Raw genomic sequence first — 1,153,433 nt, 5'->3', positions numbered from 1 at the left:
AGCAACAAAGGAAAAGTGTTTGGAAAGTGTAAAGCGAGATGCTGCTAGTTGGGTCCATCTCTACGTGTCCAGAGAAGAGCAGCAGGCTCACTTGGGGTATTAAGGAATGGGGGTATTTTGGGGAGCGATGTGTTCAGAACTAGAAATAAGGAGGCTACTGTTGACAAATACAAAATTGAGAGACTCATTGATATGATTCAAGAGCTCCACAGACAGGTGCAACATGATCCCAGTCCCAGATGTTATAGTGTTTTGGGATAAATTCAGTGTTCCCAAGGTAGTCATGTTGGGTTGTGCCTGCAGAGTGTAGCCAAAGCAGTGGTGATTGGGGACATAGGCATTATTCTGCCCACAGAGGGCAACTAGAAGTAGAATACTGTTAGAGACACTGGGGACTATTGTAACCTATGAAAAGACGTAGCATGTTTCACTGGCCTTGTCCAAAGGCAGTGGTTCCCAAACTTTAACAACCTGTGAACCCTTTTCACGAAAATGTCAAGTCTCATGAACCCCCTCCTAAAAATGAATATTTCCAGGGATTTTCTCCTTTACCTGAGTATAAATTATAAAAGCTGTGATCTTGGAAATATAAAATTTATTTTTATGACATGTTTAGTACACACTATTTATTATTAATTATTATTTTTATTACATCATGAAAATGGCAACACTCTTCCAAGATCTCACTTTCATAGCTTGTATCACTTTCAATAAGCCTGTTATAAGACAAGACTCCTACGTTTCATCAGGGAGTATCAGGTGTGAAACAGCATGAAGGTATTTAAGAAGCCAGCTCAAAGAGCATTCAGGTCTTGAGCAGTCCAGGCAAACAATGCACGTTACAACAAAGCTTAAACTTGTTCTTCATAATAATTTTAAAAACAATACTAGCTGCCTATTTAATTTAAAAATAGCAAAAAATATCCACCTCCCTTTCCATTTCTTATGAGGAGTTTTCAAGTTTAAATCTCCTCAGTGTGATAGATATGCTTGTTCTGATGCTCTTAGAAGTCCAGGGGCTCTGGGCTGCTGGCCCCGTGGTGCCCGGGGTCCCTAGGGACAGCTCTGTCCGCCATTAGGGAATTTTTTCCGTAGAACTCCTGTAACATGTCGTGAACCCCCAGGGGTTCACGAATCCCAGTTTGGGAACCACTGTCCTAAGGACTAGCTGGTGTGTAGTTGTGGTATATTCACCCAACCAGGTCAGTCATGTTCTCTTTGCAGGGGGCTGCTGTAACTTAAGCCTGGGCTGCAAAAGGGCCACAAGAGACCACCTGGCAGTCCAGGGTAGTCACTCTAGTGTTCCAACCACACCACAGCACTCCTTCCCACCCCACCCCTGGGACTGCAAGGGGGAGAAGCTGCGTAGGGCTGTTATGCCAACTCTGTACCACCCTGTGAAACTCCCTGCACAATGGAAATTCAGAACCTGGACCACCTGCCTGCTTTGGGACCCCTTTAGTCTGCAGGAATCATGTAAAATGGTGAGAATTTGGCCCAGGGAGTGCAGGCTGCATCATCCTGGGTGCCTGCTAAGTGGGATTGCTGGGAGGAAAACTTGCTCCTATGTCCTCTCTCCCACCTAACATACTCGCTCCTGAAAACTAGACCCTAATCCTAAATTAACATGAAGAATAGGCTACCTGCTGTGACATAGCAGCAGCCACCTGTGTGAAAGAACAGTATTCTTAAGTTTACTTCTATGGAAACAAGAAACCAGAGGGCACTGCCTCAACTGCAAGTGGAAGAAAATGTGCATCTGAAATTCTTGATGATAATGGAAAATAAAGTCAGCATTATGTTTCCACCCTGAGGCCTTTTTCAGGAAGAAGCAATAAAGGACAAAAGTAGTTATGGGGAAAGATATTAAAGAAGTGTATAAAAATATAAGGAACATAAAATTTAGTCGCAATGCAATGTATTGTATTGATTTTACTTGCTTTGCTGCAATTACTGCACCACTTAAGCAGTAGTTTCACTGAAAGAATTAGCCTTCTCCTTATAATGCATTTCAAATGGTTGGTGTATGTCATACAGGGTTTTGTGGTACTTGTTAAGTTTGGTTCTCTTCTTGTATTTAGCTTGTATTTAGCTGACACTGAAAGAAGTTGGTCCAATAAAAGCTATTACATCACCCACCTTGTTTCTGTAATAGAGAAGGTAGTCAAGCAAATCCATTGTGGAAAGGATGCATCTCTCTGGTTGGCAGGCCAACTGCCTACTGGTTAGTTTCATGCTTAATTCACTGCTTCACTGTGTACTTCTCTCTAGCCTGCAATTACATTTCATTGGAGAAAGTCATGGTATAGATCCAAGGACTGGAGCTCTTTCTTTAGCTGCAAAATGATGTCTTGTACAGTATATTGCTTTTCAGTGTGCAGAATTAAGGAAACTAGTAAATTACCATTTAATTTCTAGAGAGTGATCGTATGTCATCTAAGGAAATATTTTATGAACTTCTGTAGTTGTGAATATGTCTCACTTTAATTTTTTTCAGAGAAAGACTTTTATCTGTAGAGGCCTGGCATGCCCTTATGTACTGTGCTAGGTAAGGCAAGAACACACCAGCTTTCCAAAATACTTGTATATTCTTTGCTGATCACTTTCTATTGCAGTGATACTGAGGAAACTCTAGCTGATAGTTTTCCAGAAAAAAGTATCATAGCAGTGCAGCAAAGCATCTAACAGTGTAAATCTCTAACGCCACACATTGAATTCCCATTGACTTCAGTGGGAGCAGGGTTGCATCCTAAGTGCACTGAAACTTACTGGAACCCACTACTTAAAAACTAAGGTGTGTGTGCGCGTGTATGCAAGCACCATTCCCTTTCAGGTAGAGTGGTCAACTTTAAAAACTTGCCCATTGCTATGGATAACACTACAACTGTGAATCTCTTCCTGCCTTGTTGAGATCTGGTCAGTTCCTGAGCCCCATATACAATTCTTTCTCCTTTATGTCTGATAGTGAACTAGTTCCTTCAGAGAGTGGCTACCCCATATGAAACACTCAGGTCTACTTTTGTTCACTTACACAGTTTACATTGCATAGCAACTCCTATAGGACATCCTATATAGGATATAGGGTTGCCAGATGTCTGGTTTTCGACCAGAATGCCCAGTCGAAAAGGAACGCTGGTGGCTCCAGTCAGCACTGCTGACTGGGCTGTTAAAAGTCCAGTCGGCGGTACAGTGGGGCTAAGGAAGGCTCCCTACCTGTCCTGGCTCTGCACGGCTCCCAGAAGCAGCAGCATGTCTCCCCTCCAGCTCCTAGATGCCACTGCTTCCAGGAGCTCCCTGAGGTAAGCGCCGCCCCAAGCCTGTACCCTGACCCTCTCCCATGCCCGTACCCCCTACCCCAGCTCTAATCCCCCTCCTGCCCTCCGAACCCCTCGATCCCAGCCTGGAGCTCCATCCTGTACCCCAAATCCCTCATCCCTGGCCCCACCCCAAAATCCACACCCCCACCTGGAGCCCTCACTTCCCTGCACCCCAGCCCAGAGCTCCCTCCCACATGCTGAACCCCTCATTTCTGGCCCCACCCCATAACCCACACCCCCAGCCCAGAGCCCATACCCAGAGCCCATCTGGGGAGGCTAGCTCCTGGCCCCTTCCCGGCCCCTCCCCTGCTGTCCCCCCTCCCCCGCAGCCACGCCGCCACACCACCAGCAGCATGGCGGCGTGGCTGGCTCCAGCATGGTAAGGGGGAGGGGAGCAGGAAGTCCCGGGGGGCAGGCAGGGGACAGGGAGTGGTTGGATGGGGCAGAGGTTCTGGGGGGAGCGGTCAGGAAACGGGGAATGGGGGGGTTGGATAGGCATGGGAGTCCCAGGGGGCCTGTCAGGGGGCAGGGGTGTGGATAGGGGTCGGGGCAGGGAGCGGGGGGGGTTGGAATAGGGGGTGGGGTCCCAGGGGCGGTTAGGGACAGGGGGTCCCGGGAGGGGGCGGTCAGGGGTCAAGGAGCAGGGACGGGTTGGATGGGTCGGGGTTCTGGGAGGGGGCGGATAGGGGGCAGGGCCCAGGCTGTTTGGGGAGGCACAGCTTTCCCTACCCGACACTCCATACAATGGCACAACCCCAATGTGGCCCTCGCAAAATGTTTGCCCACCCCTGGTCTAGGGCCTTTGGGAGATTCTCTGATTTAGTACTTCCCTGGAGCAGCATCTTCTGTGAAAGTCCAGGCAGAAAGCTTAAAAGTTGCCCTCCCCTCTTGGAATCACTGACAGAAGTTAGCAGTGGAAAGACATTCCTATGGAGTTCTTTCCCACCCAAGCGACTCTGGAGGGGTGTGTGTGGGGGGGTTATAATTGAGCCCCAAATGTGGAAGAAGGCAGTCACTGTTGCCATAAAGTGTGAACATTTTCCTTCCTATGGTATATTTTGCAGTGTAATTAGGTTACTATCCATATGCTGCTGTACTCAGTTCAAGGGAGAAATGATTTCTTGTTCATTGTGGAGCTTTTAGGAATATTTGTGTACGTGCTGTTGGAGAGGAGTCAGTGGTGTGTAGAAAGGAGCACTTATGAGAGCCAAGAACTAGTTTGGGAGCACAGAGAATACTAGGTTTCAGAGTAACAGCCATGTTAGTCTGCATTCGCAAAAAGAAAAGGAGTACTTGTGGCACCTTAGAGACTAACCAATTTATTTGAGCATGAGCTTTCGTGAGCTACAGCTCACTTCATCGGATGCATACCGTGGAAACTGCAGCAGACTTTATATATACACAGAGAATATGAAACAATACCTCCTCCCACCCCACTGTCCTGCTGGTAATAGCTTATCTAAAGTGATCATCAGGTGGGCCATTTCCAGCACAAATCCTAGAGAATACTAGGTGTGCCTGCCCCATAGCATCTCCTGCTGGCTGAGCATGATATTGCAGGCTCTCCCTTCTTCAGTCTCTTCCCTGGTTTTCTGTCTCTGCTGGGGAATTCATGTGGCTAAGCCCTCCAGTGGGGTCACTCTGAGTTCAGTCCCCTAGTAGGGTACCAAAAGTCCAAAAAAATAAAATTCTTTGCCCCATCTGGGCTCCTCTTCATCTTGCTTTCTGGGCTCCCTTTGAGTCTCTGCTCTGGGATAGAGCCCTGAGTTCCTGAGTCCGCTCACAGTCTCAGCCCTTCTGGGCTATGTTTATTTTTTCTGTGCTCCGGGGTGGAGCACTGATTTCCAAGCTACTTCCCGGGAGTCTTTCCAGATCAGGGCCTAGTAACAGGAGCCCAGCTTGCTCCCTGTGGTTCCTCCTCACTGAGTTCTGTGCCCTTTCATCAGGCCCTGATGTTTAACAGGCTGTCACCTGACCCCGATTAGTCCTGTCCCCTCAGGCTGGGACACAACTAATTAAGGTTTCAGAGTAGCAGCCGTGTTAGTCTGTATCCGCAAAAAGAACAGGACAACTTGTGGCACCTTAGAGACTAACAAATTTATTAGAGCATAAGCTTTCGTGGCCTACAGCCCACTTCATCGGATGCATTGAATGGAACATATCGTAAGAAGATATATATATATATACATACAGATAAGTTGGAAGTTACCTAAGAGGCTAATTAATTAAGATGAGCTATTATCAGCAGGAGAAAAAAAACTTTTTTAGTGATCATCAAGATGGCCCATTTAGACAGTTGGCAAGAAGGTGTGGGGATACTTAACATGTGGAAATAGATTCAATATGTGTAATGACCCAGCCACTCCCAGTCTCTATTCAAACCCAAGTTAATGGTATCTAGTTTGCATATTAATTCAAGCTCAGCAGTTTCTCTTTGGAGTCTGTTTCTGAAGCTTTTCTGTTGCAGAATTCTTCTTACTATACGTTCCATTCAATGCATCTGATGAAGTGGGCTGTAGCCCACGAAAGCTTATGCTCTAATAAATTTGTTAGTCTCTAAGGTAACTAATTAAGGGACAGGCAGGGCTGATTGAACAAGGTTGGCTAGCCCCAGGCCTCCTAGCCTTTTAAAGAGGCAGGCTGCCTGTTATAAGGAGAGTTTATGGAAACTGTTGGATGTTTTTTCAGGAAAAAAATGTTAAGGTATTCCTAGGAAAACTAAAAATCAAATCAATTTAAAGGACACATGTTAAGTAGCAATATAAAAGGCCTTATTTGAAATGTGTATTGTCTTCATTATTTTATTTAACATTTATAATATTAAAACATTCTTGTTTTAACTTCTCTAACTTGTCTGTTAACTTAGATGCTTCAAGGCCTTTACAGACACACCAAAGAAATAAATATAATTCTCAACCTTAACTAGCAGAGCTGGCAGTTCACTATAATGTGAATCAAATAAAAATTAAATATATTGCCTACTATTCCACCTGTGATTCCTGATAAACTATTTATTAAACACAATCATTTTTATTATTATTGATAAACTTCAGTGAACACATTGTAAATAGTTATAATTCTACAAATGTTTCTTAAAGAAATGTAAATTAATTTACATAATTTAAAGCACCATACAGGAGGTGTAACATGCAGTAAAGTAATTCACGTATCAGTTTAAGGGCTGCTGCACCTGTAAAGTCTCAGGTTAAGTAATCTGGATGCAGAAGCAGTTTATATCATCAAAGGACAGAGCTGGATAACAGGAATAAAATGACAAAATAAAAAGAAAATGGTTCAGCAAAAAGGGCTTTTGATAGATGCCACAACTTATTTGCCAGCACATGGTACAAAGTGTATTAATGTGACAAGCATAATCGCTTGGCTAAGAGTAGCAAATTGCCTGGTAAGTATAGTTAAATCTGATCTGCATTTATTATCACTGAAACATGGTGCAGCAGATAGGGCAGTCTCTGTTTCATTAGATGGGAGACGTTTGCTTGCTCATTGCTTGGTGGTCAGTGTGACTCTTTAAGGGTCTCTGCTGTACTTTTCAGCTAGTGGGAGTTCCATCAATCTCCCAGAATTTGGTCCTCATCTGTGGGAATGATTCAGACCTTCAGGAATTTGTTGGTAGCTCCTCCTGATCAGGAACCCTTTCAAGCCAGCGAGAGTGAGGTCCAGATTGGAGCTAGCTGGGAATTTTCAATCAATGAGTTTCTGACAGAAAATTCACTTTCCACAAAATTGAAGCTTTCCACTGGAAAATCATTTCCAGCTTGGTAGCTCCCCTGTTCTGCAGCAGTCCACATGGTAGGCTGCTGTGGAGCAGACTATAAGGCAGCCTTCCAGGAAGACTACCCTGGAACCAGGGCTCCCAGGACCAGAAAGAGTCATAATGATTCTACAGCCCACTGTTTAGGGTACTCAGGTGGGATGTGGCAGATCCAAGTTCAAGTGCTTGATTGAATTACTGCTTAATTATTTCTACATGGTGGAGCTGCTTCAACCGGAGAAAAAGAGGGAGCTTTGCTGCAGAATACACCATAACTCAGTGCTCAGGACACCACGAGACACAAGTTAAAATCCCTTTTCCACATCAGGTGTGTGTGTGTGTGTGTGTGTGTGGCGGGGGGGATATGGGGAATTGAACCTGAACCTCCCACATTCTGGGTGAGTGATGTAACCACTCAGCTAAAATGTATAAGGGCACCACCACCACCTGCTCCTCTTGCTGTTTTGGGGGTTAGATGTGCTCTGAGACTGCCTACTGGATTGGCCCTTGCAGGGAAATGCTTAATTTGAGGATCCCGCTGGGACATGGGCATCCTAGACGGGCATTGTGCGCATGCTCACTGGCGGAAGTGTAGGTGCCTAAGAGACTTTAATTGTGGAAATTTAAGTGCTCATAGTTTTAGTCACCTACAGAGTCAAGCAGCAGCAGAGAGGAGTTTTGAATCTCTCAAGTGCTTAAAAAGTGGACTTCAGAATCTAGCTGTCACTTTAGGTGCCTAAGTCCTTTTGTGGATCTAGCCCTTTAGTTTTTTCATTGAGAGAAAAAAAAAGTCCATAATCTTCTCTCCTTCTGTTACCCAAAGACATAGATCTTAGAGGTAATTGATATCACTGCAGAAATTGCCCTAATGGACTGTTGTTGATTTTATGGAAGTCTGTTTTAAGGAGGCTTGTGTTTAGATACTAGGAAGAATGAAGGCTTAATCTCCCAAGGCTTTAGTAGCTTCTAAGGCTTAACTTTCTCCTTCCAAAATGTGTACTATTAGTATATAGGCTGGTTTGTTAACCTGAGATAGAATTTTGGGTTTGACTTTTTGATACTCTTATATCTTATACTAATAGGTGTGAACAAAGGACAAAGGCACTGTGTGTGTTGCTTCTGCCTGGCCAGATGGGTTTGTTAGTATAATGGGAAGAGATAAGGGATAGAACTAAAATGTTACAGAGTACGGTGGGAGTGTAATATATGAGCATATACTGAAAGGCTGCCTGGCTCCTTTCTCAAGCCAAGGTCTGAAGCACTTAGAGGAGAGGAAAGTGATCAGGAACAGTCAGCATGGATTCACCAAGGGCAAGTCATGCCTGACTAATCTAATTGCTTTCTATGATGAGATAACTGGCTCTGTGGATGAAGGGAAAGCAGTGGATGTGTTGTTCCTTGACTTTAGCAAAGCGTTTGACACGGTCTCCCACAGTATTCTTGCCAGCAAGTTAAAGAAGTATGGGATGGATGAATGGACTATAAGGTGGATAAAAGCTGGCTAGATCATCAGGCTCAATGGGTAGTGATCGATGGCTCCATGTCTAGTTGGCAGCCGGTATCAAGTGGAATGCCCCAGGGGTCGGTCCTGGGACCGGTTTTGTTCAATATCTTCATAAGTGATCTGGAGGATGGTGTGGATTGCACTCTCAGCAAGTTTGCAGATGACACTAAACTGGGAGGAGAGGTAGATACACTGGAGGGTAGGGATAGGATACAGAGGGACCTAGACAAATTGGAGGATTGGGCCAAAAGAAATCTGATGAGGTTCAACAAGGACAAGTGCAGAGTCCTGCACTTAGGTCGGAAGAATTCCATGCACCGCTACAGACTAGGGACCGAATGGATCGTCAGCAGTTCTGCAGAAAAGGACCTAGGGGTTACAGTGGACGAGAAGTTGGATCTGAGTCAACAGTGTGCCCTTGTTGCCAAGAAGGCCAATGGCATTTTGGGATGTATGAGTAGGGACATTGCCAGCAGATCAAGGGACGTGATCGTTCCCCTCTAGTCGACATTGGTGAGGCCTCATCTGGAGTACTGTGTCCAGTTTTGGGCCCCACACTACAAGAAGGATGTGGAAAAATTGGAAAGAGTCCAGTGGAGGGCAACAAAAATGATTAGGGGACTGGAACACATGACTTATGAGGAGAGGCTGAGGGAACTGGGGATGTTTAGTCTTCAGAAGAGAATAATGAGAGGGGATTTGATAGCTGCTTTCAACTACCTGAAAGGGGGTTCCAAAGAAGATGGCTCTAGACTGTTCTCAGTGGTAGCAGATGACAGAAGAAGGAGTAATGGTCTCAAGTTGCAGTGGGGGAGATTTAGGTTGGATATTAGGAAAAACTTTTTCACTATGAGGGTGGTGAAACACTGGAATGCGTTACCTAGGGAGGTGGTGGAATCTCCTTCCCTAGAAGTTTTTAAGGTCAGGCTTGACAAAGCCCTGGCTGGGATGATTTAGTCGGGGATCAGTCCTGCTTTGATCAGGGGGTTGGACTAGATGACCTTCTGAGGTCCCTTCCAACCCTGATATTCTATATTCTATGATTCAATCAATCAATCAGGGAGAGGCATAAGAAACACTTAAAGCCAAAGAAAAGCCTGACCTTGGCCAGAACACAACCGCACTCCTTATCCCTCCCATGGGATACAAAAGAGGTGGGACAAAGACCCCAAACTCATGACCCTCCAAAACAGAACATGACTATAAGTTGTAAGGGGTGTGACTAGATGTGTGCAGTGCAGGTATATTTGGGCCTGCTAAGAAGGAGGAGGGGAATGGAGAATGGGGATACAGGCAAAGCTCTGTGGTGTCGGAGCTGGGAATGGCGACACAGGTTACATGCTCTGCGGCATCAAAGTTGGGAAGGGAACACTGGGAAACAGAATCTGCTGGCGTGTAGAGCTATGGATATGCTTGCTTGGAACTAACCCCAATAAACATTGCATTGCCTGCACTTTGGACTTCTGGTCTTCTGCTTTCTGTCTGCATGACAAGAACCAGGGGAGGTAGTGAAGGGAAAGCCCTCTAACATGTACAGTACATGTACTTAGTACATCTTTACTCAGCATTACTATTTTGACTGTGAAGTTAGGTCAGATGTCTGTTCCAGGAAAGAACTCTGTAAGACGATCAAAAGTCCATCTCTCAGCCCTCTTCCTCATGCAGGAATGTGTTGCTGCTTCACCAGTCCTTAAGACTGGGATTCTCTGGGGGCAGTTTCATGAAGGAGAGAGATTACTTAAGAATTGCCAAAATTGTATGAAAAAAATTTCCTCACAATCCCAAAGCAGCTGCAAATACTGTCTACCTCACACTTATGAATCTATTAGTTTTTTATTGCCAGATTTCACTTGCACTGAAATGAACATGTTTTACTTTATATCCTTGAATTTTCAAGAATCTGTTGTACCTTCATGTTGAGTAAGACCCTCAATAGAAGATCTTAGAAATGCTGCCTAATATTAGAAACAAACAAAAATTCAACATCATAAACCCAGCGCTTAATTTATAGTGAAAGAGGTGCTGGGTCTCAAGCAATTTTTTTACTTTCAGAACTGATGCAGCAAGCCCAGAGGTGCCAGGACTATGAACTGCCAAACCTAGACATGCCATGGCTCAGCCCTGGCACAAATTAAGCACTGAACAAACCCCAAAGACAGCAGAAATAGTGGTGCAGCTTCATGCCTCACACTGTGGATAGGAAACCACTATTTGTGGTAAGTTACCTACTACCCCACTTTCTGAGTATCTACATAGGTTTATAGCATTGGTAGGACCAGCAGCTTGGAAAAAACTTACAGAATTACCGATCCATTATAGAGTAAGGAACAGCAACGGTGCAAGCCATCTACTCTACAAATACAACCATGACAGGCAACCATGTTCCAGTATGTTTGTCCCCAGGCACAGTTAAAACACCATTCCATCTTACAGTGTAGCTGGGACCTTACATGTGTCCCCAAACTGTGCTAAAAATGTGGACTGGCCAGTTTAATTCTATTGTTGTGCTACTTTCCAGACAGTATGAAATCTTTGTACTAACATGAATACCCTATTTGCCACATGCTGCTGGTCTCTCAACAGCCATTACAGAAGCATGATACTATTTTAAATAAATATTCTTAAAGTGAGCAGGAATAATACCAAGGGGCCCCATAACAGGCACAGCTATGGTTCTACTGGCGTGGTGACCAGCAGGGCTATCATGTGTTATAAGCATCTTCTTGCCTTTGTCATTAGCCAGCAAACTAACACCCTCGTTGTGCCTTTGCTGTGATGGCTTAGGCCTCTTTGCCTCATGGATTGAACATTCTGGATCAAAGAACCTGATTAATGCCACTCACACTTTGTACTGTCTCTCAGGTGGCTAGTTTACATGCACAGTGCACAGTATACACTTTGAGAATTGAACTGGGCCCTGTGTCTTCTGTATTGCAAAACCAATGTGATCAAACAAATCAAACTTTAAACAGTGTAAAGCATTCTCTACGTCTTGGTAGATAAGGTGCTCAGATGCCATAATGGTGAGCACAAGATAACTACCTAGGTAGACAGATGATAAGTTGTTATCCAGATGGAGGTTGTTCCATTGTTAGTGTCAAGGTTCCTTCCCCACTCTGAACTCTAGGGTACAGATGTGGGGACCTGCATGAAAGACCCCCTAAGCTTATTCTTACCAGCTTAGGTTAAAAACTTCCCCAAGGTACAAACTTTGCCTTGTCCTTTAAACAGTGTAAAGCATTCTCTACGTCTTGGTAGATAAGGTGCTCAGATGCCATAATGGTGAGCACAAGATAACTACCTAGGTAGACAGATGATAAGTTGTTATCCAGATGGAGGTTGTTCCATTGTTAGTGTCAAGGTTCCTTCCCCACTCTGAACTCTAGGGTACAGATGTGGGGACCTGCATGAAAGACCCCCTAAGCTTATTCTTACCAGCTTAGGTTAAAAACTTCCCCAAGGTACAAACTTTGCCTTGTCCTTTAAACAGTGTAAAGCATTCTCTACGTCTTGGTAGATAAGGTGCTCAGATGCCATAATGGTGAGCACAAGATAACTACCTAGGTAGACAGATGATAAGTTGTTATCCAGATGGAGGTTGTTCCATTGTTAGTGTCAAGGTTCCTTCCCCACTCTGAACTCTAGGGTACAGATGTGGGGACCTGCATGAAAGACCCCCTAAGCTTATTCTTACCAGCTTAGGTTAAAAACTTCCCCAAGGTACAAACTTTGCCTTGTCCTTGAACAGTATGCTGCCACCACCAAGCGTTTTAAACAAAGAACAGGGAAAGAGACCACTTGGAGACATCTTCCCGCAAAATATCCCCCCAAGCCCTACACCCCCTTTCCTGGGGAAGGCTTGATAATAATATCCCCACCAATTGGTACAGGTGAACACAGACCCAAACCCTTGGATCTTAAGAACAATGAAAAATCAATCAGGTTCTTAAAAGAAGAATTTTATTCAAAGAAAAGGTAAAACAATCACCTCTGTAAAATCAGGATGGTAAATACTTTACAGGGTAATCAGATTCAAAACATAGAGAATCCCTCTAGGCAAAACCTTAAATTACAAAAAGACACAAAAACAGGAATACACATTCCCTCCAGCAGAGCTTATTTTACAAGCCATTAAACAAAAGAAAATCTAACGCATTTTCTAGCTAGATTACTTACTAACTTTACAGGAGTTGGAAGGCTGCATTCCTGATCTGTTCCCGGCAAAAGCATCACACAGACAGCCCAAACCCTTTGTCGTCCCCCCTCCAGATTTGAAAGAATCTTGCCCCCTCATTGGCCATTTTGGGTCAGGTGCCAGTGAGGTTACCTTAGCTTCTTAACCCTTTACAGGTGAAAGGATTTTGCCTCTGGCCAGGAGGGATTTTATAGCACTGTATACAGAAAGGTGGTTACCCTTCCCTTTATATTTATGACAGTTAGTATACAGTTATATTAGTACAGCAACAGTATGAAAGTTAGATTGTGTAGAGTAAACCTGGATTGAAGAGTTTTTTGGAGCAATTTTTAAAAATGGAGACGTAAACGCTTTTGATCTTGCTGGTCCTTGTTTCTTATTCATTGATTTATTACTGTAGGAATTACATGTCGTGGGAATTATTGGCAGAATGTTTTGCCTTTAAAAAAAATTTTATTTGTACTTCAGGTGTCAGTGCCAAAATCTGCGTGTAGCTATTACTCCATATTGTGCTGGGGGAGGTGCTGACAGCATCTCTTTGGGGTCTATACATTTCTGTCTACAAATCAGAACTCACAAGCTGGCAGTGAACACCGCACAGTAATGATGTTTTCCTGTCCCTTTTTCCTTTTATCCCGTCTAATTTTTAATTTTTAAAATATATTTCATTATTGTTAAAAATGACAGATTCTTCCAAAACAAATATATGGAAAAAAAGGTCTAACAATATGGCTAGTCACAGTGTACTGCTCCAATTTAAAACACACACCATTGTTCATAAAAGGTCTGAGTCTGCCAGTCACTAAGTGCTTAGATGAGGTGTTCAGCACCTTCAACTCCTATTAAAGACAGTGGCAGTTGTCAGGGGCTCAACCCTTCTTGAAATCAAGGATCAAGTCCAAAATTGTTTGAACTACATTTCTCAAGTAGATTGGCATTCTCTTCTCCATTGATTTGCTTTAAATGAACAAATGCTCATTAACAAGAAATCCAAGGCAGTGTGTCATATGGTTAACTGCATAAAAACAAAAATATTTTGAATCATGAATTCTGTGACTAATACTGCACCTTACATAGGCTAGACATAAGATTTTTAAGTTTACAGGATGAGAGCTATTTTCATCTTTGTACTACTAGCCCTGAAAAATAATTTTATCTAACTGTTGAATCTAAAGTGGGTGTCTTTAGAAGGGATTATAAATGTAAGATTTTTTTTCAAATAGACCTTGCATTTCCCAGCATCTTATTTGGCCAATATTTGATGATGGTGATACAAGTCATATACAAGCTGGTTTGTTGTTTTTAATGAACTGAGTATGTTGTATAATTGATTTGCTAGGTTTGTGTTAAACTACAGCACTGGGAGTCATTACTTTGAGATGTTATCTACTTTGAAATGGCTTCTTTTACCATCTTAAGTAAATTCAATTTCTTCCTTTGTGATAAATGAAGTTTTGGGTTCTGGAGTTTTGTTCTGTTCTGGCTCCTTATCAAGCCGATAGCTTACCTGTTATAATTCATATACATATATATATATATATACATATACATGCGTGTGGCCGTACACATGTGCACACAGAGGTCAATGTCCATTTAGAAAAACAGGTCATACTGTGGAATTAGTCATTTCTTTGGTTGTTTTGGTGCCAAACTTTCAAATGTGTACACAAAAGTATACATGAACATTTGTGTATATTCAGCTTTAGCGTGCAAATATCCCAATGCATGTGCAAAAGTAGATTGTGCAGAAAAGTCATGGTTTCATTTGTCTATGTGGGGCAAATGGGGAGGAAAGCATATATCCTTTCTCTTGTATGCTTGAAAATTTGGCCTTTAGTTAGTTAGAAAGCTTTGGCCAGTGGATCATGACAAGAAAACCAACTAGCAAGGCCTCCACCATGCCCTGCTCCCAAGTAATTTGTGGTTATGCTGTGGAGCTCTACAGTGCATCTGAAATAGGTGTGTGGAGTCACACTACATAGCCCCAGCCAAATCATGATGATGCAGCTGCGTTTGCAGGACTGTCCGTTGCACTGTCCATTGCAGAGCAAGGACTATCTCCCTTAGATCTTACACATAATTTAGGAAAACAGAAATGTTGCAGTGTGTGAGTGACATTGCACATTGATAGCACTGCATACTCAATGCTCTACACACAGACATACCGCTCCCACCCCCAATTTGTTTCAGCCTTGTGGGAACACTAACTTAACTACTTCAGTTTGAAAACTGATGCCTTTTCAATCAATACAACTGAAGTCTACTAATGAACTGAAGGTTTAAGAATAGTAGGAGGATTCAGAGCGCGAACATCATTCTTAGGATGCACCTTGCAATACAGTAAAAATAACCTTTCCCAAACCCAAGCAAAATCAATAAGCAACAATAAATATTCTTTGAATAACCCTTTTATATGGTTCATCTAAACAATCTATGATCCAGTCTAACATGTAGTATAGGGGCAAGACATATTGGCTACTTGCTATCATGCATATCTTAGTATTTAGTGCTGATTGTAACAGTGAATGTGACATTGAACATAGAACAGTTGACTCCTTTGCTGAAATAATCTTTAAATTATCCTGGACCTTAAACAGAATATTTTTTTGCACAGAGTAGAGTCCTGTGCCCTATTTATATACTCTCACCTCACCTTAGCTACCATTGTTATATACTACAGGACATGAAATTTTACTTTGTTCCTTATTCTTCCTTAAGTTCAAATTTTCACATGACCTTGGTTCTCCAGGCCTTGATTTACACATATTAACAGCTTTATAAGTCAGGGTTTGTTTGCTTTATTGTCAATAAACAGAACAGTGTTACTGATATAATTACCAGTTGCTTTTTTCCTATTGTTTTTGGCATATGCTAATGTTTTGGATTCCAGATCACTGATACAACTAATTAACTTGCTTCCATTTTTTTCTTTACTAGACAATAAATGAGCTCCTCATATTTTTTTCTTCAGTAAAGACTGAGTAGATATGAGATATCTCTTACTATTGTGCGATTAATAGCATCATCATTGCAACATAATTTACTGAGAAGGGCTTGCACATGACACTCTAGCAGTTGTGTTTCTACTAAACTGCAATCTAAGTGAACTGTATTTCAGGTTTTATATCCTCATTTGTCTACTGTAAAGTTATTACTGTAAGAATCATCCGTTTCTTCAGTCATACACTATGATCTGTAAAAGTTAAATCAATTCTTTTTGCATGAAGAACAGTTTACATAAAAACAAGTAATTATATTTCTGAGAGAGGAGTAAATTAGTTCACCAAATAAATGTATTGCGGACTGAAGTTATGCCTATAAGAGACCTTTACTGCAATGAAAAAAAGTTCAGTTTCAAATGGAGATCTCTCCTCAAAAGGTCAAGGAGAGAAATTGTTCAATATTTACAGCAGGTATGATGCATCATTTGTGGGCATTAAAGGGACCATGGATTGTATGGATGAACTCAACAGAAAATCATTTTATTGGTTATGAAACAGTAAATAACTTTGCAAGTCAAAAGCAACTTTGTTTTCCCAAGTCATACATAATCGTGCCAGAAAAGTCCACTGGGGCTCTCCAATTTGATTGCCTGAATTTTGTAGAAATTTTTTTGCAGAAATACCTAATTATTTCCTTCTTTGTAGCTATCCCTGCTTTTCACAGAGGTGTAGAGCGCTAGAGTGGTGGCCTCTCCTGTCCTGAAAGAGCTTGGATAACTCAGTATCTGGCAGGTTTCAGAGTAACAGCCGTGTTAGTCTGTATTCGCAAAAAGAAAAGGAGTACTTGTGGCACCTTAGAGACTAACCAATTTATTTGAGCATGAGCTTTCGTGAGCTACAGCTCACTTCATCGGATGCATCGGATGAAGTGAGCTGTAGCTCACGAAAGCTCATGCTCAAATAAATTGGTTAGTCTCTAAGGTGCCACAAGTACTCCTTTTCTTTCAGTATCTGGCAGTCACATTTATAGTGTTTGATGTTTCAGTTTCACCTATTATTATTATTCATTAATACTACTGTCATGCCTAGGAGCCCTACTCATAGACTAGGACCCCATTGTGCTAGGCACTGTACAAACATAGAACAAAAAGGCAGTTCCTGCCCCAAGAGGCTTACAATCTAAGTTCAAGACAAAAGACAATGGATTGGTACAGACAGATAATATTCATCAGCATGATAGGCCATGGTGTCTGCACACTAGTAACCTAACTGTTGTCAAGTATTTTGTCGGCATCATGGCAAAGGAGAGCTTTGAGAAGGGATTTGAAGGTAAACATGGATTCGTATTGTGGATGTTGACGGACAGCGCTCCGAAGCATGAGGGGCAGCATGCAGGAAGAAAGAAGTACAGTGTGTGTTTGAAAATTTAACAAGTGGGCAAAATGGGGCTTAATGGAGGAAGAACCAAAACCAGACCTACTTGTAACTTTGCTCTCATCAGCACTCTCACAGTGCATGTGTGATCAGGTGTCCCACTGTGTAGCTGACAGGAGATTTCCCAAGCTAGGGAAGGGAATCACACTCCACACCCAAGTCCTTCTTAAGGTCCTGTGACAAAGTGACTCACCAGCTGGGGGCTGCCCCTTCACAGCTGGGTGTGGCATTGCAGGGTTTTTCTCTCCTATAATTCTGCTGATGTCATCCAGATCTGCTGGTGGCTTCCCTTTTTTATGATTTGCCCCTCCAGCCAGGACACTCTTGAGTCTTGCCCCCTTTCAGGGCAATTCGGAGTCAAATCCAAAAGACAGGAAAAACTCAGAGTCTAGTAGCCTCACTGCCAGGCCTTCAGCCCCCATCTGGGGCTTGTTGTTCTTGACCCCTTTCAGTCTGGAAGCCTGCTCTTCTCCCCTTGATGTGGGAGAGAGGTAGGGGAACCCAGGACCATCCTTTCCTTCTGGGTTCAGCGCTGTTTTAGGCAGCTAAAAATTGTTCACTCAATCCCCCCCCACCGCTTCCCTGGGCTGCTCCTGTCTTACTTTGCTTGCCAGCATCTTCCATAGGTCTGCGAATGCTGCTATTCCCGCCGTGGATTTGTTGAGCCTCCTCACAGCTTATTCCAGTTGCTTATTGAGAAGCTTCTGTAAAACTGCCCTCAGCCTCTCCAGCCGTAGCTGGGATGAATTTCAAACAATTTCTGGTCCCCTGCAGTACTCCTTGTGGAGCTGGGGTTGTGGTTCAAGGCAGTTCCTCAATCTCACTCTCCTCACGGCAGGTGTCCCCCAGAGTCCTCTGTGGAGCTGGGTTTGTAATTTCAGCCTGCTGTATGACCTCAGTCAGCTTCTTCAACTGGCCCCTTCCCTCCCAGTTAGTCCCTACATCAGAGGGTTCTGCAAGTCAGACCTCTCTTACTGGTGTTTGCCTCCTAGTAGCTAGTGGAGAGAGCTCTGTCTGTCTCCCAGGGCTGGGCCTTCTGATCCAGGCGTTGTCCTTTCAAGGCTCCTCCTCCAAGATTGGCATGTGCAGCAAGGCAGGGCTACCTGAGCCAAGAGCTGCCTTCCTCCCTGGTGTGGGATACACCCTGTCACAGTCCCTTTTCTCAAAGCGGCAATTCATGTTTACAGCAAAGTCACAAACAAAACAAAATAAAATAAAACAACTCCACTGAAAACCCTACTCACAATCTCTAGAGGCTTTTCCATGCTACAAACAGCAGGGGGACACATCCTTTCCATATGGCACTCCCACCTCCTGGAGCGACCTTCCTCTTCCTAATATATCACCCAGGTGGGTGATAAGCAGTGATATTTTGACCCTTTCCAGGTTGCTGCTTTACCTTGTCACACACTGGTATGCAAAATGCAATACCACTTTAGGGAGTAAAATATTTGGATAAACAATTTAAAATCATCATGTTATCTTGATGGACAGCACACCCAGCAGACAGGACATTGGACTGGGACTCAGGAGAGCTGGATACTATGCCAGTGAGTTGCTGTGAGACCTTCATCTCTATATTCCCTTCCATTCTATCTGTCTTGTCTATTTAGATGTAAACTCTTCAGTGTAAAGCCTTTTTGAACAGTGCCTAGCACAATGGGGCCCCGACCTTAGCTGGGGCCTCTATGCGCTACTGAAATAAAATCATAAATAATAAGAATAATAATGAAAGATTTCACTGTTACTAAATTAGATGATGGATTCTATTCCAGTCTCATTCTAATACCATCATCACTACTTATTCTAAATATTTCTTTAGAATAGCAACAAGGGACTGATATGAAAAATATAACAACCCAGCCCTCCAGGCTTCTTTTTTAGCCTACGCCTTTATTCTGATTTGGATACACAATTTCTTTACTCCTCCATCTCTATTTTATGAGCATGGTTCCCTCCTGACCTGGTATGGGTGCAAGGTTGTAACTTTTCCCATTGCGGGGTAAGGTCACCGGGGAGAAATACTCCTGCTTCATTTGCTATTGCTTCCGTTCATTTATTTTTGGGGGCCCCACTGGTTCGGACTTAGTCTTTGTGCTCTTTTATTTGTTTTTTTATGCCAACCAATAGGGGGCCCAAAGTAGGGAGCATGAGTCCAATTATGTGTGATGGCTGCCTCTGAGCATATTTAACCCAAATTCCAGTGTAGAATCTTGAATAACCATTTTCATATAGGCAAGCTCTGTCAAAGCAAAGCTCTCACAAAATGTCATGAACCTGCTATAGAAATTGGAGTGGGCTTAAAATTAAGACCCTTACATAATGGAAGCAATAATGAAGGATATGACTCATACACTTCAATTGCTAAGTTATCTCAGTGGGAAAGGTGACTTGACATTTTCCAGATTTTTAAGGATTTTAAATTCACACTCAACAATAATGACAGTTTCTTAATCAGCTTATATTAAGAGTCAAATATATGAGGGCATTTCCAGTCTTCTTTATGCGGGCCATGAGCCTCTGACCAAAGATTTCTTATGCTTACCAAGATTCAGGTTGTAAATATGATCTTGACATACAATTTATTTTTAAACTAGATGTCACCTTGCAAAAGTCTCATGATGTAGATGTAACCACTGTGAGAAATTGAACCAATGTATGCAATACTGTAAAATGAAGGGGAGGGGAAGCTAATGATTGTTAGAAAAGTTGAGAGAAGAACAATATCCTTCAGTGAACACGTTACAAGTGAGCCCTTCTAAAGAGAACTTCTGTAGATCATTAAATTGATAAGAAGATCAACTCATTCCAAAATCAATGCCCGAGGAATATCTTCAGAGTCCAGTGGAAAAAGTTTCTTGCAAATCAGAAATTCTAAATAGAGCAAATCAATCTAAAGCATCAGAAGAGAGTGATGGACACATTAAGGAAATGCTTTAAGGATGCCACCAACATGACTTCCAGGGCAAGTGATAATATGAACAGCAGCTGCAAGGAAAAAGAGGGCAACCTACAGAAACATTTACCCAGAATAGAGAAAGAAGTCAAATCCATCAACATGTCATTCAGAAGCTTGAACAGGCAGCACAAGACCAAAATACATGGCAGAAACTAGTGGCCCCTCTGTTGTCAAAGCATTAAACATAAGAACACCAGTAAATGAACAAATGTTATAGTAATCAATTATTCAACAGAGGAATGACTATATCTTTATCTATTTCACTCAAAGTTTAAAAGGCCCTCTGTGACAGGAAGTCTCACCAGGCTCTGTTGAGTTGTGTACTCTTTGGGACAGAGTTTGTGTGTTACTCTGTATTTAGAAAGTACTGAGCTCATTTTTGGATGCTATTATAATATAAATAATAATGACAATAATAGTGTAGCATTGCAGAAAATGATTCTGTATTTGTAACCATTGCTGAAACAGTGGTACTGAGTGATGGCCATATTTAGACAGACTGCTAATGCAGGAGTACAGAAACTGGCAAGATATCAACCAGCCTGATTTAAGACTTGGAGAGAGTACAGAGCCATGAGATTGATAGTACAAAAGGAATCTTTTGGTTGAGGTCCATGGCGCACATCAGAGCTCTTAGGATTGATAACATGCAGAGCTATCAATCTCGTAGCAGCAAATGGGACGACTATTCTTTATTAAGAGTGGGTCATATTAAATACCCTGACATCGACTAGATTGAGAACTGCAAAATAACTAAGAGTACGTATTTGTAGCAATAATACAGTGCTGATTCTTTATGTAGTTTGTTGAACCACTTTTAAAAAATCATCAGCTATTCCAGTCTGAGCTTCAGAAAACAGCAGGTCATGTTTAGAATAAAAAACTAGATGGAACGTGGTGAACATCTACGCTGTGGTGGGCCTTTTTTAAAAATATTTTTTTTGTTGAAAATAAGAAATGAAATTCATTACACAGTCTGATATTATTTTCCATTGGTCACCCATTAAATAGCGTAACCTTTACAGCACAATCAGCTTAGGATGCATTTTCCATTTATAAGTGATGATTTCAGATAGGTCCTGCCTTTTCATCCTTTGGCCTCATTGCCACCAGTAGAATTTTGTGTCTGGACCCATGAACAGAGGCCCAGTAAACTAAATGAGGCTTGACCCAAGCATAGGGGTTTGTCTACACATTTGCTTACAGGTTCAGGGTCTTTGTTTTAATCATATAGTTTAGTTCCACTTTAACCATACTTCCTCCTTTGAAGCCTCTATATAGTCAGAGTATGAAGCAGAAGACTCTGACTTGGTCTCTCTCACATCAACTAAGGTGGGAATAATTTTTTTTGAAGGCACTGCTGCCCTGACAACCCGTACTCAAGGAAAATCCACTCAGACCAGGTTACCACCAAGACAGTCCTCCAGAGGCCTAGTAAGGCCAGGTGGAAATACTGGCCAATCATGAGCCAGCAGGCCAATTAAGAAGGCTTGCCTGCTTCTTCCCAGGCCAGGTAGGGTCAAAGTGGGTCAGAGCAGAACCCCCCTCAGTGATAGCTCAGGCCAAGGCCTTGCCCTGAGCCATTGCAGATAGGTGTTTTACTTGGAGTTTTTGTTTTGTTTGTGTATTTAAAGCCACAGACAGCCAAAGCTGAGTTTGTTATTGAATTGGGTGTAGAGTGATGCCAAAATAACAGCCACAACTTAATGGATTGGGGCAGGGAGCACCTGTAGTACCAGACTTGGGCCAGCAGCAGTGCTATAGAGCAGCCCTACCTGCCACATAAACAATATCTACCACTGGCTTGAAGATGAAAACTGCTAGTAACACGAAAACAACAAAGTCAAAGGACATCTGTATGAGTAGGAAAAAATGTGACTTTTTATCCAAAAAGCTGAGGGAAGAACCCAGGGAATTTGGGGATTTCCCACACCCCCCAAAATCTTCACAGTTTACCAGGAAGTTCAGTTGTTCAGCAAAACATTTCGGGGTAATGTAGAACTTTTCCCAAATATGTTGGTCTTTATCAGGGAATTTATTCAGAGTACAATAAAAACATATTTTCTGACTAATTGCACTTGGTCATAGTGTGTGATTGGAAGACATGTTAAAATGGGGTTGGAGAGGGAGGAGCTGTGACTTCTCCCTTTGCTGGGAGTTCCTTTCAATTATTTGTTACTGATCTTCAGACTTGGCTTTCTTGCTCTACGATGCTAGAGTCTCTTTTTTTCTCCTCTTACATTCCTTGTCTTTCTTTGACCCCTGCCTTGAATCTTTGCCTTTAGGAGAGATCTACAGAACACTCTCACATTGAATCTCCCTGTGTCTTTCTCCTTTAATGGCCCCATTTCTACCGCCTAAACCCCATTTCTGCCTCTGACATATCTGAAAATCACATTGCCTGTTGGTCACAGGAAGATCCCAAGACTGGGATACAAATAAAGAACAATAAATAATTTGAGATAACATTTTTTTCCGTGAGAAAGCAGTGTTTTCATAATCAGTAGAAAGAATTCCAGAAGATGCCACACACATTGATTAGTTTTTAGGGTTTTATATATACATGCTGGGCTGTTGGTATTTAATTTTGTTAGGAAAATCATCCTTTAAGCAATTGATTCTAAATATGTGTGTGTATGCATGCATAAAGAATTGAATGGGCTTTGAGCATACTTATTGCACATGACAAAAACAAAGCACAGTAGGCCTAATTTTGAGTGTATAAGTGTCTTTGGAGTGTCTTTAAGTGTTTCTTTTAGTAATATGGATTCCAGGGGATGGTATCTGCTAGCCCAGTAGCTCAATAAAAAATCTCAAGTTATTGCTGTCTCAGTCACTAGTGACTATACTTAGATTTTGAGAAGGAATTTCATGGTAGTCTACATGGGAATTTGATGTAAAAGGTGCAAACTAAAACTTAGATGAAAAGTAGTTATTGATCATTCTCCAGCTGTAAATCTAGATTTACTAATGACTGCTGGAAAAAGGTTTTTACTGAAATACAAATAACACATTAGTGTCAGATTCTGCTGCCCTTATTCCTCCACTAGTCCCACTGAAAATGTATGGAACTGATAGGAGAGGATGATTCTATTCAAATTGAGCAGAATATGAGGCTTAATTAGTAGCTGACTCTCCAAGTCTCATGTCAACCCAGTGCATGAAAAAACCCAAAAAGAATACCAAATATACATAGAATAGTATATTGAGAACTTCTGTAAAAGAGCAAGAATAGTTCACTTGGGAAGAGATCAAGATAATTTAAATTATGCTTATTTCTGACAAATAAATTTCAGCCCTGGTAACTGAAGAACAAAGAATAAAAACAAAAGCTGTCTGTAAACAGGAGAAAGTGCTGATACAGATAATTAAAGCAATCTGGGAATTTCTGCATTAAAAGAATCCCTACAGTCTTCATTCCAGTGTGCAGTGGCAGTGAAAAACAAATCAAATAGTAGCCTGGATTGTTTTACTAGCCAAATATAATATAAATTGAAGTGGGATACAGGCAGTTTTATTGCTCCATCAAGTATAGTTGAGCATTACTTAGAGCATTGTTGATAGTACTAGTCATGGCAAAGTGGAAAATATATAATTGCTTTTTAGAAGGTGGATCACAAAAACAACCAGCTGTAAGAGAGGAGGGGAGCAAAATACAGGTTGATCTTATCTGCAGTGAAACAAAGGAAACCACAATGACAATATTCAAGTTATCCGTATGTGAAAAAAGAGTTAAATGAATCCAAGCAAATTCCCCACACTGAGCAAGAGAATACACTTAAAAAAAATTGAGGAAAGTGGAAAGCTAAAGAGAATTCTAGACAAATAAATAAGAACATTAAATAACACTCGTTATCCCCATATGTAAGCATATGAAAACAGCAGCCATACTCAAGCCACTTGCAGTGCCTACATTTCTAAACAGCAACAGAAAAAGCTAACTGGAAAACAGCAAAGAAAAAAATGACATGTTATGCTGTTATGAACTATCTAGATGCTAGCCAACAACATACAAATATTGCATTAACTTCACTACAACAGTTCATAAACAACTAACATTAACTCTGAATACCAGTCATCTATAGTGGTACTAATGGAGTGGTGAAGGAATGGAGGCCCTCTTGAGTCTGTTAATGATCATGCTCATAAAATAATCAATTGTTTCTGAAAAGTAGTGGTCATAGCAGTGCCTAGCAGTGAAAAAGGCATCAGAGCAATCTAAGAAATTATAGATAGTTGAGAAACTGAAACTATTATTAATTTCTTGACTGCTGCCAAACTTCCAGGCAGGATGTACTTGCTGTGCTGCTGAATATTATATCAGTTACATTTCTAAAGTATCATTGACGTCAGTGGGATGTTAATGAAAAGATGGCAGCACAACAAGTAACCTAGCGGGCCAACAGAGAAATAGTTAAGGACAGAGTAAATCACCTTGCCATATATCAGCTGATAGGGACAAACCAGCATAGCTTCTGCAAGGGTAAATTGTGTCTGTCAAGCTTGTTAGAGTTCTTACAATCAACAGAACAGTAAATAAAAGGAAACCAGTTGTTCCTCACAAAAGCAATTAAGGACACCATCAAACCTTGTTATCCAGAAGTGTTCTTGCTAGGAAGGTGCTAGGATAGTTGGTCTGTGTAAAGGGGGCTGAAGCTGAACTGAGGGGAGAAAGGAATCTACTTTATAGGCTATTCTGTAGTATATTTTTATAGTTCTAACCAAATGGTTATGAAGTCTCAGGCTCTAGGTTCCACTGAAAACAGGCAAAGGGCAGGAATTTCTCATTCCTTAGCAGTGGACCATTTAGGGTGTAATGCTTTGAGATGTTTACTTTACCTGGTTTATTCCTAATCTGCTTTTTGTATCCCCTCCCTTGATTAATATGCCTGGCATCCACTGTTCCAGCTTTCCCTCTCCATTCTTTGTACCAATGGGGATTGATCCCTTTTGCTGAGGGGTGGCTATTGAGTTTGCCTTTGTTTGAGTTCGTACTGGCTATGGACTAAATTATCTCATCAAAATGTGCATATGGAAGGCAGAAAACTCGTGCAAATACCACCTTACCTTCTTTTCCAGACAGGTGGATGCCATGAAGAGTGAGTTGAAATTTGTGGAGTTTTCAGATCACATGTTCTCTCTTGGAAAGGATGATTTGGTCTTGTATAAGCATCTTGGTAGCAAGAATAATTTTTAAACATATTCTACTGAATATAGTTTAAAAGGTAGTGTAGATAGGGTCTTAGAATCCATGATGGGAGAGGTGTAGTCCTGACCCGGATTAAAGACTGGATGGAATATAGGAAACTGAGGGGACTATATTGCGATTTGTCAGATTGGAGAGAAGTTAATGGTGGATGCCCTAGGGATCCATATTAAGACTGACTAATGTTCAATATACTTACTAATGAGCTGAAGATGCAAAATGAAAGGTCTAATTGTTAGCTGAAATTAAAACATTACAACACTGCTGAGAGATTGCAGTTAAAATAGCTACATGAAAATATAATATCATGACTCTTCCTGGAACCTGATGCTAACATGATAACTACAAATTTCTTTCTCTCATGTGCAGGACCACATGCATATAGTAGAATACTTGGACTTCTGTGGCTAAATGACACTGCGCGATACTAGAAAAGCACCTCTATTATCACATTTTATTGCCAGTCCTCATTGCAAAGGAGAATGGATCTCCCAGTCACTCTTATTTCTCATCTCTCGTTTCCTTCCCTGTATCTAACTATCTTCATATTTATGTTTATTCTTCCTCTGAGATTTTACTCCACACAGATTGATAAGGTGTTAACTAGAGCTGGTTGAAATTCTTTTAATCTGAACTTGGTAGAAAAAAGCCATTTTCTGTAAAATAAATAAATAAATAAAATCTTTTGTGGAAAGTGAACATTTGTCAGAATTTCAGGGTTTTGTCAAAATTAAAATGGAAAACATTTTTGGCTGCTGAAATTTTTTTGATTTTTCAGCAAAAACTCAAGTATCCTCAATGAAAAATTCAGGAAAAAAACAACAACAAAACTTTTTGCTGGGAAAAAAAAAATCCTGATCAGTTTAGAGTTAATTGAATATAGTTAAGTGGCTCTCTGGTCTCAGACACCTGTGGTGATGAGAACCATATAAGCACATAGACACTTAGACTCCAGTACAATTATACTGCCACTTTTTTTATTTGGTTAATTTTTACTTTTTTCCTAGTTAAGAACAGACATCGTGGACCAATTTAAAACTTTCAGTATTCCTCGTTAGTTTGCCACTCATCCTCGTTTTCTCATAGCACGTGAGGTTTACTTGTATATATAGTTAGAATTGCTCTTTTTTAGACATTTTTTCAGGAACAGACAATATTTAAAACAGAGGAGAGTGTCATACTAGACACAGTAAACTCTGTGTCTTGTTATGACATGGATACAGCTTAAAACCTTACTTTTTATATTTGTTAGCATGAGAGCATATGGAGTAATACTAACTTGTGTTTTTTGGTTTTTTTTTTTTTTTTTTCCTTGTGCATACATGCATTTCTCACATTTTGAGGGGAAAAAAAAATAAAATAGTTGTATAGGCCAAACCACTCTGATTTAAACTAAAGCTATGGGTCTGATCTTCAGCTGCTATGCAGCCTGCCCCGCTCCATTGAAGTCAGTGGTTTGGATTTGAAATTATGAAAACACATTTGAAAGGACAAGTTTTTAGACTACTGGAGTACAAAATCTTCTGGAGAGCCAACACCAACTCACATTCCTACAGCATTGTGCTTATACCATGAATTTATCCATCTTAGAAAACCCAGTGCAAACCTGCAGTTTTCCATGTAACACCACTGAAGTCAATGGATTTTCTTTTGATTTATACAGGATTGAATGAAATCAGAAGACTCTATTGAGTGTGTAGTAGTTTATATGGAAGGAATGTATTTCAAGGACTCATCAATTATTTTGCAAAATAATTTATTATTAATGTAGTATATAACAGTTTACTGACTGTATAAATACTGTAGATGTGAAAAGAGAGAGAAAGAGAAGCAGTGGTTCTTACGGCTGGTTCAAAAAGGATCGAACTATACTAACACTAACAACTGCAAGTGGGCATCAGTAGGCCCATGGGAGTGGGGCCTGGCCATGCTTTCAGTTGTCTGACTGTCATGGTTATGGGGTGAGCTGCACCTTAGATCCCTTTTAGACTCTCCTGTGTGTATCCCTTGGGCGATAGGCCTGACTCCCTGCACCTCATTCTGGGTGGAGCCATGGTCCGACTGCCCTTAGATTAGATTTCTGGGTGGCAATCCCAATCCCTGCTGTTTCCCAACCATTTTAACACAACAGGCCCAACAGTGTCTGGCACCTGGCAGCCCTTTCGCTCCAGGCTTCTATGACCTGCGAGCAGATTAAAGCAGTAAAGAGTTTTCAAAACACAGCATTGTTTGGTCCTTCCCCAAAAGCTATATATCATGCAGAACAAAGGGTTAAACAACAAAAGTCCCATAAACATGGCTGGGAAAAGCAGACCGTCCTGCTTGCAGCATGCTCTGGCTATCTTAAGATGACCAGGTGTCTGGTTTTCGACCAGCACACCAGGTCAAAAAGGGTTCCTGGCAGCTCTGGTCAGCAGTCTGACCAGGCTGTTGACTGTCCAGTTGGTGGCACCGTGCAGCGGGGCTGGCAGGCTCCCTGCTAGTCTCTGCACCGTGTGGCTCCAGGGAAGCAGCTGGCATGTATCTCCTCTGGCTCCTATGCATAGGGGATCCAGGGGGTTCTGCACGCTGCCCTGCCCCAAATGCTGCCACCGCAGCTCCCATTGGCCAGGAACTGTGGCCAATGGGAGCTGCGGGGGTGGCGCCTGAGGATGGGGCAGCATGTAGAGCTGCCTGGCTGCACCTCTGTGGAGGAGGTGGAGGAGGGACATGCTGCTGCTTCTGGGAGCTGCTTGAGGTAAGCACTGCCCGGAGCCTGCAATCCTGAACCCCTCCAAGGCCCCAACTCTCTGCCCCAACCCTGATCCCCCTCCTGCCCTCTGAACCCCTTGATCCCAGCCCAGAGCACCCTCCTGTACCCAAAACCCCTCATCCCCAGCCCAACCCCAGAGCCCACACCCCCAGCCGGAGCCCTCCTGCACCCCAGCCCCCTGAGCCAGCCTGGTGAAAATGAGCAAGTGAGTGAGGGTAGGAAGAGTGAGCAACGGAGCGGGGGGCGGGAGGGGAAATGGAGTGAGGGGGCAAAGCCTCGGAGAAGGGGCAGGCACGGGAGGGGCCTCGGACGAGAGGCGGGGCAGGGCAAGGGTGTTCCGTTTTTTGCGAGTAGAAAGTTGCCAATCCAATCTGTGTATTTCCTTGCCAGCCTGTCCACTTCCACTGACCCTTCCATTCATACAACCCCCTCTCTTTTCTAGGCGCTGGGGTCCTGTAGTGGCTTAGTGTAACTTTCGATCTCTCCCTCTTCCCAGCCGGGCCAAAATAGCTATCTTATCAGGATTGGGACCAAGGAATCTTCCCTTCGTGGCTATAACCCTGGCTATATGTATGTGTGTGTATGTCAGGATGCTCCGTACCTCAGCCATTGTTTCACTTTCCCTGCTTGGTTCCTTTAACAACCCCTTTTGATCTAACTCCATAGTAAGTAACACATCATAAACACACACACACACACAGGAGCCTGAACCAGATTAATAAAAAATACAGCTATTTCCCAATTCCTCAAACAGACCTTGCCCCCACTGGGGTTAAGAGGGTAGCCAGAAACATTAGACCTACCTCACTTAGGGTGAAATTCATCTCTGTGGAGAGGGCCAGCTCAAGGCCTATGCATCACTTCAGGTTCACATAAAGTCTTCAGAATACTCAATATTATTTTGCTTACAGTTTCTGTCCAGGTGTGTTGGGAGAAGGAAATTCTCTGCCTTCCATCCCCCACACCTCCATTGCATACTCTCACCTGATAAGCAGCAATACCCCTTTCTGTGGCACACATACTTCTATTACCAAGAGGACTAGCGGGAATGAAAATATAAGACAAAGCTATTAACAAATAACATTGTTCCATTAAGGTATGCAATGAATTGCACAGAGTAGAATATTGTCGCTGATTTAATATAGATTTCTATTTGGCACATGTTGTAGTACCTGTAGAGTATTTTGGTAAATTACTGATGTCAGTTGTATTTCTCTTGGAGACTAGGGAAATAGGTTATTGGCACAATAAAACATCTAGAGGCATTTAAAATGTCAGTCTAATAGCAAGAACCAGTAAGGCTTTTAATTACCTTCTGTGCAATTTTTTTAATTGCTTTGATGGCTGCAGTGCCTAGTGAGTTCCTGACAGAGCAGCTGCAACTGACTTAGTATAAACATTTTGTGAGGCTCTTAGAAAAAGTGCTAGGAGATGGAATAGAAAGAACTATTTGGTGTTACATGGGATGGGTATGTGGTGCATGCAGTGTCCGGAAATCTCATGCTCATTTAGTTACTCTACAGCTGGATCTCCCCTGCCTTTGCTGAAAGGGCTGTCAGCCACTGCCTGTGGGGAGCCTCCTCTGTGCTGCGGAGCTCCACTTTAAGAGGAGGAAAAGCCCAGTCATCATGGTCCCAGCACCTGGGGCAAGAATTACAGGGCTTCATGAGGCAGAGTGGAGGTCAGAGATGTCCTTGGCCTCTGGCAGATTCCCCAGGAGTTACGCAGGCTTGGTTTGCATTCTGGGGTCAAACCTGACTCTCTGTCTGGGGTCAAATATGACGCTCACCCTATTCCACTAGTAGAAAACTTCATGAACACCTTTCTCCTCACTTCTGTTTTAATAAGTGACTTTAAAATAAGTTGTAACACATCCTGGTTCACATCATGTGCACTGAATGAGGCAGAGATCTTGTGGAAGTAATATGTTATTATATAATTAAAGATCGCATAATAAAGTATACATATACATCCTCTAAATTCTTTCCTAATCCCCCCACATATACATGTGTTTTCTTGAAAAATGTATAATATGCTGCTAGCTTCTTCTAATAAAAGACCTTATACATAAAGATTTGGAAAAAATACTTTGCATTTCTATATTCTTCCATCTGATGACCTCAAAATATGAATGAGCTAATCCATACAACTCTTCTTTGAGTAACCCCACCATTATTATATTCTGGTGGGAAAACTGCACCAAAAAGAAGTTAACTGAAGGTAGCCCAGAGTCATTCAGCTGGTCATTGACAGGACTGGGAATAGAACCCACAATGCCTGAGTTTCTCCCCTGTGCTTTTCCTCTCCCCCTCAAATTTGGCTTGTTTTGTAGATCCCACTGAGATTTAAAAACAAAGCCCGTCTATGGACTGTATATTCAGCTGTGAAACATATAGAAGTAAGGTTGTATAAGAAATACCAATATGTTTTACATATTGTAATGTTGGACAAAGCATGTATAAAGATATACAGTGAGATTATAACACGTAAACACAAGGATCCGAATCATGGATAATTTCTTAACTATAATGTTTTGTGAACACTAGTGTGTGGCATGGAATTACATATATAGATAGATAGACACAGAGTTCCATGGCCTCTGAAAATCATGTATAAGCTAATTTACATTGACCTGTCTGCTTAATTAATGAGGGTCCATCTGATCAACTGTACATATCAATACAATTGATATCACAAGACTATAAATATGCAAAAATCTCTTGGCAGATAGTCCCTGAAACAAAGCCTAATTCTGTTTTTTAATGAGCCATTGAATTATTCCATACAGTAAGATCTCTTGTCACAATTGCATCTTAGGCTCTGTATCTGCTGTTATGCCACTAGAGATAAACAATCAGTAAGAATTATCAGACAGGCAATCAGTTAAATAACTTGAAGTATAAAAACACCGTTAGCTATGAAATATTTAGATATTTTGATCAAATTATATAACTAATGGAGATCTTTAGCTTGCTTTTGCTTACACTCTCAACTTATTTTATAGATTTCTTTTAAAAATATATGGAGGAAGGATGGTTGAGTGGCTGGGGTGGGGGCTAGTCTGGGAGTTTGGAGATCTAGATTAAATTCTCTATTCTGCCAGACTTCCTGTATGACCTTGAGAAAGTCATTTAGTCTCTCTCTGTGCCTCAGTTCCCCATCTGTAATTGTATTGAGCCTTATAAGAATATTAAAAGGTACATTTCCCAGGCTCTGGGCACTTTTCTTTCTTAAAAAGCACAAATCGATATGTAAAGAAAATCCATCTGTATACTCCACCATCCAGAGGCCATAAAACAGCTAATCCTTGAAAGCAATATCATAGTGTCACCCAAGGCAATGCTTCCCTCCCCAGGTGAGAGGCTGGTTCATCTTTTCAAAGGGAGACTTGGGAGAGCCAAGCTGCCATGTTGGCCAGTCTCTTCGAAGAGGCTCCATGTTCAGATATGTCAGATGTAAATTGCTTGGGAGGCCAACAGTGCATTAAGCATTAAGATATGGTCATGTGACTATCCTTAACCAATCAGGCAGGGAGTATAGATGTGCAAGTCTCAATTAGATCATGTGTGTGGTGATGGCCACGTGATATATATAAATAACATTGAATCAGGCCTTTGATCAGTGGGCTGCTGCATTCTGCAGTAGCTTTAGTTTTGTGGAGCCATGTGACATATTGTATCTATCATGCACCTTTTGTTCCCTCACTTGCATTCCACCCACTAAATCATCTCCCTTAAGGCTTATACTCATATTCCACAGTCCAAGGCAGCTTCATACATCTGCTATTAAAAGAAAATCACCACCCCCATTTCCCTGTCCCCCAATTTCCTTTCTCTCCCAACCAAGTATTTGAAATGTTCTCCTGGTCTGATACCCAGGATGGAAAATATTCAGCATGAGACAATGGGAGATTGAAGGCACAATAGTGCATAACCCTGCTAGAAATTGGGTATTGACATGATCGGAAAGGAGAGGTGCCCAGCCTTTCAGGAGGATACACAGAATATATTTCTATCCCTGGAAGGTCCTGTGATACTAGCTTTCAAAGTGCTGACATTTTTATGAACAGAAAAACTATTTTAGGTTACTTTTAGAGGTTTTTATGGCTTCATCCTGAGCAGTTGAGGGGTAACTAAGACACTTGGCTTCATAGGCAGAGGGATACAAAAAATGGTCCTAATAAATGTATTTAAAGCTCTCCAAGACATTTCTAAAATAATTTTATCTGTGAAATATGTAACATGGACACAATGAATGAAAGTCTGGTGTCCTTTAAAACTTTTATTTACACTCATTTGCGCTGATCAGCATAATAGCCTTATGGCTTCACCAGTCAATTTTTCCAAACTCATGCTGATTTAAACCTTTTATACCATCACACCATCATGTATTCCTGCTATAAATGCTATGGTATTAATCCATTTCTAGTCATGGCATCCTTTGGTAAGGCTAAGCCACAATCACAGCCAGAAGTGGGTATGGCTGCAGGCATTTTTCTATTCTCTTTAACTAAGAAATCTATCCTTTAGCAGCACTCTGAAGAAGTAGCAAGTGTTCATGTGACTTCCTTTCATATTGCAATTTCTGGAATCCATGGATCTTTTCAGAAATTCTATAAAGTTTTAAGAACACTTAATCAGGAAACAAAACATATAGCTAGTTAACTTTAATTGAGAAACAGCCTAAAAGTGTTTGAGTGAAAACTTAGCTGTTTCGGTGGAAATGCAAAGTTGTGAGCTACTTCGCTGATGTTCAAAGTAATTTGTGATTAAGGTTATCTGTAATATCTAACCTTTTAGTAAATGCCAGCTGCATAATGACTGTTGGCTTTCTCCTCAGATATTACACTGCAGAAGGTTCTGTCTGACCATAAGAATCTATTTAATGAGACTCTAATGGGAAATGACCAGTATCTGAATACTACAGATTAAAAGTGACAATGCTAATTGACTGCAGAGGTATCTACATGAAGAGGGACCAGAAAAATCATTTAAGTCTAAATGAAATTGGACTGATTTGATATTTGAAAAAGCATTACATTCCTCTTGTGTTTGGCAGGGCGAATTAATTGCTTCATGTGTCGTAGAGAATAGGTTTCTGTGTAACAATGGGATACGGTTGTTGGGGAATGAAGAACATTAACTCAGGTTGGGGGATTATGGTTGGAGTTACTTACTGCAAATACAGATTATAGTACTGAAATTACTAATATAGATGGAGTTCTGTGTTAGTGATACTTGATATGCGTATTTTTTATGATTAGATATATCGGCGTGTGTTGTACACACACCCACACACACACACACACACACACACACAATCAAACTTTAGAAAGGTTTTAATAACTTGATCTCAGTCATTTGTGATTTCAGCTAGTAGAAACTGCAAATCTTCTTGCTTTCCTCTTAAGATCTAAATTTATTCTATTCTTTCCTTTATATGGTTCTGATTTTTACAGTGTATTTTGTAAAAAAAACCCCCAAAATAACAAAAACAAAACCTGTCAGCATATCTAGAGAAAAAAAGTAACTGTAATTATGCTTTAGAAAAGCAACTTGATAATATATTCATAACTGGAGAATAAATTAAATCTGGCATAAATCTGGCAATCTCATCTCAAAGACAGCTAGTTATCTTTTGTTTTCAGATAAGTGCTGCTAAACTGTTTTCTACACATGAGCACAAATTCTGCTCTCAGTTATCCTGGCTGAAATCACGATTACCTCCACTGAAGTATGCAGTGTTACACCAATGTAAGACTGGCATATTTGAGAGGAGAATCAGGCACATTGTATCTAATTCTAATGAAATATTATAGATGCACTGAAAAATGCAGTATTTTCCATATTTTAGTTTAATGAAAAAATCATGCTAATATTTCTTTAGATAAAAAATGGTGATAAACAACCTTCCAAACTACTCAGTGAACTTCTCTTCTGATAACTTCATGCACTTCAATGGAGTTATGCCAATAGAGAATTTGGCCAATTATATGCAAATAATTCTAACATTGTGACAAAAGCCTGGGAATTCAAAAAGAGACCCCAGAAACTTAAAATCTGGTCAGTTTTATTTTCAAACAGTTAAAAGTAGTTTCAGTTACTATAACTGCTACCGAGTTGCCTTTTCAATTTTTGTTGTTTTATAATCACCTGTTTTTGAAAATGTCTTTTGATTCCCTGTGGCTGTTTGAAAGACACACATGAACAAAGAGAAAATTGACAAGCTAAGGCCTCAGTCCTGCAAACACTTATGCATGTTCTAAACTTTCAGCAAATGGGCAATTTCATTGAAATCATTGGAACTACTCACATGCTATATGGTCTTTACAAAATAAGGACCTAAAAGAGCTTGTCATTCTTTTGCAGGGAAAGGGAGGATAAAAATGACAATTTGGCACTTTATTGCAAAAAGTGTATGTGGCTTTTTTGACCAACTCTTCTAAAAAGCAAATATACATGAGAAACTATGCAATTAGCTATAGAGAATGTGCTACCCATTGTACAAAGGAAACAAACAGGAAAATTAAAGAAATATTTCTCTAAACTTCTTTGATTATTGGAATCTTATGTGTTGCTTGTAATAGTAGTAGACAAGAATTAAGAGAGAGGTTATTTTAGAAACCTAATTTTTAAGGCAAAAGTTTATTTTCAACTTACATATTAGGCTGAGTTAAAGATAAGTTATTAACTGAATTCTTTCCATAACATTTCTTTATATAGGGTACCCTTACTGCCATACTATAGATGATATATCATTTTTGTCATTTCAGCAATATAAGATAACAATAATCCACAATTATTTGCACAGCATGGATTTGGGAAATGTATTAAAGTAATCAGCTTGAAACTGCAGGACAAGTTGCAGTTAAATATGGCCTGATTCTTTCCTTGCTTATTTTAGTTTTACACCAACATAGCTACTGTAACAATAGTAATATTTAATGTAATTCCATTGACTTCAGTGCATCTACTCCTGATTTATACCAGTATAAGTGAAAAGACTGTTGCCTTCATTCTATCATCTTTAGTTTCATAAAAAATATAGCATAGTTCTTGGTTTTGTATGTGTCTATGAATGTTAGCAATTACAAAAAATTCATGACTACAGCCATTTGAATATTAAAAGCAAAGGCATGTGAATACTATGGCTTTGGCTATATTTGACTATACTGGTCTTTGAGACTTTTATTATTCACAAAGTTTCAAAACTTCACTGCATAATTTAGTCAAATATATTAAGTATCAAATTACTCAAGCTTGTATTTTTGATTCAATATTTGAAGTGAAATAGGTGTATTTAACTCATTAGTGTCTTGGGTGATCAGTTCTGAAGCTTAAATACCAAGCCAACATTAGATGCTTCACAAGTAAACAATAAACTGCCATTTGTTTGTTTCTAATAGTTGATGAATATCTTTAAAGACAGAATAGATCTGCAAATAACTGGATTGATTTATAAGTATTTTGAGAAGGCCAAAAAAAAGGCCATTTGAGCTGACAAATATCATTTGACCAGCTCTGTACCTGATGGAAAGAATGAAGTCATTTAGCTTTCTCCAGAACAGGTACCGTGTTGATGTCAGCATGCATACATTGTCCTTAAACTCTGGCCTGAATATGGATGAGAATGTAGTTCAATATCCTAGTCCATTTAATGCTTGGTCTTTCTACTGACACAAGCAGCAAGGGGGCCAGTTAGTGCCAGTTGTGCTGTGGACACCTGTACATTGGGGCCAGCACTAAGACAGTCATCTGGTGACAACATTTGGTCACAACTGACTTGGGGTGGATTTGATGTGTTAAATATAGTCCATTACTATCCCGCCCCCGTCCCCTGCCAGACTCTGAGCTATTCTGTCCATCAAAATATAGCATATTTATGGAAGTATGTTGTGACACTATTCATAAAATGTTTTGGTCATAAAATAAATAGAAGAAAAACAATGTATTTTGAGATACAGATCAGAGTGGAGCTAATTTAAAGACCCATCATTTGGATACAGTGCCATTGCTGATAATTTCTGTGAAACACCTTCTCTCCTAGACACAAAACTGTTCCCATGTTTTGTCAGAGAGCAAAGCTGAGTGCATTCTCCACAAAAGAAACATGCCATCAGTGACAGGCTCTTACCAGATCCAACCCTGGACATCGCTTCTCTTTCTGTTTTCCCATTACAGGCTTCTCTAAAATGGTACTTAGCCAGTTTTGAGTCAAATAATGTCCCTTCTTGGGGTCTGGTTTATTGAAACAACACTACAATTCAAATGTCAGCGTACATCAAAACAAGTTTTCCCCTCATTCCACAATTTCTTCAGCCCCTTGCTGGGCTCAACAGCTTTTTCCCCAAAACCCAGGTTCTGATGACTCGTATTTCCTCAAGCTTCTTCCTCTTAATGCTTCTGTTGCTGCCCTCACTGCTGGTAGCTCCAGCCAGTCCTTTCCATCTGGCTGGTATGGAAAATCCAGTCATCTCTGGATTCCCAGCAGGTCACTCTCCCTCTCTATCTGAGCAGAATCCCTCTTCTAGGAAACACTGCCCTAGGCTACCGTCACATGATACCTGGTCAGCTGACCCACCCACCCACTCCAGCCAATTCTATCACCTTGGGCCAAATAACGAAGTCCAACACCCTAAAAGGGCCAGACCACTCGGTGATACTCTCCTTTCATGCAAACCCCCATCCTCATGCAATATTCATCTCTGGATATGCCTACCCTAATACATTTACTCGGTAGTGGGATGGTCACCCCGCTCCGGCTCTGAAGGGGTTAAAAGCAGCCCTGGAGAGGGCTGCGGCTGGGAAAACTGAGTGACTACCTGATCACAGGTGTGGCCAGCCCAATCAGAGTCCAGCTGGCCCTTATAAGAGGGCTGGGGGTCAGGAGATGAAGGAGTCTCACTCTAGTCCAGGAGTGGGAAAGGCTAGCTGCCTGATAGTGAGGTACCTTAAGTGGAGCAGTGCTGGGGAAGGGCAAAGGGAGCTGGGGAGCTCCAGCCTGGTAAAACCCCAGGCTGCAGGCCTTGGTAAAGGCCCAAAGGGTACTGGGGCTGCAGAGGGGCAGCCTGAGGATAGGCAGAGGCAGCTGGTCCAACCTCCCTGCCAGTGATGAGTGGCCATTACACTGCAGTCTGCCCAGTGAGCGGGAGCTAGATGATGACTGGCAGTAGCCACTGAGGCAAGGTGAGTTTAGAGGGAGGAGAGACCCAGACTGTGGGGTACTGCGGTGGGCAGAACCCCAGGGTAAGGGGCACTGGGGTCCAGGAGGGACACGGGGGCCCTAAGGCAGGTGAGACACCAGCCTGCAGAGGGCACTCCAGGCTGGAAGAGCTAATTCCCAAGACTACCAGCAGGAGGCACTGCACCGGTGAGTCATCACTTCACTACAACTCCCACCTACATTCTGCCCCCTTGCAGTAGACTATTTCCCCATCTATTCTACATTCACTTTGTTTGTAGGGACTTGTTTCCCCACTGTAAGAGAGAAATGTGCATGACCTCCTGCGCCTCCCCCCACACCAGAGCATTAGTGGGAGGAGTCAGCCACTCTCAGCACAACTTACCCTTCAAGATAAGAAAGGGAACAACTTCCTCTGCCCCCAGCTGAAGGCAAAGAGACAAAGTCTCTCAGGCTTCTGGAAAAACAAGATTGTTTGCCATGAGAGATCATAATAGCCAGAATTGGACAATACCTGTTAGAATGACTCAGCAAATCTGCCTGCAAGTGCAGGACATGATCCCTTAACCTGGGATATATTAGATGTTAAAGGGGAGATTTTAAAAAAATGCCTCAAGGATTTGGGAGCACAAGTCCTAAAAAACTAGGCTCCGAGGACCTTTTAGGCACTTTTGAAAATCTCCTAAACTGAATCAAAAGTTGATGCTTCATTTTTAATGTGCCCCCCCCATAGCTTCAACAAAATAATATTTAATATGAAGGTAAGAAAAATTCTTTAGATGGACTACTTTTTTGAAAAGGTGGAAGAATATCAATATGGAATGAGTATACATAGTAATATATATATATAGCTCTAGCAGACAGTATAAGAATAACTTTGCCTTTAGTATCAGAGAGCTGAAGCAATAAAAAAAAATCTGTTAAAATTCTTTTTACCTTACCTATCCCCTTTTATACAGGGAAAAAATGCATTTATCCATTAAAATTTTGTTTATTTTTCACTTTTGAAAATGCCTCTATCATGCCAGAATCGTTTTTAACCTCACTGCAGAATCTGTCACTGTCATTAGCTATAAGAATGGCTTCAATTTTTTTCTTTACACCAACTTTCCATTCTGACATGTAAAGAAGAGTCGTTTTGTAAAATTCTAAACTTTTACAAAGGTAAGAAATGGCAAAATAATAACAACATTTGTCTTGTCAGGAAATATTGACATGGTATTACTACAGCAAAATTGGTTTGTGTTGTGAAGTGTGTCTCACAGATAAATCAGATTTGAGACTTTTTTAAGCTAACTAAATTTTTCTTTAGTGCTTATATAAAAGAATCAGGACATATAAGTATGATACTAAATTCCATTTCCCCCCCCAAAAGTTAGATAAGAACACATCAGTTTTTCAAGCAGCATTTTTTGCTACTTGATATTGTTTAGATTTCACTGGAATGTGATGCATAATGTCATAAGCAGACAATGTACAGACATGGTAATTTTAAAATCATTTTGTCATGCTGAGATACATAGGTATAGACATGCTCTTTCCTTGTCAGCTAGTAGACACCATCCAACATATTGAGAGGGGAATATGTGTGGAATTGAAAGGGATGTATGTTGATAAAACATAGATTGAGGCACAGATGATTAAGTGGATTGGGTGAGTACAAACGTTTTTATTTGTATATATCATCTAAGATATACATTGATGCCAATGAACATTCACTTCCAAATCTCCACAGTGAATTCTTCTGTCTTTAGAATTTTTGTAAAGACCTTATGGGAGATTTTGAAAGTGCTACTATTTGGAGTCATGCTTTACTAGTGGCTGTTAAAATAGCATCTGCCATGTATTTTCTTGCTTCAGGGTCTTTCCTATACCAGCACAGGAGACACTTGGTCACTTTGCCAAATGTACGATTTGAACCAGTTTCTTCGTGTCTTGCTCTGAAGAACACCAATGTTTTTTTTCCCCCATGAACTTGAGAGAAACAGCAGCAACCAATTAGGCAATTCTTTAATACTACGAGATATCCATCTGCTCTTGGCACAACTGACTGTTGCCATATAAATAGCAATGCTATCAGCAAATGAAGCAGTGCTCTACATCTGGAGAGTGATTCCTTTTCTAACCATGCGAGTGGCACTTGAAGCTGTACAAAAGAATTAATCTAGTCACAAAAATATCAATTATTTCTGGATTTTTTTAAGCAAAGACTTGGGCAAACACAATTCAACAATGGAAATACTGTGTTTTGATGAATTTGGGCTAACTTTTCTCATGGTCCTTTTCAAAACATGGGATAGGAAATATGTGATTGTCATGGGCTGTGTTTATGTAACACCAACAGACCCAGGTCATTGGCGGGTGGGATTGAACCGGGGACTTCTGGAGCATGACCCTCTACAGCATGAGCTAAAAGCCATTCTACTAGCTAAGGCTACAGAGCAGACTCAAGCTCTTTCTCTCTCTAAGTGGTCTCAGTGCCACTAGAATGGACAGAACACCACACCCAGAAGGTGTGTGGGTTACATTTAATTTTTGCTTTACCAGATACTTGCTGGAGTCTCCTCTTGGCTTTTTCAGTTCGATAGTGATTACCCCTAGCTAAGAAAGAAAAAAATAATGATATTTTTGGTCAGCCTTGCTCGCCAACTAGCTGATGACCATACATGGAATTTCTTTTTTATTGTTAGCAGCAAGGTTTTAAATTGCACATTACTGGATAAATGTGACTTCTCCTCCCATAGAATTGTGGTATAGTAAAATATGGACTGTCTTTGTAGTGGAAAAGCTTTCACACCAAGCACATACACAAGAGAAGGCTACATCTTCCATTGTTCTTTGCAGTATTGTTGTAGCTGTGTGGGCTCCAGGATAGTAGAGAGACAAAGTGGGTATGGTAATGTCTTTTTTTTTTTGGGACCAACTGAAGTCGGTCCAATAAAAGATATTACCTCACCCACCTTGTTTCTTTAAAAAGAGGATAGGCCCTTAGAAATTTGGTCACCTTTTTTAGCCAGGTTCTTTGAATACTAACTTGATCCTGAATAAGTAATGTACAATGTAGTATGTTAATGTTTTACTGAAACTTTGCCTTAATAAAGTTTCAAAGGGAACAAGTTGTGAGAAGTGAGCAATGGGATGAACCTACAGCCCAGGCTGCTACTAAACACTCCAAAAATGCACTTATTTTTATATATATTTCTCACGCTTATAAATAAATAGCTTCTTTTTGTTTTTTAATTGAAAACTATCTGTGATGATGGCCTCAAATGAGTTTGCTCAGGGAATCTGACAATGCCCAGATAACAGGGAGAGCTCTCAGAGTCTGACAAGCCGGTTGCTGAACTGGCCTGGAGAGATTTTAAAAAGTGAGGTTGTTTATCTTCAAAGTTTGAAAATATTAATCCACAGGCCTTGTGACCTTCATTAGAGAGATGAAGAATCAAATGGCAGGACAGTAGGTAATAAGAGAGAAGACAAATTACAGTTTGCTATCTGTGTTCTGATACCCAGCTTCTGTGCAGTGGTTTAGAAGAGGAATTAATAGAGATTTTAGTGAGATTTCACTTTATTAATATTAGGTGAAGATGTCGACAGCAGAGAAGCAGATACGGTAGTAGCCATTAAAAATAAACATTTGCCCTCTTTGTGATTTGTGAAAGAGTGCAGTTATTTCCTGTTCTAAGTAATGAGAAATACTGTTGTTTCTCAGATACCAACATATAGTAGCTGAAAGCAAATGTTGCTTTTTCAAGGGCACCGTAGTTTAGTAGAAAGTAGATTCATGTCATTTTGATGATGGTCACTTTGGAAGACACTAATATACTTCTGCAGAACTAATTCTATGACCTGGACAAGTCATGGATATCAAAGATAGATCTTTTAAGGGGAAGAAGTTCAAGTTTGAGTTTTCCTCTATTTTGGGGTACAAAGAAGGGATGATCTGCAAGTGACACTCATTTTAGCTGCCTACTGAATACCAAATCAGTGAATCTTACTCTGTTTTAATACTAAGTTCCATTTTCTAACTAAATTACAACATAGTTTCTCATTGCTAAATCAAGCCAAGAATGTTCCATGGGCGTTACACCTTTCATTCCAGGCTGCATTTATACGAATGGTCCTAATCCCCTATACTTTGGCCAGGATTTTGGTTTCATTTACACCAGTTTGATATCAGTGCAGTTTCTCTGGATATAATGTTCATTCCCACTGATGTAACTGAGATCAAAATCTCACCAAAGGGGTTTATGTAGGATGGGCAGGGGGGCCAGGGTCTGTGTTCCTTGCTTTGACTCCCTTGGTAATGAACTTAATACACAGGCTGACAGTGACATATGGATGAAATCTATTACAAATATAAAAACGTGGTGAAGGCTCCCAGGAAGAGTTCCAATTCCATTCCAGTTTATGATCTGGAATATGACCTCTCTTGAGCCCATGGGCCAAACCCTGCTTTCAGTTACGCTTGAATAAATTTTGACTGACCCCAAAGGGCCTGATTCTGGTCTCTCAACAGTTTTATACAGATGTCAAGCCATTGATTTCAGTCGAGTTCCTCCTTTTTTAAATGGGTGTTCCTAAAGGTACATTCTGGTCTGAGAAACTAATATCATAACGCAATTTGGAAATGGAGCACATTTGAGGGTTTTCTTCAGTTTTTCAGGCTGACAGAGGTGTTTAGAGTTCTGAAGACAATGTGAATACTGAAGATAAATAATACAAACTTAGAGACAAGGTAGGTGAGAATATCTTTTATTGGGCCAACTTCTGCTGGTGAAAGAAACAAGCTTTTGAGCTTACACAGAGATCTTCTTCAGGTAATTTATAAATGGCATTTATTTCACTAGTGCAGCTCTGCATATCTGAGCACTCAGGATCAAACTCTTTGTTAACATTGGGAAGTATGTGAGGCGGGCCAGAAAGCCACCTTCTACCAATGACAATTCAAGGAGATTCCTAGCATTCACAAGGAAGAGTTCCTCACATTAGCCCCTAACCAATCTCTTTCTAAACTAGCATCCACAGTCTAGGGCATGAATGAAAAAATATAAACCTATCCTTGTTCTAACAAAAATAAACATTGCGGCTGGACTGGCTATATGCCAGCTATTTATGTCAATCGTCTGAAATCTATAGGCTGGGACCCAGAGGGCCTGAAGTTCATTTAAATAAGCTGGCAGCTTACTGGTTCTGCATAAGAACAAAATATGCACTTAGCAACTATATCAGGGTGCTGGCACCTGGCCAGTTTGCATACAAAAGTTCATCCTGCTCAAAATACACCTCCAGGGTTGGATGGCTTCCACTTTTCCTAATTTTTTCTGTGAATTTGGTGCTCATCAAAACAAGGGACTAAACATGCACCAGCTACTGTGCAGGCATGACTTTAGCAGGCATGATTTAAGCTCCACTCTAGGTCTATAAAAGCACCGCATTCCTGACCTGTGCAACCCTGCTGCTGTTCCATTTCTGTGTCTGTCATAGGGAGAGTGCCAGTCATGTTGAATGAAATAGTAGCATTATGTACTGGAGAAACAGTTTTTTGATGAAAGCTTCAAATTAATTTCCATTTAGGCCAAGGCTTTGCATTCAAGTCTCCAGAGATAAGACTTGGGTACTAGTCCACTACGCTTCCTGGCACCTAGTGTTTATAATAACCCTCATGGTTAGTAGAGATGAGTCTGAACTGCAGAGATTGCATATGGACCTTAAAACCCCCTGTAGCCCTTCTGCCAGATAGAGTCAGCAGCAACAAGGTCTGGGTTCAATATCCTGGGGTACTCTTAACAATACAAAACAGAACTGGCTTGAGTCAACACACAGTAATCTGGGAAAACCTACCACCACCCCTGGGTGCCTCTAAGAGGCAATGATGCCCATCTTGTGAGCACTGAGTTTGTGTATAACAAAGGAGAACTTTTATTGAAGGGGGAATCCAGCATTAATCTGAGAAAACACCACAACCACATTCAAAAGCATGTGACCATCAGCAAACGAAACCCCACTATGCATTGGGGAGTGTCCTTTCCCTTGCGGTGATAAAGTCTGAACTATTGTCCTTAACACACCTTCCACTCTCCCTCCACAGCACCCCAACCAGAGTTGATTGCCCTTGGTTAGCGAAGTCCCAGCATTCAGAGGTGCATTCCTGGGGGATCACCTCCCACCTGGGAGGGGGCAGCATTGAGCAATGCCTCTGCTGCTGCCACCTCTGTAACCGACTCACAGCTGCCGCTGTCTCTCTACCACCATCCCCCTGCTATTGCTGTCTCTCTGCTGCTGGTGCTGGCCGCTGCCAAAACATCACACTCTGAGGTTCCCACACTTAACACAACTCTCAATGACTTCAGGAGAAAGAGGGGAACCTCACTCCCAGTGCAGTGTGTGTTGCCTTTCACTGTTCCCACACAAGGTCTCAGATTTAGACGTGCTCAGCAGTGAGGACAGCTCCAGGAATCACTAACTGGAACAAAGACTCTCAATTGAGTCCAATCAGCTGTCATTAATTGCTGGAAGAGAGCAGGTCAAATGGTGTCTAGGACTCTTTAGGCAGCAGCCACACCACCAACTAGGAACATCTGTCCCCACCCCCACTTATCTTCACTGAGCTTTGGGATCCCTACCCCTTGCTTAGCAAGCAAGGTTCAGTTTAGGGTGAAACCATCAGTCAAGGCATGCTAAGCACAGTTCAGCTGCCCTTTACTCGTACAATAGGGATAATAACATTTCATGACTCCTGCATTCAAATATTAGAGTGATGTGTAACCCAAAATAGCCAAAATTGATCATTGTGGCAATGCAGCTCCATTTGCTGCACACCTACACAGAGTAGACATGTCTATACAAACGTGGTCTGCTCCTGAAGTCTTTTTTTCCTGTTCATCCCTAGATGTCAGGGGAGAGCTCATTCAGACCTTGCTTATGCCCCTAAAGATCAGAAGCATTTGGATCTAGTTTGGTTTATTATTAAAAGAGGGGCTGCTAAAAATTTTAGATCCAAATCTAGATGTACTGAGTTTGAACATGTTCAGCTTGAATCCAAAGCTTTAGTTCGGGAGCATCTCTAACAATTAAAGGAATATTCCTAACGTGATCTTTGTCACATGTAGGTCACTTCATTAATTTCTGTGGGAATCTGCCTTAGAGGACAAGTGGCCACTTTCTTATTGTTGGGATAACTGTGGTATGTTTTTGACATGTTTGCACTGTTTATTTTAGAAATATTTGTCTGTCCCAACTTACCATCTAGCGCTAGGACAAAATCAGAACCTTGTATCAGAAAATCCTAAAATCCCTGCCCTATTGTCTCATTGATAACTTGCACAGAGTGAGAGGGTCATGCCTCATTTGCATATTTTTACATACATTGTCATAACAATACACACACAATATTTCCTAGTACTCATGTGTCCCTTGAACTATTAGAAATTGCTTGTTTGAGTCATGAGCAGGAAAAACCTGAAGCTGATCCACTTTGTTATCATGTTCACTTACATCCAAAAGGTGGTTGAGAGCTGGATTTGGCCTCCATGCTGCATGGTGTACATTCCTGCCATGTACAATAGCATTATGCTGTTCAGAGAGCCAAAAGGTCTCTCTCTGCAGAACTTGTTTTGTTTAGCTCCCTCTATAGCAGCATATACGAACATTTTACATAGGCTAAAAAAACTAGATTAACACAATGCCCTTTTTCTTTGAAGAGTGAATCTAATGGATAGATTTCTTCAAATACCTTTCTTCAAACCCACCCTTATAGAAATAGTGACTCACATCTCTAACACTTATGTTTCTCAATAAGATTTCTAAATGCTGTTATAGAATATGGGATATTACAATATACAGGGGTCATACTGGGGCATATGGTAGATTATTAACCAGGATCCTTGCCTCTTAATGAAATGATCTTTAAAGCATTAGAGCTATGTAGTATTACCCTGGTGCAAAAATGTAATGGTCTTACCAGTTGACCTTCTAAAGAACAAGTGTTAAGTGCTTTGTGAAATTTCAGTATTTGTTGGTGCTTATAATACTCCTCTCAACTTATTTTCAAGAGGCTGTGGAGTGAGGTGCAAGTGAGAACATCTGTCTGTTTTTAATACAGTCTGCCTGTGCACAGCTGGTGGTGGGTCCTGTGTTTGCATAATTGTCTTTAAGAGTTTTCCCTCTTTCTTGCAATATTTGAATTCTGTGAACATTTTTACGGAAATAATTTACTGAAAAATTTTCTTTTATATGCTGTGGATGATAGAATGGGTAGTAAGTGCCATACTACAATGCAAAATCATAAAGTTAGTATTCCCAGGTTTTAAGTATAAAACAAAAGAGACTTAGATGATCCTGAGTACATTTCCAAGAGAGAAATTTGGCACTGATAACATATCCTAGCTATTCTGTTATGGAATGGATTTTGAGGGTATGTTAAGCAGCTGTTCAGTCTGTCACAGAGCAGCTTAACACCAAATTCATGGTGCTGGTAATGGTAGCTTCCAGATGAAGAAAAGTATTTGGTAAATGCTGATGCAACAGCAGAGAAGCAGAATTCAAACAGGAAGATCAAATTACCCCTTAAAAGGTCCCCTCACAATCTCAGCTCTCCTTCAAATGAACTAGTGGATGCAACACTGGTTCTAAGAGGGAGTCACGTACTCAAAGATTAATGGACATTTTCTAGCTTTTTCAGATGAATAGTTATGTACATGAAGATAACCCATCTATCAGCACATGTTTCTCAACACTGAAAGAGGGATGAAGCACAAAAGCTGTTTCTTGTTCGTCAGTAAATAAAACCCCTACAACCTGTATTACTAATGGTTCTAAAACAAAAGCAGGACTGACTGCATGAAAAATTATCACTTGTTAATTAGTGGGAACCTTCATTGTAATCAATGTCATCTAGCCTGACCTACAAGGAATAGCTTCCCCATTGCAATATTGAGTTTCTCATGTTTTCCTACTTTTTAAGTAACTGCCATTGTAAATGCTAGATCTATAAAATAACCTATCGAGACAAATTCTTCTCCTTTCATGAGTGGAAGCTGGGAGATGTGACAAAAGGCTGAAAATTGTCTAGAATTGTGCAGAGAACAGAAATGCCATTTTGCTGAGCATTTTGAGGTTTTGAAATTTTGTTTGGGTCCAGTTTGGAATGAAATATAATCTGAAACTTCCTCAGAAGAAAATTTAAAAAACAAAAATTTTCTTGAATCAACTGAAACATTTCACCTCAACAAAATTGGAATATTTTGTTTCAATTTTGGCTTTTATTTTATAGTACAACATAACATATAATACAAACAAACAAAATTGCAACCGGAAGTTGTTTTGAAACATAAAATCAAAACACGGTGTTCTGACAATGTCCTGAAACTCTTGATTTGAGTGGAACTACCTGATCTTAATAACCTTGGTCTGACTTCAATAGAACTACTCCCAGGAGAAATGGTTACAGGATTGGTGCTTACATAGTAAAATATCTGGCAAGCAGTACAAAAGAATTCAATGTGAGTTGAGGACACTTCGCATCACTCAGCACCTTGAAGGATTGGGCCCAATCTTTTGCTTTTAGAAATGTAGGCTTTTGTTAGGTGCACAGATCCTCTCCCATCTAATCGCGTTGGTGGGGAAGGAATCTGTGTGCCATCTAGTTCCACCATAAGGTTTCTCAGGTGTTTTATATTTCTTTTTGGAGGGTAGCAGCTCCACTTTTCATATTGATGGGTCACTATTTAGTTTCTCATTTAATAAAACTATAAGAGTTATTAGCTTTTCATTGGAATCAATTGAGCCCCTGCATATATGCATAAAGAATTTCTGTGGTTTTGCTTTGGATAAACTACCGTATGCACACACAGAGACCTATCCTACCAAGATGGCAATGAAAGCAAAACTCCACAGACAGTAGAACTAGCAAATGCTGACCTAAAACAAGTTTTCTGTTATTTTTTAAATATTCCAGTAGGTTTGTTTTCTGTTCTATTCTCTCCACTGATTTTTTACTGTTTCTGGGAAATAGAAGACAATAATAGTATCTTTTAAAAAAAAATGCAAATCCTTTTGTACACAAAGAATGAGGATCTGGATTGGCATATCCATATCCATAGAAGCAGCTGTGTTAGTCTGTATTCGCAAAAAGAAAAGGAGTACTCCGCACCTTAGAGACTAACCAATTTATTTGAGCATGAGTTTTCGTGACCTACAGGTCACTTCATCGGATGCATTTGGCATCCGATGAAGTGAACTGTAGGTCACGAAACCTTATGCTCAAATAAATTGGTTAGTCTCTAAGGTGCCATGAGTACTCCTTTTCTTTTTGCATATCCATAGAGTAATTTCACTTCCCTGGGAATTTAATTATATAGTATGTTTAAATTTGGGCAGTGTAAAATGTTCAAAAACATTATGAACTATTAAAAACTAGCCAAGTTGAAACCAGCTTCAGCAGACCAGAACCCTAGTGGCTCAGGTTCAAAGAATGACATCACTGTATTCCACCACCAGCCCTTCACATCCCATACTCTGTTAGCCTGTCCTCCAGAGAGGATAGATTCACAGATTTCAAGGCTAGACGGGATCAGTGTGATCATCTAGTTTGACCTCCTGTGTAACACAGGCCATAGAACTTTCCCAAAAGAATTCATAGAACATATATTTTAGACAAACATCTAATCTTGATTTAAAAAAATGCAGTGATGGAGAATCCACCATGACCCTTGTCACATTGTTTCAGTGGTTAATTACACTCACTGTTTTCAATTTAAGCCTTATTTCCAGTCTGAACTTGCCTAGCTTCAACTTCCAGCCACTGGATTGTTTTATACTTTTCTCTGCTAGAGTGAAGAGCAATATATGTTCCACATGTAGGTACTCATAAACTGTGATCAAGTGACCCCATTAATCTTCTGTTTGTTAAACTAAACAGATTGAGCTCCTTGAGACTATCATAGGAAGCAGCACCTTCTCTTGCCACCTCCATCCCCGAGTTCCATCCCAATGACCTCTTTTGAGTTGGTGTAATGACACAATCATGCCCATGTCATAACAATTCATCAAGAGGCTGCAATGTAATCATCATGACAGAATTTGAGTATAGATCCCTGTTTTCCAAACTTTGTGGTAGAATTTGCAGCTGTTTTTTTTTTATTTGATCCATCACTGGTTTAAATACACAGTTAATCTGATTCTCCTCTCACTTAACAATTTTACACTTCAGTGATGTTATTTCTCATTTACTCTAGTAACAATGAGAAACGAATGAACCCCATTATTTTTTAAAGCTTGTGAGTCAGTCTGTTTTGGTTTTAGGTGGGCCTGATTTCGAAGTGATTGCTCCTTGGAGCATAATAAATCAGGAGTAAGTCCATTGAAGTTGATGAGAGTACAATAGTGTAAAACATTGTCATTTTCTATTGTGCATTTTATAAGTTCATAGAGTTTAAGGCCAGAAGATGCCACTAGATCATCTAGTCTGACCTCCTGTATATCACAGTCCCTTAATTTTCATTTAGACACACCAATATCAAGCCCAAAGACTTTAGTTAGACTGAAGCATTTCAATCCTCAGAAGGCTAAACTGTGTCAGTGCAGAAGCAGAGATCAGAAGTTACAGAAGTGCCACCAATGCCTTAGGCCCCTACAATGGCAGGGAATTCGTTAAATCAGATATGTCCGGATGATTTCAGTAGGTGAACAACACCCCATGTTGCAGAAGGAGGTATTTTCCCCCATCATGCTGCTAGGTTCCTGCCAAAATGACCTGGATGAAAATTCCTTCCCCAGATTTGGCATCTGGATCAGTATGACCCTGAACATATAAGTGAGACTCATGAGTTAAGCATCTGAGAAGAGGATTCTTTGTACCACCTCAGAGCACTGGTCTACCATGTCTGGTGTCCTGTCTCCAGCCTTAGTCAAGTTCTGATTCTTCAGAGGAAGGTCAAAAAACCCCACTCAAAATAGAATACATCTGGCTAGTGACCAATTGTGAATTGGGCAGGGACAGGCTGAAGTCCTGAACTAGGGATGGTTGACACTAAAAAAGGCCAGGATCAAATTAGAGAAGACAAAGATCCACAGTGTAATTTACATTTGAAATAAGTGAAAAATACATATTGATTTAATAAATCTATCTATACTTATAAGGCCGCCTTTACCAAGTATCTGAGGATCTCATAAGGTAGGAAAGTGCTATTATCTCCATTTTACAGATGGGGAAACAGTGGCATTAAAGTGTTTAAACCCCTCACTTCCGATTGAAATTAATGGAAGTTAGAAGCCTAAACACCTTTGTGGCTGTGGGACAGAGATTGAGTGACTTGCCCAAGCTCACGCAACAAGTCTTTAGCAGGGAATTGAACTGCGTGTTTTGAGTCCCAGGCTAACACCCTAACTGTTGAACAATCCTTCCTTTATAGGTATAGGCATGTGAAATATATGCATTAATGTTTTCATTTTTCAGACTGCAGCATTCAAGAAATTCATATTTACTTCTGGTGTTATTTGTTTTCTACATTATGCCAGTACTGACATAAGTAAAGGTTGGTTACTCTAAAGTTAAGTTACATAAGATTTTAAAAGATGTTCTTTCTTATTACCTAGTAAGAACAACCTTGATGTAGTTTGCCAAGCTTTGAATTATAATGTATGTCATCAGTAATGTAAGTTGTTATAATTTACTTCTGACATTAAGATGTTGCTTTTGGGCACACCGTTGCAAATGTATCCTGTTCGCTTTCTTGCCTTCTAAATGCCCTTCATGTTTCAGTAAAACAATCCAATCAAAACTAAAGACCAAAAGCCCAGTAAAACAAATCAAGCATACAAATAATTCCTAGGCATTCTTGTTCTACTTTAGCTTGTTTGCCCAAGGCTTTTAAATTTCTTAAGCTGGGTAATAGTATAACTCACTGAACTTTCAAAAGAAAATATCTATACTGTGTATTGTTTTCCATGTTACTTAGGCTAGAGTTCATAAAAGAAGAATTATTTATGCAGAAACTTTGCATAAATTTAAGCTGCAAAGTATAAATTTCCCGATGACAAACTATTGTAAGATTTCTTTTTATGATTTTCTTGTTTTATAATTTTTTAAAAAAGAAATATGGTAGTAATGTTGTTGTTTGTTGATTAATATGACAGATCCCAATGTTCCTAGTCAAGATCAGGACCCAGCTGAGCTGAATGTTATGCAAGCATGGAGAAACAGCCCTGCTCCTTGAGAGATGTTTCCATTCAATCTAAAAAGTTATGGTTTAAAAAATTCCTGATTTCCATTCCTTTTAGTAAGTTTAACTCCAGAAGGGACCATTAAGGGCTAAACTATACAGACGTGCTAAACTATGCATGTGGCTTCCACTGAAACTATTCCGTGCATGTGTATATGAGGTAGAATTTGGCCTTTGTCGTCTTTTGTTTGTTTGTTTTCCTTTTATGCACTCTCGCACAAATTTTTTTCCTGTGGCAGATGGCTAATTTTGATGTGTTTGGTCTAAACAAAAATTTGGCCACAATCCATCTCTCAGAGCAGAGACCATGGGCCATATTCTCAGTTGCTGCCAGTTGGCATAGTCCCAGTAACAATTGCTAGCTGTTATGGTTGTGAAGAAAACCTTGAGAAAGTGAATCAATGGTAATTGATGCAGAGGTGTCTGCCTGAGTTTGCAGGGAGCCTGAAACAAATGAATTACCCCAATAATTTCCAGGAAATGCTCATTCCGATGCCCAATAATGATACTCAAATGTTAACAAACTATTTCACTGCTGAGAAAAGTATGGAGGAAAGGCGAGGGAGGACCAGATAAGGAAGATTCGTACAGTTTCATTTTGGTGCCACAGATGATTGGGCTTGGGAAAATAACACCATTCTGTCCCCTCGCCCGAGTCTAGCAGAAGCCAGCCCCAGCAACTCCAATAGGGCATCTGAGTCCCACCAAGGGGGATCCAAGCTCAAGGAGCCCAGGTAAGCCGCATGGTATAGTCAAACCCCACTATGAGGAACTAAACTCAAGTAGCCCTGCAGAGGCCAGAAGGCATGTATAATCAGCACAGCCTATTATGAACAGCATCTCATTCTGGCATCCAAAGGGATTAATTTTCTGGGCAGAGTATGGTTTATGGAAGGAATTTGGAATAGTAGCGTTGTACTACTATCTTTTTATTCTTGCCAATCCAACTGTGAAAACTCTTAAATCAACTGATTGGGGGGGGGAAAAAAGGTCATTTCAGAATATGAGTTTGCAAAAATAAATAAATACGTAAAAAAGAATGTAACACATTCAGACGTTGCTCTGACCATGAAAAGAGATGTCTCCAGCGGGTGAGATTTTGTTTTTTTTAAATCATGCCTATTGACTTCCCTGGGCTTGGGAGCAGGCCCATAAAGCATAAGATTGGACTTTGTGGTAGCAAATGTGCTGCATTCCTCAGCTATGAATAGTTAAGTGAGACTCAGTGGATGTGATATAAGATCAGATCCCCCAGAGATTCTTCCAAAGAGAACTTATAAGACATGTATTAAAGAAAAGTTGAATTGCTTTGGACCAACAGCTGATTTCTTACAGAAGGGCTCCTTCCTTGGCATTTTGTTCAAGTTTTGCTGGAGAGAATAGATCACCCCCACTTAACTCAATAATGAAGAAATGATGGTGGTATCTGCAATTAATTCAAAGGTCACAATAAATTCTGTGCTTCATGAGAATCAATGTGTCCTACCTGAGAGAGAGCATGATTTTGCCTCATTAACAGATTTAAAATCAAGATGATATGAGATAAATCTGTCATAAAAAGCCTGATTTTAGTAATTAGCTAATTTAGTAATTTCACAAGGTCTTTACTCTCATCTGAATGTATATTGAAATCTATCCTCTGCTTATCAATATGTTTGGCTATCCAAGACACTGGCAGCTGTCAACACTCGTAACAGATACTGTATGAACTACTTCCTTGTTAACATTGTTAGTGCCTCTGAAATACCAATAGTTATGAAAGAACTTGCAGCATTTCTGCCTTAGATTACATTGAAATGATACAGCATGTCAGACAGATGTGTAATCATATCATTAATAGAATATTTGTGGGGAGGTGTCAGGGCCTCCATTTTGAGGGGGACGGAGGCATCCGTCTGATAACCTGACATCCCAGGAGGGGTGCTGCCCTCCTTCAGCCTGCCTCTGGGAGGTTACAGAAAGGTTGCTGAGACTTAGCCATCCCTCTGATCACTATCCTATGGTGCTCATCAACATGGGCAGTAATGATACTCCCAGTTCTGATTGTAAGCAGATCAGCAGTGACTACATGGTTCTGGGAGCAAAGATGAAGGGGCTGGGGACACAGGCAGTGTTTTGTCCATTCTTCCACTTGAAGGTACGGATAGGGACACACTCATTCTGGATATAAATGCATGGCTGTGCAAAAGGTGTCAACGGAAGGCCTTTCATTTCCTCGACCACAGGATGCTGTTCCATGAAGGAGGACACTTGAGAAGAGATGGGATCCACCTGACCAAGAAGGGGAAGAACTTATTCACACACCAACTCTCCAATCTAGTGAGGAGGGCTTTAAACAAGATTAAAGGAGGCAGCTGACAAAAGTCCACAGATAGGTAAGAAAAAGGTGAGCTTAACAGAGGTCTAGAAGTTGCAGGTGTGGGGAAGGATAAATTACAGTAGGGTCATAGGAGTGACAAGAGTGTAAATAGTGAGGGAATCTGTTCAATATCTTAGATGTCTATACACAAATAGAAGGAGTATGGGGAGTACATTGTGACAAAATGGCCAATGTTGGTATGGTAGGTTCCACGTTTTTCGTGGCCGGGGGCTAAGGCACCACTCCTTGCCCCTTATCCTGGGACACCGAGGGAAGGTGATAGAGGAGGGAAGCAGGGGAAGGGTCTGGGTTTGCTCCTCACTCTGAGCCCCAACCCCCCTCAACTCCTTGGGTAGGGTTATCCTCGGTCCTTGATACTGGGACAGGGTCTACCTTCCTTCAGTTCTCTGGTCTTTCAAGTCTCAGCAACACACCTCCAAACTCCACACCTCTCTCCTTCCTCACACACACCCATGTCTGCCTGAAGCAGGGGGTTTTATTAGGTTCTTGACAGGGCCTTAATTGACTACAGGTGCTCCAATTAACCTGTAGCAACCCTCCCTAGTCTACAGGGAACAAGGCCTTAATTAGCCTAGGGCTTATATATCTCCACTCTCCCACTGCTCTCTGGCCCTGCTGTATCACAACATGAAGAACTGGAAGTATTAATACTTAAACTAAGTTATGACTTAACTGGCATCACAGAGGCTTGGTGGGATAAATCTCATTACTACAATAGATCACCAAATCAGGTAAGGAGGTAGATGAGGCATTACTGGAACAAATAACAGAAATATCCAAAACACAAAACTTGATAGCAATGGGGAACTTTACCCAGACATCTGTTGGAAAAGCAATACTGTAAAACATAATGTAATGGAAGGAAAGAGTGAAGGGAGTAGCATATGGACAATGGACTTGAAAGCTGACTTTAACAAACTCAGAGAAGTAGAAGGAAAGGTTTCCTGGGAAGAAAAGGGGGGGAAAAAGGTGTTCAGGAGAGCTGGCAGTTTCTTAGAGAAACTAAAGGCACAACAGGTAACTATCTTGATGCAAAGGGAATACAAGAAAAATAGTAAGAGGCCAATATGGCTCCGCCGGGAGCTCTTTAATGACCCCAAAATCAAAAGTGGAAACATGAACAAGTTCCTAAGGGATGAATACAAAAGAAATGGCACAGACATGTAGGGACAAAATCCGAAAGGCTAAGGCACAAAAACACCTAACAAAGGATGTCAAAAGCAATAAGGAGAGGTTCTATACATACATTAGGAGGAAGAAAAAGATAAAGGAAAGCCTAGGTCCTCTACTTAGCATGGAAAGAGAACTAACAGCAAACAACATGAAGAAGGCCGAGGTGTTTAATGCCTAATTTGCTTCTCTCTTCACTAAAAAGATTAATTGCGGCCAGTTGCTTAACACAATATTAGCAAGGGGAAGGAACATAAGCTGGTATAGGGAAAGGACTAGTTAAAGAATATTTAGATAAGTTAAATGTATTCAAATTGCCAGGGCCTGATGAAAATTCAACTTAGGGTACTTAAGGAGCTACATGAAGCAGTGTTGGAACTGCAATTATCTTCAAGAACTCATGGAGGACAGGAAATTGGCAAATATAGAATCCATTTTAAATAGAGAAACAAAGAGGACCTGGGAATTATTGAACATTAAATTTCATTCTTTGAAGGATACTGTAACATTTTATTAAACAATCAGTTAGTAAGCACATAGAGGATAATAGGGTAATACATTATGGCAACATGGATTTGTCAAGAACAAATCATGCCAGACAAACTTAGTTTCCTTCTTTGATAGGGTTACTGGCTTTGTGGACGGGGGGAAGCAGTAGACCTGATATATCTTGATTTTAGTAAGACTTTTGAAACATCCCCATGTGACATTCTCATAAAAAAAACTAGGGAAATGTGGTCTAGGTGAATTACTCTAAGGTGGGTACAAAATTGGTTGAAAGACCGTATCTAATGAGTAGTTATCAATGGCTCGCTGTCAGATGGGGATAATGTATCTAATGGGGTCCCACGGGTGTCTGTACTAGGTCTGGTACTATTCAATATTTTAATGAATGAATGGGATAATGGAGTGGAGGGTGTGCTTACAGATTCTGTGGAGGACAGGATTAGAGTTCAAAATGGTTGTGACAAATTGGAGAATTAGTCTGAAATCAACAAGATGAAATTCAGTAGAGACAAGTGCAAAGTATCTCACTTAGGAAGGATAAATCAAGTGCACAACTACAAAATGGGAAATAACTGGCTAGGCAGTAGTACTGTAGAAAAGGATCTGGAGGTTCTGGTGGATCACAAATTGAATGTGAATTAACCATGCGCTGCAGTTGCGAGAAAGGCTAATATCATTCTGGGATTTATTAACAGGAGTGTTGTATAGAAGACATCCAAGACGTGTTCTGCTCAGCACTGGTGAGGCCTCAGCTGGAGAACTGTGCCCAGTTTTAGGCCCCACACCTTAGGAAAGATGTGGACAAATGAGAAATAGTCCAGAATAGAGCAACAATAATGATAAAAGTCTTAGAAAATCTGATCCACAAGGAAAGGTTTAAAAAAAGGGGGCATGTTTAGTTTTGAAAAAAGATGGCTGATGGGGAACCTGATAACCAGGTTTGGATTAAGCCACACTGGGCGCTAGTCAAGCAGACGCTTCTGGGTCTCTCTACTGGATGCATTTATATTAACACTATTCTGGACAGCACTAGAGATCTATTAATTCAAGCACCTCTGGTTCCTGCTGCACAGATGTTGCTTAAAGAAAAGGAGTACTTGTGGCACCTTAGAGACTAACCAATTTATTTGAGCATGAGCTTTCGTGAGCTACAGCTCACTTCATCAGATGTATCTTCATCAGATGTTGCTTAGTTAACACTCTCCTATCCAGGTCAGTCAGAGATTGGCTTGTGCTGTACAGACACTGCCCTATTTACTCCTTCATGTCCATTCCAGCCCAAGGGATCCTCGTCACCCCTCTCATGCCTTATGGGCATTTACAGCAGCTCCTTGTATTTATAACATATCTTGAGGCTGTTGCTGAATGAGTCCTGCAAGCAGAACAGAGGGGACATGGACTTGTTGGAAATGAGGCAAGGTTGGGCAGGTCCCGGGGGGAGCTCTGGTACAGGAGCTGGCCCCACAGCAGCAGCAAGGAGCAGGAGCCCTGGCTACCCTGCTGACCACTCAGGTTTGGACCAGCCACCCCTCTGTCATGTTTTGATGTGAGTGGGATTGTGAGCTGGTGCATGGGGTTGCAGTGCCATTCAGGTTTGGCCCGCTGCCCCCCTGCCATGACGGGGGATAGTTGCGGGGGTGGCCAGGCCAAATTTGTGTGAGTGGCATTGAACATAAACATAAGAACAGCCATACTGGGTCTAGTTTGCCTTTGCATTAATCCAGCCCTACAGATAAGTCTTCAAATGTGTAAAGGGCTGTTATAAAGAGGACGGTGATCAATTTTTCTCCATGTCCAGTGGAGGTAGGACAAGAAGTAGTGGGTTTAATCTGAAGCAAGGGAGATTTAGGTTAGATATTAGGAAAAGCTTTCTAACTATAAGGGCAGTAATGGTCTGGAATAGGTTTTCAAGGGAGGTTGTAGAATTTTCATTACTGGAAGCTTGTAAGAACAGGTTGGGCAAACACCTGTCAGAGATGGTCTATTGGTCCTGCCTCAGCATGGGGAGATGGAGTAGAAGACTTTTCAAGGTTCTTTACAGCACTATTTTTCTGTGACACTCAGATTCTATGATTTTAAAAATAATTATTATTCCTCCTTTTTTTTTTTAAATTATGGACCAGATGCTCCAATGGAACTATTTATATGGGATTTTTTGTCAATGAAATTGCATGCACAAATAAGAGCTACTTTTGGGTGTAAGGATTTGCAGTCCTATATTTACATTTATACAAGTACACTGTAGGGCCCAATTCTCTGTGCTCTAATAAATTAGAAATATTTTGGGCTAGAATTACTATTACACTTCTTTTACTTTACACTGTTCCAGCAATGCAAAGCAGCCATAAACCCATGATAACCAGCCAGTTATCTGCTTTGCATTACTGGAGCAGTGCAAAGCTGCTAGAGCTCCCAGAGAATCTGCTTATTGATTAGCTGACCAGGACCTGAAGATGCTTTCAGACTGAGTTTTATGTGGCAAGAGGGGAGATATTTTTTTCAGCCTAAAAAACTGAGGAAATTTCCTCCTTAATCCTCAAGCTGTGTGTTCCATACACATGGGAAGAGTAGATTAATGCCATCAAGATCCGCTGTATGGATTTACAAAAAGTTAAACCTAAAGTATTTTTTGGCAAACTATTTTTATAATTGTATACCAAAGTTGCTAATTTTAGTCGTGGTTTAGCCTATACTTTGTAGCCTCCCTGTTGTTAATATTTGAAGATTGCTCATAGTAAACCAATGAGCCAGGTAAACTAAAGGGGTAGATTAATTCAAAATAATACTACTTTGAGATTCAAGCTCAGCAGTTAGACATCTTATTCCTTTAGCACTAATCTAAGTTCTAATGGGTTCTTCCTTCAGCACAAATCTTATTTTAGCATCAGTGGGTGCCCCAGCCCCAGAAAGGACAGTTGTGTATGTTTATGGCACTAACCTATGACCTGGGAGACCCCATGTTCAAATCCCTGCTCCACTACAGGCTTCCTGTGTCATAACGGGCAAGCCTGTTAGCGTACATCTATGGTGCAGCAAATGGTGCAATTTCCATCTCAGATCGATCTACAGATGGTAGCTGTGATTGAGCTACTGATAGCATGGGCTAACCACCTAAGTACTTTCCTAGGGCCTCAGATAGGACTGCATTTGGGCAACTAGCCTGTGCTGAGGCTACCTTGCTATTTTTAGTGTGCTTGCTTGATCAAAGCCAGCCATCAAAGCTGAAAATTACATCTCGGTCTGCTGTATAGATGTACCCACAGTCTCTCTGTGCCCCATCAGTGAAGTCTCTGTGTACCTCACACGGATGTTATGAGGATAACTCCATTAAAGACTGTGAAGCATTCAGATACTATGGTAATGGGGGGGCCACATAAGTTCCTACAATAGAGGGCTTCTGGGATCAAACCCAGAAAGCTTTTTTCTCTGATTATTATAGCAGAATGGGAACTGGAATTTTTCCAGTGAGCCAGGGCTCTCATCCCATCACAGTAAAAATGTGTTATTGCTTTTCAACAAGATGGCTGCCCACAACAGAAGTCTGATAATGAAAATCGTAATTCAAACCTTGAAAGAAAACTACATCTCACAGTTTATTCATGGTGATAAGTGCTTCGTGGTTATCAGGGCTCAGTTTGTTGGACTGAGCAAAATAAGTACAGTTTCCTTATCAATTAAATTATTTTCCACCACAGCCAATACAGCCAAGTTTGGTACTGTGACTAACCTATTTCTGAGAGGATCACCTCACTGTGATGCCCTTCTATTGGTGTCATCAAAATTAATAGGAAAAACTTGCCTTAAGCTTAATTGATATATTTAAAGCCTAATTTTTAAATTTCTTGAACGTTTTCTTAATTAAACTGGAACATTCAAAAACACACCACTTTTTATTTTATACTGTTTTCTTAATATTGCAGTATTTCAAAGATAATTGCAAACAGTTTTGAAGGGATTTTTTAGATCCAGTGCTAAGTACAACATGTTAATTATAGGCAAGTAATAACACAGTGAAAATTATTTGAATTAGATATCAAAGTCCAGAAACGATTTCACTAGAATGATCGAGAATAGCAATTGTTTCCCTGCTGTTTATACCATAATCTCATTATTGATTTGTATTGGGTTCACTGACTGTATCTTTAATATCTACATGGACAGATGTTGTTGGAGTTGTTAATACAATTTGGGAAACTCCCATCTTCCATCACCATTGTCACAGAGGTCCAGAAACCTTAACCTGATGTTTCAAACTCATCTTGCCAATGAGACAGAGTCAAAGAAATGCATCTGTTTGTCTTCCTGGTGGTTTTAAGGAAAATGAAGGCAGTGATGACATTTTTCAGTAAAGTCATTCTCTCTTTCAGCTTGTAATGTTTGTGGGGTTTAATTTAAAACTTCTGACATGTTTCTAATCTTTAGACTGTGTATAGTGATGGTTAAAACAAAAAAAAAGAAAAATACCCAGAATATTCCTACATTTCTCTTGATACCATACTGAATTAAACCACATTCATCAAATAAGGTTATACATTTCTCTTCATAGCACAATATCACAACTGGGGTGTGGGGGAGGGTTGTTGTGAAGTTCAAGGTTTTGCAAACGTTCGTGAGATATTTTCAAGCATTTTGTCAACGTTTTTGGAGTTTTGTCAGAAACAAAAGACTTGGAAAATACACCCACTCCTAGCTACCTCAGATTTCTGACTGCACTTCTTGATCAATGCCCTGCCCCCAAAAGGCATGTCCAGCAGTGTTTTGTTTTGTTGACAGTGTTTTCCCCAGGAATTGAAATTAGGGGGAGGTGAGGGGGGGTTCAAATTTACAGGGGGGCAGTCAGGGCCGATGAGGGGTGAGACATGAAGGTGGGCTGTATGGCACCATAGTAAAAATTGAAAAATGTTTCATGACCATTTTATTAGATTTTAAAATCATCACACAAATTAAAGTTGTCTACTCAAGCCTTCTGTGAAGCACTACATCTACATCCTTCTTGGTTTCTTGTTATAATTTTGCACAACACTGTTAATGAACTATTTGAATGCAATGCATTCATCTTTGGTGGCTTCTCGTGTGTCCGGTACTTCCATTCCTTCAATTGATATGCTCATTAGTTCATTCACATGATCAGGCAGAATGCGACTTCTTTCAAAACACAAAATTCTATTCAATGATGAAAAAGAACGCTTCAACTGTAGCTGTTGTGACTGAGGGTAGCAAGAGATGAATTCCTACTTCTTTCAGCCCAGGAAACATAGCATAAAGATCGGGTCGAGCCACTAGTGATGATAAAAGAAGAAGTTGAAGTCAAATCTTCATTCATTTGTCGTATGATATTCCACTCTGTGTTCAAATTCTCTATTCTGTCCTGAGCATATGGCATCCCCATTGCTGGGAGTGCCTCACTCCACTCAGCTGTTGGTGTTTCATAAGACAGGGATCTGTAAAAGCTACATAGAGGTTGAGTAGAATCTAGAAGTTGCTGTTGTATAGTTTTAAGAATCAAGTCTGTGTACTTTTTCAGTTGTCTTAACAAACATTTCTTGTTCTCTTCACTTAAGGATTCAATATAAATGCCTTCATTAGTCAACTTCTGGACTGAAGTCTTTGCTTCTTCCAGTACTTTTTCAATGGATAGCTCTCTGATTGATCCAAATGTAGATTCTATTGCTGGACAAAGATCTACGACTGCTGTAGCAGATGCCTGGATGGCGTTGTTTAATGACCCAAGTGGTTTCAACAGTAGACTTAAAAGAGAGAGAATGGCAATAGTCTTCTCTGAACATAGTAGCAAAAGTAATCCACCAGTCTCACTACTTAGATCCATCCCATCTTGGTAGATACTTTCCAAAGCCAGTAATAATGGCTGGAGTAATTTTAAGACTACAGCCAAGGATCGCTCATGAGAAAGCCAGAGGGTTTTCCCAGGTTGGACTAATTTGAACTTCAGTCCTAGTATATCTTCTATAGTTTCCAAGATATTCAGTCTTTTTGGACTCTTGCTGAAAAAAGAATATAATGAAGACATTAAATTTATAGCTTTTTAATGTCTTTTGAAGAGTCTGCAGCTTGTACTAGCGCTAGTTGGAGTAGATGGCCTCTGTAGTGTGTATAGGAGAGATTAGGGTTACACTTTTCTCTGAGCAAAGCTTGTGCCCCACCATGTCTTCCAGAGAAGTTTGCAGCTCCATCAAATGCACAAACAGCCATCTGTTTGGGGTCCAATTGACAAGCATTTAACTCTTCTAAGATGTGGGTTGTCACAGATGCAGCCAATCTGTCTTCTATAACTTGAACTTCTAGAAATGCACGTACTGGCCTACCGCTGACATCAAGATAACGTACACAATAACTTAATACTTGATGACCATTTGCATTGGTGCATTCATTAGCCATGTATGAAAATTTTTTGAATGTGGTGAGAGAGTTCTTCACTTTTTCAACTGTTGAATCTTTCACTGTTGCACCACATGTGTCTAGCCAGTCTGTTGAGTTTCTTGCAGAAAGATAGTGAGCAGTTGCTGGTCTTGTTTGGAACCAGTGTTCAACTTCAGGATGAACAAGTGACAATGCACTTAACATTGGCCTCCAGTTTCTAGTGTATGATATCTCTTGCCTAAATAGAAAGTATGATGCCACAGCCATGTTTGTTCGCATGAACTGTGTTGTGTCTCCAGCATTCTTAACAGCCTCATTAACACTCACCGGTGTTGTCCTTGGTCAGTGGAGACTCAGAGTTCAGAGGTGCTTTCACATGAGTTCATCTACCAGGTGGGGGGCAAGAAGGCACCTTGCTCGTTCCTCCAGCTGCTCACTGTTCACTCTGGCCACTGTTCATTGTGCCACTGTTCACTCCATTGCTCTGTTGCCAATGGCTCTGTTGCCACCTGCCACTGTGACCTCTGTGAGTTGGTCTCTTGAGGTTCCACCCAGCTCTCAGTAATTTCAGCTGAGCTCTCAGTGGGGGAAACTCACTGCTAGGGCAAACTGGGCCGTCTCTTCTACAGAAACACTGTCCCACAGCAGGTCTAAGCACTTAGACCTGATTATCAGTGATTTCAACTGTAGTGGTCACTTAACACAACAAAAGACTATCTGTGGAGCCTAATCAGCTCTGTCTTTAAACAATGGAGAGAGGCAAATCAAATCGTACTTGTGACCCAGGCAGACCATTGAGCAAAACACCTGTCCCCACCCTCTCTCTTGCTGCCCTCAATCAGCAGAGGCTAAGCACAGTTCTACTGCCCTTTACTCATACAATAAGAATGACAACATTTCTTTACCCCCCGCATTCAAGTGATTTTTAACCCAACCCCACCAAAATCTATCACTTGGGCAACACAACTCTGTTTGCTGCATACCTAGATAAATTAGGTGTGAATATAAATACAATCTGGTCCTGAAGCCTTTCCCCCTAGCACCCAGCTCATCACTGGCTTCTCAGGGACAGCTCATTTAGACTTTGCTTACAAATCATAATTTGAAATTATTAGGTTGGCCAGTATCATTGAAATGAATGCACTGACATGGTCTTAAAAACAACAGCTGTATAAGGAAGCTAGTCTATATTCCTACTTTTCAAATCTATTATACTTTTTCAGATACACGTATTTTATCATACACTTTATATGCTTTTAAAGTGTGTATTAATGTTTCAATTTCAATTCAAATTTCCAAACAATCACTAAATTGGCAACACTGCATGTAACTAGTTCACATAACTGGGGGGGGGGGTGTTGAGGAAATTCGGGGGGGTAAACACCCCCATGGGGGGGGTTGTAGGGAAATCCCTGCCCACAATTCCTCCTCCCAGTATAGGAGTATCCCTCTCATGAAAAGAAAGTGTCCCATTCAGTCTCTGCCAGAGGTGGAAAAAGTGAGGTTAGAAAACACAAATCTAATAAAAAGAAAAGGAGTACTTGTGGCACCTTAGAGACTAACCCATTTATTTGAGCATAAGCTTTCATGAGCTAGAGCTCACTAGCTCACGAAAGCTTATGCTCAAATAAATGGGTTAGTCTCTAAGGTGCCACAAGTACTCCTTTTCTTTTTGCGAATACAGACTAACACGGCTGTTAATCTGAAACAAATCTAATAATCTCCCAAATCAGATTGGACTCTCTCTCCACAGGAAAAAGAATCAGTAATGATAATGAGATGAGGGTTCAGGGGGGGGGGATTTTTTTAATGAAACGAGGGAGTGCTGAGGGCTGAGCAGATGAGCAATACAAGTGCCCTTCAGTCAGAAGGGAGAGGTCAGTAGGCCTGATTCCAATCTCAGACTGGTTTTATGCCAGTGTAACCCCACTGACCTCAGTGGAGTCACTCTTGATTTACACTGGTGTAACTGAGGAGAGAATTGAAGATTGTGAAAGTAAATAGTTACTTCAGTAAAAAGTATATAATTTCTAGTGGTCATGGTTGTATGCTGCTTTGCAGTTGAACACGGTTCACATCATTTCAAGGCCATTTGAACATTGCGGGTTTAAAGTTATGCAGGAGACTAGAACAGCAATAATTCAGCATTCTGACAAGGCTTGGGGTCCATCCAAGTTGCTGGCAGATAGGAGTGCATCAATGCTTCTTAGCACTTTTCCCTCCAATAAATGCAAGTAAAAGATTCCCAATACCCTTCCTTCCTCAGAGATAGTGGGGAGAGGAAGAGAGCAATCCTCCTCTTGAGGAGCTGATGGGGAGTTTTGGAAGAGAATGAGCAAAGCCATTGGGGATTCTCCTTATTGCTTCCATCACCATCTTCAGGTTGGGTTGCCTAAAACGTGTCCCTGTTTTTCCCAACCACCGCTGGGAGCTTTTGTGCACCTTCACCTCATTCCTTCTGCCTGAGGGAGCACCCCAACTCCTTAGGGAACGGGTATGTGCCTTGCAAGTCAAAGACCCTTGGGGCTTGGGAGAGGAGGGCATGGCTTAGGGTTTACTGTCAGTGTAAGGAGAGGAATGAAGAATTCACTGTGCCTGTGCTATTGGCATCCAGTACCCTGAAGTGTAGGAGGCCCTCTGCCCCTAAACTGGATTGAATACAGTGGGCCAGATCCTAAACTGGTGCAAATCTGTGTAGTTCCGTTTATAGATTCATAGATAATAAGGTCAGAAGGGACCATTATGATCATCTAGTCTGACCTACTGCACAATGCAGGCCATAGAATCTCACCCACCCACTCCTGTGAAAAACCTCTCACCTATGTCTGAGGTACTGAAGTCCTCAAATCATGGTTTAAAGACTTCAAGGAGCAGAGAATCCTCCAGCAAGTGACCCGTGCCCCATGCATCAGAGGAAGGCGAAAAACCTCCAGGGCCTCTTCCAATCTGCCCTGGAGGAAAATTACTTCCTGACCCCAAATATGGCTATCAGCTGAACCCTGAGCATATGGGCCAGTGTGTCCCTCTTGTGTGTGAGGGTGGAATTAAGAGAGGAGTGGTGCTTTTGTACCAATCACCCTGCTGTGTTACAAAGTTGAGTGTGAACTTTGAGGCTCCACACTGGGTTGGCATTGGCGGTGCCAAAGCAGATAGCACTGGACCATCAACCTTTCAACGTTTGCCCATCAGTCCTTTATCATTTATTTAAATCAAGATTTTGCTTCAAGCTATGTCTTGTAGTATTATATTGTGGGTGCTAAATAACAAAAGAATTGTGAAATTAATAATTATTTACTTACAGGAATTACAACTTTTTCTTAAACAACCAAGGGCCCAATCTGCAAACCCTAACTCACGGTTGAGCAGTTCACATTAACGAAACTACTTGTGCAAAGTCTGCCCTGAAATTATAAATATCATTTGTGGGTTTTAGGCAGAACTTATTTTTTTGCTGCTAGGTGGAGTAAATGGAGTAGCTTGCCTACAGGTGACTGCTGGGTCTCAATAGTTAACTATACCTTTGACAGAGGATTTTAATATCAACATCTTGAATTTGAAAATGCTCATATTTCTTACGTTGCTGTTAATAGCTCCTGAGGCTTAAGTTTTACCTTGTCATTTATGATTATATTCATATTTAAATGCAACAGTTTAATTCAAAAATGACTGAATGGATTTGATAAAACAGACTGTACAGTAGATGAAATGAAAAGTTTCAATATACTGTATGTAGGAATTTTAAATTACCTTTAAATAATACACAAGGTAGGACATAGAAAATTCAACTGAAACAGATTATGAAGATACTTATCAATGCATGACTTCTTACAGACTTTAGGAAATGAAGCCCGAGATGCTATTCTGGAAAGCTTTCATGTCAGGACATTCAATTCAAGTGCCTTCTGCAAAGTTTCCAATGATGGTTACAACAATGTCTATCCCAGGCTCTTCTTTCTTCCATTCTGTTTCTGTAATTATTCTCTCTCTGTCACCCACACACACACATTTCACAACAAGGCCAAATCCTCTCCATGTTTAAAGGTTATAGATTCATAGATTACAAGGCCAGAAGGGACCAGTGTGATCATCTAGACTGACCTCCTGTATAATACAAGCTACAGAACTTCCCCAAAATACTTCCTAAACCAGATCTTTTAGAAAAACTCCAACCTTGATTTAAAAATGGTCAATGATGGAGAATTCACCACAACCCTTGGTAAATTGTTCCAATTGTTAATTACTTTCACCATTAAAACTTTATGCCTTCTTTCAAGTCTGAATTTATCTAGCTTCAACTTCCATCTGTTGGATTGTGTTATACTTTTCTCTGATAAATTGAAGAGACCATTATTAAATATTTGTTCCCAAGAAACTACTTATAGACTGTAATCAAGTCACCCCTTAACATCCTCTTTGTTAAGCTAAAAAGATTGAGCTCTTTGAGTTTCACTATAAGGCATGGTTTCTAATCCTTTAATCATTTTTACTGCTCTTCTCTGAATACTGTCTAATTTATCAATATCCTTCTTGAATTGTGGGCACCAGAACTGGACAGAGTATTTCAACAGCAATCACACCAGTGCCAAATATAGAGGTAAAATAACCTCTCTCCTCCTCCTTGAGATTCACCTGCTCATGCGAGCCTGTGATGCATAAACTTTTTTAGCTATAGCGTCACACTGGGAGCTCACGTTCAGCTGATTATTTGCTACAACCCCAAAATCTTTTTCAGAGTCACTGCTTCCCAGAATAGAGGCCCCCATCCTCTAAGTGTTGCCTCCATGCTTTATTCCTAGCTGTATACATTTACATTTAGCCATTTTACCAAGTGATCCAGGATCATTCTGAATCAGTACCCTGTCCTTTCATTACTTACTACTCCCCCAATTTTTGTGCGCTCTGCAAACTTTATCAGTGATAATTTTAAATTTTTTTTCCAGATAATTAATACAAATATTAAATAGCATAGGACCAAAACCAGATCCCTGCTGGACCCTACTGGAAACACACCCGCTCAATGATGATTCCCTGTTTACAATTAAATGCTCAGAAATATCAGTTAGCCAGTGTTTAATCCATTTCATGTGTGCCATGTTATTTTGATATTTTTCTAGTTTTTTTAATCAAAATGTTGTGTGCTACCAAGTCAAACACCTCAAAGAATTCTAAGTATATTTTATCAAGACTATTTGACTTTTATCAACCAATTACCTTGTAATCTATGTTTTTTAAGAGTCCATATTACAGCTCTTGAACAAAAAAGATAAGTGGAGGCTCCCTATGGTCTGATAGCCTGAGCAGACTATACCACCTTTATGGTGAGTTCGATGCAGTGTTATCTAGTGCTGGTCAGAGAAACTTGAACGGAATTATATTTCATCAGTATACAGGATTCTGGCTAAATTGAAATGCTTCTCAAAATCTGCCCAATATATCCAGAATTTCTTTTTATTTTGTTTATATTTTTCATTTGAAAATGACTTCTCATTTCAATTTTTAAATTTTGTATTGATATATTAGAATATAATAAAAAAATTCAAAGCTGTTTTGATTTTGTTGAAACAAAATATTTCAGATGACTCAAAGGGAAAGCATTTGGGAATTTTCCTTCACAGAGAATTTTGAAATTTTCAGTTTTCACTCCCGTTTGGAATGAAGCCAAACTTTGAAAACTCAAAATCCTTCACAAAATGGAACTTCTGTCCTCAGAACAGCTTTAGTGTTCTCTTTATCTTTTTTCTCTTGTAAATTGGCTTTGGGCACAGTTTCAAAAGGTGATTTTGCCGTCCTCCACCATCCTTTAAGGTCACCAGCCTCCATCATGGACTTCCTTGTGCAAGAGACAGCAAAAATAGCATAACTCAAGGATACAGGGGGCAAAGGTGGCTTTATGCTACAAGTCCATCATTTGGATTCTGATCCAGCTTGGGGCTGATGCAACACCCAGCAGAAATTAGAGCAGTCTTTCTTGGGTTGCCTATGTGCCATGTTGCAGTCCAGAGTAGCCTAGAATCACTGCAGTGCTGTGGGGACTTTCCCTTCTACCTGTGATGTGACCCTTCTCATCCATAGTTCTGTCACCTCCTCCAGCATGCCCCCTGCTCCATGGACTGGGAGGGGGCAGCAAAGAGTTGCATACAGCCACCCTACACTGGTCCTGGCTGGCGGAATTCTTCTTGTATGGTTGTGGCACCTTTACAGTCCACATATGTTGGAGTGGCATATAGGGGCCAGAATTGGAGCCAGACCCTCTGGTCTGAAACAATGGCCACACATTATTATGACCACAGTATGCTAATGGTTTATGTTACTGCTGTTCTGATATAAGCATAAGTGAAAGAGATTCTGCTGCCTTCATTACTTTGATAGGGACCCTGATTTTTTACTTAGTCTTTGTTTCCTCTTCTTCATCTATCCTTTATACATAGTAACTTTGGTGCTCGGAGCCCTTAGGAATGCCCACTCCTTTTCTCCCCATTAATTATGCAGTTTTGTTTGTGGTCTTTGATGTTGTTGCTGCAAACACTCTGATAAAGCTTGAGGAGCTTTAGAGCTTGAAGGTTGAAGCAACCAGCTTTTCTCATTGTTTGTGTGTCACTGCCCTACTGAGTCTTATAGCTCAGCAGCTTATTTTGCATTTGTTTCATGTTAATATAGCATAATAGAAAACTTTTCACTGATCACCATTTTAAGATCCTCCACAATACCCCTGTATACAAACAACTGTAAACATACAGGTAGATTTTCACAACAGCTTTGGATTTTACTGAGCAAAACCATTCTTTATTATTGCTATGGTAAAATGCCACAAAAACTTCAGATGATAGGAAAGAAAAGACTGACCAAACAGGAAAATTTGTTACCTGGAATGGTGTAATATTATTGACAATGTTTGTCATTCTACATGATAATTTGCCTTTTTGGATTTGCAATAATAAAGCTCTTTAACTCACTGGAAAATAGTTATGAATTTAAAAATTGTACGAATGACTCACAATAGAAAAGCCTAAATGAAAACTATTGCCATAAAGGGTAAAACCACTACGATTTTTCTTCTGTTGGGGAAGCAGGGGGCGGAAATTAAGATTCTTCTCACATTCTCTGCTTTCTTCTCTAATCACAATGCAGGCACTATCAGTGAACGTAGAATCTTTGTATTATTTCCAAGTTTCCTCTATTGTCAGTCACTGTGACAAAGTGCAGGACAATCTGACACAATGATGAATCACTCCAGACATTGAGTTTTCACATGACTGTCAAATGATCTCAGTAGGCTGTGTCACCTGAAAATGCCAAAAGACTAAAACCGTGTTTTGCTTTAGAACAAAGGCAGAGTTTGCTATAAACCCCATGGATTCAGATGAGAGTCTAAAGGGCCAATTCTGATCTCTCTTACCCTGTGTAAATCAGTGGAATTACACCAGTGTGAATGAAGTCAGAATCAGGCCCTTTGGATTTAATAAACGCTAAAAGTATACAATACAAGGATTTATTGTTTTAGTTTTTAAATTCCTTCATATCACAATTTTTATCATAATTATTATTAAATACCCATTTCTTGATGTACCACTTACCAAATTGCAGGGTATTCTATTCTAACTGTTTTTGGTTTCATATATAAAATTGAGTTTCTTTGTTTTTTCCCAGCATGGCAAGTTCTCCAGCAAGCTTTTCATTTTCCCTATGGAACAGGTAAGATGTAACAGAACTGGTGATAACTGATTGATGTATAGTCAAATGGAAATATGCTTGTTTAAATACATGCCTTAGTTTCATGTAGATTCCATTATTGATGCTACTGTAACTCCAGCTCATTTTCTCCATGAAAATGTTGTGTTCTCCCAGATTATTATTCACAAAGGCAGCTTTTTGAGTTATTTCTTCTCCTGCACAATATTCATGATAGCAATTTGATACCTTAGCAGTTTCAAGGTTATCAGGTGATTGAAAATCCTACTGCTTACTTCAAGGTGTAACATATAAAACTGTAGTGCCATCCATTATCACAGTATAATAGTTTTTCTTAATGCCTTTCATGAACTGCTGATTTAGAAGTGTAAGCTAACTTCAGAAAGGGCTTATAAGTTTCAGACTTTTTAGGCACTGTGTAACTATGGGATGCAGCCCCTTGATTTTGTATCACTGTATATACTGTTTAAGCAAGCAATATTTAATCTTTTTCACAGACATTGATACATCAGCTGCAGAAGGAAGACATTATGCTATATTTATAATGAGAAACAAAGAAGTGGTTATTTATCTCATGTTGAAGAGCTAATGCTGGTTTGATATGAATCTCATGAGTAAGAATTGGACACTGTAGATCTTAGAGATTAACATTATACCAAGAAGCAGCTACTAAGCCATAAGATACAGTAGAGTTTGCTAACTGATAAATGTAAGTGAGGACTTTGAAGAAAAAACCATCTTTTCTCAATCCGTTTTTGAGGCTCCCAACCACCCATTGAATTTCAGTTTCAGATGTAATTTGGGTAGTCTCTAATTGGCGAATAGTGTTGCTTGATTGAGTTTACATGGTGGCATCTGCTTAAGTAACAGATGTCTGTGCCACTAAGGTGCTATGTTCTCACTTTTTATATATGGGGAAATTGCTTCTAAAAGAGATTTTATTGTCTTTATGCAAATGAAAATACAATATTCCTATCCTTAAAGGATCCTCATTAAAACAGAATCTTAAATAATCATAGATGCATGTGCAACCTCATAAAATCTTTTGATATTTTGGATATTAAGGAAGTTCTTTATGCACTGTCAATTGTGCATGAAATGAGTTCTTATTTTAACTACCGGTATAAAGATATTAGCTCTTCTTCAATGAAGCCCCATTGGATTTCTAAACAAATAGTGCACAATAGTTGTTTGTGCCAAAGGTTTTCAAGTAAGAATTTCACATTCAGTTTCTTACACAGTATTGAAGGGGATGCGAGAGCTCTATATTTATTCAGTGGAAATATAGTAAATATATATATATATATATATATTCTATGTTTTCCTCCCTACAGTATTACGGTAGCAACGTACTTTGCTACGTTATCTCTTTAAGGATTTGTTTTTCTGACCTGTACTAACTGCGGTTCAGAGTACGAGGAGAGCAGCTTCCCTAGAAGATGTGTACTTCTCCACAGATGCTGACTTTAGTTCATCTGTAACTGATAGAAATTTGGCTGGGAAGAAAAATGGCCTCACAGTTAAAGCATAAGACTGAGCAGTAGGAGAGAGGGCTTCTATTCCTGTATTTGTCACATGTACCCTGTGTGACTGTGGGTATGTCTACACTGGCTTAAAAAACCCATGGCACAGCTGCGGCTGGCCCAGGGCAGCTGACTTGGTCTTATGGGGCTCAGTCTGTGGTGCTAAAAATAGCTGTGTGGACATTTGGGCTCGGGCTGGAGCTTGAGCTCTGGACTCAGGCCTTTTGTTTTGGACCAGGATGTAGATGGTCTGGCCTAGTAGTCAGAGCAGGAGTCAGGTCTAGTGCATGAAGCAGGCGTCCGGGTTGGGGAACGAAGCCAAGGGTCAGCCCCAGGGTCAGCTGCTAGTTACCAGAGCCAGGGCTCAAACCAGAGTCAGAACCAGGCATCAAAGCTGATAGTCAGAGCTGCAGTCAGATACCAAATGCTGATGCCAAAGGTCAAGCCAGAGTCAATGTCAGAAGCTGGAGGCTGGGGTTGGAGCCAGGACTGGTAACTGATGATTGGAGGCAAGGCATAAGGGTAGCAGGACAGGCGAGGATCAAGCATGGAGCGGGAACATGGTGGGAACAGGAGCAAAGGTGGGGTAAGGCAGGAGCTAGGAGCAGAGCAGGAATCAGGAACAGAGTTGGTTACAGGAAGCAGGCACAAGCAGGGCCCAATGCAGCCACAATAGGAAATAACCCTGTTGCTCAGACAAACTTCCTGTGCTGCCTCCTAGCTTACACACTGTGGTTGGACCAACTAGTGGAGCTGGGTGATCCTCCAATCAGGGCTCTCATATGTGTGCCTTGGCTAAGGCTATAGTCCTACTAGCTTCTTGGCCCACCAGGTTTCACCAGATATTGGGTGGAGGGTAGGATACAGCAGCAGTCTGGGGACTCCCAGGGCTATGGTTCAAAATCCGTAACATAACACCATTTATTCCCTCTGTGCTTAACAGTGAGTAAAGTTGTGAAGGACTTACAGCATGGTCTCCGACTGCTTTCAGGAGTCAGAATCTAGTACATGCAGCAGCTAGAGTATGGTCTTGTGGTTTTTTAAATATTTTGCATTTTGGAAAAATAAATCCAAGTACTGAGAGTGAAAGAGGGGTGAGCAGAAATATGATTCTTGATCCTCGTCTGTCAAGGACTGGTTCTTTAGGAAAAATGAAGCTTGCCACTGGTTTAAAGTTTCAATGGGAAATCTACTTTGGGTAGATATACAGGTATTAAACCCTTCAAACTATATTTATTTGCATATTTATTCAGTAAGTTAAGTAAGATGGTAGCTGAGATGCAATGAATTGTCGACCTGCTGGCAGGAATATTAATAATAGTGGCGTGTGCTTTATTCTACTGTTTGCATTCACATCTGCTTCACAAACATTACCAAGATAATCACATTCCTCCAGCAGCTGCTTTGCTTTAGCTCACAAAAATAATTCAAGGGTAATGCACCTTGTCTAAGTTAATTCCAAATACATGTCTCAAAGAAAACAAAAAGTGCATGGTGCATATTTTGACCCACGTGACCCACTGCACTACATCAAAGATACAAAACGACTGGAATAAAATTGGGCAAAAATCATCATTTGCTCAATAATGTTTCTGAACAGCAGTAGCTTGAGTTTGCTATTTTCTTTATATATGAATAAATATCAAACTACAACTTAAATTGTAGCTTGTTCAGGTCCTCAAACATCTCATATGATAAGAGGCAAAGAATACTATGTGAAATTGATATAGCTTATGAAAGTGTTGCCCATTAAAAGAGGAATCATGGTCTGGTGGTATGATCGTAGGCCAAGAAGCTTACTTCTCAGGTATCTGTAGTTCTTCAAGGAGACTGTCTGTCTGTATGGAGCCCTACTTCTGAGATGACGCATTTCCCAGTGAGTAAATTTGGGCCGCTCTGACTATCTGAGTCTGTTGAGGCTCTGAACATGCTCCCTAGTGCATCCAAACATCTTGACCAAGAATAGATACAGGCATACAGACTCAAATGCCCCTCAGTTCCTTTCCTGGAAAATAGAACCAAGCAGATATTTCTTAACTACCCTCTTTTCACTCTTATCTGTACGCCAACCTAGGCAGAACTACTCATTTATTGTAACAAACCATTTATTTTTGTTCATTGTTGATAAATTGTATAGTCAATTGCTTGACCACACTTTGGTTTGTTATGAAATATATTCAAGAGGTCCAATAACCAATATCAGTCAGGTTTCTTGCTCTAAGCCAATAATAATATAGTGCACCAAAAAGATTCTGTACAACACCAGTCTCTGGGAAGCCATCTCATGCAGTGGTGTTACAATCACCTTATGCAGAAGCTATGTTCCCAAAGTTAACACAATTCAATTGGTATTATTTATATGATGGTTTTACAAGTTACACATCACTAAAATCCAACCAATCGGTTTGTCTCAGTTCCCTATCTTGTTGCTCTGTTCCTTCCTTGTCTTTGTTTTGGATACTAGCATTTCAGATATTGGTCCATGAAGGTACTTCCCTAAGCTTGTACTAAGACACAGAATGAATGTATTTTGACAGATTTCCTATCTGTTAATGCCAAATGCTTACTTCAGCAAATGTAAGGAATCATGGGACACTTAGCATAAGTGAACAGGATTATGGTATAGGCCAGTTCAGGCTATCTTACTGTTACAATATTTGTGCTTAATGTTTTTGGTGCTTAATGTGTATATATATATATATATATATATATATATATTAATATACTAAACAGCATATATTAGTCAACATCATGAATAATCTGCAAAAGGGCCACAATTTTTCCAGGATTTGTTCACTCTAACAATATAAATGTAGAAGACCTTTAGGTAGCCATCTGTTTCACTATGAGACTCCATCTTTGTTAAATTTTTCTTATGTTCCCTATATTTTTTTGTCCCCGTATTTTTTAGCTGGTGTGTTTATCAATAATATTGGCGGTTGCTGTATGATGTGTTGCTCAGATCTAAGGTTTCAAAAGGCTTAAAATCACTTCACTCCACTGAGGAAACAATGGATTTTATTGCAGAATTATTAGCATAATTTTTCAACCACATGCAGTTTTCTTGGGAGAACATATGTTGGGATGACACTAACACATATCAAAACAGAAATATATTGGCATATAGAACAGAATGAAGTCTTCTTCCCAGCATGACAAAGATCACACTGGCTACCATTTGTCACTTGCTGGCAGGTGTCCCATATGATATCTGGTGGCTAAAATTTAGTTTAATGTAATTTGGATTATAAAAAGTAAAGATTATTTTTAGGACTGCCCATGTTTGGAAACATACTTAGCCAAGCAAATATGACCAGTAAAATCTAGTCCAGTTACGAAAAAGGTTTAATTAAAATGTTTGTCAAGAACAATAAACAATGACTACTCCGCAATGTTGACCACCTCATTAAATTCTATAGGTACCAGAAACAACTCTGCTACTCCCTGAACTTGAAATTTGGCAGAGGAGTGGCCTTTGTGTCAGATATGTGCTTGTTGCTGTTCCCATTAAAATCTGCTCAAATTTGACCCAGTTATAATCCTTTTAGTCCATGTTCAGATGTCAGAGTTTAACAGCTAAAATTTTTGAAGATTCTATCCTCACTGAGCATGCTCCAGTATCTCCCAGCTCCTAATGTTGACCAGACTGTATGCATGCACCATCACCACAGAGAGACTGAGCATGTTCCATTCATCACAGCTCCTGCAAGTGACTGGACTGTGCATGCAGCATCCCTATGAATGACTTAGTATGCTCCAGCCTATAATGACTATAATTCAGATAATAACTTTCTCTGTAATGGCTCCTCCGAGCCAAGGTAGGGCTGGGCAATGGAACTGAGAGTAGGGACCCTGTCTCTTCTGTGCTCTCGATGCCCCCTCCCCTCCCATCGTCTAAACAAAGTGGAGGAGGAAGCCATCTGATTCAAATGCAGAGAGGAGCAGATTGGGAAACAGAGTCTGGTGAGATTGGGATGGAGGATGGGAGGAGAGAATCTGTGACTGAGAGTTGGAGGGGCTGATTGAACAATGAAACTGGGTGTTGAGGGGAAGAGCAGGCTGAGGCTGGTTGGTTGGAAAGGGTTGGACTAGAAGCCGTGATGGAGGAGGGCAGGCTGAGACTAGAAGGTGTGGGCTGGGGGAGGGGGACTCACTGCCACTGGCACTAACCAAGTAACTGGTAGCCATAGGAGGTTGTCCTACTCTGCTAGCTCAAATGGCAGAGGTCTTTGTGGTGGAACTAAAGGATCCAACCCTGCTGATGAACCATGTGGGTGTTGATATGACGCCACAGATGGCATTTCTGGGTTTTTTTCAGTTTGCTTTAAAAACAAACGAACAGGAAATTACACACAAAACACGATATTAAAAGAACATTACCACCCAGTTACAAAGTCAAGCGCTCCAAAGTTAGAAAATGGCAGAATTAAAGTTGCTTATGCAGCTGTTAAATTACCATGCACATAGTTGCTCTAATTATAACCATATAATATAATAATATAATAAACCTAATCTTGTCTCTTAACTATAGTTTTATAAATGATTAAGTAACATACAAAGAGAGGAACAGATTTATATGGAATGACCATCAATGGGTGGAACACATAAGCCCCATAAACCTTACACATTTGGAGCACCAAACATGCACATCAGAAAATATATCATTACAACACACACTCTTTGTGAATTACTCATGGGGGCATTTAATTTTCAAACCTGGCAGCCTATGTTAGAGGGTGCATTATAGATTTGGAAACCTGAAACAGGCATTTGGGCACATATTTCCATTCTGAGTGCCAAAATGCAGAACTGGATGCCCTCACTATAGTTTCACCTAAGCTTGAAAACTGGGCCAGCAGTCAAAAAACAGAGGAAATATGTATTTTTTCTCTAATGTTGAGATTGTTGTTTATTATTACTTCTGTGGGAGTGGCCTGGTAGCTACATTTTGATAAAACGAACAAAAAGGGCTACAATGAAAATTGCCGAAATTTGGTATGAAGATAGTCCTCACTGAGAACTAGCACCTTTACCTGGTATGCAGGAATATATAAAATGTAAGGATAATTGCACCAGGATTAAGAATATCTAAAGTATAAACACCTATTGGGTGTGATTGATCTCTGAGATCCATTTTACACTGGCATAATACCATTGACTAAAATGGAATCAGTCCTACTTTACAGCAATATAACTGTAAAGAAGCCCATAATATTTTTCCTCCAGTATTGGTTGTTGATTTCACTTTTATTCCTCGGCCCGTCTTTCCTCTGTTTTCCATCTCTTCTACTATTCTTGTCATTGTCGCTATTGCTATGTATTTTACTGAAGTGTTTTTATTGCCTTGTTGTTATTGTAATTCCTCTAAGAAAGCCAATAAAATGCCAGCACTAATTAACTAAACTGAAAAAGTTACAAGTGATTGGACAACTTTATTTCTGAGCATGCTCGGTGGTCTTCAGCTAAGATTTTAGCAGAGCCTTCCCCATATGTGATATTACTGAGCATCCTCCTGGCTTCGCTTCACCAGGGGGCTTTGAAACAGAATAAGGGGGCTAGAGTTTTGCAGTTTGTAGGAGGGAGGTTTTAAGTGTCTCAAAATGCTGCCTTGTCATTGGGAATAATAGGGAGCAAAATAATACAGTCATTTGGGGAACTGAAAATGAGAAGTACAGGAACACCAATTAAACAACTTCAAGCCTAAATCATAACAGCAGAAGAGTAATTCCCCACCCGCCTTTGTAGCCTTTCAAATAATCTCTGGACGAGTGTTGCTAGAAATAAAAACAGTAAAATCAATAAATACGGTCAAGAAAACACAAAACTACAAAACCAAATTAAGTTAGACAAATACACAGCACGCATATCCTCCCCCTACCCAATGCCAGGGTACATGGGCTGTGCATAGCAGAGCAGGGCAAAGGGGAGTGTGTGTTAGACAAGACAATGCAGCATCTATGCAGCAGCATGACCACATTTGCAGCCCTTGAGCTGTATTTGTGTCAGTAGCTGCTTCACACCCCTGCAGTGATGATTTGGGGAGTTTGTCTGGACAGCCTATGAATGCTAGTTGATGCTATGAAGTTGTTATGAAACTGCTGTATTTTTGAATACCTCCGTGTGTACGTGGCTTGTACTCTGGCTGACAAGGGATGTGTCACAGCCTCCCAGACCAAGTACAAGGGGGGTCATTAGAACTCAACTGTTGTAAATTCAGATGGCAGTACCTTAGAACAATGAGGTATCTCAGGCCTCACATCAGGGGGCTGGTGATAGGGAAAGAGTGGAAAATCCCTAAATGCAAAATAAAGACACTAAATTATTGATGCTAGCCATTAAAAATCACAGAGGCTGGATGAGTTAGGGGAAAACTCAAAGCCATGCAAGAAGTTACGGGCAGAGGAGGGGAAAAGACAAGCACGGTTTCACAGCTACAGAGACACTGGTTTAGCTGAGGCATCAGTTAAGGTCAGAGAGAACAAGCTGAACTAGAGAGAGAGGCTCCGTGGTTCAAAAATCAAGCCAGGGACTGTAGTAGAAGGATTCTGGGGACTCTAACCCTAGCCTTAAGAGTGCTCTCCAGTGGTGAGGAAACAGAAGCAGCGGAAAATGTGTGTAAGGTTTATTATTTTTTTGTCTCGATCTCTTCACTGGTTACCTAGTGAAGAGCAATGGTGTAAGAATCCTGTGCAAATACATGTGTGTGTTTGTTACACTTATCATGTGCTCCAGAAGAATTACCCTCTGGCTACTTGTCTGGAATTCTGGGGCTAGATCTCAGCTGGATCATAGGGTTACAGCTCTTGGAAGGGGGTGCTAGACAGGGGATCTGCACCCCAAGAGGCTGCCTAGAGACCCCAAGCGAGGGGCAGCACCTGGACTCTGTTCAGATTCAGTGTTTACAACAGTCTGCTGAGTGCCCAAGGTGGGGCATTCAACGAGATCTGTGACACTTGGGTTTTGGCAAGTGGCTCTGTGTGGTTGTGTAGCCACTGGTCATGCTCTTGCACCAACCCCAATCTCTGTGTGCTTGGTGCTGCCCATGGAGCAGTGCATCCTACTGTGCAGGTGGGTTTAGCTCCATGTGTGAACTCTGCAGATGCACCACCATGCACAGCGGATTCCCAGCAGTGCTGCTGGACCTGTGCTTCTGCAGCATGGGGAGCAGAATTAAGTCTTCGGGTTTAATTTGATATTCACAAAAACCCACGAGTCTTAAACATTTCTTGCTATGGCCCGGTATACAGACCAGCCTAAAATCTCTGCACCATTCAAACCTCAGAAAGCTGCAGATCCTGGCCCTATGGCAGGCTGAGAGGTTGGCCTGTAGCAGAAACCTCATAAACACTGACTTCATGGGTTTATGTTGCAGAGCTGCCTTGAAGGCTCAGATTTCATATACATGAGTTCTCCAATTTTTATTTGCCATAAATAATCATCTTCACTCCTGGCAATCCCTTAACTAAGTCTATGCTACAAATAGGAATTACTTTCTAGGTGACTGTGGATGGGTGCAGTAGTCCCTCATTAATAGAATCTCCAATATAGTGTAAGCAGAGTCAGGATGAGCTCCACCCTGACATCTGGTGGTGAGTTCTGGCAAGTTGTGGAAAAGAACTTCAGGGGCTGATCTCATTTGCATAGGCACACCCACCCCATCTATCATGAGCCCATAGCTGCCCAAATGGTCACTTTGGCTGCTGTGGGATCCCCAGTTTCTCTGTTATTGGGGCAGGAAGAATACATTGTTATTATCCTTATTATGTGAATCAAGGACAGTGGAACTGTACTTGGCCTTTTGTTATGATGGAGGGACTCACCATCAACTAAGTAGCACTCGCTAGGCAAGGGACATGGGTTCCAAAACTCAGTGAATTGAAAGAGGGGTATGGGTATGTTAATGGTACTGTCTTATTTCTCCATTGTGGAATATCAGTGTTAATTTTGATTCTATTAGGAGTCTAGTTACAGTCTGTTGAGCTGAATTTGCTTTGGGCTAATGGTGTACCAGCACTGAGGCTCCCCTACTATAAGCTGAAATCACAAAAGAGCTAAACTTATTAAGAGCTGAAATCACTGAGTGTTGTGTTAAGGGGGGGGGGGGCCTGAAGATATATTGCAGAGCAGTTTGTGGGGGCGGTTGGAGTGGCTCATGGGGGCAGCTGGTAGAGCAGAGCAATTCGTGGGATGGTTAGTGGAGCGGAGCAGAGCCCCATGGAGAGGTGGGGCAATCGGCTTTGAACCACGTAAGGTGCCCCTTAACCCCCCCCATCTCCACCCAGGTTGGGAGGTAAAACTGCAGATAAACTTTCAAACTCTGGCACTGCACTGACCAGGGGCAGAGACTTTTGGGTTGTGGGACTTTTGGGACTTTGGGTGACTTTGGGTTGCTGGACTCAAGAGCCAAAGGGAAAGGACATGCCCCAATTTGCTAGGGGTGGGTTTTTGCTCATGGGTTGTGTTATGAATCCTGTTGGTGGTGTTTCTCCAGCATAATGCCACATTGTTTCTCTCTGTTATTAAAAGGCTTTTGCAACATTCAGACTCTGTGCTTGTGAGAGGGGAAGTATTGCCTCTTGGAGGTGCCCAGCAGGGGAGGTATATATTTGTGCCAGGTCACTGGGTGGGGACTCGTGCCGGTTTTGCATTGTGTTATTGGAATAGAACCCCTAGATACTGAACCCGGCCCTTGTTGCTGCCAGCTCTGACGGGCAGAAGGGTTCCAATGGTTTGATTATTTGAGATGCTAAGGCTCTCCTTCCCCAGTGGTTGGAGCACTGCAGTTGGCCATCTTTAAGTTTTTCCTTTCTCTTTTCTGGCTGACGAGATCCGAGTACAACTCACAATCACTACGCCTTTAGTCAGCAAAGCACTTATGCCAGGGCTTATCTTTCAGCACATGAACAGTCCAACTGAGTAAAGTCCTAAAAAGAAAAACAGATGAACCTAATAGGAAATACAAAATACTGAGAAGCCACATCCTTTAACTCCAGATAGCACAATAATTTTAATATCTGTTTCTGCTCATATGCATGATTAATTGGCATCTTGTTAACTGCTCATTAGGGACACTGAAAATCATCACTGAACAAAATAAACACATTCCAATAGATGGGAGGGTTTCTAGCTGTGCATTGTACTGAAAACAAAACCAATTTATTTAAAAAATAAAAAAAAAATTTGAAGAGCCAACCTCTGTGTCAGGTGACAAAGAAGAAGTTGAAAAGTTTTAAAACACCTCTCTATTAAGCATATATAGGCCTGGTTTTGATCTCAGTTACACCAATATTACACTGGTAGAATTACATTGACTTTAGTGGAATTATCCCTGATTTACAGTGAGATCAGAATCAAATCCTTATGTATTTACTGTGTTTGATCAGCAGTCTGAATACTAAGCGATTGCATAAACAGAAAATTAGTTAAAATATTCACTCATGTACACATTAGTTTCTGATATACAGTGTTAATATATTTGTTCATTTTTAGGCATAGAACAGGTTATGTAGGTGCTTGTGTGCAAGTATAAATGTGCCATATATACATGGTATATCTAATCCATAACAGCATACACGCGTGATATTGGTATAGATCAAGGCAGGAGGTCTGCAGTGATGGGTCACACAGAATTTTAAGACTATAGTATCTTTTAGAATTCCCCCTGCTACATTTTCCCAGGATCTTTAACCAGTTTTCATTTACTTCAGTGGGGCTACTCATGCTTATAGTGAAGCACATGCACATAAACTGTGGATTGTTTTTAGGTTTTATTTTCTTTACCTTAGATTTGCCCTGGAATGCTTTGCTGGAACAAGGACAATGTTACTGGATAAATCCATTCCTTGACAGTGTAGATTTGGCAATGTAGATGGGCTTTTAACTAACAAATGTCTGTGAATCAGTTTGAGAGGGTGCTGGAGGTATACCAGGGATTATTTCTACTCATAGCTACATTTAATCTTTAGTACCCATTTAAGTATCACTGCCAAATTCTATTAACACAAACAGGCCTGAATTAGTTTTTCCTTTATTGCAAAGGTAACTAACTAATTAGCCTCTCACAGTTTGTATGTTAACTTCCAACTTATCTGTATGTATATATATATATATATATATATATATCTTACTATACGTTCCATTCTATGCATCCGATGAAGTGGGCTGTAGCCCACGAAAGCTTATGCTCTAATACATTTGTTAGTCTGTAAGGTGCCACAAGTTCTGTTCTTTTTGTGGATACAGACTAGGATGGCTGCTACTCTGAAATATATCAAATGCAACAGTGCTGTAGGAAAAGTAACAGCCTATCTCTCACACCCACAGTGGCAGTGACACTGGTAGGTCTCCTGCCCACCCCGCAGTTACGAACTGGCAATTCTAGTGGGAATGCTGGGATAAAATGTCATTTGCCTTCCATGCATCATAGACTAATTTGTTTCCTTGCTTGCTTGTGTTGTATTGCTGTAGTGGGAAGGACAACAACTGATAAAGTGAGAAAGAAAGAGAGAGCCCCATAAGTGATTTCTCCCTTTATTTATGTTGACATCTTCTAGCAAAATATAAAAATAGATTTCAGTGTCTGACAGTTTTGTTGCTTCTTAATCTCAAGCTGGCACTTAGGAGTTCACTTCACTCGCATCTCTGATGTGCTCTGCCTTACTAGTGAGAGATCACGTAAAGGACAGAATCCACTGAGCAGGGAAATCTAAGGTAAAGAAAATAAAACCTAAAAACAATCCACAGTTTATTGCTCTTGGAGGAAACAGAGAGACATAATCCTGCTTTCCTGACACTGAAGTTAAAGGGACAGCTCATGTGAATGAAGAGAAATACGACCAGGAACTAGGGACAAAGATCTCTCCCCACCCCTAGCCCAGCAAAGGAGAGTACTTAATAGTATAGTTATAACTGAAAATAAAAGCTACTGGTTTCCACTATAGTTTTCCCAGATAATATCCCATTTGCACGAGAAATGGGTAGTGAATCCCCTTACCTGGGACTACTTGTGTGACTAAGAATTTGCAGGAGCGCACTCTTAATATGGGGCTATTTGAAATAAATGGTAGCAGGACGAGCAAGGTATCAGTCCTGGAAAACAAACAAAAGCATTACTTGGGTTAATTTCCCAACCTCTCTCCACCCCACCCTCCGACCCATCTCAAGCATTGGCATTCCTCTGTCCATATTCACCTGCTCTCCCAGTTGTGGGGCTAGTGGTTTGAGCTGGTTGTGAATTTTTCTAGGAAATGGGATTTAACTGGAAAATGCCGATTTGTGAAATCGAAAATCTTTTGTGAAAACAAGTCAGGTTTGTTGAACTTTCCACAAACCATAGGCAGGTTTCTGCCTATTTCCTGCCAGCTTTCCTGGAGGGCTTTTGGGGACTCTGAGCTTCCGGGCTCCAGAGCTCATAGGCAGCCCTGTCCTGCACCCTGCCCAGGCCTGGGGACCCCAGGCTTCCAGGCTCCCTTCTGCGGCTCTGGGCTTGCGCAGGGGCTCTCAGCATTTCCAGGCTTCCTGATGTGAAGCTGGGAACCTGGAAGCCCGGGAATGCCAATCTAAGATGGGATGGGCTTCCAGAGTCCTCAACAGCCACACTATGCAGACTGCTCTGGGACCAGGCACCCGATGGTTTCCAGACTTTTGGGGCAGCTGGCCCCCCAGGCTACAGCAGTCTGGCAGCTCAGAGAGTCAGGTGGTTTAGGACTTTGGAAGTCCTGGATTCCCCAGCGCCATGGCAGGGCTACCCTGGAGCCGCAGACCCCAGAATCTACAGCATCTGCTGAGTATCATTGATTCTCAGTTTCACTGCTGCTATTCAGTGGTGAGTAACCCTGAAACTGACAAGAATCATGTGAATTTCACACAGCTGCTGCAGGGAAAGGAGGGGAGCATATTTTGTTTCAAAACCACAATGTTTTGTTGTTTCCTAAATCAAATTTTTCAAACTGTCCGGTTTGCAGGAAATTTCAAAATTTCACACAAACTGGAAATTCAGAGTTTTGAGCTGCTCTTTTAGAGGGATCACTAACCTTTCTTGTGGACTCCTGTCTCAGAAAAAAGCACCCTAGTTCTCCCAGCTTTTGCATAATAGTGTCCTCACTCTCACAGAGTCATTGAAAAAATTAGACAAATAAACCCCTTCAAAACCTCTAAGCCTGCCTGTAAGTGTCAGGCAATGAAGAAAGAGAGAGAACACTCATCTTTTATAACTCACGGGAGGTGTTCAAATACTATGGTGATGAAGACCATGAAAATATCCATCATTTAATTGCACTGGTATGTCTGCCTTACTCTTATTTTTTATTGCATGCTGCTGTAGGGAGTACCTTAAACAGTTTCGTTAATACAACAGGTGCAATTCAATTTTGCCATGCTTGGTTAAACTTTTGATGTTCCCTAGGGATTGCACAGGAAATGACTTTGATGGATCACAGTTCCACTTGAAACAGAACTAGGAAAGATTAGTGTGTCTCAGGCACAGAGATTCCACACACCTAATTTTTTTTTGTTCTGATGAGATAATTTTTCTAATTAACCTTGATAACATTTCTCAGATATACAGGCCTATTCACACATAGATAGAAATGTATTCCTTGGGAAGGAATGTTTTGTATTCTCCTTTGAAAGTTTTGGATGCTGAATGTTAACACCTTGCTGACTGTTGTGTACATTTTTTGGATCAAAAACTGAAATTCTTTAACCCAGGATCATAGATCTGTATGGCATGCAAGAGCATATGACATACATTTATAGTTATCCAGCTTGTTAGATACACATTCATTGAGAAAGGAAAGAGGTAAGTTGCATTTAAAAAAATAATTTTAATAATTATTCTCCTTAAAGAAAGTCTTATACCTACTTCAGAACTGAAATGTTTGATGAAACCATCATTTATGAGGGAATATTTTATAGCATGCATGACGAGGGTAAAGATGCATTATTTTATGCTTTGCCTACTGGTCAGAAAATAATGTTAACAAAATGTGCATTTGTCAGTGCAAACCATTCTAAAGATTAAAGACCAGATTTTAAAGGACATTTAGGTGTTACTCAGCATTGCAACTGACTGATTTAGGAGCCTAAATCTCATTGTCAAAAGGGATTTTACACATTTAGAAATCTAAATACCATTTAGACTGTCAACGTGATTTTGGCTCCTAAATGTCTAAATCCCTTTTGAAAATGAGATGTAGGCTCCTAAATCAATTAGGTCTCACACCGGGGAGTGCAGCAATGCCTAAATACCTTTTAAAACCTGTGACTAAAGCAAAATGTAAGATACTGCAAACTGTTAGTATTAAATGTTAGAGGTGCTTGGCATTGGGCAAAACACAAATAAAGTCCCTATCTCAGAAACTTTGTACTCTAGATGATAGACTCAGAAGGATTTTCACAAGAGCATAAAACACATTGACTTTCAATGGGACTTAGGCTCCTAAATCTCTTAGGTATTTTTGCAGATTCCACCCAGAGAAGCCAAAATGCATTAGGAAATCCAGAGGAAGGTTTGATGATTTCCGATTTTTTGTGGGGGACAGGATTACTTTAATGTTGGCCTGGAGGTGGCAATTGACTGAAATGAGTTACTCTAGGCAGATCACATGGGAGTCAATTTTTAGCAGGATTTTGCAAAGTGCTGAGCATTCCTGTGAGGTGCTGAGTTCATTCAGCTCCCAGTGAGGTCGGTGGGAATAGAGCATTCAGTACCTTGCAGGATCAAACCATATGTAAAGAGACTATGGGGACTTAGTAGACTAGGATTGGGAAAGTATCATTTCAGGCCAAACTCTACCAGCCTTACTCATGTTGAGTAGTATCTTACTCACCAAGTGGTCCTGTTGATTTCAGTAGGGCTATTTGTACAATTAGATACTTCTCAACATTCTGGCCCTCTGTTCTGGCTAGTGGAAAATTTTCTACTAAAACTTTCCTCCCCCCCAATGGAAAACTGGGGTTTTGACTCAATGAAAATGTTTGTTTGTGGAACATGCCTGCTTTCCTCAAAATTTTGATTTTTTTTAAACCCAAAACCAGAAATTTGACAGTTTTGGACCACATTTTTCATATCTCTGCCATATCTCTCCTCCAAAAATAAATAAAATAAAATAAAAAATCCGTTTTTCAATGTTTCGATGAAGAAAAAATGTTAATTCTTTTCAAAATTTTCCATGGGGGGGAAAAATCCATTTTCTGACCAGCTCTGCCCTTCCATGGATAAGGGACAGCATGGAAGAAGATGCACAAAGAGGAATGGCAGAGTGGACATACAACAGTTGCCAAGGCTGGCTCACAGTGAATGCAAATTGGTTCATGACAATTGGTTCATGATTGTGCCAGTTCACGTTTCTGAACACCAGACTACAGCTCTTACCAGTTTACATGTGCCTAAAAGATTTCTAAATTTTTTAATAACTTTCTCTGTGTCATAAATATAAAGGGAAGGGTAAACCCCTTTAAAATCCCTCCTGGCCAGAGGAAAACTCCTCTCACCTGTAAAGGGTTAAGAAGCTAAAGGTAACCTCGCTGGCACCTGACCAAAATCACCAATGAGGAGACAAGATACTTTCAAAAGCTGGGAGGAGGGAGAGAAACAAAGGGTCTGTGTGTCTGTTGGTATGCCGCTTTGCTGGGGACAGAACAGGAATGGAGTCTTAGAACTTTTAGTAAGTAATCTAGCTAGGTATGCGTTAGATTATGATTTCTTTAAATGGCTGAGAAAAGAATTGTGCTGAATAGAATAACTATTTCTGTCTGTGTATCTTTTTTGTAACTTAAGGTTTTGCCTAGAGGGGTTCTCTATGTTTTGAATCTAATTACCCTGTAAGGTATCTACCATCCTGATTTTACAGAGGTGATTTCTTTACTTCTATTTACTTCTATTTCTATTAAAAGTCTTCTTGTAAGAAAACTGAATGCTTTTTCATTATTCTTAAGATCCAAGGGTCTGGGTCTGGGTCTGTAGTCACCTAGGCAAATTGGTGAGGCTTTTTATCAAAACTTGTCCAGGAAGTGGGGTGCAAGGTTTTGGGAAGTATTTTGGGGAGAAAGATGTTTCCAAACAGCTCTTCCCCAGTAACCAGTATTTGTTTGGTGGTGGTAGCGGCCAATCCAAGGACAAAGGGTAGAATATTTTGTACCTTGGGGAAGTTTTGACCTAAGCTGGTAAAGATAAGCTTAGGAGGTTTTTCATGCAGGTCCCCACATCTGTACCCTAGAGTTCAGAGTGGTGGAGGAACCTTGACACTCTGTCTCCCAGAAATCTTCTGCAACAGAAGCAGAACAAATCCAGAAACTCTAATAACACAATGCACAGCCATTTTCTGCTGAATTCTGTTTTTTAGCTTAATGAAAAGAAATATAGAAGACAATTTTCTGGACAAACTTTACAAAAGTTAAGGGAGAGGTGTTGTGTGTTTGCCTTTTGAAAATTAAAAAAAAAATCAGTCCTGGGGAATTGGCATAACTGCTTTTGACCTTCTCTGGGAAAACCTATTCCAACTCCCACTGAAGTCAGTGGAAGACAGGCTCATATCTAACCAGCTGTCCAGTTTCATGTGACTTTACAAGTCTTCCACCTTTTGTACCAGCAAAGCTGTACGTTTGTGGATGGTGTCTGGCCAGGTAACAATAATCACTTTGTGGGTAGCCTTTGTTTACCTGTGGCAAGACATAATGCCCTGGTAACAACGTGCTACCCCTTTCTGAAAATGACCCATGGTATCACAAAATAAATTCATGTTTCAATGATACAGTAGAGATGAAAGAGGAGACTACCTCTTCCTTTAAGGATCCACTAGGGCACTGACCTAGCAATGCCTTTCACTGCAGTGTGACCAGAAGATTGCCATTTCAGTTTATTCACCTGAGCCACAAATAAATTCTTCAAGATGATTCAGGGAATCAAAGGAAAAATCTCAGGCTCAGAGGTATGTACATTTCTCACAGTCACAGGAGGATGCTGTCTTGAGAATGTATTACATTCCTCCTTTTTTAAAATTCTGCAGCATATCATCCTTCTGCCCTAGCAGCCTTTACCATACCTTTGTAAGAACATTGTTAGAGAGAGAACATTTGGAAATAATGATAACTACTTACAGAGAACATTGCAACAAATACACAACACATATAAGGTCTGATCCAAAGTCAATAGAAAAACTATCTATTGCACCTCAACTTCTTTTCTGTATTTGTCCTCACGATACCCTTGTGAGGTAGGAAAATACAATTAATCCCCATTTTATAGTTGGGGAACTGAGGCTCAGAAAGACTGTGTGCTCCAAAGTCACACAGTGATGGAGCAGGGGGAATGGAAGCTGGGTTTCCCAAGTTCCAGGCTATCATTCTAAACACAGTCCATCCTTCCTCTGGAACTGATTGGTCTTTGGATCAGGCCCATACTGACTGGCTTTAGCTATCTTTACTTGGCATACTTTTCAAGCTATATCTGGAACTTTACTTGGCATATATTTCAAGCTATATATGTGGCTGTGAAATGGTAACAATTATTCAAAATCTTGCATGCTTCAATAAGGCAAATGTAGGCTTCAAGAAGGTTGCCTTCAAAGTATTATTAAGGAAACATGTATCGTACTAAAGTTGATATTTTTTGTGAGAGTTCATTATATAAAACCTCACCCATTTCTTGCTCAAATAAAATGCATGCTCACTGATTAATATGATTTCAAAGGACAAACACCGACCAAGAAGCTTTACTGTCTATGAAGAACATTATCTGATTAATAGTCAATGTCTACCTAAAAGCAGAGAACTCCCAACACCTAACCTTCCAGAACATCACATACAAACTTCTCCTTGCCTCAAGGCCTTGCACGGTCTGCTTCCTATTTACCTCTCTTGTCTCATCTTTGTGCTTCCCTTGTTGCACCTTTGCTCCACCCAATCCACAGACCTAACTGTCTGCATTGTGTCTTTCTCCCATTCTAACCTACATGCCCTCTCCCATGCATTCCGCTATGATTGGAACACCACGCTAGCCTTTCCTCCTTCATGACCATTTCATTCTTCTAAAAGATACAGTAGCAAATCACTCTCAGCCTTATGCTCCCATGGCACAAATGAAGCAAAAAGAAGCAGGGTGTCCCCTGCTGAGTATACCTTGCCATGGAGGAGTCCCCAGAAGGAAAGAGAGCAAGCATAGCTGACTACTGTCACTACTCCCTCACCACAGACCCTGTTGTAGAGTTCATGTTGTGGGGGTGAAGAATTTGCCTCAAACTATACCTGTAATTTGTTATAAAATTCTTTGTTAAAAACAATTGTGCACAGCAATTTAGAGATTGAGTTGTGACTATGTCTCCAGTGTTTCAGACTGTGTAGCTGTGATAATCACATCTGAAGTTCTCATTCTGTTAGTAGTATCAATACTTTGTGTAGGCACTAAGTGGCAGGTCTTACTTGTTGGGTTTCACTCCTAGACAAGGAAGAAAGCGGTGTATAGTTTCTTTGACAAGTGAGCCTGCAGCAGATAAAGTGTCACCACAGTTCAGGAGAGTGATTGTTTCTGAAGCAAAAGAAGAGAACGTTGGGACTGAAAAGAATGAATATTTTAAGCGGTGTAGAGGAAGAAAAATTAGATTTAATTTAACATGTTTTGTGTTAAAGGCTTGGCTCATTTTTATTGTAAAGAACTGAAAACAGGAATAATGAATAGAGCATACATCAGGCATCTATTTATCTGTCTAACTACTTGTCTGTGTATTGAATAATGTATACATCAGTGTAATTTTCTGGGCATCATATACTGTACACAAGGCATAATAGATATTAGTTTAAAGTTAGTGTATTATATAAAATGCTTATGACATTTGCAGGCACTGTATAAAAATATTATGAAAGCTTTAGCCATAGAGAGTGAAATAGTAAGGAAGATAAGGGAAATAGAGAGTTAAAGAAATTAAAAGAACATCTAAAAAGATGAACCTTCTGATAGGATTTAAACTTTCTGTGGGATTCACAGAGCTTAATGAAGAAAAGGAGCTTATTTCATCAATGTGGTGCGCAATAACGGAAAAGGCAGAAGAACGTTGTAGAAAACAATTTCTTCAGTTATAAAATAAATGTCAAGAGAGATCAAGAGACTCCTCCCATGTCTGATGGCCATCTGGATGGGGTTTCCAATAGAAACCTTACCATGAACTCTAAACACATAGAAATTCACTCACCAGGTAGGAAAAAAATAATACTCTTTGAGACATTCCAGAGCGACAAAATCTGTGCTGTCAATATATTTATTTAGTGTATAAAGATTCCTTTGTCTGCTTGTTTCTGTGACTCATCTTGCAAGGCACTTCTTCTCTACTAGCCTCCAGAGGGCCAAAATCTGTTGAAAATGTGCTTATCTTGTTCACCTATGATATCCGTTTCTGTAACACACACCTATTCTCAAAGGCTGTTACCATAAGGCTCTAGGAAAGTGTGTGCTTATTTTGTTCTGTACGACCAAACTCTGGTTACCTCCAACTACCATTAGCTGAAGCCCACTTAAATATCACCCTGAGCTGCACTAAGCTCTTCAGGTTATACTTAGTGCCAGATCCTCAGCTGATGTAGATTGGCATCTCTCCAGTGAAGTTCAGTGATTTGAATGGAGCCATGCAGATTTACACCTGTAAATGATCTGTCCCCTAGTCTCCAAATCACAGAGCACAATGAGGAGGTCCTGACTGGACTGGAAAGGGCTGACTGGCTTGTTAGTCTGCTGTCTGGGTTCATCTGCCCTGGGAGACAGTTAAGAAAATTCTAGCTAGTTTTAGAGAAGCCATGCTCCAACTAGTCTGGAAAGCCAGATGGCATTTCCTTCTCTGTGCTCTGAGGTTCCAAAACCAGACCGCAGACAGTTCAGACAACTGGCTAACTCACTGATCGACCACGACCCCAATTAGCTGAAAGTTTGGGGTGTGATCCAACCCCATAACTGGGAAAATAATATAAAGAGGCAGTAATGTTCATCTTAATTTTCTTTGCATGTGTTTGTTAGGATTTATGAATTCTGGTAACATGTTTTTGGATGGACTGAGGGCAGTTCTGTCTCTGTGTTGCAGCTAGCTGAGAATGTGAATCAATAATAGTAATAATAACAATGAATATATACATTATAAACTAAAATGCTAATTTAAAAGGCTGGCAGTAGAGCTGATGGATGTACTCAGTTTCAATCTATTTATCATTACTGGCTATTTCTGTGTTAACTGACATATCCAGTGTGTTGCAACCACTGGATCACTGGCTGCTGACACTGTACAAATGTCTAAAAACCAGGCAACCACTAAACTTTTATGGCTGTTTACACTTCACAAGTGTCAGCGCTTGTTAGAACTCTGGACCTTTTTTCTCCAAAAAGACAAGCTTCTAGCCAAACCATTTAAACTTCCAAAGCCAAAATGAGGGTCCAATTTTTTTTTATCATGTGGGAAGCTTAAAATGTGGTGTCAATAATATTTTCTGCAAGTGATACAATGTGGGTGAGGTAATATCTTTTGCTAGACCAACTTCTGTGGTGAGAGAGATACGTTTTTGAGCTTTCATAGAGCTCTTGTTCAGGCCTGCAAAGTTTGTTATATGATTCTAAATTTCTGATATATAATATTCACAAACATATAAATGTGAGATCATCAAATTTCTGTGAAACATAACATTTAATCTGAAGTTAGTGATATCCATCTGTTATCATTCCTAAGGATTTTTTGGATGTAATTGTCATTTGCGTCAAATATTTATCAATGTGAGCATGCAAAATATTTAGGCTTACTAAATTTGCACCCAATTTTGCATGCACAGTCATTGTGCCTACAAAAAGTGGAAAACATTGTTTGTGTTATGCACATCCAATAGTTCAGTCCTACTCTGAAAGGGCACATTCTGAATGCTCTTGTGCATTCTTGCCATCATAAATAAATGCGTAAGCAAAATTGTGGTGGCCAGTTTAGAGACTAAGTTGAGATATATGTTTTGTGTTGCTAAATGACCGTTGTAACTTATCTCTCTTAAAAAATTACCTTAAAGTACAAAGGTCCCAGAGAGAAAATAAATGACAAAGTTTTAGAAAGGAAGAGTATACTTTAAAGTGCTTTTAATTCTAATAAAAGCTTCCTAAATTTTTTAAAGCAGATAGAGTGCACCTATGCTAGCAAATATTACCTCAATGCTGGCATTTCAGACCTTGGGGGCCAGATTATTAGAAAATCTCTTTTGCTGGATCTCAGACAAATCACTGTAATATGCCAAAATTGATTTGGCATGAAATCATCAATGGGATCACGAGAATACTAAAAACATTTAAAGACCTGGGTGTCTAAATAAAAGGACCTAAAAACAACACAATTAAATTTCTCTGCTTTTCAGTGGTGCAAAGAATCTGCAGCTCCCATTGAAGAAGCTGATATTATTTAAAGGATTCAACCTGGAGCTCAAACCTTTGCTTAGAGGCCTCACACAGACTAACTGGTCACTGCCAATGCTAGGCTCATCACTGCATCTTTCATGTGCATTCCCTTCTTAAAGAACCATAATTCATGTCTGGACTATGACCCCTTCGCCACACCTCAGTCCTACAGCCATTTCAGGAAACTTTCAAGACAGGCATGATCTAGTGGGCCAAACACAGAATTTAGAGCTAAGCACTCCTAATCTCTTATCCCAGGTTTGCCATGGATTCCCTTTGTGGCCTGGGAGAAAACCACCTCTCCGCCTCCATTTTTCTCATCTGTAAAATGGGAATGGCTATCTCTATTTAGCACATGCGCTGGAAGGATTAATTATATTCAGATAGTGTCTGTGAAGCACTTGGATGTTGTGCAAAAGGGCAATTCCCCCCAACTTTTCCATTAAGAAGTTAAATTCCACACCATTTTGTAAATATGTGAGTGTGAAAATCAGCATTTTGGACTGGTTTTTAAGGCAAAGAGATTTACATGATGTTTCTGTAATTAGAAACTTGGGGCCAGAGCCTCAGCTTCTCCAGCTTCAATGAATTGCATTGAGTTGAATGCAGCTACCCCAGCTGTGGACGTGAGGCGTGACCTTTTAGGTAGGAATGTTTCAAAAATGTTGGGAAAAGTATAGCAGTGAAGGGAATGTACAGCCAAACCACAACCCAAGGGACCTAAAAATGTCTGAAATGATTAATGAAATTGGAAGCTGCTTAGAAAAAAAAAAAGTAACTATGCATTTTTGGAGCAGAGGAATTAATTGAGAGAGGGATTCTCTTTATACTTACTTCAGTAGGTCAGATACTTTGTCCACTAAGATGTCTCTAAAGCTGCAAACACAAAGAATCAATCCAAAAGACATCACTTAAATGGTGGCCTTACCAATGAATCAAGACACTGTTCTACCAAACTGTAGGTGGACAGTGAGTTAACAGAATCCAGAGCAGACTATGGATCAATAATACCACTAACCAGAGAGTAAGGCAAGTAACATTTATGACAAGCAATCAGCTGGGTGTAATATGTAGCCTTTATTAACACACAAATACAGCTCATGATGAGAGAGTAGAAATTCTGACAGATTTTATTAGATGGCTAGTTTGGATTTCTGCCTCCTTCACCAGGCATGCAGTATTTGTACCTTTACTGTATAGCTCTACCAAAAACCCAGATGAATGAAGTCAAACTCAAAACAATGTACTCCCCTTTTTGGTGGTACAAACTGAACTAAGAGACAGACTGTGTGAAAGTTAAAATAGGGACATGATGGTTTAGTAAAGGCCTGATCAGATTCCACTGAAGTCAATAGATGTCTTTCCATTGACTTGCATCAGGTCCTATATGAGAAACTTCAATTAAGGACTGACTAGTGGAATTCAGATTATATATAGGGGAAAAGACAACCGCTCCAGTTCAAGTTAATGGGAGAAATAGAATGAACTGGAATTGAGATCCAAGAAAGTTTTCTGTTGAAAAACCTCAGATCCTGAGCAATGAAAATAAAGTGTCCGGTGTTTCTAGCCCATGACTGTTTGAAGATATTGACTATAGAGAAGTTTACATCTTAAAGCTGCTTCCCTTTTTAATAGACAGTCATTATGGGCTGTTTTTTCTGAAGAGACTAGAAAATAGAGGAGTATTAAGACTTAACACTCTTGCTTCACCTGACTGCAAAAGAATAGTGGCAAATTATGCAGTTTCCCTGTCTACAGCATGCAGACTGATGGTAAATAAGCGTTTGGAAACAGAAGAAAAGGGGAAGCAGTGGCAGACTATGTCATATTTGGAAAGTAAGTTGTGAAAACAGCATTTGTTTTGCCCATATTTTTCAGTACCTAAAGTTCCAAACCCAATAAAAGGAGCATTGTGTCACAATGCTGTATTATGTTGTACTTATTACTTTTTCCAGCCTGAACTGCTTTGTGTGTGAGATTAAAAAGCTGCAAGTCTCAGGCCATCTGGCCAACCAAATGGATTCAGTGTACAGGATCGTTGCCAGATGTATGCCAGTTGTAAGTTTAATTTTTGAACATATAAAATGCCTGGGGCTCTGTGTCTGTTATTCAGAGAAACCATGTTCCTGTTTTCCAGATGAATCTAGATATAATTTCAATCCAGTCATCTGGCCTTCTCTCCTTCACATGGTTTTAGGGCATATTCTTTGTCTCTCACCAGCAAAACCTGTTGGGAGAGGATTTTACATATATTTGATATGTCCCTGTGTATCTGATCACCTTTGTCTGACTTTACACAATGGCAGGAAGTGCATCAACATTTATAACCAACTTAAAGGGTAAATATGCCAACAGTATTGTCTCGTTTGTAAGATGTTTATAGTGAAATCTAATTGATTTCATTTAGACTGAAAGTGGAAGTAATGAAAGATGTGCTGAATTTACATTTTGCAAATTATAAGGAAGATAAAGGGTGCTTTTTTATTTTTGCAACTACATTTACATAATGGGTCTATGATACATCTGGGATATATTTAGGCATTATAGAGCTCAACTGTGTGTCCCCTGAAAGAGTGAATGGCTGGGGGCATTGGAAATGGATAGTAGAAACCTTCACTTAAAAGTTATCAGTTGAAATTAAAACTAGATCAGGACGCCTGGTGAATTTCCTGTAGTGAAAAACAGGAAGCAAGAGCAATTCAAAGAGGGTATGATATGACCAGCACAGTGGGCAAAGAAAATAATCTCCTCATGAGATTTATCAAACTCTGAGTTCTGGCTCTAGGAAAAAATGGCTTAAAGTTGTTACAATCTGTAACATCAGCTTGTGTGCCAGGGGCTCTGCCATCTATATTTGCCCAGCACTGAGCATTCTGTTGGCACTCAGGAATCTGACTGGTGGCCTATGTGAAATGATGTGTTGAACTTATTCTAGTTCCTAATAGACAGGTGTCCACATCATCATCATCAGTGTCCTTGTTGGCAAGATATGGACACTGAATTACCTTTCTACACCTATTTGGGGGCCCTGTGAATCATAAATGAAACCATTTGGAAGGGATATAAACTCACATGCTTCAGCGCATAAGCCAACCTCTAACTAATGGAGGTTAGAATGAAACTATTCCTAAGCGGAAGTTATTCCATAACTACCCACAACAGGGTGACCAGACACCAAATGTGAAAAATTGGGATGGGGGTTGGGGGTAATAGGTGCCGATAATAGGTACCGATAAGACAAAGCCCCAAATATCGGGACTGTCCCTATAACCTACAACAAGATGTATTGCACCTTCCTCTGAAGCATCCGGTACTGGCCACTGTCAGACACAGGATACTGGACCTGATGGACCGCTGTTCAGATCTGTTATGGCAATTCATGTGTTCCCATTAGGCTTTATAAAACTTAACTATATGCAGGCTTAATATGGGCTCAAATGTTTGGTATGTCAGAATAACAATAATTGCTAGCATTTAAAGGACACTGTCAAGAGTAAAAGACTCTGATGACAGGGTAGCTGGTCCCAATCTAGTCAATTAAAGGGGGATGGGCCACACTGCCCCTATAAAGAGTGGCCAGAGGGCAGGAAATGGGGAGGTAAACGAGACCTCCAACTGGGGAAATTGCATGGCGTTTCAAGTTCTCCATTGCTAAAACCAAAGGATTGTCCTTTACTAAAAGGAAAGTTACGAAGGAATCCAGACTGTATCTGTATGGAGAACAAATAGATATAGTTAAAGGGTGTAAGTTCTTAGGGGTAATATTCGATACTAAATTACTTTGAAAAGATCATACAAACGACGTTAAGGGTAAATGTACAGGGATGATTAACCTGCTTAGAACTCTTGCTCGGGCTAATTGGGGGACAGATAAGAAAACAGAGCTGATAGTACACAGAGCCTCAATCAGACCAGTTATTGACTACGGCTGCCAAGCTTTGAAGTCAGCATCAAAATCAGAACCTAAAAAATTAGATTTAATACAAGCCCAGCCACTACAAATTGTGTGCGGTGCATTTATTACAATGCCTATATGCACTACACCTAGCTTCTAGTGAAACGCCAGTTACAGTACGAATGAGAATTCCGGACTTAACTTTCTGGGCCAGAGCTAACGGGAACTGCAACGACAAAAGGACCAACCAAATATATGAGAACTGTTGGGAATGCGGTAGGCAAGCTATAGCGACCGGTGTGAGAGTGCCACGGGCTGTCTGAAGTAAAGGGTGGATGCAGGAGTTGAAAGACAATGAAAAGCTGAATGAAGTTGAAAGTCTTAGTCATGGGAAAATTCGTTATGGATGGAAAGTTGAATGCCCAAACATGGATTTAGGTTAATTTTAGAAATTTAAGGGTAAAAAAGAGAATTAAAAATTAAGTGTACCAGTACCTAGTGAAAAGTGGAATTGGTTTGGTGAAATATATACAGATGGGATCACGAAAACAGGCAGAGTAGGGACAACATATTGCATACCAAAATTGAGAATTAGTACATCTAAAAGCATATCTGATTATGTAGCTCTCATGACAGCCGAACCAGTAGCAATAATGCTAGCATTAAATTGGATCTGGGATGGACACAGCTTTGCGGAGCCTCTGGCCCCTTGCTCTAGGGACGCACCACAAGAGTTACTTCATTCCATCATGGCTATTTTATAGCTTCTCACTGCAGTCATGTGAAATTCACAGGTTCTTATTGTTTTGACATGAAGCCAGGTGGTAGTGGTTTCAACTAGTTTTTACTTTGAGTTTTGGGGTTTCTCTGAACCTGAAAATCTAGTGACTCTCAGGGGGGTGCAAACTCAGGAAGTTCAAAACCAAACCAAAAATTCATACAAACCTCTCTGAACTAAAACTCCTGAATTGTACACAGTTGTATTCCTTTGCTGTGTCAGGCCAAGGAGCAAAGAGGATTTTTTTAGGGTGGGGTTGGGGTTGTTTTTTGGACACAGAGAGAGAGAGAGCACGCAGGTGGCTAGGCAAGTGAATATTAGAGTTTAGAGAATGTGCAACATTGTTCAGAGGAAAAGAGAAATTAAGAGAGGCAGACAAAAGCAAGCAGCAGTGCTGTCTAAGCCTTGGTCTACACTAGGACTTTAGGTCAAATTTAGCAGCGTTAAATCGATGTAAACCTGCACCCGTCCACACGATGAAGCCCTTTAGTTCGACTTAAAGGGGTCTTAAAATCGATTTCCGTACTCCACCCCTGACAAGTGGATGAGCGCTTAAATCGGCCTTGCCGGGTCGAATTTGGGGTACTGTGGACACAATTCGACGGTATTGGCCTCCGGGAGCTATCCCAGAGTGCTCCATTGTGACCGCTCTGGACAGCACTCTCAACTCAGATGCACTGGCCAGGTAGACAGGAAAAGAACTGCGAACTTTTGAATCTCATTTCCTGTTTGGGCAGCGTGGCAAGCTGCAGGTGACCATGCAGAGCTCATCAGCAGAGGTGAGCATAATGGAGTCCCAGAATCGCAAAAGAGCTCCAGCATGGACCGAACGGGAGGTACGGGATCTGATCGCTGTATGGGGAGAGGAATCCGTGCTATCAGAACTCCGTTCCAGTTTTTGAAATGCCAAAACCTTTGTCAAAATCTCCCAGGGCATGAAGGACAGAGGCCATAACAGGGATCCGAAGCAGTGCCGCGTGAAACTTAAGGAGCTGAGGCAAGCCTATCAGAAAACCAGAGGGGTGAACGGCCGCTCCGGGTCAGAGCCCCAAACATGCCGCTTCTATGATGAGCTGCATGCCATTTTAGGGGGTTCAGCCACCACTACTCCAGTCGTGTTGTTTGACTCCTTCAATGGAGATGGAGGCAGCACAGAAGCAGGTTTTGGGGGCGAGGAAGATAGCTCACAGCAAGCAAGCGGAGAAACCAGTTTTCCCGACAGCCAGGAACTGTTTCTCACCCTGGACCTGGAGCCAGTACCCCCCGAACCCACCCAAGGCTGCCTCCTGGACCCGGCAGGCGGAGAAGGGACCTCCGGTGAGTGTACCTTTTAAAATACTATACATGGTTTAAAAGCAAGCATGTGAAAGGATTAATTTGCCCTGGCATTCGCGGCTCTCCTGGATGTACTCCCAAAGCCTTTGCAAAAGGTTTCTGGGGAGGGCAGCCTTATTGCATCCTTCATGGTAGGACACTTTACAACTCCAGGCCCAGTAACATGTACTCGGGAATCATTGTACAACAAAGCATTGCAGTGTATGTTTGCTGGCGTTCAAACAACATCCGTTCTTTATCTCTCTGTGTTATCCTCAGGAGAGTGAGATATCATTCATGGTCTCCTGGTTGAAATAGAGTGCTTTTCTTCAGGGGACATTCAGAGGAGCCCGTTCCTGCTGAGTTGTTTGCCTGTGGCTGAACAGAAATGTTCCCCGCTGTTAGCCACGGGGAGGGGGAGGGTTGAGGGGGTAGCCATGCGGTGGGGGGAGGCAAAATGCGACCTTATAACGAAAGCACATGTGCTATGTATGTAATGTTAACAGCAAGGTTTACCCTGAAAGAGTGTAGTCACTGTTTTATAAAATGTGTCTTTTTAAATACCGCTGTCCCTTTTTTTTCTCCACCAGCTGCATGTATTTCAATGATCACAGGATCTTCTCCTTCCCAGAGGCTAGTGAAGATTAGAAAGAAAAAAAACCGCACTCGTGATGAAATGTTCTCTGAGCTCATGCTGTCCTCCCACACTGACAGAGCACAGACGAATGCGTGGAGGAAAATAATGTCAGAGTGCAGGAAAGCACAAAATGACCAGGAGGAGAGGTGGCGGGCTGAAGAGAGTAAGTGGCGGGCTGAAGAGAGGGCTGAAGCTCAAATGTGGCGGCCGCATGATGAGAGGAGGCAGGATTCAATGCTGAGGCTGCTGGAGGACCAAACCAGTATGCTCCAGTGTACGGTTGAGCTGCAGCAAAGGCAGCTGGAGCACAGATTGCCACTACAGCTCTTGTGTAACCAACCGCCCTCCTCCCCAAGTTCCATAGCCTCCACACCCAGACGCCCAAGAATGCGGTGGGGGGGCCACCAGCCACTCCACCACAGAGGATTGCCCCAAAAAAAAGAAGACTGGCATTCAATAAATTTTAAAGTTGTAAACTTTTAAAGTGCTGTGTGGCATTTTCCTTCCATCCTCTGCCACCCCTCCCGGGCTACCTTGGTAGTCATCCCCCTATTTGTGTGTTGAATGAATAAAGAATGCATGAATGTGAAGCAACAATGACTTTATTGCCTCTGCAAGCAATGATTAAAGGGAGGAGGGGAGGGTGGTTAGCTTGCAGGGAAGTAGAGTGAACCAAGGGGTGGGGGGTTTCATTAAGGAGAAACAAAGAGAACTTTCACACTGTAGCCTGGCCAGTCATGAAACTTGTTTTCAAAGCTTCTCTGATGCGTACCATGCCCTCCTGTGCTCTTCTAACTGCCCTGGTGTCTGGCTGCATGTAACCAGCAGCCAGGCGATTTGCCTCAACCTCCCACCCCACCATAAACGTCTCCCCCTTACTCTCACAGATATTGTGGAGCACATAGCAAGCAGTAATAACAGTGGGAATATTGGTTTCGCTGAGGTCTAAGCGAGTCAGTAAACTGCGCCAGCGCACCTTTAAACGTCCAAATGCACATTCTACCACCATTCTGCACTTGCTCAGCCTGTAGTTGAACAGCTCCTGACTACTGTCCAGGCTGCCTGTGTACGGCTTCATGAGCCATGGCATTAAGGGGTAGGCTGGGTCCCCAAGGATACATATAGGCATTTCAATGTCCCCAACAGTTATTTTCTGGTCTGGGAATAAAGTCCCTTCCTGCAGCTTTTGAAACAGACCAGAGTTCTTGAAGATGTGAGCGTCATGTCCCTTTCCCAGCCATCCCACGTTGATGTTGGTGAAACATCCCTTGTGATCCACCAGGGCTTGCAGCACTATTGAAAAGTAGCCCTTGCAGTTTATGTACTCGGCGGCTTGGTGCTCCGATGCCAAGATAGGGATATGGGTTCCGTCTATGGCCCCACCACAGTTAGGGAATCCCATTGCAGCAAAGCCATCCACTATGACCTGCACATTTCCCAGGGTCACTACCCTTGATATCAGCAGATCTTTGATTGCTTTGGCTACTTGCATCACAGCAGCCCCAACAGTAGTCTTGCCCACTCCAAATTGATTCCCAACTGACCGGTAGCTGTCTGGCGTTGCAAGCTTCCACAGGGCTATCACCACTCGCTTCTCAACTGTGAGGGCTGCTCTCATCTTGGTATTCATGCGCTTCAGGGCAGGGGACAGCAAGTCACAAAGTTCCATGAAAGTGCCCTTACGCATGCAAAAGTTTCGCAGCCACTGGGAATCGTCCCAGACTCGCAACACTATGCGGTCCCACCAGTCTGTGCTTGTTTCCCGAGCCCAGAATCGGCGTTCCACAGCATGAACCCCATTAGCACCATGATGCATGCATTGGCAGGGCCCATGCTTTCAGAGAAATCTGTGTCCATGTCCTGATCACTCACGTGACCGCGCTGACGTCGCCTCCTCGCCCGGTATCGCTCTGCCAGGTTCTGGTGCTGCATATACTGCTGGATAATGCGTGTGGTGTTTAATGTGCTCCTAATTGCCAAAGTGAGCTGAGCGGCCTCCATGCTTGCCTTGGTATGGCGTCCGCACAGAAAAAAGGTGCGGAACGATTGTCTGCCGTTGCTCTGACGGAGGGAGGGGCGACTGACGACATGGCTTACAAGGTTGGCTTACAGGGAATTAAAATCAACAAAGGGGGTGGCTTTACATCAAGGAGTATTTCAGGCAGGACTTCACAAAGGGTTCCAATAAGAAATGGTGCACCTAAGTTATTGTTCTTATTGGAACAAGGAGGTTAGTCTGGCCTCTGATTGATACATGGCTAGATTTACCTCACTGCACCTTCTCTGTGAGTGACTGCAGTGTGACCTAGAGGAATGAGTCCCCCGGGGGGGGGAGAGGGGAAGCAAATGAGTACAAAACAAATCTGGTCTGTTTCTTGTTTTGATCCACTCCATCTATCTTTTATATCTTTGGCTGGCAGCAGACGGTGCAGAAGGACTGCATGCCATCCACATCTCATGGCTGCTCGGCAGAAGATGGTGCAATATGACTGCTAGCCATCCTCATCTCTTGCCTGCCAGGCAGAAGATGGTACAGTACGACTGCTAGCAATCCATATCGCCTGCCTGCTCACCATAAGGCGGTTCAATAGGACTGACCGCAGGACTAAAGAGAATGACCTGGTCAAGTCACTCCAAATTTAGTCCCTGCGCCCATGTCTGCCCAGGCGCTCCCAGCCAACGTGGCCAGGAGCACCTTGGACACGACGTGAACGGCTACCAGTCGTATTGCACCGTCTGCTGCCAGAAGGCAATGGGTTGCTGCTACTGTGTAGCAATGCAGTACCACGTCTGCCAGCACCCAGGAAACATAGGGTGACGGTTACCTGAGCGGGCTCCATGCTTGCCGTGATATGGCGTCTGCACAGGTAACTCAGGAAAAAAGGCGTGAAACGATTGTCTGCCCTTGCTTTCACGGAGGGAAGGAGGGAACGGGGGCCTGACAATATGTACCCAGAACCACCTGCGACAATGTTTTAGCCCCATCAGGCATTGGGATCTCAACCCAGAATTCCAATGGGCAGCGGAGACTGCGGGAACTGTGGGATAGCTACCCACAGTGCAACACTCTGGAAGTCGACGCTTGCCTCGGTACTGTGGAAGCACTCCGTCGAGTTAATGCACTTAATGCACTTAGGGCATTTTCTGTGGGGACACACACACTCGAATATATAAAACCGATTTCTAAAAAACCGACTTCTATAAATTCGACCTTATTCCATAGTGTAGACATACCCTGAGGCAGTATTGAACACAGAAATGCATGGCAAGTGGCAGACAGGATAAGACCAAAATGAGACCCACAGCTAATAAAAACAGACTATAGTTATCTCACAAAGGCCAGGAGTAAGACCATTGCACTTGCATGTCCTTCCCCTGTCCCCTTATGGGGATTATAGAATTTGCAACTCAAACAAAATTAATACATAGGCCTCCTCCACATGTGGCTCATGAAGAAAACTATTTGCCTATCAGCCCTCTAATTACTTTGCTTTTAAGGGTGTGTCAGCCTACCTGGAACACTCACCATGGGACTTGTAGTAGCTAGGACATCTTGGATCATCCTTCTGATGGACCCAATCCTTGAGGCTGCAACTTTTTAATTATATATAGATTGATAGGGATATTTTCAAAGGTGCCCACCCACTACACTGTTTATTTAACAAAAATCCCCACAAAAATAAACTCTTGTCCCACCCAAAACCAGCAGCAAAGCTCCAACCTCAGTGTAGCTCAATAGGTGGGAATGTCCCCACAAGAATGCCCAATCTCCCCCTCTCCCAACAATTTGCCCCACCCTCTTGAAAAGCCCACCACAAAGACAGGCCTTGCAGCATGCCCTGCAGGCCAGTGCTCCTGGACTGTTTTCCAGCAAGGACAAAAGCCTGTTTCACAGCTGAGGGGGCTCCTTTTGGAGAACACTCTACCGCCAGGCTCCTCTCTATTATGTCAAGGGAGCTGCAGCTCAGGCAACTTTGCCAGCCGGAAGTGACACTAGTAGGAGTAGTGGTCTTTCAGGAAGCAGGTCCAAGCCATTTATAGGTTAGAATAAACATGTCCTAGAGCCCAGCAGCTTAAGATGCTCTTAAATCTCCCAGCACTTTGTCAATCCTCATTCATTCTGAATAGAATCTCTTCACATGATGAGAGCTCCTTGTCCATGCATAGAAAACCAGCATCCTCTTAACAGTTACTTCAGAATGTGAGATTATTTCCTTTTTTCTCCACCCTGAGTCTTGTTAGTCTTTAATACAAGAGATCATTGGCCTAAAGAAAGAAACCTTTTGATTAAAAATCAGAGACAAATGAGAGATGCTGAAGCTGCTCCCCACACTCTTAAATCTACAAAGGGAACGACTTGACTGGATAAGAAGACTTTGCATGGATATTACACCTATGTTACAGTCAGCTTACAAAAAATAATGCCAGAGAGAAGCTGTTTTTTTGGAGGGGAAGCATAGCTTTGTGTTTGTTAAAAAATCAATGATGTTGGTTTTTTTTAAGCCTGCCAGCCTGCCTGTTATCTCAGCCAAGAAATATGTGACGCATGCCTGCTTCCTCCCCACCTCCACCCCCCGAAACCCACGATACCTTTGTTGTGAACTTTAATGGAAGTGGGAGCAAGTCTAAGCTTCTGAATGTCAAGCCACCCCTGGCTGAGTCATCATCCATCCTGTTTGTCCCATAATAAATTTAAAGGATGGGTAAAACAGGATGCAGTAATACTATATAAAGTGAACACGCTCACACCATTGCTACGTATGTCTGAAAAGACAGTATTTTCCAAATTCTTGGAAATTCCAAATTCATTGGGCCAAATCCTCAGCTGGTGTAAATCAGCCACAATTAACACCATCTCAGGATTTGGCCTCCTGCAGATAATGAGGTTGCACAGATGTATCTGAGGGAGGAATTTGGCCCTTAATATTTACAGAAATAGAAAAAAACCTTAGTGTTACAGATTCTGGTATTACAAAACTCCCTTTTATTGGAAATGCCTTTGTGTCCCCCTTTCTAGTTGCAGTTTACGGAATTTGTCCTCACACACAACCCCCAACCCAGAGACTTGCATACAATCAAGAGTTACATGGATTCACTGTGAGGAGAATTTGCCCTAGTGTGCACATAGAAGCATAATGGACTCAAGCCTAACTGGACATTTTAGCCCCAGGTCCTCTTACGGTATGTCTACACTGCATCTGGAAGTGAGCCTTCCAGCTCAGGTCCATGGACTCCTATTAGCAGGGCTCACACGAGTGTGCTAAAAATAGCTATGTAGATGTTGCTTTGATGCAAGGTGAGCTGGAGCTCAGTTTCTCAAGCTTCAGCGGTAGAGCGGGGGTGGGCTTTTAGCATGCTAGTGCAGTGGGCGTTGCATGCTCTGTAGACATGACCACAGAGTCTAAAGATTCCGGCAGTGGACCTTAGAATGTAGCGAATCTGTTCTTGCACTGTTCAGGAGAGAGAGCTTTGCAGTCCAGGGGATGTGCGTGGAATACTCACGGGGCCAGAACTGTGCATTGGGAAAAGCTTGGCTGGCAGTTTGTGACTAACTGCACAGATTTTCAGAGGTGCTGAGCCCACACAGCTCCAGTTAAAGTCAATGGGAACTGCAGGTACTAGGCATCTCTGAAAATCAGGCACTCACTGTGCATATTTAGAGGATAATTGAAAGGTTGGTACTTCAGAATTTTGAGACAGAAGGGCTGGCAGACAGTGTTTTCATTCAAACTAGCTTTAATCATTGTATGTTTTTCATTAGATAAATGCACAGTAACAGTACTTCAGTGCAATAAAGAATAACACAAGCACAGCAAGAGCATGCAGATTACACACTGAAAAAGACTACATGTGGTTTTGGCTTCTGCTTTCCAAAGAGGAACCCATATGAGGGAAGATGGCATTGCAAAAATGATGGCCCTTGAAAAATCATTTGTCCTGAGATATTAGCAATTTTTTTTCTTATGAAAACTCATTCAGAAAAAAACTAGGGAAATTAAACATAGTAGATTCCATATAAAGGACAAACAGCAAATTGAGCAAAAGGAGGATTATGAGAACTAAATCTTTTGTTCAGAAAGTGATTAAAAAGCATTAAGTTGGATGAAGTCAATCTAGAGCTTAACTGTCTGAACCTGCTGTCTTGTTTTACTGCTCTTTGGTTTGTCATATATTAAGAATCGACTAGAAGGCAGCTTGTTAGGCGGATTTGAACTGGGCAAGTTGTCCCACATTTAAAACAGTTACACTTGAGCAATACCAGTCAGACATAGGCTTTACCTTGCTGCTGTTCAGACAACATTTATTGTTGTCCATTAGTGATCACAATGGGCTAGGCACTGTACGCAAAGAAAGGAAGGCATTGTCTTTGCCTTGAAGAGCCAAAACTCTAAAATAGGTACTATGAGGGTTCCACAATGCAATGATACTCTGCTTCTTGTGGCAAATGGAGAGTTTCCATATAAATCACTTCCCCTGTCTATCCAAGAACAAATACAGCCATAGTTCACAATTGAAATAATGAAAGTATCAAGCTACTTGCTGTTTGCCTTGTATTTAGAATGCATTTTTCTTGCTGTGTACTTAGATTAGATCTGGACAATCCAAGGACCACCACTGTGGGTCACCTCTGCCTCATGTCAGAAGGTCTGTTTAAAGGAGCATCCTTGGTTTACAGTAGTGAGTAACAATATGAAATGAGAGTTGACAGTTGGCTTTAAATCATACGAGGAAGAGATGGAAAAGACCTATCATCCAAATGTTTGTTCCCCACTTGTCCGCTGCTCTCGCGAACATCTCCATGTTTTTTCCCAATGCTGCCATATATATTTAATTGACCTTCCTTTCACTAGTTTATATAATAAGTCCTTCCCTCACACTATTGTAATCTAATTAGACAAATTAGAGGCAGAGGGTGGCTAAAACGATGCAGCATTAAAACCAAGGTGTGCTTAGTGTGTTGTTTAGATCCACAATCTCTTTGTTGTTTACTGTCTCTACTTGGTTGTTTTGAATTGGGTTGAAGAGTTCAGAAATGTTGGGTATCTCTAACCAGAGTGGATACTTTATTTTTCCAGGCATTTTATGGTCTTCCATGTAATCTGGATTATTATCCAAACCTAATATCCCCACAAAACTACTTTTGCAAGGGTGAAGCTATTTGAATCATAAACGTTAGGAAAAAAGTCTAGTAGGTTATTTAGTCCATCCACCGGCTAACGGAGGATTGTTCCCTACAGGATATGCTCTAATGCTCTGCTGTAACCAAATATAGGAGAGATACTTGCTCACCTGTAAGAAGGTTTTACACCAATTTATAGTCCTATGAAACTTGGTATTTGTACTTTGTACTTTCCTATTCCTGTTGCAACACCCGATAACTCTCCTGTGTCCAAAATATCTTGGATAAGACTGATCAACAATTTATTTGTCCCCAAAACAACAAATGTAAAAGTCAGTGTGCAACTGCATCATGATATTGATGTGCTATGAGCTCAGAATATCATGGTATCCATTGCAATCACATTTTTGCTGCCCTAGAATGTCCCAGCATCTGATCAGCAAGCACTCGCTAATGAATAGGCTTGTAGAGCAAATGTGCTTGTGCCTTTAAAACGGCGAAGGAGAATTTCATGATCAGATCTTCTCCTTCTTCACCAGAAGCAGCAGACAATAAAATGGAAAGGAGAGAGAGAGCTCATGGCGTTCGTCGGCAAAAGTCACCCCTGCTTCAAAGGGGTTTGTTATAAATATTATATTAGAAGTATTAGTTAGGCCAGATTGGACTGCAGCTGGTCCAGAATGATGCAACCCTAAGGCCTGTAATAAAGATAGAAGAAGTGAAATGGTTTGGCATGAGAGATTTCTGCATGACTCAAGAAGTGAAGAGGAAAGAGAAAATCTCCTCTCTTGGCACAAGTCTCGGGTTCAAAGCAGCTTTTTAAAAGCCATCTTACCCGCCTTTTAAAAATGTTGGTTTTTTATAAACAAAGAATAGAAGAAAAAGTACCTGGACAAACAAAATGACACAAGTGGTCAAAGGGATACTGCCAACTTGAAATTGAATTCATTTTTTAAAAATAATTAAGAATATTCACGTTCTATACCTGTCCCTGCCAATGTTTGGGCTTTTACAACGTGTTCTTTAAAAATATTTCTCTCTCCTCTGAGATGAAGGATCAGGCAGGTCTTAGGGTGTTAGCCTCGGATTCAGGAGATGTAGGTCCAGCTCCCTGTTCTGCCACAGACTTCCTGCCTAACCTTGGGCAAGTAACTGAGGGTATGTCTACACTGCCCTGCAGTCCAGACTACAGGGGTAGATAGCAGTGGGCCTGTTACTACCTCATGTGAACACTGCAGGTGAAAATGAAAAGGCTAAACAATTCCTAGTTTGTGTCAGCCTTTTAGTTTGCACCTGCAGCATCCACATGGGGGAGTTACCGTGAAGCATTCATGCCCCCACAGTGCAAACTGCAGGGCAGCGTAGACATGCGCAGAGACACTCAGGGAGGAAGAATGGGAATAGAAATATATTTTTCCTCTAATCTCTCTCATTATGGTGATCTTAGGTGTTACTTGTAACAACAGTAGGTAAAAAAATGTTCAGACAGAAGTGTGACTTTTAAGTTGACAGTGCCACTTTAAGAAAACGATCTTTAGCACTCTTCCTCCCACTAAGAGAGAACAACGCAAGCAAAAATAATTTAAAAGGAGGACATTTCTAAACCATTAAGTAAATCCTCTGCCTTGGTGTGCACAGAGGATTATGGAAGACAGATGCCAGAAACAGGCATAGGGTATATTTCCCCAGGGGCGGGAGGAAATATTGAGGGAAATCAAAATCATTCCAGAACATGTGATTAAGAAATTAGGATTTTTCTAAATCTTAAAAATTTGAAAGGCTGGATGGCATGCACCCGAGAAAGCTGAAGAAAACAGAAGAAACAACAACAAAGCACTTTCTAGTTAATATATCTGAAATATGACCTTGAATCATTTAATGAATGGCATTTTTATCATTGCGAGCCTCTGTTAGGGTCAAACAATACTCTTTGTCCTTGAAACAAAACAATGCATTTTTAAGTGCCCCATTTTTGCTCTCTGGAACCCCCCTTCCATTCTGCAGCGGAGGTAGGTCTCACATGCTTGTTGATAAAAGCCACTTTTAGTTTTCTGTGAGTGGATGTGCAATGGCAGAGCCTCTTTGCACAGCCGGAAAATAAGCATTGTGAATTCTACATTAGAATAAATAAGTTGTGATACGGTTCGAACATTTTTTCATGCCTCAGATGGAAGCTCTCTGACCGTGATAGGAGCCGAACTCTTGGGCCATTAAGCAAACAGCACTGAAATTTTGCTGAGTGCTTTGCCCACGTTTTGCCATCTCTAGTGCTGAGATTGGCATATAAAATACACAGTTTGTTACAGGTTTCAGAGTAGCAGCCGTGTTAGTCTGTATTCGCAAAAAGAAAAGGAGTACTTGTGGGACCTTAGAGACTAACCAATTTATTTGAGCATGAGCTTTCGTGAGCTACAGCTCACTTCATCGGATGCATTCAGAGGCTGAGCTCAGTTTCTAATTCTGTAATCTCAGTATAAAAGTAATAAAATAATTGCCCTGTCCTGGTCATTCCCTCTGAAGCATTTGGCAGTGGCCTCTGTGGGCAGACAGGATACTGGGTTAGATGGACCGTTGGTCTGACCCACTATAGCCATTCTTCTGTTCTAAAGCAGAGGTGGGCAAACTGCAGCCCATGGGCCACATCCAGCCTGTGGGACCCTCCTGCCAGGCCCTTGAGCGCCTGGCCGGGGAGGCTAGACCCTGGCCCCTCCCCTGCTGTCCTCCCTCCCATGCAGTCTTAGGTCGCCGTGCCACCAGCGCTCTGGGCGGTGGGGCTGCGAGCTCCTGTCAGGCAGCAGAGCTGCAAGAGCCGCCAGCCTGCCCTGGTGCTCTGGACTGTGCGGCGGCATGGCTGGCACCAGCTGGGCGGCACAGCTGCCAGTCCTGGTGCTCTGAATGGCATGGTAAGGGGGCAAGGAGTGGAGGGGTTGGATAAGGGGCAGGGGGTCCAGGTGGGAACAGTCAGGGGACAGGGAGCAGGGGGCGGTTAGATGGGGTGGAGGTTCGGGCGGGGGGGAATCTCTCAGGAGACAGGGAACAGGTGGGGTTGGATAGGCGTGGGAGTCCCGGGGGGCCTGTCTGGGGGTGAGGGTTTGGATAGGGGTCAGGGCAGTCAGGGGACAGAGAGCAGGGGGTGTTGGATGGGGGGCATGCTGGAGGGGCTGGTTAGGCGCGGGGGGGTCCCAGGAGTGGGCAGTCAGAGGACAAGGAGCAGGAGGGGTTGAATGAGTGGGGGGGTCTGAGGGGGGGCAGTCAGGGTGGCGGGAAGTGGGACGAGGTGGATAGGGGGTGGGGGCCAGGCTGTATGGGGAGGCACAGCCTTCTCTACCCGGCCCTCCATACAGTTTCAGAATCCCGATGTGGCCCTCAGGCCAAAATGTTTGCCCACGCCTGCTCTAAACCCAATGCAACCATTCACTCAGCACTTAATTTGCTGAAAACTCTCTAAGGCATTCTGCTTTATAGTCATTGTTGAATTTCCTCTGGCAGCCTGTTTGCTGCTTTCAAACACTTGGTTGCTGTCCCCTGCATTGTAACTTATTGTGACTCCAGCAGTTAATTGATCCCAAAATGTACTTACTTACGCATCTGTATTTTGAAGAGCGCTGAGCAGTTCTTACCCTGATCTTCCAAGATGACATAAACTTGCTGTTTCATACCCAGAGAGTCTTGTATGTTTGAAAGAATGCCTGCTTGAAACCTCCCTCATCTCCTGCCCAGTCCATTAAGTGATTTCCTGTCCTGGGTCTTGCTCCCATGTCATCCACAAGGTGAAGGTGGAAGTAAAGTGACCAAGTGTTAAACATGGACTTCCAGTTTGGGGAAGATGTGATTTCAACTGCTAGACCAACCCATTTGGCTGCATTGCCTCTTGCTAGCCCATTGATATAGATGGTTTCTATGACACTATTTATGTTCCTCTTGCTTTCCAGGGTATTCAAATTCCTTTCCCTTCTTTGACTTTTCCTTTCACCCTAGACATCTGTAATTGCTGCTTTGGCTCTATTCCTAATTACTATATTATTAGCTCTGTTTTCATCTATTCTCAGCTGCTTAGCTTTTATGGACTTATTTTGGCTACTCTACATATCACAAATAGGGAAGCTGAATTAAATCCACAAATGCTAAAATGAGAACCACATTTAATAGCACATTATCTGACCAACAGAATTTTAACTCCCCACACATCCTATGCCTCTTTGCATACCCTGTTGCAATCCAATTTGAGCCCTAGTACATTTCTGAATATACTGTAGCACAATTAACAGAGCGGCCATATGGCTTACAGCAGCTGGGCCATATGAATGTCCATTAGCAAAACGTAGACTGCACATTCTAAGACACAGAAGGTGTTTAATATGTTATGTGTCACTTTATAGGCTATTCCGCTCTTAATTGTAAAGTATAAAATGGCCCACACAAAGCTACCATATTGAATATGTTCATTGCTTGGGACCTTGACAAACAGCAGAAATTATTTTTTTCTCTGTTAGGGTATTCATTCATTTTTAATCCAAGCCATTTCTTAACAGAACTCAGCCAGCATAGGACGTGATGTTCACCACAACCAGGGTGGCTTGTCCTATGGTTCTCTTATTCCATTGAGTAGCCATTCCCTCCAACTAATCTATTCTCTATTTTCTATGCAATGATTGCTGATAAAGGGGAGTTTTTATGTAGGGAGCCCTGTTTTGGTTTCAGTTTTCTCTCCCTTTTCCTGAAAGCACAGGAGAACAAAAGGAGACCTGGAGGAGAAAAAGTGACCTCTTTAAATTGCTAGCTTCCCCCCAAAGACACCATTTCATCAGTGCTTTGGGGGCCTCTGGCCACTTGCAAACCACTTTCTAGAGAACTGAGAACCATTCAATGTTGCAAATTTAGTTTTTATATCACAAGGTGAGTTGAAAGTTGTGATTGGGTTACAAGCCAATTTTGAAAGGGCAGCTGGGCTCCATGTGATTGGTAGAGAGAAGGGTTTCAATTACTCAAGAAACCTAACAAAATTAGATAAAAAAACCCTATAAATAATAACAATAAATATATTCAAAATAATATTAAAATGTGTTAACAATTACGTCCCTATTATTTTCTCATATATTTTCTCATATCTACAAGATCAACCTCACCTGAGACATTCACTAAAGGCCAGATTCAAAGCTTATTAAAGGCAATGGAAAGACTCCCACTGACTTAAACAGGCTTTGCATCAGGTCAAGGTAGATATTAATACACCACTAGGCATGGGATATTTCCACACTGTGCACTCCTTGTCAGGTTTCTTATTTCTCCTAAAGACACTGGTGAAGTGGCCTTATCCATAGTTTGTTCAGACTGAGGCATTATGCTGATTTCTGCAAGTTGGTGTAGGCAAAAAGGAAAGATGTTTTCATCTTTTAAAAAAATTATTTCTAACTGTATCTCAATACGAAGCGAAAGGCTGTTTTAAATTTCCTAGGTTCTCTCTGGGATTCTAGCTAACTGATGTCAAGGCAGGGATTGTAATGCACAATTTAATCTGCAAATTCGTACATCTTGAAAGGAGTGTTTAATTTAATATTGTTTCTAATGCTATTGTCTTCATGCTTATTTTGTTTCTTTGGTGTTTTTCTCTTTTGTAATTACGTGAATGGGCATCTCCAGGTGCAGTGCATATATTAGCCACTGCATGCATTTTACTAATGAGTTGGGTGCTTCAGTCTTTCCTTCCTTGTTGCATTAGTAATTTTAAAAAGGCCCCAAATCTTTCAAGGAAAATCAGTTTTCATGAATTTCTGCTTCATTTCTCTGTTCTACCTCACTTCAGCCCTCTGAAAACATAAGTGTTAGAACACTTGCCTGAAGCAGTGGGCCAGAACTGACTGATCTAGAGAAGACTAGGACTAAGAAGGGACTGGACTACATTTAAAACCCACCTCTTTTTTAATAGATGTATTTCAGCACCAGGTGCTATACAATGCTTTAAAAGTATATTTTAATTTCATGAACAGTTAAAATAATCAATGAGGGCCGGTTCCAAAGCTCAATGAAATGAATCCCCATTGACTTACATGGGCTTGGGTTAAGGTCCTGATCCAAAAAGTTTAGGCACCTACCTGTCATTGAGTGTAACCAGTAGATAAGTGGTTAATCCGATATCCAGGATGCAGGAAATGTGGCATCAAATCCTACTCTGGCCAGACTGGAGCAGGGGTGTGAACTTGGGTCTCCTTGTCTCCAAGAAGGATAGCCAAGCAACTGGCAGAAGGGGTATTCTAGGACAATGCTCTCTCAAGCTCTCCTGTTGGAGCTGGTCCCTTTGATATAAATATAAGCAGAGTCAGGATGAGCTCTACCCTGACATCTGGTGGCGAGTCATGGTGGGTTGTGGAAAAGAACTTTAGGGGCTGATCTCATTTGCATAGGCACACACACCCTGCCTAGATGGTCACTTTGGCTGCTGTAGGAGCCCCAGTTTCTCTGTTATTGGGGCAGGAATAAACTCTTATTATCCTGATTATGTGAATCAAGGACAGTGTTATGATGGAGGGACTCACCATCAACTAAGCAGCACTCGCTAGGCAAGGGTCATGGATTCCAAAAACCCAGTGAATAGAGGGAGGCTGGGGATAGGTATTGATGCTTGGTGGTATGGGCCCCCCGGTAAGGGTCTTACATGCTAATTGCATTTCCTCCTCTCTCCACTGTGGAATGTCAGAGCTAATTTTGATTCCCTTAGGAGTCTAGTTACAGGCTGCTGACCTGAATTCCCTTTGGGCTAATGGTGCACCAGCACTAAGGCTCCCCTACTACAAGCTGAAATCACAAAAGAGCTGAACTTACTAAGAGCTGAAGTCACTGAGTGTTGTGTTAAATAGTGGGGGGGCCTGTAGATATATGGTAGAGCAGCTGGTGGAACAGAGCAGTTTGTTGGATGCCTGGAGCAGCTCCTGGGGGTGCCTGGCAGAGCAGAGCCCAGCCCCATGGAGAGGTGGGGCAATCAGCTGTGGACCACGTAAGGTGCCCCTTAACCCCCCCCCCATCTCCACCCAGGTTGGGAGGTAAAACTCTGCAGATAAACCTTTGAACTCTGGGGCTTCCCTGACCAGGGACAGAGACTTTTGGGACTTTGGGTGACTTTGGGTTGCTGGACTCAAGGACCAAAGGGAAAGGACATGCCCCAATTTGCTTGGGGTGGGTTTTTTGCTCATGGGTTGTGTTATGAATCCTGTTGGTGGTGTTTACCCAACATAATGCCACATTGTTTCTCTCTGTTATTAAAAGGCTTTTTGCGACACTCAGACTCTGTGCTTGCGAGAGGGGAAGTATTGCCTCTTGGAGGCACCCAGCAGGGGTGGTATATATTTGTCCCAGGTCACTGGGTGGGGGCTCAAGCCGGTTTTGCATTGTGTTATTGGAATGGAACCCCTAGATACTGAACCCAGCCCTCGTTGCTGACAGCTCTGACGGGCAGAAGGGTTACATAAATAATGAACTATTCATGAGAGTAGTGGGGAGTGGGACCTGGATCTCCCAGGGGAGGGCCCTCACCACTGGTCTGTAGAGTTACTCGCCCTTTCTCTTGTCCAATGTCCGTTTGATTATTTCTCCCCAACGGAACAGGAGAGAATGACAGAGCCCTGCCCTACAACACCCTCTAGTGCAGTGTCTGAGGCACCTGGATCGGAGACAGGCAGAATGGCGATTTGAGCCTAGGCCTCTCACAGCTGGGGTGTGTGTGCTAACCACTGGACTGCTGCTCCTTAGCTTTTCTTGAAAAGGGGCTGACGTGGCTTACATGCCTAACTCCTGGGGAGAGTTCAGGGCTATAATCCTGAGTGGAGTTAGGTGTTGTCCTCAGCCCAAATTTATGCACCTAACTCCGTTAGAGGGGCAGGGTGTAGGACACACCCATCTTGCACATTTCCTACTGGTTAGTTTAGGCAGCTCCTCACTCAGCAGGCTGGCTTTTGTGAATCCAAGTCTTCGGTTCCTAACTTTCCCCATGCATTGCATAGGGATCCTGGGAGAGTAACTCAGGGCTCTGGATTCCACTAAGCAGCAGAGCACCTAAAACGTAGGTGTTGCAATGCTGATCATTGTAGTTTAAATCCCACTTCTGAATCTCACTTTAAATGCTTATTCTTATCCTTGGGTAGGGATTTTCAGTTATGTATTGTTTTAAACTGAAAACATTCCTTGTCATCAGGGCCTCAGGGCTGTCCAAGGGGCCGTCTACCAACAGGGGATTGCTGGAGTTTAGGAGCACTCTAGCCAGGCTCCCTTACTTCAGAGGAGTATCCTTGGCCACATGCCTTGGGGTCAGGAATGAGGATGAGGTATATTAAAGCTAAGGGGCTGTAGCAGGGCTCAGGAACTAGCCCAAAGCATTATATCCTACAGCAGCTGGGTATAATTTGTTATATGTACATAATATCACTCTAAAACATGCTAGTCTAATCTTTAAATTAATTGTTTATTAACATTATTAAAAATATGGCTCTCCAGGAGCCATTAAAATGGTGCTGCTCACCATAATCTTTCATGAAGCCCATGAGGAAATGCCTGTTTCACTAAATTACATAGCAAATGTCAAACTTCCTCTGGATTATTAGATGCACATCTTACATGTTCTCTTTTGTATCTTGAGGGCACCCTAAGCCTATGGCATATAGGTTTTATAGGTGCAAACTAGTTCATTTGCCTATTTAAAGGAACATTTAATTAAACTGGATTCATTGCCTGCATGGGGCAAGTTAAATGAAAACTAAATAGATGGCCTATGATTACATATTATTAAGAAGAGAGACAGCTCTAGAGACCAAACTCTTTTAACACAACATTAAGCTGAACTCATTTCATATGCACAGTTTAGCACTGGCCTGTAAGGAGAACATATTTTGAGAAAATCAGCAGAATGGTTATAGGCACTAAACAGATTTTAACAATGTAATGTTTCAGAGAAGAAACCATTTCTAAGCTAGACTTAAATATGCTAATTAAGGTAATCAAAGTTTCCCAGTGATTCCAACTAACCTCTTTAATTAGCCACCATTTTTTATTGTCAAAATAAATGTAAATGATGAGATTGGTTTTATTTATTATTTTACTAGCTAGAAAGCAACAAAGTAAGAGTCACAGAAAATACTGACATATTAACTGGAGGATTTGCAAAGCTTTAGTTATATGATGGCATCATAACTTTTGATTGCTTTTAAGAAAGTATAAGAATATAAAAGAAATGAATAACTTTATAATACATATTCCTTCTCTTGGGTGGAAAAAAACTCCTATTTCATTACTTTATTTTCACATTATTGATCCCATTTGGAATAATTAGGCTTTTTAAAAAGATTCCTCTCTGGGCTTCTTCATTAGTATTCCTGAGATGGTTGTGAGTGTGCCGCACTACCCATCAAATCTCTGAGACTTGCCTCTGCCTACAAAACACTTGACAATGGCTAGGCAGCTGGCACACTGTGCCTGCTGCTTGTTACACCAGTCATATGAGCTCAATGTTTCTTTGTCTTTCACCGTATACTTAGATTGTAAACTCTTTTTCTGTGTTTGTACAGCACCTAACTCAGCGGAGCTATGATAATTCAAATAATAAGTTAGAGCTTGAGCCTGCTTCCTTTTAGGTCAGTGAGAGCCTTAGCTGTGCAAAGAATGCAGGAACAGCCCTCCTGTTTTAAGGCTCTTTAGTCTGTTTTCCATGCTACCGATAGCATCTGGCAGGGAGCCGTTCCTTGGGAGTGCTCAGCTGCAGCTTTAGCACTTCACCTACTCTGCCATCTCTTCCGTGAAGGCCCTGAGCAGTAACAGTCTTTTATATAATGATTTATAGATACAGTGTTGGTTTTGCTTTTTGTCAACTGCGTGCCTAACGCACGTCTCTTTCTCCCAGTACATCCCATCTCCTAACTGCCAGTTTTTAGTGTGGCAGGAACTGCCTACTTGTATGTATGGTTAACCAGCGAACACATATATGATATACAAATAATAAATAATGTGGTGGCATTACATTTATTTTATTAACTAAGCAAATGGAAATGAAAAGCTTATTTTCAGAAGAAGCTGCTCCTTCTGAATGCTGATGGAATTGTTCATATATTAAGCTTAACTATTAATAAATTTTGAGCTTTGAAAGAGGTTTTGTAAACTGAGGCCCTGCCTCTTTTTACAGCAGGTTATGTTATTTGTTGACACATTCCACCTTCAGAGCACATTGATGCATCTACAGCTTTGCAGATAGTTGTTGCCACGACAGTAACATGCCGGGAGGTAATGAGCAAACATTGGAAGGGCTAGTATGTGCAGATGGAACGGAAACGGTTGTGCCTCTTGTGATATCGGCTTTTACACTAGCTGGACTATAAACCCCTGACAAATGACCTCTCCTATCAATAAGCCATTTGAACAGTAAGCTGGGACATCTGTGTTCCCTTGTTTTGTTACAGAGCAATTTTACACTTTCCTGTAAATCAGAATGGAATGTGGTTTTGCTTAATGGTATGTGGATACATCTCAGAGAGAAGGTGGGTGAGGTAATAAGAACATAAGAACAGCTATACTGGGTCAGACCAAAGGTCCATCTAGCCCAGTATCCTGTCTTCCGACAGTGGCGAATGCCAGGTGCCCCAGAGGGAATGGACAGAACAGGTAATCATCAAGTGATCCATCCCCTGTCGCCCATTCCTAGCTTCTGGCAAACAGAGGCTAGGGACACCATCCCTGTCCGTCCTGGTTAATAGCCATTGATGGACCTATCCTCCATGGCTTTTACTGGACCAACTTCTATCAGTGAGAGGCATTCCAGTTTCCACAGGTGGCCAGAAGCAGCAGGAGGTGCAACTGGAGATATAGGAGCAACTAATCATGCTCGAGGAGCAGCAGCAGCTGGAGATCCTGTAGAGGAAAGGAATTGGTGGGTGAAGATAAGGAGGGAATGTTTTGCCTATGGGTGAGTGGGGCATATAAGGCGCATGTGTTCCTGTCAGGAATGAGGGCCTGCAGCTAGGCCTCGGATCAGCTAGCTGACTGCAGCTGAAACCCCCAACTGGCCAGATTGCCTGATTGGTTGAACGGTGTTGCCAGGACTGCTCTTAAGCCCAGCAGTAGCACTTGGCCAGTGGCTACTCAGTGATTTTGCCTACAGCTGTGATCGCTCCTGTGACTGCTTTGTTCCCTGCCCTGCCCTGCTCCAGTCCACTCCAGCCCTGCTCAGTTTCTGACTCCTGGTACCTGACCCTTGGCTCTGACTCCTGGATCTGGCTCTGACAGCTAGACCTGACCACCCACAACCTGGTTTGTGACAGTTTGAGCAGCTCAATCAAAAAGAAGGGGAGAAGGACTGAGTTGAATCCCACTAGGGTCAGCATCTTCCTGTCAGAGATAGTGGCTACCCTACAGGACCTACAGATGCAGGTAGATGCCCCGAAGGCACAGAGTGCTACACTGCAGGCAAAGGCCATGTCATCTGCAATTTCTCCCCCTTGGGAACCTAAAATTCTCCAGCTGGACAAGTTTGGTGGTGACCACAGCCAGTTCCACATTTTTATGAACCAGTGCTGGCTCCTATTCCTGCTCCCCCTGTAGTCCTTCCCAATTGACCAGTCTCAGATAGGACTTATCATTAGCCTGCTGACTAGGGAGACGTTGGCTTGGGGCTCCCCACTTCTTGGAAAAGTCTAGCCCTCTCCTGAACAATGTTCCCTCTAATTTTTGACAGGCCATGTGCACAAAAGATTTCTTCTGTGCAAATTTTTGACAGGTCATGTGTGCAAAAAAATTCTTGTGTGCAAATTATTGTGCTTCTGTGTACATTTTTGTGCACGTGGTGTTTAGCCATGTGCGCGGGGTTTAGGATCTGTGTACACGCACACAGGTTAAGGGGAACAATACTCCTGAATCAGTTTGAGGGCTTTGCTCAAGTCTTGGCGATAATTTTTGACGAGCCATGTGCACATGGCCGAGGCTGCACTCATGACCCTGTGGCTGGGATGCTGGTCAGTTGCTAAGTATGCCGCTGAGATTTGGTGCTTGGTAACTGATACTACACGTAATGAGGCTACCACTACCAGCTTGGCCTCAAAGATGAAATCAAAGATGAGCTGGTGCTAATAGAGACAGGGGCTGGCCTGGATGTTTTTACCGAGCTCAGTATTAAGATTGATGACTGCCTGACAGAACTCCACCTAAACAGAAGGTTGACATCCCAACCCCCACTGGTCTCATCAGGCTCAGTCCACCAACCCCCAGTGACTGGCATCTTTCCCCCCTCTTACTGGCACTTCACTCTGACACAGGTCCACAGGGAGTTGGGCAACACCTGACTGCAGTCTGACACCCCTCCAACTCCTACGCCTTCTCTGGCCCCCTCGTGTGTTGGAAGTTAACATAGAAGCTCTAGTGGACTCTGGTGCTTCAAGCAATTTCATGGATTTGTAGTTTGTCTGAGTGCATAATATCCCAACCCATCACAAAACCCCTCCAGACTTTGTGGAGGCCATTGACAGATTGCTCTTCTCTTTCAGCCCTGTCACACCCCCTACCCCGCCCACCAAACAGCCCTCTTAGAAGTAATGATCCTTAAAGGTCACTCTCCAGTACTGAAGGCTTGTGGGGGGAGCTTAAAAGGTGTTCACAAGGGTTGGTCTGCAAACCACACTCTCCAGTTGTTCTTGGCATCTCATGGTGCATCATCTACTACCCATGTATCTGCTGGTGGACTGTCATGGTTCTTTTTAAGTTTCCATACTGTTGGCATCTTGTACTGCAGAACCCAGCTGCAGGCCAGAGGTCCTCCAGAGGAACCTGAGGCTGAAGGAGTAAATTTGGAAGTAATCCTGGCAGTCTCCACTACTCTCCCAGCTGCCTTGGGAATTCCTGCCAAGTATCAGGCTTTCACAGAGATGTTCAGCAGCAACAACAATAAAAGGCTGACACACTGCATTGCAGCCTCAACTAGCCTGTTGACCTCCAGCCCGGAGGGAAGGTCCCTTTTGGGTGAATCTATTCTCTCTCAAAGCCAGAGCTATAGCTCTGAAGCTATCTCAAGGAGAACCTACAAAAGGGGTTCATCTGCCCCACCACATCCCCAGGCTGGGGCTCTGATCATCTTTGTGACTAAGAAAGATGGCTCCTGGCATCCTTGTGTGGACAAGTGGGCATTAAATAAGGTTATGATCTGGAACTGTACTCCTTGCCCCATATTAGTGAGTTCTTTGAAAGACTGCATCTACCATAGTCTTCACCAAACTGGATCTTTGCTCAGTTTGGTTCCTAATTCAGGCTACAGGATGGTATCCTCTATCACAGGGATTTATTTACGTTCCAGAGGGTCAACATAAACTTCAGGTCCTGAAACTATGCCACTTACTGGTCACTTTGGCAAATCCAAGACCCAGGGCCTGATATTGCAGAGTTTCTGGTGGCCTGGCCTATGCACATCCATCACAGAGTATGTAAGGTCCTGCAACCATCGTTTAGTGCTCACCCTCTAAATGCTCAGCTCTCTCCAGCCTTTGTCCATTAGCCCTAAACCCTAGTCTACGTATCTATAGAATTTATTGTGGAGTTGCTTTGCTTGCATGGGCACCCAGTAATCCTAGTCATGGTTGATCTCCTAACTAAAATGGAACATTTTGTTCCATGCCCTGCCATGCCTAGCATCCCAGAAATAGCACACCTCCTTGTGAAGAACATTTTCCACTATCATTGGTTATCAACTGGCATCACATCAGACTGCAAACCCATCCCCACCCCCGTTCATCTCCTGCTTTTGGCAGGAGTTTCTGTGACTTCTCAGGATAGAGTCCCTTACCTCGTCTGCTTACCACCTACAGACCAATGGGCAAACAGAATGAGTCAACCAGATTCTAGAACACTACCTGTGTTGTTTCTTGAATTACCACCAGGACAACTGGTTTTCTCTGTTCCACTATGTGGAATTCATCTGTAACAATACAACCCATGCCTCAGCCCAACAAAGCCCATTCTTTGAGAACTATGACAGGTTTCAGAGTAACAGCCGTGTTAGTCTGTATTTGCAAAAAGAAAAGGAGTACTTGTGGCACCTTAGAGACTAACCAATTTATTTGAGCATAAGCTTTCGTGAGCTACAGCTCACTTCATCGGATGCATGAGCTTATGCTCAAATAAATTGGTTAGTCTCTAAGGTGCCACAAGTACTCCTTTTCTTTTTGAGAACTATGATTTTCATCCTTGGTTCCATCCTGATGTACCCATGAACTCCCCAGTATCAGCAGCTGCAGACTAGGATGCCCACCTGTGCCAAATACACAGAGAGCTCAAGGAGCAATTAAGATATGCAAAGAAAACACCATGCTGACCGGGGCCCTCGGACCACCCCCAACCTAGGGGTAGGGGACAAGGTCTGAATTTCTCCCCAGAACTTCAAGCCAGCCCACCCATCAGCCAAACTTGATCACCAGTACCTGGGCCCATTCAAGATCTTGGAACAGGTCAATCCTGTAGCCTTCAAGCTGCAACTACCCACTTCCCTCAAGATCCATCTGGTATTTCCCATTTCCCTCCTTAAACCCCTCACCATAACCATTTGGAGGCAAGAAGACTACTTAGTCTGACCAATCATTGACTCCCAGAGGTTAGAGGAAATCCCCAGTACCCCGTGAACTGGGAAGGCTACAGTTTGGATGACTGATCTTGGGAACTGGTTGAAAGCATTCACTCTCTGGACCTGCTACAGGACCTCCACTGGGCTCATCCTGAGAAATCAGGCCCTAGAGTTCCTGGGAGGCATCCTTGAAGGGGTGGGTGAGATACTGTCAGGAAGAAGGGCCTGCAGCTGGGCCATGTGATCAGTTAGCTAGCTGCACCTGAAATCCCTGAGCTGCATTGCCAGTACTGTTCTTAAACCAGCCTTGGTACCTGCTAGCGGTTACTCAGTGCTTACACTCACAGCTGTGTTTGCTTCTGCCCCTGTTCTGCTCCCCTACTCGGTTCCTGACTCCTTATTTCTAACCAGTGTTGTGACTCCTGGTTCCTAGCTCTTGATTTCTAATCCTTACCTCTGATTCCTGGCTCTTGACTCTGGGTCCTACCTCTACCCCTGACTGCCACTGCTCTGACCACTAATCCTGGCTGCCCATATCCCACCACACTCTGGGTGGAATCCTGCCTGTTACGTTAGCTCAAGAAGGGGCAAAGATGGTGGGGGGGAGTTCTTGGGGGTTGAATGTTTTGGTTGTGGAGGGATGGGGCACATTATAGGCTATTGTCCCTTCAACAATGTAGACTGTGGGAAACCTGGATGCTGATGATTTGGGTGCTCCATGTGGCACTGCAACCCCTGAGGGAGGTTTGGACTGAGGTTTGGAGACGGCCTGAATGTTGCAGGTGTGGGAAAATGGCACACATCATGTAGCTGTGCACCTTGAAGAGAGAATGTGAGAGGAATGGTGACTGAGGCAGGGGAAGAGCCCTGCAAAGTGAGGGAAATAAATCCACAGGTAGAGGCACCAGGGCAGAAAAGGAAGCATGGGTGCTGGAAGCCGGAGTAAGGACAATGAAGAGGGAGCTCACAACCATCCTAAAGGCTTGTGGGAGGAGCGTAAAAGGTGTTTACAAGGGTTGGAGGAAATAAGCACCTCACAGGAAAAGTAAGCACCTCACAGAAAGGGAAACAGTGATGCTTAATCTGGAGCAAGAATTGACCTCACTCCAGATAGAGAAAAGAACAGGGAATGGAGGGTAGTGGGAACCCAAATCAAGTCTGAACCCAACAGGATACAGTGGAAACCCAACCGGAGGCTCAAACTCAACAGGGTACGATAGAAACCCATATTAGGCTTCCAATTAAACAGGGTAATTGGTCTCATGGTCTCACCAACAAGTAGAGGCCCAGATAAGCAGCCAGAGGTGAAAACAGGGCTCCAGTATGGGAAAGGAGAGAGCCTGTTTTATGGCTCCCATCCTTGAGGCTGGGGAGCTCACAGATTGATTAGAAGTGGAATTTCAGACATGGGAAATAGCAACTGGTAATGGACCTTTAGTTCACCCAGGAGAAAAGAGGATGTTTATTCCTCATGGTCAGTGAATTTGAATTAGAAACTGCACATGGAGACTCACAAGCCTACCGGTTTAGGGATCTTGATGTCCAGGTGGAGAAATTAGACCGTATATTAACTGTCCTGTGGCTGATTATGTGACCCTCACTGCGTATAATTCAGAAGAACTGGGATTAGGAATTTGTTCCTATGAGATTGGGACTTGGGGAACCTTCTGTGATGTGTCTGAGTTTGTGTAACGTGAAATATTTGATGGAATGTTTGTATTCCGATAAATAAGTTTGGGGGAACATTTTGGTTGGCATGGGAAAATTTGGGGGACCACTTTCAGAGAGGGGCTAGAGTATTATAAGGAATATTTTGTGAAATATGCCTGTGGACATGTATTTTGCCTTGGGAGCAGGTGAGAGTAGTCCCAGGAAGCACCTCACAGGTCAAAAGAGGAAAAAAAAGAATTGTTTTTGTTTTTTCTAGAAAGGGGGGGAGGCATGTCACAGGATAGCTGGTCCCTGTGAGAAGACCAAACCCGATGCCCCGTGTCAGAGCAGGTGGACCCAATTAAGCTCATTAAAGGGGCGGGTCTACACCTGGAATTATAGAAGTATTACAGAGGACTGGGTCTAACTCCTGTGTTGAAGGCCTAGAGGAAGGCACCAGGTGTCCAGGAAGGCTGCCCTGCTCTGCTATTCCAGCAAAGTAACAGATCTGGTGGACAGTGGAGCTGGCGGAATAAGGACTGAGAAGGGTGAGCTCAGGAACTGTTGTGTTGATTTTGCTTTTGTTTGGACAATAAAGCTATTTAAAAGAGACCAGATGGGGCAGTGTGTGTTTGCAGGCTGAGGAGAAGCCCTACCTTGTGACAGGTCATTTTGGTCAAAATTCAGTTAAGTTTTAAGGGGTGTGTGTGTGTGTGTGTGTGTCACAAAACATTATTATCCTTTTCAGGTAATGAAAGGATAAGAGAGCTGCAGCAAATGTGCCTGGGGTGAAGGGGTCACCCAAGCCAAAACTGCAGTCTGACATGGTTGGGTAGATGTGGCTGGACTGGGAGAGTGAAAGAGAGACTACTGTCTTCTGGGTAGGGTGCAGGCCTGGTGGCAAGGGCTTTGTTCAGGGGCGTATATGCCTTTTTTTTGACTTTGCGAAGAGGTGGTGAGTCTGTCACTATAAAGGATTAGAAAACATTCCTTAATCATTTTTGTGATTCTTCTCTGAATTCTCTCCGATTTATAATTGTGGACATCAGAACTGGACTCAGTATTCCAGCAATGGTCATACCAGGACCAAATAGAGGTAAAATAACCTCTCTTCTCCTACTTGAGATTCTCCTGTTTATGCATCCAAGGATCGCATTCACCCTTTTTGGCCACAGCTTCACACTGTGAAAGAAAGTGTGACTGTAGGCTGAATATCAAGAATATCAATATCAAGAAAAACTGTCTTCACACTCTAATATGTTGAGTGGAATAGCCTCTGTGACCCTAAGAGCATCCCAATTCCAGAGTGCAAGGGGCTCACTGGTATCTGGTAATGAGGTTCAGAGGGCCTCACCAGTTCAGTGAATCCCATTTAACTGATGTCATAATCTGTTTCTAATAAGGGTTGTGTAAGATATAATTGGAAAACCAATAACACACTGAGCATTAATTTTCTTGCATGGTGTATGTATAGTTAAACACACAAAGGGCTGTGCACATGTAAAGGAAATATGGACTTAAAATGTGTTTGAACCTGACAAGTCTAGGTAGTGGGTAAACAGATTTTTTTTCGAGACAAAGAAAAGGCAGACTTCTCCATCGTGATGCACTCACAGACAATTTGGCAACCACAGTCAAGCGGTCATTCACTGGCATGTCAGGTTGCAGGGACAGATCAACTTGCATTGCAGAAAGTACCAGGGGGAAGAAACCAGCATGGAGTCTTCTCCATCAGACCCCATGGCACCTTCCCTCACAGCAGGAGCATTAGTATCTTACAACTAAGGGCTTGTCTACATTGTCCGTTGGATCAGCAGGCAGCGATCGATCCAGCAGGGGTTGATTTATCGCATCTTGTATAAACGCGATACATCGACTGCTGAGCACTCTCCTGTCAACTCCGGTACTCCACCAGAACGAGAAGCGCAAGTGGAGTTGACAGGAGAGAGTCAGTTGTCGATATACCACAGTGAAGACACCAAGTAAGTAGATCTAAGTTCGTCGACTTCAGCTATGCTATTCATGTAGCTGCAGTTGCATATCTTAGATCGACCCTGCCCAGTAGTGTAGACAAGCCCTAAGATGCAGGGCCAGTGCAACCACTAGGTGAACTAGGCGATCGCCTAGGGCACCAAGTGGTTGGGGGGCGGCGGTGGAGCGGAAGTGAGCTGGGACAGGGCGGTGCGGGGAGGGCCGTCTGCAGCAAGTAACGGGTGGGGGGGCGGTGCACAGGGGAACCGCTCCCCGCCCCAGCTCACCTCTGCTCCACCTCCTCCCCTGAGCACTGCCCCACTCTGCTTCTCTCCCTTCCAGGCTTGCGCGCCAAACAGCTGATTGGCGCTGCAAGCCTGGGAAGCAGGAGAAGCGGCGGCGTGCTCGGGGAGGAGGCGGAGCAGAGGTGAACTGGGGCGGGGAGCTGCCGCAGGGGGGGCTCCCCAGGCCGAGGGGAGGGGGCTGTGGCGGCAGGGAGCTGCCGCAGAACGGGGCGGGGGCGGCACAAGGTGGAAGTTTTCCCTAGGGCGCGAAACCTCTTTGCACCGGCCCTACTAAGATGACAAAGGACTTGAGCACTTCAGACTTTGTGGGAGATCCTGACCCAGGGGATGATCAGCCATCTTCCTGGAAGTAGGTGCAGTGAGAATATTCCCTTGAATGAAGACTACAGATTGGTTAAGCCTTAGTCACTAGGAAGCATTTTTGACTTTTATTTGCTTGTAGGCATTTCTGGCTTTCTCTTTTATACTTGAACTCACTTCAAACCTCTCTCTCTCTCTCTCTCTCTTTCATTAAATAAATTCTGTTTTATTTTTATTTTAAATCAATCCAGTGCTAGATTTGATTTTTGAAGTGATTTAACTCCAGCTAAAGCAACAAGCTGCTGTGCTTTTGCCTCTTTAAAGGAACAATGGACCTTGTTACTCTTCTGAATGTTCTAGGAGAGGGCTGGACACTTCAGTTTTGGGAAAATTCAGGACTGGAAGTATGTTGGGGTCATTTGGTACAAGTGGAGACCAGAATGTGGCTGTGTTGTAACAAGCAAACTGCTAGAGTCGGAGCTGCTGAACTAGGGCTGGTTAACACAAAGACACTCAGTGCATGCTTGTTTGCTGGCTGGGAGCATCCAGACAAGGAGCCACAGCAGGAGAGCATTTCCAGGCACTTAGATTGACTGGACAAACAGTGACACAACATCTTACTGGTCTGATTTGCACCCCAGAATGTGACTAATAGTAGTCCACTGTGTGGGCATTTAAATTTGGACTAGAACAAACTCTAAATTGTGTTATAGGGAACTCTTTTTTCTGATCCCTCTATAAATTTAACCTTGATTGATTGATTGATTTCCTCATCAGAGACTACTAACATGGGAAAGTTTTTTATTCATTTGTGGAACAAATTGTTAAGGATTTGCTGTTCATACACTTTTTGCTACCAAAGGTTATGCTTCTTTCCTAAGTATAAACACACTAATGGTATTCCTGTCCCAAGCATGGCAAAATCAGAGTTTGTCCCTGTTCATGTTTCTTAAAATCATGCTCCAATCTCCTTCACATACATGCGAAGAAAGAGATTTTCAGGTTCTACAACTAGGACAAGAAAAATGGTAGGGCAAGTAAGACACTTGGGGTTCAGTTTCCAAAAATGGGTGCTTACTTTCTGTATGCAATTCAAGAAACGTCATATGTAACAACCAGTGGGGAAAACAATTTTCTACCTAAGACGCACACACACAAAATAAGCACTTGAACAAATAAACTTTTGAATTCCTTAGCATCTTCGTCTGCAGTTAGCTTGTCAAAATGCTGTAGCTCCTCATCCAGGGACATTCTTCCCTTAAATAATTTATTATTTGTTTTCCAGTAATGTCTAAAAGCACCAGCCAAGATTAGGGCCTCATTGTACTAGGAATTGTACAAACTCAGAGTAAGTGTCCCTGGCCCAAAGAGCTTGCAATGTAAATAACTGATTGGCTCTCATTGAAGGGGTGTTCACTTAGACTCTTCACAGATGTAGATGCATGAGAAACCCAAGATGGAAGTTCTTCTAGATAGCCTACATAAACCACCACACATACAAGTTAAGTGCATATTCTTAATTTGAATCCTTCCCAGATAAAATACATATGCAAGTAGTGCAGCATATTTCCATTTATTCTGAATCAGTGATTTCTTTCTAAAATGGGAATATGATATGCAGAATATTTCTCATTTTATATAGCAGAGTTGATGTCCGTGTCTAGAGTATGCCTATCCAAACTACCTAAAAATAAAAGCTTATTACTGTCTTCATAGATCTGTTCAAAGTAATAATTTTTAGTACAGCACGACTGCTTAGCTTACTTTGGTACATTCTGATGCAGTTTGTTCTTAACAGGTCATGTCCACTATTCTAATATGACATGAAGCCTGATAGAAAAATCTATGATCGATTATAGGAGCAGGACAAAGAGAGATGAGAAGAAAGCAATGCAGAAGAACAGATATCCATCACTGTTTAGCAAGGAGACTAAAGAAGGTAGCTAGTCATATTATAGAATTTGAAGTTAATGTAGCACATCTTTTTGCTATGTGTAGGTAAACACTCTGTGCACTAGACCGTTTGTCTTACAGACAGACCGATTTGGTATGAAAAGTGGATTCTGACGTATGAGTTTTGTTGGAAGTGAACAAAATAAACTATTGTTTTGTTAACTTGAAAATAACTTAGCACGTAATAAAGAATACTCTCCAGCGGTTTGACTGTTGCTTACTAAAATGATTTTTAAGCTCTTAAAACATTTGCTAGTTTACAACTTAAAAATAGCAGAATATTAAATATAGACGGGGAAATACCAAAATATATTGATTAGAACAAAATAGCAAAGCAAATCTACTGGCTTTTTAATGTCAAATTGAACTGTTTTTCATTCTTGGTTGGAAATTTGTATTTCAAAAGAAATTAATAATTGAAGGTCAAATTTTGTTATCCGTGATAGCCGTGGCTGTTTTGCTATCTGCCTCAGTGGAACTAAGTTCTAGCCTTTGAGCCTCATCCTTTCCATCTAATCACATATGTCTGTCCACCTTTGTCTATAAAATGTTTCTGTATAGCCAGGAGATAAATTACATTGCGCATGCACTTTTGGCTAGACCACCAAAATCTAACCACAAATCCATTTCCATGGGGATTTATTCTAACTTTCTAAATCCTTTGAAACAGCTTCCACAAGCTTCTCTCTATTTTTTTTCCTTTCAGAAAACACAGCTCAACCTATTAGAGAAACATTTTCATCCCCTCCCAAATTCTAGGATGGACAATACTAAATCCTTCATTAGTTGAAGATATGATTTTGCAGTAAAATGATATAAAAAGTGTAATAATGTATATGTGCCGTACTCAGCCACTATGAGCAAGATGGGCCCAAGGCCTCATCCTGGCTCCAGCTCCATTGCTGTGCATATGGGCAGAGGGGGAAAATGGGCAGAGTCAAAGTTTGTTTTGTCCCCTGTTGCATAAGAAGTAGGCTGCTACTCCCATAGATGTCTCAGCAGAGGGGAGCTGGAGGTGGGATGTCCTGCTCAGCAGAAGGCAGATGTTGGGGAGCCAGTTGTGGTTCCCTGATCCCATGGATTAGTCTGTGCCTGCCCCAGATGCAGCATTAGTCTGAGCATTCCAGAGGCTGCTCTGACATACACTCCTGGCAAATGGACCCTTTGGAACTGAATGCCAGTGGAGGATCAGTGTTATTTAACAGAACTTTGCCATGTCCTTTCCTCAAGGCAGTACAAATAGGCTGGTGCATAACTGTAAATCTGGCCTCAAGACTATTGAGTAGCTATAGAGACCTGTGCTTATGTCCTAATTTCTAGATATTTTGTAAAACCCCAGCTCTGCCATGTCAGGCTGTGACCTCATTAGCTTTGCCAATCTATGCAAGGACAAGATCTGCTGAGTACATTGTGTTAGCTTTTCTGGCTACTGCTGCACACTGAGCACATGTTTTTAGAGAACAGTCCATGATGACTCCAAGATCTCTTTCTTGAGGGTAACAGCTAATTTAGACCCCATCATTTTGTATGGAAAATTGAGATTATATTTTCCAATGTGCGTTACGTTGCACTTATCAGCAGTGAATTTCATCTAACATTTTTGTTGCCTGATCACCTAATTTGATGAGGTGCCTTTGCAACTCTTCACTGTCTGCTTTGGACTAAACTATCTAGAGTAATTTTGTATCATCTGCAAACTTTGCCACCTAACCATTCACCCCCTATTCCAGATCATGTTATTGAATAGCACTGCTCCCAGTACAGATCCTTGGGCCCCCCTCCCCAATTTACGTTTCTCCGCTATGAAAACTGACCTACCCTCTGTTTCCTGTCTTTTAACCAATTACTGATCCATGAGCGGACCTTCCCTCTTATCCCATGACAACTTACTTTGCTTAAGAGGCTTTAGTGAAGGACCTTGTCAAAGGCTTTCTGAAAGTCCAAATATGCTATATTAACTGGCTCATGATTGTTGTCACCCCCAAATAGATGGGTAAGGCATGAGGAGAGATGTTAGCTCTGATGTCCTGGCGAAATTCCAGTTTGAGTAATTACATTCTGTTTCTCTAAATTTCCTCACTTTCAACTGCTTACAGAATTCTTCACTTCCTGCCATGAATTGTTGTGTAATGGTGCTGTGAGCAATTAAACAGCTGCTAAATTTTACCTGAGAGATTGCTGCACCTCAGTGGTAGAGGAAGTGATTTTTTTTGCATCTAAAGATTTTAAAGCACTTTGGGACATTAAGATGCAAGATGCTCTATACAGGAAACATGATTATTTACTATTAGATCTGTTATGTAGCCCATCCAGACACACGTTGTACTTTAAGACTGAATACGTACTGTAGGTATGGGGTGAAATCCTAGCCTTATTGAAGTCGGGGACTTTGCCACTAATTTCAGTGGGGACAGTATTTCATCCTATAATATTCTAAGCATAACTGTCAATCTATCTAGTTAAACACATGGTTCTCCTGAAATATGTTAGATGCACTTAAATTGAAGTAATTTATTATGAAGCTAAATAAGGGCAGACTTGGACCCAATGTCATTTGTACTCTGGGCCATAAATAATATTTATACTTTGTAACTCCTTGGTAACTTTATTTTGAGCCTTATCACCTATATAGAGCTTTGCATGCTCAAAGCATTGTATAGACATAAAGGTGACTGCAGCTCAGCCAGGATTTCACCCTTTAATTATCAGTCTTTGCAACGCATGCAAGAAAACATTATTATCCCATTTTACAGATAGAAACAGAAGCACAGAGCTTGTCTAAGGCCTCATGGCATAGCTGGGTATGATTATTCATCTGGTCATGCTACAATCCTCTTCTTGCTTTATTTTTAATGCTAACAAAAGTTTTAGAAACAATACTGGCCACTTGCTTGTCAACTTTCATGTTTTCCGGTAGAATCAATTAAGATGTATTTTTTCCTTTTGTATTTCTAATTTAACTACTAGGTTTCTCCTTCTAAAACTTAAATGAACCAAGTCTTTCAACCACACACAAACACCCCCTATCTCTTGGTCTGAGACCTTGAAATCTATGTTTCAGCTTGTTGCAGATTTTTACGGTTCAGTCATAACTCCCTGAAAAACAGGGCTTTAAAACGGAAGTGCTGACAAAACTTTAAACTACAGCAGCACAAATGGCGCTGCAATAATTTATAATCTAGAGGCAGCTCTTGGGTTTATTATCACTATGACAAATGCACTGTCATTGTTAATAGGATATTTCCCAGCAAGGACTTCTTGTTATGCAAGCCAGGTTCAGTATGTCATGCAGCATGATAGCAATAAAGTCTACAAGAATTTGTAATGAACTTCAATTACTAATAGATTATGGTTAATGGGAAATATGTGCAGTAAAGATATGGGTTTTTATATGTGCCTTCTGGTACTCTACAAGGCTATGATTTATGATACAATTTATGTTAACATTCTCCAGTATGAAAAAAGCCTAAATTGGTGGAAAGCTGCTTCATCCATAACAAATATTTAAGATAATTTTGCACATCATGTAAATGAAGATATAAAATTAGATATTAATCCATTTCATTTTAGCATTTGTATTTTTATTAATATGAAGATGTTGCCCTACTGTGTAATGACATTAAAAATCCCATCATGAGCTGCAAGCATGAATTACGTGGACATTGTGAAAATGACGATAGCATCTGAGATGTAAACGTAATAGTTCAAATTGCTGCTGTAATTAACCAGCATGATTAAATTGTACATAAAAATATTCTAAAGTGACAGTCTTGAGGCTGCTCAGACAAATGGATTTGGCATGGAACCGAGCCAGTTTGTGAGAACTGGAGCCCTCTTAAGTAGGGGTAGGGTTTTGGAGGCCAAATACAGCAGGAAGGAAGGGTATTTTGGAACCAGCCTTTCTGCTCTCTGTGGCTATGCGCTTTCCCTATGTTTTGCATCACTCCAACAGTCCAGTCCTTACAAGTTCCTTTTGATCTACGTCCACCTAGTAACACTCTTCCTATAAACAAAACCTCTTGCAGGAGCCATTTCTGGGAATGATCACACAGCTCAAGAGCCATGAGCCCGCAGTTATTTGCAGGTGAGGCAGAAAGCTGGAAGTTTTGTCAATATTCTGACAAAGTCCCACTAACTCTCCCACTTCCTGTGATTAAACCCCATGCACCCTGAGTGCATGTGCTCATAAAGTAGAGAAATGAGGGGAGATCTACCCATTTAGCTGAAATGCTTCATCATAGCCAAAGCCAATGAGAGAGGCAACGCCAATTGTTAAACAGACAAACATTGCAGGACAGTGCAGGAGTCTTCCTCTGCAAAGCTGTTCTGGGAAAAACATACATGCCCTTTGGTACAATCTGTTCTATTCCTAAGGCAAACAATAATATATGGCACAGAAAGGGACTCAGCTAAGCTAACATTGCATAAATCTCAAGGGGAGAGGGGAAGTATGTGTATAACTGACTGTTCCTCTCTAAGTGGAGTACTTTGCATTTGTCCTTATTGAATGTCATCATATATATACTTCAGACCATTTCTCCAGTTTGTCCAGATCATTTTGAATTTTAATCCTATCCTCCAAAGCACTTGCAACCCATCCCAGCTTGGTATTATCCACAAACTTTATACGTGTACTGTCCATGCTATTATGTAAATCAATTAAGATATTGAACAGAACCAGACCCAGAACTGGTCCCTGCCCCTGGTACGGCCTTGCAACTTGCCTCTTAACCACTGATAGCTACACTCTGGAAATGGTTTTCCAGCCAGTTATGTACCCACCTTATAGTAGCTCCATCTAGGTTGTATTTTCATCATTTATTTATGAGAAGGCCATGCAAGACAGTATCAAAAGCCTTACTAAAGTCAAGTTATACCACATCTACCACCCCTCCCCCCCCATCCACAAGGCTTGTTACCCTCAATGGTGCCAACATTGCTTAAAATGGACATTCCAGATTCTGGAAACAGTACAGCTGGCTTCAGATTGTCTGGACTTGTCCCAGATTAGCTCCTGATTTGCTCCGTATTGCCTCAAAAACAGCACTAGATTATTGGTACCCAGAAGTTCATTTCTTGGGATACTTCAACCTTGCATTTGATAGATAGGCTGAAGTTGAGCACCTTTCTGTTGGCTGCTCAGTCAATTTATAAGAGATGGGAAAACCTTAACTCTCCCACCATGCTGGAATACACTCAACAGGCTTGGAACCTTGTTCCTTTGTATAAATCTGTGCTAACAGATCAGTTTACACATAAAGTAACTTCCAAAATAACCCTAGCAAAAAACAAACAAACAAACAACAGGAAAAGGCCATTTTCTGCAAAGAAGGGCAATGAAAATGTTTAGGAGAATGGAACAGATCCTATATGAGTAGAGATTAAAAAGATGGACTGTTCATCTTAGAAAAGAAATGACTAAGGAGGGCTTTGAAAGAGGTTATAAAATCAAGAATGTTGTGGAGAAAGTGAATAGGGAATTGTTATTTACTCCGTCATTTAACCCCAAAACTAGAGGTAACCTGCGGAAATTAATAGGCAGTAGGTTTAAAACAAACAAAAGGAAGTATTTCTTCACAAAACGCAGAGTCAACTTGTGGAACTCATTGCCATAAGCCATTGTGAAGGCCAAAAGTATAACTGGGTTCAGAAAAGATTTAGATAAGTTCATGGAAGATGGGTCCATCAATGGCTATTAGTCAAACTTATCAGGGATGCAACCTCATGCTCCAGGTGTCTCTAAACCTCCACGTGCCAGAAGCATCTTGTACTGGCCACTGTCAGACAGGATATTGGCTGATCCAGTATGATCATTCTTATGTTCCATCTAGTCATAAAGTTTTGTTTATACATTAATGTATTTCTGTAAGTTTCCAGGGTTCTATCCTCTGTGGTTGGGATTGAATTGGCACAGAATCCAGAGAGGGTGCTCTTGATGGGTTATATTCCCCACCCCTGCCTTTGATTTAGTGGCAACATGACAACACATGTTTCTCAAGAGTTCCACCTAATGTATCACTGAAGAGGACATACCACCAATAACAGCTGATGACTGGCTGAATTCTTTCTTCTGTTGTACATTAGCAATGCATACAGCACTGTGTCTGAAGGGGAGATTTTCCTTCCCTCCCCTTTTAGAATTTGTCAGAGTATTACAGGATATATTTAGGTCTGCTAATCCTTGAAACTGCACATGCTGCTGTATAAAAGTGGTGGTAGTTTCTGTTCAGTGCAGCAGCTGTGAAATATAGTGGGTACATTCGAAAGTACACTGGGATTAATGTTTGATTACTAGATATAGATATGTAAAACAATTCACACCAACATGACTGTAAATCGCTATTAATGCCAGGTGCGCTTCCTACTAAATCACCCATCACCTCAAATATTTAATACATCGATATTGAATTGGCTGTATATACAAAATTAAAGATCCCATTTTGCAGCTAAAGCATTATCTACAGTAAACCGTTCCAATATTGAATCAAGTTCACCTGCCTCACTGAATGAACTGAGTGTTCAAGCTATTCAATTCACTCATGCACCTACCTTGTATTCCACTAAGCACTGCATCTTGTATATAGCATAGTAGCTACTAAAACCATGAAATCATTTATTAAAACAAATTAATCAACTACTGAAGTCAAGACAGTGACGTTTAGGAAAGGGGTTTAGGATGAAGTCACTTCACCAGCATTGAGAAGCATGAAAAAGTCCTCCAAGGTATGTCTACACTACAGCTGGGAGTGTGCTCAAGATAGCACACAAAAATTAGCATGTAGCTGGGGGTAGGTTGGGCAGTAGCTTGGCCTAGACTCCCAAATACAAACCTGCCCAGATCCCCCCTAATATATACTTAGCCCCTGGCCCTGGGCTACCCCAGCTATGTGTCTATTTTTAGCCTGCTAGCTAGAGCAGAGCTAGTGCATGGTTTTTCTACCTGAGCTGGGAAGCATTTTCTTAGCTGTAATGCAGACGTACCCTGAGTCAGAAATGGGTCAATGTCCTTAGATAACTTCAGAAGAAGATGCTTCTTGCCGAATGGCTTATATTATAGATCAGTGGTTTTCAAACTGCGGGTCATGACCCAGTACTGGGTCGCGGAATGTAAGGCACTGGGTCGTGGCAGCTCTGGTCAGCGCCGCCGATCGGGCCGTTAAAAGTCCCTGCCTGGCTAAGGCAGGGTAGTTCCCACCTGTTCTGACACCGCGCTGTGCCCCAGAAGCATCCAGCAGCAGGTCCCATGCCTAGGTGAGGAGGCCATGTGGCTCCGTGCTCTGCCCCCACCCCAGTGCTGGCTCCGCACTCCGGAGCTGAGGGTGGTGCCAGCGGGCGAGAGCCACGTGGAGCTGCTTACGTACCTCTGCCTAGAAGCCAGACCTCCTGGCCGCTTCTGGGGCGCAGCGTGGTCCCCGGTGCCAGGGCAGACAGGAAGCTTGCCTTAGCACCCCTGCTGTGCCACTACCGGGAGCCGCTGCAGGTAAGCCTGTGCCTCTATCCCCTACCCCAGCCCTGAGCCTCCCCCAAACCCAGAGCCCCCTCCTGCACCCCAAAGCCCTCATCCCTGTCCCCACCCCAGGGCCTGCACCCCCTCTTGCACCCCAACCCCCCGCCTCAGCCCTGAGCCCCTCCCACACCCCTAACCCCTCATCCTCAGCTCCACTGGGTCACGGGGATCAACAATTTTCTTCAACTGGGTCGCCAGAAAAAAAGTTTGAAAACCACTGTTATAGATGACACTGGGCCCAATCCAGCCCTGGTGTAACTCTGTTGAAAACAAGAATCCCACTGATGCCATTTCTGTTTCATCCTTTAAGTTTTATTTTTATATCTTGTACATTATGGAGGCCACCAGACACATGTAGCCCTTGTTACACAAGAGTTAAGACAAATGAGGGAAAATACATATTTCTCTAACTGAAAATACAAACCTGAGACAACATTTTGGTTTAAAAGATCAGCAGCAACTCATTCCTACCAAGGACTTGCATGCTACCTTATTCTCTAATCCAGTGCTGCAGAGATCTGGGCACCTGATGTGAAGAGCCAATACATTCTGTGTGCATGGAAGTTATGATCACCATTGCCCAGGGAGTATGTTCATTTTGAGAAATGGTCTATGAGAGCTATAGCTTTATCTCTCCAGAGTCAGTTGTGTATATGAATCTGATTCATGGGGAAGGGAAGCTGTAGGTGAAACAAAATAAATTTGGAAATACGTGAACAGGGGAGCAGTGCTATGGGATGGTGTTGATTAGTAGGGCAGCAGATGTATGCAACTAATTCCTATAGAGGATAACCAGAAGTATGTTGTTTTGAAGGCAGTGTCGCAACAACTTCAAAACCACATCAGCAGCAGAGGAACCAACCCGAGGATCGGTAGTTATGGGGGAAGAGTTTTGTAAGCTAGGTTGAGGAGTTGTACTGGGGATTTCCAAACATACTTCATTTAAAAAAATATTTGGCTGGATAGCATATTTAAATTATAATGATATCTGTTCAAGGTCAATATTACTCCTTACCCATCCATCAGAAGTTCATTGTTTTGTATTTGTTGGGCTTTGATTAATGGTGCTAGTTATATGTACTCTGATTATAGAACTGTCATATAATAAAGTATAACTTGCTGAATAGCAAGTTATGTATTAATATATTTTTGAAGAATTAGTAATGTATTAACATGTATTTGTAACACCTATTAATATTAATTTCCTAACTGTTTATAAACTTTCTCAGACATACCCTAGTGAACTTAATTTGTAGCGTATAAAAGACACTCAGAAATGTAAGTGGTTAACTGTTTGTATATGATCATTTGTTTCTGGACTGAGAAATCCAGTAGATCTTAGTCATGGCTCAATCACTATTGCACTCAAGTTGTTGTTAAAAAAAACCTTTCCATCTTTCTCCTCGCTGCATTCAGGCTTTTTTAGTTCTTCCATTATTTCATTTTTTAGGTCAAGAGGAGCAGTTTTACTAAAATAGCAGGTTTCTGTCAAAAAATCCAGCAGCAGCTCCCCCTCTTTATTCCCTTTGATAAAACAATTAGTTATGTCCATAGTGGATGGAAGCTCATAGTCCTGATACTTCAGCCCTATTGTATTGAGTTGCTCTTTGATGTCAGCAGATGAAACATATAAGCAAAGATCGTTTAGAGGTAAGCGAGGTCCATATTTCTTCCACAGCCTAGCCCAGCCACTGGTTCCTGCCAGATTAAAATCATATTAAAAATAAGAGTGTATTTAAACAAAGTTTCAGATGGATTATTTTAAGCATTATGGCCCCAATTCTGAGCTGAACCGTTCAGGAGGCACAGCCCATGACATAGGAGCACAGAGGCTATATGCAAAATAATTGCTACACTAAATGGGTAAGACCCCTGAGTGCATGTGGGCCTGCACACAGTGGAATCAAGGCAGACGGGTGTGGCAGCAAAAGGGCATGATCCTCAGAATTTGCATAGGAGATCCACACACCCCTGCCTTTGCTTCCCTTGTACCAATACCCAGTGGGGTTTGGAGGAAGGGATAGGATGGATTCACCCACTGAACCCCACTCATAAGACAGCTTGTGCAGCATTAGTGGCCTCAGGGAGGATTCCGTCACAGACCCACCCCTTAACCTGGGAGCCCCGTTATGCACAGTTCATTAAAGGCCTGATCCTGTTGCTACTGCTGTCAATGACAAAACAACCACTGATTCAGGACTGGGCCCTTTATCCAGGACATATAGAAGCCTTGGCCCTGAAAGAATACAGGGATTATTCAGCAGTTTAAAGGTTTAAAGTTTAACGCTTGTTAATGATAAAACAAAGCACTTAGTTATATCTAATATTTATATAGGGTTAGGCTGTGCAAGTTGCCTAGAGCCCAGAGTAAAGGATGGTACAGAGCCACACCACTTTAAGGCTAGGGCAAAATTCTACCTCAAAGCTGCTTAGGGTACAAAGTGAGTATGTCTGCTGCTACACCCCTCAGTCCCATTACACAAGCTGGTGAGGGACAGTCTTGGGTAGATTCCTCCCTCTCTGCACCTCTGCAGAGCAATCAGGTCTTGCTATTTTGGCTGGCTCTTATTCAGGCTGTGCAAGGCAGTGGGCGGGGGGCTATGAGAATGCTCCTATAGCCTTCCCCAATCCTCCACATGCATGTAAGGACCAGCCACAATCTGCCCCATAGTGATCACAGGTTTGTACACAAGTACATATTCACAGCAGAGACATACTTCGAATTAATGAGGTACTGAGACAGTGGACATTCGAAAAAGAAGAGTCAGGGAAGCTGATGACAATGCAGGATTTATTTCTTTATTCTCTCTAATCTCAGTTCCATGATTCAGCATTTCCAGTGTAAATCATTTATAAGAAGGATGACACCACCCTGATTGGGTGGGCTGGAAGTAAATCCAGGCCTAATTGAGGACCTGCTGAGAGAGAGGACTCTAAATTCCCCTAACTAATAAACCATTCTCCAAAACTGGCTTTGTCTGTAAACAGTTACCTACAGTGTAATAAATACTTCAGTGGTTTAGAGGAGACTCTGATGCTATTTTTTTCTCACCTGGTTGAAAATGAATGCGGAGCACTAATTGCAGAAAAGTTGCTGGTGTCAGTGTTCAGTGACTTGGTGCCATTTCTGAGCTGAGCAATTACACACTACTTGAATGGAGTATTATTATAATAGCTCTCTGTGGGCGCAACATATGGCACTACTTTTGTTTTCAAGATGATGTGAACTTAATGGGGTTTTTTTTTTTGATTTGTGATTAAAAACACTACAACTTAACTCTTGTAGCTGTCCTGGCCTCTCGAAAGGTACAGAGTGACTGGGAGGGACTGAAACCTTCATAGAGGGACCACATATCCTTATCAATTCTTCTCTTTTTAGTCCCAGGGTTTTTTGTTTTGTTTTGTTTTGGAGGGAGCTATATTTTGAAACTGTTTTTGCCTATTTATTTTCTTGTAGTTTTCCCATCTTACCCTTCTCTTCCTGTTTCATTCTCTCTGTAGCTCTTCTCCTTCCCTTCTTTTTCCCCCTCTTCCCTTAGTTTTATTTATTTTTTATTCTTTGCTATTCTAAACTGCCTCTGATTCAGTTTTCCTTTCCCTTGTTGGTTCCATTGCTTTCTGCTCTTCTCTATTCCATTATCTTCCTCCTTTCCTTGTCACCAGTTCACCTCTCTGCAGGTTAAAGGCCACTCTAGGTCATTACAAAAACTAATATCTCCATACTAATTTCCCCCTACTGTTACTCACACCTTCTTGTCAACTGTTTGAAATGGGCCACCCTCATTACCACTACAAAAGTGATTTTTCCTGCCTTGGTATTCTACTTTTAATTGAATTGTCTTGTTAGCACTGACCCTGAACTTGGTAAGGCAACTCCCATCTTTTCATGTACTGTGTATATATACCTGCTACTGTATTTTCCACTCCATGCATCTGATGAAGTGGGTTTTAGCCCACAAAAGCTTATGCCCAAATAAATTTGTTAGTCTCTAAGGTGCCACAAGGACTCCTCGTTGTTTTCACTCTAGGTCAGAAATCCTACCCTAGAGACTCTTGTTCTGACTCGAGTGGGAGGGCTGGCCTATCAAAAATTGTGACACATAACTCAGACTTGCAGACACAGCAATCACTACTGTCCACATATGTTTTCTAATAGCCCTACTTGTAGATATAGATTGACTCATGCAATCGTGAATTATGAGTTGCATTTTCAGAGAGAAGTACAATAAGGAATAATACCATGCAAAAACTGTAACGCTGGGTGAGGACTACAAATATTTAATGCATTAGTTCAAATTTGTAAAAATTCCTTTTGACTGTGTTCATACCCTTTTTTATGTTTGCCTCCCATGAATATCCCAGTGAATACACTTACTGGTAGCTTGAAGGGAGTCAAGTGAATATCCCAGAACATTCATGGACAAGAAATTTCAAATTCAGATTTCCGGGTATCTGTGCCAGGAACCTGATTTCAAGAGTTATGCTCATACAATTAGGGAACTGAAACATGTCACCTGTGTGTCTAATGTAAACTATTGTAATTTTAAATATGGAATACTTGCACTGAACAGCTTACTAACAAGCTACCAGCCAAATATGATTCACAAACAATTCTGAATAGTACATCTATGAATTGCCTGCAAAAAGCACAATTTTCTCAAACACAAAAAGGGGTGAGCTTCATTATTTAAAATATACATTTTACATATACAATATATAATTTACAAATTTTCCCAAATCTAATAAAAACAAAATTTTTAAGCACTGAGGCCCTGTTCCTCCAAGGTATTTAGTTGCCTAAGGGCCTTGCCAAAACAATCATAGGTGAACGTTTATATATCTTAGCAACGATTACATGTTACTGTATCCTAGCGTCAGAAAATCCCTTATAACTGTATGAGAAATTTCCCAGAGGGTTATGTTAGACTTCAGTCATGGTAATGTTAATAAATCCATAGTCACCTGATGTCACAGTACTGTAGAATCCTAACGCATTTTGTTTTTCCATTTTGCTACTGAATCGATCATACAGTATCTCAATCAGATGTGAAACAGCCAATCTAATTCTGCAGATGAGATTTTCCACAAAATGATGATATTAAGGAAATGGGCAGTTAAAGGGGAAAATGGACCATATGTCCACCAACACCTGTTGTATGGCATAACAGAGCACCATTGCTGCTGTTTGCTTAATGCCACATGTGTCTAGGAGTTACAAGTCTTTGTGCCGTATCCTGAAACCTGTAATGCAAGAGTAGCTTCACTGATATCGATGGCACTGCTTAACTGAGTAAGGGTGTCAGGATCAAGCCTGTTTAGTTCATTGTCTGTCTATTATGAGTTTATCACTATCCTTGTTTACAAATGAAGTTGCCAAGATTCTGATTTGTGAATTTCACAAAGCTCTGTTTTTATTTTGTGGGCTTTGAGGCATACAGTCTACTGCATATAAAACATAGATCTCATACACACACACCATATAATACATGTCTGGTCGGCTGGCAATTCACTAAGCTAGGAGCTTAAGTTCTATAGTACAGCAATTAAGTTGAGAACTGGCTTATGATGAACTTATGATGAACCACATGCAGTCTTCATAGGTGCACATTCAGATCTGCACTGAGTGTGGAAAGAACCCACTTAAGATCACCTACCTGATACAAGAATAATAAGGAGCTTAGCCTTAGCTTCCAGCAGACTGTGAAAGTATTGAATAGTAGCAGGAAAATCTTTTACATAGTAGAGCATCTGGAAATGAAAAGAAATACTGTAAAATAAATACTCCAAGCCTGAGAGGTTCCTTGGAGATTGATGGCAAATGCAGGGGCGTGGGCAGCATCTGTCTGTGTGTAGCCAGAAAGCAGGCAGAAAATGAGCAGAGAGTGGGAGCAGCAGTGGAAGGGTATCCCTGAGAGGAAGCTGAGGTTACGGCTACACTAGAGAGCTCACAGAGTCACAGATGCACCAATGCAGCTACGCCTCTGTAAGCTTTCTAATGTAGCCACTCAAATGTAGCTGGGCAAGAGCTCTGTCAGCTTAATTATTCCAGCCCCTGCAAGCAGCAGTAGCTATGTCAGGGGGAGAAGCTTTCAGCAACTCCTGCTCTTGTTGTACAGAGATGAAAAAATAAGGGATGTCCCTTGTATTAAGGGACTGTTGGCAACCCTAAGGGTCAGCTCCTAAATACTGTATTTACTACAAGCCCTGAGTAAGAGGCATCAGGTAGTTGCTCAGAGCCACAATTTGGTCCTGGTTCCCCTTTTGCTCCAGTAAGTAAGTAAGCTGCAGCAGCCCTTGACCTGGAGCAGATAACTTCCTTCTCTGCACCAGCTCACCCCTGCAGACTGACACGCTGTGGGCAAGGGCAATGTATAAGCTCCGCCCACTTCCCACCCATCTGCATGAGAGGAGGTAGCTGCAACATGGCTACCCTGCACAGAGGAGTGAAGGGGTGTCTATGCCCACTTACACCTTGTCTGGGCGTGTTGGGCAAGTGATGATCTTGCCCTAAGTTTTTTGTCCAAGTTTGCATTGTATACCTTTTAAAAAAAATGAAACTAAGAACTTTTGTGTAATTGCTGAAAATTTTGCTGGTGATACCGTTTCTAGCCAATAAAAATAGGATGTGTCCAGAATAATGTAGGTTATGTACCATCAGGGGTGAAAGAAACTTACAGGACTTACTGGTACGCCAGAGACCTGAGCAGGGGGCGTGGCCTCAACCGGAAGAGGCGTGGCTTCAACCAGAAGAAGTGGGACCTTTAAAGGCGCCGTGGCTCCGGCTGCAGTAGCAGCAGCTGGGAGCCCCGGGGCCCTTTAAATCACCCCAAAGCTACCAGCTGCAGAGGCGGCTGGGAGCTCCAGGGCTCATTTAAAGGGTCCAGGGCTCCGGCCGCCACTCCCGCAGCGAATCCCCGGGCCCTTTAAATCGCCGATGAAGCCCCTGGGGCTCCTGGCTGCTGCCACTACCCTGGGGCTCGGGCAGAGATTTAAAGGTCCTGGGGCTCCGCTGTGGTAGCAGCAGCCGCGAGCCCCTGGCCCTTTAAATCACTGCCAGAGCCCTGCGGCCGCTACTCCAGGGCTGCGGCAGTGGGGCTCAGGTGGCAATTTAAAGGGCCCAAGGCTCCGGCCACTGCAGGGAGCCCCAGGCCCTTTAATTTGCTGGCCTGGGGAAGCCGGTATGGTCTGGCATGGCGTACTGGCTCTGAATGACAGCACTAACCAGGCTACGTGGTGATTTCAGCACGAAGTGTTTAATTTAATGTTTGTTAAAATTCTTCCCTTCCCCCTTCCCGAAATTCTTCTGGCAATGTCTGGTCCATGAATGTGCCTTTCTGTGACTGCACTAATCATTCTGATGCTTTGTCTTCACTGGACCCTTGTCTTTTTACCTTTTTTACCTCAGGGTAACTAATACAGTTGAGTTATTCCAAGGTAAAACCACAGTGGAGACACGCTACAGATAAGGTAGGCAAGGTCAAGCCCACGTGGGGATATAGTGCTCACCTCACCTAGTTTAACTGATGGTAAAACTGTAGTTGTTTTAAAACTACAGTTTTACCATCAGTTAAACTAGGTGAGGTGAGCACTATATCCCCACGTGGGCTTGACCTTGCCTACCTTATCTGTAGCGTGTCTCCACTGTGGTTTTACATTGGGTTAGCTCACCTGCATTAGTTACCCTGAGGGGAAAAAATACACAGATTTTTAGCAGTGAAGACATGGTCTGTGATAACTTCAGTGAACCTAAAAGTACAAAGAAAATTTCACAGAGAGGAAAAATTCAAAAAAACATCAGTTAACATTTATTTCTCAGCTGACTGCCACCTTTAGCCTGGTTAATGAGGATACTGAACCCTAAAGTTGCCTTGCTGTACCTCAGTTTTCATTTTTGCAGCTCACTTATATTTAAGTAGGTTGAGTTTATTTCTTTATAATTCTTTACCTTTCTTCTCATTAAAGTGCACAACGAGGTCACCGACCTTAGGTGTATTCTGTAGAGACAGACGTCAACAACATTTACTATGCATTGCTTTTACCTGAATCATGTGAATAAAGTCCCATTTCTTAAACTCTTTTTTCTCCTTCATTCGACTTTCATATTCAGATGACGTCTCCTTATACCAGGTAAACTTTATGTTCTCAAGGTTCGATGTCTTAGCTACACGTTCTAAAATACAGAGAGGATGGTGTTTAGTCTATCTCATTTGAGCAAATGTGGAAACAATTTCCATTCAAAATTGTAATGTAGCCAAAAGTTACATGTTGGCATCATTTTTAATGTAATAACAGAATATTAAAAATGAAGCCTATATGTTATAGTATGTGAACAAATAAAGGTAATAAATAGTAACGATAGGCCCAGTTCTGTGAGGGACTGACTGGTCAGGTCTTTGTGGGATGAAGTACAAATGGGATCTGATGCCTTTATCTTTGTCACTCTTAGCTGTAGAGACTTTTCAGTAGAAATGAGCAAAAATTTGAAAGTTAGGAACTTAATCTGGCTCCAGCTTCCTCAAAATCCTAGTGCCTGAACCCAAGCTTTGGTTTGGACCATAACAGAAAGGAGCAATGTTTAGATCCTTATCCCAACTTCTCCAAGTTTTGAGTGTGTTCAGAGCCAAGCCTTTCGTTCAGGGTCTTATACTGAAGAGTGGAAGAAAGGGAGGGTATTAGAGTGATGTTAATTATAGGAGTGTAATATGAGAAATATTTTCAGCATTGTTTTAATGTGTGTAAAAAGACTGAATATTAGGAAGAGGGAAGTGTGTTTAAAGTGGGTTCATTCTGAGTCAAGGGCCTGATTCACCACTGTACTACCAGTTTTATGTAGTATAACTACGTCGTTTCCAGTAGTTATATCAGCATAAAAACAGCAGCATGACAGTGGTAAATTCAGCCTAAAATGTGCAACACTTGTTCAGAAGAACATGCTTTGTTAAAATCAGCACTTTAACACTGCTAATCACAGGGTTTCTCTTCTTAGGGCTTTGATGATGATATAGCCCAGCAGAATAGATGAGAAATGCTCCATCAGTGCTTATGTTCTTTTCCTTTACTAGTGGAGATGGGTTACCATTTTTGGATGCTGCTGATGTTGCTCTGTTCTCTTCCATTAACCAGTCACTGGTCTCTGTGCCCACAGTTCAAATCTAATTTGCTATTTTAAACTCAGCCATCATTCAGCAGCAGTCCATATCACTATTGCAAATAATCTGGTACAATCTGATTCAATTTAATTGCTAGACAGTTTGTGAGAAGACATTAGGAAGAAAATCGGATCACTGACCAACCCAGACAGCATAGTTCCTTTATGTCAAAATCCAAACAAGGCAAACTGGTTTGGATAAAATAGGAGTCTCCACCTAAAAATTCATCTGAACCCCAAACTTTCCCTTTAGCAGTTCTGCAAAGTTCTACTAATTCTCTCCCCAGTTTATTCCAGATTTGCATGGCAGTTCTGTCTTCCAAGGTCCTCTCCCTGGTTTCAGAAGCCCCGAAATACTACAACAGATAACAGTTCTTTTGGCTTCAACTGAAACTGGAAATATAAGGCTCTTGGCAGTACAAAGGGGCTTTAATGTGTAAATGAGAATCAGACCCACCATGTTTAATGGCTGTATATCAGAGAATGTTCTGCTGGCCAGGAAACTCAGAGGGTGTTGCAATCTAGGTGGAGGCTTTATTTGGAGTCACAGCGTAGACCCAAGCTCATCTAGGGTCATGGACTGATGTGCTTAGTTTAGAGGATTAGTTTGTTCCTCCCAGAGAGTGAGTAGCAGATGAGACTGATAATTTGACTTCTGAATTACCAAACAGATTGTATTTCCAATTCTCCAGAAAGAGAAATTGGGGCTAAAAACCTAGGTTGATACTTTTTGTGAACATGGTTACAAATCAACAGAATTTTAGTTAGAAATTTAGTTTAGTATTTAATTTTTAGTTTAAGAACTCTTAAAATAAGGGAAACAACTTAATTTTTCCTACTTACCTTTTCCCGAAAAAATGCCCCAAATAGGATTATACAGCCAATTAACTGGCTAGAGATTAGAGGTGATCATAAAGTACACAAAGATTTCATGAGAGCCTTGTCTTGTGTGGTTTTAGAGTAGCAGCTGTGTTAGTCTGTATTCGCAAAAAGAAAAGGCATACTTGTGGCACCTTAGAGACTAACCAATTTATTTGAGCATAAGCTTTCGTGAGCTACAGCTCACTTCATCAGATGCATTCAGTGGAAATTCAGTATTTTCCACTGAATGCATCCGATGAAGTGAGCCGTAGCTCACGAAAGCTTATGCTCAAATAAATTAGTTAGTCTCTAAGGTGCCACAAGTCCTCCTTTTCTTTTTGTCTTGTGTGGTGTGCATATCCCATAAATTCAGACAGTTCTCAGAGAGAGAGAGTTTCCAGAAGGATCAGAACTATTGGATGCATACCCAAAGCAAACTGTCAAACTTTCTGATGTCCGACCATCAATAGTCTAAATCTGGGGCAATCTAAAAGTTAGTAGGGAAGCTTGCACTATAGCTCTGAGACAGACAATTTTTTTATTAATGGTTGCCTATGAACCCCCTTTTGTGCTCATCTCCTCACATGTCCTATGTACTACCTTTAAAATGAACAGAAAGGTGTGTGATGGAGGCAGCTAGTGAAAAAATGATGTGCTTCCTGCAAGTGTCTTGAGGTTTCCCCAGGTTTTGAACTTACTGTACAAAATAATGGTGATTTCTCTAGGATTTCCTGCAGAATATCTCAGACTGTGCAAGTTTGTGTATGCAAGTGTTGTTGTAGCCATGTTGGTCCCAGGATAAGAACACAAGAATGGCCACACTGGGTCAGACCAAAGGTCCATCTAGCCCAGTATCCCGTCTTCCGACAGCAGTCAGTGTCAAGTGCCCCAGACGGAATGAACAAAACAGGTAACCACCAAGTGATCCATCCCCTGTTGCCCATTCCCAGCTTCTGGCAAACAGAGGCTAGGGACACCATCCCTGTCCATCCTGGGTACTAGCCATTGATGGACCTATCTTCCATGAATTTATCTAGTTCTTTTTTGAACCCTGTTATAGTTTTGGCCTTCGCAACATCCTCTAGCAAAGAGTTCAACAGGTTGACTCTGCATTGTGTGAAGAAATACTTCCTTTTGTTTGTTTTAAACCTGCTGCCTAATAATTTCATTTGGTGACCCCTAGTTCTTGTGTTACAAGAAGGAGTAAATAACACTTCCTTATTTACTTTTGACACACCAGTCCTGATTTTATAGACCTCTATCATATCCCCCCTTAGTCGTCTCTTTTCCAAACTGAAAAGTCTCAATCTTATTAATCTCTCCTCATATGGAAACTGTTCCATTCCCCTAATAATGTTTGTTGTCCTTTTTTGGACCTTTTTCAGTTTCAATATATCTTTATTCCAATATATCTGTACGCAGTATTCAAGAGGTGGGAGTACTATGGATTTATCTAGAGGCAATATGTTATTTTCTGTTTTATTATCTATCCCTTTCTTAATGATTCCTAACATTGTGTTAGCTTTTTTGATTGCTGCTGCACATTGAGTGGATGTTTTCAGAGGACGATCCACAATGACCCAGAGCTCTTCTCTGGGTCACCTGCTTATTTGTCTGTCTGTCTCACCAACAGAAGCTGGTCCAATAAATGATATTATCTCACATACCTTGTCTCTCCAAGTTCTTTCATGTTAAGAATCCTGCATTTTTAAAGGTGTCCTCTAAACCTAAGGGTATATCTACATTGCAGTTAGACACCCGCGGCCGGCCCATGCCAGCTGACTCAGGCTTGCAGGGCTCAGGCTAAGGGGCTGTTTAATTGCAGTATAGAAATTCAGGCTCAGGCTGTAGGCGAACCTCTGGGACCTTTCCACCTCGCAAAGTCCTAAACTCTGGCCTCCAGCCCAAGCCCAAACATCTACACTGCAATTAAACAGTCCTGCAGCCCAAGTCTACAAGCCCAAGTTAGCTGGCACAGGCCAGCTGCAGGTTTTTAATTGCAGTGAGACATACACTTAGAAAGTTAGCATTTTTAGATGAGAGAAAATAGTGTATTATTTATAGTGTGAGGGCACCCAACACATTCCAGGCACTCTCCATAAAGAAGCTGCAGAGCCTGATTCTCCACTGCCTTATACTTTGTGTAGTCACTTGCACATTTTGATCTGGTACTGGTCTGCGCCCACGAGGTGCAAGGCTGGCCACAGTCCCTGCTTCCAAAAGAGTACAATCTATATGTAGAAATCAGTTCGCCCATCACCAGAATATGTATAGCCATGTACTGATCGAACCCAGTAGGTGTTTGACAGCACATAACTGGCTAAGATTGGCAATCAAAATGAATACATTTAGTTGAAACTTCAGTGAGAATTTGGCCAGGCGCAAAGGCTAAACACATACTTTATTAGATATGCCATGGCATTTCTCACAAAACAATCAGTGAGGATCTCTGATTTATGGAGAGAGGCATGTTCCAGACCTCTGAGCATAGGACTGAAAGCAAAGATCTTTTGAATGCCAGTTTGTACATTAACGCTGTCTGTATCTTGGACAAGCTAATTAACCTCTATACCTTGGTTACCTAATTTGTGAGGACTATACTTAACTCAGTAGGGTATTATGAGGATTAGGTAGTTAATATTTGCAGACCACTTAAAAATAGTTCTTGACATTTTTGTTAAACACAATTTCAAGCAGACCCCTCAATGCCATTCTGGGACACTGAGTCAGTGGGAAGAGGGAAGCACACCACACCACTGAAACACAAACACTACATCCTAAAACATCAGGGTTTTACTTATAGCTCTCTCATGCAGTTACTGAACCCTATCTAGTTTATAAAATCTGATCACCTAGCAATGTAAAGAGGCATGGCTGCAGATAGCAGTCCAACACTGCACATACTGATAAAAAGAGTGCCATGAAAAGCACTCTAAGAATGGGATACAGTAGAGGCATCTGTGTAGTTATAAGGTTTGTCCATACAGAGCTCTTTGCAAGATCAAGAACTAGGACCTTGCTAAGAAGGCAGGAGTCTGCAGTACAGTTGAAAAATTACTAATTACTAATAATTACTAATCCTAAATGAAGATAGTAATTTCCTCTTTTTGAGGCGAAATTGGAACAAAAAGCCTTATAAAGATGACATGTTAGCCAGTGGTCAACTTTGTTAAATGCATTTGCTAGTTCAAATACCTTTGTAGCTGAGGATTTGTTCACTGCTTGGTTCTATCACCTCATTGTTAATGGTAACTCCTGGATGTTTAGCTTGTACTTTTGAGAGAATCTGAAGGTCGATTTCACCTAGGATACAAATATGAAACAGAATGAAAAGGTCAGAGCAGGGATAAATGTGAGGGTTCTGCTAGCTATCATCCTTCCCAAAATCCCTCTTTTTAAAAAAAAATATAGGTCTCAGATCAATTGCCATGGCGATTAAATCCACTATTTATGTACTGGACAGGTATCACACAGGCATTGGCAGTGTAGTCTTCCACATATTGCTCTTACTGAACTTCTTCAACTCCTTTCTGGAAGATCTGTCTCTAGGGACTGACGATTAATTCCATCACTCCCTCATGAGTCTGACTTCTCTGACACTATCAGATGTATCAGATGTGATGTTCTGTAGTGATATGTGCACATGTCCTCTCAAAAATGGACTGAACCTCCTATTTTGTTTCACACATGCCACTAAATAGCTGTCATCTGGTTTTAACCACTGTTAGAGAGTGATCAATACCAAAACCCGGGATACAATCATCCCTGATCTTTGGCAAGTATAGATCTGGATCCAAACGGCAGATCTGCCCCATTTCTAGTCACTACCAACCCAGGCTGGTGTGGAACCAATGAACCAGAGGTAAAAAGCTCTCTGTTCTATTAGAAAATCCCTAAGCCATCACAGTATTCCCCCATTTGTATTTTACAAGGCTATTTGGAGAGTGTTTTGTGTTTATTTTTGAGAGTGAATTAGGGGTCTTTGTCCCAAAGGCTAATTGGCTAATGAGACACATGAGGAAGGGGAAAAAAAGAAAATTAATTTGAAAGCTGAAGCAAATCTCCATTTTTTCCTTTGGTCCTTAAAGTCCTTTGCTCTTTCTGTGACTGACTAAGCTCAATACTGTGTGTCTGTGTATAGAGCATAAAGCAAATATTACAGCACTGGCTGCTTCTTCTCTGTACACAAGGGATCATTCAGATCTGCTGCAGTGATTTTATTGATGAGTGTATTGATAGACCCAACATTTAAATTCCTAGTCCAATATGCAGCACCGGTAAAGCAAGTAAATAAGATGTTCATTTGTATGACGAAGGAAACCTAGGACACTGTGCTGTAATACTTTATAAAGGCATTGCTTGGACTGCATTGGCTGCATAGTTTTGGTGTCCAGTGTTGGTTACCTTATTTGTCTAAACATTCAGTTAAGATAGAGAGAGTGAAAACAGAGGGCAACTAAAATGAAAAATTGAATAGAGTGTCTTATTTACAAGGAGCAGGTGAATTTAGTCATGAAAGGTGACAAGATTGAAGCATTTAAACTATGTTAAAGTATAAAATTTTTGACACTCAATCAAAAGTAGAACTAGGGGCAGAGATTTAAGATAACAGAGAATGTATGCAAGAAGAATTTATGGAGGGATGGTGAATAATTGGAATGGACTTCCAGCTGAGTAGGTTGAGTGAAGCAGCATTAATGTACGTAGGCAAAAATGGATAACTGGAGTGAATTTGGTAAGTTGAAGAGATACAGATGTGTTTGAAAGGCTGGCTGACCTTCCTGGAGGCAAGCAGGCAACTTTTCACATGCTCATTCCCTCCTCCCCCTCTCCTCACCAGCTTGGTTTAATGGGACTTTTTTTGATACACATGGTACTTATGACTCCCATTATCTAAGCACCTTACAGTCTTCACTTATCTAGCCTCAACACCATGTGAGGTAGGGAAGTACTATTATGCCCATTTTACAGATGGGGATCTGAGGCACAGAGTTGCCCACGGTAACACAGGAAGTTGGCAATAGAATAGGAAATTGAATTCAGGTTGCCTACATCACAGGCTAGTGACCTAACCACTGGACCATCCTTCTTCTCATCATACCACTGCAGACATGAAGAGGTCCATGCCTTGCTTCTGGTCTTACTAAATGTCATGTGACAGGGTGCTGGGCAAAGGGCTTCTGATTCAGCCCTCTGTCACGCCAGCTTCTATTCAGGGTGATAGATTAGAGATGGCTGTAGATAACCTGGCCCTAATTGGGGATGCAGAGACAGCTGCCGCCTAATTAGCCTGGGGCTGTATAAAAGCCTCAGGGTGGGGAGGCAGAAAGGAAGGGAAAAGGCAAGCAGTGGAAGCAGGAAGGTAGTTCTCCCCTCCCTCCTGCCTGCAGATGATGAAGGACCAACTGTGAAACGGTGGTGGGAACAAGCCTGTGAATAAATTGCACCAGTGGCTATTGACCCCAGAGTCTCAGAGTGACTTTGTAGACTTAGCAGAGGCAGGAACCAAGAGGGCCCTGCCATGCTCTGCTACATATCATTACAGTTTGTAACTACACACTACAGTTGAAGGGTTCAAGTCTTGCACTGTATGTGTGTGAATAAGGCCCTATTAAAGGGACATAAAAACATAAGGAAGGGTTTAATCTTTTCAGAGCTAAGTATCTTTTTAAAAACAAATATTTACATGACATTTGTGTAAGCATGTTCTTTCAAGAAAGGGAAATTGAATTTCAGAAGTAACAAATAGCTGTGGTTTTGCGATCACAAAATTTCTTTTTATTGAAAATCAGAGCAAATTAATTTGTTCACAGTCTGCTGTGGGAAAATCTGGAAACGTGGAATTGTTAACTAACTACTACCGAGTTCATTTTCTGTATCAATCTTCTGTAAAGTGAATTATCCCCTTGGAGAGGCTGTGCCAGTCTCAGAAAAAAAATCTGAATTTCCCATCTCCATATGTTGATGGAAATTTCTACTCTTCCATGGCCACACCACCCTTACTTTATTTTGAAACAAAAAAACTTTGACTCATGACTTAATCTACAGCCTTAATTAACTTCAGTTAGTTCTTTTATATGCAAACAGGTGTCCTGAGGCATTTTATAGTCAAATATGCAGCAGCTTGCGTTATCAACAATTTGGCAATTAGACTTTTGGAAGTATTTAAACTCTCTAATACAATTACCTTTTAAAGGCTATCACTATGTTCACCATCAAGTTTCTAATTAAAAATTTTAAATAAAGGGATAGTTTACAGCACAGTTGATGCCTTTTATGTTTTTTACAGGTACAGCAACATTAGGATGCTGTGCACTGAAGTGGAAACTTAATAAGGCACAAGCTGTAGTCAACAGCAGACTCTCTCAGTCGTCTGCTATAATGGGCCCAAACAGCTACACTGGATGGCCAGATCGTGCCTGGCCTTAGTGTGGGTGCATTAGGGATGAGAGAAGCAGGATGAATGCATGGAGCTATCCATCCACCTGTACTCTCTGCACCAAGGACCAGCAACAATCATGCTCCTTGCATGCTGAAGGGACGAGACCCAGGAAGAATAATCTTTCCTGAGCTCTGACAGGATGTTACAGCTTCATACTGGCCTCAATATGGGCCTGAGGCTAAAGGCTACAGCCTACCTCTACATGAAACTGGTGTGAACCCATTAAAATAACAAACAGCTGAACCTTCCTTATTGACTCACAAACACTCAGGGTGTGAGGAGAAACCTCAGCAAATCAGAAAACAGCTTATTCTTAAAGTATAACTGTAGTTCAGCAAATGAGCTGTCCTGAGTGCAGCATATGACTTTAGTTCACTCTCAGAACCAATGAAAATCCCGCTTTTCAGTTACGGCAAAATGAGCAAGTGCCACTTTATTGAATCAGTGTCCGTCACGCTAAGCTGCGTCTCTCTGATTAGACAGTTAAACACCCCACTGACTGACTCAAATGATCCTGTGAGAAACACCACCTTCTTGGGCAGAAAATTATCCCCCTTGTTTAGAAATAAATCTCTCCACTCTGTCTCATTGTCAAAGTTATAACAAATGACTCGGCATTTACACGTGGCTATTCTTACTTATAAGGAAAGACTGAAAAAGAATGAGATTAGTTTTCAGAGATGACATGACTAAAGCATTTAAATTACTTTAAACTTGTTGCTCCAATAGAGTTTAATGGGCAGACTAGAACTAAGGGACATCGGTATTAAGGGCGGGGACTTATGTAAGCAGTATTTAGGAAGGTATTATATCATGTAGGGAGGCCACTCCCTTATTTATCTACATATATACCTTTAGGTTTTCAACAGCACCCAGACACAACAGTGGCTGAAAAGATGGCAGCTACCAATACCTTGTCTACCCTAGCATCACTGCCACTAGTGGACCAGAACTGGTGGCAACAATAGTGGGCAATGTTAGGGGGAAAATACCCTTATGTGACAAGCTCAAAGTGTCTGTCCCCTGCGCAGTATCCCTTCAGCAAATGGGGATTCAGAGATACATGTCTGATGGTGTTATAACTGTCTAAAGCATAGGGATTCTTGGGAATCAGTAATTTCTATAAGAGACCTTTGCAGTGAGCATGGTCAGTGGTTATTCATATGAACGTGTAATGTAATGTGACAGCACGAACAAAGCCAAAGCTAGAGATTTTAGGGTTCATACACAGAGGCCTTCATGTACGAGGAAGGAAATAGGTTTGTGGGTTGTTGTTTTTTTAAACTTTATTCGTGACCTGCTCCATCGTTGGAACCTAAAGATCCAGATCTGTATAGGCAGTGCACAGAAGTACAGTAAAACTGAACGAGTTACAGGAGAGACTGATTTATGTGAAGGCTCAAGGGATTTTATGAGCTTGGCAAGATGAAAACTGAAGGAAGATGGGACAGCCATGTGAACTGGTTTTGGGGTGTGAACACTGTGGGCTAACTTGAGCCAGCTAGGCACAGTAGAGAACAGTGCCACAGAGGGAGCGATTTCTTATGAGAGGTACACAAGGGGGCAGGAGGCGGTTCTTTGTACCCTGCTTGTACACACACACCTGGGACAGAAACACATACTAGGACCAAACACTGTGTCCCCCATTGTGTGCAGTGTCCTGGGTGGAATATGGAAGATTAAGAGAATTTACAGAATTAGTTTCTTTCCCTTTCCTTTGATTTCCTTTCCCTTTCTCTTCTTATCTAAAGATAATAATCAGTACCTGCCAGATCCATAGATGTGTATGGCAGGCATGGGGCTAAATCCCAAATCCTTGCTTGCTTTGTATTCACTCCTTACTCAGGCAATCAACAGGAGTTCTGCCTTATACAATACCGAGTAGTGCGCCCAGGCCCTCAGAATTTGGGGAGGTAGGGGAATACTTCAACTGCAGCATAATCCCCCTTCACTCCCCAGCCTCACAGAATCTCTGCAGGGCTCCAGCTGTGTGAAAATGAAGGTATTGGGTGTGTGAAGGCTACAAGTTGGGCTGCAGTGGATTTCCCAGTCCCTCAAACCAAAAAAACTATTATTCAAGTAAGTAAGGGTGAGCAGGAACAGGTCTCTAAGTAGTCACATGGAGTAGATGAGTCTTTGAGTCAAGTAATCAGCCAGTTTCTATAGATTACTTTATGAAGGTAACTCTAATAAGCCTGTTAGTTTGCTCTGCTATTCCCATGGATTTATTCTGAGTACAGAATGACAGCTGTGTGATGCTTTTGGTTGGTGGACAGTGGCCAATATCACCAGGCTTGTTTCTACTAGTGAGCCAAGTTTGGATTTGAACCCATATTTTTAAAGGAATGATGCATCCACCCAGGCCCATTGTGGTGTAGAGTCTCATCTGTGATTTGCCATCCAATGTTCCCCAAGAAAAAGAATAAATATACACAAAGCCTCAAGGTTTTACTCTACCTGAACCACCACCTACACTTAGAATGTTGATTGCAGACTTTCCATTTCCAATGCTGAAAACAAAAATAGATTTGCATATTTTAGGCTAGATATTTAATAGATTGTTTTCATTCGTGCAAAGATTTAACACCTTTAGGAAAACACACTCACCCCCCACAATAGGACTATGTACACAGATATGTGTAGCTTTATATTAACATAGAACCATAAATGTCCATGGCAGGCATAGAGCCAGGCTAAGGATTCATGCTCAGTGTTTATTCAGTCATTACTCAGGCAATCCATGGGAGTTCTGCATGTCTTAGGGCTGAAAGCAAACTGGGGCCACCACACGTTTTCTCCCATCTCTGTGCTTGGAGGGGATTGTGTCCTCAGACGTATACATAATTTATCCATATTAGAATTAGAATTAGAATATCTATCTATTTATGTATATGTTTGTATTGTACTTGATTGCACCTGATCATGGTTTTGGTTTATACGCTATTCAAAGCATAGACTTTGTTTTAATGTTTATTTAGTAGCACACACCATAGATCTTATTTATATCTGTGTAAATCCAGAGTAACTCTATTGAATAAAAACATTAATACCTAGATCTTGTACGGCATTCTTTATCTCTAGCTTTCAAAACCCTTTGCAAAGGAGGTCAGTATTATCCTTATTTTACAGATGGAGAAACTGAGGCACAGGAAAACAGCAGAGTCAGAGATGCCAAGAGAAAAGAAGGTAGAGCAGAGAATGATTTGCCGTGGTAAATGCAGCCGAGAGATCTAGACTAATAAAGCAGCACACCTTTACTTTAGCTAGAAGGAGGTCATTAATGCCTGGGGCGAAATCCTTTCTCTGTTAAAATCAATGGCAAAACTCGCATTGACTTCAGTGGGATCAGGATTTTACCTCTTTTTAGAGGGTTGTGGCTGTTCCTACTGCATTGTAGGAGGGGAGGTGTGACCTAAGAACCCTTTAATGATACCTGGTGAGGGAATAATAGGAATATATTTATCCTGGCTGGTACATTCTGGTTCAATGAAGAATGTCAGTGAGGTCTTAAATGAAAGCTGAGTCACAATGGTCGTTATCATCATTGCCAAATATACGTGTAGATACTATGTAAGGAGTTATGTGTGTATATAAATATACACACACTGAAAATATGTTCTTCGATTCTAAATCAAGGTATGTGTCACCAGAAGAGGTGTCATAAATATAAAGGGAAGGGTAAACCCCTTTGAAATCCCTCCTGGCCAGGGGAAAGCTCCTCTCACCTGTAAAGGGTTAAGAAGCTAAAGGTAACCTCGCTGGCACCTGACCAAAATGACCAATGAGGAGACAAGATACTTTCAAAAGCTGGGAGGAGGGAGAGAAACAAAGGGTCTGTGTGTCTGTCTATATGCTGGTCTTTACCGGGGATAGACCAGGAATGGAGTCTTAGAACTTTTAGTAAGTAATCTAGCTAGGTATGTGTTAGTTATTCTATTCAGCACAATTCTTTTCTCAGCCATTTAAAGAAATCATAATCTATTTCTGTCTGTGTATCTTTTTTGTAACTTAAGGTTTTGCCTAGAGGGGTTCTCTATGTTTTTGAATCTAATTACCCTGTAAGATATCTACCATCCTGATTTTACAGGGGGGATTTCTTTATTTCCATTTACTTCTATTTTTATTAAAAGTCTTCTTGTAAGAAAACTGAATGCTTTTTCATTGTTCTCAGATCCAAGGGTTTGGGTCTGTGGTCACCTATGCAAATTGGTGAGGCTTTTTATCCAACATTTCCCAGGAAAGGGGGGGGTGCAAGTGTTGGGAGGATTGTTCATTGTTCTTAAGATCCAAGGGTCTGGGTCTGTAGTCACCTAGGCAAATTGGTGAGGCTTTTTACCAAACCTTGTCCAGGAAGTGGGGTGCAAGGTTTTGGGAAGTATTTTGGGGGGAAAGACGCATCCAAACAGCTCTTCCCCAGTAACCAGTATTAGTTTGGTGGTGGTAGCGGCCAATCCAAGGACAACGGGTGGAATATTTTGTACCTTGGGGAAGTTTTGACCTAAGCTGGTAAAGATAAGCTTAGGAGGTTTTTCATGCAGGTCCCCACATCTGTACCCTAGAGTTCAGAGTGGGGGAGGAACCTTGACAAGAGGTGAAAAAACAGGCTGTCAGATAAGAGATGTTTATTCACCTCTCTCTCTGTCAGTATCTAAATTAAGCATGTTAAGAAACCCAATGGATGCCCACTTAGATACAAAGCCAATGAAGAGATGTGAAGTAAATAGGGAAGCAGCACACAAGAAAAACAAGCCACAGGAGGGCAGACATTGAACTTGGCAGTATAAATAGGAGGCAAAGAAGACACTCCCTCGTTCTTGAAGTAAACAGGCAGTGTATTCATTCATGAAAACGGGATCTCAACTAACCTTAGTTGTAAAGCTGCAAAAGTCCCTGGGTGAGAGAATGTCTTTAACAGGAGTTTAATCTGTTAGTCTCTAGAAAGCATGATATGATTGTTTTACATGTACCCTTTTGTTTCTAATACTTTACTCATTGTCACTTGAATCTTTGATAATAAACTTATTCTTGTTTACACTTCAAATATACCAAACTGCTGTGGTGTTACAAGTGCTGGACCAGAGCTGAATCTTACAGCCTGGTGTGTACATGGTTCACAGGGACAGCAGACCAGGTATTTCTGTGTGTAGCCAGTGATGGGGCTGGATATTACAGGCATACCCCAGAGGAGAGCACTTGAGTGGCTAGAAGGCTGGCAGTGTTGGGAAGCTGTTGCTGATCTCCGCACAGGCCAGGTTCCCTACCACAGGAGGCAGGGGGTAAGGAGGTGAGTCACAGCTCAGGGTACCCTGAGAACCATCACGACAGCACTCCCTTCTCTCTCAGGCTACAGGCCAGAGGACTTACACACAACTAAAAAAAAATTCTGAAGCACGAGCCCTGCAATTCCCTCTGTCTCTGGGAGAATGGATTTTGAGAATCAGAGCCCGGCCGGGGAAATGGAACTTCCATCCTGTGATAATTTTTGAGTTTTTGAAAATGAGATTTCCTAAATCAGGATGAAAACTAAATTGTTCCTGGGACTGAAATTCCAAAAGAATTGTTTCAGAAAGAATAAAATGTTCGCACTCCCTGGACTTGCCAGCTGCCTGCTGTGTGGGTGGCTGGGCTGTCCAGCTCCTTGGCCTGCTTGAGCAGCTGGGAAGCCAGCCTGCTGGCAAGCGTAGGTAGCCCCCCTGTGACAGGCAGGCAGCCATGGAGCTGAGGAGCCAGAGATCCCAGGGAGCGGGACAGGCTGGCAGGAAAGTTGATGGAATCAACACGTTCTTATGAAACATTTCCACTGGAAAATGCTGATTCAACAGAACTGAAAACTATTCTGTTGGGAAAATTTTAACTGGCTGTATATTGCATGTATAATATAAAAGTACTTTTAGCTTTTTTAAGTACTTTGCAAAAGTATTTATATTTTACAGATGGGGAAAATGAAGCATTGAGAGAGGTTAAATAACTTGCTCGAGATCCCATTACAAGGCATTGGCTGGGTTGGGAACAGAAACCAGGGGTGAAATCCTGCCCCATTGATTTCTGTGGATCCAGGATTTCACTCCAGGTCTTCAAGGGAAGGTAGTCCGTAAGCTTATTTGATTAGTAAATGGATTGTGTGAAAGCCAGAAAGAATTTTTAATTTCAGTTTAAATGCTATCTGTTTTTTTTAAAAAAAACATAAAAGCCTTAAATAAAATGATTAAAATCCTATGCAGTTTGTTAATATATTTTTCATACATTAGTGTTTATTAAATCTAATTTATATTTGCATACAAGGAAACAATTAAATCTAGCTATTTCCTGCTAGTCAGACCTCATCACAAAATGAGGCCTTTCAGTGGAGTGTCTAAATAAAATCTCTAACTAAAGCACTATCAAAGATCTACACAGCAGCATGGGGGGGGGGGAGGGCAATCTATAACTCTCAGGCAGCCCTTGCAAGCCCAGGCTCCTGTAGTCGGAAGCATACATTCATCACTCGTGCAGAATTGTACCAGGGGTTTGTCCTTTTGATAAAACATCTGACTCCATTACCTTGATATTATGCCCGGCAGCTTCTTCTCAATGAATTCCAGCATGCATTGGTGCTCTGTCGAATTCTCAAGGAACAGATGAAAAGATTCGACATATTGGTTGTGGTCTGAGATCAAGCTCCTCATAGAAGATGCCATGTTTGGTTTCCTATGGAATACACAAAAGAATGGGGTAGGTTTTTTCCTCCCCGTTTTAACTCTTTCTTCAGCCCTAGTAATGAATCAAACACACACAGACTACAGTTACAAGTTCCCCAATGTCTCAGACTGCTTCAGAATGCCATGCCAGTGCTATATCTGGTCTGAACACTGACAATGTGCATGTATAATTGGCATAGCTACATTATTGCTGGACTTTGTTCTGAGACCTTGGCCTGTTGCTTTAGATTAGAAACAGAGCTGTGAAAGGAGCTTCTCTTATAAAGTTCATGACACTATTCTACAATAAAAGCCCTAGTTCAGGTTTGAGTCACAGTTACAAATCAATCATATATAATCTCCACTGACAAAATGTCACCATTTTATCACAGTAGTCAGGTAGGATTCAATTAAAATCTACACAGGTTATTTGCAGGGGAGGGAAGGTATCTAAATAGAGGCACTTGAATGTGGGGATTGGAAGGAAGCTAGGTATAAATTCCCACAGAAGCTAGGAATTGCTATTTCTTGCTTTCAGCCATTTGGTATTTTTATAGAGGACTCTTAGTAGCGGTATTTTTGTAGATAGGTTGTTGAAAACTATAACAATCTAATAAACAATATTTGATTTATGTAGCACCTTTCATCTGAGAAGATTAAAATGCTTCACCAGCATTAGTTAGTTAAATCTCACAAAAGTCATGTGAGCTACTAGTAGAGTTTAACCCCATTTTACAGATGGACAAATGGAGGCACATAGAAAGTGGAGTAAGTGGCATGGCAAAGTCACACAGAGAGTCGGTGAAGAAGCTAGGAATTGAATCCAGAATGCTGAACCTTAGTCCTGTGCTCTAACCAACAAACACTGCTTTCTCTCTCTTCTTCTGCTACTGTGTATGGTGGGGAATATTGTGGCAAAATACACTGTATGAATAGGTTGTGCCTGTGAGCAAATAGACCCGAATAGATGCTTGACCCATTTTTCCCAGCTGGCCAGTAGTTCTTTGCTCCATTATCCCTGTGTGGAGTCATTTGCCTAAATGTTGTTTAAACCCCTCTCCAATCCCCTGAGCTGAATTCCCCCCAAAGGGAATGGTTAAACAGAGTCAAAGCAGTTACCTACCTTAGCCAACGAATTCTGGAATGAGAGCAGCCAGCTGAATAGAGCTACAGTGCCGTATTTCCTGGACTTGGTTGCCGTGCAACCACTATAGCAGCCCACTGGCTCCAACTCTGGTCTGTTATCTCCACTGAGCAAAAAGGGGAAAAACATAAAATGCCCATCACTCTCACAGATCTTGGGAGACAGGCCAGTCCTTGCTTACAGACAGCCCCCCAGCATGAAGCAAATACTTACCAGCAACCACACACCCCACAACAGAACCACTAACCTGGAACCTATCCTTGCAACAAAGCCCGTTGTCAACTGTGTCCACATATCTATTCAGGAGACACCATCATAGGGCCTAATCACATCAACCACACTATCAGAGGCTCGTTCACCTGCACATTTACCAATGTGATATATGCCATCGAGGGCCAGCAATGCCCCTCTGCCATGTACATTGGCCAAACCAGACAGTCTCTACTTAAAAGAATAAATGGACACAAATCAGATGTCAAGAATTATAACGTTCAAAAACCAGTCGGAGAACACTTCAATCTCCTTGGTCACTCAATTACAGACCTAAAAGTGGCAATTCTTCAACAAAAAAACTTCAAAAACAGACTCCAACGAGAGACTGCTGAATTGAAATTAATTTGCAAACTGGATACAATTAACTTAGGCTTGAATAGAGACTGGGAGTGGATGGGTCATTACACAAAGTAAAACTATTTCCCCATGTTTATTCCCCCACCCCGCTATTCCTCAGACATTCTTGTCAACTGCTGGAAATGGCCCACCTTGATTTTCACTACAAAAGGTATTTCCCCCCCACTCTCCTGCTGGTAATAGCTCACCTTACCTGATCACTCTCGTTACAGTGTGAATGGTTACATTCATGTTGTCTGTGTACATAAATCTCCCCACTGTATTTTCCACTGAATGCATCCGATGAAGTGATCTGCTCACGAAAGCTTATGCTCAAATAAATTTGTTAGTCTCTAAGGTGCCACAAGTACTCCTTTTCTTTTTGCGGATAAAATGCAAAGTTTTAGCTGGGTTTCTCTGTGTGTTGGGCCCCCTGTCTGCAGGCCGTTAGCTGAATTTGTATTCTTAGGCGAATCTTTGTTGGGTAAAGTAAAAGAGTTTCAGCTAGAGCATGTGCTATGGAACTGGGATGCCTCTTCCTTTCAGGGTGCTGCACCATTACATTTCCCAAAACTCTCTCAATGAGCAGTTCAGCAGCCATTTTGTTCTCAAAGTTGCCACAGCACATAACAAAGAAGAGCAACACTATACTTTCCTCCAGGATCTGTGTGGCCAGGAGCAACCCTGGAACTTCCTCAGGGAGACCCCACAGCACAGAGGGGAAAGCTGTGCTGTTGGTGCTTACCTGGTCTATAGCAGGGGTTCTCAAACGGGGGGTCGAGACCGCTCAGGCATTTGTGAGGTTATTATGTGGGGGGGGGTCATGAGCTGTCAGCCTCCACCCCAAACCCCAGAGACTTGCTATGTGAAAGGGGTCACCAGTACAAAAGTTTGAGAATCACCGGTCTATAGCAACTTGTGCCACTGTGCTCTGTGGGTATCCAGCAGAGCCCGTCTAAGAGAAGATAGCTCCACCCCCTCCTTCCAGCCTGTTGATATGGCACCCTGTGGAGAACTTTAGAGTAGTTTCCATAGGGTCCAAGAATGGGGGAGCATATCAACAAACCCCGCAACCATGCCCAGCTGGGATTCATGGGATAGGTGCTTACAGTGGCACTGTACTGTGCCTGCACTAGGGAATTGTCCCTGGCCCTTTATGATGCCTTCAGAGCCCCAGTACCCCACTAGAATGGGGCAAACTCTCTCCTTATTGCTCTCTTTGGGGCTTTCTCTTAGAGTTTGCCATGTCGCCCTCTCAGGCCTCATTCTGTGCACATTTCTAGTTCATCAACAGGAGTAGGAGACAATTTTTACATGTATCCAGATTTTTCTTGGAATGCTAAATTGTTGTTCCATGGGTAAACCAGTAACTGCCACAGACAGTGGGGTTTCTTTTAAAAAAATATTAAGTTCATTGGGTAGCCCAAAATCTGCCAGCTCCATCAGACTGTGGGCTGTCCCACAATTTCAATATACTTTTAGATATATTATTGCTGTTGAAAGAAAAGGAGGACTTGTGGCACCTTAGAGACTAACACATTTATTTGAGCATAAGCTTTTGTGAGTGCTCAAATAAATGTGTTAGTCTCTAAGATGCCACAAGTCCTCCTTTTCTTTTTGCGGATACAGACTAACATGGCTGCTACTCTGAAACCTATCATTATTGCTGTTGAGTGGCTGGGGTGAAATGGGCTTGGTGGTCTCACTTCAGTCCCCAGTGGACAGTACCCTACACTATGAAGACCATCACCATAAACAGCACTCACTGACAATCCCTAGCAAGTCATGGAGAAAACAGACAAAGGTCCTGATTTTCCATGCCTTACAGCTTGGATAGCCATATACACCAGTGTCAAGCAGGTGTAAAAAGCCATCTGATTGGGTAGCACCAGTGGGATTCCTGGAGTGCTGTGGGAAAGGTATCCTTTTCAGAAACAGTGACTGGTAGCACACAAGGTATAGATCAACTGCATGACAGGCATTTAAGGTCCTTAAACTGCAAGGCCCATTTGGCTTTAGCAGTTGGTGGGTCCCACCCAATAATCATTCAGGCACACAGCTCAAATGAAAGGATGATTCACTGGATCCCAAATACCTTAGGCTCATTAGCTTAAACAGTTTCAATTAACCATCATAATGTAATCTCTGGGGTAGTTTTAACCTTCAGGGGAAGTCCAAAAGAAAAATTATTAATCCTCAAGCCTAATATCCTGGGTGACAGCTCTTAGTCCATTCCTCCACTAGAGGTAATTAGGTATCCTCAAGGTCACATACTCAGTGTTCACTTCTGTGGTATGGGCGTCTCTGGGCACTGTTTATTCATGCTGAAACAGTGGTTCCCAAACAGTTCCTGCTCCACTTCCACTTGACTGGTAGCTAATTTAAAAAACAAAAACTCAGACAACTGTCCCAGCTCTTCATGATCTGGCTACCAGAACCCAACCACTTTCAAGTCCTGTGCTCCTCAAGATAGCTTACCTCACTGATCCACTCTTGACAAACCATCCTCCTAACTGGTGTGGAAACTTCTCCTTCCTACTGCCCTATGGCCACATTCATTCGCCTATATCAGATTCATCACTGCATTTTACACTTATTTTTGGAAACGATAGCCTTGCACCTTGTGTAGGAAAGGGAGGGTAACTACATTTCAGGTAACAATTCTGTGAGTGGCGTAAGAGCTGGGCCAACTCTACCAACACCTATAAATTTCAATGTACCTAGGTGGATACGGTATTGTGGGCTAGAGTCTGACCTCAGTTACACCTGGATAATTCCGCAGCAACTATTGAAAGTAACTGAGTTATACTCAGGGTCAAAGCAATCAGAATTTGGCCCTGCCCGTGAAAGTTACCTAGAGACAAGAAAAATGACTCAATCCAACTGAAATGGCCTTTAAATCTTTCAAGTACCCTAAAAGCACTCAGAGAAAAATGTTAAATAAGGATATTAAGTAGAGCTCTTACTCACCCTGATAAGCACTTACTCAGGCAAGCAGTCTCACAGAAAACAAAAGATCTGATCATGTGATTAAGGGGTCACCAGTAAATAGGGGCTCCAAAATCTGGACCTCACATAGTACACTACACGGGCTCAGGTAGCTGTGAAGCACCTAGTTTCTGTTCGTTGTTGCTGGGGATTGTTTTAATGAGCCCGTTTTTGTTAGATAAGAGCCATAATCTTGTGTATGCATTAGAAAGACAGACTAACAAATTGCAGCTAAATTGACTCCATTATTTGAATTACCAGCCCTCAGGCCAACAATTCAGTAAGTATTTGGTGCACTCAAGTGAAATTTGCAGTGAATAAACACAGAATAAAATGCAGTTATGCATTAGGAACTACAAAACTGTTCAGGCTGCCACATAACCAGACGTAAAGACACGCATATGGATCAGTTTCACTTACAATTGTTTTCTTTCTTAGATGCTCAGCATTGAAATCCTCCAACAAAATCAGAGAACTAGGGGATATTTCAAAATAGACAAATTAAAATGTTGCCAGAATTGTACAGCTTAGTAAGAAAACAAAGTAATAGTTGAATGTCCAAAGGGGTTATGAAACACACTGTATACCACCCATAAAAAAGAATGGTACATTCCATGTTTACACATTCCTTTGCTCAGTCCAACAGTTTATTCTTTAGTGTAGATGAAATAACGCAGGCTTATACCATTTGGTATTAAAACATTTTACAACCTTCAATCTTCTAAAAATATTCTACAGTTATTAGTCTTTTGATAGTCAAGGTTTTTTATTTGTATAATAACCATACTAGTTGCTGTGATTTAATTTGCATGTTTATTTTGTACAACCACAGTGATAAGAACAGAATAAATTAATTTCATGTTAGATGCAGCTTAAGGAATTTTATCTTGTTCATTTTATTGATTGACGATTGATTGATTGATTGTAATTTGGCCTGCAATCAGTTAGCTTAGAAGTGGGGAAAGAGGAGGAGGAAATTAATTCTACAAACAGACCACTAATGATAGTAATGCTCATTTGGACAAGTTGCCCTAACTGATAATCAAATATTATCCTGGACACGTTTGGTTTTGTAAATTGTAGGCTTGAGTCTGATCTTACAATAGTGTAATTGATGTTACTCCTGATTTACACTGGTGTGAATTGGACCCTCACTGAACCATACAGCAAAACCTTTTAAACCCTTCAAATTAAATCAGAAAGCAAAGTGAGCACTCCTGAAGTAATTGTAAACTGGATTATTTCTTATTGCTGAATGCTACCAAAATATGGAAGACATTAGCCTTCCCTTTGAGAACTTTAGTGAAAAATACTTTGAAGCCTGTGCTTCTCCTGAAAGCATTTGTACTTACATGTATAAAGTCTGTGCCTTAAGAGAGCCAGCTCACTTCAGTTTCTCTGAGTGTTGCTACAATGTGCAGGAAATGGACTCTGAATCAAATCAGCTTGTTTGTTACAGACGGATTATATCCCCACCCATAGAATCAGGTTTTGGCATAAAGCCATTACAGTATTTCTGATCAGGAATAAGCAACACAACCTTTAATCTGGTTTACAACAGAGAGACAAATTCTGCTCAGTTTCACTGCTGTAAATCTGGAGTAATTCAGATTTTTATTAGTGTAACTGTAGAATTTGATTCTTATCATTTAAAGAGAAATATACGTAAGAGTGGTAGTTTTAATAAGAGACTGCACCTACTTTTTAAATGGAATAATGTATTTTATCACTGTAAGAATCTTGTACATACTGAGCATGCCAGAATATTAAGCAGCTAAACTATATGAGAGGTACTGACATCTCCTAGGACTACATCTTCAGAGCCTTAATCAGTCATACTCAACTTCCTGTTCACTTCCACACAAATTTGCCTGAATAAGTACTTGCAAAAATTGCATAAGGATGTGAATCACTGCCAGTTGTTTATACACTGTTGTCACAGACCCTAGCAAGTGCCCCTTCCTGGCCACCTGTCAGGACTGCTGTGAGGGGAATCCTAGCCTCTGTGCTCTGGGTCCCCTGGGTGTGTGATGCCTCTGGGGCCTGAACGGGGTCCCTAGGCCCTCTCAGGGTGCAGACCCTTCTCTGAGCATTGGAACTTGCTGTGCAGCCACCTACCCACCCTGGGGGCAACACTGACTCTTCAGGCTCCGCAGTACATAAAAACACCCCTCTCCCAGAACACTCCCCAAAAGGTGTGAAGCTGCTGGTTTACAGCTGAACTCTCTCAGGGACAACACGGTAGTTATGAATACTTAACATATACCAATAGGTGGGCTTTGCACATATTCTAGCACCTTTGCTCATAACAGATAAAGCACAAACAGCACAGATCATATAGAAAACAATACAACATCCTAAACACAATGTCACCCTCTCTTGGGGAATCATCTCTCTTTTTTTCAGGCAGGCAGGGTCTACCATGACATTGCCTACCCTGACCCTGCAGCAGCCCCCTTCATCTTAATCTGATGCAAAATGGCTCGCCATCCCCATCCTCCTCCTTTCCCCCGCAAATACTTTTAAAGATTCATGCTGGGAGTCACCTGCTTCTTTTGTTCTGCCTTTTGGTGCCTTTTCACTGCTCCCAAACCCAACAAGACAAGAGGAGGAGTTGTCTTCTCTCAGCTAAAGCCAGCTCATTGTCCCACGATGTTTTACTTTGACTAGACAATCATTGAGTGCTGGGGAATCACTCCCCATCATCTCTTTCTGGCCTGGCAGAGACATGACACAACACTGCTAATTCATGGGGGATCCACCGAGGCTTTCCATGTACTTTCATAAAATCATCCACAATTCAGAAATGGTACAGACAGAACCCTCAAATCATCACAACTGCAAAGGCTCAACATCTTTACTCAGGGCTCATTGTTTGCCTCCCTTTTTAGTTTTATTTTTGTACAGTTTTATTTGGAAGTGACCCAAATCAACCCCCCAAATCTTAACAGTCCAGAACTTCAGTAGAAGGTGGTGATGCTGAAATAGGGACTTAAGCCAGGACCTGACTTAGCACTGCTCCCCCTCTTCCCTCCCCCCCCCCGTCTAACCTCAGATTTGAACAGCCACACTTTGGGGGTGGGGGTGAGGTGAAGGGCAGGGGAAATAGGGGTTTTGAAATGAAGATCCAAACCCAATCCAGCATCATCTTCCCTTTAAATGAAAATAGTTACCACTTATAATTTTCCAAAGTCCCCAGATGTAGATGGGTGTGGTTTTAAACAGTTGAATGAACTCACCAGGGACACAGCACGGTCACCAGTTCAGGACCACATAGCAATTCCAAATCTGTACACACACTGTCCAATCCATTCCCTGCAATCCCTCAACCTAGCTTATGCATGTTGCCTCCCAAGACAGACATGGCATTGCACACAGAAACCACTACCACAGCAGGGGAGCTTAGCTGCAGCCAGTGTGCTCATAAAAGGGCAGATAAAAGACAGAAGAAACCTGCCAATAATAATATAAGAAATGTTGCCCCAGGGAAATTTAAAAGCAGTTTGCTGTGATATTTGTGGTGTATGCTCATGGTCCCATGCAACATTGTTTACCTTTTGCTTATATAAAACCTATTGTAGTAATGGTTACATTCTAGCATTTCTTTCCAGTATTATACTGTGTGCTGGTTTAAGGTTATAAACAGTGAGTAACATTTTCAAAGTGCCTTAGTCACAAGTTTAATTGACATTAGACTTCTAAGTGATTTAGAGTAGACAATGCTGTAAAAAATGCACCCTGTGTCAACTATCACTCTTGTGTTCAAGTGTTCATAAGTACAAAACATTTGCCTTTTCAGCTTAAATTTTCCATGTTTTCTCTACTGCAAGGTTAATTATTTTAAGAAGATTAATTAAAAACCTTTCAGCCACATTTAAAGTCTGAAAAAACTCTTTCCATTACAAAATGTACAATCATCATCATAGTAAGCAGGCTTTTAAAACAATTAAAAATGGCTGAAGTTTGAAACTTGGCCTGGACATAGTCCTCAATGAGAATTAATACATTTGCTTGATTTGGGGGATGGTACATATAATTCTTAGATTTTTAAAAGCAATTGAATAATCACTTCTGTGCATGTTCAGGGGGCACCTGCTAGATTTAGCAAAACTTTGACGACCAATGAAGATCTTTGACATCACAGCATATCCTCCCTTTTGGGCAAGGGAAGTATGTTAGGCAGTAATCAGGATTGGTGCTGAGACAACTAACATGAGGGAAAAGACTAAATGATCCTCCAACATTAACATCAAGGGAAAGGGAAAAAAATTACAGGCATGAAGAAAATTATAAATCCCACATTTTAAGATCTTAAAATTTAATTATTTGCTTCATTCTATCATACTTTCTAAATCCAAAAATGTCATTCCAGAGGTAAATTTCTATCTCCATCTGAATACTGACATTTATAATGCACAAGCAATTGCACACAAAAACCCACACAAAATACCCTCTGTTACAGAAACAAAGTTTGCACAGCTAAAATTAGTAATAGTGGAGAAATGATAGCTGTGATTGCTGGGAAGAAAACTGGTATATTTTTCCTATGTACTTACACATCATTCTTTGCAAAGTAGCTTTGTTTAATTTTTTAAAACTATTACGTATTTCACAATGAGCCTGTCAAACTACAATAATTTATAGATGTTATTGTAAATCCTCTAGTCAGACAAGAAAATGAAAGCAACAGAGGATGGTCCCAATAATATTTTTTGAACTTTCAACTGTTGAGTCTTAATATTAGTTTTTTGAATTCAACATGCATTATATTTGGCCCTTGTATCCATGCTCCCAACACAAAGTGAACCTTCTGTCTTAGCAAATAAAAAAAAATATTATGTGTAACATTTGGGTTGGCAGTTTTAACCCTGTAGTAGAAAAGTATGCAACACTGTAGCTTTGATTCATAAGTAGTGTGCAAGAAAATTTCTTTGGCTTCACTTGTCATTTCTCACACCCCTTAATTTTGCAGTGAGTCCAGGATTTAATCAAAACTCAACTTTAAATGCCAAATTCACTGATTTTAAATATTTATATAGTTTTAACTTGAAGCTGTAAATCTGCTCAGGTTCCCAAACTTTTCAGCAAGCACCTCAGAGGAAATCTTGGCCCTCCTGCAGTCAATAGAAGTTTTGCCACTTATTTGAATAGGGCAAGGATTTGACCCATGGATTATTACTAACCTTGTAAAAAACATTACACCAGGCAAGTTTCCTATGGTTTCAGGCTTCATAATCAAACTTTTCCCACAGCTCATTATGACTCTCACATATGATAGTTAAGGACAGCAATGCTTTCTAAGATACAGAGCCAAATTCTGCCTACAGTTACTGTTAGGGGGCTTATTCCTTCACCCGCTTACTTCCCTGGTCCTTGCATGAACAGAGAGCAACAATACCCAAAGTCCGAAGGTGCAAACAATTCAATGTTTATTGGGGTGAACTTCCAGCAAGCATGATTTCAGTTTCCTTCCTTAGTGTCCCCCTTCCCAGCTTTGACACCACAGAGCCTTACCTGTGTCCCTGTTCCCATTCCCACCCTTAGCAAAACATGATTCCAATTCCCCCAATCCCGTTCCCTGTTCCCATTTCCCCCCCACACACTTCCTGATTGACTACAGACTATATAGTAAAACTTGAGATCTGCTTAGCTATACCGTAACCAATTATTTTACTGAAATTTAACTAACCAATCCTAACATATTGTAACATGATTATTTAACCAATTATATCCCACCACTTTAATTAGTTTACACCCAGCAAAATTAATTATACAGCAGACAGGAACAATCACAGAACCAGACAGAGATTATACAGGCAAACAGTAGGAAAATGGGGACTACAGTGATAGAACAACACAGAAATGAGGATTTCACATGTCAGCTATTGATAAGTGAGTTTTTGCCAGACAGGATGCTATCAAACTAAGTTTCCTTTTACATTTTCTAGGCACTTCCCTTTCTCTGGAGGTGACAGGAATACAATCCTGTCCTAATAATGCCTAACAGCCCAATAGCACCTTAGTTCAATGTGACTAGTTTGGAATGTGAGGATGTGACCGGTCGCTTCCCAGCTTATGGCTGCCTCTGCTGCTTAGCCAAAGATCTTAGCCTAAGCACAGGGCCTCAGACTGTCACAATAAGAGAAGGCCCTTACAGTGGCAGACTGTGATTTTGATTCTTTCTTTTATACCTCTATAAAAAGCTAAATGATAAGAATACACTTAGAGTATAGGCCTTTACAGACAGGCCTGAATAGCTATATCCTAACAGTTACGCTGGTGTAACACCACCGGAAGCCAGCAGCCTTGCACCAGTGTAACTGCAAACACAAAGGATATGTCTACACAGCATTTTGGGGCGAGCTTTCTAGCCCAGGTCGACAGACTGGGGCTAGTGCGAGTGCTCTAAAAACAGCTGTACAGACAGCACTTTGAAGTTGTAGCTTGAGCTGGAACTCTGGGTCTGATGCCTGGGGAAGAGAGGTGGGCTTCAGAGCCCAAGCTCCAGCCAAACTTCAACTTCAAAGCACTGTCTATACAGCTGTTTTAGAGCGCTACCACAAGCCCTGCTAGCCTGAGTGTGTTGACCTGAGGCTCTAAAATGCTGTGTAGACATACCCAAAGTGCCATGTATTTAAGTAAAAAAAAGGTTTGGGCCAGCATTACCCATACAACCTGCTGTTTTGAGCCGCTCCAGAAACCCGGATTAGCTGGCATCACCAGAGCGACACAAGCCCGCCAAATTATATCAATGCATCTAGTCCTTCAACCCTCTGCCCTCCCCCCTACCCCCACTAAAAAGTCACAACAGACTACAATTGCATTCCAAGTAACAGATGCCATTTAGTGTAAGAGCAGAAGCTTAGCAAGTGAAAATAAAAATACATATTTGGTGTTTTGTGTGTCTCATAAAAGCAAAAGATGTTTGTGTTAATTTCTTTCTTTAATTACCCATGAGCCAGATTCTGTAGTCCTTGTTTAAGCGAAATTCTCATTCATTTCAATGGGAATTTGAGGCTAGCTTCTGTGCTGTGCTACCTAACAGGGCTGCTGCAGAGGTCAAAATGGCCCCCAGGCTTCAGTGGGCGGCCTATAGCTTGTGCAGCAGCCCAGAACACTCATCACTTTCACCACTACAGGCATGCCTCTGACCGGCTCCTGTGCCAGGAGAGGTCTCTCCTCGCCCCCTGCAGCTCCTGTACAGCCTCCCTACACGGCTGTAGTAGCGTATGGGACAGGTGTCAGGACCAGAATTGGTCCCCTTGTGTGCACCACCCCCTACAATTCCAAAACCATAGGAAACTTAGGGCTGAAGTCCTCTCTCTGAGAAAACTCTGTGATTTTACACAACTTACTGTCAATACTTAGCCCTTGCGAAGCTCTATAATTTTTCTAACTCTTAACAAATTTAACTATTTAGTCTTCACAACACCACTGCACGTCTGCTCCTACTCCCCTAGTCACACAAATATGTATTACAGCAGACTGCCAGGTCTGCTATAGTTAAGGGTTAGACCGGCTTTTTGTGTACAGCTGGACTCTTCTAAGGGCTCTAAAAGCTGCAGTTACTCAGATTTGCATACATATTAGACTGGAAGTGTTCATGTAGCTACCCTGAGAGCAGCATCAGGCCCAAAGTCAGCTGCCGGTAACCTGACCTCCTCCCCTGACATGCATTCCAGAGGGAGGCTACAGCAGGAGTTCAGGGATTTTCAGGGCTGGCCACAGTACAGCAGCCAGCCCTCCTTTCCGTACTTCTCTCTCTCAGGATGGGCTGTTGCACAGCTGCTTTCTCAACTCTTCTCATACAGTGAGATGCGGTGGCATTTCCTTTTTGGAATTGTGATGCAATGTCACCACACAGCATTACCATGCAAACCTCTAAAAAGATAGTAACTTCCCTTTTGTCAGACTGAAGCCCCTATTGCGCTGAACCACCAAAACACTTAAGCACATACTTAACTTTAATCTTGTCTGTAATCTGCTAAACTACAAGTTAAGCACATTCCTAAATCCTTTGCTGGAGCAGGCCCTGTGTTGACATTCTGTTTAATACATTTGAATAAAACTGTTTTGGACAGGTTGAGGTTTATACCAAAATTTGCCTTGCTTTCACCATAACCCACCGTGTCACTTAACTCCCAGTGCTTAGACCTCACACTGAGGAAGGCTGCATTAAAACATTTGTAAACTAGACTATGGGAGTTGCACATGTATGAACTTTTGAACAGTATTTACAGAGTTTTATTATTCACTATAACTTGGATGATACGTAGTGTAATAGCTACAGTAGATACTGAAAATAATCAACAGCCACATTCTCCTTTGCTCTGCACTATGCAGTGAGGAGCAAGGTGGGGCAGAAATGCCCTCAAACAAGTGGAAGGGGAAAGGACGCTCCCTCCCTGGAAATCCACTGTGTAAGAACGGGGTAGGAAGGGCTCCATGGAATTGGGTTGCTGGGTAGGGCACAACTGGAAAGCAGCCCACATCAGCAGCTTGCGCCTGTCTGTGCCACACTGACTTTTGCTGCAAATCTAGCAGCAGATCATACAAACTGAAGGTTTTTAGCTGTAGAAATTCCCTTCCATACATGTAATTTCTTTCCTGGGGATGGGGGGGATGCATAGCTACAGAAAATGAAGCCAATGGCCCCATGTTCTCAAAGGGTGTTGGGAATGGAGGGGGTTACCCTTTATTGGGATGGGCCAAGTTTCATGTCATTCTGTACAGTTTTTCCAGCAGATGCCCAAGAACCTCTGATTACACCATTCACACCTCTGCTTCAGCTGCATGCACCTTCATTCTGCACTAAAAGATGTACATTACATTCTGCTATAAATCGACCGAGTCCCAGTTAAATCGGTGGATTAATACTGAGCTGCACGAGCTGAGGATCCAACCCGGAAGAGGGTGAAGCACATATTATTTAACCTCATTGTTTCCACAATGATAGTGCTGCATTGAGCCTAAAGTAAGGGACAGTGCCTATTCAGTAACACATACTCTGAGACAGTGTTGTAGTGACTGGAGCATAGAGCTGCTGATTATACTCACAGCTCTAATGATGAATCTTTCTGTACACCTGGGTCTGTCAATAACCTCTATGCCTTCCTACTCCCATTTGTAAAATGGAGATAATAGCACAAACTTATTTACCAGCTTTTTAGGAGTGTTCTGAGGATTGACTAATTAGTTAACATTGTAAAGTGCTTCAGAGAGGAAAAGTGCTATCCAAGTACTGAGCATGGTTAACGAAAAGCCAGAGTACAGACAGGACATTTGGGATCAACTATTAGTTACAGGTGAAAAGGAGAGCAATTATAAGCAGAAAGAGGTGAATATTGAATTTATCGTGGAATTGCTCAGAGTCTTGGACTAGCCCACTGGACGTATGCATCAAGCTGAAGTGACACTTTGTCTTAGTTCGAGAAACATCCCATCAGTGCAGGAACTGAAGTCTGTAATCACTTCAGAGAAAAGATTGAGCTATGGGAGTAGGAAGAAGATGTCTTGTGCAATGTTTTGAGCACATTAATGAGGCCAAGAACACAAAAAAGCCCTGATCAGACATTACAAAAGGATAAAGATCTTCCAAGAGATGGTGTTTGTGGGGAGGGCTTTAGAACAAAGGCCAAATGGAGATATTTCTAAACTGTTGCCAAACTCAAAAGCATTCATAGATGGGACCAGACATCCATGCCCACAGTTAGATCAGTTTATTTGACTCCCCTTTGAATCTGATTTAATCTTATTCATTCAGTCTGATAAAAGGAAAAACTAGACCTTGTTTAATGTTTGCAGAATTACTTCTGCTGTCTTCTAATAAAGCATACTGATGTAAGCCACACTTGATAACAAGATTTCTGTATTAGGCTAGCAAAATCTCATTTTGCAGGACAACTGAACTGTCCATTGCAAAGAACAGACAAGTTATTGTTCATGTTTCTCCAAGGTTCTTGTTATTAAAATGGAAATTCTCCAAGCTTTGTACAGACGTGCCCACATACCCTCTCACAAGGCTAGAACTGTCCTCTCTAATTCCAGCAGCTCATTTATTAAATTGGTTCTCGCCATTATACTTTAGATAGCTTACTGAATAAGGCCAAGATAAACTTGGTATTTAGTGCAACCCTTCTGCCAGGGGGAGTCGGCAGCAACAAAGGTCAGGTTCAATGTCTAGGCATTCCTCCTAACAATACAAAACAGAGCCATCTCAAGCCCCTACCCAGGAATCTCAAAAAACCGAACATCACCCCGGCCACCTCTAAGGGGCAATACTTCCCCACTCACAAGCACTGAGTCTGTGTATAACAAAAGAGAACGCTTAATAAAAGGGAAAGGGAATCCAGCGTTAATGTGGGAAAACATCACATTCAAAAGCATGGGACCATAAGCAAACCAGACCCCATATAATGTTGGTCAGTTGCCCATCCTGTGGTGGGAAAGCCCAATGAATGAATGGCCTTTTAACACAGCACTCCCCTCTCCCTCCTCTGCACCTCACACACAGTTGGCTGTCCTTGGTTAGCAAAGACCCAGAGTTCAGAGGTGCATTCACAGGTTTCACCTCCCCTGCACCCGGGGTTGGGGGGGCAATTGAGCAATGCCTCTGCTGCTGTTTCTGCAAATGGCTCGCAGCTACCACCGCTGGCCCCTTTGGCCGCCACCCCTCTGCTTGCTGCTCCCATGATGCCACATTCGGAGGTTCTACCACTTAACCCAGCCCTCGGTGATTTCAGCAAGTAGTGGGGAACCTCACAGCCAGTGTAGTCTCTGTGTTCACTGTCCTCACACAAGGTCTGAGCTTAGCTCTTAGACTAGCTCAGCAGTAATGTCAGCGCTAGGGATCACCAACTAGAAACAAAGACTGTCAGTTAAATCTAATCAGCTGTCACTAAACACTAGAAACAGGCAGGTCTAATGGTGTTTAGGATGCTTTGGGGAGAGTCCACATCACCAGGTAGGATGTCCCCCACCTACTCTCATCTTCACTTGGATTTGTCATCCCTATGCTCTGCTTAGCCAGTGAAGTTCAGTTGAGGGTGACCCTCCCCTCAGTCAGGGCATGCCAAGCACAATTCTGTGGCCCTTTACTCATACAATAACGATAACAACATTTTATTACCCCTGCATTCAAATACTAGAGTGATGTGTAACCCAACAAGCCAGAATTGATAATTTTGGCAATGCAGCTCCAGCTGCTGTGCACCTGGACAGAGTAGGCATGTCTATGCAAACATGGTCTGCTCCTGAAGTCTTTTCCCCCCGGCTCATCGCTAGATGTCAGGGAGAGCTCATTCAGACCCTGCTTACGTTAGTACAGTTAGCCCTATAGCAGATCAGCAGTACTATGCTATGTAATTACAGTCCATGTGTGAAAGATTTATGGCCTAATTTTTAAAAATCTCAATCTCATTTTTTGTCACCCACAAATAATTTTTGCAGATGCAGTACTTTATAGGTGCAAATAGGAACAATCTGCCTGTCTGATTGCACTTGCAGATGAGGTAGGTAGACTTCCAGATGCCTCAGCTGCACCCACAAATAACCATGCCCATAAAATTTCACATGCAATTATTTGTGGATCTCTTCCCTTCCGCACCCTCAAAAAGAGAGACCATGTCAAAGTTACTTTAAAAATTAGGCCCCTTAAACTCTTCATTGATCATCATTTTTACTGTTTTCTTTACAATATGTATCACTTTAATTTTGAACTCTGTTGTTTGATATATAAGAACGACCATACTGGGTCAGACCAAAGGTCCATCTAGCCCAGTATCCTGTCTTCTGACAGCGGTCAATGCCAGGAGCCCCAGACAGAATGAACAGAACAGATAATCATCAAGTGATCCATCCCCTGTTGCCCATTCCCAGCTTCTGGCAAACAGAGGCTTGGGACACCATCCCTGTCCATCCTGGCTACTAGCCATTGATGGACCTATCTTCCATGAATTTATCTAGTTCTTTTTTGAACCCTGTTATAGTTTTGGCCTTCACAACATCCTCTGCATTTATCAACATTGAATTTCATCTGCCATTTTGTTGCCCAGTCACTCAGTTTTGTGAGATCCTTTTGTAGCTCTTCGCAGTCTGCTTTGGACTTAACTATCTTGAGTAGTTTCGTATCATCTGAAAATTTTGCCACCTCACTGTTTACCCCCTTTTCCAGATAAATTATGAATATGTTGTATAGTCCCAGTCCCAGTCCAGACCCCTGTGCAACTGTTTAATGTTATGGATATATATCTTGCACTTAGGCAATGCCTTTCATTTGCAAGGATCCCAAAATGTTACAGAATATACTGTAACTTTCCCTCCTCCCCCCCCCCCCATGAAACATACGGCATATTTTGAGCACTTTTGTTTAAGTTGGTTTGTGCTTATTAATTTTTGTGCTTGTCAGCACTGAGGGAGGGCCCCAACTTCTTGTTGATCAACACACTCTCCTGCACTCATCCCAGCTGCTGCTGGTGTTGTACTTGCTCTGTAAGCATGTTGCTGAGCAACATGCTGAGGCCTCCCTCTGTGTGGGGGCCTCGGGGAGCATCACTGCTGACCTCAGCACAGAAGAAAATAAATACTGATTTCAATTTATTTCAGCAGATTTCAGATCCACTAACATAGTGGAAATAAATGTACAGCAATAGTTTCATATTTTACTGTCTCACCCGCACACCTCCAATCACTACGTCACTCACCACTGTAATAGAGCCACCTCCAGGATAAACTATAGCAACTGTTTAACAGCTCAACCCCATACAGCAGTTTAGATAGCACGTGAAAAAGCATCCTTTATCATGGGAAATTTAGGTTGATCAATTGTATTGCTTATCTTCAGAAAATTTCAATATGCCAGTGCTGACAGCCCTACTCTTACATAAAAGTGTCATGATATGTTGAATGACAACAAGTGGCCAGACTTAGAACTGACTAAATTTTTCATTGTGAACACTCTATTCAATGGCAGGTTTCAGAGTAACAGCCGTGTTAGTCTGTATTTGCAAAAAGAAAAGGAGTACTTGTGGCACCTTAGAGACTAACCAATTTATTTGAGCATGAGCTTTCGTGAGCTACAGCTCACTTCATCGGATGCATACTGTGGAAACTGCAGAAAACATTATATACAGAGAGACCATGAAACAATACCTCCTCCCACCCCACCCTCCTGCTGGTAATAGCTTATCTAAAGTGATCATCAAGTTGGGCCATTTCCAGCACAAATCCAGGTTTTCTCACCCTCCACCCCCCCCCCCCCAAACTCACTCTCCTGCTGGTAATAGCTTATCCAAAGTGACCACTTTCCTCACAATATGTATATTCCTACCTACATGCCTCCAGCTTTCACCCTGACCACACCACATGATCCATCGTCTACAGCCAAGCTCTGCAATACAACTGCATTTGCTCCAACCCCTCAGACAGAGATGTTAGGGGGCTTATTCCTTCACCCACTTACTTCCCTGGTCCTTCTCGCATGAACAGAGAGCAACAATACCCGAAGTCCAAAGGTGCAAACAATTCGATGTTTATTGGGGTGAACTTCCAGCAAGCATGATTCCAGTTTCCTTCCTTAGTATCCTCCTTCCCAGCTCTGACACCACAGAGCCTTACACCTGTGTCCCTGTTCCCATTCCTGCCCTTAGCCAAACATGATTCCAACTTCCTTACTCCCATTCCCTGTTCCCATCTCCCCCTTTAGCAAAACATGATTCCAATTTTCTTACTCCCATTCCCTGTTCCCATTTCCCCCTTTAGCAAAACATGATTCCAATTTTCTTACCCCCATTCCCTGTTCCCATCTCACACACCCACATGCCCATGCCCACCCCCACCCACACCCCACCCCAGTCACTTCCTCATTGAACTCAAAAACTTGAGTTCTGCTTAGCTATACCTTAACCAATCATTTTCCTGAAATTTAACTAACCAATCCTAACATATTGTAACATGATTATGTAACCAATTATATCCCACCACCTCAATTAGTTTACACCCAGCAAAATTAATTATACAGCAGACAGGAACAATCACAGAACCAGACAGAGATTATACAGACAAACAACAGCAAAGTGGGAACTATAATGACAAAACAATACAGAAGTGAGGATTTCACATCCCAGCTATTGATAAGTGAGTTCTTGCCAGACAGGATGCTATCAAACTAAGTTTCCTTTTACATTTTCTAGGCACTTCCCTTTCTCTGGAGGTGATAGGAATACAATCCTGTCCTGATAGTGCCTAACAGCCCAATAGCACCTTATTTCAGTGTGACTAGTTTGGAATGTGAGGATGTGACCGTTCGCTTCCCAGCTTATGGCTGCCTCTGCTGCTTAGCCAAAGGCCTTAGCCTAAGAACAGGGCCTCAGACTGTCACAGTAAGAGAAGGCCCTTACACCAGCAGACAGTGATTTTGATTCTCTCTTTTACACCTCTATCACTAGCCAAGTGATAAGAATACACCTAAATTCTTAGAGTACAGGCCTTTGCAGACAGGCCTGAATATCTATATCCTAACAAGAGACAAACACCTACAAGATCTCTATCAAGCATTCTTACAACTACAGTACCCACCTGTGGAAGTGAAGAAACAGATTGATAGAGCCAGAAGAGTTCCCAAAAGTCACCTACTACAGGACAGGCCTAACAAAGAAAATAACAGAACGCCACTAGCCGTCACCTTCAGCCCCCAACTAAAACCCCTCCAACGCATTATTAAGGATCTACAACCTATCCTGAAGGATGACCCAGCACTCTCACAAATCTTGGGAGACAGGCCAGTCCTTGCCTACAGACAGCCCCCCAACCTGAAGCAAATACTCACCAACAACCACATACCACACAACAGAACCACTAACCCAGGAACCTATCCTTGCAACAAAGCCTGTTGCCAACTGTGCCCACATATCTATTCAAGGGACACCATCAAAGGGCCTAATAACATCAGCCACACTATCAGAGGCTCGTTCACCTGCACATCCACCAATGTGATATATGCCATCATGTGCCAGCAATGCCCCTCTGCCATGTACATTGGTCAAACTGGACAGTCTCCACGTAAAAGAATAAATGGACACAAATCAGATGTCAAGAATTATAACATTCATAAACCAGTCGGAGAACACTTCAATCTCCCTGGTCACACAATCACAGACATAAAGGTCTCTATCTTACAACAAAAAAACTTCAAATCCAGACTCCAGTGAGAAACTGCTGAATTGGAATTCATTTGCAAATTGGATACTATTAATTTAGGCTTAAATAGAGACTGGGAGTGGCTAAGTCATTATGCAAGGTAGCCTATTTCCCCTTGTTTTTTTCTACCCCCCCCCCTCCGTCCCCGACGGTCTGGTTAAACTTGGATTTATGCTGGAAATGGCCCACCTTGATTATCATGCACATTGTAAGGAGAGTGGTCAGTTTGGATGAGCTATTGCCAGCAGGCGAGTGAGTTTGGGTGGGGGGGAGGCGGGTGAGAAAACCTGGATTTGTGCTGGAAATGGCCCACCTTGATTATCATGCACATTGTAGGGAGAGTGGTCACTTTGGATAAGCTATTACCAGCAGGAGAGTGAGTTTGTGTGTGTGGTTTTTGGAGGGGGGTGGGGGGGGTGAGAAAACCTGGATTTGTGCTGGAAATGGCCCACCTTGATTATCATACACATTGTAAACGGAGTGGTCACTTTGGATGGGCTATTACCAGCAGGAGAGTGAGTTTGTGTGTGGGGGGGGGGGCAGAGGGTGAGAAAACCTGGATTTGTGCTGGAAATGGCCCAACTTGATGATCACTTTAGATAAGCTATTACTAGCAAGAGAGTGGGATGGGAGGAGGTATTGTTTCATGGTCTCTGTGTATATAATGTCTTCTGCAGTTTCCACAGTATGCATCCGATGAAGTGAGCTGTAGCTCACGAAAGCTCATGCTCAAATAAATTGGTTAGTCTCTAAGGTGCCACAAGTACTCTATTCAATAAATGTATCACTCCGTCCCTTTATGTGTGTTACCCATGAATGGATCACAATTTTCATAAATCTGTTCCTTATTAAAAATCATTGTACAACTGGTTTTATGAGCCCATTTGAGCTAAGGATTGTTTGTGAACTGTTCTGTAAACAGCATTCAACATTTGTGATTTGTGACTGGCAAAGCACATCAAGTGCTCTATTCCCTATCTGATTGACCTAACTTCTATAAACTACTACCCACTTCCACCTAAAGCAGATGAAGACAAAAATTCTGTCTTGATTAAACTAATCTTGGCTACCAGCCTGATATTCACGTTTCAGAAATGTTTGCAACTGGCAACTAAAGGAGTATAAATACACTGAACTGAGTGAAACCTTTATGGAAAAGTCCTGCAGAATTTGATCGCTATGGACCCAACTGGTTTAAATGCTACTTTTCTACAGAATTTATGGCAGTGGTGAATCAGGCAAGATGGCCCAGATCTCCACCTTACAGCACACAATACAACTTCAGAAGCAACTTTAAGCCTACAGACCGCTCTAACCTATGCTGGAAAACTAGCCCTGGGATTGGGGGAGTGCAAAGGGAACAGCTGAAGATCTAGCCCACAATGTCTCATGGAGCATAAGGACTAGAAATGGCTCCTTTCTACCAGCGAAGAGGCGCTGAGAGTTTCCCTCTTTTCTAATGATACAAGACTTTAGTTTCTAGCCCAGGTACCAACCCTTAAAACAGCAACAGAAATTCTGCATAGAAAAAGATAGTTTAGATAATTTTAGGAGATTTCTACAAAGTATCTGTATAATTCTCTTCTTTTGGTGCCTGCATAGCTGAACTAATGGTACTAAAGCAACTGTTGCAGGCATATGTACACATGTATACAAAAGAACACTAATATAATATTTGTGAACTGCTCTAATAGTTTAGCAGTGAAATGTACATCTTATCAAAATAAATGAAAGTGCCCAATAGTTTAAAATTTCTATCCGCACGTGTGACTCACACGTGGCTTCATCATCTGCAAATAATTTGTGCAGCCCTCCCAAATTGATGCAACTAATGAATTTATACTACCATATCACCATGTACTCACTTTCTCTCAATCCAGTATATAGTATAGATTTATGCTAAAACATTTCACTTGATGTGTATTCTAAATGCCTTTGTGTAAATGTGTTAACAGTCCTATTGCTGTGCCCATATCACTATCACTAACAGCTCTAGGCTAGATTCTTCAAGCCATTATCGGATTCAGTAAAAGTATATTATTTTGCTCAAGCTCTGTATATAACATCTGTTCTATTCTTTTACAGTTAGTAAATACCTTCTTCCCTTGACTCCTCAGGCTTCTATCTCTCCCACCTTGCATCGTGGGTAGTCAGTTGCACCGTAGCAACGTGAGTGTGAAGGTATACTGGATTAGAATGGCATCAGTTTGCACCCACTTTGACACGGCATACATGACTACTCCAGGTGGAAAGCGGGGCAGACCCATGAGCTTTGTACGTCAAAATCTTTTTCTTGCATAGGTTGTCACATCAGACATTGCCTGCAACAAATCTTTAAGGTTCAGAAAATCACTGACTTTCCAATGTCTATATAACATAGATTCGCAACTAGTAAAGCCAGCATTATTAATTTTCCTTGCCTCGTATAATTACTGACTAATTAGATTACATGATTAGTAGAAGCCATATTTTAAAAAGGATATACAAGAATTTGAACACCTTCTTTCTAGGCCATATTCACTAGCTATTCGAAGAATGTTGCAGTGACATCTGCTGTCAGTTTGATTCCAGTCATTTCTCCTCTACATTTTGCATTCACTCTAAATCTCTTTATTGGAAATGTAATATTTTGTGCCATTAGTACCTTCCCTAATATTTGAGAACTCCTTCTATAGTTATGTGTTGGCTTCTTTCTTATTATAGCACTATCATTCGTATGTGCACTTAATCTGATCATATCATAAGTGTCATTATAAAAGCACATACTAGGGGCATGTCCATTACTCATAACAATTCATTCAGGGCTGAATCTTAGCAAACAAGTTCTTTCAGCCTGGAATGGAGTTTGCTCTTGACAAAACTTGTTTAAATATTTTTAAGTTTACAGGAATAAACAGGATGAGAAGCTATTGGGCTTAGATATTATTGCTCTCTACAGTGATAGCACAATGTGTAAAGAGAACAAGTTACTATTGGGCGCAGTTTCCTCTCATTCTGGTTTTAGACTGTAGGTGTTACTTTGATTTAGACTGGTGTAAGAGGACAACTGCACCCATTTCGTTTAGAATACGCTGAGGAAGGTACTGAATTCATGTGATCGAGCTCTGCGCTAGGACGAAGCAGATCTGGGGTCCACTCCTGGTTCTAGCACAGTGTTCCTCTGTGACCTTGGGCAAGTCTCATAGTCTACCCCTCCCTTAGTGTTCCCCATCTGTGAAATGGAGCTAATACTACTTTGCTGGCCCACAGTAGAGTTGTGAAGCAAATTCATTCATATCTGTGAGATTCTCTTATGCTAGGAGGATTAAAAACCCTATAAATCAATAAGGCTGCTACTGAGTATGTGAACACAAGGAGCTCTTTTCTGATCTGTCCTCAGGGTCAGCATTGGTCAGGAACCGGCTGAGCTTTAGTCCCTCCCCCAAATTGTATTCACCATATGACATCTGGATTTTTAAGTGTTTGAGTCTACCCTGCTATCTTCAGAAGCTGCCTACAAAGCTGATTTTGCCTCATTTCCTCTGCAGAAAGCAATATACCAAGAGAGGAGGAGGAGGAAGAGGCACAGAAAATGTCTGGCTGTAGAAGGCCAAACTTCTTGGAGACCTCCACACATTTGCATGCACACGCACACATATACATGCTGCTGGATGATCCCTGTCCGAGTGCCCTCAATAGGGCTGCCAAGCTCTCCTGTCCCCTCTCCCATGTGGGTGGGGAGGATAAGAAAATTCACAGTTTATAGAATAGATAGATTATAAAGCTATTGTGATAATCTAGTCTGACCTCCTGTAGAACACAGGCCATAGGCCTTCCTGAATTAATTCCTGGTGGAACAAGACAATCTCTTTTAAAAAGCCATCCAGTCTTGATTTTAAAATATTCAGTGATGGAGAAACAATCTAAGCTCTTGGTAAATTATTCCAATGGTTAATTACCCTCACTGTTAAAAAATTGCACCTTATTTCTAGCCTACTTTGTCTAGCTTCAACTTTCAGCCATTGGATATTGTTATACCTTTGTCAACTAGATCAAAGAACCTTCTATTATCACATTTCTGTTCCCCATGTAGGTACTTACAGACTGATAAAATCAGTCCATAACCTTCTCTTTGATGAATTAAATAGATAGAGCTCCCTGAGTTTATTAGTCTCAAGCATGTTTTCCATCCTTTAATCACTCCATGGGAGCTGTACTGAAGATAGTGAATCACAGGAGGCTGGGAGATCAGGTTCAGTTTATCTAAGCATCCAAGAGCCTTATTTTTCTCCCTCTGACATTACTGACTTCATTGGAGTTAGAATACTTTTAAACCCATGTTAGAGGAGAATCGGGCCAGGCATTTGGAAATGTATCTGAAAACTGGGGAAGGCAGACCACAAGAATAGCCTCTCTCATGAGATTTCCATGAGGCCTGCCCCTCTGCTTCTGGGCATGGATGGAAATATGCGTGCAGTCTCTGATGATATTTCAGTACTTCTGCTTCCAGATTCGGCAAAGCATCAGGAAAAACAAACAAACCCCCCCCCCCCCCCGAAACCTCCAGAATCTTAATAAAGGCCTTAATTCAAGATCAGTTCTTGCAATGAAGAAAAGTTGAGAGAACTGTTACCTTCTCTGAACTAATTAACCCAGCCTATATCAATCCCAAGTCATTTGTTAAAATTAATATAATTCTGTAGCGTATCCTCCTTATTCTCCACTTCTACCAGTACGTCTCACAATGTTCAGAGGGAAATAAGTGAAATACTAGTAAAATTTAGTACCACAGATATTCATTCCACTCCAAGTTACAGCAGTGACTTGCATGGGAACAGTACCTACAGCCTTTGTACGTCATCATCATGAGCAACGGGCAACAGAGGATAATTAAACTGACACACTGTTTCTGAGTAGCTGAATGCACATAGCCCTGGTCTACACTAGGACTTTAGGTTGAATTTAGCAGCGTTAAATCAATTTAAACCTGCACCCGTCCACACAATGAAGTCCTTTATTTTGACTTAAAGGGCTCTTAAAATCGATTTCCTTACTCCACCCCTGACAAGTGGATTAGCGCTTAAATCGACATTGCCGGCTCGAATTTGGGGTACTGTGGACACAATTCGATGGTATTGGCCTCAGGGAGCTATCCCAGAGTGCTCCATTCTGACCGCTCTGGACAGCACTCTCAACTCAGATGCACTGGTCAGGTAGACAGGAAAAGAACCGCGAACTTTTGAATCTCATTTCCTGTTTGGCCAGCGTGGCAAGCTGCAGGTGACCATGCAGAGCTCATCAGCACAGGTGACCATGATGGAGTCCCAGAATTGCAAAAGAGCTCCAGCATGGACCGAACGGGAGGTACGGGGATCTGATCGCTGTTTGGGGAGAGGAATCCGTGCTATCAGAACTCCGTTCCAGTTTTCGAAATGCCAAAACCTTTGTCAAAATCTCCCAGGGCATGAAGGACAGAGGCCATAACAGGGACCCGAAGCAGTGCCGCGTGAAACTGAAGGAGCTGAGGCAAGCCTACCAGAAAACCAGAGAGACAAATGGCCGCTGCGGGTCAGAGCCCCAAAAATGCTGCTTCTATGACGAGCTGCATGCCATTTTAGGGGGTTCAGCCACCACTACCCCAGCCATGTTGTTTGACTCCTTCAATGGAGATGGAGGCAATACGGAAGTAGGTTTTGGGGACGAAGAAGATGAGGAGGAGGAGGAGGTTGTAGATAGCTCACAGCAAGCAAGCGGAGAAACCGGTTTTCCCGACAGCCAGGAACTGTTTCTCACCCTAGACCTGGAGCCAGTACCCCCCGAACCCACCCAAGGCTGCCTCCTGGACCCAGCAGGCGGAGAAGGGACCTCTGGTGAGTGTACCTTTTAAAATGCTATACATGGTTTAAAAGCAAGCATGTGAAAGGATTACTTTGCCCTGGCATTTGCGGTTCTCCTAGATGTAGTCCTAAAGCCTTTGCAAAAGGTTTCTGGGGAGGGCAGCCTTATTTCGTCCTTCATGGTAGGACACTTTACCACTCCAGGCCAGTAACACGTACTCGGGAATCACTGTAGAACAAAGCATTGCAGTGTATGTTTGCTGGCATTCAACCAAAATCCGTTCTTTATCTCTCTGTGTTATCCTCAGGAGAGTGAGATATAATTCATGGTCACCTGGTTGAAATAGGGTGCTTTTCTTCAGGGGACACTCAGAGGAGCCCATTCCTGCAGGGCTGTTTGCCTGTGGCTAAATAGAAATGTTCCCCGCTGTTAGCCACAGGGAGGGGGGAAGGTTGAGGGGGTAGTCACGCGGTGGGAGGAGGCAAAATGCGACCTTGTAACGAAAGCACATGTGCTATGTATGTAATGTTAAGAGCAAGGTTTACCCTGATCGAGTGTAGCGACTGTTTTATAAAATGTGTCTTTTTAAATACCGTTGTCCCTTTTTTTTTCTCCACCAGCTGCATGTGTTTCAATGATCACAGGATCTTCTCCTTCCCAGAGGCTAGTGAAGCTTAGAAAGAAAAAAAAACGCACTCGCGATGAAATGTTCTCCGAGCTCATGCTGTCCTCCCACACTGACAGAGCACAGACGAATGCGTGGAGGCAAATAATGTCAGAGTGCAGGAAAGCACAAAATGACCGGGAGGAGAGGTGGAGGGCTGAAGAGAGTAAGTGGCGAGCTGAAGAGAGTAAGTGGCGGGTTGAAGACAGGGCTGAAGCTCAAATGTGGTGGCAGCGTGATGAGAGGAGGCAGGATTCAATGCTGAGGCTGCTGCAGGACCAAACCGGTATGCTCCAGTGTATGGTTGAGGTGCAGCAAAGGAAGCTGGAGCACAGACTGCCACTGCTGCCCCTCTGTAACCAACCGCCCTCCTCCCCAAGTTCCATAGCCTCCACACCCAGACGCCCAAGAACGCGGTGGGGGGGCCTCCGGCCAACCAGCCACTCCACCACAGAGGATTGCCCAAAAAAAAGAAGGCTGTCATTCAATAAATTTTAAAGTTGTAAACTTTTAAAGTGCTGTGCTTAAAGTGCTGTGTGGCATTTTCCTTCCCTCCTCCACCACCCCTCCTGGGATACCTTGGTAGTCATCTCCCTATTTGTGTGATGAATGAATAACGAATGCATGACTGCGAAGCAGCAATGACTTTATTGCCTCTGCAAGCGGTGATTAAAGGGAGGAGGGGAGGGTGGTTAGCTTACAGGGAAGTAGAGTGAACCAAGGGGCGGGGGGGGGTTTCATCAAGGAGAAACAAACAGAACTTTCACACCGTAGCCTGGCCAGTCATGAAACTGGTTTTCAAAGCTTCTCTGATGCGTACCGCGCCCTCCTGTGCTCTTCTAACCGCCCTGGTGTCTGGCTGCGCGTAACCAGCAGCTAGGTGATTTGCCTCAACCTCCCACCCCGCTATAAACGTCTCCCCCTTACTCTCACAGATATTGTGGAGCACACAGCAAGCAGTAATAACAGTGGGAATATTGGTTTCGCTGAGGTCTAAGCGAGTCAGTAAACTGCGCCAGCGCGCCTTTAAACATCCAAATGCACATTCTACCACCATTCTGCACTTGCTCAGCCTGTAGTTGAACAGCTCCTGACTACTGTTCAGGCTGCCTGTGTACGGCTTCATGAGCCATGGCATTAAGGGGTAGGCTGGGTCCCCAAGGATACATATAGGCATTTCAACATCCCCAACAGTTATTTTCTGGTCTGGGAATAAAGTCCCTTCCTGCAGCTTTTGAAACAGACCAGAGTTCCTGAAGATGCGAGCATCATGCACCTTTCCCGGCCATCCCACGTTGATGTTGATGAAACGTCCCTTGTGATCCACCAGTGCTTGCAGCACTATCGAAAAGTACCCCTTGCGGTTTATGTACTCGGCGGCTTGGTGCTCCGGTGCCAAGATAGGGATATGGGTTCCGTCTATAGCCCCACCACAGTTAGGGAATCCCATTGCAGCAAAGCCATCCACTATGACCTGCACATTTCCCAGGGTCACTACCCTTGATATCAGCAGATCTTTGATTGCGTGAGCTACTTGCATCACAGCAGCCCCCACAGTAGATTTGCCCACTCGAAATTGATTCCCAACTGACCGGTAGCTGTCTGGCGTTGCAAGCTTCCACAGGGCTATCGCCACTCGCTTCTCAACTGTGAGGGCTGCTCTCATCTTGGTATTCATGCGCTTCAGGGCAGGGGAAAGCAAGTCACAAAGTTCCATGAAAGTGCCCCTACGCATGCGAAAGTTTCGCAGCCACTGGGAATCGTCCCAGACCTGCAACACTATGCGGTCCCACCAGTCTGTGCTTGTTTCCCGAGCCCAGAATCGGCGTTCCACAGCATGAACCTGCCCCATTAGCACCATGATGCATGCATTGTCAGGGCCCATGCTTTCAGAGAAATCTGTGTCCATGTCCTGATCACTCACGGGACCGCGCTGACGTCGCCTCCTCGCCCGGTATCACGTTGCCATGTTCTGGTGCTGCATATACTGCTGGATAATGCGTGTGGTGGTTAATGTGCTCCTAATTGCCAAAATGAGCTCAGCGGCCTCCATGCTTGCCTTGGTATGGCATCCGCACAGAAAAAAGGCGCGAAATGATTGTCTGCCCTTGCTTTCACGGGGGGAGGGAGGGAACGGGGGCCTGACAATATGTACCCAGAACCACCCGCGACAATGTTTTAGCCCCATCAGGCATTGGGATCTCAACCCAGAATTCCAATGGGCAGCGGAGACTGCGGGAACTGTGGGATAGCTACCCACAGTGCAACACTCCGGAAGTCGACGCTTGCCTCGGTACTGTGGAAGCGTTCCGCCGAGTTAATGCACTTAATGCACTTAGAGCATTTTCTGTGGGGACACACACACTCGAATATATAAAACCGATTTCTAAAAAACCGACTTCTATAAATTCGACCTAATTTCATAGTGTAGACATACCCATAGTATAGTTAGAAAGAAAAAAAAAAGATAATAGTTACTTCAACATGACTTACCACTATAGGCTCCAAAAGTGCCCTTCAGAGTGCTCGTGGGTCCACCTCATAGATGTGCACATGCCCCAGACTCTGTGGCAGCCTGTTGTCCATCTGGTGTGTCTCACTGCAGCCCTGTTTAACCCTCTGCCTCTCAAGAATGAGTGGGAGTTAGAGTCTATAAGAAACAAACTGCAGACTTTAATAGATTAAGATTTAAAGGGACACAGCCAAATTGAATGTGTGTGTGTGTGTGTTTGTGTGTGTGATATATGTAGTGTCAAACAAACAAATATATTTTTTTTGTCAAACAAACAAAAACAAGCTTTTATAAAATCCTGATATTACTAACATTTCCACAAACAATTAAAAAAAAATCTGGGGGGACAGATATTAAACAAATATTGCCATGTAGTGTTTGAAACTCCATGCTTGCCTGTTCTGTTCTATCCCTCTGAAGCACCTGGCATTGGCTATTGTTGGAAGACATGATTCTGGGCTAGATAGACCATTGGGCTGCCCTAGTTTGGCCATTCTTATGGAAACCCAAATGTTGCACTCCTAAGGACCTGAAAGTGAAATTGCCTGTCAAAAGAGAAAAACTCATCCCCAGTAATTTTCATTTTCCACAATAAGAGAAATACAAAGTGTAAACTTAGGGCCAGTCATCGAACAAGCTTAAATTGCTTCCCTAGATAAGGCCAGGCTACAATTAATTCCCTAAAACACTCATTTCACAATTGATTTCACTGTGTACTTCCATAAATGTGTGCACAAATATGGAATTTCACAGTGAAATATCAGCACAAACCCAAACCTCCATAGCTACTACTTATTGGTAGTATGTACATAGATCATCCCACCATCCCATCAGCAGTATTATAACTTAGCTGTAAAGTACAATAGCAGCTTTTCAGTTACATATAACTCCGTTATTTTTAATTGGAAGTGAGTCTGGAAACTACAGTAGCTTTAACTAGAAAGTTCCCACTTCCAAAGTTCACCCATTTTCACATGCATGCACAAAAGTCTTTAAAGCTTTTCTGGGACTGAAAAATGTTTTTTTCCCTTCTTTTTAACCAGGACTCAAAAAGAGTGAATGGAGTTTGCTCGAACATTAAACTAAAGGCACATATGGACTGAGGCCAGGCATGGAAGATTTCCTTTGAAAAGGAGAATTTTTCAGAAATCTATGAGCATGTAAAAACAGGGGCTGTAATGAATGTCTGAACATATTATAAACTATAGCATTGACTGCCAGCAAATGATACAATAAGAAAGTGGCTCTGTACTACCTATAGAAATTGGTATTTTCCAATGTGTCATTCTTTGAATTCCTATTCCTGTCAAAGTGTGGGTAACTGACAGTCTTATGATCAGCACTGTAGCCCTTTCACTCGCCTTTCTTATCTATAGGAATGTTTCCTGCTCTCCCTTGCCAGCCAACCCCTCACCTCAATCCAGTCAGTACCATTGCAGGCAGTCTGCTTGTATCATTGCTTTTTTCAAGCCTCATATCCTCCCAAGATATTCTCACACCCAGCTCCTCCTGTTCAGTCTCTCATTCATGCAGGCTTTGTATTGCAGTTAGTTAAAACCCCAGCTATTTTCCTGATTAAATAAATGGTGATCTGGTAATTTCAAAGATACCATGGTTTTATGAAATAGCTACACTACTATTTTGATTCTTATTCGTCTTTCGTTTACATAGAGACAAAGGCATCCCTGTTTCTTTATGTGTTTGTTTTTTTTTCTTAAGATGGAATCCTCTGTGCCATCTTTATACTTAAGTATTGCTCTTGTATGGGCCATAGCCTTAGGTTCTTTGTTAGCTTTAATTCAGTCGGTGCACAGGAAAACTCTTAGCAAAGTCATTGGGCATTTGCCTGAGTAAGAAATAAGGAAAAACTAAGCCAAGGACCAAGTCAAGGAGTTTGCTCCAGTTCCAGAGATAGGCAGCAACTGCAGCTGGAAATCTGTGTCGAGTTCTCACAATTCAAGAAGGTTGTTGATAAATTGGAGAGGGTTCAGAGAAGAGCCACAAGAACGATTAAAGGATTAGTGATTGACTCAAAAGAGCTCAGTCCTATTTAGCATAAAAAAGAGAACGCTAAAGGGCGAATTGAATACGGTCTATAAGTATCTACATGGGGAACAAATATTTAATAATGGGCTCTTCAATCTAGCAGAGAAAGGTATAACATGATCCAGTGGCTGGAAGTTGAAGATAAACAAATACAGACTGGAATTAAGGCGTGACATTTGTTTTAAAACAGAAGAGTAATTAACCATTGGAACAAATTTACCAAGGATTGTGGTGGATTCTCTACCACTAGCAATTTTTCAATCAAGATTGGTTGTTTTTCTAAAAGACATGCTCTAAGAATTATTTTGGGAAAGTTCTATGACCTTGTTTACAGGAGATCAGACTGATGATCACAATGGTCCCTTCTGGCTTTAGAATTTATGAATCAGTGAATCCCACCTGTTTTCTCTAGCTGCCCCAAGAGTAGAGATTCCTTCATTTTCAAATAGCAGCTGAATCCTTCAAATCAACCAAATTATGACTGTGTTCAAATAAGACACTCTCCATATTGGGGGGAGGGATAGCTCAGTGGTTTGAGCATTGGCCTGCTAAACCCAGGGTTGTGAGTTCAATCCTTGAGGGGGCAATTTAGGGATCTGGCCCAAAAACTGGGGATTGGTCCTGCTTTGAGCAGGGGGTTGGACTAGATGACCTCCTGAGGTCCCTTCCAACCCTGATATTCTATGATTCTATGTAATACAGAGAGAAAAGGCAAAAAAAAGTCATTCTCTTCTAGCCACAACCATGAAAAGTCAAACTGAAATGGGCTCTAAGAACTATGCAGGCTAAACATTAATAGGTATTTGACCTCACACAATAGAGCCCAAGTTCTCAGTTCATAAACCTTTGAGCCTTCACATTGTTTGTATCCCGCAGCTTGGTCTTTTCTTCTAAGAACCAACGTGGACTCTCTTACAAGTTCAGTCAAACTCCCTCGGCTCATCCTCATGGTCCTCCACAGGGAGCAGCAACAGCCACTTTATAACCCTTGATTAGTGTTCAGACCTCACGCACATCAGGAAATAGCCTTATAACCCCCCATCCCCTGGGCATCTCCATATTGCCTAATCTTTCATTAACTGTTTGTTCTCTTTCCTTTACCACCTAAATGGGACCTAGTAGGCACTGGGAATTGCAAAGGGGGGCTGGGTCATTTTTTTGATCTCGGATACTAATGGAACCTTTCTGAAGTAGGTAAAAGGGCCCTTTATAATTGTGTGCACCGACATCCTTTCTAGTGGAAAATCAATTAGAATTCTAGTTACTTCTAAACTCTTAGAGGCAAAGCACTGTATGGGGTGGGGGTGGTGGAGGGGGATACCGGGTTCCCAGCTGGGGTGTGGGTATGTGGCTGGCTGCCTATAACAGAGGAGAATGTACGATCCCTAGAACAGTATCAGCCATGTCACAGCTAGTTAAAAATAAAAAATCAGTGCATTACTATTATTAATATATTTTAAAAGCCATCTAGTTAATTTGGTTTCAGAGTAACAGCCGTGTTAGTCTGTATTCGCAAAAAGAAAAGGAGTACATGTGGCACCTTAGAGACTAACCAATTTATTTGAGCATGAGCTTTCGTGAGCTACAGCTCACTTCATCAGTAGCTCACGAAAGCTTATGCTCAAATAAATTGGTTAGTCTCTAAGGTGCCACAAGTACCCCTTTTCTAGTTAATTTGCTGAGGGGCAGTGTAACAAGAGACCTTCTTATCTTTTGAGACCAGCTTTTTTTTTTTCAAAAATGATTTTTGGGATACCCAAAGATTTCCATAGGATGGGTGCTCAGTGATTTCTGAAAATCAAGCCTATTTCAAAAGGCCTATATTTGGGCTCCCCAAAATTGAGACCTCCAGAATCACGAGTCACTTTTGAAAACCTGGACCATTACATTTAGTTTAACAAGCTACTTCAAATGAGGCTTGATGAGCCCCCAGCCAAAAGTTTGGAACTATTTTCTTGCAGACTAACAGAATGATGGAACTCGAGTGAGACAGCTTAGGTCAGAAGCAGGAGTTTGGGTTGGTATGGTTGATTTTTTTAACTTGTCTTTAGGATTTCATAGGGGTGAGGCTGGTAGTAAGAGAAATGTGGAACTAATAGCATTCACTGCCTAGAGCGAAGCATAGTGCTGGCTCGTACTTCTCTCTTCCCAAGCTATACAGTTCAGTTTGCATTCCTACTGCATTATTTCTAGGCTTCTCCTGAGCACAGACTATGAATCATGCCAGATTGTGTAGTCGTTTCATGATGTGGATAAGTATCCACTGCGGACAAAGATAAGGCTACCAAACTTATTAAGGATGTGATTCCAAATCTCCAGAGATCAAAAGTTACTATAGAAACCCTGTATCCATCTAGCTTGTTCTGATATAATACATCTATTTCATTAGACCATATTGTCACATTAAATTACATTACATGACATGGGAAACACACACAAAAATACATGAGACACTGCAAACATTTGACAGTTTTCCAGAGTCTGACACTAGAAAAATTGTTGCAAGTCAGATTGTGCATCTTACATCCTGCAGTGTTGTGTGCCCTAGACAGACATGATTAGACCAATCTACAAATAAAAGCAATAGCAAACTTGCAAAGTGAATTTCAGCCCCTAAAATTTAATTCCTACCTCTAGCCAGACAGCATTTAGGGCACATATTTATGTTGCAACGGTGCCAGTGTTGTCCCTCTAGTTTTGTCCGCATTTCATTCCAAAACCCTTTTTTCTCTGCTGTTTATCTCCCACCTATGAAAGTGCCCATCAGAGTGAGCTTGATGTACAGAGCATCAGCCTGGGATGGGTATTTTATTTTTACCACATTTTAGGGAATGGACCGGGGTGGGAGTGGATCCCACTGGTTTTAAATTACAGGGCTGGTGAAGGAATTGTTTATTTTTTCCTCACATTTCTAATTGTCAAAAATAGCATTGCTTATCAAGCTAAAATTAGGCAGGCAAATAGTCAATATGGTAGAGAAGTGCCCATGCTTCGCTCTAGGCAGTGAATGCTATTAGTTCCACATTTCTCTTACTACTACCTCTTGTGTCTAGATGTGGTATCACACTCTGATTTCAAGATAATTGCAACACCTCAGCTCCTCAGGCCAAGCTAAGCCTGTGATGTAACTTTTCCTCCACTTTTCCTTACCATTATCACTTTACAGCACAGCTTTCAAGTTACTCAGTCTTCCTTGTACTTTTTGTATTGGCATTTCCAGTGCACTTCTACCCCGATATAACATGACCCGATATAACACAAATTCGGATATAAACGTGGTAAAGCAGCGCTCTGCGGGGCGGGGCTGTGCACTCCAGGGGATCAGCGCGTCAGCATGTCTGGCTCCAACACGCTGCTCTGACCGGCATGTGTCATAAATATAAAGGGAAGGGTAAACCCCTTTGAAATCCCTCCTGGCCAGGGGAAAGCTCCTCTCACCTGTAAAGGGTTAAGAAGCTAAAGGTAACCTCGCTGGCACCTGACCAAAATGACCAATGAGGAGACAAGATACTTTCAAAAGCTGGGAGGAGGGAGAGAAACAAAGGGTCTGTGTCTGTCTATATGCTGGTCTTTACCGGGGATAGACCAGGAATGGAGTCTTAGAACTTTTAGTAAGTAATCTAGCTAGGTATGTGTTAGATTATGATTTCTTTAAATGGCTGAGAAAAGAATTGTGCTGAATAGAATAACTATTTCTGTCTATGTATCTTTTTTGTAACTTAAGGTTTTGCCTAGAGGGGTTCTCTATGTTTTTGAATCTAATTACCCTGTAAGATATCTACCATCCTGATTTTACAGGGGGGATTTCTTTATTTCTATTTACTTCTATTTTTTATTAAAAGTCTTCTTGTAAAAAAACGGAATGCTTTTTCATTGTTCTCAGATCCAAGGGTTTGGGTCTGTGGTCACCTATGCAAATTGGTGAGGCTTTTTATCCAACATTTCCCAGAAAAGGGGGGGGTGCAAGTGTTGGGAGGATTGTTCATTGTTCTTAAGATCCAAGGGTCTGGGTCTGTAGTCACCTAGGCAAATTGGTGAGGCTTTTTACCAAACCTTGTCCAGGAAGTGGGGTGCAAGGTTTTGGGAAGTATTTTGGGGGGAAGGACGCGTCCAAACAGCTCTTCCCCAGTAACCAGTATTAGTTTGGTGGTGGTAGCGGCCAATCCAAGGACAACGGGTGTAATATTTTGTACCTTGGGGAAGTTTTGACCTAAGCTGGTAAAGATAAGCTTAGGAGGTTTTTCATGCAGGTCCCCACATCTGTACCCTAGAGTTCAGAGTGGGGGAGGAACCTTGACAGCATGTTATGTGTGCCGGGCCAGGGTCGAGGGTCTTGGGGGGCGGTCAGGGGACAGGGAGCCGGGGGGCGTGTTGGATGATTTGGAGTTTCTGGGGGCGGGGCAGTCAGGGGATGGGGAACGGGGAGTGGGGGTGTGGATAGGGGTCGGTGTAGTCAGGGGACAAGGAGCAGGGGGGCTTAGATGGGGGTGAGGGTCTTGAGGGGGTGGTTAGGGGTGGGGGTTCTCTGGAGGGGGTAGTCAGGGGACAAGGAGCGGGAGGGGTTGATGGGTCGGGGGTTCTGAGGGGTCAGTCAGGGGGCGGGAAGTGATTATTAATAACGGAAATGCTCAAGGCCAAAGCAAATTTGATATAATGTGGTTTCACCTATAACATGGTAAGATTTTTTGGCTCCCGAGGACCGCATTATATTGGGGTAGAGGTGTAATAACAATAGCCCTAAAAGAACTCTATGAAAGAAAAGTATTCAGCCCAGATGCCTGATTCCATCGAAACTGCTCCTGGCACTTCATGGGGGAGCGTGAAAACAAAGGTTGTGTAAAGCCACCTTTACATTTACCTCATCCCCAGTCCTAGGACTGGCCAGCTCCTGCTGGGCTACTCCCTGCCATAAACAGGAGAAGCCTCAAAGTTGCTTTAATTTTGCATTGGCTGCCAAACAGTCTCTGAGGGGCTTTTTGGCTGCCAGCGTTCACCAGTGCATAAGGGACAGTCCTGCCACATCCCATTTCTCCAAGCAATGCCTCCTGCACTGTGTCAGTGTCACAAAAGCCTCTGAGAGGGTTCTATGCTACTTGCAGATTCCCCCCAGGGAGAATCTTCAGATGGGGTTGGTCCACAAAGCAACCAGGAGGGGGGCCAGGACCTGGCCCATGAAAATAACGGTTGTATGTACATTCTAGTCATCCAGGATATGTACACGTTGGGTGTTATCCCAATATACCGTAACAGCAATGGATTACTGCATAAAACGTATTCAGGAGCTTATAAAAACACATATTATCCTTCTGAAAAGCCATAACCCCTTCAGGAGAGAGATGACAATCTGTGGTGCTAATTCATATTTGGGGACTTTTACGTTATGGTCTTTGTGCATTCTTGACCAGATGGACTTTAACAGCTGCCAACCATACACACACTATTTCTGTGTGAGAGGAACAAAATAGCTCATTTGTTTCAAATTGTTTTCCAAATATACTCAACACAAGGGCACTTCTCTACCATATTGACTATTTGCCTGCCTAATTTTAGCTTGATAAGCAATGCTATTTTTGACAATTAGAAATGTGAGGAAAAAATAAACAATTCCTTCACCAGCCCTGTAATTTAAAACCAGTGGGATCCACTCCCACCCCGGTCCATTCCCTAAAATGTGGTAAAAATAAAATACCCATCCCAGGCTGATGCTCTGTACATCAAGCTCACTCTGATGGGCACTTTCATAGGTGGGAGATAAACAGCAGAGAAAAAAGGGTTTTGGAATGAAATGCGGACAAAACTAGAGGGACAACACTGGCACCGTTGCAACATAAATATGTGCCCTAAATGCTGTCTGGCTGTTAATGATCAGGTCGGAACATCAAAAGCTATGTAAAGAGGGGCATTACTATGTGGGAGTTCTTAGCCCCCTTTCTGGAGATCAAATTAGGCATAGGGGGAGCAGCCAAAGGATTTTGATTTGAATGTGGCTGGGTTAAATATCCAAAAGCTGAGATGATTTTGGAAAGTTTATCTTGGTTCTTTGGATCTTATTTCTCTGTATTTTATAGCACTGAGGCTCAGATTCTTAGGGCTAGAGTCACAGGGTGGATTTAGGCACCTAAGTCCAACATTTAAGCACCACTGGCATTCACAAAACCACTGCTCAGCTGCCACCTAAACCAGTAGGTGTCTAAAGTCCCCAGGGTGTCAAAGTTTCCACCACTGAGCTTGTGCAAATCTGCCTTAGTCCTGACACTGCTGAGCTGCTCAGGACCATACTCATGTCTAAGCCCCGATGGGATTCACAGACTGGGTGTTCCTCTTCCTACTTTACCTGCAGGCCTTGATCTGTTGGCTATATTCTGAGCACACCTACCCCACACCAGAGGAGGTGGTAATGCTCCCCCTAATACCCAATAGCTCACCTCCCAGGGAGTGTCACATATAGGATCATCCCCTCTTTCTTTCGCTCTGTGGCCCACTGACTATTTAAGTATTTCATGCAAAGTGGAGGAGCTTCAATAGGAGAGACAGGCACCCCCCAATCCAGAATACCCTATAGCCCAGTGGTTAGGGACTCACCTGGGAGGTGGATGACCTGAGTTTTAGTCCTTGCCCCAAATCAGATAGGGAATTTGAACTTGGATCGCCCCTATTCCAGATGAGTGCTCTAAACACTGGGTTATTGGGAGGGTGGGGGCAGGAAAGCGACCCACCACTGCTTCACCTAACACCAGGAGCAAAAGGGCACATGACTGTCAATCGCAAATGGAAGGAGGTGCTTCCCCTGGCCTGGAGTTAGGCACCTATCTCCCTCTGAGGGCCTGTCTTATGTCATACCATTCTCCTTGGCATTGTCTACTGGCTAACGTAGGCAGCTCCCCATGCAGGGTGCTGGCTTTTGGGGATCCCATTTTTGGTGCTTACCTCTCCCCATGTGTCAGATAGAGAGTCTGGGCACCTAACTTGAGGCTGTGAAATCCATTAAACTGCAGGGCACTATTGTGAGAATTGGTCTATTACTTTTGCCTGCTTAGAAATTTACCATGGAAAATAGGTCAAGTTATTTTCAGTAAAGAATATTATAAAGAGGTGCAAAAGCACCAGACAGAGAAACTGGATTAGTCTACACCAAAAAGTCCCCGTTAATATAATCCAAGGACTGATGAAATTATGCTTGTCAAAAACAGTTGATGTGAAGACAAAAGTGAATGAAACAAAATGGTTGTGTAGAAAGTTAGGCCTAATTCATGGGCCAAACAATGAGGGGATGGGTTATTCTACCCCGTTGGGTCCTTAAAGAAAGATGGGCAGGAGGGGAGGAAACAGAAAGAACAGACAGAGTCTATTGGAATAAGTTTCACCCATTGCTGCCTCATCATTTTCTGGGACCCCAGACCTTCTTCATCCTAATCCTGAGGGATATCCTGACCAGCAGGGACCAAAGAGAGAGATCTACCCCTACCAACTTCAGATGAATCCCAAACACGCCTAGGGAAGAAATGGGATTGGACTTTAACAGCAGCAATGGCAACAGCTCTAGCCCCTCTCAACCAACTATCTTCTTCTCTTTTCCACAAAAGGAGCATTATACCATTTCGAATATCATCTAAGAAATTGTCAGGCAAGGGGGAGGTTCTCCTTCTAAAACTCTCCCCAGCTAAAGTGAAAAGGAACAAGGGACGTTGTTAAATCGAAACCCTGCTTTCATACTTTACATTTCAAACACTTTAACTGTTTCCCCTCTTTTTGTATCTTTGATAAAAGGTAAAGGGATTTTTAATGGTGTATCTGCATGGTACTGAGCAGGCTGAGGCCTTGTTTAACCCTGTTTAATGTTGGACAGTGACTGGTTATGTTAACACTGCCAACACATTTTCTCTATTTAAATTAATACAGCAGCACTTAACAGAGGCACAGCAATGCTGAGCATTGCAATGCCTAAGTCCCCCTTTTGAATCTAACCCGGGGTGCACAAAACCATTGAGAGCCAGAGTCAGTTATTCTTATGCACACTGAGCAATCCTATTAATTTCAGGAGTGCTATGTGAGGAGTAAAGTACTATGAACTATAAGGGGATTAGAATCTGTCCCTTAATAAACAGCTTCTACTCACGTATGCAGTGTAGCTGTAGCCATGTCAGTCCCAGGATATAAGACCTGAAGAAGAGCTCTGTGTGGCTCAAAAGCTTGTCTCTCTCACCAACAGAAGTTGGTCCAATAAAACATATTACCTCACCCATCTTGTCGCTCTTACTTCTCACTGTATTCAGGCCTCAAATCCTAACAATATGAACCAACTTGCTACATATGAATTCCCTGCTTAATCCCCAAATCCATCTCACCCACCCACACGCTGCCCATCAGACCCTCCCCCAAATGCCAAATGTGAACACTAAGGCACACCTGGAAGGGCAATAACTCCAGGTTCTGGTGGATTAAAGAGGAGGAGATGAACATGTTCCAAAGACGAGGGCCCTGCCAGTCACCGCCTGTAATCTGAAGTGGGGGACCTCCATCTCAAGTGCTTCTGCTTATTTGAATCGCTTGAATCAGTAAACAGAGCCAGGAATCTCTCTTAGCCCTGGTCTACACTAGGAGTTGAGGTCGAATTTAGCAGCGTTAAATCGATTTAACCCTGCACCTGTCCACACGATGAAGCCCTTTTTTACGACTTAAAGGGCTCTTAAAATCAATTTCCATACTCCACCCCTGACAAGGGGATTAGCGCTTAAATCGGCCTTGCCAGGTCAAATTTGGGGTACTGTGGACGCAATTAGACGGTATTGGCCTCCGGGAGCTATCCCAGAGTGCTCCATTGTGACCGCTCTGGACAGCACCCTCACCTCAGATGCACTGGCCAGGTAGACAGGAAAAGGCCCGTGAACTTTTGAATTTCAATTTCCTGTTTGGCCACCGTGGCAAGCTGAAGGTGACCATGCAGAGGTCATCAGCACAGGTGACCATGATGGAGTCCCAGAATCGCAAAAAAGCTCCAGCATGGACTGAACGGGAGGTACGGGATCTGATCGCTGTATGGGGAGAGGAATCCGTGCTATCAGAACTACGTTCCAGTTTTCGAAATGCCAAAACATTTGTCAAAATCTCCCAGGGCATGAAGGACAGAGGCCATAACAGGGACCCGAAGCAGTGCCGTGTGAAACTTAAGGAGCTGAGGCAAGCCTACCAGAAAACCAGAGAGGCAAATGGCCGCTGCGGGTCAGAGCCCCAAAAATGCTGCTTCTATGACGAGCTGCATGCCATTTTAGGGGGTTCAGCCACCACTATCCCAGCCGTGTTGTTTGACTCCTTCAATGGAGATGGAGGCAGCACAGAAGCAGGATTTGGGGACGAAGAAGATGATGATGATGAAGTTGTAGATAGCTCACAGCAAGCAAGTGGAGAAACCGGTTTTCCCAACAGCCAGGAATTGTTTCTTACCCTGGTCCTGGAGCCAGTACCCCTCGACCCACCCAAGGCTGCCTCCCGGACCTGCCAAGCGGAGAAGGGATCTCTGGTGAATGTACCTTTTAAGATACTGTACATGGTTTAAAAGCAAGCATGTTTAATGATTAATTTGCCCTGGCATTTGCGGCTCTCTTGAATGTACTCCCAAAGCCTTTGCAAAAGTTTTCTGGGGAGGGCAGCCTTATTCCATCCACCATGGTAGGACACTTTACCACACCAGGCCAGTAGCACATATTCGGGAATCATTGTAGAACAAAGCATTGCAGTGTATGTTTGCTGGCATTCAAACAACATCCGTTCTTTATCTCTCTGTGTTATCCTCAGGAGAGTGATATCATTCATGGTCACCTGGTTGAAATAGGGTGCTTTTCTTCAGGGGACACTCAGAGGTGCCCGTTCCTGCTGGGCTGTTTGCCTGTGGCTGAACAGAAATGTTCCCCGCTGTTAGCCACGGGGAGGGGTGAGGGGCTAGTCACGTGCTGGGGGGGAGGCAAAATGCGACCTTGCAACGAAAGCACATGTGCTATGTATGTAATGTTAACAGCAAGGTTTACCATGAAAGAGTGTAGCCATTGTTCGAGAAAATGTGTCTTTTTAAATACCACTGTCTCTTTTTTCTTTCTCCACCAGCTGCATGTGTTTCAAGGATCACAGGATCTTCTCCTTCCCAGAGGCTACTGAAGATTAGAAGGCGAAAAAAAAGCACTCGTGATGAAATGTTCTCTGAGCTCATGCTGTCCGCCCACACTGACAGAGCACAGACGAATGCATGGAGGCAGACAATGTCAGAGTGCAGGAAAGCACAAAATGACCGGGAGGAGAGGTGGCGGGCTGAAGAGAGTAAGTGGCGGGCTGAAGAGAGTAAGTGGTGGGCTGAAGCTGAAAGGTGGAAGCAGCGTGATGAGAGGAGGCAGGACTCAATGCTGAGGCTGTGGGAGGATCAAACCAATATGCTCCAGCGTATGGTTGAGCTTCAGGAAAGGCAGCTGGAGCACAGACCGCCGCTACAGCCCCTGTGTAACCAACCACCCTCCTCCCCAAGTTCCATAGCCTCCTCACCCAGACACCCAAGAACGCGGTGGGGGGGCCTCCGGCCACCCAGCCACTCCACCACAGAGGATTGCCCAAGCAACAGAAGGCTGGCATTCAATAAGTTTTAAAATTGTAAACTTTTAAAGTGCTGTGTGGCCTTGTCCTTCCCTCCTCCACCACCCCTCCTGGGCTACCTTGGTAGTTATCCCCCTATTTGTGTGATGAATGAATAAAGAATGCATGAATGTCAAGCAACAATGACTTTATTGCCTCTGCAAGTGGTGATCGAAAGGAGGTGGGGAGGGTGGTTAGCTTACAGGGATGTAGAGTGAACCAAGAGGTGGTGGGTTTCATCAAGGAGAAACAAACAGAACTTTCACACCGTAGCCTGTCCAGACATGAAACTGGTTTTCAAAGCTTCTCTGATGCGCACCGTGCCCTCCTGTGCTCTTCTAACCGCCCTGGTGTATGGCTGAGTGAAACCAGCAGCCAGGCGATTTGCCTCAACCTCTCACCCCGCCATAAATGTCTCCCCCTTACTCTCACAGATATTGTGGAGCGCACAGCAAGCAGTGATAACAGTGGGAATATTGGTTTCGCCGAGGTCTAACCGAGTCAGTAAACTGCATCAGTGTGCTTTTAAACGTCCAAATGCACATTCTACCACCATTCTGCACTTGCTCAGCGTGTAGTTGAACAGCTCCTGACTACTGTCCAGGCTGCCTGTGTACGGCTTCATGAGCCATGGCATTAAGGGGTAGGCTGGGTCCCCAAGGATAACTATAGGCATTTCAACATTCCCAACTGTTATTTTCTGGTCTGGGAAGAAAGTCCCTTCCTGCAGCTTTTGAAACAGACCAGAGTTCCTGAAGATGCGAGTGTCATGTCCCTTTCCCAGCCATCCCACGTTGATGCTGGTGAAACGTCCCTTGTGATCCACCAGTGCTTGCAGCACTATTGAAAAGTACCCCTTGCGGTTTATGTACTTGCCGGCTTGGTGCTCCGGTGCCAAGATAGGGATATGGGTTCCGTCTATGGCCCCACCACAGTTAGGGAATCCCATTGCAGCAAAGCCATCCACTATGACCTGCACATTTCCCAGGGTCACTACCCTTGATATCAGCAGATCTTTGATTGCTTTGGCTACTTGCATCACAGCAGCCCCCACAGTAGATTTGCCCACTCGAAATTGATTCCCAACTGACCGGTAGCTGTCTGGCATTGCAAGCTTCCACAGGGCTATTGCCACTCGCTTCTCACCTGTGAGGGCTGCTCTCATCTTGGTATTCATGCGCTTCAGGGCAGGGGAAAGCAAGTTTCGCAGCCACTGGGAATCGTCCCAGACCTGCAACACTTTGCAGTCCCACCAGTCTGTGCTTGTTTCCCGAGCCCAGAATCGGCGTTCCACCACATGAACCTGCCCCATTAACACCATGGTGCCCACATTGGCAGGGCCCATGCTTTGAGAGAAGTCTGTGTCCATGTCCTCATCACTCATGTCACCGCGCTGACATCGTCTACTTGCCCGGTATCGCTTTGCCAGGTTCTGGTGCTGCATATACTGCTGGATAATGCGTGTGGTGTTTAATGTCCTTCTAATTGCCAAAGTGAGCTGAGCGGGCTCCATGCTTGCCATGATATGGCGTCCGCACAGAAAGAAGGCGCAGAACGATTGTCTGTCGTTGCTCTGACGGAGGGAGGGGCGCCTGATGACATGGCTTACAGGGTTGGCTCACAGGGAATTAAAATCAACAAAGGGGGTGGCTTTACATCAAGGAGTATTTCAGGCAGGACTTCACGGAGGGAGGGGGGAGCAAATGAGTACAAAACAAATCTGGTCTATTTCTTGTTTTGGTGCACTCCATCTATCTTTTACCTCTTTGGCTGGCAGCAGATGGTGCAGAAGGACTGCAAGCCATCCATATCTCTTGGCTGCTCGGCAGAAGATGGTACAATAGGACTGCTAGCCATCCTCATCTCCTGCCTGCTCACCAAAAGATGGTAGAATAGGACTGCCTGCAGGACTAAAGAGAGTGACCTGGTCGAGTCACTCCTAATGTAGTCCCTGCACCCATGTCTGCCCAGGCGCTCCTGGCTGACGTGGCCAGGAGCACCTCGGACATGACGATGACGGCTACCAGTCCTATTGTACCGTCTGCTGCCACAAGGCAATGGGTTGCTGCTGCTGTGTAGCAATGCAGTACCACATCTGCCAGCACCCAGGAGACATACGGTGACAGTGAGCTGAGCAGGCTCCATGCTTTCCGTGGTATGGCGTCTGCACAGGTAACTCAGGAAAAAAGGCGCAAATCGATTGTCTGCCGTTGCTTTCACAGAGGGAGGGAGGGAAGGAGGGCCTGATGACATGTACCCAGAACCACCCGCGACAATGTTTTTTGCCCCATCAGGCATTGGGATCCCAACCCAGAATTCCTGACAGCGGAGACTGCGGGAACTGTGGGATAGCTACCCACAATGCAAATCTCCGGAAGTTGACGCTAGCCTTGGTACTGTGGAGGCACTCCGCCGAGTTAATGCACTTCATGCACTTAGAGCATTTTGTGTGGGGGGACACACAATCGACTATTTAGAAATGATTTCTAAAAAAACGACTTCTATAAATTCAACCTAATTTCGTAGTGTAGACATACCCTTAAGAGCAGACTTCCTTTGATGACTTTGAGCACTTCTGTCTCTGTCCTGGTCACACTTGACATCAAGGACACATTTATAAAGGATTCATAAATGATTCATTAATGATTATAGAGTACAACACATTGTTTGTAGCCACCGGTGACACTAGCTACTATCTTATAAACCTCTATAACACATACTGCTCACAGTTGCAACTTACCCACAATGTACCCTTAACGTAAAAGTATGAAAGCATCCTTCCTGGACCTATTTATGCACTGGGAGCAGCATAAGAAGTTGATATAAACATTTAATCAAACAATACCAACCTCAAGAAGTCTGGTTCTGAAAACTTGCAAAGGGATTAGGAGGCAGTTTTTTTACCCAAACCATCCGTTTCTAGTTCTGATTAATATGCCAAATCATTAACGCTGCTCCCAAGTAGATGCTGTAGCTCAAAGGTGTGGACTGTGCTCACTTCACTGTAGTGAAACAGAAGAAGACATAATCTGTAATATTTATTCATTATTTTTAAATGGAAAAAATAAAAAATAATGGTACTTTTTAACTAATAGGCCAATACTGCCCTCTGGTGTCTAATAGTGAAATTGCTAGCTTGGCCCAGCATTAGTACCAATAATTTACCTTTCCAAAGTACTTTACAAAGTTCAGCTAATGCATGTGTATATATTTTAGAATGTGATTAATACTGCATCCTCGTCAGAACAGATTAATACTGCATCCTCGTCAGAACAGATCGTCCTGAAGAGCATGCCAACTCCAGACCAAGTGAGTAAGAATATTATTTCCATGTAGGTGAACCTGTGAGAACTTGGCTTATTGTTTCTATTACAATAGCACATGTTTTGATAGAGTCAGGAGTTATAACTTTAGGAAATTATTTTAAAACAAGTGGGTTACAAGCTCTAAACAGTTCCTATAGGAGTAGGATTAGTTGTAAGTATATGCAATTAGCCACTAACTGTGCAACCTGTATGAATGGATTCAGTGTTTTTATCAACTGGCTAGATTCCACCAAACAATTAAAGCCACAAAGCCAAAGTGTGGTGTTGTTTGTTTCCAAATTTCCATGGTAGAGAGAGGACAGTAGAGGAAGAAGAGATATTTAAATGAATCCAGTAGAAATATGTTTCTCCTGATCCTGTGCTGTATGTGGTTCTCTAGCCGGGCAACTAAGTCTTGCTTTGAATAATTAGAACTGTGTCAAACCAGAATTTTATAAAAATATGGATTGTTCTTGTTAAGAATTGTTTGTAGGTGTGCTGTGAACCTTTGCTAAATATCTACTGATCTTCTCTATCTGGTTTGGCTATCTGGTTATATTGACCAAATACCTAAAGGCCTGGTCCCATGGAAGAAGCAAAGCAGTTATCAAACTTAGGTGGATCCCACATCCACTTTCCTGCAGACCCCCAGAACAGGATGCATGTCAGAAGTCGGGTGGGGATGTGGTCACAGCATACTGCTTTCTGGGTCTAATTATTGGGGGTTGCTGACAGCTGGAGTGCACCAAATCATCAGAGTAACAGTAACGTGCCAGGTGTACTGCAACTTTCAGGCAAACACTGTAGGTGCTTCAGCAGTTAGGCCTTGTAGGCACTAGCTCTCTGGTGGGTTGTAATAAGCACTCAAACATATGGCTAAGTGAAAGGGTACTTTACCAGGGCTGTCAGAAAAGAGAGAGGTTACCAATACCTAGGTACACAGTCTTAACAGTTACAGTCCAAAGTGAGCAACTTCCTAGCCTTGAAGCAGAGTCCCATCCAGTTGGCAGCCTGGCTGGTGACATCAAGCACTTGTTTGAGACTATCGGGGTTATCTGTGATCAGGACTACATCATTTGCATAGGCTACAAGAGCGCTCCATCATATGGTAGAATTGCAAATCACTTTGTGCCAGGTCCACAAAGGTACTTAGGCACCTAAGTCCCAGTTTTAGGCTCCACTGTGATCCACAAAACTCCCACTTGGCTGCCATCAAACCCTGTAGGCTCGCTCAGTGCCTACGTTTTCAGGATAGAAGTTCCCGAGGCACCTAAGTTTCTGTATGTACATGTAAAGCTTAAATAATATTTCACATACAACACTTTTCATCCAAAAATGTCTTTGCAATCTATTACATCTCTCCGTACCTCTTGAGGTATATTACGCCCATCTTCTGTTGAGTAACCTCAGACAGAGAGCAATAAAGCCATCTGCCTACTATCATACGTGAAGTCAAAGATGGGAACAGAACACAAGATTCTTGACTTCCATTAGTGTCACACAGGCTAATTTAACCCTAATAATTAGTTTCTGTGCTTTAGAGCGTGGAGCACAAATAAGCATTTAACACCGATCTATAGCAACACTTCCCTTGATAAACAAATGGCTTTAGTGTTGCCTACCCATGCTGCATCAATGTCTGTTATGCTCATGGGAATCATTCAGACATTAGGTCAATTACAAACCAAAGTTAAGCTTTTAAACAGTTTCGTAAATAGGTCTTCTCTGCCCTGCTGCTGGTCTGGAAGATAAAAGAGCCATCACCGTTCGTTAGTCTTTGCTTCATAAACACAATTCTAAAGGACTCACAAAGTAATCAGAATAATTGCTTGTGCATGTCTGGCAAGAGCAGTGCAGGGGCTACATCAGGAATCCTTTTTCGGCAGAAAACGTTAACACAATCTGTTAGCCAACAAGGGTGCTTTATTAAGTAGTCATTAAGAAAAATCCTACTACATTACTCTGGTGCTTTCATCTATCATCCAGAAGGCATGGTCAGTTTGAACTAGATATTTCCTGGGTCAGATTGAGATGAGCAGCTGGTGCTGCTAATAAGTGTTGTGTCTTCTCCCCTTACAAACCTGACTCCGACGTGCTTACAAAACAGCCTTACATTATCAGAATTAACCACTCAGTAGCACAAGTGGTACATTATAGATTTTCCATTACCGATGACTCTCCCATTAAGGACCTTACTCTCCAATTCTTTAATCTCCTCAATCCACGCTCTACTGTCATATCAACAGGTGATACCTCTTTCCTCTTCCACCTAAACATCAATAACCTCACCAATCTTGTCATTGATTCCAGGTTTTGGCTGGGCCTGAAGTATCCTGGGCTAGGTTCTCAGCTGTTGTTAATCTACATAGCTCCATTGGCTTTCACTGGACCTATGTTAATTTACACAACCTAAGGATCTGGCTCCATGAGACTACCCTTTCCTATGATTTTTCAGCACGTCAGCAAGAATTGCAGCAGCTTGAAAATTGGGGAAATATGTTAATCAAACTTTTTGGAACTTCACACATGATTTGATTTGAATTTTAGCATTGACTTCAATGGAAGTTAGGACCCTAAGTTGCTTTATGGATTCCACCCCTAGATGCCTACAATGAATGTGGAGAGGTAGGCACCTTAGACTGTGACAAAGCTGGCATCCTAGGTGAGGAACTGCCAGACTAGCCTATGGGAGCCGGCAATGGGAGAGATGTGTCTCTTTCTCAGAGATAGGCACCTGAGTCCAGGTTGCAGGGAGGCGCCTCTGTCTGCAAGTGATCCATGAACTGGGGCTATGGAGTCATTACCAGTGTCTCTCTGGAACAATTAATATGTAATTATTGAATTATTTAATTTAAAATAGAACTTCAATAGGAGAGTTAGAGAGCCCCACATCAATGTATTGCATAGAAGAGAGCACACACTTGAGAGATGGGAGGCCTCTGTTCAGATCCCATCTCCTCTTTAGGCAGAGGTGGGATTTGAACCAGTAGTCTCTAACATGCCATATGAGTGCTCTAATCACGGGGCTAAAGATCACAAGGGAGGGCCTCCTGGTCTTCCTCCCCACCCCATCCCCAGCTATTTTGTGTAGCTGTAGGCAGACTGTGCATGCCTGCCAAATCTGGCCCCAAAGGTGCCAATTAGGGAGCCCTGAGTTTCATACAGGAGGTGGGCTCCTAGGTGGAGCTCTTATAGAATCACAGAATCATAGATGATTAGGGTTGGAAGAGACCTCAGGAGGTCATCTAGTCCAACCCCCTGATCAAAGCAGGACCAACACCAGCTAAATTGTCCCAGCCACAGCTTTGTCAAGCAGGGCCTTAAAAACCTCTAAGGATGGAGATTTCACCACCTCCCTAGGTAACCCATTCCAGAGCTTCACCATCCTCCTAATGAAATAGTGTTTCCTAATATCCAACCTAGACCTCCCCCACTGCAACTTGAGACCATTTCTCCTTGTTCTGTCATCTGCCACCACTGAGAACAGTCGAGCTCCATCCTCTTTGGAACCCCCCCTTCAGATAGTTGAAGGCTGCTATCAAATCCCCCTTCACTCGTCTCTTCCGCAGATTAAACAAGCCTAGTTCAGCCTCTCCTCGTAAGTCATATGCCCCAGCCCCCTAATAATTTTTGTTGCCCTCCGCTGGACTCTCTCCAATTTGTCCACATCCTTTCCGTAGTGTCCCTCCGCCCCCCCAAAACTGGACTCAATACTCCAGATGTGGCCTTACCAGTGCCGAACAGAGGGGAATAATCACTTCCCTCAATCTGCTGGCAATGATCCTACTAATGCAGCCCAATATGCTGTTTGCCTTCTTGGCAACAAGGACACACTGCTGACTCATATCCATCTTCTCATCCACTGTAATCCCCAGGTCCTTTTCTGCAGAACTGCTGCTTAGCCAGTCGGTCCCCAACCTGTAGTGGTGCATGGGATTCTTCCATCGCTGAGTGTCCAGTAGTTGGTCCCACGTAATTGTGAAGGATGTCATGGTTAATAGTATGAAAAGCAGCACAGAGGTCAGGAAGGATGAAGAAAGAAAGAGAATGAGAGTCAGATGAGAGGAGAGGACTTACTGACCCATGGGTGGTAGGTTCTGCCCCAGGCTGGGTTGTACAACAATGCCTGCTGTGCAATTCTAGATTTTAACTGAAAACCATTTTGTTTTGTTATTTCTTGTTCTGAGTTTGAGAAAAGGAAGGAATGACAAAGTGTCATATAAGTATCAGATGTGATTATACCTCAAATTCTTATTGTCTCAGCTGTATGCAGGCCAATTACAGAACAAAGAACAGAAATTGCATCCACAGAGTCCATAAAGTCGATAATTATTGTCATGATTTGTCTTAGTCACTGGGCACGATCTATGTGCTTAGCACTGTTAAGATATGCCAGTAAATGTAGTCTCTGAGCCAATGCATATAAGATGTGTAACTCTGGATAGGATGGCTCAGACATTTAAGTATGAAGTGTATAGTGACTGACCACACATGTTATCACATGGTCACTGTGATGTTAATATCTATGAGCGGAGGCACTGATGGCAATAGAAGTTTTTCTTGATTAAGGACTAGAAGATTTGACCCTCCAACTCTCTTTCAAGAGGAAGAGCTGCCCAGAGCTCCTGTGCCTATTTTCCTTTCCTGCCTGCAGTGGCCCTGATATATCTCAGAAGTCTCATTTTTCCCCCAGCTTTAAAATGTGGAATTTTCTAGGTGTTTGATTTAAAATAGTCTCCTGTGAAAACTGCAACTCAGTCGCTGTAGTGTTGTGTTTAAGACCCTTCTGGAAAGTAACTAGCCTTTAAACAGAAGTGAAAGCAGTGTTGCCAACTCCCATGATTTTGTTATGAATTTCTATTGTTTTCCTTAAAGCCCCAGCTCCTGGAGGCAAGTGATGTGATGATTTCAGCCTTCATTCTTAAAGAAAAATGACGTTTCTAGCCCTTGTGGCTGTTGCGAAAGCTTCAAAGTGTGACCCCAGTGCACCTTAAAGGCTCAAAAAGCAGAATGTAAAAAAAAATCAAAATCCCCCAATCTCATGATTTTTGGTGAGCCTGATTCATGATTTTTTAAACATCTGGAGTTGGCAATACTATGAAAGTGACTTGAAACTGTCAGTTTCAAGTCTATTATGTGTAGTGGGGTAACAACCCTAGAGCCCCAGGCAGGTGCAGTATAAACTCACGGGGCCTTGCCCTAGTAGGATGTTTCCAAACATTAAATGATTTATTCCAAGCTTGATGAACTGCAGAAAAGTGATAGAAAGTAGTCTAGATTTTTCTACTATTGTTATAATTGTTGTATTCAAGAGTTAATAACAAAGTAAGAATATACATTGCATTTTTAAACCTAACCTTAAGTGAATAGATGCAAGATGCTAGTATTAGAGCTGAGCGGGTCTAATATTTATTTAATTTTCTTTCTTTATATAGGAATTAGAAATTATTATCTGACAGAAGCACTGTATCTAAGTTATTATCTGCAAAAAAACAAAGAGTTTTCAGGTGCTCAAGTAGCCTCTGGAATCATGGTTAAAGTTGCCCCCTCCAAATCTGAAATGGCACCCCTGTCTGGCCCCATACACAAGTTAAGTGGAGGAGTATCTATCTTTCCTTGGTTCATGGCTCATTCTAGGGCTTAGGCAGGAGGTAGGCCTCTGGACACCTAGAGTAAGGCAGCAGCATGCATTCCCAGAGGTGGGAAATTAGGCACCAAGGGAACTTTTACTGTGAACACTTAGACATCGAGTGACTTTAGGCATCTACAGGGTGGGCAGCAGCTGAGCAGGAGTTCTGTGGATCACAGAGACAGAGCCATCCCTTGGGTATGGTGAATCGGGGCGACTGCCCCAGGCCCCGCCCTTTGTGGGGGCCCCCGCACTTCGATAAAATTGTGAGGAGGCAGGTGGGGTCAAGAGGAGAATGGGAAGGTGAGCAGCAGGCAGGTCGGGGGGGGGGTAAGGAGGCAAGCAGCGGCCACCGGCAGCCCCCCTACCAGAACCTTCCCCTCCTCATAGCGCCTCCTGCTCACCGGTAGGCCCCGCAGATCAGCACCTCCCCTCTCCCTGCCTCTCAGCTCCTACCACCTGCTGTGGATCAGATGTTTCGCAGCATCAGGAGGCGCTGGGGGGGAGGGGAAAGGAGCGAGGGTGCAGCATGCTCAAGGGGGCAGGGCAGAACTGGGTGGGAAGAGGTGGGGCAGAGTGGTGGTAGAAAGAAGCAGGGCAGGGGTGGGGCCTTGGGGAAAGGGGTGGAGTGGGGTGGGGCCTGGGTGGAGTCAGGGGGGAGCCCCCCCTGGCAGATTAGAAACTTGGCACCTATGTCCCAGGCCCTGCACCCCCCTAGGGATGGCCCTGCACAGAGACATCTAAAAGTGGGACTTAGACACCTAAGCACCTTTTGTGGAGCTGGGCCTAAGTCCCCTAATGACATAGCTATTCTATGCTAGAAATAATTATGGCAAAGCCATAGAACAGTAATATTCCATTTAAAATATTTTTATTAAGCCTTTGAAATAATTACAGATAAGATCTCTGCTTAGGGAACTTTACAAAAAATAACTCCACAAATACAGTCTTGTTAGAAAGAAAAGGACATTTTAAAATCAAGTGTTTATGAAAAAGAGCAAGATTTCAGAGTGCCTGATAGACAAAGAAAAATAAGAAAGACATATTATAAGGAAAACACAAAGCATAACAAAATGCTTATTAATATAATAAATTAAAAACAGTAAATGTTCTGTACCTAACTCTATTTTGTATTTCAGCAATATAAGGTAGAAAAGTGCTATTACAGAATTATTTCCTTAAAAGAGCTGTATGCTAATATCTACAATAGTGAAGCTAGAAATGGGTCATGAAGTGTTATTAGAATGCAAAGCATCTTCCAAGACGCCGTCATTCGGATGCACATAAGTCCGGTGCACTGTTTTTTTTGCAGCTGGATATTTCAATTCGATATTTAAAAGCTACTCTAAATGCTGTTATCTTAGAGTCAAGTTCAAATGAATAAATACTAAAGAAATCACTTGTACTAAAAAAAAAGAAATTACATTTTCTTATTTTTTTCAAACACAGTATAAGAGATTCTTCCTTTTTGTTTCTATTAGATATTGTGTGTATCAGTGTATTTCTTGTAACAAAATTAAAACCTGATTTGTAATCTATTAATATCTTCTGTTTACTTCAAGTTTTTCTAATGTGATACCTGAAAATCCTGCACATAGCAGGTCTATGTAAACTCTGTCCACTTTAAACTGGCCTCTTCTCCCATTATCTGCCACATTTTCCTGGATGTACGTTGTATTACTATAGACCCCCCCTCCTACTAATGCTTAAGCACATACATAGCTTTATACATGGATAGTCCCATAAAAGTCAGCGGGAGTTAAGTTATACACTGGCTGAAGTACTTGTGATATTGGGTTCTAGGCTCTTTGTGGCTGGGATTATTTCACACTTAATGGCACTAATCCTGCAAAGGCCTGCTGGGGCCTAGCACAAAGATGACCCAATCCTGGCCAGAGCCTCTAGGAACAGTAATATACATAATAAATAAATAGACCTTTTTACATAGCTATTGTAGGCATTTTGGGTCATATTAGTAACAAAGGCCCCAACCCTGGTTTGGAACATGCTGTTGGAGACTCAGAGCTCATGCAGAGACCACAGGGTATGGGGTCAATGCTAAAGGGTCCCATTGCATGGTAGAGACTTAAAATAGTTTCTGGTTATTGCTGGAATGCCCCTTGATTTACAATACTTTATAGAAGTAGGTAATGAGCCACAGTGCAGTTTAAAAGGAACCTGGCAAAACGTTTCAAACATACACCAACCACTGCAAACATTAATGATGAAGGAATTGTACCTATTCCCATTGAAATCAGTAGAATTTTTGCCAGCCAGGGACTCCAGTGAGACAGGATCAACGCTTCTAATTTGTATCTAAACCATCTGTTGAGATTTATCATAAAGTTAATAGAAATGTGAGAAAGTGTACTCAATACTGAATTGTTAAATTAGAAATGGACAGGGAGATCACATTCAATGCTTTCCAGCTGGGTTAGCACAGGTGGGTGGTTTGTACTCAGCAGATTATATTTTTTCATTAGAATTTTTCTTTCCTCACCATTGTTCTTTTGTCCTGGCTTCTCTGCATTGTTTTTTTTTTCACCATTCCACTCTAATAGTGCTGCATTCGCACTATTTTATTGGATCTTTTAGTATGGCCTTTCCTTGGTGCTTTTTTACACAATCTTACCAAAGCAGAATATAAACCCAGTAAGGGCTGAGTTAGCTGGATTTTCAAACCAATGATGTATTAATAGATTCAAATCAGTCAAAACAAGTTAGCCAATCAAAAGGCTATTTTTAGATTTAATTAATGAATAAAAAGTGCTTTTGAGATCCTTGAGAAAAGGGTCTGTTTAACTGCAAGTTATTATTATAGCACAAAAATCTCTTTCCTCAATGGAAATTTCTCAGATCCGTAAGGGCTTTCTCAAACTATTAGCAAACAGTCCTTCAACAAAGGTGATATCTTCAGTAGATGATATCTACATCAAATACAGAGGTTAACGAGTACAACCTCATTTCTATGTATTTCAAACGTGGAACCATCTGAGCTACCGATTCAACAGGAGAAATAACCATAGCAGCCTAAGTACCTTTCAAGCAGTTATCAAAGAAAGAAAATCCTCAAGACATCACATGATAGCAAAGATGAGCAAATAGTGCAAATCCTTTTTTGTGACTCTTCCCATTTTTTAATGAATTCACTTTGTCCATGTTCACACCATTTTGCATCAATATTTGACTTTTACTACCCCAAATGATCACAGGAAGCAAATGTCAGAGTTGCATGCATTCATGCTGGATGGGCTTGCACACACTTCCAAAGAGGGAGCTCAATAGGAATGCTTAGCTGGGTAAAGAAATTATCTCACTTGTTCGTGTTTGTTTCATATGAACATTTAACATGTTAATGCTGCTCTCCTGGTGGCTGGAATTTAGGTGTACCAAGATATCCAATGGCTGGAAGTTGAAACAAGACAAAATTCAGACTGGAAATAAGATGTAAATTAACCATTGGAACAATTTACCCAGGGTCATGGCAATTTTTAAATCAAGACTGGCTGTTTTTCTAAAAGATATACTCTAGTTCAAATGGAATTATTTCGAGGAAGTTCTAGGACCTGTGTCCTAGAGGAGATCAGACTAGACGATCACAGTAATGCAATCTGCCCTTGGAGTCTATGAAATTTACTTCCCTCTGCTTTCATGAATAGGCAAAGCACCAAAATCTGACACTGCACTGCTTTCATTTCTGCTGTAAGCAAAAACTGCCCTTTATAACAAAAGGGGACTTTGTGCCCCACCAGGAGAAAGAAAATGAGGAACCAGAAGTTCAAAGGATAAATTCTTTCTGCTGACATGACTAGCTGAACACACCCAAATGATCATCTTGACTCAGACTCACAGGGTGCAATTCACCCATGTGCAGTGGTCCAGTACAAAGCCTGTGCACACTTTGAATCCCACGTATGTCCCTTAACAAAGGGCTAATGTGGCTTATTGAACATTTGCCAGGCCTCTGCACAGAGTGAATTTCAGCCATAAGCTAGTCATTACCTGGCTCATGTGTTTGAAGTCACATTTTTTACAACATTTTCTTTTTTTACTGTAAGTTCCTATTCAGTTGATGTCATCTCATGCCAGCTGAGTTTAACACTAAGGACATTTGGGGTGTTTGCAATCAGTGCTGAAGAAAAAACAAAAAACTAATTTGCAACCTGTTTCCAAAAAATACTTGAAATACTTAAAGTGCCAGTACCATATTGTGGTTTGTCGTGCAACACCTACTATACATTTGAATTTTAGAGTTTGCTCTGCGTTTGGTTGCACAGGTGCTTGCTCTATATTTATCTAAGCATATTCAAATCCTGTTCTCCTGGCATTCAAGCACTTAGGGTGGAATCCACAAAGGGACTTACGTGATGCAATGCTAGGGTGACCAGATGAAACCAAGAAAATATCGGGACACATGGAGGAAGCAAAAAAAAAAAAAAAGCCATGCATTGGTTGGGATGCGGGACAAATACCTAAAAATCGGGACAGTCCCAATTTTATTGGGACGTTTGGTAACTCTGTGCAATGCTGACTATCATGGGGCCTGACTTTCTGGCTCCTAGAAAATCACAGGAACCACACTGCGATCCACAAAGCCTGAGTTAGGCACCTGGTGTCCTTATACAAATACGGAGATATAGGGACCTAAGATTGCAATCCATAAAAACCAGCACACTAGGCCGCACCCCACCAAAGCTAACCAATGGGAGATGCCAATGTGCTAAGCCCTGGCCCTTTCTCAGAGATAGGCACCTAGCTCTGTTAATGATCCATGAATTGGAACCCCTGTCCTGGCATGGGTGCCTATGTAGTTTCCTGAAGGAATGAGTTAGGCACCTGCCTCACTCCACACAAAATGGCTAGAAGAGGAGGAGGACCAGTTGGTGGTGCCTAATTTTTAACTTTCAGCCAAATAGGTTCATTCTCACCCAGGTTCATTCTCTTCCCCACCTCAGGGGAAAAAAGGAATTGAACAGGGATCTTCCAGCCCTCTGGAGAATGGCCTAACCACTGGGCTATGACGTATGCTAATATGGGGGCTCCCTCAGTCTCGCCTATTGAAACTGTTCCAATGTGTGATGATTGGATCCCATGATCCCCTGCCCCCCATGTGGATCCCCTAACTGCTGGACTACAGAGTAATTCTGTAGTCCAATCACACTTTCATTTTTACTTTGAAAAAGGTTGGCACTGAGTGAGTTTAGACACCTACAGTGTTCGATGGGAGTTTTGTGGATCACAGGGGAAGTTTAAGTGCTGAAGTAGCTTTGTGAATTCCACCCATAAGCTATTTGGAGATACTATACATACAGTGTTCTTAAATCTAAAAATTAAATTGATACCAGAACTATTCTAGGAAGAAAATCCAATCACCTTTAAGGAACGTGGACTTGCAATTGTTCTAGATCAGACTGAATATTTTTATGAGCTATTATAATGGATTATTATAATAAAAGTAACTACTGTCATTAAGATTGCATAACAATTAATTGTGGCTAAAAATCAATGATTATTTTGAAAAAAAAATTGGATGTTCTGTACTTAAATTGGATTTTTTAATTTAAATTGGAATTTTTATTGTTATGTGAATTATAATACGTTTCTCTTTTTAAAAACACACCTGTTTAAATGTAAGTCAACATATATTAAGGCCTAAATTTATTATAATCTCTTAAAACATTTAAATAAAAAATAAATATGCTGAATCCATGAACATCTAGCAAAAATTTTGAGATAAAGGCTGCTTTTCTAAAGAAAGGATCAGGGGAAAAATCTAACTTTTGAGATCAAGTTTATAAATATAGCACACAAGGTCAGTATAAGTAACTTAGGAGACTGTCTCATTGTCAAGAGTCTTAGACCAATAGGAACGTAGGCTCCAGTCCCTTTCATTTAGGCATATTTGAAAAATTTCCCAGGCTGACCTCAAATAATCAGTTTAGTTAATGGACTACAGTTAATCCCTGTATTTAATAAATCATTTAGTTGTAAATGTGAAACATGTTTTGTTATGAGAAGTTTATGTATCCAAAAATAATTTAAATGTTGTTTTGTTGAATAAAAATAAATTGTATATGCTGTTTTGTGTGTTTTATTAAGTTCCAGTTACCAAGCTAATTATCTAGTAAATAAGTTATATATTATTCACCATCTTCTAACAGAGTAAATATGTACAATTTATAAAAACCTGAAAATATAAGCTATATAATTGCTTAAATAAATGTATATAGTTATAGTGCACCCTCTGAGGTAACAAAAAGATGTACCAAATCTCTATTTAGTTATAAATCAACAGGCTTTAATGGTTACATCATCCAATGTGAATGCACCTTTCTTTAGAAAATAACTGAAGTACAAACAGAAAAGTTGATTTAAATTGAGGCTTTCCACTTGGTAATTTAAATCGTTATTTAAATTATTGATTTAAATTGCCCTGCTTTAAATCAATCCACCCTGCAGTCTGTAATACCTTTCCGATCCCTTGATGAGGGGGCTACTCAGGGCGAACAGGAGTTTAAAAAGCCAGATCCCAAGTGAAAAGGACCAGCAAAGGGGAGTTTTGTGAGGGAGTTTAGAGAGGGAGAGCCAGATACACCTAACATTCTCTAAATTTAGGCCAATAAAAATCCCTCCCACCCCTCCGGGAATGATTTCTTTAGATAACGTATATGCCAAGGACATCTGCTCTTTGGTGGGGAGGGAAGGGCGGGAGGAGGAAGAGTTGTTGTGGGGTGGCAGACTTAGAGGAATGCATGCTATTGGGTCACCATAGGCTAAGGAGCTGAAATCCTGGATTAAGATCCAGCAGTAATACCTCCTGAGTTATGCCAAAAGGTGAGTCCAGTTTGGTCCAAAACAAGCTATAAAGCTTGATCCCTTGTCCATTTAAATCAATGGGAATCTTTCCATTAACTTCAATGGGTTTTGGGTTAGACTAGGAGATGGATTATCTCTTTATGCTGGAGGGAAATATAGAGTCAAGAGGGAGGAGGTCTTGGAGGGAAACCCTAGAAACAAGCAAACTCAGGGAAGAAGTTTAGGCTGAGATTGACATTTTGCCATTGCATTTTAGCTAATAAAGCCAAACCCTAGGGAAAAGGAGCAGGTATATTATTTGGGTGAATATTTTTCAGACTTTAGGTTGTTCACAATTTGTTTGCTTTGACTATTCAGTATTTGTTATTCCTATTGTATGGCTGGTTACCTAAGTCACATGATACTGTTTTCTGCTCCTGCACTGGATGATTGTAAGGAGTAAATAATGAAGAAAGCACTTGTAGTACAAATAATCATTTGTGCTTAAATTTGTAAAATGTTTGGTCTTTGCAGACCAGCTTTTCCCAGATACCTACCAGCTGTGCCAATATTCATTAATAACAAATAATGTGCCCCATAGAATCACAACAAACCATGCTTGACATTTATTCATACAAAAATGTTTGTGAACCAAGAGTGTTTTTGGAACTATTCATTCAGCACTATAAAGTAGATTAGAATTCCCACCCCCCAATAAATGTGTACCCTCTAGTTGATTGCATTAGACAACAAAACTGGCTTCAGTTATGAAAGCATTCAAAATGTTCATACAAGTAAAGGGCTCGATCTTGCTCACATTGAGCAAAATAAGTTAAAGAAGTTAAAGTTAAAAACAAGTAAAAAATTTTTTAAAACAGCCATGGCAGCCATACTCTTTATATTATCAGCTATTGATAGATTGCATACTGAATTACTGAATAGATTGCATACTGAATAGATTGCATAATCACACTGAATGTAACTATCTGTTAATAAAACAGTGGGGACCTAAAATGTGTCATGAATTTTTTTCTAGCATGTCTGTATAGTCACTAGATGTATCATTACAAAATATGACAGAACATATGTTTTCTCCCCAAACTTGCTAGCAGGTCTAACTGGAAGTGTTATCAGATTATCAGGCACTGACTAGTGGAAATGAAACTACTGTTATGATGTTTCCTGTTGTTTCTCAGAAAAAGCTCCCCTGGGATTCAACATCTTAGATTTTGTACAAACACTCTTCAGAAATGAAATATTTCCAGCACAAGTACTCTGCAGCTTGCACTCTGCAAATATATTTAGTGGAATAATTTTTGCTGCTACTTCTGCTCAAAGCAAAGGATAACAGGGGCTGAACAACATCTTTGCTGCAAATTGTGGCAGTTGCTGCCTTTGCCAAACTAGTGGCCTCAGGTAGTGTAGTGTGGGGTGGATGACCCAGAATCTCCTTTGTTGAGTGTCAAAGCTCAAACCTGAATTCCCATGCTGAGTTATATAAATATTTTATTACTAGAAGGATAGCCTCTGAATCCAATTACAGTTATCTTCTGTTTTAGGTTTGCCTGATGCAAGAGTATGTAAGGCAATAAAAAGATTATAAGAAGAGCCTTTTTAGAGACTAGGCATTACTTAATATGAGTGGCAGGAAGGGAAAGAAAGGGAGATTTAGGCTTTACCTTGTAAAATGACTTTTCTAGTACCCTACTGGACGTTGGGTTAGGCCCAGCAGAAATTGAGATAAACCCTGAGTAGGCTTACTGAGATAGGAGAACTAGGGGAAGCGTGACCACAACTCATGAGACACTGCATTCAAAGGGCTATGTCTTGTGACTGACTCTGAAATGCCAAGTAAAGGGTGTGTGGTACTTTTTCTCTCTATTTAACATTAAGAATATGCAGAACCCACACAGTCAGCGTGGGATTCCAAATAACCATGTAACATACAAGCCTTAGCAACATCCACTTCTACTCTTTTAGGTGCTGGTGGGCTTCTGCTATAGAAGACAGGGAGGCCCATTACAGTGCTCCCAAACAATTTAAAGGGATACTATCTAATTTCTATACATTTCAGCTCTCCCCAGGAACAGACATCACTCTAGGCAGGAAGCAGCCATGCCTCTTTGGGGAACTTGTTTCCCTGGTATCAAATTCTCCTTAATCATCTTGTCAAACAACACTGACTTTAGACTGGTTCCTTAGTGCTCTTGTTTAGTTCAATATCTGGGTCCTCATTTTGTAGCATGACTTAAGTTCATCAGGGTCATTCTTCTCAACATGGGATCCTGAAGGATTTGATCCAGTGCCTTCCTAAAAAAGCTTCTTGCCTTTAAAAGGAGTGACGAAGAGCCTCTTCTTGGTGTCATGACGCTAACCAAAGAGTCCTTCTCCCTGTGAGGTTATTTATGAGCAGCAGGGAGGCTTTCAGGGTAGTATCATACAAGAAGTTGGAAGCTACCTGGAGGTAAATCCAGGCCTGTCTCATTTACTTGTGATCCACCAGAGAGTCTGGATCCAGAGGATGTGGCCAATGGTTAACATTTTGGATAGCCGTGGTTGAACCCAACAAAACTGGCTTTGTAACCAGCTCATGATTTCTCCAGAGCTTCCTATCACAAGAATCTTTCAGGAAAGCCACCATTCCACTAGGAAAGCTGACTTCTTCTGTGCATGGTGGGGACACCCAAGGTCTAATAACATCTCATAGGCAGGTGATTTTAAAATGTGCATTTTAGGACCAGGCAATCATCTGGCTTTCCCAAGATTCCCTGAAATTCTCCTCAATGTCCATGTAGAAAGGAAAACAGATCGAGGACTTTTTCCTGGACTTGAACAGCCCCTTCAAGGTTTTCTTGGGAGTTCTCCTGCGGCAAAATCCAGTACGGTGCAAGGTCATCCCCAAACCAAACCATGACTTGAAAATCAGCACAGGGATGAAGGAATGGTAGAAATTATTTCATTCTGAATTTCTTGCACAGCTTCTTTCCAAAGGGAGCACAAATTTGAGGAATGTTGCACTAAGCCTAGTACTCTTGGAGTACATATACATTGTACATATGTACAAGTAGTACATATACATTGGGGTTCAGGACCTTAGGATTTCTCTTTACAGCTTTCTATGTTTGTTTGATGTATTTATTTATGGAGAAAGGCGTGGATATCTAAAGATTTCCTGCATCCCTCATACAAACCCTTCCGGATTTCTGAATGCTCATCATTTTTATTTTTTCTTGTTTCCTGATTGCTGTTAGTTATAACTGTGTGTGTGTGCGTGTGTAGACAAATAGATACAGTCTGTTCCTGTTTTTTAAAATTTAATACTTGTTGCAAAGGAAAAGTATTTAACCACCAAAAGAGGGAAATGCAGCCCCAGGAAAAAATATACTGTTATATAAGAGCCATATTTCATAATTTCTCACAGGACAGTAATATACTTTCATAAACACTTAACTAGTGTAGTGCCATAAAATTGAAGGAATTACATTATGACCCAAAGCAAAGGGTAAAATGTACAAACTATTCAGTATTATGCAACCTGAAAACAACCACATTTTGCTTCTGTACCCTACAAGGCATTAATCCTACATGAAAGTAAGGAAGGCCTGTTACCAGGATCTCAGTAGCAGATGCGTTCACTTAAGGGCACGGAGAGATTGTAGCTATTTGTACAGTTGACAGAATGGCCATGCGCCTCACGAGTTTAACTCAGTAGGTCCAAATACTTTCTTATTTAATAAGAGCAGTTCAAGAAAATTACTGACATGCAATAGAAAAATCAAACCCTAAGTGATTCTGTCCTGGTGCAAATCAGAAGTAACTCCATTTTACTGGTGTAAAATTAGTGTAAGAGCAGAACAATGCCCAATACCTCTAAATACCTCCTGCTCTTTACACCAATAAAACTAGCCTTAGTTTTTGACCTATTCCGTTTTAGAAAATTGCTAGCTGTCTCAGGACATGTATTTGAGAAGCAATCAATCGTGTCTCTGAGCCAAAAGGGTTTAAAGTAAAATTATAGTTCTATATCATTGGCATCCATCCTGTATGAGAATTTTGCAGTGGATCATGATGTGATCTGGCAGCCTAAAGATCAATGTCAGATTGTGCCAAGAACAGGACTCTAGGGTAGACCAGAGCTTGGCTCCGGAACAGTTGATACCAAGATGCTCTGACCCAGCAAATCAAATCTGAACTAACTTCAGTCCAACAAGCTATATGTTTCAGTTACCTCATCTGTGTATCTGAAATGAATTAAAAGTGAGTTTTAAACTGCTGGGCTATGTGGCCCTCTAGTGACCATGATAACGTGTTGTACCGTAGCATTAATGCTCAGTTTGATTTGGAGAAGCAAAAATTAACAGCATTAGAAGTCTCCATGGAAGTACGGTATATTTTAGACAAGCATCTAATAATAAATAAAGTAAACAATTAAGTAATAAGCCAATAAACAGAACAATGCATGGCCTGATTAAACAACACAGAGGCAAGCACACCCTTTTGTTAAATGAGCTTCTTTCAAAAGCTTGAAATTGTCTTCTCTCCTTTGAGAATTGCCTCTCTATTTAGAAAGGGATGGGCAATTTCTGATTTAGTCCCAACCTCTAATTTAACTTCCTCCCAGCTGCCAAACTTCATCCCTGCCAATGCCAGGAACGAATCTCCTCTGCTAAACTCTTCCACTGCTGTCACCCAAACACCAAGCCTCCTCTAGTGGCACTCCATCAAATAAGCTCCAGACACATCCCTCTCTCAACAACTGAACCTACCTGGTACCCCCCATTGTAGTCCCCATCCAGCTCAATCCTTTTAACAGGGTGTCAAGGTTCCTTCCCCACTCTGAACGCTAGGGTACAGATGTGGGGACCTGCATAAAAATCTCCTAAGCTTACTTTTACCAGCTTAGTTTAAAACTTCCCCAAGGTACAAACTATTTTACCTTTTGCCCTTGGACTTTCGCTGCCACCACCAAACGTCTAACACCGGTTATGGGGAAAGAGTTCGTTTGGAAACGTCTTTCACCCCAAAATCCTCCCAAACCTTACCCCCCTTTCCTGGGGAAGGTTTGATAAAAATCCTCACCAGTTTGCATAGGTGATCACAGACCCAAACCCTTGGATCTTAAGGACAATGAAAAAGCATTCAGTTTCTTAAAAGAAGAATTTTAATAGAAGAAAAAGTAAAAAGAATCACCTCTGTAAAATCAGGATGGTAAATACCTTACAGGGGAATTAGATTCAAAATATAGAGAATCCCTCTAGGCAAAACCTTAAGTAAGACACAAAAACAGGAATCTACATTCCATTCAGCACAGCTTATTTTCTCAGCCATTTAAAGAAAACAGAATCTAACGCATATCTAGCTAGATTACTGACTAAGTTCTAAGACTCCATTCCTGTTCTGTCCCCGGCAAAAGCATCACACAGACCAAGAGAGAGGCTTTGTTTCTCTCTCCCTCCAGCTTTTGAAAGTATCTTGTCTCCTCATTGGTCATTTTGGTCAGGTGCCAGCGAGGTTATCCTAGCTTCTTAACCCTTTACAGGTGAAAGGGTTTTTCCTCCGGCCAGGAGGGACCCCAAAAGGTGTCTACCCTTCCCTTCACACCCATGACACAGGGTCCAATCCCTCTCCCAGCTGTTGAACTGTCCCATATGCCACAGGTGCTGGAACCAGGGGGCGGGGGCGGGGGTGGGGGAGGTGCTGCCTCTACATACAGTATTTGCTGCCTCTTCCATACAGACTCTGCAGCTCTCGATACCCAACACTATAAGTTACATTTAAAGTAACCCATCTGATAACTCCCTCAGGCTCCTCCTGTTACATAAGACCTTGCCTGTCCTCATCTGCCTGAGGCACCTGCCTTACTTGGAGCTGAGAGGCTACTGATGCCCTAGGGTTCCCCCTCCCTCTACTGCTGACAAGACAAAAGGGTGAATCTCTGCACATAAGAGCGTAAGAATGACCAGATGTCCCTGGGCATGCTCATGTGTTCAAGTGGCTCACATCTGGCACACCCCTAGACAGGAGACGCAGACTGCTACATGGAAGGGACGTTTGGGGGCATGCGTGCTGCTTGAACACACGAGCAGGGACAGCTGCCAGTGAGCCTGGTGCCCGCACCAGTGGGCGGGTCCGGGGTGGGGGGAACTGTGAGTGGTACAGCCACGCAGGAGGAGCAGGCAGTGCGGGGCACTGGGTCCTGGGAGCGGCGGCCCAATGTGCTGCTCCTTTCACTGCTGCAGTTCCTGGTAGAGCCCTGCAACTCCACGGATATCCACACCCACAGATATAAATTTGTATCCATGCAGGGCTCTAATTATCAAGTGATCCAACCCCTATTGTCCACCTTCTGGCTGTCAGAGTTTTATGGACACCCAGAGCATGGAGTAACGTCCCTAATGGCTAAGAGCCATTGATGGCCCTATCCTCCATGAACTTATCTCATTCTTTTCTAAACCAGTTATACTTTTGGCCTTCCCAACATCCCCTGGTAATAAGTTCCACAGGCTGACTTTGCATTTTGTGGAGAAAGACTTCGCTATATTACTTTTAAACCTGCTGCCTATTTATTTCATGGAGTGACCCCTGATTCTTGTGTTAGGCAAAGGGGTAAATAAGATTTCCCTATTCAGTTTCTCAACAACATTCATGATTTTATAGATCTCTACCATATCTCCTCTTAGTTGTCTCTTTTCTAAAATGAACAATCCCAGTCTTTTAATCTCTCCTCATATGGAAGCTGTTCCACATCCCTAATCATTTTTGTTGTCCTTCTCTGTACCATTTCCAATTCTAAAATATCTTTTCTGAGATGGGGTAACCAGAACTGCGGTATTCAGGTTGTGGGTGTACCATTGGTTTATACAGTGGCATTACAATATTGCCTGTCTTATTATCTATCCCATTCTGAATGGTTCCTACCATTATATTAGCTTTTTGAGTGCCATGGCACATTGAGAGATGTTTTCAGAGAACCATCCACAATGACTCCAAGATCTGTTTTGTGAGTGGTAGACCCCATCATTTTGGTTGGACAGTTGGAATTACATTTTTGAATGTGCATTACTTTGCACTTATCAACATTGAATTTCATCTGCCATTTTGTTGCCCAGTCACCCAGTTTTGTGAGCTCCCTTTGTAACTCTTTGCAGTCTGCTTTGGACTTAACTATCTTGAGTAATTTTGTATTGTCTGCAAATTTTGCCACCTCTCTGTTCACCATCTTTTCCAGACCATTTATGAATATGTTGAACAGCACAGGTCCCAGTACAGATCCTTGGAGGACCATGCTATTTACCTCTCTCCATTCTGAAAACTGACCATCTATTCCTACCCTTTGTTTCCTATCTTTTAACCAGTTATTGATCCATGCAAAGACCTTCTCTCTTATTCCATGACTGCTTACTTTGCTTAAGAGCTTTGGCGTGGGACCTTGTCAAAGGGTTTCTGAAAATCTAAGTACACTATATCTATTGGATCACCCTTCTCCACATGCTTATTGACATTCTCAAAGAATTTTAATAGATTGGTGAGGCACGATTTTCCTTTACAAAATCTGGGTTGACTCTTCCCCAACAAATTATGTTTAACTATGTGTCTGATAATTTTGTTCTTTACTAGAGTTTCAACCAATTTGCCTAGTAGGTTAGGTTTACCAACCCATAATTGCCAGGACTTCTTCTGGAGCCTTTTTAAAAATCAGCATTACATTAGCTATCCTCTAGTCATCTGGTACAGAGGCTGATTTTAGTGGTAGGTTACATACCAGAAATTGTAGTTCTGGAATTTCATATTTGAGTTCCTTCAGAACTCTTGAGTGAATACCTGGTGACTCATTACTGTTTAATTTATTAACTTGTTCAAAAAATCTCTTATTGACACCTCATTCTGGGCCAGTTCCTCAGATTTGCCACCTAAAAAGAATGGCTCAAGTGTGGGAATCTTCCTCACATGCTCTGTGGTGAAGACTGATGCAAATAATTAATTTAGCTTCTTTGCAATGGCCTTGTCTTCCTTGACTGCTCCTTTAGCACCCTGATTGTCCAATGGCCCCACTGATTGTTTGGCAGACTTCCTGCTTCTGGTGTACTTAAAAAAATTGCTGTTAGTTTTTGTGTCTTTTACTAGTTGCAGTTTGAATTTTTTTTTTGACCTGCCTAATTATACTTTTACAATTGACTTGCCGGAGTTTATGCTCCTTTCTATTTTCCTCAGTGGGATTTGACTTTTAGTCTGAAATAACAAATTTTAGAACAGGGAAAAACAATCAGAAGGTAACAAAACGAATGTCTCCATGAAAGAGCACAGTGTATGTATCTTGGGTACAGTCTGTAGCAACTCTGAGAACAAATGACTTCTAAATTCTCAGAAATGTAAAGGTGCCAAACTCAGAATCCCAGTTTCATATCTATGAACTCCATATTTATGATATATATTTTCCATGCAAGGTTTTGATTAAAAATGCAACCATTTTTCATTGTTTAACATTTCAATTTTTCCAACTTCAAATGTGTCCAAATACAGAGTAAAGCAAGATCGTGAAATTCATTTCATTTGTTAAATAAACTAGGATTTGAACCCAGGTTTCTAAAAATGAAAGGCCATTGCACTTGTGCATGGTGACGCCCATTACCACCGCTTTCCAGTTCAACACAAATTGGAGTTGTTAACATAACACTTCAGTAGTTTTTTGAAAGTGCTGACAGTTCTTTCTACAGCAAGACCAGCTCTTTAAAAATAGATGCACAAATGTAGGGAATTTGTTTTGCTGCAAGGTGCAAACACCTTACCCGTGCCACATCCAAGTCCCAGAACATTTATAGTGGATTTTCTATTTCCAAGATGAAATGATCAGGGCATACAATGCATTACTCAATCATACTGTTAAGCACAATTGTATGTATTAATTCTATTAGCTTGCATATTATCTATGCTAATGTAGCTAAAAAAGGTATATATTTAGTATATTTTTCTGCAGAATTACTTTAAACTTATCACACAAATTGGCCTAGAAATGTGACCATCTTCTTGAAGCCCTGCCTATAACATACTGTGACACATGAGCATGCCTGATATCCACTGCTAACCCATAAGTCAAAGTACAGTTCTACAGAGAAGCACAACTGGCATCAGAATATAGTATTTCTCTTCCGTTACCAGATATTTTTCTTGCAGCTGGGACGTTCTACAGTACCGTATTTCATTCATTGGCATTTATATATATACCTGTACAGCCATATACTCATGCCAAAGGGAGTGGAGTGCTGGGCTCTAGGGTACTATAGTGCCTTTAAAGCTATCAAGAATTTGATTCCTTTGGCAAATTTATGTTTTGCATGGGAAATAGTACAGAACAGCCTCATCCCCCAACAGAGACCCTCCCTCTAAAAATCCTGGCCATTCCTTTCTGATCTGCAGAAGTGGTTATCTTACATAGCGAAATTCCCTCTGCAGTTCAGCTACAGAAATTATCTATCACATCCCCTCCTTAAAATTGTTTTCAGAACCCCCCGCCCCCGATAGCCAGGTGCTTAGGCAAGTGTGTTGTGGAATGGCTGAGCAGCCATGAATCAACAGAGAGCAGTGAAATGAATGTACTCAAGCTCAGTGCTGACTTGAGGGAGATAATTTAGAAATTATTCTGGAAAAGCAGAGGAAAGAACAGTTCTGTGGCATATAGGGTGGCAGTTGGTGGGGAACTGGCCAGAGAGTCAGGCTATCTGGGAGGAATGTGGTGATTGGAGGCAGTTTGCGAGGTGTGATTTGGGACACACCCGGTGCTAGAGCCTTAGGTCCTTGTCGATGAAGCACCTACAGCCTGACCAGTGTTACATGCAGCCCACTATCTAGGACTGGTTGGGTACAAAAATTGTTGGGCCCAAGAACATCCCCTCCTCCTGACATCCCCGCACTCCCAAAAGGATATTGCCAGAAACTATGTAGTCATACCGTGCAGCATGGGCTGTGTTCCTTAGCCTGCATAAAAGAGAGCCAAGGCGCAATGGTGTCTAAGAGTGCCTAGCATCCTGAACAAAGAAACCCCTGTGTTCACTCCAATTGGCCCTGTCTCTCCCCTGCCATGAAGCACAGTACACATGCCTGTTAACCAGGAAGCAATGAGCTGCAGGTGAAAAGGGGACATCCAGACCGTTCATTTAGCAAACCGAGACTGGATGTGTTCCCAGCTGAGGTTAGATAAGGTTAGGGAAGGAGGAGTGCAGGGACCAGCCAGCTTCACTTTTATTCAAGAGCTAATAAGCAGAACAGCCGCTTACATGCCACACGCTGAACAGAATAATATAACTGACTTCATGGGCCAGATCCTCAGTGGGTATATATTGAAATAGCTCTACCGTAGTCAGTGCGAACACTGTCAGTCACAGAGTGGTATGACACACTGTATGGGAGGCTCCTTGCAATGAGAATAACCTGAGATACATTATGTCTTTATACACTGCATCCTTTTTTATTATGACTTACTTTCCTGGGAATCTTATGACTGCCCCATTGCTATACTGTACCCTGCCATGCACAATTTATAAATCAAAGGAGCAAATTCTGATCTAACCTACATCCTTGCAAGGCTGGAGTAACTCCATTATTAGAGCTATTCCAGATTTACACCAATGTAAATCAAAATCACAGTGCTGTCGCAGGTATTATAACTGCAACATTTAATTAGAGTTATTAAGTAGAATTGCATGTTTCATTTTCCCCATGGATTAGGCGAATGGATGCTCAATGTGGCTCTCCAGTTGCAGAGAATACCTACCTGAACTTCATCAGCCTGCATGCACAAGTTTCTGATTGGCAGCTCGTCTTTTTATGTGGTCAATTAAATCCTATCTTCTGTATCCCTTTAAAATTCCACATTCGTCAGCAAATTTTGCCTTGCATTGTCACAGTTTTAAGCATTACAATGCCTGTAAATTTCACTTTATCTGCAGCATTTGTGACAACCGGTACAGCGGCAATTTCTGCAAGCTGACTGGGTGGTATGGCACAAACACATGAATCTGAAATGCTGCCTGGAAATGAAAAGCTTTACGATAAGTGAGAGGTCAGATAATGAGACGCATAATGCAGTAGTATAACTGGGAGCAACTGTTAACTAGGTGATTCACTGGGATTGCCAACTTTCTACTCACACAAAACTGAACACTCTTGCCCAGCCCCCTGCCCCACCCCTCATCTGAGGCCCCACCCAGCCCCACCCCTTCTCCTAGGCCCTGCCCCCACTCACTCCATCCCCTTGCCCTCTGTCGATCGCTCTCCCCACCCTCACTCATTTGCTCATTTTCACAGGGCTGGCTCAGGGGATTGGGGTGCAGGAGGGGGTGAGGGCTCCAGCTGGGGCTGCGGGCTCTGGGGTGGAGCCAGGGATGAGGAGTTTGGGGTGTAGGGGGAGTTCCGGGCTCAGGGGTGGAGCCAAGGGATTCAGAGTATGGGAGAGGGCTCCGGGCTGAGGCAGGAGGTTGGAGTGTGGGTGGGGATATGGGTTGGGGGTGCAGGTTCCAGGGTGGGGCCAGAAATTAGGGGTTCAGGGTGACTTGGGGCAGGGGGTTGGGGTGCGGGGGGATAAGGGCTCCGGCTGGGGTGCAGGGTCTGGTGTGGAGCCAGGGATGAGGGATCTGAGGTGCAGGAGGGGGCTCTGGTCTGGGGCTGAGGGGTTCAGAGTGTGTGAGGGGCCTCTGGGAGGGGACAGGGGGTTGTAGTGGTGGGGGGTATGAGGGCTCTGGCTTAGGGTGCAGAGTCTGGGGTGGGGCTAGGGCTGAGGGGTTTGGGGTGTAAGAAGGTGCTCCGGTCTGGGATTGAGGGGTGCGGAGGGTGGGAGGGGGATCAGGGCTGGGGCAAGGGGGGTAGGAGGGGGGTCAGGGGTGCAGGCTCCAGGTGGTGCTTACCTCAAGTAGTGCCCGGAAGCAGCGGCATGCCCCATCTCTGGCTCCTGTGCGGAGGTATGGCCAGGCGGCTCTGTGTGCTTCCCGATCTGCAGGTGCAGCCCACGCAGCTCCCATTGCCCATGGTTCTGGGCCAATGGAAGCTGCAGAGCCAGTGCTTGGGGCCGGGGCAGCATATAGAGCCCCCTGGCTGCCCCTATGCCTAGGAGTCAAAGGGGGGACATGCTGCTGCTTCCGGGAGCCACGCGGAACCATGGCAAGCAGGGAGTGTGCCTTAGCCCCACTGTACCGCCAACTGGACTTTCAATGGCCCAGTCAGTGGTGCTGACTGGAGTCACCAGGGTCCCTTTTCGCCTGGGCATCCCAGTTGAAAACCAGACACCTGGCACCAGAGAATGTATATTCAGGCCAGGTCTATACTACACACTTATATCAGTATCACTACATCGCTCAGGGAGAAATCCACACCCCTGAGCAATGTAGTTATACCGACATAACCCCGCATGCAGAAAGTGTAGAAGAAAAGGAGCCTGAAACATCAGCCCTTGTATCAGAGGCCTAGGGTGAGGTCTGCTAACTTTGCTTCATATCAACAAAGCTTGACCACTACTTTAGTTCAGGCCTCAGGCCTCACAAGAAAAAACAGAAAGCAGTATGTCAGCGGGACAGCTTCTCCCATCAACATTAACCACACCGACAGGAGAAGCTCTCCCATGAAACACAGAAGCATCTTCACTTGACAGCTACAGCAGTGCAGCTGCGCTGATGCAGTGTTTTAAGTGTAGACCTGCCCTTAGACAAGGCTTTTGGTTAAAAGAGATTAGGACAAATGGGGTTGTACTATAGATAAGTAATGTGTTCCCCAGTCTATTCCTGTTCTAGGGGTCATATGCCTTTTTTCTGTGGAAACAGCTGAAAGTTTTGCACACATCATTTATGGGCACAATGGACCAAATTTACCCCTGCGTCTCTCCAGTGTAGCCAATGAATTTAGTTTGCTCTCTATTAGATTCCACCACAGCCAGTAGTTTTGTTTTTAAACACATTTGTTACTTTGTTCTACCCTGTACAATCACGCAAATCCTTGATTTTTTAACTCCATAGAAAAGTACCTGGGCAATGGCAAGTTCCAGCAACAATGCATTTTCACAAACCCAGTCGTTTCTTTCTGCCTCCTCCTGTCTCGTGTCTGCCTATTCACCGTGCTCACTGCTACATGTTTTCAAGATAAGATAGTGCTGCTGTAGATGGAATTGTGTCAAATTAAAAAGACTAATAATTTGGCCCTTTCATCTTTGGAAGGATCTGGAATTTCAATGAGCCTATCTTCTAATGTATTCCAATAATCAATAGTTAGGATGGAGAAGAAGTCAAAAGGTTAGGCTGAGAAATCTCTACAGAGTTCTTCATACCTTTACAGAGATCATTATTCTACAAGCCCTTAACTATAATTACGATAATGGACTAGAGTTAAGGCTTGCATAAAATATTTATTCTGTTTTTGAGCCAAGCTTGTTAGTGCCAATGTATTATTAACCTTTCTTCTGTACCAGTGTCTTTTTTAATTTATGTTTTTGGTCAGTTAATTATTATTGGTCTTCTGGTCATACCTTTATCATTAGAAAAGGTAGCATCTATGTTCTATAGAGTGAAATATTTGGTACGAATATATTTTGACAAATTGTGGCCCAAGGAAGTCCTGGCAGGCCTTTGAAATTGCTGAATGTATTTAGCTGACCATTTTCCTGGCGGTTTAAAACAGGATTCCCAGGGCTGCCATAATGCAGACTGCATTCTCCACTAACCCCACAATCAATTAAGCTATTGTACCCATCCTGGATAGATTTGGATTTGGGAGTTTAAACAAAATTAAAGGGAGTTTGGGAGTTTAAACAAAATTAGAGGAATTAAGGAATTTTTATATTTAAATATTATTCTGTAGGAAAATGATTATTTTGAAAATCAAGACTGGAGAAAAAAATTCATAGGTTTTAAGGGACCATTATGATCCTATAGTGAGTCTGATCTCCTGCATAACACAGGCCAGAGATTTTTGCGCAGTAGTCCCTACATCAAGCCCACAACTTCTTAATTCCGGTTAAGCAAGAGCATATCTTTTAGAAAGCTTTTTATCCAGTCTTGTTTTAAAGTCTTCAAGTGATGGAGAACCTACATCCCTTAGTCAAGATTTCTATGGTTAATTACTATCACTGTAAAAAATTGCACCATATATGCTAGTCAAAACTTGTCCAACATCAGCTTCAGCTTCCGGGTTTTGTTATTCCCTTGCCTGCTAAATTAAGAGACCTTTATTGTCAGAAATCATAGCAGCAGCAATAGAAAGTCCTCCAAAGTATTGCAGCGGTGACCAAGACAACAAAAAGTGCTGTTTAGTTAGCAGGCAGGGATAGATTTTTGCACCCACGTATGATTTCTGTTAAAAAAACCCAAAAAACAAAAAACCAGTGTCAGACTGTGTTGCCCTTACTTATGCTCAGTAAGAAATCCTCTTGACTTTGATTGATTCCTCCAAATTAGCATTAAAATATGCGTGGAGAAGAACAGTACATGGATTTGGTTAATCACATATCCCTTTTTTTTAGGCACAGGATATGAAACTGAATGGGTAGGTACCATGATACAGCATATTGCCCGTATATTATCAAGAAACACAGCATGCCGCTTCTAGAAGCTATCTTGTTGAAAATAAAAGGCACATAATCATCTTAATTTGAAAGCAAAAGCAGAGCCCCCGACTCCACCAGCAGACGAACTGAAGAGCTTAATACTGCCTGCAGGGTTCAATGATTCCTTCCATCGAGTGAAAAGTAAGGCTATGTCTACACTAGAGACCTTACAGCAGCACAGCTGTACCAATGCGGCTTTGCCACTGTAAGAGCTCTTGTGTAGCTGCTCTATGCCGACAGGAGCAAGCTCTCCCACTGACATAATTAAACCACCCCCAACAAGTAGTGGTAGCTCTGTTGGCAGGAGAAGCTCTCCTGCCGACATAGGGCTGTGCACACCACCACTTATGCTGGCAAAACTTATGTCACTTGGGGGGTGTTTTTTCACACCCCTTAGTGACATAAGTTTTGCCGACATAAGTGGTAGTGTAGACATGGCCTAAGTCAGGCTGTGTGTGGTTGTGTGGGATCTTTATGTCTTCTAGTCTGCAGTAACCTCATGGTTTAAAATCAAAGAGATGGAAATACCTGCGCCTACATGTTCTGCAGTGCCTACTGATTTTAATTATCTCTGTTTTAAAATTGTCACAAGTTGAACTACCAAAAAAGGAGGCACACAGACCTAAAGGCCACTTTTAAAAATCAGCTCTTAGTGTTTACAATGTATTTTGCAGTGTTGTTGTAGCTATGTTGAACCCAGGATATTAGAGACACAAGGTGGGTGAGGTCATATCTTTTATTGGACCAACTTCTGTTGGTGAAAGAGACACATTTTTGACCTTACACAGAGCTCCTCTTCAGGTCTGGGAAATGTACTCAGAGTGTCACAGCTAAATACACGGTGGAACAGATTGTTTAGCATAAGTAATTCACACATATTTCAAGGGACCATTCAAGTGAAGTGGTCAGTTAGCACCTCTGCAGTCATGGGGTGGGGGAGGAAAAAAAAGATGGGGTGGGAGGATAGTGGATTATTGATTGTTATAATAAACCATAAATCCAACATCTCTGTTCAGTCACTGATTTTTTGTGTCGAGCAAAGGTCTGAGTTTAAGCTCCCAGGCTCATCTTTAGAAGGTGTTGTGTACATTTCCTTTGTGCATGAGGATTGAGACGTCAGATATGGAGAGATCGCTTTGTGAAAAGTGGTCGCCCATGGGCTATAGGGTGTTTTTGTCTTTTATTGTTTTTCTGTGTGAGTTCATTAGGCAGCCTAGTAATTGTCTTGTTTCACCCACATAGTCGCAAATGCCCCAATAACAACTATGTGGGTGAAGTGAGACAATAGTGTGCACTTACATAGTATAAAATATTTGCAAAGCACTTGTCAAACATTAATTAGCTAAACCTAATGAGACCCATTAAGATGGTAAGATACCAAGATACCATGTAAGATAGGCAAGTATTGTTGATATGTTACAGAGGGGGAAAGAGACTGACATCATACCCTGCCCAAAGTCATTGAGCAGAGGTCAATGGCAGAGCCAAGATTATTCTGACCTCAGGAGTCCTAAGCACCTGATCCAGTCCACTGATCACATAGGCAAAGACCATAATGACATGATCTCACACTACAGAATAATCAAATACCACCAATGTAACTATTATTATTACTAGTTGTGTTACAATTGTACCTAGAAACTGGGATCAGTGTCTAAACTTTTGAGAGCTTATACAAAAGAAAATCAAATGGAACCTTTGGAGTTCCAGCCCATCACTTACTGTGAGGTATTTTGTTACCACTTCATCCAAAGGAGAAGAAGGTTGGACATTTGCAGCAGACGGAGCCTTTGCAAGACAAGCTAACCTGCTTGGCAAACATTTACTGTCCAAGCTAGACAGCCCCGTATCTACCACATAAAATAAACAGGATTTTTTGTACTGATATTGGAAACAAGGTAGAGTTACACCTCTGTGTGAGGCAGATCCTCTTCCCTGTGCAGAGGGTTTGTATCAGAATGTTCTACAGTGGATCAAGCATCAGTACAACAGCTGTCTCAACAGCAGATGCTCACACACTGCACAGCGTTGGCTGGTGTATCTGCTAGCTCACCCTGCTCCTAAAATAACTTTTTTTGCTAAAACAGAAGGACCCCCCTTGAAAATTGTTTCAACGTTTTCTTCCCGCTCACTGTGTTCTACATGGTCCAGTTCTAGCTGTAGGCTAGAATTATTTATACCACACTGTCAATATAAGCCATTCTTTACAAATACTTGGAAGATAAAGTTCCTGCTGTATCTAACAGATATATTGTGTGTTGTACACCACGTAAATTCAAACAAAAATATATGACAGATAGATAAACTGACTTTGAAAGCCTTAAACATTACAGCTAAGAAACTTAGGGGTAAAATACCAGGCAGTTTCCCCTCAGCCCAAAGTCTGTACGTAGGACTATGAAATGCAGGTTGGAACCTATGGCTAGTTTATTACTAAGGAGATTGCAAAAAATTAAGATGCATAAGAGATGGAGTGGACCAAAACAAGAAAGAGACCAGATTTGTTCTGTATTCATTTGAAAAAATACTTGTTATTATTTTATCACTAGATGGTGCTGCAGGGTTACTTTCATGTTGGTCCTGTCACACTTGGAGACAAAGACTGAGACTTTTACTCAGTTTTGCTTAATTTATCATTAGTGTTGCAATAAGATGTTTTCTTCTTTTCAGCCTTTTATAGAATTCCCCGAGTCACTGACAGAAGTCTTTTTTTGAAGGGTCCCACTTCTCTACTGGACTTCTCATCCCACATGAAATACAGTTTAGCTGACTGTTAAAATGTAATTCATTGATGGGAGAATATATTCCAGGCACAGATCCTTTCCATCTAGAAGGGATAAGGACTCAGCTTTTATGTTTCTCATTAAGCTTCCTGTATAGGCTGGAAAAGTGCTCATATTGAACATATAGGAAAATGTATTCTGTAAACCAGTAATGTCTGATGATGTCCGTAGTTTGAAATAGTTACCTTGGGGAAAAGCTGGTAGATCTTCCTCATGCTCATCAGTTAAATCTCTGGCAGTTGTTTCTCTGAGATCAGCATTGTCTATGAGAATAAAGGGGAGATACATTCAGAAATAGTGTCTTTTCCTCACTTTCCCCCTTAGATTCTAGTGCAAGATCTGCAAACATATACACACTTTCCTGCTCTAAATTATGCTGAATATTATCCACTGGAATTATCTTGTAAACACAGTGTTGCCCATTCTTGCAATTTTATTGCACATCTTACAATATTTGGTGTTTTTCTTAAAGCGCCTGCTCCTGGAGTCATATGAACATGTGAGAATCTACACTTCTGTTTTGTTAAAAAAGTAATCTCCCAGCTCTTATGCCATGGCAGCAAAGCACAGCATGGATTATTTGCCCATTTATTTCTTTGTTATGCCTTTTCAGGCCTCTACCTGTCCAGGTGTTACATGGTTTTTCCCATCAAAAGTATTTTCAGTACCTAGGGCTAAGGTTTCAACTGAAGACCCATTGTATTTACTTTGTGCTTACTGTTTAGTAGTCTCCTTGTGGTGACCTCAGACTGTCAGTTTTCCATGAAGCTATTTGATCTTTATGGATTAGATATGATAGGCATTGCAGACTCCAGTAAAGAATGTTAACATTCTGAGCTGATAGGGCCCTGACTTCCTCTGCAATCTGGCTGTTTTGTACTGCTCTTGTGGTGCAAAGCAACCAGAAAATCAGCTTAGCCAGACCCAGGAAAAGGGTGTGTGCCTGGAGAACCACCATAGTGCAGCTCTAAATTGTGCCAGATGCCAACCTGTTCCCAAGATTCTGCGGCACAAAGATAGTGTCAAGCCACCTGTGCCACACACATGACCCTTCCCCATGCTGAGCACTGCTTAGCCAGTGAGTTGACCAAGGCGTTCAGTATTTTCATCACTGATTTGTTTCATATTTCCAGGAAAGGGAACCTAAAGCCAAATGAGCTTTCAGTAAAACAAGCATCCAGGCAGGAATGGCCAGTATGTGTTGTTTGCTCATGCTACCAGGGTGCTAGGGGTGTCAGGGCCTGAACCTCCCTTCCTTGTAGAGCAGCTGAGATCAGCATGTGGAATTTCCTCTCTGCATATGGATTGGGTGGCACAATCTGACCCCAAATCATGGGTCAACTAGTACAATACCCATGTCAGGGCTGAGGACATTTTTTTCCATCTTTTTCTCTGGTGCAGTCTGGGGAGCCAGCCAGGAGCTTTCAGGAGTTTTTTTCTCAGGTGGGGAAATGTTTAATAAGTTCAGTAGTTACTGCTCTACAGTTAATTACAAACTGAGAGCAAGCATGATGTAGTGTATGGGGCAATGGACTGGGACTCAAGACACCTGGGCTCTATCTCCAGCTCTGCCACTTACCAGCTGTGCAACCTTGGCCAAGTCCTTCCTCTCCTGCTCTTTGTTTGTATTGTCTATTTAGCTTGTAAGTGCCTTGGGACAGTGATTGTCCCCTGCTATGTATTTGTCCAGTGCCTCACACAAGGGACCCTGTCTTACTTAGGGTCGCCAGGAGCTACTGTAATACAAGTTACAACGATTCCATAATTCTGTATTCTGCCACAAAACACTCTCTTGTGTCCCAGTCTTATAGCAACATGTATTATTTGTATTTGTTCTTTATATTATGGTTGTACCTAGGAACCACAGTCATGGATCAGGGCCCCATTGTGCTAGGCACTATACTGATGAGACAGTCCCTGACATAACTTGCAATATAGGTGTCAGGCAGGATGCAAAATTGGTGCTGGGGTAGGGAGGCCTAATACTGAAGTCCTGTGATATCCAAAATGTCTTACACTATGATGCGACTTTGCTAAGATAGAGCAGATAGGCAGTCCCAGTCATTCTTCCACAAGTTAGCCAAGCTGTATTATCTATCAAAATCAGTTCAGTACCATTGATCAATAATTCATGCAAAAACACGACACACACTTAATGCAGCACTATAATCACCACATATAGGTAGGGCCCTACCAAATCCACGGTCCATTTTGGTCAATTTCACATAGGCTTTTAAAAATAGCAAATTTCATGATTTCAGCTATTTGAATCTGAAATTTCACAGTGCTGTAATTGTAGGGGTCCTGACTCAGTTGTGGGGGAGTCACAAGGTTATTGTACGGGGGGTTGCAGTACAGTTACTCTTACTTCTGTGCTGCTGCTTGCAGCGGCGGTGCCTTAAGAGCTGGGCATCTGGAGAGCGGTGGCGGCTGGCTGGGAGCCCAGCTCTGAAGGCAGAGCCGCCGCCAGCAGCAGCAGCTCAAAAGTAAGGATGGCCTGGTATGGTATTGCCACCCTTCCTTCTGCGCTGCTGCCTGCAGAGCTGGGCCCTCAGTCAGCTTCCGCCACTCTCTGGCCACCCAGCTTTGAAGGCAGCAGCGCAGAAGTAAGGGTGCCCTGGTATGGTATGGCCACCCTTCCTTCTGCGCTGCTGCTGGCGGGGCACTGCCTTCAGAGCTGGGCACCCGGCCAACAGCCGCCTCTCTCTAGCCATCCAGTTCTGACAGCAGCAGCATAGAAGTAAGGGTGGCAATCCTGTGACCCCCCCCAAATAATGTTGTGACCCCCCCCGCAACTCCCTTTTGGTTCAGGACCCCCAATTTGAGAAATGTTGTTCTCCCCCTGTGAAATCTGTATAGTACAGGGTAAAAGCACACAAAAGACTAGATTTCACGGCGGGGAGACCAGATTTCATGGCCCATGACGCGTTTTTCATGGCCACGAATTTGGTAGGGCCCTACATATAGAACAGTTTCTCTGCACTTCCATGTCTAGCAATGGGGACATTTTCCTCCCTTCTTTCCCCCCAAATAATGAAACATATATTGATTCACTGATTCACTTTGTTTCAGCTGCTTGGGTCATCATGCATTCTATACATCATGCTGTTTGTAACCTCCAGCATCTTCATTTAACTAGGGGTTTGAAAGAATACCATTTGTCATTAATTTTAAGGGCCCCAAAAGTGTCAAACGAGAACTGGTTCCACAGCCAAAAGGAGTTAATGTTAGGATTTTTGTTGTTGTTGCTGTTTTAGTGTGTCTCTGTGTATGCCTGCCCATGTGTATCTGTAGACTGATATTGACATAAGTAGTATTCAAAGAAATATAAATGAAAAGGCAGGTTTATTTTACCACAGGCATCTACCACACACAGCCTACTGTCTCCTCCAAGAATGCTGGCTGCTTTACAGTTCCAGAAGCTACATGCTATTGTTAACCTTTAATGTTTTATTTATTTGGACTTATACAACAATATAAAGTTGGGCATCCAAAAATGCTAGGCTCTCTGCCTTTTCTTCTATCCATTTACAATTTATAAAGACCACTTAAGAGAGCTGCACCTCCTAACAAGTGCAGCTGTCATCAAATCAAATGGAAAACCAATACCTTATTACATATCAGAACTTGCCCCTCTGTGCCTTTATCTTCCCTGCAAGCCCCAAAAAGAACTCAGATGAGCCTTGCCCTGAGCCATGAGAGTCAGCAGATTTGGGCTATGTCAGGCTCGGGGAGGGGAGTCCAGAATGAATGGGCCCTCCTAGGTAGTGCCCTGTCAGGAGTCTCTTCCATCTTATATCAAGAGGACTCCAGATTGACCATCTCCACTGACCACAGCTGGGCCAGAATGACTATGGGAAAGAGGCAGCATCTCAGGTAGGCAAGTCCCAACCTATTTCAGGCTTTAGGGGTTAGAACCAAGATCTTAAATTCTACTCAGACACTAAGGCTAATTAACATTCTTCTGGCTAATAGGACGAGCATGTATTTCTTGTCTTAATTTCAGTGACTGTGTAATACAACATTATTATTGACATATTTTCCTTTGTTGTAATATGAGTAATTATTGATTCTGATATTCCCATCTCTCTCTCCCTATCCCCTTCCTTTGCTTTCCACGTAACCATATGTGACGTTATATGATTAAAACATGACCAGGTAGATCATTGTTGCTACCACTGTTATATAATTGCCCCTCCCCTCTCGGATGGATCTTACCCATGGTTCAGCCCTCTCCTGTAGATTGCTTTATCCCCAGAAGTTGCAGACTGGCTGTAGTGTTGGGGAGAATCCATTCCATTCTCTGTGCTAATCCTTTATATATAGCATAGCAGTCGGTTAGCAGCCGGTTAGTTCACCTTGATCCATTCCAGGTTTTGGTTTTGACTAGAGTGCTGTTAGCTACAAATGGAGAGGTTGCATACTATGTTCTGCAAGCTGCAGGATTGAACCAATGGATCTGTGCAATCTTACTTTAAAACTACATACAGGAGCTGTGTGATTCGTTCCAGAAGCTCCTAACGAGCTAGGACACAACACTGGTGACAAGGACCAACAAGACCCAGAAAATGAAACATACAAAAAAAGTCGACAAAAAAAAGAAGGTATAAAGCTCTTTCTAGCTGCTGACATTTTAGACTGTACAATGCTGCCCATAGAAACAATAGCCCCTCTACCTGCAATTGCAGAAGCACTCTCCTGCCATGCTGTAATCGGCACTTTGCAGTGATTGTGCCTAGCTCTGTCCGACCAGAATCCTGGTGGCAGCCATTCTGTGTGTGGCACATCCTCCAGATTGCATCAGAAAGCCTGACCATGTCTGTCTTAAGTTAAAAAAAACACCAACCATGTACACAGAACACTGCTGATCAAGGTTTTGTGACAACAAATCTATCAAGGCTTACCTCATCTCCCACAGCCACACAGTACGCTTTGCTGTAACACAGACGTAACTACAAAACAAAAAAAAATGTTCCCGGAGTTCCCTGCCCATAATTCTTATTCCACTCTGGGACCCAGATGGGAACACTGGCTTGAGAGATTAGAAAATCTATTTCTTGCAATGAAGGAAGATGAGTACCACAAAACGTGCTATGCGCCTACACTTTGCAGGAAGTGAGGTGCACCATACGTTTAAAACATTGCCCGACACTGAGAAAGCTAAAACAGCACTCATGAGGCACTTTAACCAACATTGCCTATGAACAATATACATTCCGATAGTTAGAAGGGGAAAGTATGGATTAATCTCATGTCTGCCTACTGCGCCTTGTGCATACATGTGAGTTCACAAATGTGGATCACAGGTTAAGAGGGCAGATAATGCAAGTGAGCTAAGCTGAGAAGACAAATTCTCAGAGAACCCCAAATGACTCTCTTCAGAATATTGGACACTGAGTAAATGAGATATGCTCAGAACCAAATGCTCAACAAACAGAGCAAGGAAACCTGGCAACAAGTACAGAGACAGCAGACGCACTCCACACTAAGAACTCAATCAGGAATCAAGAGAGTGACCAACCTGGGAAAACTTAAGCTTCAGCCACAAAGGTGACAAACGTAAAATGCTACAAGTGTGGAGGCTCACACGCACGCCAAGGTGATTGCCCAGCAAAAAAGGTTCTCTGTTGTAGCTGTGGAAAAGGAAACCACTATGCAAACATCTGTAGATCTATTATTTCCCCACAGGTCAAGACAAATTTCCAAAAAGACGACAAGATCAAGTTAATGCACTTCAAGTTGATACCTCAGGAGCTGATAGCTCTTATGTCTTCACAGTGTTCTCCAAAAGAACATAAAAATACGTTTGTATAAAGAAATGCACATCAGTGACATAGTCATGTCATATTTTGATTCAGTAAAAGAACTGCACTTTTAGATACCAGCCCTTTTGGATTAGGAGCAGTCCTCAGAAAAGTTGTCCAATGTGGTTAAACTTACACCATTCCCTATGCCATCAAGGCTTTGTCACCCACTGAATAACAATACTCTCAGACAGACAGAGACACTCTTGCTGTAGCATGGGGATGTTCCTGTTTTCATTGATACATTTATGGATGTCATTTCATGATTCTGACTGATCACAAACCTCTTGAACCATTGTTCAATAATCCCTTCTTTTGCCCACCAGCTCTCACTGAGTGATGGATGCTCAAACTATCAGGTTATGAAAATCACTTAGGACACAACACTTGGACAGTCTCTCCTTCACTCAGCTCCCTGCTTGACCATCAGAGTCCCCTTTTGAGCATGTTCTCCATTTGGACCATGCTCAACAGCAGCTGAAAGGTGGGACCCTCCTGGCTCAGTATGGCTCCTTCATCCCCTTAGTCTCTGTATAAGGTCTGTAAACCCCCATCACAGTATGCCAAATACAATGGTATCTTATATAAATAACACCATAGAGCCAATTCAGAATACAACCCCATACAATTTATTGCTGTTTAAAGATGTCAAATAGACATGAAGTCTAGAGAGTGAAGCACTCTGTTTAACTACAGAATATGTGCATAATGGGCACTGGCAATGAAAGCATCTCCACAGTGCATGGCTAGCACATGGGTCCCCCACTTTGGGGAGCCTAGCCACACAGCCCCACCCCTTAGAATCATAGACTATCAGGGTTGGAAGGGACCTCAGGGACCCCCTCAGCAGGACCAATCACCAACTAAATCATCCCATCCAGGGCTTTGTCAAGCCTTCCGCCCAAGGCCCTGCCCCCCATTCACTGGAGCCCTGAGAGCCCACCCCGCCCTGCGGCCAGAGAAGCCCCAGCAGCCCCCAGCACCGGGCTGCCAGGCCACCCCCAATGCCAGGCTGCCAGCTGGCCTCAACGCCACTGCCAGTGCCGGCCCCCTGCACCAAGCCACCAGCTTGGCCTCAGCATTGGCCCCCGGTGCCGGGCTGCCCCCCAGCGCCAGGCTGCCCCCAGCACTGGGCTGCCATCTGGCCTCAGCGTTGCCACCAGGGCCAGGCCGCCCCCAGGGCCAGCCCCAGCAGTGGGCCACTAAGCTGGCACTAAGCTCCCAGTCCCGCTGACTTGGGCACTGGCTTGGGGGAGAGGATGCAGTATGGGCGGGGCCAGGGCTTGTTTTAGGGAAGGCATAGCCTCCCCTGGCCTATTATACACACCGCCCATGCCACAGTGCCTCACCCATGTGACACAGCCGGGGCCCGGAGGGACCCCCTCTATCAGCATGAGAGGGTAGTACAGCCTCCAAGCCTGCTCAGTCCTTTGGCCAGGTCCTCAGCTGTTGATAAATCAGCATAGGTCCACTGGTCCTCTAATAGGGTGACCAGATGTCCTGATATTATCAGGACCATTGCGATATTAGGGGGCCTTGTCTTGTATAGGCAACCTATTCCAACCCAACCTGATTTTTCACGCTTGCTATCTGGTCGCCCTATTTTATAATGGGATGAGCTGTGATGTTTCTAATTAGTGCCAATTGTGAGATGCACACCTGCCCTCTAGATTAGGGTTTACCAACTCATTTCACAGAGGGTCCAGACAGACAGCATTTGGCAAAACATTGCAGTCCTGACTGGGCTGGGCTGGTTTTCAACTGGCAAAGTAAAGTGAAAGATTGGATAACCCATTTCCAAGCTGTTTTCCTCCTCCCCACTCCAAATCATCCATCTTGCGAAGCCATCGTTTGCAGAATTTACAATTGTTCTCCGAAGTAACTTAATGCTGGATTTACACTTTCAGAATATTTTTAATCTTCTTTATATTTTCAGTAAATAATAAATGTGTGGATATGCTTCCCTAAATGAATGAAAATGTTTTCAATCTAGATTTGAATAATATTGTCTAGACCCTATCAGCTATATGGGGAAAATTAAAATTTAGATTTTGTTACTGACTCCTCAGTTATCTGGAGATATGAAGTTGTCAACAGACCTTTAATTATTTTTCAGTTTCTACCTAATTTTCCACACTCATTGCTTTACTGATGCTAAGATATGCCACCGTAAATAGAAAATGCCCCAAGCCTCTTATGATGCTATGGATTGGAAGTGACAATGTTAATAAAATGTACTAGTCTCTAGTGACGCTAACAGCTATCAATATACTTCTCATCTACAATTGACATGCCATTTAATCATTTACTTTTCGTTCCAATAAACACATCTAGTTAAATTGAATAAATAGGATATTAAGCTCTTGTTATTATGCATACACGGAGAGGTTTGAACCCATTTCTTTATTATACTAAAATGACCAGTCTTTCAAAGTGTGGTTCACAAATTTGAGACATCAAAACTATATTAAATTTATTTTGTTCATGTTGATGTACTTTGAGCCCAACCCTTCATTCCATGTGCAAACAAAGCTCCCAGTAGTACTCTGGGGATATATCCGTGTGGTGTGAATACATAGTTGGATAGAATGCAAGGTCCTTTGTGTGATAAAGATTGCCTACGGATATAGACCCAGATCCGCAAATGTATTTATGCACCTAACTCCCATCCATTACTACCCAATCTATGTAGCTTATCAAAAAAGGATGGCTTGATCACATTTATAACTACCTATATGGGGAACAAATACTTGACAATGGGCTCGTCAATCTAACAGACAACAGTATAACAAGATGCAGTGGCTGGAAGTTGAATCTAGACTAATTCAGACTGGAAATTAGGAATACATTTTTAACAGTGAGGATAATTAACCATTGGAACTATTTACCAAGGGTCATGGAGGATTTACCACCACTGGCAATTTTTAAAGCAAGATTGGATTATTTTGAACAAAGATAAGCTCTAGTCCAAAAAGATTTTTTGTGGGGGAAGTTCTATGGCCTGTGTTATACTGGAGGTCAGACTAGATGATCACAATAGTCCCTTCTGCCCTTTGAATCTGTGAATTCCAGGGCAGGAAACAAGTATGATGGGACTGAGGCTGGCAGTATTTGAGTACAGTTCACGCTACTGATTATCACCACGGGATTGGTCTGTAGGGACTATTCTAGCCTGCGTAATATGCTAGAGCAGCCCTGTAGCTGCAACCACAGGTCAGGGGAGGCATAGAAGTGGCCTGAAGTCACCTTCTCCCTGCCTCTCCCCAGCCCCCGGATGAATATGAGCTTGGCACAGTTGGAGATTGTACCCATTGTATCCCACGTACCAGTGTTTACTAGATGTCTGAAGCAGCCCGTTGCACATGGATTGCCAGGTATCACTTAATTAGGTCTCTTTTTCAGAAAGGGCTCCTCTATGTAGACAAAACAAGCCCACCATTCTCTCCTTAATCAGAATTCAGAACAAGTGAATATGTGTTTTAGGGGGCTATATACCCACCTTGAGATACAAAATCCCATGGAGGTTATGTGAGTCAAGGGCTCCAGATGGCACAAACTGCTTTTAGCTTTTCATGATTTGTTCTTTGCTGATGTTCCTCAAAGTAATATTTTTTTTTAAACTTGGAAAAATATTTAGCAGAAGTCCTGCTTAAACTACCTGCAATGCCATAAGTAATTAGAGAGCCTTGTCATTTCATTCGTACAGTTCCTCTAGCAATCACACATCAAAGCACAACATCAAACAGTCAGAGCCAGAGTCAAGTGTCAGTTGCATGCGGCTCAATGGCAGGATGTGGCATGTAATATGGTCACTCTGTGCTATGGAATACTTCCTCTCCATGGTCTTTAGCGTGTGTTGTTGCCTGTATGTGAATGATAAGCAGCCCTAGGTCAATGAAATGAGAGAGATTTCTTAGATTACTAATGGTGTAATCACAGGGGGTGAAATCCTGGCTCTATGGAAAATCAGTGGGAGTTTTGCCATTGATTTGAATAGAGCCAGGCTTTCAGTCAGGGAGTTTAGGAATGCAGCATTGTACATTTGTTACAATACAAGGCAATGCCATTTGTTATAATGAACTGGGTGGTACCAGCAGAGATTGTGTCAGTCCCCTGAATTTCTCTCTCCCGTCCTACAACTAGGGAGCGCTAGCAGCATTGGCAGTGGCCCCGGCCCCATGCTGTTGCAATCCTCTGTTTACTGTGTCAAAGCTGCAGAATCCTGTCACTTCAGCTAAGGGCTGCTTGCCTGCCACAAGTGCTGAACTGCAGGGAAGCAGGTGTGCGCACACACACTAGAGTTGTTTGTAAACATCACGTTGACTTTCTCACAGGGGAGGTGCAGGACTTGGCAGGAAGATTGAACCACTTCCCAGTGGGAGTCAGGCTCTGAAGGCCCACCCACTGCTGTCAAAATCCTGTCATTATTAAGGTAATTGGGGCCAAAAGATCATGCCTGCTGGTCTTAAGGGAAGGCAGCAGCAGAAGAGGGATCCTCTGGGAGCTGGAAGGGGGTAATATTGCTTAACACTGACAGAGCTCTTTTTCTCTCCTAAGTGTTTTTAAATGACTAAATAATCCTCCCAGTATCTCTGTACTGCAGGAAGTTGAGTATAATAATGGTACAGCCTGTTTTACAGATGGGAAAAAGGAGGAAGAGAGGTCAAGAGACTTATCCAAGCTACAGAGTGAGTGGTAGAGCCAGGATTAGAACTCAGGTAAGCGGAGAGGGCTAGGTCCCACCAGGGCTCAAGAGGGTAGGTCATAGTAGGAACTGGAGGGACCCAAAGTGGGGAGCATTGGGAGGAAAAGCCGCAGTGGGGACGTACAGAAATGTTGGAAGGCTCCTTTGCAGTGGCACCAATTTGGGGTGGGGGTGGACAAATCTCCCCCAGGTTTTTGCTCAAAGTTCCAGAGTCCACTGAGCCAGGGGCACCATGGACCAACCATTTTTAAGCAGAGGCCATGCTAAACTAGAATGGCTACTGCTGGCCCAGTCTGGAGCATTGCTCTGGCTATGAGGATGGAATGCCACTAAAATTTGACCAGCCACCCCTTTGTATGGATGGAGAGGCAGCCAGGCCAAATTTTAGTGAGTGGTGCTGCAACTTGATACAGGGGAGTCTGCTGAGAACTCAACTCCGGGAGGCACTGGCTCATGCACTGTGTGGGTAATAGAGAGAGGAGACTCCCTGGCTGAGGGAGACCTGGTGTCCCTCTTGGTGTGGGAAAAGGGCAGGATGAGCAGCGACTAGAACCGGGTCCCCGTCAGGGGAGCAGGGACCAGAATTTGCCCTCCAGCCCAATAAATATTTGAACTGGCACCACTGGAGAGTTGCAGGTCCCGCATGTGTCACAATAAAATGCCCACCCCCCCGCCGTGGCGTCCCCTGGATAAGCAAAATAGCATTGTATATTGCTAATGCGTTTACATGGAGTGTATTCTGGGAAGGGTTAAAGGTGTAAGTGTGGAGTGAAAGGTTCCTTTGCAGGTTGCAAGAGTCCAAAGACGGAGGAAGGGAGAAGGGAACGGGTTAACTCAACGCTTTAGCTAGGTTGGAAGATAAGATATACAAAAAATACCTCCAAAGGCTCTCCCTGGCTCGGGCTGCTGATGGGGCCCGAGCCACAGTGTGGCGCAAGGCTGGAGGGGAGGCAGCGCATAGTCCGAATAAACACAGTAGGGCCACAGCAAAATACTTGGTGGGTGGCCCCGGACCTCCCCTCGACTCCAGAGGGACAAACCCTGTTCCTCATGTGGTAGCCTAAAGTGGAATAAAAGGCCCTTTGGCAAGCAATAGCAATCCCTAATCCCTGAACGCAATATTGTTGTTGTAACCTCCTAAACAAGGCAAACGACATCCACAACGAAAACCAGGAAGGGCTGTAATGAAACAACTAGTAACTTAAATAGTTTTTGTATGTGCCTCAATTTCTCCAATAGGTGCATTTATGTTGTTCTTTTTTTTCCCTTTTGCTTTATTAACAAAACAAGCAGTAATAGCGAGAGCCCAAGGACACCCCAAACAGGAGTGGTGGGACCGCTCTTGCTGCTTCAGGTCGGCAAAATCCTTCATTGTAATACAATGTATGTATGGTGGCAAATTTTACCAGCCACGCAGTGGGTGGCAGCCACTCAACGCTGGATCCTCCTCAATGCCACCTTGGGAGCTTTAAACATTTACTTGCCTCTGAAGCACTTTTAAGTCTCAGCCTTCCTTCCCAATTGTATCAAGGGGGGCCACCCTCCAACTTACCCCTTTACGCAGGCATTGTTCCCCCCCCCCACCCAGGAAAAGCAGACCTTGGTGAGCTCTTTGGGAAGGCTGCCTCTGGGACTGGGTGGTCCATCGCGATATGTGGGAGGTGGCTCCCCCCCAATGACATGGCTAAGCGGCATGTGCTGACTGCATCCCCTGACTATCAGCACATATGAATTTCAAAGGGCAACACCTGGCAGCTATGGCCTATGCAGCCCCCTCAAATAATGTGTAAAAAAAAAAGGCAATGCCAGGCCACTTTTATAAGGTGGGTCAACACATCTGCTGGGAAGGGGAGGCATTGGAATATGGCCCCACCAAGGCACATTTGTTTATCAATACCTCTGCATGTGTTTGAAGGACCACCTACCCCAGAGTGCCCCTCGACTTGCTGTTACAATCTCAAGCACAAAATTTTTCAGTGCATTAGCCCGCTGTTATTCAAAGTATTGTTAATATTTCTAACTATATTGTGTTTAATTTTTCATGAATTACACCCAATGTTTTTCTCCCATTAATGCACACCCGGGAGCAACTAACTGTGTTCCAGACAGATGTCTCCTCCTTTACAGTGTTGCAGCACATCTTCAATCTGGAAAAATCTGCCTTTGCCACAGCCATTCGGATGGGGCATCTATGCCAACAAAAAAATGTGTTACGCTATGTTACTAATAAAGCCAGAAGCCACTACTAGCTGGTGTATGCAATTGTTGCCGCACTAATAATTTTGTTTGTGCTATATTGCTGTGTATGCAGGAGGCCAACAGTAACACTAGCCACAGTGTCAGAGGGAGGGTGGAAACCTAAATGGTGACCCCTTACAACAGGTTGTTGATTCGGAGCCAAGGGGGGGAATGTCACAATAACATGCCCCCCCCACCCCCGGGATCCCCTGGGTAATAAAATCAGCATTGTATGTTGCTGTCAAGGTTCCTTCCCCACTCTGAACTCTAGGGTACAGATGTGGGGACCTGCATGAAAACATCCTAAGCTTACTTTTACCAGCTTAGTTTAAAACTTCCCCAAGGTACAAACTATTTTACCCTTTGCCCTTGGACTTCCACTGCCACCACCAAACATTTATCTGGATTTATTTTTATTAGGAAACCGTCGTTTGGAAACGTCTTTCCCCCCAAAATCCTCCCAACCCTTGCACCCCACTTCCTGGGGAAGGTTTGGTAAAAATCCTCACCAATTTGCATAGGTGACCACAGACCCAAACCCTTGGATCTTAAGAACAATGAAAAAGCATTCAGTTTTCTTACAAGAAGACTTTTAATAGAAGTAAAAAAGAATCACCTCTGTAAAATCAGGAGAGTAAATACCTTACAGGGTAATTAGATTCAAAACATAGAGAATCCCTCTAGGCAAAACCTTAAGTTACAAAAAAGACACACAGACAGGAATATTCATTCTATACAGCACAGCTATTTTCTCAGCCATTTAACGAAATCATAATCTAACACATACCTAGCTAGATTACTTACTAAGTTCTAAGACTCCAATCCTGTTCTGTCCCCGGCAAAAGCATCACACAGACAGACACAGACCCTTTGTTTTTTCTCCCTCCTCCCAGCTTTTGAAAGTATCTTGTCTCCTCATTGGTCATTTTGGTCAGGTGCCAGCGAGGTTACCTTTAGCTTCTTAACCCTTTACAGGTTAAAGGATTTTTCCTCTGGCCAGGAGGGATTTTAAAGGTGATTACCCTTCCCTTTATATTTATGACAGTTGCTAACACTTCAACATGCATTGGAATGTATTTTGAGAAGAGTTAAAGGTGTAAATGTGGAGTGAAAGGTTGCTTTGGAGATTGCAAGAGGCCAAAGAGGGAGGAAGGGAGAAGGGAATGGGTTAAGTAGACCCTCCAGCTAGGTCCGAAGATAAGAAGCTAACTCCAGCTGCCCAAGGCCGATGCACACAAACAAACTCTTTAATGCTAAAAAGCTGAAAGCCTGTATTTCAACCCTGGCCATCCGTTAAAAAAAAAAAAAAAAAAAAAGAACTGAGCTGAACAGAACTGCAGGGGTTGCAAAAACTAGTAAGATTGCAAAGGTCAGTAAGTTAAAAAATAGCAGTCTCACGTCCCTGAAGCCAGTGTGTTTTTGGGAAACTAAGGGAGCTGCGGCCAGCCATTCTGGACTGGTACAAAGAGCACAGAGCACAGAGGTCCTTGGACGAAATGCCCCAGAAGAACCCAGGGATCAAAACTCTCCCGAGAGCTGAAGCAAGTCGGAAATCAAGTCGGAACCTGGATGGCCTGTGCACAGGACAGAACTCTGTTCCACCCTTCCCCCTCTTCTTCTTATGTTACACTCAGGCTTGGCCAGCCTCAGGTCGTGCATGTGTGAGTATGGAAGTGGGTTAGGGCTGGAGCACTAACGCTTTCTTTCCTCTTCCGAGTGACGTGGGAGCATTCCCAGCACTCACTGCTGTTATTTGCTTAATAAAGCTTTAAAATTTAGTCACTTGGTGTGCTCCTTCATCTCCTCCCCTAACGATCCTGTGGCCTCAGCCTGATCACCTGAAGCCTCAGGCAGATTGGTAACATAAATCTGTCACGCATGCCTCTCAGAATTTGGCCTTATGCTTGCAGCCACCATCTCTGAAAGAAGAGAAAAGAAGTAATAGAAAAATACAGAGAATAGAAATGATGAATGGCACACAGCAAACAGACACTGAGGAAGAACAAAGCCTGCTCTGCTGTTGCTCCAGGGATGCAGTCATAGCAAACACAAGTACACAGCATGGCCAGGGGATAAATTTTTCTTTTAGATGGTTTCAAAGTCTTTTGACAAGTCTGATCATTTGAGGTTTGGAAAGTCCCCAGTGTTCCCCAGTGCCATTCTCTAAACTGCCATTTTGGGTGAGGTGGTCTTTCCACTTAGGGCAATGGAGAACGGCAACCAGCACCTTCTACAATGGGTATTTTGTTCTTGGGCCACATGATAGAACTTGAGCCACATTGTTCTAGAACTTGCATACATTCCTGCTTATTCCTTTGTTTAGATAAAGCTAAGAAAGGACCTTACATTCTGGCTAATTCACAGTAACTCCGTGCTGACTTCAGCCTGCCACTACTTATAAAGATGAAGGAGTAAAATAGCTCTGCCACTGCATTGTCATGACTTGGGGCTATCAATGTCCCATAGAACTACCAAGGGAAGTGCCGAATTCTCCGTCACTTGATGTTTTCAGATCAAAACTGGATACCGCTCTGGAAGATATGATTTAGCCCAGCACAAGTTGTTGGGCTCAGTATAGGGATAAATGAGTGAAAGATGATAGCCTGCGACATACAGGAGGTCAGACTAGATGAACTCTATGACTTTACGTTCGTAGCAGAGGATAGTGATGTTGTGGGACCTTTAAGGGATATTGTCATGATGTGAATTACCTTGGAAGTTGGTGTTACAGCATATATAGGTCAGCATTAAAGAGTCAGCAAGTGCTGAGTGATACGGCACAGTTACCACAAAATTTCCTATTCCAAGTACAGGAGAAAATTGTAATAGCTCAGATCTGACTGTATGGCACCCCTTAGAAAGTCCTGACATTTTACTGGTATCCATTGTCTTTGTGCATCTGTTCTTCTGCTGATAGAATGCTCTTTACATTGCATAATCATGCTCTCGCTTTGTCAAAATTAAAGAATAATTGGTAATGATACTGCCCTTTAAACACCACCTAAATTTCTAACCTGCAATACCATTTACAAATATAGTCATATGTCTGAGACCTATATCTTTGCTATTATTAATAAGGATAACCTATGGCTAGGAAGTGAAGTTTGCTAATTAATTGTTTAAGTACTTAAAGCCAGTGTATATTTTATACATTTCCCCTTTCTGAACATTGACTTCCTACCACCGTTTTAGTTTCAAGTTTCTCTCACACCTAAAGGGAATGTGGTATTAGAAAGACTTTTACATGTCAACTGAGATAAGTCTGACAAGATGACTCAAGACTAGCTTGTGAAGAAACAGTCATGCCATGCATATATGAATGATTACTGACTGAGCCAGAACTAACTGCAGAAAATTGAACTTACTGCTAGACAAATTGAGTCCGATATGGCAGAGGCTAAAATAATGGCTTAGGAGACTATAGGCCCTATCCAGCAGCTAATTCATTACTTGTGTAATCTCTAACCCAGCACAGAAGCCGCTGACAAGATGGTGGCAAATAGGGTAGAATTCATACAGTTAGAAAGTACTATTTCGGGATCCATTGGATCAGAAAAGACCTCCTGCCATTGTTCATATTGCCAAGGACACAAAATAGCCTTACAAATTATTACAACTGCCATTACTGTAGAAAAAACAAAGCATTTCACTAGAGCTCCCACTCCCAAAATCAGCCAAGTGAATTCTCTGTTCCTGAGTTCCTGTCCTCAGGGCAGATAATGGTATTTCACCTCACCCTGTTCATAAATTGCTTTGCCACATTGAGATTTGCAACCTGTAGGTGGCTTCATAGGGCAATGACCTCTCTAGTTTTTGATGGTGAAGGGGGGGAAAATCTTGTCTTTGTAGTGGAAACAAGCTAGCAGAGAGTTACAAAGTCTCTTTCTTCGTGCTGAAGCTCTTCAGCCACTGTTGCTCATCTCAAGTCTCCAAAAAAATTGTATTCATTAGTCTGTGTTTGTGGTCCAGACTCCACCACATGCCCTCCATCCACCCATGCAGCACACAGCCATAGACTCAGCCGGAGGTGAGTACTTGACCATTGACTGATGAGCTCTGTGAGCTGCTTGCTTTGGGCTCTGGCTCACTGCAGGTATGCTGAACATTCTTCATTCCCTTGGCTTCACCTCCCAATGGCTTTTCAAAAGTTCTAGCAGAAACCTTTCTTACTGAGCAAGTAACATAAAAATAGTTTGGGAATGGTACTATTTGACTTGCAGGGTTCCCCAAGGGAATGATGGGAGTTTCCCAGCAGATTATGGTAGTTCGACTGCTCCCTCTATTCTCCTGGGCTACATTATATATCCTGTAAGACATTTCAAATTAGCTCAGAAACAACTGCTTCCGAGACTTGTGCTGGGATTGTGAAATACATACAAGAGCAATGCAATGGTGTAAATCAGTGTGAGGGTGGAGGTGAGGCAAAACTGCAACAGTTGATAATCCCAGATAGCACAGCTAGTGTGGATGCACTACACTGCTGATGCCTACACCCGTGCGAGCCTACTGGCTCAGTTGGCATTAGTGAAGTTCCCTGGTGCAAACACAACTTTCGAGCACATCCTTGGTCCACTGAACCAAGGCTTGCCCCTTGTTCAGCTGTGTCCATTTTCCATGCATCTACTTAAAAACATAAGAATGGCCCTACTGGGTCAGACCAAGGGTACCATCCAGCCCAGTATCCTGTCTTATGACAGTGGCCGGTGCCAGGTGCCCCAGAGGGAATGAACAGAACAGGTAATCCTCAAGTGATCCATCCCGTGTCACTCATTCCCTGCTTCTGGCAAACAGAGGCTAGGGACACCATTCCTGCCCATCATGGCTAATAGCCATTGATGGACCTATCCTCCATGAATTTATCTAGTTCTTTTTTGAACCTTGTTATGGTCTTGGCCTTCACAACGTCCTCTGGCAAGGAGTTCCACAGGTTGACTGTGCATTTTGTGAAGAAATACTTCCTTTTATTTGTTTTAAACTTTACCTGCAATGCCCTCAGTGTGTGCAGGTTACCAACCTAAACAGCATTGGGTGACTTGTTGGAAGAAGTCTTTGGGCTTTGCTGATTGAAAAGCAAACTGCAAAGCAGAAAAAGGTATTAAAGCATTCAGAGGACAGCTAGAAACATATTTACATATATATAATGTGTGTGACTTTTATTTACTTTTTGTGGCTCTCTGGAGAACTGGCTAAGAAGAATGGGACATTAGAATCATCATAGTCCAATTCCTGAGCTACAGCTTTGCTCTCACTGCAGGAGACAATATTGATGCTTTGACAGAAAAGAGCTTTTAGCCCAACTGTTTATGCAGAAAAGTTTGGGTTGAAAAGATTTTTAACAACAACAACAAACAAGCAAACCACCATCAACTACAAATAAAACAAAAAGCAACAAAAATAAAAGCAGAATCTAAGCCTCAGCAACCCCAGCCCTCCCAGATGACACCCAGAGACACTTGTTATGTACCTGCAGATTCTATATGGTGAATATGAACACCCCTATTTTTGGAATGAACCTTTTTGCTGATGTGAACATGTAAATTTTTAAAGCATGTGCGGGCGGGGCAGAGGGGGGGGTCCCATACCTGCACAGGCTGACCTCACTTTAACCCCAGTCTCCACTGTGACATATTGAACTGAGTCTCACATAGGGCTGTGTGCAATTGTATTTGTGCATTCAACTCTAATGGCATGCCGTTTTTTCACAATACTTGAATCAGCTGTTTATCTTTGTATGTGCGAAGTTGGGTCCCAGGAGTCACCAAAACCTAAGTGCGCTAAAAAGGCGAAACACAGCTCACCACTGTGGAATGTACAAAGTATAATTTGACAAAGACCAGTAGCAGCAAATGGTGCAAAGAGATATACCTTAATACCAGGAATTCAGAATTGCAGTGCAGATCTTCCACTGGCATTTTTAAACCCACATTTTAAAATATAAACAAAGACAATTCAGACTTCAGAGTGTGGAAGAGAGAGGCCCTTCTACATCCCACAAAGGAAAATATGGCATAGTATACACCTTGAACTTTTATATAACAACAGACCCACCCCCATAGGGTGACATCCTGGCCCATTGTAGGCAATAGCAACTCCTTTTGACTTCAGTGGGGATAAGATAGTTGTCTTGACGAATTGGAATATGCTGCTTTCTTACTGGGTCTGGGTATGCCCCTGCCACTTACTTTAGTAGTGGAACTTCTGCATAACTCATACATTTTATGAGTTGAGATATTACATCTGCATATGAATTGCTGCTTGTTCTGCTATATCCGTGTTGGTTTTGCTGCGACATGCTGTTTTAATACTAGAAAGTGTTATTTTGGATACCATTTATGTAGTACTTACATTCTTTACTAGTGCCAAAATCACAGAGTTATTGTGGAATTATTTTATTTATGCTAAATCAAATCTATATTTGGTAGAGGGAGCGATACCATTAATAGGGAAGTGAGCTCTCTTGGGTGCCAGAGCATATTTAAGTGTTGCTGCTAGAGACTGTCTGATGCTGTAAAGCTTTGAGCCATATCCACACTCAGGACTGTTTGTATATGGAGTTCTGGCTCCAGAGCCAAAAAAATCAGTATAGGATACTCAGCTGAACTTGAATTTCCCCAAAATTTGGGAAGGAGGAAGCAGCTCTGATCCAGGCTTTGGCCCAGGTTCATCTTTACCTCCTATTACGAATGTGATTGTCTGGCATACCTTCCTCGGTGGTTTGGGGAATATTTATTTGATTTAGTTCAGTTTATAAAATCCACCAATCAAAATAATCTCTAGTAGATTTTCGCTGTATGCTCCATGCTAATTATGTAGTGCAAATAATTAGTCTTTTCATGCTAAACTAACAAGTGACAATCATGCTGTCCATTGGGTCTAAACACATGTATATTCATGTATATTCCAGACACAATTATTCTTCTATTCACTGACAGTAAATATGCCAACACAAAAAAAGCACTCATCCATAAAGCTGGTCTGTTTTACCAAAAAAAGGTTACAGTGGTTTGCCTTATGTCATATTAACAAAACAATTTTACCTTCAGTGGATTTTTATGCTGTCAGATGCTTATACAAACAAATGGAGCTTGAGTTCATGGAATAACCCCTTCAACCTCAAAAAACTAAAATACACAAGAGACAGCAACACAATCTGCTTAAAACTAAAAAAAAAAAGAAAGACCAGAGCTCCCTTCATTATAGATTTCAGCACAGAAAGGCCACTGCTGACATTTGCTGTTCATAAGATTACTCTTTTAAAAGAACAGTAGCATCTTTAATCATTCCACTACTAGTGTCTTTACAAACAAAGTTATGACAGGGAGTTCAAACTAAAAGATAAAAATGTGTCCGTGAGGTGGGTGGATGAGTCAATAGAGATAGACATAGATTTTATAGATTCCAAGGCCTGAAGGGACTAGAGCATATAGAAAAAAGATCCAATCTTGATTTAAAATCCGTCAATGATGGAGACTCCACAGTGACCCTTAGCAAGTTTTTCCAAAGGTTTATTAATCTCGCTGTTAAAAGTTTAGCCCTTTTTTCCAGTCTAAATTGTCTACCTTCACCTTCCAGCCATGGGATCCTGTTATACCTTTCTCTGCTAGATTGAAGATCCCATTATTAAATACTAGCTCCCCATGTAGGTATTTACAGAATGTGATCAAGTCACTCCTTAATCTTCTCTTTGTTAAACTAAATGGATTGAGCTGGTTGAGTGAATCACTCAATAAGGCAGGTTGTCTAATCCTTTAATCATTCTCGTGGCTTTTCTCTGAATCCTCTCAAATTTATCAGTACGAATTGTGAGCACCAGAACTGGACACAGTGATAGCAGCAGAGCCGTAGACAGGATAATCTGGCCTGCTTTGCATTTGTGGCAGAAAAGAAAAGCTATACACAGATGGGGAAACATATGTGGATAGAGTTAGGAGAATGTATAGCTGCTGGACAGAGTGGCAAGTCTTCTTGCACATGACAGATAGGCAATCCACCTTGAATATGGCAAAGAAGCTTATCCTAAGACAAAAAGATGAGGTCTGAGTCATTTAGTGCTTAAACCAAGAACTTTTCCTTTATAACAATGTTGTGGAATTTTGTTTTATTCTAACTTGTTTAACTGCATGGTGCTATTTCAGATTCTTAACTGTGATCAAACACAACAGCATAAAGTTGCAAACGCACATGTTTGCAAGGTTGGGCTGGTAGATGCCAATCCATGCAAGGATTTATGCTCACGCTCAACATTACACATAAGTAATCCCATTGACGTCAATGGGACTACTCCTATGTGTAAAGCATGGGTATAAGTTTTGGCAGGATCAGGGCCTTGTACTGTAATTTTAAAACACCTAAATGGATTTGTCTCTAACTTGATTTGCCACAGTATAATCCATCACAGTTTTGACAGTTAAGCTATAAAGTTCTTGGGGGCCGGGGGGCGGGAAGAGAAGAAAAACAAGGAGAACTTTTCAATGAAGATACAAATACAGCTTTAACTACTGTGTAACAATACAGGCAGAACCCCAGCTGTCCACAAACAATTGATTATACACAGCTCGATAGCTGGTACTGTGTGTCAGGAGTGCTAATACAAAATGCATTAGTGCTAAAACAGACAGCTGCCAACCTGCCCAGTGAAATGGGATTAAATACCTACATCCAACTTTAAAAACTTTATTATCATGCACATTGTGTAAAGAGTTGTCACTTTGGATGGGCTATCACCAGCAGGAGAGTGAATTTGTGTGGGGGGGTGGAGGGTGAGAAAACCTGGATTTGTGCTGGAAATGGCCCACTTGATGATCACTTTAGATAAGCTATTACCAGCTGGACAATGGGGTGGGAGGAGGTATTTTTTTCATATTCTCTGTGTATATATAAAGTCTGCTGCAGTTTCCATGGCATGCATCTGAGGAAGTGAGCTGTAGCTCACGAAAGCTCATGCTCAAATAAATTGGTTAGTCTCTAAGGTGCCACAAGTACTCCTTTTCTTTTTGCGAATACAGACTAACACGGCTGTTACTCTGAAACTTTAAAAATGTGAATAAATAATGAGTTATTTCCCATTTATTTTCCCTGTTATTTCCCATTTGTGGAGATTATGTACTATATTTATGGGTCAGGTTGCACACTTTCAGAAATTGCAGCATTATGGAGTTGGATGGATGGATTGATTTTTTATGAGTTATTTCCCATTATTTTCCCTGTTATTTCCCATTTGTGGTGATTATGTACTATATTTATGGGTCAGGTTGCACACTTTCAGAAATTGCAGCATTATGGAGTTGGATGGATGGATTGATTTTTTTTCATGTTGGAGGAAAAAAATATCTCTTGAAAAAGCAAATATAGAACATAGTGAAGAAAGCAGCTTTGGAAGACCTTAACCGCTCATGCAGTTAGCAAATGTGAATTCCAGTGCTTTAATTCTCTATAATATTAAATGTGGCTTTCTGACAGTATAGGCTGTCTCTCTCTCAGTTGGAGTGCAGCTAAGTGAAGTAAAATTTGCCCAAAGGGAATGTGGAAGTCTGCAGTGACAGCTCTAAGTGAGAAGAATGACTGACCATATTAAAGGTTAGGGAAGGTAACACTTCCAGGATTGTCCGTCTGAGTATGAGACTGAAAAAGGAATTGATTTGACCACCCCCTAAGATTCCTTTAAAAATAGGATGAGCAAAATATTTTGTCTTCTTTTTAGTGATTTTTAAAATCACATCAACTGACTGCTTTCTTTCCTGTAAAGTGGGAACATACAGTACGTAACATATGAGAATACATCCAAAGCCCCACTTTTAAATAAGTTGTCAGGAATTCCGAAGCCTGCATAACTGTTAGTGAGAGGCCAAAACATCATTTTATTTGAGTATTTGTGTGAAGCTGAAGTTAGGTGGAAAAAGTTCTACAGACAAGATCCTCAGATTTTCAGTGGCCTGAAACTCAAAAGAGGCATATAAAAGGTGGAAACTAGATCAAATTATGAAGGATTAATATAAAATAAACCAACACTACAAGTGTGCAGGGACAAAATTAGAAAGCCCAAGGTACAAAATGAGGTTAAAATACCTAGGGATATAGAGGGTAACAAGAAAATATTTTACAAATATATTAGGACCAAAAAATGAAGGCAGGGTTTGACTGACAAAATGTGGCAACTTCAACATGAATTTGTGAAATGTTTTGGTCACTCCAAATAGGAAATTTTGCCCCTCCCCCAAAAAAATTTTTGGTTGAAAAATTCCACCCAGTTGTATTTTTTGTTCATATAAAACTCTGGAGCTTGATCTGGTCATAAAGTTTTCTTCAGAAGTGTTGTTTTTTTCAACAAAATTCCATTTTCATTGAAAATGAAGCAATTCAGAAAAAGGTATCAATTTTGACAAAATTTCTTGTAGAAAAAACAAAATGAAGCATTTGTTATAATGTCAGAACATCCCATTTGGATATTTTTGGAAAGGAACATTTCATTGTTTTTGTTCTGGGGTGATTTTTCTAATCAAAATTGATTGTTTTTTATATTAAACTATTTAGAAAGTCAAAAGCAGAACACAATGTTTCTATCAAGCCAAAATGATTTTTTTTTAAATTTCATTTAATAGGAACTTTCATTTTCTATTTGTTTTCATTCAGTTTCCGATGGAAAAAAGAAATCAAAACTCACAGGATTTCCCAGGAAATGGAAAATTGAGGTTCCACACAGGTCTCCTTAGAAAAGGCTCATTGCTGCTCCAAGTTCTGCAGTGAGTAACGGTGCCCTTGAGACCATTTTGTTCGCTGTGGATCTGGAGTACAAGGTCATCCCTGGCCATGCCCCCTCTTGTCCCCTATGCCAGGAGGTCAAGAGCAGGTAGCATAGAGCTAACGGCTTTCTGCCACTTGGGAGTTTCTCTATGTCAGGCAAATCCCTAGCTGTCCCACTATGGCAGCTTTCTGGATGCTGTGCAGTGCAAAACAGCCAAAGGGGGTGGGGGGAATAATCTGGCCCTATATTTCCACACATCGCCTGCTTAGAGCAAAGTTGATTTTTGACGAAGCGGTGGAAAAGAAGGCACTCCAGATGGCAAACAGGAAACAGCAGCTGAAGACATTTGATGAAGCAAAGCTGAAGAAATTGATTTCTGGGTTTGACTGGAGCCACATGGAAAAATGTGATGAGGACTATAGTATCTTTGCCGACAAGGTGAGACGTTGCATAAAAGCAGCTGAAATTGAAAAGCCGAAGGAGGCAAAGGGAAGAATCTCAAATGAAACGAAAAGCTTGTTGGAGAAGTGGAGAAACATGAAAAGGAGCTCGGAGAACAACCACGAGTACTCCATTCTGTGCAAGCTTATACAGCGAAAACTGAAGGACGGCTTTGAGAACTTCCAGAAGGAAAAGCTCCTCAAAACAGCTGAATCACGCAAGAGCCTCAGGATATGCAAGCGGGAATTGACGCAGTACAGACTGAGCGTAACAGCATTGAAGAACAAGAACGGAGAGACAGTAATCAACAGAGCAGGGATGGAGGAGGTCTGCAGCAACTTCTATACAGAACTGTTCAAATCAAGAATTAATGTCCCTCTCCCAAAGCTCCAAGAGTCAGAAGAATGCATCCCCCCAATAACTGTCAGTGAAGTCCAAAGCACACTACACCAGATGAAGAAGGGAAAAGCTCCAGGCAAAGATGGAATAACGTCAGAAATGATTTCTGCAGGAGGCGAAGAACTTTGGAAGGCCCTCACTTTAAGATTCAGTCGATATCTTGAAGAAGGAAGAATACCATCAAGCTGGAAGGAGTCGAATACCATCTTCCTGCACAAAAAGGGCGATCGAGAAAATCTTAAGAACTACTGCCCTATATGCCTGCTCTCTCACATCTACAAGCTCTTTACAAAGGTGATAATGAACTGACTCTTGCAGAGCCTGGATGAACAACAGCCGAGAAAGCAGGCAGGATTCCGAAGAAATTTCAGCACGATCGACCATATATTTACCCTTAGCCAGCTCCTAGAAAGAGCGAGGGAATACAAACTGCCGCTGTGCATTGCTTTAGTCGACTATGAAAAAGCCTTTGATAGTATCGAGTTTAATGCAATATTAAAGGCGCTCATAGAGCAGGGCATTAACATGCAGTACATCAGTTTGTTGAAGAAAGCCAATACTGGATGTGCAACAGACATTACTCTCCTCAAAAATCCTCTCCGCATCCAATCGAGAATGGCGTGAAGAAAGGAGATACGATTTCACCAAAACTATTCACCGCCTGCCTTGAAATGGTTATGAACAAGATCAATTGGAGGAGTGGTGTTGACATAAATGGAGAACGATTATCTCATCTCAGATTCACAGACAACATCGTGCTTATTGCCAAAAGCACCAACCAACTGCAGAACATGCTACGAAGACTCGACAAGAAAAGCAGTCACGTTGGCCTGAAAATGAACCACTGTAAAACAAAATATATGCGATCAGACATCTTACGAAAAGCCCGAATAATGGTAGCAGGAGAAGAAATCGAAGAATTGGAACAGTACGTATATTTGGGCCAAGAAGTCAATATGCACCAAGATCTGAATGGAGAACTCTCGCGAAGGATTCAGGCAGGATGATGTGCATTCAATTCCATCAAAGATGTCCTCAAAGGAAAAATCGACAAGACCACATGCGCAAATACCTTTAATTCAACAGTGCTGCCAGCCATGTTGTATGGCAGTGAGATGTAGGCACTGACGAAGAGAGAAGAGCAGCGGCTGTCAGTAGCTGAAAGGGCAATGGAATTAGCTGTGTTGGGAATCTCCCTTCTAGATTCACGAAAGCTCATGCTCAAATAAATTGGTTAGTCTCTAAGGTGCCACAAGTACTCCTTCCCTTCTAGATCGCATCTCAAATGAAATGATTAGAGAACACAGCGGTGTGAAAGATATTGTCATGGAAAGCAGACATAAGATGCAATGGGCGGGCCACACAGCACGGCTCACGGACAATAGGTGGACCACAATCATTGCTGAGTGGTACCCGCAAGAACAGAAAAGACCACCCGGCCAGCCTCCAAGAAGATGGGAAGATGACATTGTTAAACGTTTCGGATGAATGTGGAGAAGAAAGTCGAGAGTGCAAGAAGAATGGCGGACGTGTTGCAATCGGCACAGTCTTAACGACAGCTGAAGACCAATCGATCCAGGTGTGTGATTTCCACACAAACACTTTGAGACTTGATATCCCATTCAGCAACAGGCATCCCATCTGCACTCTGCCCATCAGGTTCCCTTTTCAGCCATAACTACTTCCCTTCCACCATTCCACAGCTAAGTGTCTCCACACTCATCTTAGACAATCAGCAGGCACTAACGTTGACATATTTTGTCCCTCCTCCATCCACATTGCCACTTTCCCTTCTGCCCTCCTACAGATCAGCTCTTACACACTCGGTGTGTAATGGTCAGGGGGCCTATGTCTGAGGTGTCCTCAGAATGCTGGTGTGAGTTAGAGTTTGTGGAGACTGGTGGTTTAGCCACTGGAACCCAAGGAAATGTGAGAAAAACAAGCCCAAATTTCAACATTATAGGATGCTTACTAAAAAAAAAAGAGTGACACAGGAAATGCACGGCTGTCAACCGAAACATTGTTGGATGAAATTTGAACACTACATTCATTCATTCAAGTGTGAATCAGAAGAATTTTTGGTCCTGCTTTACGTGAAAATTTCAACACAAGCTTAACTTGGAATTTGCTACTGATGCCTCCATACCTGCCTTTCTTTTCACTTTTCACTGACAGGGGCAGGTGCTAACGCTGGCTCTTCTACAAATAGATTTTTGTCCCCTCATTTATCCTAATAACAAATTTATACTGGGCCAGATTCTGCCATGCTTACTCATACTCATCGTTTGCATTGAAGCTACCCATGGAGTAAGGGATTACTCAAGTGAGTAACTAAATCTGGTCCCTTATTTTCATGCAAGCTTTCCTTCAAGGTGAGATGGGCAGGGACTCCTGAAGCTAGCAGGAAACATTATCCCATAAGATGCACTTCCCTACAGTTTTGCAGATCTATATTGTGAGGTCAGTCATTTGATAAGAATGCAGTAAAATAGTCTTGCCTGCACTCACAGTTTAACACATCCCTGATGTTTCAGTTTTCTTCTCTATCTGTTATACTAAATGGATTTATCAGAGTGTCTCATTTCATTCTCATTCAAGCACCTACTTAATATTCATCATGTTGTTGGGTGACATTTTTATGTCTGGAGCAACACAAGTCTCCCATAAAATGACTCAAGGGCAATAAGGCATAAATTGTCTTTAAAACTGTATACAGGATTTTGAAGTCACAAACAAGTCATAAAACAACATTTAGTTAGAAAGTGCTCTTTCCTCACTGGGTTTATCAAAGTAGAACTGATCTGTCAAGCTTGTCTTATTAAGCAAATGGATGTGGAAAAAGCCAATGGAAATTCTGATATGTATTAATTTAGCATCAGAATTGGAACTGAGGAAGGGAGGAAAAAGTGGCCGGATGAACAGATTCCCTTAGATTTTTTTTCTTTTAAAAAGCTGATTGCAAGCTTTATGGAAAACAATCAAACTCAACAAAGGCACAGCAAAAGAAAAGCTAAATTAAACAATGATAGGCACTAAGAAAACAGGACAAAAGTATAAGACAAATTGCTAAAAAGAAAGCACAGGACTTACTTGTTTCTATTGTGCACTGTGTGAAGGCTTCAGGCGTTAAAGTCAATGGAGCTATGCTGATTTACATCACTCAAAGAACTTTTCCTTCCCCTTTAAAATCACCATAAAGGTTAAAAAGTTTATTAAAGATGGGTTCTTCACTCTGTTGCTAATAGAATTTCAGGTTATTACAACTGACAGCATTTTCAGGATGGCATTTTCCAAAGCTCTCAACATTGGCATAACTGCTGCTGTTGCAGCCAATGGCCAATTTAAGTCAACAGTAAAACCCCCATTGACTTCAATGGCAACAGATTTGAGCCAATATTGAGTGCTTTTGAAAACACCAAGCTACAACTCTCATTTACTTTTCAACATTTTATGCCTTTTGCATGTCACTCAGCCTTTCTCTGTCTAAATACTAAGTATTTAGATGGCCCCCATTATTGTAGTTTCAGAGCAGCTCACAATTCTTAATGTATTCATCCTCACAACAGGCCTGTGAGGTAGGGCAGGGTTATGACCACCATTTCATAGAGGGTGAAACAAGGCACTGAGAGACTAAGTCCCAAGGTCACACAGGATGTCTGAGGCAGAACAGTGAATTGATCCAGGTTTCCAGAATCTGAAGCTAATGGCCTAACCCCCAGACCAGCCTTCCCTTCCCCATCCCCATCCTGTCCTTCCAGTGGGTATAAAGTACAGCTACCTGTTTTGTGCAGCTCCATGCATGACATTTTATGCAAATTAAGTAATAAGCTAATTTGCATGTTGGCAGCTGCAAGCTGACTTTTAACTATTTTGTAGATTTAATGCTCATGAAGCCCTGGTGAATGAATCCCTCTTTTTATCTGCAAGGCCACAGAAGGGTAAGCAAGCTTCCCACATACACCCAATATGCCTTAGGTGTGCTCTGGGGAAAACTTTCTCCAGGGGTTGCAGGGCAGATCAAGCTCCATGGCCTATGCAGTTTTTGGCCTCTCTGTTGAGTTCAGTGCTGCCAGCTCTCGTGGTTTTATCACAAGTCACACAATATTTTATATTTTTCCATGTAGAAGGTATGGTAACAATTGGTCCTAAAAATTTACCCTAATTTTAGGATGAGCTCAATTGTGGGAAAGCAGACAAAAGTTTATAAAATGTCACAATAACATACAACAACAAATGCTGATTGGAAAAGATGCAAAAGGGAATCAGATGGACTGAATTAGTCCAAAAAAAAAAAAAGACCGACTGATATAACTCAAGATCTGTGGAAAAATCATGCCCAATAAACAAGAGAAGTGTAGGACTGAAAAAATCACTGAATCAAAATTAGTGTGTCAGAAATTAGGCCTAATTACTATAAAATAATGCAAGGACAGCTTACTCTGTCCACCACTCCCCCTTTTGGGAGTCTTAAAAGAAAACACTTTTTTGGGAAATTTGATAGGGGAAGGGAATGCAACAAATGCTGACAGAAAGAAGGGGCCAGAGCAAGCTTCACTGTCATGGCTGCCACCTCTGCCATTTTCTGAGCTCCTGGGATCTACTGTAACACCACTGGGCATTTGTTATCTTGCTCATCAGAGATGTCCTGACCAGACTAGGACAGAGAAAGGAACCCAGATAATATTGTCACCTCTACTGACTCCAGTTGAATCTCATGTAACTTTAGCGCCCTCGTGGCCAAGATGGAGTCTGCTCTGCAGGCAGCTCGGGCCAAGAGATGGCGCGTGCAGGAATGCAGCAGGAAAAATTCTTTCCACCCCAGGGGCATCTGTTCCAAACCCCCCAGAGTGAACACACCCACCCACAGGAAAAGTACAATGGATATAACAAAGGGAGATCTTTATTTACAGAGGGATGAGAGGAGAAAAACGACAAGGGGAAATGTAGGAGGAGCAGTAGAACAGGGTTGCATCCAAACCAAGGCCCCACAGGCCCCGTGGTAGCACAGTCTGAAAGGGCAGACACTGAGCAATGTGTCTGCACACAGAGTTCAGGAGTCCTGAGCAAAGTTCCAGTCCAGTGCTGAGTCTTGGGTGCTCCTGGTCGTCTTTGGCGCCAGTGAACTTTCCCCAACAAACCCCTCCGGTGCCCTCTTCTGCCGCTCTCTGGAAAGCCACACAGAGCGACAACCTCCCCACTTAACTAACTAGCAGCCTCCCTCCTTATTCCCAATGCAGAGTTACAAGCCCCAGTACTCACAGCCCCATGCAGCTCTGGGCGGCAGTGATACTGGGTCCAGCTCTGGCCTGTCCTTCTCGGGCAATTCCTCCCTGGCACACTGCTCCTCCTGGCTCCTGTCCTGGGGTGTCCCCGATCAGCTGCTCTGTCCTTCCCAGGCTTCAGGCAGGTTCTCCCTCCTTCACTTTGTCCAGGGCCTCCCTGCTGCAGCCCTTCTCTCCCTGGGCTCCAGAGACACCCCGACAAGTTTCCCTCCTTTCTCTCACTGCTCCCCCTCCCCAATAGGAAAAAGATTTAAAGGGGCCATGCTCTCTAAACCCCAAATAGTTACACTCAAATACCAGGTGGGATGTGAGACTTAGTACACACACACTTTTTGCATGTTCCTTATCTTTCCCACCTTATTTCTTCTCTTTCTTATTCCTCCTCCTTTTCCCCCTCCAGTCTTATAGTCTTGCCTAGCAGGCCAAGACTATATGTCATGTGATGCTGCTTTAAGCCTCTGATGAGGCAGACAACTAAAGCAATGCCTTAAACAGCCAGATCTCAGACTGGCTAATAAGAACAAGAGACATGCCTGTTTTTCCAGTAGTGGGACTGAAATGAGAATCAAAGCCAGAAACAGAAGCTGCATTTTCTATCTGTGCTGTTCTTTTCTCTCCTCTTTCGCATGTACTTGTCTTGTTTTGGAGGAAATGGGACCAGACTCTTAACAGCAACAATAACAGCTCAAGCACATCTCAACTAATTGTTTTCTCTTTTCCCAAAAAAGGATAGTTATTACTATGTAAGAGATTATATGCAGTGTTGTAGTCCTGTTTGTCCCAGGATATTAGAGAGACAAGGTGGGTGAGATAATATCTTTATTGGACCAACTTCTGTTGGTGAGGGAGGCAAACTTACAAGTTTACACAGAGCTTTGACCTGAAGAAGAGCTAAAAGCTTGTCTCTTTCAGCAACAGAAGTTGGTCCAATAAAAGATATTACCTCACCCACGTTGTCGCTCATCTAAAAGATTGTCAAATGTGGGGAGGTTCCCCCTAAAAACTCTTTCCAGCTAAAGGAAAAGGAACAAAAATGTTGTTAACATGAAAGTCTTACTTAATACTTTACATTTCAAGTTATTTAACTGGTTTGCCTGCTTTGTCTGTATCTTTAATAGAAGGTTAAAAAGGATTTTTAATGATGTGTTTTCCATTGTACTAAAGCAGGCAGAGGTCTCTGTTATACTAACTCCCGAACCTTGTTTAAAATTGTTTAATGTTGGACAGTTTCAGGGTCATGTTAACACCTTTGACTCTTTGGGCCCGTGTATTCCATTGAAATTAATATGACAAAGGGTAACTCACTGCTGGTGTAATCCACACACCTCCTGGGTGTGGTATTCTGTCCCATCTAGTGGTGCCGAGACCACATAGAGAGAGAGATTAATGAGTCTGCTCTACAGCCTTAGCTAACAGCACTAAGCACTTGTATCATGCACTAAGCTCCAGAGGTCCCAGGTTTGATCCTGCCCATCACTGACTGGGGTCTGTCAGCATTACTCTGGCACATCCCTTTGCTAGTAACCCCCGAGCCCCTCTAATTCTGAGGTGGTCTACTTCTTCTTGTGACTCAGCCCGATAGTTGGGACAAGTACAGTCCCACCCCATTTGGGATACAACAGGTTCAATACAACAGTGGTTCAGTGGCTTCAGACCAGATCTTCAGCCCAATTTCAGGCTTTTTTGGTTTTTCCACTCTTGTTACTGGAGGTCTTTGTATCACCATACTTGGTGGCTGATGGACAAGCTTGTGTTTCCCTTCTACTGTTGGTTCCAGATCAAGGTCCCTGTAGCAAGCAACTACAGTTTGTCTGTTCAGATCTGCTACTTCCTCCTGGGGCTACTTTTTACCTCAGCCTGTCTCAAGCCCTTTCTCTCAGTCCCTTCCTGGGCTCACTCCTCTGCAGATCCCAGGAAAAGTAGATCAGTTAGCTAAAGGGAGAAAAGAAAATGTAAAGGCCCTGTGCCAGCCCTACCTGCTCCAGGGAGGCTTTGCCATCTAGCAATCTCAAGATAGCCTCTGGCCCGAGCCCAGACTTTATCTAAGGAATTGTAGCTTTCCTTTGGCCCCAGCCAGGGCTCCCCTTCAAGGGACTAACGTGAATGCTCAGCTCCTTCTCCCCTGATGTTTTCCTCTTTTATCTCCTCCCTCCCAGCTTGACACCGCTCACAGGAGTAGCCAGGTGCGCCTGACTTTGTAAACAGGCTCTTGTTAACTCCTGCCTGGCCAGTGTGGCATCTGTATACCCCATCACATTCCTAAAACCCCCATTCGTGCATAATGCAAAACCCCCATTTGTGCATAATGCAAAACCCCCATTCGTGCATAATGCAAAACCCCCATTCGGGCATTCATGTGAGAATCTCAGCATTCCTTTTATTAAAATAGTAAGTTTTTAGCCCTCATGGGTGTGGGGAACATGCACTTCAAAAGCACCACACCAGAAGGCAAATTAGGTTTTTTTAAAATCACATAATTTTTGAAGCCAGTCTCCTGATTTTAGGAGCCTGACTCATGATTTTTGAATGCTTGGGGCTGGCAATTCTGTGAATCTTTTCTGAATCTTCCAGTGGTGGTAAGTTTGTTATGTGGTGCTGGAACTGAGACCCTTCAAACTAATTGCACATAGAGGCCACCATTCATATTTACATGATATTCTCTTAGCACTTTAAACCTACTGTGCAGCATAGTAAAGACAGAGATTGGGGGTTATTTTCATACAGCCACAAAGTCATGCATTTCATAGGTATGATTGAGGAATAAATAATGGAAATTCTAGTCCAGGGTCTGATCTGAAGCTCGTTGAAGTAAATGAATAGACTCCTAATAATCTCACTGGACTTTAGTTCAGGTCCTTAGAGCATATCATGCTAATTATTGAAGACAAAATTTGATAAAGATTGTGAACAGTTGCATGACCAAATTTATGTAGAAAAGTCTGAATTATGGTGGCACAATGTAAATGTATCCTGTCCTCTCAAATGAGGGTAGCAGTTTGTTTTAGTGAGAAATCTGACTAAAAGTTATTCAGCATGAAACCAATAAGTTAATAGATATTTTAATATGCAGTTTTATACTAATATACATTACGGTGAGAAATAATTGTTGCAAATCAGCATTACTTCAGAACGAGATAAATAGACAAAGCAAATTGGATGTGACACTTGCTACAAATGTCTTCATTAGAGCCTTTTATCTCAATTGAAACTGTCCTAGGCTTCATCAGCTGATTGCATTAACTATCTGAGTCTGACATTTTTTGTCATACAATGCAGTAGCTGTACCATACAGGAAATAATTTACAAACATATAACACTATTTATTTTACTGTTGGAAAAAAAAGTGGCAATATCCCATAGTACTTCAAAACAATGGGAAACCAGACCTAACTTAATTCTTATAGCCATAGAATAGACAAGTCAGTCAAGAGAGAGTCTGAAAGTAGCTTGTGACCTTGAGTGCCTACCTCAGGGCAGACTGGCAAAAACAAGGCAGACACCCCAAACTGGTAGAATGTCCCATAATTAGATTTCAGCAACCCAGCGACAAATGTGAATTCCTTGATCACTATAACAGTCTTACCATGGAGTCACAGACAGTCCCCTTAGACTCTCCAGTCTACGGCAAGCTGGGCTTAACGATATAGATGAGATACAGCAGTTTAAACCACAATCACCCCCAATTCTGTGTCTATGCTAGAGCTCTCACCATTCTTAGCTGGGTAGAAAATTTTAAGGAAAAACCAACTAGTGTAAACAAGGCTCCTGACACTTGTATTGTGTGTTACCCATTTCATGGTGAGGCCTTTGTGTAGAGAGAAGATCAATGTTGATAGTCAAGAAACTGTTCAAACATTCATTAAATGGGAAAAATACTTACTGAAGTCTATTCTGAATTATTTGCATGATATTTCTCAAAATTTGAAAGATGGTGAGAGGAAAGGTCCAGAAACTGAAGTCACCAGGCCACCTTCTGCCCTTATTTAGAGACACGAAACCCCACTGAAGTAAATTTGGGCATATCTGGCAAACTAACGGTTTGGCCTACAGAACATGTGAGTCACCAGCAGTCAAAACTCCACCACAACCTTTCTGCTGGAGAAGGGGCAGCAGTAGTAGCATAATTTCTCGCACTTTTGATCTTCAAGGTGCCCAAGTACCCATCACCACTTGTTTTCTACAGTGCAATCACAGAGTGGGAATGCACAAGGTAAATCCAAATTACTTAAATAATTAGGTCACATGACTTCAATCTCACGGGGGTGTTACAAGGCTTAATTAGTTACTGTTTGAAAAGAGCTTTCAAGATGAAAAGCTCTAAGTAAGTTAAACCCAAACACCTCCTGGATGTGATGCTCTGTCCCATATAGTGGCATGGAGACCACTTAGCGAGAGCAAAATGAGTCTGCTCTACAGCCTTAGCTAAGGGCCATATGGCTTTTAGCTCATGCAGCAGAGGCTCATGCATTTAGCTCCAGAGGTCCCAGGTTTGATCCCGCCCGCTGATGACCGGAGTCTGTCAGTATTACATAAGCAATAAATAGCAAGCCACAAAGGGCCTGATGCAAATTCCATTAAAGTCAAGCTACATATGAATTCTTCCCACACCCTCAAACATTGCTTAGGGCATGAACAAGGCTCCCCCCCACCCTGTCTATTTGGGGGCACTTTTTGCATGACCTCTATGTTGTTAAGTCCCATAAGTTTTTCTTCTCTAAATAGTGTTAGATGAAGAGATTCTTTCAGTCTGCCCCTTTTGATTGATCCTCCAACGGGACAATGGCATCAGTGGCATGCAGACAATCTGGCTTCATTCTTAACATATATCCAAGATATTTCCATCTTCTTTGCTGGTTAACTTTAAAGATAAAGGGTTATTGCACTCTTCGATGAACCTTAGCATTTGTTACAAATTCATTCCACTTAATATCTAGTATTTTTCTAAGACATTTGCTTTTGAAGGCATTTACATGTCTGTCTATACCTTACATGATATTTCCACCTTAACAGATAGATGTGAAAGCTGGAAATCCACCAGAGCTGAAGGTCATAAAGCTGGAAATAAACCAGAGCTGAAGGTCACAGTTTGTTCTTTGAGTTATAGATATTCAATAACCAAATCTTGTTTATGCTTGTGAATGCAGCTACCACAATGCGAGTTCATGAACTTATTTCCTTCTCGACATCCCCATTGGCTTGCACATTACTGCCAACGTACATGAATTGACTCAACTCTTGTATTCCATTTCTTTCCAATGGAAGGTTTGAATCGAGAGTTCCTGGAGTTCTCACCTCGCTCAGCTGTTGCAATAGCTTAGGTCACCTTTCTTGGGTAATTTGACTATGATGCCATTGTTTCTAATGACTTTTCTTGGTCCCGTACTTTGTTGAAGAGTTTGGTGATTTTATCAATGGGTCTCCTCATCAGAAGCTTTCATCATTTCCCCAGTGACTTGGTCTTCACCCACAGCTTTCCCAAGGTTAAACTTTGGTATTGTCTTTCATTTGTTTGTGTTGTGAGCTGTTACGATGTCTCGTTTTGGGTGTTTCATTTTTTTGTCAAAGTCAATAGTTTCTTGTGGTGTTGGTCTGTTTAGTACTCCTTGAAGGTGCTTCCCTCATTATTTTCTTTGTTGTTAAAGGCTTTCCTCATTTATCCTTGACTGGCCCTCCTTGCCCGTTAGTACCTTGTCAAATGTTTTATTATCCCCTGTTATAGCAGCTGCTTCAGTTTGTTTGGTGATATAATCCATATACTTGCTCTTGTTTCTTCTTTTATTGACTTTGGAACAGGCCCCAAATGAACACAATGGTGCCTGCTTTGGTATGCTGCCTGCCAATAGGCACTATCAGCATTGCAGCTAATTCAACATCCCATTTAGTATGAATTTCAGAGCTAACACAATGCTGGCTCCTATTGAAAAAAACTAAGCAATATCGTTATAATTGTGTTAAAACCTGCAACTTCAAGGCCATTGACTTGAAGACTAGAGTAATAGCCATGCTATAGCACCAAGGCTAGATTGTATTCATCCCTAGCCCTTGCAGGAAAGCCAGCTAAAACTTAATTACTTAGGCTTTCTGCAACGATTGAATTGCACCAACAGTAGCTTTTCAATTCCTACGTTCCTCCACCTGAACAATTAGTGCTTTGTGTTCCAATTAATTTGCTTGCCATTGAAAGAGTTGTTTTGCAGAATTTTTCAAAATGTGAACCTTCATAAAGCAAAGAACAACATTAACATTTTTTATCAGAAGGAAATTGAATCTTGATTTCTATTTTTATTCCATCAAAACATTGCCTTAAAGCCAAGCGAAATCCCATAAATTGCTTTAACTCACATCTGTCCACAGTCCACTTTGCATTCTATTACAACAAACCATGGAAATGATTGCAATTACTGGAGGAAGGGCAGGGGGGAAATATGCTTTTATAATTTTTTCCTAGGACATTTATTATGTCATAAGCAAGGGTTGCTTACATTTTAAAATAAGTATAAACTAGATTAGATTGGAAGATAAAAATTGGACATATTAAAATCTATACAGCAGACATACAGTAACTGTGATTAGCATTATGATTATTCATTCATTTTTTTCCCTCAAGTGTAAATAAAACTTGTATCCAGCATACAAAATACAAAAAACAGCAGATTGGCCCCCAAACCAATACTATAGCACATATATTTTAAGACTTTTGTTCATACCTACTGAGTATGAAAAAACAAAATTACACAATTTAATTCTTCCTTTAATTAAAAACCAGCCAAATCCTTCTAAGTCTTGCTTGTGGGTGTAGTCCAAGCAACAAATCCATGCATATGATACTGTAAGGCCTCGTTTACAAGTGTTACCATTTTAACTATTGTTAAAGCCCCCCAGCATGGATACTGGCATAGCTGCTTCTGTACAGGAAGAGGAATAAGCTATATTGATATAAGGCATGTTTATATTGGCATAACTGCATCCACACTAGAAGCAATTCCAGTATAACTATATCAGTAAAATATCACCACCCTAACCAAAATAATTGTACAAAAACTGAATATAGATCAGGCCTTCATTTTTGGCTCACATCTGGGGCGGGGGATGAATAGCAGTCACTTAGCCTAGGTCTTAGTACAAGAGTGGGTGAGGGAGGGTGGCTGCTTTGAGCCAAGCAAGAGAAGAACTGCACTTTAGTTCTGGATGAGCTTGGAGCCAAAGGGAAAAGAACAGTGAACACTGTGAGGCTTACTTTAGGTTTTATGATTGACTACAGCCAGGTCTTCACTAGACTACTGCTCACATAGTTCTATTGGTCATGGGTATAAGAGGTGTGATCTCTGACCAACACAGCTGTGCTGGCAGAAGCCCCTGGTATAGCTTGTTTTCTGTGTGGAGAGTGGTTTTACCATACTTAGCTGCGGCCCACATGAGGAGCATTTTGCTGGCATAGGATACTAGTATTCTTATACCAGTAAAGTGCTCCTATTATAGGCACAGCCTGAGCTTGGAACTGTAACCTACTAAAAGTGTTACAAATTCAAATCAAATTGCATTATCTTTATTGGCACGGCTAGTTGTACAAGCGATGCCAACACATAAATGAAAGTAACTAAGTATCTGTCAGGAGGTAGCTCAGTGCATCAAATAACATCAAGCACATTGTTGGCACTTGAATAAGTGATGTCTACCCAGAATACAGCTTCATAAAACTGGATATAAACCAAGTATCTGCCCAGGATAGGAGCATGCAGCTGTGAATGGGGTTTTATCCCTTGTGCCTCTACAGTATATTACTGTTAATTGCTGATTCTATGGTAGCTGAATAGCATGATGCCACTTCTGCTGTCTTTTGCTCTTGTCATAAATATAAAGGGAAGGGTAAACCACTTTAAAATCCCTCCTGGCCAGAGAAAAAATCCTCTCACCTGTAAAGGGTTAAGAAGCTAAAGGTAACCTCGCTGGCACCTGACCAAAATGACCAATGAGGAGACAAGATACTTTCAAAAGCTGGGAGGAGGGAAGGAAACAAAGGGTTTGTGTCTGTCTGTACGCTGCTTTTGCTGGGGATAGACCAGGAATGGAGTCTTAGAACTTTAGTAAGTAATCTAGCTAGGTATGTGTTAGATTATGATTTCTTTAAATCGCTGAGAAAAGAACTGTGCTCAATAGAATGACTATTCCTGTCTGTGTGTCTTTTTTGTAACTTAAGGTTTTGCCTAGAGGGATTCTCTATTTTTGAATCTAATTACCCTGTAAGGTATCTACCATCCTGATTTTACAGAGGTGATTTCTTTATTTCTATTAAAAGTCTTCTTGTAAGAAAACTGAATGCTTTTTCATTGTTCTCAATGACAGGTTTGGGTCTGTGGTCACCTATGCAAATTGGTGAGGATTTTTACCAAACCTTCCCCAGGAAGTGGGGTGCAAGGGTTGGGAGGATTTTGGGGGGAAAGACGTGGCCAAACTACGTTTCCCAGTAAACCCAGTTAGAGTTTGGTGGTGGCAGTGGAGATCCAGGGACAAAGGATAAAATTAATTTGTACCTTGGGGAAGTTTTAACCTAAGCTGGTGAAAGTAAGCTTAGGAGGTTTTCATGCAGGTCCCCACATCTGTACCCTAGAGTTCAGAGTGGGGGAGGAACCGTGACAGCTCTCAATAATGACTATGTGTAACTCTGACAGGAAGGAAAGTCTTTCATTAACTCTGCAACTTTGAGGAAGTATCTTGACTGTGCTCTTTGGACTTTGGAGTAGGAAATGTCTCTCAATTTCAATTCAAGATTAAACAACAAGCAATAACTGATTTAGAACCAGGTCAGCTGTGGTAAACCTAACTCTGTTTTAAACTGGGCAATTCCATTGAAATCATTGGTGTTGCCCCTCCTTATACCAGGGCCATGTTTGCCCTACTGCTTTATAGCTGCCCTGATTTTCAAAGGTATTGAGCATGTTTAGCTGCCATTGAATTTTATGGGCATGAGGTTCGTTCAACACCTCTGAAATATAGGCCATGCATGTTTAATTTCAAAGTATAATGTAATAGATTTCATTTATATATTTACACCAAGGTTTATATTTAAAGTCTTCCACTGGTATCACCTTCTGAGTTCTGTTTTCTCAGCACTAAAAATGCCCTAAGACAACGTCCAAGTTAAACATTGTAAATGAATGAAAACCAGACAATTATAAAGATAGGGTGAAATCCTGTTCAAATTGAAATAAATGGGAGCTTTCCATTCTTTTCAATGGGATAAGAATTTAATCCATACCACTTAAATGTAAATAGCCATAATTAGGATTCAGAATTAACACCCCACTGAGATGAATGGTGGCAGTTCACCTGTGTCTCAGAACTATGTTTTCCATATTGCATTGGGTTACATGTGAAAGGTCATTTTCACAGCCATAAGGCTAAACATTTAATTTTTTCAAATGAAATTTGAATCTGTTATAGGGGCCAGATTAATAAATCAAGCGGTCAGGAATAAGACCAATACACTAAAGGATCTGAACTACATTATTTTCTTTCTGAATTGTTGCTTCACAATTGAGAAGTAGAGTTAAAATTATATTTAAAATATCTCTCTCCTTTCCTTCCATTCATGTATGTAAACAAAGTTATATACTAAGCACAATTAAATGAGTGCACAAGTACCACATTTGTGCAAACACCCTATTTATGAGCACAATTCATGAGGTGCATGTGCATATGACTAACAGTTGCACAGCTAAGGTTCTTGACAATCTGGCTTTTGTATTCTACTGCATTTTGTGTGACTCACTTTTCCTATCCTGTGTTCTTTGAAAGGAACATGGTAGTACCATAGCTGAGAAAATGTGGATCTAAACACTTTTAGAGTGAGGTCTAAACCATGTATAACAGCTAAAAAATAGAGGGAGCTGCATCAACTGAGAGATAGACTAGAGATACGGTCTAGTCATGAATATGGGAATTGCCAGACTGGATTAGATCCAAGGTTCATCTAGTCCAGCATCTTGTCTCTGACAGTGGCCAGCAACAAGGTGCTTCAGAGAAAGGAGATGTGTGGTAATTTGCCACTCCATTCCCCACACTAGGTCTCATCCAGTATCTTAGAAGTTGGTGTAAATCCTAAAGCATGAGGTTTAACATCCCTTCCAAAATCATCACACATTTTGAAAACTCTGGATACCTGTATCTTTTTGAATCTTAAGTTCTTGGCCATGATGATTTCATGTGGCAGTGAGTTCCACAATCTAATTCCACAGTCTAGTTCAACCACAAATTGTTGGACTAGATGTAATATTCATTTAAAATTGTTGTGCAGGAGGTCAGACTAGATCATCATAACGGTCCTTTCTGGTCTTAAAATCTAGGAATCTATGTAATATTAGCAGTAACTGCTGTTTAATGTGGAAATGATTTGTTTCATTTTTGCTTGTCTCTGAAAGCAATGACCTCAACCACAGTGGTGCAGCACAGAAGGCCAAGGAGTTAATTGGTTATAAATCTCCTGAATATCTACTCTAACACTGTAAATAAGGAATGCCCAATCTAAAGAGAAGTTCTCTGTACAGATCTGTTTATTATACTGAAGAATAATAATCTTCCAATCCACAGGTTGTCTATAAATTGATATAACACCAGCTCTCACGGTATTTGTGAACTGAAGGCAAACCAATAATGACAAGCAACTGATCTCTTATTTAGACCTTTCCCTTTTTTGAGTAACATCTCAGTTCAATAAATACATTGATCATTTACAACAGATGCTACCAACGGTGGTTGAAAAACAAGGACCTATAACTGAAAAATATATATATTCATTGGCGAGCAGTGACCATGGGGAGAATGAAGCGTCACAGATGGGCTTGTAATTCAAAATGCATGTACTACAACGCTCCCGCTGAGAGCAGCAACCAATATCTGCAGTCGTTTTCTTTTTTACACTGACTTCCCCACTCCACTGGTTCTCTCATCAGCTTGTTTAATTGGGTTTGTTCCCTTACGCTCCTCTGTGAAGTATTCCGCCTGCATCTTTTCCCACAAAAAATTGTTGTCACATTTTGGCATTCTACTTCCTCTCTTGTAACATATTGCTCTGTATATCCCATTCAAAGTTCTACTTTATTGATAATATTGTCACAAAAATCTTGGGCTCCAACCATCACCAAGTAAGGGGCCTGTTTTCAACACGGCTAGTAGCTGTAGACTAGACAGTAGGGCCAGTTGAAAATTTTCTGTCAAAGTTGTTTTTCAGCAGAAACTGACTTTTCATGTTAATAAATTATTTTGCAGAAATTGTCTGCTCTCTGCTGAGAGTTGGATTTTTTTCATCAAAAACACAACGTATTTCTATCCGGAAGTGTCACTGCAGTATCTCCTGGGGAGCTCTGGTTTGCAACTCTTATTCCCCCATTCTCCTCTGTGGGTCAGGGTGCCCAGCCAAATGACATGTCCCACGATGCACCATGGCATATTTCTCTCTTGGTGCACTGGGACATTTCTGTGAGAAAGGAGCCTGGGTTGCATCATGGGAAATGTCGTCTGGCGAGAGTGGCTGAAGGGGCACGAGAGATCTGAATGACAGCTACCATGAGGCTTCACAGCATTATCTCCGAATCAAAATTTTCAATTTCCAATCAAAAACTTTAGCTTTTGGCTGAAAATTTTTGATTTCCAATTTTTCCCTGAAAAGATAATTTTTTTTACAAAAATTAGAATAATATCTTGTTGTTTTTTCACCATTTTCCACAGGAGAAAAACTCAATTTTCTGACCTGCACTAGTTACAGGATGGGACAATGTCCAAACCCACTCAGGTGAAAACTCTCCAGGGTTTTCATCCGGTATAGAATATGATTTGAGGCATACTGAAAGGTCAGAATGAAAGTCTTTAACACACATTTAATTCAATATACTGGGAGCAAAATTCTTACTCTCTTTAACATTTTATTTGCTTATAAATACACATCAATACCACAAGATGGCACTTTCTTACTTGCAACACATACTATTACAAACACTTATCTTCTTCAAATGTTTCCAAGATGTTTACAATGGTAACTTTTCAGTATTTTTCAAACATTTAAAAAAGCAAGACCTTTTACAAACAGTAGTTGTGTCAGATGTATATTAAATGAGGTCAGATAATTAAATTCAAAAAAGAATTTATAAATATTTCAGTTAAGAAAATTTAAATTACAAAAGCAGAGTTTGTAGTAATTAAACTGAATTATAATTTAAAATGGCCAAAATGTATCTACGTGGTTTGATCTAATTTAAAATACATTTTTAAACAATCAAATTCTCTACCCATTCATCAAAACATCTATTTATTCATCTCTTTTAAAAAACATATTCAGTAAGAAACCACCTATATCACTTCTTGTGCTGTAAATTTAAACAATCCTTATTCTGTCCTATTGATGGAAATGGAGCAAAATCATATTCCAGGCTAGAAAACGGCATAAGAAAGCACTAACTTTAAAAACCCAGAGAATTCTAGTTATTTCAACACATTCTTCTTCTTTTTTTTTTGCATTTCTCAAAATACACAATTCAGCTTCAAAGTCTTTTGAACTAAACATAAACACTAGAAAACTCATTGTTGAAATAAGTGCAGAATAAAGAACTCTGCACTAATATAGTGCATAATGATGAAGTGTCAAACTTGTCATTTATATTGAATGTCACATTTTCCATAGGATTGTCATGCTTTTTTTTTAAAGTAAATGTTATTAAAAAAATCGTAATTTTTTTATTCCTATTGTCAAACAGGAAGAGATGCATTTTCACAAGAAACAATTTGGAAATTTTTTCACAAGATCTAAAGGTCTTTGACTCCATTTTTTAAATAAACCAGAGGCAAAATTCCACATTTGCAATATTTAATTTCTGCCTGGTATATTACAAGTCAAGAGATTCCTCAAAAAACTGAGGAATCTGAAAGGTATAAAAGAGTAAGCAGTTAAGGCAGTTGAAGTATACATTTGGATTTCTTTTATGTTACATGTCTATATCTCCATCATATGCGAAGGTCAGAGGCTTCTGTTGTGGAGGAGCACTTTGATGCTGTTTTGTTTTTTTGCTGCAAGAAAAATGAAAACATGCTTCAGAAATCAAAAATTTGAATTGAGATACCATTTGAAACCCTACAAATTTATAAAACTTTATGCTCAGCTATTTCCATTCGCAAATTACATTACACCTAACATACAATGGATACATTTGAGAAAACAAGTTATAGTACTGTTTCTGCACTTACTGAAATAAGATTCCTACTGAGTTCAATAGAATTATCACCTGGGTAAAGAGTGCAGGCTAAGGTGCTATTTGAAATGTAGATAATCTTTATTCTTAATCTGTACACAAGGCAAAAACAATAAAGAGCAACTATACCTCACAAAAAAACGGAAACAGGTCAATTTAGAAACAATTCTGCCTGTATCTCAGAAATCCTCATTTCTTTTTCCCCTTTTTATTGCAAAAAGGTAGAAATATTTTGTACACAGAACTTTATAGACTCCTCTTTATTTCTCAAGGGATATCATAAATTATACTTGTGATGTCATACTCCTAAACAACTCTATATTCTCAACCTGTGAGGTCACAAATAAAGCGTAGTTCTGGCTTTGATTTTAAAAAAAGTAGCTGGAACAAAAATTCCTAAAAAAACACACAAATCCTGTTTTAATACATACACTCCTGGAGTAAAAAAAGCAGAACAAGAGAAATATATATGGGCTAGATTTTGGATACAGCAGAATGGTCAAGCTGTCAGGGAGACAGTTATGGCTGCCTGATTCTCTACCCCATTGTGATGCAGCTTAGAGCAGCTTTTTGCAGAATTCGCATTACTCTAACACCTGGGCCAAAGTAATGGGCCAAATTTATATCCGCTTTAATCCAGTTACATCATTGTGACACTGATGCATTTGACTGTCATGCATTTCAAATGACTTAAATAAAAACAAACAACGCATTTAGAGTACTTACCAAACAAGATATGATGTAAAAATCAGGAAAAGTATGATGAGAAAACCACCAGCTGATGCTCCATACACCCAAATCTTAAGTCTACCATCTATTTTAAATTACATTGGAGTGGGGAAGGGGACAGGAGACAGAATACAAATCACATTTATTAAGCTTTATTTTACTAATACTTCTAATTCCCACCAGTCTAAATATAAAGAGAATGCATAATGTCTTAACACATAAGAATAATATTAAGATTACTGACAGAAAACTGGTACTAGGAGCTAACTAGAGCTGGTTGGTAATTTTGCGGAGAACTGTTTTTTTATTTAAAAAAAGTGTTTTCCGCAAAATCTAAATTTTCTACAAGAAAAATTTAATGTTGCTGATTTTTTTATTTTCTTTATGGAAAAATAAAAATGAAATATTTTATTTCAGGTCATCCCACACAGAAACAGTCTCCCCTCTTCCTGGCCTGCTGTGGTGTATCACAGGAGTCAGATGACCACAGTGCATCCTGGGAAAAGTAGTCAAGATGGGGAGTCCAGTCCATAGAAGATAATGGGGAAAAAAGGCAACCTAATTACAACTCTCATGATGCACCATGGCAGTTCTGGTGGACACAGTTCAATATTGAGCTGGCCCTAAGAGAAATGTTTTAATTTGAGAATGCTGAAACATTTCCTTTTGATTAACAAAACTGACTATTCTGAATGAAAATCTTTTGTTCTGAAAAACATTTCAGGATTTTGCTGTTTGGTATAAATTCCAGATGATGTCAACAAATGTCAGCATCTTGGATTTTCCCATGATAACAGACATTATGATTTCATTAAGCTCTGGAATCAATGTATTCCTTGCAAGATATCCAGATACCATGGCAACAGCTGATGCATGATACCCTCACACCCTCCCTCCTGTTTTTTTTTTTTAAATTTTTAAAAAACAGTCTATGAGACAGGCATACTTTCCTTGTGAGAGATTCTGTGCTGATTCATATGAACAGAATTGCTAACTCATGCTCCAGGGAAATGTACACAAGCCAGTGGGAATAACAGACCAGAGACCGTACAAAACTCAGTCTCATGTAAGAGTTGAACCATCACACAGGTGCAGCCAATTATTGCCTTTAAATCTGAATGATGAGATTTTTTTCAAAGATTACTGTTTTTTTAATTAGTTTCTTGAGGGAAGTGCAATTTACCTGGTACTACACTTTCCAATGCTACCAACACCTGGGATTTCAGTGGTGGTACAATTGTAGTTGGGGGCTCCTGATACAGTGGGTCTTCAGTACCCCCTTGGTATCACAGATGTTCCAAAAGGAGCATGGGGGAGTTACAAGAGGCAGACAGATGCAGCCTCCAAAAACCATAAAACACCAAGAAAAGAGGCTCTGATCTTATGGGAAAGCTGTCCCCCTGTGCTACACTTGAGGTATCTCTTCCCTGTATCATGATTCCTTCCCAACCCAACAGTTGCATTCTATCTCCCTCTATGGGAAGGCCTCATCATGGAGTGTCTGCTGACTTTGCTGCTGATATTTCTAATGGATTAGGAGAGAAGCATGCTGCACTTCTCAACCTGAGCAGTGCTAGCTAGAAACCAGAGAGCTAGAAAACACTCAGATGGTCACCCAAAAAGATCCCCCGACCTGATTTGTTTCTTTCATAGAATCATGGAATATCAGGGTTGGAAGGGACCTCAGGCCGTCATCTAGTCCAACCCCCTGCTCAAAGCTAGACCAATCCCCACCTAAATCATCCCAGCTAGGGCTTTCTCAAGCCAGGCCTTAAAAACCTCTAAGGAAGGAGATTCCATTAAGTCCCTAGGTAACTCATTCCAGTGCTTCTTTCTGCTCTCCTTTGCTGGTATAAATACAGGGGAGGATCCAGCCTTACATTTTAAACAATATTATTTAAATTACATCTTGACTTGAGGAATGTCTCTGTACTCTTGTTTTACAGAGTGTAGTTTAATAGTAATTAGATAAATTATTATTTGGTCCAAAACTAGTTCTGGATGGTCATGCAATACATCTTAGAGGACAAAAATGTTGCACTCACCAAGTGTTATGAAATGTAATTTTATATATATTTACAAATGTAACAAGCAAATGAACTCAAAAATCAACTGTCAAACTTTAGAGAAAGGCACGCAAACCACGCTTGCTGCATTGCCTCTCTTTCTGGACCATGTTCTGCTCTAAAAACCATTAACTGTATTATTAGCTCCGATATAGTAAATACAGAGATCGATTATTGTTTGCAAACCAAATAAGTTAATGTAACATTAAAGTTGAGCTGAAGTCACACAGATCAGGACACTCAGGCAGCCTTAACTCTGTCCCATATAATCTAATAGGATCTTTCATTACGTTTCCCAGTGTTGTGTGACCATCACAGACTAATTTGCAAACACAAGAAATATAATGCAATACAATACAAATAAACAGTCATTTTGTGTATTATAGAATTAATCTCCTTGTGGGAAACTTAACTTGTATGCCTGAGACTTCAGTCTATCAAAATGTCCATCTTGATGTTTCCTCATGATTGTTTTTTGCATATAATTACTCTTGTAAATATTGTTTCAAAATGGGGGAAAAGTAAAATAAAAATTTAACAACATTTGGGGTGGGGAAGAAAAGATCAATCAAAGCCAGAAGAGCAACCCAGTGTGTTTGTTTCTGTAGGATCCGTATTTTCTGAAGTTCTCCCATTGAAGAATTTTGCCAACCATACCTAGTTGTTATAGTTATGCTGTTCCCCAGAACTGTTGGTTAGGTTACTCAATAAAGTACGTTTCAGCTGGGTAGCCGTGTTAGTCTCTATCAACAAAAACAACAAAGAGTCCTTGTGGAACCTTAGAGACTAACAAATTTATTTGGGCATAAGCTTTCGTGGGCTATAACCCACTTCATCAGATGCCTGGAGTGGAAAATACAGTAGGCAGGTATAAATACGAAAAGATGGGAGTTGCCTTTAACGAGTGGGAGGCGGGGTGTCAGTGCTAACGAGGCCAATTCAGTTAGGGTGGATGTGGCCCATTTCCAACAGTTGACAAGAAGGTGTGGATATCTACAGAGGGAAAATTACTTTTTGTAGTGCTAACGAGGCCAATTCAATCATGCTAGATGTGGCCCATTCTCAACAGTTGACAAGAAGGTGTGAGTATCAACAGAGGGAAAATAATTTTTTGTAGTGACCCAGCCACAGCCAGTCTTTATTCAGGCCTAATTTGATGGTGTCAAGTTTGCAAATTAATTCCAGTTCTGCAGTTTCTTGCTGAAGTTTGTTTTTGAAGTTTTTTGTTGAAGAATTGCCACTTTTAAGTCTGTTATTGAGTGTCCAGGGAGACTGAAGTGCTCTCCTACTGGTTTCTGAATGTTACAATTTTTGATGTCTGATTTGTGTCTATTTATTCATTTGCGTAGACTGTCTGTGACAAAGCGGGACTGTTCTTAATGTTTCCTCTGAATAGTGTGAGAGTGCCTCAGTTTCCCCTATGCAGTTCTTAAGTATCTAGGTGGTGGGATAAGGATGTATGATGGTTGCAGAGCCCTAGAGTGGAAAAATTGGAAAGAGTCCAGCGGAGGGCAACAAAAATGATTACGGGACTGGAACACATGACTTATGAGGAGAGGCTGAGGGAAACGGGATTGTTTAGTCTGCGGAAGAGAAGAATGAGGGGGGATTTGATAGCTGCTTTCAACTACCAGAAAGGGGGTTCCAAAGAAGATGGATCTAGACTGTTCTCAGTGGCAGCAGATGACAGAAGAAGGAGTAATGGTCTCAAGTTGCAGTGGGGGAGGTTTAGGTTGGACATTAGGAAAAACTTTTTCACTAGGAGGGTGGTGAAACACTGGAATGCGTTACCTAGGGAGGTGGTGGAATCTCCTTCCTTAGAAGTTTTTAAGGTCAGGCTTGACAAAGCCTTGGCTGGGATGATTTAGTTGGGGATTGGTCCTGCTTTGATCGGGGGTTGGACTAGATGACCTTCTGAGGTCCCTTCCAACCCTGATATTCTATGATTCTATGATAGAGGGCAGGTGTGTGCAGGGGTCTGGACACAGAGAATGGCCAACACCCTGTTTTCTGGCAACTGATGGCCTGGGCCCTTCCCCCCTGCAAGGTGAGAGCTAAAGGGTTGGAGAACAAAGGAATCAGGTGACCTTCTGGCCTGGAAAGGGACAAAGCCCAGAGAAGGAGAGGCTGGAGGGGGAGTCAGTTTGGGGCTGGCTGGGGACATGGAGTGAAGTGCAGATGGGGTTGTCTGGCTCACTGCCCCCCAAAATGGACCCGGCTGAGGGGCCCTGTTCTCTGCACCTACAAGCTCTGTGTTAGACCATGTCCCTGTTGTCTAATAAACCTTCTGTTTTACTGGCTGGCTGACAGTCACGTCTGTCTGCGAAGTTGGGGTGCAGAACCCTCTGGCTTCCCCAGGACCCCGCCTGGGCGGACTCGCTGTGGGAAACGCACGGAGGGGCAGAGGATGCTGAATGCTCCGAGGTCAGACCCAGGAAGGTAGAAGCTGTGTGAGCTGTGTGTCCTAAAGACAGTCTGCTCACAGAAAGGAGACTTCTCCAGAGTTCTGACTGGCTATGTAGGGAGCAGTTCCAGAGCATCGCCCAGGGACTCCATGACACTGTCCGGTTTGTCCAATGTACATGGCAGAGGGGCATTGTTGGCACATGATGGAATATATGACTGAGAGTGATTGGGTCACAACAAAAAATAATTTTCCCTCTGTTGATACTCACACCTTCTTGTCAACTGTTGAGAATGGGCCACATCTACCATGATTGAATTGACCTCATTAGCTCCACAAAACAGTAATTTTCCTTCTGTTGATATTCACCCCTTCTTGTCAACAGTTGGAAATGGGCCACATCCACCCTAATTGAATTGGTCTGACACCCCAGTCAGTAAGGCAACTCCCATCTTTTCATGTGCTGTGTATTTATACCTGCTTACTGTATTTTCTACTCCATGCATCTGATGAAGTGGGTTATGGCCCATGAAAGCTTATGCCCAAATAAATTTGTTACTCTCTAAGGTGCCACAAGGACTCCTCTTTGTTTTTTTCAATAAAGAATAACATCCAAATTGGTAATCAGATACTATACCCATGGGTCAAATCCACCTTCTATTGAAGTAAATAGGAAGTCTGCCATTGATTTAAATGAGTAAGTACTAACTCAAGATATTACATCAAGTTGCAGTGGGGGAGGTTTAGATTGGATATTAGGAAAAACTTTTTCACTAAGAGGGTGGTGAAACACTGGAATGCGTTACCTAGGGAGGTGGTAGAATCTCCTTCCTTAGAGGTTTTTAAGGTCAGGCTTGACAAAGCCCTGGCTGGGATGATTTAACTGGGAATTGGTCCTGCTTTGAGCAGGGGGTTGGACTAGATGACCTTCTGGGGTCCCTTCCAACCCTGATATTCTATGATTCTATGATTCTATGATCAGTGCATAAATGCTAACTTCTGGCCAGATTGTGATACCCTAATTCACAGCTATTGTAGCACCTCAACTCCACAATGGGACTACTCAAGGAGCAAATTGCTACTCTCTCTAAAGGTATCACAACCTAATACATAATCTCTTTCTTCTGGTTAAACCCTTTTAAACTAAATCCAGTTTGTCTCTGTATTCATTAGCCTATTTTTTTTCACACCTTTCAAAACATAACAACACATGATTAATCAAACCTGTCTCCAGTCATGAAACCTGTAAGAAATCTTCTGCTTTAAGACCTTTTGAAATGCTAATGATGCAAGGTATCTTTCCCCGGTACCAAGCACAACATTTGTAGAACATCACTATTTAGTAGCTAGATGTGATTCCAAGTAACTCCAAGAATTCCATATGGGGGTGCTTTTGCCAAACATTATTGCTTCATTCAGTCTTTATTATCTCTCAGAATAATAAATTATGATTATGCTGGATATGACAGCGAAGGAATAAAAGAAGAGATACAAACTAGCATACTGGTCTCACAATTTAAACTCTCCTACACAATCTTTGATTTTAAGATTTACAAAGTATAACTTCTATAGAGAAACGGGCATTCTTTCTATTGAATTTTTTTTTACCTGGATTAAAAGGCTGAATAGACCATCCTTTGAAAATGTCATGCATTTTTGAGTTGACAGGTTTATTCTTTCCAGCACTGGTTTTAACATCAGCTTTCTTATCTTCCAAACCTGGTACCTTCATGCAGTAATCCAGGAAACCATTTGATCTCATTATTTCTGTATATCCTCTCTCACAACTGCAGACTCCGCTCTAAGCAACAAATATTTATTTATTATTAAACCACAAAGTACATTCTACTAAGCATATCAAGGAAATTTGTGATATTTTTCTGATCCCCCCACCCAAGTATTTTGTGACTTGCTTATATTTATATTCTCAGAAATGTCTTACGCTATGCATACAAACAGTGAAAGGCCCACGTATACAGTATATTTTCCCAATCATAGTGATAAAGTAAAGTCTTTTATTAATTTCAACAGCAGCCAAACTAGAATATCAGAGCTAGATAAAAGGAAAACCTACAGAGACAGGGCTTACAAAATACAACAGATGACACCAAAGATACCACTTGAAATTTGGCCCCAGCGAAGTCAATGGAAGGTTTGCTGTTGACTTCACTGAGCCCAGGATTTCACCCTTGAGCCCGCTTACAGAACTGTGTAACCAACCTGAGCTACACATTCTGAGACAAAAAGAGAGGTTGTTAATATGTGGTTAATGCTGAGAAACTATCATTAACTTAAAGGAAAAAAACAACAACATGGAACACTTTCAAAGAGCAATGTTTAAAGTTAGACACCTAGGGCTTGAGTCAAAGCCCACTGCAATTGGCTTCAGATCAGGACCCCACAGAAAAGGCCTGATTTCAGAGGTGCTCAGCCCCTGCTACTCCCGTTGACACTGACAGGTGTTGCAGATGCCCAGCATTTTTGTAAATCATGCCACTTTAGGTGTCTAAGACATCCAAGTTTGAAAATACTGCTCTTTGTTTATTAGCGACAAGGCGGGTGAGGTAATATCTTTTATTGGACCAACTTCTGTTGGTGAGAGAAATGATATTACCTCACCCACATTGTATCTCTAATATTCTGGGACCAACAGAGCTCTTTGCTTATGTCAGGCTAGGTCACGACCATTAGGCGTATCCCAGAGTAAGGGATGGCATGGAGATGAGCCTCCCCAGGGCAAACATCCAATCTCAGGGTGCCCTGCAGAGCCCCCAGTGGGAAGGGGGATGTGCCTACTACACCACCTCTATAGGGTTAGTTGTTTGCTTCCCTGTGCACCAGCCTGATTCTGTAAGGTTGGGGATGTGTCACTGCCTCCTCCTGGCTCTCTCTGTCCCCTCCGCCCCCAGGGAGTAGAAAGGGAGCAGTCTCTGAGCTCCCATCTTTAAAGAAGTCCCAGACCTCCCAGATCTATAGTCAACAGCTCATATAGGAGACCCAGAAGAGCTCTTAATTAAAAAGCAAACCAAAAATGTAACACTATCAACCCAGCTTGGATTTGCGCAAGTCACCTTTTCCTCTTAGGATCTAAATTCTAAACACAAATTCCCAGAATCGTCTCTAGGTGGAGTCTTGTATATACCATTGTTAGAGGGGTTAGAAAGCTTCTAAGATGTTGAAGATAAGATAATTCCTAAAATGTCTTCTGCAGCAGCAGCTTACCTGGGTGCAGTAGGTGAATGGTTTTTTGCACTCTGGATTGCAATGTCTGGTTTCATCAGGCTGGGTCTGAACAGAACAACCCCCTGTAAAAGAAATTCTCATCACCACGTACTTTCAAGAATACAAAGATTAATGCTTATCTTGCTGTTGTTGAAAAGCATTTTTCTGCTTATTTTTAAATTATTTCTATGCTTTTCTATGGAGCTTCATCATCATAGTAACTCTGTATGACTCGTTTCAGAGTAACAGCCGTGTTAGTCTGTATTCGCAAAAAGAAAAGGAGGACTTGTGGCACCTTAGAGACTAACCAATTTATTTGAGCATAAGCTTTCGTGAGCTACAGCTCACTTCATCGGATGCATACTGTGGAAAGTGTAGAAGATCTTTTTATATACACACAAAGCATGAAAAAATACCTCCTCCCACCCCACTCAGGATGTACAGGAGTGGGGTGGGAGGAGGTATTTTTTCATGCTTTTCATGCTTCTACATCTTTCCACAGTATGCATCCGATGAAAAGATCTTCTACACTTTCCACAGTATGCATCCGATGAAGTGAGCTGTAGCTCACGAAAGCTTATGCTCAAATAAATTGGTTAGTCTCTAAGGTGCCACAAGTACTCCTTTTCTGTATGATTCATTAGTTAAGTTAGCTTCACAAGACAGGGAATTTTTGTCCATTTTAGTGATGGGGAAAAGAGGTAGAGAGAGAATAAATGACTTTCTCGAGGCCACACAGGAAATCTGGAGGATTTCAGGCACCTCACACCAGTGTCTAATCCGCATGCCCACTACTCCTTGTACTGCTGTAAGCTTTCATGTGAATATGGAAAATGTGAACATAAGAACGGCCATACTGGGTCAGACCAAAGGTCCATCTAGCCCAGTGTCCTGACTTCTGACAGTGGCCAATGCCAGGTGCTTGAGAGGGAATGAACAGAACAGGTAATCATCCAGTGATCCATCCCCTGTTGCTCATCCCCAGCTCCTCACAAACAGAGGCTAGGGACACCATTCCCGCCCATCCTGGCTAATAGCCATTGCTGGACCTATCCTCCATGAGTTTATCTAGTTCTTTTTTGAACCCTGTTATATAGAATCAGCTCCTTTAACTACTTTGCAATCCTGGCAGTTAATGTTTGTTATATAACATTTAAAAAAATCATTATACATAGGAGTGGGGTGGGAAGATTTCTATTTTCATATCTACCTATTTCCTCATTTATATAACCAGAAAGAGATCCTAGGGACTTGCAAACCATGTGGACCCACTGGTGGCTTTGGCACTGGACCTGGAAGTGCTGACCATATAGTATGCTTTCCTATTGATAGAGGTGGAGAGGTGAGAGGAAGAAGCTTCCTGGTGCACAGAAGGGAAGAAGAACTGCAGAATCTGCAAGCACCCATGTGATTTCTCCTTTCTCTAAAATTATATAACACTCACACTGGTAACGTATATACAAACTGGCCCACTCAGGTCTTTTTAGTGAGTTCATACTTGTGTTTGAATCACCAACAAAACCTGTGCATAAATTGGGCAATCATCTCATTTACATCCTATTTGTTATAATGATCTGATATGAAGTTGGTGAATTCATATGTGTTTCCTAGCTAAATTCAAACACAAATATGTCATTATTAAAGGACCTAATCAGACAATCCAAACTGGACTTTGGGAAATCTATGTCCAAAATCAGCTAACAATGTTTTTTATTTCTTTCAAGTTTCACATAAATTTTAAAGTCTCTTTACATTTCCCTCCCATGCTAACCCTAATCATTCTCAGCTAAGCTTTCACACTGTGTCCCATGCTTTGTAGACATACCTGTGACATTTACCCCATCTGAACGTTGGCACCACACTGTACGTTCATTATCTCTCCAAAGGCTGGTTTTCCATGCATAGTTATAACATTTCCCTCCTACAATTTAAACAAGACAAAGCAATTAATCTTCATATAACTACAAAAACAGAAACCCATGAGTGGAATAAAGCCAAGGACTGTGGCTTCAATACCTGAACAAGGCCGTGTCTCCAAGACTTGCTCAGGACAGCTGTCTCGGTTTTCAAAAGACTGAATGATAAATGTTCTTGATCGAGACTGGCGACCAGTGGTCTCAAAGCTCCTGCCATCAATACATGTTAGCTCACATGAGCTCCACTCTGACCATCCTGTCAAATGGCAATCACCTACACGTCAAAAGAATAAAACACTGTTATCCGAAGGAGACAGCCTCAAAGGATAGTTTAAATGTACAGCTAGTCTTTTGGAAATAATGCCAATTATAACCCACTAGCATGGCTTCTTCTGTTATTTTTGTACCATACTGGATCTGTATCTGCAAAATAAAGGAAAAGCTCTTTCAAAAGATTTAAAGCCATCAGGTTGAACACACAGCTAATCTGTAGAATCACAAATTCTTATTACTGTCACCTTCATTTTCTCTCCCTCATGCCCTCCAGTTGCTTGGCAGAAAGTCTGCTGTGTCTTGTCTTGGATTACATTAGAAGCTGTTTGTGGGTTGTATCTTCCTGTGTACTTATATAAGAACAATGAGGCCCTAAGCCTGACTGAAGGATGTTACCACAATGCAGATAATTAATAACAGTTTGATTTATGATACAAGTTGTGATTGTTGAAACTAGAGAGGCATCCCTGCTCCTGAGTGCTTACCACACAATCTCAGAAGAATTTACCTGGGCAAGGCACAGAACATGGTAATTGTAGTGCATTGTCTTTTGATGGCAGTTCTCCACACAATGCATTTTCTACTTGCTTGGATGGAACAGACTTAGACGCATCATGAACCATACACGTGAGGCTGCGGATTTGGAATCCTTCACCGCATTGTCCACCCTGTGGGAGATACCAGAATCACATGTTGCTAACTTAAACAATAATCAAATAATAAATAATAAGTGAATTTATATAGCACTTTCACTGAAAGGATCTCAAAGTGCTATACAGACTCTGGTCCCGATCCACAAAGGTGTTAGATGCCTAACCCTACACTTAAGCACCTAAATCTGGTGTTTAGGCACATAAATTCCAGTTTTAGGCTCTACTGTGATCTGTAAAACTTCTGCCAAACCATATAGGTGCCTAAAGTCACTCAGTACCCAAGTTTTCAAGGTGAAAGGTCCCTCAGCACATAAGTTTCTGCCTCTGGGCATGCAATCTGCTGCCTCACTGTAGACATCTCCCGGATCAGGTTCCATTCCAAACCTGGAATGAGGTGGTGGTACCACTGCCCACCTTATGCTTTTCAGCCCAGTGGTCACAGCACTCAGGATACTTTGATATTTTCAATTCCTCTCTCAGGCAAAGGGTGGGGAGGGATTTAAACAGGCATCTCCCTACCTCCCCGAAGAGTGCTCTAACCACTGAGCTGTGGGATATTCTGATATGGGGCTCCTCAGTCTCTCCTGTTGAAGTTGTTCCCCAGTGGGTGAATAATGACATAGTGTTGGGAGTTGGGGGACTGGACCCTGCACCTAACTCATTCTCACAAGAAATGCCTTTGGCAGCTTTGCTGCCTGACTACAGGAGAAGGGTTCCTGTTCGGGGATCGCTAGCAGAGGTAGGTCACTTCCTGCAGGCCGGACTTAGGTACCTCTCTCTGATAGTGAGGCACAGTTTAGGTCACACCTCCTTGTCGACAACTCCCATTGGCTAGCTTAGACAGCACCTCGCCTGGCATGCTGGCTTTTGTGGATCACATTTCTTAGGTGACTCTCTCTCCTGATTCATTGTATAGGTTGTCTAGGTGTCTAACACAGGTTTTGCAGATTGCAGTGTTGTTCCTGTGATTTTCTAGATGCCCAGAAATCAGGCGCTGTGAAGTGATGCTGAGCATTGCATGCCTAAGACCCGCTGTGGATCCAGGCCTATGGAACTAGATTGTGCCCACCTCCTCTGCAGGTGTGCAACGTTGGGGGGAGGGTAAACCTCCTTCTTGCACTTTTATGAAACAGCTGTGATTGGGAAGGAGGGAAGTACCAGGTTTCTCCCCACATGCACTGATCAGCAGATCTTGCAGGACTATTAGGGGAGGTATGCTGGATGCCTGAAGGAACGGATCAGTACACTTGCCTCCCCTGCACACCAGAAGGATGCAGGATGATTTCTGTAGAGCTGAAGAACTGAGGAAGAAAACTCAGGAGCTTCTCGGGGTCAGGGTGGGTGGATGGTGGTAGGTACAGCTCCACACTGCCCTATCAGGGACTGGGCCTCAGTGACATGATCGAGCATGATGTATACAGAAATTACTTTAGCCAGCACTAAAATGTAATCACCTCTATAATTCTACAGGGTAGAATTGACCATAACTGTTAAATAGCTGCATAACTCTCTAAACAGTTTGGACAAGGAAGTGAAGAAGAGTATAATACCACAGTGACTCTGCAGGAGGAATTCAAGTTCACAAAGCACAATGACTAGAACAGGAATTTGGTCTGGATAACCAGTAAGTGTGAAATGCATAGAGCTTTGGAAAATATTTTCATGATATTCAGACCTTCCCCAATCAGCACTGGAAACTGAAATCCTCAGTTTCTCCACAGAATGGATACGTAATGAGTGGAAGGAATGAAGGCTTACATACATTCCCCTGACAATATACCGTAACTCTGATCTTAGTGGTTAAAAGATGGTCAGTCTTTATAACAATAAAATAAAACGAACAAGGTCAGCTCCCAGCCTACTGCACTGGGCAGCACGCTATGGGGAAGAGATGACCAGCCCTCTGTGGAGAAAGAAGTGGTTCAGGACTATTTAGAAAAGCTGGATGAGCACAAGTCCATGGGGCCGGATGTGCTGCATCCGAGCGTGCTAAAGGAGTTGGCTGATGTGACTGCAGGGCCATTGGCCATTATCTTTGAAAACTCGCGGCAATTGGGGGAGGTCCCAGATGACTGGAAAAAGGCTAATGTAGTGCCAATCTTTAAAAAAGGGAAGAAGGACAATCTGGGGAACTACAAGCCAGTCAGCCTCACCTCAGTCCCTGGAAAAATCATGGAGCAGGTCCTCAAGGAATCAATTCTGAAGCACTTAGAGGAGAGGAAAGTGATCAGGAACAGTCAGCATGGATTCACCAAGGGCAAGTCATGCCTGACTAACCTAATTGCCTTCTATGATGAGATAACTGGCTCTGTGGATGAGGGGAAAGCAGTGAACGTGTTATTGCTTGACTTTAGCAAAGCTTTTGATACGGTTTCCCACAGTATTCTTGCCAGCAAGTTAAAGAAGTATCGACTGGAGGAATGGACTATAAGGTGATAGAAAGCTGGCTAGATCATCAGGCTCAATGGGTAGTGATCGATGGCTCCATTTCTGGTTGGCAGCCAGTATCAAGTGCAGTGCTCCAAGCATCAGTCCTGGGGCCGGTTTTGTTCAATATCTTCATTAACGATCTGGAGGATGGTGTGGATTGCATCCTCAGCAAGTTTCCAGATGACACTAAGCTGGGAGGAGTGGTACATATGCTGGAGGGTAGGGATAGGATACAGAGGGCCCTAGACAAATTAGAGGATTGGGCCAAAAGAAATCTGATGAGGTTCAACAAGGACAAGTGCAGAGTCCTGCACTTAGGACAGAAGAATCCCATGCACTGCTACAGACTAGGGACCGAGCGGCTACGCAGCAGTTCTGCAGAAAAGGACCTAGGGGTTACAGTGGATGAGAAGCTGGATACAAGTCAACTGTGTGCCCTTGTTGCCAAGAAGACCAATGGCATTTTGGGATGTATAAGTAGGAGCATTGCCAGCAGATCGAGGGACGTGATCGTTCCCCTCTATTTGGCATTGGTGAGGCCTCATCTGCAGTACTATGTCCAGTTTTGGGCCCCACAGTCCAGCGGAGGGCAACAAAAATGATTAGGGGGCTGGAGCACATGATTTATGAGGAGAGGCTGAGGGAACTGGGATTATTTAGTCTGCAGAAGAGAAGAATGAGGGGGGATTTGATAGCTGCTTTCAACAACCTGAAAGGAGGTTCCAAAGAGGATGGATCCAGACTGTTCTCAGTGGTACCAGATGACAGAACAAGGAGTAATGGTCTTAAATTGCAGTGGGGGAGGTTTAGGTTGGATGTTAGGAAAAACTTTTTCACTAGGAGGGTGGTGAAGCACTGGAATGGGTTACCTAGGGAGGTGGTAGAATCTCCTTCCTTAGAGGTTTTTAAGGTCAGACTTGACAAAGTCCTGGTTGGGATGTTTTAGTTGGGGATTGGTCTTGCTTTGATCAGGGGGTTGGACTAGATGACCTCCTGAGGTCCCTTCCAACCCTGATATTCTATGATTCTATGATTCCATGAAAATCCTTGAACTCTTCAATGAGACTGCAGAGAATGGTGTCAACAGCGTATGTGTTTATTCTCTTTATTATGTGGACAATTAAAAAGTGGACAGAGATCATCAATTTATATCACACACTCTACTGATCTGTCATAAAAACTTAGCAACTTTCGGTTATCAAAAGTAGATCAGATCTGAACCCGTGCTGAAAGGCTCCATACCCTACTACCAGTCACCTGAGTCATACAGCCTTTCAGCGCTGCTCTGGAATACTTATTGAAAAGGACTAAATTTATTGGAAAATCAATACCTTTTTATTAAACAGATGATAAAATGACAATCACACCTTGAAGGATGCTGTAGGAAGGAGGGAAGATATGGCTGTTGTAGGTGATGGGGTTTGTTGTCCTCTCTTTAAAGATGTGAACCTGTGGTGATGTTATGTTTATTACATGTGTGGAACTTGAGCTTTACGGAAATGAGCATTTTCTAAAACCCCTTAAGTAAAAACTCTGCTTTTATTGGGCTACTCTGGATCACCTGGCAGTAGATTCTTTGAAAATAATGGACCTCATTCACAGACCTAAAGGGTTACCGATCAAGTATATTTATTCAGCACTGGGCTTGGTAGCAGGAATCTCAAGACTGGCTTTCCCATATTCATGCAGTACCTTTCTCATTTTCTCTGACAGGTAGTGAAATACAAGTGGGGGTATAATGCAGAGCTTTGGAGCTGTGCTCCGGCTCCGCTCCAGCTCCAAGCAAAAACTTGCTGCTCCGTGCTCCAGCTCCGGGCTCCGCTCCAAAGCCCTGGTATAACAAGTTGGATTTAAAGCAGTTGGTAATCAAGTGTCTAAGGGAAGTATTAGTGGAGATTTATTGTATGCAGCTAGACATTAAGTTTTCAACATTGTGTTTCAATCTAACCTGTATGTAACTTATTATTCTAAATTACTATTTCACCACAGAAGCCTCTGTTGCAGACTTGGATTAATGGTGCGTGAATAGCTCATCCAGGTCCCAAACTGGGTTGGAGTTCTTAGAAATTACAGGTGGAGACAGAATATGATGTGGAAGGAACTCTCTGGGAAGACAGGGTCTAATCAAACTACAGTATTTTTCAAACTTAGAAGAAAAGCATAAGGAAATGACTAATCTGTATTGGAGAGGACTAAAATGATATGAAAAGACACTTATTCTAGCTGACAATAATACCTACCTCTAATACAGTGCTGTCCACTATAAAGTCAACCTTTTGTCAACACAGTTACTACACTGTGATACATCAGGGACATCTTTGGAATAGGAAATAGCTACTGTATCTCAGATATTATGCTGTGGTAAATGTTTACCCTTTAATGGTGACCTCTGTTTATTATTTAAAGCTGGCTTTACAAACAACCAAACCTAACGACATCCTTACATGGCAGGGATCATCAGACTTTTTGAAAATGGAAAGTCATGATGCTATTTACAGAGGACAGGGGAAGCCTGCTTTTTTACTATATATGTGGTACATAAATAACACAGAAGAAAAATAGTGGTCCCTATTTGCTTCCTAAAATTATATAGGACCCATTCCTGAAGTTCCAACCATCCAGTAGCATTTAGTGGGAATTTGCTAGAGTAAGGATATCAGTAATCAGCCCAAATTGAACAACAGGTGATAAACAGAGGAAGATCTCTGAGGAGGTTATTGGACATACATAGCTCCCAAGAGTAAGGCCTGCTTGGTAAATGTTCTCTCTCCTGAGGAAAAAGAGTTGTTAATTAAGGGCCCGATTGGGCAACACTTTCCCTCATCAGTGAGCATTTATTCGGGTATGCATTCTCCTTTGTGAGAAAGGGCTGCATGATCAGACTTTGAGGGCCAGACTTTTGATGGTATTAGGCACCAAATGATGCAGATAGGTGCTTAGTGGGATTTTCAAAAGTGTCTAGACACCCAACTCCCAATTAATGAAAGTTAGGCACTTTTCCAAATCCCATTGGGAGCCTATCTGTACCTTTAGGAGCCTAAATACCTTTGGAAATTTGGTGTTAAATACATATAATTGAAATGATATTGAGGCCCTGGACGAATGTTTTGTTAATGTCTAACTACATGTCTCATGTTCCTTTAGAATTCAAAAAATAAAAATTAGTAATACTTCATGTTGTTTATGTTTTTTATCCAGGTTATGATAGGCTGTCATAGAGGGAAACATTCAGACTCAGGTTTAATTTACTGCCATTTATGTACCTTATTGCTTTTGGACTGGTAATGTTCACTGCTTCTAAAAGGTTTTCCATCTCTTTGAAGACTGCAGGTTTGTTCCTTGCACAACTGGAAATGGCCTGTGATGCACGCAGGTCTATGGGCAGTGGTAATCAGGGCTTGAGTTGCACTGGAACCCTCTGCACTGTCTTTGGGAGCTGGAAAGGGGTTCCGGTACTATCACTACTGGAAGTGCGTTCCAACATATCTTTTTTAGGACACAAGGACCAACAGTCATACCTGGCTTAAATAATCTGAAAATCTGCAATGCAGGGCATCTGGTAGGCCAGGCTCTACTTCTAAGCATGCAAACAGCTCTAATCATTCACACCAAATCAACTAATTTAGGATTAAAATGGTTACTATTCTAAGACTGCAAAATATTTTCCAGGTATCCTATAATACAGAAAAGATAAATATTGTAGACTACTCATAATTAAGAATATTGTTTATTTAACCATGTCAGGCTACTTTCACAACAGATTTTTCTGGTGTCATGTTAGTCAAAGTCGATTCAACAGAACACCTGTGAAAAACAAGATTTTCTGATACTTTGGAAGGCGAATTTAGGATTCATTCCCTGAAAAAAATTGGAAGTAAATTGCCTTACATTTATATAACATGCCTCATTCTCAAGAGCTTTGCTAAAATACATTGTAAATGAACCACTCCTCCTTCCCCCCACCCACACTGAAGTGCAACCACCTCTGACAGCCATTTAATAGAGCACAGAAAGACAGCACAATAGTTTAGGAAGGAGAGAAGAATACTGTATCCTACTGAAAGTGCAGGGTGAAATCTGGGGTAGACAGGATGTAATTACTTTATCTCAGCTGAAATGTGGCCAGGCTCCAGATTTAACGTGTTTCTATTCTGCAAAAGGTGCTGTCGACTTAATAATCTTAGCAATCAAGTGTCGATTCAGTACCTAACTCACAGAGAAGTGTCCACTTCCTTATCACCAGCACTATTTCCTATAATTGAAAGCCTCCCATCTAGTACTCATCAGAACTAACTCTGTTTACCTGGACAAGATTAGATCCCAGGGTGTTAGGGCTACATAAAGATTACATTTACATGCATGGGGCACATTCTCAGTTGTACCTGGTTTGTATTTAGCTGAACTGAAAAGAGCAGGAGGAAAGGGTGTCCCTAAGTCATCTTTCTGCTTCCCTGATTGTGGGCTGGCCAAGGGTCAAAACAGTTCCTGTTACAATTTACAGTGGGCTAAGGTTGCTGTAGATCATGCCAGCTGCAGCAGTCATCACAGGCACACTTGCTGCATCCTCTCTGCCCTCTGTGGGAGAAGTGTGGGAGTAGAAGATGGCACAAAGCCTGCTACATTATGACAAGGGTAGATCAGAAGAGAGGTCATTTCACACACACATCTAATGGCCCTAGCTCTCTTTGCCCCAGTGTGGAAAAGCAGCCCTGGTGAGATCTGCACTGAGGTCATGTGCCCTGGGTGAAGGGAGTGGATTTCCTCTCGGCATTTCACCCATACTTCTTCCTCATAGAAGACAATTAGTATGGGTTAATGGAGGTGAAGCAAATTTCATCCTGTAGGAGTAACTTCTAAATTCACCAACAATTTAAATGAACTTGAGTTCGTGACTAACTAATATGCTTTAACATATGAACCATGATCGACCAGATTACTAAGGAGAGGGGGGAAAAGTGTAAGATAAATCAGTGCAAGCACAAAGCCACATGAAGATGTAAGAAAATGCAGATTCCCATTGCTAACGAAGCAAAGGGGGTATGTGTGCTATGCATTGCAATTTAAGAGTCTTTTACATTTTCAGGCCATTTTGATAACGTCACTAAGAAGAATATAGTAATCAACAAGCCAAAGAATAACTTTAAATTGAAGTGTTTAAGACATTTTAGATGTCTAGGGACATCAGTTATTCTCGGGGTCAGTGTTATTACTACTTCCAAAATAAAACACTTCCAAAATCTGCTACATACATTTTCTTGCTAGCATTGCTGTAAGTAATTAAATAACGGTTTGCCAGAGCTGCACTCTAGGAAGAGTTGGTGGAACTCACTTCAGTGCTGATATATGTGTACACAACTATGACCTGTTACACTGTTACAATTAGTTTCTAAAGGTGTGACTTCATTACAACCTGTAAGTACCTACGTGGGGAACACATATTTGATAATGGGCTCTTCCAATCTAGCAGAGAAAGGTATAACATGGTCCAATGATTGGAAGATGAAGCTAGATAAATTCAGACTGGAAATAAGGTGAAAGTCTGTAACAGTGAGAGTAATTAGCCATTGGAAAAATTTACCAAGGAAATAGATTCTCCATCATTGGCAATTTTTAAAACAAGATTGGATGTTTTTCTAAAACATATGTTCAAGGAGCTATTTTGGGGAAGTTCTATGGTCTGTGTTATACAGCAGGTCATACTAGATGATCACAATGGTTCTACTCATGATGAACTCACTTTGTTTTAAAGTGGATGTTAGCAAGGTCTTAATGGCAGCAAAAATACTTTAGATCTCTGAAAAGCTGTATAAATTAATTCTGTAACTTAATTGTGCCATTTGTTGTTGATGAAATGCACTTCTACGAGCATCACCTGAGAAGTGCCTCATACGAACAACAACAAGACATACCTCTACTTTGCATGGTGACCACGTCCCAAGAATCCAAGTGTAGCATGGCTTTACAGGACAGTTTCTGTACTGGGTGAGCTGTGTAGGGCATAGCCTTCCTTCTCCTTGTGCCTGCATAATTATGGACCGAGTACGTATCATCTGGCCTAAACAAATAGAAAAGATACCAGTACACAGGATTTGTACTAGAAACTGAGAATTTACTGTAAATGGAAAAGTTCCCAATATTATAGTAGTGTTCCAGTGAGTGGCGAATAATGAAGCAGACTACAATGCCTGGTAGTGGAAATACTTTGAGTAACATAATAAAAAGGGGAGAGCTTAGCAAACTCTGGTAGTTCCTTTCATGTAATTCCTGCAGGGTACTTGTGTTTGACTGCTATTCCATTAATTCTGCCAGACTACCTGATCACTATCGCAGAAGAGAGACATTTTACAGCAGTATGGGAGTGTTAGGAAAGATAGGGAATGAACTCACAACATGATAATATTGTATCTATGGGTGAGAACACTGCACCAAAATGCAATATCACCATATGCCAATGCAACAGTGGCTGAACGTGAGGCAGTGGGGCCTAGCAGAAAGAGAACTGAACTGGGACTCAGAAGACCTGGGTTCTATCCCTGGCTCTGCCATTGACCTCACACAAGTCTCTGTGCCTCACTTTCCCCAACTGTAAAACAGGAATAATGATGCTGACGTCCTCTGTAAAGCACTATGAATCTATTGAGTCTATTGACTATTGGGGGGTGGGAATTCTATTGACTATTGGGGGGTGGGAATTCTATTGACTATTGGGGGGTGGGATAGCTCAGTGGTTTGAGCATTGGCCTGCTAAACCCAAGGTTGTGAGTTCAATCCTTGAGGGGCCCATTTAGGGATCTGGGGCAAAAATTGGGGGTTGGTCCTGCTTTGAGCAGGGGGTAGGACTAGATGACCTCCTGAGATCCCTTCTGACCCAGATATTCTGTGATGAAACATGTTACATGAAAGCTAGGTATTATTATTGTTACAGGAGATCAACCTGTGATTTCTTTGTGGCTGTCAGCCAGACGACAGAGCAGCTTGTCAGTTAGTATTTCTTCTCTTTCTCTCCCCCCTACTCTGTCCCAGTGTTCTTTCCCTCCTTCTCTTTCAGTCTCTTTCCTTCTCTCTCCCTGATATTTTCTTCCCAAACCTCTTTATCCTCTCAATTGATTTCTCTTCTCTCCAGTGTCATTCTCTCTCTCTTCTTACCCAGTACCTCTCTCTCTCTCTCTCCTCTGTAAGTCTATTCCTCTTTTCTCCTTCACCCCTTTCTCCTTCTCTAAGCCACAGTCATTTCCTCTTTTCCACATCCTTCCTTCCTTAGAATCATTCTTTCTTCTGTGCCTGTGAAGGCCAATCAAACTGAAGCATCAGCTCAGCTTAAGGTCGTGATCCTGCAACAGGACCTGCTAGTTTCCTGAAGTCAAAGGGACTCTGTACATGTGCAGGGATTCACCTTAACAGAGCCTCATGCAGGACTGAGATCTCTGGTGTACAGTAGAACCTCAGAGTTACGAACACCAGAGTTATGAACTGGCCAGTCAACCACACAAACCTCATTTGGAACCAGAGGTACACAATCAGGTAGAGACCAAAAAAAAATAAAATAAAATAAAATAAAATAAAATAAAAGGCAAATAGAGTACAGTACTGTGTTAAATGTACACTACTAAAAAATAAAGAGAAATCGGCATTTTTCTTCTGCATAGTAAAGTTTCAAAGCCGTATTAAGACAAGGTTCAGTTGTAAACTTTTGAAAGAACAGCTATAACATTTTGTTCAGAGTTACAAACATTTCAGAGTTACAAACAGCCTCCATTCCCAAGGTGTTCATAACTCTGAAGTTCTACTGTATTTTAATACAAAGTTTAATTCTTGATAATATAAGTTCTGTTATAGCAATGGGTTATTCTCTTCTGTGTTTGTTTTTTAATGTTGTTCGATACAGATATATATATATATATATATATATATATATATATATATATATATATATATATATATATATATTAATGGACAGAAGCCCATCATCTACTCCTTGTGACTTTACAACTGCTTATAGAAGTGTAGTGGAAAGTATTTTGATTTTTCTTTAATTAAAGCCATCTGACAGTTCCATCTCTTTCTATGAGGGCTTAGTGACACTGCTGACAAACTAACATACACTGCTGCTATGATGTGCCTCTTTATTGAGTTAATCAATAAAAATAAGGTAGAACATATAATGAATGTTTATATAGGTTTATCATTATTATTAGCTCATTTTGCACCAATAAGTTTTTTTGTATAACTATCTTGGCAAAATATTTGGAGAAAACACTTATCAAGTTGACCCTGAATATGTTTAGTAAATATTCAGTGCTATGGTTAAGTCAATCATATTACTTTAAAACATAATTTTCATATGTTTTCCAAATATATTCCTTGTGCATGTGAACCATTTAATGCAATACATGACTAAATCCTGATGAATTATTAAATATTACAAGCTACACAACTCAGAAGGCAGCATCATTTTTAACATTAAACATTCCAATATCGTTTCATTGCATTTTTAACAAAGGAAATTTGATTTTTATGACCAAATTACATGCAACTTGCTGGAAAATTGCAAGCACTTTAATAGCCATTACTGTCCATAACCACTTTTACGATGTTGATCAAGATCCTATTTATTTTCAATGAAAACTCCCTAACCCACTGAATGGAAAAGAAAAATTAGGTTACCATTTCAGAAATAATAGAACTGAATACCATTCATTAAAATAACAGCAATCCCATTTCTTACTCCTTTCCTTTCCATACAAAAGTCAGACTCACAGAAAACGGTTCCCTCACAAAATGTTCCAAGTAGAACCCTGGTTACAATTAAAGAGGAGGAAAAAGCCACATGCTGTGCAACCAAGTGACATTTAAAATCATATTATGGACAGAATTTCTGCCTTAGTTTTGAAGGAACTGAATCTGAGAAAAGTAAAAAAGGGTCTCCTTAAGTGATAGATTATGAACACCTGAAATGGACATAAGCAAGGCATGTCCAATGCTAACACTGCAAGTGAAGGAAACACTTAGGGTAAGGTTCGCCCATTAGGATCGCAGTACTGTAGATGTGCTCTGAAACGATGATGGGCCAACACAAATGCACGAAGCAAATGCTCCTGAAATCTGTGGAAGCTGGGAAATGGAGCTGACTCCTTGTTGTAGTTATTATGTATACAGAGCGGCTAATTTTTAACTGTTTGTCTTACAGCCATGCTTAAAAATACAAAAAGAAGTCAACCATTGCTAAGAACTGAAGTAATAAATGTCGAGTGAGTGTGATACCTAAAAGATTATGCTTTATTTTGCTGGCGAAAAGCAAACAGCTTTAAGAGCTGCCAATTGGCAACCTTGCAAAATGACTGTCTGTATGATCACAGTGCCGTTCTCCTGGTCTGAGCCCTTGTATGCCATTTTTAAACCCACTTTAAGACTATTTTTGGCTGAGTTGTTATCCCCTGGAATTAGGGGTTTGTAACAGAATTCCTCAAAAAGCTTTCGCCAACATCAGTGTATTCAGCTATCACAGAATCATATTTTGTGCAGTGACCCAACCCCATAAGTCCTTGTGGTTAAAAAGCAACTCACAATTTCAGTGGGTTGAAGCAAGGGTCTGCAGGTGGTTTGGGGTCCTGGCAGGATTATTCCCACCAGTACATTTCCTTTGTCCTCTCTAGTTTTGAAAGTATCAGGAAAGAGAGTTGCCACTAATTCTCTTGGAACTGAACATAAATTCAAGTGTCTAAAGACAAAGTGATCCTTTAGCTAACAAAATTTTAATGATTAAAAACCTTTAAACCCCTGAAAAGTACTTGTAACGGTACGGACATTAATGAAGTAATTCATAGATTGATAGATATTAAGGTCAGAAGGGACCATTATGATCATCTAGTCTGACCTCCTGCACAACGCAGGCAACACAATCTCACCCACCCACTCCTGCAATAAACCTCTCACCTATGTCTGAGCTACTGAAGTCTTCAGATCATGGTTTAAAGACTTCAAGGTGCAGAGAATCCTCCAGCAAGTGAACCGTGCGCCACGCTGCAGTGGAAGGCGAAAAACCCCCAAGGCCTCTACCAATCTGCCCTAGAGGAAAATTCCTTCCCGACCCCAAATATGGTGATCAGCTGAACCCTGAACATATGGGCAAGATTCACCAGCCAGGCACCCAGGAAAGAATTCTCTGTAGTAACTCAGATCCCACCCCATTTACCATCCCATCACAGGCCATTGGGCCTATTTACCACAAATAGTTAAAGATCAATTAATTGCCAATATCATGTTATCCCATCATACCATCTCCTTCATAAACTTATCGAGTTTAATCTTGAAGCCAGATAGGTCTTTTGCCCCCACTGCTTCCCTTGGAAGGCTATTCCAGAACTTCACTTCTCTGATGGTTAGAAACCTTCATCTAATTTCAAGTCTAAACTTCCTGATTGCCAGTTTATATCCATTTGTTCTTGTGTCCACATTGGTACTGAGCTTAAATAATTCCTCTCCCTCTCCAGTATTTATCCCTCTGATATATTTATAGAGAGCAATAATATCTCCCCTCAACCTTCTTTTGGTTAGGCTAAACAAGCCAAACTCCTTGAGTCTCCTTTTATAAGACAGGTTTTCCATTCCTCGGATCATCCTAGTAGCCCTTCTCTATACGTGTTCCAGTTTGAATTCATCCTTCTTAAACATGGGAGACCAGAACTGCACACAGTATTCAAGATGAGGTTTCACCAGTGCCTCGTATAACGGTACTAACACTTCCTTATCCCTACTGGAAATACCTCGCCTGATGCATCCCAAGACCGCATTAGCTTTTTTCATGGCCATATCACATTGGCGGCTCATAGTCATCCTGTGATCAACCAATACTCCAAGGTCCTCCTCCTCCTCCTCCATTACTTCTAATTGATGCATCCCCAGCTTATAACTAAAATTCTTGTTATTAATCCCTAAATGCATGACCTTACACTTCTCACTATTAAATTTCATCCTAGTACTATCACTCCAGTTTACAAGGTCATCTAGATCCTTCTGTATGATACCCCAGTCCGTCTCTAAATTGGCAATACCTCCCAGCTTTGTATCATCCGCAAACTTTATTAGCACACTTCCACTTTTTGTGCCGAGGTCAGTAATAAAAAGATTAAATAAGATTGGTCCCAAAACCGATCCCTGAAGAACTCCACTGGTAACCTCCCTCCAGCCTGACAGTTCACCGTTTCAGTATGACCCACTGTAGTCTCCCCTTCAACCAATTCCTTATCCACCTTTTAATTTTCATATTGATCCCCATCTTTTCCAATTTAACTAATAATTCCCCATGTGGCACCGTATCAAACACCTTACTGGAATCTAGGTAAATTAGATCCACTGTGTTTCCTTTGTCTAAAAAATCTGTTACTTTCTCAAAGAAGAAATTCAGGTTGGTTTGGCATGATCTACCTTTTGTAAAACCATGTTGTATTTTGTCGCATTTACCATTGACCTCAATGTCCTTAACTACTTTCTCCTTCAAAATTTTTTCCAAGACCTTGCATACTACAGATGTCAAACTAACAGGCCTGTAGTTACCCAGATCACTTTTTTCCCCATTCTTAAAAATAGGAACTATGTTAGCAAATCTCCAGTCATACGGTACAACCCCTGAGTTTACAGATTAATTAAAAATTCTTGCTAATGGGCTTGCAATTTCATGTGCCAGTTCCTTTAATATTCTTAGATGAAGATTATCTGGGCCCGCCGATTTAGTGCCATTAAGATGTTCGAGTTTGGCTTCTACCTCGGATGTGGTAATATCTACCTCCATATCCTCATTCCCATTTGTCATCCTACCATTATCCCTAAGCTCCTCATTAGCCTCATTAAAGACTGCGGCAAAGTATTTGTTTAGATATTGGGCCATGCCTAGGTTATCCTTAACCTCCACTCCATCCTCAGTGTTTAGCAGTCCCACTTCTTCTTTCTTTATTTTCTTCTTATTTATATGGCTATAGAAGCTTTTACTATTGGTTTTAATTCCCTTTGCAAGGTCCAACTCTACTTGACTTTTAGCCTTTCTCATTTTATCCCTACATGTTCTGACCTCAATAAGGTAGCTTTCCTTGCTGATCCCTCCCATCTTCCACTCCCTGTATACTTTCTGCTTTTTCTTAATCACCTCTTTGAGATGCTTGCTCATCCAGCTTGGTCCACAACTCCTGCCTATGAATTTTTTCCCCTTTCTTGGGATGCAGGCTTCCGATAGCTTCTGCAGCTTTGACCTAAAGTAATCCCAGGCCTCCTCTGCCTTTAGATCCATAAATTCTTCAGTCCAATCCACTTCCCTAACCATAGGGGGGAGGGATAACTCAGTGGTTTGAGCATCGGCCTGCTAAACCCAGGGTTGTGAGTTCAATCCTTGAGGGGGGCCATTTAGGGATCTGGGGCAAAAATTGGGGATTGGTCCTGCTTTGAGCAGGGGGTTGGACTAGATCACCTCCTGAGGTCCCTTCTGACCCTTCTATTCTATTCTATGATAATTTTCTTAATTTTTGAAAGTCAGCCCTTTTGAAATAAAAAACTCTAGTTGCAGATTTATTTTTGTTTATCCTTATGTTCAGTTTGAACTGAATTAGCTCATGATCACTTGAACCAAGGTTGTCCCCTACAACCATTTCTTCTATGAGGTCCTCATTACTCACCAAAACCAAATCTAAAATGGCATCCCCTCTAGTCAGTTCAGCAACTACTTGATGAAGGAATCCATCAGCTATCGCATCTAGGAAAATCTGAGCCCTATTATTATTACTAGCACTTGTCCTCCAGTCTATATCTGGGAAGTTAAAGTCTCCCATGATAACGCAGTTTCCATTAGTATTTACTTCATTAAAAACATTAAAGAGGGCTCTATCCATATCTAAATTAGATCCCGGCGGTCTATCGCACACCCCAAGCACTATCCCAGGGGAGGCTCTAGTAGTTTTCTTCCCCAGTGTGATTTTTGCCCAGATGGACTCTGTCTTATCCATTCCATCGCTTCTAATTTCTTTACATTCTACCTCATCATTGATATAAAATGTGACTCCACCACCTTTGCCTTTATTTCGGTCTTTCCTAAACAGCACAGACCCTTCAATACCTGCAGCCCAGTCATGACGACTATTCCCCCATGTTTCTGTTACCCCTATAATATCTGGTTTCACTTCTTGCACCAGTAGCTCTAGTTCCTCCATTTTGTTACCTCGGCTCCTTGCACTGTGTACAATTTGGTGTAATTTGCTTTTTTCTGTGCTGAGATTGGCATTTTTTTGGGCAAAATTAAAATTGACTGGCAATTGAAAACTTTCATTTTTAAGAACAAAAATGTCAGATAGCCTAGTCGTTGCGTGACATGAAATATTTTATGCAAGACATTTAGCTCACCAATAAACTACAAAATCACAGGATCACCTGAACTTGATCCATAGTTGCTATCTCCTTTCTCATGATGCTGTAAATAAATCATTGCAAAATAAAAGGAGTAGCTCAGTGCTAAAAGGGCATTTTCCCCTGGGAGTATGCACTGAAGTGGATTCCTTAAAGCTCTGATTCTCTCTCTGTCTACATACACTAGTCAGGTGGTCAGCAGCAACTCAAGTGGAAGAAACTTTCAAAAAGTTATTTACTTTGTAGATATCTCATTGATAGAGACTGTTATCTTCATAGGTTTGAAATGAACTTTCTCCCTGTACAATCTCTGGACTGGAAGTGGCAGTTTAAAATCTCTATTGGTTCTTGTATCTCTGTGAACAAACTGAATTTCTCTTTCATCTTCTATATCCTATTAAATGATCTGAAAATGCAGAGATAAAGGCTGCTGAACACTGAAAGTGTGAAGTGCCTCTTCACTTCCCTCAAACCTGTCAAAAGTTCTGTAAGAGAAGATTGCTGGGCTTATTGTTGCTTATTACTGCAAATTTTCTTTTGGAACTATGACTTTATTTTTTCACCACAGGAGAATACTTTTACAATCAAAGAGTCTCCTCCCTTTCCTCGCCTTCCAACCCCACAGAGCAAAATATGACATCGGTGGAAACCAAGATGCCTAAAATATCTGCCAAAGTTAATTCTAGACCACCTTGCCAGAAATGTTGATATCTGTTTACTGAGGCCTTGAGCTATTGTCGACTTTTGTATTCCTTATCAAGCAAGTAGAGCAGAGCAGAGCAGTGAGAGGATGGCTTCACGCTTCACGTCAATTAATCTGGCTGAAATAGGATTAGGGAGACCAGGCTAAGCAAGAGAGAAGGGAAGAAGAATAAACCCATACAGCCTTGGTCCACTTAAAAAGCATTTGCACTTCCAATGACCCAGCATGACCTGCAGTTTAAATAGCATTGTTTAAACAAACAGCTAAGTCCCCATGACCTCATGTCAGAAAAGGTTGGTTTTAGTGTCTTCTTTTTCAGCACTTCTATCAGTCCAGGTCTTGGTTAGTTTTCTGACCTGGTAAGAAAACAATCCTTTTGCAACCTTATGAAAGGTTTGAGGCAAAACCACAAAGGGTTCATCAGATATTCATTTCCTTACCAAAGAGAATATGTATTTGCTGGAGTTTTCCCTTAAGAAGTGTCTTTCCAATACCTTTGGTAGGCCTTTGGGTCAGGACCTCAGAGCACTATCCATTAGCTATAGTATTATAAATCTTTGTACCTCAGTTCTGCAGTAAGTATGAGGACTTTCAGCATATAAAACAAAGTCAGCCTACAGCGCTAAACAGCATCCATAACAGAAACTGCTGAAAGCTATAGCTGTGACAGGCAAATATAATTTATTTCTATGCCTTACTAGGCTTGGCCAAGGCAGGAAAGAGAGATACACTCCATTGATCATCAGTTATAAAAATCAATATGCTCCCCTTTTGCTGCTGTACACCACAGCCACACTCGAAGCAACACACATGCCACATACATTAAAAATATGATTTGGTGTAGCTGTGTATTGTTTCATAACATCAAACCTGAACAGAATCCAATAGGGCACTCCTACAGTCCATTAAAATATATCACAGCAGAATAATTTACTGTAAGAGATGGGCAGAATAAAAGTGTTAGCGATGTTATTGAGTTAAGTGACATTAAACCATAAATCCATCAACAGTAAACGTTGATCTCATCAACAGTATTTCTGTTTTTCCCTTTTACAGTAACTTATGTTTCCTGAGCAGGCACTTCACTAACTCTGAGCTAAGTCAGAGAAACAGATTCTTGTTTTGACTCTCAGATACTAAATAGGAGTGAGAGAGCAGTTCTAGCAGCAGTATATGTGGTTTATCTGCCATTGATTATTTTTGAGGAGTGTGCAACTTATTATTTGGCAAATGAGACTCAGGACAATGGCAACAATAGTTTCCTTTGTTTATTGTTATCCTTTGCTGTTTTAAGTCTAATTTATGGCTCAGTCCTGTTCCCACTAAAGTCAATGCAAAACTTCCATTATTTTCAAAGGAACAAGATCATCTTACACTGTAAGATGCTCGGAATAGGGACATGCCATTTTATTTGTCCGAAAAATGAAATGAACAATTATGAAGCTATATAATGATCATTATTATAATACAGGACAAAGTAACTAAAATTGAGACGCCTCAAATTACGCTGCTGGAGGCATATACAGGCAGAATTAGATAAGCACAGCATCTGTATCACAGCTGACCTTCAGCAATATACCAATTTACATACGATAGGATGGTCTTAGTTTTTAATCAAGATCTCAGACTGAATTTCATTTTGATAAACCTTTGCCCAGCACATTTCTGTAACCACAGCCCTTTGAAGAGGTTCTTCAGTTCTCAGAGGGCAAAACAGGCTAATGTCTACCTGCCCCGATTTTCTGTAACTGGAGTGGGGCCAAGGACAGGAAAGAGGATGGCTGCAGTGGAGACTGTACTCCACAGGGGTCTCCTCTAGTGGAATTTTGTGCAGGACTGGGGCTTAAAAGTTGAGTTACTATATAATAATTCTACCCTGGATCTTTGCAAGCCTCCTCCTGGTATCCATGGGAGAGCTGCTGTGGTTCAAGGAGACTATACAGCCCAAGTTTTAGACCCAGCCCGGACAACATATTTATCAGTGTAATTTGGCCTACTCTTCAGAATTAGTTTGAGACTCCTGCTGTAAGCGGAACACTTTAACCAATGCATGCAGCATTCCTACTTTTAGGATCAGATTTAGCAGTTGCACAGAGCCCTGTTATAAAATTGAAGGATAAGCCCCTTATATGATCCTAAATCCCTGATGGCTGTAAATGTAAGGACAGCTATCATGGGTTCTCACTGGGGACTGCATCCAGGATCTCCAGTTCTAAAACCATGATCCTCTACAGCTTGAGCTAAAGAAGTAAAACAATGGTTACTTACCGTGCAGTAACTGTTGTTCTTCGAGAGGTGTTGTGCACATGTACATTCTACTATAGGTGTGTGCATGCCCAGAGCCATAATGAGTAGAGAAAAGTATATGCAGATGACCAAGTTGCCAACTTGCACATATCAGCAACTGGGACTTTCCTGAAGAATCCTGATGTAATGAACTGAGCTCTGGTGGAATAAGGAATTACTCTTGATGGAGGAGAGATATTAGCAAGGTCATACCAGAGCTTGATACAGTCAGGGACCCAATATGAGATTTGCTGAGATGACACTGATTGACCCTTAATTCTTGCTGTATAGATTACAAAGAGCCATTTTGTAGTCCCAAAGGATCTACTACAGTCGAAGAAAAGCCACAGCTGAATGAACATCCAAGGTATGAAGAGCTCCACAGCCTTAGATGAATCAGGTTTTAGGAAAGACAAGTGAAGATTAATTGTTTAATTTAGGTGGAAAGCTGACACTACTTTGGGCATAAACATAGGATGTGGCCTAAGGGCAACATTGTCCTTATTAAAAAAAACAGTAAAAGGAGGGTCAGCAAAAGCAGCTTCAAGCTCTGAAATCCTCCACCAGAAGTGCTTTCCACCAAAAGTACTGTCTGCCTTGCCAATAAAGAAAATGCAGTTGTGGTTCAAATTAAGTTCCTATTAGTTTGAAGAGAACTAGATTCAAATCCCATACAGGTACCAGATCAGACACAGAAGGGTAAACATTGACCAGGCCCTTTAAAAACTTAAGAAACAGGAGGATGAGAAAATATGGCAAAACTATCTACTGGCAGATGTAATGCAGAAATAGAAGTGAACTAATACTGCCTGGACCATGCCTGTGCAATGAGGATTAGTGATGTTTTGTTTTGTTTCAGCTTCCTGAGGACCCTCGGAATGAGAGGAATTGGAAAGAATGTATATAAAAGCTGACTGAACCAGGGAAGTAGAAAAGCACCTGTGATGTAACCCAGGCTGCAATCCGCCCTCGAGCAAATCTCATATTTGCTGTTGAGGTTTGTTGCAAACATATCTATTGTTGGGTACCCCTAATGGTGGAAAACCTGGAGGAGAACATCCGGCCTAACTGACTAATCATGTTGGTCTATGAAAACCCTGCTGAGGGAATCTGCTGGAGTGCTCCTCACTTCTGGAAGATGGAAGGCCTTCAGGGACACTTTGTGACAAACACACAGATGCTACAGGAGACTAGCCTTCTGGCACAATTTAGATGACCTTGCCCCTCCCTGCTTGTTCATTTGTTTAGATGACCTTGCCCCTCCCTGTATTGTCCATGAGAACTTGAATCATCTGATTCTTGATGGTGGGCATAAATATTTTTCAGGTATGACATATGGCCCTAAACTCCAGTATGGTTATATGGGGGAAAATTTCCTGAGATGGCCAATATCTTGAGCCTGAAATTGACTGAGATGGACCCCCAGCCTTTTTGTAGATGTATCTCTAGCCAGAGCCACTGATGGTTCTGGGGACACAAACACAATTCCCTTGTGTACATTTACCAATCAGAGACTGAAGCACCCATGCAGGTACACAAATCCACATGTCCAGAGGATGCCTACAATGTTGATATACCAAATGAAGCCAAGCCTGCAGACAGCAGAAGTGAAGTCTGGCATGTAGTGTTACATACATGCACAAGGCCATGTGTCTGAGAAGCTGAATGCAGGCTCATATGATAATTGTTGGATAGCTTTCTGAAAGGAAGGTTATAGATTGGAACTGTTCCTGTGGAAGATAAGCTGTGGCTGTTCCAGTGTAGAAATCTGCTCCTATAAAAATTATGCCCTGAGTTGATTGTAACTGTGATTTGTCCAATTTTATTTTCAGGCCAAGAAGGAAGAACATCAGCCTGATTACTAGGACACTGTTCTGGACATGATTGCTTAATACTGCTTGAACTGGCCAATTGTCCACAAATATTTGAATCCCAAAAACCTGCTGTCATGTACTTGGTGAAAACTCTTGGGGCTCAAAACAAGCCGAAAGGAAGCACTGTGTACTGGCAGTGGTTGGTGTCTACCACAAATTGATGGTACTTCCTGGGGGAAGGAGGTATTGCCATGTGGAAGTGACTTGAACTTGATTTTCTTGATGAATTTGTTCAGCTTTCTTACATCTATGATGGGGCAGAAGCCACCAGATTTCTTTGGGACCAGGAAGTACCGGTAATAAAATCCTTTCCTTCTGTGTTGATAAGGAACTTCCTCTATTGTTCCCAAGTCTAGAAGAGACCATAGCTCTTGAAATAACAAGAGCTTCTTGTGAGAAGAGTCCAGAAAAGCGATGGGGAAGGTGAGTTGGGAAAAGGGAGTGAGACGAACTGGATTACATATCCCTCCTTTTCTGTACTAAGTATCCATTTGCCTAGCCTGATGTTCTGCAAAGCACATTAAAAAAGGGACAGGTGTAATCAAAAGGCAGGAGATACATCGGTGTGCCATCCTCAATTGTACAGTCAAAATGACTTTGAGATATCACTTGTCTTGTGGGAAGGGCCCACCTCAGTGGAAGATGGCTGGTGACATTGAGAACTTCTTGATCTTCTCTTAGGCCTGGTCTACACTGGGGAGGGTGGGGAATCGATCTAAGATACGCAACTTCAGCTACGAGAATAGCGTACCTGAAGTAGACGTATCCTAGATCGACTTAGAATCACTTACTTCGCGTCCTTGCAGCGCGGGATCAACAGCTGCCACTCCACCGTCGACTGCTTCCTCCTCTCGCCGTGGTGGAGTTCTGGAGTCGACGGCAGAGCGATCAGGGATCGATTTATCGCATCTACACTAGACGCGATGAATCGATCCCCGATACATCGATTACTACCCGCCGATCCGGCGGGTAGTGTAGACGTGGCCTTAGGTTCTCTGATGGAACAATGGTCTCAAGTAGAGGTGTGATTTAAATAGTTTTCTTTTAGTAGCAGGAACATAGCTCTCAAGAAGCGAAGTGTTGCACAAGAGTCCTTCACATGTCATCTGTCCTGGCGGAGAACACTTAGAGCCTTCAAAGGGTAAATCATCAATTGTATTCTGCAGCTCTTTTGGAATGCTGGAAGCCTGGAGACAGGATGAACATCTCATGGACACAGCAGTGGTGACAGAATGTGAGTCAGTGTCAGTGGCATGTATTGCTGCCTGAAGAGATATATAAGGATAAGATGATCCTCAGAAACTAAAGCTAGAAACTGTTCCCTATATTCTTCAGCAACTTATCAGCAAACTTTGAGATGGCTGAATAATTAAGAAAATTATATTTAGGGAAAATTGATGATTCTCATTTGAAATATGGCAGTGGAATAAGCTTTACATCCCAGGGGTGGCCTTAGATTGAGACTGTCAGGACTGCTCATTAGTGATTGCGACCGCTAGGGAATCAGGAAGTGGGTGGATAAAGAAATGACCAAAGTCTTGTGGAGGGATTTGGTAACATCTATCCACCTTCTTCACCATAAGAGGTATAGAGGCTGGAGTCTACTGTAAAATCATCACTGGATCTAGAAGTGCTTTATTGATAGGAATGGCAACACTTCCTGAAACAGTAGTCTGTAAAATGTCCAGGAAAGCTTGCGAGTTCTCTTGCAAAATTTCTGCTTGGACTCCTAGAGAAGTAGCCATCCTTCTCATAAGGTCTTGAAAAAAGACTTAAAGTCCTTTGGGGGAGGAGATGTCGACTATGGGCTAACTCCTTCATCTGGTGGAGATGAAGATATTTGAGAAGCAACATTAAGTGACCCCTCCAATAATTCTCCCTCCTTCATGGGATCCAGTACAGGACATTGAAGAATGTTAGCAGGATTTCTGAGCAGATGAGTCCTGCACTACACAAGCAGGAGATTTCCTTCTAGAAAATGTGTGAGATGAAGGACTAGAGTCTCTCACAGGCATCCCATAGAGGAAATGGCATAGACAGAGCCATCCACAGCGGAGGACACCATGTTGGAGAGTTCCTGTAAGGAACTCAATGCACTTTAAGACAGGTGCCTGAAGACCTGAAAGAAGATCTGAAACACCTGGATGGAGAAATAGTTTCCTCCTTTTCAGAGTCTGAAGAGAAAACGGGAATGTCCTCAGAATAGGGGGATGCAATTGTCGTCAGGGTTCTAGGTGGTCCAGTCATTGGAGAGAGACAATGTTCAAAACCACACATCTGTTGTGGTGGTTGGAAGTTGATGGTACTGGTGGTACCAGTAAAACCTCAGACTGTGGCAATGGCGCCAGGTGTATCGTCAGTGCCAGCAGTGCAGACACGATCTCTGCGTGCACTGCCAGTGTCCGACTGATCACTGAGTATGCTGACGACTCAGGCTGTGACAGGATAGTCTCGGTGACCGTGGTGCTGGGCACATCGATGGAGGAAGCAGTAGAATCAGCTGTATCAAGGGGAGAATTAGGTAAGAAAAAACAAAGTAGTTCTTCTATGGATAAGAAGGCCTGTGGAGCTGGAGGCACTGGAGGTGAGTGTACTGAGCTGACAGTGCTGATGCAGACTGAATTGGCTGACGAGAGGCAGAAGGACCCGGCACTGGTAAAGGCACCAGTCTCAATGGCCCCAAGAGAGCCAGAGTCCATGGTGCCTCCTCAGATGGAGTGGGTGAGTGCTTAGGTTTTTGGGGCTTCGAACCAGTACCAGAGGACATAGAAGATTTACTTGGAGACCAAGTCTTAGCGTTTCTGCCAGGGTCAGGATGTCTAGAACACTTTGAGTCTGAGGGATAAGATGACTTTTTTCACCCAGCTTGTGCTTCAAGTGAGAAGCAGCTGGAGGGGCACTTCAGAATGAATCATAGTTCTCTGTATCTCAGTCAGGGCCTGGTTCAGATGCAGGTCACATTGCCTCCATCATGAGGTGAATCTTCAGGCAACTGTCCCTCTGCTATTTAGTCCTGGTGAGGAAGGAGGTACAAATGGAACATCTGTCCCTCACATATCCCTCACTTAAACAACTGATGTGCTGTCTGTGACAATGAAAACAGTCCTGCACGTAGCACATTGTTTAAACCCCAGGGATTTTTTCATAATAAATCTCTCAGGGAAACTGCTAAACTACAGCTGCCTAAGTAAACTATTAAACATCAACTAAGTATATTCAGAAATGCTGTCTAACCTGGCTCACCAAAGCAAAGCTACAGGGAGCTCAAATCATCATTCTGGGTAGTGAGAAGGAACTGAGAAGGAGCTGGTGGACACGTCCCATTTATGCCCTCACACAAGAGCATGAGAGCAGAGATGTGTGCACTGGCTAGTGGCATTCCTGGCAAAAATCTCCGACAAGCGCACAGGGCGAACACACACCTGCAGAGGAATGTACATATGCACAGCCACTTGAAGGAGAACTTCTCTGTCTGGTAGCTATAGTAAACTTGTATCCTCTTGAATTAAAATGGGACTCATAACATATACTGAGATATATTGAATTCAGTTATACAAACTTGACAGTATGGCTCAACTAACCTTAACGAGACTTGGAATGTACAATATCTTACGCATGTAAGATATACTTGGTATATATACATACTGGGTCAGACCAATGGTCCAGTTTCCAATCTTTTGACAGTGGACAGTGCCAGATGCTTCAGAGTGAATGAACAGAAGAGGGCAATTTATCAAGTGATCATCCCCTGTCATCCAGTTCCAGCTTCTGGCAGACAGACATTTAGGGACACCCAGATCATGGGGTTGCATTCCTGGCCATCTTGGCTAATAGCCCTAGATGGACCAATCTACCATGAATATATCTAATTCTTTTTTTAATCCAGTTATACTTTTGGCCTTCACAACATCCCCTGGCAACAAATTCCACAGAATGACTATGCATTATGTGAAGTACTAACTTATGTTTGTTTTAAACATACAGCCTGCCTATTAATTTCATTGGGTGATCTCTGGTTCTTGCATTAGATGAAGAGGTAAACAACACTTCCCTATTTGCTTTCTCCTCAACATTCATGATTTTATAGCCCTCCTTAGTCACTTCTTTTCCAAGCTGAAAAGTCCTAGCCTTTTAATCTCTTCTCATATGGTAGCTGTTCCATACCTCTAATAATTTTTGTTGTCTTTCTTTAGTTGATCTAATAACATGAGAATTAAGTCTCAAAAAAGTTTTTTTTTTAAATACAGCTTGGAATTAATATTCTTAGCATGTTGGTTGTTAAATAATATATATGAATTGTTCATTTGTGTTACAGGAGTACTATTTTACTGAACTGATGAAAACTCAATAGACAAAGAACATGATTAATCCAAATATTAATCTTTGATCATTTCTATTACATGCTTTGATCTCTGCAATCCAGCTAAAAAAAAACCCTCCACAGAAGCTATCAATCTGTTTTGTCTTTGCCCTCACATAAATTGGACTATGGACAATTAGAAATTAACGCATACCAGAAGCTTTGAAAATTATGTTGCAGATCTATTTTAAATAAAACCTACAGTACTTCTCTTCAACTGACCTCTCCAAGGATTTGAAAAACTATGCAAGACTAGATAAGGCCCTAATCCTGTAACTTGTTTTGTGTGGGTGGACACCTATACCTGAAGTAACTGGGGCTCTACACAGATACAGGGACCTGTGCTCACATACTAAGCTACAGAACTGGGGTCTAAGGAAGTATCATAGAATCCTAGAATATTAGAGTTGGAAGAGACCTCAGGAGGTCATCTAGTCCAATCCCCTGCTCAAAGCAGGACCAACACCAACGAAATCATCCCAGCCAAGGCTTTGTTAAGCTGGGCCTTAAAAGCCTCTAAGGATGGAGATTCCACCACCTCCCTAGGTAATCCATTCCAGTGCTTCACCACCCTTCTAGTGAAATAGTGTTTCCTAATATCCAACCTAGACCTCCCCCACTGCAACGTGAGACCATTGCTTCTTGTTCTTCCATCTGCCACCACTGAACAGCTGAGCTCCATCTTTTTTGGAACCCTGCTTCAGGTAATTGAAGGCTGCTATCAAATCCCCCCTCACTCTTCTCTTCTGCAGACTAAATAACCCCAGTTCCCACGGTCTCTTCTCGTAAGTCATGTGCCCCAGCCACCTAATCATTTTCATTGCCCTCCGCTGGACTCTCCCCAATTTATCCACATCCCTTTTGTCATGGGGGGACCAAAGCTGGATGCAATACTCACCAGTGTCAAACAGTGAAGTACTATTTACATTTTTTTTTAATTCTTAAGATGATAAATAATTATTTTAATCATAGTAAGGTTAGCTGTGCTGAAATTTTGAATCCTGAAATATACAATAAAGCACAAGAGAGGAACTACATTAAAAAGATATCCTGAAAACTCTCACCAGCTTTCCTTTTCCACAACATAAATCCTACCAATAACTCTATGTAAAAGTTTATTTTCAACTATGACTGAATTTTCAGATTTTGGAATGAATTAGTTAGATGATCCTTTGTATACAAGTATGTTTTCTAAATTGCATTTTTCATGGGTGGGTAATTCAAAAACAGTCGGATGGATTTTTACCAAATGTAACAAAACAAAGAAAAGTCCTTACATCTATTAAAAAACCTGAAAAAATGTCAGCAGATCTCATTTTCTAATGATTTACTAGATGTTTAAGTGATTATCATGCTTTTAAAAGTGGCACAGAAATTTATGTTGCTCTTTATTATTATTTATATTACTGTCTTTACATGTCCTATGGATTGCATTAACATCTGCAGGATTGGGGATGTATTTGTGTTCTTTACCAAACATAAATATTCCAAGGATTGCAGATAAAATGTGACAATAGTCTTAGAAACAAACTTACCTCCAATGCCGCAAGTGTTTGAACATTCTGACCAGGTTGACCATTTGGAAAGCTGACAGTTCACAGCACATTCCACAAGGCAATGAATGCTCAATTTTTCAGGTTTTTCCAAGTTTAACTGTATATATATATATAAAAAAACAACCTAAAATGTCACTTTGTTATTGCTGGTCATAAAATTAGAAAACTGAAAATTCATAGTGACTAAAGTGATACTCCCAAGGTCACCATTTACAGGGAGATTTTTCAGCAGTAATAATAGCTTTCATTTTTATGACATTTTACATCTCAAAGGCTCCCCAGACCCTTGCAAACTTTGGGCCCCATTCTGCAAATCATTATTCACATGACTTCAAAAGGACATAATCCTTTACTCATTGACTGCTTGTAAATAGGGTCTGTAGGACTGAGTTCTACACACATACAGACATTACTCCATCATTGAAATCCTCCTTTAGGGTAGAAAGAAGAAGCTAGATGACTAATCAGTGCACATTATTATTCTGGTACTCTTGTTATATTTTGGTTCCTGAAAACTTCTGACCCTAGCTAAATCCAATATTGATCATAGCAACTTATCTATGCCAGGTGAATGGTAACTTCAAAGCTCCAGGTGACAGCTTGGTGTAGAGGTTAGAGTACCGTAATTTCCAAAAGAACTGAGTTGTATGTTAGACTTTAAGACTTTCTTTAGTGTATTTATAAACTTCACCTGCTCACAGTAGTTCATATTCACTGATTTTCCATCACTGCGCATACAGCTCAAAAGACGTCTCCGAATCCCTTGTCCACAGGTTGCATTTTCACTTAGCTGACATGTACTCCAATCTAAAGATATAGTGTAATTGCATTTAGTACAGCAAACCATCATTGTACTTCATTTTTATCTTGAATTACAAAGTGAGTTAGTTATCTTCATTTAACTGTGGGACTTTAGAAGGTGAAGAACAAGGCAGATAAAAGGAAGTTATTCTTAAAGAAAATAAGCAAGTCTGAATTGGGAAATTCACTATCATCTCTCTAATGTCCCTTAAAAAAAAGCAACACATCAGAGTATGTCAAAAACTGTTTAATACTGATTCAGTGTATCGTTTGAAAACAGTTGGCACATGCAGAAGGCCACCTCTTGCTTTTTTTAGCTGTCTTCAACTGTGTGTTAAGCTCCTACAGTCAGTCTTGATTGTCATTGCATCCTTCCAAAATTTTGTGAAAAAGGAAGTCACACAAAAGTGAGCTTTTAAAAAAATAAGGATGAAAGAAAAAAATAATGTTACACCCTTGAAAATCATGAACAATCCGAAGTGTGGTCCTGCTCTGTAAAGTGACCCTCCGAAAAAGGATATTATGAGGTTTCATGTCTGTCGCTCAATGGCTTCCAGTTCAAATGCATTTCGATGATATGAAGAAATGTCACCATTTCTAACTGGTAAACCTACAAACTTAGTCTAGGATCTGAAAGTTAAGATGGGTACTGTCCACATGTATCGGCACTAGCTGAATTGGCTAAAGAGAGGAAAACATTTGTCTGCAATTTTGTTTCCAAAACAGCTATAATCAGTTGTAATTAAGATTCTGAACAACAAATTTGACTCTCAAGTACACCTGTATCACCTATATTGTCTTCAAAGTATACTCTTGGTGTCATCTGGGTCTGACTGACTTCAATAATACTGACAATGCACAAAAAAGAATAGACTCCATTTCATTCTTGCTTATTTATGATGTTTTTGCAGTGATAATACAAGTAATAAAATCTTATCTTATCCGAATATGCACAGCTTTATACATGCGCTTAGCTCTAATGAATTCAGTGGAACTACTAACACATTTAAAGTTAAGCACCTGCAGGATTGGGATGTTAATCACTGCAGTAAAGAGACATAACTAAATACAAACAAAGAGCAGGTCTGCTAAGTAATAAGGTGTTTTTATACATAATTATTTTTAAAAGTAGAACTGCACTTTAATATTATACTTTAAAATTATCATGTCACATTCTTAACTTTGTAGCAAAGAGTATACTGAGAAATATGACACCTTGCATTTTTCTTGTGAATTACTGTTCCGCTTACCTGTTAGATTGTACTGATATTGAAAGCAATTTTGATTGAGGACACAAGGTTGCATTTGTGAATCTTTAGGACAAGTCTTGGTATTTAAAGGAGATCTTAACACATGTCGAGTCTGTGTTTGCATAATATTGGGGTCACATACCTAGATAAAACATTGAATAGGACAAAAGATCTTAGTAAATATTATAGATATGTATCAGCTGTAGCTGTTACATATATTTGCTATTCTGGCATCAGACCCCATTACTTTTACCTTTGTGTTGTTTAAGACATTTTAAAAGTCTTCAATGCTGGACCTGTTTTGAAGGCAGGATCAACAGTTAACAAATTCTGAACCCAGTTCTCCTAAGCCTTGGCATCTACTGTGCTCCTCTGTGAGATTATTGAAATATATATAACTTTTCTAAATATCAATCCCATCTCTTCATATCAGTCCAATCAGGGTAATGGGTTAAGGCAGATGGCCAAGAAATAATTTTAGTAGTTTTCTGCTTCACCCCCATGAGATCCCCAAGCAGAATTCTGTAGCAATAAACACAAAGAAAAATGAGTTACTACAATAATTTTTGTTTCCCTAGTTGTTATAGCTGAGCTAAAATGTGCCTTGCATCTGAGAGAGATGGAAGAGATGTCTGTCTGAGACACAGGACTTCACTGAGTGACACTTGCATCATATGATTAATGCTTAAACACTCCTTTCTCGTGACTCTCAAAAAATCATTAACCATCTGCCAGTCACGTTATTTGTAACTTAAAGACCCCCACTTAAACAGATAGCATCATCTGATAGGAATCTTTAATACCAGGACTGTATGAAACATTATCAAGGAATATAGGATGGCTGTTACCAAGTTGCAAGTTAGAAAGATTGTAAAGATTTAAAGCATATATTTTCTGCTAGAAAGGAAGAGAAGAAATTACAGCAGAGCATTCATTTATTTTATATTACTTTCAGCACATACTGTGTTTGACATTGTAGACAACATAGGGCCACATTTTCAAAAGCATGTGCTATATTATGTAGGTATCTGTGTGCACATGCAAATTTAAATGCAAATCTGTGTATCTGTGCATACAAACCAGTCCTGGCATCTGCAAATTTCAGTTTCACTGTACACGTCGGGTGCACCCAGAATTGTGTGTACAGTTAGCCTCCATGTTTTTGAAAAAATGGCAGCCAGAGAGATGTTTTCTTTTGCCTGTGCATCTGTTAACTTTTCTTTGTGGGCCAACTGAATGTCAATCAGGTGGGGGAAAAGTCTGGTCCCTCTTAGGTCAACAGTGTAAATACATTGAGCGTATTTAGTGCCTCCCCAAATATCAGCCAAATTGTCACAAACTCCCCCAACCCAGTACAGCTGCTTGAGCTCTTGTGTGATGCTACCCAGAAGGAACAATCTTAGTGGTCTAGTTTCAATGACTAAAGAGCCTGCGAGATTTGCAGAGGCTAATTAGGGTTGCACAGAGTTAGAGTTGTAAGTGTCCTCGCCTATAATACATTCTTATGAGTGGTTACTCATAGTTACTCTAGTAGTTACTCTAAAGACAATGGGATTATTTAAACAAGTAAGAATTACGCACAGGAAGAATGAGTGCAGGATTGGGCCATAAAACAGACCCTATGAACAGAAGCTTTGCCATTGTCAATTAGAGCAGGACTGGACACACAGAAACAGGAGAACCAATAAAGCATGCTACTAAATGTTGGGGTACCACTGAAAGCACCAAACATCAAGTCCCCAAAACACAAACACCTCAAAATTTTTAAGAGAAAACACACACTGACAAGATTTGGCAAGATACAAATGTAAGGCTTTGGACTCTGAGTAATAAAAATTCGCCGACAAACCTATGTTTGCAAAAGATAAAGAAATGTTGAAGGATTATAGCATGCTTTGCCCCAATAATCATAGAGCGCTCTGCAACCCTCCACCCTACCCCTAACAGACTAAGGGGTAACATATACTGACTTATAACATAAATATAAAATGAAGGATTGCTAAATGGTAAAGTTAAGAGCTTGGTTAGTTATATTTTAATGATTTATAATTATGGACAGGGAATGAGTATAGATAAGGTAACACTACGACCAAGCTTTTGCTGGCATAAGTGTGGTTTTGCCACTTCTTTGACATAGAATCACTGGCTGGTCTGCTTAAAATTAGGTTACTGCTGAGAGAACAACAGTAGTAGGTTGTGCCGGAAGTTTTGAGGTGAAAACACACAGACCTATAACAACAAGAAACCTTTTACTGGGAAAACTCATGACAAAACCTACATAAACAACAACAAAACTGCAGAAATTATGTAAACCAAAGTTTTGCATACCTAATGTACAGGTTCCATAAAACCCAAAGGGGTCACATGCTAAAAACTGATTGGATAAAGATTAAGTAGTCTGAAATGTGGAAATGTATAAAAATCCAAGTGAACAAGGCCCAAACTGGAGAACACTGGACCAGAAACTGAAAGGTGGAACTGAAAGACCATGACATAGATCAGAAGAGGCAACGATCAACATGGAAGTTGAAAGGACTTCCCGCTGCCCCAGAATGTGGTAACTTGGGCCCTACCAATTCCACCTTGTCTGTTATTATTATCAGACAGAAACATGTGTCCAGACATTATAAGTGACAATAATTCTGTTTGAAACTGATTAAGCCTAAATTGGGTGGATTTATGACTCAGTTTCCCCACTTTAACCACCAACATAAATACCTGCTGAAAGCCTGTATTAAATGTATACAGTGGAAGCAGTTGAAAAATTGTTCATGAGTATACTTAATTCACGATAATATGTCGTTAGTTCTAAAGACTGCTCAAAAGAAGAACAATAAAGATACCAAGGAAACTCTGGACAGCAAGATGTAAGAAATCTTCTATTTTCACAAATGCTTGGAAATTTCAAATACCATTCTTCAATAAGTCATGCTGATATCAGTTTAAAAACCACAGCCTTATTGCTTTGCAGCTGCCTGTGAATACTGAACTGAATGTGGGAGAAAATATGAGTAATGCCCTTATTATGAATATTAAAAAGCAATGTCATTGCATTGCAGCACAAAATCTCACCTCAGTTAGACTGCTGTAAATCTAAAACATCTTCCCTGACATCAGTGGAGCTCCTCCCAATTTATACCAGTCTAAGTGAGAGCAGAGTCTGTCCCTATCTTGGAAAACAGCCAATGATGGCTCAGCTGAATGCGCTTGCCCAGTGTTCAGGGAATACTGTTATGTTCTGATAGTTATTATCACCTTGTCAAATAATTTTACATGGTAGTCTTATTGAAATGTACATTGTTATTCAGGAAACAGTCATCTACTCATCTAAAATAAGCAATTATTCTTAATTATCTGAAAACTAATCCCGTGATAAGTGTCTACCAGTAGTTTATTACCTTTCTTGCAATGAATGTGGTTGTTTGTTCTCACAGGAAAGAATAACTTAAATGATTTGCCAATAAAAATCAAAGAAGGTATTTCAGCAGACACTCCTAGTTAGTGTTCTTCTGCATAACTTTACTTTACAAAAATCAATAATTGTGCTCAAAGAAGCAGATATGTGCTGGCTCTGAAATACCTGCTTCTGTTTCCTTCAACAGGATAATATGCAGGCAGAAAATATGTACTCTTCGCAGGGATATAGCATCGTCCAGTTGTGCATGATTATAGGAGATTAACATAACTCAGCACAGCACATTGTATACTGTGGCAAAATACCTTGTTCGCCTCAGTAGGCTAAGTCCTTTTTAGCCTTGGAGACTCACGTTTGGGGTAAGGCGAATCCTTATAGGTGGCACAGGGTCCTGCTACTCCTCTCCTCAGTCAGTCCCTTGTGCTTGTTTTCCTTCCCTTCTGGGGAGCGAGTGCAGCCTCCCTACTGGGAAGGTCTGGTGTCTTGCTTCAAACAGCCCTACTGGCAGCTTCCCTGCTCCTCTCCCTCCCTCACTGTCTCCCTCCTACCACCCAGGGGAGGGCTTAAAAAGGTCCCAAGTAGTTGGAGTCAGCTGAACCTAATTGGTTCCCTAGCAACCCCTTTTCCAGCTGAACCCTATTGCCCCCTGGTTCTCTCTCCTCAGTGGATAGGGAGGAGCCTTTTAATCCCCTGGGATTTTTGAAAATGTGCACCCCTCTTTTGTAGCTGTTTGTCCTGGTTTACCACATATCCCATCCCCTCCCCCCCCCGCTCAACACTACGGGGTTGGGCTACTTGGGTCGGAAAACAGTGCACTCTCGACAGGCCATCTGCATTGCCATGTTGGATTCCAGACCTGAAGTGGAAGGGTTGAAGTGACAGGAACCATCTCGTCACTCTGGCATTTTTGTCTTTATTTTGGTGCATCCACTGCAAAGGGGCATGGTCCGTGTCGAGGGTAAACCTCCGTCCCAGTAGATAGTAGCGGAGGCTTTCTATGGCCCATTTTACCGCCAGGCATTCTTTTTCGACAATGACGTATTTCTGTTCCCTAGGCAGGAGCTTCCTACTGAGGAAGAGGATGGGGTGTTCATCATCCCCAACCATTTGTGGAAGTACCGCCCCCAACCCTACATCAGAGGCGTCGGTTTGTAGGATAAACTCCTTCCCCCAGTCTGGGGCCATGAGTATGGGGTCAGTGCAGAGGGCCGTCCATAATCTGAAAAAGCATCTTCAGCCGTGGTCGTCCATCTTACTATGTCTGGGCCCCAAGCTTTCATTAGGTCCATTAATGGGCATGCCCTGGTGGCAAAGTGGGGAATGAACCGTCTATAGTACCCCACTAGTCCCAGGAATGTCCTGACATGTTTTTTTCAGAGTGGTCGGAGCCACTTCTGTATAGCTTCTAACTTGTTGAGTTGGGGCCTCCCCACGAGCCTCCCCACTATATACCCGAGGTATTTGGCTTCAGCTAGCCCGAGCGAACACTTGGAGGGGTTTGCCATCAGCCCGCCTTCCTCAGGGTATCCAGCACTGCCTCCACCTTCTCCAAGTGTGTCTCCCAGTTGGGGCTATATATGATAACGTCGTCGAGATAGGCTGCCGTGTACTTCCCATGTGGTCGCAACAGTTTGTCCATGAGCCTTTGGAAAGTAGTGGGCACCCCATGCAACCCAAAGGGGAGGACGGTGTACTGATATAGTCCCTCTGGAGTTGCAAAGACCATCTTCTCTTTGTCGGCCTTGGCCAGGGGGATCCGGCAATAGCCCTTGGTCAGGTCATGGGTAGACATAAACCATGCTTTTCCCAATCTGTCAATTAGCTCATCTACCCGGGGTATAGGGTACGCATCAAACGCATCATTCAGATTTCGGAAGTTGTTGCAGAACCTCACGCTGCCATCCAGCTTAGGCACTAAAACCATTGGGCTTGACCATTGGCTATGAGATTTTTCAATGACTCCTAAGGCCAGCATTTTCCTGACCTCTGTCCTGATCTCCTCTCTTTTGGCATCCGGGATCCAGTATGGCTTGACATTCACCTTCACTCCAGGCTCTGTGAGGATGTGATGGTGAACCTCAGTAGTCCTGGCTGGCTTTTCTGAGAACACATCCTGGTTGCGTTTAATCAGGCGGACCACTTCAGATCGTTGCTCCGGAGTCAACTCCAGGGATATTCCCACTTGGTCGGGCTGGTCGCTTTTAGGGGATGGTGCCCCTAGTGCAACCACATGCGCTTCTCTATCCTGCCATGGTTTCAGCAGGTTTATATGGTAGATCTCCTCCAGCTTCCGGCAACCTTATAGTCAAGTTCTCCTATGACTTCTATTATCTCATATGGCCCCGCCACCTGGCCAGGAGCTTGCTCTCTGCCGTGGGTATAAGCACCATTACCCGGTCTCCCACCTGGAACTTCCAAGTCGTTGCTTGGCGATTGTAGTATGTCCGTTGGGCCCCTTGGGCCTTCTCCAGGCGTTCGCGCACAAGGGGAGCGACCTGGGCTATCCTGTCTTTCATTTGCAATACATGTTCAATGATGTTTCTCCCGGTGTTCGGCTGTTCTTCCCAGCCCTCTTTGGCCATGTCCAATATGCCCCTGAGGTGGCGACCATATAATAGCTCGAATGGGGAGAATCCAGTGGAAGCTTGGGGAACCTCCCATACAGCAAACAGCAAGTAAGGCAGCAGGGTGCCCCAGTCTTTCCCGTCACGACTAACCACTTTCCGTAGCATGTTCTTCAATGTTCTATTGAAGCGTTCTACAAGACCATCAGTCTGGGGATGATAGACTGACGTCCTGAGGGTCCGTCCGTATATGGAGCATTGTACATAGGTCCTTCATTAACTTAGACACAAAGGGGGTCCCTTGGTCCATCAGGATCTCTTTAGGTATCCCTACTCTGGAAAAAATCCAGACTAATTCTTTGGCTATGGTCTTTGTCATAAATATAAAGGGAAGGGTAAACCCCTTTGAAATCCCTCCTGGCCAGGGGAAAGCTCCTCTCACCTGTAAAGGGTTAAGAAGCTAAAGGTAACCTCGCTGGCACCTGACCAAAATGACCAATGAGGAGACAAGATACTTTCAAAAGCTCGGAGGAGGGAGAGAAAAAAAGGGTCTGTGTCTGTCTGTATGCTGGGTCTTTGCTGGGGATAGACCAGGAATGGAGTCTTAGAACTTTTAGTAAGTAATCTAGCTAGGTATGTGTTAGATTATGATTTCTTTAAATGGCTGAGAAAAGAATTGTGCTGAATAGAATAACTATTTCTGTCTGTGTATCTTTTTTGTAACTTAAGGTTTTGCCTTGAGGGGTTCTCTATGTTTTTGAATCTAATTACCCTGTAAGATATCTACCATCCTGATTTTACAGGGGGGATTTCTTTATTTCTATTTACTTCTATTTTTTTATTAAAAGTCTTCTTGTAAAAACACTGAATGCTTTTTCATTGTTCTCAGATCCAAGGGTTTGGGTCTGTGGTCACCTATGCAAATTGGTGAGGCTTTTTATCCAACATTTCCCAGGAAAGGGGGGGTGCAAGTGTTGGGAGGATTGTTCATTGTTCTTAAGATCCAAGGGTCTGGGTCTGTAGTCACCTAGGCAAATTGGTGAGGCTTTTTACCAAACCTTGTCCAGGAAGTGGGGTGCAAGGTTTTGGGAAGTATTTTGGGGGGAAGGACGCGTCCAAACAGCTCTTCCCCAGTAACCAGTATTAGTTTGGTGGTGGTAGCGGCCAGTCCAAGGACAACGGGTGTAATATTTTGTACCTTGGGGAAGTTTTGACCTAAGCTGGTAAAGATAAGCTTAGGAGGTTTTTTCATGCAGGTCCCCACATCTGTACCCTAGAGTTCAGAGTGGGGGAGGAACCTTGACAGTCTTGGACATGGTGTTCCGTAGGAGTATGGCCTTGGGATATCAGATGGCATAATCTAGTACTACCAGAATGTACTGATGACCCCGGGCTGACTTCTCCAGTGGCCCTACTAGATCCATAGCTTTTCACTCGAATGGGATTTCAATAATTGGTAGAGGTACCAAAGGGGCCCTTAGGTGTGGTCGGGGTCCATGTAACTGACATTCTGGACAGGAGGTACAATATCGCCTGACAGCTGCATAAATGCCGGGCCAAAAAAACCTTTGAAGAATCTGATCAAGGGTCTTATCTACTCCTAGATGGCCCCCAAACAGATGGCTGTGGGCCAGATCCATCACGCCCCTCTGATGCTTCTGTGGGACCAAGAGTTGTTCTACAACTTGCTCTTGGACCTGGACTACTCTGCATAGCAGATCACCCTTAACCACATAATATGGCCCTGGGCCCTTGACTCACCCCTCCCGGGGGACCCCATTTACCCTGACTACTTCTTTACAAATATTTCTGTATATTGGATCATTGGCCTGATTCTGACCAAAATTCCCGAGTGAGGTCCCCATTTGTCTAAACTCAAGGGGATCGACCTCTGTCTCCCCCTCTGGGAAAACCCCCAGGGAACAAGGTCCAACTATTGGGTCATTGATCTCCTGCCCCGCCCCGCTGTCCATTGAGCCACCTCTTTCCCCTACAAGCATAGATTTCTGGTACTGGGTCAAGATCCCCATTCCTCTCCTTTTATCCGCCCTCCGTTCCCTCCGAGTCTTCCGGGGCTTTCCCAGAGGGGAAAACAAATCCTGGCCAAATTCCTGGAAGGCCGGGGTGGGGGGGAGGTTATTTATCTGGCCCACCCCCTGGGTCCCGGGTTCATTATTTTCTTCCACCTTCTCCCCAGGGAGTAGGCTAAATCAAATCCCAGGAAGTTTCATCCAATAAGGACTGGGTAGGGGAGTTTCGGAACTACTCCCACCGTCACCTTAGTGGGGCTTCCGAGAACTTCTATTTTTACGGGGATGGTTGGGTAGTAACTGACATCCCCATGCACACAGGATATTCCTGAGCGTTTGGCCCGGGATAGTTGGTCCGGCCCGACCAGCTTTCCCGAGACCAGCATGATTGCACTTTCCGAGTCTACTAACGTGGTGGTCTCTATACCATTCATCTTAACGGGTCTAGTGTATCTATGAGGGACCATCGCAACCCCTACTAGACTTATTAGATCACATGGTCCCCCTATTATCTCCCAGTTTGCATTGCATGGGCTCTTCTAGATTTGGGCATTGGGCAGCGATATGCCCCAATTCTCCACATGCATAACATTGGTATCCTGCTCGGGGCATCCCCCAATTTTTTGGGCTACTAGGCTCAGGGGATAAAGCCCTTCTCCCCCAGTCCTCAAGTCTCTCCGGGACATCTGGCTGCTCTTCGGCCTCCTTCCTCCCCTCCATAGTCTGGCCTCGTGCTAGGGCAAACCGGGGCCTCGGGGCAGAGACCTGTCTCCGATTCTGGTGCCTTCCTTCCCTGGTGGTCCGCAAAAGTTCTTGGGCTGCTAGGTGTCTCTCTATGAGGGCAACTAGTTCATCATAGGAGGAGGGATCGCTTTGGTGGATCCACCCCCGTATGTCCGGTGGCAACCACGTCATGTACCTGTCCAACATGAGGATTTCTACTATCTTCTCCGGCCCATGGGTCTCAGGGCAGAGCCACTTCCAGGTGAGGTGGATTAAATCAAATAGCTGGGACCTCAGCAGTTTGCTGTCCCAGTATTTCCACTCATGGAAGCGCTGGGCCCATATGGCTGACATCACACATGACCTTGCAAGGATATCCACCTTCAGCTGGGTGTAATCCATAGCTGTCTCTGCGGTCATGTCGAAATAGGCCTTCTGGGGCTCCCCACACAGAAATGGAGCCAGGATACCTGCCCACTGGTCTTGGGGCCAGGCCTCCCGCAGTGCTGTCTTCTCCAAGCCGAGGAGATATGCCTCTATATCGTCACCTGTAGTCATCTTCTGTAAATAGTTGCTTGCCCGCAGCAGCCGGATCCCCTGGGGCCCCTTGCGTCAGTGTGGTCAGGGCTTTTAACTGGTTCACTACTTCATTCAGGGTGGCTCGATCTTGGGTTGCCTGGTTCATCATTAATTGGTTCGTCTCCTGTTGGACGCATACTGACTCTTGCTGGGCAGCCATCTGCACCCTGGTAGCCTCTTGTTGGGCCGCAGTGGCCTGTACCAATGCCTTCACTACATCCTCCATTTTTTTTTGTGTGTGTGTGTGATTTACCCTGCTCTGAGATGGCTTGCCACAGAGCCTTACTCACTCACCACATCCCACTTCTCACACCAAGTGTGGCAAAATACCTTGTTCGCCTCAGTAGGCTCAGTCCTTTCTAGCCTTGGAGACTCACGTTTGGGGTAAGGCGAATCCTTATAGGTGGCACAGGGTCCTGCTACTCCTCTCCTCAGTCAGTCCCTTGTGCTTGTTTCCTTCCCTTCTGGGGAGCGAGTGCAGCCTCCCTACTGGGAGGGTCTGGTGTCTTGCTGCAAACAGCTTACTGGCAGCTTCCCTGCTCCTGTCCCTCCCTCACTGTCTCCCTCCTACCACCCAGGGGAGGGTTTAAAAAAGTCCCAAGTAGTTGGAGTCAGCTGAACCTAATTGGTTCCCTAGCTACCCCTTTTCCAGCAGAACCTTATTGTCCCATCGTTCTCTCTCCTCAGTGGATAGGGAGGGGCCTTTTAATTCCCTGGGACTAATTACTACCCCCCTTTTGTAGCTGTTTGTCCTGGGTTTACCACAATATGCTGTCAAATTGGAACACAGATTTACTGGAAAGCAGGGCTATTTTCCCTCTCAGGTATCTTCCTAGCCACAGCAGGTAGCAGAACAGCCATGATTCAAACAGGTCAGAGTGAATCTTGCATTTACTGATATCCAAATAAATAAGTAGCCTGCTGCAGCTCTGATAGCCATCGTTTTGATCAGTTGTGCTGATGAGCCATGATGTTTGGAAACAACAGTATGCTTCAACTGTCTCTGAAAAATAAAAGATCTCAAAGGAAAAGCGTTCAACTGATCAAGCTGTGTCCCTGGGAAATATGCAAAATGCAAGCTATACCAACTGTAACTAATATTTGGTAGCATTATTTGTTAAATTTCCCTTTACCTAAGTTGAAAAGTCAGTGTAGTGCTAGAATTGATTTTACTCTTTCATGTTATCTGTTTAAAAAATTGAAGCAAATATTTTTGGACTGAGTAAGACACAGGAAGGGATGACTTGCAATTAAAGAAATTAAGGCTTGTATTTTCAAAGCTCCCTTTGGCACCTGAGCATCAAATCCAATGGAACTTCAGTGAGAATTGGATATGTAACTCTTTTAGGAACCTTTGAAAATCCAGCCTAGAAGAATAAAATATTTACAGTTTGGTTAATTGACTAAGAAGGTTATAACAGTGTGCGTGTAGTTGAGGGGTACAAACTTAGTGAACACCAAGGAGGAAGAGGGAATGGTGAGGGTGATACACAGCAGGCGTGAAGTAAACAAATATTTAGGTTGCGTACCAGGAAAAACTCTAAGTGGTGATATTATTAGTGGTGACATTATAATTGCTAGCTGTTTAGATCACTAGGTCCTGCATTGGGATCTGCTAGTGCAGACATCTGCACCTGTTAGTAGAGTCACAGCGATGTCAGTCGGACATTGCACTGCACATTAGCATGTTTGGAAGGGAGACTTAATCAGCTCTGCAAACGTATGAGTGTTTGTATGTATACCAACCTGTTACGAAATGTGTCCTCATCCCAAAGAGCTTGCAATCTAAACTAGACCATATACACAACTAGGCAAGATACAGTTTGGAGAAATAAGGGTGGGGAGAGATTATCTGAGGAAAACAAATTAGAAATAATTCCTGGAAGGAATGGATTTTGAAGAGGGATTTGTGGCAGGCTAGAGATACACATGAACAGAGAATGATGCAAGAGCAGGGGCCACAAAGCTGGGAGTGAAGAAGATGAAGGGAAAGAGTGACTATTGGGAGTATAGGGAGTGAGAGGAGAAGAGGGAGGTAGCTGTGAGCAAGGACAAGTTTTTGTATGGTCTTAAAGATGAAGAAGAGGCACTTGTGTTTGATCTCATAAAAGAAACAAAGGAAAGAATTCACTGTTGACTAGAGGTGACATGGTTGGAAGGACTGAGCAGGAAGGTGAGTACAGCAGCATTTCAGGTTGACTGGAGATAAGAGAGGAGGGTCAGGCAGGGGACTGTTCCAGTGATTAAGGTGAGTGAAGCCCAAGGCATGGGAAGAGATTTGGATAGTGCAGAAAGAGGGAAAAGGATAGTACTATAAAGGAAGAAATTACAAGATATCATGAGAGCTTTGCTCTGAAATGCTGTTCTGTGAGAAATGTTAGAGTCCTCATAATTTGAGACATCTGCCACTAGGCTGGAGAAAGCAGTAGGAAATATACCCAGGGAAAAACTCTGTTTTAGAAGGGGATGGATTAACAGTTCTCGTTCATTGCTAATGCATATGAATTTATATTTTTCATACAAAAGAATTACTGAGATTCAACTGCATCTTACAGAGTTTCTTCACTTCTGACAAATCTTAGTCCATTAAATAGATGTCATAACTGACTGTCTTTTCAAAGAGTTTGTTTTCTCTCCTAGTGTTCTAGTAATAACTATTATTTTCTTTGATCAAAGATTAATCTTCTTTTTACTAGTTAGGTAAGTGATAATCTCTTGGTAAGGTAGTCCCAGTTGGTTCTTGCCCTGCATGAGCTCATGTTTCTTGTAGAGGAAAAGAATTGTAACTTGAATCTACACTATAATTTGCATTATATTTGTACTGATAAACATTGGTTTCTTTCTACACTGTGGAAGCTGAAAGGTGGGGAAGGAAAAAATGTGATGCAACCAAAAGACTGCAGATTCAGGGTCTGAAAACAAGATATGTTGTTATTAAAGGACTTATGGGAGTTGAGTGCCTAACTACTCTATGTGCCTTTAAAAATCTCCTTTTGAATATCTATTTGTTTACACCATGTAGTTACATATCCCATGAATAATATTTGTACCCCAATTCATTGGGGGGGGGGAAGGGAAGGGAATTATTTGTCGGTGAAACATTTAGCCTACAAAAATGAAGGCACAGCTGGGGCTTAATTGAAAACCATTTACAAACAAGTTCCAAGACAAAGCCCTTTCAATCCAGGCACCCAATCCTACTTTCACTGAAACAAATGGCAATTCTGGTCTTAACTTCAATGGTAATAGGCTCAGGCCCTAAATTAATATCTTAGAGTCTGAAGTCAGTAACACTTTCACTTGCACAAGTGTGTCAGACTCAGCTGCAAGGAGTTTCCTTAACCACATAACTTTACTGACATGAGCACCTTCCAGTTCCTATCTCTATATGACATGTATGGCGTTGAACTGGACTCAGAGATTAGTTTATACAAACTACCAAAATACAAAAACATGCCAGAAGCAAACCATTTCAAAACCAGACTGGATCAGCATGTGCCACAAGAGTGCAGTCACTTCAGAAGGGTGAAAGACATCATCTTAATTCCAACAGAGCAAATCTTCGTAAATATAACTACTGTATTTCTTGTAATCTGCTGTAACCACTTGGCCCCACTATAAACTAACACAAAAGGAAGTATAGGATATAATCAGCACAGATAATCCACCTTTGTTTTGACAAAGGGAAGACATTTATGTAACACAAGAAAAGTTTGTTATGGAAGAGGATGGTAAAAGATGAGGAATAAAATTGTAAGGCTATAAAATGCTAGGTTGCCAGGTATGAGTTTTACAGTGTTTCTAACATATATCTAACAGTCCCTAGTATATCACAATTTAAGCCTTGTTTATGATCCATAAATGAGTTATCTATCTATGTACCTAGGTTTTCATAACCATGCAGTACAAAAGTTGGAACACATTAGCCAAAGCGTTTAATTTATTGAAATGCTTGTGGATTGCACTATACATGGCTAGCTACATTATGTTTAACAAACTACTCAAAGAGATGCGCAACTCTTAAACTTGAGTACGTGCAGTCGTAGCAAGTGGGTTTGACCAATTTTAACTGTGTTATGAACCATTCATCATAATCTTCATGAAGATGTAAATGTTCTATACAATAACATGACCAGTCCATTATAAAGTAAATGTATTAGCCTATACTGTTCATGTGGGGCTTTCTGCACTCTGTAATTATTTAAAAGGAGCTGATACATTTATTCATCCTGTACTTATTAAAATAGTTATTCTTTCCTCACTGATTTCCAGGTAATCTTTAAAATAAAGCAAGAAACCTGGACTATACTGCACAGTTATATAAAACCAGACCTAGGAAATGTATTTAGCAATAATAATTAGCACTTATATGGTGCTTTACACCTTCAAAACACTGTACAACATCTCTTTCGGGTACATTTTCCTGATTTAACAGGTGGGAAAACAAAAAGTGAGAGCAAAACTTCTGACCTCATTTATATCTATGCAATTTCATTGATTTCAAGAGGGTGGCATGTGTGTAACTGTAGTCAGTATTTGGCCCAGACAGGCTAAGTGATATGCCCAAGGCATACATGGTTAGTGGCAGAGCTGAGGTTAGAAATCCAGTGTTTCTTGCTACCACTCCATTACTTAAACTGCAGAACTTTGCACTCATTTATCCACAGGTACACTGCCAACAGAAATAGCGTAAATTTTCCCCATAATGTCCCCTGACAAGAATACTTCCCACCCTGGACTTGGATAGCCCATCTCTAGTCTTGGAAATATAATTCCATGTCTATTTAATTCTTTACTCCAGTCTCCATGTCTTGAAGCCTCTGAAAAGACTACTGATAAAGGTATCAGTTGTGATGAAAATTTTAGTAATGTATACAGTTGTCTATCAAGTCTACAAGCCAACCACATCTCTTGCTCCCACTTTTAAAATCAGTCAGTATTTAAACATTATACAGATTTAAGAGAATAATAACTTAATTGTTACATATATAGGGCCACACATTGGTATTGATCCATGTGGAGAACAACCACTGAAGCAGGAACAGCTGCTCTCACTGAATATATATGTAACCTTGTATAATTAACTAATTCCAGTCTCTTTACTGTAAATGCCAACAGCTGAGGCAAACAAGGAGGTCGCTCAGATCTGATATGGGGGCTATGACTATGGCTATGATATGGGGAGCATGATAGCAGAAAGCTAATAAAATAAAATTGAGATAATTATTCCAGGGACTTTCAGCACAACTTGCATATTAACTCAGCTTAAGAATGCTTTAATGAATTCAACTGAAGTCAATTAATTACATTTCCAAGTCAGATGAATCCACAGTCAAGACACTGTAGGTACTGCATGTTATTTGATCACTGAATATTTAACAGAGATGGCAGAATTTCAGTTTCTGGACTGTTTAGCTGGTTCTTTGAGCAACCAGGTGATGTCTGAACACATTATTATAACTGGAACTCATATGAAATCTCTAATTTCCTAATGAATTTTCAAAACAGGCAAGCTTCAAACTGTTTTTATTTTGAAATGAATTAAAGCCTTCATGTTGAAACTACATGGATGTTCCTTAGTTACAAAAAAGAAAACTTTATGGGCCAGAAGAGGGTCTTCTACCAGTGGAAGCCATGTTGGATTTACTCCTTACTGATAGAGAATGTCAGAATAATAGGGAAGCTTAGAATAAGTAACCTTGAGCTCACTGAGTTCAGCAAAGAAAGGAATGGAATCACAGAAAGCAACATTCAGGTATTAGATTTCAGAAAGGCACATTTGGGGTAATTGAGAAAGGTAGTGTACAATGGGAAGAAGTATTAAAATCCGCCACTGAGCAGTAATGGTGGGAAATCCTAAAAGGCACAATAATCAAAGTACAGCAAGCTGCAGTTCAACTGGAAATAAAGAATCCAAGATGGAGCTGCAGAAAAATCTGAAATGAATCAAAACCATACTGGAAACAGAAAAGGGAGTGAGCAAACAAACACAAATTCTTAGAGTCAGAGGAAGTGTCCAAAAAAGAGAAGAGCAGGAAAAAAATAATAATCAAAGTTTACGATAACCAAAAAGGTATAACTAAGGCCTTTTTCAAATATATCAGGTGAAAGAAGAGGTGAGGAGTCCATTGTTTGAGCACTGACCTCTTTCAAGTCTGACTGATTTCAAGAGGAGTCAAGGGCACACAGCGTCTTGAAGGTTAGGAATCCACATGAGGAAGAGGATATATAAAACTATACCAAACAAGACGCTAAAAAGTACACCATGGGAAACAATCCTTCATTGACGAGGAATAGATTGGATGGTCTAAGAGGTCCGTGTCCAACTGCTATGATTCAGCGAATCTCCTACTGGAATGAGTTTATTATCAGTCATTATCCAAATCACTTAAATTAAGAAAACGCAGTACACGAAGGTGTCTGGGAAGGAATTCTAGCATGACAAGAATCATAATCAAGTATTTTTCAATCTAAGACTCACAGGAGTGGGTCATTTCAGAGATAGCTATGACATGGTGGCCATTTAGTCCTGTCAACTGCTAAGAAGTTTCATGAACACTGACTATTCTCAAGAGAGCTACAAATACCATGGGAATGGAGAAGCAAATCGGGTGAGTCTACAATTTTCCACAATGCATTCTGGCAACCTGTCTCACAAAAATCTATCGCTAAATGTGTGTGAAATATTTCAATCTATATATATATAGATATATATACTATATATATATATACACTATACTGTACTATATATATTGATCTTAATGGGACGAAGATCAGGCCACATATGTATAATTTTGACAATCATGCTTTGCCTTGAGAGTAATAGATCCATGATTAATAAATTTGCTGTCACCTATTTAAATGTGTCATAATCTAACTTAAAATTATTTAAAATAATTTCACAGTTCTACCACTGAAGTTTTTTAAAAAGAGCAATAAAATATAGGGGACGGATGGCTCAAAAACAGAACTTTAACCATTTGGATGATGCATTAATATCTACCAGGAAGTTGGTATCAACTAAATGTTGTTATTGTCCAATGTGTTTTTGGAGACCTAAATGGAATGAGAAATTGGTTCAGTTCATTTCTTTGTGGACAGCTGTCCACACTACAAAAACAGCCATCATAAACAACAGTAACTGGCAGCCGTGTTGGCAGAGTCAGTAGGGTGCCATGGAATCGACATACTTTGAAATGATAATATGTTATCACTCCTAGAAGAAGATTGTTTGAAATATGTTGGCTGAAGTGTCACGAGGAAGCACGCACCACCATTGTCCATGCTGTGCTTATTCTGTGGGTAAATAAAGGTCACAATAACAAATGCCTGCGCTCTGTGCATACAAAATACTTGTGTTTTTTAAACATTCATATTTAACAAATGTAAACAAACGTATTTAAACATTTGAAAGCTATTCACGTGTAAATGTCTGCACCTGCAAGACTTGGGCACATGTATGTATACGTGCATATGCAAGAAGCATGGTAGAGGCCTTGCTGAAAACATACCCCTTAGTACCTCAATCTAATGTTTTTCAATGGCCACTCTGTGTACATATACTTCAACCACCTCCAATTTCTTCATGTCTGCTGTCAGCAACACCATTGTCAATATGAGCAACTATTCTAGAAATTCATAAAAGCAACAGTGATTTGCTTTTCACTCTTTGATAGAGCCTTGTTTACTCTGTAGTGTCCAAAATTATTTTATTCCAAAAGTGGTGCTGCTATAGAAAATGGTCAGATCCTACGTTTGTCTGTCAACTTGTGCTGTTAATAATAATTTGAATCCATATAGCAACTTTCATCAAAGGATATCAGTGCATTGTACAATCCCCATTTAATTAAACCTCCAAGCATCTTGTGAAGAAGGTATTATTAATTATTATACCCATTTTAGAAATGATTAAATTGAAATACAAGGAGGTTAAGTGATTTTCCCAAGATCACAAAGTGTGTCAGTGAACAGAAATGAGAACTGAGGCATCCTGATTCCCAGTTCTCTACTCGAATCATCATATTTCCTGTCTTCCTATAGTATTTGCCTTTACTGTAGTATCTGTGATACAGACCAAGCTATTCCAGTTCTACTCAGGATCCCCATCCCTTCAAAGTCTCCAAAGTGGTCTCATAGTTCTGTCTTGACTGGTGAGGCATAGAGCACTTCTTGCATGGCACGAAGGGCTTTGAACTCCCACTGGGCCAATGTCATTTGACTATGGGGCAAGTGACAAGTCCTGAGTTCTCATTTCAGTTCTCTGACTCAGTTTGACACTTTGGGAGTTGAGAGCATTCAGCCCCTTATGGGTTGAGTCTGTATCGCCTGAAATGCCTGATTTTTGCTTAATGAAATATAACAGTAGGGTATTCAAATGTGATCAGCATTGGCCTAGCTCTGTTCTCACTGAAGTTCTCACTTACTTGTATGAGAAGTGTGTTAGGCCAATAGTGAACCATTCTGAAAAATCTACCCATGAAGACCAGTGTTTTCTTTGCTGTTAAGAAACAGAGCTGTTAAATTATCTGTGTTACTCAAAATAGCATAGGAGTTGAATGTTTTGGTGACTCTCTAAAATGACTGAAGAAAAGGATCATCATTTTACAATTTACATCAAGTATTCAGAGTTCTCTGTGCACAGATTTCAGGCTGAGTTAAGCCCTCAGAATATACATGTTGTCAACTGGAGATACTGAAGTTACACCTCAAAGACCTGGATAACTCCTGAGACAGGATACCCATTGAACTGAAGTCAGGGTGGATATTTAACTACTGTAGTACAGCTGCCCTGGAACAGGTTTTGCTGGGTCAGTACTGGAAATTTTGATTCACTGGTGCTCTCATGTAATTTGTGTAGCAGTGTGGTCAGAAATGATATTTTATTACAATGGTTAAAAGTTGGAGGTTTTTTAACCTCTGAGTTTCAACATGCTCATCATTAAAGGTGATGTGCATTGCTTTTTCCTAAAATAATCCTTGTCCCCGTCTGAAAGAAAACCTGATGTCTATTTCTGTTCTTTTTTGCACATAGTTTAAGACCTCATGCATCTGGCAGTTCAAAATGTTATGACTAAGACTTGGTCCAGCTTTTATTCCTTAGAATCCAAAGTACCTTCTCTACCATGGGAATCTTCTTTCATGTCACCACTTGAATGGTTGGCTTAGTGATAGAGCTGAAAACTGAGTCTCTGTTTAATTCGTAGATTGTACTTGGAACATCATTTAATAAGTCTCAGACCCAAACAAGCTACTGCCTACACTTAATATTCCCAACACATTAGCTTGTTAAGCAAACTGTATATACAGCTCAGGAATATAAATCTAGAACATAATTTCCTAAAGCTAAACTCCCTGCTTTTCCTTCACTGAAGTGTATTTAAACTAACAGTATATTTCATCTAGTTTACATAGTGTCTTGGCCAAGAATCACAATGCAGGAGGACTAGCTGGCTCACCAGCCAGGAGGCTACACCACAATCACACTCCACAGTATTTCCTCTCCGGTGCAGATTTTCCCCAGCCTAGAACCAGACATCGTCCTCCTTACTACAGAGTCTCCTCACTCAGATCCTTGCGCTGGTCTTAGTTGTGGGTTGATAATATTCACAGGTGCAAACAAATCTGATCCTGTAATTCTTATTCACATGAGTAGCCCCACTGAGCACGTGGGACAACTTATAGTAGTAAGCACTGTGTTTGTTAGTTGCTTTTGCAAGATCAGACCCTCAGTTTGTAAACTCTTCAAGACAAAGACCTGTTATTTTATGTCTGTTAAGCATATATATATATGAATGTCCAGATGATAATCAATTGTCAATTTAAAATCAAACTGCAGCAGCACATAAAGGCCTCCCTTTCACAGCAAGTGGGTAGCATAACTTTTAAAAACAAACAGTCTGTTCAATAAACTGAATTGATGCTGACACTTCTAATGCCCTAAAATTTCTGGTTTAGCATCTTCCAATGGTGAGTCTGTTACACAAGATCCGACAAAGGGGAAACGTTTACAGAGTTGGTCATTTCATGATAGCATGAAGAACATCTATTTCCATTCCTGGAAAGACTCACTGGTGAAGAAAAAGACATTTCCCAAGACAAGCTGCTGCTATCACAGTGGGAGTCTGAAAAACTATCCAAGAAAGAGATATAGGTTTGGAACAAAGTGTTATACTGCATCAAAGCCCTGCCGCACTTGGGGTAAGTACAGGAATGAAAATACAATTTTTATTTGACATGTCCCCATGTGGAAGGAGAGAAGCTTGCCTGACTGTGCAAGGAAACTTTCTGTGCCTGCAATAATGGAAACACATGCCCAATAGCTGTTCACACTTTTGATAATGAACCCTATAATACAGGGACAATGTTTATCTGTCATTTAAGTACAGTGCTCTCATATAGGTAAATTACATAAGACAGGTGTGTTACAAAACCTGTCTTGATTTTTCTAAGTTAAAATAATAAAGTAAAGCTGGGCAATTAGTGTGTGAATCATAACACTAGCGAGTGAGAAACACTCTGCTATGTCATACCCACCAGGACCAGAAATCTGCACAAGATTCAGAGTTTCCCTCCATCCTTCTCTGTGAGGGAGTGTTTGGGGAATAACGTCATGGATGTAGGGACACTTACAAAGAGCACGGGCATTGGGATAAGTGGCCTGTGCCTTTGCACAACTCACAGTCCTCTCCTTTCCTCATGGCACTATAGCTCAATCATGCAACAATGGGATTCTCACTAATTGCTGTCCCAAACACTGCCTCAAGAGTGTTTCAAGGTGTGAAGAAGGAAGCAGTGCCAGATAACAATGCAATTCTGTGCAGGTTTGAGGGGGGGAAAGCAGTCATCGTCTCAGCCCCAATCTTGCTTTGCCCAGAGCCAGGTGGTTCTAGTGCTATGGTTGACCTGTAGATAGCTATGAGAGTTGTATAACTCCACTATAAAACAATTACCTGTGCCCGTATAGATGGCCTTTCCTGGGAGTCAGCAGGCGATATGCCATGGAGCTGCTGCTCTCTATCCTCTTTGTACCTGCTTTGGCACCAGTCCAAATGGAGCCCCAATCTGGTCATCTGTCATAAATAAGTACTATGTGTTTTTCGAATTAGTTTTTCTAAGGCAAAGTCTTTGGAGAAATAGGTGACATCTAAAATCATCAAGATTTAACCAGTCTGGACATAGAATCCATTGAGCTTGACTTCCCTTGGAAAGTCAGTTATCCTTGGTACTGAAACGTGTACTACAAAAAGGGAGCCTAAAGTGACTCAAGAAGAGGAAACTGAGAAGCAGGCATGAAAACATTCCCCTAAGAGACACTGTAAAATCCATTTACCTGTGGACACTGGCTCCATTGTCCCCAGTCAGACATTACACACTCATTAGGGCAGTAAAGATTACACTTTTGGGTTTCATTAGGGATTTCAGATTGATCACACAGCGTAATGGGCACAGTCTTGCCTTCACCATCCTCAGCAGTATTTACACATCTACAGGGAGAAAATTAATAATCTATTACATCTGGTAGTAACAGCTTAATGTATAGAACAACAGAGGTGCTTATTGACAACAGATCTGTATGTTTCCAAATGAGCCATTATATATACCCCATGGGTCTGCACAATAAAGCTGATCAAACTATTTGTTACAAATAATATTAATTATGAATTTATGCTAACTCAATGCTGACTTCCTATATGCATTTGTTATTTGTAAATATTCAATAATAATTGAATAATTTTAAACTATGAGATGCAAGCTTTAAATTTTGACGTCTTGCTTTGTGTGGTTACCATGTGAATATGAATAAATAATTGGTCACCTATGTCACATGATATTGTTTCTGCTTCCTGACTGGAAGACAGTGTTTTAAAGAGGAGACTGTGAAATAATAAACACACTTCCAGAACAAATTTTTGGAGGAATAATCACTAGTAATATTCATAAAAAGTTGGAGATAGAGGAATACTTTCCTGAATAATTAGTGGTTGTGTGAATACTTGCAAATAATTAATATTACTCAATAAATCACAGTGAACTGAACGCGGTGGTTTCATTTGAAAAAAATATTAGTGAATCCAAATTCTTCCTTATTGTTTTGTTATTTAGCCTGCTCTGCTATATAGCTGGAATGTCAAAGGAAGAGTTCCAATTTAGGCATTGTATGACTTCAAAGAAGTCATGATCATACCATTCTATAGGTGCTTGGCTGGCTGGTTTTTGCTCACATGCTCTGGGTCTAGCTAATTACCATATGCGGGGTCAGAAAGGAATGTTCTCCAGAACAGATTGGCAGTGATCTTGGGGAATTTTTGCCTTCCTCTACAGCATGTGGGTTAGGGTCACTTGCCAGGATTATCTGAGTATATTTCAGCTAATCATTTCCCAGCCATTCCAAGGGCCTCAGGCACTGGTGAACCTTGGTCCCTCCTATTCTGTCTGTGGCTCATAATAGCCTAGTCTCCTGCAGGTTGTAATACTTTGGTCTCATTTCAGTTGTTGGGTTAGTGTGCAGGTGCTGTGTGGCGTTGGTAACCTACGATGGATGTGCAGGTGGTCATATGAGGTGATCTAATAGGCCCTTCTGATCTTTAACTCTAGGACTATGAATAAAACTGCATCTGAGAGTGGTTTTGTCTGTAAACCTTTACATGTCAATGCACACCTTTTTCCACTTCAGAGATGCTGGACATTCACTTTCATAAGCCCAGTTATTTTTTCCTTATGGGAAAAAACGTTTTAGTTTCTTTATCTTTAAAATAATTATGCCTTTCTTTTCACGCACCTGATTTCTCTAGTTTGTATTCCATCTCCACAGTGGAGGGAATTTTGTTCGCTGTTGATTTTGCATGGAGACCATGGTTCTACTACCCAGGAATACTGATTACACTCAGTGTAACAGGGGACTGCCTCATACACCTGCCAGGGAAAAGAATCAAAATTATTCATTTGAACCACTGAATATCTCCACAGAAATGCCTTAGGAAAACAACAATAAAAAGGACACCACTTGAAAAACACCCTGGCTTACGTTTGTCATGCTAAAAATGGTATAATAGGTTTAAATTCATTGATTCATTATTGACTTGCTGAAGGATGTGCAAGTATGTAATGAATTATATGGATGTAGCATCTCTAGAAAAAAGAATAAATAAAAAGCTATTTTCTAAAGCCTGAACAAGAATTCCATTACAATTTCATTTGCTCAGACTCATCACACAACATCTATCAGGTGTCCCTTCCCACAATTATACAGCACATTGTATCTGTAGATGTCCTTTAAGACACTAACTGAAATATAAGAAGCATTTACTTTTTGCATTTAGTGTGCCGTTATAAGTCATTCGCTGTACAGAAATGAAATTTTATGCATTCTGAGCATTTTTTAAACAAAAAATTGTAAATAAGTTTTTCCCTAACAGTCACTTAACTTCCATATGTCTCCCAGGCAAACACTATTGTGAATTCATGTGAATTCTGTTTTCCTCATGTAAAGAATACACCTGAAAGCCTGAAAAATGTTTAAAACAGCTATTCAAGCTATTAGCAACACTGTACTGAAACACATTATATAAAAGTATTAACATTGTTTTCAAGGAATACTTTACAGGGCAGCTTCCTGTGCATTTATTTTGGTTGTATTTCACTGAACTTGGCCAATAAATCCAGCTTGCCTGCATAACTGAAGCTGAACTTTTAAGACACAGTGCTCTCCATTGCTCATTATGAAACACAATACACCATGCTGAAAAAAAAAGACTGCATGTAAGATATTGCTCTTCAGCACACCAAAATCTTCTTTGTCTTGCTGCTGGGGAACAGCTCTATGCTGACAATTACAATGACTGTAATTCATACCTTTTCTTACAAAATGAGAAACTTTTACCACACTGTTGTAGTTCATAATTTCATTAAAAAATGGCAGATGATGTCCATGCATGTTCTTGCATTAACTATAAGGAAGCCTTATTTGCAATATCTTTTTGAGGTGGGGGAAGGGTTAGAGATAAAGCACTGTATAATGGAAAACAATATTGGTGCAGTGTCTGCATGTTGGTTGCAAATCAAATGAAAAGGAGAATATTTATTTTCTATTCCTAATGTGCTTTTTAACAATGTCAGAAACTAATTTTAACTGTAGGCCTGTCTTCAGCTCTGTGTATACAGAGTTCAGGTTTAGCTGAAAGGGACATGAGATAAACTGAAAAGTGAAAATATGTGAGGACAAAATGAAAGAAGACAGAGGAATGGAAGCGAGGATTGGTGAAAGGAAAGTAAGGCTTTAACTAATAAAAGAATCATATTTCATGCCATGAAAGCTGAAATGGGAAACAGGAGGGTCAGAAGCCAATTGCTGTTAGAACAAGGAGGTGATAACTGCAACAAAGAAGTCAGCTTAGAAGGATGCGATAAGAGGAGAGAGATAAGAAGTGTAGCTTTTTAAAAATAATGGAAATGAATAAAAATGGAAGGAAATGCAACAAATCTCAGATTACTGAGCCTGTGGATCAAGTATGACAAGATATAACAAAGGCCCTACTTCAGGGACAATAAAAGTTTGTTCATGGGTGGGATGTGTTCTTTCTCCATATTTTTAAGCCTGAGTCATATTTTAAGCTCTGTGTGCACATAACAATGGGCCAGGTTCACTCGTGCTAATACACAGGACTGAAAATTACACTTCCATGTAATAACCTACGTGCCAGTACAGAGCCACCATAAATAAGGGCAAATGGCGTTACACTGGCACCCTTATCTTGGTGTTTCTTGAGATGGAGGAGGATAATTTTATGTTTCCAACTTCATCCCTCACCAGAGGGATGGGGGTCTTGCACAAAGTTCAATATCAGCTCACATTGCACAGCAACTAGTGAATCTGAGCTAATCATGTCTTTACACTGAGGCACTGTCATATATAAGGTTCAGAGATACTTACATCTGTGATTAGGGACCTAATATAAATACTAAGATATTCCTTCTTACACATGTAAGGAGTGGTCTGGCAGCAACAATACTGATATATTTTGCTGTACACTAACTCTAATTAATATTAATCTGAGTTACACAAGTGCAATGAAAAGAGAATATAGCCCTTTAATTATCATTTATTGGAGGGACTGCTAATTTCATTAACACACGGGAACGACAAATGTCTTTGCTGAAAAGTCTAGGGAGGCAGTGTGTTCCAGTGGTTACAGCAGGTGGCTTGGTGCCAAATTCCTTTCCTTCTATTCCTGATTCTGCACTGACTATTTGACCTTGAACTAGTTACTCCACCTTTGTGAATTAGTTTATCCAGCTGTGAAATAGACATATTAATTCTTTTCTGCTAAGTATAGTGATGCCTTTAATTAATATTTGCAAAGCATTAAGCATACAGGAGACTACATGTATAAATGTGAGGAATATTTGTTTTCTTGCTGAGGAAAAATCGACTATTGCCAAGTGAGGTTCTCTATCAAAATGTCCTCTATCATAAAAGAGCCATTGAAGATCAACAGTTACATTAAGGTGTTATTTCCCAAGATATGGGCTTGAAATGGGTGCTCTCTGTGTGAACAGAATGATCCTTGTCACAATGGGGAGGCAAATAATATAGACAGAAAAAGCAAAACCAAAACAAGACTTAGCCAGCAACATACCAAATGACCTGCAAACTGGTGCTAAACCTCTGTGGAGCCATTTCATTACAGAATGACAAGTCACAAAATATTAACGGAGTGACACTTCAGAATGGTGGTGTGATGCCTGACTCATCACCTCTTGGTGTTATCAAATGCTGACTGTGAGGACACATTGATGTCTCTTTAAATCCCTAGAAAGAATGGTGGGTCGAGGAAGATTCTAGTCAGAGGGCTCAGTTCTGTTCTGTACCTCCAGATAAAAACAGCCAGGGGTAGGGCAGGTGAGAGGAGGAACCATAAAGTCTTGATGTTACCTTTGTACTGCAGTTCAACCCCTGGTTTATGTTAACAACAATCTCCCCAGGTCAGTATATGGGCAGTGCAGCAGCTCAGAATCCCTGCAGTGCTCTGTGCAATACAAGGGCTTTCGGAGGAAAAGGAACATATGGCCACTTAAGCTGCTTCCGGGAGCTGCTTGAGGTAAGAGCCAACCGGAGCCTACGCCCCTGACCCCCTGACCCAGCCCTAATCCCCCTCCCACCCTCCAAACCCCTCAATCCCAGCCCAAAGCACCCTCCTGCGCCCCCAACCCCTCATCCCCAGCCCCACCCCAGAGTTGACACCCCCAGAAAGAGCCCTCACACCCCCCCACCCACACAAACCAAACCCCTTAGCCCCAGCTTGGTGCCCCCTCCTGCACCTGAATATCTCATCCCCGGCCCCACACCAGAGTCAGAGTCTGTACCCCAACTCCCTGCCCCAGCCCAGAGCCTGCTCCCTCACCCTGAACCTCTAATTTCTGGCCTCATCCAGAGCCCTCACCCCCCCTGCATCCCAACCCACTGCCTCAGCCTGGAACCCCCTCCTCCACCCTGAACTCCTCATTTATGGCCCCACCCTGACACCCGCACCCCCAGCCAGAGCCCTCCACCCCTTCCCACACCCCAATCCCCTGAACCAGCCTGGTGAAAATGAGTGAGTGAGTGAGGGTGGGGAGAGTGAGTGACAGAGGGAGGGGGATGGAGTGAGCGGATTGGCGGGGCCTTGGAGGAGGGGCGGGGCAGGGCAAGTGTGTTCAGTTTTGTGTGAGTAGAAAATTGGCAACCCTAGTGAACAAACCAAAACAAGACCCATTCCCCCTGCAGCCCCGAGTTAGCATCCAAACGACGTCCCACAACTCCCTCAAGAACACTTTTTGCTACCACCTAGGGTAATCAACCGTCTTACTATTATCCATGATGGCTTCTTTGTCTAACTGACTGTCCCTCAGATTTAGGATGCAGCTGTGGCCTTGGTTCTCTCTCTGACATTTCTGATTCCAGGTGTTCCTCCATCTGCTGCCCAGCCTCCATCAGTGTGGATAACTCATGTTGGCACACCCAAATCTGCACCTCTGGTGTTCAGGCCGTGGGCTGAAGGCCGTGATTTGCCCAGTCCACTAAGCACAAGGCAAAAGTGCACAGCCATATCTGCAGGGGAAAGGGTTCACCGCTAAACTTGCTCCATTTCCCTTGTATCTAGGGTGGAGTTAAAGAGCTGCACCTGTCACAGTGAGTTAGGAGAACCCTCAGTGGATTTATGCAGGCTCCTAGCGTCTGCTAACAGGTGAGGTCAACAGAACAGTCTATACCCCATTTCAATACATACTTTATACTCAGTTATATGTTCTAGGGCCTGTTCTATAAACAGATGCAAGATTGACCTCAGTGGGATTCTGCAAGGGTCTGCACTCCGACATTTCTTTACAGGATGGGGGCTACTATTTGTAACTTTGATTCTGGCCTCACAAATGATGAAGTGTAACTTGGTCACAAGCTGTGCTCCTTGTCACAGTGGAACAGGATCATTTTCTAATTTCTCTCTCCTTGCTAGCAATGATATATTTTAATCAATGCTGATTTTTCTCTTTGTATCAGCAGGAGGGTCTCCAGGTCATATCTTCTGCTTATAGTTATATTGTTTAAGAAGATCAAGGGAATGAACCTCCTTATTTTGGGTTGCCCAGAGAGTGTGACTCAGCTGTATTACTCTGTATGACTTACTGCCAATTAAACTTCACAGAGTTTAATTGTATGTTCTCTGGTGCACTATAAAGCAGATAATAAAGTCTGCTCTCTGACAACCACCATCCACACTCCCTCTGTGAAGTACAACCAAAACCATTAAAATAGTTTACTTAAATTGTTTTTCTAAATTCCCAGAGTTGGCTGGATTTATGCAATCAAAGCACAGTGATAATATATTCACAAAAACCCACAGGTGTAGAAATATACAACACTGCACTAGCAACACAACCCACTACTCAAGGAAAGGAACAAAAAAAGACTTGACTGAATAGTTTCATGTCCCCTTTCCCTAAGTGTCCTCTTTAAATATTGGGAGTTAACTGGAGTAGGGTTTGTGATCTCCCTCCCCCCTTTTGCCTTCCTCTGTTGGTGGAGAGGAGCTACAAACCAGTGATAGCTGGACTAAAGATTTCCGGGTGGTGTAGAGCTCCCAGAATGGCCCAGTGCTGCTCCTCCTTGCAGAACTTGCTCAACACATTTGCCCTCTTCTAAAAATGAATCCAAACCAAACCTTTTGATGTTTCTAAAATATTTGCTTAAATATTTCCCTCAATTAATTATTTATTATTAATGTGTTTGGGCCAGAAATGCAAAATACCACAAGAAATTCTGTTTTCATGGAGTGAAACCATGTCTCACTGAAATCAATGGGAGTTTTCCCACTGCTTTAAATGGGATCAGGATTTCACTTATGGTCTTCACGTCAGAATTAGAAGCAGGAAGCACCATAAATCTTGTGAAAAATCATATACATTTGAGATCCTCATCACATTTTGAAGATTGACGAGAATAGTACAACTTGATTACAGATGAAGAAGAATATATGATGCTTTTATGATCAAACCTAAACTTTCTGAGGTTCACCTATAACTAAACTAAAGACACTTTTGGGTCTTAACTGTAAAATTGGTACCTGAGAGGTCCTACTTCAGTGAATAAAAGGACATAAAGACAAAAGCTGCCTTGATTTGTACAGAATGAGACTATTATACTAGGGTCTACCTTTGCCTAAGAAATGTGAGCCCAACTCCCATGGACCTCAGTTTTTCAAGTCTTAACTATTAAGTATTTTATTAGAATGCACAGAAACATTATTAATCAGTTTGTTTCTTCTTGAATAAATGGTGCCGGAGAAATGTCCTAATACATGAACATCTTGAAAATAATTATGTGATGAGTTGGTAGGATTCTCTTGTTTACTTCCTCAGAAGTTGGTGCAGTGCAGTGTTAACTTACTTATCAGATCACCTATAGAAATGGGTGTGCTTGTACAGGTGATCTGAATGATTAAAAGAAATAATGGCAATACTTGAGAGACAAAGGGCCTCGAGTTGCACGGGCTCAGTACTTCTGGAAATCATAGTGACTTCATATTTCAGTGAACATCAAGATTTATTGTCTGTCAAGGTAAATATCGACTCTGGCTTTGCCTTAGTCAATATTTTAGCTTTTCAGTCAGTAAATCTTGATGTTTACCTCAACGGAAGTCAATATCTGCTTATTATATTAGAACAACCAAACTGATCTCTGTAGCAGGTGACTGGAACCAGGAGGACATCCTTTTTGCTATTCATTTTTATCAAAATGGAAAAAATTCATCCCTGGTGTAAACTCATTTCATGTCAATGATCTTGGACCAGGGATACACTATACCAAATATGTTTAAATAGCCTGAACCCAAGAAATAAAAATGTATTTTTAAACTATGGAGACCACCAAGAATAAAACTAAAAAGCTGTATGTGCTACATAATCTTGTTCTGTAGGGGATCGAGCTGATTTGCTCTGATTTCCAAAGGCACTTGGTGGCAAGAAGTTTGAACTTAGATATTAAGCACCCCTATTGAGACTTTCCAGCAGGGTTTTCACTCTTTTTTATCCACTTTACTCTCTTTCCCCCAGTGCCCAGAGTTCAAGAGGAGGCAGCTGTTAGACTGAATTGTGTTGTAATTGTCTCTTCTTTTGTTACAGTAAAAGTCCAAGTAGAGCCCAAATGACTTTTTAAAATCTGAACTATGGTCAATGTAGCTTTCACAGACAACTTGACATGATTGAAACTATAGCAAATTTGGAACTACTGCTGCTGTGATGTTTTGTAACCTCAACAGGAACAGTCTGCCGGTCACAAAAGTGGGGGATTATAAAGTACAATGTGAGCTCAGCCACACAGTGATAACCTGCAGTTCTGATTTAGGTGCTGACCTTGAACAATCCCAGTTCATCCAAATTTCATGAGAATTTCCTTTTTGTTACATGCTGTTTTTACCAGTATGAGAAATAATTTTTGTCTCGCTTAGCACATATTTTGTCTTTTGGCTTCATTCAACTTCAGACAAGTTTTTTTTTTTAAATCAATTTCTTAGGCTTAATTCATTAAGACCACAAATTAGCAAAGCACCCTTAGGTGCTACAGCAATACAAATACATAAATAATATTCAAGTAATTACTGGGCTTAACTGTTTTCCTGAACCGGGATGAATTTAATCACGTGTTTACATGATTATCTGAATTAGGGCTGAACTGGGGTATGCATTTGAAGGGAGAATATACCTTAACAACAAATGTTATATCATAGAATCATAGAATATCAGGGTTGGAAGGGACCCCAGAAGGTCATCTAGTCCAACCCCCTGCTTGAAGCAGGACCAATTCCCAGTTAAATCATCCCAGCCAGGGCTTTATCAAGCCTGACCTTAAAAACCTCTAAGGAAGGAGATTCTACCACCTCCCTAGGTAACGCATTCCAGTGTTTCACCACCCTCTTAGTGAAAAAGATTTTCCTAATATCCAATCTAAACCTCCCCCACTGCAACTTGAGACCATTACTCCTCGTTCTGTCATCTGCTACCATTGAGAACAGTCTAGAGCCATCCTCTTTGGAACCCCCTTTCAGGTAGTTGAAAGCAGCTATCAAATCCCCCCTCATTCTTCTCTTCTGCAGGCTAAACAAACCCAGCTCCCTCAGCCTCTCCTCATAAGTCATGTGTTCCAGACCCCTAATCATTTTTGTTGCCCTTCGCTGGACTCTCTCCAATTTATCCACATCCTTCTTGTAGTGTGGGGCCCAAAACTGGACACAGTACTCCAGATGAGGCCTCACCAATGTCGAATAGAGGGGAACGATCACGTCCCTCGATCTGCTCGCTATGCCCCTACTTATACATCCCAAAATGCCATTGGCCTTCTTGGCAACAAGGGCACACTGCTGACTCATATCCAGCTTCTCATCCACTGTCACCCCTAGGTCCTTTTCCGCAGAACTGCTGCCTAGCCATTCGGTCCCTAGTCTGTAGCTGTGCATTGGGTTCTTCTGTCCTAAGTGCAGGACCCTGCACTTACCCTTATTGAACCTCATCAGATTTCTTTTGGCCCAATCCTCCAATTTGTCTAGGTCCTTCTGTATCCTATCCCTCCCCTCCAGCGTATCTACCACTCCTCCCAGTTTAGTATCATCCGCAAATTTGCTGAGAGTGCAATCCACACCATCCTCCAGATCATTTATGAAGATATTGAACAAAACCGGCCCCAGGACCGACCCTTGGGGCACTCCACTTGATACCGGCTGCCAACTAGACATGGAGCCATTGATCACTACCCGTTGAGCCCGACAATCTAGCCAGCTTTCTACCCACCTTATAGTGCATTCATCCAGCCCATACTTCCTTAACTTTCTGACAAGAATACTGTGGGAGACCATGTCAAAAGCTTTGCTAAAGTCAAGAAACAATACAATACAATACAATTGTACAACAATACAAGAAATCATGTAATCCTGAATGACATCACTAAAAGTGTCAAACTTAAAATACCGTGTAAGGATAGTTTGCATACTGACCAGGATTTCTGCAAATATATTAGCCATTCATAAGTTTTCAAATTGTTTGAACAAATCATTTTTAGGCTATGGGTATTTGCAAACTACTAGTTTCAACCATTTGCTGTTTGTTATTCAGTATCTGGGTTGTATATGATTTGCCTCAATCATACGGTATTGTTTCTGCTCCCTGATTGGAGTCAGGATAAGAACGAACTAAAAGTAATGAATAATTCATGATATAGGATTTTGGAGAAATAATTGTATTAAAATTTGTGAAACTATTGAGATTCATGAACTTTTTCATATAAATGCTGGTGATTTGTCCCAATAATCCTACATAGCAAGTAATATGATCGCACGTATCAAAGCAAAACAAATAAAGCACATTCATTCATTAATATATACCTGCAGTAGGACCTGACTAGCCCTTATGGTAAGGATCAAAGAGGATCACTCATAAGCTTAATAAAGTTTACTAGAACCTCAGCTGCTGCCCAACTAAGTTTAGAGAAAACCCACAAAACCACTGTAGTGATCCTATAGGTGTCCAAAACATTATGGTGGATGAAAAGGAAATCAATGTTACCCTAAAATCTGTGTGCCATAATACAAACAACCAAGATCAAAGGCCAGTCTGATGTTTTCTTAGTATATATAACTACAGCGTGAGGGACCAGGTTAATTCCCAGTTCATTTCTCTAGTTCCCCTTGCTGTCTGGGAGCTTAGCAGTACGTTGCTCAGCCCTCCCAAAGGAGGGACATTTCAGGTTGGCCTGAAGCAACCTTTGTTGTCAAGTGGGTAGTACTGCTGATAGGCTTCAAAGAGATTCCTAGAGCAAGGAAGATTTTTGTGATGTCAGGGGGGAGAAACATTTATGAATCCACTCAGAATTCCCTCCATGCCAGACTATCTAATTATAATTCTCAAAGCAGCCTGGTTTGATTCTCAGTTTACAGATGAAGAAACTGAGGCTGGGAGGTTAAGTGATTTACCCAAGCTACAGAGAGTGCCAGTATGAGAACTGGCATTCGAATGCTGGACCGCCATATTCCCTGGCTCATGCTCTAACCACCGGCTCACCCTCATTTTACAAGCAAAACAATGGCAAGTCTGAGAAGCCATCAACAAAGGAAGTCCTGGTAATGCTACAATACAAAACTGTGGCTTTAAAGTGAGGGATTAGAAGTAAGGAGTAGAAATGAAGAAAGAGACAGTAGAATACTGTTAAAAAGACAGCTGAACTCCCAGTACTCCCTCAGCATATTCTTTAGGTGTTTTTTCCCCCCTCATTGTCTTCTTTCCTAACTTTAAAAGCCCTGGTCTGTTAGTAAGTCTCTCATTTTCTTCTAATAGATCATTAAATATGCAAAGACAGGTATCTCCGTAATTCAAATTGATAAGTGCAATGAATGGAAAATGTCTTGTTTAAAGAGTTAATTGAAGTGAGATCTACTAAACCACAGTTATTATGGTTGGTACTTACGGAAGTAACATCTCACTGACCAAGGTTTATTCATTCATATTTAGCAGTGCTAAATGTTTTTATTTTCTGTAAAGCTGGTACACACACTAAAAATGTCAAGCTGTATTATGCTAATGTGTAAGCATTCTTTACTGGAAATTAAAATAAGAAATTGGTGTAATTAAACGTGAAAATATGGGACAAAATATTCTCTAAGTGATTGTTCATTTCAATAAATTCCATCTCTCTAATTAGCAGCAGCAGGAGTTCTGAGACCCTAAAGCTCTGTCAGCACTTGTATGAACAGGCTCCCAGCCAGTAATCCCCACTGCCTCCCCCAGTAGATGTAACTAGAATTATAGCAGCTGGCACCTTTCCTGCAGTGCTGGACCCAGAGTGCACGACCTTCTCAACACACTCACTCTTTGCCTTCCAATGATCTGATATGTTAAAAAGTAGAACTCCCTCAGGGCAGTGCAAAACACTTTAACTGCACTTATTGGCTGACCCCAAAGGGCTAATATGAATTGCTTCTTCTAGAGTATCGATAGGTCTGAAAACACTAATGATTTTTGTATTTATTATATGACCAATAATACTTCAAACAAGAAGACAGACAGACAGGAATAGCATTAGTGATTTACTGTAATTATGAGCCTTATCATACAAGATGCTGAGCACAGATTGGAGTGCTCAGCACCTGGTAGGATCCGCTCCTAGATTTCTGAGAGTTGGTTAAACTACTGCTGGTTGCAATCCCAATGTAGTGCAATTTAATCTTATATTATTCTGAAGAAATTGAGATGGCAACATGTTACTTACACACACACACACACACACACACAGACTTAATTCACGATCAGAAAACTATTTCATCAGAAATGGTGGTTCTGGACCTCAGAAATGCATTATGCAATGGGGTACCCAATTCTCACCAGCATGTTCAGTGCTCAAATAAAATGTTACTGTGCTACCATCTATGAGGGCCAGAACTAAGGTGCAGACTCATTAGTGAGAATCTGTTGAATGTTTGAACATCTTCTGCTGATTCTAGAGTCTCTAGATAAGGTAGCTTTTGCTTTTCCCCTGTCATAAAGCAAGGCAAGCATAGCAAATTTACGTAGATATGAATAAATTAACACTGTGGGTTTTGAAACAACAAATTTTGCTGAAGCAGAGGAATACGTTCAGCAATAACAAATGAATGTGGTGCCTTTCTGGATCATTCTTAGTTATGCAATAATAATGTTTGATTCGGCCTTAAAGAGAGGAGGTGGAAAAGCTGACTGATGGAGAACAAAGTCCCTTCTTTACTAAATGAGAACAATAAAGATCAAGACAGATTGCAACACCAACCTGAGCCTTTGTAGATGTCCGTGTTAGCAGGGCATGACAAGCAGAAAGGAGAGAAAATTGTATATTAATTAGTTCAGCTACTGTATTGAAATAAAGCAGAAATCCTGCTTATAAATAAAATTGCTGTAATGTAAGGTTGTATCAAATTCCTGGATTTCCCCATCTTCTGGGGGAAAAAACCCTCCAAGTAGAAATCAAACGTATATTTGTGGGTGAATGAAAAGCATAACTGTGCTGAAGAATGAAACAGATTTCATTCAAGTATCTTCAGGGTAGCATAATGGACTCTCAAGATTAAGGTTTTGGAGGTCAAAAACCCTATGAAATTTAACTGGAAACGTGATAAGAAACCCCCCAATTGCAGAATACCAATCACAATAGAAATTAAAGACTTGCAGACATGTAAATCTTAATTAGGTGATGCTGTGTTTTTTGAAGTAAATAGATTACGATAGAATATATATCAGGCAGAACACAGCCAGCTGTGCTTTATCAGATGGAGCTGGATCTCTATGAATACTAATCAATGACTACAAAATGGATGCCATTATGGAAAAATAACTGAACAATAAAAATTCAGCACCATGGATATAGTGTACACCAACACTCAAAAGGAATGCAATTGTGTGGGGAGAATTTACACCTACACTTGCAAGGAACACATTGGCAGTGCAGTTACAGAATTACTTAAGTGTCCATAAAAGTTGTTCTGTAGCCTGGAGGAAATCTCATTGTAACAGTATGCCAAAGTGAACAGCGCATAATCAACTCCTGTTAATACAATCTGGACAGCACAAAGTCCCCACTGCAATTATTGTAATGAACCTTCAAGAGGAATGCACATGTCGAAGTGTCCCAGAAGCCCAAAGCTGGTGCAGCTCCTTGGAAATCTCTCAACAACGCTGCAGCAGCCCTGAAAGCACCCATGCGAGCACAGTGTTGCTCCACATAGCAAATTCACTCCTTTAAACCAAAAAAAGTGCCTTTTCTGTAGGTGAAAAACCTGCCCCTGCTGGGATATGAGCCAGAGAGCTTTGGATCAAACAGCCAAGTCCTCTGTCCCATGAAATAAAATAAAAACAGTGAGCAGCAATAGCACCAGAGGAGCATCTTCTTTATGCATCTCTACACACTAGGAAATAAATGTACCACTGGACAGAAATTTATATCCCAGGAGCACACTTTCAGCTACTCTTCTTTTTTAGAAATATTTTGAATTAAGTTTCCACAGCAATCTAGAAGTCTTGGCACTAGGGGACGCAGTACTTGGCTGTGATATATTATTCCCAACATAATCGCAGCAGAACTAAGGAAAACTGACAACTGCGTTTACAGCATTAACAAAGTCTTGGTTTTAGGATGCTCTTGCAGTCTATTTATAGCATAGTAATTCACTTCATTTTGACTCCCCCATTTGGCTGAGGTCAGAATTTCACCTTCCTCATTCTGTTAGTGGAGAGCATTAAATGGTTTAGAAATTTAGGTTTTCTGTCTCCATCTCTGATTTAGTAAAGACACAACATGATCACATAAATAACATTCTAGGATATGGAACACAATCATATAAAACTTCTCCTAAAGAAGTCTACAAACTCATCATAAGTAGTTTATCAGCATTTTCTCTTCATGTCTTAAACCAGCTAAGGTATATGCTTGCTTCTTTCTTATCCTGATTTTAGTCTTGGACACAAGAGAGGCAAAGCTGGGGTTAGTTGGACTGATAACATTCCAGCCAAGAAGCACGAAAGACTGGTTAGTCATAGGATTGTTTTGTTTCTCAAATACATACTCAGGGGACTGTCAGAGAGGATACCTGACTGGCTATAAGCAGAAGCTGCACAAATGACTGATAGGGCTTCAGGTACCCTCAGCAACAAAAAGTCTGATTCCTTCTCTCCAGTAGCAGGAGCAGAAATGGGACCCAGCTCACAGTGTTATTCCCTCTTCCGTCAGAGGGCAGGAAGGGGTGGCTCACAGGGGCGCATTCTCTCCCGTTACCCTTGTCAGTGGGTACAGAGAAGGGAGGCAATATACTGTCTGATCCCTGCTCACTGGCAGTGAGATGTAAATGGCAGACAACTTGCAACAACATCACTAGCACTGGCATTAAAGCGAGTGTCATACAGGGCCGGATATCCCATGTCCCATCTGGCCTTAAAGTCTATGAGTCTAATCCATCCCCTCTAGCCACAGGACTAAAAAGGGGATGCAGCTCACAGTCTTAGTCTTGCTTGGAATCAGGAAATCTGTCTGAGAAGAGCAGGTGTCTCCAGACACCAGGGTATTTGATAGCCTGTAGGGTAGTGTAGCAAAGGTACCTGAGTTACTTCCAAAGTTGGCAGATGTTAGCACTGCCTCTAGAGATGCTATTAACATAAGTAATTTCTTCTGTGTAATTATAGGTAATACAGACCTCTTTGTGTTATTGGGGTGAGATCACATTCATGATAAACTAACTGAATGAAGGTTTTTTCATAGATTTGGAAGTATTTTTACAATCTGACAAATAATGGGGCTTCTTGGATAGTTCTGTTATCATATAAGTGGCTGCACCAGAGTAGGAGTTAAGCATGAAAGAGCCTAATTTTATTCACCAAATTATGTGCTATATGAGGCTGATGTGCTGCAGAGAAAAACGCTGTTTCTATTTGAACCTGCTCCCCAGCAAATAAATGCAATTAGTAAAATGAAGGCTCCCTGGAGCCAAAAAAGAAATCTTGGCATCTGACAGGGAATACATGGCATACATGCCAAAGCACATGTATATTGTCTCCTGAGACACTGGGTAATGGTAAACTGTCTCCCTTATCCAACACCCTGCAGCGCGAAACCTAGACTTTCCAAAACTGTTTGGATCTTTGCTCAGAACTTCCTACTCTTTCTGTTGGGAGCATTTTCTCATGGAGCATTTTTTTTACATGGGTTGAGGTGGAGTAGGTCAAAATCTGATCCATAAGCACCCTAACTCTGCTCTGTACCTTAAGGCAGGTAGACATCTTCTTGGATTTCCTTCTTTCGATCCAAATTCACTGGAGTCAATGGAAAGACTCCCACTGACTTCAACAGGCTCTGGGACTGAGTCCAAGGAGGTGATGCAGTGAAACTGTACCTCTCTTTGCCCAAGAGAACCACTTCCATGTTCAAGACATTTAGCTGAGGAAGACCGAAACAAAGCCAAAAGTTTATTTAATCAGGACAGGTAGAGAGGTGATTAGCAGGGAGTCATTACAGCCTTAACAGATATGGGCAGCTGAGGCTCATCGGCTTAAAAGTGATAGTTAAAGTTAAAAGGCAAAGCTAAAAGGACTGAGAGAAAGGAGATTAAAGAGACTTGTGGATCAGAAACTGTTGGTTCAGTCACTCTCCCATACGGAAAGATAGCTGTAATTTTATTGCTGTCCCAGACAAAATCATGGAAAGGCTGCTATGTATGCAACCAGTGAAGAATTAAAGGACAGTGGCATAATTAAGGCCAATCAACATTGTTTTATGAGAAACTGATCTTGCCAAAAAAGCTTGAACAACCTATATTTTTATATAGACAAATGCTAGGTCATACATCCAGGAACAGAGATGGGGACTTTATTTTGGAAACCAGTGATTGTGAGAGGGGCTTCAGGGTCATGATGCATAACCACCTGAAAAAGAGCGCAATGTGCAATGCGGTGGCTAACAGCGAACACAATCCTTGGATTTATAAGCAGGGGAATATTAACTAGAAGTCGGGAAGCATAATTACCACCATATACGGCACGCATGACACCTTTACTAGAATACCGTGCACAGCTCAGGTGTCTGCACTTTTAAAAAATGACGTTCATTCTTTTAAACTGTTCAGGAAGGACAGGCAGGTTAGAAAAGGTGGGGGAGTTGCATTTTATGTAAGGGAGCAGTATGACTGCTCAGAGCTCCGGTATGAAACTGCAGAAAAACCTGAGTGTCTCTGGATTAAGTTTAGAAGCGTGAGCAACAAGGGTGATGTCATAGTGGGAGTCTGATTTCGACCACCGGATCAGGGGGATGAGGTGGACGAGGCTATCTTCCGGCAAGTAAAGGAAGTTACTAGATCGCAGGCTCTGGTTCTCATGGGAGACTTCAATCACTCTGATATCTGCTGGGAGAGCAATACAGCAGTGCACAGACAATCCAGGAAGTTTTTGGAAAGTGTAGGGGACAATTTCCTGGTGCAAGTGCTGGAGGAACCAACTAGGGGCAGAGCTCTTCTTGACCTGCTGCTCACAAACCGGGAAGAATTAGTAGGGGAAGCAAAAGTGGATGGGAACCTGGGAGGCAGTGACCATGAGAAGGTCGACTTCAGGATTCTGACACAAGGAAGAAAGGAGAGCAGCAGAATACAGACCCTGGACTTCAGAAAAGCAGACTTTGACAACCTCAGGGAACTGATGGGCAGGATCCCCTGGGAGAATAATATGAGGGGGAAAGGAGTCCAGGAGAGCTGGCTGTATTTTAAAGAATCCTTATTGAGGTTACAAGGGACAAACCATCCCGATGTGTAGAAAGAATAGTAAATATGGCAGGCGACCAGCTTGGCTTAACAGAGAAATCCTTGCTGATCTTAAACACAAAAAAGAAGCTTACAAGAAGTGGAAGATTGGACAAATGACCAGGGAAGAGTATAAAAATATTGCTCGGGCATGCAGGAGTGAAATCAGGAAGGCCAAATCACACCTGGAGGTGCAGCTAGCAAGAGATGTTAAGAGTAACAAGAAGGGTTTCTTCAGGTATGTTAGCAACAAGAAGAAAGTCAAGGAAAGTGTGGGCCCTTTACTGAATGAGGGAGGCAACCTAGTGACAGAGGATGTGGAAAAAGCTAATGTACTCAATGCTTTTTTTGCCTCTGTCTTCACGAACAAGGTCAGCTCCCAGACTGCTGCACTGGGCAGCACAGCATGGGGAGAAGGCGACCAGCCCTCTGTGGAGAAAGAAGTGGTTTGGGACTATTTAGAAAAGCTGGATGAGCACAAGTCCATGGGGCTGGATGTGCTGCATCCGAAAGTGCTAAAGGAGTTGGCGGATGTGATTGCAGAGCCATTGGCCATTATCTTTGAAAGCTCATGGTGATCGGGGGAGGTCCTGGACAACTGGAAAAAGGCTAATATAGTGCCCATCTTTAAAAAAGGGAAGAAGGAGGATCCTGGGAACTACACTCCAGTCAGCCTCACCTCAGTCCCTGGAAAAATCATGGAGCAGGTCCTCAAGGAATGAATTTTGAAGCACTTAGAGGAGAGGAAAGTGATCAGAAACAGTCAGCATGGATTCACCAAGGGCAAGTCATGCCTGACTAATCTAATTAGCTTCTATGACGAGATAACTGGCTCTGTGGATAAGGGGAAAGCAGTGGATGTGTTGTTCCTTGACTTTAGCAAAGCTTTTGACACGGTCTCCCACAGTATTCTTGCCAGTAAGTTAAAGAATTATGGGCTGGATGAATGGACGACAAGGTGGATAGAAAGCTAGATGGATTGTCGGGCTCAATGGGTAGTGATCGATGGCTCCACGTCTAGTTGGCAGTGAGTATCAAGTGCAGTGCTCCGAGAGTTGGTCCTCGGGCCGGTTTTGTTCAATATCTTCATAAATGATCTGGAGGATGGTGTGGATTGCACCCTCAGCTAGTTTGCAGATGACACTAAACTGGGAGGAGAGGTAGATACACTGGACAGTAGGGATAGGATACAGAGGGCCCTAGACAAATTAGAGGATTGGGCCAAAAGAAATCTGATGAGGTTCAACAAGGACAAGTGCAGAGTCCTGCACTTAGGACGGAAGACTCCCATGCAGCGCTACAGATTAGGGACCGAATGGCTAGGTAGCAGTTCTGTAGAAAAGGACCTAGGGGTTACAGTGGACGAGAAGCTGGATATGAGTCAACAGTGTGCCCTTGTTGCCAAGAAGACCAATGGCATTTTGGAATGTATAAGTAGGGGCATTGCCAGCAGATCGAGGGACGTGATCGTTCCCCTCTATTTGACATTGGTGAGTCCTCATCTGGAGTACTGTGACTAGTTTTGGGCTACTACAAGAAGGATGTGGAAAAATTGGAAAACGTCCAGCAGAGGGCAACAAAAATGATTAGGGGACTGGAACATATGATTTATGAGGAGAGGCTGAGGGAACTGGGATTGTTTAGTCTGCGGAAGAGAAGAATGAGGGGGGATTTGATAGCTGCTTTCAATTACCTGAAAGGAGGTTCCAAAGAGGATGGATGTAGACTGTTCTCAGTGGTACCAAATGACAGAACGAGGAGTAATGGTCTCAAGTTGCAGTGGGGGAGGTTTAGGTTGGATATTAGGAAAAACTTTTTCACTAGGAGGGTGGTGAAACACTGGAATGCGTTTCCAAGGGAGGTGGTGGAATCTCCTTCCTCAGAAGTTTTTAAGGTCAGGCTTGACAAAGCCCTGGCTGGGATGATTTAGTTGGAGATTAGTCCTGCTTTGAGCAGCGGTTGGACTAGATGACCTCCTGAGGTCCCTTCCAGCCCTGATATTCTATGATTCTATGATTCCAGAAAAGGACAACAAAACTGATTCAAGGTCAAGAGAAGTTTAACAGATGACTTGATGATGATCTGTACATACCTACACGGGGAGAAGATGTCTGACAGTAGAGAGAAGGGCTCTTTAATCTAGCAGACAAAGACATGAGATCCTATGACTGGAAGCTGAAGCTAGACAAATTCAGTTTAAAAATAAGGGAAACATTTTTAACAGAGAGAGCAAGTAACCAGTGGCAGAAGTTCCTATGGATTCTCCATCACCTGAAGTATTTAAATCAAGATAGGGTGTCTTACTAAGATATGCTGTACCTGAGCCAAAAGTTATGGGCTTGATGCAGGGATTACGGAGTAAAATTTTATGGCCAGTGCTAACCAGGAGGTAAAAAGAGATGATTATAATGATCTGTTCTGGCCTTAGAGGGATAAATACCACAGAGGGAGAAGAATTATTTAAGCTCAGTACCAATGTGGACACAAGAACAAATGGATATAAACTGGCCATCAGGAGGTTGAGACTTGAAATTAGATGAAGGTTTCTAACCATCAGAGAAGTGAAGTTCTGGAACAGCCTTCCAAGCAAAGCAGTGGGGGCAAAAGACATATCTGGCTTCAAGACTAAGCTTGATAAGTTTATGGAAGGGATGATATGATGGGATAGCCTAATTTTGGCAATTAATTGATCTTCAACTATTAGTAGTAGATACACCCAATGGCCTGTGATGGGATGTTAAATGGGGTGGGATCTGAATTACTACAGAGAATTCTTTCCTGGGTGTCTGGCTGGTGAGTCTAGCCCACATGCTCAGGATTTAGCTGATTGCCATATTTGGGGTCGGGAAGGAATTTTCCCCCAGGGCAGATTGGCAGAGGCCCTGGGGGTTTTTCACCTTCCTCTGCAGCATGGGGCACGGGTCACTCGTTGGAGGATTCTCTGCACCTTGAAGTCTTTAAACCACGATTTGAGGACTTCAATAGCGCAGACATAAGTTAGAGGTTTGTTACAGGAGTGGGTGGGTGAGATTCTGTGGCCTGCGTTGTGCAGGAGGTCAGACTAGATGATCATAATGGTCCCTTCTGACCTTAAAGTCTATGATTCTATCATTAGAATTTTTGAACCCATGAATCAATGTTTCTAATGCAGAATTATAAAATTATCTACTGAACATTATTATTGAAAATGCAAATGTCTTGACAGGCAGTGCAATTGAGGGGGTTAATTTACATACATGAATTGTATGGGGCCATCAACTAAGTATCTGGGCAACCTATACATGTGGATTAGAAACACATCAGGGTTCCACAAAAAGGACAACATTCTCTTCTACTACGTTATCTGAAAAGGTACTAAATTAACTACAGCTACTAAGCGATGACTGAGAAAGGATTTGGAACTGAACCGTGATAACCATATCTTATAGATTCTCCATGCTGTTATTTAGCCTGCCTATGCAGAATTGAAGAGGGCAGCAGAAAAAAAATCATTAAAAAATGAACAAGCCCTCTCTTTGCTGCAGCTCCCTTCCACTGGGTGGGGACTGCATCTTCTCTCTGCCTCTTCCTGACAATCTCTGCCCATTGCAGGGGTGGATATAATGGACAGCGTAATCAGCAAATGCCATTTGGGCTCCCCTGCCCTTGGGTAAATAATGGACTGTAGTGCTTTAATCTGCTTCACATCTGTCAGCACCAGCAACTCCTGCTTCTCTTCCCTTCTGTGGGTATTAACTCCACCCCCTGGATCAAGAACATGCCCCCTTCCATTCTGCCTCTCTCCTCAACGTGCCTCTGATATGTCTACACTGCAAATAAAAGCCTGCACCTGGCTTGAACCAGCTGACTTTGGTCCCAGGGGCTCGAGCTGAGGGGCTGTTTCATTGCAGTGTAAAATTCCAGGCTCGGGTCTGAAATCTGGGACCCTCCCACCTCAGAGGGTCCTAGAAACTGGGCTCCAGCCCAAGCGTGAAAGTCTACACTGCAATGAAACAGCCCCTGAGTCAAAGCCTTATGAGCCTGAGTCAGGTGGCAAGGGCCAGCCAATTGCAGTATAGATATATCCTGAGCTACAAAACGGCTTCCACCTGGCCCTGCTTCTGCACATGTGCAAAGAAAAAGAAAAGAGGCATTGTTACTACCACTGTAAGCGCGTAAGTCTGTGTGTGTGTGTCCACAGGGAGGAAGGACACCGGGGGAGAGAATAGGAGAGATGAGAGAGCACAGGAGAGATGAGGTCCCACAGGTCCAGGTTAGGGAAAATGAATGCATCCCCAAAGATGGGGAGAAGCTGAGAGAATGGATATGCATAGGGGCAATGACAAAGTTTTGAGGGTGTCTGGAGTGGCAAAAAAAGAGAGGGATGGATGGGGAAGAGAAGAGGAGAAAAACTAAAAACAATGGGAAGGAGAATGAGTGTGATTGAGTGAGAGAAAAGATGGAAAAATATTCACTATACTGAAATCAGCTTGAAGGAAAAACAGAACAAGAGTGAGAAAAAGTTAAACCAAAAAATACCATCAGTGGCAAAGAAAAGGAAAACGATAAGAGAAGCAAAAACACTCACAAAGAAGACACGGTGAGCTGTAAAACAACAATTCAATAGAAAGTGTAATGCCTAAATGTTAAACAATGCAAAGCAAAACATGGCTAGGATTGGATAGGTTCCTAGGGCACCAATAGTGAAGTTAGCCTAGAGCAGCAAAATGCCCCGGGTTGGATCTGGCACCAGCCACTGCTCAGTTCTAATCCCAGCTCTATCAGTGACTCTCTGTGGCTCTGGGTAAATCATATAACATCTCTGCCTCCTCCTTTCCTTGACTGTAAAATACGGATAACAATTATCTACCTCGTCTGGGTGTGGGGAAGATTAATTTTATTTTTAGAGAACAATGAAAACGTCTGAGTAATTATTATTATTTTCATATTCATCACCAGTCAGATGGCTATTCAGATTATGCTTTCTTTTGCTCTTTTAAATTGTTAAGACAGCTAAAAAATTCCTAATTACACTACACCTGTTTCACAAAGTTATTTTTGGACATTCAGGCTTTGATAAACTGTGCAGGAGTTGGAGTCAAGCTTCATCAGCTTTACCTCAAAGCATCTTATCCTGCAGCTGAACAGCACTGTGCTAATTCCAGAAGCATACACATTTCTACAGTCACTTTTAGACCGACAAAGTGTAATTCACCACAAATACACCTTCTGTTTCAATATACACTGACCTAGGAAATGATCCACTGTGTTTCATTTTCCTTTCATTTAGACTTGATAAGTAACCAAACACTAAACATTGGCAAGAAATGTAACTGGTCACTTCATTCTTTAAAAAAAATGTTATTTAAATGGTGGCAGGGAATTCTTTCCAATATTTTCATACATGCATCAGACACATTTTGTAAATATCATTTTTCTAATGGTACACAATTGATGTGGAGAGGATGTAGATGGGGCAGGTTTACACAACAAAATGTAAATGGCATATTGGAGAAATATCCCTGTTAGATCACAGACAGATTGATCACATTTAGTAACAGCTACTGTAGATTTTTTTTACTCATTTTCAGTTAGGGTAATAGAATAATCAGGCTATTGCCTTCCATTATACCCATAAACATTGTCAGAGAGGAAAAATGCCAAAGGGCTGCTCTCCTGCATAAACTGGAGGAGAAAAAAAAACAACCAACCAACAACCACCACAGGAGAAAAATTGATATTTGTAGTTGTTTATGTTCAAATATGGAAGTATTATTCCTAATACAAATACAAAACATTACAACTCAGAGGAAAATATTAGTTTGCTGTAATGTGATTTCCTTAAATACAATAAAGTAAATTAATCAAGGATAAGGCCTGATTCTTATTTCACTGACAGACATTTGACACTGATGAAACTTCACTGGCTGCAATGAAATTTCTCCTGATTTACACCCATGCAAGAAAGATCAGAATCTGATCCTGCACTACATACTCAGGCAAAATCACAATGGGAGCCCATAGTAATCCGGATGCATGGTATCTGTGTGATACAAAGATTTCTATACTAAGACCTTATGACTTTGGGAATTTGCTCTGATTTCAGCAGTTCTTCTTACCTCCTGAAGAAACTCACACACATCATAGAGACTTTTCTAAATATAGATATGAGGCCTGATTCTGATGTCTCTTTTCCAGCATGAATCTGGAATGGGTCCATGGAAGTCACCCAGGTGTAAAACTGGGTCCACGAGCTCAGAGGCAGGCCCAGTAGGTTTATAATAGGTAAACAAGCATAATTATTGCAAACCATTAGATTTATGCAGCCCTCTTCTTATATAATTCTTCTGTGCAGCTGGGTGGATGTTTTGGATACAGCATGTATTATTAAACAAAAAGAACATGAAAAGTGTGTTGCCACGTCCTGCCATCTGGAAACGCCTCAGTGAATGTATCAGAGTATAGATTTCCTACACAAAAGGAGAGGGGATTTTCCTCCTCTGAACCGCACAGGGACTATACCTGCAGAGCAAAACCAAAGCAATCAAACAAAACCTCTTATTGCACAGTGCGCAGGAACTGCATGATTTTATGCAATATGCATAAAGGAAAACAGAGGTATCACTAAGGTTGGCACCTGACTACTGTAAAAAGTGGAACACACACTCGGAAATGTTTGCTATCATCGCCTCAATGGTGTATTGATGCTGACATCCTTAAAGTGGCTCTTTCTGATGCCTCCACTGCTTCTGCCGTCCTGTAGTCAGCTGTTAGTACAACAGTCATGGGGAAAGAGATCATGGGAAAAGAGGCTCACCAGATTTTCACATACTGAATTATTTCAGCTCTTAGGACAGAGAACTACTGGAAATATTGTCTTATTTTACACTACATTTTGAGTAAAGATTTAGGCACTTAGGAATCTAAGTCTTATTGAAAGTCAGAGGGATTTAGGGCCCTAATTATTATAATTTATATAGTGATAGCCGCAAGGAGCCCAAGTCATAAACCAGGACCCCACTGGCCTAGGCACTGAGCAAAAAGACGTTTTCTGCTGCCAGATGCTTACAGTCTAACTATAAGACAAAAGACAGACAAGCATACTGGGGAACATATGAGACAATATTGGTCAGCATGAGAGAAGGCCATCTCAGCTTTTGAAAATATTGCCATTTTTTCTTGAAATTTCCTTCCGTTAGTATCAGTGAGGCAGCTACACCAGTGAGAGCACTAGTGTAGACAAGGCATCATTGGCTGCCAGCATTTTGACCACTATGTTGTCAGTACTTGCTCTGAGTAGCTGCAGATGGCACAGACATGATGGTTAAAGGCCACCAGTCCTTTGTCCACATTAGCAGGTCCATTGGAGAGCTCACTGCTATAGCATCCTGGGAAATTTTAAGAGAATTAGGATAGAGTGGACAACTAAGGGGGAGACAAAAGATTCAGTACATGGACCAGACATCAACAGAGCTCAGAAAGCCCAATTTGAATGACAACCTGGTGTACGATCATGATTTTTAGAAGAAAGCTATAAGAGTTGCTGACCCTGAATAGGAAAGTGGTAAGAAAGAAGAAGAGGCTAGAGTAGACATTGACAGAAGGCCACTATATTCTATGGCAATGGACTATTTAATGGGAACCTAAACAAATATTTGGAAATAAATCTGTATTCCAGACCCTAGGAGACAATCAGACATATACAGTACGGAATTAAACAAATGTACAGTTGGACCTTACATGCATGGCAACAATATAGTGATTGAAAAAGGACAGACATTTGCCTGATATTGAAGGAAATAATGGGTCTGATACTGCACACTTCTACGCCCACTATGTGCTTTCTCCTGCATGTAGTCTGATTCCATTCAATGGAACTATACACAGCAATGACTTCAGAATCAGGACCCAAGATGGCACCTAATGAAGCTGAGAAATCATTCAAGGAATAGCTCAGACTTGTTCAAATACTAGCCCTTTTAGTCTGCAAAGGCATTTTTGTGTGGGCCAACTGGCTAGGAAGGATTTTTTTTCTTATACTCTGCCTGTATTTCCCATTTTAATTCCATCCCATTAGTCCTATTATGCCCCTGGGATCCACACTGTATAATTGCTTTCTCCCTTTGGTATTAACACACTTCAGGTATTCATGAAATGCATTGAATCCCCTTAGCTGTTGCTCAGCCATACAAACCCAATCATGTCTGCTCACTAATTCTACCTCCCCTCCACACACACACAATCCCAGCAGAAGACTCAGAGGAGTGCTAGTGGTGATCTGGCCAGTTAGAAATTCATTGCTATTTGAGCAGAGCCTGCTACATAGATTGGATGCATACCCTTCCCAAGCCCACAGAGCCCCTAAAGTAGAGTCAGAGGCTTCTGCCATCTCCCAGGGAAGGTAGGAGCATACCATTCCTCTTCCCAATAGTTATGGGTTCTTCAGGCCTCATCTGCCATCTGTGTGGAAGGGAAAGGAAGCACGGGGCTCTGTGTCCGTGCTTTCATTACTCCATTCTGTTTTACATCAGCAGCATATTTAACTTGTTTATAGCTAGCCCTGCTGCCTAGAACACTTCTGTTGATTAGAAACAGCAAAGAAACATGGAATTGAGTGTTTTGGGATTAAACTCAATACTCTCCATTAGTTGGACATACATGGGACATATATGGGACATGCTCTACATTCTTTTTAACTCATTCTTCATCCATTCTTATCATCCTTCTTAACTCCTTATAACTGAAGCAGAAGTTTGCAATGTGAATATTTAGTTCCCCCAAATTGAAATCGTACATTACAATATTATAAAACCATCTGGTATTCTTCTCACAAATAAACCTGAAGACATTAAACTGGCAGGCTTCTCTAGACTCATGCAGGTCATCGCCCAGGCATTACTACTATCCTGTGTACACACTCTTATCTTCCCCTCACACTTACCAATTTTTAATGTTGCTGATGACATGATAGGGTCTAATAAATAGCTGGTGCCCTCCCAATGCCTTCCTGCATATCAACGTATCAGTGCATTTTCTTTTTTCTCCTTTCCACCAGTCCTGCCTTGACATTCTGTCATCATAACATGAAAATGGTTAGGGAAATTTTAGTTGTCAATGTTTGCAGATTAATTTTCTGGTAATCCTACCTGTCTTTCAGTGCTGGTGGAGTGAAGGAACTCTGGGCTGGGAAGGCTCCAAAGGTTCTAAGGAGGTCAGGAGAGACATGGGAACCATTTTGTACTGTCATTGCACTGATGGCCACTCCCATCTAATGACAACAGTGCTGGAGCAAACTTCTTTGTACAGTTACAGTTTCTGTTGTAAGCAGTTATGGTTTGATGTATTTTAATAAGTTGTTAGGTTAAAATTCTCAAAAGCATGTAAGTGACTTAGAAGCCTACATCCCATTTTCAAAAGAGACTTTGGCACTTAGAAGCCTACATGTCAATGACATTTAAAGGGATTTAAGGTCCTAAGAGCTTGTGTAGACAAATAGTCATGGCATGTAAATCTACAGCACATTAGCATGCCATGCACTAATTGTGCATGTGGATGCTGCTACCACACACTAAAAATTCACTAGTGTGCAGTGACCTAGTTTCAGTTTGAAGTGGAATAGATCAGAGCACACTAGGGAAACTTTACTGCACAGTAGCAGGGTCCACACAGACAGTGAACGGCAAGCTAGTGTGCTGTAGATTTCCACCCCAGCTTGTCGCACATCAACTGTTCATCTTGATAAGCTGTAAGTCATTTAAGTGCCTTAAACATTTTTACCCTGGTCTTACTGCACTTTTCTGTATCAAGGAGGTCAGTTTGCTGTTAGATATTCTATATGTGTTGAACCTTTGTTCCAGGTTCACAACTTTGTAGGTGCAAGGAAGTTCAAATTAGAGTTCTTGCAGGGGAAATGTATCAATGAATTGGTATTTAGTTCAGTGGCAGGTGGTTTCTCAATTCTGATATTATTATTATGGATGTCTCAGGACAGTGAAATCCAATAGTACAGACTGCTGGGGTCAACCTAGGGCAACTACAACCCTTTTCACATGGGTATAATGCTTGTCAACTATGGATCCAAGGGCCAGGAAAGTTGAATGACCAAGTCAGTCCGAGATACATGGGGATCTAGGGGCTTCCTGAATTATTTATTTGATCCAAGAGGTTGGTTTACAATTATTAGGTTGGCGGTTTCTACCCCTTTCTACAACAACTATTTTTCTTGTTAGGATTGCGTTCTCGTTAACCTCATTCTTACAGTCAGACTGTAAGTGCTTTTCATTCTATGTGTTCTGTGCAAATGGCCACATGGTGGACCTTGGAGGGTATGCTCTTTGTCAATTGATGATACATATTGTTATTATTCCCAACATTAGAAACCAATAAAATCAAGGAAGAAATCAACATGCACAATTTAGAATCATAACCATTAGAGATGAACAATTCCCATGAGATTATTTTGTCCAACCTTCTACACCAATGTTCAATACAGTACAAAAAGAAAAGGAGTACTTGTGGCACCTTAGAGACTAACCAATTTATTTGAGCATGAGCTTTCATGAGCTACAGCCAGTTTCAGGTGCTTTGTAGAATCTAGTTTTTAAAGATGCACAATTGGGCTTTCACCACTTTCCTTAGGATACTATTCCAGTGTATAATGGATCTTACTACGAGATGTTTTTTCTCTTATATTCAGACTAAAATGTCTCTGAAATCTTAGCTGCAGAACTCTTGGTTTAATTCCTACTGTAAATGCTATCACCAGTACCAAACCAAGCAAAACAATCACAGATTGAAAGAACCATTCCACTCTACACCATGCCTTTCATTCCCTCATAGGTTTCTTTAAAATTTCCTTTGAGAATGAAATTTCTCAGGTTTAATTTCAGCCCAAAAATGAATTATTTTGGAAAGTTTCTATACAGTAAATTAAATTGTTTTTGACTTATATTGGGGATGGGGCAAAGCACCCTTCAAAGTAAGCTACTTGGCTCAAATAATTCAAAATGACTTTGGAAGCGTCAAGCGTTCCATGGAGTTAGCCTTCATGGTTAAGGACCTTTGATATGTTTGAAGCACTTTGGTTCAAAAATCAAAATCTTATGAGCAACTGGAAATGTTAAAAGTGACTGGAAATGACACGGTGGTCGTGAACAGTACCTCATTATTGTGCCGCAGGCTATGCCACTTCAGAGAGAGAAGGAAAGAAAGATCTTTTAAATCTGGCTGAAGGGACAAAAGCCCTTTCCCCTGAACGGTCACTGTATGAGTGTGGGGTTAGAGCACAGGTGGGCAAACTATGGCCCGCAGGACCCTCCTGCCCAGCCCCTGAGCTCCTGGCCTGAGAGGCTCGCCTCCGGCCCCTCCCCTGCTGTTCACCCTCCTGTGCAGCCTCAGCTCACTGCACTGCCGGCGCAGTTGCTCTGGGCGGTGGGGGTGCGAGCTCCGGGGGCAGTGCAGCTGCAAAGCCTGGCCTGACCCCGTGCTCTGTGCTGCACGGTGGCATGGCTGGCTCCAGCCGGGCGGTGTGGCTGCAACGCAGCCAGCCACCGGTGCTCCAGGCAGCATGGTAAGGGGGCAGGGAGTGGGGGGTTGGATAGAGGGCAAGGGAGTTCAGGGTGGTGGTCGGGGGTGGCAGTGTGGATATGGGTCAGGATGGTCAGAGGGCAGGGAACAGGGGGGTTGAATGGGGGCAGGGGTTCCCGGGGGCAGTCAGGAAGGAGAGGGGGGGTTGGATGGGGCGGCAGGGGGCAGTCAGAGGCAGGGGTTCCGGGGGCAGTCAAGGGACAGGGAGAAGGGGTGTTTGGATGGGACGGCAGGATTCCCGGGGGGCAGTCAGGAATGAAAGGAGGAGTTGGATGGGGCAGCAGGGGGCAGTCAGGGGTCAGGGAGAAGGGGTTGTTGGATGGGGCAGGGGTCCTGGGGGGCAGTCAGGAATGAGAGGGGGGGTTGGATGGGGCAGCAGGGGGCAGTCAGGGGCGGGGGTTGCAGAACAGGGGTTCCGGGGCGGTCAGGGGACAGGGAGCAGAGGGGAGGTGGATGGGGCAGGGGTCTCAGGGGGGCAGTGGAGGGCGAGAAGCAGGGGAGGGAGGATAGGGCCTGGGGGCCGGGCCATGCCTGGATGTTTGGGGAGGCACAGCCTCCCCTAACCGGCCCTCCATACAATTTCCAAAACTCGATGCGGCCCTCAGGCCAAAAAGTTTGCTCGCCCCTGGGTTAGAGAGTAATCAATAATGAGCAATCTGAGACTGTGTTTGTTTTGTAATTGTAAACAAACCATCTTAAGCGGAGTGGACTTCTTATACATTACTGAAGAAGACAGCTTTTCCCCTTGCACCCACTGTAAGGCCTGCCAAATTGACCAAACATAAATAATGCTGTCAAAAATTGCTTAGCGAGCATCTTTACCTAGCATCTATCGAGCAAGCCAGCTTGAGTTTCAGCCTGAAGAGATTTTAAAAAATGTGAAAGCAGTTTATGTCTTTGACAGGTTCTTACTGTAAAAGTTAAGAATATATATCATGATTGGAAAGAGACGCATGAACAGCTGATTATTACAGACTCCACACAATTATGTTTGGGCGGGAAGGGGAGGAGGGATCTATCAGTGACTCACATTGTTTAACATTTTGCAGAGAACAGTGGTAAGTCAAAAAGAAAAGGAGTACTTGTGGCACCTTAGAGACTAACCAATTTATTTGAGCATAAGCTTTTGTGAGCTACAGCTCACTTCATCGGATGCATAAAGTGGAAAATACAGTGAGGAGATTTATATACACACAGACCATGCAAAAATCGATGTTGACCATACACATTGTAAGGAGAGTGATCACTTAAGGTGAGCTATTACCAGCAGGAGAGTGGGGTGGGGGGAGAGAAAACCTTTCAAAGTGATAATCAAGGTGGGCCATTTCCAGCACATTTCCAGGAGTTAACAAGAACGTCTGAGGAACCGGGGGCGGGGGGGAATAAACAAGGGGAAATAGTTTTACTTTGTATATTGACTCAACCACTGCCAGTCTCTATTCAAGCCTAAGATAATTGTATCCAATTAATTAATTCCAATTCAGCAGTCTCTGGTTGGAGTCTGTTTTCGAAGTTTTTTTGTTGAAGAATAGTCACTTTTACATCAGAAATCGAGTGACCAGAGAGATTGAAGTGTTCTCCGACTGGTTTATGAATGTTATAATTCTTGACATCTGATTTGTGTCCATTTATTCTTTTAGGTAGAGACTGTCCAGTTTGACCAATGTACATGGCAGAGGGGCCATATATACCACAGTTGTGCTTCTCTGAATCTGAATTTATTTTCTGATATCTAGTGTTTTTACTTTTTTTCTGATACATATTTTTACTGTATTTTACTGCATTTATTGACCTATTACTTTAATGATTTGCAGTCTATCGGCTCTGATTTATTTACAGTAGACTTTTTTTATTTAAGTTCCTGAAGCTTATTCATTAGAGACTTTAAAATTTCAAAGAGCTGATTTTAAGTCTGCTGAACACAGGAGGTTTAAAACACTGTTTAATTCACTGAAAATGTCAGGGGTTCTGTTTCATCTTTTCAAACTGAAAGGGGCAGTTACATCTCCAATATTGCCATAACAGCAATACTGTATATTTAATGGAAGCTAATTTTATGGGACACTAAGTATCTGAACATTAAAAATCCAAGGGCATTCATAATTCATTTGGCATATTAAAGTATCACATGTATTTTTCAGGAGTCTCATTAAAATTCAAGCAATATTAGTTAATTGATATGAAAATAAACTGTTGCCAGATTATCTTTGGTTCATTTCTTTGAACAGTTCATTCCATGGAAAGAAGCATATAGTAGCTACAATATGACTTGATACAGCATTGTTCTTAAAACTATTATTCCAACATTGGTGACTGCTCACCTACAACAACTGGTCACATGACAGTACTATAACTTCAAGCTTCAAAGGATTCAATTTTTATTAATAAATGTCGGTAGTTGTCTATTTCACTGTACACACAAACCAATGAAAAAATATTTCTACCAATAATAATCTAAAGGTACGTCTACACTGGAATAAAAGATCTGTGGCACAGCCCAGATCAGCTGACTCAGGCTTGCGGGTTCAAGTTGCAGGGCTAAAAATTGCTGTGTAGACATTCAGGCGCGGGCTGGAGCCTGAGCTCTGGGACCCTCCACCATCGCATGTCTACACAGCAATTTTTGAGCCCCAGAGAGGAGCCACGTGAACCTAAGTCAGCTGACCTTGGCCAACTGTGGGTTTTTCATCCCTGTGTTGATATATCCTGAATTTACAGCTAGGCAAAGTAAGAAAAATGTTACTTGAGAACTTCGGAGAGTTTGATTTTAACTTCTGAGAGTTTGTATATTTTAACATATGTTGTTGAAAAATTGTGTTTTAACAGTTATAATGCTTTGACTTTTTGAATCTCTGCGTCTATTGTCATTAAATTGTCATTATTGTCTGACACTCTCCCATAATTTCCAGGAACTGTGAAAATTTAAATTGATAATGTTTAAAAATGTTTAAAAATAAACATCATTAGAAAAAGAAATACAAATCAAATTCAGCTAAGCCTATTTATAGGAGAGATTTTCAAAGGCACCTTTTCTGATTATGAAAATGTTCCTTCCTGCATGATAATGAAGAGCCTCTGTACCAGATCATAGCACAATGCCACTGTCCACCTCTCCATTATTTGCATATTAATTAAGCCATGCAAATCAGCCAGCCCATACCTGATTGTGGCTTACAGCATGCAGAGCTATATGGGAGAGCGTGGGCATTGGTCATATCTTACAGCTGTAGGTTTGTTTGGTCTAGAACTAACTCTGGCTCATCAAACGATACTTAGGAGCATTATTAAATGGGACAAATGTTAAAATAATACAAAAATCCAGAATGGCAATATTTTCTTAGTACTTATGAAATTTAGTAACAAAAAACATTTAAATACACCAGGATAAAAAAGAGGAATTGTGTGTGTGTGTGTGTGTGTAGCATTCCAGTACGATCACATTATTAATTTATTTGTATTATCATAGTGCCAAAAGCCATAGTCAAGGACCAGGACCACTTTGTATCAGATATTCTATAAACACAGGACAAAAAGATAATCCCTATGCCAAAGAGCATACATTCCACACTGTATCACATTGTACTGCACCAAAGAAAGAATATAAAAGCGCAAGCTGTAGCCATTTCCTTAGCATCTCTTTCAATAGGTCCCCCTCCTTTCTTATCCCATTCTCCATGAAGTTTCCACAGGACTCTGTCATGGCTTCTGTTTTTTTCTTTCTTTGCCCCTTGTGTATTGCTCAATTGCAGCATCTCACATGGCTTCAACTAACAGATTTAGGCTGATGACTAGCAAATCTCTCTCTCATTCCTGAATCATCCCCTTCAATGCAAAACCCTATTTCTGCCACTTTCTCTCTGACATCTCCTCTGCCTCCTTCACTCTGCCAATGATGCCTACCTTAAACACTTATTTCTCCACTTTTCCCACAAATGTACCAACATTTTCTTTCAGACACATTGAACACCTCCCTGGAAATAATATGTAAGACCACTGCCTCGTCCAGCTTTCAATGCTTTCTCAAGATTAATTTCTGCTGTAATGCCCACAGTCAACCAAAATCAGTCAACCATGATGTCTGGGTTGTGTGACATTTGGTATTATTTTATTTGTTTAAAAAAGCAACTGCTAAATGATTTGTAACCATCATGTCATGCATGTTGCCAGCTTACATAACCATGTGGTCTTATTACTGTTGCTATTGTCTTCCCTCCCCAACTAGTTCCTAATGTTTGTTACCCTCCTTTGTTGTACTTTATTTCAGGATAGGTAGATAATCTTTTTTTGGGTAGGAAACGTGCCTTCATATGTGTTTGTGGAGCATCTAGTATAATGGAGATTTTTAGGCTTTACTGTAATACTCTTACATAACTCATACATAACAGCTACTCTTTTAATCTATTTATCCTACTCTACCTTCCAATACTCAAAAAATCACAATAAGACATAAAATAGCTGCATCTGCAATTGTTTAAAGACTATTTAGCCCATTATCATATTCTGTGTTATGCTGCGGTTGACTGACAAGTGAAAATGTAACTGGATAATCTACTGAATAACTGGAAACAGTTTCTTTGCAGAAAAATTGTCATGAAGAATATAAGTAACCACAAATTAAAAAGAAAACTAGAACACAGCTGTTCAAGGGATTTGGACATTCAGAGCCTTTCTACTGGGCCAGAACAATTGTCTCTTTTAGTAACAATAAAAAACTATAATCACCATCCAGTATTTATATTACACTGTACATTTTCAAAGTAGCATACAAACTTTGGTCTCAAATCTCCAGTCCTTACTCAATCCAAATACTCATTAGCTTCACTGAAAGTGTTGCCTCCAATGCATTGTGTAAGCATCTTGAAAGCCTCTGATGGAAAGTTCTGCTGGAGTGCAAAGTATTACTAGGGCACTAATTATTTCACTGAGTTTATCTATCTATCTATCTATCTCTTATAGTTCCCTCCTTTGTAAATTCTACTCTGCCTATGAATTAGGTTTTCGCAGCTCAGTGCTATACAATAACCTATGGCACCCTTTTTTATGCATTCATTTACAATTTAGGGAGGAGGAGAGCTATAACAGCTCTAAGTATCTTTAAAGGAAGGAATAAAAACCATATTTCTTACACAGCACAACTAAGACCTAAAAAAAGCCCTATGTCACCATCTCTCCAGTTTAAACTTGGCAGCCAATTTCAAATGCTTTAACTACAGTACTGAGCAGTAAAGCCCTTCCTTAGGTGAAATAAACTGGGGGGTGAGAGTCTGTGGGTCAGTCCAATTCTTAGAAAACCCCACCACATCCGCTAGCTGGCCTTTCTGTTGGGAATCTCAGCAAGGAGGCCAAGGACTGAATAAGAGTATGATGGAGACTTAACTATCACCTCAGGCCCAAAGGTGGTGGCACCAAAACATTGGTGAGGCAATGCAGCTCTGATGCTGCTCATATTGTACTTGTTCTGTGGACAGAGACCTTCACAGTTTCCCAAATCTTTTATTCTGGTTTCCTTTCATGGACAGGGAAAGGTCAAAGGGACAGCACTTCACTCCCCCTAGAGCATCTTAGCAGATGTCTAACAACTATCCTTCAAAGCTATTTTTTAGTTCAATTATCTAAGTGGTTTTTTCCCCTCCAAGTTTAGATGACGCCCTATTCCAAGCACTATTCACACGTCAAGCTCCAAAGGTCAGCTACTTTTGAGCTGTCTGACAAATGTGTGGCAATAATATTTTACAGTAATTTCAGACTTGCCAAACTCATGAATGAATAACTAGATTTTTGTAAAGATTTTTTAATTACCTTTGAACTGACATCTAACAGCCCCAAGGGAGAAAGTTATTAGTGAATAAAGAGAGGGCTCTCTAAATGAAACAGTTTTGCAATCTGATCTGTAGCACCTGCTGGTTCTGTTAAATACAAACTTTGCTAAATAACATCATCAAGGGCATTGTCTTGTAAAGTTCAGTTTTCAATATTTTGTATAATGAAACTGTTTTCTTTTCACCTTGTCCATGACCTTATGACAAGAACTACACGTTCTTATGTATTTTTTCAACTGAATTAACCTTTAATTACTTTATCTAATTACAAAGTGTGAAAAATCACTCTCCAAATATCAGCTGTTAATAGCTTTGCATTTGTAGACCACAATAAATGCAATTGGATTCTGAAGCTTGTGTTAAATTTAAGGTTCAAGAGTAACAAGGTTGTACACAATGACTGTCTCCTTGTCGGAATGCATGTGAAACATTTGGTATATAACCTGTTGACTTTTATTAATCTGAGAATTTGGTACCTTGGTTTTAAAAAATACACAATAAAAATAAAGATGGAGAAAAATACATGACGGTGTGGTGAAGTGTAAAAATTTTACTGGCAAAATGTTTGGATGGTGCCACTAAAATTTTGCAGGTCATCTCAAATAGCTGCTAGTAAACTCTTTAAACCCCAGTATACTATCTTATGTTGTAAATAAGACTATTTTAAAAAACACACATGCACATTTTAGATGGTCTTCAAAACTTGGTTTGAAATTATATTTTCTCTTACTTCACTTGTAAGCCATACACCTTAGTCATCATACACCCACCCGACAGGCTTCATAGGAAATACCATGTTAATCTCTGCCTCTCTCTCCCTCAATCTCTCCTGTTGGAGATGTTCATTTTTGTATAAACAATTACATATTCATTGGGCAACAGAGAGTGTGAGATTGACTCTACAGCCTCTATAGAGCACTCACAGGACATTGGGAGACTCAGGTTTAAGACCCTGCTCTAACAAATATTTAATTATTTAAACCAGCTCCTGCAGGAGAGATTGAGGGAGACACCCCCACCCCAGAGCACCCAATAGCTTTGAGTCAGGGCACTCATCTGGGATGTGGGAGACTGACGTTCTTCATGGGCCTTCCATATCCCAGGTAAGTGCCCTAGGCACCAAGCTACTGGCTATTCTGGGGTGGGGTTTTCTCTCTTCTTTTGACCAGAAATTCTATCCTGGACCAGAGGAAACCTTCTTGATGAAAGTTGTGTTAAAAGAGCCCTTTCATAGGAAGGTTTGGTTTCAATGAATCAGCACCTTCTGATGAAAAATTGATGAACTGAAAATTCTCCAACCTGCTCTCAAGATTAGTACAAACAAACAAAAAATCCTTAGACGTTCTAGCAGTTCTTAGCTTTATAAAGCCTTATGGTTGAGTGATTTTCCTCTCACATTGGAATAACTTCACTGAAGTTGTGGTGGTTCACCAGTGTGAGAGGAGACTCAGAATCAAGGTTTTGAAAATACCATAAATATCTTTCAGAAGTAAACCTGAGTTACTTTAATAGAGCACTAAAGTACAACAGAGTGCACCTGTCCTGTGGGTGCTGAGATCTTCATTTTCTTGGAAACCCACAATTAAAGAGTGAATCACAGACAATTTTCTTGATGAAATCTTGAACTAAATGCAAATTAAATGTGCAACTACTGTAGGTGCAATTTTTTACAAAGGAAATAATGAACTATTTTTTGCCTTTAGCAACTGTAGCATGGTTTGTGCTACTCCAGTTATCTAAGTGAAGAGATCAGTAGATTTAAAACAATCTAAATATGATTAAGATCACTTGTTTTTCACAGTTTATCATAAAATGGGAACAAAATGAGAAAAAGCTGCAGGAATTGTCTTTTGCCTCCTTCTTTACAGTGAGCACTGTTTACAAAGCTGAGTGCGGATTACAGAGAACTGATACTGCAGTAGTTTTGATACCAAGAGGGAAAGGAACTGGTAGCTTGGTGGAGATGAAATATTAACATATTAGGCCATTCTGGCTCCCATACAAGTTAGTTAAGGGGAGTTTTAATCAAGTGACTTTAATTGGAGCAGGATGAGGCCCATTGGTTAATCCAACAGTTTCCCTTCATCTTTATTGTACATATTTAAAATTATTAAAAAGAAAAAAAGCAATAGGCAGGTAGTGTGTGTTATCAAAGAGCTGTTCACTTTCCATACTTTCATTATCCCCATAGGTTTGAAATGTAACAATAAAAACTAATATATGTTAACCTGGTAATTCTGTTAAATGGAGCTCTTTCAGAAGTGAAATCTAGGTACCTACATACTGTGTCCAGATACTGCAGTCATGCATGAACTAAAAATATCTAAACAATCATTTTTCCATGGAACTTAATGGAGGGAGACCACAATAACAACCGTGATAACTTGCACAGTGCAGTGCAACACAATACAAGAATTTGTGACTTTCATCCTAGTTCACTTTAAATGGAATGTTATTATCTTAGAATTTTATTGTGGGCTGATTTTGTTCCTCTGTAATTTCTTCTCGTGAGAAATATTCCTTTCCTTTTAAATTTCTAAGATGCAAAAGGAATTTGTCAAGCATGTAAGTAAACACTAAGCAACCAGTTGTGTTATCAGTGCATGTGTGACACCTGCAAATGATAAGTCTGCTCAGTAATTCTAAAAACTGATTTTCTGATATGAGGTCTCAGTTACAAAACACAGCATATATAATCATGCATGCCAGCTATAACCACACAATTTTAGGGCTGTGCATTCAAATAATTTGTATTTAATATTTCTCTCTTGGCATAGAAAACCTTTATAAGATACAATCTGTATTTCATAATTTAAAATCTACAATAAAATATTTGCAAAATATTATTGGGCAAGTTTAAGAGCAGCATGTGGAGATTTGGCTGTCTCTCTCATTAAAACAAATGGGTGTTTATAAACTAAAATCCCAGGAATCATGTTAAAAAAGGTAACTCAAATGTTTTCCACATTTAAGATGTAATAGAACATTCAAAGGTCATATTACGTTACAAAGATCAAAACATATTTTATGCTAAAAATCTTTCAATTTTTAGACATAAACTACTGATAAACCTGTCGTGTTATTTGAAAACCAGAACAAGACTCATGGCTATATGAGAATAGTTAGTATATCAAAATAATTGACCAGTATAACACTAACCACCTGTTCTTGCATGTTCTTCAAAGTCAGTTTGAATTTTCCCAATAGCTTTAATGAAAGCACAGACAGGCCAGATATTGTAGCGATAATTTCAGTAGACACTACCGTTTAGAAAGCTGTCTTTATAGAACAGGTCTCTGTGTGCACCTTTGACTATCATATCAGATATACTGATATGCGCCATTGCTGCAGATCGGCCATAAAAATCAATTTAATCAGCTGGTTAAACTGGGTTTATGACTTCCAGAACAGTGAAAAGTAACTGGAACATACTCATGAATCTAGCCCTATAACTGTACGTTAGTAACATTATTATAGTTATCCACAGACAATTGTTTGTCTAAAGGGCTAATCATGGTTTCAGGCATAGATGGCTTGTTGTTAGAGGTAAAAAGGAAATAGGTTATATAGTGCCCTGGATCCATACATGAAATTCCCATGAATGAAGTTTAATTGCAGATCAAAGCTAGCATATAGCCCTTTGTCATGAACTGTTGTAAGAAGAAATATATATAAAACATAAAAGGCCTGATACCAATATCACTTATCCTGTTGTAAATCAGAAGTAATTCCTTTAATATCACTAAAAACACACCAGTGTCAAACAGGAGTAAAAACACATTCAGACCCCATTTTTAAATGTTGCCTAATGATGATAAAAAAATTAAAGTATTCTATTGACAGGCACTGATTAGAGTTTTTGTTTTCATTTCATAGCCTAGGATAAATTTCAGAAAAATAGTTACAAAACTCATATTAACAACAAACTCCCAAAGCAGCAGGATGAAAATGTACCCATTTATGCGGTTTGGTTTACAATAGCAACAAACAATTACATTGACTTGTGCAGGGATATAGGAGTCTAATAACACAAAAATAAAGAGCTTTGTACATGTTGCTGCTTATGTTTACCAAGAACATAACCTATTAGAAAGGTTTATTTACATATCTTGTGGAGAAGTTACAGTCTATAAGAAATCAGAGTATTTCTGCCTAAAATTAGCATTTTAACTTTCCACAAAAGCAAATTTCCTTAAAGACCTTTCAATTTGCCAAACTATTTGTACTTGCTACCACCACTAGTGAATTTGGTAACGGCAAAAAATGTGGGAGGAGGCAGACAACCAGGTATAGTCAAAACTGTTTCTATATTTAGAATCTGGTTCTGTTACAAGAGAAATTGATGTGACTATATCACAACCATTTTGTGCACTCAGCCACCATTAACTGGAGTGAGAACAACACATTGTTAGAAATAATTTGAGCTTTGTATAAGCATACAAAATAGCTGCAGCTGCAGTTTTGCTGATAAGAATGGAAACTAAAATTGGAAGAATCATAAAAATGGGCAGAAGTTTGGATGGCTGAGCTTGGATCTGGGTGTTCCTGATTATGAGTTTTTGCTGATATTATGACTAGGACTTGCCTGATGATGTTAGGAAAACTGTTAGAGTGCAAGGAGTTACTATGAGTTATTAGCTTTGTTTTCAGTGACCTATAAAAAATTAGTCAGAATGTATAACTTGGAGAAGTTTGAAGAGGTTTTTCTATTAGCTAGGAGGCCAAGATCCAACTCTCCAGTGACTAGAAGGAAGGCTGGCCACCAGAAACCTACCATTGACCACGCAACTGCACCTCAAATTTTGGGTAACTATATCAGAGTTGCTGTAGACTATTGCTATTGTAGATGTGTGCTTTAGACCTAATAAAAAGGATTTTAGAGGAAAAGCACTCGTTTGTACCAATCATTTATCTGACGGAGGAGCTGTATCCCCCATCACTTTATTTGTTGAAACCTCCTAGAGATAGGAGAATATAAGTTATTGTAGTTTCGGGTTGAGAAAACCCTGTGTAACAGTTCTGTGGTTAAGAACTTCTCACCTGGATATAGTATATACCAAGGATTTATATATTTTTGAAAGTGAAAATGTTACAGATTTCACGCAGACATGGAGGGAATGCAAATTATGTACAAATGAATGTTGATGAAAATATTTGATGGGGGGAGCATCCCAGAGCCCAGGCTCTAGCCCAAGCCTGAACATCTACACTGCAATTAAACATATAACTGGAGCCCCATGAGTCCCACAAGCTGACATGGGCCTGTTGCGGGTATTTAATTGCAGTGCAGACATACCTGAATTGAATATGATAAATATATCCTTTATGCAAGTATTTAGCTTGATTGAATTTCATCATCATCTTTATAAACTTGACAGCTCAGGACTGATGAGCAATATGTGTACTTGATTCTATGGGGCACAGTCTTTCAGGCTTCACTCTCAAGAAACGAATGTTACGGGAACATAAGGACTATTTATTTTATTTTGCTCACCTGCAAGACTATCCATAAAATCTATGTTTTCTGCCCACCAGATGATTACTCAACTGATACCAAGTTTATACAGGAGAATATTTACATTCTCTTTCCACTAGACAAACTCAAATTATAATTGATTTCTCTGATGGATTTTCTAATGCATATCTATTGCTTCTCTAGCTACTAAAGTACCTATTTACTGATGTTTGTTTTATCTATGAAAAAACTCCCACAAATATAAATCCTATCCAATATCAGCTCTTAGCTACAGGAAAATGAGACACAGAAGACCCCCCCCAGAGATTCATGTTTTAGGAACATTATACTGAAAACAAGAGCCTGATCCTCACAAACACTGCTGGGTGTACTATTTACTTCTGACTTCAATATAACTACTTAAGGCAGCAAGCATTATGGCTTGTAAGTGTTTGCAGGATCTGGCCCTTAATAAAAATAAGATAGCTACATAGCCCTTATGTAGGACATTACATGTTTACACACTTTCCAAACATTAACTCATTGATTTTATAATGCTAAAGCAAAGAACTTCAAGTGCTATATTTAACAGTTATTCTGGCATAATTAAATATATAAATGATATTAATGAGAATTAAAATGTATTGCAATTATAGCAATGAATGTGGATCCAGATCTGGATCAGGACTTTCTCAGTATTCTTGAGCTTTGGGTTTGGCTCTTTTTAAAAGGGCCAGATAAGAATTTAGCATACAAATTTGAATCCAAATCTGGATTTCCTCAATTGCATTTGGTTTGGTGTCCATCTCTAATTCACTTATAATGAACTGCAAGTTTCCAAATTTTGGAGCATTTCAGTTTTTTTCAACTACCCTATAACGTTCTTTTACAGTAACTTCTTTTTAAGTGGGAAGTAACTAAGCAGCCTGAAAGTTACAGCATTTTTGTCTGGAAATTCTATGTGCTTTGGTGCAAGTTTGTCAAAGGGTGGTTACCCGAGAAAGCCGTTGTTGTGTGTACTCTCCTGCTTCTCTGCAGTTATAGTTATATAACTTCCAGATCACACACCAGCAGTATCACATTGTCCTTCTGACAGTCACAGAATTTATTAAGGATATTGCTTACTCTAATATTTTATCATGGATTGATATTAAGGGTCTGGTCCTCCCCTACTGAAGCCAATAGGAGTGTTCCCTCTGACTTGAATAGCAGTAGGATTCATTCCCAGATAATACTTTTCACACAGGGTAGCTTGCTGTAATGAGAAAGATGATAAGACAATTGGATAATAATTGGACGAGTGGCAGCAAAGATAATGCTTCTTAGACAGTGAAGGTGTTGGATCATATTAAAGAAGTTCTGTATTAAAATCACAAATGAGTTTGATTCCCCATAGTTCAAATTCCAGGGTATTACTAATTAAGAGGTCTCTTGGTTTTTGGTACTGTTTCTCTCCCTCTATGTGTGAAACTTGCAAGCTGCTAATTGTGTTAGTACATTCTAAGACAGAGTCTATTCTCAAAGCAATTCACAGAGAGAGAGACTCAAAGCAATACTCTAACAACAGAAACAGCACCCAGAGACTCCCCGCCCTTTTGTTGTATTAACAATTGTGATTAAAATAGAGATAGAGGATGTATGTGGATGGATGCTTGGTGTAGATGATAACTGAATGATCAGGGAGGTGCCAGCCTAAGAATCCAGTGTCCATCGGCTGAAGAAGGCGTCAAGTGGAAATAACCAGAGGACCCCCCCGGAGGGCAGACTGGAATCCACCCAACAGCCTCAAGAATGGGAGAACCAAAGAACAAGATAACATCTTGGAGCCGTCAGGAATGTGCTATCTGCTGATTGATTCAGCAACAGCATGATGAAGCAATTCCCATAGACTGCCATAGGAAGAAATTCCTATAAAAATAGACTCTAAAAAGTGAGAACTTTGGGGTCTGATTCTGCAAACCAACTTCCAGGAGCATCAGATGAGCATCTGACAAGGCCCTGCTCCCTCCTCATGTCCAGGCCACCTGGCCAGTGGCTTGGCATGAGCAACTCTAAGGCTGGTAACTATGATAACAACCTTGCAGAACCTGTGTGTGTGGGTGTGTATGTGTGTGTGTGTGTGTTTGTATGAATGAATGTGTGAATAAATATGAGATTGAATGGAATGTTATAGCTATAACTAACTGCTTACTATGATTCTCTCTGTATTCACAATAAATGTGGTGTTTTGCCCTTTTCCCTTTAATAAGATCCTGCTGGTTTTTATTTTATTGGTACAACAAAGGAATCATTTGAATAGATATTCCCAGACAGCCACAGATGACTTCTTATGAGACTACTGAATGTAGGTTAAGGAACAGATTGGACCTATACTGAGACATTTTGAAACCTTTTATAGATTAAGGGCCAGATTTTCAGAACTGCTCAACACCCAACAGATTCCATTGGACACAATGGGAGCTGCTAGCACTTACAGAAATCTAGCCATTTTATCTCGGTGCCTATATCTTTTGAAAGGTCTGTATCCTACTAGATCAGAGGTGGGCAAACTACAGCCCGCAGGCTGGATCCAGCGGCCAGCACCATGTCCCTGCAGCCTGGGGCGGGTGGGAGAGGGAGCAGAGGGCTCCGTGCATTGCCTTTGCCTCCAGGCACCGCCCCCTGCAGCTCCCATTGGCCAGGAACAGGGAACCACGGCCAATGGGTGCTTCGGGGGAGTTACCTGGAGGCGTGGCAAGGGCACCGCACCAAGCCCCTGTGCCCCCTCATCCCCAGGGGCCGTGCAGGGATGTGGTCTGACCACTTCCCGGAGCAGCATGGTGTGGGGCCAGGACAGGCAGCCTGCACCCTAAATTGCCATTCAAATCAAAGAGACTGAAGGATACTCAGCTCCTGGGGGGTTTGGGTCCCCATACTCATAAAGTGATGTTATTCCTTAGAAATCTTTCAACACCATTGTTCACCCTATTCTGAAGGTTAGGTTAGCATTCAGAGTAGGAAATTGGAGCGCCTTTCTGATATATACAATAACAGGAACAACTATGTATTCATTAACTACTTCCCCAGCCAAATGCACAGATCAAAAACAGGGCAAATTTTTAAAAATAGCATATTGACCAGGTTTTGTGCTTCTGAAAGTCCTACTTAGAAGAGACTCTGCTACTAAATCCATATACCATTGAATGTTACTCTTTTTTATTTAATAAAACTCAATTTTAGCCTCTTCAAAAAACCTCATGAAAATATCAGTTTGCGCAATAATTAATTGGCAAGTTCTTGAAACACAATTTTGTTTGATAAAAAATGAAAATTCTCTTCTCAATTAAGCCATAACTAATGAAAGTTTAGAATACTCTACATCTAAATTTAATAAAGTCACTCAGAACTACTTAGAAAACGCATTTTTGTTGCCAGCATTAATGAGATCCATGTAGGTGCTACAATAAATGGCTTAGTCTTTGTCAATAGTTAGAATTGCATACTGTAAATCCTATTTACTTGACTCTATTTCTTGAGCTGATATTCAAATCTCTGCAGGATATGGGTATTTTTTTCAGAAAGTATCTGAAAGACATTTATAATTGTTAAATAAAACAATGCCCGGGATATTTTTCTTACAGTATGACAAAAAATACAAGTATTTTCATACTTAATGGAAACACTTGTGTGCATTTTGGTAGAAAAACTCAAATGATGGGTTGTAGGATCTTTAATGCTGATTTTTAAACCTATGCTCAAATCACAAAGTTAAATAAACTCCAGAAACAAAACTTTGTTCCAGAAACCAGTTAAGGTAGCTCAATGACTTAACTATTACATCATTTACAAAATCCAAGAACAAGTAAATAAGGAAATCAGAAATCTTACACTGCCCACATCCTAAACTAGTATCACTCCTCTGATTTCAATGGAATTACACTGGTGTATAATTGGAGTACTACAATGATGAAAGAAAGTGAAAAGAAATGCATACTTCATCACAAACAACAGCTATAGCCAGCCAAGAGAGGGCACCTTGTTCACACATACATGTTCATACATGTTCACACGTAATGTTCATTGTTGTTCTTATTGAAGTCAATGCCAAAAAAACAAAAACAAAAAAACAAACATGACTTCCAATTCTAGTGACATCAACGGAATCAGAATTGGGACCATAAATCCATTTTAAATGAAGGAGGGCAGGATTGGGCCCCAAATATAGCCACAGCAAAAAAACAACAAAGTTCGCTAATCACAACCTATTTTCTTCAAATGAAACTGGCATGTGAGTTTTCACCTATATGGAAATTCTGAGGAGATAATAAAGAGCAATTTTTGAACTAGAAGGAGACAAATGTTATACAAACATCAATTTTCATATCAGAGTAATAGTCAATGACATGCAACTCGCAAACAGTTTGATAAATTTTCTTTGAACTGCTGAAATTTTCTATTTTGCTATCAGAGTAAAAAGGGCAATTTTCATGCCATGCCAGTTCTCCAATCTTAAATTATATGTAGACAAACAGTTTTATAGTGTAAGGTAGTGGAAACTTTAAGTATGGAGAGGCTACTTCCAGTACATACAAGTTAATATAAAGCATTCACCTAATTACCAAACAAAGTACCACAGAGTCAACTCCTTGTTCCCACTCTACATGTAAAGTTTATATTTATCACACTGTAGTATGTGGCCTAAATTCTGTCCTATTGGGGCTTCCACTGAAGTCAGTCTCTGTGAAGTTCACACAAACATTCAAGGTCAGAATCTAGAATGTATGTGAAAATACATTATTTGTAATGCATCATTATCACTAAACATCAGTTTATTGTATTACTTTAGAATTATCATGATTGCTTTTAAAACTAATCCATAACTCTAACAAATATGTCCATAAAATATTTAATTCGTCCTTTAATTAGTAATTTAATAAGTACTAATACACAAATTAAGTTCCATTGATTCTGAATCCGTACATTAGCTTTACACATCTAGTAGATATTTTAATTTAGGGAGATTCTACCCTGATAGCAAATTTGTTTTGCAATCCACTATCATAACTGTCTTGCAGAGTGCACTAAGGTATCAGACTCAGTATGCTTATTATACTAAGTATGCGAAAGGAGTCAATAGTTTTGAGAGAGAGGGACAAATTTATTACGAGTTGCTTGTGATGGCAGGGGGCAGGAGTCAACAGTGCTGGGGCTCACTTCTGATTTGTGTCTTAAGGGCTTTAGCTGGCCTCTGGCAGGGGTCAGGAGGGATTTTGCCTCATACCCTCCACCCCCCATATATCTTCTTCCACTGAAGCATCAGCGATGGCCATGGAAGCAGACAGAACATTGGATGGGGTGTGCCAGGGCTCTGAGGTCACACTGAGCGACCTTTTTCTCTCAGGTGCTTGACTGGCTGGTTCTTGCTCACATGCTCAGGGTGTGGGTTCAGGAAGAAATTTTCCCCCAAGACAGATTGGCAGTGACCTTGAGGAGGCGGGGGGAGATATGCCTTCATCTGCAGCATGTGGGTACATGTCTCTTGCCGGGATTATCTGGATATATTTCACTTAATCATTTCCCTTCTATTGCAAGGGCCTCAGGCATTCATGCACCTCGATCTCTCCAATTCTCAGTCTGTAGACATAATAGTCTAGTCTCCTGTGGGCTGTAATCCTTTGGTCTAATATTGGTTGTTGGTTTTAGTATGTAGGTGTATCGTGGCTGATAAACAGGAGGGAAGAACAGATAATCTGGTGGTCCTTTCTAGGCTTAAACTCTATGACTTTCTGGGCCATCATAAAATAATGCTCGACATGGCCCTATCATCTGAAGAATGCTCACAATTCATTAGACTCAGCTAGTCCTACTTGTGGGAGAAAGTTCACAGATTTCTGGAGTTAAGGATTTGAAATGCAGAAAATAAATCTTGTTCTTGTCATGTTCCATACAGCAATTTCCAACCTCTGTGACACTGGCTTGTGTAACATCTCCTGGAGAATAGAAAGGATTCAAGAAAGTGCTGCCTAAATATAATAATGCTCATATGGCTAAGACACAAACACTGGAAATAGCTGACTCAAGTAACATGAATCATAGAATGATTAAAAGCCCTCATAACTTCCTTTTAATTGAGCAATAAATCACAGACTGTGCGAAAGTGCTGATTTATGTACACAGTACATAAAATGAGACAAGGCAGAATACACATCTTATTATACAAGAAGATCTCTATTCATTCACATTTCATTAATCCATAAAAATCCACTTCTCTTTAGTTTCTCGACCTGTGGTTACACCCTGCAACATATTTGTCTATAAGACAAACCAATATCTAGCTATCTAATAGTAAATTAGTGTGGATTAACCTAATTTGTCCTCTTTGAACATGTGAATCTTTAATTGTAACCTTTTATATGAACAATAAAAGACCATCTAGGGACTGAACTCTGTTTGGCAAAATAGTAACTGCCTTTACTAAGAAGTAAAAGCCAAAAGAGGTTAATCTCACAATACATTTAAACAATAAGACACAACAGGTGGTTTATGTTGGATGATGATGATTATCCAGCAGAACAGCTCAGGTTAGGTTTCAAGCCTAAAGAACCACTGAGTAAAATTTTACTCTTCACTTCATCCAAACTGTATGGGAATAAATGAGTGCAACTGATGCAGAGATCCCATGACTGCTTTTCTAGTGTGAATGCTGAAATATCAGCTATGGGAGGGCTCTGAAGAAGTTCTGCATTCCACTGTAGTTTAGGGATGGATTTCACTTCCCCGTCTTCTCCAATTCACACCCTCACAGAAGCCAAGTACCTGGAATCTTTGCAACTGGAGTGGATTTCATCTATATAGAAGGATCTATGCATTTAATCAACGTCTTTGACACAGGAAAGACATTTGTCTAACCCTCAAAAAGCTGTAATTGGGCTTGCAGCTCCAAAATCATAATGCTGTTCTCTGTCTAGCAGCCTGTTAAGGCTGATGATCCTGATACTGTCATTGAAAAAGATGTCAGAGTTGAATATTCAGATGCTATCTTAACTGTGCATGCTTAGTTGATGGCAAGTGAGGAACAATCTATACAGTCACATGATGATATATCAAGAGATGGAAAGCGTTCAGTTTCACTTTATTTTATGCTGCAGTCTTGGGAAAAGAAATCAAAAGAACAACACAGAAGGAGAATAATACTGTGTAATAAATGGATAAGACAAAGAAAACTAAACAACATGAGTAGATTAATTTTTGGGTAATGAGCACAATAAATCTGTGTAAGATAAAAATATTAAAGGTATTAATTAGTACTAATGTACAGAGAATACAACAGCAACATTATCTTGAAATGACAAAACTGTAATCATTTTAATGTTGACAATGGAAGTAATTCAGATGCTGTACATGGGTGTATATGTGACTTGTAGTAAAAGTTCTAAGTGTTGGGTATTTGAATTAGCATAATTTATTTCTTCATGTTCATTCTCGTTATTTTGGACTAGTACAACTTAATTTCATATATATACACAGATTGTTAACAAGCTGACTATCAGAAAGTCTTGAGCTACATTGTTAGGAGAGATAGAACACAGACAGAACTTCTCTGCTCTGGAGAAGAGAGAGGAGAGAGAGATGTAGCCGTTGGGAGGGGCCAGAATGATAGCCACCGGTGAAGACGGGGAAGGTGACAGTGATGAGGAAGATAATGGCTAACATTTCAGGTTGTTCTGCAGGGGATGTTGTGAGTATGGATGTTCAGATGTACTTTCTGTGTTATCTCTGTCTACCTTACTGAGTTAGAGTGTGTGTGACTTTGCTAAATGTATTAATAAATTCTTTATTTGTAAATAAATGAGTTCCTATAGTGTGAGTGTTGCACCTGTTACATTGGGGTTCCCAGCTATATAATAATTTTAATAATACTGGGCCTGATCTTGGGACAAGAAGCTGTCAACCCTCAAAGTGATAACTGGGAATTTTTATTCATAATCTATAGATCAGGCTACAAGCCCCTTAATTTGAAAGATCCTCCAATTAAGGCAATTTAGGAGAAACAGTGAACAGAAAATATCTGAGTGTGTGTTTACATTGATTAATATAGAAAATATTAGAACAGTTTAACTCTAAAAATGGTTTAATCCATGTACATGGATATGTCTATGTGTCTATGTATACGGAGTATTTCTGCCAGTTTTGCTAATGTCGGTAAAGATGGGAAGAAGTACCACATGGCAGAACTTAAATTGGAGATTTCAAAGCAGTAGAGGGAATTTAGCCACACGTCTTCCATTAAAATGAATTAAAAAGATGTGATTAAGTCTCTTGCACTGTTCTACCAAATCTCAGCCCAAGTACTAACATACATATCTACAATATAATCATTGCAAAAACTAGGTTTATTTAGCATGGAAAGGAGAAAAGCTGGACAGACCTTAACTGAGGTTTTCAAATGAATAAAAGGCTGAATGAACACTTATGAGTTTCTCTTTTTATAAGAAGAGGATGGTTAGCAAATTTGGAATAAGTAAAAGGAAATACCAATACTACAGTACGCACGGGCCAGTTTTAAAAGTCAGTCTTTTTCTACAATTATCACTTACCACTTAGTGGCATGTGATATCCCAGAGTCTTCCTCTGTGCACGGGACAGAAGATAAATGTGATAGCTCAGATACCTTTGTGTGTACCTTGTGACTTTTGTTGCATTTTTAATAGTCACCACTGTACAATTAACTAGAAGTAATCGATGCCACAGGCGACAGTCAAAAACCTAGACTTTTTAGAAAAAAGGTTGGATAGTTTCCTGACTTCTTGGATAGCAGTAGTTGTGTAAGCTTAGTGCAATAACTCAAATTCTTCGGGGTAATTCCTGATCGCCTGCAGGGGCCTACTTCTTCACACTTGTCTCTTTCTTGCTTACACACACACTCATATGCCCACATACAACATTACACAATTGACTGTGTTCATCATGGGGCAGATCCTTGGCTGGTGTAAATTTTCATCACTCCATTGAAGTGAATGGAACTACCAACAATTGACTTCAGCTCACCAGTTGAGGATTTGTCACATGTTTGTGTGTTACGTCTTTCTCTGAAGCCTCTGGATATCAGACTAGATTGAATAATAATTGAACCTGACAAGGTAAATCATACTGCATGTTCATATTCTATATATATATTATATATAGAAGTCATTCCTTAAGAGATACCATATGTCATATTTGAGTCCAGAAGTCTTGCAAGGAACATTTAAGAGACTGAACAAAGAACCTCAACATGGTATTACAGACTACTACAAAAATCACCTTTTAATTATACTGAGACTTCTTACACAGTAAAATCTCAAGTCACAGTGGGAGGACTTGATTCAGGATTCAGGTATCCTGTAATGTGGAAAAGTTTCCTGAGAACATTATTTTGTTCAGGCTGTTTTATCCTTCCTGACATTATAAATGGCATTAGGTTTAAAAAGGTATAGTTTAAGGTCAGTTGTCATTTCTGTTAAATGCCTAGCTTGTCAGAAGTTTATTAATTTGCCATTTTAATTTAAATTTCATAGAAGTCAATTACCTTGCTGTAGAGATAGTTTATTTTTCCTTTAAAATATTGATCAGATTGATTACATTGTTTTGTAGCTATAGACTGGATAAGGTTTGAGGAGGGTTTATTAATATTTGATGCTTTCTTGATCGACAGTGTAATTTTAAAAATCTTCCCTAGCTACAATGGTCTTTCTGATATAGGTGTGAGGAGGTCATCCAGTGGCCATAAAATAAGTATCCTGCTGTATTTTAAAGAAAAGGGACTATTCCTGTGAGTAAGGATATAATCTAATGTAGAAGAAGCTTCATTACAGGGTAACATAACCATGTTTTTTCTGTATTGTACAAATATAGAAAATCTTATATAGGCAGTGTAATTAAAAGCCATGCTTTGTAATATAGAAGAATATTCGCTTTAAACATAAATACGTCATAGGTATTTATTTCTCACTGCAGACTGGCGCCTTTAACCAAAATTACTCCCTCTTCCTCACAGCTTGCATTCTTCCCCCATAAAAAAAAGACACTGCATTTTGAATACTGCAATACTTTTAACTGAGCAACATTCAGCTCTACAATGATACTGCACTGGCTCAATTGAATTGGTGCAGGGTCCACAGAACCAAGAGACTAGAATGTCAATAGGAACTTTAAATACCCTTGTATCTACACTGTATTTTGCCAAAGGAACAAATAGAATGGGACAAACTCTTACTTATTAACCAATGGTGAAATGTGTCCAAGGGCAGAGATGACGCAAATGGCCCTGAATGCAGGAGCACTCCACTAGTTCTCCTGAATGAAAGGATTGTGTGATATTCTTACCACAGAGAGAGCACTCATATTATAGCTCCTGGCTTCCTCAACTGGCTCAGTCAGGGCAGTGATGCATGTGACCTCAGCATACCCTGAGATCCCTCATACTAACTTCTTGCTGGTTTCTGAATTTAGCATCTGAGGAGCAGCCGGTATAACTACTGCTCCATTGTTTCTGAACAGCATCCATTTCATCCATGCTGGTTTATCTGACAATGTGAATGGGAGCACATTACATAAGCCCAGTCATGGTATAAAGATGTGTTCTTTCTGACTTAACTTGCTCTCCTTATTTCGTATCCTCATGAGCAAAAGTCTGGTGAGAATAAGTCTTGAAGTCAGTGAAACTTTCTCCACCAATATAGGAAAGCATGAATCATACCCATTCCAAAGATAACTTAGTGGTTCAAAAAACACTGAAGACCTGATAAATGTCAAAACAAAGATTTTTACCTAAATAAAATAATGTAACAATGTTTAAAAAATTGACAATGGACAGGAAAGATGGTATTGTCAAAAAAACAAAGTCCTGAGAATCAGGAGACCTTGGGAACATCACATGCCTTAGTTTCCTCCGCTATAAAGTGGGGATAATAGTTATCTGCCTCTCAGTACGGTTATGAAGCTTATTTCATTTATATGTGGAAAAAAATTGGAGTCCTTGGATGGAAGGTGTTACAGAACTGCAAAGAATTATAATTAATTTCTGTTATGTGCTGGTTGACTTAGAATATGGTCCAAAGGAATTGACACATCCCTATTTTGTAGCCATTACAAGACAAGCATGGTTACAGTGTCAATAAGAGAATCTTTAGACTTTTTTTGTTCTTTTACATATAACTATATGAGAAAGTAAAGACAAAGACAAAAAAATCCTACAATCTTAAATTAAATTTACCACCGTAAAGGACTTCATATATTTTCTCTCTCTTTGGCTCACCCTATTTCTAGATAATGCTATCACATCTGTTATAATATGTACAGAAGAGGTTACCCATGGTCCTCAGAGTTCTGTAACACCAACCTAGAATACAACGGGGTGAGTTATGGACAAACTGGCATCTTTAACTGTGCATGTTCTTGCTTTTGTCCAAATCATAATTGGACTCGCGTGATTTTAATGTGACATAATATTTACCTTTCAGAATGAGTGTGACTGTTTGTTCTCCAGAATGCAGAGACAAGGGGTATTGAATATTACACTGAAAAGACTTTGCAAAGAAGCATTAGAAAATTTTTTAAAGGAATGAACAGAAAAAAAGAAAAGACTAAATCTGCTGCCCAGGAATAACTAAGGCATCAATCCTATTATGCTCCTTTGCTCCTAATACAAAGACAAGCAAGAGTAAGTTCAGCCTCAGTCTTAGCCATTGTCACACTGATTTATGACACACAGTCTTGCAACATGACATACTGTCCACTAGAGATTTGGCACAAACCAAACTTCGTTCCTTAAAAATACTGCCCAAACTAATTTAACTTCAGTTCCTGAGGTAAAATGATAATACCTTGTCTATTGGGCAATTGTGACCTTCTATGGCTGCCTTTTCATTTAGTGGCATTTTGAATAAAACAATCTCGGTACATTTCCTACTCTGCTACTGTATTTTCTAGTGCATGGTCATAAAAGATACAGGACTTTTCCCCTTAAAAAAGCCAACACAGAATTTCAATCAGAAGATGTCATTACTGGCACATTTTCAATCCAACATAGAGAGAATTAAATACATAACTTCATTTTACAACAACAAAAACTCTTGGAATGCACATTTAATTAAAGACTTTATAGGGATTTTAATAAATGGAGGAATGCAGTCTGGTCAACAGGGCAAGAGGTTGCCAGTTAGTACCTTTAGGTTCTGTTCCTGGCTCGTCTACTGGTTCCCTGTGTAACACTGGGCCAGTCTATGCCTCTATCTAGTCCTTTGCAAGATGAAGATAGCTATTACTGTGAGGTAGATGAGTGTTAGGAGACATAACTAAGGTTTGTAAAGCCCCTTCAGATGCTCAGATAAAAGGCACTACAGAGCGTAAAAGTTAACCGGCATAATTATAGGGAAATGTGAAAAAACTGCATAGAGTATAAAGTGAAACAAGTGTACTTTCCAAGAAATTGCTGAGCTGGGCAATTTTTGCATGGAAAATTAGTTCTCATGAATGAAAATGGGCCTATGCAATAGAAAACTGTTAGACTCCCTGCTTTGAGAAAATGTGAAAGCAAACCTACACCAAGAACTTTGTACCATCCCATCAGATTCACCAGTTTCCAAGCAGACTGCAAAATTATGAAAATCGAGTCATAAGTAAAAAGGCAACATCCTTGGTGGGAACAAGCTGAAGTATCTTTATATCCTTGGATCCTTTCATTTAAAAATAGCTATTGAAGTTGAATGCAGAATTTGTGGCTGCTGGGAGTTAAAGCGCCTTACACGGACCACTGTCCAGACTTATCCAATCAAGGATAAGTCTGTAATCTTCATGGAAACTGGCGAATCTGATGGGGTGGTACAAGGTTCTTGATGTAGGTTTGCTTTCACATTTTCACAAGGCAGGGGGTCTAACTAGCAGCCTATAAAGGTCAGGCTTTGCTTTCTTTCTCCACTCAGAGAGTGGATGGTTATCCTGATGGAAAATATATTGTATTCACTTCAAAAACTCATTTTAGTTTTAGCAAAAAAAAGTCTGTATGGAATACAGGATTTTTCAGGTTTTTTTGCCACTGAGAATTTTTTCCACAGAGCTATACAAAAAAACACACAAATCATTTTTTCTATATTATTAAAAATGACTAAAATTGGAAAAAAAATAGTATCTGTACTATAGTTCTATCTTTTTACTTTGGAAATAAGAGAAAAACATCTCTTTTTCTGTAGGAGAAATTGAGGTTAAGAGCAGGATTTAGGTACCTGAAACTGAATTGGACATGAAGAAAATCAAAGAAAGTACAATGGCAGAGCCAGCATGGAAAAAACACAAGGTTTCTTTCCCCAGTTAAGCAAAGCCAGAACTTGCAGTTTTTATTTCTCCCATCTCAACAAGGTTCTCAGTATAGCGTTCTATCAATATCAATGATGGTTCTTTTACTTACTGGTCAGCAGTGTACTGCATTCCATATATACTACATATAGTAGATAAAAGAAGCATATAAATAACTGCATAAGGTTATTGTTATTGATACAATATTCTATGATAGAGCACAGAAATGGCTCCATAGAACTCCTGTCCAATAAAAATGTAAGATCCACCTAATTGTGCTATTGGAAAGGAGTTGGGGAAGGGTGCAACCAGCAGAATTCTGGTTTACATTTCTGTTAGAGCAGAACTGATTGCAGAAGCCAAGCCAGTCAGGCTGTACTGCAGTGAGTGCTTTACTACAGATATTCTTGACATAGTTAAAGACCCTAATCATGCACTTACCTGAAAAAAAGAGTAAGCCTGAAACTGATCCCAGTTGCATGGAACACAGTCAAAATTAAGAGCATAAACATGAAATATATCTACTAGTCACAATCAACCAGTGAACAGATAGATACATGCAAGAGGTTTTAACCCAGGTCCTGCAAATAAGGATTTGTATACAGGATGATGGCAGAAAAAGAGGAAAATGTTGCAGTGCTATCTGTCTGCTTCTCAAATCTTTCATTGTGCATGAATGCCATTGTTCCCTGAGAATGCCTGATTATACCTAAGTATGCACCTTGTTCCATATGTTGACCTGAGATAAGACATGACATCTTGCTCCATTATAGTTACAGTTCTTACAACACCAGTTATATATCAAAGGGACTTCTGCCGTGAGATCAGGACTGCAGACAGTAGTACGCGGTAATGTCTATTATTTAAGGTTGCTCATTCCTTTGTCTCTTAGAAGTTGCTTTCAGAAACTGATAACTTTGGAATATTTTTATCTTTTGGGATGAAATTTGGCATATTTGTTGTTAGCTCAAAAACATTTTTTTCTAAAGTTTGAGTTAGAACAGTTCTATCATTTTCTAGAATGACAAGAGGATATAAAAATTCAAGCAGCCTTAACTTTGGCATATGCAAACTTCTGAGAGCTCTACTTCTAAACTGTAACATTTTCTTCATGTATTTTTTTTTTTTTTTTGGTATAGGATATATTTCAGAAGAAGCATATCTGTTGTAAAGTGTAAGGTACTTGTTCTTCTCATATTCTAATGTATCCACTGTCCTCTCTGGAGTGAACCCTTAAAAATGTCAGTGGTCCCTTCCAACCCTGATATTCTATGATTCAAAAAAAAAATAAAGCAGTAAATCTAAATTTCAACTACCAAAATATTTTCGTACTACATTTGGATCTAGTAAGACTACCTGTAAAGAATATGTAGTTACATATTCACAAGCAATATTAAAGAATGCAGGAAATAGTTATTTGTTCTCAGCAGGGAAAATTAACTTGCCAACAATATATTTCTGAGCAATCAACAAAGAGATGATCCTTAGAATTCATGAGTCTTTAAAATAAGATGTATTTCTGTAGTAATCCCCAAAATGTATAAAAATATTCAAGTTATGTACCTCCTCTAGTTTGTATTTAACCTTCCATCATGTAGAATTACATATTGAACAGCTTAGCAGCTGCATGCTGTGTAGCATATTTAAAGAAGAGCCAAAAATGTTAAAATGTAAATGCTATGCAACTTCTAACATGCACAGCATGGCAGAGACTATCTGGCAACTAACCCCATAATCCAATCATCTGTTTAGAAACAATTGGTATTGAACTTTTACATGCTGTGTCCATTTAGTGTTGAAGGTATTGCAAAAACAATTTTTAGCACTTTGGGTCCTAACACCAAAGTGATACAGTATATTGCATGCGTTTGGTGTTAATACACTGGCTGTACATTTCTTTAAAATGCCACAATTAATCTACTGATTTCACAGGGAAATATGTAGAGCAATTTAAGTGATAAAATACATAGATCAAATGATTAGATTAGAATACCTCACACACACAGCCCACAAGGATTTTGTTTTTTAATCTAACGTATTAGAAAGGAACACAAAATCATAGCAGAAATCCATGAGGATCTGATTCATTCCACTGAATCTGTAATTCTCAGTTGGTTCCATGAATGAGAGGCAGAGACTTATCACAGCAGAATTAATTCTATTAATTCTGAATTAGTTTATTATATGTATTAGAGAATTAGTTTACTGTGAGAAAGGGCTCCACACTTTGAAAAAATAAACAACTATGGAGCAGACAGATAGTTAGAAGTTATGGCAAAGACTAACGGCCAATACAATGAGCTACTGAATGCTTCCTGTAAAGTGCAGTGTCTCCTGGGGTCCTACAAGATTTAGTGGTACCCAATAACTTGAAGGGGCACAAAACATGTCATAGGATCACATGCTAAAATCCCTCCCTCTCCCCTAAAACTTTTTGGAACACCAAGGTTCTCCTGCAAACTCCACTGGGAAACCTGAGCCTAGAGGCCTGGTCAAAATATTCTGAAATAAAATCAGAGGAATATCAAGCAGGAGGAGGAAGGTGATATTACCTCTGTATAAAGTATTAGTGACACCATTACTGGATTGTTACATCAGTTCTGGTGTGTACACTTTTAAAATGATGTTGAAAAATTGGAAGACACTCAAGAGATACAAGAACCTTGTATTTAGTATGGTATGAAAAACATTCCTTATAATAAGAGAGTTAAGAAGCTTATTATATTTAGGTTATTGAAGAAAAAGTTAAGAGGCAAAATGATCAAAGTCTATCAGTAACCATTATCAGATACTAGATGGCTCTTTAAACTAGCAGACAAAGGCATAACAGGATCTCAGGGTTAGAAGTAGAAGCTAGAAAAACTGATCTCTAAAAATAATTGTAAATGAGGAATCATCATCCAATGGGGGTGTTCCTACTGGGGTCAAACAGGAAATTGTTCTGGCCCAATACTATTCAATATATTTATCGGTGATCTGAAAAACAATATAAAACCATTGCTGGTAAAGTTTGCATATGACAAAAAATTGGTAGCGTGGTAAATAATTATGTCAGGTCAGTCCTACAGAAGGACCTGGATTGGTTGGTAAACAGGCCTCACTTGAACAACATACATTTTAACACAGCTAAATGTAATCTAGGAACAGAAAATGTAGATCAGATTTATGGGAACTGTATAGAGCTGACTGGAAAATGTTTCGACTTTTTTTTTTTTTTGGTCTAAATTTTCTGATTAATCAAAATGGAAACTTTCCATGGAGAAATGTCAATTTCAATGAAATTATGATGAAAACCAAGCAGGTTTCCTGCCACCTTGCCTACCTAGCTCCTTAGCAATCCACATGGTTCTAAGGTTCTCAGCAGCCTGGGCTCCCATTCCATTCCCCAGAGAATTTTGGTATTTTGGAATATCTGAATTAAACCAAATGTTGAAAAGCGAAAAACCTCCACAAAATGAATTACAATTCTCTGCCCAGCTCTAGGACTTGATTTTGAAAAGCAATGACTCAGAAGAGGACTTGACGGATAATCACCTAAACATGACTACCCAGTGTGACGCTGTGGCTAAGACAGTTGTGATCCTTGGATGTATAAACAGGAGAATATTGAATAGAAGTGTATGGCATCAGAGAGATCATTACTGCAATATTTCTTATAGTTCTTGTGTCCACACTTCAAAAATGATGTTGGCATATTGGAGAGTTTGGAAAAGGGTTACAAGAATGATTTAATGATTAAAAATGTTTAACCTATATACCTAATGTAAAAGAAGGGTTAAGAGTTGTCTTGATCACAGTTTTCAGAGTAACAGCCGTGTTAGTCTGTATTCGCAAAAAGAAAAGGAGTACTGGTGGCACCTTAGAGACTAACCAATTTATTTGAGCATAAGCTTATGCTCAAATAAATTGGTTAGTCTCTAAGGTGCCACCAGTACTCCTTTTCTTCTTGATCACAGTGAAAGTTTCTACATGGGGAGAAAATGTCTGTGTGTAGAGGCCTCTTTAATTTAGCAGACATAGGCATAACAAGAGCCAATGACTGGAAACTGAAGTCTGACAAATCTAGATTAGACCACTGGAGTAACTTTCTTAGGGATGAGATGGCTTCTTCAGCTTTTACAGTCATTAAATCAAGATTAGAGGTTAAATCCTGGCTCCACTGAAGTCAATGGCCAAACTCCCAATAACTTCAATGGGACCAGGATTTCATCCTCAATGTGTTTCTAAAAGATATGCTCTAACTCACCGCAAGTTATTTGACTTGATGCAGGAATTACTGGGTGAAGTTCTAGAGCTGGTATTATAAATAAGGGCAAACTAAATGATCACAATGGTTCCTTCTGGCCCTAAAATCTGTGAATGTGTGAAATCCAAATGGTCTTCCTGAACCATCAGTTGGGAAATACAAATCCTATTTTGGGACTAGTCATTATCATCACGGATAGCAATCTAACCTCATGCCACCTTACAGGTGTGCCTATTATCCAAGTGAAAGCTAGAGAATTCAATGTGGTTCTACTGACATCAGGACCTTCCATTCATAGGTCTATTCCAATGCACATAGAAGTCAGTGGGAGTCTTTCTAGTGAATCCAATGGGCTTTAGATCATGTCTCAGATGCCTAGATAAGGAGGCAAAAAACTCAACCCCATTTAGCTAACTAACAGTCATGTTTCTTGGCAAGGATTATACACCAGTGAATCCGAAAAAGTCAGTAATTCTCAACTTTTGACTGTCTCTTTCCTTTAATTCCTTCTAAAAGGGGTTTGAAATTAGATAATCGAATAGGCAAGGGACCGGGAAAGGTTTATAAAAACATATTTATTTTTAATAGACATCATCTACTGTGTCTGTGGGTGACAAGAGTTCATATCCTTTCATTATGAAAGGAGCTTATTGTCGCTGTATGAGTTACTGTAGGATAACATTTTGCTTCTTTGGTGATCTGCCTGCTCTGTAAGTGAAAGCACTGAGGTATGGATATAATGAATCTTACCTGCATTCTCATATTATATTTCCTGGGACCCTACCGCTACAGTTAGACTGCCACCTTTGTATTTGGGTGTATAAAAAGCAATAAAAAGATTTAAAAGGTTGTCTATATCTAGAAGGAGAAAAGGATAAATTGTGAATAACATTAAGCCACTTCTGAATCCAGGCTTTCAAAACTGTCATACAGAATACAGTTACTGCAGCCACAGTTGCAATTTAAATGAGTGGTTCCTCTAGCTGTGGGACCTGCAAGGTATTAGATAAAGAAAGACCTACACAAATAACATTATTGCAAAGTTCCATATAATATATGTGTTTTTGTCCCTTTGCCAATTAATTTTGACAGACTGAACCTACTGAGATATGAGAGTAGGAAAAACTTTGAATAATGCTTGATCAATTTGATTTAGGGTAGAAGTGCGTAAAATCAATCAACATAGTTATGAAAACTCTATTAGTCTTGTTTCCACATATAACATTATTTAGGTAGCTGTTTCTAAAATGTTGAAGTTTTTTTAGGGTAATAATTCCCTAAATAACAATAATATAGTTCCCTAAATAACAATAATAGTTGAGGTATTTTTTCCTGTAAAGCCATTCTTGGACATTAAACATATGCAGATTAACAGTAAAGGGCATTTCCATACATTACAGCTTTAATCAATACTGTATTTATTTTAATAACACTCATGAAACAGTCATATTTTCAGAGTGAGGTGAAGGTTTGTGTACACCTTCCATTCACTTCAATGGGAGCTACTGAATGCAACTTTGGCCCAAAGTGAGGTTACAAAGATGACTTTCAGAGTGAAAAATGAAGACAATGAAATCCTGTGAACCTGATTTACAAATAAAATGAATTTAAAGTCTAATATTTAAAAGATAAATCTTGGTCTTACAACAAATGAGTAAATAGCAATTTGCTGGTGCAACATATGTAGTTAGATTGTATTTAGATTGTAAGCTGTTTGGGACAGGGACTGTCTTTTTGTTCTGTGTTTGTACAGCGGTCAGCACAATGGGGTCCTGGTCTGCAACGGGGCACCTAGGTTCTGCCGCTATTCAAATAATAAAGAACAACAGTGGCAGTTGGGGCAGAATCTCAGTAACATGCAAATTGGGATACCCCAGACAAATGGCCTAGGAATGCTATTACAGGGCCTGGATATGGACAGGAGTAATGGATGTGCTTTGTCGCTCTTCCCCACATACAGGTTTGTGGTCCATTGTATGTGCACTCTGTATAGATCCACCATGGCTCTGCTAGACACACATCTAACCCCTAGTGCAGACATGTGCCAGGATGTGCTGCTCCCTCCTGTTTAGAGGGGTACAGAGTCCAAATCATAGGATCTGAATTTGTGTTGGATATGATGGGCTCAAGAGTGTGAAATTCCAGGGAATAATGTCAGGTATGTATTTGATAGTACACAATTATAGTAAACTAAAGGACAGCAAAGGCACCTCTTACAAGAGATTTGTATTAACCTTGCCTTCTTAATTAGGTGGCTGCCTCCAGGGGTGAAATAGAGTAAAGGTGAACATTTACAAATACCTGACATGAAAATTAAGGGAGAATTTATATTGATACTGAATGATTTTGTTGTGGTTCTCTTTGGAAACAAATAAAAAATAAGAGATGTATTAGTTATATATTATGATGTCAGCTTTAATAGACAATATCCTTTTACTGTATTAAATTACCACATTATCTGAAGAAATGCTTTCCTCCTAATTTTCCATCTGAAATAGTTTAGTGTTATATTTACATGCATTAGTGCACATTCCTGAAAATTATCTTGTAATTGTATCATAGTAATTATAGTACCTTTAAAAATTATAGTACCTTTAAAAATAAATAATAATAATAGTTTGCACAATTCTAACCAGTAAGATTTAATTAGCAAAAAAATGTTATCTTTTGAAATATTTAAAAACAATTAAAGAAGACCAAGTTTTTAAATTATCAAGTCAGACATGATCAAAACCATTAAATTAAGATCAAAACTTAAGGCATGGAAGATTTTTTTTATCATACTTTGGAGTTTTTCTGAAGAGCATATCAAAATGAAATTTGAGGAGCTACCTCAGTGACTACGTTATGGAAACTACAAACTCTATCCATGAGCTATTTGGTTGAGAACAGTACTTATTTAATGACTCCTTATTGTACACTGATCAAAGCAAAGATATTTGATAATATTTTATTGGCTACTTGATACACCTCACCTGATTCTTCAGATCCAGTGTTGGGCATGGACGACCTCCATTGTAAGGCTTTTCTTTAAGCCATTTGGATCGAATTTTCATTCCAATTCCACAAGAAGAACTGCAAGTGGCCCAACTAGACCAGTCACTTAGTTTGCAATCAAATGGACAAGGAATTACACAAGATTCTTCAATGTATCCTAAAACAAAAATTCAGAAAGGACATCTTAGTCAAAGCGATATGATATAAACTGTATCTTTCTTCACAAACTTTTCAGAGTAATGTAAGGAACAGTTTGAGAATCATCTAACTAGAAATATTCTATAGGACTAACTAGAAATGTTCTATAGGACAGAAGAAAGTGAGAAGATATTATAGAAGTGTCACAAATAGTGAGGGGAGAATTAAAGATAAATCCAGTTAACAATAACAGTTGTTACACTGGTATCAAGAGAAGAATCAGTGTATGCTGAAGATACTTTTCTTGACACTTAATTATGGCAGTATTGGCTGGAGCTAACAGTGACTAGGATTTATTTTTAAAAAATGAACAATCTCGTGGAAGACTTGATAAACTTGAATAATACTGAAGAGAACGTCAGAAGAGAGTTACCCTGAAAATAAAAGACTACTGGAAGTAACCGCTAAGTGGCAGTTGCGTACCTTATAAGAAGCTGCACAAAAATAAGTTAACCCTAGGGGACTGCGTGCGCACCCTAGATCTAAACATACATAGTGTTCTCTGTCTTTGGCCACTGGGATGGAACTAGCTGTCCACATATGTTCTTGCTCATTTTACTGCAAACTGTATTCTTCCTCTACTTTTATTCACCTGTTTTCATGTCTGTGGATGTTATTTTGGTTTAAACATGAGATTTTGTATGGGGGAGGGGACCACAAGAGAATGGAACTGGCCACAACAATACACCACTGGCTGCAGGATCAGCCACTGTATCAGAAGGCCCACGCATGCTAACAGCAGAGAACATAGTGATGGAAATGGTGACGCAAACAGGTGAGTGACACCTCTGCTCTATTTCTGAGCCTTTGTTTTCCATACTTTCCCTTTCCCTTTAGTGTTTTCATCCTGCCTGTCCCCTCTGCACATTCTTTGCACTATACAATACTGGATTTTCTTACTTTACTGATTGTGCTAGTGCTAATTTAATGTGCTCCTATTGGCAGGCATCCCTGGCCAATAACAGAGACCAAGACAGCCAAATGGTCATGGAAACAGCTCATTTGTCCATTCAGGGACAAGTCTCTGTGCTCCAGGGGGGAAAGGGACTGCCAACTGTTGCAGAGGGATGCAAGAGAGTAAGTTCCTTGCACCCTCCCTGTCTTGCCTATATCTGGAACAGCCAGGCACAATCTGGTCTTAAGGAAATATTCATCTCCCAAAATAACTTTATTATAATGTACTAGAAAAATAATCCACTTGTCTGTCGAATCTGAATCCTATGGAGCTAGCATGACATCAGCTGAAATACTATCTACACTGTGAGCCAAAATGTACAAGCCAGAACCAATATCTGCCATTCTGTAAGTCTGGAGAAGATGGAAATAAATACACAGGTCATCCTTAGGAGGTGCCTTTTAGCCACTATCAGTGGCAAGGAAACACCAGTGACACAGAGCTGCACAAACTCTGTACTGATGTGGGAGAAACAGCTCATATGAGACACAACAATGTAAACGTCAATGGTCTCTGTTTTAAATGGATTTTATATTGAAGTTGCAAAGCAAACTTTCTGCTTTGAGATGGAAAACACAAGTTGTGAACTCTCACACAGTAAAGGCCAGGAACAACTTTACCTAGTTAACCAGTCCCTTAATTCTTGTTTCTGAAAAAAACTAGGCTGACAGCTGTTATGAGATCGATTTGAATGTATTTTGAGAACTAGAGAAAGGACGTGTGTGAGAACAGTGGGTGAATGATTTATTAGGCAATTAATTATTTTTATGGATTGTTGAAGTCTACAACAGCTGCTGAGGCCATTTGATATAAGTTGGCTATTAATTCCAGAGGTGTAGGCAGGACAACTTCCCCAAGACTTGCCTCTTTTTTTTTTTTCTTCTTCACCCTTTTGATGTTTTTGAGGCCCATATAATCTGTGATTACAGCAATAGACAGTTGAAGGAAAGTGCTGGTTAAAGGGGAATTTTCAAAGCTAACCACAGGCTAGAGCTTCATGACTTTGAGGAGACTGGACCAGGTTGTCAGGGTCAGAGATGTGTTTTCTGCCTAATTTGTTCAGGGACCTCTTGTGAGAGAACTTGAGGTGGGGCAAGCTGGAATCACAGCTATGAAGACCAAAGTGAATGCAGAAGGTTGTATGCTCTTCTGTGTATTCCCTTTTGGAGTTTGACAGCTCCTGGAACACAGAACTGAGCCTTTAGGGGTCCTCCCCCAATACTACAGCAACCATGGCTCCAGAACCTCCAGATATAATTTCCCAGCCTGCTTAGGGTCCGGGTCGGGGACAGAATAGACTGGAAACTCCTAGAAAAGCCAATGAGGAGCTTTGGATGGAGTGATTTATAAAGACCCTTTGCTGGGCCAATGAGGAACCAGGACTGTGGAGTCCCTCAGTGGGAGGGAACAGGCTTCCTCAGAGACAAAGGGAATAGTTTTGTTTCATTTTTGGATTGAGTTTCTATCTGGGAGAGGAGCTGCACAGCCTTGGCTCCCACTACCTACACAAAGTGGGACTTCAAACTATTTTGAGATCTAGCATGTGATTGGGGAGTGCCAGCCCTGTGGAGCCTAGTGATAAATGGTGGCAGAGAACCAACCCAGTTCCGGCTACCTAGAGCCAGTTGAGACCTCCACATAGTCCCTGAGGGCATCACCTGTGACGGCCTGGTTCTTCCTGAGAGGTCTTTCACTATTCTGTATAGGTGCTTGAAGTCTCCAATTTGTGCTGCTGCTTCTGCCACAGCAGCCTTCTCTTTGAACCCACGGATTTCTATCTTGCCTGCATCTCTTCTGTATTTCTTTGTCCTTTTCTCTATATCTTACATCTGCCTCTGAAAGTGTTCCTGTGTCTTGCATTGTTCCTTTTTTGCCTTGAGATTTCTCCTTTCACTAATCGCTGCCCAGGGTCCAGATGTAATCCAGGCATCTTTCTTCTGCCCTCTTTGTCGGCCCACTACTTCCTCCACTAAAGCGACTAGAATCTTCTTCCAGACTTTCATCAGCCTGGACCTGTAAAACACTGGAAAGGCTGCTAAATGGCAGTCTGGAAGCTATCTGCTTTTCTTTGTCCTGGAACTGCTCTATTGCTATAATAATACTCTTTTTGTCTGACTTTGGGATCTTTTTAAATCTGAGTTGTAACGTTGTAACTAAAAGATGACTCTGACATCTCTCAAAGGAGATGCCAATCTCTCTGTGCTCACATAATCTATCTGGTTGACAGTCACTTCTGGTGATCTCCCTGGGAGCTTGTGAATCCTCTTGTACTGGAAGAGATGTAGCAACCTGGATAGGTTCCCTTTGGTTCTCACACTAACCATGCACTCCTCAGCAGCCCTCCCTTCTTCACTCCTTATGAGGTACCTGACTTAAGTTTCTACCTGCACTTACATACTGAGTTTTTATTAATCTCAGATTCCGCCTTCCTCAGAAGGGAACTTTTCAGAATTAGAATTCTTGTTTCTGCTTTTTGGTTGGCATAAAGCAATTATATTATTAATATCACAATTAATATCATACGCTAGCACTCTAACCCCTGAATCACCCTCTCTTTCCTGGTCAGAAAATGGAAAACAGTTTTATAGATTTTTCTTCTTTTTTTAATAAAAATGTTTTTCAGTGGAAATATGCCACTCAGATATAGTAGTGTAAAGCCAATGCATACAGCAAATATTGTATTCAAAGGATCTCACCGTAGACTTGATTATGCCTGAGTTTTTAACAAGAAGGATGTCCACATTCAACATCAGGGTGACAGTCACAGCAGTTGAAGGCCAGAGGTAGACTTTCTTCAAAAGCCCTGTATGACAGGATAGCTGACCCTGTGATAGACTAAGCCCAGCTCCCCTGAATCGGAGCAGGTGAGCGCAATCCAACTAATTAAAGAGGGCTGCGCTACACCTAGGCAGCTGGAGAGAGGAAGGTCTAAGACAGGTTGAGCCATGAAGACGGAAATCCACACTGGCACAGAGTTAGCTCCTATGCTGGGTCCCTGGAGCCATGAGCCTGGGGCTCAGGGAAGTAGCCCCATCCTGCTGCGCCAGGAAGCAAGTATAGCTGATTGCCAGAGATCTCTGGGAGGCGTGGCCTGAAACCTGGGGCTACGGACAGAGTTCAGACTATTTTCTGAATATTTGTTAACCTGTTAAGAGAGTAAACCTCCTTGTTTAGAACTGGGTGTGGCAGCACATGCTTTGGAGCCAGGGAGAAGCTTGACCCTATGATTTCATCAAACACTGCTTCTGAATACTCTACATTAAAGAGGGCTGCGCTACACCTAGGCAGCTGGAGAGAGGAACGTCTAAGACAGGTTGAGCCATGAGGACGGAAATCCACACTGGCACAGAGTTAGCTCCTATGCTGGGTCCCTGGAGCCATGAGCCTGGGGCTCAGGGAAGTAGCCCTATCCTGCTGCGCCAGGAAGCAAGTATAGCTGATTGCCAGAGATCTCTGGGAGGCGTGGCCTGAAGCCTGGGGCTACGGACAGAGTTCAGACTATTTTCTGAATATTTGTTAACCTGTTAAGAGAGTAAACCTCCTTGTTTAGAACTGGGTGTGGCAGCACATGCTTTGGAGCCAGGGAGAAGCTTGACCCTATGATATCATCAAACACTGCTTCTGAATACTCTACATATGCCACCGCTGAGCTACGCAAGGTACCCCACGCCAAAGATTGAACCTGCTGATTCTGCAGTGTTCCAATGATGTAAGCAGAGTCAGGAAGAGCTCCACCCTGACATCTGGTGGTGAGGTGTGGCAAGCTGTGGAAAAGAACTTCAGGGGCTGATCTCATTTGCATAGGCACACCCACTCCGCCTAGAATGAGGCCATAGCTGCCCAAATGGTCACTTTGGCTGCTGTGGGATCCCCATTGTCTCTGTTATTGGGGCAGGAAGAATACATTGTTATTACCCTGATTATGGGAACTGTGCTTGGAACTGTACTTGGCCTTTTGTTATGATGGAGGGACTCATCATCAACTAAGTAGCACTCGCTAGGCAAGGGTCATGGGTTCCAAAACTCTGTGAATTGAGAGAGACTGGAGACAAGTATTAATACTTGGTGGTATGGGCCTTACATGCTAACTGCACTTCCTCCTCTCTCCACTGTGGAATATCAGAGCTAATTTTGATTTCATTAGGAGTCTAGTTGCAGGCTGGTGAGCTCACTTTGGGCTAATGGTGCACCAGCACTGAGGCTCCCCTACTACAAGCTGAATTCACCAAAGAGCTGAACTGACTAAGAGCTGACATCACTGAGCCTTGTGTTAAGTAGTGGGGGAGCCTGAAGATATATTGTGGAGCAGTTTGCGGGACGGCTGGAGTGCCTTGTGGACAGGCTGGTGGAGCAGTTCATAGGATGGCGGGAGCTGCTTGTGGGACATGGAGCGGAGCAGTTCGTGGACCGGCTGGTGGAGCAGTTCGTGGGACGGCGGGAGCTGCTTGTGGGACGCGGAGCTGGTGGAGCGGAGCGGAGCCCTATGGAGCTGCGGGGCAATCAGCTTCAGATCATGTAAGATGCCCCTTACCTCTCTTCCCCCTCCCCCACCCCGATCTCCACCCAGGTTGGGAGGCAAAGCTCTGCAGATAAACTTTCGAACTCTGGGGCTGCCCTGACCAGGGACAGAGACTTTTGGGTCATTGGACTTTTGGGACTTTGGGTGATTTCGGGTTGCTGGACTCAAGAACCAAAGGGAAAGGACACGACCCAATTTACTTGGGGTGGGTTTTTGCTCATGGGTTGTGTTATGAATCCTGTTGGTGGTGTTTCCCCAACATAATGCCACATTGTTTCTCTCTGTTATTAAAAGGCTTTTAGCCACACTCAGACTCTGTGCTTGCAAGAGGGGAAGTATTGCCTCTTGGAGGTGCCCAGCAGGGGTGGTATATATTTGTGCCAGGTCACTGGGTGGGGGCTTGAGCCGGTTTTGCATTGCACTGTTGGAATGGATCCTCTAGATATTGAACCCGGCCCTTGTTGCTGCCAACTCTGACAGGCAGAAGGGTTACACAGTAATAGAAGTACCACTTCCTTTAATTGAAGTTTCCCTCTTTTTTATTTTTTAACTGGAGGCAGACAATAAGGGTGACAGCTGCAGTAATTTTTCTGCAATAGCTCCTACTGTAACTCTTACGTAAACCTGCATGACTGTTCCACTTAAAACATACACTATTTTAGTTTGTTACAGTCTGATCTATAGCTTTATATTTGCTTGTGTTGAGCAGCCTTTTCATTTATTATTCCAAAGCCATCTGAATTAGTCGTTGTTTTTCATCATTTGCTACTTGCTACTCATTTACTTTCGGTGTTAGTGGCAGATTTTGAGATCTTTGGATTTTGCATGCCCCTTATTCTTATATTATATAAACAATATAGGGGTTAAAATGGACCCCTGGGATATCTCACTACTATTATTGTACCAACTAAAGAGGCTGCCATTCAAAGCAATTTACAATGAATTATGAAAAGAAAAAGAAACTTTGCCAGTGACAGATTTTTGTAAATCACATTTTAAGCAGAACTGGAGCTCTTTTAAAATGATGTGAAATATCAATTTTATTGGCTGTGTGACAGCCCAGGTAATTAATTTTCAATAGAAACAAAAAGTGCTTTGTTTCAAAGTAGGATTAACCAGAAAGGTTATCAACTGATCTGTGGATGCAAAATGGACTAAGGCTTTAAACAGTATTTACAAGGTCTAGAGGTCTAGAGAAAGACCAATATTTATAACAGAAAGAGCTATCATGGCATTAGAGAGGAGTAGGGAATATGAATAGAACAAATAAAACTGAAGAAATCAATGGTATTTCTTTCTAATATAGCTAAATTGGGATCCTTCACAAGACCTCTGAACTGCGAAGGCTTCCTAGTGTTGAAAGTCCAATTTATTCTATTTTGCTTTCAGTGATAAACTGATAATCCCGCCCCACAGATACTATGAATAAATCTTGATGGTGGTACCAGTAAAATAATGCCAAAGCAGAACCAGTTCTCAAGACTGAGCAATATTTCACCATCAAAGGAAGCAGAATGACAATTTTCTTTTCCTGCTCTTGTCCTTGCAGACAGTTGCTTTGTTAACCACTTACAGGTTCATATGCTGAGGTCCCTATGTTCAGAGATTGCAGTGGATACACATTTCTTTACAAAAATCTATATGTGATAAACAGCTATCCTCAGAGAGGCTTAAAAGTATAAAGACTTGTTTATGGGTGTCCCTTCACTGGAATTCAGTGAATTAAATGTTTCTAGCCAGATGGCTTCCCAAATGTCTCCAACCCCAAATGAATAAGCCAGGTTTTGCTGGCCCGGTTGACCACTAGACCAGCTTCTTCAGGATGGGAGAATTGTGGAAGCTAGTTAGTCTCTCCTGTGTGTTACCTAGCAGCTCTGTGTTCTTGGGGAACCAGGCCACAGTACTCAGCCTGTCTGACTCACAAAAGACCTCCCCACACCAGCCTCTACTTGAGCCAAATCTGCATCAGAAGAAAGACTTATAAAAAGCAATAAAAAGGCAGTGGGAGATGCACCTAAACCGCTGGGATAAGGATGACAGGATTAAGAAAACTCCCTTAGCCTCATTTGCATCAAACAAGGGACAAAGAGGCAGCTCTATCAGCATATAGAATGGAGAACAGAGATTCCAAGGCAAGAAACCCACGGAACCCTGGGACCAGAAAAGCAGGGAAGCACTGCATGATAGGGGATCTCTGCCCCAGATGTTAATGAACCCATGCCTGCACACACCCAGCTCAGTAGTTATCAGACCAATTCTAGTAATAAATCCTTTATTGGTATCCAAAACAGTGAAGCTCCCTAATTATTTTGTGAGCTCCCTACAAAGAACACTGCCCAAAGCCAGGAATGATCAGCTCCCATGGTCTAGCCTGAACAAAACAACTTTGGTATACTCCCTTGTTTACACATAAACAAATCTAGTGTTCTCTCTTGAACTATTGTTGTTTCTCTACAAAAACCCCTACTATGCTCAAGTAAGTGTTCTGATGCCTGGATCTAAAATCTGCATCAGTTCCATTGGGACTTTATCTTCTCCTGACTGATCATGGTGGGGGATCTGCCTGTCTCCAGCACTCCGGACCCTCAGCTACCACCACCACCTGGGATCTCCTATCGATTCAAGCTTCACAGAGTGGTGAGAACCCAGCTCTCTCTCTCTCTAGGTATAGCCTTCTGACCCTGACTTGTGTGATCCGTTATAGTTTTCTAAACCTGACTTTAATAATCAAATTAAGTTAGATTTAATATTATAACTGTTTTGTTTGTTTGGCTCCTCTATGGTTATTACCTGGCAATAAATAACTTGCATGATTAAGCTGGTAGCTTCTCTCTCTCTCCCCCCAACTGCCCCCATAGGTGTTTTTTTGGTTTCCTCATTTGCTCTGCAGCAACGCTCCTCGTACCTAAGCTAAAAGATCCCTGCAGTGCCCAAAAATCCTGTGGAGTTTGCTCATCAAGTGGGTTACTACCAGAACAATTTAACATGAAAGTGGGGATAGAGATGTGCTGAACCTGGGACATATGAGGGTGGCAGCTTGGAAGTGCTACATGACATTTTGATTAAAAAACTATAAACACATACAATTAACATGATACATCTTAAATGGATTAAAAGCTGGTTAACTGATAAGTCTCAAAATGTAATTGTAAACAGGGAATCATGATCGAATGGGTATCTCTAGTGGGGTCCCATAAGGATTGGTTCTTGGCCCTACACTATTTAACATTTTTATTGATGACTGGGGAAAAAAAACATAAAATAATCACTTAAAAAGCTCACAAATGACCCACAAATAATGAAGCAGATGGGTCACTAACACAGAGTGAACTGGATCACTTGGTAAACTGGGTGCAAGTAAACAATATGCCTTTTAATTTAATGAAAATATATCCATCTAGGAACAAAGAATGTAGGACATATTTACAGGATGGGAGACCCTATCTTGGGAAGCAATGACTCTGAAAAAGATTTAGGGATCATGGTGGATAATCAGCTGACCAGGAGCTCCCTGCGTGACACTGTGGCTACAAGGACGAATGCAATCCTTGGATGTATAAACAGAGTAGGAGTGGAGAGGTTATTTTATTTCTGTATTTTGCACTAACGTGACCCCTGCTGGAATTCTGTGTCCCGTTCTGGTGTCACAATTCAAGAAGGATGTTGATAAATTGGAGTGTCTTTAGAGAAGAGCCACAAGAATGATTTAATAGCGACAGACACTAGAGGATCAATCTATTTAGTTTAACAAAGAGAAGGGGTGATTTGGTTACAGAGTATAGGTACAATTCTGTATATCGCTTTAAGGGCCACTGATAACACCACCATTAATTTCCTTTGAACTATGTGGAACAAAATATCTCAGCTTAAATAAACAAGCAGCTCAGGGGACATCCAAATGGAGGAACCGTTTCTAATTATATAGCAGGGCTTTGGAGTGGAGCCCGGAGCTGGACGCAGAGCAGCGGAGCTGCAGGTTTTTGCCTGGAGCTGGAGCAGAGCTGGAGCACAGCTCCAAAGCCCTGTTATATAGACTAAATTTAGAAAAAAACAAGATCTATTAGTTTTACTCATGTAATTAATATTTACATTAGTTGGCAACTTGATGTGAACATATATGAATTAATACTAATGACGTAAATCTATATGGTTCCACAAATCTAACAGCAATAATTTTATTAACAAGTTCTGATGAAACATGCAACACACATCAGTTTTTTTGCTGCAGGATGGCTACCTTTAAATCTACGCAATAGCAGAAGGTGTGTAATACGTTGTATTAAAATGGAGGAAAAGTTCTTTAACAGATATGGCTCCAATTTCACAAAATTCAATGGCAGACGTAATTGTAATTAAGAATGCCACTTTATACTCAAAGTAACAACAAGAAATATCTGAGAGAGGTTGAAAAGGAGGGTCCAGTTGGGATTTCAGAGCTAAATTTAGAGCCCATTTAGCTCTTAGATAGACTGTTAGGCAAAGGTGACAACAGCTTTGAAGGATCACATCATGTGAGGATGTTGGACTAAAACAGATTGTTCTTGTACCTAAATATGGAGTTTCAGTACAAATTGAACCAGGCAAACCAATTAGCAGAAAATGGCACCAAAGTTACAAAAGGTGAATCCTTAGTTACATCCTTTCCCCTAGGAATGTCTTTTGATTGAAAGGTTTCTTTTCCCCTGACAATTACATGTAATTCTGTATATTTTGGTGTAAACTGCTAGTGATAGCGTATATATACATAATTTTTTAAATTTTATATATATATATCTCACACACACACACCCCTACTAATATACATGATAAAATCAAAAATAGTAGCAGGAACACTGCAATATGTAATTAAACAAAAATACAGCATATATCCAACTCAAGAGAAGAGAATGTTCAACTTTAACATGGTGGAAAGTTGGTCTGAAACAGCATGACTAAGTTCGACCTTTAAGGCACACTGCAAAGACCATCCATTTTCTTGTACTTTCAGGGAAGGAGAGATGTGTTGAGGGCTAGTACATCTGGCTGGACTTTTGGGGCAAGGTTCTTCTTGGGGCTCATTGTTGGGTTTAGTTGGTTATTTTCTGGTTTACGGGGGGGAGCAGAGAGAAAGTTTCATTTTTGTTTGTATGATTCCACTTGTAATATGTCTGAAAATCACTTAAAACCTTGACTACACATTTCTTTCTTGTCCCATCATTATACACTGAAAGAAAAATAAATTATTTTTTCCTAATTGTGTACCAGTTTGGATAGCTTGTGTGCTCTGGGGAGTATAAAGGAATAATGCTGCTTCCCTGCTCCCTCATGAGAGAGCACAGGGTACTCCAAATTGGGCACAGAGGTGACAGACACCAGTCATCTGAAGAGGAGCAAGCTACTGGGCTCGGTGCATGTCTCCTCAAGAGCTCCAGAGGACACACTGCCTTTGCAAGGCCAAATGCCTCCCTGTGGTCCCCCTTGAGATGGTGCAGTTCTGCACTGTCCCTTACTATGACAAGACCTTTTTGATTATCCATCATGAACCAGATTCCTTCATTTGTTAAGGCCTCTGACACCGAGTGATCTGGCCGGAGACAGCTGGTAGAGAACTGTCCTTGCACAGCTGAAAGCCCACTTGCTCAAAGCTAAAGGAAACAGCTCTCTCACCTCCTGCACCAGCTGCCCTCCCAACGCCCAATGTCAAAGGAGGGAGAAGGTGGATCAGAGGCACTCTGGAGATAGGATGTGGGTGGAATGGAATTCTACTAGATCCTCCACTAGTGTCATGTCCGTGTTTGACCTTATGTCAGTGCAGGCTCCCTGCTGCTCCAATTTCTACTGAGGCCAGAGGCTGAGGATCAAGAAGTTAAAAACACTTCTGTGTGGCCATCACTCTCTACTACATTCAAGAGAGAACTGCAGCCATTATATTTCCATATGAATATAACTGAAAGAAAACCATGGCTCAAAATGGATTCAATCAGTTCAGGGAAGCCACACACAGTAAACTCCTTTTAATTAGTAGTCACACAAGCCCTGGGTTCCTCAAAAGAACAAATCACTACACAGAAAAATCCACCTCCCTAAGCACCAACTGCTCCCTTTTTGTAGAAAAGGGTTTTGAAGGAGTGTGAAAAAGCAATGCTCCTCTTCCCCTGCAGCACAGAATCATAATAAATTGTTACACGGCACACCAGGTGTCCCATGTGAGAACCATGGGGAGTTGGTACAGCACCATGGTGTTGGAAAACAAAAACATGGAAAAGCAGTGTTACGAATCTGTGCAGCTAACTGGAACAGTAATAAACAGCTGCACATGGAATTCAAATTAGGATTGAATCTCTTTGTTAGCTTTTTGACTCTTACCACAGCAAATTCAAGCTGCTTGTCTTCATCCTGCAGGCTCTCCACAATGTGGTCCCAGGTACCTCTATCATTTCCTCAGACGCATTCAATGGCTCCCTGTTTTACTCAATAACCACACCATTTGCCCTTCCCTCCACTCTCAGCTTCACACCTTCATTCATGCTACGCTGCCTGTCTTTTTTTTCAAAATTCCTCTTTAAAATTAAATTACTTCCTGTTCCTTGTGCCCCTCAACAAGAGTCACTCTACACTCTCCTTTATTTAAATTGTGCTGTCTCCTACCTTTCCCCACCCCATCCCATCCTGCAAACCATTCTATGTGAGCAGGCACCTGTGCCCACACATTAGTGATTTCAGAAGCGCTCAATGCAGGTGCAAGAGCTGCCCACACAGAGCTCATTGTAAGATCAGGATCTTAGACTGTGAACCCCTTCCGAGGAGTGATTATTTCTCACTCTATATTTGAGAAGAGCAGTTTAAATAACAATATTATAAAAATACATAGTTGTACCACATCAAACTAAGGGTGGGAGAAGGAACCTCAACTCTGTAGTTCCCAGCTCAATACATGCTCTTATAATGTTTTTAAACAAGCGGAAAAGAAATCTATCCCTGCATTGTGACTGTGTGCCCTACTTTACCTGCAACGTTTCCATTTAATTCACTTACAAATTCCAGTAGAGAAGGATTTTATGAAGGGAAATACCAACAGACCCTTGTAAAAAATGGTAACACAGGACACTGGACTAAGAGCTGTAAAAAGTGCACTGATATGTTAAGAAAGCAGAATCACATTAAGCATTTATGGGATCTATAACAGAGTTGCTCCACTCCAGCAAGTGAAAAGTTACCTATGTACTGAAGGGTGCAGAATGAATAACCTAGTAAGTAAGCATTGACTATCTGGATTGTTTACATTCATTACGCACTATTTTATCTCCTTACCAGAACTACTACAGTAGGATGGTTCCACAAGTTTGCCAGTCTTATCATAACAGGCAATAGCTCGGAGTCGCACACCTTCTCCACATTGTTTGATCTCTTCCTGGAATCTCGTTCCTAATTGCAGCTCGGTTTTTCCTTCTGCAATAATGCAGTCGGACCAATTTCCATGGGGCTGGGTGATAAACGTTTCACAGGGACATGCTTCTGTTTCAACTTGAGGATACACCACTGTATTCTGGCATTTGTCTCGTTTTCTGCTTCTCCCTGTTCCAACCAAAGAAATCTGCTTGTTAGCTTAACATCTGCTGCTTTTGATAACAGTGTGTCATATTATTTATACAGGAGTTTAATACATTAAAACCAAGACGATCTGAAATGTTAATATAGAGGAATATTTCAAAAGTATTTATTACTTGTTGCCAGTGCTTAAAAGTGCTAAGACAAGGTAGTTATCTCCAGGGGCAACCAGGGACCTTAGAGGAACATAGACAAATTTTCTTCTGTTGGCTAGAGCATTGAACACTATGAAAAGGCTTGCCGTCGTAATTGTATGGCTAGAAAATTATTTGTAATTGTATGCAATATCATTTCCCCCTAATTATCAGATGAAAACAAATTGATTATTCTGTCTCTATTCTTCCTGCAATCAATGGTTGCCAGGGAAACCTACAAAGGAGTCTAAGTAAGCTGCAACTCTTTCTTTGAGGCTACTTTACAAATTAGTTAAACGTGCACCCTACACACAGACTACTTTGAAGAAAACAGAAAAGGTAATCCCTGGTAAATTACTGAGTCTGGAACACATTTAAGTGGTATCTTTTTTTCCCCCTCTCTCTATGCTTCTGATATATTTTAAAGGAATATTACTTAAGGGTCTTTTCCCCTCAGTATCTATCTTAAGGAATACAACACATCTATTTATCTTTAAAGTATAGCCCCACATTGGAGGACAGCGTGGCGTTTCCCTAGCTGGTCCTCCCAGAGACTTTGTGCTTGAAGGACATGCCTCACTCCACACTGGCTATGAGCAGATCCCATATGGGGGGAGCAGACCTTGTTCTTTTTCAAAGGGTGTAGTAGAACCTCTGCTCCCTGGAACTCTGTGATTACCGGCTGGAATTCTAGAGCGTGAGGGGGTGAAATATCTGCTTCTCTTGCAAGGGGTTAATTCTGCTGGCCTGTCTGGAATGGGGTAGTCTTTGTGCTGCCCGAACATGTGATTGGGATTGTGTTTGGCTGCTATGTAGAAGTGTATGGAGCTGGAAAGAAGGAATCTTGGGTCCTCTCCCATAGTTGTCACAGACACTAGTAAGCACGCCCTACTCGCTGCCAGTTAGACTGCTGTGCAGGGAATCCAAACCTCTGCTGGGTGTTTCAAGTTCCTGTAGCCTGAATGGAGTCAAGCAACTAGCCCAATCTCGGGGTTCCTAGGTATCCTGTTAGGGAACAAACCTTCTAACTGGCACCCCTCTCTGAGTGTTGGAACTCACTGTCCAGCCCCCCACTAGCTCCTCTGCTTGCAGAGCTTCAGATTCTCCAGTACTTGAACACACCCTCCTCCAGAAATCCACCCCAAAAGTGTGAAACCTCTGGTTACAATTTAACTCTGTCGGGGCACGCCATAGTTGTGAAGCAGTCAACAACTTGGCACAGTCTAACATAGTTATGCTCTTTTATACATAATCATGTAAAGCATAGAGAGTATAGATCATAAAGAAAAGAAGCATCTGAAACTGTAATCTATCTCACTAGCTCACCCTTCTCTTGGAAGTCCTCGGGGAACCCTCTGGGTGCAGGCAGGCAGGGTGTCCCCTGCTACATGCAGGTTGTTACTTGGTGAGTGGTCTCTCCCTCGTGGACAGGAGAAAGTGGCTCCTGAGCAGGCCAGCTTCTGCTATTTAAAAACTTCAGCCCTTTGTGTCAAGTGACCCCTTTACCAGTTTCCTCACATGAGCACAGACTCCTGCCAGGTGACTTAATTGCCAGGGTGACCTCCCCCTTGCTCATTCTGTTCTGGGCAGGACCAGCGGTGCTTGAATTACAGGGTGTCTTGGGAGGGGAAGAGAGCTGGCTCCTTACTACTTTCAGTGGCTGGGCCCCTTCATCCCAGTAGGAAGTGAGGGGCACTGCCTGGCACCCTGGCCAACTGCTCAGCAGAGACTGGCTCAAGCCTGCCACGTCCCATCCCACCACTCCTCCTCCAACAACAAGTTGGGGAGAGAGACAGAAAAGGGGTAATATACCGAGGGAAGTGGAGGTCATGGACCAGGGGAGCTGGAAGGAAAGGGGTGTTGGAGATCTGGGGATCAGGGTGAGGTTGGGAGACCTAAAAGGGGGAAACAGGGAAGGCAACAGGAGCTGTCACTATAAATAATCTGGGAGATGAGTGGGGAAAAGGGTCGGGGGGCAGAGATCAGGGCAGGGCTAATGGAGGCAGAAGGGGTGTTAAATGCAGTGGGAGGCAGAAGGGGAGAGGGGGGTTGTTGGGTGGCAGCAGAAGGCCAGCAGGCAGGGAGGCTGGGTAGGGACAAGAGGCAGGTTAGAGGTGAGGCAGGGGCAAAAGGCAGATGGAGGGTAATGGTGGGTAGGACAGATGCTGTGGTGGGTGCAGAAGGGGGAGTTATGAATGGGGGAGGAGGTGGGGCAGAAGGGGTAGGGGAGGCAGGGCAGAATGAAGGGAAAACTGGGGTAGGTGTCACAAGTAAGGGAGGAGGAACAGTTAGGGGTAAGAGAGAAAGCAGGCAGATGGTGGGGAGTGGGGGGATAAGGACAAGGGGGAGAAGACAGTCTTGCTACAGCTGGGCTTGGCAGCACAGAAGATGCCAGCAGAGTATCCAGCCAAGACACACCCTGGCATCTTGCTGCACACTGTTTTCAAACCGCTTGCATTCGGTAAAGACTCTCCTACTCCTCCCCACCCCCCAATTTGACGTCTGGGGGCTAGTCTTTTGCCTAGAGTGAATAGATTTCCAATGATAAGCGTCAATTCCCTCTATTATTATTCTTTTGCCACCAGGTCTTGGAATTTTCAACCCTACTTGGAGGCAAACAGAGTAGAAGGCAAAAGGCCACACATTCAGAATGGAGTTTGCAGCCTGACAGACACATAGTACTTACAATCTCATGTACCATTAATAAACTGTACAGACATATTCACAATTCATCACAATAGTATGCCCCCAAGATGCCAATTCACAACCTCTGGAGCACTCATTGGTAAAATGGAGTTTGGTAAGTAATTATGTAACTATAAAGTCAGTAGACATGTTTTCTCTCCCAATATTGCACGCAGTAAGAAAATACAGAATACACACAGACAATCTACATACCAAAATGTCTAATTTTCTAATACTATACCCATTAAGGCAATGGGAATTTTGCCACCAGTTTCAGTGGGAACAAGACAAGGATTATAGCCATACTCTCTATTCATCTGTATTACTCCTCAAACATATACATATATTTCCAAAGAGAAATGTAGAAGTAGCAAGGCCTTAATTTTATTAGTTTCCAAAACCTAATTCTTTCAAAATGATGTGTTCTGGAGTTCTAAGGATAATTTTACTCGCAAATGGGAAACTTTGCAAATTAACAAACAGGAACAAAAACTAAAAAGAACAGGGAAATCATTTCCACATTTTTGCAGACAGGAGTTCAATGACATACAAATTATAATGTCTTACACTTAGATCAGACTCAGATAACAAACCAGTTATCGATTAAATACACTGTTCCATTAGATAGCAAAGTCACCACTTGGGATGTTTGTGAAAATGAGCTACCTTGAAATATTCAAAGGGAAAAAAAATCAAATTATTTAATGCCAACAATCATCCTATAACAAATATATAAGGACAAATTCAGATCGGGGGTAAGATGATACAACTCAACTGACTTCAGTGAAGTCCTGTACTGTATAGGAATTTGATAATATGTTTTTAAATAGTTGGAAAGTCTTCCAGTGGCGCTCATTCGTTCTGTGCTTTGCCTGCCACTTTATAGCTCAAGAAGCTAATACCTGTCAACCAAAGGCTGCCAGAGTGGACAAGCTGATCTATTAGCAAACCAAGAGGTAGAGCACTCTACCAATTAGTAGAGCAGATTTTCTTTGTAAACACCCACTCACCTGGAATTGGATGACACCCTGAACAAGGAATAGCTACAGGTACTTAGATGGTATAGTGATAGGCTCTATGTTTTTGTGCCGAGATGGCACATAGAAATCGGAGATGCTGCTTTGGTAATCTAGGCATGTATGGACAGTAAGGCCTTTTGTATAGGCCATCACTGAATATAAAGGTGCTTATATTTCAAGTGTAGCAGTGTTAAAGGACAGGAAAATTGGTGTTTGTATTTTATTTAAATACAGTAAGCTGGGCCTAATTCTCCACTCACTTATTGTGACAATTTGAAAAATCTGTCCAACATATGAATCATGTGTGAGATTATGAACTCTCTGTATATATCTTTACCACGCTACAAACTCCATTTTGAATGTGCAGCTTCTCTGTGGTCTCTTTATCTACATGCTGAACTGAAATTCCAGCTGCGGTAGTGGCAAAGGCCTAACAAAAAGAGTGTGGTTAAACGTTGATGATTGGCCATCTAAATAACAAATATATGGCTAATTCCCAGAGCAAGTCAGTTTTTCAAGTATAAGCTCTGGTAGGAGGTCACATTGGTAACAAAGTCACCTGGCAGGGGTCTGTGATCACATGAGGAAGCTAAGCAGGACATCACCTGACAAAGGTGGATGAAGTTATAAGAGAGCAGGAGCTGATCCACTGAGGGGGGCATTTTTCTTCACCTCAAGGTGGGAGAAAAGCAATCCTTCTTGTAGTAGCCTAATGAAGCAGAGGACCTGCCTGTCATCCTGAGCACAGAGGTCCCTCAAGGACTCCGAAGGGAAAGATGAGGTAGTGAGTAACATTGTGTTTAGAATGTTTATTATTTTCTAAATGAACTGTATTTCCTTGTGCCTTTTCTGTTAAGTGAAAGAGCAATAATTTGTTAGACTTTGTGCAACGTGGTTGTGTGTTACATGTTTCACAATTATCACATGCCTGCTGGGAACCCAGAAGGCTCACACCTTTGCTGGGATTCTGGGAGAGGGAGTCACGACTTGACCTGAGGGCCTAGGCAAGTGGGCTGAGGAGCTCCAATTCCATAAAGGGATAACAGACAAAGTTAGTGCCCAAGAAATGTGCCAGAGAAGCCAAGGGAGGCACAGCCTACTGAGACACAAGGAAGCTTAAAACACTGGGGAATCCCTCACAACAATCTGGTGGACAGCTGCAGGGGGGTGCTGACCAGATCTGTGACACTTCCCTAAGGCAGCTTAAATGAATTTGCCTTGCTGCAGTACCCACAGCAAAGCCAATTCATTGCAATAAAGATTCCTCTCACACATGTCACTGGGAGCAAAGCAACTGATTTAAGCAACCGTAGGCGAACGTCAGTTTTACGCCCATTTAGGCCCACCGTCTTAGATGGGCCTACTCCTGATTTACACTGGAGTAAAAATGAGAGGAGATTTAGGCCCATGGTATAATATAGCATAACAAATAGAAGTCAACATAAAGAAAATACATAGCTAAACGTATCACAAAAGGGCTATTCACCTAATTCCTTATGATAACAGCTTAGCTACATGTCAGGCAGAGTAATCAGAGATGGATGGATAATTTTTATTTCTCTATAAGTGCAGAGATCACTAGGGAAGGCATTATACTATAAATCTTTTGACAGAAACAACTGAAAATTCTTAATAATGCCATTTATGTAAAAGGGTACCTTTATTCTTTAATGAGCTGAGCTCATGAATAAAACACTTTGATTCCATTACATTTGTATACGGAATTATGTTACTGAAAACCTGAATCACTCCAAACAATAACAAAATAATCTTGTAGTTGATTACAAGTTATTCCAGAAGAAAAGAAAAGTGATAGCCACCATACTTATGCTACTATTCGATTCCTAAACATTATTATGCTGTATATGTTTACTAAAGCCGTCATGTTTAATTTTTCACCCTGCTGTAAGCGCCTTTGATGTATCACCTCTACCAATGGAATAACAAAAAGTAACTAAACTATGGTCCTTTTAAATGCAAAATAGAAAATATGAAATGCTTTAATGCAAAGCAGTATACCTACTGTAAGTCTTACCCTCCCCGCCATTCAGTTCAATTTGGTTTAACAAAGTGCAGCGAAGAAAAGACTGTTATTAAAACAAATGTCCCTGAATTATTAATATTCTGAAATTTTAGAGCTTCTCAGTTTGTTCTGTGTTCAAATAACACATAATATTTTTCCAGTAGTTACTGCAGAATGGCTTGAACCAGGATGTTTTACTAATATCTGAAAATGACCAACTAAAACCAGTATAATGCTCTTGGCTAATTCCATAAACCCAGCATTACTTATATTATTAAAGTTATATGACTCCCACAACTTTAGATTTCCAACCAGATTTAAGCCCAACAGTTACAGGTAAGTAACCTTGATTTCTTCTTCAGATGCTGGTCCCTATGTTAGAAAATTGCTGACGTCAGTGAATGAAACCTATTTTCTTCAGCAGAAGCATGGAGTTTCAGGAAGAGAACAGATACATGGATAGGTTGGTTGACATGGAATTCAGAAATAACTTTAGGAGGAATTTGGGATGAAAGCAGTGGGAAATCCATTCCTTGTGAAAAATGGTATATGGTGGATTGGCCATGAATGCCCCCATCTCACTGACCCTTCTGGCCAAAGTAATAGCAACTAAATATGCAACTTTTATGGGAAGGGAGGGGGGGACACAGAACATGTTGCCAGAGGTTCAAATGGTGGTCTGCTGATTACTAGTCCTGATTACTAAAAGGTCCTGACTAGGCATTTCATGAATTTAACTGTTGTTGAGTGAATTAAAATGGAGGAAGGGAGGTATTGCTGCATGACGGACACACAGTGAGCTAATGGAAAGACCAGAGTTCTTCAATGACAGGAGATAATCTAAAATGACTGGGATATCTGCAGAGTCTGAGGAAGACTGATTATGCCATGCCCAGAAACCTCTCCATTTAGCTAGGTAGCAGGTCCTAGTTGAATCTTTCCTATTTTGATTAAGAATGGCTTGGACGGCTAACAAATATGAGCATTCTAGATCTGATGCTCATCCAAGCACCAGGCCGTGAAGTGAAAAGGGTCTGGACTGAGGTGTCTGATTTGGCCATCTTCCTGAATTAGAAGATCTGGGAAGGCACAGATCCTGATAGGACAAGTTGACATTCTCAGAAGGTCTAGGAACCACAACTGTCTGGGCCAGGTGAGTGCTATAAAAATAATTCTGGTCCAGTTGTGGTGGATCTTTCTCAAGACCTTGGGTAGCAGGGGACTGGACAGAAAGGCATATATGAGTTTATCTGTGCATGACAGCAGGGGAGTGTCACCCTGGGAGTTGTGGCCAATAGCTGCTCTGGCTTGGATAAAGATGTGGTTTCCAATGCACCAATTCCAAAACCTGTCTGCTTCCTGGCAGTGGGGAAAGGAACTTGCTCCAACCTGCTTGTTTATATAAAATATTGTGGTGATGTTGTCTGCCATTACTTGGATATGGAGTGAATGTATGAACAGGAGGAAGGCCCTGCAGGCCAGGTGGACAGCTCTCAGTTCCAGCAGGTTAACGTGCAGCCTGACCTTCTATGGGATCCAAGTGCCCTGTTATGTGTGGTTGTTCAGGTGAAAGCCTCAAACCAGAAGGGTTGTACTTGTTATACTGTGTCCTAATAGAGAAAGGAATACCCTGACCATAGTCTTTGGTCTGCGAGTAATCTGTGTTATCAGATTGCTCATTATCTGAAATATTTCTTTGGGGAGGAAATCTCTTACTGAAAGTAAGCCCACTGTCACTCCAATAAAGTTTGCCATCTGCATGTGGGTCAAAACTGGGTTCTTTGTTCACACAGACACCCAGTGCTGCTAGATGATGGAGTCGCCGAGCTGTCCTGCTAGGAGTCAATCATCCAAATATGGGGAAAATGTGTAACTGTGCTGTCTCGTTTAGGCTTCCCCCACAGAGAGAACCTTCATGAATACACTGGGCATTGTTGCTAGTCCAAAGGGAAGGACTCTGAACTGGTAGTGTTCCTGACCTACTAGGAACTAAACAAACTTTCTGTGGGACAGATGAATATCTCCATGAAAATAGGCACCCTTCATGGCAAGAGCCACAACCCAAATTCCCTCCTGTAGAAAGGGATTATGGATGCTAGTGTAACCATCCTGAATTTTGACTTTTAAATAAAGATGTTCCGTTGTCAAAGATCCATAATGGGTCTCCACCCTCTGTCTTTTTTGGGGACTAAGAAGTATGGGGTATAGAACCCTCTCCTTTCATAGATTCATAGATATTTAGATCAGAAGGGACCATTATGATCATCTAGTCTGACCTCCTGCACAAAGCAGGCCACAGAATTTCACCCACCACTCCTACAAAAAACCCCTCACACCTATATCTGTGCTATTGAAGTCCTCAAATCGTAGTTTAAAGACTTCAAGGAGCAGAGAATCCTCCAGCAAGTGACCTGTGCCCCATGCTACAGAGGAAGGCAAAAAACCTCCAGGGCCTCTTCCAATCTGCCCTGGAGGAAAATTCCTTCCTGACCCCAAATATGGCGATCAGCTAAACCCTGAGAATATGGGCAAGATTCATCAGCCAGATACTACAGAAAGTTCTTACCTGGGTAACTCGGATCTCACCCCATCTAATAGCCCACCTCCTTTGATACTGAGGTGTCACTTATTCTATTGCCCCTCATTGGAGAAGAGAATTTGTCTCCTGACAAAGAACGTCTGCCTTAGAATGTTCCATAAAGAGGAACCAGGAAGAGGCTTTGTGGGGAGGAAAGGAGAGAAATTAGATGGAGTAACCGTGCTGGATAATTTATAGAACCCACTTTTCCTTCATGATAGAGTCCCAATTGTGGGCCAAAAGTGAGAGATGATCCCCAAATATGGGGGAAGCAGGGTGATAGAAGTGGTTGGCTTAAATAATGTTGGGCAGTTCTCAACTGAGGCATCAAAAGTAGCCCTGAATGGATGGGTGGGAAAAGGTAGAGGCTGTGATAGAAGAGGATTCTGAACATCGAGGTCTCTGAACCCTCTGCCGCTTGCACAGAGGTATGACTGGCTGCTGGTGGTAGAATGTTTGTGGGGGCAGTGGTCTTGGCCACTGGTGTTTTCTCTTCAGGGTCAGGGTGTAAATTCTCAGGAAGTGGAGGTTCAATCCAAAATCTTTCAAAGAGTGTGGACTCGCATCAGTTTTCTTGTTAAACAAATTTGATTAATTGAATAGTAAGTTCTTTATGGTGTTCTGCACTTCCTTGTGGAATCCTCACCACTATACCAGTGGCTAACCCTCTAAGTACCATGTCCACTGCAACCACGGTAGCTGTAGGGATGTTTTTGCTACTAGTCTGCCTTCTTCAATGAAGGATTGAAATTGGGCTCTGTCCTCAAGTTTGTGATACAGAACTGTAGGCTCATAGAGGAGAACACCTTTCTTCCCAAAAGGTCCAACCTCTTGGAGCCCCTGAAAGCTGGGGTGATCTTAGGATGTTGTGACTTGCTCCCTCCATGACTGCCTGCTTCACTAGAAGTTGGGCACTGGATGGGTGAAAAGGAACTCAGCTCCTTTGGTTGGAACAAAATAGCATCTCTCAGCTCTTTTAGGCGTGGGAGAGCAGTAGGCTGAGATATGCCAGATCACTCTGGCTGGCTTCATGATGCCCTGTTTTACCAGGAGTGCCCCCTTGCTTGGACCTGTAGGTTACAGAATGTCATTGGACCTGTAGGTTACAGAATGTCAAGGAGATAGTGATAGGAATTCTGGACCTTCTCCAGTGGGATCTGAAGGTCATTTGCTATCCTCAAGAGGCAGTACCAAGAGCTGCTGCAGTTGTCTAGTGGAGATGGTGAGAACAGACTGATAGTTTCTTCTGGAGATGAGGATGAGATCCCTGTCAGTACCTGTGGATCTGGATCAATTTCCTCCTCATAATGATGGATCCAGTGGATGCAGAGTGGCAGAAGTGTGGTAGAACTCATTGATGGATCCAAGACATCTGCCATATGGTTCCACAGGTCCCAGTAGGGCAACTATGAGGGGTCAACCAGATGAGGGGGACCCCATGGCATCAAGTACTAGAGGTCCCTGGGAAATTCATATCTGGGAGGAGGGCATCCGGCTCTCCCTGAGTGCCTATCAGGACTCATCTCCCTTCGAGGGGATGAAGGACTGGCCTCAGCACCTGACTCGTCCAGGTTGAAGAACTGCTCTCGTTCCACTGGTGGGGATGATGGTACCAGAGGGTGAACACTCCTGCCTGAGCACTGGAGTGGAGATGGTTCCAGTGTTACTGAAGTAGTTTTGTCATCCAATGCAGAAATGTCCCTCAGGAGAACTGGGCCCAAGAGGATAGGGGACTGTGGATAAGAGAGAAGATATCCTGGGGGTATCTGGGGGTTTTTCGCCTTCCTCTGTAGCATGGGGCACGGGTCACTTGTTGGAGGATTCTCTGCACCTTGAAGTCTTTAAACCGTGATTTGAGGACTTCAATAGCTCAGACATAGGTGAGAGGTTTATTGCAGGAGTGAGTGGGTGAAGTACTGTGGCCTACATTGTCCAGGAGGTCAGACTAGATGATCATAATGGTCCCTTCTGACCTTAATATCTATGAATCTATGAATATCCTCTGGCAAGACATAAGTATCCATACATCCTGGTGTTTGGGGTGTTCCAGCGATTAGGCTCAACAGTTCTGATGCATCGCAAAATGTTGTGGGTGACCAGTCCTTCAAAGGATGGATCAGTACCATCCAAGATTCAGGTCCACTGCTCTTAGATGGAGCTGGTGGATGCCGATCTTTATGTTTAGGATTGAAGCCACCAACAAAATTGACTTATTCTTTTTCTTTTGCACTTTAATCTCCTCCCCTCCCTTAAGCAGTCCTGAGCCCTTAGGATCTGCATACAAAGGCTGACCCGACCTTGACAGGGTTGGGGAGGGATCTCTTCTCTTAGGAACAGACTTGGACAGGAATCTGTCCTTGTAACCAGGACAGTGCTCCTTACTCTCATGTGAAGCCCTGGATCATGAGTGCTTGGGCTTACCCAGCTCTAGGCTCCATTCCCAAGTTCATGCTCGGAGGGGCGCTGCTTGTTAGTTGGCATCAATGTACAGAGGGGGTTTCCCTGACTAGATCTGAGTGATAACTCATAGCCTTCTCCATAACCTGTTTCTTCACCTGAAGCTCATGACTTTTGCATGTTCACGGGGGAATACAAGTGGCAAATGCTCCACTTTGCAGAGATATGCATCTCACCCAAACAGTAGAGGTAGCATTGGTGGTCGTCACTCACAGAGAAGGAGCAAGAGAAGCAATTCTTGAACCCCAGGACCCCGGGCATAGTCCTAGACTTCAGGAAGGGACTCCCCCAGCAAGCGGAAAAACAAGCTATACTATAAAAACTCTATGCTAATATAAAAACGATTGTCAATATCTAGTTACAGGCTATAAAAAAGAAGCTGGAAAAATCTGTGGATGCTGAGGACTCCAACTCAGGCCATGCAGTGGTAAGAAGAAACTGAAGAGTTGTCAGCTTGCACTGCCTCTTATGCCCTTGGCCTGGAGCATGAGGAGAGCAATTGCACATGTGCAGGCCAATGGACACTGCCTGTTAAGAATCTCTGGACTCAGGGGTATGGTGCGCATGCATTCCCACATATAGAATACACATAGGGATGAGCACTAGAAGAAGAACCCGGTCTGCCAAAGACAAAGAAATGTGCATTTACCTGACTGACCTGCTTGGCTAGGTAGAGGACAATTAAAGTACATTTACATACAAGGTAAACAAAGCCATAAAGATAAACAAATGGGGTAGATGACCATTTAACAATCATGCCGGAGGACAGAATCTGCACCCCAGGAAGCCTTCCTGGCTCTTGAGGCTGAGAAGTGGTCTTTGAGTATCATAAGAGGAGCAAGAAGACCTTTTAGTTATCCATCACTGTGGTGACATAGGGTATAGTGCTCTTTGAGCCTGTGAAAGTTGGATCCCCTATTATGGAGGGCTAGGGATGCTGCTAACTTGATGTAAGAAAGAAAATTGTTTAGGCAAAGATTGAAACTTACTAAAATTAAGTTTTAGTCACTAGAAAACATGTTTTGTTTTGTTTTTTGTTATTTGTAATGACATCTGTCTCATTCTTGCTTAGTATCACTTAAATCTCTTTTCTTTGTTAGTAAACTTATTCTTGTTTTATTACAAAACCACCTCAGTGCTGTGCATTAAAATTAAGTGTAAGTCGTCAGCTAACCTCAAAGGCTGATGTGTGCGCCATCTCTTTGGAAGCAGCAAGATTTATAATTTCTGAGAATGTCCAGTGAAAAGGACTGGACACGGCAGGGAGATGTCTCTGGGGAACTCAGGAACTGGGGTTCCACTCCTTGTTATTTGCAGGGCAAGGTTCAAACTGACAGAGTCTTGAAGAGTTTGTGGGCAAGGTAGATGGGCTGGTGTGTCAGGGAACTGACACACATCTTAGCAGCAGCAAAGCTTTCACTCTTGCTAAGGCAAAATGGTAACACAGTTGGGCTCTGAGTTCTGGTGTCCTGAGCATGTCACAGTAAGTATCACTTTTGATCCATCTGCAGCCCATGTTGAACTAGTTTGGGTCAACTCCTGCACTGCTTTCACACATTCATGAGCCCTTTATATATACAAATGGACACATATTTGGTCAAAGATAAACAATATTCTATCTGAAATCTGACAAAAGTTCAAAGTCAACCCAGCAACATCGAAAAAGATAATTCAAATGTCTTGTCCATAAATCATAACATATAAAAGATTGATTGTACCTGTGAGTGATCTTCTTCTACTTTTTGTTGATTCACAATCTGAAGAGCATGCTGTAAATTTAGACCAAGGGGTGAATGTGCAATCATCTTTGCAGGGAATTAGACACTCCTGTACTAGGGAAGGCATAGGTTCTGTCCACCTCATGCATTCAGTGACATCTGCAGCATGGTTATTATCTGAGAGGCACACAACAGCTACAAAGAAAAAAAACCTCTTTGTTAATGCTGTATACATTTGGTTTCTGCATTCTAACAAACCAGCTACCTATATATGCAAGATTTGCTGTTCTATACCAATAATATAAAAAAGTTATATTTAGTTATTATTCATAGTGCATTCAACAGTGTGCTAGGTGCTTCACAGACATGGTAAAAAACATATCCTTTCTTTTAAAAGCTTATGATGTAAATCAGATTCTGAAAGTTCAATATTCTCAAAGAGTCAATTGTTTTACACTTTGTGGGCAACATTCCAGCCAATTATATGCATAGGACCATCCAAAAACTATTTACTGCTACAGCTGGACAACCCATAACAGAAATGTGAGATAATTCATGATGTCCATCTTGCTTCAGAAATTAGAATATAACCCTTTGGTTGTACATGACAGCATTTGAAAAGGCAAATGCTTGTTTGTACTCATAAAGAATGACTACTTATCTTACAGTCAATTTCACAGTTTCATAGAGTTTAAGGTCAGAAGGGACCATTAGATCACCTAGTGTAACCTCCTATACACAACAGGCTGTTAAATTTCTCCTTAATATCCCTATATCAAGCTCAAAGACTTTACTTGCACTTAAGCATTTCAGTCCTCAGGAGATTCAACCATATTCTACAGGCACAGAACAGGAGAGACCAAAGCGTCACCAACGTCCAGAGCCCTTACAATGGCAGGGAATTGACAGGGTGCCCAAATGACCCTATCTAGTGAACCACACTCCATGCTCCAGGGGAAAGTGAAAACCCCCAAAGGTCCTCACCGATCTGGGAGTGGGTGGAATCATTCTCAACCCCAAATCAGTGTGACCCTGAGCATGAGAGCAAGATGCACCAGACTGGCACCTGAAGAGGATTTTCTGTACTACCTCAGAGCCCTGATCTACCCTGCCCAGTCTCCAATTGTGGTGAATCTCTGATGCTTCAGAGCAAGGCAGGGGAAAAAAAACAGAATACATCTAGCCAATTATGCATTAGGGGAAAAACGTTCCTTTCTGACTGACATTTTGGGGTTCACCCAGACCAGTCGGGGTTCTGTCACTGCCTTCCCTGTAAGCTGGGGGGCCCTTGTGCTGTGCAGCCATGGTTCAGATCCCTGATGCTAGTAGGCAGCACACAATCATAAACTCACACCCTGCTTTCCACCAGCCCATTTACTCTTTGCAGGGTAATACCAACAGCCCTTCCAGTCCCGAGTCTCCCCAAATATTTCCTCCCTGAGTTCTTAATTATCAGCCTCTTGGACACCATTTTGGTTAGTCACCACCATTCCCCCACCCAAGATGTGAAACCAGCCCCCTACTCATCAGCTCATTTTGGCATACAAACTCCACACAGTTTGAACACCACAGACCTGCTTGGAATGAAAATAAACAAAAAATGGATTTCATAGGAAAACCACAGATTCTAATATGAAATAATAAAGGGGAAGCAAACATACACAAGTTTTTCAGGAAAGAAACAAAGGTGCAATCTCAGCCTTTATCCTTTCATATTAGAAAAGGAATTTCTAATTAGAAAAGGAATAATAAGAGTTACCCTACTGCCTTAAAAGAGTTTCCCACCATACCCCTAGCTATAGGAGGGATCCAGCATTCATGGACAGCCTCCTGCCTCATGATTGTCCCCCAGTTCTGAATGCTCTTCAGTTCAAACCCTTTCCATTTTAAAAGGGTGTGCAGTTTTGTTTTCCTTATCACTGTAGTTATTCAAAGTAGGGAAAATTCCTTCCTCTCTTTGTTTCCAAAGACTGAGGTTTTCTTTTCAGTTTCAAGCTTTTCCCCCTTTGCTTTGACAGTTCCTCATTGTTCCTTCCTGGGCTGGACAATGGCAAGGTGCTTGAAACAAGTCTTGTCTGGTTGAGGAGGTAGCCCCTCCCTACCTAGTTGCTTCACTGCCCTGTTGTGAAGCGAAGCTGAAGTCGCATGACAATTACAGTTTTCTTTATATACATAGATATACCTTCATAACCATAAACACTGTGTGTATGTGAGTGAAAGAGAGATAATGACTATTAAATTCAGTGCATTACAAGTTTTCACAATAGCTCTTACAGTCAAATAACCCAGTGTGCAAACAATTGGTTTAAATGCTTATTCTGAGGGTCTAAACCTGTTCTCCCCTTAGGGAGATTGTCACACTGTCCCCTGCAGGCTGAAGTCCTGAAGCATGAGATTTATTACAATCAGGCTTAATTCAGAGCTCCAAGTGTTATGAGCATGTTGAGGGTGATGCACGTGATCCTGTTCTCCCCACGTCCATGGAGAAAGGGGATAAAGAGGGAGAATCAGATTCCAAGGCCCGAAGGAACCAGTATGACCATCCAGCCTGACCTGCCATATACACAGGCCGGTGAATTTCTCCCAGAAGCTGGATTAAAGAGGATCTTTTAACAAGAGATTTAACCTTGTTTTAAAGATGCCAAGCAATGGTGAATCCACCACCTGCCCTGGGAAGCTGTTCCAATCTTTAATTACCCTCACAGCTAAGAAATTGCATCTTATGTCAGGGTTAACTCTAACTTCAACAGTTTGCAGCTCTTAAACCTGCTAAAAGACAAAGGGCTGTTGCCCTCAAATTGTCTGCTAATTCAGGAGACAGTCTGCTGTCCAACGGTATTATTTTTCAGCCCATTCTTTGGGGATCTTGTGTAGAGAGTCAGAGAGTTAAAGATTTCATTATAATGCCACTTCTTCCCCTACTGTTCCCCAGTGCATCGCTAATGCTGATTTACTGTTGTAGATTCAAATTTACACTACACTGCTATTTAAGAAATTTTACATTTTATTTTACTTCAATCTTAAAGCAGTTCTGAGCTTTCCTGGACATTTGACTACAGTGTGATGCTTAGAGCAAAGGCAAAAGTGTGTCTTTGCACATTGCTGCTTCTGTATGAGTTCCCATTCTCCTGTTATGCCTTAACTGCGCTTCTGATAGGTGAGGGTAAGAATGCAGCTAGGTCATCTTGGGGCAGGTTGTCTCTCTAGAATCCATACTCAGAGGGCCTCATCCATCTGCCCCTGCTTCTGTGGATGTGGGGAATTCCACCTCTGTGGTACTAATCCACAATCCTCATGATGAAGTCTCCACCAGTTCAGGTGGAATGGAGAGCCTTAGGGATGTGGGAAATGGCTCACTTAAAACGTCACACACACATATGCCTCTTTACCCTGAAAAGCAATGAAGAATCAACAGCAAACTTAATTCAGACTGGGGCTGTACTTTGTACTTAGTTTTGCATGCAATTCTTCCATGCCTTAGATCCACTCTCCTTGGGTTGTGCTGCTAGTGAGAAGAGGTATTTTGGAGGCACATTGTGACTGCATGGACAGATCTGAGAGATCTGCAAGACATGGGGGCTGAATCCTGTTCTGCAAGGAATGGCCAACCTCATTCTTCAGCCCCCATGGAACAATCAGGTGGCAGTTCTGTAAGGGGAATCTCACAGAAATTCCAGTCCCTCATGTGGGTTTCCCATGTTCGGGAATGATCTGAGCCCCTTGTTCTTAAAGTCTGACAATACTATAATGATAATGCTTAATGCAGAGCCTGGAAATGCCTCTTAGATGAGTCCTGACTGCCTGAATCTGAAGACACAATTCTATTTAAAGGCCTTTAGCTATGTGAGTACCAGTCAGCTCCAAATAGTTCTCTGCCATCTGGGGATATTGCTAGATTCACTTGGCATATAAAAGTTTCAGTCATTAGTGAATCATGTGTAGGTCACATCATCTAAGCCAGCACAAAGAGGGAGACGTCTTCATGTAATGATGTTGTTTGGGAATGGTGGCTAAGGGTAGCTAAAGGCTAAGTCTGAACTCTGCCAAATAAAAGATGAAAAGCTCTGTAGCAGCCAAACTCCATAACCTCATGGAGGCCCTGCTGCCAGAACTGTAGATATCAGAGACGGATGATCTGAGCCCTTGGCTATCAACTTAAGAGTCACGGAGGATATTTCACACAAAAAGAAAGGTAAAATGAATTGTTCCTTGTGGAAATATTGTGCTTTATAATTCAAATCAGGCACACTGTTTTGAGTCTCCAATCATAAACAATGGGCCAAATTCATTCACAGTGTAACTTCACTGAGAGCAATTTAGTCGGATTGAGTTGAATGTGGCTCAATATGCCTTGCCACTTCATTCTAAAGGTAGCAGTGTTAAGAGCTTATTTTATATAGACTGTGACCTTTTTCTGGAAATGATTTTTTTTTAAATAAGAAAACTTATAGCCATTTTAAAAAATGTTTTTCTCAACTGCTCTGTCTAGAAGATGAATGTTAATATTATTCTGATTCTGAAATGCTAATAATTTCTAGACAGCTGACATGAATGGCTGATATATCAACATATGGAAATATCCAGTGACAGGAAGGACAGTTTTGTGGTTATGATGCAGCAGTCAGACTCGGAAGAACTGGATACAAATCCTGTGTGACCTTGGGAGAGTCACAATCTCTAAATGCCACCATGAGGACGATGACACAACCCTACTTCACGGTTGTTTTGGGAAGATACATTTATTAATGTCTGTGTGCTGCCTACACACTAAGTTACAGGGGCAGTGTAAGAGGCCAGGACAGAGATTCAGTCTATTGATGACAAACACAACAAACCATAACAGCTTGCACTTGTATAGTGTCTTTCATTATAGGATCTAAAAGCTTCAATAATAATTAATTCTCATAATACTCTCGAGATTACTAAACACACACTACATATAAGTTAACCAAGGCTGGGACAGGTTGTGACTTGATTAAAGCAATCAGTCAGGGGCAGAATAGGAGCAAAACCCAGAAGACCCTTGCCTAGATACTAGATAATCTCTCTTTAAGGACCAGAGACACCACAATTTGGCCCCAGGAGCCTAGTTAAGACAAGTGCTCTGACATCATGTAAAGCCACAAACGATGCCATAAAGCTGTAATGGATAACATTATTTAATTTAGGTTTTATGTCGTCTTAATTTTAAAGATTTGCTCTATTATTTTATGGAGATTACGAATTAATCCACACTTTAGTGGCTATGCATAATTATTTTTTTCTATCACCTTATATAGCTGAGTGCACCAGAGAAAAGTAAAGGTAATTAGCTGTTTTCTTATATCAACTAGTCATTGAAGATACATAGGAAAGCTATGCCAGAATGAAGTTACAGTAGTTTTTTTAAAAGATACAAATATTTTCTGGGAGTAGGAGGTGACTTGGCAATAAATTGAGGAAAATAATGTATTAAAATGTAATTAGATTTCTCAGGAAAATTCAATATTTTAAAGAGCATATAAAATCGAGAGTTGCTGAAGTCTCTTTAGACTCAAGTGACAATAAATCAGCATATTAATAACTACCTCCAAATTGCTGATCCTTGCCTTTCACTTTCAATCTTTTTGATCCTTACCATCTCTCAGTACTAGCAGTCAAAAATGATACTGAGAGATTCCCATTCTGAATTGTCAAAGCAAACGGGCAGAGGTTGCTTTCCTCTATGATAAGGCATGGTAATTGTCCTCTGCTGGGAAGGTTAAACAAGTAATAGACTTTGATGCCTAAGGTTTGTACAGCCTCATTATCTTCATCAAGGACACTAAAAATTACTTATATAAAGTTGCCATACTGTCCCATCTTAAGTATAATTGAGGCAAAGTAAATATATAAAACTTCTCTTTAGATGTGTTATGACTGCTAGCGTCTCCAAGAGATGAAAAATATGCTATGCTACAGGAACTATACTCCAGCATTTACAATTGCATAATCGAAAGACATGCAGCAATATTTATTATTGTATGACAAAAAGTCACAATTAATGATATTAACACTGAAGTGATTTTCAAATAGAGACAGATTTTAAAATAGATATTCTATGTCCCAAAGCTCTTGTAGTTTAACTCCCTGATCCTACAAACATGTACACATACGCTTAATTTTAAGTACTTGATTAGTCCACTGAGCTACATGTGACCATTCACACGCTTAACTTTAAGCATGTATCTAAGTGTGCGTGGGATCAGGGCCTATATTAGACATAGAACATGGAGCTCAGAAAAGTTGATGATAAAGGTAAAGTGTGGGCAAAGGAAAATAAGGTAGTAAAATAAATAATAATGCAAATCATATTATACAGCATGCCTATCTAATAAGTGATAATATTTTAAAGAGAAACAAATGGCACAGGAGAGGAGGAGTACATAGCACAAGAGAAAGCTGCATGAAAAATGTGGGGTTTTAACAGAGACTTGGAGAAGGAGACAGGGAGACTTTGAGCACAAGAAGAGTGATGTCATTCCATGCATAGGGAGCAGAACAGAAAAAACCTGGAGACAAGAAGTGAAAGGGAACAAACAAGGGGGCCCATCCATAGGAGATAGCTTAGAAATTGGCCATGGAGGAGTGAGAGACAAAAGAAAAGGAATAGAGTGTCAAGGCTGATGTTATTTGCAGAGTGAAGAAAACAATAGGAAACAAAGTCAGCATGGCTGCATCCTGAATCCCATTATAAGGTAACTTATGGAAATATGCAACTCATTTTTGCACATTGCAAACATATTTCCTAGTTAAGTTATTGAAGTCCTCTAAGGTAAAAAAAACTTCCAAATGCAGATCAAACATGGTGAATAAAGCTAGATCAAGACATTTTAAACTGATACTCAAGGCAATGGGGAGCAAGTAAAAGATTAAAAGAAGAATGGGATGATACAGTCTAACAATTTAGGATGTGGACTCTGCTCCCTTTCTGTGCTTTAGGCACCTTTCTGTTTACACATCATGGAAAGAGAACTGTTCAGGAGGGGTTCTATGGTGGAAAGACAAAGACTGTCTGGAAATTCGTAAGGGGCGGAAGGAAGTTGCAGAAGGGAAGGGAAGTGTCCATCCAAGTATAATTTTTGGATGGTATTATTTAGACCACCCAATAAATTATATGTGGATGAACACTTCCCTACCCTTCTGTAACTTCCTTCCCCCTTTACAGACTCCCAGACAGTTTTTATTTATCCAGTTTAAATAATGTTTAAATACCACCCTTAAAGGCCAAATCTTCAGCTAACTTAAAAACATTCCTGAAATTTGTACGTATCAATGCTGATCATGCAGATACTAAGCTGGCATGCACAGACTCAGTAGCCTTACAGTTCTCTATCTGTGTCATAAATGTAAAGGGAAGGGTAAACTCCTTTAAAATCCCTCCTGGCCAGAGGAAAAATCCTCTCACCTGTAAAGGGTTAAGAAGCTAAAGGAACCTCGCTGGCACCTGACCAAAATGACCAATGAGGAGACAAAAAGAAAAGGAGTACTTGTGGCACCTTAGAGACTAACCAATTTATTTGAGCATGAGCTTTCGTGAGCTACAGCTCACTTCATCGGATGCATACTGTGGAAACTACAGAAGAACCTGGATTTGTGCTGGAAATGGCCCACCTTGATTATCATATACATTTTAAAGAGAGTGGTCACTTTGGATGGGCTATCACCAGCAGGAGAGTGAGTTTGTGTGGGGGCGCGGAGGGTGAGAAAACCTGGATTTGTGCTGGAAATGGCCCAACTTGATGATCACTTTAGATAAGCTATTACCAGCAGGAGAGTGGGGTGGGAGGAGGTATTGTTTCATGGTCTCTGTGTATATAATGTCTTCTGCAGTTTCCACAGTATGCATCCGATGAAGTGAGCTGTAGCTCACGAAAGCTCATGCTCAAATAAATTGGTTAGTCTCTAAGGTGCCACAAGTACTCCTTTTCTTTTTGCGAATACAGACTAACACGGCTGTTACTCTGAAACCTGTCATTAATGAGGAGACAAGATACTTTCAAAAGCTGGGAGGAGGGAGAGAAACAAAGGGTATGTGTCTGTTGGTATGCTGCTTTGCTGGGGATCAAACAGGAATGGAGTCTTAGAACTTTTAGTAAGTAATCTAGCTAGGTATGCGTTAGATTATGATTTCTTTAAATGGCTGAGAAAAGAATTGTGCTGAATAGAATGACTATTTCTGTCTGTGTGTCTTTTTTGTAACTTAAGGTTTTGCCTAGAGGGATTCTCTATGTTTTGAATCTAATTACCATGTAAGGTACCTACCATCCTGATTTTACAGGAGTGAGTCCTTTACTCCTATTTACTTCTATTTCTATTAAAAGTCTTCTTGTAAGAAAACTGAATGCTTTTTCATTGTTCTCAGATCCAAGGGTTTGGGTCTGTGGTCACCTATGCAAATTGGTGAGGATTTTTACCAAACCTTTCCCAGGAAGTGGGGTGCAAGGGTTGGGAGGATTTTGGGGGGAAAGACGTGTCCAAACTACGTTTCCCAGTAAACCCAGTTAGAGTTTGGTGGTGGCAGTGGTTATTCCAAGGACAAAAGATAAAATTAATTTGTACCTTGGGGAAGTTTTAACCTAAGCTGGTAAAAGTAAGCGTAGGAGGTTTTCATGCAGGTCCCCACATCTGTACCCTAGAGTTCAGAATGGGGGAGGAAACTTGACAACTTGTGGGACAAGGTGAGTGAAGTAATGGGAGCATGCAAAAGGCACTCTCAGTATTTTGGGAATGCAAAATGAAAGGTCACTTCTGAAAAACTGGTCCCAGTAAACTCCATTTGTATCTAGAAATCAGATTTTGTCCAAGTGCTTTGATTTAAGCGGAGTCTACTGGAATTCACACAATCGTAGTAGATAACTCATTTTCATTCACTGCTTCATATTTTCAAAAGCCACTGTCAGTGCATGTCATACCACAAATACATGACTTTTTCTTTAATTTTATTTGAATTGTCATCAAAAACATGAGTTGATTTATTTGATCTTCCAAGGCCTTGTTTTCAGCTCTTCAGTCAAAGGCAACAATATGATTTGTGCTACATGCTGACTTATATATATGCAACTTTCGAGCAGAACAGCATGAGCCGCTAAAATAAATTAAACAATAAACCAGTAATTGCTTGTTAGGGCACTTTAATTGACTCATAAGTACCATATGTGAAGCAGGAAGGCTGCAGGAACCCAATTATAGGTTAGCTTATGGAAATAAGCAAGTCATTTTGGCACTTTGCATACATACTCCCTAGTTAACTTATTGGTGTCCTTTAAAGGAAAAGGATTTTCAAATCAAACACATCTTAGATGCCTTTGATAAACACAACTGATCAAATTTATTCCTAGTGCAACTCCAGTAAGGTTGATTAATACAAATATTTGTCTTCAATGGTGCTAAATTAGGATGTATTTGGCCCATGTGTGCTTTCCATTAGGTCAGAGATACATTTTTGCCATAATCCTCAGTTCTGTCATTAAGCTTCTAAATAAAATGTTCATATGAAGCAACTTCTGCTATATCAACACTCCACTTTTTATGAGTGGGACCAAAGGGCAGTTGTGGTCCATTTGTAGCCTCATGGATTGAGGAAGTATAAACAAAATATAAATTTCACCCAACAGTAATTTATGATTCTGTACTACATAGCATTTATAAATGGATATGAACATGTGAACAAAGACTGCTAATATTAAGACACTGCCAAACAAAGTGCAACAAATTATCACTTTGATTCCCATATCCCCAGCTACATCACTGGCTAGTAGGCCCTGTTTGAACTGCTGTGCAGGAGTCAAGTAAATCCCTCATAAGAATTATAGATAACCTGATTTCTTTCAGACTCACTAAGATCTCATAATGCAGTCCTATATATTTGAATATCATCTCTCACCAAAGTATAAATTATACTAACACTCCCATCTCACGTATTTTTAAAATAAATACCACAGAAGAGACAGCCTGCTTTATATTTGAACTTCTACTTAAAACTAAAGTTAGATGCTGTTTAGATGCTCCCAATCTACATTTTGAAGTAAAGCTCAAAGCAGTCCAGATGATTTTAAATTATTGTTGAATGAAGTGCTAGGGCTAAAAGAGAAATGAAGCATTTCCTTTTGAACTCTGGCTAGTCATTCTCATCACTGACACTGAACAGGACTGAATTGGAAACAGGGATGAGTTCAACATTCTGGAGCAAGTTCTATGCTGTCATAATTTAATGTACCTCTATCGACTTCAATATAAAACACAGTGACTGATACAGAAAAGGTAAACCAGGCACTCCCATATTTCTTCTCTCTTAACATTAGAACAAGATGATGGTCAATTAAACTAACAGGAAATGAAGTTAAAATTGATAAAAGAAAGTATTTTTTATAAAAGGTATTCACTGCTATAAGATATCAGTGGCCAAGAACACAGTAGGACTCCAAAAGGATCATACATTTATATGAATAATAAGAGTATCTACATTACAGTTACATTAGACAGAATATTAGCCCTTTGCTTCAGGGCATATACCAACCACTAACTGTGGTTAATAATAAAGTTAGAAATTTCCCTTATGCCCAGATTATTCCATGAAAGAGCACCTTGCCCCTTCCATCTGGTAATGGGCCAGTGTCAAGAGACAGGATACCAAACTACAGCAACTAATGGTTTGATTTAGTATGTGCCTGTGTTTTATTTACACATACAACTAAAATGTGTGCCATAATGTAAATTTGTGGCATCTGGAAACTATATTCTTTAAATAACAATTATCTCTAGTTAAATGTGAGTTTCAGAAATTCCTTCTATAAACTTTTATATGGTGGAATCAAGAGTTTTATGTATTTAACATACAGAGATGCTGAACGAATCTTTAGAGGAACATCACTGTTTTATATGGCTACTGCAAAAGCATATATTTTTCATATGTTAGGCTCAATCCGGGGCTCAAAAGCAGACTGCACACTGAAGCTCCATTGTGTCAGAGTTACACAAGTAGAGGCTTGCAGGATTAGGTCCACTGGCCCCAATTCAGGAAAGCAGCAAATGGAAATAAAAAAGCAATATATAACCAATAGAAGAGAAGAGGAAATGGCAATCAATATAGATTAGAAGTTATGAAGTGTAGAAAATTGATTAGGAAACCTAAAGACAATAGAGAAAAGTCTATGGCTGGCAGGGCTAAGAACAAGGAGATTGTAAAATGTTTTAGGAACAAAAGAAATCATGGCAATAAAATAGACCCTTACTAGATGGAGATTGTAAAACTATTAATGATGCAGGGGAAAAAGCAGAAGTGTTCAGTAAATATTTCTGTTCTGTATTTGGAAAGAAGGATGATGTACTTACATCACATGAGGATGAACAAGTACTTTCCAGTCCACTAGAAGCTAAGGAGAATGTTAAACATAATCTACTAGGGATAAACTTTTTAAAGTCTCCAAACCTGAATAACTCATACCCAAGAGTACCAACAGAATTGACTGAGGAGATCTCTGGCCCACTGGTATTAATGTTTAATAAATCTTGGAATAGTGAGGAAATTCCAGAAGGCTGTAAGAGTGTTAATATATTCAAAAAGGCCAAGTGGGATGACACGGATATAAACCAGTTAGCCTGACACCAATCCCAGGCAAAATAATGGAAAACCTGATATGAGATTCAATTGATAAAGAATTAAAGGATAGGAATAGAAATAATGCCAGCCAACATGGTTTTATTGAAAAATAGGTCTTGTCAAATAAACTGGATTTCATTCTTTGATGAAATTACAAGCTAGGTTGATAGAGGTAATTGCATAGATGTTATATTCCTAAACTCTTGTGAGGCCTTTGACTTAGTACCAAATAACATTCTGATTACAAAATTAGCGCTATACAATATCAAGAAAGCATATATTAAATAGATTAAGAAATGGCTAACTGACAGATCCCCTCCCCCCCCAGATGTTCTCGTTTAACTTGGATTTAAACTTGAAGAGTGGTCAGTTTGGATGAGCTATTACAAGCAGGAGAGTGAGTTTGTGTGTGTATGGGGGTGGGGGGGATGTGAGAAAACCTGGATTTGTGCAGGAAATAGCCCAACTTGATTGTCATGCACATTGTGTAAAGAGTTGTCACTTTGGATGGGCTATCACCAGCAGGAGAGTGAATTTGTGTGGGGGGGTGGAGGGTGAGAAAACCTGGATTTGTGCTGGAAATGGCCCACCTGATGATCACTTTAGATAAGCTATTACCAGCAGGACAGTGGGGTGGGAGGAGGTATTGGTTCATATTCTCTGTGTATATATAAAGTCTGCTGCAGTTTCCACGATATGCATCTGATGAAGTGAGCTGTAGCTCATGAAAGCTTATGCTCTAATAAATTGGTTAGTCTCTAAGGTGCCACAAGTACTCCTTTTCTTTTTGCGAATACAGACTAACACGGCTGTTACTCTGAAACATCTCAAAACATAGTTGTCAATACGGAATCATCATTCAGTGGGGCTTATAATGGAGTTCCACAGGGACTGGTACTAGGCCTTGTTCAACATTTTCATCAATCACTGCTCATCAAATGTGCAAGTAACACAAAGATTGGTGGAGTAGTAAATTTCAGTGAGGTCAGGGAAGTCAGAAAGAGAGATCTGGACAGCTTGGTAACTTGGGCCTGTTCAAACAAAATATGTTTTAATTTACCCAAGTGCAGAGCTTTTTACCTAGGAACAAGGAATACAGGCCATACCTGCAGAATGGGGGATGGTATCCTGGAAAGCAGTGACTGTGAAAAGGAATTAGAGGTCATAGTTGACAAGCAACTCAGAGAGATGCTGTGGCAATAAGGGCTAATGCGATCCTTGAATGCATAAGCTGGAGAAGTCAGTAGCAGTATGGGGGTGATTTTACCTCTGTATACAGCATCCGTGAGACCAATACTGGCATAATGCATATAGTTCTGTTGTCCGCAGTTTTAAAAGGGTGTTGAAAAATAGTAGAGCGTACAGAAAAGACCCACAGATATGATTCAAGGGCTGGAGAAAATATCTTACAGTGAGACACTTAAAAAGCTCAGCCTGTTAAATTTATCAAAATGCAGATTGAAAGGTGACTTGATTACCGTGGACAAATACTTTCATGGGGAGAAAATACTGGGTACTAGTGGGCTCTTTAATATAGAGGAGAAAGGCTTAACAAGAACCAATGGCTGGCAGCTGAAGCCAGATAAATTCAAATGAGAAATAAGACTTTAAAAAAAAATAGTGAAGGTGATTGACCATTGGAACAAACTACTAAGGGAAGTGGTGGATTCTCCATCTCTTGATGTCTTCAGCTCAAGGCAGGATGCCTTTCTAGAAGATGTGCTTTAGTTAAAACACAAGTGATGCTTTAGTCAAACACAAGTTATTGGGCTCAACACAGGGATAACCGGGGGAATTTTAATGACCTGTGATATAGAAATCAGATTAGATGATCCTTACTCTCTATGAATCTGTGAAAAATTAGAGCCAGCGCATAATGAGAATTGAACTATTTTTAACATGACTGCTTACTTTATTATTGTTCAGAAAAATCTATATTCCATGTTAGATAATTATTCTCATTATCTCTCAATGTAGCAGTAACTAGGTAACAAATGAGCTGTGAAAAAGAGAATTTATAGATAATTTGGCTTTTTTTAAAATTGAAAATAACTGTAAAGATCCACAATATTGACCATTTCTAAGAATAGATTCATAAATCATCATGATGATCTCATTTATTTTCCACAAAGAACTGCTTCCTTTTCTAGGTGTATTTTCTCTAGATTACCCAGATGGTAACACTTATTCTATTCCATTAGTTTAATGTGGGGGTACACAGTATTCTCAGGGTGCCATGCAACCTGCAGTCATGGAAGGCTTATTTGTAGACCACCAGTATAGGAAGGCTAAGGTCCCAATCTGGCAAAGATTTACATATGTGTTTAATTTTACTACTACTATTAGTCTTCCTGAACTCGATAGAACCACTCATGATAGAAAAGTTAAGCACATGTGTAAGTGTCTGCAGAATCATGACCTAGAGTAGGAAATTACAATACAAAGATAGAAGACAAGGAACAAATAGTGTTGGGATGGAGATTAGTGATGGAAGACAACTTAGAAATACTGAAGCAGGTTTTAAATTGACTCTGACATCACCAGTGTTTCCTACCCATTTTTAGATGTCACTGGCATCAATTGACTGTGAAGAAATAAAGGGTGATTTCTTGATGCACAGGTAGAACAGCTCTCCCAGGTGCAGAGGACAACATAAGAAATGTACACATCACACGTTTAGACTCTCCATACTTTTAAGATTCTGAGGGCTACAGCCACAAAAGGATTTATTTCAGAGTAACAGCCGTGTTAGTCTGTATTCGCAAAAAGAAAAGGAGTACTTGTGGCACCTTAGAGACTAACCAATTTATTTGAGCATAAGCTTTCGTGAGCTACAGCTCACTTCCTCAGATGCATATCGTGGAAACTGCAGCAGGCTTTATATATACACAGAGAATATGAAACAATACCTCCTCCCACCCCACAGTCCTGCTGGTAATAGCTTATCTAAAGTGATCATCAGGTGGGCCATTTCCAGCACAAATCCAGGTTTTCTCACCCTCCACACACAAATTCACTCTCCTGCTGGTGATAGCCCATCCAAAGTGACAACTCTTTACACAATGTGCATGACAATCAAGTTGGGCTATTTCCTGCACAAATCCAGGTTTTCTCACATCCCCCCCACCCCCATACACACACAAACTCACTCTCCTGCTGGTAATAGCTCATCCAAACTGACCACTCTTCAAGTTTAAATCCAAGTTAAACCAGAACATCTGGGGGGGGGGGGGGGGGTAGGAAAAAACAAGAGGAAACAGGCTACCTTGCATAATGACTTAGCCACTCCCAGTCTCTATTTCAGCCTAAATTAATAGTATCCAATTTGCAAATGAATTCCAATTCAGCAGTTTCTCGCTGGAGTCTGGATTTGAAGTTTTTTTGTTTTAAGATAGCGACCTTCATGTCTGTGATTGCGTGACCAGAGAGATTGAAGTGTTCTCCGACTGGTTTAGGAATGTTATAATTCTTGACATCTGATTTGTGTCCATTTATTCTTTTACGTAGAGACTGTCCAGTTTGACCAATGTACATGGCAGAGGGGCTTTGCTGGCACATGATGGCATATATCACATTGGTGGATGTGCAGGTGAACGAGCCTCTGATAGTGTGGCTGATGTTATTAGGCCCTGTGATGCTGTCCCCTGAATAGATATGTGGGCACAATTGGCAACGGGCTTTGTTGCAAGGATAAGTTCCTGGGTTAGTGGTTCTGTTGTGTGGTATGTGGTTGTTGGTGAGTATTTGCTTCAGGTTGCGGGGCTGTCTGTAGGCAAGGACTGGCCTGTCTCCCAAGATTTGTGAGAGTGTTGGGTCATCCTTTAAGATAGGTTGTAGATCCTTAATAATGCGTTGGAGGGGTTCTAACTGCCACTTTAGGCATCTAAGTCCAACATTCAGGTCCTCAAAATCCTGCTCAGCTGCCATCTAACCCTGTAGGCACCTAAAGGTCTCATAGCACCTAAATTTCTGCCATGGGGCATGCACACAGCTGCCTACATCCCAACACCCAGATGTCCAGTTAACACCTTAGCCTTAGTGGGATCCCCTCAAACTATCTTGCCTTCAGAGCCCGATCCAGTAGTTCTGCTCACCAGATTTGGGCCTCACACAAAATGCCACAGAAGGCAGTTCTACTCCTTTCCTCCCTATGGCTTTTAGCCCAGTGGTTAAAGCACTCACATAGGAGATAGGAGACCTGGGTTCAAATCCTTCCTCCGCCTGATGTGGACCAAGAACTTGAACCCAGCTCTCTCTCCTTTCAGATGAGTGCTCTGAGCTATTCTGGGATGGGTTGCTCTCAATCTCACCCATTAGGGAGAACAATACATTGTGTATAAATAATGTAATAGTCATTCAAATGGAGATATGAATTTGGGTAAGTGCCTGAGTCACTGGGGTTTGGAGCCATTTTCTCTCTCTCAATTACTGTATTTTATACAAAGTGGAACAGCTTCAACAAGAGATTGAGACACCCACTACAGAATACTCTTCTGGGTTACACAATCTATGGATGCTGTCTCATTCCCTTGCCCCACTTTTATTCTAGCTTTATGGTAGGATTTCAATTTTGTATTTATTTTCACTGTATATTAAAAGGAAAAATTAATGAAAATATGTAAGATGCTTAATGTTAGAAATCATAGTGCAGTCTTCTCAGAAAATGAATCTTTCTTTTTTCCTTTTTCTGTGATCTACCTTTGACAAAGAGCATTAGAGTTTAAATGACTAGCAGAACCAACCAGCATGTTAAATACCTATTTAGGACAGATTATTTATTGCAATACTTGAACATAAACAAAGACAGGCTCTCCCTCTTTCTCTCTCCCTCTCTCTCTCACACACTGATTGCATATGAGATTAAGAGGATTCAATATATCAAGTAACATGAGAGGCAGAAAATAATACACACTCACTGAGTCAAATTAAAAAATCAATTTGCACAATACTTTTGAAGGGACTGATCCTGGTCTGACTGAGGACAGTGGGAGTTTTGCCACTGATTTAGATGAGTAAAGAACCTGGCCTAAAAATATTACAGGCCTAATCCAGCTTCCATTAAAGTCAGTGGGAAGAGTCCCATTAATTTCCATGTTAATTGAACTGGAGTTTGATGAATGGCACCTTTCTCATAAATAGACCTAATTAAACAACTTGGTAAGAGATGTTTGGCAGCGGGTGAGAAGTACATAGCACATCAAAGGAAGGGCTGGGGGTTGCAGTCCTACCACTGGATTTACACTAACCTGGAGCCTCTGTGCGCTGTTCTGGTCTCCAGTCAGGACAAACTGTTTATTCCCTAACTAGCCTTTACAGCAGCTTGGTATAGCCAGGGTGCAGGGAAGTTTTGACCACAGTCCCCCACACTGCCACAGGAGGGAGAGAGAGACAGCATATGAATTGTTATTCTAGCTCTACAAGCTCCTGAGCATTCTCTTGACTAAGGAGGTCCTTGTGATTTTTACTCTGCTGGTTCTTATACAGTTAAGGACCAGGGCACTTATATCAATCACTTCGACAGCTACTTGAAATATTCACAACAAATCCCCAGACCACATGAAAATTTTATTATATACCCTGAACATAGAGTCCTACAAAAGATTTGCTAAGGTCAAAACTCTTGAGTGAACCACAGGCTAATTTCTGGCTTTGCCTCAAAATTATCTACTATAATAAAGTTACCAGGTCTGATACAAAGGCTGGGCCAAATCTGAATGGTGCTGCAACCCCATACACCATGTCACAATGCCATTCATTCAGATTTGGCCTGGTCACCCCTGTCATGACGGAGGGGCAGCTGGGCTAAATTTGAGCAGCATGAGGGACGGAACACTGAAGTGTTGCCGAAGGCAGCAGATGGTCTTGAGCAGCCTCTGAGGAGGAGGAAAATAGGGGGAAGAAATTATGAGAGTGATCAAAGGAAATGAAAATCTCATAGGGAGGGAGGTATAAAAGTGAAAGGAGAGAGGAGGCGAATAGTCCACAATAGTCAGAGAGCATGAGCCTAGGGACCTGTGGGGTTACAATGTTGGAAGGGCGGGATGAGGATGAACCAAAAAAATCAACTGACAACACAAGAAATGAGGAAAAAATATGTATCCTGAAGCCAAGTTTAAAAATCAAGTGAATATGATGATGTCAAGAGGTTCTACAGGATTGATCCTTGGAGGTCCTTCAGATGCAGTAAAGGGCAATACATAGTGAAAGCCCTTGACTTGATCCCTGTGTCCTCGGTTGTTGCTGGTTGTGTTGTGCAAGAAGCTCTGAGAATAAATACTGAGGGTACTTTCCCCCTGGGTCTGGAGAAAGCAGTGAAAGGCCCTGATTTCCCCCTGCACGCTTGGCTGTAGTTGAATGTTCTCTTCAGGTAGAAATCTGAAATAATTCTCATTGAAGCCAACAGAATTACATCAGCATATAAATCAGAGAACCACGCCCCAAATGTTTACACTACGAGACCCGTGCTTCCTAACTGTTTTCACTTCAGTGATGAGACAGGATGGCAGACTCCAAAATCAGCACATCTGGATTGACTGAGTACTCAAGTGGGTATAATAGATGCCTTTGAACTTGATGGGCAGTAAATAGCGTACTTGAGCCTTTGTGAAGATCATTGAATACCACCAAGTTTCCTTTCACTGTTATTAATCATAGCCTGTGCTCCCAAAAATAGACTGGGTGCTTCATAAAAACAAGTAAAGATACAGTCCCTACCCTGAAGAGTTTACAATTTAAATCTGACAGAACACAATAAACAAGGGAGCAGAACAGTCAAAAAGGGGCACAGGGAAACAGAAAGGAAGGACAATGGTGACAATACTATGATCACATAGTTATTCTCACACCTTGATGCTTCTGTTGGAGATGGACTGGATGGAGGAGTGAACACCTTTTTTACAGTGCAGAACCAAACCATATGGAGCACCCTTCCTGGCAGCATTCACTTGGGACAGGGGCCAAGTGGACAGGGGAGAGGCAGTCAGATAGTCCCTTGCTGCATGTACCTTCTCATTATCAAAAGAGCATGCATCCAGCTTGCACAGCAGTGTGATGCTTTGGGGTTCAACCCCGACCAGTAAGGGGTTGTGTCACTGCCTGCCCTGTAGCCCTGAATGTCTCTGCGCTGTGTAGCCATGGTTCAGAGCCCTGACACCAGCAACATGCTCACAGCACAATAGCCTCACACTGGCTTCCACCAGCCTGGGTTACTCATTGCAGGATGACCCCAACATACCCCCAGTCCCAAATCTCCCCAAAACGGTCTGTCCTGTAGTGCCTAGCCCTCTCACTGAACACTTACAGAAATTAAGTTAGCTGCTCCCTTAAAGAGAAAGTAGCCAGCAAAGCACTGAATTGGTTTATTGTAAAAGTAAAACAAGTTTATTAAACAAAAAGTCACAGGTTTAAATTATACCAAGTATAAGGAATATAGAAAGGGTTACAAGCAAACAAAAGTAAAAATACTCTTCTAAGACTAAAACCTGATTTAACAAACTAGAGCCTCTATTTGAGAAAAGTGTTTCTCACCAAGACTCTTTTCCTTTGGGGGTTGGACTAGATGACCTTCTGGGGTCCCTTCCAACCCTGATATTCTATGATTCCTGCACGGCTAACCAGACTCTCTGGCTAGGACCCTTCACAGAGCTCAAAGTGTTCGATTATTTTGTCTCCTCAGGTGAAGAATGCCAAAATGGCTTTTTTTCTCCTTATATCTTCTCAAAATTCATTGACCTTCCTTCAAGAGGCAGGAAGGCTTCCTGGAGATGAAATCTCCATCCCCCATTATGATTTTCCCCACTTGCTCCCCTGATGCCTTTGTTTACCTTGCATGTAAATGTGCGTTTCTTTGTCTTTGGTCACACTTTGCTTCATTTACACTCGAGACACATTCAAGCAGGGAGAACCACATTCCTTTCTCTGGAACAGCAACTTAGGCATTGCTTGCCAAACACATGTTAAGAACGTATTTCCACTTCATAGCTATAAAGTCATTTGTGGCTTTACCACACATACATACAATATTAATTATCTGTGAATTATTAGTTTTCCAGTGATGCATTACATGCCATCTTTTGGGTATCTATCATGACAACAGTTTGCCAACTGACACTGGGAACTCTTAGGGTCACAGGTACTTCTAATCATTAGACTGAAGTCTCAGGGGAGTTGGTACGTGGTTGCTTGTTGCCTGTGGAGGTGGATTCAGTCCATTTTCTCCTAATCTTCACATTTATTTGTCATCTGGTCCAGATGCCTGGTACTGACGGATGGGATAGGGAACTGGTCTGAAACTGATTAAACTCATCCTGCAGTACTAAGGAAAATTCTGCTCCAAGTTCCATTGTTTCTACCAGTTGACTAGAAAAAGAGTTACTCTGGAGTTTCACTTCTGTAACTGAGAGCAGAATTTGTCCCATTAGGGTTTTTTTGTTGTTGTTGCTGTTGTTGTAAACCAGTCAAGTTTCTCCCAAATTCTGACAACTCTTTATAGCACTGGGGCTTGTCATCTTTACCTTTGCATAATAAAGAATGTTTAAATGCTTTGCCATCTGAAACTTCCAGTCTAAAACTTATAAACAACTAAATCTGTTCTGACTGCCTGTAATAAAAATGCACATTCAAATAATTTATAACATTTAAATTAAATACCTTTCTCAGTCATTCCAGAATATTGTCCACTTTATGTGAGCCGAAATAGAGATACTGTTACTTGAGACTGGAAGGTCACATTGTACTTTGAAACGTATTTAAAAAAAAGAGAGAGATTGTGAAAAGGTTCTCAGGCAGAACTTGAGAAATCAAAAGTGTTATGCCTTTCAGCAGACTTGCCCAATGGGAAACTTTTAACTACACAGCTTTGAATTCCATTAAGAACAAAGTCTACTGTGATGTGCAGGAGATCCAAAAATAAAATAAAAAAATGTTTTACACATCTTCTTGAACATTCTTAGGTATTGTGGGGGGAAAATGTTTTACAGAAACTTTTCCTCGGGGTACAATAGCTTTGTTAAGCACGAAAAATCACCAACAAGAATGGACTAACAATAATGATGCTGAAGGATGAATTTTTAAATATTTTATTTTAAACTCTGATTCCCACTAAGAATAGGAACGAGTATTTTTCCTGAATCATGTAAAGTATTCACCCTTAATCCAACAGAGGAGCTGAAATAGGTTTCTCTTCTAGACAGAGATGAACACACTATTATTTTTATTGTTCTATTATGTTTATTGCTAAGGTCATCACTAACAGCACATTCATTTTTACTGTTATTAGAAGGCTGTACTATCTCAGTGGACTATTTCAGGGGTTGGCAACCTATGGCACGCGTGCCAAACATGGCACACGAGCCAATTTTTAATGGCACACTGCTGTCTGCCGGACCCAATAAAATGTATTATTGGCACACGAAACCTTAAATTAAAGTGAATAAATGAAGACTCGGCACACCACTTCTGAAAGGTTGCCGACCCCTGGACTATTTTCTTTTCCTTTTAGTTTAGTTAAGATGGGGATGAGGGAGTGGAGAAAAGACTGAAAAAATGTAAAGGGTAGTATATCTCCTGTAATGTGTTACTGTTCTTCCCACTTCCTATGCTTTGTCTTACCAATAAGAAAGAACATCTCAATTACGAACTATAATGAGGAGTCCTTGTGGCACCTTAGAGACTAACAAATTTATTTGGGCCAAGCTTTTGTGGGTTAGAATCCACTTCATCAGATGCATGGAGTGAAAATACAGGAGCAGGTATAAATACATGAAAGGATGGGGGTTGCTTTACCAGGTGTAAGGTCAGTCTAACAAGATAAATCAATTAACAGCAAGATACCAAGGGAGGAAAAATATCTTTTGAAGTGGTAAGAGAATGGCCCATTACAGACAGTTGACAAGAAGGTGTGAGTAACAGTAGGGAGAAATTAGTATTGGGGAAATTAAGTTTAGGTTTTGTAATGACCCAATAACTCCCAGTCTCTATTCAGTAATTAGTATTACTGTATTAATGTGTAATCAGTATTACACAATTAGTAACTGTAATTCAAGTGATCTTTATACCGTATTATTATAGTGAACGGAGATTATGGGGGTGATTGGCAAAACTTCTATTGATTGCAGTGGGAAGAAGAAGAGGCCCTGACAGACCTTCCTTTAATGTACATTTATAAGGAGCCAAATCCTGCAGCCCTTGAATATACCAAACCCCAACTGATTTCAAAGGGAATTATGAATGCATAAGAGCAACAATATTAGGCCACAAAAGTTTTCCATTAACTATTGCTTTCCTAATGGTTTTAACCAGATTATTATAATTATTTTCATCTATAGCAGGGGTTGGCAACCTTTCAGAAATGGTTTGCCGAGTCTTCATTTATTCACTTTAATTTAAGGTTTCACGTGCCAATAACACATTTTAACATTTTTTAGAAGGTCTCTCTCTAGAAGTCTATATATTATATAACTAAACTATTGTCGTATGTAAACAAGGTTTTCAAAATGTTTAAGAAGCTTCATTTAAAATTAAATTAAAATGCTGATCTTACGCCACCGGCCTGCTCAGCCCGTTGCTGGCCTGGAGTTTTGTTCACCTAGGCCGGCAGCAGGCTGAGAGTGGCCTGCAGCCGGGATCCCGGCTGGCAAGGGGCAGGCAGCCAGAACCCCAGACTGGCAGTGGGCTGAGCGGGGCTGGTGGCTGGGACCCCAGACCAGCAGTGGGTTGAGCGGCACAGCCCGCTGCCAGTCTGGGATCCTGACCCTGTCCACATAAAGTAGGTACCTACCTTCTCCCTCGTTCTAGCCATTCTCTTCCTCTCTCTGCACTGAGATGAGGGTGGGAGTGTGCTGAGAACAGGGCTGGAGGTGAAGGAGCAGGCTGGGGGTTGGGGTGCAGGGTCTGGCCAGGAGCTAGACTGAGGGAGAGGGCTCAGGGTTGGGGCAGGAGGTTTGGGTATGGAGCGCTTACCTAGGCAGCTCCCATTTGGTGTGAGGGGTGCAGGTGGGAATGTGGGGAGGGGGTGTGCAGGAGCTCCTGTTTGGTGTTCAGGGTGGGAGTGGGGATGTGAGGGGTGCAAGAGTCAGGGCATAGGGTGTTGCGGGGCTGGATATGTGTGGGGGGTGCAGGAGTCAGGGCAGGGGGCTGGCCATGTGTGAGGAGGGTGCAGGAGTCAGGGCAGGTGGCTGGAGGGGCTGGGTATGTGTGGGGGGTGCCGGAGTCAGGGCTGGGGTTGTGGGGGGCATGTGTGCAGGGGTCAGGGCACAGGGCTGGAGTGTGTGGGGGTGCAGGGGTGAGGGCAGAGGGCTCTGTGTGTGTGTGAGGAGGGATGAGGGCAGAGGGCTGGGGTCATTGGGGTGCTCCCAGCCCCCTGCCCAGAGCGGCTCACAGCAGGGGGCTGGAGGGGATATGCCCTGATTCCACCCCCTTCCCCAGGGTCCCCGGAGCAGAGAGCGCGCTGCGGCTCCGGTTTTATCTCTCCCACTCCGTAGCAAGGGCCGTCAGCTGATCAGGCGCAGGGAGGGAGAGGAGAAGGGGCAGGAACCCAGCACTCTGGGGGAAGAGGCGGAGGGAGGGGGAAGTTTGCCTGCCCTGCAAGGAGAGAGACAGCAGCATGCCATTAAAAATTGGCTCACGTGCCGTGTTTGGCACACGTGCCATAGGTTGCTGACCCCTGATCTATAGAAACTTCACAGTGATAAATGGATGCACAACTTGCTGGTTTACGTAAAAATTTAAATGTAGCAAAAAATAAATTAGACAACAAAAAAATTTCCATCAGTATTTGCCTTACTATACTCATTGCTAGAAGATCATTAACACTTTTAGGTCTTCTCTGTGTGTTCCACTCTATCTATACCTAGGGTATGACTGACTGTGATACCACTATAAGTTTTCTTATATTACAGTCCTTCCAGTGCAAATCTTTAATCTCAACAATAATGAATTGTCAGTCCGATTGTCATCTTATTCCCTCTTTTCACCTGTGTACTTCTGTTCACCTTTGCTAAAACTCTCAGCAGTTTTTGCCTTGAAATTGCTAAGTGCATGCTTCCTACTTGACGCGAAACGTTTTCACCAGTTGTCTCTTACAGCATTACTGGGGCATTTCAAACTTGTAATGAGGAGAGCATGAAGTCGGAAGAACGTGTGTGGGTGTCTTTGGAGAGTAAAGTGGAATAAAATAAATCTTATAAAAATGTTCTCATTTTTTGGTTCATGTTGTGTGACCTGTTTTTGAAACAAAAAAAAGTGTCTGTATTCTGAAATGCATCTAATGTCTGAAAAATATGACGCGTCAAAAATATAGAAAAAGGCACCAGAACAGATCAACAGCAAGAGAAGCTCCAACAGGCGATGGCAGCTCAGTCACAGGCTCCCAGTAATGTCGCCAGTGACATAGCAGTCAACCCCAATGTCCATTTCTGTACCCTCCCACATACCTTCACTGGCACTGGCCCAATTCTGCAAGGTGCTGAGCGCTTGAAAGGTGCTGAGCATCCTCAACTTCTGCTCACTTTAAAGGGGATTTGTGACAGGGCCTAAAACCCACGCACAAAACAGGAAGGGGCTAAGAACCCTCCCTGCCTGCAGACAGCAAAACCAACCCCAACCCAGCTCAGATGTGAGAAATGTCAGTGATGGAGCTGCCCCCCAGCTGCTTCAGAGAAAGTAAAAGAGGGAGAAATAGATAAAGGACTGACCCAGGCTTCTCAAACTCCTCAAACAGAAGTCATCTTAACTGACTTACACCCAATGCAACCACAAGGAAGTCAGTCCAGAGCAGGATCTGGCTCTATTAGCACTGCTAGCAATTCTTGTTAATGTCCACACACACACACACACACAGATGCATGAAGCTGGAGGGAAGGGAACAAAGATTAACACCAATTATGCTGATACTGCCATTACGCTTAAAACCAAGCAAACATAAAACGGGAGCTTCCAAAACTTCCTACAGTGATAATTATCTCTTTAATTTTAAGATAAGTTATTTAGGAAATAAAATTTAATGAGAAAACAATTCAATACTTTGAACACCCATTAAGATTCTCCTCATATCACTTTTCTAAGAAAGTACTGATGTTTGAAAAAAATTAAGTGTATATTTTAGACACACAGTAAATTATTTAGTCTTACTATTTCTAGTAGTCTATTTAGTCTTACTATCTCACAGAAAGAAAGAAAGAAAGAAAGAAAGAAAGAAAGAAAGAAAGAAAGAAAGAAAGAAAGAAAGAAAGAAAGAAAGAAAGAAAGAAAGAAAAATGAAAACGAAAGCATAAACATTCGTAGCATCCCATTAATTCACAACTCAAGAATTGTTGTGTTTGTAAACTTTCTGAACACGAAGTCTATCAAATTAAGATCCGTAAAGGTATTCAGAATTGATGGACGCACTAAATTTTATTCCTTTGTTTGCTTTTCTAGATCCTCTTCCCTTCACGGCCTGAAACCGTTGTTTCAGTTTCTCTTTAAACCTTTTTCCCATTCTATTCTCAGACTCACAATCTAGGGTTTACGTCTTATCAGTTAATTAATTTCCTTCAAAATGAAAACATACCATAAATATTATTAAGAAGAAACCTTGCTCACGTGTACGGTTGTCAATGTTGAGCGATGCAGCTCCTGATCAGAGTGTGACCCTAAAAGCCCCTTATGCTGACTGGCAAAGTGCACAAACAATATAACGCTGTTAGAATATCTAGCCAAACAGTGACGTAAAGAATCTCATAAAAACTGGCAACACACTGGCCATAAATATAATTGTGTGGCATATGTACAGATTGTGTATGTAGAGTTAGATGAGGCTGGAGGTATTTTCTTAAAAATATGTTTTCGAGACATTTGATCCACAAGCTTTCCTTAGACCAAAGAATGTTATTTTGCCTATTTGCCTGTGTCTCCAATGCAAATTGAGCAAGGTGAGGCCAAAGACAACGGAGGTACATGTACATCTAATGTAAATGAAGTGATCAAGCCAACCAGAGAAGCAAATTGGCCAGAGGAGGAGGGAGACCTAATGGCACCTGCACAAGCAGCAGTGAAGAAATGCTTTATCTGGGGATACACTTCAAAGGTTCACAGGACTATAAAAAGAAGGGGAGCGAACCCATCAGTTATCTATCACTTAGGGAACAGCACCCCCTGAGCCTGTGAATGGTGGATCCTCTTGGCTGAAGCTGCTGATAGCTTTCTGTAAGTGAGAAATTATTTTAGGTAAAGATATAGCTTGCTAGAATTAAGTTTTAGGTACTAGAAAGCCTATGTCATTGTTTTGTTTGCAATCCTTTGATATCTCTTATTTTTGCCTGGTATAACTTAAATCTATGTTCTTCATTAAGAAACTTGTTCTTGTTTTTTGGTTTTTTTTAACAAAACCATCTTAGTGCTTTTATATCTAAGTAAGTGTGAGTCCTCAGTTAAACCAATTTACCGGTGTGTCCTGTGCTCTTTGGAGGCACAGCAATTAAGTTTGCTGAGCATCCAGGGATTTGGCACTGCAGAGAGACGTCTCTGGGGAACTCAGGGTTCCCTGATTATTACATGCAAGGCAAGGTTAAGATTGGCAGAGTCTTGAGGAGTTTGGTGGCAAGGCAGACAGACTGCAGAGTCAGGGAGCTGGCATATGGTTCAGCAACAGCAAAGCTTGCATGTGCTGAGGCAGAGAGGCAAAGGCTTACGGTTCTGGGTTTCCAGAGGAGAGTGTCAGACCTAGTCTGAGGCCTGGTCTCCATAGAGCGGGAGGGCTCGATCTAAGTTACGCAACTTCAGCTACTTGAATAACGTAGCTGAAGTCGACATACTTAGATCTACTAACCGCGGTGTCTCCACTGTGGTAAATCAACGGCTGATGCTCCCCCGTCAACTCTGCCTGCGCCTCTCACTCCAGTGACTTGATAAATTGACCCCCGCTGGATCGATCGTTGCCCGTCAATCCAGCGGATAATGTAGACAAGCCCTAAGAGGTATGGATTTTAGCTTGTTTAAAATAAAGCTTCATATTGGGGTTATAATTTTAGGGGGTGGGTAGAGTGAGGATTCAGCAACAGCACACTTGTTTAAACAACATGTTGTGTGAAATCCTGGCTCCATTTGGCATTGACTTCAATGGAGCCAGGATTTCATCCATTATTTTTACTGCATTAACGTTACCCAGAATAATGCAGTGCTTATGTCATCATAGTTATAACCACCAGGAGTTCACTCCTCTCCAATGCGACAAGCCAGGAACTGGTGAGGAGAGGGTCACATCCTTAGCTGATAGCACATAACTGGGCAACTACATATCAAAGGTCAAATAAAACCAGCTTTTTCACCTAATCTCTGGCTGGCCAATGACGAAGTGGAATGAAGAAAAAAAAGAGAAATAAAAAACCCTGTAAAGTTTGAACTTTTGATTCAATCAAGGAGTGGATTAATTCTGTATCTGGCACCTACAGACCACAATGCAGGACACAGAAGAAATGCAGGTGGAGATGAACTGCACAAGAGTTCATAATTTGTATCATCTGAATAGAAATTACATCTAAGGTTTAAGATGGCAATGAAATGTCCGATAGAGAGGAGAAAATGGCAGAGCACGGAAGTCCTTCATAATGGAAGGAGCAAAGGAAAAATATACAAATCCTCCTCCAGAAATTGTAATGGGGAGATTAGATTGGTGGGGTTCAAATAGGGTAAGAGTATCGTGGATGCATTGGCCAAGAATCTATTCTCAGACACACCAGTGTGCATCCAGAGTAACTACTGCTCTCTGGCCCATCAATTTCCTGCTCATATTGCGTGATCAGTACTGTTTAAATCTACACTGAGATCAGCAGGATGAAAGAGAGAGGGATGTAGGATCAGCGACAAGGTGGGATTACTAACCACCCAGAGAAGGGCGTTGTTGGTACTGTGCAAGCAGTGAAGGTTTTGCTGGGATCAGTGCTCAGAGAGCTAAAAGAAGAGCATTTCTTCAAAAGCTTGCTGAGGAACGGAGTTTGAAATTGATGGCAGTGAGGGAGAGAAGGTCAAGTGAGGTTTTTATTCTATACCTTTTTTTTCCAGGCAGAAGCAATTTTGAGTATAAGGCTGGGAAAAATCTGTTTGTGTTATCTAAATACCACACCACTTGCTCCTTTTTATAGGGCTCAATAAAGGATAATATGTCCTACAGGTAAAATTTTTACAAAGGCTTTCTCCAGGCAAAATTTATGAACCATGCTAATTAGATCATTAGTGGGGAGAAGTTAAAACCAAAAAGATAATAAAAGCAGAAAATATGGACCCAGATCATAGCCCTCTACAGACAAATCTACTGGAGACCCAAATATAATCAGAAAAATCCATGTCCCTGGGGCTAGCGTTCTTAGAGCATACTGAGGTCAGTGAGAAGGAGATTTGGCCAGTGGAAGAGTGAGTACAGAGTCTACCAAGATCTGTGCACAGATCCTGTGAATGTTAACGTATCCTTGGAAACTCATGGCTGTTGCATGTGAACCCAGTCCCCTTCCTGCCAACATTTCTCAAGCCTCCCTATCCTTTCATGGCTGCCTGGCTCCCTGAAGAGGCTTGAGATGTCTACATGACAATCAGAGGTGTGACTGCTGCTTCGATCTAGCTACTTCAAACAACAATAGCAGTGAAGCCACAGTATAAGCCTGCCTGGGGCCCTTTGTATTACTCGGGTGGCTAGCCCTTGCTGACAGGGCTTCACTGTTATTGTTATTCAAGCTAGCTAGAACAAAACTGGCTCCAAATGTCTACATGTGCTGAAGTCACAACTCTGATTGCAGTTTAAATATACCCTTGGGCTCACCGCTCACGCCTGGTCCAAACCCTGTCCTTTCAGAGGGACTTGATCACAAACAGTGGGCGTTCATGGAAGTTTATCTACTAATATGTTACTTGGACAAGTCTGCCTCATAAGGCTCCCAAAGCATTGTACCAAGGTGTGTGCACCCTGTTTTACAGATGGGTAAATGGAGACAGAGAGAAATAAAATGACTTGGACTACGCTCAATGACAGCAATGTGTAACAGAACTCTGGTGTCCTGACTCATAGCCTGCTGTTCTCATCACTAGACAATGGTCTTTCCTTGACAGTGGCAGCATAAGCTTAGGAAGATTCCCACAGGAGGAGGATGCCATGGACATTACCTTCCCCCAGCTGTTACATCCTTGCCCAACCTCACCAATGTCTATAGAAGCATGACTTCATGGAGCTGACACAGAAGAGCAAATGATTGGATGATCACCGGGGACGGGGCGGGGAAGGGTGATGCTGTGTCTGGCAAATCTTGGTCCAAAAGACCAAGTACTTTGCCATTTGTCTTCTTTATCCCCTGTGGGATATATGGGAGCAGATGTTTCAGCCCATGGGGATGAAAATGTAAATTTGTCATTAGGAAGCAGAAGCATGCGTTTGTTAGATTTTTGTACTTGAAGTTGAAAAGCTTTTCAAAGATCAAGAACAAAGAGTGTGTTACCATGCTGAACATTTGCTCCTTCTGCATCTAAGAGAATTGTTCATTGACATGCTAAAAGGCAAACATTCATCTTCAGGGCTGGAATTCCTACACAAATACTGTAACTAAACCATTTACGCAAAAACTTCTATAAGGTTGGATTTCCTCCAAATGCTTTCCGGGCAGTTTGTGGTTCATTCAGTAACATGGATGTGTAAATAATCATATCACCTTTGTTAGAAATAATCAGCAAAGCAAGCACCCAGTAACTCCCATCAGTACCCAAACAGATATTCATCACTTAAGTAAAAAGTCTTTCTTAAAAGCACCCACCAAAAATTAATATGGTGGGTAATGGCAACATTAGAATAGTGGCAAATTGTAACTGGAATTATAGAATTTATAGAAAACATTAACAGGTCAGATAGATTTTGCCTACTGACAACGCTTTACAAAGCAATTATAAAGCTCATGAATTGAAGATTTATTTTCATAACCTATTAGAAAGGTATCTAGACATATCAAACTAAATTATTTCATAAACTGAAATGGATTTTTAGAAAATGTATTTTGGGCACATTCACTTCAATTCCTATAAACAGCAGAACAGGTCTGTTTTTCAGCCTCTTTTGCTCTGATGAAACAAAATGTAATCAATTTCACAAATTAAGATATTTCATTTCATGAATATTTTGTTCTATGAGAAAATTGTAAATTGGTGGTGAAAGAGGAGCATTGCTGACTGAAAGCCCCGCAAAGAATGGCCCACATAGGAAATGCATGTCAGTTTGATTTGAAGAGGTCTGTGATTGGTGTACATAAATATTAGTCCACTCCAGCAACAAAAAGAATATCTGCTAAAGCTTTGTGCCATTCCTTTGACAATCACAATTTCTCTTATTACTACAGGATTAAAAGTATAAAACAGGCTTATCCCAATCAGTGGAAAACATTCTGAAGAAAGTGTCATGAAGGGAACAGAGTTTTAAAAGGCCAGTAAAACTTATTATACCTTAGTTCAAATACCAAGCAAGCAAACATACTGTAGATTTAGATACCATCTCAGTACATTTGATTTACCTGTATTTTCAACAGGAAGACAAGTAATTCCAATATAAAACTTTATTCCAAAGCTGTGACCTTGACTTTTACCAGAAGTTCAACTGCAGGAATATTGTTTTGGAGAGGAGCTGAAGAAAGCAGAGAGTTCTCAAAGATTAGATAATGAACTGTCAAATATAGCTTGTGAAATACTGCTGCTGTTTCAAATAGACACTCTGATCTAATGTGTGACAGACAATTCAAAAACTATGACGAGGTCCATATGTGGCATCCGGAGACTATAAAGCTTGAATTACTCATTTATTTATCTCATAAAGCATTAGGCTTGTGTAGCAAAGACATCCCTAGCACATTCCATGTAGGAATCATTTGTAGAAGGTAAAAACGATAAAAGGCCAGGACTGTAAATTAAATACCATTTGTTAAAAGTACATGATTAACAGTGTATTTAAAACTGAAACTTAAAGGTCAGGAAAAGAAAGTGACAAAAGCTGGGCTTCCCATATGGATAATGTTACCAAATACTCATGGGTGAACAATTATTTCAGAACTGCTAAATCATTCTTAAGTTGTTGACAATATCCTGGGTGGCTACATCTGATGTCTATTTTAATCATTTAAAAATAACACACTGTGCTAAATATTCACATCAATGTAAACGTCTATAGGGGTTTTTTTTTCTTTCAAACATAGTGGCAAGGAAAATTGCACATTGCTTGGTACTTCACTTGCATGGAAACATGTTAAAACTTCAACTTAAATCTATTTCTTGCTTGGCCAGATGAGAGCATTGCCCATAAACAGATGGCCCTGAAACTGTAACAAACTGCTATCTTCACAATTTCTGGACATTTCTGAGAGATTCAGAGCACAGCTGGGATTACACAGAAGAAAAGAAATAATCAGGGCCTGATTCTGCTCTTACTTGCAACCTGTGTCATCATTTACACAGTGTGTATAAAATGCTATCATTCTGACCTGGTATCATTTTATATCAACCTTGCACAGGTATACGTGATGACTCAAGATGCAAGGCAGTGGAGAACCAAGACCTCAGTTTTCAATCCTTAAAACACAGACCTGCTGCTATGAATATGGCCCTACCAAATTCACCGCCACGAAAAATGCGTCATGGACCATGAAATCTGGTCTCCCACCGTGAAATATTGTGACGTTATTGACTTGAACTGGGACCGTACAGAACATTGTTGCAACCAAGGTCCTGCAGTGGCGCCAAATCTTGTATAAAGGGGGTCAAAAAGGTGTCTAAGATGAGGTTATGATTTGCTAGTTAGGATTATGCTATCTGTTTGCATGTATCATTTTTGTATTTAAAGATATAAGTATTGACTCTATACTGTCTGTATTCCAAACTTATGCTATGCTTCTGGGTGACACCCCAGCCAAGTTGGTGTCAGCTCTGCCTAGTCTGCTTGATGGCCCATTAAGGACCATCAGCTATACAAGTGACCCACTGAGAGAAGAAAAGGAGTACTTGTGGCACCTTAGAGACTAACCAATTTATTAGAGAATAAGCTTTCGTGAGCTACAGCTCACTTCATCAGATGCATATCGTGGAAACTGCAGCAGACTTTATATATACACAGAGAACATGAAACAATACCTCCTCCCACCCCACTGTCCTGCTGGTAATAGCTTATCTAAAGTGATCATCAGGTGGGCCATTTCCAGCACAAATCCAGGTTTTCTCACCCTCCACCCCCCCACACAAATTCACTCTCCTGCTTGTGATAGCCCATCCATGCCTCGTGACTCAGCAAGGTATGCGGGGGAAGGGGGGTAGCTCAGTAGTTTGAGCATTGCCCTGCTAAATCCAGGGTTGTGAGTTCAATCCTTCAAGGGGCCATTTAGGGATCTGGGGCAAAAATTGGAGAAACCCTTCATTGGTCCTGCTTTGAGCAGGGGGTTGGACTAGATGACCTCCTGAGGTCCCTTCCAACCCTGATATTCTATGATTCTATGACCTGCCTATGGACAGAACTCTGAGTTTTGCCAGGCCATGTGATGGACAGCTTGTCCTTGGGACAAAGAAAGAAAGACCACATGGCAAGAGAGTATAAAAAGCTGCTGCAGCTCCTCCATCTTGTCCTCAATCCTGCTTCTTATCTCTGGAGGAACTTTGCTACACTGAAGCTTTGAACCAAGGACTGAACGATCAAGACTCCAGAGACTTGATTTGAACCTGAAGTTTTTATTCCATCACTGCTGCAAGCCTGAACCAAGAACTTTGCCATTACTGTATGTAATTGATTCCATTTACCAATTCTAGCTCTCATCTATATCTTTTTCCTTTTATGAATAAACCTTTAGATTTTTAGATTCTAAAGGATTGGCAACAGCGTGATTTGTGGGTAAGATCTGATTTATATATTGACCTGGGTCTGGGGCTTGGTCCTTTGGGATCGAGGGAACCTTTTTTTCTTTACTGGGGTATTGGTTTTCATAACCATTCATCCCCATAACAAGTGGAACTGGTGGTGATACTGGGAAACTGAAGTGTCTAAAGGAATTGCTTGTGTGACTTGTGGTTAGCCAGTGGGGTAAAACCAAAGTCTTCTCTGTTTGGCTGGTTTGGTTTGCCTTGGTGTGCATAGAAACCCTAGCCTTGGGCTGTAACTGCCCTGCTTTAAGGAATTTGTCCTGAATTGGCACTCTCAGTTGGGTCACGCCAGAACCAGCCTCGTTACAACCCTGTACTATACAGATTTCACAAGGGAGACCAGCATTTCTCACGCTGGGGGTCCTGACCCAAAAGGGAGTTGCAGGACATTCACAGGTTATTTTAGAGGGATCATAGTATTACCACCCTTATTTGTGCGCTGCCTTCAGAGCTGGGCAGCCGGAGAACAGCGGCTGTTGGCTGCGCGCACAGCTCTGAAGGCAGCACCCTGCCACCAGCAGCGCAGAAGTCTGTATTGTCTAATAAATCAGCATTCATGACTGAATCAACCAAGAGCCATTGTAGTGCGGTAAACAAAAAACTATAGACATACATATGATGGGTTGGGCAGAGGCTGATACTGTAAATTGTCCAAGGTAACAAAAATCCAGCTCAACTTGTTATACAAAATTGTTTATAAAATAAGAACAGTTGGAGACAGGAACACTGGATGCATTTAAGTTAAAAGAACCATAATAAGGGGTCTTCAAGACTCCTAGAAAGTCACAGGATGGCATAACAACAAGCTGAAAGTTTTTAGAGAAATTTCTATAGCTGAAATCACTGAAATCTGTCTGATTTCAATCAGATGAGGTGGTTGCTCCTTTTCTGACTTTTTTGGGGGGAATCGGAGAAAACAGATCACTAAAAAAACAAAACAAGAGGAACAGAGGGCAGGGTAGACTGGAAGGAACAAGCTTCACCATCTTGTTTGCAGCTGCTCTCACCATTTTTGGGGACTCCAGGATCTATCATGATGCCACAGGGTCTTCACCATCCTGATCCTGAAAGATTTCCAGGACAGACCAAGACGAGAAATGGAACTTGACACCATCATCACTCCACTAGCTTTGGCTAAATCCTGAACAGCTAAAACATAAATCTGAGGTTCCTGCCATCATCCTCTACCTGAGATGTACGTTTCTCTCCCTGCTTTATTTCTCCTTTTCTATCCTTCTGTTTTTCCATTCTGCCTAAAAAGAGTCTCGTTTACTTGGCCAAAACAACAACACTTTTTGCAACACTGCTTTGAGACTGTAACCAGGTAGGCAAGCTAAAGGCAATGCTTTAAACAATCTAATGCTGTTAAAAGCTTCCCAAGTCTTGGAGTAGCTGAAAAAAATGCATGTCTGTAGTTTCGCAGCAGTCTAGCGTCAGGCTATCAGCATCAGAGACAGAACTTTCTATTTTTTGCTATCCTGATGTCTTCCTATGTGTGAGTTTGCCTTGTTTTGTCTGCAAGGAAACAGGATCAAACTTCTTCCACAACAGCAGCTGCTCATAACCACGTAAACTAACTTCTTCTCTTGCCCACCCCAACCAAAAGGCAAGATAATACTATATTTCACCACTTTTAAAACGGATTGTTAAACAAGGGTTTCCCCCATAACATACTTCATATAACGGAAGGGAAATGGAATAATGGAAATCATTAAAATGAAAGCCTTATTAAACTTTTAATTTCAAATGTTTTAACTTCAAATGTGTGCTTAATAAAAAGTTTTAAAGATTTTTAATTATGCTTATTACAATATGAGTCTCCAGCAATAATTTGACAGAAACTCCAGACCACACTTAACTGTTTTATGCTGTAACAACAAGAAGAGGTTACTCACTCAGTTCAGGGTTTTGAGCTGGGGGTGGGAAGGGGAGGAGCAGCGAGGGAAGGGGGGTTTGAACACTAGCTTCACTATTACTAGCAACAAGACACCCAGAGATCCATCTAGACAGTTGTTGGGTGGAGATAGCAGACCCTTTGGATCTGTCTATGATAGAAATGAATAGTCTAGGTGACTTCTGAAATTGTTTGATTCTATCTAGTTAGCAGACCAACACCCATCTGACATCTAAGGTATGAAAGGAGTTCTCCTGTTGAGACTTACATGGTTTTGGGGGACACACCAAGAGATGAATGGGCTTGTTAAGATGAAAGTCTGATAATACCTTAGGTAAGAAGTTAGGGTGTAGTCATAAAGAAACTTTGTCTTCGAAGAACACCATAAAAGAGAGGGGGATGTATGCCATTAAGGCCCCAATTTCTCTGTCTCTATGGGCTGATGTGATAGCCACTAAAAAGGCCATCTTCATGGAGTCATGGATGAGCAGACCCTCTGTCAAAGAGGTCCAAGGGCTTTTGGTCCTTGTCATACAGGGTAGTCTTAGAGTAGTGTTGCTTACCCTGTTTGTTCACTGCATCCATTCTACAGAACTAGGTGGGGGTGGAGGGAAGAAATAATAATTATTTGGAGTCTTTGGAGGAGACATAACATTTGTTATCCGCCTATTTGCAAGTTGGTGGAACTGTGGCAGCTGTTTGCCAAAGAGTCCTTGCTGAGTCCAGAAGCACTTCATTAATTGACAACGCAACTCTGAATGGTATTGCTGATTGTAAAATGTCAAGCAATTTGTGTTGCAAATTCTTGACCTTTTCAAGTGGTATTTGAAGAGCATCTGCCACCCATTTTATGAGATCCTGAAATTGCCAGAAATTGTGGGACATGATGGTGGAGGCATGACTGCCTTATCTGGAGATGATGATAAGACAAGAGTCTGAGGGGTGGCCTCTTTATTTGCCCTAACTTTCTGCTCCTGAAACATCTCCTCATGCTGGGGTCTCAGTTAAGGAGGGGATTGACTGTCTCTATCCTCCCAATGTGTTGTAGTCAGTGGTCTGGCAAATTGTTGTCTGTACACAGCCCAGGATCCCAGTATGGCCACTGTGGGAGCGGCACTCAGGGTTGGTCCCAACATCCATGGTGCCGACCACAAGAGTCTTCTCTGTGGGCACTGAAGAGTGGGTTCCTGTATGTTTGGGTAGGGAAACCCTGCCTGGAGATGGATGAGACTGAGGAGAGGTCTCCCTTCTCCTCCCGCGGGGAGGGCAGGGTACTAGCAGAAAATGGTGATGAACCAGGCAGAACCAGGAATGATGGTAGCCCAGAGATTGGGGTTGCAGTATGAAGAAGAGTTCAGCACCCACAAGCAATGGAGATTCAAGTCCATCTGTATCGAAATTCCTGTGGTGCCATATGTACGACTGGTACCCATGTAGCAGTGTGGTTGGTTCTTGAAGCAGATGGTACCATAGATTTAGAGTGTACCAAAGTAGGTGGTGATGGTATCTGATGCTTTGGTTTGCATAGTAACAAGAGCTACTGGGGAGGTACCAATAATGAGGCTGTGCTTGATGGTAGTAATCTGGAGGAGTTCTTATCTGTACCCTCCTTGTTGCACGTAAATGGTTCCCGAGGCTTGGCTGGAACTGTGTTTGTCTTTAGAGCTCCAGGACATTGCAGCCCTGCCAGTACCGGAGGAGTCTTTTGCTTCTACAGTACTGAGCTCAGAGGTTGAGGCTTCTGAGACTGTCATTCTAGTGGCAGACTGAGGTCTTTTGGAAGCAGGCTAGTTATGATGGAGGGTCAGAGCTTCTCTTCTTGGGAGTCATTGTTGAGGTCTCTAAAGTCTTCTCTTTCCTAGAAACCTGAGATGAGGTTGAAGTGGCACTAGATCAGGTGCCTGAGGGGCGGGAAGGGTGCCCTGACTATACTCTGATGTGGGGAACGCTCCATCAGCAGCAGCCTCAACTTGATCTCCTAGTTCCTTCTTGCTCTGGATTTGAGGGCCCGGCAAAAGTTATATTTCTGGGAAACTTAAGATGCTGCCAGGCAGCAGAAACACTTAGAATGGCCATCACTTACCAGGATACCCTCTGGAAAGAGAGGCAGTTTGAAACCTGGAAAGCCAGACATGCCCTGCTGGGAGAGGAACAAGGTAAATCCTCTCGCTACTTTACTATCTACTAACTACAAACTAAATAATACTAAATTAATAACAAACTAAAAACTATAAACAAGAACTATAGCTGAGGCACTCTCCAGGCAGACATACTAAGGCTCCGTCTCAGGCCGAGGCGGTTGAGAAGGAACTGAGGGCGGTTCACCTGCGCAGCCTTGTATAGCCTCATTGCACAACAAGAGGATGCAGAGACTGTATGCATGAGCCAAATGGACATTGCTAATGAAAATTCTCTGATCCAGGGCTCGAGAGGCACATGCACACCTGAAATGGAGCACCCATAGGGACATTGCTCAAAGAAGAATTAAAGGTTTTGTTGACTTCTTATTCCTTACTTAGCCTAACACCTCTGTATCAACACAACAAATGGTTTACAGGGTCTAAGTTCTGTACAAACATTAACGTATAAACAATTGTGAAAAACTATAATTGTTATAGTAATTTTTCCATGTAACTTACATGAAGTTTTTACGTCTGCAAAGAATAAATCATTTAGAAATAGAACCTGAACTGTTTGTTGCCTGAAGAGGTTGCCTAATGTACCTTAGCCTAGTATTGCCACAGACATTTTTCTACATGGCACTGACATTCCTGTCTCAATACATGACTGACTGCTGATTTATACATTCAATTCTTTCATATACTCTGCTAGACCTCTCTCCAGAAATCCAGCAAGATGGAAGAAAAAAAGGATGTTACTACTTGGTCTCATCTCTTTCTTACTTGCTATGTACAACAAACCCACCTGTTCACATTGCATGAGGTTTCCCTTGATGTTCACAGGTTAAACTACCTGAACATTTATTTTCTTTAATTAGTGCAGCATAACTGTGAAGTCTATAACACTTCACCATAATAATGCTACAAGACACACTCGGGCAGAAAGTTAGCGTCAGAAATAAAGTTTTCAAAGTTGCCTTTAAACACTTTTATCCACCCAAGCATCATTTTGTTGCAGATCAGATTTTTTTTTCCAAAATCCATTCCAAATCTATTGGAGATGCCTAAATTATGCAAGGTAGAGGTAAAGGGTTATTTCTATTTTATCTTATATTTCATCAAAGTTAGTTTACTGTACTTTCAGAATAAAATGCACTTGCCGAGTCAGGCAAAAAAGGGAATAACTATGCAGCCATCATGGCACAAAGGAAATGCAGCGATGCCAAACGGCCACAAAAGAAAACCTTAAAAAAAAATAAGTTGGAGATGTTTACACAACTATCACACCTTTTTCTTGAACGAATTTTCCCACATTCTACCTCCAGATCAATTAGTAGCAACAAATTTTAGGGAAATTTAGCAAAGAAATCATTTTAACATAACGAGCTACTCCAATCAATAATGCATGAACAATTGTTGTCATAAGTAAATGGAATGCCAAAAGGCAAAAGCCCAAATGAAGATTTCATCCTGCACTGCTTAACCATTAGAACTTTGCCATTTACTTCGATAGAATTCGTCTATTTAGGGTTGCATCCCACAACCTGTCCAACTCCCCTCCACACTTGCAAAAGGCCCCAAATGCACCAAAGCTGCCTCAGTTCTACTGCATGGGAAACCAGGAAACAGAAGAGGTATAGAGTTAGAAATACCTCAGATTGCAGCCAGAAGATTCCTCTCTCTCTCAGTTAGGCTGGTGAATTCCATCCCCTTCCCAAACACCCAGACTTGTGTACTTGGGCTTAGAAATGGAATGTGCATTTTCCCCTGAGAATCAGATCCCACAAGATGCTCCACACTTTGAACTCCAAATGTTGAACTCCAGAGTTAATATTTTTAAATCAATACATCACATTGTATCAAAATCACATACATTCAGCAGTTTCCTTTTCATTAGTAAATCCGGTGGTAGACAAAGAATGGGTGCAGTTATCCGAACAGCGTACAGTATACTTAGCATCCGGAAAACTCAGAAATGGAAAAAAGCTTCTTGTTCTATAATTCTCACTAGGCCTGATTCAACAGTGTTCTACATCAGTCTATGCCAATGTAACTCCATTGACTTCAGGGGAGTTAAACTGGTGTTACAGAGTGGAGAATCAGGCCTTCTATTCCCAGTTCAAACCAAGAGTTGACTCTTATTCACAAAAAGAATTTCCATATGTGAGAAATTTTAAAAGTCCCTCTGTTGTGTATCTAATCTAACACAAGGGTTTGCATCAACATTACTGACTTTTATCATTGTATTTGAATGCCATTTTATTCTATGAGACCTTAAATATTATCTTTATAAACACTTCATACAATGTTGGCTTTTTATCTGCAAATTGCTAATTATATATCTGTTCATTTATACCAGCTGCAATAGTTTAAATTAACATTAACGTATTTGTTGATTCTGGTTTGTCTACTGGGAAAATCCTGACACTTTGGATTTTTAATAAGAAGCACTTCAACAAAACAAAACAAAAATATGTGTGTATGTAACTGGCAAAGAGGTTTTTCCACATAGTGTTGATGTGTGCAGTGTAATTCAAACTAGGAGTTTCATGCCACCTCAAAGTTATAGTGAGATTTCACAGAGTATTTTATTGTGATTAACTTGCCCTTTTTTTTTTAAGCAACACTTGGCAGCATATATTTTGGTTCCAATAAAACATATGCTGGTTCCTGGAATTTACAATTTCTAATCCCAAGTCCCATGGAAACAAAATTTACAACCAGCCCCTGTTTATGAGATAGCAAAAAGTTAAGCAGCAAGGACACGCTTTTGCGGTAAAGTAGTAAAAATACCCCTGAAATACATAAATCAGTGCATCACTTTCTTGAGCTATTCTATACTTAGTGGGCTAAATTCTGCTCAGTCACAACACAACCTCACTACCTAGAGTGCCCAAACTTAGACACATTGAGGGCTCTACATAACATGCATCATTGTTAGCGCTTCCATCGCCCTAGGAGAAGTTTATTGCTTGAGCTCACCAGGAATGAAGACTTGCAGTTGATCAGCCTTTATTGTCCTCTTCACAGGGAGGGGAGGATGCAGGACCAATTTTAGAACTCCTTCAGCTGCATTTGGTCCTCCCTCGCACCGCACTCCGGGCACCCTTGCGTTTAAGGGTGCAACATGGTTAAATTAATTCTGGATATTCATGCTTGAGTTCAACAGCCATTATTTGGTGATAATGACATTTCGCTACCAAAGTCAGTAATGAATTAAAGAATTTGGGACCCTGTGGAAATTGGGGGCCTCACCTTCAGTCAAATTTGCCATAGATACCCACCATGATGGAGGTGCAGCTGATCTGAACTCGGGTGGTGCTGCAACCCCACTCTGGCTCTGCTCCAGCTGCCAGCCCTGTGCAGAATGAAGAAGGTCCACTCTGCAAAGCATTCCCATCCCATACACACCCACACAGACCTCTGAATGCCCCTTCCACCCCACGTATACCCCAACATCCCTCCACCAGCCCCCACTTATCCTGACAGCCCTCACAGGCATCCCAGCAGCCCTGACACTACATCTCTCTCACCCCAGTCTCCAACATGCCCCACTCACCACCAACATCCTGGCCCCCACTCCCATGCTTCCCTCATATCTCCCCCCCCCAATTCCCACAACTCACCTCACTTCTCCCCAATATCCCCCACTAACCATGAATCCCTCATCCCGCAGTCCCCCAACACTCCCCACTGACCCTCCCAGTTCCTTCCCACGGCCTGGGACCTTCCTACCCACTCACTGGTGCCTCCCCTGGCCACTCACATGACATGGATCAAATTTGAGTGGTACTGCCAAATTGCAACGCCACTCACTCCAATTTGACCCAAGCACTCCTCCATCAAGATAGCGTGGAGGGGAGCAGCTGAAGCATATTTGAGTGGGTGGAATTATTGAGCGGCTGGCAGCATCACTCAGGTTTGCCCTGTTGCAACACCACCCACCCAAATCCAGTGGTCAGAGGACCCCCTGATATGGGGGCCCTGTGCAAGTGCACCAAGTGCAAATTGGTTACTCTGGGCCTGACCAAAGTTACAGGGAGAGACTGTGTGTAAGGCAATGCAATGATTTTTACTCCTGATTGAAAAGAAACTGGGGTAAAAAAGAAAGTATTGCTTATCATACTGCTGATTTGGCAGGTGCTGAATCACTTGCAATACAGAAATGGAAGGAAGCAGGCCTCAAAATGCATAATGGAGCATCCAAAACATGGATATTCTAAATACTAAACTATCTACTGTTTTCACGCACTGGGGTCAGAAGATTACTGAACGGGGAGGAAGGGGAATAGGGTCATTTGGCTTCAGTAATGACACTATTCTAAAACTCTACTTGATAGGCTGTTCTGAAATGTCCAACACCTTTTCTACCACCACAGGTCCAAAAGCATGAATTCCACAAAATACGCTCAAATTTTACTAAACTAAAGCCCAAGAAATCAAGTACATTTAATTGCTGGAATGTACTCAGGTTATTATCAGTTTTATATTAAGCCTTTAATGCTTGCAGCTCCTCAAGACCAACCATAAACCGATAATGTGTTTCACTACTATTATTATAGTTGCTGTCAGAAATATTGACTGCCAGGGTCAAATTGAATTTCACACATCTTTCTGAATTTTCTCTATAGCTACTTTAATGTATATGCTCATCTGTGAAGTTCATGTAACTAGAAAAGGTAGACATCTTTCGAAGTCTGATGATAATACATTTTAAGCAAGGTGTGCTTACAGAAATACTTTGTTAGGTTTCTCATCAAATAACTTAAACTTGGTAAATTTATTCTTTCATTCTGAATGTGCAAAGAATTAGGTTTGAATAAGTTAATGAACAAGGCAAAAGCAAGCATGATACATAAACTAAAATCAAAAGTGAATTAAAAAGCAGGCACTTTCATATAAAGGCTACAATTAATCATTATGATGAGCAAATATGAAACAATATCTCTATTTGTACCACAGAGCTGACATAGCTTTTCTGTTCACCCACCACAGAAGTTAATTATGAACAGATGTGCTTAGATTATATCAAAATTTATATTCCATGAAACTAAGTACTGAACAAAGCCATATATTTTAATGAACAACTACATTTCCTATTTGTTTGGGTTTTTGTTGATGAGTAAGCTCAGCAGTAACCTAGACTGTTCAAACCCATTCATTTCCAATTCTGCTGCCTTCATCTTTCTTGCAGACAGTGATTTTTATGCTGCTCTATTAAGTAATTGTTTCAAAGGTGTATTGACAAAGCACCCGCTGATCAGGACAACCCCCCACGTATATGGCATGCCTGATTTCCAACAGCCAGGGAAACAAATGCCTCAAGGCTGCTCTTGCATATTTGAGTTCTCTCTATGGTAGATAGATAGCAATAGCAGCCTGTCAGAGGACAGAGAATTAAAAGTTCCCTTGGTGACCAGTTTGTCTCCCTGAAAATGCAGGTTTGTTCCCAATAGATTTTTTTCGAAGCATTTCCTACATCCTTTTTTAATTAAAAAAAAATGTAGAAAACGAAGGAGTGGCTTAGACCCTGCCCAGAGTAAGACATATCTATTCAGCGACATGGACTTACCAATATTCCCTTTGATTTTCCTCACACATTTCTAAATGAGTACCTAACATTAGAGTGGAATAGTACCTTCACTTATAGTGGAAAAGAGAAAATAAATTGAATCTGAAGACTTATCCAAACTATGGGCAGCAGCTAAAAAAATCTTATTACACAACCATGGTTTGAAAATCTGGCCTCTCAGTTCTTCCTTGAGGATACATCAGACTGATTCACCCTAGATTAAACAAGTGCTGAAGTAGATGGCCTTTAAAAAGCCAATTATATTTTAATAGGCTGGAAGGATACCTTCATGTTGCATATCTTTAATTAAGAAGTTTGCTTTGCCGACAAAGGGTAGGATAGCAAGAAAAGAAAACTGAGTATCCAAGAGACACAGCTAGAATAAGGATTCAGCACCTTAACAGCTAGAGTACTATCAGAGAACATAAATATTGGATAGCAGGATTGAGACCCTTGGGAACTAGGTATGGGCAAGAACATACAGATGGTGGGATTTCCCAAAGAAGTGCGGGGTGGGGGTGTGACTGGATCCCCCCTGGATGCAGCCTGCGACTGTGCCTCCGGGGCTCTCTCTCACAGTGCCTTGCTAGTGACCAGCAGCAAGCCCCTCCAGGCACTGTGATCACTCAGCACAACCGCATGTGGAGCCCCCACACCCAGCTGGAGTGCATGAATGCTCCCAGAGACACTCATGAATCACACAGAGAAAGACACCAGAGTCAAGTCCCCTCAGCTCCTAGCACTGTACCCCAGAAATATACCATCTTGCACTGTTCAAAATGAGCAGTGCAAATCTATAGATTGGTTCACCACTTCAACTATGGAAAGTGGATATACACCAGCCATTGTCAAACCTGAGCAGATTTGCCCCATACTTCATACAAACTCACTGGTAAAGATAAACAATTAAACAAATGTATTGACTATAAAAGGTAGATTTTAAGTGATATAAAATGAGAGGCAAAAAGTCAGAGTGGTTACCAAAAGAAAAAAATACATAAGCATGTAGTCTAAACTCTCAACCCTATTAGACTGGGCAACATCTAGATTAAGCAGTTCTTCTCACCCCACTGGATATTGCATTCCTTAATACACAGGTTTGGCCCTTAAACCTGGGTCAATCTGCTCTGTTGGAGTCTTGTCTTCTTCTCAGCGTCTTAGCTGCTTGCAGCGAAGGTGGGGGCAGGAGAAGGGCCCAGCATGTGTCCACTCTGTCTTATACCCTAAGTCCATGTGCTTGGGGAGAGTAGCACTGTATGTAAGGGAGCAGTATGACTGCTCAGAGCTCCAGTACGAAACTGCAGAAAAACCTGAGTGTCTCTGGATTAAGTTTAGAAGTGTGTGCAACAAGAGTGATGTAGTGGTGGGAGTCTGCTATAGACCACCGGACCAGGGGGATGAGGTAGATGAGGCTTTCTTCCGGCAGCTCGCGGAAGCTACTAGATCGCATGCCCTGATTCTCATGGGTGACTTTAATTTTCCTGATATCTGCTGGGAGAGCAATACAGCGGTGCATAGACAATCCAGGAAGTTTTTGGAAAGCGTAGGGGACAATTTCCTGGCGCAAGTGCTAGAGGAGCCAACTAGGGGGGGCGCTTTTCTTGACCTGCTGCTCACAAACCGGGTAGAATTAGTGGGGGAAGCAAAAGTGGATGGGAATCTGGGAGGCAGTGACCATGAGTTGGTTGAGTTCAGGATCCTGACGCAGGGAAGAAAGGTAAGCAGCAGGATACGGACCCTGGACTTCAGGAAAGCAGACTTCGACTCCCTCAGAGAACGGATGGCCAGGATCCCCTGGGGGACTAACTTGAAGGGGAAAGGAGTCCAGGAGAGCTGGCTGTATTTCAAGGAATCCCTGTTGAGGTTACAGGGACAAACCATCCCGATGAGTCGAAAGAATAGTAAATATGGCAGGCGACCAGCTTGGCTTAATGGTGAAATCCTAGCGGATCTTAAACATAAAAAAGAAGCTTACAAGAAGTGGAAGGTTGGACATATGACCAGGGAAGAGTATAAAAATATTGCTCGGGCATGTAGGAATGTTATCAGGAGGGCCAAATCGCACCTGGAGCTGCAGCTAGCCAGAGATGTCAAGAGTAACAAGAAGGGTTTCTTCAGGTATGTTGGCAACAAGAAGAAAGCCAAGGAATGTGTGGGCCCCTTACTGAATGAGGGAGGCAACCTAGTGACAGAGGATGTTGAAAAAGCTAATGTACTCAATGCTTTTTTTGCCTCTGTTTTCACTAACAAGGTCAGCTCCCAGACTGCTGCGCTGGGCATCACAAAATGGGGAAGAGATGGCCAGCCCTCTGTGGAGATAGAGGTGGTTAGGGACTACTTAGAAAAGCTGGACGTGCACAAGTCCATGGGGCCGGACGAGTTGCATCCGAGAGTGCTGAAGGAATTGGCGGCTGTGATTGCAGAGCCATTGGCCATTATCTTTGAAAACTCGTGGCGAACGGGGGAAGTCCCGGATGACTGGAAAAAGGCTAATGTAGTGCCAATCTTTAAAAAAGGGAAGAAGGAGGATCCTGGGAACTACAGGCCAGTCAGCCTCACTTCAGTCCCTGGAAAAATCATGGAGCAGGTCCTCAAAGAATCAATCCTGAAGCACTTGCATGAGAGGAAAGTGATCAGGAACAGCCAGCATGGATTCACCAAGGGAAGGTCATGCCTGACTAATCTAATCGCCTTTTATGATGAGATTACTGGTTCTGTGGATGAAGGGAAAGCAGTGGATGTATTGTTTCTTGACTTTAGCAAAGCTTTTGACACGGTCTCCCACAGTATTCTTGTCAGCAAGTTAAGGAAGTATGGGCTGGATGAATGCACTACAAGGTGGGTAGAAAGCTGGCTAGATTGTCGGGCTCAACGGGTAGTGATCAATGGCTCCATATCTAGTTGGCAGCCAGTATCAAGTGGAGTACCCCAAGGGTCGGTCCTGGGGCCGGTTTTGTTCAATATCTTCATAAATGATCTGGAGGACGGTGTGGATTGCACTCTCAGCAAATTTGCGGATGATACTAAACTGGGAGGAGTGGTAGATACGCTGGAGGGGAGGGATAGGATACAGAAAGACCTAGACAAATTGGAGGATTGGGCCAAAAGAAATCTGATGAGGTTCAATAAGGATAAGTGCAGGGTCCTGCACTTGGGACGGAAGAACCCAATGCACAGCTACAGACTAGGGACCGAATGGCTAGGCAGCAGTTCTGCGGAAAAGGACCTAGGGGTGACAGTGGACGAGAAGCTGGATATGAGTCAGCAGTGTGCCCTTGTTGCCAAGAAGGCCAATGGCATTTTGGGATGTATAAGTAGGGGCATAGCGAGCAGATCGAGGGACGTGATCGTTCCCCTCTATTCGACATTGGTGAGGCCTCATCTGGAGTACTGTGTCCAGTTTTGGGCCCCACACTTCAAGAAGGATGTGGATAAATTGGAGAGAGTCCAGCGAAGGGCAACAAAAATGATTAGGGGACTGGAACACATGAGTTATGAGGAGAGGCTGAGGGAGCTGGGATTGTTTAGCCTGCAGAAGAGAAGAATGAGGGGGGATTTGATAGCTGCTTTCAACTACCTGAAAGGGGGTTCCAAAGAGGATGGCTCTAGACTGTTCTCAATGGTAGCAGATGACAGAACGAGGAGTAATGGTCTCAAGTTGCAGTGGGGGAGGTTTAGATTGGATATTAGGAAAAACTTTTTCACTAAGAGGGTGGTGAAACACTGGAATGCGGTACCTAGGGAGGTGGTAGAATCTCCTTCTTTAGAGGTTTTTAAGGTCAGGCTTGACAAAGCCCTGGCTGGGATGATTTAACTGGGAATTGGTCCTGCTTTGAGCAGGGGGTTGGACTAGATGACCTTCTGGGGTCCCTTCCAACCCTGATATTCTATGATTCTATGAAGTCCAGGCATGTCTGGGGAGCATTGCTGAGTCTCTCCAAGCAAGATTGAGCAATTCTCCTGGGGTGGCCTCATGCAGGTGAGTCATTGCATTGTAGCTCCCTTGCTGGACAATGTCTGTTGATGAGTTGTTTGACACCCCACCCGGGCGTTGATTACTTTCCTTGCTATTGCCTCTGGGGGGCTAATATCTGGCTGATTCCCCAATTTACAGCATGTTTTAGGAACCACCATACAACACAATTCTCTTAACTTCATATGCATTAATGATACACATATATGGATAGAGAAATGACTTTCAGCAGATCATAACCTTTCCTCTGATACCTTAGAAGGTATGCTTTATATGTAAGATCACAATTATATGAAAATGAGGAATATGGGGATCATAGTATGCTCCCTCAAGGTATAGAATGTCACAGGGGGTAAGAAGCTATGTTTTCTTAAAAACTAAGTATCCAAGACTCAAAACAGACAGAGAACATCCTATCTATTTTGGGAAGACCCTGTCTTATTACCAGAAATATTTTCTCCAAAAACTCCTCAACACACCCTGAAACTAACATTTAGAAAAGCAATCATTTGACAAGTAGTGCCTAATATATGAGACAAAGGCAGTAGCAGCCAGAACGATCAAGGATCTTTGCTGTAAAATGGACAAATAAGGTTCTTCTTATCACCACCTTTTGCAATTGAAGAATATGGGCTGGATTTTCCTCTCATATCAGTTTCACCCTGGTGCAACTCCATTTTCTTCTACGGAATTTACCCTGATTTACAAGATTTATCTTTTGGGGGAACTGAATCAACTCAAACACTTAGTGAACGTGGTAGGGATGCCACTCCCACAAAAAGAGAGCTCAAAATATTACTGTATAATAATTAGATCGTATTAGAAAATAGCCCACATGGATCAAACACCTCTATGTATTTCTGACCATAGAAGATAATTTCCATGCCACTGCTAAGTAAAGTATTTTGATTATACAACTGTCAAGTCCTATGGGTCTTGAACCTCAGTCCAACCCTCCATCCAGCAGCTTACAGACAGCAAGTGGGACCTAGGTCCCCAAAGCCCAACTGGGGCACAAGCCCTGCCACGACATTCTGATCAGGAGAACCCCACGCTTCATAATTGGGCTGCACATCCTATTTAAGCCAGAGAAGGAAGCAGGAAGTTGTCTGAACAACTGGGCTTCACCCTGACACAGACTACACGTTTGGTGTTACCTATTCTAGCCTTCTGATCCTGACTTTCTGGTGGCCTGACTCTTGATAACTGGAACCAGAGGGCAGGAACCTGGTGGCATTGCCCAAACCTGACCTTTTGGTTCAGGAACTCTGATTCCATTGCCTGATCCTGACCTCCTGGTATCCTAATTTGGCCTGACTCTGGATCCCTGCCCTCTCTTGATTCTGATCTCCTGTTATTCCACCCCATCCTGAATCCTGCTAATAGGCTCCTGGCCCCTAGACACTCTGCCCATGCCTGACACTAACGCTTAGGCCAGGCCGCTCATGCCCCAGCCCTGACAACAACCTACCTCCCAGATACCACAATGGTACCTTTTCTTCATCTCTCCCACAAATACAAATGCTAAAAAAGGTATTATCAATTAATTGTGTTGCCAGGCCAGACATGACAAACCTCTGTCATTGTAGGAATGGCACTTCCAAAAGTGGGATAACTAAAAAGAGCACCTTTGGATGCATACAGCAATTGCTGGTATTGCTACATGCTTTGGTGGCACCACTGATAACTTGCAAGATAAGGTCCCCATAACCATTCCACCTATCTCTCATCACTGTACAGTAGATCTAAAATGCCAATTCTAGAATAAACTCTCAGCATTTCTGAATGGCAGGTTGACTGTGGGTTGTTCATTTATTCTGAAATTGAAAACACTATTGTAAAACCTCAGCTTTAAACACGCTGCTGATGGAAACACGAAATGGGCTATTTCAAGAACATAAACGTACGATTTCATATTTTATGAATATGCTATCAAGAAACATTTAGCAACTTTGCGAGGGGTCACATTAAATAAATATTGTGGCTGAGGAATACCAGTTAGCAACACTAGAGTGATGCTGCCTATTATCTAGAGTGCTAGCAGTATTGTAGAGTAGCAGTATGTGCTTATCTGAAGAAAGCAAATTCAATAATTCCCTACCAAAAAACTGAATTGGCACTTAATGAACAGATGAAGAGCTTCAAAAATATGTCTATGCATTAAATTCAGTCTAATAATATCAGGTTATGTTCCCACTAAAACACTATTTTAAAAAATAGAAAACCCGTATAAATAAGTACATTACTTGCAAAGAAAGCATCCATGTAATTTTCACTTTGGTAATCTCTAAAAGGAAACTGGAAACTCTGCACAAAGAATACAGTTAAACCCAGAAGATAAAGGCAGCAATGGCCAAGTACCACCAATGTACAGATCTTTTCTCCTGTCCATCATCACACCCATCTCAAGAAATTGATCCTAACAGATGTTCCCTGATCAACGCTACAAAAGTAGGGAAAATACAAAAACAAATCTTTGTCAGGGCTCCCTGGAGGAAAATCCCTCCCCAGACCCTAGTTGTCAGCGTGCTGTGAACAAAATTATAGTGTTAAGAATCAAATCCCACATTTCCATAAAAGCTTCTGTGTTTATTTACCCCACAGTTTAAAAAAAAAGTGTAGGGGTGAAATCCCTAACACCCCACTGACTTCAACAGAGTCAGGATTTCACCATAGGAATATTCATGGTTTTTTTGCTGTTGCCTAGTTACCCTAATTTTGGTACTTCCACACTGCAACAATAAACCACCTATTGCATTTTGTTCTGAAGGTGCATAAATGCAAATTCTTCAACCTTTTCAGATAGCGAAAACCCTTCATATCTATGATTCGCATTTCTGGAATTTCCCAGAATTCGTACATCCTGTTTAAGTGAGATCATTATAAAAACAGAAAGAAAAATCATTCTGGCAACTTGTTGGAGCAAAAATCTCTACGGTTTCAAATCAGGAAAATGACAATTGTAGCAATCCTGTTACATAAACTTCCTCATCTGTGGCCAGGCTTAAGGTCTGCTGTTCTTAGTGGCCATTTTGAGGTAAAGTTTTGATTAAAGCCATTTTTCTAGGAAATACATGATAATGTAAATCGAAACGTAAACAAACATAAATGTGTGACAAATCTTATGATCAGTTAGAATTATTCTGGCATCAATTACCTCTGCTTTAGATATTAGACACATAACAAGGTTCCATTAAAATTCTAAAAAGCAAAATAAATGAATGACTACAGTACTGTACAATAATACACTAAAGAGGCTGGAACTGTTTAGAATACAGAGGAGATGAATAAGAGGGGAGAAGACAATGACATATGAAACACTGAAGAGTAGAGAGCGAGCAAATTGACCTCTCAATTTCTCATAGCAAAGGAACATTCAATTAAATTATGAGGCAGCAAAAATTTAAAACTGACACAAAATATTTGGTTTAACAATGCATAATTAACCTATGGAACTCACTGCTACCAAATATAATTGAGGTCAAGCACTTGGTAAAAAAACAAAAAGAAAGCGATCAGACATTCATACAGATAATATCTCATGTAACTGTCAGATGTTCTAATTAAGGGCTATATACCCTTACACTTCAGGTCCTAAGCCAACCAAAACCAGAAGGGGACTAGAAAGAAACATCCCCTATGTGTTGGTTATTGCATAACTGTTTCTAATGGGGTGTCTTCCACCTTCCTCTGAAGGATTTCGTATTGGCTTATTGTCAGAGACAGGATACTGGCCTAGTAGAATCATTGTTCTGACCTAGTATGGCAATTCCTCCGATCTTATACCAGTACTATCCACAGAAGTCATAGCGAGACCTGAAATGTTCATAGACTAGAAAACAGCCCAAGTAATATTCCATAAAAGTGTGTAAAACTCACATAACCAAAATTCTGCATTAAAATGGGCCCGATTCTCTAAGTGCTCTATGTGACAAAGTGGAATAGGTCTGTATCAAATTATGACCTGCATTTTGTATTATGTATTGAACATGTCTCAACTTGCCTGAGGGCAGCCTGTCCCACTGCATTCCAAACAGCTGCCTTGCCCAGCAAAGGTGCGTAACACCTCCTTTCAGGATTACCTAAGAAGCCATCAAGACTGACCTCTGGAGTCATCGGCTTCGACTGCATTTCAACTGCTGGCTCACCCCCATGGAACAATGGGTTTTCTCCACGGCAGCCCACAGGGGCCAGCACAACTGGTGAGACTGGAGCATCTCAGTTTGAGTACATGGCACTGAAACAGGGGCCTATTGAACAGTAGGGTTCTGCTGTATGCTGAGCATCACTACACCTATGAAGGACTTGCAGAAGGCAAGAGGGACTCAGCCCCACCTGAAAGACAGGTGACCCTCAGACTTCACAGACGGCGTAAGCTCAGACTAGGGTAGGGTGTGTCTCGGGACTTTTGTTTTCAAAGATCTGTAACTCTCCAGTGTTTTTAAGAGTAAAGTTTCTGTGGGTATGAAATTCCTTTTCTAAGCCTGTGTTCCTTTGCCCCAAGGGGTTAAATTACAAGTCCAGAATGACCCCAGCCTAGGTGAAGCTCTGGGGGAGCATTGAACATTGAGCATGGAACACGGGAGTGTATCGTAGAGACCCAGAGGTAAAAATCAATGGTCAGACTCTACCTAGACCCCGCTGGTTTGACAGGACATGGACCCCAGCAATTGGGTCCACTCCCAACTGATTGGCGTCCAAACAGTGGGGCACTGGGCCCAGTTATAACACTCTGCACACAGAGCTCCAACATCAGCTGCCAGAGGAGTTCCCGGTGGACAGTGCTTGCAGGATTGGTCCCAGGCTCTGTTTTATATAAGGTTTTAACTCTCTGTGAGCCAAAAGCATGTAGCTGTGATCTTTAAATCTTTGGAAGACAATGTGTCTCTGAACAACTGTAGAGGAAGTCAGAACTGGCAGCACCTGCCTTCAGTTTGGGGGGAAGGCATTGCTCTTCATTATGTTTCTCATTCTCCCCAGTAAGTCCCAGAACAGTTTGGTCCTCCTCAGGCTTCTTTCATTGTTCTGTTACCTTCTGTTTAATGATGATCCATCATTTTTAAAAGGACCAAAAATATGGCATCCGTTATAGATAGTTGCTTAGCACACCTACACTACAGGTCAGATTAAAGAAACCCAGGGAGGACTAAAGAGAGATTAACTTAATCAGGGGGATGAAAGACAAAATGAAAATCTATCTCCCTTTAAATTTAAAGAGGAGTTTCCTTCAGCTAAGATGAGCTTTACTCTTTCTGCATCCTTGTTAAAGACAAGCTGTGCACTGTCAGACCATATTGGGCTTTTATGATTGAAATGCTCTAGTGGTTTTTATAAATTGTGCACTCTGGATAGCAAGGCTCTGTTGACTGAGGTGATTGAGCCATTTCCTATTGATCTAGCGCCTTCTCCTCCTCCCCTCTTCCTAATGAAGGCAGAAAGACATAGCCTGGAAATTTTTGATGTTCCATTGCTCTGCTCTTCATTATTTTGATCTTTTATCAATTCCCGTATTGGTACATGTCTTGTAATATATGTTTTCTGTGTTTAAGCCTTCTGGCTTCCAAAGACTTTTATACTTGATCACGACTTTTCACATAGAAAATAAAAGTTGTACATAGTGCTAAGTTGGGTACGTGTGTTTTGTTTTCCAGATACAAGTAGTATTGTAAAACGTCATGTTAGAAAACCTGCTTGTTTGTTTGTCTGAGTGGAATAAATTGCCAGTTACTGCAGGAAATCAAATATGTATAATTTTATCTGACATGGCCTTATCTTTATTTTACAGAAAACCCCTTCAGATTGCTGAATTGCCTTTGGATAAAATGTAGCACTGTACAGATTACTGTCAGGATAAATTCTTATAAAGAGTCCTCTTGGTGATTTTAGTGGAGGCAGAAAGGGACAATGACTGGAATGAGCTGGGTTCTCTCTTGCTATTGGCTGGTACCTATAAAAGAGGGAGACACCAATTCCTTGACAGCCTCTGAAATACTGACACCACTATAACTATTTGAGGTGGAAGCTGGACTAAACACAGAAAGGCAAGGGAATTCTGACAGCACTACTAAATATCTTGCTTCTGATACCTGCTAAAGTTTCCTTTCTAAGAAAGAGCTCTTTTGTGAACAACGTGTCATGAGAAATCATAAATAATCTTTCTTCACTTTGATCAACCATCAACTAAAATCAAAGTGAAGAAAAAACTATTCTGCAAGAACACATCACTAGGAGATCAATAGCATGCACAGTAATGATGACGATTAATTTCTAGCCACAACTCCAACAACCTAACCTCAAACTGTAAATTTTATACATACACACATGCGTGTGCACCCCCTCTCCCACCAGTGCTATCTAGTACACAGAGTAAGGGAGACAGAAGTAAGATAGGCTTGGAAGAAAACTGCATAGGGCAAAACACAAGTGAGTTATGCTGGTGTGATTTGCAACTAGAGCTGATAAAACCCCTTTGTACCACACCATGCCACCATGTATGCTGTTTGTAACACATGCGTTACAGAAATATCACGTCAAATGTTTGGGTGAGTTTTAAGAAATTTTATTCGGGTAGGTTTTTTGTATCCCTTCCCCTGTAAAGCTAAGTGTTTTAGCTGCCAAAAATCTTAGAGGCAGCCATAAATCCCTCAGAACCATTTCATCCATTGTACCTTATATTGACTCACTTGCTTTCTATCCCCTAATCTATTTTCCCAGGACTGATTCTAACATTCCAAAACCCCAAGAAGTTTTTAATAGACATAATTACAAAACCAACTCTCTGCCTCAAAAATCTCTTTTTCTCTTCCCCCAAATGTGGAATTCCACAATTGAAGCTCAGTATGAGCAAAAGTGACAGCCTTTCTAGCAAGACCTCCTCCCTCTCCTTTCACTTCCAATACCCTCTCCTCTTTCTTCCTTGTTTTTTCCTCCTTGTGAGATTTTATCTCAAGGTTGCCAAAAACTAAGGAGATACTGGCAGAATTGAATCCAAATTAAAATTCATGCCTAGACTCTGTGTGTGTGTTGGTATTTTGAAAGGACTTGATTATAGATGCAGGATTATTTTATATTCTAAAGATTTGAAACTTATTTCCCATGAACAGATAATATAGAAATTTACAGAAAGAGCAGATCAGGCCTAGGGTCAAATTTTCAGCGGCATCTAAGTGACTTAGGGGCCTAAGTGTTATCAAAAGCCAATAAGACTTAGACTTCTAAATGCCTATGTCACTTTTGAAATGAAACTTAGGTACGTTGAAAATTCTATTCCAACTATGTATAAAGAAATTTCACACTCTATGGGTAAACAACAATGGATGGAAAACTTTTATGGGAAACATTTAAGGTTTCAATTGGGTCCAAGGTGCTCCTCATGATTTAGAGGGAAAAGTAGTACTAAGTAGCTAGATAAAAAAGTGGGAGTATCATTGGATGGAAGTGCAGGTTAATGATATCCAATTAACACTTAATTGATCTGCAGGAAATGAGAACTGAAAAGGAAGTAATGAAGAAGGTGGCTTCCTTTTCTTTCTGTCACTCAATAGCTATTCAGATAACTCCACTACAGTAGCTGAGTGCCTGACAAACTATCAAATTTACCCTCACTGCATGAAAAGAAGTAGTTAGAGAAATGAGAGAAGATAGTGGATTACAGAAGCACCGCTACTGGCACCTTGCTGGTAAGGATATGTCAGTATTTCTCGTCTTTCTCAACTGTAGACATTCATTTCAATTTCAACTTTGTTGTAACAGAGCAATATTACAGCCTTCCAATAAGAGATGGAATTTATTTCAAGCTTTTTTTTTTTTAGTACTTTTTAGTGCTTTTATAGCGCTTCTGTAGTTCAAACAGATGGTTGTTTTTTTCTGATGTGTATTAATGTCCTATGATGTTATACAACATTAGTCCACTACTCTGTCTTCCTATAAATGCTTCCTCAAGACCAACTCTGCTCTGACACCTACAAATCAATGCTCATTTTATTGTGCATCAGTCAGGGGTAGCTGATTTTTTGTTACTTACTAAATTGGAACTATCAGGAAACTTGTATAAACAACATGAGCTTATTACTGGTATCCTTGTCCTCCCTTCCCACGTGTTTGTCTGTTACAGTCGTTTGTTTCATTTGCATGGTCTTACAGAGAGTTTGGCTGCAGTGCTAGATTTGTAATTATTAATCATTTTGGATCAACATAGATATATACATAAATAAAATGTAATTTAACAAAATAATTATTTATTTGGTTAAAGTTTTGTTTCATTTTTTAAAAGGGGCCAATTTACCACATTTTCATTTACATGTGAGCCACTGGGTATAACTAGAGGGGTTTATGTTTAGGTGCAAAAAAAAAAGGATTTCTTTGTTGCAACTACATTGCAGGAAAAAAAAGGTGAAAGAAGAGACACTAGAAAGAAGGAGAGGTTGATAAACTGGGCAGGCGGGGATGATAGGGTTACTTGTGGCCTAATCGGGAAGAGCAGTTAAAAGGCACAGAATCCCAAGACATTCGTACAAATAAAAGATGGAAGGGAGATAAGGTCCAAGAGAGAATGATAGGAAAGGAGTAGTTAAGCATGGTATTATTAACAAACCAGCAAAAATATAAATTATACAAGTCTCTTGAATTTACAAACACATTAGAGCAGTTACCCTTGTAAAAATTCATTCAAATTTAACAAGTCACAAACTTTAATGAATAATTTGATGATGACATAAAACATAACCTTACCTTTCCTGTGTGGGAGAATTCAGACTAAACAAGATTCTCAGGCAGCAAATTTCAGGGCTGTCCCCCAAAGTGTTGATCCAGATCTTGGGTGGACTTTCACCCCTCCTCCCAAATATACACACATTAGACTCTACTCTTGACCTCACCCTGCAAACTTATTTTTTTCTCCAGTTTGTTTTTCAAGTCCTCATCACTGATGCTGTCACACACTAGATCAGTGTTTATGCGCTAGCTATCCTCCTCCTAAGGCAATGTGTACAGCAGAGGGAGTGGGACTCAAGCCCCACATGCTTGCCAATTGCCAGATACCGGAGCCCAATATTTTCCTGGTGGTGGGATTCAGGAAGTGGAATGATCCCCAAGAAGTGTTGCTATACGTTCTCCATCTTTCAAGACAGAAGAGATTCCCACATCCCTTCACCTAAACACAAAACACGCCCCCCACACACACACCCCTTCATAGCAATGAGGGTCTCAACAGTGCTTTTCTCTTCCATTTTCTTGTGGTTTGCAGGAGTTTTGGCAGCACCTCCCTGTATTTCTCCTCTCAGTGATAGGAGACGGTTCAGTGGCTCCAAAATATCACTGAACCATTGTGCAGAGTCAGCTGGTCTGTGTACTGCATCTGTCTCTCTCAAACACACACATGCACAGCCAATTGCTGACCAGTTCAGATAACAGTGAAGCATACACATTTCTGATATTGTTCCACTCATGGCATATCTCTGAAGACCAAAAAAAAATTGGTGTTCTCAAACTGAGTGGCTCCCTGGTGTCCCTAGCATCCTATGTTAGCCCTGTTCTACACTACGAGTTTAGGTCAAATTTAGCAGTGTTAGATCGATTAAACCCCGCACCCATCTACACAACGAAGCCATTTTTGTTGACTTAAAGGGCTCTTAAAATCGATTTCTGCACTCCTCCCTGTCGAGGGCATTAGCACTGAAATCGACATCGCTGGGTCGAATTTGGGGTAGTGTGGACACAATTCGATGGTATTGGCCTCCAGGAGCTATCCCAGAGTGTTCCATTGTGACCGCTCTGGACAGCACTTTCAACTCAGATGCACTAGCCAGGTTCACAGGAAAAGTCCCGGGAACTTTTGAATTTCATTTCCTGTTTGGCCAGTGTGGCGAGCTCATCAGCACAGGTGACCATGCAGTCCCAGAATCACAAAAGAGCTCCAGCATGGACCGAACCGGAGATACTGGATCTGATCACTGTATGGGGAGACAAAGCCGTGCTATCAGAACTCCATTCCAAAAGATGAAATGCCAAAATATTTGCAAAAATCTCCAAGCGCATGATGGACATAGGCTACAACAGGGACCCGCAGCAGTGCCGCGTGAAAATTAAGGAGCTCAGGCAAGCCTACCAAAAAACCAAAGGGGCAAATGGCCACTCCAGGTCAAAGCCCCAGACATGCCGCTTCTATGATGAGCTGCATGCAATGCTGGGGGTGAGGGGGGGCCCTATCCATTATCCTACCCCTGTCCGTGGTCACCTGCAAGGGGGGAGTCTCATGCAACAGGGATGAGGATTTGGGGGACAAGGAAGATGAGGAGGAGGATAGTGCACAGCAGGCAAGGGGAGAAACCATTCTCCCCGACAGCCAGGAACTGTTTATCACCCTGGAGCCAATACCTTCCCAAGACTCCCAAGGCAGGCTCCTGGACCATGAAGCTGGAGAAGGCACCTCTGGTGAGTGTACCTCTGTAAATATAATACATGGTTTAAAAGCAAGTGTGTTTAATGATTAATTTGCCCTGAAGACTTGGGATGCATTCGCAGCCAGGCCCAGAATCGGCATACTACGGAATGAGCCTGCCCCATTGCCACCAGGATGTCCAAATTGCTGGGACGTGCTTTGAGAGAAGTCTGTGTCCATGTCCTCATCACTCTCGTCACCGCGTTGCCATCGCCTCCTCGCCTGCTTTTGCAGGTTTTGGTTCTGTACATACTTCAGGATAATGCGTGAGGTGTTTTCAATGCTCATAACTGCCGCAGTGATCTGAGCGGGCTCCATGCTTGCCATGGTATGGCGTCTGCAGGAGAGCAAAGTTGCAGCGGAAGCGGTTGCTGACAATGGATGCCACGAGAATAGATATTTATAGAGAATGACAAGAGGACCTGCAAGGTGGATTCATGAGAGCAGAGTTGCAGTGGGAGCGGTGGAGGGCGACGGTTAGCACCGCGCATATTTCCCGAGGAAGAACACACGTACCCGGGAGCCCATGACAGACAACATGGAGAAATTCGCTATTGAGACAATAGCAGCAGAGCAGAGTTGCAGCGGAAGCGGTGGATGATGACGGTTAGCAGTCCTACTGCACCATCTGCTGCCAGCAGCACCCAGGACACAACAGCAGCAGCGTCGGTGAGCTGAGCTAAGCTGAGCGGGCTGCATGCTTGCCGTGGTATGGTGTCTGCGCAGAAAAAAGGCGCAAAACGATTCTCTGCCGTTGCTTTCATGGAGGGAGGGGCAACTGACGACATGTACCCAAAACCATCTGCGACAATGTTTTTGCCCCATCAGGCATTGGGAGCTTAACCCAGAATTCCAATGGGTGGCGGAGATTGTGGGAACTGTGGGATAGCTACCGCTCTGTAAGTCGATGCTAGCCACGGTAGTGAGGACGCACTCCATCTACTTAATGCGCTGAGTGTGGACATACGCAATGGACTGTATAAAATCAATTTCTAAAAATCGACTTCTATAAAATCGACCTAATTTCGTAGTGTACACATACCCTTAGGGTTTGATCACTGAGTGGTGTTGGGAAACCTTAACACTCACTAAAGATTATGGGCACCATCTTAATGGCAAAACTCCAGCTGGAAACATGATCAGATCCAGTGACAGTTATGACACCCACTGAACAGCTCAAGATAAGGTCCTTATTGTACCAATGCTCTTATTTAAGAACTAAGGAGTTTTTAGACGGCACTAATCATTACAGGGAAGCCACTGACAACAGGAAAGAATTATACACAGGACTATATTATCAAATACCTATAATATCACTGTCAAATTTAATTAGGAGTCAGTATTTTTGCGGAATTTTCTGCCCTAAACTTATTCAATATAAACTTAAAACTATCACGTTGTCATTAACCAGCCAACTGTAAAGAATTCCAATATGTGCATCTTGAAATCAATGGTTCTGTGAGAAAACAGTCTGCAGTATTTCACAGCTTAAGTTTACAATTAATAAGTCTTTTCATTCAGGTAATCAGCAATTACATTAACCACATACCTAACCACTAATAAGCAGTGTCTGGTAATTATTTTACAAGCAAAACAAAAATGACAGTGTTGATGTATTGTAATGACACATCTCATTATAACTGGGTTACCACAAAATAATTCTAATAGAAACAATGGTAAGTTATATAGCCTTTACTATGCTACAACTTGATAATGCACTCGATAACTTTAAATTGTATATGGAATGTGAGCACATTTCTGAATGCTACGTTCATAGACAATACAATAATTCTTTCTTATTTAGTTTTAGAATACTGATTTACTTCAACGCTTTATTACAAACTATATCTCTAGAGACACTTCCGTATATGTTTTAAACCTATGAGATTTTCCTGAAACAATCACTACATTTAAACACACAGCCAATAGAAACTGAAATGCCAGATTGTTGGTCCGTCCCCCCGCATCCAATGATCAGTTTTTAATCTGTGCATCAGTCTAAAACAGCTGTGTATACAACATACTTGCAGGTATCACAAAAGTTACCAGCCGGAGCGTGAAACCTGCACTGAAAGAGACAGAATATTCTTATATTCTCTTCAGTGAGTCTGATGTTGCTTGGATTCTGATTTCTATATTATCCATTTAAACACCACCTTTTTATTGAAATGGCCTATATCTAACTCTTAACGTACTGGGTACCTAAAGGTGCTTCCAAAGTTAAAACAGTGGTTTGAAGAAAGTGAGGGGACAGATTCTAAACTCATCTTATGCATTATCGTACTCAAATAGGCTGCTATGGTGGGTGGGTAAGCAAACCATTAGAATTTCAGAGAGAGGGAAGACAGCCAAGCAGCCAATTGTCAACACATTGTCAACCACACAGAAGATCAAGAGTTTCTCTCTTGCTCCTCAGATGAAAAAGACTGGAAATGATGCAAGACAGACTGCTCAGTCCTTGAAGGGGAGGCACTACTTTGATTCTCTCTCAATCAACATTTTCTGCCTAGTGGCTACAACAGAAGCTATATATATGCAGGTTTCAGAGGAACAGCCGTGTTAGTCTGTATTCGCAAAAAGAAAAGGAGTACTTGTGGCACCTTAGAGACTAACCAATTTATTTGAGCATGAGCTTTCGTGAGCTACAGCTCACTTCATCAGATGTTTACCGTGGAAAACATCTGATGAAGTGAGCTGTAGCTCACGAAAGCTCATGCTCAAATAAATTGGTTAGTCTCTAAGGTGCCACAAGTACTCCTTTTCTTTTTATATATATGCAGACCTCCTTGGCTCAGGGAGGTGGGATGCGAAGTACAGACCACTCTGAAACCCAACAGATGCCCTTCATGTGCCCCCCCCCCCCGTTATTATCCTTAATTAAGAGAAGCAGCAGCAATTTGGCCAATGAGATAGGAGAGCTTCACATGCAGGGAAGCAAGTAATTCAGCTGAGATGAGTTGAGAGTTTATAAATGGGTCCCACTACAGCATTCTCCACTAATGACTGCAACACTTCATTAATATTCAGGTCCCGTGGAGTCAGGGGGTAAAAAAGGGGGCAGTTTCTAGGGGAGGGGGAATGCCTGGGGAACTGTTTCCCTTGTCTGTAGGAGCTTGGAGCAGTTCTTTGTTTGTTGGTTTATTAAGGTTTCAGCAGCTAATCAAGGGTGGCTTCCGAATCCTGCACACTGGGTCCTTTTATTTTGCTAATATCTAAATCAATAAATGAGGCTTTTCTAAGGAGATGTTTTTGCTTTTCTTCAGAAGAGCCTCTGGTAATTGGTGGTGGAGGATCAGAATATGTGGTCTTCTCTCCAGAATATGGCAAACAAAACTGAGATTGGAAGTAAACAAGGGAGAAAAGTATGATGCTTCTAGAATATGACAATGTGTGAAATGCAGTAATAGGTATTATTTCCATGCAGGGAAAATGGTTTGTTTTTATTAAATTTGTTACCACTGTGTTTTCATGACTAGTTCTTTTAAGTGGAGCCTCATTACAGTCGGTCATACATGAATATTTACTTCATCCAATGGCTTTTGAAAAAAAGACTTCAAAGCAGCTTTCATAATATCGGTTATGCATCCACTAATTAAATACCACCAAATCCTTATAATGAGCAACACTCTGCCCGCTCCAATCTAAATTTCTAAGACAACTTGATTATGTCAGAGTTGAGGTAAGAGGTCATTTCTTGAGGATCCTCCATCACAGACATCAGAGAGCAGTAAAGTCATTGAAGGGCATCAAAAGCAGAAGCAATTTTCTCAGTCTTGACACTTTCTAGTAAATTAGTCACTTGTCGAGCGAAGTGACAGTTATACAGCAAAACAAAATCTTGTAGAGCTCTTCATTTATTCTTGGAAATGTTGTCTATGTCACTGTCAAGTAACAGTAAAGTCCCTAACCCATTTCCTTCTGAAATGCCCTATCTCAGGGGGCTTCTTGCAAATCATTTCTTAATGAAGTTTAAATGACAAGTACATTTTTTTTTAGCTTTAGGTATAGCAAATTGTTTTTCCCTACCTCCCTGACATTTTCTATTGTAACTAAATCACTCTATAGAAGGCAGTGTATGGGATATGAATAAAAGATTTGTTATTTAACAAAGCAATACCACATTATAGGTAGCTTAACCACACCTTATTATAAATTGTTATAACTACTAAATAAACAATCATTAAACGTGCAAATATATATAGGGTATAGAAGATTGCCAAATGTCTGGCTTTACTGTAAATTAATCAGAGCCAGATTCTAATGTTCTTACTCATGGTGAGTAGCATCTGTCTCCAGAAGTGATTTCACTGAGACCGTTCATGGAGTAAGGTGTTATACAACATATGTAAGAGTATCAGAATCTGGTCCAGAGATGGGAATGGAAGTTTGAGCGCTATAAAATACTGGGGCAGGGAAAGAGGAGTTAAAGAGGAGTTAAATATAAATATGTCTTTTTAAAATGATTTTTGCTTATTTTATTACACATAATTGGTATGCATTTATTGCTTCTGTAATTTGCCAGGTCTGACAGCCCTGAAGACTGAAATCCTCTTATCAAGGCAGGATATAGACAGCAGGGCCTGGGCAGCAAATTGGAAAGTTTTTGCAAACTGATGCTCTAATATGTGTTGAGACCGCTTCTCTCTACTGGCAAAAGGATAATTAGCGTTACTTAGACAGGAAAAGAGAGATGAAAGAAATTCAGATAAGCATTCTTTGGAGCATAAGTACATCTTGGCTAAATATGCTGCAATGTCATGCAAACTACTTCAACTTTAAAAATTTGGCCTCTCCTCTATAGCTGCTGTAAGGAACCTAATCAGTGGGAAGCGTGGTGCTGCTATTTGGTATGTGGACTCAGGCCTGGGGAATCTGAATGTAGCAGGTCAAGATATTCCTGTGCTCTACAACCCCTTGATGCTAGAGTTCGACAGCCTCCATGAATGTTGTTTGCTGAAGTGAGGCTGGGGTCAGACGTCTAAATACTTGTCCAAGTTCAACTTCAGGAGCTCCAAAACGGGTGACTTCCTTGCTGCTGAGGGAAGAGGTACAAATGAGGGGGCGTCCCCTTTCCGCAGCTGCGGCTGCCACCTGTACGTGTCCCTGCCGCTGTGGAAGTGAACAGGAAGCAGCAGAGTAAGGCAGCAGGACAGCAGCAGCAGCTTTTTCTAAAGGTTTTCCCACCAGAGAGAGACTTCCCACTGGGTTTCCCTTCCCTTTGGTAGCTAAGCTACAGGAGCACTGACAAGCTGGCGCCTTCCCTCTTAGCAGCAGTGGGAGCAGAAACCAGGGGAGAGGCCCAGTGTGACAGAGCACTGCACCCCAGGCATGCAGGAAACATGCAAAGATTCTCCTTACATTGATCCCACCCCAAAATTCACTTTCCTGCAAACCTCACTCATTCCCAATGGCTCTGCTAACCAGTAATGCATAACAGTTTGGCTCTAGCATATCACAGGATTAAGAAGCTGTTATGAAAACTAGAGATAAAAGAGCAAAGCTATGGAAAATTAGAGAAAATTAGATCTGATTGGATTCTGATATTTTATCAGCAACACTTTGCTTAACCCCACCATGTTATCAGATTCCTTCCCTGGGTTTAGGATTTTACTTCCTGAGGTACAAAGCAAAAAGCCCTCTATTTTAAAGTATGAGAGATTTTCCCAGAGCAAAAGCAAGTACTGTACTTTTTTAATATGCTTTGAAATTTGGTAGTGAAGTTCACAGAAAGTTTGTGCACTGTTAGAATGCAAAGATTATCTTCAGTTCACACAGAGAATGGGAAATAAATATGGGGACGACACTTCAATTTATTGAGCCCTCTTTGGAAACCTCCCACCAAAGGTCACGTGGTCAAAACCTTGTAGTCAACTATATTTTCAGTTTTCAATACCAATTTAAAAAACACCACTTTTTCTTCCATTTGCAGCCCACACACTAGCAGGGCTTCACTTTCCTTTCCTTTGTTCCCAGATTATGCAACAAATGTAGTTTATCTTTAAAAAAAAATTCTAATCCTATAAAGGAGTAAATTGTTATGTCACATTACTTGTAGCTTAAGATACCCAAAGAATAAGGTTTTCCCAATAAAAATAATATTTAGTTAAATTTTTTATTGATTTCTCAGCTGACTGAGAACAGTCAAATCTCTTAGCCACTATGGAGGAATCATTCCAGATTTTGCACTCACACTCTCAATATAATTGGATCTTTATACTGTCCAAATGCTTAACCATCGACGGTCAGAGTCTGACACTCTCTCCCACATTGACCAGTACTTTACATCTCAAATAGTCCCATTGAAAATCCACCCCCATGTAAATTATTGATAATCAAAATAAGGTAAATGTATAAAAAGATGAGATTTTTCTCAATAAATGTCAGTAAAAGTTGATTTCACCATTCACTCACAACTGACAAAAAAAATTCCTTCAATAATCATCCAAATTTACAGATAGGCAAAGAAAAATGCCGCTAGAGAATGCAGAGTTTCATGTAAGGACGTTTACTCTGTACATTTTGACATGCGATGTTGACAACGTGTTTTAACAGCTGAAGCTTTATAACTTTTTGAATCTCAACATGTACTGTCATTAAATAATTACTGTCTTGTAATTTCCTGCAGCTATGAAAATTAAGTAGATACATTTTAAAATGCTTAAAACCCATAATTTTGCACAACTGTAAAAACTGTAAGATAAAACTAGAAATAAATGCTTAAAAATAAACATTGATACTTGAATCAGAAATTATTTTAAAAAAATAGATGGAAAATATCAAATGTTTTCTTCCAAGCCTAGATATAAGACAGCATTTCCTCTTCTGGCTTTTGTCACCCGCAGAAGAATGCTTTGAAGTGTACCTCTTTCCACAACACATCTATTTTACTTTTAACTAGCAAAAGAAGGTTACCTTAAAGATGTCATTTCCACCACCTCTGAAAGTTGAGTGTACTGCCCTTTTTGCACCCCAGACTCAGCAGGCCCCTCCTTCAAGCATTTTATTTTAAAACCTAGTAGCTCCAATCGCTTTGTTTCCAAATTGCCATGTGTAAAAGAGTACAGATTCTAACAAGTTCTACTCTCCACTGCACACATTTGATCAAATTAGTAATACCAACCATTTCTAGAGTCAGTACAATACAAAATACCCAGCAAATTCTGTTTATTTCTGCCCTAAACCACAAAGGTTAAACTTATTAGACATCTACATGGTCATGGAAAGCCTCACATGTAGCAAATGGCAACACAAGCCCAAGTGTTGAACTAGGAAGCAGAGAGGACATGAAGGGAGTTTCTACAGCTTCCTGGGTACCCTGGAGTACAGATCCACACCTGATTTGGAACGAGAGTGCCAGGGTGAGGAAGAAAGTGCTGAAGATGAAGCAAATTGTACCACTCACCCAAAACAATACATAGAGAAGGAACAATGGGCTGAAATGTCAACTCCCCTTTGGACAATGTAGTACTGGCTGTTAAGCAGCTCTTTGGGCATATACACCAGGTAGGCTCCGAGGATTCCATTCGTCTGCCCCAGGCCTTCTGAGCACAGAGCAAAGCTTTTTCATGTTGATATTTTTCTAGCCCAGGATTTCATTCTACGCTCTTTTAAACTCATCATCCCCACAGTGTTAAATCAGTATTCGATGTACAGCCTGTTTCTGCAAAGGTTCCCAAGCCTGGGAAATGCTTTCTTGAAAAGCTGTAGTTAATATAATGCGTGCATACATTTTCTGAATGGTGTTACATCTATTTCCTTTGTTGAATCCAGAGACTTGTACTGTTTCAAAATCTGTCTCTGTGTTATGTGGCCAAGGGAAGTTACTATTGTATCATGTCGCAATCTCCTTCAGAATCTTTAAGCAAAACATGGGGATTTGACAGCTGGCAATTTACACTGTCTGCTCATCAACATCAGTAAAGCAAAGGATTCTCTATGAAAATAATGTGAATTTTCTGTATTAAATATACTTTTCAAACTATGGAAAGCACATAAAATATAGTACAGTCTATCAATAAGAGAGAATTAATGAAAATCTTAGATTCAACTTTCTGGGGGAGGGGAAAAAAAGGCTTACCTCTCGACTGCAAACCACGGCCACATGCTTCATTGATTCCCAATATGCCCTGTCTCACAGAATCTGGCACCAATACACAGTGACTCCATTTATGGGTCTTCCATCTATGATAATAAACAAAGAGTTATGGAGTGTTATGGTTGCTTGGAAGTGAAGACAGCATTGAAGCAAATTAATATTCCCTGACCCAAAAAAAAATTATGCTGGAGTGAAGGCTGATGGTACATATCAGTAATTTATGGGTAAAAAAAAATTTACATGAATGTTGTAATTTTCCCTCAAACAAACTTTACAAACTTAAGGTCCGATTTAAGATTAAACTCGTATGAAATCTACATGAGCCTCCAATCTTCCTTCTTTGTTCTTTTCTTATTTACAGTCTTAGTGCCTTTTTCAAAGTCTACTGAAATCAATGGGAATCTTATAATTGACATTAGTAACGTCTGGATCAGAGTCCTCTCCTGGAAACCCTTATTCATGCATTTAATACTTTGCAGAATCTGTCTTCTAGAATCTGTCTACTGTAGTGTGCAGCTTTGTCGCTACATGCATTTTTACTCTTTTTAAGTACATTGTAATGTTGTGATCTGAGAAGCAGAAGTTTGCACAAAAAGATATAATGGATCTCTATTTACTAATACTTGTATAAGACATGGTGTGATGTTGCACCCCATAATGCTTTATAGAAATATGCTTATGAGTGTAAATATGACATAAATGGATTATGTTTTATGCTAGATATGCCATGTAACATATCTTTGCAAAGGTTATGTTCTACCTAATGTATTCATCCTGTTTGTATGCATGTATCATTTTTATATCTGAAGTTATGAGCATTGGCTCTATGCTTGTATTTCAAGTGTTTGCTGTAGGAAGCACATAAGGCAGATTTGGTCAACACAGTGTGAAGGAGTTATGCGAAAAATTGGGAGTACTTAGCTAACAATGGACCGTGGGAGATGCCAATCCACATGAAAAGCTTTCCTAGGAATGTTCAAACTAACATGTAAACAATGGTGTCGGGCTGTAAAAAGCTGAATCATTCATAGACATGTGACTTGCCCAGGTGACTGCAAAACTCCATCTTGTGGAGGGGATTTTACAAAGGAGAAGAGAGGGGTTTCCACCCAGAAGAGAGACTATATAAGCCCCTGGAAACCCCTCCATTTTGTCTTCAGCCTATCCACCCCAAAGAGTTGCCGGAAAGAAACCGAAACCGGAACAAAGGGCAGTAACGAGGGGGGTGTGAGTGATTACTGGACTCAGACTAGGAAGGAGTCTAGTCTGTCAAAGAAGTTTATTGGAACATCTCTGAGGATGAGATTTACCTGCATTTAGTTTCCTACTGTATTAGGCTTAGACTTGTGTGTTTTTGTTTTATTTTGCTTGGTAATTTACCTTGTTCTGTCTGTTATTACTTGGAACCACTTAAATCCTACTTTTTATATTTAATAAAATCACTTTTTACTTATTAATTAACCCAGAGCAAGTATTAATACCTGGGGGAGCAAACAGCTGTGTATCTTTCTCTATCAGTGTTATAGAGGGTGAACAATTCATGAGTTTGCCCTGTATAAGCTTTATACAGAGTAAAAGGGATTTATTTGGGGTTTGGACCCCATTGGGAACTGGGTATCTGGGTGCTGGAGACAGGAGCACTTCTTAAGCTGTTTTCAGTTAAGCCTGCAGCTTTTGGGGGACATGGTTCAGACCTGGGTCTGCGTTTGTAGCAGGTTGGCGTGTCTGGCACAACCAGGCAGGGTCCTGAAGTCCCAAGCTGCCAGGGAAAATGGGCTTAGAGTAGTCTCAGCACATCAAGTGGCAGTCCCAAGGGGGTTTCTGTGACCCAACCCATCACACATGGCCACAGAATTTTACTGAACAGTGGTAAATACTTTCCTTCATTGTGCTAATTGTCTACTCAGAAACTAAAAACTACATAACAATCAGTGAGCTGTGTGCACCTGCAGAGAAGAAGGTGGAGTATCTGCAATAACCATTCAATTATCATTAAGTCAAAAACAGACTCCAACGAGAGACTCCTGAATTGGAATTAAGTTGCAAACTGGATACAATTAACTTAGGCTTGAATAAAGACTGGGAGTGGGTCATTACACAAAGTAAAACTATTTCCCCATGTTTATTCCCCCTCTTCCCCTCCCCCGCCACTGTTCCTCAGATGTTCTTGTCAGCTGCTGGAAATGGCCCACCTTGATTATCACTACAAAAGGTTCCCCACCCACCTCCACTGGTAATAGATCACCTTACCTGATCACTCTCATTACAGTGTGTATGGTAACACACTGTATATAAATCTCTGTGTATATAAATCTCCCCACTGTATTTTCCACTGAATGCATCCGATGAAGTGAGCTGTAGCTCACGAAAGCTTATGCTCAAATAAATTTGTTAGTCTCTAAGGTGCCACAAATCCTCCTTTTCTTTTTAAGGTAGTTTAGTGGTTGTAATCCCACATTAGATTAAACTGATATTTAAAATACATTCAGGGTGTGTTTGTTTTCTCATGGCATCTTCACACATTTTTAAAACCAAAGGTTGCCTTTTTAGGATGGTGTTTACACTGAGGCTCATTTTGGTGAAATCACACATTAGTTCTACTAAAATGCATTTTTTGTTTATACAGAGCTAATATTTATTTGGTATTTTTTGTGATGAAAATTATTAAATAAATTGCACATGATTAAAATATAAAATGTATTTCTGGAGAACTAGAAACCCAATGTCAGAGATTCTTAGCTGACTATTTACAGAACCTGTAAACTGGACAGACAGGAATATCTTCACATTCTCTTTCTTCATACAAGGTGTCTGGGCAGTCCTGTCCCCCATTGGCAGCATTCTGAATGATAATCCTGTAGCGGAACTGTTTAATTGCTGTAGCATTGTCTGTAAGAAAAAAATGCAGCAAACATTTGTTTATCAGGCATAGTTGTTATCATCAATTAGTGCATTAGCTATCTGGGTTAAAATCCCGCCTGAGGTTACAACTAGGAATACATTGAATGCTTGATCCTGCAAAGCAGGGAGGGGTGCTGCTCTATATCAAAGATACCTTTATTTGAGTATCAACACATCAGAAGAACAGAACCCGGAATGCTTACGGATCAATTTTCTAAGTGATAAATCACAAGCTAGGGCAATGGGGGTGGATCTATTACAGATCATCAAATCAAACAAGAGAATAGGATGAGTAGCTCCTTAAACATCTATCTATAATGTGGAGAAACAAAACTTGTGTTATCATGGGGGGAGGGAGGTTTCAGGACACATACCAGAGGGCTCAGGCTGCCACTAGTAAAAGATACTCAGAGTTTCTAAAAATTTTAGACAATAAGTTTCTAACATAAAAATTATTGCAACCAACTAGTAGTGATTCTACATCGGCTCTCATTCTAACACAAGGTCATACTACCTAGTAATAAAGAATGTGTATCAAATTTACAAAATTGGAGGCAGCATGCTGGAATGCAGTGACCCTGAAAAGGCCTTAAGAAAATGGTAGTTTCTCCTGAAACAAGAGCTCCAGTGCAGTGCTGTAGCTAAGACGACAAATGGGATCCTTAGATGCCATATCCTTAGGAGGATATGAAGTAGGGAGTAGGGTGTTGAAATGCTTTCTGGAAAACCAAGTCCCATTCTAGAGTCTACACTCAAAAAGGATGTTGAAAAACTAGAAAGGGGTCAGAAAAGAGCTACAAGAATGATTCAAGATCTGGAAAACGTGCCTTATAATGAGAGAATGTAGGAAGCTCTATGTTGTTAGTTCATACAAGGAAAGTTTAAGAGGTAACTTGATTATGGTCTAAAAGTCGCTATATGTGAACGAGATTTCTGATAGCAGAGAATTCTTTAATCCAGCAGAAAAAGGGACAACAAGTCCAATGGTTGGATGCTGAGTAGAAACAAGGCACAATATTTTATTTTTATTTTTAAACAGCAAGGGTAATTAACCACTTGAACAACTTGCTTGGGATGTGGTGGATTTTTCATCACTTGAAGTCTTTAGATCAAGAGCCTGGAAGTCTTTCAAAAAGGATATACTATAGTTTAAACAAAAGGTAGGCACTTGATGAACAAATTTATGGATGCAGTTCACAGCCTATGTTAAGCAGAACATCAGACTATTTGATCACAATGGACCCTTCTGGACTTATAATCTATGAGTCTATGAATAAGCACTTAAATATGTATTTAAGTTAAAGATCACAAGTAGTCCACATTGAAGTCAATGGAATTACCCAAACACTTAAAGAAATGCTTCACTGGATCAGGGCAAGAGTGATCAGCATCCTGTAGGCTCAAATCCTTGCTGAGCTCTAATTTGTACACTTCAGAAAAAAATCACCATGCAGATTAGCCCAATTACAAAAGGAGTGTCTTTTTCTGTGAAACACAGCCAAAATTGAAACTCAGCAGTTTTCCAGGCCAGGACTGAGGTACATTACATTGGGAGGAATGTTCATATAGAACCTGGCCCTTAGCAGGCATGCATACACTCCGCTCTTATTAAATATCCCTCTGATCCTTACTGGATCAGATCCATAAGACTTGGTTCAAACCAGTGCTACTGAACCATCACCTCAAAGAACACAACATTATAAATGTGTCTGCTTCATTAAAGATAATGACATACTTAATGCTCTGATAATAAATATCATGTTTGACTAAAGAAGCCTGTCTGTTTTAATGAGTTACACACTATTTAAACAAAGAGTTTTGCAATTTGGAAAATGTATAGTACAATTTTTTGTGGAAAAGCATAACATGTATCATATCAGTGAACCCCTTCCCCAGTATAACGAATGCTGCCCACAACAGAGCACGCAGTCAGTTGAAGGTTATTATGCAGGCTCCAAGGCACCAAGCCTGAAGTCTTTACTCAAACTCCCATTGAAGTAGATAAGACATTTTTTTCTGAAACGATTGAGGAAGGATGTGGGCCTGCTATCAGTAAAATTAAAAACTAGGAAAAATAGAAGAATGCATAAAATCAAATGGGGTTTAACTTCAGAAATTACTTCGTTATTCAAATCTGCATATCATCATACAGCAGCATCTCCATTATCATAGTGTATATAGCTTACATACAAAAATCTACAGCAAAAGAACACTATTATGGGTGCAAGATGTTAGGAAATGCCACAATTAAGGTTACCCGTGAAACCTTAATTCAACCCTCCTGTACATATACATTATGATACAGTCTTCCATTATTTGATCACAAACTACTTTTCCCACAGGAACCCTGCCTCATTCAATGCACAGGTGGACCAGCTCTGGGGCTAAATCAGGATTGTGTAGTACAGTTTTGTTTGTGTGTGATTTCCTATATTTTTTTTAAAAAAGCAAACTGAAAAACCAGATATTTCATCATGTGGCATCATACCAACACCCACATGGATCATCAACAGAGTTGGAACCTTTAGATCCTCCAACCAGTCTTCTGCACTGGAGGTAATGGTATAACTGATAGAAGTAGTATGTTGTCATCCTCTGTGTGAACTAGTACTAGAAGGGGATGAGGCATACACCTCACTAGTGGGTTTCAAAGATATTTGCTGTCAAAAAAAGAATGGTGAGACTCAGGAATCTTGGGTTCTGTTCCATCTCTAGACAGGAATGTTCTCTAGTAGGCACAGACTCTTTTGCCCATTCCCCCTAAACTGTCAACATCTCTTCCAATCTATCCCAGTCCTGTATCTTCCCCACCCCTGGCTCCTTGTTCCAGTCCTATTCTCCTTGCCTACCTAGTCCTAGTCTTCCCCTTTGGGTTTGGTGTCCAAGTCCCAATCTCCCCCTCCACTCCCAATCTCTCCCCTTTCCCACATGCAATCCCAGTCTCCTTGCCCACCCAGTCCCAGTTCCCCTTTCCTGCCTCCTGTCTCTCCCTCTCCCCCACTGATTCCCAGTCTTAATCTCTCTTTCTGAGACCCTCAATTAATCCTCCTCCCCCACCCAACTCCTTGCCCCAGTCTACCCCTTCCATGGCTCCTTGCCCAGTTTCTTTGCCTAGCCAGTTCCAGTTCTTCCCTCACACCCTGCTTCTCTCCTCCCTCTGCCTCCACTTCCCCACACTCTTTTCTAGTCTCAGTCTCCCCACACAGCTCCTCATCTAATTGCACTGATCCCTTCCCAAGCCAAATAGCTGCCTATTCTGTTCTCCATCCCCATTTCCCTCACCAGCTCCCAGTCCCAGTCTCTTTGCCCAACTACTTCCAGCCTCCCCTCCCTCTACCAGCTCCACCTATGAGAGCATAACTGCAGCACAAAAAAGCAGGCATAGTAGCCGAGAAAAAAAAATAATCTGCCAGGGACCAAGCTTTGTTCCATTTGGTCTTAAATCTGATGTAAATCACTTTAAAAATAAATGTGATTTTATGAACACTTGTCTAGGTGATCAAACTACAGTGAAATTGCGTCTTTACTCTAGACAGCCACAGACCGGAACAGCAGGGGTACTGCAGACTTAAATACATTGACACAGCCATAAAGGGGAGTTTGTGTATGCCCTTTGATATGTATGTATCACACACTTGATACCAGTCTTAACTTTCACAAGCAATACAATTCACCAAATCAAAAGCTCATGAAATAATCTTACCATGTTTTCTTATTAACATGAATATTAACAGCAGTGAAAAACATCTGACCTACACTAGCCATCTGAATATAGTTTAGGATGTGTATCATTGTCTTTCATTATTAAAAATCAGTGGACAAATACCCCTTCTCATTCCAACTTTACATCATATCAATTCACACAGATATTGTCAGTGTATCCAACACATTCAGGAATGATCTCCTCTCAAGAGGGAGACAAAAAATGTAAGGGCACTACAAGGTTCAAGAAACAGTAGATAGATCCTCCACTACCTGCTACAATATTTTTTTTAGGGATGTGACCTTCCCGTTCTAACAGACTTCCTTTTAGACTTCTAATCCCTGTCAGGGTTCCCTCCCAACTCTGAACTCTAGGGTACAGATGTGGGGACCCGCATGAAATATCCCCTAAGCTTATTCTTACCAGCTTAGGTTAAAAACTTCCCGAAGGCACAAATCTCTATTTGTCCTTGGACTGAGGTATGCTGCCACCACCGAGTGATTTAGACAAAGAATCAGGGAAAGGACGACTTGGAGTTCCTATTCCCACAAAATATCCCCCCAAGCCTACACCCCCTTTCCTGGGGAGGCTTGAAAAATAAACAAGGTGAGCACAAACCAGACCCTTGGGATTGTAAGACACTAAAAACCCAATCGGATTCTTAAAAAACAGAACTTTATTATAAAGAAAGAAAAAGTAAAAGAAGCACCTCCGTAAAATCAGGATGGAAGGTAATTTTATAGGACAATCAGATTCAAAACACAGAGGATTTCCCTCTAGGCCAAACTTTAAAGTTACAAAAAGAAAACCAGGAATACACCTTCCTCTCAGCACAGAGAAAATCACAAGCCAAAACAAAAATAAGCTAACGCATTGCCTTGCAAGTACTTTCTGATTCTAATGGAGTTGGATTGCTTGCTTCCTTGATCTGTGTCCGGCAAGCACTCAGAACAGACAGACCAAAACCTTCTCCCCTCTCCCCCTCCCGCCCAGATTTGAAAGTATCTTGTCCCCTTATTGGTCCTTTTGGTCAGGTGCCAGCCAGGTTACCTGAGCTTCTTAACCCTTTACAGGTAAAAGGATTTTGTGCCTCTGGCAACGAGGGATTTTATAGTACTGTGTACAGGAAGGTTGTTACCCTTCCCTTTATATTTATGACACCCCCTTTTAGACTTCTATTGACAGATCATTGAAGCACATCATCTCTGATAAAAGTAGCCATCTCCCATGTGCAAACACCATCCATTGCGTAGATTATTGAGTAACTCTAGAGGTGAACATTCTGCAATCTTCATTTTATTCCTTTTTGGTTATAATTTTCACTTTCATCCTCAGAGACCAATTACACTAATTATAGGAGACCAGGGTGAACAGAAGTCAACCTGGAGTATTTGAAATGGCAGAGAATCAATAAATGTACTTGTAACAAACTTTGTATTCTTGACTCGTCACAGGTATGTGATTCAATTGCAATTCGTTTTTGAATTATGTATTCCATGAGTCTGTGGTTGCCCTAGATGCTGCCTGCATTTCTGAGTTGTGTGATAATCCTTTGCCAAGAGGCTACCTGATTTGTGATAACATTAAATGGAGGGAAATACCCATTTTAATGTTAGAAAAGTTGGATGCAGCTTTATAAGATAAACCACAAACAGCTTAATTGGTAAATCTGAATTTTGCAAGTACAGATTCATCTAACCTCTGGTGTTATGCTGGTACACATTTCATTTTAAATCTGTAATGCAATATCTTCTCTTGCTTGAGCTGTAGCTTAGTCCTTTGCTATCTGCATATTATTTTCATTAAATAAAACTCTTCTACAAAAAACAAAAGCAGAAAAAACAAAAACAAAAAACCTAACAACCCATGTACATATAATGGCTTGTAAACTTCAGATCATGTTTGTTTTAACTGCACACTGCAAATGAAAAATTTTTTACAATGCAGCCATATCAATAACAAATCTGCAAGCAACAAACTCCCACAACTGAGAAGTTTTAATTTAGAATTATATTAAAATGATAACACCGCCAAGTAAATTACATAATTTATTTATTCTCATTTTAATTGTAAAGGATTATTTAATAAACAAAGTAATTTATAAGGTAATTTATTCTACTTCATTTTATACAGTTCATTTAAAATCTAAAAATAAACTGTTAAATAAAACAGGATTCACTTTTTAAAAGGCAACTCATTTACCAATAAAATCTAACCAGGACTGGGCTATGTAGTCCACTGACAATCTGCAAAGGGCAAGGAGGCTGGCAGCAAAAATGAAAGTATTTTGATAACAACAAGCACTTCAATCCAAACTACTTCTAAAGTACTGCATTGGTCATAAAAACTGACAACAGATCCCTGAAAACACAGGAGACTAAAGACCTGACATATCAAAGTTCATCAGCTAAATGCAAGTGATAAAAAAGCTGGGAAGCTATTTATGCAACCCTGGTGTGCCTCTAAAAGTTTGGGCTGGACTCAAATAAATGTTGGCTAACGTACTGATTTCATAGATATCAGCACAATAGCAAGTAGGACTTTTGAAATTATAAGCATAAGAATGTTACAGGTTTCAAATAAAGACCACTTACATTTCAAATCTCTTTACTAGGGGGCCACTAACACTCTACAGGTCTCTATTAACCATCACTGCCCCCTCCCCGCCGTCCCTCTTCTGCAAGCCTCCGTTCACCCCACCGCCCCCTTCCAGCCAACAAGCCCCATAGTTGCCACTGCTGGTGGCATCCAGAACTGCAGTCCAACACCAGCAGCTCAGGTTGACAACACCAGCAGCCACTGGCTGATCAGTTCTAGCTCAGCCAGAAACCGTGAGCAACCCGGATCTCCAAGTGAGATCACAAGCATCTCTGCTTCACCTGTCACCCTGACTTCCACTCACCATTCTGCCTTGTGGGTGCAAGGGTTCCTGAGTTGCACTCCTACGTGTGATAGAGTCTCCAGGGTTTAATCTTGCAGCTTTCAGTGAGGCCATTCTGTCCCCCCACATTCCATTTAGGACTGTCACCTGACCAGACATAGTCGCTATATTCCAGATCCAAAAGCATACTCTAATCAGGAGCTGTGGCCCTGCACAGCACAGCTTCATGTACCCAAATCAGCCAGTGGAGTCCACTACATATCACAGAGCCCAATGGGTATAATTAGTGAGAGTTTTACTTGGATAAAGAATGTGGGATTGGACTAATAACAGATAGACATGGAAGTAATGATTTGAAAATCAATACAGGGGTAGATTTTCTGAAGCACCTCCACTTGGACTTGAACTCCTAAATCCTTTAGGCACTGTTGAAAATCTCCCTCTTAAACAGACATAATGCTATTTACTGGAAGATTTAAGGGATGAGCTGAAACTTTCAGGTAAGCCTGGTGGCAGGAGAAGAGGGGGAGCCTCACAACAAGTCTGAAAGTCTACACTTCAGATCTCACTTCTAATGCTGTGAGGCGATGCTGGCCAGCCAGGTTTGAAAACCTGGAGAATGTAACACAGCTTTGTTTTAACTAGGGCTTTGATTAAATAGGGCTAACCTGAAATTAGAATAAAATATAAACTACACTAAATGATTTTGTAATAATGAAGTCATTTAAAAACGTTAACAAGTTGCTTATACTTTTATTAGTATAGAGAGGCCTCTGATGCGCTGGCCATTCTGTAGTTTAATAATCACTGGGGATTAAGGGTACAATTATTTATCTGACCATGCATAAAAGTTGGAGACAAAACTTACCCATTTGCTTTCTCATGGACTCATTTATTCAAGGTAAGACATACTGTAAACACAAAGACCTGTGAAACTTTATTTGTCTTGAAAACCATTGCCTGGGTGGGCTGAGGTGAACAGGTTTGCTTAAAATCTTATGTATTCTCATTTTCAGGATCTTACCATGTTGGCATGTCGTAGGGCAGTGTGTCCACTCACTGAAAGGGGTAACAACACAATCTTTTTTACACGGGAGCAGACATGGACGCACAGTTTCAGGTCGGAGGGAATCTGGACACCTATCAATACAATTGTAAATACAACATATGAGAGTCCCTAAAATTAATTATATATATATATATATATATACACACACATACACACACACACTCACTCTCAGGAATATGATCAGCTAAGCAATAAAAGAAGGATGCACATGGCTGTGGTTGAACTCCATAATGCATAGCCAACAAGTACAGCAATTCAGTTCTTTACATCTTGAAAATCCTCCAGGTTCACCATCTAGCTTGTTTCTAAGCTTATTTCTGTTCATACTAGGCCTGATATTACACCCCAGCCACCGCTGGCTCCCAGAACAGCCCTTGAGGTCTGTGTGCAGCTAGCACAACTTACAATTGGCCTTCAGGCTACTCTAAATTGTACGTAGGATTTGGCCCAGCATTCACCAACCTTTGCTTTGGGAAAGTTCAAAGATGGCTTAAAGCTTCATTTGCAATCCCCCTCCTGACCTGCACGTAGCACTCTTCAGGCATAACCCAGGATCTAGGCCTATATCTTTATGGGAATCTGTGTCTAATTTTCTCAGTACACTACAGTAAATAGATCTTTGTGATTTTGCAGTCAATTTCAGACTCCTAATTTAAAAATGAAATACATATTCTAATGAAAAAAATCGGATGCAAGAAGCTCTATGTTTGAATCATGGGCAGCAGGGGAAAGGGGCAGTTCTCTGTGATCAGGAACATCAGCTGTTCTAAGTGGGAGAATAAAAACAGAATTAGCCTTTCACAATCTTTATTAATTTCCAAGTAGAAAGACTGCTTGAGAAATACTCATCACCTATCTGAACACATCCAACCAATAACTAAATATCTATCTATATGTATATTACTGTACCACTAAAGGATATTAGAAACAAAAATAAATCTGAAAACCATAATTCAGCTAACTGAACTAATACATTTTTCTAATGCTTAAAAGTATCAAACAAGGTTTTCAAAAAAGAGATACCATGAAATGCATTAATTCAATGACCATGAATATTCAAGAGGGAAGAAAAAAAGAAAAGGAGTACTTGTGGCACCTTAGAGACTAACCAATTTATTTGAGCATGAGCTTTCGTGAGCTACAGCTCACTTCATCGGATGCATGCCGTGGAAACTGCAGCAGACTTTATTTATACACAGAGAATATGAAAAAATACCTCCTCCCACCCCACTGTCCTGCTGAATTCTCAGTGTGCAGTGATTTTTTTCCCTTTCATTACATCTAGATACAGTATATAAGCCACTGCAATCAATTTTTATTCAGTATTCTTTTTTATACCCCCTTTTCAGTGGCTTTCAGTTTCATAAGGTGGTGTGTTAAGTTTCAGCTTCCATTTCTTCAATAATTGCGGGGGGAGAAGGGAGAGAAGCATGAAGTAAAAAATTCAGTGTGCTTACACAAAGATTATTTCTTTGGATAAATTAATCCTCTTCCTGAAGTCACGTGGCTAGTTTACTACTGCTACAGTAGATTGAGTTAAAACCTAACTTGTTAGTCAATTTTAATAAATAATTATATACTGTAAAATAAATTAAAAACTAACAATTATTCTGTTATATTCCTATCATTATGGAATCAAAACTTACCATTTTACTGCCAGGAGCCCTAAGCCCGTAAAGAGCTTCCACACAGGTAAAGAGGTCCAAACATGTGGCGCTCATTGCAGGATCATGGCTCAAAGTCAATATGTTTAATAAAGTACTATTCTTTTCCTCTCTGGAAACACCAGGCTATTATGATCTCTTATCATCTCTCTTTTACACTTTTCTAACATTTTTGGAGTTCCACTAGTTACTTCTTTCCTTCTGAAATACTGGAAGTCCTTTCTTTAATTAAGAAATTGCTTTTGAGAGACTTCAGAGAGGTTTGGTTTTGCTTCTTTAATTTAATTATTTAAATTTATTTAAGTATTTAAATATTATTTAAATTATTTAAATAGTCCGCGGATCACTGCGGACTATGTGGCTCTAGGAAGAAGGATAAAGGAGTTGGAGGCGCAAGTGGTGTTCTTGTCCATCCTCCCCGTGGAAGGAAAAGGCCTAGGTAGGGACCGTCGAATCGTGGAAGTCAACGAATGGCTACGCAGGTGGTGTCGGAGAGAAGGCTTTGGATTCTTTGACCATGGGATGGTGTTCCATGAAGGAGGAGTGCTGGGCAGAGACGGGCTCCATCTTACGAAGAGATGGAAGAGCATCTTTGCCAGCAGGCTGGCTAACCTAGTGAGGAGGGCTTTAAACTAGGTTCACCGGGGGAAGGAGACCAAAGCCCTGAGGTAAGTGGGAAAGCGGGATACCGGGAGGAAGCACAGGCAGGAATGTCTGTGAGGGGAGGGCTCCTGCCTCATACTGGGAATGAGGGGCGATCAACAGGTTATCTCAAGTGCTTATATACAAATGCACAAAGCCTTGGAAACAAGCAGGGAGAACTGGAGGTCCTGGTGATGTCAAGGAACTATGACGTGATCGGAATAACAGAGACTTGGTGGGATAACTCACATGACTGGAGTACTGTCATGGATGGTTATAAACTGTTCAGGAAGGACAGGCAGGGCAGAAAAGGTGGGGGAGTAGCACTGTATGTAAGGGAGCAGTATGACTGCTCAGAGCTCCGGTACGAAACTGCAGAAAAACCTGAGTGTCTCTGGATTAAGTTTAGAAGTGTGTGCAACAAGAGTGATGTAGTGGTGGGAGTCTGCTATAGACCACCGGACCAGGGGGATGAGGTAGATGAGGCTTTCTTCCGGCAGCTCACGGAAGCTACTAGATCGCATGCTCTGATTCTCATGGGTGACTTTAATTTTCCTGATATCTGCAGGGAGAGCAATACAGCGGTGCATAGACAATCCAGGAAGTTTTTGGAAAGCATAGGGGACAATTTCCTGGCGCAAGTGCTAGAGAAGCCAACTAGGGGGGGCGCTTTTCTTGACCTGCTGCTCACAAACTGGGTAGAATTAGTGGGGGAAGCAAAAGTGGATGGGAATCTGGGAGGCAGTGACCATGAGTTGGTTGAGTTCAGGATCCTGACGCAGGGAAGAAAGGTAAGCAGCAGGATACGGACCCTGGACTTCAGGAATGCAGACTTCGACTCCCTCAGGGAACGGATGGCCAGGATCCCCTGGGGGACTAACTTGAAGGGGAAAGGAGTCCAGGAGAGCTGGCTGTATTTCAAGGAATCCCTGTTGAGGTTACAGGGACAAACCATCCCGATGAGTCGAAAGAATAGTAAATATGACAGGCGACCAGCTTGGCTTAATGGTGAAATCCTAGCGGATCTTAAACATAAAAAAGAAGCTTACAAGAAGTGGAAGGTTGGACATATGACCAGGGAAGAGTATAAAAATATTGCTCGGGCATGTAGGAATGATATCAGGAGGGCCAAATTGCACCTGGAGCTGCAGCTAGCCAGAGATGTTAAGAGTAACAAGAAGGGTTTCTTCAGGTATATTGGCAACAAGAAGAAAGCCAAGGAAAGTGTGGGCCCCTTGCTGAATGAGGGAGGCAACCTAGTGACAGAGGATGTGGAAAAAGCTGATGTACTCAATGCTTTTTTTGCCTCTGTTTTCACTAACAAGGTCAGCTCCCAGACTGCTGCGCTGGGCATCACAAAATGGGGAAGAGATGGCCAGCCCTCTGTGGAGATAGAGGTGGTTAGGGACTATTTAGAAAAGCTGGACGTGCACAAGTCCATGGGGCCGGACGAGTTGCATCCGAGCGTGCTGAAGGAATTGGCGGCTGTGATTGCAGAGCCATTGGCCATTATCTTTGAAAACTCGTGGCGAACCGGGGAAGTCCCGGATGACTGGAAAAAGGCTAATGTAGTGCCAATCTTCAAAAAAGGGAAGAAGGAGGATCCAGGGAACTACAGGCCAGTCAGCCTCACCTCAGTCCCTGGAAAAATCATGGAGCAGGTCCTCAAAGAATCAATCCTGAAGCACTTGCATGAGAGGAAAGTGATCAGGAACAGCCAGCATGGATTCACCAAGGGAAGGTCATGCCTGACTAATCTAATCGCCTTTTATGATGAGATTACTGGTTCTGTGGATGAAGGGAAAGCAGTGGATGTATTGTTTCTTGACTTTAGCAAAGCTTTTGACATGGTCTCCCACAGTATTCTTGTCAGCAAGTTAAGGAAGTATGGGCTGGATGAATGCACTACAAGGTGGGTAGAAAGCTGGCTATATTGTCGGGCTCAACGGGTAGTGATCAATGGCTCCATGTCTAGTTGGCAGCCGGTATCAAGTGGAGTGCCCCAAGGGTCGGTCCTGGGGCCGGTTTTGTTCAATATCTTCATAAATGATCTGGAGGATGGTGTGGATTGCACTCTCAGCAAATCTGCGGATGATACTAAACTGGGAGGAGTGGTAGATACGCTGGAGGGGAGGGATAGGATACAGAAGGACCTAGACAAATTGGAGGATTGGGCCAAAAGAAATCTGATGAGGTTCAATAAGGATAAGTGCAGGGTCCTGCACTTAGGACGGAAGAACCCAATGCACAGCTACAGACTAGGGACCGAATGGCTAGGCAGCAGTTCTGCGGAAAAGGACCTAGGGGTGACAGTGGACGAGAAGCTGGATATGAGTCAGCAGTGTGCCCTTGTTGCCAAGAAGGCCAATGGCATTTTGGGATGTATAAGTAGGGGCATAGTGAGCAGATCGAGGGACGTGATCGTTCCCCTCTATTCGACATTGGTGAGGCCTCATCTGGAGTACTGTGTCCAGTTTTGGGCCCCACACTACAAGAAGGATGTGGATAAATTGGAGAGAGTCCAGCGAAGGGCAACAAAAATGATTAGGGGTCTAGAACACATGAGTTATGAGGAGAGGCTGAGGGAGCTGGGATTGTTTAGCCTGCAGAAGAGAAGAATGAGGGGGGATTTGATAGCTGCTTTCAATTACCTGAAAGGGGGTTCCAAAGAGGATGGCTCTAGACTGTTCTCAATGGTAGCAGATGACAGAACGAGGAGTAATGGTCTCAAATTGCAGTGGGGGAGGTTTAGATTGGATATTAGGAAAAACTTTTTCACTAAGAGGGTGGTGAAACACTGGAATGTGTTACCTAGGGAGGTGGTAGAATCTCCTTCCTTAGAGGTTTTTAAGGTCAGGCTTGACAAAGCCCTGGCTGGGATGATTTAACTGGGAATTGGTCCTGCTTCGAGCGGGGGTTGGACTAGATGACCTTCTGGGGTCACTTCCAACCCTGATATTCTATGATTCTATGATTTGGGGAGAAGGGGGAGTGAAGGGGGTTGCCATTGTAAAACACAGTAAAGAGGAACAAAATCATCCCAATGGGATCCTCCCTAGTGGCTCAGTGGCTTCCACATTTTCTGATACAATTCATTCCATTACAATTCACAATGTAACTATACAATTACATTTGAACAAAACATTTCCATTGAAGCCTTAAAATGCAGGAGTGCTGAATTCTGAAGATCCCAGTGCATGCTATAATTTTCCATTTCTCTCATACTACAACCCAAGTATTTTCTCTGTAAAAACTCTCTCTTTCCTCATCTGTTAGTCCTAGATACATCCTCCGATTCTACCCAAGTGTTTACTTTCTCATTTCAGCTCCATTTCTGCTTGGCTAGTATGCAGAGGATGGGGACAAATAATTATTTTACACATTATATGGCACTACAAATGGTATAACTTAATGGTGATAAATTTACAGTATATTAGTGGGCACCAGACATTCTTTTCTTTGCTCAATTAATTTCATTAATCTCAAGAATTTTAATTAACTTTATTGAAGTGACCACAGTCTGCCCATATTTAGTATGATTGTTTTGAGATATGCAACAAGATTTAAAATGAGGCTGCAAGTAATGAGCAATGGCTTGATTTTTTTTTATATTGGGAAAATTATCTGTGCATCTCATTTCCTGGGTTAGTAAAACAAAGTAGAAGATCAGAATATACACAGTGCTAAATAAATGGTTTTAGTGTACTTATTGAAATAGCAATACAAATCAACTCTTCCAAGTGCAAACATGTAAACTGTTACCTCTTTTATTAAAAGGACTTTGCTAAAAATAGGTTGGTAACTGTTATGTTCAATTCCAGGTTGTATTTTCATCACAACTTCCTAGCAGCAAAAATATTTGCAAAAGTCAGAACAAGAATCATAGATTAGCCATTGCAAAATTTTTCAGCCACTGAAAAAAACCTGTTTTGTGACCCACCGACTACCACATTTACAAAAAAAACTGGTTTATCCATACATTTTTTGTTATATAAAAGGATCCTTTCTCGGCAGCTGGAAAATTAAGCTAGCAATAAAAATACCTTCATAGCTTCAATTTTCCCAAAACACACTTAAATATTTGCATTTTTAATGTACTGTAACTACAAATAATGACTCCAGCAATGCAGTCAAAGCTGCATCTGCAAGAACCTCTTTCTCCCAATACCTTTTATTTGTAACCTGGCCAAAATTATTCTTCACACAAAAGACCTTCCTTGTTTGCATGCCCACTCCACAAGTAGCTTCTCCATTCCAGCTAATGGTAGCATTGAGGGCAGTTACCAAAGTGTCTTCAGAACAAGGACCCCATGGAGATGTTTCCCAATAGAGCTGTGTGCAAATATGATCATTACATAAGCGATACTCCTGTAGGGCCCGGTGTGGAGGACAGGGTTTCCCACCTGAAAGTAGTGAAAAGAATAATATATTTATATTTGTAAACCAATTAATCAAGAGAACATTGTGGATACTACATGTGGAAATATAAACTTTGTTTTATGAGAAGAAAGAAAGAAAGAAAGAAAGAAAGAAAGAAAGAAAGAAAGAAAGAAAGAAAGAAAGAAAGAAAGAAAGAAAGAAAGAAAGAAAGAAAGAAAGAAAGAAAGAAAGAAAGAAAGAAAGAAAGAAAGAAAGAAAATGGTTGGTTGGTTGGTTGGTTGGTTGGTTGGTTTTTGACATTTATGGCAATAGTAACAGCCTTCCAAAATACTGCATCCCATTAAATGAGCCTTGCACAAAACTGAATTCTGAGGAACAAACAATGGAAACTGAGATGTGTGAAGTAGATTTCCAATTTCCCACGCTGCTACTACTATTCATAGACTAATTGATTCCATTTAAATGCCAGCATCACCCTGGTTTTCAAAAAACTATATTTGAGTATTACCTTTGTAATACGTTCACTCTGTGACAGATACAGCAATTCCTGCCATATCCTTGGAAGACTGTGACAGAATACACCCGTGTTCACACCACCACACTATTATAAGAACATTTGTACAAAGGTATGCCTGGTGAGGTATAATTTTAAAAAACTCATAACTGTCTGATCAATAATATCATGGAAAAAATGCATATAGCAACATAATATGTAAAGCTATGAACATAAACTGAAATCACGACTGAAGTGTGTTTCCCAGATAAGTCTGGGGAGTGGCTAAACCAACTCCTCAGAGACAAAGGGCAAGCATATGCCTGAGCCAGGTGTCAACAAGGCTGATGGACCATTACCTGCGAAGTGTCCATTCTTTGAAAAGAAAGGGGGCAGGGACAAAAGTCTATATTTTAGCAAAGAAACAGCATGGAGTTTCCTTTCTTCATTGAAGTGTCTGTCATATTCCCTCACTGGAAATGCTTCTCAAAGGGGGGACAGGACTATAAAATGAAGTGGGTAGAGCCCCCAAGACACCCCTCTCCCTACCCACCTCACTCTGCACCTGAGAAGACAAAAGGAAACAGCCACTGGACTCTAGGGAATGGATCCTATCCTGAGAGTTTGGTCAGCAATCTGCTGGAGCATGTGGTGAGAAAGTTTGCTTTGCAATTAAGACTTTTGTAAATAGATATTACTAAATGTTTTATCTTTATTTTTCTTGTAACCATTTTTGACTTTATGCCTCATTACTTATACTCATTTAAAATCTCTCTTTGTAGTTAATAAAGTTGTTGTACTGTTTTAGCTAATCCAGTGTGTTTAAGTTGGAGTGTCAGGGTACTCTATTTAAAATAATAAAATGGCATATTATTCCCTTAAATAAATAATGGACTTAATATATTTGTACTGCCCAAGAGAGAGCTGGGCAGTACAGGATATACATTTCTGGGGGAAGATCCAGGACTGGGGTTGTGTTGGGGTCCCCTGTGGAACAACTAAGGCTGGTGAGAGCCAGGGTATAGCTGGAAGGCTGCATTTACACACAGACACTGAGGGCATGGATTGCATGATGGAAGGCTGTTTGTGAGCAGCCCAGGTGGGAGCTGCTACAGCAAGGCACTGCAAGGCATCCAAGGTTGCAGGGCAGGTGTGACATAGCCCCCCCATTAGTCGGGACTGTGCCCTGGTATGTCACAGAGACCTTATTGAATTACATTTAAGTATCTTTGATGTCTATTGTATTAAATGAATGGTTTATGTATTATTATGGACCAGGATTATATGTACCCTCTCAAGGTGAGAGATGGGACAGATGTGGGATCGGCGTTCGGGAAGAGGGCTTCAAAGGACTATATTGAACAATGTGCTAGACAAGAATGGACTTTCAGAACAAACAAATGTCAAGTTGTTTTCCTGGGGAATATCCAGGAGGGATGAACGCAAATTTACTACCCCCAGTTATGCACAATCTCAGCCTTTTGAAGCTCCACCCGGAGGAGTAGGCCATTGACTGCCGATCGCCTGTTACATGAGGCCAAGATCAAAGGTCCAAAATATACAAAGGAAACACTGAAATATTCTTGATTGTTCCAGATCGGAATCTGACAGTTATGAACTTGTAACCATGGGGAAAACCCAGTAGCGGGTTTTGAAGAACTGACACCCACCAGAGCCCGAGGTGATCGCAAGATGCTCCATGAGATTAGAGAGGCTATACAAACAGAAAACTCAAACAGGATGCAGAGATAAAATTTCTAGACACTATTAATCACTGCTTCTTGGAGCAGATAGTCCTGAAACCCCCAAGGAGACAGACAATTCTGGATTAAGTCCTAAGTGGAGCACAGGATCTTGTCCAAGATGTGAATATAGCTGAATCATTTAGTAATAGAGACCGTAATATAATTAAATTTAACATCTTGGAGGGTGGGGGCCAGAAATACCAAAGAAACCTACTACAGTAGCATTTAACTTCAAAAAGGGGAATGACACAAAAATAAGGAAACCAGCTAAAATGAAATTAAAAGGAACAGTCACAAGACTGAAATGCCTGCAAGCTGCATGGAAACTTTTAAAAAAAACACCATAATAGAGGCTCAAATTAAATATACACCAAAAATTTTAAAAAATAGTAAGAGGACCAAAAAATGCCACCAGGCCTAACTGACATAGTGAAAGTGGCATTTAGAGGTAAAAAGGCATCCTTTAAAAATTAGAAATCAAATCCTCCTGAGGAGCATAAACTCTGGCAAGTCAAGTGTAAAAGTAGAATTAAGCAGGCCAAAAAAGAATTTGAAGAACAATAGTAAAAGACACAAACTCTGAAAGTAAAAACATTTTTTAAGTAGCCTGCCAAACAATCAGTACGGCCACTGGTCTATCAAGGTGCTAAAGGAGCATTCCAGGAAGACTAGGCTGTTGCGGAGAAGCCAAATGAATTCTTTGCATTGGTCTTCATTGCAGAAGATGTGAGGGAGATTCACACACCTGAACCATTCTTTTTAGGTGACAAATCTGAGGAACTGTCCTGGATTGAAGTGTCAGTAGAGGTGGTTTTGGAACATATTGATAAATTAAACAGCAATAAGTCTCCAGGACCAGATGGTATTCACCCAAGAGTCCTTGAAGAAACTCAAATATGAAATTACAGAAGTTCTAAACGTGGTGTGTAACCTATTTCTTATATCAGCTTCTTTACCAGATGACTGGAGGATAGCTAATGTGACGCCAATTTTTTAAAAAGGCTCCAGAGGCAATCCTGGTAATTACAGGCAGGTAAGCATACCTTCAATACCAGGCAAATTGGTTGAAACTATAGTGAAGAACTATGTATCTGATAATTCTGATGAACATGATTTGTTGGAGAAGAGTCAACACAGTTTTTGTAAAGGGAAATCATGCCTCAGCATTTTGCTAATTCTTTGAGGGGAACAACAAGCATGTGGACAAGGGTGATCTAGTGGATATAATGTACTTGGACTTTCAGAAAACTTTTGACAAGATCCTTCACCAAAGGCTCTTAAGCAAAGTAAGCTGTCAGTGGGATAAGAGGGAAGGTGCTCTCATGGAGCAGTAACTGGTTAAAAGATAGGAAACAAAGGGTAGGAATAAATGGAGAGAGGTAAATAGCAGGATCCCCCAAGGGTCTGTACTAGGACCAGGGCTGTTCAACATATTCATAAATTATCTAGACAAGGCATAAACAGTGAGGTGACAAAGTTTGCAGACAATACAAAATTTCTCAGGATAGTTAAGTCCAAAGCAGATTGCAAAGCATTACAAAGGGATCTCACAAACGCAGGTGACTGGGCAACAAAATGGCAGATGAAATTCAGTGGAACAGCCTCGCAGCCTGAGCCCCTTGAGCCTGAGTCAGCTGGCATGGGCCAGCCGTGGGTTTTTCTTTCCTGTGTAAATACACCCGCTGAGTACATTTCTCAGACATGAAGGAAAGCTCTGTATAAGCTTGAAAGCTTGTCTCTCTTGCCAACAGATGTTGGTCCAATAAAAGATATTACCTCTCCCACCTTGTCTCACTAAAGTCCTTTTCTCCCTTTTTATCCTGATAGAAAGCAGTATTTATCTTTTCCTGGTGTTGTACAGCAGGCTGTTTTATTCATTGTTCAGAATGTTCAGAGGCTTTTGATTGTTATTCATGTTTTATTTCCTTTTGAGAAATTCAAAGTTTTCAGTTCAAAGCATTTCACTTCTATTTTAAGTTTTCAGATCACATAGTCTTGAGATTATAGAGTGTGCATATTTGCACATGTATTTTCTTTCAAATGAACAATTCTGATTTTTATTTTGCTTTTGAAATTCTGCATCTATCTTGTTCGCATTTCAGAACATATTGCTACCTTCATGGAAAATATGCAGCTTACTTTAATTTTTTATTTTAATTATTTGCCACCTTTTAGTCTTTCTTAATAGCAGTTACCACTCTGTCAAAACTTATATAGCGGTTTTCATCCCAACGTTCTTTACAAACTTTAATGGGGCCATTTATGTGAATAAAGATAACTCACATGAGGAAGCGCTTGCAAGCTTAAGCTGACACACAAACACAACCTGTGGTTTTAATGACGATTTCTAAATGGTGTTTAACTGAATTTGTTCTTTACTTGTGGGGAAAGTATGGTTAAGCACCAGGTTAGCCGCACACATTGCTGACAATAAAGGTTATTTTTTAAAACATAGACAAGGCCTTAGAGATCTGACATCCAAATGCTGACCCAGCACTTCTTAGTCTGTCATATCTGATGGGATTGTCACCATCAGATAGGATACAGACCATTTTAAAAATGATATTGGTATTTTCTGAATTTCTGTTGCATAGAGAACAGCAATGGCCCAATCCTGAACACAGGTCTGCACATGCTAAAACCAAGAAGTTGAATGAACTATGTGCCTTTGTACAAAACTGTGCCAGTAGAAGAACCACCATAATGTAGTTCACCAGGTATGTTACTGTAAGCCAGACACACATGCCTAATGCATGTGTCTATGAAGATCCAGAGAAAGGGACACAGCTATAAAGCTATTTACATATTCTTGTCTGAAATTAAAGAACCAGGAGCACATTTTATGCGTCCAATCTACATTACATGTTTTTGCTTTAAAAGTATCTGATTTTACACATATTTCTGTTCTCTTCTAGAACTAATATGCTTCCATACAGTAACATAGGTATTGAGAGTTTGTGCCATACATTTATTTTATTTGTGTGTGCGCGCACGTAATTTCTCTTTTGGGGTGGCAGATCCTCACCTGGTGCAAACTGTGATAACTCTTTTGAAATCAATAGAGTTATGACAATTTCCACTAGCTGAGAACCTGCCCCTTAAAATCAAATAATTCACAGAATAAAATTTATTAAATATCTTTCATTGAAACATAGTTATATTGGCAATGGGTATGATCTAGCAACACACAGATTAATTAATCTTTGCACAGACCTTTGTAAGTGCAAAGATTCATCTACGTGTGAGGTATTCTTAATTATTACTATAATATTGGTGTTTGGGTCTTATCGAAATGCAGTACTACTCACCCTCTCCTGGCAGTGCCAAGATAGATTTAGTTCTGCTTTGTTTCCCCTCTGCATTTTTACTGGAACATGAGTGAGAACAAGATGACCATTCTGACCAGTCATTAACGACACAGTCCATTGCACACGGTACTTCACAAACCATTGTTTCAGGATGGGGAAGCTCTGAGCAAAGGGTATGTGATACCTCTTCACCTGAAACAAACAAGACAAAATTAAGCATAAAAAAGTGGGGTGAGTTTGGGATCATTTTCAACAAATGTGTTCTACATTGCATATACAATCAGGCCTGATCTACACTTAGAAATTAGGCTGGTATAACTCCTTTGCTCAGCGATATGAAAAATCCAAACCCCTGAGCAACGCAGTTAAACCAATGTAACCCCCGGTGTTCACAGGGCTAGCTTGACAGGAGAATTCTCCCATTGACCTAGCTATCACGTCTGGTGATGTACCTCCATCAATGGGAGAACCCCTGCCATCAGCATAGGTAACGTCTTCACTGAAATGCTACAGCAGCACTGCTGCAGAGTTTTAAGTGTAGACAAGTCTTAAAATGTGTATACGTGTATAGAACAGTATGCAAAATACTGTTGAGCAGGATTTCAGGCTTGAAAAGAAAGCACTAAAAGCATTTGACATAGCTACACTTTGAAAAAACAAAACAAAAATTTGTTTTAAGTCTGATATTTGATCTACAAGCTTAGGCCGGCTTCACGGGAACTGAGAACACTGCTAATAACTAAGCCTTTTAGATTTGTAAAAATCTAGGAGACGGCAATCATGAGGGAATGAAATGAATAACCTTCAGATGGAACAATAGAAATCAGTTATTACCAAGGCCCCACATTTACCAGAATTCTGCAGCTATAGGATTTGTATCCAGCAATGCAAATTGTACATGCCCCTTTCTTGCTCACACAAACCAGCGAGCTAAAGTTTTACTAGCTCTGCGGGAGCCTAGGCAGAATGAGTGGAGTGCCAAATTCCTGGAGTACTTCTCACTTAGACCTTAAGAGACATAGGCTATGTCTACATTAGAAACCTTACAGCAGCACAGCTGTATCAATGCAGCTGCACCACTGTAAGGTCTCCTGTGTAGCCGCCCTAGGCTGATGGGAGAGAGCTTTCCCACTGGCATAATTAAACCACCCCCAATGAGTGGCAGGAGAGTGTCTCCCACTGACATAGCTCTGTCCACACCAGCTCTTCTGTCGGTGTAACTTATGTCGGTCAGGAGGTGCTTTTTTCCACAATCCTGAATGACTTAAGTTTTACCGACAAAAGTGCTAGTGTAGACATAGCCTAAGCAAACAGAGCTGCTAGAGCTCACATAGGAGAGGAGAGAGACTGCACCAGTGACTCCAAGGGAACATGAACAAATGAGGGACCCCTGATAGCAATGTCAAGCTTGTAATCCCTGTGGCAGGAGGCAGGCAGAGCAATGTAAAGAAAACACTGGAGGAATGAGAGTGAGAGGACATGGGTGAGAGAGCAGAAGGTTGAGGCCAGAGATGGTAGGCAGAGGAAGTTTATGGAGAGGTTTGAAAACCAAGAAGAGGAGGGCTCAGAGCACTGTACTATTAAGGCTAAGGGTGAAATCATGACCTCATTAAATTCAACAATAGTTTTGCCATATTCTTCAGTGGGGCTAGGATTTCACCCAAAACGTAAAACACACAGGCCATGAAAGTATGTGATTAGAAACCCCAAACAAAGCACACAATGAAAACATAGTGGAGAAGGAAACACGGCATTATGTTCAGTTAATTTATTTCTTGAACAAAGATTTTCATAACCTCACTATCAAGCAATAGCATTTCTGATGTAAAAAATTACAATTAAGAACAAAATGAAATAATAGCAAGTCTCTAAAACAGAAGTGAATTTAGGGTAATAATGCGAGATTTCCCTAGGAATAAGAGTCGAGGGGCAGATTGCCTGGTCCATTTAAGCTCAGTGCAAATCAAGAGGGTGGATTAAAGGTAGTTCTAGGCCACTTTTATGCCCCTTTCCCCAAATCCTGGGGCTTTCCAGGGTCATTAATGCCCAGTTGCCCTTGGCCTGACAGCTGGGTATAGCAGGAGCATGATGACACTCTAGCCACACCTCCTTTCTTTCCAGAATGCCTCCTACATCAGAGAAAGTGTGGGGGTGGAGTACAGCTGTTACAATCTTATTTAATCTTTTTATTATTGACCTCGGCACAAAAAGTGGGAGTGTGCTAATAAAGTCTGCGGATGATAAAAAGGTGGGAGGTATTGCCAATTTAGAGAAGGACAGGGATATCCTACAGGAGGATCTGGATGACCTTGTAAACTGGAGTAATAGTAATAGGATGAAATTTAATAGTGAGAAGTGTAAGGTCATGCATTTAGGGATTAATAACAAGAATTTTAGTTATAAGCTGGGGACACATCAATTAGAAGTAACGGAGGAGGAGAAGGACCTTGGAGTATTGGCTGATCATAGGATGACTATGAGCCGCCAACGTGATATGGCCGTGAAAAAAGCTAATGCGGTCTTGGGATGCATCAAGAGAGGTATTTCCAGTAGGGATAAGGAGGTTTTAGTACCCTTATACAAGGCACTGGTGAGACCTCACCTGGAATACTGTGTGCAGTTCTGGTCTCCCCTGTTTAAGAAGGATGAATTCAAACTGGAACAGGTACAGAGAAGGGCTACTAGGATGATCCGAGGAATGGAAAACCTGTCTTATGAAAGGAGACTCAAGGAGCTTGGCTTGTTTAGCCTAACTAAAAGAAGGCTGAGGGGAGATATGATTGCTCTCTATAAATATATCAGAGGGATAAATACTGGAGAGGGAGAGGAATTATTTAAGCTCAATACCAATGTGGACACAAGAACAAATGGATATAAACTGGCCACCAGGAAATTTCGACTAGAAATTAGACAAAGGTTTCTAACCATCAGAGGAGTGAAGTTTTGGAACAGCCTTCCAAGGGAAGCAGTGGGGCAAAAGATCTATCTGGCTTTAAGATTAAACTCGATAAGTTTATGGAGGAGATGGTATGCTCAGATAACATGGTTTTGGTAAGTAAATATTCATGGTAAATAGGCCCAATGGCCTGTGATGGGATATTAGATAGGGTGGGATCTGAGTTACCCAGGAAAGAATTTTCTGTAGTATCTGGCTGACGAATCTTTCCCATATGCTCAGGGTTTAGCTGATCGCCATATTTGGGGTCAGGAAGGAATTTTCCTCCAGGGCAGATTGGAAGAGGCCCTGGAGGTTTTTCGCCTTCCTCTATAGCATGGGGCACGGGTCACTTGCTGGAGGATTCTCTGCTCCTTGAAGTCCTTAAGGACTTCAATAGCACAGACATAGGTGAGAGGTTTTTTGCAGGAGTGGTGCATGAAATTCTTTGGCCTGCGTTGTGCAGGAGGTCAGACTAGGTGATCATAATGGTCCCTTCTGACCTAAATATCGATGAATCTATGAACAGTTTATCACAATGAGGGATGACACAAAGAGGATCCCGAGGTAGCCAGTTAAGCTGGATTTCCAGCTACTTTATACTCCTGGTCTGATGCAAAGCACCTGGATCATAAAAGTCTACATTAAGACTACCACAAATCCCCTTTTCAATATGCATCTATTTACCAATTGTTGTTAGATCTATTGTTTTTTTTTCTAAAGCAAGGTAAAATAAATGAATAGCTTAATTTAAAAAATAATGGAGCAGAATTTCCTAATAATTTTATTTATAACTTTGTTACACCAACCATATAAGCATCTCCAACATTCCATATAACACTGAAATATACCTTTCTGCAGACATGATTTTATTCTTGATGGAATTTTATCTCACAAACTATAACTGTAAATGGATTCAAAATAAATGTGGTTAGCTTTGTTGAATCATTCCCCTGTAAAAAATTTCCTGACCCTCCTGTTTAATGATATGAATGGATACGGCTGTGTATACAAAATATGTAGGCAGGCAGGAAGATTTGGTAACTTTGTTGAATCACTCTCATATCTGAATTCTTTAAAGCTCAACTCCAGCTCTTTATGAGTAACAATCTCACTCTGACTGTTACATCTTTCACCCTTAGGATAATTGCAAACCTTTCCTTTTATGTTTCTTTACCTCATATGAATCTAGGAAAAACACAAAGAAGTATCTATGCCTAATTAGAAGTAGAGAAAAATTAAAATTTAGAATGCCAGCTGCAAAAGAAAGCTAGCTTTTCCCCACTTCACACAGTATGGGAGTTGTGTCTCTCACAAGGCAGCTGAGGATGCAATTATAACTAAGAGGGTAGAAATCTCTATTGCTTTTGCAAGACAGCACATGTACCAGTGAGTAAATAAGACAGGTAGGGCTAGTAGTGAGATTGCTTAAAGCTGTCAATAGCACCACAGTAGCACATGCATTCACATCCCTCAGTAAGGACAGACTCGTAGCTCTTAAGGTACAAATAAAATTTTCTAAGGATATTATGAGAAGTAAGAGAGAATCTAGCAGACATATTAGGAGAGATGTATAAAATATTTTATTTTTGTCCTCTCCCTCAGACTTGACATCCCTGATCACGCTATTATTCTAGCCTGCTGAATAATAAAATCAAATCCAAAAACCTCTCTGAAAGAAAGCCTCTGGTCCTGTTGAATATAGGAGTATTTGTACATCACTTTTGGCAAGTTCTTTTCTCTCCACCTATAGACTATGTTTAATCATTCCCTCCAAAGTGTCCATTTTATCACCCTTGGTCTGGATGCTAACATCATGCCGATACCCAAGGTGGAAAAAACCAATACCTTAAACGACACTTCAATTATATACTTCTCTCCCTAAGTCATTTTGATACCCACGTCCTTACTAACATTTTGACAGCTTGCCTCCGCAGGAGTAACACACATGTGTACATCCAGGTGAGTCTGGATTTTAAGACGTCATTGGTGCTATAATTCTAGAGGATTACATAATTTAGGTGAGGTGAGCAGTAAACATCTATCCTCTCTTATTTATATTCATAGGAAGAAAGCATTCAAATAGTGACAGGTTTGTGAGCTGGAATGGACTAGCTGGGTTTCTCCTCTCACAGGGCAGGGAGTTATCTGCATTACATAGTGGACTTGAGGCTTGTGTGTGGTGCTCCTAGGGCTGCCGATGCTGGATGGAGATGCTGGGCCTCAGATCAAAAAGTGTTGGTTTTTGTTTCTGTGCTTGAACCCTCCTTGCCTTTGAAAGCATCTGTGCTGTTCTCCCTTGTACGGTCTGTCTAAAATGTTTCCAGACCAACTAAAACTGTTTGAACAAGACTTAATCTTCTTGATTCAGAACGTGGCGGTAAGTGGGGTCCTGTTTTTTTCTCAATTTTCCAAGGGGTACATTGTGGCACAAGAATTGAGGTATCTTGCATAAGGTCATAGACAGCCTGATCCTAGCCACTGGGCCACCACGCCCAGGGGCCCTGGTCAATTAGGGGGCTCCGGAAAAATGGGCGCCCCCACTCCCTGACCCAATCCGCCCATCTGGCACTCCTGCCGGGGAAGGGGAGCTTCTTCCACCCCAACCTTGCTCCCCAGTAGGAGTGCCAGGGGAGGGGAGGCTGCAGGCAGAAGAGGTGGGGAGGGGTCCCCACTTGCGCTGGCCCAGGGCCCCACAAAACGGTAATACACCTCTGCTAAGCCCACTGAAATCCATGGAAGTCTTTCTATTGACTTCAGCTCAGGCCTGTTGAGAGTATGTGCAGCTTCACTCAGATCATGGCACTGCTCTTATCAGGGATGAGTTATGGCAGGATTCTGCTCCCAGCTTGGAGGAGGGCGCTTGTACTCATTAATTCTGAATTCATGAGGGAAACAGCTATGATGTGCCATACATACTGGATGAGAGAGAGAGCCAGGAACACAACCACCTCTCCAATTCTTCACCCTGACTACTACGTCTGACTCCAGCCAAATACAGTGACAGCAGCAGCACCTTGAGTGCAAGTTCATGGCTCCCCCGCTTCAGCAGAAAGAGGCAGATTTCAATGGTTTGATAGATGACTTTGCCACTAAATAACATTTCATTAACTGATTAGCTTTATAGTCATATTCGCTGTGTCCACTTCTTAGACTGTTCGCAAAATAGATTCTGAGAAAGATAGCATATAAAGAAAAAATATATAATGGCCATTTTTTATTTTCCATGAAAAACTACAATAGGCTACATCTGAAAAGACGACTCCAAGTGTCATGATTTCCCTTGGATGCAGTAATTGCCCAGAGTTTGCAGACTGGACCCATGTTTACCATATGCCAACTGCTGTGATGTTTGTGTAAAGATAAATTATGGCTCATTAGTAAATAGAGCCACAAAAATATATATTGTTTTAAAAAGCTGATGTTTATGCATCAGAATCAGATAGGGGAAAAGGGACATGGACACTTTTGTGGGGGGAACCCTTTGGTTAATTGGGGCCCTTTAGTTGGCCTGGATTGGATCCAGGTTCCATTTAATCTAACCTACTACTCTTATCACTCCCTTCATTTGCTCTCTTGAAATCCCAAATACCTGATCAATTTAACAAAAGGTCTCTTGCTTTTATTTGGCATGGCAGACAGCCCAGAATTAGTCCCAAGAAATGATGTTTAAACTCTTTGAAGCGGATTTTCTCTGCAATTTACAGATATATAGTATGTAGTTGGTAGCATTTGGTCTGGGCAATGATTTTTTCTTTTTCCCAATTCTGAGGGTTTACAATGGGTTTAAACGTTACACCAGCCTCAAGAAGACCTGCTGCAAAAGGGTGAAATGCATATTTATTCCGTTTGTGGTGCAGATATCTGGTAGAAATGTGTGAGATATGTGGTACAAATATCTGAGATCCTGAAAAAGAGGATTATAATGTTTTGCATGCTATTACAAAAGAACAGCACCTAAATACTAGGTTATCAGAGCTATATAAATATGCTATAATCTATCAAAATACTATACCTTATCTTTCTAAAGACAACTATAACAGGCAATCAGTTCCAGTTTCCTAAATTCAGGGTCCAATAATCTGAAACAAAACTTAAGGATTGCCTAACGTCAAAACCACAGATGGAAAATGTGCATTACAAAAGCATCTGGCCACTGTTTTCAGAGCTCAGTGTCATTACAGAACTGAATAAACACTCCTGAAATCTAGGGAAATCCAATTCTGGATGTAAATTTTTCAGCTTGAGCCCATTTCTATTAATTGTAGGTGAAACTATTCCCAGCATAGAGGTGTAGCACAGGAACAATACATAGGCTTGGAAAGATTTGATTGTTATTGTTAAATGTGAGTGATTTTACTGTATACATACAAACAGGTGAAAAAATATTTTCAACGATAATAATAAAAATATACAGATAGGCAAAGTAAGAAAATGCTGCTTGACACATAACATTTGATTTAAGGGTATTTGCTTCGGAAATTTTGATATGTGATTTGACAATTTGTGTTTTAATGGTTATAAAATTTTAACTTTTTGAATCTCAATGTCTACCTGTCATTAAATAATTATTACATGACCCTTCCCCCATTGTCTGACCCTCCTACAATTTCCTTCAACTGTGAAATTTTTAAATCAATAAAAATTGAAAAAGGCTTATAATTTTGCACAACTGTGAAAATTTAAATCAAATAATTTAAAAAAATGCTTAAAAATAACATTGATATTATTAGTTGAAATTATTTTAAAAAAAACAAATTCTGCCATGCCTAACTATACACGATTTATGTATAACTCAAAATTAGAGCTAAGTGGAAATCTGAATCTACATCGTACAAGAAATTGATATTTTAATTTTTTTCCCATCTGAAATATCAACATTTTACACAGAGTGAAAAGTTCCCATAAATTTCAGTTCTGAAATGTCTAAATATTTTGTTTTGACATTTTTGGTTAAAACTAAATATTTTGACATTCCCAAATCAAAACATTTCTTTCAGTTTGTTGAACGGAATTGAAAAGTTTCATTCTGAGTCAGTTCAACATTCAATGGTATCTGCCTATGGTGCTGCAATACCTCCTGGAAGTTGTAGTTCTGGTACATCCCTGTTCTGTTCATTCCCTCGGAAGCATCTGGCACTGGCCACTGTCAGAAGGCAGGATACTGGGCTAGATGGACCATTTTTATGTCCTCATTTTTCCTGTGGGCTAGATCTCTGGCCAGACCACATCTCCCATGATGCACATGTGTCCAAATGTAGTCTGGTCTAGGAGCTAGACCCACAGGGGAGAGCAAGGGCACGAAGCACCCAATGCACAGCTCCCATAAGGCACTATTGCAACAACAAGGAGATGCAGCTTAGTGTTGAATCAACCTGAAATGAAATATTTCATTTTTATTTCCTTGATGGAAAAATTAATTTTTATGGCAAAATTAAAATATTTCAGTGGAAATTCAGATTCTGCAAAAACTGCATTTTCCATCAAAAAGTCATTTTAATAAAATATTACTGACCATCTCTTCTTAAAATAAGGTTCCAGTTACACATAAATGGTGTAAGCGCTATAACTGTCAAATATGCCTTGGAAATATATTGATAACAACTACAGTTCTCTTTCTGCCCTTTCTGCCTATCTGTTGCAACTAAGAACACCAACAATTACCCCAATGCATATTCTAAAATTTGAGCTTCCTCTCAGAGTCAAAGACAATGAGAATCAAATGCACATACCATCACTACAGATGTGACATCTCGCCTGGGGAACATCAATAAAGTTGAAGTACATAATTTTGATTGATAAGAAGTCTTCCAATTATTGTTAGTCCATTAAACCACAGACTCCCATAATTTACATGCAGATAAAATTTCTCTCTCTCAGTCTAGCAAAGGAGAACCCCTACTGGGCGACAGACAAGAATAACTGCCCCTTTTCCTGTGCTAAGTGCTCTTTTGTCTCCTATACATCAGAAAAGAGCCAGAAATGACTATGAAAAATTTAAGTTTAAACCGCTAGGAACAGCTTGCTGATGACTCAGAAAGCTAAAAGTTCCAGAAATCAAACTCCCTGATACCCCAAGATGCCCAATATAGATTTTTCATCCCAAATTAGAAACTGTATATTTGTCTGCCTTATGAACCAGAAATACAATTTTCTATATATGAATAATCTGCTTTGTTCCTCCAATGTAATGTTGCATATCCCAGGACAAGCCCTGAAAGATGTGAAGAGAAGGTACTAGATATCTAATCTCTCTAGTAAAATGAGAGAATGTGCAGAGTAGGAACTATCACAGATGTTTGGTTTCTCTCTAAAGAATTGTTACACTCTAGACACTATATAAATTGTATGGCACCAAAAGTAAAAAGAATATTGAAAGATAGACACCTAACAGGTCATAAATTTGGAATATTAAAAGAAATTACTTAAAAGAGGGGCAATTCCAATTCATATCTGGGCTAATACTGAAAAACAATTTTGGAAATGAATCAAACATAAAAACCTTCCGATAAGAAACAGATTGAAGAAATTTGTTGTATACCTACACCATCTACTGGATATCAACAGAAGTAGCAGAGAAACATGGGGCTTCTCTACACTTACTGGGGGATCAATGTGCGGCAATCGGTTCATTGGTGGTCCATTTAGTGGGTCAAGTGAAGACCCACTAAATCATAGAATCATAGAACTGGAAGGGACCTTGAGAGGTCATCTAGTCCAGTCCCCTGCACTCATGGCAGGAGTGAGTATTATCTAGACCATCCCTGACAGGTGTTTGTCCAACCTACTCTTAAAAATCCCCAGTGATGAAGATTCCTTAACCTCCCTCGGCAATTTTATTCCAGTGCTTAACTACTCTGCCAGTTAGGAAGTTTTTCCTAATGTCCAACCTAAACCGCCTTTGCTGCAATTTAAGCCAATTGCTTCTTGTCCTGTCCTCAGAGGTTAAGAACAACATTTTTCCTCCCTCCTCCCTGTAACAACCTTTTATGTACTTGAAAACTGTTATGTTCCCTCTCAGTCTTCTCTTTTCCAGACTAAACAAACCCATTTTTTTTTCAAACTTCCCTCACAGGTCATGTTTTCTAGACCTTTAAATATTTTTGTTGCTCTTCTCTGGACTTTCTCCAATTCGTCTATATCTTTCCTGAAATGTGGCACCCAGAACTGGACACAATACTCCAGTTGAGGCCTAATCGGCATGGAGACAGTATCAAAAGCCTTACTAAAGTCAAGATATAGAACATCTACCTCTTCCCCCTGTGACAGGGTCGGGCCAGATGGCTATAGGAGAGTAATAGAAGGCAGATATATTAGCCCCAGGATAAGTAGGTCCCTTTTCCCTGGGTAAGGTAACAGGGAAGGTTCCAGAACAATAAGGAACCTTCTGGAGACAATTAAGACAGGCTGATTAGAACACCTGCAGCCAATCAAGAAGCTGCTAGAATCAATTAAGGCAGGCTCATAAGGTTTTAAAAAGGAGCTCACTTCAGTTTGTGGTGTGCATGTGAGGAGCTGGGAGCAAGAGGCACTGGGAGCTGAAAGTGAGAACGCAGACTGTTGGAGGACTGAGGTGTACAAGCATTATCAGACACCAGGAGGAAGGTCCTATGGTGAGGATGAAGAAGGTGTTGGGAGGAGGCCATGGGGAAGTAGCCCAGGGAGTTGTAGCTGTCACACAGCTATTCCAGGAGGCACTCTAAACAGCTGAATTCCACAGGGCCCTGGGCTGGAACCTGGAGTAGAGGGCAGGCCCGGGTTCCCTCCAAATCCTCCCAACTCCTGGTCAGACACAGGAGGAGTCGACCTGGACTGTGGGTTCAGAAAAACGGCCAAGCTGAGGGCTGCCGTGAAGCTCCAAGGTGAGCAAATCCGCCAATAAGCGCAAGACCCACCAAGGTAGCGCAGAAACTTTGTCACACCCCCTATCCACAAGGCTTGTTACTCTGTCAAAGAAAGCTATCAGGTTGGTTTGACACAATTTGTTCTTGACAAATCCATGCTGACTGTTACTTATCACCTCATTATCTTCTAGGTGTTTGCAAATTGATTGCTTAATTATTTGCTTCATTCTCTTTCAGGGTACAGAAATTAAGCTGACTGGTCTGTAATTCCCCGGGTTGTCCTTATTTCCCTTTTTATAGATGGGCACTATATTTGCCCCTTTCCAGTCTTCTGGAATGTCTCCTGTCTTCCATGACTTTTCAAAGATAATTGCTAATGGCTCCAATATCTCCTCAGTCAGCTCCTTGAGTATTCTAGGATGTACTTCATCAGTCCCTGGTGATTTGAAGATATCTAACTTGTCTAAGTAATTTTAAATTGACCATAGATCGTTCTCCCGTCAACTCCTGTACTCCATCTGAACAAGAAGTGCAAGTTGAGTTGACAGGAGAGGGTCTCCCATTAACATAGTGTAGTGTGAACCCTGCGGTAAGTAGATTTAAGTACGGCAAATTCAGCTACATTGTTCACATAGCTGAAATTGCGTAACTTAGATCCATCTCCCCCCGTAGTGTAGACAAGGCCTAAGAAAACTGAAAGCTGAGAGTAATTTGGAAAGTGTCACTGTGTGGATCTTAGAGTTGACTGAACATACAAATAAACTTCAGAATCTAGAAGTGCTATTGGACACACAGATAACATTGATGAACAGCTCTCCCCCTTCTCCCAGGTTAACAGGACTAAGCAGCAGCAGTGAGATATCATGTCAAAGATTATATTTCTCTTTCTATCCTTCAATACAAACAAATGAAAGTTATCTTATTGAGTCTACAGTCTTTTTAATGAGTCCTCAAGTAACTACAGTTTGGATTTTAACTAACGCTATAAGCATGTTCTCCTTTGTAAGTCCAAAAAAATTGGCCTAAGAGATCTAATACTTTTAAGCAATTGCTTTTGATATTTAAAATTTGTCCCTTTCATACCAAACCATTCAAATAGCAGGGACCAAGCTCCTAGAAGTATCTTTAAGATACATACATCCTTACTCTTTGGAGAAGTACTGGAAGTGTGCTAAATGTATTAGAAGCACTAAAGAATTGATAACTGGTGGTGATAATGAAATGTAATAAGGATTCTTGGTGTAGTTGCTGGGCTCCAAGACTGGTCTATGTTAATTGCTTACATGAATTCACATGTATTTTGTGTTCAGTACGTTCCTAGAATGTTCACTAGATCTACACTTGACTGAAGAACTGTTGTACGATTAGGTGGTTCTGGGTGAATTAATAAATGTTTTGAATGGTTAAGAGCACCAAGCATCCTGGTTTGAGACATACTGTCCAGGGTAAAAGTTACACTAAGAAACTAGCATTTAAAATAGTAAGCCAACACTCCCTGGGCTCTGTAAAAGGGTTTTTCCTAAGTAAGTTCCATTCCAATGTGAGCTATAACACTTATCAAATTGGCAAATCTAATTTGTTAGATTTCAGCTTCAACATTTAACTGGCACCCTGGAAAAGTCATAAAATTGAACCCCATTCCTGCTTATAGTGGTGCCTGGCTGTGTGCTGGCCCTCTCCATTGGAGGCAATTTCACCCTTTACAGTTTTTCAGCTGTACCTGGAAAAAAGGAAAATGACTCCTGCAAAAAATGTTGCATATTTTAATGACAATTACCAGTTCTCCATCAATAGTTATCCTTGTATCACTTCAAATTTTCCACTGAAAATAATGAAACAGTCTTCTAAAATACTCTGCATATCATAAAATTTTATGTCCCATTTAAATCTCAGAAAAGAGTGCCAATAAACTTTGATTAAATGCTTGCCTATTACAGAGGAAAATGTCAGCAGACAGTAGTAAATTCTGAAAAATTCATAGTGACTTTATGCCAGTTCACTAACAGCAATTGCCTATCTCCTTCAGGGAAAAGCAGTTTGCTGGCAAAATCTTGGCCTAGCCACTTATCAGTTAATGGAAATATTACATTTAAAAGGAATAACAATAAAAGTGTAGCAATAAAAGATTGGATATAGGCAATTTTGGATATATTCAGCTCGTAATAACAATGCATGAATTTTTTCATGTGGCAACACCAAATTTAGACAAACACATCAGCTGATTTCTGAGCTAAGTTTTATTGCATACACTACCTCTCAATAGTGAAGGCCAATATCACACTTCACAGAAATTCTTACCTATTGGTTGATTTTTTCTAATGCCAGTCAACAGATAAGAACCTCTGTAAAAAGTGTTGTCAGTTTGTCACAGAAGGCAGCAGTGTGTGGAATAAGTCTAATTGCAATGGTCCATCACTATCATCAGGGACCAGTAATAGAACGAAAGAAAGAATAAATTAAGAGAAAATCTACCCATAAAAATGAAGTGGAAAATAAAAAATATTGCACAAGAGAGAAAGGAGGAAATCTACACTAATATGTTTAAAAAGATTCACAGAAAAAAAGCAATTAGGCAGGTGACAATCACAGATTTAAGAACAAAAGAAAAAATTCTTAGTTAAAAATGTGGCTATGGAAGAAAAAAGTGTGAAGAAAAATTCCACATAAAAGAGAAGAGAGAGGGAGAACGTGATGGGCTAAAAGAATAGGATGTTGAAATAGATCCTCATGTGAAAGAAAAAAATTATATTGGAAATGTAGAGTGTGTACTGTAGGAAGAAGAAAATGAATAATGGAAAAAAAGAAAAGTAAAGTATCAGGAGAACAAGCAAATGAGAACTAAAAACTACTGAGGAGAGTGTGAAAAAGCAGGGGGCTAAGGATATGTCTACACTGTCCTGCACACCACAGGGGTGTGAATAGCAGTACACACCGGAAGTGCAATTCTGTAACTCCCCATGTGGACAAAGATTCCTAGTGTATTCCTTTTCAACAGGATTACATTAGTGATAACTGGGAACCTTTTAGTTTGCACTTGGAGGAGTTAAAGTGCAGCACTTTGGTATACACTGCTATTCACACCCCCATAGTTTGAATTGCAGGTAGAGAAGCCCTAAGAGAAAGAGAAAAAAAAAGAAAAAAATGTATCTAGAAACAGATAATCACTGTAAAATATGAAAAGCAGTCTCCCTAATACCTACCCCACTCTCCCCGGCTATGCCCCCTCAGCTGTGCACAAGTGGGCTCCAACATAATCTCCGCATTAGTGTCTATGCACAAATGGCTTTGCAGTGTAGGGAATATTGGTGCAGCTGTTTTTCTTCTCTGTGCATCCCCCGCATGCAACTTAGGCCATTCACCCTAACTGTGCTCTGAGTAATCAAAGAAAAGATTATGGCCTGTAGTGTTTAATTTAGTGCATCAGCCCAAGGTGGCAGCAAATGAATCACTAAAAGAAGTTTACAATGCACTTTCTGAAGTAAAAACCAGCTGTGACCATGGTGCCTCGGGGCCCACACCGAGAATGCTTATTCAGGGCAAACTGCAAGGAACAGGGCAGACAATCCCCAAAACTGGTGGTTTATTATATAATTAGATTCACCAAGCAAATAACAAAAAACTCAGTAATACCATGCAGGTTACCAAGAAGCTAAAATACAGTCCCTTTAAAGCAATCCAACCTTTGGCTCCCACCTAAACAGGGGTTACTAAAACCGTTAGGGGTTACTAAAAACCTTATTCATCATATAGAAAGTTCTACCAATCCCAAGAAATCAAACTTATTGCCCACCAGGTCAATGAATATTTCAGATCTCACCCAAATACATATTTACAGCCAATCCTTATTAACTAAATCTAAGATTTATCAAGAAAAGAAAGAGTTGCTATGGTTAAAAGATCAATATACATACAGATACGAATAAAGTTCTCAGGTCAGTTTCATAACAGAGATGGTGAGGCTGCTAATTTGTAAAAGTCCTTTTGGAATCAATTTAAAAAGTTATAGTCGAATAGGCAGTCTGTGTGCAGAGTTTGTTCAAATTCTTCCATGAGAATTCCAGGGTGGGTCCAGAGTAAGCTTGGAGACCTAAGTATTGTGGGCTTCGACTTTTCCTGTGAAAGTTTAAGCAGATCTAAAATAAAAAGCAACCGGTCCGGGGTTTCCTTTATAGCTGAAGCATTTTGGGTGTTAACAGATAATCCTACCCCCTGGACTTTGATGAAAGCAAGCAGACAGTTTGATCTCTATTCAGTGAGTCCTTTCTCAGACAATACATTAAGTCATCCAAATGACTAAAACGGTTCACAGATAGTTTACTATGTAAAATTAGAAGAGTCAAAGAAAAACGAGGATAATAATATTATACCACAAGTCCCATCTAAACGATAATATCCCCTTTTGATCTCTGAATCAATAGAATACTGTAATGAATCATTGAAGACAGGAACAAAAGTTTAGCATCTACCAACTAATTAGATCACATTGTTAAACATCTAACAAGATAAACACAGACAAATACAATTAGTATCTACTCTTGATTCTCTAACAATACAGACCTACATATTCAAGATTCTAGTCTGTTTAACATGGCTTTCATAATGGCCCTGTTTATCACTTCAATACTCTTCTAATATGTCGCGAAGGGTTGCGTCCAGATCACCCAACCTGCTGATTGCTTAACCCTCACTGGCTCAGCGTCACACCAATGTTGTCTCTGTGGACAAACGTGTTAAAAAACTGGACCCTTCATTCGTATCCACAAGGGGGACATAAAGTCTACAGAGGAAAAAGCATAATATGTTGGTGTGAGATTTGTTTTCCATAGTCCTTGGTATGTTTAAAATACCATGCTTTCATGACTCGTTTTTTGGGGTTTAGTGGAATGATTATTAATATTTATTTCTAAATTATTTACTTTTTTGAAGTGTCCAAAAGCACGCTAAGCACTTCACACTACAGAGAAGTGTCACTCACACAGGCCCAAAACAGCCTACAATCTATGTTCAAACAAGACACAAGAAAATGGCAATGTAATAATGGGGGAGAAGGACAGGGGTTATATAAATAAGATCACATAGCTATTCAGCAAAGGCATGTGCACAGTATGGTGGAACAAGATATATTTTTTCTGTCTTCATTTAAATAAGTATATATGAGAAAATGTCCTGTTGACTTATGTCTTGTGCCAGCGCAATAAAAATGGGCCTTTGGGAGGGATTTAAATGTGGAGCAAACTAGTTTGGGAAGGACCTTCCATACACAGTGGGCGGTGGACATGAAACAATATTACAAAATGACCACTAGTCTCCAGGTTAAAAAAAATGACTGAAACAGATGAAATTGCATTAGTTACGTTATTTGAAACATGTTTATTTATTAGTAGCTGGCCCCTATATATTTATTGTTAGACTCAAACACAGCCAGGTGCTTAAATAATTTGCTATTCAAGTACATGCTGCTCTTTGGAGTGAAAACAAAGGGACTAATTCTGGCTTGCAGTATGCATACACAACTCCTCAGGTGCATCTGAAAACAAGCTTGAGCTCATTATATTCTTGGAGAAAAGTATGTAAGCTTAGGTAGTTGCTCCTAATAATTAATTAACATTGCATATCAATTTGAAAATGTAAAGCACCCTGTAAGTACTAATATTATCGGTATTAGGTTCTATTTCTTTTCCCTCTGTCTTTAGAGCTTTTCTTTTTCTACAACTGCCTCCTGCTTGATATAAATTGTGAAATTTATGCAGATGGGTTGATCAAATCTGATTAGGATTACGTTTTGTTGTTGAAAGAGCCACAGTAGTCTAACTGAAACAGGTGTACCTCTATTTTCTTCTCTGTATTGCTTCGTTTAAAATGTTAATCAACATAAAATAATGTAGGAACCTTTTATATGGACAAGCTGGATTAATAAAAGTATTGTGTGCTGTGAAGAAGTATATTCCTGAATATTTAACAGAAAATAATGGTTGTGAGTGGGTTGCTTTACCCAACTAAAGGCATGGTGCATTCACATTTTAATTTTCCCAGGTAGAGACTGAAGGAGTCCCAGTTCTGGCTGTGCCTTTTGAGCATTATTGCAAATAATAAATAATGACAATAGTGCTTTTTATTATCAGGGGACTACATCTTTAAATGTCTAAGTACTCTCCCTGTGTGCAGAGTTCATATACCATGTTAGGGGGCTTATTCCTTCACCCACTTACTTCCCTGGTCCTTCTCGCATGAACAGAGAGCAACGATACCCGAAGTCCAAAGGTGCAAACAATTCGATGTTTATTGGGGTGAACTTCCAGCAAGCATGATTCCAGTTTCCTTCCTTAGTATCCTCCTTCCCAGCTCTGACACCACAGAGCCTCACACCTGTGTCCCTGTTCCCATTCCTGCCCTTAGCCAAACATGATTCCAACTTCTTTACTCCCATTCCCTGTTCCCATTTCCCCCTTTAGCAAAACATGATTCCAATTTTCTTACCCCCATTCCCTATTCCCATCTCACACACCCACATGCCCACCCCCACCCCCACCCCAGTCACTTCCTCATTGACTACAGATTATATAGTAAAACTTGAGTTCTGCTTAGCTATACCTTAACCAATCATTTTCCTGAAATTTAACTAACCAATCCTAACATATTGTAACATGATTATGTAACCAATTATATTCCACCACCTCAATTAGTTTACACCCAGCAAAATTAATTATACTGCAGACAGGAACAATCACAGAACCAGACAGAGATTATACAGACAAACAACAGCAAAGTGGGAACTATAATGACAAAATAATACAGAAGTGAGGATTTCACATCCCAGTATTGATAAGTGAGTTCTTGCCAGACAGGATGCTATCAAATTAAGTTTCCTTTTACATTTTCTAGGCACTTCCCTTTCTCTGGAGGTGATAGGAATACAATCCTGTCCTGATAGTGCCTAACAGCCCAATAGCACCTTATTTCAATGTGACTAGTTTGGAATGTGAGGATGTGACCGTTCGCTTCCCAGCTTATGGCTGCCTCTGCTGCTTAGCCAAAGGCCTGAGCCTAAGCACAGGGCCACAAACTGTCACAGTAAGAGAAGGCCCTTACACTGGCAGACAGTGGTTTTGATTCTTTCTTTTATACCTCTATCACTAGCCAAGTGATAAGAATACACCTAAATTCTTAGAGTATAGGCCTTTACAGACAGGCCTGAATATCTATATCCTAACATACCATCTTGGTCCTCACAGGTACAGTGTTAGAAAGGATCCTCTTTGTGGTACATTCTCTCTCACAGGTACTTTACTTTTGTTCTTTCTTCTTTAGTTGCTCTCAATAAAAAGAATGCAAATCAGTCTAACTGAAAGCCTCTATGTGTAGAAAAGTGCGACAATGCCATTCATACTCACTGTATGGCCCTGATTATCAGAAGGAATAGTGTAATAACCAAAGATCCTGTGCAATTGTAATGCCGACAGACCCCCATCGCTGGCGGGTGGGATCAAACCTGGGACCTGTGGAGCTTAGTGCATGAGCCTCTACCACATGAGCTAAAAGCCAGCTGGCTCTTAGCTAAGGCTGTAGAGCAGATTCATTTAACTCTCTCTAAGTGGTCTCGGTGCCAAGCAATGCAACAGACCACCACTCCCAGAAGATGTGTGAGTTACATACTTCCCCTAGCTGAGGAAGCGTGTCCGGAGCTTCAGAGACTTCCCAATTGAAATCCCAGACAAGCTCCCACTTGTAACACCGACAGACCTCGGTCGTCAGCGGGATAGAATCTAGGACCTTTGGAGCTTAGTGCATGAGCATCTATTGCATGAGCTAAAAGCCAACTGGCTGTTAGCTAAAGCTGTAGAGCAGACTAATTTAATTCTCTCTAAGTGGTCTTGGTGCCACTAGATGGGACAGAACACCACACCTAGGTGTGTGGGTTACACAATGATACAGACTTGATGGATAGCTTTTCACAGGGCCTAAGTACTATTCAACCCCCCAAATATGTACCAAAAATGAGGCTTAGTATTTTGCCATTTCTTTAATGACACATAACCACCATAACCAACTGGGACGCCTTCTGTCTCTATCCAGGAAACTTAAAATTTACATACACCATGCCTTTACTCAGATAAATCAGCCCACTCAAAACAACTAGATAATACTTAGTCCTTCCTTGAGTGCAGGGGCTGGACTAGAAGACTTCTTCCAGTACTACGATTCTATGATTCTATCATTTTTACTCATAAATGAATGCCCCAAAGAGGAAGCTGTAATTAGCATCAGAAACTGACCCATTTGTAAAGAACAGACTTGCACAAACAGCTTTAATGCATGTTAGCAAAACTCTTATTTTCACATATAGTGAATGCTAATGATGATAAATAATTATGAATATCTGGACTCTTTGAAATACATCCCACTCAAAGCTTGCAACTGAGTTTCTACAAAAAAAGAGGATCAACATAAAAGAAAATAAAAAGAGCAAATTAAAATTAGATTTATGCCTCCTGCTCAAAACTGAGAGCCGATTTAGAAGCAACTGACACAAAATGCATTATATTTTGTCATCACCTTGGGGCCTAATCTTGCAACAAGATTCTGAGAGTTTCCTACTGGGCATGCAGCACCTGCTAGGAAATGTTCTGCACTTGAAGGATTGAATTCTGAGGTAGTTTATGTATTTGTTTTCTTCTTCCACCATGTCTCTCTTCTACTGCCCAAAACACAGATAAAATTGAAGATAATGTAAGATGAGGTAAAGAATGAAATAATATTGAGGCACCATAATTCAATGCCATTGCATTCATTTAGCTTCAAATCAGACTCAAAGAAAAAAAGAAATGTAAGCAGTAAGCGAGAATGGCCACCAGATAGGAGTCCAAAAGAATGTCTGAAATCTATTCCCAGAAAAAGAGATACAAATGAAACTGTGATCTTGGGTTAACGAGTAAAATCTATGTATGAAAAATGCCAAGTATCAAAATATCAATCAAGATGACAAGGCAATTTTAAGTTGGTCTAAGTTACAGTTAGCTAACACACATTGACCTAGCCTCAACACATTTTCCTAATGAAGACAAATCCCCAATTTTAGCATGAAAGTGTTTAATTTATACTATATTTGGCATAGATTAAATATTAAACAGAAGGGGGGAAATCAAACAAGCTATACAGCACAATATAAATGTTATATTTTCAGTGTGCTTCCATTTTGCCTTTGAGGCTGGAAACTTAATTACATCATTAATAATTATGTCTACACGTATACCCTGTAGTGCATGATTCCTTTGGAGACATTTAAAGAATATTAAATATCTAAGATGCTCCATCTTCTATAACTGGTCCACTGGTTATACTGTAATAGTCTAATCCTACCCACAACTCAGCTATGATGGTATCAATAAAAGAATGTGTACTGAAAGGAATCATTTAGGATAGTCTACAATGGAGACTGTTCATTTAGAAAAGTTTCAAGTTATTTTATGAATCTAAAGGGTTAAAAAGATTTAAAATTTATTTTGTTCTTCAAAAAAATCTGGCATTCTATCGCCTCCTTTATTTAGAGACTGAGGTGTTTCACTGCCAGAGAAATAGAATATCTGGCAGCTGCTCCTGTACTCCATTCTCAGACAAAAAACTCATTGGCTTCAACAGGAAATTATATGGAGTAAGCAGTGCAGGAACAGAACCTAGTATGGATGGTGTAATTATTAGATAAAGAATATCAGATCTACACACCTACCAAAGAAAAATGATAAAGATCATATTGTGCTCTCTGTCCATGCATACCACCCTCATTACACCTCATTGGTATCATGGATATCAATGGCAGGTGCAAACATCTCTTAATGTACATTATCATCATCAGCCTTTAGATAAGGAAGAAGATTGTGATGTGACGATGTACAGTCTTCCTCTTAGTTCCTTGTTGCTCCAAGGAGGGAAGTATGCTGCACTGGGTGTATACTTGTCACAATGTAGTTATGTTGACACATCAGGAAGCATACATTGCTGGATGCTTTGGAGTGGGTTGAATCAAGGCTCTGCCCAATCCCCAGCCACCTGCATGAGCAGGAACATCACAAGTCTGTGAAATCTGTTTATCTTTGCACACAGGAAGTGGCAGCATGGAGCCCCAGCTCCAGGGACTAAGGGGATCCCTGATGTCCCTTACTCCAGCATGCAGGAAGAGCCGGGATTTGGCCCTTTATAACCAATCAGCCAGTGGTCCATTCACATAAAAGATCTAGAGTGCATATATGTTTGACAACCACTGACAAATTTCCTGTCAACCAACAGAGCTAAAATATGCAAACTACACTGTGAAGAGGGGGGTGGCTCACCTCTTACCAATGCCACCCTATACCATGAAGTTCTGCGCATACAGCAGCAACAGAAGGAGAAGTGAGAATAATGACATGGGGTGGAGGAGCAAACAAGAGAGTGGGAGTTCCCTATGATGTCATAATTGCACAAACCTGTAATTAACTATCTTAGGCACAAGCTAAAGTTAGAGTTACATGTCTACATATAAGTTGCTGAGCCTGAATGGCACACACTGGTAGATAACCTTCTTATCCAAGCCTCCATGCCACACGGGCACGGGCCTTTTACTATATTTGTGTAGGTCCCAAGTAAAATTTAAAATGTCTGAATTGCAAATGGTCTAGAAACGAACTAGTCAGTCTCTGTACAGGTTTTTTCCTGCTGTTGGTCAACTACCACTCTAACTTTGCTACTAGATTAAAGGAAAACATGGAATCGGCAAATGGAAACAGAAGGAAAAAAAACCCTCTTCAAACTCCATAATGTGTCAAGCTTGTCAGGCAGTATTTGGACACAATTTTCAAAAATAAGAAGTAAAACAGTAAAACTGGAGAATGTCTGATAAAATTTGGTTTCCTACCACTAAAAATTTCACACCAGAAAAAAGCAATAATCTCTCTGTAACTTAGAAAAAAAATTCCATTCTGATTATTCAGTTATTAAAATGGGGAAGTGTCATTTTATGACAACTGCTTTTGGCAGGAGATATTTCATACATACACACTCAGGAAATAAATAAGGAACAATATTAAAACCTTCAGCATTAATCTATATTTTCAAAGCTAAGCATATTCTGACAAACTTTCTAATAGATAGTGTTCAAAATTCATACTATATATATGATCATGATTACATTATTCTAATTTATTTTTTCTCCCTTCGTGCAAAGCAATAAAATTTTACCTTCGAACTTTCATTTATTACAACTTTTACTTGATTGAGCGCATGCAGGCACAAAAATGTAATAAACCTTTACTAATTCAATAAATTAGTGAAATCCTGACACTGCAAACAGAATCTCTCTATCTACATACCTATTTGAAAATGGAATTGAAAAATCATTTCGTTTAAAGTTCTAGTTAAGCAACAGGATTTGTTCGGGGTTTTTTTAATATTAATGTTATAGAATTACATATTATATGTTTGGTGAAAACTAGATAATATTTGTAGAGTTTAAATATAATTATATTGTTAGTTTAGGAGCTGTCATAACTGAGAACTCGACAGACACTAAATAATTAAGGGCTCAATCCACCAGGCTGCTGAGCACTGTCAAAGAAGTGCACAAAACCAAAGTGCCAGAACTGGATGCTCAGTGTTTGCTTGGCACCAGTTGTAAAACTGGACCCATTCCTGTTGCCATTAGAGTCAGTGGTAAAAGTCCCATTGAACAGGCCCATGCAGGGACATGTTCATGATGCTGAGCACTATGAGAACAGCTCTAAGCAAAACACAACTGAGCGCTGGTGAACAGGATGGAACATGGGGGTAATGGATGAGGGGGAGAAAGAGTATTTAGCCAGCTCATGGTTGTTGAAGTCCAGTGCCAGGAATACAGTTGAGGTATGCAGAGGCCAATTTTAGGATTTTCAGTTACTCTTAGTGTCAGCTGGGAGTAGTGTCTTGTTGAACATTTTTAAGAGCTGGTCTAGATGAAACAAACAGCAAGGGAAGCCATGAAGGTCAGAAACTGACCCTCTGTAGGATCAAGCCCTAAAATGGGTAAGAACCCCTATTTAATACTGATGAGACTTGACCATTCAAAATATCATAAGTAATCATGAACATGTATCTTAATCTGTGGGAATCATTAACTCCGTGAGTAGAATACGAAGAAGAAAACAAAGGAAAAAAGTAATATCTTATGCAGCCAAAAACATGATATACTGTAAATGTTGCACTGAACTGTAGGCATAACGTTGGCACAACCTCGGTTTTCTTCTGAAAGGTCACTTAGTACATTCGCTTCAGTTTCATTGGTTAGATAACTGCCACTTTGATGGTTCTCAGAATAATTTAAATAAAACAGATAATTGCATGACTTTCTGCATACAATGTTCTCTCTCAATAATTGTCTGAGCAAAGGTAAGAGGGAAAGAAGAGGGAAACCATTAGATCAGACTATGCTGAGGCTGTAATATTTTAGTACTGTATTTTAGGATGGATGGAGGAATAGATAGATTTTCTACACAAAGGAAGGATAGTTGTGTGAATACAGTGCACAGGGATTCATAAGAACTGTTCCCAGTCTTAACACAAATTTCCTGTGATGAATAACTTTAGGAAAGAGAGTAACAGCCGTGTTAGTCTGTATTCGCAAAAAGAAAAGGAGTACTTGTGGCACCTTAGAGACTAACCAATTTATCTGAGCATAAGCTTTCGTGAGCTACAGCTCACTTCATCGGATGTAGCTCACGAAAGCTTATGCTCAAATAAATTGGTTAGTCTCTAAGGTGCCACAAGCACTCCTTAACTTTAGGAAAGTTTCTTATGGCCAGAAATTCAAAACCTAAATATGTGTACAACAAAGTACATAAGGCAATATTATGACTGGCTCCTACCTGGGTGCATGTGAGTAGGTAGAGAACGCCCACAAGGAGTCCTCCATCACTCTATACCTGATGCACAGATCTGTCACAGTTGCAGTCCCTAGACTCAGGAGTGTGCAGGGACGTCTCCAAAGTTCACATAACTCCACTGGGGAAACCCTATGGAATGGGTCTGGAGCACAGTGGGGAATATGCTGCACTGAATGGGTGTAATACAGGGTCTCCCAGAGCTTCATGTCTTCACTGCAGAAGTTAACTCGAGTTATAACTCTAGCGTTGCCCTCTGAGTACTGTCCACACACAAAAACCCTTAACTCGAGTGTTTGGAGCTTTTAACTTGAGTTGGCTGGCCCATCTGGGATACATGGTATAGTTCAAGTTGCCATAGCTAATCAGCTGCTAACCCAGTTGCTCTGTTCAGAACTCAAACCTCTATACTGCTCCAGTGTTATTTAGCAGTATGGCTACTCTCATACAAGCTAGGCTAAATTGAGAGGAGTTTATTCAAGTGTAGATAATTGCAGTGAAGATACAGCTTTGGATTGATGTAGCTCCTCACCACCTCCATCTGGAAGAAAGCCTAATAGGTCAGTTAATCACAAGTGGCTAATCAAACTAACCTGGTCAGTTGTCTGGTCATCTGCATGCATAACTACCTAGGCTGCCAGAACAACAGATGCAAAACCTGTGGACACATCTCCATCACTACAATGACCAACACCCCAACAACGCATCTTTCAACATGCATGGGTCCTTGTAGAGGGGTGGCCACCTGCTCGGGCCCAGAAGGGTTTAAAACAGTCCTGAGAGAGGGCTGTTTCAGGAGCAAGGCAGCAGGGCTGATTGGGGAAGCAGCCTCAGCTGGGGGCCATGCCCCAGTCAAGGTCCAGCTGGCTCTATAAAGGCTGTGAGCCAGAAGCCTAGAGAAAGTCTCTCTCTGCCTTGAGAGAGAGAAGGGCCTGGCTGCAGAGGCTTAACTAAGTATCTGAAGAGGGGCACGGCAGGGAATAGGCCAAGGGAGCCAGGGAGCTCTGGCCTAGGAAAGCACCAGGCTGCGGGCCTGGTAAGGCCTATTATATACTGGGGTTGCAGAGGGCAGCCCATGGGTAGCCAGAGGCAGCAGGTCCAACAACCCCCGTGCCTGTGATGAGTGGCTTATACTGCAGTCTGCCCCGGGGCACGGAGGCTAGCTGGTGACTAGAAGGAGCCTACAACTGAGATGAGGTAGGGATAGGGGGTGGGGGTTCCCCTGGGAGAGGGAGACCCAGAACTGTGGGGGTACTGCCAGGGGGCAGCACCCAGTAAAAGGGACACCGGGATCCTGGGAGGGACACGGGGGGCCAGCAGTGGCGGCGAGACACCGTCCTGAAGAGGGTGCTCCGGGGGCTGGAACGCTAATTCCCTGAGACGACCAGCAGGAGGTGCCACCAGTGAGTTTGCGCCTGGCTACAGTCCTAGACATGCTTGTCACCACATAGGGTGTGCCTCATCTATTGCATTATATGCCCCAATAATAATTATGTGGTGAAAACAAGATAATCATTACACTGTTGAATGAACTCAGAGGAAAATGATAAAAGACAAGAATACCATATCACCTCTGGGTGAACATTTTTCATAAAGCAGTCCTTCTATATATGACCTCTCAGTCCCCATCTGCAAAGAAAATCTGCACAACATCTTCAAAAGATGAGCCTAGGAGATTAAATTCATAACTCTGCGAGACCCTGAAAATCATGGACTGAATAGAGATGCTGGATTTAGGGGTTACTATTACAAATCTATAACCCCCACTTATTCTGCTGCCAGCACCCCCCTCCTTTTTTTCCCCCTAGGATTGGAGAGGTGTTAAGGGATCACTTCACCTTGAAAGGTCCTTTGAAATGTGTGTTAACTATGTATGCTAAACAATCTGTTCCACCAGGTATTTGGCTGTGACACTTTGAGGCCTGGTCTACACTAGGAAATTAGGTCAGTTTAACTATGACAGTCAGTAGCAGGATAGTTAAGCCAACCTAAGTCCCCGTGTAGACAGCACTATGTCAATGGAAGAATTCTTCCATTGATGTAGCTACTACCTGTTGGGGAGGTGGAGTACCTATGCCAGTGGGAGAATCCCTCCTGTTGGTGTAGGTAGTGTGTACAGTGAAGCGCTACAGTGGCACAGCTGCAGAACTGCAGTTGTGCCTGTTTAGCATTTTAAGTGTAGACAAGCCTGAGTACATTTCACAAGCCTGAGTCCCATGTAAGGCAGCTCTGGGGAATCTTCTCAGTAAAGGAGTTGTCACAGCTAAGCAATGAGCTGGCATATCCTCTATACTGATCAAAGCTAGGCTGATGAACAGCATGGGTCACAGCATGCCCAAATAGGACAGCGCAAAGGTCACCTTTACACGCACTTTTGGAGTGGTGTAGCCAAGCCCCCGCCATGCCCTACACTAAGGTGACTGTCCTGGAGCCAGTCACATCACTTGTAGTTCCAGAAGCTTCTACTGGCATTGCACAAAACAGCCAAGGTCTGGGCCTCTGTATTGTTATCATTAAGTGGCTACAAGAGAGTATTTTCAGCCAAATATGGAAGGTTGAAGAGAGTTCTCTGCTGATTTTGAGTGAAATATGTACTCGCTAAACTGAAACCGTAATGGAAAAGCCTTCTGTGAAGCCAGGGTAACAAACCCTCAAATACTCCATTCAAATGCACGTCAGAAGGAAGACACTTGTAAGGCATCTCACCAGCAACATACCTTATCTGAAGCTGAAAAGAGATTAAATTAGTCAGAAGACTATAATGAGCACCCCTACATCCATTTGAATACATAAGAATTTCATTTCATACAAACTGAGATTATACCCAGTTCTATGGCATGCCGTATAACCCTTGAGATATGGGGAGAACTAGAGTAAGACTATGACGAAGCAGGAAACCACAGAATAGCTTTTTTGGAGGAAAGAGGCTCTGGAGCAAACAATCCATTACCAGATTGTAGTCACTATGTGGTCAGAGCAACAGGCAAGAAAGATGGTCTTAACAGCTGTGTTTTGTGGACTAGGGTGTGTGTTTAGGAAGCAACATGATGTTAGGGAGGTCTACCGTACATTCAATCATGGGGTTACAATCAGATGATGTATAGTATATGCAGGTCCCAGCAGTACCTGACACACTTCCCTGTGTTATTGCTTACTTACTATATACATATAGATGCAAACAAAATGAGCTTTCATAAAGCATATGATCCCTGTCTGACTGCACAAGATAAATTATTCATACCAACAGACTGCTGGGAAAAGGGGCTTTTACTTACCTCTTGCGGTCTTGCCCATATATCTCAATGTTCCAGACCATGACAAATGGCCGGATAACAACTTTCACTCCCCCCGTCATCATCCATCTTCCTACCAGGCTTATTCCCTCAAATCCCGGTGATGAACCTCTGAAGTCACTTATCTGAGCAGTCAAAAAATGTATTGCCTCTAACAGGAAATGAAATTCTCCTCCAAGTGAAATGAAATGGACACAAAGGGCAAAATTCAACCGTGGAGTAGGTGAGTACTCTTTCCACTGTGTTTCGTGGGAGCTGCTTACACTTATTCCAAGTCTGAATTTGAACCAAAAAGCACAATCTGTTAATACTGGCCTAAAATAACCATGAATTTCTAAGGATGGTGTTTGGATTTTAGAGGTCCCCCTAAGACAACTAAATTCACGCCTCCTCCCCCATACTAATCCTGCTTTATCTCTACTGCCCCAATAGGGTTGGCTTCTTTGTATGTATTTTGTATGCCTCAGTGAGCACTGTGAAGTACTCACTAATCATGCTAGACTGGCTCTGGCCTTCAGCTGTCATTGGCAGGTTCATAGGCAAAGCTTGTCAGGAAAACAGCCCATCAGGGCCACAGGAGCTTTGGGGAGGCAGCATGGACACTGGACGGGGACTCAAGAAACCTGGGTTCTATTCCTGGCTCTGCTACCCACCTGCTGTGTTACCCTGGACTAGTTGTTTCCCCTTCATCTATGTTATCTATTTTGATCGTAATGTCTTCAGGGCAGGGACTGTCTCATACTTATATGTACAGATACTAGCACAATGGGGAATGACCTAACCTTAGTTGGGACCTTGAGGCACTGCTGTAACACATATAGAATAATGATGTAGGGTCACATCAGTGTCTCCACACACTTCCTGACTGTCCATGGGTTTGTTTACCAATCACTGAACTTTCTGGGACAGAAAGCTGAAAGTTCTCTTCCTGAAACCAAACTGTAAACAGGATAAGGCTGTTTCTGATTAGTCCCAGTCTATCTGGTCCCATTCTGACCTTTGATGTATGTGAATACTTCCAAAGTGACAATGTACATGTTGGATCCTTATTTGCCACGCATTCGTACTACTCTATGGTACAAATGCTTTTCAATAACCTGCAAGTCTAATGCAGGTGACTGTGATTCTGTTACACCCAGTCAAAGGTCTCTTCCTGCAGACAGTTTCTCCTCTGTGTATACTCAGTCTCTCACATAGAACCATGACTAAACTGAGTGTTTAATCAATAGTGAGATATGTTGAGTGTCTTCCTTATTACAATGAACACAAAGACATCATAAATGTCTCGTATTTTTTGTTTCAATATCACTGAAATGAACAATGAATGTTCAAGTAGTCAATTAGCTCAAAACTAACACCCTAAACATGCCTTCCCCAGAGTTTTTAATTTTCCCACTTGGTTGGTTTTCCTAATCTCTCCCTACTTTCTCCAACCTTCACTGTTAGTTTTGGACCAGACTATGTGGACTAGATGATACATCTGAGGGAAGGGAACAGAAGGAGACTCCGTCGATTAGAAGGCATGAGATACTATCCTAGGGTTGGGGGTTCCACAACCACTGCTCCCAAGAGAAGGACGTGGGTGGTGGTGGTTGAGGAGTCTCTCCTCAGGGGGGACTGAGTCATCTATCTGCCGCCCCGACCGGGAAAACCGAGAAATCTGCTGTTTGCCAGGAGCTAGGATTCATGACGTGACAGAGAGACTGCCGAGACTCATCAAGCCCTCAGATCGCTACCCCTTCCTGCTTCCCCACATGGGCACCAATGATACTGCCAAGACTGACCTTAAGCGGATCACTGCAGACTACGTGGCTCTGGGAAGAAGGATAAAGGAGTTTGAGGCGCAAGTGGTCTTCACGTCCATCCTCCCCATGGAAGGAAAAGGCCTGGGTAGAGACAGTCGAATCATGGAAGTCAACGAATGACTACGCAGGTGGTGTCGGAGAGAAGGCTTTGGATTCTTTGACCATGGGATGGTGTTCCAAGAAGGAGGAGTGCTAGGCAGAGACGGGCTCCACCTAACGAAGAGAGGGAAGAGCATCTTCACAAGCAGGCTGGCTAACCTAGTGAGGAGGGCTTTAAACTAGATTCACCGGGGGAAGGAGACCAAAGCCCTGAGGTAAGTGGGGAAGTGGGATACCAGGAGGAAGCACGAGCAGGAGCGCGTGAAAGGGCAGGGCTCCTGCCTCATACTGAGAAAGAGGGACCATCAGCGAGTTATCTCAAGTGCCTATACACAAATGCAAGAAGCCTGGGAAACAGGCAGGGAGAACTGGAAGTCATGGCACAGTCAAGGAATTATGATGTGATTGGAATAACAGAGACTTGGTGGGATAACACGCATGTCATGGATGGATATAAACTGTTCAGGAAGGACAGGCAGGGCAGAAAAGGTGGGGGAGTTGCACTGTATGTAAGAGATCAGTATGATTGCTCAGAGCTCAAGTATGAAACTGCAGAAAAATCTGAGTGTCTCTGGATTAAGTTTAGAAGTGTGAGCAACAAGGGTGATGTCGTGGTGGGAGTCTGCTATTGACCACCGGATCAGGGGGATGAGGCTTTCTTCCTGCAACTCACGGAAGTTACTAGATCACAGGCCTGGTTCTCATGGGAGACTTCAATCACCCTGATATCTGCTGGGAGAGCAATACAGCAGTGCAAAGACAATCCAGGAAGTTTTTGGAAAGGATAGGGGACAATTTCCTGATGCAAGTGCTGCAGGAACCAACTAGGGGCAGAACTCTTCTTGACCTGCTGCTCACAAACCAGGAAGAATTAGTAGGGGAAGCTAAAGTGGATGGGAACCTGGGAAGCAGTGACCATGAGATGGTCGAGTTCAGGATCCTCACACAAGGAAGAAAGGAGAGCAGCAGAATACAGACCCTGGACTTCAGAAAAGCAGACTTTGACAACCTCAGGGAACTGATGGGCAGGATCCCCTGGGAGAATAATATGAGGGGGAAAGGAGTCCAGGAGAGCTGGCTGTATTTTAAAGAATCCTTATTGAGGTTACAAGGGACAAACCATCCCGATGTGTAGAAAGAATAGTAAATATGGCAGGCGACCAGCCTGGCTTAACAGTGAAATCCTTGCTGATCTTAAACACAAAAAAGAAGCTTACAAGAAGTGGAAGATTGGACAAATGACCAGGGAAGAGTATAAAAATATTGCTCAGGCTTGCAGGGGTGAAATCAGGAAGGCCAAATCACACCTGGAGGTGCAGCTAGCAAAAGATTTTAAGAGTAACAAGAAGGGTTTCTTCAGGTATGTTAGCAACAAGAAGAAAGTCAAGGAAAGTGTGGGCCCCTTACTGAATGAGGGAGGCACCCTAGTGACAGAGGATGTGGAAAAAGCTAAGGTACTCAATGCTTTTTTGCCTCTGTTTTCACGAACAAGGTCAGTTCCCAGATTGCTGCACTGGGCAGCACAGCATAAGGAGGAGCTGACCAGCCCTCTGTGGAGAAAGAAGTGGTTCCAGACTACTTAGAAAAGCTGGATGAGCATAAGTCCATGGGGCCGGATGCGCTGCATTCGAGAGTGCTAAAGGAGTTGGCGGATGTCATTGCAGAGCCATTGGCCATTATCTTTGAAAACTCATGGCGAACGGGGGAAGTCCCGGACTACTGGAAAAAGGCTAATGTAGTGCCCGATCTTTAAAAAAGGGAAGAAGGAAGATCCTGGGAACTACAGGCCAGTCAGCCTCACCTCAGTCCCTGGAAAAATCATGGAGCAGGTCCTCAAGGAATCAATTCTGAAGCACTTAGAGGAGAGGAAAGTGATCAGGAACAGTCAGCATGGATTCACCACGGGCAAGTCATGCCTGACTAATCTAATTGCCTTCTATGACGAGATAACTGGCTCTGTGGATGAGGGGAAAGCGGTGGACGTGTTGTTCCTTGACGTTAGCAAAGCTTTTGATACGGTCTCCCACCGTATTCTTGCCAGCAAGTTAAAGAAGGATAGGCTGGATGAATGGACTATAAGGTGGATAGAAAGTTGGCTAGATTGTCGGGCTCAACAGTTAGTGATCAATGGCTCCATATCTAGTTGGCAGCCGGTATCAAGTAGAGTGCCCCAAGGGTCGGTCCTCGGGTCAGTTTTGTTCAATATCTTCATTAATGATCTGGAGGATGGTGTGGATTGCACCCTCAGCTAGTTTGCAGATGACACTAAACTGGAAAGAGAGATAGATACGCTGGAGGATAGGGATAGGATACAGAGGGACCTAGACAAATTAGAGGATTGGGCCAAAAGAAATCTGATGAGGTTCAACAAGGACAAGTGCAAAGTCCTGCACTTAGGACGGAAGAATCCCATGCACCGCTACAGACTAGGGACCGAATGGCTCGGCAGCAGTTCTGCACAAAAGGACCTAGGGGTTACAGTGGACGAGAAGCTGCATGTGAGTCTATGTTGCCAAGAAGGCCAATGGCATTTTGGGATGTATATGTAGGGGCATTGCCAGCAGATCAAGGGACGTAATCGTTCACCTCTATTCGACATTGGTAAGGCCTCATCTGGAGTAGTGTGTCCAGATTTGGGCCCCACACTACAAGAAGGATGTGGAAAAATTTGGAAAGAGTCCAGCGGAGGGCAACAAAAATGATTAGGGAACTGGAACACATGACTTATGAGGAGAGGCTGAGGGAACTGGGATTGTTTAGTCTGCGGAAGAGAAGGATGAGGGGGGATTTGATAGCTGCTTTCAATTACCTGAAAGGGGGTTCCAAAGAGGATGGATCTAGACTGTTCTTAGTGGTAGCAGATGACAGAATGAGGAGTAATGGTCTCAAGCTGCAGTGGGGGAGGTTTAGGTTGGATATTAGGAAAAACCTTTTCACTAGGAGGATGGTGAAACACTGGAATGCATTACCTAGGGAGGTGGTGGAATCTCCTTCCTTAGATATTTTTATGGTCAGACTTGACAAAGCCCTGGCTGGGATGATTTAGTTGGGGATTGGTCCTGCTTTGAGCAGGGGGTTGGACTAGATGACCTCCTGAGGTCCCTTCCAACCCTGATATTCTATGATTCTGTGTGTTTAGGCACACTACAAAAGCACAAACTTCAGCAGTGACGAGCCCCTGCATGCAGGGCATGGAGGAGAGGATGACTCCTTAGACCCTCCTGTCTAGGTTTTTGCACCATGCCTTCTGTCTTGTCATAGAATCAATGAATGCCTTCCTGTCCCTCTTTCGCACCTGCACAAGTCACAACTGCAGTCTGGCCCTTTATGTCCTGAGGAGCTGGAGTCCATGTACATTGTAGTCACCACTGTGGGAGTGGCTGGGATGCAAATGAGGGGCACTTTGAATTTCTCTAGACTTCATGGTCAGCTATATCACAGAGTTACCTGGCTTGGCTGATAGCCATTCTGAACCTGCTGAGAGACAGGAGTCTAGAGAGGCACAAAACATGGACATTTTCCGCTGGCTTTGTCTTAACCTTTAGATTTGTGCTGTCAAAGAAATGCCAAGGAGCCGTAGAACCTGGAGTGGGTAACTCTTCGCCTTTACATGTCTAAATAATTAAACAGACCAGATGTGTGGTAGAGCTCTGTAGACTGCAACTAACGATAATTCAAAGGTCTTTTCTTTATATACTTTATGGCGAGAAATGGTAGAAGCGGTGTGACTGCCACCCACCAGTGAAGCTGGAGGTAGAGTTAAAACTAAAGTTGTCTGGAAAGAAGGGCAGTACTTGCGGATCCACAGGCATGACATCTCAAGGAACAACCTGGCTTTTGATGTATATTGAGAGCACACATTAATTGAAACCATTAAGACATTACTAAAAAAAAAAAAAAAAGTATCAGTTGGGCATCAAGTACGTTTGCATTAAAACCTTCACCATAGGTCAACTGAGACAAATGTACCTCACTAGAATGACATCATGAATATTGATCATAGTGTAGGCTCTAATTCATCAGTAATAAAGTGAGGAATTTTCCTCGGGGGTAGAGGAAAAACAGCTGATCCAATTCTAATCAAATTGCTGCACTGAAATATAACCCCAATGGAATATCATCTTTAAAAAGTTATGCTTCTCTGTAGTCATGCCTATTTCAGCCCATAAAAATGAATAGGTGAGTCTAGACAAAGTCAAAACCTTAATCTGCCAATAAACGTCTTAACCTTCAGAACACATGACTGGCAATGCTGTAGGTGAGGACATAATTGAAGAGGAATATTTAATGTTTTTCAATCAACGTGACAGAAAATGAAGATATGAATCTCAAATGAAACTCTGTGCATGGATGACTATTTTTCAAATATATTAGTCCAGCAGCTTCCCCAAATAATGTACGTGAAAACTGGAGAACTAGTTCAAAAGACATAGGGAAGGCTTGTGTTTAAATAGCTAAATTTTATCTACTGAAATAAAACATTTTACTTAGTTCCCCCTTACTTTAAACAGAACATAACCTCATTAAATGACATTGCGTGAAAAGAACATAAAAAGCAGTAAGAGACAAAATAAACACTTTCAGAAGAAATTAATGTTTATTGCTTTCAGACTTTAATACTAAGATCTTCTCTACTTAAATGCCGTTTAAATGTATTACTTGGCATACCCTTTACATTAAACCGAATAAGTCTGGTAACTTCTGATAAAATTCTGTATATCTTTCTTTCTGAACTTGCACAGAGATCCAAGGTTAATTTGCAGATATTATCTTATGAAATAAGTACCTTAGTCTAGAGTATTTAGAATACTTAAATTTGGAAAGGGATAATCAAAAAAATATATAGGAAGCTGTCACTGTTACCGGACTAGCTGCACCTCTGTCCCCTCTCTGGTCTCTGAGTGCACTCCATCATGCCTTTACCAATCTCGGGGTGGAATTTCTCAATTCCCCACTTTTGGATTAGTCCAGAGGTTTTCAAACTGTGGGGCATGCCCACCTAGAACATTTGTGGGGGACAAGCGGCAAAGCCAGGCTGCTCAGGCCAGCCAGACATGACAGGGCTCAGGGAGAGAGTGACACCTCCACCCCCTGACTCACCTCAGCAGGCCACCCAGCCTATGGGTCAGTGCTAACATCCACCGTGACTATGCCGATTTCTGCTCTCAGGCAGCCTCTGAGACAGAGATAGTCATACGTGCCTTACCTGACCCGGAAAACCTGAGTGGGAGGGGCAGGCATTGTGTCTATTTTTGTCTGGGGTGGGGAAGCCCAAATCAACCAAAAATTTTAACTCAAGTGGGGGCTCAACTCAAAAAGTTTGAAAACTGCTGGATTAGGCCTGTTTATCAACTGTGCTTAACCAGCATGTTCTGGCACCTTCCCTTTGGGAGTCTGGTTAGTGGTATACAGGGAGCAGGCAGCCTCCTTAAAACCAAAGTAGTGTTTAACAGTCGGAACAAAGCATTTTCAAACAAACAGTCCATACACATGTCTGCTTTACCTAAAGGCTTACCAAACCTTGATGTTAACATAGGAATTCCTAACTTCTTCAGACATTCCCTCCGCCCGCCTCCCGAGGGGTGTCGTGTCTTAGACTGGTTCCCCTGGACAACCACCGCCCTCTCCTGAAATACTGTTCCTGTTTAAACCTACCAGAGTTCTTTTATTCTTCTGCATTCCTGGGCCTTTTCCAGTCCTGACATTGTCTCTCAACTTCCAATTGTTTGCTGAGAAGTGGCTTATCTTGAACCAGTCTTTCCTTTACTGCTTGTTTTTGCCCCCAGCAGCCACTTATTAAACTAAAGCAATATATTCATAGACTAAACATCCCAATAACCAGGTCAAGATACAGAATTCATAAATTATTACAGAGCAGCTCCAAATCCACCCCAGAAACAATTATATAGTAGATAGTTGACTTTAATCTCAACACTTGGCTCAAGAAGTTCATCCAAAGGATTTATTCATTTCCAGGCTTTGTATACTATTTGTTTCTCCCTTATTTGCACTGCAGTCTCACATGATTGGATCTGTAAGCTTTGTAAACTATTGGAAAATGTGAGTTCACTTGTTTCTCCCTTTAACATAATTGTTCATTGAACCCAAGGGATACTACAAAATTGTTGCTGCTCCAGCATTCCTTACCCAGAAAAAACCTACCTGGGCTAGATATTCAGGATCCTGCCCAAAATTAATTTCTCTCTCAGGAAAAGAAGATTAATAGATGAAGAGCCTCTCAGAGCTATTAAAAAAAAGTAGAAGGCTATTGTGAAGAGAAGTGAAAGTAAGAGATTATGGGGATTTTACACTATTTCTATGGAAAATGAGTTATTTTTAATCAGATTTATTTCAATGCATTCATTTATTTAACAGCTTGGGAAAATAGGGTCACATTTTCCCAAGGGAAGGGAAAGCAGTGGATGTATTGTTTCTTGACTTTAGCAAAGCTTTTGACACGGTCTCCCATAGTATTCTTGTCAGCAAGTTAAGGAAGTATGGGCTGGATGAATGCACTATAAGGTGGGTAGAAAGCTGGCTAAATTGTCGGGCTCAACGGGTAGTGATCAATGGCTCCATGTCTAGTTGGCAGCCGGTATCAAGTGGAGTGCCCCAAGGGTCGGTCCTGGGGCCGGTTTTATTCAATATCTTCATAAATGATCTGGAGGATGGTGTGGATTGCACTCTCAGCAAATTTGCGGATGATACTAAACTGGGAGGAGTGGTAGATACGCTGGAGGGGAGGGATAGGATACAGAAGGACCTAGACCAATTGGAAGATTGGGCCAAAAGGAATCTGATGAGGTTCAATAAGGATAAGTGCAGGGTCCTGCACTTAGGACGGAAGAACCCAATGCACAGCTACAGACTAGGGACCGAATGGCTAGGCAGCAGTTCTGCAGAAAAGGACCTAGGGGTGACAGTGGACGAGAAGCTGGATATGAGTCAGCAGTGTACCCTTGTTGCCAAGAAGGCCAATGGCATTTTGGGATGTATAAGTAGGGGCATAGCGAGCAGATCGAGGGACGTGATCGTTCCCCTCTATTCGACATTGGTGAGGCCTCATCTGGAGTACTGTGTCCAGTTTTGGGCCCCACACTTCAAGAAGGATGTGGATAAATTGGAGAGAGTCCAGCGAAGGGCAACAAAAATGATTAGGGGACTGGAACACATGAGTTATGAGGAGAGGCTGAGGGAGCTGGGATTGTTTAGCCTGCAGAAGAGAAGAATGAGGGGGGATTTGATAGCTGCTTTCAACTACCTGAAAGGGGGTTCCAAAGAGGATGGCTCTAGACTGTTCTCAATGGTAGCAGATGACAGAACGAGGAGTAATGGTCTCAAGTTGCAGTGGGGGAGGTTTAGATTGGATATTAGGAAAAACTTTTTCACTAAGAGGGTGGTGAAACACTGGAATGCGTTACCTAGGGAGGTGGTAGAATCTCCTTCCTTAGAGGTTTTTAAGGTCAGGCTTGACAAAGCCCTGGCTGGGATGATTTAACTGGGAATTGGTCCTGCTTTGAGCAGGGGGTTGGACTAGATGACCTTCTGGGGTCCCTTCCAACCCTGATATTCTATGATTCTATGATTTACTCTTGATTTACAAAATAATGCTTGGTCAACCATATGCAGTACCACAAACACATTTCTTAATACCACAATAAATAATGTATCAGGAAACCTTGCACAGTCTGAATTAATGCAGACTACTATGAAATATATGAATAACCACTGTAGAACTATTTTCCTGGGAGTTAAATTGCATATAACATTAAAGTGAAAACCATAAGATATTTATTTACTGATAGCTAAGAAATTACCATCTTTACCTATGCAGGTCTAGAGATCTCTCTGCTAATGCTGCAGCTCAGTGAGTTTTCAAGATAGTCACCAAATCAGTCAGCCTGCCCTATTTAGATTCATAAACAAAAAGGACGCTCCCTGCCCCCAACCCCCTTTCAGGATCTAGTTGCCTTTGATGTAATACTAAATATACCATAAAAACACAGTGTTAACTGCATAGCAAAACTTTTAGGATGAAATCCTTGTTCCATTGAAAATAATAGAAGTTGTGCCATTGAGTTAGATGGAACCAGGATTTCAGCCTAAGAGATCATTTTGGTTTGTACCAGGTACTGTAGGTAGAAAATAATCCCATCTTTCATCTACTTCAACCCTCCCAACTAGTGATTTAAAGAGTGTTGCAAGAAATGTTTCCCCACATTGCATGAATTCTTTACTGGTCTCCTTTGCATAAAGCTTTTTACTACAAAATGGAAATTCTAGAGTGCATATAAATTTCCCATTAACAAACAGAAGCAGTCAGTCTGGGCTAGACTGAACCTTTAGGCTCAGCCCTGATCAAGGGAAAGTACATAGCTGCACTGTCCCAGAAGATCTGGAAAAGAAATTGTACTCTGAGATCACACTCGCTTCCTAGTCTTGAGGACGGTGTAAGTTACTTTACCCTCTTAGGGGAACAGCTTACTTTCTGGCCAGTTCTGCTGGCTGGCATATAGAGACACAGAGGCAGGGCTCAGACCACTCCCTGAGCCTTCCTCACCCACCTCCTTGTTGGGAACAATTATTATTATCATTCCTGGATGCATGTATAGGTGCTTTTCTCTTCCTTGTTCACTTAGATCCTGCTCCATTTGAACTCAATAGCAGAATTCCACTGACTTCAGAGGAGCAGGATCAAGCCCTGTCACTGATGTGTAATTTTTTCCCCCCATCCTGGTGATGTGAGAGGAGATGGGCCTGGTTTTATGTTTAGCTGTTGTTAGCCAAGTGTGGAAAACTTCTTTGACTCATCTTTCACATTTCTCATTTGTTCTGGCTGTGGGAGTGGCAGCCACTGGGTCGATATGACAGACATTTGAGAGTGCATGTGACAATTGCACTTTCACACAACTGGGTGGGAAAATACACATCACAGTTTACAGAAAAGAATCAAACAAATCAATATTTACAGTCCAGTTCCCACACTTCAGTAAAAGTTTGATAAAAAAGTATCAGAACTAAGGAGTGTTGGAAAGATTCATTGAAGCTATACAATATGGGAGGACTTTTGTTCAAACGATATTTCAACAAGTGGAAAAAGTGTCTCAGCAATACAGGGATGAGTCAATTTCTAAACAGACTTCTCCCCATATGTATGTTCTGCTACAAAAGTTTTGTATAGCCATTTGCCAACTGCCTAAAGCTATACATTGAACTGGCTGCTCGTCTGAAAAGAAGCTATGAAAAATCTTAACTTTTTTGCTTGTGTAACTCCTTTAAACATAGGCAATACCTAGTTTTAAACAATTACAGATGTCTCATACCGGCAGAATGAAAGAAAAATATAGAACAATAACATTTTAAATTGTCTAACTCTTTGAGAAGATTATAATGTTTCTCAGTTCACTCTATGTTTAGCACTTTGTCTAAACCTTCAGTTTCTTAAAATACAGGATTCAATCTACAGATAAAACATTTAAAATTAGAGTTTGGCTTAAAAAATGTGGCAGATGAAAGCGGTTTCTGTCTCTTTTTGTTGTTCTTACCCATGCTTCTTTTTGTCTTGACTTAAATTAGGGCTCAGTCCTGTAAGTGAATCCACTATCATGGATGCCTGTGTCTGTAATAGAGCCCTGGATCTATAAGAAGGTCTGAAACTGCTCCCATAGAAGTCAGTTTCCAAACTCCCATTGATTTGGCTGGGATAATTTAGTTGGGGATCAGTCCTGCTTTGAGCAGGGGGTTGGACTAGATGACCTCCTGAGGTCTCTTCCAAACCTGATATTCTATTCTAAGATACAGTCCAGGAAGTTCTTTCCCATACCCATCCTAGGTGCTTACCAATCTTCCTCTTGTCTCATATACAAGCCGTTTTCTGTCTATTATCATAGCATGACTAATCTCTTCTTGCGGCTCATAGAGAGAGAGAGAGAGACCTAATAAAGAGTCAGTGCATGTGAATATTGAAGCAGATTTAGTGGGGTGTTGTAATGGGGTATACTGGCCCTTTAAACCTAGAGGAGGCCAGAAGACACTGTTCTGGGAACATTGGGACAAAGACTCGGCAAATGGCCAAAGTCAGAAGAGAAGAAGAGGTTCTGGGGAATTAGTAGTTGGATGGGAAAAACCAAGGACACTGTCCGTTTAAGGGCCTGAGACCAGGAGCCAAATGCAGTATGATGAGGTTGGGCTCCTCTCCCTGCCAGCCAACTGAAGACCTCTCCAAAAGGAGGGCAGTAGATATGCTGCCTTCTCCCTCAGAACAGGGAGAGGCTGACAGAAGGAGGAAGGCTGAGCCAGAAGGCTGAGCTGTAACTAGAAAGGGCTGGGAGTGGCAGTTTCACAAGCAGCAGACTGGGACAGAAGCAGTGCTTCATGTGCAGTAAAGGAGCCAGAGCTGAGTCTGGTGGACTTTTATTTTGGGACTCTGACTATTGTTTTCAACTGTTAGTTATTAAACCAGCCCTGGGCGGGAGTACCATTCACCATAAAAAAGACTGTGTGGAGTTCTTAAGGGGCTGGGAAGAGAAGAAGCTGAGGCCAGGCAAAACCATCTCAGACCACAAGAGGAGTGCTCAGGAAGTGGCTGCCCTGTTACAGGAGTTCTGCCTGAAAACTGATGGCACAATACGGCCCCATCTTAAACCCTTCATGGTGGAGCTGGTCAGAAGTTTTGAAATTTTGATATAGTGCCCATGTTTGTGGGTTTTTTGACCCGATCTGCTTTACAGCTAGCTCATTAAAAGAACTCGGGGGAAATGTAATGTTTTCCTTCAGTTTTCACTCAATATCACTTAGCTACCATTGTGTAAAGGATAATGTAGAAATAACTTAGATCCCAATACTCCCCTGATCATGCATTTCAGGGGGGAATCCAACAACAGAAAACACAACTGTGGGGCCTCATAAAGGGGAAAGGGTTAACTTATATAAACACACTTCTGTTTCTGCTGCAGAAGAGGCAATGGTCAGGCCAACTGGAGGTTGTCTACTATAGTGCATGGTACTAGAATGATCCCCTTCAAGAACTTCAGAAGAAGTTTGTGAGACACCAGAAATTCATCCAGGGATTTCTGGGAACTAGGGGGTCAAGTTCCCACAGTCCCACTTTCTCCATCCCATAATGCTTATTCCATCCCATAATTTTCACATTATATTAAAAATTACCATGGTCCTGAACACCGCTTTTCAGTCTCTACCTTCTCTCTGTCAGAAGCATGGATCCTGCTCAGTTCAGTGCAGTTGTCATTAGCAACGGTCAATACAGGATACACAATTCACCTGTATCTGCGGACCTTCAGTGCTACTACTACAACTAATGATGAAGATGTGATGCCCGATGATGAAAACAGTGAATAAAAATGTCAGGTTGTTGCTGGAATTCATGGAGCAACTCCACATGGCGGACTTCTGGGTCCGAGAAACAAGCACTGAGTAATGGGATCACATAATAATGCAGATTTAGGATGATAAGCAGTGGCTGCAGAACTTTTGGCTGTGAAAGGCCATGTTCCTGGACCTGGGCGATGAGCTCTCCCCAGCCCTCCAGCACAGGGAGAGTAGGGGAAAAAATCAGAGGGTAGCACTGACAGTGGAAAAGCAAGTGTAGCTCACATTCCAGAAGCCTGCAATGCCAGATTGCTGTTGGGTCAGTGAGAAATTAATTCAAAACTGGAAAATCCACAGTGGAGTCCGTTGCCATTAAGTGGATCTTACTGCACAGGACTGGGACTTTGGTAATGTACAGGAAACAGTAGATGGATCTGAAGCACTAGGTTCCTAAGCTGTGGTGGCATGGTAGACAGGACACATCCCGATTCTTGCACCAGCCCTCCTTGCCAGTGACTACATATGCAGGAAGGGTTACTTTTCCATGGTTATGCAAGCACCAGTGGATCACTGAGAACACTTCACTGATATCTGTGTGAGCAGGTGAGGGAAGGTGAGTAACACTTGCCTCTTTAAGAACCCAGGACTTTTCCAGAGGATGCAATCAAGAACATTCTTCCCTAACTGGTGCATTCAGATGGATGATGTTGAAAAGCCATTAGTGATTCTAGGGGACTCAGCCTACCCCTTGCTCATGAAACCATATACAAACCAGCTCGACAGCACCAAAGAAAGATTTAGCTACTGGCTAAACAGGTGCAGGATGACCATTCAATGTGCATTTGGTAGACTGAAAGCTTGCTGGTGATGTTTAATGACTCGATTGGAACATTTGCCCTGCTGAGGTCCAATCATTATTGCTGCATATTGTTTATTACATTATATTTGTGAATCAAAGGGGGAGGGGGGAAGACTACTGGCAGGGTGGAAGGGTAAGGTGGAGCAGTGTCTGCTGATTTTGTCCAGACAGACACAAGGGCTAGGTGGAATTACATGGTTGAAGGCCTTAAAAGGTTGTTTTAATAGCCACAGTAGTACTATGTGATTCTTTTGGGAACTTGTGTGCCTATGTGTGTATAGACCCTAAATATGGGTTAGGGATTGACTACCATTATGAATTCTCCAATGTGGCATGTTTGCTTGGCACAAACTAATAGTTATATGCGGAGTTTCAAAAAAAATAAAACCTTATTGTGTGCAAATAAAACAGGAAACAAGTTAAAGTGCAAATAAATTAAAAACAATTATAGCAACACTTTGTATAAATATGGGTCACCCTTTAACAAACAAGTACAACATACATGTTTATATATTAAAAACATATTGCAATGTTTCATTCATGCTAAAAGCAAATAGTGCAGTGTGCTTTCTGACTGGTCCTGTAGTTATCACAGGTCAGCGTAAGTGTTATCGTGGTTCTCCTTGTTTTCCCCAGTGTGCAGTGGTAGGGGTAAGGGTTCATGCCTTACTGTTACATGCTATGCTGGGGATTTAAGAGTAGTGAGCACGGAGTTTTCCATGGACTGAAAAGGCAACTGTGTACAGGGTCTTTATGCATTGAATTCAATAATGTTCTGCAACATCTGAATTTGTTGCCTGAGCACAGCCATAGCATCCTGGTGCACTTCCTAGTGCACCTGTCTCTCCCTGTGCCTCTGCTCCAGCATCTGACCTCTCCATTTCTGGTCTTTCACCCTGCTTTTGGCCATCCAGCCCCTCTAATCACTTGCTCACGGTCAGCAGCTGTAGCAGACTGGAGGATCTCAGAGAACATATCCTCCTCTGTCCTCCACTTTCTTTGTCTGATCTGGGTCAGGCATTCAGCAAGCATGGAGGGGGCACCTCTCAGGGTCATCACAGCAGAGACTGCTGATGAAAACAGATACATTGTTAGATTGGCAGCTGGAAGAGAAAGATAAGTTTCAAAGCTCCCTTACATTATTCTCATAAAGACCTTCAATAAAAATTGCTAGTTGCCACTTCAGCTTTGGAGAAGCTTGTTACAGCATCACTCTGCAGCTCAAGCCATGGTGAGTATGGACTAGATGGGAGATGGGAGTGGAACTGTTCCACAGAAGGTTTATATGCTGGGTATCCCCAGGCAGGGTATAGGGAAAGTGCAGTGAAATTTCATAGGCAGTGATTTTGGCTGATATCTTACTCCTGAGGGTGACAAAGGTCCAGACAACCTAGCTACCACTGACATCCTGAAGCCACCATCACCCACTTGCTGCGAGCCCATTCACTGCAATGTGTAAGTGGAACTTCTCACAGGAGTATCTCCTATTGTGGGGAAAGAAACAAGGCCTCCATCCCTGGAAGCATTCAGGAGAGGACTGCAGAGTATCTCCATGAGAGTTTCATCGAGATTGTTCAAGAGGGTAAAACTGACATCCCAGTTCAGATAAAGTACTCTGGTACAAACTGTTGTGCCCCTGTGATAGAACAACAAGCCCCAAAAAGGAAAAAGTGATCGCCACCTCTACCTCTTTCTTCCACCTCTATCCGAGCACAGGACAGTAATCCGTTCCCGACTGTGTAAAGCAGACTGGTACACATCTTTTTGAATTCCTTTCTTAATCCATATTAGTTGACTGAAGTGGCAACTATATATGTATTCTAAAGCATTAACTTTAATTGTATTCCCAGTGCTGGTTTTAAAAAGGTGATGGCTTAGTTCTCTAAATGCAAGTCTGGGCACCATCTTTAAAGGGGGAAGAAGGGCAGAGAGAGGTGGGGGAAGGGAAGGTTTTGGCCACAAAAAAGGGAAACAAACCTGTTCATAAGGAATAATGCATCTATTTTCCTACCTGAGCTCCCTTCCCCTTCATCACCGGGCTCATCTGTGCTCTCCTAGAGGGACTGGCTCAATGCATCGTTTGTTTCTCCTGCCATGACCCCCTCCTCCTCCTCGCCCAGCTCTCAAGATGTCCACAGTCAGGGTGCTGGTGGGGTCCTTTCCAAGCTCGGCACGTAGTTCGCTATAGAAGCGGCAAGCCCACAAGGCAGCCCCAGATTTGTTGCTTCCCCCATTTGCCTTTTGATATCCACGCTGACGTTCCTTGGCTTTCACCTGGCTTTGATTCTTAGCCTTGTCATGTCTCAGGCTTAGCATTCCCTGCCCAATCTGCATGCAGATGTCTATATTCCTTAGCTGGGTTTGCACAGCCTCTTCACCTCCCAGGCTGAGGAGATTCAGGCAGGAGTATGTCTAGGTGTAGCTCTCAGTCTGCGCTGAGCTGGAATGGTTGGATGCTTGCAAAGATGGACTAGTAGGTGTGTTCACCCAGATGGGCAACCAGAAAAAGGCATTTCAAAAACATACTGAGTTTTTAAAGGGAAGGGGCAGGCTTCCGATATCTGTGACCCCCAGCCAGTGGAGTTCAAAATTGGGACCAGAGCTGCCACTGTCACATGCAATGTCTATTTCGATGGAAGTCGGTCAACTTTGGCTCTGTGTCATTTGGGGGAGTGGTGTTATTGCATCGATGTAACGGTTCCCACGGGCGTGGGGGGGGGGCAAATTTAGGTGTGAAGGCATGCAAAACTAAATTGAAAGAAGTCAATTTAGGTCAACTTAACTTTGAAGTGTAGGCCAAGCCCAGTAAAACAAAGTTACTGCTGGTCCAAGCAGAATTAATTCCCTGGCATGCTTTGTGACATCCCCGGCCCATGCCCAAGAGGGCACAGTGTACAACTGAAAGCTGGCAACAGAGCCATGGTCCTGCTTATGTTACTTGGTTGAGGATTGGCAGTTACAGAACAGGATGCAAAGAATCTCTCTGCATGGATGGACCTGTGGGCTTGGACCCCAAACTCTTCCCTACCCTCTCCATGTCCCATATGACTTCCTTACCTTCTCCATATCCATGCTATTTTGCAGACTGGGGTAAGAGGAATGCACTGACTCTGCATTCTCTTCCTACAGAGCTTTCATATTAAACCCTGATCCTGCAAACATGTATGCTTAACTTGAAGCCAACGGGACTATTCCAGTGCTGAAAGCTAAGCACGTGCAGAAATGTTTTTGCAGGATCAGGGCCTTAGTTTGCTCCCTTCAATATCTTCTGGTGTAGGACATGGATTGCACAGACCCTAAGCAATTCTATCACATGCAGAACGGAATTAACTCCCCCTGAAACTGCTTTTACTTCTGTGAGCCATATTTCCGCCTTAATATTTATATAAACTCCCAATGCCATCAGGATACCACTGGTCATTTATTTGTATGCTCTTCTGTTTCACATTTGTACCCTTTTTAGACTATTTAAAAGGCCAGTTCCATTGTGTGAAAACCTGTCAAAAGTTTACAAAGTTTTCGTTACTGGTGCCATTGTGGCATCCATATTAAACTAGTAATTTGACAATTTTCTGGCCATTAGAAACAGTAAAAATGTCACACGCTACAGGCTGACTTTTGGTATTGTATTTTTTAACACTGTAAATCACATACTTTAAAAGATAAATAATTGATCATTTTTCTCCCAGACATCGCTGTACTGCTGTCTATCACCAACCCCCTCATGTGAGCAAATTAAAAAACCTTCCTAAATGAATGATTCACCACACCACAACTTGCTGTGTGCTCCACTGTCTCTTGGTCACAGAGTCCTCCAAAAAAAGTGTTACATGTGATACCTACATGCAATGAGGTAAGTTAAGAATGGAGTTGATACTTAGCACTTATATAAAACTACCTATCTACATATCTCAAAGGGCTTTACAAAAGTGGATGAGCATTATCATCTCCATTCTACAAAAGGGAAAGTGAAAGAGGGAGGTAGTGTGATTTCTTCCAGGTCACAACAGTATACAAAGGCAATAAAAGCCCCATATCAAGCCAGAGGAGGATTTTCCGAATGCAGGCTATATGAATGACAGCAATATGACTGTCCTCAGAGGACCCCCTTTCAAGCCCTGCTGTGGGGGGGGGGGGGCTTGGGACATGAGAAGTGTGTCGGGGTGGAGCTAAAGCATGCAGCATCTGGAGATTCTGAACAATGCTGCTACCGATAGGACAGTCAGCTGTAACTTAAGCCCCAGAGTAGCCTAGGATTGGAAGGGTGCAAAAATGGCTTAATGCCAGCATATCCCCCATCCATTTGAGATGCAGGTTCTGTGCTGCAGCTCCAAGGGTACATCTACACATTGTTTTAGAAACCACGGCAGAGAGTCTCAGAGCCCGGGTTGACAGACTCTGGCTCGCAGGATTCGGACTACGGCACTAAAAACAGCAATTAAGACATTGCAGCTTGGGCTGAAGCTCAGGATCAAACCCACTCTGGGCTTCAGAGTCTGAGCTCCAGGCCGAGCTCAAACGTCTACACAGCTATTTTTAGCACTGTAGCCCAAGCCACGTGAACCTGAATCTGTTGACCCAGGCTCAGACTTGCTGCAGCAGGTTTTACAAGCAGTGTAGATACAGCCTATGAGGTTCAGCACAGAATCTCACCCCCCAGTGTTTTACACTATCTCCTGGATTACAAACTGGAAGAATACAATGCAGTCTTCATTGAATAGTTCTTTGCTTTTGAAGAAGGTGAAATACTTAACTATTTCTGAAACTTGTTTAGTGATGTCTAAATTGTATAAATTGTTCTGTGATGAGGTTCACTCAAGTTTCAATCTTCAGATTTTCTTCTCTTGGTAACCTTAATTCGATCTAGAGCTGCAGCTCCAGAAGAAGTCTGCTCCTAGAGCTTTTTTCCACATTAATCTGTTCAATCTCCTATCCCTTCTGAAAACTTTTCCAAAATCATTTCAGTACTTGTCATCTGTTCACAATTTAATCATTTTCGAGTAGAGCTCAAAAAAGTATAAAGCATCCAGTTTTGCTCATTTACATATCCCTCCTGTTTAATCAGTGTGTGTTGAGGAATAAAATCTCTGTAAAGAAAATAAACTGTGTTCATAAAATAAAAATGTGAAGTTATATTTAGTTTTAAAAGAGTTGAAAGTGTATTTTATGCTGCATGCTTTGTTTCACAGAGTAAAAAGGGCATTGCTATTGGCATTTATAGGTATTGTTCTTTAAGCTATGCATTACAGCAATACATATAGGATTGTATCTAGAATCCACTTAAAGAAGAGAAAAAAAAATCTATCCTAAGTTTTTTCAAATGAAAAAACTTAAGTGCACTGCTATAAGATACAGTAAGTGGAGAATTTTCTTAGTCTGGTAATTGAAAGAATAAAAAAGGTGGCTGACCTGAACAAAATTCTTCTCACCAGCTGTAGGCACCTCTTGAATGAACAGCTGAAAATTATGTATTTTGAACTAGACAGATAGATATATTTTAAAAAAAGAAAAGGAGTACTTGTGACACCTCAGAGCCACAAGTACTCCTTTTCTTTTTGCAAATACAGACTAACACGGCTGTTACTCTGAAACCCGTCAAGATACATTTTAATGATTCTACTCAGTAGACTCTAACCTACAGCTCCAATTTAACAGCCTGGCAGGTCACTCAGACTCACCATGCTCTTTAGATAACCTTTAGATCAACGGGTGTCAAACTCATTTCATAACATTTAAAATAAAAAAGGGCAGTACTCCAACTGGTTGTAATGTGCTGATGTTTGTCTTATACAAAATTGCTGCGATTCCCATATGCTCAAAGGTGCAACCCCAACTGTTTCAATTCTCCAAGTTCTAAGCAGCTTGGTTTTCAGATGGACTGAATACCTGCTGCTACTGTTGGAGTTGCTGGTGCTCAGCACCTGTGAGAACCAGACTTCTCTGTGGTCTGGAACATTACAATAAAATAGACTGCCTTTCTCCATATGCTCCATTTTTACAGTTGAGATCATCTGAGGATCTAGAAACTGTCTTTGAAGTGGTTGGGAGCCATTAACTACAGCAGAATATTAAGAAGGTCCAAATTATAACCTCGCTGCTCTCTGAAGAGCTAAGGGAATAGGAACTTCAGCTCTCATGCGACTGTGCGCTTAGGAAGAATACTTCAAGGGGCACTTGGTGAGGAGCACCTCACCAGCAGCCCTCATACCTGCTGGTATAGAGCACAGGGAGCATGGGCCTTGGCCTCATCCCTAATCAGCCTGCCTGTCCCTTCTGAATCAAAGATCACCGTCCACAACATCTGCCAGCCAAATAGCCGAGTACTAAAAAATAATGCGGGGTCTATATCCTGCCTGCCTTCTTTGTGGCTGACATAAAGGTGGAGGAAAGAGCCCCACCATCCCACACTGAAAGCATATACCACAACCGGAAGAAGCACAGCCATGCTTTAGTCTGAATTTTGCTGTGACATGCCTGACTTCAAGGTGTATATCTACCACCTGATATTTATGTTTGCAAGCATAATCACTGCATAACATTATTTAGACTTTCTGAACAGCTGTCTTCCTAAGCAAGTGAACCATGTGTGCCAGTCCTCTTATATGAGTAAAGATTATTAAAATGCTCACAAGATAGAAGTGTTTGTGTTAAAATGTTATACCACTGCCCTTACTTTACAGCAACTTGCCCACCCCTGAAAAGTTCTAAAACGGGTCTGAATTCTTTACATAAGCATCAGTTTCAGAATAGCGCTGTGAGGGCTTTGAATTTATCTGTTTACTTGAATTAATGATGGTTCTGTTCCCCATCTAAGGCAGTACACAATCTATGATCTGGCTCCTGGATGCTTGCAAAGACAACTACAAAATATATGCAATAGTAGTAATTTTACTGAGTTTGGGCTTGATGAGACCAATAATACCCATTAACTCAGAGCTATGCTAAATGTAATAGGATAGTCTCGTCAAAGGCAAGTCAGTCTGCCATGAATGCAAAAGCAGCTCACCTGTCATGTACTCCAACTCCTTATTCTAGGAACACTCAGAGCCCTTGTTGCCACAATGCAATAGATTACTCAGGTTATAATCTAGTATCCCAGGCGGCCATACGTGGAAAAAGAGATTTCCCTCCCTCTCGGAGCCAGGATATGAGAAGCATATTGGAGGGTGGGGCAGGCAGAAATCATTTTGTTTCCATACATTAGTTTGTGTTCCCTATTTAGAGCTTTGATATATACATTATTAGCTGTGATTTTAAAATGAATTAGCAAGTACAGTAACTGTTAAACAGAGCTGTAATCTAATATTTACAGACCCAGTTCCAGTTCATGGTTATTGAAAATTATTCAAAGTCGTTCAGAAACACTTTCAGGGTGTGTTAACTGGGCTAAAGGCATCAAGAATTTATGGTTGACTAAGTGGTTATATGCTGTTTGCTGTGTTTATTTTTGGAGAGCCTGGGGTCTCTCCAAATTATTTGGAGAGTCCAACTTAACACACCTTTGGTAGGTAAAGAAACTTGATCAATCAGAACCAAGGAGTCCCTCTATTTGGAGTCTGTCAGTAAAGTCTCGCTTTCAGGATCTTTGTTTCCAGTGGTTTATAAAATAGTGAGTGTTTCCCCTCTCCCCAAGAAGAATTCCAAATAATCTCCTATAGTTTAAATTCATAGAATCATAGAAGATTAGGGTTGGAAGAGACCTCAGGAGATCATCTTGTCCAACCCCCTGCTCAAAGCAGAACCAACCCCAATTAAATCATCCCAGCCAGGGCTTTGTCAAGCCAGGCCTTAAAAACCTCTAAGGATGGAGATTTCATCACCCTCCTAGTGAAATAGTTTTTCTTAATATCCAACCTAGACCTCCTCCACTGCAACTTGAGACCACTGCTCCTTGTTCTGTCATCTGCCACCACTGAGAACAGCCTAGCTCCATCTTCTTTGGAACTCCCCTCACTATCAAATACCCCCTCACTCTTCTCTTATGCAGACTAAGTAAGCCCAGTTCCCTCAGCCTCTCCTCATAAGTCATGTGTCCCAGCCCCCTAATAACTCTCTCCAATTTGTCCACATCCTTTCTGTAGTGGGGGCCCCAAACTGGACACAATAGTCCAGATGTGGCCTCACCAGTGCTGAATAGAGGCGAATAATCACTTCCCTCGATCTGCTGGCAATGCTCCTACTCATGCAGCCCAATATGTCATTAGCCTTCTTGGCAACAAGGGCACACTGTTGACTCATATCCAACTTCTCATTCACTGTAATCCCCAGGTCTGCAGAAATGCCACTTAGCCAGTCGGTCCCAGCCTGTAGCAATGCATGGGATTCTTCCATCCTAACTGCAGGACTCTGCACTTGTCCTTGTTGAACCTCATCAGATTTCTTGTGGCCCAATCCTCCAATTTGTCTAGGTCACTCTGGATCCCATCCCTACCCTCCAACATATCTACCTCTCCCCGCAGCTTAGTGCCATCCGCGAACTTGCTGAGGGTGCAATCCATCCCATCAACCAGACAATTAATAAAGAAGATGTTGAACAAAACCGGCCTGAGGACCGATCCTTGGGGCACTCCGCTTGATACCAGTTGCCAACTAGACATCGAGCTGTTGATCACTACCCATTAAGCCCAACAATCTAGCCAGCTTTCTAACCACCTTATAGTCCATTCATCCAATCCATATTTTTTAACTTGCTGGCAAGAATACTGGGGGAAACTATCAAAAGCTTTGCTGAAGTCAAGATATAACACATCCACCGCTTTCCCTATATCCACAGAGCCAGTTATCGCATCATAGAAGGCATCAGGTCGGTCAGGCATGACTTGCCCTTGGTGAATCAACATTGACTGTTCCTGATCACCTTCCTCTCCTCCAACTGCTTCAAAATGGATTTCTTGAGGACCTGCTCCATGATTTTTCCAGGGACTGAGATGAAGCTAAGCAGTCTGTGGTTCCTGGGATGATTCTTCTTCCCTTTTTAAAAGATGGACACTATATTTGCCTTTTTCCAATTGTCTGGGACCTCCCCATCACAAGGGCTCGGCTGTTCTACACTCGAATAACTCATGTAATGGATCATGAGGCTCTCAGTGTACGTCTACTCTTTGAGCTGGAGGTGTAATTCCCAGCTTGAGGAAACATACTCACACTAGCCCTAACTGAGCTAGCACGGTAAAAATAAGTATGGCTGTCGCAGCACAAGTGGTGGGAAGGTCTAGCTGCTTCAGTACATACCCATCAAAGATGCTAGCTATGTACTTACCCCCTCGTGCCACTCACACTGTCACTCTATTTTTATCACGCTGGCTCTGTTAACACTAGCACAGGTATGTCTCCTCAAGCTGGGAATCACACCCCAGCTCAAAGAATAGACATACCCACAGTTTTTCAGCCATCCTTATTGAGGCAAAACTCTCACTGAGTTAATGCTCATACAGTGCAAACAAGATCAATAAAGCTTAGAGGGCCCTTTTTGAGTCTCAGTGCTTTATGGAGTTCCTTTAACCAAAGACAATAGCTCCTAGTCCTTAACCATATAACTTTTATCTCTTAATTTTTTTCCCATTTATCACTGATCATTAGTGGTGCAGCACTTTATCTGTCCTCTTTTGTAAATTCAGTCCTCCCCCGTTGCTTAATATATATGTAGATCTGGAAATCTGATTTGCCCCATTCTCTGTTTTAAGGTTGTCCATGATTGGTTCATTTCCATGTTGCATCAAAAAATGAGCACATTATTTTACAACTAAATAATTTATTTCATGGTTCATTTTCTAAGAGGACAAATGATCAAAACGTGAGATTATGCTGCTCTTATTTATAGGATCAGCTGGAATCTAGGCGTACCACTCTTCCCTAAGATTTAAGAATGTACTTAGCCATAAGCCAGGAATGCAACAAATTTACAACACATACTCAATACGTTGAACAGAATAAACCAACTTCTCTGAGAAATGAAACAGAAACTGCAACTTTGTACCCTGCCAATAATCCATTAGGGATGGGAGAATTCAAAATTAATTCTTCAAAACATTAATAAGGGCTTGGGCTACGAAAAGGTTCATATTAAATCAGAACCCCAAGTAAAATTGTTAACTACATGCACCAAACAAGGAATAAATAAAATAAAATACTTTTATCAATAAAATACTTTGAACTTACAGCATCTTTTACCTGAGGATTTCAAAATTATTTTGAAAGCTTTGTAAGTATTTTTCCATTCACAAACACTTTTTTCTGTCTAAATGAATTATTTTAGATTAACCAGAGACAAGAAAGTAGCATAAAATCTCCTTGAGGGTGCACATCTTTTTGTGGCAGCCTATACTGAACTGAACACACGTGGCTGGCTGTCTCAATAGTTCTTAGAGGTTGAAAGTTGTGGCATACAGGAAAAAAGATATATAGTTATATAGCTAAGAACACCACAATTAGTATCCCTCCCCAAAGAGTCCACAGCCTTCCAGTGGCATAGATTAGAGCAGGGTGAAATTTTTTCAGTTAATAATAAATAAATCAGGCACCAAAACTATTTGCGAATTCAGTTCAAATGCAACAAATAATATCAGCTGAAAAAACCATCCCTCCCTCCCCTCAGAACACCAGCACTCAGCCAAAAATTATTTATTTACTCATTTCTGGTACAGTGTATTCCTTTTAAGCCCAGGCAGATCACAATATTGGATCTTAAAATGACATCACTCTGATTACCGTGCTTCCCTTCAGTCCCCACTTGAATTCCAACAGGATTTCAGCAACTGCTTTCTCAAGAACTGGTAGAGCTAATAGCAATTCGGAATCTCAGCTCTCAAATGGTACAGCCTTAACCCCGACTGTGGCAGTGTATGAGATTATTGGCTGCTAAAATCACCTCACAGTTAAATTGAGCATGTAAATATCTGATAAAGAGAACAAAAACAATAATTCACGGCTGCATTAGGGTATAACTACTATTGGTCCATACCTAGGGCAACAGATCCTGAATCTGAGCTCACATTTACATATTTCAAATTTATTTTTTCATGTTAAAAAAGAAAGTATGTTTTTATCCCTCATGATTATGAGTAAAAGATCCAAAATGTGACCTGAGTGTAACTAATATAGTGGAGTTTGCTTAAGTCTGTAGATAGCTTTAAAAAAAAAAAAAGTTCTGAGAGGGGCAAACTTCCCGATGCATATCAACAAAGTGCTGACTCCAAGACACACTGCACTGGGATGGGGCCCACCAATACATCTGAACAGAGGACTCTGTATGACAGGAGAATAAGAGTGCAGTAGGCCTGGACCACCTTAGCAAGATACCGGGGTGAGCCTCCCTTCTGCCAAACACTTGCCTCTCTGAGTGACAGAAGGGATCCTTGCTGCTGCTCCTCATGTTAGAAGGATGCCTCCACGCCACTGTCTGCCACTCCAAGTAAGGGGCAAGGTCACTGTTCAGGGCTACAGTAGTGGAGCCATAGGAGCCTGTCACATGGTGTGCCTGGAGCCCTGCATTGCCTTAATCCCACTGTGACAACGATGAAGTAGGGGAATGGGACAGAAATATCAAGATAGTAATCAGAATGTTGTGATTTGAAGGTCAAACTGCCTCGGGGGGGGGGGGGATGGAGTGATGCAAATGCTTTCCAGTTCCAAGCACTGACTGTGTAAAACCCAAAGCATTGTTTCTAAAAGTAAACATGGTTAAATAAAAGGAAATCATCATATTTAACCTGTGTGTGACTGGAGCCATTAGAAGTATTAAATAGATTCCTTCTAAAAAGCAAACCTACCAATAGGATTAATACATTTAAAAATGGTCATTATGAAAACCAGAATCAATTCTTAACAAGTAAACAAACTCTAAAGAATATTCCTGTTTTGTATGCTTCTTGCATTCACCAGCCCTTGTAAAGACTCCTGAGCCTGTCTTTAAAATGCCAGTGTTAGAAGCACAAAAGTATTTAAATCAGCCCAAAGTAACACAGTTAAAATGATGATAATGATTCATTTTTCACACAGCAAGAATTGATTTTCATAAATGTTCTTTCCTGTTGCTTGTGCAGACCCATATCTATCACTGCTAAGGTTCCTTGGGTTGACATGAGGTATAATTACAGCTAGATCTACGTCTGCTAACTCCCTTTGCCTAAGTTATTATTGTAGCTTGCAGCCAATTGGTTTTTCATTCTATTATCAGCCTCAATGAGAATGCTTTACTAAAAAGTGTTCTGCTGCCAAGAGAGCTCCCACAATAAGGACAATAGTATGTTCTATTTCTAGGACTATAATCTTTACAAAGTCCCACACAGTTTAAAGAACTCCAATATCAGTAAGGGCCGCAACCTGCGGCGTGAAGAGGTGTTGAGAGTGCTCAGCACTGCATACGATCCGATCCTACATTTTTCATGTGCTCCATTCTCTTGTTTTACCCCTAACTAGAAATAAAACTTATTTGATTATAGTTAGTATTAGGATGACCAGATAGCAAATGTGAAAAATCGGGACAAGATGCCCCGGGGTAATAGGTGCCTATATAAGCAAAAGCACCAAATATAGGAACTGTCCCTATAAAATCGGGACATCTGGTCACCCTAGTTAGTATCTAGAAGCATGGTATGAAAATATTAAACCAGTGAAATCACAGAAAGATAGTGTTTGCTTTCTAGAGTACTATTGCAAGACTTACCAATTTTTGCTAATTTATTTCAAAATATTTCTTCTTCTGTTTGATCACATAGACATTTATTTTGGTTTATTAATTTGGTTTCTTGCTAGGTATTGGACCAGCAAAAAGCAAATAACAAATGGCTATATGGGTATTACAATAAAGCAGATTGCTGACTAGCGGAACACCACTGATCGACTTTAAAATAATAAAAACCCAAACATTTTATAATCAATTTACAGACATTGCCAATAGCTAAGATTCAGTCCATAGGACTGTAGAAACTATTTTAATTTACACCTCCTTATAATCATTTTTAAGATGACAGCATTTCTTAAATACTTGAAAAAACTGATAGATTATTTGCATGAGTCACACTAGTTATATTATGAAAGCTTTTTATTTCATTTCATATATTTTAAGTATGTAACAGAGAAACCAGAATGCACTACAAACCACAGCCCTTGTTTGTTCACAGCCAACATGTAACACACCATACATTTGTTAAAATCACACTCCAGAGCTCCTCTTTAGCATTTATATTGCTTCAATCTGTTTACAATTGCTTTAAAAAAAGCCATCTTTAATATGGATGGGGGAATATACTAATAATTAAGACAGTTCCCACATCTCTCCATCTGAACTTTAGACAATAACAGTGTTTCAACATTAATTTTTCTTTGCACCTAAATGAAAAATTGGGAAATTTCGTACACAGCCACGCAAATTTAACCTCCTAAATGGATTGACCTTTTTACATACAGATCTTGCTCTCAATGCTATTACAATCTCGAGTTTCCTTCTAGGTACAGTATGGAATATTCATTCTTGACATACAACCTTTAAGTGCACATGCCACTACAAAGTAGTACCTGGAGAGCCACCTAGAGCGATATGAATTTTTCAAAAAATACTGCTCCAATATTTATTTGTATTTTTAAAGAAGAGTTGTTCATGTCTTTGTATCCACTAATCAAGAATATTTTAGGAAAGCAAGTTTACTGGCAGGAACTGTTCACAGAAACAAGTGAAATTTAGGCAAATGGACCATATTTGTGCAAAGAAAAAATGAATAAATATTTCAAGAGTTACTCTCATCCAATCAGGGAACAGCAATACATGCTCTCACGTACGTGTCCAATCAAAAGAGCTCAACTATCAAATACTGGCAACAAACTTCCCAGGAAAATGTTAAAGATGGAGAATTATTCACAGAAATTATTTGTTGAGCAATTTCAAACAACAAATTAGAGAAAACCATGCTCAGCTCACAGATCATTTGTGAACAGAGAAAAGGTTGAGTTGTTATAGAAACTACTTGTTTTGAATTATACACCCAGATCTGCTAAGGATATAATTTAATAATCTAATCCATGATACTACCACATGCATCTTTTCTCAGATGGCTTTAAGCTTTCCTTGTCTTTCCCCTGCCTACCATTTTGCACACTGATCTTTCAAGTAATGTGTCTTGCTAATGAAGTAACTGCTAAGTAATTAAATAAAAACCCACTTATGGTAATATTTTATTTGGATGAGACATCTTGTATAAATCCCTCTCCATTATACAAATTATTTCCTTTTATCCATTTTATTATATTATTTGTATTTGTATTGTAGTACTGCTTCAGGGCATCAGTCAAGGATCCCTCCCGCCCTCGTTGTGCCAGGCATTGTTCTCACACACAGCAAAAAGATGGTCTGTCCCAACGCTTCCTCAGCTCTCATCCCCTAAAGCCCCTACTCTACTTGCGCTATATTGATGACATCTTCATCATCTGGACCCATGGAAAAGAAGCCCTTGAGGAATTCCACCATGATTTCAACAATTTCCATCCCACCACCAACCTCAGCCTGGTCCAGTCCACACAAGAGATCCACTTCCTGGACACTACAGTGCTAATAAACAATGGTCACATAAACACCACCCTATACCGGAAACCTACTGACCGCTATTCCTACCTGCATGCCTCCAGCTTTCACCCTGACCACACCACACGATCCATCGTCTACAGCCAAGCTCTGCGATACAACCGCATTTGCTCCAACCCCTCAGACAGAGACAAACACCTACAAGATCTCTGTCAAGCTTTCTTACAACTACAATACCCACCTGCAGAAGTAAAGAAACAGATTGATAGAGCCAGAAGAGTTCCCAGAAGTTACCTACTACAGGACAGGCCTAACAAAGAAAATAACAGAACGCCACTAGCCGTCACCTTCAGCCCCCAACTAAAACCCCTCCAACGCATTATTAAGGATCTACAACCTATCCTAAAGGATGACCCAACACTCTCACAAATCTTGGGAGACAGGCCAGTCCTTGCCTACAGACAGCCCCGCAACCTGAAGCAAATACTCACCAACAACCACATACCACACAACAGAACCACTAACCCAGGAACTTATCCTTGCAACAAAGCCCGTTGCCAACTGTGCCCACATATCTATTCAGGGGACACCATCACAGGGCCTAATAACATCAGCCACACTATCAGAGGCTCGTTCACCTGCACATCCACCAATGTGATATATGCCATCATGTGCCAGCAATGCCCCTCTGCCATGTACATTGGTCAAACTGGACAGTCTCTACGTAAAAGAATAAATGGACACAAATCAGATGTCAAGAATTATAACATTCATAAACCAGTCGGAGAACACTTCAATCTCTCTGGTCACGCGATCACAGACATGAAGGTCGCTATCTTAAAACTAAAAAACTTCAAATCCAGACTCCAGCGAGAAACTGCTGAATTGGAATTCATTTGCAAATTGGATACTATTAATTTAGGCTTAAATAGAGACTTGGAGTGGCTAAGTCATTATGCAAGGTAGCCTGTTTCCTCTTGTTTTTTCCTACCCCCCCCCCCCCAGATGTTCTGGTTTAACTTGGATTTTAACTTGAAGAGTGGTCAGTTTGGATGAGCTATTACCAGCAGGAGAGTGAGTTTGTGTGTGTATGGGGGTGGGGGGGATGTGAGAACCTGGATTTGTGCAGGAAATAGCCCAGCTTGATTGTCATGCACATTGTGTAAAGAGTTGTCACTTTGGATGGGCTATCACCAGCAGGAGAGTGAATTTGTGTGGGGGGGTGGAGGGTGAGAAAACCTGGATTTGTGCTGGAAATCACTTTAGATAAGCTATTACCAGCAGGACAGTGGGGTGGGAATAGGTATTGTTTCATATTCTCTGTGTATATATAAAGCCTGCTGCAGTTTCCACGATATGCATCTGAGGAAGTGAGCTGTAGCTCACGAAAGCTTATGCTCAAATAAATTGGTTAGTCTCTAAGGTGCCACAAGTACTCCTTTTCTTTTTGCGAATACAGACTAACACGGCTGTTACTCTGAAACCTGTCCCAAATAGTTTACAATCTAAGAATAAAATGAGAGTCCACAAATGCATGCAAGAAACTGACAGGCAGAGCACAAGGTAATTAGATGATTATCAATAGAGATTATGAACTCTGTAATCCTCCTGCACTCCCAACAACTCTAACCATAACTGAGCCATGAAAAAAGCTCCAGAGCAAATTATGAAGATATGGGCTCTGGCTTCTAGTTACAGAACCTCCTCGGACATCCTGAGCTATGGATCACTAAACAGCATTACATGGCCATCCTCTGTCTGGAACAGCAGATTTAAGAAACAAAAAACATCCTAGATATCTAGTCTAATAACATAGGAAGTACAATGAAATGGAATGTGATTGAAGTTGGTATGTATCCCTTAAGAAAAGATACTCCTTTGGCAAAGAAGTCTTATAAGAAACACTGGAATCTTTAGATACATCATTGAAATAACCCTCTGTTCTCATTCTGTCTAAATCTTGTGTACTCAAATAAATGGCCACTTAAGACAACTACGAGGATTCAAAGCTAAGCTTGACCTTCCTATACCAGAGTCCTTTAGAAGTGTCACAGAAAAAGGGAGATTTTTTTTTACCATTCCTAAAGAAAGAGCATTGCAAATTAATGTACAAAGATCACAAATGTAGCTGAAATCAAAATGAATTATTACTCTAATATTTTTAATCTATATTATAAAACCAAGAGAGGCAAATGACACGGGGGTTAGGTACATGGACACATTTGGAACTCCAGAAAATATTAATGGTTACTTTTGTGGTTTCTTCAAGATTAGTTACCAACAGGGCAAGGATTGATAGAACAGTGTCCCTGAAATGTTAAAAAAGATAAACTGACATACAGTAATAATTAAAAAGACAGCCATGAAGAAAAGGCTGGAACTAATATCAAGAGGAAGAAATCGGGTATGCAAGCATACACAGAACCACCAGAGTATTCTAAATTCAATGTACCTGTCACAACCTGAACTTTATTGTTAATGAGGTATTACTTTCATCAAGGAAATAGGGGTTGGTTTTGTAACATTCCACAGCCCAAATCATTTATTCTTTGTCTCTTCAGTAAGTCAGCAATCTTGAAGGTGTATGCAGTGCTGAATACTGACATGAATATTGGATAGCACACTGGCATCAGAGGACTAGACAAGTGACTGGATTTCAGGATGCAGCAGTAGACACCAAAAAGGCAGCTGAGACTAATGAACCTATCAGCATGTAAAGCAGCTATGCTAAAGCTTTACATCAGGACAATAGTTAATGCAGTGCTTTGAACATGCATCAACTGTGTAAGTTCTAAGTATTAGTACAGCTTTTATTCTATTGCAGCCATAGCTGGTGTGCCTTGTGATTTGTCACAACTTCCTCTTAAGAGGTCAATCATATCTCAATTTAGTCACTAGTCCCACTGGAGACACTGCGCAATTTTGATGCTCAGTCCCAAAGTTCTTATTTAGGCAAATATCCCATTGATTTCTATGGCAATTTTGTCTAAGACAGCACTGTGTAAGGAGTGGAAACTATAGCCAAAGCAATTAATGGTATTAAGTAGAGTCATAGAAGGATGAACAAGACAAACAGCCCTTTTTTCAACTTTGATTTCTATGACTCTGCGGTAAGTAAATCCTGCTGCAATAGAGATTGAGAAAAGTTTTAAAAGAGCATCCATGAATGTTTCCAACATGTCAAATGAGCTATGGTATGTCTTGTGAAATCTCCCAAATTAGGATTGGACAAGCAAAACAAACATTCGGTTATAGTGACAATAAAGAAACTGTCCAAAATCCCCAGCTGAAATTCAAAGGGAGTTTTGTGCTACTCTTGCAATGCTAGAAGAAAGATTTCAATCACTCTCTCACTTCCAGTAGTCATTCAGAATATATATATTTTTTCCATTCTCAAGGAGACTAACTGAAAAGCACTCTGTAAATCTGAAAGCAAAACTGATAGAACCAAAAAAAAAAAAAAACCCTCCCACGTTGCTCATCATGAGCTGAATGGCTGAAAGTGAAAAAGCTACATAGAAAGTTCCAATTTCTTGTTGGATAGACCGGCAGAGAGATACCCCAATATTGGGATGTCTCAGCACATATAATTACTACAGAGCAACATGCTGCCATGATCAGAGATCACCCCAGGTTTGTGAGTTTGTGACCTTGCATGTTTTCTCTGAGTTTGAAGTTGACACAAGTTTAAGACCCCAATCCTGCCAAAAGATGCACACAGATGAACCCTTGCACCAGTGGGTAGCCTCAGTGGGGTTCCACACCAGCTCAAGGATCAACCTGCACATACGTCACTGCAGAATTCAGCCTAAATTATTATCACATCACCCCAGATATCACTTAGAAGACACTCAGATACCCCCTAACTCCACTGGAGCTATTTACAGCAGCTGAGAATTTGGCCCGCTAAGTCTAAGAACACAAGAAACCTACAAACATTAATACATATTTCAAAGGGATCTTTGCTCTTCAGCAGATTAGCAGCTGTTATTTAATTGTTGATCAGGTTCTAATGCACCATATCTCTCAACATATTCTTAAACACTTGCCAATTAACTCAACTTGTTATAGACTTGGAACTGTTTCCTGTTCAAACACCATGCAATGGAAGAATCATCTTCATCTCAGATATAGCATTAAACTGGCAAGTTCCAAACTTTGCCAGTTTTGACCTGATAGTACAACTCACTGTGATTAAGGGCTGCAAAATCATGCCTTACGTAATAGAATCTAGAGATCTGACAACATTGACCTTATCGAGAATGATGAAACTGTTGGCTGCATTTCAAATTGTATATGAGAAATAAGCTCTCATTGCTTGTTTGTAAACTTCCTATAAAATATATGCTTTATGCATTATTAACAAGTTGTAAACTGAACACAGGGTCAGTCTCAAACTGCTGGCAAGTAAATACAAAAGTATTACTCAGCACAAATCTTTTCATTTACATATCAGATTCTTGTAGCATAATTAATCTTGGCATCACAACTAGGCTTTCCTCAGTATGCGCTCTTAAACAGTTATGATGAGAAAAGTATTCCAAATTTGTTGTGAAAGAATTTAGTGCTACGTTCGTGGAAATGCAAAGAGCCTGATTCTGACACACTTACTCATGCTGAGTAATCGTATTCAAACAGTCCTATTGACCTCTATGAGAGTATTGGCATAAGTATTATAACATGAATGCAGGAAGTAAATGGGCAGAATCAGGCCATTAATATTACACTACTAATATATTAGTTTAGGGAGGGGTGCAATATAGGTCATAGCAGCAATAAATGACTTGTGGCAGTGAGTCATTTTGTTTTAATCAGGGATGGGCTCAATCCACAATCCCAGATAATAGCTCTATACTTTGGGGAAACTCAGATCCCATTCTAAAATCTGGTGTTTCACATTAAATTAAATATACTGCTATAATAAGTTTTTGCAATTGCCCTTTAACAAAAATAGATTTTAAAGGAACACACAAAACAATGTGCAAATTTAAAGGTGACCAACTTAAAATTAGCTGCACCTACCTTTATTATTCTTGCATATGGCTGTCAGTATGCGATTTCCATGCCCACATTTTCCATGATCAGGTACACATACTCCTTCAGAAATGACCCACTGGTAACAGATTGGGTCTTCACAAGGAATAGATTCTACTAAGTGTGGACAACCCTGAGATGTACCAATGGGTTCCATAATAACATGCCTTTGTCTCATTCTAAATCCTAAAAAGACAGAACAGAGACATTTTTTATCATCAGTATTAAGATATTTTGCCTGCAAAAGTTGATATATAGGGCATGTGGAATTCTATGGCATTTCAAACTATATTTTTAATTAAAAAACTGCATAGCAATGCTCATAAGTATAGGCTGCGAGTCTGTCACGGAGGTCACAGATTCCAGCCATAGTGCCTCCCACCCCGCCAGCAGTGGCAGTCCTGGGCCAGCACGGTCACCCCCAACCAGCAGTGGTGGCGGCAGCAGCCCCAGGCTACCCTCTGCACCTGTCTCCTTCCCCCCTCCCCCCACCGAGCACCAGTGAGTACCCCAGACCCCACTCCCCTCCAGACCAGCAGCTGTGCTCCCGGAGCCCCCCACAACACGGGGTATATAGTACAAGTCATGGACAGGTCACGGGGCCGTGGATTTTTGTTTATTGTCCAATACCTGTCCATGACTTTTACTAAGAATACCCATGGCTAAATCTTAGCCTTATTCATAAGGCCTTCTAGATATTTGCAACCCCACTGGCCTTGCACAGGCAATCCTGTTGTCTTCAAAAAAAGACAGACTGTATCTCTATATATTTACAGTGTTGTCACTGCAAACGTAATGTTGGTTGCAGAATTCCAGGAGTCGTGATTTCCACAATCCTGCAATTCCACTGCCATTTGATCCAATACATCCCTTTTCGTTGAACTTGGATGTAAAACATTTACATCAACATAAAGTAAGAACTATTGTATTGTCATCATGAGATAGATAGATAGATAGATATCTCATGATGACAATACAATTTGAAAAAGATAAAGACAACCAAACAAGTAATTCAAAATCTAAAGCACAGTTAACCTCTTTCTGGGAGTCAGATTTAAAAGTCTTGTTCTGAGATACAGAAGACCAATTTACTGAGAAATAATTACTCTGCTTTATGAAGATATATAATTCATATTGGACCCCTCAAAATAACATCCTCTAAAAGTGGGAGATTCAAATTTAAAATTGGGAACAAAAAGGTTACAAAAATAATTGAGTACATAATTTAATGCCATTTGAATGAAAACTATGTTATATTCAATAGTGGAGCTAGTATGCAAGTAAGTGTCTTTCAGCATGGGTTTGTTTTGGATATGATAGAACATAGACTAGCTATATCCATGGTTTGAGTTAGTGGATTTACCATGGTGCTCAGCCATTCTGCATCAAGCAATGTTCTCATTGACTCAGCAAAGCCCCCAGCACTGCCTGGAATCTCCGCACTGATACGTGCTGAAACTCTGAGCCTGACATTCTCCTCCCACCTTCAAGCTCCACACCCAGCATGCCCCCTACCTCAAGACTTTTGAGAAGGTTCTCAGAAGACTTTTAGAGCCCCTTTATGTCTCTGCAGACCTTTTACCGAACATAGAGGGGCTGGAGTAGGGATGAGGATCTCACCCGTATTTTTCAAGAACAATAGCCTACAACATCAAAGGCCACCTTCTACCCTAGGCTCCACCTGTGGGTTCTAACTTATATCAAATGAATTCAATAGGAAACCACATTTGGATCCAATTGCTTTTAAATTCCTATCCTAACATGCTGGCGTTTAGTTTAATTCAGATCTAATTACAGGCTGTAGCATATGAGAAAAACAGTTAAATGCACCTTTTCTTCCCTGGCGATCCTGGCAGTTTTCATGAACACAGGGTCCCCAGGCAGACCAGGAGGAAACCAAACAGTCAGAAGAACATGGAACATTGCACAGCTGGGAGGCAGAGGGAGAAGGGCCAACACATAACTTCTTGTCAACAGGCCTAGTGACTAAACAGAAAAAAAGTTATGGACTGTAGTTTCATTCATACAAACTTCACAGAGCTTCTGAATTTACTATTGGCATTTGTTCCCTGGAGCAAACCAAATCTGCTAGGCCCTAAATAAGCAGCAAAAAAGAATCTACCTGACCCAAAGAGTTTATGTTCTAAGGCAAAATATTTAAGCATTGCTTAAGTCCCCATCCCTGTTCAGAAAAGCAGTTAAATGCAGGCTTATGTTAAGCACATGCTTAAGGGCTTTCCAGTCTAGGACTGGACTGCTGAATCAGAGTACCAGCTGTATTCTCTCTGAAAAGTAACTATGTAAAAATGAAACACCTTACTCAGCAGATCCACGACCTGTGAATATTCAGGTCAGGTCTGCTTGCTATAGAGGAAAAAAATGTGTTTACCACATTTTTCTGCTATTAACAGAATTGGCAGAAACCAATGGTGATAAGGTGATTAATTAAATTCTCCTCTGGCTCAAACACCACATTGGTTTAACTAAATTCCAACTGTTGATCCAAATCTTGCCCCCATTCACACCATCAATTATGTAGATCTCCATGGCTGTGCATGATGGATAGATTCCAGCAGACTCTCTATCTTGGAAGACAATATGGCCCAGATCTATTTACATACAATATATTCAATGAAGGGACCATGGGACTGACTGGAAAAGTGTTTTCAAAAAGCTATATGCTATATGTATTAGCAAACATTTCTTTGTTTCTTCCTGATCTTCTACCATTTTATGCATGCAGGAATCTACGATCTTGAATTGCTTTTACAGAAGGCTTCGGTGCTTGTCTCAGCAAACATTAATGCACCAAGGTTCTCTCATGCCAGTGCTTCAAGTTCAGATGCAGGAACACTGAGCGGCAGCTTAGGTTCTAACTCATGGACTCAGAATTCATACCTCTTGCTCCTCAAGCACTCTATGATATAACTGTACTATTAAATGGCAATAGATTAAATTTAATTCAAAACTAATGAAAGATACTATTAATGTAAAAAGACTGCTTTCTGAATGATTTTTGAAAAACAATATTGCCTTTGACATATTCATTTAGAGACTACACCAAGCTGGCAGGAATCCAATTCGCCTTACTGCTAAAGTAAATAGACCTTTTCTACAGATTGCAAAAGTCAAATGACAGAAAGGGTAAGATAAATATTAGAATTTTAACCATAAGGCTATTTTTTTTAATGAAGAGCTTCCCACATTACTTAATATCCCTTCAGCACTAAGTTTAGCAAAATAATTTATCATTTTTTTAACTCACTGGGAGAAATGAAAACAAATCAGTTTTAGGGCACAGAGGTCAACTTTAAGAATTAAGTCACATCCCATTCTAGTACAACTATTTCATTTCAGCCATGTTGTGAATCTCCTGAAATTATTTTGAAATAAAATGGTAGTAATCATCCATACATTTAGAGCATGAATATATAATTTCTAAAAAATAACTCGATGAATTAGAAATATGCACATGGATATGGTCAAATGTCAAAAAGTCCTCCAAATTTCTGCCAGTAGTTACTGCATATTGCAGAGACGAAAACTTTTAATGAAATATTTCAGAAATAAGAACAAAAAGAAATAGGTTGCATTAATAAACACACGTTACAGTATTAATGAACTAAGTCATTTCGACTAGACATGGTGGCTGTAAAAGCACTCCTTCTGTTGCCACATGAAGGCGAGGTGAACTCTAATAGAGAACTGACCATCTGTAAAAGAGTTCCATCATTTGTCTAGCCATCTGATTGACAGACAACCCCAAACTCAAAGGTGGCTTCCACTAGTCCAAGGATGGAGTCCATTCATTGACCTGGTCTGAGTGCCAGCAGAGCTTTATTTGCTTTTATTCGTCTGACTGTATACGTATTTCTTTAAAACTGTAGCAGGATAACCAGTTGGAAGGAGATGGGTAAAGGTTCTGCAGTAAAGCAGAGAAGAAGAGGCTGAGTACCTTTATGGATAATGACAGGTTTCAGAGTAGCAGCCATGTTAGTCTGTATTCGCAAAAAGAACAGGAGTACTTGTGGCACCTTAGAGACTAACAAATTTATTAGAGCATAAGCTTTTGTGGGCTACAGCCCACTTCATCGGATGCATAGAATGGAACATATAGTAAGAAGATAGATAGAACATGAAAAGGTGGAAGTAGCCATACCAACGGTAAGAGGCTATTAATTATCTTTATATATATATCTTCTTACTATGTTCCATTCTATGCATCTGATGAAGTGGGCTGTAGTCCACAAAAGCTTATGCTCAAATAAATTTGTTAGTCTCTAAGGTGCCACAAGTACTCCCGTTCTTTTTATGGATAATGCTGTTTTTCTTATTCGAATAAAGTTCTTTGTTCATTGTTACAATAAAGTGTCTTTTTCTGTGATTCTTTTCATTGCCAGATAACAGAACTCAATCAAACATGCAAGGCAGAAATTGTTCATCCCAGATCAAGGATATGCTATTGCAAAGGGTCAGTGGGAGAGAATTCAGGGTATTGCTGTGATAAATGGACAGAACTGCTAGACCTCTGTCTATGTATTGGAAGGGTCAGGGTTTCTTGCACCTTCTAACTTGTTTGATAATTGCACTTATCCTGTAAATAAAGCATTTATGTTGTTTGGGAAAAAAATGTCACATTTTCAGCTTGATAACACTTGTGTTTCCTCTCAGAATTTCTGGGTCAATGCCCCTGAATCAAATAGCAGCCCATTTACTATAGATTATGTTTGTTCATATTTTTAAAAATCCTATGTTCCTCTGGATCTGTGGAATAAGCCTGAAAACTCAATTGAATGCAAATCTTGTAACTCTTTGAAACATTGCACAGTTCTATAGCAGTGACTTATATAAATTAATTCTGGGCTAATAAATATAGTCACACAGGGCAATACTGAGATAAAGAACAATGTTAACCAATCAGAGAGCGAATGCACATCCTGACTTCAGCAAGTCTTCCCAAAACTAATTTTCACTCCTCCCAGAAGGTAAATAATATTTTTTCCTGGACTTTTAACTTCATCTCTCTTAAGATTGTTAGTTTAAAATGAACACCTAAACATTTCAGAAATTCATGGCCAGAATGGAGAAGTTTCTAGGTATCTCTGGCAAGCCTATTTCAAACACATGTAACAATGTGATGTCGAGATTTATTGTCCCTTAAGGAGTATCTCAATTTTGCCTTCACCTTAGTTAGTATTCACCTTTCAGGGCAATACATCTTGATATTCACCACAGCAGAAGTCAATATATATTTAATGTTTGGCAGAACCATACAGAGTGAATTATTACCAGAGGCCAAGATAGGGATAGTACCCATGTTTAAAATTTGCTATTGGTGACGCTAGGAAATATAGGCCAGTGACTCTTATTTCAGTACTAGAGGAAATTAGTTGAGAAAATCATTGAAGACTGACTTATAATATAAAACACCTACATGAGTATACAATAGAAAAAAATGATCACAACTTCTGTAAAGACAAGTCACATGTCTCCTGCCTGAAAGACACTGTTTTGATAGTGATGACAAAACAGTGGGCAAAGGATAACTGGATCACCTTTTTTTAGCTTAGAAATGGCTCTGATACTAGCTTCTCACATGAGACTGTTAAGGAAACTTGCTGCTTCCTGTGTTTGATAGAAAGCGACTTTTTATGCATTTAAAAAAATTGGAAGCCACAAGGTGAGAAGTAAAGTCCCATTATCAACTGAAAACTATTTCATAGTCTAAATAAAAGGCTAATCTCAGAATGGAAAGACGTTAATAATACGTTGCCAGAAGCAACGGTGATTCAGTATATTAAGGAACTATCAAAAAGTCCTGCTACATGAATTAAGTGACATTATAAACTTTTCAGAGGAGAAAAGATGTCTTCCTGTGTTTGTTCACCTCTTAGTACAACATGGTCCCAATCCTGCTTGGTGCAACTCAGCACTGCCACAATAGAAATATATCTGGCAAACATTTACAATGGGGCATAGTGCTTATTATTGTAAGTACTATGACTGACCAGCAAAAGGTAGGAAGGATGTAGCTGAGAATCTATTGGAAGAGTTTTAAGGGAGATGGGGTACTGGGGACCAATGAAGGTGATCATGGGAAGAGAGGGTGTGCAGGTAGTTTGTTGATGATTGGTTACAAAAAAGCAAGGGTCATAGGATACTAGAAGGCTTTGAGAAAAGGCCACAATGTACTTGGAAGTCACATTACCAGAGAAGTCATGAAGAAGAAAGGGAAGGGAATCCAAAAGTTTTGGATATGCTTCAGGAAAGGCTCTGAACCAAACCTTGGAACAGTGTGAGATTAACCCTCCACTAACGGTTTAAAATTAGGATATTTTTATTCTAAGTAAAACTTCAGTTTTTGTGACTGTCCTTTTCTTTGTGGATGTTCTAGTTTGGCCAACAAAGAGAAAGTAAGTCATTTTGTTTGTATAGTAAGCAAAAATATAATGCCCTTATCACTGGGCTGCGAATGACTTTTACATATTCCAGTGGCATAAATGGCCCTAAAATATAAATATGTACACTTGATTTTTGTTAGACTTCAAAGATAAGAAACTGAACTAAAATCTACAGTGTCCTGTAAATTGATTGGGCGAAGCAGGCTAACTACTTACCATATAATAAACAACCCTATAAATAAATGCACCAGTAATAATGGAATAAATATTGCATGTCATATCAAATACCTTTATGAGAAACAAGTCACATTTTTAAAAAAAGTTAGGTATTTTACATTCAAAATGTTTTCTATATAATCTGCTCATTTCACTTCAGCTAGCTCCCAGACATCTGGGAACTAAAAATGTTATACCTCTGTGATAAATAGGTTGCTTTCCCCCATGAATTTAAACCCTTAAGCTCCTGAATTACAAATTTAAAACATGCCAGCTTTACACCCCAACAATTTGCGTAAAATCGTTTTAAGTCTTGCTTCCAAAGGGTTTCCACTGAAGAAGCCAGCTGTTACATATTTATTATTCTATTATGTGACTTTAATCTTATAAATTCTGCTCACAGAATGTTAGAGCAATAGCTCAACATCCCAACAATGCAGATTTGACACAGGCATGCTTGCATATATTTCACACTGTGGAGGTACATTCTTCGTCATCTTCTCAAGCCAGGTCATTTTGAGAAGAAGGGGCCTGTTTCTTACCTGAGAAAAAGGTTACTCTGAATTGGATCCACTAATCCAGATGCTGGATTATCCAGCTTCAGCACCACCACTCAGTTAGTAAACAAAGATCCTTTAATGACGCTGCTGACCATCAGTTATCTTTCTCCCCGGGGTACCAGTCAAATTTTCCTATAGCCAATACATTCTAGCCTATTCTTTCCAAATACTTTCACAAACAAGACAGGAAGGTCGGGACTCAAATATCTGAGTCTCCAAAATCTAATTTCTTTGTCAAAAATTTATTTTTTTCTTCCTGCAGCTTTACCAATATAGGCATGAATTTGAAGAGCAGTGCACATTGAATATAGGACAGGGTTACTGCTAATTCAAATACAGTACAAGTCCTTTATATGTTCCAGCTGGCTAACAAGTCCAAAGTGGCTGCTAATACCCTTCCTCATTTGCACAAATATGTATTTATCCTGCTGCATGACACCCCCTTGGGCAACATTTACGGTTTTTAAAGAGAGCAAGAGCTGCCTAAACAGGGATATGATCTCCCAAAAGGTTTTGATGCTGCTCTGGAAAAATGTAAAGGCCCATATAACGTATAGGATATATTCTGTTTTGAACAAAGAAAAGCTTGAATAAGTTCAGAAACTGGAGCTAAAGGTCAAATTCTGTTCTAAACTATGTTTGTGAAAGTCCAGAGAAACTCCACTGAACTCAGTGTAATTAGTCTGAATTTACACTGTTGTAACTTAGAACAGAATTTGCCACCAAATTTCTTATACTATGTACCATAAGGGAAATAAATGACTTATGATATTTAAGAATTTAGTTTCTTTCATATGTGTATGGAGGACAGATGTTTAAGAAAATATACTATAGATGCCAAAGTCTTTGGAAACAAGACCTAGTAGTGTGTTGGCAAGATAGTTCAGTAGTGTTCTTTCTCTAAATAGGGGCAGAGACAGGTGGGGAGAGAGAGAAAGAGTATGGTCAGAAATAGAGCTAGTCAAACAATTTTTCACAAAACTTTTCTCAATTGAAACTGAAACGTTTTCCAGAAACATATTGGTTTTGAATAAATTTGTGTCAGGAAAGTTTCTCCAGACCAAGATGGTGTTTCTGACAGAGGACAAACAAGAGAGAAGCTCCTGGACGAGACAATAGGTCAGTGATTAGGGCACCCACCTGAGATGTGGGAGACCCAAGCAGGCACTTGAAACTGGTTCTTCCATATCCCCAGTGTCTGCCCTAAGCACCAGGCTATATAGGCTATTGTTGGATCTTGTGCTCTCAATTTTTCCATTAAAATTTCTAAATGTCTTGATTTTGTTCTGCTTTGGAATGAAAACAAGTTTCAAAACCTGACTTTTTTTGCAAAATGGATTTTTTCCAGCCAACCCTTGAAATGAAGTTGCATTCTGGTGATAAGTTGAATCAAGATGTTGTAGTTAAATAAATGGATTCATCTTTACATTTTCACTTAAAAAAAAAAGTCCTATGATAGAGACACGCAAAAAAACCACAATACATTTGACAGTTTTTAATTAAGTCTTCCCTCAAAAACTCTATGGTTGGTTACAGTGCCTGAGATAATCTTCTTCTCAGATGGCTGAATCTTTTCAGATCAAACATTGGATTCTTTGCACTGTGGAAACAAAGCCACAAACGTAGTCACAATCATCTCACAGAGCAGTTCACCACATCTGGAAGTTATGCAGAAAACATTGCTTCTAGTAACAATGCTGAGCACTTTTGGGGAAAGGCCTTAGCATATCACAATTATAAACTCTTTGGGGGCAGGAACCACCTTTTTGTTCTGTGTTTATATAGCATCTGGCAGAATGGGGTCCAGGTCCGAGAGTGGGCTCCTAGGTGCTACCAGAATACAAATCATAAAATTCAAGCACAATCACAGTTTTGAGGCTTATTGAATGTGGACATGCCCATTACGGTGGTTTTGTCAATGCAAGAAACTGTTGTGAGGGTAAGAAAGACAGCCAAAATGTTATGCTACTGTAGTCACTAAAACAGTTTCCTCACTTGATGTGACACATGCATTGCAAGATAATGAAGAACAAAGGAATCTTTGTGTGTTGGGAGAGCAAGGCTCCAGTCTCTTGGAACAAGAGAAGAAACAGTTGTATATGGACTAAACGAAGTCCTGTTTTTCTATAGTCAGAGGTATTTTTGCAGGCAGATAGGACATGCAATCTGCCATTAAAAAAGATTTGCTTTGGCTTTGTAAGTAAATAAGTCTAAACTGCAATGTTGTGTTGTTACTATCTTACCATCTCTGCTCAAAGCCATATTCTACAGGAGCAGTACACACTGCAGATAAGACGAGGATAAATTATTCATAATGCATCTTCATCTGCTCATTACTCTTCCAAAAGCAAAATAACTCACTCTCACCCCAACACCTGTCTGTCTGCTCAGAAGTTGTGACATTAATATTTTGGCTTTCCCCAACAAATCATAAGAAAGGTTGTGGATTGGTTTTGAGCAGAGGATTAAGCCACACGAGGAATGGGCTGACAAACTGTAGAACCTCGGAGTTACAAACACCAGAGGTACAAATCGAGCAGTCAATCACACGACTCATTTGGAACCGGAAGTACACAATCAGGCAGCAGCAGAGACCCAAAAATGCACATACAGGACTGTCCTGTGTTAAACAAACTATTAAAAAAATAATGGGAAGTTTAAAAAAAGATCTGACACGGTAAGGAAACGGTTTCTGTGTTTATTTCATTTAAATTAAAATGGTTAAAAGCAGCATTTTTCTTCCGCATAGTAAAGTTTCAAAGCTGTACTAAGACAAGGTTCAGTTGTAAATTTTTGAAAGAATGACCATAATGTTTCATTCAGAGTTAGGGACATTTCAGATTTACGAACAACCTCCATTCCCAAGGTGTTTGTAACTCTCAGGTTGGACTGTATTGATAAATAACTGAACCAACACCAAAAAATGGCCAAGTGGATTCAACAAATGGGGGTGGAAGGGTGAGGTGGGACTGCCGCTCTCCCTCCCCCCCACCCCCGACCTGTGAGACAGGAGGAAGACTAAGTTTTTCTGAACTCATTCCAAGGGAGACTGGAGAGTGGGAGACAGTGTGTCTCCGTCACCACACATGATGGGCAGTGGTTTCACACCCAGAACCCTTCAGATCATGGGGGGACCCATAGGAGGCAAGGAATCTCCACACAGATACCCTGTGCTGACTCTGGGGCCCTCTGACTCCCTCCTCCAGCTTCCAGGCAGCATGACTCCAATGGAATCTATTAGCAGGCCACTGAGACATTTTTATCCTTACCCACAAACATACTTCTCCAGCTCAGTGGCAGCAAAAAAGTACACAGCTTCATGCTACTGATGAGATTCACAATATTTCTTTACCTTTCCAATTTATAGATCCCTGTAATAGACATTTTAGGATAACCTCTAACAACGTACCTTCCTTCAATTTGTGTTTCCCAGATTCTATCATACTTTGGACACAGTACACTTCCCGGACTTGTATCCCACCTCCACAAAGGGCTGTGTACTTATGTCGGCGAGGGTCCTGTCCATCAAGGAGGAGAGTAACTTGGCATGCTTTCCATTCGGAAGTCCTCCATGAAAACCTTTGAAAGAAAAATAGTGTGTGTAAAACAAGGTTTTATAGAAGACCATGGGGCAGTGGGTGGTTCTTTATATTACAAATTTGTTATTCTTTAGAATATTCTCTAGACTTTAATCTTTGTCTTCCTACTTCAAGACTTACCTTCCAGTGCCAGGCAATATATTAATACAGTACTTATGTAGAATTTTTCACACCTATGTATCAACAGAGATTAAGTGATTTGCTCCATACAGGAAGTAAGTGTGAAAGCTGGCTGTTAATCCTGCCTTCAGATCACAAGGCCATAACTCTCTGTCAATAACTAAGGACCTAACTGTGAGAGGTACTGAACACTTGTAAAGTCAACAGAGTGCAGGAGGTCAGACTAGATGATCATAATGGTCCCTTCTGACATTAATATCTATGAATCTATGAGTACCCAGTGTTCAAAGACATGTTGGGATTTGGCCTCTGATTGATAGCTTCATAAAGTTTTAGGGTTTATTGGGTACCTACCAATTGCTTCTAGAAGAGGACTGCAATACTTGAGTTAATTTCTCTTTCTTGAAGTTGTGACACACATCAGATTTAGATAAAAAGTATTTTCTCAGTACAGTTAATTCGTGTATAATTAAGAACATAAATACTTTGGAATTTTCTGTTCAGGAAAGGTTTAAATTCTTACACACAAATATGTAAGTGCCCCATAGACAAGCACCCAAATTTGAATTGGATACATCTGAGGATTTGTGTATTAGAATACACGGTGGAATTAGAGGTTAAAAATGGCTGATATGCCAAAAAAGAATTAATTAAAACTATGGAAGAGAAACAAAAATCAGGTTTTTCCCATCTCGTCTACAAGTGTAAGGGATCCTTCAGAGGCACTGACAATCTGATCCAACGAACAGGACACCAGACTGTTCTGGTGAAACAATTGATTATCTGCAAAATGGAGAAAATACTTCCTTTCCTATGTGAAAAACTTTAACATCTACAGATAAAAAAGCCCTATATAAATACCAAGTATTGTAATGTTTCTGTTGATGCGTGTATTGTGTTATCTACCATTCTCCTTAGAGTCTTCTGCAATGTTTTCTATTTCTTTCCTTTCTCCATATTCCCTCAGTCTCCAGATGGTCTTAATTTCTTAAAATATATGCAAAATAAGTTTCATCCCTTCCTTTGCCCCCAAAACAAAACACTCTCTCCGGTTATCTCAATTTCACTGGTTGTTAAATTTGCATGATATGTTTATCTTGTCACATAAATCATAAGAGCATGTATCTTTGGATGTCTTTTGTGGAGAAAGATTTCCAGCTTGAAATTCTGTGTGTTGTCTTTAGAAAATATTTGTAGGTAGGGTACAGATATTACAAGGAAACAAACTGCAAATTATTTGCAAAAAATAATAAAATAATAATAATAATAATAATAAATTTTAAAAAAGTATCTGAGCACACTTCAACATTCTCTAAAAATTATATCTTGTTAATATCAGAGTCATTTCTAGCCTCAAAGCACTTATGAATTTTGTAATGTCTTCATGGAAGATGTTTGTGAATATTGCCAATTATTTCTAATTTACAGATTAGCTGTCTTGCTCTCTCTTAAATAATATGCAGTATATCTTGTGCACATTTGGATACATTCACAGGATTTATTACCATCAAAGAGGAATACAGTCTATACATGACATGCATGAAATAATTGTACTCCCATAATACACAAATTATAATGGAGAATTCTTCTGTACAGAAATTCCTTTTGTAGGTTATCACAGCTTTTCTAATATTCAATATTAATGCAGGTCTCCAATTTTCATATGAAGACACTTAACTGAACAAGGTAATCTACCACATTTCTCCTCACAGCAGATTAAAATATATCTTTTAGAGTATACAGGACCCAGTTTTCAAAACTGGATGCCTAAAGATAGGTATATATAAGTCCTTATTTCATCATCTAAATACTTGTTTTAGGCACTTACGCACTGATTTAAATCAGGGTAATTTTAGGTTTTACCAAGTGTGAAGATTGGACACCTCCCCAACCCCCAGGGATTGGCCTTCAGAGGTGAGAGTACCTGCACCTCCCAGTCAGTATGAGCTCTGGATATTTGGACCTTCTGAAAATCAGGCCATTAGCATTCAGAATTATACAACATAATTAAATGTATCTCAGTTCAAACATAATTAAATCTCATCTGTCTACAAGGCTGAAAAATCCCCTTAGAATTGCAGTATACAGAATAAGTGGATATTCTGCTGCTGAGCAATTCTTAACTAACAGCAACCATGTGCTGTAGTCATTGCCTGTTTATCAACAGAAAAACCTTAAAGTAGAGGGTAAAAACATATCAATTCAATGGTCTTGTTTTTATCAGTCAGATAGGCCCTATGATGCAATAAGAGTTTACGAAAAGCAAAATCCTACTCGTGTATTAGTTGATTTAAATATACACACTGGCTGTCACTTAAAAAAAAACTATACAGAGAGATATTGGATACACTACAGTTATCTACTGTATCACCTACTGTACAGCAGAATTTCCCTGCACTTAATGTAGGGAGGGTCTGAATGAGCTCTCCCCTAACAACTAGCGATGAATGGGGGGGGGGGGGGGGAGGAGATTTCAGGAGAAGACCATTTTTGCATAGACACACATACTCTGCCCAGGTGAGCAGCAGATAAAGCTGCTGTGCCAAAATGATCATGTAACACAAAAACCAGGGGTCACCCAATGAAATTAATAGGTTTGTTTAGAACAAACAAAAGGAAATACTACTTCACACACCATCATTTGCACAGTCAACCTGTGGAACTCATTGCCAGGGGGTGTTATGAAGGCCAAAATTATAATTGGGTTCAAAAAAGAATTAGATAAGATCCTAGAGGATAGGTCTAATAGCTATTAGACAAGATGAGTGGGGATGCAACATCAAACTCTGTGTGTCCCTAGCCTCTGATTGCCAGAAAGTGGGAGTGGATAACAAAGGTGGATCACTCAATGATTTCCTGTTCTGTTCATTCCCTCTGAAGCACTTATGGCCACTGTCGGAAGACAGGATACTGGACTAGATAGACTGTTGGTCTGACCCAGTGTGGCCGTCCTTATGTGGATCTCAACACACTTCAGTAGAAATAAAATATAAATACTTTAAATATGACATTGAATATTTTTGCAGCTCTAGTAACACTTGAATTAGGTCACTTAAAGACGATAAAGTCATTGCGGAGAAACTAAATGAATTCTTTGCTTCAGTCTTCACGGCTGAGGATGTTAGGGAGATTCCCAAATCTGAGTCATCTTTTGTAGGTGACAAATCTGAGGAATTGTCACAGATTGAAGTGTCACTAGAGGAGGTTTTGGAATTCATTGAGAAACTTAAAAGTAGCAAGTCACCGGAACCAGATGGCATTCACCCAAGAGTTCTGAAAGAACTCAAATGTGAAATTGTAGAACTATTAACTATGGTTTTGTAACCTGTCCTTTAAATCAGCTTCTGTACCCAAATGACTGGAAGATACGTAATGTAATGCCAATATTTAAAAAGGGCTCTAGAAGTGATCTTGGCAATTACAGACCGGTAAGTCTAATGTCAGTACCGGGCAAATTAGCTGAAACAATAGTAAAGAATAAAATTGTCAGACACATAGAAGAACATAAAATTGTTGGGAAAAAGTCAACCTGGTTTCTGTAAAGGGAAATCATGTCTTATTAGAGTTCTTTGATACAGTCTCCCAGTCTGACAACAAACTATTGATAACTACTCTGAGTATGTTTTTTTCACCTAGTTGTACACCCACCTTATAGTAATTTTACCTAGACCATATTTCCTTAGTTTGCTTATGGGAATATCAGGTGATACCATGTAAAAGCCTTATTAAAGTCCAGATATAACATGTCTACTGCTTTCCCCCATCCACGCTGCTGGTTATCCTATCAAAAAAGAAAATTAGGTTGATTTGGCATGATTTGTTTTGTTTTTGACAAATCCATGTTGGCTATTACTTGTCACCTTATTTTCCTCTAGGTTCTTACAAACTGATTGTTTAACAGTTTGTTCCACTCTCTTTTCAGGTATTGAAGTTAGGCTGACTGGTCCATAATTCCCTGGGTCCTATTTGTTCCCCTTTTTAGAGATAGGTACTATGTTTGCCCTTCTCTAGTCCTCTGGGACCTCACCAGTCGTCCATGAGTTCTCAAAGATAATTGCTAAAGGTTTAGCGATTGCTTCAGCTACTTCCTTAAATACTCTAGGGTAAATTTTGTCAGGCCCTGAGAACCCCTTCATCTCTTTAGCCGATCGGATTGATTCTCTTTGTATGTATAAACAGTTTTACAACGCTGTATTCCCTTTAATTGATTTATTCCTGATTTAAACCAGGTAAATGAAAGAAGAATCAGCTTGTGTGTTTAAATTTGCCAAGCATTTGAAAAAATCCTAAGGTATGAATAACTAATAGCAAAACAGAAAAGTACACACAAAGCTTTATAACACTTAACGCTGCTTTAATATTTTCCTTTTCACATTTAAACTATTGATTTTAGGAAGGTATTTTAAATTTTAACTGTAAAGTGAAAAGCTCTTCATACTTTAGTGTCCAGGGCATGTGTGGAAACTGGGGACCTATAACTTATAATGGTCTTACCAAAAAGTCTCCTTTAGAAAAACTAGTTTTCTGGAGCTGATGGTAGTGAGTTCTTTCCTCCAAGCTTTGCTCTAATTAGACAGATGGGGATTTACATAATAATGGCAGGGATGGGAAACTAGGCTACAGACACACCTCTCTTTAATTCCTCATCAACCAGCAGTTGGTGTATTTCAATCAGGTATCAACTGAAACAACTGTACACAGAGCATAAAATCAGCAGGACAATCTCTCATTTTTTTGACTTTGAAATTGATGTGCATTTAGGTGGAAGAGTAAAAATCAGTATATGAGAGCTTGTTTGTTGGATCCAATCAAGTAACTGAATTTTTTTTTCAATCCCCCCCTCTCCTGCTGGGGGCACAGAGCTGATCAGCAATTGGCTGACTTTGAAGGAACTCAATTGTGATCCTATTAATGACACTTGCACAGGTTTAGCCTTTCCAAGAGGATGAGCAGCTTGCAGAGTTCCCACTCACCACCCCATCCACCAGAGGCTTTTTGGCTGCAATATGGAGTCAGCAATTGTGGGGACAAAGTGTCTCCTTGTGGGAGGAGCTTGGAAGTCATTAAGGTCAAAGCCATGCTGTTCCCTCCCACCAGTCCCTATTTACCCATGAGGATGTTCTTTTCTACAGAGAGAGAAGAAACAGTCATCCAAGATGAGCTTGCACTGCTCTCTCCCTGTTGTGGACCCTTTCAGGTTTTCCGGAGCCAATTAACAGACAGCCATGGACACCTGCCCCCACCTCCATGAAGAAGTCAGAGAGGCTCTGTGTTGCACAGGAGCTCTCTTTCCTCACCCGCAAAGCCACGGATTCTGCCGCTAGTTCTGGCCTCTATGTGGCAACTAAGCCACAGTCCCTGAGTGGGGGAGCTTTCCATGGAGTCTAGCTGGGCCGTGGAGCACAGCAGCGTGAGGATTACCTTCAGGAGTCTATATAATAAGATTCCAGGATTGTCGTTGTCTAAGTCACTCTGAAGCCAAAGATGTCCGAGTCAGTGCGAAGCAATGGAAGTGGCTAAAGGCATGGTTGAATGAGCTTTCTGTTCAGTCATCACTGGGATTCAGAGTCTGGTACCACCCAATTTTTAAGTTCTCAGCCATTTTGACTTTACATATTATACCCAGGCAACAATGAGACATGTATCTATACCATTCCAAGAATCCTAGACCATTGTGATATCAGAGGTAATTCAACCAACCACCAGTCTCGCGCTCCAGCTAAGTTTCATTCAAGAGTTTCAGACAGTGGATTACTTGGTCCAGTTGCCACACCCGTGTGCCCAGCTGACACACCCACAAATCAACACAAATTGCCCAGCACAACTCCCTAGATACAAATCAACACAACCACCAACACAACAGACAAAATAATTCCTAACACATACTGTCCTTCAACATATCATGCCCCCTCATTCACCACCCGCACAAATCCATACAGTTCTCCCAGCATACCACACCCCCACATAAATCAACATAATCAGCACATACACAATAACCTTGAACATTACTCTGAAGACCAGAATGTCTGAGTCTGTGTGAAGCACTGGAAACAACTACAAGCATAGCTGAGAGCTTTTTTGTGTTTAGAGGATTACTGAGATTCATGGTGTGTTACCTTTCAATTTTTAAGATCTCAGCCATTTATGAATTACACCCATGCAGCAGCATGGGCTTCCAGCTACTAATACAGGAATAAGTTCACATTTATACTTAAAAAAAAAATCTTTGAATCACTAATCATCTTGCGAAAATAAGGAGAGAGGGTGCAGAGAGACAGGAATAAATTTGACCCTCATTATCAAAGAGCTCTGCTTGTTCCCAACAAATAGGCAAACAGGGCTTTGCATTCCACTTGAAAAGGTGCCGATAAAAGCATGTAATATACCTGGGGCATGGATGCAGAAGTTCTTTTCCTCCTATGTTGCAGGCCTCCTTCTCTTCTAGCTCAGGGCACTCCTTCCCAGTGCCTACTGCGATGTACTTTATGCTCCTGTGTCTGCTTCGGAATCCTGGTGAGAGATCCCCCGAGTGACAAGTCTTTGAGCAGGTGCTCCATACAGACCAAATTGATGTCTCGCAATCTTTAGGCATGACACATGACTGAAAGGTTGGTGGGATGGTTTCTTGCATACAAAGGCTGTGATGAGAAAATGGTAAAAAAGAGTAGAAGAGTTCTTGTTTGTTGCTGGATTTAAATTTTTCTACAGTCCCCTCCCACCTCACTGCCCTCCCTCCCCCCCCAAAATTATATACTATAAACCAGGTTCTGATCTCACTTCCACCAGTGCAAATCCAGAGTAATTTCAGTTAAGTTAATGGAGTTATACCAGGGCAAAAGTGGTGTAAATGAAAGGTGAATCAGGTGCAATAGCATAATTAATCTGCCATGTTTTAGGAAAGATTGTATTTAGATTTTTTTATGCTAAAATATCTTGCCCAGTATATGTCCAGCTCACCTCCTGAGTTAGAACAGATTCAAAAAGCAGTACAGTGACGATATACTCTGCAAACTTCTTTTTATGAGCTGGATCAAGCCAGTACTTCACAGTCTATCCAGGACAAAAAACAAAACAAAAAAAACACAGAATATTGCAGAATTGCTGTCACTATAAACAGCTCACGTCACCACATTCTTTCTGTTGGATATCCAAGAGTCCAAGTGAGTCAGGAGTCGTAATAGTTCCTGCTGAACAACACTTCTCTGAGAGACTGGAGGGAGCTCAACATCTTTAGGATGAAGCAATAAAATTAGGTTTTTAACCCTGTGATTCTGGGATCACACCAAGAAGTAGCATGACATGCTAACCAAAAACATATTCGTTCTATTAGACATTCTAGCTTTGCCTTCTCTTGGCTAGATTAAAACCACTAAATTAAATATTTCTATATCCACAGAGTGATTCCAAAGCCAAATGAAAGTAAAAAGCTCCTGGAATTTTGCAGCTGGATTCTGTGGATCTGATTCTCCACTATTTTCTCCTTTTGTCATTTATACCTGTGCAAAATCATTGTGAAGTGCTTGCTCACTTTACAGAAGTGAGCATCGTTATGCCAGGTGACCGTGGAGAAGCAGGTCTTAAGAGTTTACAGCTGCAGACAGCTTTATGTTAGAATGACCCAGGAGTACCTGAACAAAAAAAACAAAAAGCAAATAATCCCTGAAGTACAGCATTAAAACAGATTTCCAAAAAATACCAAATTTCCAAAAAATAAGCTTGATTACTTCAGGCAAGTAACTTCTTACAGCAAAAGCAACGAGGAGTCCTCATTACACCTTAGAGACTAACAAAATTTGTTTTTGCTGATACAGACTAATATGGCTACCACTATGAAACTTCTTACAGTAGGCAGACTCAAGTCAAGTGCCCATTTTCTCTCTGATTAAATATCCCAATGCTAGCTACAGGAGCACACGTATGCAGGTAGCTACCTGATCAATTTCCTTTTTTCTTCTGCTCAATGCCATATAGTAGAACTACAAAAAAGAACCTGCAGAAAACAACCATTCCTGCTCCACCCCTTTACAGTCTCACCTCCTCCACAGAAATCTGCAGCTCAGCCACAGAGCCATCAATGGCCCTCCAGAATAGAAGAAAACCCCTTTCCCACCCTCCAGGTCCCATAGCAACTGGTGCAATGGGAAGGTGGAAGGGGTAAAATGAAAAAGGATGTAGTGACTTAGGGACAGAGGTTTCACCCAGGAGACACCAAGGAAGTGGAGATGGGGGTGGAGAAGATAGAGCCAGCAGGGAAAGAAAATTGTCTGGGATGGGGAGTCCCAGGGAAAGAGAGAGTAAGCAGGTATTTGCCCAGACTTGTAAATGTCCATGACTAATTTGCAAGGTTGGTATGAAACTATTACAAATGTAGTGCAGCTAAGTGCAGACTTCTCCTTTGTAATTTTATTCTTTTTCAGCCCCCAATGGCTCACAGTCAGGATTTTACCAAATGCAAAGAGCAAAGTGTGTAACTCTTAAAAGGTGAGAAATGTCAAGGGATCAGTTATTGAATCTCTTTTAGATTACTTACTAACACAGTGAAACTAACCGTGGCCTACTGTACAGAAAATACATCAGGGCACATGCTTTCATTCAGGGCTCTTTACTAGAAACTGGATACTTATAAAACTAATATAGAAGTGATCCTTTAACATGATTCTTCCATCGTGATCTAAAATGTCCTAGGTGCCTGACAGTACACAAGAGACCCCTGTCCTGGAAACTTAGAGTCCAGTATCAGACATGTGACAACTAATGGGAAATAAAGCAGAAAGAAGGGCTTGTGAGAGGGAGGACAAGAGTTACATCAACAGCTATTTAGATTGCAAGCTGTTTAGGGCAAGGACCTTCTCTTTGTTTGTATAATGGGGTAGGTGCTATCATAATACAAGTAAATACTAAGATCATACAGTTACTCAGCAATGTATGGTGGACAATTTTAAAAAATATGTAACATCTCTTTTGAGTCTCCCAGTAGAAGTAGGTCTCAAGGAAGAATCCAATAAGAAGAAAGTAGTGGTTTGGTGGACCAGCTCAGGCCACAAAACAGGAAGTAGAATGGGAGAGAAAAAGAAGAGATGGTTGTGGGAGAAGGAGAGAAAGCAGGAGGACAGGGGGAGCATATAGGCTGTGACCTTTGGTGGAGTGGCTCAGTCCTGGGGGTGCGGGGGATTAGGCTCTGGCTCCTTGTTAATATACTTTCCGCCAACATACCCCAGTAAAAAATAATGTGACCTGTGGAACATTTTGGGGGCCAGCTGCACAGGCATTCCACGTGGAATGCCAGTGTGGAGAACAAGGAGAGCAGGATTTTTTTTTTTTTGCTCCCTACAAACTGCTTTCTACTTTCTTGCAAAACCCTTTTTCCCTTCAATATAAACCCATATTCTCCCCCATGGACCCCAAAGCATGATTCAATTGAATACATACATGAAAAATACTTTCTAGCCAAAGGTAAACCTGCGTTAACTATGGATAGTCAAATCCCTCCCTTACTGCAAAGCTGGCACAAACGAACACTCTGTTTATTTCACACACACACCCAAGAATTTTTACCCTGCCATACACATTTTTCTTTCTCTCTGAAGATTTCTTTACACTTCTAGTCACTCACTTCTCTTCATTTCCCACCCCCACCCCCTCTTTTTTCCCCCAGCTCTGCCCACTCTCTACACTTATTAAAGTAAGAATCTGAGATGGACTTTTGAACCCACCATATTTAACTATGATGGTCAAGTGATTGAAGCATGGGACTGGGAACCACAGACTTGTGAATTCTAATTCCAGGTCTGATCCTCATTCCCTCTGTCATGGAGGGCAAGTCACTAACCACCTGTGTCACAGTCTCCCTATCTGTAAAATAGGGATACTACCCTCTTCAGTGAGGTGGGGGGAAGGGGGGTTAAACATGCTCAGAAAGCCATTTGAAGAGGCAGAGCACTTTAGCCAGAGCCCAGCTTTATGTAGCCATGAACACTACATTCCTAAAAATACTCTGAAAGCTGTATTAGTAACATTACAACACTTTAAATAAGCGTAGCACTTACATGGGCAGAGGTTTGTGCATTCCTGTCTGCAACTTTTGCCCTTACCAGCAAACATAATGCCTCTTTTCTACCTTTATTACCTGCTGCCAGTCAAAGGGCACACATAGCTATGCAGTTCTTGCACTATACTTAGATTTGACTCGTAACCAGGAGACAGTTTGAAGGACTTGATTGGTCCTGCTTCAAGCAGGGGGTTGGACTAGATGACCTCCTAAGGTCCCTTCCAATCCTAACCTTCTATGAATCTATGAATCTATGAAACAAACACAGGGGGGAAAGATGGATATGTAGGCTGTGCATTAGAACTACCAATTATTTTGCAGAATATAGGATAATTTAAAAACATTCAAAGAGCAGCTGGCTCCTGTAACCTATAGTTGCCATCCTGAGACAAACGAAGTTTGGAAGTGCCCTCACCACAATGGGGACAAATCCTGGTCCCATTGAAGTCAATAAGAGCATTGTCATTGTGAGTGCTCTGCACATTTGAAAATAGGGCCACTTAGAGGCTGACCTAGCTACCATTGAAGTCAATAGCAAAATTCCCATTGATTTTCTTGAATTTGATTTGGTCTTTATATATTGCCCAAATATGGCTTTAGGGGCCTAACTTTAAGCACCAACATTTGAAATTGTTTAATGTCAACCCTTCTGTGTCTTAGTTTCCTCACCTATAAAATTAGGAAACTACTTCCTTACCTCTGGGGTGTTGTGAGGGTGAATTAATTAGTGCGTAGAAACATTAAGTGCAACATATTGTTATCCTAAGCAAAGACTGTAAATGAGCTAAACATGCAAACTTAGGCACTCAGATATCAGGATGATTGCGGTATAAAAACCTGACTGGGAAGCGTTGACAACACTATGGGATAGTTCTTTCTTGTCCAATGGGGCCTAGGATGAGAACTCCATAACAATATTTAATTTTAGATATAGTAGGTGTTGGGATCTAAGTTATGGGAGGTGTAATATTTACTCACTAACCCCCTCCATCATGACCTTTAACCATCAGCACAGGTACAAAATGTCAATACATTTTAACCATGGATTGGCAAGTCATATCCAAACAGCTTCGGAGCTTATCCCCACCCTAACCATTTTTAATCTTTTTCTTTGTAGTATTAGGTTAGGCAGACTGCCTTATTTCCCTGTTACTAGTTTATCTATACATTGCTCAGGACATTAGTAAGACAGTGTGCAACATATTGTTTAAAAACCTTCCTAATTTCTAATAGATAAGGAGCTAGTGAAAGTAAATTACTGGCCAATCTGATTACACTGGGAAATTTCAGTGGATCTCAACATGGCTAATAGGGCACCTGATACCAACATTTTAAAGCGAGTGTCATCTGAAACTAGCCTTACATACAGCTGTGTACCCGCATTCTATTTTGGGGGGTTTATAGCTGTAACTGAGATTAGAATCTGCGGCAAAAACTGGATTGAACAAGTTAATGTAAAGCAAGTAAACAGCCCTGAATGGTGTCAAAGAACTGGATTTTCTTTTCATTTTAATATTGCGAGTGAGCAAAGGTAGTGAAAAATAGATACATACACATTCACATACTCTGGACAATGTTACCTCATAACATCTACTCCCCAGCCGATTCCTATGTGCAACAACCCACTAAAATGTGAGTCTCACGGGTTTGTATCTGTTAGCTCAGAGACCTGAAGTCAAAATGATTGTGGCAGTGTCACCCAAAACCAAATGTAAAAACATGCTCTTTCCTCTTGGACAAAAGCTCAGACGCAGTCTTATGTATTCCAGATGTATCTGGGGCAAACTCACACAAGACTAGACATGCAAGGCTTTGCTGTTAAGTTTGCTGAGCCTGTGAGCCAAAGATGCGATTTCACTGCCCAAATGAAAAGGATGTTTGGGAGACCTAGGTTCAAATTCCAATCCTAGCTCACTCAGGGTTCCAAAATGGGAATAAGAAAATGGCTTGGGAAAAGACTGAGCACATAAAGCTTTGTCTAGGCTGAGACCACCTCCAGAAATGTTCACTGTTATGACAGCACAAGCATTGACCTGTTAAAATGAAAAAAGTACTCACAATTCTATTTAAGCTATCTAGGCAGGCATTTATCTCACAGTCATAATCACTATGGTAGCTGGGACCAAGTTTTTCAAAAATGAGTTTCTAAAGTTGGGTTCTGAAATCCAGGTTAGCCTGCTAAAATTGTTTGGCCTGATTTTCAAAAGTGCTGAGTACATTCAGTAGGAACTGAGCATGTCCAGCACTTCTGAAAATTAGACCAGATCTACTTAGGAACCTAAAATGGATTTAGGAGCCTAACTTTAGGCACCAATTTTTGAAAATCTTGATTTAGGATTGTCTAAATCTGTCTGATCTACCTAACCCAACAGAATGAGTAGATCTTGGCCCAGTCTCCTATAGGTTTGCTCAGATGTGACAATGCAGAAACCACCAACATAAGAAGTGCCAGCATATACATTCTGGTGACTCACACAGAGGTTTCTATTTAAACACATAGCAAACTCTGCAGACTCTTTGGAAAAACAAAATGGAAATGCTCTTGAAATCCCTGAAATAAAAGAATGCATGATGTTTGATTTCAGAGTGATCCTTTTCAGGCCGTAATTATTAAAATGCTTCCACAAAAGATTGAGGTCTGGCCGCCCTTCCAACACCTTCAACTCCCCACAAAGTAATTCTAGCTTAGAGCTTTTCTTTTTTTGCAAGGGTGGTGCATTTTGCTCATGCACTTGTGGCTGAAACAGTCAAATGAATCCCTGTAGGGTGCAGGTTTTTTTAACTGAATACCTTATGCAGGGGATTCTTCTCACACAATGCTTCATGCTGGACAGAGGAGGTTCTTTCAGCTGGCTTCTGTTATGTTAGTTAACAACAATTAATGCAAAAATAAAAGCAGATTTGAGGCAAGTAAGTTTCATACCATTGCTAGCCATCTCAAAAGGGCAGGCAGCTTCTATTAGTATGAACCATAAGCTTATTGGCTAAGAAGCCAAAATGAATTCCCCTCAGTAATCCTGCAGCTGCAAAGAGATGACTGCTGTCTTCCGCCTCATAACACATGAAAGCAGTTTGTGGCCTTATCAACGAAATACACTTTTTTGGCCAGACAAGGAGAGTTCTTTTCTATTTACAGATACATTTGTTTCAGTCTTTGTAACTATCTAAAACAGAGAGTTTAATTTCCATCTGAGGCATCTTTGCAAATATAGGACTGGACTGTGTAATCCTCACTCACAAATATTTCCAATAACTATTGCTAGCAAACGAAAGTAATGGTTGCACAAACTACCGCACAAATTAAACAACTTCAATAATAGGGAAGGCATCATGACTAACACGATACAGTCATATGTGCTGTAACATTCTAAAATTTGAGATCAGACTCACAGGTATTTACCTTCCTGAACTACTCTCTGGCAGTCAATTGACCACTTTGATTATTTGGCATTTTTCTTTTATGATTAAGCAGACATAAAGTTAATGAGCATGGTGAAATTCTTAGGACATTTATCATAATAATTATTCAATGCTACGAGAGATTTCAGTACAGACATATTGTGTGGTACTTCCCATTTGCTTCAGTTTTTCTCATCTATAAAGACGTATGTCATCAGTACCTATTCAACACCTCAAAGAAGAAACCTGGGCCAGGAAAAAGAAAAGGCTCATTTTCTCTTTCCAGTTCCACAGCAGATTTTTGGCTGCCTAAGCTCAGCTCTGCTCAGGGTTATGCAAATGTGTTTGCTCTTCTTTGTCAGTGGCCAAAACTATCATTATTGTAAAGAGATGCTTCACAGGACCTGCAAGATCTGGTCCATTCTTCAACAGCAAGCTAGCAAATATGTCATGCAATGAAATGAGTTTGAAATTACTGAATGATTGTTTATGTTGTCTGGGACATGTTGCAGTGGTGACATTTTAGTTCCAGTATTCCAAGTGCAGTATGCTTTGGAGTTTAGGTTTCTAGTACCAAATCGCACAATTTCCACTAGCAACTGAGTAAAAAAAAAAAGATGCCCTTATAATGAAACGTGATAATCTGAGCACAATAAAATAACGCGATCTTTAACCCCCAACCAAATCACTAAAGGCAGCTTATTTTATTTATGCAATAATAGTAAATTATGAGCTAGATTAATAAGAATCTGTCATAAGAAAGTCTGCCAGAAGAAGGTTGCAGTAGTTATACCTGCCCTATAAAAAGGGACTAGCCCAAAAAAGGGGAAGGGACTGGGCAAGAAGGTGGCATGGCATCCCTTCAGCAGCTCATATCTCCAATGGCCAGTGATGGGACAATAGATGGGTAGGGCTCTGAGTTACTACAGAGAATTCTTTCCCAGGTGTCTGGCTGGTGGGTCTTGCCCACATGCTCAGGGTCTAAGTGCTCACCATATTTGAGGTCAGGAAGGAATTTTCCTGTAGGTCAGCTTGGCAGAGACCCTGGGGTGTTTTCACCTTCCTCTGCAGCATGGAGCATAGGTCACTTGCAGATTTAAACTAGTGTGAATGGTGGATTTTCCATAACTTGAAATCTTTAAGCCATGATTTGAGGACTTCAGTAATTCAGCTAGAGGTTAGGGGTCTATTTCAGGGGGTGGACGGGTGAGGTTCTGTGACCTGCAGTGCACAGGAGGTCACACTAGATGATAATGATGGTCATTTCTGACCTTAAAGTCTATGAGTCTCTGACAGTGGGGCTCTATGGCACCTCAGCTATAAATTGAATCTGCACCTTTCCCCCGACATAGTGGAAGCCTGAATAGGGAATGCAGTGGTGGAAACACACTCTTCCTTTTCTTGGGGTGAATCTGCCAATGGATGCTTAGTGGCATGGAATGGTGTAACTTAACACAGAATTTTGTATGCATCATCTGTGGCGAAGCATGCATGGTAAGTGCCAGGAAATCAGTTAACTGGGTATAAGGGGATGTCTACACTGCACACTAAGCCCAGGCTCTGACTCTGGTTTCAGCCCAAGACCTGCTTCCATCCACATACAAATCAGTCTAATATGGGTCAGCAAGCACTCAGGATTCATGTCCTAGGACCCTCCTTGGGAGGGGTGGAAGTGAGAATATGAGTTCTGTTGTGACTTAGGTCCAAGCCCTTTAATTTCGCAGTGTGAATCCAGCTCAAACTGCAGACTTGAGTCAGAAGTTCTGGGTAGTGCAGTATGGACATGTTAGCATGGCTCTGAGACCAGTGTCCTGTAACTATAAGCCCAAGTTTACAATGCAGTGTGGATGCTCAAGATCAGGCCTGATAACACCAAGTCCACAAGCTCAGAGCCCACAGACCTGAGTTTACAATGAAGTGTAGACATACCCTGAGAGCCCATGAGCCAAATTCTGATATCACCGGGATACTAATCAGAAATAGCTCCATTAAAGTCTATGAGGGTGAAAGTGGTGTAAACAAGATTAAATTCAGGCTACATATTTAGAGTCATGGAAAAAAGTAGAGCTGTCAGAAACTGCTGAAATAGTTTGCACTGACTCTTCTTCTGACCAATAAAAACATCTGTACTTTGCTGCAGATATAATAAAAGCAGGTACAAAAAAGGCTACAGGGTATATTTCATCTCAGTATGTGAGCAAAGCATCGAACACAAAATAACCCCAGATCTCTCCAATCTGAATGTGAGCAGGTGCCAGGAGCTACAGATTAGTGAGAAATACACCGACTTCTGAAAAATTCAGGAGCAAGATTTCTGAAGAAGTTCTAATGTTATTGAAAAAAAAAGTTTGAATCCTAAATTAAATGGCAGTGTTAAGGTGTTTTAAATAAAAATCTGAGGAGAAATTGGAAGAATAAAAGGTTTTCACTGCTTGCTGTGACATTGAAATTATAGGAATCCATACCATATGGTCTAAAAAAATGATTAGGTAGCAAAAAGAGGAGGGCAGTCAACAACTGCTATCACAGAAAGAAATGTAAGACTTCATTCTCTCCAAGATACTCTCATACCTACCATTGGCATCAATAAGAGTTGCATATGCATATGGAGGCCCATAATTATGCTTAGATGAAAATATAACTATTGTATTACTGAACTTCCATTAGCTAAAGCAACATTACTGGAAATATCAATAGCTCAATTGTTACTGTGCCAAAATTCTTCACTAAGTTGCACCCATGTAATCAGTGAGAATATCAGGAGTTTAGGCTGGGGTAGATTTTGGCACATTCAGTCTAACAAAAGTAATATCATATTCTACGAGAATAATTTGTATCTGTAGCAAAAATTTTTTTAATTGGAATTGTTAATATTAGAAAGAAAGCAATATACTCTTCCATTTCCTTTAATGGCCAAACAAAAATCAGTTGAGACCTATGTAACGGCAACAGACCCCAGCCGTCAGCAGGCAGGATTGAACCGGGGACATCAGTGCATGAACCTCTACAGCATGAGCTAAAAGCCAACTGGCTGCTAGCTAAGACTGTAGACCAGACTCATTTAGCTCTCTCTCTCTTTAAGTGTTTCGGTGCCAGAAGATGGGACAGAACACCACACCCAGGAGGTATGTGGGTTACACTAGCACAGAAAGGAGCATTAAAAACAAAATTCATGTAAACATTCACAAATGGTAAAAGTATGCAAAATAGCCCACTTACACTGGCTTTGCAAGGAGGGTAAACAAAACAAAAAACAAAAAGTACATTAAAATATGGTTTTAAAACTCAAAAACTACGTGCATTTGCATCATGTTACCAGGCAGAACCTGTTTGTTTGCCAGCTTTCTGCAAAACAAACCTATTTTGGATAAAATTAAAAGATGAATGTGAAGATACCCTTACCTCAGCATCGCATTTTTCCCATCACTCCTTGTACACCTAACCTGCCTTGTCTGATAACCTATCTCTACATCCCATGGCTTGGAATAGTGGTGGGATTTATAACTTTGCAGTTTGAATGTGCTTCGTTCTGCAGAATCTGAACTGAAATCCAGCATAGTTCTTCCATTAAGACTAACTTCTTTAAGGTGAGGCAACCTGCATTTACTCCAAGGTCCAACTTGAAGACTGTAAGTGTATTCCTCTTCCCCAAGAGAGCATGAGATAGGGACATCACAGATTCTTGATTCAGTAAGGTTTGGACAATTGGAACCACCATAGAGCGGAGGAGAGATAACAAAACGAGTTCTGTGTTGTAAACGCTTCACACAGTCTTTGATACACTCAGACCATTTGGAGAATTCTGATACAACACAATCCCGTGGACAAGGTATTAGACAAGCTTGTTCTACAGGTGGCTGTGGTATAAAATATTCACATATTTCACTTGCAACTGTAGTTCTATTCAGTTTCTGAATACAATGTACGCTTCTGTGTTGTAGCCCGTGCTGTGCAGTCACACAGTCTGTAGTCCTTGGTTTGACTTCACCATGAGCAAAAGGAACAAGCACACATATCTGCCATTCTGAAACTTCCCACTCAAAGAGTTCAAGGTGCCAGTCACATACTTGAAAGCAGCTCCTTTGGTTTTCAGGTTTGTCCCTCAGTTCACAGTTTGAATGGTGGGTTGTCCAACCTTCTACATGGACACACCACACTGCACGACTCTGAATACCACCTGACCCGCAGTCACCAATACATCGCCCCCAAAGACCTATGAAAGAAAGAAAACATTGAGCAAATCGTTAGAATGCTCTTCTACAAGAAAAGTGAGATTTCAGAAAGACTAATTAGAATCCCTTGCTGCCATTAATCCATACTAAAAACCTCCTCCTGAAGTCAATGAGGGTTCTGCTGTGGAATAGTAGCAAGATCAAGCTATAGAACAGTATATCACAGTTTCTGTATACTAGTAAATAATTTTCATCTTGACCCTGTAGTATACTGAATGCATCCTAAAAGCCAGACTTGACTCTCTGCCCATTCACATCGCTGGGAGCTAACCCCTTTCAGAGTTTTGAGGAAAGAAAGTCAGGTTAGACAAAAGAATAAATATTCTTAATCGGGGAAATTAGTCAATGGAATGAACTACATGGTAAGGCAGCTGAATCATCAGAGATGCCAAAAACCAGGATAGATTTAAAAAAACTAGAAAAATAAGATTGTGCTCTTTGCCGGAGGCTGAAGTGGAGGTTCTGACTTTTCTAACCTCATCTACTACTGTATGTACCGTATAGGCCAGGTTTTGTGATGTGCTTCATTTGGGAGCAGAGGATGTTCAACAGCTAACAGAAAATGATCAGCACCTCACAAGCATTGAACTTTAAATTACTCAGGAGAGAATAAATTTAATATGTACTGCCATTGGAAACTGCATGGTACCATAGCTGACACATCAAGCACAGAGACCAAAAGGAAACTTATTATGAAATTTTGTAACTGCATATGCAAACACATCAGAACTGTTAAGCGTAGTTATACAAATCTTATCTAAAGAGTTGCTAGTACATTTGTTTTAAGCCAAAATTTTGCTGTTTCAGCTTTGTTTCATCAAAAAAGAATATTTCTATGGAATAACTGATATCAAGTTTATGCTGTATGAAATTACTGGCAACCTGGGGGAAAGAGAAACCTGGACTGAATTTGCTGTGTTAAAAAAGGAATACAGCCAACCTGACATGAGAGCTTAGTTATTAATATCATTCCTTACCTCAGAAAGTTTCCGAAGTCCAGTCAAAACACTATTTCACTGGGTAATATATTATGAATATAATGTACACTTGAAAATATACTGCAACCGTCCTAGAGTTTTAACAGACCTGGCTGATGAGCTTGCTGGACTGTTAATAGTGATTTTCAGTAAGTCTTGGTGCACTTTTTAAAAAGGGTAAATGGGATGAACCAGATAATTATAGGCCTTTCAACCTATCTTCAATCCAGGGCAACATGTTGAAGAGACAGATACAGGACTCGCTTAATAGAGGATGAAAGGAGAATAATGTACTTAGTACAAATTAGCTTGAGATTATGGAAAAATAGATCCTTCAAACGAATGAAGATTTTTTGATGAGATTACAAGTTTGGTTAATAAAGGTAATAGTGTTGATTTAATATACTTAGAGTTCTGTAAGGCATTTTGACTTGGTATTGCATGATATTTTGATTTAAAAAACCTAAGAAGATTTAAAATTAACATGGTTCATGTCACACTGTCAGGAGTGGCTCACTACCATGTGTGCCTACCTCAGGGCAGGCTACCAAAAGCACTCCAAACTGGTGATATGTTCAAAAATTAGATTTAACCAACCCAGCAACCAATGTGAATTCCTGGATCACTATAAAAGTCTTACCATGGAATGACAGACAGTCCCCTTAGACTTTCCAGTCTATCTTGCCATCGAGGCAAACTGGACTTAGTGATAAATGGTCACTTACACCAAAAATCACAACATAGGGTGCTTCCAATCCCAAGGAACTAGTCACTTACTTCAGATCAGTTGGTGCCCTAGATCCCACACCAAAGACCAGGCCTGCAGCCAATCCTGTAATAAACTATTCAAAGGTTTATTAACTTTCTTATTTCTTTTTCCTAGTTATTTACGGGTTAAAGCAAGCAAACACACACAAATGAGCTGCAATCTAAATCTTAAAAGTGACAGAGTGTCTTTCAGGGAAGACCCAGGAGGTAGCCCCTGGGGATCTCTGGCTTCAGTTTGGTGTCTCTGGCTCTGTGAGAGTTCAGATAGCAAAAGAGATGAAATATTATCCTGTGTCTTTGTTTTATTTCCTTCATTTGGCCTCCATGCCCATAGGACGAGCTTCCTTGCACATAGGGTTGGTCAATGGACCTACTGAACCTTGGAAATGCTTTGTATTGTGATATTCCTTGATAGACCATCTGATTTTGATAGTTCTTCTGGACAGGGTGGGGGACGCTTCCCATCTGGATTCACAAGTTTAGAGCTAACATTTTCAAAGTTATAAAGCAAACCTTGCATATTTCCGTATAGCATGGAATACAGACATTACAAATAAGATTAATGCATGCAGCAACTTACAAACATTCTACAGAGTCTAAACACCAAATACATTCTTATAAGATTAATACACTATCATAATTAAATGGTCTGGTCTCCAGCCATGAGTTTGTCAGTTCTTAGCTAATGCCTGCAGCCTTGGCAAGAGCTGACATCTGGGCTCACAGCACCACAGCCCACATGAAAAACTGGCTAACTGATAGCTCTCAAAATGTAATTGTAAAGGGGGAAATAGTCACCAAGCAGGTGTGTTTTCAGCAGGGGTTCATTCTTGGCCCTATACTATTCTTCCAGGTCATTGATAATGCTAAAAACATAAAAACATCACAGATAAAGTTTGCAGATGACATAAAAAATGGGTGAGTGGTAAGTAATGAAGGAAACAGGTCACTGATTCCAAGGAATCTGGATAGCTTGGTAAACTGTAAGCAAGCAAAAACATGAATTTTAATACAGCTAAATGTAAATGCATACATCTAGGAACAAAGACTGTATAAGACCATAATTACAGAATGAGACATTCTATCCTGGGAAGCAGTGACTCTGAAAAGTTTGGGGATACTGGTGGATAATCTCGCAAACATGAGCTCCCATATTAACACTGTGTCCAAAAGAACTGACATGATCCTAGGATGCATAAACAGGGGAATCTTGAGGAGGAGAAGAGAGGTTATGTTTCCTCTGTTTGGCTGTGGTTCGCCTGCTGCTGCAATCCTGTGTCAGTTTTGGTGCGCACAATTTAAAAGAAGGATATTGATAAACTGAAAAGGGTTTATAGAAGAGCTACTAGAATGATTAAAAGGTTAGAAAACACACAGTCTCGTGATAGAATCAAGGAGCTCACTCTATTTAGCTCAACAAAGAAAAGGTTAAGGGGTGACTTGACTACAGTTTATTAAATATTTGTTATCCATATAGATACTTACAATGGGGTTTTCATTCTAATAACAATCTAATTTTTTCAAACCCTTCAGAAAAAGGGTATAACGAGCCAATGGTTGGAAACTGAAACTAGACAAATTCAGACTACAAATAAGACAATTTTTTTTTAACAGTGACAGTAATTAACCTTTGGAACAATTTACTGAGGGTTGTGGTGGATTCTCCATCACTGACAACTTTTAAATCAAGATTGGATATTCTTCTAAAAGATATGCGCTAAGAATTCTTTTGGGGAAGTTCTATGTCCTTTGTTACATAGGAGGTCAGACTAGATAACAGAGTGGTTCCGCCTGGCCTTAAAAATCTATTAATCTATTCCTATAGGATTTTTAGAGCCAGAAGACAACTTGCAATAATAGGTGTATTTATAATAATATGTGGAACTCCACAATACTACGTTAATTTCTGTTTTATCAATTTTAAAATCTGTCATATGGTTACAAGTCTAAAAAACAAGACTTAATCGCAATTATATTATAATGTAGTTCAATCAAAAATGCAAATACACACTCAGCATAGCATTGCAAAGTAGGCTATTTTTCAACATTTTTTTTTAACAGAGAGGATTAAGAAACTGCAAAAAAGGAGTCATCATAAAACAGACTCAGGTGCAAGCAGTATTCCCTGAGTGAAGACCTGTCTTGTGATGATCTTTGTATTTCTGTTGATTTCTTGATTACGCTCAGGTCTGGAGTATAGTCCAGGCTCAGCTGTACGATCCTGACTAGTAGCCTCCCACTGAAATCTGTACTGAGAGCAAAACTCCTGATAAATTAATAGCCATTTTGTCTGAGCAAGGAGTAGAGGTGCATATCTGAGCTGAACAGAGCATTAGGAGAGAACACAAGAACACAATATATTCAACATTCTGTCCCTAAACATTATTGCTACCCCTTCTCCTCCCCAGAGCTACAGCAAGTTGCTCTGGTGCTAAACCTGCCAAGACTATTGTTTCCTCTAATACGCAAGCACCGGGGGGGGGGGGGGCGGCGTTGTTTGAAGAGAGATGGAACTGCATGTTAATTTGCATATTTGCTATGTTAAACTTCCTAGTGCTAGCATCCAAACTACTTGTAGGTGTGAAAGTTAGAATGTTTCATAAATATAACATTTAGTTGTTTGTGCCCTGGCTTTTAAGTAAAATCATTATAATGCTAGCTTTAGTAAGCCTCACCAGGTATTTGTATTGCATTATGAAATATAGAATACTAAGTATTATAAGACATGTAAGAATGTAATTTCTGACATCTTAGACCAAAGAAAAGGTTTTAGGTTTGGGATTTTCTGGGTTCCCTGTACCCTCAGACCTCAATCCTTCTCCTTCCACCATACATAACCAGTAAAGATAATTCACCTCAAAGCACCAGACAGTACTTGTCCTCTGTAGTACAAACAGCAGCCCATCCCCACACCCAGCTTTTAAAAGCCAATTAGACATTTAACAAGGAATTAAATCCCCGTATGCTGAAGGTGCCTCAAGCATATGGATCTAAGGAGAATGATCCCAAGCATGTTGCTACATTCATATATGGCTGTAGAAAAGATAGGAGCAGGCAAGCTAGTGGACAAGTGCAACCATGTTTTCAAGTTAACCACAAACCGCTAACAATTTTTTAAATTTTACTTGTGGCAAAACTGTGTTTCAAACCATCCTAGTTTAAACATGTTAGCATGTTTTTAACATGCTATATTTTCACAGTGTAGACAATTGGCAATTTCAGCAAAGAGGCAAAACAAGAATCAGACACAGGGATTCAACTAGACCAGTGGTTCTCAAACTGTGGGTTGGGACCCCAGAGTGGGTCACGACCCTATTCCTGAAGCCTGAGGGATTCGGCCCTGGGTGGCAGGGGTCAGGTTAGAGACTCCCTGGCTGGGACAGAAGCCCTTGGGCTTCAGCTTTGACCCCTTCCCCATCCAGGGCAGTATGACTCGGTCTTTGGCTCTCCGACCCTGGGCAGTGGGAGTCACGCAGACTCAGGCTTCAGCCCCCGCTCCTGGAGTCATGTAGTATTTTTTGTTGCCAGAAGGAGGTCGTGGTGCAATGAAGTTTGAGAACCCCTGCACTAGACCCCCAGTCCCCACCAGTTCAAGTTTAGTTATACTGATGGGGCAATACGGGAAAGCATTCTGCCACTGCCCCCACTACTCCTGCTTTATGGATAGCTAGAGGATCTCTGCAGAGCCACAATTTGACATAATTCATAAGCTAAAAATGTAAATACAGTAAAAATATTGTAAACTACACTAAAATGTAAATATTTTTGTTCAAGAGAACAAAGCATCGCAACCCCTTACTTTTAGGTGCTTTGCCAACCCCCACGTTAGAGGCCTAGGCTCCATGTATAATGCATGGGGACAGTCAGGTGCCTAAGAATGGGATCTGCAAAAGGCATCACACTGAGTGGCGAGCCAGTTAATCTAGCCAGTAGGAAATGCTGAAGAGATGGCTATTGACTAAGCCCTGCCTCTCAAGGGGAGTTAGGCACCTAACTCTGGGCTGCGGGGGGTGCCTATCTTTGCTTGGGATTCTCAGCCATAAACCTGAAATTCAGCTTCCTTAAATTAGGTTGCAAAGCTGTTTCTTGCAAAAACACACCCAAGGGAAGTGCATCATCCTTATAACTTTTAGCCCCATCACTAGGACATTCATCTGGGATGTGGAAAACCCAGGTTCCAGTGAATATATGAATATATAACTACTGATACTTCTGTTGGAGTTCTTCCATTGGGTAATAGAGACCATTGTCCCAGAATATGCCATAGCCCAGGGATTAGAACCACCTCTGTGCGGGAGGGGGAGAGATCCAAGTTCAAATACCTTTGCCACATCAGGATAAGGGAGGAATGGAATCCAGGTCTCCTGCATGCTCTAACCCTAACTCCTGGGAAGTTACCTTTGCCTCCTCCTCCCATTTTGTGTGGGGTTAGGTGAGTGTGGAGGACTTTAACGACCCAGACATCTGTTGTAAAAGCAATATGGCAAAACACAAAATGTGCAATAAGTTCTTGGAACGTACTGGGGGCAACTTTTTATTTCAGAAAGTGGAGGAAATACCCAGCTATTTTAGACTTGATTCTGATCAACAGGATAGAATTGGTTGCAAATCTGAAGATGGAAGGCAATTTGGTCAAAAGTGAGCGGATAGATTTTGTGATTCTAAAGAAAGGAAGGAAAAGAGTAGCAGAATAAGGGGAATGAACTTCAAAAGAGCAGACTTCAACAAGTTCAGAAAACTGGTAGGAAAGGTCCAATGGAAAGAAAATCTAAGGGATAAAAGAGAACTGGCAGTTTCTCAGTGAGAAAATATTAAAGAAACGACAGCAAGCTATCCCAATACAAAGGAAAGATAGGAAGACTAGCAACAGGCCAATATGGCTCCATCAGGAGCCATTTAATCACCTAAAAAAACAAAAAGCAATCCTACAAAAAGCGGAAACATGGACATATCACTAAGGATGAGTACAAAAGAATAGTGCAAGCAACTAGGGACAAAATCAGAACTGCAAAGGTACAAAATGAGTTACTCCTAGCAAAGTACGTAAAAGGCAATAAGAAAAGGTTCTTTAAATGCATTAGGTTAGGAACAATAGAAAGACATAGAAAAGCATAGGTCCTCTACTTAGTGGGGAAGGAGAGCTAATAATAGATAACATCAAGGCGACTGAGATGTTTAATGCCTATTTTGCTTTAGTCTTCACAAAAAAAGGTGAATTGTGACCAGATACTTGGCACAATTAACAATAACCGCACAGAGGAAAGAATGCAACCAGAATAGGAAAAGAACAGGTTACAGAATATTTAGATGAAAGCTTAGATGAGTTCAAGTTGACAATTTAAGAACCGTTAGCGATTATCTCTGAAAATTTATGGAGCATGGGTGAGGGTCCAGGAAACTCAAGAAGGACAAACATTGTACCTATCTTTAAAAAGGGAACAAAGAGGACATGGAGAATTATAGACAAGCCAGCCTAATTTAGATACCTGGAAAGATACTGGAACAAATGATTAAACAATCAATTTGTAGCCACCTAGAGGATAATAATAGGGTGATAACTAAGGCTGCGTGTCTGTCACGGAGGTCATGGAAGTCACGGATTCCAGTGGGGGAGGTTTAGATTGGATATTAGGAAAAACTTTTTCACTATGAGGGTGGTGAAACACTGGAATGCGTTACCTAGGGAGGTGGTAGAATCTCCTTCCTTAGAGGTTTTTAAGGTCAGGCTTGGCAAAGCCCTGGCTGGGATGATTTAACTGGGAATTGGTCCTGCTTCGAGCAGGGGGTTGGACTAGATGACCTTCTGGGGTCCCTTCCAACCCTGATATTCTATGATTCTATGACTCTCAGTGACCTCTGTGACTTTTGCAGGGGCCAGTGAGGCTAGCTCCGGGGCTGCCTCAGCAGATCAGGCAACCCATCGGCCAGCAGCACTAGCCGCTGCTGGAGCAGTTTGGGTGTAGGAGGGGGCTCAGGGCTGGGGCAGGGGGTTGGAGTGCGGGGTGGCGCTTACCTCAGGGGTGGGGGGGAAGGGCTCCATGCACTGCCCGCACTCGCAGGCAGAGCTCCCACTGGCTGCAGGTCCTAGCCAATGAGAGCTGCAGAGCTGGAGCTCATGGTAGGGGCCGCACACGGAGCCCCCCAGCCTTCCCTCCCCCACAAGCCGCAGGGACACGCGGAGTTGGGTAGGGACCCTGCCAGCCCTCCCCGACAGCACCAGCAGGGGTCCCAGGCCGCCACCCGGTCCCTCTCCCCCAGCACCGTTCCCAGGCCGCATGCCAATGCCGCACACCACCACCACCCCCCAGCAACTCCCACCACCACCCCCCAGCGGGGATCCCAGGCCACCTCCCCAGCACTCGTGGCATCTTTACACCGCCCCCCTGTAGCCCTTAGAAAACTAAGTCTTCTTTTCAAGAGTGACAAACACTTCGGAGACTAATTCCCATTGATTCCTATGGCACTTAGGCACCTAAGTCTCTTTTGGAAAAGGGACCAAGGCACTTCTGAAAATTGTACTCCTTGTGCCTGTATTTTCCACAATTAGATTCAGTTGTTGAACAGAGGCACACAAATATTCTGGATAGGAAAAAGCTGCATTAAACTATATGATAAAGTTAAAATATGGCATATATCTCCAAGAGAACTATATAAGCATCTGCTAATAGATAAAAAATAGATTTTAAAGAGGATTTTTAAATCAAATCACGTATAATGATCCACGGGCACTTTAAATATACATTCTTGACATTTCTTGTAAAATATTCCACAGTGAATCCCAAAAATTATCGAAATATATAACAACTGAATAGTTAGATTCTGCCATCATATAACAGTAATAGGCAGTCATATCATTTAAGTATTATTGCACTGAATAGATTTATGAAATGTTGATCATTGTGGTGTTATTACTATAAAAAAGAAGAAGAATGCAGCTTTTCCAGGAGTTGATTATATTATATATTCATCCTAAGCAGTTTTAATAGATTCTATAAGATGTGTTTTGTTTGGTGCAGAAAAAGCTGCATTATTACTGATAAATTACAATCTGCTTAAGAAATATATTGGCTCAAGTATAATATTCAAGCTTCAACTTAGTTCATGAAAATAGCTTTTTAATTAAATTATTCATTTCAGTGGATTAGTTTAAATGATACTCTGCAGCATATCCCACCATTGCTGTAAGACTTTTCTTAGGGATGAAAGATTTTCAGAGTTTAATTAGTGTGATGTACACAACGTTTACCATTTTTAGAGCTATACATCAAAGTAAAAAAACAAAGGAACGTAGGGTATAAAGGAGGGATGGCCAAAGTGCACTTGCCAAAATGCATTATTAGAATGAGTTTACACAATGCTGCAGTAGAATTGTTCTTCTCTGTAGGGTTTTGCTCACTAGCTAATCCATAAAATAGCTGCAACTTTAACAACAATTAAACGAGAAGAACGAGAAGAAGCCTGAGCACAAAGTGGAGATAGAACAATTTTATGTCAAATGTGAATTTAGGATAAAGAATTACTAAGCCCTGGTCTACACTAGGACTTTAGGTCGAATTTAGCAGCATTAAATCGATGTAAACCTGCACCCGTCCACACGATGAAGCCCTTTATTTCGACTTAAAGGGCTCTTAAAATCGATTTCCTTACTCCACCCCTGACAAGTGGATTAGCGCTTAAATCAGCCTTGCCAGCTCGAATTTGGGGTACTGTGGACACAATTCGACGGTATTGGCCTCCGGGAGCTATCCCAGAGTGCTCCATTCTGACCGCTCTGGACAGCACTCTCAACTCAGATGCACTGGCCAGGTAGACAGGAAAAGAACCGCGAACTTTTGAATCTCATTTCCTGTTTGGCCAGCGTGGCAAGCTGCAGGTGACCATGCACAGCTCATCAGCACAGGTGACCATGATGGAGTCCCAGAATCGCAAAAGAGCTCCAGCATGGACCGAACGGGAGGTACGGGATCTGATCGCTGTTTGGGGAGAGGAATCCGTGCTATCAGAACTACGTTCCAGTTTTCGAAATGCCAAAACCTTTGTCAAAATCTCCCACGGCATGAAGGACAGAGGCCATAACAGGGACCCGAAGCAGTGCCGCGTGAAACTGAAGGAGCTGAGGCAAGCCTACCAGAAAACCAGAGAGGCGAACGGCCGCTCTGGGTCAGAGCCCCAAACATGCCGCTTCTATGATGAGCTGCATGCCATTTTAGGGGGTTCAGCCACCACTACCCCAGCCGTGTTGTTTGACTCCTTCAATGGAGATGGAGGCAATACGGAAGCAGGTTTTGGGGACGAAGAAGATGAGGAGGAGGAGGAGGTTGTAGATAGCTCACAGCAAGCAAGCGGAGAAACCGGTTTTCCCGACAGCCAGGAACTGTTTCTCACCCTAGACCTGGAGCCAGTACCCCCCGAACCCACCCAAGGCTGCCTCCTGGACCCAGCAGGCGGAGAAGGGACCTCCGGTGAGTGTACCTTTTAAAATACTATACATGGTTTAAAAGCAAGCATGTGAAAGGATTACTTTGCCCTGGCATTCGCAGTTCTCCTGGATGTACTCCCAAAGCCTTTGCAAAAGGTTTCTGGGGAGGGCAGCCTTATTGCGTCCTTCATGGTAGGACACTTTACTACTCGGGAATCATTGTACAACAAAGCACTGCAGTGTATGTTTGCTGGAGTTCAAACAACATCCGTTCTTTATCTCTCTGTGTTATCCTCAGGAGAGTGAGATATAATTCATGGTCACCTGGTTGAAATAGAGTGCTTTTCTTCAGGGGACACTCAGAGGAGCCCATTCCTGCTGGGCTGTTTGCCTGTGGCTAAACAGAAATGTTCCCCACTGTTAGCCACAGGGAGGGGGGAAGGTTGAGGGGATAGCCACGCGGTGGGGGGAGGCAAAATGCGACCTTGTAATGAAAGCACATGTGCTATGTATGTAATGTTAACAGCAAGGTTTACCATGAAAGAGTGTAGCCACTGTTTTATAAAATGTGTCTTTTTAAATACCACTGTCCCTTCTTTTTTCTCCACCAACTGCATGTGTTTCAATGATCACAGGATCTTCTCCTTCCCAGAGGCTAGTGAAGCTTAGAAAGAAAAAAAAATGCACTCGTGATGAAATGTTCTCCGAGCTCATGCTGTCCTCCAACACTGACAGAGAACAGACGAATGCGTGGAGGCAAATAATGTCAGAGTGCAGGAAAGCACAAAATGACCGGGAGGAGAGGTGGCAGGCTGAAGAGAGTAAGTGGCGGGCTGAAGACAGGGCTGAAGCTCAAATGTGGTGGCAGCGTGATGAGAGGAGGCAGGATTCAATGCTGAGGCTGCTGGAGGACCAAACCAGTATGCTCCATTGTATGGCTGAGCTGCAGCAAAGGCAGCTGGAGCAATGGCTGCCACTACAGCCCCTGTGTAACCAACCGCCCTCCTCCCCAAGTTCCATAGCCTCCACACCCAGACGCCCAAGAATGCGGTGGGGGGGCCTCCGGCCAACCAGCCACTCCACCACAGAGGATTGCCCAAAAAAAAGAAGGCTGTCATTCAATAAATTTTAAATTTGTAAACTTTTAAAGTGCTGTGTGGCATTTTCCTTCCCTCCTCCACCACCCCTCCTGGGCTACCTTGGTAGTCATCCCCCTATTTGTGTGATGAATGAATAAAGAATGCATGAATGTGAAGCAACAATGACTTTATTGCCTCTGCAAGTGGTGATTGAAGGGAGGAGGGGAGGGTGGTTAGCTTACAGGGAAGTAGAGTGAACCAAGGGGCGGGGGGTTTCATCAAGGAGAAACAAACAGAACTTTCACACCGTAGCCTGGCCAGTCATGAAACTGGTTTTCAAAGCTTCTCTGATGCGTACCGTGCCCTCCTGTGCTCTTCTAACCGCCCTGGTGTCTGGCTGCACGTAACCAGCAGCCAAGCGATTTGCCTCAACCTCCCACCCCGCCATAAACGTCTCCCCCTTACTCTCACAGATATTGTGGAGCGCACAGCAAGCAGTAATAACAGTGGGAATATTGGTTTCGCTGAGGTCTAAGCGAGTCAGTAAACTGCGCCAGCGCGCCTTTAAACGTCCAAATGCACATTCTACCACCATTCTGCACTTGCTCAGCCTGTAGTTGAACAGCTCCTGACTACTGTCCAGGCTGCCTGTGTACGGCTTCATGAGCCATGGCATTAAGGGGTAGGCTGGGTCCCCAAGGATACATATAGGCATTTCAACATCCCCAGTGGTCATTTTCTGGTCTGGGAATAAAGTCCCTTCCTGCAGCTTTTGAAACAGACCAGAGTTCCTGAAGATGCGAGCGTCATGTACCTTTCCCGGCCATCCCACGTTAATGTTGGTGAAACGTCCCTTGTGATCCACCAGAGCTTGCAGCACTATCGAAAAGTACCCCTTGCGGTTTATGTACTCGCCGGCTTGGTGCTCCGGTGCCAAGATAGGGATATGGGTTCCGTCTATGGCCCCACCACAGTTAGGGAATCCCATTGCAGCAAAGCCATCCACTATGACCTGCACATTTCCCAGGGTCACTACCCTTGATATCAGCAGATCTTTGATTGCTTGGGCTACTTGCATCACAGCAGCCCCAACAGTAGATTTGCCCACTCCAAATTGATTCCCAACTGACCGGTAGCTGTCTGGCGTTGCAAGCTTCCACAGAGCTATCACCACTCGTTTCTCAACTGTGAGGGCTACTCTCATCTTGGTATTCATGTGCTTCAGGGCAGGGGACAGCAAGTCACAAAGTTCCATGAAAGTGCCCTTACGCATGCGAAAGTTTCGCAGCCACTGGGAATCGTCCCAGACCTGCAACACTATGCGGTCCCACCAGTCTGTGCTTGTTTCCCGAGCCCAGAATCGGCGTTCCACACCATGAACCTGCCCCATTAGCACCATGATGCATGCATTGGCAGGGCCCATGCTTTCAGAGAAATCTGTGTTCATGTCCTGATCACTCACGTGACCGCGCTGACATCGCCTCCTCGCCCGGTATCGCTTTGCCAGGTTCTGGTGCTGCATATACTGCTGGATAATGCGTGTGGTGTTTAATGTGCTCCTAATTGCCAAAGTGAGCTGAGCGGCCTCCATGCTTGCCTTGGTATGGCGTCCGCACTGAAAAAAGGCGCGGAATGATTGTCTGCCGTTGCTCTGACGGAGGGAGGGGCGACTGACGACACAGCTTACAGGGTTGGCTTCAGGGAGCTAAAATCAACAAAGGGGGTGTCTTTACATCAAGGAGTATTTCAGGCAGGACTTCACGGAGGGTTCCAATAAGAAATGGTGCACCTAAGTTATTGTTCTTATTGGAACAAGGAGGTTAGCCTGGCCTCTGATTGATACATGGCTAGATTTACCTCGCTGCACCTTCTCTGTGAGTGACTGCAGTGTGACCTAGAGGAATAAGTCCCCTAGACAGGGGAGGAGGCAAATGAGTACAAAACAAATCTAGTCTATTTCTTGTTTTGATCCACTCCATCTATCTTTTACATCTTTGGCTGGCAGCAGATGGTGCAGAAGGACTGCATAACATCCACATCTCATGGCTGCTCGGCAGAAGATGGTACAGTACGACTGCTAGCCATCCTCATCTCTTGCCTGCCCGGCAGAAGATGGTACAATACGACTGCTAGGCATCCTCATCTCTTGCCTGCCCGGCAGAAGATGGTACAGTACGACTGCTAGCAATCCGTATCGCCTGCCTGCTCACCATAAGACGGTTCAATAGGACTGACTGCAGGACTAAAGAGAATGATCTGGTCAAGTCACTCCAAATTTAGTCCCTGCGCCCATGTCTGCCCAGGCGCTCCCAGCCAACATGGCCAGGAGCAACTCGGACACGACGAGGACGGCTACCAGTCGTATTGCACCGTCTGCTGCCAAAAGGCAATGGGTTGCTGCTACTGTGTAGCAATGCCGTACCGCGTCTGCCAGCACCCAGGAGTCATAGAATCATAGAATATCAGGGTTGGAAGGGACCCCAGAAGGTCATCTAGTCCAACCCCCTGCTCAAAGCAGGACCAATTCCCAGTTAAATCATCCCAGCCAGGGCTTTGTCAAGCCTGACCTTAAAAACCTCTAAGGGAGGAGATTCTACCACCTCCCTAGGTAACGCATTCCAGTGTTTCACCACCCTCTTAGTGAAAAAGTTTTTCCTAATATCCAATCTAAACCTCCCCCACTGCAACTTGAGACCATTACTCCTCGTTCTGTCATCTGCTACCATTGAGAACAGTCTAGAGCCATCCTCTTTGGAACCCCCTTTCAGGTAGTTGAAAGCAGCTATCAAATCCCCCCTCATTCTTCTCTTCTGCAGGCTAAACAATCCCAGCTCCCTCAGCCTCTCCGCATAACTCATGTGTTCCAGTCCCCTAATCATTTTTGTTGCCCTTCGCTGGACTCTCTCCAATTTATCCACATCCTTCTTGAAGTGTGGGGCCCAAAACTGGACACAGTACTCCAGATGAGGCCTCACCAATGTCGAATAGAGGGGAACGATCACGTCCCTCGATCTGCTCGCTATGCCCCTACTTATACATCCCAAAATGCCATTGGCCTTCTTGGCAACAAGGGTACACTGCTGACGCATATCCAGCTTCTCGTCCACTGTCACCCCTAGGTCCTTTTCTGCAGAACTGCTGCCTAGCCATTCGGTCCCTAGTCTGTAGCTGTGCATTGGGTTCTTCCGTCCTAAGTGCAGGACCCTGCACTTATCCTTATTGAACCTCATCAGATTCCTTTTGGCCCAATCTTCCAATTGGTCTAGGTCCTTCTGTATCCTATCCCTCCCCTCCAGCGTATCTACCACTCCTCCCAGTTTAGTATCATCCGCAAATTTGCTGAGAGTGCAATCCACACCATCCTCCAGATCATTTATGAAGATATTGAATAAAACCGGCCCCAGGACCGACCCTTGGGGCACTCCACTTGATACCGGCTGCCAACTAGACATGGAGCCATTGATCACTACCCGTTGAGCCCGACAATTTAGCCAGCTTTCTACCCACCTTATAGTGCATTCATCCAGCCCATACTTCCTTAACTTGCTGACAAGAATACTATGGGAGACCGTGTCAAAAGCTTTGCTAAAGTCAAGAAACAATACATCCACTGCTTTCCCTTCATCCACAGAACCAGTAATCTCATCATAAAAGGCGATTAGATTAGTCAGGCATGACCTTCCCTTGGTGAATCCATGCTGGCTGTTCCTGATCACTTTCCTCTCATGTAAGTACTTCAGGATTGATTCTTTGAGGACCTGCTCCATGATTTTTCCAGGGACTGAGGTGAGTCATAGGGTGACGGTTACCTGAGCGGGCTCCATGCTTGCCGTGGTATGGCGTCTGCACAGGTAACTCAGGAAAAAAGGCGCGAAACGATTGTCTGCACTTGCTTTCACGGAGGGAGGGAGGGAAGGGGGGGCCTGACGATATGTACCCAGAACCACCCACGACAATGTTTTAGCCCCATCAGGCATTGGGATCTCAACCCAGAATTCCAATGGGCAGCGGAGACTGCAGGAACTGTGGATAGCTACCCACAGTGCAACGCTCCGGAAGTCGACTCTAGCCTCGGTACTGTGGAAGCGCTCCGCCGAGTTAATGCACTTAATGCACTTAGAGCATTTTCTGTGGGGACACACACACTCGAATATATAAAACTGATTTCTAAAAAACCGACTTCTATAAATTCGACCTTATTCCATAGTGTAGACATACCCTAAGAAAACACAATCAAGCAAGACACAGCAGTAATGAGACTGTCACTGACCACAGCCTCGAATTGCAATGAGTCTGTGGTACACAAACCAGGAAATTTGCTGTATGCCAGAGATGTAGGGGGAAAATCTAAGTAAGTGTAAGAAAATCAGATGCAGGACTCATTAATATGGATTTGCTGCACCTCTTGATAATCTCTTTTGGACACGAGAGTAAACTAATCCACAATGCTTCATTGCTCAGCCAAATTTCCTGCTGTGTAGCTTAACAGAGTGGAAGGATGCAGATATTTTAACTCAGTAGTGTGCTCTGTAGTTAGTAGTTAATTATTTTTAGGAGCTATTTACACTTTTCCATAAATAAATCTAAGATCAACTAGAAATATCTGCAGAATATGAACAATACTTTATTAGAAACCCCATAAAATGATGACTCCAAAAAGGAAGCATTCTGGAACGATATGTTAGTTGTCCTGGCCTTACATAGAAGGCCACTCATAATTAAAGCTAAACAACAAATAAAGTGAACTTTATATGTGAGAGAAATCAGCCTATGAAAAGTGGTAAATCTCCATCCATCGCTACATAATGAAAAAACAATTTACTGCCCAAAATTTAAGCAAAGAAATTAATTCTTTTCTTACAGAGCAATTTATACTAGCAATAAAAGATATCACAGTGGTCCTTTATACCGTAGTTGAACGTCCATGGATTATATTGGCAAGAGGGGCTCAACTCAGATAACTAATTTACTTATTAACTTCTAGTCTGACTGATTTTTATTGCAGATAAATAATTCAATAGTTGTCAGCAAAAGAAGTATAAGTCTCAACAAACAATATATAGATGCCATGCTGGGATGGTCCATGTATACAATGCCTTTTCTAGCCAGAAATCACCCTTAATATATAAATTGTAGAGTAAACAATATTACATACCCCAGTCAGAAAACTAATGGGAGGTAAAGCAATAAAGAAAGAAGCTGAGAACAAGAGAAAAAGAGATAAGAAAAATTCCCACAAGAGAGACTTGAGAGTCAACAAATGATTCCTTTATAGAAGGGAAATTCACAGGAAATGAAACTCAGCAACAAGAAATGGTAAATGTGCTAGGGAAATATGGGATAGGTGCGTGTGTTACATTAAATTAAACATATTCAGAATGGCTTTGTAAGACCTCAAGGTCTAGAACGCAGGCCTGCAGCACTACCAGGCAGCAGACATCTCCAGACTGCCACCCAACAACAACTGTAACCAGCTTGAGCTCCACTTCCCATGACCCACTGTGGAAACAGACCATGGGAAGTTCCATCACAGGGTTTGAGAGACAGCAGCCTTATGCCTCTTGATTGGCTCCCTGCCTTATATAAATTCAACAGGGACTCCAAGAAGCATTCAGGAAAGAGTGCGGATCTCCTGTAGTTGCCATGACCATTCCTGCTCTTTGATCCTGCATTCCTGACTTTGATCTCAACTTGATTTGACTTCGCCACCTGACTCAAACTCAGCCTGGAATCCAACTACAAACTCCTCTGTTACTCCCAGTCCCAGGTTGGCTCCTGCTCTGGTCCTTGGCCCGGACTGTCCTTATTGGGATCCTGACAGGATGGGTGGAATTTAGCCTGCTGAAGTATGAACTGGACCAACGTGGAGTCGCAGAGCAGGTCTACACTACAGGGCTAAGTTGAACGTTGCTGGAGTTACGTAACTTAGGTCAACTTTTTGCGGTGTCTACACCACACTGGGTTGACAGGAGAAAGTCTCCCATTGACTTACTGTATGCTTCTTGTTCCAGTGGAGTACTGGAGTCAATAGAAGAGTGATCGGCTTTCGATTTAGTGGATCTTCAGTAGATCCGCTAAATCAACCCCCGTGGATCGATCACCGCGCATCGATCCCCCAGTAAGTGGAGACAAGCCCTAAGAGTCTGCTAACATAAGCCAATGCTCTCAGCCTCACAGTGGTGCATCAAAATGCCTACTTGCCATCTGAGAAAATTTCTGTCCAAAAATTTAGACCAGTTCCAACAAATAAAGCACAATAAGTATTTATAAGGCCATACTGTGATTTACAATATGGCTCTTTTACACCACTCCAGCAATGTAAAAGAGCCTTACATCTTTTACACCTGTTTTATACTCCTGGGGAAATTCTCCACAAGCAATGGAACAATTCACTAAGCAGGCAGGCTGCTACACTCTGCTCTGTTTGAGGGGACAGAGCCTGCCCACGCCTACCTCCTCAGAAACACCCCAAAGCCCTGCCACTCCATGCCAGGTATGCCACAATAGAGAAGCAAGAGACACAGAGTCTCGCTCACTCGACCCACTCTGGTCCCCCTGGTTGTCATGACATGTACCCACCTAAGTTCCCTGTAAGCTGCACAGCCGCGCAACAGCCTTCTTAGTGTCGTGCAGGCACTCAGGGAACCTGTCAGGGAACCTGCCCAACCTAGCCCAGACTGGACCCAGCTGTGGTCCAGGACAGCCCGAGCCGCGGCCAGTGCAGCACGGCACGGCTCGAACCCAGCCCCAGCCCTGGAGCTGCCGCAGGGGGGACTGGCACCTTTCCCCCGCAGCCCAGGTGCTGCTGTGTGGGAGAGAGAGTTAGGGGGAGTCCTCTCTCCCCACCATAGACCCGGAGCACCCTTCTGCACCCTAAACCCCTCATCCCCTATCCCAGCCAAGCCCCACCCCCAGCCAGAGCCCTCACCACCTGCACCCAACCCTCTACCCCAGCCCTGAGCCCCTCATCCCCGGCCCCACCCCAGAGCCCACACCCCCAGCTGGAGCCCACAAACCCCTGCACCCCAACCCTCTGCCCCAGTCCTGAGCCCCCTCCCACACTCCAAACTCCTCAGTCCTCCCCACTACATGAATTTTCTTATGTGCACTAATATGAAGGTGATATGTCACACATCACCTCCATATTGGTGCACATAAAATTAATTCCGCACATGGATGGGAAAAATTAGAGGGAACACTGCTCCCTATGCAGGCACTCCCAGCCCCTCCCCACCTCGGTGATGATTTGTCTCCCCGCTGACTTCTCAAACCAATGTGCCTGTACTGCTGGGGAGGGGCACATGACTGCTCTTGTGGCTTCCCTTTGCTTCCCCGTCAGAAGTCATTTTTCTGTGGGGAAGCAAAGAAATCTGCAGGTACATGAATTCTGAGCATACTCAGTGGCACAGACTTCCCCCAGGAGTACTATATGTATACCATACTTGTGTGGTGTTCTGTCCCATCTAGTGGCACTGAAACTACTTAGAGAGAGATTAATGAGTCTGCTCTACAGCTTTAGCTAACAGCCATATGACTTTTAGCTCATGCATTTAGCTTCAGAGGTCCCAGGTTCGATCCCGCCCACCAACGATTGGGATCTGTCGGTGTTCCATGGGCAGTTTCTATTCAGTAAATTAGGGTATGTCTTCATTGCGCAATTAACCTGGTTTTAGCCCCAAACCACTACCACCACATAGAAAAACCTCTGACCTAGGTTTGGAGCTGCTTTAAAGCCTGGCTAGCTAACATAGTGGAGTGTATAGGTGAGAACCTGGCCTCTGGCTTAACTCAGGCTGGAACGTGTCACTGTTTCAAGGTAACTAGCTTTGAACACCACCCCTCTTCCTCAGTCCTCTCAAGGAATGCCCACTTAGGTCCCAGACCTCTAGCCTTTACCTGTGTCTGAGCCGAGATCCATCTCCCACTGTCTTCTAACTGGGGGTTTTCTGGCTGCAGTCCCCTTGTACTTCACTGTGACAATCCCAAGCAGGTCTGGCAAATGTCCAGCCCTTGCTCCTTAATTTCTGTCCAAGACAATGACAGAATTTTTATCAGTGAGCACACAGCTCTTACAAAGCAAAGTACTTTTATTTAGGGACAAAAGCATACAAAGAAAAGATCTAAGTCATGTGTAGCCCATCTGTCCTAAGATGACCCGGGGATGTTCAAGTCCTTCCAACTCTTCAGCAGGGTAGAGTCCTCCCTTGGACAAAAGGTCATTTCCATTTGTTGGATCAAAGGGAAGACCCCTGAGCCTATTTCCCAAAAGCCTTCATCTCCCGGCCTCCTGACAACAGGTAAAACCACTTACTGTCCCCTCCCACAGGGGGCCCAAGCTTCAAAGAGCAGGGTATCTGCATAACCAGCTTTTGGATTTTGTATTAAAATCATTCCCAAGTGATTTTAATTCCTGAAGACCTTGACAGCCCCCCACCCAACCAGCCAGCATACCATCCACGACTCCCAAAGATATACATAACTTTTATAAAATTGAATACAGTCAACTCAAGATACACCTGTGTTCATCATTCCTGTCTCAGAACCCACCCATTTTGTACAGTGAACACAAGCAAAATCATTCCAGTGCTAACAGTCCTCCAATGCCCATCCCATATTTCCCTCCAAAGGATAGACAAGTTCTCCCACAACTGATCAGAAAAGAATCCTAGAGTGTCTCAGCACAAAGACCAGGGGGATATGGTTCCAGACACACGCAGACAAGTGCAAAAAAAAGTGAGGTGCTTTGCTGTGAAGATATTCACACTTGGGCTAACCGAGATGTCCAGACATGCCTGCCAATCATGCAGGTTAACTCTGCCGTGAAGACGATAGAAGTTGGAGTGAGTGCAGACTTGCTGGATCTGCCAAGGGTGAGAGTTCCAAAAACCTACAACAGTATGAAAAAAGTCCTTCTTAGTTCTCCTCTATAGTCATAGAAGAGGAGGAACTCAACCAATATAGAACATAAGAACAGCCATACTGGGTCAGACCTAAAGGTTCATCTAGCCCAGTATCCTGCCTTCCGACAGTGGCCAATGCCAGGTGCCCAGAGGGAATGAACAGAACAGGTAATCATCAAGTGATCTATCCCTTCACCCATTCCCAGCTTCTGGTAAAAGAGGCTAGGGACACCATCCCTGTCCATCCTGGCTAATAGCCATTGATGACCTATCCTCCATGAACTTATCTAGTTCTTTTTTGAACCCTGTTATATCTCATTATCATTCACTAAAATGAGAAAATTAAAAAGACACTCTCGAAAATTTTAATACAACATAAACAAATAGATTCCACAGAATGTCTCAAACTGTCTAACACACTAGAGTAATAATGACGTAAGAGCAGTTACTAAATTAAATTAATCCAATATAAAAATCTATAGATCATTTTATTTACCAGCTTGTATCTGACAGAAAAAGTCCATATTGCTTATCTAATTCAGTTACCACCAAGTAATATAACACAGTAATTGTAGCTTGTAATCTGAATTGCTTTTCATGCCTACAGACTAAAAATTATGCAATAATTATGCTCGCAAGGACACAATGACATTTGGTCTTCCACTCTGACATGCAGGGCTCATGAACATCAGAAAAAACAAGCTATTTAGATAATGAGTCTATATTAGAAATAAACTGTTTCAGTACTAAATATCAACCCTAAAATGTACACTTTAATAAGGGTTGCTTAATAAGCGTGTTATTGCTTAATAAGGATGGCTATTATGATTTGTTTAATATGACATTTAGCTGACTTGCCATCAGTTCACCATCTGAGAGATCATCAACAATAAATCTCTCTCAAAGTTTGTCCCTCTGGCTATGTACTCATTTATGAGCTCAGGGACAAAATTAGCAATTAATTAAATATTTGTGTTTGAAATTTCAAACAGATATTGTCCCAGTCACATTTAATATATAAAATAATGAAAGAACTCTGAAGAAAATGAACAGGCAATAACTCCAGCAGTCTTATTTTTCTTACGTTTGTTTTTATTTGTGTCTTTTGGCATAGATCATAAAAGAAGGGTTATATTTAGAAACCAAAAATATACCAAGGAGCATTTGTACATGGCCGAAACTAGGTTTCTTTAAAAATAATGTATTAATAATCACAGTAGACAAAAATCACCAAATATAACAGCAGCAAATCATGATTTTATTACTACCAGACTGAAGAATTACTTCAGGCAGCTTCTATCATAACTTGTCAAGATCATCACAGTGTACTTGGACTGAGTATTTGCAGTTGGCATAAATCCAGCATCTTTCCATGTGATCACATTTGAGTCTGACGCACTAGAAGGCTATAAGTTATTTTTATGTCTTCATGGATAGGTGCTGCTGACTCAAACAAAATGTCAGTTTTTTGTTTAGAATTTTTTTTAATTATGAATTATTGGTCACTAGTTGCAAGGAAAAATCAGTTAAAACTGGCTTCCTGGAAAACTCTACTAGAAATTTACCCATAAAATACTCTTTATCTAGTGGAAACAATATGAGAAAGAGAGCGTAAATGAAACACACATAAATTTCAATGAGAACTGAATATATGTTTTAAAATTTGCATTTTTGGAACTGAGCCGAAATCCTGAAGTACTAGTCAAACCTCTGTGAGCTTTGGTAGTTTAGATAAAAAGGAACCAGGGCCAAGTCACTGCGGATTTTATAGGATGTCTGTAATGATGTTTCGTAAAATTGAAACCCACTTGCTTGTCAGACACCCTGGACTTTGGTGCTTTTTATTTTTAATATGCATACATTGTTATAAGCCCCCCACACCTGCTTTGTGAAACTCTAGCAGCACAAAGCTGGCAAATTCTGTAAATCCAGGTACACCAGCACAGGGGTTGTGTTAGGGGTATGTCTCAGGGGAGAGAGTGGGTGGAAAGTTGTTAGTGATAGATAACAGTGTGGGGAAGAGGGGAAAGAAGAAAAAATGAGAAATTCAGTTTTAGACAAACTAAATTTGTGGAGGTGGCAGTACATCCAAGACATGACATTGGAAAAACAAATCTCAGTTGAAATATTGCTTTTTCGTCTTGGTTGTACTTAATTGTCTCAATTAGTTTGCTATTTATTATTAAACAACAATTCAGCAAAAGATCTTCTACTATAATTTCTATGAAAGATGCTATAAAAATAAAACTGTATTGTATTTGTAGTGTGTCATACGGAGCATATAAAATTCCTCTGATTTTTCTGATTAATTTTAAATATGTGCAGCACTATTTAAAAATTTCATGACACAGTATTAAGTAATTCAGAGCCTTAGTTATTCATCTTACTCTAGATTTGAATAAGGATGAAGTTTAGCGATTTACAGCAGTGCAGTGGTTCCCCCCCCACAATTTTACAATTAAAGTCTTCACATTATTACCCACATGGGGACACACCATAGACACACTCCACCAAATAAGATGTTCTGCAGTAATGGATAAAGAACAGCACTGCTTATGAAGATCCAACGATTTATTAACCTCTTGGCACTGGGAGGCAGAATTTCTCAACACTAAGCACTAATGTAAACTGCATTAGCTTAGCTGTTGGATCGTGTGCCCACATCAAGGAGACAGCCTAGGAAAACATACTCCCTCTCTCCACTCCCTAGTTTTGAAAGCAGGAAAACACCTCCCAACCAAAGCTGTTTCTACAATACCGATACAGCCGTTTTTGAGAGAAAGTTTCTCCTAATTCACTGTCTTGATAACTTTGACAATTAGAAAGACAGGTCACACTTTATAGTAAGGTTCAATTCCTAAATGTTTTTAGCTGGTTAATAAATGATTAATAGACATCATCAGCATGCTACAGAAATAAGTAGTGAGTGCTATAGACAGTTATCTACATCAGTAGAAGGTGTTATAGGTGGTTATAAGCAAGCTCTTACTTTCTCTAACAATCTATAAGAATTCATTAACCATTTATTTAAACACTTATTAATCCCTTATCAGCTATTTATAAATGCAACCTTTATACAAAGCCTGACCAAAAAAATATTTTTTTAATCATTTTGCTTTGACTGAGGATTTTGCACTCTGATCAGAATCATCAGGTCCTCAGTGAAAAAGGCAAGGAGAACTCAATACAAAGCCCCTTGGAGTACTTATTTCTAGGTTTCCCTTGCTTGGAGTCAAATCCATGACTGACTGAGGCCTCCTTCCACTCTGACAACACAAGGTCCATCCACACATGATCTCAGGTGCATAATCCTATAGTTTGATAGTTGCTACGTCAGCAAAAGCCTTTTTTTCCCTCCCTGTTCCTTTCACAGACCTAGCTCCATCTGGCTTTTATGTCCATAAGAGAATTGTTCCAGTTTATTCTTCCGCCATGCATAAGGTCCAGATTTGACGTCTGGACCTGCCTGCTCACTAATCAGGCCTGCAAAGGGTAAAACTGCTGCAGAGGCGTTATACTTAGCCAGAAAGAGAGCGACCCACACATCTCTCAGCAGTGAACTATACCAGATGATTTATGGAGCAGCATTAATGGATTCCAAAGGGAGCCATAACCAGGCCATCTCTACTAGAGGTTGATTTTCCTGACACAGGGCCACAGTAGGAAAGTTAAAGAGGAAACCCTGGCAGGTGGTTCAACATCTATTGGGAATTCAAGCTCCATATCATAAGGAGAAATTCTTACTCTGATTCAGAAACAATGAAATATACTCGGCTTAAATCACAAAGAATTGCCATGTGTTGTTTTAGGCCCCTGAGTGAAACCTCAGGAATGAGGCTGATTTGTTTATAAAACGTAAATGCTTAGAATTAAAGATAAATCTCTGCACCTCATCATGTAGTCCCTTTTCTCAAACAAAATTCCCATTAATTTCAATGGGTATTTCACATGAGAAAGGAGTGCAAGCCTAGACCTTATATCTGACTTTTGATAAGCAAACGCATTTCCTCAAAGAAGACCAGTCATCTGGATTTTCTTACCCTTTTGTGAAGCTAGAGTTATAATATTTGCCCATCTCTGTGTTTTCAGTTGTCCGGGTTTTTTCAAAGCAATTTTGACAGGCAAGAAATTAAGCGTGTCCGACATTGAAAGCAAGTGTGAACACTGTACTACTCTGACAGATGGACTATGCACCTCAGATAGAAAAACCTTCGGCACCTGGAGTAATAGTAGTTACTGATTGAGACACTGAAGTTCAGTTGTCCCAGAGTTGCAATTCCCTCCCACACAAACATCCCAACACATTGTGCTGCTTCTTGCCACTGACGTTCATCTGTCCAGCCATCGTAGTCACTTTTAGGGAAAACCATTAATGACTTTCAGTAATCAACAGTTGAAAGTATTTCATAGCTTGTGGTGCAGAGTGTCAAATCTGGGATGCTTCAGAGCAAGTGTCACTCCAAAAAACATTAAGAAGGTTCACCACAAGAATCTGTCAGTTTCAGTAAGAATTGAAAACAACGGTTTAGACTCTCAGATGCGTTGTGGCCACTTTGCACCAAGCCACAGACACAAACCCACTAACCTCATGTGATCTGACCAGCGGAGTATTTTTATCCTATGCCACACATCCCTAATGTAGGGTGATGGCAGGAACAAGGGAATATGGCCAGGCATACCTGCTCCTTGGTGAATTCTGTTAGCTGCAACAGCTCTACGAGTGCTTTGCTTTTGACCAGGAACTGTATCAGCAACTGAACAGTCTCAGGACTGACGGGATTGGGTGCCGCCACCATAAAGCCATCTTTTCCCTCCCACATCTTCTACACCTTAGCTATACCAACCACAGTCCAGGATCCAGCCCGTTGGCTTCATATTAAGTCAGTTTTAAGTACCTCATTCTTCCAGTGAAGAAATTTTCATTAAGTTTCAATAAGATTTAAAATAGCACTCTGAATTTTATTAAATCTTTGTCATTGACACAGCTTGGCAAAATTGAAACAGTTTTAAAAAACTCAAACATTTTATAATAAAATGCAGCTCTATGGATTCTTAGGTAGCAAACAGTCCATTCTGGAATCAAACATACAGGACTGAGTCTCACATTCAGCAAAGCACCTAACCAGATGATTAAGTTAAGTGCTTAGAAGAGTAAGAATTAAGTGCTACCTAAAATTAACTGCTTAAGCGCTTTGCTGAATCAGGGCTATAACTCCTACAGTTATATGAGAGTTTGGAATAGGCATCTTTTCATCACACATGATCAGTAACACAGCAGTTCTGTCAATGCTTCCATGCTATAGGTTTCTATCCTGTTTATACAAAATAAAGTTATGAAAAGCATAAAAAATCCTAACAGAAGATTTGTTAAACAGTAAAACAAGTAAAATCCTGTTTATTAAATCCATATTTCTCTTCTTGTGATAAAAGATGCAATTATTGTTTTCCCATGGCAAGACAGAAGAAAATCAGAGTTTTATTAAAGACACCAAAGTGAGAAGTAGTCATATTTAAATACCTTGTGTATACATTAACAAACAATATCATGAACATGCTGTGACAATCAGGGTCTACCCCGGGGAGAACAGAAGGTTTTAAACCCCAGTAACGAGCAGCTGAACCAACTGATTGCACACTATATTATTGTACTATAAAAGTATATCAAGTAAGATATTTTATGAAAGCTTGTAATGTTCTGAACTTGACAATCATTATGAAATACGTTTACAGACTGTGGTTATTAATCTATGTATTTATGTATATAAAAACTCTGCTCATAACCTGTACTACAACTTCAACTACAGCTAAACAGTAGGGAAGGGCACCTCCCAAGCCAGTTGTTTACCAGAAGCCAATTTCAAGTACTCCTCCATTGTCCAGCCCAAGAAAAGACAATGATGGAGAGTTAATGAGAAGACAGCGAGACATCCTGGCTAGAATTTCCCCACTCTGAATAACCATGAGTCACCATGCCAGGAGAGGAAGAAGAAGAAGAAAAAAAGAGAGAGAGAGAGAGAGAGAGAGAGAGAGAGGAAAAAGCCTTTTAAAAACAGGCTTGGAACTGAGAGTTGTCATCCAGAAACTGAGGCAGAGGTGGATTAAGATTTATTGTGGCCCTGGGCACAAAGAACATTTGGGCCTCTCACACTCCGGGGGCTCAGGGGCACCAGAACCGGGGAGGCAGGGGGGCATGCCCTCCCCGACTTTTTAACATGGGCGTAGTAGCCTCGGGTAGGTGTGGAGCAGTGGCGGCCTGGGCGTAATTTGTAGGGTGCAGGAGTTGTTGTCCTTCCAGACTGCAAACCTTGGGCCAAAGGCAACAGGAGGAGCAGTGCCACACGTAGTTGCTGCCTCGGGCACAAAGCCCAGTGGGGGCACCCTGTCACTGGGAGCAGGAGGGGCCCAGCAGGGCATCCTGGCAGCAGCAGGACCTGGTGGAAGCAGCCTGGCAGCAGCAGGAGCTGGGCACAGGTACTGAGTGAGCCCAGGTGGAGTGTGACCTCTCTGAGGCTCCCTGCTGTCTCCCAGCGGAGGCAAGGCCTCCTCTCCTCGCAGAGCATGTCTGCATGTGCCGGGCAGGGGGGCATGAGGCCAGACCGGAGCCCCTGCCCCTGGCAGTGGCATGCCCCAGGGGGCAGGAACACGGGCCGAGGGCTGCTCTTGGGCACTCCAGTCCCCAACCAGAACAGGTGGAGGATCCGGGGCTCCCTGGCCAATTCTTACCACTGCCCAGCTCCAGCTTCTGGCCTGGCCTCAGGAGAAGGAGGATGAGCCGGGGGCAGGGCCACAGTTCTGGTACCGGTGCCTCCCCCCACTCCCACTTCTACCTAGGTCCCAGTGCCTAGGGGCACCCAAATTGGCCTGGGCCCTTGGGCCCAGGCCCCATGCATTTATCTGCCACTGAACTGAGGGACAGCATCTAGGCAGGAAGCTGAATCTCTCCTAGAGATGGAATATGCTGGGAAACTGTTCAAAGGCAATAGGTAACTTGTACCAGAAAAGGGATTTTAACTGATATGGAAGTGTAAAGCCTGAGGTTGCATCTTTACATTTATTTTCTGTGTAACTCATATATATTTGCTTTTTCTTACTATTTCACCTTTGAATCTGTTTTCCCCCCCATTAAATAAGTTTTTAGTTTATTTTTACTCCAAGCAGTCTCTGGTGTGCGAACTGTGTGGAGCGTGTATACAAAGGTGAACTGGTAACAGGGTAACTTTCAGGGTGTGATGAACCACAGAGGAATGGTCCGAGTACTTGGTACTTAAGAACAAGGAAAGTATGGATTTGGCAAGACTCGGGATTGGAGGAGCTGTTGGTGTTATCCTGTAAGGAGTGTAGACTGGTGAAGCCAGGGTGATACCTTGGCTTTTGGGAAGGGCTACTGGTGTCAGGGAATTGAACCCTTGCTGCACAGCCTAACCGCCCACAAGGTTACGGGGCAGTAGGTGACAGAACCCTGTACTGATGGATCCCCCAAAACATCACAGGTGCACATCTATTCTTACACGTCTATTCTTCCCTCAGTGCATGCGTACAATTTTCATTAACATTAATGGAAGTTATATGAGAATGCTGAGTGGAAAAGGATGTCAACATGGCTACTAATTAGCATTCAAGGCATTCACAAAGTGCACCAGAGCTAGCAGGCCTATTTATTGTGCAAGTGTAAGAAATTAAAGTGAAGAGTAGAAATTTTGAATATGTACACAATACATTAAAAATGTGCATGCAATGCATTTTAGATGAGAAGCTTCTTTCGATCTATTACTATATTGAGCAGATTTTCATTTTTTAATTTACAGTCTTTGTCTGTAAAGTAAGATTACATTTTCATGGTTCCAAATTCTGGAAAAGGAAATGCTGCTAAATGAATCTAGAAGAGAGTGCATTGATCTACAGAACTTGGAAACAGATATGTAGAAGTAAACATTATAAATTGCTATGCCATGATTTCAGAATGATGTCTTTTAAATGTTCTTCAGTAGTAAATCAACCTGCTTGTTTAAAAGATTCTTAGAGAAAAGGCTGCCATCAAAAAGAATAGATGAATTTTGAGTAGAGTCCAATCAATCTGAATCTAAGAGGGAGAGATAAGCAACTTTCTAAACAATGTAATGCAGAAGGTTGGACTTTATGATCCAGGTGCTTCCTTCCAAACCCTATTGTGTCTGATCCTTTTATCATTTACTAAAAGGGAACATTAATTTTTACTGCAGAATTCCCATTTCCCTGATCTATGATAAAAGGGCTTAAATAAATTGATCACTTTAGGAAAGAGCAAAAAAGGTGAGGCAACTGCTCATTCCCCCAAATTGAATGGTGGTGCTGTAAACTCACTTTTCTTTGAAGATGAGATGCTAGAAGAATCTAATAGTTAGAATTGTGTAGTTATCTTTTCAGACTTCAAACTTGATCTTGGAGAGTGTGACCATAAAAACTCCCTTGTATTCATAAATTTTAAGGCCAGAAGAGACCACCATTCTTCTGATTATTTAGTATTTGTTTTACCATAGCATCTCAAAGCCACAGTCATAGACCAGCATCCCATTATGCTAGGTGCTGTACAAACAGACAAAAAGGATGATCCTTACCCCAAGAAGCTTACAATCTACATATAAGACTGATGGACACAGACAGACAAGGGAGTACCAGGACACAAAGACAATACTGGCCAGGATGATAGGCCAGTGGTATCAGCTCACCAGCACTGTCATGTTTTGTTTTGTTTTTTGTAGGCATCACAGCAAAGGAAAGTTTTAAGGAGGATTTTGGGAAGGAAGATTAGTTTTGTGGATTTTTATGAGGAGCTCCTCCTAAGCAAGAGTGGCAGCATGGGAGAAAATACAAAGGTGCTTGTTTGAACAAGTAACATGTGGATACTGGAGGCTGACATCACAGGATAATCAGAGGCTGGAGTTGATATCTCAACAGCAAATGAGAGATGATAGGTTGCATGGGGATAGGCCATAAAAGACTTGAAAGTGAAGACAAAATCTGTTATGTTTGGTAAGATCCAGGAAGGGGAACTAATGGAAGGAAGCAAAGAGGTGGTAACGTGGTCAAAGTGGCAGGCTAGGAAAATGAGGACCGAGTCCTGTGGAATCCCAGAGAAAGGTGGAGGAAGGATAAGGAGAGTCCTCAAAGGATGTGCTGAAGGAGCAATCAGAGAGGCAGAAGGAGCACCAGGAAAGGACAGAATCACAGAATCCAAGGGAGGAGCATGGTCAACAGCGTGAATGGTAACTGACGGGTTAAAAAGAATGAGGATGGAACAGTGGTTCTGAGCTTTGGCTAGTAGAAGGTTGTTAGAGACTTTGGTGAGAGCTGTTCAGTGCAGCATAAGGGGTAGAAGCTGGATTGAAAAGGGTCTGGGATGTAATTGGAGGACTGGAATTTAAGACAGATTATAAACAGCACATTCAATGTGCTTAGAAATGAAAGGGAGTAGGGGCAGTTTTTGGAGAGAGAAATGGGGTCAAGGATGAGGGTTTTTTCTAAGATGGGAGAGCTACAGCATGCTTGTATTGTGAAGTGAAAGAGCCAGAGCAGAGTGAGAGGTTAAAAAGAAGCGTAAGGGAGAGATGAGAGTGGGTGCAAGGTAAGATCAATGACATGGACACAGACAGACAAGGGAGTACCAGGACACAAAGACAATATTGGCCAGCATGATAGGCCAGTGGTATCAGCTCACCAGCACTGTCATGTTTTGTTTTGTTTTTTGTAGGCATCACAGCAAAGGAAAGTTTTAAGGAGGATTTTGGGAAGGAAGATTAGTTCTGTGGATTTTTATGAGGAGCTCCTCCTAAGCATGAGTGGCAGCATGGGGTTAGAGGAGGAGAGCAAGCAAGAAACTTCTGCATCTGACACAGAGGAAAAGGAGGAGAGAGCTGTGGAAAGGGAAGGGTGAGCCAAGGAGAAAGGGAAGATCAGCTAATAGTTAGTCAGTTCTCTCTTGGAAGAAATCAGTGAGATCCTGTGCAGAGAGAGAAGTGAAGGCAGGAGGAGGGAAGGTTTAAGGAGTGAGTCAATGGTGGTGAAAATGCAGCTGGGATTGCAGAGGTGAGATTCAATTAAGCTGGAGAAGTATAGTTGTGTAGCCAGAAAGATGGCAGAACTGCAGAAAGAAAGAATGAATTTGTAGTGGAGGAAGTCAGCCTGGCCACATGATTTCCACCTGATAAACTCTGCAGCATGACAGCAGAACAGGAGGAAGCAGACTTTACAGGTGAGCCAGAGTGTTATGGTTGACATGGTAGACCTTGCAGTAGGAAAGGGGGAAACAGTCAAAGACAGAGAAGAGTGAATAAGAAAAAAATCAGTGGAAGAAAGGGAAGAGGGCTGAGAAGTTTTCAGCACTGATGCATGGGAGTCACAGAACGGCCAAAATGATAGAGCATAAAGAGGGGGCTAATAAAGCAATGCTGAAAAAGGCCAGATGATAGTCAGAAGTGGGGAGAGGCTCAGCAAGAGAGAGCAGTGCTTGGTGAACAGCCATGTTGGTGAATGGGTGAACTGAACCAGGGCTGCAGAGTGAACGAAGAGGAGAGATCACAGAAATGTGAAGCTAAGGGTTGGGATGGGTCATCAACATGGAAGTTGAAGTCCTCACGGATAAGTGTGGGAGATTGTGAGGAGTGGAAGAGAGAGAGAGAGAGAGAGAGAGGAGCCCAAATCAAAGAGGAAGCTGACGAGGAGGAGTTGGGTGGATAGTGAATTACAGCAGCATGAAGAGCAGAGGACAGAATAGTCAGATGCAGAGCTGTTCAAAAGATGAGAGAGTGGGAAGGGGGAGAAGGGGTTGGAAGAGGCAGGAACAAGAGAGTAGGAGCCCAACACCCCAATCATTCTAGAGATGCCAAGAGAATGGGAACAGGGAGGCAGGAAGAAGGGGGATGGTTGTGAGGTTAGGAATGGTGGCATAAAGGGGGCAGAGGTGGTGGTGAGGATGAGTGTGGGGGCTGAATGTGGGGAGAAGGAGAAAGGGCCAGGGCAAAGGAGGGTATGAATGTGGGATTTGGATTTGTGTTGGTGGGAGGAGGGGGAAGATTGGGATGGAGAAGGGACGTAGACCTTCTTTGTGAACACAGTTCCCAAATTAGAACAAAGAAAAGAGAAAAAAACCAGAAAGACTCAATAATACTGGGCTGTAGAGAATTACTACATAAAGAGCATTTTCTTCCTCTGGGTGTTTTCTTTTCAGTTTGTTCCTGTGAGCAAAGCCCAGAGAAAAGCTAAGGAAAAATGGGGAACACAGTCATAAATTCGTTGTCAGTAAATCAGCAAGAGCACAAGTACCGTGACTTTTGCAGGGATCAGAATATCAACTGACAGTTCTGAGCAATGAAAAAGCACAAACTTCTCTTTTTTATTTGCTGCACCATAGAAATTTGAATGAAGAAAAAAGAAAAACAGATTTTCCTTTAGTTCCATCTTACAGATCCACAGTTTAAAACTGATGTTTTTTCCTTCAACGATTTCACGTAATTTCTTGATCTCAAGCCACATTTTAAAAATAAATGGAAAGACCATTTTAAACGATGTTTAGTTTACCTTTCACAGGCTTTTTACTGGTAACTGTATACCTTATAGAGAGAGGATGTCTTTTTAGTTATCCTAATATTGTAGTAGTCATACATTTCTGAATATGCAGTAGTCAGGGCCAGATTAACTCTCCTGTGGGCCCAGGGCTATTAGATTTTGTGGGGCCCCTGTATACAAGTCTTTTTCCTGGGAGGGAGTTTGTTGCAGGAGAGGGCTGCGGGGTCTGGGAGGGAGTTTGGGTGCAGGAGGGGATTCTGACCTGGGACAGGGAATTGGGGTACTGGAAGGGGTGTGAGGTGCAGGCTCCAGCCGGGAGGCGCTTACCATAGGTGGCTCCCAGCCGGTGGTGCAGCAGGGCTCAAGCTGCCTGCCTGCTTGCCATAGCCCCATGCTGCTCCCGGAAGCGGCTGGCTGCTAGCACATCTCTGCGGCCCCTCGGGGGAGGGGAGCAGCAGGTCTCTGTGCGCTGCCCGCCTCACAAGCGCCGCCCCCCGAGCTGCAGGGACAGTGCTGGGAGCAGTGCGCCTCCTCCACCCCGCTCCTCGCCGGGGGCCACAGAGACACGATAGCAGCCAGTCACTTCCGGGAGTGGCGTGGGGCCACAGCATGCAGGCAGCCTGCCTGAGCGCCCCTTTTAGGGGCCCGGAGATCGCTGCCTGTGATCTATTTTTGCGGGGGTCCTGGGCTGCAACCCTTAAAGCCCCTGCCTTAATCCAGCTCTGGCAGTAGTTACTACTGAAGGATTGAATACAAAGGCTAAACTTTACATGTACATCCACAAACCACTTTTTAGCAACAGTTTAAAAGCTTGATCTTTATAGGTCCTAAGAAACCTACTGAGTGATATGCTTTCATTATACCCAAGATTCCATTGTTTAGGACAGATCCATTTTTCCCACGGCCATCACAGATGCAGCAGGATGTACAGAATGAAGAACAATACTATAATAGTGTTTGTTGAACATATACATCGGCAAATTTTTCCCATGTGGGAGTTTAAACTGCACGTTGAAAAATACATGTGCGATCAGAAATCAGATAGTTGTGTAAACAAAGGATACCACATCCACATTTTTTTAAACTAAAAGCACAATTCCATGCACAAATGCAGAATCTGCAGGCATATATGTTGCGTGCATATTGTACGGCTGAACTTAGGCATTTGTATTTGAAATTTTGGTCCACACTGCACCTGAGGATTTTTAGAGTCAAATTTTCATATGCATGAGTAATCACTTAATGAGACTCACCCCTCACACAGGCCTTGGAAAATGTAGCTCTTAACAAGTTAAATTAACAGGTTAATAGTGTGTAATGCATGCATGTTCCCAAAAGCAGACTTTCACATTCAACTTGTTTCTAGTTCCTAGAAGTAGCTTCTTGTAATGTATCTGTACTAATGTAATTATAGGTCCAGTACCACTGTTGCCTCCAAATTGCAAAGATATTCACACATAGTATCACCAATTTGCACAAAAGATTGAAAAACTAGAACAGTTTTTCACATTACAAATAGATATTTGCATGAAAATTTCATTTTTAAAAGAGCTTTCCTATATAACCCCACGTGCTTTAAATGAAGCATGCATTGATTTCTAAATTACACCTTTTATAAAGGGGTCAAGTATAAATCTTTAGACTGTTTTGAATTAAACATTAGCACTGGTAATCTTTCTGCAGCATCTTTGTTCTGCTATGCCACCAACACAGAAAATCAAATGTTTTCAAATATCATTTCAGAGAGATGTTCATTTATCATCTTCATTTTAACTAGGAAAAGATAGATAACTGGGTCTGAAAAATAGAAATCTCATTATCTTTACCAGTATTGTCAAGAAAATGTAGTGGTTATTAATTTAAATATGCTTCAAAGAACTATTACAACTTTTCAAATATGATTTTAAAAAGATAAAAAGGCGTACCTGTCACAAGCTGGTTTCAACTCAAATAGGGTCATTTTTAGGTTCATCATGACTGGACATGAAGTCCCTCAACTTGCTAAATACTGACAGTCGAACAGTGTTACTACAAGTGTAATCAGAGCAGTGTATGAATTCAACTGATAAAGTGGGGTCACTGAAAGTATATAGCTATCACAAGGTAATCTTTAAGCACTTAATGATCAACTAGAAATGGACTGCATATATAATAAGATTAACCTAGATACATGTTCTTTTGGTTAGCATTTTTAATGTACACCTATTCTACTAAAACAAAAACTCATTTACCAATTGTTAACACCATAGTTTTGTCTAGATTTCATTTATAATGTTGCTAAACATTAATCCATTAAATTGTCACATTCCAGAGAGGTATCTGACTCAATTATTTACTGTTACACCTTTTGTAGTGGCAGGGAACTGTGTGCAACTGTAAATTCAATGTTCTAATCCATCACATACTGTGACTGAAATTTAGAATGGGGAGAAAATGCATTAAAACTAAATACAAGGGCATCATCTAAAAATTCCACTGTTGTCATTCTGACGTATTGTGTTTGTGTCTCTTTTCTATTCATAGTGTAAGAATAACTGCAGTATCTCCAAGGCCATGATATGGTAGCTGAAGGTGTATGTGAACTTTTGATGATGACCACCAGTGGACAGCAAGTTCCTTCCCACCCATTTATTTACTTCAAGCCTTCCTATACCAGTCCAAGAAAGTAGAAAGAGGAGCAATCAATGCTGTGTTGATAATAATACTTAGCATTTAGATAACACTTTTCATCCACAGACCTCTCAGCACTTTGGTGTCACTGCCCCTTCATTAGTGGCCAGCTGATTGACACACGTCTGTTGGTTCATCAAGCAGCAAAAGAAAATTCAACAGCACCATAATTAACAGTAAACTGTATTTAGCAAGAACATTTTAATTATAAAGACAGATGGGCTATGCGAGCAGTTGAGAAGACTGCAGAAATCAAACTACCTGACTCTTCTTTAAAGCTCCATTTGCAAGTCCAAACTGCAGCAATGACCAACAAACTGATGAACGTAGGGTATTAATAGAACTTAGTCTACCCTGCACTTAAACACATTCAGCTCGCCCATGCCAGCTGACTGGGGCTCCTGGAGCTCAGGCTAAGGATCTAGTTAATCGCAGTGTAGACATTCCAGCTCAGTCTGCAGCCCAAACTCTGGGACTCTCCCACTGCACAGGGTCCGAGAGCCCAGGCTCCAGCCCAAGCTGTAATGTCTGCACCGCAGTTAACTAGCCCCTTAGCCTGAGCCCCATGAGCTCGAGTCAGCTGGCACGGCCTGCTGTAGATTTTTAATTGCAGGTAGACATACCGTTAGAGATTAGCATACCCATCTACCTGGCAAAAATTTTAAGATGAAACTTTTTGTCACCAAAGAAATGCACATTTGGGTCAACCTAAACATTTAAGTGAATTTGCATCAAATTCACCAATTTGTTTTGCCAGCCAAAAACACTGAATGTTTTATTTTGAGGTTTTCAAAAGGAAAAACATTTTGATGCAAAACAACTGCTTGTTTATAAGTTTACTTCCATTTTATTTTTAGGAGTGGTAAAAATCCCTCAAAATTAAACTAAACAATTTGTTTCAAAATCAAACATGTTTCATTTGACCCAAAACATTTTTTCAACCTTAGTTTCACTGAAAAATTCATTTCAGGTTGACCCAAAACTAGTTATTTTTAGTTTAACCACTCAACCAAAAAAAAAAAATCAGTTATTTACACAGCCACATCAAACTACAAAAACAGAGTGCAGAGTGGTCCTGAGGGTTGCCCTATTTTGTCCAATATGAAAGATCTGTTCTCTCTAGCCAAAAGGTTGAAATAACTTTACCAACTGAGCTTTCATTCCAGCAGGCACTCTTACGCAGTTCATTGATCCACTGAAAAATAGCATTCTAGAGACTCTCATTCCTTCCTTTTGAACCCCAAAAAAACAAACAAAAGGCACAAGACTAGTAAAGTTAATTTAATTTGAAATAGATCCTAATAACCCTCTTAATCATTAATTACATATTTTGAACCTATGGATAGAAGAGATTGGATGACTACCAAGTAAAATCATGTTAGAGCTGAGTTGAGCCATAGGCTATGAAGATAATACTATTTGACTCAAGTTATTTTTAAGTGAATTGATGGACACTTATCTGGGACTTCCGAAGAATTTTAATGTGTATCATTAACATTCTCTTACACTTGAGTAGCTTACTCATTAAACCCAAGCTGATTTGAGCTCTAGCTCATTTGGATTTAGTTACTATAGTTAATGCAAAAAAGTCAACATTTAGGCGTGATCAAGAAATATTTACATAGGCAAAACTCCCATTCTTTGGCTTTAAATGGGAATTTTGTCTGGATAAAGATTGCAGGATAGGGTCTCAACAATGCTAAGAAATGTAACTCAGAAATGTCAGGAGGAAGAGTCTCAGCTATGCATGCATAACTTCAAAATCTGCCCTTAGAATACAATGTAAAGGATTAATTTTCTGTAAAAGAGTTATGAGTTTTGGTGTTCAAATCAACCAGCTAAAGAGAGACATAAGGCATGTTGAATCACATATTAACTTCTTATTTAAAACAATTTAGGGCCCGCTTTTCAGAGTGGCTGAGTACTCATGCTTCCAACTGAAGTCCATGGGAGCTGGAAATCCTCAGCACCTCTGAAACTCAGCCCTTAATGACTTCAAATTTTCCACATGATTTTAATTTGTACTGGATCTTTATATCCATAGTGAGGACAACAACAAAAAAGAGTTCCTGAAAATTCGTGTGTCTGATAATGTACATTGCTTCCTAGAGCAGGAAGCAATCTAAAATACTAACATATTCACTTGTCTTCTTTAAAATGTTATTTACTGATCATTAATATTACTTATTGCTCACAGGGCTATGACAGTAATGTTCTGTCACACAATGGAAGCATAACTCCTGTATGTTAAGTCTTCAGATAATATATGGATCAAAAGTTTCAGATTTCTCTAACATTTCTTCCTGTGCGACTTCTCAAAATGAATTCCTGCTGCTTTGTATAATTCCTCTTCTCAACCACTACAGGATATTGTCGTCTTATTCTTCTAAATATTCTGATTTAAATCCATAATATCATTTTGGCAGCTAAAATAAGCAACTAAATGTTTTCCTGTTTTAATTTTTACATATGCAAGTACACAATATTAATAATTACTTAGGCAAGGTTTTCATACATCTAAATGTGTCTTTGTATAATGATTGCCACCCAAAGAATTTCCCACTGATGACAAATATTTGATTACGTTGCATTTCTATTCATTCTCCACATATACGTTTCTAGCAAGTTTATAAAGACTGCATGCGGTCAAACTTCCCAATAAAACCAAATCCCAGAAAGGGGGAAATACAACAATATCATAACAGAATATCAGTCCCCAGCCTTAGCTTTCCCACTCAGCCTGGCTGTGCTCAGGATTTCTTTCAGGATCTCACTCTTCTACCCCTAGATCTCTCTGATCAGAGTAACATCCACGTCCCATATCACCAATGGAATTAGGTCAGACCTGGACAATGAGTCAGTAGAGTTTACTTAGCAGCTACATGCAAATTTCTAACTCCTGCTAACAGAGTGAGTCAAAAGAAGTATTTTCCACTGAATGCATCCGATGAAGTGAGCTGTAGCTCACGAAAGCTTATGCTCAAATAAATTTGTTAGTCTCTAAGGTGCCACAAGTACTCCTTTTCTTTTTACATTCTTAAGTGGCATTGTAGATCCTGCCAGGCTGTTACAACCAGTGTTGTAATGAAACTGCAGATCCCAATGGCTGACTTGCTGAATATTGGTTAGCATGTGCACTTCCATAGGCATGCGATTGGGGGGTGGGGGGGTGGAAGTTAATAATTCAGTCCAATGCCTACATTTTGGACCACAAAGACACTTCAGGATTTCTGAAATTTTATTTCTCTCAAATATTGTCTGTTATTTACTCTTGATTAGAAGTATACATTGCACAATGGTATATAGACAATGTGATTTTTCCAAAACAATCAGATCTTGCCTCCTGTCTGACAAAAAATTTGAATTAGAAACTGAATTTCATTGAGCCATGTTTTCAATTGCTTTTTTGCAAGTACTCGTGAACATGAAGCTTTGTTCATGGAAATGAGTTTCAGGCTAATGGTTATATCCATGTCATGTCTAAATGAAATTCATTTTGGATGGAGTAGCATAGCAAACAAACGTTTATCAGATTAGCAGAGATGGAAGATAGGTAGCCATGCAGAGAGGTAGAAAATGAAGGGGAGGCAGAGTAGGGTGGAAAAATAGGAGAGTTAGGGCTGGAAGGATCCACTCATCACCTGTGTGGACCCAGTGTGCAGGGGATAAGCCCCCTGCAGCCTCTGTGAAAGGCAGGCAAACCAAGGTGCAGGTGGGGACACGATGGGCACTTTGACACAACAGAGAGGAGTTGAAGACCTTGACAGGTGGAATAGTATCTCCTCAATGCACCTTCACCAATGTACCTGGAACCCACTGCCTAAGAGAGCAAAATCCATCCTAGAAGAAGAAACAACAAAAGGTAGAGCAGCTACTAGGACTCCACCTTCAAGACGCTATATCTGCACAAGACCAACTGGTTCTCCTTCCTTGAAGGACTTCCTCTGGTATCTGCTCCTCCATCCACAGCCAAGCTGTAGAGGAGAGAGAGCTGGGCCTTGGAGAAAGGGAAGAGGGAATTTGCTATGAGAGTTATTTTCACTTCTGTGAGAGAGGTGAAAGCTAGCTTCTCCCAGACAGTGCCCCGCTCCTCACTCCATATACCTCCATGGGTTCAGTGTTGCCAAAACTCCAGTCACTAACACAATTAAAAGACAGATAAATTCAGGACCACACCTCTCACAAAATGGACTGTGCAAAATTCCTGTGCAGAGTCCCTAGCACAGAGCCAATTTAATAAACCAGCCGAGGATCCAGCTGCACCGTTACATGTACGCACCACACACAAATACTTTATGCAACAGAAAATTAATTCTACATATGCCCTTACCCACAATAAGAAAAGGAGTACTTGTGGCACCTTAGAGACTAAAGATATAATAGTTTAATTTTTATAGCAGCGATTCTGGCCAGGCCAGACTCAAGCAGTTACAAAGGAAAAAGCTTCCTAAAAACAGGAAGTCTGCATGGGCAAAGGGACAGGGCACTAGACTGGGACTTAGGAGAGCTGGGTTCTATTGCCAGCCTCTACTTCTAGACTGCTGCATGACCTCATGCAAATCACTTCCCCGCGTCTCTGACTGTTTTTCTCCTCTAACCCCATATCTATTAGTTCTGATTTGGCTGTAAGGTCTTCAAGGCAGAGACTGTATCTTACTGTGCATCTGTATAGTTCCTAGCACAACAGGGCCCCAATCTGTGTGGAACTAGGATTGCCCACCCTCCAGGATTGTCCTGGACTCTCCAGGAATAAAAGATTAACCCTTAATTAAATATTATGTCATGTGATGAAACCTCCAGGAATATATCCAACCAGAACTGGCAATCCTAGGGGAACCTTCACACCAACTGCTTGGCCATCTGCCCGAGTAAAACAAAGGCTGGGGACATTATCGCACTCTCCCCATACCAATTATAGTTATACTCTTCGAGCCAGGAAAGAAAGATAATCCCATGGGGCTAATCACAAGGCATTTAATAATGAATATGCGTACAGTGAGAATAGCTGAAAATCTGCCTGCAAAGTTTTGCAAAAAACTCCGCTTTAATACTCTCCCAACTACGATTTTATATTGGAAGCTATAATCTAGCTTTCCCTTAGGAAAGGAACAAAAAGACGTCTAGCCCAGATTTCAAAGCTCAGAATCAATGTTCATCATAAAAAAATAACTACTGCAATATGCTAATGTTGAGGACAAATCATTTCAAAGGATTTCATTTCAGACACAAGCATTGTTTGAAGTACGTTACCTTACACTACAAAGATAATTATAGTGTTTTCAAATATTTTCCGGTTTTTTTTCAAAATACCAAAATTGATTAGTCTGTTTTAGAAACGGTTTGTTAAATTACATTTACATCAAAGCCCCCTTTGATTTTTACAAGTACATGAAACCATGCAGATCAATGAGCTTCTACATTTTATATTCAGAACTTAAATATGGGCAATCAGTTTATTTGTTTTTCCTGAAAAGTGTTTTTGAAAAACTTTAGTTAGGCTGGGAAGTAAAATTGCATGACCACCTAAAAAACTCCTGAATCTTGTAATTGTAATGAAAATGCTGATAGCAGCTACTGTAAAATATGCTTTCAATGCTATTATGTTTAAATGGTTCAGTGCAGAAACACCAACATACATAGTCTGACTCTCTAGGATTACAATGTCTAACAGCTAAACTGATACAACAAGTCATCAGGTATCTTTTACCTTGTTTGACTGATAAGTGGTTTCGCTGATCACGACACCTGTCTCTTGCCCTGGGGAAGAACAGATGCCACTTCCTGTCGAGTTTTGTGTATTTCCTTTCTTTAAGGAATTCAAGATCCAGGCAACTGAATCGCTTTTGCTGGCAGCTGACCTTTTTAATGTCTCCAGTACACTTTGTTCATAAAACACTTGCTGGTTCTAGAAGGAAAATATCTGAACAAGGAGGTCCAAATGTTTTATATTTTAAATCCAAATTCTCAAATCAAGGGATTAGCCATGTTAAAAAATCCCAATCTACACCTATTACTCACATATTCTAATGCCAACAGCTAAAGTTCCAAAGCCAGAACAAAGATGCAGGGCCAAATTCTGTTCTCAGTTATACCGGTGTAGCTTCATTGAAGTAAATGGCAGGAAGCCCTGACAGCCCATGGGATTCCCGGGATCCTTGCAGTGGAATCAGAGACTGAGCCACAGTTAGAGCTATAGGGGAAGCAACCAAGCTAACTGACTGTTTGGGGAAGGACTAGCAGCCCAGAGCCAGCATAACAAAGCAATGCCTTAGAGAAGGAACAGAGAACAGTATTCCCTTTTTGCATTATGAATTTTTTGCTTTGGTTTGGCTGAAGAGAGTGTTGCTTGGACCTACTCTGAGGCCCACCTTGTAAGATATTGAAAAATAAAACCCAAGTGTGGAATAAAAACACTCTGGAGTGGGACTAATTTACTCCAGCCACCCCCCTTTGCCAGAGGAGGAAGTGCTGAGCGCAGCAAGGCGAAGGAGTTGCATTGCCACGGACCCCATCTTCCTATTTGTTTTGGAAATTGCTATGTACAGTTATAGCCCTATGAAAATAATCAGCATCATTTTCACAGCATCATTTTCACATATATGAGAGGAAACAAACTCAGAACGTAAGTATTTGCAGTAGATAAGATACAGATTATAAATAAATAGTCACAAGTGAAAGTTACTGCCAAAACTCACGTTTAAATATATAATAGTTGCTGTGATCAGATTTAACTCTGTCAAACTAAAATAACTAACATCTACAGTGATGATAGTTCATTAATTAATTATCAGAAAAGCATTTGCTTCAAAATAATTGTATGCTTGTATGTGGATATCTTATTTGATTATAATTATCACAGACTTCAGAAGTTAATTAGGGATAATTATTTCTTAATGTGATTAAAATACTGGAGAACAATATAAACTATTTTTATGGGTAGTAGTGATTGGAATAACAACAATTCCAAAATAGAAGATAACAATCACAGATATTTTACAGTGGATTTTCTCAAGTAATCAGGCTACAATATAATTAGTGAAATGTTAAGTCTCAGTTACATGGCATGCTTTATTTTGGACTACTTTTAGTCCGTCTCAAGTGTACCCCTTTGTGGGACTGATTTTGCTGCCTTCTCCTTACTGGATCACTGGGCTGCATTTCCAAACAGCTTTAACACAACAACGCAGCTGGGTTTAGCCCTGGTAAGCCTTTTTACTCCGTGAGTCTGTGACTGTTAAAGTGAATGAAAAATAGTTTCTTCAGAGCAAAGCATTATTTCTAGAGCTGAGGGAATAACTGCTTTGTGAGTTCAGGGTCTGAACCAAAAAAAGTCTCCAAAAATTTAGTTTGGACTAAAACTTATTTTTCTTTGCTTGCCAAAATAAAGAGAAAAAATCATTTGCAGTCAAATGAAATGTTTTTAATGAAACAAATTAAGTATTTCCGGTTCTTAGTTTCTCCTTGGTTTGTTCGGGAATGTTTTGCACTTCTTTTTAATTAGCTACATTTCAAATCAGTGTGTTGTTTTGAGAAGTTGAGCCATTTTGTTTCAAAGTGATCAAAACAATTTTTTCCCCCAATGAAACTATTTGCCAAATTCAACCAGAATTTGCAAATAATTTTAGTGCTCTGGAAAAAATGTTTTTGCCTAATTTTCTATTTGCTGAAAAAATTCACTCTGTTCTAATTATTTATTCCTTCATTCAAAGGCACACACTATGCAGACCAAAGGGTAATACCAATAAAAGCTCTGTATGCATGGGTCTTACCTACACCTTAACCTTTCCTTGCAAACTTTTTGAGAGTTCCCCTCACCTCCATCTCTAGGCTGAGTGAAGCAGACTGCTCTCCTGCAGCTTCTGCCTCACTCTGTGTCTGTCAGCATGTTGACAGCCAACCCACTCACCACCCCTACTTCCTGCCTGGATAGCATCTTTAAGGTTATAAAAATGTTAACCTTTGATCCTAGGTTCGACCTAGGAAGAGTAAACTTTGCCAGCCTAGTAGGCACCAGGCTGGAGGATATTTGCTACTTAATAACTTCCCCATTGTTTTCCCAAGGATCCTTGGTATTCCCTATGATAACACCTTATTGTTGCCATTGTTTTATTTCCTGTTCCTTACAGCCTCCTTCGATTTATCTCTGTGCATCCAAGCAGGATAATAATCACAAGATAACCTAAGTGTAATATCCTATTTATAAAAACTGTTCCTCATAACTCCCTCACTCTCCACAGTATTTATACAGGACCACAGGATTCCTTTTGCAGTGCTATCGTTGATTTGAGAGACAGGTTATGAGGAACATCCATGCCCAAGAGGAATTCCTTGAGAGTACTCATATGGAGTCATCCAAGGCTGAGTAAGCTATCCAGCTACAGAGGATTGCTATCACGCCACTGGGGGAGGAGGCGGCTATGGCTCTCTCACAGGGAGGACACTGGCAGCTGGTTACTTCTGGCAGCAGGGAGTGCTCCACCCCTATTCCCCACCCACCCACCATGGTGATGGAAAACCAATATGCTGCCCAATAAGAGATGAGGAATCACCCCCAAAGGTGGAGGAGAAGAAGCCATGTACCCCCAAGGCTTGGAGGATCTCAGCCACCACACCCAGGAGGAAACGTAGTGATGGTTGGTGACTCTCTTCTGAGGAGGACTGAGGCACGCATCTGTCACCCTGACATGGCATCCCAGGAGGTATGCTGCATCTCAGGGGCCCATATCCGAGACAGTACGGACAGATTGTCAAGGATCATCGGCCCTCTGACTACTATCCCATTCTACTCATCCATGTGAGCACTAATGATACTGCAAGGTATGACCCTCAGCAGATCAGAAGTGACTACAGGGATATCGGAGTAAGGGTGAAGGAGTTGGGAGTGCAGATAGTGTTCTCTTCAAGCCTTCTGGTCAAGGGTAGGGGCCCAGGCAGAGACAGATGCATCCTGGAGGTGAATACCTGGCTGCGAAGATGGTGTCGCCAGGAGGGCTTCAGCTTCCTTGACCACGGGATGCTGTTACAGGAGGAAGGACTGCTAAGCAGAGATGGGTTCCACCTATCGAGCTGGCATCACAGAGACCTGGTAGGATAGTATTCTTGTCAGCAAGTTAAGGAAGTATGGGCTGGATGAATGCACTATAAGGTGGGTAGAAAGCTGGCTAAATTGTCGGGCTCAACAGGTAGTGATCAATGGCTCCATGTCTAGTTGGCAGCCGGTATCAAGTGGAGTGCCCCAAGGGTCGGTCCTGGGGCCGGTTTTATTCAATATCTTCATAAATGATCTGGAGGATGGTGTGGATTGCACTCTCAGCAAATTTGCGGATGATACTAAACTGGGAGGAGTGGTAGATACGCTGGAGGGGAGGGATAGGATACAGAAGGACCTAGACCAATTGGAAGATTGGGCCAAAAGGAATCTGATGAGGTTCAATAAGGATAAGTGCAGGGTCCTGCACTTAGGACGGAAGAACCCAATGCACAGCTACAGACTAGGGACCGAATGGCTAGGCAGCAGTTCTGCAGAAAAGGACCTAGGGGTGACAGTGGACGAGAAGCTGGATATGAGTCAGCAGTGTGCCCTTGTTGCCAAGAAGGCCAATGGCATTTTGGGATGTATAAGTAGGGGCATAGCGAGCAGATCGAGGGACGTGATCGTTCCCCTCTATTCGACATTGGTGAGGCCTCATCTGGAGTACTGTGTCCAGTTTTGGGCCCCACACTTCAAGAAGGATGTGGATAAATTGGAGAGAGTCCAGCGAAGGGCAACAAAAATGATTAGGGGACTGGAACACATGAGTTATGAGGAGAGGCTGAGGGAGCTGGGATTGTTTAGCCTGCAGAAGAGAAGAATGAGGGGGGATTTGATAGCTGCTTTCAACTACCTGAAAGGGGGTTCCAAAGAGGATGGCTCTAGACTGTTCTCAATGGTAGCAGATGACAGAACGAGGAGTAATGGTCTCAAGTTGCAGTGGGGGAGGTTTAGATTGGATATTAGGAAAAACTTCTTCACTAAGAGGGTGGTGAAACACTGGAATGCGTTACCTAGGGAGGTGGTAGAATCTCCTTCCTTAGAGGTTTTTAAGGTCAGGCTTGACAAAGCCCTGGCTGGGATGATTTAACTGGGAATTGGTCCTGCTTTGAGCAGGGGGTTGGACTAGATGACCTTCTGGGGTCCCTTCCAACCCTGATATTCTATGATTCTATGATTCTATGATAATATGCATGACTGGAATATTGGTATAGACAGGTACAGCTTGCTCAGGAAGGACAGATAGGGAAAAAAGGGAGGAGTTGTTGCCTTATATATTAAAAACGTATACACTTGGACTGAGATTAAGATGGAAATAGTAGACCAATTTATTGAAAGTCTCTGGGAAAGGATAAAAGGGGTAAAAACAAGGGTGATGTCATGGTAGGGGTCTACTACAGACCACCTAACCAGGAAGAAGAGGTAGATGAGGCTTTTTTAAAATAACAAACAAAATCATCCAAAGCACAAGACTAGGTGGTGATGGAAGACTCCAATTACTCAGACATCTGTTGGGAAAACAACACAGCAGGGCACAGATTATCCAATAAATTCTTGGAATGTATGGGAGACAATTTTTTATTTCAGAAGGTGGAGACAGCTACTAGGGGAGACGATGTTCTAGATTTGATTTTGACAAATAGGGAGGAACTGGCTGAGAATTTGAAAGCAGAAGGCAGCTTGGGTGAAAGTGATCATGAAATGATAGGAGAGTTCATGATTCTAAGGAATGGTAGGAGGGAGAACAGCACAAAAAAAGACAGTGGATTTCAAGAAGGCAAAGTCAGGGAGTTGGTAGGTAAGATCCCATGGGAAGTAAGTCTAAGGGGAAAAACACTTGAATACAGTTGGCAGTTTTTCAAAAAGACATTAAAGGCACAAGAGCAAACTATCCCATTGCGTAGGAAAGATAGGAAGTATGGCAAGAGACCACGCTGGCTTAACCAGGAGATCTTCAATGATCTAAAAATCAAAAAAAGAGTCCTACAAAAAGTGAAAACTAGGGCAAATTACAAAGGATGAATATCAACAAATAGCACAAGTATGTAGAAACAAAATTAGAAAGGACAAGGCACAAAACAAGATCAAACTAGCTAGAGACATAAAGGGTAACAAGAAAACATTCTACAAATACATTAGGAAGCAAGAGGAAGACCAAGGACAGGGTAGGGCTGTTACTCAGCATGGGGGGGGGAAATAACAGAAAATGTGGAAATGGCAGAGATGCTAAATGACTTTTTTGTTTCGGTTTTCACCAAGAAGGTTAGTGGTGATTGGACGTCTAATATAACGAATACCAGTGAAAATGAGGTTGGAGCAGAAGAGGGAATACGGAAAGAACAAATTAAAAATTACTTAAACAAATTAGATGTCTTCAAATCACCAGGGCCTGATGAAATACATCCTAGAATATTCAAGGAGCTGACTGAGGCGATATGAGAGCCATTAGCAATTATCTTTGAAAAGTCATGGAAGATGGGAGAGATTCCAGAAGAGTGGAAAAGGGCAAATATAGTGCCAATCTATAAAAAGGGAAATAAGGACAACCCGGGGAATTACAGACCAGTCAGCTTAATTTCTGTACCAGGAAACATAATTGAGCAAATAGTCAAGCAATCAATTTGCAAACATCTAGAAGACAATAAGGTGATAAGTAACAGTCAGCATGGATTTATCAAGAAGAAATCATGTCAAACCAACCTGATAGCTTTCTTTGACAGGGTAACAAGCCTCGTGGATATGGGGGAAGTGGTAGATATGGTATATCTTGACTTTAGTAAAGCTTTTGATACCGTCTCGCATGACTGTCTCATAAACAAACTAGTGAAATGCAACCTAGATGGAGCTACTATTAGGTGGGTGCAAAACTGGTTGAAAAACCGTTCCCAGAGAGTAATCAGTGGTTCACAGTCATGCTGGAAGGACGTAACGAGTGGGGTCCCGCAGGGATCAGTTCTGGGTCCGGTTGTGTTCAATATCTTCATCAATGATTTACATAATGGCATACAGAGTACACTTACAAAGTTTGTGGATGATACCAAGCTGGGAGGGGTTGCAAATGCTTTGGAGGATAGGATTAAAATTCAAATTGATCTGGACAAACTGGAGAAATGGTCTGAAGTAAATAGGATGAAATTCAATAAAGATAAATGCAAAGTAATCCATTTAGGAAGGAACAATCAGTTGCACACATACAAAATGGGAAATGACTGCCTAGGAAGGAGTACTGCAGAAAGGGATCTGGGAGTCATAGTGGACCACAAGCTAAATATGAGTCAACAGCATAACACTGTTGCAAAAAAAGCGAACATCATTCTGGGATGTATTAGCAGGAGCGTTGTAAGCAAGACAATAGAAGTAATTCTTCCACTCTACTCCGCACTGATTAGGCCTCAACTGGAGTATTGTGTCCAGTTCTGGGCACCACATTTCAAGAAAGATGTGGGCAAATTGGAGAGAGTCCAGAGAAGACCGACAAAAATGATTAAAGGTCTAGAAAAAATTATCTGTAAGGGAAGATGAAACAAACCCAATTTTTTCAGTCTGAAAAAGAAGACTGAGGGGGGACATGATAACAGTTTTCAAGTACATAAAAGGTTGTTACAAGGAGGAAAGAAAAAATGTTTTTTCTTAACCTCTGAGGATAGGACAAGAAGCAATGGGCTGAAATTGCAGCAAGGGAGGTTTAGGTTGGATATTAGGAAAAATTTCGTAACTGTCAGGGTGGTTAAGCACTGGAATAAATTGCCTAGGGAGGTTGTGGAACCTCCATCATTGGAAATTTTTAAGAAGAGGTTAGACAAACACCTGTCAAGAATGGTCTAGATAATAGTCCTGCCATGAGGCCGGGGACTGGACTAGATGACCTCTCAAGGTCCCTTCCCGTCCTATGATTTGGTAACCCATCACACGACAAAGCTTCAAAACAACTTCCCCAAAGTTGCATTTTCAGCAATATCCACATTACTGCCTACACAGAATAATTTTTCTTTAGAAAAATTTAGAACATGTCTGCAGACTGGAGCCCTGATTCATTTTAAAAAAAAAAGTTGTTTTACAATTCCATTAAATTCAAAGAAGTTGCTCCTGATTTTGTGTGGGTGTAACTGAGAGCAGAGTCAGACACAGTATCTTACATGCCAGACAAAACTCTAGATGGAATGTAAACAAAAACAGGGCCCAATGCCCAGTGAAACCACCCATCCCTTCAAATAAAACAGAAGAAAACAGTTCATAAAGAAAAAACTAGTGAGGTGTCGAGGAAAGAGACCAAAATTATCACAGATGAACTGATCTAAATTAAAAGGTCTTTCTATCTAGACAGACACTTATACCAAGTTCATCAGGAAGATACCCAAGTGTATAAAAACAAGAGACCAAGTGCAATTGTATTTCAACTAAAGATGCCCCTGCACCAACCCCTGAAGGCAGTGAGAGAGACTCTGGAAGACATCATCTGGGAAGGAGTGCTCCAGTAGGGGTTCCAGAGTCAAGATAACTCTGCCCTTGAACTTCCGGACAGAAAGCAACTTCCTTTGCCAAGGAGGGGCATAGGGGAGAGGAATCAATAGAGGCAGCACTGCAGAAAGAGTTAAGAAATTAGGTTGTGATCATTTTAAATTCTGAAAGTTTAAGCAGAGGACCTTTCTAGCACAGTAACCAGAAAAGGTTTTATTGCTAGTAAAATGTTCCGCTCTGTATGCTTCAAACCACAGATGGTACCATTTGATTTTGTGTTGATATGCCACTATGGAGTCTTGCCTCCTGAGACTTGTAAGATTCTTCCTTTTATAATCCTATGCCCTAGAGAAATCTCAGCTGCTAATGTGGGCAATAAATAGATTTCCTGTGCCAATTCATGAAATGGGAAGAAGATTAATTTCTTTTATTCATCATTGTATTTGGCTGACTCAGTGGCACTCAGCACAGATCCTGGAACAAAGGTGATTTCATGTAATCTTTTCAGTGTCCTGATCCTGGGAATAGTAGTAGCAACTAAATCAGCCAATCATGCAACTTAGAGCATCTTCAAGACTATTTTAAATTGCACCTGGCTGTCTGCATCACCAACAGGCCATTCTGGCAGCCTGAGATAGCTGGAGTGCAGTAGAGCTCTAGGCACACTCCATTTTCCCCAGCTACCTCCCTGTGCTGGTTTCAAGCAGTGAAGGAGGCATAGAGCCAGCTATGACACAAGGCCACCCAGGGCTCCATTCTAACATTAGGGGAATCCTCAGGAAGCCATTTAAGATGGCTTCATAGTCCCTTTACACCACCGAAAGATTAGCCCCTTGGTCTTAAAACCTCATTAGTTCCTTTCCTGCTACACTCCTGCCTTAACCTTCTCAGCACACACACTCATTCTGCAAAGTTTGTGAAAGAATCAGAGGATCAGAAGGGACTGCATGGTCACCTAGATGCGGGATTTGTTGGGTCTAAACCATACAAGGCAGATCAGTATCCAGCCTCCTTTTGAAAAACTCCCGTGAAGGAGCTTTCACAACCTCCCGAGGCAGTCTGTTCCATTGTCCTACTGTTCTTACAGGTAGGAAGATTTTCCTGAGATTTAATTTAAATCTGCTATGCTGTAGTTTGAACCCATTGCATCTTGTCCTGCCCTCTGTGGCAAGAGAGAACAACTTCTCCATCTTTTTTATGGCAGCTTTTCAAGTATTTGAAGTCCACTATCATGTACCCCTTCAATCTCCTCTTTTCTAAAGTAAACGTACCCAGTTCCTTCAGCCTTTGCTCATATGGCTTGCATTCCATCCTTTTGATTATCTTTGTCACTCACCTCTGTATCCTTCCAGTTTCTCCACATCCTTTCTATACATTGGTGACCAAAATTGGACACAGTACTCCAACTGAGACCTAGCCAGCATCTAACCTAGTGCAAGTTGTATTAGTTTCCCACTGATAGGCCCTGAATCTGTTCTCACTTATCCTGGTGTAAGTCAGGCATTATTCCATTAAAAGTCAATGGATTAACAGGAATGTAAAAGTGATGCAACATTATCAGAATTAAACCCAAAGTGTAACTTATGTGGTCAATTATGTCACTGCAGAATTTGGCCTGCTTATTGTGAACAGGGAGTTCCTGCTCTCTCTCTTTTCAAACTGAATATATTAAAGCAAAACATGAAAGTTACCTTACATGAAACATTTAGGATCACAGATAAATAGATAACTCAGCATCCCTTTTTAAATTGTTCTGTGTAATAACAAGAAGCCAATCTGAGTAAAAGGGATGGTATGAGGCGGAAAAGGGTCAGGGGGCAGAGATCCAGCAAGCATGTATGATAACTGCCTCTAAGAACTTATTCAAACGGTTAAGAATTGACCACAGTTTGTAAAATGCAGAGGACTCTGCACGTGGAAGAGAGTGCTTCTAAGCAAAGGCTGTCCTGGACCACACTCTGAGGCATCTGTTAAGGTAGTCCCGGTAGTAGTAACCTCACAAGCTTGTATATACAAAAGTATCTGACACAATTTTCAATGGAATATTAATTTCACCATTTCTCCACAATAAACAGAAACAAAACATAACATTTTTGTTGAGAAGCCCAGCAGCAACACATCCATAACTATTTATATATTTAGGAACAGATTACAGACCAGATTCAGATTTGATACAGACCAGGTGCGGATTTGGCTCTGTATGCCTCATATTGGCAAACACAATGGCACAGATCAGATTTTTTTTTTAAAACGAACACTGATACCATCACCAAGAGTAAAGTCACCATAGGGGCTAATCCAATGACTGAAGTCAGTGGCAGTCTTGTGAACATTTGGGGTATACTTCTTGAAGATAAAAAAAAAAAAACAGGGAAGATCATTGGCATAGAAGTGTATAGCTGGCATGAAATTAAGTTTACAGTTGTAGGCATTTTTGTATCTGCCTTTGTATTCAATTTCACACATGTAAGTTCAAAGAAGATGGCTTCCTTAAGCCTTCATGCTGGCAAAGAATTTGATCCATATGAAATGGAAATCACCACTTCACATCCAGTGGCTAGACTAGTGTCTAAATGAACTTGTACTTTCAAATACATAACAAATATTGGGTCTAAATTTATTAAAGTAATGAACAGAGGTAAAGGAATTTATGTCCAACGGGCAGCTTATAGTTATACAATATGTCTTCCAGTCACACCCCATGGACCTGCTTCTATGGGATCCTGAAGCCAGGGCAGATAAATGGGGAGGGAAAACGTTACACAGGACTCTGAAGGTGGTAATATATAATTGCTGCTTTGCTAATCAAAAAGCGATGTACTCGAAGGCCAGGCTTACACTAGAAACTTTTGCTAGGATAGCAGCTTCCATTGGAGGTGAAATTTGTGTGACATTTTCCATGCCAGCAAAAGCTCTAGTGCAGATGCAATGCTTTTGCCAGCGTAGCTTATTTTGCTTGCCGAACCAGTACAAGCAAAACATTTCACACAAAAATAACGTAATTTGAGGAAGATCACTTATGTACAGAGACATTTTTCTGCGCCCAATCACCTCCTCCAGCAGATAAACACAAACTCCGTGGGAAAGTTCTCACAAGTTGCTGTTGCAAGGGCAAATGGGCTTACATGGGCACAATGTGCCCGTGGTTCAGCAGATGCAAAGGAGTAAAAAGAAATAGAAAGAGTCTGTATACTCCTTGCTATAACTATTTTATTCATCCTTCTCCTGTGAACTACTACAGTGGCAGGGTGTAGTGGTGCTAGATTGGATTTCACTTCTGCAGCCCCAGTCCCAGCTAGAACCTTAGTATTGTGGCTGTATGTGGGAGGAATGCATTTCACGCACAGTCCTTTCCTTGTACTGATCTCAACTGCTCTTTGCCCCACAAAAATAAAGGTTCATATGGACTCATTCCATGTAATGTGGTCTTTAAAGCTGTACTAAACTTTTTTGTATGCAGTACCATGTACACGCCAGAGCTAAACTACAGTACATAACTTCCTTGCCTTTCTCCAAAAGGCCTGCCGTAGTATGCATGATTTTTAAATATATTGGGGACCACAACTCCCAAGGACTAGGGCCCTACCAAATTCATGGTCCACTTTGGTCAATTTCACAGTCAGGATTTTTTAAATCATAAATTTTATGATTCCAGCTATTTTAATCTGAAAATTCACAGCATTGTAATTGTAAGGGGTCCTGACTCAAAAAGGGGTATGGGGGGGCGCAAGTTTATTGTAGGGGGGGTCGCGGTACTGCTACCCTTACTTCTGCACCGCTGCTAGTGGCGGTGCTGCCTTCAGAGCTGGGCAGCTGGAGAGCGGCGGCTGCTGGCTGGGAGCCCAGCTCCGAAGGCAGAGCCGCCGAGAGCAGCAGCGCAGAAGTAAGGATGGCAATGCCATATCATGCCACCCTTACTTCTGTACTGCTTCCAGCAGAGCTGGACCCACAGTCAGCAGCCGCCACTCTCTGGCTGCCCAGCTACGAAGACAGCAGCACAGAAGTAAGAGTGGCATGGTATGGTATTGCCACCCTTACTTCTACACTGCTGCTGGCGGGCACTGCCTTCAGAGCTGGGCACCTGGCTAATAGCCACCACTTTCTGGTCACCCATTTCTGAAGGTAGCAGTGCAAAAGTGAGGATGGCAACACCACAACCCCCCTAAAATAATCTTGTGGCCCCCCCTGCAACTCTCTTTGGGTCAGGACATCCAATTTGAGAAACACTAGTCTCCCCCATGAAATCTGTATAGTATAAGGTAAAAAGCACACAAAAGACCAGATTTCATGCTGCGGAGACCAGATTTCACGGTCCATGGTGCATTTTTCACGGCCGTGAATTTGGTAGGGTCCTACCAATGACTAACTGAAGTGCCGAAAGCTCAGCACTACTGAAATTATGGCCCTAGCAATCAAGATATTTTGCCATCTTTTATGGCCATTATATTTGGAAAAAAACAAAAAAGCTCAATCCCATACCTTCTGACTTCGATGTTTATCATTTCCTTACCTCACATAAAGAGTGAGCCTCCCTCTGCTGTTCTCTGACAAATCAACTACACTATATAACCACAATAATAAATTGGTTAGTCTCTAAGGTGCCACAAGTACTCCTTTTCTTTTTGCGAATACAGACTAACACGGCTGTTACTCTGAAACCACAATAATAGAGTTTGAAGTGAAGCCCCAATCCTGCAGAGCTTTATTGACTTTGGTGGGGTTTTACACCAGCACAGGGCTATCCCACATGGATCCAATTGCAGACTCAGGGCACCATGTTCCTGTTCTCTTATCAGTGTACCAGATTTCAGTACAAATGAAACACTAATGGGACAAAAAATTCCCATCGGAGTAACAGGATTTGGTCTATATTCTACAACATACATCATGCCTCTAGTTTAAATTAAATAGCAATATCTTAGAAATACCCCTCTTGCAGTTATGACCAAAATAACTACATCAGTCACCTGAATTTACAATTGTATTGAATCAAGAGAATGCATGATATTGAGTAGGTTTTCCATTGCTGCTAGATTCCTTCCCAACATTTCACAAAAGTAAGAGCGGATGGCTAATGCAACCTTTAAAATTAAAATTGCAAAACAGTAACAAAATTAACATTACAAAGCAGTAAATGCATGTATTCAGAAGGGGATAACATGCCTTTATGTTCATTTTCTGCAGACATCGCTTGATTCCAATCTCTCACACAATGAGCTGTGCCACAGTACAAAACAGGAACTTTTTTTAAAAAAAATTGGCCTGTTCTTGTGCTAGAAAGAATTTTCAATCTGCTGTGAGTTTTTCCAAATAGCATATTTTATACGCTATACTTTTGTCATCTAAGGAGGTCTTGAAATGTGAAGAAGCATTATTATGTGACAAACCCTGTTCAGCAAAGCTTTTTATCTTGTTTGCTATTAAATGTCATTTTACTGCTATATCATTCAACGAAATGATTTTCAATGTCTGCAAAATTGTATATTGGTATAGTGGGCAAAGGAGACAGTGAAGAAAGTTTTAATTTGTTTACATCTTTGGCCTTGAAAGTTTATGTGACTGTTAAGGCAATTTTTGAAACTTTCATTACTGTAGTGATTAGAAGCCAGAGTAAAAATGAATAAAAGAATATGTTTAACATCCACATGAGATCCTGAATGTTTTGAAAACCAAATATATAGTGTGGGAAGGGAGCCCATAAACCATGAGTGCCAAAGGACCGTTGGCCATCTTAATTTAGACATGGCAATGAGGAGGTGGCCAGAAAAAGGTAAGAAGAGAGAAACAACTAAATGGGAACAAAATGAAAAGGGAGAGGGGAGTAAAATAGGAGAGGAAACGGAAAAGGAAAAGGGAAGGGGGGGGGGAAGGTTTGATTTATTATATCAACCCCATGCTCTTGTTTTCCCTAAACCACTAACTGCCACAAACTGGGACTGGACAACAGGGGATGGATCATTCAGTAATTGCCTTGTTTTGTTAATTTCCTCTGAAGGATCTGGCATTCGCTACTGTCAGAAGACAGGATACGGGCTAGATTGACCATTGGTCTGACCCAGTATGGCCATTCTTATATCATTAAATTACTGGCTTGAAAAGATTACTTCTTCTCTGATCCTGCACTAGTGCGACTATGTATATTACTGCCCAGTCACATTCATCTGGATTCCCCCTACACTTCTGCTAAATTAACTGAGGAAAATTGATAATTTTGAGTTACTAAGCCTCGGCATTTACCTTGCCCAAATCTCAAATTCGGATACTATAGTTATAAATCTTTCAGCCTAATATCATTGTCTCACTCCTGCACCTTTTGAAGTCATTGAAGTCAGTAGCAAAAGTTCCAAACAGGAACATGATTAGGCCCCCATATTTTGACATGGTTACTTTCTTTCCCAAAAGCCATGTTATCAGCAACAAGTAAAAGGAGCTATTCGCCAAACACCATTTAACAATACACACTCAGTGAAACATTACAATTCAGAGAAATATTTTAAACACGGGAACTCACGTGTATTTTTTAAATAAACTTAATTATGCAAAACATTGAATTCATGAATGTGCTAGCAAAACAGCAGTTTGAAACAGATGGGTCATAATTTATAATAGTTTGCTACAGATGGGAGGATAGTACAAACTATTTGCCACATTAGGTTTTGATCAAAACATTGCATAAAAGAAAAATTACATTTCTCCTGGCGTGTACTGCTCAGCATATAGAAAGGGGAAAAAAAGGTATGGAGTTATGCCACACTTTTTGCAGTGTATGTTGGAAAATTCCTGAATTTTAAGTCTCCAGGAGGTGGTCTCCTATATCCATATAAACCTAAACTCCCATCAAATGTTCCTCTTTCCTTGAAGCCTTTTTGCCAACAAAGGCTATCAATACTTTCCCCTAATTTTAGCAGGGGTGGGATAACCAATATTTTAACCAAGGGGTTCTAACACAAAACATCCCTTTCGTATGTAACAAACCCCATGCATTAGAGTTTGTGCTTTTAAAACCTTCCGTAAATTCTTCTAGCCTCTCATGTCATGGACCAGACCCTAAAGCAATTTACTCCAGTGAAGTCAACGCAGTTACACTGATGTAAAACTGGTCTGCTTTTACTAACTAACAAACAAACAGTTTACTATACTAAACAGGATCATTTCGTGTACCTTCTACCTGGCTTGTTTACACTATTGAGCTGTTTCATCTTATGGTAAGATTGTAAACTTCATGGGTCAGAGACTATTTACATGCTATTTACATTACTCTTAGCACAATAGGGTCCTGATTAGGGCCCTCAGGTGCTACTCCATTACAAACAATATCCATTTTAGATTCATTTAAAATGACTGTTTAAAGCCCAGTCCCACAATCCTTTGTGCACATTGCTACCTTTATGCACATGAGCACTCCCATTGGTTTCAATAAAGCTAATGATGTTGGTAAGGTGAGGCACATGTGTAAGCCCAGGCCTACGTTTGCTAGTAATACTAGAATAGCTAATAGAGTTTGTACTAGCAAAAAAGTCCTTTTTCCAGTATATCTCATACTAGCTCCCCGGCATAACAACTATGTCTACACTAGGGCTTTTGCCAGCACAACTACATCCGTTGTGGGTGTGCTTTAGGTCTTTATTGGGTGGTAACTAGGACAGAATTTATTTTGGTCAGTAACCACAAAGGAGGTAAAAACCAAAGAGTCTCTGCCAAAAAGTTTAATATAGAAGACGACAAAATAGACATATGAAGAGAGGGAGGAAAGTGGCACACGAATAGTGGTCAATGCAGAGATTATTAAACATGGGGGTAACAAAATGTTGGTTAACACAATGTAGGGATTTTTGCCACTTTTTCAAAACACATTATATACACACACAATATATGGAAGATATCCACAGCTACCTCACAGCCCTACCATTTTTAGTCAGCTAGTTTCTTCAGGGTACTATGGTAGAAATGGGCCTTCAAAGGCCAGTAGAATGTGGATAGTGTAGTGGCCTTGCAGACCAGCTCAGGAAAAGTGTTCACATGCCTTAGGGACAGTGTGGAAGAAAGCACAGAGATAGTAATGGGAGAAGTGATCAGTCTGTCAACGCTGACATGGCTGATGAAGCAAAGGGGAGGACCACACAGAAAGACACGGGCAGATGAGCAGGGTGGGGCAAGAATTATGCAGGATCTTGAAAGCAAGGACAAACTACTTGAAAGTGATTCAGTGGAGGAGGGGAAGCCAGTGAAAGAACTCAGAGTTGAGTGCTAGAAACATAAAAGATAGTAATCTGACAGCACTACGGAATCACAAAACCAGGGGATTCAGCCCCCAGAGGAGATCTTCAGGTGGCATCAGGACACTATATTGTCCCCTAGATCACCCCTTTCAGTTCAGGGTGCATGTCTGAAGTGGCAGTAGTTAAGCTTGTGCATCTTCAGCTGCTGAAACAAATGACTGTGACAATAGGAAGCGAGACATAAGTTAGAGCAGTCCTAAAGCTGCTCTGAACTTATGCCCAGTGCTGCTATAGGCCTTGGACAACTCGACAATTATAGGACAGGATCATAAAATCAGGACAAAGGGTGGGGGGTAATAGCACTATATAACACTAAGCCCCAAATATTGGGACTGTCCCTATAAAATCGGGACATCTGGTCACCCTATGAGGATCTAGCCTTAAGTTGCTTTCCCCCCACCCCAACCCCCGAAGATGACATATCGTTGGCATAGGAGAAAAATCAGCTTGTTAAATTGTGTTGAGAAAATAAGTATTTTGCACTTCTCCAAATTCATTTGGAAATAATTTGTTTATGCAGTGATAAAGCAGTAAAGATATTCATGTTTAAGTGTAAAACAATGAGAGACATAAATTTATCTTCACTGGAAATGAGAGCGTGTTCCACTTTTCTGCACAACCCATTAGCTAACTATACCTAAACCAAGTCTTTATAATGTTATGTTTCTCATTTCATGAATTTTTATAGCTAATGTGTTTTCAGCCAAGAATAATGTGGTGATTAGAAAAAGAGTTCAATAAGAATGTGACAATGTAATAAGTATAGGAGTTAATGAATTTCTCTGACTAAAAAACAATTATTGATCAAATTTTTTAAAGCTTTAGATCAATTATTATTATGTCATTTACTACAAAAGTTTCTAAAATGAATTAATGACAAGTTACAGATAAAAGGCTTTGAAAGTAACAAGTTATTGATTTTTGCAAACTTTCTATGCAATTTAAGGGTTTGATAGCACCTAATTTAATTAGACTAATGCTTTTCTTTTTAAATGCATCAAGATGACTTGAAGATTCCCTTTCATAATAGTGTCTGGATTCCTCATAGTTCTCCCCAAAAAATAATTCGGAGAACCTATATTTTGACTTACCTGACTTATATAACCTTGTTTATCTACCAAATTATTATTTGGGCTGTTCTAAATGTAATTGAGGCAAAAGTGCCTCTTTTTTTAAATCAGTGCACCAAAAACACATTCAGCATTTTAAGTATAAATGTAGACACCCTTCAAATACTAAAACAGTTGGTTTTATTATTTGATTCTTTCATGTTCCAGCAGTTACTTCAACTATTACTACGTTTTGTACAAAACAGAACGTGTCATTTCAAAAATTAAAAAATTCTAACCGATGGCTTTGCAGATTGTCAATGCCCATGGTTTGGCACTATTACTCTACTTACAGAAGAAGCTACCGAGCTGGACTTCATACTTGCATAGGGATTTGAAAAAAAAAAAAATACTTCCTGACTGAGGGCAGTGAGTATTTTGCAGCTAAATTAAATAAAATATAGAAACCATCTGTTTTACACACTTAAATGATTAATTTTTGGTAGACGTTATAAAAATGGGTTATTTTTTGGCATAACATTTATTTATAAGACACTATAACTGGCAATCCAGCATTCTTCAAAGCAGGGTTATAACTACATTTTCCAGTTATCCATCTGGGCTTTTTCAATTCAGTGGTTTAATTAAAACTCAATGGTATTATCAATCTGTTGCATTTTTCATTTTGATGGTTATTACATTTACAGTACAGCAGGAGTACAAATTAAAGGAGGATGATGAATCTGATCTTAAAATTTTATTTCTGGTTCTTTAGTAATGTACATTGTTGTAATATTTTCTATCTCATTCATGTTTATAAAACAGTTTTCATGAGCTATTTCTTTATGATTACAAAAATAAAAAGACAGAAAAAATATATTTTTGGAATAGCTTTTCACATCTCACAAGGCTTCTTTCATCATTTATTCCATCAATCTGGTATATAACTTGGCACACATCCATTGACAAGATTTAGGATACAGCTGTTGATGGTATTTGCTTTTTCCTTCTTAAGTCTAAGGTTTTCAACAATAAAGTACACAGCTAAGAGACAAACACATAGGAAGAAAATATTAATAGACTCCTAGGAGATGATTATTGTAAATTTCAATTAATGTTTAAAGTTACACAGTGGTAAGATGATGACAATTAGAAGTGAAGCATGATTGTAGATGTTTCATTAAGCAATACAGTCTAATCTATGCAGAGATGTTGCCATGTTGGTGATCTAAGTTTGGGTCACAATCTTAATTCCTGACTCACTGGTCTATAAAACAGGAAATAGCGTTTATTGTGCAACAGCATGCTCAGTCCTGATCCAGAAGAGTGGAGAAGAAAGAAACAGAAGGCAAATGGACTCCGTGCATACTTACTTCTGTAATATGGCAGAAGTAAAAAACAAGCAAACATACCAACCAACTTTTTGTAACTTTGGGTAACAAGGGACAAGCAATTATATTCAATCTGTTACCAATGCTCCTGACACTAGGCTTCCTTCCAAAATAGGACATTTTTAACATACTGGAGCATGTGCCCATTTTGATTTTTGATATTTAATTTTATTTCATTGAAAAGGTGTTAAACTTTATTTGCAACATTAATAAAATGTACAACCTACAGGTGAATACAAAGTATTAATTACTGAGTAATAGCAGAGGCAAGAAAGTACAAAACTATTAACTTCAAATATAATACCGTAAATGTAAACTAGATTCTTTCCCTTTTAATGATAAAATTATTTAAATCATTACAAAATGTTCAGCTAAAAGGAGGGAAAACATATTTTCATATTTGTGCTTTATGTCTTTAGAAAATGAGCACCGTGGAGTTTATTATAATTATGAAGATACCACAGTATTAGTTCTTAACAGCACAGCATATTAAAAAATAGCGGTCTCCCAAAGAAGGGATCAAACAAAGACCATAATGGTGATACGTTATAAAATGAGGACACTAGGACTTGGGCTGCATGAAATATAACAGCTCTTTTGGAACGTATAACTAGTTTGGCTGGGGTGGGAGTTGGTTTTGGTTTGGGGTGAAGACAAAGATAAAATGAAAGTGAAAGAGGAAAAGTGGGATAGGACACACATTTTGCTTACAACTTGAGAAAGTTAAGTAAAATAGAGTGAGCTTTGTGTAGTCAACAGGAAAGCAAAAAGCTAGCATTTCATATGCACCCTCAATAAGAAGTGAAACAAGAGTTTCTGTCACACATTCAAACATTCTCCATTTTCTTACTACAAAAGAAAATACATAACATATTCATGACTTGATGGTTTCTCAGAATCCATGGATGGGATTCTCATTCTGATAATGAAGTAGCTATATCATGTCACCATACCACACTGACATTTTATTGTCCTGCAGTAGGGGGTCCAATATATAGAGCTCAAAAATGAATTGCAAAGCATAACATTGTTTACAGTATTCCCAAAAAATTGTTTTGGGTGTTTTCTGTTTGTTCATTTCTTTTGGTTACCATCTTTACTTTACCAGCAGAAAATGACCAAAGGATAAAGTACTTTTTAAAACTCCATGAAATTCTAACCACATCAAGAAAAGACAGAATCTTACAAGATAGAAATGGGAAAGACCTATTAGGTCATCTAGCCATTCCCAGACAGCACAGAGTTGTTCCTTATAGCCTGTTGTATTTCTAGTGCTTTGTCCATTATCAGTCTAGTTTGTTTGAAAGGTCTCAAGCACCCCGAGGTTCTCAGTTTCCTTTAGGAAATTTATTCCAGAGTCTAATACATCTGGCTATTATACATCCTTTAACACAGCCTCTAGTAGTTTCATTGGTTCAGGTGACAGGGCATTTTGGGCAGCACCATTTAAGGAAGGCCGATTTGGTTTAATTAGCCTTCCTTAAATTGTGCTGCCTCAAATGAGCTGTTTCTCCTGCTTGGTTTGCAACCTCAGCTAAACATAAGGGCAAAAAATCTCCCTCTGGCATCACAAAGGTATTCTAAAAGCTTCAGGCTTTCAGGAACAAACACACTTCAAATATTCCCTATAGAAACAACAAAACAAGGTTATCTCCAGAAGATATTAACACAAGTCCAGAGACGCTTTAGTTACTTTTATTTATTAAATGGTAAACGGATCTGTTGACAGTCAAAGTTATTTGCTTTCAAAGGCAGTAAGAAAAAGAGGGTCAGATACTCAATGTTACTGAATAAATCAGAGTTGAGCCAGGGTGTACTGTAGGTTTCATATGAATAGAACAGATCAAGCACAGTTTGAGGGAAGGAATATTTTCATAGCACTTGTGCTGTCCTAAAGAGGAAGGCATATCCTACTTATCTACCTACCTACCATTCCCTCCTTCCCTCGCTGGCATTTTCCAGATATTTGGCAGATGAAGATTCGCAATGAAAGATCCGATTCTCCCATCAGTTTTCAAGGGTTTGCAGAAACTCAGTTAGTCTTAACTGAAGTTAAATCTCCTATTTACATCCTCAGTTTACACAAAGGGAGCAGAACCCATAATTTAATTTAAATATGCAAGAACGGCCATACTGGGTCAGACCAAAGGTCCATCCAGCCCAGTATCCCGTCTACCGACAGTGGCCAATGCCAGGTGCCACAGAGGGAGTGAAATTTAGAATTTCACTAAATTCTAGTGAAAAGTTGATGAATTTTTCAGTTAAAAACCCACATTCGAATGAACACTAGAGATCTGGCAAACCTAGTAAGCCATGGAAATGTTAAACATGGGTGCCTACCAGTCTGTTATTCAATTAAACATTTTTACCAGGTGTTGAAATGACCTCAGAACCGAGCAATAGCTCACATGCAAACTACAGGGTACAATACCTGACAGCATAAATTAAATGCAGAGTAGAAGATATACCTTTTAAAAATCACTTGTTTTCCCCCCTCTTTATACATTAAGCCTTTATTGTTATTTTATCTTGTTGGCACCAATTCATTTATAGTTTAACTCCACTGACTGCAACAGAAACTGTGTTGAGAATTAATTCACCTTAATTGCTCCCTGTAACAGCATTGGCACCTGACTCTTGTGAGCACCCACTCTGTTCTGGCTGATACACGCTTGCAATCACTCAGTTTTGAATGGGGTGACACCCACCTCTCACAGATGTCCCCTATCTGGTCAGGTGTGAGCCTGCTTTTCCTTCAGTTCTTACAACCTAGTGGCACCTACCTCTTGAGAGCACCCCTCTTCCCCCCGCCCCCCAGCCAATGGTTGTTCAGCAGGTCTTCAGTGACTCAGCCTTCCAACCAAGTCACATACACGGTCCCCCTTCCAGGGTCTACAGTCTCTAGCTCACTGCCTGGTATGGGGCCGTAGCACCAAGGCTTCCTCCCCGGAGGCACTGTCTTCTTTAACAGCCCAACAGGGATCCCTCTCTGTACCCTTGGTTGGTTTCCTTTCAGTAGCCCTCACCTGGGTTCAGTCTTCAGACCAGAAGGGCACATCACAGTACCCTCGCCTAGTCTGGCTAGGTTCTGGGCTCAGCCTGCCTGCACTGAGCTGTCCATGGTCCTGATACTCTTCCCACCAGCCAGCAACCCAGTCTTCAGCAACCTTCCCTAGGCTGAGTCCTGCCTGCAGTGAGCTGTCCACGGTCCTGCTGCCAGGATCAGGACCTTTGAAGGTCCTGTTGATCCTTCCAACCAGCCAGGCACCCAGTCCTCCCCCTCTTCAGGCAGCAACTGACAGCTCTGCCTCTGCTGCTTCCTTTTATATGGCCCTTCTGGTCGTTCCAGCAGCCCCTCTGATTGGTTACTCCATTGCAGCCACTCTAGGCTGTCTCAAGGACTTTTCCTCTGCTTTTTCCTAGGACAGGGTAATGCAGGGCCATGAGATCTCCAGCAGGGGGCCTCCAGACCTACTCTGCCCCGTCACACACTCAATAATGGCATTTGCCAAAGTTGTGAATTTAAAAAAGAAAAACAGATGGACATTGCATCAGGTCATACAGAAACCAATACAATATAAATTACAAATAGTCGTCTTTTATTGACAATGCTCCAACTTATTACAACCTATGTAAGCTCACGAAAGCTCATGCTCAAATAAATTGGTTAGTCTCTAAGGTGCCACAAGTATTCCTTTTCTTTTTGCGAATACAGACTAACACGGCTGTTACTCTGAAACCTAACAAAATACGGTCACTCATGTTGCATCGGATCCAAATGACATGACAATCACCTGACGTTCTCTACTCTGTTCATATTTTTATACCATGAAATCACCATGGTATCTGAGCACCTCTCAGAGTGTACTAAGCGACATGACTGGAAACATTCATTTGTGATTCTCTCCCTTCCTCTCACTTGGAGAAATATAAAGTAAGATTTTTGTTTTAAGTTTATGTATGTTGTACTATTGAAGGTGACTTCAAACACATGCACTTAAATTTGGAATGGGAAACGGGAAAGTATGAGGTGGTTCTTAGATCCTACGGAAGATAATCCACAATACAGGACTGGCACCTGAGAAACGTCTGTTTTCTGCGTAAAAGTGGCTCACCCTCCCGGCAGACAGCTCCATTGCTACTGAGGAGCAGAGATCCCCATCCCACACACAAGAGACAAAAATCCAAGAATCATCCAGATCAGAGACTCGCAGAGTTTAATAGTATAATCATGTTTATTACGGTAATGCCTAGGGCCCAACCAAGAATGGGGCCCTATTGTCCTAGATACAGTACAAACACAGAGTAGCAGGCAGTCTTGAAGACCTTACAATCTAAATAGACACCACAGACAAGAGGGAAGAGCAGAACACACAAGCAGAGTGAACAATATGATGGCAGCAAATGGCATGTTAGGTCGTCCCCCCCACCCCCACCACTTTTTTTTAAGGGAGTTTCCTCAGGAGGGGATTAGGTAAATGGAAAGAAAAGGATAGGGAAGGGACAGGAGAGGGGACACTGAAAAGAAGAGGACTAAGTGGTCAGGGCAGGTCTGGAGAGAAGCTAAGGAGAAGAGACTGAAGCAGAGGAATACTGGAGCAAGCAGCCAATCAGGACAGGGTAGGGAAAGTCCAATTAAAACTATAGGAAGTTCTCAATGTCCAGAGGTCTCTGCTTTGGCTCCTTCTGCAGCTGTTCCTCCTGCAGCTAGAGTCTCTGGGTGATTCCTCTCTGCAGTTTTTGTCCAAAGCCACAGAGTGGTAGGGAGGGGAGGCATCAATTGGCATAGGTGCTGGAACTATGGGTGCTGTAGTAATAACAACCCAAATACACAGTTTCTGCCTTCAGCACAGCCAGTATAAAAAGTTGTTCCAGCAACATCAATTTGTCCCTTCCCCAGCACAGTTCTGGGTTGAGGTACTCGGGGGGGGGGGGAGGCTGGCCCCAGGGGAGCCCCATTTTACCCCTCCCATTGCACCACTCCTTGCTTTGGCTGCTGCTGCTGCTCCTACCAGCTGGAATGTGTATTTAATTTGGTGTGCATTGGGGAAGGCATAGGAGTCTGTTGCAAATGTCAAAGAATGGGAGATCACTAGTAAAAGAAACAGAGGACATGGAAGCCACATCTAGAGAGAGAGACTGACTCTCTTACTGGAAAAGAGATTCAGGTGGGAGCATGCATACTCAAGGCAGTGGAGCCCAATCTGAAGGGAGAGAAGTTTGCTAGTAAAGATATTCAGTGAAAGGCAAATGTATTTATTCACTGTGGTCTTTCTGCCTTTGTTAAATTTATGAGATTATATTTTCTGCTTTCCAGCTCAAAAAAGCACAGTAGAGGCACAGAAGGTAGAAACCCCACAAAGTTTGAATGCACAAAGATTTGACTGTGTCCGCAATTTCTCTCTCCTTTGTGGTTCATTAGCAAAGAGCCACTCTGAATGAAGGTTAATTTGAACAAGGGAAACTTTAACCCCATGCACTGCTCTGTCCATGTGGCTGCATTGCTTCCAGCACATCTCCTCACATCCCTGTTTTCCTGGTATTCCATCAACACTTCCGGCCTCCCCACCACCACCAAGTGACTACCGGCCCTCTGCCTCCAGTTCCACTGATCATCTCTCTTCCCTATTTTACAAATATTTCACTATAAAAACATTCAAAACAAGTAAGTGATGCCCAGACCCCTGCCCATTGTCCCTTTGGCCAGGTTTGCGAATACGTAGCCAAATTGGAGTCGTGTCTTTACCATAGATTCAGCTGGTTAGAGTAATTTGTCTCTGTAATTTGGTCTCAACAGGCGTCCGCACCAGAAGTGATCCATCTCCATCTCCCTGTCACCTGTATGAGTCTCACAAACTCTCTCTGTGGAGTCTCCTTCCTCCCTGTGAGGTTGGCTGCTGGATGGCTCTCTCTCTCTGCATTCTGTAAGGATCTCTGTATGCTATCTGGGTGTTGTGTCTGCTGTCTTGTAAGTGCCCCCTTTTCCTTTAGATCACTTGTTCCTCTTCTATAGTCACCTTGTATGGCCTTGGTGCCACTGCATCCCTTAAGGGTCCTTTAGTTCACACTTTCTGGTGTCTCTCTAATAGCTGGACTGTCACCGGAATGCCCATCACCAGGGCTGGTATGTCTTTGGTTGGTCTGTCATACTCTAGCATCTGCTTTCTCTGATTATTGGACATCTCCTCTCAGCCGTGTCTCCATTCTTCTTGCGGCAACAGGTCTCCCCTCATTGGTAGCAGGGTTTTGATCCTTTGTCCCATCAATGCCTGCACTAGACTGTTTTGGCACCCTTGTTATGGGGTATTCCTGCGTGCCAGAAATGCTAACAAGAGGTCTGAACCACAAGAAACAGCCTAGTGTAGCAGTCTTAGTGTTTTCACAGTTGATTCCATCTTACAATTACACTGTCAGTCTGCTGGGGAGGAGATGTGGTTGTCAAACTCCCATTTGCATGCAAATTCCTTGAACTCTTCTGAGGCAAGTTGCGGTCCATTGTCAGTGAATAATATCCAGAATGTCGTATCTTGCAAAGTGTGCCTTCAGTTTGCCAATCACTGACTTGCTCCTTGTGTCAGCAGGGCACTGGCCTCCCAAAAGATTTAAACAGTCCAGGGCGATCAATTATTGCTTTCACTTCAGGTAACTAAGGCTGCTCCCACCTTTTCCCATAGTGCAGTGGGCAACACATGAGGTAACAGTCTCTTCCTGCTGGCAGTTATTATGTGATGAACAGGTGTCACACCCTACCTTTATATCAAGGAGTGGAGTTACGACTTCATGCCCAGCCAGTAAACACACTCTTGAGCCCATTTAAGGCAGCTGTCAATGCCCAGATGCAAAGCATGCATTTTTTGCATGACATCCTTACATAATGAGGTGGGGAGAAGAGCTCTCTGATCTTGAAATAGGATTTTATCCTGCAAACACAGCTTTTCTTCACTTTGAAAATATGGTTATGCTTCTACCCATACTTGGCTTACATCTTGTGGCCACCCTGTTAGTATCGCTCTCTTGACTGATTGTAGTCGGATGTCTTTTTCTATAGTTCCTTTGATTTCTATCAGCTTTGCTGCTGAAACTGGGAGACTGAAACCAATGTAGCATGGTAATATGTCCTGATCCTCTTTCTCCAACTCACTGATGCTAGGTATACATGCTCTGCTCAGGATGTCCGCTAACACCAGCAGCCATCCTGAATAATATCTGCTCTCCATCTGGTAGCACTGGAGTTACAGCAGCAGGTGCTACAATCTCTTCAGAACACTAAGGAGGGGCTTTGCCATGATTGTCTCAGCGGGTTTGTGGTCTGACTGCTCTATTCCCAGAATGGACAAAAGATAATACCACAGTCAGAAGTTCTTTTTCTATTTGGATGTATCCCTATTCAGTCTGACAGGGTTCTGCTAGCATAAGCAACTGGCTGCTCCAGCAAAAGAAAACTACATCCAGTCCCTTCTCTGTTGCATCACACTGGAGTATTAGTGGCTCTCCTAGCTGGTGGTACTTCATGACAGGGGCATCAGTTAACATTTGTTCAGCACGTCAAATGCTTGCTGTTGGGAACCTGCCTAGACCCACTCAACAACCTGTCTTGTAAGCTGATATATGGGTTCCACTACTGCAGCCAGGTGTGGCCAGAACTTGACGGTTTATCTCTCTGATCCCTAAATCCACCCCCTGTACACTAGGCTTCCCTTGGGAGCAGAGATCAGTAGGGTAGCCAAATCTCTGTTCTGTAGCAGAAATGCATCAGTTCCATTGGATTAGGCCCCTCCATGGCTGCAGAGGAAAGGGCAAGACTAAGCCCTAAAAGATTGAACTACCTTATGCGATCATATATGGTGGCTACACTTATTCCACTTTTGGGCAATTACACAAAAATAAATAAAGCTCTTGGTGAACACTGGAAATGCCAAACAGTAACTGAGTAAAATTGTCTAGATTCACAGAAAAGCACCGTGCTCTTGACTTTGCCCTCTGTTTTCATTCAGTCAAAAGCTCTGAGTTATATACTAGTCTGAAACACAGCATTAATACAATCACTAACTCCTCTAACTTCAGTGGTGCTGTCAGCTGACATCATATTAGTTGTTAAGGTCTTTATTGTATTCTTCCAGAAAAAGAAGAGTAGAAATGTTGTTTTTGATCTCTTCTTTTGTACCAGAAGAAGGTAAGAACATACCATAATAACTATATTTGACACAGTGATAGAAGAGAAATTCAGTAGGTATTTAATTCCTCCCCACCCCCACCATATTGTCATATTTCTACCTCAAGTGAAATCACTCAAACCCTCATATAAGTCTTTTAGGCTTATACATTGAAGGGTTGTAAGGGTGCAAATAAGGGCAGAATTAAGCTTTAAAATTTATTTTGTTTTAGGGGACTAAACTGCAATGCTGCCAACTCATGATTTTTTTTTGCAAGTGCTGTGACATTTTGGGGTTTTCCCTTAATGCTTCAGCTCAAGGAGTCATGGTATTTTGTGTGCATCTCAGCTTTCATTTAAAGAAATAGTTTCTAGCCCTCATGATTGTGAAGAAAAGCCTGTAAACAGGACTGAACTGCACTCTAAAGGCTCAGATGCCTGACTCAGAACTTTTGATTGCCTAGGTTGGGCAATGATGAAACTAGCAATAAAAATAAATAAATCCATATGAAGTAAAATGTTAAACTTCAGGGCCTGATTCTTATTTCTCTTACTCTATTATAGACATGGAGTAACTCCTCTGCCTTCATGATTTACATCAGTGTTCCAGGAAAAATTAGGCCGCCCTAGCCATTAGAACTGACTGTACAATGCCAAGCACACTGATAATACTACATGAATTAACAATAAGCTTTTCATGCAAAATACTAACTTAAGCTAAACAAATGGGACAAAATATGCACAGTACTTTCTAGAAACAAAAGTTGATTAGGTCTTGCCCTCAAATTACTATACAGCTATATACGAAGAACCTGTCAGATCTCCTAATGTAGCATTTTTCCTCTACAATAGGTGTAGTCTAGTTCTAGTTGGTACCAAATTCATCCTTGGTGGAACTCAGCTGAAGCCAGTGCAGTTCCACCAGGGATGCATTTGGCATATGATGTTGCAATTAGGCCTTTCCACTACAGTGAGGCAACAGCTCAAGGCATATTTGAATTTTCTTGACTCTAATGCTGTCAGCCAGCAAGACAGACTATTTCCTTTGAAAATAAAGAGTCCTTAGGGGTGGCAGAACAGACGGAGCCCTAACCTTTACTTGTGGCTCCGGTAACAGATACTGCACCTTAAATAATTTATATGATGTGATCATCTGGTAGCTTCAGCTGCAAGAACAAACCATGCTGAAACAAGATCCATCCCAATCTGTTCAATAACCACTGTTCAAAGACTGGGTAAAGTGGACAGTCTATTAGGCAGGCCAAAGCCTTCAGGAACCTTAAGCACTGAACAAATGTTTATTACTGTTTAAAACATCTTATACCACAAAGCTTAGCTTTATGATACACCACACAGACTTCAACTTTATTCCAATTTTGCTATAAAACAAAGCAGTAAACGCCTTCAAATTACAGGTCAGATTCGCTGCAGGTGTAAATAAGTTAGACAATTGCTCATGGTACACTACAAATATTTGAGCTGCACAGGAATAGTCTGCATTTAAAATAAGATGCAGAAAAACCCTTAAAAGCCAGTAACAGTGTATCAGCATGATCAGAAATGGTTAACTGGAGGATGATTTCAGAAGCAGTGAGATGCAGCATGTTCCAATCCCCTCCAGAGAAGTGTTAGACTCCTAGTCACTTGCTTGGTTAAGATAAAAAAATCCAAATAAAATATAGTGTTGAACAAGATGCATGCTTACATTCACCATTCAGTCACACCATTATTCTTTGCATCCCAACCTCTAGTCTTCATTTGTACGCTACCTGTTTAGACTGTAATATCTTCAGACTCAAACTTCATATTTGTCTATAAAGCACAGGTCATGTCATTGCTGCTATGCAAATAATATGCATCCCAAAGGCATCACTACATGACTGAAACAGAAGGGCACTTTACAGAATGAAGACAGTAATAATTCCAACCCCAAAACACAATGACACCAACAGAAAGGATCTAGGATTTAAATCTGTGATTATGTCCTGTCCTTGTAGGATACACAAACAGCAATAGCATTTCAAGCAGACTGTGGGAAATAAATTTGCTCTTGGCTGAGAATCTGCCAAGCTTCAGCTCTGAGTACATTTTACTTGGTCATTAAACTTTTAATAAAAGGAGTTTATAATGAAAACATTGACAGACTTATAACTGCAAAATACTGCTAGAATAGTGCTAATAATGTGTAATAATTTTTTTTTAAAATACAGAAATTGACAGAGAAAGATGTATAGTATGTAGGTCCACAGTTTCCAAAGATTTTTCTTCTCTGTGCACACTAGATATGAGCTCCACTATCCACACAGGATGGTTTCCATTGTCAAAGATTTGTGTGTGTGCCTCGTCAAGCTGAAAATTAGGTTTGTATTGTGTGCAGCCAAGGTCTGGATGGACATACAGATTTTGATTGGGTGCACAATAGGAATTTTGGGAAGTGGATTCCTGTGGACTCCACTGCCCACCAGATCTGCAACTCAGAGTGTCACCACAGCAAGGTAAAAGAGACTGGCATCTGGGCAGCTCACCGCCAAGAGACAAGTGAAAAGATACCAGAGTATTATTTCAGACCCTTTTTCCCAGTTCTTGAACATCTGGATGGTCAAATGTGATGGAACATACATGTTATAAATGGGCTCTCTGGATCTTTTCCTGAACACTTACAATTTCACCAGGGATTACATTCTCCTTTTCCAGACTAGATAATAGGTCAACATATTCAAAACACTGGGAAGCTCATCCAAATATAGTAGATGTGCTTTCTGGTCATTATTACAAGATTTTCTAAAGGTGTTGGGAGGAGATTGAGTGAATCAGGACCAGGGAAGCATTTACACCAACTGGAGAAACAATGTTTTGAATGGCTAGCTGCTGCCAGACACCAGGTAGCGTTCAACATTCTATCCCCTTCTCACCTTCTGGGGTGCAATCCAGACAAGTGAGGAGTTGCATCGTCACCTGCTCTGCAACCTTGGGTGCCTCACAATGCTTTGCTGTTGTAGATCCCAACCTGGGCAGCTCACAAACAGCATGCAGGTTACACCCTGAGTGTCCATGTCTATGCCCTGGTCCAGCAACTCTGACCCCAGCAACCTGTCAGCAAACACCAGCCAAGCTCTTGCTTCCAGCAGCCTTGGTTACTACTTGCAGGGTGACCCCAACACACCCAGTCCTGAATTTTCCCCAAAAACATGTGTTCTGCCCTCTCCTGGACAGTTCAGATATTATATTTCCATTGCTCCGTAAGGGGTCAATATCCAACAGCCTGCTACTTTAAACAGAGTTACTAAACAGCTCAGTTTAAACACAACACTGGAGTAGTTTTGATTTTAAAAAAATAAATTTATTTAACTACAAAGAGAGAGAGATTAGGTGAGTACAATGCATTAAAGTCAAAAATAGTTACAAGATAAAACACTAGTAGCTTGAGACTTGGTTCAAGGTAAAAGCCTTAAGACACGTTCCCAGCAGCAGGACTGACCAAATTCTCAAGTCAGGATGCCTCAAATTCGAAATACTGTTTCTTTTGTTTTTTTATGTGAAAGGGGGGAGGAGAAAGAGATCCTAGGGTGCTTTTGACCCTCACTTTTATAGTCCAGTCACCCTTTGAAATGCATTTTCATTAGGGTCACCCCTAGATAAAGTTCCTTCCTGCTGTGAGGACAGAGAGATGAAGTCTTGTGGTGAGAGAGGTTCCATGTTGATGTTAGCTAAAACGAAAAATCAATCTGCTCCTGTCCTCCTTTTTTGCAAAAGCTTGACCATTTGACAGGTGATTGCCAATCAACTTTGATGACTCCTGCTAAAAGTGCTGTCTCGTCCTTTGCCTTTGAGGAACAGATTTACCCCTTCACAGACTTGTCTGGTAAACATATTTCAGCCATAATTTCAGCTTATGTTCATCACACTACATACATTTCTATATATTTCACATTACACATATTTCACCATGATATTATTGACCATTGAGTTATTAGTTTTCAGACGTTACCTCACAAGGCATATTTTGCACAAAGATTATTACAATAGTGTGTAGGGTGTGAATACAGGGGTGCATTCGGTCAGACCTCTGCATATAAGTCCTGGCCCACGTATGCCTGGATAAATTTGCACTGCAGCTTTTCAAATACGATGGACAGATACAACAGTGGCTATGGTGAAACTGAGCTGCTAGGAACCTTGTGACTAAACTAGAGGAGTGACCTATTGAGCCTCTCACAATTCTGATTTGGGGAAAGAGCCATGTTCTCTCTACCAGATAGGGAGAAATTTACCAATAAGTTCCAATAAAAATTTTTCCATGCTACCTGCCCTCACAACACACCAGTACCTTCAGGGAGCAATATTTAGTATGGGATAGACCCCTGGTGCTTGAAGAATAGTTGCTACACAGCAATGAACAGCCATTTGCATATAATTTAAAAAACTATGCCTGGAGAAAAATGGGTTTCTTCTCATACAACTTTGAAATTAGCTTTCTGGGAACATTCATACCAGTAAAACTGAATTGACAAATGTTTGTAGAAAGCAAACATAAAAGGCGTGCATATGTGACAGGAGCTAATAATTTTAAGATCTGAACAAATGCTCACAGAAACATTGTGTCCCTATTCACCCCACCATACCAACTTCATTAACACCTCTTCAGTTCCTAGTCTTAACCTCCATCTCAAACCCCTGTCCCAGTTCAAACACTGCAGACTAGTACACACAGCCCAGCGAAGCAGCTTTCTGAGGAGTACTCTAGGCAGACAGTTCACATGGCACGTCTTCAAAAGGTAATTCTGCTTCTAGCAGAAGCCGGGTATATGGAGGAAGGGGAAGGCATGAGACAGAAGAACAGGAGCATAAATCCCAAAGAGTTGGTAGGGTAAGTGGGTGGGGAGACAGGAAAGATTGTTTGCTGGGAAGATAGAGTAAAAGGCTGCCAGGTTGCGTGTAGGATTATGTCCATGCTTCAAAACAGCCATATCAGTACTATGACTCATTTCTAAGACTACAGCAGAATAAAATGGTCAATGACTGTTCCCTTTCCTTCCATATGAAAAGCAAAGAGCATGTCTAAAAACTTTCCTTCCTTCCTTAATGAAAATATTATTGATTTTTCATCCTTGTGAATCATTGCCTTGGAGCAATTTCTTTTAGCTGCAGGTTCTCATCTGATTTGTACGCATGCTTAAGGAACAGTTTATCAATAGTCTCTCCAGAGATACACTGAAAGGATTTTTTAGAAAGCTAAGAAATAGTACATCCATCATCTACCATTTTGGTTAAACAAAGAGAAAAAACAGAATTATTCATTAAGTGAATTAAGCATCATCATTTCCATGTAATATCCTGTGTCACATCAGGATTGCTGTCAGGGTAAAGACAAAGTAATCCACATGCAGAGGAAGTCAGATCAAAAGGAAGAAAACTAGCATCAGCAAATTGAAACCCCTCATTTCACCACACAAAGTATGTTTACATTACCATGGAGCCTGTTTACATATGTGGGCATTGAAACACATCAACCACCTCCATATTAGTGGAGGGAGCTATCAGAAATGACATAATTTGCCTGCATCGTTAAATACCTGCATTGCTTTTGCTGAGTGATTTAACAATTCCCAAGAAAAAAAGTATTGATAAGTAATTCTTAATAAACAAAGTTGTTATTTCACCTGGTAGAAGTAATTCAAATTTACTGAGTAATTTCTTATGAAAGTTAAGTAATTCTAAGTACTGATACCAGTACATTACAAGCAATTTTATTTGCTTATAGTCAATATTTTTCTGTTTTCTGAAGAACTCGTTCATGCCTTACAGTATGGATGCAACTACTAACAAACAAAGAGGAATGAATTAAACATGCAAAAGTTTAAAACATATTTTTACTATGATTATTTACTTTGAGGATATAATTCATACCTCTAGTCTATGCTTGTGTCGGTGATTTTTAAAACTACCATATGTGATGAATGAGAACCTAGTTTTCTAACTAGCTGTAAACCAAAAAATAAAATGTGCAATCATTTTCATGCATGGTTTCCATTATCCATCAAAATTTCATTTTGGACTAATCTTTCCCACGAGCTCTAACCTAGACATATTGCACTAGTGAAAGTAAGTAAGTAAAGAAAGAAAGTTCTGAATCATGATTCAGAACTCATCCTGTTTACCCACTTGGATACTGCGCTTGCTTAGTTTCCATCTTGTTTTTCTAGCCTTATCTTGCCTGTAGCAGACGGAGAACTCACTGCCATGGCGCTTCCTGCTGGTCAGTCTGGGAATTAGCTCTTTCCAGTCTCAGAGCGCCCCCTGCAGGCTGGCGTCTCACCTGCTGCAGGCCCCGTGTCCCTCCCGGACCCTGGTGCCCTCTTATCTTGGGGTTCCGCCCACAGCAGCACCACCACACTCTGGGTTTCCACCACACTCTGGGTTTCCCCTCCCGGGGAACCCCCTCCCCCTATGCCCACCTTGCCTCAGTGGCTACTGCCAGTCATCATCTAGCCCCCCTTTCTCTGGGGCAGCCTGCAATCTATAATGGCCATTCATAATTGGCAAGGCGATTGGACCAGCTGCCTCTGCCTATCCCCGGGCTGCACCTCTGCAGCCCCAGTACCTCCTTAGGCCTTAACAAGGCCTCAGCCTTGGGGAGTTGTCAGGCTGGAGCTCCCCAGTTCCTCATGCCCCTCCCCAGCACTGCTCTGCTTCAGGTACCCTGCTCCCAGGCAGCTAGGTCCTTCCCACTCCAAGGCTGGAGTGAGACTGACCCACTTCCTCCCTTAGCCCATCTTATACTGGCCCAGCCGAGCCCTGATTGGCTGCCTCAAGGCTTACTCATGATTGGCTCCCCAAGGCAGCCCTTACCCAGGGTCGTTTTTAACCCCTCCAAACTAGAGCAGGGTGACCGCACCGCCACATTGCCATCTTTACTTTATGGAGTAAATCCCACAACTTTAATAAAAAAATGTATCCTATGTTTCTCTTGGACTAACACAGCCCTTGGACTAACACAGCCCATGAAGCACACTACAAAGAAAAAAGGAACACAACATAAGGAATTCTCAGTCAAGGTGATTTGACTGTGGAACAAACTTCCAGAAGAAGTTAGACTAAATAAACCAGCACAATGACAGACTATGGTCTGAAGTATTCCAAAGAAAAGAACCTTAAACTGAACAGGAACAAATCCCAGATCAAGCTGAATGAGATTAGTTATGTAGGACACATTCAATGACAAAGAAAAGTGGAGAAAATTATACATATGGACAGGAGACCTTAGAGATTCATTGGCAAATTCATCCCAAGTTAGTCACAATTAAGTCCTTCACTCAGACTGCCTCTTCAGGAAAAAACAGGGATTATTGGCAAGATAAAGAGCTTCAGTATTTGCATTTAAAAAGCTGTTACAAAAAAAAACAGTGCTCAAATATTTTGAGATTAACAAAGTCCAAAATCTTATGTGATGCAAACTCACAGTACCTGGGGACTGGGAGCCCACAAGATAATCACATTTTGTAGCATAAACTTCCAGAGCAGTTACTAAAACATAACTGAACTGCGCCCAGATTCAAAGAGAATTGATCATAGCTAGTTTTGGTTGCAGGTGATTTCATTTGTGTATACGGTCAGAAATCTGTTGAAGCAGAAACAGACCATAAGCCATTGGAAAGCATGTTACAGAAAACCACTGTGCATTACACACTTAGACTTCAGAAAATAATCAAGTTTTGAGAGTACTCAATAAATGTAAAAAGAAAAGGAGTACTTGTGGCACCTTAGAGACTAACCAATTTATTTGAGCATAAGCTTTCGTGAGCTACAGCTCACTTCATCAGCCACAAGTACTCCTTTTCTTTTTGCGAATACAGACTAACACGGCTGTTACTCTGAAACCTCTCAATAAATGTGACATACATGCCTGGTAATTTCTTAGAGTTAATATTTTCAAGAGGGTCTATTAAAAAAAACCTAAAGCAAAAACACGCAGGAAAAGGAACCTGAAGTAAATGGGATCAGAGTATTACACATTTTCAAAGCAAAATCTGGTATACTCAGAATGTGAAAACACAAAATGACCCAATGTTACAAGAGCTACAGAGAGAGAATTACTCTAGGTGAATGACCAACAGATAAAGCACAAGTATAGAAACTTAAGACAAAAGAGATGAAAGTGCTGATTAGGATAAGAGATCTGTAGAAAGGGTATCGATCCCATCATAATGGCACAGCATGTTAAACATACTACACAGTGCCCCTTCAAGTATTGAGATGTGTAAAAAAAAAAAAGCCTGAAGTGTCCTCTTCTCATTATCATGAAAAATGCCATCAAAGACAAGTTATCCATATGTTGCCATACAGTAAGATACCCAACTAGTTGTTATACAGTAAGTGCTCAGTCATGAGGGATAAATCCCATCCCTTTCTGCTATTATATGATTTGGAGGAAGCTCTGTGATTTGATCCTCAAATATTTCCTCCCCCACAAAGCCCCCTTTAATTGTCTTACCATGAGAGGAGATAATTTAGTCTCCACTTAGGTCCCATCTACTTCCCACTGAACCAATGGGAAAGTCTTTCCCTACATACAGAGAGCAACAATTTTAATATTGTTTAATAATAATTCTAAAGAAAGTAAAATATCTAGGACTAAAATTGTGGACTTTTATGAAGGTCTGTCCCAGTTAAGACAAAGAGATCCACATTTACATATTCTTGCCTCCTCTTATCGCCTTACTTATTTCTGTTACTGTAGCACCCACAGTTGGTTTGTCACTGTCCACAGAAAGACGGACAGTCCCTACCCTAAACAGTCATGATCTAAGAAATGGGATTTTGATACTTGTGGGGCTCAAAGTTGGAGATGTGTGCGCATTTTAAATGCCTTGGGAAAAGAGTTAATTCAGTTCACTTGGGACCTGTAACTTTAAGGGTGATGCATTGCACATTTTATATTGGATATATTAGTGGATTCAACATAGAATTAAGAAAAGGAGTACTTGTGGCACCTTAGAGACTAACCAATTTATTTGAGCATACGCTTTCGTGAGCTACAGCTCACTTCATCAGATGCATCCGATGAAGTGAGCTGTGGCTCTCGAAAGCTTACGCTCAAATAAATTGGTTAGTCTCTAAGGTGCCACAAGTACTCCTTTTCTTTTTGCGAATACAGACTAACACAGCTGTTACTCTGAAACCTAACATAGAATTACTTCTTAGTGTTTCACTATTTTATTTCATTTTAAGCCAAATATTTGGCTATAACTCTCTGGCTGACTGGGGCTAGTGATCAACGCTGCTAATATTGGAATAGCATTTGAATTTTATACTCAGTTTAATCAATCTGTTAATTTAATTTTCTTGTGTAATATATTCAATAAATTGTGAAGTTACCACCTCAGACTCCTTTGCTTTTGAAACACAAATTTATTTATGTGCATATACGTGAAATATATACACACTCTCTCTGAATCTCTTTTACAAGATACCAATGTATTTATCCCAAAAGATAGCAGATGAAGTGGAACAATTAAAGTCAGCCTCCTGATGTACAGGCCTATAAGTCAATATGGTGGTATCCAGTATCAGCAACTTCATATCCTCTGCATCTGTTCACTAGTTTGTTCTGCACACTATCAATATACTGCAAATCTGATTTGGTGCCTTGTGTGCTGTAATTAAATAATTTTGAGGGCTTTGAAAGCTGGCTCATCTATTTCAAAACCCATCAAGGACAAACAAATCAGAGAGTAACGAAGGTGAAATAGTGATGACAAATTTTACTTTTCTTTGAGCATTACACTGTCACATCAATTGATGAAATTAAAATATAGAAACCAGCAAAAAATAATCCAAGTTCCAACCTTGCTTGTAACTAGGGATTCTACATTTCAGGTACTGGTGTCCTAATATTTCAAAGACACTTTTTATTCTTTTAAGAATGCAATGTCTTCAAGAAGTGCACACATTTCTTCAAAGCAAAAGTTAGTTGTGTTTTTTTCTTCAAACACTGTTTAAAAGTTAGCTATCTGTGTGAGGAGTGCTTAAATCCATGAAATTCCTTTCATACCCAGTTTATTCCAATGATTTAGCGTTGTAATCCTCCACTGGCATTCATCCACACAGTTTGTCTTTTTGGACGGTATTTTAGAAAAAGGTCAGCAGTCAAATTGCCATCAATAAATACCAAATGTGAAAGTGTCTCAGTATTGGAGCTGCCCAACTTGAAGTCCCATCACTAAATCAAATAGCATGTTGGGCTTGTTCTAAAAACCTACCTGAGGTGAGCCTTAACAAGAGTATGTTAGAGAAACGTGTATGAAAAAAAATTAAAGAAAGAGTAAGGCTCAGTTCTGCCATCTACTTTACACACACATTGACTTAACTGGAAGATACAAATTCAAGTGAAAACAAAAATCCGCTCTGAGCAGCGCATTTCATAAGATCATTAGGACACAAAAACATTACTGTAATCATTTCCTCCAACTTCCCTGACTCACATTTGCCTCCCTTCAATCTATCCAAAAGGTCACAACTCAATAAGTTTCCCTTTCTGTGACTATACCTATATCACTACCTATTTGTGGCTTGGAAAAAGGCTAATGTGGTGCCCATCTTTAAAAAAGGGAAGAAGAAGGATCCTGGGAACTACAGGCCAGTCAGCCTCACTTCGGTCCCTGGAAAAACCATGGAGCAGGTCCTCAAGGAATCAATTCTGAAGCACTAATGGGAGAGGAAAGTGATCAGGAACAGACAGCATGGATTCAACAAGGGCCAGTCATGCCTGACTAATCTAATTGCCTTCTATGACGAAATAGCTGGTTCTGTGGATGAGGGGAAAGCAGTGGATGTGTTATTCCTTGACTTTAGCAAAGCTTTTGATATGCTCTTCTTGTTAGCAAGTTAAAGAAGTATGGGCTGGCGAAATGAACTATAAGGTGGATAGAAAGCTGGCTAGATCATCAGGCTCAATGGGTAGTGATCAATGGCTCCACGGTATCAAGTGGAGTGCACCAAGGGTCGGTTCAATATCTTCATTAATGATCTGGAGGATGGTGTGGACTGCACCCTCAGCAAGTTTGCAGATAACACTAAACTGGGAGAAGTGGTAGATACGCTGGAGGGTAGGGATAGGATATAGAGGGACCTAGACAAATTAGAGGATTGAGCCAAAAGAAATCGGATGAGGTTCAACAAGGACAAGTGAAGAGTCCTGCATTTAGGACGGAAGAATCCCATGCACCGCTAGAGACAAGGCAGCAGTTCTGCAGACGAATGGATAGGCAGCAGTTCTGCAGAAAAGGACCTAGGGGTTACAGTGGACGAGAAGCTGGATATGAGTCAACAGTGTGCCCTTGTTGCCAAGAAGGCTAACGGCATTTTGGGCTGTATAAGTAGGGGTATTGCCAGCAGATCGATGGATGTGATCCTTCCCCTCTATTTGACATTGGTGAGGCCTCATCTGGAGTACTGTGTCCAGTTTTGGGCCCCACACTACGGGAAGGATGTGAAAAAATTGGAAAGAGTCCAGCTGAGGGCAACAAAAATGATTAGGGGACTGGAGCACATGACTTATGAGGAGAGGCTGAGGGAACTGGGACTGTTTAGTCTGCAGAAGAGAAGAATGAGGGGGGATTTGATAGCTGCTTTTAACTACCTGAAAGAGGGTTCCAAAGAGGATGGATCTAGACTATTCTCAGTGGTACCAGATGACAGAAAATGGAGTAATGGTCTCAAGTTGCAGTGGGGGAGGTTTACGTTGGATGTTAGGAAAAACTTTTTCACTAGGAGGGTGGTGAAGCACTGGAATGGGTTACCTATGGAGGTGGTGGAATCTCCTTCCTTAGAGGTTTTCAAGGTCAGGCTTGACAAAGCCCTTGCTGGGATGATTTAGTTGGGGATTGGTCCTGCTTTGAGCCGGGGTTGGACTAGATGACCTCCCAAGGTCCTTTCCAATATGATCTAGTCCTTAGATTATAAGATCATAAAGACAGCAATCACCACTTTTAATTTTGATAGAGCAGCATGTGAAGTTATAGCCCTATATAATAGTTAAATATATTTTTCTAATGTATGCAGATCAATGCCAAACCCCCCCCCCCCCCCCCGGAATTTCATTTTAAAAAAGTATTTTTGTTTATTTGGGAGAAAATTCTGGAAGCAATATATTTTTATAATCCTTTCTTTTTGTAAGAAGAACTGTAATGGTAGATGGGTCATATTTGTTTAAGAGAAAAGTGTGATCTCTACTGATTAAAATGTTTTCACGGATTATTATAACTGTCATGGGGTGCACCACTCACCGCTGGGCTGGCGGCTCCTCCTGCTCACTTTGGGGATTAGCTCAAGGCCGACACCCTCGTCTATGGTTTACACACCACCACTCTGACTCTCCCTCCAGTCTGAGGCCCCTCTCTCAGCCTCATGAACTGCCACATCCTCCAGCTAAGTTGCTCTGTTTCCCCCTTCCAGGGGGGAGAGGTAATCACTGTCCAATAGTCTGGCCACTTCACCAGTGGCTAATGGAGTGGTGGGGACCCAGGCCCACTCACTACTCTGGGTCCCAACCCAGGAACCCGATAGATAGCAGCCTCTGGCTGCAACTCTTTAGCTTCTCCCAATGCTGCTACACCTCCCTGGACCACTTCCCCATAGCCCCGCCATCTTCTTCACCCTTACCTCAGGGCATTCAACTACCCAGTCTCAGCAGCCAGCCAGGAGCTTCCTCTTGCTCTCCCGGTCCCTGCCAACAATTGCTCTGTTCAAGGTGCCGCAGGTCTCAGCCTATTAAAGACACAGTCCTCACATCTTGAGCTCCTAGCAGCAACTGACCCTTCTCTGAACTACAGCTCCTCTTATATGGGCCTGCTGGGCGTGGATTGGCTGGTCCCTGCAGCCCTTCTCTAATTGGCTGCAGTCCATGCAGCCTCTCTATGCTGCTCGGAGGATTCATCTCCACTGTTCCTTTCTGGGGACAGGATATGGTAGGACCCTGGCCCCCCTTAACACTTTCCACTCCTGTGTTGGATGGACACCCCATCATAATAACCAAGATCAGATTTCTTAAGACAGTTTAACATTCAGAGCTTTGAAAATAAGTACCACAATTCCACTGCATTATGCACAATGTTTAGGTCCCAATCCTGCAATGATTAGTGCACATTCTTCAGTTTACACACTGAGTAATCCTACTGAACTCGGACTTCACATGCACAGTGTGTGTGTAAAGTTAATCTCTTGCAAATGTGTTTGTAGAATCAGGGTTTTAGTTATATTATCTTAATTTCAATCAAAGAAATTAAAATACAGTTATGCTAACGGAGATCTAATGTCACTTGAAATGTATGAGCACTGAATTAGAGTTCAACTGGAAATACTGTATTGTAGTGTTAATGCAGCAGTATATTGCCATTTTCAAGTGTATATAATTAATACATGAAGTGGTATAAAAATTATGCTGTAATTAATTTGGTATTTCAGCATGAATTCATTGCTCACAAACACAGATATTTAAAATGTGTTACGCTGGTCATCTTGAACGAGTACCACATCATTATACATTCTGTGTAAGGTACATATTTAATAGAAAAACTATTTTTAGAAACATTAAGAACGATTTTTTTTAAGAACACTGTGCCTGTAAAATGAATCAGACTTTGTATCATAAGTTCACCTGTAAAATCTAAGCAACAGAAAAAAAATGTAATTAATATCTTTTAATATCTGCTAAAATTTACCTAAAGTCACTTTTCTATACATAGAAGTGTAGACCTACAGGGATTAGAAGCAAGTACTGTATCATTAAAAAGCATTCAAATGATATATATATCACTATATCTAATGGTTCAAAAGAGATCAAACCCTAAATCTGAGATGGATTAGTGGGCAGAGTTCAGGTGAGATGTCAATGGATCATAATAAACACAAGTTATCACAAAAAGAAAAGGAATGCTTGTGGCACCTTAGAGATTAACAAATTTTTGAGCATAAGCTTTCGTGAGCTACAGCTTACTTCATCCGATGCATTCAGTGGAAAATACAGTGGGGAGATTTATATACATAGAGAACATGAAACAGTGGGTGTTACCATACACACTGTAACCAGAGTGATCACTTAAGGTGAGCTATTACCAGCAGGAGAGCGGGGGTGGGGAAGTGGGACCTTTTGTAGTGATAATCAAGGTGGGCCATTTCCAGCAGTTGACAAGAACGTCTGAGGAATAGTGAGGAGGGCGGGGGATAAACATGGGGAAATAGTTTTACTTTGTGTAACAACCCATCCACTCCCAGTCTCTATTCAAGCCTAAGTTAATTGTATCCAGTTTGCAAATTAAGTTATCATGTAGCTCTGCATTTATTATTTGCCTATCACCACCATGAGTATTTTACATATTTGAACTGTATTTAAATTATCTCTCTTGATACAATAAATCAAAACTTTTCTACTAGTTAGCGCAAAAAGTGAGCAAACTATTCAAATACAATAAGGTCTCATCTGGAGTACTGTGTCCAGTTTTGGGCCCCACACTATGAGAAGGATGTGGAAAAATTGGAAAGAGTCCAGCTGAGGGCAACAAAAATTATTAGGGGGCTGGAGCACATGACTTATGAGGAGAGGCTGAGGGAACTGGGATTATTTAGTCTGCAGAAGAGAAGAATGAGGGGGGGTTTGACAACCTGAAAGGGGGTTCCAAAGAGGATGGATATAGACTATTCTCAGTGGTACCAGATGACAGAACAAGGAGTAATGGTCTCAAGTTGCAGTGGGGGAGGTTAACGTTGGATGTTAGGAAAAACTTTTTCACTAGGAGGGTGGTGAAGCACTGGAATGCATTACCTAGGGAGATGGTAGAATCTCCTTCCTTAGACGTTTTTAAGGTTAGGCTTGACAAAGCCCTGGCTGGGATGATTTAGTTGGGAATTTGACCTGCTTTGAGCAGGGGGTTGGACTAGATGACCTCCTGAGGTCCCTTCCAACCCTGATATTCTATAATTCTATGAATCAGAATGTACATTACACTGAATCCTAGGGGATCTCCCAGTCAATCGCGATCTCCGGTGGCACTGTAATGTGGCTGATGCTAAGGCAGGCTCCCTGCCTACCCCGGCCCCACATTGCTCCCAGAAGCGGCCACTGCAGCCCTGTGGCCCCGGGGGCAGGGGTCTCCTTCCATGCGCAGTTCCTGCCTGCAAGAACTGCCTTCTTTGTCTGGGAGAGCGGTGGGGGTGGTGCTTGCAGAGAAGCAGCACGCGGAGCCACGTGCTCCTTGCCCCCACCCCCGACCCCAGGGGCCGCAGGGGCACATTGGCCCCTTCCAGGAGCAGTGTGGGGCCAGGGTAGACAGGGAGCCTGCCTTAGCCTCGCTGCACCCGCCGCCGACTGGGAGCCACTGGAGGTAAGTGCTGCCCGGTGGGAGGCCGCACTCAAACCCTCATCCGTGAGCCCCCTCCCAGAGCATCCCATACCCCTTCCTGCTCCCTGAACCCCCTCCTGCATCCCAAGCCCCACCCTGAACCCCCTCCCAGAGCCAGCACCCTGTACCCCCTCCTGCACCCCAACACTCTGCCCCAGGCCAGAGCCCCCTCCCAAACTCAAACTCCCTCCTAGAGCTTGCATCCCTCACCCCCTCCTGAACCCCAACCTCCTGCCCCAGGCTCAGCCCAGAACCCACTCTCACACTGCAAACCTCTCAGCCCCAGCCCAGAGACCACACCCCCTCCCAAACTCCAACCCCTGCCCCAGTCCAGTGAAAGTGAGTGAGGGTGGGGTAGAGCGAGAGACAGGGTGGCGGGGGGGTGGAGTGAGTGGGGCAGGGTAGATCCTGGGCTGCCCTTCAATTCAAAAAGTGATGTTGAGGGTAAGAAGGTTGGAGACCACTCCTTTAATATATCAAGCTTTTGTTCATAAGTAATACATTTAGGGGAATCATTGCAAATTTAATTGGAGTATAATTCTTCAGCTGATAGCCACTAATTTATATTGTTTTATCATATCTTTGTTACTATAGTATGTAAGCCAAACTCTGAATGTATTTACTATTAAAAAAATGCAACACTGGTACCAGTCGCCTTTTTAAAGTGTCCAGTAGAGTGAAAATGGTGGTGTCTTACATAGCATCATCCTAAAAGGCTTCTGAAGAGTAGTCACTGTAGAAAAAAAATAGTCGAAAAAATTGTGCAATGAATGGGTAGAACCAAATGTTTAATGTATTGACTAGATAAATTACATTGGTTTGTCAGTACTTTTCTCAGGAACAGTTGGTTACCAAGTCATGTAAGCCTCAGTGCTGCAAGGATGTCAGATCCTCGTTCGTGGTGTTCCGACTGGATTCTCTTTGAACACATGCCCTTTCAAGTGAAATTAATCAATCTCTTTATCACTCGCACAGCATCTGGAGCCATAATCATTACCCAACTGCTGAGAAAGAAATGAAACCACTAATCGCACAGGGAGTAGGGCTTAGTGTTCTGAACAGGAAAGTTTGTATTAAGTTCTAATTTGAAAAGTGATTTTTCATGGCTAGCCTTCCAGGACACACTGCACAAAAGGAGGCTGTGTTTCAGCAACTGTCTACTACTTATACCCCCCAGCACACAGAACCAATATATTTAGAACTGCGGTCATTAGCTTTTTATCGTGCTTTTCTAAATTTAATACCATAATTCTAAATCACTGGAATACTAAAGTATGACAGTTTCTTCATGCATTTCACGATGAAACTTCACAGTCTCTGAATGAAGGAATAGCCAGAAAAGAAAACGAAAAAAAACCCACTACATCAGGAAAAATTGGCAGACAGTGGATTAAATATCATGTCATGGACATTAGGGACCATACACTGCCTCTAGTCTCGATAAAAGTACATCACTCCCATTGATCTCAATGGGAACTCTCTATGCAAATGAAGGACAACCTATTTGGCCCCAAAACATTAAGAAGAAACTTTGGATACCAACCAGCTACTGGAATAAATTTAAAATGCACAGTACAGCCACCACCACCAAAATGTTAGACTGCCACACAGTATGCTTTACACATTCCCATTTTCTCATTCTCATTTTCAGTCTAATCCTGCTCAAAGTGAAGCCAATAGCAACACTGCCAATAACTTCCATTTCAAAAGGAATGAGATTGGACCGCAAATGTATTAGAAATCTAGAGAAATTCTAAAATCAGTGGAAAGGTCTATTTAACAACTGCTGGCCCCTAGAAACCATCATGATCCATGTTATGTGCGTACAGATAACATTCTTGCATATTCTTTAGTGTTTTGCAATTAGAGGGAGAGTGTCCTCATACTAATTTTGTGTTCCAAATAGATACCAGTTGTCTGGATGCGCCATTATCCCCAATATATTGAAATAGTTCATTTAAATTGTTGAGTAAAACCCTTGCTGAAGCTAACTTGAGATATAAATTATTACAAAAATACTATGTAGTACTGAAGTGCAGCAGAGTAATTAAGCCAAGCACTCCACTGAAATGTGACTATCCATTTTTAATGTTGTGCTCTTACCTAGCAACAGAAATCTTTTCAACAGCTACATTCAATTAAAAAAATATTAACCCCAAGGAAAAAGTATAAAAACATCCCCATCTGTTTTTCTTACCGCTCACTGTGCTTCTTTTGTGAGTGAAATATGCACAACAATGGAATCCAACAAAGCTGAATGAAAAGTACTAAAATTCCAATAATAAAGTACCTTTAAAAAAAAAGAATTTAAAAGAAACCACATTTGCAGATTTTCCTGTGTGACCCACAGTTCTGTTCCCATAGTAACTATAAAGAAAAGAAAAGGATAAGATAGCTAACTCATACTTTTCCCTATACTAACAACAAAAAAGCAGCCCTATTTTCATAACCTATTATTGTAAGGGAGGGAAGTGGGACATTAAAAGATTAGTGTAAGAATCTCCTATGTAATCTAGTTTAAAACACCACCTATTGTGCACTTAAAGTTTGCTAGAAAAACATATTGAAAGGTATATAGACTTTGGGTAAAAACTACTGAAATAGTTTCACAAGCACAGGAATACCAATATTAACAGATATATGCAATAAAGTTTTCTTTCTGCAACTAGTCTAACCAGTATGGTCCTTACGCTAGCAGCTGTAGCAGTGGATACAGAATTCGATTTCCTGGATTCTCCTGTATTACTAGTATTTTGTACATTATCTTCCAATATATAAGGAGAAAATCTTTTAGAATATTTCTACTCCCACCCCCCACACACACACGCTTCCTTAATGGATTTTTTTTCTGTGCCTAGTACCCCAATACTTGGATGATAGTTTGGCAACCTCTTTTTGAGGAGAGTACAGCATCTAACAAGTTTTGGTTTTGGTTTGTTTTTTGTTGTTGTTTTTTATCAGCAATGCCGCCTCCACGACCACAGAGGGCTCCTTGGCAGGACACCCAGTACAGTTCTGCTGCAAGAGGGGGAGGTGTGAAAGGGGTATATGCTTCCTGTGTAGCATGGAACCCAGCTGAGCTGTTGTGACCAGAAGGGCAGCACTTAGAGGAGAAACGGAGACAGGGCTAGTAGAGAGCAGGGGGAGGTCAGAGGATCTGCCACTTTGCAGTTCCTCTGGTCTTCCTCCCTACATCAGGAGAGAGACAGCACATGCACTCATTACATATACAATTGACACCATTACAACATTAGTGGAATGCCTTGCTAACAACAACAAAAATCTCTGTACAAGCTGTATCTTTTTCATAGCACTCAAAATCACACCAGATACTTCAGATGTACCATGACATGATCTGGTCCCTGCCACAAGAACTTCCAATCTAAAGTTATACAAGAAGCAACAAGAAATAGTAATAGATATATGATATGAGCAGAGGTACGAGGCAGGGAGCCCAAGGGTCACAAAGGTAATGGATTATTATCCTTGATTATTCCAAGAATATTTTTTTTTAAAAATTGTTAATAAGCTAGTATATTTGTGGAGTTACAAAAGTGTTAGAAGAACTGAATTGATAAGGATGAGGGTGATAGGAGGGTTGGTGTAGCAGCCCAGGGAAGTGAAGTGGAGTAGTGAAACAGAGAGAGTGTGCAAGAAAGGGCCAGGAGCCACAGGGATGCAGACCAGTTAGCAGCATGAGAGAAGGCACAATCCTGTAATTAAGAAAATGTCCATTATATTACCCTGAAATCTCCTTGAAGATAGTTGACTATGATAGGCAGGAAGTGGGGAGGAGGAGGAGGAAGATAAAATTGGGAAGCAAGGGGAAAGAGATGGGATGTGAACAATGTGAGAAAGAGATAGGGAAAAAAATAGGTATGCCATCTGGAGATAGGGATGTGGGGAAGAGACAAGAAGTAACAGAAAAGGATAAAAAGGTGATACAAAGAAGAAAGTGAAAAAAGAAGAGAAGGAAAAGTGGAAGAAAAAAGGAGCAAGAAATCCTGCACAATCTGAGGTCAGAAATGATTTTGTTTACCTCTCCCCCCCACCCCTCTGAAATTCCACACCAACCACTACCATTGGGCACCTTATTTATTTCCCTATTGGAGCCTTAAATCCACCCCAGAGTCTGCTAAGTGACTTATATGGTGACTATGTACATTCTCCCTCTGCCAATACAATCTAGCTTTCAACCCAGTGCAAGCTACAGAAAAAATGAAGGCATTGATTCTTTTATATTTTTAAATAATAATACCCAAATCCTTTTTCTGATCAGTGTGCTGGATGATCGTTCCATGCAGCATATGTTCCCCACGTTAGTTCCTTATTTCCAGACTAAATTTTTTTTTCTATTTGTTATTTAGCACTCAACAGCATCAGTCATCTGCTGGCCCTAACATATCAGCAGATTATCTAGTGAAGTTGTATTTAAACTATATTGAAAAGTTGACAGAATATTTTATTTCCCTCTTAATCAGTTTTCCAACTGGCTTTTTAGCTGGTTGCAAAAATGGGGGGCGGGAGGAGGAAAATCAAATTTTCATTTGTTTAATCAACATTTTGTTGCTATTGAAATTTTGCAAACAACTCTCCTGAGGCCTCGTTCCTGAAAAGATGTACACAATAACTTTACTTGGCACACGTGTAGTCCCATTGACTTGGAAAGATTCTTACAAAAACCGTAAGTGAGGCGTGGTTTCTCGTGTTCTCATTAGATGTGTTTGCTGGTTATTTAATACAAATGTATAAATACAGCTCAAAGACAGCTCAACTACTTTCGGTCAAACCTTCCATAGGTTTCTGGCTTACAGAATAGCATAGAAACTTTCAGTCCAAAAGAAATATGGGTGAAGATTATGAGTGACCGAAAAATGGGATTCACGGCTTAATTTCACCCTTAAATAGTGATACAACTGACACCATTACAACATACTATTCAACATAACCTACTGAATTCAAACTGCAAATAAGAAACATTGCTCTGTTTTATTCCAATGTGTGTAGCATTAAAGGGGTACCTACATTAAAAAAAGGGTTGGGGGTTAGAAAAGTAGGAGACCAGCAAGAATTCAGCAACTGCTTCAAGAATCCAGTGGTCAAAAGCAGAAGTTGGTAAAAAGCACACTGACTTAGCTGAGTCTCAAGTGCCATGAAACTCCCACATAGGCACTATATAAAGGTAATTTAAAGTATTTATTTCCCTCATGTAGTTAGCCCTAATAATCTTAGATGGATTTTCATTCTCATCTTGTGGAAGACTATTACTTGTCTCTCAATAATCCCTAAGAAGATAGGTGGTTCTCTGATTTTCATAAGGAATGAACCCCTTATCAGTAGGTTCGTGATCCAGTCTTTCGAAGATAAAGATTTAGACCCGTTTTAACATTTGGTGTATTTAGATGAAAAAGTGTCTTTTAACAAATAGGTCAAAAGGACTTTCAAACTAGCACCTGATCTTCCTGAAATTAAGACACTGGGAAATTGAGGCAGAATCATCTGAAAATGAAACAAAAAAAAAAGGTTCTTTTTGGTCTTGTCCATAACTGCGTCACCGATATTCACTAATAGTTCAAAGGCTCCTCTTTCATTAGAAGAGCATTACCTATAAAGTGGATATCATAACTTTTCCATTATAGTTTATTCCTGAAGGACTAATGATCAAAATAAGGTTAGCAGGGTTTTGTGTGTGTGTGTTCCACTCAGATGTTGGTAACAACTAAAATAAAGGTTTTTAGTTACCTTTGACAATCAAATTTATGTCTCACGAACCCTGGCTTCCTGCAACCTACAAATACTTGCAAATGAACAGTATATTCTTCAGGATTAAATGTGTTTTCTGAGATTACCTACAACTCAAACTATTCTTCCAGCATGATGGCTCACTCTTAAAGTTCCTCCATTCAGAAAAGCAAGTATTTCTCTCTTGATATGATGAGGAATTATATCCTGATGAGGAATGCAATGGGCCTAACTGTCTAAGGTCTACATTTGTTAGAATTGCATTACCTGGCACATCCCTCAAGTTTTTGTCAGACCACTCTCTCCCAGAATGTTAATATAGTTTGTTTTCTTCTTTTGTCCATATTTCTATTTTTATTTTCTCACTGAAGTGGGTTTCCCATTCAAAGAGTTTTGGCTCAGTAGTGATAGTCTTTGATTTAAATTGCTGAAGAATTCTCCAACTATATTAGTCTCTTTCAGCTGCCCTCTTCATGTTAGTGCACTAATTTCAGCTGCCAGATATTTTTGTCCTGATCTTCTAGCAATAAGACTCCCTGGGTGATATCCTGGTCCATTGAACTCAATGGCAAACCTCCCATTGGCATCACCCCTTGATTCTAGAGAAATAATAGGAACTGAGCAAATTGTCACCAGGCCAATGGGATGGTCTTCACAAAAGGGGATTACGACTAGTAGATGTAATCGGTTTTGTACAACAGATTTTGAATTCTGGATTAATTCTGACACAAAACCCTTCCTTGATTTTTGGCAGCTCTCTTTCCTTTTAGGCTAGAGAGAAAAACCATTCCCAAGTGCACTGAACATTTAACCAGAAAGAGAGAACTCATTCCTAAAATCACTATTGGTTCTATGTTGTAAAAAGATACGACTTCTTCGAATTGTCAGCTGAAAAGGGTGCCTCTACTATCCCTTCCCCCAATTTCCACAAATTGGCAGACCCAGATTACATGTTACAAATATGAGGATTACATGGGGAGTCAAAGGCACCACCAGTGACATTTCCTGATGGCCATAAGAATGCACCCTTAAGTTCCAGAAACACATGGCAATCCCCAGGAAATACAGAGGAGTATTGTGAACTAGCATTGATCCCTGAATTTTGTCAGCCGTTTTAAACCCATAATTGGCTATTCCCATTACTTGTAAATCACTAAAAATATATCCCTATTTTTAACATTTTTAGACCAAGATCTTCATACCACAGTCTCAAATACCAAGTAAAAACTGCACTGTAGATTCATAAGGGTATGAATATTTAAACTTAATAAAATGTTTCATTTGTCACTGTTAAAACAACAGCCATATTTGCATTAAAGAAATTATATATACAGTTTTGGACTGTTCAAGAGATGAAGAAAGTTAACATGATGAAATATGGAAATCACTAATTGGATATCACAAGGAACACTATTAATTTACGAGCATTTAAAGACAATAAGATTTTTGCCAGATTCTATCACTAACAGTGCTTTGTTAACAATTGATAAGCTTTAGAGAATTATTCAACCATTAAAATTTGCAGAGTAATTTAATTGGTATAATTAGTGCTTTTATGCATAGGCTTGTGGTCACATTACAAGTATGGTGACAAGCAGCATCCTGAAACCAACAGATATCCTCAGTGCAATGCTATATTAATGTATCGTCTCCAGAGCTCAAAAAAATTCATTCTGAATAAGAAAGTTCAGCAACCTGTATTAAATTTAAGTGTGGAAGTCTTGACTAGTTAAGAGAAGAGTATTGTATAATCCTCATGAAAGTCATACTTTCAGGTTCCTACAGTTTAAGAATATGGGGCCCAATTTAGTTGCAATTGTATAAATTTGAATGGAGATGCACTCACTTACACCAGGGCTCAGTTTGGCCCACAAAGTCCAGTTTTACAATGTCTGGACTTTCATAAGACACTCAACCTAGCACCTAGGCAAGGAAACCGCTATTTTATCCCCTTTAGTGTTTATTTCATTCAGGTTTCTGACATCCTGTAAGGAGCTCATGTGTGTCCCCATGACTTTAGAGGATACAAACATTCTCTTTAGAAAAACAATTTTACACTAAAGGTTCTATTTTGAAAGAAAATGGTCAGAATGATCAAAATCAAAATTACAAACCATGACAGTTAAATCCAAGTTATGAAAATCTCTTTTAGTGTAAGAATTAATTTACCAAGTAGACCACAGTTGATATGCATGTACACACAAATGGATGCATATTATTATTCAAGTGTATACATAACATTGTCTGAGGGTTGCATTATTGTCTACTCGCACAAAACTAAACACCCATGCCCCGCCTCTTCTCCAAGGCCCCACCTCTTGCGCACTCCATCCCTCCTCCCTCTGTTGCTCACTCTTCCCACCCTCACTCACTCGCTCATTTTCACCAGGCTGGCTCAGGAGATTGGGGTGTGGGAGGTGATGAGGGCCCCGGCTGGGGATGCAGGCTCCAGGGTGGGGCCATAAATGAGTTCAGGGTGCGGGAGGGGGCTCTGGGCTGCGGCAGTGGGTTGGGATGTGGGAGGGAGTGAAGGCTCCGGCTGGGACTGCGGGCTCTGGGTGGGGCCAGGGATGAGGGCTTTAGGGTGCAGAAAGGGGCTCTGGGCTGTGGGTGGAGCCGAGGGGTTCAGAGTATGGAAGGGGGCTCCAGGCTGAGGCAGGGGGTTGGGGTGTGGGAGAAGGTATGGGCTCTGGGCTGGGGCCAGGGATGAGGGATTTGGAGGTGCAGGAGGGGGCTTCAGGCTGGGGCCAAGGGGATTGAAGTGTGGGAGGGGGCTTCAGATGAGGGTGTGGGCTCTACGGTGGGGCTATAAATGAGGAGTTCAGGGTGCAGGAAGGGGCTCTGGGCTGAGGCAGTGGGTTGGAATGCGGGAGGGCTCTGGCTGGGAGTGCAGACTCTGGGGTTGGGCTGGAGATGAGGGCTTTGGGGTGTAAGAGAGTGCTCCGGGCTGGGACTGAGGCGTTCGGAGGGTGGGAGGGGGATCAGGGCTGGGGATGAGTGATTTGGGGTGCAAGAGGGGGCTCTGAGCTGGGACTGAGGGGTTCAGAGGGCAGGAGGGGGATCAGGGTTGGGGCTGGTGGGAGGGGGTCAGGGGTGCAGGCTCCAGGTGGCGCTTACCTCAGGCAGCTCTCGGAAGCAGTGGTATGTCTCCCCTCTGGCTCCTACGCGGAGACATGGCGAGGCAGCACCACCCCTGCAGCTCCCATTGGCCACAGTTCCTGGCCAATGAGAGCTGCGGAGCTGGCACTTGGGGTGGAGGCAGCGTGCGGACCCCCCTGGCTGCCCCTAGGGATAAGAGCCAGAGAGGAGACATGCCGCTGCTTCTGGGAGCCACGCAAAGCGTGCCTTTGCCCCACTGCGCCACCGACCGGACTTTTAACAGAGCCGCCAGAGTCCCTTTTCGACCAGGCATTACATTCGAAAACCGACACTTGGCAACCCTAGTTGCATATGGGTGTCCACGCTCCACAACCACACTCCACAAAGTCAAGTAAGCTAAAGCTACATTGTAGCTGAAATTTGGGATTTACAACAGTAAAGAAATTCAAAGTTGTGAGTCCACAGATACCTAAACTAGGCCATACTACAGAAAGGGGTCATGATAACAGTCTGGGACCAATGATTTAACTCCAGTAAAATTATTCAAGTCCCCAAGTCTTACAATTTCCTTATTTTTCTGCATTTTACGTTGCATGAAAGCAAGTTCTCTTCCTTCCCTCCTCTTGCCAAATATTTCCTTGGAGTCCTTAAATTAGAATATAAGGGGAAAAAAGAAATGTGATTCATTGTACATATACATAAATGCATGTAAAGCTAAATATACCAATTAGAGATACACACAAAGGACAGCCATGTGCGCTCTCATGAGGGCAGAATTTAGGTGTGTTTATTCTAATTCCCTTTTTCCTATTTCTTTTTCAACCTTATTGCGTTTAATTTTAATGTCCAATGCTTTAAAACCATATCTTTTGAAAGGTTTTCAGCATTAAAAAAAAAGTGTCTGAAAATGTAATCAGTGAAAACACTAGGGTATTTTTCCATACTCTGTTTTGTTTTTTTTAATTTAAACATCAGTTGGACTACTACTATAAGACAGTTCAGCCTATGGGGCAGGATTTATTTTCCCCACACAATTTTAAAAGCCTGAAAATACAGGCTTATAACTTAAATGCCTCTTTCTTAGCCATAAACACCACAAGAGCATCACAATATATATCTTACAGTATTGTTACTGCAACACTGCAGCTAAGGATTGACTGTATCAAACCAGCCCTAGGATCTTACATATTTGACTGCTAAAAAAATTTTTTTACTTCTCTCGGGAAAGGATATATTTATCAATCACTGGGGCACATGCACCCTGACAAGAACAGTTCTATTGTTTTCATTGGAGTTTCATGACAGAAGTGCATGTTCATGAAAACCACTGAATCATCCTTTTGCTAGTTCTAGAACATATTTTCTAAGGCCCTCAAGGGTTTAATAATTCTGTGTCAACTGGAATCAAGTGAAGTTGACATTTTCAGAACATTTTATGTACACCTCTAAAGACTTACAGTACAATGCATTTCAGAACTGGACAGAAATAAAATAAAAACTTGAAGGACTTCTTTTGTTCTTATATAAACTACCTTCCAAAGTATAGTGGGGTTGTCTGTTCAGTCAGCAGGCTTAGTTCTCAGGGCCTGCCACTTGTCTCTCTCTTTTGGTTCAGTATGTTCAGGACCACCAAAAATGGGGTTCAGCTGGGTCAGCTTTCTTATTGGTAACCTCCTAGTCCTGCATATGCTGGGGCTAGGTGTAGTGGAATGTGGGGTGGGTAGGGAGACCTGGGGGCCTTTACTCCACTAGGTCCCAGCCTATCCCACATCCTGCTCACCTTCCCCAGGCCACTTCATACCATACCCAATGCCTCAGACTTATAGACTTGAATGCCAGAAAGGACCACTGATCACCTACTCTGTCCTACTGCACATCGCAAGCTACAGAACCTCACCCAGTCACTCCTCCATAACCACTGGCTGAGTTACTAAAATATCCAAATCATGATTTAAAGACTTCTAGTTACAGAGAACCCATCATTTACTCTAGTTCAAACTAGCAAGTGCCCCATGGCTCCACACTGCAAAAGTTGAGAAAGGGGTCTGCCAGTCTGACCTGGGGAAAGATTCCTTCCTGACCAAATATGTCAATCAGTTAGATCCTGCGTATGTCAGCACGACCTGCCAGCCAGTCACCTGGGAGAGAATTCACAGTAGTAACTCAGAGCCTTCCCCATCTAGTGTCCTATCTCTGGCCACTGGAGATATTTGCTAATAGCAGTCAGAGATGGGCCACATGCCATTGTAGGCAGTCCCATCATACCATCCCCTCCATAAACTTATCAAGCTCAGTCTTGAAACCAGTTAGGTTTTTTGCCCCCACTGCTCTCCTTGGAAGGCTGTTCCAGAACATCACTCTTCTGGTGGTTAGAAACCTTCATCTATTTTCAAGCCTAAACTTGAAGCCAGTTTGTATCCATTTGTTCTTATGCCAACATTAGCCCTTAATATTAATAACTCCTCTCTCTCCTTTTGTGTTTATCCGTCTAATGTATTTATACAGAGCAATCATGTTTTCCCTCAGCCTTCGTTTGGATAGTGAAAAGAAGCCAAGCTCCGTGAGTCTCCTCTCAAGAGACAGGTTCTCCATTTCTCTGATCATCCTTCTCTTTACCTGTTTCAGTTTGAATTAATCTTTCTTAAATATGGGAGACCAGGCTGTACGCAATATCCCAGATGAGGTTTCACCAGTGCCTTGTGTAATGGTAGTAATACCCTATCTCTACTGGAAATACTTCACCTGATGTATCATATGATTGCATTAGCCTTTTTCATGGCTGCATCACATTGATGGCTCAGTCTTCCTGTGATTGACCATTACACTAGGTCTTTCTCCTCCATCTCTTCCAACTGATATATCCCCAGCTTATAGCAAAAATTCTTGTTGTTTGTCCCTAAGTGTATGACCTTGCACTTTGCATTATTAAATTTAATCACATTTCTATTACTCCAGTTTTCAAGGTGATCCAAACCTTCTTGTATGATATTATGGTCCTCCTCTGTACTGTCAACACCTCCCAGCTTTGTGTCACCTGCAAATGTTATTAGCACTGTGACACATGGCCAGAAAGGGTTAAATATCCTTCAAAATAAATAACCCTCAAAAGACATATGGAGAGATAATGTTTGTGTTTTTGTGTATTTACGTATATACAAGTAGGGTCAGCAATGTAATCAGCAGTCCCTGTCTATGCTGTATTCTGATAGTTCAGAGATCAAAAGAACATCCTAGCATTTAAATGAATTACAAACACAGGATATCTCGGTATTCATCTCTCTTTGAAATGTATTGTGAATGGTGGAGGAACAAGTAAATTGCCTTCTGTTAATTCGTATAGCTAAGTACCAGTGATGGACTACCTTCAAAGTCATCCTAAATTACCTTTTGTTCCCCGACGAACTCCAACTTGTCAAAGAGGACATTAAATTGTATAAAAGATCCTTGGGTCCTGATTCTGTCATCCCAGATCTGCAATAGGTATCATGCAGGGGAGGCCTAAGACACAAAGCCTGAGATCCCAGTTCTAACTGGATTGCCCTGAAATATGAACAGTGGACTATAACCTATGAACTATTTCTGAAAGAACTCTTTGCAACTACGAAGCTCAACATCTCTGCTGTAAATCTGAACCTCAATGAATTGAACTCATGTCTGTATATATATTGATCTTTTAACCATACTCTCTCTCTCTTTTTTATTTTATTAATAAATTTTAGTTTAGTTAATAAGATTTAGTTGTAGCATCATTTGGGTAAAATCTGGAATATTCAATAACCTGGGAGGTAATGTGTCCGATCCTTTAGGATTGGTAGAATCTTTTCTTTTATATGATGAAGTAAGATTTTCAGAAATCATCATATTTGACTTAGATTTACCAAACCATCATAAAACAGCTTCTTTATTAACTTACTGGTTACTCAGAAGTCCCTTAAAGTGATCCAGCCTCAGATCTCCATCCAGGTACCCAAGTATTGGAATATCCACCAGCTTTTTGGGGATTGTCTGCCCCATTCTTTGCAATTCACCCTAATTGAGTGACCACAATTCGCCCCCACTGGGATCTCGGTCACAAGCACACTCTCACTTTTTGTGCTAAGGTCAGTAATAAATATGTTAAATAAGATTGGTCCCAAGACCGATCCCTGAGGAACTCCACTAGTAACCTCCCTCAAGCCTGTCAGTTCACCTTACAGTATGGCCCATTGTAGTATCCCCTTTATGCAGTTCCTTTCAATTCTGGTATTAATCCCCATGTGGAACTGTATCAGATGCTTTACTGAAATCCAGATAGGCTAGCTTTGCTGCATTTCCTTTGTCTAGAAAATTGGTAATCACTGGTCTGGCACGATTTACCTTTTGTAAAACCATGTTGTATCTTATCCCAGTTACGTTTACCTCTGTGTCCTTAAGTACTTTCTCTTTCAAAATTTGTTCCAAGACCTTGCATACAATTGAGGTCAAACTAACGGGCCTGTAGTTTCCCAGATCAGCTGTCCCCCACACCCCTTTTTAAAAATAGGTACTATATTAGTAATTTTCCAGTCACAAGGTAGGACCCCCAAAATTATGGATTAATGAAAAAAACCATTCCTATTGGGCTTGCAATTTCACAGGCCATCTTTTTTAATATTCTTGGATTGAGATTACAGGGGCCCCCCAGTTGGGTCCCCTTAAATTGTTTATATTTGACTTCCATTTCAGATGTGGTAATTTCTACTTCCATATCCTCATTCCCATTAGCAACACTGCACTAACCCTAACCTCCTTGTTACCCTTATTAAAAACTGAGGCAAAGTATTTCTTTAGGTGTTGGGCCATGCCTAGCTTATCTTTAATCTCCACCCTATCCTCAGTGCTTAATGGTCCTCTTCTTTCCTTTTTTGTTTTTATTTATATGGCTAAAACAAAGTAAAAGTTCTTCAATTTCCTTTGCAAGGTCCAACTCTGCATGGTTTTTGGCGGTTCTCACTTTTTCCCCTACACTTTCTCACCTCCAAGAGATAGCTTTCCTTGCTGATCCATCCCTTCTTTCATTCCTTGTAGGCTTTCTGCTTTCTCCAATAACCTGTCTGAGGTTCTTGTTCATCCAGTTTGGTCTGCATGAATGAATTTTTCTGTCTTGCTTGGGGATACAGCGTTTAGATTGTTTCTTGCAATTTTGCCAAAGTAATTCCAAGCCTCCCTACATTCAGACCCTTGAGTTTTTCAAACCAGTCTTCTTCCCTAACTATTCGCCTTAATTTTTTAAAGTTTTCCCTTTTGAAATCAAGTACGCTACTTGCAGACCTGTTTGTGTTTATCCTTCCATTTAGTTTAATCTGAATTAGCTATTACTCAGTCCAAGGCTGTCCTCTACACCCAGTTATTCTACGAGGTCCTCACTTTGAAGCACGGCAGCTGTTTAATTATAGTCCCTTTCTTCAAACCCCAGAGTCTTAGAGCTGATACAAGAGGACCTTCTGCTGCCCGCACTCAGGATTCTCCCTACCTGTTGGGTGATGTATCAAAGGAGAGGAGGAAGACTCACAGCCAGACCGCCTCAGTCAGAGCTTCTCCTATTGTGACAGGGCAGTGCTCCTCCAGGGAAATGGCTTCTCTCCTTTTCCCTGGGCTGCTGGACCTTTCTTTATATTGCTGCATTCCTCAGGATCAAGCTCAGCAGTGCCTGAGGTGCGGAGCTTACCTGACCCTGTACTGCTCCAAGCCTTTCCCCTGCCTCAGCCCCGGGCTGGGATTTGCAAACCCCATCACACAAAGCTAATTCAAAAACCATTTGTACAACATTACACAGGAACCAGAGGATTTTTGTTTTGTTTTTCAAATGTAACACTTCTGAGATTTTGTGAATCTCTCGGAGAAACACATTATGAAGAAACATAGGATACTGGATCAGACCTGTTGTCCACTGAGTGCAATATCCTCTCTCTAGCAGTGGCCAGCACCAGAAGCTTCCAGAGAAGATGCAATAAACCCTGCAATAGGTAGATGTGCGATATTCTCCACCACCACCCTGCCCCTCCACAAAGCATGTCTCATCCTAATGTTTAGTTGTTAGGGATTGGTTTAAACCCTGAAGCATGAAGTTTCTTTTCTATAAAAAACATTGTTTTGACTCACTAAAATTCCGTAGAATTGTGAACTAGATGGAAAGACATTTGAACTTTGGCTCTATATAGTCTGAGTAGACACTTATGGCACAAGTTAGCTGAAAGAGGTCAACAAGACCCTCGATAGGCAATCGTGAATAACAAAAGGATGAAATATTTCACAGAAAGCAGCAAAGGTGACAATCATCTGTATCCAATGAAATTATGACCCTTCACAGATTCCAGGGCCAGAAGAGACCATCGTGATCATCTAGGTCAGACCTCTTGTATAACGCAAGCCATAGAACTTCCCCCAGAGAATCTTGATTTTAAAATTCTCAGTGATGAAAAATCCACCACAAACCTGGCTAAATTGTTCCAATGGGTAACTACTCTCACTGTTAAAAATTTACATCTTATTTCCAGTCTGAATTTGTTTAGCATCAAGATTCAGCCATTGGATGATGTTATACCTTTCTCTGCTAGATTGAAAAACCCACTATTAAATATTTATTCCCCTTGTAGGTTCTTATAGACTAATCAAGTCAACCCTTAACTTTCTCTTTGTTAAGCTAAATATACTCAAGTAGCTCAATCTATCACAGGGGTAGGCAACTGGAGGCACGCGAGCTGATTTTCAGTGGCACTCACGCTGCCTGGGTCCTGGCCACCAGTCCGGGGGGCTCTGCATTTTAAATGAAGCTTCTTAAACATTTTAAAAACCTTATTTACTTTACATACAACAATAATTTAGTTATATATTATAGATTTATAGAAAGAGACCTTCTAAAAATGTTAAAATGTATTACTGGCACACGAAACCTTAAATTAGAGTGAATAAATGAAGACTCGGCACACCACTTCTGAAAGGTTGCCGACCCCTGATCTATCACTATAGGGCAGAGACTACTTCCCAGGACAGACTTCCTCAATCAGATAAGTATGGCCTACATATTTTTTCCTAGATGTATACATGTACATTTAGCCGTTTTAAAACACATATTGCTTGCTTGCACCCAACATACCAAACGTTTCAATTCACTCTGAATCAGTGACCTGTCCACTCTTCATAATTTACCACTCCCCCAATTTGTGTCATCTGCAAAACTTTATCTGTGATTATTTCAGGTTTTTTCCATGTCATTGATAAAAATGTTAAAAAGCATACAGCCAAGAACAGATTCCTGTGGGACTCCTCTAGAAATGCACACCGTGATTTCCAGTTTACAATTACACTGAGACCTATCAGTTAGCCAACTTTTAATTCATTTAATGTGTGCCATGTTAATTTCATTTTGTTATAGTTTTTTTAATCAAAATGTCATGCAGTACCAAATCAAATGCCTAACAGAAGTCTAAGTATGCAATAGCAACACTATTACTTTTATCAACCAAATGTGTAATCTCATATCAAATTAGTTTGACAAGATCTATTTTCCATAAACCCGCATTGATTAACAAAAAAAATAAAGGAAAGTAATATAATTAGTGCCAATCAAGTGTGACAAATGTGGCAATTTCCTGAACAAATCTTATTGAATTAAGCTAAACTTTATTGAATTAAGTCGACATATAATTGAGGGCCAGGGATTGTTTGTAATTCCATGGGGGTAGGGGAGGATGACCAGATGTCCCCATTTTATAGGGACAGTCCCGATATTTGGGACTTTGTCTTATATAGGCGCCTATTACTCCCCACCCCCATATGGATTTTTCACACTTGCTCTCTGGTCACCCTATGGAGGGGGATCACAGCCCTCCAGGAACAAAAAACAGGGTGGTGGGATTAGGGAGATTCACTCATGTGGTAACACCTCCAAAGATGTACCACCACCTGGAGATACTTGCATATACTGGTTCAAATTGGATTCTCTAGAGACCAACAGACAAAGAAAGGGCTTTTGGATAAATAACCTGAGTTTAAACTGACTCAGGGCCTGATTTCTGAGCCATAAAATGGATAGGACTTTCTGTCCAAGGCAGGGCTCCAGTTCATGGGCTTACATATTCTGAGCAAAAGGTGTTATGAACTTGTAACCACAGAAAAACCTGTGTGGGGTTTGAAGAACTGTTCACCTGCCAGAGACCTTATTGGCACTGGGGTGATCTCTGGCAACCTTTTAGCATGCATGTACATTCTTTTATTACTTTTAATGTGTTTTCTATCATGCTTTTACCTTAAGAATGCACATGCTTATTTAGAAAGACCTAAGTGGTAATTTAACTGTGGGCAATTACACTGTTCACAGGCTCTGAGAAGAAGGCAAAGCAGGCCTGCTTAGACAATCTGACTTGCTGGGGAATTCAGTCCAGGCAGAAACTGTGCAGCCTGGAAATACCCTGGTCAGGAGGGAAGAGAGACATGTCTCCGCCCAATAAAGGTGACTGCTGGGAAGCTGAAAGCCTAAGAGTGGCGCCCTTGCTGGACCACAAAGGTGGAATACAGATGAAATTGCTCAGAACTGTGACATAACTAATTATATTACCCTCCTTTAATTCTTTGTTAAATCGAGTCCTGTATCAACCTCTCCATTATCTTGTCCAGGCTTGATGTCAGGCTGACAGGCCTACAGTTACCCAGGTCATCCCATTTACACTTTTTAAATATTGGCACATTAGCTTTTTTCCACTCTTCTGGAAATTCTCCAGCATCACACAATTTAGTGAAAATCAATAGGTGTGATTCACATCTTCCTGAGATACTACTGGAATGGAAAGAGTAATTTTACCCTATGAGGAGACTACACCTATTTGTCCCCCAAATACAGAGATATTTGTTGAACACTTCTGCCTTTTCTGCATTAGTATTGATAATTCTACACCATTTCAACCTAGTAATGGACCAATATTATCTTTTTTGTCACAATTCTTTTTTGTTCCTAAAATACTTAAAAGCTCCTTCTTATTGTCTTTAATTATGCTGGTCATAGATTTCTCCTTGAGTCTCTCTGCTTTCCTTATCAATTTTCTACGATACCTAGCTTCGTATTTATAGTCACTACTATCAACTTCTCACTTTCTCCATTTGTTATTTACAGTTTTATTTTTTGTAGCTGCCTTCATTTCCCTTCTAAACCAGGTCATATTTTAAAACCAATACAGCCTCCTTCCTCAATTGCTAGATTGTGCCTTTTTGGGCATCTATTAAGTCCTTAAACAATTCCCAATTATTCACATTCTTCTGATTAAATTCTTCTCCCAGCTGATTTGACTCAATTGTTTTCAGCTTTGTGAAATAAGCCCTGTCAAAGCACTAAGTGTGTATGTGTATACACACACACACACACACACAGTGCTTTGACAGGGCTTTTATATATATATAAAAACTGGTCTGGACTTTATTCCGTTTACACAATATAAATGTGATTAGTCATGATCACTTGCACCTAAGCTACCATTAATTTTTATTTCTCTAATCAGTCCCTCTTGCTATTGATATACAGGCATATGCTAAACAAGGTACAGGTATGGATTAATTCAGTAATGCAAAAGTCTACAGGTCCCAAAACTGTAAAACAATAGCTTAGGCAAACTACCTAAGGCCCAAGGCTTAAAGACTTGACATAAGTAACTAACCAGTAAATGACCCTACATCGCAAGATAGAGAGCTGTAACAGACAAGTGTTGCTAAACTGCTGACTGGTAACCACAAAATGACACTGTATATCAGCTTTAGATATTTTAAGTTAACCACAGCAGCATTTGTCGAACCATGAGAATACCATGACAACTAACTGATTAATACTAATAAACTTGAAGTAAAAGGCCTATTCACTGATGGGTAAAGGGCACCCCAACGTTAGCAGGGTAAGGAAAAACAGATAAGGAAAAAGAGCTGATGCACATACTGAATATGCATTAGCCTTAGTTAGTATTAGCATAACCTCTAATATAGGGTGGCACTTGGCCCATGGACCTGGAGCCTACCAAGTGAAGGACCACTCCTGGGTCATCTTTCTACTACAAGGTTCCCTGGAAAGGATGGTATGAGTAGGCAAATTCTGGATGCTTGTATTATCTCTGTCTGCTTTGCTACGTCATAGTGTTTGTGATATTGCTGACTGTGCTAATAAAACTATTGCAGATTCAATAGGTCTTGCCTAAGTGTAGGTGTCTGTCTTGCATACCTGGGGGTCCTCAATCCCAAATTAACTGTGATGCTGTGGCCGATCTAGAGGCAAATAAACCCTGCCAAACCACGGAATGTTAAATTGGAAACTCTAAATAATACCTGATTACACATTACTTGTCTATACTAGGTGGAATCCCCCTGTGTCGGTTGCAATCAGCTTTTTAGTTTGGAAATGGTCATCTACAATATTTAGAAATTCTAAGGATGTTTTACTACTGGCAATACAAGACCTCCTGTATATGTAATTGAAATTGAAGTCCCCCATTATCACACAGCTTCCGCTGCCCGTCCCCCCATCTATGCATTATAGTTAGGGGTATAAAAAACCAGTCATCCTGTTTCCTACTGTGATTTGGTGGTCTGTAGCAGACACAACTAATACCCCATTTTGTGTTTTATCTGTTAGAAGGTTCATCCATAACATTCAAGGTAAATATTTTCCCAAATCATCAGTGACTCAGAAACAGGTAATGCCATTTTTCAGAGTGCCACTCTTCCTCCCTTTTTGTCCACTGAGTCCTTCCTAGACAGGTTATAACATTTATTTTAACGTTCCAAATGTGTGAATCATCCCACCATGTTTCAGTAATATCAACTAGATTGAATTTATACTCACAAATGAACAATGCCAAATCCTCTTGTTTGCTACTGAGGCTCCTAGCATTGGTGTACAGGAAATTAAAGAATCTCTTCTCTTCACATCCTTTGGTTCCCTGGTTAATTTTGTTCTCAACTTCTTGATTCTGCACTAAATGAGTTCTCATATCTTTCCTCTTTTTACCCTCCCATTGTGTTATTTTAGTTTAATACCCTCCTTACTACTCAAGCCAGCTTGTTCTTGAGGTGATTGGTTCCGTTTCTACTGAGTTCCCTCTTCCCATAGAATAGACTGGAACAATGTTCCACAAAACCAAATCCTATACCGCTTACCTAACCAGTGGTTCATTTTAATAATCTTCTGCCTTCTGTCTCCCTTTGCTCTCGAGACAGGAAGATAGCAGAGAAGATTGCTTGGACATTGTCCTTCAGCATGCTTCTGAGTTCTCTGAAGTCATCTTTTATCCGTGATATATCCTGTGATGCAGTGTCATTAATGCCCATAAATGGATCCTTGCCCATTAACTTCAGAAATTCCTCCAATATCGTGTGAGCGATGTCTTGTGTCTTGGTTCTGAGAAGACAGCACACCATCCTGTTGTCTGCTTATCCTTTGCAGAATGTTGTTTTGATTCTTCTGAGTGTTGAACCTCCAGCAAGGATGGACAGACTTTCTTGGACAGTTTGAGGAAACTCTTTATGGGCAAAACTGATTCTTTGAGGTTGGGCTTAGCTACCATCCACAGGCATGTCTCATACATCTTTCCTTTCCCTTAGACCCCCTGGTTCTTAAGAGGTATCTTCCACAGTTTAAACACTGAGGACCTAGTATCAACCTGAAGCAGTGGCAATCCTGGAGCCTCTGCCAGTCAATCTTGATCTCTGGGCCATTAAAAGTCTGGCGGCACAGCAGGGATCAGGCAGGCTTCCTACCTGCTATGGCCCCTGCTGTGGCCGCTCCCGGAAGCAGTTAGCAGCTGGCACATCTCTGCGGCCCCTGGGTGAGGGCAGTGGCTTTGCACGCTGCCCCCGCCCCCAGCACTGCCCCTCCAATGGGAGGGAGGGACGGCCAATGGGAGCTGTGGGGGCGATGCTTGCAGAAGCGGGCAGCGCACAGAGACCCACTGCCCCCCTTTCTCCCAGGGGCTGCAGAGACGTGCCAGCAGCCCAGCTGCTTCCAGGAGTGGCGTGGGGCCACGGCAGGCAGGCAGCCTGCCTGAGCCCCACTGCACCGTTGGCCGGGAGCTGCCTGCAGTAAGAGCCTCCCAGCCAGATCCTCCACCTTGCACCCCCACACACACATCCCAACCCCCTGTCCCAGCCTGGCGTCCCCTCCTGCACCAAAACTCCCTCCCAGAACCCACACCCGTCACCCCCTCCTGCACCAGCTCGGAGCCCCCTCCTGCACCCAAACTCCCTCCCAGAGCTTGCACTCCTCACTCCTGCACCCCAACCCCATGCCTGAGGCTCAGCCAATGCACACCCCACAGTTGAGAATGTTATGCTAATTTGTGCAATTCCTGAAGGATTTTGGATCTATAAACCACAAATGACACTAATAAAAAGTAACATTCATGAAATGTCCAGTGGATTCTATGAGATTAGGTGCAGTGTGACCATCTGACCCCTGCACCCAAAGTGCCTCCCAGAGCTTGTACCCCTCACTCCTACACACCAACCTCCTGCCCCAGGCTCAGCCCAGAGCCCCCTCCCACACCCCGAATCCCTTGGCCCCAGCCCAGACCCTGTACCCCCTCCCAAACCCCAACCCCCTGCCCAGCCCAGTGAAAGTGAGTAAGGGTGGGGGAGAGCGAACAATGGAGGGAGGGGGGAATGGAGGGAGTGTGGCGAGGCCTCGGGGAAGGGGCGGGGTAGATCCTGGGTTGATCTTAAATTCAAAAAGTGATCTTGTGCATAAAAAGGTTGGAGACCACGGACTTGAAGCTTTTAGCTGTATGGAATTCCTCCTGGTTCTCTTATCTCTAGAAACCACAGTCCACCCATCCTCCTCTGTCTCCAGCTGTGAAAAATGCAGATCTGACCTCTTGCCTCTGATAGTTTTGAATGGCCAGACCTCCTTTCTGACTTCCTGTCTCCCCAACTCCTTGGTGGCCAGCTTCTTTCCTCCTTGAACCTGGTGTACTTCATGTTTTCTGCACTGGGCTGTCTAGGAACTCCTCAACTTCTCTGGTTCTCAATAATGTCTCTATTTGCCTGTCCAATCCAAGAAGCTTCTCCAGCACGAGCTTTCACTTCATGCGTAGTAAGTCCCTTCTGGCTTCAGGCAGGAAAGGAAACAAGGCACATCCATTGCAGGACATCCACAGTTCCATCGCTGGCCATTTTGAAACTGCATGTAGGAGCTGAACCTGGAAGCAAAGCTTTTCACACTCCTGCTCTCAACAATCTCTGAAACTCTATTAGCTGCCTCTGTTTGTGGTTCTCAAATTCACCCAGCAAGATGCTCTTTATTCCAAGTCTCTCTCTTTAGCTATGCAGCCTGTCCAGAGAGAACCCACAGATGAAGCAAAAGCACCACTCACTACGCACCACTGCCTCCCAGGACAGAGCCCAGGCTATGCCCTCCAAAACTCTCCTATTAGCTGCCTCTGTTCAAGTGATAGCATTGTGAAAACCCAGACTATACCAAGTGTCACTGCAGGGTACAGCATTTCAGTGAACAAGAAGATGGATTAAACTAAAGGAGAGGGGAAAATATATGTATACACACAGACACACATATATACACACAAATAAATGAAACTACATGAAAACACTATTAGGACATTTTTCTTTGGGAATTTCTTATAGTGCTAAATCAGAGTAGGAATAGGTAGCAGACTTCTTAAATCACAGGAATTAGAAAGTAAATAAATAACAATATGTTTATTCCTACCTGTTTTCCAGACAAATTGATGATCTTTCCTGGCTTCCAAATCAGTTGTTTGTAACATTGAGAGCACAAGTAAAAGCAAGATATTCCTCATGCCCCATGCCCAATGAGCAGAAACCCAGAGATCCCTCAGAAACATAATTCAGTCTCGTCGTCTTCTCTAGTCCTAGATTTGAAAGAAAAAGCAAATTAGTTTGCTAAAAATACATAGTAATAAAGCAAAGCAATCAGTCTCAGATTCAGTGCTACTCAGTGTACATTACACATCCTCTTCTGTGGTGCAGAGTCAGTTACATGGGTACTTTAGAGATGGTACTTGTAGAGATGTGTACTTTTAGCTCTGGAGGCCCCTGGTTCAATTCTAGGTGTCAGTCAAAATGGTGGCCATTACCAAAGCCCTCAGTGAGTTCCTAAAAAGCAATTTGCTAGTGTCTCTGCCTTGAATTTTAAAGCTTTCACCACAATATGCCATGCGAGAGATTTATGCAACACTTTTTTCTCTCTTCAATCTATTTATCTTTAACATGCCCATCACCATGATATCTGGTATTTTATAGTTAAACAAACCATGAATGGTGACAGATTCAAGCTGCAAAGTTCAGCTCTGGATATGAATCCCAATTTCCAAAAAGTCAAGGGCATTGAGACACAAGATCTGGGTTGCCAGTTCATCTCTGCATACTGTATGTAGATGATATACTTTAAAAATGGCATTAGAACTAAGAACTGAATTTTGATGTGAAATTGAATGTTCGAGTTTATACTATGGGTATTTGTCCTATAAGATTGGCTTTTGCATTAATATTTCCTGAATTCCTACATTTGTAACCGGTCATTAGTTCCACATTTCATATGTCAAAGTTTCCCTTCTGGGACAGGGCGAGCAGACTGATAAGGTTCTTCTGCAGCATGTTATTGTCATCATTTATGTTATTGGCATCATTTGGTGCCTTTCATTAAAGTTATCAGATATTAGAAGTTTAGTTCTGAAATTCCATTACATTTCCAGCCTTATAAAAAGCAGCATTATTACAATACATAATACAAGTATGGTTCTTGATAAGAAGTCAAAGATAAATCTGAAAATAGTGGATAGTGGATATGCACTAAAACTTTTAATTTGGAGTTTATTGAAATTACTCAAACAGTTTCTATCATGATAAACTCATGTAATTATAGTTAATCAGATATTTACTAACAGCTGTGGAAGATACAGTGTTATATCTGTTTAGCTTAATTCATTTTTATATTTAGCTGCATTACAAAACCTGTAAAGATATCAAATTGAGCTTTTACACAGGCAAAGTAATGCAGGCAATGTAAGACACTTGCATTCATGGACTCTTCCCAATGTTTTCGGGTTAACTTTAGGACCTAGACTTTCAAGTTCAAGAACAAACACTGCACCCTGAATTGAAGGAAAAAAAAGCAAATCCTAGTCCCTCGTCTACAGCTAAATCCTAAAGTTTACAGGGTCAAAGGACCATAAGTGGCCTTGTAAGCAAGTCTGCACTGGGCTAATCAAGAAGCCAGCCAGGCTTGGTACAGAAGTGAGGCATAGGGGCTCTTCACCCTGCTCTTTGGAAGGATGTGGATCAAGTGCATTGCAAATGGGATGACTTCAAGAGAGAGTGACACACAAACACACACACATCCCCCTCAATTCCATGCCAGTGGAAGCTCCAAAAAAGTTTTTGTTACATTTCAGAATGAAAACTGCAAGTTTCAGCCAAAAAGAAATTCAAAGGGAAAAAAAAATAAGAAACCAAAAGTGAGAGGTGGGGCTCTCAGGATTTCCAGGCTCCCAGCTGCTGAGTCAGAAGCCAAGCATTGGTTGGACCTGGGGTTCCCAGGGCTTTCAGGCTCCCAGCTCCAAGGCAGAGTCTCAGAGCTGTGAATGTTGGATCCCTTGTCCTGGAGCTCTGCACCATGGAGCTGCCCCAAAGCCACAGACCCTGGAAGCTGCAAGAGACCCTGAGCTCACTAGGCAGCTTTCCAGCATAAACTTGCCTGTGATTGGACTAAAGTTCATTAAACCCACACTGTTCTTGTGAAACATTTCGGGTTTGGCAAACCAGCATTGTCTGGTGAAGCTCTGCTTCACAGGAAAATTTTTGGCCAGCTCTAACACTAGGCCATGCTGTAATTAACTCTATGCAACTATCACTCATCTGGACTAATCCTCACTTCACAACAAATATCGAGGGGCACCGCTTCCCCTAAGGTCATTCCCAGCATCACAATCACCATGACTGATACTATGTATGACAGATGTCCGGGAGTGGGAAGGGGGGGTGGGGAATTGGCAGGGTTTGGCAACATTGGTTCTGTGACATTCTGTACCTTGGGGGGAGCACCCTGTAACCCCCATATTCCTCATTTCTTTATGATTGTGAAGCATGACTTGTAAGGTATCAGGGGAAAGGTTACGATCTGCTGAAAGTAAATTTCTCTATCCATATATGTGTATCATTAACACATATGAAGTTATGAGAATTATGTTGTATGGTTGTCACTAAAACATATTGTATTGTATGGGGATTCAGCCAGATATTAGCTCCCCAGAGACAACAGCAAGGAAAGTAACCAACTCCTGGGTGGGGTGTCAAACAACCCATCAACCACCATTGTCCAGCCAGGGAGCTACAATGCAATGACTCACCTGCATGAGGCCACACCAGGGGAATTACTCACCCTGACCTGGAGACTCAGCAATGCACTCAGACATGCCTGGACTTGTGTTTTCCAAGCACATGGACTGAGGGTATAAAACCAAACACAGGGGGCCCATACTGGGCCTTTCTCCTTCACTCATCTACACTGCAAGCAACAAGGACATTCTGAAGACTCCAACTGAGGGGACTGACCCATGTGTACTATGAACTGCAATATCCAGTAGTGTGATAAAAACTGCTTAGTCTAGTTGTTGCCCAGTCTAATAGGGCTGAGAGTTTAGACTACATGCTTTTATTTTATTTCTTTTGGTAACTAACTCTGACTTTTTTGCCTATCACTTAAAATCTATCTTTTGTAGTCAATAAATTTGTTTTTTTGTTTGTCTTTACCAGTGAGTTTGTTTGAAGTGTGTGGCAAATCTCCTCTGGTTTTTCAAAGGCTCGTATATGTTCACTTTCAATTGATGAAGTGGCGAACCAATTAATATATCTGCATTGTCCCTCTTGAGCCATCCAAGATGGCATATTCTGGAGGTACAGTGCTGGGAGGGATTTGGCTCTGGTGCCTCTCTGTGTGATTCATGAGTGGCTCTGAGAGCATTCATGTAATCTAGCTGGGCGTGGAGCATCTACATGCGGTTGTGCTGAGTGATAACAGCACCTGGAGGGGTTTGCTGCTGGTCATTAGCAAGGCATTGTGAGAGACGGCCCAGGCTGGAGAGAGTTCAGGGGGCACAGCAGTCCCACAGTCCCAGGCTGCACTCCGGGGATCTCATCACAGGTTCCAATCCTACAAGGAACTTAAGCATGTGCTTAAGTTCAAGAATGTAAAACATCTCTCTGAATGCAACGGGACTGCTCAAACTTAAATTTAAGTAAGTGCTAAAGAGCTTTACTGGATCAGGGCCAGAGTGCTCAGCACTTTGCAGGATCATGCCCTGTGCGGGCACTCTTCTACTGATCCTCATGAGACCTCTATAGGTCCAAGTAGGGCTCTATACACCTGGGACCCAGCCAGCTCTCTACACTGTGGAGCTGAATAAGGCCAGGATAGGGACTTTAGTGAAATATCTTCTAGTGGAAAGATAAAGACCCTAATGCGCAAATCCAAAGAAACCTCAGACAACACTCACTGCCAGTTGTGTTTTATTTTTTTAAACGAAAACTCAGGGAGCACTCATCAGCAGCCTTTTGAACATACTTTCTCCAGCTCAGAATTGGAAGGGTTAGTGGGTAGCAGTAACTCCCCAAGGGTAGGAGACTCCTGCCCTAGTCAGGAGGCTTGGCATCTGTTAGTTCCTTGAGAAAGACTACAAAAATAACAGCCTGCTGTTGTCTGAGTACAGAGATTACATTAAGTCTGAAAAAAAAAAAGACCCCACAGGAATAAATTAAAGACCCTGAAAATGATTCCCATCTCGCCTACACCAATGTAACTCCACTGAGTTCACTGATTTACACCGATGCAAGTAAAATCAGAATTTGTCCCTATATCTCAGTTTGTATAACACAATTTGAAACACTAGCAGTTCTGTGCAGATATGATAAAAAGTTACCACACAGGCAACATATGCCATCCACACTAGCATGAATAAATTACATTATGAAGGCCACCAAGATTTCACATCAAATTTAGTTACTGAATATCTCAAACTTCCAAATGTGAAGGCATAGTTAACTGTGAATTGGCAAATACAGAGGGGAAAAAATCTTTAGTTCACATTTAAAAAAAATAATTTACAGATTATTCAAACTATTAACTCTGATCAGCACTTCATGTTCATGATTTATTTTCCTTATAATTATTTTTTCCCCAGATGAGGAATTTAAACTTCAAATCACAACTGAAATTTTAAAAAAATATTTTTTTTTCTCTCCCCCAAAATTCTATTACTGTATTTTCTTTTCTGGTCACTTCTAGGTTTCTCTCTCCACTTACTCCAAAATTTAAAAAGTGGCCCATTAGGAGAGGTAACAATGATTTATACAGTCCACAGTTATCCAAGATACCTCATTACCTAAAATAATTTCATGCCCCAACACTACATGTGCATTGATCCTACAAACACTTATGCATGTGCTTACATTTTAAGCACAAGAAGTCCCACTGACTTCAGTTGGACTATTCACATGTTTAAAATTACACATGTGCATAATGCTTGCAGGATAGGGGCATCACATTAAACATTCCCTTGATTTTTCCAGCTTATTCAATGTCTTTTATGAAATCCTTATATCTATCTGAGTATCCCACCCATACTATATTTTCACACCACGACAACAGCGACATAGAGCCCAATCCTGCAAATACCCACATTGGTACATTTCTCAGAACATTAAAATCAGGTCTTCTCCCAGTCCTACACTAGTATGTTTGAAGGATCAGGCCCACAGTGTTTACGTTATATTTTGACCAGGTGTTAAAGATCAACCAGAATGTGAATAAAATAGTTCTCATGCACATGTGAAAGTAAAGGTTCAAAATTTCATTTTCTTTTAAATACCTTCCACAAATGGAAACTACATTGTAACATGTATTATCATAAACACTAATGTCATCTGATTAGTGAGCATGTATTTAAAAAACAGTACAGTAAAGATGGCTAACTAGTAGGAAGTTTATTTTTGTTTTTTAATTCTTTCCTACCCACCTACCTCAGATAAAAAATGAAAATTTACCCAACAGAATGCAAGCTGCAGAAGCCACCAAGTACAACAAAACTACCAGTCCCTTTACAGGTGAGCAGCTATAGAGCACATCAAGAGACTCTGTTCTCTCTGTATATTAAAAATTCTCATTTGGTTATCAGACTCCTGGATTTTCTAGTGAGAAATCAGTGAACGTTGTCAACCAGATTGGCTTTCCCTGCACAGATGAACAGCAAGATGGAGAGGCTGTAATGAAACTTGCTGCCCGCTCCCACTCAGATAACCAGAATGCTAGTGCTTGCACACCTACAGCACAAGAACCAGAGTCCCAGCAGTGCTAGACACTCTTAAAGCAGCAGGGTATCTGGCACTGCTGAGTACCCAAGGCTATGCCTCTTCCTGTTCTCAACACCAGCCAGCCATCAGTGACCAGCACTGGAGGAAATACACAATGAATGCACCCTGTTACAATAGTGTAGTTATTAATGTTTCTGCATGTACCCCAAAGAGAAAATAGCTGAGATCACTACCACTTGTGCAGTATCCCTTCACACTCCTTGCAGTGGCTTCTGAAGTCATAAATCTAGCCCTGTTCTGGATGAATTTGCACAGTATTTGTTACTGAACCTGAAAATGAACTGGCTGAAGTCTGAAAACCCAAGTCAAAGAACTTAATTCACCTTTGTCATAAGGAAGTAAAATTCCCTTTGAATTCAGCAGGAGTTGTGCCCACTTCAGCCATGGTTGAATTTGCCCTAGTATTTTTCTTTTACAATGAGAATACTTATGAAGAGAGCTGGTAAAACTACTACATTCAAAAAACATTATGTAACTAAAATAAATCAGCACAATTTTAACAACAATAGAAAAAGCACTTGCAGGTCTCATATCTGACCTGAAAATCATTTGGCAACTGTCTAGCACAAAACACTTTAATGATTATTCAATTCTCTTAACAGAAAAAACAAAATTAAAAACAGTAATAACAGTTTGCCTGAAATGCAGGGAAGAAACTCATCACTTATTTATCCTAAGATTTATAGATTCTCACTTATCTTGACCTTTCTGAAATGTTAACACCCTGTACTATTAAACTCTGCCCTGCCTTCTGCAAAAGGTATTATCCAAAGACTAATCCTATTTGATTCCTCATCAGCAGATCATAGCTTGAAATAGTTCCTGTCAAACCACCCTTTACATGTGCCACAGATAACCTGTGGTGATCAGCGGATCAAAAGTCTTCAGATAAAGTTATTCTAAATTTTACAAACACTGAGATTTACAGAAAAACTAAAGACAAAATAATGAGCTAGACTGTGAATTTACACCAGCCCTGAGTAAGCTCTGTACAGACATGTCCACGGAGCCAGGATCTGGTCCTTCACTATTAGCTATTGTTTTGTGTACATGCACGCACACAATTTTTAATATCATGAGAAAATACTAAGCTAAACCGGAAAAAAGGTTTTAAGCCCATATGATTTATACACACATCATCAATTCTTCCACTGCTGACATATTTTAGAGGAAGATAGTCTTGTGGTTGAAGTGCAGTGACCTAGATTCTATTCTCAGCTTTGCCACAGACTTCCGATGTGACCTAAGACAAGTCACTCAGGGCCAGATTCTGCCACTTGTGGAGTAAAGTACTAGTAATCCCACTGACTTCAATAGAACTACTCAGCAAGAGTAAGAATGGCAGTCTGGACCTTTGTGCCTCCCCTTTTCCATTTCTACAATGCTGTTAAGGATATTTACCCTCCTTTGTGAAGCACTTTGAGATCTATGGATTAAAATGCACTGTGTAAAAGTGCCAGATTTATAGATCTACAACATTAGTTGGCAATTACTTCTAAATGTTGCTTCTTAATTGGTTATTTATATAAATCAGAACATTAAACTGCAGAATACTTAATGTAGTTTGCTACAATAATTGTGAGGGTGAAATATTCTTAAAAGAACACACAGTGCTAATAATATATCTGCATCTGGAAGAGAACTTTTGCAAACAATTAGGGGATATATAGTCTAAGTCAGTCTACTCTGGGGTATTACCCAGAGTAAGTCATACCACTGCACTGTGTCTACCCAAGGGTTTGCATCCATGCAATTACAGTGAGACAGCTATACCAGTAGCTGGTAACTCCAATGTAGACAAGGCCCAATACAAACTACAGTATTTGGTTCTTTTTCCATTTTATAACATAGAATCATAGAATATCAGGGTTGGAAGGGACCTCATGAGATCATCTTGTCCAACCCCCTGCTCAAAGCAGGACCAATCCTCAATCTTTGCCCCAGATCCCTAAATGGCCCCCTCAAGGATTGAACTCACAACCCTGGCTTTAGAAGGCCAATGCTCAAACCACTGAGCTATCCCTCCCCCCCAATCAGTGACTCCTTTTTAAGAATAGATGTTTAGCTGCCAAAAAAAGCACCACTATAAAAGTTTTCGCTACCTTTATTATTTCTAAATTATATCTGTAAATTCAATAGTGCCTGCTTCTTGTTCTGCAACTATGGAGGAGACTGAAGGATTACATAAAGTAATGCTTAAAGTACCAACAGTAAAGGCCATTGTTGCACTGTCACTGAAATGCTTCTGAAATTATATTGACCTAATTGGGAGAAACATATAAACCCAAAAATCTTCCTGTTTTCTGTCATGAACTTTGGTTTCAGAGTGCATCCTGGCAACTTAATAAAGATTTACATGTAGAAAGTTTATAATTAAACTTAGATGAGTGGGTTTTAATAAAAGATATCTCTAGCAAGAGACCCCAAACAGATGCATTACGAATACGTTAAACACCAGAGAACGAACTTTCCATGAGCAGAATGGTTTTAATTAAAACAACGATAGAACACAACACTTCTGTGAAATGATACTGCTGTTACATCCAGTTCATTGTAAGTACTTACAATACATACTATGAAAAAATACTTGACTGTCAATAATAGACAGTATATATGATTTTAAACTTCCCTAAGCAGTCCAGATCAACAGGTCATTTAAAGAAACGCAACTGGAGCAAAACTTAATTCATCTGTATGCAAGTGTATATATTATATTACATTACATCAACAACAACAAAACCCTAATTTAAAAGAATATTAAGGCTGCAAAGTCAAGAATTCAGAAGTTTTATCAAAATGCTGGCATTTCCTGTTTTAATTACACAATCTTATAGTATTTTATCCACAGGAACGTTGCCTTATTCTGCACACAGAATGTTTGGTGCTCACTGAATGGTTACCAATTTAATATTTTTTTATCCTCGCCATTTAACGCATGGCCACATGCATTATTTACTGCACGCCATCCAAACCCTGCACTGAATACAGATTTATTTCCTCATGGACTTTTCTATGGTGTTATCATTGTTGTATCTTAGTGCTTTACAAGCATTCATGAATTTATCTTCACAACATCTCTGTGGTATTATCCTTCCCATTTTACACACAAGGCAACAGTAATTAAGGCCAGAATTGTCAAAAGAGTGTCCAGTTTGAGAAACATAGGGACTCATTTTTCTGACTGAAATTGAAAACAGGGTCTTATAATAGAAAGTGTCAGAGAATACTATTTGCACTGTCTTTACTTTGCACACTGTACTTAAATTCCTGAACTGTTTGTTTAGTACAGTGATAATTAAATTTTCCCTGAAGTTTCCTCAGATTATAGCAAAATTAATAGACATAGAACGTGTAATAAAAATATTCTGAAGATGCCAAGACAAGCAAAATTTTGCATTCAAGTACAAACATTAGGATTTCTTTACGAAGTGATGCTTTGATGTACAAAAAAAAAAATTTCAACAGGCTAGTGCCCAGACTGGGTCTGTTATCAGTTTAATATCTGACACACCTTTTAGCACTGGCAGTCTTATGGACTGGATGATCCAGTAAGTCTTCCCCATCTCTAACCCATTGATTTATAATAAGAATAGTGCCCATAATTGTGCTGATTCTGGAATGCTGTTAAAATTCGATTAACAGGACAAAGGGAAATATATCTAGTTAACACTACCCTTCCATCTCTATTTAACTAATAGGTTGTGATTTGCAAAGCTTTTGCTGAAACAATGTTGGGTCTCATTTCATTAACAAAACCCTACATATAATGCAGATTTAACAATTACAAATAAATTTTAAAACTAAATATTTGAAAGAGTTTTGCCTTTCCAGCTGAACCTGGAATTCAGAATTCAGTACAGCACAGGTCCCCTTATAAAGGGTCATAATCCCACACCATGAAACACACCAAAAGTTTCAAAGTCATCAGTTACAAGGCAGCTCAATCTTCCTGCCCAAATTTTGCCTCTACAACAGCAACCCTATTAAATCACTTTTAGTTCATAAAAGTTCCGTTGTTTTACTGCAATAATTTGTGCTTGCTTTCTGACATTTTATTGGATGTTAATATGGGTAATACTGGTCATAGGAAATCCCCCCCCCCCTCCACTGTAGCATGCTCACCACAGAGTTTGCTAGTCTTAAATACGAGTAGCAAGCACAGCGGTTGATTTCAACCTTATTTAAAAAGGGGAGAACCATCCACTTTCCCCCTAGTCTTTAAGAGCTTTGCAGGATAGCTGAATCAGAAGAAGTCCTCCCCCAACCATTTGATAACTAAAGGAGGGTGGTTTGAGCCACCCATTTCAGAGATAGTTGGTGTCAGTTGCAATGACAAGTCCCGCAGCCCACCTGCAAAAGACTTGGCTCTAATATACTGTTAAAAGGACAGAAACACACAAGGCAATCTAAAATGTTATGTTCTACATGGGTGTGGACAACAGCCAGAACAAATGACTGCATGTACATGCCCAGCTACCTGATTCAGGAGATCAGATACAGAGATCCAGGAAAATTTTCAGCAGCACTGGAACAATTATTATAGTGGCGGTGCTGAAAGCCACTGAACAAGCCTGTAAGTCACTTCAAGCCAGGGGGTTCCTGCCACACTCCCAGCACCACCATAGTTCTAGCACCCCTGAAAATGCAACCATTTTTACTTGCAATTAATTGCAGGTGAAAACATTTGTGGGTGTAAAACTGTATCCCCAAAATTGGGAGATAACTGGAAAAAAATCTTATCCATAATGTGCTACTGCAGAGTTATAAATGGCATAGGCCATCTTCAATTCTTTTTTAAGCTATAAAAATACTCAATTTTGCTGCAATGCCTACATTTTAAAGAATAATATGGTCTCCACAGTGTTGGTACCTATGAATTTTGCCCTTATTACTCTTTCCTTTCCCACTACCTAGTTTTAGGCCAGACACAAATTGGGTAATATAAACAGACACAAACACATCCACATGATAAATTCTATTGTTTCAACCACTCATTTCTGAAGAGCTGAAATAAACATTTGTTCCAACGCATGCTGTGTCATCAGATGTTTACCTCACTACATTTAAGTATCAACCTTCAAAAAGGGCAAGGATTGGAAAACCTGAGTAGCGCTCTGTAGGACTCAAGAAATTGATAGGTTCTAGAATAGACCCATGCTAATCCACACACTAAAACAAGAGTCCCAGCAAATAGCCAAGTGTTGTAACAAAGCTCTCATATAATTAAGGCTTCATTACTTCTACAAAATATACTTTACAGTAATAAGTACATTTACTACCACATTCTGACATTTTACTCTAAATAATTAAAGCTAGAGGTGTCAAAATAAATGAACAAAGGATATTCTGTGACTTACATTGGTTCATGCCCTTTCTTTTCAATTCCCCACCCCTAAAAACTTAGCAATTTGCAATAGGTCTTCCAGTCATTAGAGACAACTGGTAATGGTATACTGCACTAAGACAAATGTGTAAAGAGGATTCTACTGTGAAGTGTAACAGTACTAGTAACAAAAAAGTCCAGAAAAGATATTGGAACACACACACACACACACACAAACTCAGAGAAGTTGACAGACAGGGGTGTGAGCATATGAGTGTGTTAGGAGCCTAGAGCGGACCCAGCATTCTGGCCACTAAGGGTGTTTCTACACTGCGATGAAATACCTGTGGATAGGTCAGTCAGTAGACTAGGCTCTCAGGTTACAGGCTGCAGGGCTATAAAATTGCAGTGTAAACATGCGGGCTCAGCCTGGATTCTAGACGCTTCCCCTTCGCAGCTCATATCATTCTGGGGTCTATTAACTAGAATGTTATGTCAGGCATGGGAGGCAACTTTCCTGCTCTACTCGATACTGGTGACTTTAGGAAAGATGTGGACAAATGGAGCAAGACAAGGAGAGCAACAAAAATTATAAAAGATTTAGAAAATCTGATCTATGAGGAAAGGTTAAAAAAAAGGGCATGTTTAGTCTTGAGAAAAGACGACAGAGGGGGACCAGATAATAATCTTCAAATATGTTATGGGCTACTATAAAGAAGCTGGTGATCAAAAGAAATTGATCACGTCCACTGAAGTGAGGACAAGAAGTAATGGGCTTAATCTGTAGAACAAGAGATTTAGGTTAGATATTAGGAAAATTTCTAACTATTGGTATAGTCAAGTACTAGAATAGATTATGAAGGGAGATCATGGAATCTCAGTCTGGGGACGGGGAGTGGGGAGAGGGTAAAAACAGATTAGACAAATACTTATCAGGAATTATCTAGATCAGCGTTTGTCAAATGCAGCCACCATAGCCATGCGGCCACCAGCAGATTTTTTTTGCGGTCACCTGCGCCTCCAAAGTAGGGTTGGAGATTGGGGGCAGGGTGGAGGGGAGAAGCACCACCTCCCTGCAGCACCCAGCTATTGCTCCTGAATAACTGCTATCACGGGCTGAGAGATGTGCCACCTTGGTGTTGGCACCGGCGCCTCCAGCAGGGATCAGCACCCTGCACCACGCAGCCTCCTTGGGGTCTCCGGGCAGTGCCTCTGGAGACATGCAGGCCAATGTGCACGACACCAGAGGTGGATTGTGACAGTGGAGGTAGCTGCAGTGTTCAGTCGGCAAGGCACCACGTAGGCAGCTCCCCCAGCCAAGGCATGGCCAGCCTGGGACTCCATAGGCGATTGGTGAATCCCTGACCCACCTTCCCTGGGACAGGCACTAGATGAAGGGCTACAGAAGTCAGGGACAGAGAGACGGGTTCATCAAAGCAGCCACCAGCAAGAGTCGGTGGCTGCACTCTGAGGCCACAAAAAAAATTGTTGTCAGAACCCCATCTAGGTATACTTGGTCCTGTCTCAGCTCTAGAGGGTGGACTAGATAACCTCTTCAAAACAACGAGGAATCTGGTGGCACCTTAAGGACTAACAGATTTATTTGGGCATAAGCTTTCATGGGTAAAAAACCCCACTTCTTCAGATGCATGAAGTGAAAATTACAGATACAAGCGTAAATATATATTGCACATGAAGAGAAGGCAGTTACCTTACAAGTGGAGAACCAATGTTGATGGCCAATTTAGTCAGGGTGGATGTAGTCCACTCTAAATAACTGATGTCAATACCAAGAGAAGGAAAATTGCTTTTGTAGTGAGACAGCCACCTCTGAAGGATACTTCCAGTGCTACATTTCTATGATTCTATCTCATTCAAATGATTTGGAAATCACCCCAGTTGTGCTAAACCACAACCCTACATGAACTGCATGATTTCATCTTTATTACCCTTGTCCTCCTTCCCTTTTCTTCTCTTCTGGAGTTTTTTAAACTCACTTGTATGTTGGTTCATATTGGAGCGTAAACTCTTCCGGGCAGGGATCAGGTTTGTTTGGAGCTTTCACAACCGAGCCCCAATCTTGAGTGGGGCTACGGGCACTACCAGAATACAAGTAATTAAAAAAAAATAATCATAATAAGGCTGTGGACTTATAAAAACTAATATGATAACATTATCTAAGTAAGGTCAATTATCTGTTCAGCTTGTAGGAGACCAGAGTTCCTGTTACATCATTGGTCTTATCATTTTGACCTTCCCTGCTGTCATCCCCATTATAGTTCAATTAACAGAGGAGTCCTACAGTGGCCTGATGAGCATCTGCTGCATCTACCTGGCAATAATTCAATAAGGAAGCGCCACAGGAAGAAATAATGAGAAGTCAACCCAGTTGTGCCATTTCCCCTTGGGAGCGCAGAGCAGTTTGGTTTATGGGGAAGAGCATGACCTTCGGAAATTATCAGTTCATTTCACATTTCAGAGCTTCAACATATTATTGCTGACTGAAAAACAAAACACATCAGTTTGCTTTTTAACTATGCAGTCAAGAACTTTCTGAAATCCGTTTTTCTGACACGTGTGTACTATTAGTATCCCTTTCCAGATTGTAAACAAAAAAAGTAATTGCAGCTATATTCTGCATCTCGGTTCTCCCAAAAGAATGGTGGGTTTCACTCACTCTTCCCTGAGTTAAATATTAAAGCTTAGAATGCAGCAAAACTGTATGTATACAACCACACACACACACATCATTGATGCCAGCTAGCAATTGGGTTCACTGTTCTGTAACAGCAACTCCTAATAGGCCTGACATACTCACTACACCTAGCACACTGTTTTCATAGTATTTATCCATAAAGAATATCATCTGAAGTCTTAAATGAAAGCCAGGATCATTAATATCACTGTGAAATGTACATACACACAGTATGTAAGAAGTTATGTATATTAATACTGAAAATATGTTCCCAAAAGTCTGAATCAAGGCAGGGTTGACAAACATGTTTCTCCGAGACAAAGGAAATATATTTACCTGTCTTCCTCAGTGCATAAGTAAATTAAGCATTGTAAGCCAACACAATGGAAGCCTCATTTCCATACGATGTCAACATGAGGATGTGATAGCAACATGGAATCAGCACATCAGGAAAGAAACCATGAGGTCATCGTGACTCTGGGGACAAAACAATGACCTTTGAGGTATATAAGGAGAAGGCAAAAGGGCACCATTTTATCCTGCACCTGAGGAAGTACTCAGGCAAAGCAACTACATTCATGAAAATGGAATTCCAACTAGCCTTTTGGAAATGCTGTAAAAGACATACGGAGTATGGCACGATTGCTTTTAGACAGCCTGTTAAAGTTAAGTTTAGTTAAAGTTATGGTTTTGTTTTATATGTAACCTCTCTGTTTCCATTTTCCTTATTCACCATCTTTTAAATATTAACCTTTGATAATAATCTTACGATTGTTTTGACAATAAATATATTTCAGTGCTGTGGTGTTGTGTAGGAATTGATCCTCATTTGAATCAAATGAGCTGTGTACACTGTCCCCTTGGGCATAACAAACCTGGTATGTCTATCAGTAGCCAGTAACAGAGGCTGGATATCACAGGTGAATGCTTCAAAGGGGCTCAGAGACTGAGGTTCACCAATTTATAAGCTGCAAAGCAAAGCAACGGCTAGCATTACCCTGAGGAGATTGAATGGCTAGCAGGCTGGCATTGTCCGAGTGCTGACACCCAGTTAAGCACCCGCAAGTCTCTCTTGCGGTGAAGGCAGAGGGTAACAAGGTGGCTCTCAGTCCTGGGCACACTGAGAAAAAGTGTCACAACTACTTGTTGACCACAGAAGAAAGCAGAGACTCAAAAATCCTAGGTTCAATTCCAGGTTTTGAAGGGATCTGTGTACTAATGATTATAGACTGTTCTGCCCATGTCCCCAGTGTTTGCCCCTTTGGTCCCATCCACCCCCAATCCCATCCTGGCTGCTGCCCCCCGCCAACCTCCCCACTACTTATTGCCACCATCCCCCAGCACACAGCTCCTGCCCTCCTCCCCACCCCACCCCTGGCTCACACACACAGACACACACACCCCATCACACTTCTGCATTAGAATAAGGTGCTTCCTTTCTTCTCCTCCTCACTGCCAGGGTACTAATAGGGGATCATTGAAAGAACAAAGGAATCTCCCTTTTCTCAGTTCTGGAGACTGGAGCCACAACAGCCCCTTAAAGCCAGGCAGAACAACAGGGAAAGTTATACTCAGCCCTGAAGTGTAACTCAGTCACATTCTGTGGGGAGGGTCCATACACAGTGTGGTCGGCATATAGGAGCTGTAAGGGGATGGAGCATGCTCAGTGCACACTGAATCTTCAAAGCATTTAGCTGCCAAACTAACAAGTTTCTACAGAGCATATGTAAACTCATTTTCTCAGAGAGGCTTATAACTTCTCCAAGCTTGGATAGATTTTCATTAGGTTAACAAAAGACATACCTGACATCAGGAGGACACCTCTGCTAGATTTCAAGTCCGAGCTCCAAAGCATGGTGGCATTGGAACGTCTCAACAGAACAGTTGCAAATTTTAAAACATGGGCAAAATATTTTTCTGTAAGGACATTCTCAGAAACAATGAATTAATTTAGCTCAAGCTTTCCAAAAAAAGAATTCAGACAGACACACAATATGGAACATACCAGCCCAAATCGTAGATTGGTAAAGTTGTAATTGAAAGAGAATCTTATAAGGGGAAACATTGGGCAGCTTTAACTACAGGCAACGCTACTAACTCTGCCTCCACACACACACACACACACACACACACAAGCACTCATAATTAAGGGAACTATACAATAGAATATATATTACTTTAAACTGATTAAAAATTTCTTTAAACCAAGTAAGGTCTAGCTTGATTTTGGCTCAAGATCAGTATCTGAGGTATACACCAAATACTGTAGTGGCCAATTTTGCTTTAAAGCTATATTACAATATTAATAACCTTTACAGGAACAAATATCTGTTTACACATATTTGGCCCAATTCAAAGCTTCATTAAAGGGGCAGGGTGAAGGACAGGGAATAGGATATAATATGTATTTTGAGAATGTATTAGCCTAAGAGGGTGGGGGGAGCTAGACTTCAAGACTTCAATTCAACCAGCTAGGACATGCTGAAGTGCAACCTGCCTTGTCCACATTTTAGAGTTTTAATCAATTTTAGTTAGAATATGCTAGCTAACTCAGAGTTTAAGGTCAAAAGAGACCACCAGCTTATCTAGTCTAACCTCCCATATACCACAGGTACCAACACCATCAAGCACTTGCACAGTAAAACCAACACCCAAAATTAGACCAAAAGTATCACAAGCCACAGGAGACTAAACTATTATGTGCTTCAGGGAGACAATACGAGGGAACAAAGTGCACCAATTCTCAAGCCCCCTGCAATGACAGGAAAAGGATTAAATGAGATGTACCCAGATAATCCTGGCAAGTGATCTGCATCCACATGCTGCAAAGGAAGTTGAGAAAACCCCAAGGTCACTGCAAATCTGGCCTGGGTGAAATTCCTTCCTGACCCAATATATGACAATCAGTTAGACCCAGAGCATTAAATAAGAACCAGCCAGTCAAGCACCTGAGAGAGAAAATGATGAGTGCCATCTCAGAGCACGGGCCAACCCTGTCCAGTGTTCCATCTCTAGCCATGGTCATCTCTGATGCTTCAGAGGAAAGAGGAAAAAAAATACACTGGGGAACAGGGGAGGAGAATCCCTTCCTGACCATTGCAAGTGACTAGGTAAAGCCCTGGAGTTTTTAGAAGCATAAGACAAACCAGTATTGAGCTCCTGTAGGTCTGAGCCTATGCTTTAAGCTCTCGGCAGGGTATAGGTGGGGTGCCATTATTTGAGCAGGTAACACCCCAGGACTGCTAAGCCCTGCTTTCGACCATCAGAAGCAACCCTCTCATACAATCGTACATATATTTGTTCCACTCTCTATCAAAACCAATTCAGGTGTTTGCCCCATAACATGAACTACAAGGTTGTTTTATTCCTGTGATGGTTACAAACCACATTCTAATTTCCAGCCTGAATTTGCTCATGGCCAGTTTATACCTATTTGTTCCTGTGCCAATATTGTCCTTTAGCTTAAATAGCTTTTTACCCTCCTTGGTGTTTACCCCTGATTTAGAGAGACCAATCATCTCCTCTCCACCCCCCCATCCTTCTTTTTGCTAGACTAAACAAGGTCTTCTAGTCTCCTCTCATAAGATAGAGCTACTGGAATGACCTTCTTTGCACCTGTTCCAGTTTAAATTCATCTTTCTTGAACATGGGTGACCAGAACTGTATACCGTATTCTAAATGAAGTATACTAGTGCCTTGTACAATTACAATAATACTTCTCTATCTGATACATTCTAAGATTGCATTTGCCTTTTTCACAGCTGCATCACATTCGTGGTTCATTCTGTGATGGACCCACACTCCCAGGTTTCTCTCCTCCGCCGTCAATTCCAACCGATGATCCTCCAGCGTGTAGCATAAATTCCTATTAGGCTGTAATTACATGGCCTTGCACTTTGTACAATTGAATTTTTTCCCATTTCTGTCACTGCAGTTTTTAAGGTCATACAGATCTTCCTGTGTAATATTCTGATCATCTTCTGTATTGACAATGCCCCCGAACTTTATATCAGCAGGAAGTTTCATTAGCACATTCCTACTTTTTGCATTTCCCTTACCTTAAAAAAGGTTATTTTCTCAAAAGAAAGAAATCAGGTTAGTCTGGCATGATCTATCTTTGGTAAACCAATGTTGCATTATATCCTTTTTACAGTTTACCTCCATAAATTTAATTATTTTTTCCTTCATAATTTGTTTGAAAGCCTTGCATACTATTCAAATCAGATTAACAGGTCTGTAACTGCGTGGGTCACTTCTCCCCCCTTTCTTATATAGAAGTAAGACAGTAGCTATTCTCTAGGTCATATGATACTACCCTCCTAGGTAAATGTATTAAGAATCCATGCTACCAGACTAGTAATCTCCTGTCACAGTACTCAGTAGTCTGGGATTTAAATTATCCGGTTCCCCCTGATTAGAGTGCATTAAACTCTAAGTTTTTCCTTCTACCTCAGAGATGGTAAATTTTCATTTCTATACACTCATTTTCACCTGTTGTCCCCCCTTCATGCACATTTCCATATTATCATCCTTATTGATAACCATGGCCCATTTAGTTATGGGGCCAGATTATCTTTCATCTCCTTCCCATTCACACCACATAGCAACTCAACCTCATCCTTACTTTTTTTATTTATTTATAAAAGTACAAAACCTCTTATTTTCATTTGCTTGGCAAGAACTAATTTAGCTTGACTTTTAGAAATGCACGTTATTCCTACATTTTCTAACCTCCTCAAAGTACCTGTCTCTTCTGATCAAACCATTTTTCCATCTCCTGTTGGCGCTCTGTTTTCTCCTAATGTCTTCTTTGAGGTGGTTATTCGTTCAGCTGGATCTGGAGCCTTCCCCTACAAGTTTTTTCCCTTGTTTGGGATGCAAGTCTCAGGTGCTTTTTGAATAGTTGATTTGAAGAAATTCCAAGCTTCCTCCACAGTTATGTCCTTGAGCAATTCAATCCAGATGACTTCTTTACCAAATTCCCTTAATTTCCCAAAGTCTACCCTTTTGAAATAGCTGATGATTCGAAACAGCTGTTTTTGATTATTTTTCCATTTAATTTAAATGGAATCAACTCACGATCACTCAATCCAAGGTTATTTCCTACAACCAGCTCGTCTATGATGTCTTCACTGCTTACCAAAACCAAGTCTAAAACTGCATCCCCTCTTGTTGGTTCGGTGACAATCTATCATGTCCAGGAATCACTGGGCCTTACCCATATTAGTAGCATTTATTCTCCAGTCTATATCTGGGAAGTTAAAGTGTCCATTTATAACATAATTCCCAACAGTATTTCTCTCTAATAAATATCAGAGATCTCCATCCATACCTGAGTCCACCCCTGGAGGTCTATAGCAGACTCAATAGAACCTCTTTTACAATCCTTCCACAAAATGATTTTTGACCTAAACAGATTTTGCTTTGTTTACTGTCACTTCTCATTTCTTCACAGTTTATAGCTTCATTGATGAACAACACTACTTCACCACCTCTATCATTATTCCTCTCTCTCCTAAACAGAAAATTATCTTCAATGCCTGTATTCCAGTCAAGAATACTATTCTGCCATGTTTCTATAATCCCTATAATATCCAGTTCGATCTCCTGCACCAGTAGGGCCAGTTCCTCCATTTTATTTCCCAGTCTCATTTCATTTGTGTACAATCATCTCAGTTGTCTCACCCAAACCTCACTCAGTTTTCTAGATGGATTAGGTATAATTCTTTTACTAAGTGCAACATCTCCCTGACTCCTACTCCAATCAATATGTGTACTTTCTTTTGCTTTGCTGTCCACACTGTTACCTTGTAGTTGTCCACTATCCCATAGTAGATCTTCATTTAGCTGATTTTCTTCTTCATGTGTATTGAACCCAGGCATGGAGATTTCATGAATCTCTCCCAAACTTCTCCCCTCATTTCCTAGGTTAAAGAAAATACTAATTATTCCAGCCTTTACCCCAGAAGGTTAAATTTCCCAGGGACTCAAATGAAGTCCATCAGCCAAGCAGAGTTTTCTTTCTGTGAATGCCACTCAATGGCCGGTCATCTCAAAACCTTCCTCACAGCACAAATCCTTGAGCCTTCTGTTGATCTGAATTATCTTGTCACACCTTCACCCTCCTTCTCTAGGGACCAGAAGCATTCCACTAACTTTTAACTGAGCTTCCACTTCTTTAAACATTTTTCCTAACCAAGCGTAGTCATCCTTGAACCATTCCTTAGGGAATCTAGCAGGGTCATTCATCCCAACATGCAGCTCAGTCAATGGATTTTTCCCCATTCCCATCCTTTTTCAGCCTCATGTCCATATCTGATATCCTTGTTCCTGGCAGACAGCCCACTATTCTGTCCTCTGGATCTGGCCTGGGGACAGACCTGTTATTTCTTCTCAGTATGGAATCCCCAGTCACACAGACCTGTCTCTTTCTGGTATGAATTAGTTTTATGTTCTCTCTCACAATCCCCTGTACATCATCCTCATTATTCTTCTGGTTCCGGTCCCTGGCTATCTCCATTATCTCTTCCTCTCTTCTGCAGGGATGGCTTCCCTTCTTTTCTTCCTCCCCTCCCCAGCTTCTACCTGTTTCTCTTCTCCTTGTTCCCCAGTGCAGCAAGCTTGTTACCCAATTCAATTTCACAACAACTAGCTGGTCTTTTTCTCTGCTTTGTTTCCATGGGCATGTTCTTTCATGGATCATGTTCTTTTGACAGTCTGTCTCCCCCACCCAGGTCCTTTTGTTGATCAGGTGTCTGCAAATCTTCTCTTCTCTCACGCACTATATCTTCAAATCCACATCTGAATCCTATCATCATCATCTCCTCCAGCTGCATCTCCAATCCCTGAATCTTTTCTGCCATGAACTCTGTCAAATGACAATTCATGCATAAGTGACTTATATCAGATACCCACTCAAGGGGTGATGTACATCCTGCAGCTTCGGCATCTGATCACATTCCTTGTCTCCTCTGTTCCTTGGGTCACTTCTAGTGCTGCCTCAGTAGCCATTGTTGTCTTCTCTTCCTAGACCCTATTGTTAGAAAAAGAAAAAAAGGAAAGGGGGGTGTGGGGGAGCACACACACACAGACTCTCTCCAAATTCCCACTTACAAACTTCCACAGAAACTCTGCTTTTAGCTGCTTGCTGCTCCAGTGTTCACTACTGACAGGCTTTTGAACCTAGCAAAATTAAATCAGCACCGTTCCCTCATTAAGGAATATCAGCAAGCACTGAATCAAGCCATGCACCTGGAATAAATCGCTTGCACACATAAAAAATCAAGACTAAACCTCCAGAACACAAAATCACCACTCTCCTCTCAGGCCAAACTCCCTCACCCTCTTCCCCAGAAACTCCAGTGTTAGTTGTTCACACATGCTAAACAAAAACACCTTATTGTAAATAATCTTTCACAAATGGCACTCTTTCCAATCTACATGCATTAATCAGAAGAGCAGAGTAATCCAATGCTAAAGACATTTTTATAAGGGAACATTCACTGATCAGTGTTTTGCCAAATTTAAGCCTTCGTTCTGCCATCTGTAACAATGCTGAAATACAAACTGATGCAACATCCTTTAAAACTGGGAGGAATGGATATTGGCAGAAATTCTCTCTCATGTGGATTTATATCTGGAAGGATTACCAGCTTCCTCTGCAAAATGGCTTTACTTGAAATTACATGAAATCTCTGTTGTTGATTGCCGACCAAGTTAACTGAATTCCTGCTTGCCTACCATCCGAGACAACTCCTACAACTCTTTTAAATATTAAAAACTTAATTTTTCCTCCCAGTTACGCTCAAAATTGTCTGCCATGTTATTTTGCTGTTTTACCCAACTTGTGCATTTCAATCTCTCAGAGATGGGAATGAGTGTTAAATACCTGCCTTGATGGTAAAAACAGTCAAATATATTGACTATGCTACAATTTAGACAAGCAACTCTAAAATGAAGTTACAATTTAAAATCATGCAAATAATTTATTGACATCCTGTACATTTCTTCAAAGCTTGGTCTATCGGACAATATTTGCAGGCAGTATGGGAATCTGAGCCCTATTAGACATTTTTTGTTCAAATGGTAAAGATAGTATGGAATCATAAGTTACCAAGAGCCAAAACTATATCTGCTACATAATTTTTCTTCAATATACGAGACTAAAAAAAAAGTCTTTTAATAACATACCATAATTGCCCTGGGTTCTACAGAGATTGATCCTTAGAAAGTGTAAAATCTTGTGTCTTACATTTAAAAAGATTGGGATGTTGATGTGCCAGAAATTGCTTTTTATCAGCATCTTATTTATAAGAATAATGGCAAAACTCAAGATTTTCTTGTGTTGAGGGAGGACTATCTTTCTTACCTAAAGGAAGACACACATGTGCAGTGAGAAGTGCATAAGATCACTAGGCAAGATTTAAGTTACCGCATTTGCTACTTTTCTTACTACCACAACATTGACAGTAATTTGGGTTAGTCATTCTGTTACGAAGGATTTCAATTTGCTATATACAAGACAGTCTTTAACATTTTTAACCACACACAAATTAAAAATAAAATGAAAACCCAGGACATTTAAATTGAAAAGCTCAAAAAAATCTTCATTTTAACAATCCCCCAAGCAGCAAATCGGGGGGGAGGGGTGGAAGGGGGAGAGAGAGAGACACACACACACATACCCGCCCTTGCGAGACAAGAATAAAAAACACAGAAAAATGCAGCTTTTGTCTCTGGATTGCAACTCACTCCTGGATCCTGGCTGTACCTACTCTGGCAAACATAAGAATCCTAAATTTTAGAAGAGTGCTCAATATTCAGCACCCTCTCCTAAACAGTGAGTTTTAGGCACATCACAAAAGTTAGTCAGCTTCTGAGTGCACTACTCACTTACAGGTAGCAACAGTGGTGAACAAATGGGAATGTATTTACAGCCAACATTCCGCAAAACAAGGAGAGAGCATTCTAAACACCCATCAAATATGTGCTGTTCTTTATAAATGAGCCACTAATCTCTCCAAGTGCTATGTAAATTGACCACGAATTGACCACGATTAAGAACTACATTTAGAACTAGCATGGGCATTCCTTACACACACAAAAAAGCTCCTTTGCTCTCTCTCCGTTCAGATATTGCTGATTGTAATAGTTATGTGTGGGACTGAAAAAGCCAGGAGAAAATAACTTCTATCAATAAAACTGGTAACTAATTTTCTAGAAAAATGTAAGGTTCTCCAAGATGTGAGTCAGAGAAGATAAAAAGTCAGTATGAATTGTGACATAGGCAATGTCTAAGCTTACAGTGGCACCGCTGTAAGAGCACTTGTGTAGCTGATTTATGCCGATGACATAATAAAACTAGCCTAATAAGCAGCGGCAGCTATGTTGGCAGGAGAGCGTCTCCCACCAACAGAGTGCTGTGCACACAAGCGCTTATGCCGGAAAAAAAATTGTCATTCAGGGGGTGTGAACGAACACACCCCTGAGCGACTTACGTTTTGCCAGCATAAGTGCTAGTGTAGACATGGCCTTAGAATATCTAAAACCAGTATTTCAGCATATTTCTGTATCTTTAGAAGCACCTTGCTGATTATCATCCATGTATCTATATAGGGGTTTTCTTAGTATGGAAGACCTGACCAGTCAATTGTGAACTCACAAACAATAAATTAGTAAGAAAAAGAAAGGGCGGGGTGGGGAAACTAATGCCCATTTGTTCCAGGATAGTATCTTAAAAATAAATAAAAAGCTTTGTACTTCCTATTATATAACTGTGCATAAGCTCATGTTGATCCTATTTGACTATATTTATGGACATCATCATCAATTCTATTTAATAAGTTTTGTAAACGTCACCTATTAGGTATTAACTTCAAGATTTCTTTTTAAATTATAACGTAAATACAACTGTTTTATTCAGTCCCTTCTCTCTCCTTCGCTCCACATGTTCACACTGCACACTCACCCACACCTAGAAGCATGCTTAGATTCATCCAAGATTTGTAATGGGTTCTGATGATGTAAACTGTAGCACAGTGCTCTGGTAGTCTGCCAGGGAGGAGGCCATAGCTCAGTAAAGCAGCCACAACTACTCCACCACAAGAGGGAATGGAAGAGGCTTGGCCAGGATACGCATCAATTCATTATATCCCCCTCAGTAGCCTCTAACGCCCTGGTATAAAAATCAAGCTGCACCACCTAGCAGAAACCTTAGGAGAGGGAAATCAGTAGTGGCAGAGGCCTACATTCCCATGGGGTAAATCCCCCGCAAACACAGGGAAGTGTAATGTATACCTCCATGCACCAGCTTCAGTGAATATAGCCCGCAGTTAGTTATTCACCTTTTTATGTATTTATTACCAAAGTTATTTATCATCCCATCTTAAAATCCCCAGGTGAAGTTGCTGCACATACCATAAACATTTTGTTCTAAAACAGTTATTCTGGAAGCTTCAGAACATAAACTTTTGATATTTTAATTTCAGAGATATATTTAAATTGGTGCTGCTTAGACACTGCAAGCACTTCAGACAGCATAAGAAACAACACCGAAATGGTGAAAGAATAGTTTACGAGTCCACTTCACTTGTTTTACATTGCTTAACTGAATTTCACAGCCTATTACTATATGACAGCATTTGTAGAGAAGTCAGCCAGAAATTTTACTCTTTCCACATTTTCCCCTTTTCTCCTTCCATGAACTGTCAGCTGTTAACACACCCTAACTCTATCCAGAGGAGGATTAAGCCCTAGTCTACATTAGGACTTTAGGTCGAATTTAGCAGCGTTAAATCGATGTAAACCTGCACCCGTCCACACAATGAAGCCCTTTATTTCGACTTAAAGGGCTCTTAAAATCGATTTCCTTACTCCACCCCTGACAAGTGGATTAGCACTTAAATCGACGTTGCCGGCTCGAATTTGGGGTACTGTGGACACAATTCGATGGTATTGGCCTCCGGGAGCTATCCCAGAGTGCTCCATTGTGACCGCTCTGGACAGCACTCTCAACTCAGATGCACTGGCCAGGTAGACAGGAAAAGAACCGCGAACTTTTGAATCTCATTTCCTGTTTGGCCAGCGTGGCAAGCTGAAGGTGACCATGCACAGCTCATCAGCACAGGTGACCATGATGGAGTCCCAGAATCGCAAAAGAGCTCCAGCATGGACCGAACGGGAGGTACGGGATCTGATCGCTGTTTGGGGAGAGGAATCCGTGCTATCAGAACTACGTTCCAGTTTTCGAAATGCCAAAACCTTTGTCAAAATCTCCCAGGGCATGAAGAACAAAGGCCATAACAGGGACCCAAAGCAGTGCCGCGTGAAACTGAAGGAGCTGAGGCAAGCCTACCAGAAAACCAGAGAGGCGAACGGCCGCTCCGGGTCAGAGCCCCAAACATGCCGCTTCTATGATGAGCTGCATGCCATTTTAGGGGGTTCAGCCACCACTACCCCAGCCGTGTTGTTTGACTCCTTCAATGGAGATGGAGGCAATACGGAAGCAGGTTTTGGGGACGAAGAAGATGATGATGAGGAGGAGGAGGTTGTAGATAGCTCACAGCAAGCAAGCGGAGAAACCGGTTTTCCCGACAGCCAGGAACTGTTTCTCACCCTGGACCTGGAGCCAGTACCCCCCGAACCCACCCAAGGCTGCCTCCTGGACCCAGCAGGCGGAGAAGGGACCTCTGGTGAGTGTACCTTTTAAAATACTATACATAATTTAAAAGCAAGCATGTGAAAGGATTACTTTGCCCTGGCATTCGTGGTTCTCCTAGATGTAGTCCTAAAGCCTTTGCAAAAGGTTTCTGGGGAGGGCAGCCTTCTTGCGTCCTTCATGGTAGGACACTTTACCACTCCAGGCCAGTAACACGTACTCGGGAATCATTGTAGAACAAAGCATTGCAGTGTATGTTTCCTGGCATTCAAACAACATCCGTTCTTTATCTCTCTGTGTTATCCTCAGGAGAGTGATATCATTCATGGTCACCTGGTTGAAATAGAGTGCTTTTCTTCAGGGGACACTCAGAGGAGCCTATTCCTGCTGGGCTGTTTGCCTGTGGCTAAACAGAAATGTTCCCCGCTGTACGCCACAGGGAGGGGGGAAGGTTGAGGGGATAGCCACGCGGTGGGGGGAGGCAAAATGCAACCTTGTAACGAAAGCACATACGCTATGTATGTAATGTTAACAGCAAGGTTTACCCTGAAAGACTGTAGCCACTGTTTTATAAAATATGTCTTTTTAAATACCGCTGTCCCTTCTTTTTTCTCCACCAGCTGCATGTGTTTCAATGATCACAGGATCTTCTCCTTCCCAGAGGCTAGTGAAGCTTAGAAAGAAAAAAAAACGCACTCGCGATGAAATGTTCTCCGAGCTCATGCTGTCCTCCCACACTGACAGAGCACAGACGAATGCGTGGAGGCAAATAATGTCAGAGTGCAGGAAAGCACAAAATGACCGGGAGGAGAGGTGGCAGGCTGAAGAGAGTAAGTGGCGGGCTGAAGACAGGGCAGAAGCTAAAATGTGGCGGCAGTGTGATGAGAGGAGGCAGGATTCAATGCTGAGGCTGCTGCAGGACCAAACCAGTTTGCTCCAGTGTACAGTTGAGCTGCAGCAAAGGCAGCTGGAGCACAGACTGCCACTGCAGCCCCTCTGTAACCAACCGCCCTCCTCCCCAAGTTCCATAGCCTCCACACCCAGACGCCCAAGAACGTGGTGGGGGGGCCTCCGGCCAACCAGCCACTCCACCACAGAGGATTGCCCAAAAAAAAGAAGGATGTCATTCAATAAATTTTAAAGTTGTAAACTTTTAAAGTGCTGTGCTTAAAGTGCTGTGTGGCATTTTCCTTCCCTCCTCCACCACCCCTCCTGGGCCACCTTGGTAGTCATCCCCCTATTTGTGTGATGAATGAATAAAGAATGCATGAATGTGAAGCAACAATGACTTTATTGCCTTTGCAAGCGGTGATTGAAGGGAGGAGGGGCGGGTGGTTAGCTTACAGGGAAGTAGAGTGAACCAAGGGGCGGGGGGTTTCATCAAGGAGAAACAAACAGAACTTTCACACCGTAGCCTGGCCAGTCATGAAACTGGTTTTCAAAGCTTCTCTGATGCGTACCGCGCCCTCCTGTGTTCTTCTAACCGCCCTGGTATCTGGCTGCGCGTAACCAGCAGCCAAGCGATTTGCCTCAACCTCCCACCCACCATAAACGTCTCCCCCTTACTCTCACAGATATTGTGGAGCACACAGCAAACAGTAATAACAGTGGGAATATTGGTTTCGCTGAGGTCTAAGCGAGTCAGTAAACTGCGCCAGCGCGCCTTTAAACGTCCAAATGCACATTCTACCACCATTCTGCACTTGCTCAGCCTGCAGTTGAACAGCTCCTGACTACTGTCCAGGCTGCCTGTGTACAGCTTCATAAGCCATGGCATTAAGGGGTAGGCTGGGTCCCCAAGGATACATATAGGCATTTCAACATCCCCAACAGTTATTTTCTGGTCTGGAAAGAAAGTCCCTTCCTGCAGCTTTTGAAACAGACCAGAGTTCCTGAAGATGCGAGCATCATGCACCTTTCCCGGCCATCCCACATTGATGTTGGTGAAACGTCCCTTGTGATCCACCAGAGCTTGCAGCACTATCGAAAAGTACCCCTTGTGGTTTATGTACTCGCCGGCTTGGTGCTCCGGTGCCAATATAGGGATATGGGTTCCATCTATGGCCCCACCACAGTTAGGGAATCCCATTGCAGCAAAGCCATCCACTATGACCTGCACATTTCCCAGGTTCACTACCCTTGATATCAGCAGATCTTTGATTGCGTGGGCTACTTGCATCACAGCAGCCCCCACAGTAGATTTGCCCAATCCAAATTGATTCCCAACTGACCGGTAGCTGTCTGGCGTTGCAAGCTTCCACAGGGCTATCGCCACTCGCTTCTCAACTGTGAGGGCTGCTCTCATCTTGGTATTCATGCGCCTCAGGGCAGGGGAAAGCAAGTCACAAAGTTCCATGAAAGTGCCCTTACGCATGCAAAAGTTTCGCAGCCACTGGGAATCGTCCCAGACCTGCAACACTATGCGGTCCCACCAGTCTGTGCTTGTTTCCCAAGCCCAGAATCGGCATTCCACAGCATGAACCTGCCCCATTAGCACCATGATGCATGCATTGGCAGGGCCCATGCTTTCAGAGAAATCTGTGTCCATGTCCTGATCACTCATGTGACCGCGCTGACGTCGCCTCCTCGCCCGGTATCGCTTTGCCAGGTTCCGGTGCTGCATATATATATATTATCCATATATATATATGGATAATGCGTGTGGTGTTTAATGTGCTCCTAATTGCCAAAGTGAGCTGAGCGGCCTCCATGCTTGCCTTGGTATGGCGTCCGCACAGAAAAAAGGCGCGGAACGATTGTCTGCCGTTGCTCTGACGGAGGGAGGGGCGACTGACGACCCGGCTTACAGGGTTGGCTTCAGGGAGCTAAAATCAACAAAGGGGGTGTCTTTACATCAAGGAGTATTTCAGGCAGGACTTCACGGAGTGTTCCAATAAGAAATGGTGCGCCTAAGTTATCGTTCTTATTGGAACAAGGAGATTGATACATGGCTCTGATTGATACATGGCTAGATTTACCTCGCTGCACCTTCTCTGTGAGTGACTGCAGTGTGACCTAGAGGAATGAGTCCCCTAGACAGGGGAGGAGGCAAATGAGTACAAAACAAATCTGGTCTATTTCTTGTTTTGACCCACTCCATCTATCTTTTACATCTTTGGCTGGCAGCAGATGGTGCAGAAGGACTGCATAACATCCACATCTCATGGCTGCTCGGCAGAAGATGGTACAGTACGACTGCTAGCCATCCTCATCTCCTGCCTGCCTGGCAGAAGATGGTACAGTACGACTGCTAGCAGTCCGTATCGCCTGCCCGCTCACCATAAGACGGTTCAATAGGACTGACTGCAGGACTAAAGAGAATGACCTGGTCAAGTCACTCCAAATTTAGCCCCTGCGCCCATGTCTGTCCAGGCGCTCCCCGCCGACTTGGCCAGGAGCACCTCGGACATGACGATGACGGCTACCAGTTGTACTGTACCGTCTGCTGCCACAAGGCATGGGGTTGCTGCTACTGTGTAGCAATGCCGTACCGCGTCTGCCAGCACCCAGGAGTCATAGGGTGACGGTTACCTGAGCGGGCTCCATGCTTGCCGTGGTATGGCGTCTGCACAGGTAACTCAGGAAAAAAGGCGCGAAACGATTGTCTGCCCTTGCTTTCACGGAGGGAGGGAGGGAACGGGGGCCTGACGATATGTACCCAGAACCACCCGCGACAATGTTTTAGCCCCATTAGGCATTGGGATCTCAACCCAGAATTCCAATGGGCAGCGGAGACTGCGGGAACTGTGGGATAGCTACCCACAGTGCATCACTCCGGAAGTCGACTCTAGCCTCGGTACTGTGGAAGCACTCCGCTGAGTTAATGCACTTAATGCCACTTAGAGCATTTTCTGTGGGGACACACACACTCGAATATATAAAACCGATTTCTAAAAAAACGACTTCTATAAATTCGACCTTATTCCGTAGTGTAGACATACCCTAAGAGTTCCTGCCAGAGCTAAAAAATGTTATTCCATGGACCATCCATTGGATATGGAGTTTTGATGCAGTAATACAATTCTTTTCCCTCACTTCTCTATCAATTCACTTTTAAGTGCACTTATACTGCACTAGACTAAGGGACCATTCAAGGTGAAGTAGCCCTTCAGTAATGGGGAAAGGGGAGAGGAGCTAGTACTGTGTAATCTGCAGTTGAACCTCTGCATTTCCATTCCAACGTAGCTAAATTGTTTCTAAATCCATATTCCATTCATTCAATTTTTTTAAAACATTTTTCCCCTTAAATGAGTGCACTACCAAAAATTGCCAGTTCTTATTAGGTTGGATATTTTATTTCCTTTCAACCAAACAAAAGCAATTCTATTTTCCATAAAATATTTTAATTAGTAGTTTTATTGTAATAAAGATTCCCAGATTTTACAGCCAGAAGTACCATTATGATAATCTAATCTGCCCTCCTGTACAACACCGGCCAAAGAACCTCACCCAATAATTTTAGCATCAAGCCCATAATTTCTGCTTGAGCTATAGTATCTTTTTAAATCAAGATGCGATTTTTTTAAGACTTCAAGTGATGAAGAATTCACCCTATTCCTAGGTAAATTGTCCTAAAGGTTAATTACCTTCACTTTATTTGTGCTTTAACGAAAAAAATAAAGAAAATTAAATATATGCACTCCAGCCACCCAACCCCATACTTCTCCCCTTCATTTTAATAAAAGGGGCTAGTGATTTTGGGTACCCATCATGAAACACCTGAAAGAGGCTTAACTTTCAGAGAATGCATGCACAGCATATTCTAAAAATCAGGCCCCTTTTAAGGTGTCTTAGGTTGGGCATGAAAAAATGAGGAACCCCAAATTAGCCCTCATATTACATATCTTTGTTGAAAGTCCTTTCTTGTGATGATCTCATGGCCCATGAAAAATAGTCACCCATTGGTTTCCTTATTCAGAAAGATATTGCATTCATATTTAACTCTGACATGCCAGAGTATTGTTGTCACATTAAAAATCAGACTCTTTATAGTGTCTTAATAGAAGCAGATATGTCACCATGGGGTGGGGGAGGGGAGGGAAAAAACAGAAAATCTGAATATTTTAAAGTCATGAACACAAAAAAGAAAAAATACTACTTTTCTTTTAGGCCTGATTTTCTCTAAACTTTAGATCGGACTCAATTAAGTGAACACAACAAAGTGAAAGGGAGAGATGGAGCGGGTAGAGAGAGAGAGAAGGAAACAGGAAACAGACATTGAAGAAGTATGTGTTGGTAAATTTCAAGCCATGTCTATGTATGTAATTTTTAAACAAAAATGGGTGGATTTTCCATGGAAAAAAAATGAACTACATGACTGATAGAAGCATTTTTGAAGACTCAAGGCTACTTCAGACAAAAAAAATAAATCAAGGTGAAAATAAAAAGGTTTGCCTAAACTAGAGCTGTCAAGCAAGAAAAAAAAATTAATCGCAATTAATAATAGAATACTATTTATATAAATAGATTTGGATGTTTTCCACATTTTCAAATACACTGATTTCAATTACAACACAGAAAACAAAGTGTACAGTGCTCACTTTTTTTTATTACAAATATTTGCATTGTAAAAAAGAAACTATTTCAATTCACTTAATACAAGTAATGTAGTGCAATCTCTTTATCATGAAAGTTGAACTTACAAATGTAGAATTATGTACAAAAAAATAACTGCATTCAAAAATAAAACAATGTAAAACTTTAGAGACTACAAGTCCACTCAGTCCTACTTCAGTCAATTGCTCAGACAAACAAGCGTGGTTACAATTTGCAGGAGATAATGCTGCCTGCTTCTTGTTTACAATATCATCTGAAAGTGAGAACAGGCCTTTGTACAGCACTGTTTTAACTGGTGTTTCAAGATATTTACATGCCAGATGCACTAAAGATTCATATGTCCATTCATGCTTCAACCACCTTTCCAGAGGACAGGCGTCCATCCTGATGATGGGTTCTGCTCGATGAGTATCCAAACCAGTGTAGACCAACGCATGTCCATTTTCATCATCTGAATCAGATGCCACCATCAGAAGGTTGATTTTCTTTTTTGGTGGTTCGGTTTCTGTAGTTTCCGTATTGGAGTGTTGCTCTTTTAAGACTTCTGAAAGCATGCTCGACACCTCATCCCTTTCAGATTTTGGAAGGCACTTCTGATTCTTAAACCTTGGGTTGAGTGCTGTAGCTATTTCTAGAAATCTCACATTGGTACCTTTTTTGCGTTTTGTCAAATCTGTAGTGAAAGTGTTCTTAAAATGAACGAAATGCTGGGTCATCATCTGAGACTGCTGTAACATGAAATATATGGCAGAATGCGGGCAAAACAGAGCAGGAGACATACAATTCCCCCCCAAAGAGTTCAGTCACAAATTTAATTAACACATTTTTTTTAAAACGATCATCATCGGCATAGAAGCATGGTGGAATGGTGACTGAAGCATGAAGGGGCATATGAATGTTTAGCATATCTTGCATTTAAATACCTTGCAATGTTGGCTACAAAAGTGCCATGCAGATGTCTATTCTCACTTTCAGGTGACATTGTAAATAAGAAGCGGGCAACATTATCTCCTGTAAATGTAAACAAACTTGTTTGTCTTAGCAATTGGCTGCACAGGAAGTAGGACCAAGTGGACTTGTAGGCTCTAAAGTTTTACATGGTTTTGTTTTTGAGTTTGAGTTATGTAACAACAACAATCATCTACATTTGTAAGTTGTGCTTTCATGACAAAGATTGCACTACAGTAGTTGTATGAGGTGAATTGAAAAATACTATTTCTTTTGCTTATCATTTTTACAATGCAAATATTTGTAATAAGAATAATATAAGGTGAGAACTGTACACTTTGTATTCTGTATTATAATTGAAACCAATATATTTGAAAATGTAGAAAAACATCCAAAATATTTAATAAATGTTAATTGGTATTCTATTGTTTAACTGTGCGATTAAAACTGTGATTAATTTTTTTAATTGTGATTAATTGTTTTGAGTTAATTGTGTGAGTTAACTGCGATTAATCAATGGCCCTAGCCTAAACCCTTTCAAGAAATAACTGTAGTAATTAGAAGGCCACTGACTGTACTTGACAGGCAGGTAAATTAAACATCCCTTGTAATCTTTGGACCTGATCCGGTTTTCACTGAAGTGGGTAAGCATTTGCCATTGGTTTTTCTCAGCTCTAGGAATGGGCTCGGAGTCCCATTCTGTGTGACTTGGGGTGGGGGCGGGCAATTTGTCAGAGTGAAGTTCCAGGACATACACATGGAAAAAAATGTCACTGAGCAGTTCTACATACACAACAAGCTACAATGATTTTTTAAAAGTACATCTCACCCAACCTCTTAGAAATAGTCCTTAAAAAAAAAAATGTATCACGAATTAGGGGACATTCAGCATCAATGAGAAAAAGGATTTACATTTTCTACATCCAGTTCACCCAAACTAGAAGCATTTGGCCATCTTCTGTAATCTAAATTCAATTACAACTGATATAATGTAAGCATTTATTTTGGATCGGAAATCCTTTAAGAACGCCTGATGTGTGATAAGATTTTTGCTGACAATGGTGGCTGCACAGAGAAAGCAATTTGGACTGTCAGTGTGGCTCCGTCCTAAAACCATGTTGTAACAAAATTGTGACATGTAAAGTGGTTAAGGAAAAAATACCAGAAAATGTTCCACAGGTCTTTGATCCATACATCTTCCAAGCTCTACCCTGAATTACAATAAATTCCTGCTCACAAATAAATCAAGACTAATATACAAGAAAGTGGCAATAAATGAAGCATCTTGTCCTACATATGCTATGTTCTTACAGCAAGCCACCCAGTCGTTTAATGTCACTTCACTCATTCATTCATTGCTTTTCACAATTTCTAATGTAAAACAAAGTCATCATAATAGAATCTAAACAATATCTTCCTGTTAAGTCTTTGATTCAAAATTCTGGTCTTGTTTAAAAGGTAAGATTTTTACTGAAAATATATCAGGCAAAATATCTGCATATTTTAATTTATTTTATTATTTTCCCTTATTAAACAACCGATGATACAATTTGTAAAATAATATTACGTGCCCCGATTACTTGATGCAAACTTGACTATGAACAGCTGGCATGCTAAAAGAACTTTGGCTAAAAATAAACATTAAAAGTATGCTAGAAATAAAAACTCAGTATTGCTAACTCTCATATTTTATCATGACCCATGCAATAGTTGGTGTTTTTCTTAAAGCCGCAGCTCCTGAAGTCATGTTATGCAAGAATCTCAACTTTTTTCTTTTAAAAAATATAAAAGTATCTAGCCCTTATGGCTGTGGAGAAAAGCTTGAAAACATGAATCTTAAGAGGCTCAAAAACAAGAAGGCAAATAAAAAGACCCCAAAATTTATTATGCTTTAAAATATGATTGTGGGGGGACCTCACTTGCAATTTTGAGCTTGAGATTGGCAATACTGACTAAATATTAGGCCTTATCACAAGCTCTCTCACCGAAAGCCAGATTGTAATATCCTTTTCCACACTACAGTAGGACCTTACTCCCCAAAGGGTCCCATTAAAATCAATTACGAGTACTTGTGGAGTAAACAGCTATTCAGCATGAGTAACAGCAACACAACTTTGCTCTGAGTGAATTTATAGTCTAGCAGATGGTTTGGAATGATTTAGCCTTCTTTCTTTACCGGTCTCCTCATGCAAATATCTAAAAACCAACTAGAATGCTTAAAAATGGAATCCAAGTGCTGCAGGAAGTGATCCAGCAAGCGGAACTCTTCCCTATGGGTCTATATCAGCCCTCTGTCTGTGTAACGTTTTCCATCACTAGTGGCTTTCAACATGGAAGACTTTGTAATTTAGAGTAATAGAAATAAAACAAATCTCCATGAGAGAGACTGTGTTAGACTTGCTATGTAACAGCAGCCACCCTAAATTGCCTCACAACACTGCCCCTTCTCTCCCCTCATGAGAGAGAAGCAACACTAAGGCCAAGTCTACACTGCAACTCACTTAGGTACAACTTACGTTGCTCAGAGGTGTGAATAAGCCACCCCCTAAGCACCAGTGTGGACAGTATTAGGTCAGTGGGAGAGCTTCTCCTGACTACTTAGCTATCACCTCTCATGGAGGTGGATTTATTATGCAGCTGCACCGATGTAGCACTTCTAGCGTAAACTAGCCCACAGAAAATTGCACGATAAACACACATAGCTACATATAACCATGCCCCAACACACTGGGGAAATATACGGTCTTTTGAAAGCGACTGAGGGCTGGTCTACACTAACGCTGTAAGTTGACCTAAGTTACGCTACTTCAGTTATGTAAGTTACTTAACTGAAGTCGATGTAATTTAAGTCAATTTACAGCGATGTCTACACCAGACTATGTCAATGGGAGATGTTCTCCTGCCAACTTACCTTCCGCCTCTCAGAGAGGTGAAGTACAAACATCAATGGGAGAGTGCTCTACCATCAACTTAGCTTGTCTTCACCAGACCCACTAAATCAACACCGCTGCATCTATGGCAGCAGTGCCAATTTAGCCAGAAGTATATACAAGCCTTTAGAACTGGGCCCTTATTTGTGAGCATCAAAGGCCCAATAGCAGTTTTATTAAGAGGAGGGATCCTGCTTACCTAAATCCCCCCACTACTGTCCTGGTGGAGTTCCTCCTTCCAGACAGTCACCAGTCTTCTGAATTAGACCCAATTTTTGCATCCCATCTCCTTCCAGCCAGCTGGGTCTGAACAGAGTCAAGATAGACACTGTCTCTAATTCTGCATCCCAGAGTGCAGGCTCCCACTCTCTGGCACCTCTCCTTCCTAGATTCTTTGGGTTTTTGGTCAGTGTCTTGAGGTGGAAAGCAAGTTCCTTCTGCCCCACTTCTCCAGAGGCATCTTCTCTTTCTGGTGAAGGCATGGTTCCCTTGCTCAGACAGCATGTCTCTTTTTAAAAGCAGTCTAATGCTTTTCTCTTTATGTCCTTCCACTGGGGAAGTTGCATGAACCACCATCTTCCCCCCACCCATGGGATTCCTGGGCAAAGAGTTATTAAAAAAAACCACCAATGGTTCTGCCAAGAGCAATCCCATTGTTATACCAAAGTAGAGCTATTCAGTTAATACTCCTGTTTCATCTTCCCAGATATTACCTTAAAGACTAACAGATTTATTTGGACATAAACTTTCATGTGTAAAAAACCCACTTCTTCAGATGCATGGAGTGCATACATCTGAAGAAGTGGGTTTTTTACCCATGAAAGCTTATGCCCAAATAAATCTGTTAGTCTTTAAGGTGTCACCAGACTCCTCATTGTTTTTGTGGATACAGACTAACATGGCTACCCCTCTGATACTTGTCTGTTCACTATGTACCAAGTGCCCACTACCAAAACGATTATCTAATTCATGACTGTCACAACCAAACAATATTTCACAAAATGTAATTCATAATTTGACACAGGCATATTCCTCAAACTGCTACTATTGTTTAAATTAGATAAGGTATTCTTTTCCCACTTCTTGTTCTAAACAGTGTTACAATGATGTGCAGTGTTATGCTGCCAGTTATATCCCATCCAAAGGCAGCTGGATTTCAGTGCCAGTTTAAGTGAAGTGAGTCAGTTATTAACAATTACAATGATTTATTAATTATTATAGTAAACACCAGACCTCACCTGGAAGTACCAACCAGTAAGTTGCTCTTCAAGTAACAGCATGGCAATGTTGTCAAGAAGCACAAAAGTATTTATTTACTTATAATTAAAATGTAGAGAGACTGTTGGGCATTACCTGTAATGCAGAAAGTATCAATAAAGCTGTACAAGAAAACAGCTTTACAAAGTAACGTTTTATATATTTGAGACAATTCTTAAAAGAATATTTTTGAAATAACTTTTGCCTCTTCCTCCTGTGAATTTTCTGGAAGCTGAAAGTTTCTCTCACCTGTGGATGACAACTTCTCATCCAGTGGCAATATGGACGTTTGACAGGGTTATGTTACAAGTTAATCTTATCTAAACTGCAAAATGTTGCAGAACATTGCTTTAGCAGAGGTCAGAGTGCCTGATTTCACACTACTTGTTGACAGCACATGAGCACTGCTTAGTAGTAGATATTCAGTGTAGTACTTGGAACACCAGAAAAACTACCCTGCGTTCCAGAATTTATAAAAAGAAAAGGAGTACTTGTGGCACCTTCGAGACTAACAAATTTATTTGAGCTATAGCTCACGAAAGCTTATGCTCAAATAAATTTGTTAGTCTCCAAGGTGCCACAAGTACTCCTTTTCTTATTGCGGATACAGACTAACACGGCTGCTACTCTGAAACCAGAATTTATAGTTTTCTGTCTATCTCTGATAGCATTTAGATTCCCAGTCATAATATGATAGTGTTGTTCAGGATGACTTACCTACTTGCAGCGAGCAACAGAGGCAGTATAATTTTACTATCTCGGAAGTAGGAATATTCTGACAAGACTTCTCTGTGCCATAAAAGGAAATGAAAGGTTCTTCTTTAAATTGCAGTAAGACATAGAGACCTCAGTCAGGGTCAGAGTCCCATTGTGCAGGATGCTGTATACGCACATACGGAGACAGTCCTGGCCCAGAAGAGCTTATTATAGTTTATGAAGGGTAATGTAATGTGATATGAAGAAGCAAAACAGGAAGTATGCATAGAGTTTGTGTGCACAATTTTTTGGCTATATATCCAATAAATATTCTATGTACAAGCCAGGAAGAGTGAAGTACTGCTACTAATCTAACCTAATGATCATAAACAAAAATGTGAGGTAAACTAGGATCGTTCACTTGTTCAACTAGGGAAGGATGTAATTCTGCTTGTCCACATCTACACCTTTTTCCAGAAAGTTTGTGCTACATAATCAGAGCATCCATCAGTCTGACCCATTTGTATCAATGGCATCACTAAGACATCCCATGCCCTCTGATACCAATTGGTGATAAAATGTGAGATTACTTTAATATTCTGGTTAATATATGTTTAGCTGAGAACACTTTTTTAAAAATGGGAGACATCAATGTTCTTGGAACAAGGAAACTGTGAAAGAACACTATACAATATCCTTTTGACAGCTGACTGATGCCATTGTGTATATGGAGAGAGAAATCCATCCTCCTAAAAAGAATAGCCTTGAAGAATCCTTTATACGGCCTCAAACTTTCTTTGTATCCTTGTTGGTTCAAAACTTTTAATCCTATTCTTTCTGGGGGCTTGGCTTCTTGGACAAGTGTCTGGAATTCAAGGATTTGTACCAAAAGCAACTTGAGGATATTCTAAATGGGGTCTTATTTTTAGAGGGGGTATTTAACTGAAGTGTCACCTTTTAATTTCCCAGTAAGGATGTTTTCCAACTAATGTTTTAAAGCTATATCCTCCCCTTCTCCTGCACAGCATCTGCCCTTTAAACCGGAATCCAATTAAGCAAAGTTAAGAAGTGAAATCCAGGGGGCATAGTTTTTACTTAAAGATTTCTCTGCCAGATAGCAAATTAAATGTTACATTCTGAAGCAAGAATGATATTCTGATCCACACATTCATCGTGTATGCACACACACACACACACCCCAATCTGCTACAATAGCTCTAGTTAGTTCTTCATTCTATGCCAATGTTTCTCAACAACCAGATGTGGACTCGCACCAGTCCCAGAGATCTCCCTGATACAGTGTAGGAAAGCAGCAAGCCAGTTCCTGGTATCAAAAAGGTTGAGAAACACTGTTCTGTGCCACTAATCTGAGCAAGCTTCATTAGTGCCGGACCTGAGGCTATGTCTACACTAGAGACCTTACCAATGCAATGTGCTTCTGTAAGGTCTCTAGTGTAACCACTCTATGCCGACAGGAGAGACCTCTCCCATCGACACAGCGCTTGCACACTACTACTTATGCCGGTGAAACTTATGTCACTCAGGAGAGAGTTTTTTTCACACCCCTGAGTGAAACAGTTTTGCCGACATAAGTGGCAGTGTAAGCATGGCATTAGGCTCTACCGGATCATTTAAAGCCACAAAAAAAGCTCAAAGAGAACATGTGCTGTAGTTTGTATTGGCTAGATTGTGCCAAATGGTGCATCTTCAGGGTGGTAATTTCAAAAGTGCTCTGTGTTGGCCTCCGTTGCCACTGAAATGAATAGAAGCAGAGCTAGCAAAATGCTGAGCACTTTTGAGAATCCTGCCATTAAAAACTTAAGGCAAGACTCTAATGTGTGTAAGAGCCTAGTTGAACAACACTAGATGAAGATTTCAGTGGACTTTGGGGCATATCTTCTAATATTTCTGTCTGTTATTTTTTCAGTTATAAGAGCATTTGAAAATGGCTATACAAGATGAACTCCAGCAAGTACCATGGCATGCATAGAGTCCCATACAGCATCATCATGACAACCAAACTACAGAATGCTTATTTTGGGAGGGGCTGATTCTGTCTGAAAAAGCAAGGCCAAGACTGGAATCCACTTTGGGTGGAGAGAGAATTAAATGTCTGCTTACAGAAGAAGTGGATCTCCAAATGTATGGGTGAATAACTGACCCAAAAGAATGTATTCCTAAAAATGCACTGAACTGTGCACAGGTTATTGAATAACACACAACCAAGTAAAATGAAAGTGAGGGAGGGGTTAGGGAAGAAAAATAATCTTGATTGTTTTTTCTCCCTCATTTGACTTCTGGATTTTGCCCCTCATTTACTGGTTCCCAAAACCTTGCCCCATGAGGGGCTAGAAATTGAGGTGCAGTATGTTTTGATCTCAAGCCATAGCCTTTTCCATCTCACTCTTCTTTCCTTCATAAATTATTTGTAAAAGTATTAGTAAGTTTTCATGGGACAGAAATAACTGTCAGATATGAGCTGTAAACCGACACATATCTACCTATGAGAATCAACCTACATTTGACCCTCATACTATGACCAGGTTGATATGGCTAAGATTAATGAGTCAATTATTTCTGGACAAGGTACAAGGCACACAAACTGCTTCACTGTTTTCATACAAACTAGTATGCTCTTTGAACAGCTTTTCATACCCATACAATAATTCTCTGCAATTTTTCATTAAGAGGGTTAGTCTGAAAATACAGAAATCACTGAGATGAAAAGGAAAGGGGCATAATGGTATAGTTCAAGCAATTCTTAAAAAACACTGCCCTTAATTCTTTTTGTTTGACAAATTTAAGCTCCTACAAGATTCAACATAATACAGCATAACAAAGTGTTCACAGTTCCATTGACCTCACATAAGAGCTAAAAGCCAGTGCCTAACACCACCACTTTGGGCACTGAATCCCCACAAACTTAAATAAAGCACACACACAAGACACTAAGTAAGTAAGAAATTAAATATATTTTAATTAACTGGGATTCTAAGATAAATCACCATTTCAAGCTATGGGTTGAATCAGTATAATCCAAATATTTGTTATTTTGCAATAAGCAACATTACAACATTTAACTAGTTGCTTAAAATGGTCTTAGTGTTGGACTATTACCCCAGGGCCAGTTCTGCACCACAACAGCACAGGATGGAAGATGAGCCAAAGCTGCTGTAATGTCTTCAGTGATACATTCTTGCTTCCTCCTCAACATTTGGCATAATCTAGCCATTATGGGCTATGGTACAGATGCAACCAGAGCAGTAATGCTGCACTGACCCCTCTTGAACCTGTAATGTAAGCTCCATGACTTCCCCACCCATTACTTCCTGTAATGTAAGCTCCATGACTTCCCCACCCATTAAGGAAGAAGTTAGGGAATCCATGTGTCAAGGTTCCTTCCCCACTCTGAACTCTAGGGTACAGATGTGGGGACCTGCATGAAAACATCCTAAGCTTACTTTTACCAACTTAGGTTAAAACTTCCCTAGGGTACAAACTATTTTACCCTTTTGCCCCTGGACTTCCACTGCCACCACCAAACTTTATCTGGGTTCCTGAAAAAACGTAGTTTGGACACGTCTTTCCCCCCAAAATCGTCCCAAACTTTGCACCCCACTTCCTGGGGAAGGTTTGGTAAAAATCCTCATCAAGTTGCATAGGTGACCATAGACCCAAAACCTTGGATCTTAGAACAATGAAAAAGCATTCAGTTTTCTTACAAGAAGACTTTTAATAGAAGTAAAAAGAAATCACCTCTGTAAAATCAGGACGGTAGATACCTTACAGGGTAATTAGATTCAAAACATAGAGAATCCCTCTAGGCAAAACCTTAAGTTACAAACAAGACACACAGACAGGACTAGTCATTCTATTCAATACAGCTCTTTTCTCAGCCATTTAAAGAAATCATAATCTAACACATACCTAGCTAGATTACTTACTAAGTTCTAAGACTCCATTCCTGTTCTGTCCCCAGCAAAAGCATCATACAGACAGACACAGACCCTTTGTTTTTCTCCCTCCTCCCAGCTTTTGAAAGTATCTTGTCTCCTCATTGGTCATTTTGGCCAGGTGCCAGCGAGGTTACCTTTAGCTTCTTAACCCTTTACAGGTGAGATGATTTTTCCTCTGGCCAGGAGGGATTTTAAAGGGGTTTACCCTTCGCTTTATATTTATGACACCATGTCTAGCTACAAGCCCTAATTATGGGAATCCATTCCTACCCTGAGGGCTGGACTGCACTTTAAGACATGGCTCCAAATAAAAGGCAGAGTAGAGCCACTCCATGAGGAACTCTGCACCAGAACTTTGTACAACCTCTGCCAGAGCCTCCTGGTGCAGAAAGAGTGGAGCTCACATGCAGCGTTATCTTGCATCCTTTGAGGTGATGTACATCCCTGGGATGCACACAATGGAGCAGTCCTCATGGTCTCCAGAGCTCAGAAAATTGCATTTGGCCTCAGGCCATACACACATAAGGAACAGCTGGAGGGAGAGGGCTCCTCACAAAGGCCAGTCAGAATCTGGCCCTTAGCCTCGGTCTAGGTTTTAATTTGACAGTCCTTGACGTTCTGTACTATTAATTCAGCTGTTACCATATCATGCATGCAGTCTCCTGCCCACGCTCAAAATTCCTAAAGTGTCAAATGTCATGAGCATTTAAACAGAAATATTGCAAATCACAGAACTCCTGACTTTAAGGACAACAATGAAGGGTTAGTCGTAGCATGCACTGCTTTACTGAATTAGACACTGCAGAAAAGGGGACTACGCACATCTCTAGTGTCTTTTCTGTATTTGTTCAATGAACGAATGGATGTATATATGTGTGTGTACTCACACACACACACCCCGCTGTTCCACTTGTGCACCCATACCCCAAGAGAGAATGTACTCTCTCTCATAATGGAGAATGGTAGACACTAATTCCATTCCCTTGTTTGGGTTATTCTCACTATTAAAATAGTTCCTTGCATAAAAGGAAAAATGGGTGTTAAGTAATTAGCCAAAGTATTCTACTTGGCCTTCTGCATCTTTTCTCCGAGCATAAGAAACACTGAATCTTCTTTATAGACTGGGGTTTAAATCAGAAGTTTTTAAAATATGTGTTTGAATCCAGAGGAAAGTAGCAAAGGAAGATATGTCTAACTAAGTTCATTACAAACCGCTTTAAACTACTTTACCTACACTTGAACTTCCATAGCTCATATGGCAGAGTTTGCTTCAATTATTCTCATAATCAAAAAGAAAGAAAAATCATAAAACAAAGTTACTTGAAAAAAGCAAGAAGCTAAAAATAGGACCTACCAAAGTTAACAAGGTGCTAATTGGGATTTGATCATATATCCCCTTCATTCATATCAGAGAGAGAGAGCACATGTGCAAGCCTTCAGAAGATCGTATACAATGACGTATGTAAACACACTCGGGTCTCAGTGTGTAATCTTCCTAAAAGCATTTTAATTTTAACTGTATTTTTAATATGTTTATGTGGGAGTAGGATTTGTATAGGCAGTCTAGCTCTTGCCATCTACCTCACGATAGCCGCCTCCGTTATGAGAGAGATATTCTGTATCCATTACAACAATGCCTCTCATAGAATCCTAGACTATCAGGGCTGGAAGGGACCTCAGGAGGTCATCTAGTCCAACCCCCTGCTCAAAGCAGGACCAATCACCAACTAAATCATCCCAGCCACGGCTTTATCAAGTCTGACCTTAAAAACCTCAAAGGAAGGAGGTTCCACCACCTCCCTAGGTAACACATTCCAGTGCTTCACCACCCTCCTAGTGAAAAAGTTTTTCCTAATATCCAACCTAAAACCTCTAGGTGTTTTATTTTCCAAAGTCAGGCATAAACTCATCAAATAGAATAATAGAGAAATTAGAAATGAAGGAGCCTTTTTGTGTCATCTAGTCCAACCTCTTGTCAGTGTGGGATTGTTCCCAAGTGTATCTTCTCTAGTGCCCTGTCTAATCTAGTTTTAAGAATCCCATAGACCCTCTCCTGGAAGTCAATTTCACTAACAGCTTTCACTATTGGGAAGTTTTTCCTGATTACCTACATTTTCCTATTCTTAATTTCATCCCATTACTCTTAGTTTTGCCCCTTATCTGGCTACCCTAAAGTTTCCTCTATACCTGGTATTTACACGCCCCAAAAATTGATAGGCTGCCCTAGTAATAGTAAAGAGGAACAATGCTAGTTTAGATTTGCTTATTTTGCAATACCCTTCTTGCAATCTGTTTCCATGGGGGGTAAGGAAGAGATCACTTGCTGTGAAGCTCCAAGAGTTTTCCACCATTTAACTGAATCACTAAGACTGTTTTACATGCTAAATCTAATTTATCAAATATCAACACCTGCACTTACCTCAGGCCTTATAGTCAATTCCAGTTTTGTAAAGTACCAGATGTTGCTTATTCTTTGTTTATTAACTTGATATATAAGGAATAAATTGGCTGTACCATTTCATCTTGCTCTCTAATTAAAGTTCTTGAAAACTTTAGAATGACTGGAAAAGACATAGCTGAAAATGGTTAGGAATAACTATAGACCTAACGCTTCCCTATAGGAGCTATTTTCTTCATTTCAAGTGATTTTGAGCACGCTTGAGAAGACAAGAAAATGTAGTCTCTAAATTAATTTTCTCTCTCTTTCATTTTATGAATGTTAAGTAAATGTAATTTGCTTGTAAAAGTTTCTGGAGTAAAAACCTTGGAGATATGTCGGATGCCTCTAAAAATAACAGCACCACAAACAGCAGCAGAAGCGTCCCCGCGACACATGTATGTTTCACCTCTCCTCTGGAGAGCACAAATCCAGAAAGGAAAGGATTATTCAGTTTCCATATCCATTTCAATCTTGATAACCTATGCTGAAACTATAATACAAGCACCACCTGAAATGGTGGGTTTTGTGGCATGAGATTGGGATTAATGATGTTTGAAATAGCATGTTAACTAAGCGGTAACTTTTGCTCCATCTGCAGATTGCAGAGATGCAATAAAACTGATAAAATTCCACTGTGAGGAAGGGCAGGATTTAGGGACCTGGTGCAGGGCTCCATAGGCCTAGTGGTCCAGCTCTGCATGTTACCGTGTATTGGGATTTCAACGCATAGCTGGACCAAGGAAAGTCCATAGACCATTACCGGATGGAGGAGATATGGAGAAGCCCTGATGCTGCTCTGACTGCTACTGCAGCTGCACTGCCGGGGTGGGGGGGGAAGGATTCCTTCCCTCACTATTCCCACAAAGGTAACACTAGCACATAGTCCCTCATGCTGCCTATGAGCAGGGGTGCCTCAGTTAGTTTCAGGTAGCTTAGTTATTGAGCCAAATTCTGCTCGCTTTATTCACTTGAATGGTACCAAATGGGTTCCATGGAAGCTTTGCCATTTACTTGAGCAGAAAAAGGCTCCGTCACTAGATTTTAACACTCCTCTGAATACCTGTAATCACAAGGGCACTTTCTAATTTGAGATGTACAAAGCATTTGGGGTTTCCAGTGATCTTACGTATGTGAAGGAGTGAAAGAAAGAATACAACCAACACTTAAAATACTCATAACAGGAGGGGAAAGAGGACTTTAAAAAAAAACAAAAACAGCCGCCCCTAAAAAAAATACTTTGAAATTTTTAACAAATAAAAAGCCAAATACACCTACTACAAAAATAGGTTAGTTTGTTCTGGTTATAACATTTTCTTGCTGAAAAGGGTATTTACACACAAACACACACACTCTTTCTCTCTCTCTTTGAATCCCAAATGTAATGTTGAAAACAATTAGAAAATAAACTGCAAATTCCCTATACCTATTACTTTCCTGAAAGCTTTGGTTGCACAGAAGCAATCTTAAACATTTAAAAGAACATAATGTGAGCTAAGCTACACAGACACATCTTGTCAGTGCTTGAGCAAAATATTTCATTACTGCATTTTCCTAAGCCTGTTTGCCTGTCACGAAGCGCGTGGCAGTTAATGAGATGCCTTCCCAAGGATTTAGCATGCAGCTGCAGCACAGGCGCTGCATAGCAAACACAGCTGATTCTGATCTCATCGCCTTATCCATTTCTACAGAAACAACGATCAGGAAAACAGAAGGGACAATGTATTAAACCTTTCCTCAGTCTCCTTAAACTACCAGAATTAGAGAGTTTGCAAATCTAATAATATATTTTGCAGGTACAATATTTAATCAGAACATTGTTGTATTTGGCATAGCCAGGAGATTGAGCTCTGGCTACACAATAATGTGTTTTGGCAACAATATGAAAAGTCTTCGGAGACAGGTATTTGTTTAAATTCTGCTTCTTTTCTTAGACTAACTAAACATGTGAATTTTTATATATAAAGTTGGGTCAAAATCAGATCTGATGTAAACAAGTGCAACTCCTATAGAAGTATCTGGGAAAAATACAAATGACAACAGATGATTGCGCAGTTTGGTCAGAAAATAAATATATGTAGTGCAACTCACACTGATCTAGTGTTATAGCTGATGTACAAAACAAGTGTAACTTACACAGCAGTGGGGGAGAGAGGGCACACAGGGCAAGAACAGCACAATAAAGCAAACAGCAGGGTATAAGAAGAAGTTCTCAGAAGACAAGTTTACCCTCCATTATTGCTTGTCCTTCTAAAGCCTCCTCTCAGCCCCCTTTCTTCTACTGTCCTTTTGGCCCTGTTGACAGGTAAACCTATATTAATGTTAAACAATATCCACTGTTTATAGCACTGCTGAGTTCAGCCCAAGGGGGCCACGTCCTAGGTAGAAATCACAGAGTAACTCCATCCAGTATCAAGGGAGTTACTCCAGATTTACTCAAGCATAACCAAGATGAGAAATTGGCACAAAACATCTACATTACCACTTTGGTGTTTATGCCTCTTGTATTTCTAGTTGACAAAACACTTTCTAGAATTCTAGCTTTTCAAAAAATCATACTCTTGAATCAACACTTTGGAATTGTATAGTCTGTAACCCGCTGATTTAACGTGTGGGAACAACAAATATAGAGAAACCTTAATATGCTGGCCAGCCATTTGCTTACATAATATTGAAAAAAAAACCTTCCTTACAAATCTTCCTCCCCAGAAAAAGAAGTACTTTAGGGCCTGCTGCTGACCTCATTTATACAAGTTTTACACTTCAATGAAGTTACTCCCAATTTACTGTGATGTAAGTGAAATCAGAATCAGGAGCTAATACTTTTCTATGGCAGGAAAGTATTGCAGTGGGTGAAAACCATCATCATGCCCCTCATTCCTTAAATTACCTTATAACCCACCCCTGAAACATATGTTCTCCTTCAGTGCTTCTGCTACTGGCACGCTATCAATCAACAGAGAGAAGTAATAGAGAATAGTTGACATATTCCTTTCTTTTGCCCTAGAGAAGGGTATTGTCTGTCCAACATGCTTGATATCTAGTGATCAGACAAGCTGGAGTCCTGTGGTTCCCTCAAAAATCAGGTCCGAGCGTAAAGTCCTACTGATTGGTATCATATTGTAGTATACAGCAAAATCATATTGTACAATAGCCCACAGTTTATTCTTTTTTCACAGTAATCCTCTATAGCAGATAAATGGAAAAACAGATTAAAAACCCTACTGTTCACAGCATCCTTTTGTTCCCAACAAAATTGTTTCCAACAACAATGTGGGACAAAAATTAGATATACTAGGCCTTCAGGCATAAGTTATGAATACATATCATATGTTATTGGGTTACTCCTCACTGTCTTCAACAGGTCATCTGGAAAGTAAAACTGAACTCGTCTCCTCTCAGACAAGACCGAACAGCACCATTTCGTGTGTTATACATTTAGTTGATGTATCTGCACTGAAATCAGTCACACGCAGAGTAAGTACAACTTGCCCAAATCATATAAAATACAGTAGCCAGCAAACTTTCCCATCAAAGACTTAGCAGGGACAAAAAGTTAATCAGTCATTCTCAAAGCCTAGGCAATTCAAAAACAAAATATTGGCATACTTTACAATAATATTGTACTTGGTTTTTTGCTTTTTTTAAAAGTTATTCTATCTAAAACCACTGAAAGGCACAGCTTCTGGAGATTTTCATTACCATTTTTCAAAGCTTGGCTCTGATTTTGGTCATTTGGCTCCAATTTCTATGCTGAAAAGTTGAGAGCTTCCAAAAGGAATAGGCACACAGAGCTACTAATGCATTTTGGGGGGGGGGGGAGACTTCATTTGGGAAAGAAAAGAGTGTAGAAAGCCCAAAATGAGTAAAGATAGTAGTTTCCCCATTCATTAAACCTCTCTTCATCCATGCATAAACACCTAATTCTCTACTGAGCTTCCTGGAGTATTAAGCTCATTTGAAAAAAACCAAGACAGTGTCTTGACAGTTTTGCTTTACAAAATACCATTTTGTTTCTGCAATAGGACAGTAGCAAAATAGAAACTACCATTCCACTACTCAGAAATGAAGGTCATGAGCTGTAACCAGAGTGAAGGTATGGCCTATGGAGCAAAGAGAAGGCGCATTAACTTCCACCAAGCAGGACAAATACCACGTGTGGCAAAAGCAGGAAAAAGGGCAGGGCAAGAGGTGAACCTCTTGAAGCTTGGTTTCTTTGACTTTGGTTCCAACATATCAGAACCAAGGACCTACATTAGGACACTAAGAACCTTAGTCAAAAAAAAAAATAAAAAAATAGAAATAAAGAACAGACTAACTAACTAAATCAAAAATGTGGTGGCACTGGAAACAATCTGGTCTGATGAACTGGGGTCCAAGTGTCCAAAGAGGCTCCTGGTCTGCTTCTATGATGGAAGGAACTGAAATTGTCAATATACCACACCCCTTTTTATAGTTCTACTCCTGGGCACTACTCCTAGAAGCTTCCACTCGTCCAAGCTCTGCCATCGGTGCATCCCTAGAATGGGAATGTGTAGAGGCCACTTGAAGAATTTAGACTACCAAGAACTAGCGAGCTCCACAACAAAGCTCAGCTAAATATTTTTCCATCTTCACAAAAAAACACCACCAGTTTTGCATCTACATAAAATTAACTTTTGGATACAATTGTTTCAGTCTGTTATATTTACCTTTGTCTTTTGTTAATCCTCACCCCTGCATGAATTTATTATTCTTATTATTTGCACTGCAGCAGTACCTAGCAGCTCCATAGGATCAGCCCCCCACCATGCTAGACACTGTAGAAACACCATAAATTGCCCCAAAATAAAGTGTTTGTTAATGGATCAGAAGCCTTAAAATTGGACCCTCATTTTTTTGTTCTTTTCAATTCTTTAGCGCCTTCCATCTGAGAATCTTAAAGCAATTATTCCCACTGAGTTGCTGTAGAGATGTTTCTCCCCATTTTACTCATGGTGAAATGAAGGCAGAGACACGTTACCTGGCTTGCTTCTGGTCACACAGCATGCCTGTGATACTCCAGGAAATGATATCTACATCTCCTGACTATCAGATATATTAATTACTAGACTTTGCTTAATTTCTAATTTTTGTAATTTTGTTCTGTAAAGCCCTTCTGGGATCTTGGTACCTTAAAAATTTGCCTCTCTCTATGTACAATTACAAATGCTATGGTTAGTTGAAGTATGTTGGTAAAGAACCCCCCACCCCCAAGCTTTTGGGTTACCACATACATAAGTAATTGTGATTTCAAATATTAAAGCGGAACTCTAGCTTTACCATTTTATTTGGGATATATTACAACTTAAAAACACTCATTGACTCAGATCTACCTAACTCAGTATAGAGACTCATACAGGACAATTCAGAGTTCAAATTCACAGTATAATCAAGTATTAAAACACATGTGGATTGAAAAACAAATATACATGTGTTGCATATTTATTTTTCTCTACTTGTGTTGATTTCTACAGTCAGTTATACAATGGCAAAATTAACATTTTCATTAGAAAACGTTAAATTAGGTAATTTCAAAAAATGTGTGTGAGTGAGTGAGTGCTGACAGGCAATACAAACAAATGCAGTAAGTCTTCATTGTTTCCACTGATACTGAAAGTAAAAGGTAAGTGGGAAACACATCTCAATGTCAAAAGAAGATTGAGATTAAATATGTCAAATATATCCCATTCGTTATCTCTGTGTTTGTTTTCAGAACAGAGTTTTTACAAGATACCCGAATATCTACAACAAGCAAGTTTAGCTACTTATTGTAAATGCTGGCAATTCTAAGAGCCATCAGCTAAACTGTCCTGTAAATTTTTCTCTTGTTGCAAACTATGAAAACAACAGAACACTAAATGCAAAGATCTTGCCACCGTTCTGAATGTGCAAAACTGCCCCTCTCCAAAAGACTGTATACTGGAATAAATAAAAATTAAATCTTCCAGCAAACACCAAGAAATAGGTACTGACATGTAGCAAAACATTTAATACTCAGAAAATGGAAATCTAAGACACCTCCATACAATTATGGTTGAAAGAATTGCCAAACAGTTTTGATGGAGAAAACAACACTGGTAACAAAATAGGGAAAAAATATATTAAGACTTGTTACCTCAAAGCAGTTGTGATATAACATGGCTCATACATGTTGTTATCTAAGAGCCTGATCCAAACCACACTGTAGTCAATTTGAGTCTTTCCATTCCCTTACTGGGCTTTGGATCATAGAATCATAGAATATCAGGGTTGGAAGGGACCCCTGAAGGTCATCTAGTCCAACCCCCTGCTCGAAGCAGGACTAATTCCCAGTTAAATCATCCCAGCCAGGGCTTTGTCAAGCCTGACCTTAAAAACCTCTAAGGAAGGAGATTCTACCACCTCCCTAGGTAACGCATTCCAGTGTTTCACCACCCTCTTAGTGAAAAAGTTTTTCCTAATACCCAATCTAAACCTCCCCCACTGCAACTTGAGACCATTACTCCTCGTTCTGTCATCTGCTACCATTGAGAACAGTCTAGAGCCATCCTCTTTGGAACCCCATTTCAGGTAGTTGAAAGCAGCAATCAAATCCCCCCTCATTCTTCTCTTCTGCAGGCTAAACAATCCCAGCTTCCTCAGCCTCTCCTCATAACTCATGTGTTCTAGACCCCTAATCATTTTTGTTGCCCTTCGCTGGACTCTCTCCAATTTATCCACATCCTTCTTGTAGTGTGGGGCCCAAAACTGGACACAGTAGTCCAGATGAGGCCTCACCAATGTCGAATAGAGGGGAACGATCACGTCCCTCGATCTGCTCGCTATGCCCCTACTTATACATCCCAAAATGCCATTGGCCTTCTTGGCAACAAGGGCACACTGTTGACTCATATCCAGCTTCTCGTCCACTGTCACCCCTAGGTCCTTTTCCGCAGAACTGCTGCCGAGCCATTCGGTCCCTAGTCTGTAGCGGTGCATTGGATTCTTCCATCCTAAGTGCAGGACCCTGCACTTATCCTTATTGAACCTCATCAGATTTCTTTTGGCCCAATCCTCCAATTTGTCTAGGTCCTTCTGTATCCTATCCCTCCCCTCCAGCGTATCTACCACTCCTCCCAGTTTAGTATCATCCGCAAATTTGCTGAGAGTGCAATTCACACCATCCTCCAGATCATTTATGAAGATATTGAAGAAAACCGGCCCCAGGACCGACCCCTGGGGCACTCCACTTGACACCGGCTGCCAACTAGACATGGAGCCATTGATCATGCCCTACAATATTTCTTAAATTACATTTATAACTATACTTTTCGGTCTCCAGTAAAAGAAGATTATGAGTATAAAGCAATAGGAATGTGTTTGTATTCTGTTGTCCTGATTGCTAGATGTGGTTCTATTAATTGTCACAGTACATCAGCTTTGCAAAGCTATCATAAAAATTTACCAGCCCAGACCAGAATTTACTCATCTGTTTTTTAACAATATTTATGCACAACATAAAGACTAGGGTGAGAATAATTTTGAAGGAACATGTATGCTATAAAAATATTTAACTTGCGAATATAGCTTCTTGTACTATAGAAGATCATTTGCATAACAATGTTTTGAATAGAAAGTCAGTTGATTTACCCACGGATTCTGAACCTGAATCTTTGGCTTTGCCACTACTGAAATTCAATTATTTGCATAGTTAAATAAGCTACATTTAGTATAATGATGTATCTAGCTAAAACCTGGAATTTCACAACTAAGGTTACTATGTGTTGCATCTGATGTAGAATGCATGATAGAAACGTTTATCATTTCTAGATGCAAGAATAAGGACTTAGGTTTGGCAATTGTTCACAGCTTTCATACTTTGTTAAGATATATAAAAATTAATTGTTACACTAAATCCACACAGAGAAATCACAATTCATGGCTGTGACCTTACACAATTCAATCAATATCTTACGCTATTTATTCCTTGGCTATAAACAGCTGACATAGCAAGAGATCATAGCCACTCCCCAGAAGCGCAGGTCAGATCAGTGGGCAAGGAGTAGAACAGTAACTCCATGCATGGTCAAGCCAGAAGTTAGAACTATCTAACTATTATAGGCTTTCTATATAGCACCCAACACCATAGTATCTAAACACTTCCCAGATAAATCTGATCTGCAGGATAACATTCCTAGCTTCCCATTTATGGGAGAATGGAGAAAGAAGAGGGGAAGAAGCAGGGCAGCTCACGTTCGAAGAGGAAGGGATCAATATCCCATGCAGAGCATGTAGTCTGATCCATGTGATATATAAAATAGACAGTGCAGTTTGAGTTTTGGGACTATAACTCCATCTCAGGGTTCTGGTAACTGCATAAAAATCACTCGAGCTTTGCTCTTGTGGTTTATGATATCTCCAGAGCACCTAGATTGAATTATAGCCTTATCATTCAGAGTTGCCTATTCATATAAGCTTAATATGATTTCAGTGTAGATTCTGTAATCTAAATTCTATTTAAGACCAGAAGTTAAAAAACAAGGAAATTTTAGTTGTCTCAGAGCTTGCACTCAGATCTGTACTTAAATAATGATAGATCAGTGTTTCCCCTCTCCTAAGGATCAATCATTAACCTTCCCACCAACAGCTCAGTATTCACTCTGCATGGCTAACATAAGATGTTAGCAGTTATAGTAGTATTGTTTTCTTAGGTTAAAGGTTAACCACTTTCATTTTTTTTAAAAAAGAACAACATTCTACTGGACTGTTCACTGCACTGCCCAATCTCTCTCAAAATAGCAGTGAAGCACTGGGGGAGAGGGGAAATCTTTGCTTCATCAGCAGAAGTAAATCTTGGTGTTTTGTATTATTAATAAGAATCTAGGTAATTAGAGAAGTAATAGCTGCCTTCCATCCCATAATACAGTTAAAGTTGCTTGAGTCAAGACTGTCTGGAAGATGACATTCCCAGACAGTTTAAGCAACCTTTCCAATTATAACAACTTCTATTCTCTGCAGGGTTCCATGTGTAAGGGGGGGAATAGTCCCGCTATTGTGGGGAACTTTCCTGGCTTCTGCACTACCCCGGTGAAGTGGGCTAGCGAAAGGATCTGAGTCCTCGCTCCCACTTCCTTTACCCAGCGGCCCTCCTGCCCTTGAGGACTCCCCTTCCACTCTCCTGTCTGGCAGAGTCCTCTTAACCCCAACAAGGCTGGGCCCAGGATTTCTGGAGGGCTCCATCCCCAACCCTGCTGTAGTCACCTAAGACAGGGGCTAGGGTGTCCCTACTCCGGAGCTCTCTCTGCACTGGGCACTTCTCTGACCCACTGACCATTACATACAAGTTAAAGCAAATGCAAGTTATTTAATCAACAATTAATTTTAAAAAGAATAAGGGAAAATGGGAAAGGTTAAAGGAAACACATCACCCCGCTCTGTGGCAGGGAACATCACAAACAGTGTCTCTGGAATGTCAGAGCAGTTCACAGTCTGTTCCTTGTAAGTCCCAGGCCTTCTTCTCAGGCCCTGGCTGTGCTGCAGGGATGCTGTGGGTTGGACACTTGCTCTGGTGGTGGCCACACGCTCTCAGGCTCTAAGTGGTAGGACCCTTCTGCCCAGTGTCGTCCCCGCCCTGTAAGGGTTATGATCCAAGCCTAGCCTGCAGAGCCTCTTGGCTGAGGCGTCTGCCTGTGCAGGGCCTGCTGCCCAGGGTCCCCCTTGGTCTCCCCAGCCACTCACCGCACCCAGCTCCAGACTGCTCCAGCCCCAGCTGCACCACTCTGTCTCTTCACTACTGCTGCTCTGCCTCCAGCTCCCTGGGCTGCTTCTTTGGCCCCTCTGCCTCTGGTTGCTACAGCTCTGCTCCCAGGACAGGTCTGCTCTGCAGGCTGCTTCTGTGACTCTGCTCCCAGCACTGACCTGCTTCGTGGGCTGCTTTTCTGGCCCCTCTGGCTCTGGTTGCTGCAGCTCTCCTCCCAGGGCAACTCTGCTCTCTCTGGGCTGTGCCTCTGGCTTTGGGGCTGCAGCTCTGCTCCCAGGACAGGGTCTGATCCCTTTGGGCTGCTTTTCTGGTCCCTCTGGATCTGGCACAGCTCTGCTCCCCAGCTTAGCTTGGGCCCCTGCTTTCCCCTTAGCTCAGCCCCACTCTGTCTGACCCAGGCAAATCCAGCTCACACGGAGGACGGGACCTCCCTGGCCTCCTGACTCCCTGATTAGCCTGCTCGCCCTGTCATTCAGGCTGACCTGGAGCATTGGCCTCTCCCCACTGATCCCAGGGACTATCAGTCTCAGGGTCCTGGTTTCCCATAGACCCTTTCCCTTTTAGTACTGGGAGGTAGCCAACCAAAACACCCCCACTGAATGTTAGTAAGGGGGCAACAGTCCCCTTACACATGCCTATTTCTGTATGAGATGGAATCACTACAGAAACTTGAAACTCTTTGGACCTTCAAACACCCATGCCTGTCTCCGAAAAGGTTCTAAAGTCAGTAGAGACACACACAGTTCAGAAGCTCTACAGAGAATAATCAGGAATTTTGATTGAAATTCGAAGGGAAAAGCTGCAGCTTGTATTCCAATAAAGTGACATTAAAACCCTCATTAAGTGACAGCTCTCTCTGCTGAGTATTTTGGAAATCAACTTGGTTCCTTGAGAATCTTCCCCCATTAGGTGGATTTCAGAGTTATCTATGTTAGGACTGAGCATATTAAGTTACAGTTCAGGGTCTTTCCTTCCTCCCAGGTGTATCACGGTCTCAACTGCAATAGAATCAGAGCTCTTCCAACCACGGGATACAGACTTTGTACCATGAACAGCTATCAGAAGTTATCATTAAGCTCAAGCAATGGGGGTTTGCACTATTAGAGCAAGGGAATCTGTGAAGTTAGAAATATCTTTGGTAAAAGTGTTAAGCGTGGAGTCCAGTGGTATGTCTACACTGCAAAAAGCAGTCATGCCAGGCTGCATCTGGCTATATCTGCTTATGCAGGCTTGCAGGACTTAAAATTGCAGTGTAGCCATTTGGGCTCGGGCTGGAGCCTGGACTCAGACCCACACCGTGGCTACAGCACAAGTGTGTGCAATGCATTTTTTAGCCCTGCAGCCTGAGCCCCATGTGCTGAGTCAGCTGACCCAGACTCAGTGTCATGGGTTTTTTATTGCTGTGTAGACATACCCCTAGATAACTGGATTCATAATCTAACAAAGCCTGATCCATAGGAACACATCCAATGTTGTGCCCTGATATGTTGCATACCCCTGGATGTAAAAAACCCACACATGCACCCACACACCTCCCCCAGTTAGGATATATACAAACTGACAATACTCAAATGCTGGGGGGAAATGCATAATATAGCAAGTGTTGTGCTAAACTTCAGAATATTTGCATCCAAAACCAAAATGGCAAAAGTGCCTGAGGTTCATTGGTTTTTAATTTACTTAAGAAAAAAATATGCAGCTCCAATTTGCACTCTGTGCTCAGGAGAGGCCAATAATTGGAATAGCAGGATTAAATATCAGGAATCAGGTGTACTGGCAGAATTTAGCATGCAGGGAAACTTGCACAGTGCTACAGCTTTTCTAGTTAATGTGTTAGTTTCTTACATTTAAGAGTGCAGAATGGGAAGGTTTTTTAAAAAGTGGGTTTCTACAACACTGCTTGCTCAGCAGTGCTCCCAGTGAATTTGGCCCAGAGCATACTGTGCATTTTTGTTTTTGCCTTAACCCTTTCTCCTCAGTGTACAACTACGGTTTCATGCATCCTTAACAAGTCACCGCTTTATCTTTTATTATCCAGCCTCTTCAAAAATTCAACAATATCGAAATACTGTTTCAACCTGCACCATTTTATTCTGCATCATTTTAATGCCAGTATGGATGAAGGTTGTTTGAACTGTTCACACTATTATAGCAGCAGACTGCTGACTGTGGTGGCCTTTTCAAGTCTCCCAGAAGCAGAGCCAGAAAATGTGAAATAGAGACCCAGAAGGCATTGCAAATGAAATGGTTTAGAACAACACTAGTGTGGCCACAGGACAAAACTGTAGCAGTTCAGAACATGAGTTAGCAAAGCTAGCAGCGACACACTGAATTGTTTGTGCTTAAATCTCTCCTATCCCACTGGTTCAATTAGGAACAGTTCAGTTCTCCAGCACAGACATGGTCTGCACATGAAAAGGCAGTTTTTATATTTCTTCACTACTCAGTGCAGTACAGCTGGCCAATTAAATATTTAGTGTCTGATATGTTAATATTTAATTAGATACAAATAGTCTTGGCTTTGCACTTTCCCTGGATTTAAAAAAATGTTCTGCAACACGGCTGCACATGAACATTTAAGAGTATATCATAATTTACTCAACTGACAAACTATGAGAAGCATTTTTGTTGTAATTCAATCAACTGGTAAAAAGGAGAATCTCAGTGTTCATGCCTCAAATGACTGGCACCCAGCACATGATGAAAGACTCATATTTGTATCCAGTGAATGGATAAAATCAATGCTATTTATCACCAAATAAAGGAGACTAAATATACAGTTATATAATAAGTTTCAAGAAATTATGTAGAGTAATTTTCACAGACAAAACCTTGAAGGTATCGTTTAATGTGTAAAAATACAGAGCAAGATAGTACTTTATATTTTGAGTAAAAATTGAAAAGCCTGAACCGTTAAAATAATTTGGGTAATGTTATGGCTAACAGCAGTCTCCATCCTGAAACTTCAACTTCCATTGACGTCAATGGTAGTTGCAGGCACTCAGTGCCTTGCAAAATTGGACCCACCAGTTGTAGATCTGCACCCTCAAGTCATCAAATGTTTATTTTATGCCCTGAAATATGTCATTTGCAGGGATCAGGACAGACCATTCTCCCCACATACAGCACTGTGCAAGGTACTGAGTGCCTGCAACTACCATTGTCCAGAGGACAAGAGCTGAAAAGTGCACAAACCACTTAGTTTCTTATTTTGGGGGCTTTTATCTCATTTACTGGGGATGCCTCAGTTCTTTTTTTTTTTTTTTTTTAGGGTGTGATAGTGTGAAAGTGAATGAATGAAGGTATGAGCATTAATGGAAGTTCACACAGTGAAGACACCCAGAGAAAATATTCCACACATACTCCTACACAGTATTTCAACAAAGCTGGCAACTTTAAGAAATCCTGGCTTTTAGGCATGAGCATAGTGTGGTGGGGAGAGAGGGGTGTTGTCCCCTCAAACCGCAAGCCTTTGGCAGGCAGGGAATTTTCCCCACAAACACACACACACAGCCCTGTTGGCCTGACTGGAGCTGCCTCCCAAATATAGAAATCAAACTACGCCCATGCTTTTAGGTGTAAAGAAAAGAAACACACTCAGGTGTTTGCCATCTGAGTGCTTTAATGATATTTTGAATTTGTAACAGTTTATCTGCCTTGCTGGGAAGTTGCTTTGTAACTGTGATGATAGCTCAGCTAAATTTGCACTCTGAATTGTAAACTAGGTTGGCTGTTCTAGATCAAGGCTCAGTTATCTTTTCCCCCTGAATTCAACCTTCACATCAACAAAGCAGATATCAATTTCACACAAAAAAAGACATGTTAAAACAACATTAATGAACACATTTAAACCATAAAAACAAGAACATTCAGCATTAACAATATGATCCTTGGAACAGGTGTTCATCTCATGCTGCCCTCAATACTGTACCTAGGTACGGTCATTGATATGTTAGATCACCTAATCTTTTCTTTTGTTTGTACTTCGCATTAAGTTTTCTTTATCTCAACAATGATTTAACATTTGTGGGAAATTTTTTGCTAGAAAACACTGAGCAAAAACTTGCTTTTACTATATGAGGGGAAAGGGGGAGAAAGGAAGAAATGCTAGTGACAGCACAGGTCAGGATGGCATACAGTGGCTGGGGGCAAACAGCATATACTACAGTAGTAGCATATACTACAGTGCACATGGGGCCAGGCACCTCAGTTCCTCAAGACACCAGACCACATCTCTTGTGGCTGTGATGTTCCAGCACATATGGTAGCCAGTCCCCCAACATAGCTCTCTTGGGGACTAAATTTTGACCGGGGTTGCTCTTCCCTCATTACTACACTTTGCCACCCAAAGGCAATATTTCTGGCTGGAGTGGTAGAAATGTGCACAGTTGCCAAGTTTTCATGTATCAGGGGGTAGCCGTGTTAGTCTGTATCCACAAAAACAACAAGGAGCCTGGTGGCACCTTACAGACTATACCAGAAACTTACTGACCACTATACTTACCTACATGCCTCCAGCTTCCATCCAGGACACATCACACGATCCATTGTCTACAGCCAAGCCCTACAATACAACCGAATTTTCTCCAATCCCTCGGACAAACACCTACAAGATCTTTATAAAGCATTCTTAAAACTACAATACCTACCTTGGGAAGTGAAGAAACAGATTGACAGAGCGAGATGGGTACCCAGAAATCACCTACTACAGGACAGGCCCAACAAGGAAAATAACAGAACACTACTGGCCATCACGTACAGCCCCCAGCTAAAACCTCTCCAGCACATTATCAACAATCTACAACCTATCCTGGAAAACGATCCCTCACTCTTCCAGACCTTGGGAGGCAGGCCAGTCCTCGCTTACAGACAGCCCCCCATCCTGAAGCAAATACTTACCAGCAACTACACACCACACCACAGAAACATTAACCCAGGAACCAATCCCTGTAGCAAACCTCGTTGCCTACTCTGTTCCCATATCTACTCTAGCAACACCATCAGAGGACCCAACCACATCAGCCACACCATCAGAGGCGCATTCACCTGCACGTCTACTAATGTGATATATGCCATCAAGTGCCAGCAATGCCGCTCTGCCATGTACATTGGCCAAACCGGATGGTCCCTTCGTAAAAAAATAAATGGACACAAATTGGACATCAGGAATGGTAACATACAAAAGCCAGTTGGAGAACACTTTAATCTTCCTGGCCATATAACAGATTTGAAAGTATCTATACTTGAACAAAAAAAACTTCAGAAACAGACTTCAAAGAGAAACAGCAGAACTAAAATTCATTTGCAAATTTAACACCATTAATTTGGGCTTGAATAGGGACTGGGAGTGGCTGGCTCATTACAAAAGCAGCTTTGCCTCTCCTGGAATTGACACCTCCTCATCTATTGTTGGGAGTGGACTACATCCACCCTGATCGAACTGGCCCTGTCAACACTGGTTCTCCACTTGTGAGGTAACTCCCTTCTCTTCATGTGCCAGTATATTTATGTCTGCATCTGTAATTTTCACTCCATGCATCTGAAAAAGTGGGCGTTTTACCCACGAAAGCTTATGCTCAAATAAACCTGTTAGTCTTTAAGGTGCCCCGGACGCCTTGTTGTTTTCAAGTTTTCATGTTCTCACAATCAGGGGCAAGTCACTTTTTTCATCCTCACTCCCAGAAGAGTAAGGGAAAGTGTGGGAGGCTCATGCCCCTCCCTCCTTTTCCCTCTCCAGAAGCACTGGGAGCAAGTGTGGGTGAGAAGGAAATGCCTTTTCCCACACACTTGCCAGAACTACACCTAGAGGCATACAGTGCCTCTTGTTCGGCTCACATCGAGGGAACTATTGTTGGAGTTTAGCTCCACCAGCTCCTAAAGACATACTGCCATTGTGGCAGTATACTAATTTTCTAGAGTGATCATGGAAAGTGAACACAAAAACAGAATGCATCATTTAAATCGTTCAATATTGGTAGAAAGTTTTCCCTTTAAAATAAAATTAAAAATGGAGAAATCTTAACTAATCAGTGAGAAAAATCCTGCAAGAATAGAACGTAAAAGTGAAGTGCTTGAGTGTGATCCGTTTATATTGGATTTATACCAGCATATATGCAGTCACTCTGGATTGCCACTGGTGCCAAGAAGATTCAAAACTCAAAGCATGTCGGTGTGTAGAGTTCATTGTACCTTTGTCCATTTTTAACAAAACAAAACAGTGTTTGTGCCAACTGTTCCTGAACTAGAAGACTGATTCAGAAATATAACATTCTGGTTTTGAATGAAATCAAACAGATGTAATTGCCCTACAAGTGAGAATGTTGTTTACATGAGTATTTACATGATTAAGCTTTTCTTCCCCATTCTGTACTTTGCAAGTTAATCAATGTTTTTCCTTCTGTAATTTGTCATTTTAATAAACCTTAGCATTTACAGAGGCATATCTGGCTTCTGTCTATGACTACCTGCAGTCTAATTAATTGATCTGATCCCAATCTTACATGGTGCTGCTGAGTACCCCTTGTTCTCACTGGTTTCAGGCAAATGGAGGCTTCTCAGCCCATTACATGATTAGGCTCAAAAGTCCATAGGACTTTCATACGCTTCTTTCTATTTCTAAGGTCCCTGCAATCTCAAGTTTGACAACCTGTCTAAACTGAATCTCTTAAGAAATATAGGTGGAAATTGTATTTAACCTATAGTTATGAAAGTTCTATTTGGAAAGTTTGTAAACAATTTTTCTTCCCCTTGGTTAATCCTAATATTATCATCCATATTTACAATTAAGTTCATAGGAACATAAGAACAGGGTCAGACCAAACGTCCGCTAGCCCACTATCTAGTCTTCCGACAGTGGCCAATGCCTGGTGCCCCAGAGGGAATGAACAGAACAGGCAATCAGAAAATCACAGCCTTAGCTTCAAAACTATGTGCTTGTTTATGAAAAGTATCTGTAGATTGCTTCGCAGGTGGTGTCAGAGAGAAGACTTTAGATTCTTTGACCATGGGATGGTTTTCCAAGAAGGATGAGTGCTAGGCAGAGACGGGCTCCCCCTAATGAAGAGAGGGAAGAGCATCTTCGCAAGCAGGCTGGCTACCCTAGTGAGGAGGGCTTTAAACTAGGTTCACCGGGGGAAGGAGACCAAAGCCCTGAGGTAAGTGGGGACGTGGGATACCGGGAGGAAGCACAAGCAGGAGAGCGCGAAAGGGGAGGGTTCCTGCCTCATACTAAGAGAGCAGGACAAACAGCAAGTTATCTCAAGTGCCTATAAGCAAAGGCAAGAAGCCTGGGAAACAAGCAGGGAGAACTGGAAGTCCTGGCACAGTCAAGCAATTATGATGTGATTGGAATAACAGAGACTTGGTGGGATAACTCGCATGTCATGGATGGATATAAACTGTTCAGGAAGGACAGGCAGGGCAGAAAGGTGGGGGAATTGCATTGTATGTAAGAGAGCAGTATGACTGCTCAGAGCTCTGGTATGAAACTGCAGAAAAACCTGAGTGTCTCTGGATTAAGTTTAGAAGCGTGAGCAACAAGGGTGATGTCGTGGTGAGGAATCCACCACGACAATCCAGGAAGTTTTTGGAAAGGGTAGGGGATTGTTTTTGGAAACAATCCAGGAAGTTTTTGGAAAGGGTAGGGGACCAATTCCCTGTGCACGTGCTGGAGGAATCAACTAGGGGCAGAGCTCTTCTTCAGTTCTGCTGCTCACAAACCGGGAACAATTTGTAGGGGAAGCAAAAGTGGATGGGAACCTGGGAAGCAGTGACCATGAGATGGTCGAGTTCAGGATCCTGACACAAGGAAGAAAGGAGAGCAGCAGAATACGGACCCTGGACTTCAGAAAAGCAGACTTTGACAACCTCAGGGAACCGATAGGCAGGATCCCCTGGGAGAATAACCTGAGGGGAAAAGGAGTCCAGGAGAGCTGGCTGTATTTTAAAGAATCCTTATTGAGGTTACAGGGACAAACCATCCCGATGTGTAGAAAGAATAGTAAATATGGCAGGCGACCAGCTTGGCTTAACAGTGAAATCCTTGCTGATCTTAAACACAAAAAAGAAGCTAACAAGAAGTGGAAGATTGGACAAATGACCAGGGAAGAGTATAAAAATATTGCCCGGGCATGCAGGAGTGAAATCAGGAAGGCCAAATCACACCTGGAGGTGCAGCTAGCAAGAGATGTTAAGAGTAACAAGAAGGGTTTCTTCAGGTATGTTAGAAACAAGAAGAAAGTCAAGGAAAGTGTGGGCCCCTTACTGAATGAGGGAGGCACCCTAGTGACAGAGGATGTGGAAAAAGCTAAGGTACTCAATGCTTTTTTTTGCCTCTGTCTTCACGAACAAGGTCAGCTCCCAGAGTGCTGCACTGGGCAGCACAGCATGGGGAGGAGGTGACCAGCCCTCTGTGGAGAAAGAAGTGGTTCGGGACTATTTAGAAAAGCTGGACGTGCACAAGTCCATGGGGCTGGATGAGCTGCATCCAAGAGTGCTAAAGGAGTTGGCGGCTGTGAATGCAGAGCCATTGGCCATTATCTTTGAAAACTCATGGCGATCGGGGGAGGTCCCGGACGACTGGAAAAAGGCTAATGTAGTGCCCATCTTTAAAAAAGGGAAGAAGGAGGATCCTGGGAACTACACTCCAGTCAGCCTCACCTCAGTCCCTGGAAAAATCATGGAGCAGGTCCTCAAGGAATCAATTCTGAAGCACTTAGAGGAGAGGAAAGTGATCAGGAACAGTCAGCATGGATTCACCAAGGGCAAGTCATGCCTGACTAATCTAATTGCCTTCTATGACGAGATAACTGGCTCTGTGGATGAGGGGAAAGCAGTGGCTGTGTTGTTCCTTGACTTTAGCAAAGCTTTTGACACGGTCTCCCACAGTATTCTTGCCAGCAAGTTAAAGAAGTATGGGCTGGATGGACTATAAGGTTGACAGAAAACTGGCTAGATCGTCGGGCTCAATGGGTAGCGATCAATGGCTCCATGTCTAGTTGGCAGCCGGTATCAAGTGGAGTGCCCCAAGGGTCGGTCCTGGGGCCGGTTTTGTTCAATATCTTCATTAATGATCTGGAGGATGCTGTGGATTGTACCCTCAGCAAGTTTGCAGATGACACTAAACTGGGAGGAGTGGTAGATATGCTGGAGGGTAGGGATAGGATACAGAGGGACCTAGACAAATGAGAGGCATGGGTCAAAAGAAATCTGATGAGGTTCAACAAGGACAAGTGCAGAATCCTGCACTTAGGACGGAAGAATCCCATGCACTGCTAGAGACTTGGGGCCGAATGGCTCGGCAGCAGTTCTGCAGAAAAGGACCTAGGGGTGACAGTGGACGAGAAGCTGGATATGAGTCAACAGTGTGCCCCTGTTGCCAAGAAGGCCAAGGCATTTTGGGCTGTATAAGTAGGGGCATTGCCAGCAGATCGAGGGACATGATCGTTCCCCTCTATTCGACATTGGTGAGGCCTCATCTGGACTACTGTGTCCAGTTTTGGGCCCCACGCTACAAGAAGAATGTGGAAAAATTGGAAAACGTCCAGCGGAGGGCAGCAAAAATGATTAGGGGACTGGAACACATGATTTATGAGGAGAGGCTGAGGGAACTGGGATTGTTTAGTCTGCAGAAGAGAAGAATAAGGGGGGATTTGATAGCTGCTTTCAACTACCTGAAAGGGGGTTCCAAAGAGGATGGATCTAGACTGTTCTCAGTGGTAGCAGATGACAGAACGAGGAGTAATGGTCTCAAGTTGCAGTGGGGGAGGTTTAGGTTGGATGTCAGGAAAAACTTTTTCACTACGAGGGTGGTGAAACACTGGAATGGGTTACCTATGGAGGTGGTGGAATCTCCTTCTTTTGAAGTTTTTAAGGTCAGGCTTGAGAAAGTCCTGGCTGGGATGATTTAGTTGGGGATTGGTCCTGCTTTGAGCAGGGGGTTGGACTAGATGACCTCCTGAGGTCCCTTCCAACCCTGATATTCTATGATACATACCTAGAATACCCTTATAAATATATTATTAACTCACTGCCCTACAAGTTCTGGCTTGAGGCTCATTCTCATTTCTAAGGCTGTTGCCTATCTAATGAGTTCAGAAATAAATCATTTGACTGTGCAACAGGAAGTGGAAGGGGTAAACTCTAGTGACACATGTGGTGGTAGCTAAGGGCCTCATTCTGTGAGCAGAGCTCCCTATGAAGTCCATGTCTCTGTGCAAGAAGGGCAGGTCTACTTGCAGGATTAGGCTTTTGTCTTCTACAGTACTACTATTGTGATCTGCACCCAAGCTCTCCTTAGTTCAAGCTTAGCCAAATCCTACCATGAGCTATTCAGATGGATAGCAAGCGATGAGTCGTGGGGGGGAAATAGTCCCTGTTTATTCCCCTCAACTTTTAAACAAATGTACTTTCACTATTCTTGTTTCCCTTTTGTGTTCACTTGCTTCAAATAGTCACACAACTGAGTTTTGTTGGAACGATTACTCAACAAATTTCAAAAGACATGCACATATTTAGAGAAAATGAATGTGCATGGTGAGTATTTTACTCCTGAGGGAAAAATAAATGTGGAGGCTCCAGGATGGTATTGGAAAGCACAGGCCACTGCTGCACAGCGGTGGGAGATGACTGTACATCTCCCCTCTGGGACACGGACTCAGCAGTGAGGCTGTACCCGCCCTGACACAGTGCAAGGACCGGATCTACCCCAGAAACACACCAGGGCCCTGCCCCTCCATGCCAGGTGTGGACAGGCAGGCTCAGCAAAGCAGAATCCAAGTGTATAGGGGGGGCTTAGTGTGGGGGATCCAGATGTAGGTTGAAAGGGTTCTGTGTGGGGCAATCTAGGTACCAGTGGCTTAGTGGGGGATCCGCGTGTTGGGGGGATCGGGCTGCACAGGGGCTTGTTGGAGGGTTCTAGGTGTAACCGTAAGGGGACTCTGCAGGGTGGTCAGGTGAAGGTGGTTGGGGCTCAGTGGGGGGGGTCTGGGTATGAGGGGGTCTGGATAAACAGAGTTTTGGGGAGGGGAGGGGAAGATGTAGGAGCTCCCTGTAGAGGGATCCTTCCCCCTGCAGCTGAGGAATGATGCGTGCGCAGGAAGCGGGGCGTTGGGGTGGAGATTGCAGAGCTTCCTGCAGCTGAGGAAGAAATCTGGGGATGGATCTGACTTGGCCCCTGGTGCCGTACGGGGAAGAGGAAGTCTGTCCTCCCCAGCCCAGCCAGGACTAGCAGCTGAGCCTGTCGCAGAGTAGGAGCCACCAGTTGGGTCTTCCCTAGTCCCACCCCTTGCCCTGCAGTGATTTACCTCTCTAGTGGCTGCCCTGGGCACCCGAAACATACTTCTGGGGAGGGTCGCATGACCGTTCTTGTGGCTTCCCTTTCTGAAGAGGAAGCAAAGTCATTTTTCTGCAAGGAAGCTAAGAAATCTGTGGGGGACATAAATTCTGTACATGTGCAGTGGTGCAGAATTCCCCCAGGAGTAGTATTTGAATATTCATCACAGCCATGCCTTCCAACTTTACCAATGAGAAAACAACCACCATTACGCAGATCCCTCAAGTGGTGTAAACTGCCCTAGCTCCATTGATGGAGTCAGATCTTCAGCTCCATGTGACTTATCTGACCACTCCCATCTACACACAGCTCAAAGAGTGAACAAAGATTTGCAGATGTTGGTAATCAATTTGTAGTTCCAAAAATTGCAGAAACCTTAAACCAATAATTTTGAATAATATCTGCAGAAGATGCAATCAATTCACAGATATAAAAGTGCTAAATTAATCAGAGCGATTATGCCGAAAATTATTTTCTTAGCTCTAATTGAAGGTAACTCCAGGGGCCAGAATGTTATCTGCTGTATATCCAAAGTAATTCTACCATTTTCCTTGGAATTACTCCAGATTTATAGTAGAGTAACTGAGATCAGAATCTGCACTGTTTACATGAAATAAAAAAATGTGAAAGACTTCCAGTCATTCAGCTAAGTGAAATGTATTGAGTAAAGGAGGAAATATATTTCTTTGATCTCCTAACTAGCCTGATCCCAGCCCACGCTGGATGATGTTCTCCCCTTGTTTCTAATAGTAACTCCCATTTCAAAACCTAGCAAATAATACATTTTTTCTCATGAAAAGACTTTTTTTTCCCCCTCATAGCAACAATAACTTCAGAACAACCTAACTGGGGCAATTTCAAAGTGAGCAGGAGAATGCCATAGCTACAGAAACAAAAAAAGGAAGGACGGATAAAAGTACCTTGACTTTCCTTTCGTTTGCTATCAGTTATCTTTGTAGTACAATCTGCTTCAGGAAAATACTGATACTAATTTATCATTTAAAAGCATATTGAATTCACAGCTAAGTTTGAACATTGTTCCATGTTTAAAAAAAAAAAGCTAGGGTTTTGAAACTCTTTTTTATTTTTTAATTAAAGCAATATGTTGAAGGATTTAGGATCTTCAGGTCAACCATGATTTAAGTTATTTTAAATTAACTGGAAATGTTTACTTTATCACAAATACACACACACACACATTCTACCATCCGATGAAGTGAGCTGTAGCTCACAAAAGCTTATGCTCAAATAAATTTGTTAGTCCCTAAGGTGCCACAAGTACTCCTTTTCTTTTTGCGAATACAGACTAACACGGCTGCTACTCTGAATTCTACCATCTTGTTACCGAGACACATGGATATACATACACACAGACTTGTCCTTTCCCAGAGATATTGATATTCAAGGGTGATGTCACTAAGCACTCTTAAATTCTCTCTCAAAGATTTATGCACAAAGCTTCCAACTTCAGTAAGATTGCTTCTCCATTCCTGCCTAGTTTGTAATGCCATCAAGTGGGGTTCAATATTGTGTGTGCAGAGCATGCACACTCCCACCTGAAGACCATCAGAGTCAAAGGCAGTTGTTACCTTGCAGGAACCAGCCCTTCCTCAGTGATGTTCTAACATGATCCAAAGCAGTAGACTTGGAAGAGCCCCATATAAGTTGTATAAAATCATACAAACGTAGGGCTGGAAGGGACCTCAAGAGGTCATCTAGTCCATCCCCCATGCTCAGGCAGGATTAATCCTATAAAAACAAGATTCTGAGATGGCTTGCCTCCATGCAGGCAAAAATGAATTTAAGGCATGATCCAGAATAGTGCTAAGTACTTCCTGTGATATGCTGGGTGTCCTTAAATCCTTGAGCCTGGGAAGTTTTTCAAACTTAGCACTGAGCAAAATCAGGTCCTTAGAAGGGTTGTTTGATTTTCTGTAGAAAATGCAACTATGTTCAAATATGCCTTTAATAATTTTCAGAATGACTCTTCTAGGCAGTCTGCAGCCGCCATTTTGGAAATAATGGCATGATGGGATTTTATTACTTCCTTGATTTAGGATTTGGCTAAAAATTTACACTTTCTACACTTTTAAAGTGACATTTTATTATACATGAATTTTAGATCTTTTCAAAAGGCTTTGTGAACATTTCTCAGACAACACCCTTTTCGGGAAAGTAGGTACAGTAAGTACTAGTATCCACAATTTTCAAATGGAGAAACCAACCCAAACAATTAATCTACTTGTTTTTAAAGAGTCAATTTTGTTTACCTCCATTTCTGGATACCCAATTTGAAATACCTCTCATTAGGCCTGGTTTTTTAGAGGCTCTGACCACATGCAGGTTCCACTGAAGTGGAAGGTGGTCATGACCTCTGAAACTTTGGCCCTTTGGGGTCTCAGGTTGGGCACGTAAAATGAAGACACCTAAAATTAGTGAACTCTTGAAATTAAGCCCAAGTGATTTGCCCAAGGCCACACAGCACGTTAATAGCAGACCTGAGTCTAGAATTCATAAATGTCTAGCTCTGTGCTCAATCCACTTCAACCACATTAACTTAGCTTTAACAAGGAAAGAGTGCCTTAGAATTTCGAGCAATCGAACCAATCAGTGACTGACCAGTGAGAAGGTAATAACGTATAATGTGCTAAAGCTGAAACTCCAGATTAGAACACTTGGACAAAATCAGAATCTGAAGATTAAGCTGTTTTTCAATAGAATCATAGAATCATAGAATATCAGGGTTGGAAGGGACCTCAGGAGGTCATTTAGTCCAACCCCCTGCTCAAAGCAGGACCAATCCCCAACTAAATCATCCCAGCCAGGACTTTGTCAAGCCTGACCTTAAAAACTTCAAAAGAAGGAGATTCCACCACCTCCCGAGGTAATGCATTCCAGTGTTTCACCACCCTCCTAGTGAAAAAGTTTTTCCTAATATCCAACCTAAACCTCCCCCACTGCAACTTGAGACCATTACTCCTCATTCTGTCATCTGCTACCACTGAGTCTAGATCCATCCTCTTTGGAACTCCCTTTCAGGTAGTTGAAAGCAGCTATCAAATCCGCCCTCATTCTTCTCTCCTCCCAGTTTAGTGTCATCTGCAAACTTGCTGAGGGTACAATCCACAGCATCCTCCAGATCATTAATGAAGATATTGAACAAAACCGGCCCCAGGACCGACCCTTGGGGCACTCCACTTGATACCGGCTGCCAACTAGACATGGAGCCATTGATCGCTACCCATTGAGCCCGACGATCTAGCCAGTTTTCTGTCAACCTTATAGTCCATCCAGCCCATACTTCTTTAACTTGCTGGCAAGAATACTGTGGGAGACCGTGTCAAAAGCTTTGCTAAAGTCAAGGAACAACACAGCCACTGCTTTCCCCTCATCCACAGAGCCAGTTATCTCGTCATAGAAGGCAATTAGATTAGTCAGGCATGACTTGCCCTTGGTGAATCCATGCTGACTGTTCCTGATCACTTTCCTCTCCTCTAAGTGCTTCAGAATTGATTCCTTGAGGACCTGCTCCATGATTTTTCCAGGGACTGAGGTGAGGCTGACTGGAGTGTAGTTCCCAGGATCCTCCTTCTTCCCTTTTTTAAAGATGGGCACTACATTAGCCTTTTTCCAGTCGTCCGGGACCTCCCCCGATCGCCATGAGTTTTCAAAGATAATGGCCAATGGCTCTGCATTCACAGCCGCCAACTCCTTTAGCACTCTTGGATGCAGCTCATCCAGCCCCATGGACTTGTGCACGTCCAGCTTTTCTAAATAGTCCCGAACCACTTCTTTCTCCACAGAGGGCTGGTCACCTCCTCCCCATGCTGTGCTGCCCAGTGCAGCACTCTGGGAGCTGACCTTGTTCGTGAAGACAGAGGCAAAAAAAAGCATTGAGTACCTTAGCTTTTTCCACATCCTCTGTCACTAGGGTGCCTCCCTCATTCAGTAAGGGGCCCACACTTTCCTTGACTTTCTTCTTGTTTCTAACATACCTGAAGAAACCCTTCTTGTTACTCTTAACATCTCTTGCTAGCTGCACCTCCAGGTGTGATTTGGCCTTCCTGATTTCACTCCTGCATGCCCGGGCAATATTTTTATACTCTTCCCTGGTCATTTGTCCAATCTTCCACTTCTTGTTAGCTTCTTTTTTGTGTTTAAGATCAGCAAGGATTTCACTGTTAAGCCAAGCTGGTCGCCTGCCATATTTACTATTCTTTCTACACATCGGGATGGTTTGTCCCTGTAACCTCAATAAGGATTCTTTAAAATACAGCCAGCTCTCCTGGACTCCTTTTCCCCTCAGGTTATTCTCCCAGGGGATCCTGCCTATCGGTTCCCTGAGGTTGTCAAAGTCTGCTTTTCTGAAGTCCAGGGTCCGTATTCTGCTGCTCTCCTTTCTTCCTTGTGTCAGGATCCTGAACTCGACCATCTCATGGTCACTGCTTCCCAGGTTCCCATCCACTTTTGCTTCCCCTACAAATTGTTCCCGGTTTGTGAGCAGCAGAACTGAAGAAGAGCTCTGCCCCTAGTTGATTCCTCCAGCACGTGCACAGGGAATTGGTCCCCTACCCTTTCCAAAAACTTCCTGGATTGTTTCCAAAAACAATCCCCTACCCTTTCCAAAAACTTCCTGGATTGTCGTGGTGGATTCCTCACCACGACATCACCCTTGTTGCTCACGCTTCTAAACTTAATCCAGAGACACTCAGGTTTTTCTGCAGTTTCATACCAGAGCTCTGAGCAGTCATACTGCTCTCTTACATACAATGCAATTCCCCCACCTTTCTGCCCTGCCTGTCCTTCCTGAACAGTTTATATCCATCCATGACATGCGAGTTATCCCACCAAGTCTCTGTTATTCCAATCACATCATAATTGCTTGACTGTGCCAGGACTTCCAGTTCTCCCTGCTTGTTTCCCAGGCTTCTTGCCTTTGCTTATAGGCACTTGAGATAACTTGCTGTTTGTCCTGCTCTCTTAGTATGAGGCAGGAACCCTCCCCTTTCGCGCTCTCCTGCTTGTGCTTCCTCCCGGTATCCCACGTCCCCACTTACCTCAGGGCTTTGGTCTCCTTCCCCCGGTGAACCTAGTTTAAAGCCCTCCTCACTAGGGTAGCCAGCCTGCTTGCGAAGATGCTCTTCCCTCTCTTCATTAGGGGGAGCCCGTCTCTGCCTAGCACTCATCCTTCTTGGAAAACCATCCCATGGTCAAAGAATCTAAAGTCTTCTCTCTGACACCACCTGCGAAGCAATCTACAGATACTTTTCATAAACAAGCACATAGTTTTGAAGCTAAGGCTGTGATTTTCTGATTGCCTGTTCTGTTCATTCCCTCTGGGGCACCAGGCATTGGCCACTGTCGGAAGACTAGATAGTGGGCTAGCGGACGTTTGGTCTGACATCAGACGCTAGCTGGATGTTTGGTCTGACATCATTTCCTCTGAATTCTTTCTGCAGACAGAAGTGTGATGAATGGTCACATAAAATCGAAGTATGTTGCTACTACATCTGAGAGAGAAATAGATATGAAGGTAACATCAGAAGTGCACTTTAACAAGAAAAAATAAGAGGAAAGTCTAACATTTAATTCTAGGGGAAAAAGCAAGGACTCAAGACATTCAGGATCACTTCTGAACAGTAAATAAGGACCTAATCTTCCCTCCATGGGCAAAAGGAAAACAAGAGACTGGAAAACAGGAGTTTCAAGTGATCGTGTTGGCAACAGGTAGGGTCAGAGTCATGGGACAGCCCATTCTAAACACTCACCCAGAGGATGAGGGTTTCTGTATAATATAATGCTGACAGGCTCAATTCTTCTACTTTTCAGGGGGAAGGAAGCCCAACAGACAGATATACATCTCCACACAGCCATTATTTGAGAATCCACAGAGTTGAAAACATGGGGAGGGGCTTCCTCTGGTTCCAAAGGCAAGGAGATGAAGCCTTTGTCACACATCTCCCTTTTTTCATATGTGTCTACTGGTTATAGCTAGTAATCAGGGTTGGATATGCCCAGAGGTGTAGAGGGAACTCATCCAGAAGGCCCTTACCCCCCCAGAAGCCTGACCCACAGATTTCAAGTATAGTTCTGCAATATTTTACTGCTTCTCCACTGAGTAACTTTTAAAGTCTTTTAAATCTAATTTTAAGAGAAAACAATGAGATGCAGCACCACTTCACATTACATCATAGATTCATAGATTCATAGAAGGTTAGGGTTGGAAGGGACCTCAGGAGGTCATCTAGTCCAACCCCCTGCTTGAAGCAGGACCAATCCCCAATTTTTGCTCCAGATCCCTAAACGGCCCCCTCAAGGATTGAACTCACAACCCTGGGTTTAGCAGGCCAATGCTCAAACCACTGAGCTATCCCTCCCCCCCCAATCAGCCATCCAGGAGACAGACAGACACTAACAGTCCACCCCGAAAACATCCACCTCCACAATTCTTAGGGCCTAATTTTTCCATAGTTTAGCCCCAAATGATTTTAAGCACTCTGTGGTTTGGGGTGGAGCCAGTCCATGCGGGATGTCCCTCCCTACAGCCTTTTTCCTGGGAGCCCTTCTGCCTACGCAGTCTCCAGCCCCCTATACATACTTGCAGATACTGGATGACTGGGATTTAAATCCATAATAGGATTTCTAGCCTCATTTTCTGAAGGGGAAGTGGGAGGAGGAGAAGAGTGGAGAATCCTCAAAGTCTAGCAGAGATACCAATACAACTTACAGCATCTAGCACAATGAGGCCCCAGTCAGGTTGGCCTCTAAGTTCTAGAAGACGACAAATGTTAAATTATAAATCCACAAATGAATTAGGATCACCTGGAAGATTTCAGATCTTCATTCCCAAGAGACATCATCCTGAAGATTTCTGGTTCTCTCACACCAGAGCATTACTAGCAGTAGTGCAGGAAATGTTAAGCTCTGCACAGCAGCACTAGGAATGCTTTCAGGACATTAAAGAGACCAAAAATCCCTGTGTAAACACAGCTACACCTGGCTGCAAATTTGGGGCAAAATTCTCCTCTGAGAGCCACATGGCAGATCTTGACTCTGCTCACCATTCAATGCACAACTCCCAAAGTTTATTTGGAAACAAATGCTAGAAATAAAACAAATTAAAACAAACTAAAATTAAAGACAAGGAACAAGAAAAACCCAGAAGCTAAAATGTAAAAAAAAAAAAAAAAAAAAAGCACTGCATGCCAGCCTATGTTCTTATTACCTCCTCAGGTTTGGCCATATTGATTGCTACAACACACCCTATATGCAAGGGCAGTGCAGAATCCAATCCACCTGCAAAATCCTTGCCTTGCCTTGCCCAGCCCTCCCCTTCCCAACCCCACTAAATACCATGAGTACCTGGCTTTTGTATCAGACAGGATGCTGAGTTCAGAGCCTGCTGCCATACATTACACTATTCCTTAAACAAGTTAGCCTTTATCAGTAGATCCAGATTTGTTTGGGTGGGAAAGTTGTTTTAATTTAAGTGAACAATTAAGTTCTCCAAACTCTACATGGAATCTGCACTGCTTTCCTAATGACCCTGCAATGCCACAGAGCTGATAACCAGGTCAATGAGAACGACTCACCCAGTGAAAAGAAGGTGCTCAAGTCTGGGTAGACTGCTCATAGCTAAAACCAATCATCTGTAAAAGCACCTTTCTGATTACTTTTGTTTTGCCCTAGAGAATACCTTGATGTTTTATGGTAAAATAATTTCTGGATGGCCATATTGTCTTGCCTATAAAAGCACAAGAAAAGAAAGGAAATAAGGTGAAAGATTGGAAAAACAGTATTGTTGTTATTAAGCCTTTAAATTACAGGCTTAATTTCAACTAAACATTTGCTGTCTTTTGTACTGTTTATATTAACCTGATTTTTTTCTGAAAAAGAAAATCTCATTACTGCAACACAGTGTCAAACACCTATATGGTTAACTACATCTGTGATGACTACACTTCAGCTACAAGTAATCTGTTAAACAGCACATCCCCAGCTGGGGACCCTAATTAGGGTGCAAACTGCCATACAATCCCCTTGACAGATTGATGAAGGAGACCTCTCACAAGGTGATCCAGAAGGCAGCATAGATACCATTAATCATTTACCTGTTGATGAGAATACAAAAAATTCTACCCTTTAGAGTTTTATACTAGAAGGTACCTTGAGAAAACTAATGCCAAGAACACTAATTAAGTATAATGAGAAGGCAGACTTTAGTCCTTAAATTTTAAGCTAAACTTAAAATCTAAAAAGACATGCTCAGACTTTAAAGAAATTTGACATTTATGCTTCTGTAACTTTTCTGAAAAGTAGAAAAAAACAGACAGGTCACAGAGTTTTGTTACAAGGGGAATAAAGGTAGTTAGGAACCTAAGCCCAGATTTAGCCACATAAATCTCATGTTTAGGTGCATCAATCCCAATTTTAGGCTCCACTGAGATCCACAAAACTCCCACCAAACCCTGAAGGGGCTTCAACTCACTTGTCACCTAAGTTTGAAAGATAAAAGTTCCCCTAGCGCCTCCGGTCATGCACACTGCTGTCTCACTCCAGCTGTCTGGAAGCCTATCTACCATATAAATCCCAGATTTCAGAGTAGCAGCCGTCTTAGTCTGTATTCGCAAAAAGAAAAGGAGTACTAGTGGCACATTAGAGACTAACCAATTTATTTGAGCATAAGCTTTCGTGAGCTGTAGCTGTAAGCTGTAGCTCACGAAAGCTTATGCTCAAATAAATTGGTTAGTCTCTAAGGTGCCACTAGTACTCCTTTTCTTTTTATAAATCCCAGAGTGATCCCTGGATCAGGGGAAGGCAGGCAGGCAGACAAATACCTATATCACATGCAGACCCAACTAGTAGGTGTGCTCACAGACTATCTACGTGATCAGGTCCCATTCAAACTCTGACTGGAGGAGGAGGTGGTCCTGATGCTGCCATCCCTTATAACTTTTAGCCCAAAGATTAGAGCACTTGCCTGGGCTGTGGGAGACCCAGGTTCAATTCCCCCTGGTGTTGGGTGGGGAAGGAATTTGAACAGGGGTCTCCCACGTGTCAGGAAATTGTTCTAACCACTGAACTATGAGATATAGGGTCCTTTCAATCTCTCCTGCTGAAGCTGTTCCACTGTAGATTTAAATAATGAAAGAGCAATTGGAAAAGGAGGACTGGACACTGGGTCTCCCACCTCCCTTGTAAATGCCCTAACCACTGGGCTACAGAGTCATCCCCCCTTTCAATCTCTCTCTCTCCCACCCCCCACTCTGGGTGATTAAGTCTTTATCCACAGTGGACAGCCATTGGGCCAGAGGGAATGAGAATGACGCTTCTGAGAAGCAGGAGACCCCTATTCAAATCCTTTCTCCCCCTCCAGCAGAAAGGGGAATTGAACCTGGGTGTCCCACATCCCAGGTGAATGCTTTAACCCTGGGCTAAGAGTTATAAAATGGGCCCCACTTTCACCTTCTTCTCTGGTGGCAGCCATTTTGTGTGGAGTGAGGCAGGCACCTAACTCACTCCTGCAATAAACTACTTTGGCTCCTAAGCCACCTGACTCATTCCTGTTCATAGATCGCTAAGCCAAGATAAGCACCTCCATTCAGTCCAGTTTGGGACACAAACCTATATACCTTCCCTGCCTCTGTATCAGTCCACACCCCCTGAAACTGAATGGGCAGCTGGGCCCATTGAAAATTTAATTTAAAATGTAAATGCTCACGTTTTCTACAATATGTAACTGTAGAATTTTTTAAAATACAAAAATCAATATAAAATCTACACAACAAACATTAAGTATTGAATAGCTGTATTACACAAAGGCCTGTCTGCCCTAAACATAAAGGCCTTGAGCTAGCCGAACAAGCATGTGCTTAACTTTAAAAATCACACAAATAGTTCCATTCGCTTCAATGAGACTACTCCCATACTTAAACTTGTGTGCATGCTTAAGTGCTTTTCTGGATTAGAGCCTGAATGAGTAGCCTGCGGAAGACCAGTATATGATCATATAATTAAAGACACTATTGTAGTGCATAGGCACAAAGGGGCAGAAATAAGATTGCATGAGCTGCCTTAATTTTGGCATTTCCTGACTTTGAAGTGCTTTTCTTTGCATATACGTTTTCATCTTCCTCATTTAGTGTATAACCCCATGCCTCAGACACTCATATCATTCAAACCTCGCAACAAGGCACTCCAGAGGTCAGCCGTATTGGCCACACAAACCTTCTCACTCACATCTAACCATCACACTGATTGGGCAGGGATCTTGTGGCAGGGGAGAACAGTATGCCATATAATTAAGACATATGTGCAAAGACCAGAGACAGGATTAACTGGGCAACCTCAACTCAGGTGTTTTCTGACCTGAGTGCTTTGCTTTACACATGTAGCATTCTCTTCATGTAATTTTGTTATGGAATTTCCTAAGATTCTTTTTTTTTTTTTTACAAAAATGAAAAAAGAAAGAAATTCTATCATATGCAATTATTTGCCTGGCAGAAATAAAAGAAGACATTGTCCTGTCCACATAGTACAGGGGTGGCCAACCTGAGCCTGAGAAGGAGCCAGAATTTACCAATGTACATTGCCAAAGAGCCACAGTAATACATCAGCAGCCCCCCATCAGCTCCGCCCTCACCCCTGCTCCCAGCGCATCCCACCCACTGGCAGCCCCGCCAATTAGTGCCTCCCCTTCTCTCCCCACACCTCCCTATCAGCTGTTTTGTGGTGTGCAGGAGGCTCTGGGGAGAAGTGGGGCGGAGCAAGGTCACAGCAGGCTCCAGGGAGGGGGCAGGAAGGGGTGGAGTGGGGGCAGGGCCTGGGGCAGAGCCAGGGGTTGAGCAGTGAGCATCCCCCCAGCACATTGGAAAGTTGGCTCCTGTAGCTCCACCCCTAGAGTCGGTGCCTATACAAGGAGCCACATATTAACTTCTGAAGAGCCACATGTGGCTCCGGAGCCACAGGGTGGCCACCCTGACATAGTATATAATGGGGCAAGAACCTATTCTATACACAGCATTATATATCATACAGAATGATACAGGGCTCTTTCCCAAACCTGTCTTGTTCCATTCACACCCTCCCAAAATCACACTCCACAATCACCTACACATTACAAATAAAATTGTCCATGTAAACGGAATGCCCACAGTACGTTCAGAGATATTTCCATCAGCTCACATACGCATTACTGGTGGAACAATCGTAAATCATTAATTTTACAAAAAGCTGCACATATCGGAGAAGTTCATTTTTCTGAACATTTATAACTTAGCCAAATCAAAATTATTTTCACCAGACCAATGAAAGGAAAATCTGAGACACGAGAGCCAAATTTCACGTTTCTGCCATGTGCTATTGAGGAACTAAAGCAATTTTAAAAGAGTTTCAGTAAATACCCATGATTGCAGAAGTGCATATTTTCTCCACTCACTTCACTACCACAGTCGGCCAACTCATTTTTTGCTTAAATTAAAAAAAAAGAAAAAAAATCTCCTGGCATGAGAAAAGGTAAAAGTCTGGCAACGTTATAAACATTCACAAATTGCCTTTAGAATGAAAACTCTTGAGCAATCTTAACTATGGGAGTTAGTACACGCTCAGCTTATAAGTCTTTTCTGCAACAAGGGCATTAAAGCAAAGTACCTTTAGTTCACAGAGTCCTAATATCTGCATGGGCAGTGCATGAACCACCAGCTGTGGGAAGGCTAGCCCCAACCCCGCCCCTTCTGCCGAAGACCACACCCCTTCCACACCCCCTGCTGGAGCCCAGAGGGCCCCGCCCCCGTGGCTGCCGGCCTCCACCCCAGGTTATTGCCCCCAGCCCCGGAGCACCGGGAGGGCAAGCGGTGCAACCCCAGTGTGCCAGGAGGGCAGGTGGCACAGCCCCAGCCCTCCCAGCCCCAGAGCACCAGGAGGGCAGTGTGGCCCTAGCACCAGCCCTAGCCGGGGCCACGATGCAGAGGGGAACTGGCAGGAGGGGGGCTAGGGGCGGAGCAACGGAGGGGCCAGGCCTGGCTGTTTTGAGAGTCACAGCCTCCTCCAGCCTATGATATCCACCACCCATGACTATCTGCTAAACCTTCCAGGCCAGTTCTGCAACCATTGCTCATTCACTTACTCATGCAAACAGTCCTACTGACTACTTTGTGTGAGCAAAGATCGCAGAGTCAGGTTTACAGTAATTCTATGGAACTGTAGTTTTATATCTGGTTTCAGAGTAGCAGCTGTGTTGGTCTGTATTCGCAAAAAGAAAAGGAGGACTTGTGGCACCTTAGAGACTAACCAATTTATTTGAGCATAAGCTTTCGTGAGCTACAGCTCACTTCATCTGAATGCATCAGATGCAGTTTTATATCTGTAGTTCTGAAAAAAAATTCACATTTCTTATAATATTAGCCCCATAAATGCCACCATCAACTGGGGACAGCATATGTATCATTAGCTCAATAAGCATGTGTATTTTTTCATTTCTCAGTATAATCTAAAGTAACGGGAACTCAGCAACAAAGTAGAAACTAGTTACTCCTTGCAATGTGACATCAACAGTCCTTCCAGTCCTAAATGTCCCCAGCACTGTCCTCCTTGAGTTCTTAAGGGCCAGACACTCAAACCATTCCCCTCTGGTTTGTCACCCCCAAATGTGTGAAAACAGCTCTCCAGTTATCAGCTCATTTTAGCGCACACACTCCATGCAGTTTGCACATCAGAGACCTGCTTGGGATAAAAATAAACCAAAGTTTATTCTATAGGAAAACCACAGATTCAAAAATGAAATAGTAAGGGAAGGCAAACTGTCACGGTTCCTCCCCCACTCTGAACTCTAGGGTACAGATGTGGGGACCTGCATGAAAAACCTCCTAAGCTTATCTTTACCAGCTTAGGTCAAAACTTCCCCAAGGTACAAAATATTACGCCCGTTATCCTTGGACTGGCCGCTACCACCACCAAACTAATACTGGTTACTGGGGAAGAGCTGTTTGGACGCGTCCTTCCCCCCAAAATATTTCCCAAAACCTTGCACCCCACTTCCTGGACAAGGTTTGGTAAAAAGCCTCACCAATTTGCCTAGGTGACTACAGACCCAGACCCTTGGATCTTAAGAACAATGAACAATCCTCCCAACACTTGCACCCCCCCTTTCCTGGGAAATGTTGGATAAAAAGCCTCACCAATTTGCATAGGTGACCACAGACCCAAACCCTTGGATCTGAGAACAATGAAAAAGCATTCAGTGTTTTACAAGAAGACTTTTAATAAAAAATAGAAGTAAATAGAAATAAAGAAATCCCCCCTGTAAAATCAGGATGGTAGATATCTTACAGGGTAATTAGATTCAGAAACATAGAGAACCCCTCTAGGCAAAACCTTAAGTTACAAAAAAGATACACAGACAGAAATAGTTATTCTATTCAGCACAATTCTTTTCTCAGCCATTTAAAGAAATCATAATCTAACACATACCTAGCTAGATTACTTACTAAAAGTTCTAAGACTCCATTCCTGTTCTGTCCCTGGCCAAGACGACTACAGACAGACCCAGACCCTTTGTTTCTCTCCCTCCTCCCAGCTTTTGAAAGTATCTTGTCTCCTCATTGGTCATTTTGGTCAGGTGCCAGCGAGGTTACCTTTAGCTTCTTAACCCTTTACAGGTGAGAGGAGCTTTCCCCTGGCCAGGAGGGATTTCAAAGGGGTTTACCCTTCCCTTTATATTTATGACACAAACATATACAAGTTACACAGAAAGCAAACAAAGACAACCTCAGGCTTTACACTTTCATATTAGATAAAATCCCTTGTCTAATATAAGTTACCTTTTGCCTTTGAACAATTTTCCTGTGTTCATGGACATCTTCCTGAATAGAGGCTGTCCCTTGGTTTCTGGATGAAAACCTCAGTTTCAAGCCTCCTTTTTAAAAACACTTTTTCCTTTCCCCCTGCCCTTTCCTGGCATGTAACTTATGGTTATTCAGAGTGGGGGAAATTCCCTCTTGGCTTGATAGCCAGGATGTCTCAAACTTCCCATCATTGGCTTTTACTGGTCCGGACTATGGATGGTTACTTGGAGCTGGTTTTCTGTAAACACTTGGCTAAGCAGGGGCCCCTTCTTGCTGTGAAGTTCTAGTTGAAGTTCTATTATAGATTATTAACACAATTTTCTATATGCATAAATACATAAATTTATAACTGCAGTCTGTATACATATATAATAATGACCATCAAGTGCAGACTATTACAAGCTTTCACAAAAGATGTCACCTAATATACTTTTATAGTACAATAACATAGTATGCAATCAGCTTATTCAACTGCTCATTTTGGGGGTTTAAACCTTCTGTTCTCCCCTTGGGGTGTCTGAACCCTGATTGTCACAGATGGGTTCTAGTATAGGGTAATTTGATTAAAACTGAATGCTTCTGGGGGGGGAAATAATGTGCTCTTCAGATACTATTTAAAATGCAGAGGGATGGCCCAGGGCAGTGGCTGACGTGTGAACATGCAAGATCCAAACCCTAGAAAATATCACAGCAAAAGCATGATCATCCATCAATCCAAGGTATGATTCGGTAGGCAGATGGTGTTAGAACACAGGACAAGGCTAAAGGAGGTGTTCTTGGGCACAGCCATAGTACTTAAGGTATCTGATTCACAACACAAAACAAGTGATTAACATGCTTACCTTGTTTAGTGTAGAAAGTAATAGACAATTTGGCAAGTGAAGCATTTCAGATATGGCCGTTAGGTCAATTTTTCTGTTATTGTTTTACTGGTCATTAATATTACTTTCTCTGTTACACTTAATTGAGTCCTTTAATGTTTTGATCCTTTTTCCTTTAGAGGGAAGAATTAAAGTTGTTATTGAACGTTTCTGACCCTAAGCTATTGGTCCCAGCAGGATTATTCTGATTTTACTTTTGCAAGTGTAGCAGAGAACAGCAGGTATGCAAATCCCCATAAAAGACAGATCGTATCAATTCTAACCATGCAGATGCGGTCATCATTTTGGTTGGAAAAATAGTTGTATCTTCATTTTCAAATCTTGATTTGCAAAATACTCTCTTAAATTCATCTCTTCAGGGCTTGACTCGACATCCAGACCTTTTGAAACAGAGCCAACCTTACTGAACAATTCTATCTAGCTGCACCAGCATCTAAAGCTATTCCGGCAAATACCTTCCAAAGCACTTTTAGCAGCTTTATAAACAGGGCCTTACATCCCTTACTGCACTCCCTTATGCTCCTTTACAGGGGAAGATTATTACTATCATTATTAGTGAGGCAATAGGGCTAAGAAGTTCAGCTTGGGTACGCCCAAAAGAATTTTAGATGCACAGCCACAACTTACCTAAACCTCTTGGGTTCTCCTGTATTTCTAGCACCTGCCTGCCCTCTTCCAGTTCCCCTCTCTTCCTACATCTCAGAATTGACACTGTCTAGTACTGCCCTATTTCAAATTTATTCGTTCTAATTTAAATTTTAAAAAAATTCTATCTTGGTGTTTGAGGCAGTTTTAATTAAACAAAATGCACATCATCTTCAGACAAACTCCCAAATACAAGCATCTTCCTTTTGATTTTTGAATATAAAAATGAAAGTAATTAATATTCCGACTTCTAGAGGCGCCAGATATCCAAACAAACAAACTCATTCGGCTTAACCACATTGATCAGATCCCCCACCTCCCTCCCAAACAATAATCAAACCCTATCACCTCAGCTCATCAATCTTCTTTCACCCTCAACATCTGAGACAAAAAGGATGACCTTTGCAACATGCCTGGAAGCTAACAAATTCAGGCTGTTTTGGACCCGGGTGAAAGAAAGTTCCAGAATTGAGAATCTTTCAAGAACATCACCCTGGTGGAAAGCTCCTCCGATCTCTGCTGGAGTAGTGTCACTTGGGGAAGAGGCCATCAGGTTGATCATGGATGTATTTAAGGGATCCTCTTTAGTTTGTTATGAGTTGTTTTGTTTTTCCACATTTCTTGCCAAAATTAGACCTGGTATAGGTAGATGCATCAGAAAGATTTAGCCTGATGTATTTAGCACATCAGTGGTATAGTGCATAAAACTGGGTGGGTATTTGTTTGTTTCTTATACTTTCTGTTGAGCCGTTTCTCTCTCCATCGTTTGTTTGCTCTTTAAAGTTTCTCTTCCTCTCCTTTCTAGCTTTGACTCATGTCATGATCTGAGTGGCATAAGCTGCTCTCCCCACCCCACCCCCAATCTTTTTTCTCTCTGTTGCAGATAACTAAAACCAGAGCTATATCATGTCTTTTTTCTTGCCTTTTCTTCCATCTTTGTCATTCCATGGTTTCAATCCAGTGATCTTTCTGAACACATTTACAGTCCCAGTTTTTTGTTATCAGCTTCCTTGTTTGCCTCCTCTCTTTCCTGTTTTCATTCACCAGAACTCTTTCTTGTCATTTCTCTTCTTAGTTCTGAGTTACCACCATCTTTCCATTTCTCACTCATGCATCTCTCTTTTTATTCACATACCAAATTTTAATAGTCTTTCTACACCTCCCTTAGCATAAGTAATTTTCTGCTATTTTAAATACATAAGCTGTTTTCTTTTCTATGAACCACATATTTATCTTACTGGTACCTGTAGACATTTTAAAGCCTCTCTACATTTGTTTAGTCTTCAGCCAGATTAGACCATGGAGCAACCATTGTCCAATTACACTTTTTTGCTTGATCGTTTCAGTACACTGTCCAAATACTTAGGGCTCAACTGGATCTGAAAGTACAAATTGCTTAGCACCAAAAAGTCAAATAATTTAAGTATTTGAAGAGCCTACAGTAATTTCTGCACTAAACCTTTTCTCCAAACGGATACAGTTAAATATACCTGTGCTCAAGATAGTGAAATTGGGACACAGTGTGATCAAAAATTGAGAAGTTTTAATGCAAGTTTTATATGATTCTGTTTGAAAACAACATATCAGGAGTGTAAGTGCAACATACTTAGAAAAGTAACACAGACAAGTTTAAGGAAGCAGGAAAAAACATCACTGAACAAACAACATCTTAGAATGACAATCCATTTTCACATATACACACACAAAACAATACATGTATATAGAGTTTGCAAACTCCTCCCTCAGAATCATGGGGCCATGTGACTGCAGATTGTATAGCATGTCTGAATTTGCCCAATAAAGTAACTTGGGCTGATAAAGTTTAAGCCAAATTCAGATATTTATCATTCTGGGAAGTTGTACTTATTCCTCTACCCAGTCCCAAAGGTTTAACCCTAGAAGTACTGCTTCTTGAATGCCTCTGAGTAGGCTTGTCTGTATTATTCCAGAAAATATAGAATATATTGCACTTAGATTCCTGGATAAATTTATTCTCCAAGAAAATATAAATCAGGTATGTTGAAATTCAGAAGTGCTTGGAAATTGGGTTTTGGTTTCATAAGAATGGCCACACTGGGTCAGACCAGTGGTCTTCCGACAAAAAGGAAAAGGAGTACTTGTGGCACCTTAGAGACTAACCAATTTATTTGAGCATAAGCTTTCGTGAGCTACAGCTCACTTCATCGGATGCATTCAGTGGAAAATACAGAAGATGTTTTTATACACACAGACAATGAAAAAATGGGTGTTTATCACTACAAAAGTTTTTCTCTCCCCCCACCCCACTCCCCTGCTGGTAATAGCTTATCTAAAGTGATCACTCTCCTTACAATGTGTATGATAATCAAGGTGGGCCATTTCCAGCACAAATCCGGGGGGGGGGGGGGCGGGGAGGGGCAGAAAACCTGGATTTGTGCTGGAAATGGCCCACCTTGATTATCATACACATTGTAAGGAGAGTGATCACTTTAGATAAGCTATTACCAGCAGGGGAGTGGGGTGGGGGGAGAGAAAAACTTTTGTAGTGATAAACACCCATTTTTTCATGGTCTGTGTGTATAAAAACATCTTCTGTATTTTCCACAGTATGCATCCGATGAAGTGAGCTGTAGCTCACGAAAGCTTATGCTCAAATAAATTGGTTAGTCTCTAAGGTGCCACAAGTACTCCTTTTCTTTTTGCAAATACAGACTAACATGGCTGTTACTCTGAAACCAGTTTTCCGACAGTGGCCAATGCCAGGTGCTTCAAAAGGAATGAACAGGGCAATCATCATGCAATCCATCCCCTGTCATCCTGTCCCAGCATCTGTCAGTCAGAAGTTTACGGACACCCAGAGCACGGGGTTACATCCCTGACCATCTGGTCTAAGAGACATTGATGGACCTTCCTCCTTGAATATATCTAATTCTTTTTTTAATCCAGTTATAGTTTGGCCTTCACAACATCCCCTGGCAATGAGGTCCACTGTGTGTTGTGTGAAGAAGTACTTCCTTTTGTTTTGTTTTAAACCTGCTGACCATTAATTTCATTGGGTGACCCCTGGTTTCAGCCCATTAGAGAGAAAGAGGTCGAGCTTTAATTTCATAAATTAATGACTATTCACCATATCTGACAGACAGACAGGCAGTCCATGTTGTGGGCAACAGTCATGTTATAAATAATCATAGTGTAACTGAATACACGTTGAACAGGTAAATAGGTTAGAAATATTCTTTTTTCTGTATCTGTTTCAGCATATTTTATGACATAGCACACAACCGAGTGGCAATTACCAATATAAAAAAAGTGAGAGCAAGGAATCTAGGCCTGGGTTTTTGTTGCTGTTTGTTTTTATTTAGAATGAGGTGTGCCACAGTCTAGGTAGTATGTCAGGCAACCTGCCCTCTCCCTCCCCCTCACCGCCCAAAAAATATAAGCTATGTTTCACTGAAAGTAAGTCATGCACTACAAAATGCTGCCACATAAACTGCAAATTGTTGCAGTACATATCCTTTTAGTATTAGTAGATGCACTGGAATTTGTTGCAACAGTGACACAAGATATGATAAGTAAGGATAAGTTATGTTTACTGTTTATACCTGTACCGAACTGCTCAAGCCTTTAGTTGTCACAGTATCTTAGAGATCCTGTGTTATGCCCAGGTATAGGTGCTGGAACCAGGGGTGCTGATGGTGCTGCCGCATCCCCTGGCTTGAAATGGTTTCCATCAGATACAGGGTTAACAGCTTGGTTCAATGGTTCTCAGCAACCCCACTATACAAATTGTTCCAGCACGTCTATGCCCAGGAATTATTTCTCTCACATAATGTAAATCTCAGATCCTATTCTGGTCTCTGCTATTTCTGGTAAAAAGAAAATGGCTAGGAAACCAGTTCTGAGTACCACAGCCAAAACAAAGAACACTCAAGTTATCAAATGCCCAAGCAGAGACCCTAAAGTACTCCTAGGTAGAGATTATCCACTGGCCATGTTTTCTGGGATTACATCAGGGCTTCTTCTGCCCACCATGATCTGACAAAACAGAAGCATACAGAAGACTGTGTGCTTCCCTTATACAGTACGGAAATACAGCTGTTTGTGTTATTGCCTGTTGTTGAAGAAATATAGATCAGAAACTGCCAAAATTACAGTTAATTTCTACAGCTATTATGTGAGTTGATGTTTCTTTATTCTGAAAGGTTGAACTGATCAGAAAATGAGCCAGCCCATGGATAAAACCTACGTACTCACCGTTACCATTATGCTGCTGTACTGGTGATGATATTTTACTTGCCCATTAACAAAAAAAAAAGTTATTCATTCCAAGCCAGAATGGAAGTAGACTATTGCTACTCTGCTTTAGAATCCAGATCATCTCATTCATTTTAATATTACCCAATATTCACTGTTTTCAGACTATTTCTTTTTTTGAAGTCCTTTTCACATTTTCTGTTTAGGTCTCCTTCTATCATTCCCCCCCCCACCCCCATTACTACATTTAAATAATGTAAAATGTTCATTATTTGGAAACTGTTTATCTCTGCATGATCATTGCTCCTTTACTTGCCTTCCCCTACTCTTCTTTTCATACTACACTTCCTAGTCAAGCTGTATGCACTTGAGTTTTAATAGCTTTCATGTTCTTTGTACCATAATTGTGTTTCTATATTTGTTTACAGCCTCATACTGTCATATCTCTTTTTCCTCATTTCCAGTACCTTGGTCAAGGGCATCTTACATACATTTCTGTACACACACAGGAACAGAGGAATTGCCATAGTGGATCAGGCCAGTGGCCCATCTTGTGCAGTATCCTGTCTCTGATATTGACATATACCAAATACTTCACCAGACGGGGCAAGAAACCCTGAATAGGGAGTTATGAATTAACCTGCCTGCATGGAAGTTTCTTCCTACCCTCCCCCAATTAGTTTATGCTGTGAGCATGAGGATTCCCAGACTCTTGAATTTTTGGTTTTAAAAAAAACCACAGACTACACCCCTCTTTTCTCTCACTATAGCTTCCACACTACGGGCTTGTTTAGGTGTGGTCTACACCTAAAAACTTTGGTCAACCTAGCTACATCGCTCACGGCAGTGAAAAATGTCATGCCCTGTGCAATATAACTAGGTCAACGTAACTCCCATTGTAGGCACAGCTAGGTCAACAGAAGAATTATTCCATTAACCTAGATACCACCTCTCAAGGGGGTAGATTTACTACAGTAATAGAAAAACCCTTTCTGTCACTGTAGTAAATGTCTATACTACACTAGTAGCATAGACATACCCTTAAACTAGAAAGTTTTGCTGCTTTAGTTATACTAAGATAGTTAAAGCAGCCACCCATGCCACCCCCCATCCCATCCCCAAGTGTGAATGCAATTATACTGGGATAAAAGTGCTTATACTGACATAGTTGATTTTGGTTCAGGAAGCAAAATAAGCTATACCAGTATAACTATATCTACACTAGGAGCAGGTCTACACTACAAACTTGCATTGGTGCAGCTGCGCCACTGTAGTGCTTCTGGTGAAGATGCTCAAAGCCAATGGGAGCAAGCTCTCCCATCCGCTTAATAACTTCACTTCTGTGACAGGTGGTAGCTATGTCAGTGGGAGAAGTTCTCCCGCCGACATAGCGCTGTCTACACGTAGGGTGACCAGACAGCAAATGTGAAAAATCGGGATGGGGGTGGGGGATAATAGGAGCCTATATGAGAAAAAGACCCAAAAATCAGGACTGTCCCTATAAAATCAGGACATCTGGTCACCCTATCTACATGGGGCAGCGGAGAGTGGGGTTAAAGTTGGTATAACTATGTCACTCAGGGCGACCTAGTTGTACCAAAATAAGTGTGTAGTATAGACCTGGCCTAAGAATTATACTAGTATCATGATATCAGTAAAAAGTCACAGCCCCTACCCATGGTGAAACTTTTCTAGTATGGACTAGGCCTAAGTAACTACTAAACTCGTGCAAACTCAAACTTTGAGACAAGTTTGCCAATTTCAAGCAATACAGTATTATAAAAGTCCTGTTTCTTGAGCACTTGTCAACAATACATGTGTATACAAAGAAGTTAAGAAAGCTTGAAGAAGAAACATCCCATTCCTCAATTCAGACTCCCTGAGCATCAGAGACACAACTTAAAAAGCAGCCACCACAACAAGTAGAGAGTTTTCCTGAATGTTGTTACTGATCCAGAAGTAATGAAGTAGGAGGTAACATGACCCCAGAGCACAAATCACCTCTTTCCCCTAGTGCATACATATGGAGCTCAGCAGCTACCATCTGTCTGGTCTTCCATTTACAACCTATTGAAACATGATCACTGAAAGAAGATCATGTTAAACCAAAATATATAGGTTTAACCCTTAAATATGAGGTTTATTGTATTTTAGTATCTTCGGAGGATTACAAAAAGTTTTTTTAAAATCACATAATAAAATCCGACCAAATTACAAATTACAAATTATTAATATAGATAGATTAGATAAATTAGATAGCTATTCCTCACAGAAACATAGTAAAAAAACAAACAAACAGATCTCTGGTCAGATTGTGAGGAAAGACTTTTTAGATAGTCTTTAGTAGGAAGAGCTACTTACTTGTAAACAATAATCAGGTAATCATACACGTTCCTCAACCCCATTGAAGTAAATGTCAAAACTACCATTGACTTAGAGAAGGATCAGGCTCCTCATATTAATATTCACACAAGTTAAAATATTAAACACTAGGCTAATTGAAAGCCCACATTAGCGCTTTTAAAAGGTAATATGTGGGTACAGAATCCCTCTGCTTTTGAATTTTAAGAACTTTAAATGATCACATAATTACTAAGTGCCTGATCCTGCAAAGACTCGTGCACATGTTTAATTAATGCTCTTTGATGGGTCCCATTGAAATGAATGAGACTACCCACAGCGCGCAGGATTAAACTCACGGACAAATGTACACACAGACACTTTTTCAGGATCAGGGCCCAATTCTTTTAAGAGCCCCAAACAAAGAGATACCGCTGTATTTAGACTAGTAGTGCAACATTAAGAAGTATAAAATTCCATTCTTTTGGCATGTACCCCACTGGAAAATATTTTCTTCAGTATCTGTTATATAATGTGAATGCTGTACACCACCTACATGTAGCCAATGGAGGCCTGATGATGATTAGGGCTTTTGGGTGATAATCAAATGCAAATAATCACTAATAATGTAGCTAAGAGTGTAATTCTTTACCATTAATTAGTACTGTAAATTAGCATTAATTGTACATTTTTATCTCATTATGAGAAGTTTCTTTCAAGCATCAAAATACCCCTTTATTGCTTATCTACTTGTTAAAGAGTATACATGTCTGAAAGCTCTAATTTTTAAAAGTTCATTGTACTGTATCTATCTCAGAAGCATTATAATTTCTGAAGATCCTCATAAATGTTATTATAAGGTTACCTTTCTCATCTTTGAGGTATTACTTACACAGCATTTTAGTGCTTTCAAACATTAAAAAGTTTGCCCATTCTGTTCAAACTTCTGAAAAGATTTTATTCCCTCAGCGCTTAACTTGTGGAAGCATCAGACACCTGTAAAAGCACAGCCTGTGCAAACCGCAAAAAATATTACCAGGTCCCTTCTCAAATACGCTGATTGAAATTCACGTATATCAGATGCACTGTACTAGCTCTCATGATTTATAAATTCTCCTCCGCCCCCACTTCTACCCCTCACCACACTTCTTTATTGCTCATAGCAGATATAAAAATATGAATAGTTGTCTTCCATCTTCTGCACAGCTTCTTTCACAAACTTCAAAGACAATTTACTACCAAGAAATATAAAATTAAAAATCTCATTATTTAAGATGCATAATGTTTTTCTGTTTATTAGAAAAATGAAATATTGAAAATGCTAGTTTCATGTCAATAAAGGTTTAAATCATGTGCGACAACTGGAGACGATGGACAACAAGTACTCCTTATGGCCATACATCCTTTTAAAACACCCTCCACAAATGGTTAGCTCATCATTACAGGTTTATTGCGGGACATCATTCTTTATTGTCTCTAACACAGATATAGAACAGGTTTCTACATGGTTTGACCTTTGCTGAGTAGTAAGACATGGAGTAAATTGAAATATGAAGATGGCTAAGTCAAAACCTGAGAACCCAGTGGTTAAGGAAATAAGGCACATATAAAAGTCCATTGTTTCAATCACTAACTGAAGTGTTAATGTAGAAAAAAGACAAAACAGATGTGCTGCATTATTAACATTCAAAGTACAACTTCAGAAGTTATGTAGCCATCGAGCACTGGACATAGGAGATGAGGTGCATGTAAACCAAAAATGACAACTGAGTACAAGCTATGCTACTTTTAAAAGCCTTTAAACAAGTGCTGAGTTTACAATGTATCTCCTCAAACCCATTTTTTCCACATGCAGGTAAAAATGTAATTATATTTTGCCCTGATTAATTTCATATTTAATAGCACTTTTGGATCTTTTAAAGACAGTTTTAAAACAGCTATTACAGCCATATACCAGGGGACACAAAGGGATATCTCTGAAGATTAGCTGCCTTCTAGTTACCCAACAAACCTGTACCATCCCTGACACTCTTCCTGAAAGATAAATTTATCATTTTGACATTCAGCTATTGCTTGAACAAAGAAAACCTCAAAAAATGGGGACATGTTTTATCATATCCTGTACTATGATTATTTAATACAACATATTCAGGATATTTAAACACTGCAGAGACTACCTGTATAATTCTGAAAAATACTACTTGAGCTCCTCCAGAGACAGTTCATCGCCTGCAGCAGGACAGATGCTATGTACATTCACGAACTGCATGATAGTATCCCTCACTTTTCCAATCAAAAGATGCTTTTAGCTTTGGTGATGCAAGAACCGGTGTTTACAGTTGACCAGTGCAGCAATGAACTATTTCCCACCATTTTTACAGAAAGTGTATTTCAAAAGAAATGAAAAGCAACTGATACCATCCCAAAGCTCTTTGAAGGAAGAAGAAGAAAAAAGTACTGAAGACAGTGCAGAAACTAGACAGCAAAAAAAAAATCCGCTGTTTTGCTTTCACAGATGTAGCTAAATCCCAGTTTTACACAGGATCGCAGGGTATTTAAAATCAGGACATTTACTGCAGAGAGTTCTGCTAGGAGACGTAGATATTTCTTCAACGAAGTATATACATTTTAATCGCAGCTTTAATCTGCTTCGTTTAAACACTGTTGCAACGTTTGTTTAATGCCACAGAAGCGGCACTTTCACAGCAAGCGTTTCAACTCCGATTCCAAGTAGTTGATATTAGTCAAACAAGACCGTCAATTAGACTACAGGATCCTACTATAAAACCAGTTTAACCATGTTATAGTCTAGCGGATTACAGAACCCCGCGAATTTCTTCCTTGTTTTAAGGCATGCACAGACTTTGGGGGAATCGCAATGCAGATTAACAACCCTACCGAGAAGAAATCAACTCTCGTTTTTTAACAGGTTGACGCGCTCCTCGCCCTAGCGGCTCCATTCCGTCTCAAGTTTACAGTGCGGAACAGGGTTTGTTGGGCTTCAAAGGTTTCCATAACAATCTGAGAACATGGTGAGGCTGAAATCAGATCAGAGTTTGTGGAGGTTTTTTTCAGAAAATAACCAGCTGGGGGGGGAGGAAAAGTCAGTTGTGTGAGAGATTCAACCCTCCTGCGAGCAGCTGCCGCCTAGGTCCCGAAATCACTGACAAGGTTTAAGGTGACCGTTTACACTGGCCTCCCAAATCTGCCTGCTCCCGGATCAGCGTCCTCTTAGGAGCTGCAAAGTCAGCACGGGGAGGCTGGCTCCCCGAGGAGCGCAGGCGGCAAGCGCAGGAGCCGAGGCCGCTGCTGCTCCCTGCTCAGGGACGGGCACTTACCAGCCTTGCCTCAGTCTGCCACGGGGGCTGGGAGCAGCAGCGCGCTTCCCCGAGCGCAGGAAAGATGGTGGTTTCGCAGCGGGCCACCCATCCCAGCGCGCGGGCAGGCAGCAGCCGAGAGGGGTTCGGCGCTGGAGGCGGAACAAGCGCTTTCGAACGCCACCTGCTGTACGGCGCGGCAGCCTCATTGGCTGCTAGGTGACTCCCCGAGGCAAGCGGGGGAGCCAGCCCCAGCCTCCTCCTCCCCGCCCTCTCCCGAGCATTACAGCAGCTCCTCGCGGCAGCCTGGGCTTGTCCTGTTGCGGGGGGGGGGAGCATCCTTCGCCCCCATTCTCCGACCTCAGGTGCCTGCTGGATGCGCTACACCTGCCGCGCGCTGGGCAGCTCCAGGGGCGAGAAAGTCTCAAATATCCCCAGCCCCTGCACAGAGGTGGGGGCCAGAGAGCCCAGACCCTTTCCCTGGCCAGGAAGGGGGGGGGGGGCTAGAGGGTTCAGACCTAATCCCCCCCCCTCCCCAGCAGAGGTGGGGGAGAATGATGGAAGACAGAAGGCTCAGACCTCACAGAGGGCAAAGTTGGAGGCAAGAGGGTCTCTCATTTCCACTGGCTGGTTCTCCACTCCCTCTGCTCCTCCAGAGCAGCAGCAAGTCTGCCTGTCACCCGCCCCTGGAGCACCCGGGTGCCCAGTGCAGGATGCACACAGGGGAAGAGCAAGTTGCACCTTTTATCTAGGGGCAGCAACACTTAAGAAAGAACTTTGAATTTAGAACAAGTAAAGGCTTCTCTTAGAAGTGGCATAAAAACCAAGGAAAAGGATCCCCACTACACTGCAAGTGGGACTAGCATTTAGAAAAGATTTTGGCCAAAGCCAGTCGTTTGCACCAAAGCACCGAAATGCTGTCAGTAATTTGTAACTAAAAATAAATAAATAAATAAATAAATAAAGAGGCTTTCCACACTCTTTGCAAAATAGCCATGATGGTAAAAGCAAGAGTGAATGATTGTCCCACAGACTATCTCGTCCCACTGGGATGAGATGGAGATGCAGTAACACGCACCTTTTCCAGGTCTACCAGTACTGGCTTCACGCTATGCGGCCCGAGACCTTGAGTCTCTCACAGTGACTTCCTTCACCTCAGGTAGCTAGGTGCTGCCCTGCATCTTCACCGCCTGTGTTGGCTATGATTTCACGGTTCTTGTTGGACCTGTCCACCTCACATAATGCCCAAGGTGATATTTTGGACAAGCCTTCATTGCTGATGGCATAGCTCAAACAAGCAATCCTCTACTTCAGATGTTACAGCCCTCCACCACGATGAGGTACAGGTCTGTCACAGGGAGGGGGGAGTCAGCATCATCTCAGCATAACAACCAAGTTCAGGATCTATTCAAGCTGTAACCTCTCCATACTGTTGTACACCTGTGAAACCTGGACACTATGCTGCTCAGACTGGGCAAAGCTGGAGCCTTTCCACACACAATGCCAACGTCATATATTGGGCATTAAGTGAAATGACTTCATTAGTAATGCAGATGTTTACGGTCACTCCGGTCTACAGGCTCCCAGGGCCGTTGTCCACAGATGGCATCTTACACTTTTTGGACATGTGGCGTTCTCGTGACAAGACGTTCCAGCGAACATTGAGGGGTGGAGGTGGCCCAGAGGCAGACCCCCTATTACATGGGTTCATCAAGTCTGTTCCAGTGTTGGACTCTCAGGCTGTCAAGCCCTTGCGGTCGCACAGGAACAGACCAAATGGTGAATGATCACTACAGCCAACCATTCGGCTAAGCGTTGAAGAAGAAGAAGAAAATAGCCATCCCAGTGCTCATTAGTTTTAATTTTGAGATTAAACAAAGTGTGCAAGTCAGTTGTTAGGCAGGTGAGTAGGACTGAATTACAAAGGGCCAAGTGATCTGAAATGACATGGGATGTGGGAGCCTGCACTTCCAGTCACCATTTTAATTGTGGGGAGGCATAGACATCACAATGGCAGTTCTACCTAGCACGCAGGCACTGTTATTACCAGTGCTAGAACAATGGTGAAAAAGTTAAGGAAAATGACAGTGTACTCTGTCAGAACAGAATCTGGCCCATATTTAAGTAGATATTTTATATTGACGCTTGGGGGAGTGCGGGAACTGTTTTGATAGAGTGGGAAAGGGCTCAGTGGTAAATGACCTCCTTTTTACCCAAGGAATAGAGGCACTGTCTTTGCACCCCTTGGTATAGCTGAGGCAGTACCTTTGAAGAGGTCTGATTATATCTTCACTCCAACAGGGAGCAGCTTCTCTTGCACTCCTCATTAGGAGCAGCTGCACCAAGAGAAGAAACCTCCTAAACCTTCTTCCTATGAGACATCTTCTCCTCAACTCACTTTATCTCTTCAGCAAGTACAAGAAGAGGAAGTAGATGATAATCCCTTTGGAACACAGCACTTAACACTTATCTGGTAGGTGATAAATGCTGCACTCTAAAGGGATTAGCATGGAAACTTCACTATAAACAGAGGAAAAATCCACTAAAATGCATTGAATCAACTGAGGACTTTTACTTCTCTATGGGCATGTCCATATTAGCTCTTTCTCTCTAAAAGTTTCCACTATTGCTACCGTAGTTTCATAGATTCATAGTTTTTTATAGCCAGAAGGGATGATTATGTTCATCTGGTCTGACCTTTGGCATAATAGTCCATAGATCCACAGACAATTTCTGCATCAGGCCCATAACTTCTGATTGAACTACAGTGACCTGAAGAAGAGCTCTGTAAACTCAAAAGCTTGTCTCTCTCATCAATAGAAGTTAGTCAGATAAAACATATTACCTCACCCATCTTCTTTCTCTGAGCTACAACATATCTTTCAGACAGACACACAGTCTTGATCTGCAGATTTCGAATGACAGAGAATCCATCATACCAGTAGGTAATTTGTTGAAATGATAATTATTCTCACTGTTAACAATTTGTGCCTTATTTCTAGTCTGAATTGTCTACCTTCAGTTGGATCCTGTTATGCCTTTTTCTGCTACACACAAGAAGAGGCATCTACTGTCAGAATCTCTTTCCTAGGTAGGTACTTGTAGACCATGATAAAGTAAACTCTTACCTTTTTTCTTAATGACAGGTTTCAGAGTAGCAGCCGTGTTAGTCTGTATTCACAAAAAGAAAAGAAGTACTTGTGGCACCTTAGAGACTAACAAATTTATTTGAGCATAAGCTTTCGTGAGCTACAGCATCCGATGCATCCGATGAAGTGGGCTGTAGCTCACGAAAGCTTATGCTCAAATAAATTTGTTAGTCTCTAAGGTGCCACAAGTACTGCTTTTCTTTTTTCTTAAATAAATTAACTAGATTATTGAACTTTGTAAATTTCTTACTACATATTTAATAATAATCCCAAGAAATAACTCAATATTGAGTGAACTCTTTATATTTAGCACAATAAAATCACAATATTGTATTTTCTTCAGCATTACAATTGTATTCACCATGAAATATTTAAGGCACTTCCATAATGACTCGTATGGGTGAGATTTTCAAAAGCACTGAAATGGCTCAAGAGCACAAATTATATTGACTTTCAAAGTCACTTAAATGCTTCTGAAAATCTTATCCTGTATTTTCAAGAATTGAATTATTAGTACAAGAGAACTCCAAACTGGTTGAAGTTCTCAAATAAAGGGGGAATATTGATTTTTTGAGCGAAGTCTGTCACTTTTTAAGAAAAGAAAAGAAATATTCTTCTCATTCTTCACTGATACTTTTTGAAGGTTTCAAAAAAGCTATCTTCAGTGCAGTCAACCAATTTTTATACTTAATAACCCTTTTTCCTATATCAGGATATTTTAATGCTCACATCCAATTAACCAAGTACCAAATGACTGTATACATAATGAAATTATTCCAGCATGTATTCAGCTATTTCTCATGGCTTTTTTCTGCATTGTTGCTGATGGTTTATCCTTATACTCCATATACTGTGAACCTAATTATGAGCAGTGTGGATCAAGAAAAATTCCACTGACTTCGGTGGTATAAATCTGGCATTAATGAATGACAATCAGGCCCTTTACGTCTAATATATGACCTTTGTGATATGACTGTACACCAGGGACAACCTCTTTAGGCACCAAAAATTAGTTCACTAGACATGTTTCCCAATTTCCCATTCAGCAATCTACAGCTAATAACAGAACGCCGCTAGCCATCACCTTCGGCCCCCAACTAAAACCTCTCCAACGCATCTCAAGGATCTACAACCTATCCTGAAGGACGACCCATCACTCTCACAGATCTTGGGAGACAGGCCAGTCCTTGCTTACAGACAGACCCCCAACCTGAAGCAAATACTCACCAGCAACCACACACCTCACAACAGAACCACTAACCCAGGAACCTATCCTTGCAACAAAGCCCGTTGCCAACTGTGTCCACATATCTATTCAGGGGACACCGTCATAGGGCCTAATCACATCAGCGACACTATCAGAGGCTCGTTCATCTGCACATCTACCAATGTGATATATGCCATCATGTGCCAGCAATGCCCCTCTGCCATGTACATTGGTCAAACTGGACAGTCTCTACGTAAAAGAATAAATGCACACAAATCAGACGTCAAGAATTATAACATTCAAAAACCAGTCGGAGAACACTTCAGTCTCTTTGGTCACTTGATTACAGACCTGAAAGTGGCAATTCTTCAACAAAAAAACTTCAAAAACAGACTCCAGTGAGAGACTGCTGAATTGGAATTAATTTGCAAACTGGATACAATTAACTTAGGCTTGAATAGAGACTGGGAGTGGATGGGTCATTACACAAAGTAAAACTATTTCCCCTTGTTTATTCCTCCCCCCTACATTGTTCCTCAAATGTTCTTGTCAACTCCTAGAAATGGCCCACCTTGGTTATCACTACAAAAGTTCCCCACTCCCCCCCGCTCTCCTGCTGGTGATAGCTCACCTTAAGTGATCACTCTCGTTACAATGTGTATGGTAACACCCATTGTTTCATGTTCTCTATGTATATAAATCTCCCCACTGTATTTTCCACTGAATGCATCCGATGAAGTAAGGTGTAGCTCACGAAAGCTTATGCTCAAATAAATTTGTTAGTCTCTAAGGTGCCACAAGTACTCTTTTTCTTTTTGCGAATACAGACTAACACGGCTGCTACTCTGAAACCTACTATTTAAACAGAGAAGACAGGCAAAGTGTAGGAGGGGAAATAGAGGCACAGAGAAGTGAAGTGATTTGCTGAAGACCGCCCCAATCAGTAGCAGAGCCAGGAATAGAACCCAGGCCTCCTGACTTCTAAGCATGTGTCCTATCCACTTGGGAACACATATTTCCTTCTGGTTTTCAGATATCTTCCTGAGAAGTTCCCTGGAAAGAAAAACCTACTAGAGTACATACGCAGTTAATTTCACCTAGTAGCAGTTCTGGAGATTTCCCAGTCCAGCTGCTAAGCTAGTTGCCAGTCCTCAGTGTAGCAGCACTGATACTGTGTATAGAGAGGCAAAGGTACAGTTTGCACCAGTGCAGTTTACCCTGAGTTGAAGCAGGGGGCTGTCTACGCTGGTGCAAGTTGCTTCTTGTATCAGCTTTGCCTACCTACATTAGGAGTTTGCACCAGAGCAGCTACGCTGGTGCTTGGCCACCGATGGCTGAAATCCGCAGAGGAGACAGGGCCTTAGGTGTAAAGCAAGCCCACCAAAGAGCAGTAATGCATGCAGAAGGATGGGAGATGGTCATTCCAAATGAGTGACAATTCCTTCCCCAGCATATATTTTGGCTCAGCTCCTAATCCCTCAAGAGTTAAAATTTCCTCAAAGCCTTTTGGAAGAATAGATCTTCCAAAAGAAGTGCATGAAGTAAACAAGGAGGCATATCTGCACTGGTCAATTTGAATTGCAGAGCCTCAGTAGAGAGAGAGAGAGAGAGAGAGACAATGAGGAGATGATAAACAGACTGTACAGTGAGAGGATTTTAGAAATCTAATCAGTTTCCCACCTTTCAACCCAGTTCATTGTTTCCTCATCTAGGAATTGGATGATCTTCCTGTCATTCCTGCTCATCTTGTTAGATGGGTCCTGTAGATCTACTCGTCTCAAGTAAAGGAGAATGAAACCTGCAATAGAGTATTGGAAGTGCTAAAATAATTCTCTTTTATGGATTACTAGGTCAGATTAAAATGGGAATACCAAAGCCACTTGAATGACAGTTTGGATAAAGCTCATAATAATCTAGTTTGTGTAGGCCAGGTGTTATGTAGATTGTAGCTTGTTATTGTGCAAAATTTTGGCAACTCACACTTCAGCAGCCAGTTCCAAGGAAATTGGGCAGAAAGTCACTTACTACAGACAGATCTATTTTCAGCAAGATAGGCAGAGAAGCCTTCCTCTTCTGATGCCCTGTGCTTTGGGGGTCTCAGCCAGCCTGCTATATCCTGGGCTGCTTTACAGGCTAATAAAAGGATGGGGTTTCAAGAAACATGAGAGAGAAAAACAGCTCAAATATAATACCTTGTATTTAAGAGTCACATCTCTAAGTATGCTTTTTCCTTTCCATAAGTAGTAAAAAATTAAGTGCAAAATTATCTAGGAAACAAAACCTTCAATTTTTTGTCTTAAAGATGGTCAAACTATTCATTACAAATTATATTAGTTACAAGTTTAGTCTCTTTTCTGTTAGAAAATCTTTCACAAACTGATCCACCTATTCTTTGAATGTTTGCAAGTAATCACTGAATAGTTTGAACCAATAATTCTCAAGACTAGGGCTTGTGTACGACCTGTTTACCTCAGCTTTTTTTTGCTATTCTTTTATTCATATTGCAGGACTGGTTATATAACCCATGGTACTTTTTCTGCTCCCTGTATGGATAACTAAAACATTTTAATTACACATGGCAGAATTCAATTTTTTTTTATTTCAACAGATTATCAATGTTTATTTTAAGCATTTTTAAATCAATTTAAATTTTCACAACTGTGGGAAATATGGAGGGGGTCAAACAACGTTATTTAATGACAATAGATGTCTGCACACTTAAAGCTTTATAACCATTAAAACACAAACTGTCAAAACTACATGTCAAAATATACAACGTAAATATCCTTAAACCAAACTCTAAGATGTTCTCAAGCAGCATTTTTCTTATTTTGCTTATCTGTAAATTTTGGTCATCAGCCATAGAAATTTTTTTTCTGTTCCTGTGTGTACAACATGAAATCAACATTTACCAATATTGACTAATAAAAATCTAATCCTTACAAGCCTAATTTTAATACAAGGAAATAATGACATGCAAAATGTCAAAGTCAGATTCAGGACTCACATAATTTGTCAGACCACTCTGTTTATTAGCAAAGCGCTTTGCTAATGCACCCAGATGTGAGCCCCTCTCTGAGGCTCAAGATAACTTATTTATACAGCTAAGCCAAAGCCAGTTTAACATAAGAGACAAAAGAAAGCAGAAACTGACAAATATACATACATATCTTATTTGCATACTAACGTTTACCAATCTCCTAGCTCAGTAGGAGCTCTAAGTTAATTAGTTTGAGGACCCATTGTCTCACACTCCTTAATGTTTCTCTTCCTGACAACTATATTTCAACAAACCCTTCAAGTAGCATTTCTTTAATGAATTATAATTTCAATATAATTCATTCTACTTTCACAAAAACAAGAAATTAAGTATTTTTGGTACGGATTTTTGTAAGAATAATTATTTATTCTGAAGTCTGATGTACTTTCAGGATATGTGAACATTTTCACAAATACCCAGCATTTATTCATATATTCACAAATAAGTAAAGATGACTCCACAAATCAGAGCAAACCAAGTTAGTTATTGTTATTCATGAATCAGATTTATACTTCTTGTTAAGCGGTAGTGGATTTTTGTTGGTGATGGTGTTTTTACAGTATTCTACCAATGCTGGTCTTACTCCCATGCCTTTTTTTTTTTTAAAGGAAATTTATGGAAGAGAACAACTTTGGACCGTATGAATCCTACTAGTGTACTGAAACTGCAAAACCATGGCGGATTTTTCAAGTACTAAATACCATACATTTTCTGTTGCAATAATAGTAAAGTAGTGAAGTCAACATACATGGCACTGTAAACAGTAAGAAAAAAAGCCAAACAGATAATGAATCCCAACCCCAAAGGTTTTACAGTCTAGAGGCACAGAAGGAGGCAAATCTTACAAACAAGACAAGCAGAGGGTAGCTGTAGTTATTGGGGATTTAATACTTCCCGGGAAAGTGGGTTCTGAAAACTGTCTTGAATCTGTTTGTTTCAGAGTTCTATCAATGGTCAGAAGCTATTTTTAATAGTCTCTTCTGTGCTTGGATTATGAGAATTTGAAAAAAAAAAAACCAACTACCCTGTCACCCCTAGAGATGGCCCTTCAGAAATCAATGCTAATGAACAAAGTGCAGCATTGGGAGCTTGCATCTCCTTTGCAGTATCAGTTCTGTGCATTCACAGGGGACTCTATTTATTTATAATTAGAGGGGGGATAGAAGAAAGAGATGAAGTCATTCATTCATGCTTCATAAGGGGTCATATCTCCCTGGCAGATTTAACAGGGATTAACAAATATTCAATTTAATAATATTCCTATTTGGGGGGCAGAAATCAATTATCCTACATAATGGAGGGATTTATCAAGACACCAATCATAATTTGGTAGCAGTGCTGACTTCAACATACACTTGGGCAGTGAGCTCCTTAAGAGGTAGGAAAGAGACAGGATATGTAGCTAGAATATTAACAGTGGTTCTGGATCAGATAGTGGCGGCATGGCTACCCTGTAGAGAAGCAGCCTATTCCAACTGGTCCCCTCATTATCTGCACATACCACATTGGGTAACAATTGTTGTCCATTAAATCTAGGGTATTGGAAAAACTAGATTAGTCAAAAGAGCCTTTTGGATAGCGGACATGTAAGTAAATAAACTGTTTACTCTGAAAGTTACTGATCTCAGCCAATTTCTCTTTTTGTGGGGGAGGTGCTAAGAACTAAAATGTTTGAGGCGGGGTGGGTCTGCTTTTTCTTCCGAATACGAAACTTGCAAAAAGGCAAAATCCAACAGCAGGAAGAGCCCCTTTTAGAACTTTATACATTATAAAGTTATCAAAGTGCAAATTAACTTTTACTCTGGGGGAAGAAAAAAAGTAAATATTTTACATGCATAATTACCACTCTGGACACTGGATATAATCCAACACAGAGCTGGTTAATGTAGAGGATTATCTGCAGTCATAAAATATTTACATTTATGGGCCTGGTCCTGCATTCCTTTAATTAAGGACTGGTTCGTTTGTGCCAGACTGTACAAAGATGGCAAACTCTCACCTGGGGAAAAGCTCACAGCCCATGTTTTATGTATACTTCAAAGGAGCTTCCCAATTTTTATTTTTGTACACAGTATTCTCAGTGATTCTGGAATTCATTTCCCACCCCTTTGATTGACAAACTTGGGTTCTGTTGACCTTCAAAGCAATGTTGCAAGACAAGTCTATTCTCACTTCAAACCGGGAGAAGCCTGAGTTGTGGAGAGTTCTAGGTTAGTTTTAGTTGACATTGGTTCATTAGGTAACATTGGCTCATTGATGAATTCATATTTTTCCTTTTAATTATTTTTTGAACACACATCTACAGGCTGCAATAAGTGTCTTCAAGAAATACAAAGCTAATAAATCAACAATTGGTATCCATAGGCTATTATACCTGGAATGCAAAAACTGAAGGGTTTGATAAGGACGCATTTATTTAATATTGAATTTTTGCCTTAGTTGTCTCACACACTATGCAACTTACTATTTTGCTATTATTTGAAATACTCTTGTTTATGTATGCGTACAGTGAACAAATGCATAGGGGACTGGGGGGAGAAAAGCTTGAAAGCTCTGTAAGTAGGAAACCAATACGGATATTTTAATCATACTTGCAGCGAGTCTTTTTTAAAACTGAGTGGCTGGGAGACAAAATGACACAATGACAGTTAATTATAACTGATCCTGCAACACTTCAACACAGACTAATAAGTTCAGAGAGCTCTGCCATCAGTTGGCTATCTCCTCAGGAAGCACTGAGCCTTTGCCTAAAATAGGTGCATTTGTTTCTTGGTGCAAAAACAAGTATAATGATTTGCTTTGTAAATACATCTTACAAGGTGCTGTGGAGTCTTTAGAAAAATGAAGACTGTAGTGAGAGGAACTATGTGCTCCAGCATATGTACGGTTTAGGATTACAAAGTCTTTTTTAAAAACAGATTTGACAATATGTACAGAAAGGCCATTAAGACATTAAATCTATGAATCAGTAAAACCGCTGTTTGTCTAAGTTGTTTGTCTTTATTGTGTGTGCATTCTGAGACTGAGCATAAATTACTGTGGAGCTGTAGGAAATAAGGTGGTGAGGATTATGGAACGACAAGTATGGTGTTAGTATGTGAACGACTGCCTTGATCACTTAGTAATAGTGATGCATGCTACCGCACAAGATGGCTATCTTTAGGAAAGGCTTTGGGTCTGTCACTACCCAGGCTGCTGATGCTCCTGCATGTCACGCTTGTGACAAGCTTGTGATCTAGGAAAGTGGGAGAGGGTGGCAGTTTGCTTCACAGGTACCATGTCTTATCTGATTCATGGAATGGCATTAATTGTGACCTCAGCAAAGACAAATATGTTATAGGAAACAGAGACGATGGACAAACTGACCTAATCTCTAAATTTTGCGAGGAGTCTGCCAGTTTTCTTCAAGTATTTGCAAGGAAGGAGTTTACAATTTAGATGTAAAACTGTGTATTATGTATTTATTAGGTTATATATGATACTTATACACAGACACACAAACTCTTATATTTGTGAGGACACTGGCAGATGTATACAAAGCACCAGAAGTGGTATAATATTTAGATACCAACACAACAGGCACCTTTATAAAAATGATAGATAGCTGGGACAAAGACAAGGGTGCAAATTCTTCAGCAGCCTATATTCTGTGCAATGTCACAGGACTTCAGTGGGATTGCATGGGATGTAGTTTACGCCTGAGCAAAATTTAACATAAGGCTTTCCAGTCAGAAACGAGCAGTGCATCCAGTGATTAGACCTGGCTGATACAACTAGCCCAATCATCTCTATGAGCTTGGGTTCTTTGGGTGGAAAGTGTTGCCTCATTTCTGTGTCTAAATGGCATACACAACTGTGACAGTCTGTACCCTTATGTTCACCCTTTCACAAAACTATAATAAATTTGGTACAAAGAATGCCTTGTGAGGTATCATTTGAAAGCTCATAAGCCACTGAATATTACTGTCCTAGTAAAATATGAGTGGCAACAGTGTATGTAAAGTTATAAAATTCTTCTAAGACATGTTCCAAGTCCAGGGAACAGCTTCAAATCAGTTCCCCAGAGACAAAAGGCCAGCCAACACCTCAGGCAGGTGTCAGCATAATCAAATGGACCACCATCTGGTTAAGTGGCCATTCTTTGGCAGGAAAAAGGGTGTGAGCGAGAAATTTACATGTTGGCAAAGAAACAGCTGGAAGTTCCCATCCCACAGACTGCTATCACCTGAACCTCAGCTGTAAATGATTTTCAAAAGGGAAAATAACTATAAGTGAGGGCAGAGGACACAAATTATCTCTCCCTTCATCTCTACTCACGGCATCGACAACACTTGAAAAACAAAGGAAGCATCATTGAACTGGGAAGTGATCCTGGTGGAAGGATTCAGCCAGTAAGACTGCTAGAACATGTAGTGAAAGAGATCCTTTTCTTTGAATTCACTTTAGTTTGTTAAGTTAGCTATTAGTTGCATTCTTGTAAAGAAATTCTGACTTTTATGCCTCACTTGTAATCACTTAAAATCTATCTTTCTATAGTTAACAAACTTGTTTTATCTAAGCCAGTGGGTTTGGATTGGCATGTTTGGGGAACTCCATTTGAGATAACAAGGTCTGTGCATATCATTTTCTATTAATGAAATGACAGAGTTTATATGAGCTTGTATTGTCTAGGAAGGTACTGGGCAGTTTGCCCAGATGCAAGTTTCTGGAGGAAAGTCTTGGACTGGGTATTTGCTAGTGTTGCTCTGCAGTATAATTCAAGGGTGGCAGGCTGTCTTGCTGAAGCACTCTTGCAGTATAGCTGGAGGTAAAGTACATGCTGAAGGCTGTGAGAGAGCAAGCCAGGAGTGGTTGCTCTCACAGCAAAGTAGTGTAGAAGGTATACCAGGTTGGAGAACTGAGAGGACACAGCTGTCCAACAGTCCAGATTGTACCCTGGGTAACATCACAACAACTTCTGGAAGATATGAAAGAATATTACGTTACTGATTGAATTCCCAATCACTCCACAACAGAAACCGAGTGGATGGAATCTGAAATCCTATTTGTTTTGTCTTTAAATTGCAGAGGCCAAGATATTGTCTGAGCACATCTTATATCAAATTGATGTGAAATTTAACAGGAATTAGCTACGGTAATAAGTTGTGCTGTGGTATCATTCCACAGTCTAGTGAGGAGACGAATCTCCTCAGATAAAATATTGTTAGAAGTGTTTTTGTGTACAGAGAAACTGGCCATAGATTAAAGAGGCAGGCAAATCCAGCTCAGGCTGGCAGTGAGTGAAAGCTTTTTTAAAAGTCTGGTGGCTGGGTACGGGGCTCTGTAATAGGAGTTTGATCAAACTAGATTCCTGTGGGCACTTGTCTGCATCAAAAACTCATCAACATCCTCGTTGGGACCCTCACTGAAGTGACCAGGGGTTGAATGGACATGGATGGTGTCACACGGTCTAAAGTGAGTGGCAATCATGAATGCCACCTTCAGGGCAGACTGTCAAAAAGCAGGACAGACATCCCAAACTGGTGGTATGTCTATAATTAGATTTCACCAACCAAGTGACAAATGTGAACTCCTGGATCACGGTAACAATCTTACCATGCAATCACAGACAGTCTCTCGGGCACTCCAGTCTATCTTGCCACGAAAGCAAGCTGGATGCTGGAACGCCCAGTCGAAAAGGGACCCTGGCGGCTGTGGTCATCCTGTTGGTGACGCAGCGTTGGCCCAGGACTAAGGCAGGCTCCCTGCCTGCCCTAGCCCCGCACGGCTCCCGGAAGCAGCCGCCAGGTCCCCGTAGCCTCTAGATGCATGGGCAGCCAGGAAGGCTCTGAGTGCTGTCCCTGTCCCGAGGGCTAGCTCCACAGCTCCCATTGGCCAGTAACTGTGACCACTGGGAGCTGCAGGGGCGGTGCCTGAGGGCGCGAGAGCAGCACACAGAGTCTCCCTGGCTGCCCATGTGTCTAGGGGCTGCAGGGACCTGGCAGCCGCTTCCCGGGAACTGCGGTAAGCACTCACGGGATCCTGCACCCCAACCCCCTACCCCAGGCCAGAGTCTGCTCCCCCATCCCTGCCCCAGTCTGGTGAAAGTGAGTGAGGGTGGGGGAGAGTGAGCAACAGAGGGAAGGGGAATGGAGTGAGTGGGGGCAGGACCTTAGAGAAGGGGTGGGGCAGGGCAGGGCCTCGGGGCAGGGCAGCACGGGGCAGGTTTTGTGCAATTAGAAAGATATCAACCAACCCCAGGTCAATTTGTACCTTAGATCTCACATCAAAGACAACACAATACCCAATCCTATAGTCAACTAACTAAGGATTTATTTACTAGGAAAAATAAACGAGAGTTATTTACAGGTTAAAGCAGGTAACACATAAGCACAGATGAGTTATAGTCTATGGTTCTTCCTTTCTGTAGACCCACACTAGAGGGGGATGGGACACACTCTGTCAGTGGATTTCATAGTTATTTGGTGACAGCAGAGGAATGGTGAGACTCTGGAATCTTGGGTTCCATTCCAGGCTATGGAGGGCTGTGTGCTCTAGTGAACATAGACTCTTGCCCATTCTCAGAAACTTGACCCCTACCCCTACCCTTACCCGATCCCCTCCAGCCTCTCCCAGTCTCAGTCCTGTCTCCCTGGCATACTCACAGTTCCTTTTCCCAATTCCATTTTCTTTGCCTACCCAGTCGCAGTTTCCACTCCTCTAGCTTCTCATCCCCATCCCAATCTCCTTGCCCAGCCAATCCCAGTTCCCACTCTCCTACCTCAACTCCTTGTCTCCATCTCCTTGCTCAGACAATCTAACCCCCCCACTTCCTGGCTCCTCATCTGATTTTTCTCTCCCCTCTCTCTCTGTCTCACCACCACCACCACCCTGGCTTCCAGTCCTAGTCCCTCTCCCCAGGTTTCTCATCAAGTCTCAATTTTCTGCACTTGGCTCCTTGTCCTTACTTTCCAACACCCCACCCTCAGATTTCTAATCCAGTCCCTCCCCATCCATTCCCCCTAATCCAGTTTTTTGGCCCCTCTGCATTTGAATTATACGGCTTCCTCCGTGCTGCCTGGGTGCCACAGGGAAGACACTGCCTGTCACTGAGAAGTCAGTGAGAAGTCACTGAGAGCACGGGAGAGTCAGGTCCACACTAAGAGCTGAGAGAGGTTCAAGCATGCTTAGTGAGTACTAAATCTAAGGAGATTTTAGCTGCTTAAATTAAAGTCTCTACTGAGCACGTGCAAACTGGGGCCGGGGGTGGGGGGGTTGGGGTATTCCTGAGGCTTGTAACTTGGCTAAATGTGGGTGGATTTTTCACTGGGATGGCAAAAGGCACATGCCTGACACCAAGGCTGCCTCTTGTCAAATTTCAAGTCCTCGCCCCAGAGTAATAGAGCTTTTCAAAGAAAAGGTCACCAAGAATTTTATAACATTAGCAAAACTACATATTTTTTCCCTAGTCTTTGTCTCAGAAATGGCTAAACTGTTTTAGCTGAAACTTACCAAAAAAATTCAGCCTGAGGAAGATATGCAGCATGTAGAATTTAAGCCCACTCAGTTAAAGCACTATGGCAGTCAAAAAAAACCTAACAATGTTAGGAACCATTAGGAAAGGGATAGATAATAAGACAGAAAATATAATAATACCTCTATGTAAATCCATAGTATGCCACATGTTGAATACTGCATGCAGATCTGGTCGTCCCATTTCAAAAAAGATGTTTTTGAATTAGAAAAGGTACAGAGAAGGGCAACAAAAATGATTAGGGATATGAAGCAGCTTCCGTGTAAGGAGAGATTAAAAAGACTGGACTTTTCAGCTTGGAAAAGAGACAACTAAGGATGGATATGATAGAGGTCTATAAAATCTTGGCTGTTATGTAGAAAGTGATTAAGAAAATGTTATTTACTCCTTCACAGAACACAAGAATTAGAGGTCACCCTCTGAAATTAATAGGCAGCAGGTATAAAACAAACCAAAGGAAGTACTTCTTCATACAACACTGTCAACTGTGGAACTCTTTGCTAGGGGATGTTGTGAAGGCCAAAACTCTCACAGGGTTCAAAAAGGAACTAGATATATTCATGGAGGATAGCTCCATCAATGGCTATTAGCCCAGATGGTTAGGGATGCAACACCATGAGAGTGTCCCTAACCTCTTTGTCAGAAGCTGGGAGTGAACGGCAGGATGGATCACTTGATGATTACCTGTTCTGTGCGTTCCCTCTGAAGCACATGTCATTGGCCACTGTCGGAAGAGAGGACACTGGGCTAGATGGACCATTGGTCTGACCCACTATGTCCATTCTTTTGTTCCAAAAGGTGAGAGAGATGTAATAATCTGTCCACTGAATGTCTTTTAGAACAGTTTTCAGAGTAGCAGCCATGCTAGTCTGTATCCGCAAAAAGAGCAGGAGTACTTGTGGCACCTTAGAGACTAACGAATTTATTAGAATGGAACATATAAGAAGATACATATATACATACAGAGAAGGTGGAAGTTGCCATACAAACTGTAAGAGGCTAATTAATTAAGGTGAGCTATTATCAGCAGGAGAAAAAAAACTTTTGTAGTGATAATCAAGATGGCCCATTTAGACAGTTGACAAGAAGGTATGAGGATACTTAACTTAGGGAAATTGAATCCTCACACCTTCTTGTCAACTGTCTAAATGGACCATCTTGATTATAAGTGTTTTTAATTTATAACACCATTATAAATGCTGGAGGCAAAGCGGGGTTTGGGGTGGAGGCTGACCCCTGACCCCCAGTTTGAGAACCCCTATTTTAGAACTAATTCAGGTTGACCCTGGGGATCATTGTGATTGTTTCTTAGCTCCAGCCCTATAAGAGTTCAAACAGCAAAGAGATAAAGATGCTCACAAGAAGAAATGGTTATTGCCCTTCTCCCAGAGTTCAGACCCATGGGACAAAGGCTAGTAACTTCTTCATGGATGGATAGGGCAATCAAGAAAGTTTTTGTCCTACTGTCAAGGTTTTTGTCCTACTGTCAAGAACTCTAGGGTACAGCTGTGGGGACCTGCATGAAAACCTCCTAAGTTTACTTTTACCAGCTTAGGTTAAAATTTCCCCAAGGTACAAACTATTTTACCTTTTGCCCGTGGACTTTCACTACCACCACCAAACGTCTAACTGGATTTATTATTGGGAAAGAGTCATTTGGACATGTCTTTCCCCCCAAAATCCTCACCAAAACCTTGCACCCCCCTTCCTGGGGAAGATTTGATAAAAATCCTCACCAACTTGCATAGGTGACCACAGACCCAAACCCTTGGATCTTAAGAACAATGAAAAAAGCATTCAGTTTCTTACAAGAAGAATTTTAATAGAAGAAAAAGTAAAAAGAATCACCTCTGTAAAATCAGGATGGTAAATACCTTACAGGGTAATTAGATTCAAAACATAGAGAATCCCTCCAGGCAAAACCTTAAGTTACAAAAAGACGCAAAGACAGGAATATCCATTCCATTCAGCACAGCTTATTTTCTCAGCCATTTAAAGAAATCATAATCTAATGCATATCTAGCTAGATTATTTACTAAATTCTAAGACTCCATTCCTGTTCTGTCCCCAGCAAAAGCATCACACAGACAGACCCAGACCCTTTGTTTCTCCCCCCCTCCAGCTTTGAAAATATCTTGTCTCCTCATTGGTCATTTTGGTCAGGTGCCAGCGAGCTTATCCTAGCTTCTTAATCCTTTACAGGTGAAAGGTCTTTTCCTCTGGCCAGGAGGGATTTTAAAGGTGTTTACCCTTCCGTTTATATTTATGACACCTACAATGGCCCATTTAGTCTTGATTGTCCTTCTTGATGGGTGAGGGAACCACTCTTGCTGCCTAGGTTCACAAGTTCAGAGCAGGCCTTTTTTCAGTTATAAAGCAAAAAACTTACATATTACCTGATAGCATGGGAAACAGATGTTACAAGTAAGATTAATGCATGCAGAAACTTACAAGCATTTTATAGCGTCTAAACACATCTTTACAGGCCTAACACCTATCCTGAACAATACTAACATACAGGTGGGCTAGGCTGGTTTCCACTTATGAATTTGTCAGTGCTCAGCTGATGCCTACAGCCTTGGCAAGAGCTTGCACCTGGTTTTCCAGCACCACCACAGATGGTGACTGTCGTTGTCTCTAAAGCTGGTTCCCTCCTCTTGCCCCCACATCAGGCTTGAAGCACATGAGTGAGGTAGTGCACCACTTCCTGTATTGTACCCATAACGTGGCCAGTCAGTAGACTTTGGTTTCCAGGAAAGTCCCCTCTGCACAGCCTGCAGGATGTGTTGGATAGCAACAGTGTTTACCATACCAAAAGATGATGCAGCTTGAGCATCCTCTTGAATACTTGCATCCTCTTGAATGGTCGGGACCTCCTTGAGGCATAGTCTTTCACTAGACTTATGGGATCTTCCACTTTCCAGACAGATCCCATATCAAATAATTAGTCCACAGCCACTCCTGAGCCCTATTATCTCTTGTCATCACCTTCATAACAGAATACCTGAAGTAGTCCCAGAGAAGTCCCAGAGTAGTCCCACACAAAAATTTATCACTACAAGTAGCACACAGTTTCCCTGGTACTGAATCACATTCATGATATTCTTCTGCAGCAAAACCCAGCTTTACAACAGCATGCCTGCCTCTCTTTCTGCACAGCAAGACTCCAATCAGGAAAGGTTAATAGCTTGCGAAACACATCCATGATGCTCCTATTGTTTTACACAGCAGGTGGAATTCTTTCCCTGTCATGATTGTTGAACAGGTGGCAGATACATTACATTTTGCAGCACTTTACACATGTTTTCCTTTCACCAGCATCCTACAATACTTCCACGGCATGTAGGCCAAATTGTCTTCAGTACACTAGTATCATTATCAAGTTATCCAGCCAGACCAACAAGACCATTGTGTTCTTAGTTCCCAGGGACCACAACTATGACAATAATAACTGGATGGTCTTTTCTTGAGATTTCTGTCCTATCATTTGTTGTAATAAAATGTTTCTTAAATATTTCTTCTTCATAGGAGCCATAAGGTCTGATTCTGCATTCGTTTCACACTCAAAACTACCTCTGAAGTCAATAATCTCAAACAAGTTTCAGAGTAGCAGGCGTGTTAGTCTGTATTTGCAAAAAGCAAAGGAGGACTTGTGGCACCTTAGAGACTAACCAATTTATTTGAGCATGAGCTTTTGTGAGCTACAGATACTGCCTGGGAAAATCTCCCACTGGCTTAGGTAGCTCCATTGGTGGTAGCAATGGAAGCAGTGCTCCTGTAGAAAGGGCTTAGGCATGACCCTATCATCTAGGTTTAGCAGATTTAGACAACAGCATAGGGAAACCATCATTTACCCTCATACACTTTCTCAGCCATAGACAGTGATCTCTCACTATCAGGAGGCCTGAGCAGGGCAGCCAGTATGCCTGCTCAATTTCCAGAAAGGAATCCTGAACCAAGGACTAAGGAATTCATAGAATAGAGTTTGCAAAAAGAGTGTCATATGTTGAGCTTCATCCCACAGCACCCTGATGAACTGATAACCATACCTACGTGCCCTGTTCACCAAGTCATCGGGCACATCAAGGATACATGACTGTTTCTCCACTGGTTTCAGAGTAGCAGCCGTGTTAGTCTGTATCCGCAAAAAGAACAGGAATACTTGTGGTACCTTAGAGACTAACAAATTTGTTTGAGCATGAGCTTCGTGGGCTAAAACCCACTTCTCTAAGGTGCCACAAGTACTCCTGCTTCTCCACTGTTTGTCTGGTGGAACAGGCATCTATTCTTGCTATTGCCTCTGCAGTTATGCTCTATGAGCAGATTCAGAGGCATTCCCATGTTTCATCTGATCCCTATACAAATTTTAGCAGTAACTTCTACTACTTCTGCAATTCTACTTTGACCATCTTTGATGACCCTTAAGCAGATGTGCATTGCTGGTAGTCCATCCTGCTCCAACATGGCTAAGGGTAGGAGATCAGTAGCAAGAGATAGGTTATTCCATGCGTATCTAAAGACAGATGAGCAGCTGGAGCAGAAAAAAGTCACAGATTTTTAGCTTGTTTATGCAATTCTTTCTAGGCATAATATAAAATAGCACCAAATAGTAGAAAAGTGTTTTTAAAGGTTTGGCAAATAGCATTATATGGGGCTAAAGAGGGAATAAATAGAGATCTTCAAGGCCATGCTCACATGAAATCCAGTGCTAGCCTAACCCCTAAAATAAGTACAGTGGAGTCTAGAAGATTTCACAAAAAGAACAGGAGTACTTGTGGCAGATACAGACTTACACGGTTGCTACTCTGAAACCTGTCACGATAGAATATTTCAGTTCTATTGTAAATCTTGGAGTGGTATATAGGCTTTGTTCTTTCAGTCAATCAGGAAAAAGTTCTGGGTTGGTGAGGAGAGGGAAGAGGAACTAATAAAGTGGTTGAGTTCAACTTATTACTGAGAGTAGCTCCCTTTCATTGGTCCAGTACTAAAAAAAAAATTTTTTCTGGATCATTCCATGTTAATCTTAATTCAAAGTCTGATTGGTGGTAAGCATCCATGATTTGATTGATGTTTTCCCATCCATCTAGAAATCTGAAAACAATCCTTGTAAATGATAAATATTGATTATCTAGCAACAAAAAGAACGGAAGAAATAAACATGGATGAAAATTGTAAATATATTGGGCTAGACCCATGCCAGAGTTCTTTTTTTCCCCACTAAGAAGAGAGCAAAGACAGCTCTATATCACCTTTGTGCTCCCACAATCCTTGGGGCAGTAAGGGCCATTTTTGACCCAAGCATAATTTAGAGTAGCTTCATAGCAGCTCTAAATTATTACCAGCTGCAACAGCCACTAAGGGCCATGAGATAGCCAGGATCAGCCAGGAACATGGCATGCTATAGCTACACTTCTTCTAGCTATGCTATTTCTACACAAACTAATGGCTTCCTTGTGCCAGGAGGTTCCTTACATGCCCGGAAAGGCACACAGGATATGTCTTCATTGCAGCTGGGAGTGAGCCTCCCAGCCAGGGTAGATAGACTTGTGCTAGCAGGGCTCAAGCTAGCAAACTAAAAATAGCAAAGTTTACATTCCAGCTCAAGGTCTCAAGACCACTTGACCCCCTCGGCTTGAGAGCCTGAGCCAGAATGTCCACATAGCTATTCTGAATATGGTTGCTCAAGCCCCGTGTTGCCTGATCTATGGATTAGATTATTGATTTAGAATCCCCAGTGAAAACTCTGAAATTTGGTAGCTTCAAATCAGGCCCAGTATTATCAGAATTACTGCTTTGGGAGTCCTGTGGGGCACACCCATGACAACAACCCTCACACTCAGGGAAGACCATCTGTCACTGTAAAATTTTTATTATTAAAATAATTAGTCCAATAAGTAAACCAATCCAGACAAGTAAAGCGAGGTACATGGGCGCCAGGTTTGTATAATTTTTGGTGTTGCCCAGAACAGGTCCAAGTCCCTCCCCACACATGTGCCGAGTAAGTGATATAATGGATTGGAAACAGTAAGTGTTTAACAGTTTCTCTGAATTGCACAATATCACTATTGTAAGAAAAATTTATTTAACTAAGAATATTAACTTTATTACTACTACTTATGTACGACATACTGTGTTTGAGTACATTCTTCCTGTCTATACATGATCATGACACAGCCCTTTTGAATATGGAAATAACCAAGCACTCTTGGATCAATAATCGTCAAAAGCAAATACTTTCTAAAATTAAAACAAAATGTAGCTCCTTCTTTTGTGCCACAAGATTACAAGGGCCATTTAAAAGGGGAGCGTCAGAATCAGCACTTGCCTGCTTCAATACATTATATTTTGTTGCACGCTTATACAACCAATTATATGCTTTACTTTAAAGAGTACAAAATAATCAAGTATTGTGCTAAACACGATCATACCCCAAACTGACCACCGAATTTAAATTGCATATTTTTTCCCTCAGGCACTCAGACAATATACAGCACTGTTCCCTCTAATTTTTCCCACTCAAGTGCGGAATGAATTTTGTTATGTGCACCAATATGAAGGTGATGTGTGACAAACCACCTCAATATTCCTGCACATAACAAAATTAATGGGGTGGGGCTGAGGGGTTCAGAGTGTGGGAGGGGGCTCAGGATAGGGCAGAGAGTTGGAGTGTGGGGGAGATGAGGGCTCTGGGGTGGGGCTGGGGATGAGGGTTTGCAGTGAGGGAGGAGGCTCAGGGCTACAAAAGAGGGTTGAGGTGCGGGGGGGGGTGAGGGCTCTGGCTTGGGGTGAAGGCTCTGGGGTGTGGGAGGGGGCTCAGGGCTAGGGTAGAGGGTTGGGATGTGGGGATGAGGGCTGTGGGGGTAGGGCCGAGGATGAGCTCAGGGTACAGGAGAGGGCTCAGGGCCGGAGCAGAGGGTTAGGGTGCGGGGGGTGAGGGCTCTGGCTGGGGGTGTGGGCTCTGGGTTGGGGCCAGGGATGAAGAGTTTGGGGTGCAGACTGCCCTGGGGTTGGGGCCAGAGGACTCCCCCCAGCCCTTTCCCCGCCAGCAGCAGCGAAATCCAGGGGAAGAGCCCCTTCCTCCCCACGGCAGCAGTGAGCTCCGGGGCTGGGGGAGAGGCCCACAGCAGCCCTACATTGGTGGAGCTGGGCCCACGTTCTTGAGTATTGCTGGAGCACGGGCATCACAGGCCCATATAACTCACTGCCTATGGCGATGTAGTACAGCTCTAAGGATGGCCAGCACCAGAACAGGCCTATACTCACTCTATCCTTGGGGAGACCGCTAAAGGTTGAGACAGATCCTGGTCTGACTCTGGTATCCCAACGAAAAACTCCAATGGCTGTACCTGAGATCTGATGTTTTATAGACCTTGATAGTCCTCATGCATATGTATGTATAGCTTTTCTCTCCTTTACCATATCTTAACTTCCACACTCTCATAATTTTGGGATGCCTTTATTCTATAGGTTAGTAAATTAATTAAGCAAAGCTCATTAATGTATACAATACATCAATTGAATTACTATGATTACCTGTGGTTAAGTATCTGCTAATATTCCCTCCAAAACTACTCTAAAACTGGTACAAACTGCCTTCTTTCACCACTTGGTACTATTTTAAAACAATAAATAGAGTCTTTACCTGATCACTCTTGTTACAGTGTGTATGGTAACACCCATTGTTTCATGTTCTCTGTGTATATAAATCTCCCCACTGTATTTTCCACTGCATGCACCCGATGAAGTGAGCTGTAGCTCACAAAAGCTTATGCTCATATAAATTTGTTAGTCTCTAAGGTGCCACAAGTACTCCTTTTCTTTGTTACTTAAGGCCATCTTGTTACTTAAGGTCACTGTTAATTTACTTACTTATGCTAACTTTTTGAGCAACTATTCCTAGACAGACTATAACGCACTATACTTATGCACACTTTTGCTTAAGCTATTCTTATAGGTCAAAGGCTACAGGTCTCTTGCATTTCTACTACCAACTCCTTACCCTTTTTCTTAAGTTTAATGTTATAGTTACTACATGGCTACGCCTGCTACTGTAAGTCTGTCTACCTGGGCTGGGAGATTCGCTCCCAGCTACAGTGTAGACATACCCAAAGAGCCTTAATGTGGGGCAGGAGCTGGCCTTTATCAACATGGGTTATATGGCTCCATTTAATCAAAGCCTAACACTGAATAATAGAAATGGTCATATAGACTTTCTGAGGGGAAAGCTTTGCCCCTGAAATCTGACAAAGGTGAGAATAAGTAAAAACACTATTTAAAGCACTGTCTTTTTAACAAAAGAATACTGAGACATCTACAAAAGCCTACTTCCCTCCATCCAGTGATTGATTAGATATGAAATAACTGGGAAATCAGAATTCACAAAATCCCAGACAGTCTTCCATTTCATGTAAAGTTGCTGTCTTAACCTGCCAAAAGAAATCAAGTATAAAAATGTAATAAAAGGAATGGCACCTCCCCCTTGGACTTCAAGTTACTGTTTGACTTTAAAAAAGTCCTTAAGAAATAAGTATGGTGGTTCATTAACCTTGTTGCATTTACATGCTTTTCAGAATGGCAAATATCCATTTAATAGATCTATTCCCTATTATCTATTTGACAGAGAATAAATCTATTATCCAGTGGAAAAAGAAATTTAAGATGAATCAGGTACTCCTTATAAACAGATGAAAATAAAAGACATCTGGGAGCTGAGTGACATGCTCGATCTGTATGCTGTTAAACTGAACTTTTACTTACAAATCCCCAAGACTGCACATGCCAAACAGCCTCAGGTTATTGAGGTACAACAATGCTTAACAGCAAACCAGGAAATAATGTAATACTCACAGGGAATGGGTGTTTCTAACTACTGTAGCACAAAGGTGTGATGCAATAAGTGTTCTAATTACTTATGGCCAGATTGTGTAAGCCTTACAGTGAGTAGCACTTATTCACTAGAGTCACGCTGATCTCAGTGAGACAACTCACTGAAGAGCTACTCTGTGCATAAGGTTTGCACTACTGGGCTCTTTCTAACTGCAGTCTATCTGGAGGTAAAGAGCTTCCATCCACTCAAATGATAAATAGTAAACATTTATTGGTACCAACATAAATAATTCTGAAAATCCTCACTGGCTTGAATTGTATTCAACAGCATCTAGAGACTTCTCTGCAATGAATAATAGCAGCTACAAATTCAACACAGTCATCATATTCAGGAATCCACAAAAGGAAAAATGAAAGTGTTCACTGCACCTATTTCCTCCAGAGTTTTAAAGTAAGACTAATAAGCATTTAGGGCAGATCATCAAAGGTTAAATCATCATTTTAACTCCCACTGAAATCAGTGTTGTTAAGAACCTAAATACTTTTGATGATCTGGGTCTTAGATACCCAATGCTGGAGAAGCTTGTGTAATACACTAGTTTAGTTATATACTTGCAAGATTTTTCAATCATAGGAAATCAGCATTTAATTTTTTTTATGTTTTATTAAAAACAAAACAAAAAATATTTTCAACATTTTGGGGTGGTAATACAGTTATTAATCAGGATATACCAGCCCAAACTTTTACACTCTGAAACTCAAAGGACTACACACACCGTTGGTACTCAACTAATAAAATAATAATGATGCACAAACACCACACCAGATCATGCACCATAGAACCAAAGGCAGTAGTGACTCTTCACACATAGAGCTGCCCACGCTGCAAGGAAAGGGGTGCATGAGCTGTCACTGTGGCAGTGTTTCTACCTACTCCAAATCTAGACACATTGCCTTTAGAGGAACCTCACGATGTTTCTCTCTCTTCCCCCAATGCAGATTTTTCCCCTACAGGGAAACATGACTTGGCCAGAGAAAATTCTTCCCACAGACGGTTGAATAATATGAACTAGCTATTTGGTGAAAAATTGGGTTTGGAACTTACATTTACCAAAAAATGTGCTATGAATTAAGCAAAAATGATCATCCTAGAAAATGACTTTTCACTCAATAAGTGGGTTAACTGGAAAACAGAAAGAACGCTCCTTGGTCCAGGAGTTCTTCTTTATAATTGATCATATTGTTGCATTTCACAGACAGTACCATGACATTCCCCAAATCAAGCTAAGGCCAAAAAGACTGAAAATCATTCTAATCTAATTGCAGAGTTCAGCAGTAGCAAGAATTCTGTAGTCATGTCCCAATAAAACAAAAGAGGCTTTTGCCAGAAATGTACCATCCCAGCTTGGAAACTGTCTTGATATCCTTCATGTGCAATCTCCAGAAGTACTCAAATTCCTAACAAAATATAATGTACCCAATAGGAAGGAATACTTATAAAGAGTTTTCGCTTCATCAGTTTACTTACATATAAAAACATTAGGGAGCAATAACTTTTTTCCACTAAAACTGAGCATGTGTCCAGTGTCTGTTTTCCTTCTAAGGGGAAATGCTACAGTAGGGTGACCAGATGTCCCAATTTTATAGGGACAGTCCCAATTTTGGGGTCTTTTTCTTATATAGGCTCCGATTACCCCCCATCCCCTGTCCTGATTTTTCACACTTGCTGTCTGGTCACCTCATGCTACAGTCTAGAGAATAAGAACTTGTCTACACTAAGGAAACTTGCAAAAATTTCCACAGCTAGTAACACCATTCAGCTCCACTAGTGGCAGCAATTATTAGAGCCCCGGGGTAGACCTGCCCCAGGAATTTTAAGTACTGTATCATCTACTCTGAGCAGTGTTAGATGACATGATGCTTACTATTCTGCAGCAACCAGTGACCTTGTCACAATTTCAGGGTAACTACTCCTATATTCCCCCTCCATGGTCCCTTGAGGTCACCCACTTAAAGGTTTCCAGCTCCCAGGTGTCACCTTTCCTGGGTGGAGACTCACGTCTCATGCCCTCCTGACCGGGGTTTTTAAGACTGCACAACTCCCTGTTCAATACATTGATAATCCCAGCAAGCCAGTCTGCCTAAAAGGCCAGTGCCCGTGCCGTACTTTCTCTCATAGGGCTCGGACCAGTGTATTGCCAGCAGCTACAAATGTACCACACAGCTCTTTCTAAGCAAGAACATTTTTTCTTCAGATGAAAGCATTGCAGAGCACATAATAAAAAAAAAACCCCAATAAACATTCCAATGTGCCTGCTAAAAGCTCACCACAAGTTACTCATCAGTCTTATGGGCCCCTAGCAGGCTAAAGTCTTCCCAAACCTTCTGCAAGGGTGATAGAAAATAGAAATAGAAAATCCATCTGCTGGATCTGACGGAAGAGCCCTGAGTCAGTTTAATCTCAGGCTATTTATCTAAAAGTCCTTTCTTTAGCTCTTCGTCTCTGAGGAATCCAATCTGAACTAGTATATGCGAGCCTTCCCAGGAGGTAGTACCTCTCTAGGGTATTACAATCTGGGTGATTTGCCATAGTCACCTCCCACAATTTTAGGTTCCTGAAGGAACTGTGGCAGCCATAAAGCAGAAACCATTCATTTAATACAATGGACCCAAAAGATTAATAATTCAATAAGGTCTCCCAAGAATACGGCAGAAAGTTGCCCTCTCTGCCACAGACCATGCTACACTAGGGTTTCCAACATTGCTACCACAAGTGGCGCTAACTGGCATTAAACAATAGTGAGAAATTTCTGGAAAGACAAACAATATGCAAAGGGTTAATGTACAAACCTTTCAGCCCAAAGGCTGAGGGCAAATCCTGTTCAAATCATAAAGTGAAATGACTTGGTCTTCATCTAAGAGATTGATCCTGTGAATTGCTAAGTGCCCACAACTCCCACTGAATCCATTGGTACAACCATGGGGGTCACCTGGGGGAAACCAAAGGAACAATATGGCCTTGGAACCAATCACATCACTAGTTTTACCCACACTGGTCACTCCCTCTCACAGTTATACATGTTAAAGAACTGATTTTGTCCAGCAATTTCCTCTTTAAGCTTCCCCTCTGGGTTTATCCTATTTAGGAACACATTGCACATGTTTGTCTCTTATGAAGAGTTTCAAAGATTCAGTTTTTTAGAATATTATTATTATTTTATAATTGTGCAAACTTTGCACGTGCCCAGTGAATAAGGCTTGGCTAGGTAGTAATAAAAAAAGGAACCTTCAGATATTGGACAAATTCCTCATTTTAGGCCATTATTATCATGTGTCACAGATCCTAGCAAGCTCCCCCTCCTGGCCACCCACTAGGACTACTGTGAGGGGAATCCAAGCCTCTGTGCCCTGGATCCCCTGTAGTGTTTCAAGCCTGAACAGAGTCCAGCCACTGCCCAGTTCTTGAAACCCCTAGGCATACTCTCCGGGTGCAGATCTTCTATCCATCCCCCCACACCCGAGTGTTGGAACACTCTATTCAGCCACCACGCATCATTGGGCGCAGTGCTAACCCTTCAGCCTCCCCGGCACATAAACACACTCTTTCCCAGGACTCCACCCCCACAAGGCTTCTGGTTACATCCAGCACTTTGACATCACCTGAATTCTGAGAGATTCACTTTGCAGCCTAAACGTTCTTTTAACATTGTTTTCTGGGGTGGAATTTTATGATTACCAATTACTGTCTATGAAATATGAAACATTTGCACTACTGTTACATTTACAATTCAACCATAAAACAAACATTTAAATGTATTCTGCCAAGTGTCTGAACTCAAATACAGCAGTCAAAACAAAGGCAAAAGGTACAAATAAAGAGGTTACAATTAGTCAGATGAAATCAAAATTATCTTGCATTTTGTCACTTAAATGCTCATCTGCTTTGAACAATTTTACAATTTATGAATTTAAACACAGAATTTCTCCTTTTTTTCTACACAGTAATGAAGAGGTGTTATAGGATTTGTAACAAGTGAATGGCTTTCAGAAGTGGCACTTGCAAAAAACTGATGTTTATTTGCAGTTAGACAATTAAAAATGTTAGTTTCTCAATGGATCTGTTTACCCAAGCTATGCAATGTGTTATAATTATGATCACTCATCCAGAGAGCTGCTCAGCTAGCACAGCTAATAAAATCAATATGATCAAGAGGCACAAAAACACAGTAAAAAAGAAAAAAAAGTTGCAAGGAAAACTATTTAGAATGACACGCCTGCCCTCAACTTCCATACTCTGTTACTCACAATCTTTAGTGGACACTTGCTCATTATTTAGACAAGGCAAGACAAGAATGGCTATACTGGGTCACACCAATGGTGCATCTGGCTCAGTTTCCTGTCTTCCAAAAGTACCAAGGCTAGGTGCTTCAGAACAGAACAGGGCAATCATCGAGTTATCCATCCCATCGTCTACTTCCAGCAATCAGAGGTTTAGGGACACCAAGAGCATGGGGTTGTGTCCCTAATCATTTTGGTTCTAATAGCCATTGATGAACCTCCATGATCTTACATAATTCTTTTTTGAATCCAGTTATACTTTTGGCCTTCACAACATCCCCTGGCAATGAGTTCCACAGGTTGACTGCGCATTGTGAAGAAGTACGTCCTTTTGTTTGATTTAAACCTGCTGCCTATGAATTTAATTGGATGAACCCTAGTTCTTGTGTTATGTGAAGGAGTAAATAACACTTCCTTGTTCACTTTCTCCAAACTATTCATGATTTTATAAACCTCTACATAACCTCCCTTTAGTTATTTCTTTTCCAAGCTCCAAAGTCCTAATCTTTTTAATTGTGCCTCACATGGAAGCTGTTCCATAACCTCCATCATTTTGGTTGCTCTTCTCTGTACCTTTTCCAATTCTAATATATCTTTTTTGAGATGAAGTATTGAAGGTGCAAGTATACCATGGATTTATATAATGTCATAATACTTTCTCATGGTTCCTAACATTCTGTTAGTTTTTTTAACTGCTTCTGCACATGGAGCGGATGTTTTCAGGGAACTATCCACAATGACTCCAAGATCTCTTTGTTGAGTGGTAATAACTAATTTAGATCCATCATTTTGTGTGGATAGTTGGAATTATGTTTTCCAATGTGCATTACTTTGCATTTATCAACATTTAATTTCATCTGCCTTTTTTTGTCAAGTCACACCATTTTATGAGATCCCTTTGTAACTCTTCTCAGTTGGATTTGGACTTAATTATCTTCAGTAATTTTGTATCATCTGCAAATTTTGCCACCTCACTGTTTATTTATGACAGATAAAGGAGATGACACTGAAAGCCCCAGGTCAGAGAAGATTTTTTATTTATACCTCTATTAAGAGGTCTCTGCCTGTTGGGTTTCTACACTGGAAGTCAGTGTTTTAAATGTTCTGTTCCACGTCCGGGTGAAGGCAGCATTTGTCTAGTTTTCTGAGCAACTTGAGGGGAGGAGGGAGGGCAAGAATCAGAGTTTTAGAAACATAAGTGTCTCCCCAGTGCTGCTCATGTTTTGCTTTTAACTGAGCATCTTAAAAATTTCCTGGATTTGTGTATTTTGGTTCTAAGGTAGTTTTAATATTTTTAATTTCTAATTTAAACAAAAATAAACAAACAACTAAAAACAGCAGCAAACTGCCCTGTCCCTCCTAGACAAAAAGAATGTACAAATGGTGGCTTTTGTTTTTCCTTTCTATTGTTCTGGTGAATTTCCAATAGCAACTACATAGCATTTGGGAGAAAGGATAATGTCTTTCTACAGAGAAAAAAAAGGAGTACTTGTGGCACCTTAGAGACTAACCAATTTATTAGAGCATAAGCTTTCGTGAGCTACAGCTCACTTCCTCAGATGCATATCGTGGAAACTGCAGCAGGCTTTATATATACACAGAGAATATGAAACAATACCTATTCCCACCCCACTGTCCTGCTGGTAATAGCTTATCTAAAGTGATCATCAGGTGGGCCATTTCCAGCACAAATCCAGGTTTTCTCACCCTCCACCCCCCCACACAAATTCACTCTCCTGCTGGTGATAGCCCATCCAAAGTGACAACTCTTTACACAATGTGCATGACAATCAAGCTGGGCTATTTCCTGCACAAATCCAGGTTTTCTCACATCCCCCCCACCCCCATACACACACAAACTCACTCTCCTGCTGGTAATAGCTCATCCAAACTGACCACTCTTCAAGTTAAAATCCAAGTTAAACCAGAACATCTGGGGGGGGGGGGGTAGGAAAAAACAAGAGGAAACAGGCTACCTTGCATAATGACTTAGCCACTCCAAGTCTCTATTTAAGCCTAAATTAATAGTATCCAATTTACAAATGAATTCCAATTCAGCAGTTTCTCGCTGGAGTCTGGATTTGAAGTTTTTTTGTTTTAAGATAGCGACCTTCATGTCTGTGATCGCGTGACCAGAGAGATTGAAGTGTTCTCCGACTGGTTTATGAATGTTATAATTCTTGACATCTGATTTGTGTCCATTTATTCTTTTACGTAGAGACTGTCCAGTTTGACCAATGTACATGGCAGAGGGGCATTGCTGGCACATGATGGCATATATCACATTGGTGGATGTGCAGGTGAACGAGCCTCTGATAGTGTGGCTGATGTTATTAGGCCCTGTGATGGTGTCCCCTGAATAGATATGTGGGCACAATTGGCAACGGGCTTTGTTGCAAGGATAAGTTCCTGGGTTAGTTGTTCTGTTGTGTGGTATGTGGTTGTTGGTGAGTATTTGCTTCAGGTTGCGGGGCTGTCTGTAGGCAAGGACTGGCCTGTCTCCCAAGATTTGTGAGAGTGTTGGGTCATCCAGGTTGCGGGGCTGTCTGTAGGCAAGGACTGGCCTGTCTCCCAAGATTTGTGAGAGTGTTGGGTCATCCTTTAGGTTAGTCTCTAAGGTGCCACAAGTACTCCTTTTCTTTTTGCGAATACAGACTAACACGGCTGTTACTCTGAAACCTTTCTACAGAGAGGGGCACTTGGCTCTCACACCTTAAAACTACTTGCTAACTCTACTTTTCACCTCTCCAGGAAATACCGTCCTAGGTTGCAGCTGAGGACTGTCTCTGTGAAAAGGTTAGTAAGCGATTTAATTTCAATGAAAATACTGTAACAAATCTATGGTCATCTATGATTTCATGATAGTCCCATTACTTTGCACACCATATCTGCTATAAAGTTCTGTGACAGCACAGATAAAATTCAGATGCTTTTTCTCCAACAGCACAAGCCTCTACAAATAGGAGAACCCCCCGGCTATTAGCAGTATTGGGATTGTGACACACAGCTGAGCTTTCATGACATTCCATATGGTAGAGATCGATGGCCCACAAACACCCTAATTCTTTACAGTTTCAAGTTACGCTTCTTGATGGTCCTTGCATTTTCATTTCATACTTGCTTAAAGAAAGTTAGCAAAACACTGGAACCTGAGAGAAAGGTTTGCTGCATAAACAAGGCCTAAATCAACTTGACATTTTTAAATACTGTTTAAGTAGAATTAGGTTAATTTCTCTATATTGAGATCCTTTGCAAACCAAGCACAGTTAACTATAGCGATAAGAGACAGCAAAGGTGGTATTTATTCAGGGCAAGAGGCCAATAAATAAGACATTCACAGCACTATACTAAAATTATAAGCAATATTTTTGTGACACTTTCCACCTTTATCAGCAAGTGGTTGGAGAGCATTTGGTATCCATCTGATGATGCTGACTTTCACAGCTCAATTGTGACTTGTGTGACTTGATTTATCTTGATTAGCATAATTATTTGCTAGACCCTTTTTTCAAAAAGAGCTAGTCAATTTTAGGTCAAAATAAAAGTGCCACACACTGATTTGACCATTCAACAATGGTGACATCTGTCATCAGGAGTTATTATAACAGATAAGAAGCCCCAATTGCTAGTGCCGGGGGGTTCACTGGGGCAGCTTCTATAAGCCCCATCCATCAGCAGAGGATGGCTTCACGAGTCCTACTTAGTACCCAGTGGCAGCAACTGATTTATGACAGAAGGTTTCTCAGATTGTACCTAGTGGCAATCAAGTCTTCAAAGCCCAAAGAAACAAAAGAAAATCTCAGTTGAGTTAGGAACAAAGGTTTTAAACTCTGAGGACTGTTTATAGTATTAACTGTTTGTGATTCTGTGTTTGTCCACATCATTAGGACATCATCAAGTTACAAGGTGTAAAGCTCTAAGACTGTCATGACTGTAAGAATGATGTTACATGCATATAATCACTCTTGTCTCAAAGCACTTTACAAATTTAACAGCATAATATGCAAACTATGCACAGTGATTACTTAACCCACCATTGACATATAGACAGGTTTCAGAGTAACAGCCGTGTTAGTCTGTATTCGCAAAAAGAAAAGGAGTACTTGTGGCACCTTAGAGACTAACCAATTTATTTGAGCATAAGCTTTCGTGAGCTACAGCTCACTTCATCAGATGCATCGGATGAAGTGAGCTGTAGCTCACGAAAGCTTATGCTCAAATAAATTGGTTAGTCTCTAAGGTGCCACAAGTACTCCTTTTCTCATTGACATATAGCTTCCTCTGCAGCTGAAATGCAGTAATACACAGAAACCCATATGCAGTTTAGGACAGGAAGTAAAGAATATGTTTTCCAGTTCAAAATGCAGGAGGACTTGAGGAAGACAGAATGAAATTGTCCACATTTTGGATTGTTGTCAGGCCACAGAAATTAGCATCCTCATTCGTACAAATATGCCATAGGTCTTTAAAGAGCGCAATTGCTCTCACATGAAAGGCAGCACTTTGAGCAATGGTTTGGCCCCTTGTATCCTGCTTGGATATAGTTTAAATGTTAACTCAGAAGAAAGAGTCAAGAGTGCTACCCATACCCACAGGCGGTAGCTCCAGATACAAGAGTGAGAATCTCCCCACAGAGAGGTAAATCCTGCGAAGTGCGGAGCACTTTTTTCCAACTCCCACTGAGCTCAATGGCAATTGTGAGGTGCTGAGCACCTTACAGGACAGAGCCTATGCTGCATAGCACACAGTCAAGTAGAGAAGAACTAATCAGGCCAGCAGCAGGCAAATTTGAAAATTAAATCACCTCAGTATGCTCTGCTGAAGTTGCCTAAATTGGTTTTCTAACTGCAGGATAAGAAGTTGTATAAGATACCATTCTTACAGAATATGCCACGATGCTTTGGATCTTAGTTTTATCTTATCTGGCGAAGAACATGCTAATTGAAGGACCCTAGAACTGAAGCTTCTAGTTTAGAGCAAATCAGAATTTTGAGTGGCCAAACTTTCTCATTTGTTGGTCTCAACTTCTCAGCCAGTGCAGAGTAGCGAGAGGTTAAAGTCAACTGCAGATCTTCTAGGACTATTGTCTTCAGGATAACGCTTTTGGAAATGAGGTCTGGGTTCTGCCTCTCACTCCAACCTGCAAATAAAACTCAACATATTCTGTACATTTTTTCCCCTGAATATTGACACCCCTAGCAACATAAAACCTGGTGAGCAATGTGACAGCTGCCAAGGTCAATAAGAGTTATGGTGAACTGCTGAATAAGGGTTGGCTGCACAAATCAAAGCTGCATAAGGACAGCCTTAGTATACACAAATATGCAACTTATTCAGAGTGGTTTTTGAATTGAGAATGTGTGTGTGATTATTTATCCCTTCTTTAAAATGAGTTATATAATGAAGTGTGATTAAGTCAAAGGGTGATTACCAAACCCTAGGATCACATTTCATGTCAGTTTACTAGAGACAGTCTGTCTCTGTTGAAAATAAATTTTAAATGCTTTTTTTAAAAACACTCTCACCCCAAGAGTAGTTTTATGAGAGCAACAGTAATGAAGGAGAAGGTGGAAAGTTCCTAGCAGGAAATTTTAAAATCTAGACCCTTTACTTTGGCACAAACTCTGATTTGCACCCACATGAGCTATAGATACAGGGTTCTGGATTACGAATAGATGGAAACATTTTTAGCCTCACTGTCTTTGCTGTATTAAAAAGTCTTCCTCCCCAAAAGCAGCTAGCTCATATTATTAATGAATTGCCTGCCAAATGTTAATTTTTAATGTATGACTTGGAAGAAAACATAAAGTCATCAAAGAGAAAGTTTACAGATGACCCAAAAATTGGGGGAGTGGTAAATAATGAAGAGGACAGGTCATTGATTCAGAACAATCTGGATTGCCTGATTAACTGGCACAAGCAAACAATATGCATTTTAATATAGTTTAAATGTGAATGTACATGTCTGTGAACAAAGAAAGTAGGCCATACTTGCAGGATGGGGGACACAGTGGGAAACAGTGACTCTGAAAGATTTGGGATTGAAGTGGATAATCAGCTGAACATGAGTGTGCCAGTACTGGCCAAAAGAGCTAATGCGATCATGGGATACATAAACATGAGAATCTTGAGTAGAAGTAGAGAGATTATTTTCCCCATATATTTGGTTCTGGTGCAACCACTGCTGGAATACTGTGTCCACTTCTGGTGCCCACAATTCAAGAAGGATGTTGATAAACTGGAGAAGTTTCAGAGAAGAGCCAAAAGCCAATTAAAGGATTAGACAACCTGCCTGATAGTGATAGATTGAGCTCTTTGAGTCTATTTATCTTAAAGAAAAGTATAAGGGGAGGACTTGATTATAGTCTATAAGCATCCACATGGGGAATAAATATTTAATAATGGGCTTTTCAATCTAGCACAGAAAGGTATAACACAATCCAATGGCTGGAAGTTGAAACTAGACAAATTCAGACTGGAAATAAAATGTAAATTTTTGACAATGAGGGTAAGTAATCATTGGAACAACTTACCAATGGTCTCATGGTGGATTCTCCATCAGACAATTTTTAAATCAACATTGGATGTTTCTCCAAAAGATATTCTCTAGGAATTATTTTGGGGAAGTTCTATGGCCTGTGTTATACAGGAGGTCAGACTATACTACATGATCACAGTGGTCCCTTCTGGCCTTGGAACCTATGAATCTATGGACACTCAAAATGCTGGCATGTATCAGGCTGCTAGCCATCTGATTGGTGAGGATGATAATTAAAATAATAGGAGCCACCAAAAGGTTAATATCTGGGTTTATATCTCAATTCTGTATTCCAGTTATAGGAATCAGTGTATTAAACTGGAAAAGTTGTCTTTTGTTATGCTTTCATGCAATTTAAAATGATTAAAATTGCTTTCATGCAATTTAAAATGATTAAAAAAAGTCCATTCAAAGGAGTTTGATTTCAGACACAGACCTTGGGTGCCAAATTTTATCTCTGAGCAAGAGTTTACAGCCAAGTTATAAAGCCTTGAAAATAGAAGCCCACAATAGAAGTGCTGACACAATCTTAAGTGGAGTACTGTGAAAAATAACACTTCAATAATTACAGTGAAATAAGTGTTAAAAAGAGGGATGAGTTCTCTGTCCTCCTTCAGATATTTGCTTGTTTTTGGATTTTGCTTTGAGCAGGAGAGCTACCAGCAGCAGTGCTGAAAGAGCTTCTGCCTTTCTTTTCTTCTATTTTAAGATTGCTTATTGACACTCTGAAAGGACTTAGCCTTTCCCGCAATGCAGAATCACCAATAATAAAATCTGAAGACACGTACCATTGGTTGAGGGTGAGTGGTTGTGGCAGTTATACAAGCTTTGATGCCAGCCTTGTCCATAATGACTCACAAGCCATGGAAGTTAGAGCATCTTTTTTCACACAATATGAAAAATTGTTCTTGCCTGCCTCCTAGTTGGCAGGCTCACAGGGCCATTTACACATTTCCAAGTGTGTTAATGAAATTCATTGATTGGCGTTCAGCTTGTTTTGCCTGAACTTAGCCAGGCTGAGCAGAGTTTCAACCACAGGTGGAGTTGTCTGGTCAAGCAAAGAGGGGAAATGCTAAGCAAAGGGGCCAGATTGTGTGGCACAGTCACCATTGGTTATGATAAAGAGAATATATTAATACATTTTGCAATCGTAGAGTTAGACACAGTAGTTGCTTTACACAGTGTTAGTGCATTTTGTTTGAAATAAGCAAGACAAACACTAAGGAAGCACTCACATTTATCAGAGGCCTTAGCTTTGTACCATTGCAAAATGGATTCATAATATCCAGCTTCCCTTTATCATACAAGATAGTGTCAAGGCAAAAAGCAGCAAAAAACCTAATACAGTTTACAGTTAATGCAAACCAGAAAATTACAAAGCGTGCTGGCAGCTTATTCCTCCCTGACTAATGTGTTAGTTTATTGAAGCACCACCATAACCAGGCAAATGATAATTGTAAAAAGGGCTTGCCATTTCAAAGCAAAGCAACTTGCCAAACAAAGAGGCACAGGATAAGAGACAAATGTTTCAATTTATTCCTTTCTGCAGCTGGGGATACTTTAAGTTAGGTCTAAGACATTATCTCAGGTACGTTTGCACTGTTCTTAATAGGATATACAGTTAGTTGTATCAAGAAGCGCCACTCTCTAGTGAAATGGAAGGTATATTTCATAAACTATGCATATTTCCCCCATCCAGCCATGAGATCTTTGTTTTTCCATTTTCTTTAATACTATTCAAAAAGGGTCACACATAGTCATGCCCATCATGCCCTTGGGCATGATCCAGCTCTCACTGAAGTCAATGAAAAGACTCTCATTGACTTCAGATCAAGCACCAGGCTAGAAGTCCATTGACTCCAATCAGAGTTGTATTGGGCCCTTGGTATGAATCTGCTCATGCTACTATCACACTATGTTCAATATCCGGGTTCCTAAGCGTGCACACAGTCTTCATTCTGCTAACCATTTTTTACTTCTATATAGGTGGTTACACTATGTTCATCACCATATCTGAACATGCTGTGGAACTCGATTCAAAGTGGATGGAAAGATTCTCATTGAACTCAGTGGGCTTTGAAATTGGGGTCTATAAAGCTCTAGCACTCCCTTTGAACACTTGAAGTAATTGGCTTTCAAGGATTATTTTAGGAGTATACTCTTTTGGAGATTTTAGTTTTGTTTGTTTTTCTTTTCTGATAAAAGAATTAATTTAAAAATGTCACTGTTTGAAGAAATTGGCCATTTTCCCAAGGCATTCTGTTGCTATTTCATATTTCCTTATATACATGTATCTCTTAGAATACAAAGTCTTAAATCAGTCAAGTGTTGGGTTAGATTTAGGAAAATCTGTTTTATTTCATGCGTATTTCAGTGTTAAACCTGGCAGTGTTTTAGTATAAGAGCATGCAAAATTGATGAAAAGTGCTCCACAGTTTTGTTGGAAAATTACACTTGTTTCATGCCCAACCTCTCAAATTTCACTTTACCACATGGGGAGAAAATGACAACATGACTATTTTCACATTAAGTACATGTAAAATGCTGATAACACAAACTGTGAAGCTACATTTCACTTCAAACATGCTCAGCTTTCACTTAGAATAAGAGGCCCATTTTCAAGTGGAATTTTCAGGAAATTGTCTAAGAAATGCCAGAGTTGGAAATGAAATGTTGAAACATTCAGAGTTTGAGTTTCTTCATCCATTCATTTCAAATATTATATATAATCTAGTACTGATTTACTCACATTTCTGTACAAAAATACAAGGAACATGGGTCCCAAACACAATCTAAAATGGTTACGAAATGAAATTGCTTGTGATATAGGGCAGAGTCTTCAAAATATGCTCCACAGACGAGCAATAGCCAAAGGAAAAATTATGGCAAGTTAGATTGTGCCAGCTTTTCCTCTCCACTCTCTGTCACAAGGTGCTTTATAAGTCTCCAGTCCATGCTCTTCTTTAAAAAATGCTATTTCCACTAAGGGCCACTGCTACAAAAATGAACGCTGGGAAATAGATTCCATCTTTAGGCAATGGAGCAAGCAGTGGGACCAAATCATCACCAGTGAGAGAATTCTACTATTGAGGGGTCGTTTGGCTAGCAAAACAAAAAAGTGCACAGGAACGAATAGATAGAGGAGGGGATAATGTGAAGAGAAGGAAAGATTTCCACTCACCCAAGAAACACAGACAACAAGTTTCAGAGTAGCAGCCGTGTTCGTCTGTAACCGTAAAAAGAAAAAGAGTACTTGTGGCACTTTAGAGACGAACAAATTTATTAGAGCATAAACTTTTGTGAGCTACAGCTCACTTCCGATGAAAGCTTATGCTCTAATAAATTTGTTAGTCTCTAAGGTGCCACAAGTACTCCTTTTCTTTTTCAGACAATAAGGACACTTTTCACATCAAGTGGTTAAATGGGAGTTTGAGCTCACCTGTACGCTGACATTTCAGGATCATTCCTGCCTTTCTCAGTTCCAATTTCCAGAAGTCTGAAGTAACTACAACTCACCATAGATATCCCTGGACTTTCTAAAAACAGCAGCTGTCCAGTTACTAATATGACTTTTACAGGGGTGAAACAATACTTTCCTAAACCTGTAACTGGCTCTGGACCAAATCCTTACCATATCTGTGTAAATTTATAAATATCACACCCATCACCATGGTATTGTAGCCTGTCCTGGGTGCAGCACCTGGACAGAGTTCTGGGGGCTCACTAGTCTCCATGCCTACAGAGAACTACTCAAGCCTTGAGAAGGGGAGGGCTAACAAAACAGTTGCCACAGAGCTGCTAACCAACCCCACAATATTCCCTGAAAGTAATATCAGTGATTGCCCAAACAATGATAATGGAGGCACAGGGAAGTGACTCTCCCAGGGTTTCTGGGTGGGGTGCAGGCATCTATCCAGTTCTGAGAGCGAGAGTCAAATGGCCTCAAAATCAGCTCTGAAGTGAGTTATCTGAGGATTTGTTCAAACACAGGGTTGCAAGTCAGAATCCTTGGGCCAGATCTTCAGCGGCTGTTGATTGGCTTGAGTCCACTAAAGTCAGTGGGGCTATGCTAATTTACACAAGCAGAGAACCTGAGCATTAGGAAGGTTACTGTTTTTCTAAGGATTCTTGATAAGGGAACTTTCGGGTTTTTTTCCTCCCTAAACCAATTTCTCTTCATTTCCCCCTTGTTCTTTGGAACTGCTTTGTCTGAAATGAACTTTTCCTTTCTCTCACCTGGTTTTTCATTATTTGACTAACTTGAATGATTGAATGACAGCAACAGAAAGTCTAGTACTTTCCTTATACAGGAACAAATTATTTTAAAAAAAGAAAGAAACTTCTCACATGAAATATTAATCAAACTCTTGCAATTGGAACTTTTAAAGAAGATTCTTCTCCCTTTTTTAAAAATTATTTTAAATTTTTAATGAAAATTAATTTCAGCTTTTCCTTGGCTGAGTCTTTGATAAAGAGCAGATCAGAATCCTCTCCCTCCATTTTCCTGGAAGTTTACAGATGAATGTCTTTGCAGACAGAATACCTGCACACTTAAGGCATGTAATTTGACTCAGGAAAGAGTTATTGGCCAGGGGCTTGGGGGTTGCCTGAGGCCGCATGAACTTTGTTTTCAGGATTCAGCAGGTATATTCAGGAGCACATAGAAATATGGACCTTTTTTATTTTAAAATCAATAAAATGAGCAATCTTATTAAGTTACAAAAGGGGTTTTGCTTTACCTTTACCAGTGTTTGTCCTTTATTGTGTTTCATATTTTGTTTTTCTAGTCTTTACTGTCAGACAATCAGTCTCAACCCCTACTGAATTTTAGCTTTCAACATCACTGTCTTGTCAGGCAATTTTTTAATTTTTTTTGTTAAGGTCAGTATATTGGTTCCCTTCATATTCTGGCTATTTCTTTGAAAGCCAATTAAAGTGAAATTTAAGTTAATAAATAATGTGAGATAAATACTCTACAAACAGCTTGCTCTTTTTCTGAATCAGTCAATAGGGAACCAGATGAGGAGTCTAGAAATGTTATTTCTAACCCTAGCTCTGCTACTCACCAACCCCATCAACTCTGTTTCATGATCTGTAAAATAGAGAAAAAAAATTGTAAAGTGCTTTGAAATCTATGGATGAAAAATATTTTTCCTTACCTACAGAATGGGTACAAACAGTGTAAGCTTCCCTGACACTTCCTCACCAGTGTCCTTCACCGCTGACCTTGTGAACTCTAAGAAGGAGACAGTAGTGAGCTCTAGGGAGGATAAAATAGTTCATGCAACTTAAATCCCTGATTTCTTCAAAATGGACTATAATTTCAAAAACATTTTAGCATGTTGTGTCACTACACTGGATTCTAACATCTTAGTATTTATATTAACAAGGTCACTTCTAGTACAATACGGTTATTCCAGTATAATAGACATGACGCAACCTCCACAAGAATGACATTCAGGCAGATAGACAGCTGTACATATCTTCACCCTTATTTCCTTATGTAAAGCTCCCAATAGAAACAATAAAGCAGGATATGGATATGGGACACTGCAGGATTGTAATTCTATAGCAAAAATTGCTTTGCATGGGATAGATGATTCTGCTATCTATTTTTAGGTGTTTTCTCATGTGTATCGCAGTAGTATTTAAGATGCTGTCATAAACGTTATGCTATTTAAAAAACAAAGTATATCCATTTTCTCAGAGGGGCACATTGAAATTCCTGCACATAAAAAAACCCCACATCTGTCCCAAGGGAATAAACACAGATGTATGGGGAAATTCAACTAGCATTACACACTGACATTTCAGATACGTGCTGAGTAAATAAGGCCTAATTCTTTTCTCTGTTACATTGATAGTAATCCAGAGTAATTCCACTAGTTTCAGTAGAATTATACCAGGTGTTCAGTGGTAAAACTGAGAACACCGTGTGGTCTGATATGAGAAATTTTCTTCCAAAAGCATTTGAAGACTATCTGTGTGAGAATACTCAGCAGAATCAACACTGGTTTCTCCTGGTACAAGAGAGTTATGTATCAATGAAGTGATTTATGTAACAACGAAGTGACAGACACATCATACTCTTACCATACATTGTGGCATACAACTCAAGTAAACCGTAATGGCATAGCCCAGTGTAGTTGAAAGCAATTGTGGCATCCCTTTCACTCTAACATGCATACAACTAAATGTGAGCTATTAATGTCCTTTGCAAGTGGCAGGTTTCAGAGTAACAGCCGTGTTAGTCTGTATTCTCAAAAAGAAAAGGAGTACTTGTGGCACCTTAGAGACAAACCAATTTATTTGAGCATAAGCTTCCGTGAGCTACACGGAAGCTTATGCTCAAATAAATTGGTTAGTCTCTAAAGTGCCACAAGTACTCCTTTTCTCTTTGCAAGTGGGTATTCTTCAAGCTCAACCTCATCCTAATGGCTTTATTGGACTTTATTAGCTTTATGATCCTTGCCTATTAGTTCATAAAACAGACTAGCAAAATTATGCTTACTTTATCACCCCCCAAAAATGCCCTGGTGTGTCTGCAGAACACTTACACATTTTCCTATAATCATGGTACTGGTAGGAGAATAGATTTTTGCAGGTAAGCTGGTAAATTTTCATGACAATTTCACAAGGCTGCCCTAATGTACAGCATAGATTTCCATCGGAATTCAAAGCCTATCCTAATCTCAATCTCAGCTACATGTTACCCATTAATATGGCTCTTCGGCCTCTCTTTTCTGGCTCCAGTGAGGATATTAATAGATTCCTCTGCTAATGCCTTCCACAGCAGTTTTTATAGAGCCTCCTGGCTTCACTCTTCACTCTGCCTGTATTCCTTTCCGGACCTTCTCCTTTTTGCAGCTGTCTTTGCATGCCACCCCTGACTGCACCCTGGACCAAATTCTGCCCAGTTATGTATAAGTAAATCCAGATTAGCCCCATGAATGGTTGGTCTGGATGTACACCTGTGTCTCTGAGAACAGAATTAGGCTATGTGTGGGTTAATGATGCACTCACTGCAGTACCACATAAAATGAGAGGCTGAGTCAGCCAGATTCACTGGAAATCAGCTAATCATTACTTTAGCATTTTGTTTTATTAATCTATATTTAATATTTTCAGCCAACAGAATTTCCGAGTTCACGATGAGAGTTTTATAATTAATGACGACTCCTCTGGTATATTTTTGTGGATCAATTAATGTCTAAAGGAGTTAAGGGCCCAAGGCAAGCTTGTCATTAAATGCTTAGTTTAAAATGCCAGAAGATTCATTATTGCTATTATAAATTATATTAGGAATGATATGGTGCTTTTTTCCTTGTTAGAAAATAAAAAGTTGATAAGTATATTATACATCTCTACATTCACTGTGAACATGAAGTGAGCTGCATGGTATGAAACATCAGTTACATTAAAATAAGAGAGCATGGGAAGAAAAAGAGTTTGGTGAACCAAAAAATAGATATAATTATTTGAACTGGTTTACAATTTAAAGTTCTGTTGCCTCTCTGTTTTTCACCTGCCAGATAAGACTCAGCTTTCCCATCTCCTTAATAAAAAATCCTAGCAGTAAATATTGATGGTAAACATACATTACAGATAAATAAAATAGAATGGTCACCTTATCTTAGTACACTCATGAACAGCGCATTCTTATTATTAAGGGACATTGCCAAGTAGGTAAGGCCCCCAATTTTAAGTTTTGTTAAAATAAAACATGGAATAGTCAGTTGAGTTAAAGCCTTATGTACCAAATCCAGTGATTCTTAGTCCTTATTCATACAAGCTTTCATTGGCCTCAACAGAAACAGTAAGGGATAAGTATGGATTGACTACTACTACTCACATTAATCGAAAAGCCATCTTTTCTTGTTTGGGAATTCTGGAAGAAATCACCAACAATTAGAAACCCCTGAATTCTACATTTCTGGAAGCATTATCAGTCCCAACCATTCAAAAAATCACAAGTCAGGCCAAAAAGAGTAATAAGAATTTTTTAAAGTGATAGAATTGAGTTAATTTTATTTATTTCTTTTTGAGGCTTTAGGGTTCACATTTTCAAACTTTCCTATGCAATGAAGAGGGCTAGAAACTTAAAAAAAAATCAATGCCAGCATTCTTACTTAATCACAGGACTCCAGGAGCTGGAGTTGGGGGGAAAACAAACAAACACTGGATACCATCACACTTGAAAGAACTGGCAACACTGTGTATCACATATTACTTCTAAAAACCACTTCTTTCCTCTCCAAACAACTAATTATTGTTACTCCTCCCCAAAATCTACTCTTCTACCATCAGCCAATTAACACTGCCCCCTCCTTGTTTGCAGGCCCTACTGCTGCTACCCCATCTCACCTTCTCCCTGGGCAGCAGCAGCAGACTCTGCTCCCCAGCTGCTCTTCCTCCTGCACCTGGGCCATTTATTTCCTTTTCTGTTGTGTGTGACTGGTGGGATGGAGGAAATGATGAGTTCCAATTAAACCAATATAAACGCCTGTTTCACTAGAACCAAGCAAGGTAGGCCTTCCAGATCCAAACAGGGACAATCCTGTTAAACCAGAATATCCAGCCATCCCAACTTTCATGCACAGTGCTGGAAAATGTGACTTCAATAGCATTATGCTAGCGCATGAGGGCTACAGCTGTGTAAACAATTTTTGATGTCAGAACAGGACTTCTGGCCTTGAAACTCAAAAAAAGGCTTTGGAGAACTCTATGAAAAGTAGCCACCACAATCAGTGAATAGTGTCCACTGCTGTGTGACTATAACCCTGATATATGCCGAATGTGTGCCTGAGTAAGGAATAGAAGCCTGTTTTCCCGTGGTTGAAAACCCTTATGAACCTATAAGTAAAGTTCAAGTCTGATGGTGTCATGCATGCAACTGCCAACTTGCTACAGATCAATCTGGACTGAGAGGCCATCTTGGAAAATTACCCTGACTCTTGTCCAAAGTGAATACTCTGAGTTCTACATTCACTACTTTTTAATCACAATTTTGGGAATAGTGTATTACAATTTTATATCCCACATAATCACATGTAAAAGCTTTTTTCACTTTTATTATATTTTAATGTTTAATTTTTTTCTTTGATGGACTGTATTACTAAATCTTATTTGTAGGATGAGATCTGGAGTGTTCTCAGCTCCCACTGAAGTCAGCAAGAAATTAGCACTAAGATTTTCACAGAACTAGCTTTTGAATTCATATATTCCTTTGCACTTGTGTGTGTCTCTTTTTGTATTGTAATTGGCAAGGTTTCACTCAAGAACAATTAATGAGGAAAGATATTTACCCTGTTTCCCCACACACGCATAGAAATTTTTTTAAAAGGTCCATATTACTTGCTTTGAACTACAACCATATGATGCATTTTCTATTTGTATATTTGCATTCAGATTTGTGCCTATATCTTAATATGCTGATTTTAACCTACCAAAAGCTGTTTCTATATCAAAGACAGTAGCATCATATTTGAGTCACTTTTAAATGAGGCAAGAAATTAATCCAAATGACATTGCATATGCAGCAAAATATAGAGATTTAGGATAAAAGAAAAACAGATATATCAGTTTAGAAGAGAATATACACAATATGAGTATATGCTGGTGATCCATTGCTAGTACAGTAGTTAACATAGCCAAAGAAAACATTGAGTACTTAGTTTAAAAAGTTAGTAGAACAGCTTGAAACATCTATGGATTCCAGTATAACTGATCAAAATATGAACTACTGCTATCTTCCAAGACATGGCTTTAGAACCTGTGAGCTACAAAGGGATGCATAAGAACTGTGGCAAAAATCGACCAATTAAGACAAAAATCTGCCTATTTCCACAGAAGCGAAAGGACCCAGAGGGGAAGGAAGACAGTGATTTGAAAAGCAGATTCATGTCTAAAAATTACATAACAAAAAGAAATCCAAGTTGTACAGAATAAGCTTTCTATGAGTATATCCAGATAAGAAACATTATGCAGGAACTGCTCAAGCCTAAGGCACCCCACCCATTCAGGATAAAGATGGGAATTTACAACATTATTGAAAGCACATTGTTCCAAACCACACAGCATGTCTCCATTTTACAGGCCAAGTTTTCAAAATAGGCATCTCATAGGTGCACACCCATTTAATACTTTTATTTACATTGTGGTAAATGACCAAGAGGCTCAAACAGGATCAGGTCTTCATTGTACTAGGTACTCTATAAACCCCCCCAGAGGGCCATTCACCCTATTCTGAAGACCCTACCATCTAATTTAAGATAGGATGCAACAATCAAGTGTGTTACAAACAATAGGAGGGAAAGAGGAAGGTGGATATGAGTGCTACAAAAGAAATATTCTGGTAGAAATGAGCTGCTGGTTGGTGATTTCTCAGATCTCTTTGTTGGTGAAGTCTTTCCAACCGATGCCCAGAATCTTTTGTAGGCACTTATTTTTTAAGGTGCTTCTTCTATCCTGTGTAGTATCACACTGCAAAAGGCTTTCCCTACAACTGAAAGTAATGCAAAACTATGCTCTGAAGTGTCCCTAGCCTCTGTTTGCCAGAAGCTGGGAATGGGCAACAAGGGATGGATCACTTGATGATTACCTGTTCTATTAATTCCCTCTGAAGCACATGGCATTGGCCACTGTCAGAAGACCGGATACTGGGCTAGATGGACCACTGGTCTGACACAGTATGGCTGTTCTTATGTTCTTAAAGTAGTGTAATTCCGCTCCAGTTGTTACAATCAGTAAGATCACCTCTTCTGGGTATTCTGACAATGATTCCCTTGTTCTACGGTCAGGAGGGATCTCTTTTCTCCAACTTAATTGAACGGCTCTGTCAAATTTGTTAGAATGGTTGTATCAAGTACTTTTAGCATTCTGCTGTATTTGGATCATCACCCACCACTTCTTTATTTTTTGTTTTTTTTATTGCAGCCTGTACTTCTGATATCTTTATTTGACCAATGTTAATGTCAAGTTGACCAGGATCACATGTTTTATCAAACTCTGATGCTGAGGTAGGATGGCTATATTGATGACAGAAATGTTCCACCCATCTTTTTTTTTTCTGTCCTACCTCAGCTGTAAATTGTAACGGCAAGTGAGCTGTAGCTCACGAAAGCTCATGCTCAAATAAATTGGTTAGTCTCTAAGGTGCCACAAGTACTCCTTTTCTTTTTGCAAAGACAGACTAACATGGCTGTTACTCTGAAATTACATGTCAGTTAGCCTAACCTCAGTACCAGGCAAATTGGTTAAAACTATAATTAAGAACAGAATTATTAGACACATAGATGAACACAATTTTGGGGGGAAGAGTCAACATGGTTTTTGTAAAGAGAAGTCATGCCTCACCAATCTATAAGAATTCTTTGAAGGGGCCAACAAACATGCGGTCAAACAAACATGGACAAGGGTGATTCAGTGGATATAGTGCACCTTGACAAGGTCCCTCACTAATGGCTCTGAAGCAAAGCAAGCAGTCATAGGATAAGAGGGAAGGTTCTCTCATGGATCAGTAACTGGCTGAAAGATAGGAAACAAAGGGTAGGAATAAATCGTCAGTTTTCAGAATGAAGAGAGATAAATAGTGGTGTGCACCGGGGTCTGTACTGGGACCATTACTGTTCAACATATTCATAAATGATTTGGAAAAAAGGGTAAACAGTGAGGTGCAAAATTTGCAGATGATAAAACATTACTCAAGATAATTAAGTCTAAAGCAGACTGCAAAGAGTTACAAAGGGATCTCACAAAACTGGGTGACTGGGAAACAAATGGCAGATGAAATTCAATGTTGATAAATGCAAAGTAATGCACACTGGAAAACATAATCCCAATTATACATACAAAATGATGGGGTCTAAATTAGTTGTCACCACTCAATAAAGAGATCTTGGAGTCATTGTGAATAGTTCTCTGAAAATATCTGCTCAATGTGCAGCAGAAAAAATATTTTTTTTAAAAAAAAAGCTAACAATGTTAGGAACCATTAGGAAAGGGATAGATAATAAGACTGAAAATATCATATTGCCTCTCCATAAATCCATGATACACCTGTATCTCGAATATTGCATGCAGATCTGGTCACTGTGTTTCAAAAAAAGATTTATTGGAATTGGAAAATTACAGAAAAGGGCAACTAAAACAATTTGGGGTATGGAACAGCTTTCATATGAGGAAAGATTAAAAGACTGGGCTTTATCAGCTTAGAAAAGAGACGACTAAGGGGGGATATGACAGTGGTCTATACAATCTTGACTAGTATGGAGGAAGTGAATAAGGAAATGTTATTTAATCCTTCACAACACAAGAACTAGGGGTCACCCAAAGAAATTAATAGGCAACAGGTTTAAAAACAAACAAAGGAAGTATTTCTTCACACAACAGATAGTCAACCTGTGGAACTCTTTGCCAAGGGATGTTGTGAAGGCCAAAACTGTAACAGAGTTTAAAAAAGAACTAGATAAGTTCATGGAGGATAGGTCCTTCAATGGCTATTAGCCAGGATGGACAGGATGGTGTCCCTAGCCTCTGTTTGCCAGAAGCTGGGAATGAGTGACAGTAAATGGATCACTTGATGTTTACCTGTTCTGATCATTCCCTGTGAAGCACCTGGCATTGGCCACTGTCAGAAGACAGGATGCTGGGCTAGATTGGTCTGACCCAGTATGACTGTTCTTATATTCTTATATAAGTATTTTTCAGTTTTTGCTTTTTATTGGCCCATGTCCTGCTTTGAAATCTCCACAGAGGGTTTTAATCATTTGATAAATGGCTCTGTGGTTTCCTACCATAGCAGCAGTCTCAGTTTTAGCTGCTGGGCCTTCAACATTTCTTTGTTTGTCTTTCCTTGCATTGCTTCTCATGGCTTTTTCTGCTTTCGTGTACTCCTCTTTTGCTTTTTCTAATACTTTGTTGGTCTTAGCAGTCAGGATATTTCCTTTCAGTGCTTTTCTTTCTTTGATGAGACATCACATCTGTTGGCTTAACCAATTCTTGCTCTGTGTTGATATCTACCTGTGACAGCTGCAGCTTGAGTCACATTGTCTCTGAACACCGCCCATTCTTCTTCAGGGCCAGTCTGTCTCTCATCTTTCTATGTCTCTGGCAGTGCCTCAATCTATTCCTTAGTTCAGGTTGGAATTTCTCACAGTACTTTTTTGTTTTCAGTTTTGCACTGTTGATTTTCTTTACCATTTTGAAATTGATATTTCTCTATTTTAATTTCAGTTTAGCAATGAAACCAGCAACTGCAATCTTTACACCTGCTGCTCGATGTGCCGTTATGTCTTGGACGGATGATCTGAATCATGAGCTAATGCAGATGTGATCTGATTTTTCATATTGCCATCTGATGAATTCTATGTTTCTTTGTATATATCTTTGTGAGGAAACAGGGTACTACAAAGAACTAGGTTGGATACCAAGCATTCAATGAGTCTCTCACCATTTTGGTTGATGGTTCACAATCCATGCTTCCCCATTGCTCTTTCCATTCTTTGGTTGTAACATCCTACTACTTTAGCATTAAAGTCTCCCATTACAAGGAATAAGTCATATTTTAGGTACTTTATCAATCACACTTTGGAGGCAATTGTAGAACTCATCTTTGTCAAAATGTCTGGAGTGGCTCAGGAACATGAGCACCAACCTTAGGCAGACAATTTAGCAGCCGGGCATAAACCCCAAACTGGCTGTAAGTTCTGTACTTAGATTTCACCAACCAATATCAAATGTAAACTCCTCATGAACTATAACAGCCTAACCATGGAGTCACAGACTGTCCCCTTGGGTACTCCAGTCTATTCTGTCACCTAGGCAAGCTTACCTTTGTGATAGATGGTCCCTTACACCAAAAATCACAACAATAGTCCAGTTACTCCTGATCCCAAAGAACCAGTCACTTACTCCAGGTCAACTGCACTCTAGATCTTACAAAGACTTCTTTGATCTTACAGTTGTAGCCAATCCTATACTAAGCTATCCAAAGATTTATTAACTAAGAAAAAGAAATAAGAGTTACTTACAAAGTTAAAGTAGGTAAACATACACACAAATGCAATGTTGCCGTGTCTCATGATTTTGTCATGTGCCTCACGATAAGTATTGTTTTTCTTAAAGTCCAAGCTCCTGACGTCAAGTGGATATGTGATGATTTCAGCCTTCATTTTTAAAGAAAAAGTAATTTTCTAGCCCTTATGGCTGTGGAGAAAGCTTCAAAATGTGACCCCAGTACACTCTAAAGGCTCAAAAAGCAGAACGCAAATAAAAAGAACTGCAGAGCTGATATTTGTACATAAATCTCATTATTTTAAAAGTCAATCCCATGATTTTTGGTGAGCCTGACTCATGATTTTTGAACATTTGGGTTTGGCAATATTGAAAATTACTTAGTCTTAGGTTCCAAAAGCTAATAAATGCTGCTATGATATGCAAGCTCTATATGTCCTTTAGGGCTAATCCACGCTAAGCAGCTGGGTATCACTTGTTTATGCTTCAGCCTGGTCTACACTAGGAAAATAGGTGAGTATAACTATGTAACTCAGGGGTATGAAAAATCCCTCCCCCGAATTATGCAGTTAAAGTGACCCAACCCCCAATGTAGACCACACTGTATTGAGGGGAGAATTCTCCAGCCAACCTGTGCACTACCCCTTGGAGAGGTGGATTACGTATGCTGATGGGAGAAGCCCTCCCATTGACACAGGTAGTGTCTGCACTGAGGCACTACAGGAGCGCAGCTGCAGTGTGTGGACAAGCCCTTAAAAAATCTTGCCCTTCCAAAGTCCAAGCAGCATAGAGATATAGATTCTCCTTGTCAGGGTTCTTTATTCCCTTCCCCACAAAGTTCAAGATGATGGGTGAGTTCACTTGCACTCTTGGGGGGTTGAGTGGTGAGGAATGCAATTAACAAAGTCTTTGTTCTTTGATGTTTCACCAATGCCTCATTTGGTTTCAATGGACCCTTTTGGTGGGCGGGACCTAATACCTTCTGTACGATGCCAGCTTTTTACATTCATTAATGTTTGTTTCCTGTTTGATGACTTACACAATTACAGAGGATCACAGTTCTAACACTTATAGGGTACAGATGTTATAAATGAGATTATGAAGTGCTTGTAGGAGGCTGCACATATTAAAGTCTAAACACATTCTTATAAACTTAACATTTATTTTAACAACAGTAACACTCAGGTGAGTCAGACTAATTCCAGCTATGTATTTGTCAGTGTTCAGTTGACACACAGGGACCTTGGCATGAGCTGGCACATGGTTTGCCAGCATCACAATCTTTATCTCATCACAAAGTTTTTCTGTCAGACCATAGCACTGTATGATTGACATCTTTAGTAATCTGGTTTGGAATATGGAATATACGATGCATTGGTTAATAGGGTCACAGCTGATGAGTGATTCTTCCACAAAATCTGTCATAATGCATGGTACTCCTTCTGAGTGTTTTTTATCACTGCAACCTGAGTATCTTTCCCTTGCTTGAAGCATTTCCTACCAATACCTGATGTCTGCTCTCATTGATATCCAGGACCTCAAGTCTATAGCTGCCATCTCCCTGATGATCTGTGAGATCTTTGATGGCTGAAACATTGTTCTCACATTCCAGTAACTAACTCTGAAGTGTTTTCTTGCCACCAGAATCACAAACTTTTCAGAGTCCTAGTTTCCAGAAACTGACTTTCCCAAGGAGCCTTCATGCAGCATGAGGGATGGGCAGTGTTAATTTTTACTGGAATGGTAGATTGGTTCCATTCCGGTAACCACTGAGATGTTTTTATGAGGCTAGGTGGTTAGCCTTGCACTCAGACACATCAAGGTGCTACAGGTAAGGGGTGATGGGGAGTGACAAGTGAATAAGTTAATAGGACATGGGATTAGGAAGAAGTAGACATGGTGGGAAAGGGAAAGGATGCAAAGAGATGCATGGAACACAGGAACAATGAGGCCAGTGGTGGAGGGACAATGATGGAGAAGAGTGGGAGGAGCTTGGAACAACCAACCAATCTGCAGACAGACAAAAACGTCCACAGTTCAACATATAGAATGTAGACTGCTGCCATCACTGGTGTCGCTGGGCTCTGAAGTTGCCTCTCCTCCCCTCCCCAATTGCAGGGGAAGATTCTATTTTTGCAGGAATGGGTTCTACTCCAGAAAATCCTGCTCTGCTTCCCCTTTCCCACGTATTAGGGGCCCTGACATTCCTGGAGACGGAGGGTTACCCTCGGATGTGGTTCTCCTCACCCTCATGCTTCTACTTGCAAAATCAGGTAACTGTAGGCCCAGGGACCTGTTTGCATGAGCAGTCTCCCACTGTATGTGGAGGTTTCTCTTTAGAGCACTTGAGAAGTGAACTTTGTTTCCTCAGACACAATTTAAGAGTCAAGCTGGAAAAGGAGACTGAACAAGCATTTAAGTAGTCTGATCCATCAGCTCAACTAAAAACTTACTGGAAAACAAACAGTAGGGGTAAGGAAGACATCATCAATGTCACACACCAACACACACTAGGGAAGCAGGAATTCTGAGGTAAATGGTTCTAATTGCAGACTGCAACAAAGGATAGCACACATGAAAAGGATAGCACACATCCTGGAAAGGATAGCACACATCCATATGGAATGTGGAGTATCTAGCTACTGAGAAAAGTTTATAAATGAGAGAAAAGTAATTTTAGACATGAGAATACAGCCCACCCAGGGGCATACTTAAGGACATTTTAGACCTGCAAGTTGCTGCACATATGAATACAATATTTAGTATAATACAGATATCAGAAATGAATAAAACTGGAACACTAAAAAAATTAAGCATAGCCTCGTATAGCAATGCAAAGTAATATCAATATCTAATTCAGTAGCATATGAAAAATGATGTACAGACTACCAAAAAATAGTTACTCTTTTGATGACACATGTAGGCCTTTATTATCTACACCAATAAATACTTTAATGATAGTAAGATTTGGGGAATAGAAATCAATTCAAAATATAAAATCTGGGAAACTTATAAAAAACAAAATCCTTAGCTATTGAATAAACAGAGTGAAAAAAAGAAAAAGATCATTTATATTCTTCATTGTTTTGTTAAAGAGACTGTACACTTACAGATATGTGTCAAAAATTCGGTTATCCCTTTCATGCTCCTCTTCACCATACTACTTCACTTGTCCCGTTAAGTCAATGGGAGTTTGGCCCTAGTAAGTACTGACTGTGGAATTTGGCCTTCAAAGTCTGTAAAGCACTTTGTGGTACTTGGATAATGATTAAATAAATCTGTAAGAAAAAAGTATTTATTTTTGAGCTTTTGAATTTGAAGTTATGGGGCGGGGGAGAGGCAGAAGGCACAAGTGGATGAGAAAATTCCCTTGTTTTCCGCCTAGAAAGCGCAGCTTAAATTTTCAAATGTGACTAGTGATATTTGATGTGCCCAATTTGAGATACCATAGAATGGCCCAACTTTCAGGAAGTGATGAGCACCCACTCTCTGAAAACAATCAGGCTCATTTATAAGTGTGTTCAGTTGAACACTCTGAAACTGGGGCACCCAGAAATCACTGGTCCCTTTTTAAAAATGTGAAAAAGTTATACATTCTCAAATTATAGGTCCATAAAATTGCAGCATTCAATTTAAATATACTGGATCAAAAAATCTCCCTTTGTTTATTTCTCTCTATGCTGCCTGTCAGCATTCAATTAAATAAACTGAGAAATATAAAGTATTTTCTTCTCACACTCTGTATTCTATACAGAAAAAGCTGTAGTAAGGACCAATTTCAATCAGATTTGAAGTGACCATTTTCAAGTATTCCAAAGTCTTAAAGCACAACTGTGTTTGAACGTTGAAGGTTGGGTACAACCCTTACCTACAGAATGAGGAATTTTTGGCTGATCACATGAGTGTTTGTTCTCTTACCTGTTTAATCAACTTAATAGTAGTCACCCATTCATGTCCTAAATATGCAATTACAATTACTTTAGCATTTCCTGTACTTAATATAAGGATAGCTTGAACTGTAAAAATATTCAGGTCACATTTATTTAGTTACCTCAGGAATTTGGCAAAAATTAACGATGGCCACTATATCAGTCACTGAAAATTAGAATTTATATATTCAATTATTATTCCCGTAATTTATAATGATAGACTTTACTACTTCAAGATGGAAGCTTTTCAAGGCAGACCTCTGAGCCTCGATATTCAAACAGCTCCTGATTTGCCAAAAGGCAAACTCAGTAGAGCAGCAAATGAAACAAGTCTAGAATGTCTTTGGAGATTAGCCACGTCTTCACAAATGGCACCACTTGCAAAGACAGGCAAGTGAAGCATCACTAAACCAGTTAACACTGAAATCTTTATCTCAGCCGTATTCATTATATATTCACAGCTCTTTCTAAACTTACATCAAGAACCAATCATAATCCATTTGATACCCTGAATCTGAAGCCTGGCAATGGAAAAGAAAAATCATACAAGCAGAACTTTTCTTCCATTGTTGCATATATTTTTCCTTTAACATGATTTGCAGATTGCCTAATTTTAGCATTTTTGCATCTTTTTGAGTAGTTTGGCTTTTCCTAAGCTTAAACATTATGGCTCAAAGCCTTATCTTAGCCCCATACCTTCTACATATGTAAGGGTGAAATTCAACCCAACACAGAGAGTCTGCAATAGTTAAATCCTGTAGAAATACCCACTAAACAGAGCTTTGTACCAGCTCAGGAACAAGAAATGGGACTGAACCAAAACCCCATGTCTAAATGTCACAGGTGTAAAAGAGAGAGAGGGAGAGGGAGAGATCCGCCTAGTGGCTGACCACAGAAAATATAATGGCTTGCTACCTCAGAGTTACCCACTCTTGTGATTTTAATCACAAATCTTGTGATATTTGGTGTTTATATAAAGTCCTAGCTGCTGGAAACAAAAGATTTTATGAGCTTTTCTTTTTTTTAAAAGTAAGTTCCTAGCCCTCATGGTTTCACACACAAAAAAAAGCTTAAAAACATGACCAAAGTGCAACCTGAAGGCTCAGAAACCAGACAGGAAATTAAAATGTTGCTTCCTTTTATCTTTAAATCTCATTATTTTTAAGCCAATCTCATGATTGGGGGTGGGGGCTGTGTCATGATTTTTGAGTGCTTGGGGCTGGCAATTCTACTGTCTTATTCACAGCTAAGGGAGTTCTCCTTTAGCTCAGCCGATTGAAGCTTTTAGTTTAGTGCAGGTCTCTTGTTCAATACTACTAACCCCAGAATGCGCGATGCAAGTGAGAGCTGACTGAATGACTAAGCAGCCAGCCCAGATAACTCTGGGACTCACTCCTTGGACCACAGGAGGAGGCGGCCAGGTTTGGATTTGTCAGCTTCTATACACAAAATATTTGTTACTGCCCTGTCTGGATGGGAGCAAAACATGTTGCTTAACTGTGTAAAGACCAGGGCTGTGGCACGATTTGGTACAAGCTGCACAGATGACACCAAGTGCACTATAATATGACCCCAGCACAACAGAGTTGGAAGCATAGCTGTGTCTTTTTGTGTTCAACATCAGATTTTCAACTCAAACTTCTCAGGATTTCTCAAACTGAAAGACACACTGGTGTTTTAGATGAGAAATGTTTGATGTTATTTTTATTTTATTTGTTTTCAGTCATAGCTTTTATTATCATATTTTAAAATATTTAAAAAGCATATATTGTAGGGCACCAAAATAATGCTGGTTTGTTCCTTTTACTTCTTTATTTGGTTACATTTATATTTCACACACACACAGTGCCCATTCTAATCTGGGTACCCTCGATGCTCATTTTAAAAATATACAACATAACACTCTGCAATCAGATCCCCAATTATCCCAGCACAGCACTCATAATAAACTCTCAAGCCCTTCAACAACAAAAACCTAGCATTGCTCCCATTACACAGTTTCACAAATCTCCTTTTAATTCTAGCAGCATGAGAGAGATCACCTCAGAGCTGAAATTGACAATCAGTATTTCAATGAATAATAGCTATCAAAAGCCAGATATATTTCTGTTACAGAAAATGTTGCCAAGAACGATGCTTACGCACTTTATGTACACATTTACTACTGTTTTATCAGTTGAATGGGCTGTACAAATAATATGTCTAGATCGGGACTAGCTATGCCTACAAAATTCTCTCTAATAGGCCTAACTACTTTTTTTATTTAAGTTACCTCAAGGCTTTGTCTCACTACAAGCCTGATATTTCCATTTACTTCATGGTAATTGGACTGCATTCAATATGTTTGGAAAACAGCTGGTCCAAACTGCAGGCATTACTATAATTAATAATATTTTATTATTTATTTACTCTATTAGTCTTCACATTTTTGTTTACATTCTGATATTGTTTCACGTTTGACAGTGTCCAGAGATCTACATTGCTTAGATCCTAATCATATGGATATTTCAGTACCTGAGTAACTTTTTGTACATGAGTACAAGGCAGGAAGTTTTTTTGTACATGAGTACAAGGCAGGCCCACTAAGTTCAATGGAATTACATGTGTAAAGTTGCACATAGACATAAGTATTTGCAAGACAGGGAATTGAGTATAGCTAAGCAAAATGTTAAGCATATGTATGTGCACGGTATGTAAAATTATGCCCAAACCATCTAATTCAGCATTATACCTGAAGCATCTAAATCTGTTCTCCTGTGTGTTTTAAATTTTACTTCAGGTACTACAAAGAAATATCAAGTCCTCCATTATATTTCTCTATATTAATTATAAAAGATTAATTCTGTGTTATGCTCTGTATTAGAATTCTGTGAATGGTACTATGAATTAAAAAAAAGTTATTCCAGTGCTCCTTGAAACATAGTGAAAAAAAAGTAGAAATTATTATTTTCAGTTGCTGAAGGGTTCTTTTTAAGCACACTAGAAAAATATATCTGTCTTAGACACTTAACACTGCTCCAGCAGCCTGGTAAGTCAGCCTGTAGCACTCAGCAATATAAAATCAACATGCTGCAACCATTCAGTTGTGCCACACTGCATACTCAAAAGAAAAATAACCAAAACAACATAATTATGTGACAAAGCAGACGGACAGGAACATTTAGAAGTATTGGGTTTGTTTTGTTTTTTAATCCTTCCCATCACACTGTTCAATGTACTTTATGAAAGACGGAAGTGAGAAAACCCATCATGGATAAATTATAGAAATGAAGGAAAACAGACAGCTGTCTTAAGGTAACACTGTTCATTTCACAGTTTCTTAGCACAGTCTGGTTTTATATATACATACTATATATATTTCCCCCCACTTATTTTAATTAGTAGGACGGAACCATGATCAAGGCTCCATAGTTAAATTGTGATAACCTCTTTTTTCAGCGCCATATAATTTTTGGTTAGAAAAAATGGAACCTTGCCTGAAAATTGCCAGGTTTACTATGAAGACAAAAGAGTTTTGTCTAAAAAATCTGAAGAAACTTGGTCATGCTGTTTGAGTTATGAGGTCACTTAAATTACTATAACTTGAAACATTGGCCTTATAGCTTAAAATGTCCTCTGTCTGCACATTTGAGCATCCCATCCCCTTGCAAACTAGTATGAAAGAAATATTTGAAGAAAAATAAGTTGCAATGAAATAAAGTTTAAATTGTTGCATCTAGTTCTCTAGTGAGTTTGCTGCCTATACATAAAGACATAGACAAGTTTTGCCCTGTAATGGCTGATTGCAAGTTAAGAAGAGAATCGGTCCTTACACTCTTCGCAGCTAACAAAGTGTCCCCTTTAGCTCAAGTGGCAGAAACCTGTGGTTTTGGTGCTGAAGCACCAAGGATCTTGTCCTAGCTTTGCAGGCACATATGATTTATCTAATAATGTGTGAGTTTATTTGCAGTAAGAGGTCACATCCTGCCCCAGTACCACACTGAACGGACACCAGTCTGTTGTGAGTGGCCCAAATCACTTGTTCCCACATGCTTCTAAACTCACTGGCTCTAGATAGACTCTAGTCACTGTTTCTAGCTCTGGGTCTTTAGGGCACACACCCAAGCTCAGACCTTTTGTCTGAGCTCTTCCTGGGGATGTAGGACTCCTCAGATCAGCTGCCCCAGACCCTGAAATCAGAGAATCAAACCTCCCAAATTCTCCCTTCCAGTCACTTGCACACACTCCCTCAGGGTTCCACCTGGCTGTGGGCACTCTGGGCTTCTAGTTTAACCCCTTCAGGCAAGGAAGCAAGGAGCACAGGCTTTAGCAAAGGAATTTCTTTGCCACAGTCACTTTACTGTTAAAAGAAAACTAGAGAGAGATACAGAACTTTGCAAAGCAACAGAAGTCCTGCAATGCCCCCTTTAGTCTGATCTCACCCCTTCTGCGGGTCCAAAGGTTTGTCAGTGTTTCAAGCTAAGCAGAGTCCCTCCTGCCTTCAATCCCTCTCCAGCCAGACATCTTACATGTGCTGATGGCCTGCCTCAATGCTCAGAGAAGCACCCCTCCCCTTAATATAGTTTCTTTTGCCATGTGCCTATTCTGAGAAGCTGCAGATCCACCAGCCATACTGGTACCCCTGCGTAGAAAAAACATTGTTCCCTGGGGTTGGGCGAGCAGTTAAGAGACAATCAAAGTTGATGGCTCCAGATTGCTATGATGGCTTCTCAATTATGGTCTTTCAACCATGTGTTAAGCATCTTTCCTGGGCAAGTTGGCCATATGGAAAAACCACTTAATAACTTTGTCCAAGGCAAGGTTAGACAGGTGTTCAGTACAGAATACAAAATGGAGGTCCTAATAGAAAATGCAGCTCACAGTCTGATACAGATATACACGACTGTCACAGCAGACTCACACCCAAACATTTTTTCTGGCAAAGATTGGAGAGATATAGGTCAAGGTGTGTTAGATGCAATTAAAAAAAATGCCAGTTTGAAATGTTTATTAGCACCTAATAAGCCAATAACAAATCAGAGACAGTTATTAACATTCCAAATGTTCCATAATATGGATTGGGTTGTTAACTGCCATACAGATTTATGAAACTGTTCCTGCAAGGTGCTGAGCACTTTCAAGAAAGGCAGTGTGCAATTAAAGTGTGTTGGGAGTTATGGACACTCTGCACCTCTCTAAAGTACATTGAAGGATTGGGCCCTAGAAACCTTGTTTTGTTTTTTGTTTTTGTTTTTTTACGGGAAAAGTAAAGTATTTATAATTGCATTCAGATTTTTCAAAATATTCTAACGTAAGTTTGAAGGGGATAAGATACTGTTGTTATTGGTGGCAAACTCCTGACAGATTCAAAGCAACTGCTCACATGTTGTATTGTTTGTAGATGCTTAAAAGTGTTAAGTGCAGTTGTTAGAGATCTTTCTAGCTAAAATTGGCTTGACAACATTTTAATCTTGACAACATTAATTGCTATTAAAGGCCAATGCGCACACTTTTTGAAGGAAACATAAGGCCTGTGTAACAGGAATAAGACATTGTTTGGGAAAGCAAAACACACCTTTGCATGGGCCCGATGCTCACTTTTTATGAAGAGTCCATAGACCAAAGAGGCACACAGCATGGATTGGGTACAAGTGGATATATGCTCTGTATCTGGGAAATGGCTTGTATCAAGAGGATGAGTATGGAAGGTATGGCAGGATTTTTCAGTCTGTGTAGGAGAGTGAGTTACCAGTTAAGCAGATTGTTCTTGCCTCATCAAGGAATAAGTAGAAAAAGTTATATAGTTTCTGAATTGTAAATGGAGAAGATGAAATATGTTGCTCTTTTAACTATAGAGGGACACTGGGACAGTGTAAGGAGAAAGGTGGATCCTCAGGGATTCTCAAACTTTTTGTCACAATGACTCCATTTTAACGGATTATTTCCTTCTGGGACTCCAGACAGCATGGAGGACACCATTCTGAAGAGCAAAATGGTATCCTCTGCACACTGTGACCTTCTACATATGGTGTATGCGAAGCCACACTGGGCAGAGTAAAATGGTGTCCCTCCATGCATCATGAGCTTGCACACACTATAAATGTGAGGTCACACTCTGTGGAGCAACATGGCATCTGCACATGACCATGACCCCAATTGCTGATGGCATGAGCCCATGTGGGGTCTCAACCCAAACTGTGGGAACTGCTGCACTAGATGGTGGGAAGAAGGCGGCGAGCTGGTATCGCTAGCCCACACCATGTTCTAAATTGGATGGTAGTCTATGCGCAGGTTTGTAGCCTATATCAGAAGCATACCTGATACCGATTGGGTTTAAGAGTGTTTCTGTTCCATTGGTTGAAGCTGGGCAAAACTCTGAATGACTTTAGTGGTACAGGATCAGGCTTTAAGTGCACAGGGTGATGTTTTGCAGTTATAATGTGATACTTGTGGCACTTTTAGTCTCTAAGGTGCCACAAGTCCTCCTTTTCTTTTTGCGAATACAGTTAACACGGCTGCTACTCTGAAACCTGTTATAATGTGATGACTTTCGAACCTCTGAATATTTATCTTCCTTCCCTTAACTGTTCATTTCCATACATTCAAATGCTGAGGTTTCTTTTAATTGTAACATTCCTTGGTGTGTACACACACACGCAGAGAGAACTTATTTTAAAGTTAAAGCATTTAACATTAATGCTCAATTTTGGGGTCAGTTATAACAGAATGCATCTTTCCTATGATGCCAACACTTTCACATTCATATTATCATTTTGCAGAATCAGCTCCAATATCAAAGTTAATAGAATCTGACCGGGAAAAAAAATGGTGCTGGGAGTTGTTTCTGACATCAGTGATATCAGTGCTTGAAAAAAGCTGCACTGTAAGCATCTGGTGCAGCACTGTTGTGACAAAATCCGGAGCTCGCTTCCTCCAGTGCTACATTGTCACAAAGTGGTGTTTCTGTGTAATGTATAGGACACGGAGGGGCTGACAGTCAAACAAGGGAGTGCCAGTACAAATGGAAGCATTAATAAAACCCCCACTTGTTTGCGTTATGCTGTCTTAGGGGCAGACAGCAAGCCAATTTACCCCCAACAGCAGTCGGGGAACAGGCAGGAGAATAAAGTATTTGGTTTCCACAGAGTGAGAAAACTCAGCAGATGAGATACAGATTGTAGTGGCTATATCATGCATCCCATTTCTTGGGAGTAATCCTCTTGAGCATTACTCAGATGGACTGTGATCTCACCAAGACTCCTCAATAAAATTACAACTTGATAATGCACAATTGGACCTACATTATCCCACATATTCATATATAATGTATACATGTTTTAATATTGAAACAATGTTTTGACCGTTTAAAAATTAAACTATTACTATTTATCAGAACACAGCTCGGCATTTATTAACACCTTTAAAAACATTTTTTGAAGGTATTCAATGGTATTTTCAATTACCAGTCACCGATTTAAGAGCACTGTCCTTCAGAGAGAGTTTTACCTGTTTAAGGATTATACGAGTGGGCACTACATCAGTGGATGTACTTGATTTTTATGTAAATCTGGGGAAAGTGTGTGTGAATTAATTTTATAGGGATGGAAATTACTGACCAGTACCTGTATTCAGAGAGGCACTGATCTATTCGGGTGGTATTGGCAACAGGACAAGACAGATGATGCTCAATGCATTAGAGGAGCGAAAAGAGGCATACTTGCTCCTGATGCATAGCAAAGCCAAGTTACATTGTTAACCAGATACTCCATCTTGAAAGAGGCTGTGGGTGACACAGCATTTTATTGTTTATATTTCTTAAGCAATGACTGGGTTCTTGGTGCTATACAAGAGCGCGAAGTGCACTGAAGCACAGAAAAATGCAAATAGTACTCTGAATTACAGTTTCCTCTGCTATAAAACAAAAAGAAAAGGAGTGCTTGTGGCACCTTAGAGACTAACCAATTTATTTGAGCATGAGCTTTCGTGAGCTACAGCTCACTTCATCGGATGCATACCGTGGAAACAGCAGAAGACATTACATATACAGAGACCATGAAACAATACCTCCTCCCACCCCACTCTCCTGCTCGTAATAGCTTATCTGAAGTGATCACTCTCCCTACAATGTGCATGATAATCAAGGTAGGCCATTTCCAGCACAAATCCAGGTTCCCCGTCCCCTCCTTCCCACACACACAAACTCACTAGCCGTGACATTATCGGGGATAGTGTTCTTGACGGCTTGTAGTCCATCTTTGTGTGGAATGTTGGTGTAGTGGGCTTCTACATCCATAGTGGCCAGGATGGTGTTATCAGGAAGATCACCGATGGATTGTAGTTTCCTCAGGAAGTCAGTGGTGTCTCGAAGGTAGCTGGGAGTGCTGGTAGCGTAGGGCCTGAGGAGGGAGTCTACATAGCCAGACAATCCTGCTGTCAGGGTGCCAATGCCTGAGATGATGGGGCGGCCAGGATTTCCAGGTTTATGGATCTTAGGTAGTAGATAGAATATCCCAGGTCGGGGTTCCAGGGGTGTGTCTGTGCGGATTTGATCTTGTGCTTTTTCAGGAAGTTTCTTGAGCAAATGCTGTAGTTGCTTTTGGTAACTCTCAGTGGGATCATAGGGTAATGGCTTGTAGAAAGTGGTGTTGTAGAGCTGCCGAGCAGCCTCTTGTTCATATTCCGACCTATTCATGATGACAACAGCACCTCCTTTGTCAGCCTTTCTGATTATGATGTCAGAGTTGTTTCTGAGGCTGTGGATGGCATTGTGTTCTGCACGGCTGAGGTTATGGGGCAAGTGATGCTGCTTTTCCACAATTTCAGCCCGTGCAGGTCGGCGGAAGCATTCTGTGTAGAAGTCCAGTCTGCTGTTTCAACCTTCAGGAGGAGTCGGCTGAACTTGGTGACTTTGTCCTTACCCATAACCATTTTACATTTGGGGACAATGTATACCTTCAGATCAGCGGCACTGCTATGGGTACCCGCATGGCTCCACAGTATACCAACATTTTTATGGCTGATTTAGAACAACGCTTCCTCAGCTCTCGTCCCCTAACACCCCTACTCTACTTGCGCTATATTGATGACATCTTCATCATTTGGACCCATGGAAAAGAAGCCCTTGAGGAATTCCACCATGATTTCAACAATTTCCATCCCACCATCAACCTCAGCCTGGTCCAGGCCACACAAGAGATCCACTTCCTGGACACTACAGTGCTAATAAACAATGGTCACATAAACACCACCCTATACTGGAAACCTACTGACCGCTATTCCTACCTACATGCTTCCAGCTTTCACCCTGACCACACCACACGATCCATCATCTACAGCCAAGCTCTGTGATACAACCGCATTTGCTCCAACCCCTCAGACAGAGACAAACACCTACAAGATCTCTGTCAAGCTTTCTTACAACTACAATACACACCTGTGGAAGTGAAGAAACAGATTGATAGAGCCAGAAGAGTTCCCAGAAGTCACCTACTACAGGACAGGCCTAACAAAGAAAATAACAGAACGCCACTAGCCGTCACCTTCAGCCCCCAACTAAAACCCCTCCAACGCATTATTAAGGATCTACAACCTATCCTGAAGGATGACCCAACACTCTCACAAATCTTGGGAGACAGGCCAGTCCTTGCCTACAGACAGCCCCCCAACCTGAAGCAAATACTCACCAACAACCACATACCACACAACAGAACCACTAACCCAGGAACTTATCCTTGCAACAAAGCCCGTTGCCAACTGTGCCCACATATCTATTCAGGGGACACCATCACAGGGCCTAGTAACATTAGCCACACTATCAGAGGCTCGTTCACCTGCACATTCGCCAATGTGATATATGCCATCATGTGCCAGCAATGCCCCTCTGCCACGTACATTGGTCAAACTGGACAGTCTCTATGTAAAAGAATAAATGGACACAAATCAGATGTCAAGAATTATAACATTCATAAACCAGTCGGAGAACACTTCAATCTCTCTGGTCACGCAATTACAGACATGAAGGTCGCTATCTTACAACAAAAAAACTTCAAATCCAGACTCCAGCGAGAAACTGCTGAATTGGAATTCATTTGCAAATTGGATACTATTAATTTAGGCTTAAATAGAGACTGGGAGTGGCTAAGTCATTATGCAAGGTAGCCTATTTCCCCTTGTTTTTTCCTACCCCCCCCCCCCCCCCAACGTTCTGGTTAAACTTGGATTTATGCTGGAAATGGCCCACCTTGATTATCATGCACATTGTAGGGAGAGTGGTCACTTTGGATGGGCTATTACCAGCAGGAGAGTGAGTTTGTGTGTGTGTGTGGGGGGGGGGGCGAGGGTGAGAAAACCTGGATTTGTGCTGGAAATGGCCCAACTTGATTATCATACACATTGTAAGGAGAGTGATCACTTTAGATAAGCTATTACCAGCAGGAGAGTGGGGTGGGAGGAGGTATTGTTTCATGGTCTCTGTGTATATAATGTCTTCTGCAGTTTCCACAGTATGCATCCGATGAAGTGAGCTGTAGCTCATGAAAGCTTATGCTCATATAAATTGGTTAGTCTCTAAGGTGCCACAAGTACTCCTTTTCTTTTTGCGAATACAGACTAACACGGCTGTTACTCTGAAACCTGCTATAAAACAGTGCATTGTCATGACTTCAGAGGATAAATTTAGTGTTGGAGTAAAATATGGTGAGAGTTCTGCAAGACTGATTTGGGGCAAGATCCTGGTTTACATTGTTGCCTCCTAATCAACAGTCATCTGACAATGTGGACATGTTCCTCTGTGGTAGAGCTTCTTCCCATTTGCATAAGAAGAATTCTAGTGACACAAGCAGTTGACCTGCAAAGTGGGTTTGAGACACTGGAACAATAACCTGAAGAATAGGACTGCAAGAATAGCTCTATCAAAAATTACAGTCATGACCCCCAAGAAATACATTTTTATCACAGGCACGACGAGTGATTGGGATAATTACTTATGATTCTGGTGTATCTCCATTTTACTCAAATGGCAATTATATAGTATTGAGAGTTCATGGCAAATCTCTAAATATTATTGCACAGTTACGGTGTAATTTCAGTCTGTGTTCTGTTGCAGTTACGTTATTACTAGTGCCACAATTGCAGTTTGGTAGAATTAGAAACAAAGGCATGGTTTGAAATTAGTGCAGATAAAGCACTTAAATCTGTGAGGTACATAGTGGTAGAAATATAGGATTTGCTAGACCTGATCATACCAATGAGCCATTAGGTCTGGTATCCTGCTGGCTGCTTGCATTTCAAAAAAAGGGAAAGCAACAAAAGCCACATTTAAAATCTACCCATTGTCCTGCGCTGTTCAGGGAGAAGTTTATTCCTTGCTGAATCTGCAGGTTTGCTAGGTCACATAGACACACATGCGTGTGTGTGTGTGTAATATAAAAGTCTTTCTTACGAAGCTGTGCATCACCCTTCTTCAAGCCACAAAAGAATCCAAGTACTGAGGATCTTCTATGCTCAGACCAAGAACATTTGTTAGGGAATTGTTCCAGTACGTCTTATGCCAGCATGCCTCCGCTATTTCTACCTTGTATGTGTAGCCCTGCCAAATCCAACGCTGAACTTGTCTTACAGTGTCTGGTTACCTTGTCCCAACAAGTGCTTTAGTAGCCAAGGTAAAAGGAATTAGCTATTCTTTCCCAGTCAGGCACGAGAGGAGGAGCACTAGGGTACTTCCCACTGTGGTCTCACTATCAAGTGCAGAAAGGACTTCCTGTCCACCTTGAACCTGGGAACTCTTGTCTAGGGCACTGAGTGAGGCAGCACTTTGGACCAGCTTCCCAAAAAATGCTCCTGCTGTTTTCCCAAGACAGCTTCCCCTCCCTCAGTGCCAACTAAAATCAAGGCTGTAGCCAATCTAAAAACAGACAGCCTTTTGGATTCCTCCCCTCTTCAAAGAAGAGTACAGGACAGCCTCTAGCTAGACTGTCAACACGCTCACAAAGTTCCTTCATGCCTCCATGAAGCAAGACTTGTAAGCAGAGCACTAGTAAGTGTGTACGCAAGCTGCAGGGAAAAACAACCTGTTTGGAGTTCATCTCTAGATAAAAGCCTTTCTAGACAGATGTCATGGTTACTGGACAATCTGCAATTTAGGCCCCTTTTAGTCCATCTTGAGTGTACTCTTCAGGTGACAGACCTGGCTTCCTGCATCTCATTCTGTGAGAAATCATCTCACTCTGAGAAATCCAAGCTCTCTTAGCCCAGATCTCTGGGCTGCAGCTGCCCATTTCACAACTGTGTTAACCTGACAGGTCCAACTGAGTTTGGCATATGTAAGCTTTTCCTCTGGGTGCCTGTAACAGGGGCTGAATAGTGACTCCAAAACTACTTCTTCCAAACAAAGCACTATTGAGTCTTTCACCCACAGATGTATAGAACAAAGCAAAGAGTTACAACAACAAAGTCATATATACATATTTCTTCTTACCTACACAATCTTTCCCAAGAACTATTTCTAAGCTTCCCTCCGGCCAGTTAACCCCATCTTTGGCTGGGAGAAGCTGACTGCCCTGCTTCAGCATGCTCTCATCTATATATCAGCCAGTCAGTCCAGCTGTCACACACACTGCTGACAACCCACTCCTCTGCTTCTTCCCTAGGATGACATGTTAAAGGTTTAGGATACCCTTTGATCTTAGGCTTTTTGGTCTGGGAAGAATACACCTCACCAGACTAGTTGGATCCAGGCAGGAGTATTCCTGTTATTAATTATTTTTCCATTGTTTCCTCAAGGACTCTAGGTACACCATATGATAGCACCTTATCTTTGCCATTGTTTTGTTTTCTGTTGGTTTGTCCCTTACGGTGTCCTTTGGTTTAACTCTATGTATTCAGTTAGGATAATATCACAGATAACTATCATATTTATAAGGGGCATATTATATATTACATATATATATAGTGACAAAGCTCTGACTTTGTCTCAGTGGGTCCCGCGCTTCCTGGCAGATTACGCTAGCCTCAGAGGCTCACTGTGACCCTCCATGTAACCCTTCTCTCTCTAGAGGCAAGGGTCACAGCCTACTGAGCCATTTTCATCATAAGCCAGCAAGGGAGGTGAGAAGTTATCCTCCCTCGCACAGTCTCTGTTGTCTCCCAGTCTCAGTGATTAGTCAGGGAAGGGAGGGGGAGCCCCGGCCCGCCCTCCACTCCGGGCTCCAGCCCAGGAACCCTAAAAGTAGCAGCTCTTGGTCGCTGACTTTTTGGAAACAGGATGAGTACGATTCCCTGGGCCACTTCCCCACAGCAGCCCCCACTTCCTCAATATCTTCATCACTGTTAGCTCAGGGCCTCCTTCTTTGTGCCTGATAGGGTTTGTACTGCTCTGTTTGAGAGAGAGAGAGAGAGAGAGAGAGAGAGAGAGAGAGAGAGAGAGAGAGAGAGAGAGAGAGAGTGTGTGTGTGTGTGTGTGTGTGTGTGTGTGTGTGTGTGTGTGTGTGTGTGTGTGTGTGTGTGTGTGTGTGTGTGTGTGTGTGTGTGTGTGTGTGTGTGTGTGTGTGTGTTCCTACAGCTCCCGACACATATGCCCCCACCGGACTAACTGGGAGGCTTTTAACTAGTTTCAGCCACCCCTTGATTGGCTTCAGGTGTTTCAATCAACCAAGCTGTCTTCCCTGGTTTCTGGAAGGATCTTAATTGGCCCCAGGTGTCTTCATTGACCTGGAGCAACTGCTGTTTGCTTACCCTGGTTACAAGGATTTGTTTAGCCTGGGGCTAATATATCTGTCTCCCACTACTTTCCTACAGCGATCTGGCCTTGACCCATCACTATATATAACACATTTATATTCTCTCTCTCTCTCATTGTGTTTATATATATATATATATATATATATATATATATAAACACAACAATAATATAAAAAAAATTCAAGCAACTCCCTCATTCTCTACCCCAACTTATAATCAAATTCATGGAGAGAGAGCATGCCCAACCCCACCACATACTCCACAGTTGCTTAGCAGGGTTTGTGTCAATTAACCTGTCTCCCTAGTCTGAAGTGCTTACACTCTCACATCACTTGCATAAAGTCACGTAGGGTCTCAGAAGTGAATGTTAAACAGAGGCTTAGGTATCACCTGTCTACCAGTTAAACCTGGCTATAGTGAACCACAGAACCACAAAGATGCACTATGCAGCATAAAAATGGCTACTAACACCTCACTGAAGAGCAACAGAAACTCTAAGCATTTTATGCCAAAATACATCATGCAGATTTCCTGTCCAGGTTACTTTTTTGGGCTTGTTTATCCTGCTAGTAGATACAGCACTACAGACTTCCCCCACACTGACTGTGAGCCTCACACTTGAGCATGGATGACATCTATGATTAGGAAAATGATTTAGTTTCCTGTGCATTCAGTCTCTGACTTCTTTGCAGACTGGCAACAAAAATGCCAAATATGTTGGTTATTTTGGTGGACATTGTTCAGTAGAAACTCATTCAAAACACACAGAACAGTCTTCAGAAGGCAATGATTTTAATTACTATTGTCCTGGGTCATATTTGAACTAATGACCTGAAGGTGTCCTATATCTGGTTAGCATTACATGATATAGAACATGGAGATGCTAAGTGTTAATTTTCACGTGTGTGGTTATTTTGTCCAAATTTTTATTTGTTGAGCTGGAAAAAAGAAGAAGGAATTCACATACACATTATCAGCAGTGTTAATAATTTTTCCCACTTTGGTCATTTTTCTGGGTTCTTTAGACTGGGGTTTTCAACTTCTCAAAAGAGTTTGTGCACTTCAATGCTTGAACTGTTCTTTGTAGTCTTGTAGAATAATGAGTGTCCTCCATTAAATATATTCCCGGAGCAGATGTAGTACTCTACTGTAAGTGGGTCCAGCTGCACACCAGAGCAGTGCCATTATTACAAACTACTATAACATAGATGCATGGTAAATTTAGATGCAGTATTTTTTATAGGGAACAAGTGATGCACTGAGATTTTCTTTTGAAAAAAAAGTTATTGTCTTTTAGCACTCACTGTTCTATCACTGTAGAGTCACAGCTAGTCAATTTACTAGACTTCCTCAACACCGATAAAGTAAGCCATTACATAGTGGGTGTTTGTGACACTGTACCTCAAAGTAGCACCCTGGAACCCCCATATTGACCACTGTCATAGGATTAGGATATGCTTTGTAGAAAGTATGCCTTATGAGGTATCATTCAAAAAGTCTTGATCTATTGAATTTTAATATGCTATTGGATTGTATGTGCTATCATTGTATGTGAAGTTACGAAGTATTGCTATACGTGCTACTGAAATATGTTGTGAGGTTGGGAAACACCCAGACCAGCCTTTCAGTTGCAACAAAGGAGGGCCAGACAGTGTTAATGGCCCATCAAGAAGAATCAACTATTCCAGAGACTTCTCAGGAAAGGCACGTATGCAATGAGGGCAGGCTAATCCACATCACAGCAAGGATCTTTCTAGCAGCTGGAAGACCGTATAAAAGAGGGACATTGACATCATCACTTGGCCTCTCCCCTCCCCCCATCTCAACAAACACCTGGAAGATTGTCTGGAAGACAAAGACTTTGAACTAGGGAGATTGGTCCCAGGCTGGAAGGGGGTCCATCTGTGTATTGAGGAACCATAAGCTGTCTGTACCATCTGTTTGGGTGTGGGACTATTTGATTCAAATCTTACTTAGTCTGTTTAAGTTAGAATTTAGACTGCAAAATTATTTTTATTTCTTAGGTAACCAACTTTGATCTCTATGCCTACTACTTATAATCATTTTTTAAAAATATCTATCTTTCTGTAGTTAATAAATCTGTTTTATATTTTACCTGAAACAGTATGTTTTGGTTGAAGTGCTTGGAGAATCTCAGCTCAGATTACAAAGGCTGGGGCATGCCCACTTTCCCATGAAGAAGTGGCAAACTAATTAATGAGTTTGCACTATCTAAGGGAGTTCATGACTGGCTGGGAGATCATTTATGTAACTCAGTTGGGTCTGTCCCTGCCTGTGAATGGCTAAGTGCAGTGCTGCTCAGAGGCTTGTAGCTTGATATTAGCATCACAGTGTGAGGGATGGCCCAGGCTGGTGAGTTTGGAGGGATCATAGGTCCCACGGACCAGGCTGAACCCTGGGGACCCCATCGCAGTGTTGCACTGTTTCTTTAAATCATTTTCAAGGATGCAGATGAAGAGTTCTATTGATTTTAGATACTTTTCAGTATTAGGCCTGGGCTACACTGTGGGCGGGGGAGGGGTTCGAACTAAGATATGCAACTTCCGCTACGCTATTCGAGCAGCTGAAGTTGAAGTATCTTAGTTCGAGTTACCTGGCCATCCTCACGGCAGTGAGTCAACCGCGGTGGCTCCCCCGTCGACCCCACTTACTCCTCCTGCTGAGGTGGAGTACAGGCGTCGATTCGGGGATCGATTTATCGCATCTAGACGAGACACAATAAATCGATCCTCGATAGATGGATAACTACCCCCCGAGCCAGTGGGTAGTGAAGACGTACCCTGAGGAAGAAATAGCCTGTAGTTAATTTAATTTTTTTTTAAGTAATAAAACTTGTTTTCTTACACCACTTAGATGCCTTTCTACAACTTATAACACAACTTTTCCTACTAAGGAAACAGTCTTGTGTTCAGAAGTTTTCAGATTGCAAAGCCGAGAAGACTTCCTTGCTTTGTATTCAACTGTGATCTCTGAAGGTGATTTACTCATATTAGAATTACAAGAAACTGTACCAAAAGAACAATTAAATCTACAAATTGTGCTGTGTAAAATATAGTAAACCCTGTGAATTCAGAATACCCATGAGTTTGAGAGAGATGTTCAGAGATTGCGCCAGCTTCATATCTTAAAATGGGTATTACTCAGCCACAAGAGTCCCCAGTTATGTTAGCGTGTCTTATACCTTAAGGAATCTTATTCCATTTTATATGTTTGGCTTATTCTGGTCACAGAAAATTCTTTTATTTATCTAGTGTCTAAATGTGCACTATGCACTTCAGAGCAAATAGACATAGTTCTTAACCCAAAGGGTTTGCAATCTCATTTAAAACAAGACATAGTCAGGCCCAAGGAAATAAGTGTTACAGTAAGAAGATACTGCAGTTACTTATGCTTCTTATGCATGGAACTGGATGACTACATTATTTTTAGAATTAAGGGGATAATTTGTTGCTGTCTTTTTTTTAAAAGCACGCTAATAAAAATGTTATCTTTTCTAAAAAAAGGTATCCATTTACTATAAAAAGTATATCCATATCAGTATCTTTCTATATACAGGTTCCATATATCCCAGCACAATTTCAAAAGTCTCCCAGAAGCACCTGCAAATATGCATGGACTTGCAATCCACTGAGATTTCTCTAGTCCTGAACAGGACACAAATAGTATGCCCAAAACACCTTGCTTGAAAGTCCTTTACTTGAGTCTTCTTCCTCGTTCTCTACACTTTTCTGTTTCACTGTTCACTTTGCCATTAGTTTTAGGATGCACTATTACCTCCATGTTCTTCTCCCAAACTAAGAAGATATGGTTTCATTTTAATGAATTATAACAGCCATGTATTTAATGAATTATTGCAACCTTTTCTACTCAGTATGCACTCCCCAAATCCTTAGTCTTTCTCTGCCTGCTTAATCTCTTACTGCTCTCCTAAGAATATTGTGCTTGCATTCCCCAATATTCCCTCTTGCCTCCTGCAACCAACAAGACAGAGAGCTGTTAAGACTACTCAGGCCATCCTTGTTTTAGTTCCTTATTTTGTTGAGTTTCTGTCTCTAAATTACACTTTAATTCCCTTATCTGCTCCTTCATTTAACTAGCTTGATTATTTAATGCTATGCATGTCTCATGAAGTCCTTGCATTGCATGCATTTCTGCTCCTTATCTCTCCCCTCTGTCTCCAATTCAAACAATTTCCAACAGTCATTTTTGTCAATTGTTCCCAGTGCAAATAAAATGGTCCCCTGACCAACAACATACCTTATTAGAACATGGTCAAGCATTTTCTATTTGTTGGCTGACATTATTTCCTCTTCCTTATTTAACCTAGCACTTCTTACATTTATTGTATTTATTCTTACAATATTCAAGGCCTTTCTTTTTTGTCACCTATTTTCCCTTAAGGTAGCCAGCTGCAAATATGTCCGGATATGCTATGCACCCAGACTTTGTGACAGTCAAAGTCGAAAACCTCTATACTGTTTATACTGTAAGTGGATCATGAGTCTCATTATCCAAATGATTAGGGGCCCTCTGGTACAGAAGGTTCTGTCCATTTGCTGGATAAGAAAGAGGGCCCAAATCCTTCCTGGGAAGAGTTGGAAGGACTGACATCAGCCAGAGCCCAAGAGTGGAGTTGGGGGTGACTTCTGGTATGCTTTTTAGCATGCATGTATGTTCTTTTATTGTTTTAATATGTTTTCTCTGTAATGCTATCATCTTAAGAATAAATCTGCTTGCTTATAAAGTGCTGTGTGGTAATGTATAACTGGACATTTACCTGGTCATAACCTCTTAGGAGAAGCCAAAGCGCAGACGCTGGCTTGTCTAGGAAGTCTAGCTTGCAAGGAATAACACAGTGTAAACAGGGAACTATGCAGCCTGGAAAAACTCTGGTCAGCAGAGGAAGAGGGACTCGGGTCTCTGCCCAAGAAAGGTTACACATGAGGAGCTAGGAATCTAAAAATGGGTGCCCTTGCTGGACCACAAAGGGGAAAATACAGGTGCTGTTGCCCTGAACTATGACATCCAGTTTCTACAAAGACAGGAAACCATTCACTGGTTTTAGCCTCTTCGTCCTTTTTCCATCATACTCGCCCCTTTTTCTTGTAAGCCTCACTCAGCCCAGTACGCTGAACTCCCTGCTGTAGCGTGCACACTGGAACACTTCGCTACTTCTCATCTACAATTACTTTTTCTCTCTGAAGCTGTGTGGGCCTGCAGCGCTCTTACAGAATTCATTCCCTTCCGGCACTTTCACAACTTTGTATGCTCTGATGATCTTCCCTGGCTCATGCATCAATTCTTTCCTATATTGCTTCCCTTGCTTCTCCCCTCCCTTTGTTCTGAAGGTTAAACTCCATAGCAAAAACCAGTTCCATTTCATTTTGAAAATTCTGTTGCTGACTCTCTTGCACAACACGATGTTCAAAGGGGTTGAGAAGTGGATCTTGACACACAAAATTCTGCACGTCTCTGTTTCTGCAGTTAATACTACAGGAGCTGTACCTGTGTCAGCAGTCAGCATGATACAGACTGCAAGAATTACAGAAGCAGGATACAGTGTTATTAGAAGCAATTAAACAGGTGCAGGTGGGAAAAGAATTGTCAAAAGATTCTCCATAAAAACCTCATGAATTAAAATTGGCTTGAGCAACAGAGACCTGTTACCTTTCTGGGGAAGGGGACCCCTGTTATTAGGAAGAGACAAGAAATAATAATGTGGGATTTGATTATTAGAAATACAGATAGCTGGGTTTGTAATGAGGAGAACCACATGGTGAATTGCCTGTTGGGTGTGAAGGTTGCAAACCTCTCAAGACATCTAGACAGGTGTATGTGCAGTGTTGGGGAGGAGCCAATGGTCATGGTACATGTATGTACCAGTGACATATGGAAAGGTAGGAGAGAGGTCTTGGACACCAAATTTAGGTTGCTAGGTAAGAGATTAAAGTCCAGGACCCCCATGGTAGCATTCTATGAAATGTTTTTAGTTCTAAGCGCAGGGCCAGTTAGACAGACAGAACTGCAGGGCCTCAATGTGTGGATGAAGGACTTAGGTTTATTAGGAACTGGGGAACTTTTTAGGGAAGGAGGAGCCTATATAGGAAGAATGGGTTCCACCTAAACCAAAAATGGAATCAGATTGGTGGCACGTAAAATTAAAAAGGTCATAGCAGAGTTTTTAAACTAAGGGCTGAGAGAAAGTTGACAGGTGTAGAGGAGCACATAGCTTGAGCATTCGGTTCAGACAGAGACTTCCCTCAGGGGAGGATTTATTAAATGGGATATGTTATATCCTAGTAAAGAGAAGAGATAGAAGTTGAAAAAGTACAGGTAGGAGCTGAAAAAAAACCACAGTCAAATGAAAAGAGTCCCATTCAATTACATCACATGAAGGCAGACAATTAAATATTGACAAATTGCTTCTATGCAAATTCAAGAGGTCTAAATACTAAGGTGTGTCAACTTGAGTGCCTGGTATTAAATTAGCATATTGACATAATAGGCATCACAGAAACTTTGTGGAATGATGGTAATCAATGGGACGCTGTTTACCAGGGAACAAAACATATAGGAATGACAGAGAAGGTTACACTGGTGGTGAAATGGCACTATATGTGAAAGAAAGCGTAGACTTAACTACAGTAAAAATCTCAAATGAATCAAACAGTATCATAGAATCTCTATGCATAGAAATTCTCTGCCTGAATAATAAAAGTATAGCAGTAGGAATACACTACCAACTACCTGATCAGCATCGTGAAATGCGCAGGAAGATTAGAGAGGCTACAAAAACAGAAAACACAATAATAATGAGGGATTTCAACTATCCCCATATTGACTGGGAACATGACAGCTCAGGATGGGATGCAGAGAAAAAAATTCTGGACACCATTAGTGATTACTTTGTGGAGTAGCTAGTCATTGAACCCCAAAGGAAGAGGCAATTCTTGATTTAGTCCTAAGTGGCACACTGGATCTGGTTCAAGAGGTGACTGTAGCTGAACTGCTTGGTAATAGTGACCATACGGTCATTAAATTTAACATCGTTGGGGGGGAGGGGGGAATACCAAAGAAACCTAACACCGTGGCATTTAACTTAAAAAAGGGGAGAAACACAAACATGAGGAGACCACTTAAACAGAAATTAAAAGTGAAATGCCTGAAAACTATTTTAAAACACCATAATAGAGGCTCAAACTAAATGTATATCCCAATAAAAAAAAATAGTACCTGGACCAAAAATGTCATGATTGCTAAACAGAGTGAAAGAGATATGTAGAGGCAGGAAGGCATCCTTTATAAATTGGAAGTCAAATCCTACTGAGGAAAATAGAAAGGAACATAAACTCTGGCAAGTCAAGTGTAAAGTATAAAGGCAAACCAAAAAAGAATGTGAAGAGCAACTAACAAAAGACACAAAAACTAACAGAATTTTTTTTTAAGTACATCAGAAGCAGAAAGCTTGCCAAACAGCCCACTGGACAATCAAGCTGCTAAAGGAATCCTCAAGGAAAACCAGGCCATTGCAGAGAAGCTACATGAATTCTTCACATCATCTTCACTGTAGAGGATGTGAGGGAGAGTCCCACACCTGTGCCATTTTTTTAGGTGACATATTTGACGAACTGCCCCAAATTGAGGTATCAGTAGAGGAGGTTTATTATTAAACAGTAATAAGTCACCAGGACTAGTCACTCAAGAATTCTGAAGGAACTCAAATATGAAATTGTAGAACTACTACTTCTGGTATGTAACCTGTCACTTAAATCAAACCTCTGTGCCAGATAACTCGTGTAATGCCAATTTTTTTAAAAAGGTTCCAGAAGCAATCCTGGCAATTACAGGCTAGTAAGCTTAACTTCAGTACAAGGCAAATTGGTTGACACTCTAGTAAAGAGCAAAATTATCAGACACGTAGGTGAATATGATTTATTGGGAAGTCAACATGACTTTTGTAAAGGGAAAGCATGCCTCATCACTCTATTAAAATTCTTTGAAGGGGTCAACAAACATGTAGAGAAAGGTGATCCAATGGATATAGTGTACTTGGACTTTCAGAAAGCCTTTGACAAGGTCCCTCACCAAAGGCTCTTAAGCAAAGTAGGTAATCATGGGATAAGAGGGAAGGTGCTCTTGTGGATCAGTAACTAGTTAAAAGATAGGAAATGAAAGGTAGGAATAAATAGTCAGTTTTCACAGTAGAATGAGATAAATATTGGGGTCACCTGAGGGTTTGTACTGGGACCTGTGCTATTCAACATATTCAAAGATGATCTGGAACATCTGGAAAGGGGGACAACAGTGAGATGGCAGAGTGTGTAGATGAAACAGAATTACTCATGATAGTTAAAACCAAAGCTGACTGTGATGAGTTACTAATGGATCCTACAAAACTGGGTGACTAGACAACAAAATGGCAGATGAAATTCAACGTTGATCAATGGAAAGAAACACACATTGGAAAATATAATCCCAACTATGCATACAAAATGATGCGGTCTAAAGTAACTGTTAACACTCAAGAAAGATCTTGGAGTCATCACGAATAGTTCTCTGAAAACATCTGCTCAAGGTGCAGCGGCAAGCAAAAGAGGTAACAAATGTTAGGAATCATTAGGAAAGCGATAGAGAAGACAGAAAATGTCATAATGCCACTATATAAGTACATGGTAAGCCCACACCTTGAAAACTATGTGCAGTTCTGGTTGCCCATCTAAAAAAGAAAGATATATTAGACCTGGAAAAGGTACAGGGAAGGACAACAAAAATGATTAGGGGTATGGAACAGCTTCCATATGAGGAGAGATTAAGAAGAGTGGGACTGTTTAGCTCGGAAAAGAAACAACCAAGGAAGGGATATAATAGAGGTCTATAAAATTGTGAATTATGAAAAGTCAACAAGGCAGTGTTATTTACTCCTTCACATAACACAAGAGCCAACAGTCACCCAATGAAATTAATAAGCAGCAGGTTTAAAACCACACATAAGGAAGTACCTCTTCACACAATGCATATTCAACCTGTGGAACTTGTTGCCAGGGGATGTTGTGAAGGACAAATGTATAACTGGGTTAAAAAAAAATTACATAAATCAAGATGGTCAGCCATAGATGACTTGTGCCTCCCCGTACTGGGGGTGGAGCACAATCTAAAGGGGAGTACACATGACCACCCCATGTGTCTCCTTTGTCCAGCAACCTCCTCTGCCCTGCGCCTAGTCCGGGGCTGCTGTGCTCCCCCTCACCCCATGTTACCTGAGTAGGTGGCTTTGTCCGTCTCCTGCTGCACCTTCCCCCGCCCCCCACCCCCACCCCAGCACATTCAGACACTCTCCCTGGCAGCCAGGCCCGGATGGGAGCAGGACAGAGCTGCTTCTCATGTAGCTGAAGATGGCCATTTCAGGTCGCTGCTTTGTGCGGCATAGCAGCTGCTGGAGATACCCTGGTTCAGGAGGCAGCAGCAGGCCACCTGCCACCCAGAGCTGGCTGCTGGGGACAGGGGCCAAGCAAGCTGGAAATATGCCAGAAGGGAAAGGGGACTCTGGTTTGCTTGGCCCCTGTCCCCAGCAGCCGGGCCCAGGTGGGGAGCAGAGGGGACAGGGTGGGCGCCCGGCCACACAGAGCAGCGATCTGGCGCAGCTGACGTGAGAAGTGGCAGGTCCCACCCCTTCTATCCCCAGCAGCTGGGTCTGGGGGCAGCCCACTGCTGCTGCAACCTCCCCAGCCGGGCTCTCTCTAAGGCAGTCGCCATGCTGCACAGAGCAGCGACCTTGAGCAGCTGGCGTGAGAAGTGGCTGGTCCTACCACTTCCACTCCCCACCTAGGTCTGGCTGCCAGAGACAGGGCCTGAGCGTGCCAAAGGTCAGGCATAGTGGGAGAAGGAGAGAGCCCCTCTCCCTTCCCCCCTGCCAGCAGGCCAAGCAGAAATCTGGGGGGTGTCACTTGATCTCGCATGCCCCCCAACACATTGCTTAGGGACACAACCCCTTTCTTTAGGGGGTTCCCAAAATTCTGACTGCCAGAAGTTGGGACTGGATGACAGGGGATGGATAGCTTGATAAATTGCCCTGTTCTTCTCATTCCCTCTGAAGTGTCTGGCACTGGACACTGGCAGACACAGGCTACTGGGCTAGATGGACCATCGGTCTGACCAAGTAAAGCCATTCTTACCAACTGAAAAAATAATATGAAGGAATACTGTGACAATTATTTATTATAAGAACAACTCTTAGACCACAGCGAAATTCAGGACCATGGTCTACTTTGCAGACTGACTTTGTAGGACTGTGACCTAAGACTAAAAAAGGGAAACAAATATCTGTTGGTGGTAGTAAACCATGTTATTCTTCCAACAATAAAAGTAACGTGTAGCATCAATGGACAGTATTGTATGGTACCTAACCATAAGAACTTTCTGTATGGAAACTTCTCATGTAATGTCCCCTTTCCAAATTTCTGTTTTGTTCCTCAAGCACACAGTCTTATTGGCAAAATTATAATTAAGCTTGGCAGAATTTAATTATTTTTTATAACTGTGAAAGATAATATCAATATTTTTAAGCTTTTTTATTTTTATGAATTTACATTTTCACAGTTGCAGGAAATATGTGGGGTCAGACAATAATTATTTAATGACAGATATTGAGATTCATGAAGTTAAAGCTTTATATCTGCTCAAACACAAATTGTCAACATCACATGTCAAGATATACAAAGTAAATATCCTTAAACCAAACTCTAAGAAGTTATCAAGCAGCATTTTTCTTACTTTGCCTATCTGTAAATGTTGATCATCATCAATGGAAATATTTGTGGTATGTGTGTATATGGTGCAATCGACATTTACAAACATTTTCTAATACAAATCTAATTCTTCCAAGCCCAACTATAATTATGCCTGTCAGTCTTCCAAAATGAAACTATTATTCAGAGTGAACGTGACCACCTAAAAGATGTTGAGAATAATGCAACAGTCTTTATTGTAAAGATTTATCCATAATGATACATTTAAAACCATTGCTAGATTGAAAGGATGCCATATTGTTCAGATGAGCAATGATATGCATAAAAGAGAAGGGGCTCTAGAAGATTTAATATGAGATGGTGATTTGGACCTACTTATTTCCAACACATGCATTAAAGTTTCGTTTTAATTATTGTACAAATAGTGTTATGTTTATCTATATTAATTTAACAAAATACACAAATGGCAATACAAAAACAACAAATCTCATATAAACGAATTAACAATAACCTCATATAAACACCTTGCCAAGTAGTTTAGTGCTGCCATGACTGGAAATCTAGGCAGCAAATATCTATCTGTTAGTATTACTGATATTAAAACTCCTACAATTCTTTAAGGTCTAGTGTCTTGCTGCCTGGAGTGAGTCACATCTAAAAATGTCAACCTCAGGACAGATTGGAGTGTCTGCCCTGTTTTCTGACAAACAGGCAGTATATTCTATCATTAGATTTTACCAAGTAATAAAAATGTACTCCTGGATCACTACACTAGTTTTACCATAGAGCCACAGCCAATCCCGTTAGGCATTCCAGCTCCTTATTACCTCCCAGACAAACTGGAGTTCTGTGATGTTCATTATTATAACCAAAAAAACACCACACATTAGGTTCTTCCAGCCCCAGGAGGTCAGTCACTTACCCTGATCAATGGATACTTTAGATCACACACCAAAAACCATGCAGATAGCCAGTCCTTTAATAAAACTACAACTAAAGGTTTATTAACTAAGAAAAAGAAATGAGAATTATTAAATGGTTAAAGCAGATAAAATATACTACAGTTGGATCAAAGTATACCATCCAAATTAAGAGCAGGGATGTTAACCTGTAGTTTTCTATAAATCTCTCTGGGTTGCTCAAATACTTTTGGAGACCTCGGTCTTTTTGTTCAGAGTTTCCCTGGTTAGAATTCACCAGTCCAGAGATGGGGTAGGAAAGAGGTGGCCAGGCATCTTTGTTCTCTCCTTTTATATCTTGACCCTTTTTGCTGGAAAAACTTAGGTTGATCAAATGAAGGAATGTGTGTAATCAATAACAGAATAAGTATAATCTTTTACTCGGACTCCATTAAAGTGTGGAAAACTGTGTCCAGATGCCTAAAGATGGACCACTGGTAATTGACAAGAGATGTTTGTTCTCATACATGTTCTGTGATTGACGAGATCCTGGTGATTGACAAGGGTGGGTTGTTATCAGATGTGTTCTCTGATGAAATAATGAACTATTGATTGATGCTTAGGAATATAAGAACCACTTATTGTCACAAATGTTTTTGGGAATAATGAAATGGTCACAGATATCTTTAGTTTATTGAGTAGATAAATTGAGATATCTGGAATAGAACTCAGATGAATCATGAGAAAAGAATTTCTTCATTCTAAACAGAATATAAAGGGAAGAGTTCTGGGAGTAAGTCAGGAATGGATCAAGCTGCAAGGTCATTTCTCTAGTCTTGTATGTATAGCTTTTCTATATTATGGTTTATTAATCTCTGACTAATCGAGTTTGATTAAACTCTGCTTGAGCCTGTTACCTGACATCTTGTGTTGTTATTCTTAAATTCATACCACTCACCACCTCACATATGAAAAATCAGGCCCATTATTTGTATTCATAGATTCCTTATTCCATAAATACCTGGTTCCAAATGTCTGCTTTGTGCTGTCTCATGGAAATTGACTATAAATCTCTTCCAGAACAAAAACACAAGGACCATAGCTCAAGAAACCTTTATCTTTGTAAATATAACAGGTAAGGCTTTAGAGATGTGACGAGTACTCAGATATTTAAAATATCTGACAGACTGAAATACTGCTGTATTTCACCTTGATAATGGAGTTATGCTCAATTTGGCTTCAAATACTTAGGCAAAGTTCTTACTATTAGATAGCTGCTTTGCTTCTGGGTAATAGCGTAAGTGTTCCTGCTTGTTGCCTGCTCTAGGATTCTCTGTCATGGAAAAATAAAGAATTATAAAATTGACTTAAACAACATTTAATACATCACTATGGGTGTATGTCCAAAAGCCATTTTACAGTGTTACAATACAGGTAGGAGACAGCTGCAACTGCGAAGGTTAGGCATCTAACTGCCACTTGTGCCTTTGAAAATCTCCCCTGCCATTAATCAAATGAGTTAACATGAAAAGGAAGTTCACTTTTTTTTTTTTTTTTTGCAAAACTACAAAAAAATAGTTTTTACTTCTGATTGTCATGCAGTTTACAGTTACAGAACTGGTTAACCAGTTCAGCAATATTAGTAAGCAGCCTTCATAAGTCAAGAACCCTTTTATTGAAGAGTTGAAAAGCTTTCTCATATGCACAGTAAAAGAATATTAACTTCCTCCCTTCAAAATATACAAAATATATGTCCTCTGAGAAAGAGGAAGTTATCTAAGAACTAGAAAATTGCAACATCAAATCTATCTTATAAGTGAGATGATGTAGCAATGTGACAGATAAGTGCCAACAAAGCAATCAACAGAACAAAGTAATTTGCACAAACCGATCTCTCTGCCCACTAAAACAGGAGGAAGAAGTGTTGAAATGTAGGGCATAAATGCCTTTTTAATTGGAAAATAAAAATTCAAAGTACTTACACATTATATACTATTTCAGACAAAGTGGACACAAAATAGGAAGAAATTGCACTGTTTGAAAAATAAAGCAGAGCAAATCACAGATTACTCTTAGTCCATCACGCCTCACTCATACTGATTATTAAGTAAGATTGGTTAAGCCTCAATCTACACATCTGTATTTCAGATATATGTAAAAGACAGGAATCAGAAATTCACTTTAATGAGAACACTTTTAGTTACTTCCCTGGTACAGCAGTCTTCTACTCTCCAGACAGTTTCCTCAGTCACAATTACAATTTGCATTGCAGTAGTTGAGCTTTCAGTCAGGGTTCTGGGCCCCCTTGTTCTAAGTGCTATACAACCAGGCAACACTAAGAATATCCTTACTCCCAAAGAGCTTATAATCTAAGTTAACATGCTGTCTTTCCAAACTTTCAAAACATGACTCCAGCTGGAAGAGAAGAAATCCTCATTTAACTTTAATTATTTGAACATCTTGATGGTTCCAGTACCCCCCTTAATTCCACCTGTAAGACAATCTAGAAGTACGTAGGGCCTGATTCAGTGGTGCTGAGCATCCCACTGCCTTCAGCTGGAATTGTGGGCACTCAGCACTTCTGAAACTGTGCCCTTATGGAAGAAATAACTAAAAGTCACTTTCATCCCTTTTGAGGACGTTGCTTTTAGAGTGGAATGTGTCAGAACATAAATGTGCAATATTTTTGCCTAATCTGTGTGTGCATTTAATGCAATTTGCGAGCTAATCTTCTTAGTTATGCACAACTAGATCCAGCCCCAGACACATAACATACTCAAAAATCAAAGTTGGGATTGTGATTGAAGGCCATTAATATTCATATCTAAACGTAATTGAATATTAAGTCATTTTAGGTACTCTCCTGGCAAGTTATTCCTTTTGGTTGAAATCCTGGCCCCACTGAAGCCAATGGGAGTTTTGCTATTGACTTCAGTGGAGCCAAGATTTTACCTTCAGTACTGTTGAACAGACCTACACGTTCTACAGTCTCACAAAAAGATGCTGTACAATATGGTACCAATAACAAGATACGTCTAAGCCACAAGAAAAAGTTTGTTCTTCAACATCATACTTTTCTTATGTTTTCATCCTACATTTCTTGGGTAAATGCTAACATCTTGATATGAACAAGGAAATATACACTATGAACTTCATTGCTCTTCTATTTGATTTCTACTGCATTCAGAGATTGGCAGAATTTGCTGGAAAATGAAGGTTCGGTTGACCCAAAACTATTTGTGAATTTGACACAAGATCACCAAATAGTTTCAGCCAGAAAAAAGTTTCAGATTAGATTCACAAAATGGCAGGGGGAGGTGGTGGTAGCGGTGCCCACCTTATAAATAGTATCACAGTGAGTAGGGCACTCACCTGGGATGTGAGACACTCAGATTTGAGTCCCCATTTTGGAACAGAATTTGAATCCAAGTTTCACCCTCCCCTCCAGCCATTTTGTGATGCTACCCTTTTAAAAATGCCTGGAAACAAAGTCTTTCAAGTGAAACAACATGTTCCATTTGACCTGAAAGGGCTTTCATCAGTGTGGTGAATTTTTTTTTGGAATTTCCTGATTCGGTTCTGCAAAATTGTGCAAAATGTTTCAGAACCAGCAACTAACAAAAAAACCCAAGTTATTTGCCCAGCTCTAATTGTAAAAATTGATGAAAAATATGGGAGCCCTGTCATGGCCAAAATACTTACAGTTCCAATGGGTGCTTACTGAAGACTCTAGCCTGTTAGATCATGCAGCTACTTCATATTTCAAAAGGTACTGTGTTCAGCTTAAATCCTTTTATTTAAGCTTCATATCTTTTACTCAGACTATAGAATGGACCACTTCAGTTACAACGCTGTAACATTTTCAATATAGAATCCTTGAGTGAGAAAATGTATTTCAGTAATCCGGGTCTGAGGGATCCAGGAACAGAGGCCAGATTCTCAGCCAGTGTAAATGAGCACAGCTCCACTGAATTCAAAGTTGCACCAGCTGAAGATCTGGCCATCCATCTTAAATTTTGGTTCTGTGAAACAGCAGCACGTTGTTCTGCTCACACTGCTAAATCAGCCAATAGGTTCACTATTTTCAGGGAGAATGGTAGTAGAAGGTAGATATGGACATCAGGAGATCCTGGTTCCAGTTCCCAACTGTAATTCTGGAGACTGTGCGCTGGGAACCAGGAGGGAGAGCCTTATTCAACATAAAAAAACAAAAATCAGGGGGGATATGGGTTAACCCCAGTGACACTTCACATCATCACTTTTCCTACATGTGGTTATTGTACAATTTTGCATCCACCCTTTTAACAACTTGTAAATTTACTTTGCCATTTTTGCATTTGTTCTTTTTCCTCTACTAGGCATCTTTTCCTCCGTCTGAGTGCATTTTCCCTTCATTCTCATGTTTCCATATTAGGCAATAAGTGTTCCCTTCCCACTCTCCTTTCTCAGGTTGTGTCTGGGTCAACTTAACATTCTCACCCCTTTCCTCTCTTGTGGGCCCTGTCCCAAGCCTCTCTGGACTTTCCCAACCTTTCTGTCATAATTTAGTCTGAACAGAAGACAATGTGCAAAGCAGAAATTGCCATAATCACCATCACAAAGTCAGTACTACATTGGCTAATTCACTAAATGTGTATTAAAAAGGCAGGAGAAAGGGATAATTGCCTGTTTGTTCATCTGCTTGTCAGCTGTGTTTTGTGCTATTTTTTTATTAAACCTCTTTTACAAAGGGCAGCCTGCATTAAAACAAAAGCTCCAATACGAACAGTGCTGACGGGATACTTCCCTCTCCCTCACCTACCTGCAAAGTACTGCAACCTTACAACCTACAAGCTGCCCCAATTACCTACTGCTAAAGGAAGTTTCATGTAACTCATGTATTGATTAAAACATGAATTTAATAATGGCAGTTAAAACCTGGGACTGTGCACTGGATTACATATAACCTGCAGAAATATGTTAAGAAATCATCCAAATAATTACACCCAAGCTGGGTAAAAGGTTTTCCAGCAAAATGAAATTGCTGCTTCAGTTTCATTTATTCTCAGTGAGAATCTTTTCCCATCATAATGGGAGATTTGGAGTAGGATGGGTGTTTAAACAACATTGTTAAAGCTGTACCCTCTTCTTCTTCTCGGTGGCTCATTGATGCCTATGGGGCAAGTGTCCCTGCTCAGAAATCAAGTTAGGAGGAGCAGTCCTTATTTCTGGGCAAATAATATAAAAATAATTTCTACACTGCTCTGATGCACTTTAAAGAGGTCCCCCTAAGTATCTGTGTTTATGGCACTTAAGTAATGGCAGGCATTCAGAGACAGAGATGCAAAAAAGTGGGTGGTTCTGGAAAGGAAGGGAATGGAAATTTACCTGAGTAATTACCATAAATGTCATTAGGTTTTTTGTTTGGTTTTTTTGCGGGGGGGGAGTTAGGGTAATGCTTTTCAACCTGGGGTCCACAGACTTATGTCTAAGGGGTCCGAGAAAGGTTGTCATTACCATAGAACAATAGTTTTCAACCTGTAGTCCAGGGACCCCCTGGGCATCCACCAACTACGTGTAAGATTTCCAAAGTGGTCCATACCTCCATTTGAAATTTGAAGGATCTGCAAATGAAAAAAAGGTTGAAAACCACTGTTTTAGGGCCTTAAAACTGATTTTTCTCCTCTTGTTTTAAAGGACTGAATTGCATGGCCACTAGAGTTATATGGGCCTACAGTCACAGCAGAAAAGAATCAGTCATTAAGCATATTCTATTACAGATTTATATCATTGAATTTATCATCATAATTGGGTCTAGTCCTAATATTCCCTTATTCAGACAGAAGTCCCATTCACATCAAGGATACATTCAGGATTTGGCTCTTGATTATTACAGGAATTTTTAAGGTGCCCGGTACAGTAGTAACTGAGTGCCCAGATTTCCTACAGACTACGTGTGAGTAACTGGTTCTCAAGTAACCTTGGAGAGGGGTTCTCAGTCTGGTCAGGGAGTGTCACAAACAGCAGTCAGAGATCCTGGTATGGAAGAGAATGAGAACCTTTGATTGAAGACAAATACAAGAGTCCAAGAAACTAGACTCTAGGTGATGTGTGAGAATGACTGAATCTGCTTTCAGAACTCTAGTTTTTGCTTTGTAATTTCCTCTCTCTCTCTCTCTGTCTCTCTCCCTCTCAAGGTAAACAATGCAACCTCTATAAATCAGCACCCTTTTGGACTTCAAAACCAGGAGGAATCTCTTTACTAATACAGCACTCAGATTAAATAAGTTTAAATACACTGTTGGACTAGTAAATCGTCAGTTAGCGTTAGGGGGAGGGAGAGGAAAGAAAAGGGCAACTGATAACTCTAATTGTTGTTGTTTTCCTGATAAATTAATAGTTCCAGGAAGTCTTATCTGTCTGAAGCTGCATTAAAACAAAAGCTCCAATACGAACAGTGCTGACGGGATACTTCCCTCTCCCTCACCTACCTGCAAAGTGCTGCAACCTTACAACCTGCCCCAATTACCTACTGCCTACTAAAACCTAAAACCTACTTTAGGTTTTTATTTAGAAACAATCATGTGTGGAGCTTTAAGCCATAAGCCTCAACTGCCACGTGTCTGTGGGATCTCTTCCCTCTGTGCATCAGAATGGTTGGCCCACTAGGGAAATCAGTCACCGAAAACTGCACAGCTGCCTAAAAACTGGAACTCCAATTTCAAGCCTCCCAAACTAAGAGCTGAATCTGTACAGTGTGACCACACTGAGAGGTGAATGCTTTAAGGCCGTTCATCCTCTGATGGGCTAAATGCACCTTGGAACCCTGGGGTGGGACTGGTGACCTGGAATGGCCCTGGCAGCAATTAAATACCCACAGTCATATCGCTTAGCCCTTATGTCCCTTTTCCTGTTCTTTACTGACTTCCTTGATTGTTCCCACTGTCAGCCAGATACAGCTGTTTAATACAGCCCTTTCTCACTCCCTTTCGCGAAATGCCTGGAGCTCAGTAATATAATTGTCAGGGCCTGATAGGATAGAGCTCAAACTCTGGGCTATGGATAGGGCCCTACCAAATTCATGGCCAAGAAAAATGTGTCACAGACCATGAAATCTGCCCCCTCATCCCCCCAAGAAATCTGGTCTTCTGTGCTTTTAGGTTATTGTAGGGGTGGGCTTTTAGGTTATTGTAGGGGTGGGGAGGGTCACAGTATTGCCACCTTTACTTCTGCGCTGCCTTCAGAGCTGGGCAGCCAGAGAGTGGCGGCTGTTAGCCTGGCACCCAGCTCTGAAGGCACATCCCGCCAACAGCAGCACAGAAGGGTGGCAATACCGTGCCAAGCCATCCTTACTTCTACGCGGCTGCTGGTGGTGGTGGCTCTGCCTTCAGAGCTGGGCTCCAGGCCACCAGCCACGGCTCGTCAGCTGCGCAGCTCTGAAGGCAACTGCACTGAATCAACTGCACTGAATAGCTGAAATCATGAAGTTTACAATTTTTAAAATCCTATGACCATGAAATTGACCAAAATGGACCATGAATTTGGTAGGGCCCTAGCTATGTAGCCTTTAAGGTCCTCCTCAACTGACTGAATTGTGTGAGCAGAGAAAGAGACTCTCTCTACAATAAAGAGAATTGGGAGTCTCCTCATATTCAACAGTCCCATACATCATTCTGATGAATCAATCAATCTAGCTAGGTAGATGTTTTCCCCTCAGAAAAAGAAAAGGTTGTGGCATTATTGAAATTGTCCCACTGATCAGAAAAGGAACTTTTCCCCAAAGAACTGCACTTTGACTTGATGCTGAAGGGTACAGGAGTTTTAGTAGATTAATAGTCATCGACAAGCTTTTTATGTGCTGACTCAAACCCATTATTAGCTAGTGCTTTTCTCCTGACAGTCATTAGCAAATTGCAGACTTAACACAGTAGCCCTTTAAACCCCTGCCCCTAACATGGATTCTGTCAACAGCCTGCTATAAGGTGACATTATACTAATGCAACCCTTAAAGCCAAAGTCGTCCTTAGTCAGAAAAAACAAGTTCAGTGGCGTAAGCAATTTCATATTATTTGACAAAGGACAACTGTTTAGGGCTCAGCCCTGCATTCCTTGTATAACCCACATGCTTTATATTGCAGCAGTCTTTTTCCACTTTGTTTCTACAAAGGAGACATGGATCTTAGTTGAATGCTCCGTGTGCCGCATGCAGCTAGAAAGACCCAGAAATGACCAGAACAGGGTGTGACAGTTACCTGCATGTTCAGTAGCTGTTCTGAAGCTGCATATGAATCTTTCAACCTGGGCCCACCTGGTAGGTAACACCTTAGCCAGTTTCTGAGAGCTGAGCCAGTCAGAGCACAACAGGGGAAGGTTATAAATACAGGAGTTAAAGACAGCCTAGTGGACTCAGTGGCTTATCAATGCAGGACCAAGAGATGTTCCTTATGGTGAGAGCTGGGTCCTACTTGCTCTATCACTTTGGATACAGGTCAGGGCCATTCTAGCATTATTTATTACTCTGAAACACTCTGTTGGGATAATGTTTGACCCACCCTGGTGTGGTTTATGGACCTGGAGACAGAGCTGGGGAGGCGGAGGGAGTGACTGTTATCCCCAGACACTACAGTATGGAACTTATATTGAGCTATCAACTCTAAACTGGGATTGTGTCTCAATTAAAGAGAATGGGGCAGCACTTAGTGTGCTGAGGTTTTGTGAATTCTTGCCTAACTTAGCTGGATTTACAGAGAGAAGATAGTACCCTATAAAGTGAAAGCCTTACAGAGATCCAGGAAATGGATTTTTATATGCTGACCCCAGTCCCTGAACCACTTTGGAGAGAGGCTACAGGCTTCTGTTTCACCAGCAACTGAGAAGACGAATCCGCTATTAACACAAGGGCTGGAATGCTACTAGCTGTGGAGCTCCCCAGACTGATTGCTAACAGGGTTCTGAAGTGTTTGAATGGACTGAGATGCTGCCATGTTTCAAGCTCTGAAGAGTCCAAGTGACACGCCACACTACATACCAGGGTCATGCTACAAAGACTGAGAAATCATCTCAGAGAAAAGACCAGAGGGGGCTGTGCCAATGTGTGCGGAAGATGGAAGAAGCCATGATGAAAATGTGCATGTGTATGTTTGTAACAGACACAAGCAGGAAAGCTGACTAATAACTTTGTTTAAAAAGTTGTTCATAATATTCCAAATACTATTTACAATATTGTATACTACTTACAACGGGTTGGGTGTGCATTAAATCTTTTACTAACAAATTGTCTAGTACTCTCTCTCTCAGAAATTGACTGGGAATTAACATCCCTTTATCAGGGGTTTACATACAATAGACCAGAAGTTTAACTTTGTAATGCTCTATGAAGAGACAACTCCAGCCTGTGCTTCAGCAAAGAGTTACACTGAGGTGCAGGAAGAAAGGGAGTGTACAAGGATACAGAATATTGCCTGGAGGCTCCTCCCCCACCCCCGCCAGGTCCCATTACACTTACATACCTAAAACTCCAACTGAAGAGAAAAATAAAAAAATCATTGGTGTGCATAGTGTTGAGCCAGAGTGTCCTTTCAGTGGACGAGGCATGCAGAATAGGCCCTTAAATGCTAATAACTAAGTGCCAGATTGTGGCCAAGGCTACACAGCCATGTAGGAAATTTAAGAGAAAATAAGCACCTCCTCATGGTCTCTCCTGTATGGGCTTTGTAGGATAAAGAGGAAACTGCACAGCGGCTGCTGCTTCTCCCCTGAGCAGTTGGAGGCAGAGGTAGCTCCAACCCTTCCCTACCAATGCACCAGCCAGCACAGCTAAGCCAGCATGGAGGAGGTTAGTAATTTTCTACAGACTCTGGCCATGCCAGAGAAAGGAAGGCTTGGCAGGCTAACGAAGTCATGATCCCTTTCCTGGGTTGGTATAACAGCAGAACACCCTATACAAAGGGCAGCTGCACACAGCAATATATTAATGACTAACTAAACAATTGGAAGACTTTTAAGGTTATTGGGCAAACTTGTGATCACATGGGCATCCATGGGTAAGAATTAGCTCTAAAGCCTATGGAGCACAGCAGGATAGTGATTTTGTCTATGCATTGGTTGTTTACTCCTTCACTGCAAACTGTCTTGACTAGGCTTGTGTTTTAATTTTAATGGTTTTTAGTGCTCCTTTAATTCTGTGAATTCTTTTACAAATGGTATTTGATTATCATGCTATGATGTAGTTACCACAATCAAATCAAACAATGAATTTGCTCTATTTAAAGTAATCTATTTCACTATTTAAAGTGATCTATTCATGTAAATACATGTAGCAAAACTGCCGGAGTGTATAACGTTGCTATTTGATGCTATAATTGCATGTAATGACGCTGTAACAGTGCAAGGAGGTTATAATGCATCTTATTTAAAGTGGGCTTCTAATCTGAAAAATGACTCTGTAAATGTGCCATCTTGAGGTTGTTTACCAGGGCTCAGTGCCTTCCTGATTAATCTGCTCTCCTTCTTCCCACAAAAAAACCCCAGAGTCTATCCTGCAAAGTCAAATCAAAATAAAGGGGCAGAGTGTGTTGGCCTCCAGCCACCAGATGAACTGTTGCAGACTCCAGGGAAAAGTATCTTCTGTTTCAGAGTCTCTGCTTTCATTTTTAAAAAAGTCTCTAACCTTTATGATCACAAAAATCCTTTTGAAATGAATTTAAACCAATCCATCTGCCGACACCTGAAATAATAGCCCAACAAATGTGATTTGCCCCATTCACTTCAGTGGAGCATGAACTCTAAAGCCAATAATGAGGAAGGACAGCCCACTAAATCAGTCACTGGCACTTGGGAGACCCAGGTTCAATTCTCTGCTCTGCCACAGACTTCCTCTATGATCTTGGACAAGTCACTTAGCAGGCAGTTTAAACTGTGGCTGTCTGCTGTTAGAGAGACAGATTCTGAGTTCTGCCAGCCTGGAGAAAACCTGAATTCTGCTCTTATTTACCCAGCGTACACAACGGCTCCTCATCTCCTACAGCAGACAGCCACAGTTTAAACTGCCTGTTATGCACACGCACCAGTGTTGACGGGATTGTAATGTGGAATTAAATGTATTGTAGTCAGAACAATAGCAGATATTAACCTCAAAGGGCTAGATTCTGCCCCTCCTCCCCAGCCCTATGTTGAGTAGTACTTTACACCATTGGTTTTAAAAGAGACTCTTGTGGTGTCAAGTACAAGTGAGCTTGAGGGTGGCAGAATCTGGTCCGAAGGGAGCAACTCTGTGAAAAAGGTGGTGACCTTTTATATGATGGCCTGGATTATAGATTCATAGATTCATAGATATTTAGGTCAGAAGGGACCATTATGATCATCTAGTCTGACCTCCTGCACAATGCAGGCCACAGAATTTCACCCACCACTCCTAAAAAAGACCTCACACCTATATCTGTGCTATTGAAGTCCTCAAATTGTAGTTTGAAGACCTCAAGGAGCAGAGAATCCTCCAGCAAGTGACCCGTGCCCCATGCTACAGAGGAAGGCGAAAAACCTCCAGGGCCTTCCAATCTGCCCTGGAGGAAAATTCCTTCCCGACCCCAAATATGGCGATCAGCTAAACCCTGAGCATATGGGCAAGATTCATCAGCCAGATACTACAGAAAATTCTTTCCCAGGTAACTTGGATCTTACCCCATCTAAAAACCCATCACAGGCCATTGGGCCTATTTACCATGAATATTTAATTACCAAAACCATGTTATCCCATCATACCATCTCCTCCATAAACTTATCGAGTTTAATCTTAAAGCAAGATAGATCTTTTGCCCCCACTACTTCCCTCGGAAGGCTATTCCAAAACTTCACTCCTCTGATGGTTAGAAACCTTCGTCTAATTTCTAATCTAAATTTCCTAGTGGCCAGTTTATATCCATTTGTTCTTGTGTCCACATTGGTACTGAGTTTAAATAATTCCTCTCCCTCTCTGGTATTTATCCCTCTGATATATTTATAGAGAGCAATCATATCTCCCCTCAACCTTCTTTTAGTTAGGCTAAACAAGCCAAGCTCCCTGAGTCTCCTTTCATAAGACAAGTTTTCCATTCCTCGGATCATCCTAGTAGCCCTTCTCTGTACCTGTTCCAGTTTGAATTCATCCTTCTTAAACATGGGAGACCAGAACTGCACACAGTATTCCAGGTGAGGTCTCACCAGTGCCTTATATAACGGTACTAAAACCTCCTTATCCCTACTGGAAATACCTCTCCTGATGCATCCCAAGACGACATTAGCTTTTTTCACAGCCATATCACATTGGCAGCTCATAGTCATCCTATGATCAACCAATACTCCAAGGTCCTTTTCCTCCTCCGTTACTTCTAGTTGATGCGTCCCTAGCTTATAACTAAAATTCTTGTTATTAATCCCTAAATGCATGACCTTACACTTCTCACTATTAAATTTCATCCTATTCCTATTACTCCAGTTTACAAGGTCATCCAGATCCTCCTGTAGGGTATCCCTGTCCTTCTCTAAATTAGCAATACCTCCCAGCTTTGTATCATCTGCAAACTTTATTAGCACACTCCCACTTTTTGTGCCCAGGTCAGTAATAAAAAGATTAAATAAGATTGGTCCCAAAACTGATCCTTGAGGAACTCCACTGGTAACCTCCCTCCAACTTGACAGTTCACCTTTCAGTAGGACCCGTTGTAGTCTCCCCTTTAACCAATTCCCTATCCACCTTTCAATTTTCCTATTGATGCCCATCTTATCCAATTTAACTAATAATTCCCCATGTGGCACAGTATCAAACGCCTTACTAAAATCTAAGTAAATTAGATCCACTGCGTTTCCTTTATCTAAAAAATCTGTTACTCTCTCAAAGAAGGAGATCAGGTTGGTTTGGCACGATCTACCTTTTGTAAAACCATGTTGTATTTTGTCCCATTTACCATTGACTTCAATGTCCTTAACTACCTTCTCCTTCAAAATTTTTTCCAAGACCTTGCATACTACAGATGTCAAACTAACAGGCCTATAATTACTTGGATCACTTTTTTTCCCTTTCTTAAATATAGGAACTATGTTAGCAATTCTCCAATCATACGGTACAACCCCTGAGTTTACAGATTCATTAAAAATTCTTGCTAATGGGCTTGCAATTTCTTGTGCCAATTCTTTTAATATTCTTGGATGAAGATTATCTGGGCCCCCCGATTTAGTCCCATTAAGCTGTTTGAGTTTCGCTTCTACCTCAGATATGGTGATGTCTACCTCCATATCCTCATTCCCATTTATCATGCTACCATTATCCCTAAGATCCTCTTTAGTCTTATTAAAGACTGAGGCAAAATATTTGTTTAGATATTGGGCCATGCCTAGATTATCCTTGACCTCCACTCCATCCTCAGTTTTTAGCGGTCCCACTTCTTCTTTCTTTGTTTTCTTCCTATTTATATGACTATAGAACCTTTTACTATTGGTTTTAATTCCCTTTGCAAGGTCCAACTCTACTTGACTTTTAGCCTGTCTCACTTTATCCCTACATATTCTGACCTCAATAAGGTAGCTTTCCTTACTGATCCCTCCCTTCTTCCACTCCCTATATGCTTTCTGCTTTTTCTTAATTACCTCTCTAAGATGCTTGCTCATCCAGCTTGGTCTACAACTCCTGCCTATGAATTTTTTCCCCTTTCTTGGGATGCAGGCTTCCGATAGCTTCTGCAGCTTTAATTTAAAATAATCCCAGGCCTCCTCTACCTTTAAACCCATAAATTCTTCAGTCCAATCCACTTCCCTAACTAATTTCCTTAATTTTTGAAAGTCAGCCCTTTTGAAATCAAAAACCCTAGTTGCAGATTTATTTTTGTTAATCCTTCCATGCAATTTGAACTGAATTAGCTCATGATCACTTGAGCCAAGATTATCCCCTACAACCATTTCCTCTATGAGATCCTCATTACTCGCCAAGACCAAATCTAAAATGGCATCCCCTCTAGTCGGTTCAGCAACTACTTGTTGAAGGAATCCATCAGCTATCGCATCTAGGAAAATCTGAGCCCTATTATTATTACTAGCACTCGTCCTCCAGTCTATATCTGGGAAGTTAAAGTCTCCCATGATCACACAGTTTCCATTAGTATTTACTTTATTAAAAACATTAAAAAGGGCTCTATCCATATCCAAATTAGATCCCGGCGGTCTATAGCACACCCCAAGCACTATCCCAGGGGAGGCTCTAATAGTTTTCTTCCCCAATTTAATTATTGCCCAGACAGACTCAGTCATATCCATTTCATCGCTTCTTAATTCTTTACATTATGAACCCCTTGCTTACAATGGTGAGTAATTCTAGGCTCAAGCAAGGCTACGCAGGTGTGTAACAGCTAATTGCGAGTAAGGGGTTCACAGTCTAGCCAAAAGTCACTTTTCTGACTGTAAACTTTAAATGTAAGAGATATGCTGCCCAAAGTGAAGAGATATACAGCAAACACACAGTACTGCCACCTTGGAAGATGCAATATCTGAGTGATTCCTAAGCATATTTCTCTAAAAGCGCCTTAAGCAATAAGGTCACTTTAAAGAAAAGAATCGTGTGCAAAAAACAAATCTTTCATTCCATGTCTTTCATTTCATGTCTCAGCCCACTGAGGCAAACCCAGGGGAATTTATCCCTTCAAGCTGGCCTTTCATAGGCACCGAAGCCATCGTATTTCCTGCCAAGCTTCAGGTAGGTTACAAGGATAAGGTCATATCTTTTAAGATGTACCACTGGATTTCTCACTGCTAGAGAAAATTAAAAAGGAAAATTGCCTGTCACACCCAGAGAGCTAAGGTGATGAAGGCTGAAGTCTGCTCAGATTTTCATTCTTGGGCTCAGCCTTAAGGTTGGTTTATTTATTTAATGCACCTTGTGTGCTGTTTAAAATACATAATATTGGTTTTCACAAAAGTGATAAATTGGGCTGGAGTTTCAATGTGCTGTACATATCCAATCCCTCTTTTTAGATAGTCTGGATGAGTCTTGGGGAATTTTATCACTTTGATGGCATGTAATCTTCAGTGTTAGAATGAGACATTTCCTTTCTGTTTTCATTCGCCATCTAGCTAGTGGCAGGACTGATGGTGCCAGGACTGACATGCCTAAGAAGTGCTATTTGCCATTTTACTAATGCTTACATGTTATCTTTCACTTCTACTATTAGTTTTCCATACATACTCTTTGGAGACCAGTAGACATATTACACTGCATCTCTTTGTCAGTGTCAGATTACCCAGACAGTGACCTTGCTGTACTTGGGCAATCTTAAATATGCATTTGTTAAAATAGGCAATGGGGACATGTTGAGATAGCTTGTTGAGCTTTGTTACATTGTTTGTATGAAAGATTCTATACAAGCTGATAATACATCCTTTTGCCTGGACATATTGCAGCTCAATCTTGCATTATAGATCATGTTTTAACAATATCTGTCAAAAGAAATTTGTAACAACTTCAGAATCTAAACAAGAGAAGACTACAGTAAAGTAACCATAAGGATCAAATTTAAACCAAGAGAAGCAAAGGAATGTAATGCTTAATATCCATCGGTAACACACCTGATAGTACCTAGCCATAGCAGAATTTGCAAGGGCAGTTCTGCCACTGGGGCACCTATCCATGGTCCTATTGAGAAAGAAACTGAGAATGTAAAATCAAAGCACAATAAGACTCATCTCCCATCTCAGTTCTGAGAGTCACACACAGGGGTTGATTTAACAGCGGAGCACTTCCCTCTTGCGGACGAAGGATTTATATGGGGGCAGCTATTCTGGTGCCACGCACTGCAGTGCACGTTCCAAAGCACATTGAGAAGTGTGACCACCAGCGAGCCCCAGCCCTAGGCCTTACCTACACCACAGAGCTTTGTTGACAAAAGTGATGTGGCTTTAATTAAAGCACATTAATTAAACCACTGTTGCATGTCTACACTATGCTCATTGTGTCGGCGAAGCGCATCCATGCTAGCAGCTCTTGCATGGACACAGAACAGTGCACTGTGGGTAGCTATCCCACTGTGCAACAGGCCGCAGGGTGTTTTGGGAAGGATTTGCAATGCCTCATGGGGCAGGTACAGTGTCATACGATGCAGGTTTCTCAATCCCCTCATTCCATGGGTATCCTACTAGATTGCCAGCAGCTTTTCAACTGAAGTGGGGGGAGGGAAGAGTGTGTGACGGGGGTGAGGGGAAAGAGATAGAAACAGAGTGTGTGTTGGGGAAGTATGTGAGAGATTGTGGGTGGGGGGCGGGGAATGTATATGAGAGACAGACCGTGTGTGTGCTGGGGAAGTGTGTGCACTGGGGGCGAGTGTATCAGCATGCTGTCTCGAAGTTCAGCCAGCCACCTAAGCAACCAATCCTGAGGCGGGGGAAGGAGATACCTCTACACACAATTGCCCCTGGCTCTGCACAGAAGTCTCTTCCTACCTCCCTCCTGCAGCAGCAGCAGCCCACTCTACCTGCCTGATGATTCCATATTTATGGTTCTGTAGAACCCTCTGAGTTCTCACAGACTCCTCAGCTATCAGGAGTGGCATCCTCAGCAGCTCTGCGAGCTCTCCAGGCTGAGGAATGTAAACTCTTCCCAGAACTTTGAAAGGGAAGGAGAGCATGCCTGCATACAGGCCCACTGACTGGGGGCGAGGGGGGGGGAGGAAGAGGCAAAGGGGGCAATTGCCCAGGGACCCAGGCAATTTAAAAGGGCTCAACAGCCAGGAGCCCCAGGCCCTTTTAAATTGCCTGCAGGCCAGCATGGACAGTCCGGGAAGTGACAGATTCGTCACTTCCGCCCCTGGCCCTGGAGCCTGGAATTTTTGTCGACAGGCCTGCCTGTGTAGCTAGATGCAGGGCAGCCGAGTCCAAAACACTGCACAGAGCAGTCACGGTAGGCATTGTGGGATACTGGGAGAGGCCTGTTATGGCAACATAACAAACGGAAGTGTCTACACTGATGCTTTGTCACTTTAACTTTACCACTAGAAAGTCTATGTCTCTCGTCGAGGTGGTTTTATTGTGCTGGCAAAAACAGCAGAGTTTTGCTGCCAAAAATAGCTTTGTAGTGTGCATACCTCCATTGTTTTGTCAGCAAAAGCTTCCTTTTGCCAACAAAACTGTGTAGTGTATACCAGGCCTTAGTGGAATGACAGCTCCTCTTAAGAGGAGGCCACTATCCTATCAGGTTATGCATGCCTAGAAGTCAAAATGCTGCAACCCACCAAGTCCTAGATGCAGGCTCATCCCTGGCTACGGGCTAGCTGCAAGCAGTGGGTATAAAGCTCAAACACCTCCCTTAGCAAGGTCCAGATATCTGGTTCCCCTCCCCCCCCCCATGATTGATGGCTTGCACAACATTCTTGGGGGGGTGGCAGGACTTTTCTCTCCCTTTCAGGAGCTTGTTAACAGTTTCTTCCATGTGTCACCAGGAAGCATAGGCGCCAACTTCTCCTAGCACTGGTGGGTGCTTGACCCTCCCCCACCCCCTGCCCTGCCCCCATTCCAACCTCTTCCCCAAATCCCCATCCCGGCCCCGCCTCTTCCCCACCTCCTCCCCTGAGTGTGCCGTATTCCTGCTCCTCCCTCCTATAGCTTGTTACGCTGCAAAACAGCTGTTTTGTGGCAGCAAGCACTGGGAGGAGAAGCGGGGACGCAGCACGCTCAGGAGAGGAGGTGGAGGTGAGGTTAGCTGGGGCAGGGGGGAGCTTGGCTGCCGGTGGGTGCACTGCACCCACCAATTTTTCCCCCTGGGTGCTCCAGCCCCGCAGCACCCATGGAGTTGGCGCCTATGCCAGGGAGGATATTCACCCCATCACAGAGGCTTTTAAAAATGGTTACAATGCCTCAATCAATCATTTTGGCCTAGAGCCACTAGAGAACAGAAATCAAACACTGTGTGATGTAAAGAAGCTCATCTGCTACAAAAGAGATATCAAAGGAAGACAGGAGCAAGAAGAGATGCATAGCAGTCCCTTTAGAGAAGACAATTTTCCCCTATGAAATGGATTTCCCTCATTCCTTTTGCCATCTCCTTCAATTTCCAAGTTTTACCACCCAAATCCAGGTTCCCTGTGTGGAATCCCTCCCACTTGCAGCTGGGATTCTGATTAGCTTGGGCGTCTGTCTCTGCCAATCCTTAATGAGTGAGAGGGGTTGCTGTGGGACAAGACTGCCTCCACAACCCAAGAAGCAAGGGACTAGCATGACATTCAGAATCTAGCTCTGCCACATGCTAGCGATAGCCACCACCAGGCCAGCCTTCATTTTTGTATTTTAACAAGGCACAGCCTTCCACACTGGAGTGAGAGAGCGCAAGGACAGCACTGAGTGAGTGGGTGCTCATGAGTGATTGTCTTGTAGGATCAGGGCAGGAAGAAAATCAGGGAGACTGGTCCCTGTACTCACATAATGTTTTGATTAACTTATGCAGTCAGAGTAGCATTCTGATGCTTCTTGGGGCACCCAGGGATGAGAATCACCTCATCATCACCTGCCTCCAGCACAAGGGAGTCTTACTTGAATTAGTTGGATGTTAGCTTCCTAACACAACCAGCCTGAGAGCCACACGAGCACTCTCCTCCAGGCTACCCCTTTGCCTTGCAGGCTGACATCTGATGTACCCCAGCCTCGAGTCCCTTCAAAGTGTACTCCTTTGATATCCAGCTCTGATTCCAAAGGAACAGAATGTCACAGTTTACCAGCTTTACCTTAGACCTCTGCCTCTGTATCACACACAGCACTTAAGTTCGATTATAAAATAAAAGGAGATTTATTTAAGAAAGAATAGAAATTCAAATTAAAACCTGTATGAGAGATAGAAACAAATGGTTACATAAGAAAAAAAGTCATATACACATTCTATAGGCTAAACTTAACTAACAAGTTATCCACCTCTCTAGAGAAGTCTCTCACACACCAAGTTCTCTCCAGCATTTTCAACCAAGCCTGGCTGAGATTCCCTTTTCATGAAGCAAACTTGGTGTCAGTTTACTTCCTAGGTGAAGGCTACAGCTTTAGCCTACCTACCTCTAGTTACAACCCAAAAGTTCATTGTTTTCGCTTGTAAATTGGGCTCCCTGCTGTTGGTTCACTTCTTCCTGTAAATTCCTCTCTTCAGAGATTTCACAATCCTTCATTAGCATTCGGCTCAGACTGCAAATGTTTCCCCATTGTGAACCAGACAATTATCTAGTTTACATGTAAACAGATGAATAAACATCTCTTGCCTCAAGAATACTTGCTTTTCACCTTTCTGGTGACTGACCCCCAAGCCCCATAACAGAAGAACATAATTTTTAGTATATACCACAACTCCTTACATAATAATTATGATCTGTATGTACAGATACTATGATGACCGGTGTGACACAGGTTTTCAATACAGATCTTTCATATCACCCTTCGGTGAACTATTATGTATACCTCAGACGCAGGGCCTCCCTGTAACCCCTATTTACTCCTTCAATGCCCTTTGCCAGTTGGCATTAAGAGATTCCTCGGACATAGTGGCATAATGACACTTTAGCAGAGAGCAATAAGCTTTACCTTGAAGCTATTCTGCAATACATGGCTACCTGCTGAATGATTTAATAAAGCAACTGGTGTATTCAAAACCACAAGTTTCAGAAGAATGTTAGAACTCTAAGGCCTGGTCTACACCTAAAACTTAGTTCAACCGAGCTACACACCTGAGAGACATAGTCAAGCCAACCTAAGCCTCAGTATAGACAACATTAGGTCACCAGAAGAATTCTTCCCTCAACCTAGTTAGCACCTCTCAAGGGAGTGGATTAACTACAGTGACAGAAATACCCCTTCTGTTACTGTAGCAAGTGTTTACATTACAGTGCCACTCTAGTGTAGACGTACCCTAAATTACCTTGGTAACCCTTTTAATATATGCAGCAGCATATACACTTGGAACCCAATGGACTGCAAGCCTCAAAATTTAATGGAGTTTACACCTTTTAACTAGCTCACCCCTTCCCCTTTGATAAGGTGTTCACTGCATTTCCCAACTTCTGCAGAAGACAAAGACGATATTTTTGGACACACACTTCTGTTTTCCTTTCTGTTAATGTTGAATTAACGGACCAAAACAACAGACAATATGACAAATGTATTTATCAACAAATTCAGATTTTATTTACAATGCTAACTAAAAATCCTTAAATGAATAAAACATGATGCAAAACATAACGGGGTGTATTTTTACGAGGCAAACTTAAACCTTGATTTATTTCCATTTCACTAAAACTTTATTGCTTCCTCGTCAGATAGAACACAGGCTCTTTTCTGTATCTCAGACAGTAAATATAGTTAATGTGCTGAGGCTGCAATGCATCAGCAGTGAAGCTGTTTAATAGTGACATAAGTTATTTCAGTGACTTTTCCCACAAGTGAGAGATGAATCCATGTGCTATAAACTAATACCACAGGAATGATGCTATTTCATCCTAGCAAAGTGCCTGAACGATATTGTTTTTGTATCCTGGTGGGATGGTACAAATGTAGCATCTATTACAACTATATGCACTTAGGCCATTTTTCTTTGTTTTGGTTGTGTTTAATACTTTCCTACACTGAAAATTGAGTTTCAGTGTCTGAATGATGTCAAAGCCAATTATTTTCATTTGAACCTGGTAAAATCTGCAGACCCCAACAGAGGGGAAAAAAAAAAAAGCTTACCATTTTACATTTTCTATAGATCTTAAAATAATTATACCTCCAGAAACTGAGCAAGGGACTGCCCCACTCCCATCACACACATACACCGCAAATGCTGCACAACAAGGGCCCCATCTCCATTAGGCCACCACTACCTCAAGAGATCATTTTAAAGTTTCCAGAACAATTCCGTTCAACCTGTCGTTGAAGTGCATTTTTGCTAGGTAACCAAATGTTGCTGGTCCCTTAAGTGGTCACTTATAAAAACAGGTTTCACTGTGTATTGTGATTCTTTAATAGAAATCTCACATGCAGGGAAACAGAGTGAACATTTTGTAATACGCTTACCAGAAATTACAGGAAACATCTTTTATTGACTGATGGTAAAGTTCAGTCAGCTAACAGTATTCATCTATTCAATATTAATACATTGCATATTCATGGCAGTCCTTAACCTCCAACCATGTACTCTTCTCCCTTGTCGTACAGGTTCTTGCTGATTTCTTCTAAGATTGACAAGCTGGACTATGATATCCCTGATGCTTGCTCCCCTCCCCTGAATAATTTTGCCATGACAAAAAAGTGTCTCCCATGCTGTCCACCTCTAATTAAGGGTGCCCGCAGACATTTTTCACATGGTATGCATAACTAAACATAGTGGAGAAGACACAGGGCCAAATTTCAGTGAATGCCATTGCGACCTGGTACATGGGGTCAAAATGCCACTTGGTTTGGGTCCCTCTCCAATGGGGCCACAGGGAAAACTGCCTCTTTTCTCCCCACTCAGGCAACATATCCCTGCCACCACCACCACCGGCACCCCAGCCAATGGTACACACTGTGTATAATGGGCATAGGATTCCACTGCCTCCAATCCCTCCATCTGTGTCCACAACCCCAGGCCCCCAGACGGTCTGACCTCCCTTGATGCAGTTCCTCCCCACTGTGTAGCTTTCCCCTCTAACTTCTCACTCCTTCCCCTCATCACACAAGCATTCTCTGGGCTCCTCCAGCCTCAGAGAGCCATCCCACCCCTCCACCTCTCTAACTACCAACCCATATCCTATCTCTTTCTTTTCTTCTCCTCAAATACAAGTGCATAGTCTGCAGTGTAACAATTATATTTTATTCCCCCCCGCCGCATACCTACAAATAGATAAGCACAAAAAGGTCAACATCACTATTATAATAACAACACTTCTGAATTCCACAATCTTTAATATAATTGCAAAGGAATCCTGTAAAAAATGTATATATAGTCTTATATTCATTGACACAGAATAGCTATCTCAAAAGGCAAGTCTATTGCATTTTGGACTATTTCTTCCCAGCATTCATTTGTCAAAAAAACTAACTGGATTGCAGAATCCAAACACTTCTGCACTAGAAATGTGTATAGTATATGGCCTCTGTGAAGTTTAAACTTGTTTTCTTTTAAGACTCTAAATTTCTATCCAGAGATAGGCTTACTACCAGCAGTTTTGCAAACAGTTCTTATTCTGAGATATCACCAGAACTTCCAAATCCATTTACCTTCTCTTAAACTGTGATAAAACTAATGTTATTTTCATGTAAATCTTCTATACTTTTAGGCCTGGTCTACACTTAAGAATTAGATCAATCTAGCTATGTTACTGAGGGCTGTGAAAAATTTCAGTGCCCTGAGCACCATAGTTAGGTTGATCCACTAACCTGCAATGTAGACAGCACTAGGTCAATGGGAGAATTCTTCCACTGACCTAGCTATTGCCTCTCAGAGAGGTGGATTAACTACGTCAATGGAAAAATCCCCTCCATTGATGTAGGAAGCATTTACACTACGACACCACAGTGATACAGCAGCAGTGCTATACCTGTGCCACTACAGTGTAGACATGGCCTTAGTCCAACTCTACAAATGATCCTTGATGCAGCATATCTACTAAGGGGATGTTCTAAGTGTGCTGTAAGTTTTTCACAGGATCCCTGTCCTCTCCCTAGCTCTTACACAATTCATCCTCTAATTTTCAGAAATGTCTTAGTCCATTCCCTTTAGTAATACGAGCAAGGATGCTCCTTAATCATAGAATCATAGGGCTGGAATGGACCTCAATATGCTATCTAATCCAGTCCCCTGCACTCAAGGCAGGACTATGCAACAACTAGACCATTCCTGACAGGTGTTTGTCTAACCGGTTCTTAAAAACCTCCAATTATGGAGATTCCACAACCTCCCTAGGCAACTTGTTCTAGTGCTACCCGGACAGGAAGTTTTTTTCTAATGTTTAACCTAAGCTTCCTTTGCTGGAATTTAAGCCCATTGATTCTTGTCCTAGCCTGAGGGTTAATAAGAACAATTTTTCACCATCCTCCTTGTAACAACCTTTTAAGTCCTTGAAAACTGTTATGTTCCCCCTCAGTCTTCTCTTCTCCAGACTAAACAAACCCAATTTTTTCAATCTTTCCTCATGGGTCATGATTTCTAGACCTTTCATGATTTTTGTTGCTCTCCTCTGAACTTTTTTCCAATTTGTCCACATCTTTCCTGAAATATAGCACCCAGAACTGGACACAATACTCCAGCTGAGGCCTTCTCAGTGCAGAGCAGAGTAGAAGAATTGCTTCTCATGTCTTGCTTACATCATATGAATTAAGTTGCTTCTCAGATTTTGAGCCAGCTGCCAGAACATAGCATGGACTCTAGGAGTGAGAGCAGGATCTGCCTTCCCCTGCTGCCTCAGCCAACACTAGAAGATCACAAATCCCAGTAGCTTTGTGCAGGCCCCAGACTCCCAGGAAAGTCTGAAAACTTCTGCCAGTGCCTTTAGCACAGCAAGGACTGCAGGGCTATGCCTACAATTTCCAGACAACCCTCATCATTTGAATTAGTGCACCTTTGATCTTATACTACTCACCTCTTTCCACTTGGATGTATCCTTCTTCCTTAACTGCTCAGACTCTACCAGTGTTTGCCATCTTCCTCTCTCACTGCTGATTAACTGCCTATCATTCTCAGGGATCCGGGTATCCCAGGATTCCATAGCAATAGCATTTGCTGTAGAATCCACCTCTTGATGTAGAACTGTGCTTTCATTACACATAGATCTCTTGTGATTCCATTCTTACCTGTTCGAGTGCAAGTCAGGGTAACTCCATTGAAGTCAATGAAATTACACTTGTTTAGAACTGGTATAGGAGGAAAATCACATCCTTTGTTTCTAGCCTTCATAGAAACATAACCTTGAAGGCCTAAACTATGTATAAACAGATGCAGGACTGTCTACCCAGCCTACAGCCAGCCAGAAATAGCTCAGAGAGATGATCATTTTAGCTGAAACATCAACTACTCCACAAACTTAACCCATTTCCCATGGCTCCCTGGGTGCCAAAAGCACGTAATGAAAATGAGATGGTTAAAAGGCAGTGCAGCTAATTTGCCTCTCACTATTTTGTACTTCAGTAGAGTTCTATCTGATTTACCCTGAGACAAGTGAAATGGGAATCAGGCCCCAGGTGTGCTGGGGGAGGTCTACAGCAAAGGCACATGGATACACCTTCTATTGTGGCTTATTGCTTCAATTATTAGATTACATATAATAGGGTGATATATTATTCAGCATCCACGGCGGGGCGTGGGGGGGGGAAGCCTCTATTACACTGGGTTAGCTTTCCCCGCATTAGACAGAGCTCTGTGTCTTTGAACATCTAATGTCAGGCTTGTGTGCCCATCCAAGTTAGTCAACAGAACTCGGCCAGAATGAAGAAACCATTTGCTCATACTTGCAGGAGTACTGCACCAACCGGAGACAACTGACCAGGCCTGGAGACTTCCTTCCAATGCACTCCCTCATCTCCAGCTGCACTAGAAAGATCAAAAAACCTGACCTTTGGGCAACAAACATGGAGGATTTTTAACAGCAGCGGAGGTTTTCCTTCCTCGCAATGTCACTCACTCCTCCCCAACCAAGGCACTTGACATATTACTTCTGGGTTAATTCTGCGCCACTGCATATGCACAAAATTTATGTCCCCCGCCGATTTCTTTGCTTCCTTGCAGAAAAATGACTTTGACGGGGAAGCCACAAGAACCGTCACGCAACCCTCCCCAGTAGTATGTTTCAGGTGCCCAGCGTAGCCGGCAGAGTGGTAAATCACTGTGGGGCAGGAGGCAGGACTAGGGAAGACGTGGATGGAAGGCTCAGCTACTAGTCCCGGCTGCGCTGGACTTCCTCCTCCTCTGCACAGCATCCGGGACCAGGTCAGACCCACTCCTTGATTTCTTCCCCGGCTGCAGGAAGCTCTGCAAAATCCCCTCATGCCCCCTCCCCCCTACCTTCCGCACCCCCACCCCCCTGATTCCTGCACCCATTGCTCCTCAGCTGCAAGGGGAAGGATCCACATACAGTGAGCTGCTCCCCCATCCGCCCAACCCCCATGCATCCAGACCCACTCATATTCAGACCTTTCCACCGAGCCAAGTCCCGTCCCCCCCACCGCATTCAGAACCTCTCCCCAGGAGCCCCACTCCCCCTGCACCTGGACCACTCCGATGAGCCACCCACACCTGGATCCCCATCCTACTGAGCCCCAACCAGCTGCACCTGGATCCCTACCCTACTGAGCCCCACTCCTCCAGCATCTGGACTCCCCACTGAGCTCCCCAGGCCCCCCCAGCTGAGCTCGATCCCCCCCACACCTGGACCCTGCCCACCACTGAGCTCCAACCACTTTCACCTTCATCCCCACTGAGCTTCCTGCTTCCAGATTGCCTCTAAACCCGCACCTTGATCCCCACACATTAAGCCCCTCTACACTTGGATCCTGCCTTGCTGAGCCTGCCTGCCCACACAAAGAGGGGCAAGGCCCTGGGGTGTTTCTGGGGCAGGCTGGGTCCTTGCACTGTGTCAGGGTTGGATGCAGCCTCACCGCTGAGTCCGAGTCCTGGGGCGGTGTGGGGGAGCTACACAGTGATCTCCCACCTCTGGGCAGCCAGTGGCTGTGCTCCCCACTGCCATGTTTGAGCCTCCATGTTTATTTGATAAATAAAATTTGCAGAATTTTAAGATATTGTGCCCAGAATTTTAATTTTTTTGGTGTAGAAGGTCCTGGGGAGTAACATATGTATATACCTGAGTCCCTGCTGACCCCTGCAGTTGTCCATGATGCATGAAAAGCATCATGCTTCTTTCTACCTTTTTGTACATTAAGTGCATGGGCAAACATCTGCAGTTGATTGGTCTGTAAGACATAGAATCATAGAATCATAGAATATCAGGGTTGGAAGGGACCCCTGAAGGTCATCTGGACCAATTCCCAGTTAAATCATCCCAGCCAGGGCTTTGTCAAGCCTGACCATAAAAACCTCTAAGGACGGAGATTTTACCACCTCCCTAGGTAACGCATTCCATCTCCCATTGTTCTCATTTTGCAGTTTGATCTATTTAGCAGGTTACATTTTCAGTGGCGGTAGCCATCGCACTAGTGATGTTCTAAACATAGTGGTTCTAAACATTCACAACTCATACCACATAATATTCCCATAAAAGTAGTGTTAGAATATAACTAGACAGTCACACACCAGAGTGTGCTGTTATAGGCCGAGCACATTCCACACAGCAGAGGCTCCTTGTATTCCTCCATTCCCTCTTGAGCTTTGTGTGCCACCCTCCCTGCAACACCTGCCAGGGGCTGTGCGCCTCCCTATTCACCCCCTCCCCATACCATGGATCCCCACTCCCACCCCATGCCCATTCCCCACTTTCTCCACCACAGAAGTGACTGTGCCCCCCAATGTCTGCGCCCTTGCCAATAAGGTTGCTCAGATGTAATGATAGGCAAAATTTGGCCCTTAGTGTACAGAGTTACTCACTATACATACAGAACACTGGGCTTCTGTTTCTGTATGTACAGTACATAACTAAACTCCCCCAGAAGTGGACCAATGGAGAATGAATTTGAATAAAGGTGTAAATTTCTCTGCAAGTCAATACACAATACATTTACATTAATTTTAAAGTCCAACTCACTACCTACAGTCTAGAAAATGTTGTAAGAGTTAAAAGGGGATAATGATGATGGGCAGGCTGCAAATGCCAGAGTAGTTGAATATCAGTTCCATTTTCAGTGCTTTCTGTGATGTCGTCTTGATATTTACATGTTGTTTACCATAACATGTCCTGACTATAAAACTATGATGTTTTAATGTCTGATTCCTGCCTGCAGTGGGAATTTTGGCATTGTTTTCAACAGGAAGCGGACAGGGCTCTCATTTTTAAGACAAGGCTTATTGGTAATTTCTCTAGTAATTGCCATTTCACAAACTACTTTTCATTTATTATGGAACATCTTCTTAAAATGGTAAGAGAGCATATAATTGAACAGTTTCCAATGTCCCTCTCTTTCCGCCCAACCCCCCAACACAGAGTGCATCGTAGTAGAAAGATCTCATCATTAAGTGATTTATAAATTATGTTACATTATGTAGCCTTTATTATTTAATAAGAGTACAGAGAGAAAAAAAACATGGGTTGCAAGCAAGAAACGCAACTGTGTGAATGTTTGATCTCTCAGGTTTCTAAGTCCCACATTAATACTGTAACTCAGTACAGTGAAAGCAACATTCTAATTATTTATATAAGGGCCCTGTCTTGCTATCAGTGACTTCAATGACAGTGACTTCAATTAACTTTAATGGGAGTAGGATTGAACCCTCAATAACTCTCCAGCATGTGTGGGTCTCGGATCATGGGCAAAAGAGTTATCCTCATTTTGTTGTTATGTTCCCTAGATCCTGCATACATGAGTTAGATTTTCTTTATTACTTGTGTATAGGATCCTTGCTTTCAGGCACACATTAAGATCTAAAGACTATCTTTTGACCTCCTTCTTCATAACAAGGACCCATTTCTATTTAGGGTAGGTCACAACCTTTCCTCAGTAGAATTATATATTGTATTCCTCACTGAGGCAAAACTCAGGAGTACAGAGCACAATATATAACTCTAAACTATGGAAGGACTGTGACCGACCTAAATAAAAATGGGTTCTTTGTAGGTAATCGGGACACTATGGGTTGAATAGACCAGAACAAAAAATTGACAGCTTGTGTAAGAAGCTGTAATTATCTGTCAACTATCTCACAAAATAACCCACATTATAGGGGATAGATAACCTACATAGGGCTAATTATTTCAGCTTTGTAAATAAAATGGGAAAAATCACTTCTAATGGCAACTCCATTTATTTTCCAGCAACTATTCTTTCAATCCAATCATTCTACCTTTAATCCAGAGCTGTAGCACACTTTCAAGTAAAACACTTTGCGTACATCAAACTCTCAAAAAGAAAAGGAGTACTTGTGGCACCTTAGAGACTAACCAATTTATTAGAGCATAAGCTTTCGTGAGCTACAGCTCACTTCATCAGATGCATATCGTGGAAACTGCAGTTTCCTGAATATTCTCTGTGTATATATAAAGTCTGCTGCAGTTTCCACGATATGCATCTGATGAAGTGAGCTGTAGCTCACGAAAGCTTATGCTCTAATAAATTGGTTAGTCTCTAAGGTGCCACAAGTACTCCTTTTCTTTTTGCGAATACAGACTAACACAGCTGTTACTCTGAAACCTATCAAACTCTCAGTAATCTTATTTTTTTCCCCTATGTCATACATACATTCAATAGCTCTCTGCTCCCGCAATATGTTCAGCAATTCTCCTTTTTTAGGCTCGGCCTTTTCAACTCAAAATAATGTCACTGAAGGTTTTTCTTTGACAAGTTTTCAGAAATTTCTGCACCTCAACATTTGAATCGTGCACATTCTATAATGCCTATTATAAACAAACTAAGGTTGCATGTGTAAACTAGAAACAGGAAGTCTGATTCTCCTCTTACACTCTGTGTAGACATTTACACCAGTGCAAAATGGATAGGGAAACTGCCCAAGTTTTCATCTGGACACATTTACATCCTCTTTGCACACGTATAAATGTTTATACAAGGTGCAAGGCAATGGAGAACCAGCCACAAGAGTTATGTCATAGGATTTGAGGAGGTAGAGAAATATGGAAATTCTGGGTGCAAATAGCCATGTAAATAGGATGTGTTAGAAATACTAAACTGTACTTCATATATATGCACAATGTTGTCAGTATATACAGCCCCAAAGTTTCCTTGATATATGGTCTCTCTGAAACAGGACTTAATAAACAGCTGACTAAATTGATGGCTGTTGGACTATCAATCTCTAGAAGATGTGTAGGATTGCACTGGTCAAATAAATAAATTATATAAGGGGTAAAGACTGAAGAAAGGCACTGATGCCTGTATTCCGATGGAAAAATTGACTTCAAGCCAGAGGTAGACAAGAAATATTTTGAAAATACAAATTATGTACCAGGACTATTCCCCAATGGAGTGAATAAATGAACAGCACAGATGCATACTTTAGCATGGTCCCCACAATGTAAATGGCAACTACAACACACTTTGGATTTGAGCACACACCTTCTCCTGTTGTTCATGGACCTGAACTGTAATAGCACAAGTGATGCTTATTTTATTGGTCTTACTTCATTTTCCTCCTCAACTTCTGCAATAGAAAATTCATTTCATAAGGGAAGCAGTATTGTTGAATAGGTAGGACACTAGAGCAGATCTGTGTTCTATTCCAAGCTATGCTAATTACTTGCTGTGCAACCTGGTCACTTAACCTCAGTGCATCAGTCTATGAAATGGGGGGAAGTAATGTTTGCTAACCTTGGTAAAGTGCATTGAGATCCGTGCATGAAGTGAGCTATATACATGCCAAATATTAAGATAAAACATTAGCTATATTTATATAAACATATGGACACTTGATGCAAGATTTTATTGAACATATTACCCAGTAGACAGAAGTCTACACAGCTTTAACTCCATGAAGGCCCCATAAGGTTCTGATTAAAAAGAATATAGTCCTTCTTTGGGCACTAATTGTCGAAACTCATGTTCTGATTGGCCAAGTGGACATTTTTTGGTGATGACACAGCCCTGAACCAACTCCCAATGGCTAGAACTTCCTTTTTTAAAATAAAGCCCATATGGCCCATTATACTGTATGGGAGTGTAGAAAAGATAACAAGGATACAGAGAGAAGAGAGGCAGCTTGTTGGTTAGGATGAAGAGAGGAGATGGAGAAGGAGAGACCATTTTAAACTGGCCCTTCCCTCCATAATGCCAAGTTGCACCGTCAGCAGCATTCTGGGGATCTCAAGCACTTGGAAGTGTAAAAATTGAAGTGAGAACTGTTGAAAAGTTCCTGTTTTAATTTTTAAAGTTAAAGGTAGTTAAGATTGAGTTCCGGTGTCACAAACTGCTGCTGAAATAGCACCTGGGCTTCCAGGAGGGTGGAAGAGGTCCTTAGGCTTGTAAGAGTGAGTTACAGAATGGTATTCAACCAAGAGCCAAGCTGCACTATTGAAAGCTCTTTTACATTATTGGGGAATCTTAGCTTTTACCGCCTTGATGACTTGTAGAGTGGCACTAGCAGTTTCCTGCACTGAGGTAGTGCAAGTCTCAGCTCTGTTAGTGACCTCTCGATGAAATTTGTCTAGTTAAGAGAAGACCAGATATCAGATGAGTGATGTTTGTCCTCTTGTGTCCCAAGACCAGAAGTACCAGTTTACAATGTGAGCTGGGCATCGCACCTATTCACCAAGAAAGATGCTGCAATTAGAGGGGTAAGAGGGAACATTTCCCAGGACATCTAAATGAGACACACTCTAGCAAAGGGAACATAAAGCCTTCACAATACAGAATATTGGTAACTTTCCTTAGTCTGTAAAGACGAGAAGTTAATAATGCCAATAAACGTGATGAGTGAATGAGACTAGTGTCAGGTTCAGAGGGAGAAGTGTAGGTGATCATTTATCTATCTTAGGTAATCACTGTCATATCTAGACTCTGACCACAGTTTAAAAAACTGAACACTTTTCAATAAGAGCCATTATGGTCTACACAATAAAGGAGAAATATCTTGCCAAGTTCACCCATGTTATTGATTTAGTCTGTTCTGAAACCAGCATATTAAATCCTTCTAGACTTGCTGTTTAATGGAGTTTACTGGGCAAATGCATATGCAAGAAGCTTCCATCCATCATCATTTTGATGCAAATTACAGTCACTTTTAATCGCTACATAATACATGGGATTATGTATTCATTTAATATAATCTTGGCGCACCAGTCCACAACAGGAGACTAATATGCAAAACTCTCCTGAATAGCTATTTGCCCATTCTTCCAGCATGAGGTACTATATATGAATACCCTTTCATTATACAGCTGACTTATTCATTTGATGGACAGTCAACACCATGGAGTTTTTGTCAGACAAGGCTCACAGAATACCATTGCTGAGTGATCCTTCGGGCATTAGAAAACATAGGAAAGAGCAAAACAGCTGAAGTTATAGGGAGAAAAATTGAAGGAAACCTGAAAGATGCAATCCGAAGGCAATGTGAGAGCCAGGCAAAGGTGGGAATGTTAGTCTAGTGGGCAGGAGAAGATTCATGAGACCTAGGTTCAATTCCTGCTTCAACGGCAGACTCCCTGTGTCACCTTGGGCAAGCTACTCAATCTGCTTCATGCCTCAGCTCCTGGTCTATAAAACATGGCTAGTATTTCCTCTACTCAGTATAGTGTTGTGAGCATAAATTCTATTAATGATTGGTGGTGCTCTCATACTATGGTTCTGAAGGCCATATAAATATGCAGGCTAGGTCTATCTAGGTGCAAGTAGCAGAAGCAATAGGTGTCCAGTCAATGGTCCCTTCTGACCTTAATATCTATGAATCTATGATTTAGCAGACATCCTAGTGGAGCAGTTGCTACAGGTGCTAAATGTATAATGGGTTACCACAGCAGATGCACATGGGAACTAAAGGAAGGGGGAGAGCACACACAGTCTAAGCCTTGGGAATATTTACTGGGTTGATCTGTCCTTGCATCTGACCAATCCCTAAATACAGAGATGCTAGATCACTTTCCATAAGCCCACATCCAAGGCAGCATGCCTTCATTCCCCCAAACCCCACAGGGAGTCCCTAGGAAAGCCGTTAGAGCAGCAGGCTGTATTAATCTGTCACTCTTCCCTGCGGGCTGCATCTTTAAGTGTTCTGGCTGTCGGAGCCTTGGCAGCATAGCTGATACGTGGTGCCCCTGGAGGGGATGACTCGGGGTGTAATATGTCAGTGTCCATGAGTGCATGTCCCCTGCCATCCAACAGGGGGCAGGTACACGTGGTGCATCCCAGCCTTTTCCCACAGCCACTAGTTAAAAACGAGGTAGATTAAGTTCAATCATCTTCCTTATTGAGATGTTTAGTTACCATATCTTTACAAAAAGAAAAGGAGTACTTGTGGCACCTTAGAGACTAACCAATTTATTTGAGCATAAGCTTTCGTGAGCTACAGCTCACTTCATCGGATGCATACTGTGGAAACTGCAGAAGACATTATATACACAGAGACCATGAAACAATACCTCCTCCCACCCCACTCTCCTGCTGGTAATAGCTTATCTAAAGTGATCACTCTCCTGACAATGTGTATGATAATCAAGGTGGGCCATTTCCAGCATAAATCCAAGTTTAACCAGAACGTCTGGGGGGGGGGGGAGTAGGAAAAAACAAGGGGAAATAGGCTACCTTGCATAATGACTTAGCCACTCCCAGTCTCTATTTAAGCCTAAATTAATAGTATCCAATTTGCAAATGAATTCCAATTCAGCAGTTTCTCACTGGAGTCTGATTTGAAGTTTTTTTGTTGTAAGATAGCGACCTTCATGTCTGTAATTGCGTGACCAGAGAGATTGAAGTGTTCTCCGACTGGTTTATGAATGTTATAATTCTTGACATCTGATTTCATAGAATCATAGAATATCAGGGTTGGAAGGGACCCCAGAAGGTCATCTAGTCCAACCCCCTGCTCAAAGCAGGACCAATTCCCAGTTTAATCATCCCAGCCAGGGCTTTGTCAAGCCTGACCTTAAAAACCTCTAAGGAAGGAGATTCTACCACCTCCCTAGGTAACGCATTCCAGTGTTTCACCACCCTCTTAGTGAAAAAGTTTTTCCTAATATCCAGTCTAAACCTCCCCCACTGCAACTTGAGACCATTACTCCTCATTCTGTCATCTGCTACCATTGAGAACAGTCTAGAGCCATCCTCTTTGGAACCCCCTTTCAGGTAGTTGAAAGCAGCTATCAAATCCCCCCTCATTCTTCTCTTCTGCAGGCTAAACAATCCCAGCTCCCTCAGCCTCTCCTCATAACTCATGTGTTCCAGTCCCCTAATCATTTTTGTTGCCCTTCACTGGACTCTCTCCAATTTATCCACATCCTTCTTGAAGTGTGGGGCCCAAAACTGGACACAGTACTCCAGATGAGGCCTCACCAATGTCGAATAGAGGGGAACAATCACGTCCCTCGATCTGCTCGCTATGCCCCTACTTATACATCCCAAAATGCCATTGGCCTTCTTGGCAACAAGGGCACACTGCTGACTCATATCCAGCTTCTCGTCCACTGTCACCCCTAGGTCCTTTTCCGCAGAACTGCTGCCTGGCCATTCGGTCCCTAGTCTGTAGCTGTGCATTGGGTTCTTCCGTCCTAAGTGCAGGACCCTGCACTTATCCTTATTGAACCTCATCAGATTTCTTTTGGCCCAATCCTCCAATTTGTCTAGGTCCTTCTGTATCCTATCCCTCCCCTCCAGCGTATCTACCACTCCTCCCAGTTTAGTATCATCCGCAAATTTGCTGAGAGTGCAATCCACACCATCCTCCAGATCATTTATGAAGATATTGAACAAAACCGGCCCCAGGACCGACCCTTGGGGTACTCCACTTGATACCGGCTGCCAACTAGATATGGAGCCATTGATCACTACCCGTTGAGCCCGACAATCTAGCCAGCTTTCTACCCACCTTGTAGTGCATTCATCCAGCCCATACTTCCTTAACTTGCTGACAAGAATACTGTGGGAGACCGTGTCAAAAGCTTTGCTAAAGTCCATTTATCACTTTAAATAAGCTATTACCAGCAGGAGAGTGGGGTGGGAGGAGGTATTGTTTCATGGTCTCTGTGTATATAATGTCTTCTGCAGTTTCCACAGTATGCATCCGATGAAGTGAGCTGTAGCTCACGAAAGCTTATGCTCAAATAAATTGGGTAGTCTCTAAGGTGCCACAAGTACTCCTTTTCTTTTTGCGAATACAGACTAACACGGCTGTTACTCTGAAACCTGTCATATCTTTACAGTTATTGTTACGGTTATTGTCACCATTGTAGTACAAGAGAAAAGCTTCAGGTGGGTGGTGGGGAGAAGAGAAGGGGAGCCAAAGGCGAACATCATTGAAACAAACCTTATATATGGTCAAGTGTCAGGTCCCCCTGGAGGATTTCTTCCCAAATACCCAACTCCCCACAAAGGAACTCAAACTACACAAGAGTGAGAGCAGAAGTTATTTGGGAAGAAAGGAAGCAGACAGTCTTGGAACTGATGCATTCTGACTAACTGTTAAAGCTTGTCATTAAACGCAGCACAAACGCCCAAGGGGACAGCAGCAGAGGCTTCTGGGTCTCTAGCATTTTAAACTCCCAGCAGATCAGATTTGAGGCAGCTGGTGGACAAGGAGCTCTCCAGCCAGCCACAACAGTGCTTAAATTTCAGTTCTGGGAGGAGATAGCAAGGCAAGTCCTATTTCAGGGCTGAAAGAAGCCCAGAGGAAAGTTTCAAATGAGAGTCTTATTTGTATATGTGATCTAGATTATTTTCATGATCAGAAGGAAAAAAAGACAGCTAAAGATACATAGTCTGAACTATGGATCTGATCTTCAGGACTTCAGGGTGGAATTTTCAGAAGTGCCTAAGAGCGACCTGGAGAACAAATCCCATTGATTTTCAAGGGAACTTGTGCTCCGACGTTAGGTGCTTATGAAGACATTTAATTTCCAAGGTGCATCTCCCTAAGTAGTCAATCTATATTAAAATTTGATCTAAATTAAAAACATGCAGGCCATATGATTGATCATCACTATCAAAGTCTACTGTCTTTCTTTCCCCACCCCCATGACAATGGTAATTTGTTTACCAGCTATTTATTATATATACACAGGACATCAAATTAAATATTGATTGATAAATAGCATTTAATTTTCATTGCAAAATTCAGAGTTAAACTTGTCTATTCAAATGAGATTAATCTTCATAGAAGCTGATCAAAATGGTATGCAAAAGAGAAAATGTTCAGTTTTCCCATTTTTGTCAAAAATTGACAATTAAAAGTTTCATTGACATTTCAAAATTTTAAAAATGTTGAGCAGTTCTAAAATTTATATTGTAATTGCTATATCAAACATCTTAACATCACAATTTATTCCATTAAGACCCCTCTCTGCTTCTTTATCTACAATGTATTGGTCCACTTCCCAATCAGTAACCTGAAAAAATGGGGGAGAGGACATATCCACAATGTTAAGTTCATGTGCACACTCTCACTTGATATGTCAAAGGTAGAACTAGAATTCAAAAATGATTAAAATATCATTGTAAATAGAGATGAGCCCCAAGTTCAGATCCTGAAAGTGATCCTGAAAGTGCCAGATATTCCATTTCTTATTCTATATTTCAGGATGAGGCCAAGGGACTGCCTTGGGATCACAATTAAACTTTTAAATACCAAGTCTACTACATAGTGGCATCAGTCATTCAAGACAGCTTAATATGTATTCAGTTCACTTCAACAGAGTTAATTATAAGATTACCTTGCTGTAATTTGTTTCAATATATGTTAGATATACATCATAAGTATAGGTTTCAGAGGAACAGCCGTGTTAGTCTGTATTCGCAAAAAGAAAAGGAGTACTTGTGGCACCTTAGAGACTAACCAATTTATTTGAGCATGAGCTTTCGTGAGCTACAGCTGATGAAGTGAGCTGTAGCTCACGAAAGCTCATGCTCAAATAAATTGGTTAGTCTCTAAGGTGCCACAAGTACTCCTTTTCTTTTTATCATAAGTATAGTAAATCATCATGTTCCTCATTTAAAGGGTTTGAGGACCAAACAGTCTTTGTCAAGCTTCACTCCTGCAAAACACACACACACACACACACACAGAGCAATATGGAGTATGCTATACAACTCCATGGGGATTTTAGGCCTGACAAAAATCAACAGTGAAGATGCCAGACTGAGTAGTGACCTATCTGTACAGCAGGAAGCATCTCGTACAAACTTTATGCAAAGTCCAGAATTAGGATTCCAAGAAAAGCAATGAAAACCATTTTAAAACCATTTGTTCAACCCTAGCTTTTGCTGGAAATTGATTTATAATTAAATATAAAACAAAATGAACGTTCTAAGTAAAATGTCCCCACTTTCCTATCGTGCTTGCAATCAGATGAGGAAGTACAAAAGTGTACAGAATAGTTCATAAAGCTTTGTACAGTGGCACAGGTACTGCACATGCAGAAACAGTTTTTCCAAGCAAGAGTCACACAGTTAAAAGGCGACAAACTCCCTAAATCAGCCACAGATCAGAAGCTGAAGGTAGCAGCTTTTTGCTGATCTAGGAAAGCCACAAAACCCAGCTGGACCAGCCACTCTCGATAAGGATAAGGAAAAGCCCTAGATTAACCCTGCTGGTGCAGCTGCAACAAAGAGAGCATTTACTTCTGGGCAGGGCATTTTGCATCATTACCCTCCCAAAGGGTTCTGCCAGGGGAGGGAAAGTAACTTTGGTTGAAGGTTCCATAGGAACCCTGCCAATGATAGTCATGCTGAATCAGATCATCTCTTGTGCCCCTGTCACTAACCAACATGTGAGCAATCGTGCCTAGTGGTCAGAGCAGAGGCAGTCAGGCTAGGAAGAGCACAAAATCAGAGCCAAGGGATAGAACCAAGCAGGGCTGGAGCAGATGGGGTGGGACAGTAGCAGGGCTGGGAACAAAGGAGGAGCAGCGCTTAAGCAAAGCCATAGCTCACTTGTTGCTGTTGGGCTTAAGAGCAGGCTTGTTGACTTCCTCAGCCAATCAGGTTGCCTTACTATGTTCAACTATGCTCATAGGCTCAGCTATGCTCATAGGCTGCCTTGACACTGGGCAGTTGTGGCTGAAAATCCTCATTCCAGACAGCCTGAGCCATACCTCTCTTTAGCCACTGCTGTCCACTTTTTGGACAGCATTGGCCAGCTGAAGATCTCCCTAGAAGAAGCATTTGTAGGCTCCTTGTGCCACTATAACACCCCCTCCCCACACCCCAGACCCCCAGTGTATTACTTTCTGTAGCCAGAGCCCAGTGTCTGGGTTACGCTGAGAGATACTGGAGCGTCCCAGAGCTGAACAAACCCGCAGTGTGTGTATTTCCTGTGTGGGAAGAAAGTGTGGTTTTAATAAGGAACAGGCTGACATGTTAAAAATGTGAGATTCCTTTTTAAATAAGAAAGAGGCATCTTGATATTTGAAGCCTCTGATCCCAAAGGACCTGAAATGTTGAAATAAAAAACTGATCAGATATGAGGAAAACTAATTGCCTGAAACAGCACAGGCCCTGTTCTGAATAGCCTTAAATGGCTAAAAAGGCTAGTGTTTATTTTGCCTGAAACCATGGTGAATATTCCCCTTTCTTCTGAGTGTCTGCTTTGCTGCAATGAAATCCTCCTATCCAGAAAAAACTCTTCCTTGTGAGATGTTTCCCAGGTAAAATCCACAGAATGATTTATTATAATAAAGGAGGACTTCACTGAATTCAGAGCAACTGTGCTTCAGACCAGGAACATTAAAGGGCCTCTCACAAAGGCTTCCATAAACCTAAGTCATGCTTTGGCTCTGGGCAGGTGCATCTGCATGTGAATAATATTTCTCTCTCTACTACAAAAAATCAGCAGCAAGGATGCCTATTGAAGAACAGACAAAGACTGCCTGGCCTCTGAGCGATTTAGTAAAACACAACGGGGCTGTAGAAGCTTTAATCTCCATACATCGTGGGTACCTGCAAGGGGCAGCTAAAAATGGAAGATTGGTATAACAGGGCCAAATTCTGATCTCACTGTAAAACTGGAGTCACTCTATTGATTTTTCAGTTCATAGCAAAATTTGGCCTTGAACTTTTACTCTAATGAGTTTCTCTCTTCTCCCGTTCACTACTCTTCTTTATTCAGTGTGGCTTGCTGCAGAACTATCAGAATTACAGGAAATAGAACTCCCTGAGGTTTCTCCAGGTCTCACTATATTCTCTGGTTTTCCTATACTCTAATCATACTGTAAAAGGCATGATGCTAGCTGGGAAGATGGCAAGTCTGCATAGAACATGAATGCAAGATTGTGACATTAGTTTGGTCTTTCCTTACTTAATAAATGACATAATCAGTTTACATATTTAAAGCACTGAATGGCGGGTTAAAATACATATCCCATTGATAATGGAGTCGTATAGCTACAATCCTTTGTTCTGTGTTGAAGTAATGTCTCTCAGTGGGCTGTGATAGAGATAGAATGAACCTGAGCAACAGAGTAATAGAAGGCCTCTGTTAACTACCCTTTCCCAGCCCAATGACCACCTTTCAGCCTCTCAGATTAAAGGACTCAGCAGTGTTATGCACACTGCCAGGAATGAACAACTCTTATCTGCAAGGCTCACAAAGATGCTCTATAAATGAGAGATGCAATACCATTGTGAGGTATATTTAAGACATATTTTCCCTGTTCTGGCCTTAGTATAGGTAGAATTACAAAATCACTGAATTAGAGATACAAGGTGGGTGAGGTGGTTATCTTTCTAATATCCTGGGACTGACATAGCTAAAACTATACTGCTTACCAAAAAAAAAAAAATCACTGAATATGCATTTGTTCCAATTTCCTCTTTACAATCACATTTCCCTTTCCTGCATTGGCTTTGTAGACTTGAGTAATGGGGAGAAAACACAGATTGCACTAAGTACATCCTTGGTGTAACTTCGTTCTCTTTAATGGAGTTACACTGGGGTGAATTTGGCACAGTCTCTTTTCCATAGGCATGCAGTAAACACAAGTGCTAAGCCCTGATACTCTACATGTATTAAAACGTATTAGGCATAACTCCCCAGGGTGGTCCTTTACACCATTATGTAACACTGAGTGGAAATAATATAAAATGGGTAGATGCATAGGGGGAATAATACAATGCCAAACCACTTTGGAAAAAGCATGATGTAATGGTGGGTGTGACTGTCATGGCTACTGAAATCTATTCTTCATTCTGCCACTAACTCTGACCTTGGGTAAATCCGTTAAACAAACAGAATCATTGTAACGTTGCGATAATTATTATATACTGAATCTTACAGGTGTATTGTGAGTCTTAGTGAAGTGCTATAAAATGCTTTAAGTCCCCCAGAGGAAAGTTGCTACAGAAATGCAAATTATTAAGCAGTGAAATTCTCCATGTAGACACAGTGTAAGATGCTATAAAAAATTCATTAGGACATAAGGATATGTGAATAATCATGTGGTAATTACAACAGGTGAATTGGAGGGTGTGATTGGAGCTTTATATTCAACTGTTTGTGTGAGCTCACCATTGATAGATCCAAGCTGCTCCCAGCAACTTGACAATTTTCCTAAATTCCATTAGAGGAAAATGGTTGTGACTTGCTCATTTGAACAATCTCCCTCCCCTTTATTGCATGCCTATCTGTTCTGGCATCACTTGAAAGTGGACTGGGTTGTATTTAAATGCCTGGATACCCATTACATATCATGTAAATCCTATACATCTCATTTACATTCGATCAAAGCTAGAAGTGTGCAGGATGACACAAAGAAAGACAGCTGGGCTCCTTGTTGTTTTTGTATTTCAGCTGAAAGGAAAGAGTCTCTTCAGACAGAGGCATCATTGAAAAAAATATAATTGCCGTGTGAGAAATTGCCATGTTTTTCAGTAATAATGGGCCAAGTTTGTCATTGTCGTAAGTTCGCTCACTTCAGTGGAGTTATCTCAAAAATTATTTTGGCTCACTGTGCTCAAGGGTTTATGTGCATGAAGTATGAGTCATCAGTTTGTACTTGGGTCTCGCACACCTGATAATACATTCAATTTAAATATTAAGTAAAAAAGAAATAAGAGGAAGAAGAGAATTTGGTAGCCAGTCATGAAAGACTGAATGGTAAGAAGAGGAGGGAAATGGTTGTGTGTTAATATTTTGGAAAATGCTGCAATGATTTACATCCTGTCCTGAAGGTTTCTTTGAAGTTTATATTGATCATCTTGAATTGCATCCGATGAAGTGAGGTGTAGCTCACGAAAGCTTATGCTCAAATAAATTGGTTAGTCTCTAAGGTGCCACAAGTACTCCTTTTCTTTTTGCGAATACAGACTAACATGGCTGTTACTCTGAAACCTGTCATCTTGAATTGTGTTTTCTTAGATTTACTAGAGAACATGAATATTGGTTGGGGAAAAGAAAGAATTTACACTTTTTCCAAAGTTTGGTAGGGAGGAGATTGACAAAGATACAAAAACAGCCACAAGGACCTACTAGTGCTTCCATAGGGCTTTTCATCCATTGATCTCAACATTAACTACACGGTGTAAGCATTACCCCAACTTTACAAATAGGGAAACTGAGGCACACACACAGCTGACACGACTGGTTCAAAGTTCTCACAACTAGACAGTGGTAGAGCTGGCAAGAGAACCCAGCTCTCCCAACTCTGCCTGGACCATGCTGACCAAAGCTGAGATGTCAAATTGAGCTTGAGTCAGGAGTAATCTCATTTCAGAAACTTTCAAGCAATTTTGATGTATGTTATTTTAAATGTACTTGAAATAGAGAATGCAGAGAATGGTGACAAAGGAGGACCTGAAGCCAAGTAGGACTACACATGCAAATACCTCCTGAGCTGAAATATAAAGTTACTTCCCCCATAAAAAATGCTCTGAGGTCATGCCAAAGAGCTAAGTGTGGACAAAGCCACATCTCAGGTTTTATTTATTCAAAACCAAAACACAGGTAACTAATCCCTTATTTTATTTGACTCCCAACACTGAGGGGACTTTAGATAAATGGTTTGGGCTTTTCCCCATCATTAAAAAGTCGTAAGATAGGAAACAAATGTTAGAGAAAGTGTGATCTGATAGAAGAGCTAGGAATTCTGATCATGACAAATTTTTACTTTGAACTCAGCAGAGACAGGAGAAATTGAACAGACTCAAAGGGCTTGAACACCGGAGATTTTTAAGATCTCTGAGACTTAGCTGAAGCAAAACAAAAATGTTACATGCCCAGCCCAGCCCATAGAGAAGAATGAGCATATAAAGTACCTGAAGGTTCCCTGGGGCACCAAAGCACCCATCTGAAGAAGAAAAATAGTTTGTGACTGAAATATTTTGTAGGAAAAACATTTTGTGACCAGTTCTAATGAGAAGTCCCATGTTGGTGTGCTTCCAATGGAGTGAAATAACATGGGCTGGAGAATCACAGCCTCAATCTTCGCTTGTATTTTGCCCTAAAGCACACCCATAGAGAGAATCTCTTACAATTCACTATTCCAAAACTGGAATTGTTTTAGGTAAGCTATTTGGACAGTGCTATAGGGTCAAACATACTCCAATGTCTTTGAACATGAATATTCTTTTTATTTCAGCAACATGCCAATAGTTCCACAGACCTACACTTTCCAAAGTTGCCAGCAAAACATACAGCCCTGGAACAGACACACATTTCCTTGTCTTAACTATCTGCCTACCCCCTGGTTTATTATTTACACATAACATTTCCCCACTTTTAAAGTATTTAACTACACAACCACCACCACCAGTAATCCATTTCAAATTGAAAATAAGAAATAAATAGGCAGTCACTGTTACACTGTATAATCTTTTAAATAGATAGGTGGGCATTTCCCTGCCCCCCCGCCCCGGACACCTCAAGTTAATCTTTGCAAAAGGCAATTCTGCCATCAATGTTGTATTTTCAGGAAAAAATTTTGGTTCAAAACTGTCATTCTGCAGTGTAGGAACTGGAGCAGTCTGTCCATGAGATCTCTCTGTAACAGTTGATATTGTGTCCAGCAGCTGCTCCTCCAGAAACTGAGGTTGAATTTAACTGGGCATTTTCAGGTGACAGGTCCATTATTGCTGTACTAACATCTGCCGAGTTAACCATAATCCCTTTTTTGCAGCTGATTCACATGTAGGTGCATAACCCTGACGTCCCCCAGAATTACAGTGTACGAGACTGACCCTGTAATATCTTGAATGGTAGCTGGCATCCTGAAGTCTACAGCAGTAGTTTAGAATCCTGGAATATTTGTCCCTGAGTTGATTTCCAATACTATTTAATCCCCTTTTTCAGTAACATCTACATTTCAAGTGTTACTAAAGTTGGTAAAAATTTAGCATAGAATCATAGGGTTAGAAGAGACCACAAGGGTCATCTAGTCTAACCCCCTGCCAAGATGCAGGATTTGTTGTGTTTAAACCATCCAAGACAGATGGCTATCCAGTCTCTTCTTGAAAACCTCCAGTGAAGGAGCTTCCACAACTTTCCTAGGCAGTCAGTTCCATTGTCCTACTGTTCTTACATTTAGGAAGTTTTTCCTGAGATTTAGTCTAAAATCTCCTTTGCTATAGTTTGAACCCATTGTCTCTTGTCCTGCCCTTTGTGGCAAGAGAGAACAATTTTTCCTCCTTCTTTTATATAGCAGCCTTTTGAGTATTTGAAGACGGCTAACCTGTGCCCCCTTAATCTCCTCCTTTCCAGACTAAACACACCCAGTTCCATCAGCCTTTGCTCATATGGCTTGCATTCCATCCCTTTGCTCATCTTTGTCACTTGCCTCTGTATCCTGTCCAGTTTCTCTGTATCCTTCCTATACAGCAGTGACCAAAGTTGGACACACTACTCCAGCTAAGGCCTAACCAGCACCAAGTAGAGCACTTCCTGTGACTTGCATTTTATGCCTCTGTTAATGCAACCCAAAAATGCATTTTCTTGGTTTGCAACAACTCCACGTTGACTCATGTTGAAGTTGAAATCCACCACAACTCCCAGATCTCTCTCAGCAGTGCTGCTGCCAAGACAGTTATCCTCCATTCTGTATTTGTACATTTAGTTTTTATTCCCTAAATGTAGCACTTTACATTTGTTTTTGTTGAATTTTATTTTGTTGCCTATAGCTCAGTTCTCCAATTTAATCAAGCTCCCTTTGACTTTTAGTTCTATCCTCCAAAGTGTTTGCAAACCCCCACCCCAATTTTGCATTATCTGCAATCTGCTCAGTATGCTCTCTATTTCTACATCCAGGTCATTAATAAAGATGTTAAACAACACCAGACCCAGAACATATCCCTGTGGAACCCACCCCCTTGAGACCTTCTTTCAATCTGATATCATTCCATTAATAGCTACTCTTTGTTTGCGGTTGTTTAACTGATTATGTATCCACTTAATGTTAGTTCTACTGAGCCTGCATTTCTCCAGCTTACTTAGGAGAATGTCATGTGGGACTGTGTCAAAAGCCTTGCTAAAGTCCAGATATATTATGTCCACCTCATTCCCCCATCCACAAAACCAGTTACCTTGTCAAAGAAGGAAACCAAACTGGCTTGTCATTTCTTTTTAGTAAAGTTCTTAGGATTATTGTAGTAATTCTGCCAGCGTAAGCAGGCTTTCAGCTCTGAAATATTCCTAGATGTAGGTGCACCCCAAATTGCTTTCACTGAGCACAGTACCTGGGCCTCCACTTTATATCCCAAGTATATCACTTATGTATCAGGAAGAAACACTTATCCTTTTTTAGGTGCAGACCTGTTCCCTTTACCTTGTTGAGCACTTCTGCTAAATTTTGTAAATGTTCCGTTTCTGTGGTACCTGTCATTAGCATTTCATTCAGATATACTGCCCCATGTGGAACTCCCTGAATCAATCCCTCCATGGTTCTTTGGAAAATAGCCAGGGCTGAGGACATACCAAAAGGTAACTGATTATATTTAAGACAGTCCTTTGAGAGTATTTTGAGTGACTGCTTGTAATCTTCTTCCAGGACAAATCTGTTGTTAAGTATGGCTCATGTGTAACTTGGCGAACAATTATGCTCCTACTAAAACTGCAAACAGATCCTCAATTTTTGAAATTGGCTACTGTTCTAATTGTGAAACCCTGTTTATAGTCAACACATATGCATACGGAGCCATCCAGCTTCCACACTGGTACTACTGGTGCAGCCCATTCAGAAAAAACTTTACAGATTCAAGAGTACCAGTTGTGTGTAGTCTTTTTAACTCCATTTCAACTTTTTGTTTCACAGCAAAGGGTACAAATCTGGGTTTGAAACAACAAAGCACAACATTTGGATGTTTGTAGATTTTACCAATAGTGCCTTTTAAATTGCCAAGTTCATCTTTAAGTGCTTCCTTACATATATTTCACAGTTTCCAGAATTAGATCTTGTGGTTTCAAGTGATGCATTTTTCCTTTCCACTCCAGTGAAAAGACAGCCTACATTCTACTGGGCAAATTAGGGCTAGTACCAGTAACCACTAGCAACAATAAATGCCTTACTTGACTCTGATGGCAAACCTTCACATTGGTGGCTCCCACTATTTTTACCACTTCTCTAGTATATGTTTTTACTTTTATCCTACATTACTGCAATGGAGGTGGTTCACTACCTTTTCACAAGGTCTCATATACTTCTTGGTTCATAATAATCATACTTCCTCCCCCCACCCCCCATCTACAGTGAGTCCAATGTGACTGGGACCTACTTTAGGAATATTTGTTACCCATTTACTATAGATAGTATAAGCTACTTCCACTTTTTCCTTTTCACTGTTTTCCTCTTCCAGTACACAAAAGGTACCATAGCTATTAGATTTCTTTTTATCATGGTTTTGTATGTCTGTTTTCTTGGTTCTGTTTCAAGCTTCTTGAATGTGCCCAGTCAATCCACAAATGTGATTTTTAAATCAGCAGACCGTTGGTGCCTATTAACCATCTGTTTTAACTGCCCCCACAATAATACTCTCTGTTAGACAATTAGATCTGTTTCCAGGTTGCCTTGCAATTTTGTGCACAGTACCTTGTATTTCCTGCATGCTATTTCTATCTCCCCAGGCTTCTGTGACTTGTGTTTGTAAATCCTGTACATTTTTATTTCCAGATTCCATAGCCTGGACCAATTTCAGAGCTATTTCAAATGTTCACTGTGGTTCAGACAGTAATCCTCTTTGCATTTTGTCATCATTAATGCCACAGACTAATCTGTCTCTTAGCATTTGTGTCAGAGGCACACCATAATTACAATCTTGAGACAGCTTCCTCGGTTCTGCCACAAACTCTCCTCCTGTCATCCTGGATTTCCTTGACCCAGAGTTAAACTCAAATGATTCTGTGGTTTTTATTTTTAAAAGAACAGCTTTACTAAGCTCATCAAGAGATTTTATCTCTGAGCTTTTTCAGGGTTAGCAGGTTTCTCATTAAACAGCAAGTCTTGGTCCTTACAATCCCAAGTATGACAGTTTCTTCTTATCTTCACCTATAACATCATTAGCAGTGAACAAAATATATTTTTCAGGATTCTTCCCAAACTGAGTGTTGTGGATTAAATAGTGAAATGGTCCCATATGCTGCAGCCATTTCCTCTGTGTTTCTATGGGTGTGTAGACCTTACTTACAGATGTCTTCCCAGACCTATTTTTCTCTGTCTCTCTCTCTCTTTTTTCTTTCAGGTCCTCCTCATCGCCATATGTTGTAATATAAACGAGATATAATCCAACTTCAAGTATTAACAGTCTTTTTAGTTCAGACAACTTGCATATATCTTTGCAATAGCTCCATTGACCCACACTTTCCAAAGTTGACAATGCACAACAACCCTGGAACAGCCAAACATTTCCTTAACTATCTGCCTACTCCCCCTAATGGCAGGTTTATTATACACACTATAACAGACAATGTCTCTCTTTAAATTATCTAAAAAAGAAAAGGAGTACTTGTGGCACCTTAGAGACTAACCAATTTATTAGAGCATAAGCTTTCGTGAGCTACAGCTCACTTCCTCAGATGCAACTAAATTATCTGGTCATTTTGTTTCCTAAAATTAACTGGGAATAGAGCAGGAGTAGGAAGAGGCATATGCACTTTGGTTACATATTTGACTTATGTGGAATAATTAACATGACATGATTAGCATCCCTTTTAGGGGTTTTAAAACATTTCAGACAGTGCAGGTATTGCATGGCAAGCAAATAGATCCCTATATAGCACCACTTCATAGGTGAAGAAGGGATCAGCTACTAATTATAACTTTGCATTGATTATTGCTGACTAATATGAAGAAAAATATTTTTGATTTCTCCTAGTGGTTCAAGGTTCTTTTATCCCTGAACTTTGAGTTGGGGGGGGGGGGGGGGAAGAGGAGGAGGAAAGCTAGCCAGTGTATTTTATAAAATATTCTTGCCTGTAATCTTCGTGACATGTGGTCCATTATCTGTCATTGATATTTCATATCTGAGAAATGGCGTTTTCTTAAAAAAGACTGAAAGCAATGACACTCATTAGATTTGCTCTTCTGCTTTCCATGGCATAGCAGAGTAATTTTCCTCATACCTGCTCCTTTGTTTCCCCCTCCCCCCATTTCCTTCCCATTTGTCTTTATTCTCTTTTTACTTAAGAACTTGTTTAGTTGTCTCCTGAGTTAATTAATGTTCTCTACTTGCAAAGGCCCTTTATAACATATTGGCACACATGTATTACTCTTTATGTGAAATAATTTTGTTTAAACTCTGTCTCCCCATTTTCAAGTAGTCTCTAGTATGCACTCTCATATTACTAACCCTAGAAGAATAGTATATTTATCATACAAACTTGTTATAACTAGGGTAATTATAATGAGAATTCACAAAGTCCAAAAGTAAAGTACAATGATTTCACATCCCTGAGGGAACAGTTGTACCAAAGAGTAATGTGAAGGTGATCTGTATTTATAAAACAATGTTCTTTTTTTTCCCCCCCATGTACCTTGCCAATGTAAAGTATTTGTTTAGACTACAGCTGGGCAAATAATGCACAGTAAATTCTTTATCTGGCTAACTTCACCTCTCTCTCTTTGAATTATTTTCAAGCAGCTTGCAGTTTTTTGTATAGTTCAATAATGATTTTAAATTTGGCAATTAACTCTTTTGGTCTGTAAATTATCTGCAAAACAGTGTTCATGCACACTCAAAATTTTGATTGGACATGTGTCATTTAGAATTAGTTTTCTGGAGAGAATGCTTATGTCTAGGATTTGCTAGTTACATTTTTTAATAAAAAAATACAGTCTTGCCCTTAGAAGTCTGATATATGTTACCCAATTCCCTTCTCTTTTACTAAAAGCCCAGTGTGGCATCAGTTTTTAAGTATAACTCCTCATGTTATACTTAAAAACAAATTGTGTCCCATTAAACAGACATTTACCACACACAATGACCACTTAACATACAATAATTAAATCCAAATTACATCCCACGGAAACAATTCTGTTCTTCCATTATCAGAGGGACTTCTCTAGAAGTGAAGTATCACGTGTGAGGTTTCAGGAATACCTTTTGTGGTAACTAAGTTTTTGATTTACTACAGCCGCTACCTGCAGCAGCACTGTAATAAAAGCTTGGTCTGTTTTTCCATTCTAAACTCTGTTTTCAGGACTTTATATACAGTGGACATAAAGTGTACTCTGGGATGAAACGGAGCAGATAAAGTCTGACCCAAAGAGAAGTCAGTGTATTTAGACCCTAAAAGGTAGCGACTCTGAAAAAGCAATCAGTCGAAACCCCCAGTGTTGTCTCTAGTGTTTTACATATTCGTTTTCCTTTAAAGAAGGTACACCAGTTTCTTCATAAGGAATCAGTGTTTTAGCACAAGAGGCGAAATCCTGCCTCAGTTGAAGTCAATGGGAAAACCATTTACATCAATGAGGCCAGAATTTCATCCAAGATCTCCCGGTTGTGATGTGCCATGTGTGGATGCTGCACATTTACTCCAGGGACAATTTGAGCAATGGTGTTTACAGGAAGAAACCATGGCCTTTGTTTTCTGGGTACTGTACCTTTAAATCTCTAGAAACAGGCATTTCTGCGAGGCAGCTTGGAACCACATACTGTGTTCTTTCCTCCAGCCTACTTTTGCTTTCCTTAATCAGACTGAGGGCATCCACTCGCCATCAGGTCCTTGCACCTGTCCACTTTCCCCACTGGAAGAGCGGTCCGGCCAACCCCAAATGTCCAAAGAAAATCATGACTCAGGCCCCAAAAATCATGAGATTTGCTTAAAAAGCATGGGGGAATCACAACTGTTGGGTTCCTTTTGTTTGTTCTCTGGTTTCTGAGCCTGTAGGGTGCACTCAGGTGACCTTGTCAAGCTTTTTTCTGCAACTATGAAAGCTAGAGGTTATTTTATTTTTGTTAACTAAAAGTTGAGATTCCCTTACAAATTTCTCAATTCTAGAAGCTGGTGCTTTAAGAAAAATATCAAATATCACAAGAGTTGGCAACGCTGGGAGGGAGCGTTGCCAACCTGCTCCCTGAAGAGAGGCCCTGGTGACTAAGTGAGCCGATCATTCCCAGAAAAATACACAGGTAGCTCCAATGAGCCACAAGCAGAGGCAAGAAGTTCCATTGGAAAGAGCTTAGTTGAAGTTTTCTAAGAGTTTTATTACAAAACTAAGCACATTTTTTTTTGTAAAAATGGGCAGCACACATTTAATGAGAGCACTTAGCTAGTTTTCTATTTCAAGAGTGCAGTTTTAGAGATAAGCTGTTTGGTGCTCCCCTAACACAGAGGCTTATTTTTCATTCGCATAAAGGTTAGGCCATTGGTCCTCATACATAGACAATAAAGCCTTTGAGTACTTAGGATGGAGGGAATTAAGACCCGTTACTTCATAACTGGCGACACCACACATTTAACTTTTGAACACCTTTTTTTTTAAATAATGCTTTGCATTTCTGTAGCACCTTGCAGCCAAGATGCTGAAGTATCTTTGCCAACTTCTATCTGAGCCTACAAATGCTTCTGTGAGAATTATAACTCTGAGGTGTTATATAGGTGGGTAAGCGGAGGCACAGAGCTAATAAATAAGGGAGTCAGAGAGAGCCCATGTGACCTCCTGTCTCCCAGTCTCCTGTTCCAGCCACTAGAATACATTTCCACACTTAAATCTTTGCATCTGCAATGATATAATGACACTCTTGAATTTTCTCGAGTTAATGTTATGTGTTGTAGACAGCCCCTGTAACTAAATTACCAACATCATCAAGTAACAGTCTATAGGCCCAACAATTCAGCAGCTTTGAAAGGTCCCTGAAGGAACATTTACACAATACACAGAGACTCCTCACACGCATAATGTGTTTACTGAGCAGCAAGCAGTATACCAGCGGTTCTCAACCAGGGGTCCATGGGGGGGCTGCGAGCAGGTTTCAAGGGGTCTGCCAAAATAAGCCAGAGAGCAAGGCCAGCATTAGACTCACTGGGGCCCCGGGCTGAAGCCAAAGCCCGAGCCCCATTGCCTGGGGCTGAAGCTGAAGTCTGAGCAACTTAGCTTTGTGGAGCTCCCGCTTCCATGGCATGGGGCCCCAGGCAATTGCCCTGCCTGCTACCTCGCAATGCTAGCCCTGGATTTTAATCTACTGGATAGGCAGAAAAAGTGGTGTTGTGGCACAAGCTTGCCGTGAAGTTTTTAATAGCATGTTGGGGGTGGGGGGCTCTCCAGAAAGGAAAAGGTTGAGAACCCCTGCACTATAGTGTCTAGCCATTCCTAAGGCGAAAGGCCACACTCTCAGCTGTGCCCAAATTAGCCCTTTGTGCGCCTACTGTACCAATTTTGATGCTAGTTCTGTGCCAGCCCAGCCCCCAGTGTAGATTTAGAGCAGCCTCAGGTTGTTTAAAATAACCAGCTGCCAGCAGTTTCACATGGGTCATTTTGGCAGCCAGGAATTGCCAGGGTGTCGAGTGGGTAAAGCCAAACCCTCACTGTGCCAGGGCAAGAGAGGGGCAGTTGCACAGGAACTGCTACAGTGTTTGTACCACCAGAGAATTCCCTTGTGCACGAGGAGCACTGCACCAGCCACCTATGCTGCCTCTATGGCAGTTTTGCACCAAGAGGCCTAAGAATTTCTCCATTCCCCCGCCCCCCTCAGTCTAAAGGATAAATGGCAACAATATATGGACCAGATCTTTCATTCCTTGTGCCCCCAACGTTCCCATTAGCCCACACAGAAGTTCTACATGGACAACTGCTCTGATCTAGAGTCAGTTAAATCAATGGGAGTGTCGTTTTCTATTGACTTCAATGAGTTCCAGATCAACCCTTAAACTGACAGAGCTCTTCTACAGCACCAAGTCTCAGAGTATTACCACAGTTTTAAAAAATATTTGTTTAAAAAACAACACATACATACCTTGAATGCATAACTGAGTTTCCACTTTAACTTCTCTGTCTCCTTCCTTCCTTGCCTGATATAGGGTTTGACCGCTATACACCCAGGGATAAGCCAAGCTCTGAGGATCTCACACAGCTCCCTTGGCTCCTCATGGGTTTGTTTTCTGTAGCACCTTCCATCTGAAAACAAAGTGCTTTCCATACAGTCATATAGCAGCACTACATCCCTAGTGGAAGAGAAGTATTTTCCACCAATGTAAAATAAGGTTCTGAAGCAGAGTGCACTTGCCCTAGGCTGCACAGGAAGCCTGTGTCAGAGTGAAGATTAGACTCGAGGTTTTCAGATACTCACTCCAGTGCTCTCACTGCAAGACATCCTTCCTCTCCAGTTCTATAGGGCCAAAAACTGGAATGTATAGAACACAAAAAACTAAATAAAGTCTCTGCTTCAATATTGGCTTAAACATTTCCAAATATCAAGAAGAACAGCACCCATCAAAACACACAAAAGACCCACAGAGAAAAAGAGTGTGCAGGTATGTATAAGGACTCCTTATATTCTCTTTTAAATTACTGTGCCCAAATTAGTTTAAAAAAAAAAAAAACAACCCACATACTTTATCTGATAGCTGCATGCAAGATATATCTACAGATTTATTAGATTATTCCCTTTACGGACCTCTCACAGGGTCCACTCGCCACAAATAGCACCTCCTGCTGGTAGCTCGGGGGCTTAGCTCTTGCCAGGCACTGCCCTCCTCTGGCAGTGTCTCTGCCTGTCATCTCTTTCATCCTGTGGTGCTTCTCACTCCTGGAGCTACAGATTCCTGTTGCTAGCTTGGCCTTCCAGCCAGGTCACTAAGATCCTCCCCTTCCAGGAAAATCAAGGTCCTTCCAGACCAGTTGGCATCTTCAAGACCCTGCATCACTTCTCAGAGGCTGGTAGGGGAACCCAGGACTGCCCTCTACACTGAGTTCCAGTCCAGGGACCCTATAACAAGCAGCCAGGGTCTGTATAGTCCTGCCCCTTGCTGCTGTTTCCCTGGGCTTCTTCCTACTTACCTGCCTTTCAACACCCTCCTCCTAAAGAGTGGCCATGGACTACTTCCTTGCAGCCCCTGTTAGTACACATAGCTCCTGGGCATTTTACAGGCCCTGTTCCTGCCCAGCTGAGCCCTTTTCCAATTAGTGGCTTGCTCCCTGTCTCCTTCCTCAGGTGCAGCCTGGGCAGTTAATTGGCCTACCTAGCCACTTTAACCCCAACAAGCCTTGTGTGGCGGTGGGTAGAGTGTCACAGGTGCATTTAATGCTGTAAGTATGAAACATATACAGTTATAATCCTCTCTGCTTAGACAGGGAAGAATAAACTGTTACCAGGATTAAAAATGGAAGGAAAAGAGAATGCCTCTTCCAAATTTAAAAAGAACAGGACTACTTGTGGCATCTTAGAGATTAACAAATTTATTAGAGCATAAGCTTTCGTGGGCTACAGCCCACTTCATCGGATGCATAGAATGAAACATACAGTAAGAAGATAGATAGATATAGATATATACACACACATACAGAGAAGGTTGAAGTTGCCATACAAACTGCAAGAGGCTAATTAATTAAGATGAGCTATTATCAGCAGGATAATAAAACTGTTCCAAATTTACTCCTCATAAGCAACCGATTGGCAGGTCAGCGTAGGCTCAATCCTGCAAGGTGTTGAGCTCTCTGGCCCCCATCCAGCAAAACACTTAAAAACATTCTTACCTTTAATCATGTGAGTAGTCTTAATGATTTTAATACAACTATTCACATGCTTAAAGATAAGCATGTGCTCATTGCACTCTACATCATCTGCAACTAGCACAGCTTGAATGGTGGCCATCGTTACAAATGTGATAACTGCTTGTGTTCAGAGAAGAAATGAAAAGACACTAATTGAAGTACATACTTAAACGTCTCTCTTTCTGGTTTATTATTGACATAATTCCTTACCCCTTAGCTGGAGCAAGAGGGGGAAATGTGAAACTTTAAGCTGCCTCAAATAAACCTGTTGCTTTCTGTCATATCTAAATTTCATAAAAGCTACAGTTATGCAAATACAGAGTTACTCTAAAATATAAAAGACATCGGATCGTAGATATTTTAATCTCTTTTTTAACTAGATGATCAGTTTTAATTATACTTTATTATATGCATTTTGATATTTTCTTGTGATATCAACAATTTACTGTACTAAAGGGGATGTTTGGCACTCAAATGGTGGACACTGGCTCTGGGTCTATCATTTCTTCAGTGTTCATTTCATTTGTCCTCCATGTCCTTTTATGATTTACATTTCCTAGTCTCCTCATATCAGTCACTCTGGTTTTCCTCACCTCCTCATTACTAATTCATCCAGCTTTTGAATCAACATTCAGATCAGCAGATTGGCTCCTATGCCTACACCTACAATCAGTTCAACACCAAGACAACAGAGTGCGATCATCACCTTTAACTCCACATATTAGCGTAACTTAAGGAATTTTTAGAAGGTGACTTGGGTTTATTAGGAAGAATATTGCATTATGTTACAGTCTATGCTTCTGTATTTCACTCTGTATTTTAGCTGAACAGACACATACTTGTCTTATGAAGGGATTGGTTTTTAAGTGCCAAAAATAGATTTTTTTTAGTTTACAGGCTTTTTCCAACTCCATTATTCTCCCTGCCACACAAAATAAAGTTTTTCTATGTCGTTGTTGCTGTTATGGAGAAATGCATTTTCTTTCTTGCCTTAAAAAGAAAGATACAGAAAAGCACGTACAGCACAAGAAGCAATTTAAATCCGGTGATAGAAAATATAGCCCTTGCAGACAATGCACAGTAATAAGTAATAGTATAAGAACACTTTGACATTAGAAGAAAAGTGTCTAGTAAACCATTTTTAAACAAAAATACGTTTTCTTTTGCCATTTTCTTTGGTAGCAAAGAAACGGGGAAGAAAGTAGAAAAACGTATGACTGCACATCACTCAATAGCTACAGAACTGTTTTAAATAATGTATGTTATTTCTGCTTTTGGACAGGCAACATACAGAGGTCAAGCACTATTACAAGTCACTTTACTCAAGGTACTTTTATGCACTCTACTGTTATTTTCACAGTCATTATCTGTGTCTGGAATAGCAAAGACAAGAGCATGTCATAGTACTGTGACTGTCTTGTTCTGTGTGTTTCGCTCTATGTAAGTTATATTTGCAACAATAGTTCACCAAGTATGTATCGACTAAAAAAAAGTGTAATATTGATGTCTAAGGCATGGGGTTCCAGCATGACAAACCACACTTTAAAATGCCATCCAAAGGGATGCTCTGTATCTTATCTGAATACAGGAGCTTATTGACTAATTTACATAGCTTCTGAAGTAACGTGATGAATTTTGAACTTTAATAAATGCTAGTTTGTGACTTCGTCTTAATGAGTCTCATTTTAAATGTTAAATGTCTCATGAACATTGGGAGTTCCCATTATTCAAGTTATTCAGTAACTTATGGGACGATAGTTATGGCCTCAGTCCAAACTATAGTAGACAGGCATCCATATCATCCAAATCACCAACTGATGCTTTCAGCAGTAGAATAGAATTCAAAAAGAACAATCTGAGGGTTTTTTGCTTGTGGAATGTCCTCAATTGGATCCCAATGTTTAGAAATTAATGCATTATTCAAAATTCTGCTACATTTTGGTTACTCTTTTGACACTCAAAATTTGAGCTGTGATGCTTCATGATCATTAGCTGCATAAATCACCTAGTATTTGTCAAGGTTCCTCCCCCACTCTGAACTCTAGGGTACAGATGTGGGGACCTGCATGAAAATCTCCTAAGCTTACTTTCACCAGCTTAGGTTAAAACTTCCCCAAGGTACAAATTAATTTTACCCTTTGCCCTTGGAATTTCCACTGCCACCACCAAACTTTAACTGGGTTTACTGGGAAACGTAGTTTGGACACGTCTTTCCCCCCAAAATCCTCCCAACCTTTGCACCCCACTTCCTGGGGAAGGTTTGGTAAAAATCCTCACCAATTTGCATAGGTGACCACAGACCCAAACCCTTGGATCTTAGAAAAATGAAAAAGCATTCAGTTTTCTTACAAGAAGACTTTTAAAAGAAGTAAAGGAATCACCTCTGTAAAAATCAGGATGGTAGATACCTTACAGGGTAATTAGATACAAAACATAGAGAATCCCTCTGGGCAAAACCTTAAGTTACAAAAAAGACACACAGGAATAGTCATTCTATTCAGCACAGTTCTTTTCTCAGCCATTTAAAGAAATCATAATCTAACACATAACTAGCTAGATTACTTACTAAAAGTTTAAACTCCATTCCTGTTCTGTCCCCGGCAAAAGCAGCATACAGACAGACACAGACCCTTTGTTTTTTCTCCCTCCTCCCAGCTTTTGAAAGTATCTTGTCTCCTTGTCGGTCATTTTGGTCAGGTGCCAGCGAGGTTACCTTTATCTTCTTAACCCTTTACAGATGAGAGGATTTTTCCTCTGGCCAGGAGGGAGTTTAAAGGGGTTTACCCTTCCCTTTATATTTATGACAGTATTCTTACTCTTCTCCACTGGTTTCTGGTGCAAATTATCATGGAAAAAGAACTTCAAAGATTGCTTTTCATCAATATTATTGCCAGGAAAACATCACTGCGTCAACATTCACAGGAAATGAACAGAGAAGGGGTGTGGTCAGAACTGAAATGAATTAATGGTTCAGTGCAGACAAGCATCCATAAAGGACTGCACTGTTGGAGTCAACGAGAGTTATTCCACTGAATTGAATGGCATCTGGATCAGGCCAAAAGTGTTTTCCACCAGTCACCCAAATCTACTCAACTGATGAGCTAATTCATTGTGATTGAAGATGTCTGAAGAGTTTACATTCGTGCTGCCAATGCTGTATCTATTCTCTGGCCAGCCTGGACAACATTACATGCAAGTATGTCTGTGGACCAGCAAGCAGGATTCATATAGAGCCCTTGCAAATGTAAACTCTCAAACTATTTGATACTCCATATTTACCACTGGACTATTACTAGTTTCATGATCTCCATGTCTCCAGTTAATGAATACATTAAATAATGACAAGTGATTCAACTTTGAAATATAATGTAAAATAATTATTATACTCTTTTGGGTGAAACCCTGAACAAAGTTTCTGTTTCTTTAAAATTCCCATGTCACTTCTCATAGAAAGTTTCCTCAGACTTGTCCAGTATAGAGTATGCTAGTTGTCTGCCACCCTCTACACCACAGGGGATTACATTTCAATGGTGCTGAATGTATGGAGCTGCAAAGTAACCCAGGGTTCTAGATCAATGTAATCTATTATTTCCATTTCATTTTCCTTTGATCTATAGTTAACTTTAAAGTGCCACAATATGCCTGTAGCTCGTGTCTAATTACCCCAGTGTTGCAGCAAAAGATTACTCATGTTACAATCTGAATTCACACCAACTATTTTGTTTCCAATTATTCTCAATTATTTGCCACATCAGACAGCAAGAATGAGGTATTTTAAAAGAATTAATTAAAATATAATTAACAGAAAGCAGCTCCGATACCACCACGTTTATTTCAGTGAGCAGGGTGCGAATAGCAGGGAACAAGTAACGACACAAGAGGAGAAGGAGAGTTTATATAATATGTTATTCAGAGACAAGAGCATTCAATATGTTTATAGATTGAAAAATCTGCAAAGAGGCACACTGGCAGAATTTGTTCTCAGTGATTCTGGTTAGAAATCATAGCCAACCAGTGACGAAATAAGTGAGGGAATGGCTTGGTTTAGAAATGCAGCCTAGTGACAGTCCATTTAATATCATGAGTACTATTGTCTTCTCAACAGTGAATCTAAATCTTTTGTAGGAATTATGCCATGGCTGAGGTCCTGTATATGAAAATGGTCCAGAGCCTTATGAGGCTAAGGAATCGCTGCCCCTATCTTCCCCAGCTCTAGTCTCTAGTGCTAGAGACAGGGTTAAGGTTATAGTTGATTTCTGTTACAGTTGCACTTAGAAGCCCTGTTACTGCAGCCCCATGTGACACATACTGTACAAGCACATAACCAGATGCAAGACTGTAATATGGTAGGAGGGGAAACAGAGGCACCGAGAGGTGAAATGACTTGCTCAAGGTCACACAATCAATAGCAAAGCCCAAAATAGCCCCAAGGTCGCCTGAGTCCCAGTCTACTACCCACTCCATTACACCATTCTGTCTCTCTTAAGGTGTAAGGAAAATAACAATTATAGATCAGAATCAATGGCTTTACTGACCTAACAGGTAATAATTATTTTTTCAGAATTATTTTAGCAAACAATGTTTTCTAAAGTGGTTAGCAATTTGGGGTGCTCAGCTTGAGATTCCATGAAGAGTCCTGAACTTCAGAAAGTTCGGGGCACTTGCCCTTTTGAAAAAAACAAACTCACTCCAGATCCTTTTAAGGTACTGAGCACCCATGGGCGGCGGGTGAACGAGCCTTTGGGGGAGGCTAGCCCCCAGCCCCAACGTACCAGGTGGGCAGTGCAGCTGGAGTGCCCCCAACCCCAGCTCCAGAGTGCTGGTTGAGCAGCGCAACGAGGTCCCAGCCCCTGCACCCACAGCCCCGGGCCTTGCAAGCACCCATCTCAGCCTGCCTGCTCCAGCCTCTCAGCCACAGAACAGCGGGAAGGGAACTGGAAGAAGGCAGGAAGGGGTCTGGTAGTGGAGTGTGGGCAGGGCCACACAAGGCTGTTTGGGGAGGCACAGCCTCCCCTGGCCTATGATACCCACCGCCCATGTGGGCACCCAAAAATCACTAGTCACTTTTGAAAATCTTGCCCCAAATCTCTTTGTCTCAGTAAAAGGCTGAGCAGCAAATTCCATATATTAGTTCTACATGGTGTAAACAATATTTCATTTTATCAGTTTTAAGTATGCTGCCCTTTAATTTCATTTGAGTGTCCCTTGCTCCTCATATTGCAAGAGAGCAAACAGGAAGACTCACCTCTCTACCACTCATTTTTATACATGTTCTACCATGTCATGTTTTATTAGTCTCCTCTCCAACCTATATAATCCCAATTTCTCTTCATACTGAAATAGTTCCATGTTTCTAATCAGATTAGTTGCTCTCCATTGGACCTTTTCTATTTCTGCTTTATGCCTTTTGAGATGGAGGGGAGTTGAACACTGTAATGCAGGTGAGGGTGCAGCATCAGTTTCTATATTACAGATATTGTCTTAATACAGCACATTGATGTAACCTAGCATCTCAATTGCTTTTTGGACTGCTGGTGTGCATTGAGAAGTGGTTTTCACTGAGCTGTTCACAGTGATGACCATGTCTTTTCCCCAGAATTGTTACAGCTAATTTCAAGCCCATCAATAAGTATGATTAGTTCAAATTGTTCTTTCAGTGTGAATTACTTTCACTTGTCTACACTGGATTTAATCTGCCATTGTGTTACTAAATTGCCTAGTTTGGTTTGGCCTTTGAACATTCCACACAGTCATCTCTTTATTAATCCACCCTAAGTAATTTTGCCTCACCTGCAAATTGCAGAACCTTGCTGTTGACATACTTTTCCAGATCATTAGCACAACTCGTAGTACAAATCTTTGGGGCACCCAGCTATTAATTTATTTCCTATGCTGATAATAGTCCATATTTATTTCTCTTAAACAGTTCCTAATCCATGCTGGAACTTTGTGACTATTTAGTTCTCAAGTGGCTTTGTCCAAATAAGCTATATCTGCTACTTCTTCATCACCCACAAGTTTCCTGGCTCCAAACAGTCAATTCTAAAGGCGTGAAAAGCATAATTTCCTTTTACAGAGGCTGTGGTGAGTATCAGGTTTATCTGGATGTTTCATAAAACGTATTTGAACAAATGTAGACGGTACTGTAGCAAAGCTCACTGGTCTGTAATGCCTAGGCGCACTCAAACTTGTTTATACTCTCCCCCTCCATCTGTTTACTAATCCCTCTACTGTCTATAGCCTTGCACTTAGATTGTAAATTCTTTGGGGGCAGGGACCATCTTTGTTATGTGGTTTCACGGTGCCTAGCACAATAGGGCTGGGGCCTATCGCAGTACAAAAACAAGCAACCAGTTTTTTTTAAAAGAGTAGTGGTGACTTTTCAGTATGGAAAATATTTCAGACATTTTAAAAAAAAGTATTACTTGCCAAGTGCAGATAGAAGTTTCTGCCTTCCAGTCTTCTGCTCAGACACATCTTCACACACTCCCAATAGAAACCATTCTTCTTCTGTCCAGTAACAAGTTTTCTCTCCCATGCTAACATTAGACTGATCCAAATAAATGTAACTCTCAGACAAGATGTACTGTCTATCTAAGAAATCATTCTGGAAGCATTTAGCTGGTGCAGTTAGTATCCTTATACTTAAGATGGTGCCAGTTTGCCCCTTCACCACCCCAAAGCAAATTCTCTCCCTCTCCTAAAAGGTAGTGCACTCAAAAGTTAGATTTCCATTTTGCAGGAACATGCACCTTCAGTGGTTGACAAAGCAAGCTGTTCATCTGCTGAAGCTGAACTCCAGTACATGGTGCTTTCATAATGTTATAACATGGACAGTTATTTGCATTGGTTGTGCCTGCTACATTTTGTTATAGCTATTTGCTCAGAGAGAGCTACTTGGATGACTATTGATGGCTTTAATAGTATTAGGGTTTGCTTCTGGCCATGAAGTTAATCTTAAATTCACACAAGTGCAGTTACTCTGAAACCTGTCTTCCTGCCTCTCTCAACAGAAGTTTTGTTCCGAGTGCTTCCTGTCAGAATCCTTCATGAGAAGGGTTTCTGGGTTTGTGGGGTAGTCTGCTACTATTTAGTCACAGGCAGACAGGGAAATAAGTTAAGCAGTGAGAGTTCTGAAATCTACTATTCAATCTACACACTGGATCACGGTAAGACTGCTTCTTGTCTCTCCTAGTGCCTGCAGAGCTTTCAAGTTTTTATATATTGTACCTTGGGCTATTGTGGAAAAAAAATACCATGCAAGTGGATATGAAATAAAGTCTAGTAAGGTTAGATAATCCTAGGATAGTGGGGAGTGGATGAGGGTCTAGTAAGTAGACTAGTTAGCATAACTTAGGGTTCTAGATGTTGTCCCTGCCTAGAGAGAAAATACACTTGTAATGCAGTGTGAGAACTAAAGAGTTTAATTTAAAAAGGGAGGCAATGGGATTCTTGGGTAAACCAGTTGTTTCACTCAGATTCTCAATAGTTCTGACCAGAGGTTGCCTATTGAAAAGGAAATGATTCAGTCTTTTTATAAAATTAGAAAGCAAAAAAAAAATAGAACTAAGCTAAGGATTAATACAATTATCAAATTAATAAACCAATGAATTAACAGAGGTATTGGATTAATATCAAATCATCTGATTAGTGAAATCACTGAATGCAAGTAATGAATTCTTACAAATCCTAAACTGAAATCCAAGGAGGTTGCTGTCTATTAGGTTATATCCCAACTAAAGATCTTTAACCCATGGTTACTTCATCAGCTAAACCTGATTATATAATGTAATGCTCAGACCAAATTATTGATTAGGTCTAATTTACAATCTCAGAGACAATCAAAGCCTCCCTCTTTGGTTTTATCTGTGAAATAGCATCTAGTATTGTTTTCCCCAACCCCAACAAAAGTCTCAATAAAGACTTTGGTAAAGCTAATAAGACAGGGTTTAACAGTATTGCTCAATAATTTGCCTATAAACAGTTTTACAAAGTCTAAGTATTCTAACGGAAAAAGTCTAACAAATATCTTTGAAGAGATGACACTTAGGGTAAGTTAAACTTAGGAATTTCTGTCACTTTCCTTTGGAGTTTTACAGGTGCTCACACACTTTTGCATCCCCATATTTGAAAACAGTGAAAGCTGAAGACATCTCCCAGCTTCTTAAACAAAAGTATAGAAAAGTACAAAAAAATAAAAATTCAAACTCTTTAGCTCTTGTGGTCTTCAAACTCACAGACTCACCTTGTTGGAGCTTTAGCTGCTGTCAAAGACTCAGATGAGGTAGTAGCCAGTACAGAGCTTTTACATGGGTGGTCTTTCAGACGCTGAGACTGTAGAGGTAGTTGTCACCACCTCTCACCATAGGTGGCCAGCCTTGGAAAGCAGGAGCGGCAACTTCAGATGTCATTGCTGGTCTGAAAAAATGTTAGGCCTTCTGTCTTGACCCTCATTCTTATAAGCATGGTTCTCCTATGCTCCACCTTACCCCACCTCCCTTTGATGTCTTGGAGTGAATCAGGTGCAAAGTAAGCCCAGAGCTCCAAGCATGTGATTTAATCAAATTGAAGTGATATAATCTTTAAATTAACAAGAATCTGGAAAATTTCACACAAAAAGTGGCATTTTCCTAAAGATATGAGTCAGTGCATCTCAGACGTTTTGCAGCACACCAAAAAGAATTAACCTGAGACCAGTTTTGAAGAAATTCCTCTACTCGCCCCTCTAGGTTAGACAACCACAGGACGGTGTAGGATGCCAGCATCTAGCGGTAAACCTCAGCAAGTCCATAAAAATAAGTAATTGTCTTATAAACTTTCACTCAAACTTATCATGCATCCTTAAGTATTCTTAAAATAAATGTAAATATTTGTGAGAAACTACCACATCATTCTTCCATATTCAAAAGAATTAGGAAACTGGCAATTACAGGCTAACTAGGCAAGAGTTTGTGAAGCTTTCACTGCATAAAGTTCACAGCTTCTAACTCATCTAGGAGGAACAGCTGTTTAATATGACTTCAATAAAATTAAGGAAGATTTATACGAACTCTAAAAAAAGAAAAGGAGTACTTGTGGCACTAATTTGTTAGTCATTAGTGCCACAAGTACTCCTTTTCTTTTTGCGAATACAGACTAACACGGCTGCTACTCTGAATCTTATACCAACTGTGTTTCTCATACACATTAATTCTCTCACAAAACAATATGTTAAAGCAGATTGTACATTTTTGATTTGATATTATGACTCACAGTTGACATGGCATTTTCATTCTCAGCCCCTATTTTCAGTTCTAGCAACTTCTAACTTTATCTTCTGGGCTGAAATTTCTCATGCTTGTTCTCAGCATAGAAATAAATGTTTCTTGAAGAAAAAAATCTAAAGAAAATCCATTTTGAGTTACTCAAGGATAGAAGATCTTTCAGACATTAAAAGATTTATTTATTAATGGTCAAGTGCCAATAGTGGCTCAAAACCTGGGCTGCATTTGGGCAGTTTTGTTAGAAAGAAAGACAGAAAGACAGCAAGAAAGACTACTGCTGCTTTGTGTTAAAAGTTGCTGGGTTCTGGATAACATGATTATTTTCTTTTGACACAGTTTAAACACAGTTGATACTTTTTCTGCTAACAATCCACTGATGCTTTATAAGCTGAATTAATGATGCTATCCACTTTTAGGCCATGTCTACACTACACAGTTTTGCCAACATAAGGCAGCTAACTATGGAGGTGTACACATAGCAATGCTCCTCCCACTGCTTTAACTCACCTGCTACGCCAACATAATAAAGCACCTCAACAAGAGGCATAGGGCTTAAGGCAACATAGTTAGAGCAATGCAGTGTCAGTGTAAACACTGCATTTCTTATCTCGCCCTAAGTGGCCTCCAGGAGGTATCCCACAATGCCCACCAACAGTGACCACTCTGGTCACAGTTTTGAACTCCACTGCCCTGCAGCCAAGTACACAGGTACACGCCCCTCCTCTGTTAAAGCCCAGGGAAGTTTTGAAATTGCTCTTCCTATTTGCTTGGTGTGGAGAGCTCACATAGTTACTGCCCAGCTAAGCAGGTCGGCTCCACGCAGCAAACGCACTCCTGCCTGGAGTACATGGGAGGTGGTGATCTCCTGGTTCTGTGGGGAGAGGAGGCTGTACAGTCACAGCTCTCCAGCTGCAGGAATGTACTCAGGGCATGGAGGAAGAAGGCTCCGACAGGGACACGCAGCAGTGCCATGAAAAAATCAAAATTGCTGCAGCAGGCATAGCAGAAGGCAAGGGAGGCAAACAGTCACCTCTGGTGCAGAGCTGCAGACATGCCGCTTCTACAAGGAGGGGGCCGGGGTCAGGGGGGTGCTGGTGCATAGCCCCCTCATTGAGCTCCTCCTATAGCCTTGTGTTCATAATGCACAGAACAATAATGAAGAGCAGTGAAGGATCTGTGCTTTCTGGCACAGCTGGCTGGCTTGCAGGTTACCAGAGCAGTTGAAAAGCTGCTGGAAACCTCATAGTATGCCCATGGAATGATGGGATTGAGAAACCTGGATCATGTGACACTGAACCTGCCCCCATGAAGCATTTCAAACCCTTCACAAAACACCCTGCAGCCAGTTGCACAGCAGGATAACTACCCATGATGCACTACTCTCTGTGTCGATGCAAGAACTGCTACTGTGGATGCACTCTGCCAACACAAGGAGCATAGTATGGACATGTAACAGCAGCTTCATTACAGCCGTGGCTGTACATCAACATGACTTAAGTCGACTGAACTTTGTCGGGTAGACATAGCTTTAGACTGCATATATCCCTTCCTCATCTTGTATGTTTGTAAGCATCAAGACACCTGTTTGATGTCATAGATGATTATTTCTCTGTGTAGCCACGTGCACTTCAAAGCATTTATTAAAGCTATTGTAAATTGATCCAGATAGAATTTGGCACTGCAATTTTAACCAGGAGCCTTTCTTCAGAAATATGCTATAAAGAACAGTCTTTGTTTTAGACCATCCCCTGGCAGAGCTGCATAGATGAAAGTCACTGCCAACTTAAATATTTTTATCATCAGGTAAAGAGGTGACTGAGGAGCATACAAAGTGCTAAGAAGCTTGTGCAGATTATTAAGTGCCAAAGCAAGGTTGCAATGTTTGATAAAGAGAAGCCATTCATCAAGGTCATACACCAAAAGGAATGAAGAGTGGGTATGACACTTCTTGGACTGTGAGTCACCTTGTTTCCACCTACCTCCAGAGTGAGGGAGTCCAGCTTGTAGTAGCTAAGTGTTAGCTTCCCAACACAACCATCCTGTCAGCCACTCAAGCACTCTCCTCTGGATTACATCAGTCCTGTCTTTGCCTTGCAGGATGACGGCAGATGCGCACACACCCCCTCCTACAAGTCCTCTCAAAATATCCCCCTGTGGCATCCAGTCCCTGGTCACTGGATACCCACAGAAACCCCAGATCCTCTGTTCCCAAAGGAACAACATACACAGTTTACCAGTTTTACCTTAGATCACTGCTCCTGCATGCATCCGATGAAGTGAGCTGTAGCTCACGAAAGCCTATGCTCTAATAAATTTGTTAGTCTCCAAGGTGCCACAAGTCCTCCTTTTCTTTTTACGGATACAGACTAACATGGCTGCTACTCTGAAAAATGTATCACACAGAGCACTTGAGTTGAATTATAGAAGAAACAGAAATCTGAGAAAGAACAGAAACTCAAATAAAAACCAATGTTAGAAACGGAAACAAATGGTTGCATGTAAAACACGATCATATCACAGGAAAACCTCTCCCCAGTAGTAAGCAAAGGATTCACTCTGTAATGTTTGTGAAGCACAGCAGCCTTTGGATGGAAAGCACTAGAGAAATGGAAAATACTATTTCAATACCATGAGAGTCGTCATGTGACAATATGGGAAAAGTTTGAACAAAACCAAACAGCACAAAAACAGATGTTGATGAGATAATTCAGAGGCCAAATGAATACGGAGTCCCCGTGAGGCCTGGATGTTTTGCTTTCACTGCAGCACGGTGGCTATTCTATTGATTGCCAGCAGTTTTCTTGTGGAAGCCTGGCTCTTGCTGGAGGACTAATCATCAGCAATACTCTTCTTTGTAGAGATTTGTTTTTCTCCTCTGCTTTGAGACGATGGCAGATCTGTTGGAGTGGTCCTTAGTCTTGAATCGTGCTGGGTTTGATATCTTAGTAAAGATTTTAGCTGCTGGGGCTGAATACTGCTTTATAAACTATTATGGCTTCAGACTCTCCTGGAGCTCACTTGATTAAGCTGCAACAAGACAACAAACACTGGAAAAGAGCATTGAAATGACTGCAGCCAAACTGCAGGCCACTTTGGTACCCGATTGCTTACAGTTCGGAGCTCAAAGGGCTGCAGCCTGCTCACCATGCTGCAATCTTTTCTCTTCATAGAATCAGCTCTCCTTAGCCAACTCTTCTCCTCCAGCATGGCCCTCCCTGGCCTGCCTCTTGAGCTCCTGCCAAATCTCATCTGTGCACATCTGGCCAGGGCTGGGACTAATCATTCACACAGAAACCAATGGAGCTCTGTAACCCAGCTCGGGCTGACTGCAATATTTAGCCTTGTCAGCTGACCCAGGATCTTAAGACTCACTGCTGTGGGGATTTTCTTTGGGTTTTTCTGCAGCGTAGATGTACCTACAAACACTAACTAGATACTGTCAGGAATACATTACAGGGTTCATATCACAGTAAGGTTATATTTGTATTTCTATTAACTTGTGTCCAGCACTGTGACTGGAGAGTCATGAGAAAACATGACCCAAAACGTTGCAAATAAAGAAATCCAGGTCTGAAAACTAGTTCAGCCACAGGAAAAAAATGCAAGACCAAAACAACAGTCACATTAGAAAATGGTTAACCGGCTACAGGTTAAACAAGAATGAATGAGGATTTCATACACCCTCACACCGAAGCTCTGAATTGGGGATAAACAAGAGTCTAATCAGATCTTGTTTTATTTGACCATTAAAACGGCCAACTCTAGTCCATAGTTGTTTTTCTTAGAAGTCCTTTGGCTCTTTTTATTTTTAATGTGAAATGCTTTCAATCAAATTAATATATTAAAAGTTAGACAAATCTTTTCACAATGCCTGGATGGTCTGAGCTCACCAGGCACAAAAAAAGTGTAAAACAACAACAGCAGAATAATAAAATCAGTGATGTGTGTAACACTGAGGAAAGGCAAATACTCTCAGCAAGCACATAAAACAAAGGTGAGACCATTTTCAAAATTATAGAGGGGAAATAATACCAAGGTGCTGTAAACGTAGTGTCACTTGCGATTTCTTAGGGTACGTCTACACTACAATTAGACACCTACAGGTGGCCTGTGACAGCTGACTCAGGCTTGGGCTAAGGGGCTGTTTAACTGTGGCATAAACATTCAGGGGCTGCAGCTCGAGCTCTGGGACCCTGCCATCTCATGGGATCCTACAGTCTGGGCTCCAGCCTGAGCCCAAAGGTCTACACCACAATTAAATAGCCCCTCAGCCTGAGCCCAAGCTCAAGTCAGCTGGCACAAGCCAGCTGCAGGTTGTTAATTGCAACATGGACATACCCTCAGAGGTAAGTCAGAGGCATTGGGATTGGGTCACCTAAGTGATCTTACTCTTTTTACATTTATACATAATAGAATAATAATAATAAAGGTTTGGAAATATCAGTGCGCTTTTAGAACTGCTACCACAAACCTGAGCACATCTTTCTTTCCTACCCACCTCACTCACTTTTGATACTTGCAAGAACAAGTATTAAAAGATACAAATCTAATATACTGTGCCGCAAGGATTGTTTTCTTCGGGCACATTGCACCTGCAGCCTCTCCCAAGGGCAGATGAGAAAATAAGCTATAATTTTATACACTGAAATTATTTAAGAGCAAGTTATATAAGATTGCCATGCTAAGTCAGTTCATTAACTAGCTGAAATGCCCTCTATGGGATGCCTTTTTCCCTTCTTTTAAGAAATCCCAGGAGTCAGTTCTTAGTGTGTTTGTTATTTTACTTCATTTCTAAGTCTCAGCCACACAAAAAGTATTGTTCACAAACCAAGGTGGATCTCAATATGTTTGCTCTAAATTATTACTAGATTGCCGACCCTGTTTTCAAAACCAGTGGCTTGCTAAAGTAATTAGCAAGCTTCAAAATGTAGTAAAGACTGCATCTATTCAACTGTATAGTTCTGCAACACCTAATTAGGAAGAGTTAGGCTGAATAAAATACCATTGTCAATGAAGGCTTATCCGCCTAGTTCTTTTTTAATGACTGTTAGTATCAAATTAATAACAAAAACTATACATTTAATGAAAGCCTTTAAATAAAGTGTACTAATGGTAATAATCAATCACAATATACAGAAGACCGAGATGCTTCCAAATGAGTAACTGTCTTATCTTTGAAGCACCCAGATGCAATTTCTCACTGAAATGTACAGCAAGACATAAGGAGAATGATGTGTATCATAATGATCTGTCACACCTAAGACACTCAAATGCAGGCCATTATTGGGTCAATTTAACTTCTTTGCATCGGTACTCAACTTTTTAAATTAAGGTTTTCCTTTTTCACTGTTTTTACACTTAGGATCACTCTTTAGCTAAAAAATAGCAGTACTTGCTATATATTTGGCACACTGATATACAGAACGTCTGATAAGGGCTAGGTGGTGTACTTGGAATTATCTGTTCTTTCTTTATAGGAAATCCCAGACACAAGCTGTCCTCAAAAGAGTGACTGAAAAGCCTTTTCTTTTACATTTAAGGAATAGTAGCAGAAGAAAAAGTAAGATGATCACCAGGAAAGGAGACTGATATAATTCAGTTCCCTAGAGAACAAGATAATAATCATTCTGCTTTATTAAATCCAATCCTAAAAGCACTCATATCAAACCTATCAGTACCCTAAAACATAACCAATCTTTCCCAGCTAAACTCACTGCAAACTGTTTAAATATGACTATTAAAGAGAGGAGATTTCAGTTCACAACTCAGAACTCTATTGATGTCTGAGGCATTTACATTTCCTCCAGCTATAGTACATAAAGGACTGGGGCACAGACACTTTGGCTTAGCAGTCACAGCTGAACTGTTGACATCACTGCAACTCCTGGTGTGACCTGGGCACTGCCCAGCCCAGATGGCCTCCACCTTCTGAGGGGGTCCATCTTAATGTCCTATGGAGAAAGGATATACCTCCAAAATTCTGTGGAGGATTAGTCACAGGTACATTTTTCCAGTTTCAGATAGAGGCCGTGATTCCACAGTCTTTCCAGGATGGAACAAACATGGTAAAAATGCCACTCCAGGTTCTCTGAATTTGGTGAAAATTCTGGCAGACTGTACATAATCTAGACACTCCAAAATGAGGGGCATGGCATAGCGGTTTCAGACCGTCAGCTGGTTTAAGGCCCAGGTAATCTATGCAGCGGTGTAGCGTCCCACGCTTCTTAAAAAAGGGACCAGAGCCCCTGATGGGGACATGGAGCACTGGATGAAGTGTTGGCCAGTTTTCCCTGGATGTACACACAAAGAGTTGCCATTTCTGGCTTGGACATTGTATAGATTTGTCCATAAGGCGCTTTCACCCTGGCTTTCAGGACTATGGGGCAGTCATAACCCCAGTGTGGAGGTAGAGTGTCCACATTTTTCTTTTAAAAACTGTCCACATAATCCTGATACTTATCAGGGAGATGGGGGCTCAGGCTGGGAGCAGTTCCTTCTGGCTAGCCACCATCATTGGGGGTTCCCCAACAGGGGCTGTCACCTCCAAATGGCTGCAGGCACAGGGCTGGCAGTATGCAGGGAGATCCTTTGGCAATGGTTAGCATGGTAGCTGACTCTTTTCTCTCTCCGGGAGATGCAAGCCAGGTGCCTCTGAGAATCAGAGGAATGATGGGGAATGAGTCATACTGAATTGAGGCACCTCCCAATGTCCCTGGATTACTGTCTCTAGGGGTACTGTTTCCTATGTCACTGGCCCTGAGGACAGGAGAGACCCTATCGGTTGTCTCCACAAGAATTGACAAACTTTAACCAGAAGGAGATTTGTAGGGTTTGGGCAGCTTCAGCATCTATGAAATGATCAGTAGCCCCAGAACTGATCAAGGTCCATGGCGTGGGGAATCAACCTGGCCTCATCTGCGGTATGTAACCCTATCTGTACTTGGAAATGTGGAGAGGACCCGCATGTCCCAGTTCAGGTTCCCCTTGAATTCTGAAGCATAGTCCCCTGGGATGCCCAGCCTGGGCCTTCATACAGCCTGGGCTTGCTTGTTTCCCAATTCCTCACTGGTGGCAGTCAGCTATGGTTACGAGGCAAGGGCATAGAATCATAGAATTTCAGGGTAGGAAGGGACCTCAGGAGATCATCTAGTCCAACCCCCTGCTCAAAGCAGGACCAATCCCCAATATTTGCCCCAGATCCCTAAATGGCCCCCTCAAGGATTGAACTCACAACCCTGAGTTTAGCAGGCCAATGCTCAAACTACTGAGCTATCCCTCCCCCCCCCACGGAGCTATCCCTCCCCGCTGTCCTGGTGCTCTGCAATAAAAGCATAAATTATTGCACAATCGCAATTTCTTCTCTTCCGGGGGGAAGCATCAGTGGCCCAGAAAAACCTTTGCTTTGTGGTTGGGCCTGGGGTTTCTGGCACTGCATGTGGATGAGGCAACAGCATGGTCCCCTGCTTCTCCTTTCACACAGCCAATTGTCAGTACGGAGAGAGAGAGAGAGAGAGAGAGAGAGAGAGAGAGGGGTCAAAAAAAGCATCCAAGCTGGTCATGGTCTCAGTGCAGGCTAGCTCACCCTTTATGTCCTCACTAAGTCCACACCAAAGCTGGCGCAGTTGAGCTGCTTCATTCCACTCAATGTCAACTGTGAGTCACCAGAACTGAGGAGCGCAGGAGGCAGCGGGCCCTCGCCCTTGCCGGAGCCATCACAGGGTAGCTTCCACTGAGTGAGCATGAAGTGTCTCATCAGAAATAGTGGAAAACGCTTGCAGGAGGCGTTCTAGTCAGTTAACACAGAGCTGTCCTGCTCCAGTGTGGGGAGGCCTAATCCAGCACTTCTCCAGCTAACAAGTCCCACCCTGGCTTGGTCATAGGTTATATTCAAGGGCGGAAGAGGAAAAGGAGATGACACTGGTTCAGGAACCCCCTGAATATCTGGCAGTTCCCATCAGAAAGTTCAGGTGGCAGTATGCCGGGGTCCTCTTCAGAGGGCAGTGGCCCAGCCTAAGCCTGGAGCAGAGTCTTCTCTTTCTGGGACTGCATTAGCTACTCATGGAGTGTCTGATTTTCTGCTGTGTTGCACCACTTGGGCCCATAGCACTTGGTTCTCGGTTTGGAGTTGAATGACTCATGCCTGCAGATCTGGTACCCCCGGTCCACTCTGTGGTGACAGACCCACCCCTTTCAGATGCCTGCTAAGAGGCTTCCGCTGACGGGGGGTCAAAAGGGTCAGAGCAAACAGGGTCCAGGGAGCAGGCAGTCTTGCCTGTTGGTCACATCTGGGTTGGCGTCACCAAGTCAAGGATGATCACAGGGTGGTAGTCAGCACACAGGGATCAGCACAATCACTAGAGCCAGGATCAATAGACAAGAGTCAGGGTCAGAGATTGTTACCAGGCTGGAAACAGAAGGCAAAAGTCAGGGTCAGAAACTGGAGATCAGCAAGCAAGGTGCAGTCTGGAGTCACTGCAGACCAGAAGTCTGTATGGTTGCCTAAACAGCATCCTGGGCTACATTTCAGGGTTAAATAGAGAGCCTGGGTCAATCAGAAGGCCAGAGGGTGCTGTCTCTGAACACTCTGAGCAGTACGTCCTGTGGTGCCTAATCTCCATAGTGTTCTTTGGCCACAGCTTTTCATAACCTTCTAGTGGAGATGTGGGAACATCAGCTGTCCCAATGGCTGAAGACCCAGGTTTCAGTCCCAAGGATCCTTACAAGTCAGGCTCATCCCTACCTTTTACTACTCTCACTATTTCTGTTGTTGTGCCTCTGTGCTTTCGGCACACTCACCACTTCTCCTGGAACACACAGTTCCAGCTCTACCCATTCCCAGGACTCAAACAGTTTATAGCTGCAGAAGGTATCCTTCAGACCTGCCTTTCCCATAGCATCTAATGAACCAGACAACCATTCCTCTGCTGAACCATCCCATGTCATCATCCACTTCACTCATCACAGTTCAAATTGGGAAGAACTACCCAGGAAAGCAGACTTTAAAAACACAGATTCCAGGCATCTAATAGCTATTGATTGCACAGGACCACTAACTAGGTATGGGGTGGATGCAGACAGCAAAAAGTGACATGAAGGAAAGTTAATGCTGATCAATGCAAAATCTGCCACTTACAAACAAACAGAACACAACCTCATCAGTGATGAGACACCCGATATAGGCTGCATCACTGAGACTTGGCTGTATGACACCACAAGTTGTGCAATAGCTCACCTCATCACTCCGAAACAAACCTGCAGCCACACCAGGGCTGCTCGCTCAGCTACACTGACTCATCTCTCAAGCAGAGCCTGCAGTGACTCATCCCTCAGACATGCTGCAGAGGGCTATCCCTGGGCCGGGCTCAGATCAGATGGCCCCCAGGCACTGGTATTTTCACTCTTACCGCCAGAGCCACAAGTTAGTCTGTGGAACAGCACCACTCAGCTAGCAACTCTCCTGCTGCCTTGCTGTGTTACAGACTCCCTAGGCTTCCAGCCTGCCCACGATCCTGCCCCTGTTCTCACCTGAGCCTTGTTCGAGCCTGCTTCAGCCTTGTCCATGCCCTATTCCAACCTTGCTCCAGACCTGCACCTGCCGCCTGACCCTGAGGCTCTTAGACTGACTCCAGCCCAGCTTCAACCTTTGCCCTGCTTCTGTACTGTGACTTCAGTCCTGATTTGGCTTGTCTACAGATTCTGACCTTAGTTCTGACCCATGGCCTGTCTCCAGACACCAGTTTCAGTGGTGCCCATGGCCCAGTCCTGACTCAATGTCTGGTTTCAACCCCTGTCATTGAATCATAGAATATCAGGGTTGAAAGGGACCTCAGAAGGTCATCTAGTCCAACCCCCTGCTCAGAGCAGAACCAATCCCCAATTTTTGCCCCAGATCCCTAAATGGCCCCCTCAAGGATTGAACTCACAAACCTGGGTTTAGCAGGCCAATGCTCAAACCACTGAGCTATCCCTCTCCCCTCCCTGTCCTCAACCATTGCTCCAACCACCACCTAGAGCCCAGAGCCTGACAATCCCCTAGGATACGCAGCACATCACAGACCTAGACAAGACAAGAAGGCAGGCAGCTGTCTATTCATCTTCTCTGCAAACTTCAAATGTAAGAGAGGTGCCTCAGGTAAGACAACCTGATTTGAATTCACCCATCTGAAAGTAGAAACCAGAGCCAAAGCTAACAAGTTTTATACTCATTTACGGAGTGCCACAGACTACAGATTCATAGAGAAGCTCACTGGTACCGTATTGGTGATGGTGATAAATCTCCCAGGATGACAAGTCTGGGGTATTTCAACATACATACTAGCAACGCCACAGATACAAAAGTCCCAAAACTCATCTCCTCACTTGCCTCCCTAGGACTATCACCAGGTCATCTCTGGTCCAGTTCATGCAGCCAATCAGACCCTGGACCTGGTCTTCAGCCTAGATGTCAAGATTGAGGCCACCACGACCCAGGCACAGTCTTGGACAGATCATTTAAGGCAGTGATCCCAGCCCCTCCAGCCCCCAGGCAACAAGAAAGACCCATGACCCTAATTTGTTAGAGACCACAAACACTCATAGACTCCAACAAATTCCAAAGTCTGATAAAGGACAACAGCACTCCATCCATAGGACGCTCAAGCACGGGCTTGGAAACACTGATTTGGCAGGTGCAGGCTCCACCAGATCAGGTTTATTATGCAGTGTAGACATAGCCTCTGTTACATCTTCCCAGCCCATTCCAAGCATATTTTATTCAGGGAAAGTGTCTGTCTCATTCCTGGGACCAGACATGCTGAGGAGCCAGTAGCAGCAACACATTTAAAGAGAGATTTGCACCACTTCTCTTCTGCAGTTGGAAAACTGCACAGCCAAAGGGACATATCTGTACCTTCCTGCTAGTCTCTACTGACCTGATCAAAATGAGTCCTGGCTCCTTGCCAGGCCCTGGTCTGGCACAATGTTGCTACATCAGCTGAGAACAAATAGGAACACAAACCTTATTATTGTAGAACTACTTCAAAGTGATCTTTAAAAACTCCTAAGAGCTAGTTAAAAATAATGCACATAGATGAGGCAGTGATGGCAGAGAGAAGATGGAGGAGAATCGGAGCAGAGGGCTGATTTTAAACCAGGAAACATGAGGCTACTTTTACATTTTGCCCCCAGCCCTGTGAATCCCAAGAGCAGGCCTGTAAAGCGATAAACTGGAAGCATGACTGAGCAGGGAGAAAGATACCCTCTCCCTTCATCCCAAGGTAGGGCTTTGAGTGCTACCTGATGTCAGCAGACAAGCTCGTTAGCAACAGACAGCCAGGCTGACAGACCCAAAGCCATCTGCCCCAGCTGTTTCCTGCTCTGCTGATGTTATCATGCAGGCTTATCTTGGTACATTTTGTTGTCATTTTTTAAATTCTGAATTAATTAATTCATATTTAAATATTCAGGTATTTTTCTAAAGTGGGTGGGTGGAGACTGAGCATCTGGAGCTTATAAGGATGTCACAGCCTGCATGTCACAGGAATGGAAAGTTCGGGGAGCTAGTGGGCAGCACAGCTAGAAAATGATCATTGGAAAAGCAAATTCCTTTTAACTACATACTCAAAAAAGTGTAATTATTTATTACTTAGCAACACCAGTGTAATTAATTTGCAGCACTTTAGCTACCCAATGCCTTGGTTGCTGTAACTGTAATTTAAATTTAATTGCAGCCTAATTTAATTTACAATAGGTGACCTACTTAGAGATTCTCTGAGACAGAGAAAGAGAGTATGTGCAGGTACAAAATTTACAATCCCTGAAGCAGAAAGATGGCTTTCTGGGCTCTCCTGACTCCACAGCCAAATGTATGCGAAAGTGAATGGACAGGAGACTGCAAAGCTTAAGGCAGGTTGCGTTCATTCAGTATTTGTAAGATGCAGTTCAAGTCACTTTTCACCCTCTTACAAAAGACACTTCTACCAAAACACCATGCAAACTATATCCCCATTTAAGCAGACTGATATGCAACAGAGACCACTCACATGTATAGCAGTCCCCCGTTTCGCAGCTTGAATATATGGAAACTCCCCATCCAGAATCGTGATGTGTTTCAGGGGCTTCTGTGTCACGGAAGAAGATTCCACCTCTCCCCAAGAAATATTTATCTTTCTTCAACTTATCCACCATTGCATCAACTAGTTGACAGCCTGGTAAATCCTGATCTGTCTGGAAAGAGTAAGATCCTTATGATAGTTGGAAAAATTCTTCACACGTAGCAGACAAGAACCAATCAGATCAGACAACAATGGCCACCACAGCAGGGACAGAGCCATGACTTAAGGACAAACAACTTCTCTGGAGTTATTTCAAACAAGTCCTAGAGGTGTTGCGGCAGCCTGCAAGTTAGACCCAGACCCTTTGCTGTCAAGGATACATTGATGGCAGAAATTGTTAATGCCTTCATAGAGGGAGGCTAATGTGCGAGCTTGAGGTGCTTACTCAAGATTATTATTAAATCATTTAACATCGATATTATAGTAACACCCAGAGTCCCCAACTGGAATCAAGATCCTTGTTGTGCTTGGCACTGAGATAGGCACCATAGTCAATATGTAGGGGAAGCATGTGAGGTCAAGTGCCCCCCACTGTTGTATCAATAAAATAAAAACCAGCAGGATCTTATTAAAGGGAAAAAGGCAAAATACCACATTTATTGTGAATACAGAAAGAATCATAGTAAGCAGTTAGTTATAGCTATAACATTCCATTCAATCTCATATTTATTCACACATTCATTCATACAAACACACACACACACACACATACACACCCACACACACAGGTTCTGCAAGGTTGTTATCATAGTTACCAGCCTTAGAGTTGCTCATGCCAAGGCACTGGCCAGGTGGCCTGGACATGAGGAGGGAGCAGGGCCTTGTCAGATGCTCATCTGATGCTCCTGGAAGTTGGTTTGCAGAATCAGACCCCAAAGTTCTCACTTTTTAGAGTCTATTTTTATAGGAATTTCTTCCAATGCCAGTCTATGGGAATTGCTTCATCATGCTGTTGCTGAATCAATCAGCAGATAGCACATTCCTGACGGCTCCAAGATGTTATCTTGTTCTTTGGTTCTCCCATCCTTGAGGCTGTTGGGTGGATTCCAGTCTGCCCTCTGGGGGGTCCTCTGGTTATTTCCACTTGACGCCTTCTTCAGCCGATGGACACTGGATTCTTAGGCTGGCACCTCCCTGATCATTCAGTTATTATCCACACCAAGCATCCATCCACATACATCCTCTATCTCTATTTTAATCACAATTGTTAATACAGCAAAAGGGTGGGGAGTCTCTGGGTGCTGTTTCTGTTGTTAGAGTATTGCTTTGAGTCTCTCTCTCTTGTGAATTGCTTTGAGAACAGACTCTGTCTTAGAATGTACTAACACAGTTAGCAGCTTGCAAGTTTCACACATAGAGGGAGAGAAACAATACCAAAAACCAAGAGACCTCTTAATTAGTAATACCCTGGAATTTAAACTCTGGGGAATCAAACTCATTTGTGATTTTAATACAGAACTTCTTTAATATGATCCAACACCACCCCCAGATTTCTGCTTGGCCTGCCAGGGGTGAAGACAGAGAGAGGCTGTCGATCAATGACCATATCCTCCATCCCAATGAAACACACCAAATTTCAAGGCAATCTGTTAACCATGCAGATTTTAGACCACTTAGAACACTCAACCTTTAAACAGAAAGCTGATCTTACCCTTAGCTATAGAAAAGCTACCTGTCTTCTGCTATAATACTCCATAGTGTATATAGTTAGAGTGGCCAGATTTTTCTAAGTACATAATGCAAGAGGGCTTTGTAGAAACTAAATACTGGTACATGGAAAGACTCCTTTAGATCTTCTGAAAGAGAGGTCACAATAATTTCAGCTGCAATTACTAGAAAACCCTTTTAGTAAAATCTACTTAGACAACAGTACAATGTGCTACATTCTGTGTGCTGAATGCAGACATGAATTTGTGTTTGAGGTAGCTCCTTTTTGTGTGTGTGTGTGTGTGTGTGTGTGTGTGTGTGTTTGTTTCTTTTAGTTTTAATAGTGGTTTGATGGATCAACACTTTCATCCAAAATAGCTCCATCACGTATTATTATTACAAAGAATAAGAGACTGCTCCCCAATTGTATTCATTGGTGAGCCTAGACAAACTTTGTAAACTCTATTCATTATTTTAATTGAGAGTTAAGCCTCTGACTCGTGTGTTATCTCAAATAGGGCTGGCCAACAAACAATTCCATCTTGTGAAATTTTTTGAGGTTTCACAATTTTTCTTTCCAATGCAGAATAAAAATGAGACCTTTAGAAGTATCGTGAAAAAGCCCACCCCCCCCCCAGAACAGCTAGGTAATTAGGATGCCCATCTTTGATGTGAGAGACCCAGGTTCAAGTCCATGTTCTCCCTGTTTGGAAGCAAGAACTTGAACCTGGGTTCCCCACACCCCAGCTGAGTGCCCTAACCACCAGGCTATTCTGGGGCATATGCTCAAATTTTCCAGTTGAAAATATATTACCATGAAACATTCTAGTTACAAAGAAAAAAGCTTCACTGAAAATTTTTCAACTAGCTCTAATTTCAAACTATTCTTTAAAAATGGGTTATCTGAATGCTGAAAAGGCCTCAGTTTAGTAAAGTACTTCAGGACATGTTTAAAGTTAATGCTGTGCAGAAGCTAAAGTGCTTTGCTGAATTAGGAAGAATAGATTTCAAGAGTTCTGGAGTTCAATTCCCAGCTCTGCAACAGATTTCTTCAGTAAATTACTTATGACCAGCTTTTTAGAAGTGCTCAGGAGCCTGATACACAATCATTCATAATAAGAGTAACTCATTTGATCACTTCTGAAAATCTGGTCACTTCGCTGAGCTCTCTAAACAGAGCTGGGTTCTTTGGCAAACTTGCTCCCAGTTGCAGGCACTAAACTCTTTTGAAAATCTAGTTTATAATCTGACTGTGCCTCTGTTCTAAGTTTGTAAAATAGAGATTCTACTTCCTTTCTCCTACCCTTTGTCTATCTTCTCTATTAGATTGCAAGCTCTTCAGCACAATGCCATCTGACTATCTGTGTGTACCACACTTTGCACAAGGGGGACCTGGTTTTGGTCAGCGCCTCTATGCAGTACTGAAATTCAAAACATTAATAAATAATACTTATATCTAAGAAAGATCCACACATTCCCAAATTTGAAGGGACTCTGGATCCAAATTCATTCCTATAGTTTTAGTTCTAGCTTGCATCCAAAACTGGAAAGGGTGTATTTTCCAGTTGCAATTCAGATGTGGCCAGAAAGCTCACTGAATGATCACCCGCTGTAGCTCACGAAAGCTTATGCTCAAATAAATTTGTTAGTCTCTAAGGTGCCACAAGTACTCCTTTTCTTTTTTCCAGAATTTACAGTATTTAGAGCCAAAATCTTGACGTAACACATCACCAGATTTTAACTCCATTAATCTTCATTCCAGACCCTACCCTGATTCAGTCTCAAATGTAAACTCCACACCCTGCCCCTAAACCTGATCTGGATCCTAATCTTCACACTAGCTGTTAAGGTGCATTGGCCTATCACTGCCCAATAAAGTATTGTTGCATATTGTATAGGATTTCCATTTTAATCTTCCCATTATAAAAGTCACCTGTGCACTCACAATAGCATGCAAGTGTGGTAACTACTTTTGAATGCTGTGTCCTGCATAAGGCATATTGTATACAGCAGAGATCAGAGAGAACACACATAAAATATATCACAGAGCTTTTGCATGAAAAGTTGGACTCCGGTACTTTCCTGGATTATAATGAAACCAACCGCTCTTTATCTGTTTCATTGATCCTGTCATAGGTTCAGATTTCTAAAGGCATTTGCAGGAGGATGATTTGAACAGTCAATATATTTGGACATCAAAGAAAGATTTACCTGCTCTCCTTCTCCCTTTGCCCTATGTCACAGGGTGAGCTGGACCTGTAAGAGGGGTTCAGGTTCCATCTCTGACCTGTACCTGATTTCCCGCAGATCAAAGGAATTCTGGGACTTGTAGTGGCAGTGCAATTAGAATTGTAGGCTCAGAGCAAGGCTTGCTGGAAAGGAAGGAAGTGGAGTAAAAACCAAGCTATTTTCTCACTTGAGAGTGACCTGATCAAAGCAGTGAGTTCATAAAGATACCAAAAACTAAATCAGAGCTATTCTTAGCCATAAATTGCCAAGCATTTTTTCCTCTTAAAACAGATATTTCAATGCTCTTCTAAAAATACATTTTTGCTCATCTCCAGTTACTTTGTGTTTCCTCTTAGAACTAAAGAGGTAAATTAATTACCTGAATGTGGGGTAAGACTGCAAAGAATCAAGAGTAGCACCACATAAATTGAAGCACTCTTAGAGCACTTCATGCTCTTTGCATGTATGTTTCCATGTAATCTGGTGGTATTATTCCATCAGAGAATGATGTCACACCCTAGGGAGTAGTCAGTCTTTCTTTTACTCGCTGTATTTCTTTTCTTTAAGAACACACTTGTTTTCCACCCGTTTTTCAATGGCAAATTTAATCTCTTCAGCAGAGCGCACTGTAGGGAGGGGACTGTTTGTTCAAAAGAGTGCTGTTATTACAGAATAGCAGGATAATAGAATCCCAGCCATAATTCTCTATTATTTGGAGTGAACTGATGATTTTAGAGATTTACATTTTGTTTCCTTAAGTGAGATCAGTGCTGCATAGAATCAGCCCACTGAAAATAAATGACATCTCTGTTTTTCACATCTCACTGTCAGCTGACTGAGAATTGACTACAATTTTGTTCTTACAGTACGTTACTCAGGCTTTAAAGAAGAAAAGAAATCAAGTGGTCATTTTAATGGATGAAACACTGGCCTTTCGTCTGTGGGATAGCTGAAGATTAATCTGCCTTCCCAACTGAAAGGCTGTTTGGTGGTCTCAGATGCAGTGACTGATTTCTCTTACCTGTAGAATAAAATGGTCCCATCTAGTCCCTGCTGAGTTCAGGCAGGCCATGGTTTGCTTGTACATTTCATATAAGATACAGAGTTGGGATCCTGGCTTAGGATACAAGTGATAATGAATTTAGTGGTTTCCTTCTCTTCCATCCCAATTTGTGCACATCACAGAATCACTGTTACAAGTTGGCATGATTAACAATCTCTGCTCTCAAGGGCAGACCCATCCTGGAAGAGCAGGGATGTCACAGGTCAGAATGAAGTTAGAAATTAAAATTGCTTTAAAAAATCAATAGGGTGCTAAGACAAGTATATTGTTCCCAGCATAGCAATTCCAGAAAGCAATCATGTTGTGCACTGCTCCCAGTGAGGGTCTCTTTTCCCCTTCCAAGAGAAAATACAAAACAAGCCAAAAAACAAAAGAACCAAAATAAAGCATATGTTTAGACCGGGCATGCAATTTGTTTTGGTTTGGAATAGGAAAATTTAATCAGCAATTCTTTGGTGATCTCTTTTTGGTTTAATTATAGCCGGTGCACTAGGTACATCCCAGATGCATAACCATGATTACACTCACATACCACTCAGAAGGTAAAAAGCAACTTCCACTTATCTTCAATACATTCATATTAGGCTACTTTACTGCACTAAATGTAAGTGCATAGTCTGCCACCTCGTGGACGCCATAAGCAAAACTCACCTTGATTAGCTAGACAGTATTTAAAGCTCAAGCTATTGTGTAATAGATTTCTTCGCCCTCACTAAAAAGGTGAATGGGGTAAAGAAGTCAAGTCAACTACATGAAAGCAAGTAGTTCACATGAAATATAGTCTGCTCGCTTTCCCTCTCCAGTTCTAACAGTTTATAGAAGTTGGAGAGTTTGGGAAGCTTCCCTCATCAGTGAGCTTGCCCAAAATGCTAATGTTTTCCTGTTTCATTATGGCCAGAGTGAGCCCAGGCCTGGCAATAAAAGTCATTGGAGAGTACAAAAATCAAAATTACCTGATATTATATCTGTCTAATCAAGCCAGCAGATGCCTGAGCAGCCGGCCAGGAGTTGTGAGAAGAATGTGGCTGATGAGATGAGATAGAGAGGCATAGACATACCACATACAGTATGTCCCAGGGAGCCCCGTCCTTCATCCATTCGGCATATTTTATATTTACAGTGCAGTAGTGCCTAAAAGTCACACCATTTCAGCTCCTGTTTTCTAAGCCTAGGACAAACACATGCACTCCACTCACCACCTACATCGGAGCATGTTCTTCCTCATTCCTGATCAGCTACAATGCGTGCTGCTCCCACATAGCTGGAACAGTCTCTGCTGTCACAGCAGAAAGCAAAGCTGGTCCATGCCTTGATTCAGAGAAGCACTCCATTTGGTTCCAGGCTGAGAAGAGAACATTAGAGTCCTTGGCAGTTAGTATAAAAAAAGCTTGATGAGTTGCTGCTAGGGAACAGAAAGACAAATAACCCAATAAAAACAGACAAAACTCAAGGCCCTTACTCCAGCAGGGGAAAAATAACGTTTTATTTCCACAGCACTTGGACCCTTCCTCCACTGTAGAACCAATTAGGCTCCCTGCAGGACCAAGACACCAGGGTTTAGCAACCCAAGACTCCTAGTCTCATATAGCCTCTATTCCTCCACAACCTGGAAGAGCCCTTATAAACAGTTGCCTCTGCCTTTTAGGGAAGCTCTTAGCCACAACTGGAGGGCCTTCCCTTCAGAACTGGGAGGTAGGATGGTTTCTGCTGGGTAGGGCTGGTCCCAGTGTAATCTGCTTCCCCACATCTGGCCAGCGCAAGGAGAAATCACGTGCGGCTCCATCTCAATGGCCAGCACCGACCCACAGTGCATATTGAGACCAAGGTCCTGCTAACACATAATGTTTAGTTACATACAGAATCCCGTTATGGGAGAAAAGGAGCACAATAAGGGAGAACAGTGGGAAGAAGCCCTGAGGGGCCAAGTTGTTCCCTCCAGTGGAGATATCTGAAGAAGGGGGCTGAGGGGACAGAAAACTCCACTTGGTTCCCCTCACTGACTTTGAGAACTTGGACACTCTGCTCCAGCACAGGTGAATCTGGCCTTCAATCTCTTCCACCTTTCACTTATCCCCCAGGGAGGACGTTGTAGCAAAAGCAATGGCCCAGAATCAGCACCTGGGATTCCCCTGGGTTGTAGGGTAGGTAGCCTGAGGGGCATTTGCTGTTGCAGTTTACAGAAGTGGGTAGTTGGCTAGAGATTCAGCTGCCTCTTTTGTCTGGGTTCTTATAGGCCTCAGCCCTACAATGCATTCTACATAGGCAGATCCCTGTACCCATATGAACCCCCACTGTAAAGATGTAGGGGTCCATCCACAGCACCGGGCTGCTTAATCATTGGCTTAATGGTTCCCCGTAGCAGGGGAACAGAAAAGTCTGAGAGCTAAAGAATTCAGGAAAACTGACTAAATACAAAGCAGACTCCTAAATCCTACATTCAGCTTTTGTAGCTCACTTGGCTATTCAGTGCTTAAATGCTCATCCCTGTCTAATAAAAACAGAAACAAAACGATCTGAGAAGGTATAGTATATTATTTGTCATGTCCCATAATCAGTTGTCATCAGTTCTGAATGCAACTGAAATCAAAGACTAAACTCTAATAAGAGAGCCTGCAGCCCTATGTGTGTGTATCATTCATCTCTGGGAAGATTCTACAGGTTGTGCCAAGGTGCTAGCATTTGCAGCCCTCTTATCTTCATACTTTTGAATGTTTCCCAGGGGATCTTTTCTAAGTTGTATGGTCAGTTTTTGGAAGGAAGCGATAGTTGTGTTCAGCTTCCATGTATGGTGAAAAATTGCTTCCTTTAGTTATTGTGCCAAGATAGGCAGGAAAATACTTATGCTTGTCTTCCAAGGATATGATCATTATCCGCCTTGAGTAAAAGTGGCACAGAAAGTGCCCAAAATATTTTAAAGGGGAACCTTACATGTTGCCATCACATGCTATTGAAACAGTCTCATCTCTCCCTGTTTATTTTTGAATGTCCCTCCTGCAAATGCCAAAAAGAGTGCAGTGGATTGTTATTAATTTGCTACTCTACTCAGAGCACAGCCAAAAAAAAGGTAGCAGCTATCTGACCTTGGGGTGGGACTGGTGGGGTGGAATGACTGGCTTTGCCAGAATCCCTACAGAGACTTTGGTAAAGTGCAGGCTGGAGAGCAATTTCTATGCCCTTTAGCAGGATACAGCATGCATCTTTCCCTTACATCCTCCAACTAACCCCTGCCACCTGGGGTGGCAGAAGGCGGATCCATGGAAGTGCTGGACATGTATGGCACCTGTGTTCCCAAACCTGACTGTGGCTAGCCCCTGAGCTGAGATGCAAAGGGAGGGAGGAGGAACCTGGCACCCTTTCTGTCTTGTACATTCACACAGAGCCAACCACAGCCAGGCCCAGTGTGATTTACTGGAGAACCAGTTCAGACATATGCAGGTACAGTCAGATGTATAAAGCGCTTGCTAAATTCTAGATTTGGACGTAGAGACAGCTGGGAGCTTGGAAATGGCATATGGAGATAATTGGTTTAAATCCATACCAAGGCGGTTGTGACTGAAAGTTATCCCTAGTTTGCCAGCAATACAAGGTGCATCCCAGAGCATCTCCTGAAAAGCCATTTCTACAACCACACCTACAAGAAATGAGCTAGCAATTATAGTTATTTCTACTGAGATATAGGACAACAAATTCTATATTTTGCCATGCTGCAGACTAGCCTTTGCAGAGTGTTTGTATCTTCTTATTGATGGTTCTCTTCTACTTCTTTCCCCTACACTTCCCTATTGTTCTATTACCTTGCCCCAGATCCCATTTTATTTTGTCATGTCTGAAATTACATTGTCAGCACTCTGAGGTAGAGACCAAATTTTCTTATCTGTATTGTGAAGTGGCTAGTGTATTTCCAGCATAAATAACAACAACGTAAAGAAGCCTGATTAATTCAGAGCACATTGTCGAATGTATAAAGGTTAGCAAGTATAATGCCTGAGTGCCCACATGTTCAAGGACAGTAACTTATGGCAAGGTTACTCGGGGACCTTTAAGGACCAAACGATAAATGAGGTTGGAGTCCTGATCACCTAAGCAAATAGAATTTAGGCTCTAGCTGCCCATCAGTAATAAATAAGTAGCTAAGTGAAAGTGACAGTTTGTCATGGAGTAAGTGGCCATTTTTCAAAGGCGTTTTACTATTTGGCTTTCAAAGTCAGAAAAAAATAGTAAAGACATCAAATCATAGAATCATAGAATCATAGAATATCAGGGTTGGAAGGGACCCCAGAAGGTCATCTAGTCCAACCCCCTGCTCAAAGCAGGACCAATTCCCAGTTTAATCATCCCAGCCAGGGCTTTGTCAAGCCTGACCTTAAAAACCGCTAAGGAAGGAGATTCTACCACCTCCCTAGGTAACGCATTCCAGTGTTTCACCACCCTCTTAGTGAAAAAGTTTTTCCTAATATCCAATCTAAACCTCCCCCACTGCAACTTGAGACCATTACTCCTCGTTCTGTCATCTGCTACCATTGAGAACAGTCTAGAGCCATCCTCTTTGGAACCCCCTTTCAGGTAGTTGAAAGCAGCTATCAAATCCCCCCTCATTCTTCTCTTCTGCAGGCTAAACAATCCCAGCTCCCTCAGCCTCTCCTCATAAGTCATGTGTTCTAGACCCCTAATCATTTTTGTTGCCCTTCGCTGGACTCTCTCCAATTTATCCACATCCTTCTTGTAGTGTGGGGCCCAAAACTGGACACAGTACTCCAGATGAGGCCTCACCAATGTCGAATAGAGGGGAACGATCACGTCCCTCGATCTGCTGGCAATGCCCCTACTTATACATCCCAAAATGCCATTGGCCTTCTTGGCAACAAGGGCACACTGCTGACTCATATCCAGCTTCTCGTCCACTGTCACCCCTAGGTCCTTTTCCGCAGAACTGCTGCCTAGCCATTCGGTCCCTAGTCTGTAGCGGTGCATTGGATTCTTCCATCCTAAGTGCAGGACCCTGCACTTATCCTTATTGAACCTCATCAGATTTCTTTTGGCCCAATCCTCCAATTTGTCTAGGTCCTTCTGTATCCTATCCCTCCCCTCCAGCGTATCTACCACTCCTCCCAGTTTAGTATCATCCGCAAATTTGCTGAGAGTGCAATCCACACCATCCTCCAGATCATTTATGAAGATATTGAACAAAACCGGCCCCAGGACCGACCCTTGGGGCACTCCACTTGATACCGGCTGCCAACTAGACATGGAGCCATTGATCACTACCCATTGAGCCCGACAATCTAGCCAGCTTTCTACCCACCTTATAGTGCATTCATCCAGCCCATACTTCCTTAACTTGCTGACAAGAATACTGTGGGAGACTGTGTCAAAAGCTTTGCTAAAGTCAAGAAACAATACATCCACTGCTTTTCCTTCATCCACAGAACCAGTAATCTCATCATAAAAGGCGATTAGATTAGTCAGGCATGACCTTCCCTTGGTGAATTCATGCTGGCTGTTCCTGATCACTTTCCTCTCATGCAAGTGCTTCAGGATTGATTCTTTGAGGACCTGCTCCATGATTTTTCCAGGGACTGAGGTGAGGCTGACTGGCCTGTAGTTCCCAGGATCCTCCTTCTTCCCTTTTTCAAAGATTGGCACTACATTAGCCTTTTTCCAGTCATCCGGGACTTCCCCGGTTCGCCACGAGTTTTCAAAGATAATGGCCAATGGCTCTGCAATCACAGCCGCCAATTCCTTCAGCACTCTCGGATGCAACTCGCCCGGCCCCATGGACTTGTGCACGTCCAGCTTTTCTAAATAGTCCCTAACCACCTCTATCTCCACAGAGGGCTGGCCATCTCTTCCCCATTTTGTGATGCCCAGCGCAGCAGTCTGGGAGCTGACCTTGTTAGTGAAAACAGAGGCAAAAAAAGCATTGAGTACATTAGCTTTTTCCACATCCTCTGTCACTAGGTTGCCTCCCTCATTCAGTAAGGGGCCCACACTTTCCTTGGCTTTCTTCTTGTTGCCAACATACCTGAAGAAACCCTTCTTGTTACTCTTGACATCTCTTGCTAGCTTCAGCTCCAGGTGCGATTTGGCCCTCCTGATATCATTCCTACATGCCTGAGCAATATTTTTATACTCTTCCCTGGTCATATGTCCAACCTTCCACTTCTTGTAAGCTTCTTTTTTATGTTTAAGATCCGCTAGGATTTCACCATTAAGCCAAGCTGGTCGCCTGCCATATTTACTATTCTTTCGACTCATTGGGATGGTTTGTCCCTGTAACCTCAACAGGGATTCCTTGAAATACAGCCAGCTCTCCTGGACTCCTTTCCCCTTCAAGTTAGTCCCCCAGGGGATCCTGGCCATCCGTTCCCTGAGGGAGTCGAAGTCTGCTTTCCTGAAGTCCAGGGTCCGTATCCTGCTGCTTACCTTTCTTCCCTGCGTCAGGATCCTGAACTCAACCAACTCATGGTCACTGCCTCCGAGATTCCCATCCACTTTTGCTTCCCCCACTAATTCTACCCGGTTTGTGAGCAGCAGGTCAAGAAAAGTGCCCCCCCTAGTTGGCTCCTCTAGCACTTGCACCAGGAAATTGTCCCCTACGCTTTCCAAAAACTTCCTGGATTGTCTATGCACCGCTGTATTGCTCTCCCAGCAGATATCAGGAAAATTAAAGTCACCCATGAGAATCAGGGCATGCGATCTAGTAGCTTCCGTGAGCTGCCGGAAGAAAGCCTCATCTACTTCATCCCCCTGGTCCGGTGGTCTATAGCAGACTCCCACCACTACATCACTCTTGTTGCACACACTTCTAAACTTAATCCAGAGACACTCAGGTTTTTCTACAGTTTCGTACCGGAGCTCTGAGCAGTCATACTGCTCCCTTACATACAGTGCTACTCCCCCACCTTTTCTGCCCTGCCTGTCCTTCCTGAACAGTTTATATCCATCCATGACAGTACTCCAGTCATGTGAGTTATCCCACCAAGTCTCTGTTATTCCAATCACGTCATAGTCCCTTGACATCACCAGGACCTCCAGTTCTCCCTGCTTGTTTCCAAGGCTTTGTGCATTTGTATATAAGCACTTGAGATAACCTGTTGATCGCCCCTCATTCCCAGTATGAGGCAGGAGCCCTCCCCTCACAGACATTCCTGCCTGTGCTTCCTCCCGGTATCCCGCTTTCCGACTTACCTCAGGGCTTTGGTCTCCTTCCCCCGGTGAACCTAGTTTAAAGCCCTATGTAATATGTAAATATGTAAACTATTATCCCTGAAGTGTCTTTGGATGGGATTTAATTTCTGCTAGATGAGGGGAGAACTGAGAGTCTGTCCCCTATTGGGGTGATAGGGTCTATCAGCTGTGAGACAGCTCTTCTGACCAGAAAAGTGACCAGCTCTAGGACTACTCCATCCTTGATTAGTCTCTATGAGACGGGAACTGGGTGGAGAAGCAAAAGATGCCAGAAGAGAAAGATGGGGTGGAATGTGTGGAAACTACATTATCAAGCAGGGGTATGAAGCCTCCCTTACCACGGCCAGTTCTTTCTCTTTATACTCTTTTGAAACCATCAGACCAGATCCATCACAAGTAGATTCTGGACTTCCTCAGAGAGACAAAAGTACAATGCCAGCACCTTACCATCAGTATACTGCATTCAGAAGTTATAGACTGGACTCATAAAATAACCTAAAGAGACAAATCTGTACACAATTGCCAAGTACTTCCAGCTACAGATTAAGGCAACTAGTGTTCATGACAAGTCATGGTACAAACACCACCACAAAACTGTGCAAAGCTATAAACACTATTGTAAACAAACTCTACAAATTTTTATCATGACTCGTGAACATGTTTAACAATTAAATTATTGGATTAGACTCAGACTAACTGAATCTGGCTAAGGGTTTAGAATGGGGAGTTTAAAAAAAAACCACTTCTCTTATCAGAGCAAATCCTTTTTATAAAAGGGCTTGTGTCTGACTGACAAATGAGAATTAGACCTTTTAGAAGCTTAAATGTTCTATTCAGTTCTTAAGTCTTCTTCAGGTAACTAATAGCTCCCCAGACCTGGTGGTGTGAATTTTCCTACCACCCTTTCTTAATTACACATGCACTGACAGAAAGAGAACTGTGTGATTCCTGCGTCCAGATTACATTATCTGACAAACATGACAGAGAAGGCTCAATCTTCAAATCGAACAGTATCTGGTTAGACTAAATAGTAGTGGTACAAGGTTATGAGCCATAGAGTAGGAAAACTATTAATGGAGCGTTACTACAATCTGTTATGAGAACAATGCTTCATAAGTTGAAGCAGGTCAAAATTTTTGTTCAAAAGTGTTTTTCAGTGAAAAAATGGCTTTTTCTGAACAAAAATTTTCTGAGATTGTCAGTTTCATTGGAAATTTTCCATTTGTTTTTCAATGAGCAACTGAGAAACTGACAACTGATTTTTTTTGTTCAGTTTTCAGTTTTACATTTCATACAATCATAGAATATCAGGGTTGGAAGGGACCTCAGGAGGTCATCAAGTCCAACCCCCTGCTCAGAGCAGGCCCAATCCCCAATTTCCTCCCTTTTTCTATTTTGCCAATGAAGAAAGGAAAAAAGGGGGGAAATGTGGCAAAAATCTCAAAAATGATTTTTTGTTTGTTTTCAAAAGTCCAACATGCTTCACATTCTGGTTCTGGATTTTCATTAAAATTTTCTGCAGAAGTTTTTTCCCAAAAAATTCAGAACACTTTTTAAAATTTTCCATGAAAAACTATTGTTATTTTTCAACCGGTTCTATTGTACATTAATGGCTTAGAGCAACATTTCTCAAACGGGGGTCTGCGAGGGTACTCCGAGGGTAAATTACACAAGAAAATCGGTGCAGTATGGTGTCAGTTACACAAAAATGGAAGTATCAACACAGGTTTATTAACTTAGAATCATCCACAGACAATACCATGAGACCTCATTACTCCTCTGAATGTTCCAGAAGAGGGCTTAACATTTCAGGGCATATAGTTTTGCAGAAATTCGGGACTGTGGGGTCACTTGGCTTGTAGTAAGGAAGGATGGTAGAGACCAGAGTGTGGTTGTGTTGTAACGAGTGTTGTAACAAGTTGCTGGACCAGGGCTACTGAACACACAAACACTCCGTGCATGCTTGTGTGTTGGCTGGGAGCATCCAGACAACGAGCTAGAGCAACAGAGCTTTTTAAGGCACTCAGGGTTACAGGACAAGGGGAGACACAACCTTTCACTGGTCTAGGTTGAACGCCAAAACGTTACACCCACATCACTGTAGTATCTGAGTACTTCCCAAAATTAATTAAAAGAACTACATTCAACCAAACACTCTCACTCTTCTCCACTTGCAGAAAGGCCATTGCATATCTTGAAAGATACCAGATTTTTTTTCTTCCTCACACCTTTCCTCTGTGGGCTCAATCCTAGAAGGTGCTGGCCCCAATCCAAAGGACATAAGTACATGCTTACCTTTAAACACATAAGTAGTCCCATTGAAATCAGTGCCACTATACACATCCTCGAGTGCTCTGTTGAATCAGCCCCCTCCAGGATTGAGCCCTAAGCATGGGTAAACTGTGAAAAGAATTATGAGTAAAGGCCATGTCACGTAAATGGTTCTGAATGACATGAACTCCATGCTCTCTCCTCTCCTTTATGGGACTTTCACAGGCTAGGTGTAGCTATGACAGTTCTGTCTCCTGCACCCATAGTCCTCCCCCTTGTTTTCATGTTTTCAGCGGCTGTAGTTGTCATGGGAGGTCATGGGTGCGAGTAACAGATGAACCTTTCAGGAAACCCATAGAGTGATATGAATATCAGGATGGAGACCTTGATCTTGATTATGTAGTTTGTGAGAGTGGAATACCAGTGTGATCTGGGTGTGGTGGCTTGTGATGCTGAGCCAGCCGGCTGCTGCGTCTTGTTTTCAGTCTTCCCGAATCAGGATTAAGATGACTACAGTACCATGCACTCAACTTCTATGGAGAATGTTAGGTCATGATGGTGGCAGCTTTTAAAGATTTTGACAACAGATAAAGTTGCTTCCCTGCTTATTATTTCTCATTTAATATCAGAATAGGGGGTATCAAATTTGGATCTGCTTTTTCAATGGTAGCAACTGATTGTTACCATTTGATGCCAAATAAATCGGAATATAAATTCTGCACAAATCAGGCTATTTCATCTTTGCTTATCTCTGGGCTCCACTGCACATTCATCCGTGTTGCCTCTTAAATATAGTTTCCTTTTTTATAAGTACTCTCCTCTCTCCCCTTCCCCCACCTCCCCTCTCTTACTAAGTCCTGTTGCTTCCAGAATGTCAGCACAAAAAGGGAAAAAGAGGTCATCATCATCTTGACTTGTCATGTTGAATCCCTTCATTGGCTTCCTGCCTCTTACACCTCCCTTTCAAGCCTTGCATACATCCCTGCTTTCAGTTTTTCCTGCTCACCTATGGCTCCCCACACTTTTCCTAATCCTCTGGCCTTCCTGCTCCCAGGGCCATCTCTAGAGATTGTGGTGCCCTACACGGCCCCCTGAGGGGGAGCTGGCCCTGGGCCTCTGGTGGGGGGGGGCATCCCAAGCTTCTGCGGGGGGTTGCGCCCAAGGGCTTTGGGAGGCAGGAGCAACCAGTACAGGAAGGCAGCAGGGGTCAGCCCCGCCCCCCCACTCATGGGGCGGTGGGAAGTGGAATGACCCTTCCCCAGCTCCCAGGCTTGGAGGAAGGGGGGGAACTGCCCCCCAGCACTCACCGGTAGCACGGCTGGGAGCTGGTAGAGCAGGGCAGGCCCGACTCCAACCCCTGCTGCAGTTCCCCGGGATGCACAGCTCAGGGGAAGGGGCAGAGTGGGGGCGGGACTGGGGCAGAGCAGGGGCAGGAAGAGGTGGGCAGGGCAGAGCAGGGGAGGCTGAGGGGAAGGGGTGAGGCAGGGACGGGGTAGAGGCTGCTTTCCTGGCCCTGCTGTGCGCAGCCCACTAGGGGCCGGCTCAGCCAGCTGGGGGATTGGGCTGGCCGCTGGAGTTAGAGGCAGCATGCAGCTGCGTAGGGCACCAGGAAATTTGGGGCAATTTGGTGCCCCAAATTTCCTGATGCCCTATGCAGTTGCGTAGTTTGCATATGGGTAGGGACAGCCCTGCCTGCTTCCTTCATTTTTCAATCCATTTCAGTTTCTCACCTTTAGCAGGGATTAAAGAGAGGAGGGCTGGGGGAACGCAGTTGTCCTTCTACTAAAAAGAGGGGGAGAGCTCTCACTCTTCTCCCTGGTTTGAGTAAGCGAAGCCACTGGCCATTTCTCCCACCCTCCCCACTCCATTGGTTGGTGCAGTAAGAGCTCCCTGCTCCTGTTTCAATCTACTTTAACCACTGCTTTCTGCCATGCTGCCCCCATGGCTTGGACAGGCTCTTGTGTCTTGTCTGCCAAGCTCCGTCACCTTCAAAGCCTACTTCTAAAACCACTTCTTTCCAGGAATCCTTCTTAATTCCTCTTCACCACTTATTGTGCTCATCTTCCCTATTGGTAATTCCTGTTCCCAAGAGCTATCGTTCAATATCTTGTTTGTCTTAGGCCCTGACATTGCCAAAACTTACCACCAGGCAAAGAGTTATGCTAAGTGTAATAGTAATTGTTTGCAGGATCAGATCCTTAGACTGAGTAGGGAACATGTTTAATTATGTTTGAGAAGTGCACTGTAAATGTATAGTTCTAGATATATACTTTTTTTTATTAATAATAAACCATAACCTGTGATTTACATGCAAAATTGGGAAATACCATATTGCCACTGGGTCAAATCTGAGGACTTTGCTTCAGCAAAATTTCTGTTGGCTGCACTGGCCATGTGCCTCAGGAAAATTGGAAGAAGGACCTCTGGATTGTCCCCTTATTATTTGGGGTCCCCTTATTATTTGGGGTCCCCTTATTATTTTGGGGTTTATGTCACCCTAATAGTAGGGGGGAAAGAAGAAGCCTTTTCTCCCAAATACCTTGCAACAATGTTAAATCTCAACTACTAAGTAGGTGATACCCTAATAATCAACCCAGGATGCCAAGTTTGAAGAGATCAGAAATGTACACTTGCATGTGTGCACAAATGAATGGTCCTGTCATTCTTGCCACTGACTCCAGAATGAGACTGAAATTGGCAAGTGTCCTTTCTCTCGCTGTTACATTCGTGTTCAGTCTCCGTCTGACTCACAAGAACAAAGCTGGCAAGAAAGGACACAGAACAAAAAACTGGCTAACTGATAGGTCTCAAATGTAATTGTAAACGGGGAATCATCATTGAGCGGGTGTGTTTCCAGTGGGGGGTCCCACAGGGATTGGTTCTTGGCCCTACACAGTTTAACATTTTTATCAATGACCAGAAGAAAACATATCATCTTCATTGATAAAGTTTACAGAGGAGATAAAAACTGGGGGAGTGGTAAATAATGAAGAGAACAGGTCACTGATTCAGAGTGATCTGGATTGTTTGGTAAACTGGGTGCAAGCAAACTATGTGTTTTAATATGGCTTAATGTAAATATATATATGTAGGAACAACGAATTTAGGCCATACTTACAGGATGAGGGACTCTATCCTAGGAAGCACTGACTCTGAAAAATATTTGGGGGTCGTGATAGATAATAAGCTGAACATGAGCTCCCAGTGTAATGCTGTGGCCAAAAGAACTAATGAGATCCTCTGATACATAAACAGGGGGATCTTAAGTAGGAGTAGAGAGGTTGTGTTACCTCTGCATTTGGGACTGGTGTGACTGCCACTGGAATACCATTTCCAGTTCTGGTGCCCACAATTCAAAAAAGGATATTGATAAATTGGAGAGGGTTCAGAGAAGAGCCACGAGAATGATTAAAGGATTAGAAAACAAGCTGTATAATGATAGACTCATAGAACTCAATCTAGTTATCTTAATAAAGAGCGGCTTAGTCTGTAAGTATCTACATGGGAAATAACTAATAATGGGGAAAAAGCATAACATGATCCAGCGGCTGGAATTTGAAGCAAGACAAATTCAGAGTGGAAATAAAGTATATATGTTTAATGGTGAGAGTAAGTAACTATTGGAACAGTTTACCAAGGGTCATGACAGATTCTCCGTCACTGACAATTTTTAAATCAAGATTGAATATTTTTTTAAATTATATGAATTATTTTGGGGAAATTTTCTAAGACAGAAAAATCATACTTGTCTAGTACTGGAGTCTCTGTATTTACAAAATTTTTCTTAAAAGCCATATATACACTTATTTTCTTTTATTCAATAAATAAAAAATTCTGCTGTGTATGAATTTTTCAAATCAGTACTAAACTTTTTTTTAAAAGCCATGAAAAAATCTTTTTCTCATTGGGAATTATTACCAAGCAAGTTGATACTCAGCTGGACACTGGTAAAGCTTTTCAATGCAATAAATAGTGCTGATATAATTTCACAGACATACAGATCAGAATAAAATAGCTAGTTCATAGCCCAGTTGCTTGAAATACATTCAAATATGAGCAGCTATGAGAAGTGGGAAATAAAACAAAAGCTTATAAAATTTCCTGCCAGTATACCTAGTTCAGTAAAAGAAGAGTTGATAGCAAACATACAATGAGGTTTTACAGCAGAGGAAAGATTGTTATCTTACACGAAGTCCAACATGTAAAGGGAGAAAATAACCATTTTAATAAGGTAAAATTATTGATTAGACTCAATATAATAGCCTGGGGGAGGAATCATTTTCTAAAATTACAAGAATTTACTATTTATTAAACGTGTCACCCAAATATCAAAATATTAAGGTAACTAATAAGAGACGGGTCAAGTATATAAAATGGTACAAAAAGAGCATTGCAAGCAACCTCCTTGCAGTGTGATTCATCAAAGCTAATTGTACTTGAAGTCCTGTGCATGGATTGCCATTGTTGGTGTCCTCCTGCTCACCCTCATTGCTAGCATACATAAGAACTGAAGATGCCATTTCCCCATAAGGTGTGAGGAAAGTGTCCATGAATGGTAATCCATGTCAGCTTCTAATGGCCACCTTTTTTGTAGGAGAACTCTCTCTCACTTTATAGTACCTCAAAGGTTTCCAAGACTGGAGATCTTAAAGCACAAAGTGGATCCTTAGCCACTGAGAGGCCTCTGAATTTGTTTACAGTTGCTATCACATCCAACGTGAAATTATTCTTGCTACCTTCTCTCAGAACAATGCTAAGTGATGTGCTCCTTAAACACACTGGACTGACAAAGACTTTGGCAAAAAGAGAGAAGGATCAGATGTAACACCAACAAGACCCTGGTGATCGGTGGGCAGGATCGAACCTGGGGCCTCTGAAGCTTAGTGCATGAGCTTCTACTGCAGGAGTTTCAAACACCACAGAATTATTTCCTGCGGCCCGCCATAGGCACCGACTCCACCGGCAGCCAATCTCCCCCACACCCTGAGTGCACCACATCCCCACTCCTCCACCTACCTCCCAACGCTTCCCGCCACCAAACAGCTGTTTGGCAGCACTTAGGACTTTCCAAGAGGGAGGGGGGAGGAGCAGGGACGTGGCCCTTTCAGGGGAGGAGGCAGGGCCAGGGCGGGGATTTGGGGAAGGGGTTGGAATAGGGGCAGGGAGGGGGCGGAGTTGGGGTAGGACTTTGGGGAAGGGGTTGAAATGGGGGCTGGGAAGGGGTGGCGTAGGGGTGGGGCCGGAGGCAGAGGAGAGGGACTTTAACCGAAGTAATTCTAAAAGTAAATGTGTGTTTTGTCATTTGAGTGAGGTGCATTACTGAGTGTTTATATTTTATTAAAACCCCTCTTTGCATTACAATTTTTAAAAAGTTAATACAGTGACTTTTAATAGCATACTATATTACTCTTCATTTTTTTCACTTTTGACTATACTTTTGTATCATTGTATGAAAAGGATTGAGTGATGCAGCTCTTGGGCCAATGTACTAGTCCTCATGTGGCCCTTGTGGTGATTTGAGTTTGAGATCCCTGCTCTACTGCATGAGCTAAAAGCCACGTGGCTCTTAGCTAAGGCTGTAGCAGTCTCATTAATCTCTAAATCGTCTCAGTGCCACTAGAGGGGGACAGAGAACCACACCTAAGAGGTGTGTGAGTTACACAGGCACTAAGCATATAATATCAATGGAGACAAAAGCAAGCAGACGTTATTATTAGTACCAAACTTACTGGGAGGTGAATACTTACCCTAGGGGTCTTACACAATATGCCTAGAGATCAATGGAAACAAAAAGAAAAGGAGTACTTGTGGCACCTTAGAGACTAACAAATTTATTTGAGCATAAGCTTTCGTGAGACGCATTCAGTGGAAAATACAATGGGGAGATTTATATACATAGAGAACATGAAACAATGGGTGTTACCTTACACACTGTAACCAGAGTGATCACTTAAGGTGAGCTATCACCAGCGGGGGTGGGGGGAAGGGGAAGGAACCTTTTGTATTGATAAAACTCCCCACTGTATTTTCCACTGCATGCATCCGATGAAGTGAGCTGTAGCTCATGAAAGCTTATGCTCAAATAAATTGGTTAGTCTCTAAGGTGCCACAAGTCCTCCTTTTCTTTTTGCGAATACAGACTAACACGGCTGCTACTCTGAAACCTGGAAAGATTCTGACTTCAATGGGCACTGGATCAGGCCCTAAGTGAAGATGACGCTTTTTCTCCCTGACTCCCAACAACCCACCTCGCTCATCCTCAGCAACCTGCCTGGCCTCCCATCATTGTCAATTTTTTCCTTCCAAAAGGGGAATCTCGTTTTTGATCAATTTCCTGTAGCTGGCATCTTGAAATACTACCCATAACCCAGAGTCCTTTGCATTGAATACAAAGATGCTTCAAAGGAAACATCCATCACAGAAGATTTTGGAGTACATTTTGGAGTAGCACATGGCAGAACAGAAACCAGGAGATGCGTTTTGGAGGGGAAACCCAGAATGAACGAACTCCACAACCCGACACCAGCTCAGGGATGCCCTGTTGGTGAGTGAGCATGATAAGACTTTTATTTTCCAGCAGTGTCCCCTTAAGTGTGATAGGTGACTGCCTACTCTGCTATGAAAAGCTTCCCCCTATGAAGATAGAGAAGCTGAATCCTTATATATCTGGCAGATCATTTCCATCCTTTCAGCTTCTTGGAGCTGCTGGAGCTTTGTTTTCACCAAGTGGAGTTGTTGGAAACAGATGGGGCAGGAACACTGAAAGGGAAGAGATAAGCAATTCTCTGTACTTCCCACTAGTTCAATTATACCCCCCAATCTGTGTGTTACAACTGTGGTAAGAGGTGCCTACTTTCCCGGGGGTTTACAACATAAAACCTTGGGCAATAGGTTCAAAAGCACCTATGTCACTTAGGAGCACAAGTCCCATTGAAAACATTACCCTTCCTGTTTTAAATATAAATTTATAAACCCCTCAGTTAATATTCCCTTTTCCACAAACAAAACCATATAGTAGGAAGGAATTTGCATTCCCTAACTTCATGCTACCTGATTAACAGTGATATGCTCGGGTGTAGATCGGATTCAACAAGTTTGACCTAAGATAGCAGCAGAGGTTGTGCAGTTTTGTGCCAAGATCTGACGACACTAGATCAGGCTCCTTACCAAGCTCTTCTGAAGAAAGAATAAAAGGGGAGAGGTGGGAGAATTGGAAGGCAATAGCAGACTTCGCTAGCTATCAGAACTGTGTGTGGCTGGAATGCCTCCAACCTTCGAAGCTGAGGATTAGGATAAAAAAAAAAATCAAATTGAATTGCTCTGCCTTTTGGCATCATTGCAACTTCTAGAAAAAACTAAACTAAACTAAGGCAAAAATAAGAGGCAAATCTTTGAGTAGGTCTAACGACAAGTCTAGTCTGCTTAGCAGCCATGCCACTCCCTTAGTTTGTTAATTAGAGACATCACATTCCCCGCACACTCCACAGCTGCACCTTCCAACAAACTGGCTGCTTTACACTGGTTCTGGTAACGGGATGCAGGTATCCTGTCTTACTCTTCTCCTTCATCTCCTGAGGAATTTAGTTTGGATCTTTGTTTCGTAAGCAGACATTGCCTTCTGGGGAACTGGCACCCCAGGGAACCATGAGGGTCCCCTTTTGGGTTCCCCTGGGTTATGCCACCCATCACGTTCATCTATGCAATTGTTCTGGAAGACCTCACCAGGTGGCTCTGTTGGACAGTCTTCTGAATTCTTTTTCTTAGTGTGCAAGCAAGTTCAAACTCTTGGGGAGATAAGCTATGTTGTTGTTTGTCTGAGGTTGTGCAACACTGTTTGTGGAGGCAGCTTCAAGAGAGACGGATCTGTATGAGCAGTAGAAAAATTTGCTGTATATTTGGGCTACGATGAGAGTCAATTCTTGGGGCAGAGTCATTGGGAACTGGGCACTGGTGTTGGGCTGAGATTTCCCTTTCACCTAGATAGATAGATACCTTAACATCCCAGGATAACATAGCTTCCACAAAAGTGTCCTTTCCAAGTACAACTGCTCCAACTGCCTTGTCACCTCTTCTTTGAGGGTTACTGAATATGCAGAGCATGAATTTGTATAAATTACTGCTTACAGTGTTAGGTTCATTTATTCTGGAAAACAGCCACATGATGCCATAGACTGAGTATATGGCTCCACCCTCTCCTTGCCCAGTCAAAACAAAAATGTGTGCATGTCTAAAGATGTAGAGTTCACACTGAGGTGCTACCTGGAGGAGGAGAGAATATGATGCCATATTGCCCACCCCCCATCTTTTCATCTCATCTATTGGAAAAAGTAGAGGGGATGTCAGGAATTAGTGGGGGAATTAAGACAGGGAAGAAAGGAAAAGCAAAATTTGTCAGATTTCTTCATCGTAACCTGGTTATGTATTGAGATGATTAAAAATAATTACCCACTTATACTTACTTCTCAGATCATGCCTGAAAACAGTTTAAAGCAGAGGTCTTCAATCTGTGGGGTGGGCCCCCATAGGGGAGTGCACAGTAACATGGGGGGACCTGGGGCCAGAGCAGGCTCCACAGGGGGTGGGGAGGGAGCACTGCCCAGTTCCACTCCTGGCCCCGGCCCTGGCTGCCAGCCCCACGCCCGGGGTCCCGGCTGCCGACCCCTTGCCCGCTCCCAGCACCATGGGGGGGAAGCAGACAGGGATAAGGGGATCCATGACATAAAAAGTTTGGGGACCACTGTTTAAAGAGATAGAAGGTTATACTGACATGATGTTGACTAATTTAGTTTATTTTAATAATTAAAATATGAGATTAGGCTGGACCAGAACAAGTGAAAAAGAAATTAAAGCAGATGAACATCACTTACATATAATGAAAACATCTGAAATAATGTCAGACTGGGAAGCATTATTGAAATGCTCATCTCTGGAAATGAACATTCTAAGCCAAATTCATCCCTTCTCAGATGTAGACTGACAAGGAAACATGGCTTTTAGGGGCGCTTTTTGCTTCTTTGGCTTTTTTACTCAGTGTAAAGGGGATGGAGTGGGGATCAGGATCTCATCCCTTGCTTCAAGAAAATGCTTGTGCTTACGTCCATCCCTATTCAGGAAAGCACTAAAGCACGTGTACGTGGTTAAGTGCCCTTCCTAAATATGAATAGTTGCTGAATTGGGGCCAAAGTCAATACATTGCTATTTGTAATCAAAAAGTATGAAGCCTGTGTTATGGCTGTACATGAAGTAAGCCACCCTCTCAAACATTAGAGGGTTTTCATGAAACAATTGCAGAGCCATTGCCTCCAAGAAGTCTGGCTTGACCTCCTACTGAGCAGATCAAACAGTTTTTTGATAAGCAGGGCCAAAATCCCAGGGACTGACATGTACAAATGAATTCTGGCTGGATAAAAAGGGGGTAGGCAGTTGTTGGGGAGCTGTTCAGGGAAACCAGATTGACACAGGCACCTGCTGGGGTGTCTGAAGGAGCTAAACCTGAGTAGGTCACAATCACAGGATGATGGGGCTTTAGGAAGTCAGGCCTGTAGACTGTTGTCTTCAAGACTCTTTTTCTCTAAATGCTTGTTCCTGCTGGTAAAATTAGCAACACTTGGTTTTAAGAAGGCTGTCTGCTCAGATTCCCAAAGGGCAGAACTGCAGATGCCGAACTCGGTCAGATCTGCTAGGTAAGCACAGTCAATACAAAGGATACATAGCCTAGGACGTAGTCTAAAAGAATTTCAAAAATCCACACTGGGACAGGTTAAGGCATGATGCCAGATATCTGAGGGGTGCGCTCAGACAGACCAGACAGACGGAAGAGCTGCAGCTAGCCCAGTAATCATGACACCAAGTCTGAATTTGTCCCTGTGCTACTTCATAAGCCTTCTATTTATTTGTTATGAACAAGTTTAGTAAGCACAACTGTTCAAAGAAAAAAAATGTTATAATGAGGCCAGATAAACAGAACAGCAAATCAAATCGGATTTGTCAGTACAATTACAAAACTGCATCTCAGTGCTTTGAGCTGAATCAATATTGCAGATTAGACTATTAATATTTGTTTATATGATGGCTTTACTGCAGAGAACACTGAATAGGAGTACTACAGGTGTTTACAGTCAGCAACTATGAGTATTGGGCTTGATTCTCTACTGCCTGGCTCCTTTTGCACTCATGTACAGAAGTGCCAGAATAGGGGGAGGCCAGGGAGCCATGGCCCTCCCACTTTTTACCAGCTGTAAGGGCGAGCGACACGGGGAGGGGGCAGAGAGGAGCTAGTGGGGGGCGGGCTTTTAGGGAGAAGAGGCGGCGCGAGGGCAGGGGCTCAGGGGAAGGGGCGGTGTGAGGGCAGGGAAGAAGGGGCAGGGTGGGGGCAGGTCTCGGGGGTGGCATGGCACAGGGGTGGAGCCACAGTTCAGGTGTCTGTGGTCCCTCCCCCCCCACTTTTAGGGTGCTTCGGCCACTTCTGGTCATGTACATCTGTGCAAAGTGAATGCAAAAGATGTGCTTCACTTCAGAAGTTATGAGCCTATTCCAGGAATCACTGGGTAAAATTCTATGGCCTGTGTTATGCAGGAGTCAGACTAGATGGTCATAAGCTAGCTTTAAAAATAATCTGTGAAAACCCTACCAAACAAGAATGGTAGCATTTTTACTTCAGCTGCTCATAGGGTAGATAGCAGTGGAGAATCTGGTATTTTGGTAGCTTGCTTTTTCTTGGCTGTTGTTCCTGTGTGTGGTGGGTTTTTTCCCCCTTTTCCCATTAAAGACCTGACTGGAGTGATTAGATTTACACTGGTGTCAGTGACAACAGAATTCAACCCAAAATAGCAATGTGTGGTTTAGAGAACCTAGTTCTATCAAAATTCAATTCCATTCTTTTAACTGTTGGGGTCAAATTTACTCTTGAATACTTGCACATTGACTTCAATGAGTGGCCTCTCCTCAACACTGCTGAGTGCAGAATTTAGCCCTTTGTGTTTAGATGTCCAAATTGAACTTTTAAAGCTTGAGCCGCTGCCAAGATTACAGTAGCAGCAATGCTTTCCCTCTTTAATAGAAAGTACAAAAGTCAAAGTATCTCAAATAAGCTTGTTCTGCACATTATATGGAAAGCGTTGAACATGGCAAACATGTTGAATATTAATGCTGAAAGTATTGACCTGCACAAAACAAACAGAATTATGCTTTTTCAGGCTGGGTATTTCCAATTAAGAAAATTGCCCAATAACTCTTCTGCAACGTGTATAATTTGCATAACCAAGAGATGGCAGCACTCCATCAACCATTTACTCACTGCATTCATTTGAAATGTAATTATGTGCCTGTAGGCACTATACCTCAGGTATGAACAATACTATGAGGACTGAAAACAATGTATTAACATAACAAATGGAACTAGGCCAAACCTTTTAAAAGCATCTTTTTCCCTTACAAAGACCTGTGATGAAGAAATTCATTCACCAGCACATTAATTATTTATTATCTCTGCCTGCACTAAGAATAGCGTTATATGGGGAGGCCAAATAGCCTTCATGACACCAGAATATACGATATACTTTTTCAGAACACATGTCCAAGATTAAATGTGATTTAACTCCACTTTCATAATGACATAATATTTACATATCAAATACTGTATTTGAATCCTGGTACTCAGAATGCTAGAGCAGACCACAGCTGTTTCACAGCAACAGGGGATTTTGGTCTCTGGAAATAATCTGGAAGATCTGGGCACGTTATTTAGGACCTAATTCTGTAAGGTGCTGAGCACCTGTTGAGTGTCTTCCAGCAGGCTGACTTTGAAAGGAGTTAAGAGTGCTCAGTTTCTTGAAGAGGCATTCAGCACCTCACAGGATGGGGCATCTACCAGGTGCCTTTGCTAACAATGATAGTGAAAAGATTTCCCCATTTTGGACCCCATTATCTTTCTATAAAAGTCTAGAGAATCTATAGAAAAGCCCATAAAATCTGTTTAAAAGAGAAAGAGAACAGTACAGAATCATCTTCCCCAGTAGCATGGCAGGGATGTTAATTAAGAACAGAATATAATATGGCCAATAAAAGGAGAGAAAGTGAAAGTCAGACAGAAGTTGAGAGGGAGAGGAGTGTTTAGAGATAAAATGTTCTTTTTGTTGATTGATTGGTTTGTTACTACGCACTGTACGACACTAGTAAGAGAGAGCTGGAAACAAGAGCCTATGCAGAACATGAAACACAGTTAAAGTAACCATTTTCACCTATTTTTTCCTCTCCTTACAGATTTATTTTCTAGTTGGCAGCACTCAGACAGATCATAAATTTGGTTTATAATCTAGAAGAAAGCTCAGAGAAGAAGGCACAAACACTGACCACATTTGCATGGTAAAACACGGTTACAGTCATCATTACTGTTGGTTGCATTATTTATTGTAAAGAAATTATCCAACCTGTTTAGCCCTTATTTCAGTTTGGGAATCTTTCTAACCTGATCCTGGTTCTGCCTGATTATTTGTCAGTAGTTGCAGAATAGTATATGCAAACAAATTTCAGCCTACAGGCAGTTCATGAACTCTTCAATTTAACCATTTGCCATTTGCTGAGAGAGAGAAGGAGCATAAGCATGTGTGTGTGTGAGAGAGAAAGAGAGACTGGTCATCTAAATCAGGTGGTATTGTTTCCATTTTCTAATTGAATGACTGAAAGTGGTTCAGCAGGAGAATAATAAATAACTAATTATGAGAATAGAATATAGCCAAGATCAAATACACTTATAGTCTGAATTCCTAAAATTAATGAAACTTTTGGGATTCACAAACATTTTCACAAATGACAGTCACCAGAATACTCATGAACAAAGAGTAATATGACCCTTTACAAGTTGCTGGAATGAACTCAACACACTCATTTATGAAAATATTTGCAACTCCCTTTCTGTATTATTCCACATACTCTGATCATGGTTGCTGCCAACAAGACCTGATTATCCTCTCAGCTGATATTGGGTATCAATGAAAGACTATTCAGCAAACAAGAGCAGTAGAGCATAAATGCCTCCTAATGATTATTTGCATCTGGCATGAAACCTGAAGAAGCCAATATCTACTGTGGAACTATTTGCTCTTAACAAGCTAGTTTTGCTTGAGTTACAACAAAAGTGTGCAGAGTCCTGTCTGAAACCCATGTTGCTATATTTATAGTCACAAGGAGCTGTTTATGTACCCTAAATATATTGGTGGTTGCCAACCTGAAAAAACATCAACAAGCCTATTATAACATGCCTGATACAAAGGGCCCACTTTCTCTTCATATTTACTCACTCTCCATGCTGTTAAGATACAGGGACAGAAATACACCAGGTCGCTGGTGAACAAGAGGTTAACTGCAGCTCAGCCACTCCCTTCCCATGCACAGATGCTCAAAGGAAAGGGTAGGAGAGTAGCTGTACGGAAGACACGGGGCAGAATCCTTTTGAGAAAGTTTAACTCCACAACAGTGGCTCATTAGGACTGGGTTGAATACTAAAATGAGGATTTTTTTCTGTTTACCTTTTGATTTTGTTAACTTATTTTACATCTCTTTTTCATAAACACAGACCCTTGAGGAAAAGCCTGTGTACAACTGGGGTTTTTATGCTCAGTCATTCCACTAGCTAAAGAAATGCAAGAGTTGCTGCACAGCCAGCAAGAATCAAACAATTTTCAGCAGAGTTACTATATTTCTGTCCATTTGACCCCTGCACAAATAATCTCTCCTCAGTTAAGGTGAAGAGAAACTGTTAATGATTCAGGCTGGACTCTACAAGCACTCTGCAATGTGTCTCTCCCAGTGCAGCCTGGAGCTGAAAAGGAGGCTTAGTAGACAAATTGGTTAGAGACCAAGAGGAGAATGCACTGGTCATGATATTCATCTCCCTTTCACCTCAATGCAATCCTGCTGATGTTTTGTCATTGAAATCAAGAGGTTGCACTAGCATAAGTGAGAGCTGATATGACCCGTTTGCAAGAGGACTGTTGCCCCCTTACTAACATTCAGTGAGGGTGTTTTAGTTGCTAGCTCCCTGTACTAAAAGGGGGAAGGGTGGATGGGGAATCAGGACCCTGAGACTGAGTCCCCAGGAACAATGGGGAGAGGCCAATGCTCCATAGAATCATAGAATATCAGGATTGGAAGGGACCTCAGGAGGTCATCTAGTCCAACCCCCTGCTCAAAGCAGGACCAATCCCCAATTAAATCATCCCAGCCAGGTCAGCCTGAATGAGAGGGCAGGCAGGCTAATCAGGGAGGTCCCGTTCTCTGTGTGGGCTGGAATTGCCTGGGTCAGACAGAGTGGGGCCGAGCTAAGGAGAAAGCAAGGGCTCAAACTGAGCTGGGGAGCAGAGCTGTGCCAGATCCAGAGGGATCAGACCCTGTCCTGGGAGCAGAGCTGCAGCCCCAAAGCCAGAGGCACAGCCCAGAGAGAGCAGACTTGCCCTGGGAGCAGAGCTGCAGCAACCAGAGCCAGAGGGGCCAGAAAAGTAGCCCACGAAGCAGGTCAGTGCTGGGAGCAGAGCAGACCTGTCCTGGGAGGAGAGCTGTAGCAACTAGAGCCAGAGAAGCAGCCCAGGGAGCTGGAGGCAGAGCAGCAGCCGTGCTGAGGCAGAGTGGAGCTGGAGCAATCCAGAGCCAGGTGTTGTGAGCAGCTGCGGAGAGTGAGGGGGGACCCTGGGCAGTGGGCCCAGCACAGGGAGACGCCTTAGCCAGGAGGCTCTGCAGGCCAGACTTGAAGGGGTATTGGTAACCCCGACAGGGCGGGGGCAACACTGGGAAGAAGGGCCCTGCCACCTAGAGCCTGAGAGCGTGTGGCCACCACCAGAGCGAGTGTCCAACCCACAGCATCCCTGCAGCACAGCCAGGGCCTGAGAAGAAGGCCGGGGACCTACAAGGAACAGACTGTGAACTGCCCTGACATTCCAGAGACACTGTTTGTGATGTTCCTTGCCACAGAGTGGGGTGATGTGTTTCCTTTAACCTTTCCCATTTTTCCTTATTCTTTTTAAAATTAATTGTTGATTAAATAACTTGTATTTGCTTTAACTTGTATGTAATGATCAGTGGGTCAGAGAAGTGCCCAGTGCAGAGAGAGTACCCCGAGTGCGGACACCCTAGCCCCTGTCCTCGGTGACCACAGCAGGGTTGGGGGTCGAGCCCCCCAGGAATCCTGGGCCCAGCCTTGTTGAGGTTACGAGGACTCTGCCAGACAGGAGAGTGGAAGGGCAGTCATCAAGGGCAGGGAGGCCTCTGGGTAAAGGAAGTGGGAGCGAGGACTCAGATCCTCTCACTAGCCCATTTCACCAGGGTAGTGCAGAAGCCAGGAAGGTTCCCCACAATAGTGGGACTATTCTCCCGCTTACACATTTTCTTTTGGGGTTTACAAATATTTTCAGATTCTGGAAGAAATAGAATGGGTCCTGTTCACTTCTCTGCATCGATGGCCCATGCATGGTACAGGTTCATGCTCTACTTCAGAATTCTACCCTGGAATGTCAATGTGCATTACTGCTGAGGTAAGCATGTGCCGTTTTCTGAACTCCATCACATAAAGGATTATGGGCCTTGAACTTTTCCCAGGTTCAACTCTGTGTGGTCTCCTCAAAACCTCTGTCAGGCTAGCAAGTCCAAAACCCGCAAAGCTCTGTGTCAGATATACACAAATCTTTGTGCTGCTTGTAATCCCTCTACAAAACAACAGTTTATCATTTCTGTTCAAAGCACTTCACAAAAGGGAGTCAGAAGTGAGACTGGAACATAGGGCTTACTGATTCTGAGTCCTGTGTTTCACCACTAGAACACATTTTCATATGAGAAACATAACATGCCCTATACAACACATTACATTTCAGGAGGCTCCGTCAGAAAGGAAGTCTACATCTTATCTAAGAAATTCACTATTTCTTGCATCTTTACTTTATTCCCACTTTTAAAATAAACATCTGGCCTCAGTTCTCTTTTCGCTTGAAACAGTTTGACTCCAGCATAACTACTGACTTCACTGATGTTACTTCTGATTCACTGATTTACACCAGCCTGAAAGGAGAATCAGACCATCTGCTGACACATGTCTGGATTTAAATTTTATTTCTGAAAGTGTGACCTTGCTCCTCAAGCTATTTTTTAAAAAACTTTCCCAGAAATAATTGTTTTTCTGTTAAAGATGTATGTACACTAGCCACTTCCTCATTTATCCCTGATATTTTTAATTATGCCAAGGATGGGTTTCTACAGGCAGTATTTTTGAGAACTTGCGCTAACAATTAACGCATTTAAAAAGCTTTATTTTGTTGCCATTCTCAATGAAACAAGCAACGTTAGAAAAAAGTCATTACAAGCAGACAGTCTTTGATCCAGACGACAAATATACAATGTTGTCATAGCTACTGGAATAATTAATCATTTTATACTACCTTGTAGAAAAAAAATTTAATAAAAACATCCTGTATATATAAGAATAGTGACTATTAAATGTGTGGCTAATGCAAGTGAATCTCATTCTTTTTATAAGAAATAAATGATGGCAACACAGGTTTCAGCAGAAAGGATTTATGAATATGTAAGCATGCACTGCTGATCTGCATAAGCAACACATCAAACCATTCACAGTAAGAACAAGGGGGGTCAAAAAAGTTAGACATGCAATTGCTCATGCAAGGTATGCACTTAGTTGTGCACCTAATTTGCTCAGTCATTTTCTAAAGTTGGTGCAGGCAAAAAAGATAATTGTACCCATACATGACTAGATAGGCACATTTGTATCTTCTGTGCTCAATTCCAGTAAGCATGCAAGTTAGGCATGTAATTACATACCCATGTTCATGTATTTATTTTTAAATTTTGTCCTAAATGTTCAGCATGGATTTCGAACAAGAAATGCCATTCATTATCTGTAGATTACCTTCCCAGGTAGTTTGAGTTCTCACCTGATCTCCTAAATTAAGTGGAATCAGGCATGATCAATGAATAAGGAACCTCTAAGGAAAACCCAAGTGCTAGTGATTCAGTAGGTGTCACTTGATCTTTTGAACCATAGAATAGACACAATCCAGTTTCAAGCTGAGAACAGTGTACTGGCATATGCAGCCTTTTGTTTACTGAATTATAAACAGTGTATTGCTGTTGCTCCCCATTTCTGCAGCAGGTGAGGAATGGTACTGAGATGATGTTTGTTCAAAAGGAAAAAAAAAAGGTATTCAGTACAGAACATTTAAAAATGCAAGTGTATTCAGACCACAGTGATGACTGTTGTGTTCCATTATGTGCATGCTCCCATTTCAGCCAAGCGAACAATCCAATTAATCAAATCAATTAAAAAGAATTGTAGGTGACCCTTTCATAGCATCCAGTTTATCAAAAGAGAGAAATCATATCTAGTCAGATACCTCAAAGTCACTTAACATTCATGCCGGAAAGCATAGAGCTAATCTTACTAGAAATAAATGTTGGCCTGAACTCTACCTCATGTCTAAAATTACAGCAAGAAGGACTACTTGCAATAGTTAGAGTCACTCACTTCTTTTGCTTCTTCCTGAAGTGCAAGGCTCTAATGGCCTCTTTCTCCTCCTGGGTGCACAAATTAACTCTGCTGCATGTAATAAGCTCCAGTGTTACCGGATGGGATACCGATGACATTGTATATATTTGCTAAGTTGAACTACTCCAAGCAACTGAACAATTTCTCCTACATGCAGCTTGCTAGGTATATTACTCTGAATCTAATTCTTTCCATCTACAGAATCAGAATCTCCATTTATTAGTTGTTCAATATCTTCAGTAGACTACAAATTAATTGGAACACTTGAGGGTGTGTATTACAAAGAACTGACAAAGGTATGCTTCTTTAGTTATGATGAATTGAACAGAAATGTTTTTGGTTTTTTTTTTTTAAAAAAAGCCCAATTGTGTTGCTCAAAGTCCAGACAAAATTAAAGAGTATTCCAGGGGCGGGGACGGTGCACACACACAATCTTTTTATTTTCTAGATTAGTAATGCAATTCCTCCGCAGTTTTCCTCTGCTCAGCATGCACTGCATGAGTGATGTCAGCAGCCCCAGTGATCATGTAGCTGGTCCAGAGAATCTATTCATGAAGAAAAGCCAATTCTATTTTTATTCAACAGTCAGCAACATTCTGAAGTTTTCAGTATTCATATTTTATATTTTAGTCTTATTTTTTACCCTATAGAAAAATGTAGACAGCCACTAAATGATCAATGTAATACCCAAGCCAAGCTGAACGCCTGATGAGTAACTATAGGACAAAGCTTCTTCAATTCTACCTTGGAAAAGGCACACCAGACAACTCATTTCTTCCTCTCTCTGTCTAAGGTGACTGTTCTGAAACTATTTTAAAGCTATTCCTATTTCTAGCAAATTTTCTTCCTCAAATTCTTTAGTTTCCCCCTGCACTTCTGCTTTGGATTTCTTTCCCACCCCAACCCACAAGCAACCCTGCTACTCTGTTGATCATATGTTTACTGAGTTCAACCCTACCATGTCTGTGTTTGTAACATGCTCCTATGATGGGTACAAGGATGTTTTAAACATTTTGTCACACAAATTCCTTAGGGGTTGACTTCACTGATTATAACAAAAACACATCAACTGGAAAACAAGTTGTTAGCGACTTTTCCCCCCCCCCCCCAACTAGATAGGTTACACTCGCTCTTTTATAAAGCATATAGATTGTACCATTTGGTCCTGGATCGGAGGAGGACTGTTTCACGGAAAGTGAAAGTGTTTTAGGATTAGGCAGTTTAATAATAGGCAAATCTCCCTTTCCAGGGTCTAAATGGTTGTGAAATTTAAAGGAGGGTTGAAGTTTCTAAAAAGAGTCCACTGTTTGGGACACTGATGTGTGTATATCATACATACAGTGCACTCCTGAGATGTGTGAAGCTAACCTCAGCCATCTTTTGTCAGCACAGATTAGAAATCTCACAGTCTGTTCTCCCCAAATTTTGGTCCAAACACACAGAAATTGTGGGAGTTCAACTGAATTTTTCTTCTAGTCTTTATGAGATTTGCACCATCTAGGCTACACACAAATTAGTTCTGGAAAACAGGTCTCTTTAGGGCTGGATCCGAAGACCATAACAAAAACTGGAGGGACACGTTTGAAACTAGGAATTTGAAGTTGGCCCCTAAGATTCAAGGGAGGTTTGAGCCTATCTGAATCAGGGCCATCCTTACCCATACGCAAAGTATGCAGCTGTGTAGGGCACCAGGGAATGTGGGGCACCATGCTGCTCCTTCCCCATGGCCCCACCCCGCCCCTTCCTGCCCCACCCCTGTTCTGCCTCAGCCCCGCCCCTCCTCCCCTGAGGACTGAAGCAGGGCTGGGCCTGCACTCACTGTCAGCGGGAAGTGCAGCGGCCTGGCCCCAGCCACGCTGCCGGTGAGTGCTGGGAGGTGGTTCCCTCCTGTCCCCCAAGCCTCTCACCCCACATGGAGGCCTGGGGCCAGCCCCACCCACCCCACAGAGGCCTGTCTCCCTTCTCCCCCACCTCACGACAGGGATGCATAGGGCCCCAGAATAGCTAGGAACAGCCCTGATCTGAATCCTATCAATGTACCTTTTAAAATACAGAGTTTGAGCAAATGTATACAATATAGACTTAATTTAAGAACAGAAATAGAATTTATTAAGATTTTGTTTAAGATTCACTAAAGAAAAAGACTTTTTTCTTAGGAAAATATTTAAAACGCCCACAGCAGAGAGGCAGGACCACATCAGAGGATTTGGATCCAAATTTTGGATTCCAAACCTACCCAGAATTCAGGGTGCTCAGATTTAAGTGTTGGTTTGAAACCACCTATGAATACAGAGCTGGATTCTCTTCTCACTAATTCTTGTTTTACACCAGTGTAACACTATTAGGCTTTAATGGAGTTACTCCTGATTTACCCCAATTTAAGGGCATGACCTGGCAACACACTTAAGCAGTTTAAAGTCAATGGGACTATTCACATTCTTAAAGTTAAGCACCTGTTTAAGTGCTTTATTAGATCAGGGCCTATGAGAGCAGAGAATCAGGCCTGATAGATCTAGTTTTGTATGAAGATGGGTTAGGTTTCTCAAATTTGAGCTGTGTGAATCCTTTTAATTGAAAACCATTTCAACACAAACTCACAAATTTGGGTTCACCAAAAAGTTCATCTGTGAGTCTGAGACAAGCTTTGAGTGAACCTGGGTCAAATTACAAGTGATCATCAGTGAATTTATGCTCCCACAGAGAAATCTTGTAAAACTCAATGGTTAGACCAGAAACCAAAGAAAACTTGACTATTGTGGGTGAATTCCACTTTAAGTTCTAAGGTTTGTTCCAGCCCAAAACTCAAAGTGAAACCCAAAAATGTGGAAACTTATATGGACCAAAACTAGATTTGTCCAAACCATCTGTGAACAGAAAACTTTACTCTCACACTGCTCTTTTTATAATTAGCACCCATAATGCTAATCTATAGCAGAAACATATGGCTCATTGCGTTCCTAAACTGAGCCATTCCAAGATGAAGGAAATTTGGAAAGGGGACTGTGTAATGAGGAGCTGATGGCCTAACATCACTATTTCAGAAATTAAAAATATCCCCATGGTCACTTGCAGAATGAATTCACGAGTTCCTGGAAGATGCTCAGCTCCAGAATTACACTTTCAGGTATTGATATCCCACTCCTCTCTCTTGGCTCTATATCTTGGTTATCTAGAAAATGTAAACCCATCTTTAAGTCTGGTGCAATTGGCGGTTACTTAAATGCTGCATTATGCTCATCAGTTATATGTCTTTGTGCCTCAACTTTCAAAGGTTACAGCATCCGTGTAGCCAATGCCATCTAAGATGAATATCTGTAATGGTCCTTTTTAAATGTCCCCCACACGCACTTTCTTTCTCCCCTATGACAGGAGGTCCTTGAATGGTCCCTTGAAATGTGTGTTAATACTTATACTAAACAATCAGTTCCATTTTGTATTTCATTGTGGCTCTGGGTACATTTCCCAAGGCCCGAAGAAGAGCTCTGTGTAAGCTAGAAATCTTGTCTCTCTCACCCACCGAAATTAGTCCAATAAAAGATGTTGCCTCATCCACCTTGTCTGTTAAAAAGAGAATATATTGCTGTCTCTTTTCAGTACTTCCATACAGGAAACCACTGCCCACAAGGGCTTACAGTATGTGCCTGCATTTCTGTCTGGTACCAGAGTCAGTCCCACCACACTGAAACCTCTGCGCTGCTACTGAATGCTGAGAGAGAACACAGTGGGATGCGTCTCTGTGAAGAGGGTCACACATCAGTTACTGTTGATCGTAATAAACACTTCTCTCCCTAGTTAACCAAACACACACTGAGCCATGTGGCTCACTTTCTGTGTCATTTAACACTTCACAGATAAACTAAACATCCTGCTCTACCCTGAGAGGTGACTCAGTTCTTCCTAAATACTTAGTTAAGTTTGTTTACTGCCGAGCACTGTGCTCCAAGGGGCAGGAAGAAAGGTCTGACTTTGTCTGCTCAAAAATCCCCAAACTTTGTCAACTCTTACTTACTGTTTTTCACTTATATAAACAAAATTAAGCTGTGGGGAGTCTATTAATAAAAGACCTACAAAGCACAACCCATGGCAATCCGCAAGGTATGACTTAATCTTCCAGGAAAATCAATTTTACTTAGAATAAACTAGCAAAGAATGGGGATTACTCAGGGGAATTAGTCTGTGAAGTATGATAGAAATATATAGATTTTTTTTCCACCACTGGAGTATGATGCTGTAGTGCATATTCAATGTGGTATAATTATACAGAGAGTTCTTAAAGCAATTCCAGGTTTGTTTCCCCAGAGTTTCTTTAGACGCAAGTATTTCTACTGAAGACAAGAAAACCAAAATGAGAGAAAAACACCTGTTACATTGAAAAAGAAAAAGCAAACATCTTGAATAAGAGTCTGTGGTCTCAACGAGCCACCAAAACCCCACTTAGAAATCATAGAAATGTAGGACTAGATGGGACATGGATAGGTCATCTAGTCTAGTCCCTTTAAGTATTATAGGCCATCCCTGATAGGTATTTGTCTAACCTGTTCTTAAAAACATCCAATTACATAGATTCCAGAACCTCCCTAGGTAATTTGTTCCAGGTCTTTGTCAGAATACTTTGTGTCTCTTTCTTGTTTTGGTAAGGGAGAGTATGATCTTGTGCTCCTGTTTTCCATATCTGTGGCAGGTCCATTTGTGATCATTTGGAGGAGTGTAGAAGGGTAAAATTATGCTAATACAAGATGCCTTGAGTACAGCTGCAATGAACTTTATTCACAGATGGTGGGGGTTTGTTTTGGAAAGTGAGCCATTGTAAAGAAACCAAAGAAAACAAATTCTGCTCTCAGTTTCATCTATGCAGTTTTGTTTTTTTAATTTGTAACTGACATTAGAATTTGAAGAGACAATGTGAACTAATCAAGATAGTACCTCACCTACCTTGTCTCTCTAATATCATGGGATCAACACAGCTACAACAACATTGCATATAGCAGAATTTGGTGCATTTTCCTTTTGGGAATTATATCAATATCCACCCCCAGAGTTTGGGGGAAGCAGAATGGCTCCACACCAACTGTTTGCACACCTGTCCCATCCAGCATACAGGATCAGGGATTCACTTTTTACCTCTGCATTATGTTTCTGTATACTTGATATTCAGATGGGAACTGAAATCTACGGGTTTTATCCCCAGTGTAAGCATATGGAGCTCTCTCTGCTCCATCACTGGTTGCCAGCAGCAGGACTGAAAATAGAACTGCACAAAGCTAGCAGTTTTTGGAATTCGCTTGCAATCCCACTTCTTAGCATTTATATGGAGCTTTTAATCCTCAAAGACCTTTACCAAAATTAACTAATTAACCCTCACAATAGTCCACTATTGAGGTAATTATTATCACTGTTCTACAGATGGTGAAATTAAGCCACAGAGAGGTTAAGTGACACACCAAGGAAGTGCAGAGGGAGTTAGTATCTCAGTAGGAACTGCTGTTCAGAGATTCTTGGTGCCAATTCCTACTCTCAGACCACACTTCTCTTGTGTTTTCTAGAGGTGGACCCAAACCAAAACCCCACATCTGAACACTTCCTTAAGTCTGATCTGGCTCCAAACTCCTTGGCTGTCCCTCTGTAAAGGATGGAAGCAAAACTTCTTATGTTTTGGGGAATAATTTAGATTCACATCTGAGTTTTGCGACTCAACCCATCTCTAATATTTTCATAAGCGTTTGTGAATTTGATTGAGTGAAATGTTGTTCTTATTGGAGAGAACTCAGCTCTTCCTAGCTAACAACCCTTATATTCCCTATCTTTGCTAAAATATTGAGTTTGTAATTTTTCCCCAAGACAAACATTTTTTGCAGAGAACTTCACAATTTTCCAATAAAATGATACCGTTTTACTGTTTTAATCTATAGATAATACATTTTGGTCTTGTCTGTACAAGGGCTTTTTATACCTGTGTAGCTGCCTACACAAGTATAAGTGAACTGTGCTAGTGTAAAATAAGCTACAAAGATATGGCTTACCCTGCTCTGAAGCCCTCTTTATACTTGTGCACCATATCTACACTGGGGCTTTGCACTGGCTCAGCATCAGTGAAGTAGCTAAAGTAGAAAAAATACCCTGCAAGTTTTTATCAAAAGATATACTAAAACATTGAGATGAGACTACAAATCATTTCATGTGATTGTATGTGGGGGCATGGAGGTGTAAGTATTCATTTGGCTGACGATTAACATTTGTTCCATATACCTACAGCTAGGAGCAGAGTTGGCAGCTGTGTACAGCTGTGTACTCTCACTGAGTGTCAGACCCATGGCTCCCATTGTCCCAGTTCCATTTCAACACATTTCCCCTTTCCCCCCTTCAACCTCCATACCCCTATTCTTTGCTGTAGGAAATAACAACTCAGACAACAGCAATGTCTCTTTTCCTTATTGGTAAATACTCTAAGAACAGCTGCTGTGATGATGATGATAATGATGATAAGGCAGAGGTCTGTTCTCAAATGGAAAAAACAGAATGGCAGTTTACATACTGACTAGAAAACAATCAAAAGACCCTGCAGCCTAGAGCAGCAATCCTGTTTCTATCTCACTTCATTGTCTTAATGGGATTCTTATTCTTATTCTATATTTAGAGACATGGGAAACTGTGCTAACCACACTACCCATTGTTTCTTAACCTCAAACAGCTTATATCAACTGCTGTCCTTTAAGGACACTGAATATATAGTCTAAGCAAGCTAGCTAAACAAGATTTTGGAAAATAAAAATTAATATTTTCTCCTTGATGGGCGCGGAGGGACGGGGGGATAGATGACTCCTCCTGCTCACCTCTCTCCAGAAAGGGGAGGGAAAGGATTGGATGAACTAATCTTTGCTAATTTTTTTTAATAATTTTTTAATCTTTTTTTAAAAACCCACAGTAGATTTTAACTCATTGCCGTGTATCGGGTAGCTTTTTCCATCATTCATGCTGATCAGCAAATGGATATAAAGATCTCAGCAATTCCCCTTCCCAATGGTTGGGTGGAAGTGAGGAGAGACCAGAGTGCCACACAATAAATAGCTGGGGATTTTCCTTTTGTTTACAACATTTATACTCTATCTAATTGGGCAGGCAGTGATAAGGGAAAAACATGGCAAAGAAGGTTTATTCTGTTAGGGCTTGACTTTGCTAGAAAATGTTATTATGTTGAAGAACAATTGTGAAGAGTCAAGTTAGCTGAAGCAGTGTTGATAGTGAGTGATCATTGTGAGTGACGGGACATTGACAAGTTGTGTTCAGCATAGTCTCAGCTCATTGTGCTTTAACCTTAACTAGCCAACACAGTTGTGTTCAACATCATATCAGCTGACTCAACTGGGTAGAGGATACTTTTTTTTTTTTAGTGAAGACAAACCTTTTCAGTTGCATGAGTCACAGATATCAGTGCTCCTCGCTCCGAAAACCTATACTAGGCAACATTTCTCAACAGATGGAGGCTGAAGTTCTGCATGCAAAAATGAACTCACAATTATCACTAGGTAAAAAATTGGCCCATTTGTTTACATTGTACATTCTGAGATCATCTCTGTACCAAACTCCTGTCTTTTGCCTGCATTATAGTGGACTTTCAACATAGATGGGGCTCATAATTCTAAATTCTCTAAAATTTTAAACACACAATTTTCATAGACAGTATTTGCCTCTTTCCCTGGTAATTTATTCTTGAATCACATAATCCTGACAGTACAATTCCTCCAATAATTATCCACTTTCTCCCAGTGTTTGTAACCATTAAGATCTCTTGACATTTTGTCCTTGACAGCGTCATAGGGACCAAGTCTTCATCCCACCTGACCAGTGGAGAGGGGTTGCCGTCAGAGACCCAGTTTTGGCTTCCTGTTATTAAGCCACCTGGCCCTGGTGCCTAGTAAGAGCTGCAGAAACCACCTTGTGGCAACTTCTGCTACAGACAACAGATCTCTCAGGAGGCCCCTCTTCCAGTGGAGGATTTCTTTTATAGATGGAGACACTAAGACAAAGAGAAGTTGACCCAAGGTTGCTCAGTTCGCCAAAGACAGGGCTAGCCATAGACTCCAGGTCTTCCAATACCCTACCCTGTTATCTGATTGTTCTACACGTATTCATACTGAGCTGCGGAGGAAATAGTTTATCCACTATAGCACCCAGCAGGGCAAGTGGGAATTCGGAGGTAAAATTCTCTCTGAACTGTTGATGTGCAGGGCTTAAAGCGAGAGGGAGTGGAGAAGCACAGCTCCTCATCTGGTGCAGTGAGAGCCCACCCCCGCTTCAATCTACTTTAACCATTGCTCAGGTCTCATATGCATCTCATGATTTACAAGTCCCAGTCTTAGTCAGTGGTAGAGATGAAAATAAGCTGCTGTCTGGGAGAAACACCAGAGGCTGGCCTCCTTCCTCAACAGCTGCTACATCTTGACAGAGCACTATGAGTTCAATCACCTTCAAAATTAGGACTCTAGTAGGATTTTTATACATTTGAATTATCCCCATTGCCGCCTCCTCCCCCTCTTCCTCTTCCTCCCCCACCCCTCTCCGAGTCTCTCTTTCTCTCAGGTGGTGGCAGTACAGCACCATTTGTGGCCATCTATGAAGATCCCTTTGTCAGACTTCACAGTGTTTCTTAAATTATTAGAAGAATTTTCACCCCCTGCCTGTTCTTCCCCTCCTGACTGATTCAACTCGTTCTCAGGGGCTGCAGTATTGTGTTTGGTTTGTTATTGTTTGTTCCAGACAAAAGTATTTCCAAAGGGGAGGGAGGTATTAGTCATTTCTTAAATGTGACGTCTGTCTCTGATTTCCCTATTCTTATTCTCAGAATTTTTGTTTAGTCTTCATGTTTTCGAATCAGAAAAGCCAGAATGTGCTTTGAAAAATAATTTACCCCATTCAAACTTCATGACAGGATAAAATATTTGCAGCTTCTTCATTAAAAAAAAAATAAAATCAAGAAATGAACATTGCAGTTTAGTGGCAACATCATTTAGTTAGGTGTGTGTGACAAAGTTCCTCCTCTACCTTGGTGAGTCTTGCGCTCATTGGCAGATTTGCTCACCTCAGAGCTTCACGGCAGCCCTAAGTTTGGCCGTTTTCGTGAACCCACAGTCAAGGTCAACTTCTCCTGTGTCTGACGAGGAGTTGGGAGGTTTGGGGGGAACGCGGGCCCGCTCTCTACTCTGGGTTCCAGCCCAGGACCCTGTGGAATGCAGCTGTCTAGAGTGCAGTGATGGAATGCAGCTGTCTAGAGTGCAGCTGTCTAGAGTGCATGACAACTACAACTCCCTGGGCTACTTCCCCATGGCCTCCTCCCAACACCTTCTTTATCCTCACCATAGGACCTTCCTCCTGGTGTCTGATAATGCTTGTACTCCTCAGTCCTCCAACAGTACGCGTTCTCACTCTCAGCTCCTCGTGCCTCTTGCTCCCAGCTCCTCACATGCACACCACAAACTGAAGTAAGCTCCTTTTTAAACCCAGGTGCCCTGATTAGCCTGCCTTAATTGATTTTCTAGCAGCTTCTTTATTGGCTGCAGGTGTTCTAATCAGCCTGTCTTAATTGTTTCCAGAAGGTTCCTGATTGTTCTGGAACCTTCCCTGTTACCTTACCCAGGGAAAAGGGACCTACTTAACCTGGGGCTAATACATCTGCCTTCTATCACTCTCCTGTAGCCATCTGGCCCGACCCTGTCACAGTGTGATAGCTGGCTTAGCACCTCATGGACTCCTTACGTCAACAACATTCCCAGTAGGCCTTTAGGCATGTAAAGCCCCTAAATGCGACTAAAGCTTGAATGTTCCTGCAATATATGTATCCTGCACTTAGGACAGAAGAACCCAATGCACAGCTACAGACTAGGGACTGAATGGCTAGGCAGCAGTTCTGCGGAAAAGGACCTAGGGGTGACGGTGGACGAGAAGCTGGATATGAGTCAGCAGTGTGCCCTTGTTGCCAAGAAGGCCAATGGCATAGCGAGCAGATCGAGGGACGTGATCGTCCCCCTCTATTCGACATTGGTGAGGCCTCATCTGGAGTACTGTGTCCAGTTTTGGGCCCCACACTACAAGAAGGATGTGGATAAATTGGAAAGAGTCCAACGAAGGGCAACAAAAATGATTAGGGGTCTGGAACACATGACTTATGAGGAGAGGCTGAGGGAACTGGGATTGTTTAGTCTGCGGAAGAGAAGAATGAGGGGGGATTTGATAGCTGCTTTCAACTACCTGAGAGGTGGTTCCAGAGAGGATGGTTCTAGACTATTCTCAGTGGTGGAAGAGGACAGGACAAGGAGTAATGGTCTCAAGTTGCAGTGGGGGAGGTTTAGGTTGGATATTAGGAAAAACTTTTTCACTAGGAGGGTGGTGAAACACTGGAATGCGTTGCCTAGGGAGGTGGTAGAATCTCCTTCCTTAGAAGTTTTTAAGGTCAGGCTTGACAAAGCCCTGGCTGGGATGATTTAATTGGGGATGGGTCCTGCTTTTGAGCAGGGGGTTGGACTAGATGACCTCCTGAGGTCCCTTCCAACCCTGATATTCTATGATTCTATTCTATGATTCTATATGCCCCCATGTAACATGAATGCAGACCACAACACTTCTTGCCCCCTTTGAACTTTGTCAATACAATGTTAAACTAATTTAAAATTAATGTCAATCCAAATCCCTCACTTAAATCGTTTTTTAAAAACAGTTTTGAAAATCATTAGAATCCATCCCTTCCTATGTTAAGAGATAGAGATTCGGTGATATACTGGCAGCTAGGTACAGAGGATAAATATAATGCTGATTTGTTCCACTTGCAATCCCATTGATTTTAGTCAGGCCCACCATGTTTTTAAGACTGGTATGTGAAGAAGTAATTAAATAAAGTTATAGTTCTACCAAAAGATTGTCTTTTCTTCCAGTTGTGCCTGTTAAAGCAGCATTCTTATTCAAAGCAAACAACAAAATACCAATGGGAAAAAGCAACTGAAAGTCTTCTTAAAAAAAAACTCTTTGCCATGAAGGCTGAAAGCAGTCTGACACGGTTAAATATATTTTACAAATAGGGGTATGTGCCTGGTAGATTGACTATCCTAATAAAAATAAATAAATACTCTACATTTATATAGTGCTTTACATCTACAAAGTGCTATGCAAACTAACTAATTGATATATCCTGAAAAACAGTCCTGCCAGTCTAATATCGAGCATGCATTCACAGGATAACAAATTATTAACTAAAAGGAACAATTTCTTTGGGATACTATCATCATAAATTATACACTTTTTTAAAGATATTCTTTCACCCATCTGATTAATGATTGGATTGGAGCAGATTAATTTACTTATGGCTTGTGGAAACTTAATAGGTGGAAATTTAATAGAAGCCTGATAGAATTGTCAGAGGTAATTGATGCTTTAAAGGGCATGAAATCTGGAAAAGCACCCAGTCAGGGTAGATTCACAATGGCTTTTTTCAAAGCACAAAGGGATATAGGCTCTTTGTATTCTTTAGACAAGTTTAATGAATTGTATAACATAGGAATACTCTCTGCTTCCTAAATCATGAGAGGCAAAAGTTGAGCTAATATAGCAAACCAATAAGGAAATTCTTCATTAACTTTAGATGTTATGTAAACAAGTTTCCCTTTTTCAAGTGGGTTTCTGGCGATTCTAAATCATTTTTTAAACATTGACTTTTTAATCGCAATTTTTGCATGGAACAGTAAAAAAATGTTAGGGAAAGAGAGATTTGACAACTCTTAAGTCTCTTGTCACACCAATAAATAATTACATGGAACTTGGGGGTCATATTTCTATTTCAGTCCTTTTTCTCTGCTTAAACACTGAAATAATAAAAAAAAGTTTGCATTAAACAAAACAAAAAGAGACAAAAAAAGGGAAGTAATCTCAAACACTTTTAGTTTCACTGATGAATGCAGAGGGCACATTACAAAATCTTTACACAAGGAGCCAGTTCTGTTAGTTTAAGGTATGCACAGGAATTGGGCGTATATATTGAGGGAAAGAATTCAAGGTGGAGAGAATCAAGTCCCTCAGTTTACCACAACAGACTAACAGTTTTATGTGTAAAATGCCTGGCTAGATCTGTGAGAGAAAGAACATATTTTCTTTTAAAGTCAGCTTTTCTGCCCCTGATCCCCCTCTCTCTGTTACTTACTACCATGAAGTTCTGGCTGCTGCATTCACACTACCCATCTTCACATTAGTTCTTATACCAGCCAATAAGTAAAACTATTGTACTGCTGTCTGGCTTGTAAATGAGAGGAACAATGGTAGAATGTCTGAGCCTGACAGCCAGCAATCCATGGTGATTACAGAGAAGAGGGGCTGGATTTTTTTTGCTGTGTTTTGTTATTTTTATTAAGGTCAATGTCATCCATCAGGACCTAGAGTTATTTCTGACACGGTTTCAAAGGTCAATTGGTTATGTGCAGTGACAATAGAAATCCATGGAAAAATGTACCCGAAATCTAGGGAATGCTCCTTTTCACTCACTATTGTCCTGACCTTACTCATATTTCAATGCCAGAAAACAACAAAGAGAGGCATTTTAAAATACTGATTAAATTAAAGTGAGCATCAAGAAGAAACTGCAAGCAGCTCATTTACTTATAGACTGGGAGCCAGAGAAATTCCCCTTCTAAATTGTCAGTTCCTTTATTCCAAATAGCCAGTTTTCAGCTAGCAAATATATTTCATCAGTCTCGGTGTTAATCAGTGGTACAGTTTCAAAATATAGGCCTGATGCAGCCACAAATGAAGTTAATGACAAAACTCCCAATGAGTTCAACTGGAACAGGCCTTATACTATGACTCACTTGGCCTGTAGCTTCAGGGTTTTGTAAACCTTCTCCGACTCTGTATTTCACAAATAAAACAGTCCCAGTAAGCTGAAATCCTGGGGATTCATTATGTGTAATATTTCCAAGGGGTCCACTCCTCCTTTCGAAATTTTGTAGGGGTCCACAAATAAAAAAGGTTGAATACCACTGATTTAGAGTACAATGCTCAAGGACACAATATTGTTATATTATATACACACACACACACACACACACACAGAGCAAAAAAGCACTGAAATCCACAAAATATGAAGGGTCAGATGTTGAACCCAGCATCCAACTAGACACTGGGGAGATGCACAAGGGAAATGAAATTCCACCTACAACCCCTGCTGGGTAGTGGCTGCACAGACATGAGGCTGCTGTAGCCACTCCAGCCTTAGTGCATGTCCTCCTCTGGAGCACAGGACAGTAATGTGAACTTTCTACAAAGTGCCCCCCAGACCTTTGCACACAAGGCCCATATTGGATGAGTTTGTTCCTAATACCTTGTGCTTTTAACAATAGAGCTGCTCTGAAATTAGATGGTAATGAGTTTTGTGGGTGCGTTTGTGTGTTTGTGGAGAACATAAACAAGGTAACATCTCAGATAGTTAAGAACTATATTTTGACCACATCTACTGAGTTGATGTAATGGGTGCCACATTCTAGGTGTTTCCAGGCATGGGGCCATGCAATATTTCTGATATATGAAATATTAGCAGGCACCTCATATCAATTTATGGCAGGAAATAAAAGTCGAGTCTAGCTGTCCGGTGACTGTACTACCTGCCTGTTATTAACCATGTTGATCATGATAGCACGTAAAGGCCAGCCAAGAATGTCCTATGCCTAACACAATAGGCCCTAAGAGAGTAGGAGATGGCCCCTGCCCTGAAGAGCTGTGGGGAGGGACATAACACACAAACAGTGAACAGTGTGCTGGCAACAAACAGCATGTTAGTTCCATAAATATGTTTGATTGTGGGTTTTGCTTTGTTTTTGGGAGTGAGGGGGAGTTCAGAAGAGATAAATTAAAGGAAAAGAAAAGGGAAGGGCAAGAGGATACTGAAGGAAGGAGGCTCGGGTGACCGGACAGGGGAGACAAGGTAAGAAAGACAGATGCAGAGTGAAGCTGAAGTAAAGGGACAGAGAGGGAGAGGGTTGGAACAAACAAACAGCCAATCTGCACTGGGCAGAGAAAGCCCATTTCAAAGTAGAAAGTTTTCCCACATACCTAGAGACCCGAAGGTGAGGATTAGATAGCTTCAATCATTTCTAGTCAATTTAGCCCATCTAATTTGGTAATGGTTTATTTTACAGGCCACAAATTTCATGTGAGTGCTCCCTGCTTTCATGGTAGCTGTTCCTCGTTTAATTGCAATGGCAGTACCAGATAGTGCAATGGAAATTAGATGGTAAATAATTACAAAGTAAACAGTCACTTTTATCTTCTCTAATGATGTAACTTTATAATATTTGTCAAGTAAAACCCATTAGTTAGTTAGTTACTATGGCCCAAACAGATCCCATGAATGAAATCGCATATTTAATATTTGCCCAACAGTAAAATGCTACCTCTAATTTTTACTAATGTTGACCATGTAAAAAGAAAAAGCACATACTGAAACATGAATTCTGCTGATACGTTTAGAGCAGTGGTTTTTAACTGGGGGTCCGCAGATTATGTGTAAGATTTCCAAGGGGTCCACTCCTCCTTTCAAAATTTTGTAGGGGTCCACAAATAAAAAAGGTTGAATACCACTGATTTAGAGTACAATGCTCAAGGACACAATATTGTTATATATACAGATTTACCCACTCAAGATGAATAGAACATGGATTTGTTCAACATGCAACAAGGAATGCACATTCAATTAAGCAAATGGAATAATGAGTGTTTTAACTTACACAGAGTCAGAGTTGAATCTATTGTCACAATTATCGTGCTAGCTGCACCTCTGATGCCTCTGTGGGTATGTCTACACTGCAGTAAAACACCCTTGGCTGGCCCATGTCAGCTGACTCGGTCTGCGGGGCTCTAAAATTGTCATGTAGATACTCGGACTGGAGCCCAAACATCTATACTGATATTTTATAGCCCCGCAGCCCGACCCAGCTGACATGGGCCAGCCAAGGGTGTTTTACTGCAGTGCAGACATATCCTGAGTGCACCCACTCAGGTGTCGGGCCTCAAACCTTTATGGGGTAGAATTCCATAATTCTCCACCTCTTAAGGGAGCGTCTACACAAACATTTAGTTTGTGGCAAACCCACGAACCCCTTTGAGTTAACTCTGTTGATGGGAACAGATATGCATCTGTATAACTGAGGTCAGAATTGGACTAATATAGACAGAATCAGAGTTATTTTTGGTTGGTCTGCTTAATATATGAAGACCCTTACAACATGGTACAGTACATGGAAAATATATGCATTATCCCCAGATCTGCCATTTTTCAATGAAACTAGGTATTTATGCTGCACGCATCACCATTGTATCTGAGAATCTTCATTGCAACATGAGATCTGTGGGAATCATTCTGAATCTTGTCAAAATGTGACCGAAACATCACACAAGCTGTTGTTGAACCTATAGAACAGTCTTCTATGTTAGACTATTATAACAATTATTCATGGCCTTACCCCTCTGAATGTGCTGAGAAGGGTCCAACTTGAGGAAAAACACTGAAAACCTGAGAGCAGAATTTGGCTCTGTGTGACCTCAGCATGTTACTTCCATATTGAAAGAGCTACACTGATTGTCTGTCAACATCAAATTGATTTTAAAATTGCCTTAAAGAGTTAAGACAGTGCATACATTTGTGACTTGTCGATTAATCTGAGTTGCTGACTCTACCTGAGATCATCTGACTCTGATCTATTAGAGAGACAGGGTGAATGATCTTTTATTGGCCTAACTTCTGTTGGTGGGAGAGGCAAGCATCTGGTCTATTGATCATTCAAAAAAATGTGGATTAATAGGTATGTGTCTGCAGACCCAAAGTAAACTACTGTCCAAGGTTACAAATGCTGAGTTAACAGACTCATTTCAATATCATGATCTATTATTCCACACAAACATATCCTCTCTGCCAAAGGGCTCATCTACAACACAGAAACACAGCTGTATTGTGTTTTACTGGAAAGCATCATGGAACGTATTTGAATAAATGAGCCTTTACACCCTATTAGGGTGAATTGCTTTGCATTGATGATCATATAAGCTGTATTAGCTCTGCTAAAACTTGCAAATGTATGACAGTTTGATACTAGTTTAATAGTAAAAACTATTCCACACCTATTCCATTCCAAAATAGAAAAATAGAGATTTTGAAATATAACCACATAGCATCTCTTACAGTATTCTGCCTGCATTAAGTTTATACAAATGGGAGATATAGTAAATTGGAAATAGTATTGATGCTTCACCAAGACAGCAGCAATTTTGATAATGGTTCAGTAAAAATCCAGAATTCCCATGGGCTTAAATATTAGTAGTTTACAGCCATTATAAACTGTATCTTGACCTGAACACCATAATCCCACGGTATTTATTAACATTCTAGGCAAAAGGGTAATTTACAGAAAGTGGCAACAGGTATAATTAGAGACATGAACCGACTTCTAGACTGAAAAGGCTAGGACTGTTTCATTTAGAGAGGAGATGGGGACATTAAATAAAATGGAAAAAAGAAGGTAAATTCAGTGCTCCTATTTACCTTCTTTCATACTTCCAGAACAAGGGAACATTCAATGAAACTGAAATACATTTAAAACTGACAAAAAAAAAAGTCCCCCACAATAAATAATTAAGCTTTGGAACTCATTACCACAGGCTGTCTCTGAGTGCAAGAGCTTACCAGAATCCAGGAAAGGATTAGGCATTTATAGGATAATGAACATCCACTATTATATTAGATAGGATAAAAATGTCAGAGATATCGACCCTCGTATTTTGGGTCATCTGCCTCCTCCTAACTGCCAAAGGCTGGGAAGATGCTTCACCTATAGAAATGTCCCATACTGGAATTTCTTCACCTTCTGGTACCGATCCTTATCAGAGACAGGATAGTGACCTAGATTGATTGCTGGTCTGGTCTGACTTTTCTATGAACAGCCTTTTTTTAAAAAAACAGAACACACACACAAAAAAACCCAGCCTAGATCATATGACAATGGCGAAAACACACCCTTAAAATTATGTTAAAATTATTTACAGTGAAATGTTATACCAAGGTGCTAAACCAACTGAGTTACTTTTCCACTTCCTTTGTCTTTTTACTTGTAAACAAGACCAACACTTTGACAATAAGGACAGATGTAGACCTAGCTTGCAATTAAAAAAAAGCTGTCAATAACACTCCACAACTGTTGCTTTTATTACCCAACTCCTCCCCGCAACCCAAAAAACCCACGATTTCATTTGTAGCCATGGTAAATCGCCAAATTGCTTTATTTCCCAAAGAGTACGGCTACATTTTAAAAAAGCCTGTGTGTGCAATATATTCCACAGTGCTTAGCCTCATTAGTTTGGCTCCAGCATGCATGTGTTCTTGACCAGCATCCTTATTTTGTACAGAGGTATCCCTTAAGGAAATTGAATGCTACAAGGTTTATATATCAATGTTATGAAGCTGTATTTTTCATGAAATCTATAAATAATGGTCAACATGATATGGATATTCCAGAAGACAAATCTCTTAATAGTTTTTGAGGACAGGTTGTTTCCCTGTAAAAAGTCAATTTACTTTTCATAGAATCATAGAATATCAGGATTGGAAGGGACCTCAGGAGTTCATCTAATCCAACCCCCTGCTCAAAGCAGGACCATTCCCCAATTTTTGCCCCAAATCCCTAAATGGCCCCCTCAAGGATTGAGCTCACAACCCTGAGTTTAGCAGGCCAATGCTCAAACCACTGAGCTATCTCTCCCCTCATGCCTATTAAGCAGTGTACTTGGTATAAGTGGAAGCATAGTATAATTCCAGTACTTTTCATGGCTTTTGGTAAATATTGTTAGGCTGATGTATGTGAGTGTAGCCAGTGATGAGCTACCAAAATCTTGACAACGGGTTTCCTCCTTACCCCACGAGGGGGTCGTTGCCCACCCCTGCCCCCCGGGACTCCTGCCCCATCCAACCCCCCCACATTCCTTGATGCACCCCCCAGAACCCCTGCCCCATCCACCCCCTTCCCCTGACCACCCCCAGAACCAGGCAGGAGGGTCTCGTGGGCCACCGTAGTGGGTGCCCACCCCACCCCTAAGAGCCAGAGGCACCTGCCGGGGGGAGAGGTGGGGAGTCCTGGCGGTGCTTACCTGGGGCAGCTCCCAGGAAGCATCCGGCAGGTCCCTCTGGCTCCTAGGGGCAGGGGAGCATAGCTATGGGGGGAGCAGCCGCTCCCCCCACTGATCACATCAAAAGTGGTGCCTTAGTCGCTGACTCCCTGGGTGCTCCAGGGCTGGAGCACCCACGGGGAAAATTTGGTGGGTGCACAGCACCCACCGGCAGCTCCCCGCCCCGCACCCAGCCCCAGCTCACCTCCGCCTCCTCCCCTGAACCCACCCCCCCGCCCTGCTTCCCGCGAATCAGCTGATTGGTGGGAAGCCGGGGAGGACTGAGAAGCAGGCGGCAGCTTCCCACTCAGGCCGAGGGTGGCAGAGGTGAGCTGGGGAGGGGAGCGGTTCCTCTGCGTGCCCCCCTTCCCAGGTTACCTGCTGCGGCACGGGCAGCCCTCCTCTCACCCCCCCCCCCCGCCCCAGCTCGCCTCCACCTCCCTGGACCTGAGCAGGAAGCCACGGCCTGCTTCTCAGCCCGCCCTGGCTTCCCATGCGAACAGCTGATTCGCAGGAAGTCTGGGGTGGGGGGCGGAGAAGCAGAGCAGGGCGGCGCGTTCAGGGGAGGAGGTGGAGTGGAGCAGAGGTGAGCTGGGACTGGGGGTGGGGCGGGGAGCTGCCTGTGGGTGCTCTGCACCCTCCAGATTTTCCCCTTGGGTGCTCCAGGGCTGGAGCACCAGTGGAGTCGGCGCCTAAGGCACCACTTTTGCCTGGTTAAATTTAGAAGCCCTTTTAGAACCGGTTGTCCCTCGCAGAACAACCGGTTCTAAAAGGGCTTCTAAATTTAACAACCGGTTCTAGTGAACTGGTGCGAACCGGCTCCAGCTCACCACTGAGTGTAGCTACCTTACCACTTTAGCTATCGGTAATGAGGACTTCGGATGAAAACAAAAAGCAGCTCAGAACTTCTTTCAGGACTGTGGGCCCAAGCCTGCTCCCACTGGAATCACTAACTTCAAAGGGAGTAGGATTGGACTCTGTTTCACTGTTTCTTTTTCTGCCTGTCCCCCATCACCAGCTAATCACAGCCTATTGTTGCAAAAATTATTGAACTTAAGTTAAAAGGTCCAGATTCTCTCCAGGTCAGTTGTGACTGAAAATCGTTATACCTTGATGACTGTTCAGTGGCTTGTGAGAAATAAATTAGTGGGCTGAGTCCAGTTCCTGGTGAACAGCTGTCCACCATACAAAAATCACCACCATAATTGGCATGACAGGGAAGGAGAAAAGGTGAAAGAGAGGAGAGAGAAAAATGGAGTGAGGAGAAAAATACAAGGAACCAAGTGAACCAATCAAAAACCAATAAAAAAAAAAGAGAGAGAGAGAGAGAGAATGGATCATAATAGTTAACAATCTAATGGTTTTTTAAATCTCTAATCCCATCCTACTGCCAGGACAGGATATTATCCTCCAACAGAGAACAGATCAGATATTCAAACTGATATACTTGGTTTTAGCTAAAGAACAGAGAATGAAGAAAGAAAAAAAATGAACTCATATGCACAAAAGTGAGCAGAATTGAACAAAATGCCTGCAAGAAGACTGGAGAAAGGAGAACAGAAGCAAGAGATGGACAACAATAAGGACGCGATCCTGCAGTCCATCACACACACAAAAACTCCCATCCATCTCTGTGGGACTTATGTGCACATAATGGCTACACAGTCCAACTGGTGAGAGCCAGAAAGACAAGGCTGACAAAAAATAGATTAGCACTAATGAAAAGAAAGTTGTATTTCACTTATTGAATTGTCATGGTGCTGGGCAGTTAGTGCACAGCAACTTGAGAAGTTGGTTATTTCTTTTAAGAGAGAAATGAGTGGCCAGCAGACATTGGATCCATAAATTATTCTAATCCACTTTCATTTACAAGTGTGCAGTTTCTGAAGATAAGCTTTGAGCAGAGGTAGTTTTAGCAGTAAAAGCAGCACAGTTGTCACCAACTCCAGTTTGGTGACTCTCAGCTTTCCTTTCCACTAACACAGTCCAGAATCTTTATCCCTCTCTTCTTTAAAACTCCACAGATATTTCTTTCTTGCAAGGTTTTAATTCAGGACTCAGACTCTTTGTAACCCCAACTAAAAAACCATTCAATTCCTTTTGTTCTTATACTAAGCCACATGTTCTCAAGGATCATTCAGGTGGGGAACCCACCTGCTGGGTCTTGGAGCCAGCTTGACTAAGATTTCCTTACAACACCAAAGGAACCAAATAATCACTTTGTCACTTTGATGGCACCTATTTTACTGCAAAGGGACCCTCTTAGAGACAGCCCCTAATTGCTTAATTGCTGTCCAGCAAAGACCACTTGCTTTTCACTTCAGACTAGCTCTGCAATGGATACAACCCTGTTTGGGTAAGATCGGTATACAAGTTGGAGATAACTGGTTTTATAAAATGAATCTGACCCTTGCCGCTTTAGCAACAATTTTTTATATCTAGTTATACTGCTGGCTAGTTCTGTTCCATCAACACCAACCAGAACTAATCAGGACTGTAGTCTGGGCTCAATATCCAAATCCTTGTGTAGGAGGAAGCCAGAAGAAGAAAATTAACATTTCTGCTACCATAACCATTAGAACTCCAGAAGTAGGATCCCACACACTAAATGGTGGTGTGTGATACCATTTGTGCACTTCACAAGATCCAAACAGGATGCTCACTTAGAATTGTTCACCCATCTCTTGTCCCACACAATGATTCTCCACTGCTCAGCTTTTCATTCATATGTATCTATGCGTCTCCCCTATCACACCCTTTTGTCCTCCATACTTGTCTAAGAGTCACTCACCTGCACAGTGCCTAGCAGAGAAGGACACGGATCTGGCGAGGGACTGAGGTTGCTGTCACTATATAAATTATACATAATAAGGGTCACTGATACTCCAAGCTGAAAACTCCACGAACACTTACGTTTTTGCTTTTCTCGGTTACTAAAGCCTCTTTCTTGACTGGAACAATGCAGCCATAATTTCTTGCTCCACAATCCAAGAAGGCCATAAAAGAAGGCATAAAAGTGCCATTCCAAGTGCGACCCTTGAACTCACTCTCCTGGACACTTTCTGCTTTTTAGCATCCTTGCATATGTTCACACGCATTCTCGCTCATTAGGGGAATATTGAAATCTGCCTCCGTTCAGGACTCCTCTGTCTGGAAAATATCAACTGCAGTGTAAAGCCTTGAGTGGCAATGGCTGCTATCGGGCAGTATCTCTAGCTTCCATCAGAAGAGATCAGACACAGTATTATGACCATGATGAATAAGATTATGACAATTTACTAATATTATTCCTCCTCATTGAATGGCTATCAATATCAGTGGCATGTTAGCAAAACAAATGTATTCTTGCGTACAAGTAAACAGTATTCCCATGAAGTCCAGGTAACAATGGAGGCAGTATGTTCCATTGGATAGAATCAGAAATTGTTGGTACGATTCCCAGCTCTGCCATTGGTTCTCTGTGAGAATTTTGCCAAACTACTTAACTTGTGTCTCAGGTTTCCCCAGATGTAAAATTGGTATTAACCCTTTGTAAAGCACACAGAGAGCTGCCTGTGAGAATTGCTAAGTATTATTATTACAACAAGTGGTTTATCACAAACATGCCTTGTTATTTCAAGTGCCAAGCCCCTGAACTATATTGAAATGGTTTGACACGAATTTGTAATGGAGCAACAGAAGCCAAAAGGAAATCTCAAACAAAGCTGAATGTCTAATTGAGTTTAATGGCATTTTAGCATTTTATCTGTAATCCAACTTAGTAAAAAAAATGTGCGCACATTTTTGCTTTCTAACAGAAAGTTTTACCCTGATGGTAGGGCAATCTTTGTTGGCAGCCTGCACTAAGCTTACTAATGTATCTATTGGAGTGGTTCCAGTTTAAGAAAAAAGAAAAAAAAAGAATTTGGTTTATATTACTTGTTTTGATCACTTCTCTCTAAAAATCACACACAATGAGCTAAATCAGTTTCAGTGGTAAATGCTGAAATACTATAAGGAGTCCAAATGGCTGTGGATTCTTCCCATCTGTCATGGGCTGCAACTAGAATACTATACTAGCAAAGTGATATTACTTTCAAACTAAAAATAAATCATCAAGCCAAGTCTGTGTCTCTAATCCTGTGTGTGTTGTCCTACCAGTGACCTTTCCCTGGCCAGTACAAATTATACTCTTTAGGGAATTCATAGAAACTCATTCTTCTTGCTAGCTTATTTCTGTTCTGCTTGTGAACCAAGGCGGCCAGCTACATCATACTGAACCAACCATGTTAATGTACACAGCATTATGGGCTGTTGTGCTGCTCTCCATTATGGTATGGCCCAGCTACTGTTGTACTCATATCTCTGAACTTATTTACTAGTTATTTGTAAAGACTGAGACACTGGTTTGGTGTAGTGGTTAAAAAAAAAAAAAAAGAAGTGGGTAAACTAACCTCAACTATACTCCATACTGCTGAAGTGGGTAAGTGCCATCTGTGTTTACTTCCCCAAACGCTGCTACTGGGGGCTCAAGACTCCCCTGTGCTCTGTGTGGTTGCAAAGCAGGAGTGGGGAGAGGGAAAGGTAGGGAGCCTCTTTCCAGACTTGCAAGTAGTAAGAGAAAGCGCTTGTATGGGTCACAGACATGCACAAGGAAGATTTGAGCTGGACTAACATCTCACCTCTTGCATCATACTTCTAATAGGAATAGGGCTCATGTCAAGTTTCCTTGCTGGAATGTATGCAGCCTTTCAGCAGCAAGAACTAAATGGGTGTGCATATCCGATGCTCCATTTCAGAGGAGTGACAAAAAGTCCACTCCATGGCAGATTTCCTCACCCTCCAGTCCCATCAAATCCTGCCACGTACAGAGCTGCTTTTCTGTTCACCATCCTGTGCTAGGCAAAGCAAGGTTTAGGCTAACCCATTATAAACATGATATACAATGGAGATGCTGGTACAGCCTTATTGACAGGAATGTTACGATTAGTATCACATAATACAAATACTTATAATGGCTCATAAGTTGAAATGGTCTGTTTAGCACACAGAAAATACATTTGCAGAAGAATGCAATAAACAAACTTGTCAACCAGTAAGAGAAAACTGCTTCATTTGTATTTTAGAGAAATCTAATCAGTGATTCAGAATAGGAGAGTGAAACAAATATACTCAGTAGAGTGGGTTGTCACAGCAAAGAGTTATTCATGACCAACTGTTTCATATCACATTGCATTACAAAAATATGAATATGTTTTATTTTCTTATGATCTGATCTTCAGAGACTGTAAACACCCATGATTCCCTATGGGCTTCAACTGGAGTCATCAGGTACAAAAGCACATCTGAAATATAACAAGGGTGCCCACATTGGAAGTACCCAAAATGACAGTCCTCTTTTAAAAAATTTAGCTTATATGACTGGCTCAAGGTTCCACAAGACATTTGTGGCAGAGTCTGGAAGACGACTTGGGTCTCCCAGTCCCATGCTTGAACCAAATATCTTATCTTTGTTTCCATGCTTCTTCTGAAAATGTCAATTTGCATGCACAAATCTGCAGCTTGCCTATAGAAACAGGTGCCCAGGGAGTTTTCTGAGTGAAAATTTAAGAAGTTGACAAAAAAAAAATTCTCACTCTGTTCATATAATCTACTTTCTTCAAAACAAAGAACCATAACTTCTCATCAGTTTCATAGAAGTTTATGGTAACCAAAAGGTGCACAAGTGAATAATGTTTTGTTTAATCCAAAAGTCATGAGAAAGAACTCTGATTAAATGTAATCCGATTGCATCGCTTAATTGTTCCCTTTACTATGTTATCAAAATAACTTCAGTATGGCTACACTAAACAGAGCTAGCTCCTAAAAAGGTACTGTTCAAATCAGGAAGATGGGAATCAATCAATCATTCAGAAATCAGATCCAGTTCCTATTTACAAACACCAAATTTCTGGGGTGAACAGATCATGGTTTTGGTTCAACCTCAAAGAGAGGGGCTATATGTAAAGGCTGGGTCTAGATGTGGGTTGAGATTTTAACTTCCCCAAATTTTAAGTGGCTGAGTTCAGACTCACATCTGTCAGAGACATTACAGATTTTCAGATACAGACAGTAAGCCTAGAGGGGGAACATTTGAAAATTGTTTGTTATAACTTCTAAACAAGGAAACATGTTTCTGTCTTAATAATAAATAAATAAATAAATAAATAATATACATTTACACCACAAAGTATTTTTTTAAATAAATGTCCACAGTTTGAAAGAAAAATAATCACACATTTTGAAACAGAAAAAAAATAAATCAGCTGAACTGTAAGCATTGAGAAAGATGAGAATTTTGACACAGGCACTCCTGGAAGTATAAGAATGGGATTCATGTGGCAGGCCCCAACCATTTGCAGACATGAAAAGGATTACCTTTGAAGTGTAAAGATCAAAAAACATTTTTTCGGGTAATAAGATCCCTCTCAGATGGATTTCAGTAATAGGAACTGGCTTCTCTACAGTGAAGTAATAAAAAAAAAGAGCAGAACACAAAACTACAACTAAGTTATTCACCCTTGGATACTCAGCATAAGGTCTCACAAAGTTATGAATGAAGTTTACAGTGGTTAATGTAGCATTTGCACATAATGGAGAAATGTGCAGGTGTCATTTTGATGAGGCTTGAAATAACTTGGGGATTGTGGTGACACCAAAACAAACCCCAAGAGCAAGACGCAAGCTGTCTGTGATGTCACAGAACTCAGAGATTCACTAACACTTATTTCCAGATTGTCTGTTTTTCAAGGAGTCTCAGGGGGCTGTGCGTGGAGGAGAAAAAGAGAAAATAAATTCTATCCCGCTTGTCTCTCTTTTCGCATACAAGGCCTACTGCTTTTCTCCCTTCACCTCTTCTTTTTAATGGCTCTCTAGCTTTCTTGAGCTCTTTACTCCTTCCAATGACATCAGTAAACCAAATATTAGCATAGCCTTTGTTTCCAGTACAGATTCACATTAGTCATTCCACTTTAACTTTTGTTTTTAATAGCGCCTTTGATCCCAGCATCTGAAAGCGCTTTACAACAAGGGAGCCTCACACCATGCCTGTCAGGTAGAGTAAGTATTCATATAAACACTTGATAGAAGCACAGAGGCAAGTTCACTAAGTGGCAAAACTGGGACTAGAAACCTTTGCTTCTGACAACCAGTCCCCTGCTCTAGCCATTGAACAACTTACTCTCCCATTGTTATTTCTAAGGCTCTCCAGCACTCCCAGTTTACACTTTTCATTGACAAGACTAAATTCAAAGTGGTACAGCACTGAGTGAAGCACTATTAAAAGTTGGAAGAATTGTAAGAATGTAGTGAAAAATTTAACTGATTTATGTAATGTCATACCCGCAACCGACAAGCTTTCGGTGACCTCAACCCCTTGAATCATTTTTGTTTAACATATTAGCAATGGGCTGATTCCATTGAAATAAAACCACTCCTTACAGTGTCTATACACAGCCAGAAATATATTGGATGTTTCCTGCACTTCATTTAAGTCCCTGATTCTTCTCCCATTGAAGTCAGTGGTGTACGATCAGGCCCGACCCACAAATTTACCCAATTCAGCTGCAGTATCAAATTTCCGGTGAAGTTTTTGCTTTTTACCCACTTTTCCAGCTAAGCTGAGCTGACAAAAGCACCAAGACGTCAAGTGATTTACTCGGGGTCACACAATGCGTCAGTAGCACAAGACCAGATTAAAACCCAGGACGCTCCCTGGCTCCAACAGTTCTCTTCCCAGTAGTTCACACAAGCTCCAGCTGTTTGCCCTACTCACATGAACTGAATTTAGAGAAGTTTAAGGAGAATTTCATTTAAGTACAAATTCAGCTGGCAGCAGGCTTTCTGCTGTCAAACATTCAACTGGATTTTAAAGGACTTCACATCCATTTCCAGAATGGGGCTCGCTCGTGTTGCCCCTTTTAACCAACAGCTGTCTCTTTTAGTTATCTAAGAAGCAGAAAAGGTCTTTGGAATTTCTGATTTAACATGTGATCTATGAATGAAAGAGAGAAACAAGTTTAACTATAGAACATTTGCTCCCTTATTGATTGCAGCCCTGGGAGGCTGTGTTTGCAGCCATTCTGCATAGGAACCAGCTGAAGAATCAATCTCCCTTACTAAGGCGGCATGACACGGAGGAGACCTAATCAAGCCAAGTTACAAGAGTTGGTATTTCAAATAAATTATCTCACATATAAACAGAACTTCACAAAGGAGCTGTAGAGCTTAAACAGACTCCTGAGGAATCCCCCAGCATGAGGGGAATCCCAGATGCCACAGGGCAAACATCCCCCTCCTAACGCAGAGGGCCTGAGTAGGAAAAAGAGGATGTGATCAGTTTGCCACTGCTCTAGGGAGATTTCAGCCGCTTGAACAGCTCTTTCAGGCCTTTGGCAGCTGGGCTCAATTTAATGCAGCTCTGAGGTTGCTCTAATTTGTACTGGGGACAACGTTGGTCTCAGGATAAAAAGAACACAAGGAAATGTAAATCCACCTTTGCCCCCCAATGAAAGTTTTGCACCCACCCTGGAAATGTAGGCCTATATTGTTCTCTACCTATATAAATTACAAGATTGCACAGTATGGAAATTAAGGGAAATTCCCAGGACTAAAGTTGTAAAGAATTTTAGCCAAAATATTGACTTCCTGTCTTCTTGGAGGATACATGTAAGAAAATTAAGCCTATTTTTAATAGCATAAGTCAACAAAATGATCCTGTTTTAGAAATAAGGCAATTTCGCAAGTATTTATATAATGCTGAATTCTATTCAGTGCTAATATTTTGGGACATCTGAATAATAAAAAGTGGCATTTAGTTGTAACAAACAAACAAAGACATGCCCACTCCTAGTATGAAAAGTGAATATAAGTGATGGAAATAACTAGTCATGTTTTGTTACATCACAGCGGTAATACATTTTTGCTAACAACTCGCCTGGGTGCTGAAAGGAATGTTTTATTCACAGTTCTCAAACAGTTCAATTCTCAAACTATTTGTATAGCCTAAACTCAGCATTCCAAGCAGGGGAAAAAGTTCCCTCTTAAAGAATAGCAAATCAGTGATGCAAATGAGTTTTCTGAGTAATGCCTACCACAAGATCTAACGGGATCTCAAACACCCCAAGTCTTAATCATATGCAACTTTCAGGCAAAATGGCAGTGGAAAAAAAAATGATTATTTACTTGTTAATGGAATGAATCTGTTCTGAAGTCAATGATTTTACCTGCTGTGCATATATATATATATATAGCAACTTTCCCCCAAAGATAGCAAAGTAAAATAAATTATGCCTCACAACACCCTGGTAAACTAGGTAAGTATTATTATTCCCATTTTATACGTAGAGAAATCAAAGCACAGAGAGATTATGTTACTTGCCCAAGGTCACACAGGAAGACTGTGGCATGACCAGGAATGGAGTTAGTTTGGTGATGTCAAAGAGTTCTCACTTAAAGTTTACCTAGTGGCCTGGTCAGCCCTACAAACAATTCTTGGAGAAAACTGAAATTGAATCTTTAAAAAGTGAGGAAAACTGGGTAAAGAGATATTAAGCTAGAAAGAAGAGACAGGAAATTCACAATTAATTTTGACACTAGATAATCCTTAAATTTTCCTTAATATACTTAACTCAGAGCTTTGTGAAAAATAGCCATGCATTGAGGTTCCAGGGCAAGCTCCAGCTATGAATTTCTTGGCTTCTGTCCATGTGTATCACCATATCCTATATATTAATGTTGTTATATTTATTCCATTGTGGGAATGAAAGGATTTATTGACTCAAGGGACCAGAATATGTCCAAACCATCAGGAAGACATACTCTTCAGTAATTAGGCAATTTTCTTTGTAAGGGCTAGAATAGCACAGCTCCTTTCCTAAGCAGAGTCTGTTATGTAGAGAGGAGGTGGAACACACACAGACCCTGCAGTAAGAACATACAGCATAAGTGGAAGAATTCCGAATGAGGGGGAAAAAACACCTTTGTAGAAGTTAGAGTTTCCTCCAAATCCTGCCTGTCAGTTTGTTTGTTCTTTTTGTCATGTAGGCTGTATTGAAATTCTCTCCTCGCTTGCTTGTAACTGCCCTTTGCATTAACTAGGAGCCCAAATAATACAAGCTTACTAAGCATGTGTCACTGAGTGTAAGAAATCTTATACTTTTTATACTTTATTTAAAGTTTACACAGCTTGTTCCAAATTCTAGCTACCCAATGCACATAGTGACATGCCAAGAAAACTCACAGGTGTGAAGATGATGCCTCACACAGCCTCCAGGCCTGGAACTGTGCAGTGTAAGGATGCACATTAAATGTGTGCACTTCACATCCTGACTCAGCAATGGGAAGTATGCAACCTCCATCCTTGCAGATTATTGATGCTGGAAGAGCGATGTTGGTCAGTCTGTCCCCCATAAAGTCTGGGTGTCTAGCAGTAAATTTTACAAATTATTTCCTCACCCCAACAAACAACTTTCTCCAAATGATTGGGAATTTTAAACAAACTACAACTTTTACAATTTTTTCTAATTGATGGTAAAAACACACTCCTCTGCTTCCTGTAGTTATGCTTCACATCCTCTGACTTCACACAGAAGGATCACAGAAGGGTCATAACCTGGAGGGGGTAGGATGCGTTAAAGAGGAGAGGCAGGGTTTGCCTAGGGAAGCTAGAGGGGTGGGGGAAGATAGTGCAGCCTGGGTTAGCAGGGCTTTCACCTCCCCAAGCTAATAGAACTTTCTGCTAGATTGTTCTTTCCTCTAAGTATCTCTTCCCCTCAAGAGTCCTTGTTCTCCAACTCCTGAGCTATGTTTACCCACCCATCCTACCAAGGCCTCATATCCCCCTGCAGGGCCCAGCTATAGGCAGAGGAGGGGTCCTTGAGATATTGAAGGAAGGAAAGCAGCCAATCCTGTTCATTGGGCAAAGAAACTGACTGGTGTACATTCCTGCTGCTGTCCTTTGTGGATTCCCTTTTCTCCTGTGGTCTCTGCTTCAACCCCAGCTCCCTGGCTGGATGCTGTATCTGCTGCTGCTGCAAAAGGCATGTATAACTGAGACCAGATCATTGTCCCTCAGGATGGGTCATTGTCCATCAGGATGGGATAGCCAATCAGATGTGGTAGAAAGTTATTGATGAAAACTGTTATGTGACAGTTCAGCACTAGTGAGGAATCCAGGAGCACTCCTAAATGACAGATTGAATCGACCAATTGTGGGTGTATACCTTTAAGTGAAAGAGAATTATGTGGGGTAAAGGATCAGTAGGTGAAGGTACAGTGGTGGGTGCAGGGGAGAACAGGAGGAGGAAGAGAACTTAGGGGAGGAGATGCAAGGACTCAGTCCTCCCCAGTGTGGGATCACTTCACAGAGTTTGTACAGACAAAAGCTCTGTCAGCTGCTACCCACAGTGAAAGACAGGTAAGTGTAAATGGTCTTGATAACCTAGACCCCTGGTCACTGTGGGATCATCTGCAGGCCCACCATAAGATCCACCTCCAGGCTCTGACTGAGGAAACTGTTCTTTGTCATCTCCCAGCTGAACTACAGTATTGCATTATATGTCTGCGCATGAAGCCATCAACCCTTAGGAAACTCCAACTAATTCAGAATGCAGCATCATACCTCTTCTGAAACATAGACTACCACAAGTGCATCAAACCTGTCCTCCGTTCTGTACATGGTATTTCCATAGCCTATTCAGCCAAGTTCAAGGTGTTGGCACCCATAGCGCTCTACGGTCTGGGCCCAGGATATCTAAAAGATCATTGAAAGCTTCAGGATGAAGACTGTGGTTGACAACTCTGTCCCTCAGACACAATGGAACCTTCTACCATAAGGATGAAGTTTGTCTGTGCAGTAAAGAGAGCAGATCCGAAACTCTAGAACAAACTCCCATAGGAACTAAGAACTACAAACCTCACCTCCTTCCACTCCTACTGCAAGAGACACTTCTTCTACTTTGTCTTCTCTGACCCAAACCTATAGCAGATTGTAGGTATTTATTTTAATAAAGCCTGCCAAAACATTACATTGCACCCACTATTTCCCCTCAGGGACAGGATGAGAGAGAAAATGAGCCACGCATGACAAACAGAGGCCACATGACTTAATGCACTACTGGAAGATGCTCAGATACTACAGCCATGAGGACAGCATGAAAACCCATACAGAATAGGATAGAAGCCGCCTCCTTCACTCACACAGAATTCTAAGATGACTGCTACCCTACATCTGCCTAAAATGAACTTTGTTTCACAAGTCACTAAATACACTTCGGCTACTGACCTAAAATTCGTTTTCCTCTAATGCTCATACAAATAAACCTTAATTCATGGGAACATTTGTTAAAAATAAAGGGGTTACAAATATGGAAGCAAGAAATTCAGCTTCCAATTCAATTAAAGGTCTGATAATAATTCCCTCTCCCCCAATACACCCACACACACACACCCCATTTGACCAGCTAGACACATTACAAATTCAAAAGTAAGTGAAATTTAAATGTTATTAATAAGAGCAAACATTGCTCTGTATAAACCTTAAAGGAAGCACACACTGTTTCAATAGCATTTCTTTGGAAGCCCCTGTTTTCGTCTTCCAGTGTAGGTTGATAAGCAATCTAGCTGGCACATTACTACATACAGGCTACTTTTTTGCTTGTTTCCCTTAGCTTGATAACTCCATTTTAAACTGAAGTCTCCTCAAGGTCATCTGTCGCCCAGTAATTTCCATTATCACTCAGACTCTGAGGACAACATTTTCTTTGACAACTTGAATTTGTCAAGATCTGCGCTGAAACCTGACTTGTATTATTAAGTATCAGATAAAAGCATTTGTTTAAAAACCACACCAGTGGATAAGATCACTGATGTATGGGAGTCACTTAAGTATTCTTGCGGAATATTTGAAAAAAAAATGTATATATGTATAAACACATATCCTTTATATAACTATAATAGTTGGATATTCACTGCTTGCCAGGTTCAGTCAGCTTCTCACTTGTGTTCAGAAAACCCAAATGGGCAGAAAACTCTACAGGCACTATTCTCATTCGCACCAAGGCTCCTTTATGGAGCCTTAGCTTAAATGTTGTGTGTGCCCACATTCAGCCTCCTTTACTAAAATAATACTCTAGGGTTCCAATTGATTTTTCTTTTTGAACTAGTAATTAATAAACTCTTCAGTGGGGATAATTAATCAAGCAACTTAAAGTAGAATAGTGGGGACTTTCTTCAGAGGCAGAATGAACAATGTCCAGTTATTAGTTGTTCAGGGTGCATCTCACTGAACTAGAATGAAGCAAAAAAATAAAGAGCTGAGGTTTGATTTTTAGGCTCTGCTACAGTGTTGCCAATTCATATGTTTTTATTGCCCTATCTGGAGTTTTTCTTAAAGTCCAAGCTACTAGAATCAGGAAGTCATGTGAATGTCTGCTTTTATTTAAAAAAAAAAAAAAAAAATCTAGCCCTCATTTTTTGGAGAAAAGCTTTCAAGTATGACCCAAGTGTATACAGAAGACTCAGAAACCAGAAGTAAAGAACTCCAAATGTATTATTATTATTTTAAATTTCCTGATTCTTTGGGGCCTGAGTCATGGTTTTCGAGCACTTGGGGTAGGCAATATTGCTGCTGTTTCATGTGAGAACAAGCAGAAATTGTTTTAAGAAATTCTAGTACTCACTACTCCTACCTACAGGAGCAAGAGCAGGATCATTCCTTCCCAAAAACCTGTGGAGTGGGTTAAAATGGCAGAAATCACCACAAAAGTTCCATTTATAGAGTTTCTTAGTCACTGTTCCATCAGGACTTGCAGCCCCACCCTATAAATAAATCCAGTGGTTCCCTAGCAATCTATGGATCTTGAGCAATCTGCTGGAGGTAAGAACTATCCATACAGAGGCCATGTGCCTCCATGCTAGCTCCATGTCCTGGCAACCCCCATTTCCTAGCAAAGATGTCTCTGTTTCCTAACAAGGATTCCCTCCCCACCACCACCACTTTTAAAGGTCCTAAGAAGTGTGTACTTTATGGAGGCAATTGCCCCTCCCCCCTTGCTCGCTGGAAAGATGATACATGTCCAAAGGTACCTCTTCAAGTGGTGATCATGAGAATACAATCATGCCTCAAATCATTCCATTTTTTGCTCTAGATTTCACTCAGACAACACCCATTGCCTTCAATGGGAGTTTGGCTACAGTGAGGGCTTTTAGAATCTGGCCGATTGAGCTCAGTGGGAGTTTTGCCGGAGGAAGGGTTTCCATGATCTGTGCCACAGCAAATTAATCAGTAAGTATTTTTTCAAGCATCTGAGAAAGTTACATATCAAGAAACAAGAACTGTAAATAGGGAAGTACTTGAAGAACTGGTGCATAAGACTGATACAACACCTGACTGCTTCCATTACGTAAATGTAATTTATTCAGGCAAACAACTATGCATCACTTCTGTACAAGTTGCCCCTCAGGTTTATGCACTGGGCTGATATCTTGGGTTTGAAAACAGGAAGCTCCAGCTGTAACACCAAGTGACCCAGACAGTGAAAAGCTAGACAGTAAGCTAAATTGGAAGACAGGAAGTTAAAGTTCATATTCATACCACAAACAAAGTAATAAGCAGATTCATCTGATATATGTTTGGCAATATCACATGTCACTGTGAGTTATAAAATATAAGAGAAAACTGCTGATATAAATATTTATGGAAAGACAGACTGATGCTAAGAACCCACTAGATCAGGGTGGGCAAACTACGGCCCAGGGGCCACATGTGGCCCGTCAGATGTTTTAATCTGCCCCTCAATCTCCTGCCGGGGAGCGGGGGCTGGAGCTTGCCCGGCTCCATGCCACGGCTTCTAGAAGCAGCGGCATGTCCCCCCTACAGCTCTTACAGTAGGGGCAGCCAGGGGGCTCTGTATGCTGCTCCTGCCCCAAGCTCTGCCCCCTGCTGCTCCCATTGGCCAGGAACTGTGGTCAATGGGAGCTGCAGGGGCAGCACCTGTGGATGGGGCAGCGTGCGGAGCCCCCTGGCTGCCCCTACTGTTGGAGCTGTAGGGGGGACATGCCGCTGCTTCTGGGAGCTGCTTGAGATAAGCTGTGCCCCAGTCCCATGCCCTAGCCCTGATCCTCCTCCTGCCCTCTGAGCCCCTCGGTCCCAGCCCAGAGCACCCTCCTGCACCCCAAAACCCCTCATCCTCAACCCCACCCCAGAGCCTGCACCCTCAGATGGAGCCCTGCCTCTCTCTCCTTCCCCCCACCCCTGCAGCCCAACCCCCTGCCCCAGTCTGGAGTCCCTTCCCACACCCTGAACTCCTAATTTCTGGCCCCACCCCAGATCCCTCACCCCCTCCCACACCCCAACCCCCAATTTCATGAGCATTCATGGCCCGCCATACAATTTCCATACCCAGATGGGGTCCTTGGGCCAGAAAGTTTGCCTGCCCCTGCACTAGATACATCATCCCAGTTTGACAGTGAACCATTGTTAACTACTCTGAGTATGGTCTTTCAACCAGTTGTGCACCCACCTTATAGTAATTTAATCTAGACCACATTTCCCTAGTTTGCTTATGAGAATGTCATGTGGGACTGTGTCAAAAGCCTTACTAAAAAGCAAGATATACCACATATACAGCTTCCCCCATCCGTTAGGCCAGTAACCTTGTCAAAGGAGGAAATTAGGCTGCTTCTGTGATTTCCTTTGTTTGACCACTTCAGACCTTGCTTATTGGATTTCACAGCTCCCTCTTTTCCTACGATCTCCTCCTGGCTGCTTCAGATCTCCACTCTGAATCAGCTGCTCTTGGTCTATTGCTACCATCATGTGAACAACCCTCTTCTACAAATCGGATTCTAAATCTGTTAATCAGGAGTAACCCCACTGAAGTCAATGGAGTCCTTCCAGATTTACAACTCACTGAGAGCAAAACATGTTCCTTTATAATAGACAGAACCAAGAGTCCTGATCCATACACTCTCAAACTCAAGCTTCTCCTAGCATAGGTGCCGACTTCCTCTCTTTCCCGTGGGTGCTCGACCACCCCTTGCCCCTGCCCCCACTCCACCCTTTCCATTTGGCCCACCCCTTCCCCACCCCCATTCCAACCCCCTTCTCCAAAGTCCCCACCCCAGCTCCGCCCCCTCCCTGCCAATATTCCAACTCCTTTCCCAAATCCCTGCCCTGGCCCCGCCTCTTCCCCACCTCCTACTCTGAGCACACCACATTCCCATTCCCGTTGTGTGCTAATGCTGACAAACAGCTGTTTGGCGGCTGCTGGGCTGGAAGCGCTGGGAGGTAGGTGGAGGAGTGTGGATGCAGCATGCTCGGGGGGGAGGAGGAGATGGGGGGAGGGTGAGGAGAGCTTGGCTGCTAGTGGGTGCAGAGTACCCACTAATTTTTCCCCGTGGGTACTCCAGCCCTGGAGCACCCACGGAGTTGGCACCTATGTCTCCTAGTCCAGGATGTTCAAACTCAGTCCTTTATACGGACAGGTTTTAGCTACAAACTCACCTCCAGATCCATGATTTCAGTCCCAGCTCACCCCTATACAGTAGGGGCCTGGGGCTCTGCGCTTCTGAAGGCAATGGGAGTTTTGCATTTGGCATCACTGAGAGCAAAACTGGACCCTATGTAAGCACCCTTTGCTAGAAGGGCCTCCGAACTTTATTGGGAGTGTTCCAGGGGGAAAAGGCTGTGTGCTGCAATCTAGCCTTAGAGACTACAACTCCCATGATGCCTTGGGGAAAGAGGGAGACTTCCTTGTGGTGGTGGACTCCATTTTGGGAAAGGGAGTGAGATTACTGCTGTGGAGCTCTGCCATACCAGGAGCTGCTGCTAGGACGCCAGAAGCTGCTGCTGGGAGCCTCCAGGGGCTTTGATCGAGCAGGGAGCCCCAGAGGCTGTTGGTGGTTTCCCTTGAGCCAGGGCAGAGACTGTTGCTGTGCCTGAAGCTGACTGAGGTGGGCCTGCAGTGAAGGGCTGTGAATATCCCCCACTCTGGTTTGGGAAAGTACTTGCAAGGGAAGGGGCACCACAGAAAGACTGAGTCTGAGGAAAGGCAGAATGATCTTCCCACTGAACCAGGACCCAGAGCTGCCGACATTTGGTGAAGCCAGCTCCAATCGTCAGCGGCGTTGTGCAGCTTGTTGCCTTAGCTGGACTGATCCACAGAACGAACAGAACGCTGTCTCCAGCTGCAGATCTTCCAGCGCCCACACAAGCAATTGCCTAGGACTCTGAAACCCAGAGGAGTATACACAGCGGGGTCGGGTGAATGATGGCTGTGTAAATGCCAGTTAGATACGTTTCATTTACTACTGTATACTAAATTTGTTAATTGATTTTATTCAACTGCCTCCTGTGGAATTAAATTAGTCGTGACATATAATCTTAGTCTGTTATACCCTGGTTTTTTTTATAATTGATAAGTAAAGGTGTGTTAACTCTAATTGAAATATACTGGATGTTTATTATTTATAATGGGTATTTTTGAGTTACACCTATGCCACAGATTATATTATTAGAAGAATAGCTTTATTCTTGGAGATTCCCAAGGCATGCCATTGAGTGTGTACAGGGGCCAGCCAGGTGGAGGCACTGCCAATTTTAAATTCCTTTAGGAGTAAAGTGACTGCAGCAGAGGAATGAATAGAGGATTTCCACCTATCCAACAGGGATACTCAGGATCTTCAGATGCCCAGGCACACAGGTGAGTGTTACCTGCTCCCAAGTAACCCAGGGAGGAAAGGGGGGTTACACCTAGATTCAAAGTAGTGCGACCACCAGTGCTAACTTTTCACCATCAAACCATGAAATGGGAATTTCAATCCTGAAAATTAAGTAGACTGATTGGCTTCACAAACACTTCACAAGCAACCTGGCCAACTGCAGAATATGTTGCAAGATCCACCTATTTGTCAAACCCGTCCATCATAAGAGAAGACCAGGGGCCTAATCCTCTACTGCCTTGTTCCTTGTGCAGTGATTTACAGTGCAAGGTGGGTATAAAACACTAGGAAATCAAAATAGCTGCAGGACTACCCAAAATGAAAGGTCCTGGCTGAACCAGGCCCAAGGAAGTACTAACATGCGGGGGAGGCAGGGCATTAGAAAAGCTCCTGGAACTTGTAATAAATTCTGCTCCTTATTTCTCCCAAGTTCACTATTGACATGTTTGGCCAATCCAAAATTACCTATTCCGCTCCTAAGTACTACAGGTATAAGTACTGTAGAATACCTTGCAAATCTTAGGTCGGAGAGATAGGTCATTTGAAACTCGACATTTTGATTGTATGATTAATTGGCTTATTTTCAAGGAAAAAAAACAACTGGATTCTCTTATGGTACTTTCATCCCAAACATTGCAGCATTGGACTAGTGCCAGAACCAGAAAGTGAATTGGACTAGAAAGAAAAGTGAAATTTATCAGTTTAGTTTTACTGTCTCAGTTGAATAAAGGGCAAAAAGTAAATTAAAAAAATCAGTGCTGAAGAATAAATGAGATTTTTCATGTTCTATCAAGTTTTATAATTTCAGTGTAATTTACTGATTTTTTAATTACGTGATTTTTAATCATAGTATATCCCTTTAGCCAACTAAGGGTCTCAATTCTATTTATTTTTTTTCCTCATGGAGAGCACTCCAGTATTTTCAACAAATGGAGAAAAAAAATACATAAATTTTTTTTAAATGACTGGCATAACCACTACTCTTCCCTTCCAGCATGTGTTAAAGAACAATATCCCTGAGCTATTGCCTCACTGCTCCATGACACAGCATGCATTTAAAAATACATTATCTAAGTCACCAGGGCATTTTCTGGACTATGTATTAAAAACTTTGAGGACAACTATGCACATATAAACAGAGAAAAATTATAATTTTCCTGCAGACAATAAGAACATATCATGTCTGCTTAAAACTTCAGAAAAATACTAGAAAAAAAAATACAGACCACCAGATTCACTGGTACATTCTGGCTGCCTTGTATCACCAGAGCACCACATAGCAGCTGGAGTGTACTGGTGAATCTCACCATTAGTACTTTTCATTGGTACTCAACACATTTCACACTGAAGATACAGGGCCTGATGCTCCTTGTTACACAAGTATAAATCACCAATAAGTGGATTGAGATTTAACAGATCTAAACTGGTAATAAAAAGGAGAATTCTTGAAGATCCAACATTCATTATTCAGGAATATAGGGATATTAATAATGCTATTATTTTGCGCATAGGACTGTCAGTGTTTCATCATCAGTTGAGACTGAACCAACCACAACACGTCTTCCAATTTTTTCTTGCTCTGGCCATCCTTTGCCATGCTTGTCCATATCTCCTTGTTATGGAATCATCCCACCTCTTTGGAGTCCGACCACGTGGCCATTTCTGTTCTCACAGATACCACTCAGATATAGCTGTGGTCCATCTGTCATTGCTAGTCGGGCCACATGTCCTGCCCACTGCGTTTTGCTTGGCCTGCATTCAACAACATTTTGCACTTGAGACTGCTGCCTAATTATTTCATTGGGGATGTAATCGCGGAGTGAAATGACCAAAAATGTTCGTTCCATCGCCCTCTGTGTGACAGACAGTTGATGTTCTTCAAATCTTTACAGCGACCATGTTTCGCTGCCATAACACATCGCTGAAAGCACGGTCGAGTTAAAAAGATTCGCAAGAGCTGTTTTGCTGATCTTTCCTTGGAGGATGTCCTTGATGTCATCGAATGTACACCATCCAGCTTTTTCTGTGCGACAGTTTGCCTTTCTGATCGTGGTGCATGTTGACTTCCTGGCCCAAATAAACGTAATATATAATTACGTAAAATAATTAGCAACCTCTTGGATCTGCTCTCCAAGAGTTATTTGGGTTCTTGGCAGAACATCTGATCTCATGTATTTCGTTTGACTGTTCATTTTTAATCCAACTTGACTACTTTTCATGTTCAGGTCTTTAAGCATTCTCTCAAGCTGGGCTGTATTTTCGGCTATCAGCACAATATCATCTGCGACCCTGAGATGGTTTAGCCGCTTGCCGTTGATATTAATCCCGCCTTTCAAGTCTGCTAGTCGAAAAACCAATTCAAAACAGGCTGTGAATAATTTTGGTGAAACTGTATCTCCTTGTTTCACACCTTTCGCAATGGGGATTTGGAGGGGAGTATCAAACAGCGATATGTCCGTGCTGCAGCCAGAGTTCGCTTCCTTTAGTAATGTGATATATTTCGCGCTGATGCCCTATTTTGAAAGAGCTTCAAGAACGGTGTTAGTCTTTATGCTGTCAAACGCCTTCTCGTAGTCCACGAAGGCAATGCACAAAGGGAACCTGTATTCCCTTGAATGCTCTAGTAGTTGGTTTAGAGTGAAGTTGTGGTCTATCATGCTGTAATTCCTTCGAAAGCTGGCCTGCTCTCTAGGTTGCTGTTCATCCAGGTTTCGCGACAGTAGATTTGTTATTATTTTAGTGAACAACTTATAGATATGCAAAAGCAGGCAGATCGGGCGATAGTTCTTTAGATTTTCTCAATTGCCTTTCTTATGCAGCAAGATGGTATTGGACTCTTTCCAACTGAACGGTATCTTCTGGAGTTCCAGGTAGTGGCTGAACCTTTGGGCGAGAGCTTTCCAAAGTTCAGGACCTCCTGCCTTAAGCACTTCTGCTGTCAGACCGTCCTTGCCTGGAGCCTTCCCCTCTTTTATTTGATGGACTGTGTGACGGACTTCGCTGATGAGAACCGGGAGTGTGTGTGTTCATCTGTTTGTTGAAGTGATGGCATTAGGACATCTGTACAGGATGCAAACAGCTGGGTATAGAAATCCCTGCAGATTGCCTCCATCTCTGTTCAATCGGTTACTGATTCTCCATCCCTGTTCTTCGAAGCCGATAATGACGACCTGTACAATGCCAGTTCCCGTTTGCATTTTTTTTAAGACTTTTACGATCTTCAGCAGCCTTTAGGAGCTTTTTGGTTCAAAATTTCTTGAAGTCTTTCTTCAACTTCATTTGTTTGAGCTTGCAGAGAAGGGAGTATTCAAGCCTGGCACTGCCATTTCTCTTCATTTTCCTCCTCTTCTCCAATAAAAAGTCTTTGTATTCTCTGAAATTCTGCCGCTAGCTCTTCTTGGTCTTTCACGCTCAGCTGATTTCACAAGCCGTTTCAGTCTCTTACTGAAGTTCTCATAATAGTCGTCCAGGAGGCTCCAATATTCCCTAGAAATGTTTTCCTTCAGGATTGCCTCGTTGAAAGCTACCGGTTGGTGCCTTCTGTTCGCCATACACAGCGTCTTTTAATCACCTTCACAGTGAGCATGAGTCTGGCTCTCAGTAGGCGATGATTGCTGCCGATATTGAATGATGGCACTACTGAAATATCCTGCACGATGCATCGTCTATCGATCAGAAAGTAATTGATTTCATTTTTTGTCTTCGCATTTGGTGCAATCCAGGTCCATCTTCTGTTGGCCTTCTTTCAGAACCAGGTGTTACCAATGAACATTCTTCTCGTCTCTTCCAATATAACTTGTTGTTCTCCGATACCATATACTTTCCTATGAACTTTTTGCCCTCTCTCCCTCTTCCAACCTTGGCGTTAAAATCTCGCATCACAATTGTATATGTGAAACTCTGAGTGAGGGTTTCCTCCAGTTCCTGATAGGATCCTTCCATATCATCATCATCTTCGCTTGCACTTGTGGGAGCATAGATCTGGAGAATTTTGAGGGTACTATTTTGGTTCAATTGGAGGTAAAGCACCCCAATACACGATGACTTCAAATGGCGTGAGACAATTTTCGAAGACCATTCCTTGTTTATGATGAATCTGACTCCTCCAACTGTCCTTGTGCCTTCTCCTTTTCCTAGAATGACCGTGCTTCCATCCCTCCAGCTGACCTCCATCTCCTTCTTTCATCGTGTTTCGCAAACGCCCAGCATGTCGCAGGCTGTTTTTGCCTTTTCCTCCATTAGACGGTTTATCGATTCCTCCCTTGTCAGTGTTCTGCAGTTATAAGTACACACAGAGAGAGTTGTCTGGTTTCCTTTTGGCGACCTGGCACCCGAGATTCTTTGCAGCCTCTCATCGTTCGAATGCCTCACTGCCTCTGGAGTGGGGATCGAGGAACGTGCAGAGAACTGAGACTTGGTTTTCCATGTTGTTTTAGCCATCGTTTTCAGCCACCCGCTGGCTGGGCTGTCAGTGGTGCATTTACCTCCTCAATTTAGCTAGTTTTACAGCCTCAGAAAGAGGAATTATATGCCTCTCCACAGAGGAAGCAACCCCCTCTCTGGGCTGAGAGTCCAACACCTTGATAGCATGGTTAGACCTGCCAGAGAGTACACTCCACTATCATCGCTGTCAAACAGCCAGGGTCACCGCAGCACCACGTTGAGACGTTGAGGTAGGATTTGCAGCAGTATTATTTTTAATTAACTAATATGAAGATCATTTGTTTACCTTTTCGCTAAACATTGGTATTGACTCTATTACACAGTACTGCAGTACAAACTTTATATGACAGGACTTCCCAGTGCACCTCAGAAAATCATTGAAGCACAGAACCAAAACTAGTGAGACATTTGGTATGTTTTCACAATCATATGCTGGCAGTATATTGCAGCTGATCTAATGCTTTACTTTATTGCAGGTAATGCTGTTATTTTCCATAGTTTTGTCTGGCGGGTTCATAGACTATCAGGGTTGGAAGGGACCTCAGGAGGTCATCTAGTCCAACCCCCTGCTCAAAGCAGGACCGATCCCTGACTAAATCATCCCAGCCAGGGAGGGCTTTGTCAAGCCTGACCTTAAAAACTTCTAGGGAAGGAGATTCCACCACCTCCCTAGGCAATGCATTCCAGTGTTTCACCACCCTCATATTGAAAAAGTTTTTCCTAATATCTAACCTAAATCTCCCCCACTGCAACTTGAGCCCATTACTCCTTGTTCTGTCATCTGCTACCACTGAGAACAGTCTAGATCCATCCTCTTTGGAACCCCCTTTCAGGTAGTTGAAAGCAGCTATCAAATCCCCCCTCATTCTTCTCTTCTGAAGACTAAAACATCCCCAGTTCCCTCAGCCTCTCCTCGTAAGTCATATCTTCCAGTCCCCTAATCATTTTTATTGCCCTCTGCTGGACTCTTTCCAATTTTTCCACACCCTTCTTGTAGTGTGGGGCCCAAAACTGGACACAGTACTCCAGATGAGGCCTCACCAATGTCGAATAGAGGGGAACGATCATGTCCTTGATCTGCTGGCAATGCCCCTATTTATACATCCCAAAATGCCATTGGCCTTCTTGGCAACAAGGGCACACTGTTGACTCATATCCAACTTCTCGTCCACTGTAACCCCTAGGTCCTTTTCTACAGAACTGCTGCCGAGCCATTCGGTCCCTAGTCTGTAGCGGTGCATTGGATTCTTCCGTCCTAAGTGCAGGACTCTGCACTTGGCCAAAAGAAATCTGATGAGGTTCAACAAGGACCAATCCTCCAATTTGTCTAGGTCCCTCTGCATCCTATCCCTACACTCCAGCGTATCTACCACTCCTCCCAGTTTAGTGTCATCTGCAAACTTGCTGAGGGTGCAATCCATACCATCCTCCAGATCATTTATGAAGATATTGAACAAAACCGGTCCCAGGACCGACCCCTGGGGCACTCCACTTGAAACCGGCTGCCAACTGGACATGAAGCCATTGATCACTACCCGTTGAGCCCGACAATCTAGCCAGTTTTCTATCCACCTTATAGTCCATTCATCCAGCCCATACTTCTTTAACTTGCTGGCAAGAATACTGTGGGAGACTGTGTCAAAAGCTTTGCTAAAGTCAAGGAACACCACGTCCATTGCTTTCCCTTCATCCACAGAGCCAGTTATCTCATCATAGAAGGCAATTAGATTAGTCAGGCATGACTTGCCCTTGGTGAATCCATGCTGATTGATCCTGATCACTTTCCTCTAAGTGCTTCAGAATTGATTCCTTGAGGACCTGCTCCATGATTTTTCCAGGGACTGAGGTGAGGCCGACTGACCTATAGTTCCCAGGATCCTCCTTCTTCCCTTTTTTAAAGATGGGCACTACATTAGCCTTTTTCCAGCCATTTGGGACCTCCCCCGATCGCCATGAGTTTTCAAAGATAATGGCCAATGGCTCTGCAATCACAACCACCAACTCCTTTAGCACTCTCGGATGCAACGCATCCAGCCCCATGGATTTGTGCTCATCCAGCTTTTCTAAATAGTCCCGAACCACTTCTTTCTCCACAGAGGGCAGGTCACCTCCTCCCCATGCTGTGCTGCCCAGTGCAGTAGTCTGGGAGCTGACCTTGTTCATGAAGACAGAGGCAAAAAAAGCATTGAGTACATTAGCTTTTTCCACATCCTCCATCACTAGGGTGCCTCCCTCATTCAGTAAGGGGCCCACACTTTCCTTGACTTTCTTCTTGTTGCTAACATACGTGAAGAAACCCTTCTTGTTACTCTTAACATCTCTTGCTAGCTGCACCTCCAGGTGTGATTTGGCCTTCCTGATTTCACTCCTGCAAGCCCGAGCAATGTTTTTATACTCATTCCTGGTCATTTGTCCAATCTTCCACTTCTTGTAAGCTTTTTTGTATTTAAGATCAGGAAGGATTTCACTGTTAAGCCAAGCTGGTCGCCTGCCATATTTACTATTCTTTCTACACATCGGGATGGTTTGTCCCTGTAACCTCAATAAGGATTCTTTAAAATACAGCCAGCTCTCCTGGACTCCTTTTCCCCTCATGTTATTCTCCCAGGGGATCTTGCCCATCAGTTCCCTGAGGGAGTCAAAGTCTGCTTTTCTGAAGTCCAGGGTCTGTATTTTGCTGCTCTCCTTTCTTCCTTGTGTGAGGATCCTGAACTCGACCATTTCATGGTCACTGCCTCCCAGGTTCCCATCCACTTTTGCTTCCCCTACTAATTCTTCCTGGTTTGTGAGCAGCAGGTCAAGAAGAGCTCTGCCCCTAGTTGGTTACTCCAGCACTTGCACCAGGAAATTGTCCCCTACATTTTCCAAAAACTTCCTGGATTGCCTGTGCACCGCTGTATTGCTCTTCCAGCAGATATCAGAGTGATTGAAGTCTCCCATGAGAACCAGGGCCTGCAATCTAGTAACTTCTGCGAGTTGCCGGAAGAAAGCCTCGTCCACCTCGTCCCCCTGGTCTGGTGGTCTATAGTAGACTCCCACCATGACATCACCCTTGTTGCTCACACTTCTAAACTTAATCCAGAGACTCTCAGGTTTTTCTGCAGTTTCATACTTGAGCTCTGAGCAGTCATACTGCTCCCTTACATACAGTGCAACTCCCCCACCTTTTCTGCCCTTCCTGAACAGCTTATATCCATCCATGATAGTACTCCAGTCATGTGAGTCATCCCACCAAGTCTCTATTATTCCAAATCACATCATAATTGCTTGACTGTGCCAGGACTTCCAGTTCTCCCTGCTTGTTTCCCAGGCTTCGTGCATTTGTATATAGGCACTTGAGGTAACCTGCTGATCACCCCTCTTTCGGGTTTCCTTACCGAAGCCTCCTTTTCATCTCATTCACCACCTCTGCTCACCAACTTTTTAAATGTTCATGTTTACACTTGTCTTCTTTACTACATATGAATCCCATTGGGTAGTCCACCATCCCAGTTATGTGACTGTCCATTTTAAAAGTCTTGATTCAGTAAAGCACTTGAATACATGCTTAACTTTAAGCATATGCTTAGGCGCCATTGACTTCAAAGGGGCATAAGCACTGACTGAAGTGCTTCATTGAATAGTGATGCATTTAAGCAACTGTTTATGTTGTTTACTGAATCAGAGCCTAAGAGAAGAGACAAATTTAAACAAAGAGAGAAGGTGGGTGAGGCAGTATCTTTTATTGGACCAACTTCTGCTGGTGAAAAAAACAAGCTCTTGAGCTCCAGAGATCTCAGGAGTTCTCTTTCACCAAGTAGGGTGAGCAGATGTCCCAATTTTATAGGTATTTTTATATTCGGGGCTGTCGTCTCACATATGCTCCTATTGCCCCCTACCCTCATCCTGATTTTTTCATACCCTATTCATTGACAAAATTTGGTCCAATAAAAGATATTAATCCACCTTAAATAGTGTAAGAAGCTAGCAGATGGTGCATAAGTGCAAGACGACAAGTCCCGGAGGATCAACGACCCAGAGGAGCAAAAAGGCAGACAATTCCAGGACCATTGGGAGGAGCTGGAGGGCAGACATCATCTTGGCTGAGAGGAGCTGCTGTAGGAAGTAAGGAGGACTGTGTTGCCCTGGATGTGGCCACAGAGCCTGGGGAAAAGGACTTGTGAAGGACACTGCTAGACTGGGACGGGTGGTGAAGACTTTGGACTTAGACTAACATATATCCCGAGGGAAGGTGAAGGTTGAGTAGCCGAGCAGCAACATACCCTACCAGGCCAGAGGTTGAGACTGAGCAGCCACCAAGCAGCGTATCTCAGCTTTATGTGCACCACTGGTGGTATTAGAGGCATTAGGAAGGGAGGAGATTTTAGGCACCTCTGAAAGTTGGGGGAAGGGACTGTGTTACTGTTTCACCCCTGTTGTTGAATTCACTTATATTTCCCACACCTGGTCTAGCCCATTGGTCTGTACCCATTCCCTTGCCTAATATTCTTTTATATATATGGTTACAAACCCCTCCTATGTGTATCATTTGGTTCTGCATCAGGAGTTTCCACACCCACATAAGCAAAGGGGAAAAATGCCCAACCCAGAGAGGAATAGGTGCAGGCCAGCACCTGTGGACAGTACTTGGGAGGAGAAGGGTAGTTGGCACACTACATCTAACTTTTATTCTGCTTTAGACTCATCCAGAGTATAATCTCCATTTTGATTACAGTAGTCTAGCAAACTGATATTAAGTATATTCAAAGCATCCAAAAAAAGGGGTTGTCTCCCTGTAAACAAGTTCACTCACCACTAGGTGCCCCCTTGGGGCCAGGCATAGCAGCTTTCTCACTTCTCTAGCAACCCATGTGGACAATCACTCCAACCTTCGGGTGTCTTCTCTTCCAGTGACAGGCCCCTCCAGCAGAATCAAGAACTTAAGTTCACCTCTTCCCGGGTCACAACTGTCCAAACTGACAGTCCCCAAAATGTCTAACACAAACAAATTCTTCTCTCTCTGGGGATCTTCCTCAGCCAGTCATCAGCTCAGCCTGTAGTCACCGCGCTGGGCTTGATAACCCTTCTGGTGAGCTTATATGTCCCCTTCCTTGGGGATGGTAGGGAAACTCGGTCCCCACTCTCTACTTTGGGTTCCAGCCCAGGGCCCTGTACTGAACAGCTCGGTTGCTGTTACAGTTTTCAAACAGGTCACTTCCTATCCAGCCCCTTAAGTTCTCCCCTGGGTGTGTCTACACTGCAACATAAGCCAGGGCTCAGACTCTGGCTTGAGTCCAACCCCTTTCCATCTACACACAAATCTCTCAGACTTGGGCTCAGACTTAGGGTGCTAGGACTCTGCAGGTGTGGAGGTTCAGGGCCCATGTCAAGCTGTGACCCAGGGTTTGAGTCCTATTGCTCTGCAGTGTAGACACAGCCTTGCTTGACTTCGGTCCTGGGAGTCCCCCGAAGTATCCCACAATCCCATGGGCCAACTTCCTTTGTCTTTTCTATCCCAAGAATCTCCAATCAACTGAAGTGAAAATGAAAGCCACCCCCTTTGATGTACAGCAGCAGCTCACTGAGTCACCATTAACCCTTCACTTGTCTTCTGATCACTGAGCTGCAAACATACTACCAGAGAACCTTCCGTGTTTGAAATGGAGACTGAGCAGAGCAAGCCTTTTTCAAAGCGTACTGCTTCATGATCACGGGAGTGCAGCCAGATTTTGGTGAATCTCTGGTACAAAGACAGCAAAACTGTGGCCTTTAGTAAAAGTACCAGGAATGACCATGCATACCAGCTGATCGCGAAGAAGCTGGGCAGCTTTGCAAATTTATCAGACTGGTGACCAGTGCAGGGAGTGGATTAAGCAACTCAAGGGCAGGTACTGGAAGACCAGGGACCAGAACTGCACCTTGGGCAACTTGCAGACATTGTGCCCATTTTATGGGTAGTTTGACTGGGTGCTGGGCACTGCACCCAGCATGGAGCCAACCATGGTGCATGATGATGTGATCAGCCGGGATGGCACCTTGCTGGCCCCAGAATCCAGCATGGGGACTGACAGGAGCCAGCAGTGGGCACTGAGTGAGGAGCATTGCGTCACTGTTGACAAAACTGGTCCCAGAGCAGGCTTTGGAACAGGATGAGCAGCAAATTCTGCATCCATACTTGAAGGAGCTGTTTGATTCCCTTCCCATCACCTGCCTGTGAGGAACATCCTGCTGCTGAACCTGTAGCAGTCACAGAAGGAACAGAAGCTGCCCCCCCGAGCCCAATAAGAATCAATGCAAAAGTTTTGAAAAGACCAAGCTAGCAGCATGGATCCGCTAATGGCGGACGATATCCCAATGCCTTGGCCTCCCACTCCCCTACCATGCAGAATGCAAAATGACAACCAGGAAATGCAAACAGTAAAGAACACCTTTACAGAGTATTTTTACTGGAAAGGCACAGATTTTTGCTAGGGCCATTCCTGTTTCTTAAAAACAACAACATTACATTTCCATGCCTTTGCATTTGCTGCTCTGTAATCACTTAACACTATGGAGCTGCCTAAAAACAGTGAACTGCTTGTGTGTATCTGAGAAATGTGATCCATTTTCAAAACTAGCCCATTTCAGTTAGAGGTAGTCTATGCAGTCCATAAGTGCCACAATCATCTGTTCCAAGTACGACTGGGGTTTGAATTTTTGTCCAAAATGTGCTGGGGTTGGAGAGAAAGGAGGCTATGGAGTACTACATATTTGCATGCAGCCAAAACAGACTAAGTCACGTGGAAGCTAAAGCAGTATCTTGTTGACTCCCTCATGAATTCTGACCCAGTCCCAGGTGCTGATAGCTGCAAACTTTTCCTGACGCAGCAACTCCAGATAGGTAGTCACATTTTGAGGAAGGGTGTATTTTCCAGGGCCACCTCAGTAGCTGATCAACCCACTCCACTCATATAGTGACTGAACATCAGATCTATGTTTGGCTGTACACTTCAGCTGCATACACTGCAGGTTTTCCCACCAGTAGCTTGGAATAACATCTCCCGTTGCCAACAGGACACCACAAGAACCATTATGTCCTCCAAAATGTGAAACCCCAAAATGATGGATAAAATGTTTTGTAGCACGGCCACTAACCACCCCCAACCCAAGTAGTCATGCAATTTTTGTAAAACAAAAGCTACTTTGAATTTTTAACTTATCATTATCCCTATACTAATTTAACTATGATTAACCAGGCTGTGTCCAGGGAGATTCTGTGGACTGAAGCATCCCTTTCACAATGTATTGCAGTTCATTTTTGAAATGTAACATTTTTTGTCTTTGAAATTCCACAAGAATTAATTCTGTGCTCCTCCACTGAGCTAGCTGAGATCATAACTCTGTCTCTTGTGCTACTGCAGGCCCCTGGACCTCTACTGGCCACTATACCTCCACAGGTCGACCTCAGTACAGCACAAGTCTGACCAAGCATACCTTCACAGAGCCTTACAAGAGGCTGCGTTTCCTTCATGAACTAATAGTTGAAGTTCTTGAGAAGGCCAACAAGCAGGTCTAGTACCAGAAACAGACAGACTTAAGACTGGAGAAAAGGCATGGCAAGAGTCAGGAGGACAGGCTCAGACTGGCCACACAGCCTGAAGACAGGATTTCAGCATGCGAGCAGAATTTTTCACTATGAGGGTGGTGAAACACTGGAATGCGTTACCTAGGGAGGTGGTGGAATCTCCTTCCCTAGAAGTTTTTAAGGTCAGGCTTGACAAAGCTCTGGCTGGGATGATTTAGTCAGGGATCGGTCCTGCTTTGAGCAGGGGGTTGGACTAGATGACCTCCTGAGGTCCCTTCCAACCCTGATATTCTAGGATTCTATAGAAACCTGCCTCTGGATCAGCAGTGGTGCCCTCGTCTGTGTCTTGCACTAGAGGGTTGGGGCCAGCTGCTCACAAAGCTCCAGAAATGTAGTTTTCTTTATGCTAGTATTCTGGACCCCTGCTCATCATCCCAGGTCTGCATGTCTATTTGATCCCACCATTCTGTGCTTGTGGATCTGTGCCAGAAGCACGGGTCTACATAGGGAGCATCAGTGGCTATACCGAGTGTCATGAACAGCGTCAGCCAGTTCGAGTCTGCTTTGTCTGGGTAACTCCTCATCCATGATAAATTCTGTTAGTCGGTCAGAACACACCACCACCACATCCACCAGTGCCTCATGGAAGTTCTGCCCATTTCCTGACTCAGGAGTGAAAGCACAAGCAAGAGAACTTAAGGAAAAGGGGTTTCCTTCATATTGCTCAGCAGGCTGTTCAAACTTCCCATAACATGCAGGACAGGCAGTAAAGTTTTCTTATAGTGCACCACAGTCAAAGGGGTAGAACCACATTTCAGGACTCAGGGATATGCTTAGTTTGACTTGGGTCTGCATCCTGCAGTATGGACACCAGAGCCCGAGGTTCGAGCCTGCATTAGAAATTCTTAACACAGAGTTAAGAATCAGTGCAGAACCCTCAAGCCCCAGGGTCTCTAACACTGGTCAGCTGACTAAAGTCCTGCTAACCCTGGGCTTACATTGCAGTTTGGTTTTCTGCAATAAGAAAGTTGGCAACCCTAATACCCTAGCCCCTCCCTCTGTGGCTTGCTCATTCACTCATTTTCACCGGGCTGGGGCAGAGGGGTGGAGTGTGGGAAAACCGGACACCTTGCAACCCTAATTGCAGTGTAGACACCCTCTTTCTCCCCCAGACCTCTCTGCCTGGAGAGCTTTCCTTACTCTCTAAGCTTTCTGCCTGGCTCTCTCCAGTCCTTTCCCTTATCACCACTTAGGTCTAGCTCTCATTCCCATAATTTCAGCCAACTTTTGCTCTTTATGGGGATGTGCCTGATGCCCCTCAGGTGGGGCTCATACTATAATCAGGTGGGCTAAGCCCCAGGCTCTCCAGCCCACAGCCAAACAAGCCTCCCTGTTGCACTTCTAAACAAACAGAATTACAAAGGTTCAGTCCCATACATTTCTGTATAAATTGCCTAGTCTAGTTTCCTGGCTTTAAGATTTGCTTTCATTCCATTTTACTAAAGCTAAAACCTAAAATTTAAACATAAATGAAAGGATTTTAAAAAGATCAGAGATGATTTATCCACTTTGTGAATTTATTTATTTCTGGGTTTACTTGTATTAACATGTATTATATCTTGTAGCCTGTATAGTGACAAGGCACCTACTTCTTTCCACACTCTGACATTTAAACTGCAATATGGTTTCCTGGAGTTGCAATTTCAATTTGCTCATTCTTCCCCCAACTCATCTTTCCTCTTTTTCATACAAAGATGCCATTATGAAATCCTTCAAATATGCTTTTAAAGTTATCGAGATTATATAAGTGACAACTGACACAAAGTTCTCTCTCCACCTGAAATGGCTTGGCAGGAATAGATTAGAAATATCTGGTAAAAGAATATAAGTTTGCAATGGTGTGGGGGACCCCATCCTCAGATAGGATTCTGTTCTGTAGCATCTTACATCAGATAAAACCTCTTCATTAGTTTTCTCCAAGTTGAGCGTGAGCTTTCTGTACTTCTCAGTATTTTCGAGACCATTCATTTGTATTTCTAATAGGTCAGCAAACAGGTAAGTGAACAGTACATAAAGTTCTACAGCTAAATGTTTCATAAACAGATCATTAGAGATTTTTGGTGCACTATTGCTATTGTTTTGTACCCAGTTAGAAAGGAGAACACATTTATTTGGCACAAAATTGTTCTATGCAAGTATATATGCAGATATCTCGTAGCATTTGTCACAGAGACAACCAGGTACCCTGATTAGCGGCTAACCAGATTGCTTTGAAGAGTCCCAACCACTGGATCTCCAGGTGTTAAGCCCCAGAGTCTGAACAAAGTCCAGTTACTTCCCTGTCTTAGGTTCCCCGGGCACACTGTCAGGGCACAGATCCTCCATCTAGCACCCCATCCTAAGAGCTACAAACACATGATCCCTCTCTGCACAGTCCCAGGGACCAGTGCTGACTCGACTCCACCCTTACTTAAATACACTCTTTCCCCAGAACTTCACCCAAAGGTGGGAGCCTTCTGGTTTCCCTTTTCAAGGCTCCACATGATAGGGGTATTATTTAACACGCAGATACTTTGCCCAGAAATCTAACACACTATTGCTCATTACCTAATCCCAATTGAAATACACAGATTTATACAAAGATAATCAACTCTACACACATTTCCCTGCGTCAGTTTCCTCACCACTTGAGGGCATTCTTTGGGCTGGGGTCAGTGTTCTTTAGGTCCATCCACAGTCTTCTGCTCCAGTGCATGACTTGTTTTCTGAAAAAATGGAGCCTTCTCCCTAGGCCAGCTTGCTTTCTCCAACCTTGACCAGTCTGTGCCCTTCTTTCCTCCTACCCAAACTTCCTGTATCTCTCCAATGAGTCCTTTTTAAAAATCCTGCTTGATCACCTTGCTCCTTCATCCTAGATCTGGGAATTTTCCACTCTTCTACTTGTCCTACCCTTCAAATAGGAAGAGGAAGTACCTTCTTCCACCCACAAACCTTTAGCATATCTATTGTCCAGTCAAAACCCTCGAAGTTAGGTACTCTTGATTGTTCACAGTGTTGCGTGCATCTGTGGTGGGGCATGGCAGCAACAGTGGATACACATCAACTGAGGGTTTTCCATGATACAGCAATTTCATAACTTCATAATATCAGCTAGAATTCATAAGTTGCATGGACAAATTTCCAAAATCATCATGGCATTATATGTGGATGCATAAATAGATTTGTAGATGTTTCACGTGGCCTCATTATACATGCTGAAGAAAGACTGTATGAGGTCAGCATTATTATATACATAAGTATTTGGGTAGCACTGTTATACACTTGTGGTATTTCATGTGGTACCTATCCATGTGGCTGTCCCTTGGTGGCGGTCACATTTTGTAGCATTTGAATTAGGCAGTATTTTCTTATTCTCAGTGGTCAGAATTGTTACACATGGGTCCCTGAGATTAAAGGTTTAATCCATATTCAGAAGTGCTGAGCACCCACAAATCTTACTGACCTCAGTGAAAACTGCAGGTACTTAGCAACTCTGTCAGACCACATGTACTTAGATACCTAAATATGTATTTAGGAGCCTAACTTTAAGCCTCCAGTCTCTCTGTGCAGCAGATTTGCTCTGCAATCATTACTCCAGTCTCAAGGCACAGGGGCTACCTCCTGCCTGCCCCCAAATTGAACCATAAAGGGAGGAGTCCCTTGCAAGCGGTGTTACACAGTATGCAGCTGTAACCATTGCTGCCACAGCAGCCAGCAACATTTTAGCCCAGGACCTTCAGCACAAACCTCTACTACCTAAGCTAAAGGAATAACTCCATTAGCTCAGAGCAGTAGTAGGCCATTATCCTTTGTAAATCAACCATCGGGTGTATGACACACACTAACATGCTACCCAATCACTCAAAATCCTCCCTCCCTCACATAATGGCACCATGACAGTTCCACTGCGCACAGGACTGAAAAATGGACAGGCTTTTTGATAAAGTGCAGATCTGTATATCTGAACAGTGACAGTATAGTGATCTGAAGAGGCAAATTAAATATCTGTCTAGTTAAAAGAACACAAATGGTTCCATTTCAGTGCAGTGTGCAATACTAAAAGAAGCTGTAGGCCTGTGTCTGTGCACACAGTGATGATAATAAAGTCTAGGGACATTTTTTTTTTTGAATGAACTGTGTATAACCACTGTTCAGCCTTTTCCCCTACATGAAAGGAATGGGCATCAAAGTACATGTGCACTGAATTTAAATATCTTCAGTCTCAGATAGCGTTATGTTTTATTTCTCTCTGTACCCTTACTGTTATGAAATACTATGTCCATTTACAGCCTGTCTGGTCCTCTTGTCAGTGAACAAAAACAGCAACTTTTTTGCTTCTGCTGCTATTTCAAACAAGGTGTAATGCAGAGAGAGTATAGTGTTCCTGGCCATATTTATGGCACAAAGCACACTTCACAGCTGGTTTCAAATGTCCATGTAAAACAACTGTGAAAGCAGACAAAATGAGCAGGAATGCAGGGGGCTAAACATCTAAAGAACAAGAGAATTATGGGAGTATGCAAGCTTTAGAAAAGAGCTCTGTGTAAGATTGAAAACTTCTCTCTTTGACCAACATAAGTTGGTCCAATGGACAATATTACTTTACCCACCTTGTCTCTCTAATCAGTTTCTTTTGGAAGCTTTCATCCACGTTACTAAATCAGAATAAGCAAGTTCCTAAGAAGTGTAGGATGGGGTCAGGTGTGCCAGACAACTCCTCACATGTTGTATCCATCACAGGAAAAAGAAAAGGAGTACTTGTGGCACCTTAGAGACTAACCAATTTATTTGAGCATGAGCTTTCGTGAGCTACAGCTCACTTCATCGGATGCATACCGTGGAAACTGCAGCAGATATTATATACACACAGAGATCATGAAACAATACCTCCTCCCACCCCACTGTCCTGCTGGTAATAGCTTATCTAAAGTGATCATCAAGTTGGGCCATTTCCAGCACAAATCCAGGTTCTCTCACCCTCCACCCCCCTACACACAAACTCACTCTCCTGCTGGTAATAGCCCATCCAAAGTGACAACTCTCTTCACAATGTGCATGGTAATCAAGGTGGGCCATGTCCAGCACAAATCCAGGCTCTCTCACCCCCACCCCCGGGACACACACACACACACACACACGCTCTCAAAGAAACTGCGGAATCACCTGATCAACAGCCTCTACAGCAAACAGGGAAAGATTAAGAATGAGCTCTCAAAAATGGATACTCTCATAAAAAACCAACCTTCCACACAAACTTCCTCGTGGCTGGATTTTACTTAAACTAGACAAGCCATTTACAACGCACACTTTGCTTCTCTACAAAAGAAAAAGGACACTAAACTTTCTAAACTACTACATGCTACAAGGGGCCACAGCAATGGTTCCCTCAACCCACCTAGCAATATTGTTAACCTATCCAACTATACTCTCAGCCCAGCAGAAGCAGCTGTCCTATCTCGGGGCCTCTCCTTCTGCCCCTCCACCCCCACGAACATGATACAGTTCTGTGGTGACCTAGAATCCTATTTTCGACATCTCCGACTCAAGGAATATTTCCAAAATACCTCTGAACAACATACTAATCCACAGAGGCCTCCCTACCAATACTACAAAAAGAAGGATTCTAGGTGGACTCCTCCTGAAGGTTGAGACAGCAGACTGGACTTCTACATAGAGTGCTTCTGCCGACGTGCACGGGCTGAAGTTGTGGAAAAGCAGCATCACTTGCCCCATAACCTCAGCCATGCGGAACGCAATGCCATCCACAGCCTCAGAAACAACTCTGACATCATAATCAAAAAGGCTGACAAAGGAGGTGCTGTTGTCATCATGAATAGGTCGGAATATGAACAAGAGGCTGCTCGGCAGCTCTCCAACACCACTTTCTACAAGCCATTACCCTATGATCCCACTGAGAGTTACCAAAAGCAACTACAGCATTTGCTCAAGAAACTTCCTGAAAAAGCACAAGATCAAATCCACACAGACACACCCCTGGAACCCCGACCTGGGATATTCTATCTATTACCCAAGATCCATAAACCTGGAAATCCTGGGCGCCCCATCATCTCAGGCATTGGCACCCTGACAGCAGGATTGTCTGGCTATGTAGACTCCCTCCTCAGGCCCTACGCTACCAGCACTCCCAGCTACCTTCGAGACACCACTGACTTCCTGAGGAAACTTCAATCCATCGGTGATCTTCCTGATAACACCATCCTGGCCACTGGATGTAGAAGCCCTCTACACCAACATTCCACACAAAGATGGACTACAAGCCATCAAGAACACTATCCCCGATAATGTCACGGCTAACCTGGTGGCTGAACTTTGTGACTTTGTCCTTACCCATAACTATTTTACATTTGGGGACAATGTATACCTTCAGATCAGCGGCACTGCTATGGGTACCCGCATGGCCCCACAGTATGCCAACATTTTTATGGCTGATTTAGAACAACGCTTCCTCAGCTCTCGTCCCCTAAAGCCCCTACTCTACTTGCGCTATATTGATGACATCTTCATCATCTGGACCCATGGAAAAGAAGCCCTTGAGGAATTCCACCAGGATTTCAACAACTTCCATCCCACCATCAACCTCAGCCTGGTCCAGTCCACACAAAAGAGATCCACTTCCTAGACACTACAGTGCTAATAAACAATGGTCACATAAACACCACCCTATACCGGAAACCTACTGACCGCTATTCCTACCTACATGCCTCCAGCTTTCACTCTGACCACACCACACGATCCATCGTCTACAGCCAAGCTCTGCGATACAACCGCATTTGCTCCAACCCCTCAGACAGAGACAAACACCTACAAGATCTCTGTCAAGCTTTCTTACAACTACAATACCCACCTGCTGAAGTGAAGAAACAGATTGATAGAGCCAGAAGAGTTCCCAGAAGTTACCTACTACAGGACAGGCCTAACAAAGAAAATAACAGAACGCCACTTCAGCCCCCAACTAAAACCCCTCCAACGCATTATTAAGGATCTACAACCTATCCTGAAGGATGACCCAACACTCTCACAAATCTTGGGAGACAGGCCAGTCCTTGCCTACAGACAGCCCCCCAACCTGAAGCAAATACTCACCAACAACCACATACCACACAACAGAACCACTAACCCAGGAACCTATCCTTGCAACAAAGCCCGTTGCCAACTGTGCCCAAATATCTATTCAGGGGACACCATCACAGGGCCTAATCACATCAGCCACACTATCAGAGGCTCGTTCACCTGCACATCCAGTCATTATGCAAGGTAGCCTATTTCCCCTTGTTTTTCCTACCCCCCCCCCCCCAGACGTTCTGGTTAAACTTGGATTTAAACTTGGAGAGTGGTCAGTTTGGATGAGCTATTGCCAGCAGGAGAGTGAGTGTGTGTGTGTGTGTGTGTGTCCCGGGGGGGGGGGGGTGAGAGAGCCTGGATTTGTGCTGGAAATGGCCCAACTTGATGATCACTTTAGATAAGCTATTACCAGCAGGACAGTGGGGTGGGAGGAGGTATTGTTTCATGATCTCTGTGTGTATATAATATCTGCTGCAGTTTCCACGGTATGCATCCGATGAAGCGAGCTGTAGCTCACGAAAGCTCATGCTCAAATAAATTGGTTAGTCTCTAAGGTGCCACAAGTACTCCTTTTCTTTTTGCGAATACAGACTAACATGGCTGTTACTCTGAAACCATCACAGGAAGAGGATGCCAAACAAATGTTTTCTGTTGAGCAGAAGGGTTCTAAACATCTCACAAAGGTGTCAGATAAACAAAAGGAGAAAGAGAAGGTGATGGCAAAACCCTCTATGAAGTGTTGTTGCTTCTGTGTGGAATCAAGAGAATTTCCCCCCATTTAACAAAATGAAACTGAAGAAATACTAAAACTAAATCTGGTTGTCTATGCAAAATACAAGTTTGTATGAAATTAGACCTCTAAGGTAGAGTAAAAGTCTAATTTTTAACATTAAAAACCCCCAATCAAAACAGCAGGTACCTTGCTTCAAACTGCAAAGTTTTAATATGAAAACCAATACTATAGCAACAAAATGTCAATAATTTGAATTAAATACACAACTTTACTGACCAACAGGATTATCCATATACCAATTAAATTTTTTCTCCCCAGAACTAGCTGTACTAGGAAGCTATTGATTATTCAAAAAGCAATCTCTGGGCATATTTTATTGAATAGAGTGGAATATGCATCTGATTTCAGGTGAAATTATGAAATCAGACAACCCCAACAGACGTGTGAGATGATAAAATCCAGAAACAAGGGATAGCTAGCAAAGTAATGCAATGACACTGTGATCCATATTGATTTGAAGAACATTTTGAATGAATGGAACCATAAGCTTCTATCTTTTGCAGCATTTTTAAGAAAAGCCTCAGGACAGATTAAAAATAGCAGGCTCATAACAGTCTGATTTGATTATTTAACAGAAATGGTTAAGGGAATGCAGAAGCAATTGCGTCCAATAAAAGTAAAGGGTGTCTACACTTAAAACACTGCAGTGGTGCACGTGCTGAGAACTGAGCCCAGAGACTGGGCTAAAGACATTAACAAGGGCACAGGCTCAGAGCCTGTTGGATTTTTTACCCCAGAAGGGGTTCATGCATCCATTTTAAACTGTGTGTGACTTAGCCGGAAGGCTGAGCCACTGAAGACCTGCTAGATGAGGGTAACAGCATATAGGTGGTGCTACAAGTAGAAAGTGCAGGTTCACTTCCAACCAACAGGAGGTGCTCACGAGAGGTGAGTGTGCCCCATCACAGGACCACAAAAGTGCTCAAATCAAAGGCATTCAGAGTGTTTTTTGTAGTGATAACCTGGATTGAGGAGAAACACATGCTTCACTGTGGCTTTGAACTTGTATTACTACTCAAGATTGTAGGAAACTCCACAAAACCTAGCTTTGGCACCAAGAGGAGGAGTAGTTTTCCAAAGTAATACCATGCTTCTCTCTTCCACATTAGGGGAGTGTAGGTCCCCTTTGTGTACACAAGAGCAGCCAGCACAGGATGGATGAGTCGTCAATAATATTAATCTTTTCCCAGCAGACCTGTAGATTAGGGCGGAGGAAGATTTCGCACAGAATCTGACTGGAAAAAAAAAAAAAGCACAAGTGAATTAATACAGTGAGAAACCAGCTTGAGCCAAAGATGAGCAGAGGTGCTGGGCAACCTTCCGCGCACGTAACTATATCAATGTATTTCAGTGCTGACCAGCAGCTACCCCGAGTTCAAGCCGGAGCCCTCTCTTGTTTTTTTGTGGAATTAATGTACTCTCATTCCCATCCGAGGCCTTGACCAAGATTTGAAGCCATAGGTTCGGAGGTGAAAACTCATATCCTGACTCATTGCACCACTCCAATCTGACTCCCTGGCAAAGGCCCAGCTGACTGTAGAACCATATTACATGAGATTTCACAAACGAGACAAGGTGGAAAAACAGTTTGTCTAAAGAGAGGACCTTTAAAAAAAAAAAAAAAAGGTTGGATTCTCAGTGCAGTAGAGAGGTGGGGGCTCACAGGGAGCCAGTCACCAGGCATGGCTTTAACTTACATGGCTGGCTGTGGTTCCACACCAGCAAAGAATTAGCCGTAGCAGAGCCTTACTTTCCCTCCCTTTCTTCCTCCCCTTGCACACTTCCTTTCTTCCTCTTACACTAAAAGTAGGGGTTGCAGTACAGGAGGTGGCAGAGTCTAGCAGCAGAGCTAACATAGGAATTCTCCAGTACAAGTCTCCAGCCACTCTAAATTGACTCAGAATGAACTTGGCAAACAGGAGAATCTAACCCATAGTGTCTGATTTTGTTTATTTTAGCTAAGTGAGAAATATCCATTTCCCAAAATAATGATGTGTTGGATTCTAATATTCTTAAGATGAGGCAGAAATGTGGTCTAAGGGACAGGACATTAGTGCTTCTAGACATGACTAACATAAAAACTAAGAAACAAGGTCCTTTTGAGCACCGGGACGTGGGTGAGCACTGTATGGGTGTTGTTCCCAGCTTCCTGTCCAGCTGGAAGAATCAACAGGAGCCTGGAGCAGAGCTATCTGCCCATTTAAGGGCTTGAGGAGTGAGAGAGCAGCAAGCCCTGGCCTAAAGAGAAGCCCACAGCCGGCAGGTGTTGGGAATCAGCTAATCCAGCTAAGCAGCAACAAATGACTGTCTCTGATTCACAGCTGGAAGATATAAGTAGGACCCACCTGAGGCAAATGGGGAGGGGGTATGGGAGAGAAATACTTTCCTGAGTGACAGTAGAAGGCTGTAAGAGGGCAGAAAGGCCATATGGTCCCCCTGAGGCTAAGGGAGGGACCCTTAAGCTACTGGGAGGGTAGAGGATCCTACAGTACCAGTTCAGGTCAGGACTATCATTTTTCCACTGAATGCATCCGATGAAGAGAGCCGTAGCTCACGAAAGCTCATGCTCAAAAAAATGTGTTAGTCTCTAAGGTGCCATAAGTCCTCCTTTTATTTTTTACTTGATTTTTCTTGTGTGTGGGGCAGCGGGTGGCTGAGGGACTGGCTAGAACAACACAACTGATGTGTTGTGTGATCAGTGCTCTTTGTGAGGGCTGATGGACTGATAGATCAAGGTGAAGTTGTGGGGCAGGGCAGAGGAATAGAAGAGCCTGCACTGAAGGCTGAAACAAACAGAGTTGGGGTGTGTCTGACTACTTTGTCCCCCAGCTGATGGACAGGCCCAACAGACTATAAAACTGCTGGTTTTATCTGAAAGAGGTGAAAAGGGAAAACTTAATGCAATTTTTGTCATGCCTGGCAATATTTTGGATTCTACCAAATATATATGTATCTTCTGAGCCTGTAGATAAGAGCTAATTCCCTACAAAACTTTCTTTTCCCCAGGCAAACTACCAACATACTTTGCAGTTACAAAAATGCCTAGAAACATAGAAGATCCTGGAGGCTCCATGGGAGGCCATGTCTTTACATCAGCTGAGGTCCCTGATCAGTTACTCCCTGGCTGCCTGCCCTTGGCCATGGCAACCCCCAGGACTACTAAAGGCTGCAGATGGGTGGGTGCAAAAGATAATACAGCCTCAGATTGTGCTAATTTACAGTGATGGACTGGCCTGACACACAGCTGGCCTGGGACTGGTGGACTTACAGATGTCACTTTTGTAGCCCATCCTGCACTCTACCGTGTACTCCTCAGCTGTAGGTGGGTATCTGGGTTTGTAATGAAGAGTCATAATGCAACAGCAAGTTCAGAGGATAAACAAATGACAGCCAGGGGAGCCGGGGCGTAATACCCACTAGAACGAAACACACAGTTCTTGTGGTCAAGGGTGTAGTCACTTAGACAAAACCATGTGAACCACAACATGGCAACATCAATAGGCTTGCTCAATCCTGTATCAAAGATCATTAGTGATAATTAGCTCCTAGGCAGCACTGTTCATCTTCAGAGTACTTTGCAAACATTCTCCAGCTGGGAATGCAGCCCAGAGTCAGACTAGTTCTGTTCAAGTCAATGGAGGAGCTATGCCGATTTATAAGCATTGAGGATCTGGCCCATTAACAGACACCTATGTGATGGAAGAAAGAAGGTTAAGCTTGGTCACAATGTTACAAATAGAAGGCCAGGTAGAAAGGTTTTGTGGTTTTCCTAAAGCCACAAAGTCAATGTTACAGCCAGGATTAGAACTTGAATATTCCTGATGCTCAAATCAGGAATCTTTGTTCTGTACCTCATTACTCTAAGTAATGGCAAATATTACGAAGTGGGCCTGATCCTCTGAGGGGCTGAGAATCCTCAACCCAAGCAACTCATTTTGCTTATGTCCATGTTATTCTGTCAATTGACATCAGGGAGGGATGGAAATATCACAAGAAGGGATCGTTGGCCTGTCTACATTATGGTTTTAAAACCTGTTAGCTAAAATACATTAGGTAACTTTAAAAAAAAAAAAAAAGACCTTTTGTCCTAATCGAGACAAGGCTTTACTTAAACTTACAGGGCAAGAACTTTTAGACAGAGTTCCTGATCCCCCTCACAGTGGTATATATCTGGTGTTAACTCTACTAATGTCAATGGATTTATACCAGCATAAAAGAATCTGTTATAACTGAGATAAGCCAAACTGCCAAGGCACAGTCCTTGCTTTGTGCTCTACTGCAGTCTATGTTTGATTATGTTGAGACTTTATGGGAAAAGTGACCATCTGTAAATAGTCTTCCACTTCCTTTCTTTTCCATCTGCACTAGGCTGTCTTCCTCCCTTCCCCCCACCCCCATTCCCACCCCGTTCTATGTTACTCCATACTTACCCATCTATGTCCAAACTTAAAACTGCATACCCATTCTAAACCCACACCACTAAAATGTTATATTAGAACATGTTAGCTGGAAGAAGCAGACGCTAAGGTTACTTTTACTGCATTTTAAAAGTCCACCTTTTATCCTAGTCTAGACTGACCCTAAAATAGGAGGAAATGAATTGTTAGATTAAAATGAAATCAAACTGCAGATAAATGATCATTTTTAAGAGACTGAAAAAGCCTCGTATTTAGAATCTAACAGTTATGTTAAACTGAGAAAACTAAGGAAAAAAGCAAATGCAACCTACCATCTGCTGCTCAAATACAATACTTAACTTATTTTATTATTTTCACTTTTTAAATGCATATTAACTTTGAATTTAGGATTCTATATTTTTAAACTTCCTTTATCAGATATTTTTGGTTGACTTAGAGCATAAGGAAAAGGAGGACTTGTGGCACCTTAGAGACTAACACGGCTGCTACTCTGAAACCTGTCAGAGCATAAGCTAATTAGGAAAATCTTCTTTCCCCTTTTTCAGTCCTTGTGGTTTTTTGTTAGATTTAATCTACTCAGTATTGAAATACTGAGCATACTGTCCTATGTAATGTTTACACTTGAGATATTTGTTATCTATTCTGGCTTTGTCTCTTTAGTGGTGTTGTAACTACAAAAGATGTTTTTAATGGCAGCTAAAGATACCACAGTGGAATAATACTGAAAATGAGGTGATAATTGGAACCTGAATGATGAGGTACCTGAAAACAATAGTTCACTCTAATTAACTTTTACCATCATTAAGAGGGTTAATGAGTATATCAGTGACCTCCCAGGTAAATTGATTTGAAAAGACAATATTCAAAACTGTAAAATTGAAAAAAAAGAATGAGATAATAGGCCAAATTCTGTTCGTAGCTACATGGCTATCCCCCAAACTAACTCCATTAGCTTCAAGGAGAGCAGAGCTTGCCCAATGTGTAAATTTAACCTTCATACCTCACTGAAGTTGTTTCATGTAGCCTGCACTTTCTGAATAAGCAATATACATCAAAGGTATACCCCTTTCTGGTACCTATGACTATCCTCCTAACATGTGACCAACCTGAACTAGACAGAGGCAGGAAGACCTATTTCAACAGCTTTTCTGCAAACTGCCTCTGGAAAGCAGTAGGGAGGAAGTAACAGTACACAGTGCTACGTACAGTCAGAGCATCATTCCTAGAAGAACTCAGGACTATGTTATCATGCACTAAAAGTTCTGTGATTCATATTAATATAGTCCCATTCCAAATAGTACTATGTTAACATGCGCTAAGGAATTTTAGCGCACACCAGCAGGGTCCACAGGCACCAACTTTTGTTGGCACAGGTGGGTGCTCATGCCCCCTGGCCCCTCCCCAACTCCACACCTCCTCCCTGACCCTATTGGACCCCTCCCCAAATCCACACCTCGGCCCCACCTTTTCCCCACAGCGTTCCTCCTCCTCCCCCCCCCTTCCAGCACTTGCACCGTGAAACAGCCGTTTCACGGTGCAAGCGCTGAGAGGGAGGGGGGAGAAGCAGGACACAGCAGCACACTCAGGGGAGGAAGTGGAGGGGGCTCCAGCCCCAGAGCACCCACAGAGTCGGCGCCTATGGCAGGGTCCACCCAGGCCGCAACACACCGGTGTGAACTAATACACCATGCAGACAAGCTCTAATGTAATAATATCAAAATGTTATTGACCTTCAGGCTTCCAGACAGGTTCACGTTCAGAAGTACAGTAGTTGCATTTTGTCAGCCCAGGTGCTGGCCTATTGGATTCCTGCATTGGCAGGTGAAGCCTGCATTAAAGGGGCTCCATCTACGAAAACAGCAATGGCCCCTCTCAGATAAGGGGAGGGGACCACAAGGACACTGGAATCAACTGATTACAAGGGATTAAAAAAAAAAATGAAAAAACAGAAATGGGAATGAAGAAAAACATACCCAGGTAAAGCTGTCCCCCAGAACAGCACTCACTTCTCCAATAAGTGAACACTTCTAGCTTTTGGTAACGGGGAAAGTTGGCAGAACCCACCTAAACAACGCAGGGCCCCCTCTCTCAGTGAGGGAGGGGCAGCCACTGATCTCAGGAATCAACTGATTTCAGAGGACAAAGACTGAAAGAATTATAGGACTGGAAGGGACCTTGAGAGGCCATCTAGTCCAGTCCCCCACACTCATGGGAGGACTATTATCTAGACCACCCCTGACATTTGTTAGTCTAATCTGCTCTTAAAAATCTCCAATGACGAAGATTCCACAACCTCCCTAGGCAATTTATTCTAGTGCCTAACTACCCTGACAAGAAGTTTTTCCTGATGTCCAACCTAAACCTCCCTTGCTGTAATTTAAGCCCATTGCTTCTTGTCCTATTCTCAGAGGTTAAGAAGAACAATTTTTCTCCCTCCTCCTTGTAACAACCGTTTATGTACTTGAAAACTGCTATCATGTCCCCTCTGTCTTCTGCAGACTGAAAAAAATGGGTTTGTTTAATCTTCCCTGATAGGTCATATTTTCTAGACCTTTAATTTGTTGATCTTCTCTGGACTTTCTCCAATTTGGCTTCATCTTTCCTGAAATGTGGCACCCAGAACTGGACACAATATTCCAGTTGAGGCCTAATCAGTGTGGAGTAAAGCGGAATAATTACTTCTCATTTCTTGCTTACAACACTCCTGCTAATACATCCCAGAATAAGGTTTGCCTTTTTTTTTTTTTTGGGCAACAGTGTTACACTGGATCATAAGCTAAATGAGTGACAACTCTGACCCCCAGATCCCTTTCTGCAGTACTCCTTCCTAGGCAGTCATTTCTCATTTTGTATGTGTGCAACTGATTGTTCCTTCTTAAGTGGAGTGCTCTGCATTTGACCTTATTGAATTTCATCCTATTTACTTCAGACCATTTCTCCAGATCATTTTGAATTTTAATCCTATCCTCCAAAGCACTTGCAACCCCTCCCAGCTTGGTATCGTCGGCAAATTTTAAGTGTACGTGTAACACTGACAGACCCCAGTCATCACAGGGCGGGATCGAAGTGCATGAGCCTTCACCACATGAGCTAAACGCTAACTGGCTCTTAGCTAAGGCTGTAGAGCAGATCTCTCTCTCTCTCTTCCTCCTTCTCCCCCTCTCTTCGGTGCCACTAGATGGGACAGAACACCACACCCAGGTGGTGTGTGGGTTACACACTATGCCATTACCTCAACTGTGGTAACGGCGTTTATGAGGTAGACATTAAGTGGATAAGACCAGCAAATTTATTTAATTTGGGGTTTGTGAAAAACCTTCAGATTATGACTTTTGGTCACTACTGACCTGGGCTGGATTTGAACTGATGACCTATCTAGATCCAAGGCCATCTGTTTCATTAACAAACACTACAACGTTTGTGGGTTTTGTTTTTTATATTACTCACTTATAGCCTTATATGAATTAAATTATCATTGGAGCCTTAACCAGGCCTCCAGTTGTGCAGATGCAATTTTGCCTGTACACATAACCATGCAGGTACTTCTGTTGCATTAACATTTGCTCACCCATTTTAAAAATTTTCATCCTGTGTTTACAGGTGATCAAAGCTGTATGCCCAAACCCCATTCAGAGACATTGGCTTTGTATATCACTTGCACACACAAAGGACTAGTACAACAAGTGTCCATGCACAGGTGTGTGTACCAAGTTGCCACAGACAAGTGGATAAAAAACTGGCCCTCTATCTTTTCTTTTCCTTGATCATCCACTAACTTCCTGTTGATTTAAGCATGATATTACCCTGGTGCTTTTTGTGGCATGTTTCTAATAAGGTAGTGCTTTATTATTGACCTGTTATTTGTAAACTGTATTTTTCTACCAATTAGGACAATCACTGTTAAAGTAACTCACCGGATGATTATAAATTAAATTATAGAAATGGCACAGATTATTCATTTAGACTAATTTCGGCTAAATTGTGGTTGTGGTATTTCTGTGTATCTTGAAAAATTGTGATATTAAAGCATTGCCAATTACTATCTTTTCCCCCTATCCTCCGTCTCTTGCCTGTTTTTTACCTCGTAAACTCTTAGGGAAGGCAACACGCCTTCTTTTATGTCTGGAAATTGCTTAGGACCTTGCAGGCACTACCCAAACAAAGAACAGTAATAATCATAGGAGTGTCTTGTTTGATTCAGTGCCAGAAGTCACTGAAAGAATCTTATTAAACCCTCAGTGGAGCAGCACACACAGATTTATTGTCTAGCTTATATTTTTCAGGATTAATGGTCCTAATGGAAATAAACTTTCACCTGAATTATTCAAGACCTACAATGGAAAAGGAAGACACATTGCAGTGAGAGAGAGAAATCATTTTGCCCATGATATTGTAATAAAACCCGAATGTGAATGTATAATTCAATTTTTGTTCTCTTACACTGGATGGAGAGTCAGGAGATCTAGGTTCTCTTCCAAGTTCAGTCACCTAGCTGCGGTGTAGGCATAGGTAAATCACTTCACCACTCTGTGCCTCAGCTTCTAAATCTGTAAAAGGGAGATGATGTCTCTTTTGCAAAGCATTTTCAAATCTACATATTAAAAGGCTTTGTAAGAGTTAACTACTGTTATTATAGTTTTCTCCACTGAAGTAAGGTCTCCAAGTCATGCCTTCCCCTTTAATCCTGTTGGCTACCTTCTACCAAAAAATTTAGCAACTCATTTTAAGTGGCTTACAAATAAAAAGACAGTACATCAACTCTGCAAATTTTATTTGCCTAGATTTAATTATGATTAATCTTATTTATTTTGATAACATTTGCACCAGATTGTTGTAATCTCTCCTATTTCATGCCGTGTAGTTGCATTGTCTCCTGACCATATAACATACAGCCAATATGACACTTTAAATTCTAGGCACTTGCACCTTTACACTGAATACAGCCTGCCGATATCATAAATACCAGCATTAACATTCAGACCCATGTCTAAGTCATTCTGCTACGTCATTTTCTTGCTGTAACAAAGCAATTTTATTCCCTCCTTGCAATATTTTAAGTGACAGTGTTTTGTAAAGATTAGAATATATTTTCTGAAAAATGTTAGGACTTCAGTTGTCTTTAATACTCTTAATATTGCTGCAGTCTTATTTTGAAGCTTTTGCCATAAAAATGGGAAAATGTCAGTCCAATGACCAATGAAAATTATTTTGTGGATAAAGCAGCTATTCTCCTCCTGATATGTGCATAATCCTTACTGACCTTCCTGGGACTTCCATGCACATTGAGTGGTAAGGAAACATCTAGAAGACCATACAAAAGCCAGCCAGCCAGCCAATAGAGTTTGACTGTGACAATTGGGTCTTTATATATCTACGTAGAGAATAAACATTCAGCTATTATTGAATGCATTTGCATACACTTCATAATTAAACTTGTTTTTCATTTCCAAGAAAGCAGCAATAATACTTCCTATATGGCTCTTATTTTATTAGTGAATATCTACAGGGATATCCTTGGCCAAAGTTATTCCAGCTCAATTTTTCTAGTGGCCTGTGATCAGGGCTGTATTAATGCAGGGGCTTTAGGGGCTGCAGCCCAGGGCCTAGGGCTAAGGGGGCCCCCGGTGCAACAGGGCTCAGGCAGGCTGCCTGCATGCCGTGGCCCCATGCTGCTCCCAGAAGCAGCTGGCTGCTGGTACGTGTCTGCAGCCCCTGGCGAGGAGGAAGGCGGTTCTGTGCACTGTCCCCACCCAGAGCACCATCTCCGCAGCTCCCATTGGCCAGAAACCAGCCAATGGGAGCTGCGGAGGAGGCACTCGTGGGTGCAGGCAGCGCACAGAGACATGCTATCCCCCTCCGCCAGGGGCAGCAGAGACATGCCAGTAGCCAGCTGCTTCTGGGAGTGTCGTGGAACTATGGCTGGCTGGCAGGCAGGCAGCCTGCCTGAGCCCTGCTGTGCCACCAGCCAGGAACCGCCTGTGGTAAGTACCTCCCAGCTGGAGCCTGCACCTTGCACCCCAACCCCCTGCCCCAGGTCAGAATCCCCTCCTGCACCCAAACTCCCTCCCAGAACGAAACTAATATAATAGCTGTTCTAAGGTAAGAAGTAGGCTATTTTGAACTAACTTAACTATATTCTACATGTTTTAAGACTGAAATGTAACCACAGAAGGGCTTTGTTAATTAAAAGGCAAGTTTAGTATAGCATTAATAGCCTCAATGCCATAATTGTGATAGTTTTAAATTAGGAAAAAGACTTGTATACAGGGATCCCACAAGAGAGTCGCAATCGACCTTAATTAATAATATTGTAGCAGGGTCGAATTATCTTAACACACTTGCTCTACTGCTGCAAATTTCAGGGTTTGTCTTTTTGTTAAGCAAGCACCAGACTCCAGCCTACTCAATACATTTCTGCAGGTTCTCCTTTGGACACACTCTTGCTCTTTATTGTATACTACAGACACTTACTTTGGCGCTGGGATAGCATATGGCTGCTAAAAATACCATTCCCTTCCCCAAATACCTGCCTTTACTCCATCACTGTGGTTATCATCTCTTTTGTTAAAACATATTTTGTTAAGATGTCTTGGTCTGCCTGAGCCATTGGATCAATTACTGTAATTGTTGCCTCTTGTGGGCCAACTCCTGTAACTCATACTCAAGGAAAACTCCTTCTACCAGCCTCTGGCCCAGAGGTGGACAAACTTCTTGGCCCGAGGGCCGCATGGGGTTTCTGAAATTGTATGGAGGGCCAGTTAGGGGAGGCTGTACCTCCCCACTCAGCCCCTGCCCATTATCTGACCCACCCTGCTTCTTGCCCTCTGACAGCCCCCCCAGGACTCCTGCCCCATCCAACCCCCCCTGTTCCCTGACAGCCCCCGGGCACCTCTGCCCCATCCACCCCCCGTGCTCTCTGTCCCCGACCGCCCCTGCCACCCCATCCAACCCCCCCACTCCTTCCTGACTGCCCACCTGGGACCCCTGCCCCATTCAACACCCCTGTTCCCCACCCTCTGACCGCCCCGACCCCTATCCACACCCCCAGCCCCTGACCACCCCCCCAAACTCCCTTGCCCTCTATCCAATGCCCCCGCTCCCTGCCCCCTTACCATGCTGCCTGGAGCACCGGTGGCTGGCGGTGCGGCTGCACTAGGACAGGCAGCTGCGCTGCACAGTACAGAGCACCGGGTCGGGCAGGGCTCTGCAGCTGGGCTACTCCAGAAGCTCACAGCCCCGCCGCCCAGAGCATTGTGTCGGCGGCACAGTGAGCTGAGCCTGGGGGCAGGGGGGTGAACATTAGGGGAGGAGCCAGGGACAAGCCTCCCGGGCCAGCAGCTCAGGGGCCGGGCAGGATGGTCCCGCAGGACGGATGTGGCCCGCGGGACGTAGTTTGCCCACCTCTGCTCTGGCCAGATCTTGCAGGCCTGGGGAGAATTGCCTGGATGGGGACTTTGTGAGGATTGCAGGATTTAGCCCATGAGAAACTTGAGTTAAAAAGAATTAGCTCAATGTCTCAGCAAGATTAAGGCATCTAGAAAAAAATCTAGAAGGAAAGTCTAGTGAAAAGGGGAAGCCAAATGATGAAAGGCTAGATAAAATCATTACAAAGACCTTGCACTGAGCGAAAGGCTATGATAGAGTGGCTCCAGAAGACATCCTCCAGGAGGGAGGTACCTAGACAGGGACTCTGAAACGGGAAGGCCCTGATTCAGCTGGAATTTCTGAAGGGAAGATAATCACACTTTCTAGTGTGATAGAATGTGCCATCAACAAATCAGGATTATGACCAGTACATTAGCATTCCAATCTTTCTCTTTATAAGCATAGCTCAGCAGGAAAGCAACCAAGGGGCCTTTAAAGGCAAAAGCTTTGGTTGCTGGGTCCTAGAAAGCTGCTTGGAAAAAGGGCAGAAATAAGTATGGAATATGGTCTTGGGCAGCATTAGAGAGGGAGCTGTCCTTCTGCTAATTCAGAGGAGACACTGAACCTGATTATCTACCCACCCACATACACAAAGTTTTTCACCCATGTAACATATATGGAGAATGAGGCCCTCAGTGAGTAGAGGAAAAGGATTTCTTATATTCTGGTAGCCAGTCTCCATGCAAAGGCATGTAAATACTAACCTGGTGTAAATATTAACCAGAAAAATGGTCCAAGAGAAGCCTAGGGTAACACCTCTTATATGTTCAGGACATTATTGGAACACCAAGACACTCACAAAACAACTAAACTATCTGGGCTCATGAACAAAACATCTCACATTACAGACTCATTTAAACCAGGATCCATGAGCCCATCACAGAAGGAGAGATGTGACACCCAGCTCATGTGACACCCAGCTCATAGAAACATCGGGCTGGAAGGGACCTTGAGAAGTCATCGAGTTCATCCTGCTGTACTGAGGCAGGACCAAGTAAACATAGACCATCATGACAGGTGTTTGGCCAACCTGTTTTTAAAATGACAGGGATCCCACACTCTAGAGCCCAGGCTCTAGCCCCCTGCAGGTTATAGGGGCTAGGAGCCTGGGCTTCAGCGTGAGCACAAATGTCTACACAGCAATGAAACAACTTTTCCTTGAGACCCACAAGCCCAAGTTGGCTGGCATAGGCCAGCTGGTGGGGGGGGGGGGGGGGTCGTCTGCTGTGTAGACATACCCTCTGAATATCTTTCTCAGATGTGAAGAAGATCTCTTTGTAGCTTGAAAGCTTGTCTCTCCCACCAACAGAAGTCAGTCCAATAAAAGATGTAAAATTCCTCCAGGAATTAATATCTTATATCCTGGGACCAAGACAGCTACCACAACATAGCAAACAACGTGACTTGTAAAAGTCTTTCGCAATTCTCACATGATGTTTGGTGGCAATCAGACTTCCTCTCCACCACCCAAATTCTTGGTAAAATAGGATAGGGGAGGGAAAACCTTTGCCTCTTCAGACTCACAGGAATAAAGTTGTGTTGTTTTGTTCTTTTTACCACCTGAGAACTTCTGCTTTGTTGTGAAACTTCGTAATGCAACACAATGTTGAGATGATGGAATGTGCTTTTGTAATGAGTTATTCTTGTCTAACAAGATTCTGCACCATTTGCAAACAAATCACAAGGCTTCCTCCCTTTTCCTCCAGCTGTGCTGAAAACCAGCAGTTCCCACTGAAGTTAAGCAGAAAGATACTCAGTACCTCTGAAAAAAATCAAGCTTCAGTGTTTAAACTAGGATGCATACCTGCTCTAGGTTATTTCACCATACCACTCTCATTGTGCACTAATTTCTGTGGTTTCCTGTTTAGTAATATTTTCAATATAGTTTCTTTCCTTCACTGATGGCCCAATCCTGCTAACCACTACTGAGCCAAATAGTCTTAATTCATGGGAATAGTCTCATTGCAGTCAGTGGGAATACTCAGAGGTAAGGTTACTTCTGTTAACAAAGATTTGCAGGATTGGACCCTTAACAGGCTAAATTCATTGCTGCTGTTCCTCCACTGAAGCCTATGGTTCCTCCAGGAATTAATCTGACCCATTATATTTAACTCATTGCACAACATTTTACTCTCTTAATCAATGGATTTACTGTCTCCATACATTTCGGGTCTCTCTCAGAGCGGCTAATGATAGACTTCTTACCTTACTTAAGTATCACTTGGAGTCACTAGTTGCTTTGTTCCCAAAAACTGGAGTTGCCTGTTGCAGTCAGAGGCCCTGACACTCTTGGGACTCTTAAATCCAACTTTAAATGTTACTGCAGGATTCTGGATTTTTAAATGATTCAAGAAAGCATTTAAGTGACTTCATAATGATTTGTTTCCTTACCAGAGACATAATTTGCAAGAGTCCTGAGGTTCCCCCCACCTGAAATGCTGCTTCTTGACTACCCTTCCTCCTGGCTGAGGAAGAGGAGTGGCTATATTAGCTGCTTGCACAGCATTCCTAATCTCTGCTGCCTTGAGTAGCAAGAGATTGGTGACTGGGAATCAAACCCAGGACTCCCACAAGCTGTTCAATACTATTTTTAACTGACAAAGCTTATAAAGTGGCCAATAATACTCCAGCAATGGACACCAGTTATTTCATTTGACTGTGGAATCATTCAGTTTAAATACCACAAATGCATGCATCTGGAGGCTCCCCTCATCAAATAGACACACCTGTCTTATTTGAACTGCAGTGTAGTTGTGTTGGTCCCAGGATATTAGAGAGACAAGATGGGTGAGGAAATATCTTTTATTGGACCAACTGCTGTTGGTGAGAGAGACCTGGGGAGCTGACCTGAAGAAGAGCTCTGTGTGGTTCCACAGCTTCTCTTCCTCACCAACTGAAGTTGGTCCAATAAAACCTCACCTGCCTTGTCTCTTTATTTGAGCAGAGTATTCACAGCAGCAGCCCTTTAGTCTGTTTGATTGTACTGTATTTCCACAGATTTAAAAGAACAAACATGGCATGGCTGTTGAAGCAGTACAGTATTTAGGAGAATCTTGAAAGGCTTTGCTTGACCCTAGAGGAGCAACACCTGGTCATGCATTTTTCTGTTTTCCGTTGTAAATTAGAGCAACATGAGTGGTGGAACCAGAAAATCCCCACTCTTCTCACACAGTGGGCTGATGTACAGTTTCTTTTTTTGGCTGTCAGAGTGAAGCTAACATCACAGTCTTTATCATGTCTGATGCTTGCTAGTCATGGGGGTCCTGAGTCAGCAAGACATCCTTATTCAGGACAGCACTCAAACATATACTTTAAGCAGGTGTTTTAATGCCTTCCTGAAGTGGGGCAACATTTTCCCTCTGAAACTGGCTCCACACAACTCCTTACCCCATAAACCACCTTTCATTTCCCCACCTGTCTCCTGAAGGCAGCACAGGGTTTGGCCCATTACAGATAATTTTATTGAAATTTGAAAGTTCAGAGTGACAAGAGCAGAGGGACATTTTCATATTAACAGGTTTCTTTATCATAAATATTGAACAACTTTAGGAATTATTCTCAAAATAACATACAGTAGAACCTCTGAGTTATGAACACCAGAGTTGTGAACTGACCAGTCAACCACATACCTCCTTTGGAACTGCAAGTATGCAATCAGGCAGCAGAGAGTCCCTCCCCACTCCAAAAGCAAATACAGTACAGTTCTGTGTTCAACATAAACTACTAAAAAAAAATAAGGAAAGATTTTTTAAAATTTGACAAGGTAAGGAAACTGTTTCTGTGCTTGTTTCATTTAAATTACAATGTTAAAAGCAGCATTTTTCTTCTGTATAGTAAAGTTTCAAAGCTGTTTTAAGTCAATGTTCAGTTGTAAACTTTTGAAAGAACAACCATAACATTTTGTTCAGAGTTGGAAACAACCTCCATTCCCAAGGTGTTCGTAACTCTGGGGTTCTACTGTATTGTAACAAATGTTAAAAATTCTCATAGAGCTACACACCTAGGACCTCACCCAAAGCTTTTTGAAATCAGCTGGAGTCTTTCCACTGACTTCAATGGGCTTTTGATCTGGCCCGTTACACACATGTTCCAGCCTTTAACATCATCGTTTGCTAACTGTGTTTTGATAGAACCTGACTGTTAGTATTTAAAAGTCAATATACTTTCACTATGTGCAATCCTGTAGTCCTTACTCCTGTAAAACTGCCATTGGTCCTGACACTGTACTGAGAAGGTTCAGTGGGAGTTTTACTTGTGTACAGAGAGCAGAATAGGCTTGAAAAGCTGATGTTGTTTTTAAAAAATGCTATTGAAGAGGCCAGTAGAGTGCTTCCACCATCAACATTATTTAAACAAGGAGCCTGATTAAGTGAGAGCCAGCCAGAGAGATTGCAGAAAATATCTTTGAGGAAAATGCTGTGACCATAGTGAAAGAACCCGGCATGACCCTGGGAAAATTAACTTGTGGAAAGCTTTAAACAAAGAACTGTGGGCAGATCAAGACCCTTCAATCAGTCTAGCAACACAAAAACCAGAAGCTAAGCTGGTAGGGAAGGAAACATTTGATAGGCATTTAGGAGGGTTATGTTTATTCTTTTTCATTAAGCTAGAGGATTATTGTTTTGCCCGGGAAACATTTCAAAACATTTGTGTTTAATCCATCCATAAGTTGTCTTATATGAGTGTAAGAAATAAATGATCAGTTAGAAAGTCTTGAAACTTTATTTGATAGCCTATTTGATTCAAAAATATTTAATATATTTAAAAATTAAGGGCCATTTATCATTCTAGATCCATGGGTAGAACTCCTGTTGGGTCAGTGAGAATTGTGCCTACAAATGGACTGCAGGATGTAGCGCGGGGGTGGGCAAACTATGGCCTGCAGGCCGCATCTGGCCCGCAAGCTGTTTTAAGCCAGCCCCGCGAGCCGCACTACGTGTCTCAGCCCCGCTCCGGAACTCCGGCCAGGACGCTGGGTCGGGAGCTGCACCAGTGGCTCGGCCCCGCTCCGGCCGGGGCGCTGGGTCAGAGCCACACCACGCCGCTCGGCCCTGCTCCAGCCAGGACACAGGGTCAGGGCCTCACCACATGGCTTCCGGAAGCCTCAGCATGGCCCCACTCCAGATCCTACATGCTCCAATGGGAACTGTAGGTGGGTGTCTGCAGATGGGGCCTAATGGGAGGGAGGCAGAGAAGGGACATGCCACTTCTTCCAGGATCCCCTTGAGGTTAGCGCCGTTTGGAGCCTGCACCCCCTGAGCCTCTCCCCATGCCCCAACCCCTTGCCCCAGCCCTGATCCCACTCCCACTCTCCAAACCCTTCGATCCCAGCCTGCAGCATCCTCCTGCACCCCAAACCTCCCAGCCCCACACCAGAGCCTGCACCCCCTCCTGCACCCCAACCCCAATTTTGTGACAATTCATGGCCCGCCATACAATTTCTATTCCACGATGTGGCCCTCAGGCCAAAAAGTTTGCCCACCCTGATGTAGCCCAAAAAGGGGATTTTTACATATAGACCGAGAGGAGTATATGGCTGGAAACATATGCCTCCAAGCTAAAATCCAAATTCTGCTATCCCAGTCACACCTCATCTCTCTTTTTAGCTGTAAATTTCTCTCTAGCACAAAAAAAAACTGTGTTAAAGGCCACATTTATTAAAAGGCCACCTGACCTCTGGGACCATCCCTAGATATCGCTAAATTAATGCGCCTATATTAAGCAAGAACCATACAAACCCACCGAGAAGAGGTCACAAATGCAAAAGCACTCTCTTCTAAGAAACCAGTGGAATACTTTGGCATTCAGCCCCCGGAAAGCATACTCTATATGAGCATAAAGTTTGCGCCTAAGAGAATGCACATTGCATGGTTCTTTGCAATGCTTTAAAATTTTAGGCTGATGCACCAGGCATCAATTAAGTATAATTAAATTAAAAAACTATGTTAAAATAACATTAAGATTGCAAAGTCAAGTTGTATGGATCCAAGGGTGTGGATCCTTGGGTCGCTGGGTCTAGAAAGCAGGGCCCTGGGCCTCTGACACTCCCTTTTCATGACCAGCGACCAAAGCAGCACCTCACCAACCCTGGGAGGTTGGGCTCCACAGAAAGACCTATCTGAATGCCAAATGTGTGCAGTTTCCTGATTGGCTCACACCCAGTGTGTAAGCCTGGAGTTAAGCCAGGGGGCTGTCCAAGCAATGGGGCATACTCTATGCTGCTGCTGCATAGGGCTCTTGCCTGACTCCTGCAATCTGCATCTAACACCTTTTGCTGGTTCCTGCTCCGCTCACATCCCATTGACATTCCTACCTTGCTCCTGCTCCATGTGTGATCCTGGTCTCATTTCTGCCTTCTGCTCCCACACACCCCTCCTGACCAGTAGCTGCCAATCCCAGGTCATCTTCTGGCTACTGACCCCAATTTGACACCTGATTACTTTTCCTAGACCCTCCCATTAGGCCAGACTGCCCACTCCCCAATTCCTAACACAAGTACTCCCAAGTTAGGAAATGCCAGGATGAAGGTTGCCTGTGCAATCTTGATTCCTCCCTCTTGTGTATATGCATTATGCTACAGTCTTCAGTTACATGGTCACCTGCTACATTTTCCCCACAGGACCACTGCCTCCTTCAGTGGACATCATGAACAGTGTTCACTGAATGGATTGCTATTTAATAATGTGTATTTTTTCCTCATCATTCAGTGTGTAGCACCATGCATTATTTACGGCCCACCATCCAAAATATTAATTTCTTTCTGGGCTTTACTATGGTGCCCTCATCATTGTATCTTAGTGATTTATAAACATTTATGAACTTATCTTCAAAATACCCCTTTTAGGTGAGGTGGTATTATCATCCTTCTTTTACATGTGGGAAATAGACTCAAACTGAAGACAAAATTGTCAGAACTGTTCACTAATTTTAGGTACCATAACCCAATCTGAGAAGCCTAGGGCCTGATTTTTCACAGTACTTGGCACTCTATAACCCTTTTTAGGTTCAGAGTAGAGCTCCCATTGACTTGAGCTGCATGGACAAGTGCTCAGTACTTCTGCAAATCAGATCCCATCCCAGGCATCTAAATGTTGGGTACACAGAAAATGAGGAACACACAGTGTCCACCTGTGAAAATTTTGGTTTAAGTGACTTGCCCTGCATCACACAGGAACTCTGTGGAAGAGGCAGGTATTGAATCCAATTCTCCATGGTGCCATTCAACCACTTTAACAATGAGAGTATCCTTTCTCTTCCAGCAGTTCTCTGTCTCTGTGGCAGTCACCACACACCTTCCAACTTCTGGAACAAATATGGCAGAGATCCTATAGAAAACAGTGGCAGGAAGAATGAAGAAAAAATAGGGTAAAGGTCCTGTAGAAAAAATTTAATGTGATCCTGTAATTAAAGACACTATTATAATACATACACACAAGGGGGGAAAACTGAGGGTTGCCCAGGCAACCTTAATTATGCATGTCCTAACTTCTCAGTGTTGGACTTTGCAACCTTGGTGTTACATTAAAAACATTTTATGAAAGTAATTGCCTAAGTTTTTAAAAAACATAAAACATAAAACTTAACATGTCAGAAATTCCATCAAATGGAACCATACTGACCACATATGTATCATCAGCAAAACTGGAATCTTTAGAGCCACAGCACTATCCTCTACCACTTGAGCCAATGGTGTATCTATAGCAGTAGAGGGTGTTATCTTTAATATGGACCTGCCAATAGAAGGGATGGAGAGGATACACACTGCCAGTGGCTTTCACAGCTATTTGTTGACAGCAAAGGAGTGTTGAGAGTCTGAAATAAAGGGTTTTATTCCAAACTCTGCAGGGAAGTGTGCTCTAGTGTGCTTACAGACCCTTCTGCTCCTGTCCACTCTGTGGTATTGCGGATGATCTTCCCAAATAGAGTCTGGGGTGCTGTGAAGCTCATTATGCACAGCCCACTGGAACCAGATGCTGAACAAAGCAGATCTCTAGCCTTTAGCATTGAGTGATCACTGAACACCACACACTCTGCTCCTATCCTCCATCCCTCCACTGCTATCTCCCATGACTCCTACCCATCTCCACCCAATGCTTGCCCCTGCCCTCCCTGACTCCTGACCATGTTCCCCCACTCTGCTCCTATCCCCCCACCATGGCTCCTGCCCCTCCCCTTCCCCCTGCTCCACCCCTTGGTCCTATTCCATGCCATCTTCTATCCTCCCTGGCACTTGCCCCTCTCCCCTGCACCTGTTTCTAACCCCTGTCCCTCCCTAGGCTCCTATCCCCTCTCTGCCCTGCCCTACCTCCCTCCTGCACCCCTCTGCATTCAAAGCAGGCTACTTCTTTCCTCCTCCTCCTCCTCCTCCTCACAGCCTGGTACCAACAGTGGTGGCATGGAGAGCACAGCGGATACAATCTCCCTGCTCTCAATTCCCGTGTCCGGTGCCATAGTGGCCCCGGCCTGACAGGAGTAATCACAGGGCAGAAAGCCCTGCTCAGCCCCAGCATCTCTGGGATGGAGCATGAGCCGTCACTTTGTGGGGATGGGATGGCACTGGGACAGATGCAGTGGCGTCAGCAGTTAGGAGCAGTGAGAGGATGGAGCATGCTTAGTGCAGATAATCTTTAGAGAATTCAGCTGCCAAATCCTAACAAGTCTCTACTGCGCATGTGCAAACTGTGGTCAAACTTGGTCAAATTTTGGATGTCAAAAGACACATCCCGACACAAGAGTGCACCTCTGCCCAGAGAAATTTCAAGTCCCAGCTCGAAGGCAGTAGAGCTGCTCAACCGAGTGATTTTTTTTTTAAACAAGGGCAAAACAGTATTTTTCCCCAGTCTTGTTCTTGGATGTCGCTTTTTGTTGAAACTTTCCAAAACATGTCAACCAGCGGCAGACACCCAACATGGAAAATTTCAGCCCAAAGAGTTAAAAGCAACTGAAAACAGGGTTCTATAATTAAAAGAGTTGCAATTAAAATTGTGAGCCAGATCTCAGCTGGTGTAAACTAACATAATTCTAACTGCACAGCTGGGAAATTGGCCCTTTGTTATTATTTCAGCTATGTCTAGAGTAACTAGTATATGGAACAAATTTTGGCTACAAATGGCCTTATATACATTTAAATTCTGATTGTTTTTAAATAAGAGATTCAAAAATTTAATAAAAATAAAAATATCTATATTCAAGTGTAAACACAAGGAAATTGTTTTTGTATCAAATTAAGATGATTTAAACTATATGGATTCCATTCATCTCTTTGAGTAAACGTATCAACCATGTTTATTGAAAGACCCACCTTCCTTAAGAAATCAATTTTTGTAGCTCCTTGGAGTGGCTACCTAACACAGATGTCTTTGGATTAGCCTGTGCAGTTTTGTAAATAAGGATTTGTATACAGAAATTAAGTATTAGGTACAATGCAACCCACAAAATTTGTCTCCCAGAAGCTCAGTAAGATGTTTTAAGAGGCCCAGCATGTTGTTTCTCAGTTCTTACCCTGAATTAAGAATTTAGGTTGTATTACTCCCGTTTTCCAATAGCTTTCAGTCAGGCAACATGTTGATTTTAAAGCTTAGTTAAACTGTTCCATGGCATTAACCTCAGTCTCAATTCTGATGTATTAATTCTTTCCAAACCTCAACATTATTTGCGTTCTTATAACAAAGGCTTGTTACTTTTCTCGTGTGTTAAGGTAAGTCCCTATGTAATATTGTTATCTCTGGGGTTTAAACTCCTCTGTGAAATTCATTGCCTTTGATAGTTATACTAGGAGGAGCTGGGAGCATAAGTCATTATAAAGTTGGTTTGAAAACATAAGCAAATGTCCTACAAAAATCTTCTCTGCATTCATGACCAGAAGGGATGAGAGTACCTTAAGAATCCATCTCACATTTTACTGAACACCATGTACATGGTTGAACAGGAGAGCAGACCTCTTCTATGTAGACCACCAGCAAAGCTGGGTGTAGTCCTTGAAGCTGCTAGTTACTTAGCCTAAGAATAAGTTTTAGTCTATTAATGGGACACAACAAAATAGGTATTCACAAAAGTGAATAGGATTATGTAATGCCTTGTAGTTGCTAAGAAAAAATTTACATTTGTATTATTTCAAAAGCATTTATCTCATGAATAGCTAAAATTTGCATAGACCCTATAGCCCGACAACTTTCCACTTACTCATTTGCTGATCTGTCCAACCATCACTTCCCTTGCAGAATTGCCGTGCAACACTGAAAACACAAGTATCTCATACAGCCACAGGGAGAATCCATGGTTTCTGTGGCCTATTGGTCTGTTTTCAAAAGAACTCTCACTTCTCAGTTTCTCAGTTGCTGTGCCTCATTTACACGATGGTCCTTGTACGCCATTCTCACAGTGTAAGGAGGCTTGGGAGTGGGCATAATCATAATTTATGTCCACCTTAAGTCAGAGTGATGTAAAGAGGACTTAGTGTAAAGGAGAATCTGATCGATGGCTTTTAAGATGTGATAATTAGTACATAGGGAACTGGACTGAAACCTGTCAACTTTTTGCACTAGGGCCATTTAGGACTTGCAGAGTAAAGCCCTGGCCTAATTGAAGTGGATGGGAGTTTTATCATTGATTTCAATGGAGCCAGATGTAGATGAAATCCTGCAGTGTCTATATGTACCTCTTCTAGCCTTAACTAGAGCTGCATGGTTGACCTAAAAGTCCAAAAGGATTCTCTTATCCCATCCCAATTTCCTGAGCCATCCAATCCCCCTATTTAGTAGTTTGGCAAAATAAAATAAAATAAAATTTAAATTTAAAATTAAAATACAAACATTTTTACACTGCATGCTCCTTGGGTTAGTCTAAGGCAGAGCTTCAAGTTAAAATACTTTTTAAAAAAGAACTTCTTTCAGGGAGAGGAAAGAACTCTGCTTTCTGTTCTTTGCTGTCAAGGAGGCAAGCTGCTTTTTCATCCATCTCAAGAAGTTCACAATATGATTGGCAAAATATCAGGAATAATAGCATAAAATGGTGACGTAAATCCCAGAGGGAACAATGCAGCTTTTGTGCAGAACTCTCATCAGAAATCTTGGAAATCATGCAATGGGAAGGGATGCTTGAATTTGGGTTCTTACTCAGAGCTCTTACATGTTAAACATACACCATTTAATTTGTTAGTCTCTAAGGTGTCACAAGGACTCCTCGTTGTTTTTACAGCACTTGAAATGTCTGAATAGCTTGAAATGCAAATAAATCCATGATTTTAGTGTCTACAATCAACACCCCCCCCACAACACGCCTTTCAAGATCCTTGGATCCTACACATGCCTATCACAACATGTGGTATACCTCATCCAGTGCATTAAATGCCCCAATAACAACTTTGTGGATGAAACTATACAATCACGTTGCTGTTGAATGAACTCTCACAGGAAAATGATAAAAGACAAATACCTATCACCTGTGAGTGAACGCTTTTCACAAAGCAATTGCTCTATCAGTCCTTATCCTCAAATGAAACCTGTACAACACTTTCAAAAGGTGAGTCTGGGAGCTTAAATTCATTAAGCTAGACACCAAAATCCGTGAACTAAACAGAGACACTGAATTTATGGTTTATTACAACAATCTGTAACTCAGGTTTCAGAGTAACAGCCGTGTTACCCCCTCTTTGTCCTATGACTGCAGAAGTGTTAACAGGCCACTCTACCTTGAATGCTCCCCTACAATACATGCTAACTGCTTATGCTAAACAATGTCTTCCAGCTTGTTTTTTGCGTGAGGCTGGGAGTTTCTTTCTGAGACTTGAAGAAGAGCTCTGTGTAAGCTTGAAAGCTTGTCTCTCTCACCAACAGAAGTTGGTCCAATAAAAGATATTACCTCAGCCACCTTGACTCTCTCATACCTTCTAATCGCATTTATGTTTAAGGGCATGTCTTCAGTGCAGAGTTAAGTCAAGTTTTCTACACTCTCAAGGTAGCCTGGTTTGAGTGACAGCAGATACACTGCCAAAAACCACTCGAGCTGCTGTGTCCACACTGGTGTTGCATGCACTCACTTGTGTGTGGCACTAAGACTTCTGGGGGCATATCCTGTAGTAATTTGCACTTCAGTCAGCTGAGCCAATCTATTAATTCTTTCCCAGTGAATTGTGGGAAAACTTGCCAGTCCATTCTGGGCCTATGGGGGGAGTTGTGACAAGGCACTAGAAGGACTGGTGACACTTGAGGACAGCTAACCTGTGTCCACGCTACAGAATGGTTGCATTAGCACCAGACAAGGTGTACGAACTTGAGCTGAAGCCTATACCTCTTGACAGGACAGCCAATTCCAATTAAAAGCCCTACCACACTAAAGATAAGGGGTTTTGTGTGCAGACAGGACTCAAGTTGGGGCAACATTCTAGTTACAAATCAAGTTAACTTAGCAATGAAGGCCAGCTGGAAGTGTTCACACCTGCAGGTATGTTTGCCATGATTGCTCAGTTTGCAATATTTAAGTCATCATGCTAAACTTGAGTCCAACCCACACACGTATTTTCAAATCAAGCCAAGGCACTAGTTCTCAAATGAGAAGTATAGCCCCTGTTAGGGGCTCCTGTTAGAAGTCATTGATGCATGGTATTCAGGACCTAAGTGAATGGGTGGATTAAATCACTTCCTTGAGGCTCCTTTGTAGTGAAGAAAATCTGAACACAAAAAAGGGTGCTAGCATCCACCAGCCATCTGACAAGCCTGTGCAGTCAGAGCGACAGGGTGGTGCTAATGGGGTTTTCTAGGTTTAAGACTCTTTGAAACTTTTGCTATTTTTGCTGAAGCCATGTTCAAACAAGTTTCATTCGAATGGTAAGTAGGAAGCATGGTCTAGTGGGCAGGGACCTCGCCTAGCCATAGAGACTTGGGTTCAATTTCTGAGTCATCCAAAAACTTTCTGTTTGATACAGAGCAACGAGGATGGGACCCAAACTAGGCAGATATTGTCTGGGAGCCACAGAATAGGCCCGTCAGGTCTATGGCATCATTTCCCCTCTCCCCCCCAGTACCATGTTGAAACCCCATAATTGGAGATGAGTGAGAGTAGGGCTCTGCCATGGTTGGGGATGGGGTGAGAGGAGAAGCTAGTTCTTTGGCATTCTCCCTCCTACATAGCCCCATCCTCACAACAGAAGATATCTCAGTTTGTGGGATATTAGTTGCAAGCATTTAAAGAACTCAAAACTATGATCAGCTTGGGAGTGATCTGACAAACATAAATATCTGTTGCCCTTTTTTAAAAAAAAAACACACTTTGTGTTCTCACAATTTATTACTTAACTAGCTCTCATATAATTGGGTTCCCCACTGCTCCCAGTCAGAAACATAACACTTGGTACATTGCTCCATTTTGAAACCTAGGGTTGGTCATTTTCTGTACTCAACTTACTAATAATAAAATAATAAATTTCCGCTCTAATATTCAGATTTCAATGTTTCAGCTTTACATATATATATATTCTAACAAGCCAATATGTAAATGTGGGTTTTTAAACAAAGCAACTCCCTATCATTGAAAGATATTGATAACTTCCAAAGAGTCCAATGACTAGACTGGTTCACAAGGGGAAAGAGAGCTGGCTGCCTTGGAGGTACAGTGAAAAACAATTGGCAATGGAATCAATTACAGCTGGAACATGGGAGCACCATGAACAAAAGAGTCCCTTTCTGGGACCTAATAGTTGTATACTGCCTATCTCAACCACCTAGACATATTTCTCTAATTGCTGGAAGTTTAAAAATATGTCACTGTGACACACACACACACACACAAATTTACTCTGCTTTCAGAGTATTTTTTTTAAAACACATACTTTGGGCTGAGTTGATTGCAATGCATCCTATCAGCTAGGTAGATATTGCTTTGCAGAGAGGTCATGAAATCCACAGCAACAGAAAAGCCAGTCAAAAGCCATTATTTCACTCTCTCATTTTCATTATAGTATAGTCATAGAGGGATCCAAGGCATTGACTGCAGCCTTTGAGATGTTTTAGAAATGTTATAATGATGCCAGCTGGTACAAAGAAAAAGTTTAGGCTAAAAGCACAGGTACAGTAACATTATATAAAAAATAGTCAGTTAAACAATTCCCCAAATTAACTGTTGCTTGTGTAACCTGCGGCTATAAAAAACTTGATTGGGCCAGCAAACTTTCAAAGCCCGCATCCTGTCTGTCTTCTTGCCTTAGGGAGCCTTTTGTATGAAACTCATTGTTAAACAAAGCAGCTACTCCAGCAAAGGAATCACTTTAGGAATTTAAGCCTCATGTGAAAGGATTATCAGAAGCCATTGTTTTGATGTTTCTTAATTTGCTGTGTTTAAGAGAGGAAATCTTAAACCCATTTATAGTCTCAATTCATTAAAACCCCTTGGCTTGTTTCCATGGAAGTCAAGTTAATTTACCCTAAACTGTTCTAAAGTGTAGTTTTTGCAAAAAGTTTGTATTAATTCTAAGGATGCATCTGAAGTTCACTAAGCCATGCACCCCGTGTGAAAGTGATCAGTTCTCTCTTGCATATATCACAGACAAGTGGCATATACAGAACTCTAAATAGGACAACAGCAATATAAATGTTAACTGATCTGAATAATGTTCAATAAATAACATTTAGTAATTTGAAAAATGCCATTCACATATTTCTTGGGCCTACAGAAAGTAGTGTTTTTAATTTACTGCTTTAAACAAATTAATTAATTTTGTATCTTTGACTTTGCTTTTACCGAGCCATAATATTCCAGAAGAAAAGGAGGACTTGTGGCACCTTAGAGACTAACAATTTATTTGAGCATAAGCTTTCGTCTGATGAAGTGAGCTGTAGCTCACGAAAGCTTATGCTCAAATAAATTTTTTTGTCTCTAAGGTGCCACAAGTCCTCCTTTTCTTTTTGCGGATACAGACTAACACGGCTGCTACTCTGATTCCAGAAGTAGTTACCTTTATCACATAGGAGTCAGGTGTAGATTCCTTACTGCCCATCCAGACTCCTACTGCTTCTGGAAATCTAAAAATATAGGGGGAAAGGACATTTTCCATCCTTGGTGGGCAAGAGCACTGGTCCCTTTCCCACTGGATTAGAATTTTATCACAGAAATTCATGTATTTGTGGCCTCCACACTTGATTATTGTAATTTTCTGTGCCTATATGCGTAACTGCTGAGCTTAACAAAAATAGCAATTCGTTCAGAACACATCACCACACCTGTACAGCAACACAAGCTACCAAGAAGAGCACATCACCCCCGGGCTCTGCTCTTTTCAATCCCTTCCTGCAGGTTACCAAGTCAAATTAAAGATTTTGCTCCTCATCTCCAAAGCTCTCTCAATTTAAATAAGGCACCGCTTCACCATGTGTGTTGATGACTTCCCTTGACAGCTCCATTCTGCTGCAGCTATGAAACTGTCAAATTCAAGAGCGAAACCTGCATGCGCAGCAGATAATGCTTTCTCAGTAGCTTTCCCACAAATCTAGAATTGCCACAGAAGAGATCAAAATGACCAACCACCTCAGGACATTCTCAGTAAAACACACAACGCACTCCTTCTGTAAGCCTGCCCACAATGACACCACCAAAAAAATCCCGGTTGGCTGGAGGGAAGAGAAAGAGAAAAACATCTGGTGTGTATACATCCCAGAGCACTTTCCGTAACCCTGCTGCACGGACGCCAGTGCGCTGCTGTAGCACTGCTGGTGCAGATGCTATATGTTGACGGGAGGGAGCTCTCCTGGCGACTTAATCAGGGCTTGTCTACACTACAAAGTTAAGTCAGCATAAGGCAGTTTACATCAGCCTAACTATGGAGGGGTACATACTGCCATGCTCCTCCCACTGGCTTAACTCTCCTGCTATGCTGACATCAGAAAACCATCTCAACGAGAGGAGTAGCACTTAGGGCGACGTAGTTAGAGTGATGCAGTGTCAGTGTAGACACTGCGTTGCTTATGCCTCCCTAAGTGAGCACCAGGAGGCATCTCACAATGCCATAGATGACTGGTGTCTCCTGATACTGACGGGGAGGGGCAGAAGGTTAAAGGGTGGAAACATGACCCCCCCCCCCCAAGGTCGCCTCTGGGAGGAACTTCCAATCCACCTCCCTAGGGTAATGCAGCCAATTCCCCCAGTTCCTGGGGGTTGGGGACACAGGAGCAGGGAGCATGTGCCTCTGGGCCCAGCTGGGGCCAGCCCTGGCCCAGGGAAACTCACAGCACCAGTATCTCCCCGGAGCTCACGGATACCTCAGCTGGGGAGGCACAGGGGGCAGGCAATGCGCCGATCTCTGGCTGAGCAGAGGTGAGGGAACCTGCTCCCGGCATCTTCCCCAATCACCCCCATGCCTTGCACCTGCTCTTCCCGCCCCACCAGAGTTACTTGCGGGGGGCTCTGTCCTTCTCCCTCTGTGCCAACAAGTCTCCAAACTGCAGAACTGGAATTAATTTGTAAACTGGACACCATCAAATAAGGCCTAAATAAAGACTGGGAGTGGATGGGTCATTAAGAAAACTAATTTTCCCACACTAATTTCCCCCTACTGTTACTCACGCCTTCCTGTCAACTCTTTGAAATGGGCCACCCTCATTACCACTACAAAAGTGATTTTTCCTCCCTTGGTATTCTACTGTTAATTGAATTGTCTCATTAGCACTGACTCCCCACTTGGTAAGGCAACTCCCATCTTTTCATGTACTGTGTGTATATATTTATATATATATACCTGCTACTGTATTTTCCACTCCATGCATCTGATGAAGTGGGTTCTAGTCAACGAAAAGCTTATGCCCAAATAAATTTGTTCGTCTCTAAGGTGCCACAAGGACTCCGCATTGTTTTTGCTGATACAGACTAACATGGCCACCACTCTGAAACCTATACCCTGGGTTGATAACCACTGATGTAAGTGTTGGTGTAGACAGCGCTATGTCAATGAGAGAGCTTCTCCTGCTGACAGCTACCGCCGCTCGTCGCAGCTAGAGTTACGCTATATGTACTATAAAGATAAGTCAATTTAAGTTAAGTCAATGTACAGCCACCTCTGTAATTTTGTTGCATGTCCACACTATGCTACTTGTATCGGCGGAGTGCATCCACAGTAGCAGCTCTTGCATCGACACAGAGAGCAGTGTACCGTGGGTAACTATCTCACTGTGCAACTGACTGCAGGGTGTTTTGGGAAGGGTTTGAAATGCCTCATGGGGACAAGTTCAGTGTCACATGATGTAGGTTTCTCAATCCCATCATTCCATAGGCATTCTGCTGGTTTCTGGCTGTTTTTCAACTGCTCTGGTAACCTGCAAGCCAGCCATCTCAGTCAGAAAGCATGGATCCTGCGCTGCTCTTCAGTATTGTGCTGTGCGTTATGAACACAAGGCTATAGCTCAGTGGGGTAGCTATTCAGCTGAGGGAGGCCTTGAAGGAGAATTTTAACTATGAGCCATAGTAATGTGTTGCTGTAGTGTGCTGAGCCTGGCATTGTTAATTTAACCCTGCGCAGTTTACATCTATATGAAAAAGTCAGTGCCAGAAGTGTGTGTTTTTACTTGTCCAGGGAAAGTTTTAATTCTGTTTCTTTTCATTCTTCCTTAAAATCATGCTCTCTTTTCCCACAGCCTGAGGCTAAGCACCCTGACCCTCACCCTGACCCCAGCCTCCTCCTTGTAGAAGTAGTATGTCTGCAGCTCCGCACCAGAGTGACTATTTGCCTCCCATGCCTTCTGCTATGCATGCCGCAGCTCTTTAGTTTTTACACGGCACTGCTGCATGGCCCTATCACAGCCCGTCTCCTCCATGCCCTGAGCAAGTTCCTGAGGCTGGCGTGGAGCTGTGACTGCACAGCCTCCTCTCCCCATAGACCTAGCAGTTCTACCACTTCCCATGTACTTTAGGCAGGAGCGTGTTTGCTGGGTGGAGTCGACCCGCTCAGCTGGCACTAGCTATATGAGCTCTCCACACGAGGCAAACAGGAAGAGCAATTTCAAATCTTCCTGGGGCTTTAAAAGAGGTGCATGTCTGCATACCGGGCCGTAGGACAGTGGAGTTTGAAAGCGTGACCAGAGTGGTCAGGATGGGCATTGTGCATAGGCAATGTGGGGGGGTGCATTCGGAGTCGAGTGCCCCCCAGATTTCTGCTTGGCCTGTGGGGGGAAGGGGAGGGAGAGCAGCTACGTCCTTCTCCCACCGTGTCGGTCCCCTGGCATGTTCGGCTCCTGTCCCCAGCTGCTATTCATGTTAGCTAAGGGTGGCCGCTCCAGGTCCTAGCTCTATGCGGCGAAGTGTCTGCCTGTGAGAACCTGGCTGGGGAGGTGGTGACAGCTTATTCCCTCCACTCCCTGATCAGGCCTGGCTACCAGGGACAGGGGATGAGCGAGCGGGAAATGTGCCAGGGGAGTAGGGTGACCAGATGTCAGGTTTTGACTGGAACACCCAGTCGAAAAGGGATCCTGGCGGCTCTGGTCAGTACTGCTGACTGGGCCGTTGACTGTCCAGTTCACAATGCCGCACGATGAGCCTGGCAGGCTCCTTGCTAGCTGCTGTGCTGCACAGCTCCCGGGTTGGGAAGCAAGTGGCATGTCCGGCTCCTAGTCTTAGGGGCTGCCGCGGGGGGGGTCCGTGTGCTGCCCTGGTCGCAAGGCGCAGCTCCCGTTGGCTGGGTCAGCGCAGGGGAGGAACTAGCATGAAGGCGACTTGCGAGCGCTAAGCAGGTGGCTGTTGAGGGGTCACATGACATGCACCTCTCCCGCTGCTGCCCAGCCCTCTTCTCCTCGCACTCCTCGTGTGCCTGGGCTCGAGCTGTGGCATATGCCCTGCGGCGAACCACAGTCTCTGCCCCATCGCCAGCACCCAGGAGTTGGAAGTATGTATCCCTGTCCCTGAGTGCTGGGAATGAGGCTACACCCCCACCCCTCACTGCATCCTTCCCCGCCCCAACCCTCCCCATCCCTTCATCATTGCATCCCTCCCTGTCCCATCCCCCGTCCTCCATCCCTCTCCCGTCCCATCCCATCCTGCCCCCCCACACCTACCCATCCCAGCCCTGTACCCCTTACAGCGCTCTCCCACCCCTTCTCTCCACCTCCCAGAGCCGGCACCCCATTCACCTCCATACACTGCTGCACTCCTTATATCCCTATACACCCCTGTGCCCCCCACATCCTCATGCATCTGTAGCCTTCTGCTTCCCCCTGCATCCCCATCCACCCCACATACCCCTCACCCCTCCTCTCTCCTTCGTCACCCCCTTACCGTCACCCTGCTCTCATCCTTGGCCTCTTTCCCTCCCCATCCTCACTCCTCCCACCCCCATCTTTTCCCCTCCAGCTCACCCTCCTCCCTTCCTGGCTGAGTGATTTAGGCAGTCCCTGGAAAAGTGTATGAAAAAGTGTCTCTGTGTAGGCAAATGTGTGCATGCACGCATTGTATGTGTGTAAGAAACTCTGTGTCTTTGTGTAGGGAGGTGTGTGTATTGCTGCATGTGTGTATACCTGTGTGAATAAAATTTGCAGCCTAACTCTGACTTTTATTATTTATTTTATTTGCTGGCTTGCACACAAAAAAATTGAGGACATAAAATGTGTGTATTCATTTCATAACAAGTTTTTAAAAGAGAAGGGAACTCTAAAAGAAATGTATTATTTCTTAAAAAGTGAACATTGTTGACTAGTAATTGCAGAAGAGCCAATGTACTATACATTTCTCCCCACCTTTGTCTAGCTACATTATAAACTCTTTGTTGCAGACTCTCTCTTTTTATGTGTCTGTCCAGCACCTACCAGCCTGGAGCCCTGATCTTAGTTGTGGTCTCTAGGCACTAAACAACAATTTTAATAGTAAATAATGTGGAAGTATATGTGTTGGTGCATGCTAGATGTGCACATGCTCTCGCTGGAGTCTGGTTTTGAAGTTTTTCTGTTGTAATATCGCATCTTTCATGTCTGTAATCGCGTGCCCAGAGAGATTGAAGTGTTCTCCGACTGGTTTATGAATGTTATAATTCTTGACATCTGATTTGTGTCCATTTATTCTTTTACGTAGAGACTGTCCAGTCTGACCAATGTACATGGCAGAGGGGCATTGCTGGCACATGATGGCATATATCACATTGGTGGATGTGCAGGTGAACGAGCCTCTGATAGTGTGGCTGATGTTATTAGGCCCTGTGATGGTGTCCCCTGAATAGATATGTGCCCACACCATCACAGGGCCTAATAACTTCAAAACCAGACTCCAGAGAGAGACTGCTGAACTGGAATTCACTTGCAAATTGGATACAATTAACTTAGGCTTGAATAGAGACTGGGAGTGGCTAAGTCATTATGCAAGGTAACCTATTTCCCCTTGTTCTTTCCTACCCCCCCTCGCCCCCCCCCTCCCCCGTTCCTCAGACGTTCTTGTTAAACCCTGGATTTATGCTGGAAATGGCCCACCTTGATTATCACACACATTGTAAGGAGAGTGATCATTTTAGATAAGCTATTACCAGCAGGAGAGTGGGGTGAGGAGAGAGAAAACCTTTTGTAGTGATAAACACCCATTTTTTCATGGTTTGTGTGTATAAAAACATCTTCTGTATTTTCCACAGTATGCATCCGATGAAGTGAGCTGTAGCTCACGAAAGCTTATGCTCAATTGGTTAGTCTCTAAGGTGCCACAAGCACTCCTTTTCTTTTTGCGAGTACAGACTAACACGGCTGTTACTCTGAAACCTTTCCTTTTACAGGTTTTGAATGTTCCACCTTTTAATGTCAATCAACGTCCCTTTGTTCTTGTGTTATGAGACAGGGAGAACAGAAGTTCCTGATTTACCTTCTCTAAAACATTCATTAATTTATAGGCTTATCACATCTTCTCTTATTCATCTCCTTTCAAAGGTAAACCATCTTAGCCTTTTCAATCTCTCTTCCACACCCTTGATAATTTTCATCAGGCTTCTCTGAACCTCTTCTAGTTCTGCAATATCCTTTATGAGACATCATAATAGGGAAGTACTTTCCTGATTTCCAAATGCACTCTGTCCACGAGCTTCACTCATTTTCATAGATACAGTGACATATTCAAAGGGCCAGATTCCCCATTGCTCTGTCTCTTGTAAATTCATTTGCACCAGTACAAAGCGTGTTCACCATTCTGATGAGAAACAGGAGTACTTGTGGCACCTTTGTTAGTCTCTAAGTACTCCTTTTTCTTTTTGCGAATACAGACGAACACGGCTGCTACTCTGAAACCTGTCATTCTGATGAGGTAACATTTCATACTCACTATTCACTGGTGTAAAGGATAACAAAGGGTGAGATCCTCAAAGCAATTTAGGCCTGGTCTACTCTATAGCTAGTTCAACGTAAGGCAGCTTACGTTGACCTAACTCTATAAACATCGACACTAAAATGTAGCTCCCACCAATGTAAGTCACCCAATACACCCACTTCATAACTCCATCTCCACAAGAGGCGTAGCGCTTAAGTCAATGTAGTTAGGGTGAGGACACTGCATCACATACATTGCCTGTTCACTGACAGCCCCGCCCGCAGGACTCTCACCTGGAGATCCCCAGCCCCAAGGTTCACGGACCTGTCAATGCTCCATACAGTTAAATCAGTGGAAGCGCTCCTGGCAGAGACGACACATACTTGCCAATAGAGTGGGGGCAGAGTAAGGGCAGTGGCTGTAGTAGATGTTACTGAGCATGCTCAGTCTGTGTGAGCATGCTCAGTATAAGCCAAGCAGCAACTTGGGTGGGGGGGGGGGTGTAACCACCACCCCCAAGCGTTGCCTCTGGCTCCTGGTGAGGACGCACACTGCCAACAGATGGAGCATAGTGTGAATGTGAAACACCACTTTAATTACTGCAGTAGCTGTACACTGACTTAAGTCCACTTAATTTTGTAGTGTAGACATGCCCTTAGGTCTTGCAATATTGAGCATCATAAGCCTAACTCTGAGGAGCCTAGAAAATCACAGGAACAACACTGCTATCCACAAAGCCTGAGTTAGGTGCCCAGGTTCCCCCTACAATGAATGGGGAGAGATAGGTACCTCAGAATGCAATCCACAAAGCTAGCATACTAGGCAAGGAGCCACCTAAGCCAGCCAGTGGGAGATGCCAATGAGAGGAGAGTGTTCTAAGCCCCACCTCTCTCTCAAAGATAAGTGCCGAAATCCAGACTGCAGGGAGCCAATTTGCTCTGCTTGCAATTGATGAACGGGGGAAGATAGGCGTTAGGCCACCTAAGTTGAATGTGGGAGCCCAAAACAAAATGGCTGGCAGGGGGATGGAAGGTGGAGCACCTCCTTTATAACCTTTAGCCTAGTGGATAGGATATTCATTGAGGATATGGAAGACCCCTCATCCTCCTCATGAGGAGGAGAAAGGGATTTGAAAAGGGATCAGCCATTTCTCAGGTGAGTGCCCTAGCCACTAGGCTACACAGTTCATTGGCCCAGTTAATAATTATTCAGTTGTTTAATTAAAGTGGAACAACTTCAGTAGGAGAGATTGAGAGAGACCGCTATCAGAATATCTCATAGATTAGTGGTTAGCATACTCACCTAAGAGGTGTCCGATCCCAGTTCAAATCCCTTCTTGCCTCGGGAGTGGTGGGGACTTAAACTGAGGAGTCTCCCACATCTTGAGTGAGTACCCTACCCAATAGGCGAAAGGTTCTAAGGGAAGTCCTCTCGCCACCCCCTGGCTATATAGTGTGAACTCCCCTGAGGGGCCCAATCTGGTAGGCATGCTCAGAGGGCACCTCCCAGATCAGGCCTCTACACATGTCTTAGGCAGCCAAATGCCTCTTTCCAAATGGTGACCCAGGCAAGAAGTGTCTTTGGTGCCCTCCCCACCATTTGTTAAAATTTTGCATACCTTATTTTTTTTTTGCATGTGTTAGCCCATTTCACTACTTTGAGGCATGATCTGCATGTATGTATATCCCTGTCATGTAAGACAATAAATTTGCACGCTAGAATCTGTAAATCTGTATTTATTCATGCCTATATAAGCAAACAAAAAAAATCCTCTAAGCTTACAGAAACTTTTTAATTTTAAGAATAACTGAAAATCAAGAAATTGAACTATGCACCAGCATTGGGTGAACCAGTATTAAATAGTGTTACAGCAGGTGAAAGCCTTAGAATATTAAACCTAGTCCTTTTGTTCAAAAGGTTGTTTTTTCTTGCCTTTGCCTACACGAACTGAAGCACAGCATCAGAGAGATCCAAAGACTGGCCAATGGCCTTTTCAAGTGATAAAATAGCAAACCATGTCAGTCTCTTGTTGGCCATTGTTGATCGAAGATATGTTTTAATGAGCCTGAGCTTCGAAAAGCTGAGGTCACCACTCACAACTGAGGCTGGCAGAGTGAGCAGAATCCTCAAAGCTATCCACACATTAGGAACAGTGTCCTTCAGCTCTACATCATGAATAAATTCGAGAACTTGGAGTGGAGAGTGCTTCTTCCCATGTTGCAAAATGTGACAGATGTTGTCCAATTCAGCATAGAGGTCTTTATCAACGACGTCCAAACATTCCCCATGTATCAACGTATCTACAGTTGTTTGCTGTTGACTCCAAATGTATCAAAATTGCTTGAGAAATCAGTTATACAATTAAAACAGAATGAAAAATTCCACATACAGAATACCTGAAACATGTTACTTCAAACAGTCTATTTTCCTGTTTGTCGCTAACAACAAAAACAGCACCCTGCAACCAGTGCCCCCAACACCCCAGGTGGTCACCTATGTCGCCTGCCCCTAAATCTAGCCCCGCTTGGTGGCCATCACTGCAGAAAGGATGGAATGTGTATGGAGACTAAACTCCCTCTTGTACCCACAGGTAGTTTCTCAAGGTTAAGGATTGGAGAGACAGGTGGGGCAGTCAGGACTAGTTCCGACAATGCTGCCAAAACTAGAATGCCCTCGCCATGGAATTCCCACAGAACTGGGGCAGATTCAAATGCTAATGTGATGAGCTGTTCATGGTGATTACTTCAGCCCTCTATGGAATCAGGCTATCTACCACTTTATTGTGATCCTGGCAGGGGCATGCCACAAGCTCCCCCTTATTGATATGAAATCGCAAGCCTCCATCGCCATTCCCCTAACTCAAAGTGCACAGACCTGGTGTGTTAGGCTTAGAGGAATGGTGGAAGAAGGTTTCCTATTTAATGGTAGGAGAAGGGAACTTGTGATATGTCCCAGCTAACACCACAGTGATACCAGTGGGATGGATGAGTTTATAAAAAATATAAATAATTAGATTAGATTGGGAGATTAAGATTAACTAAGATTAGATAGAAATCAGATTGATAGGGTAGAGGATTCCTATTTAACAGCTGGGGGGACAGAAATCATGATGTGCCCCACCCAGGTCTTCTGCTCCCCATGCTATACCCTCTCTGGGAATAAGCTGAGGTTTTCTGTCTCCAGGGCTCATAATGTGTCTCACTCTCACAAGCATTAAATTATCTTATTTTTAGATGGAGAAAAACACCTATGCACAGGCAGAGATTTTTATTTTAGCTAATCTATGTTTATCGATATTTTTAATACTTGCCCAGAACTGAAGGTTAGGGTTACAGGCCCATTATTTCCTCCATTTTCCCTGATTTCTTTTTATGGATGGGACATTAGCCCCTGGAATCCCTGTTCTTAGTGAGCTAGAACAAATTCCCCCAAAGGCTTCCCCCTGTTTCCCTCTGAATCCACATTTGTAATTCAACTCAGCTCATAACATTTCAAACAGGCCTGCTCTGTTACAGAGAGAATCCTTATTTCTCCCCATCCTGCCCAGAATGAGTTACTTTTTTATTGGCTGTGTAACTACTGAAATGGAGAATGACTATCAGGTTCATCTGTCGCTAACTTTTCACGCTCTTGCCCCTCAATGGCCCTACTGTCTCTCCTCCTATCTGATGTTTTGCTTCTTATGAACTTCTTATTGTTTGCCTTTTCTTCCCTGACTATTTTTTGTTCTTGTCACTGTTTAACCTTACTTATCCAATGCACTCCTCATTCCACACATACAAATTTTAACTTCAGAGGGAGCTCTGCAAGCAGAACAATGCCAGGATCCAGTCTTTGTTCATTTTTTACACTTCTTTCGTGTTTCTCTGTACAAATTTTCTGAAAAGCCAGGTGCACAAGTTAGACTGGCTCCTGGGGAGATCTTACTTAAGTTACTAGCACTTACAAGGAGTTAATTAAGCTGACACAGACCTTTCCTTTCAAGCATTGCAAGGGTGATATTTTCATGGGAACAAGCTGCTCTTGAACCACTGTGCATATAAATTTACTGCTGACTTGCATACACAACAGTTGTGTAGAGAATATTTTTAACATGCTCTGTTTCCTCTCCCTCTATCTTCCAGCCAGTGTCTGGTCCAGTTTAATTTTACTGCATGAACCCTCGCAAGTTAAGTAAAACAAGTTGCCCCTATGGGTTGCAGTTTATGTGTGGAAAGTGCATTCCACATAAAGGTATAGTCTACAGAGCATCAAATGTAAATCTATCTGATCCTTAGTGTTTTATTACTCAGCAATAAGTATTATTTCCACCAACTTTCACCCAGAGAATGGGCATGGGGCCAAAAAAGCACTCACTGCCATTCCTTGTCCATCTGTCCCTGTTTGGACCGTAAAATTGTACAGTTTTTGCATTGTTACGGATTATGTGCTATCCCATTCCTGACCTAGAAGTGGAGGCAATACTTTTATTTATTCACTCATTCCCATTCCACTATGTATGCCTGATTCATAATCACAGCCAAAATGTATCTTCTAATTCTCTTCAGCAAATGCATATGATAATCTCCAAGCACAATTTTGTTAATTAATGTAGAAAAAAGGACTTCCCTCCATTTCAGAAAAATGGCACATTAAGACGGAAGGCTGAGATTGTCAAAGCTTCTTAGGACAATCAATTTGCATTAATTTTAAAGGAAACTAGGCATCCAAATCCCTAAAATTAACACCATGGAAATCCTGTCTTCCTAATGCATCAGGCACTGGTCTCCTGAGTAATGGGCTGTGGACTGATTTGCCTTGGGTTTGCTTTGATTTACTTTATCTTGGTTTGCTGCTTGTCTTGCAGCACGCAGCCTTTGCACTGGCAAGAGTACAGACAGATGGCCAGAGAGGTTTTGTCTGTCTCTGTCATCTATGATTTCAACTGTTTGTTTTGGACAATCATTTGGAAGGCTAACATTTTGGTCACTATTGGCCTTTTCTCAAGGTTTCTTTACAACAGTGACACTTATGCACTGAATCAGTAAAGTAACAGATCAGTGCTTTTGATCCCTCTTGTGCTAGACAAACAATATAGAATAGAATTTACTTTTATATTGCACCTTTTGAACTCCAGATATTTTAAGGTGCAAATATTTAAGTTAGATACTAGTAGTGCAGTAGCTCCGTAGGTCAAAAGAGAGGCTGTGATATGCTCAGTAAGAGCTCACATGCAGATGCATGGCCTTGGACATTAGAATCCGTTTAATTTGAAGAAGGAATAGGAAAAAACTGTTGGTAATTACTACTCTTTTAGATATAAGCCATAGGAATTTTAACTTCCAGTTTCATATATATTTTACAGCACAAAACATCCCTCTTATGACAGGGTGCTTTTAGCAGCCAAAAATAGAGCCTATTGGAAGCTAGCTCCCTGGTCATTTCAGGCACCCAGGCTACTGGGTGTGGTTAGAACAGGAGCAAGTTTGGAAGGCTAGAAGGGATCCCTTGCCCCTGTACAGAACCTGATGAGCTAATGAGATAATTAGCTCTGCAGCTAGATAGCTGAGAGAAGAAGGCAAGCAAAATGAAAGGCAGAGCCAAGGAGCAAGGGGGTTTCTTCTAACTGCTGCTGTATTAGTGTTATACCTGGAGCACAAAGGAAAAAAGAATAATAAAGACACATGATGAAAGTACCCTGGTGAACTGTGTGCTCTGTTTAATTCACCCAGAGGGGTTACCAGCCAGCGTTTCCAGGAGCTGAAGGGAGAACTCATTCACAGGTGGGGGCTTGTCTGGGCTCCACCTGTCAGCCTGAGCCAGGAGGATTGGGAGGCTGCCTGTGTGAGGACAGGCTGAACTGGAGAAAAGATGGAAGAGCTGATATGATGGCTGGTAGAGCAACAAAAGGAGATGCAGAAGATCCTGCAGGCATTCCAGCAGACCAAGTGACAAGCTCTGCTGGGATGGCAGAAAGAGCAACAGCGAATGTTCCAGAAGTTCATGCAGGAACAGGCCCAGGTAGTGCAGCAGTTAATGCAAAACATGACAAGTCCTGCTGCAGAGAACAGAAGTCAGGCAAAGGGGATGGGGTTGGGGCTGGGGCTGACATTCTGTAAAATGGGCCCTGGGAATGATTCTCATGCATTCTTACTGACTCCCAAAAGCATTGCTGCTGGTACAGGCTGAGGTAAAGGATTATGGGCCTACAGTTAGCTTCTTATCTGACAGGAGAAGTCCAAACCACTTACATAGCATTGAGCAAGGAGCAGGACAAGAACTATGACATGTTAAAGGCTGCTATGTTGGACCGTGTACACCTTCAGCCAAACGATACCAACAGAAATTTAGGGTGGCCAGGTGCAGGCCCTCTCAGAGGTCCAGAGAGGCAGGGCGACTTCCAGCTTTTGAGACCCCTAGCCATAATAAAAATTAAAAATGACATATGAAAACAAAATAAGGCACTAAAAAAAGAGTGAGACATAATTTGAATATTTTTTTATTTAACAAATGCTTTTCTAGCCTTTTTCTGTGCAAATGCCACTAATTATTGAGGAAAAAAAATCTCACTTTTGTGCAATGTCACAGTTGATATTAAGCATGGAGAATCCATTCAAATGCTCTTGTCCCATAGTTGAAAGAGTGAGTCATATTTTGGTCTGATAGGAATGTGCATAAAAACAAGTTGCAAAACTTATCAAATGCCAAAAAATTAACAAGTGCCTAAATTTGAGGCCCCCTATGAGCTTGAGACCAAGGCCAAATGGCCCTCCTCGTTCCCCCTCTGATTGGCCCTGGCCAGGTGGACTTATGGGATAAGGCCCAGAGCATCTGCGCAGAAGTTGACAGATTAGGCCAACCAATGGCTGAGGCCAAGGGGGCAAGATGTGGAAGTGGTTATGGAACCCATGATATTAGGGCAATTTACACAGATCCTCCCAGATACCAAGATCTGGATGAGAAAACACCAACCAGAGATGGTGGAGGCAATAGTAAAATTGGCTGAGGCATGTGTTGAAGTGGATTTTCCAAGTAACTTGTCCAAAACAAGCAGGAGGGGGAGGCAAGCAATAAGCAGTAAGACCTGCAAGTGCAAAAGAGGAGGAAAGAATGGCCACTTCAGCCAGGATATAACCTGCTACCAGTGGGGGTGGAATGGGGGAAGGCCACATTAAGTGGGACTGCCCATATATGGAATATGGACTGGGGGAAGATAGCAGCTGGACTGGGGTTACTGTGTATGGTTAGAGTAGGAGCAGGTTTGCAAGGTTAGACGGGATCACTTGCAACTGTAGTGAAGCTGATAAGGTAATTCGCTCACCAGCTGGATGGCTGGGAGAAGGCAAGCAGAAAAAAGCCAGGGCACAAGAGTGGGGGACTCCTAACTTCTGCTATGTTTGTGTCGTACCTAGTGCACAATGGAGAAAATAATAATATAGAGTACTTGATTAAGATACCTGGTGGACTGCATATGCTGTTTAATTCACCCAGAGGACTCACCAGCCAAGGTTTCCAGGAGCTGAAGGGGGAACCCATTCACATCTCCCCAGAGCTTGAAGTCCTTACTCAGTCAAGACTTGCATTGAATTCAATGGGGGACTTGCCTTTGCAAAGACTGAGTATAGGCTTCAAGCTTCAGCTCACATTTTGTAGCTTAAAAACAAATTATTTTCTACAGGGCTCGATGACCTCTTGAGGTCCCTTCCAACTCTAGAAGTCTTATTTAGTGAGCAGCCTGTGTGTTCATAGCACATTACAAAAGTAAAAAGAGACAAGATTCCTGCCCCAAACAGTTTACAGTCTAACTCAGACACTACTTAAATACGAAAAGGATAGGTTCCATGTAGAAAAAACATAGAAATACAGATAAGTTGAAACATGTTTGGTTCTGTTCAGTATCTTCATCAGTGATTTAGATAATGGCATAGAGAGAATATTTATAAAGTTTGCGGATGATACCAAGCTTGGAGGGGTTGAAACTGCTTTGAAGAAAAGAATTACAATTCAAAATGATCTCGACAAACTGGAGAAATGGTTTGAAGTAAATAGGATTAAATTCAATGAGGACAAATGCAAAGTACTCCACTTAGGAAGGAACAATCAGTTGCACACATACAAAATGGGAAACGACTGCCCAGGAAGAAGTACTGCAGAATGGGATCTGGGGGTCAGAGTGGATCCATCACAAGCTAAATATGAGTCAAGAGTATAACACTGTTGCAAAAAAAGCAAACGTAATTCTAGGATATATTTGCAGGAGTGTTGTATGTAAGACCTGAAAAGTAATTCTTCTGCTCTTCTCCATGCTGATTAGGTCTCAACTGGAGTATTGTGTCCAGTTCTGGGTGCCACGTTTCAGGAAAGAGGTGGACAAATTGGAGAAAGTTCAGAGAAGAGCAACAAAAATTATTAAAGCTCTAGAAAACATGACATGAGGAAAGATTGAAAAAATTGGGTTTGTTTAGTCTGGAGAAGAGATGACTGAGGGGAGACATGATACCAGTTTTCAAGTACATAAAAGATTGTTACAAGGAAGAGGGAGAAAAATTGTTCTCTTTAACCTCTGAGGATTGGACAAGAAGCAAGGGACTTAAATTGCAACAAGGCCAGTTTAGATTGGACAGTAGGAAAAATTTCCTAATGTCACAAGGTGGTTAAGCACTGGAATAAAGTGTCTAGGGAGGTTGTGAAATCCCCGAGCAGGTTAAACAGACACTGTCAGGGATGGTCTAAATAATAGTTTTTCCTGCTGTAAGTGCAGGGAACTGGACTAGATGATCTCTCCAGATTCCTTCCAGTCCCACAATTCTATGATTCTTTGTGAAGACTCGGGGGGAGTGTGGGGGGGGGCAAATCAGAACAGGAAGGTATAACAGTTCTGCAAATGGATTACAGTTCCCCCATCAGCCTACTACGTTACTCTAATTGTGTCTACATTGTCGCTCAGGTTTAGCGCTGAAAGTGGCAAAACTTTCAGCCCTGAAAAGCGCCCGTATAGACAGCGCTTTATCATTGGGAGCCGCACTCCCAGCAACAAAGCTACCACCCATCGTTCCGGGTGGGGGTTTTTTGGTTTTTTGTTTGTTGTTGTTTATCACCGGGAGAGCTCTCCCCCGGAGATAAAGTGTGACTACACTGCCCACATCACAGCACAGCCGCGGCCGCTGTAACGTCGGCAATGTGGACTTACCCTAAAAGCATGAAGATCTTCCCCATTATTCCAACAATTTAACTGTCACTGCCTCCCTCAACTCCCGTATCAGAGTTGCTAACCTTCTAGCTGTATAGGACTCCCACTGGAAATACCCAGTGCCCCTCCTTTAAGACTGCAGAAGTATAGCTTCTCTGAAATGTAAGGCATTTCACAGGAAATTGATCATGCTACACCTTCAGCACTTGATGATTTAAGGACCAGGAATCAAACTTCAACTGTTCTGAACACATTAAAAACAGTTACTTACTTCTTGTAACTGTTGTTCTTGGAGATTTGTTGTTCACGTCCATTACAGTTAGGTGTGCAGGCATTGTGTGCCTGGATGTCGGAAACTTTTTCCCTTAGCAGCTCCCGTCGGGACGGCAGGGGAGCCCCCTAGAGTGGCGCTCTTCTAGCAGTGTATATAGCATCCTGCCGTCCCGACCCCCCTTCGGTTCCTTCTTGCCATAGACTCTGACAGAGGGGAAGGGGGGTGGCTATTGTAATGGACGTGAACACCACATCTCAAAGAACAACAGTTATGAGAGATAAGTAACTGTCTTTTCTTCTTTGAGTGATTGTTCACATCCATTCCAATTAGGTGACTTCCAAGCTTACCATTGGAGGAGGGTAGGAGTCATGGAACGATTGACTGAAGGACAGCTCTGCCAACCGACGCATCATCTCTGGCCTGTTGGTTGACAGCATACTGGGCTGTAAATGTGTGTACTGAAGACCAGGTACATGCCTTGCAGAGCTGGATGGGGACCTGCGCCAGAAAGGCCATCGAAGACGCTTGCGCTCTGGTCTTGATCTTGTGCTCAGGGCCATGATTGCTGGGGCTGGGAACTTGGCCAGCTCATAGCATGTGTGAATGCAGTCCATGATCCAGGACAATATGCGTTGTGCAGAAACTGGAAGGCCCTTCATTCTATCAGCTATGGCTACGAACAATTGGGTTGATTTATGGAAAAGTCTTGTGAGCTCTATATAGAATGCTAAGGCTCTCCAAACAGCCAGCGTATGTAGGCTGCGGTATCATGGGCTCATGTTGGGCTTTGGAAAGAACACAGGCAAGCAAATGTCCTGGCCCATGTGGAATTGGGAGACCACCTTGGAGAGGAATTTGGGGTGCAGACTAAGCTTATGAAACACCATGTAAGGGGGTTCAGAGGTGAGAGCTCTCAGTTCCGACACCCTCCTCGTCAATGTAATGGCCACCAGGAACACTGCCTTCCAAGAAAGGTAGAGAAGGGAACAAGTGACTAGGGGCTCAAATGGTGGGGTCACGAGTTTGAAGAGGACCAGGTTCAGGTTCCAGGTTGCGACTGGTGGATGAGAATATGGGAACACCCTCTCCAGCCCTTTAAGGAAGCGCCCCACCATAGGATTTGAGAACACCGAGCGCCCAGACTCCCCTGGATGGAAAGCTGAGATGGCCGCCAGGTGCACTGTGATGGATGAAAGAGACAGGTCCTGTTGCTTAAGGTGTAGGAGGTGGTCAAAAATAATCAGAATAGGAACCTGGAGTGGTTGAAGGCGCCTGAGTTCACACCAGCAGGAGAACCTTTTCCACTTTGCCTGGTAGGTTGCCCTGGTGGAAGGTTTCCTACTACCAAGGAGAATCTGTCTCACTGACTGAGAGCATGGGCTCTCCATGGGATTTAGCCACGGAGTTTCCAAGCCATGAGGTGTGGCAGCTGCAGGTTCGGATGGAAAAGGCGCCCGTGGTCCTGCGTGATCAGATCCAGGTAGAGGGGCAAGGCTATCGAGGCGTCTGCGGACAGCTCTAGGATAGTCATGTACCAATGCTGCCATGGCCAGGATGGGGCAATTCTGATTACCATTGCCCTGTCTCTGTGAATTTTGAGAAGAACCCAGTGGACCAGCAGGACAGGAGGGAAGGCATGCTTCAGCCCTTAGGAACGCGTTGGCAATCTAACCCGGACTGTGGTTTTGGAATGAGCAGAACTGAGGACCATGTGTGTTGCTCTTGGTGGTGAAGAGGTCTACTTGGGGAAAACCACACCTTTGGAAAACTGACTGTATGATGTCCGATCTGATCGACCATTCGTGAACGTGCTAGGACCTGCTGAGGTGATCCCCCAGTTTGTTCTGTACCCTGGGAAGGTAGGATGCTTCCAGCTGAATGAATCGGGCTATACAGAAGCCCCAGAGGAGAAGAACCTCGCGGCAGAGGGGTGAGGAGTGGGCTCTGCCCTGTTTGTTTATGTAGAACATGGCAGTGGTGTTGTCTGTCAGGACTGTCACGCTGTGACCTTGCAAAGTGGCATGAAAGGTTTGGCAGGCCAGACGAACCACCCTGAGCTCCTTCAGGTTGATATGGAGAGGTATTTTGTCCCTCGACCACAAGCCTTGTGTCCTCAGATCCCCTAACTGTGCGCTCCAGCCCAGATCTCATGTCTCTGTCACTAGCATCAGAGAAGGTTGGAGTTTGGCGAAGGGGACCCCTGCACAGATTACTGGTCGGTCCAGCCACCAACGCAGGGACTCTTGTATCTGCCCTGGAATCATTACCACAAGGTCCAGGGGGTCTTGGGACGGGCAGTAACACAGTGTGAGCCACACTTGTATGAGCCTGGGTCTCAGTTGGGCATGCTTGACGACATATGTGCATGCTGCCACATGCCCTTTTAGCTGCAGGCAACATTGGACTGTTGTGGTGGGGTATTGGAGCATTGGCCTGACAATTTATTCTATGGCTTGGAATCTGGGCTCCAGAAGGCTCGCTTTTGCCTGTACTGAGTCTAGGACCGCCCCTATGAACTCTATCCTTTGGATAGGTATGAGTGACGACTTGGGTATGTTGAGGAGGAGTCCCAGCCTGTGAAGAGTGTCCTTGACCATTGTCACTTGGGACTGGACCTCTTCCTTGGGACGACCTGTCAGAAGCTAGTCCTCAAGGTACGGATACACTCGAACTTGCCTTTTTCGCAGGAAGGCCGCTACCACCGCTATGCACTTCGTGGACATGCGGGGGGTTGTAGACAGGCTGAATGGGAGAACCGTGAACGGGTTGTGTTGTTGGTTTATGACAAACCGTAGGAAGTGTTGGTGTGCTGGATAGATGGTGATGTGGAAATAGGCGTCCTTCATGTCGAGGGCAGCGTACCAATCTCCCGGATCCAGTGATGGGATTATAGTGCTCAGGGAGACCATGCGGAACCAGAGTTTGACCGTAAATTTGTTGCATCCGGGAAGGTCTAGAATGGGCCAAAGACCCCCCTTTGCCTTGGGGATTAGGAAGTAACAGGAATAAAACCCTTTCCCCTTAGCTCCTGTGGAACCTCCTCCACCACCCCTATCTCGAGGAGCGAAAGGACCTCCTGCATAAGGAGTTGATCGTGAGAGGGGTCCCTGAAGACGGACGGGGAAGGTGGGTGGGAGGGAGAGAACTGGAGAGAGTATCCCATCTGTACCGTGTGTAGGACCCAGCGGTCCAATGTTATATGAGACCATGCACGGTAGAAGTGGGATAGCCAGTTTAAAAACCGAGGAATGGATCCGTGTACTGAGTTGGTATGCTGTCCTTGAGCATGCCTTCAAAACACTTCCTTGTTTCCAAGCTGGGGTTTGTTCTGGCCTTGGTTAGGTGTGTTATTTTGCAGTCTACGCCTGCTGTTTCTGCCCCGCCTGTGATACAGGTTGTGCCTGGGGTGGGGTTGATACTGCCTCTGCTGCAGAGGCCGGTGCCTGAAGGGCTTCCTCTGGGTTGCCGGTATATGCATCCCGAGTGACTTCAGGGTGGTCCTAGAGTTCTTAAGGCAATGCAGCCTGGTGTCAGTTTGCTCAGAGAAAAGGCCCGAACCCTCGAAGGGGAGGTTAGAGGGTGTTCTGGACCTCTAGAGGGAGGCCAGACACTGTAGCCACGCTGAGTATCACATGACTATCCCCTGAGGCAATGGTTCTGGCTGCAGAGTTGGCCAAATTGAGAGAGGCTTGGAGCAAGGTCTTAGCTACTGCCTTTCCTTCCTCAATTAACATGGCAAACTTGGAGTAAGTGTCCTGGGGCAGGCGATCCTTAAACTTTGACATGGCCATCCAAGAATTTAAGTTATGTCTATTAAGGATTGCCTGCTGGTTGGCTATACGTCGTTGGAGGCCCCCCGATGAGTAGACCTTTCTACCGAAGAGGTCCAGACGCTTGGTCTCCTTGGCCTTTGGAACCGAGGCTTGTTGGCCCTGGCGCTCCTTTTCGTTGACTGATGAGATGACCAGGGAGCAGGGAGTCGGATGGCAGAACAGGAATTCTTAGCCCTTGGATGGGGCAAAGTATTTCCTTTCTAAGTCTCTAAGGTGCCACAAGTACTCCTTTTCTTTTTGCGGATACAGACTAAGACAGCTGCTACTCTGAAAGGTGCTGGGGAGTAGTGGGATGCCGAGCTCGAACGGGAATGGTGCCGTAAGCAATGCCGGGGCGGTGACCTCGAGCAGCACACCATTGCCGGTTTCCCTTTGGATGGCACCCTCTTGGCGGTGCTAGAGGCTTCTCCCGGCACGGGAGGGGATTTGGCACCGACAGCTCAATGAGGTCTTTTGCTGCCTCAAAAGTGTCGGACTGCCGGGGGGGAGGGGGGAGAAGGAGGGGGGTTCCAGGACCTCCTCCAGACATTCATTGGCACTGAACTCACTGGTCACCGGACTCAATGGTATCTATGGCACTAGAGTTGACGGTGCCAGTTCTTGGCTCGGGCCCGCAACCTGTCCTTGCATGCCAGGAGCCTCTCTAAACGTCTTGGTAGCTCTTTGGGGAGAGTGTCCTCTTTCCCCTTTCTTGTGACGCTTAGTTGGTGCCGGAGAGGTTGATCAGAGCCAAGGTCGGTCATCACACTGATGCCAGGGCACTTCGCACCAAGGAAGCTAAACCCGGTGCCGGGTGGTCCAGGGTCGGTGGTTGTAGTGCGGCCTCCATGAGCAACTGCTTAAGGCGAAAGTCTCTTTCTTTCTTCGTGCACGGTTTGAAGGCCTTGCAGATTTTGCAGTGCTCTGCCTGATGAGCCTCTCCCGGACACCAGAGACAGGAGTCGTGGGGGATCGCTATTAGGCATAAACTTGCAGCACGTGATGCAAGCTTTGAAATCCTGGGCTTGCGGCATGCTCCGCAGCCCAAGGCTTGTGCTGGAACTAGCTTCCAGACTCCTGAATGCAATGGTATTTAATTATCTGATAACTATCTAAGAACAACTCTAACTAGAAGACAAAGGCTAAGGGATCACTCACCAGCGAGAGAAAACGTTCCAACACCGTCATGGATGGTAAGAAGGAATTGAAGCGGGGGTGGGGCCAGCAGGGCACTATATACACTGCCATAAGGGCGCCACTCTAGGGGGCTCCCCTGCCGTCCCAATGGGAACTGCTAAGGGGAAAAGTTTCCAACGTCCGTGCATGCAATGCGCACATACCTAATTGGAATGGATGTGAACAATCACTCGAAGAAGAATAAATACTAAATTATTCTGGAACTAAAACAACTTCATGGTCATCAAATACAATATATACTGTAAGCCTCGTGGTCTTTGCAGCTGTTAGGGGAATAGAACCCAAGAATCAAGTCTTTGCTCCTTGACCTATAGGAGAATGTTCCCCAGCTGCACTGATATGAGGATTTAAACCAGGGGTGGGCAAACTTTTTGGCCTGAGGGCCACATCTGGGTATGAAAATTATATGGCGGGCCATGAATTATATGGCGGGCCAACTCAAAAAATTTGGAGTTGGGATGTGGGAGGAAGTGAGGGCTCTGATTGGAGGCGCGGGCCAGAAAGGCGGAGTTCAGGGTGTGGGAAGGTGCTCCAGGCTCGGACTGAGGGATTCAGACAGCAGGAGGGGGACCGGGGTGGGGCAGGGAGTTGGGGCGCGGGAGGAGGGCAGGGGGGCAGAGGTGCAGGTGCCAGGCAGTGCTTACTTCAAGCAGCTCCCAGAAGCAGTGGCATGTCTCCACTCCAGCTCCTACACGGAGGCGCTGCCCTGTCCGCAGGCGCCGCCCCTTCAGCTCCCATTGTTCACGGTTGCTGGCCAATGGGAGCTGCAGGGGTAGCACTTGGGTGGGGGCAGTGTGCAAAGCCCCCTGGCTGCCCCTACACGTAGAGCCAGAAAGGGGACATGCCGCTCCTTCCAGGAGCCGCACAGCGTGGGGCAAGCCTCTGACCCCACTCCCTGACTGGAGTGCCGGAGCAGCAGAAGTCCCGGACCCCACTTCCCAGCAGGAGCTTGAGGGCTGGATTAAAATGTCTGGAGGGCCGGATGCAGCCCCCGGGCCGTAGTTTGCACACCCCTGATTTAAACCCTTTGTGGACCAGTTGCTAAAAAGTGATAGTCACAAATACTTTTGCAGATTAGGCCCTGTATTGAATGGCAAGCAGTAGTACACACACAGGTTCATTAGCCAGTGTGTAGAATGCATTTCCAAGTCATTCTCCAAGGCTAGGCATAAATTGGAAGTCTTAAAAATGTATAAAGACATGGATTATGAATTTCCTAACTCCTTGATGCATCTAGACCATATCTCAGAGAAATTAAAAGTGCTTCTTCAAATTCAGTAAAATGCCATTACAATATATATTGCATGTTCTTTATCTGCTAACACGTTAACACATTTACGCAGCAAAGTAATCTGAGGTGGCTACATAGTTTGGTTTCAGTTTTAAATCACACAACAGTCAATCTTTCCTTAAGGACTTATTTTTGGTGAAATAATTGTTATCCAAGCAGCTTTGCCTTCATCGGGGGGATGAGGGGATGTTTGTTTTTTTGCATTTTTGAAAGAAAATTGACAGTGCTCCACAAGCTTTCCAACCACAAAACAACCGTTACAAATTAAAACCACAGTGTGTGAAAGCAGACTGAGCATGTGATTACCTAAGACGTCAAACAAATGTGGTTTGAACCAGGCATTGTGCCAAGCTCTTTATACAGAAACCCTAAGGAAAAAGGAGTAAAAGTGTCCCTGTTTATGACAAACCCCTCTTAGCACGCAACGAGATCTTTCTAGAAGAAAAGAGACAGGTAGAAATGTGATCAGGGTCCCTTGTATATCAATGCTTCTTCCTGTTTTTATAACATTTTCTTTAAGGGTGATAAAGCATCACTTAGCACACAGTGTCCTGAACACAGACTGTACCCTAGACATATTTTTAGAACAGCCACCCCTGTATGTTTTTCAAAACTTTCACTCAGAAGTGAACAAATAGTCTCAGTAACAGGTATGTTTAGACTACAGTTCCTAGAGAAATAGATGAAGATACAAAATGGCTGTTTCCAGTCCTGCAGCCCTTACTCATGTGATCTATCCCACTGACTCAAGTGGAAGATGAAGGATCAGGATCCTAAGCTACCATCTGGATTTATGGGCAAATGTAATGAAGTGTATTACTCCAAGTAGGAACTATACATGATAAGTACCTACAACTTCACACTGCCCCTAATCATGTTCAACTTACATGTGGGCAAACAGTGAAATAATTTATTTGTGAACATGTTTGCTAAACTCAGCCCACCATTTGATTTAGTCACATTCATGCCCTCTTTTGTTCACTTTTCCAGGAAAACTCATGCAGCCATTTTATGGCCACATTAATGTTTGGGGAGGAGTTTTTTACCTATACAAATAGTGTTACTCATGCCCAATCAGGTGGAGTCAAGTGCAAAAAAAGCAAAAGCATTCACATGTGAACAAGTCTGTTCATGTCAGAAGTGCTTGCCTGAACACTTGTTTATCCATTGTGTTTCTCTTGATGGGAATTTGACAAGAGAATATTAAATGTTTAGTCTACTAAGCAGCCAATAAAACTGATTTATAATCTCTTCTCCTCCCTTTCCCCCCACTCCTTCAATCAGAAAGGAAAGCAGCTATTTTAAAATGTGAGGTCCATGTACATAGCCTAATGTAATGGTCCTTCTTACGCAAAAACAGACAGGAAAAGATTTTGAGTACCCTAAAATTTCCAAGGCCTGCTTGTCTCCTACTTTGTCACCTTCCCTACGTGCTCCCCTGACCTTTACCTGAATGATTTAACACCCCAATGATCTCGTCAGATAATCCTGTTTCTAAAGATTAGGTCCGTACAATCAGGGAACAGGAACTATTTGATTTACATAACCATCAAACATATCGAGCAACAATCCTGCAGTATCGAACGTTCAAAGGAACACTCACCGTGAAGAGTCCACCAAAATAAAAAAATAGACCCAAATACCTGTAAAAATTATTTAGTCAATCAGTGAACTGCTACAAACATTTCTGCCAGCTCTGTACCAATGTCCTTGACTTTGACAGATAAAGCGAATGGATTTGCCAGGCCCTATTTGTATATCCACTGTCTGTGCCTGAACAAGTCCTCTGTATTGGGAGAACTTCAGTCTACAGGGTTGTCAGTCTGGCAGCATTCATCAAGGATATTTGTTTTGTTTTGTTTTAAAGGCAAAGGTTAAGCTGTGTTTTCAATAGTCATCTCAATACATACATTAACGTTGCCTTCACCTTGCTGAAGATAATTAGCTGCCTAGTAAGTGAAGGGTATAAGCATTTTCTTTGAGGAGAAAGTAATTCAGAAAACAAAAAGTGGGCCATAACCCTACCACCCCTACCACCATGTTAGGAAAGAGTAGGTCATTGCTCTAAGGCAGGGGTGGGCAAACTACGGCCCGGGGGTCAGATCTGGACCCTCAGGGCTTTGGATCCTGCCTGCAGGATTGCCACCATGCCCATGGTGCTGCGGGTCCCGCGCCCTCCCAGAAGCGGACGGCACCATGTCCCTGTGGCCCCTGGGGGAGGGGGACAGAGGGCTCCTTGAACTGCCCTTGCCTCCAGGCAACGCCCCCCCGCAGCTCCCATTGGCCGGGAACGGGGAACCACAGCCAATGGGAGCTTTGGGAGAGGTACCTGGAGGCGCAGCAAGAGCAGCGCGAGGAGCCCTTTGCCCCCTGCCCAGGGCCGCAGGGACATGGTGCCGGCCGCTTCCAGGAGTGGCGTGGGGCCAGGGCAGGCAGGCAGGTAGGCATGGAGCCTGCCCTGGCCCCAGTGCACGCTGCTGCCACCCCGGAACTGCTCCAGGTAAGCAGCGCTGGGCCGGAGTCTGAACCCTTCCTGCACCCCGCCCCCCAACTCCCTGCCCTGAGCCCCCTCCCACACCTTGCACCCCAGCCCCCTGCCCTGAGCCCCCTCCTGTACTCCGCACCCCTTCCTGCACCCCAAACCCTCTTCCCTGAGCCCCCTCATATACCCCGCACCCCTCCTCTGCCCCAAACCCTTGCCCTGAGCCCCTTCCTGTACACCGCACCCGCCTCACATCCTGCACTCCCTCCCGCACCCCAATCCCCTGCCCCGCCTGTATGCAATTTCCCCACCCAGATATGGCCCTTGGGTCAAAAAGTTTGCCCACCCTTGCTCTAGGGCCATACAATGGCTATATATGCAAGTCCTGGCTTCCGAGCATTCAGAAAATGTTTTGAATTCTGCAGTGAGTTAACATCTCATTGGGAGAGACTTAGAGGACACAACCCACAGAGAATGGACCAGGTGTCTAGCAAAATTTGCTTCTTACGGCACTGAACCTGGCTGTCCCTGCCTTCACTAGCAGGACAACAGATTTCAGCACCGACTTGAGAGGAAGCAGAGGGCAGGCATTATGCCTGTAGGACAGATTCAAACATGGCAGTTACCATTGTGAAACACACAGCCCTAAGTCTGGTTTTAAGAGGTTTTATAAAGAGTGGAGAAACTTTCCCTACTCTACAACATCAAGAATGCAAAATCATTTTTTGTCTGTTCATAAGTACCTGGGGTTTTTCTATTTGTTTTCTGGTTGCATCAGTGGAAAGAAACTTTCCCTGCTCTATAACATCAAGAATACAGAATAATTTTTTGTCTGTGCATAAGTACCTTGGGACCTTTGTTTGTTTTCTGGTTGCATCAGTGGAAACTGGCTGAATCCTATTTTATTTTAAATTAAGGCAGTATTCATATTTGCAGATTTCTCCTGAAGACTGTTAGAATTAAGTTGCATCATTTAGCTGTTGTTGGCCTTGGATGAACAGACTAAGTTAGGAGAAGATTTTTACTCCTGCCTCTGCTTTCAGAGCCATCTCTCAGCCACATAAACAAGACATTTCACCATATATTTTGAAAACTGAGAAAATGAACAAAGGAGACCACCTCAGACTGCCCAGGGCACATGCAGAACGTATATCTTCTTTCCCAGAAGTGGAAAGACACAATGGTAGAATCAGGTGCTTAGCACACTTTGCTACAATGAGTATTTGCTTTGCCTTCTATGCCCCAATGGGACAGCCATTTTGAAGACTGGCTTGAGGAGAAGTGGTGGGGCTGATGCCCAATGTCAAACATGTCATTTACTGTCATGTAGGTCAAGGGGGATGAAGTAAATAAATACCGACCAAAGCATCATGAGGCATGTGTTGCATTGCTAGCTGTCTGGTTACTAGGACACAAAAACGAAGTGGAATGGGTCTAATTATCTTCTAAACAGTTAGGTCCCATTTACACTGGCTGAAGAAACCATAGTAGGGCCCATGGGCAAAGTACATTTTCCAGTGTCTGAGGATTGTGTTCTAACATGATATTATTGCAGTCAGGACATCAGATTTTTTATCTGTCTGGATGGGAATAAACTATGTTGTAACCATGTATCCATCCTGTGATACTGCCTTCAGTTTATAGGCAAGACCAAATTGTGTTATATACCATAAGTTATATATGTTTATACTATATATAGTATAAAATGTACTGTGTAAAATGGGTCTTAGTGCATTGCTAGCAAGGGTCATACTAGCAAATACAATCCTTATTAACCAAAATTGAACTGCAGGGCAGGCAGGGCCCCAGTGGAACTTTATAGTACAACAATAAACCAGGAGGAAAGCATTTCTTAGCAAAACACAAGCATGTCCAAACTGGGGAAGCCAGAACACTGCCTTGCTCAGGGTGAAGGAATGATTTATAATACAGGTAATAAACCCCAACTTTTACCTCGTCTTCATAATCCTGATCTGATTGCAGTTCTGGAAGAAACCTGAAAATGCCTCCTGGAGTGCCCTGCTATATAATCAAAGATAAAAACCTTCCGCTTCACTGATGTGCAAATGGAGACATGTTTGTTAGAAGGATTAACCGAGTTGTTCAAAGTGTCTCTTCAGAGTCAGTTCAGTTTACTCTGCTTCCAAAGAAGCAATAAACTATTCACGTGCAAGCAGATTTTCTTACCCATAAACACCACCAAAGGGAAGAAGAGGACCAGAACCTTAATGAGTTTGGTCCCCTTTGAGTTTGGACTGATCAATGTCAGCAATAATTTTGACAGGTTCTAAAATAAGCACTGTCTATCTTCAAAGTGCTTAATAAACATCATCCAATTAATCCCCACAACACCCACCTCAGGTAGGGAGGTAAGTATTGTTATCCCCATTTTACAATTGTGTGAAGGAAGGCCGAGAGGTTAAGTGATTTCCTGGTGGCCACATAGGAAGACGGCATTAGAGCACAGGAATTACACGGGTTCTTACTAGAACACAGTACCTCTTATGTAGCCACTGATATCTTGGCCTGGTGGGGATCCAGGCAGACAATGCTAAGAAAGCTGCCACTTGACAACCAGCTTTCTTGCACCCTCTGCACATACTCTGCCACTTGCAGGCTTGATGTCTGTCCCCCTTCAGCAGACAGATATGAGGGAGAAGCCTACTCCCCCATCATGCACACAACTTCAAGCAGCTTGAGACCCTATTGATAATATGTCCTGCCCAGTCTGTGGCAGTAAGAGTTTCTGAGTTTCCTAAGGAATCTGTTGCCTCTTCCTTTTTGTCTTGGGCCAGCTGGGCCACAACACTGGTTTCCTCTCCTTTTTACAAGAAGATTGTCCACTCCTCACCAAACTTCACCCCAAACATATATACCAGTTCAGGGCATATTTCATAGCCCCAGGACCACTGGGCTAGCTACATCAGTTATGAAAGAAAAAAAAATTGCTTGAACCCCAGCACCTCTTTCATTACAGATTTAAGCACTGCTTAACAGCCCCTTCCCAGAAAGCTGCACTGCAGTTTGGGCCATGTAGGTCTGTGTTAAGGCAGGACCACAGGCTAATCCATTGGCCTTGCAGGCAGCTGGCCTCCAGATTTGCTAGAGCCAGCTCACGTTTTACTAAAGCTTTTATAATTGTTAGTGCTATTCTGAATTTATTTCCATCATGTTTATTCTCCAAGTCTTCCTTTTTCTAACCATTTCCATTTCACTTCTTTCCAGATAGTTACCAGATAAAAACTTAGCAGTGAAGGGGGCTTCGTAAATTTCTTCTTATATACTCTCTATGATCTCTCTACCAGTTTAAAAATATAGCCCATCAACCTTCCATAATCTCCTATTAGCATACTAATAGGCCAGTTTTGTTTGATGTCATAATTCCTGATCTTTCCATCACCCAAAGTCATATGAATAATAGAGAAAGCTGCATGCTGCATAGAAACACTGTCAAGATGCTGTGCTAAAGTGTCATTCACATTGCTGATTGTGAAGATGCAGTACAAACACAAAGCACAGATTAGTAATTTTCTTAGAAATTACTATGTACGTGTAACATTTTGCATAGTTCACACTTCAGGAAGGCTTGCTCGGGGGTAATTTACATGATTTCTCAAAAATCTGTGCACTATACTACATAGCAGAAAGAGAAAAAACATCTTTTTTGTGCTGGCCCTGTAATCTGAAATGAAACACAGTAGGTGAAGGATCCCACACATTCAAAAGGAATTTCTTGTTCGTACACCAAAGCCCATTTTGGTAAGCTGTACAATGAACAGAGTTTTGCGTGTAGATGTGAAAACAGTGGATATTTCTAAAACGAGACAGTGCCTAATAAGTGGCACAATAATTTCAGACAGATTGAGAGTGTGTCCATTCATATTTAAAACACACTCCTACAGGAGGACAGCACAATAACATGTTACAAAGTGGGGAGCAGTTTATTGACAGAGTATTGTTATTCTTTATTTCCATAATAGTGGCACCTACATGCCATAAATCAGGGATCAAGTTCTTTTTGTGCTAGGAGTTGTTACATACAGAATAATGTAATAATCATTATTTCATTAGCTGACAGTTTACTTTGTTAAAGTGACTTCAAATTAAGTGATGTTTACAATAATTAAACTAAATGCAATTTAGTTTTTTACTCCATCTCTGTGAATCTACTTTATAGCTAGTTTTTCACTGTGGAAGTTTGTATTAGGGACTTACTTTCTTCTCCAGGGAGAGGCACTGATATTTATTTTTAGTAGACAAAAACAGGTTAATGATTCACAATTTGAGGACCTAAAATTGTTGGCAAAATAGTGTAAAGACATGTAGGATTTCACTTCCCAGGGTGCACATTTTCAAAAACAAATACACGGCAAATGGGTGAGGGTATGATCTGAGTTTCATAGCAATTTTCTCACCAGAAAAACATTTAATGCAAAACACAAGCTTGTAAATTGCTATTTGTTAGCACTGTCTCTCGAAGATTGGTAGCTCACTCATTGAATTACATGCTTCTGCAGAAACGACCCCCTTCTTTTATCAGGTTGGAAATCATTAACTCACACACTTCAGTCCCCCTTACAAAGGAAGTTTTCACTTTTTTGGGGAGGGGATGGTTAGGAGAAACAAAAGGAGCTATAGATATAAAGCAGCTATGTGAATACTGGCTTCAGCAGCCTGCAGCGAAACACATTTCAATGCCATAGATCCCATTAGGATCTCCAAGTATCCCACATAGGCTATATGTGCAACAGAGCTTCAGTGCCATCCGTCCCATTAACTATGTTACCAGCATCCACACTTCCCACTTTGCCTCTGCATGTCTAATGCATCCAGTGCTACCCATCCCATTAACTAGTATACCAGCTCTCAAACTTCTCATATAGCCTTAAAGTTGATGATACAAACTAAAAACGGTTGTAAATGTATGTGAATTTCTATGCCATAGACTTAGCCTCAACAGTTGGAGAGGCAGCAAACTCATTGTAGCTGTACTGTGTTTATTCAGAGGGGATCTCTAGCCAACCTCTGCCTCTCCCAGGTCAAAATGTGCTCTCCAACAAAATGTATCTGTATCTGTCTGTCATCTTACCTTCTGGCAATTTAGGACCAAATTTTCCAAAGAGCTCAGTTCCCATCTAGGAATCTAAATGAAGTGGTCAGTTTGTAGCAGCTGCCTGGTGCTGAACACTTTTGAAAATCTGGCCCATAATCTATGGTTGCATATTTTTTTTATAGGGAACTTGTCAAAATATGTCCAGTCCCTGGAAAGCCTGGATTTTAATCACACAGTGGTATCACTAAGGTGAGCTGGACTTCCTGCACTAGTGAAAACTGTTCATGCAAAAAATGTTTGGCAGGATCAGGCCCTCAAATGTTATCATTTGACCTTGGGAAAACTACCATAATATATCTAAATAAATTCACACTCATTTCACAAGTCTAGCAACTGGTCTACTGCACACTTGAAAGACCACAGAATACATTAGAGTAATGTTTCATTTTTAATTTTGATTCTCATCCATTGTTTTTAAGGTCATGTGTGACAGGTGTCTAATGAGAGGACACGAGTGTATCACAGACACATCTGAAAAGCTGTTTGTTTTGTTACACATATAATAGAGATTGTTAGTGAAAAATTTACCTGCCTGAATAATGTATTATGCCAGAATGGTAGTCACGCCACACTTAAATCTGGGTTCTTGTTTTTCACTTAAAATGGGGGGTTCAACCTCTGGAGGTTTTTTTGTTTGTTTGTTTGCTTGTGTTTTAAACAGAGTATCCAGCCCCAATTTTCAGGATATAATCTGCTTGAATTTTCAAGTAAATCTGTTAATTAATTCCCAAATTCTAATAAGCTAAAATTTAGCTTTTAAAAAGTTCAGTGAGTCTCATGATGTTTCTGGCCCCTCTAAATAAAAAAACTAGAGACTATCTAAAATCAGTAATTTGCACATAGTGAATGTGTCTCTCTGAACTAATCATTTTATTAACTAACAAAAAGATTACTGTTATCTGTCATAACTGAATACTCTTATGCTCAAATAAATTTGTGAGTCTCTAAGGTGCCACAAGTACTCCTGTTCTTTTTGCTGATAAAGAGTAACACGGCTGCTACTCTGAAATCATGCACCTTTGTTAGCTAATGGAGACCACCACTTATATTAGCCATATGTATTCTCAGACATGGTGTGAAGAAACCCTTGTGAACAGTAGTACAACACTAACTTTTGTCAGATGCCCTCGTAATACTCCCTGCATCCGAAACTGGAGGCTAACACAGAGCCTACACAATGGCCATTGTTAGGATAGGGGGGCTTCTACTGCTTTGAGAAGACCTTTGACAAAGTTCCACATATATGCCACATAAGGACCTCAGTGTGACTTAGGTGCTCTGTTATTGCCAAAATATATAAAATATTACACACACAATACTCACCCACCACAAAGAATAAACTGAACCAATGTTTCCAAAATAATTAATATTTATTATAATCCAGTATAGAATAGATTCTGCTGTTGTGAATAAATTACCTTAATTGAAACCTATGGGATTACTCGTGAAAGTAATTTACCTGCATAGGTGTTGGCAGTATTAGATCACTGTAAAACAAGCATGTTCTTACTTTATTGTGCCTCTACGTTTTTGTTTGTCCTTGCCTATTCCATCATTGCCAAATCTGGTGATTTATTGTAAACCTCAGAATATTTTGTTTTTCTTAAATTTCTACCCAAAATCTGAGGGTTTTTTTAAGCTTCTAGCCCTCATGTTTACAGAGAAAAGCTGGGAAACGTGAGCCAGAATTTTTAAAAAAATCTCATGCTTTTTCAAGTCAATCTCCTTAATTTTAGGGGTGCTGACTCATCAATTTGGAGATCTTGTGGGCAGCAATCCTGCCATTCTGACACCGTTTCATATCACTTCCATCTATTTGCTAGCCCTTATCCCCACTGCACACTCCACAAAATGTGTGCTACTCTGAATCTGGGCTAGGGCTGAAAACCAGCTGTGGGGAAGAGAGGGTTGGGTCCAGTGCTTAATTTGTGCCGGGGCTGAGCCTCAGCACCTCTAGGTTTGGCAGTTCATAGCCCTGGCACCTCTGGGCTTGCCAGGTCAGTTGTGAAACTAAAAAAACTGCTTGATCCCCCCACTTATTTCATTACAAATTAAGCACTGGTTTTGGGCCACTTGGAGGAGCGTCCTTCCCTCCTCTGGGTCTCCTCCGGCATGCCCCCCAGCACAGTGCCCTTGTTATGAGAGCGAGCCAGGGCCCCATGGCGCAGCACAGGGTACTGGCTGAGAGGGGCTACCAGCCTGCTTCCCCCCTCCCCAACGCCGGCTACCACAGCTCCAGTCCGGAGGTGGAGAGCAGACTCTCCGCAGGAAGGCGGAGTGCAAGAGCAAAGCCCTGGCTGTCGGGGTACCCGGCGCCCCGCGGGAACGGCCGCAGGACAAGAGGCAGGGCACCGGCAGCAGCCTGGCAGAGCCTCCCCTCCCCGAATGGGTAGCCCGCGCCACCCCCGGACCCGCAGGCAGCGGCTGGGGCTGGGGCAGCCGCACATGCTCACTGGCGGACGGGGCATATGCGGCGGACACCCCCCACCGGGGAGGAGCCACAGGCAGGCTGCCACCGAGCGCGGGGGTGGGGGGGGGAGGAGGAGGAGCGGGGGGATTATAAGAGTCCGGGGCGCGCCCGAGGGACTCCGGATTGTATGCGGCGCGGCTGCAAGTTGCGGAGCGCAGCGAGACTCGTGGGCAGCTCGGAGGCAAGGAGCGGCGGGGATGGCGGACGCCGCGGACACCCTGGACGTAAGTGCGGCGGAGCTGGGGGGACGAAGGCGGGCACGGGGCGCGGGCGGGAGCCTGCCCCCAGCGCTTGCCGCGGCGCGGGAGCTGTTTGCACCGGGGCCGCCGCCAGGAGCCCGCACAGGCACCCCTGTGCCAGCTGTTTGCCAACAAAAGTGCACGGAGACCTGGGGCCAGTTGCGGGTGGCAGGCGCGTCCTCTCTGCGCGGCTGGAGACGGGGGGCGCAAGGGGCGAGGCGGCGGCTGCCTTCGCCTGACGGGATCCGGTGTGCACTTCGCCTCTCTTCTCCCTCCTTTCACAGCGGGCGCCTGGGAGGCGCCCGGAGATGGACTTGCAGGGCGGGCGGAGAGACCTGCGCTGAGTCCCGCACTCAGGCTCTGAGCCCCCTTAAAACTTGGCGGGGTTTGCAGAGGGTGAAAGGGCGGGGTTTGGTCCCCAGCCTCTTGCTCTGCTTGCGGCCCCTTAGGCGTTTTAAAGCGGAGCTGTCAGACTTGAAGTGAACGATGAATTTCGAACACTTTCCTTCGGTCCTTGCTGCCTTCTCTCCCAGTGTTAATGACAAGGGCTGTCCGTGCTGGCTTGAGCGCGCTGTTACAATGTAAGATTTCGGGCGGATGGTGCCGCCGTGATGAGTTTGCTAAAAAAAAGAAAAGTTGGATCCACTTGGAGCAAGCCTATTTGTTGCAGCCAGCCCCGAAATTCCAGTGTCTAAACACAGAACGAGTCAAATTGCTCCTAGGGTGCCCAAAGTGCTGGATACAGGTTTTGCAGCACTGGATTGTTGTTGTTGGCTCTACTGTTTTTTCAGTTTAGTCAGTGGAATTTTGGGGCCAGCTACCAGATTTGGGGATTTGCAGTGCTTTCGAGCCAGGATGCATCAGCCGCCTGATACCTTGGAGATGTGGTGGTGGACTATGAGTACCCACACTCTCGCTCCTTATGATCTCCTAGGATGCATAAACCCTATGCAAATACTATATGTATATAAATAAAGAGTAATTGCATAAGAGTGGTCATTCCTTCCAGCCTGTATTGCTTTGCCAGATTGGTGCTTAGCCGTTGGTGGTTTCCTGATGCACTTGCATGCCTGATGCCTCCACTGTTTCGCTTCCTTTTTTCACTAGCGGGCATAATTCAACACCAGCTCGGCTCCAACAATCCCTCTTAGTCCCATGGGCCCCTGCAACCACAGCAGAGGGAGGGAAAGATGTTTGCTCATGGTGACCTTTCTAAGGGTTGTGGATCTCCTCTAGTTAAGAGGTCACCTCTTCTGAGGAACTGTCAGTTGCTCCTCTGCAGGGAACCCTCACTATTATTGTTTTCTCTCGATAGCATTAGCTGAATTAGGGGGAGATCTGGGGAAGCCGTGTTACTGGTTAGAGGATGCTTATTTATGGACCTCTACACTTCTGTAGTAAGAATTAAAATGAAACTGTTCTTATGAGTGATATTCTTGGGAGAGCTATCCTACAGTAGCAGGGGATGGGCTAGACGATGCAATAGACCTTTTCCATTGGTAAGGTGAATCTGCTAAAAACATGATACAATAAGTGTACTGAAACCAGGGTAACATTTCAGAGAGTGGCAATTATCCTTTGCGCCCTTTCCCCACACACAAACATTGTTCCCAAGGTTCATGTTTCCCAAAGGGGAAAATGAAGTAGAAGTGATCAAAAATTTTAAATATTGTTTTGATAATTAAGTTTAACATAAACTTCATTTTACTATGGTTTTTTTATTAGTATTTGGATGGCTTTTCCTGTCCCCTGACCATACCTTCTTAGGAGGCTCTTTAGACATTAATGTGAAAATATCTGTACATAGTGAAAAGTCTTAGCAGAGGTGGAGTTGAGGTCTAACAGCTTTTCTTTCATTTTATTGTAGCTGTATTCTGGGTTCACCATTGAATTTCCTGATAATGGCACTGATGAGCTTGGTTCTGGCCGTGACTACAGGGACTTCAAAGAGCCATGCTTTGGGCATGAAAATGCTAATTTCAACCGTATCTTTTTGCCAGTCATCTACTCCATCATCTTCCTGACCGGAATCATTGGCAACGGATTGGTTATCGTTGTCATGGGCTACCAGAAGAAATTAAGAAGCATGACCGACAAATACAGGTTGCACCTTTCAGTGGCTGACCTCCTGTTTGTCATCACTTTGCCATTCTGGTCTGTGGATGCAGCTATAAGCTGGTACTTCGGGAACTTTCTGTGCAAGACAGTCCATGTCATTTACACTGTCAACCTATACAGCAGTGTCCTGATTTTGGCCTTCATAAGTTTAGATCGTTACCTGGCGATAGTCCATGCTACCAATAGCCAGAGACCAAGAAAGCTGTTAGCTGAAAAGGTAGTGTACATAGGCGTATGGCTACCAGCCATGCTTTTGACAGTGCCTGATATAATCTTTGCCAGTACCAGTGAAGTAGATGGAAGGTATGTATGTGATCGCGTCTACCCTCATGACAACTGGCTGATTTCATTCAGATTTCAGCATATTTTGGTAGGATTTGTGTTGCCTGGTCTAATAATCCTGATTTGCTACTGTATTATAATTTCTAAGCTGTCACACTCCAAGGGTCACCAGAAGCGCAAAGCATTGAAGACTACAGTCATTCTCATCCTTGCCTTTTTTGCCTGCTGGCTGCCTTACTACATTGGCATCAGCACAGACACCTTCATCCTGCTTGGAGTCATCAGGCATGACTGCAGCTTTGAGACGATAGTACACAAATGGATCTCTATTACAGAAGCCATAGCATTTTTCCACTGTTGCCTGAATCCGATTCTTTATGCCTTCTTGGGTGCCAAATTCAAAACATCAGCACAAAATGCCTTGACATCAGTTAGCAGAGGATCGAGCCTTAAGATCCTTTCCAAAGGTAAACGTGGGGGACATTCTTCTGTTTCTACAGAGTCAGAGTCTTCAAGTTTTCATTCCAGCTAACACAGTCTCCTTCTCATCATTTTGTAATAAAGAACATTTTTTTTAAGAAGTTACACAAGATTTCAGAAAAAACAAGACTGACCATAATGTACAGTTTTATTTACGGTTGGAATTTTATATTTTCTTTTAGTTTCTGTGAAGTTCAATTGACTTATTTATATAAACACTTTCTTGTTGATGGCAAAGTGTCTAGGCAGGACCTGTGGACAAGTGGTTAGTTCATGAAGTTTTAGTGCTTGTCTGGTTGTATAGATACGTGAACTAAACACTTTTAGAGTGTAGAAAGTGACTGTTTAAAATTTAGAAAATGTTTTTCTGTTGTTTGTATGTAAATGTTCCAAATGTGTTCCTGTTAAAAATTCTTTTGATTGATATTCAAGAATTCCCCCTCACCCCCCAAGCTGTTTGGTTTACAATAGTTTAATTCTGCTGTAGACAATGTCACTTATAACCAAAGCCTCTTCTGTCAAATGTTAGATTTTTTTTTTCCAATTCTCAGTAATGGATTGGTTTGCAAAACTCTGCTGTGTAAGGTTGTTAATAAAAGTACATGATAAAAACTATTTTGGTATGTTCTTCAGGTCTTAATTCCATATACTTTATTTTTCTTACCACTTTGAGTTGCAGTTATTAATGTTCAATCTTTGAAACCAACATAACTCATCTGATATGGGTCTAGGGGAAAACAAGAGGTTTCATATATATTGCTTGTCCAGTGATGAAACAAACTATAGTTATCAATACAGACAACTGAGCAGCTTAGGGCATTTATTTTGTACCAATTTGTTAATGCTTTTTCCATTAAAACACACACTTAGTGTAGCCAACATTGCATTTACAATAGCTTATCCCCACTTCAGTTAAACTGTTAATGGCTATTTGGGGAAAAAAAGAAAAGCAGCTTCCTTTATTGTAATATACTACACCCAGAAAGTCCATTTAACCACCTTAACAGGTGCTATCAGCCTCTTAAGGAAAATCAAAAACATCCACATTAGAATGAGATTCTAACTGCTCATGGTAAGTATGCAACTTCCATAAAGTGCTGTTTTTCCAGGTGCTGTCTGATATCTGCATGTAACAAATCAGATTGGCAGTGTGTAGATATTTTGAAAGGAGATTTTACACTTAATGTAATTATATGCAATCCAAGTTAAACTCCCACTCTGTATAATACACATCAGAAAAAATTGAAATCATGTTTGTAAGTACTACTAGAATACAATCTAATACAAATTCTCGTGAGCCTTTTGCGATAGCCTGACAAATAGATGATTTCCTGTCTTTTAAAATTGTTTTACATGTGCTTCCCCTATAAGTGTATTATATTTATATTTGTATTGCCTAAGGCAACATTGGGGTCTGATCCTGCTGACACTGACATCAATGATGATAGATTAGGCCCATGGTTTGCAAGTCAAAAGGTGACAAATGCTCCAATTTAGAATGCCACTTAAGCACATGCTTAACTTTAAGCAGGTGAGTAGACGGATTGAAGTTAAGCATGTACTTTACTAAATCAGGGCCCTGCCACCCATTCCAAAAAGTACAGATCTACTTGAACAGGAACAGTCCTCCCAAATGGAGGACAGACATGTCCCCCCTCTTTCACCTGTTCATAACACTTCAAAAACCCTTCCTGATGTCCTTATAAAGTCAAATCCTACACTTCTGCAATAAGCAGTAGGGTTTTTTAACTGGCAGTTCCATAAGCCAACAATAGTCAAAGTAACTGAACCAAAATCCTTTCCTCTAATAGACATTTTATTCCAGCTGGAAACAAAGGTGGTATGCTGTTTCCTTTGTGAAAAGTGTTTTCCCCCCACAGAGATTTCTCCATTGAGCTGCCCACATCCTGGTACAAAGTCAATAGTTCGTTTGCCATGCAGTGAAGTAACTTATTGTTACTGAACTCATGTATAAACCATGTTACTGAGACAAGGTTTCTTAAAAGGTCAGTAATGTGGTTTCATTTCTATAGTGTTCAAATTAAAAAAATATCACATGCATGTTGCCGCTAAGCTTAATTAACATATTCTGAGGACTGTATAACTTAACATTTATTCTGTTTAAAATTTCAAAACCTGTAGTTGGGCAATTTACATTTTTTGTCCTAGGGGAAAAAAATACTATTTTTTTTTAGATATCCAGGCAAAGTAGAAACTCTTATAATTAGTGTTACAATTCTATTTCCTTATGCTAGTTATTACTGCGTATTAAAACTGAATTCAAAAGTAGTAAATAATAGATACTCAGCCAAGAAGGAAAGCACTTTGAGTATAATTTTTGTGTTCCCACTTGAACAGAAGACATTGTCAAGTGCTTTTTACGTCACTAACAATCGTACGTTTGTTGTTTTGATCTTTTTAAAAGATATATTGTTCGTATTAGCCACACAGCTCTCTTAACTGAAGCAGATACTGGCATTTCAGCAAAACCCATTGAGTCAGAATGTGTTCCCACATGGGCGAGTATCCTAATGCTTTTATGGGGTTGCAGTGGTGTAAGTGAGGGCAGAATTTGTAAAATGTGTTAAAAATCTGAGTGATCATTTTTATGTATTTCTATTTCCTTGTTCTTTATTATTTAGGATACTTGCATGAATACAGGATCTTTGTGTCAGAGTTCATCTGTTTATTCCCCACCTGAAGTCATGTAATCCTCAGTGACATCAGCTCGGGAATTAGCAGCAGGAACAGATGAATTCTTGAGAAACAAAAGATCCTGTTTTCATCCAATTGCCCTGCATAACAGAAAATACAAGGGAAGCAAAATGAAGGGAAAAGATATGGGGGCAGAACTTCCTAAATAGAATATTAGTTTCTTGCTTTTTAAGTTTTCTGTGAAGAACCAGTTACTCATTGATTTTGACTCATTTGTTTCCACCCCTATCCAATTACTCAGTCTCCTTCAGTTCCAATTACAAAAGACTTACTGGCTATCAACCTTCTGCTGCTTAGTTGTTGAGGAAATGTTTGTAGCACTCTTAACATTAATTTAAGTCATTCCCATTACACTTTGCAATCAGTCAACCTTTACTTTAGGCAGAGAATCAGTGGAAGAGAATGTGTAAGAAAACCAATAGTGCATGCTACCAGTGAAGATCATTGAAAGGAGACCTTTAAAAACAAAACACAGGAAATGTTTGTGTGGAAAATAGGCTAGTGAATTAAAACATCAGAGGCCAACTCCAACAGTCTTTCGGGATTTATTACACAAAACTACCTCAATGGGATCTGAGAGAGTAATCCTTGCAGGACCATGTCCTCAACATTTAGTAAGAGTTGTAAGATCTTTTGGGATTTGGCTCCAGAAAAGAAAACAAGGAAAAAATAGAACACATTTTTAAAGAAGTAAATTACACAACTTGAAATATTACTGAGATTTATGGAGACATTTGTAAATTAAATTCAAATCTGTCATGAGGAAACTCAGTAAAAAATTATGGACCCAATTATTTTCTGTTACACTACTACACTACACTCTGCAGATTTGCAGTTGTGTAAACAAAAAGCAGAATTTGCCTCATTTTAATTTGTTTTCACTATCTTTAAATACATCATAAAACTGAGGGCCTGACTTTGCTCTTATATCAGTGTAAATCAGGAGCAATTTCACTTTAAGTCAATGGATTTACCCAGTGTAAAACTGGTGTTAGAGGTGAATCAGATCCTCAGGTTCCAGTCCACACATTGGAATAATCTCTGGGCAAATCAAACCCCCACATCAGAATTTCAGAAATACAAACTTCAGTCTCTTTCCAAATTAGTCATGCTTTAGTAAGCAGAATAATCAGTTAATTTGTTTAATTTTCAAGACACCCATAATGCCTAGTCACACCACTTTACAATATATAATAAAACAATAGCTATGTCTATCCTCTCCTAAAAACATCAGACAAGGCACAGCAAATGCAGCCCACATATAACCTCTGGTTACAACCTAGTTCATGTATGTTTACTTGTGCTAAAGTGATATACAGGGCTAAAAGATCTATAATATATTCACCGAGGCCCAAATGCTCTCTTTCTGTGCAAAAGTGCTCAGAGAGGAATAGAGTAATACATACTCAAACACCTCAGCTGTACTTGAATTGCAGTTTGCAAACTCTCCTTCCCTGGTCTGGGGGACTGTCAGGGTTTGAAAGAGAGCAGAAGCAGCTGAGTAGAGGGAGTCATCTGGATTGCCCTGCAAACTTGTGCCTCGGCTATGGCAGGACCAGTAGCCATACTCCCCAGCAATATTCTGTCATTCTGAGGGGTTTTGGGAGTGCACACTGAAGGGTTAAGGCTACCTTGGGAAACATTAACTCTCCACAAATTTTCCTATGGCTTTAATTTGAGGACCTCAACACACTTTAAAAACATTAGGTAATGCTCCCAATGTCCCACTGAGGTAGGTAAGTACTATACCTTTTTATAAATTGGTAAAGTGAGGCCAAGAGGTTCAGATCTTGATTTTCAGAGGTACTGAGTGCCTATAGCTCCCATTGACTCCCTTTTTTAGCACGTCTGAAAAATCAGGCCCTAAGCAACTTGTCCAGGATGACACAGTGAGCCACTAGCAAAGTCTGAATTAAAATACAATCATTTAACTACTGCTATGATGGGAGCATTATAAATGCTAAAGATTAGTTCAGCAGATACCTCTATCCCCTGGACCATGCTAGGCAGAACTAAGTTCAGAGTAATTGTCTGTTTTCCTTCACTCTGCTGCCCCAATTGGGAGCACAGTCAGAATACTGTGTTGTTGGAGAAGGCATTACACAATAATCCGTTACATTTTATATTCTCTCTCCTATGCTGGCCAAAGCAGATGGCACGGACTCGACACTTCACAGCTCAGTTCTGAACTTGGGTGGTTCAGAGGTCATAAACAGAAGTTCCAGGATGCAATAAGCAGGTAAAGGAAAGCTCTCTTATTTTTCCTTGGCTAGTCTCACTGCACAGATCTTTTAGAGTGGGTTCTACATCCAAGCTTATGTATAAATCAGAACAAATTCACCAGGAAAATATAAAGGAAATTACAATAAACCATGTAGCCATTTACACAAATGCTGAAAAGTTTATCTTGTGATGGTGGAGCTCAAATTGGACAATGAACAAAATGGCCCGCTCTACACATTCAGTTGAAAAGGCCATTTTTTATATTGTTTGGGAAAGGAAATAGCATGATGAGGAAGCATTTCCTTGATCCAGAATGCCCCAAAGTCCCCTAACAATGGTGCATTCTCATATAATGCAGAGTGATGAAACTTGGGAAATACTTAAGCAGATAGAGCCTTATTAGTTTTGCTCAAAGGATGCCACTCCCTCACTTCATGTTTTGAAAGCTCTACACATTAGGTTCCTCCTTGTCGTTAAAACACAAACACAACTGCCGGTCACAAGTAAGTAGCACCGTAAGAGATGACTAAGATAATTGATTATGAAGAGTCTACAACATTTAGAATTTCAGAAAATGTTTTCTCTCAATTATACAAAATATATTGTCTTTTTAATTTTTTCTCCCAATATATATAATCTTTAACGTGCCTAGGGTTCATTAAGCTTTTCATACCTACTGTAGTGCAGTCAACGAAGTTCTGATTCTGCTGCCACTCTGGTACTGATGCAGGGCAGAGTTACATGGTAGAAACCAACAAATCCAGTCCAAATGGAGGCTGGCTCACATGTACATAATTGTGAGCACTTTCACGTGTGGATCCAAGAAATAAAATCCTGGTTCAATTGAAGTCATTGGCAAAACTCCCATTGATTTAAATGGAGTGAGGATTTCACCCAAGGTTGTGTTGCAGGTCGGATAGGAGGACAGAGGGTTTAGCACGCCTACTTTCTCAAGTGTGGACAAGTCTCCCGTGACATACTCTCATTTAATTCAATGCATGCACTATCTGCAGAATCATGCCTTTTATTTGGACACATTCTAATAACCCAATCCAACGCCAGCTGAACACAATGAAGTCTTTCCACTGACTTCAATGGGAGGCAGCAGAGATGACCCATGCCTGCCCATAGTGTGTGTGTGGAGGAGGGGCAGAATGAGGGCAGGCAGCTCCAGCATTGTTACTGAGCATGTTCAGTCCGTGTGTGCAGGCTCAGTACAAGCCAAGCAGCAAATCTGGGGAGGGCAGGGGGGCAAGAATATGACCCTGCATATCACCACCACTACCCCAGCACCTCTGGGCCCACAAAAAGGTAGACATTTTAACATGGAGCACATGGAATTGTTCTGCTGAATGTAACTGAAATAAAAGAACATATAATTTACTTTTTTCAGCAACGTTTTGTCTTGCTGTCGGGAGCCCTGCATGTGTAGCTTTCAACAACTCATGAGCAGTTAGTTCTAGTGGCACCTATGTATTTGAAAGAAATGGGCCAATATTTTTAAAATACCCCCTGAAATTCACATCAGAACAGACTCTCACCAGACAAACATGGTCAATGGTATAAAAAATTTAAATTTTTCATTGAAGTATCACACTGTCCAGTCATTTTTTGCTATTGATGTTTTCCCCTGCTGTTTCTACTTTCCTCTTTTTGAAGTTACAAAAACATTTCTCTCTTCTCCTGCTTTGCCTGTTTTTTAATATATCTTTATAAATTATTAAACAGTTCTACAAAACTATACATAACATAAAATATGGAGGAGCAACAAATAAACACTTTACAAAGCACAAATACCTGGCTGTCCACAATACCTCCTTAGCCATCTCATGTACCTCACTCTTCCACATCTGGGTTTTGCCTTAGACAGAAGATAAATTCCTCCCATATCACATGAAATTCTTCAATTTCCTATTGAAATGTTGATTTTTATTTTCAAGTTTCTTATAATGCAAACACAACCTATTCTTGTTTACGTCCTAGGCCCTTATTCAGCACTCCTTAATCAGGCAGATCTCCCGCTGACCTCATCAAGAAGTCTGTATGAATGCAGGTTTCAGAGTAACAGCCGTGTTAGTCTGTATTCGCAAAAAGAAAAGGAGTACTTGTGGCACCTTAGAGACTAACTAATTTATTTGAGCATGAGCTTTCGTGAGCTACAGCTCACTTCATCGGATGCTCAAATAAATTGGTTAGTCTCTAAGGTGCCACAAGTACTCCTTTTCTTTTTGTATGAATGCAGTGTGCTGATGAAGCCCCTTATCTGTGTGTCAGTGTCCTCAATGATGTCAACACAGCTTTGAGAATAGGGTTTGTCAATTAACTTTTGTTCTCCATGCTAGTGGCTACCACTGCAAAGCAATCATAAAGCTGGACAGCAGTCATAATTATCAGTTTCATGTCTAAGTGTCACCCTTCCCTAGGCATACGGGACATTGCAAAACAGCCACAAAAAACGTAACAAACATGCAAAATGCAAACAAAACATCCTCACAAAATTTCTCTCACCTCCCACTCCCTTCATTCTTCTAGGTTGCTCCCGTGATAGCCGTTTCCCGTGGTTGTCTTTGCACCCCTTCTCCCATGCTGTCACTTATACCAGGATTCTCCATGTGGGGCACCAAGTGGTCTTCAGTCAACTGCCTATTTAAAACACACTTCTTCTGCTAAGCTTCTCATCTATTTCCACCAAAGAAAGACATGTTGTTACTTGCAACAACACTGGGCCAAACTGTACCCTCCATTACCCTGGAGCAAGGCTCCATTAAAGCCAGTGGATTCCTATCAGGAAAACAGAGAGCAGAGATTGGCGTCTCTCTCTCTCTCTCTCTCTAGTGTAGGTTTTTCTTGTTTTAAATGACACTGGTAGTTAAATATATCTTGTGAGAATCTGGATCATTACGGAATATACTACTTTCTGGTTAGATTTTAAGCTCTTGGAGACAGGGATGATTTCTCTCTTGATTTTGTACCACTGGCCAGCACACTCTTGGAACTCTAACACAAGTGTACTGATAAATAAAGCTAGGGACCTCTGACAAGAATAAAAAGGGAGAGGGAAAGGATTATTGTATAAACAAATGGTCAGAGTGAATATTCTTAAAAACCAGTGGATATAGTTAAACACTGGGGAGAATAATATTAAATTATTCTTTAAAGGTGTGGATGGATGGACTGAGATGGATGACAATAGGAAACTGAGTCCCACTTCCCCCACAACAAAAGCTTGATCATCAAGATGGAGTCAGAGCACAAAATCCTGTCAGCATAAGGTTGAAGGAGATATTTAATAACGTTGGCTTTTTAAACTAGAAGATATGTAATAGAGATGCAGTTAGACTACAGAGAGAACATGATGGGATGTTCTACTTTTCTGATTATAACTTCTAACGTAAGTCAAATGCGAGAAGCTAACCATTATCAATCTTCATCCAATATGGCCTAATCTTTCTGTACAAAGTCCTCAGAGAGTAGAAACTGGTTTTCACCTTGCTTAACCACCAGTTAAAAATTAGAAGGGCTTTGCCATTTAAACATTTTGTTTTTGCTTTAAGTATTACCCTGTAAAGCTCTCCTGACTGTTAACTGAGGCATAAATCAAGGGAGAAACTGGTTTCGAGTTTAGAAGTGGGGCTAGGAAAAATGTTTTCAGCCTCGGCCTGAATCCCAGCTTTGGTGTAAGACAAGAAAACATAGTAACCCCAATTTCTGTTAGCCAAAATGAACTGTTGTACAAATCTAGGTTGTGTTGTCTGCATAATTGGAGCTACCCTATGCTCTTGGTACCCTGAAAGAGATTGGAAGGGCTGTGCTCTGGTCAGAGTACCCAAAATGCAATACCACAGCAGTCTCACCAGTTTTGGAACTGGACAGCATTTCTAGCTAGTGCCGAGGGAGTAGTGGAGTCATGACCCACTCTCACACTGCCCCTTCCCACTAGTTACTATCTATGAGGACACTTTGTGGCTGACTTCTGCATAAAGAGGGGGTGACGGGTGAGGGGTACAGTGTCACTGTACTCTCTCGACCCCTTGCATACTCATGCAGGGCCCACACTGGCCCTTTATGCCTTCACAAGCTGTGGATCTGATCTGCCCTCTTGCTTCAGTTTCCTTGTAATTGCAAGCAAACAGCAGAGATGATTTGCCCACCCACCTACTTATGTAAATCCCTCCTGTGACTGCTCCAGCAGGAAAAGGGCACCTGGCTATGGATATATTTTTCCCGTAAGTGCACAAGCACCAAGGAAACCGAGATAGGCAGACAGTTATCATTTTCACCATTAAGTCCTCAATGAACTCAGGTCACTCAGTGCAGGCAGGATGTATAAGTGCAGATCAGCTGCTTCTCCAGCAGGCAATAAGCTGTTATATGTCATTTGTCCTGACACAGGTTTCACTTGTCTTGGTGCCAAATAATAGAATTTTTCACATACCTACCAATAGTTCCATAACATGTCAACAGCATACCAGCCTCATTGTTAGTGTACAGTGTCTAACGTATGCAACATTGGACCTGATACTGCTGCAAGTGATTTTGCTTACTGACAAAATGGTTGTCAATTTAAGATAAAAATACTGGGCTTGATTTTCCACTCCTTTGCACCTCATGAGGATATACACCCCCATACAAAGTAAGTGTAAACCACCACCAGATCATGCAGCATTTCAAACCCACTGTGCACAGATACAAATGACTATACAAACTGCACGGCAGTGGAAAATCAGGCTCAAGATCTCACATACAGTTCATAACTAGCCAGAAGGGCCTCTGCTTTGAAGAAATGCAGCTCGCCGCCCCCCGTCAAGATACTGTATGTGTGAATATAAGCATCAAATAAATAACTGAGAAGGGCAGAACATGTCTGCACACAAATTCAGCCCATGCACCAGAAAATTAATTGAACCATACAGCGTCTTCCCTCTCCCTTCCACAAATCTCCACAAGTAGATGGACAGCTCACGTTAACAGCTCTTCAGCCATGAAGGTATTTTTAATCCTGAATCAGCAAAACCTGATAATGGACCTGAGCTGCTGCAAATGAAATTATTTTATAAAGAGTGGAGTTAATCCAACCAAAGGTCAGTGGAGATCAAAAACGCTGTCCGTTCAGGACTTAATGATATGTTCCTACCTTTGTGAGCTCCTAATTTCCTTAGATACCTAGGAGGTTATGTCATGGCTAATGCCTCCCAATTGTATAAATGCAACCATAAGCCCGTTTTAAATCAAATTACTGATGATTATCCAGCTCTAAATCATGGAGAAGGCCTGCCATTTTCTCTAATTGGAAAGACTAATTTAATTGTAATGACTATTCTTTCCAGATGCTCTTATTTGTTCCAGAGTATGACAATAAATATTCATGGTTTCTGACAATGAAACATTTAATTGTTTATGATCTGGAAAAGGTGTACAGCTAGTTCTAACACACTGGAATTGTCACACTGCTCAACCATTTTTGTCTTTACCATTGGGATTCACACAACTCCACATACAATACGTCATGGATTCATTCCCAATAAAAAAGGTAGTTGAGAAGACTGAGCAGGTGCTGGCAGGGGTTTACGTCCCCTAGAACAATATAGTAGAGGTGCTGATGATGGAAACCATGTATTTGGTATTACTACTTCAAGCCAGGGGTGTGGCAGTACCCTGAGCACCCCTAGTTCCAGCACCACTGGGTGCTAGTAAATTATGTTCCTCTAAAAGATTCATATATGGATTTTTGTGGTATTGTATCCTATATTACTTTTTCAGAATGGACAATTAATAAAAATTGGTGCAGTGAAAACCTAATGTATAAGATGGATAAATTGACAGTACCAGAGAGAAATAAACAAAATATAAACTAGTATCAAAGGGAGGGAGGGAGGCATTAAGAATGACCCAGGTATTCAAAGTCCTTGTAAGATTTTTCACTAAGTTAAGCCTGAGGACTAGCACACACCAATGACTAGTTAGAAGGGGAGACTTTTATGGTGTTGCATTGATCAAAAATAAAGTAAACCCCAGAAACAACTATAAAGATAGGTAGCAAACTTAGCAGAAATAATGTCTCCATAGGTAAACTTCTATTCCCTTTTTCTCACCACAGCCTCCCAAATTCACCCCTTCTCCTCCCCATAACTAAAAACACACTTTCATTAAAGGAGGCCTTCTTTTAACTGAACTCCACGGAAGAGAAAGTGTAGGTTTTTTAATTATATTTTGGAAAGATGTATAAAAACAAATCACAAAGCTTTGCTAAATTGTTTAACTTCATGCAGTTTGAGCAGTTGCATTTAAATGAATAGGACTCATGGTTCATAATATTAAGTACATGCATGAGTCTTTGGAGGATCAGGGCCTAAATGATTCTTCTAAACCAAGGATTTGAGGAGCACTCATTTTATATGACTGTTAAATGAGTCAGATACATCCTTCATATAGTTTCTTTAGTCCTGGTGTTTTAAGCGTTTAATAGAAACCAATAGTATAACATGTGTGTAGAAGACATTGAATATGTTGGAAACATTTGATCCAGATGGACGATAATTGGCTACTGAGGGTCAGATCTATTTTGATAAGGATATAATTATAAATTAAGTACATAAAGGCATCTATAGCACACACTCTGTCATGTGTGTCTCTGCTTTCCATAGGGATTAAATGAATACAGGACTAAATATTTGGAAGGATCCCTTTTATCTCAGAACTGATAAAGCTTTACCATTGGGTCCTCTAACTTTTCAGACCCAATCCCATCTGTACTTGGAGTCTTCCACAGTTTAAGGCTTATAATTATTTCACTAATTTCCTAAGTGGTATTTGGGGCCCTTTCTACATTAAGGAAATTCACACTGGTACAACTACATAGATTTATATCAGAACAAACTCCCAATGTGGATGGTGCTGAACCTGCACAACACCAAGCTTATTCATGTTTATCTTATTTCAGCATGACATCAGTTAAGCACACCTACATTAGGAGTTTGCACCAGCGTTGTTTCACCAATGAGAGTTTCCTTAATGTAGACAGGGCCTGAGATTACATTTCTCCACTGTATCAGAGTAACAGCCGTGTTAGTCTGTATTCGCAAAAAGGAAAGGAGTACTTGTGGCACCTTAGAGACTAACCAATTTATTTGAGCATAAGCTTTCGTGAGCTACAGCTCACTTCATCGGATGCAAACCCCAGATGAATGAAGTGAGCTGTAGCTCACGAAAGCTTATGCTCAAATAAATTGGTTAGTCTCTAAGTTGCCACAAGTACTCCTTTTCTCTTTCCACTGTATCAGTTTTACCTAGGTTTCTCCTTCAAGAATTGCATCCTCATGAAAGGTGCCAGTATGACAGTCTTGGAAACTGAACCGCTACAGCACAAGCCATGTTGATGTAAGTTTCCCCCACACAGTCCCAATCCTGATTTGAGAGGTCACTTCTATAAATGAAGAGAGTGTTCACACCCCTTGCCATTCACTCCTTGGCTTCTATAATCAGACTGCTAGCAAGGTTGCCATGTGATGTAGATGCCTGTCTAATAGCAGCTGGACTGAGACTACCAATTTATTTCACATAAACCACCAACAGCTATCAGATGTCAAAAACTTTCAGTCACTACCAACCTGGGCAAATTCACATCAGGGGCCTAGAGGTAAAGCTGAGCTGTCTAATCCCATTACAGTTCCCCTGTTAAATTGATTTTGTTAAAAAATAAACAAACAAAACTAATCAGATCACTATTTCTCAGATTAGGCCCTACAATAAAAACACACAGTATTTGTCCACTGAAAAACACACTTGGAAAATGCTAGATATTAATTCACTCTCTGTATATCACACCCCTAAAGAGTTTCAAAATGCTTTAAAATTTTAGATAATCAAGGTTGCTGGTGTACTTCAAAGCACAAAGAAATACCTGATGGGTAGAGAAAACACAAATATTGACCCCACAATCAATAGATATTGAATTTCCCCCACTGAAACTTTGCTTTAGAAGTTATTAACCAAAAAAGTAAATTCAAGTAAATAAAATAGCCACCTTAACATATAAGAAAAAACAAACAAGGGAAAAAAATGAAAGCTTTAAACAGTCCAAATGTCAGAAATATCTAAACTCAGCTTCTCTCCTTTTGCAAGCAAACAGACCTTTTAAACCTTCCCTCATCACCACCAACACTAACAAAGAAAAACCTAAATACACAAATCAAGACTCACTGAAGGATTCTTTGTTTTAACCTGCTGAGCTGCACAGATGTCTTCAAAGACCAATCAGCTAGCGGTAACCAAATCATGGAGCCTCAAGGACATCTTCAAAGTGCCTCTGACTGCCAACCTGAGGACTAGACTACACTGAACTTTAATTGACCTGTCTAAAAATAAGGAGCTTTACATAGAATCCACTGTGATATCAATGCAGGATTTATCTATGACTGAAAGGTGTAAAAATGAAAAGAGCAGATCAGAGTGTTTACCTGCGTGTGATTAACACCAACTATGCAGTGGTATGGTAGCCCTGTCGGTCCCAGGATATTGGAGAGACAAGGTGCAAAGGTAATATCTTTTATTGGACCAAGTTCTGTTGGTGAGAGAGACAGAAGGTGATCAAATAAAAGATATTACCTCACCCACTTTGTCTCTCTGTTAAGACAAATTGTTAGTTAACAATTGACACTGTGAGAGTCAGAGGTAAATCCTAGTTAAGTCTTGGCTGCCTGAGTGTGGATTCTATTAACATTCCTTATTGTTAGTTAAGATAATGACCCAAACTGGATTCTAGATAAGCAAGCTTTAGATCCTTCCCTATATATATTAAAACGTGCTAGGCTGCATTACCTTTCTACCTTATTAAATTTACTGCACCCACCTAGAATACTCAAATTTAGCCCATCTATTGGCTGTCATAGATGAATTCTTTTTAATCTTATATCAGAGGAGAAATGCTATGCTGCAAGGTTGAAATACCATACCACTAGATTTGCATATGCACGCTTAAGGAGACTTAAGTGAAATCTGTTCCTGGCTAAAACAATAACCTGACTGGTTTCTACTGACTCCAAAATCTACTCATGTCTTGAGTTAATTGCAGCTCAAAAAGCAACATGGTAGTGCAAGGATAATCTTTTTGTTCAGTGTTTGAATAGTGACTAGGACAATGGTCCTTGACTACGGCTCTTAGTGCTATAACAATACAAATACTAAACACTGATGATAATAATTAATAACGCACCATTTACTCCTATTTTACCATCTAGGTCTCACTTCAATGAAGTGTGTTTCAGAGGTGTAAATTATGCTTGATGGTAGGTGAAATAATTCACTCTCTGTAGCCTTCCCAGATGGTCAGACACTCAGAAGATGCTTGTATTTTTATTTTTATTTTTTTACACAAATATCTGGTAATGAAATGTTCCTATGCAAACTTTAGTACTTGGGAATAATTGGTGTATTAGATTCCACAAACAAGCATACAAATTATGCTGGCAGCATGTGATAGAAATACTATAACTCTTCCCTTCCTACTTAATTTTATGGACAAAATGCAGTCTATGAGACTGAGCACAGGGCTGGGAAGCAGGAATTCCTGAATTCTAATCCCTGCTCTACCCTGATATACTCATGTGGCTCCTTGGGAATGTCACTTCCCCTTTAAGGAACTGATTTAAAAGCATCCACACAAGGGAGTTGCACTGACTTAATTAAATCAGTTTCTAAGCCAATTTAGCTACATCCATGCAACTCATATGTGCAAACAAGGCCTTAATCAAAAAGACTCACTCCACTTTTCTCTTCTGTCTCTCACTCATTCATCAATTGCAGTTGTGGGAGGAAATCTTTGGCTTGATTGATCCCCGGATTCATCTCCCGGCCTGGGCTCCTGAATGGAGTCCCTTTTAAAACTTCTTCCCCAGCAGACTGCCAGCCCACAGTATTACAATCCACCCCCACTCACAACATGCCTAAGCCTGACTGCAGGCCAGAGAGAGTAAAGACTATGGGCTAGTCTACACTAGCAACGTTAAAACGCTGCCTCAGCAGTGCTTTAATGTGGCTTGTGTAGTCGTGCCAGAGCGCTGGGAGAGAGCTCCCCGAGCGCACTAAAAAACCCATCTCCGTGAGGGGCATAACTACCAGTGCTGGGAGCGCACCTCCCAGTGCTGGTGCACTGTCTACACTGGCGCTTTACAGCACTGAAACTTGCTGCACTCCGGGGTGTTTTTTCACACCCCTGAGCGAGAAAGTTGCCGCATTGTAAAGTGCCCGTGTAAACAAGCCCTATGGCTTTGTCTTCACTGAAACAAAGGGCTTGCCTTCACTACCACGTTACATCGGCACAGCTGCCTCAATGCATCTGCACCCATGTAGCGCGTCTGATGAAGATGCAGTATGTCGACAGGAGAGCGCTCTCCCGTCAATGTAATTACTCCACCTCAACAAGAGGCAGTAGCTATGTCAGCAGGAGACACTCTCCTGCCAACATAGCGCAATGTAGACCGTGCTTTAAGTCTATGTAACTTACGTCGCCCTGGGGGGCTTTTTCACACCCCTGAGCAACGTAAGATACATTGACTTAAGCGGTAGTGCCCACAAGCCCAAAGGTGGCTTTTAAAAGCTAGATAACTAATGCATGATAGTTATCTTGCTGTAAAATACTAACTAGAGACAAGGCCCATGGCTGACCTCACCTAGCTTAGCTGATGGTATGACTATAGTGCCTTATCTCCACTGCGATTTTACAGCAGGATAGCTAATGCATGGTAGTTATCCCATGGTAAAAAAACCCATCTCTTTTGCAGTGAAGACACAGCCAATGATTCTGCTCTGAAATGGGGCCGTTATGGGAGCCATATAATGCCTTAAACTGTACCTGCTTCCACCGCTGGGAAGGTATATCCCCATCTCAAGCAAAAGTTGCCTCCACAGTAGTATATCCAAGGAGACCTGAGGAGCTGGCCTGTGCCTAGTGCAGCAGAGGTAGTTTTTTGCCTGGTTAGGGCCCCTAGTGCCAGGAATGCAAAGGAAGACTAGGGGCTCCAACATCCATGGAATTTCAGTGAGTGACACTGCAATCCAGCGCATGCAGTCACAACGCTGTTTAAATTTGGCCCGACTGCCCCTTTGTCACGAGAGAGGGGCAGCTGGGGGCAAAGCTGAGTGGTGCTGTGACCCTGTGCACAAGGTCACAATGCTAACAGAGGGGAGCCAGGCCCAGCCACTATGGGGTGAGTGCAGGGCAGCGCAGAGGGTTTTGGGGACCCAGGGCAAAATCTGAAAAATTCTTTCCCCCCACTCTTCCAAAAAACATTAAATAGACTGAGGGGAGGCCCTGAGGAGTAGGTGCTCAGGATATTCTGATACCAGGTGTAACAAAGTGGAACTGTTCTTAATGTTTCCTCTGAATACTGTAGGAGTGCCTCAGTTTCCTCTATGCATTTCTTAAGTCTCTAGGTGGTGGGATAAGGGAGTGTAATTGTTGCAGAGCAAAGGGCCAGTGTACATAAATTGCTGACGCACTGTCTCCTGGCAACTGATGGCCTGGGCCCTTCCCGCCTGCAAGGTAATAGCTAAAGGGTTGGAAAACAAAGGAATCAGGTGACCTCCTGGCCCGGGAAAGGGACAAAGCCCAGAGGAGGAGGGGCTGGATGGGGAGTCAGTTTGGGGCTGGCTGGGGACCTGGAGTGAAGTGCAGATGTGGTTGTCTGGCTCACTGCCCCGCAAAATGGACCCGGCTGAGGGGACCTGTTCTCTGTACCTACAAGGTCTGTTTTAGACCATGTTCCTGTCGCCTAATAAACCTTCTGTTTTACTGGCTGGCTGAGAGTCACGTCTGACTGCGAAGTTGGGGTGTAGGACCGTCTGGCTTCCCCAGGAGCCCCACCTGGGCGGACTCGCTGTGGAAAGCGCACGGAGGGGCAGAGGATGCTTTATGTTCTGAAGTCAGACCCAGGAAGGTGGAAGCTGTGTGAGCTGTTTGCCCTGCAGACAGACTGCTCACAGAAAGACAGGTTTCAGAGTAACAGCCGTGTTAGTCTGTATTCGCAAAAAGAAAAGGAGTACTTGTGGCACCTTAGAGACTAACCAATTTATTTGAGCATGAGCTTTCGTGAGCTACAGCTACAGCTCACGAAAGCTCATGCTCAAATAAATTGGTTAGTCTCTAAGGTGCCACAAGTACTCCTTTTCTTTTTGCTCACAGAAAGGAGGCTTCACCAGAGTCCTGACTGGCTTCATAGGGAGCAGTTCCAGAGCATCACCCGGGGACTCCGTGATACCAGGGCCCTGAAATCCTGCACTGCTTATGATAATGCCTAGTTTGATCCTCATTTCCTAGTTATTCACAGACTTTCTTAAATGGTACTCTTTCACATGTTGCAGCTTAGCCTAAGGAAATCCTGCAAGAACAATACGTGACTGAAATATACACAGGTTTCCCAAATGGTAGTAAGAACCATCAATGCTGCTTTTACTAGCAGCAAGACAGAGAACTCCACTACAAGCAAAACACTAAAGGTATTTGTTTTGTACAAGATTATTTCTGATTCTAGGTTTTCTAGTTTTATTTTGCAGTACATACTGTAAAGTGCCCCCGGAACCTGAAAGGCCCGTCTCATTGCCAAACTACACTGCTTCCCCTGATAAACTCGAGTAGGTAAAAAGAAAAGGAGTACTTGTGGCACCTTAGAGACTAACCAATTTATTAGAGCATAAGCTTTCGTGAGCTACAGCTCACTTCATCAGATGCATATCGTGGAAACTGCAGCAGGCTTTATATATACACAGAGAATATGAACCAATACCTACTCCCACCCCACTGTCCTGCTGGTAATAGCTTATCTAAAGTGATCATCAGGTGGGCCATTTCCAGCACAAATCCAGGTTTTCTCACCCTCCACCCCCCCACACAAATTCACTCTCCTGCTGGTGATAGCCCATCCAAAGTGACAACTCTTTACACAATGTGCATGACAATCAAGTTGGGCTATTTCCTGCACAAATCCAGGTTTTCTCACATCCCCCCCACCCCCATACACACACAAACTCACTCTCCTGCTGGTAATAGCTCATCCAAACTGACCACTCTTCAAGTTTAAATCCAAGTTAAACCAGAACATCTGGGGGGGGGGTAGGAAAAAACAAGAGGAAACAGGCTACCTTGCATAATGACTTAGCCACTCCCAGTCTCTATTTAAGCCTAAATTAATAGTATCCAATTTGCAAATCAATTCCAATTCAGCAGTTTCTCGCTGGAGTCTGGATTTGAAGTTTTTTTGTTTTAAGATAGCGACCTTCATGTCTGTGATTGCGTGACCAGAGAGATTGAAGTGTTCTCCGACTGGTTTATGAATGTTATAATTCTTGACATCTGATTTGTGTCCATTTATTCTTTTACGTAGAGACTGTCCAGTTTGACCAATGTACATGGCAGAGGGGCATTGCTGGCACATGATGGCATATATCACATTGGTGGATGTGCAGGTGAACGAGCCTCTGATAGTGTGGCTGATGTTATTAGGCCCTGTGATGGTGTCCCCTGAATAGATATGTGGGCACAATTGGCAACGGGCTTTGTTGCAAGGATAAGTTCCTGGGTTAGTGGTTCTGTTGTGTGGTATGTGGTTGTTGGTGAGTATTTGCTTCAGGTTGCGGGGCTGTCTGTAGGCAAGGACTGGCCTGTCTCCCAAGATTTGTGAGAGTGTTGGGTCATCCTTTAGGATAGGTTGTAGATCCTTAATAATGCGTTGGAGGGGTTTTAGTTGGGGGCTGAAGGTGACGGCTAGCGGCGTTCTGTTATTTTCTTTGTTAGGCCTGTCCTGTAGTAGGTAACTTCTGGGAACTCTTCTGGCTCTATCAATCTGTTTCTTTACTTCTGCAGGTGGGTATTGTAGTTGTAAGAAAGCTTGACAGAGATCTTGTAGGTGTTTGTCTCTGTCTGAGGGGTTGGAGCAAATGCGGTTGTATCGCAGAGCTTGGCTGTAGACGATGGATCGTGTGGTGTGGTCAGGGTGAAAGCTGGAGGCATGCAGGTAGGAATAGCAGTCAGTAGGTTTCCGGTATAGGGTGGTGTTTATGTGACCATTGTTTATTAGCACTGTAGTGTCCAGGAAGTGGATCTCTTCTGTGGACTGGACCAGGCTGAGGTTGGTGGTGGGATGGAAATTGTTGAAATCATGGTGGAATTCCTCAAGGGCTTCTTTTCCATGTGTCCAGATGATGATGATGTCATCAATATAGCGCAAGTAGAGTAGGGGCTTTAGGGGACGAGAGCTGAGGAAGCGTTGTTCTAAATCAGCCATAAAAATGTTGGCATACTGTGGGGCCATGCGGGTACCCATAGCAGTGCCGCTGATCTGAAGGTATACATTGTCCCCAAATGTGAAGTAGTTATGGGTAAGGACAAAGTCACAAAGTTCAGCTACCAGGTTAGCCGTGACAGTATCGGGGATAGTGTTCTTGACGGCTTGTAGTCCATCTTTGTGTGGAATGAGTAGGTAGAATCTCCAAACCCTTCCAACATATACTCCCAGCCCCAGTAAGCATTCTCCTACCAGCCTTTCCAGTTAATGAATTCTCTTGCAATCTCCTTTCAGCTACTGAAATCACCCTGTGGCATGCTCCAGCATGGTAATATTAAGAGAGGAGCCCTAATTTTCTGTTTGTAAAATCTGGCCACCCTACATCATAGTACTGCTCCATCTTTTTAAAAAATTTAAAGTGAATTAGTGCTGAGAAAGATTCAGCTTGATGGCGCTGGAGGCTGACATCCTGTATGTATCTACAGGAAAGGTGGCTGTGCAAGCTTCCCCTATGCTGCCCTCTCAATGTTCTTCAGTTTTGTTCTAGAGCAAACACCTCTATAGGTGAGGGGAAATAGTGCAGTGTTCAGGGACCATGGATTTCCACAGCCTGTATGCTGAGACTGTCAATAAGGGTGCCAGCTGATTCCAATTATCCACATCACAAAATCAACATTACACCTTTCCACTGTGAACTGGATTTAGACCACTAATTCGTTTCACATAGGCTAATAAACAGCTACCAGGCGGATGGTTTTCAACCATTTCCAAAACAGGCTGGATTTGGATCTGAAAGGGAAAAGTTCTGTATCCCATTACAGAACCTCTGAGCCAACCAGTCTTCCTTTTTCCTATTCCTTTGTATGTATTTATTTAGATTTAGACAGTGCCTACCATCTTCTCTCACTAGTTAAAAGCTGTTGTGGATAGTCTTGTATTTGTAGCATATCAAATTGCCATGCCTTCTCATTTTCCAACGTGCCTTCATTGTGCAGAAATCCTTCAGTGGAGGGTGCATGCAATACAGTTCTATTCACAACAAGAGTAATGATTCTGACAGCAGGAACTGTGAGTTGGGGGTGGCGGGGGACTTGATTGTCTCTCTTTCCCAGAAGCTACTCATAATGGCTAGCCAAACACCTCAGTGTTTCCATCCTCAAACTCTAAAATTCCATTTCCATTTTTTTTATTTGGAAAAAAACTTGATAAGTTATTCATTAAATATATGTATTCAATGTTTTTTATCCACTGAAATATTTACCAGATGCAGTTACTTGAACTTCTTTGTTGACTCGAACATGAACTATCAGAAATGTATCCTACACATTAGTATACAGTAATTTCAGGTACAACAGTAAAAAAAATATAAATTGGAAACAAGATCTTCTAAAATGCATAGAATTTTTTAATTAGTTTTATAGTCTATTACTTTGTGACACATTCTCTAACTGTAGTCATGAAAGATAAAAAGTAGCAACCACCTAAATCACTGGCTTCCGTTTGTTTTTATACTGGAAGATAAAAAGCAAATACTGTTACCCATCCAGTTATGACAAGAAGAGGCATGATATGAGACATAGGTGCTGGAACTAAGGGCGCGGGGGTGGGGGTGGGGGCACTTCCGCACCTCCTGGCTTGAAGTGTTTTCCATCATATATAGGGTTTATAGTTTGGTTCAATGACTCTCAGCACCCCCCGCACAAATTGTTCCACCACCTCTGGTATGAGAAGGATTTTAAGAACAAAGCAGATAGTGTTATACTTTTTATCAGGCCAACAAAGAAATTTTAATGCTCAGGCTTTTGAGTTCACAGTGCAAAAATGTTCCAGTGAGAGCACTGTTGCGTTATCTCCCTTTTGCTTATCTCTTACACTTAAAAACTGCATTTCCTCCAGTTTTCTGTAAAAAAAAAACAAAAAAAAACAAAGGTGTACCCAGTGCACCCATTTCCCCATTCAAATCTCAGTGTTCTCAAGAATCCTAGCTCCAACAACCCCTTCTCTCCTCTTGGATGTATAACCTTCAAAAAGGAGAGACTCTGGCCTAGAACCTGATCCAATGCCAACTGGAGATGCCCACTGACTTCAATGGGCCACTAAAACAGGGTTTCTGGTACAGTAGCCTTTCCAATTTCCTTTACTACCACCCCAGCTAGCTGACTAATTTTGATTAATTGTGATTTTTCAGATAATAGGGTCTTTTCAGAGGAAGTGTCACACTATGTCCTGGGCAGCTTAAGTGATGCAATGATTAGAAGAACCATTGGTTTTCTTCATCTTTTCTTTTCTTTTGTGTATTGGCTTTTTAATATGTTTGCTCAAATTAAAAAATTACCTAATTGGGCATTAGGACTTCAAAAACTTCATGTCACTAGTTATAACTCTGTTTTGTACAGCTAAAAAAATCAACATTCATTCACCAATCATTCCTTTCTAAGCACTTTTGTTTTTCTGAAATAGCCCAGCCATTTGTCTGAAGTCAAAAATGGCATCTGCATGTAATTTCCATGCTAATTTGGCACCATCACATCCTTTTGATGACAGTCTGTACTGTTTCCCCTTTTTCTTCTGCTCCTTTCAGCTGCAGGACCCAGATGTTAAGTTCAGGAAAGTATTTTTTCCTGGCAGTGATATCTGGGTCTGCCATTGGCATCTTTGCTGATGGCTGTTGCAAAGCTGCGAATGAGACTGTACAAGATCAAACTGATGACAGGCTTTCTTATTTTGATGCTAAAACCTTTTTCAGTTGCCTTAACTATGAGGGAAGCAAACTAAAATATCACAGACATGTTCACATTTCAGATATATAATGTTGCTTATCCGTTTCCACTGTTGACAGCTCTTCATCTTCCTCCCTAGCATCTGAAATCAGAAACTGGAAGTAGGTAGTAAGGGGAAGACTTTCCAAAGTGCCAATAAAGCACTAAAGGTGGTGGCACCGTTTTAAAAAATTGGCCTAAAAGAGGAAAAGCTGGGTGTAAAGGAATCATGGGGTGAATGATGAGCGAAAGGGGAAAGGTAAAGAGAAAAAAAGTAAAAGAAAGAATGAATGGAAAAAACACAGAAGATTAAATGTTTGTGAAATTTTTAAGGCATCCTGCTATCTGTTTCTAAAATGTGATAAAAGTCTTTCAAAAAGGAGCAACGGAAAAGTTGTTTATAATTAATACTTTTCTCCAATTTTTCTTTCCCTTAACCCCATGCTTCCCTCCTGGGTTCAGTTGCTGCAGCATTTGATTCTTCATCATATTGAAAAGGTATTTGTCTCCTCAGCGGCTATTGTATCACATACTCATCACACGCTGGTTTGCCTGGAGTACAGAATGAATCAAGCAGCTTGCATCTTCCCCTGAAGCACAAGAATAGCACCTGTGACGCCTCATGAGTAACAAATCCACATTTTCCTGAAAAGAAGGCCTCCTCAAGAATGTACAATGTGTTCCCTTTGCACCCAGATGGAAATATGAACTCTGCAGTACAATAACAACTAATTTTTAGAAAGCATCCATCATAACCAGTATTACCAAAAGCTTTATAGTGAGAGGCAGAACAGAACAGAGTTGGGACAGCAACTCAGAAACAGAAAGGGAAAACTAAAATGTATCGAATCACAATCATAAAAGAAAAAGCTAGTAGAAATTTTGCTTGGTCAAGAAGCAAACAATTAACCTTGCAGGCTGTTAACAGGGGAGAGAAGACAATATATGGGTAAAGTAATGGGATAAAGAAAAGGTAAGTGGGATTTAACTCCAACTGTAGGTGAAGACAAATTGGGAAGTTCTAAAATGAGATAATACTACTGCTTAGCATTTGTATAGCATTATTTATCTTCATATGGAAACTGATCTATCTCAGTATTAATACTACCCGACTCCATGGTATTTTAGTGACATAACTGAGAAGTAGATAACATTTGTCTTGCCCACATTTCACAAATGAGGAAACTGAGGCAGAGAAATTAAGGGATAGATTTTAATAAGTGGACTCTAATTTTAGCATCTCAGTATTTGATTGCTCAACTTGAGACACTTAGGACATGATTTCCAGAAATGCTGCACATACGCAAATTCAGTGCTCAGGGCCTTTTAAAAGGAGGCTCATGATATCTCAAATTTGGCACACAAACTGAGACATGTAAAATTAGAAGCCCCCTTTGAAAGTTTAAGCTTATGTTTCTACTCTAGGCAAAAGAGAGAGCAGTGTCAAACCAGGATTAGAACTCAGGAGTTCTCAGGGCCCATACATCTGCTAAGACCACTAAATAACACTTATTTGGGGGCTTAAACTTGCAAGATACTGAACACTCTGGCTCCTGTTCAGCCAATCACTTATGCACATTCTGAATTTTAGACATATGAGTAGTCAAGTCATATGCTATTCAAGTCAATAAGATGATTAAATGCTTCGTTACTGAGGCCCGAATGCTCAGTACCATACAGGATGGAACCCCTGAAAAGAGAAATTCTAGCTAGACAAAGCAAGACAAGGCAAGTGAAAGAGCAACTCCCAAGAGCAGAAAGCTGCATGGAGGATTCAGAGGGGAGGTCATGATTGGAATAGTGAAGGTAGGAGAGCGGGTGAATGTGAGATCTGAAAATCAGGAGAGCAATAGTGAATCTGATTTGGAGGGAGATGGGAAGCTCCAAGTCAGTTTCCCAGACCAGATGGGAAGCTAATGAAGTTGACAGAGACTAGCAGTGAAACAATCTGTATTCAAACACTGAGCAAATAGTCTGGTCACAGCATTTTGGACTTCCTAAAATTTGGTGATTCGGCCCTATTTTCTTCTTTCTTTTTTTAAACAACTAGTTATTTGTGGTGTCTGACTTGGGACATGTTAAAGGTGTACGTCTTTCAGAAGTGGTTGATCATACCCCTTCTAGACGCTGTCTGAAGTTGGACACCCCTTTTGAAAAGTTAGGGTTAGGGATTTTGGGACACCACAGAAGATTCAATTGCAATAGTCGAGATGGATGTGACTAATGGATGAGTACTGATCATAACAGCAGCAGGGCGCATTCTGGTGAATTCTGGCAGTGTTCTGGAGGTGGTGACAGACAGGCTGACCAAGAAGAAGTGAAAGTGAGTTTGGGGAGAGCAAGGTAAATTCCAATATGTAAGTTGTTGAGATCAAAGTAAAGGGTTGAGCAACTAAGAGCAGTGGCAGACTCAGAGACCTGTAAAAAGAAAGCATTTCACCTAGTAGGATACAAATTGCACACCACAGCACCAGCAAAACATGATACAGTTAACTCAGAATTAATGTTTTTATTATTATTTTCCTTCTAAAATGTGGAAATCTCCAAGAAATTATTCTTACAGCTCTTCCTACAAACAAGTTTATGGAGATTAGGTGCTGTTTGGCCTTTGTGATCAAAGTGTCAGAAACAATTGGTTACACTTGTGACCGTGAAAACTTTAGATCTGAGTGTGCAGATGGAAAAAGGAAAGCGAGCCCATAATTAGCTGTTTTGCATAAAAAAGTTAGAACAGTGACACATGCTAATACAAGTGAGATTAGAGGCAGTAAGAAGACAAAGGCAGCAGCTTCAGAAATCAGATAGAGATATTATCAACTCTTTCTGTTTATGATGTTAAGCCATTTTTTGCAGCTGCAGGCTCTTCTATTATCAGGGCAAATCAAAAAGCATAGAATTTTGCATGCATGCAAGAACACCTGACCCTCCAAGTTAGATGCAAAGCTTGGACTCCAGCTCCTCTGTGAAATAGTAATAATTAGGAACAGTACTCTGGGTATTGGCCTGTGAATAAAGCACATCAAGATGATTAGTACAAGTAAGGATGGATGAAAAGGCTGATACTTGTATTTAGATAGTTCTGTTATATGGATCATAGTGGGAGGATACACAGATTCAGGAAAACATATAATAGAAATAATGGGGCTACAACTGAACCACGTTGGACAAGGGACCAAGAAAAGCAGCAGGAACTGGCGAGCAAGGAGAGAGGAGAGATGTATTGTTCCGGAATGTTGTATTATGGGTGTTTGTTAAATACTGAGCCCTTCATTAGGTCCTTTTAGCATAATTAGCAGACAGATGCAGGAAACCCCAGCTGGGCAGGGCGGCACAGAGGAGCCAATTGGAGGAAGATGAAGCACTATAGAAGCACTGTACTACGAAGCAGGCAGCGGAGGGTCAGTACACACAGCAGCAGCAGCAAATGGGAGTGGCTAGCAGTAAGGGCAGCATCACAACTCCAGCAGACAAGAGGAAAGAGAATTTTGGTTTTGGTTTTTGTCTGATTTTATTTCATTATGGGCCATAGACAAGATTATCTAACCATTTCCTTCCCTGACAGTCAGATAGGATGCAATTAGATGAAACTTCATATGGATGTGTAAATTTGATAAGTAAGAATTCAATGAGATTGCTTTTATCCTGCAGCTCTGACAGCAGCAATTTTTTCAAGCCAACAACATCCATTATGAAGGAGGAATATTGCATATGCCTGCGCTGCATAGATTACCTAACTGCGAGTCTAAATTCAGTCACCAATTGGCTGCAGTGCTCTGAAGAGACTTAGAAATTTCCCCCAAGCCTCTAACCTAGGTTTCATGCGTGCACTTGTGAATACCCAATATCTGAATATTTTTTAGTGGCTAGTGGAAACATGTCGCTCTTCAAACAAATTACTAAGCTATATATTTATTATCTGCCTCATGCACATTTAGTACAGAATTATAAAAGTTAGGACTGGAAAAGACCTATTAGATCATCTTGTCAACCATCCTGCAAATGAAAGAATGTTCCTTACTACCAGTATCAACAGAATTAAAATCTTATTGTAGCAACATCTTTGTGACAGTAGTGTACTTCCACTGCAAAGAAAAGTAGCTCTCATTAGTTAACAGTAGCTGCAGAATGTGAAGGGATTTCTAATTTTGTGTCTTGGTAATGCATCATGCATAATGATGTATAAAAGTTCTACTCATGGAGCTCATGGAGAGGCACAAGTCTGGCACAAGAGATCGAGGCCTTGAAAGAAAAAAAGTGTGTTCTTAATCAAGATAGCCAATTCAAATTAACTAACGCGAGGTAAAGTTCTAGTGAAGACCAGGCGGTTCATAGTTTTCACATGATTTAGCAAGTCAAGTTAAAGACTAGACTCCCACATAGGCTTTAATTTGACCTAACTTGTGTGAAAACTACTACAGCTTTGTCTTCACTAGGGTTTTACTGCCAGTTAGCTAACTTGAGTTAACCAGCTCGAGTAAGAACACATTACCGTCACTGTAGTGAAGACAAGGCCTGAAAGAAAGGAGACAGATGGAGAGGGAGGCAAGAGCAACATGATAGGGACAACCATGGTCCAGAGTAGTTAAAAGCAAAGTTAAGTGACATGGGGTGCAATGTACAAGTTGTTGAGCCTAGAAGCATTGAGAGTCTTCAACTCCCATTAAAGCGCATCAGGGCTGGGGACTATGATAACTTTGGTTTATTTGTTTCCTTAAATGGAAGTTGGGGCACTGAGCATCATGCGAATGCAAGTCCATGAAAATCTCCTCAGAGGATAGGCTAGGAAGAGAAAAGAGGAGATCAGCCATTGGGTTGCATCAGGAAGTGAAACATCCCTGTTCTGAATTTGGGAATTTATCATACAGTCCATTTTCAAAGACTTGTATAGGTATTTACAAAGAATGCATCAGCCAGGTTAGAGCTACCTAAATCCTACAATAGGGGTTCTCAAACTTCATTGCACCACAACCCTCTTCTTCTGACAACAAAAATTACTACATGACCCCACGAGGGTGGATGAAAGCCTGAGCCTGCACGGGCTCTGGGTGGGGTGGGGGGCCAAAACTGAAGCCCAAGCCCCACTATTCTGCTCCTTCATAAAAATTAATCCGGACTTGTCTTCACTATTTGAACATGGCTGTGACCACAGGATCAGAACTTTGTGGTCAGTGTAGACACACTCAGCACTATGTGAAATAATCATGGTTAAACTCTCAAACCCTCCAAGTTTAACCATGAATAACTGACACAATTTGGCCTAGTCTACACTGACTGCAAAGGTGATGACTTTCAGTTAACTTGATTCTCCACAACTGTGTTCAAACATGGTAAAATTCTATAGTGTAAACCAGCCCCCCTTGCTCCAGTATATTTCAAGGGAGTTAAAAGTTTTATTCCTCCTTTTCTCATCATATGTCCATATTTATATGTGTCAGACGCTGACAAGAACTATTAAAGTAAAACCTGCATTCTCATATATTTTACCCATAACAAAATACTGCAATATTCTGTGGTCATCACCCAAAACACTGGAATAATGCCACGTAAGTAAAGTTGGTGAGAAAATGTTTGTTTCCCCACGAAAAAGTCAAAGATTTTCACTGAAAGCAAAAGTTCTACTATGAAAGTTGTCTCTGTAAAACTGATTAAGTTGGGCAGTGTCTTTATTGTTGCTCATAACACTGAAGAGCAAAGGTGCTTAGTTTACAAGTACAAAATTAGATAATTTTCAAACTGTAAGTACTACCAATTCAGCCTGGGTTGTGAAAGTTTTTTGAGGTTTTTGTTTTATTTTGGGTCTTTTGAGGTTTTTGTTTTATTTCGTCTTGGGGGGAGTGGGAGGAGATCGACACCAGCACAAGATTCTACTGGCCTATATCTGCTCCCAGTTAGCTATGCAAATCCATTGTCTCCTACGTGCTCAGCTCTTGTAGGTCAAGATGAGATGAAAAGTAACAGTCAGCATGGATTTGTCAAGAACAAATTGTGTCAAACCAACCTGATAGCTTTCTTTCACAGGGTAACAAGCCTTGTGGATAGGGGGGAAATGGTAGATGTGGTATTTAGTAAGGCTTTTGATACTGTCTCACGTGACCTTCTCATAAACAAACTAGGGAAATACAACCTGATGGAGCTACTAGAAGGTGGGCGTATAACTGGCTGGAAAATCGTTCCCAGAGAGTAGTTATCAGTGGTTCACAGTCATGCTGGAAGGGCATAATGAGTGGGGTCCCGCAGGGATCGGTTCTGGGTCCGGTTCTGTTCAATATCTTCATCAATGATTTACATAATGGCATACAGAGTACACTTAAAGTTTGCGGACGATACCAAGCTGGGAGGAGTTGAAAGTGCTTTGGTGGATAGGATTAAAATTTAAAATGATCTGGACAAACTGGAGAAATGGTCTGAAGTAAATAGGATGAAATTCAATAAGGACAAATGCAAAAGTACTCCACTTAGGAAGGAACAATCAGCTGCACACATACAAAATGGGAAATGACTGCCTAGAAAGGAGTATTGCGGAAAGGGATCTGGGGGTCATAGTGGATCAGAAGCTAAATATGAGTCAACAGTGTAACACTGCTGCAAAAAAAGCAAACATCATTCTGGGATGTATTCGCAGGAGTATTGTAAGCAAGACACGAGAAGTCATTCTTCTGCTCTACTCCGCACTGATTAGGCCTCAACTAGAGTACCGTGTCCAGTTCTGGGTGCCACATTTCAGGAAAGATGTGGACAAATTGGAGAAAGTCCGGAGAGAAGAGCAACAAAAATGATTAAAGGTCTAGAAAACATGACCCTATGAGGAAAGATTGAGAAAACTGGGTTGTTTAATCTGAGAAGAAAAGACTGAGGGGGAACATGATAACAGTTTTCAAATACATACAAGGTTGTTACAAGGAGGAGGCAGAAAAATTTTCTTCTTAACCGCTGAGGATAGGACAAGAAGCAATGGGCTTAAATTGCAGCAAAGGAGGTTTAGGTTGGACATTAGGAAAAGCTTCCTAACTGTCAGGGTGGTTAAGCACTGGAATCAATTGCCTAGGGAGGTTGTAGTATCTTCATCATTGGGGATTTTTAAGAGCAGGTTGGACAAACACCTGTCAGGAATGGTCTAGATAATACTCAGTCCTGCCTTGAGTGCAGGGGACTGGACTAGATGACCTCTCAAGGTCATTTCCAGTTCTATGATTCTATGATTCGAAGATCATATTGACTTCTGCACCTCTTCAAATCAGAGGCCGTTAGTTAACAATCCAATTGAAGATGCATAAGCCAGGATAATATCCATTTCACTCCTACCTTAGCAGTGTCAGTCTTAAAAGGAGGAATTGTGCATACAAGCCACATACTTGAATATTTACCTACCTGATCTCTATGGACAGCTGCTGTTTGCACACACAAGTTTTTTTTTGTGTGTGGGATGGGGTTGTATGTGCACTTCATTCACAAATAGTTGCAGGAGCGAATTTGCAAACCTGCCAGTTTGAATACTTGGCCCTTTATTGTAAGATTCATTCACAAATTAGACAAGTACCTGAATTCTATAAGAAAAATACAGAGTGTATGTACAGTGAGCCATAACTTTTGGAGGAGGGTTGTTTTGTCAGTTTGTTTTGGGGTTTTTTGAGCATAAATAGCTGCTTGCTTTTTCTTCAGTAGTTAATCTAATATTTTGCACATCATATTTTTCTATATAGGATCTTATACCACCCCCATCACCATGGTATCAGAGTGCATTCCAGTAGTACATCAAGCAATGTGACTTACATCTGTCACATGTGGTTTGTTCTCTCTAGTCCTCTCCCCCAGAGAGAGAATTGCATGTGCAGTGCAGTTTTGATTTTGGTAGGGAAGCTTATTAGACATATAGGGCAGCTTTATAGACCGTTACATTCATCACTATTTAAAAACAAAATTACAATCATTAGCAAAGGCATTTGACAGTGAAAGCTTGTTTGAGAACCATGTTGTCTACAAAAAACACTTTATGGAACTCCAACTCAAAATTCTTTTGAAGTTTCACTTCTGATATGCTCCTTTGAAATAATTTCAAACAACTTTGTTATGAGAGAAAAAGTAATGAATATTGCCAAATGCCTTCTGAAGAGTTCAGATAATTGCATCTTCATAAAAAGAAAAAAATGTCTTCCACATTCCATGTGATATTAGCTAATCTGTCACTATGCTATAATCAAAACCAAAGTAGGTTTTGTTTTATTTTTGTTAGAAAGACCAGCAGAAGAAAAAACAGTAGCAACGAGCAAGCAGAGGAAAAAAGGTACTCTAAATAGAAAAATGGTTACAGTTAATGTGATTTGTTTTCACTAGAACTGCTTCTAGGATTTGCTTTCAAACTACAGATTTATCTGCTTTCATTTGATAAGGGACAATGCTACACAACCTGTCTGAGCTGCTTCGACTCTCTCACCAAACAAAAGAACACACGTATCACACTTGCAAGTAGGAAAACATTCAAGTTCAGGTAACACAAGTATAAAGAGAAAAGGCCTAGCTTACAAACATGCATACAAATGTGAAAACAATTACACTACAGATATAAAATAAAGTCTATTAAAGATGCTATGGCACAAATTCTGCCCTGAGATATGCCTACAAGACGTCAATGAAGTTGATGGGAGTACTTTGTAATTACATACAAGAGCACAATTCTGATCTGTTTCATAGAGATAACATTCAAACTCTATTTAGACGGATCATTTTTCTTTACAAACAACTGCTAAAGTTTCCCTTTATTATAGTTTCTTTCATTATCCAGGAATGTGTTCGTACCATCACTGCATTACTTGCTTCCCTTTATTACATTCTTATATGTTAGTTCACTGGTCCTGTCTCTCTGTACTTAGTTTTGGCAGTCAGAATCTTCTTATGTTTGAGAAATGGTGATGGCAACAAAGCAAACTGAAGATTTTGGTTCAAGTCATACCTATAGCAGTGTGACACACCGGGGAAGATTTTCAAAAGGCATAAATGCCAGTTAGGTGCCTAACTTCCAGTGAATAGCAATGAAATTTAGATGCCTAACTGCCATTTGAGCCTTTGAAAATCTTACCCATTATTAATAATTTCCCCTTCCTGTACAGAAATAAGTTCTACTGATATCAACGTCTTTATACTCATATAGTTCCATCCATCCTATGGGGAGACTTCTTAGTGTATGTGCAACAGGCCTCAGGTGGCACGTGACCTGGATTCATCAACGAATTTGGTCTGCTGGTTGGATCATTAGCTACCCTGTCACAGGTCGGGTACAGTGTAATGCTTTATCTATGCTGGTAAGCAATGCCAAAGGCTAGGCTACACTACCCAGGGTGTGCCAATACAGCTATACCAGGATAGCTATGCTGGCAGAGCCCCCTAGCATGGGTGCAACATATGCTGAGAGAAGGAGGTTTTCTGCTGGCGCAGTAACACCACCATCACCCCAAACAACAATTAGTTACTCTGACAGAAGCACTCTTCTGTCAGTGTAGCTGCATCTACGTCAGGGTTTTGCCTGTTGAGTAGGTTTTTTCACACCCTGACTGACAGAGCTATTCCAACAAAACTTTATAGTACAGACCTGGCCTATGGAACTTTATGCTCTGAGAAATACTGTAACCTCCCACACACCATGAAATTGAACTGGAAAATAAAAAATAAGGGACTAAATCTTGAAGTCCTTTCTAAGTTTTCGACTATGCTGATTTCAAGGAAGATTTTGCTCTAGTAAGGACTCAGTAAAAACTAAGGCCCAGAGCCTCCCCTCCTATTGAAATACCTAGCGAGCTGGCCTGAGAGGAGAAAAACTAAGCTCATTCTCACATAGTAAAATTTTATGGCAGGGAAAGAGATGGGCAGAATAAGCTGCAATGCTGTCCCCAGAACCCAGAAGATGCCCCGTAATGCAAGCAGATTCTGTAGATCTGCTGAGGGACAGGAGCTTTCTGCACAGCAGCCCTGAGTTTTCACACTGGCTCTGAGGCCCCCTAGTTCTGTTGCAATGTGACCCTAAAGCACAGGTCTAGTCACAGCTGCTCCCAGGATTCTGTCAGTGCAAGAGGGGTCTCCAGTGCAAGGGGGTTCCAGATAACATCTACAGAACCTGGAGCTGTACTCCCTTTTCCTGATAATCGGAGGGCTGTTGTGAGAACAATGTTGGGAAGACAATGTATCATCTCCCACCTGGTCCATCCCTTCTCAGCCCAGGCCTACTCACTCCCTTTACATAGAACCTGACTCCGTGAACAGTCCTCGCCACAGTCCCAAGAAAGACAGGACAATGCCAGGGAAGCTGCTGTCTGCTAACTTATGCACCAAACAATGAAATCTGTGTGAAGATGTAAATTTCTGGCCTTTCAGTCTCTAGTCTTGTGGATCCATCAGCCATTCCTTCCCCTTCCGCACAGAGGGAGGCTGCAGAGCCCACTGTAGACCTGAGGCTTCATTACTGAGTACGCTGACATGCTCTTCAGCAAACCCTGTGGCCACAACTTTGGAGTGACTATGATGAAATCTCAAGGGAGTTCCATGCAACCTCTCTCATAGAAGATTGCCACAGTGTAGGGGCTGGGGGGAGGAATTCCTCTGTTTGAAGACCAAAGCTCTGATACACTGCATAAAACGCAGTTTGATAAAGACGCTGTAATATTTAGACTAGTTATTTGCAAATATTTTTGGAGCCAAAATTTCATCATTTGAAAGTTAAGTGGGTTTTTTTTTTTACCCATGAAAGCTTATGTCCAAATAAAACTGTTAGTCTTTAAGGTGCCACCAGACTCCTCATTGTTTTTGTCGATACAGACTAACATGACTACCCCCTGATACTTGGCACCATGCAAGGCACTGAATTTAGCTGTATGAAGTGGAAATTCATCAACTTCATGAAAAAACTCACACAGATACAGAGATGCATCTGAAGAAGTGTGTGTGGGGGGTTTATCCATGAAAGCTTATGCCCAAATAAATCTGTTAGTCTTTAAGGTGTCATCGGACTTCTTGTTGTTTTAGTGATTTAGTCCTACCTCAATAAAATACCACTTACAGCTGATATTATGGTATATGTAAGCTATACAACAGACTTTTTGTTCTTTATATGTCTAAGGAGTCTCCATCTGCCATTTTGCAAGGCAGAGTGGATACGGCTTTTTACAGTGAAGATGCACTGTTGTGTTCTCTCAGAGAGTTTACATTTGTGCTCCCTTATTTTGTTGTTTCCTGTAAACCTAGGATAAAAAGGTATTCACACAAAAAGTATACAGTTGCTCTTAATGCACGGCGAAACGTACATTCTCAAATTTTTTATTTCACACATGAAAGACTACTTTAAATATTTGCCTGAATTGCATTCTTCACATTATAACTTCTAGTAGTTCAGTGCTTCAAGCTCTTTCTCTGCCAATGAAATAGGTCTATCAGTATTAACATGTTAATTCAAATATGTGCTTTAATGGGATCCTGACCCATGACAACCATTGCTTTCGGCATTCATAATACAATCAGCGTGAGATGGTTAAATTCTCCCATATCAAACAAATATTCAAGACAGACCAGTTAAATGGTTTGCAAAAGACTTAATCTGACATAGTATTATCAGTTTTCTAGTCTTTCTTGACTATCCATGTAGCACATCCAGGATATATAAAGGTAAATCTGAGCTAGCACTACTGAATTTGTGCTAAATTCAAATCTCCAGCTCTGTGTTTTGAGATAACATTGTTAAACTTAAACCAAGATTTTGAATGATTCAAGACATGCTCTCAGACTGTTTCTGCTAACCCGTAATGTGTTGGTCTACAACATATGGTACAGTCATTACTTAAAAGCTGGTTCTCAGCAGTACACTTCTTCCCCTATAACCCAGTACGAAGATTGGAACTGGGGACCCATCTGCTCACATCTATTGACTTCTCAACATAATCTCAAAACATTCAGTTAACTGTTGCCACTCTAAATATTGTAAGGATTTTTTATAGCATGGTAAATAACAGGAATGCGATTTCACTTTATCTAGATCTATTTTAAATTATTGTCAGAGAAAAGAATAAAGAGAACAAACAGCTGCAGTACTGAATCACGTAAATACAATGACATAGCTGTATAATGCAGGCTCCTTGTTACACTGCTTTCCTATTTTTTAAGTGAGGAAGGTACAAGTGATAATTGTTCTAGTCCAGCAGAAAAACACTTTTAAAAAATACACCCAAGAACTTGGAGGTGATCCCTTATATTGGGATATCTAAAAATACAAATAAAAAGGATCTGGAGCGATTTTATTTTTAATTAGCTTTATATGAGCATGTAAGCAGTAAAAGGGAAAATCAAAGGATTGCCCTTTGTGGTGCCTCTTGGTAGAATAATCAGCTTTGATGTTACTCTTTTGATAACCCACAAGATTTTGGGTCGAGCAAGGGGCAGCTCTTTAGGATTTGTTCCCATTTGACACGGCTTTGACAAACATATGTAGATTTTATCCCAAGCCAAAATTCAGAACATGTTGTGTTAAACCATCTTTACAGGACATCCAAACACTGATGTTCCTTGAGCATCCAGAAAGACGGGCAGAGGAAAATGTGAGAGAGTGAAACTAAAAGAAAAAATCTAAAACTATAAAGAAAATGATAGCTGAGTCAATGGGACACATCTATTCATACAATGGAGGGTTCTCAGGTGTGTAAATTGTCGTAGTTCAATCAAAGTCCATAGATCTCCCCAATGTATCGAATAAGTGAAATCAGACTGGATGGATTGATAACCCATTTCAAGATATATTGTACTAACAAGAATGTGTTCATTTTTAGAAGTATACATTCAACACCAATTCATGATAACTAAAGCATAAATGCTGGTTACCACTCTGACAAACCTGGCCTTTTACCTTCAACTCAGAAAGAATTTTTCTGTCGTTAATTCTGTGACTTCACTCTGTAGCACATGACATAAGAATAATAAAATGGAGTGGGAGAGGGAGACAATAGAGAAGAGTGCTACAAAATGGTAGGAGAAACAGAAGATTACAGAAGCCTTTTGGAGCAGGAAAATATGCATGCACAAAAAATAACATGATCAATATTATAATCAGAAAAATACAGTTTCTCATGCTCCTCAGTCCCACATTCCAGCCTTTTCACTGTATACCTCAGTCCTTTCTTTCTTCAGAAAGAAATCTAGATATCTTTTAAACTCAGTTCTTCTCCTTTCTTACATAGCTTTCCTCAGCAACAGACTATATGGTCCCATATACATTGGAACAGAGCTAAGTAGAATCCTAGAGTGAGATTCTGTAGAGTGAGATTCTGTGCTGAGTCTCCCACAGGGCTTGTCTTCACTTGAAAGTAAATCCAAATTAAAGTACTGTATAAACTTAAAGCACAATAGCTATTCCTGAATAACTCCATGTGTAGACACCAATAAAAGGAGCAGCACAGAACTCACAGCATAGGGACAGGGGAGGCTAAGGTGAGAGGCCCCCCATCATAACTTGAACAACACTGAGGTCTGCATAAATTATGACAAACTCCTGAGGCTGCCTTATGTGCCATAACTCTGCTAAGAATCTTGGCAGCACTGCTTGTTTCGTGACACACACCACATGCCTAGCATACCCCTACACCAAGTTTTATGAGGGGTCCTTGGAGGACAACCTTATGTCTGTCTTTCTCAGTGCCTGCACCAGGGAAATTCTTACCTGATCAGATACAAGTCTTTCAGAGTCCATTTATGCCGCTCCAGCCCTTTTACCCAGCATAAAAAGCCCAGAGTGGGTGTAATGCTGACAGACCCTAGCCATAGGTGGGTGAGCGGAATTGAACCTGGGGCCTCTGGAGCTTAGTGCATGAGCTGCTACTGCATGAGCTAGAAGGCATATGACCCTTAGTTAAGGCTGTAGAGCAGACTCGTTAATCTCTCTCTCTCTCTAAATGGTCTCGGTGCCATTAGATGGGACAGAACACCACATCTAGGAGGTGTGTGGGTTACACGGGGTCAGGGATCTCAGTTGCAGTCTTGAATATGACTTTTGAACACTGTTTTAACATAGCTTGGCCCTACCCACCCCAAAGAGCCAAAAACATATTAGAAAATATTTTAAAAGGAGCCATGTTTTTCTTCCAAACATGTCTCCATTCTCAGTGTAGACAGCAGCTATGTCTATTACTCTTTTCATATGATAGCTCTATTTGAGTTCCCTAAATAATTTTACGATTGTTTAGATTGTTCTTTTTAAAAAAGAAAAATGTATCTCGATGGTTTGTATCAATCCCTTTCACAATTTTGTAAACTTTCAGCAATGAAAGACTTTTTGACGTGTATTACCAGCCAGAAATATATTCCAGGGTTCTGTTTGAAAATACAGGATGACCCAAAGCTAAAACAGCATTCTACAGAAATAGCTTATTTAACCAAGTTTTTTTTTTTACACTCTCCTTTTTTCATTGTTTTCTACAGTGCCAACAAATCTATGGCATATGGTGCACATGAGAATATGTCATCTCAAAAACCAGAAAGAAGAAAGTAGGAGAAAACATCACAGGGGCTAAGGATACTTACCAGCTGGCAAAGAGGGAGATGTAGTGAGCAGCAGCAAGTTACAAAATGGCCACCTTAGGACTGCAGCTTTGTGTCTCTGCCATATTTAAAGGGTCAGGCCCCAGGAAGGCTTTCTGCGGAAAAGTTCCTGTAAGAGAATGACTCTGTGTCAGGAAGGGTTAGTAGAGGGATTAGGCAGACAGAAAAGGAAATGCTCCTGGGGAAGGGATGGTCTTCATATACCACCACTATAGCACATTGCAAATTCTGATAGCTAACTCAGAATATGTGTGAGTAGTAACCAAAAATCACCACCACATTTTGAGTATTTGGTGATCTACAAGAAATGGCTCTGGTATCTGTCCAGATCCAGTAGAAAAGAGTCAACATCACAAACATTGCAGCAAGGGAGGTTTAGGTTGGACATTAGGAAAAACTTAAAGCTTAAGCACTGGAATAAATTGCCTTGGGAAGTTGTGGAATCTCCATCATTTGAGATTTTTAAGAGCAGGTTAGACAAACCTGTCAGGGATGGTCTAGATAATACTTAGTTCTGCCATGAGTGCAGGGGACTGGACTAGATGATCTCTCGATATCATTTCCAGTCCTATGATTCTATGAAAAACTGCTATCACAACTGGCATCCTTGTTGGCAATATCAGGAGAAATACCAAAGACTGAATGTGCATGAATATTGACCTACCATCTCAACCCTACAGCCTGTTATGTCAGTGTCAAGGCACATTGGAAGGGCAGGATAGGAAGCTTGCCTTGCCATCTCCCGTCCCACAACTCTTACATGGATAAAGAAAACTTTTGTCTCCATAAGTGTCAACTTAGCTGACACTTTACACAAGCATTGTCTTCACTTCTGAAAATGCTAAAATTAACATTGTTATGAGCTCATGTGCAATGAAGCAATAGTAAACACTATTTGCATAAGAGTGTTGTACAGAAACATACGACTATCCTTTAGCAATTTGTACCCTGTATAAGTAATTCAATTGGTACACAATAAACTGTTGATTTTTTTGCTTGCCTGCCCTTGGAGTCTCATGTTGTTCATATATTGTATTCATAAAAACATAGGGGACAAATTCATCTCTAATGTAGCTCAACAGAGTTACTCCAGGAATAAATCTGACCCTGTTACTTTACACACAAATTAACCATGTCTGGAAAGGTGTTAATAGCTTTACACCCATTCCCAAACAGTCTAACACGATGTCAAAATAATGGTACAAAATTACAGCAGTGACCATGGCAGGCTCTTGAATCCTCTGGTACAAATACTAATGCCCTTCTGATAATATTTAGGTACTTGAGAGCAGGTGTGGACTCATTGAGGCAGCTGAGCTCTGTCCCTGTTTCTGTTCAGGTCCCTTGTGACTGGTGTGGTCTCTCTGAAGAAGGCACAGCCCATTTGCAACAGGCTTAGCACCTTCATGCTAAAGTCTGCTGCAGTTTCCACGGTATGCATCCGATGAAGTGAGCTGTAGCTCACGAAAGCTCATGCTCAAATAAATTGGTTAGTCTCTAAGGTGCCACGAGTCCTCCTTTTCTTTTCACCTTCATGCTGTTCACTCTGCTGTAGCCCTGATCCTTTTTCATTCAACTCATCTGTAGAATTGGCGAACAGTGCCCTTCACCTGACATACTTCCATAATAAAATGAAGCAAAATTTTATATAAATATAAACTTATTGCTAGTCCATTATATCAGACGCCCCCTGACTTACGCAATCGTCCCGTTCTGGAAAGCCTAGCGTAACTTGAATTTTGCATAAGTCAGAAACGTATAACCGTACGTCACGCAAAAATTTCCACAACTTGAAAAGCCTATTTCTGGCTTATGGAACTTTTTCCATAAATGCAAATGTGCATAAGTCGGGTCTTGCGTAACCTGGGGAGCGTATGTATTCCCATAATCCAGTCATTGGCAGACAATTATTCTATGTACTCTCAGTAGTAAATGTCAGGTGAGAATGCATATTCTGAAGGGTCTCTTATATGTGTTACAATAGTTCAGCATTTGAGTGTTTTAAATTCTTTCAGATAAAGTGAGGTTTTCCAAAAGGAACATCAGAGAAGAGTGTGGCTTTGCAGAGGGGCAGGGAAACACCACAACCCCTTAAGCCATCCTTGTGATTGTTACAATGATCATAGTAATTCTGCAGAGACATTTCTTTGCCAAACTGAAAGGTAGCAATCAGTATCAATGGGGGTCTGTAGGATGGGAGACTGTAGAGAGAACATTAAATTGTCAGACTGAAATGGTTTCAGTAAAAATCTATGGAAGCCAGGTCGAAATAAAACAGGTTTATGTCACTAAAAGTCAATGCAGACCATATTTATGATGTTCAGATGATATGAAATAAATCTGCCTGAAGAAGAGCTCTGTGTAAACTCAAAAGCTTGTCTCTTTCACCACCAGAAGTTGGACCAATAAAAGATATTACCACACCCACCTTGTGTCTCTCATATCTTGGGAACAACACAGCTACAACAAGAGTGCAAACACAAATCTGTCTCGAAATTCATGCCTAGATCTTGTTACCATGTACAAAATTAAACAAGGTAAATGTGAATCTGTAGAAAATGAAGTACTATGTCACAGTGACAATTATATATGCATATGGGGAGCCCAATCTTCAAATGTGAGAACCGAACTCTGCACTAGGTCCTCAGCATGGCACCTAAGCACTTAAAATGGGTTTTTAGGATGCTTAGATAAGGTTCACAAATGTAGGATCTTAATACTTAACATAGGCTCTCAGGTTTGAAAACTTGTCTCTAGATGCCAAAAGGAAGCAAATCCACAGAGAAATGGAAGGTGTAAGTTAAATGCTGCTGCAGCAACTTTAATTCATCCCTACTGTACTTTGGTATTATCAGGTAGCAGCAGAACGCTGAGCAATGAACTTACATATCTCTTTGAAAGTATTTACAATTACTTGGTGCACAATTTGTATAATAGGCTCACAGTATATTGGTACAATCTATAGGGTCTCTAAAGAGCTTCTCAGCTCCAGATCCTTGATCATTTGATAACACTAAGTCCTGCTGAGTGAAGGCTTGAGTGAAAGCAATAATTCAGAATTTCCTTCCTTTCCTTCCTTAACATTATTTTAACATTGTTTTGTGTGTTTATTGTATTGTAGGGCATGGCAAACCTGATAAGAGAAAAGCAAAGGTCAAGCCCACACTGGGAAGGTAAAATGAATTTCCTTGCAGATCAGAATGGTTGAGATACCCATATACCCAGGAAAACTTGGTAATTTCTGACAGATATGATCATACTTTCTGACATGGAACAGACAGACAGGTTTTTGATTAAAGAGCATTCTCTTTCATCATGAGAGAGTCAAACAAAATGCTAACCTTCAGGCATCTCTCCCCTCTGATGGACAGTCAGCATGGCTCATTTCCTGGGCATCAAGAGGAAAAATGTTTTTTGCACAAACCACTCAACTGAGAAGAACTGGAATCATATGCTTGATGACAGCAGCGACACATACTACCTAAAAAATTCCCCAGCAAGTTAAAATCCACTTTTGAATCATAGAATCATAGAATATCAGGGTTGGAAGGGACCCCAGAAGGTCATCTAGTCCAACCCCCTGCTCGAAGCAGGACCAATTCCCAGTTAAATCATCCCAGCCAGGGCTTTGTCAAGCCTGACCTTAAAAACCTCTAAGGAAGGAGATTCTACCACCTCCCTAGGTAACGCATTCCAGTGTTTCACCACCCTCTTAGTGAAAAAGTTTTTCCTAATATCCAATCTAAACCTCCCCCACTGCAACTTGAGACCATTACTCCTCGTTCTGTCATCTGCTACCATTGAGAACAGTCTAGAGCCATCCTCTTTGGAACCCCCTTTCAGGTAGTTGAAAGCAGCAATCAAATCCCCCCTCATTCTTCTCTTCTGCAGGCTAAACAATCCCAGCTCCCTCAGCCTCTCCTCATAACTCATGTGTTCCAGACCCCTAATCATTTTTGTTGCCCTTCGCTGGACTCTCTCCAATTTATCCACATCCTTCTTGAAGTGTGGGGCCCAAAACTGGACACAGTACTCCAGATGAGGCCTCACCAATGTCGAATAGAGGGGAACGATCACGTCCCTCGATCTGCTCGCTATGCCCCTACTTATACATCCCAAAATGCCATTGGCCTTCTTGGCAACAAGGGCACACTGCTGACTCATATCCAGCTTCTCGTCCACTGTCACCCCTAGGTCCTTTTCCGCAGAACTGCTGCCTAGCCATTCAGTCCCTAGTCTGAAGCGGTGCATTGGGTTCTTCCGTCCTAAGTGCAGGACCCTGCACTTATCCTTATTGAACCTCATCAGATTTCTTTTGGCCCAATCCTCCAATTTGTCTAGGTCCTTCTGTATCCTATCCCTCCCCTCCAGCATATCTACCACTCCTCCAAGTTTAGTATCATCCGCAAATTTGCTGAGAGTGCAATCCACACCATCCTCCAGATCATTTATGAAAATATTGAACAAAACCGGCCCCAGGACCGACCCTGGGGGCACTCCACTTGATACCGGCTGCCAACTAGACATGGAGCCATTGATCACTACCCGTTGAGCCCGACAATCTAGCCAGCTTTCTACCCACCTTATAGTGCATTCATCCAGCCCATACTTCCTTAACTTGCTGACAAGAATACTGTAGGAGACCGTGTCAAAAGCTTTGCTAAAGTCAAGAAACAATACATCCACTGCTTTCCCTTCATCCACAGAACCAGTAATCTCATCATAAAAGGCGATTAGATTAGTCAGGCATGACCTTCCCTTGGTGAATCCATGCTGGCTGTTCCTGATCACTTTCCTCTCATGCAAGTGCTTCAGGATTGATTCTTTGAGGACCTGCTCCATGATTTTTCCAGGGACTGAGGTGAGGCTGACTGGCCTGTAGTTCCCAGGATCTTCCTTCTTCCCTTTTTTAAAGATTGGCACTACATTAGCCTTTTTCCAGTCATCCGGGACTTCCCCGGTTCGCCACGAGTTTTCAAAGATAATGGCCAATGGCTCTGCAATCACAGCCGCCAATTCCTTCAGCACTCTCGGATGCAACTCGTCCGGCCCCATGGACTTGTGCACGTCCAGCTTTTCTAAATAGTCCCTAACCACCTCTATCTCCACAGAGGGCTGGCCATCTCTTCCCCATTTTGTGATGCCCAGCACAGCAGTCTGGGAGCTGACCTTGTTAGTGAAAACAGAGGCAAAAAAAGCATTGAGTACATTAGCTTTTTCCACATCCTCTGTCACTAGGTTGCCTCTCTCATTCAGTAAGGGGCCCACACTTTCCTTGGCTTTCTTCTTGTTGCCAACATACCTGAAAAAACCCTTCTTGTTACTCTTGACATCTCTGGCTAGCTGCAGCTCCAGGTGCGATTTGGCCCTCCTGATATCATTCCTACATGCCCGAGCAATATTTTTATACTCTTCCCTGGTCATATGTCCAACCTTCCACTTCTTGTAAGCTTCTTTTTTATGTTTAAGATCCGCTAGGATTTCACCATTAAGCCAAGCTGGTCACCTGCCATATTTACTATTCTTTCGACTCATTGGGATGGTTTGTCCCTGTAACCTCAACAGGGATTCCTTGAAATACAGCCAGCTCTCCTGGACTCCTTTCCCCTTCATGTTAGTCCCCCAGGGGATCCTGGCCATCCGTTCCCTGAGGGAGTCGAAGTCTGCTTTCCTGAAGTCCAGGGTCCGTATCCTGCTGCTTACCTTTCTTCCCTGCATCAGGATCCTGAACTCAACCAACTCATGGTCACTGCCTCCGAGATTCCCATCCACTTTTGCTTCCCCCACTAATTCTACCCGGTTTGTGAGCAGCAGGTCAAGAAAAGCGCCCCCCCAGTTGGCTCCTCTAGCACTTGCGCCAGGAAATTGTCCCCTACGCTTTCCAAAAACTTCCTGGATTGTCTATGCACCGCTGTATTGCTCTCCCAGCAGATATCAGGAAAATTAAAGTCACCCATGAGAATCAGGGCATGCGATCTAGTAGCTTCCGTGAGCTGCCGGAATAAATAAAACTATCTCCATCATAGATTAGGCTGCGCACACAAGATTTGATCCAAGATGATTTGCTTCTCTCAATTGCCCCACAATTTACAGCTGTGACTATCACATTCTTTGGGCAAAAAGAAATGGAGTACTTGTGATACCTTAGAGACTAACAAATTTATTTGAGCATAAGCTTTCGTGAGCTACAGCTCACTTCATCGGATGCATGCAGTGGCAGTTCATTTTCCTCAGTCATTTTAAGCTTATTTCTCTAGGGAGAACTAAAACAAAAATCACATTACTGAACCCAAATGTGGTGTTTGTTTTAATTTTAATAACCTTCTAAAAGGATAAACATTTTTTCATTTCCTTCTGTTTTGCTACAGCTTCTCTTCTAATCTTCCACTGTGTGAGCTAATAACATTTCTCCAATATGATTAGATGCATTCATCAGAGATAATGAGAGAAGATAGCTGTGACCTTTTGGAATTTTTTTTTGGAATTCCTCCCGCCCACCCCCCCAATCCTGTGTCAGGCCAACCATCTGTCCAGTTGATAAATGCTGGATGCTGTTTCCACCCAAGCCCCTCACTGCTGCTCCTGAAATTGTCTGGGCATGGCTGCTACAAAATAACATTCAGTGCCTCCTCTCCCAAGAAGAGAGTTTGGCCATTGCCTCCACAGCACTCTAAGGCCCTGATAGGACAAGATCAACTCTCGAATGGATCTCAGATTAAAATCCAAGTGTGGAGGAGGAATCACTAGCCAGATCTTGTTTCTTAATTTTAGTGAATAAAGGGCATTCATATTTGTTAATGGACCCCTATAATTGGAGCAAAACAAGCATAGAAAGAACAATTTGATATTGATGGTAAGTAGGGCTACTGGGAGCATGCACCACAGAAATTCTGCACTGGAACACAAATTTATAACATATTAATATTTGTATTATGACTAATTAGAACACCTAGTTACATTAGATAGGATTTCCTTTTTTCCAGAGGATATAAATCCTCACCCTTAAGGATACAGGCCAACCACTAGCAGATGAGGGTTAGGAAGAAATTTCCCCTTTGGGCAGGTTAAGAACATAAGAAAGGCTGTACTGGGTCAGACCAATGGTCCATCTAGCCCAGTATCCTGTCTTTGGCAGTGGTCACTGCCAGATGTTTCAGAAAATGAACAATTCTCAGGGATCCATCCCCTGTTATCCAGTCCCAGTTTCTGGCACCTGGAGGTTTTGGGATACTGGAACCAGGGGTTTGCATCCCTGACCATCTTGGCTAATAGCCATTGATGGACCTACCCTCCATGAACTTAGCTAACCCAGTTATAGTTTTGACCTACACAATATCACCTGGCAATGAATTCCACAGCTTTACTGCACACTGTGTGAAGTAGTACTTCCTTGTGTTTTTTTAAACTTGCTGCCTATTAATTTCATTGGGTAACCCGTAGTTCTTGCGTTATGTGAAGGAGTAAACAGCACTTCCATATTCACTATCTCCATGCCATCCATGATTTTATAAACCTCTGTCATAGCCCCCTTTAATGGTTTCTTTTCTAAGATGAACAGTCCCAGTCTTTTTAATCTCTCCTCATATGGAAGTTGTTCCATTCCTGTAATCATTTTCATTGCCCTTCTTTTGCACGTTTTCCAATTCTAACATATCTTTTTGAGATGCGATGACCAGAACTTCATGCAGGATTCAAGTTGTGGGTGTACCATGGATTTATACAGTGGCATTATGATATTATCTGTTTTATTAATTGTCCCTTTCCTAATAGTTCCTAATATTTTAGCTTTTTTGACTGCCGCTTCACACTGAGCAGATATTTTCACAGAACTATCCATGATGACTCCAAGATCTCTTTCTTGAGTGTAGCAGCTAATTTAGACCCCATGATTTTGTATGCATAGCTGGGATTATTTTTTCCAATGTGCATTACTTTGCACTGATCAACATTGAATTTCATCTGCCATTTTGTCACCCAGTTTAGTGAGATCCCTTTGTAACTCTTCACAGTCAGCTTTGGGTTTAACTATCTTGAGTAATTTTGTACCATTCACAGACTTTGCCACCACACTGTTCATCACTTTTCCCAGATCATTTATGACAGTGATTCTCAAACTTTTGTATTGGTGACCTCTTTCACACAGCAAGCCTCTGAGTGTGACCCCCCTTATAAATTAAAAACACATTGTTTTATATTTAACCCTATTATAAATGCTGGCGGCGAAGTGGTATTTGGGGTGGAGGCTGATAACTCGCGATCCCCAAGTAATAACCTCATGATCACCTGAGAACTCCTGATTTATGAATATGTTGAACAGCACAGATCCCACTACAGATCCTTGGGGGATCCCACTATTTACCTCTCTCCACTGTGAAAAATGACCATTTATTCTTACCCTGTTTCCTATCTTTTAATCAGTTACCGATCCATGCGAGGATGTTATCTCTTATCCCATGACTGCTTACTTTGCTTAAGAGCCTTTGGTAAGGGACCCTGTCAAAGGTTTTTTGCATGGGTGACCGGTGACCCGGGTGTTGGGGGAGGCTAGCCCCCAGCTCCTCCCCTTCTGCCCGAGGCCCCACCCTTCCCCCTTCCTTTCTCCTCCTCGCTCAGGAGCCCAGAGCACCCACACCGCAGCCCCCAGCCCTGGTGCACTGGGTGACACAGTCCAAGTGCTGGGCGGGCAGCATGGCCCCAGCACAAGCCACCCTGAGTCCCCGCGGCAGGCCAGCCAGCTCCCACCCCAGCCCCAGCCAGTCTGGGCCAGGACAGAGCACCAGGAACTGCAGGGGCCCTGGGGGCGCAGTGTGGACGGGGGCACGCCAGGCTGTTTGGGGAAGCACAGCCTCCCCCAGCCTATGATACACAGCACCCATGGCTTTTTGAAAGTCCAAGTACACTGTATTGACTGGATCACCCTTGTCCACAAAGTTGTTTTTCAAAGAATTCTAATAGATTGGTGAGGCATGATTTCCCTTTACAAAAGCCATGTTGACTCTTCCCCAACACATCACATTCATCTGTGTATCTGATAATTCTGTTCTTTACTACAGTTTCAAACAATTTGAAGTTAGGCTTACCAGCCATGATTGCTTCTGGAGCCTTTTTAAAAAATCAGTGTTATATTAGCTACCCTCCAGTCATCTGATACATAGGATGAGTTAAGAAGCAATATCAGGGGCAGGCAAACTTTTTGGCCTGAGGGCCACATCAGGTTTCCAAAACTGTATGGAGGGCCGGTTAGGGGAGGCTGTGTCTCCCCAAACAGCCAGGTGTGGCCTGGCCTCCGCCTCCTATCCAACCCCCCACTTCTCGCCCCCTGATGGCTCCCCCGGGACTCCTGCCCCATCCACCAGCCCTGCTCCCTGTCCCCTGCCGACCCCTGGACTCCCCCACCCCTGACTGCCCCCTGCCGCCCCATCCAAACCCCCCCGTCATTCCTGACTGCCTCCCTGGGACCCCTGCCCCATCCAACACCCTGTTCCCCACCCTCTGACTCTCCCCGACCCCTATCCACACCCCTGACCTCTGACCACACCCCCAAACTCTCCTGCCCTCTATCCAACCCCCCCTGCCCTTTTACCGGGCTGCCTGGAGCACCGGTGGCTGGCAGCACTACAGTTGCGCCGCCCAGAGCAGCGGGTCAGGCCGTGGCTCTACAACTGCGCTGCCCGGCTGCCCAGAATGTGGCGCAGCATGGTGCACTGAGGCTGCGGGGGAGAGGGAACAGAAGGAGAGGAGCCAGGGGCGAGCCTCCTGGGCCAGGAGCTCAGGGGCTGGGCAGGAGGGTCTCGCAGGCCGGATGTGGCCCGCGGGCCGTAGTTTGCCCCCCTCTGAGCAATAGGTTATACCATAGTTAGTAGTTCTGCAATTTCGTATCTGAGTTCCTTCAGAACACTTTGGTGAATATTATCTGGTTCTGCTAACTTATTTCTGTTTAGTTTATCAATTTGTTCCAAGACCCCCACTACTGACACCTCAATCTGGGGCAGTTCCTCAGATTTGTCATCTAAAAAGAATGTCTTGAGTGTGAGAATCTCTCCCATATCGTCTGCAGTGAAAACCGAGGCACAGAATTCATTTCGCTTCTCAACAACAGCCTTGTCTTCCTTGAGTGCTCCTTTAGCATCTTGATCATCCAGTGGCCCCACTGACTGTTTGGCAGATTTCATGCTTTTGATGTACTTTACAAAAATTCGCTGTTAGTTTTTGGTTTGGAGAGTGGGAGGGGAGTTTAGGCCTAAGTTAAGAGTGTGATTGTTAGGTGTATCTGCCTCTTACACTCCCTCTCTAAACTCTCCTGTTTGCTGCTCTTGTTTGCTAGCTCCTCTGGTCACTTAGGAGCTGGCTCTTTAAAACCCTGTTCTTCCTGAGTGCCCCACCCTCTTGTCAAAGGATCCTAATGGGGTTAGCAATCAAAGAATAGCAAGGTACAGCCTCATTAGTAAGCTCTCAGCCTAGCCTGGCAGACTGCTTGGCTCAGTACAGAGCCCCCACAACAGACCACACTATACACTTTAATCAAGCAAGCACACAGCAAACAAGCAAGCACACAACAAACAAACAGACAGATTCTCCCCAAAGGTCACATAGTATCTCTTCCTTCACTCAGAGAACACCCTCGCAAAACTCCCATATGCTGCTCCTGTTTGTTAGGTTATTCCATAATTATTCAGGATGGGGTTGATTTCATCTTCCTCTGGTTCTAATTACTGTCAAAGACAGGATACTGAGCTAGATGGACCCTGGTCTGATCTGTGATAGTATCTCTTTTTTAGAGTTCTCCTGGGATTTTTGGTTGTCACAATATTTTCTGCTGAAATTAAGCTTTCATTTACAAATTTATGTTCCTCTAGCCTCTCTGATTGGCCAAAACAAAACCTTCTCAATGTAAACTGATTCACCGCTCTCTTCCTGAATCTGTAGACTCACAAACCGCAACATCAGCTCTAAAAGAGTTGAGGTTACTAACCTCATTCATCTCAGTGAGCAGCTAACTCTGAAACCAGATATTATGTCAACATTAGTAACTTTTACTTAATGATCATTTAGTAGAAATATCCAGCTAATGTTGTTTATCTGGTGTGGTTAGTTTCATTTGAGAAGTTATTCCGTAGGAGTAAGGTCTGTGAGTTTCAAAGACGCAAATAACTGAATGTTCTGTAAACGAAAAATTTTCATGAAAGTATGGATACCTCATTTGCATCAAATGAAAAAGACGGGAGTTGTACAATAAATAATAGTTTAGGCTTTTTGAAAATTCCAGCCTAAGAGGTTGGTGCTCAGGTCCCACTGAATTTCCTTGGGAGAAATGCAAACATCTATATTAATAGAAAATAGTCGCTCAGCACGCTGATGCTACTATTACCTATTTAGTTGTTGATTTCTTCAGACATCCAGTCAACACAGCACTTAATGACGCCATGCTAAGGAGCTCACTCACTCTGTTGAGCTGACATAGGCTGAGGACTAGTCTACACTATCAGCAAAGACCCCTAGTGGAGATCCAGTGTATACTGGCAAAAAGAGTTATTTTGTCACTGCAGTTAAACCACTTCACTGAACAACAAAAGCATAACCTATACCAACAAAAGGCCTCTTTTCTGGTATAAGCTGTGTCTACACAGGGAGCTTTGCTTGCCAGCATAACTATGTTGATTAGAGGTGTGATTTTTTTCACACTGCTAACTGATGTAGCTATGCCGGCAAAACTTTGTAGTGTAGGCCTGGCCTGAATTTATTGGCCTGCATCACAGAAAGCACATCTCTTATCTCACCCTGAGAGTAATTAAGGGAAAAGTTTGCTATATGGAAATGGCCTTTGCTATCCACTTCAAAAGACGTGGTACAGTTGTGTGTGTTTCACATGGCACCCTAAGCTTTTCAAAAGAGTGCATGTTCCACATCAAACAATAAATCCTGTGGACCTGATCCTCTTTTAATTTTTAACGAAGTCAAGGGTATTACACCTATGTACAACAATTCTGAGATCAGAATCTAGTCCTCTATCTATAAAGACATTTCTCCTTATATAGCTGTATTTTTCCCATTTTCCTTCAGTTCCTTTTTCTTTCTTCCTTAGCGTCTCTGCTCAGCGGCCAGAAATTTCTAAACTGGTGAGCTCACTCTCTCCCTCCCTTTCCTGTACCCTTTCTCTCCCTCTGTCAATTTCAATGGGCTCCTGTAGTTACTTGGGCAGACAGCATTCCGTTGCCAAGCAACTCTCTGAAAGAGAGCGCATGCTGCCCTGGCACAGACAGAGTGTGGCCGTCTGTTCCAGTGATGCTGTGGCCTAATTTCTGCCTCCCTTGTATTAAGTACAAAAGGGGACATCTCCAAATGTGGTGGGAGAGGGAGTATTGAATTATTTGCACTATTTTTGTTTGTTTTCCCCCCACTCTCCTGATTGGGTGAATCCCCTTGCAACCCTGGGCCCCCAGAAGTCACGCACGATTAGTCCGCTCGCATGCATTTGGAACTGTTCATTGTGCATTGCAGATCACTGCCAATTTTCAGTTAGCTTTTGGCTGAAGTAATAGTACTTATGGAGATCTGTTAAGCTTTCTCTTAACTCTCAGTTAAGGATAACTTTGCATGTAAATTCCCACGGCCATTCATTCATAATCTTTTCCTACCTGACTCTTTTTCTCCTGTTTTTATTACCATGGTGCCTTTCAGGCATGCAAGCACAGTCTCCCTCACTTTCTCTCCTTTCATCATGTCTTCCCCAAGACAAAGAACAGCCAGCAGGATTTTCCCCAGCCCCAGGAGAAATCAACATTGTGTCCATCCATTTAGAGATGTTTGCCAAACCTTCTCAAAGTTCAGGGATATCTGGGTCCAGATTTTCTAGTTTGAACTCATCTCTATTCGATATCCCATAATCCCTCACTTCCTATTAGAGACAAGAGTATCATAAAAAAATTATTTTAAAGGCCCAGTTCTGCATTGGTTCCATACATTCTTTTATTGGTATGATTTTAATATGTGGGTTGCTGATGGTAAATGCTCTGTAATCCATGCCGCTGTCACCTCCATTACAGATTGCAGCAGGCTCACTCTACTGGCAATGCATGTGAACAGAGAGAAAGCTACAGGGCATGAAGCAGTCCAATATTGCTGCAATGCTATGTGCATTCCACTGACTCACCTTTCACTTTTATACCAAGTTTGAAGTCCAAGTCCTAACCTACAAGTCCCGAAATGAGTTGGCACATGGCTACCTCAGACACAATCAAGAATCTTCATGCACAACTCTCCAAGACAACTGTAAGCCACAGAGACAATGCAGTTAGGTAAGGCCCTGTATGCTTCATATACATATTAAAGATCCCATAGAGCTTTATGTAAGAGGTGGGGTCCCAGCCAGAATTTCCAACTTTTCCCCATATTGATTATAGGGCATGCTGTGTGTCAGTTAAAAGTGTACACATTGCAAAGAGTGCATTTGTATACCATTGTCTTCTACTGAACACAATCAGAATTGCTCATCAGTGTGCCACTGTTCTTATACTGCTAGCAAAGTAGCTAAAGTGGTAGGGTCCTGTTCTTTTGGAGCAAATAATGTGACTTCTGTTCCTGCTATTGTGAGAAGCAAGAAACCATGGTGTTCAGTCTAGGACTGTGAAGTCAACATATAGTTTATGAAGTGTTTTGGAATCCTCTGGAATGAAAGATGCTATTTGAACGCAAAATATTAGTATTTGCATGTGTCTCACATATATATCATTTGGCATTGCACAGTACCTCAAGCTTCACACACATCACACCCGGTGGAATGGCATGGAAGTCTATCCTCTCAAAAACACAGACCAGTAACACTAAGACAACAACAACAACAACAAAATACACAATCTGATTCTTGCAATGAAGTCTAATTGCCTATCCCATTTGTAGTTAACCTTAAAAAATAAAATAAAAGAAAGAACTCCAGAAGTTGATACTGGGGTTGGCGATACCACTGAATATAATTCCTGTGCTCCTTTACCAAAAAGACTTTTATCTGCAAAGGCACAAAACAATCTATCTCATGGATATTGAACTCCTGGCCCACTGTCAGATTCATCCTAGTTTATGGATTCTTCTGGCTCCTGCATCAATTTAAGATGACACTACAATTTGGCCCACTGCCAGCAAGCAGCAAGTGAAATAATGCTCCAGTTCTTTTGCACTGGGAACACGCAGCTGTCTTCAAAGGCAAATAGACTAATCCTAGCCCATTCCTCTTGTTCAATACATGTTTAAATAGCTCGGCACTTAGAGGGAAACTAAGATTCATTAGTTTCCTTCAGTACCTAGCTCGTTGCTGCTGGAAAGGGAAACAGACCAGAAGAAGAAGTTATGCACTCAGTAGAGTAATGATGGCTCTTTGAGATGTGTGTCCCTATGGGTGTTCCACTGTAGGTGTGCTTGCATCCCTGTGCTGCTGATTGGAGAACTTCGGTAGTAATGTCTGTTTGGCCCGCATATGTGCTGTCTCCCCTTGTGCCCCGCCAGGAGGCTAGCCTCCAGTTCCTTCTCTACCACAGAATCATTGACAAGGACTCTGAAGAAGAGGGGAGGAGGGTGAGTTGTGGAGCACCCATAGAACACACATCTCAAAGAACCTTCCTTACTGCACAAGTAAGTAATTTTTTCTTTAAGTAATGTCCCTATAGGTGCTCCATTGTAGGTGTCTCCCAAGCAATATCCCCACTGGAGAGCCGGAACTTTGGAGTCAGGTCAGTTAGAGATGACAGCACCATGGAGCCAAATATGACATCGGAAGTGGAGTCCCCAGTGATCGCATAATGTTCTGGGAAAGTGTGGACTGATGTTCATGTTGCTGCTCCACAGATCTCTAAGATAGGGCCATTCTTGAAAAAGGCGACGGATGAAGAGAGCAACCTTGTGCAGTATGTACGAACAGTATCGGGGTGGGGGGTTTTATACTGCGAACTTGATAACATCAGCTAATGCAATTCGAGACCCACTTGGAAAGTCTTTGAGCTGATATTGCTGAGCCCTTGGATCTTTCTGCAATGGAGAGGAAAAGTCTCGGGGATTTTGTGAAAACCTTTGTCCTGTCCAGGTAGAAGGCTAGGGCTCTCCTGACATCTAAAGCGCGTAGTATAGCCTTCCTGTTGTCTCAGTGAGGCTTGAGTAAAAGGTTGGAAGGTGAATCAATTGATTCATGTTAAATGGGGAGGTTACCATGGGAGTGAATTTTGGGCATTGTCTGAGAGTAATTTTGTCCTGAAAGGCCGTTTAAGAGGGATGTGCCATCAGAGCCGCTATTTCTCCTATTATCCTAGCTGAGGTAACCACTACCAGGAAGACTGTTTTCATTGAGAGGTATGTAAGTGAACAGGTGGCCGTGGGTTCGAAGGGAGACCTAGTCAGTCCTTTCAGTACCAGGTTTAGGTCCCATGTGGGAGTAGAAAGTCGAGGTTGTGGGAAGAGGTTTACTATATTCTTGAGGAATCTTTTAGTGGTCATGTGTGACAGCATTGAGTACCCCCTACCGGTTGGTTGATGGCTGTTATAGCTGCTAGGTGGACTCTGAGAGAGCTTAGAGAGAGCCCCGATCTTTTTAGGGTCAGTGTATAGGCTAAGATGTGTGGAAGAGTTGCCGATGTCGGGGAGATTTGTTGGGAAGTACGCCAAATCCGAAACCTGGACCATTTTTTGCAGGTAAATACACTTGTCAAGGAATTTCTACTGTGTAATAATACTTCTTGCACTTCTGTCAAACAGTTTTCTAGGTGTTGGAACCAAGAAGGAGAGATTCCATGTTGGGATGTAGGGTACGACCTCTGTTCTCTGAGAAGAGATATGAGTGACTGGAAGAGGGATCAGCGGGCACGTTGTGAGCTGTGCCAGGTAAGGATACCAGGTCTGTCTTGGCCAAGTCAGAGTGATCAATATGATGTGTGTTCCATCTTTTTTTATTTTCAGCAGCACTTTTGACAGTAGGGGAAAGGAAAAAAAGGCACAGAGATCCCCATCCCAAGAGCGGAGGAGGAGAGCATTGGCCAGGGAGTGTTGTCCTATCTCTGCTTTGGAGCAGTAGCATGGACATTTCTTGTTCAGGTAAGTGGCAAACAGGTCTGTGGTCAGTGTCCCGCACTGTCTGAATAGATTGTGAAGTATTAGTGGGTCTAGCTCCCACTCATGGTCGTATGGGAATTTGTGACTGAGACTGTCCACTATGGGGTTTTGTGTGCCTGGGAGATAAACTGCTGACAGTGTGATGTTCTGGGAGATGCACCAGTTCCATAGTCTTATTGCCTCTGCACAGAGGGAAGGCGACCTGGCTCCTCCTTGTCAATTTATGTAGTACATATAGGCTACGTTGTCTATTAGGACTCTTGTGTGCGATCCTTTGATCAGTGGGAGGAAGTGGGCACATGCATGCATTCCTGGCAGCCTTTAGCTCCAGGAAGTTGTTGTGAAGAGATATCTCTTTGGGTGACCACTTGCCTTGTGTATTGAGGTCGTTTAGATGTGCCCTCCATCCTATGAACAATGCGTTGGTAGTGAGAAGCAACGACGTGGGGTCTGGGGTTTGCAAGAAGGGGATCCCTTTGCAAACATTGGCTGGGTCTTTTTCCACCAGTCTAAGGAGTTCTTGATCCTGGTGGGTAGGGAGAGAGGTTTGTCTAGTCTGTCCCTGTTTGGTTTGTAAACTGAGCTGAACCACATCTGAAGGCATCGCAATTAAAGCCTGGCATGTATTACTGCTTTGCCTGATGCCATATGCCCCAAGAGTTGGAGGCAGTGTCTGATATATGTGGGCTATTTTGAATGGTCTCTATGAGTATGGCCAGGGAGAGAAATCTGTGTTGAGGTAGGAGAGCTCTGGCCTGTACTGAGTCGAGGTCGGCCCCTATGAATTCTAGATGTTGCACTGGAGCGAGGGTTGATTTCTGGGTGTTGATCTGTAGGCCCAGGTCTGTAAACATGTGCATTACAGCTTTGGTGATGTGGTGAGCCTCTTGGAGAGATTGGGCTCTGAGGAGGCAATCATCCAGATAAGGGTAAATCATGATCCCTTGGGAGCGTAGAAGTGTGGCCATTACTGAGAGAACCTTGGAAAATACTCTTGGGGCCAATGATAGCCTGAAGGGGAGCACCCTGTACTGGTAGTGGTCTTGTCCTAAAGTGAATCTGAGAAATCATCTAAGAGTCAGTAGGACTGAAATATGAAAATAGGTGTCCTAAAGGTCAAGGACCGAAAATCAGTCTCCCTGTTCCAAAGCTGGAATGATCATTGCTAGAGTGACCATCTCTAATTTTGGAGCTTTGACAAACTTGCTGAGAGCTCTGAGGTCCGGTATGGGTCTCCAACCTACCCTCCTCTTGGGTATTAGGAAATAGCAAGAATAGAACCCTTTGCCTCATAGATGTTGAGGTACTGGTTCTCTGGCTCCTACCTGGAGGAGATAATCTACCTCTTGTCATAGTAAACTCTAGTGAGAAGGGTCCCTGAAGAGGGATGGGGAAAGTTGTTGTGGAGGGAGCAGAGAGGTTAAATGGATAGAGTACCCATTGCAAATGATCTCTAGGATGCATTGGTCTGATGTTATGCATTCCCAGGTGCTGCAGAATGCTGCCAACCAGCAGCCAAATGGGTGGATAGCAGTGATCAGCTGTAGCAGTTGGGGGAGTGGTCTATCGGCGCCTCAACCAACACATCAAAATTGGAAGACAGCTGGGTTGAGGAAGGTTGCGGGCCAGATGGTTTATGCCTTGAAAATTTATTACATTTCCTCTGTGGCTTGTGAGCTGGATATAGGGAGGTGCGTGGTTTGTGCTGGGGCTGTGGGCTAACCTTCCTCTTTTGTCTTGGTGTGTAGATGCCCAGTGAATGGAGAGTGGCTAGAGAATTCTTCAGGGTGTGAAGAGAGGCATCAGTCTTTTCCATAAAGAGTTTAGTGTCTTTAAAAGGAAGGTCTTTGATAGTTGACTGTACCTCCTTCGGGAAGCCCAAGGGATGGAGCCATGACACCTGTTGCATCATTGCTGCTGTGGAGATGGACCTGGCCACTGTGTTGACTGCGTCCAGGACAGATTGTAGTGCTGTTTTTGCTATTGACTGTCCCTCTTGAATAATGGCCTTGAATTGGTCATGATGTGACTCAAGCAGTTGCTCAATAAACTCATGCAGCTTTGACTGATTTACATAGTCGAATTTTGCCATCAGGGCTTGATAGTTGGTGATTCAAAACTGAAGTGTAGCTGAGGAGTTATGCCTTCCTCACAAAAAGGTCCAAACACTTCTACTCCCTAGCATATGGAGTGGACTTCAGCTGTTGTTGATGGCTGCAGGAATTAACAGCATCCATCATGATGGACTTGGGTGGAGTGTGGGAGAAGAGGAACTCAGTCTCCCACACTGAGACATTACATTTTTTGTCTTCCCACTTGCTGGTAGGTGCCACCGATGCTGGGGTCTGCCAGATGGTTCTTGCCAGGTCCAGACTGGCCTTGTTAATTGGTAGGGCAATCTTTGAGGAAGAGGATGAGTGGAGTCTGTCAAGGAGACAATGGTGGGTGTCCTTGACTTTCTCTAGTGGTATTTGGAAAGTATTTGGACTCCCTTTGGGATGTCCTGGAAGAGGGGAAAGTCATCCATGAGAGATGACAGCGGAGGCAAGATGGCCTCATCTGGGGCGGGGGAGGAGGAGGATGTGGTCCTTGGGGTCACTTCTTCCTCAACAGCGCCCTCATGTTCCTCCATGATTTCTTCCAGAGGTTCTGAAATTTGGAAAGCCATGGCCAAAGGGGTGTGCCTTGAGGGTTCTTGGGTGGGGCTAGAAGCTTGAGAGGCATGGTGCTGATATGCAGCCCTACGGCCCCAGTATGGCCACTGGAGTGGTGGTGGCAGAGAGGTTGGTAGTGGTGCCCATGGATGGCCGTACCAAGATGGTGGCGGTGGAGCCATTTGAGGCTATGCTCGAGGACCCTGCTGATATTGGGCAGGGTAAGACATCAAGTACTCCTCCCACTGAAAGGAGACTGGGAGGAGTACTTGATGCCACCTCCTCAGGTTCACTAACTGAGCCCTCACTGGAGAGCAGGGGAGTATGACAGGGCAGCCGGGAAGACTCCCATGCTAATCGAAGACTCAGTGCAGAGGTTCTGGTACCAAGAAGAGGGGACTCTGGTACCTCTGATACACAGAGGTCCCAAGAGTATTGGAACTCCATAGGTACCGACCAACTCGATCTCATTGGCGCTACTGGGGGGACTGGAGATCTTGTCCATACCAATCGCTCTGGGGCCGAATGAGGTGTCGATGATGGTACTGATATAGGATCAGTTACCGGAAATATAGTTTTAGGGGAGTGCTTACTCTTGTCCTTGTCACTCGCTGCTGATGACTCGGTGCCAGTGCCCATCGGGTCCATGAGCTTGTCAATGGTACCTGCTACTGAGGATTTCCATGAGCCATGGGTACTGATCTGAGAAGGTCTCAGTGCCAATGGTACTGAGGATATCGAGCATGCCAGAGAGCGTTTATGGCTATCTTGAGGCTCACTGTGGGGACCTCCTGCTCTCTCCTTACCTTTGTGAGAGGGGTCAGAGGGTTGTTTCTTCAGCCCACATCCTTTAGATGTGGGTACACTACTTGAAGATGAATTACATGATCCTAGTCAATTTCTTTCTGCGGCCCACTTCTGCCATCAGTTACACCTGTACAGCTCCCCTGATTTAACTGAGGTTGCTGGTATATTAACAACAAAATTTCTCTAGCCCTCTATTGTTGATGGAGTTGCTCTTTAAACAGGAAAGGGTCTATTAGGGAAAATGACTAGAAGAATGCTAGTCAGTTTCCCTTCATAGAGTCAAGGATTTTTGCTGCCTCAAAGACCAAACATTTAGAAAGGTGGAAAAGCAGAAAAACAAGAAAGAGCAGTGCTGACAAAGAGCAAAAAGGAGAAAGGAAAAATAAACATGACAGAAAAAAGAGACCAAAATGGAGAAAGAGAAAAAAGGGGAAAGGGTGGGTCTTTAAGTGCTCCACATACATGTTTGCCAGTGAATGGAAAATATAGTTAAATGAAACACTGAGTGCAATAGCTAACTTAAATCTTAGACACAATCTAGATCTTGGTTTCAGGTTGGTTTTGGATGGAGGGGCATCAAGATGAATCCATTGGCATGGAAAGACCAATTCCTCCTCTAATCTGGAGTCAGGACTCTCCTTTGCTCTCCTTGGAGCACAGGATCTATTTTATTAGACCACCTCAAAGATTATTGGGAGCAGTAGGGTTTCAGGTGGCTCCAGGCAGGACTCTGTTCAGCTGGTGGACTACTCTATCAATGGTCTCATAACACAAGAACTCGGGGTCATCAAATGAAATTAATAGGCAAACAAACAAAACAAACAAAAGGAAGTATTTTTTCACACAACACAATTCAACCTGTGGAACTCCTTGCCAGAGGACGTTGTGAAGGCCAAGACTATAACACGGTTCTAAAAAGAACTAGATAAGTTCATGGAGGATAGGTCCATCAATGGATATTAGCCAGGATGGACAGGGGTGGTGTCCCTAGCCTCTGTTTGCTAGAAGCTGGGAATGGGTGACAGGGGATGGATCATTGATGATTACCTGTTCAGTTCATTCCCTCTGGGGCAACTGGCATTGACCACTGTCGGAAGACAGAATACTGGGCTAAATGGACCTTTGGTCTTACCCAGTATGGCCGTTCTTATGTTATGTCTAGTTGGACATTATTATACTTCATCTTCAGCTAGTGAAACACGGCCCCTAAACATCTTCATCCACTGCATTATCTTCACCAGTCACCTTAGAGTATAGCAACTTGTGACAAATGAAGCAGAAAAGGAGGCGAGAGTGTTGATGGTGGAAATCCTGTTCTGAGTTAAATCAAATGGGAGAAACATATGGGAACAGAAGTGTGATGGGGTATTCACCCCACACTAGCCTACAAGAGATTAGTGAGGAGGAGAAGGGGTCAATGAACTGGATAGGTTACAGCTGAAAAGAATTGGGTAGCCTAGGTAACCCCTGAATGTTGATGGAGCCCAGGTGAGATGGACTAGGCGGAGCTAGTATAAAACCAAGAAATTGGCAGCAGAAGAGGGCTGAAGTTAGGGAGCCTGTAGTCACCCTCTGGACATTGGAGAGGGAAGGAAGGAAACATAGGTAGGAAAAGGCCCAGGGAAATGGTAGCAAGGTTTAAGATGATGCAGAACTTGGCTGCTGATTAGAGCAGGGGTGGCCAACCTGAGCCTGAGAAGGAGCCAGAATGTATCAATGTACATTGCGAAAGAGCCGAAGTAATACATCAGGAGTCCCCCATTAGCTTCCCACACCCCAGCACCTCCCACCCACAAGCAGCCCCGCAGATCAGCACCTCCCCGTCCCTCCCCACACCTCCGGATCAGCTGTTTTGTGGCATGCAGGAGGCTCTGTGTGTGTGTGGCAGGGGGAGGAGCAAGGGCACTGCAGACTGAGGGGAGGGGGTGGGAAGGGTCTGTGGCAGAGCCAGGGGTTGAGCAGTGTGCACCCCCTGGCACACTGGAAAGTTGGCGCCTGTAGCTCCAGCCCTGGAGTCGGTGCCTATACAAGGAGCCACATATTAACTTCTGAAGAACCGCATGTGGCTCCGGAGCCATAGGTTGGCCACCCCTGGATCAGAGGGTCCCTGAGCTGGAACTCCTGGAGTACAGGGCGGGCCCAAGTTACCCTACCAGCCAGTGGGGAAGTGGCCCTGTCTGGGCAGTGAATAGGAAGACTCCCTGAGACCATTTGTATATAGACACTTTGATACCCCAGAAGGGGAAAAACACATAATGCCCTTGCAGGAGGACTAAATCACAAAGAGCAAGTAGCCAAGCCACAAAGAGCAAGAGGTGAAGAGAGAGTTCCCTGAGTCACAGAGACAGAGAGAGGCAGCAGGGTGTGATTGAAGGAGTATCAGAAGTGGGTGTCAGACCTGGAAGGACCTAATTAATCCCCAGAGCAGGCAGGAGGAGCTGTCCAAGCAGTGAGTGGACACCATGACAGGGAGGAACATATAGGAAACTCTCTATTTTATACCATGACTGTGGTGGAGGCCATAGAAGGTTTCTCCACGTTAGCATCCATAGAGTTCTGATCTATGTAAATCTGGATGGTGATCAGCCTAGTTGTCTCCATTCATTTATGGACTCGAGGGCTTCTCACCGTGCAGTTTTCAATTTATTTCACAGAGAAGATCGCTTGGAATCAGATGGGGCCAGAAGCCTCCAGAACCATGTCTTGGTAGGGGAGAAATGTCTGGGTTTTGGACAGTTAGGGTTTTTGAAGTTCCAGAGATGGGAACTCAAACCTGGGAACCTGTAGACAGCAACCTACAGTTGGACTCGTCCTAATCAGCTGGTGAAATGCAGCACTGGGACCAATTCTCTCCTGCACCAAGAGCTGCTCATCACAAGAGAGTGGGGGGACCATCAAGCAATTGGTTATGGCTCCCCTATTCTGTGGGCCAATCTCTGCCAGCCCTAGAGTGAGTTAGAGCAGCATAGGGGTACAATTCTGCTCTATCTCAATGGTGGTTTATAGCCTTAATTTTGACCAACAGGCACTAATTACAAACTTAATTCAGCTTGGCACCTCTGACTTACCATAAAGGCAGACAGTCTGATGCAGAAGTTCATAATCACTTGGATGGTCAGATCAATAAAGTGGGCAATCTGTCCCTTTTACCTTCACAGTTTACATACTGACTTAAAAGTCAAAAGACTGAGTGCGGTAGCCTTCCCTTTTGTCATAGCAAATGGGTGTTCTGCAGGAAGAAATCAGTCAACACTTCAAGATTGTATCAAAAAACAAATAGTACATGAAACAAAGACATTTTACAGCTCAGACTTCCATAGTCAGGATTGGTTGATTAAGCATTTTCCCCTCTTTATTTTTAATGTACTTTGAATAAGAGCCTAAGGACAGTAGAACAGAAGTTACAGAGATAATTTTAACCAGTTCAGTACAGCGAGTATAACTACTTTTATTTTCTTATCCCTTTGTTATTTGTTTGTTTTCTCCTCATAAATTTCCCCAACTCATTCACCTTGCAGAAGACACATCCTCCTCTGTTCCTTACATTTGCTAGAGTCTTTCATATGGAATTACTTCCTTTAATTCCTGCTGTGCATGCATGTGACATCTAGTTCCACCTCATTTGGTACCAGCTCAGATCCTATCAGAAATTACACTTCTCTCGAGTCTCATACAAAATGCTTTAATGGGTAGACTAGATTTAAAAAACCACCCTCATTTAATCAAAGTATTTAAATGGAACTTAGATTTTTAAAAAAATAAATCCTAACACTCTCACCTGAAATTCTTTAAAAAGCAACTCCATTAACCTACCTACATCAGTAACTGTAAGCTGCAGCTTGCCTCATTTAGTCAGTAACAATATTCTGGCAAGCCTTCCTCCTGTCCCCAAATTTACAAAGTTGATGGGATGTTTCCAGAGAAATACAATGAATTGTAGGATGTGAGATATAGTTCAGTAACCTAAAATCTATGGACCAATTCATGGGGTAGCCTTCTCTCCAGGCAGGAGACAAATAACTCCCACTGATGGGAATTACCCATATCTCATGGGGGGAGACTAGGCCCCGAAAGTCCTTATTTAGGACGAATTGTTGCCTTCAGTTACATCAATGCTGTCTCACAGACTTCAATGAGAGATTAGATACAATAGTGATAAATGCCTTAAAAATACCTGGTATATATATTTAAATATATATATGGGCCCGCCTGCATTTGTCAACCATACAAACTTGCCCCGAGATCATTTCAGATCTTACAAGTTAAAAAGGGTGGAATGGGGTTTGTTAGATACATACAAGAGGTTTTACCTGATCTTAAGTTTTCAGTGTCTTGATTTAAAACAAATGTTTGTTGTGTAATATGCTTTCTATCCTTCAGTTCAGCTGTAACAAGTGGCTACACAAGAAGCTCGAGCAATACCACTTCATTAATGCAGCATCTACAGTGAACACATCCTGTGCAGCAGGCAATAAAACATCTGGGCCATCTATTGGTAGAAAACTAAGGACAGTGCAAAATCATCTGATATAGCTGAGAACTCCAATACCTAAATAAGTTATTTAATTTAAAATCATAGAATCATAGGACTGGAAGGGACCTCGAGAGGTCATCTAGTCCAGTCCCCTGCACTCATGGCAGGACTAAGTATTATCTAGACCATCCCTGACAGGTGTTTGTCTAACCTGCTCTTAAAAATCTCCAATGATAGATATTCCACAACCTCCCAAGGCAATTTATTCCAGTGCTTAACCACTCTGACAGTTAGGAACTTTTTCCTAATGTCCAGCCTAAACCTCCCTTGCTGCAATTTAAGCCCATTGCTTCTTGTCCTATCCTTAAAGGTGAGGAAGAACAATTTTTCTCCCTCCTGCTTGTAACAACCTTTTATGTACTTGAAAACTGTTATCATGTCCCCCCTCAGTCTTCTCTTCTCCAGACTAAACAAACCCAATTTTTTCAATCTTCCCTCATAGGGTCACGTTTTCTAGACCTTTAATCATATTTGTTGCTCTTTTCTGGACTTTCTTCAATTTGTCCATATCTTTCCTGAAATGTGGCACCCAGAACTGGACACAATACTCCAGTTGAGGCCTAATCAGTGCGGAGTAGAGCGGATGAATTACTTCTTGTGTCTTGCTTTCAACACGCCTGCTAATACATCCCAGAATGATGTTTGCTTTTTTTGCAACAGTGTTACACTG

General features: G+C 41.8%; 3 protein-coding genes across 7 annotated transcripts; 1 reads left to right on the top strand and 2 right to left on the bottom strand.

Moving 5' to 3' along the window:
• Window positions 1–132,830: 132,830 nt before the first annotated feature.
• HNMT (histamine N-methyltransferase) lies at window positions 132,831–184,714 on the bottom strand. 4 transcript variants are annotated; one of them, XM_073305367.1, is made up of 9 exons: window positions 161,762–161,849; window positions 160,830–160,884; window positions 156,792–156,918; window positions 155,532–155,678; window positions 151,449–151,501; window positions 145,745–145,852; window positions 140,580–140,710; window positions 138,195–138,288; window positions 132,831–134,238 (listed from the first exon to the last, which is right to left on the bottom strand). In XM_073305367.1, the coding sequence occupies exons 4-9, from the start codon at window positions 155,666–155,668 to the stop codon at window positions 133,883–133,885; spliced, it is 879 nt and encodes a 292-aa protein (XP_073161468.1). In that variant the 5' UTR covers window positions 155,669–155,678; window positions 156,792–156,918; window positions 160,830–160,884; window positions 161,762–161,849; the 3' UTR covers window positions 132,831–133,882. The 4 variants fall into 4 exon arrangements, with proteins under 4 accessions (XP_073161468.1, XP_073161470.1, XP_073161469.1 ...); XM_073305369.2 differs by lacking the exons at window positions 160,830–160,884; window positions 161,762–161,849 and adding an exon at window positions 184,579–184,714; XM_073305368.1 differs by lacking the exon at window positions 160,830–160,884 and having other exon boundaries at window positions 161,762–161,835.
• An 88,008-nt stretch (window positions 184,715–272,722) lies between these two features.
• THSD7B (thrombospondin type 1 domain containing 7B) lies at window positions 272,723–791,314 on the bottom strand. Of its 2 annotated transcripts, none has more exons than XM_073305365.2 (28): window positions 791,223–791,314; window positions 701,742–701,904; window positions 596,248–597,058; window positions 585,785–586,036; window positions 579,089–579,258; window positions 570,333–570,488; window positions 568,491–568,688; window positions 507,907–508,098; window positions 502,149–502,383; window positions 495,630–495,745; window positions 487,877–488,009; window positions 485,103–485,206; window positions 420,508–420,702; window positions 407,597–407,860; window positions 394,613–394,791; window positions 335,197–335,330; window positions 333,748–333,901; window positions 313,108–313,249; window positions 311,748–311,863; window positions 311,036–311,153; window positions 292,801–292,946; window positions 284,317–284,476; window positions 283,636–283,809; window positions 283,445–283,540; window positions 281,620–281,702; window positions 280,006–280,198; window positions 273,925–274,012; window positions 272,723–273,016 (listed from the first exon to the last, which is right to left on the bottom strand). In XM_073305365.2, exons 2-28 carry the CDS (start codon window positions 701,875–701,877, stop codon window positions 272,935–272,937), a joined length of 4,827 nt encoding a protein of 1,608 aa, XP_073161466.2. In that variant the 5' UTR covers window positions 701,878–701,904; window positions 791,223–791,314; the 3' UTR covers window positions 272,723–272,934. The 2 variants fall into 2 exon arrangements, with proteins under 2 accessions (XP_073161466.2, XP_073161467.2); XM_073305366.2 differs by lacking the exon at window positions 791,223–791,314 and adding an exon at window positions 715,774–715,903.
• Window positions 791,315–1,089,113: 297,799 nt separating this feature from the next.
• Window positions 1,089,114–1,092,756, top strand: CXCR4 (C-X-C motif chemokine receptor 4). Its single transcript, XM_073305364.1, has 2 exons — window positions 1,089,114–1,089,246; window positions 1,091,129–1,092,756. Exons 1-2 carry the CDS (start codon window positions 1,089,220–1,089,222, stop codon window positions 1,092,191–1,092,193), a joined length of 1,092 nt encoding a protein of 363 aa, XP_073161465.1. The 5' UTR covers window positions 1,089,114–1,089,219; the 3' UTR covers window positions 1,092,194–1,092,756.
• Window positions 1,092,757–1,153,433: the final 60,677 nt, after the last annotated feature.

Source organism: Lepidochelys kempii, chromosome 11, assembly GCF_965140285.1.
Source record: "Lepidochelys kempii isolate rLepKem1 chromosome 11, rLepKem1.hap1, whole genome shotgun sequence".
Taxonomy (NCBI): Eukaryota; Metazoa; Chordata; order Testudines; family Cheloniidae; genus Lepidochelys; species Lepidochelys kempii.
Note: the sequence above shows the minus strand (reverse complement) of the source record. Positions and strands in the feature narration are given on the sequence as shown.

Coding starts and splice junctions, on each gene's coding strand:
- HNMT (XM_073305369.2), bottom strand. CDS start 155,668: ATGGCATCTTCTATGAGGAGCTTGATCTCAGACCACAACCAATATGTC. Junction 145,853..151,448: donor AAGTGTAGGTGGTGGTTCAG/GTAGAGTAAAAC, acceptor TTTGTATCCTAG/GTGAAATCGACCTTCAGATT. Junction 140,711..145,744: donor ACAAATCCTCAGCTACAAAG/GTATTTGAACTA, acceptor TCTGTATTTTAG/AACGTGTAGCTAAGACATCG.
- THSD7B (XM_073305365.2), bottom strand. CDS start 701,877: ATGTTTCTGAGGGATCTCTGGGTTTCTGCTCATTGGGCATGGGGCATG. Junction 313,250..333,747: donor AATGGAGCCAGTGTCCACAG/GTAAATGGATTT, acceptor TGTTTTATCTAG/GTATGTGACCCCAATATTAT. Junction 274,013..280,005: donor TATTCAGCCTTTTAATCCAG/GTAAAAAAAAAT, acceptor AATTTAAAATAG/ATGGTAGACTTAAGATTTGG.
- CXCR4 (XM_073305364.1), top strand. CDS start 1,089,220: ATGGCGGACGCCGCGGACACCCTGGAC. Junction 1,089,247..1,091,128: donor ACGCCGCGGACACCCTGGAC/GTAAGTGCGGCG, acceptor ATTTTATTGTAG/CTGTATTCTGGGTTCACCAT.